Consider the following 1053560-nt stretch of genomic DNA (forward strand, 5'->3'; position numbering starts at 1 on the left):
CGGCGTGGCAGGGCCGGCGAGAGCCAAGGTGCCGTGCAAAGCCTCCCTGGAGAACTCAGAGACATGGGCCCAGAATGTCCCCTTTGGCCACAGGGGCTGGGACGGAGGAGACATGACAGCCTGACTGACCCCACACCTGTCTAAGCACCGGCATGGGGTGTGTGGACTTTGCAGTCCCAATGGAGGCAGCCACAAGCTGCGGGTCACTGTCCCTGCAGGCAAAAGCTGCCCCCCCAGCGCGTGGGGTACATGGTGGCACCGGTGGGTGCATTCATGCGGTGCCAGAGACGTGGCGGGGATTCCCGCAGCTCCGTCATTCCATCGCAAACTACCCGGTCATTGGCGCGGTGTAACCAGAAAACCCTGCCAGGCAGCGTGGCGCCGGTCAGGAGGTGGGGACGCTGCGCGGGTGCTGGAAGGCCGACTGTCTGATAAGTCAGTTCCGTCTGCGTCCCCAGTCCTGCCACAACAATCCTCTTAATTATCCTCCTGAGGCAAATCTTCTCTTTTCTCAGCTACAAAGGGCGTTTGTAGTTATAACGCAGTGCTTACAGTGATCTCTGAAGAGCAGTATATGATACAAATGCTTTACAAACGCTTTATAAAGACTATTATTATAAATTCTGGTTCATGTGTGAGGCAACTGAGGCACGGCGCCAGAAAGCAGCTCTCCCAAAATCACACAGCCGCACCTGATCCGTGCAGAAAACCGTACAACCTCATGCCGTGAATGCTGGAGAGCCAGCCGAGAGCAATGAACGCCAGCGACGGTGAGCATGGAAGAAACACAAACCATGTCCGCTTTCCTGTGGGCTTTGGCACGCCATCCTGGACAGGAATTTGCTTTCCAACTACATCACTCTCAGCCCAATTCCTCTTCAAGCTCTTTTATGCTACGATATTTCTGGGCTTCATCCCCAGGACCTTGTCCCATGGGGCCCAGTTTGCAAAACACCACGAGAGTCCTGAAACAAACCCCGCAGGAGGTGCAGGGACGGCAGGAGGCAGCTGCAGCTCTTCCTCTGACATCCCCGTGTCATGATGGATCGACGCGGTGTCATCCCTCTGCGATGTAACTGTTCCTGACATTGGTGCTTGAGCCATGTGAAAATTATGTAATTAATAATCATTACGTACATTTCTGCAACATCTTTCATCCAAGTGTTCCGAAGCTCTTTACACACACTCATTAATTAAGACTCGTAAATTGTAAATGGCATAAAAGGTATATGGGGATGTTTTCGGGGCTGTGACGAAGCCATCTCTTGGGCAGGATGTTGCAGCTGATCAACACCTTATAGCAACTGCATTTTCTCTTTTGATATTATTTTTGTTAACCAATGCTCTTTGATACATTTTTGTACACATGCCCAGAGGCTGGTTTGAGAATAATGAACTATTATATATGGCTTTTGCATAATGAATGGAATTATTTAATTGGCACATAATCTAAGAAACTGGTAATAGACTAAAATATTCAAAAGGTGAGCAAATTTGAAAGATGGGGATGACTCAGGGAACACTAAATTAACATCTTCTGTCAAAAAAGTTTGCACTCAGTCCTCTACAGACATGCATAATATCTGGCAGTATAAAGACAGCCCTAATCCAACCAGTCTGATTCTCCAGTATGCGGCACACGGATTTCTCTTTATTTCCATGGAGCTGTGTGTGGTTGAAGTGTCTGTTTTGCAGATCAAGCTTTAGGTTCCAATTTTTATGTTGGGGTTGAAGCAGGACGCAGTGTATTACCGAGTCCTGGTCTGCCAGCCTCTCTAAGTCGCAGTTTGTGGTACAATTCCCAAGGGAGTCCGTATTCTGGACCCTCTTTCTGACCTTACACGCTGATCTTTTCTCTACCACCAAGCCCAGACATCCCGACTGATGCTGCCCCTCTGGCTGAGCAGTGGCAGAAGCAGGAATGTTTTCTAACAGGTTTATTTAGCTAAGCTTATCTGCTTCAAGCAGAGTGGACCCTTTCACGCTGGGACACTCAGTCTCCCGAGGCCGCGCTACCAGCTGCAAAGTGACAATTGCTACCATCAATAAGGCGAGGCCGTCAGAAACCTGGCCAGCTGGCAACGTGATTTTGGGGTGGGTAAATTGTAGGCATCCCTCCCCTGTCACACTCGATGAGGAAGACCTTCTGTGTTGCAATTAATTTTCAAACAGCAGCTCCTTTTCCAAAAACCTCATCCAACCTGTCAACGTCATTGGGATAATTCAATTACCTTTGCATCAGATTCTAGATAACTGATGAAGCCTCAAGCTACAAGTATGTTTGGCATGAATTATATTTCCTGGACTCAAATTTTGTCCCCTGTTGGGGAATGTGCAGAAGGGCTGACGCTCCAATCCGCAGTTAGTCACTCAGCCTCGGACCCTGGAGATCTGAACTGGAAGCGTGAGTAACGTCAGGTTCTGGAGTTTTTAACAGAACGTGACAGATTAATTATCTGAGCAATCAGTTGAAATATGACTTCGGGACATAGATTGGCCAACATCAGAGAAGCTGGGGGACACCTCCCTAAATTAAAATATTCAAAGCCTCTCTGCCTGGTGATTTTTCCCTCTCCAGAAAAATAAACAAACTTTAATATTTGAAAAGATCTAAATGGGATGCTCTTGTTTGGACAGAATTAATAAAGCAGAACAAGACCTCGTTGATAGCTTGGCGTCTTTGACTCAGATAATTAATCACAGGGAAATGCTCCACTCAATTACAGCATTCAGAAAAACACAAATGTAACAAATCATGTTACAGGGCATTGCCATTTCTCACATCTTTGGGACAGTCTATTCATTTATTTACATGTATTTACATGATGTTGGGATTCTATCTCATTTATAGATTTCTCGCTACTTTGGGAATACAAATAATAAAAACTATATGACTGTGGGCTTTAACAGCCCAGATCTTACTCTGGAATCAATAAAAGTGTCCAAAATATATAAGGAGTCAAAGATGCCTTTGTACAGAAACACACTACAAGCTTAAAAATCATGTATTCTAAACATTGCCATTAGCATTGTTAAAAAATCATAGAATATTGTTCCAAATAAATAATTAGATGTCTTAGACAAACTTGCAAAATAAGCAATACAAGTACTAATCACTAAGAGTCCCAGAATTAATGGTGGGGGAGAGTGGGGCAGATGCAGCACATACATGTAACGGTGCACAACAGGGTGCTGGGGACGCTGCAAAATTGAGAAGACGGAACCGATACCATTCCAGTAGGGGTGCTCCAAAACTGCAATCGCAGCAGTTTCAATTACAGGCTTGTATTTTTCTCCTTTTTTTAAAATGTGAAAACAAGTGGCTGCATGCACACATAAAATTCATCGCAAATTTGGATGTGGCTGACCTCAGTCCATTAGCTTTAATGGGAACAGGAGGGTTGGTACTGGCTGCTCAACAGGGCTGAGGATTTCAAAGAAGGGAATTATCCCACGTCCCAGCCTGGCAAAAAAATTAACTGATTTTATTAAAACATTGCATTGCAATCCCTCCTTGTCTCCTTCCACTGAGCACACGCCCAGGGAGGAAGGTTTGTTCCTCTGTGCCTGGTGGTTGGGCGAGGGGTTTCTGTCTGACTCTCAGTGGGTAAAACCCTGAACCTTGAAGTGTGTTACAGAACAAGATGGTAAAAAAACGAAACCACAAAACAAACCTCACTCCCAGCAGAAAGAGCTGCATCGGTGACCTGCTGCTGACAGTCTCTGGGCGTCTGAGCTCTGGGGAAGGAGCGCTGAGCGGCAGCACAGACATGGGAAACAGAAAAGCCCTCACAGTGGTTTCCGCAGCTTTTCCCAGCCCAACCCTGCCGCAGGCTGCTTCTCACAGCCTTTTCTGCGGAGCTTTCGGGCCACTCTGGAATTATTCCGGTTTACTGGCAACAAACCGGATCATCCCTACCTTGTCTATCCATGTGGTATCGCCAGCATTGTGTGGGACTCACCTCAGATGACCCTTCTCCAGTTCACAGTGTTTTTCCCAAATTCTTGGCCATTTCTGGTGTCGTAAATACTTGAATAAAAACCAAGTTAAAAAAAAAATAATATTCTGGTTTAAAACCACTACCTCTGTTTCTCCCTTTATGCTTTTTTTCCCTTTTGTTTTTCTGAATGCCTCAAAGAGTATGAGAAGAGATGCAGCACATGACAGTCAGGTATTTCTGCAACCCAGCGATACTGCAAAAAACAAGTCTGAGTGTGATTTTGTCCCTTCAGAACCTTCCTGGAAGTTACAGGACAACAACCACGTGCAATATTTTTAAATGCAAGAAAAAGACACACACCCCCCCCCCACCCCCGCGAGACTCAAACGCTGCCCCCGGACAGAACCGCAGCGTTTCATCCCGGACGTTTTCTCCGTGAATTCAGCTGCAAAGCGCAAATTATTTGCCCACGGCTTTCCCCTCGGGGCAGCCCCGCGGAGCTCGGCAGCCCAAGGCAGCAGTCTGGGCGCACACCAGGAGGGGGTGCCAAGCCCCCGGCTTCTGAGCCGCCAGCCTCTGCGCGGAGCGCACCAGGCGAGCCCCGCTCCGGCAGCCCCCGACCCAGCCGCCTGCCGGGGCTGCGCTTAAAACACCCACCGACGCACCCCTGATCTGACGGGAAAGCTCTTTTTCTTCACCAAAAGCTGCCCAACACCTTTAACTCTGTTGGTGCGGCGCCAGTAAGTGCCTGAAACCCGCCTGAGGACATTAGGGCAGGATAAATATACTTTTTGGCTGTATTTAAAGAAGGATCTGCCTCTGTGGGCTTGCCGTTGGTGGACGCGGGTACCGCTCGGGGGGTACGAGCTCCTGGAGACGGACGAAACCCCGTCAGATCTGCGAGGCAAGAGCGTAAAATATCAATCGATGCTGCAAAGCGACCGGGAGGTTTAACAGGAATAAAACCCGGCTGAATCCATGAAGTTTCAGAATGACTGTTATAAAAATTCATCTGCACTGGGAGGCGCAGCTTTTAGACCTGAAGTATAAACCCAAATTCCCGGGCAGCCGCTCTGCCCGGCTCTCCACCCTGCCTTTAACGCTCTTTGCAGAAATTAAAGGATTAAAGGATAAAATTAATATTGCTCGAGCGAGCAGACCCCGAGTAAGACATCTCCCAGAGAGGGGCCGTGGACCCCGGGGCTGTTCGTGCCTTTTAAACCCCCCTCCCCGCGGTGACACCCGGGCTGCGAGAAATACCCCGCAAACCCGCAGCCCCCACGCGTGTCCCTGCCCGGGAAATCCGCAGCCGCGGGGCCGCATCATCGCCGGCTGCAGGCACCTGGGGCGGAGTGGGGGGATTAAAAATAATAACGACATTTAATCGCTCCGCAGCCTCCAGCCGGGCAGGGAAAACGGCGCAAAAGACCCCAAAACGTGTGCGCAGGTGAGCTCCCCCCCTCCCCGCCCGCCGCGGGTGTCGCAACCGCGCCCGGCCTCAGCCGCGCCCCGCGGGGGAAGAGGGGGGGGCGGCGCGCAGGCAGCGCGCAGGCAGCGCGCAGGGGGCGCGGGCAGCGCTGCCGGCCCCGCGCCCGGCCCCGCCGGCCGCCCCGCGCCGCGGCGGTTGCGCGGCCGCGCTGCGGGCGCCGCCGATGCTGTCGGTGCCGGTGGCGGGCGCGGGGGCGGCGCGGGGCGCGGGCTCCCTGCCCCGCCGGCCCACCATGTGCAGCGGCGTCGGTTGCTTCTGGGCGCTGCTCTCCGCCGGCCTCTTGGCCGCCTGCGCCGCCGCTTTCCTCTCGCCGGCCTGGCTGCTGCCGCCCGGCCGAGCCGCCGCCGGTTTCGGCTTGCTCTGGCGCTGCGCCGGGCCGCCCCGCGGCTGCCACGGCTCCGCCGGCCCCGGCGGCTTCGGAGACATCCCCTCCGGCTCCTGGCAGGTGAGCGCCTCCCCCCCGCGACGCCCCCCACCAGCCTCCCCCGGGCTCCCCGGCATCCCCTCGACATGCCCCAAGTTCCCCGGCATCCCCCATCACCTGCCCGGCATCACCCCTGCCCTTCCCCGGGCTCCGCGGCATCCCCCATCACCTCCCCTGCATCCCCCCTGCCCTTCCCCGGGCTGTCCGGTGTTCCCCCATAACCTTCCCGGCATCTCCCCTGCCTGCCTTGGGCTCCCCGGGGTCCCCTATCACCTCCCCGGCATCCCTCCGACGTGCCCTGGGCTCCCCGGCAACCCCTCCATCATCCCTCCCACATCGCCCCAGACCTCCCCCAGGCTGTCAGTATCTCTGTCCTCCTCACCTCCTGTCATTACCCCAGCATCTCCTGTTCTGACCCACGCTCCCCAGCATTCCCTCATCCTATGCCCCAGCATCCCTCTCCTGCCCTGAGCATCCCAGGCATCCCCGGCATCCCCCATGCTGTCCCCGAGCATCCTCTGCATCCCCCCATGCTGCTCTCAACCATCCCTTTCATGCCCTGCATCCCCCCATGTCCTGCTCCTGAGCATCCCCTCAGCACCCCCTGGGTGTACCGTGGTCCCCGTGGGGACACATCCCTCTTTGGGAAGCCTGGCCGCGCGTGGGTGCTGCATGGAAACCTCCCAGGCGCCTTCGTGCCGGTGTGGGGGGTCAGTGCAGCCCAAGCGTGGCCGCGGCAAATGTCCCGGCCGTGGCCCTGGCAGTGCTGCAGGTCTGACACGGTCACCCTGTCACCTCAAACCCCTCTGACCCGCCTGGGTGAGCTCCTGCCAGGGCATGCAGGAGGGAGTTGGGGAAGAAGCAGGAGAGGTTTGGGGCTCCCCGGCGGGACATTGAGCATCGTTTGCCGGCTGTTTGCTAAGCAGGAGAGGAGCAGGGAGGTGGCTGACACTGCTGCCCCTGGGACACGTGGATCCCTGGGTGTGGGGACTGTGGCCGTTCCCCTGCCTGGCCAGCCTGGGGTGATGCCCTTGCCAGGTTTTGGGAGGAAGGAGGCCAAGGCCTCCCCAGTTGCCCTGTGGGGCCTGGGGTTGCTGCGATGTCCTGAGGTGACAAAGAGCTGCCCATCCCCACTGGGTGTGTGCGGGGATCACACAAAGCCTGGCCCCAGCATCCCGCAGACCGCTTGCCCCTGCCCTTTATTCCTCCTCTCCCTTCCTTTCCTTTTATTCTGAGCTTCTTACCCTGAGGTTGCGAGTGTGATTTCACGACAACTGCTCAAAACACGAGCTGTGACTTGCTCCGGGCTGCTATGTTGCAGAAATCTTCAATATGAGGGCTAAATCCCCGCGAGGTCGTGGCTGTGCCCACCACAATGGGTGTCAGTAGTTGAATTTCTCAGCCTGCCGTGAAGCTGCGCTGTTATCTCTCTGCGGATGCCAGGTCTGCGTGTGATTGCTTAAATCCCATCACGGTCCTTAAAATTGTCATTAAAGACAAATATTGTGAACTGCAGAGAAAAGAACCGGCTGTATAAAATCCTTCCTATTTATATGAAAACGTGCAAAAATGCTGTCGTTTCCGTAAGTTGGCCTTTGTTCAGCTGTTTTTGCAAACGTAGTTCAGATAAACAATTCCAAATAATAACAAACTTTAAAGATAAGAATGAAGCTCAGCAGTGACTCATTTGAACAAGCTTCAGCTACGCACAACCTCAGCTGTCTAATAGCCTCTGAAAGCGCTTTAGATCCAGAATATAACCTAACACGAAGCCTCTGAGCTCCTGAGCTTGGGCTGTGGGAGGGATGAATAATATCACGGTACCGAGTGGAGTTTACAGGGGATTTCGGAGACACATCCTTGTCTCCTTTAGTAATGCCACCCAAATAATTAATGAACAACAAACAGTGCAGTCTCTTTCAGGGGAAAGCGCTCCTCTACCAGCTTTCTGCCGCGATGAGGATGAGAATACCTGTTGTGATGGTTATTTGATGGGGTGGAATATAATAAAATATCCCTGACAGCTTTGCTCGGGCAGGGAACAGCTTTGGCTTTCTTGCATGAGCAGCGCTCCGAACCCGCACGTCTCAGTGCTCAGGACGGGGGGAGCTGAGCGCCGTGTGCCCTGGACGCAAGTTCAAGCAGGAGATTCTCGTTTTTGGAGAGATGGGGAAATTGTGGCTCTTTTTTCGTTTCTTTCAGAACTTGTGACATTCATTTCCAATCTTTCAAGCCATCTTGCGGGCAGCTCCTTCTTTAAATGAAAGAGACTAACGTGGACGTCAATCTAGGAGCTTTGGAAAACAGCCACCAGCTTTGTGCTGAAGTGGGGGAGGCTGGCGAGAAGGGTGTGAAGCTGTGGCGATGGGGGCAAAGGAAGCAAAAGCCAACATCTGGGGGGATGCTGAGAGCACATCTGGGCAGGATACTGACTGCATACCCAAGGAGGATGCTGAGGGCACACCTGGGGAGGATGCTGAGGGCACACTTAGGGAGGATGCCCACCCGCAGTGCACAGGGGGTGGGAGCAGCCGGGATGTCCATCCCCGAGGAACGTTGTTCTTTTTGTTTCCTGAAACGTGCACGCTTACTGCGTTTCAAATGTTTCCCCGTTCAAATGTGCCGATTTGATGAAGGGGTGGGGGAGCGTTCAGCCCTGCAAATGATCGTTAATGCCAGTTGTGTGTTTGCACTTGGGGGATTATGTTAATCATGCTACAAATGATGCTTTGAATCATGTCTAGAGGTTAATTAACATGCCTTTCTTCTCTTAAGAGGGCCTTCATGTCTGCTTAGAGTTGCTGGCTTTTTTCTGCTTCCTTTCATAATTACTTTGCAGCTCTCTAATATCACGGGTACCTTTAATTTAACCCTGTCGGTGCTCAGGCTGCTGGGGCTTTGCACCGTGCTCAGCATCACGATGGCGATTTGCTGGGGTGGAATATAATAAAATATCCCTGGCTCCTGGAGATGGTGTGGCCAGGCTGGGACCCTGCAGGTCTCGTGCAGGCTGAGACCTTGCAGGAGTGGATGGAAACTGGAGAGGGTCTGGCTGGAGCCAGGTGAGGAGAGAGGATGATGATGGTGATATTGCCCACGGGCTACAGCCAATTTATGAGCGGGGCCCTTACATGGACAATTAATGGAAAGGAGGATCCATTGTGGGAGGACCTGAAGCTGTCAGGGCTGGAGAGAGACATCCCGAGGGGTGCAGACACCGTGGGGAGAGGGGATTGCTCTTGGGAGGCCAACTGGTAGAGCTGGGAAAAACAGGAGAGCTTTTCAGCTCTCAGCTGCATCATCGCATCTCACTACTTTTCTTTTTTTGGTGCCAGATCCCTGTGTGGGTATCTGTGCGTGCAAAATAGTGCTTTATCCTGAGCTCATTTATTTTCTTTTTCAGTGGGAGCATTTGGCTCATGGGTTCCTGTCTCAATGCTGCACTTCAGAAGCTAGTGCTGCTTCATTTCAAATTTCTATTTTTATTTTTCCAGATAGTCTCCAATTATTTTCAGGCTTTGCCAAGCACGTAATCTAAAATAACAAAGAAGCTGATCAGCCCATGGTATCCAGGTTAAAACCACATGGACCATTTGCCTATGAAGCCAGCAATGCCCCGCTGGAGCAGAACACCAAATAACCCGCTCAGAACAGGGGGAAGGCTTTGCCCGGCCCCAGGATTTCCCTAAGTGGGTATTTTCCGGGGGTTTTTTACCCATAGCAGGGCTTGGAAAGATTCAGCCTAGTGAAAATGCACAGGAAACCTGCTTACCCTTTTATTAGAAAACGCTGAAAGGTTTCATAAACTCTCATTGCTGGTTGCTCACTGTGTCAGTTCAGCACGGGGTTGCCAATGTCATCTGAGGTTTGCCCTTTGGGGTCAGATTTGCAGAGCTACGAGCAGCCCCCTTCCCAGTGAAAAACCACATGGGATGCTCACGCAGGTGGGAAGATATTTGGAAAATCCATCACTCCTCTTCTAGCCCAGGCTCTGGCACAAGGGAGAGCTCAGTGTTTTGGGAGCTCCCAGTTTGCGACGTGACTCAAGCAGGGAGCCATGTGCGAGACTGGCTCTTGGGCAAAGTCTGCTCTACCTCAGGGGGCTGTGTATCAGGCCAGCACGTTAATTTGGGATTAACGGGAAATCAAATTTTAGCTTCTCATCCTAAGAACTTCCCAAGAGACCAGATCCTTCCCGTCTTACTCTGTCTACCAGTTAGTTTGATTTTTAATTGCACTTACATGACCTTGGCAAGAGGTGTAAGTGCTCAGCAATTCTCGAAATCACCGTCTTCTCCTTTATGCATATTACTTTGCAGTAGACTTTATCTCCTCTCATTAGCCACCCAGAGTTTTTTGACCTAGATTAGTAGAACGGAAAATACCTGGTGTTGGGGAAACCTATAATTCCTGGGCTCTGGCCACATGCTTCGATGCCCGAGTAGCAAACCATAACCAGGACTCGCTGACCAGTGAACTGCTCACCACTAAGCTGGGCTGAAATGGGTGCTGAGACAGGGCCAGCTTATGGGGGTGCTGTGGAAGGTCAAGTTGGTTGAAATACAGATAGGCTGCTCCTGGGATTATTTCTATCGACTCCACTCTCAACAGGAGAAGGAAGCTGCTTTGCTTAAACAAAGGCGTGGAGAGGTGGGTATTATCTGTGGTGTCACTGCTTGGGCTGAGGGGCCAGGGGCTGGGCAGCAGCCAGGGCTTAGCTGAGATGTGGCCGCTCGTGACAGTGATGACCAGTTCACGCAGGGTGACCTGCCCACAAGCCTGCTCGACAGAGTGAGTCCTGAACCCTGCACCTTGGGAAGGGCATTGCCTGGGTGCGTCAGGGACATTTTGAGCTGAACATTGCATTTCCCCTTGGTAGGGCCCAGAGCAGAGTCTGGCTCAGGGTGCTGGGGGCACGTCAGGGACGTTTTCATGGTGGGACATTTCCTCCGTCCTTTTGAGGCTGGAAGTCCCACTCCCTTTGGGCTCCTCTCCACTGGCTTTGTAAGGAAAAGCCAGATGGGAGAGCTTTGTGACCTGCGGGGCGTTCCCCAGCCCAGGATGATGAGCCCAGCTTTGCTGCCAGCGCCAGGAAAGGGCTTATCCCAAGGCAGGATAATAACAGCATGTGGGTAAGAAGGTCTGATCTGGTACCCAGCGACAGCACACTGCTTGCTGCCTAATTAAAATTTCATTAAGTTGGTTCGCATCCCTTGATGGAGGTCACAGGCACACCATTGATGTGCTAATGTCTTACTTTTTCCCTTTTTTTTCCTCTTTCACCGCTATCCATCATCCTCAGATAAAGCAGTGCCATTAGGAACTGCTTTCCAGTGTCCCCAGATGCAATGGCACTGGAAGAAAGACAGCCGTAATTCATCAGACATATTATCTGTCTCTTATTTTCTCCCTAATTAAAAAAATGCATTTTATTTTCTTGAATCGGTTTGAGCATTAACCCCTCTGGTGTTTGTGTTGAATACACTGATTAGCTTGAAAGTGGGAAAGTTACCTGGAAGTCAAGGACTGGCCAAGCTGTGTCGGGGAAAGGGGGTTTGCTGAATTTTGTGCATTAGCAGCTAAATATGGGCTTGGGGGAAGTACCCCCCTGTGTGTGCTGTGGCACGGGCAGGTCCCCATCAACCAAGTCCTTCATTTGAAGGAGAAGAAATGGGGACTGGAGCCTCATTGCCTCCTCTGCATCCCTTTGCCCCAGCCCAAACCATCCTGGCTCAGGGGACTCTTAGACATCAGCCACCTCCTCAGCAGCGTCATGCCTGGGGCTCTGCATTGCTACCAGGCTGGTTTGGGGAGGTTGGACCCGCTCCCACCATTCCCATCGGATAACACCGGGCACTTCCCAGCGCTGCTGGGCAGAGGATAGCATCTGCATGGGAGCAGGATGGAGAGGGAAGATCAAATAGGAAGGAGAAAGCTCTCAGATGGCGCCGAAAGGAAGGTAATTGCTGGGGCGGAGAAGACGAGGACGTGTGGGATCCTCTTCCTGGCCGTCGCTTTAATGACGACCAGATGGCGGATGTTTGTTTCTGTGACTTGTGTGGGGGAAATATGAACAAGCTGCGAGGCTCGATCCACCCACCCCTGTGCACGCAGCGTCTCCTGCAGAGGCAGGCGCCTCTCTCGTGCGCCCAGGTGGATATTTCTGGCTTTTACCAAGATCTCCTCTTGCGCCTTTGCCCAAGAAGGCACTGCTGTTTTGGGTGCAGGGCAGCCTCACCCAGCACGGTGTGGATGAAAGCAGGGGTTTTAGGGTCTGGTGCAAAACTCACAGGAAAGTTTGGGAGGAGCAGAGGACCTGGTGGCCACGTGGTGCTGGTGGCAACGACTCATGGGCACAGGGGCACGCAGAGTCCCTGTCGGGCGCTGGGGTAGAGAGGAGGCAGCTTTGCTGCTCCAGCGCCACTGCTGCTGCCCTGCAAATAGATACCAGTCTGAGTATTTGCACTGATCCTTTCCAGCCCTCTTTATTTGCCCTCCAACAGGTGGTGGCAACAGCTCCTCCCCTACCAGGAGCATCTCGAGCCATGCAACTGCCAACATCTGCATCCACTTCCCAGCATCAGCCCCTGGTGTGGCCTCCCTCGTCCTTGCCAGCACTGCTGCAAATCCCAAACCCTGGGGTCCCCACTCAGCACCTCCACCCAGCACTGATTTATTTTGTTTAAGAAGGTTAAAACCTCTGGTGTCCATTCGGTTTCTGCCTCTCCAGGCACAGCGCTATCCAGATTAACCCCAAAACATCTTCCCTAAATGAATATTTAATCACACAGAGCTCTGATGGGAAGGGACTGCGTGTAAAGAAAGAAAATGGTTTGATTAGTTTTGCCCCCTCTTCTCTCGCAGTTGCTTTTACAGACAGTTTTCCCCAGTTTGTTTGGGGTTTCTCAGACCTTTTCTGCCTCAACACACACCCCCAGAAAGCCAGATGCGCTGTGACCTTCACTCTTTCTTTATCTCACTTAGCTTGTGACTTTATTTCCTAATTATTTAGGGTTTTTATTTTCCGCCCCCATTTGCAAAGATGCTTAAGCATTTGAGCAGGGCTGAAACACCCAAGCAGTGTGTAACCTTGCCTTCAGCCTGCTGCTCCAGGTTCCATCCAGGATGGCAGCTTTCAGGGGTGGTCAAGTTGCAATTACTAAGTTGCATTAATAAACTAAAGAAGTGTGGTGTGACCCAGTGCACAGGACGCGATAGCAGGAGCTTTGTCAAGTTGGTTTATCTCTGCAAAGCCAAACACCGGGTACCATTTCTCAGCACCAACTCATTGGACTGGACAATTTTTTTTTCTCCCTTTGCCCTTTTCTCTTTAAATTGTGAAGATCATGGATGCTGGTTTCAGAAGATGGCTTAACTATTTTTTTTAAATTTTCATTAGGGATATTAAGTGATTCTTCCCAGGACGGTCATTGTGTGACATTTTACTTTTGGGGTTTTTTGGTGAATGAAACAGCATCTTCAGCAGATGTATTGCTTAGTGAATGGCATGGTCATGGCGTGTGTCAGACCTGTAAAATATTAAAATAATGGGTAGGGGATTGTTGTTAATCGGAATTTATTACGCTACATAAAGGCATATTTACAGTCCCACCAGGGGACTATTAATTTGTTTGGGGATAAACAATTAATCTCCCTGGGAGTGGGAGCAGAAAATCTGACATGCTTTTATGCCTTTTCCCAGCGCGGCGGAGGGAGGACAGCTCACAGCCCCGGGCTGCTGGGCTGCCAGAGGGGTCTCCCCTGGCACAGACACGGGTCTGCGATGCCTGGGGAGAGGCAGCCTGCTGGTCAGTGAGGTCTCGCTTCTCCCTGGCTGCTTTTGCACAGTGGGAGCTGCGCTCTCTGCTGTGATGAATGGGCTTTTTCCTGCCTTTGCCTGAGCTGAGCTCTCACAGACGGCCTCGACGCATCCCGTTTGTTTTCCCCCCATCTATTTTTGGGTTTTAGCCGTTGCATCCTGTTTCCTGCATCCTCGCCTTTCCGCTCAAGATGCAACAGGCACAAACAGGGAGGAGAGAGGGAGGTACTGTGCAGTTGGAAGGAGAGGCGTTTTAGCTGCTACTGTTTGGTACCTTTGCTCCATGGATGTCTTCAAACTTAAGGCTCATTATTCTTCTTTGGAAGAGGCTGTTTGATCTGCAGGTGTGACTCCAGTACAGGGCAGGAGCGCTTGGAATAATTCCCAGCCAAGGCCCTGGGAAACAAAAACAAAATTTCTGGTTTACAAGAGCATATCCAGTGTTTTGGCAGGTAATGTCAACACATTAGGGAAATGAGTTGTGTTCAAGCAGCTCTGGCCATGGTGTACCAGCATAATGCAGGAGCCAGACTAAGACCTCCAGCTTGCAGCAGGGTCTCTTGTGATCTGCCCTGAAGTGCCCCGTGCCTTTCCCTGTTGCCATCTCTTTTGGGGTAGCTATGCCATCCCTTGTGCCCCATGGCAAAACCACTCATCCTTTCTTCCCCCAGAGCTGCCCAGCATTCCTCACCCATGTGGCAAAAACCAAGCCTCACCATTACCTACGCCCCTTGCCCGCATGAATTTTGACACATTTCTTCAAAATGAGACCTTAGTTGCCTTTGCCAAGGCCTGGTTGGATTTGGTCTTTTTTTGGCCATGCATGTGCACATCAGGGTGCTGCCAGCCCCGTGACCCCGCAGTCTTGCTGCCTCCTGTATGAACCCTGATGGCAGGACCTGAACCAGACCCAGCTCTTCCTTCAGCGTAACACTCACCTGCACCCATCCTGTTTGTGCCTTTTTTCTTGGTGCTATGTCCTGAAAAACATCTTTACACCTTTCCGCAGGGATTAGCGGTCTGAGTGGCTCATAGGTTGTTTCCAGCAGGAGCTGTGAGTTTTTAGGGGATTTGCGCTACCATAATTAAGAACAACCTAGATCATTAAAAATAATATGCTTCACACAAGAGAGGAACAAGCCTGCTCCACAAGACCCCTTTCTGCTGAAAAATTCATCGCTCTAAATAATTAATGGTCCTCGCAAAGGAGGACGGTTTTGCATGTTGCTGGGTGGAAGGTGAAATTCAGACATTGGGCAGAGCAATCCTTTTTTTTTAACGTGTCCGTATTTCCTTGCCGCGCTGCTGCCCTGGGAGCAGTGGGGAGCAGGGCTGCAGCTGCTCTCCTTGCAGGGCCCTGCATCGGGAGGGTGTCTGGACAATGGGGTCCCTCATCCCACACCAAATATCACAGATCTCTCCTGGGGTATGGATGGCACAAGGGACTGGTCCCCCCTGGGGGTGTCCCAACCTCCTCTCTTTCGCCCTGAAGCAGCACTTGTCTCTTTGGGTCTCGGTGCCTTGGAAGGCGAGAGGACAAGATAGCCCTGCTGCCACAGACCCTGCCAAAACAGCCTCTCCATTTCTCTCGGTAGCTGTTTGCACGACTGTGCCTATTGCATGTCAGGAATTAATTTATTGCTGGGACAGCATTTGCATTGCTTGTGTGGTGTATAAATAGGCTATAAATAAGATGCTGATTTCTAACCACCGCACAGCACCAGGTGAAGTGCTCACACTGGGGTGTCGGGGTGCTGCCTGTGCTTCCCTGGCCCATCCCTCCCCAGCACTGCATGTCCCTTTTTGGAGGGGTGGCAGCTCCCCAGCAGGACCCTGCAGGCAGCGTCTCTGCCACCACGGCACCGGCCGGTCCAGCAGCTAAAAAACAGCTCAGCAGTAAATAAGGCAGGTAGATGTGGGGCAGTGTCGAACCCATGGGGCAGCACCACTCACGACGGAGAGTTTTTTTAGCTACTGGGACCCCCCATAGCCATCACAGGGTAAACCCAATTCCTTTTCCCCCGCTCAGCCTGCCTGTGGTTCCTGCAGCATAACTTGCATTTAGCAGATTATTTACTCCCGATTTGTAACTCTTTGGTGAGGGGGAGCAAATGGAAACACGTATTGGGTTTGTTCCTATAGTAACCATGGTTTCCCAAAAGCTCAAACATAGGGGGAAAAGTAAAAAAAGGAAAATTGTGCATTTCTAACCAGCAGGGCGAGAGGGCTGGACAAGGGCGGGTGGAGATGGGACCTGAGCTCCTTAAGGCAGTTCCCGCACAGGTTATTGGGAAAATGGGGCCGAGACCTGTCTTCCAGCTGTACTGCTTTAGGGAGCCAAGTCGCTGACGTTACTGCAGGGTGACTCACCAAAGTCAGGAGCGTTTTGCAGAATTTGCCGTGAAATGCTGTGAAATGACAGGACCCGCCATGGCTGCTGCAATACTGGGACCGAGGTGCCTTCGCGCTGTTTGAAGGCTGCCGCGAGGTGGGTGCTGGAGGAAGAGGCATCCGTCATGGGTCCCCTGACCACTCGTGGCCACACCGTGCCCCTGGCTGGGCTCGTACATGTCCCTGCTGGTACAGGGAGCACCACGCTGCCAGTGCCATCCCGTTGGCAGAGGTGGAAATGCTACCTGCAACAGGGACAGAAACAACAACGATGCAGCACTCGAGTGTGCATGCCCAAGGGTGAGCTGTTTTGCCACAAAATAGCGCTGTTCTCAGTTTTAGCAGCTGATGCAGTTTGCATCTTACAGCCAGAATATTAAATAGCAAAACTGCTTCCACCCCAGACAGGTGATGGCAGGGGGGTCAGGCTGGTCCCCTTTCACTGCCCCTCCGCATTGTGCCAGCCCCTGGGAAAAACGCTCCCCACCAGGTACTCCCATAGCCACCAGCATCCCAAAGCATCATCCCACAGCATGAGCTGGGTTTGAGTAACAGCCCCAGACAACTCAGTTTTGTTGCAAAAGAGGCTAAATCAAAGACATTGCTGCTGCAGGGAAAGGCCAGTGGGGCTGCTGGAGGTGAGCTGGGCGAGGGAGTGGCTGCAATAAAACCTTTGCAGCAGTGGGTTCCCCGCTGTGGAGCATCATTGGCAAAATACCTTATAATTGCCAGGCTTGGAAGGGTGGACGCCGTCATGAGATACAATTCAGCTCTCAGTGGAGGCACTGACACACATTATAAGCTTCTAATAGCACTTGTATTGGTGACGTAGCCCTTCATGCATGTAATACATTTGCTATTATCGCCGTAGCCCGAATTCTAATAACCGCTGGGACCAGGTGACAGGTGAACCGTGGGGTTGAGACTTAATGGTGAATTTAAGCAGCAGAAGGTGGAAGGGAAGGGGAGGGAGAAGCTGCCCATGACGGGGCCCCACTTCTCACTTTAAGAGGGGGAATTCTTGGGGAGGTGTCGCGGGGACGGTGGTGGGAGACCACTTTGCTGACAGCCCTGTGTGTACTTTCAGACGAGTGCCGTGCTGTGTGCAGGCGGCTGTGTCCTGCTGGCCCTCAGCTCACTGCTGGCCATCGTTGCTGTCCTGCTACCTGGCGGAGCCTGCGAGAGGCGAGTCTGCACCCTGGCTGGCTACATGCAGACAGCGGCAGGCAAGTGACGGGGGCTTTGCTCTTTGGGGTGGAAAAAAGGGGTTTCTCTGGGGTGCTGCCCAGCCATTCACAGCATCCTGTATCTCAGCAGCAAGAGGAGCTTCCAAACGCTAACCAGCACTGGGAGAAAAGCAAGTGACCCTTCACTTTAGCAATGGCCTCCTGCATCCATCCTTAGAAAATCTATTGAAAATCCCCTCTGCCCAAGTACACAGGTCTGTGGCAGAGAGCCTGGGCTGCAGGTCCCGCTCGCTGCGCCCTGCTCAGGTCTTGCACAGGGCAGGGGGCTGTGGTGAGTGGTGGAGACCAGGCTGCCTTCCGGAAGGGTGCTGCCTCATCTCCTGGGGTCTAGTAGATGCCTCCTGTGAAGTCTGCACTCCCATTTGGGCCGTCTTTGCGGTTAAGCCTCTGTAGGGATTTCCCTCTCTGAGCTTTACACCCGAGACAGGCTGTTGCATCTCCCCCGGCCTTCCCGGGCAGCCCTCTTGATGCTGCATTCGCTTATATTTCCATTGCAATTGCTTACACTTCTGCTAATGCAGAGGGAAGAAGGCAGGCAGCTGGGGAAGGTCCATCCCTGTCCTGCACTCCCTGTGGAGGGACAAACCCCACCTGCAACCGGTCTCTGCTGTGGGGAGCCACATCTCTGGGAGCTGAAGTTTTGGACTAAACAACCCCAACTGGACATGAGCCACGACAAGAGATTAAACCGCCCATTTGTGTGTGTGCCCGAGAATAAACTCCTTTCCTTGGAGAAATCCTCAGGGCCAGCCAGGCTTCGGTATCTGCCCAGCAGCATTCAAGCGGCTTTTGGGGGAAATCCTGTTACATGCTCTCCTTGACAGGGCTCATCCCATGGGAGCCGATTTGGGAACAGATGGAGGGACCTGGCCCATTAGCCATGGCTGCTCCAGCTCAGCCAGGCTGTGGGTCCACAGAGGCAGCTGCTCATGTCTGTGCCCCATTGCTAGTGACCAATGAATCCCTTGGATGCCACAGTTTGGGAATTCCCATCACCCCTCTGTGTTGGCTGGTGGCTGCAGCCAACGGGTCCCCTGGGTGCAGGACAGAGGATCCCTGTGCCAGCCTGTCTCAGCCCCAGCCCAGGGATGGCATGGGTCACTGGAGGTGAGACCCACAGGGTGGTCTCCCATGCAGGAGAGAAGTGGGATGCAAAGGGGTAACCCTGCATTACCTTTGCTCAAGGGGGGTGGCACATCCCCATGGTGTCTGGCTCTGCAACAAGAGACAAGCGGGTGCAAAGCAAGGGATTAGGAAGAGTCCCTGGAAAGGAAGCGGGCTGTGGCTGATGATAAATACAAATGAGGCGCTCTGAGGGGTTTTGGTAATATTGAACAGGCTGTAAATAAACTGTAGGCTCTAAGCATTATTGACAAATGAAAATTTACCGTGTACGTTTGAGCAAGCTAATGGGTTGCTTTAAACCCTGGTGATGCCTTGCTAAGCATTTTGTATTGCGCTTTTTAATTTTGGTTCACTGTGGATTAATTCCTATTCAGAGCCAGGCAGCCCTGAGTCAACAGAATTAAATGGCTTAATGTATTTGGATTCAGAAATGCTGCCCCCCCCCCCCCCCCCCCCAATTTTTCTCCCCCTCTCCCCCCCCACCAGGAGGAAGCTCTTCATTAGAAATCAGCTGCAGCCCAGCAAGCAGCTGGGTGACAGCAAAACTCCTCCCCAAAAATCACATTATCTCTGAGAAAAGCAAGGGCTTTGGGGTAAATGAATTTATATGGAAGGGAAGCTGAGCAAGCCCAGGAGGTTTGGTAGAGCAGCTTTTTTGGAGGGGGGGGCGGGGGCAGCTCTGCCAGGTAAACACCTATAAAACCACCAAGAGATGCTTGCAAAGCAGCAGGAGGGGGCCACAATTCTCCCAAAGCCCAGGCTTCCCTGAAGCACAGCAGGTCCCACGGGCACCTTCCCTCTACCTGTCATGACATTTTTCCCCTGAAATCCAAATTTTGCTCCCATTTTTCCTTCACACAAAAAAACCTTGAGGTATTTTGCAGAGCATCAAAGGCATGAATGAATAAGCTTAATACTCTAAAACACTGAATCAGGCAATGTAATTTCCCAATAAAGGGCCAGGTGCATGAGGCACACCATAAAGTGCATGAGCAAAGGTACTGGCAGAGCCAGGATCAGCCCCCACAGGCTCTGCGCCATATCAGACAGATGCCCTGAGCCACAGTCACATAAATTGAGGTGCAGAGGCCAAGCCGAACCAAACAAGACCCAATCCTGAGAGCAGCCCCACAGCAAGGGGCAGTCAGGCTCACGCTATGTCTTTAACACTTTCCTGCTATTTTTTCGAGATCCAAGTTCTGCCTTTTCCACAGGAAAAATAGAAACCTCACACAGATAGAGCAGAGCATTAATTGCAGATGCAGACATGCTCTCAGGGTTCAGAGCTGGGCTAATTGCCACCATACGTTGAACACATGAATCCTGATGCCTGGCATCCACCCCTTAGAAAAAAAACCAAACCAAACATATCCACACAAATGACAAGAGGATGATCCCTAATGAAAGAATAAATGAGCAGCAGAGCAACTGGGAGAGGGGGAAGGATAAACACAGAGCATTTGCTCAGCTCTCATACCTGACAAGCAAAGTCAAAGCTGCCCCTGAGAGATTAGAAATGTGGCTCACTCCCTAAGCATGGTGCCAGCTCACTAAAACTAAATTTCTGCTATGATACCTCCTCCCAAACCAGCACAGCAGCACCTCCAGAGAGACTAGGGTAGCTGAGCTGGCCCCATTTATGTGTGGGTCAGCGGGGCGGCTCCCCCCAGCCCCCAGCTGCAGCCCATCACTGCTGATGGAGAGGGGCCCTGGGGCTAATCCCAGGGACACGGAGTGCAAGTGGGTGCACAACTGAAATCCTGCCACGGTTGTTTTTCAGCAAAAGTCTTTTTGCTGGCATTTTAAAAATAGGAGTTAATCCCAGGGAGAAATGTCTCCTGCCCTACAGGGCTGTAAGGGAAGGGCAGGGGATGTTCTCCAGGGCTGGTTGTGCCTGTACAACCTCTCTGGTGGCTTCCTGCTGTGCCACGGAGGCTTGAGGTTTATAGCTGGACATTACAGTTTGTCTCTCCAAAGTTCTCAGACAAGTTTTCAAGTGATTGCCAGTGGCGAAGCTGCTGGAAGGAGCATGGGGCCATTGCAGCATCTCAGGCACCGGCTTCACCCATGGGCACGCATTGGTGATGCCCCAGGGAGCCCCAAGGCCCTGCTGCCACACTCACCCCACACAGTCCCCACAGTGTCACTGCATTAGGGGAGTGTCCTGAAGGCCTGGGTGTGCCAGGAGTCAAAGCACCCTCTGCCGGATTTCCAGCATGGACCACGCTGGCTGCCCGGCCCAGGAGCATCGGTGCTCCCACCAGAATGGCCTTTCCAGGGGAGTGAGGCTCGCTGCTGGTGGAAACTGAGATTTGAGCCGAGGCTGAGTAAAGCCCATCAAACAGCAAATCCGGGCAGCTTTCTGCTTTTGGGACTTGTGGGACTAAGGGAAGGATTATCTATCTGCTGTTCGACTAAGCTGCTGGCAACCAGGCTCTGTCACCAAAGCAGATTGCATCTGCTGCTTAGGAAGAGCAACAAGTCTTTTTAGGTGGGCAGCAGGGACCCGCAGCCTCCCTCCATAGCTCCTTCAGCTACCCTAAAAGCCTCAGTAAAAAACAGGATTGTGTTGCTTTATGGAAGCTTTTTGCCGTGCGCTTTTCAGGCATAGGGCTCTTGCTTTGCTGGCCAGTGCCGGCCAATCCATCAGTGGCTGTACCCCAAGCCACCCCACGGCTGCTGATCCTTTCCCTGGTCCCCGAGATGTGCCTGCGAAGCGGCCTGACAGCAGGAGGCTACAGAGCTTTGCACCTCGGCGCAGGCACAGGCACAGTCGAGCGTGAGCAAAGCCTTTGGGGAGAGTTTTGCTTTCACCCCACGCTGCTCTCTGTCTGATCCTACCACCATCAACTCGCTGCTCAAGACAAACCCAGTGCTGAGGGCAAATGATCCTGACCTGCCTGTGCCTTTCTAAGGCTCTTTTGGTTTCAAAGAGCAATTTCCCAGCATCACTAAGACAGAATCAGAACAGTCATAAGACTCCATCAAGACAGGCAGAAACACCCCGTTACACAATTCCCTTACTTAGCTGCACTTTAATCCCATTTCATGGTAGTCCCAAGAGCTTCTTCCTGCAAAATTTGATTGCATTCTGCAGCCAAGATCCCTCTTGCTGGCTGAAGCATGGCGGCATTACATAGATGGCCTCAGCTTTTGGTTAGTTAAGCAGCAAAGCAAAATGCAGGAGACCCTGTGCTTTTTGAAGTAGCCTGTGATTACTTAAGACACCGATCATCAGGTAAGAACACATAAAGAGGGAGAATTTTTCATTTTCAGATCAGTGTAAATCTTTTAAATGAATCGCGTCCCAAGGACTAAAAATCAACCCAGATTAAAATGGACTGTGCCATTCCCAAGGGAGTGCTGCAGGTCAGGTGGGAGGTTTGCCCCAGACTTGGGATGCAGGCACGTGCTGGAGGTAGCACGGATGTGGCTGGTCCCTGGCCAGGAGGCTCTCCCAGTGCCTGTGTCACAGTGTTATTTAGAAAGGCAGCATGCAGTCACTGCCCCTGTTGTGCCTCCCATCCCGCCCTGCATCTCAGCCCACCTTTGGGATCGATGGTGTCCTGTTTTTCCCAGCTTTGCAGGCTCTGAATGGCAAACAGCACCGTCATCCACGTCCGTATTGACTCCTCAGACTAATATCGATCAGCCTGGTGACATATAGATAATGTGTAATTAGTAACCTCGATAAAAACAGCACCAAAGGGGTGTACAACCAAGCTGCCTGAGTACTCCAACCTTTGCTAGTATCTCCATGGTGGCAGCAAATAGAGGGGTCGTGGCTGCCTGGTAATTGCTGACCTGCTATTAAAAACACTGTGAAAGTCTCCCCTTCCCTGCTGCCATCACTATCATGCAAGGCGGTTTTGGGGTGCTGTCTGACAGGGTCTCTGATGACTGGGCACCATTGGAGCTGTTGCCATGACTCAGGAAAGAGCCATTCCTCTTGCATCCCCGTGTTTTGCTCTGTAGCTCAAGTGCTGCCTTTAGGGCCAAAAGATGCTGTGAGCTGACAGAGCTTCACATCTGTCACTGCACATGGCCAGTCTGCACCCGCAGTAGTTGACTGTGAAGTCTCGGATCCCTCCCGTCTTACCCCTCACCAAGAAATCACAGTTGAAATAATGGCCTAGGGAAGGCACTCTGCCAAGTTATCACCTTCCAATGCACTAAAGGACTTGTGGCACCAGCAGCTGTTGGGGATGCTGGAGAGCAATGTCCGAGGGCCGTTGCAGGGGGCACCGGACAGTGGGGACATGCCCACTGCTCCCAGGGTGCATGCAGTGTCACAGCACAGCCCCTGCAGCACCTCTTTGAGGAGACATATATCTGCCCAAGGCAGGGGACAGTTTGGGGCTGGGTGGCCAACGCTGTGACCGACACTGAAAATCTTCAGGGCTGGCCGAGGAGACGAGGGTCTGAGCTGGTCCCAGACCATGCAGCCTTTCCCACCCCCTCCCACACAGCTGGTTTCCTGATGGGCGTTTTCGTGGCCACAGTGGCCGGGAGCCCCATCCTGTTGACGCCAAGGGTTGTTTGTCAGAAGACAGCCTTGTGATTTGGAAGAGGAACTTGGCAGCAGAGGCAAGGGGGAGCAGCACCCTATTGTCCACGCACTGATTTGATTTAAAATCACCCAAAGCTTCCCCCATCCCTGTTTTAAAAATAGCATCTTGGCTTTTATCGCAGAGCCCATGTGCTCCCTCTTCTTGTGGGGCTTGAAAAATGTGCTCAGACCTGATGCAGTGACATCGGTGATTGTGTTCGATCACCAGAGCAGCATTGAAAAAATGTTGCCATAAAGCTGTTTCCAGCCATTGACAAAAGGTCCCCCAAAAGTGCAAGATTTGGCTAAGCAAGAGGAGAAGTGCTAAAAATAAAGCTAAGTCCAGCCTTGACGCAAGGTGCTTGGGCATGAAAGTAAAAAAAGCAGTAGCATAAAACCTGAACCCGGAGATGGGTCCAGCTCCTGAGTCACAAGGGCAGTTCTTCTGTTTTCCCCTTGTCTTTCTCTGGGAACACCAACGCTCTCATCACAGCTGGGAGTAATTGCATGACCCTCATCACTGCTCAGCTCCTCATGGCCATCTTCACCCTCTCCCCTCCTCATTTTGCATCTCGTCCTTGCAATAGAGACAGCGACCAACAATGTTGGAAGCCCTGGTTCCTTCCCCGGTGCAAAGCTTTTTCCCCCTGCTTTCTTTAATTACATTAGAAAAGTTGAAAAACTGCCTTTGGCACATTATTACTCAGTCAGTGAACCCTCACTAATTCCTGACACAACTAATAAATATCTGATGGTAGGAGACCGCTGCCGGGGTGCTGGAGAGGGGGGTCTGTCACAGCCCAGCCCGAGAGGTGCTTTGCTCCAGCGCCAATATTGCTCACGCCTCACTTTTTTTCATTTTTTTCTCTTGCGCTGATGCAAATCCTCTTTTGCTGCATTTGTTGTCAATTTGCTCCAGAATTCATCTCAGTAAAAGCTATCACCATCCAGGGCTTTGGGCTGGTGTGCCCTGGACCAGGGACCCTGCAGAGATGCTGAGCAGAAGCGCCAGCGGCCAGATGATGTTATTCCATCAGTCTCTGCATGTTTAAGAATTTGATTAATTTGCATGTTAAAATCATGGGACTTTTTTCCCATCTACCTTCCAACTGGGAGGTGTCACCTAGGAGGATGCTGCAGGGAAGCAATATGAACTTGCCAGATCCGCAGATCGACGGGCATGAAAGTGGAACCACAAACATCGACTCAACTTCAGCCTTTCACCAGAGGAAATTTTTACTTCTGCTGAAACAGTAATTTCTCTGTGCTCACTTCAGTGCGTACGTTCGAGTGACAGATCATCTTGGTTCGAGAGCCATTTCATGATTTTACTTTCAAAACCTAAAATCTTCAGACCATTAAACTTAGCAATAAAAAGGACAGGGGCTGGCTGCTTTCCTAACGGCCAGGCTCCCTGCCACAGGTTAAGTGTAGATCAGCCTTCCCCAGGGTTTCAGCTCATCTCATACAAGGTGCAGAGCTGGAGAAGGAGAAGCGGCCAGATCCTGGCTGCACTGTACAGCAGCTGAGCCCCACTTCACCCTCAGCGAGAGAAGTTAGGGATTCATTTCCATCTGACATTTGGAGAGTTTTCTTTCTTCTGCTTAGTTCTCAAACCATGGTTTGACTTTCTCCAGGTGCAGTTTTGCCATTTGGCACAAACCGGCTGACTTGGTGCCTTTGCCCTCCCTTCAGGCCAGGGACATGGCAGTAGCAGCGTGCCTGGGCTAATGCCGGGAGCAGTGTATTTCTCAGTTGCCTCATTTAGAGAATAAACCAGCCATGTCCTTTCATTGGTTTCTTAGAGAGGGGCAATACATTTCAGTGGCATCAGTGACAGAAGCAATATCCTTTCATTGCTATCATTGGAAAAGAGCAGTTTTATACTGCGAGGAAAGAGCTAGTTCACTTGTACAAAACATTTTTTCTATTCCCTTAAACCTGGGGAAATCCTTGTCATATTAATATGTGGCTGAATTGCTTCTCTTTCAACAGTTCTCCTAGGGATTTGAGTTTAGACCAGTTATTGTACTTGGACGCAGTAATAGTCCATAAAAGGTGTATTTTGTAAATATTAACAGTGCTTTGTAATAAATGGGAACAACAGATAACAAGTGCCTCTGGGCCTCCAAAGCTGCTGCCCCTGAGGAAATACCAGCCAGCCCCAAGGACCCCAGCACCGTGCCTGAGACATGTATTTCAGGTGGGAAAACCTACACTTCACTTTTAGAGGGAATTTGCATCCCATTGCCTGTGACTCTCCGTTCAGTTTACAGACAGTTGTTCCTTCTTCTACAATGCAGGATGTTTACTCTCATTCCAACATTTTCAAGGTACCAATGTGGAGCTCAGCAGTGCTATCGGAGGGCTTTTTGAGCCATACCTTCCCAAGCAGTTTCCCTCACATGCATTTCTGGGGAGGGTCTGCTTTGATTACAGTTCACCTTTTGTGGAGCTTAGCTGTGCTTGCTGGTTGTTGCAGGAGAGAAGAGAACCACTGCATGAGAGGGTCCTTCTTCCCTTGCAAGGTCAGATGGCTGATAGGACAGCTAGGACATCATAAACCGGATCCTGCAAAGCTTCAGATCATCTATCATTTAATAGCTATCGTTAGTAGCGCGCATCCTGCTGGTTGCATGCCCACAGTGCTGAGAAGAACCATGTCTCCTTATCTCCTTGCTGTGATTATTGCTTTGGCTGATATTTCTGTTCATAAACAGTTTGACTTTTCCCTTTCTTCCCCTCTGGCTTGGCTCATGTTTGTATCTGCTGCTGTTGGGAGGATGGAGACAGACCCTTGCAAACACCCTTCAGGGCCACCTGAATCATAGAATCATAGAATGGTTACAGTTGGAAGGGACCTTAAAGATCATGTAGTTCCAACCCCCTGCCCTGGGCAGGGACACCTCCCACCAGACCAGGTTGCTCCAAGCCCCATCCAGCCTGGCCTTGAACACCTCCAGGGATGGGGCAGCCACAGCTTCTCTGGGCAACCTGTTCCAGTGTCTCACCTTCCTCAGAGTAAAGAATTTCTTCCTAATATCTAATCTACATCTCCCCTCTTTCAGTTTAAAACTGTTATCCCTCGTCTTACCGCTACACTCCCTGATAAAGAGTCCCTCCCCATCTTTCCTGTAGGCCCCCTTATCTACTGGAAGGGGCTATAAGGTCTCCCTGGAGCCTTCTCTTCTCCAGGCTGAACAATCCCAACTGTCTCAGCCCATCCTCATCCGAGAGGATATTCACAGGAATATCCTCCCTTGCTGTGGGGAACGGAGCTCCTAACTGAATTTCATACATCCTGAAACAATTGTGTAGAGGTCGCATCATCCTTATTGACTCATCCATCTGGACTGAGTGTATACTGCAAAGCAGAGGGGACAAACCCTCCCTGGAGCTCAGGACTGTCATGGGTAGTTTGCAGTTCGGTCTGCTCAAGAGAAGGCTGGCTGCACTTCAGGGAGCTTTGGTCAACCCCGGTGTCCAGCCCTCTCTGTCTGTCAATGTTGGAAGTTTTTGGCCTGTTACAATGTGCTAAACCAATATTAGCAGTACAGAAGACAGCCTTGGTGTCAGACATAAATGTTTGCTGGGCTGGTTGGATCCCAGCTGTAATTTAACGGCCATCTGAAAGTGGGGATGAGGACCTGTCAGGATATGGAGCAGGGCAGTACATATAGCTATGGGAGCAGCACATACACCCGTCTGCCAGCAGCAACATGCTGCCCGGAAACTTAAAGGTTGATATCAGTTTGGGGTGAAGCAGTGAGCCCCCAAATGCCTCAAAATCTGTTTTCCCGAGATTAGATAAAGCTCACACTATCTGTAGGATCCACCTGGGAAATCATTACGGGGCCTTGCTGTTGCTGTACAGCAGAAATGTGTTGGCCTAGCCTTGGTGAGCAAGGTGATAAATCTGGGCTGCATCTGCTGACTGTCCTTTGTGTCACAAATTGCCCAGGCAGTTAAAATCAGCTGCCTGCATCAGCCAGTCCTGCTTCAAGAGAAGGCATGCACAGAGATAGGATTTCCCTGAGAACGGAGCTATGAAGGTCTGACAGGATGGGTCTTTCCAACACCTTGGGGGTAGCATCCCGGCTGCCTGGGTCAGACCCTTTGGTGGGATGTGAGGTGTTTCAGTCCTGCTTTGCTTGCTCTCGATGAGCGTTTGGCTTCAGTATCCTGAATAACTGGCAGGCGGTGCTGGGCGAGCTGGGGAGCCAGCCCTGAGAGCAGACGTGTGAGTGGTGGCTCCAGGCCAGGTCCCGCTTCCTTTTTGCACAGTCTGATAATGCAGGTAGTCTGGCAGAGGTCTCTGTCCTTGTGTGGGCACGTAGCACAGCTCCCAAGTGAGCCCTGCATCGGAAATGTTTTGCTCTGCCTTCCCGTCTCAATCTATGCTGAGTCGTATTTCTTTGCTGGTACGGAACAGATCTGCTAGGAGGAGAAATTTACCCCGCACTGAGTGTAAACACAGATGGAAACATGGTGAAGCCCTTTTCAAAGTGAAGGGAATAAATCTGTTTAAAAGACTGAACATCTGGGGCAGCAAAAGAGCAGGTGGAGAATTAACCTGGGAAAGGACAGTGGTGCTAGGGAATAGCTGCCTGGGGAAAGGGCACAAACTGTAGCGTAATGGAAGTGTCTAAAGCAGGGAAATTACCCCAAAGAGGAAGAGAAGGCTCCATAAAGGTTTCCTTTTTGAATCTTATTTAAAGACTCCTTTATTTTTTTGAGTCCTGTGAGTTGCATCCTAGGCACTTTAGATGGAGCAAGTCGATAGGCTTTTCCCCTGAACTAATCTCGTCTGACCTTTCTAAGGCAACACGCAAGGGATGCCACCCCGTGTCTCCTCCAGCTGCTGGGATAAGCAGGATTTTGCTCCCTGGTTAGGCAGCAATCGCTGTGCTGCAGAAGCTGCTCTGTGCATTGCCCTGGAAGGGCAGACCTGGCATGTTCACACCAGTGGGAATCAGCTTCATGCTGATGGTTTGGTCAGCTCTTCTGGTCCAAACCAGAGCATTTTCTATGCTCCACAATATAAGCACTCCTGGACAGGGGCACTGGTCCTGCAGGGCTTTAATCACTTGCCTAACCAAAAAGCTAGAGACATGGATAAGCTTTGGATGTCTGAGGAAATGTTAAATTGTGTTCCCCTCCCAGCCGTAACCTTGGCAGAAGCCCGGCTCTGGCTGCTGAAGCCCATAAAATGAACAGCCCCTGTTGCTCCTGATAGGGGTATAAAAATATAATTACTTGAAGAGTGACTTACGATTCAGTGAAACAAGGATCTTCTCCATTTTGATTGAATTACGCATCAGTATTCCTAGAAGACTGGAAGCAGATGGTGAGCTCTGGCCAGGCGTTTAACAGCCTGAGTTACTGCGTGGAGGGGATGGAGCCAAGCAAGGCTGCAACATGCTGCTCCTGCCTTTCTGCTTGCCTTGGTTCACCATCACAGTGTATTCCCTGGGAAAGGAGAGGCTGGAGGAAGTGGCAGGATGATTTGCAGCAATGGATGGAGATGCTGACACGTCTAGTAGCAGAGGGCTTGTTGTGCAGCAGTGGCATGCAGCTCAGGTGGCAGCAAAGAAAGGCAAAAACTTTGTTTCTGCAAACCCAGTGCTGCTTTGGTCCCAGGTAGGCACATTGTGAGAGCAGTCTCAGTGTGTGTTGTGTCAGGACCCTGTGGACATGGGAGGTGGCAAGTGCCCTCCTGTCATGCAGAAGAGCTCCCCATACCTCTGAGCCCAGGAGGACGAAGGCAGATGGTCCCCTGGGCTGGGGTGGAACAAATGTCGCCGTGTAATTTCTGCCTCACTGCTCCTCCTGCCCCCATATATCTTGAGCACATCAATAAAATCAAACAGACTATTAGCAGCATGTCCTGTTATCAGCCGTGGATGTGTGTATTGTGCATTATGCGGCCATGCAGCCTGCATTTTATGAAGTGAGCTGCTCACACTGCTGCTGGGGTTGCAGTGATTATCACATCCCCTCACAGCTGGGCAATACTATGGCTTTTATGAGCTACCCTAAATCAAAGGCCCTTTCTTTTTAAAGATAAATTAACAATTCTCTGCCTTTCTTCATTTTTAACGGCATAACAGCCAGCTGATTACTAGGTGAGACACAAATCTTGTTGCTGAGTTGCGCCTACTGCATTGTCTTTCTGATTATTTTTATCGAATAAGCAAATGTTCTTTTGGAGCTCTGAAGTCCTTACGAGGGAGACTCATTTTCTGCTACCGTGATCTCTTTGTCGCGGGTGGGTGATGTATGAAAAGGAATTGCAAATAGCTGTTTACAGCAAGCAAAGTCACGGAACAGCCCACTTTAATTTCTGCTATCTGTCGGAGGCTGTTGTTGGTGATGGTCAAAATTAATTAAGCAGGAAGGAAGAGAGCAGGGAGGCAGTCTGCACCCAGTTCTGACATTGAAATATTAATGGTGAGCTAATCAAGAAAGAGTATCTATGAATATCTAATCAGCTTACAGTTTGCATTTTTACTGATGCGGTGAACTTCTGGGCAACAGCCCTTTGCAGGAGGTGTCAGGAGCGGAGGTGGGCTGCCGGCTGCCTGATTGCTCTATCTGGGAATAAACAAAGAGCTCGTGCCTGTGTCAGGGGCTGAGGCACATTTGCCTTTTACATCTCACAGCCCTGCTGCCACTGGATGCTGCTGCGTCCTTCCTGCTGTTGCCTACAGCAGCTGGGTCAGAAGGTCCAGCCCACAGCATCCTCGGTGCTGTGTTCTTTCTTCCCCAATGCTAGAGGGCACTTGGAGAGCTCAGCTCCTCCAGGATGGAGCTGCAGCATCTGTCCACATCCAGACCTCGGGCAAAAGCTCAAAACAGCGTAGCACGGAAGGCAGGACCTTGCTCACTCGCTCCATGCCCGGTGCAGGACACCCCATGGGAGGCAGCAGACTGTGTTCCTCTCTCTCCTGCCAGTGCGGGTCTGGTGTTTCCAAGTCAAGTTTCCAAGCTGCTTTGGGGGAAACAGAAGGTGATGGTTGTGACACAGGGCCAGGGTGCACTGCAGACCCCCCATGCCCAGCACCTGCTCTGGGCACCCTGGCTGCAGCAGGGGATCAGCCACTTTCGCTGACCCACCACACAAACAGGGGAAAAGAGGAAGAAAACAATCCCATGGCAAAGCTGGGCTGATTCTCATCAAAGTCACAAAAGTAAATGTCACCTTTGAGTGCCAGGAGGAGTCAAGCAGCATTTCTGTCATCAGCGTAATGAGGGCTGTGGCTTTGGAGATTTGTATTGCTGTGTTTCTGCAAACAGTTCCCTCCTCTAACCTCTTGGAAATTGGATTTTGCGGGGCTGAGCAGTTTGTGCACAGCAGATAGCAGCGGGACTGATAAGCAGAAACCTGTTTACACACTCACTCATATCTAATGCTACAATTGGGCAGGGGACTGCCTGGATTTCTTATTTTTTTTTTAACACTTTCAAATGTAATCCTTGTGGCTGAATGTCTTGTTGATGCTTAACAGGGAGAAATCTGAACTGGGCAGTTTTAATGGGTAACAACTGTGAGAATAACTTCATGTGAGGCAAAAGGATAGAGGTAGTAAGTAAATCTTAAATGAAAATAAGGAAGAATTGAATAGCGATCAGTAAGGAATAGCGTACCTACATTCTCCTGTGTGAGGTGGTATTTCACATATTGCCAAGTGAGTAGGAACTGGACACAACCCCAAACGCAGAAAAGAGAGTCCTGGCATGTCACTCTGACGGCAATGGGGACTTTCTGGGAAAGGAAAATGAAAGCAGATGGTATCAGTTAAGAACAGCAGGAGGGTATCAGGGATGTCCCGGAAGGTGCTGGAGCCCAATGGCTGCATCTGCCCTCTGTGGTCTGCGGGAGTGAGAAACCCTCTTGCTGCGGGTGTGTGGGCACTGCAATGCCCAGCTCCAGTTCCTGGTGGGCTGGCGGTGGAGTAAGCAGCAGGGATTTCTCCAGGAGGAGCACTCTGAAACGTGCTTCTCTCTTTTGCTCCAATATAACCCAAATCTGTCAGCCTTTAGGGCTTGCTGGGAAGGTCATCTGTGAGCAAGGCTAATTATTTCAAGCAAAGCAGCAGGCTAATGCCACTAACCTGCTCCCGGGAACTGAGCTCTGCCCTGTGCCTTGGCTGTGTGGCTGCATGCAAGCTGCAGGGAATTACAGATGCACGGGAGTATATGTTAAGCCCACAGATATAAGTAGATCCTAATGGCATGTACCTTGAGCACAGAGAAGGAAACACACATTTTTCATAGCTGATTCATTCAGTTGTCATGAAAAGTGCCGTTCAAGCCAAAAGGTAGTATCTCTTCTTTCAGCTGTTTAATTTTCTTTAATCTGCTCTTGACATTTATTGAAAAAAGTGTTTTACGCACATCAAAGCCAAAGATTTCAAAACATCACATGAAAAAAAATTTAAGGTCAGTCCAAGGGAGGATATGGTAGCAAACATGAGATGAAAGACTCCACTTTCTACAAGGAAAGTCTGTGCAAAATGGGAGGTCACGCTGATCTGTGGTCAAAGGGCACTTCATTTGCACCTCTGACAGTAGCTGCAAGTGGTGAGCTCTGTATGTTGTGACACCTTCAGCAACTTAAGCAACACTGTCCTTAATACAAACAGGTTTAAAAGTAAAAGATGCCTTGATAACACGACTTTACAGGAGCCTCTTCACATGGGTGAAGAGTTTCCCATGGCTCTGCCCAATGTTGGCCCAACTTGCATTGCCTGGGGCAGCGCTCACAGGGCTACAGGCAGAGCTGAGCTATCCTTTGCATTCACTCTCCATTAAGTGCATGTTGCTGCTTCTCACATGATTAAATGAGCCAAAGCACTTGACAAACTGAACAAGCTGCTGAAAGTGAATCCAGTGGAGGGGCCAGCCCTGCAAGATGCCTCTGGATACGCTGAGCATCCCGAATGCCAAAACTGAAGAAGGAGAAATGTAAAAGATCCCCCCACAACTTCTGCTTTGAGTTCATTTTACATGGGTAGAGGTAACAAGCTGACACAGGTTAATTTATAGCTCAGTTGTATGCTGATTGCAAAGTACACATTTCCAGCCAGCAATCATTAGTAAATCACTTTCCCACCGATTCTCTTGGCATATAGAAGAAATTTCTCCCTTCCTGACATTTAAAAAAAATCCTAATAAGTTATACACTCCATGACTTTATAGCATTTTTAATATTTAAAAGGCAGCTAGAATCTATAACCTCAACCTTTAACAAATGTACAGTAACGCGATAACAAATTTGCCTCGAACAGCTGCTATCTTGGTACCAACTGGCATGAAGAGGAGGGAAGTAATTGGCTTGTTTTCAGATAATTACCATAATTGTAGTGACACCATTTGGATCACATCTAACTGCGTTCCTGCTGCAAGTTGGATAATTTAATAATTGGTAGAATTTAGACTGACAGTAAAGGTAAAGTCAGCGTATGGTGGGGAAATCAGCAGGCACCTCCCTGTGCTGCTGGTGCAGGCTCTTCTGCTCTTGCTGTGAAGTTTAGCAAAATCTTTATATTTTGCTGCTTTTCTTAAGCCCTGCGACTGGTTCACATCTTTGCTCTTTTCCTGACACTTGACCTGATGAGACTACGTTCTGCACCTTTTGAACCTTTTGATTTGAGATAAATCCCTTCAGTTCAGTCCTACCCGAATTACTACTTTTTTTGTGCACTGAGTATTTTTAGCTGGCCTAGTTCTGCTGGGGGCTTGTCAGAGCTCTGCACTGAAAGTGGATTAAACCGCAGTCAGGTGCTTACAGGCAGCAGCCAAATGCCTTTGCCGGAGGTTGAACCCAGATGCTCCGGAGCAGGGCTTGTTCCCCTGGCTGAGCCCTGCCCATCTGCAGGGGCAGTGGGGAGCAGAGCACGTCAGACGATGCACTGGAGAGAACTCGTCCCCTTTTTGTCTTCTTGTGCTTGCTGCTTGTGGCCAGCGTGAAGGGGACTTAGCATCTCCTGTGTCTTCACTCCTGACAGCTGCCCGGCCAGAGTCCCAGGAGCAGGGGGGCTGCAAGGTAAGGCAGGCTGCACGGGCAAAGACAAGAAGGTTTTATCAGATCAGCTGCGCATTTTTGCCAGGGAGCTGCAAAATGGAGCAGAGCGCTGAGCTGGTGCCTCGCAGGGTTGGTACAAATACCAAGAGCTTTCCTACAGTGCCTGTCCACGGCCTTGCTCTGCCTCCATTTCTGCTTTGCAGTGCAGAGGTGAAGACACCTGACAGCAACCTTGACAGTGCCCAAGGAGAGGGGTCCACTGGAGCTTTTCCAGTCTCCAAATGAGAGAGACTCTTAGGGCACATTTGCTTATTTTGCTTCATGCCCCTGCTGCTCCCTGGAGCAATTCTGCTTTCCCCAGGCTGAGCCCAGACACCTCTGTCAGACTGTGCCCAGACACCTCTGTCAGGCTGTGCCAGACCTGCAGGGCGAGCAGAGTTAATGCCCACTGGGGCAAAGCACAGCACTTCCCACCTCTAGCAGTTACAGCAGAGCTGAACCAGCCCCTCCATCCCACATGTATTTTCGACGGGTCACAATGGGTGAGGCGACAGCTGATAGGGGTCTGGGGGCTGCCCAGCTCATCCCACACTGAGGAGGACTTTGTCACAAAGCAGGCAAAGCGCTCATGTCTGTAATAAACCTGTCTGTCAAGCTGAGGTTGACAGCTCCATCCCAGCCTCCGTTACCTGGGCACACATGAAACACTGGCACTGGAGAGAAGGGAAGGCGGATGACTGAAAAGCTAATCCCATCTCTGTGTCCCTGGACTCTGGTCTGTGGTGTAGTGGTGGGAAGGAGTGGGAGCGTGTTTGCCCCAGGTTTGCCATGCTGGGGCTACATGCCTGGGAGTGGCTGGCTGATCCCCACACGTCCTATCTCCCTGCCTTGCCCACAGAAAGTGCAGGCTAACCGTTCCCTTGCAGCATTCCCTCCCCCTCTGTGATTTATTGCTGACAGGAGGCTGTGCATGTGGAGGTGGCATAAATCTCACCCAAAAGAGAGAGAAGGAGGAAATTTGCATTCACTCCCTCGCTGGCATATTGAATGCAGCTTCCCAGTTCAGTGCTGAAACCCTGAGCGGGTCCCAGGCAGAAGGCTGAGGCTTTTCCCTCAGTATAAAACAGGGCCAGCACTGTGGGCTTCCATCCCTACCAGAGCAGGCTCCCACAGTCAGCAAGGAGGAGATCCCCCAGTCAGCCCCATTATCCCTATATTAATTTCAACCCACTCCTATTTATACTCCATGGTATCAACCTACATAATTCTGTAGTGTTTGCAGGCTTCAAACATTCACTGTCCTCCCCTCTGCTGATTTGTCAGCAACCACAAACCCTCTTAGTAGCTTTTTCTCATTCAGACCTTCCAGTCCTCCTAGTCATTTCTGCTGTGTCTCACCCACTTCCCTCCAAGTTGCTTCCATCCTCCTCCTCCTGTGCAATGCCTCCAAAGCACTCCCTGGGCTGACAGTCAGCGTGCTGGAGTTAAAATCTTGCAGGCTGCTTCTGGAAAGGAGACTACAGAAAGCAATTAGGGAGATTACAGTCAGACCATGGTTATGCTGCTGCAATGGGTCTGGATGTCCTGTCACGAGCAGCCAGCCTGGACTAAGAGGCTTTCAAACGAGCAAAGAGAAAAGCCTGGCAATTTTTATCTCTGAGATTACATTTTAACTGGAAGGCCACCAGCATTTTCATATGTCGACAGTAAACTGGATACAAAGCAAACCAATAAATTCAACAGAACAAGGAGAAAGAAGGATGGATACAACACATTTATCAGAGGCAAAAGTTGGCGGCAGTCTGCAAACCTCTGCTTCTGCACGGGCTGACAGCTGTAAATAGCATATTGAAGCAATGGAGGAAGTAAAGAATTAATTACAGTTCTGAGACCCAATCCCACCTCCAGCCACAGGCAGCATTTATTAAGATCTCACTGAGGCGGGAAAGATTGAACAAGGGACTCAGGGGACTACGAAGGGGAAAAGAATTAATCAGTTTGTCTCAGGAGACTGGAGAAGTCAGATTAAATAAAAACTGGAAGTGAAATGACGGACGAACAAGGTGGTTGGAAACCTGGACCTATTTGAAGGAGAAACCCTGGAGTGATGGCCGGGAGGAATCCCAGGGGCTCTAGTCCCCCACTACAGAAGCTGGGGAGCTCTGGGGAGGAAGGCTGGAAATTTGCTTTGAATTCTTACATAGGTTTAGAAATGTCACATTTAGGCCCCTTGCTTCCTTTGCCTAGCTGAAGGAGGCCACACAAGTTACCCCCAGCTCTCCCACCTCTGATCCTTGCTACAGTGCATCACTGAAGTGCCCAGGTCCTCCGTGCCCCCGTGCCATTCCCCAGCCTGCCTGAAATTCCCTGGTAGCCAAGGAGGGGCAGGAAGGGAAGCTGCTCAGCTGAATGAATACATGTCCAAATCCTACATGTCCCCCAGCCAACACTCTAAAAGGAAAATCTTTGTCCCTGCCAGTTGTCAGCCCAGTGTTTTCCATCACAATAACATTCAATTATTTCTCTTCTAAAGTGTACAACATTTTCTTCTCTCTTTTGTGTCGCTGCTTTTCTGCCTGTCCCTCTGGGAAAGGTCACTGGGCTTCCACATTCCTGCTGCGTAATGAGCTGTGACAAACGCTGCCGATGGTGACCAGTGCTGGGGTCAAAGAGTTTTAGTGGGCATTGAACACCAACGTCACGGGGAGGGAGCGTGTTCCCAGCTTGTGAATGGGTGTCCCATTGCCAAGCTCCTTCCCCTCCAAGCAGCTCAGTGGCAGAAACTTCAGGGAAGCCAGATTAGAGGCTTTTGTCTTATTCTTCCCCTTCGAAAATCCCAAGCCTGATATACAGCCATAAATAAAAACTTCTCACACAATCAAAGTAAACAGTGAATGGGGGAACACACACTTTCTCCTCCTTAATAAATTAGAATCATAGAATCATTTAGGTTGGAAACGACCTCTACAATCAAGTCCAACCATTAAATGGTCACCCTCAGTAGAAGTTTTTGTCTTCAGGAAACAGGAAAGCATTCCTATTTTTCTGGCATATATAGAAATAGGGTGTTTTGAGAAAGTCCTTAATGAAACACAAAGCGCATATCCCAGAGGAGTCTTCAAACCCCAACAGCATTGATTCAGAAGAGACACACCAAAGCCCTCCTTGTTGCTGCCTGCAACAGAAACATTTTCCAGTAAAACTGCTATTTAGAAAGTTCCTGACTTTATCATACCTGTCTCTTTCGTGGAAGTACAGCTCTGTGCCTATTTTTTTAGCAAGCTTCCAAGTTACTGGAAATTACCGGTTATATTAAAGCACAGAAAACAGCAGAGGTTGCAAAGAAAGGAGGGTATGTTAACAGCTGTGTTGGGTAATAACCCTTAGGATATCAGAAAGCTTCATAGCAGGATAGGGTTTTTTCCCCGTATTATGCCAAAGAACAGTCAAAAAAAAAAAGGTATGTTCTGCTGATTCTGTAGTGGTATTTCCGAGCAAAACCACTAAATACTTTTTGGTATGTTAGCTAGAGTTTAATACACATAAACAATGGTAGGGAGGGATGTGCACTGCAAATTTCTGTCCTGGACCTTCAAAACCAGAAGTATCTATAAGGATGTATCTCATTCCTTTGCCAGTGAAATACTGCTTTTCAGCAATTTTTTGGTGTATTTATTTGTCCAGTCCATTTTTAAATATATCAGTGTACCAAAGGACAATGTGTTTTTCACAAACGGAGGCTCATACGGCATGACCACCATCCTAAACACCACATAAAATGTGGAGCACTAAAGACTCTCTCAGGGATAACCCAATAAACTGCTGCATTATGATTTGCATCATGAGAATCCCTGCAAATAATAAATCATATTGTGCTTCTCACATTTTGGGTATTTCAAGCAAGAAAAATAAGGAAAAGCAGCCGTCAATTAAGAAAATGAGATTGCCTTCTCTGTAGGATCTGTAACAACTTTAACAAATTGTTGAAGGTCACTAACTCATCTCCTGGATGCAAAATAATGAAAGCATCCAAAAGATGGTTTCACAAGATGTGAATCGCTATATTATAGATAATGGGTTTTGGAACCTGGCACTTGAAAGCTCTATGTGCATGTAATGCATCTCTGCCATCTGAACGCCCTGATGCCCAGCAGTGGTACAGCAGGGACTAACCCGGTTGCCCTGACCCTGCGCAACAGCACCTGGCTGAGTGGTGTCAGCCCCCTCCCTTCAAGGCAGAACTGACCTCAGATTTAAGGTGAACGAACCACCAAGCCACAGCTGCAGGCAAGACTTCAAGAAAAAAAAGAAAAAGAAAAAAAAAAGAAAGTATGTTTCCCAATACATGAATTATTTTTCAAACAGAAACCAGCCAAAGAACTGAATGTGAAACTGGCACAGAAATATATTCTTCCTCACAAAACAAACGAAAAGGGTGTTCGCTTGGGAGTACAGATAAGACAGGAAATTATTAAATTCTACTTTCTTTAGGACTAGGTTGGAGGTAGAACCTGAATGGTGGAGGTGGAAGAGCCTCCCTGAACCACTTCTGCCTCTGAGAGTCCCGTGAGGCCCAAATTTCAGTCTTTGGGGTGTACAGACCTGATTGCACCCATCTGCTTTCTTTGGAGTTGGTGCTGCCCAGTGATAACCTCGCACATACACTGAGATGACCATTAACAAAACAAGAAAAGACAAAGTCTTCCTGTCACTTTCCAGTCAGGCTTTTCAAACATAGTGGTGAAAGATTTGATGCATCTCACTTTAATGCCCCTAGGGTTTATTGATGGATCCCAAAATTAGATCAGCAGACCCCAGCAGGCTTAGTAGCCTAGCTGGGCGTGCTACTTTAATGAAACGCTAATTGCTGCTTCTGCAGTCTAAAAAAGTGCCTTTGGTCCTGCAGCAGCTTCAGTTAAGCAGTGTTAATTGCCAAAGCTAATTATGTTGCTGTTGCTCCTAGATACCGGTTCAGGTTAGGTCTATAAACAATAAAAACAGCAGCCAAACCGCTGTAGCTTAGCTGGTGTGAGCTGTGCGAGGCTGTGGCTCTGCTGAAGGCACTGCCCTGCTCTCGATGCTTTCTGTGCACAGCAAGGCACAGGCCAGGTGCCCTGCAGGGGACCAGGGCTACATCCCGAGCTGGTGCCACCTGCTCTGCACAGGACAGGACCAGGGAGGTGACAATTTCTAGACAAGAGACCTGGAAGCAAATCTTCTTGCTAAAATTTTTATGATTTCAGTTTTGAGAGAAAATACTGGTAAAAAGCTTGCCTTTCCTCAGTTCCATAGGTGCTGCTTTTATTCATCTCTTTAAACAACTATCCTCAAAAGGTCTGAAATTTTTTATGTGTTGCAATTAGTGGAAAGCAAGAAGCAAACACAAGATTTGGGGTTCCCCTTCCCCAAAGTAAAAAACCCTCCCAACACCTCTGTGGTTTTACATCGTACATCTGTTTCATGGATGAAATTCCCAGCTGAAAAGGTGTAGTACACCAATTAAGCCACCAGAACTTTCTAAGATCTTTCTGAAAAACAAGCTTACTGTTAGGATAAAATATTTGCTGGTTAGAACAGCCCCAACAGCCTTGTATAATTGCTCCAAAGGGGTTACGCTTTGCCAGGCCCCTTGGAAACCACTGCTTTGGGACTGAAGGCAGAAGCAGCCTGGTGTTGGCAGCTCTGATGCAGTTGCAAAAACCAGCGTGAATCTTCACCAGGACGCTGGTGGCCAAACAGGAGCAGCCTGGGACAGCCACGAGGAAGATTTCTCTCGAGCTTGGCTGCGCTGCCTTACTGCTCTCCTCCTTGGTTCCAGAGAGGAACAAAACAAAGAGTGCAATGCTCTAGGTTATTATTCTGGAGAGGACTTTACAGAATCCTGCTTAGGGAACATGAGGTAAAATAGATTTTTATCTCAGATCCAATTAACAGCTGAGTTACGGGACTCAAGTGAAATAAAGGGCAGTGAATCTCTGAGACTCTATTTACATGATTTATTAGAACACGGCTGTCTGCAGGAGCAGGCGGCAGCCGTTATGTTTAATTTATGAGGACACGAGGGGGAAAGGGCTCAGCAACCAAGCTGCTGGGGGGTTCCAACCCCAGCAGTGCAAAAATTCTCCTACAACAAAGGCACTAACAGCCCCCCTCATACCAGTATTGCTGGCTGCTGACGGGACTAAACGGCATGTCAGCCACAGCTTGCCAGCTGGGCTTGGCAGAAGTGCTGGTGGAAAAGCACTGTTCATTTCCTCTGACTGGTTTCAAGGTTTATGCAGAGGGAAGAGCCAAAGCTTAGACATCCAGGGGGGAAAAAATAGATAAATTCCCAGCCTTGCAGCTGAACTACCAACAAGGGGCAATGCACATAGTAGGAGTTTTTGCAGCAAGCATGAAGAAGGTGAAACATGAGTCCTCTCATCTCTGTTTCTGAAACTTCCCATTTTAAGCATCTTCCAGGCCAGAAAAGGATATTTGAGCTGACAGCCTTGGAAGAGCTCCACCATTTGATGTTTGTGTGTTTGTAGAGGAAGCACAGAAGGATTTTCAGTGACAGATGAAATCTGCAGTCCTTCTAACACACCAGTTAAAGTGATTTTGCCTCTTGAAAGCCAAACTATAAGGTTTCTATCAAAGAGATGTTTGATATCAGGAAACTAAGTATTGTGAGAAAAATAGTGTCCACAGTTTTCTCACATTGCAATCAGTATTCGTAGAAAATAGCAGCTTTCCCTGTCTTGCATAGCAATGCACAGTAGTCAGACCAGATGCTGTTTAATTTTATTTATTTATTTATTTCAGAACTGGCTGATGTACAGTGGTAGGAAAATACAACCACAAATAATGTGACTGTCTATAACTGGCTGTTCTCAAGAAAAGTGTTTTTGAACACTTCAATGGTGTTCTGAATATCTGTTAAGAAGAGAGGCTCTGATGCCCTGTTGTATCACTATCACAAAATTGGGTGCTCCAGAGGGAAGGAGTCTAATTAGGTTTATTATTTATTGCTAGATTAGCCTTAGATTTGGCAAATCCCCTCCCAGCAAGACTGTGTTCAGTTCCAGCATATGTTGTTTGGATCCATAATTTGAACTTAAAAGCTAGAAGTACTTTTTTCTAATGGGTAGATGTAAGCTTTCTTCCAAATCTCTACAGGAGGTGGAAGGCTCTCCCGGGGGGGATGCCTTTTTCAGTTAAGTGTTTCTCTAATGGGTTCAGTGAGAAGCAGTACTGACACGTAGCAGAAGGATCAGAAATCAGCCTTACAGTTGCAATTTAAAGCTTCTGTTCCCAACCACCTTCTCGGCTTCACCTTATTCACTCAATCTGTTCTCTCATAAGAAAACCAGGGATCTCTCTTGCTTGTTTCCAAAAGCTGACCTAAATAACATTTTTTTAATGCTCATAAATACAGTTAAAATATAATTTGCAGAGTAGGAGCCATCCATTAGAATCAGGTTGCTACGTTTAGTTTTCTACTGTCAGGTAGAAAGCCAGCAATGCTGACAGACTGCTTGTAAGGTGAACTTCAAATGGGACCAAGTTTCAACAGTCATTTGTGTATCGTACTACCTCAGATGCAGCCACACGAGTATCTCCAAGCTTTGGTATTCCTGACTGACCACTAACACAACTCTCAGAGGCACCTGAAACAAGACCCAATAAGACAACTGAGCCATATGGAGAGTTCTAGGCAATTGCTCTCACTGTCAAAGAAGTTGTGATCTCTCATGTCCCAATTTAGGGAGCACAAGAGAAATAGCAAAAAACACGTTTTTAAATGAAAGGCAAGAAAAATGTTAGATAAATGCATCATTAGTTAAGTCTCTGCAGCAGAAAGCTGCTGTGCTGTTTTTTTCAACAATATTTCATCCAGTTCCTAGGTTTCAGACAATAAACCCTACAGTTCATAACGTGCATACTCATTTTAATAAAAGATCTGTCTTCCTCAGTAGTGCTTTGGCATAGACCATATTTACAACTCCACTGTCCTGAAGTAGCACATGCTTATTTTTTGCTTTTGAGAAGACAGCAGATACCCCAAGGATAGAGCAGAGATGGGTATGGTCTCCTCTTGCAGGAGTGGTAATGCTTGAGTTTCACTAGAAATCAGAAGAGAGAATTCAGCCTCTCAGGAACATAAGGTTGTACTAAGAATTAAAACCAGGTCTCCCGAGCTACAAACAATGCTAACCCAGGCATCCCTTCTTATTAGAAAGGGTCATTTTTCCTCATTTCCCTCATCCAGACTCACAACGGCGATGATGCTTGCAAATTTAGCTAAAAGCTTTCAACCACATTCCCACAAGCACCAGTGCAATGGCTGTTGCACACAGGTGTCAAAAAAAGCATTATTTGAAATACAGATGATTTTCAGGGTACAGGACAGAAAGTGATTTGTTTTAATTCCTTCCTCAGCTCCCTTCCCCTTGCTAGCCCTTTCAGTAGGGTTCACGTAGGTTTTGTTGGAGCCAGATGAGATGCTAGTCTCCACACATGACTCCCTGGGGTGCAGGTAAGAAGCACTGTTGCTGCAGAGTAAGGGCTCAGCAAGGAGCTCCCCTTCCATCCTACCTGACCCAGGGAAGCATTAGGGGCAAAATGGTTCCTCTGGCTCCTTTTCAAGAACCTGAATTGGACACAGAGCCCATTTTATCATATTACTTTAGGAGGAAGTCAGTAGTCAACTCAGACCAAGTTCTAGAAAAGTCAGTACAACATTTCAGGGTTTCAGTTTTATCAAGTTATTCAAAGTTTGGCAGCCAAGTAGTGACTGTTAACAAACAGCCATTAGCACTGTTGTTATTATTATTATTTACTGTCCTCAAGCATCCGGTACTGCATGGTGCACAGCAGAGGAGAGGAATAGGAGACACATGCTCCCAGAAACCTACAGCTTAGATTTAGCCATCTCCTCATCTCCCCCCGGTCCCCCGTCAAAGTCACTGTGAATTCTTAGTTTAAGGACAGTGTTGTTACTGACAGTAATTAAAACCATAACAAGAGGCACAGCCAGGGTCTTTGCTAGGCACTGGAGTGCCGTCCACAAGGCAGCAGAGAACCTGGCCCAGCCCCTCCTTTCAGTTTACACTACCACGTGTTTTGCATCACAGCAGGTCTGGCTAGTACATACATGGGGCAGTTACCGTGGCTCAGATGACAAGTTATACTGTGAGCTGAGATGGCTTGCAATCACTACTCCATACTGAAATGGTCACGTACAGCTTTGATAACAAGCCATTGCTTGACTCAGCTTCTCTCCTCTTCCCCACTCAGCCCCAGGCACTCGCAGCCTGCTCCAGAGTATTCCACACCCCACAGTAAACCACCCTGCAAAGCCTGCAGCTCTTATTCTCCATCAAGTTTCCCCCCCTCCCCTGCTGACAAACTCATCTTTAAAAACTCTGTCAGCTGCGAGGATGCAGATGGTCACATTTGCATCAAACAACTTTTAAATTATCATTCAAATTAAATTAAATTGAAAATGCAATGAGCTGTTCCTGTAGATCTAGGCGCACAAAGACGAGTTAATGAAGGTCACATTTGTAACCAATGAAGAACATTTAAACTGTATCATGCCTAGCATGGTATGCCATTAGAATAACATGCCTTTCTAAATAAGGATAAATTACTCTTAAAGGCCTTGTGCCGGATTACTCCCTGCTCCCAGGAAAGGCGTGTCTTTGGGACCTTTGTAGTTCAAATAGGGAGGAGTCGCACTGGGTCCAGCAGAGCACCAGCAAAACTTGTTGGCCATGCAGCATGAGGCCTCGGGCATCAGTATGGGTCCTGCCTGCTCTCCTTGTCTGAATGCAAAGCCAGGCAAGCCTGGAAAGCCCTGCGTCACTCAGCTGAGAAGCACGTCTTCAGACAAGGGAGCTATAGTTTTACAAATGTGCAGTCTGCATGCGTCTGGTTGTAATTGCCTCATTTACACACACAAAACTGTGTGCCTTTTGCCTTGCACTGTGTTTGCAGTCATCTTTGAAAAAGTACCCTGTAATGGCTTTTGTGACATCTGTCATCTTCATGGCTCTGTGTTGTCACAACGATGTCATACAAATTAACCATACCTATTTCCATCTGCTGAGATGAAAAATGTAACTGGTTTGGCTTGCAAGTGGCAGAGGACAGGCTGCCTCCTCACGTGGCATCCCACGGACCAGCTCTGACACCAGGCTGGGCTCTGGCAAACACCAGGCGAGTGCAGGAACCGGGCACTTGGCCGAGTGACCCGAGTCCAGGCAACCAGACAGTAACAGCCTGAGCAAGGCCATGTGAAGCAGAAATTTGTCATTACTGTTCTTTCTCTCTCCTTTGCGTGATGTTGCACCTTATCTACAATTGCTGCAGGCCACATCACATGCTTCATCCTGAGAAATGAACTATCATTCAATATAGGGAAATAAATAGCAAAAATACATACCAAATGCTCCTTAGCAACAAAGCTCTTGTTTTCTCACGTTCTCTGTTCCACACTCAGGTGTGAAGTCAGATGCTGAGAGATCAGAGGAACCTGTGAAATGGAGAGTAATAACTGGTGAGATTTTTGGCATCTGAAGATAGTTTTTGCAAGAACAGGCTTAAGAGCTGGTGGTTTGCTTCAGTAGTAGCCTGCTCTCTCACAGAAAAGAGCTAACACCTGCCATCAAAAGGGGACTAATGCGCTTGCTTTAATTAGCCACCGAGGTTTTAGTTGCTTGAAAGTGACTGAGTGCATCCAAAATCTTAGAAAGCAAATTTTATAAAATCCACCCATCCACGTTTCTGACATATTCTAACAAAAGCAGTCAAGGCACAGCTGAATGCATTTAATAATTCCTTGCAACAAGAATCACCAGGTTCAGTTACTGAGCTGAGGACACTACATAAGGGGGTTCACCCCATCTGCAAAATATGCTGCTGGGAGGCAGTGATGTGCCTTTGCTTACTGTGAGAAGAGAATTGCTCGGATTTTTTCCTAAATGCTCATAGCGGTTGTAAAACTGAGGAAAGCCCTTTTGATCTCGGTGGATGATGGTCTAATTTGTATCAGCACAACTGAGAACAAAATCTGGACCTGAGTGTTCTACTCCAAGCAAGCTTTTGTGTGATGGCATCTGAGAAATTGCAACAACTGGAATTAAACTATTTTACATAATCCATTCATAAGATACAGCTCATAAATAATAGCAGGAAAACAAAATGTCAAGCCAAACTGATTAAAAAACAAGCTTGAAAGCTGCTTTACAAATGAGAGGCACAATAGTAGCTCAGCAGTGAATGGTGATTTACTTTCTGGTTTGTAAACCAATTTATTTATCAATAGTTGAAGTTAAAAGATTATGCAAAAATAACAAAGTCAAGGATATGTCACTAGGAGGAATGTGTTACCAATGCTGCCCATCTGGATTCAACAAAGGAGTTTCAGGCATTGTCTTCCTTTTGATAACTGCAGAACAACTCCCCATCCAAAACCATGCCTCCCTCTGGGCATGGGAGCAGACTTCCAGCCCCAGTTTCTGCGCATCCTCTTCACCGGCTCTGGGGACTTGAGTTAAATGGCCCTGATCAAGGAGGTCTCAGGCTTCATGGGGTTTACTGATGCCTTTTGGCACTATTGACTGCTGAGGAAGGTGACAAAGCCTATGGCACGGCCCCAGCTCAGTTACTATCCACTGCAAACTCGATGACTTCTCAGAAGAGACAAAGACTTTGAGTCTTGCCATTGAGTTTTCTTGCACAGCATCAAAGCGTTGCAAATAGGAGTCTGCACTGTCAGTTCACGTTCTCCTAGGAATCTCTAGGGGAAGGAAATTTTTCCTCTTTAGATGTTCCATTAGAAACTGCTGATGCAGAATCCATCAAATCCATTAAAAGTCCATCAAGTCTGTAAGGCTGCTGTTTGTTTTCCTGTGTTGTCTGAAGAATCTGGAAGGCCACAAGCTGTATGTTGCCTGTGGCAGATTATCCTGTGCTGGCTGGATGTGTCTTCTGGCTGCAATATCCTATATGCAATATGGATATGTGGGTTTGGAAGATGAGAGGATACAAAACACTTAATATGTCTGGATGGCTAGGTCAGTGCCTTTGAATTATGCTATACAAAAATGACAGCAGTGGAAGACAGACAACGAATGAAGGCCAAGAAGTTTGGCCCAAAATACACCATGCCATTTTACATCAGAACACTCCTGAGTCTGAGACATTTGCTCTTTAGTCAGTTGTGAATTGTTCATTCTTCCCTAATAACTACATCAACAAATGACACTTAAATTATAACTAGATATATATTAAAATAAGTTGAAGTTGAACATCAGTGGTACCGAGTATGACAACTACCTTGTATGTTGGCCTGAAAGAAAAATAACATAGGGTTCATGTCCCAGAGCATTTTACAAACTTGTATTAACACATCAATTTTAACATATATGCAAAGGATAATTTCAGGTTAACACCATGAAATAGCTATTTGTAAGATAAAACAAGGCACAATGCACACATAGAATTATGCAACCTAGAATGACCGGGGGGTTTAGGAAGAACAGACTGGCTAGGACACAGGATTAATCTTTGTAAACTAGTGTCAAGCCAAGTGGAGGGTCTAAGCCAAGGTTGTCCCAACAAGCAACATGCAGTGATGATATTTTGATGAAACCTCACAACACCCTGTTGTGCATTGGTTATGTTGTATAAAGATGCAACATCTCGGACCCTTGCAAGTAGCAGGCAGATACACCTGGTGCAGTGCAGAGGTCAGACAGCGAGCGTGTGAGACGCTTGTCTGGTTTGTTACAGCCTCCTGGGAAATTTGTTTGGGTTTGGTTAACTTGACTTTTAAATGCAGGCATCCTACAGAAGGAAACTTCCCTGAATGACAAGTCTGATGTAGTTAAACAAAACCATTTTTGAAATGCAGAAATCCAAACGTGATTAAAATGCAGGTTTTCCAATGTATATTTCATCAAGGCTAACCATGAGCAATCCTTTTAAAATATTTCCTTTGATGGCTGGCTGTTTATTTGGATTCAGTGAATGCAGGTTTGGTGAAAGAGGGTGTCAAACAGGTCAAGAGGCGAGACGGACACTGTGCCCTGGAAATTCAAGCCTTTATTATCTGGTCTCCATGGGATTTCCTTTCCTACATGGAAAAATGTGTGGTAATGCCATAGCAACAATAAAGGAAGAAACATAGCAGGACATGTCTCTGCTGTTTAAGGCTTAGTAGGCTGGATTTTGTAAATGACTGCATTTCCAGAACAGTTATTTTGCTTAGAGTAGTATAAACAATGAGAAGCTAAACTAAAGGCACAAGAAATAAGGATGAGCAGCTTTCCATTTTCTCTTTGAGGATTTGTCTGTAAGGCAAAAGGAGCCTTATAAATATTAAGGACAAGTTGAAAAATCCCCATTTTAATTTTAAACTAACTCCTCTCCCTCGTCTCATACCAAACTTATAAAAGAAGCATCCTTAAGCCCCACGATAAACCCCTCACCCTGTGTGGGGTGCAACAGCCGTCTGCAACTGCATGTGTTCCCTGTGAGCCAGTTCCCACAGGCAAAGTCAACTGCCTGTTTGTTAGGCAAAGGGACTTTGATTAAGGATTTCAGGGTCTAAATGGCCTTTAGGGCACCTGGAATATCTATGGAGATTCGCAAAACTGGAAGTCTCCCTTGAGTGCTGCACTTCAAGGTTGGGCAGCTCCCCGGGGGAAGGTCCTGCTCTCTGGTGGCACAGGCCAGCTACCGTGCAGTATGTACACTAGCAGGACATATGGGAAGGCATAGGCTGCTTTTTTTTCCCTATGGATTTGATCTAGTATTTCACGGCAACACGACTCACCAACAGTGCTCTTAAAGCCTTTTGCAAACAGTAGATCAACATGATTTATCAAAATCAGGTTATAATCATGACACTGATCTGTCAGTCAGCAGCCCCAGAGGGAAGTGTTTGCAGCCCTCCTATAACCCTTAAGATCCTTGACACGAAATGCAAGGCTTCCTGAGCTGCTCCATGACCTTATTTGTAACCTTCCTTTCACAAGCCATTATTCTTCACACAGTGAGCCCAGATTGCAGAGCCCATCAGTGCCTCCCACGGAAGAGGTCTCGGCTTAAAACTCAACAGTCTAGCTGTCATATTTCAAACCAGCGCTTTATCAGAGGAGATCAAAGTCACGCCAAGAAAAGACGTAAGGGGAGGTGTGTGCAAGAAGGAAAAAACCTCTCCAGTTTTCAGGAAAAATGGCTAACTATAACTACATTTCATAGAGTTACACAATTTTTGCTGGAATACATCTAAAAGACTAGATTCAGTGCCTTAATTTGCAAACTTATTCTACATACCCATCACAGGCTCTGCAAAACAGTACCTCTGACCTCAACCTCTGCCCACTCCTCCCGGTCTGCCCAGGAACCTCAATTAGTCATCGGGTATAATGTTGTGATAACTGCTTTGTAGTTTAACTGTTTCACTCAGATCACCTCTCAAGGGAGGGTGCCCAGCCTCAGAAATTCCCTGCCCTTGTGCAGAGGGAACAAGTGCTCCGTGTCTTCCCTTCAATCAAGACCAAACCCTTCAGTGGTCTGCTTTGAAGCCTAAATCTCAATTTATTCAGGCTCTCATCACAGGAGAATGCCAACATTTAATTTATAAGTTATCTAGTATTATACTGCCTCTGTATGTTTCTTTGAAAAGAGTAGCCAAAGTTGGGCAGTAACCAGAGCCCATCAAAAAAGCTACTGGCAAGAGGTCCTAGTGTGCCTTGATAATTACCGTGAGCACATGACTGACAAACTCACAGGGTTTCATTCAAAAGGCTTCTTCATAAAGAATAATAACTGCACTAATTATATGAATTCTCTAATAGAGATAAACACATGTTGAAATAATTTCACTAGGCATAAAAAGAAGTATCGTGACATTAACACTTACCAGATTGAAAACATCTGGGTTTAGAAAATGGATTGGTTAGACAGCCAGCTTTTGCAGGGCTTTGCAGGGTTATTTCCCCCTTCGGATTAATCTACTCGACTACAGAATAAGTATTTTTCTGACCTGCCAGCAGAGACAATATTAATAGTTTCTAATTCTTTAGTCAGCAGAACAATAAGGCGAATGCATGCTTGGGATTGGGTAAAGGGGAGTCTTTATGATCCTCTAGCATCCCTTTAAATTCTCCTTCTGTCACTTGCAACAAAACAGGCACTTTTTGGTATGGGAAACACATAGAAAGAACACAAAGAAAAAGGAAAAATAAGCCTGCCACCTTTAAGCGTAGAACTGCACTGAGATTTATGGGGTTATGGCTAAGGAACAGAATAATAGCTGATACCTTTTTATGGCTGATTGGGAAAAAGTAAATGTATTTCATATACTATGTACTATAATACAATGGTTAGTGATCTCAAAGAGATAATAGATTGACTTTTTTTTTCATTAAAATGCCATTAACGAATGGAATAGGTGGGAGGAGCCACTGACTTGATGGTGGTAAACGACCTGATCACAGGTGAATAATAATAATTGTGCATCGGCAACGATCAGTGCCAACTTGACAGATAGCTCAGATTTGACCTGTAATATTTGGCATCAAACCTCATTTCTATGCATCCAGCTTCATGCCTTCTATCTTTATTACCCAGTGCATTTTCTTTTCTGAGAGCAGTCTGATTGCTACTAATCTTCTAGCCTGTAACCTAATGCTCTCTCTTTAAATGAAGTCCCCATATTGTTGATAAAGAGTCATTGTGTTCGCTTATCTCCCTCCTCTCCAGAAGTGATAGCAGGAAATCTGACTTCTCAATTAACCTGTGCTGAATTAGAATCTTTATGATCGAATTGGTCAATGTGGGTTTTTTTTTTTTTTTAATCTGGACTGCTTGAAACTCAGAATTAGGGTTTGTGAATCTCACCAGAGCCTCTTTCTGTACGTCAGATTGCTGTGGTATACACAAATGAGAAGCCATTTTCTTGTCATTCTTACAAATTGCTTCTCTTTCTGAAATTTTCGAAGGAGGAATGAACATGGCACTGTGTTGCAGGGAAAGCAACAGAAATGAGATCATTTACACCATGGAAAAATAATGGTTGTTTCACAGATGTTGCAAACAAAGGCGAGTATGGCATAGATCTGTTTGTAAGACAGAGGCCAGACCCTCCACAAATTAATTAAAATTATTATTTAAAATGCTTTTTTTTTTCTGGGATGCAATATTATACATCAGCATGTGAGAATGAAGACATTCAAAATCCAGTATACTTGTGTCTTCTGCATGTTTTCCATAACGTTCTTTTCATATTAAAGTAATCTATGGCTCACAAATGCCATATCCCATATGGGAATCTCATCAAAGGTTGGGGGAAAAAGTAAATGAATAAATAGTCAAAAGAGATGCAAGAGTTTCCAACCGAGTCAGGCCAAGAGCCATGAGGGCTGCTGGGCTGGGAGCGTGTCCAACCCACTGGCCTTGACATGGCACAAATGGCATGGGCTTTCCTTTGCTCTGCTCCATGCGGGCTCTCTGGTATCTATGGGACATCCTTCTGCCTCCATGACTGCTGTGTAAAACCTGGTGTTAGACACTGTCTTCCCTGCATGTCTTTGAGGTAAAGTAGGGCTTAACCTGGAGCAATAAGGCTTGTTCTAATTCCTTGGCATTTCACATAGATAAACCAAGAAGTTTAATTATAGAATGTTTCATCAGAGACTGTATTTAAGATCATCAAAATGTCTCCTACATTAAAAAGCATACAAATTTCATTAAAATATGGATACCTAAGAAAAAAATATTTAGAGGCTAAATGGAAGCCCTGCCATTACCACTTCATTTCCTTGCTGCTGTTTGAGTTTTGACGGGAAGGGCACTGGCAGCAGCTCCTACTCTGATTAATACATTTCCGTTTAAGATTCCACCTGTAATTATCCACTGTAGGAACATGAAGACCTGGCCAGGTTTAAACCAGCATGCCCCGGATATCTCCTTTATTCACCAGATAGGTACTTCAAATATTTTTCGTGTTCAAACAGGGATGCATAGCTATAGTTCATGGAGGGCTCACCTAGGCTATGTTTATCTGGCAGGAGAAAGCCTGCATTAACACACACAGAGGTTGGTACAAATCAAATTTTCCATCTCTCCACTACAGATTAAAGCACAAGCTAAAACTAATGCCATAAAATAAAAAAAAATGGACACAGCACAGAAGTTTAGTCTGTGTTTTACAAAAAAGTGAGGATGTCATTGAAATGTGATGGAAAGTATGGAAGGAGTTTGATGTGCCAGTAGAAATCAGAGATAATTCTGGGTAAGTCATAGGATAGCAGCAAGTATAAAACTGAGAGCAGAGAGGAAACACATGAAACTCAGGGAGAAGGAAAACTTTGGAGTGAGATGGGATAGGTGAAAGATTAAATTATAGACAGGGTTATGTAAAGCTCTGAAGAGGACTAGATATCAATACAGGTTTTTTGACATTCTCTTTGAAAACAGACACTGCCTGGAAAAACTAACTCTTGCTTTATGAATATTATGGGTGAATAACAGAATTGCTTTGTAATGTTGGTTTTTTAGGTAGTTTTGCTGGTAGGAGAAAATTCTTACTAATCTTTACACTTTGTATATAAATCTCTCCATCAGGAATTTCTGTCAGAGTACACACTTGCACTGACTCAAATGTGCAAGATACGCTGTAAAACTCCATCTCAGAAGTGCATACTTTTCATAAAAATATGCCTTTGCTGAAGATTTCAGCAAATTTCAACAAATGCTTTCTCTTCCATCAGATATTTATGTTTTCGTTGTTAGATTCTGTTTAAATGCACATTACTTCAGTACCATCTTGTAATGTTTGCACAGTATTTCAAAGGAACTCCCAGTAAAAAGACATTAAGGTAATCTATGATGCTATAAATATGAGGCTTTTTTAAGAAAGTCCTTGAGTCATTTTGCTGTAATGACAGCAGGCCTCATTAAACAGCTGCATATACAGCACAGATTGGGGACGTTTGCAGTGCTAGCGAGCCTGCATTTTATAACAACCCCAAACGTGACCCCTGGGAACACAGCAGTAACAGAGACGTGGGACTTAAATTGGATTGCAAAAGGAGCAGGAGTGTCAAAGTTGGCCTCTCCCTGTGATGGGGGAGCAGTCTGGGCAATGGCCGGGTGCTGCCTCCCCTCACCTCTGCTGAACGCTTCGTTACTCAGTTCCTGCCAACCCGCTGAGCTCAGCAGGGTGACATTGTCCTGTGCGTGACAGCCACACGCACAGCCCATATTTTCCTAAGGGAAATCCCGTAGCTGTTTTGTCCAGAGTCTCCCAAGTGCTGTCTGTGTGTGTCAGCACCTTTCACACGGGCTCACTTAGCTCTGTGCGAGGTGGCTGAGCCGCCTGTGTTTCAGTCGTGCTGTTTTTGTGAAATATACCGTGACTCCTGCAGAGAGTGGGCCACAGTCCCCACCTGTAAAGATGCACTCCATGTCTGCCTTCGCTGTGTCTGTGTCATGAACTGCCTGGTTCACCGAGTTATTAGGACTAGGAAGGTCATACTTGCTCTGAAGGGCATTTTCCTCCTGCTATGGATGCTCATGGCATGTCCCACCTCTGTCCTGGCTTCTACCTCTCTGGTCAAGGTGTGCGAGCTGGGCTGTCACCTCTCTGGCTTGTCCCACGCTCACCAGTGTGTCTGAGCCAGTCTTGTGCCAATGAACTCAGGGCATATCGTGCTTTGACTGGTGCTACTCTCTAAATGTCCTGAGACTTTGTAGATACAGATACAGAACTGTGAGAAAGGATCTGATCTTTCCTGAAATTGGTGAAATTATACATACATTTCTCCTTGACAGCCTCTTTCAGTCTTTAGAAACCCAGGGCTGTGTTAGGCTAACCGTGCCAGCCTTACACATCTGTACTCAGTGCAGTAACACCTCCACAGTGTTTTATAAACCATTTTGAAGAACATAAACAAATACCTGGAAAATCAAATCACCACTGCTACAGAAACTCCTTTATAAAACCAGCTGTCTTTCTTGCACACCAAATCTGACCTGCTCTCAGCATGCAGGCTGTCCTCGACCTGGCCCTAGAGCTGCTCATATTGTAGGTCACTGAAATAGGCAGAATCCCCTGGAAAACGGGCTTGTGCCAATGCTGATAAGGGAAACAGCGCAAGGAGCAGTCAAAGGAGGTCAGAATTTAATCCCCTAAATCCTACTGATTTTAGTCTGGAGAGAGGAAGCTAATTTTTCTGACTGGGTGGCAGATTGAGGCTTAATGAGGATGAGGATGCCAAATAGATCTGGAGCTGTGGCAGACTCTCAGCTTGTGGCACACAAGCCTGTGGCATAGGAGCCTTCTGCTTCACCCATATCTCATGGCCATGGGAGAGCCTCAGAGGTTTGTGTGCTCGGTCATCCTGCTCTGAAGTTGCCCAAAAAGCAGGAAGAGCAATTCAGGTGCTGGTGGTGAATTCACTGATAATTGTTCATCTATTTCAGGTACTTCATCATCCTTCAGCAAAATAACTCTGTTAGGAAAAAAGCTGTAAAAATGTAAGAACAGGAAACAATTTTGAAATGCAGCTTGTTGTTGAGCAAGATGACATATGAGCAAGAAATCAAGTTTGAGAGGATCTTATAAAAGGCTGAGAGAACACAGCTGACCATTTGTTCAATTAAGCTGCTGAAAGTTCAACTCTTTATTGAACAGAAACAAAACATTAAAGTCAAGACATGCAGGCACACAGAGGCTTAACTAGGACTTTGTAATTTGCCACTGGACGATCTGGCTATGAATTTGTCTGCAAGTCATTTCATGAGGTCTGAGGGGTTATATCCTCCATGGGTCACTGAACACAGGTGAGCATTTTATAAAATATTGTTCTTTCAGCCCCTCACTAAGTGTGTACAGAATACCAGGCTTCCAGACTCCTGAATTAAAGCTGTAAATTTGAACTGTCAAAGCCAAAAGATGTTGGACTAGGCAGCAGGTACCTTTGTGACATTTTCTTATTACACGTGCTGAGATGCAATTGCTCATAGAGGGCATTAAATCAAATTGTGGATGGAAGCTGCAACACCCTGGCTTCCCACCTTACCGCAGGCGCTGGCAAAAGACTTGCCATTAACCTGCATGGCTGGGGAGCTGGAAAGTGGAGACACTTCCCTTTCGCATGGGTTTTGCCATCCCAAATTTAACTGTGCACCTGTGACTCTGACCAGTCACAATTATCTTAATGAACTTCAGCCTATGGAGCAACTATTCCATCCCACTTGCAGGATAACATCTGCTCCGCTGCTTAGTTGGGCATGTGGTCCTCCCAAAATGTGATCAGCCATGGAGGAGCAACCACCTTGGGTGGCTGCTGCCCATGTCCAGAAACACAGGAGAAAGAATGATTTGACAAAATTAACGACGCGAGAAGACTAGTACTGTGCCGAATTGGTTATATGGTTATTGGTTTGCATCTTACACAACCCACAGTAGCTCAGCAGATAGCCAGACACTGTTGTGGACAGAAGTTTAACTGTTTGCATTGAGTTACAGTTTTGGTGTGGACACATCTCTCGGAACAGTAGAGGTAGACACTGCACTGTCAGCATCATTCAGTGAGGCCATGGGCTCCCCATCAGAGGAGTTTACTTGGCCTTTGTTGTTAATTGCTCCACTCATTGCTTCTTTGTAGTCAATCAAATTTAATTCTGTCTGTGGATCCAGTAATTACATGTTCTTGTTTTTATGCAGGGCTAATAGACCACCTAAGGCTTTGTGTAAATTAGTTAATGTTTTCTCCTGCAAAGCTGGCATTTTTCCTGTATTGTGGTGGCAGGTGCAAAATGTTCCTTTGCAAAAGCATATGGCAAATTGCTGAAGTACAGCAAATGCTTATGGGTTTTTGAAGGACAGGGTTGAAGGAGCATGTTCTTTATGATATATTAGAGCACAGTGTTAATTTTATAGTTCTTCAGTAGACTGAAATGCCTTAAAGTTGCTGCTGAGAAAGCAGATGGAAAAAAATTCTTATAAGGAACATGGAAGCAACATAATTTCAGAAGGTGCTTAAGTCAAGCGGGAATGGCTATATAGGGCAAACGGTTAAAAAGGAGCACGAGTCGGTATCTGTCTTGCACAGAAATGCAAACTTGTGGAGCAAAGTTTTTAGACCAGCTGCATAAAAATGAAGGATTCTGTAGGGAAAGATAAACTGGTACTATTGAATAGTAATCTGCTAGACATACTACAAGAGAATTGTGGTCCTTTGTAGATATCTGGGGGCAAAACCTGGCCTAAAGGGGTCAGTGGCAACATTTCTGTTGACTCAGTACGGGCAGGATTTCATTCTAATTCTTTAACTGTTTTTATTTCCTGTAAATAATCCCTGCTAGAGTTGAAGAACATTTTTAAGTGAAGGTTTATTCCTGAGTGCATAACTATAATGCATTAATAAATCAGTAGCCAAACTAAATAACTACTGTTTTCCAAATATGTTTCAGTTTTCCAATTTATTTCTTTTTCCTCTTTCTCGTATTGAAAACAACCCAAAAATCCACATTTTCTGGCAATTTTGGGATGCCCATAAGAGGGGTAACGTATTCCTTTCTCTACCAAACGATCCCTGCCATGTGTTCAGCAGTGGCGGAGTCAAAAGCGGAGCATTAGTTCAGCTTTGGTTCCCTTTGCTTTCTGCTGATCCCATGAAATTGAAAAAGCAAGTGGAAAAAACCTGAAAGATCCCATCACATTTTCTCCAATTTACAGTACTAACTATCATGTTATGCAAAAGCCTGAGGTAAGCCTCAAAGTTGGATCACTTACACGGCAATTTCCTTGAAGAGCTGTTGGATCACATTTTTGTATCGTTTTCTTCTACATAAAAGTATTTTATTGCATATATTTATTCCAGTGACCTGGAATTCATTTATCTGACAAAGAGATTTCCATGACTGAGCTTCCAAACCTACAGAGAAAAGTATGACACATCTGCTTTTAGTTTGTCCTTTCTGTGGCTAATTTGAAAATGAACACTAGCGAAATATGTCTACAGTGCAGAGGTTGTACAGAGTTACTAGAAAAACCGAGGTTGCAAACTTCTAGGTGGCAGCAACTGTGCCAAACTGCAAAATTAATATGACTATGATGGAGCGTAGGAAGGACTGCAGTCAGTGGGCATGCAGTGTTTCTTGGGTACTAAAACCCCAGGGATTTAGATCAGCTGCTGAAAAATCCTTTAAATCTTCTAACTTGTTCCCAAGTCCCTCGCACAGTAATCATATACTGCAGCTGAGACCTTACGTCCTCCCCCGAACAGCCTATCAAAGCAAGCAGCAGGGATGTCTTCGTCTGGAAGCTGACTCTTACACATTTACAGTCTCTAAAATGAATGTGGGGCCTCTTTATGCCTTTGTCAGATGACACCCTAAAAGAATCAGGATGCAGAACAAGTGCCGTTATGTCCTGATGCTGTGCTGAAACGTATTCTTCTATTAGAAGGAAAATTAGTTAAATGAATGGAAACTTTTGGCCCGTGATGGCTGCTGTATGCAGTTAGGGTTCATCGTTTGCCCTGCCTAGATGCACATCACTTCTGCCAGAACAAATGAGCATTTCCCTGATTAATCAGTAGCCCTCAGGGAACTGCTCTTTCTGCACATATATTATGATCATTAAGAAGCCTTACTATCCTGTGCTTGTTGCAGGATATGGAAAATGCAAAGTAAATTGTGCAAAATATACTATGTTTATTAGACACATTTCTCTGTATCTCTTTCAGTAATGGTGTAATTTTGGCATCCTGAGATGACAAATGAGGTATTTAAGGTCATTTTTCTGTGCTGCCCTATAAATGTTATTAACTCAAACATTTAAATGCAGGAAGATGGAAATGCTGTGGGGTTATTGTTGTCATCCCTGAAGGGGGCTGACCAGCCCTAACGCAGCGCTTGCCTGGGGTGTTTCTCAGAGCTCTGATGTGGGGCTGGCAGTCCCACTGCTGGTGCCTGCGACAAAGCGGGGGTCCCAGGTCTCTGCAGGGCGGTGGGGAGCTGGGTAGACACAGCTGCGCAGGGGTGCCTGGGGCTGGGCTCTGCTCACCCGCTGGAGTCAGAGAAACCCAGCTGCGTGGCTGGCGTTCCTCCCAACAGCATCCTTACACCCCCATTGACGTACACTGGTCCACTGGGCCGCTGTAACCTGCCCAACCAGTGTAGGTTCGACGGAGGGTTTGCTCTCCTGGCTCAGCCAACCCTACCCACTCCTGACATCTCACACGGAACAGTTGTGCTGGGCAGCACCCTTGGCAGGACCAGCATCGCTTGGACCCAGCAGTGCCACAGGGGCAGGACAGAGGATAGAGTCCTTTACTATATTTGAAAGCGCAGCTTTCACTCTGCAAGCAAATTACTGGTGAAATCACATTTGACAGATTCCAGAGTAATTGCTGTGTGAGCAGCGCTTGAGTTTAGGAGGCAGGCGTGACTGCGTGTTCACCTGACAATTAGGTGCCTCATCCCATCCAGGCAAGCATCTCACCATTGTATGATATTGGACACCTAATTAAACATCAAATTAAAATGAATAGGTCCCCCTTCCACTAGCATAACCACCTAATTCTGGTACTGCATAAAGCTTGTCCTATTGCAAGATAAATTATTTACTTTCGGGCAACAGGGCATATCTCCTTCCTGCCAGGCACTTAGCCAGTTCTGAAGAGGGGCCATCGTGCCACAGAGGGCATGGACCATGTCTCTTCTTTGCTTTCCCCCATCTTCAGGCTCTGGTTTCCATGGCAAAGACGCTCAGGCCTGCAGGGTGGATCAGGACAACCGATGTGGAGGCTGTCTTCTGTGTCCTGGACTGAGACAGATGGAGAGAGAGGGGGCACAGGGCTGGCTGGTGGCAGAGCCTATTGCTTTGCTCTATCTAAAACACCAGGTCCCGCTGCCAACAGTTATTGCTCATAGAGACAGAGCTGAGAGGCGGCTGCAGGGGAAAGCAGCCGTTAAATACTGCTTGAGTCCCCTCTGCCATCACTGGGCTGAGTGGCCCTGCCGCCCTGAGCTCTGTGTGGTGCTTGGAGCCAGAACCAAACCCACTGACTGGGAGAAACTTCCACAAATTTCAGCTTGTGGAAGTCTTTCCACTAATGCTTTTCTCACATGAAAGAGAATTTGGCTGTCTGATATTGTCCCCTGATGGGCCTATATTGATTTCTTTTTTAAAGATGAAAATATATGATGCAGTGCTCTTGAAAAATTAGAAAAACAAATCAGCCTGGAGCTCAATATGATATGTAATGTTTAAAATGCTAGCTAAAGACTACATGAAAGGGAAGAGAAATATGCATTTTTAATTACAAGATCTGAGTTTAGAAACTGGCTTCACTTCCCTGACCCCTGGACTGGAGGGCACAGCTTTTCTGGCACTCTCACATGTTAACAAGGTCATCTGCACTCCCAGGAGAAACTCAGAATTTATAACTGGAGTTTCAGCAGATAAAAAAGAGAAGAAAAAGAGACTGATTTGCAGTTTCTTTGCATAAAAATATACTCAGAGAAATTTCCAAAGCACGTGCCTCTCCCGGTGGTGGGGTCTTAAGTAGTTTCTTTCTTAAGAAAGAACAATGTATATTTTATTTAAGCACTTCAGCTCCCCTTAAAAAAGAAAATCTAGAAAATAAATAAAGTTCAGCATCAAAAGATCCACAGTAGTGCTATTCTCTGTATTAATAAAACAAAGGGAATAATACCGATGTCCTTGAGAGTAACTGTTTCTTACAGAGATAAGATGGTGATTAATGGGAAATTTGTTCTTGCCAGAGGTGGCTATCAAGTATAAGTAAATAAATGGTATGGTTCCATTCTTGCAGTCTACCTACCATAAATATTATTACTCTGGTAATAGGAAGCTGTAATACTGCTGGCCATTGGAAGGTTAAGATTCTGAAAACACCCTTGCCCCTAAGGTTATTCTGTTGATGATGTCATTTACTATGATGCCACAGGAAAAACAAATGGCATGGCAACCAATTCAATTTAGTTTTAAAATAATTTCCAGAATACAATGTTATTTTCTGATGGTGTCACTGCACCTTGTCAAAATTAGCCAAAGATCTTAACCTCAAGAAATGGAACAGCCTTTATGAAGCTGGATTTTAAACCTGATAAAGTGCTGGAACAAATAAATACGGGTGTTGTCCCTTCTGATGTATTTTAAGAGATCTCCCTATAGGCAGTGGTACATGTCCTGCAGCAGCTTGCCTCCTTCCTAAGCACTCGGTGGGAAGCAGAACATTGCTAGGAGGCACCAACCTCCTGCAGTTCTCCTTAGCGCGTGCCTGAGGTGACTCGCACAAGAGACAGAGGATTTCCAATGCTACCTTAGGCAGAGATAGAAAAATACCCTCCCCCACAAAGACATTCAATTGTCCCCATAGTTTATTTATGGATTTTGTATTTCACAGTCCAAATATATTAACTAAGTTATTCTGTCAAGAAATATAAATGATGATCATTTGTTAGCTGCACCACTTGAATAATTGTATCAAAGTGTAATAAAGTTATTGAATGGATTTATTAACCTGATGAAGTAACTCATTAAATCCTTCAAATGCATTAATGAAGGAGGAAGTGTGGGCCCTTTCAGTATAATTGGAGATGGGAAATTGTGCAGCTGGGCCAACCTGATAAAAATGATCAGATATTCCGAATCACTTCTATTTAGCTAGTAATTTTGGGCATTTCTAGCACTACTCTGGATTTCTACATTATTTTTCTAACCTAAGTAGCTCTGCCTCAGAACTCAATGACTTCTTTAGTTTCACTATGGCCTGAAGTTACATTTGTATGCTTACAAGTCGGGAGCTGAAGCACACATCAGTCAATGATGAGTTTCTTGCCCCATGCAGCAGAGAAGGGACACGAGCCAGAACTGGCCTTTTGAAGAACACTAGAATGGCTAACTGTTGGAGTTGAGAGGGGCCATTGCAAGCAATGACTTGCTTAGGCACTCGTCAGTGGTGCTGGAAGTGGGAGGTGAGGAGCAGATCTGGTCTGTCCCACTGGCAGGCTGAGGTGTGCTCAGCAATATGACGTCTAGGGAGTTTCGTCTCTTTTCTTCCAGCAGCCTTGGACTAAATCAGCTCTTGTGTGAGACATGGCTGGTGGTTCTTTAAAGCAGACCTGTCCACTGCTAATTGAGTATGTGGCTTGACCAGCAAGACCAGCCTGGTGCTGTTTTGACCATGTGCTTTAACAGGAACACATTCCTGACCGTTGCTGTGTAAGACTTGGCTGAGGAATATAGGGGTCAAACATGGCTGAAGTCAAATGTTAGCTGTGCTGCACTAATTCATTTGCACAGACAGCAATCAGAACGAGCAACCTCTGCTCAGGAAACCAAACAAGCTGGATGGTAGGAAGAGGGTGCACTGAGCAAGGGAGTCAGACTTGTTTGAGGATCAGCCCTGGGATCCCCTGCATCACCTCCAGGCAGCTTACAGTGAATTAGCAGTTGCTCTCCCATTTCCTATCTGCAGAGCATTTAATTTAAGCCAGAGTTGATTCCTTTTATAATGTTTTTAAAGGTTAGGAACACCACAGTATGAGTACAAGCTGCACATTTCCAGCTGGCAGCATTAAAAAGCTTCCAAGTACTCAGGTAGTATTTACTGTTGGAGGTGCTACTATAACCCACTTCAGCAGGACGTAGCCTACCATATGGCTACAGCTGTGTGGCACCTGGGCTGTAAAAAGAGGGGAGCTCGGGAACAGACAATTATTTCCAACATTACTTGTGGTGTTGCTGATTTATGGTGGGCTGGAATCAGCAGCGTGAAATGAGGGTTGTTACAGAACTGTTTTTTATGGTCAGGTGGCAGCATGTGTGCTTCTGCTGAGTGATGACATTCACAGGACTAGGACATCTGAGAAATAGAAAACTCCGGTTTCAACCCCCTGTCAAGGAGTTTTTATTAGGAGATATGAAAACATGCAATTTGTGTCGTCCTGGTAGTTCCTGTGCCCTGGGAAAACTGAAGCTAGTCTTTGTAGCTTAAATCAATTAGGAGAAGGATGTAGGATGCCTTTTTTGTTTTAGGCACGTATTTTTCATGGTTGCATTCCAGATAAAATGCTGTTCTGTCAGAGATTCTAATCACCTTTCAGCCATTTATGTAAAATACACGTCTCTGAAAGAGGTAATGAATGCGATATCCCTGAGGCTTGAAGACTGCTGGGATGTGAAGTGCAACTGTAACGAAGCGAGACATGGGCATTATTCTCAGGCATCAGGCCTCCCGCTACCACAGACTCGGCTGCCCCATCGTGAGTCTCTGCAACGCAGGAGACAGGGTACAGAATGCGCAAAGTCAAAATAAATTCACTATACAGCGCTTTACAGTAAGGTCACCTCTGATGTAAGGCTAGTATTTAATGGCCACCAGCTTCATTATAAATCTGTTTCCATAAGCGTCTGCTCTGCCTAAATTGTGAGTCTTGGGAGAGGTGAAAAGATTGATTTAAAACAGACCTGTGAGGTGAGCACATGGGGAAGAGAAGGGAGCAAATGTGTCATATCAAATCATGACATGTCAGGTGATCTACACATCCTGCCCGTCTTTTGGACCTCAGCCCCTGCTCTAAATAGCTCTTTAAGAACTTGGAACTGACAGCCAGAGCAGGAGCCAAGACCTGCTGTAGGCTGGGCAGCATCTCCCCTTCCCAGGCGAGCGGCTCCAAAGGAGAGAAAATATGCTGCAAGGAAACAGGTCCACTCCCTCACTGCATCCTCCTGCTTATGGACCCAGGCCGGTACTGTTCCTTGCTAGGGAATGCATCAGATGGTGAGTTGAAGCTGCACTTGTTCTTAGCCAAAAGATCACAAGAAGAAGTATTAATTTAAGTTTTCAGTCATCAATTTCATTCCTTGCTTGTGCTGGAGAACATACTCATTTTGGCATGGATAGTTAAGAAGACAAGCAAAGTGTTTGCCACCTTTATTTCTATTTGTAGAAATGAAGTTGAGCAGTTGACCAGCGTGCATTTCTTAGAAAATGTATACCATATTATGTTTACCTAAAATAGAACAACTGAAATAGGCACTTCTTAACTATTAGCACTCCTTAACTCTTGAATAAAAAGTAACACAGAGATAAGGGAATACAGGCATATTACAGGCACAATACATTCTGAACATGCTGCTCTCATCTAAAGAATCCAACACTTAAATATGTCAATATTATATTATTAATCTGCTTCTGTGTTTGCTGTTCTGAAAGAGGTGAAGTGAGCATGACTGAAATAATTTCCAAAAAATTAAACAGAAAATATATATAATTATTGAAGCAATACAAAAAAGGAAAACTGCAATGGCTTCCAAATTAGAGTGCATCTGACAGTCCCCATTTCTTAGCTCTCCGAGTCTTGTAAAATTTTGTGTAACAGTCTCCCGTTTTGAGAAACATTAGCTCTTCTCTCTCCCTTTTACAGTCTGCTAAATAGGCTGTATATCTTCTAACCTTGCAGATGACAAAATGCACTCTTTCACCATAGTCCACACAGTGCTAGATCATTTCAGCCTTTTTGAGTAAATGACACGCAACTCTATAACTGCATGATTAGGCCCATAGATTACCAGATTACATCCATAAATCTTCACCATAGCTACCACTCACTTGGCAGAAATAGTGAAGTTTCATCATTTGTTCTCATGTAGAAAACATGCTGTGAAATGCAACCTCAAAGGTCACTGGGATGGCATTTCCTTTTGTGGCCCTTAATAAACCTGCAGCTAATGCAGCAATTAGCAAGCCCAATTACCTCTATGCTGGCTTCAGAGAATTTCTTTTCCAAAGTCTGGATAGTTAGATTCCACTCCCTTCAGTTAAAAAGTGAGGTAGACTCAGCTATTCGTACAATTGTTACACATCTCTGAAACAGGTGACTTGTGCTATAAGGGCCATCTGAATGAGGAAGTTGTGCCAACAGAACTTCAATGGGATATTTCAGTGGTACTAAAACAGATGTGTGCAAAAAAGGTGCATGGGCATTCTTTATTTCAGTGCTAGTTTTATTTAAAATAACGTGTTCCTATTCCACCTCAGCTAAATCCAAATAAACTGAAATGGAAAACACTGTCCAGCTTTCTATGTACATATATTTCCCAGTAGTTTTGCATATATATATATATAAAAATACAAGTTACTATATCTGATGCAGTTCCTTAGCTTGTAAGCTGTAGTCACATACTTGGCATTTATTTAAAAATAGAGTTTGGAGACATTGTTCAAACTAACACATTTCCTTTGTTAGCTAACAAAGGAGTTTGAGAAGCTACATAGCTTTTGTTAGAACCACATTTATATTACAGCTGCTAAGTGCTAACTTGTGAGTTGCACCATTTAGAAAAGCTAGAAAAGGAGCTGGTATAATCTACTTATTTGGCAACAGTCCAGCACTGATACATGCTCTCCAAATCACAACATCTTTGACTGAAATGAAGCCAATGGGATAATTCTTTACGAAGGAGAAGAGCCTAACTGTAATATGTTAGAATTGGTTGTATCATTATTATGAGTTCCAGCTCTTTGTTCAGTTACAAAGGAAGATAGCTACATTTTGATAGCAAGTATATGGGTGTTATTATCCTTTTTCCCTGCTCTCCGTTTTGCTTTCCTTGGAAGGAATAATTGCTGGGGCTGCTTTCAAGAGTTTGAACTATAGGTGCCTGACATGCACCTGCAGGAGCTCAGCAGAGCAGAATGGCATTTAATAGTGGTCCCTGTTTGCCCTCTGCCTCCAAAGTTTTGTTTCCATAACACTAGGATTTTGTCTGGTTTGTTTTATCTTTGACAGGTCACTTTCCTCTTTATTTTATTTATACTTCATTGCCATTTAAAATGATGCCTACTGATTTTAGGTGCATTTCAGCTCTCACCAAAATTACTCTAGGTAATGCCTCCTTTTCTGAAGTAGCCAAAAGGAAATCACTGATTTGTGGAAGCCCAAAATTCCATCTTGTTTCTGTTTGTACGCTCATGCACAGCTATTACCAATAGTAACTGTGACCTTGGATCTTATTTAGCATTGTCTTTAGGTTTCCAGTCGTTGGAAGAGACATACAGCTATCTCCTTTTTGTATAGGTATCTCCTTTTTGCACCACCTATGTCCAAAATATCCTAAATATAGTGACCCTTCAGGCATGCTAGAAAAATATTTGTTTGGGAAGAGTGCAGGAAGGTACTGAGTGCAGGTTAGTCAGTGCAGCAGGACAAGAGATGATGTTTTTGAAGATGTCTGGCTGTGTTAGTGGTTGAAAGGTTTTCTCATTGCTGCACAGATGTTAGCTGTATTTCTGGCTTTGTGTTAGGGTGTCTGAGGCTTTGGATCAGCATTTGCTTTCCCATTTAAAATGATGTAAGTAAAATCACATTAACATAAAGGATAGCTTAAGAGGCGCGAATAAAATTATCAGATTAATAAAATATATAAACCTGAGAGGAAGTGTGTTATTCAAAGGCAACTGCTTGTGCATAAGAAGAATTGCCAGTTTTAGGAAGGGAGGTAATGGATTATATGTGAGAAGAAACTTTTTGATGAGATGAGTGAAAACTGCTTTGGTAGATCAAGCTCTGTCAATAAAAATGGTCCAAGAAGCGATAAGACTGTGATAATCTGCAATAGGGTTGGAATAATACTCTTGCTGGCCTACGATTCAGCCCTAATTCTAATGATTGTCTGATATGTCCCACAATCTTGCAATTAATCTTTCATTGTCACAAGTATCAGGAATATAATATACTCCTAAAATAAGCAAATTAAATTTCTAAAACAAACTAATCTTTTTACAGCATGTAATTTCAGGAAGATAATTCATGCACACAACATATTTTACGACTGGTGATCAGTACTGCTACTACACATCATCTAAATGTGGTAACAAATACAATAAAATAAAATAGCTTTTTCCAATCTCTATAATATTTGCGTTCCACCTCTGGATTTCCACCCAGTTCAACATTAGTATGAAAGGATACACATAAGCTTAGCCAAGTTTTCACATTCCTGCTTCACAATACAGAAAACTATTCAATTATTCTGTTTCATACTTTGAAAACTCCATCAGTCTTGCCAAAAGAAGTGGAAATGGAAATAGCCATTTTTTGCCCATGGTATTTAAGAGTGTTGTACATTGGTGCCCTCTACACACACTCTAGAGAACTGCATTACATTGGTTTGTCTGGTTTAAAATAAACTTGTAAATGGTATGTGATAAATTTAAATAATTAAACAGTACTTCAGAAGCTTAATGAAATGAATGAACCATTGCAATGACAAAGAGTTATAGTTTATTAGATTTTAAAACAGCAGAAAATGTATTTTCCCAGAGTAGAAGCGTCATTGATTCAGTATTATCACCAACAATTTGCAACTTTTTCTACAAAATGCCCCGTTTTCCCTAAAAAGAAGTGTCCTCCTTTCTAATAATGTCTTATACCTATTAATTAAAGTTATTTTATTTAGAAATCTACAAAATCAGGAATCTAGTTTTTTTAAAAAAAATAGGCAAGACATATTTTTTAAGCTTTGGGCCTGCCCAAGGAGCAAGAGCATAGCGCAGAGGTCCTGCCTTGGCAAGCAAACCCTTCAGAGGGAAACCGCCATTTACCCTCTGGTTGTAGGACACCAGTGAAGTGAAGAGGGTGTGAGAGGATGAGGGTGAGACTGTAGGTGTTTAGGAGGACAGAAGATTATAAAGTAGAAATAAAAAGTGACTTACAGTTGAAGCAATGCATGCAGACTTGACTTTAGATTGCCTTGCAGTCAGCAGTGGCTGTGACTTACTGGTGAGAACTCAGGGGATGAGGAGTTGGCACTAACAAATACCCTGTGTCAGATTAAAACAAAAAAATGCATGGTTTTAACACGACTGATGAGGAATGAACCAAATGATCAGACAAGCCATGTTTAAAAAAAGAACTCCAGCTATCCACTTTATCCGCAAGTCCCCTCTATACTGCATATGCTTCATGCTACAGAACAGACCCAAATGTGTTGTCCAGGCTTCTCATCATCTTGTATGACAGCGGGATTACAGTACACATAATGGTAAGATGCGCTCACTACTGTATTCTGACACCTTTTAAAGTGATGTTTGCTGTTGGAAAGCCATGCAGAGGCATAAGTGTTATATGAGGAGCCTAAATGGAGCCCCACTGGTTCTTTGTGTGCTCTCCAGCTAACGGCACTGCTGACAGACAGCACTATTAAGCAGTCATTAGCACCGTGTCTGAAAGCTTGGCTTCTGCTGATAATAACAGGCTATTCAATATTTTGAGCCTTTGTAAGAAAGAGGGCGCCTAAATGAGAATAATGAGGTCATTCTATGACATGCCCGAGGATATGAAACCACGGGTAACTTTTTAGCCCGTTTGATATGTGAACACATTACATTCAACTGTGACAGATTATTTCTAGCCTTCAAAAAAAAAGCTTCTTCCATCAAATCACACCATACAATATCAGCACCAAAGTGGTAATCAAAACACTAGTGTCACTGTAAAGCATAACCTTCAAAATAATTCTGTGTAACCCAATCAAAAAGAAAACATGTATATGGACTGACATGTGAAGTAGAGCAAGGAATTGAGATAGTGTCAGAAAGCCAGAAAATTTTAACAGTTAGCAAAGTTCAAAAGGATTTTATGATAAAACGATTGCTTCCAATTCTGCATAATGTTTTCTTTTGCGGAATGAGATGCATGGACTATTTTGGCTTTGAAAAGATGAGCAAACTGAAATTTTTAATTTTAGACCTGCTTCTTGCTTAGAGCAGTTGCTGTTTCTCTTAGAACTGGCTCGCTTTCCTTTGCAAATGGGCCCCACATTTTACAGAAGGTTTTGCACCACGGGGCTATTTCAAGATTCTTCGTGCACTCGAGCAGCCTGGGTTTTGCGTGGGGCCATGCTGTGTATCCACATCACACCGCAATCTCTTAGGCAGCACGTTGTTCCGTTTCCAGCTGTATTACCCACGAGTGAATGCTACAACCTATGCAGGTCTATGGATTAACAGGGTTTATTTTGTTGCTCGGCTTTGCAGTTTAACACTCTCAAACTTCACAACAGCAGTAGAATCTCCCTTCTTTCTGGTTGTTCTCCAAGGCTGCTTCCCATGCTGCTTTCTACAGAGGTGGGGCTCAGGGAATTTCCCTGGGCGTGCGAGAGTGTCACACAACTGCCAGGCTGTGCCACTGAACAAAGGAAGCACGCTAGCCCTTAGCTCTTTTTCTTCTTTTGGGAAAGCTCAGTGACCTTTGCTAGACCAGTTGTTTGTGTGTGCGTCTACTTTAGCTTCATTTTAATTGTATTTTCATTTTGCATTGTTTTTAGTGGTGTCATACATGTGTAATTAAGGGAGATCTGCATAATACAGCTTACTTCTTTGTATTTAGCTTCAGCTTCTGTATGTTTATTTGATGTTAGAGCCTAAATGCACAAGCACAGCTGCTAGGAACTCAGTGCCGAACTTTGTGAGCTCCCTCCTGCCCTGGCTGCCCACAGCAGGGGCAGCTGGTTGAGTATCGGGGAGAGTGACATGCACACAAGACATTGCCTGCGCTGGGGGGGACCTTTCCCTTAACTGGCTCCTTCACACACCTCGTTCCGGGAAAGAGAGGACCACCACAGCCTCCTTTCCTTGGGAACCACTGGAAACTTATTGCTCATAAAGGCTTAAAGGAAAAGAGTGTGGTTGTGGGAGCAAGGGCAGGTAAAAGCACCTTGCTCTCAGAGAGCTCCACTTACTGGCAGGCAGTTTCTCTTTGTACCCAAACATGAGTTCCCCTAGAGGGAAAAAGACTTGGAATTTGGCTTCTGTTGCACTTTCTCTCCTTTTAATTTCATTTTTCTTGGACTTACTGTTTTTTTACAAGGGATTAACTCAGCGGTTCCATTTAGACTAGAAGGAAAGGTTTTATTCAAATTATTCAGGGACTTTACAGGCTGAGTGTGTTAAACTTTTTGACTTCATCTAGCCCTCTAACTTATTAAAGGATTTTTCATTAAAAAAGATTAATGAGTGATTGCCCTTTTTTAGTGGATACTTTTAAGATTAAGCCGCTCCAATGTTATAATTGGAGTAATATGTACATGCCCTACCTGAAAGGCAATTACAAATACAGAGAACAGCATGGAGTGTTTGTTTTATAATCCTAATGTTTCATTAGATGTTTGCTGGTTATGAATTATCTATCAGCTCAAACATAACAGTTAATTCTGATTATCACTATCCTTGAATCACTAACAATCCACCCGGAATTTGAACAAAACACTACCCTGGAAGAATGGGAAGGTAGGAAAAGGGACTTCTTCGTGGTGTCTTTCCGGTACATGAAATAAAGCCTTCTAAAAGAGACTACAGATTTTAAATACAGTGGTTATTCATTAGCAGAAAGACTAGAAAAGAAAAAATGGTTTCTGAGTGTTCTCTCAAACAAGGGGTATCCACACCAGCTGGGGTGGCATAACCCTTCACATCAGCCTCGCTCAGCCCCTCTTGACTTCCAAGGTGGGCAAAAACAGGCTCTTAGAACTGCACCGGAAGTATTTTAATGCGTCTTCATCATAGTCATGGTTTATACCTTGGGCAGTCTTGTTTTCAAAGCTGGAAAAGAGGCTCTGCTGTTCATTAAATTAATTGCATAAGCCATGATCTTTAAATGTAATGTGTGTTCATTAAAGACTGTAAAATCTGTGAAGTTCTATTAAAAGCTAACAGATAATACAGACAGTGTAATTGCAGGAGGCAAGTCTGGCTTTCCAACATCAAGAGGTGGCTTAAACTTTGTTTGTATTTTAGACATACTTCTTCATTATGCACTGGATTAATCTGTTAGTGTCTTTGGCTAGAAGAAATAAAAGACAGCCCACTGACAGAGATTTCCTGCAACTTCAACTCTGTGCCTTTAATTTCCGAACCTTTAGATTTCTACACCCGTGTCCTGGTATATTTATTGTGTGTTTTTAGAGCCCAAGCTGCCAAAATTAGGCAATATGGGAACTTTAGGTCTTAATAATTTAAGTCTCAACTTTAGGTCAAAAATTTTTCTAATCTTCAAGTTTACAGAGAAAATTCCAAGTATACTGAAAGACTCTAATCCTAAAAGCCAAATAAAAAGATGACAGATTGTATTGGTTTTCATCTCACAATCTTTGGGTCAAATGCAGGATTTTTTAAGCATTTTGAGTCTGTAATACTGAGAATATTGAGAAAGTGCTTACGTTATCAGAACCGAATCAGCAGAATCTGAAAAACTACGTTTAAACTCTTTCATTTAAAGTTTTTATTTGGCAGAACAAAGTAATTGTTTGTCTCAAGTACAAAAGTGCTGTTGAGAAGAAAATCAAGCTGGTTTGGAATCGGCAAACTTAGGAATTCTTCTCCTGTGGATTCCACTGTATTTGAATCATCTTACTTTTTAAATGGCTACATAATTTGGATTACAACGTTTCTGAAGTGATGTAATGGGCAAGAGTTCTCATGAAAAAAATTCCAATGCCAACTTGCTACCATGTTATGACACTGCTGTCCATAAGAGGTAATTATGAAAAGGAAGATAATATGACAATCGTAAGTTTTAAGCTATGACTTTTTCCATTGACTTTAATATAACATATATTTGCTTTTCTAAAAGGAATTTTTTTCAAAGGAATTAAGTGTTCAATAATAATTGTTGTGCTTTTTTTTTTTCTCTTCTCTAGTGTTCATAATGGCTTCTGGGCTTTTGGTTTACCCTTTTGGTTTCAACTCTGCTACTGTGAAGAGATTCTGTGAGAATTCAGACATCTACTATGCAGGAGACTGCCAGATTGGCTGGGGGTATATGCTGGCAATTGTTGGGGTCATGTTGTCTGTCTTTTTACCATTCTTTGCAAAATATGCACCAAAAGAGCACATATCTCCAACTCCAATACCTACTATTTTATAGTATTTTATTACTGTTTAAGAACAGAACATTCCTGTCTACGGGCAATGGGCAGAAATTATTATAGCACTTCCATTTAGCTGTATTGCTAAAGAGCAAAGAGGAGATGGGGAAGAGAAGGTCAGATTCGCAAAGACCAAAAGTGCATTGATAGTCTTCCGTACGTATGAGCAGCGAACACTCTGGAATTGAAATAAGATGAGTCAGCAGCCTTTATACTGCTCTAAACATATAGTGGCATAATGCCTTAGACAAAAAAAAAAATCAGTTTATCCTCAAAACATCTGTCTACCTCCCAGTTTCTTTTGTGTCTCAAAGTTGTAAGTCTTTTAAAAGCTTCAATTCACTTTTTATATATTATTAAACGTCAAAACTTTTATGAACCCAATAACTTTAAAATCAATAATGATATTTTGTTAAAATTGTTTTGATTAGTGACAAAAGCACCTACTAGTAGCCACGGCCTAAAATTAAGTTTGGTGCCTAAAATGAATTGTATACAAGAAAAGTTTCTTTTTAATCTATATGTATTAGTAGTACCTGCATATTGTAAGTTGTTGGCACATTTTTTAATACTGATCTAATCTTCAAGAATTAGAGTAATCTTCATGAAGACTTGCATAACATTTAGATAATACTTCTTTTCAGAGAAAGAGAGATCTAACTACTTCCAAAGGCTTCATGATGATTTAATAATTTAACAGGAAAAAAATGCCAGAGAATTTTTTTTAGTATTTCTAAAATTGTAGTTTTAGCTGGACTTTTACAAAATTATTTGAACGATTAGAACTGCAGATTTTATTGTTTGATTTTTAAGGCCAAAAAGAAAAATTTGTTTAAAAAAAAGTATGTTCCGAATGGCCCTTATATGTAGGGATAATACAAGCCAGAATGAACTGGATTCTAACATTTTCATTACTATTAAGAGCCCATTACTGTAAAAAAAAAAAAAAAAAAGTGAAGTGAAGTGCTACTGATCACAACTAATAAGAATCTGATGCCATATCAGAACTAGCAAATGGCCATATTTCATGAGTTTGTATGTGAAATTTGTGAAGTCTGATTTCCGCAATAGCACTGAATTCATTACTATCAAGCATTGAAATAAGTGCACTTGATTGCCTTAAGCAAAAGAAACATTGGGTTCTAATCTCACTCCACCGTTACGTTTTTCATTTAAAATAAAAACTGAATTCTAATTCTGTTCTCATCTTTTATTTTCTATTATTTATTTAAAAATTAATAATCACATAGATTATATTTAATTCAGAGCTGTACTTCTTCGGTTTGTATTTTGGCAAAAACCAAGTGATCAAATTTATTATTCTTCACTTAGCTGAGTCCAACTGATTCCTGATTTTTTTAAAATTTTTTTTTAATGGAAAGCGTACATGAAGGGACAAACAGAGACATATTGAGGATGTATAAGAAAATGCAAACAGATAGAACAATCACTGTGTTGTTTTAATAAATGTCAGAGACTTCTGCAGTCTTGTTTACATTCCTCACCCCTCTAAACTTCAATGGAACGTTGCATTGTTTTCCAAAATTATTGTCTGTTGTTACATTGTCATGCACTCTAAAAGCAAATTCTGAACATAAACTTAGCAAGTTCCATTACTAATCTTTGAAAATACAGATTTCAATGTAGAATTAAGTACACTGAGAGACTGCGTGCTATGCGTTTTTGCTCACAGTGACTAATGAATTCAATCTTCCAAATATTTAACAAAATAAGTTGAAGGAATGCCTCTAAGGTAAGAAGAATAAATTTCAGTCACTTCTGTATCGTAATGTACTTTTCAATAATGTCTTACACTTTTTTTAATTAATGGCTGAAATTGATCATTTTCATATGAGAGTCAGAAAAGTGAGGAATAACAACAACATGTAAAAAGAAAATCATCACCGCGAAGTAGAGAGACAGAGATGCAGGCTTTTCTTTCCTAACCAACCTGTGCCTTTACACTAGAACCATTATACAAGACAGGATCAATATGGTTAAAAAAAACAAACAAACAAAACCCAACAACTGAAAAATGTTGAGCAATGTGTATAAACTGTATTACATAGGGTTTTTTCTGTTTTGTGTAATGTTTATGACTGTTCACTTAATGTTTCACTAGAAAAAGTGATTTGTTAGTGTAAAGTAGAAAACATTTTTGCAAAGATCTAAACACTTACTGAAAGTAAAGTTATTTTAGATTTTTATTAACAGCCATAACATACCTACTAGACACAAATGACCTATTCCTGTCATTACTTATTAACGTAATTTCCACATGTGCAGAACTGGAACCATCAATCATTCAACTGAAATCAGTAGGACTACAAGATTTGCGTGATGTTGATGACACACACAGATGCTTGCAGGCCTGGTCCCATAGTTCAAACTTCCTTTGTAGTTTTAAATTACTGTTACAGTGGAGTCTTACAATTTGCAACACTGATGTACTTACTTCTTAAAACTCAACTACTTCTATTGTGAAGATCATCAAGCTCCACATCCTGTAATATTCTGCACCTTTTATAAGTTAAGCTAATGCTTCCATTTGGAAGCATCACCTCTACAACTGGATAGACGAAACTCTCCTTGAAACACCCACACTCAGAATCAGCTTAGCACAGAAGGTAGAGATGATAATGCAAGTGATTCTTACAACAGTTAGTAAAGCATATACTTTAGATCCTCAACTGGAACATTAAGGGAGGGTGTTGCCAACAATATATGTACTAACACTGACAGATCACTTTTTTAAATAAAGACTGTCTGCGCGTTAAACTGTAAAAGCGTTTTCCTGTTACAAGTCAAACGATTTACTGGACCAGGTTCAAGTTTTATTCTAAATATATAATTTTTTAAGTGTAACTAAAAGCTGTATTTTCCATTAATGTGTTTCTGCGTTGACTAGCTGGCTCCTTTTTAGAATATTAACTGTTTTCTGTATTTGACTTGTTGGATACAATATTTCAATTATTTTAAATGTGAAATTTCCAATTGCCAACACTGTATAATAAAATTTAAAAAAAAATAATCACACTGTTCACTGTTTTCTTGACAATTCTTTTGTGTTGTGTTACAATTCCCAACAGATCTGATACAAAGCTATGAAATAGGGGAACTAGCTAAGAGGAAAGGGAAATAGAAACAACAGGAATAATCTATGGAAGTTAACGTTTGAAGGCAAAGACACATAAACATGTACATGGTCCATCCCTCATGAAAGATGTTTCTATGGCAAAGGCAAGGAAGTTCTGTGTTCAAATAATTATTTCTCTCCAACTTCCTCTGTGTCCTTGAGCAATCTTCCTACAGCTTCAGAGTGTGTTGATTTTTTTATACGGGTGTTATTGTTATAGTGATTATTTATTTTTTAAAAGAAACATGAATCAGATAACATATCAACGGGAACCATATGAATATGTAATATGTACAGCTGCATCCTGTGAAATCTTTCTATAGTTTCCATTATGTTCATTTCTAGAAAGGCTTTTACAGGTGTTCTTGTAAGCCAGCAAAGAAAAAGGAACCTGTTAGTTGGAACTGAAGTGAAATAAAGATGCCTCCTTACTTTCTACCAAAGAGCAGTTTTAATGCAACACGCAGAGTCAACAAGAACTTTGTTGATGTTTGTTTGCTATTAACTCCTCAAAAGAAGTACATACTCAACATTTTGAAACAGATATTGAAAGAATTTCTAAGAACTAAAGATAATGAAAAGCAACAGCAATCTGAATTTGTATTGATGATCTTTTTCTAAAACACTTGCACTACTGCAAAACTTCAATGTTTTAATTCAGAATTTCTCCAGTAAAATCTAATCTACTATGTAACAAAACCCTGTTAAATATAACTAGGAAAGATAAGCTATGAAAAGTAATAATGGAAACAAAACATTGGTACTAACCGTTGTTGGATAACGCACCATAGTAATATTTTCAATTATTTAATCAGATTACCTGTATTATTTTTGGAAAAATGCTTTAGGATGTTCAACCTTTATGGGTAATGAGTGAAAAAAATCCATTTCAGACAACCATTTTGACTGTTTTAAGTTTCATTCATTTTTTTTACATATGTTGTCATCTCAATATCTGCAATTTTAACAAAATCTTGGAAAGTGTTTTGTTCTTGAACAGTTGCTGGTCTTACAGAGACGCACTTGAAAATGTTCCTTTTTGCCTCATAGTTTCCCATGCACCTGTGCACTCGACCTCTAATTAGCCTTGGAAGCTCCCGGTCCTTCATCAAAAGCATAATAAACAAATAAAAAAATTATCTCATCTAACATAAAAGCTTTCAAAATGTCTGGTTTCTGAAGACTAAACGCAAAAGGAATTTACGTCAGCTTTTTTGCTATTACCAACTCCTTAGAAAGTCACACCTTTTTTGCTGAAACAAAAAGTCTGGGACATGATTATTGCTCTAGACCAGTTTGGGAACAATATGGTATAAGCATCCAGCTTTCACTTTACACAGTAATTTTCTATTTTATCAGAACAAAATATTATTAACTTCAGAAAAGGTATTATAGCTAGTGGTGTCTGTGTTATGTGCAGACATAGGCATACTTACAATTTCGTAAAATACACAAGGCAGAATCTCCTTTCCATCCCTCAGAAGAAAATTCTTTGCCCCATATGGTCCAGGTGTGACTGCAGAATCAAGTGTGCCTATACCATTTAGCAAGAATAAATCATGATGTAACATCAGAGTAGCACTAAGTATGATATACAAACATACCATGACGATGTTTACTACACAAAAGCACTAAGATATATCAGTTCAGCATCAGCTTTCGGTGAGAACTTGTGCTGCCAGCACTGGAAGTTCCAATACAAATGATGGGCTTTACCTAGTCTTTGAACAGCAAAATTGTATATGATATCTCTCTAAACTGAATGACCATCACTGTAAACAGGTTATTCCCTTGTTAAGCAGAGCCCAACACAATTCTTGTTTTGTTGATCTTTGTATGCAAATCAACTTTAAATATTTGCAGCCTTTTCAAAATAAGTTTTCTGAGATGCCATTACATTGTATTCTTATTCACCTTGCTTTAAAGTTTAGTCATTTCAGTCTTTTGCCATGTTCTTTTCTCAGATAATGCTAATCAATTCACAAAACGCGACACTCTCATCTGTGTTTAGAAGTACTCCAGACTTGAACTTATTCCTAGATTAACTGTATTAAAAATTACTGTAAAACTGTACCTCTCTGTTCCTATTAAATAGGAAAATTTATTGTAACACATCCTAAAAACAAGAAAAGAAAGTAAATAGGGTAGAAAGAGTTTAAATGTTAGAGGATGACTGTATTATTAATTTTGTACCTATTTTAGTCACCTTTGATAGCTGCATGGATCTCCCACCAGGAACATTAGCTGGTGCTCATGCCAGTATTTTGTGGCTTTAATTGTTCCTACACTTAATAACACTTTCTCTTGGCTGTTGTCCTACCATTTTTATCAGTTATAGCACAACCTACCACGCTTACCTAAAACTTCAAATAATAGTGGAGTTTTATCAGCATATTGACTCCAGTGCCTCATGCTTTCAATGACTGCAGATAAGATCCGCAAAGAATTCTTTTTTTCTTTCATTTTTAGTTGAGATGATGAAAATTCCTTTCAGTGGAAGATGAAAACTCAAGTTAGAGATACACATTCACACAATTTTAAAAGGCACATAATTTATATATTATGTTAAATATCCAATATTTACATTAAAATTAAAGTATTTGTTCAGACTAGACAAACAACTCCCTGCCAATTTATATGATCATGCTGAGGATTGTAGGTTATCGTAGTATGAAAATCTCAGTTCTAAATTTTAGAAACTTAAAGGTTTACCACAGCAGCTAGGACTGATAAAAGCCTTATATTTCCTCAATTTTCGTTTTCTTTACTGTTTTCTTCATTGCATCTTCCTATTAACTCTCTCCCATAAGTTTACCTGACTTTTGTCTTCTGGAACACAATTAGATTGTTTTTCATTCATTTTATTTTGCTGAATATTGTGGTTAAATTTATATGCCAGACTATGATCCTGTAGACTTCTTGAAACAGTGTTAGGTTTCACTGGCCATTGTCCTTTAGATGTGTATGTTTGGCTGGTTTCTGTTGTTTTGACATGCTGAGATGAACTACAGTTATCAGAGTGTTTTTGTTGCTGAACAGTTTTCAAACTATTTGAAAGGCTCTGAAATTTTTGAATAATTCCACTATGAGGTCTTAAATCTGTTGTGTTACTTAAAGGTCTATACTCATTTCTGTTCCAATCCTTAGTACTAGGAGCCTTCTCTTCTGCCCTGCAGTACAACATAAGACATAGTTCAGTATCACAGTATCTATTCTGACTACTCAGATAGGTAATAAAAGCAATCTATGTATTCTTGTTTTAGCTTTAAAAACATCTGTTAAATATTCAGACTCAAAGCACTTGAGTATCCACTTAAATTTATCCATATACAGGGCAGTGATCCCACCTGTGCTTAAATCCAGCTGAATTCAATAGGTCATAAAAAGCTTGCTCAATTATTGTCCTGCCCTGAATAAGGGATCTTTCCTGACCCAAGATTCACATTTTTTCCATAACTCTAAAATAAAAGAAGCAAAGCTTCTTCTGAGAGTGACATTTTCAAATTCTTCTACCACCATCACTGAAGAAGTCATTTTACAACAAACTCTAGTGCTGACCTCATTATTTCTAACACCCTTCATTTTATAAAGGCATCTCAGAAATTCCTTCCACCCCCATTCCATTTTGCCTTTGAAGGCACTTGTTCGAAACATTCGCTCTCTTTTTGCCATTGGAAAGGAACAAGAGGAAGGGGGGAGAGAAAAAGGACAGCTATAACATTGTTGAAAGTTTTCCTGCCAGCTCTATGCATCTGAATCTGTAAGCTTTTCCTTGGTTTATAAAAGCACAGAGTTCACAATTATATTCAGTTTTGAGTAATAATTTTGATATATAACCACCCTTAGCTACACTTATAGAAGCTTATTTGAGTGTATTGATAAATTTAACTTCAAGTAAAGGAAAATCTCAAAAGCTTGCATCAAAGACAGGCAAAAATCAATTAACTTTTATGGCAAGACTGAATTTTAGGCCTGATAATAAGGCTAGATATTAGGTCTAATTAATAGGCCTCATTAGGTACACTGAAAAGATACTTCATTTCAGTGGCATTTGGCTCATAAGCACAATGGAATTATTCAGGACTACAGTGATGATCTGAGAATCAAGTGTGTCTCTCTGAATGCTACAAGAATATGAAATAATGTAAGATATATTTTCACGTGAGAATAATTTTGGTTAAGGAAGGATAATAAAAATTAAAGACTTCACCAACCTGCAGGCATACAAGTTTTTTCCAGCATTTGCTAAATTAGACTTTGATGCATTTGATGGTTTCATAAGGGAAGGAGCCACCTGATGTTCTGTTCGGCTTTCAAAGATAAGTTTAAAGTGTCAGTCACATAGCCGCAGCTTTATTGTGAGACAGACACATGATCATAGTTTGTGAAGCAATTAGTACCCAAATAAAAATCAATAAGCAACAAATAATCGGCTTTTACATACCCATTGTTTGCTGCTTTCTGTAGTTCAGCCAATTCTGGGTTTGCAGTTCCCCAGCCTAATTCTCAAAAGACAAAGGGTTGAATGTGGATACAAACTCAAAAGCTTGAAAGGTAATACATCTACTTAGGGCTCCTACGCTTTTATCAGCTTAAGTTACAGACATTAGACTTACTAGCACAGTAAGACTTTATTACAAGCAAACTTTTTTACTTTATTATAAGTAAAACATAACAAAAGCACTAAAGGCAGAATTCTGCATCATTCTTTCCAAGTAGAATTTGAAAAACAGAAGTTCTTTTCTGAATTACAAGAAAGACATCTTATAAATGTTTCTTCTTGTAACACAGGACTTGAATGTTGATTGAAATCAACTGAAAACAAAAGGTCAGAGTTTCAAGAGACTCTATTTAAATGCCAGTGCTACTTCATTCTCTAACACACACAGAGTCAAACTCCCTCTAGGCACAAAGTATAAAAAGCTCAATTGTATAGAGGAGAAAGAAATTTCCTGGAGGACATTTTTTTTACATAATGAACTTTTCAGAAATAAATGTAAAGGATACATACAGTTCTTGATAAAGACAATGTCTAATTTAATAAAATACAATCATAAAGTTAAGATTTATTTGGAACTAGAGCCATTAAAAAAAATACATATGTATATCTTATTTACCGAATGATGTGGGAGAAAAGTTGTAATTACGAGTCCCTGAACTGGTACCCGGATCATTTTCCAGTGGATTTGATGTGAGGGGCTGTCTATTTCTTTTTTTCTGATTGAACAGAGGTACAGGCAGACAACCTAAAATTGAATTTCAAATAATACTACTTTTCCAATAGCAAAAGGATACAGAATCTACACTTGAAATATGTAAATAAATTTACTTAACAATTATTTTACATCACCAATAGGAATTACATTTCGTAAACACATAACAGACCAGCCATTGCCCTCACAGAATTTATATTGCCAGCTCTCTGTCCATCCCATGAAAGAAACATTTCCCTTTGTGACCAGTCCCGACTCTATTCAAAATCTTGCCCTGTACTGCAATAAAACAGATAACACATGCAAGTCCACTCAGGAAATGGGGGTCCAGCACTGAATACAGTATGAATACCGCTCGTGTGTTGATAGATATATATATAAAAAAAAAGCATAATAAGGTATGAATTGTAAAGCACAAATGAATGGATGGTACCTGCTGTGCTGCGAGTTGATGTGTCAGCCAAGCTCCGTTTCATTTCTTTGCTGTATCTTAATAGGCAACACCGTATTGATTACTCCAAATTTCCTATATGGAAGTTAGATAAGCAGACAAAGCAAACTAATTCATGTTGTAAACGCATCTAAATTTTATGTGATTTTATGGTGTTTTCTCTTAACTCGATATCCAGTGTCACACATCCCTTCAGACACAAGCCTAACACATTGTACTGAGCAGTTATACTGAGTTTAGAAGATCCACAGGTACACAAGTAACAAGCAATTGCTCTTTGCAGCTTAAGGGCCCACATGATTACATTCTTGAAGTAAATGTTACATTATCTACTTTTTCAAAGTGGTTTAAGAATACTGATTTCACTTCTGAATTTAAAAGCACCCATACATTCAAATGCCAAATATAAATTCATTTTTTTTTTAATTCCTGAAAATATAATACTAATAGAAAATGCATACTTATACATTGCTCAAAAGTGTGATGGCAAGCTACATGGCTTTGAGTAAAAATACAATTTAACTATTCTGTAAAAAAATAGTGTCACGCTTCAGAAAATAAACTTCTTTTCTGTACTTATGGTAGAGACCTAAAACCTTTAGCCAATTTCCTCATATATAAAATACTTCACAAATCAAGAACACATTATTATCAGCCAAATATTATGAACAGAAAAAGTATATATTAACATATTAGGTACAGGTAGTTTGTCATATTTGTTTTCTGATTACTTGTATAGTGAATGTCTATGCATTACTCTATACATCGAGGACACTACACAGACTGCTGTGTTGCATTAGTTGCTATTCTATCAAAGTTAGCTGCTGGTGCATATTGCCTTTAGTGGCATGTAAATAATACTGCATGCTTGTGTGTATAAATAATGTAAGACGTTACCTATACATTTGTATAGGCATTTTGATCTGGCAGTTAACTGCAGGCAGCTATTAAAGATGTTGATAAGAATGAAGCACAAGTACCTACCACAGCTAGACTAATAGATCAATTCACTCTTTATTTCTGTGAGATACGTCGATTACATGTCAATTACAGCAACTTCTAGTTAATTGCTGTTACACAATTTAACCGGGCACTATGAAGCCTAATGGCCATAAGTGATTTGTAAAATAAAACCCTCTGAACTTGACATTTCAGTTTATGAAGCCAGTTTTGGTGTTGCACAGCATTTTAGACTGCACTGCTTTGCTTTCTGTCCTCTCTTGAAGATATGCAACCAAATCCCAGAGCTAACCTGTAGGAAAAAAAAAAGTAAGCTAAGGATGGATAACTGGCGATACCTGTGTAAGCCTCCGCTGTACTTCACACAGCAGCAGCACCAGACACGGGCTAAAGGAGCCTGAAGCCCTTACCGGAGGCTGAGGGAGAGGACTGAGGCGAAGCCCGCCAAAAAAAAACGGTCCACGAAAGAACGCCCTCGCGCCTAAGGGAGCGGGAAAAGGGCGGGAAGGGGCTGCCCACGCGCTCCCGGCTGAGGCGCGGCTGGCGCAGGCGCAGTTGGCGGTGGGCGGCTCTGAGGGAGGGGACGGCACCGGCCCGGCGGCGGGCGGGGCGCGGTTAAATGGGTGCTGTGTAGGATTTAACTAATTACCTCCGCACCCGTGGAACTGGCCCGCGTGGTGGTATGTTCAGCACTTAGAGAACCCGGGGCAGGAGCTGAATTGCCACAAATGTGTGAACGCAAACATAGGTATAAATAAAAGTATCTGCACTCTTAATCCTGTTCTCTTTAACCCCTCTTCTGGGTTTTACACACTGATGTTCTCAGCCGTGTAACCCCTGACTGGTTCCTGTGTAAAATCTTCGCGCTCGGCAGGATCGGAGCCCACCCTTTTTTTGTAATCCTTTCACTTCAGCTTTGGAAGGCTTTGGTGAGCCACGTTACACTTGTATATACGCCTTGGTGGCTTTGATAGCTAGACTTCAATTACATTTCATTATTGCATATGTTTTTCAGCTCGTGTCACACATTCGAAGCACTACCAGATATTTGCACGTAGTACGTAACAACAATCTGAATTCTTAATGAACTAAAGACGATCCTACACAATTTTTCAAAGTGTAAGTACTGGCAAAGCACAGGAATAAGGGATTGTTCCCGGTGTTTAATTCAAAAGAGTGAAAGCTTTTCAAGTGTCTGCATTTTATGCCACAAATTTGTGGGTGCTTGTAATGTCCTGGGAGACCGGGAGTTAAAAGCTGTTTGGAAGTAAAGTTGGTCTAAGGGTATAAAAGAAGCCTCCGGGGCTTTAGTTTCTAAACTCATGTTTGGAAATGCACTGTATCTGTCCTAAGAAAGCTCTTCTTAGGAGACGAACTTCTCGCATGTTAAATGAGGTAAGTGCACAAACGATCTCTGTGTTTCATTCAGTATTTCGCAAGGAATGATAACCGCTACGGTACCACCAGCAATAAAAGACTATACCTTCTAGCACTGCATGTTTGCATTTTGCCATTCGCTCTTCAAACTGCTGCGGCGTTTAAATTCAGCAAACCAAGATTGAGAGCGTGAGTGTTTTTTTTCAGGCAGGGTGAAAATCGCCGTTCTGGCACCGCTGCTGAAGAGATGGGGGTCAAAGGACAGTACAGACTGCCCAGCGCTGTAAAATACAACTTTACTGCCTTGTTTAATAAATTACTTACTATGATTAAATACCTGACAGCTTCCAAGTACAGCAGTAATACAGCTGAGCGTTTAAGTAAACAGTCTCTATTAACTCACTGTAAGGTTCAGCAAACCTGTATGCACAAGCTGAAACAGAGAGAGCAACTTTTATAGGAAATACAATCCTGGCAGAACTCGTCTCAGTAAATCCTATGTTTAGCTTTCTTTTCCTAGACCTACAGTCTATCAGCCTGGGCTATAAAGCCTCTCCCAGGCACTAGCCAAATACTCTCTCAGTCACTGGAGTATAATCTTAATGAAAAGGAATTGTTCAATAAACATTCTTTATTCCCTTGCAATATAGCATTTTTTTTATATTTATGTCATGTGTCAGATACTAATTACAAATACTTCTGTCATTTACAGCAGTTATTATTGCGGTTTCTGCTATTAAGACCTTCTATTCTAAATGTTGTGATCCTCATGGTGGAAGTTATGGCTGCTCTTTGCCTTAAGTTTCAGAAGCCTATCTGAATGCTTTTGGCAATGGAGAAAATCAAGTTGTTGGCTAAGGATTTTTTGGGGGGAGAACGCAACTATTGTCCCATCGTGGTCTGTATCTGTTTCCTTTTTAATAAGAGATTGCAGAAGTTAGAAGGGCCGTCACTGACAAAGTTGTTTAACGTGTTAGAGGTCTGTGTTAGCAGATCCCAAGGCAGAACTAGCGCCAGGAATACTAGGTAAGTCAGTCATGGATAAATTGCAATTTAATTTCAGCTAGTGTGTTCCTTCTAATCACTGTTCTTCAGATACTAGAAAACAAAAAAGGTCATACAAGCAACAACATGCTTTGAGGGACTCAGCTGTTCTTAGTTTTTTTTAGATGAAAGTACTTGATGTTTCAGCATTATGTGTTGATCTACAGCCAAGATATGATTCATATTTTACTGGTTTTGCTTGCTTTAAATCATTCTGCTCTTGTATACTGTAATGTTTATGTAATATAAAACATACATGAGCATACTTGTTACACCTAGTTTGCAATGCAAAAATATCACAGATTTTTAAATGCGTTATTAAAGTTTACATTTAAAAAGTCTTTTCATACTGTCATTAATGCAATATCTACCTATACATCATGTATTAATAGAGATTGCCTAGAGAAGTTAACTTTTGAACTGTGTAACAGTACCATTAACAGACTTGGAGATATTACTAAATATGGTAAATGAAGGGGAGGGCTCTCGAGAGGGAGGAGTGTCAGGTTAGCAACTCCCCGCCTCACAACGGGAGCCTAAAACTGTTAGAGAAATGTTTATTTTATACAGGCTTAAAGAGTTTCCTATTAAAAAGAGTAAAGAGAAATATTTTTTTTGAGACAAAAGTTTTACTTTATCATTATTTTCTGTTTTGCTTTCAGCAATTCTTAGAGCTGCTGAAAAGCATGACTTCCTCTTCTGTTGTTGATAAACCTCCGGTAAGACGGGTTGCTATCTTCGGGGGAACTCATGGCAATGAGTTATCAGGGGTATTTTTGGTCAAGCACTGGCAAGAGAATGGAGCTGAGATCCAAAGAACAGGAATGGAAGTGAAACCATTTCTTACCAACCCAAGAGCTGTGAAGAAGTGTACTAGATACATTGACTGTGATCTGAACCGTGTTTTTGACACTGATAATCTTGGGTAAGAATAGTTGTACTTTCTGTTGTTTTACTTTTCTGCTTTTTAAAATTGTAAGGAGCTTCCTTCCCAGATTAAAATGTTAACACAGTTCCACTACTCTTTTAACTGTGCAGTCACATAACTGAAATTATTGACCTTTAGCCCAAAAAGAAAAATGGCTTGAGTGTTAACAGATTCATTTTAAAACTACTGCTAGTAGAATGAGTCTCAAACCAACAGATGTTAAAAACAGCACTTTAAATTAGTATTAGATTAGCTGTATTTGTGTAAACTTAAGTATTGCTGTTCTGAGTTACAAAGTCATTATTTTTCACGTCTTCCTGTGCAATTCATGTTTGCAGCTCTTCTGAATACAATTATACTTGCAGGAAGATAGCAGATAAAAGCATTTAAAGGTAGACATTTGAGTGTCTATGTGAAAGAATTGCATACAAATCAGGGAAGTGCATTTGATTTCAGTTATATACAGTAAAACATACAAAACTTGAAATGAGCTAAGTTAGAAATAACGTATTCTATGGCAAAATGATAGACAAAAAGTCTCAGTAATTTAACTGAGTCATCATTTTAGAACAAATACAATCTATAATTACTGTAAAATAGTATTTGATTATACGTTTTTAATAGGATTTCACGTTTCTCTGCTTTTGAGACATCTATTCCAGAGGTGTACTCTATAAACATTCTTATGCTTGGTATAGTTGCATGCTAAACAGGTAATTATGTGTCAGAAAGGTCTTAATAGTAAAGGTGAATATCACTGAAATAAATATCTATCATGTATTTTGTAAGCATGGTTATTCTTACCCTGCACATCTTTTCATCTGCCTTTTCCTCTTAGAATTTTGTTGTTTATTATTATATATAAGATAAACAGAGTTTTTAACACGTAAGTGTTGAGGCCATTGTTTTAATTACTTACTTAGGGCAAACGTCTGGGAAAAAAAAAAGTGGTTTTGTTTGTTTTCGGATGCTTTGAACATAAAACACTTGTCAAAATAGCAGATTAGGACACCTGCAAGTTGTCTTCATTTTTAAAACTAATATTCCTCAGTAAATCCTATTAAATCACCCATTCCTATTACAACACTACTGAATGTTTGGAATACCTTCATCTGATCCCTTTAAGTGTAAACCCTTCAAGATTATAAATGATTTTACAAAATAAGAAAAAGGAGAGTGAAACATTGACATTACTGAAAGTAATGGTTGAAGTCCCATTGGCTTCAATAAGAAGTATTTGAGTCTTACATGAAGAAACCTTGAATTTCAAAGACAACTAAAGAATACAAAGGTAGATTACGTGATATACAGAATCAGAAAAAGAGAAAAAGGAGCCTGAGGGGCTCATATAAAAATTCTAATCCATCTCACATCCCACCAGTACATCAACCGTGATGTAGACATTCCCAACAGATTATGTCTTTCTATTTCTTATACTTTGGCAGTGGTGATCCCATAATTTTCTTCATCAGCCTTTTCTGATCCTTAAATATCCATGCAGTTATTAATTATTTAAAAAAACTTTATTTATGCAATTTAATACAAGTATTTCTTAGAACATTAAAATATCACCAAACTTGAGCTGTATTGAGAAAAAACCACTGAATTCCTGAATTTATCACAGAAGATATTAGGTGTTTGTATATTGTGCTTGGGTAGTATCCCAAAGCCTGTTGTCAAAACCAGATTTGCTGTCTGTGTGGAACAAGCCTGGACCTACAGCAGTTTTATATACTTTTAATACAGAAGATATCTTTGTGTCATACATCAGTTTCCTATAGAGCCCTTATTCCGACAGGAAGCAGATCTCAGACCTTTCCTTAGGCTAAGACCATTTTTTTCTAAGCATGGCACAGACATAGTCATCTGAGATTACAAGTACTAAAACTCTGAAGGAACAGAGTTGAGGTAGCAAAAGCTTTTATGAGCTTTGAGGATCAGGAAGGCTCAGAGCAAGAGACTGTAAAAGTCTGATCAGAATATGAGAAGACAAGAAATAAAGCAAGTTACAAAAGACCTTGTGACTGATGTCCAAGGTAAAAGGGCACGGACCGAGATCCAAATGCCGTCTTCAGTAGGAGGTGGATCCAGTGTTGTAAGTGGTTTAAGCTGTTGATAAATTTTGAGTTATTCTTCTGCATAGGTGTAAATTTGGGGATGTAAAGAAATAAGAGAATTAAATAGCATCCATCTAAACTCAGATAAAAAACCTCCCACTACCCTTCTGCGCAAGATACATAATAGTAAGACCTGGTTAACAATCATGCTTTTTTCAAGGACAAATTCATCAAATTTTAACAGTTTGGTAATTAAATAGGTGATTTCAACTCCAGTCAATTATGGAATTAAAGTAAAAAGAAAAGGGTATACGTATTTTGTTGATTGTAAAGCCATGGAATGAGTTTACTAATTTTTTTGTACTGATATTAACAGCAGCACAGTGGTGGAAGATATTCCATATGAAGTGAGAAGGGCTCAGGAAATCAATCATATATTTGGTCCAAAAGGTAGTGATGATGCGTATGACCTTATTTTTGACCTTCACAACACCACTTCTAACATGGGTGGTTCCCTTATTCTTGAAAACTCCAGGGATGACTTTACAATTCAAATGTTTCATTATATCAAGGTAAAACCAATTTAAATGAACTATTAAAATAGATTATTAATCGTAATGTTGTATTACTATATATTATTTTGTAGTTTCTTTAAATATACTAATTTTTATTCTGCAAAACTGTTTAGAATATTTAATCATTCGTAGGATGGTTTTCTTTAATCAGAGATAATTAATAATTTGATTATAATACCAGGCAATTCAGATTTGAACTCACTGTAATCTTCATGTATTAAAATGAGTGTTAGTAAGACTAATGGGCAAAGAGGAATGCTTAGAATAACATCTATGGAAATGAATGTAATTTAATCTGCTTTCACACTGATCTGTCAGGAACTTGGATAAATTTGGTCACACATGCTAAATAGTTAAACATTAATTTTATGAAATAAAGACGCGGAAAAAATAATGGAACTAGGTAATGACAAATGTTCCCTTCATCAGTATTTATAGGAATAGCGATATGTCTTTAGAAGCTGTTTGATTCTGCCGTTCCTGAAGCAGATAAGTATTGGTAGAGCGAGGTTTGCAGAAGTGCTGGCTTAAGCGTACCCTGGTTGAAGTACTAGTGACCTAGACAATGACTGATGAAATCGAGGTTAGGGCAAAGGTGTGGGATTTTAATTTATTTCTTTTTCCCTTAGAAACAAGGTATATTTTAACGTGATTTTTTTCTTATTGTATGTATCACATTTAAATGTTTATAAAATACTTGAAGCTATAGAAAGCTTATAACTAAAGTTATGTGAAGAGCAATGGTAGGCAGTCATCAAGAAAGAGACCTGAAATAGGTTTCTACATTAGAAAGAAAAAAAGAGATTAAAGTAAGGCTTAATTCACAATCTATGTCCCCATAGGAGAATCTAAGTCTAGTGCAAAAAATTCTTGAAGTCCGCTTTACGGTATTTAGATTCTAAGTTTTGGAACACTGATGAGTAGATTTTTCTTCCTGTTAGCAATTTAAGACTAGAACTGTGTTCTGTTATACGCAGAGACAGCAAGGTTCAGTGGAGCATGCCTGGCTTGAGTTAATGGAAAGGAGACCAACAAATACAGCTTTGTGTGTTTTCTAAAGATGTCCTACTTCTTTGAGAGCCATGAAATAAAGGCAACATATTGAAGACATTGTGTAAATCACTTCTGCATCAGTAATCTTTTGTGGCACAACATTTTAAAGTATTTGCATAACAAAGACATTTTTAAACAATTTCCACAGAACGCTTTGGCTCCAGAACGATGTCCTGTTTTGCTGATTGAACATCCTAGTTTGAAATATGCAACAACTCGATCTGTAGCAAAACATCCTGTTGGTAAATATGAAAAATAAAGACTATTTTAACCCACCATAAATTATTTAAAAATATGCCTGTTTCCAGATCTGTTTATTTCATTGCATTATACAGAGTGCTCTGATCACCAGCAGCTATTTGACAATATATTTACTGAATCAAATGTATGTGATTATCTTTTCTTCTGGAGTTCTGATTTATACTCGGCTTACAAAATACAGAAGCCAGATGCAAATTCTTAAACTCAGTTAACCCACTGGTTGCAGAAAATATTTATAATATATGAGGATAAGGAAGTTAACAGCTTCAGAAAAGAAATGTTTACTTCCTCTAAATAAGCCTCGGCTGAAATGCTGGTGGTTAGCCAAGAGGAGGAAAAGAGAAGATGTGATAAAGGAAAGGGAAATGATGTTCTGCATGGACGTGGCTAACTTTTTCATTTAGGGAATCAAAACCATAACCATAGAAAAAGTTATTAGTTTGCTTTACATGTTAAGCAATGAGTTCTCTAAAAGGCATCATGGAAAAATAGAATGAGGAAAAAAAATAAGAGAAACAAACCCTTTCTCTTACTCTAGTAGCACACTCAAAAATGTACGTATGGTTCTTTAAACTGATCCAGAGTGGTAAGCTAAATTTTCTGCTTGCCTTTCAAAATCACATAACTCTGTACTTTAAAATTCCCTTTAAACATAAAACATAGACCAAATCAGACATCTGTATCTGCTGTGTAATCTAAACACGATGTATTATGGCTATATTAATAATCTCCCTCGTCTGCAAACAGGTGTGGAGGTGGGTCCCCAGCCACAAGGTGTTGTTAGAGCTGATATTTTGGACAAAATGAGGAAGATTGTCAAACATGGCCTTGATTTTGTGCAACTTTTTAATGAAGGTAGAGTAAGTAGTGAGAGAATATAGCCCTCTCTGTCATGTCAGTGGACTATTTCAGGAGAATATGGGTTTTTTTAAATTGGGTTGGGCTCCAACATTTTACAGTTACATGGGTATAAGGGGGAGTGGGGTATTCTCTACACCACCTAAGGGTGGCATCAGAAAGTCAGAATTCCTGTCTAGCTCCTTTGGGTAGCTTTAAGGATATTTCCTCTTTCTGAGGATTCAGTAAGTATACTTGATCTTAATCTTAGGGTTGCTTTGAGAATCTGAAATACTAGCTAACAGCATTTCTATAGTAGTAGGTACACGGAGAACATACATAAATTAATGTGTCTTCTGTGCATTGCTATCTAAAATATATACCAACAAAAATAGGTGTTTGAATTTCTTTTTGTCAGTGGGCTTTTTTTGGAAGTAGAAGGAAAACAATATAGTTGTGCACATCAGAATCTCCATTATTGTGCTGGAATAGTAAAGATTAAATAGCAGCGATACTATTCTGTATTGTGCAGCACTGTCAAACACAGGCCTTTCAATGATTTCTTCATCTAGAAAATACATCTTTTTAAGTATACAGTGAAAAGGCACATTTCAGCACCAAATTTAGATCTGGGCTTCCTATGCTACCATACGTGACTGGACCATCTTTCTGCAACTTAGCTTCGAGGGGACAAAAAATCTGGAGCCTGATATTTTTATGCTATATGAGCTAATCACTAGTGTGTAAACTCTTGACGAGGTACCAAATGATTTAAGCCATTCTGAAAAGAATAAATAATGCATTGTTCTTTTTAACAGGCAGTTGCTCATTTTGACATTAAATTACATTTATTCTTTCTAGGAAAGGAATTTCCACCATGTACAATTGAGGTTTTTAAAATAATGGAGAAAGTAGATTATCCCAGGAATAAGAATGATGAAGTTATTGCTATTATTCACCCTAAACTGCAGGTAAATTCTAAAATAGTTTCCATTTATGACCTTTTATAAGTATTCCTGTGTTGCATCTGCTACATTGTAGTATATTTTAGTAGTAAATATTTAAAACGATGGTATTGCCAATGGGTTTATTGAATACTTTAAGACCTTCCCTATGGTAAATTCTATCACTAAGGTCATACAGTATTTCAGTAACTTACTTGGGAATCGTTGAATCTAAAAATCACTTTTGAACCTAAAACTAAAAAGAAAAAGACAATAGGATATCTCATATTCTAAAACATAAATCTGATTTTGAATTCTAAAATGAAGGTCTGTTTTTAATCAGTTATGAGCACATGCAGTTTCCTTTTAGTTCACCTTTACCAGTGAATTCTGTACAAGCCTGAAAACGAGGGCCAGAAAGCTGAAATTATGTGCTGAAGATTTAAAAAGAATTCCTTTTAAAGTTTTTGCCATAAACTGCAGAGAATACAATTATTGAGCATAAATTCAGAAATCACGTGAAATACATAAAAAACCAGAAAGTAAATATATTTTATTTATTTTCTTTCTCTAAGGATCAAGACTGGCAGCCACTGAACAATGGTGATCCTCTATTTTTGACTCTTGATGGAGAAGTAATTGCATATAAAGGGGACTGTACAGTCTATCCAGCATTTATTAACGAAGCTGCATATTATGAAAAGAAACAAGCTTTTGTAAAAACAGTAAAAGTGAAACTCACTGCAAAACACATCAGATCCTCAGTCTTAGACCAGGACACTTCTTAAAGGCTTATTATAGGTTTTCTATACAAAAGGGGATTTCTCTTCTGTGAAATCCAGTATCATTCATGGAATAAATTAATGCAGAATCTAATTTTAAATTGCAATTTAATTAACACTGCTGAGCACTTTTAAGATGACACATACTGTCATAATGCTAGTTATGACTACCGTTTACTTGTTCTAATAGATTACTATAGATGCAAAGAATAAATATTATTTTTATGAATTTGTTAGTTCACACTATATAAAATGATTAAATGATGTACCACATATGGGTTAGAGGCTATAAAAAGTATATCCAGCGTCATATAGAAAGATGTTCATCCACAGAACCAAATTATATAAAAAATTACAGCATTTCTACTTTATAACCCAGACCTCCAATAACCGTCATTTTTTAAAATGGGGTGATCCTTGAAACTAATTCCTCAGATAAACATACAAAATATGAAACAAAGGAAAAGCTAGGGAGAGAGAAACAGAGTGAGGATACATATATATTAAAATTCTTTTATATTATCTGCATACGTGACTAACCCCTACTGCGCTGAAGTGGAAGCCTTAGGGTTTGTTTTGGTTTTATACTTAGGAAGATATAAAATAAGCTAAAAACATCTGATTTCTGAGAAAAATACACTAAAATTAAATATAAAGCTTTTAAAATTTAAAATATTACAAGATTAATTCAAGCTGTTTCTGATTTAACATGAATTTGAAGATAAAAAGGGTTGAATTTAGGAAGTATCTAGTAGTTGGAAACACATTGGAGCAATATTCAAATTCAGGAAAAAGATGCACTTATGCCACGGAAACTAGCTTTATAACTTTCTGGATGTATCCACCTACTGCTTATAGCATTTTCCAAATAACATTTTAATCAACTGTTGTACCTTAAAAGTTTTCAGTGAAAAAGGCAAGATCAGGTAATTACTCAGGTTTTGATTGAAAAGCAATGCACAAATCATACCTGAGTATTTCAGAACGGAAATTAAGAAGAATTCCATATGGGGAGACTTCTCAGAATTTTAAGACTGACTTGTTCTGTATTTGTAGAAAGCAAGCCTGTCATAGTAGCTGAAAAAGAAAAGAAAACGAGGATTTAATTAATTTTCTGAAGTTGTTTTTAACATATTTGACAATAATTGGGGACAGAGAAAACATTAAGAACTTTGCATAAGAGTACAATAATTAGCTATTTACAGAAAGATTACTTGTCTAGATAACCCCCAAATTCTGTCCTTCGAAAATTGGTATCTTCCTTATTTACTGCTAAGCCAAAATCCTTTTTTTCCTTGCTTTGTGTAATTCCTCTGGCAATAAAATAAAAACACAAGACAGAATGTTTATTGAATTACAAGTTTTATTCCTTTAATTTAAATAAAGATCATATAAAAAGTACAGAATTATCTGCTCTAGTCATTAGTCATAGTGTTCTTGATAAGACTCTTGAGACAGGAGACATGATGTGTGATCTGGCAGGGCTCCGTGGCCACAAAAGGAGGGTATTTTCTCAGCGAAGAACTTTTAGAAACAAAGTCGCAGCTTCTTCCTCAGTTTTATCATACAGTTTTGTACCTGGACATTGGCACGGCACATTCCTTATGGTTTTTGTCCCTTCCATGTTTTATGGCTACACCTACAGTGTGACCCCAGTACAGCAAAGAGATACCTGAACTTATTTTCAGCAACACGTCTATCCACAGCAACAGGGAGCACAGCACAGGCTAGTTTATTCTCGTTCCTGAGTATATGTGAAGAGGTATTTAGTGGGTTTTTTTGTACAAAAACTGGCACTCAAAAGAATCCAAATGGAACTGCACAGTCCTGAGGCAATATTCTTTGTTGGCAGTTTCAATGCAAAATTAACCAGCAAAGATGAAAGATTCCAAGACCACAGGAATTTTTCTTCTCATACTCACACATCCTATGAAGGCGGCCATACAACGCTCAGATATTACATTGGTCTATTGATACACATAAATGTCCTTCCCCTCAAATTCCTGTGCCCTAATGACATAACTGAATTGAAGATTTCAGTTTGATCCCATCCATCCAGGCCATACATGGTAGGACACACAGGATACGGCATCTAGAGAAGACCGGTTGGGCAGCGAGAACCGCGTTCACCATCCCTGCAAATAGCGTTGCGCTATCCTTTCTGCTGGAGCGTCCCCTCACGCTCTCTTCTGTGTTAAGAAAGTCTTTTGGATCATTTTGCCCACAGCAGGCTTAGCTGTAAGAATCCAACGCAATTCATATTATCATTCAAATGCAGAACAGAATTCACCTGAGTCTTTCCTAAATAGCACCTTTAAAACAGGCACCAAATGAATATGATGAAAACCCATGACACTGAAGACACATAATGCATTAACTGAAATTTAAAAGTACATAGAACAAATATTTCTTTTTATACATACACACATAAAATAGAAAACTAAAAATATAATTCATTGTACTAGGTCATCACAGGTAGTGAAATAAAAGGTGCTACAGAAATGCATTACATAGTCCTCAATAAAATATAATAATTAAAAAACCACTTTAAAAGTCTGCAATTGCATTGCATTTAAGTTATTTTGTTCACTTTGGGAAGAAATACTGACTTCTTATTTTCACGAAGTGGTTGAATACAGAAATTGATTTACTTTTAAATTGGAAGAACTTCCAATGTGACAACTTATTTTATGCAGCAAGATGCAACAGCATGGAAAAGCTGAGTAGGAACAGTAAAGACCTTGTGACTGGAAGAAACTCAGAAATATTCTCCAGTATTCTCTGTATTTCTGCCCTATTATTTTATGGGAAAGCATATACACATGGTAATAAATAAAAAGCAGTAAACACCACGTTATACCCTGGGGGTTACACACAGGAAAACAGATCAGGCAAAGCTAATGAGACCTGAAGCGGCTTTTCTCCAGCTCGTGGGATCAAGCCTCCAATAACACTGACAGACAATACAAAAGCTTCAAATGTATCCAGAACATTGTTATTTTGAAATAACATACTTCATTTAGTAGTCTTCACAATTGAAATGCCTTTCTTTTCTCCACGACAAGAACTTAACTTTTTTCAGTGTACAAAATGTTTCTCATGAGCTAGAGATTCCAAAACAAAAGACAGCAGACTGGGATCACGATGTTAGTTTTCCACAAAAGGAAGAAATATCTCACATTTGACCTTTGTTATCCAGTAAAAAGTCTAGAGCCAAGTTTGACCAAACTTGGACAGCAGTGGTTTGCAAGAGGCTCAAAACTGAACCAGTGAAATAGTCCATTTTATTTTAGCTTAGCTGCCCTGATTAAATGGGTTAAAGTCATCAGACCGTGTCGCTGAAAGTTTGTGTTCCAGCTGGTTACAGCTGTCCAAAATATCACCAAAGCTTCCAGCGTCCACTGCTGATGCTTTTAACCTTCAGAACGACCACATGTCAGATGCAGCAAAACTAAACAGAAGTTTCAGGCAAATCATCCATTTCTTCAAACGTATTCAGGGTGTTTTTGCTATTAGTTCTTGAATTATCTTGAACTTTGCTTGGATCTGCAAAAAAATGCATTATAAACAAAACAGGATATGGTAGAAACTGTATATGCAAGATCAAAGTTTTGCACGTCTATTTTTTGTTAAAAAAAATGCATTTATTTAAATGAGTAAGTTGTCAGTTTACTACCATATCTTATACAGAAATTTTTCTGTCTGCCCCTTTTCATTATGACTGAAATCATTCTGCTAAGCAATATAAATGCTAATTGACTAATTAACTTCAGAACAAGTCTCCCAGATCCTCATATGCCCCCATCGTAAACTCTGATGCCTGCTGCCAGAAGGACATCGGACACCTCAAAGTTAGGTCATTGCTCTGTCACACTGCCCAACACTGGCAGCAGATGCCTATCTTGAATTTCCTGGTCAGCATTCGGTTTGTCATCTAATATATGGCGCAAAACATAAACACGACCTAGAACATCTAGGGTTAAAAACAGCAGACGGTATCTGGACACAGTATTGTCAGGTAGAATCAGTTTGATTTCGTACCAATTTTGCAATGCTATACTTAACTATTTAAGGACTAAGTGTACTTTATGACAACTATTTCAAAATAGTATTTTCTGTCTATTGGAAGGTTCTCTGGCTTTATACCATTCAGATGCCATAAGAGAATGTAAAACTCAGATGAAGCATAACTGCTTAGAGAAAATAAAGAAAAGGTAAAGCCACCATGTTTTGGTGCCAAGATGTAAGTAATGAGAGTCTGTAACCAACCCTCTCTCCAAATCTTTAAAAATAACTAACACCCCTACCATATTAGCCATGAGTTTCCCTAGCAGTAAAGTGTGATTGAATATCTAGATTATGAGACTTTATATTTTTAAGGATATAAAACTATATCAAAGCATTTCTAAGAAAAGAACAATTTCACAAATATGGTGTCATAAAATTCTGCAGTACCTGTTGGCCCTGGATCTTCATTAATAAATGAAACATGTGTTTTCCACTCGGTCCATTTCACTTCATTAATCCTGTTTACATTGTACATAAGTTGTGTTATTAGCATGCATTATCTCCCACCTGCAGAGCTCCACTTCCCCTTTTACTTTTTTTTTTTATTCCTTTTTGATATTGTAATACTTTACCATCAACACCTGCTTTGCTAGTACTAAAAGGTTGAACGTCTTTTGCAGCGTCATCCACTATATAAGGATGAGAGTAATACTAAGACAACTTTGATTTCACACGTTATGATTATAGTCTTGAAACTCACCTTAAATATTTTTTTCATAAAACAGCATAGTAGTATATTCTTTAATATGGCAATCAAGTTAAATATAATTACTCCTTTGAATATTATGACAAAGTGTCATTTACTGCAAGCAGACTCGATACTTGTACATTAAAAACATAAGAAGTTGAAAATCTTTTATTACCAAAAAGTTGTCTACATAAAAAGCCTGTGCATTTTCCTTTTTTTTTTTTAAACCATTGGTCACAACTAAAAAAAAAAGAAGGCTTTTTGTACACCTAATATAATTTGTAGAGATGTGGAAATATTTTAAAGAGGCTTTTGAGGAGAAATAACCTTGAAGAAACATACAGAGCAGAATTGATAACACAGTATTCTAGCTTTGCTTTACCTTAAACACACCCTGGTGTCATTCTCAGCCACTTTACACCGTTCTCCCAGTTGGAATTTTTTCCTCAAACATTTTGGTAAGAATTTTTCAAATTCCAAAATAGTTCTGGCTCTCTATTAACAATAAATAGTAACAGGACTATGGTTAACCATATTCAAAATTGTCTGATTTCACAGCATATACAGTTTGCAGGCTCCTTGGTTCATTATAACATGTTAGGCCTCCATCCACAACCAACACTGACTCCAACAATGGCCAGTAATATGGCATCCCACTTATTATTTGGCTTCTGCAAATAGGTTGTCCACAGCTTTCTCTAGTTCGCCCCACCGCAGAAGACATACTGAGAGAAGAATCAAGAAATCTGACACTAGACTCAGTGTTTCGGGTTTAATACTAAGACCTTCATGCAACGCCGTGCCACAGGGATATATATAACCTGCAGGGGGATGCTGCCCACCGCAGAAAGCAACACCAATCCTAATTATGACTGCGTTCTCGATGACAGCTTGGGGCTCGGAGCTGTCTAGACTTGGTAAAAGACCAGGCTTGGATGAGGTATGAGGAATTGGAATGAACTCATGCATTGCTCAGACTGGAGGATGGAACAGCAGAGCAGGCTGTGCTACAGATTTCTGTGCAGATAATGAAACACACCTTCCTGGTGACATATCAAGGGGAATGAAAGTCATAAAGGTACGTGACACTGCATGAGGTTAAAAATACAAGCCATAACATTACCTTTAGCATACTCGTTAATTCTGAAATTATTACGATACCCTAATACTAAAATTACTTATTTCCATTATTTGTACACGTACACAAATGGGGGTTATCATTGTTAATACCTAACCTGTGCCATCAGCATGATGTTACCATAGGTACAGCTCAAAAGATTTTAGCCAAGGCTTCTATACTTCACGAAGCAAATGACCTCCCAAACAAACCTGGAGTTTCCAGATGTGCTCACTCTCTTTAGAAATATCTTCCACTGTTTCTCCCATTAATGCAATCAGCATGTTCAAGAGAAGAACAAAAGTCAACACAACATAAGTTATGAGGAGCAGAAGAAATAGTACAGGATACTTTGAGTTTTGCTGGATCTCCAGATCACCCAGTCCGAGGGTGAGCTTAAAAAGATCCATGAGAACGGGTCCCAGACTGCTGTTGGAGTGGCATTCGTTGCCATCTTGGCAAGTGTCAATCAGTGCAGCAAGAGCTGAGAAGAAAGCATGAGAAGATTTTAATCACAATAACGCTTTATATATACATGGCATTTTATCCTAAAGAATTCAAAATGCGCTACATCATAAAGAGCTAGAGCTGCCCAGCAACATACACAGCAGCAGGTAGGTGACACATTACCAGGAAGCAGAAAGAGCCCACGTCCAAATGAAATTGCAGGCAATTAAGAAAGAGACAAATTACTTATCTGTTCAGACAGTCTCTAGACAGTTTAAATCTCAAAACATGGGGTTTTAATATCCAGAAGAAACCCCAACATGAGCTCTCATCATGACAACAGGGTTCTTATAATAATGCTAAAATTTTTACTCACACAGAGCATCAGTGCTTTTCTCCAGTAATATTTACCTACGCCAAATCCCAGCAAAAACACGATATAGACCACTAAAAATTTTATCACATCTTGCAGGATGACCTAAAAATTAAATTATAAATATTTATCAGCAATGAAAATTGAGAACTAGTTTTACGCTTACGAATTCTGCAGGGATACAGGTGTGCTACGCGCTAAAGTATCAGATTACTTTCATGAAGCAAACGTTGTAGTCCCAGTGAGAAACCCAGAGAAGATTTAGGTCTGATTTATCATCTCATGACTGAGAGCCTGGGGTGTTGTGCACTTGCAAGGGTGACTAATTCTGTACAGTATAGGCATTACAGCAGATGATGCAATTAAACAGAACTACATTAGCTGCAAAAAACACACAAATTACTTACATATTTAATATAATAAAATGTTAATTTTGAGATATAAACTAGTTTCTGCCATTGAAGTGATATAGTGTATTCTGCTGAAATAATACGTATAAACTGAAAATAAGAAATTTCAAGATGAACTATAAAATACATTTGAATCGCTGAATACGCTTGATTGAGATTGTATCATAATAAGCAAGCATCATAACAAGGCAGGTAAAACAAAACAAACCAAACTTGCCTTTTGAATCATAACACTGTAAATGCCCATGGACTGGAAGCCTCTGGTGAAATAGAGCATATTGGCCCATCCCAGGGCCATTGCCAAAACAAGACACACGAGGTGTTCTTTGTAGGAAAACAAGTACAAAAAGACAGAGAAGATCACAAGCAAAGCTTGTATAAAACTGTTAAAAAACAAACACATGTACGTAAAAGGGAAATTACTAGCACAAAACTAACAACATAATTGAAAAATATGAAAACGAGACTTCTCTGCTTCTTATGCTTCAATTCTAATTTCATACTGCATTTGCTTCTCCCCTATGAGCACTACCATTATAGTTTAACAATAAGACAGATAAGTACAGGTAGTATATTAACATATTAGGATACATTTATTAAAGCTTACTTTAAGTGAACTACTCTCCCCAAAATAGCTGGTCAATGCAGACTTCACTGACAAAGACATTAAGCATTCTTAATAGTATCTTTGAAGCCATTCACTTCAAGCTCTAGCTTAAAGAATTGTTAGAATCGTTACAGATTTTCCATGAACAAGGGAGACAGTGGTAGAAAGTGTGATGTGCTGCGATAGGATGTAGACCAGATTCTCAGCAGCACAAGATTGGTATCAGTGTGGTTGTAGGAGGAGGAAGAAAGGTACAGTTAAGCCACATCTCTTTTTAATGATCCTACAATCACATGCTAGAAATGAGGGGGAATCATCTATGCTTTATCTGGTACAGCTGATGGGATATTCCCATCAGCCACCTGAACCCACTTTATGCTACTTTTCCTTCCTGAAGGAGTCGAAAGGAGTGCGAAACTCTGGGTTATTAACCAGGCTTCTTAAACACATTTCTTTATATACAGCTCCAAAGAGACAGAGCATCAGGAGAAGCTCAGGACACTACTGTACTTTGGAAAAAAATCCAGTCCATACACATCACCCCCCAGGATTGTTACTGACCCGTGCAACCATTAGTGTGTGCTACAAAGAGCTGCATGTAAGATTACATCCATCCCTCTAAACACTGATAACCTGGAGAGAAAGTGAGCATCTGCTACAGGAGTACTTTCGCTGTGACCATGAGATCGATAAGCATTTTATATATAGTATAAAATAAATGCATGACAGACTTACAATGCAAAGTGGAACCACGCATCAGAGAGAATTGAATGCAGGTCTGAGGGCCTAAGCAGAAAGATGGCTACACTCTGTGTAGACAGAGATATAAAAATAGAGAAATGGGAGTAAGACAAAGCAAGCCTCAACACTGGTTTTTCAAAATAATTTACTCGAAGTTGGTCTTCTACAAAAATGAGTCTGCTTATAAGATTTATCGAATTAAAAACCTTTTTATAGTGCTGTAACTTCAAAGTTTAAATTCTTGTCATCTCTGGCATAATTTAACAATTAGTTACTCTTTTTAATTACTTATAGGATATGGTAAAAATTATACCCTGTGTTTTTTTCCATTACGAGTTCTAATTCAGCTGTGTCCTTAAAGCCAGTAATTTGTCAACATCGATGTTATACAAATATCAAATCTCTGTTTGATAATTTGAAAGGAAAAAACCTCATATTTGTTTCACAGAGCAATAAAGTTATATTCAAACATATATCCAGGGTCATTCTGAATAAATGAGGTATTGTGCCAAAGACTTTTAGACATTGCACATATCATAAATATATTCCAAACATATTGCCAAGATCATCATCATATTCATAACACTAGAGAAGTTCTTTATCTGTTTTGTTATGTATTTGTTATTAAAAAGTCTTACCTCTTTTATGGCTAAAAATATTGCTCCTAACATAACCATCACCTGTCCCGATAACTGCAGCCATCCCACACCACGCGTCAGTGCTAGTGGATAAGGTGGAGCCTGTAAGACAGGTCCATAACGAAAGACTGAGTTCCACACCTGAAGGGTAAAAGGTAAAGCAACAGGAAGCCTCATGTGTGCAGCAATCTGGGTACCCAATTGCTTCCCTTTCCCGGCGAGTTTTCTTTACGGTGGATTAGCAGAATCGGCTCCCTGACGTGTATTTGCAATGCCAGAAGTTTCCTTCTTAAAAGAAAACCAGAAAGCTCTCCCCACACTTTTAGAAACTTAACTACCTGTCTCTGTATTATGTATTTGTACTTTGGGTCACTTTCACAAAATGCAAATTTCCTCTATTATTGCCGCTCTTCCTTCCAGATACAAAGACCTGATGTGGGAGAATCTAGTCTCTCTACAGCCAGATATTCTGATAGTTGGTTTTGGTTTAGCATTTTAAATACAATTCAAGAAATACCATTGCATTTTAAAGCAGTAAAATTAGCTGAGTTGAAGTTGCTGTACTCACTTCATTTTCATTAGGCCTGTGGTAGGAAACTAACGTTAGTGTTACGTTGTATAGGAAATAAAAACAACATGACATAAAAAACATGTGTCGTGCAAACTTCTTCCATTTCATTCGCAGGAGTGAATTCAGAGGCTCCAAAGTCAGCATTTCATGACGATTCTATGGAAAAAAAAAAAAAACAATTAAGATTTCAACTCTCTGCCTGTAAGGAAATGGAGATAATTTCAGGCATGTATTTCATTCAGTATCTCACCTTGCTGATCTAGAACCATCTATGCTCAAAGATAGGAGTCAGACCCTAACCTGACAGGATACAATGGGACAACTCTGACCCATGCTGGGATAACTCGCTGTACTCTGGTAAAGTGCGACTGAGCTAAAACTGTAATGTCAGCTTCTGGCCTTGCTTCCTATGGAAGTTTCATGGCAGTATTTGAATTTAGCAAGTGTAAAATTCTGGCTTTGGAAAGCTAGCATTCTGTGATAAGGTCCTTCCTAAACGCCTGAAATACATACCTGTTAAATAAAGTTTATAACTTTAGGCAGAGTATTCTCATCAAGTATTTCTGTTTGCTTGCCCTGTTCTCGTGCACTATCTTAGGCAGCTGCTAGTGGCCACTCCACAGAGACAATACACTAGTTTTGGTCTGACCCACTGGGCCATATTTGTGTTCCTATGCAAGGCAAATCAAAGCTTCAAATCTAGAAAAAACAGTCCCAAAAAGCCTATCCAGCATTTCAGGAGCTAAATGCATATTCACTTACAGTTGACAACCTACAAAATATAAAATTCAGGTTGCTCCTGATAAAAAACTGAGAACAAAAATTACTGTTTAACAAGTAATTCAGTCAAATGTATAGGCTAACACATCTGAAATGATTGTACTGCTAGAAAAAAATATATGTATTTTAAAATAAGTAACTTACACCAATATTTGTATTATAGACAATTATTTCCAAAACTGAATTGTCTGCGGTAGTATCTAGTTCCGTCAGATCGTAAAGAGAAGATTGAACAGGACCATAAGCCCAGTCTGTGAATTTTCTTGACAGGCTCCTGTTAGGCTTATCTCTTATCTCTCTGCTCAGGATGTATTTCAGAATCTAAAACAGTAACAGAGTCATTTGTAAGCAGATGTGTTCTTCATGCGAGAGGAGAAAGCATTCATATATACTTGCCAAACCCCCTACCTTTTAACTATCACGTTTGCTACAGTAGTGCAAGTCAATGTATTTGTTAGTAAGCAGTGTTAGAGATGACAGACATCTAGGAAATAAATACAGTATTTTTAATGCCTCCGGATTTTCTGTCAGAGACATTTTTCTAAATGATGAAAGCACAATTTTCCATGTGTTCACATTATAACTTCCTTTAAGTTCATCAATTACTGTCTAAATTATCCCATTGTCAATTCTTCACCACAATACAAGCAGTTGATTCATGAGAGCCAAATTCTACAGTGTCATAACAGAGCAGTTCCAGTGAGCCTTCCTAAATTATTCAAAGATTATATATTGTATGAGTGTAGTATTGTAATAAACGCAGAATTTCTGAGTTTCTGTACGACAGAAGGGTTTGCAAGGCTGTTTTTAAATAGCATGTGGATTTTGTACAGAGAGGGTTGGAAGGGCAGAAGCAACATTGCAAGAGAAATACAAAGTATTTTGAACAAAATTATCTTACCAAATGCTATTGATGCATAGTACAGCATCACCAGCATGGAAAACTACACATCAGAGCACTAACGTCTCAGTACATAGTTGGCCTTGACTCTTTCTCCATATTTCACTTCTCTTAGGTGATAATGAAATAATACCCACCTCTAATTTCCCAGTTTTTGCAGCTAATTGTAGTGGTGTCAAACCCTCCTTATTCTTTGTTGTTTCCAAATTTCTGTCTTTACTTTTCAACAAAATCATGTCATACATTCTGACTACAAAGTCATTCTGCGTTTTGAAGTCTTCTGCCACAGTAACTAACGCATGGAGGATGTTGTTTCCTCTGGAATCCTGAGAAGTAATATTAGTCCTGGTATTGTCCATTAACAGTTGAGTTATGTCTGGCTGATTGGTACACGCAGCTAACGCCAGGGCAGTTTCACCTACAAAATTATAAAACGTAACTTGTGCTCATGTTTTATTACAAGAGTTCAAATCATATAAAAGAGTGATTGTGTTAAGCATCTTAATATATGAAAGCACATTTACATATTGACTGTATTGAATTTAGCTCTTGTTTTATAAAACCTTTAACTTGAATGAAAACATTATTTGGAGAAAATCTTCAAAATCAAATTTGTTACATTTTGTCTGCCCTTCAGCATTTACAATTTTTTTGTAAATGTTTTACAATTATTTTTGAGTGTTTATAACACATTGCACTCCAGCAAGTTACTTTAACAAAAGGTACTATGCCATTTTTATATCTTGCACTGTGAGTTTCCTAATCTAGGTTTAGCTACAGTAATGATTCACACTTGTCTGTCTTCCATACTGTCTTAATTGTTGGGGTATTCCCCTTCCTAACTTTTCCAGAGAGATCACATTTCCACTTACCAAAATAAAAGCCTTCATGCTTATGCTTGGGATTAAAGAAAACACCCTGGGCATGAGCATTGACATCAGCTCCTTTTTCTATAAGGCTCTGAGTTATTTCATATTGTCTTCTTTCAATGGCAATATTTAGAGCTGTCTGGCCTGAAAAAAACAGAGACACATATTTAGCACTGAATCTCTTAAGCACATTATGAAACATTAATGACGTTTCACAATGGATAGCACCAGTGATAACAAATAAAAGTTGTTTTAGGAATTTAAACCATCATTAGAATGTTTGAAGCAAACATTACTTTTATGGATGGCATATTTAACCATATACCTGAAATTGGTATCAGATGGCAATACCTTTATATGCCTCTTCTGTATATGCTGCATTGATAAATCTCTCCAAAATACCATTTTCTTCTGCAAAGGATAGTAGCATATTCACTATCTCATTTGTGTTTTGGTTGATGTTCAGCAGAGCTTTCATCAGACAAGTTTTGCCAGTATCTGAAGCTGTGAATTTTTTCATCAGATAATCTACAAGAGTGAATTTTGAGATTAGATCATTATTATTTATTCACGTGGATGGAAAATAATTCTAATCTTTTGCATATTAGGAGTGGAACCTGAGGGATATATATGAACATAAATTATTTGCCAAACAATTACTCCACCCTATTAACTTTGTATTTGAGCCATGTATAGTTGGTGAGACAATGCGTTCAGAGATGTGGTACTAATTAATAAGGTAGCCAATGCACTTGCTTTTTCTTTCAGCCATCCCACACCATGGTAACTCCAGACAGACCCAGAACTCTTCGCTGACTTCCCTGCCTGCTCTACCCCCCGGCACCATCACACAGATGCATAGAGACAGCAGCTTTGAGTCTCCGGCTGCAGAAGGGTAGCGTAGGTATGGCGATGGGAATGCAGTGCAGATGGACTCTCCGCGTATCATAAATAGGAAACAAATACTCTCCAGTGTTGCCTGGAGGCAGCAAGGAGGTGGCTTATTGAGTACCTATTTAGAAATAGGAAATGTGGCATACATTAAATTGCAAACAAGCGATTGCAAATTCACAGGCAAGTAGCTGCCGCACAGAGATATTTCCCAGTTTTAGACTACACGCTCTGCCAGAAGAGCTAACAATCTTCCTTCAGGTAACTCCACAACTTACCCGGCACAGTCATGTTTGTACACGCATTTGATCTTTCCTTCAGCTCTGCGAGTAGACACTGCAGTTCTTCAATGTTCCCCTCAGATACTGCCCGAAATATGTATCTTTTCAGCTTCTTCCTGGCACTGGTCTGCTCGGGTCCTTGTGATATATTAGCACTGAATTATAAGGAATAATAATGAAATTGCTGATTCAGTTTACGCTGTTTTATTTTATTTTGTATGTAAGAGGAAAAAGAAATGCAGTTACTTGCCCCATATTACGTATAACTTGCCCCGCTTTCATATATCTTGGCATCGATCTCTCAAAATGTTTCTGCAGGTTGCTTATTTGCAGATAAGTGGCTATTAAAAGGGGGTTTATAAGAGAAATGTACATTTTTCCAAGTATTTTGGTTTTGCATTTTTCTCCAGTTCATCCATTCTTCCAAAACAAAGGCTAAGAAATACTTCTCTGCTTCTCCAATCTGTCCACAACTTGCTGACTTCAGTGTGTGAGTTCCCTGACACTGCACTCCGGCTGCACCCATCCCACTCACAGCAGAAGATAACTTACAACTTCTTACACAACTTTCCTGATCATACATTATTCTGGAATAAGAATGATTTAATACTTCCCCCCAGTCAGAAATACTCCTAACTTCCTTTGGAAGCCTCCCCATCATACTTTAGCTATCTATCTCCCGTTCCTTCCCAACGAAATCGACTACCGGGACTACTAGTCCTCAGAAGCGTTAAGCAAATACATTTTGTTGATTCCACCAAGCTAACAGATATTTCGGATTGAAATAGAGGGCAATACTTCACCTCTACAATAAATATTTTCTGTCTTACAAGAGTTTGCTATTGAAGGAAGAACGCATTGTATTGTTGCTAACAACATTGATTTTTGAGAATTTGCTCCTGGCTAGTTGCACTTGGTGCTTAGGTCCCATGTTGTCATCTAGGAAATAGACATTATATATGAAGAATCCCCACATTAAAAATGAGATCTGAGAAAAGCAGAGGTAAGAGTTGTTTATTTCAAAATTTAATTATTGAAGAATCAGAAATGCATGCACACATATGACCTTATTTCTGAAACATGCCAGGCAAAACAGGTAATATCCACCCTATCATAGACTTAATCCATTGAAAGCTTAAGAGATGCTTCATGTCTCCACTCACCAACAACTGTCTACATTAGGGCTATATTCAGTCGCATCATCCTGAAGAGACTGTGGGGAATCCATATCTTCCCCATTCCCAGATGCACTGTAGAAAACAGAAGCAGCACAAATGCTAAGTCAGAAAGATACTGGATGACATTTTAGCAAACTGCAGGAAGAATCAGTCAATACTAGGAAACAGTATCTACAGCAGAGCTGGAATTAGTCTAATCTGACATTGTGCTTTTTAATCTAATCATTTTATCTCCCCTGTGAATTTTAAGGTGAGTGGTAAAAACAGAGACACCCACAGGATTTTATTATTATTTTAAATAACCATTAGGAAAGCAACCTATTTTGTGTTTTGCTATGTCATTTCATTACAGATCCTGAAACCGTGGGAAGTTTTTTTTTTCATTTTTTAACGTTCGCTGCTTTTTATGCAGAATGCTGGAAGCTTTACATTCTTCCTTTTCACATGCTTACTTTGTCATCTGCCACAAAGCAAGTGCTAAATCAGTAACCGAGTAACTGTGCAGAGGTTGCAAGCACACCATGAAAGTGATTTACCTTAAGATTTACTACACAGTACACTGTAGGCAACTCAAGAATATTTTGTAGCTGACTTGAATGGAAGCTTCAGCTAAAAGAAATTGAGGACTGGGCCCTAAATACACATTTTAGGTAATAGATTTAAAGGATTTCAATGACGTTGGTGTTTGGATGCTGTACATCATCTCCAGACATTCCCAAAGGCAGATCTGACTTAAAAATTAATTTATTATAATTTTTCTTACTTGTATTCTTGTTTTCTGTGAGGTTTAGGTTTGATGAACTACCTCAGGTTAATAACTTCGGAAGCCTGAACTATTAGTTATTGACAAAAGAGATGCATGGACAGTAATGCAAAGATTCAGTAATGCAAGGATTCAGCATGGCTCTGCAGATATTCCCTTCCCTTTGAAATACAGCTGATAGCTCAGAGTCCATTCTTATTCAGTCCATCACTTCGCTGCAGAAAACCATGAGGAATCCGGTGACAAAGCATATGTGTGTCTTGTGCAGGTCTGTCCCTGAATGAGGGAGAAATTCGGATACCTCACCTCTGAAACCAAAATAAGACTCTCAGCTAATTCCAGAAAGCTGACCAGAGAGCCATCAGACACAAAACCAGTTGGTCGTTCTGGGCTTTTGCTAGATTTGATACATATTTCCCATATTCATAATTATTGGCTGTTAGTACCCCACACATTTTTAAAAATTAAGTGCATTCTTCCTGGTCATAATTTTTCTGTATTCATTCAGCATAAACGGCTGCCTTTAAATATTTCAGACTCAGCTTCTTCATGTTATTTGATTGTTAATGAGCAATCGAGGGAGGATGTCGGCACACAGCTGGGAATAGGGTTTGCTAAATTAAGCTGTGGTCTTTGCACGGTAGAAAATACATAAATGGGTGCGTGGAGTTTGTCCTAATGTATCATAATTAAAAGGCTAAGATTAAAAAAAAAAAGACAGTACTGATTTTAAATTTCTCAAACCTGAGGCCTGATTTATTCAGTGTAAGTGACAACAGTAGATAAACTCGAAGATAAGTCATCTAGCAACAACTGACCTCCAATGGAGTTCTGTCTTTGAAGTGACCAAAAGCTAAGAAGAGCCATGTAAAATTTTAGCTCTGAAGTCTAAGGAGAAATAAGGAATAGCTGCTGAAAAGAAAACAGATATAATTGCAGTATGACTATTGCATATGCATCTATAACTTACCATGGACGAATATTTGAATCCATTGGTTTTGAAAACACAGGAGGAGACGTATTATTTGGAGTTGCATTGCTTTCGAAACCATCAATCTCCAGAAAAAAGTGTGAACTGTTGAACACAGTGCATTTTAAAATATTAGTAAAAAAAGCAAGCTCAACCATAAAATAAGCAAAACACTTCACGTACGTGCCTAGAACAAGGTTGACAATTTATATTTTCTGGCATTATACCTAACAGGATGCTGGAACAGAGGCTTATCTACTTTCCCCTGGGGGATCCCAACCTCCAACACTGTGCCCAGCACTTTCTTGCTGGCAGATGGGCAAAAGATCCCAAGATATTTTTAGGACACACGGCATCAGATCCCGACATGTCTAAGCAGCTACTCCAGCAGCCTAAAAACAGCCTTGCACCCAACTTCTGTGCAAATAGCTAAATGCAGCACCAGGCATTTATTGAACAGCCATACACGTATGCCTACAAGCACACATGCATGTGCTTCTTCATCTACCGCATTCTATTCCCTATTTCTCCAGCCAGGAGCTGTCAGGACGGATCATTTCAAACCCATCAGCAGTGATAATCATTAAGTCACGAAGTTTGAAAGGTCACATGTTAAATGACATCAGGCATTTCCACCATCCAGCACTGAACGTGCAATCTTGCCAGTCAGTGCATGACATTTAACTATTTCTTTTCCCTCTAAATAATTATTTATATTATTATAATAAATAATTATTTCTAAGGAAAATACACGAAATTTGAAACAATACAGAAAAGGGAACACAAGAAGAATAGGAAGATTTCATCCTTTAAAAGCCTGCAGAGTTGAGAGGCAAAATCAATGGCTTGGTATTACTAGATCTGATTAAAACATTGCTACATTTCACCAGAGGAGTTTCAGCAGTGGATGTAGCGACTCCCACACAGCCTTTTGTTCAAAATCTGTCTTACACCTCTAAAATGTTCCAGTAGTCACCTGGAAAGTGTTTCCAATTCACCTAATACTTATGGTTTAGTCCATAGGATGCTGCTTTTTTTTTTTTTTTAATTGCATCTTCCCCAGAGAATCCTGTTGAATTAAAATACACATACTGATGCTAAAATGCAGTATGTTATTCGGAAACTACTGAACAACCAGTTGATATCTGGTAAAAGTATCATGATCTAATGGCCCTAGTTCATCTCATTTTCCAATGGTTTGGTGATCCAAGTGTTAATTCACTTGGATGTTAATTCACAATATGTATACTTGTTTAAACTTAAATGACCTTTTAACATTTGAGATGTGCCCGTGAATGTATTCTAAGCAGGCAGCAAGTAAAATGCCACTCCTTTTTAGCCAGACTGTGTCCCTGAAATCACTCAGGGCGTACTCTTCAGAGTACAGTAAAAAAATAGACAGAAACAGGACCATCACTTGTGCCACACTCTCCAGACTCACAGCTGCCATAAATCAGTGTTGTTTCACTGGGGTGTGAACTTGGCAGAGAAAAAACATGGGTTCATCCTGCTTTTTTTCCACTCCCTGACCATAATGTGCAGGAATTGTCCCAACAGGCATACAGCTGTTGGAGGCCACAGTGAACCTCCAGAAAGCCAGAAATGCTCTAGGCTTTGCTGGACCATATCACCTGCCCTTGTCTCAGCAACAGTGTGTTCATGCTGAAGATTTTGGCATCCAATAGATGCACAGCAGCTATGAAGTGGGCCCTGTGTTGGAGGTTGACATACCTAACCTATCCTGGCACGTGGGTTATTTGGGGATACCATGGAGAAAAAAAAAAAAACCACCACCAACCAAAAGTCACCATGCAAAACAGGTGGACAATTGCCAACAAATGCCCAAGTGCTTACGTGGCCACGATGCACACTCTCAGGACACTGCCCACAAGCATAATTGGTCTCTGACAACGTTGGCAGCACTCCTCCCAGCCTGCCTGTCGGTTTTCCTGTTCCTAATTATATACTGTTAGTCCACCCAAATACCAGGACCTTCGCAAAGGGGAAGTCACTGTCTTTTCAGAAAGCGTGTATTGCCAATACATTTTGTCAAGTGAGAAATGCCACCCATGGAGGTGCACTCGCTGCTTCACGGCAAAGTAGAAGGAAGCATTTTGAAGCCCAAAAGTACAGCAGCATAGAAACATATAATTAATAGAACATGTTAAACCTCTACATTAAAATTCACGTGATCTTCGTTCTTTATATTACAGGAATGTTGTCGGCCACACCCTGAGCTCTTGGTTGAGAGGTGGGAAAAACCCCAAGGTTACTGTTACTGATGCCACAAAACAGAATGGGAGATACGAGCTCAGGTAATTGAGGGGTGGTGTTTGCCAGTATTTGTTATAACTACACAATCTTTCATGGAATTGCCCCTTTTTGAAGTAGTAGGTGTGTTGTGAGCTGTTCAGACACCTCATCTCCCCCTTATACAACCAAAGAGCTTCTCTTTTTGAATTTAATGACAGGAAGACAAATTGGGCCACCCAGGCAGTGGGTTTCAAATAACTAATGACACCATCTCTGTGGAAAGTGACTCCCCTGATTATTAAGAATTATAAATGTCAGAACAGCCACAATTGCTTAGGCCTTCAGAGTTTCAAAAATTGCCATAATAGCTAGTAATTAGCCACAGAGTGAAAAGTTTATGAATGAAAATTCATCCCCACTCTACAGTAACTTAGTTAACTTCAATAGCATAGTATCAGGGATGAATTACTACTTATATTTCCCCATTTATATTAAATACAAACCCTTCATCCTTGTATTAATTCTGTAGCATAAATAATGAATGAAAGTGAATATTGTATAACATGAAATAATGAAGAAGTCTTCTTAGTCAGAATAATGAAAAATAGAGTGAATTCAGGTTTCTGTTTGTGATGGGATTTTTTGAGCCTCCTGCTCTCACAACCCTCAGTTTTTAATTCACCTCTGTAATCTGTCACATTCCCATATGAGGGCAAGTTTGAAATGCTCCCTTTTTTACAGGCCAGCATGTCTTACAGAAAACCTGCTGTACCCTGCCATGCGATCTTTTTAAAGAGATTGCTCTACCTTCTCCTATTGAAACTCTGACCATCATTAGAACACATTCTTGTAAGCTTATACAGCTAATATAGAGTGGAGGCAGAAAGCCCAGGCACAAAAGACTGGTGCACGAGTGTGATGTCTCTAGGACTGGGGTTAAATTTGTCCCATTAGGGTAAACAAGTCCTATGTGTTTACCAGGATACTCTTCAACTTCTAAACATAAACACGTATTTTTTGAAGGCTCCTTGAAGTCATCAGGTCTCTCTAATTCACACATGCAGCACGAATAAAGATGTCAGTGATATTTCAATGCAAATATCTACTAAAGGAGATAAACCAGGGATTTTTAGTGTTCTAGACTGAGCTAAAGTCCTACCTTTTCTTTGTGGGAGTGCTTTCAGTCGGCTTTTTCTCTTGCTGGTTTGAAGGAGGAATACCAGACGGATTTGTTTTCTTGCCCATTAGTGGAATAATTTCGTTGTTATCTTTAATCATGTTTCTGCAGCAGGCAGATTCACAGTTACTTAGCTCCTGTTCATTTGAAGAAAAGCACAGTGACCAAATTGCCTGTTTACAGTCTCTTCACATGTAGGCACACAAATCTTGATATTTCTTTAAAGTTTTAAATTTTTCAGTTATTAGGCACATACGCGTAGTTTTATATGTCAAGGCTGGAGGGTTATTTAAATTGGTTAAATTACATCCTAAGAAAAGTGCCATTAAAAGCGATACCATAAATCCAGGAGAACCATAAATTCAAGCATGTGCCTAAATTAAACTGAAGGGAATCTGTCAATCACAATGACAGTATGTGTTATATAGAGAAACAAAAAGAACACAGTGACTTTTGCAAGTAGCCCTAAAGTTTGTGCATATTTACAGTTAGTCTAAGTAGCAGTTATCTTATCCAAGATAACTTCAGAAAAGCAGTAAATTCCAGGAAGATCTGGGCAACAGATACATACAACGTATGAGGGAAGGTTTCAGATGCGAAGGGTAGTGAACACAGAAAAAGCCCTGAAACTTCTCACTGCATTAGAATAGCAGAAGCAAGACAGGCAGACTCTGAATACGATGCCCAGGCTGAGCTCATCAAGAACTTTTGTGTCCTGGTAACACTTCTCAACATTTCTTCAGGGAAAAAGAAAAAAATCATGCCTCTGCTGGATGGGAACTATCACCACCACATGACACCAAAGGATCTTAATGCATGTTATCTGCTTATAAACACCCACGACGTGAATTCTGTAAGTAATGATGAATAACTATCTTCCTATTTCTCAATATAACACTCAAGGGCATCATTTTAAATCAGCAAGGATAATTTGAATGCGAGAAGGTGACTTCACAATACTTTAAAATTCACTGCATGTAAAAATAGTAAGTTTTACGAGGTCATGGACCCATTCCCAAAGAAATCAGGGGAATGCCCTCCGTACACAGGGACAAATGATAAAAACCACTTGCCTGCAAATTTAAACAAAATGAACTATGTGTTTTTCCTCTCCTACCCCGACTTTCCCTAGTGTGACAAATGTACAGACAAACTTTCTACTCCTGTCACAGTATTGATAATATGCCTTTGTACTAGAATTTCTTCATTATGGGAATATCAAGATATAGAAAGCAGATTGTGAAGCATGTTTGAAAAGACATGACAACTGGTATGAGAGAGAAGACGGGCATATCAAATACATTGATATTTGAATGATAATCTATTAATGCATAAATGGAAAATTTTTAAGTATGGGAAATTTTCAATCCCAAGTACAGACAACTGAGAATTTGCAAGGCCCAAACACATGTAAGTGCAGCTGTAATTTCGTATCACTAAATGAAATAGAGAAGAAATCTGAAATATTGGAAAGTACTCCTTACCTTGAAAAGGTTGGCTTAAAACACAGGCCTGAAAATAAATTTTTATTGCATTTTCTAACATTTGTAGACATTTTCACACTAGTGCAACTCAAAAATATGCCTAGTTTGGATACATTTCCTAAGAATTCATATCACAACTTTCACAGAAATAATTTATAAAGGGCAAGTATGATTTACTTAGTACCCTTGCATACAGAATACACTGTAGCTTTCACTGCAGTAAGCACACAAAAGAACTGAGCTTGGATATCACATATTCGAAGTAGGTAAAAGGTTTTGTCTGTGTCTTTGAAAATGCAATTCATGTAGTCTGCAGACACATGTATCAGTGAATACTCTGATAAACATTTAATCTTAACACAGCTAAAACAAATGACTTGTCTTGATTAGTTCATAAATAATTCTGCTATTTACTTCTTACGAAGTGCTTTAAGAATAGGCAGCAGTTTATGAGCAAAGACATTTCCCATCCAGAGGAAGAGGCAAATATGATACTTGACATAAATCAAATATAAGAGGACTAGAATAAGATGGAGATGGGCATTAAATAGCATCACAAAATAAGTGACTTTAAAGGAAGAGAATACTTGGAAACAGATTACTAGGTCAAAAAGTGTGCCAGCAAAAAGGAGTTGCCAGGTTGAGAGAGGTGCAGCTGGTAGGTGTGTGAAGTTGGAGGGGTCAGAGACAGTGGCAGGAAGAGCTGGTGAAATAAAGACCAAGATTAAAATCTCTAAAGCACACAATGGACACAGGGAAGAGCCTCTCATTTGTGTGCAACGCTGAAGCTGCTCAGATAGGGCAACACATTTCTGCATGGGCCATCTGCCCAGGAGGAAGTTAAAGCCCCATCTGCAGCTAATTTTCACCACAGAGATTTTAGCAATGACTTGAGAGCAGGCTGCATCATTTAGGAGAGGAGAAAACAGTCAAAGAGAGCACTGAAGTTGTATTGGATGATGAAGGTCTACTGAACTATTAGTGCTTCAAGGAAACAATTTGGGAAGGAAAAAGTGGAAGGATTCACTTTTGTATACATGGACTATGTGCTCTCAAAAGCACATAGGAAATTTGACTGTGTAGTTTCAGCTACAAAGACTATTTTAAATGAGATCTCAGAGTCCGCACAAGTAAATACCTGCAGGCACAATGGTAGAAGTACCTCGCTACAGTGCTGAGGTAGCGTCTGTTTCTCGTTTTTAATCACGATTAATTGCATGCTTAGATGAAAACTAAGCTAGGGCTTTTGACAATATGGCCTACGGAGCTCACTTCTTGTTTTAACTATATCCATGCAAATCTCATAGGACTTAATGGAGCTTTTTTTATGCTTATCAGCTTCTTTCCTTACTCTGTCTTGTTAGTTTAATGACCAACTGCTTTCATCATCATCTTCCTGTGCACTATCGTTTTCTGTAATCTATGACATATAAAGAAAAACAGTGCAACAGTCTGAAGAATGTCAGATCATAAGTAGTGTAGCTTACATGACCTGATATGGAGTGTCTTCTTTTGTTGTAACTATTTTCTACTCCCATTATCTAGTTAATTGTTACTTACAGGCCACTAGAGAAGTGGCTTATTTGAAGTGGGCAGTGAGACAAAAATACTGTGTTAATATATAGTATTAAGAATTACTTTGCAGGGGATTCTGAGGACATCAAGAACTTAGTATCTCACCTCTAGCGTGCTGGGGATAAGAAAAGGGCATTTATCTGTAAGGGTGAATGGGACTCTGCCACTCCCACAGTAAGCGGCACTTTACACACTATCACAGACTCACCTCATGCTTATCTGAGAACAAGAAAAATCATACATACCTATATATCTATAGCTCAATAACAATATAAACAAAGTGGCTAAAGAGAGAATCCTACATATCAAAAGAAACACTCAGCTGAGATATCATGGGACAGAAGTCTTCTCTTCTTCCTCAGGGGCAGAGGAGTGGAAGTGACCACCAATAGCTGTTTCATTCACAGGGTCCTTTGAACATCCACAGCACAGACCATGACACTTCCCAGCCCCTACAACCTAATTCTTACTAGCTCACAAAAAAAGAAGTCCCCTCCCCAAGGGGAACAATAATAAAAGTTCATTTTGACTTTTGTGCTTTATTTATGGTATATGAATCTCATCAGCAGAAAGTTACACTTGATAGAAAGAGTTTCGTCTTTCTGTAAGATTTTAAAACTTTTGAGGGGCATTAGTAGACATCAAGTGCTATCAAAAAGTCTTTTTCTTCTTGGTGAGAAATTTGTTCTTTCCTATGAAGGTTTTCCCTAACAGAAAATTTTAAAAGATCCTGAAAAGCAATGTTTTTCCATGAGGAAAATACTTTAAGATTATTTACCTGCCTATCTCTGAATTAAATAGAATAAGTTTTATGGACTTGAAATAAAAACTATTCTCCTAGGCTAAGTATTTTACTTTCAACAGTCACTACAGTAGCTTAAAATTTCAGTGGAAGATGAATATATTAAGTTTAGCTTGTATGATAGTATATTTTGGATCCCCTTGGCACAGAAATTAGGAAGTGTAACAGTGTATCAGGCTGACAAACACAAATGAAATTAGGTCTATCTTTCTTCACTTCTGAATACCCAAGGAGTCATCACGGCATGGCTTAGGAGAAAGACAGATTTATAACGAGAAAAACAGAAACAAGCACAACAGAAAAGCATTCTCCAGTTGGAAGACAGGTTTATTCTTTGTCTCTGGAAGATTTCACTCTCTACAAAAGCATCACACCTACACCAAACACCCACAGAAGCACTCAGAGAACTTACCCTGCTTATGAAACTTCCATCTTGGTATAGACAAGGCGCCTCAGAACTGTACGAATGAAGTTCAAAGTAGGGGCCTGCTGGCGCTGCGACAACATCCAAAGAAGCTTATCTGCCAAATGAGTAAAACTATATTCAAGCTGAAAACTATCCTAAAAACGCAAAACCACCCTTCTTCAGTCATCCGGTTTGCTCAGCTGTTGGAAAGCGCAGATAAGTGCAGTGCCGGAGTACTGCAGCCTTACAGGGTTTGCTACATCTGAAATTAGGGAGCAGAGAGAAACTTGCTAGACAACAAACTCTTTACTTCATAGCTGCCAAAGTGGGATGACACACACACACGCAATAATTATATACTGAAATATTACTAAAGCTGAGTCGCTCACGGATGACTTAATGGCAGCAGTAGAATATCTAAAACGATCGCTGCTCTGCAGTTTACATACTGTTTTCAGAAGAAAATGGTTATGAACATGCATTTGGGTTGTAAATGACATCCCTTTATGCCGTGCTTAGTTTATTATACGTTATGGAACTATTCAGAAAGCCCAAAGCAAAAATGAGAAAATGATCGTGCTAAGTACTCCAGAAAGCAAAAATTTTTGCGATTACTTTGAAAAGGTAGAAATGGCCTTAGAAAAATCTTACACTTTCACAGAGATAATGTCAGTGAAAACATGGTGGGCGTGTTTAGATTGTTTAGATCTTTCCCTATCTATAATAGTTTTTGATGAATGCGTATCCTTAGGGTCTGTAAGAATACAGTCATGTTTCACATAAACAGTACTGGTGTTACTTCTTGCCATGCCAACTACAGGGAATGGCATTTTTCAGCTTTGCTGGGTTTGAGCTGTTGAGCAATGGTTAATGCAGACTTCTCTTTTGGGACATGCATGAAGAGTGACCCTAAGATCTTCTGCTCTCCTTTTAGAGTCTTTCTACTATCACCAGAAATAATACGTTTAAAACTTGTATGTCTTTGCAAGTGAGGCCTCAGAGATGTACTTACAGTTGCTGGTCTTTCCTTTACTTGATTGACAGATGGGAGTTTAAGGGGAACTTTGCAGGCCAGCAAAAGGGGAAAATTTCTCCAGCTGTAGACAAAGGAAGAAAAAGTCACGTTTGGGTGGGTTTTTTTTGATAGGAGGTAGATAGAAAACTTGGAAATAAAACCATGAAATATGTTAGAATACTAAAACCTAGAACCAGACATTTTAACCTGAAGAATACGGCTTTAAAACATATCTAGAAACTGCAGGTAAACTCCTCCTGTTCGTCAAGTAGGTATCTTTAAGAACAGGACTGCCGACTATTACATTTACTTTGAATCTACTGTGCAAAATACCAGGAGCACTGCACTGGCTTTGGTAATGAATCAGCTTCCCACAAGCAGCATAGCGAAACGGACCGTGCCTAGGCCAGTTTGATTTGGCATTAGGAGACCTTTGCTTGGATGTGCTGAGCACACATCCAGCTTTGCCCAACACAAGCTTATGATGATATATTCCAAACCCTGTACCAGGAAAAGTTGTTCACAGCTTGTTAAATGACCGTGCCTAAGATAATATGCCACAATCTAGAGTCAGCTGCTTTGATGGTCTCTTAGCTGTTGGTCTAACTACCTGGAGTAAGGACTGAATACTGGCATTTAATCTTGCCTGGGAAAACATCAGCTTAGTTCTCAATACAAACTGAGAGAGACTGTTTAATTGAAGTCACTGCGAGGATTGAAATGTGAAAACAGGCAAAGTTCAATTCAATCTGGGTGAAGGTGCATTTGAGGACTCTTGCTTTAACTCTCATACAAACCACAGCAAAAGACCACTTAAAGTCTTTTGCTAAGGAAAGAAAATGAGTTTGGCAGCAAGCAGTACTTTGAACTCAGAAAGCAGCTAAATCTGAAAGTTCCCAGATCTGTGTGGTGTAGCAGAATATAGGACCTAGCAGTGTGGTCTATTTATAATGTAGTGGCAGTTATCCAAAAAGAAAAACTGGGACAAGCTACAGCAGGAGACTCGGAGCCCTGTTTCAAACCTGCCTCTGAAAAGGTGTAGAAGATTGTAGGAGCTGTAACTGTTCACAGGCACAAGAATTACACTTCACCCTGCCTGTTCTGTGTTAACAGCTTCTTATTCCATTATGAAGACAGCCTTGACTTGCTAAAGCTGAGTGCGGCCTTTTCTGTGCAATTGTCAGATTTAGGAAACATGAGCCCAGACTGTTTCCAGCTAATCTTCCTGAAAACAGATAAGAATGTCATGTGCTACACATAGGTGTTACGAGCCTGAGCTGAGCTATTTTTAAGGGCAGACTTAAGAGTCAGGAAATGAGAGGCAGAACTACAGTAAGTCACATCTGTGCAAACATTTTCTTATAGTTTTAATCATTAACCTGCTTAACCTTTATGTTCCGAGACCTGCTCCGCCCTGAGATTTCTGACAAGGCTAGCATTTTTCAGAAGCCGTGGAGGGTTTTGCAATAGGGTCTATCGTGGCTGGGCAGAACATTTTAGAGTTTACAACAGTTACCAGCTGCTTCAGTTACTAACAGAGATGCCATAAAGGTCAAGAACATTAATAACTATGCATCTCCTCTGAAAAATTACTTGTAAACATTAGCATTGTATAGTCTGCACAGTATGAATAAGCATCAGAAGCCCTATTTGGCATTCATTATTTTGTTTTTCTAGCAAGTGCTAGACTCACTAGAAACTAAAATGAACAAGATGAAGGAAACCCCAGATGGGAGGGATTGAGCATTTGGAGATTTGCCATCTGACATCAGCGAGTCAGAGCTGCATTTTCTGTTCCGCTGATACGTGACATGGTCCCAGTCAAACTTGCATTAAAAGTTATTCAGGTTTTATATTTAATTCTGTGATTTTCAGTACCCCAACAGGGAGTCACTAAGTCTAAAAAGCATTTTTAACATTAACATGTAGCAGCAAGGATAATTGCAAATTACTTATTGTCAGCATTCCGTTCCCCAAGCTCCTTAAAAATAATCCACAGCTTCAGCATTAAAGCATGGGCATGCCAACTACCAGCAGCAGCCCAGTTCCCCTGAGCATAGTGTTTAATTGATTCACAAGAGTCTTCCATGATTTTTCACTGTGAAAAAAGTGCATTTAAACTCCCTTTATTTCTGTGGAAAAGGATTCAGAGTTGTTGATCTGTAGTGGGAAGAAGATATCCCCTAGAGACTACAGTTTAAAAATAATGTGCATGCATTTAATGCTAGTAGTGTACTTTATGTGGAAAAGCCACATGAAGATGTACTTCTGTAAGGTATGAGAAAATGGCTAAGATACTATAATTTTCCCATAGTTTTTCCAGCTAACTTTTAGCCGGATAGAGAGAAGGAAGGAAGTAGGAGAGAATAGCAAAGTCACAACAGTATGGTCACAGGGCTGCCCCAACTAGAGCTCAGAAGGTGCTTTGCTGCCAGTCTGGTATTTTCAGAGAGTGTAAATGCTGCAGCTGTTCTGCAGGGGGTGATGCTGTAGGAAGGCAAAGCTCTCTTGATCTTACTGTCTTGCTTGCTAATATTGAACTCTTGATGTTAGCAGTCAGATTTTCTTGGTCAATATTCAGTCCCCAGCATTGAGATGTTTCACGTTACTGATTTCTCTTCAGGCAGTTATGATAAGCAGTTGTCTCCATTGCAACTGATCTTTTTTATATTCCCAGAAAATACTGTAGCAGCAAAAAGATATGTCATCCCATCTTAAATTGTCAGATTGACCTTAATCCTTAGCACTTGCCTTCACGGGGCATTTTACACAAAATTTATATGGGAAAAATAGTGCAACAACTAGTGCTTAATAGATCAATGTTACTGCCTCTCATTCTCCCCTACAAAAGAATGGAAGTCTGTAATCACATATAATTGTACCTGAATTCAGAGATGCACATTGCTTTTTAAAGGTTGCTTTTCTGTTTTCACAATATTTCAATACAAGTATCATCCCAGATGAAAAAGCTTCTTTTAATATGCATGTCAGCATTTCCCCATTTTAGAGATATGGGTACATTTAGTCAGTTCTGTAAGTGATTTAGGCTTTTTCTAATAATTATACTTGACTTTTCACCAAGTCATTCCTTGTTTTATAGATTATGCTGAAAAAACATTTTCTGTTTCTCACTAGTTATTTAGCTATTCTTACTCTGAGAGGTGAAAAATAACGGACTTTGAAGATCAGCAAAAGTCTGTACTGAGTTTGTTTTTACCATGCTAACACTTTTGGACATACACACTGTGCTATACCCAAGTAATTAGTAACAAACATAATCAGATTCAGAGACTGCAGCTTGCAGAATTAAAGTAGCCTACTCCTGCCTGCTCTTTAAGAGCATAGCTTCAGCAGCTTTCTCTCTGATATAATGCTCTCCTCATCCCTCCACTCAAAGTTAAACTTGTTCTAGGATCACATCTCTGTGCTGCTACATACACATATAAAAAGATTTTCACACCGCTCCAGACAACTGAATAGCACTTGCAAGTATTTAAATACTATGCTCATAATCTGTGAGATAAGAGATTGTTTTTTGCAGCTGAGCAGCAGAGAAATGAGGTAGCCTATAAGTGTGACTATCACCTAACAGGAGACAGCCTTCTGGAAAATCATTCCAGGAAAACACTGGGATATCACTTACCAGTCGGTACAGTCCAGACTGCAGGGACAAGTCAGCCTCTTTAGCAATATTGTTATGCACATTTGCATAACATACATGCCTGGAGATTTTATTACTCAGAGATTCCTGACATAAAAGAACAGCCCCATTCACAAAAGGATAGAGAAGAGTAACTGGAGCCCCCATCACACAGATATTCCCTGCAACTATGTCACTATGCAGCTTATTCTTTTGCTCAGAAAAAAAAACCAAAAACAAAGGGAGATGAGCCTGGTATGCTGAAGGAACAGCATTATTGTTGGGACTGTCAAAATGACCTAACAGGCAGGCACCCTAATTATTTCTTTTCCTCCAAACCACATTTTCTGGACCCAATTCAAGCAGCTTTCTCCAGCTTCAGTGCTGATGCCCTGAGACTCCTGACTATCACAATGCTTAACACTGCTCGTGACACTCTTTCTATAGCTAACCTTAGGAACACAGACCTTTATACTCTGTATTTGAGTAGCACCTACCATAGCAGGGCCCTGCCAAACCATGGCTAGAGCTCAGAGACGCTACTCTAATCTATGTCCTAAGAGGAAAAAAAAAAAGAACAGAGATAAGCCCAATCCTTTCTCAGCTTCTATCCACACCTGCCTTGCCAAAAAACCAAAGCAACCTCCCTTCTTCCCTTATTATACTGTTTCTCACCTGATAATGCACTCACTTCCACCTGAATCTCTCTAATTCCTGCACCTGTGGCCACTTCCCTGTGCAGGGGCGGCCTCAGTCTTGAATGAGCTGAAATCAGTGCAGTAAAAATCAACTTCATGTAAGTGGCATCAGTATTTGACTTCAGGTTATAGTTCTCTTTTCCCTTGGCAAAGTTCCAGGGAACTGCATAAGCACAAGATATTAATAAGAGATGGGAAGAATGACTGTCAGTCTTTTCCTGTGTCTTTTCCTCCATCTGTACTACTGTTAGCGTCCCCTGCCACTGCTAAGGCAAAAAGTAACAGTGCAAACCTACAAAGGCCTTTGCCACTCATCGCTCCATCGATGTGTGGGCTGTTGGGTACTTCTTGTCCCTGTCCTGAGTGTTTATGCTGTCTGCTGGTGCTGTAGGTCACAGGCTACGCACGGTCCGTGGGGGAGGCTCACATGGGTATGCAACCTTTTGAGGCTTCAGTTTTAAGGAAAATATAAAACCAGTTTTAAGACCACAAGATAGGCACTTTTTACTTCTATTGGTTCTCACTTCAGAGGCACCAGAAGGGTGCCCTGTCTCCTGCGTGAAACATGTAACACTTCATCGAGGTCTTTCAAAGCACAAACTTCGCTTGGCAGTTCTGAGCCTCACAGTCCCAACTAGGTCAGGGTTGTTCTCCAACTATTCTGGCGTGAGTTTGTACCCTCGGTAAATCTTCAGTTGTGGTGCATAGTTTCTGGTAACGCTTAGCAGCACAGGAGAATTAAGCAATACGAACATGCCTGAAGGAATACACCATGAAGAAAGCGTGCCCCACCTATATGCTAAATTTTTTTCTCAAGTCTGTACTGTCACTGTTTGACTCAAGTAGTCTTTGGAGGGTGATCACCAAAACCAGTGAGGAACCTTAATGCTATAGCAATTTCAGGTTGAACTAATAGTTCAGCCGTCTGATTTCAAGAACATCAAACCTCCCTTTTTATAAGGAAAATATTTTTATCTGTTTTATCCATCTAAATTGCAGGAATATTTTTTTCCCCTTCCCCCTTCAAACATCTGGTTAGACCTGTAAAAAATATGAGGGGAACAAAAATTCACCCACTATCAGGTCTTACACTGAGAAATAAACTTTGCATCAACTGTAGCAGCATATGAAACATTCACTAACTATAACAAAATAAAGGCCCTGCAGGCCTCTTCCACTTTTTGTCAAGCTCTTTCTGGGAAATAAGTGAAGCAGAATTGAAGGTGAAACATATACCAGTTGAAATAAACCCTCAGATACTTTGGTTCTCCAAAATAAGACAGCTAAAACCTGCAGATCCCATGTTGCTGCAGTCAGGATGGCACTGGATATATTTGCTTACGTGGGCTGAATGAATCTTCCAGTGTTTCCAAAGGCAGTTCTTTGGGCATCATACGTGCCCCACAGAGAGATCTTTTCAGGGTATGTTTTTTCCATCTCAATTTCAACTCATTATTCTCATTAAAACCCCTTTTATTATGCAAATCATCTCCTCTGTCAATGCTTCGATTTTCTGTTATTCAGTGCTTAGCTAAGATATAGCTAACTGTTTCCATTTGTTCTCGCAAATCAGTCTCTTGAGAACGCTCTACCTATTTCCAGCTCTAAACTCCACTTTTCTATATCTTTCTGGTAATGAGGGGCATTGTCTCATTGTCATCTTTGTGTCTTCCTCTGTGCCAATTAAACACTCTTGGCTTTCCCCCTCTGACTAGCAGGAACTGAGGACATGGTCCCTTTTCTCTACGTGGTTTATTATCCGCATCCTCCTTTGGAATAAGACAAACTCTCTGGGCTAAACCTACTATGTCTGCTTGGAAACAAATTACTTTGACTTAGTGACGTGGCTTAAAACTGCTCTTACTGTCTGAGTGAGTAGGACACTTCCTTCCAGTTCCTGTAATTGGGAGTTGCTCTCCTGGCTGTGGAGAAGCCAGCTGACATGGCAATTCCAGGCGACATGAGTTTTCATATCAACATTTGCGTGACTAAATTGTTGATTTTAAGCGCTGATTATAACAATGACCGAGAAGTAGTGTTGTGGATGATGATGAAGTCTGAAAACCTTGGTGATTCTGTAAATGTTCACATCCCCTTATGCCCACTCATTGCCTGCATATTGAAACAGGAAATGTTACTAATAGTGATGTAGCTCTGCCACAGTATCACAAACACACCACAAAGAGTGAAGTCCAATGAGGTCATTTGGTTGATTTCTCCTCCTTCCCAGAGGGGATTTTCCACCATATATTTTGAAGTGCTTTGTACAGTTTAACATCTGATGTAGGAGAAATTGGGTCCATATTTTCTCTGTGGAAACTATTCCAGAGTCAGAATTAATCCCAGTCTTCATGGTGTGGGTGATGGAAAGCACTTCAGAGCCCTATAACCACATCAAGAAGACCCAGGATGTCTAGCCTGCATCTGGCAGCACCAATTAAGACCTCTTCCTCCCAGGCCCTAGTAAATCCATGCCTGTTGCCTTATGGGGCAAGAAAGACTTGTAAGAAGTATCCTTCACTGCAAGAGGATTCTCTCCAATGCACCCAAACATAGAAGCTGGTGTTAAATGTCCAAGACACAGGCTGACAGTGGGTTGCTCTGAACATCAGCTTATCTGGGATTTTTAATGTACGTGGATTTTTTCGAGTTTGGAAGATTTACCGCAACAGTTTCTTCAAAAACATTGTACAAAACTTCTGTTGATGGGGTTCTGAAAACTTCAAACATCAGAATCTGAAACCACTGGCTTTATCCCTTAAGGCTATGGGGTTGGCAGGATCCCCAGTGTTTTGTAGCGCAGCAGCACTTACTGGGTATACACCTTGCGGATTTTTGAGTACTGAGGACTCCAGTGAAGATGTAGGACTGAGTAATGTGCTAGTGCGATATAGATGCCACAGAAGAGTGACAAGATTAGCTGGCATTTGGCAAAGATAAATACGATTCTGCATAATGAATTTGATCAGAGGCAGCGAAGCAGGGCAGTGGCATCTGAGAGAGAGGGGCTTTCCTGGGGTGAGTCAGTTACAGGGTACCCCAGAGGGAGGAGGCAGCATCCCTGCACATGGCGTGGGAGCCCTCTTGTGGGCCCTGGTGTCTTCCGTGGACCCCACGAAAAACTACTAATGTGCTGCCTGAGAAGAGATTTGCATTAATGTTTAATTAGGACAAGGGCTATTCAGACTCCAGTGCCAGCTGTTGCAAGGGGCACAATGAGTGTACACAAATAACATGCTGGGTGGCTCCAAGTTTTTCAGGTAGGATGTATGTTTTTCTCACCTAATTCAGAAATTATTGGAGTTTGAAAGACACAACAGTTCAGTTTGTATGGCTGACTAGAAAAGTTGCATCTTGGGTATGGCAACTCTGTAAAATACTGAGATAGCATTTTTGCTTTTCCACATGTTCATCAGCCTGTTTTCAACTCCCAGTGAAGTATAGCCCAACTCACCTTCATCCAGGTAGCTAGAAGAGGCGAGCTATCCCACACACATTTGCAGTCATTGATAATTACAGTTGTCACCCACAGAGAGGAGATGAGCACATCAACACCCTTCATTTCTTTTGCTTTTGAGCTAGTGAGGTTATTGGGAGCTGGTGGATATATACAGTTGTTGAACCTGATCATCTCATATTAAGCACTTAGTGTGGACACAAATTAATGCGAGTGGACAGATTTTTACAACCTGCAAGCCTCAAGGAATAGCATGGGAACCACATACTGTTTCTAACCATGTTCAGTTTGAAATAATTATGCAAACTTCAAACTAAAAAACTCACCAAGTGCCCAAGACACGGATTCTGCAAGACCATGCAAAGTATGTCTGCCAAGGTGAGCAGAACCTCTACAAAACAACCCAAGTAAAGGCAATTTATTGCAAAGCCGTGTTCCTCCTCAGCCTGTGGAGGTGTCTAGCAGCAGCAATAGAAAGGTGTTGGTCCTAGCAAAGGACAAACACTTCCTGACAAGCCACCTCTCTTCCCTGGGGGTTAGTTGCAGCCCTCCGATGTGACAGTGAGTATTTGTACTCTCTGTCCATTCAGAACAAGTATGTCCCTCGTAGGCATCCCACCCAGTCTGCCTGAACAGAGGCACACCTTGATTTCCAAGGGCAATTCTATGCACCGAGGTGGAATGAAGGTGAAGGAAGTAAACTGTGGCAACCAGAGCCCTGGCCAGCTGAGTCTGAAAAAATGTGCGCGACAGCAGGTTGGAGTCACTGCCAAGCTATACCTCACCAGATGCGGCAAAAAAATTTCTGCCCATTGCAGTAACTCAGTGATGATATAGCTGGAAATTCTGAGGGGTTTGTAATAACTTACTCTAGAAAAGTGGGATAAGTTTGTTTGCTTCCCAGAGAAGACTAGGGGATTTTAAAAATGCAACCAAAAAACCCACCAGCACCACCCTATCCCACAAATATTGGGCATTTACATTTCTAACCACAGCATTATACTGATGTATGTTTTCACTCTGAATTATAGCATTTCAGTTTTTTATTAAGTCATCCCCTGCAGTCTTTGTAATCTCGTTGGAGCAGAAAGGGACAGGAAGGCAGAGGTCCATGTTCTGTTCAGGTTACGCAGGGCACCTGATCACTCCTTCTGGATAGGCACTTGATGTAAATCAAGGTGGAATTTAAGCAATGGATTAGGTCTCCAGACAGGCTTATAATTATGAGAAATAGATCCCTCACAGGGAATACAGAAATTTCATGAATGCTTTCCAGCTACATCATGATCCTGGTGTGCTTTCAAACATAAATTTGCCCTGGCACACAAAGGCATGGAGACAATCAACTATGCTTTTCTGGTCAGCCCCTTTCTACATTTATTCTTAATAGTTTTAATAATAAGTTATTTCACTGTCTCAGCCTGTCTTGCCTACCTAGCTGTACTTGTTTTACATATGGACTGTCTCTTGCCATGTTCAGTGTGAAGCATAATGAAGTCTTGAGTGGAACGTACAGCTTAAACACTTGGTAGAAGTCTCTAGAGATACACCTTTGTAATGGTATGAAATTGAACATGCCTACTTTAAACATATTTTGTGGTTTCCCTGGGCACCAGAGACAGAGCTTGTTTGGTTTAAATTCTGATCTTTTTTTCCAATCAATTCTTTCAAATCATTGGGCAAGTTTCCCTGGTTATACCCTACAAATGCTATAAACATAAAATTATGTTTGTTCTGAACGATGTTAACAAAAGAAACAAGAATTATTAGTCCTCTAGATGGTGCTACTATTTCAAATAAAGCAGCTGGATGCTTGAAGATTTTGTTGAAATATATTGCTGTAGTACCCGATGAGAAATCCTGACCCCAGTTAAAGTAGTGATGTCAGACAACCCAAAACTTCATCTAACAGTGTTAGCAGTGGGCAGTCTGCATGTAAATATATTAACTGCTTCTCTTTAAGAATAGTGAATGTTTCAGTATCTTACTAAATGCAGAAAAATTACAGGATGTATTAATGAAAATTATCTTTCAAAGGCTGGCTCAATTTTCTATGTCTTTGATTTCCAATTTTCCCAATAATTTGCTACTGACGCCTCCAGCGTACCACTTTTCAACTTCAATGACTCCTGTGAATGTTTTCTGACCACAGCCTTTGGATGCATCACAGGCCAAGCATGACGGGCTTTCCCTGGCAAAGGCTGTGCACTCTGGCGCAGTTTCACAGCAGCACTTTAGCACAACTGTACTTCAAACGCATCCACAGAAACAGTGCAAGTGCTCAAACTGAAAGGCATGGTTAAAAACCTTGTTGGCTTAAGGATACTTGTATATGCACACTGTACTTGTGCTGTAAAGGCTGTTAAGTCTAAGTGCTTTAGTGATACGTAACAAGAAAAGGAGGTAAAGCAATTTACCTTTTCTAGCCCAGCACAGCTGCACAGCTCCAGCACTTGAAATATTGGGCCGCTGTCTATAAGACAAATTTTCTTATCTTTAGTTCCTTTCTGTCCAGCCACTTTTCAAGAGGATGCCAAAGTTCCTCCTATTCTTCCCTCTCTCTCCAGGGCTCCTATCTGTAGTTTGGTAACATCTGCCTATTTTCTCTCCAGATATTTTTCCTGATATTCTCTTTGTAAATCCAGCCAGATGGATTTGCAGCACCAGATTTCTTTCCTCCTGTTGTTGCTGTCAAAGTCAAGAACAAAAACTTTCTGATTTCCAGATTATTATTGTTATACATTATTATACATCTGACCTTTGAAACATATATTCTTTATAACCACTATCTCTTACTTTGTGCAAAGTTCATCTGTTATCTAAATAAATGTCAAATTTGGGATCTTGTTAAGCCTTTAGCCTCGGTAACAATAACTGTGAATTCTGGAGTTTACTCAGACAGTGTAAGAGAAACATTTATTTCATTGATTTTGACTATTCAACCTTTAAAATTTCACAGAGTATATTTGTTCTTGTGTTATGAGAAAAGAATAACATCATCTCTAGATCATTCATTATTTTCTATTCTTTCACTGTGTCCCCATTTATTTATCTCCTTTCCAAGAAACTTTCTTCACAGGAACATATCTCTGGGCTCTTGGTGACTTTTAGTGCTCTCTTATGAGTCCTTCTCCAGTTTCGTAATAGTTTGGTTTGTTAGTTTTTGAGGCTGCGAAGCCACAAAACCAGGGCCTGCTTACAGCTGCTTACAAAAATACTTTTTAAAAGAAAAAGAATCTAAAAGCAGACAGAAGGTATGAAATCCATTACATTCAGGTTGTAGAGTGATACAATTTTTTGATAGGTGCTTTTGTTATTTTCCTATTAACAACAGAATATCCATCATCACTGGCCTCTTGCACCAACCTGCAAGACTTAGTGAAGCTCTTGTTAGCTAATAATGAAGATGTCAGCTCGAATCTCTGAAATGCATGAGAGCACTTTCAAAGAGTAAAACAAACAGATGAAGACTGGGAAAAAATCTCCGCTAAAAAATGACTAGCTTACAGACAGCTCTGAAGTGTGGGAAATTCTCAATGTGTTTATTTGTAAAACAAAACAAAAAAAGAAATGCAACTATGGGAACTGTTTCTAACACTTTATGAGACCGCCTAGATGCAAATATCTAACCAATATAAACAAAGTAGTATAGACAGTTTCTTGCAGATTTATATTAAAAATAACCATGAAAACATGAACTTACATAACAAGTAGTTTATTTAGCATACTTAATGAATCCTTGCACACAGTAATTGCCTAAGTCCTCTGACCTTTTCCATAAATCCCTGTCTTTTTGAATGAAGTGCTCTAATTGTCCTGCTTGTGAGGACCAACATAGGCACTTAGAATTAACCTTCTTCTTAAAAATAAAATTAGATTAGACTGACTTTGGAAGTGACTCTTTCAACGTCTCAGAATCTTCTGGCTCATAATAAGGTTCCAAAATAGGTTTTAATTTTACTTCTTCTGGCAGTTTATGAGTCTCTTCTCTCCTGCTTCCATCTCTTAAAAGTGGAACCAACGTTTTCCAGTTTTTCCCTGAAACTAAAAAGGAAAAGAATGGTTAATTTTCCCCCCTCCATAGAAACAGAAGAAAATATACAAGTGGTTTAAATAGGAAGCTGATGAAAGCAGAAGAAAAACGCAGGAAGAAAGGGCTTTGTGGTTTTCTTCCCCATATTGTTCCATGAGTTTTCCATATTTCCGCTGGCAAGTACAGCAGAGATTGATCATACAGTTAAATACTTCTGTGCTGGATAATGAGCTCCCAAACTATAGGGTTTGGGGCGTCCAAAGCAGCTTCTTGGCGACTTGGCTGCCATCATACACTGTTCCAACTTCTCAGGATTTACACATATTATCTGCCCCGTAAAATCTATAATCAGGATGATGAATCTATGGGGCTTCTATTCCAGAGAGTAAAACTGCTATGTGAATAATGAGCCTACTTAATCCTTTACATTTTGTGCTGATTGAAAATGCCATTAACTTAGCTACTGCCATTATCATTAAGTGCATAAAACTGGCTGTCCTCTAACAATTAATCGATGCTGCTTCTATCACCAGTGTGTAGCCCAGACTAGGATTTAGGTCCCTGAAACCCTCACCTCTGCCAGGCTTAATAGAATAACTGGGATTTCGTTTGAGGTCCCCAGAGTACCCAGGGTCTTCGTTGATTATGCCCAGATTAGTATTCCACGTGGACCAGTTCACTTCATCAACCCTAAGGAGAGAACAACAGAACCAATAGCTAGTCTAAGGATCAACCAAACAACTCCAGGATGAGTTTATATCACAAACTGCCACCTCTCAAGCCTCAGATCTGACCCAGAAAACAGATTAAACTGACTACTGTAAACAGCCTTAGGGCACTACTTTTCAGAGGAGTGCTCCAGGGGTAAAGTTCTGCTTCCCATTACCAGATACCTGAATGTTGTTTGTCTATAAAAGATTGTTCGTTTGACATACAAACAGCTTACCTAAAGCACCATCTGTAATCATCTTGGCCGTCAGGTGTGACCCCCACCAAGACTCGCTTCCCAGACCGGAAGGAGCGCCTCACACAGTTCAAGTAGCTGTTTTCGATATCCAAGGTTGTGATGGCTCTCTATTAGGTAAAAGAAAGCAGGCCACTGAGAGGCTGCTGTTTCAAAGTCACACAGACCCCAGATTCTCCCTTTGTTTTAAAAACCTTGAGCTTTCATTGTCACCATCTTAGAGCAGGCATCATAACCATCTCTGAAACATCGCCCTCTGTTAATATGTCATTAAAAATGCCAAATTACTGCCCTGTGATTAGAACTATGAAGTTCCTCTTCTTACCTCAAACAAAAACTGACGTGCCTTTGAGATTCTGGTAAAGATTGTTTTCCCCTTTCCATAATCCCTGTCTTCATAGTCTGATCAGGATTTTCCATCATCAAAAGCCCAAATAATTCTGTCTAATTAGAAAAGTACTTATTTTCTTAAATTCTGAACATCTGTGGAACACTGGGAACATCTGCTCAGGCAAAACATCAAATATGCAATGAAAAGGAACTAATATACTTTTTTTAGGAACTGTTCAGGGGAATCAGAAAGAAGCAGTGACCTGTTATTTAGAAACATGTCAGTTCCTAAAGATTCTCTACGAAATTTCTTATGATTCCCCACACCCTTTCTTGGGTAGCGGCCTCACAGAACCAATGTACCTGGAGTTTCCAGATGCTCTTGCTCTCCTGCGCAATTTTGCTCACAGTTTCCCCCATCAGTGCAATAAGCATGTTGAGCAGGAGGATGTATGTAAGGATGACATAGAGAACCAAAAGGATGACGAACACAGACTTGAACCTGTAGTTCTCTGTGAACTCCAGGTCCCCCATCCCAATAGTGAACTTGAAAAGCTCCAAGCAGGTATAATACAGACTATTGTAGGACGTGCGGCCTCGTTTCATATGGCAGCATCGGGAATATTCTGAGCTATTTGTGTCTTGCCCCTCATTGTCATCTTCAATTAAAGTCACCACAGCTGTTGCAAAAGAGGAATCACATATGCAGGATGAAAATACAATTTGAGATCATAATGCCATTGCAAGCAATGAAAACGAGCATAAAGACAAGACATGTTGTCTTCATGGTGCATTGTCCCCAGCGAAATTGCTCCATAAAATATTCCCCATAACTGACACCTTCTCAGAAGGTGTTGTCTCAGTTTTATCTATATAGAACAAGATGACTGTTTTTACATTCGGCTTTGCAAAGCAGTTTGAGACCCAGGGATGAAAAGATGTATGAAATTACTATACATAATTGTTATTCTGAAGAGATTTTTTTGTAATTAGGTTAATTTGTTAGTTTATAGTTGGAAACAAAAAGTCTAAGTCACTTGAAAAATGAAATTTTCTGACATTCTTTAAGATAATAAAAAGTAACGCCAAAGATGGTATTACCTGTAGAAAATCCCAAGAGGAATACTAGATAGACAAACATGAAGCGACATAAATCTCTAAGGATCATCTGTAACATGGAAACAAAATATTTTTATATTGCTAAAATTTGAATATAAAATGCAACAAAAATTGGTAGAAAATACTGCTTCAGCTCAAGAAGGCATGTGCTATGAACTGGCTGTTCATGCATTAAACTGTTATCCTGCTGAGATAATAAACTTTAATACAGAAAACATTTTTCTCTGTTATTCATGCAACAGTTTACACACATGTGAAAGACATATGCATGCCAAATAGTTTCATCTTGGTGAGTATAAACCACATTAAGACAGTTTCATCTTTCTTCCCCTCTTCAGCTAGCTGGCTAAATCATATATAGAGGTTTATTAGCCAGCTACTGCCTCCTAGCTAATTGCTCGGTTTGGTAACGTTTAAATTGTACCTAAAGAATTTTCCAGCTGGTAGAAAGCTGTGCCATTTCACACCAGTCTGCGCTGTTCTCAGTCTACTTTCATCCATGCCTATACAACTGTAGTTATTTTGAAGCGTGGCAGGTAATAATAATATCAAAACTGCTATAAAATGTATGGATGAGGAGCAGAAGGTTTTTCTACATAACTTAAATTGTATTACGTCACTCAGAAAATAACGGCCAAGTATAGTAGAGTGATATAATATTTCCCAGTGGCATCATGGAGGTAGATATGTCGACTTCTCTCCTGGAAATGGGGCTGTCAGCAGCAGTGCCCTGATCTGAGCACTCTACTGCCCTCATCACCTACTCACTGGACTGACCTTGGCAATCATGACAGAGTAAATGCCCATCTGCTGGAAGCCACGGGTGTAGTACAGCATGTTAGCCCAGCCCAGCGCCAAGGAGAAGACCATGGAAGCCACGTACAGTTCCTGGCCACAGAAGTACAGCACCACAGAGCTCAGGAGGAGCAAGGAGTGAACAAAGCTGAAAGACAAGCATGGTCTGAATGCAGAGAGCCGAGTTGGCCACAGGTGGTGGGAACAGAGGAGCCCCACAAAGTATACAGCAGAATGAGGGATACTCTATAACACAACGGAGCCTTGGCAGACACTTCCTCTCTTCCCTTCATTCTTTCCCTTCTCAAATCCTACAGTTCCTCTTGCAAACTCCTCAGTTTCACAACATACAAACTTCTGTAGCCTATTCCTGCTCTTCCTTGTGACTAGAGGGAAGAAGAGTCCTTGAAAACACTCATTTCTTCAGCACTCCCTCTCTTTCCACAGACCCATGAAATTGCCCTGTTTATCTGCACTCCAGCTGGGAAGAGAAAAGGCCCAAATTATGGAGAGGCCAAGCTCCCTTTGGGAAAGGGAGGATTTCTGCACCTCCAATGCATACACACTCAATTGCAAGCCCAACTCAGAGATCTATTTCTAACTCTGCTGCTTGACACAGTCACCAAACTTCTAGACACTTCATTTGCTTTACCTCCAAAGGAGGTTACTGATCCAGACCGAAGTGCTATGATAGCCACTGGCAAGTATTTTGTCAAGACCCCGGAAATTATAGCAAAGCATCTACTTATAATAAGTGGCTTCAGCCAAAGCTACAGATCTCACACACTCATCTGTTTCATGCTGAAATGCAATCAAAGACATTGGGGCTTACAAAAGAACCTCACTGTAGCTGTCAACTATCAGCGTCTTGAATGATGGGCGCCTCTGCACGAAATACTGTATCTGAAAAAAATGGGAACAAAGACCAGATTTGCATCAAAGGATTAAGTATCGCATGTGAATGCATCAACTAAGCACTGATACCTGTACGAGGGGACTGGTACCTATAAAGCATCTCACAAGAACAGCTCAAAACCAACACTGGCACAAGATCTAGGGAGGACTCTTCCAGTAACACTAGACTTCTCTTACATCTGATGTCTTTTGAAGACAACCACCTATTCGGTCACTGTGGATTCACTGGACCTGTGATTCACTGTACACTCTCCACTGGCTGCCAAGAGGAAGCAGGGGGGACTTTAAGCTAAACCAGGCAATCTTTGATAGAAGCCTGGCTATTTGCAATACCTCATTCTTAAACTTTGGCCAGGCTAATTGCTGAGAAGCACATTGACTTCTAGGGGTAGTCTTTTTTTTATACAATAGATAAAACTGTATCTTAGCCTGTGGGCTCATTAGTAACCTGAGAACTCCTAATCAGGCCAAGGAAAAAGATCTGTACCTCTTGACTAAAACATGGATTATCTTGGCAGCCAATGCTAATGAATAGGAAAGACATGCTGGATTCTCTCCTACACCTACCCAAACAGCAAGAAGGAAAAGTTTCAAATATCTTACCCCTCTGAAAAAAAAATAGAGACCTCCCAGTACACTCAGGATCTCTCCAGTCACTCGAAAATATTCCCCAGTGCTGTGACCAAATGTGAAGGGAGGCTGTGTAAGACAGGAACATAGATGTGTTCAGCAGAACTGGGAATAGGAAAGACCTGGCCTTGCCAGCAACTGAAAGCAACTACATTTCTAGGGGAATGGGTTAAGTTTCTGAATGTGTTGCAGCAAGGGGGCATGACTGGGAAGCAAGCAGTATCAAATCTCCCTCCTGCCTTCAGAAAAGAGGAAAATCCTAATGGTAGGAGCACACATTCAAATGGGATGCAGATCTAGGATATCATGCGCTGGGTGGTTCCCTTGATATATGACAGGAGTAACATACCTTTTCCTCCTTCTCTACAGGTCTGTAGTAAGCAGCTGCAGTGAGGATGATGATATGCATGGTATAGACAAAGAAGTTGAAGTAAAACAAGTGTTTGACAAACCGGTCCCACTTGTCTTGCAGCAGCCTGTTAAGGGGTTCCACCAGCAGCATCTCATGACGGTTCTGAGCAAAAGGAGAAAGAAGAGAATCTTGACAGGACCAGTATGTACTGGGCTTTGAAAACAGCAAATGATACTCATCTTCAGTAAATGTTCCCTCTAGTACCCTTAAACTCAGGAAGGGAGGTTGTTTTATAGAAATGAGGCAAAAAATGCACTGGGTGGAACACAGAGCTCTTCCCCAGCAGTGCCCCAGCCTGTAAATAAAATGCCAAGGAGGTGCATACTTACTGGTGTTTCACTACTGTAGGCAATAATCTCAAGCACTGAATTTTTCTCACATGTGTCTATACAGGACAGATCATAAAGAGATGAGTGGACAGGTCCGTAAGCCCATTCAGTGAACTTCCTAGACAAGTGTCTGCACTCAGGATCTTTGATCTCTCGTCTGAGGATGTAAGCGAAAATCTAATTGAAAAAAAACAATACAACCAACATTTCAGCACTAATGGACTTCTAGTTCCTCAGTGTCTCCACAAGCCAGGATGGCTAATTTCTCCCTAGTTTAACTGTGCTGAAGTCAAACCACTGGAGCACTACAGAGATCAAAGTCTGAAGTAAACACAATTAATTTTCTCACTAGATGCTGGGAGATAAGAGATACAGATACCGCTTACAACTTGCCACTATCTGTTTCAAAATTGCAAGAGAAAAGCAGAGATGTATGTTACACATCTCTGAGCATACAGTCATTTTGAATGGGGACTGCCAGAAGATGAGTTATATCAGCCAGTCAAAAGTACAAGGCCTCTAGTGGTTCAGATGATAGCAGAGACCCACTTTCTGTTTCCACTTGGGCTGCCCTGCATACCAGTGGTTTATGAATAATAATAATGCCAGCTGGACACAGACATGCACGCACTTTGTAACTTTTAAGGACTATGCAGTTTTGCATATTAAACTGCAGCACCAGATCCTCTTAACTAAAAGGCCCCAACAACAAGCAGTGATAAAATCTGGCCTTCATCAACATTTTACATGTAGCCCGTATAACTTGATACAGTAATGGGACAGTTAAACACATTTGCTCACCTACCCCTATCTTCCCTGTTTTGGCTGCCAGAGTTAATGGAGTCAGCCCTTTCTTGTTGGTGAGTTCTTCTAGCTTCAGGATTGGATTAATTTTGGCACCAAGGATCAATATGTTATTGTACATCTTGGTAACAAACTTGGTATTATCCTTAGTATTGTCTGCAATCTCCACCAGTGTATGCAGGACCGTATTGCCCATGGAGTCCTCAGCAGTGATGTTGGCTGGCTGGTAGGGGTTCTCAAGGAGGAATTTCACAATGCAGAGCTGGTTGGTGCAGGCAGCCAGGGACAAAGGCAGCTCCCCTATGGGCAAGCAACAGGAATCAGTAGTCAGAAAGCCCGTTACGACACATGCATAAACAGAAAGAAGATCATGTTGCTTTCATCTTTCATCATGAGAAGAGGTGAATTTCTCTATCTGATATAGCACCAAATCCTGTGATAGCTGTTAGAATCACATTTTCTTTTGTTTAACTGCATCACAGAAACACAGTGCTTAAGAAAGCACTGAAAGGACAGCTAACAGAAGGTAACAACCTTTTAAAGGATACAGTGCCCAGAAAACAAAGGGATGCAGACATCAAGCTCGCACTGAACATTATCAACTACCAACCGTGTTTCTTTATAATCTCAGCCTTTGGGAGTAAATATTTGGACTAAGTGGTAGGACAGCCCGTCTGGTACTTCTGAGCCTCCAGTCCCACATACACAGGATTATTTAGCAGCTTGTACTTTGGATAATGGTAGGATAACTCAATCAATAAAGCCCATACTGTGCTCACCCCTACCAAAATAAAAGCCAGGTTTCCCTTTGATTTTCCTGAAGAACTCCCCACAGGCTCTTGCATGAACATCTGCTCCATTCTGGACCAAGAGCTTCACCAGGTACATGTTCCTTCTTTCAATGGCGATGTGAAGTGCAGTCTGGCCTACGGAGACACTCATCAGACAGAAATCTTCAACGGTTAATACAGACCGAGAGCTTTCAGGTACCACAATTCATCCAGGTCCATTAAAGATGGTAGAACTAAGAGCTTTTCAGACTAAAAAGCTCTAGAATTGAACAAAAAAAAGATGGCACAGATAGCAAGTGCAAGTGCCCTGAGCTTGCTATTAAATCACTGTGTATCAAAAATGGTAGAATATTGCACCTAACAAAGCACTGCCCTAGCATGAATGCCCTGGTGGGTAATCACACACTGGAACTTTGGGGTGCTGCATCCTCATGCATAAGGCTTCATGCAGAAAACTATTTGAGAGCCTTGCCTAACCTTGTCTTCAGCCTTAGCACCAAGAGTATTCACTGTAGCAGCTGTTTCTCTTACCCTTGTAGTAGTTGTCGGTATACTCTGCATTAACAAACTCTTTCAGAGTTCCCGTTTTCCTTGCAATATCCAGCAGCAAGGGAATGGTATCATTTTTCCCATCATGTAGATTCAGCATGGCTTTCAGTAAGCAGGTTTTCCCAGTTTCGGGCTCTATAACACAAAAAGATTGCAGCTATATAGAAGTGATTACAAACCTACCAGCTCCTCCCAGGCAGGCAGGAATTAATGAGGTTCTTTTCAAGAGAGAAGAAAACTCATCCAGGGGTTCACAGAAAATTTCGACTTTTCTGAATTTTTCTTTAACCTTACAATCAATGGGTTGCCCAATCATTAGGGAAGTAGTGGCTATTAGAGGACGTCCTGCAGACACTTAACAGAATTATGGTTTTTTGTTTTCATCTCAGGAGCACTACTGGAAGAAGACGAGGGCAACTTAAGGTATGTGACACTAAAAGGTACCTTTGAACTCATCATCTGTGAGATGCTTCAAGGTTCTGTTAAGATAGAGTAGCAGATCATCCAGGTCCCTTGTGTTGCCTTGGGCTACAGCATCAAAGATCCTTCTGCGGTCATAAAATTTGAAAGCTTTTTCTGAACAGCCTGTGATGGAATCTGTAGATAGGAGCCTAACAAGGGTAAATTTCAGTTACTTAAAGTCAGACATTTAGCAGACTTTTTATAAACTACCAGAATAATATTTTTTATTTGCTATGCGAAGTAGTAAGCACTACAGAGTAGTATAGATGGATCTGCAAAATCTACAAGATCAAGAAAGTCTGCAAGCAACTGTCCTGATAAAATTATGTGTCTGTTGCTGAAAAGTTGAGAACAAGGCTTAAAAGAGACACTGAAGCATGACACTCCGACTGCAGGCTTGGGAACCAGGCAATCCCATGTTCTCATTCTGAGTGATGTCCATTCACTGAACAAGTCTCAGGCAAGTGAATTAAGGCCTACCACTAATTTTGTGTGAGATATCCGTGGACTCAATTTTCAAGAGATGCCAAGAGGCAACAGCTATTGTCACTTTCAGATGCAACACTCCTTATTTTGGCATAGAAAACAGTGAAACAGAAAAAAATGGTCACACTCATGTGGAGAGAATAAATGCTGCTCTGCAGCTGTCAAACTGTTGACTACAACGAAATCTTACACGGTAAACTTACTTGTGAAGTTTCCCCCTCTCCAAATTGGCATGAAATTTGATGACAGAAGGTGCCATCAGGTGATCCATCTGGTAAAAGGAGTCCATGGGAGCCATGTCCTTGTCACTATCCCCCATCACAAACCGCCCACGTCTTGCAAAGATGTTGCTTTTGGGTGGCTGCACCTTGTTGCTGGGTGTACCCTGGAGGCTGTCAGGCGTTTCCAGCGTGGAATCCTCCCCATCCGTGTGTTCATCTGTCACTTCAGATTCCTCCATGTCAGAACTACCAAATTTCTTCATCTTCCCAAGAATAGAAGACATGATGAGCAGGTAGTCTGTCAGGAACAACACAAACACCTCAAGTCAGCACTTTACGGGGCCAAACAACAGGGAATGGATTGGTTGCTCTCATCCCAGAAGCAAGACAGATAGACACATATTCACTACGCCCAGAGTTGGGACAGTTTAGTAGGTCATTACCTCCATGCTGTTTGTTACTGTCCCCACTGCCCTTGCCCATTTCAGAATGGAGAAAGCAAGCCAGAGTGTCCCAGAGCTTGCCAGCCACCTCACTGCAGAGCTGGCCAGCCACCTCACTGCAGAGCTGACCATTTCTGCTTAGAACTAGTGCCTCATCCTCCTCCAATCCTTGTTAAAGCCTGAACAATCTCAAACCCTGAACTCTCTCTGGCTTTCTTCTCTACTTTCTAACTGTTTTGTGCCACAATATATTCTCAGAATTTTATCAGGCACGTGCAAAAAGCCTGCTTGTGCCATAACCGTATCTCAACGATGCTGAGCACAGAGGGCTTCCTGCACGTAGGAAAAATACCACTTAATGGCTTTACAGAGTTACAGCAGTGCTAGATGTAAACTGGGGCATGTGATTCTTGGGAGATGAGTGTCACCTCAAACGTGAGACACGGAAACAGAAAGGGAAAGGTTACCACAGATAAGAGATGACTGTAAGACCACATGTCTGATCTTGTCTGATTTGCAACCACAAAGAATTTGACAGAAGTTAACAAATATATTATACTGAAAGTAGAGCAGGCTTTGGTTTGGTTTTGGTTTTGCTTTCTTATCAAATTTTTTAAATCAGAATAACGTTGTTCTTCATGCCCCTGAATGCAAAATATTCTGGAACTGCAGCAGTGGAGACCGGAATGCATCATATTTGAACTGCTGCATAGCTGGCTTTTAGAGAGAGCTGAACAGCTTTAGAAACATACTTCAAAATCCTAGATTGCTTGGAATTCTTATGGCTTTGAGCACAGGAGTATTATATAATCTTTAAAAGGTCTTCAACTGTAAACTGAATTACAGTGGTCAGTAATATTCTCTGTACATTCAGTGTGAAAACAACATCATAAACACACTTCAAGGTTGCTTCTCTTCACAAAAATATTCTGAGGGGCTGCCTGCAAACTTACATTGTATATCAAAGATAGATTTTCAGTTCTATGGAACTAGTTAATATTCACATTAAGAGCCACTTACATTTTCCTGTGCAAGAAGGACACAAAAGAAACTTTTGTCAGGCATTTGCATTTTCTATAATTTTTCTATAATTTCTACAACATAAATGTAAAGAAAGATTCAATTTGGAAACTTGCACATTTAGGGTTACTGGAAGCAAAACAGCGTATTATAAATGAAATACTAATGACTGCAGTTCAACTCACTTATGGCCTCTGAGCTCACCTTTCAAGTTCTTTGTGTCCTTAGAATCACTCTGAAAGAATAACATAATATGTTATTAACGTAATTGTTCTATAAATAGAAAATTATATATAGAATATGAAATTGGAATATTCATTTGGAATATGAAACTAAAAAATACAGAAAAACAGTTACATCAGTGAAAAAGTTATGAAAATAGTTTTATAAAAAATGGAAAAAAATACACTGAGAATACAGTCATGTAAAATTTTAATTTTTTGTCTTATTTAAATAAATGTGGATTGAGCCAAAAACACCAGAGAGATGGCTATGCAAAATGGAATCACTTTTTTTCCACAGAATAGGTGCAATAATAAAATCCACAGAATAGATTCAATCCTGTCTCCCTGGCAATTTGCTCAAACTTGGTTTAGTCATTATGCGTGCTTTCATTTCTAAACCCTGTTGATAATGTTGATATCTTTGATAATGAAGACAAAGCCGCATTTCCTCATGAGCATGAATTTGCAAGGGAAATAACCTTTGAAATTCTGTGGAAGGATTCTTTAAAAAAAAAAATTGTCCTAAAAAATGCATGACCACCTTGAACTCTTTGAATCCTATGTACATTGAAGTTCGATACAATAAATGAGATACGGAAATATTTTTGTCAGAATGTCTAACCACATCACAACTTATAATAAATACTAAAGAGAGTTTACAAATAACTAACAACCATGCTATTCAAATATACATGCAGAACTTACAAACACTGTAAAAAATCCCGTCTTCCACAAAATAGTCCAGTCTCAGTAAAAACCCTCTGATCTATAGGAATTTGGTGCCAGATATTCCTCCTCCAAGGTGCCTGGACTGAAAAGCACTCAGAGTTTGCTTCTCCACTTCATTTGTCCGCAAAAGTGTCTATATGTCTGATGATTTTTAGAATCAAGGGAAGTTCACTAGAAGAACAGAGAATAGAATAAGATCATTAAGAACCATTCTGGAACCAGAAGCATCAGTTGCTTCTATTCCCAGGAGTTCAGCAAAGCTCTTTACAAGAATTGCAGTAAGTTGCTGTTGTTTTTCTCTCCCCTTTAATTGCATTTAGTAATGGATACTCTTCTCCAAATTTCCTCTTTGTAAATACACTCAAGCTTGCAAAAAAACCCCGAAACCACCAGACAACAATTGTTTCTGTGGGTCACAGTTTCATTTCAATTTACAAAACTTTGTAAAATATGCCAAAAGGTCTTCTCTGAGATCAGTTATCTTTCTGGACATCTTTCTTGGGTGGCTGCTGTAAAGCCTTACCAAGTATTTTGTATATAAGTCGATTCTGAACAGAGTTGAGGGAGAACCAATAACAGAAAGTCCTAAGCCCATTCTATTGTTGAATGTTCCTATTATGCTTTATTTAATTAATTTATATATGTAACAGTCAAATTTTAAATGTTAAAGTCATTAGAAAAAAAAAAATTCTTATCTAATCCAGGATGGATCTAAACCCCTTAAAAATTAAGAACTGTGTCATATATTGTTAAATATGTCATTTACATAAGATCTTTCTGCAAAAAACTAATCTAGAGAAACAGCTTTTCCAGCAGGCTGAGCATCCAGGCTGTGGCTGTTAGGCTAGAAGCAACCTCCAAACCTCTAGAGCTCCTGAGGTTTCAAGTTAGATCATTAAATTATTCAATGAAATTATCTGCTTTCTGTTTTGCAAAAGGTAACTATATTTCTAGTCTTGCCATCTATCCATAAAAGAATAATATATTTGCCTATTTAATAGCAAACTAATTAACTACTTAAAACACGCGATGGCACTGTACTCAACAGAGACAAAATGCCTATTTATTAATGCATAGATATAGATTACCAATAAGCCAGGTCCTTAGCTGGTGCTCCTGGAGCTTTGCTGAGCAGAGTATTTCCTTCGACATTAATTCCTTCACCATTTCCAAAGCAGACACTGTGTAAGAAAACTATATGGATCAGTGGAGCGTCTCCCTTATCCCATCTCTAGCTTCTTGCTTGTCCCTTTGGCTAAATTCTCCTACTCTCTCTTCTTTCATTCCAGGCATCAGCTCCTTTCAGTCTTGCTGTGCTCTGATGTACACACTTCAGGAGCTTTCTGCTGTTTTCGGAGTTTGACGCCTCCTTCATCAGCCTCCTTGACCTGTGTTTCTTGTGAAGATGTTATTTCCTTCTTACCAGCAGCACTCCATTGCTTTTTGCAACAGCTGTTGGACGTATCATATTCCATCTCAGCAAGGACCTGGTTTAAAGGTGTAAGCTTATAAGGAGATGAGAATACTTATCAAAATAAGCCAGTAATAAACAAGAAAGAATTTATTCCTTTTTCTTGGGCCTGCATCCAACATGCTGCACAGGCTTTGTGCAACTTCTGTGCCTGAGAGTGATTTTACCGACTAAAAGCCCTCTCCACCGCTGCAAATGGAAAAAACATCAGCAGATGTGCTAGAGATCTAAAAGATGTATGCAAAGCTGGCCTCCAGGTCAGAGATTGTTTTACCTTTGCTAATGGAACCTAAAACCAGGCCACAATTTTACCAGCTTCTGGAAACAAATACCACTTGATTTCATGGCTAACAGTGTGCTGGAATATTATTATCAGCTCTTTCCGGTTAGTCAATAAAAATGAAAGCAGACCTGTTGATAGAAAAATATTTTATAATAACATAAAAGGGAAAAATAACATAACAAATTCAGTTTTTTTCAAAACTTTTACTCTAGTCCATGCTTTCTCTGTAATTCCTATATATTCCAATAGTTCCCTAAACACAGCATGGAATAGATGCATGGAGGGAGATAGAAATTAATCCATCTCTGTAATTAAGATCTCAGAACAGCTTTCTCACTACAAAAATGAGTCAGCCCTGATATTGCTGATGTGCAAGATAGAAATACACTTCCATATTTCCGTTGAAATACAGGCTTCTAAGTAATGAAATTGTATCTAGATAACATTAAACTATCTTACTTGCTTCCCAATCTCATTTGAGTGAAAAAGGTGCACTTCCATTTTGTTTTAGACAGATAAAGTATAAATGTTTTCACCTTAAAATAAAGAGTGGGACAAGAAATAAATTTTAAAAGCATAACACAGGGGACAAAAACTTGGAAATTTTAAGAGAATTCACATGAACAATACTTAACATTAAAACCAGATTAGATTCTAGCCTAGCAGATGCCATATTAAAACTTAATTTGACACAATACATGAAGGGCAGAATCAGAAACACCTTTGGTTCAAATACACTAAAATAGCTATGCACTGTATTACAAGAACAAATTATTTTTGTGGACTATCTCTCAAAATGCTAATTGTGTTTCAGCTTAAAAGTGAAATCAAACCTGAAATAAATGAGAACTGGGCTTTTGTAACTCTGAGTTTGCCAGCTCCTCCAGTTTATCACAAATTCTGACCATTTCAGAGGTCCTGATCCACTCTACCACCCAAAACCCAAATGTAAAATAATTATGTATGCCAAATAAGGAAAATAGTCACCTCCCACCCTATAAATTTATTTTCCACTTGGATATAAGCACTGCATTCCAGACATCTCCAAACATGGTATTGGCTTAGCAATGACTTTGATCTTAGTCCATGGCACCTGACCTTGGTAGCCACAGAAAAATTTCTCCGTGTTTTATTTTGATTGTTTTGTTTACGTTCAAGCCAAGGTTGTACTCCGTCTTTTACAGAGACAGCATGCAACATGTGAAAACTGGCATTCATTCTGTGCGAGAGCCACCGAACTCCCCAAACAAGGTTGACATCCTGGTCTGCTGCCTATATGTATGTATATTGTGAGACAGCTTAAGGACAAGAAGCCTCTAATGCAAGCATCAGACTAAGTTACAGACAGCTACTCATCTCTCCTAGTCCTTCCTAGCAGGAAAATGAGCCTCGCATGAAGTATCATTTTATGCAGAAAGTTAATGGATCTTTCCTAGTCACTCAGTCAAATTTAATGTGATAATTACTTCTCATTTCACAAATGGAAAAGACAGAGCAATGAAATGTGTACACCCAGACGCAGAATTGGACATTAAATGCAAGCTTTTATTTTCCACTGTAATAAGTGAGATGGCATGTTGAATACAAGTCCAGAAAAAGTGAAGGAGGTGAAAGGAAAAAAATGTACAGCCAGAAAAAAAAAAAGAAAAAAAGGAGCTCCATCTCAGGCCATTCCAAACAATGACTTTATTTTCTGTGGAACATCACCATGGCAGCCCCCACAGCAGCATCAACATCCTTCCCATAAACCACAGGGAATGGAAAAATCCTTTCCACTTCCTGCCTCAGCACCTCATTCCTGGCAAGGGCACTCCCGCTCCCCAGAATCCTCCTCACTCCCGTCTCCATCAGGCGCTGCACAGGTAACATGGAACAGAGATTTTCAACGATGCCACGGCACAGAGCTCTGGTTACGTGACCCAGGGAGAGGTCAGAGACAGCAATATTGCTCACTGACGCCAACTGCTCGGGAATGTGTCTCTCTCCAAATATGGTTGGGTGGACTGAGAGTTTGCTGTCGTTTTGGGCCAAGGCTGCTTTGATTATCTTTGTATAGATGGCAGACTCCTGAACCTGAAGTCCTGCGGATGGGAAATACCATGTTACTAATCTGAAGGGGTCTGGTGTATCTTACGCGTGGAGACTTAAAATGGAAGCTCATCCACCTGTTCAGCAAAATATTCTATCTTTTTTCCTGTCCCAAAGGGAATTGCTTTTCCAGGATTATGAAACGTAGTTCTCCCATCCAATTGTATCTAGTATCTGTGATACTAGAAATCTTTTTCTGGTTACAGAAACCACCTTTTCTGACAATACTGCTATTCCTCTTTGCTTATACTGTGCTAAGTTACACCAACCAGCATCTTTAAAGGCACTAATGGCATGGCAGACTTCGGCTTCAGTGGTTGGACTGTGTGTGAATACAGACTTCACCTCAAGTACTCACTGAAAGAACAATTTCAGAGCTTACTTCTGGATTGCAAAACCCAAGAGATCATTAAAAAAACCTGTGAAGACCATGTTTAAAGCACTTAGAAGATATTACATGAGTTTGAGTCTTAAAATCCATTAGAGTGCTGCAAAATATGCAGCAAAAGGCAACTGATCTAATCAAGGGACTCTTTTGGACTGCAGTCATACAAAATTAGAGGCTATCCTCAAATTTGCTGACCTTTCCTTTTGAAAAACAACTTGCAAAAAAATAATTCTCTTGTGTTCTTGAAACAAAAGAAAACCCAAAACCTAGAGGCAATGTGAACGTGGAGTCCAAGCATGACTGTCTCAGCATGTTCATAGGCTTCTGCAGGAAATTCCAGAGATCTAGGAAGCGTGACCCAAGAGCTACATCCTTGTTCTTTATACGGCATGACAAAACAGGTCTAGACTTGTTCCTTTGCCTTTACTTCCTTTCACCTTGATGATCCAACCTCAATTTTAAACTTTTAACTATCCTTGAAATATCTTACCTAGCTCTTCTGTCCACCGTGCCACCATGTCCACAAATGTTGCTAGCACATTGCCTCCATTAAGTGATGCTGCCACTGCCAAGTAGTCACCATTGAAGTAGGGAAAATAAGTAACAGCTGAGGAAGGATCTGGTGTCTCTGGAGGCTGGAAACCCGGGGGCACTGAGATAGTCAGCTGAGCAGAGGTACTGATATTAAGAACTAGAATACAAAAGAAAAAAAATTAAAAAAGAAAAACAAAAAAATCAGGGTTTTTCTAGGCGACCCTGAAGGAGGACAATGAGAAAACCAAATAAGATACCAAAATGATCATACCTGCATCAGTCCTCTCAGTCAGACAGGAATAAACAGAGCATTGGAAATCTCCCAGAGCAACTCCTACTATTGCTCCTTTGGGTATGCCATGCCATGCACAGATTGTCCTGCCTGCAGTACTGCCAGGGTCTCCCACCTCTGGAAGCAAGTGAACAGGAAAGCCGGATTTTTTCAATCTGCAATTAGAGCAATATTATTGCAGGAAAGCAGTATGAGAGTGTGCAGCATGACTACAAAGACCCTGTGAAGTCACAGATGAACCTGGCCATACATTCATGGCTGATGGATTTATGGATGCTTTCACCTATTTAGAAAGCTTTGTCTTGGACAGGGGCAGCATTCCAGTTCAACAGGGTGGGTAAACTAGAATATTCTAGAAGAATAAATAGCTTTCCCTTACACGCAATCTGATTACCCAAGATTATACAGCAGTACATGTTCAGCAAGTTTAACCTACTGATGTCATATCGACAAGCAGTTCCAGGGTAAAGGGACAAAAACCAGCAAAAAAATGCAACTTCTAAGTGTCAAAAAACTTTAAGCTGTCATGCAGTTAGTGGTTCAAACCAAATCACAAAGAGCTAAGTCCAACAAACTCCTTACACAATCAAACTGCAAGATACATGACATTCCTACAGCAACAACACAGATTAGTAAAAGTTCCGTAGGCTAAATGCAAGTTTCTGACACTCTTTCATACCTTCACAAGCAGATCTTTTCACCTTGGAGTCCTGGCCTAACCTAAGCCCTGAAATATGTAAGGCCTTAGCACTCAGTCCTGAAAGAGCAAATCATTAAAATAAATAAGTAAATAAATAAACTGATTCCCTATAAGATTTCCTGTAGCCTAATAACTCTTACATATTATCACAAGTAAGGCTTAGTAGTTATGAAGGAGCTCAGCTGAAACAACTTGAGAGTAATAACTGTCTTTTACCATCACAGAGGTAACACTTTGGCTACAGCACGCACTTGTCCATCCCATCTCACCACAGAAAGCGAGAGAACAGTTTGGTATACGAGGCCTCAGTGATGAGTCTCTCAGCTCTGCTGTCTTAGGTATTTCTAAAAATACTGTGCCAGATTGTATATAATTTAAACGTATATACCTTACAAACTAGAGCGAACTCTCAATAGCTCTTCAGTACAGGCCACACCACAACACATTAGGAGTAACTTTCTATCACTTTTTATCTGTAGCAAATTCATACTTGGAGCCCAAGAGGTGTTCACACTGCCTGACACAAGCAATGCACAAAACCCACTGAATGACCTTAGCACTTACATGTCAGTGTTCCAGCTTTTGTTCCTGGAATTAAAATATCCCCAGCTGGCAGCATTCTGGACGGACATGAGAGGCTTCTTCAGGTCACACAACATGGCAACCACATAGTCATGGATAGTGCCAGCTGCATCATAAGACTTCAGAAAATCTGGACTTTTAAACAAAACATATTAAAAACAAAAAGAGTAAATCGAGAGCTAATAAGTTTTTCCCCATTTATTGAACCTGAACTCATTGCAGAAGACGACATCAGCTCTTTGACAAACATAGCACACTGCAAGTGAAACTGAAGAGCAAATCTTGCTGATGCCAAATCATAAGTGAAAAATTATACCCTCTGCAAACATGCCACAACAAAGCAGACAATTCGTAACACTTCATAACGATCTCAGTGTCGAAGGAAGGAAGGAACTGAAATTAATTTAGGGACTATTTGTTTTAGCATCTGGCAGCAAGCAGATGCTTATACTTTTCAAAATCTGCACTAGACAAATACAGCGTTCAAACTGCATTAGCAGAGCTCCTCTGAGTGACAGGATAGACTAAACTTATTCTATGATACTTTAAGACTTCTGTTACTATATGGTCAAAAGCCTTTCTTTTTATTAAAGTATTTTTATGAGGTCAGAGACACTTGTGTGCTCAGTTGCATACAGCTTATATTGAATACTGCCATTTTAAATATTCTTTGACTACTTAATTAATATTAGGATTACAGATGAACACAGCCCCTCAGCCTGTAGTGGTATTCACATGTTACAGGAATACAAATTGTCACATAAACTCAAGATGAGAAACTACCAGTGAAACAGCCTGATACAGACACCCTTTAGAGAAACAATATACCTCTTCTTTAAATACCAGTAGACTGTGGCACATCCAAATCCTGTAGCCAAGCTTATATGTGACTGTGGCAAAGGAAGAGAAGAGAGGAAGGTGGGACTGCAGCGGCCGTCTTGCCAAGTAATCAGATGACTGACCTCCTCCGGCTCAAAGGCAGGGCCTGTACCACACTCTGTCCACTTGCAACCTGAAACACACAGTATCTGAGAAGTCCAGTGATTCCCTGTAGTGTAGTCTGCCTGGCATTCTTCATTTCTGGACACTCTTGATAATTTGTCAAATATATTGGAAAAAGAGCAGAAACAGAGCCGGTAGCGATTGTAATTGAATTAATTAGTCATATTTTTCTGCTCCAGATAACGTCATAATGCCAGTCATCCTTTGCTAAAACAGAGAATGGTATCCAATGCCTTCCTTCTCTGTAAGCGCTCCTAGTGCCTAGAGGAACAAGTAACTTGCACCTTGAGATATTAATGATACAACTTAAATAACAGGTGACCCACAAAAAAAAAAAAAAAAAATCACAGTAGTTCTATGGGAGGTAATAAGCTGATATGACGGCTCTCACATATAAACTTTAACTAGGATCTACCACATCATGACCTAGAGCATGCTGTATTAGTAATGAACTGCCCATGATGGATAGCACATAGTTTATTCACCTTTTGAGCCAAAGCAACAAGAAACTTGGATCTGCATGTGTCAAGCAAGGGACTGCAAAGGACTAAAGAGTATCCCTCCCCCGTGCTACGCAACAAAGCTTCACCAAAGGTAAAATAGGGTTTAACTCAGTTTTCAGTTTAACCAGTCAAGCACGTTCCTTTTGAACACAGAACACTCTATCTTTGATGACACCTTCACATTCTTTCAGCTGAAAGTGAAGGCCTCAGCTAAATTACAGCAGCTTCTTAGAGCTGCAGGGAGCCCTCTCAGCAATGTCTGCTATTGCTCCAGTCCAGTACGCTGCTTCCTGCCCTGACACGCTGCCCACAAGCAGTCCTGCAAAGGCAGCACACGGCCCTGTCGGAGCAGCAGACTAAGCAGGGGCTGAGCTCAAGCACTGGCACGTGATGTTTGCTAGCACGCTCCACGGCACAGCTTCGGCCTCTGGCACCTATTGCTCGGCTAGGCAACGCCTGGCCACGACACGGGGATGCACACTGTCTCCAGCTGGCTCTGTAACTGAGGCAACCTTCTGGTTTTTGGCTGGGGATAGGAGCAGAGTTTCATGCTGTGCTGTGCCACTTGTCCTACAGGTCAGAGAAGAGACCCAGCTGCCCAACTGACCAGCACAAATATGGATAAAAGAATCTTTCTTGCACTGGATACAGGGATTTGAAGTTGCACTCGCACCATAAAAAGCAGCCGTGAAAGCTAGGAAGTACTATGTGAAACATGCAAAGTAAATACATACTTTCTTGTTCCCTTAATTCCCTGTTCTATCAAGTCTGTTTGAGCTGAATTTCCATTTGGTTTGCTTTTCTAGTTTTAAATGGATTCTAAGAAATATTATTAACCATAAATCTAACCCTAAAGGATGCTATTAAAAATGTAATTTGTGTCCCAAAGTGCACAGATTCACTTAGTCTACTCAAAACAAATGAGAGCAAACACACTCTTCCACTTGACAGAAATGAAACAAAAGTGGCATGTGGCTTTACGAAATAAAATATTAACCAATATGACATAAGAATCTATGTCTACCATGAACTCATGAGGCTTTGTTATGCAGCCCTTGGGACATCTGCAAAGCAAGCAACAGCTCCTTCAGTCCATCAGCCTTTGGATTTCTTTCTTTCTAATCATTTTAGTATTTAATGTAAAATTACAGACAGTTATGAATAGCATAGTGTCTCTTAAAGCAATTAAGATCCTGACAACTTTTGACAGGCAGTGACCATCACTTTTGGGAAATCTGTTCTGTGGTTTACAATAAATCTTTGCCTAATCTGCATAACCCCTATTATTATAAGGCTTGTATAATTGCTCAGATGTGCACATCATAAGGTAAAGACGACATGGAACCATATTCTGAAATCTGAGCCTCGGACTTCAGCAGATTTACAGGAAGTTAGCCAAGAAGATAATCCATCCCTATCTCACTGAGCTGGCAACCCAAGGTCTGAATTTTTCAAATATCCTCACTGTCACAAAGATTATTTGAGTGTTTGCACAACCAAGCCCCATGTGACTACCTCACTGTGGTTGATTTTGTTTCTGAGGTCTTGGCCCTTTAGTCTACAAGCAGATGAGTGTTCAGAATCACGACCATAATTCTTTTTCAGCTCCTAACGCAAGCATAAGCAGCAAGATGAATGCAACATGACAGTCTATGGCTGGAAAAAAAAAAGCCTTGAGATTTTTTTGGGGAGGGAAAAAAACCACAAAGACTGAAAACATCATTTACTGAACTTCAGTTTTTCTCCTGTACTTTCAAACAGCGTTTCAAAATAGCATACTGATATTCACTGTTAGATAACTACTGCTATGCGCATTTTCACATAAAGATCAAGCATAGTTTATTTTTCAAGGCATACACAGAACTGCTAATACTGCTACTGTAGAATCATTAGAAGGTATCTAGATACGGGGCAAGAGCTAGTTAAGTGTTCTATGAGGTGAATACTAGCCCCCCTCCCAAAAAAAAAAAAAAAAAAGTCATTCACGTGGTGTAGTAGTTCTTTCAACTGTCAGCAGATAGCATGTGATGGACAAACAATTAACAAGCCACAATATGTTATTCCTCCTTCATACTAATAACTGTGCTGTCTCTGCAGGGATCTCGTAAGACTAAATCCTTTGACTAATCTGTGTAAACAACATGGTTAAATATAGTCAGCAGCTGAAATTCCTGTAAATAAAGCAAAATTCCCACAGAAAATCTTCTGTTAATTCTGTTTTATAGAAGACCAAAGGGAACATGCAGCAGCCTCCTACAGATCACTTCAGTATTAAAAATTTATTTTCTGCATCATAATACTCTGAACAGGCATGCCAAATAGTTGATATTACCTTTATCTTTTTTCCAAAATACAATCCCGTGCATTTGTCCTGAAATGCCAATGTGACTGACTCTCTGAAGCTGCTGCTGAGGTAGAGCAGCAAGGCATTCATTCAATGCTCTTATTATTCTTCGGACATTCTGCTCCATTCCCTGCAATCATAAAGCATTATTCTGAGCATGAAACCATTAGGATTCACTCAGTTTATTTATTAAACAAGGCTTCTCTAGTCAGAAGTGAAGAACAGAATTCATTTAGCTTAATAGCATGTATTAAAATAACATCCAGTACTAAATAGAAAAAAAAATGCAAAAAACCCACAAAACCACCAAAACTAAAACCCAGTACTATCAGGTTGAGAATAAGATAACAGCCTCTTTAAACTGAAGGCCAAATAATTCTTAATTTCCTAAATTACCATACTTAAATATACCTTTTTAAAAAAATAATCCATTAACGCTCACTACATGCTTTCATTAGTTCACCTTATATATTGCTCTTCTTTTTCCTGACAAAAGAGGACTATCTGCACATTCTGACTGGCATGCAGTCTCCCTTAGACCTTCCTAAAGCCCCTCTGTATCTACTCACTGTTGATTGTAATGATGCTGATACCTCATTTCTGGATATTCTGTTCCTAGAACTACCCAGCAAACTGATCTGCTCAGCAAATTGACCAAACTGTGCCACAAGAGAACCTGTATTCCAGCTTTCACGCTTGAAGATTCAGAATACTTTGTGACAGACCAGTATGAAGTTTACAAGCACAAGTATTCAAATGTAGTCTACATGTAGACGGGAACTGTTCTGTGCATACATACTTTTGGCTGCATAAACATGACTGTAGGGAGGAGGGCTGGCCTGTTTGGTATCTTTGCTCAGAAATTAGCGCCCGGACTCACTACAATACTAGGCCAGAGGAATGCTGATACATATTTTTTTATTATTCTGATTCATCCTTTCTTAGTCTGACCGACACAATGAATGTAAAGATCTTTAACAGGAGTACATGTTCCTGGTTATTTCCACAGGGAATTTCCAGTGATGATTCCATTGCACATTAAAGTGCAAAATACCCTTCCAGTTGGCAAGTGGCTGCTGTTTCCTGACTGGAAGTGTCAAAAACAAGGTGATGGTTCATGAGAGAAGAGTTTTAGATCGTCTTATGCAACTTTCCAAAAGCTGTGTCTTCCTTAAAACAAACAGCTTTACTTGAGTTTCTTGAACCGTAAACTGAGGCCATTTTAATTGTACTTTCCAGAACACATCCAGAAACACACAGCAATCATCTCCATCATTCTAGGCACGAAAACAACCCAGGAGCTCCACATAATGTAGCAACAGAACCTGGCCGTGACAAAGCACGGCCGGTATCCTCAAATTGCCAGCAGTGCTATCTGCCACCCCTTACCTGTGGTCCAGCTTCCAGGCTACTGGTGTGCGCCTGCGTCTCCCTGGAGCAGCTCTCTGCCACCACCTGCCCTTGCTCTGCCCCTACTAGCAGGGCTGCCTTAACCGATGTCGTGCCCAGGTCTATGCCCAGCACGCAGGCAGGAGTAGGCCTGCCCGCCATGTTCACAGGGAGAAGGGGTCACTTTTACCTTCCCCAGCACACGCGGGTCTCTCTATGTGGTGGCTGGACCCACTCCCACCATGCTGAGCCCCACACTGCTCCTTACTGCCTCTGAGGGGGCACCTGACCCAAGAGCCTAAGGTGCTGAGGGCACAAGCCCGTGGGCTCCCACCCCAGCAGCGCGCGGGGACAAGCCCGGGAAAGCGGCCTGGACTTTGCCCTCTGGCTGAAGATGTCTCCCCTCAGCAGTGCCTGGCCACTATCCCTCCATCTTGAGTGTGACAAACCTTCCCTTCCCCCAGCCCTGCGCGGCTTTAAACGAAACTTCAACAAACAACCAAAAGCGAGGAGCCCTCCCTCCGCTCGCGGCTCTCCCTCCTCACAGACCGGCCGGCACCGGCCCAGCGCCCAACCCGCTCTGCCGCACCCAAGATGGCACCCGAGGGCGGCCGCACCGCGACGGGCGCTGGGCGGGGAGGCGGGAGGCGGCCGCCTCACGTGAGAAGCTGAAAAGGGAAGAGCCGGGGCTGTGCGGGACGGAGCGGCGGCGCTGGAAAGAGTTAGGTGGCTTCTCCTCGGCACTGCGTCCTCGGTATAAGCGTGTCCTAAAGGGTGGGATGGCCCCGCTCCGCCGGGCCGCCTGAGGGGAGGGCGGCGGGGACTACAACTCCCAGCGTGCACCGCAGCGCGCTGCCGGGGGCGGGGGGGGCTGGTGGAGGCGCGGAGGCTGCTGAGATTTGTAGTCCCGGGGGAGTGTGGGGGGGATATACCTCAGGAGTGGTAGCTCTGCACGGCGGGAACGGGATCAGTTATGAGGTAAAGATGTCCCCGGGCGAGTCTGGGCAGACAGAGGGACCGAAAGATGCTCCCTCGGGGGTGCTGAGGGTCCCTTAGCCGGGCCGGGCTGGTGGTCATGGTGCTGGGGAGGGAGACATTTGTAGGGAGCTGCCCGCTGAGGAGGTGGGCTGGTGTCCCCTGAAAACTTGTGGGTCCTGAGCAAAGGCTTCTCCCTACTTTTCCTGTAGTTCTTCCACCATGAGGATGCCATACCTGCTCCCCACTCTGCTGTACCTCTCGCTTGTGCTGCTGGGGCCTGGTGGTGAGTGTTTGGCCATCCCGGCTTGGGCCCAGAGGGCCCCCCAGGCAGGGTCCAGGTCTGAACTGGTAAGAGGTGGAAGAGGGCTGCTCCGCAATATCCACGTTGCGACTCTCTGGGGGGACCTGTGCCGTGGTTCCCCTTGGCTCTTCTTTCACATGTTACCGTTGATTTTGCGTGCTCATCTGCAGGTGGTGCTACACTGAGGCACTGACATGATGGAGCATTCGCCTTGTGCTCCAAACTCAATCTCTGCAGAAGCAGGTTAAATACTGTCTATGGTGCAGTCAGTGATGAACTGGGGAGCTCTCCTGCACTTAAATAACTTCTTAAGAACATTGTGTAATATGTGGCAACAAGAGAAAAAAAAGTGTGCAGGGCAACCTGTTTGTCTCTCCATTTCTGGTCGTATTTTTACATAGTTCTTTCTACTTTCTCTTGTGCCCTTTAAGCATACAGTGAATAGAATAGACTTGGATTCCAAATGTCAAAATTGTTGGCGCGTGACCAGCTTATGGTTTTGATATCAGTTGTGTTGGCACTTGGAGTCTTGGCCTCCCTTAAAGCATGATGTGGTACAACATAGCTGGATTGTTGTAAAGTGTACCCCTGAGCACTATAGTAAGGTGCTTGTGATTCCTGAAGTGCTAAGATGGTAAATGTACGTTCTCTTGAATATCTGGGTTCCCGGTTTGAATTTATGACCAAGAAGCAATTTTGAACTAAATTTTGGGCATTTATGACTCCTAAGTTACTAGGATCATATCAAGAAAAAGTGTGGGTTTGAAGTATCCCAGAGCCTTCTCTCAGCATGAACTTTTGTTGCACTTCAAACATTTAAATTGCTTCCTTGTAACATGCTCAAGTGACAGTTATTTACTTCTCCTTTTAAGTTGTTTGGTCGCCTTGAAATAAGCTATACTCCCTTTGCTGTTTATCACGTGTATTAATTTAATTAATCTGACACTGGAGGTTCCAATGGGCAAAATGCCTATATCACAAAAGAAAGTAGGTGGCTTTTCTGAAGCAGCTATTAATCATTCATAGTAATTGAGATTTGTGTGGGGTTTTTTGGTTGTTTTTTTTCCTCCCAGGTGGAGTCATTGTACTGTCTGTCCCTGAAGTGGTTTCATTAGAAAGTGGAAGTTCAGCAAACGTCACTATCTCGCTGAGGTAAAATCATGATTGCATCTTTACTTTCTCTTTGGAACGAGGGACAAGCAAGTGGGTAGGACTTGGCTATGTACTTAAGATTTTCCTGCAGACTCTGTTAACTGTTCATACAGAGCAAATCTCATTGATGTTACTGGACACTTGTAGACTATTACATCGCTAAGTACCAGTATGGACCAAGATAGTGCAGCACCCTCACAAACAGCCTTGTATGGTTGGCTTCTGACAATATCTCATGCCATTTGTATGGGAAGTTGAGCAGGAAAAAATGTTTTATACTGTCTGGCCTATATTAGCTTACTGAACTGTCGTCCATGAGTGAACATACAGTTCCTCCATTTCTAAAAACTGATGCTTAAGGGAAACTTCCATTTCCTGGAGTGATCACCAAGAAAAACTTTACTAAGCAAACAGAACTCACTATTTCTAGCAAAGAAATGCAGCTACTCTAGAGTGGGGGCTGATGCACCTTAGTCTCATTATTTAATACAGTGAACTCAGGCACCGGTCTGACTTGCTTGTTCTGCATTCACAGGGCTCCATTAAATGAGACACTGGTGATAACTCTTAATATTACACGCTCATCAAAACGCAGCACTATTGTTGAACTGCCTGATGAAGTAAGTGACAGAACAGACTTCTGACCTTATGCAAAAGCCTGCTGCTAGTAATGGTGCAACTCTCGTCTTTCTTCCCTCCGCTTTGCCTTGCAGGTACAATTGCCTGCAGGTCACACTAAAGCAGACTTCCAAGTGAAAGCAGATGATGTTGGACAAGTAACAGTTTATCTTTATACCATTAATTCCAACTTAACTGGGTGAGAAACTGGTTTTAGTTATCCTTACTATCCTACAGCTTCCTAAACTTTGGGGTAACTATTCTCTTCTTATAGTTAAATAGTTAATGAGACATGGTTGGTGTGTTGTTGGGAAGATGTGGTGACCCTCCAGCAATCCCCAAGGTATTCAGATAAATACAGGGTATGGACATAGAGTGATAGTCTTGGTATTTTAGATTTCATTACTAGATGACTGTAAGGTCTCATGGCTCCTTAGTCTGGTTTTAATAACCCCTCACAAAAGTATCAAAACTACATGTCAGATTTTCTGATCCAGGAAGCGTTTGGTTGTAAGTGTCCAGTGGGATACTATTTTTATTGTGCAGAACTTGTTTTGGAGTGCCAATAGCCTGATGCGCCTGTGTGCTCGTGTCGCTACCGTGAGATATAGGTGCTTTGCTTTCTAGTTAGGGGAGCCCTCTTTTCACAGCTGCCAGTCCTCCCTAATAGCAAAACAGTTGAGCAAGATAGAGAAAGCTGGATTGTATTTGCTTGTTGCCCAGATTCTACTGAGCAACAGGATACTCCTGTTTTACTTCCTTGTTTCGCTTCTGCTTTTAAGACTCAAAGCAAATGCAGAGGTAAGCCCATGAAATGCTCAACAGGACAGGCGTGATCATGAGGGTTTGCTGGCAGAGCGTGAAAAGTGAAACTGCTCTTGCATAACAAACATTGTGCTGAGAGAGTGGAAGCCATAGTCACAAGAGGACCTTTTTGAAGATTTCTATGGTAAAAGAACGGAAAGGAAAGGGTAGGTTGAGGGTAGGAGTGGGAAATGTCTTAAACATAACAAGGACACTAAAGAAAAGGGGAGCAACTCATCTTGAAACCAACTCTGAATCTTTATTGTCTTGTCTCAACACCTGGACTCTCTTTTTTCTCTCAAAGCAGAACAAGGCAAAATCTGCTGGAAAAAGTGTGAACAGACAAATTAACTAATTCTGTTTGCATTAACCATCAGACCTAGGATTCAATTTCACGTGATTCATAGCATCATAGTGAGATACGCTGATGAGGTGATTGGCTGGATCTACTTCCTCGCCTGGTCTGTCTCCTTTTATCCTCAACTCTTTGAGAACTGGCGACGGAAAAGGTAAAGAGACTTAAGATGTGTTTGCAAGTCACTTAACCACTTCTGCAAATCATATGCCTAGCTTCAGTTACATCTGTCTTGGTTATGGTGAATTATGCATGGAAAGACTGGGGGGGAAAAAAGCAAGGCAAAGACAGGGCCTGAATAAATGCAGCCCCCGTCAGCTTTTATGCATGCAGGTCAGAGGAAACTTAAGTGTATCCTATTGACACCTAATCCTATGGTTTGGTATCCAATACTAATTTGTGCTAGAGGAGACCTCCCCATTCCCTTTGGTGCCATATTATAAACAATCTGGCTGATGACCACCTTCAAAGATTACTTACCTTGTAAGCTGTTTATCAGACAGCTCCTTGCAATATTGTCGTTAGGCCAGCTTCCTTTAAGCTAAGTGGCTGTAAGTAGAAACATAAGTATATATGAAAACTAAAGTATTTGTTTTGGCAAAGATGCACTACTGCTGCTTCTGTGGATTCAGGCTGGAATGGTTTTATCAGACTAGCTGAGCTTGTGGGGCAGGGACGCAACCTTGTCAGTGAGAGCTGTTGTGAGTACCGGTGCATGGCATATGAGGGATACTTCACCTTGCTTCCTGATGAACTCACAGCACCATGTTGTCACAATGCCAGCAGCTTTGGCTTACATCAAAAAATTGCCTATAAATCAGTACATTCTAGGGTCAAGTTGTCTCTGGAACTACCTGTAATGCTCTGATATTTCTCATATTTTTTTTTCTCCCTTCTGTAGTGTTGTTGGACTAAGTTTTGACTTTATAGCACTAAACCTTACTGGCTTTATAGCATACAGTGTGTTTAATGTTGGACTCTTCTGGATTCCCTTGATTAAGGTAAGCATGATTATCTCTTAATATTTGCCAGGGAGTGGATATCTACAGAAGGTAGCATTTGGCTGGTTTTGATTTCTCTTACATTTAGGAGGAATTCTTAGTCAGTTATCCCAGTGGGGTGAACCCTGTGGCTATCAATGATGTTTTCTTCAGTCTCCACGCGGTAGCTCTAACTCTCCTCACCGTAATTCAGTGCTGCATCTACGAGGTAAGTCTCGATGCTGGGCTGACCTGTCAGCTCAGGCACAGCTCCCTCTGCCGGGCACCTCACCACTCCTTTTGGGCTCCAAAGTCCTCTTCATGGCACTTCCACTGGCCTTTCTAGAAGTCAGGCTTCACAGTGCAGCTGCCTGTATCTTTCCTGAGCTTGTAGCAGCTCCAGTAGGCTTGGCTATTTCAGCCTCACGGATGTCCTGAGCTTACAAGTAAACTGCTTAGGGAGTCAAAATAACTAAGGCAAACAGCCAAGTTCATAAAGTTCCCAAACAGATCTCTAGACAGCACATAGATTACAGCTCTGCACAGTACAAATACTAGTATGAGCTTTGCTGTTTCCTCACTACTTTGAGGATTCCTCGAGGATTCCTCAAGGATTCCCTGCAATCAAAACTTCCAGCTTTATTCAGCCTCTTCTAAAACAGCTGCAAAGGCCCTTTTGTAATTCTCACCACCTTTTCAGGTGAGACTGATTGTTATAATCAGGCAGTTCTTTATGTAATTCCCGTTGTAAAAGCCTCTGATCTGAACTGCCAATTTTCTCTAGATGGTAGCTGTTTCTCTCTTGGCGGGGTGGGGGGGCTTCCTTTGGTGATGCTGAACTTAAAGCTGGAACAGCCCATTTGTCACCACTGCCAGGTGCAATAGTCTTCTAGTGAAGAATTAGAAGGCAACCATGAATCTCTTACCATTATGGCATTAGCAGCCTTGCATATACGGGAACTCTTGATATCATCAGACTGAACTTGGATTTGTTACAAATGTGACACTGATAATAGGCATTGTATTCAAGAACACTGCTACAATATTGTTTCCTGCTTGTTCATGGAAAATAGTGTTTCAAATGATTGATGCTGATATCGCATATCAGCTGGTTGCTGTAGCACTTGTTTAATCTTAAAACTCCCTTGTGGTATGAGCCTAACTGGTACAACAACAGGTTTGGACTGTAACCTTGCATAGTCCTGAGCACATGCTGTATCTTCCAGTGTGTCACCTAGATGGGTCTGAGTGTATCTGCATTTCCATTCCAGAGAGCCGGTCAGAAAGTATCCAAAGTTGTAGTTGGACTACTGGCACTTGCATGGATCTTCACATTTACAACACTGTTTCTTGCTGCAGCTGAGGAAATGACGTGGCTACAGTTCTTATTCTGCTTCTCTTACATTAAGTTAGCAGTCACACTGATAAAATATTTTCCACAGGTAAATCTGAACTTTTCTGCTTTTATACTATATTCCTGTCACCCTAACCTGTAGTGTACGCTCTTGAAAGTCTGACTAGACTAAACCAGCCATAATCATTTATGAAGTCTTTGAGTGGCAAAAACAGTATAGTTATACAGAAGGCTTCTTAAATCTGAATCACATAAATGTTTGTACATGACATGACAAACTTTTTACACTCTCAGGCATACATGAATTTCCGTCGGAAGAGTACTGAGGGATGGAGTATTGGAAATGTGTTACTAGACTTCACTGGTGGAAGCTTCAGCCTTCTCCAGATGTTTTTGCAGTCGTACAACAATGGTAAGGCTGGAATTGAGGTAGTGCAGCCTTTCGTAATGGGGTGGGAGAATCCTGCTACAAAGCAGATATGAACCGGTAGGTTACCTTGGGAGAATGACACTTGTGCGATAGTATGGGTAGCTGTTCTTAAACTAAGAATAAAGAATCTGCTCATAGTCCTTCAAGACAGAAAATGAAGTAACTGTTCCTGTGGCTTCTTAAGAATAGCTATTAATTAGCTTTGAATAAGATGTCCATTAGAGTCAGACTTCAGGTGTGTCTAAGCAGTCCAGGTAGTAACCATGACCTTCTCTAATATGTATGGCAAGACCTTGTAGTCTTAAGACAAGACTACACTTGAGGAGTTAGTCTTAACTCTCTAATCTTGTGTTTGACAGATCAGTGGAAGTTAATCTTTGGAGATCCAACCAAGTTTGGCCTGGGTGTCTTCTCCATCATCTTTGATATTGTTTTTATGGTCCAGCACTACTGCCTTTATAGGAGACAAGGGTATGAACCTTGTGAATAACATCACTTGTGAAGACAAAAACTTTAAATTGAACTTCCCCTATCCTGGCTGAGGGCTTTCAAGATGCCTACTGCAGTTACCAGAAATACTGATTACAATCTCTGTTTATATTTTGATCCTCTCTGGTATGGAAGACAAGCTGTTGCCTTATCAAATCCTGATTGCCAGGTGCCTTAAAGGACAGCAGGCTCTCTAGCCCCCACTTGCAAATGGAAGACTCGTGCCCACTGAAGCTGCAAAGACAGCTTAGTGTGAGCTGGCCAAGCAACATGGGCCTTTCTTTCCATTAACACCAGGAAAGAGAAAGACCAGAGTGGTGTCTTTCTGATTGGAAGTGAAGCACAAAGAGTAGAGTTCTGGCTTCCAAAAATCCAAGATTATGTTTAAGCAACCACTTAATGTAATGACTGAGGAGAGACTGTGGATCAAAGTGCTGCTGCTGGCTCATCACAGACAGATCACAGTAGAACACCACTCAGGTTGGTTGTTAACAGCTGTAGTGGTACATGAAAGAATAACGAGGTTGGTAGCAAATACAGGAACCTGAATTCTTTCTTACAAAAAAAAAAATACTGAGAAGAAATAGAAACTCTATTCTTATTTCACTGAAAGCTCTTTCAAAGGTGCAAGACAAGTGCTCAGACTTATCTGAATACTTACAGTGCACTAACTTCACTTTGCTCAGTTCTACTGACATGCCTTGGTTACTAAACTGTGGATGGTAAAGATTAAAGATTTATCAGATTTTTAAGTGGATCATGTTAACAGCCCGATGATTACAGTTTAAGCATACGGTTTTGTTCCTGGGCTACCTGTGGTGTGTTCTAGGAAGAGATCAATGTCTTGAGTTACTTGAAAATAAGCATTATACCCTTTAAAAGAAACAGAAGGGAATTCATACATTTGTACTTGAACAGTACACGTATGCTCAAAAGCTACTCTGTCTTATTAGGTGTCAACCTAAGGAAAAGTAGAACCCCTTCTCCCCCTGCTACAGAGCCGGTGAGGTTTGACAGCTCACTAACACTGCACATACCCACCACTGAAACCAGAACTCACTAACCACTAAACATTGCGTCGATGTAGCCCACAATCCAGTTCAAACCAGAAAAGAGGTATCAGCTGGAGGCATTCGAGTGAGGTGGCATTCTTAAATGTAAGGAGGAACAGCTCAGGAAATCCAACTTTGTTTTATTGTGTGTAAAATCAAGTGAAATAGCAGTACAAATAGCAGTGTATCTTTATAGTAACAAAAATAACTTCAACTTGAAAGCCTTAAAATTTACCACTGAATTCTTAAGTTACAAAAGTCAAAAGCAGTATTGTAGTAATTCCGTAGATATAAAAATGGTAAATAGGCATCCACTGGTGCGTACAGAACAGTCTGAGATGCATTAATCACAACATACGTACATGGCACAGCAGTAACGTACTGAATAAGTTAGTCTGCCACCTCCTCATGTTCTATTTACAACAGCTTACCTGAAGACTGTTTAAGGAAAGTATAGATATGTATAAATCAACCGAAGGGGATTAAGAACTCCAGGTTTTTTGGATAATTGTAAAGCTAGCTGGTTAACAAGCCACTAGGATGCTAGATAATTAACTTAGTGTTGCAGCAAGAATCTTAAGTCCTGTGGCATGTTGATTTAAACAACTTAGTATCTTACCAGAAGTTTATATTTGGTCAAGAGGCACTTTTGGAAATTACTGGCATATTCATCCATCCAATAAATTGGTGATTTAAGCAAAGTCTTCTAGAAGACAGACCAAAATCCACCCCTCCCATTTCAAGTCTGATAGAAGTGGAATGAAGAACTGAAGACTCTACAGATACGAGCAGCTCTTTTGGTAAGTTCAGCAACAATGTTTTCTTTCCTGCTCCACATTCCTTTAATTTAAATATGATTCATTTGATGTTAGAAATTACTTGGGAACAAGGAGAATTAAGGTCTTACTCTGATAGTGAAATTTAACTGCAGTGTCTATGAACTCTGCAGGTATTGATCTAATTAGTTGTTACTTGGTTGTTTCTTATTTTGCCTCTTGTCTGAAGAGACTGCTTTGCACAGGGAATCTTTGCAGTAAACCGTAATGCCCCAAACCCTTCAGCATACTCTGTGTAGCTAGCGCACAACGTGGGATTAGTACAGTGCTCCTCCCCACAGCAGCAAGCAACTCTTATTTCTGGTACTTTAATTTGACAGCATGGGAGGACAGACAGTTCTCTTCTAAAAGGTTAAGCACAGCAAAGCCTCTTATCTTCCATAGCAGAAACAACATTTCCTCTTAAAATGGGAAGCTTTTGTGCTACAAAAGAATCCTGTCAAAGTTAAGGCTTTGCCAGTTGCTTCCTTAGATAACTAGGATTTGTCCTGTCCTCCTGAAAGCTGTGACTATAATAAAGTCTTACCATGTACCTGCAGGGAAGACTTTAGAGAAGCCCTCTGCTGAGGGGACTAGAGTTTTACTACTGCCAGTTACACCACGGAAAGGAAAGAAAAAAAAAAAAGTGTTTACCACAGTTAGGAACATGCACTCCTTCCAGACAACCTGCTCAGGTCTAGCATTTGCTTCCTTACTTGATATCAGTTTATGTATCCCCCCCCAACCCTTCTCCAACTTGATGATTGATTAGGACATCATGGACTGTTGCACAGCCTTCTGCAGAGATTGCCTGGTCACCAGCAGCCGCACCACTTCTTCGTTCCTTTTTGTCAGCCTCTTCCTAGCTTGGTCATGGGTCACCATTGTCATATCCCAGCCATTCACCTAGGGGAAAAAAACAAAAAATGAGGCAAATGCACGGACTCACAGCTGTCCTGTAACTGTTCTGTCAGAACTAGGTAGTAGATATGCTTATGACACAGCTCATGTTTTGTTTATAAGCCCCCCAAACTGTCCTGGAAAGTACCCAGAAGACAGTATTTTCCACAGCAGAACCTTCTCTGTAGTGTACACCTAGTACTGTGTTAGTAATTGTCTTATATTGGTGTTTACCTGCATGATCTTATCTCCAATCTGAAGTCCTGCAACTTCTGCTGGGCCTCCTTCTGTCACCCTTGTTACATAGATACCCTGGGGAAAAAAGTTAAGTCTTCATTTACTAAATAAGGGAGCATTAAATACACATGGGCTATCCTACTGACAGAGCAAAAATAACTTGTAGTATACTACAGAATTCTAGTTAAAGACAGGTTTATGCATGTTAGAAAATAGAAAAGGGGGAGAGCTAACTTAAAGCAAGCTTAGTAACATGGTACTAATGGTAATAGTGAACAGTAACATGGACACTGAGTAACTTTGGTAGCCAACTCTGTGAGAGGACAGAATGCAGACAGGAGTGAGCGGAGCTTGCTGGGCGGGCTCAGCTTTTTGCAGGGACTCGCTATAGAAAACAAAGGGCGTCTGACCTTGTCGGTCTTGTCTTCAGAGAAAGGATTCTGAGCAGGATCCTGATCAATGCCACCTCCAATGCTGAATCCCAGAATCAGATTGTCACCTTGCCGAAGCTTATGTATTTCAATTCTTTGCTGAAAAGAGAAAAAGATAAAATAGCTGAGTATTGGTATCGATGGAAGAAATCCCAAGTGCGTCCCAGTTAGATTGTCTCTCAGGGAAGCTTTAAGTCTGCTGGAGGAGGCTGCATCCCAGCCTGGGCAGAGCAAGAGCCATCTGTCACCCCTGCGCAGATTGCAGGTAGAGCTCTACACCCCGCGGCAGCACACAGCTATCATGTGGTGCTGGCTGTTGGTGACACACAGCCGTGGTGTTAACAATCGGCTGCGACCTGATCCAGCCCTGCCACAAGACCGCAGGACAGGAAACCATCTGTGAGCTCACCCATGGTACAGCCAAGCTCCTTAATTATTCAGTGCTTTACCACTGCCTAGAGATACAAGGAGAAACCAGGGAAAACAGAGCAGGTCTCTTTAAACATGAGTCATGTCTTGATAAGGAGCAGTCACTCCGAACAACTCATCTTGCTCTGCATCCACATGCCTGGGTTCCTGCCTAGCCCTGTCAGGGGAAAGAACAGCCTATTATTAGGCCAGTTCTTTAAGATAAGTTATCAACGCACTCTTGTAATCCAGAGGCAGGTTCCTTACTGTCTGATGAGCACAGATATCTAATGAGCTTTACGCATTATCTAAGTACGGTACAAATGCCACTCTTGAGCCAAGATAAATAGGCACAGCCTTAACCGAGGCAGCAATTGCTGAAAACGTTCTTCAGCCTCACCTGGTGTTAGGTGTCCCTGCTCATCGAGGGGCCTGGGCTGGATGGCCTTTAGAGGTCCCTCACACCCCAAACCATTCTGTGATTCGTCTCGGACACCCTGTCAGACCCCGAGTTCCCCCACGCCGCCGGACAGCCCGCCCGCGGCCGGGTCAACGCTCCCACCACCCGAAACACGGCTAAATTCAGTGCTATAACCAGCGGCACAAACAGCCGCGACCCCTGCGTGCGCTCTCTGTTGATTAAAGCAATTAAAAGCCCTACTAAGCAGGTGCTTAACCCGCCCGTGTCCCTCGGCTGCGCCTGTTCCTTCAGACCGGCGGAGCCTCCCCCCGGCTGCAGGCCGAGCCCGCCGCAGGCACTGACAGCCCCCGTGACAGAGCCCCTCCGCCCGCCGACAGCCTGCAGCGGCCCCAGCCCAGCCCAGCCCAGCCGTCGCCGTCCCCGTCTCACCACCACGGCGGTAACCGGCTGTCCCGGCACGTACGCCATGGCCCCGCCGCCGCCGCCGCCCGAACAAAAGCCCCTCGCCCGGACCCGCCCACCCGCCGCCGCCAGCCAATCGGGAGCCGCCCCGCCCGTAGCGCATGAGCGTGCGCCGGAAGTCAGGTCGCTCTCCCGGCGGCCCCTGCGCCAAGATGCCTGACAGGAGCTTCCGGCGGGGTGGTGAGAGGCTCTGGGGTGGCGGTAGGTTGGGCCCGGTGGGGCGGCGCGGCGGGCCCGGCTGTGGCGGGCGGCCGGCGGTGACGGGCGGGGTGTGGTGTGGTGTCCCTTGGCAGGGTGTGAGGCGTGACGGTCGGGCCCGGCAGAGGGTCCCGCGGAGCAGCGCGCCGCCGTGGATGAGAGGTAGGGGCCGGGGCAAGGCGGGAGGGCCCCGCGGTGCTGGGAGGGGCCTCCGCGCCGCCGCCGAGGGCCGTTGAGCTCCTACCGTGCTCCGGAAGGGCACACCTGAGGGCGGCCTTGCGACAGCGGCCGCCCCGGAGGCCGGCGGGTCGGTGCGGCGGGCCCGGTTCCCCGCGGGAGGCGCCGCCTCGGCCGCGCCGGGCCAGTCCGCCCGCCGGCCCGTATAGCCTATGTCTCCTTTACCTCAGTCTCGTTGGGAGAGAGGAGGTCCCCGAACCCGGCTGGGAGCCATGGCCGCGGTGGTGGCCAAGCGCGAGGGGCCGCAGTTCATCAGCGAAGCGGCGGTGCGGGGGAACGCCGCCATCCTGGACTATTGCCGGACGTCGGTCTCGGCCCTGTCGGGCGCCACGGCGGGGATCCTCGGCCTGACCGGCCTGCACGGCTTCATCTTCTACTTCCTGGCTTCCGTCCTCCTCTCCGTGCTCTTGGTGTTAAAAGCCGGACGGCGATGGAATAAGTACTTTAAATCCCGAAGGCCGCTTTTCACGGGGGGGCTTATAGGAGGGCTCTTCACATATGTCCTGTTCTGGACTTTCCTGTACGGCATGGTTCATGTCTACTAAACCAACTAGGAGCCACATTAGCTGCTGTGGTTTTTAATGAAGCGGGAGGACTGTTGCCAAAAGTCATCTACACAACTAGGCCAGCTTACCTTTTAAACCGTTGTTCATCGCTTGTATTGTTAATACTGTCAGTAAATTATGTCCAAGTACAAATGAATCAGTAGTACTGTTCTAATTAAACTGAATGTGAAACACCACTTGGATGCTTTCGATGAATATTTGTCTGGTGGTTAAGGAATAACTTCTGTGCCTAATTGCAGGCACAACGGTGGGTTTTGGTTAATGTAGTTACTTGTATCCTTTGCGTTTTGGATAAGACGCACCAATTACAGTCCCTTCTAGATTTGCTGCCTGTCCTTACGCACAAATACTGATGAAAGCAGCACTTTTAAAAAAATAATCCACTGACACAAGGATATACTGCACAGTAGCATGTAATTAAGTGTATGTAAAGGTTTGGTACAGAAATGTAATTGAGTTGCTAGTGCAAACATTACTTCCATGATTGCTATATATACACGCTATCAATAAACAGCATTGTCACGGGTACTTGTCACTGGCATACACAGAGTAATAAATAATTGTATTTAATCATGCTCTCGCATGTCACACACTGTGCTCCTTTTTAGTACCGTCGTGTCCTGTGAAACACAACCAACCAACCAAGTGCAGGGTCTGTACTGAACACACCTGTAAGCCCCTTGGCATTGTCTGTAACCGAACAGTGCGTTGCTGTGGTTCCGTGTGTCTCTGGCAGGAGCAGAAAGGAAAATGATTGCCCACCGTCCAGGCGGTATCTGTGCTCTTGACCTGCTTGTGCAAACGTAGCATTTGTAGACTCATTTGAACGTAGTAATTGAACTCTTGTACAACAACTGGGTTTTGTATTTTCTTCTACAAACACACACTGCTCCATCCGGGTAACTCTGTTCTTTGAATCAGTCATTGCTTCACCAGAACGCTGTAAGATATTCCCTTTTTCTGTTGTACAAAGATTTTACAACATCATGTTCTGTATTTAAAAGTATTTTACAGAAAAATCAATTTCTGGTGAAATGCAGTGTTATAAAAAAGGTGGATTTGCTACTATAAACATTGCCTCAGTGATGTTTCCTTTTGGGGGAAGACGACGATCAAGGTTTGAATTGCCTCAGTACTGTACACTTTGACGGATTCACCCCATCAGAAAACAACTGGCAGTTAACCCATTAATGGCTATGTTTTATACACCTGTACTGTTCACATACTTTCTAAACACTTAATTGACTTGTTTAGCGTAAGCATGTGTCACAAAGAGAAAGCAGTAGGTGCAACCTAAAGAACACACCTTACAGAAGAGACTTGGAGAACACTGCCCTAAAGGGACAAATTTTATTGCTGTACGTTAAATAGAAGGAAAAAGAAAGGTCAAAGAAACAAGCTCCTGAGATGGAATCTGATTATGTTTTATTAACAGCAATGGTTGTGGGAAGCATGTTAAACAGAAGGGCAATTTTCTAGGGATTTTGGGGGCCTGAAGCCCCTGAAGACTTAAATTCAGGAAGTTGCTTTTGTCATCCAACAAGAGGATGTTGTTTTGTCAAGTGGAATACTCCGTCTCCATGAGTTGTGCCTTAGCCTGATGCCACCTGTGGGGTTCACCACGTGTTTCACCACCTAGAAATTACTCAAGTAGAATTAAGCTCTGGCAGGCAGAAGCCTGGGCTGTTTTATTGGCGTGGCGGTTCTACACACGTTAACTCACGTTTGCAAGAGGAGAGACTTCTGGCACAAAGAGATGAGGCTCTGGGTGCAATTATAGCAAAGGTACACAGCTTACCCTAAAGTAAGTTCACTAACAAAGGTGAGTTTTAATTTAGAATCAATCTGTGCCTCAGAGTAACCACCTTAGAGGAGTTAAGGCGGAGTGAGTGCAGTTTGCCTTGTCCGGCTGTGTGTGACGCTCGAGCAGAGCCGCCCTCTGTCACACCACCCTCCCTACAGCTCTCCTGGCAGTACGTAAGGACGCTGCAGCAGGAATCCTTTAAATCTTGATATTCAGGGAGTGCACAGAAACACTCCATGTTTGTCACGATGGCTGCTGATCCACGGCGACCTGGCGGCATGTGCAGAACACTCTGATCAGTCTGTACCAAGCCACGGGGTGGAAGCCTTAAATGAAAGGACTAATATTTCAAAAATACTCAAATATTCCTGTCAGCTCAAGCAAATGCAAACCTTAAAAGTAAACAATGATATTCTAGAAGCGCTTTTCTGAGATTAGTTACATCCCCATATGAACATAAATTCACAAAATGGGCAGCAATGAGACTCATTTCTCTATTGAGAAACAGAGAAGCACTTGTAGTTCTTGGAAGTTACCGGAGTGCTGAAGTAGTGGACAACCATCTAACTTTTCCTCCTGTTGGTGTATGTGGAAGAACCTGGCAAAATCTGTTTTACCTGTTGGAGCTCCCCTTTTCAGTCTCTGCAGGCTGGGCACCCTACAGCTCAGGGCACTGCAAAAAACAGCAGAGGCGTTAAGTTCCCCGTCCGGATCTCCCCACCGCGAGCAATTGGTGAGTGATGCAAAAAGGACAATCCTGGGCAAACGAAACCAGGCGCTGAACAAAGGAGGGAGAACTAAGACCATCCCTGTGCCGATTCCTCCCACTGCCACGTTGCTTTCCAGTGCGCTGACCCCCTTTTCCCCCCACGCTCAACCACAAACACCCCTCTCCCTGCCTGCTGCGACCTGCTCCGTGCTCTGCAGTCTCGGTTCTCCGGGCCACCTGCACATGGAGACGGTGGGCAGCGGGTGACGTACCGGGGACCCAGCCGTGGCTGAACGGATCCTCCATTCATCGCTGCAGCAGGACCTTCTCCTGCCATTCCTGAGAGGAGCAGAGCACCTTGTCGCAGCTGCTGCGAAGGCTTTTCCCGGAGGAGCAGCATTTCTAGCCCTAACGGTGACACGCAGCGCAGTAAAAGTAACCGCCCCCACTGTGACGGGCGTTGTAGGACAATAATCCCCTTTCCCCGCACTCAGAGCTGCTGAAATGCTGCGTCTCCTTGCACTTCCCGACAAGAGCATCCCGCTGCTTTACAGCTGATCCTGCAGGTAACACGAGCGAGGGCTGGAAGCGGTGGCCACAAGCCAGTGGAGCAGGAGACAGTTGAGCCTCAGCCCTCCTCAAGATGCCAGTGGCGTTTCACAGCACGGCTCTTCACACGTGGAAGCGAAGCACAGCCCCGGGATAACGCTGGCTATGGATGTAGGTACAGATCTATCTATCAATAGATATAAAAACATTCATTCGGTGCCTTCTTTTTCCTTTTATAAAATCCTTTTATAAATCCATAGTGCTGGCACACTGTTGCAAGCTCAGGATACCACAGAACATTTCAGGGAAAGAAGGGTGGTCTTTAAGGGACTTTTTTCCCTCTGGGAATCCCGATGACAGCCAGTAGATCTGATCTGGGGTATCTCCACCACCCAGTCCTGGTGTGACTCCACACCTGCGTCGTTTCCTGGCCCACGAGTCCAGCTGGAGACCCATTGCTGTGCCTAGAGTGCACCGAGCTGGTCGGGGCTCTGGTTCCCGTTCAGTGCGGGGCTGGATAACGATTTCCTGGAACTGGACCTGAGGAAACAAGCAAAGGTGACAGACGAGGCTGTTTCTCTTGCAGGAGCAACGTGGGCAAGAGGTTCCCAGCAGGACTGTCACAAAGGCCGCCACCCTCCGTACAGCTGAAGCCCCAGCTCCCAGCTTCAGGAGGCTCTGGAGCTGCCCCAATTCCATCCCTGGTCATTACGGGCCAACAGTGCGAGGCCAGTTATAGCTCCCCCATGGCACAGCAGGTCCCTTTGCTCCCCAGCAACTGCAGCAATGAATTACGGAGAGAGGGGGGAACTTGGCTAAACTCATTTGGAGTTGGCCTTTGTTTGTTGTTTGCCATTAATGTTTACTGTGTTCCCATATTCTCCCTCTATTTCTGTCAGTCCTAACTAAAGCCATTACATTTAAACACCAAAGCCAAGCCCACTTACTTTACTTCCTCGTACTTTTTGCCTCGATAAAAGTTACTCTTTTTAATCAGATACAGCAACACCAGGTCACAAAAGAAAGCTCCCTGCAAACAGAAAGAACTTGGGGTTGATCTTTAGAGAAGAAGAGGAAGTTTTCTGCTCCCGTTAGCAATGAGCATTAATTAAGTTGTAGAAGCTGCATTTCCCTTCATGCTCCATGTAGTCTTAGGGGTATTTAGACTACATGGTACACAAATAAATGGCTTTAAGACAGGAGACAGGCACACCCCCGATGAGCAGAGTAGCAAAAACTCTACTGCAGAACCAAGCGTTCCATTTTATCCTCGTAACAGCTGAACAAGGGACCTGGGCCCCAACACGTCCCTTCAAGAAAATCCACTCACTCACCGCTCCCATGAGAGCAAGCCCCGAACCGATATTGATAATGGTGGGAATGATGTTAAATTTCCCTGCCTAAAAGAAAAAAGAACTTGGTGAAAGAACAACCTGAGAAACAAACCGAAGGGTGTGGGTGTACGCGGGGGAAGCTCCCGGTGCCTGTGGGTGTGTTGCGTTAGCAACAAACAGGCGCACCCACAGGAGATTTGCAGTGAACGATCTTGGAGGCTAAAGGTCTGCGTGTGTCTTGGATCCAACTGTCCGTGGCTGCATTTCTGAGCTTGCGTCATCCCTGGATTAGGTTTCTTTTTTCTGCAGAGCATACACATGGAAAACAAGGCTCTGGGGCATATTTACTTCTGTTGGACTCTACACGAGCCTGGTTTTAGGTAGAAAGGCTGCAGACTCCTCTGCACGCACGGTCATCTCCCTTCTTACATAGGGTCAGCTCCACCTGGATGAACAGCAGGAGCCCTTTCCTACCACAAGCCAGAGAGGCTGTTCTCGTCCCAGAGGCTCCTTCCACTGAGAAATGTCCCCCACCTCTTTTCTCTCCAGGCTCTGAAATACTCTGCCCTGGCACCTCACCTTGCCATTCACCATCACATCGAAGCGGATCCCATACGCTTTAATGAGCGTCCGGTAGTCGACCCCCTCAGCGTCCCGGTAATATTTGGCAAACCTGGAATACAACAATGCCGATTTTAACTCCATCATCTGCCCCCCACACAAGAACCCACCCGAATTCACCTCTCTCTCTTCAAACAGATCCGTTCCCCGACCACAAACAGCTCTAGTTTGACAGGCGTGTGGCTCCCCCCCTCCACTGAAGCCCCGTGCCTGGCTGGGGCAGCGCCGGGCACAGTCTGGTGCTCCTTCACCCCCGACCTCCAGCATCTGTGAGTCAAACCAGCTCAGCCCGACTGCGGTACTGCATCGTATTCTCCTCTTCACTCACCTGAAGTTGTACCCAGAAGAGACGGACTTTTCTGAAAACTTGTTATCCAGCCGGCTAAAAGAATAGTGAGGATTACATTCAGAAGGGGCTTTATCAAGATCACAGTTCCATTCAATCTGAATTCCTATCACACCACCCTTAACGAAAGAGAGAGACAGTGTGAGTTTTTTAAGCTTAAATCAATTAATTTGTCTTCAAGTTTGTCAGATGCTTGGGCAAGTTTTCCCCGGGGACAAGAACAGCTGCATTTCTGGTCACAGACACGAGCACACACATTCTGGATGGGCTGAGTTCAGTTTGTATTCGTCACATTATTCTACACACAACCCTAGCTGTCCCTGTGCTGAGGAGGAGGTTTCTCATGCCAGGACACTGATTGCATTAATTTAAGTGGCTGTAACGCACTTCAATGGGGAAGATGCTCTTTTATGCAGGGATGAGGGTCACAGGTGCAGAAGCCAGCGTGAAGCCTGCGCTCTTCTCACCCCGCGCTTCCCGGGATGCCTCGACTGGCTCCATCTCCCCGCCCTGGGCAACGCACACCGGGTCGCAGCCTGTTTGGGGCTGCAGCCCCAGGCCTCCATGCAGAAATGTGTCTGCTCCCCGCAGGGGAAGCCTCCCGGGGTGTTGTCTGAGCAGAGGAGCCCCACCGGCCTTCCAGAGTTCTGTGTTTAAATTGATGGTGTAATAATGTTGAAATTAAACAAAGAAACCCCTCTGGCAGAGCAGCCGTTTGGGCAGCCCTGAAAAACAGATAACTGACCTGAGATAATCACCTCTTCCAGAGGGCCTACATGGCCCTGCCTCCCATTCCCTGGGGACAGGATAAAAGGGACCAGTGCGACTTTAAGCACCAGCATCCCTCCACTGCTCCCTGGACAGGAGGCAGATCCCCGGGCAGTCACCAGTGCCTCTCCTCACGGCCACCCAGCAAGCGGTACGGCCAGCTGGGAAGCCACACGAGCCCGAGGGGCTCCTACCTCCAAGGCCATTTCCTGGAAGTCGCTCCCAGCCCACCGGACGATGTTTCCCAGGAGGAAGATGGGGCAGTAGGGATGCTCCATGCTGTAGCGGCAGCTCTTCAGGTAGGACTCGTTGTTGGTTGCCAGCACGTTCATCCTGCATGTCGGGAAGAGGGAGATCCACCTTGTCTCCCTCTCTGCCTGCCCGCACAGCCTGTGCCACCAAGACTGCAGAGACAAGAGCCTTCTCCAACACCCCTCACACGCAACAGAAATGGCACCTTGCCACCAGCCTTGTCACCCTGCGAGCCTCTCCACTGCTGGCCCAGGGAAAGCAGCCTGCCACACAAAAATGACCTCCAGGCCAGACGGGCACCAGGCCACCTGAATCCGGGCTCAAGAAAAGACTCACACGCAGCAGGTGGCCAGGGTGCTCCAGGGCCACCTGGCTCTCTCAAGGAAAGAGAATAAAGATGCCAGCAATGCCTAGCTGAGCCTGGAGAATAGCAAGAGCATGCTCCTGTCCACATTTCTTTATTTTGTTCACATTGTAGCAGCAAATGCAAACAAATATTTTTAAATTTGCGTTTTCCCAGCCTTGTCCAGGCACCTTCATTTTTATGGAAGAGGAGGAATATCTGGGAGCAGAAGCAGCTTGGGAACCTGCCTATGCACTAGCTGGTGGCCAGATCCATCTGCCTTAGAAGCCCTGGCGCACCCCACGCTGTAGGAGCCATCACAGACCTCATTTGGTGAAGGACAGTTTTATCCCAGTTGTGCTCTGAGAAGCTCCAAGTCCTCATTATCTCCTTGCTTCCTTGAAGCTAAAGGCCTCTCCCTGCGCCACAGAAGAGGGAATATCCACCTCCCCACCCCAACCCTCGGGCAGGAGGAGGACAGTGGAGCAAACCGAGGTTATTGGCTCTGTGACGGAGAGGACAGGGGGATCTCCGAGCACCTGCACTTACTTGGAGAACTTAAACTTGGGGAAGCGGATGGAGTTCTTGATGTAAACAGTGAAGTTTTCTGCGCTGGCAAGAAGTGGTTTCCTGGAAGAGAAGGGTTTGTTATCTGTTTTAAATCTGTACCCTGCCCACATGTTTAAACTGGACTTGCCATTTTAGAAACAGCTAGGTTTCACTCCATGGCACTAGGCCAGCCATGCCACCTTCCCCACGCTGCCAGCGAGGAGCTGGTGAGGAGCACGAGGGCTGAGGGAAGCCCTGGGAGCTGGGAACAGCCCTGGGGCAGCCAGCGAGCCGAGCAGGGGGGAGCAGAGGGACAGTCCTGCCAGGGGGCCGTGCGGAGCTCCCTCCTGCGCTGGAGCAGCCAACATTCAAGCGAGGGTGCAAGCAGAGGGAACCCAGAAACCGCCCCGAGTGACACACAAGCCAAGCAACTCAAGCTTGGAAACAGCACAGGACGGCCACGTACTTGGGCTTGGATCTTTTCTCCACTGGGCACCAGGCCAGCACCTCACAAGTCCCTCTGACGCTGTCCCTGTCTTTCAAACAACGGCCAGTCTTAACCCCTGCAGCACAGACATCACAGAAAAGGTCACACGGAGCAGCCACCTCCTCTCCTTGCCTACAGGGCACACAAAAATCAGATGCTTTTCACTGCCACCTCCTCCCTGCTGTGAAAGGGCCTCCCAGTGGGAACAACCACTCTCTTGTTGCGTCTCTGAGCAGCCCGGGGTGCTCTGGCCCAGCCACCGCAGAGCTGTAAGCAAGGCGGCAATCTTAATAAAGGATGGAAAAGAAAAGAAAGTCCCTTCCACCCTCTGTAATCAGAGATCTCTGGGGTTGTAACCTGCCTCTACCAGACACAGAGCAGGAGGAAGGACCTTTCCCTTACCATTGCCAGCCACCACTGCTTCTCCTGCCGGGCAGTCCTCGTCCTTGTAACACAGGGCGTCAGGAATGCTGGCACTCTGCAAAGCAGAAGAGGACAGAAGTGAGACCCGCGACAGGACATGAGACTCAGAGGGGTAAGAAAGTGTCGCGGATGGGGGGGTGAGTCCTCCACAGGATGGTGAGCACTGAAAAGGCGCAGCTGAAGTGGTCACTGCAGGTCGCGTGCAAACAGCTCAACAGTATCACGCCACCAGCAACACCACGGTTCAGCCATGATGTCCTGCTTTTGGGCTCTGCTCAGTCTGGAGAGGGACAGGCTGTGGAAAAACCCAGACATCACCTACCACTCACCAAGGCCAAGCAGGAGGCCACAGTGCTTCACCTTAAGAGATAACCCTACCTTTGATTTAAGCTACAAGCTCTCCGAGATCAAAATTACCCTTCCCTTGGCTGCACTCTGGGTTCATGCAGCCACTAGAGGACAGCCGCGTCCTGAGCAAGCAAGCTGCGCTCTCGGCCTGGGCCACCCCTCTGCTTGTGGCATGGAAGATGAATCACTGCTACATGGAGACCACACTCCCCGGATGGCTGGTGTCCTCCTCCCCCGGGCTCCAGCCCACTCTGAACCACATCTCCACAGAGGACATTTCAATATGACATGGAAAGACCTCATGCCTTTGGCCCGTAAGGCACGTTCTGGAAGGCAGTAAGCACCCTCCCATGTCCTGAAGGTAACGAAGGCTGGAATGTTCAGCCCTTCCCAGGATGGGGCTCTTAGAAAGTCTCCTCTACCCATAACTAGGCTGAGTCACCCCAAAGTTGTTTCCCGTGGCCTTTTCTGACCCTGAGCAATCACTGTTCTGGTCTGATCTCCATCTGGGCAGATGTCCAACACCTTCAACTAAAGTCAGCAAGACTCTACATGATCAGTGCCTCTGGGAATTAAGACAGCTGAACCTCCCAGGTTTGCAGCAACCAGTCCGATTTTCCCAACTGAGATATTGCACTACAGAGAAAAACCGTTCGCCTTCCATCCTTCCTGCGTTCGTTGCTCCCCAGGTGTCCTCTGTCAGTTCTTACCCCCAGTTTTGTAGGGGTCGGGGGGCCAAGGGGCTCAGTTCTTCCTACCTCAGGACACGTGGCTTGCCTCTGGTTTGGGGTCACGATCAGATTCGTCATGACAAAGAAGACGCTTTCACCCTAGGATAAATAAAGTAAGCAGGAAGGGTTAGAAAACCAGTTTTACTCTTAAAGTACCTGTTACAAGGAGGATGCAGTTCTCTGCAGGCCAGTACCACCTCCCTCTCTCCTGATGCTTTTTAGGCTGAGATACAACAGTGCCCTTTGGGTGGATGTTTGTTTGGATGAGGCTGGTGGGTCTCTGTGGTTTTAAGGGTTCTGCTTCAGAGACTGTGTTAAATGGGCGAGCAGGACTGCCGAGCCTTGCCCCGCTGGCTGCTCCACAAGCACTTGTCGGCTTTTTCCATAAGGACACGGTGCCCGGTCAGGGATGAAAGGCCCCGTCCCGTGCAGAGCCGTGGGTGTTTGTTCTCAGCCAGGGTCAGGCTGTTAGGAGCCCGTGCTCACGGAGCAAGGCAGCAGGGCACAGCGCAGGAGCAGATTTAGCACAACACCGTGGACATGCGACAAAACAACACAGAGTAAGAGAGAGAACACACATCCCTCTGTTGAGCCATTGGGATGACTGTCTGAGACATGCAAGGAGAGACTTGACTGCATCTTCACCCCTAAAACCCTTATTTCTGGCAGTGTAGTGTTTCCTCTGTATTTAGGCAAAGCCCCAATACGCCTGGCTGACTCCTCTCCTGGAGCCTCTTTGCACACTTCCAGCTTCTATTTGGTCCCTTCCCCACATTCAGCAAAAAGTTGAAATAGTTAACGTTTGCCCTGAATGTTTTCCCTTTAACAACCACCCCCCAGGGGTCTAACGCCACGGCGGTTGCTGGAGGCTGATGCACCGGGGCGCAGGGGGGCAGGCTGCAGCCGTGCGGGGTTCAGTGTTGTAGCCTCGTGGCCCAGCCACGTTTGGCTTCGTGACGCCACAGCCCAGACACCTGCACTGCAGCGCGCACCAGCCCAGAGGCAGAGCTGGATTCTTTACTCACACTACAAGCCTCCCAATAAGCCACCTGGCAGCAACAAGACCACTGAGTCACAGGAGAAACATCCGACAAGTTAAAATCCCAGTCAGCGTCACCATTTCCTTGCTGGGTCTGCGCACCAGCCACCCGCTAAGTGTCCTGGGGCCTCCACACAGCTTGAGCAAGAGGCGTTGCAGACACGCTGCCCGGCCTTCCTGCTGCACAGCACGCGGCCGTCTGAGACCCACAGCTCGCACCGAGGCTTGGACTTAAAATTGGTGGAGACGCAGAGCACAGACACGCAGGTCTGAGCAAACACAGGCTGCAGCAGGAGGAAGGTGAACCCTTGTTCTTACGTACAGACAAGTGAATTGTTCAATTTACCGCTTTCTGCCCCTTGCCAGCACAAGACCTTGATTTTCCCCTCACGCCTTCCCATGCGCATGTGGTGGACACCAGCAAGGGCAAGCACAAACAGCCCCTGGCAAGCACAGCTGGGCAATTCCAACCTGGTGCTGAGTCACATCTGCTGCCATCTCTTCCCCTTCGGCATCAGCTACGCATCTCGCTTTGGCCGAGCCAAGGAAGCAGCAAGGCAGGTTTAGCCAGACACATTTCAAGCAACCCATTACTCAAATCGCACCACATTTTCTTCCCACCTCCCACCCGCCCTGGGCTGCCCCGTGCACGCCTGCTCTAGCCCAGGGATGGAGGCAAGCGGACACCTTGCTCAGCTGAGCAGTCCCACTGAAATCCACAGGACTCCTGCCGCAAAGGTTCTGCTCGCCAAGTGGCACGGGCCTTTGCGAGAGAGACGAGACTGCTTTGATATTTGCTGGAAAGACCTAAGAGAAGGCACAGCATTGCTTTCTTGTAGCCCACCTCCTGCTTATTCATAGAAAAAGACCTGGATACATCACTTCAGCCTTTCCCCCAGCAACCGCGCTGGAAGATGGCCGTTCTGGCTGAACGGCAGAGACAGCACCAGTGGGGTGATGCCAACCTGTGGAGGGATGACGTAGTCTGCAACATCCCACAGCCTTTCGCCCAGCTCCGAGGTGTTGGTGAAGGCTACCCCTTTCAGCTTGGTGATGACAGAGCTCTGGAGGGATGTGTCTGTGTCCTGATAGCCTTTCTTGACAACAAACACCCACCTGCAAAGACACAGCAGGCAGCGGCGTTAGCAAGCGGGGTCAGGGAACAAGTAAGCCAGGGAAGATTTGCACCAAGGCCAAACACAGTTCAAGGGCAAATCAAAACACGCCAATGACACCAAACCCTCTGCAACTGCTACTACAAATTTAGAACAAGCTCTTTGACACAAGTTGCAGGTATCTACAGCACTGGAGAAAGAGTCGGGACCAAGACCACACACAGGGAAAGGTGTAATAACTGGTCACGGGGTAAAAAAACCAAACTTTCCACCTCCCTGCCCTGTGCTGTGCTTGGCAACCTCGATGGAAAGAGCGGGGGGCAGGGCTCTGTGCTCCTCATGATGAAAAATAATATAAGCTTTTGCAAGTTGCAGTGAAGAGTGTAGTTGGTTTCGCCAACACATGACTCACTCCCATTTTAGCAGCCTGCCATTAGGCTACCAGCCCAGCCGCAGACCATGGCTGGGGAGACGCAGGTGAACTGAATATCACCAACAGGAATCTGTAGGGAATATTCTCAGCTGGATACAGCGTGACGGTAACGACCTGAAGAAGCTGAGGGTGGCAGGGCAGTTTTGGGGGAGGGATGCAGGCTGGAGTGCACTACTGCAGGCAGGGGGGAGAGCAGCCACCTCGGGCTGAGCAGCACCGACAGACGCTGCCCTTCACCTGCTACTTGTGACAAACCTGATTAACAACATTCCCCATCCCTGTGAAGTTTCCTACTTTCCTCTTTTCCCAAGAACAACATTTTTCTCTCCCAGGAGGGCTCAAAAGCAGACCCTTACCTTTGCCGTGGTGAATCCGGGAGGAAATGGTGGCTATGTACAAGAAACAATCTGGAGGGGTTCGATGCCCAGAACCCCCGAGGCAGCCTCTGAACAGGTATGGGTACGTAATCAAGCAGTCAGACATCAGACTAACACTAACGACCTCTGCGACACCCTGTGAGCCCCCAGCCACAGAGGAGTCACTGCAGGACCACTGGTGACAGGGACAAAGGGCTGCAGAAGGCAGCAGATGCCTAGGGAGGAAAACCGCCCGTATGGCCCAGGCAGTCTCTGAACGCTCACGGTCACTGGCCGTGCTGTACCCCTCTTGGACGGAGGATGTGTCCCCAGCAGTGTTATCGACAGGATTCCTCCTGTAGCAGCTAATACATGCCAGACTGCTGAGACTTCGTCTCTGCCCTGCTAACTAAAGCGGGCTCTGGAACTGTACACCTCTCTATAAATAAACCCAGCGCGTAAAAATGACTCTGCTATATTTAATCAGTGAAAACACGAGGTGCGAGAAAGGTGAAGGGACTCAGAAGCACAGGCAGTGAGGGAAAGATTTACAAATCACATTCTGCAGAGCCTCAGAAACTCAGGAAGGAATGGCACAGGCATCACATAGGCGGGATAATTCCAGGTTTGAGCCTGCAAGGAGCACTGCTGTGTTTGTTACGTGTCAGTGTGAGCAGCTTCTTGCAGAACTGGGCCTTTTCTCAGAGGTGCTCCAGCTATCTCCACACCAACCCTCCCTGCTCTGAAATAAATGCAAGGCATCCGACTTTCACGCCGCCTCAACCTCCACAATCCTGGCTGCTGCAGCCCACTCCGGCAAAGAAATCTGCCACTTTGTGCTCGGTTCCCTCCCGTTTAGACTCGAGCGTGTCATGCAGACGTGCAGATGAGACAGGTTTGTCCCAGGGCTCAGCAACCGTGGCCATAAATGCTATTGTTTCTAATGTGTTACCCTTAGGTGTTAAGGATTGGCACCATTCCCACCAAATACAGACATAAAGGCGTAAATAATGCAGTACAAAGCCATAGTGCTATCTGATCTATTTTTAACCCTACATTAATCTGGAAGGTAGAGCTGAATCTAGCAATCCCTAGCAGGTGAAAAATCAGATATAAGTCTATTAGACATTACAAAACCCAGCTCTATAAACAAACATAATGATCTGCATTAAAATCCTAAGGCATAGCAAGCTGTCGCCGTGTGCGGAGTATCCTACATTAATTTTCATCACAAGGCAGCAAGCAAACGCAACCGAGGCAGTACGCGAAACGCAGGGTGATTCTTACCCCACCAGGTAAGCCAGAATGGAGAGCTGCACCACTCGATAGAGAATCCCCACCTTCTTGTTCTTCGCGATGACGTATTTCTCCGTTTTATAATCAAAAAGCGACAGAAATAAACCCTTCCAAGCCACCTGCCCCATGCTCCCGGCTCACTCGGCAGCGGTGGCTGGAGCAGGCGGCAGCGCCCGCAGCTCGCATTATCCACACGTGCCCCGCATGGAAACCCGACACACCAACCCCTTCGCAGCCAGAGCCTGGTCTCCTCCTCCCGGCAGCCGCGCTCGGGACAGAAACCGGCAGCTGCGCTAACACGAGGTCCTCCCGTAGCTGCTGCCCAGCTAATTCATCCTCTGGGGAAGCCCCCGCGCCTCAGCCTTGCTCCCGAGCTTCATTCTCTCCCCTACGGTCACAAGCTGTTTATAGTGAAACACGCTCTAGCATGAAGCCATGTTGCAGCATCCAAGGTGACAGCGCTATAGTCTCTCACTATTAAGTATTAATAATTTTCTTCAGCCTTTACGTGATGGCAAAGCACCTGGTTAAATTTCTAATTTCTTAAGCGTTTGCAGGAGCAATGAGAACTTGGGTCCTTACCAGACACCCAAAATACCTGCCTGGTTACTACATCTTCCCACCAAAAAAGCCCCAACAACTTAAGAAACTAAAAAATGAATTATTGTGGGGTTAAGGGATCAATCGCCATCACGTCTCACCCAAATGCAGAGCGAGTGCTGAGCTAGGCACATACAGATACAGAACACCGAAACACCAAAGGGAGAGGAACAGTTTAACCCTGACGGAGGGAAGAGGTGTTTGCTAGGCAGTGGCGCAAGAGATGACCCCAGTCTCACAGCGGCATTTGCGTGTGCGAGGACATGAAACGATCGTTACTCAAACCAGGAAAGGCGGACACTGTCTCCTGGCTAAGGAGGGAACAGAATGAGCTCCGAGGTGGAAAATGAAGTAAGCCAGGACCTTCCAGCAGCCTGGCTGAAAGAGTTAACCTACCTCAGCAAGGGGAGATCCAGCAGCAAGCTGGGATCCCAACTGGAGTATGCCCGTTCCAGGGGGATCCCTCACTGTGCAGGAGATGTCTCCCAGGGGGTTCTTCTGGGATGGGACTGCTCGTAGGCTGACTCTATTAGAGTCCATCAGAGACATGAGGGGGTATATCAGGCATAAAGCACAGGGTTTACTGCGCTCACGCATGAGCACCTCATTAGTTCACACCTGGGCACCTAATTAACTCACGGGGCTTTGTCAGGACCGGAAGGCTCTTGGGATTACACAGTATGGAAGTGTGACACACGCTCGAGCACAGGTCAGGAGAGCGGGTCACGCTATGGAGGCGGCAGGCAGTGCAGCGAGGTGATCTGCTCCAGACACACACCTCTGCCCTACGCAACTCAGAGAATCGTTCTCAAGAACTCAGGTTTTATGAAAATTTTATCCTTCATCCTCTTTAAATTCCATATAAAATTTAAACAGATGGATCAGATTTTTTAATGAGTATGTGACAAGGCTGCTCCAAATCACAAGAGAATCACAAACAGTGTAATAACGAACAAAACGCTATCCTCAAAATACCTCATTTTGTCCCTCATCCTACAGCCATCCCTAGAGTTTCCTTCTGCAGAGCGAAGCAAACCTTTCTCCAGCAACTGCAAAACCAGAGCAGAAACATGCCCGTGGCCTCCTTTTAACCCGGCGGCTGCTGCGCTCCCTGGCTCCGGCCCCGCGGCCGGCAACGGCTTCAGCGTGTGGCCCTTTCACGAGGGGCTCCTGGGCGACGGGCAGGCTGCCCCCCGCTCCTGCACGCCCCCCGGTCGCTCCTCTGGCTGAGGGGTAGCCCCAGTCCTTCTCCCAGACTCTCAGCACAAGCAAAGGGCTGGTCTTGCTCACCTCTCCCACTCCTCATGTCCCCCCCTTTCCCTATCTGCACACCGCTCACGGGCAACCCCACTTTATCTCCCAAAACACGCTGGCTGCTCCCCAACACCCCCCTGGAGCCCTGTTTCTCACTCAAACAACTGGAGCTCATGGTTTCCCTTTTCCTCAAACGATATTTGGGCATTGTATCCACTCCTCCTTACCAGATGCCTACAGACCAGACTGTCACTACTTCCAGCCTTAAAGATCCCGTGTGAAAGCCCGAAGCACAAATAAAAAGTCTTAAGACATATAATAACCAAAGGAGACAAAACCCTCCAAGCAAACAACCTCTGGAAGGAGAAAGGAGACCACAGTGGCCCATGAGGCCAGAACTGTGTAAGGAAGAAAGGCAGGCTCAGCATATCTTCCCTTGCTGTTGTCCCTAAATGTCCCTTTTAACTTTGTTCTTTAAGGCATCATCCCCATTGCCCAGACCCCAGAGCCAAGCTGGGGCTGGGCACAGGGAGACTCACCCAGCTCCAGGAACGGGAGCTGTATGGAGACAGGAGCATCCTAAAGGAGCCACCACCTGATCGTCTGCCCAGTCTGCTCCTAGACGCGACACTTTGCGAGCACAAGCCGCTGGGTGACAGCCAAGCACCATTTCTGACCATGGGTCTGGGTCCCACAAGAACCAGGACACCATCTGCTTGTCCTGGCCCTGCTGGAACTGCTCCAGGGACAGGAGTAAACAGCGAGTATATCCCTTGTCTCAGGACCACCTCCACCATCGCTCCTGCTGCACTAACACCACCCAAACCCACGGACAAACAAAGTATTAGTGCAAACAAGTTGGCCCTTGGTGGTGTCTATAGACACCCCCCTCTCCATCCCCATCTTATCTGTCTGGGTGACAGATAAGAATAAAATCAGACCAAGAAACCTGCTAACAGTTAAGCAGTGTGTTGCCTCCTGGCCTGGTTTTACTTACTGGCACAAGCACAGGTCTGCTAGGAGTTTTTGTAATTATTTTCCAGGTCAATTAATGTGAGAAATGATTTACACAGGTTAGAGAAAAGGTTCCTTAGAGTGAGAAGTGTTCCCGCTATAGGTGTGACCTGAAGATGTCAACCAGGTTTGATCACTGAAAAGAAAAAAAAAAAAAAAAAAGAGGACATAAGGACATAAAACTGATACTTATCTTGGTTTTTTAGAGCCATCAAGTAGAAGCACAGTTGCAATAGCTGTTTTTGAATAAACAGCTACAATTTGTACCAAACGTACCCCAGAATACTCTGACAGGCTGACAATGCTGTTGCTGGCATGTTCTTAGAGATATTGTTCTTATCACCTTCTAGTTTTCACAACCCAATTTTTTTTCTTGCCTGGAAATCAAGATTACTGGTGTGTTTCTCAAAGTATCTGTGGGTTGTTCAAACAGAGGCAGTTTCATTCCCCGGGGGGAGTAAATAACCTAACAAAATCTAATCATCAAAGACAAAAAACAGTCTTTTCTCTTAGTCCTTCTCAAGGGACAGAGGCTGGATCTCTTCTGCAAGATATCTCCCTCCTTGAGTCCAATATTTTGAATTTCCCATGGAAAAAAACCAGTTCTGCTCCTTTCCCATGAGGGCTATTTGCTCAGTCTGGGAATTCTCCCAGGGAGGATTTCTCCTCTGGTACCGAAACTCTCCCTTCCTCTCTCTCTGTTTTTATCCCTGACATGTTACACCTATACGTGCCTCCTCATGCTGCTGGCAGTAATTGCTCTCTCATTATTCACACGTAGTCACAGGACACACGTCCCTGTCTGCCCAGGCAGCTCCTCATCGACATTTCCCCCCACCTGCCAGTAGCTCTTTGGTGCGAAGCTGCCCCAGAGCGGAACTCAGCCCAGTCACGAGCCCATAACTGCCACGTAAAGCAACTGTGGAAACTAAACTTGAGACCCCTGCCCTTACATGGTGGCATTTGAAACACCGCGAGGTCACATCTGTCTCTCTACGGTACTGTAGCACAGAAACATTCCAAGATCAGCCCAATAATATCTTTAAATCGGGCCCAAAGCAGACGGCGTGCTTTCCCGGCACTGGCAGACAGCCCTGGCCAGTACAGGCGTGATTCAAGAGAGACTGATGGAGGTGCCTGTTTTAGGCACTTGTCTTGCTCGCTTCCAGTTCCAAACGAACCCCCTCTCGAGACATTAATTCTCCCCGTGACCCCCACGCCGCCCTTTACTGAGCTATCCAGTGCAAGAGAAAACACGGGCTCCCACCCGCAGGCCGGCTGACTCATCAGATGCCGAGACATCTCTGAAGCACTGGAAACGCTCCTGCAGCAAATGCCTGAGTGATGCAGATGCATCATCCTTCAGAAACAGGCGCCAGACCAGTTACTGAAATAGAAAGGAGATGAGGAGCAGAGGATGTAAATAGGAGATAAACTATTTTGGCAAGGAAACGAACAGTGGAAAAGGCAGAGGTCAGCACTCTCCATTAGTGGTTTTTTCTCATAGTATCATACTTGTAGGTCAACACCTAAAAAAAAATAATGAGCGGAAGAGTTGAACAGGTTGAAGTTGCTTTTAAACCACAGCTCATGCACATGGAAATAAGTAACATCAAACATAAGCTGCTTTCTGAAGCTGATGGGTTTGGCCGCAAGAACAAAGAAACGTGTGAGCAGCCTGCAGAGAAAAATGCTCCATTCAGCTTCTGTTTTAATCCTCATTGTGACTCTGCAGTGTAAATAAGAAGCAGGCTGCCACTTGACAATGAAAAATTGACAAAAATCAGCCTTTTCTCCTCCTAACTAGCACTACTGCACACCCAGATGCAATGGAAAAGGAAATCTTTCTTTCAGAAGCTATTAGAAAAACATTCTGAATTTTTTTTTTTGCCTAGAAAGGGAACCTGCGGAAAGAGCCTTTCTGTCATTATCCACAGAAGCACCCATACCTGTCTGTAGGAGTGAGAAATGGAAGTGTGCTGAAGTTCCAGAATATATTCTCTCTTTGATCCAGCTCATCATTTCCAGGAGAGCCATTTTCAGCCTCTGAATGTGTTACAGGTTGCTTCCCCCAGTCTTCAATCTCCTGTACAGCGTACAGGAGGTCTCGTTATCATCAGCTGGAGCGTTTATCCACGCCTCTCCCCTAACCCAAAAGGCTAAAGAGAGGGAAAACAAATATCGCACATCTAATGAAACTAATCCATCATGCCCTGTTCTGTGAGAGAGCTGGCACTGAATCAGGTAACAGAAATTAAATGAAAATGCACAGAAGACATCATTAGGTTAAGTGCAGTGATAGCTGGAACAGCAGCATTGCGCAGTGCTGTATTGCAGTGGTTTCACCTTCTAAAGTCAGCCCATGAAAGCGTCGCTGGGGAGTAAGAGGAGAATGTTAAACCAAAGGCCTGAAAGCTGAACAGTTTTAATAAAACGTGTATTCACGTTAACCACTGACTTAAAGGTGAAACCCTGCTCTTGAATATACCTGACAGATCAGTTTTTTACTTCTTTGCTAACACGTATCAATCCTGACCTGGAGGGATATGAAACTGGTCCTGGCTTGACAGCTCTATCAGAGCTTACCTTGCGGCGAGTGCTGAGGAGATACCTTCATCCCCCTCCTTCACCTTCAGCGCACAAACAGCTGCAACATCCACGCTGAGGCCTCCACCCTTTCCTCCCTGGAATTACCAACGGGAAGCTCTTTCCAGCCGTGGAAAAAGAGACCTGACCCCCAGAGGAAAAGGTTTCGTGAGCACCACCCTCAGCCTGGCACCTGACCGTGCCTTGGCTCTGGAAGCCAGTTGTGTGTTGGTGTGTCCCAGCTCTGCCGCACAGACGTTCTGGAGCCGGTTTAGCCAAGCTGGCAGAGACTCAGAGCAACCTGCTCGCAGCAGCCCAGCTCCATTCCAGCTCATTCACCCTCTTATTATAAGAGACAGGAAATTTCTCTTTTGAGCTGCAATCCAATTAGCCTCCAAATAAAGCTGCCCCACCAGGCTCTCAAGCCCAGCAAAGCACTTCATGGCTCCTATCTGATGCTCTTGCGTCAGCACCCTGCACTTAATAATGAAGAACTATTTATGTCCTTTTCCAGATAAGCTTTCCTGAGCAGCGGACTTTCACCTCACTTTCTGCTGCTCACCACGAGGCACCACACTCCCATGGCTCAAGATGTGAGCCTGTCAGCTTCCAAACACGCCGACGGAATTATAACCCAAGGCTTGAGAATCTTCCTGGCATATGAGAAAGACATAAGCAGCTGGTATCACCCCTGATTAAAATAGCATTGCAAAATGCATCCTGTCCTCCCCTTCAAGGATACAATTAAAAAACTATCTCAGATACATCAGCTCTTGTCAGTCACCGCCCACCTTCGCACCTCCTGCTCCTTGGCCAGATCACCGCAAAAATAGCCAAAATCCATCAGGCCAATACAAGGAGGTAATATCCAAACCTGGAATGATTCAGAGACAAGCCAGGACTTGGAGTTAAGTCAGAGGATGGGGATGGGTGATCAGCATCAGTATAGAACAAGCTTCTGTTCTTGCTCTCCTGGGCCACCAGCAGCATTGAGAGCTGCCTCTCCCCAGCAGAGCAGGGCAAAGGTAGAATAACAAGTCCTTCCAGCCTAATGAGCAGTGTTAGGAGAACTCACCTGAACGGAAAAGGGTTTAGGACCTAATCCATACTAGTCTGTACTTCCTACTCAAGAGCAGAAAGACTCTCCCTCCCCCAGGAAGCTGTGGATCTGCAGTCCTCCGACACCTTTGCGTGATGCACGAAGATGAAGATCACGAACGACCCCGACAGCTCAGAGACCTCTAGGACATCTGCAGCAGCTTCCCTGCCCGTGACACCTGGACCCCAAACACCTTAGCCTGGCTGGGGTCACATGTTCAGTGACTCTGAAGGAGTCACTTGCAAATCTTCTCCCATCCAGGGAGATGGCATAACTGCGCCACTGCCAGAGCGCACCAGAGTCAGGACCACACAGCAAGGCCACCAATGTTGACAAGGCTTTTGCACAGGGGATTTTATTCAAAATGCAGATTGCAAATAAATTTAGAAGCAGACACAGTAAGGCTCCCATGGAAACAGCACAAAACCCCAGCTGTGGTTTGGATGCCTGTGAGTCTTGGCAGTCTTGGCTAATCCCTTAAGTGCCATCCAATTACTGCAAATGTGTTTGGCATCTACTATAGCAATTGCAAAGAATTAAATGGTCGGATGGCACTCATCGGAAATTACAAGTCACAGAACTCTGTAATGCATTTAAGAAAAAACATCTAAAAAGGAAAATAGCATTACTCACTGCAAGAACTGACCTCCTTGGGAGCCATAAGGGACAACAAAAGGGATCCAAGTAATGAGAGAAACTTAATTCAGAGAAGAAACTAGGAAAAAAAAAGGAAAGAAAGAGGGAGAATAACAAGATTGGGTGAAAGATCTGGGTTTGTTTAGCCTTGAGAAATCTACCTTTGCAACTCCTTATTCTTAGCACAGGTTCTACAATTAACACTCCTTCGCTTAAGAAAGTAATCAAAAAACTACAAGCAGCTTCTCTGTGCCCAGACTTACCAAGTACGATCTGACTGTAGAGATCTCCAGGTGCATCAGAACAGGTAGGACTTCAATGTGACACGGAGAAGGTCTGGGAGGGAGGACGGGCAGCAAGACCACAACTGCTGGTATACGACAGTCCTTTCACGGACAGTTGTCCACACCACGTGTCACTCAGTGGAAGACCTCTCTAGAGCAGCGGAAAAAGCAGACAACATATTTTCCTCTCCAAAGAAAAGCCAGCATGCTCTGAAACTTAAAAATAAATAAGCGAATAAAACAGGAACCTTTGAAAAATTGTCTTCCTTATAATGCCACCACCTCAGTCACTACTATGCACAGCAGCTCCAGAGGAGCAGCTCTCTTGCCTGAAGCTCTTCACAGGGATTCTCTCTCTCAGCCCGGCATATTCTGCTTTCCATGCACTTAATTCCTCATAAAGATCCTTCCACACAAGGACATGCAAAGAACATTTTTGTACCAGCTCTGCCAAAATCCAGGCTGAGTGACAGAGAGCAGCCCCAGAGACGCACAAAGTGCTGCTCAAACCACCTTCAGCCAGCAAGTGCAATGCACAGTCAGGCTTCTCTTCCAAGAATTTATTTTCAAAGAAGATGCAATTAAAAAGGGAGGTGACAATACAGCCATTCAGACCAGGCAAAGCACCTTCCTTTCCAAATTGTACAGAGCTGTTCTGACAAACCCCCTGACACAGGTGGTTCTTTGGGTCAGGTAATAATTTCCTTCCTGAGCTCTCACCGAGGAGTCTCATTTCCTCAGTCCCTGGCACCTGTAAGCCGACTCGGAGTGACTCACTCTCTGTATGCAGCTCCAAGGAACTCTACAATCAGCCAGGGAGGAGAGAGAAAGAAATTCAAGCCGGAAGAACGGCTGCAGCTGCTGACTAAGCTGGATGCCAGCGCGAGATCTCTGCACCTCTCTCGCTTGTACTGTTGAAAGTCACGCAAGGGTCTTGCTTGGTACCCCTTACAACATCTTGCAGTGGTACATCGTGCTTTTATCCTAAGCAGGCAGGCCTGTGTGCTTAGCACCTTTAACTTCTGGCTGTTTGGCAGCCAAATTTAGAGGTAGGCCATAGCCAGGCTGGCACAGCCTGCAGGGTGCCCATCCCATCAGGAAGGTGATCCCCGTAATAGCCTTGAAGAGATGTATTAATAGCACTACCTGGGCACTAGACAGGAATTTTACAAGGAAACTTCAATGAAGGCCAGAATTTGCTTGTTCACTTTAGTTTTCCATCAGGCAATATTGGTTAAGCCAAAGGAGACGGAAACTGTTTTGCCTTCTGAAGGTCTGACTGAAAAAAACTTTGTTTAATCTAGTGCTGTGTGTAAACACACATTAGATTTGTGGGGTTTATGGTTAGCCAAACATGACAGAAATAAAACAACTACACAATTAGGGACAGAGAAAGCCACAGAGAGGAATTGTACCAGATGTCTGTTATTTGTCCTTTGGAAAGAGCAAACACCTGAGGGGGCCTGAGACCATTTCATTGCTCAGGCAAGAAAACACCTGGTAGTGGCTAAAGCCAGCCACGGGGTTTGGATGTGCACCTTCTTTCCCCAAACCCTGTAAACTGCAATTACTGATAACCTATATGATACTGATAAACTGAGATAGCTCACGGTTCACCCTACTTTCTGTCACACATGCAGCAGGGCGGATGGCAACGCTGCAGCTCCCTGCTCGGCTCTGCCCGAGGTTCAGGGGTGGTGAACAGGCTGATCTGGGGAAATCTCTCCTGGTACAGGAGGAGTCTGTCTGAACTGGAAATGGGGCCCATCAGACAAGTTTTCATTTGTGACCAAATCAGGATTTGAAACCAACTGAAAAATGGGAAATCAGAAGTAAGATTGTGAGGTACAAAAAACTGATGGCCACGTACACACACTTCTGATTCCAAGAACCAGAGACATTAAGGGACATACTTTACTGTATCAAAATGCACAAATTTGGATATTTATACAAATGTGCAAAATGCTTGTCCCTCTATTTTCATTAGCAGTAGCAGGATGGGAAGCTTCCCCTAATCCGTTTCAATTTCCATCTCTTCTGAAGAGCACTAAAATCAGTTTAAGAACCACTCAGCATCCCAGCAACTAAGACTGCAATCCAATACATAAATCTAACAGGGTCCACAATGAAATTTTCCTAGCATATCTACATTAAAGCAAAATTTCTCATGGGGAGTCTAGTTTGTCAATACCGGGCAGTTCCTTTATGATAAATAGTCAGTTGAAATTAAACAAGCAGGCAACTGGATTGCCCAAAAGAGCTGGGCCCCTGTGGTCAAAACAGCGATTTGGGAGAGTCCCAAGATCCGGAGGGAGCCATAGCTCTACCAGGGAATATGAACTGGTTTTGCACTTAGCCAGACTTTGACTCTGCCAAAGAGAGACTCTCTCGTTTTTCCAAAAAGCCAGTGAAAGAACACAGAGCTTTCTGCTTTGGCCAGCTTAGTCTTCAGGAGGTATCTTCTTGCTCCATCATGGTTTTATAGTTTCTTTTGAAAAAGCCACACTGGGGAAAAAATTAAAAGAACTTGTTAAGTCTTTGTGTGTGCATTCATTTTTGCTTTTTCTTAAAACAATTTAAAATCAAAATGTCGAGGTTTTCCTTTTCAGGGTTACAAGAAGTGAATGAGTGAAAGCAGCAGGCAGCCCAGGTACGGCTTCTGGCAGAGCCTGAAGGCCTACGTCGTTCAAAACTCTTCAGAACATCTACAGACACTTTATAACGTTCAAATGCTCTGCAAAGCACCTTAAAACAGGGCTCGAGAGGTTATACTGCAGCGCTCACAATAGCTCAAAACGTAAGACTGGGGTATTACAACAGGAAGAGGCAGACGTACTTCAGTGCACATTTGAAAATATCACTTTCATACTTAGGGATATGTTAAAAAAATGTTAAAACATCTAACAAAAAGATTTCTGTTTTGTTGTGTGTGCATTAATGCTACCCACTTTTCAGAGGGGCAGAATAATGAACGCCAGCAAGAGAAGTCCACCCACACAGCTTCCTACAACAGGCAAGGAATCAAAAACTCCCTTTTTCAGGAAGACGAGAGTAATGTGGGACAGAATCCAGGCCAGCTTAGCATATACTGCAGCCCAGTTATTTTTTGTTGGCTAGCTTTTAACCGAGAGCACTACACAGCTTGAGCTAACCTTTAAACTACGCTGGATGTACCATCAACCTACCTATACACGTACTTTGCAACAAAATATGGTTTTTTTTTCATTGCAAGCCTCCTCAAGGGGGTTAAATTTACTGAGTCTTCTTTACAAGTTTACAGTGATTACAGTAGTGACCAGTGATGATCTTTCAGATTAAAGAGCATGTCTTCACTAGGGAAGGAGAAGGAATATTCATGTTGAAATCCCTGAGGCCTCCGTGATAGCCTCAAGTGTCAGATACACAGAGTACAATACAGAGCCCTAAAAACTTTTATGATACGCACTAGCAAATATCCTCCCTCTGGTTTTGTGCTACAGTCAAAAACCTGATTTCACTAAATTAAATGTCAGAACAGATGTTTGCTTCAAAAGGTCGAGAATTTAACCGTGGGAACTTGATCGGTTCTCTAGAGTCAGCAAAAACATCTGGATTTCTCACTTGTTCCTGCCCCAAGAGAAGGACCAAGATCCCTACGTGATGCTCTGACACCTCAGCGTTATGATTCTCTTCTTTCAGGCCCAGATAGAGTTCTCTGTTGAAGGTGATTTTTCACCTTCGAAGCAGAGCAGTTATGCTCTTTAAGAACCATGGAGGAAGAAATAAAAGGAACAAAATATCAGCTGCTTTTCAGTCTTTTCAGAAAAACGTGTTGCAACAGCAAATCCTCGTTCAGACTGCAAGAACCACCCTGTCCAGTGCTGCCACCAGGCTGCGTCTGGTGCGTATAACCTTCTGCGTAACTATTGCTGATGACAAATTCAGAGTCATTTCACAAAGGGCAATTTCGGAAGGAAGCACGACGATCGCAGCATCTCTTCTAAGTGCTGAGTGCCTCCCAGGAGACACTGCCACGAATAAAACATCGGTCTGGCTCTGCGGGGTCAGAAAATAGCATCATGTGTGCAGCAGCAACGTCTCCACTGCGACGCAGAAGGAACCTCACCCTGGACCTCTGGCCGGTCACAGGTTTTAGCAAAGGCAGCAGAGTCCTCTATGTACGCTCAGTGTGAGGTTCTTAAGGACGATTCTGCTGTCATGGTGACACTGTGCCCGTTAGAGCGGGCGGAGCGGTGCGCACGCACCGATAACGCACATCCCAAACGCCTTCGAACGCAGCGCAGCGGCTCAGTCCCCGGCTGCCACGGGTGTCCGCGGCTCCGGGGGCTCGTCCCTACAGAGGCACGGCTCGCCTCTGCCTCTGTGCCGCCGGAACGCTCCGGGGGACCCGGCACCGGCTCACAGCCCACCTCGCACTCGCCGCCACCGGGAACGGAACCTCCGCGGGGCGGGAACGCGCGCGAAAACCGCTCGGGGGCGTGGCCTGGCGGAGCCGGGGGCGGGGCCTGGACGGTCGGGGGGCGGAGCCAGGCGGGCCAGGGGGCGGGGCCTGGCCGCCGGGGGACGGAGCCTGTCGGCGGGTCACGCCCCCTCCCGTGCGGGGCGGGGACGCGTCGTCCTCTCGTCCCCCCCCCCCCCCCCCCCCCGCCCCACTCTCGCGAGAGCCCGTTTGAAACGGCGGCGGGCGGGCGGGCTGTCGCTGTCAGGCCGGGCCGCCGCCATGCCGTTCCCGCCGCGCCTGCTCCGCACCTACTCCCGGCGCGGCGGGCAGCTCCGCCGGCTGCCACCGCCCGACCGATGGATTTCGCCCCCTCAGGATCGCAAGCGGTTCTTCAGCTCCACCTCGGCCGGCTCCAGCGGCCTCTCGGCCGGTTCCAGCGGCCTCTCGACCGGCTCCAGCGGACTCTCCGTCCACTCGGAAGACCCCGACTTCTCGCCGCCCGGCAAGCGCTCCCGGCAGCCCCAGGGTAAGCGGCCCGCCCGGCCCTGGCGCCTGCGGACCCGCCGCGGCGGCGGCGCCGCGGGGAAGGAGAACCGTCCGCCGGATTCGGCGGCCCCCGCCGCCTCCTCCTCCTCCCCGTCCCCCGCCCGCCGCCGCCTCCTCGGTGCGCAGCGGCCCCTGCTGTGCAGCACCCCGCAATGGCCGCCCCCCGGCAGCGCCCGCCGCCGCCGGCCCCGCCGCCGGGCCCCGCCGGCCGAGCTCAGCTCCCTCGTCCTGTTCAACACCAGCGTGGAGAGCGGCTCGGGGCTGGGCGGCAGCCTGGAGCTCTACTCCCCGCCGCGCAGGCAGCCGGCCGCCTCCTCCCGCAGTGTCCCGAGCTCGCCGGAGTCGCCTCAGGGGGGCGCGGAGCGGCGCCCGCCATCGCCGGGGGCTGACAGCAGCGCCAGGGAAGGGGCAGCTGCAGGGTCCCGTCCCAAAGGCACGGGAAGGAGCGGCCAGCCGGGCACGGGGTTGGAAAAGTCCGGCAGGGTTTCGAGGGCACTGGTGTGGGGACCCTCCTGGGCACAAGCTCCCCTGTCCCCACAGAAAGCCACGTCCCCTCCTCAGGCGGCGCTGCCGGCCGGTGACAGCGAGCCATGGCACTCTGCACCCTACGATGGTGCCAGTTCTGATGAACCACGTGATGATCTAAGGAGAGATTCAACAAAAGGAAGGTTGTGTTGTCAGAGAGGCAAAGCCAAGAAGTACCAGCTTACGCCAGTGGTAGTCTTGGACCCTCAAGAAGTGCCAATGTGGCTGACAAGCACGAAACGCAACAAAAAGGCAGATATTCAGCCTGCCTGCCAGCAGCCAGTATCTCCTTTGGGCCTTCAAGGCATCTCGGAGAATAAACATAAAAGTACCCACGTCACTTCTGGAGAGGGAAGTACCTGTAGAAAAGCTTGCATCAGTGGCTTCAGTGCCAGCCGGTGGGGGACGCAAACAAGGCTCCGTCCAAAAAGGCACAGAAATAAGAGACAGCAGCAGCCTAATAACTCATTTTTCAGACCACAGGTGAGGCAAAAAGGAATGAAGAAGGGTGTGTTGGAGATGCCTGTAGATGTAAGAAACAATGGCTGTTCATTCCCCAATAGCTCCCATTCCTGGGGGAGAGTTCGAGCATCTTTGTCATTCCATAAGAAGAAGAAAGTTACCATGGAAGAGAGTTTCTACAACAGCATCCTTTGTACCCCTTCTATGAAATTCCAGCTTTCAGGGCACCAGTTGACCCAATCTGGTGGTATGGCGCAGTGCAGCACTTGGTCTGCTTCCTCCATGGTACTGTTGGCTCCCAGCAATTCCTGTTCTGTCCTGGAGCTAATGCTTACAGACGCAGAGAAGGTGTTTGGGGAATGCCAGCAAGAGAGGCCTATTACTTTTGAGGAATGCATTCCTTTGGATAAGATGAAAGATTGCAAGAAAATTGGAGAAGGGGTCTTTGGAGAGGTCTTCCAGATCGACAGTGAGAGAGGACCTGTGGCCTTAAAAATAATTCCCATTGAGGGGACTGAAAGAGTAAATGGTGAAGCTCAAAAGAGCTTTGGAGAGATTCTGCCTGAGATCATAATTTCGAAAGAACTCAGTCTTCTGTCGGAAGAGTCTGTGAATAGGACTGTTGGGTTCATCAGCTTGTACTCTGTGCACTGTGTCCAAGGGGCCTACCCTGAGTATCTCCTGGAAGCCTGGGACAAATACCACAAAGTAACGGGATCAGAAAATGATCGGCCAGACCTTTTTGGGGACGAACAGCTCTTCATTGTTCTGGAGTTTGAATTTGGAGGCAGTGACTTGGAGAATATGAGAAACAGGTTCAGTTCGGTGGCATCAGCAAAAAGCGTTTTGCACCAGGTCACTGCTTCCCTGGCTGTGGCAGAGCAGGAACTGCACTTCGAGCACAGAGACTTGCACTGGGGGAACGTGCTGGTAAAGAAAACGGATGAAAAGGAGCTTACTTATGTGTTGAATGGGACAAAGCACACAATCCCCACAGCAGGGATTCATGTCAACATCATAGATTACACCTTGTCGCGGCTGGAGAAGGACGAGTTAACTGTGTTTTGTGACCTTTCCACTGATGAAGAACTCTTTCAAGGCACGGGGGACTACCAGTTTGATATCTACAGGCAAATGAAAGCGGAGAACGCCAACAGCTGGACGGACTATCACCCACACAGCAACGTCCTCTGGCTGCACTACTTGTCAGATAAATTTTTGAAACACATGGGCTACAAGAAAAAGGAATCAACTGCTTCCATGAGGAAAATAAAGAAGCAGCTCATTAAGTTCCACAAAGAAGTCCTGAGCTTTGAGTCCGCCAATGACGTTTTACAGAACAGCAGCCTCTTCCAGTGAGCGCGGGACTGTGATGTTGCCAAGGACTAAGTCACTGATACTGCCTTTCCCCTTTGCTCTTTTTTATGTATGACCTTTTTAAATGTCGGCACAATGAAGAAATGTTATGATCGGTTACCAATGTGTATAATATGTATATGTTATCAAAAATGTCTAAAAAAAACCAAAAACAAACAAACAAACAAAAACCCAAAACACCCAAACCCCCAGAGTCTTCTGCTTTTAAGATGTTTACATATGTACTTTTTTTGAGGGGTGATGGGCAGGGAGAGAACAGAATTGACGTTTGAGAAGGGGAGGAAAAGGATGCTTTTGTGTTCAAGTAATGTTTCAAATTCCACAGAAGTTTTCTTACCATTTTAGTCTTAGATTATTAAGAGTTTTTTCCTTACTATATTGTCTTTAAAGAAAAAAAAGAAAAAAATCTGGTCAGTGAGGACAAAGGTAAATATACTTAGCCCAGTTGGCGACAGAGAGCAGGGGAAAAAAACATCTTTTGACTTACTTTTAAAAATGAACTCTTGTTCAGTTTGGCAAATTTTTTACCTGGAATGATGCTACAAAATGTCAATATGTAATGTTTCTGCAGTGTGGGCTTTAAAAACGCTCTAATCTGCAATAATATGCTTTTTTTTTTCCTCTGTAAGGACCAGTGAAGAGGTATTGGATTAGGAAAAAAAATAAGAAAAAGTACCTGTGTTCCTGATGCATTTTTGACCACCGTTCTGTTGCAACCTTGTGTACCGATAGGAACCCAAATCTGTAACTTGATGGTAGCGTCAAAGCGAGTCTCCATTTATCTACAGAAGAAAAGGCACATGCATCAGTCCTGATTGCAGACGGATCGGGTGACCTGAATTTGAAGCTATGCTTACATGAGATTTGAATTCTCTGTTTTCAAAAGTCCTTCGCTAACATTCATGTACATTAAAGAAACTGGTCTAAAGAGAACGATAAATCAAACTACGTTAAAAGTGAATTAGGTTATTATTAAAAATTAGTATATCCAATGACGCAGATGCATTAAGTAATTAAGAGGTAGCATCATCAGATTTGTTAGAACTGGAATGCTGTCTATGCAGTCTCTCTATATATGTGTGTATATATGCAGTCTATCAATTAGATGCATCTGTGAACCTATCTTGAAGTCTACTTTTTATGAGCTAAGCAGTTAGAGGCCCTATGATATGATTTTATTGTTCTGTCTTTCAGACTCTCTTGCTGCCTAGTACCACAGAAAATGACTTGACAATCTGCAGAGCCTGAAATTATTAAGATGGAAATTGTATTGGAATTTTACCAGGCATCCTCTTGATCTTTTTTCCTCTAATTGACTAAAGTAATGCAATATAATTGAATATTCTTAAAACTCACTTGGTAAGGACTGCGGCGAATGCATATCTGACATCAAGGACATGTTCTTCAGCCAGAATGGTGCTATTTTCATTTATGCCTTGAAAAAAAAAAAAGCAGGATGGATGAATCAAGGTTATTATCTGCCTGCCTTAGTCCTTTATTTCTACAGTTTGAGAACTGCTAATATCGGCTGTACAAGAGGGATGGGAACAGAGTGGCAGTAATTAAGGAAAGGTGAGGTGCCAGCCCACTTGATGACACGGTACAGTAGTGTTGGGGTAGCCCTTTATTACTACAGATTTTGACAGCTGCCATTGCCTTGAAATGTTTCCCCACAAACCAATGCTAATTTGTGCATATGTAGTATTGCATTCATTAATCAAAATTTAAAGCTTCTACCCCTCACAAAACCGGACACTAAATCAATATAGAAACCTTTGCTGTAAACTGTGCTTGCAATGAAGCGTAATGCAGTGAAGCATTGCAATGAAGACCTCATCTGCCAGAGATGAGGTCTCATTTCCTTCTTAAAGATGCTCTCTGTTTGAAAAACACTGTGTACTAGACACTCGCCGTAAATGTCAATGGGAGGAATGCGAGAAGAAAGGAATCTGAATACTAACTTCAGTAGAAAGCCCCTAAACAGGAAAAACACCCTGAACATATGGTCTCATGCCAACCATTTTGAAGGAAAACTGTACTTGGACCAGAGCTGGATGAGATATTTTACTCATCTATCCCCTTTGCTAAGGAAGGAGGATGTCAGAACCCAGTTCGCCATTTCAGAAACGCAAGCTTTTAAATAAGTACTACATTTAAATTAGGACCTCAAAGGATGCTCTACCTTTTACCAAAATAATGAAATATGAGCAAAGCTAAAATTATCATAAGGGAAGGAAAGATTTTTCACATGGATCCAAGTGCTATAGGAGGTTGAACAGGACAAGTGTAGCTGCATCCAGTGACAGTTCTGTATCCAGTGACTGGTAAATAGTGTGGACACTGAGTAGGGATTCTGGTTTCCTTCCTAGCTCAGTCTATTTTGTGGTGAAAACAGCTATACTCACTTGGTGATATTCACGGTGATTGCAGACTTATTTTGGCATATGCTTTCACCTAATTGCCAAATCACTGAAAATTTTGCCTATTATGAGGGAAGAGAAAGACATAACAAAATATCAATTACCCTGCAAATACTCTTTAGCTCACTAGGGTACTGTTAAAACATGATGGCTAATGTATCTTCTGCTCATTGTTCAATTCTGGAAAAATTAGACATGAAGTAAAGTGCAGGAATATAAAAATTATCTCTTGCCTTCAGAAAATGCACACCAGCTGTAAGCCGAATTTGAAGGAATAGAGGCTCTGGCCTAATTATAGAGATAGAGGATGCAAGAGCAGCTGCTCCAAGTATCATTTAGAGGTAGGGGGAAAAGTGAAATAACAATCTCTACGTCGTCTTGAATACTGGATGCCAAACTCTGCAGTTACAAGGGTAAGACTACAGAAGTTAATGGTATTGGTTGTCCACAGTCAACAGGAGGAGAGGATGGCTGCCAACAGAATAGGAATGCTCTTTAATGTTGAATAAAAACAGACTGGGAAATTAAACTCAGTCCGTGTCTGCTCCCATAAAACGAATTAGGTACAAATAGCCCCATAAAAGCTTGGGAACCTTAAATCAGATAAATCCAGTACTTAGGCTCTAGTCCTAACAACTGAAATGCTCCTTCCCTGTTCCTTCAAGATTTATTTAGGTAGTAAATGAATAGCAGTCTGCGTTGGTTTTTCTTTCGGCAGCCTGCTGCCAGCTGAAGAGTTGTTCTATGATCTTACCTCAACAGTCACCTTCTTAAAAAGTAGGCTTTCAGGATAGTTCAAGACCATAGTTGTCTTGTACGAGTTATCTCCCCTGTTTGTTAGTGAGACATTCATGGTCACTCCTGTAGCGTGGCCCACCACTCATTCCTTTCTAGACAGAAAAATGAGATGGGTGACATCTAATTTCTAAGGGTTGTTATTGAATAAGAGGCCTGAAGCATCCTGGTTCTGGTAATTACTCCCTCCAAATGATTTCACATACAGGATAATGCAATAGCCCAATTAATTATTCAATATTCTTCAGGGTGTGTAGGAAAATGCTTCCTTCTTAATATCGAAGGCAGTCATCTCCAAACTTTATGCAACATTTAATCATTTCTGTTTTACATCAAGGTAGACTTTAAACATTGTTCCGCTTTTCAGTGAATCTCCAGGGTAAAGTTTTACACTGACATGATGCCTACCAGTTTGTCAAAGGCCACGGGGCCTGAGCAGCTCTTGCTGTAGCGCTATGCTGTGCACCAGCCCAAAACAGAACCACATGTTCACAATTAAATGCCAGAATTGTGATTTTAGGATGACTATGGTTGTTTAAACCTTGGTCTTTCCTCTCAGATTTCCTAGAATAGCCCAGCAACGCCCACGGAAGCACACAGTTACAGCGTTGTGTGAATGTGCTGTTACGGAAAGGACGAATTGTGTGGAAAGTAATGTAAACAAAGGGACAACAGATCTTGTCTGGGAATCTGAAGAAAGCATCTTACGCACAAAGATGACATTTTATATGAATGCTAAATGCAAAATCTCGCTAATACAAGTACTATGACTCACTGAATCTGACTTGTCGAAGTTAAATGAGCAGCATAGATGGTCTTGTTGTTGTCCTTCGTGTAAGGCCACTGAAAACAAACACAGATCAAGTTAGATTTTAATAGTCCTTATTTTTCTAAGGTAGCAAATTCAGAATATCTTTACATATACACATACATTCTCTGAACACCAAAATTCCTATGACCTCAATTAAGGAGAAATTGGAAATAAAAGACCCTCTAGTGATAAGTCAGTCCTAAATGTATGATGTTTTGTAATTCAACTTCCAGGAGAAGGTCTATTAGCAATAACATGAAAAGTCTCCACTGGGGACAAGGTTTTGTTAAAGAAATGCCAGTTGTTTACCCATGGATTGCCACATGGCAATAATATTATTTTCCAGAGATAATATGTTTTTCTTGAATAAAGAAGTTCATATGCTGTGCCAGCTTATAGGCACGCTGTTTTGTAGAGATGAGGTTACTTTCTTTAGCAATAGTTTTATTCACCAATAAAAATCTACTGTCTGGCTGATGTTTCTTCAGAAGTTCAATGATAATTAGTAATTAAGATGTTGGGTGCATAAGTACTAAGCAATGCTGACCAACACTCAAGAATCTCATGAATTATTCTTGGGAAATAAATGTACCATCAACATCATAATCCCTAAGAGTACTGCGACTACAGTAATTGGTGTTCATTACTGCTCAGTGCTAAATGTTGTCCTGACTTCTCTGCCCTATGAATTATGGGCAGTTAAATAAATATTGAATTGTGGTAAAGACTCCTATTAAGTAGCAAAAAGCTGCTTCTTTACAGAGCTTTATGGATTTTTTTTCAGAAGCTGTGATTTGGATTTCAGACTAACTGTGAAAAAGAGTTAGATTTGCTTGCAGGAATCCTGCTACTAAACTGCAAGAAAGAAGAAAAGATATCAAAGCTTACACCTTTAAATTTATCGGAAGTTTGCGGCCTCCCAAATAATCCATTTGAAACAAACAACTAAAACTAAAAAATATATACATAATTTTAATTATTTTTAAAATTCCTTCATTAGAAAATTGTATAGTTGTTACTACCAAATACACCATTGAAATATTAGGTCTTAATATAAGTTCCAATGAAGAGCTCAATATCTGGAGAGTACTTCACAAAACACACAAACCATCTGCCTTCTTCACAGGTAGCATCTAATCTCATTTTATACAGAGGCACAGGAGAAATGTCGTGGTCAGAAGTAAAGCAAGTTTTTAGCAGATCTGAGTTTAGAACCTTAGAGATGAGATTCTCTTAACAAGATGTGAGGATCTGTTTGGGGAAAACCTGGGCCCAAAGTCTACCCAGAATATAGTACTGATCAGTGGAAAGGGAGCAGAGGGCAGAAGGCGACATGCAAAGGCTAAGAAAACCCACATTTTTTATTTTTAATAGTAAAAGCTTTGCATCCTGGAAAGAAAGTTCTTCATTAGTGTTTTGGTTTATTACCTGAAAATGCATTTCTGATGGCTGGTATCTATGCAGCACAGGAACAGCAAACTCCACGGTATCATTTTTCTTACAGATCTCGTGTTTAGCTCTCAGGAAAACACTGGAAAAACAGCCAAAGTCACAGGGCTACAAGAAAGGAAGAACAAGAAGTTGAGAAAATGCCTGGGCATTAAAATGCAAAAGTCTTCTCACATGTCATCTCCGTTCCAGCTTTGATCATCTGGCATATTTAGGAACCTTCTGGCTCAGATGTTTTCTTTGGGCCACCGTGTTTAATAGCCACCAGTGGACCATAAACGTGTCAAATGGGTTTTTGGATCATTTTATACACTTGGCTCCCATGACATCCCGTGGATAACGTGTTCAGTGAATCAGCTATGCCTTGTGAAAAACAGTTTCCTTATTTTTACTTTAATCCTGTAGACCTTCACGTGTCTCCTACAATTCTAGGATTAGAAATACTTCACATTCACACAGAAGGGTGAGAGTTTGATTTATAGCCATACAAACCAAAATGGTACAGGACACCTCTCCTGCTCAGCCAGTCTAATGCCAAGAAAACCCCACCCCACTGTAGTACTTTTGCATTTGGAGAAAGACTCATTGTCATGCAGATTCTGTTAAAAAATCCCACCCCCTCCTCCCTTCTTTCTGCACTAAGTCTGACCAACGTCACCTTCCAGCGCGTGAAGCTGCAGCTCACAGCACACGTGCTTGCTGACCACCTGTGGTGTTCTGATCTTCAAACTGTACTCTCCTCTTTGCCATTTTCACATTTAAATCCACCGTGTAGAGAACGTACAACTGTGAAAGCGCTGCAAGATTTTCAAACTCCTTTGTCAGATGTACCAGAAATTGTCCTCAGTGCCAAGTTTCCGAGGACAGTGTAGGACTGTAGATGTCAATTTTATCACAATTCCCGTTTATTACCTTGTTGAGACGCTGGTAAAGCTGAGATTGTATCGAAACATAGTTTTGCTGTTAACAATGCTGTTGTTTTGGAAAATTAGGATTCTCTCTGGGTTGAATCTCATGTTGATGAGAAAGTGGACAACTGGTCTCAAGCCAGTCAGTGAAGAACAAATAAGGACAGAATCAAATATAAATTTTTGAACTGAAACATTCCAGGGAAAATGTTTTAAGAAAGCCTAACAGCAAGAATAAGAACTGCTCAGTATTTCCATGGTATTTCACCTGGACGAGGCTGGCCTATTTACAGAAGTTCCAGTTTCTGCTTGGGAACATTCAGAACGCAAAAAATCCCAAGAGTCTGAAGGAACAGACGGCCAAAATACACCAATATGGCTAGAGTTTCAGAATTAAACATGGTGTTTATCTTTCCATTAGATAAACACACTATTTAGCAGTTCAAATTCTCTCTTTATCTACTTTTTTTTTTTCAAATACAAAACGCAAGAACAAAATCAAATCTGTCTGCCGTATCTTAGCCTTTGTGAACTGCATGGGTCACTCAGCTACCAAATGTCTAATTGAAAATGAGGCACGGGTTAAATTAGGTTTTTGTCTAAATGACCTACATTATCAGTGCTGAATTGCAGACATCAAGGTTGTCTTAGACCTAGATCTGCGTTAATCCGTTCATGTTCACTATCTCATCTTATTCAAGGCTTTAGACATACAAAAGCAAAAGCCTTTGCAACTTGACCTAAAGGCTTTACATTTAAAATAATTTCTAGCACTGGGAAAGATTTTTTTTATGTCCCTCTGATGCTGAATTAAAAATAGAATCATTACACAGTGCTTGGAACACAGATTCTATATTTGTCTTTGAAGCATTTCCCCAGCACACTAAAAAATAGCACTTATTACCTACCGAAGCACAATCCCATTCTCCAGTGATCCTACTGTAATATCTTGGAGACCATCACTAGTGAAATCAAAGCCACTGTCAATGGATTGTCCAAAATACTGGAGTCCTGAAGAAATTTCAGAGGATTTTACTCTGTAAAAAGGGGGTAACATCAACAAATATAAGACAGGATCTCTCTCCCGTCCTTGGGAAAACATACTTCCTTTCACAAGGCTGCTATGAGGATGATTTTTTAACACTCCTGACATGTAAAATACTGACTTCTAGCTTCCTGTAATGGATGGGCAGCTTGCAAAAGGACATGCAATTTTATAGGCAGCACCTAAATCCAGCTCCTTTGCCTAAGCAGACAGGTGAATAATTATAATTAAGGAGCAGCTCTGCTGCAGACACCTGTGGAGTCACATGAATCATCTGACATCTGCAAATTTCTCACCCGTCAATGCAAATGAGGTGTGGAAGTCCTTCCTCCCAGCCCCTGCTACAAAAACACAAGCTTTTCCCTCTCAAAGTGTACTGGATGCAATTTCCAACAAGCCACGTACTTGAGAAAAAGAGCTCTTGATCTTGTCTTTATCAGCATTAAAGATGTAAATGCTGCCAAAGAGGAGCTGTCTGAAAGCTGATCTTCAAGGGGGGGGGTGTCCAACTGCAATATCCTCATATCCAGCCCGCTGATGTTTCCAATGCTGGCCACTGTAAACCCAAACCTTGCCAAAGGACTGGTCACCTGCATATTTAAGCGTCCTTTCAAGGTGAATGAACCAGCCTGAAAAACATCCAAGAAGGAAATTCATTTGCAGCATGAGAAGCTCTTACGTTTAAAAAAAAAAAAAAAAAGAAAAAGATCTCACTGCACACTGATAATATTTAAAGGTGAACAATAAAGCCTTAAACAACATAATAAGAAGTTCAAAATACCAGCTGACTCTCGGAACGAAAGCTTGATCGTTCTGCATCAAAAGCACGCAACTTCTCCCACTGCAGCAGTGTCTCCGGACAGCCCCACGCAAGCAGACACACCGAAGCACTGTCTCTTCTTAAATCAATAGCAGATTGAGTTGATCCCCAGCCTGTTTCACAACAGAAACCATCCCTTCTTCTCCACCCTATTACAGACATAAGCCACAAGAGGGTGCACGTTATTTGAATTCTAACAGATGCCCGGACTCTTGTTTTCTTCTGCTTCCAGCCATCCTGTGTGCGCCCTGAGCACATTTTAGCTGTGCACTTTGGTGGTTTCTCCTGGTCTGCTGAAGTTCATTTCTCATTTGAAATGACGCAATTAACTTATATCCTATATATTGTGTAGCGGCTCCTGTAGCTAGGCCCACAAAACATTTCGGTTTTTCCAAGTCCCAGGAAGCAAAGTTTTAGCAGACATTTATTGTGGCATTGCAAAGAACGCGGCTTGGCAGAGCAAGCTCTGCACCAACGAATTGTCTAGGTACAGGCAAAAGACATGATTTTATCACACTGCAACAAGAGTATACCTTTGGTACGGTGTGGTTTTATTTCTTTAGTTATTTCTCTTTTATATTTATATATATTTATATAGCCTAATGACTAAGTCAGGACTGCTGGCTTCAGCCTGCGGTCCCCTACCATACAGGGAGAGCACACTCAGTGAGAACACAAAGGAGGAATGTTTTATTTGTCACTACTTAGGCATGGTTGGAAAATCCCCAACATGGAGTGTTTACGCTACCAGTGTTTTTACCTCTGTCTCCAGGCGATAGACGTAAACCCTTCCTTCTTCCTCTCGAATGCGATAAAATGGAGCTCCAACAAGGAGAAGGTCTGTCACCCCATCACGGTTCACATCCAGTGGGCAGAGCTCAGATCCAAAATAAGATCCAACCTGTGCTCCAGAAGAAGACAAGCAGCTCTTTCACTGGAATTCTCTATATATAGCTTTGTAGAATTAGTGTCCTTTGCAGCAGTAAGGCAATTTTTAGAACAAAACATCACATATCTACTTATATGCGGATCGTTTCCTATTATTTATTTTATTACAGCCATCCTCAGGGACAGATCCTGTAACTAGTTTAGCAGTAACAAAATCATTATTCAACAATTTGACAGAGGAAAAAGAATACCACAGTGGGCGACCTCTTTCCCCATGAACCATGAGAACAGAACATAAATATAGCACACCCCATCTAGCTAAATTTTTCCCCAGTCTTTTTCCAAATTTCGTTATTTCTTCTGATGTTCCCAAAGAGTTACGGAGCGCACAAAGACTGTGTAATGCACCTCTGGCTAAACAGGATGCTTGTGTAAGGGTGTAAGTGTGTCTGGAGAAGAAAACGCAGCAGTTGTTTGAGCAAATGAGATGTGTGCAGCCCCCCTGGCCCCCCCTGGCCCGACTGCCCCTGGGTGAGTGAAGCACAGTACCTGTTTTTGCAGGGTTGGTTTTAAGCGGCCATCCCGAATCACAACCACCTTCCCTCTCATGCCGTGCCGTGGAGCTCCAGCCACATACGAGGGTCCGTACTGTGTGTGTACCACTGCCACGCTGTGCACAAGAAGTAAAAATAGTATGTGTTACCACTACCACGCTCCCTGCCTGAAGGGAAAAGCCCACAGAGCTTGGTCTGAGACACAGACCTACATATTCAACGAGACACAAGAGTTCGCACCATGTCTAGTTGTTGTGGCCCATGGTTTCGATTACAGACTATCTCATTAAAATATTGATTAGGAAATAGGAGGTAACTTTTCTGAGAGTAAAGCCAGCAAAGCTGAGGTTTTCCTCTCTTAGTAGCTTGTTGGGTAATTGAATTAATTATTGCTCTGAAAAACATGCTCGAACCCTTGATGACTTTTAGCATTTGTCACAGTTCCTGAGTGATTACCCAACATACACACTTTTTAAAAAAAAATTATTATGTCCGCAAGCTGGAAGGTTTATCACCCTTCACAGAAGTGAAGAAAACACTGTACTCTTTAGAGAAAGCAAAAAGAGATCTGTTTTGGGGAGGTAATGGGAGAAGGATTATGCTGACACAACCAGTCCACAGCACCTCATGTTACCTGGTAAGACTTTATGGCCAAGGCTACAGTCAGGACATACAGGGCTCAGGAGGCTACACAGTGCTGGGGTGAATAACCAAGGCTTTATTGGTCACCAGGCCAAGAACAGTATTGATTCACAAGCTATTTCTTCTCCAGACACTCACAAGTGAAACATTTCTCCTTATCAGCTCTCAAAAATGCCCTTCATCGCAAGTATTCTTACACACTGAAACCAAATGGCATGTGTTAGCAGAGTAATACCACACGGCATCATAACTCGTAAGAGAAAACAAGTCATATCTTTTCCAAAATAAGGAGACAGGGAGTGTTTTCATCAGAATCTTTCTCCCTGCTACAGAAAATATTCAAAATCCAGTAAGATGCTGCAGGACGTGGCCTCCTTCAGGTCAATGCTGTCAGCGTTGTCATACCGCACTGAACACGAACTATGCAAAACTGCACCCGGGTTGTCATTTGATCCTGAATTTGCAGAAGACCAGAGGGTCAGGCTGTTAATAGTTAGACAACTGAAGATGGAAGGAGACCATCTAGGTGTCTAATTTAAACTTCTCAGCTTTTTTGCAGACTGGAATAAGCAGAGCAATGCTGGACAATCAGACCATCTCTGCTCCCTTGATTAAATGCCCAAAAGCCCAGTCAAGTTGGAAGGAACAGCCTTGAGTGCCCAGGAACTTTTAAAAATCCCTGTGGATTTTGTGACATCCATCCACCAAGAATGTCGATGCTTTTCTGAATCCTGGCTTAAGAGCTGGATCTTTTGGATGTGTGACACCACAACAGAAGATCCCTGTTTCTGTGTGCTAGTCTTAAAGGCTGAACCTTGTAACCCAGCTGAAGTCAGTATCATACACAGAACTGCAGATGCAAAGACCTACTGAAAGGTAAACTTATGTTACTGAAAGGTAATTTTTAGCTGTGTCTCCATTCTGTCCACAACACCTTAGTATACCTTGAACAATAGACTTGTCTGGAAAAGCCGCGAGGGTCTATGTTTGTACTGTCCACCTTGTCCTTTGGTGCTTGCTACGCGGACACGCCACATCCCATCGAAACAGGCAGAGTGACTCCAGCGAACTCACAGCAGGGATTTAAGAGAGATGTCAGCTCTCAGAAGCCCCTCGCAGTAATTTTTAACGCAAGAGGTTTCCCCCCCACCCTCTCTCACACACACCCAGAGCACTTGGTGTTCCCCTTTTGTCTGTTATTGTTGTCAGAAACAGTGATGTTTCACAGGAGGATGCCCAGGGTATGCACATCTCTTCTCCCCTCTACCACCAATTCTTTGGTTTCTATTGATCCCTTGTTTGTCTGCACTGTTGACCCTACTCTGGACCAGACTAGCACTGAATTACTCCCAATTAGTTAATACTATCAGAGTACTATGTAGCAGGTGTTATTTGGATGCAGTGTGTTGTTATTACAAGCGCTAAATGAGCTGAAATAGCAAATGATGAGCAATCAGAAGAGTTAACTGCATAGCAAATCCTGGAAAGGGGCGGGGGGAGAAAGCCATTCCAGAGACACAGCTCTCTCTGCCCAGAAAGTGTAAATTTCCCCAGCACTCTCAGGAAAGAGTGAAACAAATCACAGAGATGCTTTCTAGTTACCCTCCAACTCTTCCTCGAAGGACTCCCCTCCCTGTGTTTAACATTTGACAACCATCCTCGCAGTCCAGAAATGCTGTAACACTCCACATCTCACGAATCCAAACTGAAAAAGGTTACATCAAGAGAGGAACTGAAGAAAACACTCTTTGCGCTCATATTTCAGTAACAGTCAGGTGCCAGCCACAAGGCAGCCGCAGTCACACCTTTCTGAGGCTTTGCCTGGTCCCGTCTGGCCCCACTTTTATCCATGCTGCTGAAGCAGATGTGAGGCTGCAAAGTGGCACAGTTTTCTTTTAAAATGTCTTTTTCTTTCTTTTTTTTTTTCCAATTTTATTTTTGGTTTAGTCTCAGAGCAACAATGAAATTTCTTAAATACAGCAAAGAAAAACAAAACCGATAGCTAGCCACAAGAGCAGTCCAGCTGAGAAACCTGCCGGCTGTATCGCTTCAGAAATAGCTCTTTGCAGCTTATGTAGCCTTACATAAAGCATCTGTTCTTTGTCGGAGATCTTTTGCTTGTCACATTTCAAAGACTCCTTTTGCTAGCTACAGAGGCAATGGAAAGTATGCTCAGTTGTAACCGGGGTCACAAAGAGATGAAGAGGGAGGGAATCAACTGAGCCACAGATACACCTCCCCAGACTGGCTTCAGCTTCAGAGCACGCTTTGGAGAAAAAAAAAAAACAAAAACAACAAAACACAACACGGGGGAAAAAAACAATGATAAAATAAAACATGCAAAGAATTTGAGAAACAAGAAAGTCTTGCTGCCACCCATAACCCCTGAGGAAAATGGCCTTGTGGGGAACTGGGAACCATACAAACCAAACATGAAGTTTCTTTTAAGAAAATTACACAGACAAGCAGTGAGACAGATCCCTGTGCAATGGGGAGCACTTGGAGCCTAGCAGAAAGGCCGCAGGGAGCAATGACCAGGCAAAGTGTGCTCAAGTAGAGGAGGAGGAGGAGTTTGGAGGCAACAAGATCCGCACTCATCCCCCAAGCCTGCCAGGAGCCAGGCAGCTTCGACCAAATCACACAGGGGAGGGTCTGAGCATCCATAACCCTGTATGGAAAGTAACGAGAGGTGCTGGTGTCTTCTCTTCATGGCATGGCTGGACCTTCAGAGTCCCTGTGGCTGATACAGAGTAGAGAGAGGAGAGAAACTGCAGCTCTTCCTCTGCTGACGTTTGTAAGAGGTTTCTCTTTTCTCTGCCGAGAGCTCTGCAAAGCCTCCCCATTTTCACAGGGATGAGCTCGCATGCAGGTGGGTTTACCTGCTGCAAAAGGTAGAAGGGAGAGGGGACTTCATCTGTTGATCACTTCTTGTGAAAATGACTGAGGTGTTTCCTGACAAAACATCATGATCTATTAAGAGTGGATCCCAAAATCCTGTTGGGCCTTCAAAGCTATGAACCAGCTCGTAAGTTCTTCTTTGCAAGGAACCGCAGACATCCCACAAAATAAACCCCAGACAGCCCTCCTGTTTGTAACGTGACCAAAAAGGGAAGTGGTTCAGATGCTGAAATGAAAGAGGAGTCTTGTGCATTAAGAATACAGAAAACTGGGAGGACATTAATCTCAACAGTGCTGACTCGCCTCTTACTGCAGAGGTGGTAACTCCTCAAAAATCTCCCTTTTTCCACAGCACAAGGAACTGTACAACAGCCTGGGCATTGCTAAAGCTTGTGACCAACCTGACATACCTCTTTGCTGCATGTACCTTTCCCTGTCTGCTGCCTATTGTCCTTCCTTCGTGGCCTTGAGAGGGCTGGGACTGGTGGTCCGTGACGTGACTGTGAAGCACAAGGACCGCCAAGGCCCTGCTTCACAGCAGACACTTGATGTTTAAGAACATTTTTGATGCAGATCAAAAGATAAACTAACACTGTAAGCCTAAGAAAGGGATTTAAAGAGAAGCAGGTTCAAGGAATGGCTGAAGAGGCAGGTTATCTTGAAAGCAAGCTGTCGCAGCTCACAGCTATCAAAAGCACTACCAGTAAGCAAGATTTCTCTTTTGTTTTTCATTAAGACTCCAGGCAGGGATGGCATATCTGATACTGCACTTCTCGAGAATCTCAAAGTGTCCCTACCACAGCAAAGCACCAAGCACAGCAACAGATTACTATACGCCAGATGATCCTTTTGTGCAATAGGAGCACCTTGCCAAATCTTGGGAACAGTCAGGACAAAGCCATAGATGGAAAAAGCAGCTGAAGGCTTCACAAAGCAAGAAAACAGCAGAAGCCAGAGTGAGAAAAGTTAGTTACAATTCAGAGACCCAGTGCAGTGAAGTTGCAGAGGGAATTGCCCAGCACAGGGGAAGAACTCATGTGAAGTGACAGGGAGTAAGTTTTAAAAGCAATGCTTTTGCCGCCAGCCTCATGCATGTAGTAAGCAGCGGGATTAAGATGATTGCCTGCACCAGACACCTCCCAGCTTCACTTGCTCACAGCAGAAATGAGAGACAGGAGATGTTGAGTTGCATAGTCTATCTTACTGAAGGAATGGTGCTGCCAACATTTGTAGTCTGCAGCTTCTTCAGGGTTATCACTACCCATTCCCTGTATGAAAGATGCATCCAATGCAACATCAGCTGTTACGTTTTCAGATGTGACTGCATAAACTGACATGAGGTGATGAAAAACAAGAGTTCACTGGCATGGCAGTGAGGTCAGCACAGTGCTGGGTGAAATGTAATCAGGAATTCCATAAGGCCTTACAGTTCACACTGATCACATCTATTCCTTTCTGAGAGAGGCTGAAGCTCAGAAAATATATCCACGGATGAACACTCTCCATTAAGTAAACTTGCTATATTAACAGTTTACAGAAATACTACATGTTACTATTTTTAAATATAGGCTAGAAGTGAGATAGCTCATTTTTATCTCTTTTCCACAGAGTTTAAAGTATGCTTCCCATCCTGCCTGAGGCAGTGTGCACATTACAAAAAGCAACGAGGCCCTTGTAATCATTTACAGCAAGACAGGATGCCCACTAAGACTGGCAGGAAATATTAACCGCACGATACATTTTGGCCCATCTGTCTCTCAGAAGCCACATGCAGGATTCTGCTGCTGTTTTCTACAGAGACAAAGCAACCTGTGAAAGTTAGATGTTTCAGAAATTCACCATGGGAAGTTACAGGTCCAGGAAACCCACATCACTTTTGTGCTCTTAAGCAAACGTGCAAACGATTTCATTATAATACTGTAAAATGGGAATTCTGATGTGGGCCAAACATCGAGGCTGCAGGTACTGACACAAAGACTCAGTATGGCTCTTGGTGACTGAAGTCCACGCATGTCTCACCAACAGTGTTTTGCACAGAAGCCAACTCCACCCTTAGCAACTTTTTCTGCCTCTACAACACTCTTTAATCCAACGCACTCCAGTGCAGTCTCTTGTGACAAAAGAATAACAGTTAACCTGTTCTTAGACAGGTCACTCCGTCCTTTGCCTCTCTACGGCTAACAGCATTGTTTCTATACAGCTCAGAAAGCACTGCCTTCCCAAAGACCGCTCCCCACTGCCCCTGTGATCTTGCTCTTGTACCTTTAGACATAGTAATAAGAAAGTGTCAGGCAGAGAAAGTTGAGTAAAAATAGTTTCTTCAGAGGAAATTAATGATTAAAGTGCATGAAAATACTTCAAGCCACAGGCTGAACCACAGTCTTCAATGAAATGCACTTTAATACTGATAATGCCTTCAATTTTTCCAGCCACTATAGGAAGAACTACTCCTTTGAAGATGGAAGCAAGGTTGCAATCCAGAAAACCTGCTAAAGATTTCTGGTTTGTCCCTCTAGAGGCATCATCTCAGTGGCTGACAGCTGGGGCTGCAATAGTGACTGCTCCTCTGCAGCGGCCGATCTCAGTTGTTTCTGTGGCATCCGCTTCCATGACCTTGTGTCTATAGCAGAAGACAGAAAAACAGCAGCCCTTTGTCAGCAGGAAGCTGGCAAAGGGACCCAGTTTTTAGAAAGGTGCAAGTTTAGGGAAAACCCAACATACACCATATAGTATTTTAAGTGTTGCAACCTCCCCAGTCCTAGAAAACTGGCATCTAGCAAGATACCTATGCTGGGAGAGCAGGAGACTGTGTTTAAATCCAGTGGAGCTTCTGCCCAAGCTCTGCCAGGCTGAACAAAATATTTCTAGAGACAGTAACAGCTCTCCAGTTTCCACACAGAGCTGCTTCCCAGGTGTAACAAGGAAAGCAAACATAATTATCTTATAGAGAATTTGACAAAGTCGCCAGTGTTAATACCCTGATTTGTGCGATAAAAGCCCTACGATTTTAACACTTGCAGTATGAGTGGGCGTAAATTTCAGCTTTCCTAGAAAAAGCACCACACTTCTTTTGGGCTACTGACTCAACAGGAACAGCAGCCCTTGCTTTTCTCAGCAGCGTCTCCTGCCCATTTCTACCAGAGACAAGCAGGAACGGCATCTCCTTCATTCTCATTACCTGGTCCATACCTACTCTAATTCTTTATTTTCTCAGCTCACAAGTGAATCTGCTACTACCGAGGAATACTGTGTGGAAGCAATTTCATAAGGAAGCTGGCCTGCCTAAAATTTCTGTTACCAAGGACATAATAACATGCCGAGAGTAGCTGCTGAGCAAGAAGCTAAAAGGACACTGAAGACTTTTTTTTCATGATTTAATTTACCTTCTGGATTTATTTCTGAATCACTGGTGTTTCCAGGGTCTTCCTTAAGAACTCCCACGTCCTTTGCCCAATTCGTCCATTTAATTTCCTCTACTCTGGAGAGACAAAATGCAAGAGACACTGATGCATGGAGCACAGCATTTCAGTCCATATCTCATTGTCCTGCAGCATCCCAAGCCAGCTCGTCCTCCCAGCACAATCCTGTGGTTTCGCTGTAGCAACAACATGCTAAAGAGCTGCCTTTTTTTTTTTTTTGGAGTAAAGATCTTCTAAGCTCCACGAGGTAAATATCTTCTTCCTCTGCATATTGTGTGCTGGTCTATGTTGTTTGTTTTAAAATACTCCAGTTCCTCCCAGGGAACATACTTAATACAAAGGAGAGTATTCTACTTTCTCTACATGCTCCATAGCCCGTAAGACCCTGGAGTTACAGAAGTGTTGTCTGCAGTTCTGTTCGCTGGGTGGGGAAAGGTTCACCTGCTCTCCCAGCCCCTATATGTGAGGAATAGTGCTGCCCCCTCGTGTTGCACCCAAGCTGCACGTTCCTGAGCTAAGGGGCCACCAGCCTGCATCCCTCCCACCCACCACAGCCTGCTCTGGGCACAGCTATACCCACAGCAGCAAAGAAAACACCATTGCAGACACTGCCACCATAACCACTTGCACAGATGTTCATCAAACAGGACACCTTTTGGTGACAGCACCCCTTGGTGACAATGCTGGTGGCTCAACTAGCTCTCAAACTTCCAGCATTGCAGCCACCAACCAATTTGCATGTACTCAGGAACACGTGGTTGGGTCACTCTGTTGACACAGTGCTGAAGTTCCCTGTGGCAGTCCAGGGCCACCAGCTTGTGAATGACGGGAACCCGTTACTAGGCTGGAGCGTAAGAGGTAATGGGACACCTGTCTTACCTGAAACACCATCTCTCATCTTTCTTATTGAGGCCCACTGACATGAAGCAGCCAGATCTCCTCTTCCCTCCTTGGCGCCATAGCCAGGCCTTCTCTATTTCTAGAATAGCAATAGCCCTCTGAAAGAAGAAGTCCATGTCAGATAGAAAACAGGGCATACAGAGCCCAGCCCCTCTTTTTGATTAAATCTTCCCCAATCAGCAACTACTTTGACTTAGAAAATCATTTTGGAACTCAAACCCAAAGTGCTCTTTAGCTTAGTAGTGCCGGTCAGTCACTTACTGTCTCAAGTTACTTATGCACATAGATCTGGACTGGCTGGTAGCCAAGCAAACAGCACGAGTTTTAAATACATCTAAAAATGATGTTAGGATTTACCCTCAGAGTGGCAAATTTATGTAAAAGAGAATTTTATAGCTGAGGCTTTAGGACAAAGACAGGCACTGTCATCTCTGATGTTATGAGGCTGGAGTAGGAGCTTGGGCCACGACGTAACTGCTGAGCAGCACAGCATCTCACCTGCAGCTTCCACACGCTTTTGCTGTAACCAGAAATATCCGTGACGGTCTCGCTCATGAGCGCAATCAGCATGTTGAGCAAAAGAATGTAAGTGAGGATCACAAAGAGAAGCAGCAGGAGCATGACGAAGTATCTGAATCTCGCATGTTCGTGGAAATCCAGGTCGCCCATCCCAATGGTGATCTTGAAGAGCTCCAGGGAGACACTAAGCAGGCCGCCATACATAGCATGGCTCCCAGCGCTCTCCATCTGAGCAAGAGACTTGTTGTGAGAGACCGAAGGAGCATCCCCCATCAGTGTAACCAGAGCTATGAGAAAAATAGAATTCAAATCATCCTCAGAAAAATTTACTTCTTGCAGCCCAACCAACAATGTGCTGCTGAGTCCTTACCTGCAGCAAAGCCAAAGAGGAAGATCATATAAACCAAGAGGAAACGCAGCAGATCTCTCAGGATAGTCTGAAATACAAATCAGGAGGAACCATTCTTTACCTCACATGAGATCACAGGGTGATCTCCCATTCTCACACATCATAAACCAACCCCCAGTGAAAGCAAGTTGGAAAATGCTTTTACCCAGTTTAAGAAACTACTACTACATGATAAATTTCTTCCTCAGGTAAGTGACATTAGTACTTTAATCTGAGAGCACTGCATGAACTTCTTCGTTGTTATGTTTGCATTAATAGGTTCTCTGAGACAAATAAATATCATGTCAGTTCCCTAGCATGGCTGTTTCCAAATTGTTTCAACACACACATCTCTCTCTTTTCTATCTCCATTGGGTGGTGCTGGTGGTGAGAATTCTTCCCTAGCACCTCGTTTCACCTGCTTTGTCTTGCCTTTCTAGTCCCAGACTCCTTTCTGGACCTGGAAATACTTCTCAGCCCAAGCATAATGGTTCCAGGGAACTTGCACTGGTTTTGACTGCTAGTTTTGTATAATTTTATGACAAACAGGTGTCAGCTGCTCTCACTTGCTATATAGAAAGATGGCAAACCAGGGGTTTGCTGCAATTGTACTTCCTTGAAGACCCTGATCTAATTGCCTTCTGCAATTTCTTTACTCCCAGAGTCAGTACATCAATTCCATTTATGGTTTTCACGATCCTGAGAGAAGAAAAGTAATTGCAGGACTTCTATTAGTTCCTCACACCCAAAAGCTTTTCATACAAAGTTTTTCCCCCCGAGTACTGACCTTCTGTATCATGACACTGTAGATCCCAGTGCGCTGGAAGCCCCGAGTGTAATACAGCATGTTCACCCATCCCAAAAGCAGGGAGAACACCATCACTGCCACGTAGTTTTCTGAACTGGCACCATACAGGACGGCTGACAGCAGCAATGAGAAAGCCTGAATGAAGCTGGAGAGAAGCAGAATGAGTGACACAGTGACCTACCTCACCAAAAAGGCCCATTTGCAGATCTGCGCTGTTTTGCAAGGAAAAGCGAACACATTTTATGAGGCTACACAGAGCATATAAAGTGGCAGTTAATCAGACACACAGTTTATATAAGCAAATCCTGTTATAACCAGACCCACAAATTGTTGCAGTTTTGTTATGAACTGGTTAATCTCACAGTATGGGAACTCTGAACTGCTCGATGTAAATCACATAACTGATATTAAATGGAAAAGAATTTTAACACTTATGAACACATCCACACACATGCATGTATACACATTTCTCCTCAGAAAACTGAGAAGTTATTTTCCTTTTGACTAAATCTGAGCCATAGTGACTGCATGATTAAAAACTTGAGCTCTTTTTCTAACAAGTATATGTTCTTAACTGTGGAATAATTGAGGGTCTGACCTTTGCTGTGTTCAGCTACAAATCCAAGGACAGATCCCACCCAACAAAGTCCATGACCACACAAGAGTTATGACAAGATGCAGCAGGTAGGAGAAGCAAGCAGGGAAGGGAAGGAAAGAGGAGACAGCAGCAGAGAATCGACCTTTCCTGCTCACCATCTCTCTAGCAATGTTAGGGCAACTTAGCTGCACACAGCAGAGAACCAATTTCACCCATGCTTTCAGTGTGCAAAAAACCTCAAGAGACGTACATCAAGATCTCAATGCAGCTGTCAGAACACATAGTCTTCAGGGACTGGCGTCTCCTCCGCAAGTACAGACTCTAATAAAAAAAAAATCAATGGTAGCCATTCATCAAAACAACAGGGTATGCTAGAGAGTGATTCCTGCCTGGCACAGCCTATCGCTCAGGGGAGAGGTTTATTCCATAAGCTCCTCTTCACGCTTTGATTTTCAAGATCCCCAGTTTTAGCTAGTCATCCTTCCAAGATGAAAAAAAGCCCTTATTTATAAAGGCCAAGGATAAACAAGGGCTGAATCATGGCTCAGCCCTGTATCTTTATTAATAGACTGCATTAAATGCCAAAGATGCATTTTAGCACCATAAATCACAGAAGTCTCTCATAATCACTTACTGTTGTGAGCCCGTTCTTCCTATTGCCCAGCAACCTGGCTTGTGCCACCCCTATCACTGCTAGATCACACTGACACTAAATGCCTCAGAGCAGGGTTCCCTCCTGCCACCCCCTCACGCACATCCTGATGTCAGGAGAACCAAGTCTGTTGCCTCAATGTCAGTGATGCTTGTTTGTTTTTTGTTTGGTTTTTTTTTTTTTTCTTACAATAAAGCCAGACAAGAGATCCCCATACCTGAGCAAAAATTAGATAAATGCCTCCTAGCAAGATAATGATCAGTCCAGAGACCCACAGGAAGCCTCCAGCCGTGAACTCCACTGGAAATGAAGGCTGCAAGATAAAGACAAAAAACCCCAAAACACTGAAGACAGGCAGAGGTAGTGATGATAACCACCCCGCACCTTTTAAACTCAGATACATCCATTCAGGCCTTCCCAGATAAAAGAAGATTGGGCCTACCTTTACCCGTAAGGGTTGATAGTACGCAATGGCTGTAAAGATGATCATAAATGACAAGTATGAGACAAAACTGAAGTAGAATCTCTTGGAAGCAAAAGTTTCCCATTTTTGCTGAAGCAGTTTGTTCAGTGGCTCCAAAACCACCATCTTGTACCGATTCTATGGAAAAACAAACAACAAAAATGTACCCATGTGTCAACAGGAATGCAAATTCACCAGAGGATTGGGTTTTTTCTGGGTTTGAGTTCAGCGGCTCCAACTAGGCTATCCCTAAAGGTTTATTCAGTCAGGCCTTTCAGTATGAAAGAAATCATCTATCCCATAAAAAGTTACTTCTGCTTGGCTTCATCAAGGTATTTGGACACACCCAGGCTTAGGACAACCAAAAGATCAAAAATTTCTCTCATATTATAGATTATCAGAGGCATACCAAGCAGACTACAAATAATAAAATACGCAAATACTTCAATCATGTGTTTCTTCTCCAGAAAAACGATCTCGTGAAACACCACATTAATTTGAAATGATTTGCATAATTATACAGCAACACTATAGATAGGCAGAAAGAACGTTGCTGCCTTTGACTTTTAGTAAAAGCGCTCACCGGTGTGTCACTGCTGTATGCCAGAATCTCCAGCACAGAGTTCTCCTCAAAGCTGTCTATCGAGGACAAGTCGTAGAGAGACACATGGATAGGTCCATAGGTCCATTCAGTGAACTTCCGTGACAGGTGCCTGTACACCGGGTCTTTGATCTCTCGTTGGATGATGTGCTTGAAGATCTGAAGAGAAACAGGATGCATACCAGAAAAACCTGTACGTAATGAAGGTGTTGAATGACACAAGTACATCCAAATCACCTTCAAATACAGGTCACCTGGCTTTCTGCATGATACACTTTGATATATCCAAACACCAGACCATCTGGCTAAAAGTGGGCAATCTACACCTTGTATCAGCTCTTCCAGGAGCAGAACCAATTGCAGTCCAGACCAGCTGTCTCGGCTGGGACAGAGCTGCAGCAGCCAGCTGAGACTCCGCAGGACACTGACATTACTACAGGCTGGGTGCAAGATGCTCCTACATCAAACCCCACTGCTATGCTGAGGATGTATGCTGCAGATTTCCTCATTTCTCAGTAACCCCAGGGATTCCCTGTAGTTGACTTTACCTCCACTTTGCCTGTCTTGGCAGCAAGCTGCAGAGGATTTAATCCATCGTAATTCACTATCTCCTCCAGCTTCCACGTTGGGTCAAGCTTCACGCCTGCCTTCAAGATCTCAACGTATGTTGTGCTCACAAACTTGGTGTTCTCCTCAGTGTCATCTGCAATCATCACCAGGGCATGGAGGACTGTGTTGCCCTGTGTATCCTGCTCCTGGAGCCGGGCCTTCTGGTGGGGATTGTTCAGAAGATATTCCACCACCTCAAGCTGGTTGGTACAAGCAGCCAAGGAGAGAGGAAGTTCACCTGAAGAGATTAAGACAATATTTGGAGGGGAAGCAGAAAGGGGTGAAAAAAAATTAAAAAAAAGCAATTCTAGGAAAAGATATTTAGCCTATAGTTTTACCACTGGAACACAGAACAAGTTCTTTCTCAGAACCTCTAGATTCAGAAAGGGTTTCACAGTAAACAATTACTCCTTATTTCTGGAGGCAGCTGAAACACTTTCCCAGATTGCCAGTTTGGCTGAACTAACCAAGTATTTGTCCCTGTCTGAAGCCCCTCAGTTGGGATTAAACACATAAAACCAAAGATGATGGAAAACGCTCATTGGAGACCTCAGTCTGTGAAAGGATCTTGCCATTCAAATAAGTCCAGAGCTTGATTACAGGACAGTGGAGATGGCAACCCACACACAGAGGGGCAAACCCAACGGAGATTCACGGCATTGTGTACAATAAGCAACAAAAAAAACCAAAGGAAAATGTTTCACACTGACTCACCAAAATAAAAGTAAACTCCTTCTTTCTTCTTCTTGAAGAATTCACCGTGGGCTCTCGCATGGACGTCGGCTCCATTCTCTACTAGAAGTTTCACTAAATCTAGGCTCCTTTTCTCTATGGCAATATGGAGTGCTGTCTGGCCTAAGGAAACAGGCAAAACCTATCACTCAGTGCCACTGTCAGAGGGAACAGGCAAAGGACTCTTCAGCAAAGCGCCATTTCAACAACTGCTGTATGTTCTGCACAGCAATCCTGCAGCCTCAGGGCTGGGCAAGGGGTGGGTGGCAATTGATGACTTTCAACAGTGTTCAATGGAAAAGCATGTTGCAAACACTGAATCAGAAGCCCCAAGACTATCAGAAATACAACACAAGACCAGGCAACTACCCTTTCCCGGCACTAGGATCCTAAGCAGCTATGAGAGGATAAAGACAACCATACACGTACGTGACTACGCTGCATGCGTGCTATTAACAGGACCCGACCCAACCATCAGAACTCATTTCTTAATAGCAATATGCTATTTCTTTTTCACTTTTAGATGTGCTTTTTAAGCTTTTCAAAGCAAATCCTCTAATATTCCTCAGTTATTAAACGCCTATCATTTCTATTTTACAGACTGAGAACAAAGTTGCCGAAGTGAAGCATAAAATTCAGGGCTGAAGAAGACGCAGACCAGAATCAGAACTAAAAGACGAGTAGGCTGTTACTGGAACTGCACCAGAACTCCGGAACTGCAGCGCTGCATAAGCTCCACTTCCCCTCTTTTTCCTTGTATCTGCACATCTCACCAGTCTAACGGGGAGGCTGCTTTGACGCAGCATCAGAACAGAAACCTACCTCTGTAGTAACAATCAGAGCATGACACATTGACAAGCGGTCTGGGATTCTGTGTCTTTTGGTCTATTTCCAGCAAAAGTGGGATCGTGTCATTCTTTCCATTTTTTAAGTTCAACAGGGCTTTCATTAAGCAGGTCTTCCCAGTCTTTGCATCTAGTAGAAAAGGAGTATCAAATGGGTTGTGCACGTACTTCACGCACATCTGTATTACCCGATTCAGTGTGCCACGAAGTTAACTGTCACTGTAGGACCAAATACAATACTAATTTTAAAGGCCGTTCTCAGTATTTAATCTGTGGTAGAAGCAAAAGCCTTAGGATATATATAATTAATGGCATTCTCCATGCTCAGATGGACATTAAGAAAATAAAAGAATACACAGAGGGTTGGAGAAAGCAAAAAAAAACCCGCAAGCAGGTTCCCCTGCTTCTCTCCCACATTAGCAAGCACTGCCTCTGCTAACCCTGTTTATGCTGTATTGAACAAGATTCTACTTGTGTATTCAACAGGATTCTACCTGTGTATTCAGAATTGGTGAGAAATTTTGAGGTCCTCCGTAAGTACTCAAGTAAACCATCCAGTGCCTCGGGGCTGCCCCTTGAGACTGCGCTGAAGAGCCTGTCCCTGTCAAAGCGGTTGGGGTCCTTTTGGCTACGGAAGAAACGCGAAGCATTAAGAATTTCTGGAGAGCAGAAGACAAGAGTGTGCAATAAGTTCTAGTGGGACGGTGTAAGAAAGGAGGGAGGCAGAAAAGTTTGTCAGAAAAAACAAGTATTTTATTTTTGAGTCAAGGGAAAAATAGAGACAGTTATTTCCCAGAATTCTCTTAAGGGGCTGCTCTTTCCATCAGCTGGAGCTCTTCCCAGATCCAGTCTGATGTGCAACCCTGGAAGGCATCCAGAGCACAAAGAAAGAGAAGCCCAAGATAGCTGCAGGACCGGAGTCAGCCCCATCACATGGTGTGAAGCACTCGGTGAGCTAGTTTACATCCCTCCCTGACGAGAACAGCTCAGTTGTATAGGGCTCCAGGCTAAGCTGCTCTTACACCCAACTTGGCTTATTTGTTGCTAGTTCACATACACTCAAAATACACCACAACACACACCATAGACACACCTTTCAAGTGCAGAAGGAAAGGCCTAATATGTCCCCTTGCTCCTTTTAATTATCTCCCACCCGATTCCTATAATATTCCTGTATTGTCACTTTTAGTTCAGACTTTGGTAAAGCCTATAGGCCCCCATCAGCAGGGATCAGTACAGATCAGCAGGGATCCCACCCTTGTCAAATATCCAAGTTACTCACTTGCTGACGAGTCCTGGCCGATAGTTCAGATTAATCTTGACTTTAGGAGCAAAGTCACTGCTCTCCTTCTGATAAGGTGTCTCCAAGGGCCGTGGCTCTCCTTTCTTTCCATGTCCTGATCTTTCTTCCTTTTTACTAGATGCAGGTTTGTCTTCCTGGACGCTGTCATCTGTTTCTAGCAATCCTATCAACCTGTTCCTCTGACCTGGGCCCGGCTGCCCGTTTGTGAAGTTATCCATTTCCAGCAGAGAGACTCTTGCAGATCACCAAAGATGTTCCCCGCTGGGAGACTAAACCTGCAAGGGAGAGGGAGAATTAGCACAATTTGTTCCCAAACCTAGAATGTGCATGGTGCAGCACAGACATAGAGGAAAGCACTTTTCCAGGTCCAGCATTCCTACAGTTGACTATGGGTCCCTTGAGAGAGAGATTCATTAAAACTCTGAACAGTGGGAGTACTTGAATAAAGGATCAAGGCCTTAAATAGGGTATATCACTGGTGAAGAGAAGTTCAAAAGCAGTTCATGAAATGTAGGCAACTTGTCTGCAGAACATATGAGCCCCCTTTGTGAGATGACCTCACCTGTTGGCAGCAGCACAGGCTCCTTACATAAAAGGCAAAGAAAGCGGATCTTTAGGAGACCACGATCATTGTTCTTGTCTCAGCGCAGCCAACACAGCCTAGTCACCAAGTGGCCAAAGAGATAAGCTTAACTGTAGGCCTTCTTTGGAACAGTGATAAATTTGTTCATGTTCTCTGTTGGTAAGCATTACACTATTTCTACAGGGAAAATATATGCACAAATTATGTTCCTCTCGTGCATTCTTGCGTTTCATCCTGGGGCAAAATAAGTGGGATCTCCCCAGCGTTTGGAGCAGTTGGCTATCCATGGGAGCACAGGCTTTGAACTTCCAGCTCCACACACAGGCAAGCACAGACCCCAGCTGCCGTTTGGACACTCACAGCCCTCAGAGCCTGAACACAGCCCCGCTCTCCCGAGAGTAAAGTTGGAGCCAGATCTGCTGTACAGAGAGCATCAGTATTCATCAGAGCGCCCAGCCAGCCCGCTTCTCTCATCTAACAGGTCCTCTACTCCTTTTTTACTCTTTTGAGACATCTCTTCGTATATATCCAGATACATCTCAGATCCACACCCAATGCAAGCTATCAGTAGTCAGTATATGACTGCAGACACACACGCCTTCTGAGGCAGCAAGGAAACATCTGTGATTACTGACCTGAAGCAGAGCTTTTTTAAATAATTCCGTCTCATTCACATCTACTCCCTCCAAATGGTTAACAGGTTTTCTCTGAAGAGAAATCTCCCTTGCTGGGACTACAGCCAGACTCCATAGCCTGTACCAGAAAAGAGGTAAATTGACACAGCATTAGCATTCTGGTTTAAGATTAGGATACGGAGAAACATAGTTCTACACAGAAAACAGCCACAAAACATCTTTATGCAGCTCACAGCAAGAAATCCAAGGGCTGATTTGAAGATGAACTATTACGATAATTCAGCCACTCAGTTTAGTCTGCACTCTAATGACAAACATTCCTCTGCATGCACAGGCACACACCCTATAATCCCATTTCGGATTTATTTCCTCCCCCAAAACACTTACTGGTACATTTGCTGATCCTTTAGAGGGCTATTTGCACTTCCATAATAGTTTGCTTGTGCTTTTCTGTCTTCCTTTCCCCCAAATCATTTCTCAGCTGCGGTTTCCATCTCTCCACAGCGTGCGAGAGAGTTATTTACTGTCAGTCTCGTACAGACACAGACTGTCTGGTTTAAAAGCAAGAGCAAAATGGTCCTAAAAAAAGGACCCTATAATATATACGTCCACTTTGTGCGTCCCTAGGAAACACAGAGAGCACTCTCTGTCTGCCAGCTCAACTTTCGCTTCTCTACCCAAGAACTGAGTTGTTTCTTTCTGCAACTTTACCAAGCCATTTTGAGTAGCGCAGCACGAAAAAGCCCTGCTGTCAAAAGAGGAAGGGCACAGCACTTACCCCAAGTTGCTGCAAGCTCCACCCAAGAACTGATCTGACAAGGATTCCCAACGGATCCTTCAGAGGGTAAATAATCTCTCAGTACAAACCAAGTCAAATACCAACAAGCGTTAATAAGCATGAAAGCAGACCCCAAATTGTTTACATCCATGGGTGAGAGTCCTCTTCTTCTGCAGAGAAGACCACGCTCATATTAGCACTCTATTAATGGCACAAAGTTGAACTCCTCCTTGGTGGTGGTCCATGAGAGAATCCCGGCTGCCTGTGAGAAGGAATAACCACGGATTATTGTTATTTACACAACTGTATAGCTTTCTGCAAAGTGAAGAAGGGCTTGCACAGGAAATGACTAGATAGATTTCTCAGTAAAAGGGAGAGCCAATGAGTGCAGTGCTCTTATATGGGAAAGCTGGCTGGCAACTGCAGATTCATAATGCTTAACCCCTGCCTGCACGTATAGAGGCGACATCTCGTGGCTTCCAACAGCCCACTCAGATCTCAAGGGAGGCGGCTGATTTGACCCTGACAGTGCTAAAGCCTGTCAGGGTCTAGTGCCAGAGCTAGAGATTAGTTGTGAGGTTTGTCACAAGGCTCCCTCAGTTAGCCCCAGGACAAGCAAGTATGGATCAAAACATCTGAGGTCAACTGTTTCTGTGGGAAGCCAGTTCTCCTCACACTTCACACACCCCAGTTACGAGGCAGCGCAAACCATCTGAGACAATAAACCAGCCAGAACATTACCCTGCAAAGTACACACTGTCAGCTGCTCATCACAAGCAGAGAGGCTGCACAAAGCAGCCCCAGTTCCAAAATATTTAGGCCACTGGTTACTTAATTTGCCACTAGTGTTCATTTCTAAATGGGCTGGTTCTCCAAAGGAGTGCAAGCCTTGGAGGTTCCGGGAGCACGGAGTGACCACCGCTATGACACTAATACCCATTTGCTTGTCACTTGCAAAGCAGGACCCCTGGGAAACAGAGGACGGACACCAGCCCACACCAAGTGTCTCAGCTTTTTCTCTCGAACAGAACTGATGCCCGAGGAGGCAGTGCGGTCATTATTTCCCACAGCATCAATGCAGGATGATACTGAGTGCCCACAGTCTCAGTGGCCTTCCCCAGCACAATGTCACTGCGGAGTGATTCTCATCTGTGCTCTGTAGAGCAGTGATGGGTTACAAAGCCGTTTACGTGATCCAGAGCTCATCTAGAAAATCTTATTAACTAACAAAATGGTAAAGAGCTCTTCTAATCAACAGCTTGATAGCAGGGGCACATTCCATGAGAAATATGAAAAGTTTAGTTAACCATTGGTCCAAAAACATTGAGAAGGGGTGTCTCATTGTGACATACTGAACTCCGGCTGTGCCTTTCTTCTTCCAAACCTACCACGAGCCAAGAGAGAGCCTGAAGCAATCCTCATCTGACAGGACTGCAGGATGATGTGGGGCTTCCTGGAATGTGGCTGTCACCCACAGAAACATTCCCAGATGGCTCCTATTTTGAGTCAGATGCAGGCTGCGAGATGACCTTCCTATAAATACACCTATTAAATGGTGGGGAGCCTTTTCCTCTTTCATGGTTTTGTGTGAGATCACAAGCTTATTTCTCAGATTCCCGTGTTTCAAAATTAAGCTGAACCAGGAACAACACAAAGCTAGTTATTCTGTCCAAGCGTAATGATTTATAGGACCCACAGAATAGCCTATAAAGAACAAACATATGCAGAAGAATGCACGACCAGATCTCATCTCTCCTCTCCCTCATTCAAGCCTTGCACTGATTTAGTTCAGTTTGCTTTAGTCGTGTTACACTTCATTTACTGTGATATCAACAGGCAGATTCAGGCCCGGGAGTTTATCTCAGACTTATGGGTTTAAATCCTCTTGGGCTTTTCCCCCAGCTTTCATGGGAGTCAGACAAGGAATGAAATCAGCCTGCAAAAGTGCATCACAGCAGAGTTCTTCCTGCGCATCTGGTTTTAATAGCTTACACAGAGGAAGGAGAATGCGCAGCTTGCTGGGAAAGGAATCACTGCCAGCCGAGGGGTCACCACAGCAAAACAGAGACACGGAGCTGCCGGGGGAACACAGAAACACTGATGTGAGCACACACATGCGCACACGCTTTCACCCAGACTACACTGGGGTAAACACTTGCCCTTCCATGTCAGAGAAGAGAGAAGCAAGGCAGAAAAAAAAATACAAGATCTGCCCAAATGTGCACTTACCAGGGACAGCATTCCGAGGTCAGTAATGGGATTATGTCACTGCTGTACTCTAGCCAGCTGAGCTCGTTATGAGGCTTAATGAGCATCTTGCCACCAAAATTTAACATCCTGATAGCTGTTAGGACTCAGGAGGAAGCCATCCAAAGCAGCATACAGGGAGAATAAAATAAGCAATTTAATTTCCCCCATCTGCCAGCTTGAATTTTCAAAAGCAACACGTGACCCTCTTGCCTTTTGAGGCTTTTAACTGAGGGAATGAGAAGGAATCTTGCAATTGCTCAGTACGTCTTGTACTGGTGAAAATGTGTCTGATGGCGCTAAGTTTCTCCTGACAGGAGACACAGGTATGGAAGCCTTAAATCTGGGAAGGGAGAAGTCAAAATTTCACTTGGGAATTAAGAGTTTAAGTCAAATCAATAATTTTCATTTCAAGGTATTATGAAATATTTTCATAATTAGAATTATTATATAATTATAGATCATATAAGAAGCAGCACCATAATTCATGGCAGGAAAAGCAATGACTGGAACCTGCTTAAACAGAAGGCACAACAGGAGGAAGACTGCTTTCTGCAAAGATGGAAACAAGCACGTTTCCTAAAATATGTATTCTCTGTTCATCTAAGTGCCCATTTTTAACAAATACTGAAAAATGTCATACTCTTACAATTCATATTACGTTTTCTGTGTGCTGTAAATAGAAGATCAAAGTCACTTACATGTGTCTGTAGTTTAATTAGAGCATTGATCTGTAGCCTCTCTAAGGGGCAGCAGCTCAAAATCATCTTCACAGGCGGAGGGGAGCCTGCAATAACAGCACACAAGGGTGGACCAGTAGCTTTTCCTCCAGAACAACAGGTACACCAGCGCTTCGTTCAAACCTCACCAGGGCTGCACAACTAAAAGAGAAAACTGTTTCCATTAAAGGTGCACTTTCACATTTGGGAAAATATCCAGCATTTTTGCAAAGCCAAACTTTTTTTCATGCATTTTTGTTATGTCAAACCCACACCAAAGGGATGAATTTTAGCAGCTTCATTTGTTACAGTTCCACAGACGGAATCCTGTCCCTCCAGAGACACCAGCCAGTGCCCAATCTAAAATCCAAATATTCTTAAATATAAATTCCTTGACAGAACTTGACTGATAGCCCTGGGGACTCAATTAAATTACATGACAGTATTTCTGTAACTACTAGTCTTACATCATAATATTTAAAGGCTCCTATCTATACGCTTCTCAGGCCTTTGAAGGAACCGTCCACTTCTCTTACTCCTTAAATGGAAGTATCTTTCTACTTGATGTATCCCTTTCTGTAGGATTACAGCTTCAAGGAATGCTCCACTGACAATCAAAGAGCAGCAAAATACGAAATCCAACGGTAATGTTACAAAACACCACTTTTGTGGAGAAACAGTGACATCCAGTGGCCATTAAGTAAACCTGAATCCCTGCTACTTATGAAAACAGCCTCGATAGGAAATTCTTCAAAGACGGCAAAAAGGGCTTGCAAGCATACACTTGTGAGAATTACAGTCATTCACTTACTCTTTGTATCAAAATATTTAACAGAGACATGTCTAATTTCAAAACTCAAGCTCCAAATAAGGCTGGTTTTGGTGACACAGTGTTGTTCCATAAATACAAAACTGCGCAGCTAAGGATCTTTGAACGCAGTTACTACACAATGTCTTCGGACCTGCAGAGAAGACTGCAAAAATACCGAGGTGTTCCCAAGGTGTCTCTGCCTTAGCCCTCGCTTTCCCTATAGGATTATGTTTAATTATTAACTTGGGGCAGTTGCTAACACAGCAAAACACCGAACGTATCCAAAATGCAGTATAACAGGGGTATCTCATTCGTCTTCTTAAAACAGAATTATTTTTTTAAAAAACACAGAAGACAAAACCCCTGGAATCTCAGAATTTTTTGTTAGAGAACAGACTAGAAATTAGGTGAAACTATAAGAAAAAAGCACAAAGGCCAGTCACCAGCTCAGGTTGCAGGAGGATTAAAAGGGGTTGTCAGAATCTGCTGTCTATATGGGAGCATTTGGATTATTCCCTTTTAATAGCATACAGATTCTGGTAAAAGCCTATTAAATTCTTATTTTAGTTATGAATAGTTGGCTCTAAGCAGATTGCAGTAGCACCGCATTGCAAGAAAAACAAATGTATCTTAACATCAGTCATTCATAGTGCCTGATGCCCCTCTGTCTTTTGTTCATAACTTTTTCAGTGTAAACAATGCATGTTATGCAAATTCATATTTACATTTCCTTGCAGTTTATATGCATTTCCTAAATTCACATCATTTAAGATAAATTGCAAAGATTTTTCCTTATTAATGAAGAGATCCCTTACAGTCATCTCTTCCAGCTAGTGACTGCCATCTCCCCATTAGCTGGGGGATCAGAAGCCTCGTTAAGAAGCTCCTACAAGAGAAGCAGGAGCCCAGCACAAGCGTCCCTGTGTTCCCGCAGGGAGTCGTCTGAGAGTCCAGCTCCACACTTCACCCAGGTAGTGCCGCAATGCTACGGCTTCTGGGATCTCACTCCTTGTGCTTTGGCTTTAAGGACGGGCTGCTCTGCACTGCTTCTATCAAGCCAAACACAGGGCTTCAGCACAAGCCCCACCTAAGGAAACCTTCCTGCAGGGCTGGGGAAAGCAGCACACGGACACATTCCATATCACGCCATTGGCTCAGGCTGCCTACACTGGGCCCGGGCTGCTCCCCACAATCACGAAATGCCTGAACATCCCCCCCTCTTCCCACTGCTTATTATCTCAGGTGGCACACCAGACCCAAGCAGGCTCCACGCACGGACCACCCACCCACAGGAACACCACAAGGACCAGCAAGAGCCAATGGTTCAACAAGGTTTGGCTCGGGCTGAACGCAGCTGGAGTGAGCCCGCCCTGGGAAGCTGGTGCAGACCCACGCAGACACCTACATGTCACCACCCTGGCGTCCCCGTTCTTGCAGAGCAGAGCAGGCCAAACCCCACAGATGGCTCCGCACAAAGCCAGCTCCACTGAACACTGCCCAGGGAGCCCGGGCACCACACCATGTTTGAGCAACACTTGTGCAACAGTTCTCCTTCAGCCGCTGCCCCTGGGAAAGGGCACCTGCCCCTGCCTCCAGACTTGTACCTACAGCAAAGTGCCCCCCACCCGCGTTATCTGACCAGTTTGGGTCTGTAACTGTTACCATACAGCACAGCTTAATTATTAGAAGAACTTGAGAAAAGACATCTCTTAACTATGAGCCAGAGGAGATAAAGCAGCTAGTTTTACCACGGAGCAAATCAGCATCAGGAAAAAAGAAAAGGAAAAAAAGTAATGTAAATTTACTTGGTGCATTATCTCCTACGGACTGTAAATTGCTCAAGGAGTTCATACAGTACTGAGCAGGCAGAGGGCTGTGAGACGTGCAGTCAGAAGTGACAGAATCAGAGAACAGCTGGGGTTGGAAGGGACCTCCAGAGGTCACCTTGCCCAGCCCCCTGCTCAGCCAGGGCCACCCAGAGCTGCTTGCCCAGAACTATGTCCAGGCAGCTTCTGAGTATCTCCAAGGAAGAGTCTCCACAGCCTCTCTGGGCAACCTGCCTAGGAGGCTAGTCTGGAAAAAACAAAGCTACAAAAAGCTCAGAATCAAGGAAAGGCAAAAGAAGCAATTTAAGAAAAGCATCTCTTATGGTAAAACCAGCAGTTGTTTACAGAACTTTAGATTTCTGCTAGCGCAGCTATGTGTAGCAGACAGGGAAGCAAGCCCTCCTGTTGGAAAAAATAAAAAACCACAGAAAACCCTATCACAGTTATAACCATCAAACCCACACTGAACTTAGTTACAACGTGCAGTTTTCTATGAAGAGTAGTTTAACTTTCTGGCCTAGATTGCATGCCAATCCGTGCCAAGAACACACTGCTACACAAGTGCATTCCTTACCACAGACACTCAGCAATGTTACGCTGAAACTCAAGAGGAACAAACTTTCACAAGAGCACTACAGTGGACAAGTCAATCAAAATGGTGCATAATACTGGATTATCAGCCAAGTGCACCAGCACAGAAACACTGTGCACACAGCACATGGGATGCCCAGACCCACATTTCACAGGAAGCAGCTGTCAAAATCCAGCAGATATTGACAGCTGTGATCCTCACAGCCAAGTTTCTGTGAACACAGATGATGACATCCACCTTCTAAAACCCACCACTACACAGATGAACTTTGCCATCCTAACCCCCCCGCCAAGTCTCCCAACCCCTTCAGGTGAGTTTCTTTAATCCACCCCATTAAAAAAATACAAAAAAACAACCCAGACTTTCATGGCAATACCCCAGCTTTGGGCATTAAATGACCACTTAAAAAAATTAAACCAGGAATACAGGCAGCCTTCCCACCTCCTTCCTGCACACCCCACACCACCAGTAATTCTCCACTGCAATTAGCCTTTTCCCACGCCTTGTGTTCCACAGAGTTCAAGCAACCACAGCAAGACCCCACACCCACCTCTAAAATTTGAACCACTTGTCAGGGGACTAGACAGTCCTTTTTCCACTTAAATACAGAAGTACTCATGTTTGCTCAGAAAGCTCCCCCCACCCCCAGAACAGCAAGGCTGATCACACACAGGACTATCTGAGTCAATGTAAATACAACTTCACACACCGCAGCAAACCCACACCAATGTATTGAGTCCCACCACCTTTATTTAGTTTGTAGCTTTCCCAGGCCTTTAAAAGAACATATTATCCTTCCTGGAAACACAGATGCATTAAACTCTTGAAGAAATAACATTGTATAATGAGGACTTTGTGGGTGGAAACAGATCTGGATTAAAGTCTTAATTTAACCACTAATACAAAGAGGCTTAAACTGCAATGGAAAAAATCCCAAGTAAGCATGTCACTTAAATGCACCATTTTTACTAGCTTGAACTGAGACAGACTACAAGTTGTGATGTGCAACAGAAACTTTATTAGCATTTCAGACAGTTGTTCAGCAGTTACTTAAGCTGGCATTAACTTTGCATTTAATTTAAGACATTAAAGAACTACAGTGCAAACACAAGTGCTATTGGCAATCTTGTTGTCAAGCAAGATGGACAATAACTTAACAGCCACCCCTCAGGCGCAGGACAAGATGCAGAGTGGATTCCTTCTGGATGTTGTAGTCAGACAGGGTGCGACCATCTTCCAGCTGCTTGCCAGCGAAGATCAGCCTCTGCTGGTCGGGGGGAATGCCTTCTTTGTCCTGGATCTTGGCCTTCACATTCTCAATGGTGTCACTGGGCTCAACCTCAAGAGTTATGGTCTTGCCAGTCAGGGTCTTCACAAAGATCTGCATGCCACCTCTCAGGCGCAGGACAAGATGCAGAGTGGATTCCTTCTGGATGTTGTAGTCGGACAAGGTGCGACCATCTTCCAGCTGCTTGCCAGCGAAGATCAGCCTCTGCTGGTCAGGGGGAATGCCTTCTTTGTCCTGGATCTTGGCCTTCACATTCTCAATGGTGTCACTGGGCTCAACCTCAAGGGTGATGGTCTTGCCAGTCAGGGTCTTCACAAAGATCTGCATGCCACCTCTCAGGCGCAGGACAAGATGCAGGGTGGATTCCTTCTGGATGTTGTAGTCGGACAGGGTGCGACCATCCTCCAGCTGCTTGCCAGCGAAGATCAGCCTCTGCTGGTCGGGGGGAATGCCTTCTTTGTCCTGGATCTTGGCCTTCACATTCTCAATGGTGTCACTGGGCTCAACCTCAAGAGTTATGGTCTTGCCAGTCAGGGTCTTCACAAAGATCTGCATGCCACCTCTCAGGCGCAGGACAAGATGCAGAGTGGATTCCTTCTGGATGTTGTAGTCGGACAAGGTGCGACCATCTTCCAGCTGCTTGCCAGCGAAGATCAGCCTCTGCTGGTCAGGGGGAATGCCTTCTTTGTCCTGGATCTTGGCCTTCACATTCTCAATGGTGTCACTGGGCTCAACCTCAAGGGTGATGGTCTTGCCAGTCAGGGTCTTCACAAAGATCTGCATGCCACCTCTCAGGCGCAGGACAAGATGCAGGGTGGATTCCTTCTGGATGTTGTAGTCGGACAGGGTGCGACCATCCTCCAGCTGCTTGCCAGCGAAGATCAGCCTCTGCTGGTCGGGGGGAATGCCTTCTTTGTCCTGGATCTTGGCCTTCACATTCTCAATGGTGTCACTGGGCTCAACCTCAAGGGTGATGGTCTTGCCAGTCAGGGTCTTCACAAAGATCTGCATGCCACCTCTCAGGCGCAGGACAAGATGCAGGGTGGATTCCTTCTGGATGTTGTAGTCGGACAAGGTGCGACCATCCTCCAGCTGCTTGCCAGCGAAGATCAGCCTCTGCTGGTCAGGGGGAATGCCTTCCTTGTCCTGGATCTTGGCCTTCACATTCTCAATGGTGTCACTGGGCTCAACCTCAAGGGTGATGGTCTTGCCAGTCAGGGTCTTCACAAAGATCTGCATGCCACCTCTCAGGCGCAGGACAAGATGCAGGGTGGATTCCTTCTGGATGTTGTAGTCAGACAAGGTGCGACCATCTTCCAGCTGCTTGCCAGCAAAGATCAACCTCTGCTGATCAGGAGGGATGCCTTCCTTGTCCTGGATCTTGGCCTTCACATTCTCAATAGTGTCACTAGGTTCCACCTCAAGAGTGATGGTCTTGCCAGTCAGGGTCTTCACAAAGATCTGCATGTTTAACTACAAAACATACAAAAAAATCCAGCTTTAGCTACCTGGTGAACCACAATCTGTAAGCGATTCCTAAATATAGGCATTATTTCTGCTGTTTCACACTATATAAATACTAATCAGTATTTAGCTTGTTGATATTTTCTACAACCGTTCTTAAATTCTTTACTCTTGACTAACTAAATCTATTTTTGAGGCTCGGTTGGGTATGTTCTTAGGTTCTTTACACTGGCGCTCGCCAGCCGCCTCCAAGACACCCCCGTCCTTGTCCCCTCCCCTGCACACACACTGCAGCAATGCGACAGACAGGCCGCAGCCCCGCAGCCTCCCGTACAGCTGCCGCAGCACCTCACGGGGGCGAATTACGACAACAGCTCGGCTGCTCCCGCCGAGGCAGTGACTCAGCAGCCCGCTTCCGGGAGAAACAGCCACCACAGCCTCCGCCATTTTTACCATAACGCTGCCTCCTCGTTAAGGAGCAATTTTATTTTTTCTATCCCTTCTCCTCAGTTCTTAACGACATGGTTCAGAGTAAGACAAGACTCTGCACAATTACTGCACTCCAACAAAAAAATACCGCCTGACGAGAACCCATCCCCGCCTTATACCTTCCTGCCCAGAAATATCGTTCCGTTTTCTTCCTTTCTCCCACTCACCCACCCACCATTCCTTCCCCTCCCGGCCCAAAACGCTCCCACCGCTCAACTCACGTCTCCGGCCCTGAGCGTTGCCCGTCCACACCTCCGCTCAGCTACTCGGCAGCTGGACTCTACGGTGTGACGCAGCGCCACACCTATTTATACGGTTCCTGTCATACAGGCCCCTCCCACCTAAACCGACGTGTCCATCCGCCTCCCAAAGTAGTCCCAAACAAAAGACCACTGTTATGAAAAATACTCGCCTTTCCCCCTCTCCGATCCCTCCTCCAAGAGGCAAGAGAGTCCTGCAGTCTTAGCGTGGGGCCTCAAAACCTCAAAAATGTTAAAATTTCTGAGGGCGCGGATGGATCTAGCGGTGCGGTGAGGCGGCTGATAGTAAGACCGGGAAGTCCAGCATTGATTGGCACAGCAGCGAGCACGGTGGCGCTGATTGGTTGATCTGAGGGGAAGGTGGAGTAGGGCGCGGGGGGCGGCTGTAAGGAAAGCTCTGGAAGATTCGGGTGCTGCTCGGCGCCGATTGGTGCGCGGTGAGGTCAGCGCTGTTGCTAGGGGGGAGCCGCCCGGCGGGGGCAGATTTCGGCGCGGAGCGAGCTGCGCGCATGCGCAATGGCGGTCCTGCAGCAGGCGGCGGGAGGGGGCCCGGAGGGAACTGAGGAGGGGTTTAGTCCCTGTCTCAGCCCCAGACAGTGGTCAGGGACGAGCCTGGCACGGACAACGGGGGCAGAAGTGCCCTGGGGAAAGAGGGGTTACCCTTGGTTTTGGCTTTTTGTTGCCCCACAGGGATACCAGTCCCTCTGACAGACCCCCTTCCCTGGGATGGCGTGAAGCGTTTGTGGCAGAGCCTGGAATAGGCTGTAGGGCTCATCATGTCGTCTTGGACTGTGGAGAAAGGCTGGGAAGAGCAGAACTGAGTTGGCAAAGCTGGAAAAAGATGTTCTTTAGAAATTTGGCAAGTGTTGGTGACTCCTGGTGCGTCACGTTTGCTACGGGCTGAGCGTGGCCCTCGTCATGCGGCCCATTTCCTGAGCAGCCCTTCGAACCAGGCTGACAGCTTAATTCCTTAATGTGGGGTTGCAAAACAACCCCTGTAATGAAATGCTGACATTTGAAATTCAAATGGCTGTTTACTTGTCTGCAAAACAGGAAGCTTTGATCAGGTTATGGAGCAACTTCCTTCTGTGAACTGATGTGGAAATGTGTTTGGTGTTAATTAAGCTTCATTATACCTTTCAGACTGGCTCTTAACTCGTTTTATATCGTATCTGGAGTACACAAAATCCAGAAAGGTTTTTACGTGGTAGTGTTTTATCTGCTGCTACCTCCTTCAGTCAACCCAGATGAACTTGCTGTTAAATCCTCCACTCAAAGCCTGAGCACACATGGGAATGGCAGGGTTCAGTACACAGCTGCTCTACTTCTCTAAACAAAAAGCAACATAAAACGACCAAAAAACCACCATCACAACAACGCTCTTTTGCTTTCCTTTCCCCTAACAGGGCTTGTGTCTGCTAGCACCTCCTGGCTTACAGTAAAAAGGAAATAAATCATCCCAACAATAATTATTCACATTGTAGAAACAGAAGAGAGGAAAACTAACTGGAAAGTTCAGAAACAGCTCCATGGCAATAACCAACCTTGGAAATACTATTCAGCTACATAAATTTAGGACAAAAGGCAGATTTAGGCAATATGACGTTTGTTTTCTTTATGCTGCCAGTTTTGCTCAGTGTTTCCAAAAGGTTCGTTTTGTTTGCATGGTGCCAGGGTGACTAAATATTTAGTTTGCTCCAAGGCCGGCCTGTGTGTGCTGCATATCCCAGGCGCTGCTGCAGGAGCTCCCCCAGCCAAACGCCACCAGTAACTAATATTTACAGATGTGAAAGGCCACTTCTGCTAAACTGGAAATTAACCACTAATTAACCGCTAACCTGCTAATCTAAAGACTGGACCGTGTTTGAGCACATCAGACTTGTATTAACGATTTTAGTGTACATGTCTTTGTTTTCTAATGGCCCTCTAGATGGAGAAGGAGAAATTTCTATCATTTTCCTTCCCTTATGTGTAAACCAGAAAACACAGGAGCGCTCTCGTTTTTTTCTTAGTATGGCTAAATCCCACGACTAATCTGCTTTCACCATTGTTGTTTGGTTTCTGTTTAAGTATTCAAATCAACAGATCAGAATGAAGTCCCAACAAGATGGGTCCACCACGGGTAGTTCTTTAAACATCTTGTTAATAATGGCTCCTGAAAAATCCATTCTTCAGGGAAATGACGTTACCCAAAGCAAGCGCAGGCAGCAACGTGCTGACATCGAATGCAGACTCTACTTTAAAAACAATTACGGATTACATTCATCAATTCCATGCAAAAACCCTCATTATTTTCCTCAGTTATCCCTCTGTCAAAAGAGATACACAAAAGAGTTAGGCTTTGTGCACACAACTGCAGGGCCTAGCAGAATTAAACTAATCTCCATAGCCTGCAGGCGAGGTACTCTACACAGGCCACCATTAGCATTTTGCAGCCTCCACTGATTGGATTCATTTAATTCTCCTAACTATTAATCTGCGATAGCCATCTATGTGCCTGTATGAGCCCACCTCTTTTGTTCCGGGGGGGCGGTGGGGGGGCGAGTGGGCTGAATACAGAGAGCTGCTTAAATACCTCTTTTCCTGTCCCTTGCCTTTCTCTGTGGGGTAAAGTCATGCCACTTCATATCTGCATAGATTCTAAAGAATCTAGTACTTCAATCATAATTATTATCAAATTGAAGGGTACTTCTTTTTAATTGCAGGCCATATTCTGCCTCATTTTCACATATTACGTGTACAGAACAATCTCCCAAGCTGGAGGTGATGGCCTTGTGACTTCGTTTTACTGAATTTCAGCTTTACCTTAGATATTCTTTGGAAAATAGTTTACTACCTGAATTTGATACAGATCAAGGAGATGTGATTATTCTTAAATGCTGTGGTAACTGTTGTGGTTGTACAAAGCGTATGTATTTAACGTATACGCCACTCCTCCTTCAGTAGCTGTTGGTAAATAAGAATCATCAAGCAGCTGACTATGAACTGTATATAAATAAATGCAAAGCTGAAAAAACAAAAATCTGTATCTTGTGACTGGCTTGACTGCACAGGTGGTTCCAGCCTTTGCCAGGGCATGGGGCCCGCAGTTGGGAACACGTATTTCTTTCCAAGTCGTTTCGAAAGTAGGTCATTGGGCAGTACTACAAAGCAACCTACTTTCAGCAGAGAAGAATCTGAGGTCAAAGAAATGTTTCCAACGAATCTGTACCTTCTAGAACACAGGCTGGGTCTGTTTTTTATGTACACTAATGTCCTAGCAACAGCGTATCATTTCTACACGAGCAATGTCAAGTGAAGCAATGTGTTTATCTTTAGTTAGAAGGGTTTAACTTGGGACAGCGAGACAGTCAGGCGATTTGTGTTTGTGCAGCAAGTCCAGCACAGTTCCTTTGTTCAGATAAAAATAGGGCTACTTGCCACAGGGAAAAAACAATGTATATTCCTATCTCAGAATATTACTCATACCTACCTCAGGTCTCTCACTGTGTATGACACAGGATAATTATATTTACCTGTTTACAGTTGTGGAGATAAATATTTTCTCCCCAAACCTGTAACACTGCAGTAAGGCCCAGTCTCTGCGGAAGTTCCAGCCATAAGACAAATAGAGCTGAGGCATGTTACTGCTTGTCCTTGTACTGCCCAGCTCAAGGGTTACAAAAATAGTGAATCACAATTCAAAGTACTATGAGATTGACTGTAATATGAGATTACCAAAAAAAGACAACTATCTGTGTTTTGTTTTTTAAACCTTATGCTAAAAATGCCTTAAATAAAGTTTTTAATAAGCTACCAACTTCAGGAGCTGAAAGCTTAAGAAAAACAAATAGATACTCAGATTTGTAGTAAAAAGGGCGATACTCCTCTGTCTCCCTGTTTGTTTAAAGCCTATTTTGACTTTGCAGGACACACGGGATACAGCTTTAAGATCTGTGCTGCCAGGATAAACAGGCTTGGGCACATCTTTGACCCAGAGGAACATGTGGCAATTCACTGTGCTTCTGATGTAAGGAGACTTCTAAAGGGCATTTTATAAAGACGCCATCAGCCTAAAATCACAGGTTTGTGTCTGCGTGTTATGCCAGTGAAAGCAACAATTAATAACTAGGTCTATTCTAAAAATTACTTGTCTGCATCTTTTCAGTCTACCTCCTGCCTGGGAGTGTTTTGGATCTGATCCAAGCTGCACTGCAGTGAAGGAGCTCCCTTTGTTCCTGTTCTCTCTGCTGCGTCTGAGCCGATTTAGCATGTGGTTTCTGGGGTGAGGTTTTCCAGCAGGATAGGAAAGCAGCACCTTGAAAAACAGAAAAACGTAAGTCCTAAAACACTGTTAATAATTATTAGCATGTTTCAGTAGAACCTCTCTAACAATGAATAAAACCGAATACTGTCAAGGCCATTCTGACCAGACTTCGCCCGTTGGTTCAGATGTGATACCTCCTGTATTTTGTCTTCAGATTCAGCTTGGATCCCTTGGCGGTGAGGAGAATGTCCAGAATGCTCCCCCCTCCACAGCAATAAGACTAAAATCCAAGCACTGACATTTTCCTCCCCTGCACAAACTATGTAGTTTTAACTACCTCAGTTCCTTTAAGTGTGGCATTGGCTATACACTACTTCTAGTTCCCTAATTTTCAGATTTTCAGAGCATCCACAGTTCCTAATTCTCTTGAACCCACAGCCCTGTAACTGCTTTCAGTGCTGCTTTTGCGATGAAAATGCCCTTACAGACAGAATCCCGACGCGGGCTGCGAGCCAGGTCTGCAGAGCTGAGTCATTGTTATACAAGCAGAGCTGAGATGGCACAAAAAACCACCTTTGTACTTTAACATTAAACCACGTCAGCTGTTGAACTTCGAATATCACAAGACACCTAAAGAGAACAAGCAGTGATTTACTGGACTTTTCCTCTTGTCCATCCCACCATCTTTCTGAATAATTCTTCTTTCTCCATTTTTTCAGAAAAGCTTTAGCAAAAGCTTCTTCATCAAGCTTCTACTAAAGTTTGGCAAACATTGCAGCAGATTTGGAGGTAATGTACCAGCGAAAGCTGTTAACTCTTTGGGCGCTGGGGAACACCTGCCGCCCAGGTACTGACAATACAGCATGAAACCACTGACATGTAGGGCTTGCAAATCAGAATACCCATGAAATTTATCATCAGCGAGAGATCCATTATAAAGTCTTTAATTGATTATTTATGTGAGAGCCACTTTTGAGCTTTAAGAGTCCTTTGTAATAAAATATGAAGCAAATAAAAAAGGAGGAAGAATTTCTTTACTGTAGCCTTCTGAAACAAAACTGCATTTTGTTCTTCCATTTTGTCTCCCAGTTCTTTATCCTGAAGCATCACAGCGGAACAGAATTTAGCTTCTCAAAATACTTTCTACATTTAAAATATGTTGAACCAATTGTGGAGCAGCACAGAGAGCGATAGATTTGCAGATATTACATGGACTGCATGTTCACTCATTTTCTCACTGAAACTGCTCTTTGAGGGTGTACAAGTGCTAATGTCTCCTGGCTTGCAGAGAGGAGGTCATTTGTGTGAACTGATCACTAACAAGCTCCTAAAATATGTTCTAGCTTTCAGTTTAGTGCAGTTAACTGTTTTTAGAAAAAGACAGACCATGTAGGCTGAAACCTGCAACTGCTGCTGGCCATACCCCACACTGAAGGCAAATGAATCCATTCTGCAAACCGCCCAGGCTCAGTTTCAGTTTGTCGTCTCCAGTTTCACCTCAGTGACTTTTCCTCCCAAAATATAAGATGACTAATACAAAATCTAGTGTGACTAAAGGTATGGGAGTGGCGCAGATCAGGAACTACAGATGAACATGCTGGCATTGGCCAGAATTTGTCACATACGGTATATTAAAATGGTTCCATTAGGATGAGTAACCGGTGCAGAGGTTCACATGAGGAGTAACAGGAAATTGTAACTCAGTGCCTTTTCCCATCATCAGAGCAGAGAGGTGCTGAGCCACGGGGTTGTTATGCGAGTGCTGGTATGTGCCATCTCAGGAAGCAGCCTACACACTGTAGTCACATGTTTTTAAAGCTGTTTTCCAGACCAGAGAGCGCTGATAGCTGTTTCATCATTGTCCAGCTGCTTTGCTATATTCCTGGCTGAGACATGACCCCACAACACACTGTCAACCTTGTTTACATCTTTCCCTGTTCCCCTTCTTGAACCGAGCAAGACATTCAGTCCCGTTGAAAACAGAAATTCTTGATTATAAAATAAATTTCCAGTCCTGCAACACTGGCCACAAAGATTCATCTTTGGGGTGATTTTTTTTCCCCAAACAAAGGTGACTTGGACACCTACAAGTTTTGTACTTCTCCCTTGCACTGAATAGTTTTACTTGAGAAACAGCATTGCATTTCAGATATTCAAGAATAAACTTTTCTAAGATATTTGCCAGTAGTTGGGTGCTTTTACATTTTCCTAGGCTTTTTTCAAAAAAACCAAACCAAACCAAACCAAACCAAAACACAAACCAATCAAGATAATACATAACTTTTCTTTTTTTTTTTTTTTAAGAAAAAGGTCTGTACTATCTTGATTGTTTCCCTTCTTAAGACTTTGGTGACAGAATTTCTGAAAAGTTGTCTAGTGGGAATTGTTTTAGCACCCATTTCTCTGCAAGGCTGACACAATGATTTCAAACCTCTAAACACATGTCCGAAGGCGCATCCTGATAGACTGCAGTATTGTTAAACAGCAGCCCTGGTTCTAATTGAGGGGGTGCATAGCAGAGATGTGAAGCAATATACTTTTAATAGCACCTCGGGTCTGCAAAGTACCTTGACATCCTCCAATACGTGAGGCTTATAATTAAAGGAAAAACCTCCTGCTTGTGGGTAACTGGCGTTTTGACCATTCCGAGGTGTTTTGCAGGGAAGAGGCGAGCCCGCTCTCCTTTCGGGCAAACCGGCTTGCAGCGCGGGGTCTGGATTTTCCTCCATTTCCAGTTTTTCTCGCTCACGGTGTCCCGCTCCCCCCGCGCCGTGCCCCGTTACAGCCGGCAGCGGGGACCGATGCCAGGAGCGGAGCCGGGGACCCGGCCCGGCCCGGCCCACCCCGCTCCCCAGGGCCACCCCGCTCCCGCGCCGCCGCGGCACTGCGGCGCCCCCTGGCGGCGGCGGGGAGCAGCCAGACTCGGCGGCGCATGGGGCGAGCCACGGCGGGCAGCGCCCGGCGGTCCCGGCGGGGCAGCGCGGCCGCCAGCTCCCCCGCGGGCCGGAGCCGCCGGGGGCGAGGGGAGGCGGCGGGCGGATCCCCGGAACAACCCCCCGGGCCCGGCGCCTTCGATCTGGGGGCGCAGAGCGGGCGCTGGGCCGCCTTCCAGGAGCGGCACCGGCTGAGCTGCGAGGAGGCGGCGCGGCTGCTGCTGGACGCCTAGTGAGTACGCGGCCGGGGCGGCTGGTCCCGCCGCCGCCCGGCTGAGCCGCCCTGCCCGGCGGCTCCTTCCCCCGTTAGAGCGTCGTCGTCTTGGCAGCATCCGCACAGCAGAGTCAACGCGGGCTTCCGGAGAGCCGCAGAGAAGGGGAGGGGGGACCGCACGCACCACGGACAAAGTGGCTTTTTATGCTAAAGCTTCCCGTGGTTTAGGGCTCTCCCATCAAAAAAAAAAAAAAAAAAATGCCCGTGCGGAATCCGAGGCCCAGCTTCTAAATCCCCACCCATTTCCTCATCACTGGCCTGAAATCAGTAGCTGTCCGTGGGAGTGAAAATCGGAAAGGAAAAGGTTTTCCCTTTGCACTTTGCGTTGGATCTATAGCATGGGGATTCTGCCCAGTCACTATGAAGGCGTCTTAGGGGAGAGGGAGAAGCACAAGCTTAGAAATTCCTTGATCGTGAAGTTCCTCTGCAACTACAACACAAAATAAAATGCATTTCAAATATTACGTAGAATCCACTTATCTCTGCTTTTCCCAGCTTTTAAATGGAGGAATATTGGTAGTGCTGGAACAATTGTGGGAAAATTCAGTTCCCAGTTCCAAGAGGGTTCTCTTGTGATACCAGCACTCCTTTCCGTGCATGGCTAATGCTGCAGCCTGGGTCAGCATTTTGACCTGGACTGTGGCAGGGAGTATATATTTCACATTGCATGCGGAAGGTACTTGAACTGTTGCTCTTCTTTCCTTTTCACCATTTTAATTAAGCCAGAAATGTAATTGCTGCAGAAGACAAAAGCCGTCCTCTACCTCACTTTGGCACATTTCATTAAAATACATTTGAGTGGATATATTTTCTGGTGTTGTGCAATTGCTTAAAGCAGAACTGAATGATGTAGTATACAGCCTTACTGTTTGCTTGGCCAAAAAAAACCCCAAGTATGATGACAAAACCTGTTGTTTCTCTCTCCAGCGAATATAGAGGCTTGGTCAAACACACGGGAGGCTGCCACTGCGGAGCCGTCCGCTTTGAGGTCTGGGCTTCAGCAGATCTGCATGTTTTTAACTGCAAGTGAGTCTTTTTTTTTGCTCCCTATTCTCAATGATGAATAAAAGCTCGTATGATTTTTCAATCAATACCTTAGAGCTAAAAGAAGATGACACAACTGCAGAACATCCTCTGCGCTGTTTCCATAGGGTATAACCCTAATTATGTCCTGATCCAGTATGGATCAGTGCTGGTGATTTCAGGTCCTGCTTCTTTGTGCAGGACTTGAGGTGTCACATCCATGCTCATGCAGAAAGTGTCAGGAGAGATCTAATGAGTACAGGTGCTCAGCCATCTGCTTTATGGTTCCTCTAAGTGCAGTCTGCTCAAAGCACATCAATCCCTTTTTAACTTGGTCTTCTCAAGGGAACATTACATGTCTGACCACGTCTGCTTCAAACTACAGTGTCTGATTCCAATAGTGATCCCCCTTCGCCTGCTTCTCGCTCATGGGTAAACTTCTGAATCTTACTTTCTTGTTTGCAAGGTAATTAATGTTGGCAAAATTGGCAACGCCTGGTCTGAAAGATTAAATGGATTTCTCAGGGCTAGAGTTTGTCCTTGGTTTGTCTGTTGAGAGTTGTATATGTGAAGAAAAAATGGCATATCATGTTTGATGTAGGAGAATACCTCCTCAGTGTACCTGTGTAGGGTCAGTCTGTTCCATGGGTGTGCTTTTAGCTTGATCTGATTGCTGTACTACAACTTGTCCGCTGCTTCTAGAAAGCTCTGCCTTTTCTTTTACAGTTGCAGCATTTGCACAAAGAAACAGAACAGACACTTCATTGTCCCAGCATCACGTTTCAAGCTGCTGAAGGTAGAGTAAGAAAGAAGCAAGAGGACATGAACACGAGCAGAATAATCCAGTGTTATCCTCAAAAATGCAACTGGCAGCCAGTCTTCTGTCCTAAGTTTGTCTATGGCTGGTTGGGGGAAATGGCTGAATTTTATGCCATTTGGTGTGGGTGTTAGTGCATCTTAGTGAGCTGACATTAGAGCTCTTGCAGTTCTCAGGCTTGACTGGGATGGACGCACGTAGATACAAAGCACAGGGGTTCAGAAAAGGAGCATGAATGCAGAACTCTGTATCTCAAGTAAAGACATGAAGGTGGTATTTAAAATTTTACGTTTCTTAGCTACAGGCCCATAGAAAGTAATTAATATGTCTATTTATGCGGAAAACTTACATTGCTTTTCATTTGCTTAGGGTGCTGATAATTTGACAACGTACACCTTCAACACACATCGTGCCCAGCACACGTTCTGCAAGACCTGTGGTGTACAGAGCTTTTATACTCCTCGTTCTAATCCAGATGGTTATGGTAGGTAGAAAGAGTAAACTGTGGTAACCAAAGCTAACCACCAAGTGAACCCTGAATAAAGACTCCGTTGGCTACTAACATTACAGCAGTGAGCCGCATATGTCTTAAGTGTTTGTTCCTAAAGTGATAGATATCTGGAACTGCGGCCTGAACCTGTAGCACCTCCAGAAGAAACAGTCTTACCTGTGACTTGTGGGCTTCTGCCCACGAGAGGTTTCTCATCAAGGCTCCTCAGCCTTAACCGAGCATTTACGATTCCCTGAGATGCCCCATCCCACAGAATGGTGGTGGCATCTCCCACACTTTAACTATGAAAAGCAGGTTTCTGTGTACTCTGTCTTTCTTCAGGAATAGCTCCCCATTGCCTGGATGATGGCACCGTGCAGACCATTGTCACAGAGGATATCAATGGCAAGGAATGGGAGAAGGCAGTGAAGGAACATAAGACCATCAGAGACATGTCAAAACCCTGACATACCCTTCCAGCAGCTGAACTTGAAGCATTGCCATGGAACTGTACTCTGGGCTCTCCTGGGGGAGGGTTGGCAAAATCAGTCTCTACTTTGTGGTTATCTGTTCTCTGTTTCTTAAATAAATCTTTCTATGCTGCCTGTCCCATTCGTGACTTTCAGTTTTCAAGCTACCTCTGTTCTATAAACCACTGCAGGGCTTGCTGTTTTGGTACTTTGCCCTTAGCTGTGCTAAAGTTTAAATCACAATAAACAGAGCAAAGTACAAAAAAAAAAAATTAATTTTTTTATGGATATTTCCTGTGTTTCAAGCCTGGCTTATAAAAATGCCCTATATAAGATAATCTCTTGCTTAGGACATAATACTAACTTACACTGTTTTTTTCTCCGTTGACTTCAATGAATTGAGCATGGATTTAGAGTTCAAGTGGATTTGAAAGAGCTTACCAGGCTCATGTTCAGTAAAGCGTAGGCTCAAGTTCAGAAAGCATTTACACAGGTGCTTAGCTGTATGCAAGAGAGGGGCCACTGAAGTTATTCATGTGATTAAGTTCTGTTTTGCTTAAGTCTGGACTTACTCATGGTCTTAAAGGCTGAGTAAGCATATGGTTAGGCACTGACGCATGGCCAGGGAACAGAGGTCAGCACTGTCACACTCTTACAGCAATGGGCACGTACTTCAGTACAACCAGGAACCCGTTTGTTGTCTTCAGGAGGAGGATGTGTCCACAGCAACAGATCAGGATCTGGTAATTTGGGCTCTGATCTTGCCTATGCAATGACCAGCTGTGCAGAGGCAAAAAAGAGGCCTCTTGCAGATGCGAGCCCACATTAATGAGTGCAAAGGCCTACAGAAATGTTGAATATTCCTGACTTTGCTCCACCATGATCCCATGATCCCACAGAAACCCAAATCACTAGTAAAATCTCTACATAGACTAAGAAATGAAACCCTGAAAGCTGCTTCGCTTACCTTTTAACGTAAAGACAGAGGATCTTTAACTCTTGCACTTGTCATTTACATAAGTGGAACAGCTTTTGAAACATCTCTTGCAATTTTTATCTCTGCTTGTGTTCTATAAAAGACCAAGTTACAGTCTGGGTCCCTTAAGCCTCATTCTTACATCCCGTTGAGACTCCTGTGAGTTGATCTCAAGCTCCATGTTTTCAAGCAAGAAGAAATGCTCATGTTTCATGAGGAACATGCCTGTAACACAGTGTGTATGAAAGCAGCAGCAGTTGCAGCAAAGATCAGTGCAATTAGAGAAGTTTGTGTGGTTTCTGATGTTTTATTCATAAGCTCTGGCTTTTTAAAGTTCCGACTGAATAAGACAGGTCTTGTGGTTCTAGTTTTATCTGTGGCGATAGCATGATCTTTGAAAAGTCACTCCTGATATTTGGATTTTACAGAAGCACCAAGAGATAGTTGCCAAGCAGTCTTTGCAGCTATATCCTCTTGGGGAAAAAGTAGTTTGTGCCATATCTTCTCCACTGGAGGATACTCCTGCATTTTACTCCTAATTAGGTTAATCCAAATTTCTTAACCTATTTAAGCTTCTGCGGTGAGAAACTGGAGTAGTTGTTGAACCCTGTTCATCTCCATGTATGAGGCAACAAGATACTCACAAACAAGTTCATACAGCCTGTTTTTTTGTAGTCTGAAAGAATGCTACACAAAGAGAATCGTGTCCTCTTTGGCATGTAACAGGTGAGTTTTCTTTAGTCCATGGCCTGACGTGGTCTTTTATTCATTCTTTTACTCCTGAAGTTGAGCAGCATCTCTTTTACAGAAGGCGGAGTGAATTGATCATCATATAACGTGAGAAACGCATATAGATGTGGCGAAACCAGAGAAGCTGGCTGTGATGACACCGCATGGCTTTCTAAAAAGAAAAATAGTTGAGAAAGCATTACAAGAACGTTCCAGACCTAATGAGAGGGCAGTTTCCTAGGCCTCTTTTGAAGTTCACTGCCAATTCACAGGACAGCCTGTTTGCAGTGAGCAGGGAAGAAGTCATGGGAGGTAGAAGGCTGCCTATTCTATAGGGCCAAAGGGCAGGGAGAAGCCTGTCTGCCCCTGTGTGGCTGGCGTTCAGAGGGCTCCTGCTAGAAAGGACATTATCAGCTGTAGATTGGTGCTGTGAGTTTCTTTGTCACATAACTCCTCCTCCCTATGTGATCTCACACCTGGGTGTTCACATGCTGGGGAAGCAGAAACCCGATAGGTGTACGTCTGAGAACACTTGGCATGCTGCTTCCGATCATAGATTGCCCGCTAAACCTTAACTTAACCTATTTATAGTACACCAGCTTAGAAAGGTCAGATTTCAGAAACAAAAACCACAAGTGAATAGAGCCACCTTTGTCAGAGCAGTTTCCGTACGTAAGCAGGAAAATTCTGTAATTTGTGGATTAACAGGACTGTTTGCTGGGCGAATATTTTCATGCTATGGAAGGGGAACTAATCAGATTCTGGGAACTGTGGACTAAATGCGTGAGATCTTATGCAGCAAAATAGTTCAAAAAATACACAGTAGAGAAGGGAACTCGTAAAGATCTTTGGACCACAAGTTCACAAGCTGTCTCCATCCTTAGTTAGAGCCAAGGACATTGTTCCTGGCATGCAGTCATGCCATTCTTGGACAGGCCACTCACGTGTTCAGAATATTATGTTGGACCCAGTCTCCTTTGAAATACATCCTAGACACAGTGTAAAACTCAGTGCGCTGTGACTACTGAAGATCTCTGAGCTGCAAATCTGCTCAGCCCCATCCCGCTACCCTGAAGCAACCTGTCTTGTCCGTTCATGTTTTACAAATCACTAATGAGTGACATTTATAATTCATGTATGTAATTATTTGTGAAGTTCTCTGTGAATATGACGCTTCTGACTAATGTCTTCGCAATGAAGATGAGCTACTCAAACAGGTTAAGCAGGTACCACTCATCTCACCCTGGCTTGTTCAGTCTCCTCCTCTGTGAGTACGAAGAGTGCATCTCTGGGCAGGAGGCAGGAAAGGAGTACATCCAGGACGGAGGTGTACTTCCGGAAGAGATTTACTGATTCAAGCACGAGCACACGGCACCCTACACAGGGAAAGAGGGTAAATATTTCAAAACAACAACATTCTTGTAAGGTTCCCACCTCTCCAGGCTCAGCAGATCTTTGCAGGCTCCCCTGTACTGCTGGCCGTGGGGACCCTTTTTGTGCAAAAGAGGAACAACTTGTACTTGTGCTTCCACCAGGATCTCTTTGTGCCAGTACATGTCAATGACCATTTGTACTGGTTCTCGTTCTGTACGTGGTCTGTGGAAAGCAAAGCTAGCTCTGAACACCAGAGGGTTTGGGGGTATTTTTGGTTATAATTTAAATTACTCCTACGTAGTTAGACTCAAAGGGAGAAGCACAGGATGGCTCTCTGAATGCTGGCACTACATCATATAATGGAAACGTAAAACAGGAGCACAAAAACATTCAGCTACAAAAATGAATTTTCCTCTTTCTATTCCAGTTCTTAGCTACATAAAAAATATTTAAAAGATTCAGGAATGGCCGTATCAAATATTCACTCATGTAGGCAGTTACACTTTAACAGAGTTCCAGAATTCATTGCTCAGATGTTTGTGATGAAACAGATGCAGGTAACATTTAGAAAGATCCCACTGGTGCGGAATTTTTTTCTGTTTTAAACAGCCCCCTGAACTCAAAAGTTAATTGCTATTTTTTTTTTACCATGGCTAAATTGTCTTCACTGATGAGCTCAGAGCTACTGATGGTCCCATTAAGAGCCTGCAGCTCTCAAGGGAGCTGCTTTAGGATTTCTCAGGGTTTGGAAGCTGATGTGATTATGCTCCACGCTTCAGACATTGTATTACAGTTTGACAGAAGAGGCCAAAGTCACAGTTTACACAGGTGGTCGCATATACAATTAGATTTGCAATGAGATTTTCTTCAGAGTGCCCTTAAACAGTGAAACTATGCAAAGGAGAGAAAGAACAATGCTGATTTGCTACAAAGGCTGCCTAATGGACCATTTTAGTGTGTGAAGCCTGTGCTCATGTCTAATAATGCTTGAGCTGTTATGTCCTCAGCACAAAGCGAACTTTGCTCAAATACCCTCTGGGCTCTAAAACGTAGGGAGGACTTGTGTCCTTCTAAGGGAAAAGACGCTCTAGGACAGGGGCAGAACCAAACATCTTTTCTGAAAAGAGCAACTATGTGAGGTGGGTTTCTGTGAGAGAGGTGATGATGCCTCTGCTAGGAGCCCTCTGTGCAGATCTACAAAGGAATCTCATCCCATGAGGATCTCAACAGTCAACCTGCTGCTAACTTCCCTACTCCGGACATTTGGTAGATCCTTCAGTCTAGACTCATCAAGTATGAGATCGAAAAGCAAAAGTTGCAGCTCTTATGCTGAATTAGTTTCCTGGAGACACAAGGGAAGAAGCCCCCAAAAGTCTCCAAGGTAGAGCACGGTACTCGAACAAACAGCATGCATGGGATGGTCCTCCACAAATCCACTCACAAGTGATTTGTGTCCCCTGCCTCTTCCCAGCGACACTAACTCATTTCACTGCAAAGAAACATCTCGCTTTTATTCCAACTAAAGCCTGCAGGACATGGCAGCCCTGACGGACTCCCTGCAGCACATCTCCAGGATCTTTCAATTCCTTTCTTTCTTCTCTCTCCTTCAAGAGAAGGCTGTACAATTTGTTCCAACTTTTCAATAGCCTTTTCCACTCTCAAAACCAAAACTGGTTACTCTTCTTTTCAGTACCACAGAAGGCTCCAGGACCATGCTCCCCTTCCAGTTCTCTTGCTGCCCTGATCCCGGGACACGACTCTCCAGCAGGGCGGACAGAGCATTCAGAGGAGATATTTTCTCCTGCTGTGGGCAGCAATGGGCAGGGTTAGAGGCCTCAAGGGAAATCACCGTCACTTCCATCTAGACAAACGCTGAAATAAGTCTGTGCTGTGCCGGAAACTGGAGGAAAAGCTCTCCTGAAGCTCACGGACGCTTGCTGCGGGCCCGGCCTGCCAGGAGATGGCGGTGTCCGCCAGCTGCCGAGGGAGCCGGGACCCACCGCCCGCTCCCCTGCCGGCAGCGCCCTCCCCGGGCCGCCCAGGTTAGGGTCACTTTTGTCACTCTCCTGTCTTGTCTTAACTGTGTCAGTTCTGTGCCGTGTCCCTGCTCCCGTCCTGCTGCAGCCTCAGCCATCCAACCCTTGCAAGGTCACCGTGCCCGTCCCCGCAGAGCAGCAGCTGTGCAATGCCATCTGGAAGGACCGATGGCTCTGCCAAGCTCCCCGCAGAGAGTCTCCCTTGGACGTGCGGGAATGCAGGCAGCTGTGTGACCAGCATGGCCCGTGCCACCTCCTGACGGCCAGCCTGAGCCCCCCTCTCACTCAAGGTCCACCTTGACGAGTGACAGACGGAGCAGTTGCTGTTTAGCTGCCATAAGGTTTCAGCTTGCTGTTGCAAAGGATGCTCTGCTGTGACAAGTGTTGCAGTCACACACAGAACTGCCCTGACAGCTCTGTTACTCCCATTAAAGACACTTCTTGTTTCCAACTAGCAAACCTGGAAGCAAACATGATGTGCCATGAGTAGGGGAACTACTTTTCCAGCCGTTCTGCGCAGCGATCTCTGGTCTGCTCAGCAGGCCCCATCTGCTAGTGGGTATTTTCAGGGAAAAGAGTTAGTACAGAGCTGCACTATGTCACAGCAGAGGAAAGGAATAGCTATGGATCCCCTTGCTCTTGTAGGCAGCATTCCCACTGGCCACCCATTTGCTTTTCGATGGTTACTGGGGAGGACAGGGCTAGAGCCAACATGGGGCAATGGGTCTTTCCTTTCCTGGATGGTTGTTAATGGGCCCTGGCAATGCCACCTGAATTCCTACTTGCAATGATGGGAAGAGAGGCCTGCTGTAGGGTTATCCACCACCAATCTCTGAAGCCTGGGCTGCTCTGGTAACAAAGTATTCCTCACTTGTTTTTTTCCTCTAAGAAATATTCATTCATGCGGCAATTATACCCTTTTGTTCCCCAAAGCTCAACGATAAGTGCTCAAAACAACTGCAAGGGATTTCAGTATTGATCAGTCTGACCTCCTGGGCCCCCATCGGTCAGGTCAGGCAAAGCAACGGCATTCAAGCCTCACAAAATGAAGGGCACTGTAAGAGTCTCCTGTGTCAGTGATATGACAAGGATCTCCACGTGCTGACAGCAAAGGCTGCTCCGCATGGGAACGTGAGATGAAATGAAGCAGGGAAGGAATGTACAGTCCAGGGAGAGATGGAAAAGCGTTCAGAGAAACAGGCTGCTCCCTGCCAAGCAGGGTAGGAGAAGCGCTGCCATTGATGAGTCTACTCCTATGACACCAGCAGGTGAAGCTTTTCCGAGCCTGTTGTGACTGTGACCTGGGCAGGATGGGATTAACAGTGTAATACAACCCCTCTAGGTTGGCAGAAAGGGCAAGATCAATATAGCTAGTGGATTAGGCCTAGAATAGAAGTGTGTGAAGCCTTGCAGCCTGTTCAGCTTGGCTTTCTACTTCCAAATCACTTATGCAGCAAGTATGCCTAGAATGAGAGGACTATTAGCAGATCTGTGTGTACGAAAGGCTTGCGCTGCTCCTGACAGACGTTAGCACACCAATTCTTTCGGAAGAGCCCTGGTTATAGCTGGATGGGGCCAGTAGCAGGGGTGGATGCATATCCAGCAGCTGTTTCAGCTTCTTGAAACAAATCTATGTGCTTCTGCCTGGGCCGGAGAACTTGATTACAGATTATAAAAAGCCTGTTGTGTTTATGCTGGCTAAAGGCATTAGAAAGCAAAGCAGGATATTTAGGGTGCTCATTTGCATATCACTGAGGCAATGCAAGCTTAGCTGGCTTTTGCATTTGCAGAGAGTTTTTCTGTGGATTCCCGGATCACATGGGCTTATACAAGTTCACCCACAAATAGTTCCCTCTTACCAACGGGAAAGCAGCACATTTCCATGGTTGAACATGCCTTTCAGCTCTATCCAGACAGCCTCAATCCCAGCATCACTCTTGTTTCATTAAGTCCCTCTGATGCACAGCCCTGCACGCCTGCCAGATCAAATTATAAATACTGGGAATTTCAATGAGACTGGAACTATATTTGGAAAGGCTTAGCGTAAGCAGCAGCATGGGAGCTCCCCGCTCCTTTGGTGTTTGTAGGTCATGTCAGATGTGATGTAATCAGAGCAGCAAGGCTTTCATATAGCTTCAGGAGTCTCTTGACGCTGCTAGAGAAATGGAAATGTTGTCTATACGTGGGTCTGTTTCAAACCTGGACCGATTTGAGGCACAGCCCATATTCAGGACCATAGCGTATCTAACAAACCTGCATTAGCAGCACGTGAAGGTGGCTCAGTCTAGAGAAGGCCTGACATCTAGCAGTGACATCTACCACTGCAGTTCCTTGTTCTTTCTCTGTACTGCACACAGCACACACAGAGCTCTTTATTGCATCCCAAAGCTGAACAAAGAAAAGGTGCTAGGAAGGAAGCTGGCATTAATACTCCTCTTTCATAGATGGGGGAATTGAAGAGTCTAGAGTCAGAACTTAGTAAAAGGACATTCTGCCATCTTGGCTCACGCTCTCTCCATCAGATCTTGGCCTGCAACTTGCTGCTAGCAGGGAATTAAAACTGATTTGCTGTGACACATTCAAATCCTACAATGAGTTGGGAATTAGCATTAAAGAAACACAGTCCGGGTGACTGCTGAGGGAGCAGGAGGTTCACTATGTGGGCCTGGTTGAGCCACCTTCCTATGTTCTGTCCTTCCACAGAGTTGTCCCTGTGGCAGGCACTGTTTACTAGAGATAAGGGCTGCAGATCTACATGGGGACACCAGCTAGAAAAGGGGTTCAGGAGCAACCTGCTTCTGTACTTTGCTTCTTTTTCCTACTTGTACAGGTAGTTTCTCAGAGACACTCGCTCATTTACAGGTGAAAGAAGCCGCTCCAAAAATTTGTTGTGCCAGTACAGATTTCAGATACCCTTCCCATACTGACCACATTTTGATGGAAGCTTGGCTTGGTACATGCAACCATTTTTGTCTGAGCTGGTAATGGTTTCTGAGGTCCTTGTCAAAAAAAAAAAAAAAAAAAAAAAGGCTTCTAAGAAAGATGTGACCAAAAACTCTGGGACTGATCTGAGAGACCTGGAAATAGCACTCACATTCACATCAGACAGCAAGAGGCACAGGCCAGACACTGAATCACACCACCAAGACAGGACAACCCCAAAGGACAGAGAAAAGTGACTGTAGAGAAGCCTGAGCTGGTAAAAAACTGCAGGGAGATAAAAGGGCAAGCAAGAGTTCAGCTGCGGGTTTCATTTGCATTGCAAATAGCAGTGAGTTAGGCAGATGAAACCCTGGACAGAACATTCATGTAAACGATTGCCTAATGCCTGCAGGGTCATGGATGTAATGTGACATACCTTCAGGTAACTTCCGCTTTGAATGCAGGTACCTGCGAATGAAAAGATACATGGGGGTAAACACACAATGAAGTTATTGAAATCCTGATTTCACAAGCATAAACTCTGGACTCTAAATCAGCCCTTCTCTCTTAAAGCACACACACATTTACAATGGCTAATCTTACAAGAAAGTTCAGGAGCCAACACTAGATGCACATGTCAGGCAGTGGTACGCCTCATTCCCCACACAATTCTGCCATTACCTTCCTCATCCTGGCTGCTGCGACACAGCACAAATAATCTCCATAAATCCAACTCGCTCTCCAACTTCTCGTATTGCATTAAGGGAAACTGCAAGAGGCTGCCAAAGGCTATTCGCCTCCAAGAGCACTGGCTCTTTAAAGCCTTGTGTCTGCTGACCAGGACTCAGCGGCAGCTCCCATTTGGAAACCAGATTCTTTCTTTCTAACCCATGCTGGCACTGGGACATCTGAGAAGCTGCTCCGACATTTTGCTCGCTAAGACTTTGATCCCTTCATGACTTCGTCCTGGGAAATCTCTGTAGCAAAAACGCGTCCCTCAGAAACAGAATGAGGGGACCAGCGCAGGAGATGTGAACAGTGATGGTAATCCCATCAAGAAGTGTAAGCAAATGATCCTGATACGGTGAAGGCATCAGAGGGTATTAGCTTCAATTCCTTTTTAATTCTCTTGTTTTTCCTGTTCTAGCCTGTGGTTTGTGGCTTCAGAGCACTTCTGCTCACATCACCATTTGCATCGCCTCCAGATTTGGCCCATCACAGGGATGGGAGGAAGCAGGTCTCCAGCAGATGGCACTCAGAGCTGTCCCACACCCAGGCTTGCTCTTCCATAAGAAAAAAAAATCCAAACAATGGAACATTTGCCAAAAGGAGAAAGGAAATAAAAAAGAAAAGTTATTTAACCCTGTGTAATATTTAAAGAGATTGTTATCATCTTCTAGTGGTGTATTTAACGAAGGACAGTGTGACAGTTCATATGCAAATCAACCAGGATAAAACATACATTACATGTAAACTGTTATGTTTCTCCAGTCACTTTCAAACTAGGATTATCTCTGGCTATTGGTTAAGTTCAAGGAAAAGGATTAGCTACACAGGCGTAGACAAAATAGGAAGCACGGAGTAATGAATACCCAAAGCAATTCAAAGCAAAAGTCAAGCCAGAAATGCAGGTCACGGCAGAACTCAAACAGCCATCAGAAGACATATGCTTTAAATAGATTCTCCTGCCAATGGTCTCCTCTTCTCTAGAGCCAAAGATCTGCAAGCAATACCATTTTCGACTAAACAATGGCCTTGTAATACTAACTTGGCCACCTTCTACCCTGCTACTCAAGTCCTACTGTTCTGACAAAGATTGTTAAATGTTGCCTTGTAAACATTACCAGCATTTTTTGGGGGCGGGGAGGAAGGTTTAAGCATCTCCATTAATGTCTGCTCTGCTCTTCTGCCAGAGGTTTCTTCCCTCCCCAGCCAGAATCTGGCCACCCAAAGAAGTGATCTGGCACTTGGTAAAGCTAGCAGGGTGGGAACTTCTTAAAACAGGCTTGGAGAGATAGAGCAGCGAGTGGTTGTGAAATTTGGCTAACTATCCGAAGTCCTAGTGTCTGTTCTGGGTGTGCTGCTCTGCCATAGAGGGACCTTCAAAGCACTAACTGACAGCAAATTAAAGGATGTGAAGAGCTGCTCCAAGAGTGAACTAATAATAACCATTCCTGGCCACCAGAAACAGAAGCAAGGAGAGAACCAGTTCACATGGAAACATTTCAGCAGGAGCAGAGAGCATCTTTAGCATGGAAGGAAAGTTTGATTTGGCAGCAAATTAAGGAGTTTGTGCTTGTGTAAAGGTTCCAGGAGACACAAACTGTATTCTGGTTACTGAAAGGTCCTCAAGGCTGATGCCAGGCAGACCTGAGACTGATCGGGAATAACAGGCACGAAGAAACAGATTCTCTCCTTCTCCTTTTTGTCCTGAGCCAAATGCTTCAGCAGGGCTCAGTGCAGAGCTCTGGGAATGGGCTCCACCCAGCTGTGATGCTGCAGAGGAATTGCAGCCTTGCTCGTTTGTGTTTCTCAGGCAAGAGATGGCAATGAACTGTGGTCGCAGAGGGAGAGCGAGAGAAAGAAACACAAAACTCTACCTCCCGCACACGTTCATAAAACTAGCCAATCCTCTCCCAAATCAATCTTCTCGCTCCCATCTCCACCCTGCTGGAGCTGTCTCTGTGGGACACTTCCAAGTAGGAGAGAGTTTGCAGCTCTCCGTTGTTGCCATTTTGGGAATGTTGTTTTATAGATTGGGCTTGCTGTGGTTTGGGTGAAATGAAAGAGTTTGGCATAAAATCTCAAAAATTCAAACACAAACAAGCTCTTTTTCAGGAGCTTTTTCCATGTGTTTTTTTCCGGAGAGACTTTTTATAAATTCTTTTTAAACATGAAGTGATCTAAGGTGGCTTGTTCCCACCCACCCACAAGTGCCAGAGGCCAGCTGATTACAGGGCACCTCTCATGGCACCCTCTTTATGATGCCTGTAGTACATTCAGATCCACATCTGAAGGAAAGTGAGACCCTCTGCAAAGAAGAACTTCAAAAGGCTGTGAAATGTCTGAAGGCACCCACCATTTCTGCATTTCCCTGGGGTAGAAGCAGGACTGACGCCCTGGTGGGTGGATTTCAGTTTTGGTGGTGTTCTGTTTGATGAGAAATTGTTCATTGAAATCAATGACTTCACTCTCCAAATAGCCTCCCGTGCCAAAGGCAAAACCCTTCACTGAACTGACTGCGCTGGCTGCTGTAGAACACTGGGGAAATACAATTTTGAAGAGCATGGCAAAGAATGGATATCTTAAAGATGTGTTGGGGCTCCATTTAGAACCCTAACCTTTAATCTGCCCAATTAATCTGGTGAAACAGATGTGAAGAAGGAAGAACAGCCAGTCTCCTAGGAATCACAGAGATATTAGAAGGATATACTTGCCAGATGTTGGATGTTTGCTATCTGGAACGCCTCCTCCCTCCCTAACCGGACTTTCTGGCTCCACTTCCATGCACCCTGAACTACACCATGTAGCAACATGCAGTTTGTAAAACACTGTTCAGGCACTCTGTACTCACGTGTATTGCAGTGGCAAAAGATGCTTCTGCCAGTCAGAAAAAAAGGTGTCAATGCAGAGATCCTCCAGTTGACAGAGCTACTCTGTGGCTCTGTGCTTTGGTCCCTGCACTGTCTGGGAGAAGAATGTGCAGTGTCACTGCTCCACTCACGCTGCTAGCAGCCTAGCGATGCTGGGGAGGACATTCCTTGAGGTTGTTTCTTTGGGAAAAAAAAATCTTCTCTGGGGGGGAATCCCTGCAATGCTGGTGCCCTGTGCTCAACTTTATGCTAATGGCTCTCAACAGTATCATGGAAGGGCACTGGGATGAATAAACTTAGTTTAAGGAAGGATGGAGCAGGGGGGAAGGAATGAGATAAAATCTAGGAAAACATATCCAGCTATGGGATGTGTGCCAGGCATGGGGCAGAGTCCTCTGAGGGGATGGGACAGAGTCTCAAAGGGTAAACAGAGGAGGCCAATTCTGCTTTAACCTTATGGGGGCAGTCTGGGTGCAATCACAGCCACCACTCATAAAAGTTCCCCCTGGGACATTTAAGATCGGTAAAACAAAACACCAGAAGTGAGCTGGACTGTGAAAGGACAGGCTGAGACATAAGATTCTGGAACCTGTCATTTCTTCAACACTCTTCTTTATATTGCAGGGAACACAGAACTCCAGTAGGGACTAAACAATCCCAAACAAACACAGCAGTGACACAGGAAATCCTTTTCCAAGATGGAGCAAATAATAACCAGTTTTGAAAAAATGATTTTCTGGGAAAAGGCAAGGGAAATACAAAACAGCACCCTGCTTTGAAAACATAAATGAGATGCCACTCATTTGAAATGCATGGGCTCCTTAAAAGGAGAGAGAGATAAGAGTCCCATTTCAGCCCCACGCTGGAAGAAATCATCAAATAAAGATGGTAGATGGGATACCATTCACTATCATCAGGCTAATCACCCAAGAAACAGCTTCCTTCCTGCTAAATACGTCCTTAAAGACTTGGCCTTGGAAATTCAATACAAGCAGAACTGTGATTTGTAGGGATGTAATACAGTTGGTGGCTTTTGAGAACTGTATCCACAGAGTCTGTGGGATTTGTCTGGACAATGCACTCTTCTTTGTTTCGATATACTTATTTGAAACTGGCATTTAATCAGTCCTCCTCTTTCCGGGAGCCTCAGTACAACCCTTCTGCACAATGCTATGTCCCATGGCATTCATAACTGGGGCATTCAATAGTCAGGCTGTGACATGTAAGTGCAACAAGGCATCGGTGGCACTCAAGCTGCATCATAATCAACTCAAGAGTGATAAAGCACTAAGCTCCCAAATATCACCTCTGCACAGTCTCATTTACAACCTACCACTGAGTTGGCGAATGTTAAGAAACATCCTGCAGGACTGAGAGGTGTTTTTCCAAATGCAATTGATGAGAATAGCCTAAGCTAATGATTCTTTGATGTAGTTTTTTATATAGCATCATTGATATAAGTTTTATGGATGCAGTTGCTATAACAACATAATGCACAGTGGTTAAATATAGCAGCTCCTATTTTCCACTCAGTTTGCTCTGCCCTAAGCTGCAAGGACTATTCTTTTCTGTTCTCTGGGATGAAATGGATTTGATAGCTTGCTGAAGAAAAGAAGTGGTACAGTCCTTCCCCCCCGCCTCAAAGGCCATTCCTCTCCACCCTAAGCAAGCCAGCAAACAACAAAACTAACAGCCTCCCATTTGCTAGGCTACTGCGCAAGAGGGCTTGTTTAAAATCAAAATGCACAATGACTCATGCAAAACTAAACCACCTCAATATTACATGCGATCTCAGTGCAAACACTGTCATTTCAAAGTGCAGGAAAGAGGTTCTCAAATATTCCTGTCACGTAGTATTTACCATGCTTATTACTGTAGTGCCTAGTGACTGGTCAAATGCTGAGAGGGGAATAAAGTGACCCTGATGTCACCGAAGACCTGCTCTTCCTTGTGGACACACGTACAGAATCCTGCCTCTTGGCCACAGGGAAAGCTCCTGTTTTGGGGGATAAGAGAGAATGTTGTTGACAAATCAAGGTGATGGGGAAAGAAGCAGAGATACAGAGGATTGCTTCCAATTCTCCCTTCTTTGCTACAGCATGATTTTCTTGGTTTTGGGTTGGGTTTTTTTTTTTCCGTCTGGAAGCCAGAACTGAAATACTCCCAGGGGAGACTGAAATCAAATAGCAATTTGTGTTCCTCTCCCATCCTGTTTTTTCTTATTTTTCCCTTGCAGAAGAACAAATCCACCCTCAAACCTTGGCATTTCACAGTTCCTCCCAGATCTGAAGCCTAGACACATAGCAGCAGCTGGACTTCCTGCAAGCTGTCAGGAGGAAGGTTACTGCAAGGGGGAGGGCACATTTCTTCTGAATAGTTCCTGCTCCTTTGAACATAACCTGTTTCACACACTAGAAAGAATATTTATGCCCTTAGCAGATAATACTGAGCATCTGCTCAGCTACAACCATTTCCCGAACTGTTTTGTTCCTTGAAGCTGTTCAATAATTTGTACCTCCTGAAGCAAGGAGTTCTGGGATGGGTCACAGAGCCTGTTCTACCCCTGCTCGTGCAGAAAGTACTCTCTTAGGCAGCAGGCATAAGTCTATCTATCTCCCACAGACTGTGAGCACCCACAAGAGCTGAGGATCACTGCACCAGCCCTCTGCTTCATCTTTTCCACTTACAGCTACAGTGGAGGCAGAATCCTGCAGATCTTGTTTAAAGGTGGTTAATAAATACATTGCACGTGATACCTGGAGGGGAGAGTTCATTTGCCTTTTTCTTGCCATGTAGCACTGGGGCCCCAGGGGCAGCAACCGCTGCTCTGCAAAGCCCTGCTGGCAGGGAGGTACGTGAGAAGCCTCAGCATATGCTCCCAGCGCTGCCTGTACTAGCCAATATGTAAGAACTCATCAGGGCACTGAAAATCAGGAGTGATACAGTCACGCTCTACTTCCTCCATGACACAAACTGAAAAATAATGAGGGCAAGCAAGCCACTAAAAATAAACTTAACCTTTCAGTGGCCACAGCATCACTCCTGCCGCATGTAGATGACTCGGCCACCATGCTTATTTCTGCTGATTCAGGACTGGAAGAGAGACAAGACACAAACCAGCCCTTAGTTAATGAGAGCTGCTTATACTCTGGTGTCCCTATCAGCATGTATCTCATCAACCCAGGGCAACTGTAGGCTAAGGACTAATGCAAAGGTCTGAGTTCAAGGGGCTTGGAGATAATTAATACTTCCTAGTAACATACTCTGAGATGAGAAGAGGGTTAACATCCCCACTGCACGCACAGGAAACCTAAAGCACGAAGGTGGGAAAGTGATTTTTGCACAGCCACAAAGCGAGACAACAGTAGAGCTGGGATCAAAATCGAGAGTGTTCCTTAACTTTCTCATGCATAATTCAGCTGCTAGCTTGTTTTCCTTGTTTCTTTTCAGGATGTAGGGGGACACCTAACAATTTGCCCTCCGCTCCTATTTGCAGGCCCGTTCAGTAATTGACTGAGCAAACAGAGGTCCAGGCAGCTGGAAGCTCTCTAGTCCCTCTGTGCCAATGGTGTGAGCATCGGTCATCAACCTCTGTTCCTCACTCACTCCTCAGATAACACTGTGCCGGAAAGCATCTCCCCACTTAGCCCAAACACACTGTTTGCTTTAACTCCACCCCCCTTTCAGAAGTTGCTGGGAAAAGCCATGATCCCCTCTAGCACTGAATTCCAGCCATCAGATAGCATCAAAGACTCGCAGCATCTTCCCAGAGGAGCTCAGTAGGTCACAACACGGGTTCTGTGGCACTGTAGCTTTCTCTAGGCAAGCGAGAAAGGCAAATCACTGTGATGTTGTTAGCAAGGAGAGCAATTTGAATCGCACAGATGATTCAGAAAACAAATGGGTGCTAAAAAGACACGGTATAATTGCAGAGAGTTCTTCTCATGCCTGGGAAAGGCAGGGAAAGCTCTGGAAGAGATCTCTTTAGGACACAATGAGGTCTGAATGAGCAAAGGGTTAAAATAAAATACAGTAGCTGCCTTGCCAGCAATACGTGGGTGATTTTAATACAAGGGATTTTTGTCTTGCAACCGTCTCACATCAAAGCACAGAGACAGAGGTTCTCGGAACGTAAAGAATAATGTGGTGAAGGAACGAATTGACTTAGGAATAGTGGTAAATAGGGACAGCTCCAGTGAGAGAGCAACGTCCTTGGGTCAGAGAGGTAAATTCAGGTACCCGGACGGGATGGCAACATGCTCTGGAACAACACTGCAAACTTTCCAAAATCCAACTACCGCAAGCTCAGGCATCAGCTGTTCACACGCTCTCCTCAAACTAGAGGTGCAAAGTGATCTGTGGCATATTTTAGTGTGATCGAGAACAGGAAGGGCAAAGAGGGCCCAGTGAAAGGGAGACTGGCAAAGCACCAGCAGATGGAATAATAAAGGATGCTGTAAGTCATTTACAGAGCTGTGAGAGTTTCTCCAAACAGTACCTTGTCCCATAGCCTGGCACTCAGTTATATCAGTGAAGTTAATACCGCTTTTGGCTCTAGCTATTCGTTTTCTGCTTACACACAACCACGTTCACTCTGTAACACACAGTGAGGCATTCGGTGAAGTGTGCAGAACACTGTACCTTAAAGCAGTGTAAAGAGAAATGTGGTTGGCATGACCACTCACTCCTCCCGCATCAAAGGTTACCACCTGCAATAAAACCAGAAAACAATAATCGTTTTGAAGAAGGAGAATGTGCAGTTACCAACTTTGACATCTAACACAGCATTGTTCCAGCCCATTTTATCTAAAGAGTTGTTTTTGTGTTACACAATGAGGCCTTGTGTGTGAACTCATGCTACAGAAACACAAAACAAACAAGACACTCTGGAACTAGATGACTACACAGTCTAACAGCTTGAACAACAGAAGGATGACAAATATTGTGTTCCTACTGGCAGGATGCACTTGTTACTTATTACAGGGCCAAAAGGTTACTTTCAGAGTGATCTGTGGCAAACTTGTTCCTGACCCAAGAGGTCCAGCTCTATGAATCACTCTCTCCTGGATCTGAGAACATACTAGAATGCCTGCGGATGACGGGGTGAAATTATAGTTTGTTGTACTGTGAATCAGGACATATTGCTTTAACAAGAGCAACACAATCACATACTACTGTCCTGACTGTAAAGAGGCTTCATCACAGGATAACACGGTGATAAAATAATCTGATATGAGAACAAGCCTTTTTGAAGAATTAGCTGACTGCATTTTTTGTACAACCAAGTCAGGCTTTTTGCTGAATGAGAAGATCATATTGTTTATTGCTTCTCTGCAGGGGGAAATGGGAACTTTGTAATGCAGAAGTAATGTGTGAACACAGCACTAACAAGTCACCGTCCAAAGCACAAAATACTCTTGGCTCCCTGCCCTCAGACCTACCAATAACATGTCAGGGGTGAAGGATCCACCCTATGGGCTCACTGCACAGTACTGTGGAGCAGGTACTTAAAGGCTCCTGATTCCAACCTAGAAGACAAACTGGCAGTGCAAAGTGTATGTGCACTGATAGGCTTTCCAGATGGTGGAAGTGACCGTCCTTGGACAGTTTAAAGTTAGTTTTTTTGCTGTGGGAGAAGCCAGGCAGCAGAGCTCTCCACAGCTCCCTTCTCTGTGACCAGGAAGAAATCATAACCTCCCCACATTTCAATCAATGTCTGCTTCCTTGCCAGCTTGTTCTCTCTTCAGGGAAGGAAATGCTACTGCCTCACTTACTCACCACAGCTCCTTTCTCAAAATCTATTTTATATGCAGGGCCTGAAGTACTGGGGTAAAGATCAAGGGAAGATCAAAAGCCACCCTGCCCGTCCTGCAACTTGCTACTCCACCCTCCAGCAGGAGAGGCCCTCTCAAACACAGGGGATATTGTGTAAAGAGGGAGAGGAAACACAAAGACAGTGATAAGAAATACTTCAAAAACCACAGACTCCAGAGAAGCCTGCTTATAAACACATCCACCCAGTACAAATCCACAGTTAGACTTTCCACTTTGCCCAGTGGCTGTAATAATGCTGCCACCAAGCAGCGGGTTATTCATTGCTGGCAGGAAGTTGTGGGACCCAATTTGGTTTCGTTCAGGTACAAAGAGGCCTTTTCTGGTCAGCCCCCATATAGCCTATACAAGGAGAAAAATGTCTTCGGCTATGGCTGCTTTTGCTGTACATCAGCATTACCTGAGTGGCTCTCTGCAGGGACGGCGCAGGCTGGCATGGTGTTAAGCCCTCCCTGAGTATATCAGCTTTTGTAGTAGCTCATCTGGGAAAGACATTATTAAATTCTGTACAGCTCAGGGAATGAGCTGTATTTTTATCTGTATTTTACAGATAAGAGAAAACATGCTCTGATGTCACTCCTACCTAGAGTGGCACTTTCCTATGATGACAATGTACCCCACTCACTGCAGGCAGAATAAATTCTTATGCATGTGAATAACAGTGTGAGTCTGCTAAGGGCTGGACTTGCACTAAACCCTTTTACTAAATGGTGACAGGGAGAGGGTTTGTCTTTTGCGCCTGGTCATTGGTTTTTATGCGACCCGAACAAACATAACATTTTTAAGACTACTACCCTGCTGTCAAATGTGGTCGAAATTAGCCAATGGGCTCTGAAGTCTTTTGAAACATGCATGTGCACATACATATAAATACAATTGCATTACTCTTGTTTCCTAAGGAAACCAAGCTAAAAACCCCAGGCAAGCCAAAACACACATTTTTCCTTGTATGGAAGGTACATGAGAACAAACCAGAAGATTGAGATAAGAGACGATAGTGAGCAGACTAAATAAGCTAATCGTTGTTTTGAGAAAACTGGCTCAGGCCAACTGTGGAAGCACAAGGCTGGGTTAGGAAATATTCTTGACGTGGAAATTATCGGTTCAGAAACACCTTTGGAGGTTTTTCTTCTCCACATCTGTTTTGAAATAGGAGCTGCTGTTCTTAGTGCTGCTGGGCTTACGCAACTTCCGAACTAGCTAAAGAGACTGCAGAGAGTTAATTCTCAACTGATATTGTCTAATTAACTGTTAGGACATTGCACCTGAATTGCCTGTCTCTTCAAATATACAAATTTCTAAGTACAATTCCTAAGGTAGCTGCACACTGACCTGGCCACGGTGGCATTCACTCTATCTGCAAAGAGACCACCTTTGGAATATTGGTTCCTCACCTTTAGAGATCCCTCCCAGAACACAGGCTGGCTCTGACACAGTAGTGATGTCCCACCTACCCAATACGTAGCTTCTAGGTCTGTTGTCTAAACAGGGCACTGATTCCACAGCATCACTGTGCTGCTCGTGACTTAAAGCAGGCAGCAATCTCATGGAAATATATTCCTCTGGCTTCAGGGATCCATTTCATTGATAACAAATCCGAATTTCTTTCTCACGTGCTGAAGATAATTTTCACACGGGAGCATCTGCTGCTTCTACATAGAGCAGCTAGCTGGTGTGCTTGCTTTTAACAACTAAGCTGAACCAGGCTGATGATGAAATCAAGCAAACAATCAGGGCAGGATGAGAAAACCTGAACATCTTGAAACCGTCTGGGTTAAAAACAGGCTCAGCCAGTTCTGGGAGCAAAAGGCTGGGATAGGAAATATACTTGATGTGGAAATTATTGCTCAATGAAATCTTTAGGGCAAGAGGGAGTTCCCTCCCCACACCTGTTCTGAAATGGGAGCTGCTGCTGTTGGTGTTGCTGGGTTTTCTTCTGGGTGACCTTGGTATTCAGGAAATGGAACTTTCACTAGGGGAAGCCAGAGCAACAGCCAAGACAAACAGGTCCAGAAATCCCTTCCGGAGGGGGGAGAGCACAGAGGAAATTACTCAATTACTAGCAGAAGAGAAAACTCCTGAGAGGTCTGGAGTCCATACTCCCTCTACACACCATGTGCATTGGAGGAAAAAAGCACTCAAAGCTGTGGGTCTCCCTCACTCCTTCTGGCGTCATCCAGTGCTTCAAACAGAGCACACATCTGCTCAAGCAGACTGGTGGGGATAGGAAGGTCTCTTTCCTTTTTATGAAAGGACATCCCATAAAATGCCATAGCAAGGAACTCCATTTCTAATGGCCTTCCTTTGAGCATCATTTCATAGGCCTGACTCACACTTGCTGAGGCCAGTGACATTCAAACCCCCTTTGAGTCTCTTGTGTGTTTGGAGATGTCTCTTGTTGCTATTACATCAGAGAAGCTAAAGGTTAAAAAGAATGAACTGTATGAAAAAGGAAAAATCTAATCATGATCAACATTCCAGCATCTACTAGGTTTAAGCTGCAAGTGTGTATGTCACGCACCAGCTCTTAGAATGAAAGGTCCTGGGGGGTCTCCCACTCATGAACCCCAAAGCACACCTGAGGAGCCTGCAACGTAAGTCAGGAAGGGAGAAAAAGGGATGCCAAAGTCTGTCCCAGCTCTGTTGCCTCCTCTAGCAAACTCCACACACTGTACTCTGTATCTGGTGTTCTGCAAAAGCATTTAAAATCCTCTACAAACATCCCACATCCAAATGCTTCTGAATTTTAGGAGCGTAAAGACCAAGATCCAAAACACGAGAGCTGAACTCACCCTCACAAATATACCTCCATCTTGAATACATTTGTAGAAGGATCTGGCTTTCTAGGCTGACTTCGAGCTGACCCAAGACAACGGGACTCTTCCACAAAGAGTTGTATGGATGATGTTTCCATCAATCCATAGTGGAAAGCAGCTTGTAAGAACGTGCTATTGCTGAATTCTGCTCTTGGCACTGCATCTGCCCCAAGCACAGTCTGAATGTCACCTCCTAATCCAAACTCTGCTATCACCAAACCTGAGATCCTGAAGAGCAGGATTTCATAATCTAGAGCCTGCCTGGGGCTCACACAATACTATGTAATTTATTTTTTTCCACACTGAATACTTTCTAATCTGGATCAAGACAGACTAGCCTTGGCTGCCTCTCCCAGCAACACTGGCTTTTGCTTATAAATCCAGCAGGCAGGAAATAATTTCCCCAAGTCTATAAATTAGTTTTGGCTTTGAGTACACCAACCGTTAATTTGTGTGTCTGCACTATTTAATGTAGAGCTTGGATGAAATATGTCCCTGTAGCTCTCAAAAAGATTGAGTTACTCATGGACTTCCAGGGCAACTGAAGAAACGAGTAACTATGCAATGGAACAAAACTACGCAGAACGTGGTAGGTGACTCCTTGCCTTGCAATCTTTCCTTTCAGACATGCTGTAATTGCAGCCTGCTTCTCCACTGCCAGATGACACATATGTTCTGTAAATAAAAGATACCATTGTCTATGCTATGACTATGGGGAGAACTGGGGAAAGTTTTCCCACTGGGATAGCGAAAACAATACATGTCTTCCAATCACGTTAACTCCATTAAGATAGCTTGCAGTGTTTGAAACCCTGTCAGCTTACATTTTGACAAAACTCTTTTAACATGTTAAGACAATTCTATCAATTTCAACATTACTGAAAAATAGACTCAGTTTACCTTTCAAGGCAAGGCCATTGTCTTAGGACAGCAAAGGTGCTCCCAGAGTGGCTAACAGATGGCAAGCTCTGAAGTTTTAAAATGCACAATGTTCAACAAAGGTAATTAGGTGCTTGCCTTGCTGTTGGCAAACTAGGTCTGCTCCTAAATGAATTGTATTACAGCAAAAATCTGAGACCTGTGTGATTACTTGGGACATTTAAAATAATGTAAGTTTACAGAGCAGTTCACTACCACCATCCCCAAGAAGCTGCTTCAGTTGCCTTTGGTACTGCTGGCATGTTCTGCTGCAGTAGTTTGTCCTCACTGCTGCTCAGGGAGGTACTGAGGAGAACGCAGTGGGCCCTGCCGCGGTGTTCCTCGTTACTACAGCTACACCCGACACCCGCAGCACAGCAGGGAGAGAACCAGTGATTGTGCATGTTTCTTGCTTTCAAAACCCTGCACTGTTAGCGGCAGACTCCTGCCTCCCCCAGCACAAACAGCTTGAGTTTAATTTCCTCTGAGGCAAAGATCTAACCCTTTCTAACCATCTAGAAGAAGTTCTAATGTTTTCAGAATTTCTACTGGGATTCTAGTGCGCTTGTCCTTGTGCCCCTGAGAGTCACAAACATGCAATACAAATCCTCTTGTGTTAGGAGCTTTCAGATTAGATTAAAACCTATCTATTCATGGGGCCAAAAAGGCACAAAAGGAGTTCAGGAAAACTGCATTTGTCTCTGTGCACAGCAATGAATTTCATGGAAAATTAGCCTCAGAATCAATACAAAGTTGGATGCAAGATGCTGTTTTTTGTTCTCATGGGGCTTTCATGCTACAGGAGATGTGGTTTCTGGTTCTGTGAATTGCTGAAAGGCTGTAAGAGTTTTGTGACTTTGCTTCTAATCAGTGAGTGACAGTGACATGCCCGATCACAGCAAAGTTCAGCAGAAAAGAACAGAATAGAACCTTTTCCATGCTTAGGCCCTTATTCTGGTTTTGTGGGAAAAAACCCCCAAACTACACCAGTGCTAGAAAATCTCCCCGGTTTTAATAATAATAAATAATTCTTTATTATCTCTTAATAAAGAATATTAAAATATTCTTCAATCCCAACCTATAACCCTGCTAATCTAGTTCTCTAACACACGCCTGCCAATGTACTTCAAATCTAAGCCTAAACGTAACCCTAAATCCCAGATGGGATCTCTTCATCAATGAAACGTAGCAACAGGGGCAAAATGGTTGCTTTCAACTGTAGAAAACATTTGAGGAGTTAGCAAAGCAAAATTCCTCCACTGTTCATTTCTCACTGGGAAGAAAAGCAAGATCTACAGACAGAAAAGATACATCCAAACTACACCATCATCCTTTTCCATATTTTTCAGTAGTGCAATTCCAGTTGTTCTGAAGTTCTAGCAGTTGTTTGAAGTGTTTGAAAGAGGATCAGAATGACCGTGTCTTACTTGTCAAGACATAGGACCTGTACAAATACTCACAAAAAGTCTTAAACTGCAAAACGCAAAATTGCTTTCAGGTATCACTTTAGACCTGAAATTCAGCTGGGCTTATTCAGAGCATCTTCTACAATTAACGAACCTCAAGATCTACTACAGTGAAACTTATTAGTTCCAACATATTTTGCAGTTTTTAAATAATTTGAAGCTTTTACTTCAGTGAAGGTTGGTGACAGTACAAACCAAAAGAGGCTTCATAGGATCTAGCTAGAGAAATGGATAAACATTATAAAGCAAATATTTCAAAATGAGTAAGTATACTCTCTCCCTGTCCTCAACTATTTCACAAAAACTCCAGAAGCAAAATCCTAACTTCAAAGACTTCAGAGAAAGCTTTCAGAGGGAAGGAAAAAGCCTAGAACACTAGCTCAAAGGTAATGTGGAAATTGCCAATGCTGTATGCAGAAAGTCTCACATTACCAGGTTGATGCTATTGGTTTCTATATGCTTTAGCACAAAGGCAGCGAGGAGCTGTGTGTCCCATTCAACAGCAGGATTATCCGGAAGATCCCTGAAAATGAGAAGTACAATTAGTCACTTCACTCCTGAGAACTTTATAAAGATCATGCTAGAAACAAGAGATCTGCTTATCAGAGAATGAAATCAAGATACCTTTATTTAGCATACAAAACCACTAAACCTTACTTAAAGAGTCTTACAAGCTTGTATATCAGAGGGTGAAAGGGAAACAGCAGTTCCAACACCCTCCTCATAGATTTGGCAAGGTCTCCTTTTCTTCTTACCATTAAGGTAGACTTTCTGATTGCTTTACTTTAAGCAACATCTATTTTGTTCAATGATTCTTGTTCTCTATTAATGCCAAACAAATTTCTTTCTCTCTTTATTTAAAAACCCTTTTAAAACAGATTTTCCTGTAAGACTTTCCAATCATAATCTATGGGTGAACTATATATGAAAAGTAAGAAGCAAAATTCCGCTCCCATTTATACAGGAATAACCCATTAACCTCAACCAGAGGACAATAGAGCTATAATTATATTGCGTGGATTTGACAGTAGTTCTTCATCTGTTTATTTTATGCTTTGCATACCAACTGGGTATGCAAACCATACTGTGACTGAATACTCTGCCTGGGTATTTTAGATTGCAGGCTCCTAGGGGCAGGGACAACGAGCCAAATGCAAAATAACACCAGGCAGCCAAGAGAATGATTCCATATTTACACAACCGAGAGCCGAGAGCCGAATTTGACCCCCCAGTCATTATGTTTGAATGATGCCAAGAAAACATTGCTTGCAAAGTTAAAAAGGTTATTAGTAACAATAGGATAACACACAGCTGCTAAAGACCAATAATGGCATGTTAAACCGGTCTTTTTCTCAGACCTTTGCTGTCCTCTGATAGTCTGATAATTGCTGTGAGGTGGTTTAGCAGAAAAGTGACTACACGGCCTTCTCACACAGAGGCTTGGGTTTGGATCTGAACTGATCCAGCTGTTTGCTGCAGAGAGCAGAGGCGCTACCTCCCAACACTCCTCCAGCCTTGCTGACTCCCCAGACAGCAAGGACAGTAACATCTGCAACAAAACAACAGGAAAATGTCTACTTGGCACATTCCAAAGTAGAGCTCAGCCTGGCTCTTCATGAGAGGTCTTCTGGCCACAAATTTTCCCACTGCTGTTAATAGTAGTACTAGTAGGAGGACGAGCCTAAAGTACAAACTGTCCATTATTAGCATTTCAGCCCTTGTGTTACGTACTCCTGTTCAGCACAGGCCAAAATAATGTACTATTAGAAACCCCAGCAACAAGGGAAGGCGTTTCTACATTAGTGTACACATCCTAGCTATGGTCCCTGTAGTGGTATTACAAACAACAGAAATTTTTTTTGTTGTTTGTAGTTCCTTCTCATATAGGCAGCATCTTTGCCTGATGTATATAAGACATTTGAATTTCATCACAGGAAAGATTCTTTGGTTCACCTGGTGGCTGTCTCATTAACTTAACAAACCTGTATCTCACCTGCTCAAGACAAAATCTTTCACATCTCGTGTTTGAAGAGGAAGTGGCCCTGTTGACCCCGAAGGTATTACAAGTCCCACCACGTCACAGCAAGATTTAAATGGAGCGCCATTTTTAAAATTTTTAAAAATTGCTTCAACTAGAACATCCCAAGCAACATGCACACTGAGCAGAGCCTAAGTGCAAGTCTAACAGTGCTTCAGTTGTTCGAATGGTCCATTTGAGGTTATGTCAAGGTTTAATCTGATAATATTAAAGTAGCAAATTAGTCCAAAAGGGATTCTTCACTGGCCACTTACCATACAAATATCATTTCCCTTTTTGGACAGGAGTTAAATGGAGCTGTGGAGGAAGTGAAGAGTCCCATTAAAACAGGAGGGATGCTCTAACAGTGAGAGGTCAGAAAAAAAAGTAGGGCTTGGAATTTATGATGTCCAGGAGGCTTTGGCATCATAGCCACTGCACTCAGCTTTATTGGGCTGTCTCCAAAAAGGCTGCCGGGTAGTGGAGCAGGTTTTAACTAGTTTAGACAGATAAAGATCACCCTCGTTCAATGGAAATGAACAGCTGGAGGCAACGGTTTAGAATCCCTGGAAACAAAACAATCTGAAGGCATGAGCAAATTAACTCCATGAACACTGAACTGATTAAGCAGAAATATTCTGCAAAAAATTCAGCTTCTACCCACTTACTGCTGCTCATGGAGAGACTGCTCACTCCCAGTAAGGAAAAGGAACTATTTTTCTTGCGTATTTGTCAGGCACCAAAGACAGAGAAGCTGATCTTGCCAAACAAGACACACATGTACGTAAGCACATTCATAACTCATTAATACCCACGATGGCCCACTGAAGTATTCTTAGCTCATTCTGCAAACACGAAAAGTGACACACAGGTTAAATGACATGCCCAAAGTCACCCAGAGAAGTCAGTAGCAGAACTGGCAATGCATTAATCTAGATTGCTCCATTGCTCCAGGAAATTACCTTTTTTTTTTTTTTTTGGTAAAAGTTTGTATAATACTTTGTAAAGTTGAAAATCTAAGTGTTACCATGATAGTAGGGACCCCACAGAAAGCATGAGACCAATACCTTTCTGCCTGTGCTCTGGATATCAATAATTGGGTCCAGGTAAGGATGAAAAGGTGACTAAGAAAACCAAGTTCCTATACACCCTATAGCAACGCACGCAAGACATGTTCTTAGAGGAGGTCTCTACAAGCCCTAGGAACTTTTTAGGGGCATATAAACTTTGAAAACTGCTGTGGTTCACAAAATCATCTATTTAGCACAACATATTTTTCCCAATATCATAAATCAGTCCTCACCAAACCTGAAAAGTCAACTGACTTGCTGAACTATTGAAATAAATTGCATTTGTTGTGTTTTTACCTTGAGAACTTAGTATCAGAAACATTCAGCATTTAAATGGTTAAGTCCACGCTGCCTTTTTGGCTAAGGCTGATAATGCCTCTGAGCTCAAGGTCGAAGGGCTGAGATAAAGGACTATAAAGGAGTGAAAATTAGCGCATTCCCTGGAGCAGACTGGAGCTTGTCCCAGGTTCCCACCCGCCCTCCCTGTCCTCTGCCCCAGAGAGCTCCTTGCTGCTGCTGTCAGTCAGTGCAGCAGATCAAGATATAAATCCTGCACTGGAGGGGCCTCCCAGGTCATACTGCTGGAGGCTGCTGGTGGGAAGGGAAGAGGGGTTTGGTCACTTGGCCTCATTCCCACCAGACTATTATGGTCATGAAGTGATGTTTTTGGACATTCCACATGACTGATACTGAATCCAGGTGGCTGCTTGGATGCTGCCCTCGTTGACCAGAAAAAAATAGGGAGACACAAAGAAGAAGCAAAAAAAAAATAATTAAATGGAATAAGGGTCCAGAAATGTTGTTTTCCCAGCTATTTTCAGTGAAAGCCACACTGTGCACTGTACAGAGAATTTATAGCTGTGCAAAGGGAACTAGAGACTGAAGAGCGAGAGAAATGGAGAACTATGGTGCTGCAGTTGCTGTAGTGTCTGCCTCTGCTCGCTGATTTCAGCAGGACCAGTCACAGGAAACACTGTGTTCTGAAAACAAAAAACCCTGTACCTTTCTATTTATCCATCCACTGTGGGTAGTCTGAACCAGACAGGACCTCTGGTTTTCTCCTTCTCACCTCCTTGCTTTCCTCCGTGCCAAGCTGAGCAGACAGAGCAGACACTGGCACCCACAGTTCCCCTTCCCAAGGTTTTTGCATAGGAAGAATATGGTGGATGTCCTGGATATTCTGGCCCAGGCACCAGAGAGCTACAAGGGGGCCACAGCAAATCACGTCAGCACGTTAAACCAAAATTCAACCTTGTGTGGGTCTTGCCCAGCAGTCTTACAGCTGGCTGAATGAAAGAAACGTTAAAAATCACTGCCTGATGCCAGCTCCTCTCCAGGCCTCCTTCTCTTGCCTGCTGTGGGCTGTGGAGCGTAGCTCCAGCCTTGGCCATTAAAACCCCGTGCATGTTGCCAGTAATGCTGTCTCTGCCAGTAGCCTGGGCAATTTTGTAGGGTCATCTTTCTAGGAACATTTGGGCTCAAGATGGCTAGATTCCTGTCATTTGGAAGGTCTCTTTTGGCCAAGACACAGATTTAAAAACCTTCACAGATATATATTGCCAAGCTACACCCTTCTTACATGATAGACTGCTCAATCCCTGTCCAATTTTCCACTGCTCATCTTCCACAGATCTTTTAGCAACAGCCAGTGCATTTGTATATACAATCTTCTTTCAAAGTCTTCTGTGGAATTTCTTCTGCTCGTGAATTAAGCTCTCAGGATTCCTCTAAAGGTTAAGTTAAACTAAACAGTTAGTCTATGTGATGTCCACGTGGCTTAACAAACAGCAAATGGGCTGTCCTATATGGGACACCTGCAGTTAGAATAACCTTGAGATCTGTCCCTCCTGCAATCTGTTGAATCGGGCAATCCTCAGGCCCCTGGGTGCATTATGAAGCCGTGCCTCTCGTTATGTGACAGTTACGCTGAGGGGGACTGGAAGCACTCTCTGCCTTGACATGAAGCCTTTATAGGTGGCAATAGGGAAGGGAGTAGAGTGGCAATAGGGTTCCTTCTAGAAGATGTTTAGGTCTCCATTAATACATTCTGAGACACCAGAGTAAAACTTTCAAGGTACTAATGTGATTTTCTATTCCACTACACACCAAAAGAGTCAAGATGAAAGAGCTTTCCCATTTCTTATTGCCTTTTTATCCTGCAGCATGACCTTAATCAATCCAAGCCTAAGGACCAAGAAACGTTTTTGCATATTTTTTCCTCCTTATCCCTACTCTCCCCCATGAATGATTTTATATTAAATCAGCACAAAGGTCGGTAGATTGATGGTGAATTACATAGGAAACAGGTGAACTGCTGTGCACTAAGTTCCCAGCTGAGAACAATGACCACAATGTGTTTGTTGGAACAAAGGATGCCCTTTATATAAAGTTAACTGTATGAAATGAACATCTGGGCAATTGAAACTGGATCAAAAAGCAAAAGATCCCACAGAACAAAATGACGTGAGTGCACAATTAGTGAAAAAGCCATGTGATGACTAGAGGCAATCAGTGACCTTTATATCATGGCATCAAAGTAATTGAAAAAACTGTGTAAACAGAAATTATTTCATGCTCTCTAAAGTAGAGCAGAGAATTTTTATTTTAGAGATTACACTAAGATAAGTTAAGACATGCTAGCCCTAGATCTTGAAGCAGAGCCTCTAAATCCTTACATTAATAACTATTTATAAATTTCTACTCCTATAATGGCCAATTACAGACAGGAGGGAAATATTGCTGTTAGGCTGCATGTACATCTCTGATTCAATTGAAAAGAGCCCACTTAGACAGACGATCAGCATCTTGCAACATCATGTTATACAGAGAACAGATGCTGTGTGCTTATTGGAATGGAACAACCTACAATTTAGGAGAGAAATGGACTAAAGCAGAATCCTAACTGTCAAATGAAAAGCCACCTACGATAAAGAAGCTCGAGCTGAAATTTTTACACGAGCAGCTTCCTCCCTCTCCTCAGATTAAAGATGACAAATTATTCTGAGATTTGTATTTTAAGATTGGAAATAAGAACCTACGGTTTGGTATAAGTAGAGGGTAAAGGTAGCGGTGAAAATGTCAGCGACTGGAATATTGAAAATAAAATACACCTCAAATATTTCACATAAGAAGAAAAGCAGAATAGACATAATCCTTTTCTCCCATCCTTAACTTTTGTAATGTGTAAATTTGGACTTACTTTATACAAATTTCAAAGGTAAATTAAGTAAGTTTAGATGCCAGGTAAGTGCAGATGTCACTAATGTGGCCATACCAGGCAGAAGTCGTGAGTAATGGGAAAGAACACAAAGACAGAGAGCACTCCATTCAGCTTGCTCAGAAGTCCAGGCAAGCCGTGCATGCTTCTCCACTGAGCTACGTAAAAACACACTGCACCTCTGACAGATAATATTCTAAGTACTTCTATAACTCCCCAAAGGTAAATGCTAATTAGATCTCTAGGGAACAAACTTTTTGACTTGGGTATGATCATGTGTTCCTGTTTGAGAAATCAGTATCCTTTGGGTTTAAATTCAAAAGAATTATTACAGAACACAGGACTGCTTGTTTGCAAAGAGCTATCCAAATGTCCCTGTACTAATTTATTTTTTTTTTAATGAATTATTGATGATTTCTCAGCAGAGTTTAATGTCTATTCACAGAGATGACACAATTGCTTATCATAATTTGAAATCTGGTATTCATTTGACGTCTGTGCCTCAGCGCCTTGTTGATAAATTACAGCACAAAGCTCTGCAGGAACAAGTTCATATTCAGTGTCTTTAAGCGAAAACAATTGATGGTGCCTTTCAGGAACAGAAATGCATAGAACTAGCTAAAGCTAGTTTTAAAAAGTAACTTTCAAAAACTAGTTTGGAGAGGGCATCGGGCCCTGCTGTGTAAGACAGGAAACAAAATTCAGCTCAACTAATTCTGAATTGATTGCTGATTTAGTCACAGCTTTCCTATCTTCCACTTTTCACACCTGTGAAACGGAAATAGTTATGTGTTCACACCGATGTAAAGACGTTTGAGATCCTTCTAAGAAAAGCTTTATGTCTGTTCTCTGATTTCTAGATTGAAATCTAAAACATACGTCTTGGCAATCCTGGGCACTGGGAACCCCACAAACCTGTCCTTTACTCCCTGCATTGTCTTCCCATGGAGTATGGAATCAAGTTCAGCATCTGAGTCCTGACTTGAAGGCCTGTCCCAAAACATATAGAAGAGAGCATGAAGCTCCAAAATGATGAATACAGTGAACAGTTCTGCCCCTGTGGTGCAGAGGAACTCTGCAACAAGGATAACGTCTGCTCAAGCAGTTAGGACTTCCCTAGGGGCTGGTGCCAAATAGTGAATGGACTCCCAAATCAAGTGTCATCACAAACCGCTCTGCTTTCAGCTGTAAATACCAGGAATACTCCTTGGAACGTACCCCTTCTAGCAGAAACACAGCAATATTTACATTTTAAAACTCCCCAGACTCTCCAGTGCACATCAGAAAGCTGAGACATGTGGGACAAATGTTATCCTAACAATAGAGACCCCGTTTGCCAAACCACATGACAGGGGTTTGGGTGTGTCACCTACTGGGCACCTTGCTTTGGTCACGTAGTGGCAAGGTGTCACTGTGCAATACTGCAGCTAAGCAAGATGACTTCTAGTAGGGTCACACTGGTGGAGAACAAGATTTACAGCATATATCTACAACTCCTTGTCTGATTCTTGGTCTCACACAGCAAATCATGTCTGTGGCTGACATGCACTTAGTGCGCAGCACTGCCCCAACGCTGTGCTGCAAACATATGAGCTGCAAGAGGAGAAACAAGACCTGGAAGTCTCACGTGCAAGTTAACTCATGTTAACTCATGTTAACTCACGTTATTACTGTGCTGCTGGAACACGTTCAGGAGCTGGTGTGAAGAACACATCAGAACCTCTGCAGTCGTCATCACTGATTGATCAATCACATAAGGCAATGAGCTCTGAATAGCTTGCTGTCACACACAGCTTTGAATTCAGCTTCCAGAGGAAGGAGGGGCCTCTAGTTCATTCACTCCAACCCTATGCTGAGAAGCCCTAGCTTCAATTAAAGCAGAAATCTGCAATGGGTTATTTGCAAGAACCATGCAGTGCCATGGAGTGTATCTGGATCTCCGGTATAGTAACAAAACAATTAAGTTCAAGTCCCTAAAGAGAATTCTTTAAAAAACAAAGCACTTCCGCCCTTACCTTTCACCCTCAAGTTGGGTGCTGTGTTTTATGCTACTTTTTATTCCCAACTTTCATTCACATTTGAGTTGCATTCATTTTGCACATACACTACATGCCAAGCCAAGGCCAGTTACAGCCCTTTGTCTCTGACAGCCATTATGTGACCAGAATACACTATGTGCCATCAACTGAGTGGGGCCCACAGATCCCACATCAGCAACGCATTTTCAGCCAGCCACCATTTAGCCTGTTTCTAGCACAACCAGCAGTTTCCAGCATTACAGACTGCCAGAAGTGACTTGCCAAGTGCTGGGCAAGAAGCCTCCCTTTCATTTTATAGAAGCTGGACTTCTGTGTGATCTGTTGGGGGCCATTAACAGAGTTCACTGAAAACATCAGTCAGAGGCCAGACTTAGTCGTCTCATGAGATTCGGGGCTGCCATGCTGAATTGTGAGTCAGCAGTTCCTCCTCTGGCCCACTGAAATGTGGTTTGGGCAGCAGACAATAGCACAGTGTGAAATGAAGTCAATTCCACTGACATCTCAGAGAGGTATCCAGGAAAGTAGACCATTGAAGTCCCTACCTAGTTCGGGAAAACAAGAATTCACTAACCTTTTTCTGAGTATCTGTTGGCAAAGTGCATTTCTGGTATCCATCTGAAATGACTGACAAAAAACCAATCTATTAGCAACATCTGGGAATCCCATATGCAAACCTCTAATAAAAGAAACATCTTCAAACATGCAACTGTCTGGCATCTTAGTGCACAACTGCTGGGCAAAGGCATATATGGAGCAGCACTTCAGTTCAACACCTTTCTTGGCCAAGAAGAGATTTGATGAAAATGCTCAGTAAGGAGCTTGAACAGTGCAGACTGCAGCAGTTTGTGCCCTTTGGGAATTTTGCTCCACATTCCCAGAACAATCTGCTCTTGCCTATGTCAGCTCCCAGAGGAGGGATAAACTGATCCGAAACCAAAAAAGGTGGACTCACCTCTGCTAACACCTAGCTCCTCCTTGGGCTCAACTGCTTACCACTGTGGGATGTCTCTGACCACTCTGGTATTTCTGACAATAATAGAGGAAGAACACACACCACGTTTCTCCAGAAGCACCATCTGTACTATAAGAAATGAGCATCACCAGGCCTATACGAAATGATCGGGCAGTTCCCAGAATAGCTCATAGCAGTGGTCAGTTCCTCATTATTACTGGCTTTGCCATAGTGCCTAGGAATTCGTCTGGGGCCTGACAGTCTAAGTTATCCTGAGTGAGAACAAAAAACCCAGAAATCCCACAATCAAAACTTATGTTTTAAAACTGAAACACAAATCACCAGCAAAACCAGGACTCTGAGGGGCAGACCACAGGACTTCACTGCTCTCATTTCTTTTGTTTTGTAAAATGCTTTGAAAATAAGAACAGCAGGGCAGAGCTTGGGACAGCGTACGTTAACACATGCACCAAGAAACCGTGTCCAACTAACACAAGTCCTGGCACCACTGGTTCAAGAAGCCCAGACTTCCAGTTTCAAACTGCTGGGCAGGAGGTCTTACTCTCCTGGCGGAAGACCAGTAAGTGAACAGGTGCAAGGGGAACGCAGCGTGTTCCTCCCAGTTAGGTTTTTACTAGAGGACGTGAAGTTCCTGACATGCATCGTAACGTGCCGAGGACTGGCACGTGGAAAGGGTACAAACCCAAGGGGAAGGAACAGAAAGTCTCTCAGCAGCCACCAAGATTCTTCAGAGGTGAATGACTGAAATACCACAACCTGTATATGCCAAATAAATCCAGTGCCACTTCACAACCTAAATCCTGTTTGCTCTTGGAATGACAAATACACCATACTGTATGGGCAAAAAGTGCAGTTCTGATTCTGGCCCAGAACTTTGCCACTGACTTAACAGCATGGGCCAGACCCTCAAAGAGAAGAAGAGCCATAATTGCTCCTACCAAAGAGACAGACCTTGATCTATTCCACGTAACAAATAAACCGCAGGCAGAAACCTCAGAAGAAAGCCTGTAGCCAAATCAATCCCTCAGCTTTTTTTATTAATCATCTAGGAAGAGAAAGCACAGAATAGTCACTTCATGGACGTTTATTTCTCATGCCAAAACTTATGTAAATGCAGATGTAACTTCAGCAGATATCTCAAGAAGATGACGGTCTGATTCCAAATGCAGCTTCCCACGTTAAAACATTCCAGCTTCCCTGTACCAATTCCATCAAAAAGAGGTTTCCTGACTCCTCAGCCTTCCACAAACAACTGTCTCCTGCAATCCATTTGATCTATGCAATTACGTGGGAGCATTATTTCTTGAAATCATGGTGTACCCACTCTTTATAACACTGAGGTTCTGATGCCCTGAGCTCTCTATCTGGTGCAAATTTTATTACCATCAAATCACTTCCTTTTATTAGAGAGCTTGTATCAAGAAGTTAAACACCTATCTTAACTGCGAGCTTGATCCCACAAACTTTACTGACATGCAAGGTTCTTACTCATGTAAACAATCCTCTTGCAGGCTCTGTCTTGCCAGCCCCATTCATGTGAATGCCCCAATTACATGATTACATGAGCAAGCTCTAGGCCAGGCCTGCTCTCTCTCTGCAGCCGGTGAAAACCCGCATCGGCTTCCACAGCAGCCCAGCCAGCAACTATGCTTGGAACTCCATTTGCAAAAGCTAAGCGGGACTCGGCAACAATGAACAAAAGGCGTACAACAACGCAACGACCTTTTATCATTTAGCCTTCCTCTCCTCCGTGCTGATTTAATGCGAGCGTTATGCAATGGTTTTGCTATAGCAACGGCAGGGGTGCTCAGCAGTAACCCCGCCGCTGCCTGCCTGGCCGGCGCTGCCGCGGGGCCGAGATGCAGCCACTGAACTTTGGCCCAGTAGCGAGGCTCCCACTCGCCCGGCAGCGCCCGGCCTGTTTACACTACTCACATGACGGCAGAGGGGGAGGCTCCTGGCAGCCCCAGCATCCAGCCGGATTTCTAGGACCAGGCCAAGATTGCCAAAGGCTGGAAACGATTAACTCTTGCGAGCTGGGGCTTCACGCTCCAGCAGCTGCGTGCAAGAGCCCAGGAGAAAGGCCACAGCATGAGTGGTGATTCAACCTCCCGACACCACTGCGGGAAACCGAGTGGGATTAAGACATTCAGCAGGGGGGTGTGTGTAAGGAAATCAATAAGCTTTAAAGAAGGGAATGCTATCTTTTTTTTTTCTTAATGAGTGGCAGATGAGTGAGGATAATGAACTGGAGCTGGGAACATAATACCCTCATCAAGAGCTGCGTGCTGTGAATTGCACATACCTGGGTTACGTGGCGGGGCACAAAACTCCTCCCGTGGCACCAAACTGCTGGCGCAGCTTCCCAGTCCTGGGCTCTGGAGTACAAGGGGCACAGGGAGCACCTCAGGGACAGGGAAGCTGTGCTCTACACGTGCCTTGCTAAAATGATTTTTCAATCTTACAGCACAATCTTGTAAGAAAAAGCTGCAGATTACCAACCTGCAGCCATGCCATCAGTGTTTGAGCAGGACTACTACCATTTCAGCACTTCTACACATTAACAGATGCTCATTAACTAACCCCCCTGTGAGGCTGGTATGGGGAAGTCAACAAGTAATAACCTCCACATTTTATAATGAGAGAATTAAGAGGTAACTCTCCCTAGAGAGCCCGAGGCAGCAGAGCTGAGTCAGGGGCAGAGCCTGGAATGGAGCATGTGAGCTCCCGGCTCGCAGCACAGCCACAGCCCAGCGCTGCATCACCCACGCTCACTCCAGGAACATGTTTTATTGCCTGGGGCAAATAACCATCCATTTTTCAACAGGCCTCTTACAGGTGCTCTGCAGAGCCTTATATATTCCTGGGTACTTGGATTGCGCAGAAAACACACTAAAAGTTGCAAATGATCCACCATTACACCAATATCATAGGAGCTGCTTGAATGTACCCCCCAAAACCTGGCGATGGCCAAACTGTTGACCTCTGTCTGCATCACCTAATTGTGCTCTGGACTGCACTGGTATGACACAGCCCTGGATGACTGTTTCTATCAATATTCTTGGCTGTTTTTCCTTATGTACTTGTTACTTAGGAGTAGTCTACATAAACTCGTGTTGCTCTAAAATATTGCAGTCTTCAGTAAAACCTTGTTATTCCCAGTAAGAGGTTTTGTAAATTTCTTTGCTATGATGACAAGTTCACTGTAACAAGAATGCACCCTGCAGATCCAACACTGAGAAGCAGGCATGCCTTGACATCAGAAATCCCTTTGACAGCTTCATCCACAGTTATACCCACATCCAAATAGAAATGTTTCATTAAAAACATTGAAAGGAAATTTGTTAGGTCTGGCTAAAAATCTAGGCACTGAAAAATTTAGAATGAAATCAGTGGCTCAGTCTCATTTTTGCAGAAACAGGATCATTGCAATAAACCGTTCTCTGCCCCTTACTGGTAAGACCGGCTGAACTCTCTGATATTCCCCATATAGTACTCCCATTCAAGCCTCAATCTCTTCGCACAAATTCTGCAAATCCCTTACCTCTCTTCCCCACAGATCAAACCTCTGTCTGCCGATGTTTTATCTTGCAATATTACACAATGTCTTTTCCAAGGCAAATGATAAACTAGCCTTGGCAGCCCACTGTGTGGCTACTTACAAGAATAAGAGAAATGCTGAGTATTTGGCTCACGAAACAGAAATACAGGAAGAAAATATTTATAACAATGCTACTGTTTAAATAAGAGAGACCATAATTTATTACAGATGTGACCCTTCCTTCCAAAATGAAGGGTTTAAATCTTGCTGACGCTATGCAATGACATGAAATAGAATGGACTTAATGACAAATACATCCAACTTAAATTGTGAATTGCCCCCTTTTATCCCCTGCCACTTTGCACCCCAAAATAAGCACAAATTCAGCTTCTTTCAAGCACTGTTTGCCAGACTTTTCAGTGCTCAGAAGATTTAAAAACTGATTTACAGGAAAATATTCACCCTTCATCTGAAAACAGACTGAACGCTTATACACTTAATGAAATTCAGTTAAATATTAACTAGTAAAGAAGAGAAAATGGCACATAACTCAGACAAGACTTCTTAAGCTTACGGTCACAAAAGCTATAAAGAATGTAGAACGTATGTGCATGGAGGAAAGGCTATGTAATGAATTGAATTATTTCAATGCAAATCATAATAGCGGAGAAGTAGACTGCAACACTGAAATGAGAAAGTATTGAAATTACAGTATAAGGAGTATGCAGGTACAATGAGACAGTTAATATGTGACTCTTAGAAGAGGGGGCATGACTTGGCATTGAACTGTAATCAAACTGTTTTCCTTTAATGCTTCAGTTGGTACAGAAGGATCAAATAACAAAACATTCATCCCAAATCCCATTTCAGTTTCTAAAAAAGCATTTGCTTCCTGTGCTGCAGTAAAAATATTTTTTTTTTCCTTTTAACCAAAACTGATTGAAGAGGCTACAGGAGACAAAAGATGCTCAAAGATGTCCAGCAAAGCATTCATTTCCCTTGTTCCTGATCTCTTGTGCTATAAAACTGAAATTATGGGTCATAAACACCATCCATGTTTGCAAAATCAAGTGTACATTAGGAAAAAAGGTAAATATGTGACAAATGAAAACATACACTTCCTATTTGCTTCATCAAGTTCTGTTTCTCCTTTTTAAAAAGTTGGTGTTGCATCATCAAAACAGCTATGTTTTCTACAGAACAAATTAGTTAAAGTGCTCAAAATTGGCTTCAGTAGCTCAAGAGCAACAGTAAAACTCCATGAGCAAAAAAGTAAATCCCATCCCACTACTTTGACATATTATTTTGAGATCTTTTACACTGTTTTTCTCATTATAATGAAAATACCTATATATTTTTTAACAATTTGCCAGCATTACTTACCTCCTAACAGAGTATCTTGTTTTGTTCATAGTTGTTGTATGTTGGGAATTCTAGATTGCTGGCACTCTTTGTTGGTGGGTCGGGTTCTCAAACAAAATTCCTGTTTGGTGGTGGGGTTACATTAAATGTACTCCCAGCCTAGCAACTGTCCCTTTAAGGAACTTATTCTTTTTAATAGTTTGCTCTAATCTGAAGTACCGCACCCACCAACTTCTAATTCAAGTTTACACTGGAACTGAAAAACTTTGTAATTTCATGTATACTGATTGAACTAAGGCCAAGGGGAATAAAACCATTTAGCTTTCACGTGAACTAAAAAGAAGAAAGGCTTCTTTGGCAATATAATTACAGAGCACAGATCTTCTAAGAGGAAATGAACTACAGGGATTTATATGATTAGAATTTTTTTCCCTTTCCTTTTTAATGATAGCTAGGGCGTTTTCCTTCACTCAGCCCTTCAAGTCTAACAGCATGCAATAAGGAAGCTCTTAGCAGGCAGGAACTGGGACTGTTACAGAGACATGTTTCAATGGGACACTCTTATAAGGTAGAATGTGTCAATGATTTTTTTCACACAAGGCCCAACATCCTTCTTTTACCTACCTGCAGCCCTTACACCTTCCTGAAACTGATTAAAGAAATAAGTAGTGCCTGTAGTGCCTTACTAGTGCTTTCTTTTTCTGGCATGTTAGAAAGATTACGGCCAAGCACATACTGCGCTGTTTGGAATCTTTGTGTGGGCCCATCCAGTCCAGTTTTGAGTATCTCATCCATCTTGGTTGTTGCTGCTGAAGAGATCTGAACAACACTTCTGCTGTATGAAGCGCTTGTTTGTACAAGGAACTGAGGTTCTGTTCTATCACATTACCTTTCCATCATCCAGACAAAGCTGGAGTAGGGAACTGTGAGCTGTTTCATGCTGCCATTCTCAAATGCTGGCAACGCTCTGGGTTGTGGCAGGCAATACTCAAGGGCAGTGACTAGTTTACTTAGTTGTCTTGGTGACATTGTGGTTGACCCAGGTTGACCAGATCACTGTGACTTAATCATCACAAGCAGAAGGAAACAATTGCAACAAGTGGCGGAGCTAATTAACGTAGGTTCCTTCACTAAATGGACTTTCTCAAACTTGTGTGTCTCACGTTCACAACCTTTGGCCTGCCTAAGCATTCAAACAATTCTGGCTGTGTAGATACCTGTGACAACCAAGTAACTTACAGCAATTTACTACGTACTATGTACCATGGATCTATGTATATATTTATTACCTACGCACTCCCTATGGTTCACAGGAAACAGTCAGGTTATAAACACCTATTTACATTGTGTTAGTACTCTAGGATCCCTACTGACAGTCTGTGAGTTACAATGTACAATGTAAAGTGCATGTTTTACCTATTAAGTGTGTTTACACCTGTTTGCCTTAAAGCATGTCTTTCTCTTTCTCTGTACAATAATGCAGCTGTGGAGATCATGTGAGACACTAAAACAAATGGTCCCCTGATGTAACCATAAGAGAGCTGGAAGAAGGGCATTTTCAGCAAGAACCTTGACAGCAGAATCTGCTTCTGTTTAAGTCTGACTTGTTCTCCTAGAAGCAGTATGACAGAACGTTTTGCAAAAGGTTTGTATTCAAATGCGTGGCTGTCAGTCCTAAATGTTGCTCCTTGTCCTTATAATAATTACACCAAATGCTCAGTGGAGGTGTTTTCTCAATTGAAATAAACAGAATCAATACAGACTTGAGTTAACTGCACTGTCATACTGCATGAATAAAACACACCGATGGATACTCTTGGCTAGTATTCAACAGGGATTTGGTCATCGCTATCGCTACGCAAACTGCATTTTAAATGGTGTGCTAGCAGTTCAAAAATTCCATTTCTGTCTAACTGTTACCTACTATTATTACCAGTAACTCCTAGGATTCCTCAAATAGATAGAGTTGCATATTTATCTCTGTCTAGGGATCTAGGGGACAGACATTATATAAAAATTACTCAACGTATTTTTACAAGTTAGCTTCAAATCATCTGCGTTTCTTGTATGTATTTCTCCAACACCAGACCATCCTTTTTTCATGCTGCCTGATGAACTGCTACAGTAAAAGAGACACCTGGACCTTCACTTGGTTTTTATATATCCTTTAGAGGATCTCACAAAATGACTGCCAAACTTCTAAACATGGTCACTTCCTTTATCATCCCAAACAGACAAAGGTTGTTTCAGTTCACTGCTAAGGCACTGAAGCGTGTACAGGTCTCATCTGATTACAGAGAGCCTGTAACGCCCTGAGGCAGTAGGGACTGTCAACACAGCTGTCCCTGTGTGCTAAGACAAACGTCCTGCTGGGCAATCTCTGAATCAAAATGGAAACACATCTTCTGAAAATGGATTAGGGGTAAGGATAAGGGCTGTAAATAGGCCAGGCAGCCAGGAAAGTTTACAAGGTATTATGAAAGGGGTTTCTATTGAGCTGTTAGAAAGTACCTTGACCCTGGTGCTGTTTTGCAAGTCTAAGTATTCTCAAGTATTTTATTTCTCTTGTTACCTGTTGCTAGCAGAAGTATATCTACATTAACATCTTCTGAGCCTGCCTTGCTTTAGACACAGCAAACCACACAGAATATGTAAAAAGCTCGCATAGAAGGGAGGTGCAGAGATCTGCACGCTAATGGCATAATTAGCTCTTGCAAGAAAAGCAGTCTTGCTGCATCAGCACAGTGCGGCTCTCACCCTCATCCATCCAGCTGAGAGGCAGAGCTAATTCACCTGGGCATGGGGCTGTGCTAATGCAGCAGCACTACTCCCGGGACCCTCACGGGTTATTCTTGCATGGCGATATCCCTGTATGGCAATGCACATACCCCTCCTTCTCATCTCAGGGAGGAGAATCCTTTCAGAACTTCTTGCTATCTCTGTGAATAAGAGATGAATAGAAAATGTTTTAATAAAAATGTGCCACTCCGACAAATCTTTCATTGAAAGATCTCCAAGGCTTCTCCAAACACGTGACCCAGCAGCCACCTTGTCCTGCCTTTGAGGTATAACAGACATTACATATATAGTTTTGTGGGGATAATGTTACATGGAGAGGACAGAAAATCCTGGCACCACTGCAGTCAATGGCAAAAAATCTGTTCTTTACTGGAGCTCTGCTTAGGGGCTTGTCTCTCACGACACACTCTGCAGCAGAAGCAAACTGGAGCAATCCTGTCTCCCAGTCTTTGTAACCACTGAACAAGACTATCTATCTCCTGAATTTAAATCCTGAGGGTTAAACATTCCGAAATAAATTACCGTTAATGTAGATCACTGTAAGGCCAAACTAGTCTGGGCTACACTGCTGAAAACATTAAGTGTTGCAGGCTTACTTCTCTAATATTTCTTTTTTTTTTTTGCCTTTCTTTTTAATTAATTTTCTTATGTGGCTTAGAAAATGATTGATTCGATAGATATCTACTCCCACATCTGGGCTTTCTCTAAAAAAAAGTCACAAAAATGATGAACCTTCTCCTACATAATACCTTATTGCTTCATATGTCCATGCCCTTAGTGTTTTAATCATAACTAGAGGCTCACACACTCATATCTCAGCATGTACAGTACGCTGGATAAGCCAAAAAAACATTTTAAATTGAAGGCTTCCCCAGACATCTAATATCTTATCACAAAAATCTGAAAATTTCTTTTGCTCTGAGTCACAGATAAAAAATTTACTGCATGGAACATTTGAAGAGAGGGGAAAAAAAAAGAAAAACAGCCGTGTAAATCAGGATCTCTAAAAGCTTTGGCAGGGAGCATTTCCCTTCCCATGCCTTGTCTCTCTCAATTAGGCTGCTCAAATGGCCAGGGATTGTCTCTGACATTACAACAGTGGCTGGCTTACAGGCAAACTCAACCGAGGAGGTGGTGAGTGACCAAGGCAGCAACGATCCCTGGCCATGATGTGCTGCTTTTCACTTACACGGAAATTCACAAATGCTGCGATCAATCCAGCAGTACATGAAGAGCAAAATTCCTACCTACCTCTGCCTGCACTGCAGGACAGGTTGATTTCAACCCACCCATTTTAAGTAACTGATTTAGTTATTTCTGAAACAACTCTATAGCTAAGCAAAGAATTTATTTTTTATGCTTTACGTATTAACAAGGATGGAGTGATGTATTTTTACCAACTAAATGAGTTTTTATTCATGGTTTGTGCAATTTTGAGTCGAGATGGAAGCTGGAGCTCAAAGTCATTAGAACAGTATTTTGTAATTGTTTTCTAAGAACTGGATAAATTATATTAGAATTTCTAGTAATATATGGAAAAGCTTACCAAAACATAGTATTTAAAAACTAACAGATCCAGTAAAGAAAGACAATATTAACTGTAGTTAAGGAGAAAAAGCAGTTGTTTTTGGATCACATGTGCTCTTCAGGCATTTAAAAAATTAGTAGAACAGACTTTCACATCTATTTTTATTCACAGACCACAAGATGAAAAAAAGCTTCCCTCCTTCAGTTTTGAATAAGCATCTCAACTCTGAATTACCTAGTTTCTCAATTAGGTAAGATAAGACAACTAAAATGGAGTTGTTCACTCTAAAAACATCTAGTGCTTAGTCAGAGACTTCCATCAATTCAGTGGTTTTACTTTCTCTTAAACATTGGCAGGAAAAAGCATACTGACTGCCTCTTTAATTTCACGTAAGTTATCTTTTAAGACTACTTGAAGCTTAGTTCTTGGTACACACAGTCATAAATACACATGAAATCACAAATTTTTATTTTAAACCATTTAATTTAACATAATAAAATATTAATAATTGCAATACATTTTTATCCATCCTGCTCCAGTGGCTTTTGGTTTTGCAGTGGAAAATCAGGCTTGCCAGCTAATTAATTCTTATGAGTGATTGTAGTTATTATCATTGTCATAGATTTTTAAAGCCAGCAGGGACCACTGTGGTCATTATTCTCATATGACACGTACGTAACAGCTCAACAAATCTCTTCCCCATGTTGATCCTCCTGTGTCACTATCAAGCCATCTCATGGATAAAGCAAATAGCTCAAGCGTCTTTAATATCCATTATTAGGTCTGTTTTCCACATCTTTCATCATTCTGGTGACTGTTTCCCAAGTATTTTCCAAACGTCAACAACCTTTTGGAAATGTAGGTTTTATACAAAGATACTGAACTAGAACAAGAGACTCTCAAGCAATATTTGAAGAGGCAATAACATCACCTCACTCCTATCTGTTATTTCCTTGCTCGCTTAGTTCCATTCACATTCTGCGTGACAGCTATGGCACTGGGAGCTGATGTTTAACTGGCTATCTGCAGTTACTCCGTTAGAGCTTCTTAGCGTCACTTCATACATCTGGGGATACCTCAATCACCAATTTTTAGCAAAGAATGAATTACTTTGAATTTGACTATAAGTGGCTATATACATTTGTCAATACAGCTTCCCTTAATAGCTTTTGCTATTTGTAATTCACTAGGTTGCTAATAGGTTCCCACTTTTAAAAACTAGGAAATACATATGCACAGGTGAAGAGATTTGTTCAAGCAACACAGCACAGTATTCATTGAGCCAGGCTTGGCTTAAAACAAAGGAGTCTTGGCTCTCGTTTCCATGTTCAGGTTACTGAATACACTGCCTCAAGCAAATGAGCGTGTAATAGTCACTTCAACCCCTTCATCTGCTTAAGTGCAGATGAAGAAGAGGAAACAGCACAAAGATGCAACATCAGCAAATTGGAGTCGTACCTACTGCAGCCATGATGTTCATTTTACTGGTATGATAAAGAACTGATACCCTTGCGTTTGGCCTCAGGTTCTGCTGAGAGGGCAAAAAGAGCCATTGGTCATTACCTTTCCACTACTGAGCCGAAGCATGTGAACTCACTCATATGGATTCAGTATTTGCCCTTGAACTGGTGTGGGCTGCATTTGGCACTCTGCCTTTAGATCAATATATAACCCAGGCGTAATCTTATCTGGCAGGAACAGGGATATTGGGGGGAGGGGGAGGAACACAGCCTCTAGAGGTGAGGAGAGCAGCTCTTCTAAATGTTAATGGGTTAAGAATAGAAAGGTCAAATGCCTGCCTTATCAGAAGGCCCCACGTGCAAACAGGCACCAAGCTGCAGCAATCGGAGCACAAGCTGGATATAAATGTCAGGTGTTAGTTACTGTAGCTGTAAACACCAAAAGCAGAATGGTGGAACTGGGAAACCTCCTAAGATACTGCTGGTTAATACAGGTCACTGGGAAAGTCCAACTGCCAAGACTGGCTGGAGATTACTTGAGTATTACAGCTGCTGTGGAGCCAGAGATCACTTGTGAGCTGCGTGAAGGTCCCAAGATGGGTACTGTGTAAGGATACTGTGAGTGTCAAGAGAATGAGCCGCTGTAGGAGTGGGTATTGAACGTGTTGTGTATCAAACACCCTGCACTGGCAGAGCACTGCTCCAGATTGCTCTTGCAAGAGCATATCCTTCTCCTGGAATAAGGTTATATGAGGATGGAGACAAGAAGTCCTTCCTTACCTCCCTGTAGACACAGAGGATGCTAAACATAGCAGAAGCTGTATGAGGACTCTGTACAGAGGGTCTTCAACTCTGCTCTACACTACCTCTTTGAGCGTAATGCATAAAGGATTGGGATGGAATAAGAGATGAGACAGCACATGAAAAAATATATCTCCCTTAAATACTAATATTTTTAGCCCTGATCTAATTAATCTTCTTATTGGCATCCAAGGAAAGAGGCCAAAAGTTGTATCACATTGCACAGTAATCTTCTTGCAGATACAAGCAATCCATCTGAAGCAACAATGAAGTGTACCAAAATGCACTGCTGTGTAGAGCTACTCCATTGTGAAAAATACTGCACGGGACCTATGTCTACCCTTTACCAGTGCTTTCAGTCTGGCACCTTTTGCCTGCAATAAGTTGTCAATAAAATCAATCAACCAACCGATTCCCATTCTCAGAAAAGGTCAGCAGTGAGCAGCCACGTTTGAGAAGATTGCTGTTCCCTCTCTCCAGGTACAGGGATTGCCCCAGGAGATGGCTACCTGAGTTTGGGAAACAGTTACAGGATAGCTACTTGGCATGGTTCCCTCCTCACTGCAGAACAGAGAGCACCATTCTGGTCAGCCTGTTCCCAGCTGTAAACAGCTATCAAAGGATAGGGTTAATTACCGGTTAAAACACTAAGAAGGAATAATAACGGCAAATAAAACAAGACTAAATGTATTTTATCCCACAAAAGGGATAATCAGGGTTTCTGCTCATAGCTCAGAGATCATATTCTGACCATTAAATAGCTACTTTAATGGGTAAAGATAGGGTTACATTTAAAAACAAAAAAGAAATGTATCCATATGAAGCCATTGCTCTCTGAAAGACAATTTTAGTTTAGTGCCTTCATGTTTGTTCACAAAGTGATTACTCTGCAGTTAACTGGACTAGCCTCTAACTCCAGCCATAGGGGAGAAGCTCTCATCCTACTTAAATTTGCGGGCTGCATCCCTTATGTAGCAGAGCTCCCAAATGGGCACAAATGGCTTATTTTGTACACCAGCATTACTCGGCATCTGTTTATCTCGCAGTCTTCTGCAAGCATCTGTTCATTTGCTGACACACATGCACTGCTCTTCTGCATTACCAACCTCATTTTCAGTCTAGAAACTCCTGATTTCATTCAATTGAAAGAGCACAAATATACGGCAGCAGACGTTTTTCATACACATGGCTTTACTGGGTGCCTGTAACAGTTGCTGTTTCAACCCAGAAGCTACTGTATTTTCAGTGACAGCTCTGATATGCTCATGATCTGTGATGTTTTCTGGCCTCTTTCGGGGAAGAAAAAGCCTTTATAAAAATGTAGGATTCTACCCTTTTTATTCAGTTTAGGGAGTATGGAATACAACCTAAGTCTTCCAGCAACACAGTGACATTTTCTGAGTCGCTACAAATTTGAATGAAATAATTCATCATCGCTGAATGAAGCTACGGAGATTCTCCTACAACCCCTTCTGTTTTTGTTGTGTAGAAGGCAATTTTCAAAATGCTGCCTCAGCTCGGATGCTTATTGTGTGTACGTGTCTGCCTGCTACAAGTCCTCTCTATGCCTCAGTCCAACATGCGCTGTCGTTTTCTTGGCTCTCACCCACAGATGCCAGTGTAAGAGCACAAGGGTATTACAGAAATACCAACTTTCTTCATCCCTGTTTAACATGTTCATATTTCAGAAGATGATTATATGAGCACCTTTATTGCAGCTGAGACTTTTTAAAGATTCAAAGGCATTGGACAACTAAACATACAGCCTAACACAACATTAAAAGCAAGTTCAGGAGAGACCATACACAATTTTCTGACCTGGAATTTTTCTATGCTGTCATCATTTTGAGGCGTTTGATATGCTGCTCTTTGGTTTAAACCCTAGAACAGCATTTGAATTTTTATCATAATAAACTTCCTCAACAGACTTGGCATTTTCATTATTCTGTCCATGTAAGCCACAAGGATATTTTTCCTCCCTAAACGTTCAATCTGCAGGGAATGGTTGTGAAACTCCATTATTTCCAGGAATTGCTGGCAACCTACTGCTGTCTGTTCTTCTTAGTATTGCCTGTATTTTCCTTGTTCAGCTTTAAAAGCCAAACTTGGTTTGCAAAAATGTCTGGGTGTCTCGATGCCAGAACTGAATAAAGGCTAGAACAGGACAGAATTTGATGGTTTTATTATGCTGAAGAGCCATTAACTCACATTAAAGTCTGTAAAACAACAAGAGTATAAAACTGGAAATAGATGCTCAGTCTTAAATCCTACTACTCAGAAATTTTCCTAGACATTACCAATAGTCTTTCCAAGCTGCATCACCCTTACCTGATCCCTAAGATCAAAACAAAGTAGATTTTTTTTTAAGTTATAAGCACTTGGATTTTCATTATTCGGTAAAGTAAAAACATTCTGTAAGGAAAGGCAGCCTGAATTCTCCAACTTGTGTGATGTCTGCCACAATTCGGTCTTCAATGGGCAAAGGTAAAGAACACAGACATCTACTCTCAGTTGCCTAAGAAAAGAATATACTCCAGGGTATATGGTCAAGAAAGCTGGAAGATGTGAAAAGATTCTGGATTATTCAAAACTTTTATCAGTCATGATAGTCCAAAAGTTACAATGGAAAACTCCACATCTAAAGGTTTTCTGCAGGAACCACACTGTGATCTCAGCCACACACAGCAGTAGCTTCAGAGGAAGCAAGGGAATTACACAAAATTTACTTTGGCAGGACCAAGATCAGAATCTGACCACATCCAAACAAAAACCAAACAATGCTACAGGCTATAAGAACAATCATCAGTAGATGGGGTGTAAAAACAATGAAGAGCTCTGTGATTCTGATGCACTTCAGTGACTGAAAAGATTCCAGCCCTATTGTTCCTTCTCTCCAGAATATCTTGGACTTCATTCTGTGTTCCTGAGGCGCTCCTGACAGATAGCTCTAAAAACATACCTAACAAATTCACAACTGCCTGAGCTTCTTCAGCTAAATATTCTCTTGCATTCAATTTGCGAAAGCCATAATGTATGGAGCGATGTCTGAGGCCTGCTTTCTGGGAAGAGGAAATCGACCATACACAGTGTCAACCAAGTTCATTCCTAAATGCAAACCACATTGGGCTGTCGAGCACGATAATAAAAACCTGCTGACCTAGTTTCCTGCAGAACAAAATCCTCTGTCTTCCCTCCTCCTGTGCCAAACCTAAATCAGATCTCCTTCTTTGGAGAAAGAAATTAACCCTTTGATAAGCAAGGAAAACTCTAATAACGATCCTTAACACATACAGCCTTTCACAGCATGAGAATAGTGTGTAAACAGTAATTGGTCCATCACCGCAGCTCTGCAAAAAGGCAGGATTATTGGAGGATGAAAGTAAAACACAGAGAAGGTCAGAGACCTTAGCAGAGTTCAGCAGAGAAATTAAAATTTCTCTTTCTTCAAAACGATTTTGAAGCGTGAAGCTCCATGCTCTAACCAGTTTGCTTGGTAATCCTTCTACATTTGCTCTATGCAAATATAAAACCTTCATTCATGATGTGGCAAAAAAATAACAGCACAGCTCAGCTTTTTGAAAAACTGCAATCAAACTGCTCAAGAAAGGACTATTGTTCTTCCCAAATTTTGCAATGTCAACTTGCAAGTCCATTTCTGGTAGATGAGAGCTGATTGTATTTGCTCCAAGTGTTTGTCGAAAGCATTCACTTTTAATGGCTTCACTTCCTCAGTGATGCAATGGTTCATTTGAAGGGATGCCTGGGGGAACTTCAGAATGGACACAGAATGCAAAAATAACAGGGCATGTCACAACAAACTCAGCCAGAAAAATACAAATGGGAATTCTCTTGCTGTAGGATGCTTGAAAAGGCGGCCCTGGATCATGTTGCTGCAGAGCAGCATCCCACTGCAGTCAGCCAGAAGCATCTGGGGAGCCTCAGATTTAGACTGCTGAGAACACCTTTGCTGGTTCACACTGATACTATCAACTGGAGGAGCGTTCAATCATCTGTCAAACAGGGTTTTATTAATGAAAAGAGTGGAGTTAACAAATGCTGTGCCTAACTGCTATACAGCTTCACAAGCAGTCTTTTACAATGAGGTGGCCAAAGTGCAAGCTAGAAGTGAAATTGCTAAAGGCACTCTGTACTGCAGCGAGAGCTTTCACTACCGTTATAAGAACGAAGACCTTGCAGTAAATACAGTTTCACCATGCACTGCTCCCTTATGAACTGATATAGCTTTGCCTACATCCATACAGTACCCCAGGACCTGAAACCTCTCCATCACCACATGCTCCATTGGCATCTGTCTCACAAGGTGCAGCACCCAAGTTCCCGACAAGCTACCAAACAGAAACCTCTGTACAGCAAAGTTTGAGAGCCTCTGCTACACAAAGCAGCCTAGTTTATTAACATATCGTTGGAGAAAAGACTGAAACAGGAAAGTGAAAACTAAATGGCATGCTAGCAGTACCATTTTACCTGTGAGGGAGTTATTTTTTCTGTCAGTTTATCCATCTGCAGGGAAGCAGTTAAGAGAGTACAGGCTTACAGAGCTGAGACAGCACTTAACATAGTGTACCCTTCAGGGAGTTTGAAAGTGAAGAACAAAGAACTTGGATTAGATAGCACTGCAAAGGCTGTCATACTATGTCTATTCTCTGGATGCTGCATCTTCACAGGTAAACTCCATAAAAGCTTCTGCTCCAGCTTTGAAACAAGGAAGACAAAAGTCTGAGTTCTCACAGGCTTATTACTAACATTGGTCAGGGTTAGAAATGTGATGATGGAAAAAGAGCATCTTATTCATCATATCTGGTCCCTGAGCGGTTATGAGTTGTATATGCTTATTTTATTGACACAAACAAGTTTTAACTTCTATTGTCTTACAGAGGAAGAGCAGGCTGAATTCAATTCTGGCTCACACATCATCTGCAATTCCAGCCAAATCCCAGCCACACAACTTTTATTACTGGGAGGATGTCAGAGGCAAAAGACACAGCTGGATATTCAGATCCCAGACTGAGTTTTGCTGTGCTGGCAGTTAGACAAACCAGCTTTTGATTTGTATGTAAACAGAGCCAATCTGAACTGGAAGGTCATTAAGAGAAAACACATTTTACGCAACATCCATTGTATAGTTGCTTTTCCAACTTTCCCCCTACTAACATTTTTTTAAACAAGACTTTGTCTTCTTGTGTTCACTGTTTCAATGACAATTTCTGGTCCCACTGAAGTCAATGGCCAACCCCCACTGATTTTGATGGGATCAGAAGGTGGCTCTGAGGAAAGAAAGAAAGATGTCCAAGATTCTACAGCTCCAGTTCTACCACCTATGTGGAAGAACTGGGTTGATGTAGACCCAAAATGTATGTTGTATAAAAACACAGAATTTGTAAGTTTACATCCTCACAAAAATTCCATTGAGTCTTTACAGTGTCTGCAGTTCAAACATTGCTATTTGTATGAAAAATAAAATACTTCAATCAACATGAAAGTAACTAAGCTCACTTTATTACTCACAAGTGATGTCCACAAAGCAACTTTTTTTTCCTATCCTGACACTGTCATCTTCTATAAAAGAGCCAGAAAGGTCCCCACTGAATGCCCTGCAATTATTTTTAGGGGAAGACAAAATTCTCAGCAATTTTCTTCACCCCATGCTCCTGTCCCAAAGGCCCCAAGGACACCCTACTTCTGTAGTTCATCAACTCAACCTTTTGAGCCTGCCATAGAAGTGGATCCCTCAGGCACTGTATGCACCGCTTCCTATGTTCTCTTACTAGCTGCCAGCATAGGAGATACTGTCTGACTTCAATGGGAATTTTGAAAACAAACTCAAGAAATTAGGATTATATTGCTGGCACTAAGCAAGACAACATATCGTGGCATTTGAAGTGGTCCGACAGCCTTTGACGCTATGCCTTGTAATTGGAAACATTCTGTCCTTAATGAGCCTAATAAAGGCCTTGCTCCCAAGGCTCAGATACTGATTATTCCATAAATTTTCTAGTGACTGTCTGAACTAGTAAAGTTAGACGAAGGGAACAGGAATAAACCAACAAATGGTTTTAATGTCTTAAGGCCCCTGGACACACTGAAAATTCCTGTCTCACGGAGATTGAGGCAACTTGGGGGAAGTTCCTGCAATTACTTCCAAATAACCTGTGAGTACAGATACACACTACCTACAGGAGCTACCTAATATACCTAGGATCCTGACCTCTAGGAAAACCAGGAATTGATGTACCTACCCTTCTCTAGACTGAATTCCAAAGGGGAGTTTGACCAAGAGAGGCTGCAAATCCCCTTCCTCTGTTTGCCAGCACAGTAATTACCTGACACGCAGAAAATGCAAGTCCATTGCAGATGCAACTGCGTGATGTTTCCAAACCATGTCATAGCCTCAGATCTCACAGGTTTATTTTAACTAAGGCACTCAATATTTTGTACTGTAGCTACAATTAAAATAAGATTATGAGAACACACAAAGAAACCACACAGTTCTTGTGAACAAGGCGTTAACGCCCAATCCATTATTGTGAGAAGGCTTTTAAGAGTGTTCCCAGTAGAAATAGGAATATATTTTCCCTGAGTAAACTGGGAGGAATGCAGAGATTCAAAAGCTTAAGCTGTATCCCTGCTACATTTTTTTTTCTGTTTGTTCCTCCTCTTTGATTAATTTACTGTGACTATTTGATATAACGTTACTCTTTAAGGAAAAGCGTTGACTATTTTCTCTCATAAAAGACCTCAGTCTGCCTATAATTACCAGCAAGGCGTTTGCAGCTGCAGGATAAAATAAGTGAGTAACAGAGATGTTGCTGGGCTATCAAAGCAGGCAACATTCTGGGGGCAAAGGGGAAATGCCTGTCATTCTGCATTAGTTCTCAGGGTGTCTGTTGGCAAAACACACTGTATTGTTCCACTGTGTAACTGGCAAAATAAATAGGTTCTTATAGTTTGTCCTGTTTAAAAGGTGACTGTTGGGTATAACTGTTGAAGATAGCTTTAATCTAATGACCGTATCTTTCTAGAGCTTACTAGTATCATGAAGAAAGTCCACTAAAAATATTTTAATAAAACCCCCTGAATTTTATACTGGAAAGCAGCAAACCCAAAGACATTTCCTTCTGCATGGACACAAGTGGTCTAGTTACAGAATTGCTCCAGTCAGCACATCTGTTTGTGTTACCAGGAGACGGCAAAGCTGGGACTTGAACCATCCACAAATTCAGGATGGGTGATTGAAGCTTTCTTTGCTCCAAAGACGACGCCTATCTTTAACATATGGGGGGGACTTTTAAAAGCCATTAATAAAAGAATAGTAAAAGGCATTTCTGAATGTATGAACTAAGAAAGAATAAAACAACAAAAACAAAGACTTCTAGTGGATTTCCCTGTTCTAGTGCATTTCCCTGTCTTCAGCCCTAGCCAGAATCCTGAAACACAGCTGTTACGCACAGCCTTATTTCTTTTCTTATTTATTTTCTTACTTTCAGCTTACCAGTGCTGATGTTTCTGAAGTTGAATCAAACTTGCATCAGCTTTGGGGGACAGCTGGGATCCGTATTCTCGTATTTCATGTTTTGAGGTCATTATTTCTTAGTTTTTATTCTGCTAAAATAATCTTGACCATTAAAAGTATAAATCTCATTGCTTAGTATTTTAATTTGATTTCCATAAAGACATTTTGTCCTTTAGCAGTACTCCTTCACTTCTCCCTGCATTTATTCAGAGCCCTTGGGTTCTCTGGCCAAACTCTTGCTCTTAATCAAACCCTGCTGTGACTTCACTGACATGATTTGACAGGTTTCTATTGACATCCGAGGAAGAATCCTTGAATGTTTTGAAAAGGACTATTACTCATTGCTCTACAAAGGTAATCTGGGGGACATGGCCCTTTAGCACTGAAAGGATCATTTTCCCTTTCACCACAGAACCTTCCCCCTTTTTGTACAGCGAGGAAGTTAATTATGCTAGAAAGCTGAGAAAGGACCTGGTTCACAGAAGCCCCAGGGGGAAAAAAAAAAAAAAAGGCAGATTTCCTTATTGAGGAAAATATCTAACTTAGGACAAAACAGTTAAACCTAACTTACTGCAATACAACCCTTTGTTTCAGAAAGCAGTTTTCCTGGAGGGCAGAGAGACATCTCAATCCCCAGAGAATTTCCTCATAAATTATTGCACAGAGGAACGCTTATAAAAGCACAAGCCAGAAGGCAGACTTTGATACAAACTTTGACTTTTTTTATAAAGTGTTCTGATGTCCTAAAATATCAGCATGAGCTGCCATGTGGTAAGCATTTTGGAAAAATTATATGTTTATTTAGAAACATAAATAAAAATAGGTGGCCAAATATTTTATTGTCTTCTCAGAAAGAAAACAATTTAAATTTCAAGAATTATACTAAACAAAAGTTAAATTTGGCTACAGTGATTACATAAACATCAAGATACCCACCTGACTGACAAAGGTTTCACGCCTTCTTGTAATGGTAAAGCATGTTAGTATTCAGGATGATGGCAGTATTCATGACTGATTCAAAAGTTGTAAGCCGATTTCCCTGTAATACACACTGAATGTGTGACCAATTTACATCTAAGATTTTCTGGTCCCACAGATGCCATTCTTAATTAAAGAAAATTCTCAAAAAAATAAAGACCTTTACAGTGTTGCTGGGATAAGTAAGATGAAGATAATCCCATCACTCACTACTGAAATATGCAGCTCTTCTAGAATAAAGCATGTCAGCAATTTTAATCAGCACATAGACCAGCTCTTTAGAATTAGCAATAAAGTAAAACATCAAACTATAACACCATGAGGAACTTAGGAAGACAAAATGAAATAATTACCACAATTATTTCAGCAGAATTAAAACTATTAAATACCGATCCCAAAATATGAAATATGCGAACAGGGGAAAGAAGAAAACATCGGGCAATAATACCACCTTTCTGGTCAGAAACACGTAAGTGAGATAAATACACTTTAAAAAAATCCCATTCAGCAAGATGACACAGGTCTGCAAATGAGTCAGTCAGAAACTGGTATGAAATCACTGAGAGCTTTGCCACCAGACTTGACTGAGGCCAGAATTTTCTCTCTGCACCTCTCCTGGTGCATTCAGTTTTCAGGCAAGCTTTCTTAATTGCAGTACTTATTCTCACTATAGAGCTCGCATCTTGAGCTTTCATCCACTCAGCACCCTGCATTCAAATCAATAAAGCCATCAACGAACCACCTAAGTACAGTAAAAGCAAACTGGATCAATGGGATATACTTCTTAACTGTCTGCATTCATGTTTCTAAATTCTAATAAAAAGGTTCCAATTTCCAGTTACATATTTCATTCTCCGAAGGGTCTGAGTGGTTTTTTATCTTTCTGGTCATCATAAACAGACAAACACACTATTTACTTAAGGATATATTTTTCCCATGACCTTATAGACTCACTTCTCCGAGATGGGGAGCTCATGAAAGGAAGTCTGTTAGAAGTTAAATATAAGGAAGTGCAATAAAGACTATTTACCTTGTAGGGGGAAAAACCAAGCCCAACAGCAAATAATTATTGTACGAAAAAATAAAAGAAAAAAAAAAAGAATTTGAACCTCTCTGCAGCCTCATAAAAAACTTGCAGATAGCCTGTGATTCTGCATGGGCAGATGTCCTCTCTGCTGTGCATTGTCTGATCAGAGCCCTTTTGGACTTAAGTGAAATAATAATAATAATAATAAAAAGGAATAGAGTGCAATTTCCATGGAAACTTGGAAAGAGATGTAACATTATTTGCAGTAAGTCTTTGTACTGCGAATGGAAAATTTTCTAGTTTACACAAATCTCTGCTATTATTTTCTTTGCAGTGCAAACTTGGGCCAAATATTTTCTGTCATATTAAAGATGCAAATAGTCAGGTTTACTTTCTGTCCAGTACAACCGTGCACAAAAGCTTCAGAAGCTGCAGTAAAATGCCTGATATTTATCTTTCCATGAACCACAAACAGATATTAGAAAAAAATAATAATTTGGATTTCCTTTTTGCTTGTTCTCTTCGGAAAGTGAAAACAGCTTAGAAAACATCTTCTGTTTACATGTAATGTTACAGACGAGGAGACAGCCAGAGCATTGGCAGATGTGCCCAATGTTAATGGGAGCTCAACTAACTCTTAATATTAGATCAATTAGATACTAACTCCTGGTTTTCCATATACCATGAGAGAGCGCTTTCTAGCTCAGGAGCATGTATTCACAGATTAATTGCTTACAGATAGCTTTCTCAGGTATAAGTAAATTCCCAACAAAGTACATTTACAAGTCCAAAACCACGGCAATGACTTGTGACCTGATAACTGGTTTTGGAGACTAGGGCACCTTCATCTCACTATGTTCTCAAGTCCAGACAGAGCAACAACCCAGAAAACATGTAGCAGTGCCATATCAAAGAACAGCACCCAAGGCAGCTCTCATGTGAACATTTTTTCTCTTCACAATGTTACTGAAGTGTTCTTTTCTATTTGCTCATACATTAACAAAGCAATTTAAACATTAAGCTAAATCTGGCAGCAAAGTCTGCCTACAGAACAATAGAACTTTTGGTGAAAATGGATGCCTCTTTTTGTTTGTAGTGCAGTCAAATGCTTTATAAATTAGACCCTTCTGCCACCACAGAATGTCCAGCATCTGATTTATCCACTATTTTAGACATATGACTGTAGCAGGATTTTTCAGTTGAGTTAGTCAGTGTTTGCATTAGAGGTAGCTATACCATTCATATTTTAGCTATGCTCATTTTACCTTAACTGCAGATTTGTAGAACTATACCAGTCTTTGTGAAAATTAAGCTGGTATCATGGCACAGAAAGACAAAATAAATTATCTCTTATTTTTACAGCTGCAATAAAGTCCACTGTTGCAGGACATAAGATGATAAAAATGTACCAAAAGCACAGAGTTTACATTACCATTTATATAATTAATGAAGTGACTTTTATCTTACATGAGTTTCAGACCTCACTCTCTTGCTACTCCTCCCTCACCCAGCAGCGAGAATGACTGTGACAGTACAGAAATTAACTTTGAACAATACAAGTCCTAGTTCTGAGCTGGGCTGCTACAAGTATCAAGCCTAGTGTGGGAATGGTAAGAAAAGTGGACTGTAAAACTTTTCTCCCTTAAAAGCAGCTGTTTGGTTGGGGCAGTGTTGGAGCTATGATAATTACATGCCAGCTCAGGGAACACCTCTGCAAATCTGGTGCCTGACCTGTGCTATTCACAAGTAGGAAGAGTCCAGTGCCCTAATCTAAAATAGGCTGGAATTAGCTGTCTGCATGCCCATCTGCTCACCTACAGTAACAGGTTGCTGCATGGTAATGCTTGCCCCTTTCCACTCCTGCCCTCTACAGCAAAGAACTCTTCTGCGGGAGATTCATGTGGATCTCAGCTCTCTAGGGCTGAAAAGTGGGTATAGTTTGGGACCGTATTTGTGCAGAAGATTTGAGTTGTTTTTAACTGAGGTGACAAACACAGTGACAATATCAAACACCTGCTGAAGAATCAGTGCAAAGTAGTTGTCTGATACCGAACTAGTCCTGCTCTAGGAATCCTAGCTGTACTTGAGAGAGTCATTGTTTAAGGCAAGGAACTGCTTAATAAGGATTTGGTCTTTAACACAGATTTCATCATAGGCTGACTGACTGAAGCTTTCTCTTTACAAGTTCACAGGCAATTCAAAATGTCATGTTGATTTTATACCTGCCTGGCCAAGTGAGATTACAGAGCAAGTCAATCACCTTGCTTTTGAGATGTATTTCCCCTTTTACATCTTGAAAATTCTACTCACTCACTTGTAGATCATGCAAAGAAAGAGGAAGCAGCATGACTCAGCTCCACACTACAATGATTGGAGCAGATCCAGACCTAGCAATCCTTTGGGCTTTCCTTACCAAAATACAAATCTGCAGCTTGGATAAAGTAAAGCATCCAGTGTTTGTGTAAGAAATGTTAGATGGGCAGCATGCCAGCAGCAGTCCTTAAGCAATGTGCTAGTTCTTTACACTGATGGAAAATTATCTTCTGAAGAGTTAGGAAGGGAACAAAAAAAGCCAAAGTGTTCTGATCTTAAACAGTGCCTATGGAAGACAAAATGCTAAAGAGGAACAGCCTCCTAAACTGTATTCTGTAGACATGAATTTACATGGAAATATAGTGGTAGATAACGTATTAATTTAGCAAGTTTCACATAATGCCATACTGGCAAATATTTTTGTATAATCTCTAAATTACAGAAGTCATAACAGAGGCTACTGACCTAAGGAATTCAGGAACTTTGACTAAGTTTCAAGAGCCTTGAGTCCCAGTGCTTTGACTAAACCACCATAAATAGTACTTTAACAATTAGCTACTCTAAAAATTCAGTGCCATCTAGAAATTATACCTGATCCTCTACCATATTGCTAACACCTGATCCACAGACGTTTTTCATAAAGAGCATCCACATGGTGAGTTATTGCAGAGTAAATAATGTACTGTAAACACACTTAACTTCACTGTGTAAACAAGCTCTGAGCAAAATTCAGCAAGGACTTCACTTTAGTACACTCCCTGAATGCACAACAAAGTTAGACGATGGTTACCTCACAGCAATCTAACTTCAGAGATAAAAATCTGAAATCTAAATCTGTTTGTTAGAACAATGTTGTAAATTCTAGTCCATGCCTAGAACGCCTGGGCAACAGGATTGATCTGTCTTTTCAGGCACTGCATTCACCAGGGGAAACTGTGTGTCGGTCATTATTTACATAAACATGTGTAATACTGGTAATGAAAGTAATAAAGAGGCATGATCCAAGCTATTTCCCTGAAATGGCCCTCAACTTTCCTACAGAACAAACCAAAATATTACTTGCAAAAAGCAGTCCTCTGGCCTGTGCATGCTGGGGGGGCGACTAAGCAGCATCAGGAAATTTGCATCACGTACTAACCAACATCATGCCGCGTTAGAGGATGAAGGCTGGTAAGCTTCTGGGCTCTGTGTTAATTTCAAAAGATGGTTCATCGAGCAGACTTTATGCTTAGCAAAGCTTAGCAGCTTTTTTCCTTATCCCTCCCCAAAATGTTTTGGGCATTGTCATTTGATTGTACTACAAAACTTGAAGTTATCCAAAACCAGTTAATAAGAAGTTAACGGAAACATCTCTTTTCATTCCAAAGGAAAAACAACTCCTATGCTGTTTTCTTAAGTGAGCTGAAAACTTGGAGAGAAACCTAAACCTAAAAAAAGCAAAGAACTCAAAAAATTCATATTCTGGACTGTGGTTTCTGTTGCCTTAGCTCAAGGGAAAATATGTTCATGGGAAAAGGGCCTGCCTGAAGCCAGATTTTTTTTCAACTCTGACTTTTCTAGTTGGCATGGCTTTAAATCAATATGTTGCTATTAAAGTTATTTATTAATAAACAAAAATATTATGGATTGTATCATAACTGTTTACAATTGAAACAACCACTTGTAACGTGTTTCCTAGCAATCAGTATCTAGCTCAGCTCCTATCAACCCTAGATAGACAGTGATCAGGCAATTTGAGAGGCCTTTACAATGTTAGTTCTGAGTTTCACTGATTCAAAGTGTTAAATCACCATCCCAGAGGAGAGTTCCTGAATTAATTCCAAAACAAAAAAGTGTCAGCTTTATCACGTACCTTTGTGTCTACACACAACTAAAGAAAACATCACACCTTAGAAAAACAGAAATCTTGCATGGCTTAATTTGAAAGAATCTTACTGTCATGTTATCATTGACTGTCTTTAATACTGTAATTCACTTTTGTCTTTAGTCAAAAGATTATAAAATATATAAATATAATAAATTCCACACTAACCCTGTAAAGAGAAACCTGACACAGGGAATTCAGAGAATTTGTAAATGCCTGTGTAACACTGCAACAGGTGTAACAAAATGTGATCAGGCTGCCCAAATACACTGTGCTAGACCCCCCATGGTTATCATTATTCTAAACGCTGTATCAACAGAGCTTAACCTAGGGATTATGATCCCCATTGTACACTTGAATTGTCCTCTGCATTAATGAGATTTATGTTAAGAGCTAACAAAAATATCTAATACGGTCTTTTTTGAGATTCCTCAAGACTTTTTAGAATAATACAGTAGGCTGTCACTGAATATTAAGGTGAACTTAATCTCCTATTTAAAAACTGCAATGAAATTATGCTATAAATGAAAACCAGTTACCTGTGATCAATGACTGTTATATCGGAAGCAGGAATCCCCAGAAGAAAACAACTCTGTTCCAGTTCTTTCTTACGAATCTCTCCTTGATGGTAATAATTTCCTGAAAATAGCAAACACAGCAACACTTAGTTCAGGTGAACTTGGAATTAATTCCTCTTTTCTTTCTCAAAGCACTAAGCATGAGCGTCACAAGTTAAATAAAAGGGCATCATTTGAGGAACAGATACACTGCAGGGAACAAACTCCATAGCTTTTACCTGAGCAATACCTGGCTTAGCTCTGAATAAAATGCTGAGGCAAAGTTCTGCCCACCTTGACTATATTCCTCACGTTTATGCACTGAACGTGGCTTGCAACCGTTCATGAGCTTATTTGGCACAGACATCTGAAATTGCCATGTCTAATCAGATCAGTGGCCCTAACAGCCCAGTATCCTCACCCTAAGAATGGCCAAAGTTAAATGCTTCTGCCAAAGACACAGGAGATTTTCCAAACAACAATTCTGTAATAAACTGCTTCCAACCACCTGTTTGATTAGCAGATGTCTTATTCCTTGAAACATCACAATTTCTTCCTTTTCTCCGTTTTTTGTTTGGGCTTTTTGCTTTATTTTGGTATATGCCTAATCCACTTCTGAACATTGTTAAATTTTTAGCAGGCATTAATATCTCTTTTGGTGAATTCCATAGGCTGACCAAGCTTTGTGGGGAAAAAATGGAGTCTTCTGATATGTGTATACATGGACTAACTAGTTACACGTTGTCTGAATGGAAGTCACCAAAATACTACAAAAAAAATGAGCAAGATTTTTTCATAAACATAGGAGAAACTACCTTTGCAGTGAGGTAACTAAAAGTTGTTACCATTGGCAAATTTCCAAGCTGTCTCTGTAAAAGAGGTGAGTGCAATCTCAGTCCACTTTTGTGAAAACAAGTATTCACAACAAATCAGTAATAATTAATCTCCTTAGGAAGGGCCAAAGACTCACTTCTCCTTCACTATTAGACATGCTGCCATGAACTACGTCCTGTACCCTTAACAGCATAGGCCCATAGAGCCAAGCCGAACGGCAAGTCCGAAGTACTTGGCACAGAACTGTTGAGATAACGCATGGAAAACCTGTCCCATAAGGTATTCTTCATGTGATTAAAGTTTATAATATATTCTGGGCCAATTCTACTGAGCAGTAGTTGTCATATGACACTGGGACACTGCAATGGAATACAGTGATGGAACTAAAAGGATTTGAAGAAATGAGGAATTCCATCATAGCAATCTCTATTTTAAGACAAAGATTTTTCAGAAGTCTGCATCATTCACGGAAAATTTGGGCAGAAACTAATATGGCAAGATTGCAAAGAACTTATAGAACTAATAGAAGACAGGAAACCTAATTTAGATAAGGTATTTGGGAAAAGTTGTAATAGACCAAGACCTACAACTAGCAGAGAAATGGGATTCATTATCTTAAAACACTGCCTTCATCTTCACTGAATTATTTTCTTCTCATCTTGCCCTGACATTCCCTTATTTTTTCTTGGCATCAGCCATGCAAAGTCCATGCCAGAGCTGTGATGGCCCCTTCCAGAACATTGCCCTGTGCAGTGCAGTACTTTCAACCCAATTTTAACTTTGAAACAATAAAATGAAAAAAGAAGATACAGCTGAGTATTAATGTATGATTCAAGTCTGTAGTCAGCTGTCTTGAATTACACTAGAACTTTTTATTGTTGTGGGTGAGAGTCATCTAAATCTAGCATTTCTCTTGAGCAGTGTTGCAATCTGAGCCATCACTAGCAAGCTTTGTAAAATTTTCAAGGAGGGAAAGAATAACTAGAAAAAAATCCCTCCTCTTGCAGACTGTGAACGAATGGTTTTAGGAGACTATGACAATGATTATCTGTGGGTTTGCCGAGGAACACGTCAGCTTAGATTGTGAGTTCCAGCTTCAGCACAATTAAAGTGTATTAAAGTGTGCACCTTCACTACATGGATTACCTGAGTACAGCAGGACTTATTTTAGGCCAATTTTTTGCCTGGCCATTAATGACACTAGTATTTTAAGATAACACATATTTCGCTGCGGTGCAGCGTAATAGCTGAATGCTGGTGATGTTTTTTCCAAATAGTACCACTGTTCTCAAAATATCTAACTTCGCTGAACTCAAAGGAACAGATCCATGTTCCACAGCTTGAGAAATGTGTCAGGACATCAGGAACATAAAAATGCGAACAAGAAAAAATGGGCAGCTATTGAGAGCAAAACCAGCTGAATAGCTGATGCTGCTGGACCTCATCCATGGAGCACTCACAATAGTCAGCTACTCCAGAGGGCAAAGCACGTTTATACTGAGTTATTATTTCAATCGAAGATTATTCAGTGTGTAAAAGAGAGATTTTTTTTCACAGTGCCGTAATTCTAATTCATTTCTAAGTCTTTTTGATTGACATCTGAAAATTGCAAGTACGATGGTTTCTAAGTAATGATTTTGTCACAGCATTACAATTTGCAGAGTCTTTGATCAACTCACTTGTCATCATCAATCATACAAACAATGAGAGGATGAACCATCTGAATTGCCGAAAAGACTAATAAGAGGCACAGAAAAATCTATTAGCTCAGTGAATGTACTCTCCTATATGGGCTGCTAGTTCCATTACGAAAACAGGCAAGAGAGTACATAGAAGGCAGTGTCAAACACACTGAATGTCACTGAACCAGGAGTAAAGAAAAAATAAAATTTAACAAAATAAACAGAAACACAACACTTCTTTAGAATGTTCTCTAATAGCAGGAGTGTATTAGTCCCCAAAACCTGAAATGGCAGAGTTGCACTTCGGTAATCTCTCCACAGCTGTGAAAAAGCCAAATGCGATCGACAGACCTTTGTCCCTTGGCAAAGACAACTGAAAGCTCTGCACTAAATCTTGAATGGGAGGTACAAAGTGATCAGTAAAGCCAATACATCATTGGGATTCAACAAAAGCTTAAGCCCTGTCTTCTCACCTAGATGGTCTGTTATGACAGAGAGCTTTGAAAACAAAGAACAGAAAAGTTGGCAGTGAACTAGCTGGACCTTTCAAAAATAGAGAGGGCCCTTTTTGCAAATGTAAGTAGCTGTCAGCATAAGATGTAAGTGTTTGTACCCTAAGATACTCATCTCAACATAAAACAAAATAAAAATCCTTAGTTTTCACTGCAGGCTCATGGATTCTGGTATAGCAGTATGGAATCTGGAAGATCAATTAAATGAGTTTGTTTCTTATGCACAAAAACCTGAACAATGTAATAACTGATTAGATATCAGTTCTGCAGAAAAAAAAATAATCTGGAGCTTTAGTAGATCATGAGAAGAACACAAGACAAGGGCATCATGTGCTGTGAAAAATCCTTGTCCTGGGAAACAGTGGAGCTTGTGAGAATCTTTCTGTCCTATTCAGACCCAGAAAGACCTCATTGAGAGCGCTGCTTTCAGTTTTTGATCACTGCCCTTCAAAAAAGATGCAAACCAACTGGAAGAGTCTAAAGGAGAGCTATGAGAATGATCAGAGGTTTAGAAAACATGATCTATAAGGAAAGATTGCAAGAAATGGGGTTGTTTAGTCTGGAGAAGATAAGACAGAAGAGGCAGATAAGTCTTAAAATATGTAAGAGGCTGCTACAAAGGGATACTCTGATTTCCATGTTCATGGCAGATAGCAAAAATAAACAAACAAGCTTAAATTATACCAATGATTTAGGAAAAAGTGATTTGAAGAAAAGCTAATGCAGCCCTGACACAGACCGCACAAGCTGAGGAACCTCCCTGGAGGTTCTGAAGAACAAACTCAGACATTTGTCTGCAGCAAATGAAGACACATCGGTGCTGCCTTCGGGTCGACTGATGGACAACATGACCTCGGGTTCCCTTCAGGCCTATTTTTTCCATGATTGGATTGTTACGCAACTGTTATTTTTAGATGTGTTACAGTGAATGTATCATTATGACATTAAAACTGGATCGTCCAAGCAAGTCCTCTACGAGATGACATAATTTCAAAGAGATGCAGGAAGGCTGCGCCTTTTTACAACTTACTGATGCTTCTGCACACAGTTTGAAAGTACCTCAGCGCTGTGACAGGAGACCGGATTGTCAAACCTCTGCACAAGGCTCAGATAGAGAGCGACATTTTGCTACTGGTCGCAACTGCTGACAGTCTGCAGAAAGTAACATTCTGACTCAAAGCCACCTGCACACGGGATGTCACGGCAGCGTGACACGATCCACTGTCATTCCACCAAACCGCAGATGGATGGCACAGCACCTCTGCCACTGCACGAGTATTTCCCAGCGGTGCCACGCCGCCATGGCAGCACAGTCCTAGAGGGCTGTGAAGTTCAGTGCAGCAATGACATCACGTGTGGCATCACAGTGGCATCACATTCAGTGCCACAGCTTGGAGGGGTCGCCCCATGGTACAGCCACCACTCACTACTTCGAGGCACCGAGACGTCATTACAGCCCGGCGGTGACGTCACAGCGAGAAGCCATACATGGGAAGGCATCATGGCGGCCTTCCCATGACGTCACGGGCAGGAAGCCCGGCCTCGAGGGGCGGCGGCAGCAGCTCGGGGGGGCGGGTGCCCCGCCGTTCCCGGCGCGTCCCTCCCTCACCTGGGGAGCAGCAGAGGACGGCAGGGCGGGCGCCGGCCTTGCCCAGGCCCAGCACCGTGGGGGCGAAGAACATCGCTTCGTCATCAGGGTGCGCCGTCACCAGCAGCGCGCGGACGCCGCCCGCCCTCCCCCTCAGGGCGGCGCGAGCCCCCGCCGCCGCGTAACGGCGCCGCAGGCGGCGCGCCCCGCCGAGCAGCAGCGCGAGCAGCAGCGCGAGCGCTGCCAGCCCCCAGCCCCACGGCCCCGCTGCCATGGCGACCGGCGCCGCGCGGCTCCGGCCGGATACGGGAGGGGCGGCAGGAAGGTTCCGGGGCACGAAAGGGTCCCCCCGCCTCATCCGTCCCGCCTCTTCCCCGCCTCCGGGCGGGGCCGCCCGGCCGCTGTCGCGGAAACGTGCCCCGGCTCCGCTTCCCCAGGGCTGCCCAGGAGGAGGGGCACACCGGCGGAAGGCCTCCAGCCGGGCAGCTAACGGGGGTTATTCCCCCAGGGACAAACCTTCATTGCCCGGGCCCTGCAGCGCACCAGATGACCCCGCTGCTACGTTGGGAAGTAATAACTAATAGTGACAAAAGTTGAGCTTTTCAGCATGCGGTACCTTTTATTCCTGTGCTGTGCTCTTCCCTGTGGAAGAGACGTGGGGTGAGGGAAACCTCAAAAGTAGGGCAAGAGGTGCTTATCTTCAAACACGTTCCACTGTCCCCACATCTGCTGGCTGTCCCAAGGGTGGCTGCAAGGGAAAAAAACACGTTTGGGTACGTCTTAGGAGTGAAGTCAACCATTGGAGAGGGCTGCAGAGCACAAGGAGACAGGAAGTAGTAAAATAAACATGAAAAAGGCAATTGGCTTGGAAACTTCTCAAGACAAACAGGCAATATGGAAGACAAGTGTTGGGTCAGCAATGGTGGTGTGTTAGCTGGGTAGGTTTAAAGAATAAAATGAGGAAAGCGATTCAGAGGAATTCAGCATCTGAAGAGCAGCTAACACCTCACAAAATGAGCTAACACCTCACCTGACCCCTCTTCACAGACTTTATTTGGACACTTTAACTTCCAAGTGACAGAGGTGATCATCAGCGTTCGACTGCAAATGCTTCAGCCTGGGGAGGTGTCACCTCACCTAAACATAGCACTTAACTGAGCGGAACTCAGCTACTGTAATAACGACATTCCTGTACAATACCTGGTTTATAAGTAATCCTGTTTGCCACAGGGTGAGCCCCTCCTTTATTAGTCTGAATAAATAATCGTGTGGACACACATCCCGCAAATGTGGGATATGACTTCTCCTATTTAATGGAAGTTGTAATAACAACGAGATAATTTAATCTTGTCTAATGGTATCTTTTTTTTTTCCCCATAGTAAACCTGGTAAGAGATTAACTTGTGATTTTAGCGCATCTGGAATTACATATTTGCGGGTAAAACACCATGCAGATTTCAAGTACCTTACTGAAAAAGCAGGGAACAATTTACATACTCCTTATTGCGGGGGGGAATGATAAAAAGCCATTTGAGATTTTACACCTCTCACATTTCGGACGCTGTTCCTCGCCAAAAGCACGACGTCAGGACAGCGCGGGGGCCCGGCGGGGCCCGGGGCAGCTTCCCGCGCCCCCCGCTCTGAGGCGCCCGCGGCCGGTTATCAGTTATTATAAATTTATATCGATTTGCGGTGAGGGAGAACGAGGCGGTGCGGCTCTCCCACCCCCTCCAGTCAGTAGCATCACCGGGAGAGCCGCCGGGCCGCGTTCCTCAGCAGCCGCTCGCCTCAGCACCGCCGCGCCCCACGCTCGCCTCATGGCGGCCGCCCCCCCCCGCCCCGAGCCCCCTCAGCGGGGAGGGGGAGGGAACCCTTCCCCGCCGCACCGGCCAGCGGGTCCTGGAAGGAGCATAGCATCCCGCCCTCTCACCGCGGGGTCCGCCCGAGGCTTCTCGCGGGCTGGAGCCGCCTGGGCAACACCGCAACGGGCATGGCGGGAGGCAGGGGCGAGCCGCCGCGGCCGGTAGAAACCACCGAGCCGCCGCACGGCCGTTTGTTCGGTAGCTGCCAGGACCTGTCGAGAGGGGGCGGAGCCCACCGAGCCGGGGGAGGGGAGGCAAGATGGCGGTGGCGGTGGCGCTGAGGTTGAGGTGAGACGCTGCGACCGTCCAGCCCCGCCGAAGCCTGCCGCCTGGGCCGCCCCAGCGCCGCGCCGTCGGTAAGGGCAGGGGGCCCGGCGGGGCGGCGCGGGGGTGGCGGTGCGGCCCGGGGGGGCAGCGGGGCCTAGCGCCTCCGCTGTGAGGAGGAGGAGGAGGAGGAGGAGGAGGGGGAAGAGGCGGGGGCCCCGGCCATCCCTTCCTCCTCCCTCCTCATAGGGGAGAGTGCTGCTCTCGTCCCCGGGGGGAGTCGGGGGGGTGTCCTTGGGGGAGCCGCCGGTGGTGGGGGAGGTGGGCGGGTCAAATGAGGGCCGGGGGTGCCTCCGGAGGGGGGTGTGTGTGGGGGGGTGTGGGGGTGTTTGCCCCATTTACGCTGTTGGTGTGCGGGAAGGTGCGGAGGGGACGGTGGGGCGGGGGGTGGCCGTGAGAAGTGGCCCCGCGGGGAAGTTTTTTGGAGATATCCCAGAGCATCGGTGTGTTGGGTGTTTATCCCTGCCCTGTAGGTAGGAAAAGTGCAAGTTAAATAAAATAAAAATTAAAAAAGGGCTAGTTTTTAAAAATCGGCTGGGCCAGGAGCGCGTTGGTGCCTGAAGATGTCCTGCTTCCAGAGCTCGCATGTTGGAGGTGCATCGTGTCCGCCTGCTCCAGCCCCACATGGAGGTTGTCAGTGGTGGGGAGTTGTTGCTGATGCTGAGTTATTCATTTAGGACCTGTAAACATCCCCAGCTTCTGTCATCTCGGGGCTGCTGGAGGGCACACAATGGAAGTGGCTTTTTCTAGAATTATTCTGACTTGATGGTAAAGAACTTTGTATGTACTGATTTTCCTGTACTTAAAAAAAAACCCGAGGCTATCAAGTTGGTTGCAGTTAGACAAGATTCTAGATGGGCGTGTGTGCTGTTAGTATTAGGCTCAAGTAAGTACGTACGTATTCTGAACAATATATTGTCCAAAACGTGTTTCTTCTTGTTTCACAGATATGGACTTAACAAGTGTTTTACTTTTCACAACTCTAAATAATGGTGTAACCTTAGAATTAAAAAAAAGGACAACTTACTACAACAAGAAGGCGTTGTCTAGTTTTGAATACTTGGTTTTGTGTCAGCATTCTTGTATTCTGCAGTATTTTTAGATATATTAGTATAATTATGAACTTCTGGAGCTCAGGTAGGGATTTTTATCCTAGGCTGTATGATCTCAGGGGGAAAAAAAAACGGTGCTATTATAAAAAACATTATTATTGTGGTAAGTAGGATGGCTGTGGGCACAGCTTAAGTGGCTGAGTAAGTGGACACATAGCATTGTGTCACTGCACATAAGGACTGTGCAGATCTGTTGCAGTTTTGCACTGGAATTTTATTCTGCAGAATGTTGTTATTCCTGATTAACTAAACAACCTTGACATTTGGAAAGGAAGTATGTAATATTTGAAGTGGATTTCTAGTTAGCTTAAATCTAGTGTCTTGGGTTGAGGGATGAGAGACCTTCATGCTTATCCCAAGGATTCAAAAGTTCAGATGAAACAAGCCAACTACAGTGACCCTTTTTGCGAGAGCATGGTTAATTTTTTCTTGACGTTGCTTTTCTATGTGATATAGTATAGGCTGATAAGGAAAAAAAGTTCTGTTGAGCTTTATGTGCAGTATAATTTGCCTATTTGAAATATACTGTTTGATATTGGACACTAAAATACTTAAACTTGTTACTGAAACATGGGAAAGAGCAGGATTTTGGAATATTCTTTGTAAGAGTTATAATGTGTATTTTTTAATGTGTGGAGAGGCTATTACAAGTGTTACTTCCACAAGTGTTACTTCTCTCTAGCTTGTTAGTTATTGTATGAATCAATTAAAAGTAATTCTCCAGATTGAAATTACATGCACAAAATCAGAATATATTCACTTTTCTATATTGTTGCCGATGATGATTTATTTTAAATACAGTTTATCTCCTACATTTTAGTTGCTGTTTCTGGGCATATGTGTTTTAGATTGTGATCTAAAGGGATCTAGAAAACTCTCTCAAAAACCCTGGTAAAAGTAGGGACAAATTCTAAAGCTTTCTTTCAGTTCCCTCCCTCTAGTCCCCTTCCACAGTTCTTGTGATTCTCTAACTGCATCTTTCAAGTTATTTAATTTCTCAGTTACAGCGTGAGTGAGAGATGCTCACAGGGAAGGGAAGCTGACTCTGCTTCAACTATGTTAAGTGTATAAAAGTAACTGATCAAGTCTTCTGTGCTAGAAAAAAATATTTTCTGTGGTTTTTTTCACTTATTATTTTCCCAATATTGGCATTTAGCTTACTCTTCCAAAGCTCTCGGCCAAAGTTTTGGTGAAATGTTTTATTCCTCCTCTCTTATGCTTGCCTAGAAAGTGGTTTTAACGACTGTTTTATTGTATGATCAAAAATACTATTTGGAGTTCTCGTGTGTGTAGCTACTTAAATTTAAGATTTTGACAATTGTTTGAGCTGGAAAGGATCAATGCCTCATGCAGGTGCACTGCAACACAGCACAATCTCAAGAACAGACTAGTAACCAGACAGTGGTTTCATAATGCAAACAAACATTTCCTGGATGCCAGTCTTGAACTCTTCAAGTCATTTATGTTCTTTACTCAAATTTGAATCAGTGTTTTGGATGTCAAGCTATTAACTGAACATGTTACCTTGTCTCTCTACTATAAATGTTCCAGATAAAAATTCTGACCTATGCAGGACTGCTGTCAGTAAATATTTACTTAGTGCTATTTCTAAATTATGCAAATAGCCAGGAACGTGGTGAATAGATCTCCCATTTTAGTTTCTCTTTCCTTTAATGATTCTCCATCTAGTAATGATGTTTTGCGATGCTCCCTTCCTCTTTCATGCTAGTTCAGTGTTTATTCACCATCTGTTAAATGACTATCGCAGTCTGGGCCTACTGGGGCTTAAGTTCAGTTAGTTGGTGAGCATGCAGAAAGCTTGATCTTACCTTGGAGCTATGTTTCCTCCCAGTATCCTAAGATAGATTTCTATGTCCTTGAATAGCTTCATCTAAACCACTTGTGTAGTGTTGCCACTCCCAGACTGATTTGATATGCATTTTTTTTTTTTCTTCAGGCTTAAGGAGGATGTTGGTCTGTGTGGTTTTGAATTCAGTGACTTCACCTGCTTACGATTGCAAAGGCTATTGCAAAATTAAGATACTGTACTGGTACAAAGATGCATCAGCCATCTCTGAAAAATCCTATTGTTCATAACTCTCAGCAGTAAAAAATTCAGAAATGAAATTTTTATGCAGATAGATTACCTGAACAAACTGTTGACCAGGACTTAAAAATTCAGTGCACGTTGAGTGACTAGTTTTGGGTAAATCTGAAAATGAAAATACGCTCGCAAAGATAGCAAGGGAAAGAACACCTATAAATGAAAAGGAAGAGGTGAAGTATAAAATATGCTTAAACTAGTGTGATGTCTCTCTTAATACCTCCTCTTGTGCCATACATCCAGTTGTGCCTTATGCTGTGCTGCAACAAAAGTGTGTTTGGTTAATTCTCTTTGTAATCTTCATGAAGTCAGAGTCCCGTCAGAGTTGAAAACAGCGGCAGTTGCCTTCCCTGGCTGCAGGGCACGGGCCGAACGGTCCACCTGAAACATCCACTGGGCCATTACTGGGGGGGGTCCTGGGCAAAACCTGGGGCTGTTTTGAAAAGTGGATGCTGTCCTGAATGGATTAAAACGCATTACTGTTTCAGGGAAGATGTCTACCAAATGTGAATATAAATCAACTAGGAAACCTACTGATTCCTGTCCTGTTTGTCAGTGTTAGAAAGTTAAGCCCATGTAAGTTGATTACATGTTCAAGTGCTGTTCAGCAAACTAGATAGGTATATTGTTACAGTTCAGCTGTACTCTTCACCTCTTTAATAGTTGTTGGCGGGGGGGAGAGGAATTAGTTTAAATCAAAAAAATTGTGTATACTTTGTTATCCACTGTAGAGTTTTGTCTCAGGTTCATATTTTTCAACTCTTGTTTCTGTTCTTACGCTACCTGAAATGCTGTATTGACAGAGAAGGGGTGTCTGAAAGGTGGGAATTCTCCCATATAATCTGTGTAATTTCATGGGTTAGCTTTCTTGAAATGTTATTCCCAAAACCTTTCTTAGTAAATGTGGTCACTTACCTGTTCCATTATAGCCATTCTTTAGGCGCTGATGTTTCACTGTCGTCTCAAAGATCAGACTTAGGCATATCTAGAACCTTGAAGTTCTGTGTGTTTTTTCCCACAAATATCAAGGTTAACTTATACTGTTCGTAGTTCAAGATGCGTTTCATTCTTCGCCTTTTTCTGTGACCTAGAGGCTGTTGTGTGAGTCGCAATTGGAGTTATATTTTTATATGTTGCTGCATTCCTTGTGAAGCAGAACATCTCAAACTTAATCATAAATGTAGTAACAATAACCTTTGTTTCCAGAAGGCCCTGGTGCATTTCCTGTGGAGTATCTGAATAGACCTAGCCATTGCTCTTATGTACAGTAAATTTTTTTCTTATTTTAATGTTATTGTATTTTCAGCTAAAATCTAGACTTGATTTTATCTGAACCCAGTCAACTGAGGACAGTGATGAGGCTAATACTTAGGTTCTCCTGAACCCTTTTATAGATGTGGTTTCTCTCATAACACATCGTAGTTTGTGGAGCTATGGGTTTAGTCAGTATGGATTAGTCAAGTTATATTTCCTCTTCCAAACCAAAGCTGCTTTAAAAAGCTGTCACTACAGATATGGTTTTGATAACGAATGAACTACAAGAAGAAGCTGGAAACTTGAACTGTGACCACGTAATTTCTTGCATTAGATGATGTCAAAAGAAGTTTTACCTACAGACGGATTAACAGTGGAGGGATAAATTCATGTGCAGTAGCTGTTTGTAAAGTGCTTGTGCTTTCAGTGCAAGATGGAGAAGTAAAGTTGTTGTTTTGAAATAATATTTTATGCGTAGTGTATGATATATATGAAGTTTGGTATCATCGTGGTTATCTCTAAATCATAGGTGAAATGGGAGGAAATAGGTGAATTTGAGTAAACCTCAGTGAGTTATTGGGCGCTGACTCATGAGTGAGGATGACGTGCCGAGGAAGACTGTCATAGTTCTTATCACTGCTGTTTGCGTAGCATCTCTTGAACCTCTTGCATGCTCCAGACTGGTGTATTGGAGGATGCTTGGGTTGATTTCTGTTTCACCTTAAAGTTTTGTGGGTGGAGTTTGAATGCTTCAGTTGATATTTCGTAACCAGTTGAATTACCCCTGTGGCAGGGATGGGGCCCTTCATAAGGGATAAGGTAGATGTCTGGGGTTTGGGAACTGCTGCAGTTATCTCAGAAAATAGCTGTCTCCCCTTGTGAATGAGAGACCTTGTCTGTTTAGTGTTTGGACTTTGTAGGGTTTTGCTTTGGACATTCAATTCTGTAGGTTTGGGTCTGGTCTTTGGCTCATGATAGTTTTCTGTGGTGTACATGAACTGCATGCTATTTGCTATCTTGGCACACTGAGAATCTGGTGTTGCTAGGAAAACCAAAATATGTTTTAAATGTCTTTAGAATACAAACTGTCTACTTTTCTATGATATACTTTTACAACCAAAAAACTTGTAATGTGTGTACCCTTCTTGGGTTTAAATAGTTGCTCAGTGGTACTTGTAGTCAAGGAATGTCTACATCCTTCACTTCCATTTTCGAAGGGAGGATTTCCACCTACCTCTCTTGGATAGCTTTGCTGTTATTGTCACCCTGCTTGGCAGAAGAGAGTTGGATAGGTTCCTTCACAATCAGTAAGTGCTATTCCCTGATAAAACTCTGAAGGGGAGGTTTCCTCCCTCAGGGATTCTCCGTACCCCGGTATGCTAGCATGTTCACTGGTAAGCGGATGTTGAAAATATGTGCTTTTATTTGAAATGTATGCACTCAGCACCCCTCCTCCTTTTTTTTTTTTTTGTTTGTGTGTGTGTGTGTGTGAGGCAAGTGGGTAGCTGATTAGAAACTTCCTTAGATGTTAACGTAGTGTTAGTTTTTCCTGTTATGATCCCCCATATAATATGGCAAAGTTGTGTATAGCCTGGGTCTTGATATCATGTATGAGCAACTTTTCTTTAAGCTCATAAATTACAGGAGGGATTAAAATAGAATTTCCTGGAGAAGAGTATCTTGTCAGCTGAATTTGATCGACCTCATTTTGGTAGAGCACAAATTCTATTTGTATTTGTAGTTACCTAGCAGGAGAGAGAGAAACTGTTATTTAAAGATGAAGTATAACAATGTGATCCTGAGATTTGGCAACAGTTTGGTTGTAAATTGCATATGCAACCAGTGTTCACCTCTTGGAATGGCAACAAAATAATTTTAAGTACTCTTTTAATACTTATTTAATATTTAATGTTCCAAAAGCTATTACTTAAGTACTGTAAAGAGTTGGTAGTCTCTTAATGGAAAATCTTTTTCTATTAAAATTTGAAGTATCAAATCCTATTTTAATTTTTTCCCTATCTTGATGCAGATGGAAAAGTCGTGCTAGAATAGAATATATGTGACATCTTGAATTGACTGCTGTAATGCTCCTTGACTTCTGTCACTTCTGTAAATTAAAGTATTCCATGCTTCCATGTCATCTAGAATATGAGTCAGATACTGTATAGCATAATTGTGAGTTAGTGCTTTGGACATTCAGAAATAAGATGATATTGTACCCTAGTGGAAACTTCAGGGTGTGAGAAGGGTCAAATTCATTTGTGTGGTCTTTTCTTAACATCTTTTTTCAAATACCCCCATTTCTGTATTTATGGCTTGATTCATATGACGTTAATAATGGAGATAATGTTATTTAGTGTTGCTAGTAAAACACGGCCCTATAGATGTTAATTTTTTTACTGTATTTCTAGAGAGATAGAAGTAGCAATTTTTACGCCAATAACCTTTTGAGTAGAGGGAGTGCAACTACGTGAAATAAAGTTCTCAGGATTTTATGGTATATTTTAAAAGTCTTGTCACAAGAAGAAAAAGCACTTGCGCATGTGGAATTGTCATGGAAAATTCAGCAGTTCTCAACTTGGAGAAAGTATGTTCATTGTTTCTATTCGTTCTAATAGCATATGCCCATATGCTTTCACTACGAGCTTCAGAGTATTCTGCAACATAAAATTGAGTGGAAAAAGATTAAAGAAAGTGTGGAAGAGGTCCTGAGCTTTGAGGGTGATGTCTGTGTTCTGCAAAAATGGGAAGAACAGTATTCTGGAACATATTTAAATAGCTGTTATTTTAATTGTTTTTAATTTCAGCATTGACCTATTAGCATTTTTTAGTTGTAAAATGCAAAGAATCTTTCCTCTTTTGGGGAATGTGCCCAACAGATTTTCCAACTTAGAAGCACCACCTGTAAGGTTGGATATTGTAGCTGGAATACGCTTCCCTTTAGTTCTTGTTTTAAAGCACAAAGTTATCTCAAATCTGCTCAGGCCTCAACCTCCTGGTAGGTTCTTGAATGAAAACCCTATGTCTTTTAGCATTGTCCTGTCTAATAATCCTGTAGCTAATTTTCTTGCTTACCATCCCATTCCGCAATACTTTGCAGAACTTTGTAATCAGACTTGAAGGGTTAACATAAATCAGTTTGAACCCAAACTTATTTTCCTTGTCACTAAGTTTTTTCATTGTTGTTTTTCTGAGTAACTGTCATAAGACTATGCTGTTAATTGGACATTAAGGCAGTGACTGAAGGACTAATTACTGCTCTTGAATTGTCTAGTGCTTTTTTATTTAAGACTTTTAGATTGCTAAGTCAGTCCTAGTTTGTAACGGTACTGTTCCCGTTCTGAGCATTGGAGTTTTAGATGGTAAGTAATGCTTGGCCTTTTACTGTGCCTGTTAGTTTGAATAAATAACTTTTTTTTTTTTTTTATGGAGGTTGGACCCACTAAGCTATTTTTAGAAATCTGTTAGAAATGTACATGTTAGTATTTTCTTGTGTGTGGCATATCCCCAAGATGCAGATTTGGTGTTTTTGCTTGAGTGTTTGAACACATTGATGATTATCTGACAAAATAAAAATACCATTGGGAAGATTTGTTTTGCAAATCTAGTAATAGACTTGAAGAGTTTTACTTCTGTGACTCTCAGCTTGTAATTTTGGGTTATTCTATGTGAGTTGGAGCATTGTCTTGAAGGTACAGACCCAAATCTGTAATTCAAGAAATGTAGTTATTGTGGTTTAATAGATTGGCCCTTAAATATACCCTGTTTTGGTTTGTTTTTTTTCCATGAGATTATTTCATTACGTTTTTATAAAGTGAAATCACAGAAAGAATTATTCACAAGTGTTGTTATCACGCTTTGGATAAAGCCTTTCTAACCACTGCTCAAACAGTCCCTTCACTCTTCATTTTCTCACCAGAGTAAACTTTGAATAAATATCCCTGAATTTAATTTTGTGATTCATTGTAGATCCCCTGCATGAGGCAGAGCCTTCCTCTTCCTTATTCTGCCATAGTTTAGTTACATCAGAGCTCAATTTACTAAGGTTACTGATTTAAAAACAAAATCCCCCAACTCGGTTTAAGCCTTATATGACTGTAATCTAATTCTTTGCACTCTTTGTATCACACTTAGTTTCCTCAAAAACAAGATGAGGAAAATTCCCAAAAGGATGTGAAATTTAATTAGCAAATGTTGGTTAAGTACTTCAAGATGGCATGAAAATTACTCTAAATGCAAAAGTATTAGCTTGTTTCGTATATGCAAAGAGAAATTGAGTCTCCCTGTGAGACTGGTCTTTTATCCACGAAGGCGAATGGGAAAGTAGGGGACCGGCTACTGCAGCACACGGGCCGTGGTCCCACACACCCGGAGTAGGTGACTCTGCCGTCCCTCTGGCCTCTTGACCCCTTCCCTTCTGCTGGCATAAACATTTGTGTGGCTACGCGTTGAGCGGTTTTGGGGAACTGGCCTGCTAAAAATAGTCAACAGTTTTTAACCTGCTGTATTTTCCCGAGTGAAGGAGTGTTTTTTGGGGCAGCGCTAGCTTTTGTCTGTTTAAAGTGCTGCAAGACTTGAGTTTTATTTCCCATTCACTCATTGACTATTTCCTGAGTAGTCTTTGATAGATTTCTTAAACTTTCTGTTGTTCGTTTTCCCATGAGTCTACTGAAGATAGTACATACTTCTGCTTCCTTCTGAGGCATTTTGAGATCTGGAGATCAAGAGATACTATTCTAATTAGTATTCCCTCATAGAAACCAATCTGAAATTGTGCTATGACTGTTGCCACTATAATACCCAGTTCTAACCTATTTGTAACTTACTCAGATTTCCCCGCATACGACAAATGTAAGTGCAAACAGTAGCTTTTAAGGGGAAGCCTGAATCGGATCTGTTCAGTAGTTTGAGCTGGCCAAAGAGAAAAATATTGTCATAACTTTAGAAATAAATATTGTTAAATCATTTCCGTGCCCGAGAAGCTCAAATTAACACAGGGACGAGCATCTCTCCACGGTTCCTGAAACTGTAACTCTTGTCACTGCTTTTTCTCAGCTGGGTGTCTTCAGACTTTTCAGTTTCTTTTCTTTTTTTTTTTTTTTTTCCCTGACTCTTTGCTCCTACTTCTCCTGTAACTCTTTTTTTTTTTTTTTTTTTTTTTTTTTTAATATTATCCATTTGACACTAGACACTACTGTGTTTCCCCATCCCTTGTACGTTTTACTGCAGTGTTTGGGAATGTCAGCGAAGTGGGACACTATAGCAGAAAGGACTGGGTTCTGAAATACCAAACAAGAAAAATTCCTTCTGCCCCTTCTAATTGTCAGCATTCAGTGAGACAGACAATTTGCCAGCCTGTTTGGCAGCTGTATGAAAGTATTCATGACCGAACTTATCTTTGTGAGACATTTAAGGCAGAATTCCAAAGTCTTTAACAGTTCTCGTAAATGTTTATGTGAGGAACCTCTGAAATTTGCAGAATAACATGAGAAGGTATGAAAATACTTGTCTGAAAAATAGAATCTTGCTGTCATTGACTGTGCAGAGTCAGAAGCTGATTTCTTGTATTGTAAGTTGTCAGGGGTGCTGAAAATGAAGATGAGCAGCCTCTGTTCTGGCAGAGAAGAGGGAACCAGTGGAAGGATCGGAGAGGCAGAGAGAGTTAATAGCGAGGAGCTTTAAAGGAGAATTCTGATTGGATTTGAGTGGAGCAAGACGAAGTTTGTCATGACTAATGGAAACAGCAGTGAGGAAAGCCCGGATGAGATTGTTTACAACCTACACACACAGTTAGAATTTTATGCAAAAAGGCTGCCGTATTTAAACATAGTCTGAACATATGGAATTTTGAGAGATTACAGCAGGAAGCTGTCATTGCCCTCACTGACCAAGAAATAGATTAATGAAGAATAAATTGTGTTTGCTGGATACATGCGAGCAGATGCTGAAGAGAGGGGCAGATGCTTTTAGATGAACGGTCATAAAGTTGCCTGCAGAGAAATAAGAGTTGAAGTAAAGTACTTACATCCATAATTGCAGAATTAAAGTAGCAAGACAGGGAGAGATGAGCAGAATATTGGTGGTAATTCTGTAGGCAAATATTGGGAAAAAGTTCTTCCCCCCTTCCTCCCCCCCAGTATGGCAGAGCGTAAACCAACTTGTCCTGTAGGAGACTGGGGTCTGCAGGGCTTGTGGAGAGGGCAAATTAGGAGAGTGCAGGCACATATAAATGTCTGTAACAAGAAGAGGAGGCTTAAGAGGGGAAGGAGATGTATTTCAGTGTCACTTTACGTGTTGTACTACAGTGTTGGTTTTGTCTTGACAGAAATGAGATCCTGTGCAGAATCCCCATCCTTTAGTTCCCTCCCTACCTTGTAATTGTCAATATGTAACCATGTATTCTCCTCTGATGTTACTGCCCTTATCTCTTCCTGTGGTTGTGTCAGTTCCCCTGGGGAGGGGAAGAATGCACCCCAACCATTGATAACTTAATTTTTTTCTTTTTTTTTTTTCTTCTCTTCGCTTTCCACCTCTCTTATTGACCGCAATTATGACCTCTAATGCTGTTTCTGTTGCCTTCCTCTGTTGGCGGCTTTTCTTTGTTTAACCTTTATTTTTTTATTATTATGGTGCTACAAACATGATCATACTTGCAGTTCTCAGTAGGAAGGCCATTAGACTGAATTTTTTCATACGTATTATGTAAAACTTGTAGGTTATGAGATTAGGGGTTTCAGCTAACATTGTTGGATGGATGAAGGATGTCTGTGCTTGTGCACTCTGCCTGCCTCCCCCCCGCCATCATTCCATGTCTAGCACAGAATCTGGAGAGGTGGTCAGGACCTTTCGTTGTCGGTTGTGAAAGGTTCTTATATATCAGTGAAGATTTCAAGACTAACAGTCCTATCACAAACCTAACAATCTGTACACTGAAGTTCTTGTGAATGAAGAAATAGCCTTTATAGCATCATACAAAGTGATCGCGGATTGAACTTTCAGCACCTGGGTTAATAATCAGCCTGTGGGCTGGACTGAATATTGAGAAAATAAGAAGATGTAACTTGACAGAGAGAAACTAGAAAGGACCTTGAATCATGCAGTAGTTGGCCTGTATTAATGTGTGATTTTCAGGTGGTTGCTCCCCTGATCTCCCTTGCATCCCCAGATTTGCCAGACTGTGGTCAGCGTGTAAGAGAAGAGAATAAGAACAAGATGAGTATTGATACTTTCGCAGAATCTGGTGTGTGTTTCTGGCTCCCTGTGCCTCAGAATGAGCATCACAGGACTAGAGATGGTTTGGAAGTGGTTGACAAGAAACAGCCAAGTAGACTAGGATTTTCAGTGTGGAAAAGATATGGCTGAAGGGATAGGATAGAAGTCTACAGAATCTTCTGTGCAACAGGGAAGAAAAGAATAGGAAGTAGATGTTTGGTCTGTTCCAATGCCAAAGCTAGAGATATTAAAGAAAGGTAGCAGGTCAGGAGCAAACAAAAGCTGGTGGTTTCTCATGCGAAATGCCACTAAACTGTAGAAGTCCTTGCAACAAGCGGTTGTGAATGGTGAGAGTTTATATTAGTTCAGAAAAGAGCTGGACAAACCAATGGAAGAGAAAGCCATTAAGAAATCTTGAAGAGAAAGGCTGTGACTCGAGGAATCCCTGAGCCACAGGGAGTGTCTCAGGGAGCCACTAGAAGGCTGGAGAGTTTGTTGGGAAAATACAGGTGTGTGCTCCCTAAATGCCTGCTGCTGGCCATCCTCAGCCACAGCATATTGGGCTGAAGAAGCTTTGGTCAGATCCAGTATTACTGTCTTTATTCCTCACTAAAGTTATTAAGGTGTAGCAGACATACATATATATATTTTATATATATGTAATTCAGTTAGATAATTTCCACATATTTATGAAGACTGCATATGAAGATACAAAGCTGGTGAGGGAGCAGAAGTTAGAGTTATCAGCAATTCATCAAACTAACATTTATACTTTTGTAACCTTAAACTGCTTGAGCATCCTTATACCACAGAGCCAGTTGTTCATTTAATAATAAAAGTTCACCAGCCTGTGATGGGAGTAGTTATCACATTAGTAAACACTGGATTGAGCTGACAATTAGCTATATGCCATAGTTTTATATGGACTTGCATGGAAGTTGAGAGAGAAAAAGGGTTTTTTTGCTGTAGTTTGGATTTAGGAATACATTTGTGTGTTCAGCTACTATACCTTACGACTAACCAGTACAATGTGTGTTAGCTAAAACTGCTTGCTTTCTGACAGTGTTTCTTGATTAATTGGGAAAGTGTATGACTCAGACCTATTAGACCATCACACAGTTGGTAAAGATGTACTCTAATGAATGCAGCCATGAATGATGAAGTATAATAAGTGTTAATGGTGAAGAATTCTTTGTTAGAACTTGTCACTTGGATATGAGTTATGGTACTATAATAGATATATAGGCACTATAAAGCACACAACTAATGATCTGTAGTATTGCTTTGAAAGAGAAACTGTAGTTTTCTTTAATTTTTCATATCTGATATTTGTTTAAGCGGTAAATCTAAATAAACGTATCTGTTTAACAGGTAAATCTAAATTTGTCTCATTAGTCTTGATAGTCCAACATGTAAAACTTTCTTTCTTTGGTGGAGAAGTGGGGGGAAAAAACCAACCAGAACAGGAATGATAAAATATGTCAGATAAACTTTAAGATCTGTTTGTATAGTGGTGCCTGGTCCTTTCCTGATCTGATTTTGTCTATTGACTGTTAATGGAAAATCCAGTTCAGAAGTATAACTTTACATGTGATGTTTGTGAAAGGCTGCAGATTAACGTGCTTTGAAATGAAGCCATCTAGGCAGGGATCAACAGTTACTTTATTTGAAGGTCTGATATGTCTGCTAGGCTCTGGACCAGAGGTTGAGAATTTGCTACAGGTCCGATAGAATTCTATATTTAATACATAGGCTCTAAGGATTGCATCTTTTGAGCTACTGGAGAGAAGCATCTTCTGTTTAAAAAATATATTTCCTGCTTTTTTGATTAGAGCCGTAATTTACCTGCTCAGAGCACTGATGGGTGCAGTGCTAAATCAGTCTGCTGATCTTCAGCAGCTGAAACTATACACAGCTTCATAGATGCTTGGACTTCGTTAGTGAACTTGTCTGGATTTTTTCAGTATTTAAAATCTTCCCCAGATCAGTATGCGTTTCAGTGTTCACTGTAAATCTGTAGCTGGAGAGTACAGTAGAGGCAAAGTAGTCATTGAATGTCAACTAAGCAGGATTGTTTTAAGGCTTCATAGGATACTCAGTTTCTGGCATCCCATATGAGACAAACTATGCTGTCAATTGAAATAGTGGTTTGGGGTTTTTTTTTTTTTGTAACTGCCTTTTTTTTACTGACTTCTTTTGTCAAGCTGCTGTTAGATGGTAATAGTATTTTAGGGCTTGATGAATACACTGTGGTTTAATGAACTGTATGTGGCATTGAGTAAAGCAGCCCTAAGACTACCTGAATCCGAAAGTAAGAAACAGTTCACAGAATCCAAAAACTCTGTAAAAGAAATGAAAGTGAACTTCACGTTGTGCTGAAGAAATTTACAGTAAATAAAAAAATCCATCTATAGACTATTAAACCTCTTTAATGTCTATTTAAAGTGACGTATTTTTCTTTTAAAATCTTCCTGATTCAACTGGTAACTGGTAAAATGATGTATTCTGACAATATAATCCTCAAATCTTTGTGTAGACAATGCTGACATGTCTCATTTTGAGACCATTTAAGACCTGTTAACATGTTTCAGACTAGAGTAACCTATTAAATAAATACATCAGGAAAAAGCTTTTACTGGTAATGGTTGTTTTGCTTAGGTGACTATGGCTGTAATGTATTGTGAGTACATCTGGTACTTCAGTGCTTATCAGTGATCTTTTTTCCTTTAGGCGGTTTCCTAGAAACATGATTGCTTGCTGGTCTTGATCTCACAGCTTTGTGAAGACTTCTTCTCTGATAATGTCAAGTTCAGGCTACCCTCCTAACCAAGGAGCATTCAGCACAGAACAGAGCCGTTATCCCACTCACTCTGTCCAGTACACCTTCCCTAGCACCCGGCACCAGCAGGTAAGGACACAACAGGGTTACAAATTTAGCAAGAGTACAATTTGGGTGTTTGCTGTGCCAAACGGGATTATTTGTTTTTAACCAATGTAATAGAAGTTGTTCATATTTGAAAACGGTAGAGTTGCAGGTGAATGCGCCCAGTTAAAAGTGACTGGGGAAATCTGTCTAACAATGTTTGTGCCTTTGGAGTTTGGCTCTTGCGTTATACTTATTCAAGTCTATTGTGCCTTTGAATGAGGGTCTGACTGCAGTGTAACTTCTGGGAAGTGTAATCTATAGCCATGTGCTGCTCCTTGGTTCCTTCAGAAGTATTAACTTGAAAGGATATAATTAACTGTTGGAATTATGCCTTCCTGCAGTGCTGTAGCTGAAATTATTAAAATCCTTGACTACCATTGACTGCAGTTTTGGCTTTTTAAAGTTCTTGCCTGTGTGTTGGTGGTTTGTTTTTTTTTTTTCCCTTTTTTGCGCCTTCTTTCTTTTTACATAGACTAGCATTAAAAATATTCTATAAACTGTGAAGGTATCCTAAATAAAACCCTACAGCTTGTCAATATTTCCTGTTATTTAACATTTGTAAATCTACTCAAACTGGCAAAACGCTTTAAAAGTTTGCTTCTCTTAAAGGCTGTACAGTGAGAATGCTGCCTCCTCAGCAGGTTGAATCTTTTTGATTCTTACTTCCTCTGCTTTTTTATATTTGGTTTTTCATCATTTAATAGAAATGCTCAAAGTGGCAAAGGAAGTGTTTTGTCTGCTGAGGAGAACTGCTGCCAGTGTTGCTTAGGTAAATAGTTATGGGGTGGTTTGTTTTGCCCTCCCTTTTTTTTTTTCTTTTTTTTCTTCTGAAAGCGCTGCATTTTGCTTCTTCAAGATTATGTTTGTATCTGCTTTTTTTGGGAATTAATATAAACTTTCTGGTTTTATCATTGGTTTCGTGTAGTCTGAATAAATTCACTAGGGAATGTGTTCATAAACTTTTGTTGTAACTTTGCTTTAATTTGCTGATGTTTACTCATCAGAATAAATTTGGCCAACTAAGTGTGTCTGAGCCCGTATGCATTGATAGCAATAATTTTCCAAGAGCATGCAAATAACCTGTCTCCAGTTAGTATGCGTCTAATATGAATGCAGTGCTCTGGGTGTAACAAATCCTTTGAGAGACTGGACTCTTGGGGCATTTATGGGTACAAATTTTCTCTTTTTTACCCCTTCTTAATTAATCTCCCATTAGGCCCAGGAGTGTAAGAAATGAACCCACAGTCATCTTTGCTCCTTGTCTGTAAGGAATAGTGGGCTCTATTCTCTACGAGCTAAATGTAGTTCTTGACAAAATCTCCATGCAAGGTGGAGAATGCGAGTCTGAAATGTGAAAACTTGTGTTACACTCTGAATTTTTTCTGAAGCAGTTGTACTGGTGCTTCCAGCTATCTGTGTCCTGAGCCAGAATTAGGGGAATGGATTTCTAAGAGTCTCCTGCTTGGTCGTTTCTGCCGAGCATTTATTCTGCCATCCTGTGCTCTCTGTGGCACGGTCGGCTGCGGACGACGAGCTCTTGGCTTTAGAACAGTTCAGGTTTCCCTTGTTTTAATGAAATTCTCCTGCTGCTACAGATACTTTAGATGTTTTGTTCTACTTACATGTTTGCAAAAGGAAATTCAAGAATTGGAGCTTTTTGGCTTGCTCTGTATTTATTTTTAGATAATTCGTAAAAGCTAAATCTTATGGGTAATGACCTATTGCGTGTCTTACGGAGCTTCTCTTTGGTTAGTGCTGCCTGCCATACAAGTGGTGGAAGACCCATGTATACAAATAAATTGTCTTGTACCTCACTTAATTATGAATTGTATCAGTCAGAAGATGCATATTGTCTGACTCTTAGTCCTAATTAATAGGGTCTGATATAAAAATGGTGAGGTGATAACAGAAGGAATTACCTCAGGGTTGCTAAAATATATTTTCAGTTCATGACTTTGTAGTTGGATGTGCAAAATTGATTTTTAAGGAATTTTTTTTTAAGGGATATTCTTCTGCAGCTGGCTCATTTATGTTTTATTAGAAGTTGTTGATAAGCTAGGTGGAGTTCTTAGCATAAGTATTTAGTCTCTTTAAAGTTAACTTATAACTTAGAAATGCCATTTACAAACTTTATTTTTTTTGAGTTGGAATAAAGCTTTGGTGATCTGGTCTTGGTCTATATTTAATAACTTTGGAAACGATCATTCCGTGACACCAAAGGCTTTTTTGATCCTGTCTTTTGCACCGTTGTTACTGTTAACATCATGAGTGTGTTTCATTTAGGAATTTGCAGTTCCCGATTACCGTTCGTCTCACCTGGAAGTCAGTCAGGCAACCCAGCTCTTGCAGCAGCAGCAGCAACAGCAGCAGCAGCTCCGGCGCAGGCCTTCCTTGCTTTCTGAATTTCACCCGGGCTCGGACAGGTGAGGATGCTCGTTTTGAAGTATGTGAACAGGAATCTTCTGTGTGTCCGCGCTTTCTGTAAAGTTAGTTTTGACTTTTGAATAGAGAGGTTTTTGAGTTTCACAGTTTTTTGCCTGACTACTGGACTTTATTAATTGGTGCTCTGTTGTTGTAACAGTGTCGGCCTCCTGCGTTTGAGGGTTGGAGCTGTTGTGTAATTCCTCAGTTCCTTTGGCTTAACTAATATATTTATTTCACAGACAGGAAGTGACAGTCTGCTTCGCTTTTCCCACACCTCTGCTAACAAAACCGTCAGTAAACTTTGAGAATCCAAGTGCATACTGCAAACTTTTTAATGCTGTTTAGGCTAAAAGTGTGCAAAGTTTGTAACTTTCGATAATTTAATCCTGCCCAGTGGAAGCAACAATTGCAAGAATTGTTGCAATGTGAGTATTACCTGTCATGCTTCCTAGATTAGGTTTGCTTATTCAAGAAATGGTCTCTGTGTGGCTGGGCAAGTGAGAAACAATAGAGCTAATTGGGTATTTGGGTTGTAGGAACTGTAAAACACTGAAATGTGGCACAAAATGGACTAAATCAGAGTATGCTACTTCTGGTAAGACACTTGACAGCTTCATATCATTTGTTCTAAATACCCTTTTTGTCAGTCTCATAGGCCATTGCTGTCTCTGTGTAAATAGATGCCACTGATCTGGGATCCAGCAGGTTAACTGAGGACAAGTATAGTGGACAACTATAGTGAATTTTATGTTGTAATGTAGTTTCAGATTGGTAATATCCTACTTCTCAGTGAAATACGTTACATCACAGTGGATACTGATGAATGTTGAAATGTACATTAATACTACTGTGAGGTTAATAGGTTCAATGAAGTCTTCGGACCGTATTAAGCATTCATTTGACTATATACGTGAAGAATATTGGATGTACTTTGAAAACCAAATTTAAAAATTAAAAACCCACTACAGATCAGGGTAAGATTAACTGGATTGTAGTAAATTAGCAAGAACATGCATTGGTTTAGGGATGAGGTTACTATACACTTTATGCACCGCAATTCTTTAGCATATTAGTATGCTGATATACAATTTTAAGCAAGAGTTATTGCTTGTAACAACATTTTTGTTTTGTGTTGTTTTTTTTTTTTTCCTTGGGTTCTTAGTAAGTATATCTGCTAGGAGCAACTTTATATGCTGGGTTACTGCTAGCAGTTTATTTTGGCTATAACTGAGGTATCTGGTTCTGAACAAATACCAGTAATGAATGTTGTGTAAATACTGGTCTACCTTAAAGTCTCATTAGAATATTCCCAGAAATAACTTGATGATAGTGAAATCTGGGGCTTGCATATTGCCTTCATCTTGTGTCACCAAAACGTCAGTACGGCTCTGTTTTAGTGCTGAGAATCATAGTAGTTTTTAGAGATCTCAAAAATTCAATTTATAGCAGAAGTAAATTCCCCCTCTCCCCGCATAGTAAATTTGCAAAAACTTCTTCAGTAGTTCTGGCAAAATACAGGAAATTACTGTCATCTCTTCAGTGGCACTTCATAGGAAGATGTTGAAGCATATGAGGTTCTTTTATGGACATCCTGTGCATTGCACTGTAAAGAAGCTAGTGATACCTTCTTCTGCATTTTTCTGAGAAGGAGGAGTTTTTGAATGACTCATGGGTTGAATCAATGACTGTTTCTGTCATGTAGTAGCATTTTAATAGATACCAAGTTCCAAATAGGCTCATGGCTCATTTGAAGCATTCTGTGTATATTTGAAAATTATTTGACTGCAAAAATGAAATAACCGAGCTGTTGTGGCCATCTGTGTTCAGTGGAATATAGTACTATATTTATCTCATGGATTATTTTTTTTGTTCATAATTTGAATCAGAGCTCCAATTTCAAAAAATATTATTGTATTAGTGTTAAGTTTCTTTTTAAGGGTTTGTAACGATAGGCATGCATTTAAACAGTGTCCTTTAAGATTCAAGTTAATTTTCTCTTTTTCAATGGATTTTTAGCTGTTGTGTTTTTGAAGATCATACTTACAAGCACTTGTTTGCTTTGCTGTTTAGAAGGAACTTCACTAAATTGCATCTCCAGTATATTTGAAAAGGGTTGAGGACGCCAAGTAGTTTTCTTGTATGGAAAATGTATATTTTAATAGTTTATCTCTTGTATATATTAGGCCTCAGGAAAGGAGAACTGGATATGAACAGCAATTTCATCCAGGTCCATCTCAGACAGATCATGATTCACTGGAATCTAAGCGACCACGTCTTGAACAAGTCTCTGATTCCCATTTTCAGCGTGTCAGTGCAGCTACTGTTTTGCCTTTAGTACATCCTCTGCAGGAAGGGTTGAGATCTGCAGATATTAAGAAGGTAAAACCATTTTCTGTTACGATGCTGAAGGTGTAACTTCCTATGTTGTGGTGATTTAATATTTTTATTTCTTTTTCTGTTAGGTAATTTTTAAAATTTCTTTAAGTTCATTCTTTTAACCCAAAAACTTAATTTTACACGTTATCATGAACTGTGGTCTTGAGTCAGCGTTACTCTTTTATAAAAAGAACAGTAAGATAAGTCTGCCTCAAACACAGTAAAAAGACTGGAGTTCTGAGTTGCCACTAAACGCTTAAGTCATTAAAAATCTCAGTTGCAAAATTATTATAGTATAGTACATGAAATATTTCTGCTTTTCAGTTGAAAGCTGCTGGCAAGTGCATGCAAGTCCACTTTTTTTCTGTAATGAATGTTTGTACTGAATGGTCAAAGTACTCCCCTCCACCCCCTCTCCCTTTTAAGCGTTTGAAATGAGTCTGCTTATTTACGTAACAGTAATTATACTTGTCACTGTCTCATTTTGGGTAAATCTAGGGCAGTCTGGTTTGGCGTGGATATTTTCTATTGTAGATACTGAATATTGATTAGCGCAATTTGTGTAGAGCAGACAAATGTCTTTTAAATGAATATTTAATATCTTCTCTCGTGCGTGCACACAAGCACACTGACTCACACCCGAAAAGGTGGTACGTAGTGGGTGTGACTTTTGAAGGTGAGCACTCAAGTTTCTAAACTCAGAGCATTTAAAGAAAAATTTCACCATATGGATTCAAAAGGTAATAGGCACCAGATTTTTTAGAAATCGATTACTTGTCGTGCCTTCTCTCTACCATTCCTTTTATGTGAATGAACTGTCTGTGAAATAAAGTAAAATTATGATGGCATGTGATTTCTTAGTAACTTGCTGTGTTGCATAGCAAAGATAAGATCAAAGGGGATTGGAGAAACCAAGCTAAGGCATGCAATGTTAACATGCTTGCATGTAACTGAATTTTTGTCCAGGCGCTACATAAAGATATCTACTGTCTCAGTGTAGATATACAGCCTTGTATTATGTAGAGAAGAGGAATTCAGGCACATCGTCTTTCAGTCAGATTGGCTTGAATGAGGGATGTATAACTGAGCTGGCATTTGCCAGCTAGGCAGTCATGGAGCATGATGGTTTGAGGACAGAAACAAAGACAAGGTACAACAGTGCTTATGTTAGAACATCAAGCAAGTTGGAATATGTTGTTTAGAGATGGGCGAAAAAGAAAAGACAAAAAAATCAAAGCCAAGTGAATAGTGACCTATCCTCCCTTAAGTCATCACTTTTCTTAACTCATGTTAAGTTCAAGAGAACTTAACATTTATAACCACAACTAAATCCAGATGTACTTTATCAGGCTGGTCATGGTTATCTTCAAGAGTATCCTCATCAATATACGTGCAGAGTATTGAGGATTTGCTCTCAAGTAACCCTTCATTTAAATGTAAAAGATACTGTTGATGTTTATGAAGATATATTTTTAAAAGGGAAGTGTTTTGATCTTATTTTGGTTTCAAGGTGAATATTGAAGTTTGCTGTTATTTTTCAAGGTGGACTTTGAAATTATGCTATCATAAATGGGCTGTCAGCTAATTCTAAAATATTTAGAGCACTAATAAACTGAAATATTTAACTTAGCTCCTCAACAGAGATACAGATAACTGGAAAGTCTTTTTAATTCATGCGTGCTAATTTGGTTACTGAACACACGTTCACCTCTTATCAATAAGACTGATTTCTCTCAATCTCCCCCCCCCCATCCTGTCCCCATGAAAGGACCCAGCTTTTGGAGGAAAGCATGAGGGACCATCTTCTCCAATTTCTGGTCAGCCTTGTGGGGAGGACCAAAATGCTTCACCTTCAAAGCTGTCAAAGGAAGAATTGATACAGAGCATGGACCGTGTGGATCGCGAGATTGCGAAAGTTGAACAGCAAATCCTTAAACTGAAGAAAAAGCAAGTAAGCATAGCAGACACTACCATTGTTTTCTGCCAGTGAAAAAGGTGTGGAAATACTTCATTTGTTGGTGGTAGTGGTGAATTTTTGGTTACGTGAACCAAATGAACAAGTTAAAAAGGGAAGGTTACGTATACAATTTTGCTAGAATGTTTAAATAGATTGGATATAATGTAGTTTTAAACACTTCTGAAAATAGGAGAAAGCCACATAGAACACCAACAGTAGATGGCTTTATATTTTAAACTTTTGTTAGATGATTAGTGAAACAAGGGCACTGTGACTGCAATTTCAGCTTTAAAGATGACTGCTGGGTGAGGGGAGGCTGTCATCTTTCTTCTTTCACAGTCTGTGCAAGGGGAGAATCCTTTGCACGTGTCTCCAAAACCAGAGCTTGTACAGAAGTCCCTGGATCATCTGCTTTCACAAGGGCAAGAGATCCTATAACATCTGGAGCTCAGGTTAGCCTTGGGGGAAAGTGTAGTAGGAGGGGTGCGAGTGAACAGACAGAGAGCAGAGAAATAAAAGAGGAAATCTCTTTTAAATCTTTTTTTTTTTTTTTTTTTTTTTTTTTTTTAACTACGGTTCTTGCTATGCTTTGCATCAGAGAACTGCACTTCAGCCATTGGGAGCAAAGGAAATGTTTGCTGGCAGTAGCTGTTGCCTTCCCAGTAGCTCTTGTGGCCAACTAAACCCACCCTACAATCTAGGCATCTGTTACTCGTTGGCAAAAACAAAGTCCTTGTCTCCTTTTCCTTTATGACTTTCAAAGATCCAGATAGAAGTAGTGCCAGCTTTAAGGTTGTTGTTTTTTTTTTTTTGTTTGTTTGTTTTTTTTTAATGGGAGCTCTGTAGGAAATGAGTTACGCTGTAGGATTTGTTAACTTGTAGGTCTGGGATAGCAATAGACAGTGGTATGCTTTTATGGTCTGGAAGCATTTAATTACATCTGAATTTTAATGACCTGTAGAGTGACCTTCAGCAGAAAACCAAAAAAGGATGTCACCAAGTACCTGGCTGTGTGTTAGTGATACTTATCTTCTTGTTCGTTTGTTCACTTTTCCACAAAGTCAGCAAGTACTATGTGTATCTTCTGTGAAGGTTCATTTGTTTGTAGTATGATTTGCCTTTAAAAAAAAAATATTACAAAGTTGCTGTTGCCTGCAGTAATTGAGCCTGCTTATTATGGCATTCTGCAAAAATTTTAGATTTTGAATTCTCATGAATCAAAATAGCACATTCTAGCTGGTGTTGTAAGCAGGATGGAGCATCAGAAGTTTTTTTGTTGCGTGTTTGTAGCTGGAATGGATGAAGGATATTTACAGTTAAAAAATTAAGACGTCACCGAATCAGATTTATTTGATGTGAAAACAAATCATAGCAGTGTGGTAGCTTGGAAAATATTACTCTCTTTTTGCTTATTTGGTATTGTAACAATCTTGGAACTTCAATACATGTGGAGTGGTTTATTTCTGCTGTGAAGTACATTTAGAATGATGTTCTCTGTGGATTGTTAGAAGGACTTTTGTACCTTTTTTTTTTTTAAAAAAAAAAAAAGTAGTAGTAATGACACTCGAATATCTACAATGTAGAAAGGCATCTCTGTGGTTTCTTCCTCTGTGAGAACGCAGGTTTGGTGCAGCTGTTCTCCAAAGTTAATGTTTTTGTTTAAAGTTAAATAGGGATAAACTATAATGCGACAGAGGCTTTAAATTTCAACCTGAAACAAGTCTGATTTAATGCAGGTGAGACTTGTAAACAGTTAATTTGGTTTACCAATAGTACAAAAAATAGTCTTGTTACTGTACCTGTTGGCATTAAAGCTATTTCATTCATTCCTTGTCCGTTAAGAGGAGAAATGACAGGCGGTGCTAACTGTTGATCAGATGCATATTTTATCTCTGGTGACTAATTACTGGTAAGGGTAACATGGTGCGGATGGCTGATTTTCTTTCTTTCGTCTCTTAGCAACAACTTGAAGAAGAAGCTGCTAAGCCTCCAGAGCCAGAGAGGCCTGTCTCCCCTCCTCCAGTGGAACAGAAACACCGCAGTATCGTCCAAATTATTTACGATGAAAATCGGGTAAGCATGCTTTTCAGTTGACTGAGTGTAGCTGTAGGTCTGACCCAATGTGCTAAAATTCCTTGTGTCTTAATTAATTTCTGTGGGGCAATTTTTGCTTCTCCTCTATTAGTGATTTCCCTGCCCCTCTTTTTAATATTCATTTACTTCTTTAAATGAAAGACACTTGCATGACACTTCTATTCTTGATCACAGGATCCTCCTATCTTATAAGCAGTCTAGGGAAACACATCTATGGGTCTCATCCCTAGACCTCTGTGTTGAGATACATATCTATCTATATATCTACGCACATGCATACATAATAGATAGGTATGTTTGTGTGTATATATAGGTATATATAAAAAAAAGCTTCAGAAATTTAACTTGAAGTCTCTTTTCCTCACATAAATACTGACAAGCTTGGCTGAAGACACAACATTTAAATTAGCTGAAGGGGAAAAACTGCATATGTTTTAAGATTCTGTGCCTTTTTTTTTAAACTCTGACTTCTCACACTTAAGATTTGGGTAAATGACCAGATGTGAAGAAGTAGTATATAGGTGAATTGTGAGCTTGTATTCCATAAGTGGTGATAAAAGCACAGGAGCTCAGTAATATCGCCACCATAGCAAAGTGCTTCCTGCTTTTTTTTCCTTGGTAGTTTGGGATTAGGGAGTTGAATATCTGCTGGTTTTGAAAGTGTTATGATCTTTTGTGAGAGTGGTATATGTTTGTTTAATTTCCCAATTTTATTTTGTAGTTTAGAACAGCTAATTTCTCTTACAATAGACTGTTTTTGAAAATTTGAGATGGTAAAAATCTGCAACCCAATACTAGATTTTTTTTTTTTACAGTAGAACTCTGTCCCAAGTGTTCCATGCAGCCTCTTCTCCCCCTCCCCAAGTTGTCTGTAAAATTTGATGTATTTACTTAATACAGGACGTTAGGATGATTAATATGTTACAAAAACTGATGTAACCAATTTAGAGCGATGTGTTTACTTCTGGTTACAAACCAGTTTTACTGTTTTTAAATCTCCTTCATGCTATAATGAAATCGAAAAGTATTAAAATCATTCGATCACCTTACAAGACTTCCTCAAGCTCAGTTGCATGTTGAGTAGTAGGCAAAACTGTGTGAATTTGAAGACAACGTAGTCGGCTACTGTGCAACTCTGTCTGCTAACTGTGGTTATGGGTGGCTTTCACAATAGAATTTTGAAGGTGCTGTTGCATTCCCCGTGTTGTGTATGTGCAAGTAGATGGGGAAACCCATTTTTATGTTGTCTGAGATGGAGTGACGTGCATCAGTGTATAGTCATTTATTAGCTGCTTCTGTCTGTGTAGCTCTTCATATAGTGTTATATATACAAGGGGAATTACCAAGTTTGATGCATTTGTGAATCCGTTTAGCACTTGGTTTGTGTTCTCATATCAGGAATTACATGTGATTACACGTACTGCAGAATGGCAATATTGATGGGGCTTTGTACAAGTAGCATGTGTCAGTACTCACTGCCTTATTTAAAAGATTATTAAAGATGTTATTAAGCCATTTCTGTACATAGCACTTGTTTGGTGTCTTTCCGTCTACAGTTGTATAAGAGAACAGTCCACTTGGCAACTTTCATCTTCAAACCATGCAGTTTAGGATAATTACTTTTAATATTCAACTACTGTTGGCTAAAATTTGGTTAAAGTAGTAGGGCAGGAATTCACCTTTAAATGTTTTGAGACCAGAAAAACTATTCTACCAGGGTAACACTATAATATTTCCTTGATATATAATTATTTTGTACAGCTGTGAGTTCCGAAGAATTTCTCAAGATTGCAATTACATGGAAAGAGGTTAGGACTTAGCAGAATGCTTTCTAATAATAACTGCTCTATGGATTAGTTTATCGTGTATTTTTCTTTGCAGGTGTCTTAGCGCTAGCACATAAACTGTTGGGGAGAAAGAAGCAAATTTGAACTAGTCTGTTAGGTCATTACGGATAGTCTTGTCTGCTGACAAAGGGCTTTGGAAGATCATACAGGCTTGAAATGAATTTGTGAAAGCCAACTGTCTTATCCAGTGCTGCCTCCTTTAGGGTCAGAATTGTTTTGAGGTCTTTGCCTAGCGTGAGGGAAGGAGGACCTGTGACATACTACTCTGTGTGTGTAATATTTGCTATGTTATTTATTAAACTTATGCTCTTTTTGAACTGCTTTTATACTTTTGTCGGCTTCCAAAGATGGAGATCAGAGTAGTAACTGCGCAATTCAGGTTCAGGTTTCTTGATTTGCTGAGGCAACATTGCAGAAGTAGGTTAAGAAGGATGTAGCAGGATGACACAGGGGTTTAGCAGCTAGCTTAAGTGAAAGAGTTCAGGTGCACTTTTGATACTAACTTCAGCTGCTTTACTTAAACTATACAAAAAAATTCTTTATTTGCAGAAAAAAGCAGAAGAAGCTCACAAGATTTTTGAAGGTCTTGGTCCAAAAGTTGAACTGGTAAGTTGCATTTTTTTGGTTGGTGTGTTTTGTTTGTTTTTTTTTTTTTCCCTTCTGTGTTGCTAGTGTTGGTTTCATATCTGTAATTCTGTTGTGGTAAACAGATGTAGTTCTATGTTTGTGTATAAAAGAAGTATGTGTTTAAATACACTGGTGAATTGGGGCTTGAGTGAACTGATTTGCACGTAAGGTAATCTTTTAAAATGGATTTGAATCTATTTGAGAGAACAGTTTGAAATATGAAAAATTGAAATACTGTTATATACATAGGTATTTATAATGATTTAATTTTAAGTAATGAAATCTGTGCTTCGTGTTGAGCATTTTTCTTCTAGTCCCTTCAGATTACACTCAGAGATGTGGCACCGTTGGCAAAATATTAAAATATTGTTTAATATATTGCATATACTTTTAGAATTACATGCATTGAAAAGTACTAAGTGTACCTTTCTAATCCAAAATTGCAGCCTCTTTACAACCAACCATCAGACACAAAGGTCTACCATGAAAACATCAAAACGTAAGTGCTTTATTATCTTGTCATTGTGCCGTTTAAGGGGGTCTAGACTCAAACATTCACTCAGATTTTTTTTTTTATCTGCGATTTACAAATAGGATGCGTGTACTTCAACCATATTTAAAAGCTTCCCGTCTATGTAACTTTCCAATTTCTTTGTTGTAGAACAGTGCTATAAGAAATCAGTTATGTGTACTGAAGGTAAAGGGAAACAGTAACTTTTCATCATAATTTAAAGATAAAAATAAATCCTAAAATGTATTTTTTAAGTTGGTAACACTTGCATTTTTCAAAGCCTAAATACCAGATTTGACCTAGATATGCCTGGTCAGCTCTTCCTGACTGTACTGTTCAGAGAAGGGTTGCAAAAGTTAAGGCTGTCAATAAATGATTTTTTTGTTATTACCTATTTATTTATTGACTTAACCATGTACTCATTTTCTGTCATGGGCTGCGAGCAGAGTTGTTGCATGCTACACTTCCTTGTTATTTAGGGCAAACCAAATTCAGTGATTTGAAGTAAACTGGTTGTCATCTTCTGGAAGAAACGTGGATTTTGAGGGAAAACTAATTTTTTTGTTCCTTGTTAAATGTAGAACTCTTTTCTCAAATTTTTATGAGTTAACTTTTTTAGTTCTCTGAAGCAAATATCTTTTATTAATGGAAATGAAGTTTTAATAAATTAATTTTAAAATGTTTTAATTAAGCTTATTTGTACTCAAATTCAAATGTCCATTAAGTTGCAACTGATTCCTTTGAGTGTCTCAGTTCTGCAGAGATAATGGTGGACTCATTTCTCTACAGAAAGCAATTCATATTGTAAAATAAGGTCTTATTTTTTAATGCGTCTGTGTCAAACCAGTATTGATCTTACTCTGTAGCAATGTGTTGAAATAGCAAAATAGTGATCATTCTATGGCAGTAAAAATCAACTTATTTTCAAAATATGGATTTCACTTTGGTGAAAATAATTGCTGAATTGTAGCTGCCATAAAAGTGCATATTCCTTATAAATCCTCTTTGAGGAAATGCCACTCTATTGTTAACTGTGAAGACCAAGGCCTTTTCATAGCTTCTCTAGGATGGTAACTGGCAGGAAAATATTTATTTTCATGTCGCACTTTGAAACTGAAATATCAGTGTTTTTGAGGCAAACTTTACTGCTGTGGCATGATTATCCTGATTCAAGTTTGTTGAAGAACATTACTGTCTTCGTAAGGTTTTTTTATTCATTAACCAATTTCTATACTACCAGTTTTCCCAAAAGAAGAAATAAATTGTCAGTTTCAGATGTGAAGAAATGCATAGTGAGTTACGTGCATATTACTAAGAGCTGTAACTTTTAGTACCATTTCATAATATTTTGTAAGTACAGGAAAAATCCTACAGATGGTTGTCCTTTAAAAACTTCTCTTAAAGTAAATCTTTCTCCAGTCCTTCAAATGTAGCTGTACAGCAGTTCCAAAATACTTAATTTTTTATTAATATATTGTAAAACTCTTAAGGATTGAATTGCGATGATAATAGTTTTCTAAATCATAATATCTTAAGCTAAATTTACTCATTTTGGCGTAATATCTCTCTTGTGGTGAAGGAGAGCACCTAGCTTGAAATTGGAAGCTTTTGTGTCTCAGTTGCTTGTTCCAGCCTTCTTCAGGAATCTTCTCTCTGATAGAATACAGTATTAGCTAGATGATTGTTTCATCAGGAGGAACTTTCCCTCTTTTTTTCTACTACAAAAAGTATTTCTTGTAATAATGATCTGGCATCTAGAATCCATACGGGCTTTGAGTAATTTTGAAGTGCTTGATTCTTATGTAGTTCATGTTTTATTTTTTTCCAATTTCACTTTCCAGAAACCAGGTGATGAGGAAAAAGCTAATTCTATTCTTTAAAAGAAGAAATCATGCAAGAAAGCAACGGGTAATACTATCATGTTTTTGTAAAAAGGGCACGTGGTTGGTTTTCTCTCTGGATCCTTGACTTGCATTCCCAAATTTGTCTTGTAAATCCCATTCATTAGAAAAATAAGATCTTAAGCTAAAATTATGTTGATTTATTGGAAAGTAAACGGCAGGTTTATAATTGTGGTTTGTTGATCATTTGACTGAAATCCATCTAAAGTACAATAAGGAAAAAGCTTTTTTTCTTTTGTTTTCTTTATGAATGGAAGAGACCCGGTGAAAATCTTTAACTGTTACGCCTGGCCTCTCCCTGAACTTCTTTTCTTGTATAGCAGCTATAGTATCAAAAAGAAAATGGGGCAGATGGCCAAGTTTTTTTTCAGTTGGACAGCATTTTTAATCAAATTTGTGTACATTGGATACCAGTATTAATTGACTTAATGCTTTCTCTTACATGCTGTGGTAGCGAGTAACATACAAAGTCAAAAGGCTGTTTTGAGTGGTGTTTGAAAGATCATTTTTATTATTAAGAATAGCGGAAGATTATACATCAGATTGGAAGATTCCCCCATGAAAATGTAATGAAGTATTTTTGTTCTTACAGTCTTAGTTTATTCATGTAGGAGCAGCCCTCTACATATTGCTGAGCTTGAGGATATACTGAAATGATTCCAGCCACATTCTGTTAATTAAAATTTTAAGATAAAATAAATGAAAACAAAAAAAAAAAACTATCCACTTCCTCACCTTCTCTCTGCTGAAAATTGGGTATATGTCATCTTCAAAATGGAAAGCCAATAGAGCAGGAAAAATACAGAGCTCAGCCACATTGTGGGTACTCATCACTAAGCGTGTTTGTGTTTAGTTCAAGGTTTACTTTTGGAATTTAACAGGAACAGAAAATCTGTCAACGCTATGATCAGCTGATGGAGGCATGGGAGAAGAAAGTTGACAGGATAGAAAATAATCCTCGCAGGAAAGCGAAGGAGAGCAAAACAAGAGAGTACTATGAAAAACAATTTCCAGAAATCCGCAAGCAAAGAGAACAGCAAGAACGATTCCAAAGGTATTACCATAGATTTGAAATATTCCTATAAAATACCTCTTAGGACTTAAGTTTTAAAACTATTTATAACAAAATTAGTTTAGCTTACTGGTTAGGTTTTACGTTCATCATTTTAGTCTTTAAAAAAAGACTATTAGTGTTATCATACAGTATGAAGTAAAATGTTCTTTCATTGCTTTAGGGATGTCCACATTGTTCCTTTCCTATCCCCCTCTTTTGATCTGCCATCAAACCCCATATTTTTCCAAAAGGACTGCAGAAGAAGGGCTAATTAGCAGAGGCTAGTTAGGTTGTGGTGCTTGGGGAGGCTGTGTGAGTGAAGCTGTTCGGATGCACAGAGAGGTTTGTGCAGTTGGTCTTAAGATAATTGGAGCATCAGCTTCACGCAAGCTTATTCATTTTGGGCCTACGCCCTAATTTATGCTTAGTATTTTTCTGTCACGGGGTGTCTGTGTTACTCCTTTGTTTGATGATCCCTATATACATTAGCCTGCACACTCCAAAATCATTTGACTTTAATTAACAATTTGAGTGATCTTTTGTTGTACTTGAAGTATGCAAGAGCTACGACAATTAAGTCGCTATTACTTAATTTTAATCTATCAGACGTTTGCTAAATGGAAACTGTACAGAGTCTTAAAAGGCATGAAGTGCAATTCATTTGAGAGTTCACTTTATCTACGGTGCTGTTGGTAGTGCTTTAAATTAGAATTAGGTCAAGTTTGATTCAGATCTGTGTTCAAATCTGTTTATCTAATGTTTGAAATCGTTTTAATACACCTTGGAGAGTTCAAGCCCCGTAAAGATTTCGTCTCATTATCTCTCCTAACCATCTGTCTAAATTCCCTTACTTCATAAAATATAGGAAAAGCAGATAGTTTGCAATATATTGTGAAGTCTGCAAGATCTGACTTTGTGGAATCAAGAAAAGAGGAAAAGAAAGTAAATTGTTAGAACAGAAACAGAACTCCTATCTGTAAGAAGGTTTTACATTCAGAATATATCACATCTTTGTAATTGCAAACTACTTGGGAAGGGGCCGTCTCTTTACGTTATATTTATGATCTCTAATGTAGTGGCATCTTTGTGGCTGTGCTTGTAATATTAATGCTGTGTAAATACTAAGGTTTTTTTGTCAGATTTTGTGCAAATTGATTAGTTCGGTAAAATCTTTGAGGAACCGAAGATGTTTTGTCTCTGTGACTGTCAGTCATGTTTATCTCTGAAATGCTTTTTGACCCACATGCCATAATATACTATTATGGTGTTCTTAAGTGTAAAGATCACTAGCTGAAAAATTCTTTCAAATTACAGCACTCTCCATCAATTCAAAAGTTAAAAGTGTTCCTTTGTTGCAGTGAATCTCAGTGCTGTATTAGTAACTTCACCAAATTGATGAACGGCAATTTTAATGTGTTTTTTTTCTTTTTTTTTTTTTTTTAAAAAAAGCTGTCTTTCACTAAGATGATGATTTCTGTGCCACTGGTGGATATTTCTCAGCAGAAGGCTGTTAGTGTATCTAAAGCCTCTACTTGCAATGGAATCGGTTGTAACGCTCCTTTTTTGATGTTGACTCAAGCGTGCCCTTGCTGAGCCTTGCAAATTCACCTGTAAAACCGAGCAGTTGTTTGAAATTGCAGCACATGAACAGAGTTTGTACTCTGATGCTACTTAAGAAAGAACAGCCCTAATTAATTTGGGAGACTGGTAACAGTATTTTAAAGACTTTTGAAGGTTGTCATTGTTGTGTACAAAATCTGAAAATACAGCTGCTTTCCACTTTATCCTTACTACTTCTGTTTTTCCCTAATTCTAGAGTTGGTCAGAGAGGGGCTGGACTCTCAGCCACTATTGCTAGAAGTGAACATGAGATTTCTGAAATCATTGATGGACTCTCTGAGCAGGAGGTGAGGCTCTTGTCCGTACTTTGCTGTAGCAACACGGCAAATGACTCCATATCCTTTTACTGGCAGTGAAAGGTCTCTTTCAGAGGGTTTGGGTTTTTGATAAGAGAAACCTTTTTGGGCTGGTTGGAGGAGTCTATGTGAAGTTTGGCTTGAAGCAGGTCTTACAAATACTTTTCTTTTAAGGGTTACGTTTCCTAATTGTATCTGTCCTAGATTTTTCTTATGTGTCCGTGTTCATTGCAGGCTTGCTACAAGCTAGTTTTTTACAGCTCTAACAAACATGTGAAAACTCTTCCTTTCTAAAACCCTGTGCCCCATTTTAGTTTTTCATCATTTGCGACACACTTCCCTTTAGCTGACTGTGTAAATGTTCATTGGGATAGTCACAACTTCTAGAAGAGTTAAAAAGCGGACAAAAAGAAGTTTCAAACTAACTGTGAATGTATACTGTGGTGGAGCTTTAAAGAGTTGTGTAATTCGGTAATTGTGAACATTAGTAGCAACTTTGTGTATTCTTTACTTTTTCTTTTATTCTTTGCCTGTAGAATAATGAAAAACAAATGCGTCAGCTCTCTGTCATTCCTCCCATGATGTTTGATGCAGAACAAAGACGAGTGAAGTTTATTAATATGAATGGTCTGATGGAGGATCCCATGAAAGTTTATAAAGACAGACAGTTCATGAATGTCTGGACCGACCATGAGAAAGAGATTTTTAAGGAAAAGTAATGGGCTTTCTTATCTTTTATTTTTATTATGTTGCAAATGACAGTTAAATACCTCACCCCACAGTAAACATCAGTTCAATAGGGAATGCTGAAGCTTTTGCGCAATAATATTTGATGATGTTCTTAGTTGGATGAATGAATTGCAAAAGTTTTAGACTTCTCTACTTATTTTTCAAGTGAGTAGGCTCACATGCATTTAGTCCTTAGATAAGAAATTCTCTTAAAAATACTTTAGTTCTGTGATAAGATTAAAATGAGAAAAGTAGGTATATGATCTCATTATATCAGCTAATAGCTAATTTCAGGTGCTTATTTCTAAATTTGCACAATTTGAAAACTGGGCTTTTTAGACTAATTTCAGTTGTGTAAATCAAAGGCTTGCTGATGGAAAAGATTGTTTGGAAGACTGCTTTGCGTATTTGATCGTGAATTATGGTGTTAAACTTAAATAATTTCTGATTTATAAAAGGTTTGTCCAACATCCCAAGAACTTTGGTCTAATTGCTTCCTACCTGGAACGAAAGGTAAGATCTTTTTTAATGTAAGTAGAGCCTAGGGTGGGATCCCTAACTTTCCAAATGTAAGTCATTTATCCCAGCATCGTTTTCTCTTCCTGGAAAAAATTTTAGGTCTAAAAAAAGTTACTGCTTTCACAGGATTTTGTAATAATTGATCAGTAACATAATCAGTGCATGCAAACATCTGACAAAAAAGTTAGTGAAATGACACTATTGACAGCAATAAAAGAAAATGGCGCTGCTTTTGGGTTTGATTTATTTTCTTTTTGAAGCAGGTAAGCTTCTTTAGCTCTCTCACTGTTTAGATAAGGACATAATGGCTCTGCTGAGCCACTCTGCTAACTCTAAGAAATCTTGCCACCCATTTTCCAGTCGGTGGGATCCTGCTGCTGGCTGAATTAGTCGTTAGAACTAATTCTAGTCTTTAGAACTGATTTGGCAGACCAGATGTAAGCAGTAATGGCGAGTTAGGATTTCTTAAGGCTTACAGCAGCATCTTGAATGTATACAGCTATTATGATAAATAAAAGCTTTCAAACTTGCAAATTGTCTAGTATAGATTAAATCATGCAGACGAGAGTAGCTGAGGGATATCATACGTACATGGGACCTGTGTTTAACGCTACGATTATGTGCATAGTTATATTGTTATATTTGTGTGTGAATTGGCTTCCCTGCTGAGCAAACAAATCTAATAGAGTTTTATTTCAGTCTAGGGACTGAAGTGTTGAGAGAAATTAAATACTAAAACCGTATTTTTTTTTTATACCAGTAAAACCTAATTATTTTTTTGCTTTTTCGCTTTAGAATGTTCCCGACTGTGTATTATATTATTATTTGACCAAGAAAAATGAAAATTATAAAGCCCTTGTGCGAAGGAATTATGGTAAACGCAGAGGAAGAAACCAGGTATCTGAAATTTATTTGTCACTTGAATATTGTTATTTTATTGTTTCATATTTACAGCTGTCTTGCTATCTGATATAGCAAGTATGGGGAGGGGAAGGAAAAATAATTATTTTTATCTTACTACATTTTTGCCCTTTTTAAACTTAAGGAATTCTGACCTCAAGGGTGTTCTTGGTTAGTTTGCTTTTAATTCTGTGGAATATATTCTTCCTTTGCACGTTTGTGACTCTTTTTTCCTATACGAAAATTCATTCCATTTGAGGACCCTGCCATAGACATTGAAGTTAACATTAAATTCTGTGTTGAAGCCAACAGGAATTATGTTTAGCGTGTGATTTGCAGTGGAAAATATATAATCACTTATTATGTCAATGTTTGTCAAAAAGCAGAAATTAATAGGGATCTTTATTTCGTGGTCAGGCTCAAAGTCAAACTGGAACTTAATAGCGAAAAGAAAGAGACCAATTTAATGCATGCAAATAAAAAAAATTCTGCTGATCCAGGAAGTTTTCTTCTGGAAGTTTTGGAAGTCTTTGGAGGGGAAAACAGCATATTATGTACAAAAAGCATATAAATACATATAAAAACAAAAATTAAGAAACAGGTATTCAGGAAGTACTGAAAATAGAATAAAAGCTATGTCAGTGACAAGGTTAGGAAAAAAGGTCATATATGAAATAAAGTACCTGAAGAGAGTATTAGATGTAACAACCAAGCCTGCAGGTATTTCGAGTTAGCATCCTTAAAATTAATCTAACAGCTGGAAACCTGTATGGATACGATGTGCTGAAGAAATACCCAGTGCTTTGTTGGAACTGAAGCTTGATGAGGGTGGGAGGGGACAGTCTTCTCAAATTCAGGGTTTTAGAAATCTGCAGATATTAAAATCTGAAGAGCTGTGGGTTATTTGATTTAGTCCTATCTCAGCAGCGATACTAAAAATTGCTGAGACTTCAAGGTATTGTGACTGCGCAAATCTGTACGGAACTGCAAAGCAGCAAATCAACTAAATATTACACTTCAGGATATGTGAACCCTGTTTTCTAATAACATAAGTTTTCTGAGAGTCCCAGCAATAGAAATATAAAAGAAACTTGCTGCAAACAGCTTCAGTTGATAAGATGATCCTGTTTGCTAGAAACAGTCGTCGTGGCGTGCTTCTGTGATGCTGTTGTACTTAAACCTTTTAAATTATAGTTTGGTGTTCTAAGAGGAGAGGTCAGGTCACAGAAGACTTACTTGTCTGTACCCCACAAATTATGGATTGCCTATGGATAAGGTCACTTTCATTCTGAACAGGATTTAGTTAGAGCTTCTGCTTTGACCAGTTGTGAACTGCTGTGATGGGTGAGAATACTGGAAGTATCCTGTATTTTGCCAGAACTTCTGTTAGACTTTTTAAGCCTAATAATGCTTTTTAGTAGAAGTGTATTATTGTGTGACTAGTGATCGTGATAGATTCCAATGAAAGTATGGATGTATGGCAAATACAAAGAAGATGGAAATAAACGAGTTTTTGTCTAAAATGTAGACAATCACTGTGGACACTAAACACAGATAATGCTGCCATTTTAAGTGAATCAGTTTCATATTCCAGTATAAAATGAGATTGGTGTTGTCGTAGTAAGTATACATAGGTTGAGCAATATCTTTGCCATGTGCTGTTCTTCTGGAGCTCTTCTAAGAGTTGCGGAGCCAGAACTGGCTCAAGCTGTAATGCAATGTAACTGTAAGTTTTGAGATATTCAGAAGATCATAACCCTGTATTTAACTGTCTTTCAACATTGTTAAACTTGAGAGTATTGGAGCTGGTAGAATTCAAAATTTGAATGGATTTCTCAATCCATAAGTTGTTTGCTTTCCTTGGACAATGCATATAAACTCGAAAGATTTTAATTACAGCCTTGTACACAAGGGCATAGATGCATGAACTTAGCTCACTCTGGAAGGAAACCCAAGCTGCTCTGCCTGACTTTGGAACTGCTCCTCTGAATACTGATTTATACTCAAATTACTAGCTCTTCTTGAATTTTAACAGAGTTGTAGGTCCTAGTTGCTGGTTGTTGGTCAGCATTAAGTACTACAGCAGATCACTAAACTTCGGGCAACTGCTAGAAGGTTCATGTGTTGGACTTCATAGCACTGAAGAATGCTGAGGTGTATTTGCAAGGAATACGCTAAACATTCTAAATGGGAAACTTTACCATTTATGGCAGTTTAAATTCAGAAGTATTGTGGTTAGTGTGTTTAATAAAGTAAGGAATTACATGGTACCAAAAATCGTATTTATATTTCTTAATTTTATTAATGATTAATTAGCAACATCACTAACAGCTAGTAAAAAAGCACTTGAGAGTGTTGAAGTGCCTTGCTTGCCAGAATTTTTATCTTAGAGTTGCAGATTGCAGTTCATCCCCCCTTTCCCTCCCACACCCCAGCTTTGTGGGGAGCCGATATTTTTCATATCTCAGAGCAACAACGTGAAGCTTCTTTGCTGATGGGCAAACACAAGTCCTGTGAGACTTGCGATGTGCACCAAGATGTGCCTATGCCGATAACAGGTGCTTCAGCTTAAACTCTTAATAGTTCATATATTTTTGTGAATTAGAAGGCAAGCAAATAGAATATTGTGGTGAAGAAGATACTAATGGTAATGATGGTGAAATCCTTCAGAGAATGTTGTGAGTACAACTTGACTCAAGTTTCAGCGTGGAGGCTTTTACTTTAGAGAAGATGAATGCTGGATTAAAGCATGTCGTGTTATGAGACGTAAGGTTTATTGAATTCTGATATGTTTTTCTCCTCAAATAGGTCTAGAAAGGCCTTATTATAAAATGTTAGCCAAACCGTTCCAGAACACTTAGAGGCAACTAAGCAAGCGTGTCTTAAACCAAATGTGACTTTTCAAACAAAGAGCAAGTTTCTAAAATAGTATTGGAAGAACGCGTGGGTATGTGATGCTTTTGCATGGATTATAGAGAATTCCTTAAGTAACTGATGGAATGGAGGTTCTCTCCCAGTGAAGTTTTCCGTTGCAATCTGGTGGTGGTCGGTGAGGGGAGTGTTTCTGTGCCTGGCTGCCTGGGCAGCACAGGCAGCTGGCGGTGGCCGGAGCCGTCTCCCTTCGCAGCAGGTGGAAGGGCCCAGTGATGTGACTAGACAGAAATTTGCTGTATGTCTGTGACGGCCAATCAAGCCCGGCTCGGTGGGGATTACCTCGGGTGACCCCGGTGAGATTAGAAGGTTGTATGTGAGATGGGCAACTCCGCCGTAGGCAGCTTAAGTGGCAGAATGACACAATTTCCTGGAATAAACACGTTGCTGGGTCAGGCGGCCTCTGCGAAAGAGCTGTGTGATGTCGGTGCTGGAGTGGGGTTTGTCCTTTTGAATCGTGCCCCGAGTTAAAGCCCATCCCCTTGCCTGGATAGTAAAAGTTTTAATCAACAGATGAATGTGCAGGTACGTCGCTGACTGAGGCTTCAACTGTTTTAAGGTTTGTGTTTAACCTGCACTTGACCTATTGATTATGAATGTTAAGTAAATTAACTGTGAAATAGAGAACCCTGTTATTTACAAAGTGTGATGATGTTAAGTTAGCCAGGCAAAAAGAACAGGGTATTTTCAGCAACTGTTTTTTAAATAGATTATATGTAAAATATAGCTTTTTATTTTTTTAATTTTTTTTTTCTTCTGAAAATGCAATTTTAAACCCCTTGCCTTTGAGGCCAATCTATCTAGCACGATGGAAATAATTTATCTTAGCATGTCTCGGACATCTTGCTTGAAGGAAGTTTTTGCATAACCAAGTAGTGCCAGGGTCTTAAATGCTAATAATTTGCAGCAAGATGATAGTGGTTAATGTTTGGGTTTTCTGCTCCAGTTCACATTATTAAAAAGTCAAAAACAAGTCCTTTTTGTGACTGTTTCCAGCCTCAGTTTTGTTAGTGAAACAGTGACACCTGCTGCTACACTTAGAGGAGGGTTGGTTCCTCTGTGGAAAGGAAAAGCCTATTTTGAGGAATTTTTCAGTGGATTGTAAAATCTGAGTTAATGAAGTCCTAGAACCGCAGTCTTGTAGGTCTTTGTTCTTGTCTTTCCATGAATTGCCAAGTGTCCTTGGGTATTTATTTGAAAGGTAGCTTTTATATAAGTATTATATGTATTTTGCTTTTTTTAAAGTTGACTCAGAGTTTAATGCCCAGTAAGGAACAAGTGGGTTCTACACACACGGAATTTTTGTGGAGAGCACCTGGGTATTGTGGTTCTGAATGGGTGACTGGGTTCTGAATGGGTGACTGGTCCGACAGAGGTGGTTTCTTTAACCCATTCAAGCCCCTTCAGTGTCAGCTCCAGCGTGTGGTTCCCTTGGTGTGGCCATATCTGACTTCCCACCCTCTCTTGCATTCCGTAGTTTCCTATGAAAATACATTTAAGGCAGAATTTAAACTGTGATCATGCGTTTTCAATAAACTTATATATTTTCAGAGAGGAGGAGGAGCACTCTTTCTTCCTCTTCCTTCTCCCCTCACCATTAACTGGAGTCGTGCCCGCTGTAACCTCACCTGCAGCCTTGGGCTTTCTTTTCTCTTTCTTCTTGTACAGTGCCTAGTACAGAAGGCTTGGATTTTTCTGGGGCACTCGGAAGATCACCTTGTTACAGATACTATTCTGGGTGCATGGGCAGTATGGATTAAGCTCTAGATGCTTGATGCGGGTTGCTGGCTTTTGAGGCCTGTCAGGAGAATTAATTTATTTACCATTTGCTTCGTGTAAGGGTTCTGGGAGTTTGGGGAGTGGGTTACATGGTTTATTTAGTAGCAGAAAACTACTGCTTGGTAATTTAAGCTGGAGAGGAAGGAGTTTGCAGCCGAGCTGTGGACAGAGATACTCGGCAGTGTTGGAAAGCAAGATGGTTTGACCGTTTGCAGATATATCATTGTGGGTGGCAAAAACAATGTTTAGACTCCTAAATACGTTTAGGGATGGTTACAACAGTAAAACTTAAGTAAATCTTTTCTATAGTTACATTTGACAGATCTTTCCTAATACTTGGGATTTTTTTTCTGTATGAGCAGTATCATTTTTTTCAAATGCTTTCTTAAAACATCAGAGGATATTTGGCCTGTCTAATGTTAGGCCACCGCTAACAGCCAAGTCAGGCAGGGAATGCTGAGGCTATTTTATTTTTTGTGTGATAAGGAATAGCAAAAACAATGCCACAATTTTTTCTTCTGTTTCTTAGTTTATTTTTTAATTATTTTTTTTTTAGCAGCTGAAAGGGGTCATGCTGGTAATTCTATGTGATCACATTCAATAACAGAAATTTCTTCCATTAGTTCCTGTTTGAAGCAGATTGTATCTTCTGGAAAGTTTAAATCAAATTTATGTGCTTTCTGAAATGAGATACTTGCACGTGGTAGCCGTCTGGATTGCTATGAAAGATAAGAAGTGAGAGTCCCTTAACAGACAATGCGTAAATACTGTTTTGTGCAGTTTTCCTTAGTATAATTATGAGTAATGGTAATTCCTTTGTCATTTGTCAGTGCTTATGTGCTTGTAAAACTATCATTTCAATAAAGACTATAGTTAAATAAATAAATAAATAATTCTAGGCTATAATTTTTCTTCCATAGATTCACTGGAAACATAAGTCTGAAATCCATAATTCTGAAATTTTTTGAATTATATTTCTTAATTACTAATGACGGTTTTGAGAAGATGGCGTAGAATTGGTCATAATGTTCATGCTGCAAGATCTTCTGCTTCCAAGTTGTGAGCTCTCAGGTTTCACTATTTTAAAATGGACAACGTTAAAAATAAAATTTGAGAGGAGTGACACCATTACTACGCGAGGTGTTGGTCAGACCTCTCCAAGCACTTTTAAAACGTAGCTGTTCATTTTTAGTGACATACAACAGCACATGTATTTGTCAACACATGTACGTGTACATTATCGCCTCTGTGCTCACACTGCAGAAGAAGCCTGTGCCTCCATGGAATTCATAAGACAAAATACCGTATCTGAATGGGACAGCTGACCAGAAGAAACACAAGAGAAATCAAATTGAGAGGTTCTGACGATATATACAGCTAATAGATAGAAACTGCACATTCTGTGGCAAAGGGGACTTCTGAAGTCTGGGAGATAATGCTTGGAACATCACGTTCATTATGATTTCAGGGTGCAGATGGGTGTTACAGTTTTGGGCAGAGGCGTTTTACTGTTGTGTAGACCAGTGTGCAGTGACTGTAATTTAAAATATTATCCAGTGGGAGCATCAGTGTTTCTGCTGAGTACAAGTTGCTGCACTTAGTGCGATCAGGTTGTTATAATGTGTAAATCTCATTTCATTTCAGCAACAAATTGCTCGTCCTTCTCAAGAAGAAAAGGTAGAAGAAAAGGTAGAAGAGGAAAAAGCAGAAAAAGCAGAGAAAAAAGAGGAGGAAAAGAAAGATGAGGAGGAAAAGGACGAGAAGGAGGAATCTAAGTAAGTATATGTACTGAAAGTGCATTAATTCACGCTAGATTGCAGTTTTTTGCAAAGATCAGGCCAGGATTCGCATTAATCTGACAGTGAAAGCTGGACTGAAAACTGTTCCTAGTTAGGGTAGGTTTTGTGTATAAAAATTTTTTTGGACATACCAATTTCTCTGCTTTGCTGAACTAATCAGACTGATGGAAGAAGCCATAGGATTACTTTTTTGCACATCTAATAATTTTCACACCTTGTTGGTTTGGGTTTTTTTCATATGTTCTATCCCAGTATTCATACTTTCCTTGAAGTTGATAATATCATGTATCTGTGTTGCTCTCTAGCAAGTCTAAATTGTGGGCAGTAAGTGAATTCTGTTTCACTTAAAGGCGTCTTTTGGGTTTGTGGAGTTTTGTTTGTGGTTTGGTTTGGGTTTGTTGTTGTTTTTTTGGGGTTTTTTACATCCATATTCAGGAATATCTGCCCATAACAGCTGTCTGACTGTGACTGAATTATATTTTAACTATTCCCAGAGAGAATACCAAAGAAAAGGACAAAACTGAAGTTGCACCAGAGGAAACAGAGGAAAGGGAGCAGGCCACTCCTAGGGGCCGAAAAACTGCCAATAGTCAAGGTCGTCGGAAGGGCAGAATCACCAGATCAATGACAAACGAAGCTGCACAAGCAAATGCTGCTGCAGCTGCAGCCACTGAAGAGCCACCGCCGCCTCTTCCACCCCCACCAGAACCTTGTGAGTAGCTTTTATAAGGCACTCGGGGACCCATCTGGTCGTCAGGCTCTTCACTGACATAAGGCTATTTTCTGTGCGTGCAGTGCACTTTTTTTTCTTTTAGTATTATGTCTTTATTCTTAGGCCTGCTTATAATTTTGTGTGGTACAGTTAAACTTTACAAGTGTAACTTCATGAATAGTACATGTGTAATCAGATGACTCTGTTAGAACCACGTGGGGGGAAAAAAGGGCAGTTCAGCCTTTCTGTGGTAACTCCTTTTTTCCTCTTTGCAGGGTTAACGATGGATCTGTAGAGATCCAAATGCCTTTGACACAGATTGACTTACAGGCTGTAGCTCACAGAGGTTATTGTTAAATAAGTAAGCCTGATATTTGGGTACTTTAGGGAGTTTTATAATCTGAACTAGATCCTAGGTAAGAGCCTTCTTTGAAATAAAATGTCACTTTCTCGGCAGGTATGGTTGCAAAAGACTACGCTGTCTCTGGCTGCCTGTCTGAAAAGGCTGACATGATTTGTGGTGCAGAAATACTAGCAAACAGTATACCCCTTGTGCGTAGTAAATAATTATCCAGGGTGGTGGGGCAGTTTTGTTTTTTTCCTGCCGTGCTCTGCTGTGGCAGTTTGTTGCTCCCAGCTCTTCAACTGGGCAGTTACAAGCAGCTGCTATTTTAGAATTGCAAAAACTCTTCTGTTGTTTTTGCATGTTCCGCATGTCATAAAGAACAGAGTAAGTGGGCAAATGAGTTATCGTTTAACTGTAAACATCAGATGGTGATAGGTATTCTTGCTCAGTTTGGGTTTTTTTTTTTTTTTGGTCAGCAAATAGAATAAGCAGTAGTGGTCTTCGATTCTGTCTTTTTTTTTTTTTTTAAACCATTTTTGCAGAGTTTTCTGGAAAATCCAAAATAGCTTTTCAGTGGATCAGATACCTCATAGTGTCCTACTTTTATGGTTTGTTAGTGGAAGCTGTTGAAGGGTCCGTGTTGCATGCTATGTGTAATGGCATATTGTATGAAAAGGAAATGGAGGCTGTTGCAGCTTAATGCCATTCAGAAATTTAAACAGAACGATATAAAATCCAGAGAAATTAATGAAAAGTATTTTGCATTGAATCATACTTAGTTTCCTGCTTGGTTTTACTTACTGGTTTTTTGTTTTCCTTTATTTTTCTCTGTCCGGTAGGAGACTCAGTGAATACAAGAATAGTAGATTTCTTGATACCCTCTAATCGATAAAAAACCATTTCAGTGCTTTCCTCAGCAGTCGGTGAAATAAGGTGGAACTAGCTTATATATAGCATGTTGCATTGCCGCTTTTAGTACTTGATGGTAATCATTGACAGTTTAAATACAATTTTAGTGGCAAATATATCTAAGTTACTTACAAGTCTTCCTTAATAATTAATAGACAGATAATTAATCACAGTTCTGTAGGCAGAATAGTCTTGAATTGTGCTGCAGTTGTGGTGGTTCCTACTATATCTCTAACTTGGTTTAATGGAGACTGACTACTTCCCACTGAGAAGAGCAGCTTTCCCAAATGACTTGAACAAGCCTTAATGTAAATAGATTAATTGACTGTGGGATGCATGATTGGTGCCATAATAGTGAATCCTGGTCTCTTCTCTCATCAGTGTCTTTGTTTCTCTTTAAGCTTCTGCGGAGCCTGTGGAAACATCACGCTGGACAGAAGAAGAAATGGAAGTTGCTAAGAAAGGTAAACCTTGTGAAGCTTTTGACTTACTTCTGAATACTTGTATTTACAAAATTATCATATTTTTTTTTGCAGCACTACACTGAATGACTAATTTGAAATCTGCTGCTTTTGGTTTTTGTTTAAAAAAAGCAAACGTCTTTAACAGACAAAATCAGTTTTTTGAGACCCACATTGACTTTTTTCATATGGGCTGCTTAAAACTGTTTCCTGTTGTACTTGCTACACCGAAGTCTGTGAAACAGATGTGAAGGTGTTTGTCATATGTAAATTTTCAAAGTAATGTGTTTATAAGTTACAAAAATTTCTTTTGTGTAAGACATTCTTTTCATGGAAAAGGTAATCTAGTTTATAACTTGTTTAGTCATTTGGCAGATACTATCACGTGCAAATCTTATGCATAAAATCAATATTTTAGCAGAGGTGTTACATACTAGCAACAGCAAAGAGTTAAATTTGAAGGCTTCATAGGCAGACATTCAGGTTGACACAGCTTTTTTTCACCTCATAAGTAATTACCAAATACATTGCCATAATGAGAGTTCTCTTAAGGACAGAAATACTTCTCTATCTTACCTTCCTGTAGACATTGTTTCATTTATTTGGGTTTGGATAGCTGAATCATTTATCATAGTAAATATTGGTTCTTATTTGTTTGAACAGGCCTAGTGGAGCATGGACGAAACTGGGCAGCAATTGCCAAAATGGTTGGGACAAAAAGTGAAGCTCAGTGTAAGAACTTCTATTTCAACTATAAACGGAGACACAATCTGGACAGCCTCCTCCAACAGCACAAGCAGAAGGTAAGTGCAGTGGACATTGCATATTTTGCAGGGCAAAACTTGGCATCTTTCTGAAGCCATTCACGGTTCACTAAGACTTTTGCAGTCACCACTTGTTTCCTTTTCCACTTGTTTTTGTGTTGTGACATAAATCTAGAAAAGGCAGCTGATGCTCACTGACCTGTGATACTAATCAGTTCTTGCTTTAAAATGCAATAGAAAATTTTCTATCAGATAGAACACTCAAGCCTGAAGAATTCCTTAGTGCTCTGAAAACCACATTCCTTATCCGTAGACCAGCAACTGTAGAAGTTCAGGTCATTGCTGTAGAACAGTTACCTTGAAACACAATAAGCAGTAACCTTACAAAACAGAGCAAGAGAATTAGTAGAAGACCAAGAACTGAAAGATTTAGGGCATCTAAGGTAGAATCCTGAGTGTTAGAATCCTCTAAACTGTGGTGTTATCCTAGTCTTCTCTCAGTGAAGTGAGGACCATCAGTGTTTGTGTTTGCTGCAGTAGTTCTGTTGTTCCCCAGACATATCTTGGCACAGTGGTTTGTTCCCAAACTTATTTTTCATCAGAGCAGCAAAAGCTGGCCTGAAGTTGAAAGGGTGTGCCCGTGTGAATGATTCTGTGCTAAATAGATATTCTCTGCCTTTCATTTCAACTTCAGATTGATAAATGAGAATGCATGTAAAAGGAAGTAATACTTGCAAATTTTCGGTACAATGTAAATGCCATGTCTTTGTCAGTCTTCGCGAAGGCCCCGTGAGGAGCGAGATGTATCACAGTGTGAGAGTGTAGCTTCGACTGTGTCAGCTCAGGAGGATGAGGATATTGAAGCATCTAATGAAGAAGAGAATCCAGAAGACAGCGAAGGTAAATTTTTCTGGGAAGGAAACTTGTGCGTGTACAGAAATGGACGTATGTTTTGTGCCAATTATATGCTCAGAAAGCTGTGTTCCACTCCATAATGTAGTGCTCAAATACTATGTTTCAGATGGATTTTAGCAATTGGAACTCACTTCACCGGTAGTACCTGGAGGAGGAAAAGCATTTTTAGTATAGAGCAACCTTAAGATGTTATTGCTTAGTATCTTGAGATACTGTGACTTTGCTATCTTCTAGAGGATAAACTGACAGCACCTGGCAAAAAATTGTGTGTGTTGAAACAAGTTGAGTCAAAGATATGTAACCTTTCGTAGTTGATAGCAAAGCTTCAGACAGGCAAATTGAAGCATTGGGGTTTTTTAAATGTGTTGGTTGCAACTGCTAGTAATTATAGGCATTCAACATCAGTCAGTCTTGGCCAACCAAGAAGCTATAAGCAATAGAATTTATGAACGATGAATCAGAGAATATGGCTGAGTCTTGAGGAGGTTTTTGGTTGCATTTGTTTTGTTGTTTGGTTTTTTTTAAGCTACAGTATGTGTGTGTAATCTGGCAAATTGTCCGTTTCTACAATAAGTCAAAATTAATGACTTGTTTTACAGATGGGTCGGTTAAAATTGATGGATTCTTATTGCATCCGTTTGTTCAACAAATTTTTAAAATACTGATGTAGTTCTAAGGAGCAAAGATTCTTATTGGAAGATAAGACTTGAATATAAATCTATGTTCTATATGTTGCCATAGCTTTTTGTAAATGTTTTTATTTATCTAGAAGCTATTTATAATATAATGGAGTTCATGAACTAGGCTAAAAAGAGGAGGAAGGTTCTTTATGGCAAGAATCAATGCCCTTCTTTAACTGGTATTTAGCAGTTGATGCTGTTTACACCTTTCACAGAGCAAAGACAACATTTTCAAGAAAACAATGGCGATTCACAAAGGAAGTAAATTAGAACTGTTAACTTACAGCGAGAATTGCAAGTCTACCTGTCTATAAAATGTGACTGATTTTGATGTAAAATCAGTGTTTTACCACTTCTGCCAGTGATGCCTCTGAAACATGTTAATTTAAATCATTAAATCTGTGCCTTAGATACTGTGAATGTTGACTCTAATCTTGTATGTATAGAAGTACCAAGTCTCTGACATACGCACAAGAGTTTACTTGGCTGGCTCTCTGTAAGATCAAAGATAGCTAAGTAGTCTAATTCCAGTCTCCCTCCTTAACCTGCATCTGTTGATTTTTGGTTACTCTCCCTTTGTGAGTCAGCTCTTCAGGGCAATTGTCTTGTTGTGTTTTGGGACAGCAGACATAAATTTGATCGAAATTCATCGAAGCCTAGTTAGATTTCATTAACGTTGAATCTTTACACCAAAACTCTTTTTTTTTTTTTTTTTTTTTTTTTTTTTTGTCCCCCCAGGTGCTGAAAATAGTTCTGATACAGAAAGTGCTCCATCTCCGACTCCGGCAGAACCTGCTAAACCAAGTGAAGAAACTCCATCCGAGAGTTCTGCTTCAAAGGTAACTACTGAGGCAACAGCAGAACAAGAATCTACTATCAAACCTGCAGCCAGCACGTCTCCCTCCTTAACAGCCCAAAGTGTATCAACAGCTGAAAGTCAGAACCCTGAACCACAGGTTAAGGAAGAAATAAATAATGAGGCAGAAGAGCCTATGGAAGTTGACAGTAGAAGCCATCCAGTTGAAGCTAAGCCTGTGATTACTCTTCCAGTGCATACCAAAGTAGAACCTGTAGAGACTGAAATGAGGCTGCCAGAGAATATTCAAGTGAAAATAGAGAGTGATACCAAAGAGAGAGATATGGAAAAACCCAAGGAAAAGTCAGAGCCAGAGGAAATGGACTATAGTTTGTCACAACAAGTTAATACAGCACGACAAGAATCCCATTCAGATAATGATTCGAGTGCCACCTGTAGTGCTGATGAGGAGGTTGATGGAGAACCTGACAGACAGGGGTGAGTTTAATTGTTTAGCGTTCAAATTTTGCCATCTTTAAGAAGTTGTTTAAAATTGCATTTTCTTAACAGTCATCCAAAAACTGTCGACGTTGTTATGAGTTTCTACTTAGGGAAAGAATTTCTAAAGAGTTTTTGCTAGAAGTGCGACAGAGGGAAATGTGGATTTAAAATGTTGATGAAAAGCCAAAAGAAGGGTCTTCTAAGGCAGGGGTAAAGCAAGATTCTATGGTGACAGGCTGACTAGGTAGGTAGCAAACTAGCACAACTACCTGGAAAGCTAGAGAATGAGGGAAATCAAGCCATCTGGGATCTGTTCAGAGAGTGGGAATTGTGTTAAACAATTACCTGGAAAGGACAGCAGCTTACTGAAACAATGAAGATTTGCCAAAGCAAGAAAAGAGATTCAGGATGCTTGTGGAGTGAGTTTCCGTGATGAGTAGCTCTGTGGTACGTCTGGTGGGGAGGGGAGGATCTTGCCGCTGCAGGATTTTCTGGTACACAGCTATTTAAAAATCGGTGACCAACTAAAAAATTTAAGTAGGTAATGTGGGGGATATTTGTAAATGCCCCCATCTGTCCACTAAGAAGCTCAACACTGGTTGTGCAGCTGGATCGGTACTGAAGTTCTCTGGTTTGGTTTGGTTTTGTTAGTTTGTTGCTGTTACACAATACTTAAGAACAAATCTACACATTCAGATGTAGATTTGGAATAGTTTTATAGTGTGATTGGTTGGCGTGGGATAGTACATGGGCTCTTCATTCTCTTTAATGAATATAGAGCCAAAAATCTGCAGATGGAGTTGTTTTAATTGATTCTTGCTCTCACAAACTCAGTTTAGTAGAATGCAACCAAAATGCCTTGAATTTGACAGAGGAAACAGACTGGATATATATTTTAGTAGGAGATGAAACTTGCTTTATAAAAGGGAAAATCTAGGGGCATAAAATATTGATATTTTAGTTACCTTTAAACACTTCACATCTATTTGCTCATAAAACGTCTAGAGTCCTGTACCCATTACTGTCATTGAACCATATTATATCAATCAGTAGAACTGAAACTCCTGAAGGCTATTATTAATAAAGTAGTGGAAGTGTTTCTCACTCTTACCAGTCAGTGTCTGTAAATTAACGGGCAAGTGTCCTCAGAAATGGATGACCTCGTTCTCCAGAGCGTACGGTGTCTTCATGCAAATAATAGTTCCTCGGAACTTGGCCTTAAGCGCTGGATAACCCACGTGTCCGTTTAAAGCCCTGTATACTCAATGCTGCATGTCTTTGGAATCATTTTATTTTGGGAGGGATGGCTGGCACCACTGATTATTCATATTTGAAGTCTTTTTTACTGTTCTGCTGGTGTAATTCCTGTATAACCATGGCATAGCGTTGGAGACGATGCCCCCTCCCTCCCAGTGGTCTTAATATAAACGCAGTACCAAGGAGAGACGTTAAATGTCAAAAGTATCCAGTATCGTCGTTCTGCATGTGCTCTTTGGAAGAGTGCAGTTGATGGTGTTTCTTGCCTCTTCAGACACCATCTTTCCACTTCACAAATATATTAGCCCTCCATGTCAAAGCAGTCTGTTGTACACTACTGTTTATTTATTTCTTGTGGACTAAATATATCTAATGTTTCCTATCTGTTTTTTTCAAAGCATTCTTTATAAAGAAGGTTGCATTCTTGCAGTACTGTGCGTATAGGAACAACATTATATAAATTTCTGGTTTTGGAGATTCTGAACACTTCTTTTGGAATTTCTGTATTATAAAAATACAGCAGCATCTGTTGCCTATTCTACCAGATGTGCTGTGGGGCAAAACACAACATGATTCTGATTTTTTTTTTTTTCTGATATTTGTCCAGTGTGTTAAATTTGTTGGCTTTTTGAAGTGGAGACGCATACTTTTGCCTGTAAAATTTTTTGAGATGTTTAATTTCAGTCCTTTTTGGTGATATTTTTCCCTTCTTTCTATCTCTTTTTCCAGTATCTTCAGCAGGGAGTCAAAGCCTTCGCTGTTAAATCCCACTGGGTCAATACTGGTATCATCTACAATAAAGCAAGGGCAGATGGACCTGCAACAACTTCACCACCGAGCTGCTGTCATACCACCTATGGTATGGAGTGTTTTAAGTGATGTTTGAAGCAGTATCTGCTGTCCCTAAAACTAGTCGCAACACTGAAGCGGCAAAAATCGTGAAACAAATGAAGAAATGTATCATTTGCTTTGTTATCATAATATTTTTGAGGGGTTAAGTAAGTGAAGTACAAACAAATATGCAAGTAATAGCTTAAAAACAGGTGTGGACTGTTTGAAACACTCATACATAGACTACAGCCGCTGCAGTGGAGTCATTGAGCAAAATAGTTACTGTAGTAAGTACCTGTATTAATGTGCCTGATGTTAATACTTTCCCCTCCTCGCAGGTTTCCTGCAGTCCCTGTACTGTTCCTGTTGGAACACCAGTGAGTGGTTATGCGCTGTATCAACGGCACATTAAAGCAATGCATGAGTCAGCGCTGCTGGAGGAGCAACGCCAGAGGCAAGAGCAGCTGGATATGGAGTATCGAAGTGCTGTAAGCCCTTGTGGCACTTCCAAGAGCCCTAATGTTGAGTGGGAAGGTAGGCATTTTCACGTCTGTCATGGAAATAACCCTGCATTTTATGTCCGCCCGTTACATTGCTGCCTTGTTTAGGAGTGACAGTTTAGCATAACCATAATTAACCATTACTTTCTGATGGCATTTGATCGAAGGAACCTGTCTACTATACAGATCCTGCTGCAGTTAGTGTTGGGAGAACTTGTACATTGTAGTCCACTTGGATAAGGCAGAAAAACTGGCTCCATTTATGTGAAATCCCCAAATGAATTGTTCCTACAGAGAGAGATTCAGAAAGATTAAGTGTGCAGGTGAGAGGACCCAGATCACCACGTCTTCTGGGGGAGCTCCTTTCAGGAGCTTAAGGTAAAGATGAGAGAGAATTACTAAAGGAGTACGAGCACAATTATGAGGAGAGTTTTACTGCACTGAGTTTGTACATGGACACTGAGTCCTGGAGCAGAGCACAGATGTATGGTACAGCTGTCATGCTTTAGCCTCTCTGTTTGCAGAAGGGCTGTGTGAAAGGTTCCTTCTCTTGGGAATATGGTGGTCGGTTGCTTTTGTATATACAGAGGATACTTGGAGGCAGGTTTTGGATTGAATTCTGAAATCTGGACCTGTGTTTCCTGAATGTGGCTCTTGGCGTGATTTTCATTCTTTGAACTGAAATGAATTCTATCAACAGCTTGGAAATTACAAACAGATTAGCAGAAGATTGCTTTTTTTTTTTGTGCAAGAAAAGCATATCCCATGGGAGGCCCAGTTCTGTACTAAGCGTGTAACTTTAGCCTCAACTTTCTGTACTAGGAAAGGAATGGGTGCCCAAACTGTACATTGTAACAGGGAAATGAAATGAGTGAGACTGATGTGCTGAATGTTACAATGTTAGAGATATCATCACAGTTGCGTAATTCTGAGTTTTTGGATTTTTATATTCTTGTGTGTTGTTTCTGCAGCATTAGCAACATAAAGTATCATGTTCTTGGAAACTTGAGTAGTCTGTATTTAATATGCATAATAATTTTAAATTATGTTATGAAAAATGCTTCACCTTAATTACTTTTACCTAAGTAAAATGAAAGAGACAACTTTTTTTTTTTTTTTTTTTTTTGCCTGTTCAAATAGTGAGAAGGGAGCTTGTAGATTTGTGGAGGGAAGGGTAAGATTGTGGGTTTTGGAAGTTGCTTCTTTAGGTAGAAAGTCTGGGGTTGCTTAAAAGTACTGTTTAACTGCAATACCACCTGAATAACTCTTGGCATTGGCAGTACGGTATTATGAAGTGTGGGAAAGTTCTGGGGTAAAGTCTCTGCCAGCAAAAATCAAGGTGGTTATTGAGGCAGACAGAGAGGGAGGGATAACACGGTTAATGTAAATGGATTCTACAAGCCTGGACGTCTTAATCTGAAAACTAGAAGAGGCCGAGTTGTCATCACATCATTATGGCAGCTGCTTCCTCAGACACACTGTGCAGATGAAGCTTGTCCACCCACTGCTGCGAGCAGCAGAGAGCCCACAGACTCTGCAAAAACCTTGCACTGCATGGGTCAGAACACTGCCTCTGTTGTGGCGTGTCTTGTCAGACTAAAGGGCCTGGTGTTGAATTGGCTTATGACAACCTACACAATACTTTACCATGAAATAAAATGGCAAGGATCCTTTAGAAAGCTATTATAGGATGACTAGTGCCATCTTTCTTTTGACTACAGAGGTTAAAGATGTAACTTCATTGGAATAGACTTGTTCTGGCTTGTCATTTCGAATACTTAAATTGTCCATTGCCAAGGGAGAGGAATTTGTGAAGTTCTGGTACTGGATTTTTAATTTCCTAAACTCAGTAAAAATATATTTTCCCTTTAAACACCATTGATGGGCAAGATTGGTGTTTGAAATTTGATTTGTAACTTCTCTGGGCAAGCAAACAAAGAAGGGAGGCTTTTTGTCTGGTGGGATTGGCATGTAGGTCTGGCTGAACTTACACGTAAACCTGGCCAATGCACAGGATTTGGAAAGGAACCTTCTTTAAACGAAACCTTTTTCAATAGTAGAGCTTTCACTTAAAGGATCCAGATACTGTTTTTCACATATAGGAAGCATGAGAAAGTTTTTCAAAGCTTTGGATATAGAAGTATATACGGAAGAACATATTAAACTAAGCTGTACCTTAATACTACTTTTTAATTGAGACATTTGTACCTGATGAGTACATCTGACATTGGAGTAGACCCTTTGTTAAAATTGTGCTGTAAACTGGACCTTTTGACTTTAATTTCTAATCCCAGGATTCTTTTCTTTCTGGTAACTTTAACCTTCACAGGAAAACCGGTGGCCTATATGCCTTATGCTGAGGTCAAGCGAGCAATAGAACAGGAAGCACAAGTGCAGAACACGGCAACAAGGTCGGCATCACCATACAGGCTGTCTCCAAGAGAAGTCAATAAAGCCTCTCCCCAGCCTGATATGAACGCAGCTCGCTATAGTGTCCCGCCAGGTAAATATTTTGTTACGTATCATAATGATATGTAGATACTGTGATATGACACAGTAGTCACAGAGTTTTGTGACTTGATGTAGTATCAAATTATTGTCTAAACACTTTGTGAATTAACAAAAGAAGAAAATAGATTATTTTTTTCTCTTTTCTGTGTGTCTGTGTAAATAGGTGCTTGGTATTTTTCTAGCTCCAGTGAGGTTGTATTTTTGGGTTTTGTTGCTGCATCAGCTGCATAACATGTATTTTATTAAGCAAATAGGATGATCTGAAAAGCATTAGAACAGCATAGGGACAAAGTCATCAAGAGTTTTTCAGCTTAATACAAGTACCGTCATATTCATGGGTGGCCTTTCTTATGAAGGGGGGAAGTTGAGGAAGAGAGAAAGCTGCTATCTTTGGCATTCGTTTCTGACTGTAATTGCTTAATATTATAGTATGAATGTTTTATAAAATAGTGAAATAACAGACAGATCTTAATTGTGAAACTTGGATTATTGCTTTTTCCTCCAGAATATAATGTCATGCTAAGAAAAGACAAAATCAGGGAAGCTTAGATTATACTTGACTCAGTTGCATTCTATTTAAAGAATAGGTACTTTTTTTAAAAATAGGAAAACAGCACAAAACTTGCATCTACCCTGGGCTGTTACTTTTAAAAGCTTAGTTTTCAGAGCCTGCAATTCTACAGTGCAGCTTTTACTGTTTCTTTTTGAACTTTGCTGCAAGGTTAAATATTCGAGGTAATTAAATATGCAAGGTTGTAAATACAGCTAGATAGCTTTTGGGTATTGTGAGACAATTCCCATCAGAAATTGTGAGATGAAATGTGCTATTTCTGTTCCTGTCTGTAACAACTCGTAGAGCTGAAACAGACTGTAATATTTAATGTACGATTTTTCCCCAAGTTCTCCAGCCAGCACCCCATCAAGTAATAACCAATATACCTGAAGGAGTCCGCCTTCCAACAACCAGACCCACCAGACCACCACCTCCTCTCATTCCATCCTCCAAAACAAGTGTGCCATCAGAAAAACCTTCCTTCATCATGGGAGGCTCAATCTCACAAGTAAGAGAAGTATTATTTGAAAATCTGTGCTATGTCAATTTTTTGCCCTTTCACCAACCTTCAACATCTTGTATTCGTTTAGGTGTTCCACAGTATTAACACTTAAGACCTATACATGCCACCTTTAAAAGTCCAGGAATTACAGATGCCTTAGAAAACAGAACGTATTGCAGTAATTTACATTTAGTAGCATGGTTGAGGATGTCCAGTTTAGGTGAACTGCATCTCCAAACAGTGACACTACACTCCTGATGTTCTGCACTTTGATACTTTGCAGTGAGGTACTGTAGGATTTTGAGATAGGATCATATTAGTATTTGCATTCTGCTTTAAACATAGATGTGAACCTTCCTTCCAGAAACAAGAATTAACACATAATATATTTGTTGTTTCAGGGAACACCTGGCACTTACTTAACATCCCATAGTCAAGCTTCCTACACCCAAGAAACAGCAAAGCCATCAGTGGGTTCCATCTCTCTTGGGCTGCCAAGGCAGCAGGAGTCAGCCAAATCTGGTAAGAAAAGAAAAGCTGATGTGTGGTTTATATAGACTGTTTAATGACTCATAATTAAAGAAAAAAACACAACAAACTTCTTATTTTTCTTCTTCTAAACAGCTTCCCTGCCCTATATCAAACAAGAAGAATTCTCTCCCAGAAGTCAGAATTCCCAGCCCGAGGGACTCCTGGTCAGGGCACAACATGAAAGTGTGGTTCGAGGTAAAGAAAGTCATACAGATTAAGAAAGTTTGTCAGAGCCTGAGAAAACTGAGAGAATTAACTTCTAGAGCTCAAACTGCTGAAGTGTTATTTTTAAGTATTATTTGATTAATCTGCTCCCTATTTTCCGAGACATGTCATTTGTAGCTAGCTCCTCCTGTCTGCATGGCTCATTTAAAAACATTTGTTTCAAGGCATGCCAGTGTCAAAATGCAGTTGTTCACTAGAGCATGTGCAGAGCAACGTATGTGAAATACCTAAATACATCAAAAGAAAAGAGACTAAATACCATGGATTAATGCTGTGAAAGACTTTTAGTCTGTAAAAGACTATGTTAAAAGAAGAGATAGTGTAACTGCCTCAGATGCATGCTGCTAAAATGAATTTTTCCCTGTATTTTAGTGTAAACTAACCGTTCTCACTAGGGTTTTTAATTATTTCAAATAGAGAAGCTACTTTTTTTTTATTCTTTTATTTACCACAATGTCTTATTATTTCAAATCAGGTACCACAACGATACAGGAGGGAAGTATAACGCGAGGAACTCCAACCAATAAGGTTTCTGTTGAGACCATTCCTTCTTTGAGAGGCTCCATAACTCAGGTATTTTTCCCCTTACTCAGAAGGCTGTAACAAAACAGCATATTTAAACTATCACTTTGAATGTATTTGCATGTCTGAAAGAAATAAATATCACATTGTAAGAACTGCCTTGCAAAAAAGAAATTTTAATACAAGCAGATGGTCAAATCCCACTATTGCTGAAGTCAGCATTACCATGATTTTATCTTCATGTATATGAGTCTTTAAACTTTTTAAATAAAACCAGCAGAGCCTTTGGTGTACCTAACTGAAGGCTTATTAGCAACTTCCGTGAAAATAGCTTCACACCTGAGTTCAAATATTAAAATCAACTGTAACCAGTCTTGTGTGGATGCTATTTAAATCCAAAAAGGTAAATTAAGCCCTTTTGTCTCATCATTTTTGAAATGCTACTGTTTTGGTTGATTGAGATCTCTAGTTACACAGAGCTATAGTAATAATTCTGCACTGAGAAGGGGAAGTTTCATTACTTTGGATAGAAATAAAACCTAGTGGCATCATTAAGTATGTAGTATATGTTATCTTCCTCCAAAATGGTGTTATAGGGCATGAAATACTTCTGTAATATTGTACTCCCTCTTCTTCTTTCTGTATTTCTTAACAAGGTAGCGAATTGCATACAAATCATCTCACTAATATTTAGGTGAAGTGCCCAATAATAGAGGCAGAAGTTTAAGCCATACTGCTTAATAAAGTAATTGGTTTTCTAGATCTAAAACGTGTCATGGGGTTTGGGTTTGTTGTTTGGGTTTTTTTCCCTTTCACTGCTCCCTATTCTCTTAAATAAATACACATGTTCTGAATTATATTTGCTTGATTTAAATGCAGGGTACGCCAGCTCTGTCCCAGTCTGGCATAGCAGCTGATGCGTTGTTGAAGGGGACTATCACCCGGCTAGCTACAGAAGACAGCAGCCCAGAAAAGTGCCGAGAGGAAGCTTCAGCCAAAGGCCATGTTATTTATGAAGGCAAAAGTGGGCATATTTTATCTTATGATAGTGAGTATTTGTATATTCTACCTGATCAAAGTCAAGGCTGCAGCAGGTTCTGCTTTTATAATCCGTAGCTGAAGCATATCCGCTTCCGAGTGGATGGGTGTAAACCTGTCTCTGGGGTGTCAGAAGTATTGACCTGCATGTGGTTTTGAGGGCATGAGAACTAAAGCAATCCAGAAATTGTTCCTGTGTTCTGAAGAGTCTCCTGTACTATGTATTTAAAATATAGTTTAACTATTTAATTTCTGTGCTGTTTATTTCCAATTTGTCATGGAATATTTTTATTTTGGAAGGTTAAACATTAAAATGATCTGTTTTAAAATCAAAAGAAGTGTTATCATTTAACTTTGAACTTCAATTGAAATACTGATAAATGAGTAACTGTTTGAACAACTATATTTTTTACAAACCATAAAAGATCTTTTTAAGGTTGAGATTTAATGTTATGGTGTTATATTTAAGTTGTGTTGTTAAAGTATTAATGACCTGTGGTCTCATTAAACGTAGTGCTTGTGTGTCTTTTTTTTTTTTTCTATTGTCCACATATCCTAACCACACTCTTGTAAATTTTTCTAGCTATTAAAAATGTTCGTGAAGGAACAAGGAGTCCAAGAACTGCTCATGAAATCAGTTTAAAGAGAAGCTATGATACAATGGAAGGAAATATAAAGCAAGGAATGTCAATGCGGGAGTCTCCAGTGTCCGCACCACTGGAAGGTAAAAACAGCTGCTTCCAAGGTGGTTTGTGTTTTATCCGAACCTTTTGCATTCATTTAAGAGTATTTAGAGTTATTTTGTGGAGCAGACTAAAAGAGAAATTGGATTTAAATCTTATACTTCTAACCAAATCTATGTAATAATCACTACAATTACAATGGGCTGGAAGTAAGACTGGAGTAGATACTAGTTTTCCTTTTTTGTTTTGCTCATGCGTTACCAAAACTGCAGGTAGTTCCGCTGGCACGTACGCCTCTCAGGAGATCTGACACACATAACTGACTCTTCCCAGTCCCAGCAGAGCTCAAACAACCCCAGGTCATACAGCGGGGACTCCATGGAGACACCCATTCATTTAAATCTTGGTCTCAGCCATGGCATAGTAACTTGGGAACGCGTTGGTGTGACCTTTTGCATTCCTGCAATAAACCTCTTAAATTCTATCAAGCAGAGGACTTGCACAGCTGCTGTATCCTGCTTCAGGGCATCTCTAGTATTATTTTGATTTAATAAACTGTAATCAAACTAAGCCTGCAAAGGTCAAGTCAGGCCATTATGTAACTGTTCTGATGGTTTTTAAAAAATACAAACAAAAGGAAATGTTTCAAGCCTAAACTGTGGAGTCTCACTCCTTAAGTGCATTTTGTCCCATCTTTGGGTAGCCCTTAAAGGCTATTTTGTGTACATTTTCATCAGATGGAACAATATGAGTACGAGACTTCTGGGTGGTATGTAGAAATTCATCATTGTCTTTAAGTTGCTGATACATTTTGTTCACTGTTGGGCTCTTCTGGCATGCGAGGAGCTGCTCTGATACTTTTATGCTGTATCTCATCACTCTGACACATTTTCTGTCCTCGAGGAGTGGAAAATTGAGTTCTCTGGGAGTTTGATTTAGATTCCTGCTATAGGAACAGTAAATTCAACTCTTCCCACATGATTCCATATGAACTTTGATTAATTTGGAGGTATATTTTGGGGTGTTTTTTTCTTTTTATCCCGCTTCCCATCATGAACGCCTTTCTGTACTAGGTAAGGCGACTGAAGTGGAACGTAAAGAGAAGTAGTGACTGCTTTTGGGACAAGAGTTAAGCTTAATTATAAGAAATACCTTGTGTTTTCTAAATATGTTAAAACTTGCAACAATGTAATAGCATAAATACTTGAACCAAAGATATTTTTTTCGGGCAGGAAGGTGTTTGTAACGTGTTGATACAATGCCTGGCATAGTGAGGCTGGGCCCTCTGGGCACTACTGTGATGGAGATACTATCTGTAATGTATATAAGGAGGAGGAGGGTTTCTGTTCTTTGGGGGATTTTTTTTTTTTTTTGAACACTTGTTTAATTCTCTAAATTATGTTCATTTTAATTTTAGGTTTAATATGCCGTGCACTGCCTAGGGGAAGCCCGCATGCTGAACTGAAAGAGAGAACAGTGTTGTCTGGCTCTATAATGCAAGGTAAAGTAGTGCAAGTTTTGAAGGCAAGCACTAATTACATCTTCAAAAATCTGGATTTCTTAACCTTAAAACTGTTATTAACAATGGTAGCTGTGTTTAAGGTGGAGCTTATTTTATTAAACATTTTCAGAGCATAAATCAGCAGCTTTCTGATATGCTGCATACAAAGCTAGTGTGTAACCATAGCATTTTATTTCTTTTTGGAAAACAGACTGTTTTTAATGTGAATACTTGGTAATTAGCACTTTTTTTTTTTTTTAAATGAACACCGACAATTCCCCCAAACCTCTGAAGCCGTATGCTATTTCCTTTATTTCAGCATCTGAAATAACATGGGATGCTTTCAGTAATAGATTGAATTTTTAAGTATTATTTTTGTGGTGATTTTTTTTTTGTCTTCAGAATACGTTATCGTAGACTATAGCAAACCAAAATTCCTGTATTATGACATGTAGTTAGTTACTCTGTTTATGAAAAAAGAAACTTAGTAATTATTAATACCAGTAATGTGATTCTTTCTTTCTATAAAAGGCACGCCAAGAGCAACAGCTGAAAGTTTTGAAGAAGGCTTGAAATACCCTAAACAGATTAAGAGAGAGTCACCTCCCATAAGGACGTTTGAAGGAGCCATTACTAAGGGGAAACCATATGATGGAGTCACTACTATAAAAGAAATGGGTCGTTCCATCCATGAAATCCCAAGACAGGACCTATTAAGCCAGGAGAGTCGCAAGACTCCTGAAATGGTGCAGACGACCAGGCCAATCATAGAAGGCTCCATATCTCAGGTGAATACAAAAAGCACGACTAGATTTGTACAGTTGCTTACACACTAAGTAGCAAATCAATTCAGGATATTTGAGTAATGACAGGTGGGGGTGGTTGTTCTAAGAAAGCTACCAACTTACAAAGCTTAAAAATATTTTCCGCGTATTAGAAAAATCCTGACACTTCACCTGTAGGGAAGACACTTGCAAGCAAGTGTGAGAGAACTGACAAGTAACAATCCCTAAGATGCAGTTGTATTTTGTGCTGATGTGATAGAAGCAATGAACTACGGTGTCAGCAACGTGAGGTTTTTAGCACGACTGAAACATTGGCAGGATAACCTTACCTGATCTCTTCCTCCTTTTCAGGGCACACCCATAAAATATGAAAGCAACTCTGGCCAGTCTGCCATCAAACATAACGTAAAATCTTTAATCACTGGACCAAGCAAGCTACCCCGTGGAATGCCTCAGCTGGAAATGGTGCCAGAAAACGTGAAGGTGGTGGAGCGAGGAAAATATGAAGATGTGAAGACCGGGGATGCAGTACGTTCCCGTCACACATCTGTAGTCAGCTCTGGTCCCTCTGTTCTCAGGTCAACTCTTCATGAAACTCCCAAATCACAGCTGAGCCCTGGGATTTATGATGATACCAATGCTCGAAGGACACCTGTGAACTATCAGAGTCCAATGTCCAGGAGTTCACCTATGATGAATAGAGTTAGTGAGGGTATGTTTTTCTTATCCAGAGTAAAACATGAAGTTTTAATAATTTAATTTTAAACTTACTTTTAAACTGGTTTCTGTAGTCCATTCTGCTTTTTTTTTTTTAATTCTAATGGCTTCTCTCAATTTGGAGGGTGGCTGGAAGGAATTTTAGAAGGCTGTAAGCTGTTAATTGACATAAGAAAATGAGAATCTGCTGTATTGTAACATTGAGGTGGGAAGGCAATTCCATCTCAATTTGCATTTGATAATGGATCATATTGAAAGTGTTTTGAGGGCAGAAGCTATTCCTAAATTACAGAGGTATCTAGGTGAAGGAGGTAATATGGTGAAGTGCTACCAGTCTTAGTTTTAGGATTTAGATTTTTCACCAGAAAGAGTCTGATATTAAATATTCTCTGTGATTTATTGTATCAGTTTGCAGGGTCCTCTAGAACATTCCTTGGGAGCCGGTGTATAGCTACAGCTGAATTTTCTGCTGGAAAATACGCATTTTATTAATTTGGGTTTTTCATTTGTTTTAGCTGGAATATCTTCTGGGAAGCCAGCAAATCATGAAAGGAAAAACACACTTACTCCAACACAGAGGGAGAGTGTGCCAGCAAAATCTCCAGTCCCAGGGGTCGATCCCGTGGTGACTCACAGTCCTTTTGACCCTCATCACCGAGGAGCAACTCCTGAAGTCTATAGGAGTCACCTCCCTCCTCATTTAGATCCTGCTATGCCATTTCACAGGGCTCTGGATCCTGGTAAATATGTTTGTGTTGTGTTTTTTAGTTTTAGAAATATTGTATGCTTTGATGCATAGAAAAGAGACTTTTAAAAAGCAATTCTCAATGGCCAGATATAATTTATAAAAGGATATATATACACACCGTTGTGGTTTGATTTCAGTTTAGCGGGGGGTTTAATATCTAACCAAGAAATTTATTAAAATATTGTTGTATAATACTGTAACTCTCTTTTAGAAGCTGCCAGATTGCTTCTGTTTTGTTAAAAAGTTCAGACAGTATTTTTAAATATTTGTGAAATATATTAAAAGCTTTCGGGAAAGCTATTTGAAGAAGGATATGGAAGATGCTATAAAATAAAAGTGTAATGAAGACCCCCTCTGTTCAGGACTGTGATTCATTCTTACTGAGGGATTATCGGGTTGTCCCTGGTGATATTAAATGCAGTAGACTTCCTTTTAACCTATCCATTAGTCCTCTGCTGTGAGGTATTCTAACCTTCTTTAGGTGTTTCAGCCCTTTACGTTTTGAGAATGTCAGGATTTATACTTTTAATCAAGACTCTTTTCTAATGCATATCTCCAGTCTGGATTATTTATCTTTTTCTGTCCGCATACAGTGCATAATTTCAATAAAACATCAGTATTAAAATGTTATTTTAATTCATTTGGTAATGGCTAGAGAGAATTGGTAGCACTTCTCATTGAAGCTGTATAAACATCTGAAACTTTCATTATTTCACTATCACCCATACTGCTTCCTAAACCTTCTTTTTTCTTCTCCTTCACCCTCAGCTGCTGCTGCTTACCTGTTCCAAAGGCAGCTCTCGCCCACCCCAGGCTACCCAAGTCAGTATCAGCTTTACGCAATGGAGAATACACGACAGACAATCCTAAATGACTACATTACCTCACAGCAGATGCAAGTCAATTTACGTCCTGATGTAACGAGAGGATTATCTCCTAGAGAGCAAACTTTAGCTCTCCCGTATGCAGGAGCAAGAGGTATGCCTGTGTTTTTCCTGATGTTCTTTAAAGTGTGTTTTGGGTATGCGGTGTGGTTTGTTTGTTTGGTTTGGTTGTTTTGTTGCTGCTTATAAACGTATGTGTTTGGATGGATGGGTGGGTGCATGCAGACAAGTGCATGTGTATAGATGTGTTTGCAAATGAGTTGTCATACATCTAACTGGCTTTTGTGGATATAAAGGAAAACTGTACATAATCGATATTGTTAAAGGGAAGACTGTAAGGCTTATTAGTGTTGAAGATGTAATTAGAGGGAGTGCTAGAAATGCAAATTCTGACTTAGTTTGTTTCTAAATTGCTGATTGTCAGATTTAAGAGAGTATAACCAGCTGGAATATAGTTCTGTACTTGTCTTATTCTTATATTTTTTTTCCCACTAAACGTTCACTGCTGACTGTTATCAATGAACAGAATATATAATGAGTGGACCATCCGTCTGTCCTTGAATGGCCATTCTTATGTGTGTCATCCCTTAACAGGAATTATTGACCTGAACAATATGGCTCCCACTATCTTAGTGCCTCATCCCGGAGGAACAAGCACACCACCCATGGAGAGAATCACGTATATCCCTGGTACCCAGCTTACGTTCCCTCCCAGGCCTTACAATCCTGCTTCTCTGTCACCAGGTAAGAGCTCTTAGGATTTGGTGATGTCTCTAATCATCTGACGTGCTGAGATAATTGGCCATCTTTATTTAACTTTCATTAAGGTTGAGTTCTGATATTTTCTCAGGCGAAGCTTTTTGCATGCACTTCTCACTGGGATAGCAAAGGTTTTCTTAATGATATCCTTTATAGTTACACTAGCAGCTGAAGGAGCGCTGACACTTTCAAAATTTGCCTCATTCTGTCAGGTCTTTATCTATAGTCATTTAATTATGATTTCACCAACCTCATATTACATGTGTTGAAAGGTGGAATTTGGGTCTATAAGCTGTCTAATTTCTAACTGTATAGAAACCACTTCAGTAAAAAGTTGTTGAGCCTTCCACTGTCATTGCAATGTTAAGCTTTTGTCTTCCTAAATAAGGAGATAGTCTTGAGTGGAATGAAAATGTATTTGAGAAATTTTGCTGTAAGTGGATGGCAGAATACATTGGCAAGTGTTTACGTCAAATTATGCTTGAGTATCTCTTTTCGCTACTTCATTTTATCTTGTGGACCTTCCAGGACACCCTACACACCTGGCAGCTTCTGCAGCTGCAAATGCTGAAAGGGAGCGGGAAAGGGAGAGGGAGAAGGAACGGGAAAGGGAGAGGGAACGTGAGCGAGAGCGGGAAAGAGAACGAGAACGAGAGAGGGAGAGAATAGCTTCAGTCCCCGCTGAACTTTATCTTCGGCCAGGTGAGTGCACATTACTACATTTGGATCAGTTGTCTCATAGGCTGTAACTGTTCATTTTCTATAGCTGCTGTTGGCAACACGCAGCTTATTAATAACTTATTACACAGTTTGGTTTTAGTCTGCACTTAAGGCAGGCTCCTATTACTTAGCAGTTCTGGTCGTAACTGCAACTTCAGCAAGTACCAGGCTTCTTGATCTTTCTCTCATAGCAACGCAGTACCTAGGGAATAAGGTGAACCCCAGTTATCACTAGCACAACTTGCATGTCATTTACAGCGCTGTAAACAGAATACTGCCATTTAAAGCTTTAATACATCTAAAGTGGTGAAGACAACTGGGAAAGGATGTGGAGGAGATGGCATTGATATATTTCTGCGTTGTTGTAAGAGTGATCTCTATATTTTTTTATTTGTTCCCCTTTGCCCTATGTTCTGCAGGTACAGAGCAGCCTGGCAGACCTGGCAGTCATGGGTATGTTCGGTCCCCATCTCCTTCAGTTAGAAGCCAGGAAAACATACTGCAGCAAAGGCCTAGTATTTTTCAAGGAACCAATGGGACAAGCGTAATCACACCTTTGGATCCTGCTGCTCAGCTACGTATCATGTATGTTTCTTAAGTTACTGTTGCAGAGATCTCTATTCTAATATTTGAGCTTATTGAAAGGTGCATTTAGCCCGAGGAAAATACTACCAAGATGAGGATAACCACTATCCTATTGCTCTTGAATTTATCAGAAATTAATTTTCACCCAGTCCAGTTTGGATAGAAATTTGTGTCACGAAAGCTTCACTTTGTTGTATGTGTGGTATGACTCTAGTTCTTTTTTCATGTGATATAATTCAGAATATTCAATGTTTGCCAACAGGCAGCTCACCCCTGGAGCTCCCTCTATTACTCAAGGGTTGCCAGCGTCCCGTTACAATACTGCTGCTGATGCCCTTGCGGCGCTAGTAGATGCTGCAGCCTCTGCTCCTCAGATGGAAGTTGCCAAAGCAAAAGAAAATAAGCACGAAGGAACCAGGATAGAAGAGAATATCGGACGCCGGTCTGCTGTGGTTACTGAACAGCAGCAGATGGAACAGAAGACACTGGAGGTAGAAAAGAGGCCTGTCCAGTGCCCCTATACATCTCCAAATTTTTCTGGTGGCAAGTCCCAGGGACAGTCTTCATCAGTAGTCTATTCAGAGGCTGGTAAAGAGAAAGGACCTCCTCCTAAATCCAGGTACGAGGAAGAGCTGAGAACTCGAGGAAAGACTACAATTACTGCTGCTAACTTCATAGATGTGATCATCACTCGACAGATTGCTTCAGACAAGGATGCACGAGATAGGGGCTCTCAAAGTTCAGATTCTTCCAGTAGTTGTACGTATCTTAGTAACTATCTACTTCTTTGCTGTCTGTCTTAGCCTTTTAGGGAGATAATAAACTGTGAAATTTTTCTAATGTTTAATGATAAAATATTCAGCTCTGCACAGTGGAGACACCTCATAAGCAAATACACTTTTTGCATATAGTGACTCGAGATTCTTGCAAACTCGGAGTTGTTTGCTTTGTTCAGATTCTGTGCTACAACATAAAATGCAGGATAATAAACTTACATTATCAGAAGTTAGGAAACAAAAATTATTTTGTTTGCATTGGAATACTGCTTTATGGAAATATTTGTTTCACCATAGTTATCATGAGAAAAAGAGAGTGTTTTGACTTTCATTTCACTGGTGTCATTTTAATGGAAGCACTACTGCTGCTATATATAGGCAACAAAAACCTTGTGTGATATTTACACCTTATTCCGCAACCTTTGCTTGCTACTCAGTATCCTCCCACCGGTATGAAGCTCCTGGAGATGCCATTGAGGTGATCAGCCCTGCAAATTCACCTGTACCTACACAAGAAAAACTACAGCCCTATCAACAGGAGACAACTAAACCAAGCCAGGCAGAGAGTAAGTTTATCTTCATGTGCCAATATTCTCACAGTTATCTTGTTTATATTTACCGTGAAATCATAATAAAGCTAAAATGTCTTAGGAGTCTCTAAGAGATTGCTTGCCACGCTTGTAACTTTTCAGAAACTTTTCTTGGAAGTATGTTGTTGCAGTGATCCGTGGAAAAACTAGAGGAAACATATTGGAACTGACAGTTGGCATTAAACAGAGCTCCTTTACATTAGTGTAGCTGATCTAATAAGAAATTTATTTTCAATATATTCTTTAAAATTACTGCCTGTTGGTGTTGATGCCCACAATTTTTTACCTATTAGTAAAGCTCAAACTATTACAGTACAGTTTGCAGGCGATAAATGAGCTGAAATTCACCTGCATTGTGGAATGAAGCTTTATTTATCTAAATTTTAGGGCCTATGTATGAATGGGGAAAAAGTGGTTATCACACAGGATACCTAAATTCCAATGCAGAAACACCACATCTTTTAAATTTGTAAGCACAGAACTTTCAAACCTTGAAGCTTCAGTAATGCTGTTTTAACAGACTGACCTTTTCTTCTTCAACTAGGTGACCCAAACAGGCAATACGAGGGGCCGATTCACCGCTACAGGACACAGCAGGAACCCCCTTCACCCCAGCAACCTCCGCCTCCCTCTTCCCAAGCAGAAGGGATGGCACACGTGCCCAGGACACATCGACTTATCACCCTTGCTGATCACATCTGTGTAGGTTTATTTGCGGTCATCTTTTCAGATGTGAAAAGTTGTATTTTGATGATGAAAACATGTGTTTTGGAACATAATCATTCTGTAATTATTAGTTTTACTTGTGGCTATTATACAATAATGTGTCTGAACTTATAATCATCTCATCTTTTTTGTTGCAATCTATCTCATATTCATCTAATTCATGAATATGTATGCTCTGGACAATGTCTGACCAAGATCTCTCTTCTATTTTTTTGGCCCCAATCAGCAAATTATTACACAAGACTTTGCTAGAAACCAAGCAGCTTCTCAGGCCTCTTTGCCACCTCCCACCACTACATTCCAGAATTCCACCCCTGCTCCAGCGCCTGTTTCTACTCGAGCAAAGACATCGAATCGCTACAGCCCTGAGTCACAGTCGCCGTCTGTCCACCATCAACGGCCAAGTGCTAGAGTGTCACCTGAAAATCTGTCTGACAAGTCCAGGGGAAGGTAATACGTGCATTCAGTTTAACTGCAAATCTTAATTAATGCCCAAATGTGGTATTTATGAAAAATAGCACAGTAATCTTAACGTAGCTCAGAAGTAGAAGTATCTTTTGGTCTTATTTCAAGCAATGTATTGCACTGGTTTTGACAATTGCTTAGCTCCATAACATAGCTTGTAACTGTTATCCCTTCACTTCTTATGCTTAATTTCCAGTCTTTAGAGGGGTGAAGATGTTTAATTACTTGAAATTTATCAGAGTCATTATGGACAATTCAAAATCATCTTTTTGAGATCACCAAGTGTAGTAAAGCATGTAACATATATAATTAGACCCAAGTAGTGATGTAACTACTGTAATTACATGTGTTAACTACTGCGTTACATGATTAAGAGTACTTACCTCTCTTTGAATTATGGATGTAGACCTGGAAAATCTCCAGAGCGGAGTCATGTCTCTTCAGAGCCCTACGAGCCAATCTCGCCACCTCAGGTCCCGGTTGTACATGAGAAACAGGAAAGCGTTCTTTTGCTTTCCCAAAGAACTGAGCCTACTGAACAGAGGTATGTATAAACTTGAATTTTAAAACCATTCTTCTGGATTTTTGTGCTGCAAACAGTATCTTTATCAAAGAGCAGTTTAAGCGATCTTCCTCTGGTACCACAGGCAAGTTGTTAATCAGAGTTGATCCTTTTGCACTGGCATTCAAAACTTGCTACTTGGGACGTGCTTTGGGAAGCCTGAGTGAAACTCATCTGGGCGTGTTCTCTCTTAAGTTTCTTGGTGCGAGCAGTGCGTTCTGTCATACCTGATAGAAAACAGTATAACAAAACGCCTCCTGGGTGCCAGTTCTATAAAACTGAAGTGATTTTCAGGAAAGGTCCATTTTCTACAGATTTTATTAAATAACTCAGGCTTCTCCAGCCTGATCGGCTTCCTGGATATCATCCTGGTGAAGGATGGAGGAACCCAGGTTTCCAACACGTGTGATTGTAGAGCACCTTATCCCATGAAATGTCACTAAGCTAAGGAGCTTAATTCCCAGGAGGTGCGAAGGTGGGGTGTCAGGAGGTCCGTGCACCAGGCAGGATGTTTCCCAGGGCTATTTGTCAGTCTGCCAGATCTGCAACATAAAACTGTGTGCGTTCCCTGGCAGACTGTGGCAGTGCTGGAGTCTTTGGACGTCTGGCAGGTGCACGTTGCAGTGGATGTTTCTGTCGTTTGCTTTGCTGCCTGCTGAAGGAGGAGTAGCTGACAATGTGCTCACCGCTTATTTAAGGCTCATGCTGGTGAAATTGATTCTTTTTTTTCTTGTTATTTCCCCCTCCGCTCTGCAGTTGCTGGCAGCGTTGTAGGCCATGATGGATGTTAGCTAGATGCGAAAGGATTTTCAGGGACACGGCAGGGAGGATCGCACTACTTAAAATTTTAAGGATCTTGGACTAGGAAACCTAGACTCTTTGGGTTTTTTGTTTTGTTTGTAGATTATTTTTAAAATTTAGGTATGGGGTGGATTTTCTTTTTAATTAAAGCTGATTTGCCAGATTGCTGCTGCGTAAACAAACTCAAATATCTTAAGCACCACAGTGAACATACAATTGATTGTTTTTATCCACTTTTGAAAACAGTGCAATTTGTTCGTGACCCTGGTATTAGCTTAGATTTTTCCCCTGAATTTCTTTGTGCTTTAGTTGTTTTGATTTTTTTCTTAAAACTCTAATTGGAACACTACTGCTTTTATCATCTTTGTAAACAGCCGAAAACTTGCATATTTTAAGATCTGAAGATAAAATGCACCTCTTGTCTGTTTGACATTTACTTCAGCAATTTTTTTTATGCTAATGTGACAAAAATTATGTACAGAAAGTGTGCCGGCTCCTGTGAATGTAAAAATTGATAAGGGGTATGAAATACAGGATGTGGATCCTGGTCTGAATTTGTGCCATAGAGCAAGGATGGCAGCTCTTGAGCCAGGCTCCAATCTCTAAGGTTATTTTACCTGGTTTCTAAGAAGGCCTGAAACAGCTTATTCGCTTGGGCCACGTGTGACAGGGTGGGTGAACAGAGTTAAAAAGAATTGCATCCTTCTTAGTGGCATACTGGGGACAAGAGTGAGAAGACTGTAAATAGGAGGAGCAGCTAGGGATGAGTATTTGGGCTTCTACCTTAAACATTTCGTCACCTGCTCATTTGCAGTGCAAGCTGCAGCCAGCATACAGGCTGCAAGGCAGAAACGGGCATCCCTGAGATAATTTGTAAGAGTGTCATCTCTGTACCACTCTCCAGCACAGACCATGACGTGGTCACTTCTGTGCGCTGTAGAATTTTAAACCCTGTTACCTGGATAAAGCAGGTGTCCTTGGAGAGAGTCACTGGACTTGTCAAGTCCCAAAAAACCCCCCTAAAAACAGGCTGTAGAAAGAATTCTAAAGCTCATATGAATGTTGGTGGTTTCTGCCTGACCACTTTTGGAAAGATTTGAATGTACATCTTGAAAAATGTTCTCTCTCTTTGACATGTTGATCTTGGCAGGACTGACTCTCGCTCTCCGGGTAGTATAAGCTACCTGCCTTCGTTTTTCACCAAACTTGAGAACACTTCACCAATGGTAAAATCCAAGAAACAGGAGATATTTCGAAAGCTGAACTCATCTGGTGGAGGTGACTCTGACATAGGTACGCAGGACTTGCCTTTTCACTGAATTTTTCCAGCTTAAGCTTTACATGACTGCCATCCACAGATGTTCTAGCCTAAATATGTTTCAAAAACCATATGAACGAATATGAACCTGTAAATATAAGACACATATATAATAATTTATGACCAAAGAACTGGAAGATGGTTAGGGTCTTTTATTATTATTTTTAATGCTGGTGTATGTAGGACTGTCACATTTAAGCTTTTTAATGTTTAATTTGAGAGATGGAAATGGTTTCTGTAAACTACAGAAAAAACACATAATTAATGAGTTGTTGAAACCTGACATTCTACTGAACTTTCTGTCTGTAGTTTGCTTCGTATCAACATTTAACTGTTTCATCTTTGGAAAGATGTCTTACAAACTGAACGTTTTGTGTTTTCTTGGCCCTTATGATTATGGCTGTTAAAAAGAAATATTTAATATGGTTTCAGTAATGGATACTGACATGGTGCAATATGATACTAGAACCTATATTTTTGCTTTTCTCCTAGAAACCGTAGCAGAACTTGTATCAAAATTAGCAGTAGTAAGAGTTCAAGCTGTTTGTGAACTCAGTACCTAATAGAAAGTGTTCATTTGAAAGTGAATGCTCTTGCACTGAGCAGCAAACGAATCTCATTCTGCGAAGCAAGGCTGGGTCAGTAAGGGTTGCAGTGTTCTTTTTATTTAGTCTTCGTTGTGTGCACGGTAGATTTTGCTCTGTTGAAAATTCGGTGTGCATGCTTGGAGTACAAACACACTTTCCATTGCTGCCAATAATCTCTTCATTTATATGTTGAATTCAGTGTTGTGGTTGAAAATCTTTATTCTCAAATTGGACATAATATAGGTAATATGTGCAGGGGGACTGTTCAGCCAGCTTCGAAGTTATTGCCATTAATTTTTTTTAATACATACAAATACTCAGCCTGTTAGGTTCGTATGCTAAAATATGTATTTAGCGAATCAAATGCAGCTTTGCATTTTAAAGTACATAGATTGTGAAACTTCAAAAAGTCAGTCTGCTTCCTAAAGTAACATCTTTCAAAGAAGGCTAGCCATCACCATATAAGATACTTTTACCCTGTATAGATCATTTTCCTGAGAAGACGTAGATGCACATTCATCTGAGAAGATTGAGAAAGAAATAGCAGAACATTGAAAATGGTTCAAAGTAATTATACATTGTGCATTGAGAGTAGTGGTGATCGCTTGTCGTGTAGTACCAGAAAACTCAAATGTTGTGCTTTAATTGCAGCAACTGCTCAGCCAGGGACTGAAATATTCAATTTGCCAGCAGTCACTACCTCAGGTAAGATTTTCAGTAAAAGAAACAATATATGTTTCAGAAAAAGTAAACTAAGGTAATATCTTTCATTTATATGCTTTGGGGAGTCCAGTAAATGAGGAAGATAATGAAAATTTAAGAAGTAACATTGTACATGAAAATGTGTTTCCTGTATCTTTGGGAAAAGCAAAATGACCAAAGGAAGTTTCAGAAAATATTTTAAATGGGAACTTAGGCAAGAATGTTTCTCTGTGTGCTCTGCAAATCCTACACAGAGGTAGGAATCATGAAATTGGTTAGCACCTCACTTATTTAAATACAGTGTAGTTCAACAAAACTTGAGCTTATTAGTTCATCAAATCTAGTTTACTTTATAAACTGCTGGATTTAAAATACTTATAATTTTTTTTAATATGATAAATAAATAATAACCCCCCCTAACTTTCTATGAGATGGGGAAATTAAATATTTTACTGTGTTAAAGAGGTGGGTGAGGCAGAGAATTGAACTGAAATGTGGGAGATAAGAATCGCCAAATCTGAATCTTGAGTTGCACTAGTACACATTGACTTCATGTGATTTTGGCCAGTTGCTGCACCTTCTGGTACAGTGCTTCTGTCTTTTATATGGAGAAAGTGCTGATCTCCATTAATTTAGATGGAAGGCAAGCTTTTGGAATAAACATTTGACACACATCACACTTCATAAGACAAATTAATATGGATAATTGAGAGAAGTATTTTTCTGGTCTCTTCTCTTACAACTGAATAATAGCTGCAGATTTTACTTAATATGCTATCACAATCAGCATGCTCAGCTTCCTTTGCTATTAAAAAATGAAAGTAAAATTTACCCTCTTGCGAACAGTTTGACATTTAGTAGCACTCATTTTGTAGCTCTTTGTTTTTTTGCTGGCACATCTAACATTGCCATTGTCAGCTGCTTTGGAGCATGTAGCTTTGCATTTTAAAAAAAATTCATTTTTTGTTCCCCCCCCCCGCCTCCCCCGGCCCTTCTGCCTCTCTCTAAATTTTTTTCCCATATCCCTTTATAATTTCTCTGAGATATGTTTTTTGCCTTCCCTCCCACCTTTTCCTGTGTGTTTTCTTTTATCTCCCAGGTGCAGTCAGTTCCAGGGGTCATTCCTTTGCAGATCCTGCCAGTAATCTGGGTCTGGAAGACATTATTAGGAAAGCATTGATGGGAAACTTTGACGACAAGAGTGAGGAACATGGAGTTGTAATGTCACAATCCATTGCGGTTGCACCTGGCAGTTCCAGTGCTGCAGTATCAGCAAGTAATGAGACACGTAGGGAAGAAGCTAATCCATCACCAAATTCAGGTGAGGTATTGCAGCTCCTAAATATTTCATGGTCTTAAAGAAAAAAAAAAATAAATTAAGGGTTTGAATAAACTTGGTGTTACTGAAAATCACTGTCTCCGCTGGAAGTCATAGACGGTGTTTCCATTCCCTCTAGCAATCCTGGCTTTCAAAATGGTGCTGGTGACTTCAGGAGCATTAGCCAGTTATTTCTTGGGCAATGACAACACTGGTGAAACGGGGAAGAGATAACTAACAGAGTGTATTAGATACCTGAAGCTTCTCCGTGGTTTGAGAATGCATGTGTAGTACATCACCTGTGAAGAACACAGGACAGGTGGAACTAGCTTGAACTGAAAACTTCTCCCTTCCTAAAAATGGAAACGTAACTCCATTGTGATGTGAATAGGGATTTTCTAGCCATAATGTGTTAGACTGGCCTATACAGTCACTAATTGTAGTAACTCAGCGTGCCAGAAGGCACCAGTATGAAACTCCTGTTTGCTGTTAGGTGATAATTTTTATAGAAACAAATGTAGGCTAAAATGCAGTGTAACATTTTTGTAAAATCTGTCCCTACTGCTTCCAGGAGGGGGAGTCAGCAAGCAGAAGCTGATCAGCAAGTCAAATAACAGGAAGTCTAAGTCTCCGATTCCGGGACAGGGATATTTGGGAACCGAAAGACCTTCTTCTGTCTCATCTGTACATTCAGAAGGGGACTACCACAGACAGACTCCAGTGTGGGCCTGGGAAGATAGGCCTTCATCAACAGGTGAGAAATGGGTTTCTTTCAAACTTAACAAACCAGATGTGACATTTGTAGAAAGGTCAGATGTAGACATGCTGTAACACTGGTATATTGGTCAAAAGATTACAGCATATAAGGATTTCCTGAGGCAGAATTTCTGCTAGTTGTCACGACCAAAACCAGACTGTTTTTCAGATATGGATCTCAGAACAGCTCGTGGTTTTGACTTGGAGAACCTCTCTTTGATTCAGGTTCAACACAGTTTCCTTACAACCCGTTGACGATGAGGATGCTCAGCAGTACGCCGCCAACATCCATTGCGTGTGCCCCACCGTCCATGAGCCAAGCAACCACTCACCAACAGAACAGGATATGGGAGCGAGAGCCTGCGCCACTGCTTTCAGCACAATATGAGACTCTGTCTGACAGTGATGACTGAACTATGCAGACTTTTCTTTTTTTTAATTTGCGGGTCAAAAAAAGAAATCTATTTTTGACTTGTGCCCATTAGAGACTTTCCAAGAGAGCAAGGGCCACACAATGAAGAATTGATGGAGAGTCCGTTAAATGCCTTCTGCACAGGCCGTGTGTTGGAGGATCGTGATCAAGAAGGTTGACTTACTAAAGATAAATATGTAAAGAGTTTTTAAAAATGTGGACTATTCCTGTTCTACATCTATTTGTAAAGAAAACCATAACGTCTTTAAATCATTCTTCTGTAAATAGAGAGTACTTTTTGCAGTGTTTTTTCCCTTGCTATAGTATCTGGTGTACTTATGTTCAAATCATTGCCTAAACTTTGGGGGTCATTTTGTAATTTTTTTTTTTAAGCATTTTCTCCAGTGTAGAGTACTCTTCATAACCCTAGCCTTCCTCCCAGCCTAGCCTAACCAGAACCCTGGCCTCCCAGCCGGCCTAGCATCATTGCCCATTAAATGCCGTGCCGCTTCTTGCAGGCATTGTGCTTTTATATATATTTTTTTTTTTTTCCTCCCTAGACACACTTTCTCAGTGGTGTTCAAGCTCTTGTGAAAATGTTGATTTTTTTTTTTTAAGACTGACCCCTTAATAATTCTGTACATTAACATAGTCCAGTTCGCTGGAATAAGATGATATATTTCTTTGAATTTTAAATTCTGCCACATTGTAAATTTTTGGTGCAGTTGGTTTTATTTAGCAACACTGCAGAAATATTATTGCATGGGTATGTTATGGTTCATTTTTAAAAGGATAAAAATACGAAAAGAACAGCTTCTGGAGGCATACCTCACTGTTATGCACACTGGGAATTTTAACTGTGCCCCAAAAGCCTATCTTAATGTTTTCTGTTTCTGCATTGTATGCAGTGAAAACAGGCTACTAAACTTTACTGTCATATTTAACCACAGCAAATGGCTTATCTGAAGAGAGGCTCTGGGTGGGTTGATAAATCCTTTAAGAAGAAAAACCTCTACATCCCAAGTTTAAATAAAACAAAATGCTTTTATAGAATAATTGAGCAACACACGAGTCAACTACTTGGCTACTGTTACAACCAGTTTGAAATAGGTACTGTGATTTTTACCTTCCTCCAGTCTGATTTTAAAATCTTTATGTAATAATTATTCTAAAGTCTGCATCCCCATCCCAATCCCGAGCTCTATAAGCAAGCCTTTGGTGAGAGTCCTTACAAACGCTTGGCTTAACTCCTGAAGTGTGCAATACTTGTTAGGGTGATTTTTATTTTTATTTTTAAATTGTATATGGTACTAGGAGACTCTCCTTAATCATTCATCTATCCATGCCTGCTATGATATGGTTGTGGCTCACGTGTACACACATCTGGTTAGTGGATATCACAGGGTGTCCTGACATCCATCTTCAAAAGCATCTTATTTTTTGCTGCACTGACCTCAGGAAGTGAATTTAAATCTTCCGGGGTAGAAGGACTGATTTACAGATAGCACTGATTTTGGGGGGTGGCATGCTCTGTCAGATTCCAAACTGCTTTTGCATCTCACTGCGAAGAGTCTTTGCCTTGAAGTTATTTTCCAGTCAAGATATTTTTAATTTAACGCTGTACTTGCGATACATTGTATGGAAGGTATAATGCAGCTCTGTAACCTTAAGCCATGTAAGCTCTGCATTTTACGGAAGGACAGCAACGGTCCAGTTACAAACAGGAAGAAGTATCAATAGCAAATTGATCAATTTCAATTATTATCAATAGCAAATTTGAGTACTTTAGAGGAAAGCCTTTTTGCTGTAAGAAAGAAAAAAATCCAAAGGAACTCATTTGGAAACTTGACACGGTGTTGCAAATACAGAATTATTTTGCTACTTGTTTTAAACACTGCATCAGAGTAGATGAGTTGGCGGTCTTAAATCTCCTTGCAGTCTTTCTCTAAGAAAGATTTTTCTCACTCTCCCATCCTTTACCCTTCTGGCTTAAAGTAGTGACGTTTTCATCCTGTTTGTAGACCTGCGCTCTTATTTTAACTTCTTTTTGTTCCCACAGCAACATATACTGGAAAACAAGTTGATCTGCCCTTTTTGTAGACTTAAATTTGGAGTGGAGGGTTCAGTTCCATTCTAAAACTCGCTTGTTCTCACTTTTAGCGTAACAAATACAACGTGAAAGAGGCATGTACAGACAAATGTCTTTGCTAACTGTACAGTAAGTATAGCATGTTCATTGCAAAGCTTCATGTTATTGCTGCTGCAGCAGCAAGATATCCAAGGTAGGATAGTCACTTTCTCCTAAGATACAGCTTGAGTGGCATTTGCACATAAAATGTTGCTGCTTTTTTGTTTGTTATCCGAGTTCTAACTTCTCCAGTGTAAAAACCTCTCCAGAGCCTAAGTTAGGGTTTACCACAATTCCAGTAATCTTCAAGTATGGAATTACATCTGACCTGTTTCAAACAGGAAGGTGTTTGTAAATCATGTTTACAAAGTGTAGTTTACTACAGATTTTTGACTGATTTCTGATCAGCGCTTTCACAATGCTTTCATCTTGATATGTTTCGTGATTCTGATATGAAATCATTTAAGACTTGAAAAACCCATGCATCATACAACTCAACTCTTTTTTTTTTTTTCCACACAATGTCTTCAGTAGACAGTGACTTCTGGATTCAGACCAATCAATAAAGGGGATCAGTTCTCCATTTGCTTTTCCTGTGTCTCCCTCTTGTTTTGCAGCATCAAGCTATGTTCATGAGAACAGGCAAAACACTTCCCTTAGGGGGTGCTGCAGGGTTCCCAGTCAGCACTGCTGGAGTGTCTAAGGCCTGCCACTTAAAAACCAAAACGCAGAACCTTAAAGAGTGGCTCTAATGTGTTAGAGCCTTTCTGTTAGTACAAGCGTGCCTGTAACAGCCCTATTTTTACTTCCTAGCCTGCTGAGAACAAAGCCGTATATGTGACTTAAGTTTTTTCCAGCTCCAATGAACATCTGCTCTAGAAAGCCTGCGTGCCTCTTCTTACCTCAGTTGAGCAGAGCTGAAGCTACTAATGCTACTGTAAGTAAACTAATAATGATGCCATTAACATTAACGGTTGTATCAACCAGCTGAAGTTCTTTAAATGAGAGGTTAAAATAATGCTTGATTATTGAGGGAATTACATTTAGTTCTACTATCCTAGCTAAACAGGGATTTGATAACTTTGGGTTTAATTCTCCATTGTCTTTAGCATTAGGCTTCCCTGCAGGGCAGAACCAAAGAATTCTGTTGTATAAGCAGGCTGTTCATAGTGGATTCACATTAAGGCGTGTAGCTTACAAACATGCTAGTTGAACATACCATCTTTTCCAACAGGAAGCCTCAGCATTCCAGCACTGACCTGTCCAAGAAAAGAGGACAGCTTTGGCACTTCGTGTGCTCTTGACTGGGGTAAGGTAGCTGAGTGTTTTATTTCTGACAACAGCTCTGGTAACCGTCTGACCCCTCATCTGAGAGGGCATGTTCTATCTTTGGATGCTGAATGCTTTGAAGACAAACACTTGATCTTCAGGCAACCTGTTTGAAAAGGACACGGAGCTACAGCTCTGTCATAGTACAGGTATAGTCTGGGAAATGCTCTGTTGAAGTTAACAGATACTGAACTGTAGCACTGACACGCTGTGGTGCTAGCCAGCACATAAAGAGTGAGACAATTCCTGCCTCTTCTCTTTTTCACGACTTAGCTTTAGTATAGCCTTGTTTTGAAAGCAAATACTTCTGTGAGCAGTCAGGAGTAGCAAATGACTACTCCTTGACTGAACTGCAAGTATTAATACTAGGCTGGACGTGCACTTTGCTGGCAGTCAAGACAAAGTTAACTCACTAGCACAGTAGGTCTCTCCAACCATAGACTACAGCACAATTTACATAGTAAGATTCCACAACTTTATTTTGGGCGAAGTTGTTAAGCAATAGCAGCCCTTCTTGTTAAGCAGTCCTTAAAATCCTCATTGCTGTTCTCCTGGAGAATTGCACCAGACTGGTCCCAGGCTGCTTGTACTGACCAACCCTTGCTGCTGTCAGACACCTCAAGGTTGGACTCCGTGGCCAAACTTACTTGGAGCCCTTTCTCCTCTTGGCCAGCTCAGCTAGTTCTTCCTGGATATGCTGGACAGAAGCAACATCTCCCTTCTCTTGTGCCTGCTTGAGAGCTTCTTTGTAGACTTGTTTTGCTTGCAGAAAGTCTTCTGTAGCAAGAGGAAAAAGTGGCATGGCTAGCAAACTACATTGCCCATTTTCAGAGTCCCCTCCTGAAGCAGGCCACATACAAGGGACAAGCAAGGACTACCTGGAACACACTAGGGAGGTTCAGAAAACATCCAGCATAGGGTGCCAACTATGAGAGCTAGGCAGCAATGATGATGGGACAAGGTGCATTAAGATCTCACAGAAACAAGTCTCAAGCCTATCTTCTGTCCTTCTGGAATGAGTTACTGTACATACAGGACAAGGGAAACAAGATTCCCTGGCAGCCTTTTGAGTCAGATGCATCAGTGCTACATTTATCTTGGACAGGATCCTTCAGCAGCTAAATTCAATTTCAACACGGGTGGCCTACACAAAGTCAGCAGACCTAGTGCTTAAGCTAAATATAGTAACACAAAAATAATGCTATAGTTGAATCCTACAATACAGGTAGTTGCAGTCACCACACGCACAGGGACAGAGGCTAGACATTTATTTCCCTACCTTTGTGCATCAGAATTGCTGCCAGGTTATTCAGCACCATGTGCTCCTCTGGGTGCTGAGTCTCCTTTGCCAGCTCAGCTGCCCTCTTCACACAGGAGTACGCCTCATCATAGTGCCCCTGCGCATCCAGTACAGTTGCCAAGTCATTCATAAGGACCACAGTCTGCACCAGGACAGAAAAGGAAGTCTCAGAGCAAGACTTGTGTAGAAGTCTGGGGCAGTAGAAGCACCACATTCATACCCATCACACTAGTAAAAGTAGTATTTCCCAGAGAAGCTTTCAGTAAGAAAGTGTCTTATATTTATATACCAGCATGCCGCATGCTCATTCTTCCTGGCAGGAAAACAGAACCTAATTTAGTGCTGTGTATGTTTGATGCCAGCAAAGCTGCTCTTAAGGCTGCCTCATTCCCTAGGAGATTAGCCTGCCTTTCCCTAGTAGTCCAACTACCATTGTACACGTCACCTGTGGATGAGTCTCTCCCTGAACATCATTTGATATCTGCAGAGCCTTCTCGTACATTTTTTGGGCCACTGGGAGCTGGTTAATGCTTAGGAGATAGCGAGCATAGGAGTCTAGGCTCATCCCAAGCAAGAGACGGGTGTTGGCCTTTTCTTCAGCTGCAAATAGAGAGGAGTGGAAGTGATCACTTCTACAAGATCAAGCATGAGTCTCCATCCTACAAGAGCAGGAAACTCATGCAGTGTGAAGACAATGGATTGACATGAAGATGGTGCTTAGGCAACACGGAAATCAACACTGAGGACAGGGAAATGGAGAAAAGATAATGAGAAGCCTTTAGCAGACAAGGTAAGTCTCACCCGGTAAGACATCCTCAGGCAAGTCCTTTTGCTTGGCAATCTTCTCCTCTAAGGTCAGGATGCAGAACTCGTAGCCAGCCAGGGCTAATTTGTGCCTGCAAAGTAAAACAACTCAGCAAAGCAAGGCTCCTTCCATCCCTGAATGGATAGATGTGAACACCTTCAATCCCTCATTCTAGACAGCCTGTAAGAGAACTTTTCCCCTTGGCCAGAAGGTTCTTGCCCTCAGCGCTCCCTTGATCGTGGCCTGGACCCTTCTCTTGACCCATGGGATCTAAGACGTAGAGAGGGCCCCCCTCCCCCCAGATAAGGCCAATAGGGCAACCCATGCTGATGCTCCACTGAAAAATGAAGCTACAAGTTACCAGCCACCAACAGCATTCAAAAGCCTTCTCTCCTGTGAGGTGTGGATTTAAGACTAAAGAGGGATGTCCTCTATGACTGCTTCTGCCCTAAGCTGGGCAATCTCTGAGCTACGTGACAGTGGGTAGGCAAATACCATGCCAGCTGGAACCTTTACATTGATGGTCTCTTGGCACATCAAAGCTTCCTTGGGCACTCTGTTCTTAGAGGAAAGAGCCTCTTTCTTCACTGCCACTGTGAAGTGAGATTAAAGCAAAAGATGCCTTTAGCAGGGAACTCACTGTTTCTGAGCAGCATAGATACTGGCCAGCTTGAGGGACATCTCAAGGATTGCATTGTCATCCTGCCAGGAGGACACACAATGCAGCTGTTATTCTTCTTGTATCTCCCCAGTAGAAACATTACTTTGCCAAAGAACAAATTTAGACCTTGAAACTGCCCATCCCCTTAAAGGAAGTTTTTGAGAAGCCGGCAACCTCACAGCTTGTATTGCCAGCTTCTAGTAGGAGGTATTACAGCACAAGAAATAGACCAAAGAATTGTTACTACTTCCCCCTGAAAGCCTTTATCAGAAGAACATACCTCCTTTGTCTCCCCTGCAAGCAAATAGCTCATACTTGCTTTGTAGAGCTTTTCTGCCTGAAAAGAGATTTTTGAAGAGAATACTGAGGAATAATGGCAGTTAAAACAAAAGATCTCTACCCTTTACAGAGGCAGACTACTGGGAGAAACCTGTCTCTCAATTTGTGGTGTTTAACATTATATGCCAAGGCCAGTCAGCAGTAAAGGGCTAACTGGAGCCCAATGGTACTGCCATGGTACAGTTTCTACAGTAGGGCTGCTACAGCAGCCATGAGTTTACCACATCTTTGTGCAGTCGGGGCTTTCCCAGACTCTCCTTGGGACACTATCTAAATGCTTGACTGTGGCATTTGACAGTAAGAAGTATTCCTTCCCTTGCACCATACTGGAGCTCAATAGGTCCAATATGCAGTCCTAGGGCAAATTATTCTGTTTTTTACTTGGAGATCTCTGTCTCCCAACTCTCAATACTCAGCTTGTCACAATACATTGCACCCTCGTGATCTCACACAAGATGTCAGCCTCGTAAAATTCAGAGGGGGGGGAAAAAAAAAAAAAAGTTACTCACGTTGTCCAGCTCTCCCTGCATGAAGGCCACGTTTGCCATCTGGAAGAGACAGACCGTGCTGAAGCTCCACAGCGGCTGCAGGGACCAGCCTCCACGCAACGGCTTTTCCTGCTACCTCCAGCCCCAGCACAGGGGAATACACCCCCGCGAAGGGAACCGCAGCCCCACGGCGCCTTCCAGCATGGCCCAGACCCACAGGGGCCATCACGGAGCAGGAGGTACCACGCTGTGCCCACACACCACGAACACCCACCATGCTGTAAGTGTACACGATGGCCTTCCTGTTATCCGCCTGGTGCGACAGCCGCAGGGCTTGGTGCAGAAGCCGGTCGGCCTCCCCCAGCTCGCCCTTCATGACGCTGAGCTGCGGAGAGAGACAGGGGGGAAAGCCGAGGGGCAGCTCGGCCGCCAGGCCCCGCGCTGAGGTAGCGCCAAGGCCGCCATGGCCCCGCAGGGGACGCCGCCTCACCTTGGCTCTCTTCAGCAGCTGGATAATGGCGTCCTCGCCGTCCTCCTCGGCGTCCCTGGGGAAGAGGGAGAGGGCTGCGGGGCGAGGGTGACCGCCGCCCGCGCCGCCATGCCCCGCACCCCCCGGACCGTCCCGTCTCACCTCCTAGGGAGCCCAGGGCACCCCCGACAGGCCGGGCCCACCACCGCCGCCGCCCGGACCCCGCCCTGCCGCCGCCGCCGCCGCCCTCCTCCCCGCGGGCCCCGCCGCGCCAAGCGATGCGGGGCGACGGGAGCCCCGCGGGGCAGCGCCGGGCGCCCAAGCGGCACAGGGCCCGCGGCAGCCCCGCCGCCAGCATCCTCCCCCGCGGGCCCTTTAAGAGCGCGCCCTCGCCACGTGATGGAGGACTGTGCGTCACGCGGGGCAAAGGGCGCGTGTTGCTATGGAGACGCGCCCTCGCGGCAGCGCGGCCGCGGGTAGGCCCGGCCTGGGGTCGCAGTCCCGGGACCGGCGGCTTTTAGTAGCTCCGGCCCGGCTCTGCCGTGCCGGGGGAGCCCCTGGGGACCGCGGCGGGGAGCATCCGCCGGCCCTTCCCTCGGAGATCCCCCAGCGCGGGCCCCGGGGCTGCCAGGCCGCCCTGGCGCGGGGGGCTCTGCGGCCTTCTCTTGTCCCGGCGCCGGGACACTCCAGGCCGGAGCCTCCTCTTGTTGCCGGCTGTATCGCTCCCCCGTCCTTCCACGCGATCTCTTTATACGTAGGGATATCTGAAAGACACCCGCGTGTTTTTGAGAAACACTTTGTTCCGAAAAAGTGTAAAAAACACAGTTCCAAAGGTGCTGAGGGTGCCCTTTGCTTGCCCTCCTTGCAGGGTTGAGATTGAGTTCAGCCCAGATGAACAGTCCCAATTTATAGTATCTGCAGTGACCTTAACGATTTCCCACTGTTTCCTCTTCTCTTCTGTCTTGCTTCCAGTCACGAGGCCAGTGCCAATGGGATGGACAGCACCTTGCCAGCAGTAGCAGAAGAGCTCTTGCGAGAGATCAAAAAGGCTTTTCAGGAGACCTCACAGGGTACGTAAAGAAAAACGGAACCATTCCAGCAGGCGGTGGGCCAGTAGTACAAGCGCCATCAAACGTTCAGGTAGCACTGAGGGTTGTCAGCCTCTCCTTGCTTGCATCTTCTGCAGACTCTGTCGCATAAGAGGTGGCCTTCACTTTCAGGAGTGGCAGAGTAAAATGTTGAGGCCACAGGCCTTTTTTTGCATGCTGTTAGAAATAGGATATTATAAAAGTAAGAATAATTTGGCTTCCATGCTTCTTTTCAATATTAATCTCTGTGGTTCTGAATGTATATTTAATTCCTGTACTTGATACAACCTGTCTGGACACAAAGGGGTTTGAAACACGGGTAACGAGGAGCAGCCGCCTTCTAAAAGTCAGGCCCTCCTTTTTGAATGTGGGACCTAGGGCAATGCTGCTTGCTTAGAGCTTGTAGTGTGGGTGGTTACACTTCAGGGATGATCACTTATATACTTTTAGGTAGGCATTTTGTTGTGCCAACTGTTCTGCTGTTTTTATAGTCTTGCTAATTTCAAAACTAGAATTGAAAGGGAAGTCTTCATAAAACCAATCATGTTTCATGACTGACCAGCAGAGGGTGGGGTGTTAGTGATCCCAGGGCAAAGAACAACTTTCCTGTTGCTTGAATGAAGCAAGCATAAGCCAACAGTTAAATCTTGGCCAATTCTAACAGCTAGTTAAGAGCAATCACCTTCGTTGCACTCTGGATTACTAACGTAGTTCTGTAATCTGTGCTGAAAGAATATTACTGTTTGTGTTTACTTGATAAGTAGTGCAGAATGGTTCTTCCTAAGGAAATTGTCTATTTAAGGAATATTTTAACTACGCTAAAACCAGCTAAATAAACATTCAGAGAAGTCTGTTTGAGCACTACATTTGAGTGGGGAATGGGCAGAGACTTAATGTCTAAACTGTCAGAGTAACCACATTAACAGCTTTTTGGCATAGTTGCAGTATGGCTCCTGTCTGGTTAGAGTAGATCCAAAATCTACATGTGACCTTTTAAAAGAGCTTTATAAATCCTGTTATAAACTAGAAAAAGAAAAAGAAAAGTCAACGTTCCTTTTAAGGTGTACTTCTCCGTAAAGCACCAAAATAGTACTAAGACATACACTGAGACATAACTGCAGAAACAAACTGGTAAATCACTTTGGATAATTAAATGAGACTAAAGTTGGAAAAGTCAAACCAACAGTGTTAAGTCATAGAAAATATTTTGAATTGTTGGAACAAAGGATTTTAAAGCCAAAAGTCCTTCTAGTGGAATACAAAGACATAGTACACTGTGTCCCATTAGTGATAACAGAAAGATCAGATTGGATGATCAGAGCATAAACTGTTAGCTACAATAAACAGACTAATTTTCCTAAATGTAATTTTCCGTCTTAACAAAAAATTCTAATAAGTGAAGACATCATGTTTCTTGGTGCTGTATTAAAAGCTATAAACTAGTGGCGCCCTGCAAGACCATGCTGGGAAAAGAATAACATTTTAAAAGTTTTGATGCCAGAGTTTTCAAGTCATGCCAAGACAGTTTCAGGGAAACCAATACATATATTTTTAACCAACTTCTTAAAGTGGCAGAGTAAAACGTTGAGGTTGCATGCCTTTTCTTACATGCTTTTAAAAGTAGGATATTATAAAAGTAAGTATATTTGGGCTTCCACATTTCTTTTTAAAATTAATCCCTGTGGTTCTGAATGTATATTTAATTTCTGTCCTTGATAAGTGCCTTAGCACTAACATAGCAGATCATTTTGCTGCTCCGTGTTGCTTTTTGGTGGCTAGAGAGGATGGCTAGAGCACTGCAGTCCTGTGTGGCCTCTGGGGGTACATTAGGGAGACACTAGCCTCGCCACACTCACAGTGAGGAAGTTCAGCAAAATGATGCTTTGTTTTCTTTTTGTTGCAGTCCCCGATGACCTGCTGCTGGGGTAAGTATCTTTTGCTTCAGTTCTTGTCCCAAGTGTCCTGCTAAAGGACAGCCGATAATCTGCTCTCATCATAGTACCGCTGTTTTTTTCCTGTGTTTGACCAGTACATGTTTCTCATGCAGAATTGCTACGTGTTTTTGCTGGTAGTGGAAATGAAGGTCCAAAGAAACAATCTCAAGGGTTTTCCCAGGGATTCATTAAATTATCTCTGTATTGCTGAATCTCCTGTGATGACTTGCTTTAATTTGGGTGGATTAAACATGCAGAAACCCAGAATGTTTAACCTGAACTCTGAGTCCACCCCCAGGTCTGGAATGAGTTTTCTGTGAGAGTGGACTGTGTTTCAGAGTGATTCATGCCGTTGGAGTGCTGCATCTCCACTGTGTTCGTATCATTGTGAGCACAGCAGCATCCTGTGATCCGTTCTTCCATTTGAGTCATGGGCACGTGTGATAGAAAGGAAAAAGTGAACATATCATCTCTCTGCACAAGGGAATTGTTAACTTGAAGATTACCCTGAGAGTTTTCTCCTGTTTAGAAGTGTCAGGTCAGCTTCATTGTCCTCGTGTTGATTGAAGCTTGTGAATATTTCAGCCATTGCCGAGCAGTCTCCTAAGAGATCCAAGTTCCACAATTTCTGCAGCCCTCACTAATTGGTGTGGAAGGTAAAGACAGCATCACAGTGAGAAAGGCTTTTCAGATTCATCTTTAACTTTGTGTTCCTGCTGCCTGTAATTTAACCAGGAGAGGAGATCACCAGGCACCTTCAGGCCTTAATATCTTTGGGTCTAAAGTTATCTAACCTAACGCTTGTGAAAGGCATGGATGCCGGCTCCCTTTTCTGGGACAATAATGGCCTTTGAAGGGTGGGATGATATTTGACAAGTCTCGTAACTTTTTGTTTCCTTCTTGCCAAAAAAGAAAAGAGGAGGAAAGAAATTCCCTTGTTAAGTTTAGTAACAGTTGGGTGGTAACTCTTGGCAGTCAGATTTCCATCAATTCTCTGTGACCAGCAACTCAGAAGTATTCTGATTTAATTTCTGAATCTCTTCCAGATCTCGGAAGTCCTTCAATTTCCTTTGGGCATTCCCCTTACATATTTCCTGTTAGACTGATCGAATTATATACATGAAAAAAGAATTCCTCAAATTTGAAAGAGTTACTGAAACTCATTAAAGCCAGCCCCCTTATAGTCCCAAACCTAATCATTAAGGAATGTCTTACATTGAGTGTTCCCCCACCCACCTCCTCTCAGTCCTCAGATGAAGCCAATCCTTATTGCCTTGAGTTTGTGCAACTGAAGGTTTTGTCTTCCTGGAATAAGTCTGTCTGCTTGGCTTGTTATCAATGAGATTGACTCAGACGCATAGGTCAGCCGTGCTGCTGGGACGCCAGGGCTCTGCCTTGGCTCTTTGTGTCTTCACTGGAGCTGGAAATGTTCCTCTGCTTTCTCTTGTTCTCCCGCTCATGTTTTGTACTATCTTTTCATCACTGCTGATTTTCTTGTTGTTTACCCTTGTAAGTAACGTAGACTACACAGGTTTTTTTCAGCGCATAAAAGGTCTGTAAAGTTAATTGAGTTGCCCCTGAGCTCTTTGGAACACATTCAGAGCAGCTGGATATACAGGTCTAGAATAACTTCTAAGCCTATGAGCTGTCTGGACAATAGGCTGAAGGTACAGTTGTCCATATTTGACATACAGCTTATCATATACCCTTGCACAGCATCACCAGAAGATAAAGTCCTCCTTGCAGGGATGTGCAGACAATGAGTATGTAGAGAGAAATTCCTGTGCCTTCAGGACTCACAGCTCTTTATTTTTCCACTTGCTGGTGTGGAGTTTTACAGCACCGAGCACAGCAGCAGCCAGACACCAGCAAGTGCTTCCATGGTGCTGCCGCACTGCCTGATCCATAAATGCTGTGCAGTGGTGCCTCTCTGCATGGTGATGTGTCCTGCTTGGAAGGAAAGGAAAGGGAAGGGAAAGGGAGGGTGGAGTGACATAAGGCGTGAGCTGTCCCTGGGTTTTTATCTGGAATAAATTTGCTGTGTCTGAGTGCTGCTGGTAGCTGGATTACAGATGTAAAACTACTGCTATCCAGTGGCTCCATGTGTAGTGGAGTGTCTTAAGTATTTCTCTGATGGTCTTTAAGTTCCTATTGATGCAGTTTGGTGTGTGGAGAAAGAATAATTTATACCTCAGTTGTGACTGCAGTAGAGGAGATGTGATCACTACAAAATGACTCATTCGTTCCCCAGGGTTTAAACCAGTTTCTCTGGGATGAGGAAAGAGCCCTTCTACTGCATTTCCTATTGCTCAAGGAGTGTGTATCATCATTGCTCTCTCATTGCTCCCAGGCATGATGTGTGGGCCATGGCTGGAGGTGGGAATCGAGACCAACTGATCAATAATCTGGTCCAGGGCAACTCATCCAGGACAGCCTGTATGTACAATTAAGGTGTCCCTTAATTGCATGGTCCCTGGGCTGTGTGTGTGACACTGCCTGTTGCCTGTAACCTCTGTTGGATCCCCAGCACTGTGCATCCCCCAGGATTTCCTTCCGGCATGTGCGGCATGTTCCTTTCCTTCTCTTTGCCAGCATGTCTTGCTTTTGCTGACAGAGGTGCAGTTTCCCCTGAAGAAGACCTAGTGTATTTAGGGTGCTGGGCAGAAGCAAAGTTTCCGGCTTTGGAGTCTAGATTCACTGTTTGATAACTTGGTTAAATGGCAGTGCTCTGGCACTAAAAAATCTCACTTCTGTGTGTCTCTGATGCAGTTTGTCTCATTTTAGTTCAGGACAGGAACCACTTCATGTCCTGTTTGTGCAGCAGGCAGCCAGAATAGTGTTTGGGTCATAGCACTGAAAAAGAAACACATAAACCGGAACGTCCTGTGCAAGGAAAATCTTTAAAATGCGTCGTAATTAAATGTGAGTGGGATTTTGCAAAGAAATGTGAGACAGCTTGGAAGCTTGGAAGTTCTCTTAAGAATATCAAAACCCAGCTCTGAATAGCTGACAGAGTAGAGACTGTCCTTAAGGATTGAGTCCTGGGATTCTCTCAGAGGGACAGGGCAGGGATTGGTGGTCACTTGGTGAAAGCCCGCAAAGCTGAGAATGACAAAGGCACTTCATTGCTTGGTAGCGTAATTAATGGAGTTGTAACTGTTGGGATTTTGAGAGGCAGTGGGAGCCTTTGGCTACAGGCCTTCTGGACTCCATAGGGCTAAATCCCATGGATTAAGGCTAAGCCAGGTGGTCCCCTTTTGTGGTGTGACCTAACTAGAGACGTGTTCTTTTTCAGGCTGAAGTTCATATTCGGCCCATCTGCTGTCCCAGCTTTGGATTTGGTGGATCAGCGTTCTGTCACCCGAGTCACGTCCCCCAGTGGAAGGACTGCATACCAGGTACACACAGTTTTACTCCTTTCAGTCTTCCTTTCTAATGGTTTCCAGTTGACATGTGAGCCAGTATTTTCCTAACTTGCAGAATGTAGAAGGGCGCTTGGATAAACATGGAGAGAATATCAGTGTTTTACAAACTCCCAAAGTGATACTGGAGAGCAGTAGCCACGGACTAGAATTAGAACAGCATGGTTCACCACCATTTTCTTTGTGGCTTCCAGCTAGTCAGAGACAATTTCTTACAATGTTTGTGGGTATTATGGTCAGAAGGAAGTTTTCCATGGATTGCTAATTTTGCTTTGTTACTTTCATCCTATCCAGCAAAGGCAGTTCTTCCTCTTGACAAATGGTACGCAATTGAGTGTTATCTGCCATCACTGCTTTTATTTCCCCGTTGCACTCCAAATCCTCTGTGTCCTGAACACTCTTGACCTCTGCTTGGCAATAGGATCCTCACTGCCTGGGAGGAAACAATGCAGGCCAAGTCTGTGTGTTTCATTCTAGTTCATTGTAGCCAAGCCTGTGAATCACAGAAACATCTTCATAAAATGACGTTTTAGGGAGAAAAGCTCAACTTAGCCCTAAAGATCGAACTCCTCTTACAGCACGAGGGTCAGAGATGGAGCTGAGGCTCATTAGGTGAAGAAAGGAGCCACTGGCACTTCCTTCTGACTTTTCTGTGATATGGATAATTCCTTGCTTTACTGTGCCACAGCACCGGTGGCATCTCTGTTGGGGACAGTCTGTCTGTTCTGTGAGACGTTGACCAACTGCATCCAGCCCATGGGGTCAGAGTCAGAGAGACACTGTCTCTCTAGGGGACATGTGCTGTCCCCTAGCTAAGGCTGTATAAGCAGTGGGACCCTATATCCGTAAGATTTTGGTGAAGAAGCACCCAGTTCCTTCTACTTAGCTCTACTAACCCTCTCAGCTAGTACAACCCTCTCCGTTGCTGAACCTGGTGCTGTGCTTTATCATGCACCAGCGGAGAGGGAATCTCTGCTCATTGTTGCAGCAGCCAAGAGGAACATTTCCAAATATCCTCCCTGCAAAGGCCCTTCTCTCCTTCACTGGAGGTGCTGAGATGCTTTGGGGTCATCTAGGGTAAGAGAAGAGCTGTGAAGCCAGACCTGGGTAATGACACAAACATTTTTCACTTGTTCAGAACTTATATTGCTTGATTTGCACAGAGTCTTTATCGCTTCTGGGGCCTTGGAGAGGACATCAGCCCCTCCAGAGAGGCATGATTCATAAACATACAGGACTCCAGAACACAAACTTTGATTTGAGTTGAGGGCTTGCCTGTGGATATTTGATAAAGCCTAAGAAGCTCTGCTTCCAGGACCCTTAGACAGCAGCTGCCTCAGTAATTGAACGCTTAAAGGCTTTTTCTTTTTTAATGTTGCTTGGCTGAATATGCCACTGGGCAGAGAATGGTCACATTGCCCTTGCAGAGCTTCGTTGGGCCATGCAGGCTGAGGCAGAGCTTTGCAGCCTGGGATGCACAGTCTTCACTTAGCACCCTTTTGTGTGAAGGATGAGGGGGACTGCTTAGGGCCTCTGGTCTTCCCAGGGAGCCTAAATGTGTGCTCACACACTTAGATCTTTTCTGCAGCATGTCAGAGTTATCTGCATCTTAAGAGGCCTAATATTAATCTCTTAGATGCAGGAAACCTCATGAGACATGGAGGAGACTAGAGAAACATGGAGAGAGGGCTTTGATGTGCTGGGTGCTGCCCTGACACCCTGGTCTGGTCTGCGTCATTGCTGAACAGTGCTGCCTCAAACTGCTGGAGCAAGGCAGGCACCCCTCCACGCTGCCCAGCCCTCTCCCCACTGAAGTGAGGGGACAAAAACGCCTGCTGGAGGCAATCCTGCAGTCACTGACTGGGAGCTGATTGATTAATAGCCACTGATGGCCACAACTGTTGACTCAACTGGTGCCCGTTGGAAAAGAGCAAGTGTCAGAACTGCTCTCCTCCTGCCGCTGCAGGTAGAGGGAGCCGCTGGTTCCCCTGTGGGGAAGGAACCCCTGGACAGGTAGGACACCCAGGGCTGGTCACCAGGAGTTAAGGTAGGACAAGCCCAACCTTCAGCATGCTTTGTAACTGATGGGTATGATGTGAGTGACCCCCCTGCATCACTCAGGGTCTGTGCCTGTGTCCTCCCGGCTGACGGGCAGCCTGCAGGAAACAGTCCCTGCCTTGCACGTGCACGTGTGCTTCTGAGAAGCATTCCTCTTCGGTGAAGCTTGATTGCTGATTAAGGCCATGCTGATGAGTTCATTAACAGAGGAATGTGAAGAGATGTTTTCTCTGGGGGCGTGAGGCTGATCCCGTTGTGAAATTCTTCCTCAGCACAGCTGTCTGAGATGCAGAAACAAAGAGCAGAGCCTCCCCTGAGGCTGCTGGCTGGAGCAGTGACAGGAACACAGAAACTGAAACACTGAGTGGGACACTGCACTTCGGAGTACCTGGGTAGCGTCGCTGGCTCTTCATTCGTGTGTGTGGTGTAGACACGTATGCCACTTATGGGCACTTCTCCCTCAGCAGAGAAGCATGCCCAGCATGGTGGGGAGAGGGGGAGCATCCGTGGCTGCCTGGACACGTGCACAGTCATCCTTTTCACTTATTCCCCAGAAAGTCAGCTCCGCTGTTTGCACCCAGATGTGGTTGAGCTGCGATGCGAGGTGGTGCTTTCACTTGCAGCTGGATCTGGAGAACTGTTCTCATTGAAGCCATGAGGCTGGTCCTGTTGTGAAACTCCAAAACTTTGGTCATCATAGCCAAATCTGAGATGTTGACACTGCACAGGCTAAAACGCTGTTTGCGTTCTGTATCATCCAGTGCATCTGAGGTACTGCTTCAGGGGAAAATGGCTTTGCTCAGACAGGCCCTAGGACTGCAGACTGTAGTGTAGGCAGCTCTTGCCCTCAGGAACTGAGACGGGAGGAGTAAGAGCCCTCAGACGAGTGAAAACTATGATTTGTCTTTTAATGCCTGGGCATTAATACCCTTGCTACTTAATAGAGGAGTATCATCGATGGGGTATTCAGGGGCCGATGTTACTTCAGAGTTGTTAATCATCCCAGAAGAGCTTGTATAATACCTGCCTACGCTGCAGACTAAAGCCAACCCTTGTAACTCCAGGTCGGGGATAAGTAAGTCTTACCTGCTGCAGAGATGGTGGGTCCCGGCTGATGGCGGATTCGCTGGATTCGGTAGAAGTGTAAAATGGTGAGCAGGGGGCAGTTGTGGCACCTATTAGCTTTGCCTGAGTTGCAGAAATCCTGTGAGCTGTGGGAGTGAAGCCAGTTAGCAGGGGGAGAGGCAGTGCTTTAGCCCTCCTGCCAACTGTCACTTGCATTGCTCACATCCTGCACTTTTATTGGAGTCTTCTTTTTTATGTCTTTTAAAATTAATTTCCTAAAACTGTATGGCAGCCTGCCCCACCGTGAAGGATTTGAGCATCAAGTCCTGGCACAGACTGTGGTGCTGCCTAGCTGTGTGCTGGTGGCAGCAGTACCTGCCGTGGTGCCGCAGTTGGCCCTCCTGCATCCCCACGCGCTGGCAGGGACACCACCCCCTGGTGATTTTTCCTCGCCGCATAGCCAGCAAGCACCTGGAGATGAGGGCAGCGGAAGGAAATCTCACAGCTTCTCAGGGCCAAGAGAGCACCCCAGTGCCAGGCTTGGCTGCAGCTGGCCAGAAACAGAGGCACCTTTTTCTCTTGGTCTTTGGATTTTAGATTCTGCCTTTTTAGGCAGAAGCTGCATTATTGCCATCTAGGTCAGCACGGGGGAACGCTGAACTCAGCCCAAATCTGTCAGTGTCTGTGTCTTCCCCCCCTCCTCAAAGGAAAACACTTCTGAAGGAAAGGCACCATCGGAATACTTCATCTTGGAAAAAACAATCAAAGGGGCTAGAGAAAAACAAACTTATCACAAGTGAAACAAACTCAGCCTGGAGAATAAGGAGGGCCCAGGGTAAAGGCCAGACTGAAGAAAGACTGGTTTACCCTGAAGTGGGAATTTGAGTCTTGTGTCCTGAATCGGCTGGGAGTAAGGGGGATTATGAGGCATAGGCACTTCTGTGGGACACCTTAAACTCGTGGACGTTACCTGTGAGGCAAGGAGTTGCAGAGAGAGGACCTCCAGGGGACAGGGGAAGGCTCCCCTTGCAAGTGCAGCTCCGGACCGGGAGGGATGATGCTCCTCTGGAGTGACTTAGGAGGGCCAGGGGCATCCTGGAGGGGAGCAGCACTCTGCAGAGCTCCACTGTCTTTTCACGTTTTTGGGTTTATCTTTGGATGTAGGTGGATTTGTGCCACAAACCCAACTGGAGTCTAAAGCCTGGTACGGGGGAGGAATGTGGTGTGCCATCACAGCCCAGGGGCGTGTGTGCAGAGGAGGGCGCTGCTGGTGATTGCACCCGTGTAAATCCCCACTGTGCTCTGGAATACCCAGGAGGAGTTAGTGCCAGCTGTCGGGGCCACAGAGCTGACAGACAGCACTTGCTGTCACTGTGGCAGATATGAGACACATCGTAGCAAATTTTCTGTTGTAATTGTGTTTTGGCCATGGGGTGCACGCAGTTCAGGTCTCAGAGCATTAGGGAAGTCCGTGCTTTTGAGCGCAGGTTTCTGCTTATGGTCTGCAAGTGCGTTCTGCTCCCACAGACTCTTCCCTTGCAATAGGAGAGGGCAGAGCAGTTGGCTCTTAAAGTAGCTTTCTAAAAACTATTTTCCAGTCTTGAAGAAAGTAAAAGAGACATTTGTAGGTTGGCTTTTCTATACCATGCAGTCAGCTCCAGCAGCTCACAGTTTGCCTGTCACCTTCTCCGTGCTGGAAATGAATGCATCCCTCACCTGGCTGCCCGTGGTCCGAAGGGAATATGCTTCAGTGCCAGCCTTGCAGAGCAGCAGCATGTGGGGAAAGGAGGCAGTGCTGTTCCCAAACTAGAGATGGAGCAGGGAGGCTTCTTCTCTGGAGACTTCAGCTTTGTTTATTCAGACAAAACTGGATTCCAAGAGCTGCAGCTGGTTTTGGGAACAGAACAGCAAGGCAGCAGTCTTGCAGCCTTCAGCCACGGGAGCTGGTTAGAAGAGGCCTCACTGGGAGGGCTCACTGCTGCTCTTCTTCCATCCCCAGGTCTGTAGTGGCCCTGGATTCACAAATGGGCTTTCTGTGACAAGAGAATCCTTGTCATACTGGGGGGAGAGCTCGCCGGAGGGGCTTGGCAGCTCGCTCGGCTGCTGGCTTTGGGAGATCAGGGGAGGGGGCTTTGTGCTACTGCCATTTTCCCGATCTCTTAGCAGCAGACAAGTCGCTGGAGCTGAGGTCTGCTGCAAGCACGGGTGTACATACAGGAATGCTTCCTCGCCTGCAGGGAAAGAAGTGTGTAGAGACCGTGAGGAAGCTGAGGAGCTTCAAGCTTAGATGGGTCACTGCAGTGTTTGGAGATGCTTTTGTATTGTGACACCTGCTCGCCAGTTGCATGCAGTGAGTCATTGCGGGAAGGACATCGGGCCAGAAACAGGCTAAGAGTTAGAGAAATTAAAAGTGAATGCTGTCTCTGACTCCTGCTTCCTCCGACTGCCTTTGTTTCAGGTGCTTGGGAGCTCAGGCAAACTCTACACCTGCTACAGTTCCTGCCATTTCTGTACATGTCCCGCTTTTGGTTTTACTGTATTGCAGAAGAACGAGAGCCTTCTGGTAAGTTGTCTGCCTTACCTTGGGGCTGGGACAGGGACTGGGTGAGAAGGCTGTGCCCTGCTCCTTGGACCTGAGCAGCTTGAAGTTTCCAAGGAAGCAAGTGCATGAGTGTTGGCTTGGCCACGCAGGCTGTGCCTGACCCACTGCATAATCTGGCCTCTGGGAGTCACGGTATTAGGGTGGAGCTAGGCCTTACAAGGGCTAGGGAGGGCTTTTGTTCTTAATTGTGCGTTACTGTTCTGACTTCCAAGAGATGGTCTCTTGGAACAAGGGCTATTGCTGCTAATGGGACTGCCACATGGCGTCTGGCTGATGAAGCGGTGCAGTTCACCTGGTGCCAATGAGGAAGGGCTCAGGGTAACTAACTGGTCTGCAAGTGTCCACCCCCTGTGCCAACCATCCCTCCCCCATGGGAAGCCCATCTGTTCCAAGAGCTCTGCAAACTGGGCCTAGTGCTCTTGGTTTTGAGAGCCGTGTGGGCTGACAGACAGTACCAAGCCGAATCTTGTTCTTTATAGTCTGGATCTGCCTTCTCCTGCATGCCTGTGGGGAGGGCATCAGGAGCCAGTAACACTTTGCTGTGCGCCAGATCTCTGTATCACAGTATCCTGAGGGCAGAACTGACCTGGGGCGACTGGAGCCCCAGCCTGTGCCAGGGCTTGGCATGCAAACAGGGAACCGTGTTCCCGGGAGGGGTGGGCGCTTCATTAGACCTGTTCTGGCCAGGATGGATTTTTGTGGCTTCCAGATAGAGCATGACATTCCTGCGTTGCTCCTGCTGTTAACTTGGCTGCGCTATTATTTGCAGTGCAAACATATACTTGCCGTCTACCTCAGCCAGGCCATGGGAGCTTGCCAGGAGCTAACTGTCTCTGAGGAGCAGCTCACGAGCATCTTACTGGCCGAGGAAGAGGATGAAGGATAAAGGATTCGGATCACATGTGGATGTACTTTCTGTGTAGCCTCCCAGCTGTGTAGCTGGCATTTTTTGTAGCTACAAGACTGTCAAATGTTCGTCATGGCTGACAGATGTCTTCCTGTGCTGCAGCCAAGTGTGACATTAATTAGCAGCCTTGCACTGATGGATTAATTAATAAATGTTAAAAAGCCTGTGTTGACTTAAGTTTCATTTAATTAGGCTATTCTTGGGATTGGTGAAGATGTTTGAACTAATCTGTAGTGTTGTGTGTTTGTGATGTGGGGATACAAACACTCCAGCTGGTCTCTTAGTGATCCGTTGAGCCTTGTTAACTCTGTTTGTGCTCTGACGAACCCCACCGCCCTTCAGCACCCGCACAGCTTTGTGGAGTCGGCTTTTGACAGGGTGACGCTGCAGTGGCTCTTTGCAGCTGGCTGCTCAGAGCAGTTTCTGATTCCTCACTGGCAAACCTGTACCAGGGACTAGGGCAGGGACCCCTCAGCACCTCGAGACTGATGGCAGGTCTGCGCTTCTGCTGTGTTTACTGTAATATGGGGTCCTTGGAAGCGGAACCTGGCTGCTGTGCTTTTAAATTGACCCATTTCAAACAAGTCGACCAGCTCACGTTGGCAGGCAAGGCAAGGCCGTCCGCATCAGACGCACACCACGCTGCAGAGCTGGGAACCGGCTCCTTCAGCTCTGTGACCCGCTGCCCCTGCTCTGCGATCGGGCTCCTCCTCCAGTACAGCGTGGCCTCGTATGACACACCGTGTGAACGCAACACCGCAAGAAATAATGGGGCACAAGCTGAGCCAGGTTGTGTAGGTGGTAAATTAAGCATTCTGTATGTAAATAACAGTTACTGCAAATACAAAATCTGAGCAACGTGAGGAAAACACATCCATCCTATGTACATCAGAGCAGTAAGGAGTGGTAGCTGAATAGCTACAGCTGCACTCGCTACAGAAAGTTCCTCTGCCATTTTCACTTCACATTTTTATAGAAACCTTCAGAGCTTTTTTTTCCGGGGGGGTGAGAGAGGTGTCCTATTTTTATTTTGCCTTGAAATTACTTTGGCTCAGATCCACAAAGGCACTTAATGTGCCTAAAGACCACGGTGACCCGGGCCATAGTTAATAATGGCTAACAACCCGATGGCACAGTCATAGTAAGGAAATGCCACGTGTGTCTACAGGAATTCTGGCTCATGAGAGGGATACGAAAGGTAGCAGTAGTGGATGCCGAGCTGCAGTGCGAGCTGTCACAGGTGAGCAAGTGTTCTGGGACCGTCTCTCTCTCTCTGTATTGCAGCGCTGTGTGTTTCAGTCTGTCCGTGCTGTCCAGAGTTTGGTTCATTTTCAGCCAGCAGGAGCCGGGAGGGGGCGGGGGGAAGCTTACATTCTTTGTTGTAGGGATAAATGTGGCTTGCAACCACTTTGCAACACTGCCAGACCTGCAGGTGAAACCCTAGACGTGAGTAACAGAAGGAACACGGCCAAAGATAATACAGAAGGGAAAGAATGAAAGGAGGAGAGAGTCAAACCCTGCCCAAATGGCAGGAGGTGGCTACGTGTGTTAGCTGGACTATGACCAAGGCAGATGCAGCAGAGCTGAATGGGGCTGTTAAAGGAGAAACACGTGGGACAGGAACTTTAACTATTCAGATTCTTCAGTATCTGAGATACCGAGCTGTAGCTAAATTTGGACATTGCACAAACATGTACGAACCCGTTCAGCCTTTACTGGTGATTCACCAAGGTTCGGGGCTGGATCTTGTGGCTGAGCTGCTCCACACGTGGGCACGAAATCCATCACTCCTAGTGAACCGCCCGCTGTCTGCGTGGTGAGCCCTAAGCCATGCCTGCAGCTGCTGCCTGCGGGTCACAGCAGATGTTGCAGGAACAGGATTTCTTCAGCTTTTCAGCTGATTTTACGCGTTATTTGTCATATGCGCCAGAGAAATGAAACTTCTGGGGCCTTATAGTACCCCCCTTTTAGTGCAATGCAGTTAAAAAACCCCAGAAAGCTGATTTCTACGTGATTCAAGTACAATTTATCACGGACAAACTGCTCCAGGCACCACAGTCTGTCCACTGGACCTGTTCTTCAGGAACTGGCTGTGTTCAAACTCCCCTCCCTGCTCCCTGGCTGGAAAAGGGCCGCTCCCTGTCTCTGCCTCCCTACGGGAGTCACTGTGGAAAACAACATTTAACACACATCCTGGCACCCCAGCTGCTCACCGATGGCGTGGTGATGCTGCTGGCTTTGGGTGCTGGCGGGAGAGCTGGTACCTCCTCCCCACGCAGGGGCCCTGGGGCGAGACTCCCGTTGGTGGGAGGGCCACGGGGCGATGGCGGGTCTGGGCTAGTCGGGACCAGCTGTGTCTGTACCACAACGGGCTTTCGGGCACCAAGCAGGGAGGCTGCCGGGCGTTGGTCTGGCTCCCCTCCTGGTTCCTCTCGGCTGTGGCATGGAGCTGCCCTGCAAAAACAAAGGACGTGCCAGAAACGCCGGTTCGTTTGCAGCCGCGCGCGTGCCGTCACGCGAGACGTGGCGCTTGTACTTTAACGCGCCGGTCTCTCTACCTTTGTCTAGTTTTGCATATCACAGTCACTTATTAAATCAGGTGCGGTAATTACTGAGCTGTGGCTGCAGAGAGCTGTTAACTTGCAGTACCAATTAAGACGGCTCTGCTGATGAGTGGGCTTTGTCCTTACAAGGGGCCAGGCCTCCCGGCTGTCTGCAGCGGCCAGGCTGGGCCAGCCGCAGGGTGAACTTCTTCCCCAAAAACCTTGGCCAAAAATCAGGTCGCAAGTCAAGGCATTCTAGCTTCTCGAGCAAATTAGCTCCCTTCCAGTCTCTTTTGCTACTGATGCAGGTCAGGATTAAAAAAAAAAAATAAAAAAATAATAACAATAAAAAAATAAAAATCACTATTAGAAAAAAAAGCCCTCCCAGCTTCTGGGGGTTACTGGGCTACAGAGGAACCCCAGCAAGACCAAGTTTTAGGAATCAGGCGAGCTGCAGCATCCAGCTATCAATCACAGCTAAACCCTGCACTTCTGGAAGCACTGCAAGGCTGTCAAGTTTTGACCTGGGAACAAAAACCTAATTGTAGAGCTCACGTCACCAAGGGAGCGTTTGCACAGACCTCGGCGACTCTGGCCCAGGCTAGATGAGCCCATTAGGGCACTTCTGCCTTTTGCTTTTCGATAGCTGGAAACAGGTTTGAAATCAAACCCGAAGCATCGGTCTGCACAATCCTGTAGACCAAAGTGATTTAAAGGCAATGAAATGGCTGTTCTAAAACCTCAGTCAGCTCTTTTCTACAATTTTTCTCTTTCAGTAAGTAGCGCTTCCATATCGGGGCCAAAAATAGCCGGCCAGTTCTCATCTTGTTTTCCCATCAACACAGTAACGTCCCTCAGAGCCTGGAACGCAGATTCAGTTTCACACCAGCAACTGGGCTAAGTAAGACTTTTTCCCATCGGAGAATACGAGCTGCATCAAACAATTGATGGAATAATTAGGGTATTACCAAAGTGCTGTCAAGTATGGACTTAAAGAACAACCCCAAACTAGACACAAAATTATTACGTCTAAATGAATCAAAAGATTAAAAAATAATAATAATAATTAAAATAAAGATCCTAGGACTTGACATGAGCAGCACAATCGGGGAAACACCCCCAGCAGGTGGGTCTTCCACAGTCAGTGTCTGACCTGGAAAGGAAATACAATACGATCACCAGCACTCACACAACCTGGGTTTACAGTCGAGGGTGAGCCGCGCTGTCTCCCCGGTCAGGTTATTCCTCTAGGAGGCACTATGTTAATTACAAAAATAATAAAAAAAAAATATACAACTGCATAGTGGTCATCTCTGAGCACTCCTCCGGGAGCTGGCTGTAAGTGTTCACGTAGGCACGGGGAAGGGTAGTGTCGGGGGCAGACGGCGGAACCCTAGGAGCAGGACGTGCAAGGTCATATGGTCACGGAGGCTACCGGAGAGTTAATGTTGGAGACAGTCAGGTGCTGGTTGTTGTCAGTGGTGCACTTGGGGAAGTCGTCCGTCTTACAGAGGATCTTGGAAATGATCTTGCGGAAGGTGTAGCGGAAGTCCCTGATCCTGTAGGCATAGATGATGGGATTGATGACAGAGTTGGCGTGGGAGAGGATGATGGCCATGTACATCACCCATTCAGGCTTGGATTTGGAGAACTCCTCGTGGAAGTGAGTGATGCAGTTCAAGATATGCAGGGGCAGCCAACAGAAAGCAAAAAGTCCTACAATGATGGCCAGAGACTTGGCTGCGTGGACCTCCTTCTGCAGTGTGGTCCTGGAGTTGCCCATGAGTTCGATCTGATGCAACTGTTTGCAGGCGACCATGAATATCTTAATGTAGATTCCCAGCATGATAACGAGGGGAAGCAGCACGCAGCCAAAGAAGTTGAAGTACACCATGTAGCTCATCGTCACCACATTCTCAAAGAGGCATGAGATGAAGCAGCCGTGGTGCTCTGTCCTGGTGTTAGCCCCCGTCTCATTGGTGGCGTTGGGACAACCGCTCATGGCTTTATTCCAGCCCATAAGTGGAGTCAGTCCAATGCCAAAGGACAGGAGCCACAGCACAGCGATAAGTCCTCTTGCCCGCTTGCCGGTCACCAGACTATTATACCTACGGCATCAAGAAAAAAAACCAAAATAGAGACATTAAGTAAATGAGCACTCGTGAGTTCCCCGCAGTTAGTCATCAGCGTTTTGGCCAGTGCCACAGAAGCCCCACCCACACCCACGCGGGAATCTCACCTCTGCGACCACCGGAGGGGTCAAAAATCTCACCTGTGCTCTACGCCTACGCAGAGTGATTGGGGGAGGTGAGTCACTTACTATTCCTGAGAGGTGCCAAGCGCCATCCCTGCCCACGAACATCCTTCAATAGCAGGTAAGGACTTGGAGTCTTAAAAAAGGCTTTATCATTGCAGGAGCCTAAACCACCAACTGCAAGGAGGGCAAAAGCAAGGGGAAGGCTCCTCTGTAACCACCAACTTACTCTCTTGCTCTAAGCAGCCATTATCAGGCACGCCAGGGCACGTTGCTGGGCTACATGAACTTCTGGGCTGACTTACTACCACTGAGACAATGCTGGCTCTCGATTCTACACTGTAATGGGTAGCTAAGAAGGACTTAACCAGCATCACCACACGCGTACAGCCTTTATACCACAGCCAGCCCGCTGCAGCTTGGGCTGCTCTTACGCCCGCAGCCATGCTGGTTTTCACTGGTGTTAGCTGTCCGGTGATGTGATGTCCCTTCCCGTGGTACCTCATACGCTAATGTGGGAAGCACACGTGTGTGGAAACCAGGGATCCTACCAGTTTCCCAAACAGAGCAATTCCTGGCTTACACATCCCAGACTGCAGCCCACGCAAGTTTGTTGTGGCTGGATAACAAACAGCCTGGAAGGCTTTTCTGAGCCAGCATCTGAAAGCAACCGCTCGTGATGGATTGCTTAGGAGAGGTACAAGTTGGGGTTTGTGTCTCCATTCAGAGTCTCGCATCCAGGCGTGGAGCTGGCAGCCAGGGACACCGGGCTCTTCTCCCCCCATTTCATGTCCCTGCTTTGTGCATCCTCCACCGGCGTTGGCCTCTGCTGCTCGTGTATGTGACGTGCCGAGTCTGCAGGATGCGCACCATCGCGGGGCCCTGAAGCCAAACACTTGGACCTGCAGCTTCTGAAGCCGTCACTGAGATTAAACCACACGGCTATGCGTAGCTGCTGCTGTCAAACGACGCCTGTGCTCTGCTGAGCCGCCAAAACTGCTTGTAAAGATCCAGATTTTTTAAACAAATGCTTTTCTTGGGCACCTGCTGCTCTCACAGGTTACAAAGAAGCTCCGTGGTGGCCCAGGGACGAGCTGGTCCAGTGCTGAGGGGTGCAGAGCCCCGCACGGCCCCACACCTTTCCTAACCCCACGCACTGGGTGCCTTCATGGCAGAGAAAAAAAAGGTGCCCCTCCAGCCCCCAGGGACACAAACAGAGATGGAACCTAAAGCAGCAACAGTCGGGCTGGTTTGGGTGCAACCAGAGCAGATGCCAACATCAAAGCATCAGTCGGGTCGCTCTTTGGAGATACGAAGGACTCGGCAACTGCCAGAAAGACATGAAAAACCCATTACTGTCCTCTCCAGAGCCAGTTAGCGTCCCGTCCTTCCCACACCCTTCTCTCAGCGCTTGTTTACTCTGGCTTGGCTACCCCGCTCCTCCTTTCCGAAGAACGTTTGTTCCGATTTTCTTCCGGCCCGTGAGGCAGGGGAGGGTTTCATTCCCACAGACCCGCAGCTGCGCCTGTGAATCACACCGCGGGTGCCTCCCTGCGAGCCCTGCGTCCCTCTCCTCCTGCAGGCTACAAAGACGGGAGGGTAAATGGCGGGGGGGGGTCTGCCAGCACGAAGGGGCGGCACAGAGGGGCTGGGGAGGGGGGGCCCTCGGCTCCTTCTGGGCGGCCGCTGCGGCGCGGGGCTCGCTTCAGGCACCGCCAGGGCTGGCCCCGAGGACGCGGGAGCAGCGGCCACGTTCAGGCCATGCTGAACTGTGAAGACGTTCCACGGCATAGACAGCTAAAGGGCAGGCCCAGCCACCGAGGGGTTTCTCCTGCGCTTTTCTCTCGTTATTATTAACTCTCGCTGCGTCAGAAGATGAGAAGTTATCAGACAGGCCACCACGGAGGCCAAGCCCATCGCTTGCAGCACCCCTGAAAACTTTAAGATTTGATTCCGAGCAAGTTCCCAGAAATGCGATCTCTTGGCAAAGTCTGAGTCTCCAGCTACGCCGTTGGCCAAGCTCAGTCGTTGCTGTAGGAGCACCGGGAGCTGCTGCTGCCCTACAGCTCTGCACGTGGGAAGAGAAAAACGTGGCTCCTTGGCTTGTGCTATTCACTCTTAGTCGGTCACTTTAGTTGTTCCTCTGCTGCCTCGGTCACGTCACATCCCAAAACCTATTGTAGTAAGACTGGAAAATGCAAAAGGGACCCTTGTTCAGGAAGAGATACTGGAGGGTCAGGAGGTTTTTGTGTCTGAATCTGAGCAGGAGCACAAGGAAAAGCCATGGTGGCTCAGCTGAGCCCGGTGTCCCCCACTGGTGACATTCATTGCTGCGTCTTGCTGAAAACACATGGCCCCAGACAAGGTTTCTTCCATCCGCTCCTCTCCTGAACTCTTCTGCAAAGATAAGGCTCGGCTTGAAGGTTTACTAGCGCAGTGAAGAAGTCACTTCGTTTTCCAGGGGCTGTGATGGTGGCATGTTTATTTTAGTGTTGCTCTTGCCCAGCGCATGCAGCAGAGCTGCAGCCAGCAGCACGGTTAAGCCGGGGCCCCTTCCGCGAGGAGGAGGAGGAGATGGAAAAACGTGCTGCGCTCCGGGTCTGCCAGAGGCAGAGCTGAGCAATGGCGAGGGCTGCAGGCCCGTCCCGCAGGGACGAGATGGTGCTCGTTGGAGTGGAGATGGTTACTCACAGGGAACAACGCGCTCCTTAGATCAGCTCTTCATTTTGGCAGGGATGCGCTGCCGGTTCCTCCCAGCGTCTCTCCATGCAGTGGGTCAATCCCAGGTAACGACGGTGGTCGCTGCTGGGACTACAGCGAAGGGTCACAGCTGGTCGCTGAGCTACCGGCCAGACGAGGCCATGGTGAAACTGGAGACAGTTCGATGCTCTAAAGTTGTTCATTAATTACCTTATTATTACCTTAATACACTTATTCGGTGGGACGCTGCCTTAAGTTAACGGAAGTTAAGCACGTCCTTAAAAATAAAGACGTGGACGACTATTACCAGGTCAAGGCACCAGCAGTCCCGTTAACGAGCCACTGCACACAACCGCACACAACCTCCTCATAAAGCAGCGGCCAGAGCAGCAGGCACGGGCTGTGAGACAGCCGAGACCCAGCTTTTTTCCTGAGCTCTATAAAACATGACCAGACAGTGAGGAACCAACAGATTTTTCACAGCTCTGAATGCTCCAGCAAACCCCTCCTTCATTCTTTTTTAGGCTTAATATTATTAGGCAAAAAAAACTATTAAAGTAAATTTACTCACCTGAGTCTGCTCAATTAATGTATAACAAATATTGAATCTCCTCTATGTTTCTGCCCAGAGGCATCAAATGTTACTTTAATGTAAACAACAGCTGAATATTTTAAAATGATTTATTGAGATTAAATAACCTGGCGATGCATTAGTCCCTTTTACACCGCCAGGCAAAGTCTCTTTACCGGTGTAATCACCAACGGGCAGCTAATTATCCCAGCTCCCACCCCGTGTCCCCGCAGTGGACACGCTGCAGACGCCCCGATGCCATCCCCACTGTGCGGCCACCATGGAGCGACGCAGGTTTTTCTTCTTCTGCCGTACATAACTGTACGTTTGCCACCAGCGTCACACAGCCCGGGCCGCAGCAGGGCAAATACTTAAAGGACAGTTCAGCTGCTCTTATGACACGGCTCTGACCCACCGGAGTTGTCACGTACAGGTGCCAGGCTGCTGGGTCTGTGCCTGCTGTGCCGCCACCGAGAGGGACCAGCGGCAGAGCCCTCAGCCAGGGCACACCACAGCTCTGCCCAGCCACCGCTCTGCCGCTGAGGCTGGAGGAGGTGTCCCCTGCGCCGGTCCTTGGGCTGGAGATGGTGTCCTTCACCCAGCACACATCGCTCTCGCCTGTGGCCACTTCAGTGACGGGCTCAGCGAGGTCCACAGCTTTTACGGAAAGGCATCATGGCAACCACCAAAGCGACAGAGTTGTCCGTTAGTGCGGGCTGCTGGAAACCTCTCGGCACTCTCCAGGCGCCGTGCCTCCGGTTGGGAGGACGGGCAGGGTGGTTTGTTTCCTTTTTCCAAGAGAGCTCATTGCATTTCTACTGCTATTTACTAGGGCTGGACACCAGCCAAGACACCCCGGCAGGTCCTGCTGAGCCCGGCGGGAGCAGAGCGGGACGCTGCCCGCCTGCAGCCAGCCCGGCCTCTCCCGGCATGGAGTTCGGCTCCCGACTGGAGGGAGCATCTCCCCACCAGCCCATCAGCGACCCCACGGAGATCACCCAAGCAGAGGCACCGCTGCTCCTGAGCTCCCGTCTCACGAGGAGCCTACGGCGGCAGCCAAGGCGGAATTCAGCATTTCGGGAGATTAGACTTGGGGCAGGGACCAGCAACGGCCTGGAGGAAAGAGTCTGGAAGGGGACTATGAGTCCCACATTATGTATCCCCAAAGAGCAGGAAGTGGGGAGAATTCCCCACTGACCCCAGAAGGATCACAGAACCGTAGAATTGCCCAGGTTGGAAGGGACCTTTCAGATCATCGAGTCCAACCATCAACTGAACACTGACACAACCCATCACTAAATCATGTCGCCAAGCACCACGTCTACCCGTCTTTTAAATCCCTCCAGGGATGGTGCCTCGACCCCTTCCCTGGGCAGCCTGTTCCATTGCTTGGTAACCCTTTCAGTGTAAAAATTTTTCCTAACATCTAATCTAAACCTCCCCTTGGCGCAACTTGAGGCCAGATGAATGGATCAAAATGCGGTGGTGCCACACACCTCGTCGCCTGGTGGGGGCCGGTGGGCCATGATGCTGGCCTGGGCCCTGGCTGATGACTTACTGAGTAAATAAACCCGGGGTCAACAAAGAGCAGAGCCAACAGCAAAAAGTTTGTTTTGCCGAGCATTTGAGATGTTGTGCTGCTGAACGAAAGGGTGAGCTGCAAGCTGAGGAACTGCGCCAGCCGTTCCCACCGTGTGCTCTGGGGTGCAGGGTCCGCCCCGCGCTGGGCAGCCTTCCACCCCGCAGCCCGGGCCCTGTGCAGGGGCAGGCAGGCGGGAGGGGACCCCTTTGACCGTCGCCTGCGGGGCGGCACGACCCCTCTAACATCTCTTCACCACGGCAGCCCTCTTCCCAAAGCCCTTCCCTACCTCCCCGCTACTGGGCCACCGCTGGAGACAGCGTCCCGTGCCCGGGGCTGCCGGGCGGTGAGCGGACGGGGAGTTCGCAGAACTCGCCCTACGCAGGTGCTCTGATACAAACAAGCAGTGATAATTTATAGGTTTCTATTTTAAGCGTGAAGGAAAATACACAGACACCTCCATTCACAAGTGGAGACAGCAGTTTGGCTGCCAGGCATTGTATCCTTCTCATCCACTCGCAGCTGTACTTTGCATATTGTGCCTTGGGTTTTTTTTTTTTGTTTTGTTTTTAATAGCATGAAATAAGCAGCATTGCTGCCGGTCTGTTTGCTCCACGCACAGCCATGGAATGGAGATCACATACCAGCTGAGACATCCTGGCAGGACATTCTAAATTAATCATAAATTGCACCTTGGGGAGGAGTGGGGGAGAGGGAGAAAAAAAAAAAAGAAAAAGCTGTGCTTTTTCGCCAGGAAGGAGTTGGCGATGAGAGTGAGAAATCTGATTAGCGGTTGCGGTATCAGCCGAGGAAGCGGGACATCTGCGCCTGTCCGTGTCCAGCTGCAGACAAATCGCTTCCTCCTGCATCTGTCCCTATTGTGCGCAGGGGACGGCAGCAGCGTCCCCCGCTCCCACCCCCGGCCTTCCTGCCGGGGACGCCGAGCTGGACGGGTTCCCGCGGACACGCCGGCACCCACCGCTCGGGTGGGCGCACGGGGCGGGGTTGCTTGGAGGGGGAGGAGGCGTCGCTTGGCACCCTCTGTTCCGGGAGCATCGTTCCCGCTGCCTTCATGGGAGACGCGGGCGGCTGCGGCAGCTCGGCCCCTGCGCCCCCACCCTCCAGGGGACAGAGATGTGGGGGGCTCTGGGCTCCCGCTGACAAGAGCACGCACCCAACGGGCAGCTCCCCCCACCCGCAGGGAGCACCCCCCCCCGCCAACGCTGGGCAAGCGTCCCTCGCTGTTGTTCAACCCTGGGTAATGACATGGAAGCAAGAAGAGCCGTCCCTCGTGCCGCAGAGCCCGGCCGCTGGTCAAGCCTTGCCTTCAAAAGGGTGGCCGGGCGGGGGGTGCTGCTCCGAGGCTTGCGCCTGGGCGCTGGGGGAGCCCACCTCGCCTTGGCTCCCACCGCACGGTGAGCGGGAACGGCCGCCCGCTCGCCTGCCGGGGCGCTTCGGTTTCCAGTCCTGCTCGAGGCAGCGAACCAGCAAGGTCACAGGTTGCAACGCTTTGTTTTTAGATTTTGGGGGCGGGGGGGGGGTTCGCTAAAAGGCATTTAAATCACAGAATGGTTGGGGTTGGACGGGATCTGCGGAGATCAGGCAGTCCAACCCCTCTGCCGAAGCAGGGTCACCCACAGCAGGCTGGACAGGAGCGCGTCGAGGCGGGTCTGGAGACCCTTCTCCTCCAGCGAAGGAGACTCCGCAGCCTCTCCAGTAAAGACCAGAAGGTGCCTCTCTGGTAAAGACCAGAAGGCCTTCACTTCCCCCAGGGCTTGCTTTGTTCATGCCATACGGCATTTTTCAGCCTTAGTCTGAAATAAAAGCTAAAATAGAAGATGCTTTTGAACTAGTAAGAGAAGCCGACAAGCGCAGTGTGTGACGGGAGGCTGTGAGGGGCTGGGGCTGCTCCAGCCCTGCCGTACTGCCTGCTGGCTCTCTGGGAAGCAATTCCACCCGGGAGCAGAGTCACAGAGAAGCAGACGGATGTGGGGCAGAGAAAGGCAGGACCAGCAGCACAGAGCCCAGGGTGATGCGGTTCTGGCTGAGGATGAGCCCTCGGGCGGACGGTGGCCGTCTGCTGCCCCCAGAGGAAGGCAGGGATGGGGGGGGGTGGCTGCCAGTCAGAAGCAAACCTGTTTGCAGCCCCAGGTTAACTGCTCCTCAGTTATGAAGACTCCAAATTACTCTTCCCAGGACAAAACCCACTTGTGCTTCACACTCGGCCATGGCGGTGCCTCTTGGGATGAGTTGGGCGTACGGAGGGGACCATTCCAACCCCTGGGTGCCCGCTTGTGCCGGTGTGCCCCAGCCCAGGCGACAACCACACCAGGTCCTGCAGCCTGTGAGCTCGAACTATCATAGGATCATAGAAAGTTTTGGCTTGGAAGGGACCGTAAAGCTCCTCCAGTGTCCCCCCCTGCCCTGGGCAGGGACACCTCCCACCAGCCCAGGTTGCTCCAAGCCCCGTCCAACCTGGCCTTGAACCCGTCCAGGGATGGGGCAGCCACAGCTTCTCTGGGCAACCTGGGCCAGGGACTCACCACTCTCGGATTAAAGAGTTTATTCCTAATATCTAATCTAAATCTCTCCTCTTTCAGTTTAGAGGTATCCATAGCCATGTGCTTATCCCTCCTGTGAACTCCTTCCCCGGGGTGAAGGCTCCGCTCTGCAGCCCCCAGCTCCTGCCTCACCCCGCTTTGTCCCCACACACCCTTCCATGGGTGGCACCTCACCCTGCCGCTGCCAGCGCTGGCCCAGGGCAGGGGAAGGGCGCCGCGTTTGCATGTGGGAAGGAGAAATGCGGACGAGCACAGGTTTCGGCCCAAAGCACCCTGCAAACGGCACGCATTTGGGTCATCTGGGGGAACAAGAGAATTAGAAGGGAAATGGCATCCCGGGCTGCTGTGGGGCGGGGAGCGGTGGGAGGGGGGGGCCACGGAGCTGTGCACGTGTTGAACACCGACGCTTGCGACGTGTGAATGTTTTTCTCACAAGTTTCTCAGCAGCCAGGCAGGACTTTTCCTTCGCCACCCTGGTTTGTGTCTGCAGGAGCCGGCCCCAGCCAGCTCTCGCCCCCGACGGGGGGTGAGAAAAGGTGACTGAAAACTGAACTGAGGCGCCCGGGGCACAAGCGGGTGCAGGGCAAGCTGTGGGCTCGCTGCCTGCGCTGGGCAACCCCCGGCTGCCCACGCCTGATGCCGGGGGCCGGGGGGGGGGGGCACTGCCAGAGGCGCTCAGAGCCCCCGCGGCACAGGAAGGAAACGAGCCGAGCGCTCCCCACACACCACTTCTCACGGGCCAACAACCGGAGACATCAAAACACCGGCAGCCGCCTCAAAACGCCCATGTGCAGGCAGGGGTGTGCGACACCCACCCGCCCGCCATGCCCCATGGGTGCTCCCGAGCCCTGCAGCACAAAACCCTGGTTCTCCCGACCCAAGACTGCAGGGCTGAGAATCTTACAAGCCCGCAGCCCTCCGGAGCTCTTCCTCGGCGCCACCCTCCCTCCAGGGCCCTCAAACCCCATGTTATCCCTGAGGGTGCCTGGGGCTGAGCATTTTTGTCATTCCAAAACTTCCCAGAACGGCCAGACCTCAGACGTGCAGCACTGGGGCAGCTGAGTTAAAGGTGGCTGGTGGAGGTGAGATACGATACGATTCACAGCGAGCTCTTTGGGTGCGATCCTGGCTATAGAGCCGTGGTTGGGACCGCTGCCCTCCCAGGCACCCGCTGCCCTGCGCTCTCAGATGACACGCAGGGGTGGGGAGATGGCAGATCTCTGCCAGATCACTCTTTCTGCAGTGAAACGGGCGCTGAAGCCCTTCCCGAAGGCCCCAAACGGCCGCTCCATCCACCCAGCCCCAGCAAGCTGCAAGGTGCTCTCCCCACAGAGCCTCCAGCGACCTCCCCAAGGGCTGCTGGGTCTCATGTGGTCAGCACCGAGCCCAGCACCGTCGCCCCCCCGCGCCCTGTCCCAGTGTGCCCCATCCTCTCCTTGCTTCCCTGCCCGGGTGCAGCCGGGCTCGGACCAGCCGCCAACACCGCGTCCAGCCCCCGTGTGCCACCTGCGCCATTGCAGAACGACGGGCAAATGCCACGGAGGAGAATGACAGGCCTGAGCACGGGGGAGGGAGGATGTGGCCAACGGCCGCCCCTGCAGCACCGCGCTCCCTGGGATTGGGGAGGGAGTAGGATCCGGGATGCGGGGTCACGGGCACTGATGCACCACGACGGGGGTGCAGGCAGAACCCCAGCCGCGGTGTCACCCGTCCGTCTGCCCAGCTGCTCCTGCAGGGACCCTGCTCTGTCCCTTGTCCCCAGCGGGTCCAGCAGCTCTGGTCACGGTGCTCATTGACGTGCCAGTGGCCCACATGGCACCGGAGGGTGAGCGAAAGGGCACGGACACACCCCCACCGATGTACGCGCAGGTTATTTGTGGCTCATGCCCAGCCTGATGTCACCCGTCGGATTAGGAGGTAATCCGCTCTTTGGCACGTACAGATTCCCTCGGCTGCCGCCGGACTACGCAAAGCCACCAGAGCCCACGGGGAGGGGAGAGGACCGACACATCTGTAGGCGCAGCTGGCGTCACTGATTCCTGGCATCCTGCGGACCAAAGCCGTCTATAGCACAGGAGCAGCGGCCCCAACGCCCCCCCCGCAGTGACCGCCCGGCGCGGCCAAGGGCCAGGCCAGAACACGCCTAAAAGACTCAGTTTTGTGGTCTCTGCTCATTGCTACGACAAACAGCAAATTCGGAAAAACCCCAAGAACAAGCCCGTTAGTTAACAAAGCAAAAACTTTTAAATATAAAATAAAACAGCTCCCTGTCATAACGTTTTGTTTTAATATATTTCTGGCAGAGAGGTCCGAAGGTCTTACTTCTGGAGCAAAATTCTGATCAATTTCAAAAGCTGGTTTTTTTCCCCCTAAAAATTAACCTGTATTTTTAACAGACTGAGATGACCAAAACTGAAAAAAAACGCTCCTAACCCCAAATCTCCAGGTCCTGGCTCAGCCCAAGGATCGGTGCCCTCAGCCGACAGCCTGGAAATGGGAATTCCAGCTGCTGCTCCTCAGCCATCCCTGCTGTCCCCCGCCTCCATGGGAGCCGCGTCGGGCCAGAGGCCTCGCAGAACTCTCAAATTCCCTTCCTGACGGGATTTTGCCTTTTGGAAGGGAAGTGACCCCTGAGGTGGGGGAAAAAATATAAAAATTAGGGACAGGCATTGTAAGGAAACCAGGCAGCGTGCAACTAAAAATAGCTGTGATTTTTCCCCCCTGGCTCCGGTTTGTGGCCGTGAGGCCACATGTGATTATTCCTGATTCTTTTTATTTGTGCTTCTATCTCTAGAGTCGGCTGCATCCGAAGCCCAGAGCGAGCGGCAGCCCTGGGGGGAACCCAGGGACAGGTAAATGGGGAATGCCGGCCCCCGACTGACTCCACAACCCCCCCCACGCTCTGCCTGAGCCGAGCTCGACTGTCCCCAACACCCTTAAAGAGGTGACAACGCCGCTGCTCCAGCCACCGCGCCAGCGCTCGGGCCAGGTTTGTTGCACATGAAGTTTATCGGCTGGTGGTAACCTTGGCCTGGCACAGCCATGGGATGGAGGTGGGAGGCGGAGCATCCACCCCTCTGGAATAGCGATGCCCTCCATGCTGCCCCGGGTCTGAGGACGGGGCACCGCGCGTGTGAGCCGCACACAAAGAGCAGAACCCGCCTGGGAGTTCAGACGAAGGGCAACGCAAGGCTTTCCCTTTGGAAAGGAAATGAAGCAAGGGCAGAAGAAGGAAGAGCAGCTGCAATTCTGTGTCGCTGGTGGCACGCAGAAAATGGCAGGTGAAATCCAAGGCTCTGAAGAGGATTTTCTCCCCTCCCCAGGGGCTCCAGCCCTCCCGCCTGCCATAGATACCCACCAGTTTGCTTTGCTGAGGACCAAGCTGGGAGTTGAGAGGACTCCAGGAACAATTCTTTGCGGGAGAACAGGGAGCCCCCTCCTCTGCAGCAGCAGGGCCCAAGGGAGGGCAGGCAGCGGTAAAGCATCAGGCAACCCACCTCACGAAAGGGCACTGCACAGCTAAAAGGATCAGATAAGAGCAACAACAACCACCCAAACGGAATTTGTCCCCGTGAGGAGAGCAGAAAGGAGCTGGGCTGTTGCCTTCATTGTGTCAAAGACAAGAGGGGCAGCAGCTCCGGCGGGAGACAGGCGGCACCGGGAGCAGAGCGGTGCAGCACCATTGCCCGACGGTGATCCAAGCGCGGATCCCAGCGCGGATGCTCTGGCTGTAGCGGGGCAGCCAGGGCTCGGCGGGGTGCAGGAAGGGAGGAGACCTGGGCATGGACGCCCTGCTCTGGTTCATGGCAGAGCTGCCTGGGAACACCAGTCCTGCACTTCTGCTAGGGAAAATGGGAGAGAACTAAGTCCAGGGGGGAAGAACAAGCACCAAATCAGTTCAAACTGCAGGGAGCTGGGGCTAATTCTCCCTCTGCGTCTCAGCTGGGGTCTTTGCCAGGGAGGCAGCAGCAGGACAACATCCACTGTCCTGCAGGAGATTACCAGCTGGACAAGGGCACACAGACCGTGATGTAGTACAGCGTTTCATTCTCCTTTTGCTCTCTAAATACAGATATTCTTCTCCCTCCCTAATTCCTGACACGTTTGTTCCAGGCTTCTATCCGTACCTACAATCATTAGCCACGCCAAAGGATTTTGGTTAATGCAAATAAAAGGGAAAGATTTTATTCCACCTACAAATCTTCCTTGGCTCGCAGCTATGGGGCCGTGGGGCGAACTCCAGCTCTGGAGAAAGCCAGAGAGCGAAAGCCTTAGCACCGCGCTCGTGCCAAACACTCCGCGGGACGGATTTACTGCTGCTGAAAGATGCTCAATTGCCTGGCTTTGATGTTCTGCTTGGAGGAAGTGCTGCGGAGGAGCAAGATTTCGGGGCGGGGGGGGTTGGCAGATGAGAGCGGGGATGGTGCCGTGTACCCGGGGCACAGGGACCGGCACAGGGACGGACGCAGGGACAGCAGCGGCTCTGCCCGGTTGGGAGCACTGGGCTGGGAGCACTGGGCTCCAGGAGGGATGCGGGCAGAAAGGCAGGGCTGGAGCGCGTTTGAAGACAAGACGCCGCGTCCAGGGGAGAAGGGACCCGGGAAAGGGCTCAGAGCCGCAGCTGCACGAACCGGGGAGCGCGGCGGGGGCTTCTCCATAAACAGTAAATTTGACAAAAACAAACAAAATAAGGGTTTCAAGGGACAGAAAGAATTCGTGGCTTCAGGTCAAATTTGGCAAATATTTTTAGCCCGAAGAGGGAGGGTTCTAAAACCCCATTTTTAAATTTTGTGAGATTTTTGTTTTGCCATTGCCTAGAGGAGAATTTGTTAGTTCCTTTCCAGCGAGGGGGGGCTCCATTTCAAACAGCAGCACAGCAACGTCAAAAGGGTTAAGCAACTCAAACAAAATCCGCCAGGTTGCTCAGGATCACTTTGTTTCACTGAAGCCTCCCAGCATCTCTGGTTCAGTTTGACTGAAACAATTTTCCTCTTCCCCATGGGATTTTTTTGGTTCAGCCACAGAACTGAAAAATCCATTATTAGCCTGGCGGTAATGCAAACTTCACACACCCCCAGCCCTCCGGCCTGCCCAGCCTCTCAGTGTGCTCAAACAGCCCTGAAATAGCAGCGAATAATGTGAAAAATGCTCAGTTCTCGATGTCCCTGCAGAGGTTTCCACGGGGAGCTGGTACACTGGATGCGACAGGGACACTCGTCTGCTCTGCAACAACTGATTATTTATTGTAATTGCTAGATAGGGCTGGGTACAAATCATTTTCTTAAACGTTTAATACTTCATGGCCTGTTACCAGCCTCTGCGCCGGTCTCCGGGATGAGAGTTTAGGTAAGAAAAACTTTTCCTAAGGTTGCCATTCCTCCAAACCCATGACCAGCTTTCCTTTTCCGCAGCACAAACCTCCTCCCAGAACCAGTGCGTGCCTCTGCCCAGAGCGGGAGGCTGGACAAGCTCCTGCCCCCTCGCCACCGGCAGCACCATGGAGCATCCCGGGCATAACGACGCTGAGGAGGCAGCTCTAACTAAGCCTTGGTTGGAAAACCCTGCTGCAGCAGAGAAGCGTTTTGCCCGTGTCGTTTTATAACCTCCTCTAACCTCTTCTGGTCTTGGCCGTACAAATAAAACCAGCCTTTCAGTGCCGGTCCCTAAATCTCCTGTTGCCGAAGCAATGACCCGTCCATTGCCCTGCAGTCCCAGCAGTGAGAAACCGCCTCCTCCTTTTAAAGGGGTTTTACTCACTGGTCACCTCTGAGAGCAAGGAAACGGGCCACGATGCCAAGACCAAGTTTAATCCAAACTTCACACTTCAGACCAGACCAGAACGGGACTCCTGGATCTCCGCTTACAGCTGAAGGGGCTGTATGTGTCCTCCTAGGAAGCGCTTATAGGAATAAAGACATTCGTGCAAATAGAATAAAAGGTTTAGCCTAAGACGGGGTGAAAAAGCAATGCTGGGAAAGGATCCCAAAAGCAAGGCAAAACTGCCCTAGGATTTCATCCCACACAGGTGTAGGAGCTGACCTCTTGGAGAGTCGAGCAAACCTGCTAGAAACAGGGGCTGTGGGAAAAAAAAATAATAAGAGAGCGGAGGAAATAGCTGCTATTTTGTCAGTTCACGAAACCACTTCCCTTCTGCAAAGAAGTAAATGATCCCCTCAGAGCGTTTCTGACCTGCCGCTCTCGCCTCGCGTTCCAGCAGCGTCGAAAACGAGCTCGCAAGATTCAGCTTCCTCAGCCAAGTGCTGCAAAAATCACTTGTGGTCCAAAGGAAAAGGGTTACACTGAACAGCCCGGGCTCGAGCAGCCTGCTCGGGGGTGGTGCTGCGATTAAACTGAAACTTCAAAAATAGGACCTGCTTCCGTAGCTGCTGCTGTGCCACTAGCCCCCATCCCGAGAAATCCCCAAGGGAACGAATGGAAGAGGCACCAAAGCATTGTCCGTAGCTAGCACGGGTGGCTGGGAAGGTAAGGAGCCGGTTTCAGAGATGCTGGCAGCAATCGGGGCTACTCTGTGTCCGCTCCCTCCCGTACAGAGCTCGGCTCTCGCTTACGCTGCATCCCGTGGAATTTCCATGCGCCCAGCTCCGACGGCACACGCAGCCACTCAGCACACATGCATTTCCATCACCAGTTTTTATCATCTGCCCAGTAGCTAATTAATATTTGAACAATGTACGGGCATTCTCCGATGCAAGGTGCCAGAACAGGGCGAAGGGGTTTTTTTTAAGTCATTTTAGGGTGGATTCATCGCTCGCGTGAGGGAGATAAGAGAGACAAGCAGAACCTAGGAAAGCTACAGCTTACACAGCTCAGCTGAGGTCCCCACTCCAAATCTGTCCTGTTTCCCCACAGCCTCCACTTCTGAGAGCCCCCTGAGCGGTCCTGGACTCCCCAGCTGGGCTCCATACGAGTCTTTTTCTCGGGGAGGAACAACAGAGACATGAAGGAGACTGAGACTAAGGGATCAGGTCACTCGTAATGCAAAGCCGGGGGTTCGGTGCACTTAAGCTTACGGAAGCTGCTGCGCCAACTGCCTGGTGAAGCGCCTGTAAAACCCACTCAGTAAGTTTTTGCCCCATGAATTAGAAGGGAAGCAATTTATGACCTTTATGACTTGGATGAAAGTCTAAACTGTGAAATTCTGACATCTGACGTATGAATCCTTTCTGCTTCCTTCCTCCCTCTCCTTTCACAGCGTATGCACAGAGCTGACACCTTCTGACGTGTACTGATCTATACGCTCTCTTACCGTAAGCACGCAGAAGGAAAAGGTATGTACGCAAGCACCGAAATGCGGTTTCAGCATTTGTAGATGCAGTTTCAGTTCATTCACTATAGCCCTCTGAAAACTGGAAGACAGCCTGGTTAGACTCTAGTCCTAGCTGAAAATCAGAAGTATGTACAAAGTTGTATTAAGATCTATTTAAGATGACTTTCAGCCTTTCTAAAAGTATTGTGACCTGAGCGCCTCAGGAAGAGACAAGAGCTCTTACAGAACAGCCTACAGACCTGCTTTGCTTATAGGCTGGGAAGTAGCTGAAAGAGTGGTTGCTCCTATATTTAATTGCCTGGGAAGATGCCCAGACGCCACAATAATGGGGGCTGTATAAATATCTACATAGATTAGCTACAGCTATCCCAAGCACAAGCACACTACTACATCACTGCACAGCCCCCGCAAGAAGCCACTGACCCTCCCAAGACAAACGTCCTCAAGAAACTCAGCTCCCAGGTATATTTGGAAGCGAGAGGCAGGATACTGAAAACCTGATCCCGCTCCTGCAGCGAGTGCAGAATCTCTGTTCTTTTCATCGTCACCTGTGAGCAGCAAACCTCTTATGGTGACACTAGAGATTAGAAGTTCTGTGCTCTAAGGCAAGGGAGGTCACAGTCTGGGCTGTCACGGAATGTGGCTACTTGTGTGCACTCCAGTCTCTTACCTCAGTGGGATCTTAATAGCCAGGTACCTGTCGATGGCCACTGCCAGAAGGCTGAAAATGGAGCTTTGGGTCAGCACCAGCACGAAGCAGGCGAAGAAGAGGCAGCTGTGAAAATCCACCTGGAATCCGATGCTGATGGTGATGGCGAAAGGGATGGCTAGCAAACCCACCGCAATATCAGCCACTGCCAGGGACACCAGGAAATAGTTGGTCGCATTCTTCAAGGTACTGTTGATGGCCACGGCCCAGCAGACCAGGACGTTGCCGGCGATAGACAGCACCGCGATGATCAGTTCCAGCACGATGTAGGTGGTTTTCAGCGTGTCCATGGCGAGAGCCCAGGGCGAGGAGCTAGAACCGTTCACGAGAAAAAGGTACTTTCCACCGGGCGCCCGTCCGCAGGTACCAACAGGCCACGGGGCAGCGCTTCCCGGCCAGAAACACCCATCCCCGGGCTCACCGCCGCCTCCCGCCCGGCCGCCGGGGCGTGGGGGGCCGGAGGGGCGCGGCGAGCCCCGGGCCGCAGCCCCCCGCTGCCCGCACCGCCCGGCCCCCGCCGGGCATCCGCGGCCGCGCTCCCGCGGGGCACCGGTCACCGCCCGCCCGCCGCCGCCGGGCCCGGCCGCTGCGCCCGCCGCCGGGCCATCCGCCGGCACCTCGGGGCGGGACGCGACGGGAAGGGACGGGACGGGACGGCCCCGCCGCCGCCGCTCCGCCCGGGGATGCTCCGCCGCCCGCCCGCTCCCCGCGGAAAGCGGCTGCCGGCCGCGGCGGGGCTATTTCTGCACATGGGGCGAGCGGGGCGGGGAGTGCGCGGCGCCCAGGCGATTGGCCGAGAACCGGCGGGCCCCGGGACGGCACCCCCGCACCGCCCGGACCCGACCCCCCGCACCGCATGGACTCGGGACGACACCCCCGCACCGTCCGGCTCCGACACGGCACCCCCGCGCCGCCCGACCCCTGGCCCCCCGCACCGCCCGGACCCGGGACGGCACCCCTGCATCGCCCAGACCCGACCCCCCGCACCGCACGGACGGGGGACGGCACCCCCTCACCCAGGACGGCACCCCCGCACCCCCCGACCCCGGCCCCTCGCACCGCACGGACCCGGGACGACGCCCCCGGACGCGACCCCCCACCATCACCCGGCTCCGACACGGCACCCCCGCGCCCGGGACGGCACCCCCGCACCCCACGGCCCCGACCCCCCGCACCAGACAGGCTCAGGACGGCATCCCCGCACCCAGGCCCCCGCACCACCCCATCCCCGCACCCTGCTGCTGCCCCCCCGGGCGCAGAGGCCGAGCCGGCGGGCTGGCTGCTGCTCTCCACGGGGGTTTTCGGGGCGCTGGGCTGCGGCCCTCCAAGGGTCGCTTTGCCAAACAAAAAAAGTGAAAAAGTGAAAAGTTTCCCCGCAAGGTTTCGGGCCACACTTTCCCCCAGCGCGACCAGGGCTCAGATGTTGCTACAGGCTGTTGGGACACCGCCGGGGGTGTTGCCACACGGGGAAAATTCCCCACGAGCAGTGCACTGACCAAAAGTAAGCGATTTCACAAAAATCATGACAGCATCGAGTCCGTAGACAGTTATCACGCAACGTGACATTTCCTGATGTAAGAAAATGGCAAAATACCATGGATTAGCAAACGCTATTACTCACAGGGCTGAAGTAGTTAAGTTTAGACCTAAGGAGCTTGGAAAAAATTAAAACCTGATGCAATCAAGGGTTTGGTTGTCTGGTGGGTCTTAAAACCAGCAGTGTATAGGAAGATAAGTATAATTTAATAACTACTTACCATTTCATTGCACCTTTCATGCTTTATGTTGTGTCCACCACCAAAACACAACCAGACCAGAGGCGGAACTTCACACCAGTTCTGTAGCATGCACCAGCACAAAATTAATCCAGGACAGAAACTAGAAAAAAACCCAAACAATTCAGAAAAATAAGCCTTCCCGTAGCAAACAGAAAGTAAAAGAAATTGCCATTGTTTTGGTTTGGTTTTTTTTTTTTTTTTTTAAACAAATTTGGAAATGAAATCCCGTGGAAGGGAAAGCTTTGTGGGGATCCAAAGTTAAAGCAGAGCAAGAACAAATGGGGAGAAAAGGGATCAAAATGATTTCTATGGACATGGCGTAAATGGAAACACTCTGATTGACTAGCAATGCTTTGGATCAGACAGATATGAAGCAGAACTCTTAATTTGTATTGAATGAAGCCATTTTTTTCAAGTCAGACATCTCAGGAGCAGAATGCTGAAGGATGACTCGGATGCTGGAGGGAAGCCGTGCTTGTGGTGTGTTTAATTTGATGGGGACGTACAACAGGGTCCCCTTCGCTCCGTTCAGACAAAAGGATCTGCGCTCCAGGAGCATTGCTGCCCCTTCCCTCCCGCCTGGCAGCTTTGCACTTCCAAGCACTTTGCTGGCGCAAGGGAAGGACCGATTCCCACGACAGCACTGACAGGCGAGCGCGTAACTCCGGCGGTTCAAACCTCAGTGTCCGCCCGGGACTGCGCTGAAAGGAAGGACAGAGTTTTGAGAGGAACTTGGGGCTGCCGGAACGCAGCCCCCCCGTGCCAGGCTGCTCCATCTCTCTCAGCACTTGCTGGATCCTGAACTTGCCTACACTGGTTTGGTTTATTTATTATTTTGGGATGAGTGCAGCTTCCCTCGTGCAGAGCCTGTTATAATCATGTAAACGATGGTAAACTCTCATGGAAAAGCACTTTTCCCCCCAAAGCAATGGATTTACATCAGGGTTTTTACACATATTGTTTTCCTAGCGCTAAAACATGTGCCAACAGAAGCCTTCTGCTGCTTTATAGCACTTCAGTGAAATGAGCATTAACTTCTTGCAGTGGATACATTTTATTAGGAAAAGATCTGCTTTTGTGATTATGGAAGTGTTTTTTACAGGCCGATCCAAGGGAAATTGTGGTTTATCAAGTCAGACACAGACAGAGAAACCATTATTTCAGGCTCCGATGAATAGGTTGTTCGGGACAAGGTCTCTGCGAGACAGGTAGTGAGGCGCTGCGAATGCCGTGGATTTTGCATTACGGGGAGATTCATGGCTCTCCAAAGCAGCGAAGCCTTTGCCAAGGTCCAGTGGTTTATTTTGGCGTTGCTTAACTGATGCAGCTGAACTTATTCCGAATACAACTTAGCTGCAAGCAGAGCCGAGGACAAGCGTGCTCAGCTCTTGCACCGACCACGGTTAAATCCTGCTGGCAGCAAGAGGGGCATGAGCCCATTCCCAGCCCGAGACACAGACCCTGCCCTCCAGCTGCATTCTTCAAGCCCTGCTTGAAAATATATGGCATCCTGCACCCTACCATTAAATACCAACCGAATGTGCTGGCCTTGTAAAGTAATCATCTGAGCAGGCGTTGTGAAACTCTGCAGCTCTTGGGGCTCCAAGGGTGATGAAGCCGTAGGTGATAATGTGCATTTTTATAGACTGGAGTCTGTAGAGGAGCAAGGAAGCCACACGACGAGCAAGTAAATATAGCCCAAAGCTCGCAGCTTATGGAACCCATTCAAGAACTGAAGCATAATAGTAACACGGCAACAGGTCACTGGAGCACCGTTGGATGCGAAGATGTCAGATAGAGAGACAAATGAATCATCATTACTATTATTTTCCTGGATTCTATTTTACTCCAGGGATTTGCCTCTTCACACTCATGTAGGAAACAGCCCCAGCCCCATTCTGCTTCTTTCAAGTGTAAGAACTAATCTGGCGCTTTTGTTCCGAGGGAAACAGATTTAAACGGATCCCACGTTATGAATGGTGATGCGGTGGGAGACAGGAGCAGCACCCTGCCGTGGCCATGGCCCATGTCTCTGTGGCTTGGCAGAAGCCCACCAGCCTCGTACGTGCTGTTCCTTCTGTCACTGCAGTCCCCGGGGGAGCAGAGCTGCCGCTTTGGAGGCAGCACGTTTCCTGCAGCCTTCTGTGATCTCTTTTGTGTGAGGCCTCTGTGCAGTCTCGGGCTTCACTGAGGACTTCCCCGGCAATCTCCGTCTTGACACCTTCAGTGCTCCTGGCCCAGCCACAAAGAACTAGCGAGGAGCCTCGCTGACACGCATCTCTCCGTACACACCGGACCAGGGACCCAGAGAGCCCTCAGGGCTATGTCCATCAACACAAAGAAAAGCCCCAAGTCAGCGAGAGCTGAGATGTTCTTGCTGGTCCTGCAGCCAGATTTGCCAGCTCAGTCGCCAAGCTCATGTTAAACAGAGGAGTAACAAGCACCGAAGTGACTCGGCTTCAAAGGGACACAGACGCATCTTCTGCATATCAAAAACAAGGGGGAAAAAACAAACAAAAAAAAGAGATATGGATGCCAGACAAAAAGTTCATCTGTCTTTCTGCTACAGGCACATCCGTCGTATTGACTTTGGCAACCCTTCATCAACCTGCGAGAGCTGCGGTATTGAGTAGAACCAGCTCTTGGGTGGTAGAGGGCATTAGCCCTGCACCTGGTGGCTTCACAAGCAAAGCAGCTGCTAGCTGTCCCCTTCCCTGAAGAAGCAGCTCCATCCCAAAACTGCCCATGGAAGGGGGAGACTGGGAAAAGAGAGCGGCCAGAGGCAGTGCCCAGGGCTTTCAGAACGAGCCCTGTGTCAGAGCATGGGCTGTGGCACAGTCCCGTGCCGCGGCGTGTGCCCTTCTATGCCCATGGAGCCTCAGAGGTTCTCTCTTCCTCCAGACCCCACCAGTTCACCTCTGAACAAGCGTCCGCACACTTGTCCCCAGGAGACACCTGCATTTCTAAACTCTTTTCACCACTTGTCTCCTGTGCAAGGACCATCGGCGCAGGGAATGGGTAATGCCAGTAGCGATGGCAGGGATTTGCAAGGTGGACACGAGGAGCTGGACAAAGAAACAGTTTCCATCTGTCACGTGGCCGTGTCTCACTGCCAGGGCAATGGACCTCAACCATCGGAATCCCCGCTACCACTCAAGTCTTCACTAGTACTTCTGGGCTGTTTTGCAGGACAAGACACAGCTCGTCCTGACCCTGACTGCAGGAAAGGATTCCCAAGACACGATATAACCCATAAACCACGCAGAAGGTACAAAAGCCCTCTTCGAAGTGGCGCTGCCAATGACAGGCTGAGCTACACGCAGCGAGGTGAAGGCAACAGGATTTCCGAAGGCTACCTGGGTTTGCTAGCCCGTGAAACCAGTGCTCAGCTCTGCCTGAATATTTATTGCCCGCATTGCTGCGCTCAGCATTAGCATGTCAAAGATTCCGGATGAGCTCTGGGGTACACAACGATGGAGGTGAATGGCCAAAGGTGAGGTTTGCTGCTGTACCATAACGCTGTAGGCGTTTTTCTGGAAGAGACTGGGAAAGGAAAGCAGAGAGCGAAATTCCAGGGAAAACTATTTCCATACTGGAGGCTTCAGTCAGCCTGCAAAAGCCTTGGAAAACAGGACAGAAAAGTTACAGCAAGATCACAAACTGCAGATCAACAAACTTGGATTTTCCTAGTCCTCAGGGTCATTGCCAGATAATAAACGTGTATTATGCTGGAATTTAAAACTGGTGCTTAAATTATCTGCAAGAACTCATCTTGTAACAATGCAGGTGTGTGAATTCTTTATAAATTGTGGGTTATATCTTACGCCTTTCATTAGAAAACAAAAAAGTCACCACAGGACTGAAAAAAAAAAATAAACTATAAACAACGTTGAAATTAAAAAGGAAAGATTTTGCCCGAGCAGAGGCAAGGGCAGGAGGATACCATTTTAAAGACATTTTTAATTTATCTCCGTGTTTGATTTTATTTACTAACCACCTTCTATGATGAAAAGCCAAGTACCTCTTCCAGCAGTATTCCGAAATGGAAGCTGCAGCTCCAGCCAAGGGCTAGGAAGCCCTACGGTGCCGAGCCCCGGCTGCAAGGTCTCACCTGCGCAGGGCTCCCGGCGGGTACTGGGTCCAGTCGTCTCGTGTACGTTGGTGCAGCTGGTACAGCCAATTTCCCCGGAGAAATCAATAGGGAGCGTTGTTATGTTTCCAGGCCAACGCGGGTAGTGGAAAGGCCAGGGTGAAGCTGGACAGGCAGCGATGCCGTTTGCCAGTCAAACAGCCTGCGATGGCTTCGGTGGCAGCCCGAGCTGCTTCCCGGGCACAACCTTCACCGCTTTGCGCCCCCGAGAACACGAGCTCGCTACGTGCCCACTCCACAAGCTCAGAGCTTCGCTCCCAATCTCTTCACAGCAACGACACGGAGAAGTGATTCTGCTCCCGGCCCAACCCCGACGGCGCGGGGAAATGTGCTCTCAGCCCCAGCGGCTACAGCCACGCTGCTTTATGCAAAAATGTGACATTTGGAGCTCCAAGTGTATACAACGAGAAGACCTGAAGCGGTGCAACACAACGGCTCTGAATATAGAATTACGCTCAAATTCTAGAGAAAAGCTAGATTTAATTTAATTCAAACCCTGCAGCCTGTTTTCTCCGTGCAAGACGGAACCAAGGCTTGTAAATATCTATTATTACTATTATTACGACTATCTGCAACTGCCAGAGGCCAGCTATAGCACATGGAGAAGCCACGAACCTGTGGTGTCCTAGGTCCCAGCTAGAGCTCTGAAAAGCATCCTTAACTTCCAACAGCCACCCTCCCTTCGCAGGCAGGTCCGTGCAGGTCACTCGGGGATTAAAGGGCATCTCAGCTGTGGCAAAGGGAAAACTCCAGAACACACACACACACACAAAAAAAATTCAAACCAGGCAATGCAGAGGAAGGGACCAGCCTTCTGTCCCACTCTGGCTCCGCGCTCAGCTGCCAAAAAATACCGAATTTGACCTCGAACCCTGTTTGAAGCCCCATGTCATTATTACAACCCCTATTGTATGGCTCCATCACAGAGAGATGAGATTTTCCTGTTTCGTCCAGTCTCCGTGAGTATTGGCAAAACTCCTACGCAAGCCTAGTGCTAAACGCTCTTCAAGCCCAAGAACTTGGTTAGTGCGGTTTCCACCCTTGCAAGATTTTATCAGAAACGCTCTTAGATTAGTCGCTACAAAAGCAATGTCTTAATCGCAGCTGAAGGGGAAGAACCTGGAATGTGGACCGCACTATCCCGTGGCATGTTATTTATTATTAATCTTACTAGTCCCTTTGCAAGCTTCAGACTGAACTCTGCCTTCCCAGAATGGCTCTCCAGGGCCTCGGCAGTACAATTGCTCCCAAGGGCTGAGCTATGCATTTATTATTATTATTATTATTATTATTATTATTGCTACGCAATTCAGACACGTTGGGTTGTCTGAACTGAATACTAGTAACTGCATTACAAATAAGCAAGAGGCCACACTCGCCGCTTTCACTGTAACCACCCTGGCTGTAGTTTTTATTTTGGCAAGGAAAATAACGGACATTTTATAACTGAGAAAGCCAAGCAGAGTCACGGCGGTGGCCTCACTTCCCAGGAGCTTGATCCTGTTGGGAGAATGCTGGGGATGTCCTGCTGAATCACTAACCTGAGGAGTTCGTTCGCTTCCTTATTAGAGGGTGGGAGTGGCTTATCGTGAGAGAGAAATGATGAGCTGCCTGAGAAGACAAAAACTACAGCACGTCAAGGTGGAACAAGGGCTTGAACTGCTATATGCTCTGTCTTTTTTTAAGCCAAGAGAAGTGGTAAAACGGAGCTTTGCACAGAAGGTGTACAGCTGTCTGCGTGGAGCAGGTTAGAAAATGCACTTGCTCCCATGTTAATTCTCTTAATCTCGTTACTTTCTCTTTAACCAGCTTAAACTCATGATGTGTGGGTAAGGACAAAACCTCGGTCATTGCTATGTACTTAAGAAGGGACAGCAGTTCACATTCTAGATATGTGAATAATGTTTACCCACATTGGCATTTTACAGCTTGCATTTTCTTCCTGCTATGCTCAATAAAAACCACTGATTGCCCCCATAACCCGACTGCCATCTTTGCTGGGTGACGTTTACTTCAGGGTCCTGCTACCCACGGTCCGTGCCTGCACTTTTCCAGCATCGGATCCTGAAAAACTATACCTGTGAGACTTCAGCCACCTGGCTCTGACCTTTCCAGCCCATCAAGTCTCCATCTGGAAGACTTCTTATACTACTCCTACTGCTGATGCTTCTCTACCATCTATTACGGCTTATACCTTCCAAGCACACGGGTAACCAGGTCGGCTAATGCTCGTCTGCACTGAATTCCTGTCCAAACTTCACTACAGGTATTGAAACCTAAAAAGAGGAGAGGCACAGTTGTTATTTTATATACACTGGCGACACAGGTAGTTGGACAGCCCGAGAAGATGGGGTAAGGTTCTTGCCTGGCTCTGGAAGCTGGTCAATATAGGGGTCGGAAAGGAACCGCTTCCTGCATACTGCAGCTCACATCCCGTTTCCTGAGCCACATGCTCTTTAAGAAGCCAAATTGAAAACACGGCACGAATTACAGCACTATGGCAACTTCTGCTCTTCCAGGAAAATTTCTGGTGGCGACGGTCTCTGGAAAGCATGATGTCTCGCAAGATTTTGAAGCCCAGTGTCTCCGGGAAGACCTGCTTGGAGCCAGAATGGCCACTCAGAGCTACCAAGAAGGGTAGTTCAGAAGTTAAAACAGAACAATGATCTGAGGTCCCATCCATTTAGGTATCAGGAGCCTGGGAATTTTGGGTAAAATAAACATTATTAATGACTAAGGAGTGACATGAAAGGATAGGCTGAGAGATGGGGGAGGGCTGACAAATATGTTAATAAGCTTTTCCTAAAAACAAGAGTTTCGTTTTCATCACGCCTCGTGGAATCACAAATGGGTTCACATTGGTTGAACCGTGTTTGTGTCTGGCGCACCTGCCTCAGTTCCCATGGGAGATCTCTGACCGTTTTGGGAATGCGAGACTCCCACTGCTCGTTCCGGGCTTTAAACTTTAGACTACACTGTCTGCGCTGTCTTCAGCTTCAAACATAGGCCAGGTCACGGCACTTTGCTTTCACCTGTCTCTGCCAAGGGCTCCAATCTGAACACGAGCCTCAGAAGGCTGGAGTCCATGTTCGGAGCAGGTCTGTGTGTTCAGAGAGGTCTCAGTTAGTGATGGGGTCAGAGACACGCTGTGGTGATACAGACAAATAAAAACCTCTCCGCCTCAAATAGAAGAATGTGCCCCAGTCAGGAAGGGAATTGTTCCTGCCACCCCAACTTGTGTTCTCTAAGCATTAGGAGACACTTGGCAATGAAAGCACACTAAGGAGCAAAGCAGTCCTGAGTCCTGTCATCTCACCCCATCTACAACCAGCCACAAATAATCCTGGCGTAATGGTGGCCTCAACTCTCACCTTCAGTCTCCTGCTGGACCATTCGCAAACACATCCACATACCTTACACACTGACAATCACCACAGAGAATCCAGCTTTTCCCAACAAATAAATCGAAGCACCTGGAGTATATTCTGAAGCGAGTTGAGAGAGCACAGCCTGTGAGCACCTAACAGCTTACTTCGGTAATGGAAACACCAAGTCCGGCAGTGAGAGACAGCAGGGCTTCGGAATCACTTGTTTCTAAGGAGAATCTATTTTCTGAAAGGTGACAAGGGAATTCACAGACAATAACAGTTGCAAATGGCTGAACGCAGAAAATTCTGACAAAAATAAGAACTGTCTCATATCCTCTCCGACTGTAGGTCCTGACTGCTGGGCTGTTAATTTGTGCTGGCTCCCGGCGTTCGCTTCCCCTGGCAAAGGCACCGGCACAGCTCGGGTGACCCGCTGAAGTCAAGCAGCGGAGCAGGGCACCCATTTTAACAGACGTATTTTTTATGAGTGGCTGTTTGGCTGAAGCTTCGAGTCATAGTTTGGGATAGCATGGCTTTGGGTTTTGTAGCAATCACAGTTCAAGCAAGGATTATGGGGACAGGTTTTTAAAGAGCCAACAGAGATACCTTGTTTGATCATTTGTTTAAAACCAAAACAAACATGAACTAAAGCAGCTGCAGTAACAGGTATCTTGGTACCCGCCGGGTATCTCCATAGCGCCCAAAGAACTGATTAACTCTGACAGCAAGGTCTCAGGAGATTCGTATCTCTTTATAGACAGAGGATGGGGCTGATGCTCATCCCGTGCAATTTTTGCTCACCGGTCTGTAAGGCAGGAAGGGTCTTTGCCTTTCCACATCCCAGGATTTAAGAGTCTATATCCCCATCAAGAAATTGCTGGGTGCTACCAGATGTGAAGGGTAATGTCCCACAAGCACACCTGACATTTTGATCCACGGAAAACAAAACACCACCTAAGCCCCTCACTTACTGCAGTTACTACAACACTCGGACAGAAATTACCAACTTCATTTCTCAGCCAGGATCTGGTTTGGTGACAGGAAGATGGAAATGAGGTAGTCAGTCCCACACAGCTTTGAATGCCAACCTGTAACCAGCTCGTGTTACACGATAATTTCTATTTGTGTCACAAATAGAGGTGGGGAGTCCGGAGAGATCACAGCTCCCCTGAGCAGGGCTAGACAACCAGGATTTCAGCCCTAGCCGGCACTACAGAACCAATCTGGTCCGATTGTTAATTAGTTCTATTATAATACTGTATATTACCTCTAGCTTGTGTTTGGAGGCTGTACAAACTCCTATCAAATACAGCTGTTGCCCCAAAGGGTTTTATAGCTAAAAAAGACGAGGCAAAAGGATAGAGAAAATAGATCAATGAAGGATTGGGAATCTGGATGGATAGACAGACATGAACTGCGTTACTCCAAGGTCACACAACCACCAAAGTTAAGTATTCAGAGTCCTGCTCTTTACACTTTAAGCGTAATGGAGCCTGCGTTCCTGGTGATGGCGAGATGTCCAGGTAGCAAGACAGGGCTGGTTCCAGGAATTCCTTTGCAGAGGACAACCGAGGTTCAAATATTGAGTCTGGTGCTTTCTAAGTGAGCTACAGCAAACCCACGAAATAAAGTACAGTGGCGGCTTGAAAAAATTAGGAACTCTAGTTTGGCATTGCATGGGGTTATACTTTGTCCAGGAGCTAAAAGCTACCCAGAGCAAACAAATCATCAAACCAACATTGCTGTGCCTGTGACATTGCCACAAGGAAAGATCAGCCCAGCAGTAAATATCCAGAGCTGCAACACGATACTTAGGTGGGGAAAAGCAAAGTAGTTTGGATTATGCAAATAAGAACTTTTTCCCCATAAGGTTTCATCTACCCAGCTGGACACAAACATACCTGAGAGGCTTGAAGAGATTTAAATGGCCGTTTCTTTTATCTTCTTGTTTTCTTTGCTGACTCAGCGATTTTGATTGTTCTAGTGTTGCCACTTCCGTCCTGAGATAAAAGCAGCCTCTGTGAGAGTATTCCGGAATTTGATCTCAGCATCTTTGAAAGCTCTGTATGTAAATTGGATAGTGGCTGGAGCACAGCATCCACGGGGCTGAATCCCCCTGCAGTAAAGGCAGACCTCCACAGCCCTCTCTGGCAGGCTAGAAAAATGAATGGTACCCAGGGATACAGTTTAGAATTTAGGAAGCCCTCCTCTACCACCGAGAGTGCTTATAATTAAACGTCACCGTGAGTGTCATTGCCTTGCATTCGGGTTTTGACAGGGAGTTATCATTTTTGCTCTCTTTTCCATAACTCAGCCCTACCTGAAATTCCAACACAAACTTCATTTTCCCTAGCAGTGTCACTTGTCGGATGGTGACGTTGAGTCTCCTAACGAGCTCCTAATGCAGAGACATATTTGTTTCTCCCGCGTTCTTTCCTTGCCTTTGCACGGGGATGATTTCCTACTGTCTCTTCAATACTCTTTGTTTCAGGAACTGAGAGATCTCTTGCGCTCCTTTATCCCCAAGACAATCTTCTGAAAGGCATCCAAACGCATCTAAGTTACTTTAAAAAACAAAAAAGGAACTTGATGTATTTATGAAAAGAAGATTCTGACCAAATTTCCTTTGCTATCGGCGTAGGAGAATCAATGAACCATAGTATCTTTTTAAAAACCCTCCTAGGAGTCCTGCTTCCTAGCAGACTGCACAGTCTGTTTAGGACGTAGATATTTGAAACATTACAACAAACATCAGAAACAGAAAAAGATTTATTAGAAATTATTACACAGATTTTTGCATCATACATTTTAATAATGTTAATCTTTAAATATTAGCATGTCCAAACCTGGCAATGCCTAGTATATACATTCTAATGTGCTCTTTGTATAAATTAGATTACGATGTAACACCTGTACCCAGTAGAGAAAGCTAAAAGTACTTCACTGTTAGAGGTGATTATTCCATATGACAAACTCCAGCCTGGACCAACAACCAATAAAAACATTGTGTCCAGCACTGCCCAGTGGAACTTGGCACACGTGTAAGTTAAAAACGTAGAGACCATCAGTTGAGAAAAATGTTAATTGCGGTTCAGTTATAAGCTTGATTCTACACCATATTGGTGAGCAAGTCTACATGGCACTGGAGTTGGTAAAAACCAATATAGCCTAGCGTAGCAGAAGTTATTGCTGGGTTTAAAAACGTCTTAATGCTCAGTGCCCTGAGTCTTTTTAGGCAAAAGCCCTCTTCTGACAGGAAAATGCATAATCTCATCCCATACAGACCCTGCCGTTCACGAGATACACCAGGCGCAGCTCCGCAAACAGCTGCCCCCCCAGATCCTTCCTGCTGGAAGAGCCGGTACCACGAGCACAGAAAGATGAGGGAGGCACCAAAAAGCTAATGAGCCAACGCTCGAATTTTTGTTGCTAAGGGAGGGGGAAAGTCAGAGAAGCAAAAAGGTATATTTTGAAGAGTTCGAGGTCAGGACTCAAACAGGGAAGAACAAATCATTCTGCCAGCGTGCGCTTGGTTGGTTTGGACAGAAAACTTGCACGTAACTGGTTGTGCATACAAAGCAAGGAAAATCAGAGAGAAAACCTGTAAAAAACAACGTCAAATTACAAAAAGAAAACCTGCCAAAACTCAAAGGGAATGTGTTTCACTGAGAGGAAACTGGAGAACACGCGTAAGTCAAAAATCCCTCTGCTCAGAACAGCTGCCTTGCTGCAGCACAGGAAGAACCGGGAAATCTTTGTCCCCTTTGCGTTTCCTCGACTGTCGCAGGCACAGGAAGGGGAACCCGGCAAAGGCAGCAAGCTCTGCGCTCTCTTCCCTCCCCACATCCTGACGTCCCCCTCCAGGCTGCACTCTTAGGAGAAACATCACTCAAGATGACAGTCAGCAAGGCCTCTCAAGCTGCCCACAAAGGCCCAGGTACGTATGTCCCATACATGCCCCTCTCCTCACACGCTGGACTTTTGCTCCATTCCGGCTCATTGCGTACCTTCAGAAACAGCTCATCAGCCTTTCCAGAAAACCTCCTTAGAGGGCTGACTCTGGGCTGGCCTCTCAAAGCCTCTGTACCTTCCACAGCCATGAAACAATCTGTACCTTCTACGACTCGCCAGAAATTCTGGGAGTCAGACTGTATACTTTTCACACTTCAATCTCCTTTCCTCTCTAACAGCCACACCATGCGATAACCCCTCCGTGGAACTTCACTGAAATCCCCATCCTAACCATTCTTCTCACGTGCTCATCCAAAATAAATCGGCTATTTGGTTTCTCGTAGCCCGACAGACTACCCGAGTACACACGCACGAGCATGTGCAGGTGTGTTTGAGAGTGACTGTATGTTCAGGGAGCAGATGGCGACACGGTGAAGAGATTTCATCTGCCCGCACCAAGGAAAGATCCGTTGCTCCTAAGAGGCAAAGTCAGAAAGGGCTGAGGCAGTTCAGGCAAACTGTTATCGATACAACACATTACACCATCACGTGCTCCATCCCAGGGCATTTTCAGGGGATTCTCAGAACTCGTATGAAGACTATCCCTACACCCTCTAGCTTAGCTTAACTAACAAACTCTCTCATTTTAAAGGCAGCTAGAACTTTAATTTTGCAGTTGAAATTTGAGATGTCTTACAAGGGCCTGTAGATTTTTCTGAAAATCAGGCTGCTCTGCAACATCTTGCATGGGACAAGTTTGAATTAATATTCAAATTTTAAGGCAGCGTGAAAAAGCAACAGTAATTCCTAAAAATCCAGGTCTAGAAATGTAACTGTGCAAGGTTCAAAAGGAAGAAAAAATACACAATATCGTAGCAGTTAAATGAACAAATAAACAATATTCTTGATCTCAGAAAATAACCTGGAAGAGGTCTCAAGGTATCGTCATTTCAAAATGAGATGTTTTTTGGGTTTGAGGACTGAAAAGTAACACTGAGCAAATGGTGAAACTGAACATCATCTTCCCGACTGACAGACAGCTCCTTGTTCCAACTCCTAGATAAGTAAAAAAATTTTAAGAACATACCATTAGAATTAGGTAGAATTAGCGTTTGGTCTACGCTACTGGCGGGCATAGGAGAATACACTGCAAAGATAACGACAGAAACATTGGTTTGCAAAAATCATTTGGAAGAAAAAGCTGCTAGATCGGACAGAATGGTTTGTAAGGTTACAATAAGTCTTGGAGAAATGGATTAGAATAAACGTCAGAACAGTGCTTGAAGCAAGCGATCCTGACGCATCAGATAACATACATATGTAGCGTGCGTCTGACAGTCACACGGAACACACACTTCCAGTGACCACAGGGTTAAGATTATCCTTCTCTTTTAGACCAAGTGGAGCCCTCTGACTTTGACATGTTTACCAGACGCTGGGAATTAAAACAGTTTTTCTCATCCCTGCAAGTGCCCAGTCCAAAGCCCACTGAGGAATATGGAATTTTCTGTGTTGACTTCACTACGCTTTGAACTCCAGCCCGTTGGAGAGAATTGGGATCTCTGCCAACGGATACCTCAAGGGAAAAGAGCCTGCTGCATCCACAAGGCAACGGAGCTCAGCAGCGTGACTGCCTTCCGACACAAACTCTGCTAGCAGCTATTTTTCTCTTCCATCTTATCACATAACAGGAGACTGGTATCGGAGAACACTTAGAGCAACTCATCCCGTGCTCTCTAGGGACGGGCAGAGTTAATTCAATTTAGAAAGCGCTCGCACTTGCAGAGAAATGACTCTGGCCAGCATTTGCAACTGCTTTCTCAGAGTATAGGATGACATAAAGAGTGCGTGGGCACTCTAAGTGCGTGCCACCGTCCTTTTTGATCACAGAGACTCTCAAAAGATTGAAATGAGACTTTCCTGGGGGTGACAGATTACAGTAAGTGTCAGACTGAAACTAAGAGCAAGCGATGCTTTTCTCCTCCTGCAAAACAGCCATACACTGCATTCCTCCAACTTCCCTTCCGTTCAATCTACTCGCTGACCTTGGCCACCGTCATCTATCCTTTAGTCCTGTATTTTGCTGTGAGAAAACCAATGTCTGAAATAGGTTGTTTACTAATTAAATACTATTAAAAAACCCCCAAACAACAAAGCACTGTGGGGAAGCCCGAGGCTGAGGTCAGCCACCTGCAAAGCCCCAGAAAACCTGAAACCAAGTCTCTTCTGTGAAATCGCTTGTTTCTCTTTCATGAGCCTTTTTTTTCCAGGAGTGAAGAGCAGTGAGCACACACTATCATTCTTTGTAAGAGAGAAATTACCCCTAGCTCCTACGATTAACACTCACAAAGCTTCAAAGTCTGGTCACAGGGTTAAACATGCTCACTAAACAACTTTCTTCTACCAGCACAACCTACAGCAGCTAGGCAGCCTCCCGTGAGCTCCTGTACAAAGCACGCTCTCCAAGACCTGCTCCTAGAACAAATTAAGCAGCCTGTTTGATCCTGCTACCCTCGGAGACAAACAGAAAATTGAACTTCATGAAGTGAAATAAGAGAAATGGTATAATGGAAATTAAGCAGTACCTTTCAGACATTTTACTAACAGTATTATTGAGCTGGAAAGTTATCCTCTGGCGCCTTAGAGATTTCCATGACACAGAGAGGAGTTCCAGTTACACTCTCTGTAACTTGTGGAGTGAAGTTGCAACTTCCACTGGTACTAATATTGCTGTGCTCCTTTACAGGGTAGCATCACTTCCAACCATCTAACAGTGCCCTGTGGACTACGTTTTATTGGAAAGGGCACAAGCTGTCTCAGGATTTGTGCCTCTACGCAGCAACTACATATCTGTGCTGATTATACAGGATCAACACAGAAGCTGTTAACTCCACTCAATGCACAAAAATATGAATTACTGAGATGTCACTGTATTGCTTAGAGAGTCATCACCTGATCACCGGCACCTTGCAGACTAAAGCTAGTAAATTGCATTTGCCATATTCCTATGGTAACTGTGCCTGCACAGTCAGCTGGGAAACCGGGCTCTGGCTTCCTGTAGTAATCAAGTAACGAAGTTGTAGTAATAAAGCTATTTTTTCCTCAAAGAGATTACTTCTGTTTGATCTGAAATGAAGTCCCAGCACCAAACAGGATCTTTTCGAGTTCTTTCACTAACTGGTGATGGAACAGAGTGTGGTTTCTAAGTTACAAATGATCCTGTTTATTATCCTGCTGGTTAAGCTATGACAAGCACACTAGGACAGTTACTGGGTCAGATGGTGAGGATAACTCAGGTTAAGGTTCTACACTTATGTGCATCTGTCACGATGTTTTATAAAATATGTGGAGGCAAGAAAACAACACGTATTTGGGATGAGTTAAGCACATTTTGGCAGGAAGAGCATTTTTGTGAGCTTTTGTATTAATCTCCCAGCCTCCCTTGAGTGCCAGCATAGTCCACATTGATTTAGAACTTCATTTTGTAGCAGGTCTCCTGTTGGTGGAGTCTGGTTTGAGGCAAACATTGTTTAGTACAAGGGATCCTCTTCAGAAATTTCCCACACGTGTTCAAAAATGCTTTGCAACTTCCACCCGGGAATAAAATTACAGAAGAACTTGGTTTGTATAGATGGACGATGGATACTTGGTTGCAGTCGCAGATGTAATAAAAAATCATGGAAGAGCTTTCTTCAAACTAAGAGCTTAGGTTGGTTGTGGAAGAGGAGCAAGTGGATTTTTAAAGTGATCGAGTGCATCTGTAGCATTCTTTGTTCTCTTCCCCACTTCTGTCCACCTCTTGCTCTGCATCTCAGGTCTCAAAGTACTTGTAAATCTGGGCGACGTACTGCATCACGCTCTGCCAGTCTGGCCGGTCTGTGTACATCATCTCACTGAGCTCCTGCATAGGACAGACACATTGTCAAACCTCAGTCAAGCATCACCACTGGGACATCCCTGGGTCCTCTGAGCAGCTGCGGCTATTGAACACTACTGCTGCTTCCATTCCAGAGCTCCTTAAAGCCACGTAAAGTATAAAAGTCCATGGGAATGATCTACTAGTCTAGCACAATTCTGAAACTCGTTAACATACTAGCTAAAGAGCCATACGCATGTTACATTCTGAAAAGATTTCTTCCACCTGCAATCAAAGATCAGTTCTCTATATGACTTCATTTAAATTGCTGCTTCTCTGCACGTCTTTGGTTCTGTATTTAGCTCATGAACCCCTTAATATTTTTCCTTCATATTAAACTTATCCCTTCCTTGTCATCATATTGTTTTTAGACAGATTAACAAACAACTTATCCTTCTGTTTCTTAAAACACTAAACCAAAAGGAAAGAAAACGGTCTAACAGGGAAGTCTGTCCATGAAAACAGGAATCGTTTGGAATCAGCTTCCAAGAGGACGACATAATCAATGCTCTCATTTCAATACTAGATGACCCTCCACAAGTTCCTTCAAATTATACTAATTCTAGGATTCTACAAATTCTTTCTGGAAGTTCTCCTAACACTGTGGACTTTCAGAGATGGTTGTGCAGCCTTCCCTATGTGAACATTTTCAGTGCAAGCGGACCGACTGGCCAGACGGCAACAAAAGATTTGGAACCGTGTATGCAGCAAATCTTCCCTTGCCAAAAGAAGGTTACTCACCAGGCTGGGTTTGATGCCTACGCTTTCAGCAGCTTGAAACGCTAATAGCAGATTTCTCTTCTGTAACAAGAAAACAGAAGTTGGAAAGGATTATCATCAAAGTATGATTCCGGAACCCTACACCTTGCATCCGGTTAACCAGTAAGTTTAAATGAGCAGGTATATTTGAAAGCTGAAAAACACTAGATGCAATACTTTCACATAGTCACTTTTTTGTATTAGTAAAGTATACTCACAAACAAGTTCTTTGTCTTTGAATAGCTCACCTATTTGTGCTCAAACTACAGCCCTCTGTTTTTGACAAATAAGTTATTGTGAAACTGATTGCAACTGGGCAAAAAAGCCCACTGAGGTTCTGTCTTTGTTGTGAGTGAAAGGTTTCTGAAGAGGTGTTAACTAATATAAGGCATTCCCGTACACGGTATAATTCTTATTGTAATAGAGACTAGCTGTCTGAAGTAAATCCAGGTTCTTCCCCTTTGTGAGGGTCTTAATAACATATTTGCAATGCACTGACGTGGTCTGACTTTTAGATACGTTGCTGTCCAAGTAGTTCCATGAATGATGGATCTGCCTCCTGATCCAGGGATGCTGTCTTCATGTTTACCCACAGCACTCACTGGATTCAGGCAACTTGTCACTAACTCTTCATCCGGTAGTCCCTGCATTTCTCTCTGGGAGATCGCTGCTGGTTGCCTTCCCCTTTTCATCCAGCCTGTTTGCTTTGTAAATTCTCAGTGGACGCTTGTCTCTTACTGTTGCTCCCATCTACTTATTTCGTATCAATCAAAATCGAAATCTTGCAACACCATGCAAGTGTCTCCACTGCATATCCACCAAAATGGATAACGTTCACTGTGAATTCTGCAAACGGTGTAGGAGCAGGTCAACAAAACTTACTTTGTCCTGGCTGTTGAGCTCCTGGTAAGGAATATGTGCAGGCAAATACGTGTGCAGGAGAGCGCAGAAGGCAAGCCCATCACTCCAGCTGCTGCTGAAGTTGGTAATATCAATATTCTGTAAGAGAAAACATGAACCATCCCTGAACAAAAAAAATATCTACACAACAAAAAAAAATATCTCCAAACAATAGTTTTTTCATGCAGTCAATTAAACAAAAACCCAGAGTAGTAACGGAATATAGGTTTACAACTTCCATTCTCCCCTTCTTTTTCATCTCAAGTAGAAAGATACCAAATAGGATGGCAAGTTTCAAAGTCCTGGATAAGGGATCATTAAAGAGTTAAATGTTTTTCACGCCAGGCCCCAAGCAGGAAGAGTCACTCCAATGCTTTCTGGAACGTGAGAAATACAAATTGCTGCAGCTGCAATTTTCCTGGGCTGGCAAGAGGAAGGACTTTATCTGGTCCCTTTCAATTACAGAATGACAGAAATATGATTTCTCCAGCACCTACAACAGAATTCATCGATATTTCAAAACGGTGTTTTGTGATTGATTTCGTGCTTCCTTGTCTCAGGATGTGCAACAGGGGGGATTTGTAGAACGATGAGGCAGTGCAATCAGTGTGTTTGACCACTGTTATCCTCCTGATATTACACAGCAGATACATGCTTTAACGAGAAGGTGTAATTAACAATTATGATTTGATTCAGCCCCTTATCCAAAGTGACATCAAACTGTTGAAATACCAACGCAGTCCTCCAGCCCTCAATAAAGAACGCGCTTACTTGAATGTGAGAGGGAGGCTCAAACTTGGCCAGAGCGACAGCCGAACGGGCAGCTTTCCAAGAGCCGGGCAGGTGTGCCCGCTTTGCAGTCATTTGCATGAACGCATGTCTGCATTCTCATATTCTTTATCAATGCAGCATCACAGAGCACTTAAAAAGGCAGATAAAGAATGGGAAGTCTGAGATACGGAATTTATCTACCCTAATTCACAAAATAAGTAGTTGAGGAGCGAACAGAGGTTTCCTGGTGCTCACTCTCCTACTACCGTAGTCACTGACAAATAAATGTGGCTGCGTCGCTGATAACAAGGACAGTACAAGATCCTTATAGGACAGAAACAAACAGAAACCTTTAAACCTTGTCTTCACGCATTTCCTAACATGACAACAAGGCTGCATTTGCTCGAGGAAGCAATGTTTCAGGGGGCACAGATATATTAATAAACACCCAACTGAAACCTAGAAAAAATCTCTGACTAGAAGAATCTCTTGACTTGTCTGCAGCAACCCCCACCACTGCCCGCTCCAGCAGGAGGGCAGTGAAAAGCAAACGTATTGAAAGAAACAGTCTAATACGGTTGCAACTTTAAATGGTCAAAAAACATCTTCCTTCCTCTTGTTGCTAAACGGTGGGATTCTTCTTTGCTAGTCACATAACTTATTACAAGAGCGCACCCAGGTGCACGGAAGCAGCCCGCTTTCCCTAGCGAAGTCCAGAACGTGCTACGTTCAACAGGTGGATTAGAGTGATTACAGAAACTGATATTTTAAAATCAGCCCGTCTGTAAAGCACTCATTTAAAATACAAAGATTACTGGGGCTACAGAGCACGCTCGGGGTTCTTCACAGGGATTCTCTCGCGAGGCACAGCTGGAGCGAAACATACGCTTGTGGCCCAGTTCCGATCCTGTGAACAAGGTGACCTTTCCAATGCTCTTGTTTGCGCTGACTGGCCATACCAGCACACGAAGGAATTCTCCTGGCTAAGTTTTGCTGCTGTAGTAGCAGCTGCAGTGCCAAATACCAGCTAAAAACAAAACAGTGAACTAAGTGACATCGCTTAGAAAAGCAACAGCTCCGGGACACGATGGTGCTGCACCATCTCTGCACCAGGGCAGGTGTGGAGCTACCCTCAAATCATCCTCCTGTGTGCTGAACTTCCACTCAGACTCTCTCCGCCACTTCATTTTCCTTATTTAGCTACTTTCCGGTTTCTTTCAAGATCCCCCAAAAGACAAAGCTTTTACTGCATCTCTCATACAAAAGCTAATGCAGACGCACTAAAACCCAGACGGGAAGTACTTTAGCACACGCTCTTCACTTACAATGCCTCACTGATTAGTTGTCCAACCTGGATTTTGTCCAGTCAGACAGGATTTCAGATTAGTAATAAACATCCATAACCAAACATGACTCAAATTGAAGCAGTACAGAATTCTTCAGGTTAAAACACTCCGGCTGTAATAAATCTACGAGTCTAATGGGCTCAGAAAGCAGGCCAGCAGCAGCAGACACTACCGCACCGCACCAGCCATCGCTGTATTGTATTTTGCTCTATTAACATCTGTCAATGGAGATAAAAGAAAAACAACCAAGTGTCTGAATACCATCACGAGAAAAAAATAATATTTTGCTCTGAAAGCTGTTTGGCTTTGCCCAATGCATGAAGTTGCACCATGGATGTCTAACTTTGTGGTACGGAACAGGCTGAAGCTGGATTACTCTGCTGTCTTCACGTCTCAGATAAACAAGTTACGATTTATCAACCTGCAGTTAGAGGGAAAGGACTGACTGCCAAATTACAGAGGTATTCTTACTGAGGCCAATATATTGTATCAGTCAATAGCCTACCATCAAATGCCAATATTCTCATTTGATATGATAGAAATGGAAAATGGAGGTTGTCCCCCGTCCCCTCCCGCCCCGCTAAAGGCCATGGAAACAGGAACAAACAAAGCCTTCATTAAGCAACAGGACCAGACAAAAAGGCAAGTCACGTTAGTGCACTCTATCCTAGGAACTTATATCCTATCGTCATTTTCATGATGCTATTACGAGAGACGTTGGAGATACAAAACTTCCTTTCACCAGCGCAGCATCAGTTTGATAATTTCACTTGTCTGTGTAGTTTTAACTAAACGTAAAAATCTTCTCCTCCTCCCATCTAACAATATCTAGACTTACAAGAAGTGCTAATGTCTACAACAAAATCAGCACTAGGTCCAAAAATCCTCAACTCTCCAACTGCATTGTCCAGCCAGTGATCTTCGGTAACTCTTGGATCCACGTCTTACGTACAAGCAAAACTTCAAGGATGGGGTTCTGCTGACAATATTCAAACCACATATAAAATCTACCACAAAGTGGTATGTCATGATCAACAGAGGAAGTGAACTCAAATCCAAATTTTTGTCCTAAATGCAAACCCAAAATGAACGTTCAAAGGTTCAGCTCAACTGTTCAGTTAATAGTACAAGAACAAGCACTTAGACATACTCCAAACCACTTAGTTGCCATTTTCATATCTAACAAGCATCAGTGAATTGTGGTTTTTTTCCCCTAAACAAATGCATTTCCATTTCATACATGGTATAAACCTCTCTCTGGTATTTCATCTTGGATTCTGTGTTAACTACTTTTCAATTTGAGATATAAGGACACGGTAAATGAAAAGTGATCTTCTGTGTTTTGCTACACTGCAGCTTTACTTGTAACACCTCCCCCACCACACCACACCACGAGGAATTAAGTCAAAATAGAGGCACACGGATTTCTCGGAAGATCTCTGGCTCTACTGAAGCCAGGGGGGAAAGAAAAAAAAAAAAAAAAAAAAAAGGAAAACAATTTAGGGAATGAACACCTTGGAAACTATTCACTTCTCTTGATTATTTTGGCAGTGGAACCTGTCTCAGTCTTTCTGCCACACCTCTCTGTTCCTCAACACACAGTGCATGAAGATGTGGGCGCTATTTGTGTGCGTGCTGGTTGTTACTGTACGCTTCCAAACCGCAGGATGGAGAGTTTGGTGATTTCTCTGTCTCCTGGTGCACCTACAGCAGAACCCCCACCCCAAGCTCTGAAAAACTGCATGTGGCTTCTCACGAGAGACCTAGAAGTTAAGCTATGCAGGATGGCACCCTTTAGGAGGAAGATGCGCCATCAGAGCGCATGCAAAATGAATGGAGGGAGAAAGATGAAGATGAAATAGGGACACAGCAGATCAAACCGAGTTGTAGTGCTCATTTGGCAGGGTGAAAAAATTGCCATCTTACCGCCACAGTACGTCTCATGGTCACTAGTACCCCAATGTCTATCTTTAGCATGCCATCAGTGGATCCATGCTGCTAGAGACATCTGCACCAGAGATCAACCCCAGCCCATGGGTGAAGGTGTCCCGAGCAGCTTAGGCCTGCAGCACCCAGGGTTACCAGCTTCCTTTGGAGCAGACATGTCATATCCATATCATTCAACAACTTGACCTGGGTCTTCCATGGTGCTGTGAAGAAAATAACTGGGGAGATGGGGGTGGTGTGTTGAAAATCTCGAAAAAACATGAGAGTCAGGCCAAAAGAGGAGTGTTTTTATAGCATGATGACATAACCACCTTTACATACCCTGCGTGGAGCAGCAAAAAGCAGCATGGAAAGATGTGAGGGTACAAAGCCCGCTGGGATAGTGGTAGAGTACTGCGTAGAGCATCGAGGTGTTCAGACTAACCTTTTCCAGTGTAGTTCCCAGGCTTCTTGTCAGTGAAAATAGTTCATTCACTATACATGCACTGGGAATATTCAAGAGACTGGGATCTGGAACCACACCAGGGAGCTCAGTTATCTGAAGGTACCGTAGTACCCAGCATGGTTCGTTTCTATCAATTTTGAAGTACCTAACATTAAGTAAAAAAAAAAAAAAAAAAGTATCCCGGCAATGTTATTTAGAGAGCAGATGTATTATCTATGATACTAGTGGCAGGCCAAGTCTAAAAGACAGTAAACACCTGCAAGTCATTAACCTTAGCCCCCACCCCAGGAACAGGACCTTTGCTTGCAGATAACAGAGCACTATGAGAGCCACGGTAAAGACACACAGGGAAATCTGTGTGATCTCTTCTCACTAAAAACAATTTCTTGTTTATCTGAAGAAAAAACAACCACCCCATTAGATTTTGCTAGATCTTTGACTCCAGGTCTTCAGTAAAAAGCAACAATGACATCACACGCTCTGCATTACAGCCTGAGTACGTTAAAATACTGACACAAGATATTCCCGCTACGCAGATATTACTGTGCTCACAGCTCTCTGAGTCATAATTTTCTCTATAAGACCCAGAATTATAAATTATAGACACGAATCAGCTTGAAGCTAGCCTGGAACTCCGTGGAAGAAAGCCTGCAATAAATATGACCTCAGCATCATTCCTCCCACCCTCCTCTCTCGGCATACAACAAACCCTCCTGCCTCTCAGAAGTCATTGGTACAGAACGGCACACCAGGAACATGCCAGAGTGGCTAATTATTGCCACATACAGAATATGTTGCCCATACAGAATACAAACTTAAATCCTGAAGTCAAAACTAGTTAAGGTAAATATACTGAATAAACCAAAGGGAACTGCCTTGTTTTTAATAGCAGCTCCCCCTTAACTGGCTCAGCTTTCTCAATCCTTCCTGCTTATCACTAACCGGAGACTCACATCTCCTCCACAGACCAAAAAGTCTTACAGCTCAGTGTTTTTACGTGGTTATATTTAAACACAGATATCTGAACAGGAACCTCCTTTTCATGAGACACATCTCCGCAAATCTGAACTCTGACCTTTCTAATTAACGTAAAAATCTGACCAAGGTACCTTGAAAGGCAACTTCCAAAGATTACCCACACCCACCCATCTTTAACAATAGCTGCATGAAACTGCAAATCTAATTTGGATTTATTACACCCTAATTGGTTGGGGACATGTTAGCGGGCTTCAGCCAAAGAGGTTCTATCAAAGGAAGTTTTGAGCTCTGGATAGGCAAGTTCTAAATACTTAAGAAGCAATAAAAGTGAAGAAAGCCTCCTTCTAGCATGACCTAACCTTCTGAGCAAACAGAACACTCCAGACTCATCTAAAATGCTCCAGCAAAGATACGAAATATCTGGGCAATCTACTGGAAATAGGGGAGAATTGGAAGTGTGGTCAGGTCCAGTTAACACGGATGAATGGCATGAATGCCTAAAATTAAAGGCTGCCTGGATTTTTCTGTAATTACAGGGTGCGCCCAGATGACTTGGACAATTGCACACAGCTATTTTCAATGGGTAGCTGCAAGTCTAAAGTGATTTGCATATCGCATTTAGTTAAGCTACTACCAGGAACCTTTCTGAATTCTCTTAGAAATCTTTTTCTCTTAAATGGAATACACAATAAAGTAACGCCTCTTGATTTAAAAAAAAAAATAAAATCCAGAATAACTTGTGGAACAGCAATACTGTTTATTGTATAGAGATTAAGTGGCCAGCCAAGATTGGGAAGGAAGCCAAATGACCTCCTATCCTCCGGGCTGTATTAATATCCCTCGTTCAAATGGTTCAGGCAGCTGCAGTCTCCATAAGAACTGTTTTAACCTTTCTTTGAAACTTTCTGTTTCTGTCCCCATCATTCGTATTCCTAATGCTTCTACCAGCCACGTCAGACAGGCATGCATCTTATTGCTGAGTACATCTGTATGAAACAACATAGCTCCCATAACATAAAGTGCTATGTGAAAATGCTGTTAAAGTATGTAATTACAGCACAGTGAAATGATAAGGAACTGGTGCCAGCTCTTTAAAGGTTATCCCATTTACTACATCCCTTTTTACAAAGGAACACCATTTCCCATCACATTGCCAGGTCCTGTTTGCTCCTTGCTCCACTGCTGCCACAGGTGTTGCCTTGGGTTTATCATTTATCATTTGCTTCCGTAAGTGTGAATTAATGAGCCTTCTTAGCATAGACAGGACATTGGAAAGAGAGTTTATGACCATATTTTTTTCGCAAAAGCATCAAACATCAGTTGACTACAGTAGTCTCACGGAGCAGGGACATTTAAAAAGAGAAAATTTAACACAAACTTATCGTCATGCACCCTACACAAAGATTTTTTGGCTACCAACTGTTTTAGTCTCTCAAATGCCAGTGATCTGAGAAGACACCAAAAAGTCAGGCACGTCCAATTTTCTTCATTACCTTTCCTAGTTGAGACTGGCAAGAATAGGTAGCATGATGCTCTCAAGCTCTGTGCTCAAAACAAGCTCATCTGACAGGAGATGTCTCAGAGACATCATTCAGAGTAAATTGTAAAGCCATTCTAAAACGGTCTGTGCACTTTTTAAGCTCAGCGCTTTCTTCATGAGGTATTGAGGAGATCAATGACCTGTACAAGGCAGCTCAGTTCTGGTATTTTGATTACAAAGAAGACGTGGCGCTGCTATAGCTAAGGTTTTCGTAAGAATAAAAAAATGAAAGTAATACCAAAAGGGAGATATTTCAGGTAATATGTGATAAAGTAATTACTTGACCTCTCATTTCCTCTGCTTGCAAGGTGAAAACCCGTTACTACTGACACTGAAATCATCACTGTAACTAGACAGATAAGTAACCTCCCTAACGAGCCAAATAGCATCCATTCGTGCCCATCAGATCTATTGCTCCCAGCGCTGTGTGGACTGGCAAATATTTCGCTATACTTTGTTCACATTTTTTAGCTTTTACTTCCATTTTAATATATAAAGACTGACTTTTAAAATGAAAACAAATGCTGGTAAACAAGGCTTGAGAGTAGTTGCTGGCACAGTGCGCCTAACACGCAGTGAATGCACTGAACCTTTCCTAGCAAATAATACGAGTTGTTTTGAACACAAATTACCCCACGACAACATTCTCATTCTTAAAAGTCACCTACTTCAAAGGCTCCACTAAAGGCTGGTAAAGTAACAGGGGTTTGTACATATTCCTTATTTTGGGTCTTAATTTATCACTTTGCACATCAGTTGCCACTTGAATGGGGAGGGGCGGGGGTGACATGTAATGCTGAGTTCACAGGGAGCTGATTTTTTTATTACACAAACATACAGGACCAAATGAGAGCTGGTATAAGCAGAAGCAATTTCATGGACATCTCTGGGCCATTTCAGAGATGAGATAATGGTGACAAAAGATATACCTCAATTGTGACGGGTACTTCTGTAATTTACACCACTGTCCCATTCAGTGAGTGGGCAAAACAAGTATTAGTTGTACCTGGAGAGGCAGAGGCAGACTACACAGCAAGACCGGGAACTAACAAGTTCTCCTCATTGTAAGAATCCCATTAGATATTGATGAGTTCTTATTTTTGCTGTGCATCTCTTTTCTGCTCTTCAGTGTAAATGGTATTTGTTACACCCACCTGCTGACAGCCAGCTCCCCGTTTGCTACACAGCTAACACTCCCGTCCACCTCCTCACCCACTCGTATAAACGGCACCACTGCTGAATGCCACAGAGAGAAACGGCCCGGGCTGCGTTCTTTCATTCCCAAGGCTGCAGGAGCAAAGATGCAGCAGCGCAGCTCCAAGGACCACACAGATACTCTGGGGAAGGAGGGAGGGAGAGGGGGGGAGGAACCAGCTCCCCTCTGTGTCCAAGGCAGCAGCACAGCTACTTCCTGCCTGGAGCCCTGCTGCAGAATTGCTAATGACCACGCTGGCTGCTCCCACAGCTATTTCTAATTATCCCTATTGAGAATTCCGAGATTAGCCATGTCCCAGAATTCCTGGGCGGTGGGGCAGGCTGCAGACTGCAGGAGGCTCACAGCAAAGGATGGAGACAAGGTGGGGAGAGGTCTCAACAGCAAAGGATGTTCATGGAACAGGCAGCAGGGCTCAGCGCTTTCCCAGTTAAACTCACAGTTTGGAGCTGCTCCAGCTGGTGGCAAATCAATTCAGTGTTTTCACTGATTGTCATTGCATCCAGGCAACACAAGGAAAGCGTCTTGGACTTTGGGATGGATAGAATGTAAATGCTATTTTTAAAATTACCCAGCAGGATAGAAAGTTACGCATGAGAGCCCTGCATGGGCGTTTATTTTATCCCTCCAATCAAGAGACTTGTATTTGTTTACAGGATAAAGCCCCCTATGTGAAAAAAGGTAGAGCTTGGCTCAAGTTATTTGGCTACACTGGAGAAGCACGTTTAAGCATTGGCATCGCTGTGAAGGGGCCTTGCACATTGGTAAATCAACCTGATTATTCCCAACACGCCATGATTTGGCTGCTGCATTTATTTTCCAGACCCGACCCTGGGTCCATAGAAACTGCATGTACACATTCAGCTATAAGTGTTTTTATTTAGAAAAAGAAAACATTTATTCTGGAAAAAAAATTGGGAATATCTTGAAGTTTTAAGCCCGTATTTTCACTACTTAAGAACTCTGAACACTGCCCTTTTTATCAGAGCATCTTTCCAAATATTACTGAAATTCATCATCATCCAATGATACGATATGATGATCTATATTTTAACAACTAAGGAAATTAAGGCAATGGTATTATGCAAGACTTGCCAAGGTCACCAAGATGGTCCAAAGCAGATTTGGGAGCACAATTCCTCACCAACTTATTGTCAATTTCCATTTAAACACAGGATAATCCCTCCTGCTTCAATAGCTATTACCAAGAATCCCCTCAACTTTTGCATAGACAGGAAAAGTCTCTCTGAAGTCAACATCCTCCTCTTTGGCAAAACTCGGAGAAAAATGAAGAGAGCCAGAAATGTCACCCGTTTCTCAGAAACTCACAGAAAATACTAATAACTTCCTGGAAAAACCCCATTGCACATAAATCTTACTTCTAAATGTCAAAATGCTACAAGTACTGTCGATGCAGAGCTCTTAGTAAGCATGTACACCCTCTTGTAACAAGGATACGCTAGCATATGGTACTTCAGGGTAAGTGTCATTGCTCGCCAGAGAAGAACTTTATTGCATCAACGGTATTGGTAAATATTAAGACAGAGAGCTTTTTCCTGCTTGCTCAGCAGGCTCTGGCCATCAGCCTCTAATCTCAGGCGCACACGTCGGTGCGGCAGAAGGGAAATCTTCCCAGTCCTCCCCAGAAGAGAGAGACTCTGCCATGAATGCTGCTCGGAATGAATGGATGGCTGCCATTTAAATCCGGAGGGGTTTTCTCCAGTGTTTTTCTTCACCCACATCACACAAACCGGGACTTAGGTTTGCTGATGATCTCCAGCACACGAGATCACAGCGCTGTGGGAATCCAGCCTTTCCTGACTCCACATAAACCGTGGGTAACAGCAGATGGGATTTACCTCCTATCCTTGTTGCTTGACAGACCTCACTTGGAAAGGTGGCCGGAAAACGCGTGCATCCACTCCCCCGCATTACTGCTGAATTACAGAACACCACCGCGTACCTAGTTCGCGTGGCTAGTGAAATATTTAGATAGAAACCTGATTAATGTTGATATACCAGAGAAAGACCGATACGATTTGGAAACATATTGAAATAGTTTTATGCTATTTGTTGACACAAACACAAGAAGTATCCTAGAAAAGGCTAAAAGAATCACAGCCATACCCAGGCGCGGATCTTGCGATTAAGAAATAACTGGGTTATTTTCTGCATTTCTTTAGGACAGTGCACAGCTGTGCTGGGATTCTCAAGGCTTTAAAACTAAGCTCCATTGTATTAGTGTCAAAGGAAGCGTCTGACCCGTTGTTTCATGAGCCAAGTCCCAGGAATGGTATTCCGCCCAGGTTCAGAGGGTTGATCCCTGGTTTCTGTCCCAACCAGCTCTTTGATTCTCCACCAGCACTGCCAGCCTGAGCACCAGCCCCGAGGGCCGGGGCAGCATTCGCAGCGCAGTCTCTGCTCACGCTCTGCGGTCCAAGACGGTGCATAACTGAAGCGTAAGTAAGGCGAAATGCTCAGTTGAGACTTAAAGATCGAGACAGTAGTCGCTTACGCAGAAATATAATGTCAACTACCCATGCTGATGACGTACAAAGAAATAACAGACTTCTTATTTCTAAATATAACCCTTAGCTTCCAGAATAAGGAAGAAACGGTCAAACCCAGACATGCTAATGCACAACCGCCCATGAAGGAGCAGGTCCCCACAACCTGCAGCCCCAGGAATACACCACCCACTTGATGCATCAGTAGCCCAAAGCCAGTCATCCCGGCTGGCCGTGCTACAGCAGGGAGAGTCCACCTCCCTAAGGAGAATGCATTGGCCCCACGACAATTTGACCGAAGGGAATACGTTATGCCCTCATCAGCCTATCTGCATTTGTACATCTTTGGGCCACGCTTAATCTGTGCTGGATCTCATCCAGCCAGAAAACGAGTAAAAAAAAAAAAAAAAAAATATGAGAAAGCAGGGGATAGTGTCATGGAATAGAGCTCGAAAACAAAGAGGATATGGAGGAAATACCGTCTACTGCAAAAAGAAAAGGAATGCAAATTCCTGTGAGAAAAAGAAAGCCACAAATTCATAAACAAAAAAAGCTAGTATTAGTCTGAGTTTAAACCTAATACAAAAGGGTGAAAAGCTTTATATTGTATCCACTGCCAAACCACCAGTCGACCAGTCTCTTGCTATAATTACTTGACAAACAGCAAATACTGCAACAGCCTTTATTTTTCTCCCCAAGTTGTTGCATCTTTGCTACGTGAAGAATGTAGTACGATGCAGACACACCAGCTCTCACAGTCTGATGTACCAGTTTTATGCTTCTAGTAGTAAAAGCGTTCAGAATTACATTTAATGACTTTTAGGTTATGTTCGGAAGTAATTTGTTTCCAATTTCTGTCTCTCAAGGTTGGAATAGTCATAATAGTGGGAATACTTCAAGGCAGGCTTTTTTTTTCCTTTTTGAATAGCTGAGGCAGAATACAGGAAAGAAGCTTTTATTAATATATATTATTAGTATATACAGCAAAGTTGAAGTACTTTGACTCCTCTTAATGTCCATCTATATATCTGGAAACTATGCAGGCTACAGTCTCCATCGAGATATTTCGTCAGAGCCCTAAATCTATTTGTGTTTTAAGAAGAGGAAACTTCAAAAAACAATTCGCAACTTTTGAGGCAAATATTCAGAGTGGTTGGGCATACAGATATTTGTATTTTGCTAATTTAGACTAAACAATACAATGTCAGGTAGTATCGCCCTAAAAATAGTTCCTACATACTCCTCAGCACGCTTTCTAAAACTGCACAGTGTTCTGGGACCTGCTGCAAAGTCAGACAACCCCAAATAAGGCATGGAAACAAATAAATCATTTTCTTCCAGCTTTGCTCACAGTTGCTAGCATGTTTTATGCAGAATAATTAAAAGGAATTCTTTTCTCCAGGAACTACTTGTACAACGTGAAAGCTACGTAAAGATTGCTGCGGTTAGTACTGTCTCCGTGCTGTTGAGATTCCTCCAGACGGTATGAAATCAGACCTGGGGCTCGTCCCGCAAATACCAGTAAGACCGATACCATTTTATCCGCCATCCCATACTGGTGTCAGTGCTAACAGGGAGCACTGCCTCTTCTCCTGAAGACGCCCACTGCCTTTATCCATAAGCTGGCGTACTGACACTGTCATAGTCAGGGAGATGATATAAAGCAATGCTTTGAATGCACTGGTCGGGAATATATGAAATATAAAAATTTTCAGAGGTATACCTGCCATTTTGCTTTGTCAGTTCTAGAACATTCCTCTTCTCCTCCTATTTAGCATTCCTCTACTTAAAACAACTGCACAGATAGCTTTACTGTAAAAGATGGTGGTTCTTCAACAAGTGGATCCCAAATGGGTCCTGCTAAACCAAACAGAAGTTTGATAAAAAGAATAACGGTGACTGTGCATGGGAGAAAAGAGTCTGTTCCAGATTCTCTTTTCCTCTGTGCCATAGGATGGATGGAAAAATGAAAAATACGAAAACAGTTCTTTTAAGCGAGCCATATTCATTAACATGGTAGCAATTCACTCTCTGGAGTGGGTATACGTGGCAGAAACAATAATCCTCAGTTCTAATGATCACGGGTTAAGTGCCTCTTGATGTTCCCTGTTTTCACAATACATCTGTGGATAGTAATAGACTTAATCTAGAGAGGTTTGGCCCCTTGACAAATGGTCTCCACAGAGAGCAAACAGAACCAGGGCACTTAAATAACACCACAGTCACTAATGATATGATTATGGAAGGTGATAATGGAACAAGAATGACTCTCAGCAGCTTCCAGGAGTTACAACTCATGGGAACAGAGCCTATTAGAAATGAGGCACCCAATTTCTACTTCACACTGGTGCTATGATGTACAATCTTTTTAAATAGATGAAAAACAACCCCACAAGACAACAGACAAAAAGCTATTTTAACATAAATAACTTACTCTCAGCAGGCTTTGTGGTTTAAAGGACTTGTGGTAATTGAGTTCCAGAGCTACAAAAGCAGTTCTCAAGTCTGGTCATCTCATCGCCCTACATTATACACCGTGATGTCAACAAATTCTGAGAGGCGGAAGGTACAGTCTGTGTATGTCTGGCGAAAGAGATCATGTGCCAGTGCACAATTCTTACAGGGAACCATATAATAGATAAGGTTGGTTTTCTTAAACTGGAGATTTTCCTCAAGGAAGTCTTGCACAAAGCCACTGAGCCCGAAGCCTTACTTCACTACAATTCTTTTTACTGCTGAGATTTTTTTTTAGCACCTCCCCTGCATAGTTATTCAAAAATCGATGGCCAAAATGCCAGATTAACATTCATCCAGGCATTGAAATATGACAATTGAAATCATATGATCAATCACGCCACAGCTTATGCAATCCCTCTTGCATATTCTTTTCTCCTAGTAGTTAAACTGAACTTCCTCTTTATTTTCGTTCTAGTGATGATGTTTTCATGTTCTAAATAACTACTCTTTCTCCTGAGCGTTCATATCTTTTTGGTATCAGATCACTGTTTAAATAGGGATCTTAGAAATGACATAGCAGACTAGAGAAACACAGATGCTTTTATGTTTCCCCTCAGTTACTGTAAACTCACGCAATTTCTTTTTTTCAAAAACAAACAAAACCCTCCAGGCCACTACTAATGGGGAGTCTCAACTCCCTCCAGTGTCCCTCTCTTGTTTTATGAGATTGCCTCCTGGGGAACACGCTGAAGTTCAAAGCCAGGGAATGTTCCCACTGTAGTCAATGCAAGGATACATCCCAGAAGCAGGATGTAAATTTCTATCTATAGTATAAGCCTTTTACGGATTAAAGCATTTAAAAGTGGAGACTTGTGTGCTGGTCCCTAGGTCTTATCCCCAGATACGCTCCTAGGTCACTAATCCAGCTTTTCCTCAGGGAATCTGGGACATGGGTAGTAGCTGCTACTGAGAGTATCAGTTATTCTAATCCATTTTGCTTGTACTGTTTAATGAAATCTGGCATCTTTATAATTTAAACAGAAAGGAATTTCCCTCTTCCTCACCAGCACAGATGAGGAATTGGTACTAGACCTTAAAGGCAGTACATTTCGCCACTGAAAAGAGAAGTTAGGCAGCCAAGCAACAAGTCTTTTATTCTCTCATTCCATTGCATCACAGAGCTGAAAACAGTTTGCATCCAAAGTTATCTGTGGTCTGGACTTCATGTTAGAAAGAACATGACAGATTATACTGGGATTTGCACAGATGCCTCATAGACAGGGATATTATCTATGGAAAAGAAGTCATGCACGTCATCAGGGTTCTGCTCGGTGGAGTTCGTTACCTCATTCCCACCACTGCAGCGGCTAAGGCAGGAAGGAGGATGACGTTCTTTACTCCACTCCTGTTCTTTGTACTCAAGAATGATAAAAACTCCCTGTGGAGCTTAATATCAGCCTTATCGTAAGAGTGCAAGGGTCTGGGAAAAGCAAGTTCAAGAAGAGTGAGTGAACGGACCACAAAGAGCGCAATGGTAATGAGAATCTGAGGAAGAATGTCCAAGAGATAATGCCTCTAAATGAAGCAGTGAAGATAGAAAGGCCAGACTCTCACCATAAATCAATACCGTGTTTGTCCTTTGGTTCATCTGACTAATTTTTGCCCTGAGATCTGACACTCTGTGTAATAAGGTCTCCTACTGCATCACAGTCTGAGCTTCTCGGACTTTCCTGGATTGCGCAGTGTTTGACAGTGCTTTACCTGCTTGTTCTCAAAAACTGCTGAAATCTCCTTCTGCTGCTTTAGAAAGTGTAACGACAGAGGACAGCTGTGAACAGAACCAGAGCCTCACCAGAGGCAGGAACCAAAACGACAAAGCTTTTTTCTGAAACATCATGTGGACAGTCACGTAGCAACAACACTCCAGCAGCCATATAGAAAGCAAAGACTTCCACTGTCCTCTGAAGCATGGACATACTTTCCTCCAGAGACTAATACTAAAAGGAAAAACAAATAGACCCGGATTGCCTTGCATACCTCCTGGGTGGCCTGCTATCCGATACGCAGTTAGCTCCACTACTTGGGTTCAGCACAGAAAAACAAAACTCCTTTTCTATTCTATCACAGAGGGAATACTCTTGGTGCCAATCTGGTACCTACAGAATCGGGACAAGCCTCTATATTTGCAAAGTCACATAATAATTTCAAAAAGCAATACATTTAGTCCAACTTGGGTGTAATCAGAGAAAGAAAACTACAGAGGACACAAAGTGAACTCAGACTGTTTTGCTCACCGTATGTGCCTTTTGAAAGAAAAAAGGACAACACTGTCAGGAGAAAGTGTTACTCGAGAGATGGGTTTGCTGGCTTAACAGAGGTTAGACTTGGAAAAGTTGAATTCCATTAATCATTTTCTGAGGACTGGATTGCAACCTTCCCCCACACCTTCGAATTCAAGACCAGGAGAATTTTAACAGATGAGATATGAAATAAATCAAGACAGCATAGAGCATACAATTTCGGGGGACGGCACCGTAGCCTTTTAGGCAGTAGCACAGAACTGCAGGATAAACGCTAACCCCGATTTTATTCTAAGGTGTGTCTGAAGTCAAGAGCATTCTCTGATACCTGTCCTTCTGTAAAATTGGTGCAAGCCAGATGAATACACCACTGCTAAGAAATGACTCAAACTTTTATAGATCCCTTTACTTAAGGAGAAAGCTACTGTCTTTTCTTCCAAACTCCCGCACCCTGCAGCTAATGCTTCATAAAGAGCTGGTTGTGAAGAAAAAAAATATTTTATTATTTACTTTAAAAGATGGACTCTGCTTTTATTAAAGACTTGCTCCAGGGTGCATATCATGTGGTGATAACTTCTTTTGTCTTCTGCTCTAAGTAACAAACAATATTATTCTTAAGAAAGAAAAATCTCAACATTATATCAAACCAAGACCATCCTGCACACCCAGCATATATCACAGGATGAACTGTTGTCTATAATTGCCTTCTACAGCTCAGTTACGAGCAGAACCAAAGGCCTAACTCAACTGCATACAAACACTAACCAGAGCTTGATAAACACAGCAATGGCCATACGAGAACTGCCCAAATCATTATACCTGTTTAACAGGGAAAATCACTCAGCGCAGTCAAACCTTGCTTTGAAAAATCCCATTAAACCACAGCAGATCAGAAAGACTGGGGTCCCAAGCCAAAAAATTCATTTAGTCAAGGCCACACAAAAAAACCCAATGATTTCTTTGATTTTACAGAAACGACCAATGGAAAAACTCTCACAACAGAACAGCACCCACAAAGGCCTACAGAAAAACTATTAATTAAAATGTAATTTCATAAATTGATGCCAAATTGGAGCTGCTGCACATACACACTCTGTTTCTCACCATCAGCAACCTTTGATGCAGTAAATATTTTGGTGTTTTCATACGAATTACTTATGACAACGTAACATTGGGAGGTGCTGTGTTAAAGAAATCTGAAGGAAGAGGATGGAAACACCCAGTAGAAGTAAACATGCAAAAATAGACATATTTCTTTGAAGTGACATTGCTTACTGCACACCTATAGGAAAGGGATTAACTTCTCTCCGGAGAAAAGTAAAAATGTACCTATTCCCTTACCTGGTAACCTTCAGTCTTCTTTTGGCACCATTTCAGCAGAGCGTTCCTCTTCGAACCACCATACTCCCGAGCCAGCGCTGCCAGCGGGTCCTTCCTCTCCACACTAATCCAGGGACGCATAAGGGAGAAGATGATAAATATGCTGAAGTCTCTACGTTTTTACCAGTGTGTAAATACTATCTGTATGACAAAGCAGAATGGCAGCACAGAACCTACATGTAAACCAAACTGTAAGAGCTTTCAGAGCTTGCGTTCTATGTTTGCCTTGAGGTGAGACAAATTCAGTTGGTATTACTGCATACCTGAAAAAGACCTGAAAAAACAGCGGCCTATGGATAGTCGTGGGCATGTGTTAACCCAGCATTTCTGCTACTGTTTTCATCAGCTCTTCATATTAAACTTCCAAGTAACCTCTTTGCTTTACACACTGAAAGGCGGACTTAGGGGTACAATTGAAAGAAATTCTCTAAAGAATCTGTAACAGCGAATTCACATCCAGTTGAGCTGCTGCAGAACGAATTCCTGAATAAGCTGGAAATTCTGGAAGCTGTATTGCAGTCAAGGCCTAGAAGCCAGTTAAAGGCCAACACTTGCACTGTCTCCACCCTACAGCATCTACAGTTGGACACAATGGTGGAAAAAATGTATGTTTTTCTCAAGACAGAAGAAAATTATGTATCCAACTTTCCCTTAGACCTTAAAGCTTTTAGTTTTTAACTCACCCTAACACGTGATTCTATGATTCTATGCAAAGCTAGAGTAAGACAATGAGCGTTGACCATTCGTACATCATGGAATTCTTGTATACAACTGAGTGCCTCCTGAAAACTTGCTATCCTCATTTTGTCATGATTGCTCATCTTACAGATGTTGTTATTATAATCTGAATTTTGTTATTTAGATCTGACAAAGCCTGGTAATTCTGAATCAGACAGTTGAGCCAGCAGGGTTTCCACTGGAGAGAGGGGTCCACCAGATTAAATCATTCATCTTGGTGACAGGAAATGCCGTCAATCTTTCCAGTGTGCTGTTGTTCCCACAAAACTGAGAGGGTACCTGAGCTTGCTTTGGGGTTTCAAGCTGCTGGGGGTAGAGGTAAGCATTCTGCTGCTGAAGGCCATAGGGGGTTTGCTCAGGGATTCCAGGGAGGGGCTTTTACGGAGGTAATGGTCTGGTTTCAGCTCGTCATTTCTCCCCTTCAGAAGGTCTGTGGGAATTAAAAAAAAAAAAGCTGTCAGTTTGCAGTCTGAGGAATTTGATTAATCACTGTCCTGCCACCCAGCACACAATATGTAGTCTGTTGTTTTGATTCTAAACAAATGTACTCATTTGTTCATTAAACACACATGGGGCTAGGAAACCTTGAGCAGATTAGCGGTGATCATAACAAGGAATGGCTTTGATGATTTAAACAGTAAAGACTGCCTGGTTTCCTGTGATTGATGCTCCTGCTGGGGGGTAGGGGCCTCAGGTGAATGAGGGGAAATACCAAAATCTACAGTCTTAAAGGTTCAAAAGCTGATCGCCAGATATCTTCACCAGATGACTGACCAGCCCTAGCACAATAATTTCTTTTCTGTCACTAGCGGACTTGCAACAAGAAAGCCTCTAGTCTCCTGGATACAACCCAGCTCAAGGCAGCAGTACAAGGCACTTATTACAACACGATGCTTGGCATCCTACCTAACAGGACTTTGGGAAGCCTTAATAAATTCATAGCAGATGGATCTATATTTTTATTACACATATTACCTACTTCTATATAATATATTTTACTATACATATTTATATATGTGTACATATATATAAATCAAATAAAATCAACAAAATTAGTAGCCATAAAATCCAATGTTAATAGGTTTTTGAAGACAAGCCAAAGAGATCATAGAAATCAAATTATCTCGGTTACCTCCCTATGTTAATTCTCAATTAATGCCATATCACCTAGAGGTGTGAATTCCTTCTTATCTCACCTTCGGCAGAGGCTAGTACCACTAAATCAGTCCCAAAATTCTTTTCAGCAGTAAACCGGGTGTGTGTATCAGCAGTTGCCAGATAAACACATCCCTCCAACAAGCCTGCAGTTGCCTTTGCTTTGGCTCCTGAATTTCGTAAGACTAAATCAGCATTTGTAGCTGCCGAGAGCTATAGGCAATTCTGCACCTTCTTTCCACAGCATAAAAGGCTGCTAAGTTCCTTTCTATTAAGAACTCCAAATGGAAAAGGACAGAATCCAGTCCCAAGAGACTGTCTCCCTTCCAGCAACTTGGCTGTAGGCAGAGCTTTGTTGCATTCGATTGTATACACCTTGCTCAGTCAGGGTCATCCTTCCTTCCACTCATCTGTCCCTTCTTTGTGTGTGCCATGAATCCATAACAAACACGAAAGAGCCCACAGCACACTTTCTAAAAGCCCTTTTGTTGGTTTTCCACCACATATTCCAAATGTGTATGCTTCTCCTAGATCCTTATTGGGTTGGATCTATGGGGAATTGCCTCAAATTTAAATAGCCACCCCAATCAGAGAGGCATCCAATGAATGATTCTTGGGACCATTGTATTCTGCTTAGAGAAATGGATCTACCACAAAAGGTATATCAATAAATAAAATCTGAACATCATGAAGAAGAATGGAGGTTTCACACTAGTTTATAAGGATAGCAAAAAACCCCACATTATTAAATCGCACTATTAAATTGTCATTAACATAATTGGACTGGCTAATGGCACGGTCCAATTAGGAAGTGCTGTGCATTCATGCACGGTACAGAAAAAAGGAAGGACAAGGAAAGATCCCAGATAGTAATAAAGGCTATTGGAAGCATTAGCTGGAAGGACAAGAGGGAGAAGATGAGGGTATATTAGGAGTAATTTGGAAAGAGAAACAGAGTCATAAACGTATGAAAAATATGCCAACATGATTAAGGAAAAATCCTATTCTGTTAGTACTATCTATTTGCACTTTTAAAAGAAGCTTTGTGGTTACTGGCTTGAACTTTACTGCAGTGGCTGAAGTGGTGCACACTAACAGTATCCAGTTTTGTACCCTGAGTCTCACTTGCATGAGCAATATACTTCCTTTGACTTATTTCTGGCTGCTAGAAACTCCAGGACAGAACCAGTAAACCTCTGATTCTAAATGAAAAGATCATAGCCAAAGATCAGCTCTCTCTGCGAAGTAATCCATTCTCCTCCCCAACGATGTAACATCTGGGTCATGTTAAGGACATCACAGAACCCTGCTGTGATACTGGTCAGATGGAATCAGCCAGAAGATTATTATGATGGAGACTACTTCACTCTGAATTTCCTTGGGGATATTTTTTAATTCAGTGTTGTTTGCACAGGGCTTGGATCAACTGCCTTCTAGGGTTATTTAGATTGGAACCAGAGCTATTACAACTTTATAGTAAGCCTTTGCTATGGATTACTGGAACTAAATTAAACCCAGGTACAAAGAGAAGCTGTAAATACAGGAACTTGTTAGATAAGCAACCATAAATTTTTACCATACAATGGCTAATAAAATATCTGTTGATATCAACAGATTTTCACAGAACAATTATCCATGTGTAATAGCAATTATCCGTGGCCCGAAGTGGGATATTTATTCTTAAGGACTATCATTATTTTACACAGTTGACACATTACTTCACTTTACTGTAAGCTGGTAAATACTAAAAAGGTCTTATTTTCCATTTAGGATCAGAGTACACTGTCATACATGGCATTTTCTGGAAACCAACTGATACAAATAAGTAAACTCCGTCTGTTCCACTGGTAACTTCTGCTTGCTTAGCCTTTACTCCTGCAGGAGAAGCCAGTCGCACAGACAAGATGTTATTTGGTTATGCTGCCATCTACCCTATAACCTCTCTTGCTGTTCAGATCCACTATCTCTTCATCTTTGAATGATGGAAGGGGAATCTTAGCAGATTATCTGAAGAGTCTAAAAATGAAGACAGGCTCTAACTGCTCTCTCGTACTGGCAAACTGTTGCAGAAAAACCAGTCTACCAATGAACAAGTTGTGACTGATTTTTTTTGTCCCTCTCTGCAGTTTCACTGAGGTTTCACTAAAGGAACACAATATTTCATCTGTCCTTAAAAATCCAATAATCTGTTGTTACTAGCTTTGATTCCAATGCAACAACTACATTCAGGACTAGATAATCAAAATAAAGGGCCCTAGAGAAAATGGGAAACAAACACTGGTAGAAAAGAATATTAAATGACAAGAGAACAAAAGCAAAGTGTGAAATAAAAACAAACGCATCTCTTGAGAACTCTCAAAACAAACTATTTCGAGCCCAAATATGACTGCTCCTGAAACAGTCACATCGATATCTGAAATGTTTGATGTATTTCAAATGAAGCTCAATTTAAAAACAAATAAGCCCTCAGAAGACAGTGCTTTGGACTTGTTCCAGATACATACATGTTGAACAAAATCCAATCCTCTCCAGTTCCACAGCATGGATTAGAGAGGTGCCATGGATACTTTGGAATAAAGAAGGCAAGTTTGTGTTGGCACATCATAATAAACCAGCTATTTTTTAGTTTTCTAAGGCTATGATCAAGATGTGAATGGAAACATGACAAAATTAATAAGCTCTCTCAAACAAAGACCCTGAAGACACTTTCTCATTTTTCCTTTGACCATACAAGAAGAGGAAAAATGGCTCAGGCATAGGCCAACAGTTAACGACAAGCTTTTGCTAGCAAAAAGAGGCAACGTTTGTACATTTACTGCAACTTACCTGCAAGAGGAAGGTCTGAAAGATCTGTGTGTCTGGCAACGCCTTTGCTGGCTGGCTTGGCATTATTATAAACAGAATGTCTCTGCGAAACAAATAAACATACAAAAGATAATTAAAAAAAATACTAGCCATCATGCTTAAATAGGCAAGCAGGAAGAAGAGATGCTTCTGCTATCTCAAGATCACAATCTTGCTATCACAAGATACGCAAACCTTTCAACAAGGTATCATCTGGATAAGTGGTTGTGAGAAATAAAAGAACAATATTTTTAGCTGGTAATATACTGGTTCCATTTCTATTTGCACCATTTTTTCTCTTGCCAAACATAATCTAGTGTCACAAACCTGAAGTAAGAATGTCTGTTCCTAACTTTCCCTCTGTCCCCAACACCTCAAATCATAAGTCAGAAGGATTCTTGACTCTGCAGCCCCAGCACCAGTTTTTAGCATTAATATCCCCCCAGCTAGGCATTAATAAAAGGTTCCTAAACCTCTGTTTAATCCTATTCTTTAAACTTCCTTTGCTGATTCTCTGAAGGAAATGCGCTCACACATTAGTCTTTCAAAAGCCATCCGATTCTTCAGAACACTCACCTAAACACCCCAGCCTCACAACTGTTTTTTACCCAGATCCAGAGGGGAATAACTTGTTGTAAGTCCAGTGACCACCCAGTCAAAAAACATGCAATGACTTCTCCAGCCCAGACAGGTTAGCAGTCTGATGGTATGCCACCTTCAGCATATGTGGAAATTGGGAAGCACAGTACATTTGCTCCTCCATCGTTCACAAAAGCCGTATTGCCAATAACGTTGCACCACAGATTTGAAAATTGCTAACAGAAAGTTAAATAACGGGTGCAGTGACATACTAAGTACTTCATTCCAGAACAGTTATCCTTCAGTAGGAAAAAAAACCCCAAACTGTAAGAGTTCTTCATTCAGCACAGCATGAACTTAATGGATAACTGGGAGCACGCATCTTAGAAACTTATTATCCCATGTCTTTCAACTCACATGCCAGCTACCTAGTTTAGTTTGAGGTTTGCCAATAATTGAAACCTATTTTCTGGTCAACAGTGATTAAAGTTCAAAACTGTATTCCAAAGAGTTCACATCCGTCCACTGTGACCTCTAAGCTGAAGTTAAAGACAAACTCACTTTGATCCTTTTTGTTAGTACTACAGCATTTGATGTTTTGTGGCAAACAAACAGATGAGTTTCCCCTTCCCCTTGTCAACATATGCACGTTGGATGCTGAAGCTATGTCATGCTGTAGCAAACACTGCACCTACCCATTTTAAAACTACAGGATGGAAAGAGCTCCTTGTACCTGCATGGGGGAAACAGCAGCTGCTGGGGCCGTCCTCACTGGAATCCCACTCAGAGGGCTCCTGGGGACCTTGTGAACCGTGATATTTTGTCCAGTGCTACCTGTAAGGAAAAAACATGGAAACATTTGTATTTCAAACCCAACTATCTCCATCTTGTCAGAGCAGGGAACCACTGATGTAGTCGCATTCCACAGACAGCATTTACGTACCAAGCACTGACAGAAAACATCCATTAAGAAGCAGCACAAAGTGACAAAAACTACCTGCTTACTACTAGAATTTTTTTTTCCAACAAAATACAGTATTCAAATACCTGAGCATCCCAAGTCAAACGATTTGATCAGTGACTTCACAGTGGCTGCAGATTCTGACGGTGTGGGAGATGCTCTGCTAATGCAGACTCCCTGCCAGCGGTTGGTTGTATCTGCCTCTAGAGGTTCTACCTCTTCAGCTGTCAGCCTGCAAAGCAGAAACCAGATCAAAGTCAGGGGCAACAGGAAGTGCAAGCAGAGATTAAAGGTCTTTCTATGCCGTAAGGCAAATCCAACGATGCACATCTTTTACGGTAATGCCCAGAACACAGACCACTCATTAAAATGTTCATGTTCTTTTCTTGGAGTGCCTAGCAAACATTAAATCATTGAGTCTAACAAATTTTTCTGCATTGTTAGCCATATCATCCCCATTCCCCGTCCTCACACACGATGGAAGATTATCATAGAAAAAAAGCTGTTTGATGAGACTTGTGAGTAATCGTTGATAATTACCTGAAGATGGGCTTTCAATACAGCACAGGGGCCAAGGGGCTACTGTGGTCCTCAGTGTATAATGAGGAAAGTAACCAAAGAGAAAGATGTTATTTTACACTCTAAGTTTTTAATTGGTGTGACCACTGCTAGAGTCATTGTTACCAGTTAGAATGCCGTAACTGAAAATAAGTAATTGGACAGGGTTCCGATAAGAGCCATAAAAAATTAAATCAGAAAATATACTTCATAATGAAAAACTTTGGAAACTCAACTCTTACAGCTTATCAACAAGGACATCTGCTGAACAAGTAAACCCTCAATCACAATCCATAAGCAGCTATATGGGGAACAAAACTGTTAAGTGCTTCATCCTAGCAGACACGAGAATACCAGAATTATGGAATGAAGAAAAGCTCATATTGTAACAGGAAGGATCATTCAGTTACTCCCTTGTAAAGACATTTTGAAGTCAAGCTCAGGTGCTGCACTTACAGGAGTTAGTACAGGAAAGTCCACAGCTATGTTAAACAGCAAGTGTAACCATACAGTAGAACCGTTGCTTCTAGTCATGCATTTTACGGATCTGGCTGACGTTGCTTATCACCGACACCGTACTTACCCAGTAGCTCTCAGTTAGACTTCGAGTGTAATTACCTAGCTTTAGTTTAGGAAAGCTGGAATTAGATAACAAAGTCTAGTCACATCAGAAGAGCGTATTTGTGCATTACTTCCCTAATCTCCTAGCTGCTTAAGAAATGTGTGCTGATCTGCAGGTTCTGAGGTATCACTGTTTTTCCCTACTCCTAAGTACAGTAGGCACCAAGAGCTACATGAACACAAACCCAGAAATTATTTCATAAGAAGGATGGAGGACTCCATCCAGAAAGTGCCTACAGGGTTGAATAACTTCTGTTGAGCTAAGAAGAGAAGTCAGAATCTTTTTCTTTCCCTTTTGGCATCACAGCCTACAAAATGCAAGGGGCTAAAGGGTGTCAATGAATAAAAGAATAAGAGTGACTCATGTTTCTATTTTTGTCGGACCTTAAGGAGGTGCTGTCTTTAAGCAGACATTGGCTATTTCTTTGCTAATTCATTCAAGCTCCTTGTGTGCCAGGGGAGCCGGCAGAGGCAGATGGCTAGAGAAAAAGCTATTTCAGTCCCATTCACCATTTAATCCAATAAGGAGGGAAGGCAGATTGGGTAAGATTCACTGAGCTCTGAGGGAGCCAGTGTTTTGCCAACTAACTTTAAGCTCTACCCTTCACTTTTTCCTGTGTGGCTTCATAAAGCATAAACAACAAATCAACAGCTGACGGCATCTGCACTTTAGTTATCTGAAAACACAAAAGCTAAAGGAGTCTTGCTTCTAGTAAAGTATGGAAGAAGGACAGATTTCTGCCTCAAGATACCAAACTACCCAACGTAATCCATTACACTTTCAAGAGTTAAGGTAACAAGGGTATATGCACAAGGTCTGTGGAGTGTTATCAGAGTAAGAAAGGAATAGTAAATGCCTGCAGGCCAACTGGCAAATCTTAAGAATAAAGCAAGCCGGAGGTGTGCTCTAGGCAGCCATCACTTCATTGGTCAGGATTTAACCCTGAGCACAGCTCAAACCTCACAGACTAGTCCTCCTCAGTCTAGCCTTTGATTACAAAAGGAAGCAAACATGCTAAATAAAGTTAGAGTAACTAGGTCAGCCCCTACGCCGTGCCACAGAAAAGTCAACTGAGAAATCATGTGCCATTATTCTGTCATTATACAGAGTAATTATGAAGATTCAAGTGCTGGAGCTACTACCAGTTCCAATTTTGTTAGGATGCTTCCTGTAATCTTAAATCTGTATATTTCTAACAGGCTTCTAATGCACCCTGAACAACCTCCTAGATTAAACAATCACATCAGAAAATTGAGACCTCTCATGCTGCAAACCTTGGCATGAAAGGTAGGAAGAAGAGTACTTCAACTAAAACCACACATGCCAGCCAACAAGCAATGGAGAGTTTAAAACTTGACAAGTACCTTCCTTTTTTAAAGAGAAAAATCTGCATGATAAGGGGATGCATGTATGTGTACATGTATGGGTTTCTTAATAGAGAAGCAGAAGACTAAGAGCTTAACTTGCAGTAGCAAGCTAATTCAGGACGACAGTGTAGGAGAACATGACTTAGAAAGATTAATGACAAGCCATAACTTCAAACCAAAAATGACTCCTTGGGCACAGAATTTATTCAGCTTGGTACAGCTTAGGCCACCCAAGACGACTAAGCAAGCTCTGCTACAAAAAGGATGGATTTGAACAAAATGTCACCTACTGCTGTATGCTTTCCTTGAAACAAGAATGAATGGTTTACATAGATAGATGCTGCAAGTGCAGCTGGCTTAAGTGGAGCAGCTCCAGGAGGAAGCAGAGCACTTTAACCACAAAGGAATTAAAATGTACAGCCCTTTTCACAAAAACACTGCCTGGTTTCGTTCATTCACTGGTGAGAGAAGTAGGTGCAGTGAGCTTTTTCTCTAATGGCAAGAGTTAGTCTCCTTGTTTTCCAGGTTTGGAATACGTGGACAACAGACTGCCAAAGCGCAAGTCTTTTTGTGCTTAATGTATAGATTGTGGCAACAGCAGCCTTCATGTGGTTGTGAAATTTCAAAACTGCTCCGATGATGTCTTCGTTACAGGTGGCCTAGAACCAAAGAATCATATTTTCAGAAATAATTACTCTGCAATCTAGTCTTTGACACAGTTCCTGTCATTGTTGTGAATCCTCCTGAACTCTAAGGGACACAAAGAAGAGACACACAGCTACGGATGCACAGAACAGAAGAGAGGCCAAGGGCAGGCAGCAGACAATTCCAGACACTTAAACATTTATTTGGCTTTTCAGTATATATTTCTTAAACATAAAAACCAACATTCAACAGCTGCCAGCACAGAAAAGAAAGGCAACACAAGTGTGCATATATGCATACACTCCAGTAGCACGGCACAAAGGTGAAGGCCATGCCAAAGCCAGGATGTCCCGCAGAATTCTCAACTAGCTCAGCCTGCTCTGAGACCAGGCCCTTGCTAAGTCTTCACATCCAGGAGGAAAGGATGGAAATCCCACAGCCAAAACATGAAATTCCAGTCCTGGAATGAATCCCGATGATCTCCTGGTAGAGATGGTGACTTCTGAGTTTCTCCTTAGCATCCAAGTAAAGCTCTCCCCAGGCATCTCCAGTTGCAAAAGCTGAACTTCAGCAAGATCTCCCTGATCATCACATACTTCACCTGAGTTAAGGGCATGAGGAAATCTCCTTTCTGAGAGGATATTTACTAGGGGCTTGATATATTCATTTCTTTTCCTTCTGATCTCTCCATCCACAACTCTGCAAGCCAGGACAAACCTCACAGGGGACACTGTCTGTGAAAGTCATAGCAGGACATGCTCCTTGGGCACCACCCCGCTTCCTAGCACACACCAAGTCAGACATGCCACCCAGTGGCGAGTGCCTTGTCAATACAACGTTAAAAATCTGAAACCATCAAAGCAGCTGATACCGAATAAATCACGTCACGTTTCTATTCAGTTTTCCTGCTGGATTTCAGTAAGCTATCCCTTGAGTTCGTGTGTGTACGCATACATACTGATCTGTACGCATACAGGTATTTAGACACACACACAGATAGATCTACGAATATAATACTATATGGAGAACTCAAAATGTGTATGTGCATTAAGTTTTAGAAATTAAACACACACACTCACAGTTTTAATTTTTTGCTTAAGCTTAAAATGGCATGTTTGAATTTCTGTTTCAGGGCAAATTTTCCCATCCCTCCAAAAGAGCCCTCAGTTACTTCAGTTCCCCAAATCTCTGCGATTACTTCTTATGGCCTAGTTGGTTTCAGACTAATTCAGAACTTTTTCCGCCTCATGGAGTCTTCTGAAGAGAGAAGCCTTCTGAAACAAAAAAAACAGGCTCTTGCCCATGGGGAGGATGTAGACCTGAGCAGCATTCACACTTCGCGATACACTTGACTTTTGCAGGGCAATAAAAAACTGGAGGTGCTTTCTTGAATTGAAACTTCCCTTTTTCAGCTGCAAGTTGAAGGTATGTCCTGAAGTGTCTCACAGGCCTGGCTATGCATCCGTTCAGGGCTGTGTTAGCTGGTAGAGATCAGGCACCTACGGAAATACAGACAACAATCGAGGAAGTTAGAAGAAGCAATACAATACCCATCCTGAGGTACAGCTTTCTAGTTGACAGTTAATCATTCCATCATCACTAAATAAAAGAGAGGGGAAAATGCTGATGGTGTTGCTTAATGCTCCACTAACTCAGCTTTGGGACATAATGAGCAAACAATACCAAAAACAGTAAGTTGTTGCTCAGGAAGAAACTAAGTATTTAAAGCCAGGGAAAGTTTCAGAGGACGGGGACGGTGGTGTTCCTGGCTTTCCTCTCCTCTAATCGTTCTGGACTGTTCATTCAAAATGGGAACATGAACCCCTCCAAGCAACTAGAGTTGCTCTACCTCATAGAGTATCTGTTTCAGGGCCCTTACACCAAAGGGGATGGAATAATCTCCATCCAGTGTAAAAAAAAAAAAAAAAAAAAGACACACCACCAAAAAAACCCCAAACCAACCCATCTCACACCCACACCCCCCAAACCAAACCAAAGCAAAGCACTACTCTGAGGAGTCACTAACTAGAGCAAACAAACAATGCTTTGAGGACCCTGCTCTAGTTTGCTTAACTGTTGGTGAGAGCAGGATGAACTACCGGACCTCTATACGACAGAACAGCTGCAAAACACAGGCACAAATGAGCAGCACATCAGCACATACAGACTGACAGCAGGGTTTAATACACACAGAGTACAAGCTTATTTCCAGGAGAAAAAGCATGTAACACTGCCATGCTGCGGCATTTGAGACTTTAGGAGGAAGAACAGAAGCAAATTAGTGGGATACATCACAATCTTCACTTTAGGCCTCCGTTTGAAGATTTGGTTAATTTTTTTTATTATTCTAAGAAGTCATTTAAATACAAATATAAATTCTGTTTTGTGAGTACTACTCCCAGCCCAACTGCCTTCCCTCCATGTTCTTGCTTCAAGGCACATAACATTACAGCGCCAAATCATTTTGAGAACTTGAAGGGAAAGAGTCAAAGCAAGACCTTGAACCTTTTACTGCTGCTAAGCAGCGGATTGCCAGAAAGGCTTGGAAATGGGTGTGTAATGAAGCCAAGAAGAGCCTTCTGTAATTTGGGTACTTTCAGCAATAGCTTTCTTCCTTTGTTTTACAAACCCAATATAGCATTTTTTTTTCACCACTTAAATATTAGATCCTAAAACACTACAAAAATGATTTTTTTTTCCACGGCGAGTGTTCTGAAAAGACAAAACTTGCTACAGGATCATAGGATAATTCGTGTTGGAAGGGACCTCAGGAATTCACCTAGTCTAACTCCCTGCTCAAAGGAGGATCAGCTGGGAGGTCTGACCAGGTTACTCAGGGTCTTATTCTGTCTGATCTTGAAAACCTCCAAGGATAGAAACTACATAATTTCAATTTCCACCACCTGTGAGGAGACAGTTTCAGAACACTGGACTGTAAGCTTTTGCTTTTTATTGTCGAGAAACAACATTAATTAGGATGTAAAATATCATAGAAGACTGTCTGAAACATGGGCTAATCAATTCATAGGTTTCAATCAGTACTAACTTGGGACAAGTTAGCTCCTCTCTCCCTTACCCCATTTATTTGATGCTGGTCCAACCTCCCCCCAACATTTTTAGTCATCGACATTTAATCTGTGTTAAAGATGCCTTTGGGAGGCGCTTACCTTCATTCAGATGAACTCTGATGACCTCATCAGGACTTTTTCTGCAAGTTCTTTGGCTGTTCCTGAACCAAAAATGACTTTTTGTCTGATTAGAAGAATGTAACGGTGAAATCAAACTTGGAGGCAGGAACTCAGGCAGCCACAGGCAAACATTAAAATGGCAGGATGTTGTAGGAGATAAATTGGCTTCAAGATCAATTTATGAGGTGGAGTCTAATGACCCTCAAGAGATGGCTGAGATTTTGCCAAAAACCATTGAGTAGAAAGCTATTTGGAAGGTGGATTTTCCAATCAGAGCTTAAAAATCAGACAAGAAACTTTCACTAGGGACTGTCAGATATTCAGCTGAGCACACAGCTGCTCAGCATTAGCGAATGAGGAATACTTTATAGACTGTGTTAAGGTATCATGCTACAAACTGTTTTCCACCAGTGCTGGGCATGCATTAAAAGTCACCACAGGAACCAGAATCTACTGCTCATTCTGAGCAGTAGCATTTGTGAAAGCTGACTAAAAGCAACAGCATCACCAGAACCTTCTGGGTGAAAGAAGCTGAGGTGCTGGGGAAGACAGTGACCTCAGGAATGCAATGAGCTGGGAGTGTAGAACTGGCTCACAGCAGGAGCTTTGGCAACTTCAAGAATTTGTTTTATAGGTCAGTACAGTTTTAAAACTTCAGTGCTTAGCTGTTGATCGCCGGTTTGCTTAGACAATGATTTATGTAGGCTTCATTACCTTCTCCACACCACTCAGTACAGCAGTTTTGCACTCTCTGCATGGACACCGCGAGTCAAATAAGTTATACTTAAAATGACATGCAAAATTTGCTCTCAACACCTGTCTTTGAAAGAGAATAAATATTGCCCACTGCAGACAGTATATCTGACTCCACGACCAATGTAATACTCAAAGCAAGCTATACAGATCGTCAACATGACGCAAAGACGGACATATATCTATAAGTACGTGAAAAAGAGAGAGAGAGATAAATACCAAAACTGACTTAATTAAATACATGTCTGAATACCTCCTTCTGCAATCATGTATGCATGGATTCTGGGGATCTAATTTCAAAACCAGTATTTGCAGCTCAGGTTTCTTAGGCCAAAGAGCTGACAATGCAGCCATGCTCCTTATACATGGAAGATAAATATCTCAGTTTGCAAATTAGCAGGTCATCTTCTACTCAATTAAAGTATTATCAAACACATCTTCAGATTAAAAACCAAAAGAATAAAGAGGGGAAACTGCAAATATATGATTCCTGCCCTTATATACGGACTCCGCTCTAAACAAGGGAAATTTCATTAAGAACAAATTAGGAATGGAAACAGAGCCCAGAACTTAAGTACTGTCTGGTAATCATTCTGTCTGAATACACAGTCTGTAATAGCTTTCCTTTGCCTCCACTGGGGACTCTGATAATGAAACTGCAGCTTAAACACATTCCTTTATTTTTCTGAAAAGAAGTATTTCTGTTCCGTCAACACAGGAATTCTGATCCATACACTTCTGCACAAAAGCCATCCCATCTTTTTACTTCCATCTACTATGCAGCTGCTCTGGAAACTCCTGAATGGAAAACAGTCAGCAAATAAACATAAAGCTGGACTCCTACTCCACCTGTAAGAAATGACAGGATTTACCATGTTCCTATGGCTATTCTACCAGTGGCCATGAGTCTACTAGGAGAGAGACTAAATGGAAAAATGCAGAGGAGCAATTTAATTTGGTACACATTTTTGATAAACACTACCACTTCTTGTGTTATTTTGTCTTTCTTCATTCCCCCTGTACAAATTTTCATCATTGCAGCTCTGCTGGCTCTGCTTTCGTCAACGCAAAAAAAGAGCGGAGCACTGTCGTCTTTAGAAAGCTTGGTTCTTCCTTCTAATACATCTTTTGTTTTCCATCTCTTCTTATTTTGTACTTCAACTGCAGTATGATTTTTGGAATGAAAGGCGGTACATAAAAGGTCATGTACTGCATAAAAGCCACATTGTAAGGCATCTGTACTGGTTCCAGATTCAGTTGTAAAAGTCACTTTTGTTCTTACGTGCTGCCACAGAGGGAAGCCCCACACATACAGCTTCCCATGCTGGGCTCTATCTCTGAATGGGTCACGATTACTGTTCCCCCTCCAACCACTGAGACTAAACCAATTGTTTTACGGGGGGGTCCACTGCGTGACAAAGTCACTTCTGGGCTAAGTGCTAACCCGGGCCACAGTCCAGCCCATTTAACACAGCTAATCACGTAATCAGTTTCAAATTAAGGACAGGAAAGGTGAGATGAGGAATCCTAGTGCTTGCATTGATCACTCAGTCAACACGTGACTTGCAGAACAAAGAAGTCCAGCTACTCCTGGTTTCAATTTGAACATATACAGTCCTTGACTCCTCTCAGGTTAATGAGTTCTCTTCCGGATGTCCCACTGAATATATGTAGCCAACCAGTCTTTTCACAGATGGGTTAATACAGCTGCACAGAGTGTTATGAAGGCAATAAAACACAGTGAAATATCATATTGAGAACAAAGCTATAAGAGGATATTGGCAATTGTTGTTACTTAATATTTGCTGATTAAAACCTTCATGGCTTAGTTGACAGAACTAGATCGCCAAAAAGAAAAACAACAGAAACATCTTAGAATAAAAGACAACAAAATCCGTCAGAAGAGTTAAAAACAGACAACATGCACATTCAAGCCAATGAATAGTTATTGACAAAGCACTGTTTGCATGCATGTTAGCAGTCACAGAGATCATATCTTGGCCTTTGTAGGTAACCAACCTGTTGCTGCCCTTCACTTCATCCAGCTCCTTCTGCAGTCTGGCAGTCTTCTCCTCTTCCTCCTGAAGCTTCCTCTTTACCACACGGAGCTCCTGCTGGGCTTCACACTTAATATCATTGGCTACAACCACTGCAGTCTGCAGATCAGCTTGAAAACGCCTCCACTCTTCTGTATCTTCCTAGAAAGAGCAATTAGAATCCCAAACTGTTTGATGTAAAAATGCACTTATTTGAGCTGAGCGTTTAGTTACGATCTCTCCTGCAGTCATCACAAGCGACCAGGATTTCACCGCAATTTCAAGATGATGCTGAGGTCAAACTAAACACTAGCCTCTCTACACAGTACCAACGGGATTGCCAAAGAAACTGATGCTAAGCTCTCCATTCCAATACAAAAAGTTCAGAGCTCCTCCTACAGCTATTGATCATTCAGATTTGTGATACCACTACAAGCACTGTTGCTGAAGAGCAGGAACAGCTGTTCCAAAGTAGCAGAAGTTCATAGGTAGAAAAAAGCAAAAGTAATTTGCAAAGGACATATTATATTTTTCCTTCACAGGCAAAGAAACAGCTAGAAATGAGTGAAGAGAATGAAAGGATGTAGAAAGAACTTTCTACAATGGTTCTAGGAAAACACAACGCTTCTCTCAAATCCAGAAATGCAATAAAAGCTCAGCTTAGCTTTGTCACGGAGTCTAAGCCTTACCTTCATTTGCTTAGTCAGAGCCTTCAGCTGCCTCTCTGTATCTTGTTTTTGTTCTTCCAGCTTCATTGCTTTACCTAGGAACAGTAAAAAAGGGAAAAGATTATTAAACACATAAGGGCAAGGGTGAAAAGCGAAAATGGGAGGGCAGAGCAGCCTATTTGGTTTTGCTTCTAGTAACGCCAGTAAATAGACTGAACTGGACTAAGATCCTCTCACAGTGGATAAGGAATGGAATCGAGAGTAAGATCTGTTGCTCAAACATCTCTGAAATAAATTATTATTTTGAGGCATTAAACCAGTCGTTTAAATTTACAGAATCACACAGCAGGATCACTTCGTACACACGCCCCTTGAGCACTCGAGGTAGCCCTGGTAAGGGACATGTGCCACTCATTCCACCAGGTGGCAGCTCCCCTTCCACAAGGCAACAGCAACCTCGACTTTACGCCTCTTACTACTGCTTTTGCCTAAAAACTCTTTAAAAGGCCAATAATTCCAGTTTCTAGAACAGGCAAAACATCCTTTGCTGCAAAGTAAGGTTTAGAGACTGTCTCTAATACTATTTCTACAGCACTAACTGTTAAAATAGTGACTTTTGTGCATGAACAGAAAGGATTGGCCAAAATTGGAATATTTCTAAAATGAGGCCCTTGTCACACATACCAAGACATGCTGCCTCCTCCCTGTTGTAGCCATAACTGAGCCCCCTGAATAGGTTCACTTAAACCCGTTTTTCAGCTCCACCTACTTTCTAGGTCACTGATGAGCTGGTTATTGTGAAGTTTTATAGCACGATGTTGTTCCACCTGGTCCTCCAACTCAAAAATGGTCTCTTTCAGGTTCTTTATATCCGCTTCATTCTCTGATGTTTTTTCCTGCAGCTTCTGGCTGGTTCTGCTCAGCTGCTCAGCCTGCCGGTCACACACCTCCTTCAGCTGACCACACTCATTCTCAGCCTGGAAGGGAGGAAAGAAAGCTGTAAGTCCGTATTTCTTAAGAGATACCACTCATTAGATATTTTACTGGGCACCTCACGGACTTCAGAATTGAACCTGTCTTCTAAGCATTGTATAAACTGAGTTTCAACACGAATGAGACACTTTCGGGAAACATAGACGAGCTATGAATGTCAGTTTTCCTTCCTGGTAATAAAGATAATAAAACAAGATGCTACAAAGGAAATTAAGTGTATAACGACCATAATTCCAAACCAATCTCTGCAGGTAATGAACAGAGAAGAATTATATTCCTGGAAAGCTCCACATCTATTTATGTATCGCATTATGAGAGTGATATCACTCTCTTAAGGGGAAGACAATCAGTTCGTCCACGTTAACAATTTTGCTACTTTTACCATGAGCATTTTCAATGGATTGTGAAAACATACGTAGCAGGGCTAGTTACTGCAGATAAGTACATTTCTGGATATAGGACATCTGGAATCACTGAAGGGGAAATCTGCTGCACTTCAGTTTGTTGGCTCAGGCCCACAGATCAATGCTTCCAGGTTCGGGGGGAGATCTCCAAGTAAGAACAACCTATGGAAAAGCAACGTGTAGGCTGCCAATTCAGCCAGCAGCACTGGCACAGCCCAACTGAAGGGCAGCCTTACAGAAGCCTGTGGTCTTGTTTGGGTGTCACAAATAGCCAATGATTCAAAACAGCTTAATCTGAGGGAAAGGAAGAGTAAAAAGGAGGAAATCTGTGGTTTCCAAACCAAGCAATAAAAGTTTGGTACAGAGTCTGAGCACTCAGCAGTTTTTCATTTATTCTTCATAAACTGCAGCCCCAGTAAGCACTTGGGAGCTTCCTCTACTAACTCCATTTGCTGTGGTCACCTATTTAAGCTGAAAGGCCATCTGGATTTTCTAAATCACTCAAATCATGGAGGTGCTTTTTGGCAACGCTCTCTTCCTCTGCAACTAGCCAATTTTACCGTTCTTCTCATGATCCCTTCCCCATACAGGAAAGGCTGCACACACTGTCGCTCTTTCTGCAGCGGTGGGACATAATCACTGGCTTGTGCTTTATTAACACTTGTTCTAGGCTGCCACACGTTGCAGCTCTCTTCTGAACGTCCGGGATCACACACAAAATACAAACAGGAACTGACTTAAGCTTGCTTGAAGCAAAGCTACAAACTACCAAATGAGGTAGAGAAAAATTGTTCTAAAACAAAGCAATTTTTTTTCCATTACTTTACCTATCCCACAAGAGGATACCTCTCAGTTTTGTAAAAATATTTCAGTTTTATGAAAATAATCTCATCTGGAGCCTGACCACGCTTCATTAGTCATGTTGCTGTAAGTGTCAGCTTCTCTGAGCATTAGCTCACATCCTTGTGTTCTCATGACCAACAACACCTATAGTTCACTACTAATTAATCATGATTAATTATTCAGAATTCAAAATTTGCTGCTAACTACTCATGTCTTTTTCTCCATATGGATTACCGAGTGATTTTCACTAATATTTGTTCACTAATATCAAAGTAATTTTTTTATTGACCTGTTCTTTGCTCCGATTTTGATAAACGCAATTCTATTTACTGAAATGGTAAATTCTGCAGAAGATATTAGGGGAAATTAGTTTTGAATTTTTGAACACGGCTATGCTAACAGTTTTTCCTGGGAAAATATGCATCTAGCAGCAGAAACAGAGATAGTATGATACGATCCCAGCTTCCATTCCAAACTAATGTGTGCAACTTAAATCCCAGAAACTTACAATCAATGGCTCAATAACAATCTAAAGACCAACAATTACCTGTTTGTGGAAGGACAGATAAACAACCATTATATTTTACAGCTGTTTCTGCTTTACCTTAGATAGCAGACCCTGAATGTGCTTCAGTTCACTGTTTGCCTTCAGCAGCTCTTGTTTAAGCTCAGTGCAAGTTGCTTCTAACTGATCCTTTTCTGCATGGGCTACTTTCAGCATCTCTTGCACCTCAGAGTTGTCAGTAGTACACCCCATCGCGTTGATTTCTGCGGCCTTTTGCTTCTCGCTCTCTAACTGAGTTTTGAGAGAGCCATTCTCAATTTTTAGACCTTCTAAGGCAATTTTACAGTCCTCCAGAGTTTTTGTCACTGTGCTGTTACTCTGCTGTTCCACTTCTAGAAGTTTAAGCAGTTTCTCATTTTCTTCTCTCAGGCTTTTAATCACCTGCTGGGCATCTTGATGCTCCCTTTCTAAGCTTCGTAGGCTGCTGGTTAACTGTTGCTGAATGTTGAGCAGTTTCTCTCTTTCAAATTGTGCTTTTTCAAGAACTTCTGCACATTTCTGTTCCAGTTCAAGGACCTTCCCCTCCTGAGCTCTGCTTTCTTCATTCTTGGATCGCTCTTGGAGGAGAGTCATTAGCTTCTCATTTTCTTGGCTCAGCTGTTCTGCTCTATCTCTATGTTGACGAAAGGAAGTCTCCAGGAGAGCTTTCTCTTCCACTAGCTTCTCATTTTCTGTTGTCAGCTCCTGCACCATTTGCTGTTGATCCGACAGCTCCTGCAAAGTGGCTTGTAACTCTTCTGCTGTGCTGTGGTGATTTTCCTCCATTTTTTGTATTCTCTCTGTAAGAGAGGCAACAGAAAGGTCACTAATATTGTTTGGGGAACTTCCTGTAGTGGAGCATTTGGAACCTTTGAAGTGGTTGCTGTTGGAGGACGTTGGCCTGGAAGGTACATCTGCTATGTGCTCAAAATCAGACGCATCGGGTGACAAGGAAGCTTTAGTTACATCACTGCTAGAAGAACCCGAATTGCGCAGCGCACCCCCATTCACATGCTGCCTCTGCTCATCCATTTCAGCTCTTGACACATTTTTTGATGGGCTTCCAAAACTGGATTCTTGGGTAGTTGGGGTCGGGAGGCTGCTGTCACCTCCACTGCTTGTTGTTGTGTCTGAGAGGGGAGAGTTCTCTAGATAAAGCAATTTCTCTTTCAAAACACGATTTTCTTCTCCCAGGCTAGCAAGCTCTTTTTGAAAAGTCCTGTTTTTTTCTTGAAGGGTCCGTATTAATGGATCTATGTCAACAGGTGACACTGTTTCTGAGTTTTGGTTGGAAGCACCCATTCCTTCAGCATTAAGGGACCCTTTCTCTTTGCATTTCTTTAGTTCACAACGGAGTTTGGTAATTTCAGAATCTTTCGTTTTTGCTTCTGCCAGGAGTTCTTTAACCTGAGATTCCAGAACAGCCTTGTCACCAGTTTCATGCTCTTGCTTGGACTTGCTAGTGGGGCGCACGTGTTTGGTAGGAGTCGGTGTACCAGAAGAGGTGGGGCTGGGTTGTGTTTTCCTAGTGTTGGCTTGGCCACGCAATACGGCTCGCTCTCTGGATACAGATGACGAGATCTCCCGGGGCGCAGGAATCCCTGTGCGCTTTGCAGCTGAAATTGTTCCTTGAAGAGAAAGGGGTGAGACAAATTGAGTCAGTTCAGGAAGAAAACAAGTCACACACCAACAATGCTAGAGCCTAGAGCAGTCTTGGAGAAAACACCTGAGTGCCTGAATAGGTTTAGTCATGACTGAGTGTGTGGATTCATGTTTCACAAAGGCTTGCATTATTTTGCATTTCTTCCTCTCCTACCCACTGCAAAGGAACACAGTCTCCTGAACTTTTTCACAGTGTGGTAATATAATACGTAGATGCTGCAATACGTGAACTGCAACCCCCAATACCGAGATGTTAACTATTTGGAAAAAAAAATATTCTTTATGCTACTTTGTGAAATGCTGAATTTAAACCTATTAATTTCCAGGGAAGAGTTCAGTTACTTAAGTAGACATTCCATCTTTGAAAAGAAACATATTTTTATCACACATGAAGCTAATGTATTTGTATTATGCTCCATTTATGCAGATCATCATAAAAAGGTCTGAAACACTTACGCTGACTGCACGTTCAGTGAAATACAAAACTCTCTCCTGACACTTCTAAACCAAGACAATTGTGTTGCTGCAGCTTCTTGCCGAGATGGACGAGAGATTTTTTTCATTTATAAATTCCCATCCTCTTACAGAAGAAGAGCAAAAGGAGGTTAGAAAGTTGATGCTGTTCTGCTTAGGTTTGTGGTTTTTTTTCTCTGGGGATGGGGGGCTGTGTGTCCAACCAACTTAATGGCAAAGCATTATGTGATTAAAAGGGAAATAAAGTTTTCGAGTTGCTGATCTTCATCTTTCAAAGCTGTCCTTTGGAATAAGGGACCACAGGTACTGAAGAAACAATAAGTGCCATCCTAACAATAAATGTATTATTAAGCTGGTTAAAAAAAAGGCAGCTCATTCAAAGGGGAGGTATTATATGCTACTACAAGTGGCAACACTATGAATTTAAGAAATTCCTGTTTTCAGGACTTTACTCAGAAGGAAAACCCCTAAAGTACTGAGCCATAAAGTTTTGAATTATGGTAAAAAGAAGAGATATCGTCTGATGTAGCCACATAAACAGGATGCACAGGCCAGTTATGCAAACAGAAAGGGCTAGTGAGCCAGTGTTTGCAATAAAAACAAGTTCCAGGAGGACTCTGGGGGAAAATCCTAGAATCAATTACATCTCCCCACGTTTGGGAGGCTCTCTTTGCTGATACACACATGCAACATCCACAGACTATCAAAGGGCAGTTAAAACCAAAGGGGGAGCAGACTCTCTGCCTGACACAGCAACTTCATAACCCTCCCACAGCATTTGTCAGAGGAAACCCCGGTGCAGCGACGCACTGTCAGTAAAACTGGGCAGCGAAGGGTTAACATTAACACCACCCAGTTTGGTCAGCATCTCTTTTGAAGAATGCTCTAGGTTTATAAACCCCACACAAACAGGAGCCCCTCCTCCTCTCTCCCAAACAAACACACTCTGCTGCAGGCACAATAAACACCCGGGGACAAAGAGCAGCTGAAGAAAAGACCCCTGAACACAGAGGCCTGCGCTGGGAGGAGAGCACAGAAAGGGCTCTGTGATGGCAGGGGCACGATAAGGCCAGAGACAAAGGCTCCAGTGTTTATGGGAAGAGATAGCAGGGACAGTCTGGCCGGACAGCCAGCAGCCCACACAGCTTCACTTAGTCATCTACAGCTGGAGACGCCAACCTTAGCGAGGCAGCTCGGGGCTCCCCAGTGAAAAGCCCAACGCCAGCGGAGACGGGAGTCTTTCCCGCTGCAACTCAAATGGCGGCTGGTGCAACTCCCGACCCGACAACTCATTTCGCTTGTCAGAGCCGAGGGCCCCCGGCTCCCTCCTCATCCCATTTCTTAACCCAAGGGCTCCCAACTGCCCAGACCTGGCACCTGTAAGCCGCATTCACACTGGGCTCAGCAGACGAGCAAGGCTTTTGGTGGCAATGCAGCTAACACCAGGAGATGAAGGACGAGAGGAAAACTGAATGGGCCGTGCCGTGATGCATCGCTTCCAGCAGAGAAATACCAGCTCAGCACAGCTCCTTCTTGCTCAGAGCAAAGGTGCACGTGGGGTGAACCCCAGGTGTCCAGGTGAGAGCACAGAAAGCCTTGTTTGAATGCGTCTCTTGAACACACAGGAGGACAAGTGTCCGGGAGAGAGAAGCAGTACTCACACAAGCTGTAATCATGCTACAGATTTAAGATGTAAAATACGCATTACAAATGGCCACAGATGTCGTTTGATGGACCCACCAAGGGGTGGATTTAAAGCCTTCTGTTATGTCCTGGACTTTTATTCAATCTGAAGTGGTTTTCTACCGTTAAAATAAAATTTTATGACAAAGCAAGTGCCCTGGATACCTCATCTATTTTTATTTTTTTTTGGCAATGCCCAATGCAGTGCAGTGACATGACTGTCATCTGGCCAGCACATGACTGGGTAGTGCTACGTAAGCAGTGGGTAGCGCTGACTGGACACTATTATGTACGTTACAAGAAATAATGATGCTGTTACACACTGGTACAAATTGCATGGCACTGAGAAAACCACCTTTTCCTAAGACAAATGCAGGACTTCTGGTAGCAACGCCAGCATGCTTCTAATAGCCACCAGATGACAACTGCAACATGATCCTGAGCAATGGAAGGCGTATACACAAGGATAACAATTAAGGATATTTAACTGGGATTATCCATACTTCACCAGCTTGCCAACCAGTGCAGGCCCCGAGCTCACTCAACCTGTCCCAGGTGTTTTGTAAGACTTCATGCTCTGCTGACTTGTTCTGTCATAAATCACAAAGTATTTGCTATCCATCAATAACCATTAACCAACCTGTTTTTTTCATGGCGTAGAAGTGTTTATGTACTTTCCTCTCTCCACACTCCAAAACAGTACTATGGGATACTAAAGAGCCACACAGAGCCCAGAAAATAAACAGTTCTGAATGTATATGTATGTTGATTGCAAAGCACTAAAGCAAGTATAAACACTACTTTAAAGTCTATTTTATGAGCGACTCCCCCTCTGAATGACCTTGAAATTGAGCAATGTGGCAGTTATAAATGGAACCGCCAGCCCCACAGCCCGAGGCACCCACCACGCAGGAGCTGCACTGAGGGCTATACAAGTCACCCTGGTGACCCGATTAGCTCGGCACCCCACACTGGCTATGGGCGACTCCAGACAGACATATGCCTGCCAAGCTGCAGAACCCAATCCCGGGTTGATTTATGTTGCTGCTTAAAGTGGCTGGAATCATACAGAACTTCCCTTCCTAGAAAGTGCTGCTTGTTTTGAGCAGGGAAGAGAAAAAACAATCAGCCCTGCATCTCAAAGGAGACATTCTGGGGGCGGAGGGGGAAAAAACCCCAAACCATTAAATACCTTTCTGTTTGCTCAAAATGGTACTATGGCACCTCATTCCTGTTCATCCACCCTGCCCAACCTGTTCGCTTACCTACTCTCTTGACAGCTTTGACACAAGCTCTTTCCCACTGTCCCACGTATCCAAGCTTAGGCTACCTCTGACCAACAGTATATTTCTCATTCCCTTTGCACCATACCCAACCTCCCAGTCTCACACCCGCTCTGCTAACAGGCTCAGCTTGCGTTCCCCCACTTCGGAGGAACTGGGAATTACTCCTGAATTACGCCACTGAGAGTTGTTGCCCGAAAACCTGTTTTGCTCAGACTGAAGTCACCTCATCATCATCCTGTTCTTCACCTTGGTGCCCAGTGAGAACTAGGGAATTCTTAGATATATAATATCAACCATACTATTCAGGTGTGAGGGATTAACCTTAACATAGAGAGAGCGCGCTTATAATTTTCAAGCTGCTTCAAAATTAACAGCTATTTGACTGAAATCCTCTGAAAGACATAATTGTTAACTCTAGGATACAGGACAGGGAAGCAGAGAGAAATGAAATGCCTCAGCCAAGGTCACAGTAAGTCAGTACGGATTAGGACCCTGGCGCTCCTGGCTGGCGACCTGCTGTGCAGCTTTATTGTTTGCACCACTCTCTGCCAGGGAATACTCGCTGACTTTTCCCTGGTGTCAGAAACAAAGTGGGATGTTAATGAGATAAAAGGTGACCCCTTACGATGATCTTTAGCCATTTTAATCCCATTTTCAGCACAGCTACATGTTTTTCCACAGAAGGAAGAATCAGGATTACTCTTCGGTTTTTCCACATAATGATCTATTTTTGATCTAAGCTCTCAGCACCTGCCACATCAGCTCCCATAGGGGCATCCACAACCAGAAGGAAATGGACTATGGAATGGAGAAAACCATTTCCCAATCCCCCAAGGCGGAACACGTAAGACTGCTGTTCCGAAGTGAAGTCCACGCAGTGCAGCTAACGTAATTACAGTGCTAGCAGGGTAAGGGTGAGTAGGTGACAAACATTTTGCCATAGTCACAGGGGACACACATGACATTTTGGGATGAAGATTCAGTAAGTTTATCTGCCTTCACACTCTGTGTGCTCTGAGACAGCACATTATCACTGTCATCCCAGTAAAGTACTAGCCTTGAAGTTGCATTTATTTTACTTGACTCAAGCATAATTAACAGTTCAAATACCTACTCCTCCAATCCCAGAGCAGAGGAAGAAATCTCAGTAGAGACGTGACTTCATTGGACCATAGAACCACCTTTGGAAATGTTCTAATTTATGCCTTGGATCTATTTTCTGGAACTGAAGTCAATACAAGATTATTTGCCTCTGGCCTTTGTACCATTTGTGTCCTACAACCTGCCCTTTTCTTAATCCTTCCCTCCATCAACATATTAATAACCCAAAGGTTAATGCCATGGGCTTCTGCTGTTCCAGGGACTGAATTAACAGGGAATGTTCCATTTTATGCTTTCTTCCTAAATTTTAAGCCTCTCAACTCCTAAGGTAAGAACACAAAGCCACGTTTTCTTTAACATATTTAAAAATCCATATCAGCAATTCATTCTTCCATAGTTCAAGTAGGTACGAAGTCTCCTGCATGTAGAGTTCATCTATGTAATTTAAGCACGCTGATCACTGATTCATTTCAGAAAGCATTTCAGTCATGTAACACTAAAACATGAAGACAGATGCATCTTGGGTGTGATGTTTTTAAACAATGGATACCTTATTTGAATTGCAAGGGCAGGATAACAAGAAATAAAAGCAAGCTATTCATAGCACTCTGCAATGTCAAAGTCATACATTTCAGAAAGGCAAACTGTTGCCTGCAGACAAGTTTGTGCTCTCGTGATTGCCTGCTGCTCTAGGACAACTGTCACATCTCTCTCCTTCCAGCTCCTGCATTCGCAACAGACCACCTATTTCACTGTCTTGCGTCTCTTTGCCATCCCTCCCATCTCACAAAGGGATAGCGAAACAAAAGAGAGAGGAACAAGAAGTTACAGGCTAACTCACAGCCTTCCTGCCAACAGAAGATGGTGATTCTTCCATTGTTCTGGAATTCTGTTCCCATGTGCTAAGATATTTTAATAGTTTTTGCCATCTGAACGGAACTCCCAAGCCTCAGGTAGAAAAGTGATTCCTGCGATACCTTGAGGGACGTGTTAGTATAAATCAAGTGGGCTGAAAGCATTTAGCAGAATGGCTAAGAAAGGAGAATACTATTAACAGGCCATACTTGTACAGCAAATGAAAAGAGTTATTAGCCTCCCATACAATCTCACTGTGCTCTATCACACATGGGTTAGCTGCAATAGGTCCTTCTTATCAATTTTGCGTTTTAGCTTCTCCTCTGGCTGTGACTTCGGTAGATCCTGGACTCAGCATGACTGCACTTGCTCAGGCTTTGCCAAGACCTTGCTGAGGATCCACAGCAGCGTTGGTAACACACAGCAACAGACAGGTAACGCAGCCATGTACTCATGCGTGCTCAGTCTTGCCTGTGTGAGGTCCTATTGCTATTTTTAGCCAACTTGGAGTTTCTTATGCAAAACAAATCTGGGTCACAGATGTACCTTAATCCCACCTGGTTTATGACACCTAGTGTAGGAAGCCAAAATACAGATGTCTAGTGCCATTTCAGATGCCCTTTAGGCATATTTAAAATACGTTTACTGATGTGAAAAATTTGACAGTAGCTATGGGAGACGTGTCCTCTGCTTGAGAGGCAGACAGAGAGCAACTGGGATGTCTGAAGACATCTAGAGTGGCACTAGACATTGAACTGAACAGTCAGACGTTCACAACAGATTTACAAGCTGGTGTTACAAGGCAGGTAATAGCAGCTTTTATGTGCCATTTTCAAAATTACTCCAGTACCACTTAGGTGATTTCCAGCCACACAATGAACAACTTAACACAACACATTAATATGAGACTTTATGACATAGTTGATCTGAATTTAGTCACAGACAAATCAGAAAAGGTGGTATTAGCTAGGAGCCGCTGCATTCTCTGTTGATTCTCTACAATAAAGAAGTATATGTTACAGGGAACCTACCCTTAATTTCCAGCTTCTTTTGTTAATCCAGAGTAAAGTTTTCAAAAACCTAGTTAACTTGGTGCTTAAAATCCATTTTCCAAAAGTGGCTAAACCACTAAGAGGTCAGAGCCTGACTGAAAGCCCAGGGAACTTGGCAGATCACTTGCACCCTGCTCCAGCATTGCTCCCGAGACTGGTACTGAGGCGGATTGATTAAGAGTGAACTAGGAACGTCCTTTGGGAAACAATGACTATACAGCACAGATAAGGGATTGGTGTATGTTTGACTCTTTTCAAGCACTTTTTCATTAAAAGATTTCAGAGTTTTGCATGCACATCTACTTCATTGAAATGCCCTCTTTTCCCCTGCCCTTTTTTCTCTCTGCTTAAGCAAATGAAACAGTTAAAAACCAACATTCCTGCTAACCATAGATCTTCTGACATCCTAATTAACAGGAAACACACTGACACTTTTCATGGTGGCATGAGAAAAAGCAAACATAACTGCTGAAAAGTAGGGCAGATTCAAGCAGTGCTGCTGTGCTCTTCCATACAGTAACCTACACACGTGCAGAATCCTTATACATATTCTGCCACATCGTTTAATGCTCCTATCCTTAAACCTCTGGCATGCTAACAGTAAGACAGATTGATAACCAACAGTGAATGGATGCGCAGACTCAATCAACTCATGAAGAAGGTCTGAATCAGTTTTAAGTGCCTATTGGGGGTTAGACCAAGAGCAGGACTGGATGTAGACAGACAGATTCTCAGAGATGCAGGTGCCAAGAGATACATATCAGCACCTACTGTTATTTTCAGAACTACTTAAGCTGTTTAGAATTTCATATTTGAGAGCAAAATGTCTAAAACTTCGGGTCCACATCAGCTTAGGTAAAAGTCAGGATAACGAATGACACTATTATACTGTGACAAGTTAATACAGCTCAATCTGCTTGACACACAAAAGGAATGAGTCGAACAGGTTAGCTGTCAGCATTTTTCACTGACCAGTGTTGGATACTCCTTTGGACAATCCTCAACAACTCGGAAGAGCATACTTATTTTCCATTTCTTTTAGGGTTGTCCTGCAGAAAGACAATGCTACCTGGTCTTTATGCAATGGCGAACAAAGCAAACCTAGGCTTGGCCAGCAATGGTTCTCCTGAATTAGTCTGTTTGCAGAGTATTAGTCACAGAGCCAACACCTTTACAGGGCAGCAACTCTTTGGGAAGGTTCACTTGGACTCCACCTAGCTTTAAAAAAGACAAGGAGAGGGCTGAAGAACAAAGTTGGTTTTGATAATCTGACACTAATTATATAGAAGCATCTACATAGTCTCAAATAAGGCCTTCTGCTTAGCAAACGTTGAGACTAAAACGTAATTACAATGTGAACTCTTTTTTCTGAAGAATTTTAATGGCCCATTGGACTGTCTGGACTGCCTGATTACATTCCCAGCGTAACAGGCACAATATGCAAGAGGAAGAAAAAGCAAAAAGACTTAATGCAATGAGTTTGAGGTATGTAATCATTGTGGACAGTCTAGGGAAGCAACTTGGGTACTGATATTTGACACACAGGAAGAGAGTAAAAGACCAAAGAGAAATCAAAATTATATTACAAAGTGTTAGGGAGCAACACATACCTGTATTTCAAAAGTTACACTACCAGAAGTTCCAAAAAAAAAAAAAAAAAAAGGCAGCAATAAGCATCTGGATCTTGCCAATTCCTAGTTCAAGACTACAGAGACCACTGGCATGAGAGCTGAAGACTTTGTAAAGGTTGGCTTATTTTTTGTTTTAATTAGAAGATATGAGTCTAGAGATCCAGGGTGCAAGGAACACACGAGAAAAGGCACTATTTTGCTAATTCAAAGACTACGTCATGACAAGATTACTTGTCAATTTAAATGTGTAGATGAACTATGGGTAGGACATTCTTTTGAAGCATGGCCACTAGAAGAGACTCATGGTAGGAGACTCCCATGGTAGGAATGTAACCCAATAGGAGAGTCAACCTTATATTTGAAACATCTCCATTTGGTTCAAATTTTAGCATCTAAACCAAGCAAAATTGTACAATTGTACTGTCCAGTACTCTTAGAATCCACAAAAGGCCCTATTTACACTGTCTCCTGTCAGTTATATAGTGTTTTTAGAAAAGGTACCTAGGGAACCTCTGCTGCATAATTAAGGAATTTCTTCAAGATCAGAAATATTTTATTTTCCGCTTGTTGGATTCACCTTGCTCAGTAACTCTCATTTTGTTCCTTCTTACATAGGAAGTCACATTTAACTCTTCCAAAGAAGTGTTAAAATGCAAATAGAAAACCAGCGCTTCTCAGCATCTGATGGTTCCAGGCTCTTAGCGCAGCCACCAGAACTGAAGCTCAAGCTCACATTGTCACAGCTCAGTGCCATTACAGTGGACACAAGGTTGCATTCAGAAGGTAAATGAGACAAGATCTGATCAAAATACTGTTCACAAAGTCTCATTGTGAATTTCAGCCAACTTTTTCCTCTTTATGGGCCTGTTGACGTACAATTCCTCTCTGAATAACAGGCGTAGTGAAAATCTCTTTACCCTGAGAGACATGCCAGTGTCTATACAAAAGAGTCTCTCTGAACATTTCTTACACTATTTACTTAGGCTTTCTGAAGGTTTGAAATAAAAATGGAATGAAAACTCAAGCTTGGATATGCCTGTCTTGAATATATACAGTTTTGTACCCAGTACGAAACCAGCGCCGGTTGTACTTTTGCTCAGAAGTCTAAGGACCAAAGTATACATCCGTGAAGTACATTGGCAAAACCAACCAGAGGCAAGAATTGTGCTATGCATACGTATCCTTAGGTAGCGTGCCCAGTCTTCGCTTTCACAAATACAAATTTCCCTTTCAAATCTGCTCAAGAGTCAAGAAGCATCTAAAGAGCTTCACTTGGTGCCATAAGCCTCTAGCACCAAGAGACTCATGAGGGTACCACTGTGTTCACGTCTGAAACGAGCGATACAAAACCCCATGGAATAACCAAACAATGCACATCGTCTCTGCCAGCGCGGGGGCAGATTACAAGTGCAATTGCAATCCACCACTGTGCTGCTTTGGATTTCTAGAGTACCCAGCAACCTGGCATAACAAACATTGAGACATCCAAAGCAAATGGTCTAGCAAATGTTGAGAGAAACTCTATATCATACACTTACTGGAATGTCCCCCTGGTAAACTCAAGCCTACTTTTTTGGGAACCATTAATACCAGTGGGCCTGCCAAAAACTTTAGTCGCCTGCTAACTATACTCCTTGCCTACCCCCCAAAAAGAATGATTAAAACTTTCTGTATGTAGCATTATCCCAAAATATCATCTGGTGGAATGTACAGAAATCCAGAATTATTTTTTTTTTTTAAGAATACCAGCATTGAGTGTTTTGAGAAGTAGAGGAAATTAAAAAGCAAACAAACAAAAAATCAACCCTAAATCTAACCATGCAAATTCAGTTAACAGTGGTCCTCATGGAGCAGCAAGTAGACCCATTCCTCCACGTGCAGTGTGTATACAACGGCTCTGTCACAACTGAACGTTACCAACTGGTCTGTGGCTGCAAGTTAACGAAGAAGAGGTACCTAAAACCTCCTGATCCAGGAATCCAATAGCAAAGAAAAGCGCAAAGGACCCTGCTCCTTCCAGACAAGTCAGGTGCTGTGAATCACTCCTCTAAACTACTAAAATCTACCTGAAATCACATCTGTAAGCACAAAGGGTAACCAAAAAGGAGTTTAAGTGAGGGAACACTTAATACCAACATTTTCACAGTTAGAAGGCTAATTTATTCAACCTGTTTATTTAACTGTTCATGAGGCCTCCCTGTGAACTGAATCAGGGAACTGATTTGGCTATAAAAATATCTGCATGTTTTTCCCCTCCCTTTCGCTTTCTTTGTTAAAGGCAGGTCCTGATTTAATTCACTGTCCTTCCCATAAACACTTCAGCTTGTACCACTGAGGGAGCAGAGAGCCGCCACAGAGGAATGGAGCAGCAGAAAATGCCTTTACAAAGCACTCAACAGCAGTGTTGTGTATTAGGAAACCATGACCTGAACCCTCTGGTTCAGGAATGCTGCCCCACACTTGGCCAAAAGGCCAGGGCTCACGGAGCCAAGAGAACTTCTTTCCTCGTGAATTCTCAAACCCCGCTAATCCAGAAGAAGTAGGGAAAAAAAGGGATCACAAATGGAAACATGAAAGGATATTCCTCCTCCTCCCCTAAAACACAAGGAAGAACTTAAAAGCTAGAGGCCTTTTTTTTTTTTTTTAATTGTTTGCTTAATGCTTAATAACCAGTATGCATTGCATTGGTATTACAACTGCCTTTTGTTTACTCAAATGTGATGACCACATAATAAACCCAGTTTTATTGTCGTTTCCAGCCTGCTTCAGTGAGGGGGTGGGGAGAGGACTGCAATTGAGTTTCCACAGCTCATCCAGAGCTTTAACTCTGCCTAGCATAGCGATAAGGGATCCAGCTAGCGTTGTCCTGAATAGCTGACACTAGGAACTGGGCTGAAATCATTAAAACTATCACCACAGGATGAGACGCATCAGAAGAAATGAGGCAGAAGGGGAGAGAGGAAGAAGTCTCATAACATAATGAGATGTTTATCTATAAAAAGTTGCCCACTTCAAAGCAGGAAGAGCTTCGACTCCTTGGTAAAAAGAAGAGAGCTTTTAATTAAAAGATCAGTTAAAGATTTTCCACAGTCAAGCGGGCTCAAAGAAACTATGTGTGGAGGAGGCCGAGAGTAATTTCTAACATGATTAGTCCATTCTTCAAACTCAACGAGGCTTTATGAAAGCAGCATTTCTCAAGATCTAGAAGATAAGGATTGTGGAAATAGCCTCAGTCCCTCAGAGAGCACTGTCTCTTCCTTCTGATGCCTCCATCCTCACCAGCTTTTGCTCAGGAAAAGCCTGGAGAAATGCTATCAGAGCTTTGTGCCTCCCACCTCGGGGCGAGAGAGATCGCAAGCCTAGGACCAAGGGATAGTCAAATGGATATGCAGCTTCAGGTGGCGCAAAGTTACTGCCATGTACTTTAGGAGGCCTGGAAACATAACATGAAATATTTCTGTACATTGCTTTAGCCAGCCGAAAAAGGCTGTCTTCTGCACACAACCTTCCATTATACAAAGGTTTAAAAACCTTTGAAGATTTAAATAAGTTGCACCACTTTTCTGGAGCTCTCTTTCCATCCAAGGAATGATATTTGCAGATGGGGATGGATATTACACCACTGCCTTATCCCTTTCCAGCATTAGAATATCAGCATTACGACTGACTTTATGTGCTCTTGGGAACAAGACTTAGACTGACTTCTGTTTAGTCAAATAATTTTTTTTATGCTTTTATTATTGTTTTCTGAGGAAACAGAATTTTTACAATTCACCCTTGAACAGGTAAAATTATACTTTTTCTCTACAGGCTGCAATTTACCAACGATTTTAGCATGTCACAGATAGGCAAACACCGGGGCTGTTGCACCCGGCGAGCTGGTGCCGTGAGCTTTCTCCAAGCAAAGAATACTAATCCCTGCAATGACTGATATTCATGGAAACTCAATCTCATCCCCACTTACCATCTGTTAATTGTGACTAATGAACCTTACTGCTGAGCTGGTTCTGCTCTGCACAAGCATAGGGAAACCTCTGCTTTATTTCAGGAATCATAGGCGTTTTTGTCTGAGAGTATATATTCAGATTTACTTTTGAAGGTCCTTCTCTTCCCTGTCTTGCAGAAAACTAGGTTCCTGCCAACAAATTTATCATTATCCACACCCTTGTAGAAACAACTCCCACAAAAGTGATTATATGAGGCGTAATTATATGATATTATAAGGATTTCTACATCTTCAGTATAAATGATACAATGTCAAAATGCAGAAGACCTTTAGGGTGTGAAAAATACAAAATAATATCCTCCAGATGCAAGGAAGAAACCACCTTTGCATTGTACTTTGTTCATGTTAATTAAAGCAGCTTCCTATCCTTAGTACAGGATTTCTCCAGTCAGTTGGACTGGTCAGAGACAGTTCAAACAGTGATGATCAGGAAGGAAATACGCTCAATTTCTTCCTTTTTCCCTATGGCATTTCAAAAGCATTACCTTGGTGTGTTCACATTTGAAACAGCTGTTAATTAAGATGCTTTTGCACAAACCTATCTAAAGGAAACCATTATGGTAAAAGGCAAAACTACCTTTTACCTCTAAAAGGTAAAACTACCTTTTACCTCTAAAAGGTAAACGGGTCAAAATTAAAAGGCCGTAAGAAAAAAAATAATCATATGGCCTTATGGGTTTTTCTGCTGAATTCAAGAATCTTCCTGCAATGTTCTGAGGCAGAAGCTGTGTAGGAAGACAGCGTCCTCAAAGATTAAGTTTGCTCAATAACTACTTTGCCTTTTTTTGAAGTAGCCTTTATATTTTCAGATATCACCCTAGGTTAGAAATGGAACAGATCACTGAAAGCAACCACAACGTATCTAATTACCATTCATCAGATTATGCTGAATATCGGTCACCAGTTCACAGCAAAGACATGCAAAAGAAAGGTTACAATTCAGTAGGGGAAGAAAGAAGTGTCAGCCAACATAAGTACCATACGTCAAATGTCCCTAAGGCTCCTTTCCATACATCACTAAATAGGACTTCACTGAAGTAACTGGTAAAATTCTTACTGCTTCAGTAGTGTTCTACTTTCACTGATAATTTTTAACAGTTAGCACCAAGGCATCCATCAGGAACATAACTTTGCTTACAGGACATGGACATATTTACTTAGTCCCTAAAATTTTTCCCAACCAATTGAACAAATTCCAATCAAGATACAAAACCTACACAGTTCTTTCATCTTTGTAACAAACACACCCTACGCATACTCAGAACTGGACCCTGCAAATTCAAGTTAGCCTTACATTTTCCTGAGGGTGTATTTTTCCAGTCATCAAAATCAAATTTGCTTTACATTTATATTTTGCTGTTGATAAAAATATAGAGCTTTTTAGTTGTGTGCTACACAGACTGATTAAAAGGGCAGAAAACTGCAGTACTGATATAATTCTGTAGCCTGAGAGAACCGCCCGATGAGGACAGATCATACAAGGACAGAGTACTCTGCCTCAGAACATGCAATCCATATCTATTGATGCTTATGGAAAAACATTACTGCTCCATGAAGTATAATAGATGGAACATTTCAAAAGAGATCTGTGAACATGTCTACTTTAGATTATACGCAGAAAAAAGTTCATTCATGGAAATCATCAGAGATAAGCAGTTTTATATTATCTTAAATCGTTACGCTCAAACTGCATAGGAAAGTAGCCAAAAATAATGAAAAGTATCAAAGATTTGTCAACCTGCTAGTGGCGGTCTGTGACAATCACCGAAAAATCAAATTATGTCCTCTCGAAGCAATACAGTGTCAACTAAAATCAGAGAAGTACTTTGCTTCAGTTTTACAGTTTCATGTTGTTCTGAAAGGTACATTCCCTGTGGAAGTCAGATTTTATGAAGAGTAAATAAGTAAAATAGAGGAGGAATTGAAAAGAGAAAAAATAAATTTTTCTGAAATACTAGTAGACGCTCCAAAATACAGGACTGCCATCTGAACAAACTCCAGAATACCTCCAGGGCTCTGGCAGGTTTCAGTGAGAAGACCAACGTGCAATCCTTACTCAAATTTCTTTGGCTAGCTTTATAACTTTAAGATCTCGAGAAGCCAAATATAACCCAAACAAAAAGAAGCAAGCTTTACTTTTTCCTCCAAGGCCAGCATTATTCCCTCCTCCTTTCACCCTTTCCCCTCCTTCGAGTCATTTAATACTGTGTCAGAACCAACACACAATCACAGCCATCCACCGGCTGTTCCCTTATCACTCTGCCACTGTCAAGTCAATTGCAGCACATTAACTAAACCAATAAAACAATCTTCAAGAAAATTAGCTTTTACATTACTATTACACTAGATCTACTGTTCATAGATCCTAAAACACCACTGGCACTAAGGCAAAAGCATAGTATGCAGAGTTCTAAGCCTAGAACAAGCTCTTGCTGACCAGCTCATTCAGTAAGATTCCCAGAAGCTCCCTGCCTTCATCCAAGAATGGCTTCAATTTTCATCAAGAAAACAATCTAACACAAAACAAAATGCACAAACCACATCCTGCTGCCTGCCATGCCCTAAAAGTTTTTCTTGTAAAAGTTTTGGTCCTGCCCACAGAGAAAGTATTCCCACTCAGCACATCCTCCCAGCCAATGCTGACAACTGTTGTAAAGGCCCTCTCCTACAAGCGTAGAAGAACTTACTGATCTCTTCCGTTAATTTAGCATTCATTGGCCTCTCATCTTGAGATCAGGGGACCTCAGATTATCACTCAACTCTGTCTCAAACAGTTTCAGAGGCAGCAAGTTAGTCATGCTCATGACTAAATTCCTCTGTGAGGCCAGTCCAAACTGTGACATCGTCTCTTGGATGTACTCATTGCACTGGCCTGCAGAGCAGAAAAGACTACTGCCATTTGACATATGTTTGTCGGTAATTCTGAAATGATTTAATAATGTCGGTCCAGTCAAGCCACATCACAAGACTAATCAACAGAGCTGGCCCTAACTGGCCTTGGAAGAGAAGTTTAAGTCAAGTAAAAATTACCCTCCAGGGGAAAATAAACTTCTTCAATACCAGTTTAACCAGCAGCACGTTACTACTCTGAAGAATGAGAGCATTTATAAAACCCCCATGCAAGAATGACTCGTGGGGGGAAGAGGTGACTAAGGAATTAAACTATCCACTGGAGAGCAAGCTGTGGTTTGTTGGCTCCACTGGGAACAAAAGTTCAACGGCTCGCTGCCCGAGCTGCAAGAGGACATGACTTGCTGTCGGTATTTCCATGAAAGCTGTTATGTGATTCATTAGCTTTGCTGGCCCCTCTCTCCTCCCTCCCTTCCCCCCACACCATCATTAAACTCATCTGTTCTCTTGAGCTCTTGCTTGGCAGAAATGGCGTGCTGACATATAACAGACTTAAAATGAATGGCTCCCACGTTTAGAAGAAAGGAGAAAGGAAGGGAAGCAGATGAGAGAAACTAAAGAGAGGACCCAGAAAAGATCTCACTACACACCCCAGAAAAAGAAAAACAGATATCACAAGAAATAATATATTTCTACAGTACCTTTTATCTTGAAAGTCTCTGTATATTTTACAAACTATATCCCCTACACTGAAGAATCCCTTCCTCAAACACAAAATGAAGCCAACCCTAGGCCAGGACAAAACAGACGTAAGAAAACAGATCAATACTGGCTTAGTGTGAGCACTGACATTGGATATTCTCATCCAAGCCATGTAAGCATGTTTCACAAATAAGCACAGTCCCAAAAAAAAGTCTAACCCTTGGATAACCCCACCCGTCACCTTGTTCCAACTAGAGAAGTTAACATTTCCCATTCAACTGCTTCTTTCAAGAAAGCTTTTGTATGTGTTGAGTCATTTTTTCCACGTCTTCCCAAAGATATTAATCATCACATCACCTGCAGATGTTTAGAGGATAAACAAAACCACACCATCACCGTGTCAACCCATGTCAAAGAACCTTAGCACTCCTGTTCAGAAACACAGGCTGCCTCGCCGTTTCCAAGGCAAACTAATGTTTGAAAGGCTTCTTCTCTCAATAAATACCAGAGCACTGGACAACACTGTATTCTTCCACACAACTCCCATGAAATGTTCCCACTATTTCACAGGTGCTCTGGCCTGTGTTTGTATATACTGATGGTTTCTTTAGCCTGAGGCAGCCAGCCTCAGAAGCAGAAAAATAACTACTGACGAACTGCAGCAACATTCACTATTGTTTTACATCCTTTTTCTGCACTACTCTATCAGTGTTTTCATTCTAAAACCTCCACATGCTTTATAAATATGAATATTGAGAGCACCCAGGTATAGCAGCAAAAGCCACCGCTTACCCACTTTGCAAGTAGGAGGGTTTTGGCAAACAAGTGACACAAACTTGTGTCACACACCACAAACATTCTTACAAATGATTGTAAATATGGTTTAAAATAAATTTTAAATTAGAAGTCAGGAAAAGCCTGTAGAATCTAACATTATTACAAGCAGTCTCCTCAACTGCTTTTTAGACGTTTTTACGCTCTTGGCAATATGTAGGTTAACTTAAAAAGAGATGATATTGAGCTGTTAGAGAGTCTTGTAAATCTGCTGTTCAAAACACAGCCAACTAGACACCAGCCGTGGATTACTTTGCAAGACAGACGCAATGTAGGATGTCTTCCCTTCCTGTCTTCACTTCGCAATCCCTTCCCTCAGCTAGCTACATGTCTTTCAGATTCCCTTGTATTAACGTGTTATCTTCAAACTACTCAGTTTGGGAGCAATGATTTCCTCCCTGTTCCTTGGCAGCATTGATCAGCCCACTAAGAACTTTGGGTCATTATAGCCATACCTTTATATCCCAAAACTTGATTGTGAGCTGTAGTGTCAGGATCACTCACATGGGCAGTGTCAGACTCCGGAAGCGTTGCTTCAGGGACCTATATTATTTTATTTAGTTTTGAGACTGAAATGTATCTTTGTCACAGAACTGTAGCCTCGTTAGCTTAAAGCTATGCATCCCCATTTGCACTCAACGGGAAAATCTGTTAAAGTATATCATGCCCTCTTAAGTATATGAAAATAAGTATTTTCCTCTAGGTTATGACCTTGGGAGCAGATTTTTAAAGACTTCAGTGTTCAGGTCAAGATTTGATTGTTTGTAGTTAAAGCTGGAACATAAACTAGATCAACAAAGAGGCCCATTTCTGGGTTTTGTTTTGGTTATTCCAAAAGGACCAAACTTAGACTACCACAGCTATTCAAGTCACAGGTATTCCTGAATAAGAGTTGAATTAAGTTAATCCAAGCAGAAACAAAGCCCAATGCAGGCACTTCCCTATATCACATTCTAATGGGAAAAACAAGTTTTTGCATCCTAGTTGTCAAAAATCAACACAAACTCTGGTGCAGGTGTCTTTACATTATCCTCTGACTTCCAAAGCCAGAGTTCTCGCACTCAACAGGGAATATGTTGTCAGAATTTATTCTGTCAGCAGTGATGGTCCTGAAACCTTTATGATTAAACAGACTTTTGAGCATGTAGTTTTCAGTCATATCCATAGCTTACGAACAGTGAGGACACATTAAAACAAGACTTAGTACAGCCTAACATTTAAAAACTGAGAAGAGTTTTAAAACTGTTCAGGTGTAACAGAAGCACAAGCAGCATAACCCTTTCCCCTCCAATAAAAAAAAATAAAATAAATCACTGGACAAGAGAAAACAAAGGATGAAAGAGATTTTCAAAACCCACAGGGGGTCCGCACGCTCATTTATCATCTATGTTAATAGTAATAAGCTGTTCAAATCCCACCACTAGCCCTGCAAAAATCACAGCCAGTTTTCCTCAAACCCTGATCAGAGGTTAGCAGTGTACCTCCCCGTGTCTTTATCCATCTCTCCCTTAGTTTATCATCAGTATTATCCCTCCTCAAAATGACAGTAACACGTTTAGTTCCAGCAAGACTTCTATAGCTGGCAGTGGAATGCTTCCAGGGCCTGGGGATGTAGGCAGCCATACTTTCCAGCCTAAAGTTTAACTTTCCCTTAGGGCAGCATTTCTTCTGGTGACTGGATACTGGCAGCTTTTGTGTTCTTCATTAGCCTGCTGATTAACATACTGCTAGAGAATTCTCCACTACACCTAACTGCTGTTCCAGCACTCACTGGCACATCTATTGTGAGAGATCCTAGAGCAGCAACGCAGCGTTGTCTGCCTCTTGCTTTTCTTCACAATACAAGAGATCAGGTACATATGTATTTGCTTTTAAAACAATAGCTACACATCTAACTCAAAGTTATAAAGAAACCCTGATCAAGCAATAACAACTTTAATGGAATTTTGTGAATGAAATTCCCATGGCAACAGTAAGAAACAGAGTGCCAGGAAATACAACCTACTCCAGTTTTCTGTATGGTAGAGGCTTCTAAGCTCGAACAAAAACCTAAGAAATAAATATCAGAAATCAGCAGGCCTACTGTTTTTTCCTCATTCGGCATTTGAGAAACAAGCTAAATCAATCAAAAGGCAACCAACACAGTACTATGGCATCAGGAACAATTTACTAGCCTTCCTAGTGTAGAGACGTTTGGCACAAAGGGAATTAGATCTACCTGATACTAGCTCTTGGCTTTCTCTAAAGTCTGCTACTGATTAACATGCAAAGCACTACATTTCTGAAAGGACAATGGTGGGAAGACCTTCTACAAAGCCATCATTTTAAATTCTAAGGCCTGGAAAATTTCAGGCCTCAGGCCACGAACAATGGTAAAGGCTAACAAACACAGCCAAGCTGCAAATCCTGACAAGTTGCGTGTACAGCACTAGATAAGCTTTGTAACTTTTTAGCTGCATCATGCAGACTATGTAAAATAATATGTCAGGCATTAAGGTCCCTCCCTTGTAGGCATGCTGTTCCAATCAAAGGATTTCTTTCAGAAAAGCTTCCCTAAGGACAGTGCTGCGATCTCAGGTACGCAGCAGCAGCAAATACCATTTACAAGGCAGAAGGTAAACAGCAGCAATTCCTTTAGCAGGCTCGATGCCACCAGCATTAGCTGTGACAACAGCCTCTGCTTCCGCTCGGTGGGACACTGCGGTGAAACCCCCGGAGAACAAAACCCCATTCCCTGCAGGAACAGCCCCGAAAGCCGCAGGCAGCAGCCCCGACATTCCGCACGGTCCGTACAGACCTTGATCGTGCTCCTCCACTCGCCCGGGCTGGTTGCCCATCTTCGGTCACTCCCCCGGCTCTTCCCCGAGCTCCCCTAGAAGCCCGGCGCCCCGCTCATGCTCGGTGGCAGAGGCGGACCTGCCTCTATCTGCCTTTAACGTCTACGCTTCAGTCAACTTAAAAAGGCAAAAAAAAAAAAAAAGAAAAAAAAGTCAGCTCCTTCCTAGTTCCTGGCACCAGGAACCGAGCCTGCTGCTCATGCTGAAGCAGCTGTGGCTCTCCCTCCTACCTCATTACAATATTATGCACTAGAAGGCCGGCCTGTGCAGTTAATTAGCTGCCTGACTGCTGGAATAAAAGGAGGGGGAGAAAGGGAGGCAGAGAAAGAGCCAGCGAGCTCTGGAGGAAGGAGGAGCGACTCCACGAGCGGTGCGGGCCACCCAGGGGCGGCCGGCGCACACTGCAGGCACCGCTTTTGCCAAGCCCCGCTGGAGCCACCACCGAGCTCCACCACGGACAAGATCTTGGCTTGGAAACTCGAGCAGGGCTCCGGTGCCCCAACGCAGCCATGGCTGCAGAGGGGCGAGGGGGGCAGAGAGCTGTTTCTAGGCCATACACTAGGAAATTCCCAAGCGAAACACTGAAACGCAGCTGGGAGTGAAGAAGGGCAGAAGGACTCCCAGCGAAGACAAGAGCAGGCAAATGCCTCCAAAGCAAAGACAAAATTAGTTTTGCCCCCAGTTCACAACACTGGAAGCATGCTTACCGTGGAGCAAACGGACCCTGCCCGTAGGTCTAAGTACACTGCTGGGTAGAGATACACTTGGCCATCTGGTTAAGGACTTCCCTTAACTAAGCTGTCACGAGAATTAGGAGACCAAATTTCAGAAATGCTCAGCATCTTCTGAAAACTTACGATACCTAAAAGATACTGAAATGGAGACTGAACTCCTCTGAAATCCTGACCATGATTGTGAGCATAAGCCCTTTCCAAAATGTCCTATCAGATTTGTTCCGATATCCTCTGGGGATACTCCTGGCTAAGCTTGAGCATCCCCAGCTCTTCTTAGCCTCAACTGATACTAAGAATAGTCAGTACATTGCAGGTTCACATCCATATTATAAAAATGGTGTACAGGATACACTGAATACTATTAAAACCTCATTCTCTTTGTTGAAGAAAGGACATGGTGGTTTATTATCCCTAACACACTACTACAGTGACTTCCAAAGTTCCCCTCATGGTAGTTCCTCGCAAACACTGAAAAAACCCCAAGAAAATCTGAAAGCCACTACTACATCTAGAAGCTGCAACCACAAATATGGTCTACATACCAGATCTGTATCATCAATATTTTTGACTATGACTTGTATGGCAAGAGCAGCTGCCCGAGGCAGGCCTATCCACAGAGGCTGGCCAAGAGCCAGGCTTTCAAAGCAAGAAATCAAGATACGCCTCACTAATGGACTCATGATGTACATGGGAAACAAGAATAGTGAATGGCTCCAGTGATCAGTTTCCATTACACAGGAAAGTAACAGAATCATCTTCTTATAGTTTTGGTTTCAACATAAGGGTTCAAAACAAATTCAGAAATAGTAAACTAACGTGTCCCAGGCTCAAATCAGATTGAATAGAAAACATACAGGAATTAATCTAGCTAGTTGTGAATCCGTTATTTCAAATAAAAGAGTCTAGAGATCATTCAATATGATAGAAACAGATTTTTGCTAATATTTCAGTATAACAGGGCGAGTTAGGCATCAGTCTTAAACTTTTCATTGTTCTTGCTCTGACACTTTATGGATGAAGCTAAAAATTTTCATACAGCTGTCTGTATTTGGGTGACATTAAACAAAACTCCTGTCTACTTCTATCTTATGACATGCCAAGCATAAAATGCTTTGTTTAATGAATAAGTTCTATAAAAAAGTATCACTGAGAGCACATTTTTCTTCTAAAAGTCATCTTATGGTCTGTTAAGTCTTGTATCTTATTAGGATGGGTCCTCAGCTTGCCCTTCTCAAAGGTACAGATACAAGTGTTCTCCAACTATTCAAACTGTTGAAACATGTCTCCAAGACAGAGATTTTTCTTCCATTATGGACTAAAGAGTGACTTCTGCTTTTCTTCATCAGGATTCACCAGAGGGATTGTATTAGCCAAGATAATCTCTTGGGTTGATAAATCGTGACACTGAGCATTTATTATTTCAACACCTGCTTTCTATTTCTGTAACACAAAAGGGAATAGTGTAACAGGGTCCCAGTACAGTATAGGGTGCAAGGGTGGAGTAATTATAAAATGTAATCACTGAGTCAGAGCAAACACAGCTGAAATCTGAGCACTGTGGAAGAGCCATAACTGGAAGAACCAATCTGTTATTTTTGACAGTGGCACGAAACATAAGTCAGACCATTCTAACACCATGATAGGGAGCATGATGTCAGGCAAAAGACTTCTAGCCCAAGTCCGCAGTGAGAAGTAAGGTATGAAATTTAAAATACAGCTATAGCCTGAGCAGAAGACATGGAGAAGGCATTATTGTTTATGGAGCTTGCAGCTCAAACTGAGGAAAAAGAAAAAGGAATAATGGCAAGCTTGATTATAGCGTGGTAACTAGGTAATAAATTATGACAGCACAGCTAAATCTTTAGGCATGTATTTGTTATCTGAACATTTTACATTATTTTCCCTTCCTCCTCAGTAACAAAGGCACAAAAATTAATGGATGAATCTCTAAAACAGATTAGCCGATTTCTTCCTAGGCAAGAAGTTTGACTCATCCCTTTGCACTATCCACTTGTGGGACTGTCAGTAAAACCCCACAAACACCCCTTTTCTGTGTAGTTAGAATGGGAATGAATTAGTCAAGGTGCAACATATGTAATTCTTTCAACTCACTAGTCAAATGATTGGATTTACTTGCCAGGCATAACCTTTTCTCGCATGCTACTCTCACAACACAGCAAATGAATTAGCACAACTTCTGTTAAAATTATAATCCGTGCTCAAAAGTGTGAAGAAGCCACAGAATTACCTCAAATTTCCAGTGGCCAGATAGCTGACAGTTTCTTCAGAAGGCCAAGGTCTAAAGAAGTTACAGATGCTGAGCAGGACCTCCAGGCCAAGACTGAACTAAACTGAATGGGCCCTAAGGGTGGACACTGGCTATCAATACCACTGTTCACAGTATCATGCTCTACTTCCACTAATGCTAAAGATTTTGTGAGCACTAAGTACATACGTAGCAGGGAAAAGAAATCTGCAGAGCTGTGCATATCATGCACAGTAGTGGACCCCAAAGGATTAGGAATACAACATCTATGTTGAAACCCAGAAGAAAGAGCAAATGTATTTTTAACCATGCTAAAAACTGAATTTTTGTTGTGAGGATAATTGGTGAGGTCATAGTTAAGTTCATGGCACAGAACTGCAGCCTTCCAGGAACCCATCTGAGATGTAGCTGTCATTCCCTCCCTCTTACATTAGATTTTAATACTGTAAAGTAAGCCAAAAGCTGCTAGGGAAAAAAAAAAAAAAAAAAACAGTGGAAAAAAATTATACAAGGAATGCCAAGCCCTTTCCTGATATGCATACTTGTCAGACCAGGCCAGCTTTGCGTTCCTTTCTTTTGCTCCCTCCCATTCTTCAAGTGCAAACACAATGGCATTCTGCCAAGGCATTTTGGCTGTGACACGTTTAGGCCTAGAGAATTTGTATTACGGATCATTTCTCTTCAAACCAGCTGAAGGAAAGCTGATAATTAACCTAGGGCAGGTAGTCAACACAAGGTTGTGTTGACTTTTCTGAACAACTTCACTAAAGAAGCCTGAAAAGAAAAGAAAACAAGCTGAGAGATCATAGATCTGTACTATTCCTGGACCATCCAAGCATGCTGCCCTTTCTGTTTATGTATCTCTAGCAAAGCTTTTGTGATCATCACAGTTTGCTTACAGCTGTAATGGATCTTCCCTATACACGTTCTCTTGAGCCAATTAACTGTCAACAATTTAATGAGTCAAGTCATTACAGTCTTTAAGATTTAGCATTTCAGTATCCCTACCACACACTGAATCCTCTTAACTGGCTCAGATCCCAGGGTGGTAAACACGTGCCAACAAAGTAATTCTCAGGGGAATATACAACAGAAAAGGGTCTCCCTTTCAGATCATTTTAGCAAGAAGTTGCGTGCAAAATCTTAGAACGTGTTAGTACAGATTCAGTGCAGTAAGTGTAGATTGTGCAGTAGATTAGGACAGCAAGAAAACTAAAAAAGGTACATGCTGCAGAGAGCGTTGTCAGCAGAAGTTAATTCTTACTTGTTTAATAATGCAAGATGACAGCAGACAGCCTGTGAATGCCTCTCAAAGAAGCTGCTCTCCTTAACACGATCAGGTATCGGAAATCGCAACAGACAGTCACTAAAACGCATTTCTCTCGCTTCATTCCCAGTTATGGAAGAAGGTTCATACCATACAGCCAACACCAGAACAAAAGAATAATTGTCTCTGTCAACCTTCACATGCCACCTTCAGAACAAGAAGAGAGCATCCGTCGATAGATCTCTCTAGTTCAAGGAATCATGGGACTGAGATCTCAAGTTTAATGATAAGGCCACTGCTATTTTTTCATTAAAGAGCTACTGAGCTCCTTCTGCCCTACTGGAATAAGTGCCTTTTCTGATTAAAATATCCTACCAGAGAAAAATATTTATTAAAGGGGAAAAAACCCCTGAAGAACAGTCCTGTGAAGCAGTGCCCATTCCAAGCCATTCTAAGATGTAGGACTATCCACAGGTTACAGAAAGAAAGAAAAAAGGTTAGAGGAACGTGAGAATTTAACATGGCAAACATGTTAACAAACATCATACAGGAACTTTTTCAGCAAAGGCACCAGAAGTGAACATATCCATTTAAGTGTGCAGGCTATCACACAAAAAAGTCATTCTAAGAAGAAATAAGAGAAACTTGACAAGTAGCTGCCATAAACTAAACCTGGAATGCCAAATTTCATCTACCTCAATTCTTCAGCTTTCACTTTAGAGGTTTGCGGCTGTAATCTTCTAAAATGGTGCTGAAAGTTAGTCTGATTACTCGATACCCGGGGAAATCCCAGCTAGAGGAAATATTTTGCTAAGTAATGTCAGAGAGGTTAAGGTTCAGATTCACATTTGCACTAATAGGTTCCAAACAACCATGCAGATATGTGTAAGTGTGTGTAGATCCAGCTACATGTAGAGCTATGGATGTAAATGTAGACATATATTTTCGCATTGTTTTACCTGTTAAATCCTGCAGTACTTCTTGCCTATTTGAATGACATCTTGACAAAGCAATTTTTTTGACTCTTCCTTTCCTTTTTACATCAATTCCGGAGCTAGAACCTCTTTTTCTTGATAAGAAGGAATAATTATGCAAGAGCTGTGTCTTGTACTTGGGAAGGGGAGCAAAATGCAACTAGCTTTCCAGATGAAGCATATTTATTGTGCCTGGGAAACCCCAGATGAGATCAGTCATTTGGTTTCTAGGGAAGTCTTGTGGAACAGAACGCACCAGTCTCGTTAGTGTCTCTCACACTTGTCTCTATCTTTCACAAGAAAAACGAGACAGTAACGAGTCTGAATGCAAAGTGCAGCAACCTTGCTACAAACCTATAGTAGTCCTTTGATGTGACAGATCACAAAAAGCAGGGCCTGTCAAAAACTGATGTATGGGAGAGTAAAAGGGCCCCAAGGTCAGAGAGCTGTCCTTCAAAAGAAATCACTTTCCTTTTTCCTGTTCTAATTGGGGTGCATTAGCGTCTTATGAAGAATTAAACTGTCAATTATTTTTTTTTTCAAAGATTCTTTTAAAAAAAAAAAAGCTTTTTTTAAGAAAAATACTTTTCTTGAATTTTCTGACCACATAGAGAAGGCTTCTGGTCTGGATTAGCGTCACATTAACCTAAATGGTTACACCCCATCAGAAAGCGACAAACACTCGCCAAGCAGAGACATTAGCAGAAAGAAGAACGTAAATTTGATCAATTCTCTATATTACTCTCAGATAGGAAACTTGAAGTGACAATTGTATAAACATACAGGGAGCTCTGAAATCTGTAGTCTGCCACATTTTCAATTTTGATGGGAAAGAAGCATATCTAACAAGTGTTACATGCAATAAAACCATAGACCAGTCTCCCCTCTAAAATCAACCACAGTTGAACTCGTTCAGGTTTCACAAGTGACACCAATACTTCCCCGCACTAACACCAATGCTGGCAGGGGCCAGTTAGCCTCATTTAATTAAAGCCTTTCTTTTCTGAATATCATCACTATCAACATGGACAAGCTACAAGCAACTGCGTTTCAGAGGGAAATCAAGGTTTTTCTTTTTACATAAACTACATGGCAAACAAACAGGCCAAATGGACTAATGGTACGTGCGCTACTAGAACTAGGAAGGAACTGAAGATACACAGGTATCATATTTTGTCATTGGGACGCTAACATTGGGGAGGAATGCAAGTGACAATTCACAGAAATCCTCATCAAAACGGAGACCCTCCTTATTGGAGCTGAACATTGTTCAATCCAAAGTGTTCCACAACAGAACATAATCTTCAGGTCCTTCTATAGCCTTCACTGATTACGCCAAGTTTCTCAGTATTTTTATTTTATATTTAATTCACCAGGCTTTTTACAACAGCGTGCTTTGTACAGCTTCATTTCTAATGCTGGCAATGTTCCATTCTGGGATTAGTAGCTTTTGTCCGGGTAACCTGCAGAGTTCAGAGTCTCGACGCTAGATGCCTAGGAGATAATTGAAACTCTTAATATCTTTGAGTTTGCCTCCTCTATACTTCTGCACTGGCAATGTCTCCAACCATTGATGTTAATCAACTCAGCAGGCATGCACAGAAGGCAACGCACTTTTATTGCTTTAGCTGAAAATGTGTGCCAATTATTGATTTTTCCCATTTTATGCATAAAAATAAATTGCCATTTCTGATGGAGCACGGGATGACACCCTTACATTCCTGCTGGTGTCTTGGCTTTTTCTGACCTCCAGAGATATAACACATGCCATTACCATTGTGAGAAGGTACAGTACGTGTCTTCTAACATGGTTTGAGCTTTAGAAAGATCCTGAGCTTGTCAGTAAAATGTGCAGGATTTCTCCAAGTTACGTGATTATAACATTGTTATTGACAATTTCCTACTGTTTCTAAGGCAAATTCACTAGGTCTGTATAGATTTAGGCTTTACTTAGGAATAAAGAAATAAGCTGATGAAGCAGCTTGAGAAAACAAGCACAGCTATCCATTACTTACATTTCAAGGATACTTCATATAATAGCTGGCAGATCTTGATATAAAAATCAATATATTTGTGAGAAATGCCTGAAGCACGCTGAATACTTTTGAATTATGTGCTCACAGCTCAGCCCAGCCACACATCCTGGCTGTGTCTCTTTTCTAATGTCCAGCACAAGATTTTTTTCTTGTTCCTGTCAAACCTGACAGATAATAGCTTCTGGCACTGAAATAACAGCACGGAAGCACATGAACACGATTAAACCAGGCAGCCTTGAGGGAAATTTTCCAGAAGTGCTTGAGTAGGGAGTTTGCAGGGAGTGAGTGACAGGACCAAGAGCAAGGATTTGGAATTACTTCTAGGATCCACTGAGCAAGCAATCTCACCTGTCTGAACCCCAAATTTTCCATTTGCATACCAGTATACCATGCAATGGTATATGATCATATAACAGCTTTGAAATTCTCTGTGAAACAGTAGTATTTACAGTTATTTAGCTTGCAAGACTTAAAGGATTAGAATCTGAAAAATTACCTGTTTTTTTTTTATAATCTTGAATCTTAAGGAGAAGAGAGTTCTAGTTTTTAATGAAGATATAAATTTCTCTATTTAAAAATTTTAAATTAATTCTTTTACTACACGGCTTCACAAGTGCATGCATTAAAATAACCATTTTTCAAGATTAGTGACTTCTTCCTCCTTTTTTGCAATTTTTCCAGCTCTCTTCCATCTACTGAAACATTAAAAGTAATGCAAGAACTCTATACGTTTGGTTTTAACATAAAGCCAAATTGCTACTTCAGGACAGTACATGGAAATACATAACAAATACATAACACTGTGGATAAGGAAGCTGAATCCAAGACATTTATTTCTCTCTGCGTATTATTTTCCCATTACTTGGGATTTCAAAACTGCCAAGCAGTTACAAAGCCAAACATCACAGCACAGAACTTCCAGCCAGAACCTGTCTCCAGCTCCCTTTGCTCAACTCCACGTGCCAAGAATGGATACATGAGATTGGCCTCACCTCCCTTTAAGTTGCTTATGATTTACTGCATTAGCTTCCAACAAGGCAGACAGGGGTAGTTATGTCAGCAAAAGGCCAGAATGAATAACTTTAACTCCACCAAGGGCAGCATACAAACAAGCCTATTTAAGCAAGCAATCTTGATGTCAATTATTTATTATCTGCAGCATTTGGAACACGTGCTATTGCTCAAGGTCGACGCACAAATGTTGGACAGTTACACCCAAAGAAGAAACTTAAGCTTTGCTATTTCCATACCTTATTTCTTTCAATTTCTCTTATACAATGCTATAATACCAACTGAGTGCCACCAGAGTGTAGCTGGAACTAATATAATATCATTTCAGTGAAATAACTGAATTGCTCACTTGAATAATAGACAAAGCCTGATCTAAAAAGCACAAACAAGCCGGGGGAAAAGACATGATACCTGCAGTTAAGACATGAAAGGAAGATGCAGAACTGATTAAGGCAATCAAAGAGGCCAAAGAAAGTGGTTTCAGAACAAAATTTCAAGACTTGCACAGTTGGGGATGTACACAAACATCTGCATTCCCCAGCTACAGGACCATTTGTATTTGGATTAGCTCCACAGTCAGTTAACATTGCAGTGTAGTCTTGATCATAAATCAGAGACTATTTGGGATGCTATTTCAATAAAGTAGCGTGTCCAAAAATGTTCTCTCCTTTTCTACTTAATGTTCCCAGGAACATGTTGTGCCCTCTGTCATAACTGATTTTTATTTTTCCTCTTAGCAACAATATACAGTATTAAAATATGCCTATTGATATTTTCTCATAGTGTGACAATCTAAAAGTAGCGTCCAGCTTTGTAACCCTGCTCACTAATATCTAGCACCTTCCAGTGGTGATGATAACAACACGTCTTCTCAGAATATAGCTAGATTTCCAAGCACCCTGTTGGACTGTAGAACCACTGTGAAAATTAAGATATGTAAGATACAGATCTTTTTGAATACATACCTACAATAGCCCCTGTAAGACCCAGGATAGTTCTTTCTAGGTTAAAGGAATTTTAGAGGGGTAGCACATATAATTCTTATTTATTTACACAATATACATAGCTCCACATTTGGTATCTTTTCTTTCCACTTAGCGCTAATATTCCCATTCACATTTCTACAAATGCTGATGCAAAGCAATATATGAGATCAGATCTAATGATGTAATTTGAGTTGGCAAAACAATACCCAGATGTAACTTGACGTCTAGAAACCATTTTACCCTTTGCATTTAAAGCAGTCATCATCATAAACCTTATCCTTCCTCCAATCCCAGTTATTATGCATGCATGCAGAAGGGGGCTCTCTATTCCAGTGCTAGTATTTTTGTATCTGACATACGTATTACATTCTGGGCTCCCTGCAGTGCTGTTTCCCTGGCTGCATTCCCAGGATGCTATGCTGCATCATCTGTACAGGTTTTCTTCTCCCCATGTTACTCCTCCCAAGCATCTTTTGCCAGCATCATGCCTCTTTATTGGCTGGTGAATCTCAAATGCCTTTGTATATGACTAGTCACTATTAAATTTGAGGATTTACACGTCAATTAACTGCAGAACAGGATCTGGTTTTGGATTACTGTGAAGCACTTGTGCTGTTACAAGATGCAGCATTTTCTTTCAGGGTTGGGGGGGAAGCATACAGGGAAGAATATAAAGATTTTTTTTCTTTATTTCCCTCTCCCAGAAATCCCTTTCTGGTTAGTAATATTGTTCTGTTACACGGCCAAACCCTTCAGAGGCAAACAGGGAGGTCATGGTCAAATTTAATAAGATCTCACATTCCCTTGGAAATGCCACCAGGGAGCAGACAAAAGCAAGCGTTTGCTGAGCTCCTGGGGAAAAACAGAGCGTTTGCACAGAAGCCCTTGGTATGCAGATGGTGTCGCTGCCTTTCGAACAGGCTTAGATTGAAACCAATAGGAACAAGCTGATGGGGTAACGCCGAGGGGGCGAGGTGCCGCGCCGCAGCTCAGGAGCGCTGGCTGTACACGAAGATGCAAGGGCTGGCTCTTTGTTCTCGCCTCTCTGCTGTGTCCCAGGAACAGCAGGGTAACCTCTCTGCCCATTCAGCGGAGGGAGAAGGGAGAATGCTATCGATATGCGGTGAAAACGTAAAACAAAAATCCAGCTTTCGAATGGATTTATCGTTCTGCGAGGCAGCGGGCTGTGCACCGCCGGGGCGCCGGCGCCCCCGCCTGGCCACACCGCCCGGGCTCACCCCCCTCGACGGCCCCTGGAAACCCCCGGCTTCTCCCTTTTCTCTGGGGATGACGGACTCATGAGGCGTAGGATGCGCTGAAAGGCCAGCCTGCAAGGCACTTCACATCTCGTCCTACACGCTGAATACTACAGCAGGTAAGTTATAGCTGTGCTACAAGGCAGGGGATGAGGAAAACTCAGCTAGCATCTCGGTAAACCAAGTGACACTCACAGCACATTCTGTACAGAGTCTTGTCCAGAATCTTTCTATCTACCTGTGCTGGGCTTCAGTCGACTCTCAGCAAGCTCAGAGATCGCTCCTGTCGTAATGGTCTTCTTCAGTCGAGAGACTCCAGAAGCTGCTGCCACCCCTGGTTTTGTCAGCATGTCATCGCTGCTTGCCCTCTTCAGCTGCAATACAGAGATTTTGTGAGCAACCAGAAGATTAAGATCTTGATTATTCCCATCAAGTAGTTCAAAAGGCAAGGTTCCTGGGAGAAAAGGAACACATGCTCTACAGAACATTTACATCAAGTAATCCAATGGGAATATTGCTTTAATAACCATACCAAATAATTTTTTTATCAATTTTTGTATTTGTTTTGCATTTTAGATATTTGTGAAGTGGGTTAAGAGACACTGCTGTTTCAATAGCAAAGAATGAAAATGGGAGAGACCATTCAAATAAGAAAGAAATCATTGAAAGGCTGTGGGAAAGTAGTTTACAGGAGTAGACTACTGTCAACTCCAGCTTCTCGGATCTTACTCTGAACAGCATTCATTGTATTTCCTCAGTGGTTTACATTTAGTCAAGTATTTGGGCCTGTGCAGGTAAGTGCCAGTTGCAGAGCCGGACACACTGGGTAGGTGAAAGCAGCAAATAATCGGCCCTTAATCTGTCTGTCAAAAAAAGATCCTAAAGGACCTGCTGGCTCTTGTCCCTCCACTCAGGATCACGCAGTTTTGCCCCAACAGTGACCTTAGACCCTCTGAAGAGACTTCTGAGCGATCCCAATAGCAAGTAACTGCCAGTTCCTTCCTGTGTTTGTCAAACAGGAGTCACCAAACTTTGTGGCCTCATAAACTAGGTTATCTGACATGAACAAAGAACATGCTGGAGACCAAGCCAAAAATCTGGAAGTCATTTAGCTGAGAAGCTCAGGCTGCCACAATAAAACACAAGAGCAGCCAGTGCAAGATCTAAAGCAATTACCAACTGGAAATCCCTTATATTAAACATGATTTCAGTTATTTGCCCTCCTTGTTTATTGTAAAGCAGTGAGCAAAGATGGCAAGTTGTCTCATGGCAGGACCTGATACTATTTCACTGGGTAGTAGAAGCTGAAAAGCCTGTTCATAAGAAAACATTTTGTTCATGTGACCACCGAGGAAATCATTCACAGCACAAAAATGCATTGGTTTTCAGAATAGAATTCTGAAGTTTAATACGTATATGTTTCATAAGCTTGGAAGAAGCTAAACTATTTGCTTTACAGGGTATTTTATAGTATGTGGATTATTTAAACATATTAGTGGATATCACTATAATTTACTCAGCCTTATTGTACATGAGAAAGCAAGGGTAAAGCAAGCCTACTCTAAATGCGTACTCAAGAAATCCATGCAATACAAGCACAATGAACTTCAGATTCAGAGACACAGTGAAATTACATTGCTTCAGCAAGCAGAAGTAGAAATTTATCTCAGAACTTTTGTCAGCTGCGTTCACATTTGTGTACCTCTGTAAGGGCCCATGTACCTCTAATAACAGCCTCTAATTAATTTCAGGAAAAATACTTTAAACATTTTAAAAGACCAAAGCTCTGGACAGTCTCCCTAGAGCAGTATTTTTTCTATCCTTTTCATTTTGTGGACACCTAAACTGTTTTCACAGATCAAAACTCACTTCCTTTGAAGTTGTCTGGTGACACTCAGGGGCTCCATGAACCACAGGCTGAAAACTACTGCTCTGGTTAAGTGAAAATAGAGCACACAACAAGCATTTCCCTATTTAGCAGTTCCTGAATGTAAAATCTTTAAACAAAATGAAGCCGCTCAGCTCCAATTCTTTCTCCCTTTCATCTCTTCCTCTGACTCAGAGTCTGTGGTTTCCTGGACCCTGCGAGCACATAAGTTTCAATAGCTGAAGTGTTGATCTGCTCCAGGATACCAAACAGCTAACTTTTTGCCTTCTGGCAAGAGGTTTTGTCAGCTCACTTTTAGGAGCAGAATGGAACAATCTGCTTTCTGACCTTTAGAGACTTCTACAGTCTCTCTAAAGTAATTTCTTCAATGTGGCTTTTCTACAGCAGCAACTGTAGATTTGCTATTTATTTTTCTCCGTCTTCAAAGTTAAGGCAATTGCCTCACACAGACAGTGCAAGCAAACCCACTCATACCTTGTACAGATACAGTGTCTCCCCCCTCACACACAAAGTGCTTTCAGAAACGTGCATTAGTCTAACATACAGCACAATTATAATCTCACTAGGCTTAATACAGTGGTCAAGCCCACTCCGAGCCTCAGGGTATAGTAGTGTTCCAGGACTAAACCAAAGCTTAAACCTGGAACAAGGCTGTAATGTTTGCACAGTCCCTGCTGGTTAGTACCTTGCTGAGCCGAGATTCAAAGGCAAGTGAAGTCGAGGACTTGGACGTCTTCATTCCTGTTGAGGTGGTGGAAAGCGGTTTTCCTCTGTCAACCCCATGGCTCCCTTGCTTTGCCATTGCACTCCAAGGCCTGGCAGTGCTCTTCATTTTCTTCACAAACAGCTCAGTCTACAGAACCTAAAAAAAATAAATAATGTTTATATATATATATACACACACAGACACAATAATATAAATTGTCTATATATCATCTGGAAGAGAGCAACAGAGATATCTAGCATCAGTTTAAAGGGCTGAAAAGGCCATACTAAACTTTGTTCCCTCTCGTATACATATCAAAACTCAGCCTAGAGAAACCCTCAGAGCAGGTTGCAGCCACTTGTACTTTTCACACTGGCTGGTAACATGAAACACCACAGAAGGAACACTGACTTTTGTTGGGACTGTGTAAGTCAGAGACCTCTATCAGCCACAGGAGAACACCTGCCAATACCGAAGCACAATGAAAAGAGTAACTGAGAACACGGAAGTCCCCAGCAATTGAAGACAACCTTGGGATAAAAAGGAAACTACTTCTCTTACTGTTAGATCCAGCGTCTTCAACTGAAATAATACTCACTTTTAAAAACTCACATGAGAAGCAAGTTTCCTCAGTTGTACGGAAAATATGATATCTTAAGCTTATCAGACTCTTCTAGAGAAGCAGCAGTTGATGTTGCCACAGTGATAAAAAGATATCTCACAATACCAAGATTTACAAAACATGGTAAAAAAAAAAAAAATCAACTTCCTGACAAACAAAAATCCAGATCCACTATTCCTCAGAGATAAGCTTATGCAAGAGACAAATCCTGCCAGGAATCAGCAAACAGACGTGAATTCCTTTTTTTGGATATAGCTGAACAAATTTAATCTGCCAGCAAGAACTAGTCTGTTTCTCTCAGTAGGTAGACAGCTGCCAATTAAATAGCAAGCTCAACACTTGTAGATTTAAAGCCATAAATTTTCCCCAGCTATTGCCCAATCCAAACTAGGAGCAGAATAACGGAATTAGCTGGATTTTTTTAAAAAAAAAAAAAAGTCCCACCAGTCTGAGTTGGGAGTGGGAGGGAGGGGAGATTGCCTGAGATGCCCTCCCCCACTTCGGTATAAGCAACATTTTTCTTCTGCAGCTTCATTTTTTAAAATAGACACGGGATGTAGCTGTGTATCAGTGTTGTGTAGGCAGAGGCTAACTTGCTTCTTGTCTGTTAAACAGGTAGCCAGGAGATGTACAAAGAAATCAGCCTAGCGTCTCAGCCAGGGGAATGTGCTCGCAGGGAGCACGTGCTGTTTACCACACCAGAGCCCAGCTGGGCCAGTGTGAACTTGGACAACGATCCTCTGACAGAGATGCCGAACCAATTTCTTCCTGACTGAGTCAGAAGGGCTTAGGGTCACATTTTATATCTCATAATTTGCTTTATACTTTATTTCACATTCACAAAGAACACCACTCACTGAACTCAGGGGAAACAAATCTGTTTGGGGCCAAGTTGTGTTTGACACTGACAGCACCTTCCAGGTGCCGCGATGGTCTATTTAAGGAGTGTTTTGCTGCACAGAGGCAGAAGGGAATGTCAAGTGCTCTCTGCTGTCTTGTGGAGAACAAAGCTAGCAAGTGACATTTCCTCTATTTATCCTTGGTGCCTCTTGCAGGGAGGGCTGTGTACTTTCTCCACAGCTCAACCTGTCAGCTCCTTAATAGAGAAATAAAAAAGTTAGTAGTTATTATTATTACTAAATATAGTCATTACTCTATTAAAATTCTTAACACATACAGCATGGAGCCATCAACTGATCTCATTAGGGGAGAAAGAGTAGTCTTTGTTGATGATTATGCTGATCACTTTGCTCCTTTTTTAAAGCACTGACAGATACGTAAGCTATATTACAATAGATAATAATGTTTAGCATTCCCACAGTTCATGATCTACCTTAGCAAGCTTTGGTGCTTTACATTATTTAATAAACTATTATTTTAATGGGCATACCATTCACTGTATTTATATGGATGAACAAGCAACTATACATGCAAATTACCTTCCTGATTAAGATCTTCAAATTATGCAGATTTTGGGTTTTGCAGATCCAGTGGTTGCACGTGTGTTTTGCTTTATTATACCCTCTGGATTTCTTCATAACTGTATCTCATACTTTCCTGCCTTAAGCTGTACAGATGCTTTCTTGATATCCAAAAGAATTTAATTTTGAGTCATCCATAGCATTTTAAAGTTGCAGTGGAGTGATATGCTCATTAGTAAAAAGAAAAAGTACTTAAAACAGAAAAACAAAAAAGCCAAACCACAATTCAAGAAATCCAGCCAGTAGCCTGAGGCAAACCAGCTTTTTCATGTAATGATAGCTGAATTATGTGCCATGTGGATTTTATACTATTTTACTATGCCAAGCAGATGAAACTAAAATTGAGAAGAGTATATTTGGATTTATTAGTGTTTATTAGTTTTCCATGTATTTAATATGGGAATAGGATTTGTAAAAGGTGTAGGTAAAGCTTCTCATACATCTGGCTAACCTGAACCTGCCTTGTAGACAAAGATTTCAGCCTCTGAAGTGGGATCCCCATACTTTCCACAAGCCTTATTTGTACTTCAAAGTAAAAAGCCAGGTTGCGCACATCTTGAGTTGCTTTCATTCCTAGATAGGTGACACACATTTGAGTTACTAGAAATACTGCTTCAGGAGAACTACTAATCAAAACTACTTCCAAAAAAAAAAAAAAAAAGGAACTCATGTTGGGTAGGTAGCAATGAACCGTCAACCAAAATGCTAACTTAGATATCTAAAATGGCTGCAGCCAGTTCACATTCAGGAAACCTAACATTAGCAAAGAGGTTTCTTTAATCCTGGTGTAGAAACAGTTCATATAGGGACAACTTGTAATAGACTGTATCAAAACCATCATATACAGCTTTTATCTGCTTGTCTTAGACACACCATTTTTTTTTCCATAGATGAACAATTAAAAAACAATATAATTTTTAAATCTAGAAAAATAATTAAAAAAAAACATTTTTGAAGATGCTTGTGTTAAAATACACCTAAAATTACTCTTCTAATCCAAATCTTACACTAGGCAGCAGCTTGTCAGAGCAGTGCAACACCTAAATGGCAGCCTCTGCTTCCTCAATGTGCTTTTCAGGACAAGGCTGCTAACAGTGGCTTGCAAAGACCAGCCTTCTGAGCCAGCAGAAATGACTTTGAAAGGAGCCAATCATTGTCATAAATTGCCCTTGAAGGAGGCACCACCACTAACTTACCACAGCTGAATGCATCTTGGAAGACTGTCCCTCTCACAAGTCAGGACAGAGGTAATACGTATGGATTTGTAGCATAACTACTATAACAGAATGTTGTTCAACACCCATTTGCACACAACCTTCCAAGCCTTGTGTACCTGCCTTTCTGCATCTGTGAAGCTGACGCCTGGTAATGGCTCCCAGTAGCTTTAGAATATAGGGATAGAAGTAAGCCTGATATACTTTAACTAAATATCAGCATTTCCTTCTGAAAGGACCCCAGAAAGATCATGACTCGATCTCTAGGCTACCCATAGAGAAATCTGAAAGAGAAGTAGCTTTCCACAAGAGATGCAACCAAGCTGCTTTTGCAAATACAACGACAAAAATCACTAGTTTTACACCCATTATGTCTCAATACGTTTCAGATGAGACATGCTTCTGCTCACTCTCCCAGAAGATGACTCACTTTGAGCAACGCCTGGAGCTCTATGATTTTATTTTTCTTTTTTTCCCCTTCACTTTTCACAGGGAACTTTCCTTAGGAAGCAAACAGAATGCCGCCATCCCGAGATTCAAAGTCTCTCTTTCATTGGCACCAGCCACAGCAGTTCACTAGTGGGCCACAATTAAGTCCCTGTAGCATGCCCTGCTTGGAGCTGTACTCTGAAAACATGCAGAAACTGAAGATAAGAAGCAGATCCATGTTGAAGTAAATGAAGGCTCATGCCAACAATACGTTGCTTCAGAGCGGAAAAATCAGTTCTATTCTGTCCCTTCCAAACCGCAGGGATCGGGGTTTTTTTTTTGTTTGTTTGTTCATTTTTAAAATCTTTTACACTCAGAAGTGCTGTAAGAAGCAGAGGGGTGTCTGTATACCCCTCTCCTCTGAAACAGGTGCTTCAAATGAGATAATCAGAGGGTTTACAAAAACAGAAAGCCAGTCCTGACAAAGCTTTTGCTCTCAGTAATGCTCAGAATTCCCTGCAGGCATCAGTCTTTACAAATTCAGGCCATGCTATATAGTTCATCCTTTCTCACTGGTATTTTTAAAGGGTGTTTGGAAGTTTTTGATGTAGACTATTTTGGCAGTTGGGAGAAGTTTTACTGTGGAAAGACAGTCCGTTTTACTTGAAATTTTACTGTTTTATTGAAGATTGAGAACCCAGACATTTCTTTATTAGTCAGTCCACATGCATGTATTAATAAAAGCCTTTAGAACCAGCCTAGAATTGTTCCCATTTTATGTCTAGAAAAACTGGATTAAGACTTTATCCTAACTCTCACAGGGAGTCAGCATCAGCAGAAACAACGCTAGGTCTCTTGGATCTTATGACTTGGCTATCCATCAAAGGAGTAATTCACCAGTCCTGTAGAACAAACTTCTAGGAAACACATTCTGCTTACTATTAAGGGCTATTTTGCTCTGAATAACTAAAAAGAATAGATAGGCTGATTGGAGTGGTGACAAGTAATATTATTTAGCAGTCAAGAAACTTAGCAGTTATGCAATTAAGAGAATGAAAAATAGCATATCTGCAGAAATGAAGTTACATAGGAAAATCCCTGCTGGGGGGCTAGAGATTCAAGTTATCTGTACCCCACAGACTTGACGCAACGTAGGTTTTGGTGCTCATGTCAGTGCTACTTGCTCACAGGACAGTCAAATTGAAGCAGAGTCATTCAAGTTTCTTTGGGAAAATGAATGAAATAAAGAATGATGAAAACTCATAACTAGATCTGGAGAGTAACGTACCAGATGGCAGGTTCATTGAGATTTGTGAATGCCCAGTGTTTCTGAAAAATGAGGTCAGGAGAACCAATTTTGCAGATAGGATCTCAAAGGACAGAAGTCTGAATTTGGTGGGTTAAAACCCACAGTTCCCAGTGCCATTTTGCTGTAATTCAATTGCTTTTCATTACATTAAAAAGTCAGACTATTCTAGAACCTTTATTACACGTTCTCATGAAATCAAAGCACAGTTTTCTGGGGTTTTTTGTTTGTTTGTTTTTTTGGTTTGAGGTTTTTTTTTTTGCCTTTTTTTTAGCATGTAAAATCTGCATCATGCTTATACTATTTTCCTTCCAACCTAATCAATCTCTGCTATTTTCAGACAAACTATCAACTGGAACATAGAAATATCTAACAAGTTCAGTAAACTGTAAAGCATTTTCTAGCAGCGTGTAGGAAGCTATATGGCAGGATAGCCAGCTGGGCTAAAATAGAATTCTTTTCTGCCTTTCACATCAATTCACTTTAAACAACAATTTTCAGCCTTGACAGATGCTTCCATATGACTCATCTTGATTTCTTAGCTGATATCAGGAATCAAGCCAGGGTCACAAACCTGGGAAGCTGATAGTCCAACACAGTAATGGATAACTTGGAGATAGATAGCAAAGATAAAAAAAAAAAACCTATTTGGAAATAAGACCAGGCTAACAATTAAAACCAAACTGTTTACTCTTTTGGTCATCTTTAGTAGCTTTCCTTAGGCATCTGCTCCTTTCCGCTCAGCATGCAGTATTTCTGTACTTAACACATCCATCCTCTCCTTTCTCTGGTTTCTGTTACCTTGTTTTTAGTGTCTTTGAGGCTAACTCAGTGCAACCTTCCTCCATTACTCCTCCAAGTAGAGATACTTGCTGGATTTTTGCTGGTACAAAGCTTAGCATTCATTAGAATTGGATTAAAAAGCCCCCCCCCCCCCCAAAAAAAAATAATCATAAGCCAGACCGCTTTCTTCCACTCAAACATAACCCAAAGGAACAGACAAGATATGCCCGTTTCCCAGACCCTCATCTCTAAGGGCCTTCTTGGTTTTGCTGGACAAAAAGAGAATCACTTATAAACCCGACCCCAAACACTAAGCATCAGTTTCCTCTGGTCTGCCTCAGTAGACTTGCTTTGTAGTCTCATTTGCAGCTGAATTTTCATGTTTTGCTAGTAAATTACCAGGAGACAAGACATCACTTGGAAGTTTTCATGTCCAGACTGCATGCTACAGCAGGACAAATTCTGCTGGTTTTATGCATGCCTCAAGCAAAGGTGGTTGGTTGGGTTTTTTTTAAATGTTCAAGAGTGGAGAAAAGTGTACTATAATAATAGAGCTAGGCACTTACAGAATACAGATGCTTTTGCAAGGAGTTAAAAGTGTTGGTAAATGTTAGGTTTCAAACAAATACACAGAAATTAGAAACACATACATGCCCAAAGTCACACAATTAATCATTGGGGAAATACAAAACAAAATACCATTCCCAGGATTTAACCATCAGTGGCTCTGATTAGCTTAAGAGTCATATCTTCCAAATCTTCATCGTGTTAAGGTCGCCCAAAGATTGTAGCCTCATCAAAATTACTCTTTTGGGTTTTGGTTTTCTTTGGTTTGTTTTAATTGCTTTTCTGTAGGACTCAAAAAAAAAAAGCCTCCGAAGAGCACTTTCAATATGGCATCAGATGAGAGTTTTCTTTACAGGGCATATGGCTCCCTTCCTCTACAGCATAAGCAACTCCTGCAGAGCCAGTTCTTTTCCCTTCATGGTATTAGACAGAACCACACAGACAACGGAAATTCCCTTGGATCTCCCAAAGACAAAGTTTCTTTACCTCTGGTTACAGTGATAAGAGGCTCATCTGACATTTTTGTGTTGTTTAAGGAGTTTCTTGCTTATTTCCTTAATGTGTTTTCCATAATTCTCTAAAATGGCTATTTATTAACTAGTATATAAACATACCAAAACGTTACAAGGATGTGTAAATTACATCAGAAATGCCCTAGGTGAGGACAGTTCCAGCTAGCTACAAATGACAGGTTTCTGGCCATCAACTCAGCTTCTGAAACCATCCCAACAACTGCTAAACTCCATATCTCAACACAGCTCAAAAGAAAATCCTCTTCCCACAGCAACCATTAGGGTCATTGATGACTTTTCCAGGCACAGACAGAGAAGAACATTGCAAAACCTTCTGCCCACCCTCCTCCACAGAAGTTCTCCCTGGAGTTTTGGATTTGTCAATCTTTTATTCTTAGTTAGATCCCATTAAAAAAAAGCTGAAATTAAAAAAAAATCCTCATGTTTGCGTACGGACAAAGGATTTATTTAGCTGCATTTCTCTTGTCCTTGTTAATACAGGTATCTGTGCTGCTTCTCTAGGTAAAATACCCAGAACTCTCATCCAGCACAGTGACTGATGCTGAAAAATCAAGCCAAAGCTGTACTTTGACATGTCTGGGAACATGCTGCTCCTGTAATTTAAATTACGTTGTTCGTACATGGATATTCAATCTCTTCCTCCCTCCCACTGATTGCCTAACCAGTCACCATTACACATCTCAGAAGAGAAACCATGCTACCTCCCTATGACCCCTGATCTTATAAACAAGATGGGGATAAGGAAACAAAAATTCCAACCTATCTGTAATTTTCTGTTCCTTAGCCCTCCAGAAGGACAGGGGCAGCTACCCAGCTGGACAGTGTGATACTTGAAGAAACCATGAAGCACACCTGTACGCTGGCTATCAGCAAACAGCCCACCGTACTTCTCTGGTTTAAGTAGATGCGTTGTCTTGGTAAGGTTGAAAGGACAAAAGACTGCTATGATCTTTCACTAACTCCAGGACAGAGATGTAGACTTGTGGCAATTTGGAATCATGTTCATCACATTACTGGTGGATGCACACAAGGAAAAAACCAAATCAGAACGGTAGGGTGGCAACATGCATTTGCAGGAAGGCTGACAGGCAGGAGCAGCATATTCTCATACTGGGAGAGTGTACGTGAAAGCATGTAGTGGCAGAACACATACAGAGAGGCTATGCAATAAATTTTATCAAGTCACATCAAAACTACATCTAGGAAGTGATTCCACACTACAGAATTTGGAGAATGCTTTTTCATAAGTTGTAGTTCCCTCATTACTTCAATGTATGGCAAGCAGGGGAAGTATATCAGTTTACTTTGTGCTAACATCTGCCATCTGCCCTGTGGAGACATAAGTCAAAGGAGAGACTCAGGAAGTGTAAAAATGATGCATTGATTCCACACTTCCTTTTTGAAGTCACAACCATGTTATAATTGCAAAGAATTAGGTCACTCTGGGCTTTCCCTGATATGACTCCATCCTGAATAGATGGGCCTAATTTATGTTCAGTATATTGCAGGTTGAAAACAAAATGTTTTAGAACCATTTCAAGGTAGCTACTGGTCATTAATCCAGGTTCTTTGAACTACTGTCCCAGTGAATACAGCACAAAGCAAGTGACACATGCTGTTAATACTTCATGTTTTGCCAATCCGCAAGAAAGAAGAAGAGAAGGTTTCATTTTAGATAGAGCAAGAGCTATATAATTGCCAAAGAAATTAAGAATAATTACAAGTGGTTTGCCTAATAATTACCTGTCATTACATTTTTCTGTAGCATAGATGGTAGATACATCTACAAGAAAGAAGGAACGATCGTGTTTTTTGGAATGTCAGATAGAGATGCACAGCATGTGACTACACAGTAATCCTGACTGGTACATGCACACAGGCTGGAGGGTTCCCTGTCCCCTCAAAGCACGGAGGGACAACATCACAGTCAATGAGCTGGTTTGGGATTCCACCCAATTCTACCCTCAGCTCCAGCATAGATTTATTGCACTCCCTCAGCCACATAATCTTTCTTTGCCTTAGTTTTTCCATTTATAAAAATGGGATCATAATTGTTCAGTAAATAACATACTTATGAAGATATGCTCATTCACATGTCTTGGAGAGCAACCCCACAGAAAAAAAAAGTAAAGATGAGACAAATCAACATCTGTCACACAGCGTGCAAGTGAGCAACCCCACAGATTGCCACATGCTGGGATGTTTCCCTGACTCCCATTTTCCATCCATCACAATGCAGAGAAATAACTGAGATCTGGAAACTATCCCTTAAGGAGATATTTATCCTCCATTAAAGTGCAGAATAGACCACTTATTAAAGTTAATAAACTGAGAACTTCTAAACATTTATAAGTGACAACATGAACTTCTAACACAAAGGGTTCTTTGCAACGATGAGGACATAACTCCAAAACTGCGGGAGAAACTAGAGGACTTCTGCATTTTAAAAATATTCATATTGAACAGGAACCAAACAGATTTAGGCAACAGTATTAACTGTTTACAACTGTTACTTAAGGGACCACTTATAGACTGAAAGACCCACCTTGGTGGGCTACGTAATGAAATTAAATTGTTTTAGAACTGAACTAGAAAGGGAAGGGTTAGTGCATACAGATGTGCACGTTAGGATGAGGTATTCTTGTGTTAGTTACCTGGCAAGTTGTGCAGACAAAGAAAACCGTATTTCAGCAAAATCAAACATCCTCTCTCCTGCTGAGGTTACAGGGGCAGAGAGCACTCTATAAGTTAGAAAGAATAGAAGAGGAACATGCAAAACAGTCCCTTTTGGAGGCGAGACAGAAGGGATTAGTAAGGGACATCTAGGAGAACTTAGACTGTGTACAAGAGGAAGGGGTAGAGAATCCCTGTTTTCAAACCAGTTCTACCAGTCATCTTTCACGCTACACATACAAGACTTAATTAACATCTCTACAACTTTGCCATATTACATGCTATATAAATGCTATTATTATTACTATTGTTATTATGATCAAGCTTCAGTCCACAGTACAATTTTAAGGACAACTGTTAAACTGCTCTAATTAAAGGGTCCTGCTGAGAATCTGAACAGCTTTTTGCTGTAGTGCTGTAAGAGGGTTCCCATCTGGCGTGCTCCCCAATGCTTTCACTGATCCCCTGCAGAGATGCGAGCTGCCAAACCCACTTGCTTAGCAGCTTGTTCCTTTCTGCCCTTTCTTGACTGGACTACATGAACATGCAGTAGCAGAGGAAAGTCTGCTCACGCTCCTGCTTCGTTTAACTGTTGGAGCACAACCTTAAATTGCCAGAGAAGAAAGCAGAACCACGTGCAGACACAGCTTCAGCCCTTCTGTCATTAAAGCTATCTAGCTGAGCAGAAGAAAAATACAGTAGCCAGCTCACAGACTCACATAGTGTGATTTTTTGTTGTTGTTGCAATGGCTTTTAGACCACCCCCAGCCCATTTTCAGCTAATGCGTTATTGTTTGCACCGTACATTTTTTGTTTCGTGCAATTTAGTTTTAGAGTGAAATACTATGAGAAAAAGTGTTGTTGAGCAAACATTCACTCTAAGAATACATTACTGATCCTAGAACCCCTCTAGAGGTAATATGATTCCCACCTTAAAAAAATAAAAGATATTAAAATACTTACAGTAAAAGCTTGTCCTCTTTTCTGCTTTAAAAAGAAAACTGTCTCCCACTAGCTTCTGTCAGCATGTGTAAGCCAGACTGAAAATTCAGGACTTGAGTGCTTCCTTGAGAGGAAAACCACATTGCAGCAAGACACAGAGAGCTGCTTGAGAAATGATTCACATACGGAAGCAAGCTGGCTTCACCAGCGCTTTGGCATTCAGCACTCACACGCACACACACATGCACACTTGCTTACTCAGGGGAATGAGAAATATTATATTTTCATCAAAGCAAGGAAGATTTATGCAAGAAAGCCATTTGTACCCACCTTCAAAACACTGCGATGCTTCAATCTGTAAAGCAGACGAAGAGTGTCTTTCAGTATTCCAACATCCCCGACAGTAGAACTGGACACCGGGCAGAGAGCATAAAACCCAGACTAGTCTGCATGATCCAATCAAGTAAAAACATGTGGTATATGCAATGTTGGAAGGGCAAGGAGGCGGCCATAGAAAGAAGGCATTTTTCAGAGGAAACCGCAGAAGCAGCTTTCAGAAGTTTTTATGTTCCGTGCTAATAATCTCGCCCCCCGAGCGCCAGCAATCACAGCCAGGACACCTTACAACATTTCCCTTGCCTCCGTCATTGCTGCAAAAAAGTGGAAGAGTGTGTGCATGCAGGGAGGGAAGATACATTAAGACAGAGGCTTTTACACAAGAAGTAACTAGAATCAGTCCTGAGTGACTTCTCTTGAGCTGCCCAAGAAATGTCAATCTGTTCTCTATTTAGAAGAGGGCAAGTAAGGGACGAGAGTGAGCAATGCTCAAGAATGTTCCCCTTTCTTAAGCTTTCTGCAGAGAATTTAGTGTCTGAAGACAGGAAGAAAAGGGCCAGAGGTCTTAACAGAGTTAAAGCAGGCAAAGATAGTATCAAGTTGGAGGAAACAGAGGGGATGCAAAGAGAAATCCAATCTGAGTTTCAAACACAGAAGCCTAGGGTGTTTAGAACTGGACTTTTAGTTCAACTCTGTCCAGAGAGGGGGCTGTTCACTCTCTGATGTCTCTGACCTAAGACATTCAGACTGTGACTACAGTCCTGAACTGCAGAGAGGGATCCTTTCCCAGCAGGGTGGACGTAGTATGTATGCAATGTTAATGCTATGGTAGTAGTCTCATAATAGAGAGACAGGGAAGATTTACAAGATGAGCCTAAAAGAGTTGCTGCATCTGAATAGTTGAACCTTACTGCACCCTCTGGAACCCCTCACTCTAGGTGCCAAAGAGGCTTAAAGGAAGGTACTGTTATACCAAGAGTAAATTTATGTTTTCAGTTCAGTGTTGGCACCTGTTATTGCAGAGTACTGTTATCACAGAGTAACCAAACCTTAAGACACAGGCTAAGTCCAAGCTGAATCCCTTCTGAAGGTTATGGACTTGGGATCCAAATTTCTCATGATATTCTTAACAGTGAGGAATTCTTACCTTCAGATCTTAAAACGCCAGAACAAGAAAAAGACCACATTATGACTTATTTGGCAGTCTCAAGCATACATTATTAGTTGTAAGTCCCTAAACACTGAACCAATCATGCCAGGTACTATTCCAAGTTCACTGACACCCGCAGTACCAATCTTTGTAACCAGCCTACCTTGCCAGTTTCTTCAGTACCTGAGTACAGGCCGTATGATCACAGGTAGAACGTAGATGTATAAAAACACATAATGGATAACATTTAGAGGTCTTGAGGTAATTCATAGCTCAGATAAGAAGGCAGTATTTTGTCACTCATACTAACAAAGTTCTTGTAGGTACTGTGATCTACATGAACTGTATTTCTCCTCCCTGAGGAAGTGACACTACACTGATACACGCATAGGCAGTGAGGTCACTTAGGTACCCAGTGGAGGGACTGCAAGTCACTCCCTCTGCTTTGACTATGGACTACCTTCAAAACTGAACATATACAGCTGAAAAATACTGACTTGGACGCAAATGACTGCAGATCCCTGGACCCAGAACTCATAAACGGGAGGGACATCAGTTGCATACACCTTGCTGAAAAGCTTCTTTGTCTGAAGAAAACACACACACTTTTTGGACTGCAGCACCCTGTCTCTGCCGTTGCTGGTGAGTTCGTACAGGCTCAGTGAGGGAACAGCATTGTCAGCTCCACAGGTTTTCCTATCCTTCAGCCAAGGGAAATAAAGAACTGAAGTGAGGGGAGTGGGGAGAGGAGATGAGCTACTATATTTCATTCGCAAAGATATTTTTAGCTTTGATAAATATAACTTGACCAAAACCTAAAAATGAAAATGCTTGGATGCACAGAGACAGTCACAGCATTTACATGCTTCAGCTTTGGTAGACAGGCTGGAATAGTGGCGTATAATTTCCCCAAACCCAACAAGACCAGACAGTAGATTTGTTTATTTAGAGGTTTTCTGGTAGCACTTATTGCTATAATTATCTGATCTCTTTACTTAGACCAAAGAATTAAGCAGCACAAAACCTTCTGAATTGAAAAATCGCCTGTTTAATGAACAAAGCCCAGAAACAGACAGACAGCTAAAATGAGTTGGCCAGGCTCACAGAGAAAGCCTGTGGCCTGTCCAGGGCCTTAACCATAATTACTTTCACACAGCCAGGGTGAGAAAACAATTTCAATAAGTGATATAAACTTTTTTAAAGAATCTGCCAGGTTCTCACCCAGTTGGTAAATTCGGTTGACAGACCAAGTAACAGCATGTTGCTTGCATGCTGTTCAATCCACTAGCTCTACAACAAGGTACGTGAGAATAAGCCACTAACCAACACACCTTTAAAAATACTGTATTTCAGGAATTCAAACACTTTATGTTGCATCCTGCGTTGCCTGTGCCATTTTACAAGAATGAGTATAGATGAGACAAAACTTAACGAAATGGGCAAAGGGCAGAATTTCTAGTGGCATAGCTTGTTTGAGGAGCAAATGCACAGAAAGAGTGTGTCGAAAAAAAGGCTCACACGAGGAATAAGATTTAAAATATCCTTGCATTTACAGATATTTATGCTATATTTAACTGCTTTGGTGCACGCAACAATCTTAATTACAGAGAAGAGAAATTCCATAAACAAGGTTATTATGTCAATAACAATGTCTTTTTAAAGCAAGTCTCTAATTCAGTTATAAAGCTTGGAACATTACTGTCTGGAGTTATAAAACCAAAAGTAATTACAAAGGAAAGTCTGCATCAGACAGTGAGTATTAGTGGAGTCAGGCCATGGCTTTGGGACAGCATTTACTCCATGCTTTCTTCCTTTTTGTACATAACTGATACAAACTTCTTTATTTTCTCAATTCCACTACAGATGTCAGGAAGTTCAAGCAGCTAGTGGGCATTTGCAGAATGAATCACGGGGCACCACTTTTCATTTTGACAAAAACAACTGCTGTTCAGTTAACAAGATGATGCTGATCAAATGGGTCTATAAAGAGAGTGAACTCCTACAACTGCTGCCAAAAAGGCTCCGCCAGCGCGAGAAAGCTGTGTGTGCTGACTTGGGAAACTCAGATTTTATTTTTCTCCCCTGTTCTTAGGAGGCTATTATACAGCTTCATGCTCGCCCTCATACTTGAGGGTCTCAGCCTGTGGCATGGCTACCAGCTTTGACCTGCAACTAGAGAAAATATTTGTTGCTGGAAGAGACTAGAATCGTTACATTTGGAATAAAGGCAGATATGTTTTATGGAACATGGAGTGCTACAGGAGATGAAAAACTGCTTCCTTTAGTGCTTTTTGCCAAAATTTCAGAAGACCAGACAACAACTTTAAAATTTCCAAGGGAACAGCCACTAAGTCAGTCAAAAATAGAATTAGGAAATTGCCTGTTTCAAAAGTAAGAGTCTGTAAGAGGCGCCAGCATTTTTCAGCACTTCTGTCATTTCCGAGTAGAACACTGAAGAGTTAACAAACATCTATCTACCAAAAAAAAAAACCCAACCCACAGAAAAAGGCAAAATGAGGAAGGAAATCCATGTGGTGAAGGAATAGTCACTGTATTTCATATATTTAAAATAAAAGTCTCTGATCACTTTTGCACGCATTTATCCAAAGTTTATTTTTCTCTGCAATTTTCAAATGTCTGCACTTTCTTAGGCACCAGAGATACCACAACAAACCAAGGATAGCTTTACTGCAGTCACCCTTCTACTCAAAATGCAGATACAACTAAATACGTGAGAAAGGCAGTACTTAGTACTCTTCCTTGAAAGGGGAAAATAAGACTTTCATGGTTCTTTTGTACTTAACTGAAATTTTCTATTTCAATAACTAAATAAAAGACTTAGAAGAAAGGGAGTATCTCCATTCTTTATTATTCCTCACTGTTTTCTGATATATAGGTTATAATGTGGCATTTATTAACAATTCATAGAGAATTACCATAGACAAGTAGCACAGCAAGTTTTACTACCTATACAAGCAAAACACTGTGTAACCCCACTTGCTCCCTTTGCTTATTGTCCAAAAGGGATCACATGCTGGAAAAGCTTGCATTTTATCACCTAACGGGAAAGGAGTTACAACAGGTATCCATTAGAAACGCTAAGGGGCCTTGAACAGAAAACCGTTTCATTAAATTTTTGCTGATCACTGACAATGGAGAGCTGTGCAGGAAAATTAAGGGCTGGAGAAGATGTGTGCTGGAGGCTGCCTTAGAATTAAAAAACCCTGATGGGATGGTGGAGGAACGCCCCACTGCTTTGAACTTTTCGGTGCATTTCAGGGTGATGCAAATAAAGGACCTGAGTCGTCAGCTTTGTTTCAAAGGGACTCGCACTGGAACTGCTGACAGCCCCTGAATGGAAGCAGAACTGCGGGGTATGCCTAGATACACCGAGTACATCACAGGAAGCCCAGTAGCAAGAAAAACTAGGACAAATTAACAGAGAAAAAAACTGATGAAGCACAAGGAGTTCAAGTCCCAGGAGATGAACAAAACCTCTAATGTAGATCAGGATTTCAGAAAAAAAGCCATTGGTGAGGTTTGATTCCCCATACAGCAGTGTCTTAGAGTTTCTGTCTTGTTCTTATTCTCTGGTTCTTTTACAAGTTACTTGAACAGAATCAGCTAATCACTGCAGTAGCTTAATAACTCATCTATTTTACAGGTAGAGAAACAAAGGCACCTCAATTACTGATAAAATGTCACAAGCTAGTACGGATCGACAGTGCCCATTGATTTTAGCTGAATAAGTCAGAAGTTTTGCAAAGGACATGCATATTGTTATACATAGGCACCCACCATCAGAGTATAAAAGTTTGGCTTCGGTGACATAACCAAATCCAGAAAAAAAGGGAGAATCTAAATTAAAGATCAGCAATTCCTTGCTTCCAGGCAGCTTGTATGAACGAACATGTTTGCTGCTGCTTAAACTTTTAAATCAACTTAGCACACTTGAAAAATTTAACCGTGCAGCTGAAATTTGAAGTACCCAAACACTGAGATCCTCCAAGTATAAACCGCAGTGTTACAAAATAACTATTAAGAAACATGCAATGATACAAATATCAGCACTTCATCAGCGCGAACTCATCCTCCAGACAGGCAGAACTCTTTCCGCCACAGAGGTGCACAGGACCACCCGCTCTGGCTCTGTCACGCCCGCTGTCCTCCCACACAGACATAGAAAGCGAACGCAAATTGCGCCTTTCCTCGAGGTCCCTAAGCTCAGCCTCCCATTTTCTTGTACTGAAGAGCTACACCGAACAGCCTGTTACACGAAAGGAAGCCTCCCTTACCAAAAGGTAGAAGTTCCATATGCCAAAAGCAGCAGGCACAGCTAATGAAGTGGGAGAACAGCAGAAATAGGTGCTCAGCTTTCCAAGTTTCTATAGAAGAAAGGGATAATTTAAAGTTTCCAGCAGATACTAAAACAGGAGGGTAATGAAGCAAGAGAACAGATTGCATGAAAAGGAAGAAGTATCCTATGGAGTTTGCGACCTGTTTACCATTAAAAAAAAAAGAAAGCAGAACAACCCCCTGAGGTGGCAGAGTTCGCATGAGGCACATTAGTGAAGCTGTCACGTGGAGAAACCTACAGAAACAACTGTCATTACAGAGCAAAACAGGATTGATTGGCCAAGCAACAAGAACTTGGGAAAGAAAGCAGAGGTAAGACAAGGAGAGAGGAAGACTAGGAAATCCGGGACAGCAAGAAAGTCACTCTGGATACTGCCCAACTAACACTGCTAGCCTGGTACAGGGCAGCTGAAGGCCTGGAGCAAAGACCCAGCAGTTTGGGAACAAAAAGAAACGAGGAGAGAACACACAAGTCAGCTCAATTTTTTCCTACTTGACACTGAATCACTCAGCAACTCTGCCTGCTCCTGTGGCAAGTGGAATACCACGATTTTGCATCCTTCATTAGGAATAATTAGTTCACTTGTTGAGAGTATCAAAAGAAAGGCCAAGTGTTGGCTCAGCTGAGGAGAGTGACATTTTCCTCTTCCTGCAGGAGTCTGCTGGTAAAGGCATGCTCTCCACGGAAAGCTTGGTCTGTCCCTGCCCGTGTAACTGTCCTCTATTCTCTGAGCTGAGGACAGACTCCAAAAGCAATCTTATTCCTTTCCACTGTCATTAAAAATAAGAAATGCATTATTTTTATCTCTTTGCTATTGTGTGTGATCTCATTCAAACCATGAAAAAAACAGCCCTAGCATTTTGCCCTGTTGTATCTCGGGGAGCTGGAAACCTTCTACCAGCAAGAAACTCTTACAGCAGTTACCATGGTGACACTGCTAATAGATATTTAAAGGCAGCTCACTCATAATCACATCTATTAGATACCAGAAGGCTTTAGTAAGAAAAACACAAAAAGCTTGAAACCAGGGAAACAACCAGGCTTAGCAATAGTGTAAGTGGACATGAAATTTTTGAGGAGAGATCTGCTTATACCACCACTTAGCTGGACACAAAGGACTCCAGCTCAAATCTGAAATGGCACTGAAGCTCGCAGAATAAACTATTTTTAGTTAGTCATTTAAAAATTGCTTCTGAAAGCCTCATTTCAATAGTGGTAGCTCTATAAATCCTTTCAGAGCAGTCATTGCCAGAAGCATAATAAAAAGCTGTGCTGCAGCTCATCCCATGTTAGAACCAGGCTGCTGGAAATTCCCTGGCCTGCCAACGTCACCTGGAGGGGGTTCCTTCCAACAGAGGAACATCAGTAGTGGCTGCAGATAACGTTCCTCTCTGCACCAACCCCAATGGCCTGACACCAGGGAACTGACGAGCCCCATTCCTGCAACGCAGCCACAAACTTGGCTCCAAGAGGACCTTGCCTCCCCTTCTGAAGGGTTGGGTAGCCCAAGGAATAGTGTCATACTGCTTTTTAGATGTTATTATGCAGGGAGGAAACTTGAATCTGGGTAAACATGAAGTTTACTGAGTTGAGGAGCTATCTTTGGTTATATAAGTGTTAAATAATTTATTTCTTTAGGTTCTAGTCTGTACTGTTCCAGTCCACTGGAATGTAACAAAGAGAATCTGCAGAATCAGATCTCTGGATATGATGCCACCTCACCAAGCTAGCTGAGCCTATGTAACAGTCATCAAATTGAGATTTCCTTTCTCTTTTTGCTGCATATTTCCATGACAACTTTCCCCCAGTATCAACTTCTTTATATTGGAAAGGTCTTTCAAAAGAGAATTTGGGCTTCTATAGCAACAGCTAAAATCCCTGGGAGATGACGATGTCTGAAACTTTATACAGATCTTTTTTTAGACCATGACACACAAGTGCATTTCAAATTTCACAGGTAAAAACAAAAGTATGTGTAACGTTAGGGAAATTGTGAAGAGGGGAAGGAATAACTTGCTGAAGTGGGACAAACACAAAGAAACCACCTTAATTTCAAAACGGATATGCGCTTTGAGATATAAAACGTTAAAGACAGCAGACAGGATCATATAGTCATCTTGAAAACCCACATCCTGCTCCTTCTCTCTGAGTTACAGAACAGAGTCACAAGGAACAAGTCTGCTGATCCTAAAAGGAGATTTTATTGAAACATCTCCCTCTGCAGTCTATCTTAGATTGACCTAAAGAAAAAAAAAAAAAAAAATAGGTGAGTCAGGATGCCTTTTCAGTTTTAACTCCTATACACTTGCCATCTAGCTACAGTCCAACCTTTTTTCAGTACTTTAACTGTTTGCTGCGGTAGTGACAGTATTCTCCAACATGGAAAGCCTTGCTAGCTTAGAAGAGGAAAAAAACCAAAAAAACCAAACCGCACTCTCAAACAAATAAATTGGTTAAACTCATATGAGCCAAGGGAAGTACAGAAGTTAAAGCAACCTTCCTTCACTGAATTTAGGTATAATTCACAAAGCACTTCTCCAATGTCCTTTCAAACCTAAAATCTTTTAAACAACAAAAAGGATGCTACATTCACAACCTGGATGAGAAGTAGGAAAGCATCAGCCTTAATATACAGATGAGAAGACTACAGAATAGAAACATTAAACAGTGCTGCCAGAACCAGAGCCCAGCAGGCCGCAGCATACTTCGTTTTGTAGCCACTGGAAACCTCTTTACTGAAGAAGAGGGAAGGTCAGCAGTGTGACCAACTGCAAAGCAGCCATACTTTCTTCTACTTGTGGTGTGACGGAAGGCTTTTCCTTTTTTCATGAAAATATAAATTAATTTATCCCCTCATCCTCTCATTCCCTGGATCATTACAGTTCTGGTAAGCCAAAACAAAGGTGAACGCAGGTAGACATGAGTGAAGAAGGGATTTAATCTAATTATTGTTGACTTCCACCTTCAGCCACTTCCTGCACAGCTAAATAACTTCAGAAAAGATTGTAGAACTGGCAGTTTTACAAAATAAAGTTGAGGGCTATGAAAATTTATTTTTTAAAAATAGAAATGCCAAAAGTGACACACAACGCTTATTCAAAACCTGGGAACTCTACAACTACGAGCCGTATGCAAAAACAGAATTTCAGACAAACCCCCCCATTATTTCCAAGGTTTATCCTGTCTGGAGAACACTGAAGCGTGGGAGAAAGACTGCGTCACTGTAAAGGTCAAGTGAAACGCAATTATTTAATATCCCCATGTGCTGCCCTCTGCTGAAACAGACGCTGAGCACATTGGAGCATTGCGTCCATTGCAGGCTGTAGAAAAACTCATGATCATCTGCACCTAATGCTGTCATCACACAGGAAAGAGGCACTCTCGCACAAAATGAAAATGTTTCATATCTGGGACTAGGGAAGGTTAAAAATAACCCAAGCTCTTATACCGGACTTAACAGCTCCAAGATGAAAGGGTAATTTCAGGAACAGCATTCAGATAAGAGCCTGGCAAAGGAAGAGGATCAAATGCATTGGCTACACACATCTGCAATAATGAAGGTTCACAGGCTTATAAAAAAGAAACAGCTGAAAGTTTCATTTGAACAACTTATTTATCAAATATATGTTGACCTCTCAGATTCTCGCTCCGAGCCTTAATCCTCCATCTGATTTCATTCACATGAAAAGTCTGTTCAGGCAGATGAAATTATTCAAGTACTCAAGCAGATGTATTTGCTCATATGTAGAGCACAGAACAGCATGAAAGAGAATAGGAGAAAACTAGTTAAACACCTAAGGGGGTGGAATATAACGTATATAGTTATATACACAAATATTTATAAATAAATATAATTATTTTACACAGTTATATTTACAAAACATTTATGTGTAAAAATATTATATTTACAAGCAAATAGTAACCCAGCATTTTCTCCAAAATGCGGGAATAGAGAAAAGACAGTCGAAACAATATCCCAGCTATACGTGTAAACTCTCAGTGCTCAGAGTCCAAATCTAACACACCTTTTTTCCCTTCGTACCTTTGAAAAATAGGCTTTGCAGCGTGACCTCAAGATCAGCCCAACTAGGTTAGTTTGGATCAAGGAGAAGATTGAAATCTAAAGTTCAGAGCTCCTTAGGGAGATCATCCTGCCAGCAGCCTTCTCTACCTTGTAAAGATACTGGTTTAGTACATTTTCACAGCATGCTCTTCAAACGGTTTCTGACCTTAAAAAAAAAAAGCCAACAAACAAACGAAAAAAAAGGAATAAAAAAAGACTGGAAAGAGCGCTGGGCAGGTGGACGCTACTGGTCCAGCCAGTAGAGGGCAGTGGAATTTAAGAGGAAAGTTAATGAAAACGAACTTCATATCATGAAAGATTTGAAGTGATAAAACCATCAATTTAAACTGTTATTTGAACATACATATCCAGTCCTAAGCTAAGACATAAGCAAAAAAAAAAAGTGCAAAGGATTAAAAAAAAAAATAAGAAAGAGAATTGATTACTTCGGGATCTCTGAAGAGTTGTATTTCAGGGTATCAGGAAGATTTCATACTTAATGCAGTGTTTAAAAATAATTATTAAATCTTTTAAATAATTTTAAGTTATTGACATACACTATTTTGAAGTATCCTACTGAAAACATCACAGCTATTTCTCAGGGGTTTAAAAACTTGTGGGCAACTTTTAAAATTAAAATATTAAAAAAAAAAGTCAAGAAAGCTATTTTTTTAAGGCATACCTGCCTTCATTTGTGCTGAGCTGAGCAGAAAACTGGTTTTTATCCACAAGAAAAAGAAACTAGAACAGGTTAAGCAAAACGCAACACAAGCAAAGCCCGCAGATTTTTAGTGTTCACGGCACCTCATTTACGAAGGGTAAAAAGCACAAAAGCAACACTTCTCAAGTCATTATCAAACAGAACAAGCACCCAAGAACCAAGATTTCTATGTGATTTGACGCGAGCTAAGTTTGCGTTTTGTGACCGAAAGACAGATTTTGGTTATTCTCTAAGCCCTTTTGAGATATACAGGTCCTGCAGTAAAATTTGCTGCTTTACGCCAGAGACGACCAGGGTTTCCCCTGAAAGGCAACAGGAGACAGCCTGAGACTCCAGCGTTTTCACCTGGCCTGTGGAAAACATGGAAGAGCAGAGATACCTTCTCTGAGCTCAGGCTAAGAGCTCGCGCGCTGAGGTGCCATAAGGGTCTTCAGCTCCCACCTCAGACAGCACCTGAAGGGTGTTGGGGTAAACCCCCGCCTGGCCCGGGCTCCAGCCTCCCCACACCTCAGGTGGGCCACAGGGACAAGGGTTGAGCCGGAGCTGGTCCCTGCACCGGCACCAGCGCTCGGCTCCTGCCCGGTCACCGCCGGGGTCCGCTGCCCTCACGCTCCTCTTTCGTCCCGGCCGCTCGAGGGGTGGCAGGGGGAGAAGCTACGCCCGCCCGTGGTGCGGGACCTGTTGCCCTCAGACCCCGGCGCAGCCACAAGTCAGTCAGGGGGGAGGACGACCGGGGGAGGACAGGGGGACGGCGCCGACGCCGCGACACCTCAGGGCTTCCCGCCCCCTCCCCGCACCTCAGCCAGGGCAGAGAGACTCCGTCCCGCACTGCGGCACCTCAGCCCTCCCGCGACTGACCCCAGACGAAACCGCCGGCCTGCCCCGGCTAGAACCAGAGCCGGCTGACCGAGCCGGAGCCGCGCTCACCTGCTGCTGCCGCCGCCGCTCCGGAGGATGCTCCAGCAGCCGGAGCCCTCACCTCACCTGCAGCGGTCTTAACGGCCGCCAGGGGGCTGGCGCGCAGCACGCCGGGTAATGTAGTCCCCCTCCGCCCCCGGTGCCTGCCGGGAGTTGTAGTTCCCCGTGCAGGCACTGCCGCGGAGCACGCTGGGATATGTAGTCGCGGAGCGGCGCAGGGCGGCCGGCACCTCCCCTCAGCAGAACTACAGCTCCCGCGAGCCCCCGCGGCTGCCGGGAGCCGCGTTACCGGCGCCTCGAGTGGGCCCGGACGCGGCGGCGGGCGTCTCAGGTCGGTCATGGCGGCAACGCCGCCGCCCTCCGCTCCGGGCGGTCCGGAGCCTCCCCCGACGCCGCTGCAGTACAGCCTGCTGCTGCAGCACCTGGTGGGGGAGAAGCGGCAGCCCCGCGCCTGGGACCCCGCCGCCCTCGGCGGCATCCCCAGCCCGCCGAAGAGCGAGGAGCAGAAGATGGTGGAACGGGCCATGGAGAGCTGCGCCTTCAAGGCGGCGCTGGCCTGCGTGGGAGGTGCGGCGGGGGCGGCTGGGGGAGACGGGGGAGGCTGGAGGGACGGGGTTGTGGTGGTGGTGTCCCCAACGGCGTCGGTAAAGGGGTGGATGGGGAGGTGTCCCGTGGACACCTCCTCCAGTGTCTGTCCCAGGTCCCGGGGAGGGATCTCTTGTCTGCCTGCCTCCCTTGCAAAGGACGAGGTGTGCACAGCCTTTCCTCAGCACAGCACGGGCTGGCAGCAAGGAGGGTGCCAGCAACAGTGTCTGTAGTATCAGGAGACAGGCCATTTGTGCTCTTGCCCTGCCCCTGTCACGCCGCAGCATTGGCAGGTCGTGGGAGCGGAGGTGCTCCGGTGCCTGCGGGGAACGTGCGGCTGGAGCCAAGGTTCATTTTATACTCTGTCTTTTACAGGATTTGTTCTGGGAGGCGCATTTGGTGTCTTCACAGCTGGCATCGACACTAACGTTGGGTTTGATCCCAAGGATCCATATCGCACGCCAACCGCAAAAGAGGTCCTCAAAGATATGGGACAGCGAGGCATATCCTACGCAAAGAACTTCGCCATTGTGGGCGCCATGTTCTCCTGCACTGAATGTGTGGTAGAATCTGTGAGTAATAACTTCTAAGCATTAAGAAATGTTTTCTTGTACACTTAATAATCTATTTTACTAGCTCCAAATAAGTATGTATATCCCCTTTGTAACAGGGGATTTTATTGTTCTGTTTCTTGGCCATCAAAGCTTTTCAGCTTTGAGATCTGTCTTCAGAACTGCTGTTCGCTGACAGAATGAGCAGAAAATCACGCAATAGCGAAGTCATTTTCATTTCAAGTCTTGAATGTATTGGCAAGCATAGGTGTTACTTTTTAAAACCCTAGCTACAAGTACTTGCTGTTACTTTAAAACATCAAACTGTGAGTTGCAACATGGTAATTTGAGCCTCTAAAAATTCCATATGCAGAAAGGGATCCTTACATGAAAGTTCTTAGGTAACGGGCCTGTTTTCATCATGCCCCTACAGCAAGAAATGACCTTGTGCAGCTCAGTGGTAAATCCATCATCCGTTTTCTTAAATAGGAGAATTAGCCAGTTATGAATTTCGGTACTGCCTTTTAATTGAAAGACACAATTATTTCTTAACTCATCTAGAAGAAAAGTGTATCTGCTCGTCCAGTGGAGTGAGACAGAGGGATCTCTGCCCTGGTGAAAAACTAGTGTGCTCTGGCTGTGGAAATAGCACCTCTTTGTCAGCAGAGTGCTGTGACTCTCACCTGTGCTGAGACCCAGGCTGCACGGCCAGGCTTGGTGTTGCACCCGTGTGGTTATAGTGCCTTTGAAATCTCTGAGCTGGTGCTAGTGCGGAGTGCTGTATTCTGGGGGCCATATCGGCTCACCTGAGAATCTTTGCCATAGCACTGCATTGCACCATACAGATTTGTCTTACCTCTCCCGGTGACCCATTCCTTCCTCTCCTGGCCCTGCAAGTCTTATGTTTGAGAGTGCAGGGGGCCATCTGCTGAGAATAGAGGGGAAAAACATCCTCGGCTGAGAAGGGGCTGGAAGGTCATTTAATCTTTCTTGGTATTAGTACAGATTATTTACTTCTTGACTCTTATTTTTAATTCCACAGTATCGTGGAAAGTCGGACTGGAAGAATAGTGTTATTAGCGGCTGCATCACAGGAGGAGCAATCGGCTTCAGAGGTTGGTAGTGCCTGCTATCAATATTTCTGTGATAAGGCTCCCATTTGGTTATGCAGCATGCAGTGTTTTTAGTGGAACACACACTACAAATCTCTTTGCACGAGGTTATGGTGATGTCAACCTGAGAGTGTACTTCAGACTGGCAGAAATGCTATCTCTATCCCTTTCCTGTCAGCTTGAAAGATACGTGTGTGTAGGGAAGGCTTGGTTGTACAGGACAGTGAGATTGGAGGAGAATCAAGAGAAGTGACTTGAAAGAAAAAAATCAGGAAACTGTGTTAGCTATCCACACTCTTCTGTGGTGTCGCGAGGAGGGAGCCAAAAATACATACTGAGCAACTCTCGGAAGGTACAGCTCTTGTCTTAACAGAGCTCTACTTATATATACTATTTCACTGGCAGTAACTCTTAATTTGCACGGTTTGTAAAATGCTTTCCTCCTTTCTCATGTATCAATTCAATCAGACAATTCTATTTAGCTGTAAAAGAGCAGGAACACTGGGATTTTAGTCCAGCAGGCACTAGCAGGGACTTTGGGAAGCCTTGAGTGCTAGCAACATCTGGAGAAGAGCCCCAAGTAGGAAGAGAGCTGCTCTGCTCATCAGAAATATCAAACTTCTCTCACCTCTGCCTAAGAAAAAAACCTGTCCACAGAGCATAAAAGAAAAGAAAGTGCTTCTAATTGAGCTTGTTAAGTTGTGTCTATCCTGGACCTAATCCTCTTAGAGCTTTCAAAGCTGCAGCTGCTCTTCCTATCCATCCCTAGTTCAACAGCAAAGCCACTTGCAGTGCTCAGATCAGAGCACGCTGAAATCAGCAGTGACCACTGGCATTTTCTCTTCCAGCCCTTGGGGGAAGACAGCAACACAGCACCCAGCCAGCGTGCTGAGCTAGTCCAGCCGTGGTAGTTTAAGCCCCATGTGTGCCAGCTTACCCCCCTCAGCTTGGGCAGTGGTGGTGCCAGTGTTTCCTGGTAGAGGACCGCCAAGTTCCTGCAGGTGTAAGCTCTTCAAACCAGCACAGCATAAGCTAGTTACTGGGAAGTAAAACAGCTTTCCTGTTTTGTCTCATTCTTTCCCACCCTTTTTGCATTGCAGCTGGATTGAAGGCAGGGGTTATCGGCTGTGGTGGATTTGCCGCTTTCTCCGCCGCAATTGATTACTATCTACGGTAACAGTGGGATCCCTTGGGAGCAAGTTTCCCTTTTGTTCCAGTGCTGCTGCTAAGAGCCTGCATCACGGCAGAAGAACCACCAGGCTTACCTTTCCGCTGCCTTTGGAGTCCTGATCAGTGCAAGCTGGATGGTGTTGGCTGCTTTTCCTGAATGACTAACAATACTCTGGCTCTGAGCCCTGGCGTGCTGCTTCGGGCAGACTTGCGGGAGTATGCAAGGATGGAGCCAGGCGCAGTGAGCAGTATCTCCAGGATGGATCAGCTGACTGTCAGTTTCCAGGAAACAAGCCTGGACTTTGAGCTTTTTCGATCCTTTGGGTCTGATTTTAATTAAGTCTGTTGCTAGCATCAAAAGAGGCAGGAGGACAATCTTCAAAAAAGAAATGCAGTGATTTAGGTTACCGTGTATCTGAACGTGCTGCAAGTGTTTAACAGTTATCGGTTTGCAGCTTGCTACTCTGTTGGGGAGAGGTAAGATCCTGTGGAGAAATAGTTTGTTCCAGGCTTTTCTTAAAATACCAGCTGAAGACAAACCACCATCTGTACAACTTGTCTTATTTCAAGCACAGAGATGAGAGCCAGATTTCTTTACCACGTCTTAAAGGGAAAAGCAAAAAGGAATCCTTAGCCTTAGAACCGTGTGGTTACTGGCAGATGAACAAAACCGTTTAAGGGGGGAAAAAAGAGGTTGTTGCAGAAGTATAATTCTCTGTAGCCACTTGGCTAGCCTGATTTAACCTCTCAGTGGGAGTACAAGTAATCTTGCTACTGCTTTAACTGCCTCAGGCTCACACCATTAGTTCCAGCAGTTTGCTGGTGACACCAGAAAGCGGAGTTGTGAGAATAAACCACTGTTAGACAGATAACTGGGCATTCACTTAGCACACAGTCTGTTTCCCATCACGTCCCTGTACCACCTTCGAGTGCCCCAGTGTTATGCTGGGGAAGGTGAAGTGTTATTTCTGCAGAACATTGGTACTGAAGTCAAAACATCTGTTCTTTAGCTCAAGGAGCTGCTCCCTTTTTGATTTGCATTCATGTTAGCCCTCTTGTTCGTCTAACCAAGCCCAGTTCTCAGACCTCAGGGGGCAGTTTTTATACTCGGAATAGTTTAGGCTGCTTTTAATCTTTGTTGAGCTGCTCCGCAAGGACAAACACCCACCCTCATCTTTTTGAGGCAGCGGGATTTCAGATTCAGCGCGCACACCTGAAGAGGGTTCTCCCACCCCCTTCCCCTCCTTTGCATCCACAGTTTGACATCCCAGAATGGTGACAGCACTTGCGTACCTGGAAGAGCCAATACTAGCAGGGTGGTTTGGCTGATTACGGTGGTCAGTTTGGAGGCAGATCATCTCCCATTCCCACATGGGAAGAAGTGGAGAGGCAGCACCATGTGATCTATCAGATGAGGTTTCCAGATCGCCTGATGGCCCTTGCTGTGCCTGTTCAGTATCCTCAGGCCAGAAGCTGTGCAAGTCAGCTGAATTTTAAGCTTGAGTAATTAGGGGCTGATTAAACAGGCTGGCTCCAGACAGTCCAGTTTTTTTCTTCCAGAATGGACTGAAATGCAAGGATGTAGCCCAAACCATAAGATGCCTCTTAAAAGATTGCCTGGCGCAATGCCTGTGCTTATACCGCTGGCTTCAAGTGCAACTAGAAAGATTTCCACGATAGAAAAACGAAGAAGCTGTGATGCCAAGGTGAACAGTTAGTGCAAACAGCAACACCACGGGGCTCCTTTTGTGCAAATGTTGGGGCTTTGCATTTTTATTAACTTTTTTTTTCTCTCTCCTCACATGGTTTACAGCCATTTAAAGTTTATAATCTACAGAAATTGAAACAGAACACAAACAAAAATATATCCTTAACAACTTTTGAAAGTCAAATATTAATTAACAGTTCTATTCTACCTGTAGCTGCAAGAGTCCACCCCCCACCCGCCGCTCTTTTCCTTCCTGGAGGGACAAGCAAAAGCCAGTCACAGGGATGGCCGCAGCCTGTTGTGCCGGGGCTGTATGGACCAGGCCTCCAGCCACTGTCGCGGGGGTGGGGGGGAGATTTGGCTGTACAGAGTCTCCATCTGGAATGACAGTATCGCGGACAGAGACTTGGACACATGTAACAAGTCAGACACACACAGGGATCCGTTGTGCAGTCAGATCTAAACGCGGCCTCCTTTACTAGGTCCAGGGCCAAGACAGACGCCTGGTTATTTTCTGCAATGCTGTTTCCCTTCTGTTTAGCTGGTAGTCAAGAGGAGCAGGGTCTGGAGTGTGAGCCCTTTGGAGGGGGACTGAAAGACCTCCCCTCCTTTAGTCGCTTTGCTGGTGCGGGGCCGGCAGGTACTGCCTTCCCTGGGGCAGTGGGCTTAGGACATACCTGGTGCATCGGTGGCAGGCGGCCGGGCTCTACCTGGAACAGTCTGTTAGTCGGGAGGGTAAAGGCAATGCCGCTGTCAGCGGGGATACGCTTGGTCACTTCTCATCCATCTCCATTTGGCACAGGAGAGCACGGGGCCAACGCAATTGAGGAGGGGGCTTTTCCCACGAGAACATGGACTCAGCTCACAGAGCGAAAGGTTTTGTGTCCCAACAGGTACCAGCACCTACCTGGGAGTGTGGGAGGGTGGGGGACACGCCAGGAGCCAGGCACTCGGGCAGACGGAGCACAGCCTGGCTGCGAGTGCAGGCATGCGGCTGTCCTACCTTGGGACGTGGTGTGACAACTCCAGCCACCAGCCTGGGGGTCAAGCACTGGAGCCACTAACTAAAACGGACCTGAGCTGGCTGGGCACGGCTAACCCAGCAGCAACTGCTTTGTGAGAAAGAGCAAATGAAGCACTTCTGCCTCCGTTAGTGAGGGCCACGAAGGCTTTTCTCCTCCTCCCATCCCCCTGTGCTGGTTGCCAGGCTGGGTGACCGTCCAGCTGCCGCACAGAGCACTCGCCTTGGGCAGCCTGGCTGGGCCGGGCACCGAGGCAGGGCCATGTGCTGCCATTTGCCCGGTGCCTGGAAACAAAAACTTCCCCGTTCTCGTGGCCGCGGTAAGAATGCTGGTGCCCCGGCAGGCTCTGCCGCAGGGCGCAGCCAGCGTCAGCAAGCCTTGTGGCAGCGCTGTGCTGGTGCGAGGGTGCACACCTCACTACGGCAGAGATACGGGCATACGGAAAGGGCAGGGACCCTGCTCCCTGCCCTGACAGGGCTTGATGGGAAAATTGTGGGATCCACATGCCCTGATGGGACCCTGTCGGTGCCAGAGCACAGACCTGGGGTCAGCCTGTGGCGGAGGAAGCTGACCTGCCCGGCTGGCCGTCCCTCCAGCCTGCCGTGCACGGAGACCAGCACAGCACCTCTCGCTCCAGCCTTGTGTGATGGGTTATCCCAAAACGCTACTCGGAGGCGAGATACAGCGAGGGAAGTAACCACCATGCTACACACACACAGGCAAAGCACAGGATTAGGGCTGTAGAGGGGACTGGCCTGAAAGCACCCAGAAGAAACGTGGCGAGGAGGAAGCAGCACCCTGCTCCTCTGCTCCCATGGTCGCAGGTTTGCTCGGGCCAGGGCAGGATCCAGGCACGGGGTCCAACGTTTGCGCAGGCAGCAAGCCAAAGCAGAGCCGGTCGTCACCGTCACCGGGGAGGGAAGCCCGTGAGCTCCCAGCCTCTGAAGCGAGCCGGTGCTGCACATGCAGGTGCGGGGCAGGGGAGCTGGGCAGCGAAACAGGCACTCGTGGGATGCTGCAGGCTTCGAGCTGGGCGAGACGAGGGGTGCCTGGTAGGGGTGAGCGGGCAGAAAGGAGTCCAGGAGAAAACTAGCCAAGGGGGATGCCTGTGTCCACAGCCCTTGTCAGTCACTACCTCTTCCGTTGAACAAATATACATAAAAACAATTCTTGAACACAAGAAGGGACATAAGACACGACTACTTTACAGAGAGGCACGGCGCCTGGGGTGGGACCGGGCCACTGGTACGCAATTGTGCAGGAGCTGCAGGCGGCACCATCTTGGGTCCGGGCCGGTCTCCCTCGGGGGGCTGCGATCCAGTCCGTGTCCCCCAGCAGGGAGCTGGGAGTGTTTGCAGCTGGTGCCTTCTCCCTGCAGGCTACACGTCCGTGGAGAAGTAAAGCGTGTTGCGTTTCAGCTCAGTGAAGGAGATGGGAGGATGCTGCAGGTAGTAGAGAAGGACCTGGACCTGTAGCAAGCAAACGGGGGGTGTTAGACCAGAAAAGAGCAGAGCTGCCACCTCCCAGCTTGTCCCTGTGCAGCCACATCCAACAAAGAGTGACAAATCTACTCAGAGAGGCGGGTAAACCCCTCCAGTCGCCACCCCAGGGGTGCAGGTGTGGGCTGCTGCCCCACACTGCCAGCACAGCTCTTACCTGGGCCATCACATCGTGGGACCAGATGTCAGAGGCCAGGGTGAGGTGTGCCTTGCTCTCCCCCTCTGAGGGTCTCAGCAGTGTCGGCCCGAAGACCGTGGCCAGGTTGTGGAGAGACATTTTGTTGATGGGCTCCTTTTCAGCTACCCTGTGGGGTACGGAGGGAAAGGCAGCGTGAACCCCTAATGCTGTTCTCCTGGAGCGGGGGGCAGCCATGGCTGATGCGGGGCGGGGGGCGAGTGCTGATTTCCCTTCTCCCAGCCCCAGTGGGACACCTCCTGCTTGCCATGACCCTTCACGGCTCCCGGCAAACCCAGGTGCAGGGCAGGGAGCTCTGCCCCCTTCCCGGCCTCCGCCGGAGCCGCCGGGCCTGGCCGGGAGCCCTGGGTGTGATGTGGCAGCGACCAAGCCCTTGCTTATGTGCTGCGGAGCCTCCGCTCTCCTCGAGCCTCGGCAGGGTACGGGGAGCTCCGCACCAGCCCGTGCCTCCCCGCACCCACTCCCCCCCAAGGCTCCCTACCCCTCCGACCCCACGGGACCCCGGCCAGCCCGCACCGAGGGAACCAGGGCCACAACATTGCCATGTTAGGAGGCAGCTGTGTTCCCCGGCACAGGCTGCACGGTTGAGCCCCGGCCAGGGGAGCAGATGTGGGAACTGGCTGTGCCCGGTTCTCAGGATGGAAATGGATTTTTTCCTTCCCCACCCCCCAGCATCAATCACTTTTTCTGTTTGGTTTTAGCCAAACCAGAGGGGAAAAAAAAAAAAAAAAAAAAACAAAAAACCAACACCACTTCATGATGCAAGTAACATGAGCCGTGAGCCCCGGTCCCAAACTTGTGGCCAGCTCCGGCCGGGCTCTGCACGCTGTCCTCCCACCCTGCCCACAGCCCCGCGCCCTCCATGGGTTTCAGGTCCCCAGTGAGCCCCAGAACCATCCATCCCCAGGTTCAAATGGGCTTTATCTGGGCCAAGATAAAGCATGGCAAACCACACGTGGCTGCACTTGCCGCGGGACAAGTGACATGGGGCGTCACCTGCAGCTCTGGGACACGTCCGCAGAGCTATCTCTGGGTCTTGCCCACCCACTGCAGACAAGTTACAGGGATTATTGCACCTAGTTTTGCAGGGTCTGCTGCTGGACTGGTGGGAAGGGACGCAGCACTCAGTTTTCCCGCTCAGGGGGACACTGCACAGCTCCCAGTTGATTCCCTGTCCTGCGCCGAGGCCAGCTGCTCCCCGTGGACAGCCCGTCCAACCAGCTGCACACCGGCTGCGGCAGCCAAGAGCCGCATCTCGCCAGAGGACGTGTGCTCCCTGCAGAGCTGACCCTGCATCAGCGGCCGCGCGCTGCGCAGTCCCCGTTGGCACCGTGGCTGGTGGCCCTGGGTCGCCGGGGGCTGCTCTGTGGGGCAGAACGGCTCCAGGAGCCCTCCAGCACCCTCAGGGGCCCGCAGAGAGGAGCCATGCAAAGCCAACGCCGACATCAGCCAAAGGGACTCGGGGCATGCCGGGAACGCACCGGAGCTCAGGGACGGGGCAAGTGGGACAAACCTGGGGCTGCACCCTCTTGGAGGGGCTGGGAGGGGAAAAGGCCACTCTGCCACCTGCCCAGCACCGAGCCGCCATTGCTGGCCCCGACTGCTGCCCGCAGCCCTGCTCTGCTCCAGCACAGCACCACCTGCCTCTGGTTTGGGATCAGCCCGCGGCCACGCAGGCACCACAGGAATCAGACCGGCTCTAACTCTGCTCATGTCCCATCCCCATGGCAAAGCGGTGAAACAGACCCGTCCTGCACCTCCCGCCCGCGCCGGGCATTCCCCCGGGAGCCGCAAGCTGAGCCATTACCTTTTCAAGTGCTCCAGCAGGAAGAGGAAGGTGATGAGGTTGGGGTCAGGCAGCGAGCGGAGAAGGTGCATCATGCAGTTCTCCTTGGCAGCAGGATCCGAGAGGGCTGGAGACAAGAAGGGAGAGGGCTCAGGGCAGGGGCCACCTTGTGTGGCAGCGGGACCCACCATGGCCCCTTGCCTCCCTGCAGCCAGTGCACAAGCAGCCGGCCCCAACCCGCGGGGCTCTGCCTGCGCCCTGGGGAGCAGCACCACAAGCCCCGGGCTGGCCCAGAGCCAGCAAGGACGGAGTGAGCTGAGCCGGGAAGGACCCTCGGGAAGGAGTGAGCTGAGCCGGGAAGGACCCTCAGGAATCTCCCATCCCACAGCAGGCAATGCCAAACAGAGCCACGCTTGGGCATCAACCCCTTCCCCATGCCCGATCCCTTACCGATCCCCTCCATGAAGGCGGGGTAGAGTCTGTCAGTGAGGAGGGGCTCAGGCAGCTCACGGAAGTACAGCTTCAGCGTGCCGGCGATGGCATTGATGTCCATGTCACTCAGCATGACCAGGATGTCCTTGTTATCTGTCCAGAGAGCACCCACATGTGACGCCTCCTTCCCCTCTGGGTCTCTATACCCCTGTGTCACCCCAGCTATCCGGGCAGGCTACCAGCCGGAGGACAGGGACAGCACTGCTGGGTCCACAATCCCGTTTAGCCAGGCTGGGGCTGGGAAGAGCCGAGCGCTTCCCGCCTGGCTGGGCAATGGGATGCGGAACAATTTACAAATCCATTTGCAACATTGCCCTGACTCAGTGTCTCCCAGGAGCCAGCCAGGCGCGGCGGCAGCTCAGAGACACCAAGGCACAAACAAGGCTGGGACCTCTGGGCGTTTGCTTTCCCAGCTACACCCTCCTCCTCGCCCCCAGCCCCTTCCTGGGCACACCAGCACGTTTTGCCCACATGCTATGCAATAACCAGACCCTGGGCTTGCAGGGCAGGGGACCAGGGGGTCTCAGTGCCTGTGAACCCTCCCAGGGGAACGTGATGTGAAGGGTGGCCGTCCCCCAGGACACTCACTTGCATCGAAGACAGCTTTCAATGCTTGGATGTCAGTGGCGACACCAGAGATCCTGTAGATGCCGACCTCTTCGATGCCCCTCTTCTCCACCTCCTCGATGCACTGGCGCACGATGTAAGGCACCTTGGAGCGCTCGCGCCTGGCTCAGAAAGCGGAGGCGTGAGCAAAGCTTCCCTGGGGACCCCGCGGTGGCCAGCCCAGCCCTGCAAACCCTGGGCCAGGGGCAGGACGGGTGGGAAGGAGGGGGCTAGTGAAGGAACGGGCAAGTACCAGGAGACAGCAAAAGCCGAGCTCTTTGGTATTGGTGGGAGCGTGGGACATGGTGCAAGGATGGAGCAAGGGGACGTGGGGCAGCCCCACACCCACAGGGACCGGAGCAGATCAGCCCCCCCTCAGCCCCACACGTACTTCGTCACGACGCTGATTTTGACCCCGAAGACACCGGTCTGCTTTTTGGACGGGGTCCTCTTCAGGCTCATGTCTCTGCTCGTGAACTTCATGGAGAACTCCACCTTGATCTGCGGGAGACAGGGAGTGAGCCCCAGCAGCCTGGCCCTGGCCTGTCACCTCCGCGTCACATGAAGGCACGGCGCAGCCCCAGGGAAGGGTCCCGCTTACCCCGTTCATCTCAATCACATCCATGTGCCAGTTCTTCGTCTGCACAGCCTGTGGGTCCAGCTGTGGGGAGAGATGGTGTGTGAGCTCTCCAGGGATGCACCCCCATGCCAACTCCCTGCCAGTCCTGCTGCCGCGCCAGACCAGTGGCCCCTAAAGCCCCCGACCCACAGACAGTGTCGGGCACAGGACACGCTCTTCCCTGGCAACGTGCTGCCCACGGCAGGAGGATGAAGAGAGGAAGGTCTGGGGTCCCTCTGGCCGTGCCCCAAAGCCGGGTGGGCTCAGCCTCCCCACCTGGTGTTCCCCTCCCCAAGCCCCTGCGAGGCAGCGCTTTAACCTACACCCGAACAGTAAGAAATTTCCAAGAAATCAGGACTATTTCTGGCAGCGGATTGATGAAACAGAACTAGGGCAGCATTTTCCATGCAGAAAAACAACGTCTCCCCATAGCCGAGGCTATTTATAACCCCTGGGAATGACGGGCTCCACTATTTCTGGCTTTGGGGCTAGTAGAGGACTCGGTGACGCTGCTCCGGCGCCCGGCCGCTGCAGCGAGGTGCTGGTGTTCCCAAGGTCCCGGCACGTGCCGTGGTGGGCACCAGGCCCCAGGGCTGGGCAGAGGCGGGTGCAGTTGCCTTTTGGGGCTTTTCAGTCCCCAGCTGGTGGTATCGATCCGGCCCCATCGATCTCTGTAATGCACGGGGCAGGCAGCAGGGCAGAGCCCGGCACTAATGTCCCCTCGGGGAAGGGGATGGGATGCGGGAGCTGGCAGGGGCTGGTGGGGGCTCCCAGGGCTGCGTGCACGCAGCTGCCAGACGAGGCTCGTGCCAAATGCGCGGGGTCACTCCTCAAGGACACAGGAGTTTCCTACAGCTGCTGGGTTGGGAGATGCTCCGGGCGAGCGCAAAGATGTCCAAAGCTGCTGCTCCGGCCACAGAGCTGCCGTTCCCCTGCCCCAGCCTCTGGCTGCCCGTGAAGCCACCGCACGTCATGATGGGGGCGACCATGGAGTCCCTCCTGTCCCTTCTTGTACGCCGAGACGTCATGCTCCCAAAGACAGGCTTGAGCTGCCCTGGCTCTGGGCACAGGCCCAGTACCGTGGCTTCATCCCAGGCCCAGCCTTGTGCCATGGTGAGCCCGAGCAGCTCCTCTGGTGGCCGTGGTGCCATGGAAAACACTGCGGTCTCCAGCACAGCCCAGGAATGGCTCCTTACGGGGAGCCCTCCCCAGCGCCCCAGCCCCGGTGCATGGCAGCACCACGTCACCTCCTCCCCGCCAGCCCTGCGGCTGCTGGGGAGGGCAGCAGGGGGAGCGGGAGGAAGAGGAGGAGGAGGAAGGCTGCAGCTGCCCTGGGCTCTTGTGAGGCCCTGCAGCAGGTCTGGACACCAGGATCATGAGGCTGCAGCCGAACTGTTGCCAACCCCAGCCCTGCTGCTTCAAGCCCTCGTGTTCCCCCCACCCCAGTGCCGGATCTCCCGGTGGCACCCGAGACCAGACACGGCAGCACTGCCAAGCACCCACCACGGGCAAACGCCAACCCAATGCCACCCATCGCAGGGCGCTTTCACCCTTTTTCCCCACGCAGCCTGGTTCCACTCACGGCAGCATCCAACCCTGCGAGCCCCAGGCAGCGGCAGCGAAGCCCTTCGCCCCCCGGCCGCATCGAGAGCCGTGGGCCTCCCTGCTCTGCAGCGCGAGTTTAATTGCAACCACCACATATGCCTTCCCCATCCCCGTCCCCCGGGTCCCCCCGGCTCCGATGGCCCTGGCAGCTCACATCTGGAAGGGCTTTAGCAGGGCTCTGAAGAAAGCCTTAATAAAAGCCAGGTTGGCTGCCGCCATTGCCGCGGACCTTACCCCGAGCACGCCACCTCCCCACAGCCACTTGGGCAGAATCATCTCCATGGATGACATCATCCCCATGCAGCCGGCGTGGCCCCGAATTTGGGCTAGTTCAGCTGGCGCCACCCACCCGGGCTCCCCTGCAGCTGGGGCAGGTCCCTGTGCACCCATGTGGCACCGGGTGTCGCCTGGCCCCAGCTCTCCTCCGGCCCTGCCCGCGGGCACCCCATGCAGCAGGCAGCAGCACCACGCTGCCCGCTCCCCACGGGAAGCAAAGCTGCGGCCGATGCTTCGTCTCCAGGCGTGGGAGGACGGACGGGAGCATCCACCCACAGCGCCAGAGGCAGCTCCTGCCCACACAGCGCTGGCAAACACCCCATCTCAGCTACCACCACCATCTCCTTCTGCTCCAAAGCCTTGCTGGAGCTGCCTTGCTCCGGCACAGCGTAGGGATGTCCCGAGCTGGTGGGGAACTGCTGGACAGGGAGCCCCGGGGAACAGCCAGCACTGTGCAGGATGGCACAGGTGACATTCTGCTGTCCCAGGTGTCTCCTCTTCGGCAGCTCGGCGCTCAACCCGCTTCAAACGCCAGCCTGCACCCAGGGAAATGGCTCAGCCGGGTCACCGGTGCCTCTCCAGGCTGCTCCCCACTGGGTCTCAGGGGACTCTCGGTGGCAGCATGGCATCCCTGCCCAAGCCAGCATCCGCTGCGGTGCCGCTCTCATCCACAGTGAGGTGAAACACCCCCTGGTCCTTGCTGCAGGCATGTGCCAACATCCTGATTTCCCAAATTATCCGAAGGTGCTTGCTTGCAGGACGAGGCCCCCAGCTGCAGAGGGAAAGGCAGCAGCGTGGCAGGCGACGGGCATCCCTGCAGAGCTCCGTGCATCCTGGGCAGGCTCCGATGGCAGAGTGACCCCCCCCAAGTCCTGCTGGCACTCACCCCCTGCAGCCCCTGCCTGCTGCTTGCCTCACACACGGGGCAACTCTGGACTGGAGGGGACGAGGCCACATCCTGGGATTTTGTCCTCAAGGCACCTCCAGGCCGTGCGCCGTGAATGCAGCTCCTGCGTAGGCAGCAGCAGCCGAGACAGACCCAGGCAGCGCCGGGTCCCCGCCGCTCTCAGATGAGGAGCCGAGATGGCTCCAAACCCCCGTGGCAGCTCGCCAGGGTGCCAAGCAGGGCAGGGGCTGCCGGGCTGGGCACGTCCCTTCCTCGCGCCTCACACCCATGAGGTCACCCAACCTCCAGCCCCGAGTGAAGCCATCGGGAGCAAACCGGTGACTCAGCCGGTGAGGCCATCTCCGCCACAGCCCCGGGGAGCGGGATCCCAGGGGAGCTGCTACAACCGGGGTTGCTTCCCATCAGCGCGGCACCCATGGACACCCCAGCCTGGCCTCCCATGGCTGCCCCGGCTCCGGTGGGCAGATGCCCCCACAAGACTCCTGCACCAGCAGCTCCCTCCCCAGGGAACAGGGGCAGAACAGCCCCCACAGCAGCGAACGCTGTCGGTGGCAAAGCACAGCCCCCCCAAAAAAAGCGATCCGCAGCCCCGTCTGAGCGACCCGAGAAGCAGCAGACACCCACAGCACACCGGGACCGTGCAGACCAGCGTCCTCCCCCTGCAGCCCCAGCGCTGCCAGTTGGGGAAGCCGCGGTGGGGACGCGTGGGGCTGGGAAACGCAACCCCCTCATGTTTTGACCCAGCAACAGCCGGCGGCCGCCGCCGGGCAGCTTTCTCGCGCAGCCCTCGCCGCCCCTTAATCCCCTCTGCGGGAGCGGCGGCGGCGGCACAGAATCGAGGTTAATGCCGCTGCGTCACAGGCAGCCCCGCTGCCGCGCCAGCAGCCCCGACACTGAAACCTCGGCCCCGCTGCTGCCAAACCGAACCCCCACGTGCCCAGGCAGCTCCTGCCCGCGGTCGCAGCCGAGCCCCAAGCCAGCAGCTCCCCACACAGGGAGACCCCGCGGAGGGAAACCCCCGGAGCCCCCCGGGAGATGGCGGGGGCTCTGGGACAGCCTGCGACGGTGCTATGCCCCCTCCCTTGTCACCTCCGTTGCCCACCCTTGCCCTCCATCCTCCCCCAAAGGTGGGCAGCACCGGCTGATGGGGGCTGCGACAGGGCTGCGAGCTGGGGGAAGCCTGGATGGACACGGGGTGGGTGAGTTGCAAACAAAGCAGCGCCCTAGAGAGAGGGGGTACGCAGGCACCGGGTGCTGCAGCACCCCAGGAGCCCGACCTCGGCCAGGGCAGGGGAGCTCCCCCTACTCTGCAGGATGCCCCGAAACAAACGGTTCGGGCCCCTCAGTCCCACAGCGCACAGAGGGAGAGGGAAAGAGGGAAACGAGCACCCCGCAGGCTGCTAACTGCTTCAAAGAGCTCCCAAAGCACCCAAACGACCTCCTCGCTCCACGCACGGACCCCACAAACTTCGCCCCCCCCACTCCCATACCAGAGTCCCCTGCACCCCACAAAGCCACCAGCCAAAAAGCTACAGCCACCACACACAGAAGAGCCCGGTGACATGGCGAAGCCATTGCACAGCCACCGTCCCCCCCAGCCGTCCCCCTCCCCGCACACCCTGAGAGTCACCTTCTGCCGGAGCAGCTTGCTGCGGACCCTGCCCCAGAGGCGGGCACCCGTGTTGGGGGGACGCTTCCCCTCGGGCTCCTCCACGCCGCGCTCCGGCCGCTCGCCCACGGGGCTGGGGCTGCCGTCCGGCTGCACCAGCACCTCCGTCATCGCGATGACCGCTTCGGCTCCGGGGAGGCGAGACGAGGGTGGCCGGAGGGCCCTGGGTGGAGGTGGCCGAGGGCTGATTTAGGACAGCACCAGCATCCCTTCTGCTCCGGGCGGGAGGTCAGCGGCGGTCGGGGTGGCGGGGGCCGGCGAGGGGAGCCCGGCCGGGGCGGCGGGAAGGCGAGCGGGCAGGGCTCATCTTCAGGGTGTGAGCCAGGCTGGCGAGAGGCTGCTCGGCAGCCCCAAAAGCCTCCCTCCCTCTGCGAGGAAGTGACTCAAAGGCAGCCCCCCCCTGGCGGCCCCCACGCGTTTAACTCTCGCCCTGCCACCCGCCGCCGCTCGGCAAGGCTGGAGGGGCTGCCCGGCCTCCCCACCGCCCTTATCTGCCGTTATCCGTTATCCATCACTATCCATTACCGCTTCCCTGCGCCATCGGCGGCCACGGACCCAGGAGGCATCACCGCTGTCAGCCACAGCATCCCCGGCTCCGCGGAGGAGCCAGGCTGGCCCTCACGTTGTCGGCAAGGGCAACAGGGATGAGACTTCTAGGGTGTCCTGTCAGGGATAGGGACAGATGGGGAACCCCCGGGTCCCCCCCTGGCCCTTGTCAGCCCCACTGCCAGGGGGTGGTGTGGTGGGGCAGGGCTGCAGGGCAGGGGATGGGGTGCAGGCAGGGCTCTGCCCCGCACCCCAGCCCTGGAAGGGTCCCTGCCTGCCTGCCCGCCGCTTCTCCTGACAAGTGGGGACATGGTGAGGTGCATGATGTAGGGGGACTTGCACTGCCCCCGGATCAAGCCCTCAGCAGCCATCTGAGCCCACACGGGTCACCCTGTGGGTCCCTGCATGTCCGGGGAGCCCCGACACCACAAATCTCCCCCTCCAGAGCCTCCACCAGCCCAGCGAGGGGGACAGATGAACAGGCAGCCATTCCCTGTGGGTACGGCAGGCACGGTGCCCATGACAACACAGGCTCCACTTCAACAGCTGTACCTCCCCTGTGCACCAAATGGGGGCCGGGGCGTCTCCATCCTGCCCCATCACCCTGAAACCCCCTTCATGCACCTGCTGCCCGTCTCCTAGCCCGCCCCAGGGCACAGATCCAGCCTCTCCCCTCTTGCGATGTGGACACAAGCACCCGCAGCCTGCTCTGCCCACCCCCAGCATCTGTCTGCCACCCTGCCACAGCGCCGGGCACCCCTGCCAGCACCCGCTGGACACAGCGCCGCACGAGGCAGCCCAGCCGCTGGGAGCGACTGGGACAGCTCAGAGCAGGGCTGAGCCCCGCAGTGCTGGGGACACAAGCCCCACACGGGGACATGAGCCCCTCACGGCACATTTACCCCAACCACAGCACGTCCCAGGCGTGGAAACTCCATGCAAAACGCGGTTAAAAACAACAAAACACGGTTAATGCCAACCAGGAGCTGCAGCGGAGCCATCCCAACCCAGAAGCACCTTCCCACAGAGCAGCCGGTGGTGTGGCTAGGCCCACGCGGCACAGGGTGCCCATCCTCTGCCAGCCATGGGGACGGGGCGTGGGGTAGGGGTCCGACGCTCGCCACGCCGCAGACCCCTCAGGGCTCGTTGCCAGGGTGCTTGAGAGGAGGCTGGTGCCAACCCCAGCCCCTCCAGGGGCCCAGCCACGTCCTCTGTGCCGGCAGGACGCAACTCACACCGGTGGCACCTCCGCAGCCTCGGGAGCCCCACAGTGCTCCCTGCAGAGGGGCTGCAGTGTCCCCCTCGCACACTGACCCGGCTCCCGCTGGCCCAACATGCCACTCAGCTGCTTTCGTGGCCGACCCACGTGCCTGGGCTGTCAGATTAGAGCTGGGCAGCGGGCACAGCACCAGCTGCGGGCTGGGTTCAGCCATCCTGGCAGCCCCCAAACACGCACCACGGGCCTTTGCCGAGCTGCTGATGCCAGTGCTTCCAGCGTCTCCCATTCCTGCTGCTAACTGAAATGAGCAGCAGCCCATGGTGAGCTCAGGGACCGGCTGGGCTAAGGACCATCTGGGCAGCATCTCTGCCTGAACAGCGCAGGACAGAGGGCAAGGGGGCAGCGCTGGAGCTCGGCCACGACCCACAGTCCCACGAGCAGCACTGCCCGTCCTGCCCATAGCCATGCTGCCCCATCCCTGCCCCGCCACCCTCCCCAGTCCTGGTGCCGGGGTCGAGCTGTGGCTCTGGGTGATGGCAGGACAGCCCCAACCCTGACACCGTCCAGCCAGGTCCTCCTTGGGATAAGCAGCCCCAGGGCCTCCTCTCTCTCCCTGTCTTCCCCCATGACTTTCGCACGGCGGGGACGAGCTGTGCTGTCCCCGTCCCAGCCCCTGCGTCTCCCAGCATGACTCATGTTTGTTGACCGAGGCTATTTCCGAGAGTGCAGCTGGGCTGATCCCTGCGGGGCGTCGAGCCCCTTCCCTGCCCCAGCCCTCCCACTTGGCCCAATGCCACCCCCACACCACCATTCCCAGGGGAGGGGGGCAACAGACGGCTGATTTCAGGTACAAACAAGCCACTGGCGAAGCCGAGCCCCTGTCCCCCATCCCATGCCCGCTGCGGTGCCGTCCCTGTACAGTGTCCCCTTCCCAGCAGCATTTCTGTGCTGCTCCCCGCTCCCCAGGGACCTGCCCTCAGCCGCTTTCCCACGGAGCAGGCGGCCGCACCGGGCCTTTTGAAGTGGCCTTGAATTGAGGGCTGTCCCCAAGGCGTGATGCTGTCCCCAGCACAGCGGGGAAGGCAGCCAGACTGGGGGTCCCCCCCAGGAAAACACAGGGGCGCCCCCATCCCGAACAGCCCCCGCTGCCCTGGGCCTCCCTGCAGCCCGGCCAAGGCGGGTGCTGGGGGGTGAGGGGTCTGGGGGCTGCCTGCCCCCCTCTCCATCTTCCCGGTCCTGCTCACCTGGGAGCATCTCAGGGCAACCCAGGCCTCCATCCTCCCTGCCTGGCAACCACCAATCAGAGCTGGCTCGGCTGTTGCCCTGGAAACCCCCGTTGCCATAACAGCGGCTGATGGAGGCACAGGGGAGGCAGATGGTGGCAGAGGGGGACAGCCATGGCTGGCAGGGAGGGACAGGGGGCTGCACGGTCAGAGCCTTCCCTGGGGCCGGTGTTGACCCCCTCCCTGCAGCCCCCCCGGTGGAGGGCAGCCCGATGGAAACACTTCCAGCCCAGCCGGAGCTGGACGCACATCTGAGAGGTGGCCACCCGGCTTTGCCACCTCCACCTCTCACTTTGTCCCACCTTCTTCTGCAGCCACTCTGCCCCAGGACCATCACCAACATGCCTCATGCCCACCCACCTCACTGCCTTACACCCCGAGCTGCGACCCCTGTACCTGTACCCTGCTCCCAAAATCTGAGCTGCCTGCCCGTGCTGCCAGGCATCTCCCAGGCATCACCCCAAGGCAACCCCCCCAGCCCAGGCACCTGGCCCCAGGAGGTCCGACATCGGGTGAGAAGATGCCCAAAAGCTCCAGTGCGTACCTGGATCTGGCCCTTGCCCATGATCTTGTCCACAATTTCATTGTTGTCCTTGTTGAGCTTGGTCTTGTCATAGCACTTCTCGTAGCAGAGGATGCGTAGGGACTGGGAGCCCTCCAGCTCGATCTCAAACTCCTGGGGTGCAGACGGAGGGTGGCTCAGCCCCACAGCAGCGTCAAAGCTGGGGCTGGAAGGGCAAGGGGGGGACACAGTCCCCTCCCTGCATCCCACCCTCCTCTCACCTCATTCCACTGCGGTTCGGTGGTGTCCCGAAAAACCCTGGTCTTGGCTTTGCTGACAAAGTAGCCGAAGGAGTCCACCTCCAGCGTGCAGTAAAGGTCTGGGGGAGCAGACACCGCTCAGCGCATGAGGAACATCCCCACCAGCTCCCGGGGGACCCCTACGGGCAGAGTGGGGCCACATGCTGGACCCCAGCTCCCCCGCTGGCACCGGCCCCTCCGAGCAGGGGTGGGCACCCACACTTACTGGCAGACTGCTTGAAGCCCTTGGCGGAGTGGACGATGACGTGCAGGAACCCGTAGAGCCCGGGAGACTCGTCGTCTGTGTCGAGGAGAGCAGGGGCTGTGTCAGGGCTCAGCTGCCACCTCCCGCACCCCAGGGACAGCGAGCGGCCTGGCTGTCCCCAAGGCAGCCTTTGCCATAGTGAGTGCTATGTACTTGCAGTGACACTCCAATGTCCCCAACCTCCCCCGGAGGGCCATCCTTAAGGTCTGGAAGAGGACACGTATCCCCTGCTGCCGATCATCCCTGATGGACATCCCGAGCTCTCCTGCTGCCGGACAGCCCTGGGGGAGGTTCCCAGTAGGACTGGCCGGGTCTCGCCCTGGGGACACCCTGGTCCTGCCCAGCCCATGGGGGTGCTGGAGAGACCCCAAAAAGCAGCTCCGTGTTGCAGCCGGGATTGCTCTGCCTGGGAGCCCGACTCCGCTCCGGCAGTGCCACCTGGTGGGTAGCTCTCCCCCTGCACAGCCAGGGTCCCCGAGCAGGGGCCCTGCTCCAGCCGAGGGACCTCACAGCTGCTCCCTGGCATCATCCGGAGGGACGCGCCAGCCCAGCGGACACACTCACCGTCCTTATTGCTGGTGACCGGGATGTTGTGGACGGTGCGTAGCTTGAAGCAGGATCCTGTGAGTACCTGCAGCTCCACTGAGCTCAGGACGAAGGCCTGGAGGTCTGGGAGAGGACAGGAGAGGACCTTCAGAAGGACGCAGCCAGCACTGGCCATGGGGACCAGAGAGCAGCAGGCTGCAATCCTGTGGGACCTCCTTGTGGCCCCTGGCAGGGGGCAGGAGCCCCAAGATGGCCTCGTGAGCCCCAAACTTACCTTTTTTCTGCAGTTTCTGAATGGCCTCCCTCCACTCAGACCTCTCATAGTCGGACGACAGCAGGAAGAGGTAGCTCTGTAAGAGAGAGGGCGATGCGGCGGGCTGCGCGCAGGCAGGGCTGAGCTCGGTCCCCAGCCCACCCTCCTCACCTTCCCGTTGCGGTTGTGGATGCGGAAGGGGATGGCAGGCGAGTTGAGGAGCAGCCAGAATTCGTTCTCAAACATCTTCTTCTTGAGGCGCTCAATGGCTCGACTCTGCCCCTTGTTGGCTTTCTGTAGGCGGAGAGGGGACAGGAGCTTTCAAAGGTCCCCCATGTCCCATTCCTGACTCAGAGGAAGGCACCCGCCCCCTCAGCAGGTCCCACACCCTCCCAACCACCCGCACCCTCCTCTCACCTCCTTCTGCACCTCACTCTTGATGGCTGAGATCTTCATCTTCATGTCTTCCAGCTCGTGGTCGGGGATGACGTGGACCTGTGGGCAGTGCTCCGATTCCTCCGGCGAGGGGAACACCAGGTCAGCCAGGGGCACGTACCACTTGCAGTCGTACTGCTGGTGCTTCCTGTGGCCGGAGTGCGGGCGCTGAGTGACGCCTGACCCTCACCCCGGCACATCCCCCCGCCTGCTGAAGGACAGGGTGGTTGTGACGCATTCCCCCCATGCCCAGCACCTTCCTTACCCCACCGCCGTCTTCTTCAGCTTGGCGCAGAGCAGCACGTCGGTGAAGAGGAAGACGTGCCGCAGCTTCCGTGAGCCCTCCGACAGCTCCACCAAGAAGCCATCCTTGACAAGCTGCCGGGTCTGCGGGGCAGCAGGGCTGGCGTGAGAGCGGGCAGGGAGCAAATGCCAACAAACCGCAGGGGACGGATGCTCCTGTCCCCCTCAACGGCTCAGCCACCAGGAGCATGGGAAGGTCCATGTCCTCTGGGTGCGATTTTGAGTCCCATATGGTCAGTAGGGTGCCAGCAAGCAGCAAAGACCAGGTAGAGCCCTAACCTTGCACCCAGGACTGCGTCTAGAGGAAACCCACCATCTCCCGGCCAAGCACCATGAAGCTCCTCAGGGTGGAGACATCAGCTAGGGGCTGGCAGAGGGCTCAGCCCTCACCCTGTGCCCAGGCATTGCCCACCCCGCTGGCTCACCTCCCCCTTGGGGGTGGTGACCGCTGTCCTCCGGGGATCGATGTCCTCATTGATGCTGGAGAGGAAGTTCTGCGAGATGCGGAGGGCATCCTGGAGCAGCGGGTAGTCAGGGTGGTCGGCCGGGGTGTGCTTGAGGAGGTCCTGGAAGCGGACAGGCGCAGATGAGCAGCCCAAGGGCGCTGCCCTGCCTGCAGCACCCACCCTGGAGACCCCCCAGCAGCACGCCCCAGGGCTCTGGGTCCCCAGGAACAAGAGAGGCACAGCACCCTGCCACCCCCCGCCCCGGGACTGGCGTCACACTCACGTGCAGGACGAGGGTGCTCCGCGTCACCCGGTCAATGGGTTTGTACAGGAGCGCTGCAGGGAGAAAGGGGGCATCAGCAGCCATCCACTGCTGGGGCCCTGGACCCTCTCCCACCCACGAGGAGCCAGCACCGCATCCCACAGGGACAAGGAGGGAGGACCAGATGCCCAGAGACCACCCCCAGGTCTGCGCAGAGCCCTGGGCAAGCACCCAGGGTCTGTTCCACACGGAGATGGCAATGGCTGGACCACCACGTTACTGCTCCGAGGTGCCCGAGGGGCTTCACCAGCAGCATGGGCACCCGTGGGGTCCCCACTGGGGTGACAAGCCCAGACAACTGCTGCATGGCACTTGCCACATGGCTATCCATTCCAGCCACGGCCCCATGCCAGCAAGATCTGACCATGCCCCAAGACAGGGCACGATGGGGACACAAACCCAGCCACCACGTCCTCCTCCCCTCTGCTGCCACAGGTCATGGGTGGCAAAGCCAGAGGGGCCATCACAAACACCGCTCTGCCCCAGCTGCTGCCGGCTGCAGGACGTCCCCACCACGACCGTGCCAGCAAGTCCCCCTCCGAGGTGAAGGACCTCCCCGGGTGCGGTGGGGGCACCAGCACTGACAGCTTGCCGTGTGGTGGCTGTGAAGCGGAAGAGCCACTTGTCACCCCCGGCAGCCAGCAGTGTTTTCAGTTTCCCTTTTGGTTCAGCAGCGGGTCCCGTCCCTGCCCTCACCAGGCTCTGACACCTCATGAGACACCCCGTATCCCCCCACCCCGGCCAGCCCTGGGTGCAAGGGGAACCCAGGCTCCTCCAGCAGCAGGAAGACCCCCACCTACAGAGAACGCAGGGGCCAAGGCATCATCCCAACGCTGCTGCCCTGTGTTCCCTCCCTGCAGCCCCCCATGACTGCATGTGAGGCTCCGTCCAGGGCAGGGGGGCAGAGCTGCCCCACACACGGGGCACAGACGTCCTCTTTCTCCTACCGCGCACCCTCCCAGCAGGAAACCAGCCCCGGGGGCTCTTCAGAGGCACATTTCGCCCCAAGCAGCCAGACCCTCCTCCTTGGCTCTCTGGACAGGTGAAGACCCAGAGCACACCCACGGTGCTGCTCCCGGCACCTGGCTCCTCGCATGTCTCCCCGGGCTGCTTACAGCCAGGCTGATGCCTCTGGGTTTTCCCTTCGCTTTTTACCACTTCCCCAAACTGCCAGGGCCAAGTGGGGCCGGGCTTCAGGCTGGGGGGTTAGGGGGAGGGAAAGATGCTGCCCCCCCCACCCTGCTCTATGAGCCACGAGCGGCTCCCATCCCCTTTTCCCCAGAGGGTGCTGCCTCGTGGCACCTGGTCCTGAGAGAGAGCCCCCCATCCTGGCAAGCATCCTCGTCCCCATCCTCACCTCTCTGCTCGGGAGGCAAGGACACGGGGCTGGACCCTGAACCGGAGACTGCATCCCCGGTGCCAGCGGGGAAAATCAGAGCCCCGCTCCCCGCGGGAGCCAGCAACAGCCCCGCTCTGGGAAGGAGGGGGCAGGCAGGGTGTCCCCCCCTTTCCCCTACCCCGGACCCACAAGGAGGACGGACCCTCATCGCTACAGGCACAGGCAAAGCACCAGAGAGCCCCCCGGAGGGGCTGTCCCGGCACAAGGGAGGAGCGCGGTGCTCCTCGCCGCGCAGTCCCGCCAGCCCGGGACCCACAGGCAGGCAGCACGGGGGCAGGCACAGCAGGCAGCGATGCCCGGTGCTTCTCCTCCCCAGCCACGGAGAGACGGGCGTTCCAGCCCCACGATGCTCACAGCCTCCGGCAAGCAAACGGGGACCCCTCCCTATCGCCATCCCCATGGCAGAGCCCAGGCAGAGGGGGTCCCGCTGCCTGTCCCGGCCCCTCACTGTCCTGCCAATGGCACGAGCCCTTGCCCGGTGGGGAACGCGAGCGCGTGGCCGCATGTACCAGAGCCAAGATGATTCAATAGAGCCTGGAACAAAGACGCTCCCAACTTCAGCCTGCAGAGCACGACGCAGCCTCCACCCCCTGGCAAGGACAGCCAGCCCCAGGCCAGCATCCCCACAGCATCGCTCCCCACCGTCACCCGAATTCGGAGCTGCACCCCCCCCCCCACCTCACCGTAGGTGCAGTTACAGCAGAGACGGACGACGACGAGGATTTCCATGGCAGCCCCGTCTCCACGCAGCCATCTCTGCCACCCCGCGGCAGCTCAGCCTGGCTGCGGCACGGCATCGGCCCCTCAGCACGGCTCTTGGCGCAGCCGGCGGGTGGGGAGGAGGGGGTGGGCAGGGGGTGGGGGGCTGCTGCACGCCCCCAGCATCCTGAAGAGCTGCATACCCCCCCCCCTCCTTGTTGGCTCCGCACATGGGAACACAAAGGGCTCCGCTCGCGGGAGACACACAGTAATTCATCCGCGCCGGTCCCGCGCGCAGACAAAAGGCTGCGTCCCCCTCCCCACGCCCGCGCCTGCCGTACCCTCCATGGTGACGGACGTGTGGCTCTCCTTCGAGTCCTTGGGGCCCTTCACCTTCAGCTCCTAGGGAGGGAAAGGCCCATCAGAACAGCCGCGGTGGGCTGGAGTTGGGGGGAGGGGGGGAAGGTCATTGCTCAAGGTCAGGGGGTCCCCCCCGACCCTTCCTGCACCCTGATAGGTGCACAGGAGGCCACAGACAGGTGCTGGGGTGGAGATGGGGACCGTACGGGGTGCTGCCTGGCCAGGAGCAATTCTGACTGCACCCAGCAGCTGGGATGCGGTGGACCCATGGTGCACCCTGTCGCAGGGGCTGCTGGTCCCACCGGGCTGAACAGCCCTGCTCCAGAGGGGCTGGAGGGAGCGGGGAGCCGGGCTGCGGCCATGGAGGTCCCTGTTTCTATAGGGGAGCCAGGCAAGGAGACGCAGCCAGCAGGAGATGAGCCACAGGTGCCCAGCACCCACCCTCACTGGATGGGGCGAACGGGCACAGGCTGCCCCCGGCATCCCAGAAATGATGGCAGCGAGGGCTGAGCCCAACCTGAGCTTGCACAAAGCCGGGGGCAAACCCCCTCAAGACACAGAGACCACGACCCTCCAGCACAGCCTCTGAGGACCCTGCTCCTGGGACAGTCCCTGAGAGACCCGGGGCAGGGAGAGCATCTCCATGGGGCACACACGGTCAGCTCGGCCACGGGGATGGCATTCTCCGTCCCGCACCGGGACAAGCCCAGCCATGGCAGCTCCGTCCCCTCGGCACAGCCCCGCTCCAGCTTACCTCTGAGATCTTCTGGAACTGGTAGTTGCTCTGGCTGCACTTCTCTGCCGTCTCCAGTGCGATTTTGTAGTTATCCACAAAGGCCTTGTAGACCCCCAGCTGGCTGGCCTGCGGGGAGCAGGGGTTAGCCGGGCACCCAGCGGGATGCTGAAGCCCCCCCACAGCTCGAGGGGCCAGGCAGCCACCAAGGGGACACTGCCCAGAGCTGTCCCCTCCCTGCAGCGCACTGCCAGACCACAGCCGGCTGGGGAGCCACACGCTTGGCTCTGTAGGAACAGCCCTCGCCCAGGGCAGGATGGTGGGGCTCCAGCCCTGTGCCACCACAAACCTCCAAAATCCAGCAGAGAGGTAACGAGTGCCTGGACAGCAGAGGGTGAAGCTACAGCCGCTTCCCAGCACCCTTCAACCTGTCCTCTCCTCCTCCCCTCCCCAGCATGGCCGTGGCAGCCACGGGCACAGCCACAGCTCCCATCACAAGTCCAAAGCAGCAGCAGGACCTGGAGTGTGACCCTGGGGAGCCACCGCCAGAGCACCCGCAGGTAGCGAAGAGGCAGCAACCCCCTGCCTCTCCCCAGAGGGCCACCCACACGCCTGGGCTCCTGCCAGTCCCATGGTAAAGCCACACCACGCACCCCCAGCCAAAACCCTGCCATGGTTGCACCCAGGATCTGCCAGCCTTGGGCATCCCCCCTGCGATGAGGGGCACGGAGGCTGCACTAACTCCCATCCTGGGACGGGAGGGCTCGGGCAGGCTGCAGGGAGGGATGCAACGAGTCCCATGGCCACCAGTGAGCACGTGGCAAGGGGTGAGCTGACCCACGCCATGGGGCCGAACCCCATAGCATGGTGCTCCATCTCCCCATCCCTCCTCCTCTTCCAAGTGGAGCAAGCCCCAGGGAAGGCGCGTACCAGCTTCTGGAAGAGGTGGCCCATGGTGACGTTGCTGTCCCACTGCTGCACCTTCGGGCACAGGCTGTCATAGAACTCCTTGTGGATCTCATAGATGTCCTGGATCTTGTAGAAAATCGTCTCAATCTGCTGGAGGGTGAGGACAGGTTGCGACGTAGTGGCTGTGGCCTTCAGTGGCTTCATGGGCTGCCAAAGGAGGAGAAGGAAGAGTGTTTGAGACAAGGGCTGGGAGGGGAACGCTGGGGACAAGGGGGATCTGAGCTGGCGGTGAGGGCTGCCTGGGACGGGTCCTGGACAGAGCTGGACCAAGGGACCGCTCACAGCTAGTGCATCCCCACAGACTTCCCCCTCCATGGTGGCGGTGACCCCCGTGTTGTGCAACAGCGTCTCCACCACGAGGGCTAGTGAGTCCGCAAGAGGAACTGGGGCTATAAATACCTCCCCGCCAGGCACGCTGGCAGCAGGGGGGAGGCGAGACGGGGACAGCCGGGCCAGAGCAAGGCTGGCTCCAGCATGGCTTCTGCTGCTTTGCTCCTGCCCAGGTAGCACCCGGGGAGGCTGTCCAGGAAGACACGACTTCATCCATCCATCCATCCATCCATCCATCCATCCATCCATCCATACAACTGTCCATCCACCTGTCCATCTACCCACCCATCCACCCCTACTGGGGGATGTCCCTGTTGCTCACCAACAAGAGGGCCTCCAGCTGGTTGATGTAGATCTCCTCGCTGGCCAGGAAACCAGAGAGCACCAGCTTCCGCATCTCCAGGCCTTTGCCAGCATCTCGCTCACCCTGTGCAACACAGCAAGGAGCCTGGCTGAGCCAGCAACCGGCATGACAGGAGACCCCTCATCCCACCAGGCCATCCCCGCGTGGGCATGTGTCCCCACCAGTGTTGGGGAAGCTCTGCAGCAAGGGCCGGGCACGTGCCCGTTGGTCGGCACAGCCAGGCTGGAACCAGCTGGGAAGCCATGGGCTGTGCTGGTTTCGCTCCCCTCCCTGCTCCCAGCTGGCCAGGAGCCCGGCGCCACTGGCAGCGCTCCATGGTGGCGTGCGGCACAGCGGGACTCTCCCAGGGCAGAGTCCAGAGACGCCCGGTGAAATCATGCCCGGCGGTGGATGGTGCTGCCACGTGATCCAGCACCACCCTTTTCCCCAGCTGAGGTTTTCCCAGGAAAGTGCCACCCCGGCGCTCACTGCCCGCTGGCACCAGGGCAGGTCCCAGGCTGCGCGGGTCCCCGCTGCCACTCGAGCCGTCGGGGGCTCTGCCCGCGCCCATGTCTGCTGCAGCACCGATGCTCCAGCGACACAACCCTCACAGCAGGGAGGTGGGCAATGCTCAGACAGGCTGGGGGGCTCCGGAATCCCCAGCGAGGCTCTGCCAGCACCCAGGCACGGGTGCCCCAGCCCCTGAACTGCCTCAAGCGCCCCGTGTGCCCTCACCTCCCCTACAGCACTCTTTGTCCTAAAAATCACACTCAGGAGACGGGCTTTGCCATCCAGACTGGGACCAAGCATAGTCATGGGGACATCAGCTGCTCCGAGCAATGAGCCATTCGGGACATTTTGGGGATATATTGGTCCTGTTTCGCCCCTGCCAGCCCTGGGCATTGTGCCTGGCAGCTACAAACACCCCGGGGTGCACGGCCATGGCATGGGCACAGCCACGGATCAGCGTCTCCCCATCCCACTGCGGCATCCACCATCTGGCCCTGGGGGCTGCTGCGCCAACTGAGGTGCCCACCCCGCGGCTCCCTGCTGGGCTGCGGCATCAAGGACAGGCCATGGTGACCGGTGTGGCAGGGGTGCCAGTGGGGGGGGGGGGCAGTTTTGTGCGCTAGGAGCGTGCGGGCTCGTTGCCACCGATTAGTCACGGGCTCTTCCTGCTTCCCCCAGCCTGGGCCCTGCGCGGGAGCCGGGGAGATAAGGGGCCCGTCGGCATCCAGGGCCCGCAGTGTCCCGCAGGGATGATGCCAGCCGCCCCCCACGACCCAGAGGTGCAAGGTCCGGCAGCCGCCCTGTGCAGGAGACCCCAGAGAGAGCGGAGCCAGAGCCCTCCTTCAGCCCTGCGCTGGCACCCAGGCTCCCCCCAGCAGGGTGGGCGAGAGAAGGGTGCTGGGCTGCGCCTGCCAGCACAGGGGTCCCCTTGGGCCACCCCCCGGCACCACGGTTTGGAGCCATTTAGGGGTTGCCGCTGGCCGTGCGGTGGGGCAGTGTCACAGCGTGGTCCAGCCCCTTCCTGAGCATCCGGCGCCAGCTCTGCTGAGCCACGCAGCTCCCCCACAGTGGCACGTGTGGCCCCCGTTCCCCCATGGGAGGAAGGCCGGGTGCTCACCCCGCTCTGCGCAAGCACCCACCGAGCCCTTCGCACTCAACGCCTGGCGCAGCCATGTCCTGTGCCCCCGGCCACAGGCAGTGCCAGGGGGGCGGCGGAGCTGTGGTGATGCTCCCATTGTCCCGCCAACTCTGCCCCCCACCAGCACCCACCGTACCGACCCAGGAGCTGCCCCAGGACCTGGGCAGCACCAGCACCAGCAAGACGCCCCTGGTTGCCCCCACCCGCCACCCAGCACGGGAGCAGTGTACCCCCCGCCGCCCACCTTCTCGCCGGATGAGAACGGAGACCCGGGGCTGGTAGGGGTTCCTGGCTCAGAGTCATCTTCATCCTCCAGCACTTTATCCAGGTACCCTATGGCCTCCTCTTCCTCCTCCATGGCCGGCCAGGCAGCGGGGGGGGAAGGGAACCCCACAAGGCTCCAGGCGAGGGGCTCACACAGCCAAGCTGGCCCAGCCTGACTCAGCCCTGGATGTCGGCCACCGCCGTGAGATGAAAGGAGCCATTATAGGATTCCCGGTGCTCCCGCCTGCCCTCGGCCCTGGCGTCCCCGCCGCAGCGCCGAGCGCTCCCGGGTAGGCTGCACGACCACCTCCGAGCACCGGCATCGGCGGCAACTCCAGGGTCACCAGCGTTGGGGACAAGGGGGACAGCCTGGCTCTCCCCTGGCCTCCGCTCAGCCCCGGGGGGGGCTGCAGGCGGTGGAGGGCCGCTGCCCGCCGCCCTGCGCCCCAGCCAGCCCTGCCGCTCCGCCCTGCACGCTCGCTACAGGAAATGCATCTCTTGGCGCTGGAGGTGGGGCTGCTCCACCGCCGGAGTGTGGTCAAGGCTGGGGAGCGCTGCAGACGCCTTCCCAGCACCGGCTCTCCCAATGCCGGCAGAGCTCGGTGTGCCCGGCAAGACCCACGGGGATGGGTCCCCTGACCCCTTCCAGGCCCCCCCGCTCCCTCGCCCCACAGAGCAGCCAGCAAGGGGAGAGCACCCGTCCCGCCTGCCGTGGGCCCCTGGTCCCCCCATGTCCCGCGGGCAGGCAGAGAACCGGACCGCAGGGATTGCCCCCAGCGCAAGTGACCTTGGAGGGCAGCTGCAGGACCAGGTCCTGTAAGGGGACCTGGCTCCGTGCCCCCAGAGGGGTCCCGGACCCCTCCCCGCCCCAGAGGGATCCCACCAATTTCATGGGGCAACGCAGCCAAGACACAGCATCTGCCCCACATCCCACGAAGATCGGCAGTGACACCTCACCACTGCCCCAGCCTGACCACAACCCCGGGGCAGCCGGGGAACGGGGACACAAGCGGTGGCATGACGCCTACAAGGGACATCGTGGGCCCTGGCAAATGGGGCAATGGGCTGGAGGAGGGGACACTAACGCAAGAGCTGTTTCAGCAGTTTCCCCCCACTCCTCGGCAGCAAAAGGGGAACCAGCGGCTGCATGTGCTCTGCCCGCAGGAGCCGGCTCTTCTCCCCACGCCTGTCCAAGCCTGGAACAAACTCTGCTCTGAGAAGTGGGCAGGGACACAGACACAGGGACTTCCCAGAACCCGTGCCCAGCCCTGTGTCCACGCCGCAGCTCAGGCTTTGCCCAGCCTTTGCTAAGAGGGGTCTGTGCCAGGGCACCGGGACCCTGCCTGCTGCAGCCAGGTCCCCAGAGCGGGGAACACTCCGTGCCCAGGTGAAAGCCACCCGTTGTGCCATCCCCAGCAGTACCCGAGCAGGGGCTGGGCCACCACCTCACACCATGACCGTGGCACTTGTGTTTTCCCAGGTGGGAGAGGGAGGGACAGGCTGCGCTTGCACCCAGCAGCCGGGGGCCCCAGATGCAGTCACAGCTGCCCCAGGAGCCTGCAAAAAGAGATGCCCCACCAGAAGCCTCCTCAAGCCCTCCAAAAGGCCGCAACATCAGTCCCCCCTCACCAGAGAAGAGTGATGGGGCAAGCCTGGCACCCCATGCCACTGGTCACAGTGGGACCCACACGCAAACCTGCACCCATCGCGAAGCTGGACACGCAGGATTAAACATGCCAGTATTCAGATGGTGCCCCGCTTAGCCCTGTCACAAACAGCTCTAGAGACAAAGCGATGGAGGCAGAGCCCGCGCTGAGCTCCAACGCTTCCCAATCCTGTTAGTGCCAACCAAGCCGGCTTCGCTGCCTGCGTCCAGCCCCAGTATGCTCCACCAGCCCACCCAGGGCACCGCTTTGCCAGCCTCCCCCAGGGTCTCCCCCTAAACCTGCTTCCCTAGGGCCACCCTCTGTTATCCCTGCTGGCCCCCGTGGACGGAGCCCATCGCCCACAGCACATCCGTCCCCAAACCCCGGCACCGGGGTGTCAGGGCTGGCGCTCGCAGGGCGACAAAGGGCCCCGAGCCCGGGTGGTTTGGTCCCAGCCCCGGGACAGGGTCCTTTGCGCAGCAGGGTGGCAGGGGGCCGGCAGCCCCCCCCTCCGTCCCCGGGGAGCGCCGAGGGGCCGCGCTGGGTGCCGGGAGGAGGATGCTGCGCAGCAGCGGGCCCTGGGGAGGAAGCCACACCTCTCGCCTCCTCTGCCTCAGCATCCGGGTTAAGGGCTTAACTCTTTCCATGACAAAAAAAAAAAATAAAAAAGAATACCCTTCACGTTTCCCAACCCGGCCTCGTGCCCCACGGCCAACCCCCAGCCCGCTGCGGGACCCCGGCAGCTCCCCCAGCCCGGGCAGCGGCGGGCGCCGAGGGGGCTCCCCTAGCTCGGGGCCAGGCGGGCTCTCCCCGCACTAGCCCTGTGCCCAGGGGCCGGAGGCGCCCGCCGCCCTGCCAAGAGCCCACCGGGCCAGGGCACACACCGGGGACGGCAGTCCCCATGTCCCCGGGGATGGCGGCCCCACCGCCCCCGGGCTTTATGGAAACTTTTATTCTGGAAAAAAAAAAAACAAACAAACAACAAACATTTTTGTCCTTTGGTTTCCCGTCCCGCAGCTCTCCAAGCATCCCTCTGTGAAACATCCTAGATAAACCCCAGGGGCTTCCCGAGGTCTCGGAAGAGCAGAGGGAGAGGAAGGGTTAAATCTAAGTTCCCCAGAAGAGGAGGGGGGGGACGCGGACAAGGTGTCCCTCCCCAGCTGGCGGCTCGTCCCCAAGTGCCGCTAGATGGAGCCGGCAGCCCGGCAGAGCGGCTGCGCCCTGTCCCCAAGGGCTCCCCGCAGCAGGGGACCCCGGGAACCCCCCGCTTCCGAGCCAGCCCGGGTGGGCTCCAGCACCCGGACCCTGCTCTCCGACCAGCCCGTGCCCTCCTGGCTCTGCCGCCGGTACGGCACGACGGGGCAGGGACGCAACGTGTCCCACAGACGTGCCCCCACCCTCACCACCAGCAGCAGAACAGGGTGCTCCTCCCTGGATCCCAGAGGGCCACAGCCAGCAGGGTTAGGGATGCCAGGGGACAGTCCCCGGGGTCGCAGAGCATCACTGACACTGCTGACACAACCAAGCCGGGCACCCGCAGCCCAGGCTTCAACCACACCCGGTGCGGAGCTCCACGTCCTGAGCACCTACCCCTGTGCCGAGGCCATCGGTGGGTGTGGGTGAGACGCCGTCCCCGCTCTCCTGGCCGCGGGCGCTGAGCTGGGGGGACATGGTGGGCGATTCGTCAATGTAGGGCATGGTTTCCGAGCCCTCCGGCAGCGCCTTGGGCTCCTCGTTGCCCTCGGCGTCGTACTCGTCTGCACCATAGTTGAAGTCTGCCAGGGGAAGAGAGGGTGGTGGTGAGCATCCTGGCGGCGGCATGGCCGAGGGTCACCACACGGCGCACACAACCGCCACAGCCTGCGGTTACCTGCGGGCGACTGACCCCGTGTCCGATACCCGGGGCCATGCACAGACATGCGTGCCCACACCCGCAGCCCACCCTGGCCCCGCCGGCCTCGGTTGCCTGCTTTCTGCTTGCCCTGCCGAGCAGGCAGGGCATGACACAGAGCATCCTCATCCCCACAGGGGTCGAGTGTGTCCGCTCGACACACTTCCCTATATTTGCATAATTAAGAGCACCGAGAGGCCGCAGGCCTTCTCTGCGCAGAGACAGCTGCTCTGCCAGACGCCCCAGCCCCAGGCGAGTGACTCTGCCCTGCCGCCATCCCTGTGCCATCCCTGGGGAGAGATGGAGCTGGGCTGGCAGCCACGGCCACCGTCTTTCCTCGCTTCCCAGCACCCGTCTGCCTCGGAGCATGGGAACCGGTGCCAGGACGCCTGGGTCCGCAGCGGAGGACAGTGCCACCCGCTCTGGAAGAAGGGGGACGGTGGCAGCTCCATGGTGGGTGGGCAGCTCGGGCCATGCTGCGGGGGCAGAAGGGCTCTGCTTTCCCCAGCACAGGATAAGGCCGCGCCAGGCAAGCACCCATTTTGGGATGCCACACAACTCCCCCATCGCCCATGGCCCAGGGGATGCTATTTTGGGGAGCCAGAGCCCCAAGTGGGAGTGGGGGGGGGGTCTCCAGGGCCTGCAACGGTCCCCGGGGCACAGCGGGGGACCGGGGTACATCCTAACCTGTCACCATGGAAACGGCAGCGGCTCAGTGGCGGCGGGAAGAGGCGGCTGCAGCAGCCCCGAGATGCTGACAAAGGGGAGGGGGAAGGGAGCCCGGCTGCGGCAGGGGCGGCCGCGGGGTGCAGCCAGCACCCCCAGCCGGGGCCTGCAGCCAAGACCCCCTCGGCAGCTCCCAAAGAGGTGGTGGGCACAGGTCACCCAACCCGACCCCCTGCCAGCCCCTCGCTCCCCTCCTCACCAGCAGCCCCATGGCTGTCCCCACAGACTCCCTGGGCACAGACAGCCAGGAGACCTCGGCCAAGACCCTGGCCAATGCTCTGGCCAAAATGCAGTGCATGGGGGCTGGAGCAGCCCTCCCTGACCAAACCCCACAGTGCTGCCACTTCATGTCCCCATGGTCCTACCACCCCAGCCGAGGACTCCCTAGACTCTCACCAACACTGCTCGGCACATTAATATTGCATTTGGCTTCATATTGAAAGTGAATAAATCTTTAAATCAAACAGCGCTGTGAAGCCCGCTCAGGCTGAGAGCCCTATCAGTGCTGGTGGGTCCCATCCTGCATCCGGGGGTGGGATGGATGAGAGCCTTGACATAGTCCACATGCATCCCAGCTCCACCAGGACACCACAGTCCCTCTCAGGCTTTACTTTATTAGCAATTAGCAGCTAATAACCATTCATCAGAGGCTACCCTCACCTGGTCACTGCAGCCCTCATTCAACCCAGGAGCTAACTGGGAACGAACAAGGTGGATGGGCAGAGATGGGGGAGCCTGTAGTTCCCCGTGGTCCTCAGCTTCCAGGGAAAGGGGATCCCCAGCTATAACCCGTCCTGCCTCCTCGTGGTGCATGTCCCTTGTCCCTCTTGCCTTTGATGGGTCCCAGCTGGGACGTCTCCAGCACTGGCCAGAAGCAAGGCAGCATAAGGTACTCCCATGATGGCCACCTCCCTGGCACATCCACCCCACACATCTCCCCTGATCCCACCCCAGCACTGTCCCTGTGCTGGGGATGCCACAGAGAAACCCAAACCGCTCGCCCAAGCGCCCATCCCCATCAGACGGGGTCTAAAGGGGAGCCAAGGCAGCAGAGAGGGGACAAAGCTGATGGTCCCCACCAGGCACACCAACCTGGAGGCTGTCAGGCTCCACCACCTCCCCTCCACCAAGGCCAAGGTCTGCAGCTCCAGGCTTAACCATGGGGCAGGCAACAGGGGCACCCAGAGCGGCACCAGCACTGTGAGAGACCTGGAAACCCAGGCTGGGGCGGCTTGGTGGCAAGGTAACGAGGAACACAGCTTTAATGAGGCAGCTGGGGACACGGGGAGGTGACACCTGCAGCAGTGCAGGGAAAAAGGCAGCATCGATGGCACAGAGAGGGAGAGACTGGACTGCAGGGACACAGGAATGACCCATCTCTCGTGCAGCCATTGCTCCCAGTTGGAGCAGATCTGTGTTCCAGTCCCAGACCCAAGCTGGGGACAAGACCTACAGACAGTGCCCCAACAGGCACCCAGGGAGACGGACCCTGCGCTGCCCGCAGGAGGGAGGACGGAGCCATGTCCCCATGGCTCCAGCTGTGCCTCCAGCTGTGCCACCCAAGGCCATGCAGTATTTACCGGGCTCTCACCTGGGGAGGCCGGGCAGAGGGACCTCCCCAGCACCCGCTACAGGGAGGGAACCAAGCACCACCAAACAGCCAGGACGGGTAAGGGGGACATTGCTGGGCGAGGGGACCACGGAGGGGCTGGCCCCTGCATCTCCCCGCCTGGTGGGCGCTCCTGCCACCCAACCAGCCCAAACCAAGCGCCTCCCTCCTTCCCCCGCAGCTGCATTGCCCCTGCAGCCTGTTCCTGTGCCTGTGCCAAAACCCAGCGCTATTTTTGCTCCCGTTTTTTAGCAGCAGCAGTGGAAATCCTCCTGCTCCACCCTAGGCATGGGGACTGAGGGGAGGGAGGCAGCCTAGCCCAGGGGAGCCACTCCGGGGGGAGAGGACACCCCGACCTGAAACAGCCTTGTAACCCCGGCTACCACACGCAGCCCTGTGGCCCAGAGCTGGATCCAGCCCCAAAACGTCCCAAGGGCTGGTGGCCATGGGATGCTGGCACCCATCAGGGCAGGGGTCCTAGGGGCTGGCATGTGGACCCAGGAGGGTGACAGGGCCAGGAACACATCCCCATGGATTATTTTTCCCAGGAAAAGAATGTTTCCGCTCCGCCATATCTTCCCAGGTCTGACCCAGGCTAATCCCAGCACAATGGTCCCCAAGAGGGAGCACAGCCAAGGGCAGCAGCCGGCTCCTGCCCAGCCTGGGCACAGGCAGCACAGTCACCGCAGCTCAGGGTGGCATTTTCTTCGCTTTCCAGCCATGCACATGCTGTTCCCTGGCACCCCAGCAGTTCGCCGGCACACCCCAACGCTCGCCTGTCCTATCCCACTGCTGGGAGAAGCCCAACACCTGCACGGAGCCTGCGAGGTTTTGGGAAAACGCCGCGGTTTCCCTGTGCCTGGGTGAAAATTCACCATGACAACAGGGATGCGTGAGCTGGCCTCGGACCTGCCTCCGCGGGCCTCCTCCAAAGGCTGGCTCAACACAAACAGCATCTCCTCCGCACCGTCACCGCCTTCCCTGGTGTGACGAAGGCCAGACGCTGCCCCGCATCCCCCAAAACATAGGCACACAGAGCAGCCTCCCCCATGCCTCTCCTCTCCACAGCGAGGGCGGCTGGAGCAGGATTTGGGATGGCAGAGCCATCGCTTTGCAGAGATGCTGTGGCTGGGAAGGAGGGCACGGAGGCTGGGGCTGGATGGAGCCTCCAGGCTCCAGCCCAGCCGCCTGCACAAGCTGCACAGTTGTGCTGGACCCCGGGACTGCTGGCCTTTGGATGCAGCCTCTGGCTGCGGGTATCAGAGGCTTCGGGCTGGAAAACTTGGGGGAGGGGGGCTCAGCCCTATGCAACGTGCCCCCCAGCAGGCCCTGCTCCCTCCAGGGCACAGCAGATGCCAGATCCGTGCAGGGGGCACCATGCCCCTTTCTCCGGAGCATCCCACCTTCCCGCACACCCATGCCAGACCTCACTGACACAGAAATGCCAGGCTCCAAGCTCAACACTGCACCCCGAAACCTATCCCTGGGGTGCCCACACAGCTCAACGCTCCCCCAGAATGAACAACGGGGAACCCGTGGCTGAGCCCCGCATCCCATAGACATGTCCCTGGCTCCCTTGTCTGCCACTGAGACAGCTGCCATGGGACTGGGACCAACACAGCTCTGGGGCTTGTTCCTCCCTCCTGCCCGTCCGTGGGATCGGAGGGAATTCGCACCCCCGGGCTGCTGCAGAAATGGGGGTACCCCCAGCCGACATCGCATTGCCACAGCATCCTTGGCACAGCGCCTCAGAGCTCGCTGTGAAAATCACGGCCACAGAGGGATGGGGATGGGACCAGAGGCAGAAAGCACCCACGTCCCCAAGGACCCCCGTGGGCAGCACCAGCTGTCAGGCTGCTCCAGCCCCAGTGAGCCCCTACCGCGCCGGGGCCACCGTCACCCATCCTGCTCACGCAGCCCCCTGGAGCAGGCAGCGGGTCCCTGGAGCCTGGAGGATGCTGGCCCGACTCCGGCCAGCACCGCCTTGCCAGTGGGGTGTGCGGGATGCTCAGGGAGGGCAGCACAGCCCCCTGCCAGCGTTGCCTACCCCTTCCCTGGGCTCAGCTCGGCCCAGGAGACCCCTAGCACGGGGTGGCCGGCACAGCATCCCTCCCCGGCACAGCATCCTTCCCCGGCACAGCATCCCACCCTGGCTCAGCATCCCTCCCCAGCTCGACGCAGCGTTACACAACAGGTAGGAGGGGGACCCGCCACCCAAGCGCCCCCCCTCGCCGCCCTCCCGCCCCCCCCCCCCCCCCCCCCAATCCCAGGGCACGTACTGCTGTAGAGGGTGTCGATCCAGGAGAGCCGCGGCAGGCCGCGGTGGCTGAGCGGCTCCATGCTCGGGAGGGCTGCGCCGGCTCTCAGCCCCGCCAGCCGGCTCTCATCTCACAACAAAGGCGGCGGGCGAGGGCGGGAGGCGGGGGGCCGCGGGCCCGGGGGGGGGCTGGAGGGGAGAGCCGGGCACGGCCGGCTGCCCGGGCGCACGGCGGCTCTTCTGCCCGGGGGTGCCCGGGGAAGGAGGTGCCGCCTGGCGATGGCAGCGCGTCCCGCCTCCCGCCCCTGCCTTGCCGGGGGGAGCCGGGCTCAGCGTCCCCCCGCACGCAGCCACGCTGACCCTCCGCAGGGGTCTGGGGACCAGGGAGGAGGAGGAGGAGGAGGAGACGATGGTGGTGGTAGAGGGGCATGCGGCTGCCCCCCAGGCCACCCCAAGGAGAGGCGGGGGGAAAGGGGGAGCCCGGCTCCATCACCCTTTCCACCATGGTCTCATCTCCTTCCTATGACCGAGGGATGCTGTGCCCCCTCCCCGGTAAAACCTCCCCAGCCCCTCAAACCGCTAGGGCTGAAGGAGGCAGGCTCCTCCTGGCCCTGCTCCCCCCGGCCGGAGCCGTGGGAAGAACAAGGACCCCCAGGATCTGCCCTGCCCCACACCACCGGGGTTGGCAGAGCGGGGCACAGGCAGGCAGGGGTTAAACCGCCCTCCCCAGCTGCATGTAGCCAAAGGAAATATAAAGTGCCAGAGTCATCAACCCCAATATGTCAGGGCGCCAGCCAAGCGTTCAAGTGCAGAGGCTGCCCTCGTTCAGCCCGTGCCGGCACCCCTGCCCCGGTCCCGGCGGTGTGGGCAGCATCCCTCGCCGGTGCGCTCGGCCGCATCCTGCCCTCAGGCTCAGCCGTGCGAGGGAGGGCCTGGACCAGGCGCCGGGGCCAGATGGGTACCAGGCAGGAGGGATGACGCTCCGCCGGGCACAAGGGGAAGGTAGAGCCACCGGAGCATGAAGTGCCAGGACGCGGGCGGCATCAGCAACCACCTCGTCTGGGAAACCTGAGGGGACCCTGCCAACGCGCTGCCACCACCTGATCCCCACTCCCAGGGTTGTCCACCCCAGGCTCGGACACGGCCAATACATTTTGGGGGAGCACAGCAATGCCACGGCTGTGATTTGGCATGGCTGGGGTACATGGAGCTACCAGCACCTGGCATCCAGGGTGAGGGGCCACTGCTGCCCCTAGCACAGCCCTGCCTTCCTGGGGGGGCACATCCAGCCCCGGCATGGCAAGGACCCACAGCCCACAGCCCCCATGGGCTCTGAGTCACCGGGTGCTGAGTCAGTGGCAGCGGGTGCAGCCCCACAGCTGCCATTTCCCACCCCTCGCCTGCCCCGCTCCCGGGTATTTTGGGGAGTCGAGCGCATTCCTACCCAGCCACCCCATGGGATGCTGCTGGGCCCCAGCACCCCTGCACTGCCCAGTGCCAGCACTCCCCTTGTCCCCACGTTAGCATGGTCTGTGCCAGCCCTGCCCAAGGGTGGCCACGATGTGACAGTGTTTGCTGCTCTCTGTCTCCCACCAACTCCCCCGTTTGCTCCTGCCCAGTCTCTGGCTCGGTACCACGACCTGTCCCCACGCCATCCCTTAAAGTTCTGATGGAGAGTCCCCTCCACCCTCCGCAGCCAAACCCCGCACCCCTGCAGCCCCCACAGCCCCCCGCAGCGAGATGCCCTGCCACCCGGCGCAGTGAGCTGCCAGGAAGGTGACAGCGGTTCATCTGAGCACATCGACCCCATCCATGGCAGGAAACTGCGCTCTGCTCGTGCCCGGGGAGCACCACACTGGCACCGGCACCAGCAGCACAAGATGCAGCTGCTGCACCTCCAGCACGGCGGCTGCAGAGCCATGGGGCCAGCAGGCAACCTGCAGCCCCCTGGGACGGCCAGTTTTCCACGCACAGCTCTCTGCATGCATGCAGGGGGTTTTCAACATGCTTCCACCATCCGGACACACTTCCTGGCCACTCCTGCCCATGCCACCAGGCTCTCCATGCCACTGTGCAAACACCCTTAGCACTTTATCCAATACAAGGCACGAGCCGAGCACTTGGATGAGTCGCCCACAGGCCAGCAGACCCTCAGGAGCCCTCCACCAGCGGGTGTCACAGAAAGCCTCCCCATGCACCGAGATGCCCAAACCAGAGCCGCCCCTGACAGGCCTTATCTGGCTGCACACACCAAGCCAGGCAGGTGCCCTTGCACAGCCCGGACAAAACAGCCTCACCAAACCCTTGGGCTTTATTTTCACTTTGGTTTCCGTGCTCTTTTCACCTTTGCAAAAACAACAACAACAACAAAAAAACCTCAAAACCTGCAAAGCAGCTGAATCGCGCTCCCTTCCCCGGCGCTGGGGGGAGCATCCACCCACGCGCAGGCACCCATCACCCTGCGGTGACACAGACCAGCCCTGGGTGAGGAGATGCTGCCAAGCACATTTTGAACCGCCCCCAGCACAGCTCCAGCTGGGAGCATCCCTGCGGCGAGAGCCGAAAGCCGAGTCCCATGGTTCCTCCCTGACAGCGGCCGGCTCCATGCAGCCTGCCTGGTGTCTGTCTGTCTGCCTGGCATCTGCCCAGCCCCTGCCCGCCAGCCCACGCATCGCTATTCCTGGCCTCTTGTGCAAGAGGCTCTTCCAGCCGTGGCCTCATGAGCCTCAGCGCTTGCCCAGGGCCAGGCTGGGGCTGGTGGTGGCCACCCAGGGCTGGCAGCAACCTGAGGGCAGCTCTGGAGCCACCTACACCTCCAACACTGGTGTGGGGCAAAGGGGGTGTTTTCCCGGAGTGGTTGGGCAGCACCATGCAAGTGGCAGCGTTAGACAAGGACTAAGAGAGCTGAGTCCTTTGTTTGGGAGAGGTGAAGCCTAGATGTCTTGGAGCCACGGCAGGGGCACAGCCAGGGCTACAGAGCCCAGAACTGCGGTGGGAGACACCATCCGAGAGCCCAGCTTTCCGAGCTTCTCCAGTTCCCACCCTGCTGGGCTCTCCGGGAGCTCTGGGCTATCCCTCGCCGGTGCAGAGACCCTTGCCAGAGGTTGCAGAGAGGTAAAAGGGGGATAAATTAAAATGTTCCCACCCTCTCCACCAAGGAGCAAAGCAGATCCTTCCTGCTGGGAGTCCTGAACCTGCTGCTCCTCGGTCCAACTCAGCATTAAACTTCTCCCCCCGTATCACTTTCCTGCAGGATGGAAACCCCGAGGTATGCGCTGCATCGGCCCTGAGCTCCGCTCACAGCCCCGGGGCACGGCTGAGAGGTGCCCGGAGCACAGAGCAGCCGCTCGGAGCCTCCTGCCCTTGGGGAGCCAAGCAGGGTGCCAGAGCTGTGCAGGTCCCCCCCAGAAACGTGGGGAGGAGGGGAGAGACCCAGCCGCAGGAGCAGCGCCCTTGGCCTCTCAAAATACCAGACCGAAAAGGAAAGAAAGGTGGTGGCTGCTCACAGGAAAAAGACTCCAATATCAGATGAAGGCCCGGGCCAGCTATCGCATCGCATCTCTCTTCTGAGAGGGAGGAAATCGCGGCCATATCTGCCAGCGCTGCAGCCCCAGGCTGCTCCTCTCCCACCCAGCCCCGGTGCCAGCGCCGCCGGGACGGCTCGGCCAGGGCTGCTTCCCACCCCGGGACCTGCAAAGGAGAAGGAAGAGGTGTCGGTTCCAAATGAAAAGCACCCGTGGCAGAAAGCCCCGGGTCCCAGGCACAAAGGTCTCCCTATCTGCCAGATCTTCAAACAACCCCTGAACTTTGCAGCTGGGACTTATCTCGGGGCAGATCTGCAGGACATCCTCCGCGATTCTGCTTAGGCTGGCCAGGCCCCGCTCAACTGCAGCCAAGGCAGCCAAGAAGCGTTGCTGCTGCTGATCTACATATGCAAATTATCCTGTTTAGCAAACACCGATAAAGTAACTGGGGGTGGGAAAGCCAAGTCTATTTGAAGATGTCTCCTGGGGATGCAGCGAGATCCGTACGCTCCCTCCAACCTCAGCGGGAGGATAAACCCAGCAATGCCATGAACCAGGGGCAGAGGTGGTGTTTTCCCGGGACAGATGCACACTTCAGTGAGCTGCCTGGGCTAAGCCGGGCTCCGCTCTCTAGCCCAAGGGAACGTTAATCCCCCACGTCTCCCTCTGTTCGCTGCTGCAGGGTTGGCTGCAGCAGACAGCATCCAGGGAAGACAGAGCAGAGCCTTCCACTGGGATCCCAACTGGCGGTATCGCTGGCCGCGCTGGGCAGGAGGGGAGGAGGAACCAGCGGAACAAAGAGCCCCGATGCACAGAAGTGTCTTTCCAGGGAAAAAAAAATCCACCCCAAACCAGATTTCAATAGACTTACAATGCAAATGTATTCAGGCCCCGCAGGGCACTTCTGGCTGTAGCCAGACACCTAATGAGGGTTTCTTGCGTGCCCGGCTGCTGCCGCTGCTCCTACCTGAGGGCCACCGCCAACCCCACAACCGGCCACCGCTGCACCAAGCTCAAGGGGACCAGGGGGCCATTTCCGAGCCCAAGCGGTCGCCCCCGCGGTGGGCAAAGCCAGTGGCACCACTGGCACTGAAAGTGGAACAATGTCCCCTCCTTCCCTTCTGCAGGGCTCTGGGGCAGCACCGCTACCCACCATCTGAATGCTGCCGAGCTGGGGGAGCTCAGCACCGCCTCTGCCCAAGTGCTGGGGGGGACAGAGAGACACCCCCCCTGCAGACGCCCAGCCATCACGACGTGCTCAGCTGACGGCACACAGGGATGCATGGGGATGCTGCGGCCAGACCCACCTCCTGCAGGCGGGATGTCAGCATCCCTGGGCCGATGCCATGCCGGGGGAGAGGAGAAAGCCATCCCGGGAATGCTCACACTGATTTGGAGGATCTGCTTTGGAGGAGGTGCATGTTCGTGATGCTGGGCAGCGGCCGGATTGCCACTGCTGCCATGCTCAGCTGATGGCAGAGGGGACAGCAAAGCCAGACCCAGCCACAACAGCTTGCCAGAAGCACAGATGTGCCCCCCGGGGTCCGCTCACCCACCGTCCCCCTGCCCGGTGAGAGGGACAGGGACCCCCGTCCCACCACACGTCTGTCCTGCTCAGCCTTCACAGGGTGATGGTGCCTGGAAGGGCCGTTTCTCCACGCAGCAGATCCTGGGGCAGCTGCTGGCTCTGCCCCGGCGCAGAGACCCCGGTGGTGGCCCTGGGCAGAGCCGGTCCCAGGTCTCCCCTTTGGTCTTCCAGCTCCTTTGCGAGCCCTCCACTATTTACCCATCACAGGGAAGTTATTCCGACAACCAGCACTTACTGCTCTCCTTTAAAAACCGTGCTTTTAAACAGCAACTGTTCTACTCAAAGGCTTTTTAACCTCGTGAACTTTTGCATTTATCTATGATTTTTCGTTAACAGTGCAAACCTGCCCCAGCGTTAACCCCGCAGGCCCCGGCTCGGGCAGCACCGCTCTCCAGGGAGGCAGCCCCGCACCACTCAGGGGCTGTTGTCACGCTGCCATCGGGGTGGGGGGTGGGGGGGGTCGTGGAGAAATGCCACCTCCCAAAACGCCACCGGGCCCCAGAACAGATGGAGACAGTTCAAAGGTCCCCAGCAGGCGCGCGCACACACACATGCACTGCGGTTTCGCCCTTGCCCAAGCAGTTAAAATTAAACACTGAGACTCTGCCTCGCCTCCCCCAGCCAGAAGAGGAACTCCCAGCATCTCTAGAGCCAAACTAGCACTTTCCAACGGTGGGGAAATAGGGTGAAGTAAAAATTAAAAAAAATATGTATGTGGACACAGAGGCGGTAGATGAGCTCTCGGGGAGGGACAACTCCCACCCGCACACTTCCCCGCTTCGGCACCGGCTCCCAGATCCCCGCCTGGTGCTAAAGGAGGGGAAATGGATGCACAGACAAGGCGACACTTCACCTTCCTGGGCGCTGTGGGATCACCGCTCCTTCGCCTCTTGCATGCCACAACCTACCCCAGGCAGAAAGAGATGCACCGGGATCAACTCCGGACTTTGCTCGCTCTTTTCCGTTCTCCTTTTGCTGGGGTTTTAGGGGATTTTCCAAGAAAGGGACAAGAAACCAGCAGGGTCCGAGGGCAGCTCAGGACAGCAGGACAGAGCCCTGCCCCATCACCTCCCTGGCTGTGGAGGAGGAGTTTCTCTGGGACAGAGAGAGATGCCACTTTTGCAGTATTGTGTATTTACCAGCAGCAGCACCAGCTGAAAGCAGGGATGGAGTAGCAAGAACAAGCCCTGCCTTTACCCAAACTGGGTGCCCCTAGCATGACACCCATGACAACCCAGCCGGGCACACAGGGACGAGGCGGACGATGCCCCAGGGACTCCAGACGCCCCAGGGCCCCTTCCCCATCACAGCCCTTTGGTGCACACACCGGCACCGCCGCCTTCCTGTGCTCACCCCCCTGCGAGGCAGGGACCCCGCTGCTGCCGGCAGCCTCCCTTCCCGTTTCCCAAGGTACTGGCGAAGGCGGTGTGGTGGGGCGAGCAGAAGAGCCCACGTGACTCCAGGATCTTTCCATGACAGAAACTGTAATTCCAGCTAAACAGAGGGCTGGGCATTTCATCTACTCGCAGCCGCAGCATCCTGCCGTAACCAGATCCGCCAGCCAACCCCATCGTGGGCTATTCCAGCTATGCCAGCACTCCCCACCCCAGAGCTCACATTTATGGGGTGCAGGGCACTGCAGAGGGCAGGCCAGGGGCTCCCGAACCCAGCAGCCTTCCAGAGGAGCTTCAGGAGCTCCCGTAGCATCCCAGCTCCGTGCCAAAGCCAGCCTCTTTCTCCCCTTCCCAAGAGCAAAGTGGGAAAACCCAGCACCGAGTTTGTCCCACCTCCGTGTGCACTACCCGGCTGCCGGGCACAAAGCATCTCCCGATGAGCATCACCGCGTTCCCTCCTCTCTCGGTCACCGGCACGGTCGCCTCCCACCCGCTCAGCTCACCCTCTCCTGGTGGGTACCGTCCCGCGGCACCGCACCCTTCGCCCCGCACTCGTGCGGCGGCAAAAGGGAGGTGATGGAGGCAGCAGCCAGCCGGAGCGCCGGCACACCCCGGCACACCCCGACCACCGCCCGGCACGGCCACGCGCGGCACCGCACATACTCAGCTGCGAGGCCAGCTGCGTGTTTAGCCACAGGGAACAGGTGATGGCCGAGATGAAGGGAATTTTAGTCCTTTCCACGCTTCGTTTTTAGCCATCTGCTCGCTGACGCTCAGATTTTGTTGGTCCCGGGTGAGCTGGCACAGGCGTTATCTCAGATGCCAGGATCGTGTATCTGGCTGTCACACGCGCTGCTCTCATGCAATAGCTGCAAACAGGGGCATCTTGCAGATTTCCTCGCTTTAAATCAGATTAAGCACAAGCTACTTAAAGGAAACCACTGTCTTTCCCTGGTAATTCCCATAAAGACGATATTCAACTCTCCTCCGCTTGCTGTCCAGATAGCGCTGCCGTAGGTTACAGTGAAACCGCCGGGAGCCAACCACATTCGGCCACAGCTGCAGCACCGTTAAGCTCCAAAATTCACATTAAAATACCGAGGGACCCAGGCAGAGCAGCGCTAACAGAGTTACACACCGCACGGACTGCTGGCAGGAGAAGCAAACAGCACCACGATCAGGCATTTTTAATTTTATCTGAAAAATAAAGAGAAGTGAGAAGAAAACGACGGGAGAACTAAGTTAACCAACTGCCCGGAGAAAGGGGGATCCGGGCAACGACCACACGTGTTTTACTGTACTCTCAAATTCTGCTTTTAAATGTCAGCGCCGTCAGGGCACACAGGCGCCCTTATAACGTGTAACAAAGAAAAGTGCTGATGCCCGGAAAAGGCTCGGGACAAGGCTGGGGATTGCTCATGGCCGCCACCGTCACCCAATGCCCACACAGAGCCCGGCTGTGCCGTGGGGCAAGGAGCCGGGAGCTCGGCGGAGGGGATGCTGCCTCCTCGGACGAGTGCAGGAGCCAGGGACCGTGATGGAGACCCATTTGGGGGAGGAAGAGGAGGAAGAGGAAGAGGCCACATTTAATCACAGCAGAAGCAACCCCAGATTTCATGGTCTTGCCCAAAAGACTCACCCTGACTGGCTGCAAAGGTCTTGGCCCAGCTGCCACGAAGGGTGGTGTGGGGCTGGAGGACCCCTCTGGGTTACGAAGCCGGGACCCTCGGGGGCTCAGAGACCCGTTCCTTAGGCTGTGCTCCAGGGAAGTCCCTTTAATGACAGCGCCCAGGCCTGAGAGCAGCCTTGCACATCCCTGGGTGTTTGGGAACATTCAGGAACATTACCCAGATATAAATAAAACGCAGGATCCAAGTGTAAATCAGAAGGATTTGCGCTTGGTCGCTCCGACGCACTCGAGTTCCCTCGGCCGCTGAGCAGCTCTCCAAAAGCTACAGCCACTGCCCGCTGACAGGGAGCTGGAGAAGGACTTGGGGTGGCCCTTTGAAGGCGACGCATCGAATGCCCTCAGACCTTGCCATGGGGCTGGGAGCAGGCTCCCACATCCCCACTGATGGGGAGAGGCACAAACACACACGGGCCAGCCTGGCGCGGTACGGAGACAACACGGAGAGCAGCCATGTACTTTGGACATTCCACCTCCAGACAGCTCAGGCAGGTGAAGTGGAAACTGAGCTGTTCCCCAGCCCTGTAGACTAATGCAATAAATATAAATTACGCTAAATATTAAGCACGGTTCAACATCAGAGTGCTTGCGACCCAGACAATCTTAAACCAGCACAATACAGCCTTGGGGAAAAACCACCACCCCAAACAATCGAGCAAGAAGAAAATTAACTCAAGTCAGCTGGAGAATTAGCAATGTAAAGAGTGACATTCCTTAGCTGTCAGGACTGTGTTTGAACCGGGATTAAAGCTGATGCAATAACAACTTCCAGGCCGCTGGAAGTAGGACAGCGTGACGGGTGACAGCGCTGGCTGGCTGCGCCTTCAGCGCCACGAAACAGCCAGTCACTTGCAAAATAACATTGTTCTCAATCTGCCCAGCGAAACGCCCTGGGGACACCGCACCACCCCGGCATGCTTCTGCTTTAGTGGCCCCAGGGCTTCCCCACGGCAGATCACAGGGTGTCACCCGAGCAGAGGCGTCCCCGTGAGCCAGGTCACACCTGGAGGAAGTGACTCTCCCGCAGCATCCCAGCCCCAGAGGTGGCTCCTGGGCCAGTAGCACATCACCAAGAGCCAGCTGCAGGGGACTGGCCAGCCACCCTCTGTCCTTGCATGCCAAAGGATGAGGCCTTGGCATGGGATTCCCTCTGCAATGGGACAGGGACTTAGAGTGACCTTAGTGGTGGGATGGGGACAACACAAGGGCTGGGGGCGGCACAAGCTGCCTGACGGAGATGGCACAAGGGCTTGGGGCGGTCTCAGCCATGTGATGGCATGGGGTGCCCCTGGCTGCGTAGTGGGGACAGCCTGGGGAGAGCACCAGATCCTCTACCGTGCTGCAGCACAGGGTGCATCGACAGAGTGACAGGGACAGCACAAGGGCTCGAGATGGCCTTAGCAGCGGCACGGCACGGGGACATGGGGACAGAGTGGCACGGCGTGCCCTTGACTGTGCCATGGGTATGGCACAGGAGCTCAGGATGGACAGCACGAGAGCCGGGGATGCCCTTGACCACGCGACGGGGACGGCGCGGGGGCTGGGGACACCCTGGGACGCGGGGTTGGGGGGATGGTCCCCCCCATCTCGGCCGTGCCGCGGCCCGGGGCCCCCCGCGGCACCCACCTGCCGAGGAGGCGTCCTCCGCGTCCGAGCTGCCGCCGCTGCCTCCCTCCGGGGAGCTGCCCGCGGGGCCCGGCGGCGGCCGGGGGGCGGCGGGCAGCGGCGGCGGCGGCGGGGGGGCTCGGGCCAGCGCCGCCTCCAGGTAGCCCACCTTGAAGCGCTCCTCGGCCAGCGCCCGCTGCAGGCGGCGCAGGTGGCGGCGGCAGCGCTCCAGCTCCCGTTCCATGGCCCGTACCGAGCCCAGCTCCATGCGGGGCGCCGGTTCTCCCGGGAACTCCGCTTGCCAGTGCCGGGCGAAGTCCGCCCGGGCCGCCTCGCCCGCTTCCTCCACCGCCGCCATCCCCCCGCCCCGGCCCCAAGTTTCGCCCCCCCCCCCTTTCCCCGCCGCCGCCGCCGCCGCCGCCTTCCGCCCCCCGCCGCCGCCGCGGGGCCTGACGTCGGTGCCCGCCCCCGGCCCGCCCCGCCTCGGCACGGCCCCGCCGGGGCGGGGAGCAGCGCTGCCACCGCCCCCCCCGGGCTCGGCTCCGGCTGCGAGCCCCGTGGAGGGAGCGGCCCGGTCACCTGCACCGGTCAGCTCCGCCTCTGCCGCCTCCTTCCACCGGGGAGCACCGCAAGCGCTCCCCGGGGTGCACCCGTGATGGAGCTGGGGAGCCCGAGTGGGATGCGGTGCTGTATTCCCGGCTGTTCCCACCTGCGGTACCTCCGTCTCCATCTCCGGGGCTCCCCCCGGGGGAGCTGCGGGACGTGAGCCGGGAGGATGCCGTGGGCCGGGAGGATGCCGTGGGCCGGGAGGATGCCGTGGTCCGGCGTCGGCAGCGTCAGAGCAGTTAACGAAGCGACAGCTGATGGCACAAACAATCCCACGCGCTGCAAGAAATTGGTCCCCGAGCCAGGGACGGCTGAGCTTCAAAGGCACGGGGTGCTCCAGTGCCTCCCCTCCGCCTATGCGTGCCCCGGCCTTTGCTATGGAACTCTGCTCGCCTCCTGGCCACCCTGCGACACCCTGCTCGCCCTGTCCATCTCAGGATGGAGGGGCCATTCCCGCCAGACAGAGGGACAGGCACAAACTACCGTGGTGGGTGATGAAGGCCCATGTAAGGCTTTTTGCCCACTCTGTGCCCTGGCATGTGTGCCCGCTCCCTTTAAGCTGCCAGGGAAGTGCACGCCCCCCGCCGCACTCCCACCCCACGGGATGGGGCTTTCCAACCCCACGGCCTGGACAGGGTGGGTGTTTCCCTTGTGTCATGCCAGGTGCTGGGACGTGGCACCTCGTGGGGTGCCGGGGGTAGAGGCAGGAGCCTCCAGGCAGCCGCGAGGACCTGCCTTCCCCTGCCTCCTCCCATGTACTGCATGATGGCTATGGATGACTCACAGGCCTGAGTCCCTTGTGCCACCTGGCCGAGCCCCAGCAGGAAAAAAGCGTCCTATTTTGTTTACCCACGGGGCCCAGGCAGTGTCGCAACAACCGCCTCCTCCTTCCCCTCCATCACCGCCTGAGAGCTGGGGGCATCTCCCTGCATGCAAGTCCCTGGCTCTTGCACCTCGGCAGCACAGCCTCCCTCCGGCACAGCCATGCCTCCCAGTGCAGCTTTCCCGAAGAGGGTGGATGGTGCTGGGATACTGCCAGGGGCCAGGCAGCCCCCCCAGCCCATGTCGGCTGCCCCCTCACCACCCCATCTGGGTTTCATCTCCGGGGAGGGCTGTGATCCCAGATGGTCCCGGCAGCTCTCATCTGGAAGCAGCAGCGATTTTAGGGGGTGCTGGATGGATGTGGGTGAGGGCAGCCAGTCCTGGGCCCTTTACAGGAGCTGCAGCCCCTGCTCAGCATCAGTGTTAGGGGCGAAGACTCCCAAAAACGTGCTTCTGGGCTGTGGGACCCATGAGAGCTGTGGCCATGCTGCCCAGGACGGGCAGGTGCCCAGCGCTCAGCAGTGCCCCAGGTTCAGTGTGGCACGTGCTGGAGAGGTGGGTGTCCCCGGGGGTCGAACCCCTTCATGGAGGCTGGGAAGGGAGTGTGGAGGGGGGGTTGCTGTGAGTGGCCTGATTTATTCATGGCGACGGATAATTACAGCTCTTTCATCATCTGTCAGGCAGACGGGCCCGGCAGAGCCTCACAACACATTTCTGGTTCCCCATCTCAGCCCATAAATCTCTCCAGCGCACGGTGATAAATCAGCGGGGGCCGAGGGAGCAGGGCCTGGGTGGGCGTTCCTGCTGGCCTCCCACCCTGTAATGGGCACCTAGGTAGGAAGCATCCAGGACGAGGTGGGGACGGCCCAGCGGGATGCACTAATTACAGGCGGCAGGTGGCATCCGATGACCCGTGATTTACAGTCTGGCCTTGCCCGCTTCCGAGAGCTGGGGCTGGTTCCCTGCAGGTCCGGGGCTGCCCGCTGCTGAGATTTTTGGGATGGGAACCCCCGGCAGTGCTCCCCAGTGAGCTCCTGGGGGCTGCGGGCAGGACGGGGGCAGCGGGTTCTCCCCTGCCTGGTGGGCTGCTGCCTTCCCTCTGCCTCTGCCCAAGCATCGCCCCAGCTGGGACGGGCTTTGTGCCCAGCTCAACCACCCCCCTGTGTGCTCTGTACCGCACCTCCCGACCTCCCACACCAGCAAAAGCATCCCCACGTCAGGGATCCATCCTGCTTAGCTGGGTTCTGGACAGACAGGTCTCTAAGTGGGCCCAGCATGCACATCCTGCTGGCTTTCAAGCATCCCAAAGAGCCCCTCGCTCCCAAGCTGAGCTCACCAGGTAAGTCAGTGGCTGGGGGACCATCCGCTTTTGAGGGCAGAGCAAGACTGGGAGGCCAGAAGGCCGCTGGCGAGAACAAGAGAGCCATGGCGAGCACAGGTGAGTGCTCAAAAATATTTGCAATCTTCACATCCCTTTGAAGTCCTGCTGCCTGGTCCTCCCCTCTCCCCGAGGCCCCGTCTCCTGATTTATTGGGTTCCTGGAGCAGAGGCACTTAAATTAGCTTCAACTTCAAAGAGCCAAGAGAAGAGAAGGGCAATAGACAAATAGCCCCCTGCTAATTGTGGCTATTGATAAACGTGAGCTGGGACAATCAGATAGAAAGGGATGGATCAAGGGGGGACACGTTCTCCCGGGGCTCTGCTTTTGCGCCAGTCACCCCAACAATTTGTCAGACCCACTCCCGGGCCATTTTTCAACATGTTACCCCTCACACAGGAAGGCATTTAGCGATTGCTCGCTAATGAAATGATGGGCAAACACACGTGGCAGCCCCACGCTGCTCCGAGGATGGGGACCTGGCCCTCCCCATGGCCTCCGGACCTGCCGCACCTGGCAAGTCCCTCTGTCCTGCCGGCCTGGGGATGCAGAGAACAAGGAGCTGCTTTCAGCATCGTCTTCCCCAGAGTCAGTGCCGGGGAGGCCTGGCAGCACCAGCCCAGACAGCTCTGCCCCCGGGGTCCCCGCTGCTGGGAAGGGACAGGAAGGCTCTGGAGGCAGGCAGCACTTTAGCTCTTTTATCACCTGCCCCAATTCCCCCTGCCACATTCCTGCTTCCTGCTCCGCGGGGCAGAGGCGTGCCAAGCCCCCACATTCCTCCCCTGGCTCCCCGGGGGGCTGCTCCTGTCCAGGCACCCACCTACCTCCGTGCCCACGGATGCTCCCGGCTTACCGGGGTGCCGCTGCGTGGAGCACCCCTAAGTTGCTGTCTCAAAGGCAGCTCAGTGCTCCGGCCCCGTTCCTGGGGCAGGAGTCATTTTGTCTCCTCCTGCACCCAGGCGCCAGACTCGCTGCTCTCCTCAGCAACATCATCACTCCGTGCCCCAGTTTCCCCGAGCCGTGAAATAAAAGAAATGCTGCAGCATGAGTGAGCGTGGGGGAGCAGAGCCCATCCCCGGTGCCAGGGTGGTGATGCCCCACGTCACGGTATAAAACCCAGGGATGACCTGGCCCAGGCACAGCCGCCAGCCTGCCCAGGGGAGGAGAGGGCAGAGCAGCACAGGGAACTCCTGCAGTGACCGAACTCTTAGCACAGACTAAAGCAACCACTGCGACGTGTGCTTGGTAGAGGGGTCTCACCCCCTTCCTCCTGGGGCCTGGGGGCATCCCACTGCAAACTCCGGGCACCCCAGCACCGGCGTCCCACACTCCAGCCTGGCAGGGTGCTCAGGAGCATCCCGGTGGGCAGAGGCCAGGCAGGGCTCGCCCTGTGCCTCTCCGCAAGGCAGCACACCTGCGGGCAGGTGAGGAGGGTCGGCAGGGAGCCACGTGACGAGCCCCGCCATGGGGTTTTTAGAGGCAGCTGCGTGTCCCTGGAGGAGTGTCTCCCACACCTTGCAGGAGGCAGGACCGCAGCAGCACCTCTCCCGCTCCCCCTCACTGCGGAATGTCCGGAGCAGCCATGGGGAAAAGCACAGCAGCCGAGCCCGACAGCTCGGAAGAGGAGCTGGAAGCAGGGGCTGCATCCCAGGCGTGCTACGGGCAAGGTCTGTGGGTCCCCCGGGGGAGGGAAGCAGCCGCCTGCCTGAGGGACACCGAAGGGATGAAGGTGAGGAAGAGGAGCAGGCCGGTGCGCTCCAAGGCCAGGAGGATGGCTGCCAATGTCAGAGAGCGCAAGAGGATCCTGGACTACAACCAAGCCTTCAATGCCCTGCGGCTGGCCCTCAAACATGACCTCGGTGGCAAAAGGCTTTCCAAAATCGCTACCCTCCGGCGAGCCATCAACAGGATCACAGCTCTGTCCCTGTCCCTGCACGGCGCCGGGCGCTGCTGGCCCTGCACCCACTCTGAGTGCTGTGGCCGGGCCGGGGTCCCTGCGCGGGAGCCGGGGACGAAGGCCACCCACCCCCAGCTCCCCTGGGAGCCCGGTTATGGAGGCACCACCGGCTTTCAGCGCTGCCCTCCGTCCCCTCTCTACACCATGTTTTCCCCTGAGAGGCAGCTCCAGAACTACGAGAACCCGAAGGAGGATCACTCCGTGCCCAGCCCTGCCTATTGCTCCGGCGGGACCCACCACTCGGAGCTGCGAGGCCAGCAGAGATACATGGACAGCCTGCGAGAGCCCCTGGCTGGGGCAGTCCCCTGGCAGCTGGGCTATTGCCAGAGCTGGGGACACCAGCAATGCCTCCCCATCCACTGACCTGCAGGGCTGGGGTGGCAAGACGGTGCTGGGAAGGTAACGCATCTGCGGGACAAATGGGGGGAGCAGGAAGGGACATTTGCATGAGAGAGAAGGGCTGTGGGATGGAGAGCTCGGCTGCAATGCTGGTGAGAGCTGTGAGCCACCGGAACGCCATACAGGACCCCAGTGCTGTCCGGCTGCGGGTCTCCGCTCTGCGGGAAGACTGGGGAAGGGGGAAAGTCCTCTGGAAGTGCCAGCTCTGTGTCTCTTGTGGCGAGGTGTCACTGTTGCCGATTGTCAGTGGTATTTATTGTCTCTTGCTTGCTCTGTGAGAAAACATGACTTACAAACCCAGCACCAGGGCACTGGCTGTTAATATGTGTGGGGTGGACAGATGGGCCGTGGGGATCACACTAAAGCCCTTGGCTGGCTGGTCGCTCTGGCTCCTGACGGAGAAGGAGGGGAGCAGGAGCAGGGAAAGGTTAGTGCCCTGGGACTTTGGATGCTAAGCTCATTTTTGCAGACGTTCGTGCCCAGCAGATTTGAGAGGCCAGGCTGGGAGGGGAGACAGATGTCGGCTTTCAGAAAACCCACCCATCCGTTTGCGGCTTCCTCCCGATCGCAGCAAAGTGGCTCTGGTGGGACGGCCCAATAACGTGCTCCTGGCTTGTTCCAGTGGCATGGAGGAAAGGGGAATTTAACTGGAATTTTACCCTCTGGCTCAGAGAGCTCAGACTAGCTGGGAGGGCTCCCTTCTGCCTGGGATTCAGCAAACTGGAATTACTGCAGGAATTAGGCAGGGGTTTACTGCCACACACATGACTAAACGGCAGGTTTTTGGACAGGGTAAATCGCGCTGCGTGATTCCCGCAGTGCTGAGCCCCCGCAGAACTCCTCCAGCCCTTCCACTCCCCCCGCAGTGCTCCCAGCCGAGCCCTGGCACTGGCTGCCAACACACCAAGGGCAGCCTGAGCTCTTTCCCCGCTGGAGGGACACACGCTGGAACAACCGTCTCAATCCTCTGCTGCAGTGTGCCGGTCCCTCCCCAGGGCCTCCTCCTCCCTTATTCCCCGGGTGGGACAAGGCAGCTGGGAAATGAGCAGAGGAAAGCTACCAGCAGCCAGGAGAGAGAGCTCTTCGCTCGGCAAAGGAGCCTCTTTAAAGTGCTGACGGTGTGAGGCATCTTGGCTTTAATCTCCAACAGATGTTCCCCCTGCCAGAAGAAGGCCTGCAGCAATGTCCGCTGAAGGAATCCTGCTTCTCCCAACAGCATCCCTGCGCCGAGCGGCTTCCCCTGCTCTGGCTCTCCCCGGAGCAGCGGCATGCCCCTGGTCTGCATCACAGGGGGAGTGAAAGCCAAGCAATAGCAGCATTCAAAGAAGGTTTAAGTGAAACCCAGCCCTAACCCAGACACAAATCCCTTGCTCCACCCAAATTTGCATCTCCAGGTTTTACCCCCAGCTTGGGTGGCCAGTCAAGGCAAGACGGATGGAAGCAGATGGCCAGAGAGGCAGAAGCAGGGAGAAGGCATAATAACTCTGCAAGACCCACCCCCCCCGGGCAGGGTCACCCGACTGCTTTTGGGTTTACGTGTATGAAACACGGGTCCTCGTTCTGCCTGGAGGCTGTGGGATGGGACAAATCCCAGGGGGGCAGCAGCCTGGCAGGCTCTGGGTAGCGCTGGGCATCGCGGACCTAGCCCCAGGTAGCAGCAGGTTCCTTGGGCACCTCTGGGAAAGGCAGAAGGTGCTGGGTGTGCCCCATAGATGGCACTCACTGCCAGGGAAATCCCTGACAAATTTGGAACTGAAGCATAATACAGAATGGGTGGAAAACATCCATCTTTGCCAGGCCTCCAGGCTCTGGGTTTTTTTTTTTCAGTCCTCCCTCCTGCCCCTTACCCCCCTGCTCCCAAGGATGCTGTTGTCTGCTGCACAGAACGTAACCCACCCCTGCACCAGCACCCGTTCTCCTTTGCAGGTCCTATGTAGGGACGCAGTATCTGTCACTCATCTGGTGTCCCTGTCCCCAGCTGCTGTGTCTCCAGGGTCACCCATGCGCAGCGAGAGCAGGGTGAGCTCCGCACAGTGTGCCCAGGGACTCCTCTCCCCCTGTGCCTGGGGAGGATGCTCTCCCAGAGCGGCTGGAGTCAGGGCTACCGCCGGGCACCCACACCCCGCCCAGGGTCTGGTCTGTGCCGCATGTCCCCCACCTGCCTGGGGAAAGGCTTTCAGCCAGGGGGGACCCAGCGACAGCAGGGCTGTGTGTACCGGCACCCAGCACAGAGCTGCCCTCGTCATCCCCCTGCTCCTGCGGGGCCGGAGGAGGCCACCGAGCCCCGCTGGCACAAGCCGAGCCGGTTCAGGGCTGGGCTTTCACATACCGCTGCAGTGAAGCGGTGCCCGTGGGAGCCCCCGGGAAGAGCCGGGGGTCGGTGGGGCGGGACAGAGCCTCGGGCAGGGCTGTGCTGGAGGCGGCGGGGAACACCCCGGCGTTCCCACCGCTCCACCCCGCCGCACCCCCGCCAGCATCCCCGGGGGGCGGCGGCGCCGCCTGCACGGGGGGCTGAGCGCGGCCCGGGGGCGGGGGAAGGGGGGAACGGGGACATCCCGGGGGCGGTCCGCGGCCCCGATCCTGCCCCGGGGGCCGAACCGGGCTGGCCCCTCCTCCGGCACGGCCTCCCGCGGGGCGGCGAGCCCCCAGCGCAGAGCGGCGGCGGCGGGGCGCGCTCGGTGCCCGCTCCGCCGGGCCATGGCGAGCGGCGGCGGCGGCGCCGCGCCCGGGGGCTCGGGCTCGGGCTCGGGGTCGGGCACGGCGCTGCCCACCCGCTTCCAGGAGACCGAAAAGCTGCTGGCGCCGACCGAAGGCCGGGAGGAAAAGGGCCTCCGCGGCTCCAAATCCTTCACGGCCGCGCTGCCCGGCGAGGCGGAGCGCAACGGGCACGGGCTCGCCTACAAGTCGGTGTCGGTCGGGCACCTGGAGGCGGCCCCGCTCTCGCCGTCCCGGCTCAGCCTGGGCAGAGCCTCCTCCACGGCCACCAGCACGGCGGCGCCGGAGCAGGGCCGCCCGCGGGACTACCTGGTGCTCGCCATCTTCTCCTGCTTCTGCCCCGTCTGGCCCATCAACGTCGTGGCCCTCGTCTTCTCCATCATGGTGAGTGCGGGACCCGCCGCGCCACCGGACCCGCCCGGTTCCCCCCCGGCGCTGCCGCCGCCGCCGCCGCCCCCGACGGCCGGGGCCGGAGCTGTCCGCGGTGCTGCACCGGCGGGGAGCGGGGGGCGCGGCGGGGAGCGGGGGGGGGTGAGTGGGCGCGGCGGGGAGCGGGGGGGGAGACGCCTGCACAGCTCCCGCAGCTCCACCGGGCTGTGCCGCTGCTCGGCTCCCGCAGGACGCTGCCATCGGGGAAAGGGAGACGGGTGGAGGCGGGCAGGGGCTCTCTCCGATCCGGCGGGGACCCCCGGCAGAGCCGGCGACCGACGCCGGAACAGCTCGGGGGATGGAGAGGGGCTGCCCGGGATTCGGGGGTGGGATCCGGACGCTCCCTGGGCAGGGCTCCGGGAAGCCCGGTGGCTTCGGGAAGCTCGGTCCCTGCCGCCCCGGCAGCGGTCCAGAGCGGCTCGCCGGGTTTCCCCGGGAGGGAGCAGCGAGGCGAAGCAAGGACAAGGGATCTCCCTCCGCACCTCCTCACAGCCCAGCCCAGCCCTGCAGCACTGGGGAGACCCCGGCTGGGGGCCGGTTCCTGTCCTCAGACACTTCAAAGGGACGGGTTGCACCTGCAGCTCTTTTAGTTGCTGTGGAAAAGCAATTTTTTTCCATTAAACATCCCCCACACCTCAGCAAATACACCAACACCAGAGCAGGGGAGAAGAAAGCCAGCGGCCTCCCACCCATCTCAGGTGCAGGTGGCTCTGTCAGCACAGCCCTGCAAGCACGGCCACCCCCTTACCCATCGGGACACCCCACTGCTTTACAGCACCTCCCCAGGCACCTTTTATGCCCTCGATTTGCAACAGAGGCAAATCTTTTCTTTGAAAATCAGCTCAGGGAAAGCAATTACCTGCTTACTACGCAGAAATACACCGAGGGGCACCTGCAGCCAGCACTTCCCCCCAAAACCACCACCAACTCGAAGACAGACACCAGCAGTTGCCACAGAAAAGTCCTCTAGGGAGACCAGTTTCCATTTTGAGGAGGAATCATCATTTCTGCCAGTGCCAGCTGTCATCTGCGTAGTACGGTTGTGTGGCGGAGCCTGTTTAGGCAGCATACGGGGAAGCGGGCCAGCCTTGTTGGGCTTTGCGCTGCAACGAGAGGGTAAGCAGCTGGTTATTGCATATCCATGGTAATAAACAAGGGCTCTCACGGGGATTTTCCAACCACATTAGCCTTCATGCAAAATAGATTCTCACACTCTCCCTTGCAGGCGTTAGAGCCTCCGGCGCAGCGGGGATGTGCCTTGGGCCACATAAGCCCTGTGGAGTAGAAGAGTAAGCAGTGAAAAAAGAGCAGGAGCCAGTCAATAGTGCTAGACAGCGAGGTACCGGTGTGTGTTTATTGTCTTAAACACAAAGGGAGGAAGGACCAACGAGGCAGTAAGACTATTTGGTTGCCTTCTGCTCCCAAGGCCCTTGGCAGCGGTGCCCAGAGCCCACCCAGATCTGGCAAGGGGGATGCCCAACCCCAGCCCTCTGGGGTTGCCGAGGCAGAAGGTGCACTCGGAAGAGCTTGTTCTCCAGGATAAGCTTTTTAGTGCACACAGCTCATTAGTAGCCAGCGCACGTTCCCTGGCACCTTCACAGTCGCCCCTGCACTCCCTGTCCCCTGGGACACTCGATTTATCACGGCTCTTTCTACTGGCCATGCCTAATACCATCACCCCCCCACCTGCCAGCCAGGGACCCCCACACAGCATCAGCGGAGCAGGATGAGGAATGATCCTTGCTCTGTGCTGACCCTGGAGAGCCAGGAAACATCTGGCTGGGTCCTCCGCCGGCAGGAACAGCTCTTGGAGCATCAGCTGATGTTTCACCTGCTTACACCAGGGAGGAATTTAGGTCCCAGTGACCCCTGAGGGTCCCACAGGCTTAGGTCTCCCCACAGAATAAAACCCAGGAGCACTTGATCATGTGCAAATCTGAGCAGGAACCAGGTTTTCGTGATTCCTGGCATCCGGAGGGGGGCAGGGGGACCTTTCCACAATTTGCTGACGTTCCTTTAGCTCTGCAATTGTATTTTTCTTTCCTAAGTCAATGCTTTTTGCACATGAAAGCTTTTTTTCTGGGTAATAAGGAGCAACCAGAGAGGAAAGCAAACGAATGCTTTTGGGTTCAGTGTCTCATAAATCATTTTTCAAAAGCTGCTCTCAGATCCCGGCAGGGCCTATGGCCAGAGGCGGCAGAAAAAAAAATACCTGCTGTAGCCCCCAGCCTGTTCCTGATAATGCTGATCTTGTGGAAACGAGTTACCTGGAGGCTCCTCCACTGACCCTTGGGTGCGTTTTCTTGACCAAGGGAGGCCCTGGCTGCACTAAGGGGTTTGGGTCCCTCCCCGAGCCGGAGAGCGGGGCTGATGGACACCAGGGCAGCGCAGCCCCGTGGGACCCGTCTCAGAGGAGGGCAGGGCAGGGACGGGTACCCCCCCACGCACACACTGTATTGCTGTTATCGAATCCCTTCTGCTGACCGAAGTGCAGCCACATCAGGGGAAGAAGCAGGGAGGTCACTTACCAGCGTACAAAACTCCGAACAAATGAAGAGAAGTAGAAAAAGAAAGGCAAATCCAGCCAGAACCAGCATAAAGTAACGCCAAGGGCAATTCTGCGCAGCACTTGGTGTCCAAAATAAGTACTGCCGTTCCTGAAAGATGTGGGAGAAGTCAAACTATCCTTACACATTTTAAAAGGCACAGTCATCTATCTAAGTCTGATGTTGACTTATACCTCTCTCAGAATGTTTTCTTCAACAAAACGCAAGTGTCGAGGATTAATGATTTATTCTGAGTAGCTGGTGGAAGGCAGCAGAGCGCATCCGAAGCTGGTTCATAAATTGGGAAAGAGGAGGTGACAATTCATCTTGTCCGTCCCTGGGACTAGCACAGGAGAGTAATTGCCTTCATTTGCAACAAGACAACTTAGGTGATCTATTAGGGGAAAAAAAACCCAACCCTTCAGAACAGTAACTGGAACAGATAGTTTGAAAACAGGGAAGATGAATAACTCCTTTGAACCACCCAGGCTGACCTGGCTCTGGGGGTGCTGGGGTACAGCCCCGCTTCTGGGCTCCTTGAGATTTTCTCATGCTCCGCCGTAACGCGGAGTCCCTTGGCACACGCGCAGTGACTCACTCCCCCGTAGCCCTCAAGCCTTCCCCGAGATATTCTGCCTCGGCGAGTCTTGATTAATAAACAAGATGTTCGTGTTTTTATGGGGAAAGCAAAACAGAGGATTAGCGATAGTAGAGAGCTATAATCAATCCGTGCCACGCCGATGAATAATCTGTGTACAGTAACAAACGCTTCCTAAACACCCCGTGCCAATGCTGATGTATTTTTCATAATTGTTCAGCATAAACGAGAAGCAAACACTTCTGTAGTGATAAATATACCAAATTCGTTAGCCTATATTTTTTCCCTAGGAGACAGCTAAAACTGCATATTTCACTGCAATCTAACCCACACCCTGCAAAAATATTACACTTGTTACAAAAAATCTGAGCCTAAAAAAAAAAATAAATAAATCCCAACCGTTGGAAGCTGTCAGTGAGCAGGGCAGGGATCCTGTCAATCCCTGGGCTACTGCGTCCCCCCCAGCTCCCACCACCAGCCCATGAAGCTTCATTTTGTCACCTCCTGTTCTGTAATGAAAATAGGCTCTTGGCTGCATCCCATCAATTTTAGATATCGTCTGTCAAACGTGCTGTCGAGGCCAGAAGGAAGACGGTCTTGAGCTCTCTTGGTGGCGGCGGTGGGGACGTTCTACACAGGGTGGCACGTGAGCGGAGTGGGACGTTTGCGGGGACGCGGTGGGAGCAGCCGCCTGTCTGAGGCCCCACTGCGTTACTTACGTGGCGATACAAACGAAAATGAGTACGTGGAAACCTTCAAAGCCGCATTTTACCTTCTGGAGCAGCAGCCAGCGCACAGCCGGGGCTGGGGGCCTTCTGGTCACGGTGCTGCCAAGGGGGGAGGTGGTATTAAAGCAGGATGAATGGGGGAAATGGGGTAGTAACGTCAAGTATTTATTCATTTAAATTCTCAGTGATGTTTCATAGTTGGTGCTGGAGCTGTGCTGGGCCTCCTGACTCTTAATTTTCTTTCTTTTTTTTTTTTTTAATGACATTTGACAGGGGACCCTTTCCAGCGCAGTTGTTATTTCCGAGATACACGTTTTTTGAAAGGAAAGTGGGATTGTTTTAATACACTCCCACCTTTAACTCTTTTGAACTAGCATTTTTTTTGTTTGTTTGTTTGTTTTTTCAGTTCAAGAGTTTCCCCCAGTTTTAGCAGCCACGCTCCAAAGGGAGGAGCCGGCAGATGGTACGGGGCTGCTGGGGGGAGCTGCCGGCCCCACAGCCTGCCCCAGATCTCCCCCTTCTCCTGAGACCCAGCGCAGCTCAGCAGTGCTGCTGGAGGTGGATGGGGCAGGGGAAGAAGCCTGTAACCCACGTAAAAACGTTAAATACTTAAAAGCATCTCTAAAGAAAGAGTAACCGCTTCAAGGCAGTTAAAGTATCTACAAAAGCCCCGTCCCCGGTGAGGTCAAGGGGAGTTTTGCCTGACGCCTCCAGCGGATCAAGGTGCTGGGCTCCTTACCCTGGTCTCTCCCCTTTCCCCCCACTCCAACCCTTCCCGACCAGGTGGATAACGTTACAGACGGACCTTAAAACTCCTTATCCAATTTCCCTCACTCCAAAAGCCCTTCCCGATAGGTTTCACGGGAGGCAGAAGGGCTCTGCATGAATTCGGGAAGGCTTTTCGGTCCGGAGAGCCGTGCTAGTCTGCCTCTTGCCGAGCAGGGAGCTCCCGTCTTGCTGACGGAAGGGGCTCCAGCCTCTCCACCGCACACGCAGCGAATGCTGACGCACGGTGAGTAATTTCACCGTAATAACCTCGCCGGGGTACCGCGCGGCTGCCCTTCTGCTAAGTGCTAGGTCCTCCCTCAGCCAAGCGCAGGAAGCCCAGCGCCCCGGCTCCGGCAGGCTGGGGAGCGCTCTGGGCTCTTCTCTCAGCACTAATGCTTCTCCCCCACCTGGAACTCTTACTTTCGGTGTTTCTCACTTGGGAACCAAATGATTGCCAATTACAAGAGCTAGAAACAGGATCGTTTCTTATTTAATCGCTTTGGAAGTTTACCATGCATCTGCGTATTGTTATACTTTTTCTCACGAGCGGTGCTTGGTCCTCAGGTTGCGGTGTGTGGTCAGCTCAGGTGGTGGCTTCTCCCGCCCAGCAGCGCCGCTGAGCGCAGGGCAGCGAGAGAGCTGGCACTGAAGCTCAGAGGAGCCAGGCCACAGCATGGCCCTCACTGCCCCGTCAGGCACCAGGCAAGGTCTTGGTGAGCCCGTCGCCACCCATTCTCATGTCTGTCCTCGGTGGGTGTGAGCCCAAATCCTGCTCAACCCGCCCAGCCCCTTGCAGCTGCGGCCCTGGCAGCACTGCGGGGCAGACCCCGGGGGTGCTTCACTAACCCCCCCGGAGATGCCCCCAGGGGCTGGATCTCTGCCGAGCCCATTGGTGGCCGGCCCTGACTGAGCAGGGAAAAGCAAAGTGTCCAAGGGAAGCTCCAAGCCGTGCTCTCCATCCATCCTTGTTCCCAAAGACAAGGACCGCTGCAGTTTATCCCACCGAGAGCCTCCCGGTAAGACGCCAGCGCCCACCAACAGGCAAGTCTTGTTCTGGCTCCGACTCTTGGGGATCTCTCTTCATCCCTTAACGAGTCCACACACAATAATTTCCAGGCACCTACTAGCGCCTTCCCCCGTGCCGTTCCTCACCCCTGCCACAGCCAGCAAGCCCTTTCTTTTAGTGACAGGGCAGAGGAAAGCTTTCACTGAGCTGCTCGAATAAATCAATAGAGCAGCAGGGGAAATCACAACGGAACTAGAAGCAGAACGGAGAAGCTATATGGACTATGCCTTCCCTCCCTACAGCACACACAGGAGCAGGAACTCACTGTAGGAGGACTGCATTTAAAAACAGAGATGGCGAACACAACCCATCTACGTCGATGCAGAAATTCAGGGTAATGCAGAGGCACCAAAGCACATCCCATCGCAAGATGAAAGCCAGCAGTTACTGCCCGCTTTATCAAAGTCCTCTCGCACTCCCATTCGGCTCCAGCGGCCAGCAAAGAGGCCACATGCCGCTTTGGAAATGTCACTGCTTTCTTTTTCCCCAGTTTGTCAGTGATAGTTAAACTGGCAATATACATAAATCTGCTTTATACACATATATATATATATTTATGCATATAAATGGCTTTATACGTACATTTGCGGAAGACGATGGAGGCAGGATGCTTTTCCTGTATGTAAGCGGCAGAAGGGCAGGAGCATCCTTGGGTGATGCAGTCCCCGGCGCAGTCCTGGGGACTGAAGTCAGGAATTTCAGGGTTTTCCGTGAAAAGAGTCAGAGAGGGCCTGCTGCCGGCTGGGGCTGCGCTGTGCCTCCTGCCCCACGCCGGGGCTGTTTCTTAGTCACGCCAATAAAACACAGACTTGAGCCAGCCCAGCCCCTACCTGGGGCAAGTAGAGCAGCATCCCAGGTGGGCTGCTCCAGGTCGGTTCAGCAGGACCACAGGGTGTCAAAGCCATGGGATCATGGAGGCACCGCGCGTGCCGTCCTGTGAGAGCCCAGGGTGGCAGGTCCAGCCCCCCGCTGAAGCAGCAGCTCTCATTTTGGGGACTACGGCCAGAGAGTCGCCCCAGAGCCGCAGCCGTTCTCAGACCCTCTTTCTGTGTTTCCCCCGCCTCAGTCGAGGAACAGCGGGCAGCAAGGGGACATGGACGGAGCCCGGCGACTCGGACGCATGGCCAGGCTGCTCAGCATCGTCTCCATCGTCCTGGGGACCATCATCATCGTGCTCTACATTTCACTCAGCTTCAGAGGTAACGTCTCCTTCTCTTTTCCCCAGCCCAGAACTTCACCTGGCTTCTGCCTCCAGTGTATAGGACACACCTGCCCACCGCCCACCACCACCCTAGGGCAGGTGGTGCTCCATTCCCACCCCAACTGCGGTGGGGCACTAAGCACCTGTATGGTCCAGGCTAGTTTGACCATCACCAGCTGCACACACACACATAAAACACCTTGGAGAACAGGCTCCTTGAAGGAGCGACACACACTCTTCAAATGACCAGAATGGAAAGTCCTCCCTGTGCTGTCCCATAGTGCAGAGGGGACCATACAAGGTCCCCCTGGTGAAAGGTCTTGCCCTGGCAAAGGCTGTGGTGGGTTTAGAAGATTGTAGCGTGGTAAAAACAAAGTGTTTCAGGACACAAATCAACCTGCCCAGAAATGCAATCCCAAAATGTTTGGGGAACCTCCCAAATGTCAACTCACCTGCCAAAGGTTGCCCAGAGAGGTGGTGGAGGCCCCATCCCTGGAGACATGCAAGGCCAGGCTGCATGAGGCTCTGAGCAACCTGATCTAGTTGAAGATGTCCCTGCTCGCTGCGGGGGGGTTGGACTAGATGGCCTTTAGAGGTCCCTTCCCACCCAACACCTTCTGTGATTCTATGAAACCAGCATGACCAGCATGCAGCTCAGGCAAACGGGAACCTCAGAAACACACAGAGCCCCAACCGAGAGCATAAGGGAAATGTCTGTGACTACTGGAAGCTGCCCTAAGACTCTCTTTATTTTACAGTTTCCTAGAAGACATCTCAGCATGCAAATACCTCGAAGAGGAGGAAGACAACTTTCCTTTTGGGGTTTTTACTTTCAGCCTTGCAACAAAAAATTGTCACAGTGTAGGTGGGCAGCCCTAGACAGCCTGCTCTGGAGCGCCGTCGGAAGGAACGCATGCTTCTACTTCACCGCCTCTTGGAAATGAGTTTGTACAAGTGATGGGATAAAAAAAGATCGCAAGAAGGAATGGGAATGAACATCGGACACCAAGTGGAGAGGAGAAAGGGGAAATCCACTACCTCATTCCCCTCCAGCAGAACTCACGGAGTGGGGAGACCACTAAAGTACAAGCGGAGGAGAGAGTTTCAAGAACGAAGCTTATTTTAAAAGAAAAATTTAAGGCGAGAACAGGACATTTCGAAGAATCCTCCTAAGAATTTTGGCACAAGTCACTGAATTTTTGGGGGGTTGTTGGTTTTTAAATCGTCAAATTCTCTGTCTCTACAAAAAAACAAAAAACAAAAAACAAAACAACAAAACAACAAAGCTCAAACTGCCGTCAGGAGCTGAGAGCTGTTCCACGGAGGAGAAGGAGAGCAGAGCTGCAGCGGGACCACGGCTCTGCTCCGAACGAAACGCAGCCACAAAAGCTGGAGGATGTGGTGGGTTCTTTTGTATTTTTGATGAAAAAAAAAAAAAAAAGAGACAATGACCATTTGCATGCCTTTGGGAATGTTCTCCATGTCTGTTCCTATGAGCTCTTTTATCACTTAGGGCAGATTCAGAGCTGGCAGAGCGGGATGTTGCTGCATGAGAACGCCAGGCTCCTCCTCGCCCGCATCCCATGGTGGGGTTTTTAATGGAAGGAAAAATAACGCTTTCTCTGTGAAACCACCCATTTCTCTCTCTGTGCACCCAAAGGGAGGTTAACACTCGTGGCGCTGAGAAAAGAGCCTGGTTAATCCGTAGCAGCAGTTCCAAGGCACGGAGAGCCCGTCCTACCCACTCACGCGTGTATGTCACGTCACGTCCATCACACAAAAGCTTCAGCATGATCCAGCCCCCGCCGCTGTCAGTCCTCCTCTCCCCGACCCTTTTGGGCTTCAGCTTAGGGCTTTCCAGGAGATTTCCAGAGGCACTGAGGAGTTTAAGATCCCGGCTCCTGTCCCTGCACCCCTCACCTGCTCTTCTGCATCTCTGGAAATCTCCAGCATCCCCGGGGCTGGCTGGGGTCAGTTCCACCGGCAGTATTATTTTGTAAGGTTTTATATTTAACATAACAAGAAAATAGACTTTGCTCCTCCCGATCTGCGTATACGTACACCGCGCCTCGCCACGTCTTCCACAATACGCAGCTCCTCGTCCGTTCCCCCGCAGGATCCGATCCCAACGCGCTCCCTCCAACCCCATCGCTTCTTCTTCCCCCTCACCCTGTCCTTGCCGCGGGTTGTTACTGGGGTTGGTCCTCTCTCCGGCCACACCAGACTATGCAAAGTTTCATCGCCTGTTATTTTATTCAGGCTTCGTAGATGGCTTCTGGCCATATCCATTGGCTCCGTATTAGCTGAGCCTCCCTCTTTTATCAAAACTTTGCAGGCACAAGTGCGTGGCCAAGAGCTGCATTCCCCGGCCTTTCTGTTGTCTCCAGCTGGCAGCCTGGCACCTAGAAATACGGACCGCGCTGAGAAATAGGGTGTTTCAGGGCACTTCTGCTCCCCACCATCAATATCCTGGGGAAAAAAAAAAAAAACAAACCCAAACCTTAGACCAAATCTAATGCTTCCGAGGGCTTGTCTACACGGAGAATCTATCGGGCACCGTAAAAAGCTTCACGAGGTGGTCACTGCTCGGCACTAACTTCTTCTTCGGGGCACGTGTGCGCACGTGGGGTTGGCACAGGGCAGGGGCCCACTGGAAATCCACGCGGTAGCGGATTTACTCACGGGCAAAGCTGTGAAAATTCTCTCGTCACCTGGTTGATCGCTCCCTTTTAAAAGGGTTCGCTTTTGCTAGGCGTTACTTGAATCCAGGGGGTAAGAAAGCCAAATCCCCTAGACACGCCGTTAACGTTTTTCTCTACATTAAAAGGGATTGCAGGGACTCAGAGCAATAGCGCACCGCTACAGCACTCTCTTGGGCTCCACTCCCATCCATCACCCCTTTGCCAGGGCTTTATTACAAACTATTGGCTTCTAAAATGGACCAAAATTGCAACCTTTCTTTTGCAATTCATTTTTTTTGTCGGCCTCAGCAAACGGGGGCCGCCGGGCGCTGCTGGGTTTGAGCTGCCACCTGCAGCCACCGCCAGGCTGCCCCCCGGCACCGGACCTCCTCTTCCGAGCCCCTCAGAAACCCTCCCCCCGCGATTCGAACCCTGAACTTCTGGCTGGCGAAATCCCACCAAATCCCCCCAAACGTTTCCTTCTTTAACGCGTGAACCTGAAAGCTGCTTGCTGGGAAACACGCGGTTTTTTTGTTTGTTTTCTTTTTTTTTTTTTCCCTGAGATCCGTAAGGGCAGTGCTGCCCGTCCGTGCATCTTCTGTCCTTCGCTCTTCGAGCTGCTGAAATTCAGCTTGTGGGAAGAGCCAAACAAGCTCCTCCTTGGGCAGGAAGAGCCGACATTCAGGGAACGCTGCCGCAGTGAGTTATAGCACTTGATAGCGCCAAGTATTTATTAAGTAAGAATTTAAATGCTCCGTTATCATTATGTAAAGCCTTTCATCTAAAGTGCTTTACCACATCTAAAGGATTAAACCTTGCCACCCCCCACGAGGTGAGTTACCATTCCGCTGCTCTAATTGCACGGATGGCAAAGTTGCTCAAAGCCACGTGCGTTGTACAGCTCCAAAAAGAAACCCATTTTTCTTTCTCCTCCTCCATAGAGCCCTGTGTGAATACAGATTTCCTTTGAATCGGATTTTTCCGAAGGCAAACACACACTACGCTTCAAAACAAACTGGGGTACCCGAAGTCATAGGAACGAGGGGGCTTCGCGAGGCAGCTGCGATGGTCCTTGCCAGGAGAAGGCCCAGGCTGGTGAAACACCGAGTGGTAGAGGCACCCGAATTCATCAGAACGCATTCATTCATCCCAAAAAAACCCCACGGGTGCATGCAGCCAAATGCGGCTTGTGCCTCCTGTCTTAGCCCGTAGCATCAGGCTGCTGAGGCGACCGCTTCTCAGCTCACTATTAAGTATAGCAAAAAAGAGAAACCAAGGCATAAATTCCTTTGATTTTTAATCTTCTTTCTGATTAGATACGATTGCATTGCTCTGCACTCTTGAATACAGCTTTTTGGTTCTTATCCTGCGCTTAAATCCAGGTGAAAACCTCTACAGTTACTCCTGACGAGGTATCTTCTCTCCTGGTAGCCTGGCTCTCCAGTGCTGGAGAAATAAACTCCCCAGGGTGACCTGGGAAGTCCCTTCCTCCCCACTCCCCCCGCTTTGCAAGGCCGTTGTTTCGTGAAGGTTTTGCCACGAGATCCTTGCTCCCCGCATCACGCACGGTTTTACCCCAGCCCAGCTGCCAGTTCGGCTCTCTCGGGTGCACGAGCTCGCGTTCGCGAAGGAAGAAGGTGCTGAGCCCCCGACCCTGGACGCACACCTCACCTGCGATGGCGTCACGAGGAGCTAAATCATGGCAGGACCTCATCCCGAGGCCACCAGCAGGCACGGTTCCTCCTCTGGTCTACACCTGGGGAACAAGAGCGTCCCTCACGATTGTTTGCTGATTGAGGGTCCAGCTAAGCACAAGCACCTTGCTGTCCCCGGCCAGGCACAACCGCTCCTCTCCTTAGCTCCATTTGTAGCACACAGGAGGGCCGTCACGAAAAGCATGTCACGAGAAGACTTTTCCCTTCTCCGTCTCCACACACAAGCCCTATTACTTATGTCACGGCTCTTTGCCACCTGCTGCAGCCTCCTCTAAGCACGTCAAAACCAAGTTTTCTGTGTTTGCAACTATACCAGTCACGAAACCCTCGGGATTTGGTCAAATTTTACCCCCTAGTAAAGCAGGCAATAAGGGGAGAGGCGAGAGATCCAAGCAATGCAGTGGGAAGCCAACCTTACCTGACAGAGAAGTTGAGCTGGTAGGAGGATAGCTTGCTGAAGAGATGGAGAAGGTGGGAAACGTCTCTAAATGTGAGCTGGAAGTAGGAGTTACGATCGACAAGTGTGAGGTCCTGGTGGGATATAAATACACAGTTTGCACTGCTCGGGAAGAGTCTCTGAGCAGAGCGTGTGGCTGATGGCACCTCTCTGGCATCGGTGTCCCTGGGCTCTTCTCCCCAGGGTTTGGGGCACAGTCACAGAACGGCAAGGGTCGGAAGGGACCTCTGGAGATCACCCAGTCCAACCCCCTGCCAGAGCAGGGTCACCCAGAGCAGGTGGCACAGGAACGCGTCCAGGAGGGTTTGGAATGTCTCCAGAGACGGAGACTCCACCACCCCTCTGGGCAGCCTGTGCCAGGGCTCTGCCACCCTCAAAGTCGAGAAGTTCCTCCTCACATTGAGATGGAACTTCCTATGCTCCAGCTTGTGCCCGTTGCCCCCCATTTGGGCTCTGTGGGGCGGCACAGAAGAGCCCTTGCTGGGTACAGCAATGCTAGATTGAAGGTCCAAGCCGAACGAGTGGTTTGCCGAGCAGACGAGCTAGCGTGGTTTCATACCAGCTTCTCGTAGGACGCGACAACCGACGGTCAGGAAAGGTCTGGCACGAGTCAGTGGGTCACAGCAACGCGCTGGCTGGTCCTGCAGGGGAGACCAAAGGGACGTGAGCACAAAAGGGAGGAAAGCAAGCGACAAAAGATTTGATTTCAAAGCTTGCTGTGTTGAGGATGAATTTTCTTTTTCTGGTCGGTATTTCACTCCGTTCCAGTTTACCCCTCTCTCCCCATCTTCGCGAGTTTAACGTGGTTTCCCCTCAGCATTTCTACCCCTAGAGCGATGCACGAGTCTCACGGGCTTTCCCCTCCCTTCCTCTGCCTTTCCTTTAATCCGGGACAGGTCTTGTTGGCAACGAGATGCCGTTGCTGGTCTTCCCTGAGAGGCGTTACCGGCAGGTAGGGAATCCGCTCCTCTCGGGCTCTGGCCCAGGCTGGCTGTGGACTCCAGCACGTACCGCTGCCGTCGTTGCCCTGCCACACACAGACTTCTCCCTGTAGACAAGGGGAGTAGATCCCGCCTTTTAGGTAAAATTAAAATTCCGTTTCCATCGGGTTTGATTCCAGGGAGAGGCTGCAGAAACGCACCCACTGGGCTGGTCCCATGACGTTATTTCTTTTTTCCTGATACCCCCAGCCTTGCCGTATCACTGACCTGTCGGTTACCTATCACAGAACCACAGCCAGGGCTGCACAGTCAAGCTGAAATAATTTCGGATTGAAGGTCGATTTTCTTTCAGCGTACACCCTTTAATTTTGGCAAAGACAGTTAGGTTTGGACTGAAGGCTCCCACGCTTGGGCACAAGCCAAGGGGGCGGTGGGGGGGGTGGGGGAAAGCAGCCTTTTCAAAGTGGGAATATTTGTAAAGCGTTTGCTGACACCAGTAGGTAGCGGAATTCAAACCTATAAATACCCATCCAAGATAAGAAACATCAGAAAGGGACCGTGCGCAGGATTCTCCAAGGCAACCCTGATACCCCTTGGGAGCAGGTGCCCCTGAGAGATGGTGCCCAGGAGCCCACCCTTGGCGTGGGAGCGCAGGCCCTCTCCCCCCCGACCGCCGTCACCGCCGTCCACGCACCGGCTCCTCCCGGTTTGAAGCCAAACGGGCAGAGCCGCGTCTCACACGCAGCATGACCACGTCAGGAATTGCAGCCGGGCGCTTCTCTTTGCTGATAGATGTTTCTTTTTTTTTTTTTTTTTCTGCAGGATGATATGGTATATCTTATATACTTTCTTTGTATTTCTTGGCATGAGAAAAAAGAAAAAAATTAAAATGTAACATGCATGGTCAAAGCTGAACTGGTTTCTTCTGTCTAAATGAGAAAAAAAATAATCCAGACTACTCATTTAACTATTACTTCACACTCTAAGAGCAAGTAGATCAGTCGGTATTTTGGGTGCAGTGGGTTGCAAATAATATATATAAGCAAAAGGCAGAAGAAAACGGCCCAAGTCAGAGCAGAGAAAGGTCCAGATAGATGAGAGTTGTGCTGCAGAGACAGAGGCAGCGCTGAGCTCCTCGGGAGGTCTCCGGCCGGCCGTGCCACGGGACGCGCCAGCCCAGGGATGGGACGGGGATGGGGAGCAGCCACCGGGAACTGCTCCTCGTCGCTGGCCCGGCCGCTGCAGGTCAATAGAGTACGGTGTGCAACCAAGTACGAGAGAACACATTCCAAATCTGCTCGAAAAGCAAATTTATTGATCAAAACCATCTATTTCAAGAAGGAAGCAAGTCCTTTTAAAGTTCCTTCAGCCAAGGCTTAAAACTTCAGCCGCTACCAAAAACATTGGCATTAGTCTTTTCCCGGGAGGAGTTTTTCCAACCAGTCCCGCTGGAAGGCTGCTGACTGTGTGTAACGCACACCTTGGGTCGCTACCCCTCCATTTCTGCATAGCGGCACACCAAGCGAGGCTACCGACCCCTGCTGAAGTTGCACAACGACTTCATTCACCCTCCTCTGGCTGCGCGTCTCCGGCATCCTCCGGGAACGGATGGCAACGTGGTTTCCAGTCCAGCTCAGCTTGGAGAGAAGACTTGCCAAGTCTGAGATGAATTAGTTGTCTTGCCAGCTCTCTCCTCTGTAGCAATGGGCCCCACTGCCCAGACTCCAGGGTAGGGCTCCCCGGAGGTAACACAGTCCTGCAGCTCCCCGAGGACGACTCCTTCCCTCTCCCAGCACGCACAGAGCACGCAGGCAGGAGGCAGGTGCCACCACCAGGGACCAAAAATGAGGCTTTATGGCCCCAGAGCAGGCATCAGACACAGCACTTCCACTTTCATCCGTGTCCACGATGGGGAAAAAAAAAAAAAAAAAAAAAAGAGATGTAAATTCTTTTGGCAGCCCGCAGCGTGACTCAGCAGCAAACGTACTTAATGGCCCTGCCTGGGTGGGATTCCCTCCCAGGCAGGGGCAGGTCACCCCACCAAAGAGGCATGAAGGAGTGCTGAGCTCCCAGCCCTCCCAGTCTGGGGCTCTGCTCCCCCCACTGGAGCCCACCGGGTAATAACTCAGCAGCAAACGGCGTAGTGAAAGCGATTCAGCTATTTGACTTGCCGCGGTCACCCTTAGGAAATGGTTTCGCCCGTGTTGGCGAGGCAGCGGGATGAGCAGGCTGTTCGAGACCACCTCTGTGGTCCAAACCCCAATCCCTTGGCCTCCGGTGTGACACAGTAAAGCTTCGGTCTGCCTTTCATTTTCATAGGCAATATTACGATACAGACCTCTTTCGCTTTCTTAAAGATGCAAGCTGAAGGGTTTTTTTTCTGGAGAGGAAAAAAAATAAATAGGGAACCCGCCCAGGTACTCAAAGCCAGAGAGGATGCAGATTAAATGTTCATGAACTCATGAAAAACAGACCTGTTCTCCTCCTGTGCATCTCAGAAAGCAATAAAAGGATCAGTAATTAGTGCTTGTAGATCTGCCGCTGCCCGCAGCACAAAGCCCAGCCTCTATAAGCCAGAGCTTGTCTCAATCATAGAATCACAGAATGGTTTGGGTTGGAAGGGACCTTAAAGCCCACCTAGTGCCCCCCCCTGCCCTGGGCAGGGACACCTCCCACCAGCCCAGGTTGCTCCAAGCCCCGTCCAACCTGGCCTTGAACCCCTCCAGGGACGGGGCTTCCGCCACCTCTCCGGGCAACCTGTTCCAGTGTCTCACCACCCTCACGGTGAAGAACTTCAATGTTGGGTCCGTCCCCGGGGTTGGCGACGGTTGAGGCAGCACGGCCCCGGTGCATCACTGCCCAGCGAGACAGAGCCGCGCTGCAGCCCCCAACACCCCAGCAACGTGTTTATCCCTGTCCTGGTTTGAGGGCCAAAACCACGACAATCCCACAGCCCTTCCCTTACACCACCCACCCCCTGCCGGTCTCTGCAGCATACTAATGCATTTTTAACCAATTAACCACGTTTCTTCAGTGTGTCCGTTCCCCACTGCTGTGACAACTGCCAATCTAACGCGATGCGCTGGTTCTTACTCCGAAAACACCCCCAACTCCTAACACCAGCCAAATCAGTGTTCCTGATGTTCAGCTTCCCCACGCTAGGGCGAGGGTATCAGCTGCTTGGGCCGTTCTCCAAGAGCCACCAGCCACGAACGCCGGCTCACAGCCACGCAGCTCCAAACTCACACCGCGCTCCAGCTGCTCCCATTTCGCACCGAGGTTGGCCATCGCACGGAGCCCGTGCTACTCGGCGGCGCCATCCCCTTGCTGCCTCTGCTCACCCAGAAGCGCAAAAGCCATCGCTGTCCGCGCGAGGACGAGTGGGATTCCAGGGGAGGTCCAAAGAGCCGCCTTTATTCGTCCTGGTGGAGATAAAACAATGTCAATGCTAAGGAAATCCAGTGTGAATCACTTCCCACTATCCAGCAAAGGGGCTCGTGGTTGTGTTGGTGGTACCCCTGCACAACGAAAGGCTGGGACAGAGTGCTCCTGGTGGGGAGAGCTCTCCAGGAACAGATGCAATTTGCATCCCGGCACACCGTGTCTGAGGTTGCTTTAAGCCATCTTTGGCCTTCTTTGTCTATCGCTTAAGGAATTCAGCAGGCGAGAAGGCCGGGCAGGAAAGAACAATGGTTTTGTCCGGGAGGAAGAGGATTTTACTCTCATGAAAAAAAAAAAAATCAACCAAAAAAAAAAAACCCCCGCGCCATGGAGAGATTTCCCTTCAGTGGCGAGATTCCCCTCGGAGCATCCTGACCCTGTCACCGATGCAGCTGGGCAGATGCAAGCTCCAGGCTTCAAAGAGCGAAGCTGACGGCCTCTCCTCTGATGTTCCGCTAAAGAGATGGGAGTGCCAAGTGCTTTAGCCTCCTGTTTTATTAATATGCTGCTCTGATGGGCTCATGTATAATAGATACGCAAAGGAACAGCAAGAGGTTTACATCCAATTTCCATGTTGCATATGTTTCCTACTAAACACTATAGATGCTGTTCACCTCTTAATGTTTCTCTCCGCTAATGAATTTGCACGAGCTTTGGGGCTGAAGCAAAGGACAAAAAGTTGGGCACCGGTTCCTCAAATGGTTTCCATGACTTTGCTCCAGACCAGAGCTACGAATTAAAAGCACGGGGAAAAAATTTCCATTTTCTCTCTCATTCCTGACACTGGCTGCTGTTGAAGAGCGAGAGGCTGTGGGTTTCCTCGGGCACCCTAAAGCTACACCCAGCCTCGTGGCAAGTCCTTTGTGAGGCGCCGGAGCCCCGCGCTGCCGCAGCCACGCAGGCGGCAGCATCGCGCAGCCGCGGCGGGAGAGCTGAGGGCTGCGGAACTGCGGCAGCGAGACCCGGTGAGGAGCCGCGCACCAACGCGCCCGGCTCCGGCACAGCTCGCTCCGCTCTGCGGAGGCACGAGGGGATGCGGAGCCCAACGCCGGGCCGAAAAAAGAATAGATTGCACCCCGAAACTTCTCCCTGCTCGCAGAACAGTAGAGATTTGATTAAAAAAAAAAAAAAAAAGAAAAAAAGGCAAAATTCAGGTGTATGGTGGATATCTCCTTCCAAATTTGAAGTTCACCAAACGCAATCTTGGTAGGCTCCAGTAAAAGAGCAGAGAAAAACTGAATTTGACTTTGTGAGGGTGATGAAAACCTCCGTCTTCCCATTTCCCCACCCAGAACCAGCCTTACCCTCTACAGACGAAGCCTTTTTTTGCAGCAGGGCTCTGCACGGTGCCTCCGGTTCGGCGCTGTCGCCGCTCCCCCGCGAACGCAGCCAGAGCGACGCAGCCACGGCTCCCGCAGCTACGGAGCGAGACGGGTCACCCCGAGGCTGGCCGATCCCACGCGGCACGAGGCAGACGCGTCTAGCGCATCTCAAACTCACTTTTTTTAAAATCAGACAAGACATATTCGATAAACGTTATAGAAGGACCGGTAGTTCGGATTGGTAGAACTGGGAAGAGCCTGGTTTGCGCAGCGAGGGGTGAATTGCACCAGTGGATCCGGGCACTGCTCTACATGAGGACCTTTCCTTTATGGTGGTTGCTGCTGGATCCTTCAGAAGATGAAAACTCCCACCCTGCAACCTCTAGAATACCTAAAATAGAGCAAGGGGAATTTCTCCATGAGCTATGCTACCTAGCTTATGTGCAAGAAAAAAAAAAAAAAAAAAAGGAAAAAAAAAAAGGCAAGGAGACTGATGGCCCTCATTGTTTCCAGCGTAGCTGTAATGTTGGATGCTATTCTTGCCCAAGAGCCACCCAACGCTTCTGAAGCTTGCAAAGTTGTTTGCTTTAATAGCACACAGCGTGAAACAAAGCGAAGACGGGAAGTCTTCCCAGTGAAATGCCTCCTTCTGCTGAGCTCGCTCTATCTCGCTGCCTCTTGGAAATGTTTAATTATAGGCTGCAGATTCTAAAGCATTTTCTCCCCGTTATTTGGTCTCAGGGCCAATTTCATAAACCCTGTATTTCATACCCCTTCCCAGCGAGGATCGATGCGAACGGATCACTTCTTCAATTCCAGCTGGGCGGGAAAACAAACCAGCCCCTCACCTGCCGCACCGTCATTCATTGCCAGCCTGGAACGGCTGGCCCAGGTACACCGCAAACCCTAATGAAATCAAAGGAATGTTGGTAAGACCTGGGACGTTTAACGCCCTAAAGCCATGCTCAGGTTTTCCCTTGGGTTTCTACATTGCAAAGCATACGGCAGGTACAAGCTGAAGCGTCCCAAAAATTTGAGTTAACCGCTGTGGAACCGGCTTTTCTCCCCCCTGCCCAGGCGGTGGCTGGTCCCAGCCTCTCCCGGAGCTTGGCCAGGCCAGCACTCCCCTCCGAAGAGCACCGGTGGCACCACGCTTGCAGGAGGGACCCGGCTGCCGAGTTAAGGAAATCTCCTTTTGAGGAATCGCAGGAGACGTTCCTTCCCCTGGGACGCGGCTGTGCCTGTGGTCAGAGCCGAGGATGCCGCTGGCGGTGCAGAACGGCCAACGTCTGCCCGTCCGGCACCGCCAAGCGCTCAGCGATGCTCCGCCAGCGGAGACATGGCTGCTGCCAGCAGCCTCGGGGCTCCCATGGCCAAACAGATACGTGTACCCGGACGAAGGGCTACAAAGATGCTGAGGGGACTGGAACACCTCTCTGATGGAGAAAGGCTGAGGGATTTGGGTCTCTTCAGTCTGGAAAAAAGACGGCTGAGGGGGGATCTTATCAACGCTTATAAATACTGGAAGGGTGGGTGTCAGGAGGATGGGGCCAGGCTCTTTTCAGTGGTGCCTGGGGACAGGACAAGGGGTAACGGGCACAAACTTGACCATAGGAAGTTCCACCTAAACATGAGGAGGAACTTCTTTACCCTGAGGGTGGCAGAGCCCTGGCAGAGGCTGCCCAGAGAGGTGGTGGAGTCTCCGTCTCTGGAGACATCCCAACCCCGCCTGGACGCGTTCCTGTGCCACCTGCTCTGGGTGACCCTGCTCTGGCAGGGGGTTGGACTGGGTGATCTCCAGAGGTCCCTTCCAACCCTGTGGTTCTATGATTCTATGAATGAAAAAGACCCAAATTACTGAAATCCCCACGGCAGCATCCCTCACGTCCCTCCTCTTTCCCCCTTCCCAGAGGCACCGTGGCACAACTCGAGCGGAAGCATCCCTGAAGTGTCACAGGAATTGAACATCCCCCAAATGTTTGTGGGTTGTTTTTTTTTTTTGGGTGGGGTTTTTGTTTGTTTGTTTTTAAAAAAAACAAAACAAACCCTTAATCGAGGCTGGAAAATTATTTAAATTTCCTGAAACATACGGAAACACGGGAAGAGCAGGCCAGCAGATGCCTCAGTCCTGCTGTAAGGTACAGACACAGCGTGAAGGGGCACTTGCTGCCCGAATACAAAGCTCTGCTTCTTCGGAGAGGGCGGACGCGCCAGGAATGGCCTCTGCCGCAGGCTGAGCCCCCTCCCGCCTTCCGCCGCTCTCTAAGCTGCATTTCTTTACATAAGCAGTGCATGCTTTTATAGACCTGACTCACGAACCTCCCCACCTCAGTAATATTTTAAAGTAAATTTAGCGCTGGTGATACATGCCTGACCTAGAGGGAACTCCATTTATAGCACAGCAAGGAGATCTCCACGTATCCCCCCTCCTGCACCGGGCCTCTCTGCTCGGGTGTTTCTCCTGCATCAAGGAGACAAGGTGACCAAGTCCAAGTGTCGGTTCAGCCTCCCCCCAACACTGGAAGGTGGGGGACACTCCCGGGATGTCCCCACCATGACGCAGGCGCCCACCAGTCTCCAGCGGTGACAAGGTCCTTTTTCACATAATAAATGATCGTCTGTGTGTTAACAGCCGGAGCTGCCAGGGCCACCGGCTCAGCACTTTCACACGCTCACGATTTCATTTTACACCTGCAACGTTCCTGGAGCATCCTGCAGAGCCTTGAGAAAAAGTTCCCTTAAAAATTTGACGTTTCAGCAGCATTTCACCCGGAAAGAAGCCAGCTCAGCACAGGTCTGAAGTCAGAGGGATCTGCAGCAGATGACACACACGGGCGCGCGCACCAGCAAACGTCTTCGGAAAGTTTCCACGGCACAGCTAGCAGCTCGACGGGACTTCGCAACCTGCAGCGAGGAGCTTCTAGTTCTTCAGAAAGACGAAAGATGAAGAATATTGTCCCCACTTCCAAGAACCTCGCATCGGACGGATGGGCACGGGCAAGGAAGATAAGGAAAAACAAACCATGGGAAGGGACCACAGCCTCCCTGTTTACAGCGCTCGTGGAAGAGCACGCTGTGCACCAGTTAGCAGGGAATTTTCATGCTGGAGCTCTAGGTGTGGCTTTGATCGACAAGCTTGAAGCCACCCTGGGACAGCCTTTCTGGACTTCAAAGTAAGAAGAGATTTTATTTTTTTTTTTTTTTTTAAAAAAGAAATGAAAATTATGAGATGAAAAATAAATTCACGTTTGAAATGTCTAGTTGAAGCCAAACGCCCAGGAAGCGAGGGAGGGGAATGCGACGGGCAGCGCGGCGAGCAGGCAAAGGTAAAGCAACACAAGATGCAAAACCTACGCAGACACCATCACACGCGTCTCAAAAACCACACCACCGACCGGCAGAGGATTCACAGGGCACGAAAGTCAAGACAGCCAGAAAATAACCCGCAATGAGAACACTGCGAACGCTGTTTCAAAGGCAGAGGGACTTTGATTATGGCCAGACTTCCCCTGCTTTCCTAGCGGTGCTCCCAAAACTGGGTTAGCAAAGCCTCGGGGTCCCATTAAGAACGAAGAGCAAGCGACAGGGGAAGACGAAGCGAGGGCTGAGCCGCGGCACACGGGCTCGTAACAGTCTCCAAGCGCCAGCAAAGAAGGGGGAAGATGAAGGCAACAGCAGGCTCCGAGTGTTTAATGAGCACAGCCCAGACGCTACGGCACAGGCACCGGCCGCACAGCTTTTAGACCCGGAGCCCCCTGCTTTGGATAAAGGGCTGGCATTCAGAAAATGTAAATACCGACTGTAAACACGGAGATTTGCTATTAAAACATTCCAAAAAAAAAAAATAAAAATAAAAAATCAAGTCCACGCAGCAGTGCATCTCCCACGCTCAGTGAAATGCATAAAACAAAGACGCTCCTGTCTCTCCCTATGAATTTCTAATGGAGCGCTCAGCTCCCCCCTTCAGCAGGAAATCTGCTCGTGGAATTGCACCAGGACTAAAGGAGCGGAGCACGGCTCATCCATAATGCAGGAACACCCACTGCGCCCCGGCTCCTCAGGAAGGACAGCAGTTTGCAACAGGAACAAGAGTATTCTGGGAGGCGGATGGTTAAAAATATATATCTTACGCCTGTGCCACTATAAATTATTGACTGTACAGGGAGTTGGAAAAAAGGATTCAGCTCCATTAATAATTTAATTTCTAATCCAAAAGAAGATGGAATTTTATGCACCACTTATTACCACTGCCACAACTGGAAAAGCTAACTGCACTTCCCACCGTCTGCAACCAGAATTGCCTTTCCATTTTCGAAACAGTTTTTGAAGTTTCTTCTCCAGCTGGAAAGAGAAGAGTCAAAGCCTTCCCTTGAGAACGCATATGGTCATTCCTGAATATTCAGTAGGCACATTAAGGACACAGAAATCTCTCTTTACTATAAAGCAGCACTACAGGCACAGCATGACAGCTCTGAAATGAAGAGAACCGCCTCTCTTCACCCCGAGCCTTATGCAAGTAGACAGGTATCACACTGCCAGGCAGACCTTCTTGTTTGAGAAAACAAATATGAGCGGCGCGGAAAGGTCTAGCACCAACTGCAAAAACGCCAGGTACAGACGGGTCCTTCAGGCACGACGCTGCCCGGCTGGAACGCCGGAGGATAGAGGCAGTCCAGACCGCAGCATGGCTGGAAAACCACAGGGTACGACAGAAGCTCACAGAGTTTTTACAATTGCTTGTAACACGTTCAAAGTATCAGCTTATTTTTAGTGTTTGTGCTGCGATTGCAGAAGTGGGTGGGTGGGGGGGAAAAGGTACCAAACTACTGAGAAGTGCATTAAAAAAGGGGCGGAAGCACCTCATGCTGAGAAGGCTCTTCAAATCAACATCAATTTTGGCATGTGTTTGGGAATTAAATGTGTTACACTATGCATATACAGAATAGTCTTTAAAGCTTACCTGTAAAGAAAATCATCCTTGTTCCGTCTGTCAAAGAGCAGCAAGAAAAAAAGTCATGACTATATTCAGACCCTTCCAACGTGGACACCTGAAACAGAAGGGGAGAAGAGGAGCCCAGGTCTGCACACGCCGGCAGGAGGAACACATTCCGCCAAATGGAGCATTTTGGGTCAGAAAATGCTCCATCATATCTGATATTTGGTACCAAAATGTAGAACGCGCTAATTCGCATGTTCAGCGATGAGGCCAAACCGGAGAGATGAATCTTCTCTCAAGTTTAGGTAGGCAAAGATTGTCATGGGGAAAGAACCAAGCACCCTGCTTAGAATTCTAATTTATTATTAAATTACATATCAAAGCTTTTTTAATACATACAGAGAATGCACAATAGGTGAGAACAAAAATAATTACAGTTACAATAAAATAACTTTCAAGAAGCTATATGAAAAGCAAAAAATCAGAAAGTGCAATCAGAAACTCGTTTGCAAGGGTCTGGACCGGGATATTTTCTGAGAAAGGGTTTTATTTTTTGTCTTGAGTGTTTATTTAAACTGCTTTCCTCGCTCAGGAGTAGACAGACCAACAGCCGCTCACATATTCAGAACTGAAAGCATCACCACTGGTTTCAGTATCCAGTTGACAGGACACAGGCTACAGGGCACCAAGAGGACCTGCGGATGTCACCTAGAATATGGCTCAGTTTTGTCTCGGTACGTCTTCCACTGCGGTCTCCTGCACTGCACACTGCTCAACGGGACCACTGCTCCGCAGGGTTTCATAACCCGATACTGTTCTAAGGAGTTTCGGAATTATTTCCTCCCTTCAGAAGCGATACAGCTGTTACCTCTCCTTCCTGTTTCAACTGAAAACTTTGAGGGGGTAGAAAAATAAAAAGAGAAGGTTATGCAACAAGTGATGTTGGGGAACAAGCTGCTAAGTTTAGAGAGTTAGAACAGTCCCGAACAAATGAGTTACAGGACAGAAGTGGGGGACCAGACTTGGCTCCCTGCGTGGCAGTTTTGGGGGAGCTTCAGAACACAGCTCTGGAGCACAAGCTCTCAACAGATTTATCTGAAACTTTCACATCACTTAAAAAAAAAATTAAAAAAAAAATCTACTTTTGCTCTTTCGTTTTCAACATCCAGTGAGGAACTGACTCTTTCTTCTCACAGTAATCTTAAAACCGTCCAAAAGAAAGGACTTCTAAAACTACAAATGAAAAATTCTAGTTGATTATTCAGTGTAATGAATCCAGCAGGAATTTACACCACACTTCAATATCCAAAAGCTCCTGAAACCAATACTGGTTAATAATAATAAAAAAAAGAAATACAAAAAAAAGAAAAAAAGAAGTGTTGTGCCTTTCCAGGAAGGGCAAACTCTCACCAGAAGCACGGCACTGCTTGGTCCCGGGGACACAGAGGATGCGAAGCCCTGGCTCGGTCCCTGCTCATCAGCTACGGCCACGACGACACTCGCTACTGACTGAACACACAACACGGGGTGTTGCCCGAATGCCATTCCTCTGCTCTAGCCACCAGCGTTTGAAGATCACATAAACCCGTAAAAACAATAAGTCAAAAAAGTAAGGATAAAAACATTCATGTCTGTGTGAAGCATGGCACCAAAAGCTATCCATATCCCTTCCGTTCTGTAAGTCTATAAATTCCGTTCCAGTCTAAGGGGCTGTTGGACAGGTTCAAAGCAGGTGCTTGTGTACTGGCAAGAATAAAGCAGAAATCTAAAAAAAAAAATTGTGCACGTGTGAAGTGTGCCCTGTAGAAATATTATGGATTTACTCGCTTCATTTTTATGGCTTAACAATAATTTTCTTGGCACAATTCTATTTGGTTGAGTTACGAAACGGCAGCTTTGCCAGGAATTGCAGAAACGAGACTTCTTTAACCACATTTTTTTTCCTTAGAGGAACCACACAATGAAAAACTCAGAGAACGTATGTAGCAACAGGAGACATACCACCCTGTATTTCGGGGTTTGAGATTAAATACTGCAAAATCCACTGTTCTCATTTACAGTCCACTGCACTAACTACACGCCCATGGTATTAGAGCCGTTCAGGAGAATTAGCAAGTCTTCCCCCTCGGCCATACGCGAACACACCACTTCAGAGAGCAGAGCAGAACGCCTGCTCGCGTTGCTAGAGGACTACAAGAGGATGATGAAGGGGAAACTACAAGGTTAATTAAATGTATTCGTCAACACAAAACTCGGATTCAAAACCAATACAAATAAAACCGTGGAGGGGCTGCCAACACTGAAACCATTTCCAGTAAAGCTTTATCAGCGATAATTCAGCATATTCCTGTTTTTATACTAAAAATATATCAGTTCCTCCGCAACATTTTCGTAACATGAAAAATCAATTATGCTTACATATTTATTATAATCTACATAGTTTCCACAGCAGCTTTTTCACACAATAAGATTAAATATATGCACCAAATAATCAATTAAGTCCAGTAAAAAGACTGGTTATAAGATTAAATAAGTGAATTTATTTACGGTACTGCAGATCTCATATTGCCAACTATATAGCAACCAAATCCTACAAATCCTAAACAGAAGCACGACTGCTGATCAGGATCCCTTTGGGGGGGAGGGAATCGGAGAAAAAGCATGGAGAAGAGGTCTGATCTCCCAACACACAGATTCATTGATAAACCTCTTTTATCCATCGAGGTTTTTCATAAACCCCTTTAATAAACATTTCATTTCAAAGCAGGAACATTCCCAAATCAATCAAATAATCACCCTTTATTTAAAATACAAGCCCCGCAGTTTAACACATATTAATTCCAAATGCTTTCTAATCCCAACGACAGGACGACTGATCAGAAGTCGTCGTCGACTTTTTAGCGCAAAGTTGTCAGTCTGCAAACGAGCCTTCAAACCCATACAGACATTTTAGGCGCAACAGTGTGGTTTTGCACGCTACACAGGCACAAGTCTCTACTCCCTCCAACAGGTACTGCACAGACACTATAAAAAGCAGTAAAAAATTGCGTTTGTCCCACTAGAGTCTGTTCCAGAGGAGAACCTGGAGACTACCTGACATTTGTGGGTAATGGCACACATGAAACCTGTTAGGAGCACTGTAAATTGATTGTGAAAAGAGTTAATCAAGTTCTTAGAAAGGTATTTCAGTGCCTCAGTTTGAATTTATTGGGTTATGATATGAGAGGTGGAAAAGAGCTGTTGAAAGAGCAGAAAAATCTGTAATTTGTCAATCTGCAATATCAAAGCCATTCCTGACGTCAGCTTTGTTTAGAGATGCAAACGCAACAGGATTCATGTTGCGTGTCTGGACAAAAAATATTCCCGCCCCCCCCCCCCCCAATGGTAAATAATACTTGTTTCACTATTCATACATTCAACTCTTTAATATGAGGAGTTATGTCCAAAACTTTTGCACGCAGATACATCTGCCTCAGGTGTAACCATCACAATTTTCATTTCCAATTGACAGTTTAGATTATATCCTACTTACAGTGTAAAAATATTAACGCTATTAGAATAACTTTATCTGAATTACAATATAGACTTTTCAAACTGCTTATCATGTCTTGATAAAGACCTTTATGATGCCAGCCAAAATCAAAGTATTTACACCCAAAAGACTTACTTTTAGGTGAACTCATGTTTGGTCACTTTTCAGATGACTGAACACTACAGTAAACAGCTGCGAGGACACTGTGCTCCCTTGTTACAAAGGGGGACTCCTTAGTCCCTTTAAAGCCACAAGAAACCTTACAGACTTTCCTCAGAGGGAAGTTTATTCATATTCTGTGCAAAAAGTGAACTGAACAATCCTTCTTTTTGTTTTTTCTTTTTTTTTTTTTCTCCTTTGAGGAATTTGTGTGAAGCACAGTTTTCACAGCACAAATTATGCAGAAAGAACTAGTATCTCAACCATGAGTTAAAAAGAATTACAGAACACGTATTTAGTAGTAAAGCAACCCGACGGCTTAAAGCTGCAATATTCTTCTCACAGGGCAAAAGTGTTCAGTACTTGGCCTACAGGGGAAACTGGCTTCCTGCTGAGTTTCCACCCAAGGCCAACCTTTTTCCACTTACCAGCCAACAACAGACCTCCCCAGCACCACTGAGCACAGAAACTGTTCTACCAGTCCTGGTAAGCATCCCATATTTACTTACCTTGCAGTGAGAAAGGGAATTAAAGACAAACAAATCCCACAAAATTTAACCAAAGGAAGATGTACGGCAGGGAAGGAGAAACACTGCAGCTTCAACCCCAAAACCAGTGTCGCAGTCTACCATGAGAAGCTCTAGACATCGTGCTGACACCCCCAGCCGTGACGAGCAGGCTGTTTGAAGTCTGGTGCTTCCCCCACTCACTTTTCCTCGACTGGGGGGAACAGGGATGGTGGTGATGAGTTTAGCAAGAGTCCAGGGGGAAACATCCATCAATGAAAAGCATACAGCAGCAGTAAGATGGTACAGACGCCAATAATGCCACCCAAGATGAGGGAATCTCGTCGTTTCCGAAGGTTGATCCTTTGGATCAGGCTGTTCACTGCTGGAAACCGATCTTTAAGGAGTCTGAGTCAAGGTCATATCAGCAAACAGTATCTTCACTAACAAGCCCCAAATTCTGTATGTGGAAATCCCAATGCTGCAAGAAACGGAGAACTACTCCCAAGCTGGAGGAAGCAGATGCAGTAAAAAACACCTGATGGGTAGTTAGCGGGACTACAACTGTACTGCACTAGTAACAGACCATCAGAGAGAAGAGAGAACAGAACAGCTTAGAGTTCACATTTACACAGAATTCATCACCTGATCACCTAAATTAACAGTGTTTGATATGCTTTAACGTCCATTAAGAGAGGCTTAGTTACTTTTAATAATTGTTTTTAAGTGAGAATGAAAAAAATAAATGGGGCAGTTATATAAAACATCTGTGGAATTTATTTAATGGAATTCTGCTACTGGTGAAGGGAACAACCGAAGGCATTTGACTGAGAAAATCATACACTTTGCATGACTACACACTGTTCAAGTATAGCACATAAGGAAGAACTCCTCCTACTGTAAAATAATAAAGATGTAAATCTATCTTTTAATGTATAAAATACAATTGCCTACAAGGTAATAAGTTTCAAAGCTTCATGTCTTTGGAACCAAGTATCTTTTAAGGCCAAAGCTTATTGAATTTTTTTTGTTCTTGCCAGTTGTTAAGAACTGTAATGAAATTTATGGGTTACCCAGATACATCTCTTCAGGATGTAATCTGTCTAATCAAATGATGCTAATGTTGTTCTTTGGGCCCTTATGCCAGAAAGGAAGGAATAAGCGGAAAAACGACAAACATGCATGACTTGACAATCCAGCACATTCTTCAGCCATGAGCACATAATATAAAGAGAAACCAATAAGCCAAAACCTTAACAAGACTGTGACAGACAGGAGGATACTCAGGTCATGAATACTCTTAGCTGTGAACTGTAACAAGCAGCAATGCATGCCTAGCTTCAGCTCTCGACAGTCTTGAAAGCACAAAAGCAAGAAGTAAAATGAAATTACACTGTTACAAAAACATACAGCAGGGAAGGCCATAAAATGTCATTGCAGATCTCTGCCTGAAAGATGAGGCTACATTGATTTTTTATGTAGTATTCAAATTTGAGTAAAAACAACTTATTCACCACATTCATCATTAAGATGCTTCAGTGAGATTATCAAGTGAGAGTGGTAAAAAAAAAAAATGGCCTGTTTGTCACTAATGACACCACCAGTACAGGTTATACAGCCACTGACATCGCAAAGCGTTTTGAGCCCCAAATGACAAGAGTGAAAAATTACACTATACCTCCTCTTCTGCACTGGCAGCACAAATTTTTAGGAAAGGATACTAGCCAAGGTATTCATCTTGCTTTGTATTGACTTCAACATCCCTCTCTGCGAAGTCATATTTTCTTTAGTTGCCATGGCAATGCTGTAGAAGAAAAGAAAAAAGAGTGGATCAAGTTGTTGGTGCTAAGAATAATCTACAGCTAAAACTAGAGGAAAGCAAGCAGGCAACGCTTCTTTGGAGAACAATGAATGAGGTGAAGCAATATGAATGAAACCACATTTTTTCCCCATTAATCTCTATCCTTTACACTTAAATGATTTCTCTTTTATAAAAAGCCATTAGCAATTGAAAACACTGTGATTTCTTGAAAACAGGCAGGGTTTTGGCATGTCTCCCCTAGCCTCAGCAAAAAAATGGTTCTACATTACAGGCAAACTTAAAGGCACTCTTCTGGCATAAGTTTTAAATTTAGAAGTTTGTTTAATCACAAAGCCCCATACTTACTTTCACTCTTGAGAGCATATGAAATTTCTTCCCTGCCATCGGGATATGATGGCTACAGAAGTATTAAGCAAGGAAGAGCTGACTCACAATTAAAAATCAATTTGCAAAGTGAATGTGCTGGTTGAGAGGAGACGTAAGTGCAGTTTGAGATCTGACACAGCTCACGGAGCTTCACACAGAAGGTTTCTGGACAATCAAGCCGGGACACAGAGTCACCGCGTGTTTGAAAACATTGAAACACAATGAAGCATTGGGATCTACTTGCTTTGGCTCAAGACTGACACTGTCCTCTGACTCCAGGTAAGCGGGCAAAGCCTGGATTCTCCTGCATTAAGGTCTCGTCCCAGCAAGCCCCATCTGACTGTTTTCCGTAAGCTGGAGTTGAGGGAGCTGGTGTATAATGAAATCATATCAAATGATGCTTCCATCGCAGTACAGATAAAATACATTTTTGAGCTTTGGTCCTAATTAAGGATATCATTCACGGGTATACAACTTTTCATAGTCTGTTTCTTTACTAATACGTGGTCCAGCTGTACGTACTTTATTCAAATACAAGAACACAATACAGGTGAATATAAACCAGAATCTCCTATTTCAAATTTAACACATTCTGGAAGCTGGGAAAAAGCAACTGTGCTTTTAAAAATAAGGCATTTAAATTAAGATTTTGAAGAACTACTCCGCTGACAAAAATTTTTCTCTACCTGAAGTTTCTCTTCAGCTCATAAAACAAGAGTTATAGGATGGAAAATTAAAGGGCAAGCTACTACTTGTAGCCCCAGGTAGCACTTCATGTAGCTACTTCGAATGCAATAGCTTTGTCAAGACAAACTGCACAGACTCATTTACATCTAGAGAAACAGTATATAAAAGTTTGGGCTCTGGAGATAAGGTGTCTAAGAAGGAAGAGTATGACAAATACTGCTCTCCTTGGCTGGCAAGCATTTCAAAACCAAACAGAATATGACATAAATACAACACGACTGGGTAACAACTCAGAAAACGCCACCTATATTGCTGTTGACTATATCTACATGAATACCAACAATTAAAACAAGTTCTTGGACAAGTTTGTGAGCCTTAAATATGGAGAGAAAGTGTTCTGGAAGAATAAAAGTTAAGTGGAACAACACAACAAAAAGACATAAATATGAGAAATGGGAACTAAAGCTGTAATTTCACAGGAGGACAAACAGGAAAATACAAAATGCTTCTTTTACCCAATACAGACATCCAAATTTTCATGAGCATTTTGTGCTTGCTCACACTCAGTGTCTGTATACAAACACGATGCAAAAATCCCAGCTAACGTGAGCATTATTTCTAAGAAGGGGCAGGTACAAAGCTCCGAAACACACAGCGCAAGCCTAACATTATTCTCAAGTTCTGCAGTATAAACTGGACGTTACATTTTATATAAAGCCTTAAGATTTGCTAATTCACAAAGATTTGCTTAAGATTCTCGGAATGCACCTGCTTGATACATCTGGTCCTCATGCACTGTTCTGTACTGAATTAATCTGGGTTTCAGGAGGTTATCTTTTATCTTTCTGTAATAGTTAAAATGTTGAAACATCATTTTTCCAGCTATTAGTACTAAAGTAGTTTGGTTGACCTGGCATTTGAGTACTGGAAGGTGATATAAAAAAACCACATTTATCCACTTTAGTGTATCTTTCCAGGTAAAGTCACACACACAAATTATATTTGTACACTTATTAAACATAGAACTCGCATTCCTGACATTTTTATAACAAAGACCATTTGATACATTTTATTTCAAGTTTCTCTCTGAACAAAACAATATTTGGAATGAGCAACAGTGGATCACCTACCAGGTCACTACAGTCAGTATCACAAGAATAGCTGGCAAAACCCAGTGGAGCCAAACCTAACAATCGTCCTTCAAGACTTACAGCGAAAGGTCAGCATCACAGTTCACAAACATCTTAAAGAAGAAAACAGCCCGGATCAATGATCCCTAAAGTATTTCTGGAGCAGTGAGTTCCTTCGGGCTCCCTTCCATTATAGCTGCCTACTCCAACTCAAGTAGCCCTTGATACAGTATCTTCGGCCTTCCCATGATGTGCCAGGAAAACTTTAAAAAAAAAAAAAAAAAAAGAAGAAAAAAAGAAAGGGAAAAAAATCTGCTACCACCACTTCAGATGGAGGATGCCTTTTCCAGCTCTGGTTTTGCCCATAAAAACTAAGACATCACCAAGCCAAAGCCCACATGTTATAAGTGGTATGACCTGGGTTTTAGCAGTAGCAAAATGCCTTGGGAGGCCAGACGAGCTCATCACGCTGACATAGGTGAGACAGAGGTGACGGAAGGGCCAGCCTGCGCCTCTCACAGCTTTCGGGTCACGGAAGACTCTTCCAAAAGGCTCTATACAGCAATTTCTTTTAAATAGAACAACATGCATTGACAGGGCAGATCAATATATTATTTTAAGGTTATATTAACATTCTGGTGAGCTTGGACATACATTTGGAAATAGGGAGTTTATCACTCATAAAGAGAATATAAACAGTTTGATAACATGTGGGCAAACCAATGACATTTTCAACCAGCAGCTCTATAGGAACAGATTTAACGTTTTAATACTAAGTTTTGAAGTATTAGACAACAAAAAACCAAAAAAAAAAAACCAAAAAAAAAAGAGAAAAAGGAAATTTCATGGCAGAACTAAGAAAAACCTTCAAGCATTTTTTCTTTTGTACTATTGAAATGCCAAATCAGCAGAAAGTGAAAATGAAACTCATAGTTAACTGGAAGCAACAGGGCTTGCAGTCGCCACCGCGGTGTCAATAAAGGGGTTGCCAGAATCCATTAACCAATGCTCTTTGTTTCTGCAAAAAGAAAAGAAAGTCCACAAAGCTTCTCTTCTTAGGCTGTGTAATACTGCCACACATCGTGTGTGCTTGTTCCTGTGGATATCCGAACTCACCTAAACCATAAATGCAACTGATTTGTTGCATCACATGGGAGAGCCTTTTCAGGGTGAAAATTACAAGAAAAGAAAGTGAAAATTAGACTGGAGGATAAATAAAGAATCGCACCATTGCCTATCCCAACAACGCATGAAAGCACCTAAGAGAAGGTGTTAACAGAAATTCTGAACACAGAATAAACAGCTGTATATCAGCTGTATATCAACATAGAAAAAGCAGTTACCATCAAGGGCTGAAAAAGGGCCTATAAAATTAGAACAATAAAAAAAAAAAAAAAAGATTCCCTAAGCTGTACACAGGAAAACTTACTCAGTAACCTGCAGCTTCTTATCTCACACCCCCACACTGACTTGATGCTTGCCCAGATGAAGTTTTAATCCAGCATTTCTCAAAGCACTCCTGAATTAAGCCACATGTTTTCATAAGATGCATCCAATGACTCATTAAGGCATCCATTAATTTACAGAAGTGAAAATACAAGACAACTGCCAGGATATAAAGTGTTCCCGAGACATCTCCAAAATGCCTTTGGAAATAATTCTTATAGATTATCATGGAACACGAGGTTCCTGCTTTAACGTCTGAGGAGTGAAATTGTCCATTTCATAGTAAAAAAACAGGTTACAAGATTGGAACCCTCTTCATTTCTTTTACCCAGTATTTTGAAAAATTTAGCTCAATGGGGTAGGTTCTACTGAGGAGCTCTGAAGAAAAAAAAAATAATTGTAGCGATTACCATTTTTAATATAATACAGTCTAGTAATGAAATGGAATTGTGATATCCATGAACAAGAATTTAATTGGACTGTAGCTACCATTAACAAGTCAAAATCCAAGTAAAAAGCACTGTTCTTCATATATAATTTGATTACTCAAAACACGAGCTGGTTTACCTGAGCCTTTGTATCTGTAAATGACACTATTAAATTTAAGGGCTACCAGAAAACACACAGCTCCTGGGGACTAGTCCATCGATTGGTCTTGTACAGTCTTACGTATTGCAGCTTCCTCATATTCTTCATTAGGCAGTTTTTGGTTTCATTCCCATCCCTAACATATGCTCATTGACTTACTGTTGCCATTTCTCCACCGACAAATGCATTTTTTAGAAAATTAATCATATTCTTCCCATTCACAATATCGGCCCCGTTTAGTTACTCGGCACCATAATCTCCCCAGATCAAGAATGCCTTTTTCTTCCGTTTCGAAACTTCTACACAATATTTATGTTAAAAGATTAAATGCTTCTTACTGGAATCAAGATGACCCCGATTTAACATTTCATTTGGAAACTAGCATGAGCTATTCTCGGGGCTGCACTGGCTTGAACTACTAGAGCTGGGTGTAAACCAAGTTTCCAAAACCAGATGGTATTCTGCTCTCTGTATTTAATATTAAAGCACTGCTGAAGCCCAACAATAAAAATTGCTGCACTACTGGAGAAATCTCTTCTAGGTAAGCCCAAGGTCACAGCCACAAAGAGCCCACCCACCTCTGCCACAAATCAGCAGGAATATCTCAAATTCCTGTGCTCGCAGACGGATTTCCTCAGCATTTCACTTACATTTCAAGCTTGAATGTTCAGTAGTGCTGTGGGTACGCAACCAAATTTCTCTTCAAAAGTAAAACTACTGATATTTGTAGAGTTGGCAGTTTTCATTGGCATGAAAAAGTACAGAGTAATAAACGCTTCCAGCCATTATCACAGTCAAACTAGTCTAAAAGCTATACTTTTAATGCTGCTTGACTTGGAAGTAAAGTGTTTTTACCCAGACAAATGTCTACGCTGTCGGGTATTTTCACCCCACCGAGCAGCCACATAGACACAGCGTATTAGCAAGTGAAATGTACCAAGAAGTCAATTCCTTGTTTCATCCACTGAGACAGCTCAGTCAAATCTACACTGATGAAGAACTAAAACAAAGCTCTAAAGGAACAAGACATGTAAAAAAAAAAAAAAATCAAATAATTCATGTATTACTGGAACTCCTGCTTCATTTTGTACTCCATGAATCATACTTGCTCATTTAAATTCATGACAATGTCTATGATTAAGGGAATGGACTCTGTGACTCTGCATAGAAATGCAAGATCTAGTTTTAAATTGGTAAAAATTCTGATTATATCACTTATTCTTTGCATATACATATGTACACATATATTCATATCTATAAATATACACGTGTGTGTATATATATATATGCATACACACATACAATCTTTCAAATTACTTTAGAGATTATTGTGTCCTTTGATGAACATTAAGATGAAAACAAAAGGAACATTTTCCCAGAAATGCAAGTGATTTTACCTAGATACTTTGGCAAGGCTCTTCTGAAAAGAGCTGAGTCAAAATCTAATTCATGCGTTCATTACAGAATTCATTTTCCTTTCTGTAAATTCAAGATTTAATGCAAGTGAATTTTTCCCTTTTATTAAATCCTAATTATTACCTAAAGAAATACCCTAAATATATAAAGAGACACTTTTTTTTTTTTTTTTTGATTAAACCTATGGCTTTGGTCTGTCTACAGAGTAGAAGAGTAGTCCAATCTGTTAATATAAAAATACGGACAAATCAGCCTGAATCAGGCCTCAGAAACAGTCTTACAATAAAAACCTAAGAACTTGTCACACTGTACACGCAAAACTACCAAAAAATTCAAACCGAGCCAGCCTAAAAATACAAGTTGTTGGAAAACAAGAAATAAATCGTTTGCTATTTTGGAGAAGTGATAATGTTTGAAAATGAAAACCCGAGAACAGCAAACATATTAAGCAAAATCTATGCTTATATTTAAATCTGGCCAAGAGAAGTGAACACTGTTCCAAAAGAACTGCAGTACAAAGTATCACATCCCACTCGTTTCTGGAAAGAAATATGCTGCAGTAAGAACCCGTATCATGTAATTTGTTTTAAAATCGATTCAAAATTTAGTCCCAACAGAACATCTGGAATGACAGCCCTGCCCATGGCCTTAGTTACTGAACCATTTCAGCGTAGGTGCCCGCATATTCTCTTGCAGCTATGGTTGTTCCCGTGGATGAACCACACGCAGATGAGTCGAGCTCTGCAATTCTTTGGTCTCTTCTCTAGAGAAAGGCAGAGCAAGGGGTTCACAATTAGTGCCGGCTGCCGAGTCCAGGCAACGAGGTCACCAGCCTGCAGCTTCTCAACAAAAGCCTCTGCACCCACAGAAAAATGCTTTCCAGCGTTCAGAATCCCTGCCTAATAACAACCCCTAAAAAACTAAGAAGTGATGTCTTAACTTCCTGAATTACACCCAAATAATGAGTAATGAACTACAGCAGATGTAAACCTTGAAGACAGAGCAGTATTAGTAGCCAGAATAAGCTAATTACATCTCGCTTCACTCAAGGAATCTGCATTCAAGCAGCTTCCCCTGCACAGCTCCCTCTTTTACCTGGTTTACAATAAATAAAGCAATTGATAATCAGAAGTTGGGTAAATATATATCTGGTAAATTCACTCAAATGCGGCAGGGTTTACCACCACTTAATATCAAACCCGAATGCCTGCATTTACTGGGAATAACAAGAAAAAGAGTAAAACAAAAAATTCACTCTGGCTTCAACAGTGTCGAAATTGAATTAAGATGATATAAATGAAATTACATTTCCTGCTCAGTGTCATTACCAAAACAAACTCTTTTTCTACAAAAAGAAGTGTAGAACATTTTTGGCAACAACTACAAGGAGAGGTTCATTTACTACAGATAATAAATGGTGCAACGAGGAGTGCTGAAATCTAGCCTCTTAAAAAAAATAAAAATCAAAGTTCATTTATTAACAGAAGGAATGGTTTCAGCAAACAGCACCGAAGAGCTCTGAACCCGTCTGTGCGGTAGGGGTTACTGCGTGAGAAGCAGTCACTGCGGAGACAGCCGATTTGTAGTCAGCCATGGAACTGCAGCTCATCCATCCAAAGGAACCTCAAAGCAGTTTTAAACCAGCCAGGACATCTACTGATGCCACCATGGAGCTTCTGAGTAGGCTCAAAACTGAGGGAGGAACCTGGGTGAATATTCAGGTAGCTGCCCTGTCCTGAGCTCCAGTTTGCGATGGCTACGTTCCCTTGCACAGGTAAATTGACTGGGAGGTTCACTTATCACACATACACGCACTCTCAGCTTCTCTGATGACACATAATCAAGAGGCTAGGCAAAGAGCTCAAATGATAAAACACGAGTCATTTTGCAGGATATTAAGCTTAATAAATCACCATATGCTGTTTAATGCTCTAGTTACTGGAGCGGCTGGAAGTAAGAGATTCAACAAATGTTGAGCATTTTTAGGAGACGGAAAAGTAGGGCTACAAGTATGGCAATAAAGGAGAGGATTTTTAATCAGGAAAGGACTAGAACCCAAAGTAAAACAAATACTCACAGTAACTGTCCTAAACTTGGCAAATATCTTTCTGAGGCTGTGGTGAGATTATATCCACATTTTCAGACATTATTATACTGACCAATTTTGGTTCATCACTGCATATAAATGTGGTTTAACACATTCTTCCACCATGTTAATTATACTTAGCCCACTGTATGTACTTAAGCTAGCCAGCCCTTAATGGACGTAGAGCCTTGCTACCCCTCTAATTACTCTTCTTGATCACTTATGCCAGTACATGCATTATCTGAAAGCGTATCTTGATTTCTTTCTTCCCCCCCGCTTTTTTTTTTTTTTTAAAGCAATAATCTAAAATTTAAAACCATTAAGTCAGCCACTCTGAATTATTGGTTTGCAAAATCCCAGAGTTCAATGGAAGATTGGTAAGGGCACTGATGATAAAAGTAATTTATGATGCTATGGTTCTAAGTTTCTAGACCAGTTAGAGAAGGTACCACTCAAGTATTCGAACAACATAAAAAAACCAAGAGATAAATAACTACACAACAGCGATAACCTCTCAAGCCCTTGTGGGAAAAGCCCTTACCTGCATCAGCTGCACACTAGGGTGCTGAATACACTGAAGGATTACAGAAAATCATGCTGTAGAAGAGTGTCACTATGAGAAGCAGCAGCTTCTGGACTACTGGAATAGCCCTCAAAGGCTCACCCTGACATTCACTCTCCTCTATCATTCCCTTTGTTTTTGTAGGAGCTACTCACCTCTGAACAGAAACGCGCATTTTCTACACTAGGATGAATAAAATATTTAAGCAACACCATCATGTTGATATTGAATAGGGGAAAAAAACCAAACCCACCACCGTTTCATTGTAATACTGTCTTTGAGTTGTAAACAATGCAGTTATTGTATAAACAAAATGACTGATATCTTTGGACACAATTCAGTGTAAACACTGATTGTACAGAAAAGAATGAAAATTACTAACTTCATTCTTACCTTATTGTTTCTTCTATCAGTCGATCTGAGCTGAAAGCCAAAAGAAAAAAAATGAAATTAAAAAAGGAACAAGCATTAAGTGTTATTTTAGATTATTAAATCAAAAATCTCCATGACACAATCCTTCACAAATTTGCCCTTAGAATGTCTCATTTTAGGATGCGAACAGTTTTTGCTACTACATAGATTTGGTATATACGAGAGACTTTGGAGAAGATGCACATAGTGTCCTCTACAGCAGCATTTCCTAACTGCATGCAAGTGCAGATGCTCAGAACACATAAAATACCGAGAAGACAGAAAAAGGGGAATTAGGCTCCATGATTCACGGCTAATTAACGTTAACTGAGCCTGATATGTACCGGGAGCCCAGAAGAGTTTGGAAATGAGTATTAGAAAAGGAAGTACCTTTTTTTTTTCCTCTTTGGCCCTGGTCATTCCTGCCCACCCCCTCAAAAAAAAGCAATTAACAATACAAGCTGAGGCTTGGTTCCAGGTAATAACATCTCCAAACACTGCTTCAGAGCTAGTTTTATGTGGTTAATGAGGCAAGTTCCTTCTATAGTAATACCAGTTGGATGAGAATTAAGTGATATGCTTATGGGAAACAGAATACACGCCATCCGTAAGAGAAAGACCTTGGTAACAGGTGCCCCTTCCCCCTCGCTGCACACATTAATCGAGTTTCTGTGTGGCGTCGCTGGGAAAAGGAAAGCCTAAAATACAGCACCACAGAGAGAACATTTCATTTAAAAACGGATGCGCGAGATTAAGATGCCAAACAAGCTCCTCAGAAGACTTGAGCAATTTCTCTTTTTACGTACTCAACTTGTTATAGACAGGTTTTTAATCACTGTTTTACAGCCAATTATGAAAGCCCTGGAAAACATATCTTGTTAAAGCAATCAGTATCTCAAACGTAACACGGACATAGGATAGGTGACTGCATCGCTGCTTCCCGTATTGCAGAAACAATGAAGCATCCCTACAGTTTTTCCGTCTATCCCACAGACCTGCACAAATTCTTTTATGATAACAACAAAAAAATACGCGAGTTTGCAGTTTAAGAAGGAAATCAATCTGATGAAAAGTAGTTTGATGTTGTACTGGATATTGTTTCCAGTATTAAAGCAGACTTTACTGCTGCCAAACTAAAAGAATTAAAAGACGCTGAAAGGGCATGACCGCCTTCATCTTTCATCCTCCTTGTTCCAAGTGTTTTGCCATCTCGGGAGGGAAGGTATCAACAGCCTCCGGCACAGCACAGTTCTGCTTCTGACTCAGCCGGAGCTGCCCGATTTGGAACTTTTCTTCAGCCCACAGAAATTCTGGAGATCCCCCCACACCTCCAGCTGGAGCATGGCAAAGGAGCACGTTGCGCAGCGTGCGCGCGCGTGTGTAAACTGCTCGGGAGGGGGGAGGTGCTAACAGAACGTCCTTATTTGTCTGTGAAGAGGAGTGAAAACATGAAGGTTGCTATTTCAGTCTAGTCCACGGCTGGAAATACGGAGACAGCACACAGAGCACTAAAAATATTTTGCCCAATTTTAAGTTGAGAAGGACTCAACTGGGGCAGCAAACACTGGAACGTTTCTTTCTGCTCCCAAAACAAAGCCAGACTCCAAAGATTGGCATCAGCTGCAAGTGCATCGGTTTAATCAAATAAAACCATTTTCATTCACTGTGTGGTATTTATTACCACTGGCACAGAGAAGTAAAACACCATAGTTATGCACACAAAATGATGTTAGCAGTCGCAAGTCTCACGGCATCTGATAATGTCCCCAAGGCAAGCAGAAGGGAAAAGTGATGCATTAAAGATTTCTGTAATTGCTGATTTTCAAAGATACAAAATTCAACTGAGAACGAGCCTTTCATGCACATACAGTCTCTAACAGACAAGTATATTATGTGGGCAGTGCATAATAAGATTAAACTGCAAAAACATCAGAAAACAATCTGAAAAGCAAGAATGGTGCAAAAGAACGCACCATTTTTAAAAAGGTTGGGTTTTGTTTTGGTTTTGTGTTTTGTTTTTTTTTTTTAAATTTATTAACAAAAAAAAGACGTCAGGAGCCTCGCTGGAAATAAGTTACACTAATTCTGTGGAACAAAACATTGCTAGAACAGTCCTATTTTAAAGAAACCTCTGCCCTGGAAAAATCATCACCAGCATTACCAGCTTTGTCCATTTAACTGATGAAATTATAGTATTTTCATGTTGATGAACTGAAGACGACAGGGAAGTTGAACACATTCAGAGACCTTAAGTGAACTAGGATGTTCTCCAAGGTTTTCAGAGCACAAAAAATTAATCTTGCCCATTTGCAGCAGAGACACTAACTGCTTTTTATGGTAGAGAACGGACTGCCTGTAGTTAGGCAGTTTTATTACTTAATCAGCGACATAAACACAAAAAGGATTTAAAAACTTCAGGTTCGATTATATTATACTGCGTTATTTTTTATATATGTATGTATATATACACACATATAAAAATAAACCCTGGAAACATAGCTATCTGTAATATAATGACATACAGAAGTTAATAAAAACACATAAAACCAGTCATAAAGAGTGCTCAATACCAACGCACACAGACATTAGATGTAAATGCCAACACAAGGCATTTAACAGGCATCTGAAGTCATAAGATCGATATTTTTCAATTTACGGGGAGGTCAACCCAACTATTTAAAAGGATGAGATGCATATGAATTTTCTTCAGAATGACTGATGCATAGGTAAGGGCAGACTGAACTCTTACAGTCTTAAATAAATAGCTGGGAAGCACACGGATTTACTGAACACAACTTCCAGTATGTTCTTCCCACCCGAAGAAGCAGCATCTTTTGACGGCCCTGAAAGGATTTCCAAAAACGTCTCTATTTGCAAACACCCAGCAGCTGCACAAACCCAAGCAGAAAATGGCAATGACATTCACTGAAATTTTGGTAAAGGCAGCGTGAGCAGGAACATTTTATGGTAAAAATCTGCGCATCAGAGAATTCTTCAGAGTTCTATTGACTCTAGCACTTCCTGCAAAAGTTCAGTTTAAGCAGATGCTAGAGGCTTCTCCTAAAGGCAATAACATGAACTCCTACAGCGTCTCCTAAAGTCTTTCAAAGTTCTTGGCACATACAGATAGCAACATTCACTTACAGTGATACCCAAACAGAAACAAGCAGTTGTTTCATCGTTTTACAGTTCATAACCATAGAAAATAAATCAGATTTAAGGAAGATCAGGAACACAAAGTACAAGAGGGTCCAGAGACCCAAGGGAAGTTTGCAGATCTCTGGCTATTAATAACTTGTTTTACACAAATAGAAGTTGTTCTTACAATTATGAATAATGTTCAACCGTTTGACATTGAAAGAGGTAATTTTGCTTAACTTACACATTCAAAACACTACAAAATGAGGCTCCTAAAAAAAATAAAAAAAATCTCTTAACTGTGTTCTTCTGCTTTCCAAGCAAGCACAACAAATCCAGTAGATATCTTATGAACATCCAAGCAAGCAAGCGATGGTTCTGGGCAATATTAATCTGATTTGCCATCTGTTTCAATAAGCTATGTATTTTCACCTGTCCAGACAGACGGCACTTTGACAAAACCATTTAAAAATACTATACAAAAGAAACGCTGAAAGATGCTGAGGCAACCACCTACCATAATAAATGGCACAAATCCAGCAGCAGCAGTCATGCACATGAAATAGTCAGGCCTCTCTGCAATTGCTGTCTTCAGAAGAGATTGTGCAGTTTGTCATTTAAATATGCAGACGGGTAAATTAATCCAAAGGTAAAATTAAGTGAAATATGCCTCTAGGATAGAAAACAAGCCTGCCCATCACATCAAGCTTTTACAACTAAAGAAAGCATTTTGTGGTTTGGTTTTTTTTATGTTTTGTTTTTTAAAGCAAATCTCTACGCCAGTAGTTAAAATTCAGTAATATAGATGATTACTTAGGTGAGGACTGGGCTTCTCCCATATCCATAGACTTTGCTGCTGACTTACAAGCTAGATACCCAATACAAGCGCTTGTGAGAGAAACAAGAGGCAGCAGTAAGAGTCACCGGCACGCAACTCATTTCAAAATGCACTTTAAACGCTTCACATGAAATTAAGGGCGGTATTATCACAAAGACTAATTTAAAAAGATTAGGGAAAACCCCTGTAAAATAAACTAATGTAGCACTTGATAACTATTTTCTTACTTTCATCAAGAATAATTACAGAAATAATAATTTTTGCTTTTTCTTTCTCTAACAATCACTAGTCGCAGCTCTCTCAAACTGCCTGCAATAAATCTTTTGTATTTTCAGAGTCCTGGATCACCAGGCAACGTGGAGTTTCAGGGAACACAAATATTGCAAAACATACTTGATACTCTAATACAAACATACAATTATGATGAAGCAAATCAGACTTATACAGTCAGTATTTCCATCATAATAATCATTCCTAACTCACAAGTAAAAGAAACGCTGCGCGCACACACACAAACACGAGCTCCAACTCATTTTTTCTGCTTGCCATCAATGTAACTTATCATCTAAAAAACTCCAAAGAACATTAAGCTCTTAAAAAACTTAAGTAGAAGAATGTAAAGCAGAACACTGTTTTTTTTTTTTTCCTGTGATATCAAACAAGATATTCCAGATTTTATAAAACTTGTCTCAAGCTTGATTGAATTTAGTGTCAAAGAAAGAGCGAATTCCACTGGAGGTGCTTAGCTAGTCTGGACAGTCTCCTACAGTTGCTAATGAAGACAAAAATTGGTGTAGAAGCCTCCTCATTGACTGAGACTCAACACAAGCGCAGGGCGAGACAAACATACCTTGGGTATATGACACCTGAAGAGAGAAAAATTTTAACAGAGGACTGTGTAGACAGCACAAAATTCGCTCCTGTGTCTTTATCGAAGAGCAGAAGCAGCACCTGCTCGGAATGCACCGCGTGCAACAGCTCAGGCAGGAAAAGGAATATATTTGACTGCGAAGCACCCATCTTACGTTTCCAGCATGAGAAGAGCCAGCTGGCCAAAAACAAAAACATGAGGTAAAACAGGCATTTTCAGGGATGAACAGTTTGCCCACAGAAACCATTCTGAAAGCAGAGAAAGGTTCAAATACTGACACAAACTGCTATGTTTTGTGGGTTCCCTTTATATGTTAATTAAAGCATAAATCTGGATGCTAAGGAGATGCAGTGTTTTCACGCTTTCTGTTGTGGTAGGCAAAATGAAATAAGAGCCTACAACAATCAAACATAAAAACCAGCACAATCACGAGCATTAAGTCAACGCATAGATTTGCTCCAAAGGAACAGTACGTTATTAACAACATCACACCTACAAACTCTAAACACGTAAACTTATTTCTGCAGATCATTGTACTGGGGAGTCTGGCACTCACTAATCGCTTTCAATAAGAATGAGGAAGAATTGCAAAATTGGAAAAGAAAAAAAGCACAATAGCACAACATCCCATTGCTTTTAATCAATGCAAGCAATTTGTTAAATCTCGAATGAAAGGCACTGGAACATAATCCACTGCTCCAGGCAGGCGTTAACCAATGTTATTTAGTATTGAATTTCTTTCCAGATGGATCACATGTACCTTGTATATGAGGAAAAACAAAACTAAAAACGCACAAAAGGGATACTTTTCACTGTAGGGAAGAATCTGCCAAGGGATTTCCAGGAACATAATCTGGTGGTTGTTGTTGGGGAAACTCATTCTCTCCAACCTGCAATCCTGTGACACAAAATTCACTGAAAATTGGACTACTAAGTCTATTTACTAAGTAAATATCTCGACAGCTTATAAATTCCAACAATTTGGACTGAAGATAAGCTAACATAAGTACTTTCTTTGCAGCTGTCTAACATCTGTAAACACATCTACATATGCACAGCAACCAATGAAAAGATTAGTTGTTCCAACTCAGTTTAGAGAACAGTTTAATGGATGCAAGCGAATACCAAGGGATGCTCTCCCTTTGCGGGGAGATCCCTGAACACAGGGATCTACCTTCACAGGTCTGAGAACACCAACAGGCGGTTTCTCCTGGATTTCCAAAGGGTACAGTCTGCACCTCCACTGAACTCCATGGGAATTATCAACAGAGTTAAAGAAACGTTTCTGCAAAAAGTGGAGTTAGCCAAGAAAGCTCTTTGGCACATGGAAAGGCTACTGGGGAGAGTGCCTGATGTTTGAGAGTCCCAAGAGGGTGAGCAACAGCAATACTTCTTCCTTTAAAGCTCATCTATAAGGAAATAAGAGCCTTCTCAATAATCTGCAATATACGGTTTACTCAAAGAACGCAGTTAAAAACTGAAACTGAAAACAGCTCCTATCGTCTAAATGAAGCGCGGCAGCTGGTTGCCTATTAGTAAGCATAAAACCAATGCCAGGATGGCACCAACAGCCACATAATGAGGTTTCTAGAGGATCTCGGTTCATGGTTGTGAAAGTTCCTGGATAGATTGACCCTCCCATATAATTGCTCCATATTACCCATAGGAACAAAGTTAAATGAACTGAGAAGGGCAAGCCTTACTGTAAGTCATTATCAGTAACCACAACTGTCAGAACAATTCCAGTAACTTACTAATGGACTATATCGGCATTTCCTCAAATTTTACATGCTGCATGCAGAACTAGCACTCAGTAGGAGTGCTGTTTTCATTATTTTGTCTGGTTTAAAACATATAATTTAAATTATACCTTTAACTAAAAAGGAAAAAAAACCAAACTCAAAACCAAGCAACACAGCCTTTGATATCCAACACTGATCTGACAAAAAATGAACTTTATGAGGATAACCTGCCATTACTGATTTGGTGGGCACACACAGACTATACAGATGCAAAACTTACAAGAAACACAAGCTGTTTATCGTCTCTACTGTAACAAAAAAGATTGTGCCAGTTTTCTAGCTCAGTGGTTTTTGATTAAAGCTAGACAAAGCTAAAAAAAATTGTCCGACTACTCACACACTCCTAAGTAACCAAAAGAGAACCAACGGGGAATGTCTTGCAGAAAAGCCCCATCATACAAACAACTTTGTAATTAATCTCTTTTTAATTTCCAGTGAAGCTAACACAGAAATGAAGTGAGAGTTATCCCTGGGACAACCACCCAATTTTAATTCAGTACAAAACCCTAAAATACACATTGATAGAAATGTATTCTGCTTCCTAACTGTATTTTCACCTGCTGTGGTTTTGAGGGTTTGGTTGGTAGATGTAGAAAGCTATATGGCTTTCATCCAGGACTTGGGCACAGTATCTAATGTTACAACTATCTACCTGCCTGTTTATTAAGTTTCCAAAAACGATTCTTAAAATTGCATAGTTAACTATATGATATAATGAACACCAGTGGTTCAAAATTTAAAGTGCACACTGCATTTAAGCCATCTACAATCCAAATTGAGGTTGCAATTCCTTAATGGATGAAGATCTCAATGTTTTTCTTCTGACCCAATTTCACTGCATTCTTAGGCTTTTCTTTTTATCTAAGACTGAACAAGCTGCATTCTTCCAGAAGTGTGACTATACTCCATATAAACAAGTCTCTCGAGCGAGAGGAAAGCACTCTGCATCTTTCACTTGACAACAAAACTAAGGTCCTTGAAAGGGTCTAAGCAAAATTGTATTACCAGGCTAAAACAGGCACGTTTTAGTGGGAATTTGGATCTAGTTCTGCTTACCAGCACGGATTTGATAGAAAGTATCCTCAGCAGATAGGAGTCAATGCCTTTTATCAAACCACTGGTAAAGTTAGTTATCTGCACAGCCTGCCATACAGCAGCCAAGAATGACGAGAACCTCATGCTGATGCATTAGTACTGAGGTTCAAATTAAATAAACTCAAGAATGACATTTACACAGTACTACGGTAACTTTCCAGAGGTACACTCTGTATTTGAGAAAAACGGAAATAACCCCTATTTAACATACCCGTGCACATCAAGTGAAATTCAACAGCTTGTTTGTACAGGAGGTTCCAATAGCAAATAATGAGCGAGCACTTCTGGCCTCAAAGAAGAGGGAAGTACACAGGCACGCTGACAAAAAAACCCGACATGTTGCATTAGAATAAGAACCGACTCTCAGATTCCACCAGAGAAATTCTATAGAACCCCACAATTGTTGATTCTGTTCAAAAGATGCACCTACTTTTCAGAACCAACCCATGCAAGAGGGATTTCAGTACTTGCCAAAGTCCTAATTTCAATACAGACCTTGGGGGGGGGGGGGGGGGAAGCTGTCCTAGTTAAGAAACAGTGTTGAAAGGAAAGCTAAAAACAAATAAAACAGGCATCACTGACTTGTTTATTTCTGAAACCAGCAAGAAACTTCAGAAGCAAACACAGAGCTCTGAAGTTTGAAGTGTGGTTTTACATCTCTCCCTCTCTCCAAATCAAGGGCATAGTGCTATTTCTAGGGTAAAGCCCAGAACCAGAGCAGGTTTTTAGTCCCAACCACCTTTTTTCGGTGATATACTCGGGTAATCTTTCACACTGTTTTATGAGGGTTTGTTCTTTAGTTTCTGCACCTTCAAAAAGACCTAGGGTAGCTTCTGTAGCCTCTTTCCTGGGGATACATGGAAGTTCATGCATAAACCTTCACATTTTCTACAGATGAAAAGCAAACAATGAGTTTGAGGTTCTTAATGCTAACACTTGTGTGACTGCATTCTTTGTCAACTGGATAATTCAATTTTGTACTGGAAGTTACACAGGCAGTCCCCAAAGCAGGTTATGCACGTGCGTGCGGTGGGTTCGTTGGTTTTGGTGTCCCCCCACCTCTTCAAATATCATCCATTTATAGACATATTGAGGTATACAAATATCATTATTTTTATTAATGAAATTAATTTTATTAATTATTGATTACGGTATTTTTTAACGCAATCCAACTATAAGGAAAGCATGCAAATAAACCTTGTGGGACAAATATAATCTTTGGTTTAGTGTTTTAGGGTAGGTTTGGTTTTTTAAGTCCTCAATACAGCACAGGAAGATGAAAAGCACTAGTTGATTTTACTCTAATGAAGCCCAAGCTATTTTTAGAGGGAAAACCTCTTTTAAATCCTGAAGTGCTTGGCTGATTTTCACACTCTTTTATTAAGTTATTTATAAATAATAACGATACCCAGGAGAGCATCTTCCTTCATTGCCTGCAAGCTTTGAACCTCCCCAAATTCTCATTAAACTACTTCAATAACTTGTTCATACAGTCATATAATTACAGTCACATAACAAACAGTGAAGTTTCTCTTTTTCCAGAAGACACAAACCGTCTCCCTCATCGAGGATTATTTACGATTAAAATAAGGAAATCGGTAAATTGTGCTCAGTCTGGTGGTGTAGTTAAGTATATGATATGCCCGAGACTCGTATTCGACCTGGGACTGTTACAGGGGAAGCCAATCCAGCCACGTATGAAGTGGCCTTGTGACATTCTGCCACGACTCTTCAAGAGACAGAGGTTCTGCCAGTAGCCTTGGAAATAAAACCCATTCGGTTCCATGCAGATATAAGGCTAAAGAATCACTGATGCATAACTGCAATCGAGAAAACTCTGCAGTAGTAGGAAACAAAGCAGAAAGAGAAAACAATCCTATTTTGAAACAGGATTACAGTACAAGTGGTTATGCATCTTTAAGTAAGCTTTTGCAATACCAAAAATCCGCTTTTGTTCAAATCCTTCCCTTGAAAACCATTTTATTTGTGCTGCCACTCAGACAGAGCATATATCTCTACCCAAAAAGCCCGTGTCGTGGATATTCAAATGGTAAATCAGTAAGATAATTATCGTAGCCATTCGGCCTGGCTAGCTGAGGCACTAGCACACACTTTTAATGCAATAGTTTCCCAAACTTCCTTATTCCAGAAACAAAGAAAACAAGTCAATGGTACTTGAGAAAACTGTGAGACACCATTGCCAGAGATTTGCAATTAATGGCCAGCGGAGAAACATTTTAACCCAGATTCCTCAGTCTCTCCTTGCACTGTACCTTCCAGTTCAATAAACAAAGTGCTGCAGCCTTCGCTTACTACCGCACAGCAAGTCCACAGCCAAATTACACCGTATTCAGTGCTTCTTGGCAAACGCTCCAAACCAAGGCCATACATAGCATGGACTGTCCTTTCATAGCAGATCTGCTTTGTTTTTTTCATAACTGTCATAAAGCAAGGAAAATTAATCATTACCAAGGGCTGCTTCAGTTAAAATCTGTATTAAAATTAAGAGAACCAAATGACGGGAACACCACATTCTGCTTTGACGCGAACAAAAAGTAAGTTTAATTTAGAAGCAAGTTTTGCAATTAAAAAAAACCACCTTATTGGGCCCGAGTAAAGCGGAGCTCAGCAGTTCTGAGGCTGCAGAGCAGGCAGCCAGCCGGCACCCAGGGAAGAGGCTCATCACACTCCTCCCTCCCTGCTGCTTCCCCAACTACCTTGGGAAGGAAAAAGGAATTGGTGAATTAGCTGTTTTTTCTACAGCCTCTTTCTTTCCAAGCGAAGATGAAGGAGATGCAGCGGTGAACCATGCATCAGCTGGAAAAGTAACTGCGCAGGCATCTGTGTCCCCCCCGGAATTGCAGGTAAGGGAGGGATGGAAGGGGAGACAACAGCAGTTCTCTGGTTTTAATCCAACACTGAAGGTCCACTGAAATTCACAGGAACCTGAGCAGCAACAGCACAGTGAATAGAGATCAAGGTGTGCAGAGCAGAGAACAGGGATGACAAAGAAAAGGAAATTAAATTAACATTGACAACTGGTACCTTTTTCTCAAAAGATCACCACACCTGTAAACAAAAACCCTGTAAGCTGTGTCCGCATCTCATTAAGGTGACTTCTCTGTGCAAATCAGTACCGAAGTGAAAATTTGTAAGCAACATCAGTATTTAGAGGAAAAACGGTCAGTAAGTCACTCCCTTTAGTAAGATCTGGACTGTACTATGAACAAAGTTTGAAAGCAGTTTCCTGGTGATTATTCTCTACTGAATGTGGCTGTTTCTGCCCAAACAACAACAGGAAATTTGAAATAGTTCTGCTGAAAAATGAAATGCAATAATAATAGTAATAAAAATATTCAGTACTCCAGAGTACTCCACATATATGAAGTACTGCACAAACACAAATTTATCCTAATCATCTCCATGAATCAGGTAGGTGTTATTAATAGCACCATTACGCAACGGCTGCAGATTCCCGTTATTTCTTTTGCTCACTTCTCTTATTCCTCTTTTCCCTTTCACATGCAGAACTCATCTCTCCGATTTGTTTGCACTCCTTTTTTTCTCCTTCAAATTTCCTCACCCACCCGCTCTGGTACCCCTACCCTCTCTGTTCCCAGTGCCACACGCTTTAAGACACACAGGGGTGTTTTGTGTCCTTAGCAAGCCTGAACACTTTGAGCAGGTTCATCTCATCTACCTGCATCACTTACACCTGAAACTCTTAAGCTGAATTTTATTTTTTTTTTACTGGATAAACTGATAACCTGCATAGCAACACTCACCAGAAACATGCAGTCATCTGACAACAATTAAAAACACTACTCATGATATCCGCACAGGCACCTGCTTCACCACCCGCCACTTCTTTTGGAGAAGGACCAATGTCTCATTTTCGAGTATTGGAGCTGAGTAATAAAGGAATACTCATACAGTGGCCCAGAACGCATCTACTACAGCAAATGCTGACGACCACTAAATGGTCTACTTTTCATCTAGTTTTACGAGGAATTTGTCATAGGTAATAAAATCTGTAGTTTCTATCTAAACCGTGGAAGCCTTCATCAATTTTTTACACAAATTCATCAGTATCACCTGATATGATATCATCCACATACAATGCAAGTACTAGCACAAGGGAAATTTTCACTCGCATACACATGCAATATTGCACATTCAAGCAAACACATTAGTCCCTTCTTTGCTGACTTAGGCTATAACTCATCAATAACTGCAGAATTTCTCAGGGCAAACACTTAAGTTGACAGGATTCTTTCCTCTGAGCTAGCACTTTTCAGAGCAGTTTTTAAAATGCTAAGCCAGATCTATTCATCAAAATTGTTTTCTTTAGATGGAAAACAGTATAATAAGAAAAAGGATGACTTGTTTACCTCCCCGGCCAAAAGCATACAAACAGAAAAGATGAGACAAACACCTTTAGTGAATGGCACAGACCCGAGAAAACAAGCATTCAAAAATCAACTGCAAACATGACCGTGCGAGATTTGGTATCTGCTTAAGCATCTGACATGCCAAAAGATCTGAGGTATTAGGTAAAAATATTAATAGGGCATCAATATTCAACAAGACCTGTCTTCCAGCCTCATTTCAACTAACAGGTGTTAAAACCTTTATTAAAAAATTTAGGCATTATTGTTTTTCTTTCCAGAGGTAGGTAAAACTATCCTTGAATAATCAGTATAGAAATTAAGTAGGGAACTGAGTGACTTAGAAACTTTACGCCTCCTGTCCACAGTCCGTAAAATTTCTAGACAAATCTCTTTTCCCAATAAAACTCAGGATCAGATGATTTATTAAATGAATTGAACCAGCAGCGAAGCTTTCAGTCGACGAGATGAACACAATACGCTTTCTCTAACCCTCCCAGAACTGGGGTACATCAACATGGAGACCCTCATGCCCCCAGCCCGAGGGCTGCCCCGGCACCACTGTGATCCTAACGAGAAAGTGCACAACACCCCCGTGCCAGCAGCGCTGACACAGCAGCCAGCCCCACCCAGGGAAAGTGAATCCAAACGGATCCACAATCCTCCTGGCTTAATGGATAGCAGGTTTATCTATTACAGGCATAGCAAGGGTTTGCATAGCACTTCAGCTGGTGCAATTCCCTTGTTGCTTAATATATGGTCGATCCTTTTATTCATCAAAATTTTGTACTCGCAGATTATTTTATTTTTTTTTTAATTTCCCCTCCTTTTTTTACGATTACCTACATATGTAAAATTAACATGGACAGATTCTTCTTCATTCTTAGTTTTTCTAGAAGAGATGATGCTCAAAATGGGACAGAAAAATAAAAAGGCGGATTTAGGCAAAATGCAGGTCTCTCCAAAGTCCCTCCCAGAAAAGAGCTTTCTGGCTCTCCTCCCCTTACTCCCCAGTGAGATAGCACCACAAACAATACAGCCTGGGGCTGCCAGCATGCTTTTTAAAGAACATTCACAGAAAACACCGCCAAGAGTAAACTCAGGTTTCCGCTTCTCCTGCCTCACATGGTGGCGCATAAAGAAAAGAGGCTGACAGATGAGTCTGGTTCTCTGCAGTGGGGTGATAGCTTATTCTCCATTATCAGATCATGGAATAAATACGTAATAGGTTAAAGTACTTAATATCATAAATTAAGCAGGGTCAAGACCAAGTGAACGCTCCGGTATTTGATACAAATATATCATTCCTGTGGCATTATTTCATTACTCTGCAGCATATAATCATACACTTGCAAAGTTTATGTTCCCATCTCCATTCTTCAAGCTCTTTTCATAGGTTTCGCAATTTCACTGAAAATACATTTGGATTTTTACTGTTGCGTCTTTGTGACAACGTATATATATATTTATCATGTAGTTCTATCAATTAGTCTAGCACCACTATTTACTGCACTGCAAATATTCATCATCAAGACTCACACAAAGCTTCTCAGCTTATCCTAGGAGTATGTTTGGTCTAATCTGCCAGCTCCTGGTGATTTTTTGGGACCTTTTGCTAGCTTTTACAGCTTTTTGGCATTAATAGCTCATTAACTGCTTTCTCTGAAGACAAGTATGTTGAAACTCTCTAATAATTTCCTCTGCCAGTATCTATTTCTGAGCTTACTAATACTCAATTCAAGAGTTTTGAACATCTTGCAAGCTTTGATTTCTCGCCAAGGTTGCCTTCTGCTTCTACACCAGATTTCTTCATACACCTTACAGTTATCTCCACCTTGCAGAAGTATTCCGTGATTAGTTTTCACCCTGTTTTCCTGAAGATCCGCAAATTACACTTATTTCTTGGTTGTTTTTTTTCCTCAGCGTTGTGGGTTTTGGTTGTTTTTGTTTTGGTTTTTAAGTCTTGACATTTCCAAATAATCAACTAGAAGAAGGTTCAGCTGTTTCTGAAACTGACTAATTTAATTCTATTTTTCATGCATTTTCATCCTAAAAACATACCTGAGAGTTTCATAAGTTTAACAAGATCAAGGTAATTGACGCCTCAGTGAATGCTAGGCTCAAGTTCTGAAGAGATATACAGGATAACATTTACAAAATGTTTTAAGTTTTTCTCTCTCGTTTCAAATTTTCCAAAATAGTGGACTCGGAGGAATGTCAGTTTCTTGTAAGTGTATCTTACAACTCCAGAAATATTTTATTTGTAGCTTTCTTTAACAAAATGCCAAATGTGTAAAAGTATTTACTACCCCTCCGTTAAAAAAACCCAAAGCAAAGCCAAAAAAACCCCCAAACACAACACCTAGAAAGAATCAGGTTTACTCAGATTAACTGACATTGACTCTTCAAAGTACCACATTTCAGCTACCATTTACCCCCAAAATATTAGGACTGGTTTTTTTTCCCTGGAATCTTTACATTTACTGATCATACATGTTTAACAATAAATTCAACCGATAAAAAAAAAACCTAATTCAAGTTTTAAATTAATTTCTAAGTATTAAAGATATTAAAGAAAATTGAGGATACAGTGGTGGTAAGCCGCAATCGAAAAATTTGGGTTTAATTTCCTGTAAGAGCTTTTTGTGCAGTTCTGGCTAGAAGTTTGTTATCTTAAGAAAGCACATCTGAGAAAGCCACAGGTAATTATTTATTTATTTATTTATTTTAAATGAAAGCCTGCCCTCTGGTGTAGGATTGGAGTTTAACACGACAACAATCAAGAACACAGAGGCATGAAGATCAGTGCTACTTCTTGACTATCTAGAAAACATGAACCTTCCAGAGCTCTTCCTCTGGAGCATGATGCTTTTGCTGAACAGGGAACACACAGAGCAGCTACTCATAACCTAACGGCCCCCCAACAAGAACAAAAAGAAAGTGCTTCCTGTTTTGCTTGTTATCTTGGCCAATAAGTTACAGTCAATTTGGAAATATTTAAGTGCACTGGTGATTTTGGAATTAGTGTCTTCCATCACTTTTTGTACATATTCAGTAGAGACAAAGGGAAAAAACGCTCTTTGCCTGACTCTGACAAATAAAGCAGAAGAAAGGGAAGAAAAGCTAAGTCACTGGGACTTTCTGTTTTGTTTTCTCACCCTTATCCCAGTTACTATACTGTAAAGGCATTTACTTTCTTAAGAGAGGAGGCCAAGCATGAACTCTGAGTCACAAGTGACTTGCAAAAGCTCACTGAAGACAATATATAAACGTCACTTAGTGCTGACAAGATCCTAAAGTCAAAATAACTGAAAACTACCGTGACTGCTACCTACCACATGCGTTTCACAGTCAGCATGAGCAATAAATGTTTATCCAGCTGCATAAGTAGCAGCGCTATCACAGAATACACCGTGCAAGACATTCATTGTGGACAATATCTATAAAAAGACAAAGCTTTCACCCGTACTTGAAATTAAGAATGTTTCATTCCCCAGAGAAGTTACACACCTCCAACACAAGGAAAAAACAAATAACACCTACTTTCGAAGGTGCTCATGTTCCTTCAGGAATAGTTCTGTTCTTCTGTTATTCACTCCAGACCCACTTTTATATGATCTAAAGTGTTAAAAGTAATAAGAGTTAAAAACCATTTTTTTCCAGAGGCTTTTCATTAGACAATATTAACTGATTTGCATACCTATCACGCTTTGTTATTCTGAGATGACCAAACAGAAGAGTTCCAGACATTAACAATGTGATTTGGCACAGCATAATAGTTTTTACTTTAAAACATGAATTCCTTTTCAGTTAAGAAAAAACAAACCAAACCAGAATCTTAACACAACCTTAATAAAAGTCATCAATTCAAATAACTTCTTTGGCTTTGTTCAGAGCACAGATGAATAAGCTATGCCAAGTATTCTCCTACAGGAGAGCTGCCTTCTCCCTCCAAGGGCAGTCCCATGCCACTGCTGTAACACACAATATGACTTACTCGATATCTTTTCGTACTGATCCCAACAGATTCTCCCTTTCTCGTATTGCCAAGAAGTTCGCTTTGGTTTTGTGGAATTCGTGCGTATAATCCTGTAATGAAACAATTACTCCAAAATGTGGATCGTGAGATCAATTTAACAAAACAATATACTCAAGTAAGATCCAACCATCTTTTAAAGTGTTAACTGTTCTCTAATACAAAGTGCAAGACCAACTCACTAATGAAACACCAAAAAAACCTGGAAGCTCATGCAAAATATTTTTAAAATTCACTGCTCTTGCAGTATTTGCTAACTTTTTGTAGCTAGAGCTAAGACTATGGAGAGAAATCCACTGTAACTCCTTGTCCCAATTTCATATATCTTCACCTTTCTGATGAATTACCATTTTATGTTGGAATCTCCCATTACTGGTTGAATAAGAAGCCCGGTAAAATCTACTTATTTGGTGTGGTGAAGATGTTCTTCAGTTTATTTTGTTAAGTTACACCAGATGAAAAAAGAAGTCTTTTCAGAACAGTGAAGATAACTTTTTTCTTTTTTTTTTTTAAACGTTCAAGTTGCAATTTTACATTTGAAAACATTTCAGGCAGCTAATACTTCTTGAAAATCAATTTAACCGGCAATTGGCATCCACCAAAACCATTGTTAACATTTGAAAGGATTTTTCACATAAATGCTATGGCTTTTACGAAACAGTATGCTTTTTACATTCTGTATTGCATATGTAAAAAAAAAAAATAAACCAAACTGTATAAGACCAGACAATAAATAATAAAACCCTGCATTTTTAACATTAGTATGCCTTGAAAACGTCACCAGTTTGAAACATCGTTGATTTATAACACTAATTACTGGCTTTAGCCATCACATTTCCTTCAAGTCCCTTTAGATAGTTTTACAATCGTATTTTCTTGTCTTAAATGTGATATTCCCCCTTACATTGCTATGTAACAGAACACACAGACAAGATAATTCATTACAGTGCCCTTCTCCTTTTGCTACATAAAAGACACCTACGTAAGATGGCATGTTTTACTGTTCTTAGCTAGGTGCTAGTCACCAACACGACATAAAAAACCACCATTTTTTCAACTCAGAGTTCACTAATTGTAACGCCTGGAGAGAAGTGAGATGAGATAGGCAGCACCTAAATCTTCTGGTAAGACGTTCAAGCATGCTGTGATATCAGCACTACTAATAATTATTCCAAACAAAGCAAAAAAAAAAAAAAAAGCAAGAAGGACACACGTTTGTTACCTGCAATATGTCTCTATGACGCTGTAACGTATGCATCAGTGCAGCATTCAGGGATGGGACTCCTGCGCTATTTGTGTATTCTGCCATTTTGTCATTTATTCCAGTAAGCTACAGGAAGAAAAAAAAAAAAAACCCAACCCCAAAACATGAAATGGCTTATATTGCTAAGAAAGTTACAATGCATAAGTTGAAGGAGCTAGTTGTAACGACACATACCTTCAGAAACACTTTTTATCACTCACACTAGTATTTCCTAACATGCATCACAGAAACCTGTTCTGCAATATTTCCTAGATGCTACTGAAACAGAACCACAGTAAGTTGAGTTACCTTTCCCAGAAGCTGTTCAATCTCCACAGCCATGGTCTCAAACATTCTGTCCTGGCTTGAGCCATTTAAGAGAGGAGTTGTGTCAGAGCTAAGAAAAAAGAGGAGGAGCAGTTACTGAAAAGTAACTTCATCTTTTCACGAATGCAAGAAATAAGGAAACACTAGCGTTAGGCGTTGGCAAGCTCCACTACCCAGGTTTCCTAGAAAGATGAATTAAACTCAGAAAAAACTACATTTTCTTATCATACATGCCATTAACTTTTTTCTGAACTAATGACATAGTATCACTTGGGGAAAATATGGAAGATATGCCTGACACCAAACACTACCAGCATGTGTCTAGCCCCAATGTCCTTCTCTGCTCAACTTTTAAGCTTGCTTTATTTATTTATTGGCAGGAGGGAACACTGCACTATTAGCATGTTACACCAGCTACATAATTACACCTCCGTAACACAGTGCTAGGACAACCCACTGACCTATTAAGCAGTCAGGGTACTACACAGCAATACAAACCACACAATTAATCACAATCACAGTTTTATACACTACACCTTCCCTATGCTTTTTAAGGTAAACTAAAACCACAATGAGAAGTCATATCTAAGCGACAGAATACAAGCACAACACTTCCTATGCCAACTCATAGAAACTGCTTTCTTTTACCTTTCAGAAACTGCTCTTTGCTTTGGTAAGCTACCATAACTAGAGTAAGAGAAGTTAGTTTTACACAGGACAGCAAAAATAACTAAAAAAATTAGATTACATGGCAAGTAACAGCACAGAGCTAGAAATGAGAGAGACTAGGACTCTGATTCAAGAGAAACATGACCATTCTTGAGGCTCTCTCAAGCTTCCAGGATCAGACATTCATGGAAATGTTCAAAATCGGTTCAATCATCAAAGAAAAATACCAACACGCATGCATACAGTAGTCACATTCACAACGCGTTTACATGATACGTAGTGTTGGGGCCCACAGTTAATAAGCAAAGAATGACAGTTTATAAAGGTTATACACAGTGACAGAGACGCTGATAGTTAGTGCTGTGGAACTGTAGGGAAGACCTCAACTCTGGCCCATAAGCTAGGAAGACTTGAAAAGTTTTATCATACAAATTCTTCAGTCAAACATGAATCTGCATAAAGCAAACAGAAACTATTCATATACATACACATGTATACGTATGCATCTGGTTCATATATAAAACCATACATAGAGCTCTCACTATTATTACTCGTTTTAGGAGAAAGCCAGAAAGAAACAGCTACCCCTCCTGAAGGGAGGGCTGGTCCTCTGTGCAACCTTGGACCACTCACAGCTGCTCAGCACTTCAGCTCCCTTATCATTAACACAGGGATTACAAATACCACACCACCTGAGATGCGTAAGGCTAAATTCCCCTAATACTGAAGTCCCTGAAAACCTCCTGCTAGCTTAACACAAGAAAAACTGGAAAATAAGGCAATGTAGTGAGCATTAAAAAGTCGTATCGTTAGTTCACACGCTAACGCCACAGTCACAGTCTGAAGTTTAAGTTCAGCTTCCCGGAGTGACATGTAAGCTCTCACGATGCACTGCTGCAGCCCACACACCTTTCTGACTCACACGCCAGTATCGCTCAATACTGCATCAAGACCAACGCCAGCATCACAGCATGAAGAAGTGCTGAAATCAGCTGCTTAAGAAGCTAAGCATAAAAGCCACAGGTGGGACTAGCATTCAGCAAATTATAAAAATGAACCAAGTACCACAAGCAGCATTTAAAACATAAAGAAATGGGCTAGTACCTATACCTGTCGCGCCTTCCGTCTCGGGTGCTGCTGTAGCTGGTGCAGAGTTTGCTGAAGGAGACCAGCTTCAGGTCCAGCTCGTTCTCCAGCTGCCTCGCCTGCTTCCTGAGATCTGCACAGGGCGGCCGAGAGCGGCGGAAGAGTCACAAAACCCGCACGGTGACACCACGAATTTTGGGGGGAGTGAGGTGGGAACGCGTTTTCACCAGGTGCTTTCAAGCAGAGCTGGCGCAGACCCCTCAGAGCCTCACAGAGGGGAACCCCACAGAGAAAGGGGGGACCAACAAAGGGGGGGCCCTCGCAGATGGGGGACCTCCCCGCGCTGGAAGAGGAGGGTTCCCAGCTGGACACCCACAGAACCTGTCTCCCACGACTGGGAGCGTTCGGCGCAGGGTGTTACCCCCCTCACCGCGGCCTCCGGGGCCTCCCCGCCGGGCACCGACGCCTCATGGCTGAGGAGCCGACGGGGCCACCGCAGCCTCTGGGCTCGGGCGGCGCCAGCCCCCCTCCCAACCCCGGAGGCGAGCAGAGGGAACCGGCGGCGGTTCCACCGTGCCCGGGCCGGGCTGTGCCCCGGGAGGTCTCCGCGGACCCGCCGGCGCCCCGTCCCCACCGCCCTCAGGCCCCACTCGCCTTCCCAGTAGTTGCTGCTCCCCGCCGCCATCTTTGTTATCCAACGTCAGCCGCGGCCCGGCGAGACCGCGACGCCGACAAGGACGGGCCAGAGCGTCTTCCCGGAGGCGCGGCGCCCGACGGGACGGGCGGACCTCCCGCCGCAGCGCCCCCTAGCGGCTGGGCGCCGTCTCGCCGCGGCTCTCCCTGCGCAGCGCCGAGCACCGGGCGGGGGGCGCTGGCCCCGGTCCCCCTTCCAGCCCCGGGTCCCCCCAGCCCGTTGTAGGAAGAACGAGACAACCCAGGTGGACATCAAAATAGTTTTATACAGATTATTGGATCTCAGTATACAGGTAAAAAACAGAGGGCCCGGCTGAGGGCAGAGCCAGGCCTCGCCTCACGCCGCCCCGTCCCACTTCCAGGAAAAGGCAATTCAAGTCCCTTTTAAAAATGTACATTTGAAGGCACAGTGCACGGACCGACACGCTCCAGGAACAGGCGCCCGCGGGGGACCGGCTCCTCGCCAGAAGCAGCACAGGCGCTCTCACAGATGGACGGACGGACGGACAGCCCGAGGGTGAGGGGAGGCCGCTCCTGCCTTCCCAAAACTGGCAACAGGCCCCGCGCTCACTCGCTGCGGCTGCGATGGTGGATGGAGAGGCAGACACGCGGCCTGGTCCTGCTGCGTGAAGTCTCACACGTTTGCAAAACATCTCCAATCCACTCGATGTGCACCTAACTCCATGCTAATTGCAAAACGCACTCTCAGAGACCTATTGCTAGTGGGATAAAGCAAGGCCAGCCCAGCCCGTTACCTGCTGCCAGGGCAAACAAAGCCCACAGAGAGCCCGATCAACTTTAATAGAAAACCCCAGCTGCGGCTCTTGTTAAAGCCCTCAGAAGCAGGAAAAGTTCAGAGAGGAGGCAGGGTTAACGCCGTTGCGTGCTGGTGTGCTGGAGCCCATCGCACATGGAAAACACCACCCTGTGCTCAGCCCGATGAGCTGGGAGCAGGCACAGGGATGCTGAGGGCTCCTGCTGAACAAAAGCAGCTCTTTCAACACCACAGCGATGCAGGACAGGAGCAGAGAACGCTCACCCTCAGCTCCCTGTTCCCAGCACACCTCCCCAGCCAGATCTTATCATGTGTTTCTTGTAATATAGTTCCCCGTGGAAGAGGGAAGAAGGTATAGTGGTGTCCCAGGGTTATCTTTGTCCCTCGAGATAGCTGCACAAAATCAGCTGAGACAATGAGCATGGCAGCGGCGTGGTTCTGGAATGGCATCTGCTGCAGGCAGAGGTGGGGAACAGCCCTGCCCCAGGCAACACGGCCCAACAGCCTCCCATGTGGAACCCCCTGTGCTGTTCCCCCAGAGAAAACCACGTCAGAGCCCTGCAGCACAGACCCCATCATACATTTGGGTGCAAACACCCCACCATGGACACCACAGGCAGGTTTCACTAGTGGACAGCCCCAGGCTGCTGGAGAACAGATCAGCTCAGGGCACACTTGATGCCTAAGACGTTGCTGCACACCGGAGCTTGGGGCAGTGGGGCAAGAATTAAAAAAGAAAATGAGCAGCAAGAAAATAAGTGCCTATTCTAACCCCAGCCTCCTGCCCAGAAAGCACAGGGACATCAGAGATGCATAAAGGCTTTGGAAATCAAACATTTCAGTCATTCTTCCCTTCTGGGCATCCTTTCTATTCCCCACAAATGCAATGTGGTTCCTCTTTCCAGCTTCCTGCCAAGTGCTACAAAACAGAATTTGGCTGCTTTTCGCCTTCTCCTTCAGCACGGCTGTTCAGCCCTTCCTCACGCCTTGCACCCCGGCCCCCGCAGCAGCAGACACAACTGCAGACACACAAGCAGGTGGAGCTCTTGCTACGTACTTCAGGGACACTGTGGTAGCAGAGCAGAGCCAAGTTAGCAGGCTAATTTGATGCCTACCATCACCAGAGCTTGATGACAGGGTGTTTCCAAAGTACTCTGATCACTAAATGGTATTAGGCGGACAACGGCAAATGGTGCGGCTTTTCTTCAAAATTTAAGACTCAAGTTGGGCCATGGATACTCCCATGACCTCTCCCTGCTGCTCCAATAATGCTCAAATACAAAGCAGTGGTCAGATTTCACCGTTTCCTCCTGAATAGTGGTGGACTTGAGCAAAACTGATCAGTGGAGTCAGTAACTGATTGCTTTTCTACAGTACCCACCACAACCAGTTTATCCATTTGCTGAGAACAACCTTCTGTTGCTCTTCCAGACACCATGCTGTTGTAACGCTAACATGAGACCCCAAAGGCCAAGTCTACTACACAAACAAGAAGCAACTGGGGGTGATGGGGATAAAGTGACTTTCTTCCCCAGAAGTCAGGACAGCGGTACTGCAGAGCTGGCAAGCAACTGAACTTTGTCAGAGTTCACTGAGGCTCCGACATTTGCTCCTTTCTCCAGCTCACATCAAGAATGGATGTCATCTCCCCCAGCTTTCAGCATGCCAAGTCACTGCCTGGAACTAGAACACACTAGAGGTGCTCCACAACCACTGCAGATCATAGCAGGCCACAGCATCTCACGGTGGGGAAAAGCTCCAAGGGAGCTGCTGAGAACCAAATACAGTCTTTTTCCAAGGGCTGCTCTGCAGAATGTGGAGTCAAGTGAAGGATCTGCCTTCCCCCAAGTACAGAGTGGAAAATGTGAAATCAAAACAGGTAGAGAAACTGCTTTGGAGTGTTTTAACTACGACCCCATGCAGGTCTTGGGGCACTTCCCCACCATCTGCTCACTGTGCTGAGATGCTGGGGAAGTGCTAGGAACTCTGCTGGCCACCCTGTTAAATTGCCTTTCAAACAACATCATGTGAACCTCCAGATCTTGACCCAAAAATGAAACAAACCGCATCTTTAGCTCAAACACAGCCTCCAACACCCACTGATTTGCACACACATAGGAACAAACAGTAGAGGGAAGTTGGGAGCTGCCACCCACACCTCTGGAGGACACATCCTGCAAGTTAATGTTTCAAAACTGAACCACAGGGATCGCCCCCCACCACCACGTCTGGTCCATGGGAACCTCCTTTCCTGCCCGGGAGGTGTCAGTGTTTGCTGGAGTACAATGTTTCTTCTTCAGTGTCTGTTTCATCCTGGAATTCATGGCTCAGGAGAGACTTCTTTGAGCCAGTGGACATCATGCGGATTTCGTCCTCGTAATCGTCGTGGTGCTGCCGGAGGCGGTGGAAGCCATCCTTGTGTCTGTTGGACTTGATAGAGCAGACACACCAGATGATACAGGCGGTGAGGACCAGAGCAGACATACTTGCACCTGCCAGACAGAAGACATTAAAATTAATGCCATGTTCCACCACTCCAGAAGCTCCTAGGCTTGCCACCCTCTCTCTTCCCTTCTACAGTCACAACCACTTTCCTCACTTCACTGGGACCCTGCTCCTTCCTCCCAGGCCACAGAAGACATGCCATGCAGGAGAGGTGCTCCCAGAGCAGCACTGCAAATACAGAAAGTAAAGCTAGTGCAATCTAGGATAGCACCACTGAGCTGCTCCGCAGACCACTGGGTATAAACTCTAGCCTCCCCAACAGCTGCCACCTTGACCAAAAAAAAAATATAAATCTCTCTTATTGCTTACCTGGTGCCACATGACTCAAAGAAACCCTGGGGAAAAAGCAAGATCTCCTAGCTCCCAGCTCTACGCACGAACAGGCTCTCTCCATTCCAGGCATCTCAAAGTCCATTCTGGACCCTTCAGCCCCCTGCAACACTCTCTACTCCCTCCCTCCCATCTGCCAGCCCAACATCACCAGATGCAAGGGTTGTTGGACCAGTTTGCAAGGACAAGCACGTATTCAGAAGGGAAAGCAGGAGACGGCTTAAGTCTGCAGGCTGCTTTTCCAGTTCAGTGAAGAGAAGGGTCATTGTCAGCACAAACCAGCACAGAAAGCAAAGCTCAAAGCTTTGATCGAAAGTGTCACTTTACCTGCAACAGTTACAACCAGCTCCCTTGGCAGACCAAATATCCTGTTTTCGGTGTCAAATACAATGAACACAGAGCTGGGTGCATCGTGACGTACAAAGACCTGCAGGAAGATATGAGAGCTCAGACTGTCTCAAAGCTTGCACCTCCGTCAGGTGTCCAGCCACAAGAGGTACCTGCTGAACAAGGAAGGACCGGGTGGATGCCAAAGACGAGTGCAATGGAAAGAAAAGCTACTGCCCAAAACAAGCCTGCTGGGAAATTCTTCTCCATCCATTGTATCAAGGCAGAAAACAGCTACCCTGGGCACATAATCAGCAGCTAAACACAGCCAACGAGGCAGAACCCAAATAGGGGATGTCTTTATAGGAGCCAGGGCAGGAAGATCTCCGACACAGACATTCACATACCTTGACGTGTTTCTGCTGGTACCCATCGGCTATCGCATTGATGTTATGCAAACCTGGAGCCAACAGTACATGGAAATAGCCACCTTCTTTAGTATACACCCTCAAACCTTCATTAAGAACAATGGTAGCTTTAGAAATTGCCTTGCCGCTCTTGTCTTGGACAAACCCATGGACTCCCTTATGAACCTGAAATAAAGCATTTCAAACACTTCACATTCAGATCCAAGCGTATGGCACATTTGTAACTAAAATAGGATCTAATCCTCCCCTCAAAATACAGCCCGGTCTCCATCCCTGAGCCTCATAATAAATAAAGCGCACAATTCTGCAAGGGCTGCTCAGCCCACCATGAGGCAGAACAGCACAGATGTTTAACTCTCATGTCAACACATTTCCTGGTCACTTGCTGCCTCTGTTCAACCCATTCCTCACGCAATCTAAATTGTGACCATCTGCAATCACATAGCAGCCATAAAAACACAAAGACTCTCTCTTCCCCTCCCTTCACTCCTTGACAGAATTTCCTCCCGCAGACGGGGGCTCACCTCCACCAGCATGCTAAGGAGAGATTTCTTGTGGTCTGCCCACAGGCTGGGGAGTTGTCCTGCGCTCGGGAAGTAACAGCAGCCGGTATAAACAGTGATCTCCGGGCAATGACCAAATGTAACGCTGAAATCCTGCAAAAACCAAAGCCGCAGTTACAACAGAAGAGGTGGTATTCAAGAAGTGGAGCTGGAGATGGGCAAGTTTTACCCAGACATCAGAACAAATATGCTTTTGAATGCTTGTTCAGCAGAGATGGAAAGCCTTGTGCCATATGACGTACCTTCATACTTCCCAAGTGACTGTGCCATTCGGAGCCACGGATCACACCGCCAGGAATATTCTCATCTGTGAGAGCAAGATCACAGCTGTCAGGCAGATCTGCTCCAACGAGACTCTCGCACAGGCTGATGGGGGGGTTAAAGGCTTCAGCCAAACTTACCTGACTTATTTGGACAGCCTGGCTGGCCCAAATGCATCAGCGGATGGTTGTTTGCATACAGAGATGCCAAATGCTTCAGTGTTTCTTTGTTCTCCACTACAAAGAGAAAAGTGAGACTTTGAGAGTGCAACTCCCAATTCACTAAGGAGGTGGGATAGATTCCCATCCTAACCCCGTGATCCTCTATTAAACAGTGACACGCTTTGTTTCAGGGGCATTCCAGATTTCCTCTAACACTGAGGGATGGTATGAAAAGCAGACTTAATACCGGCTTTGGCAGAGGAAAAGTTGAAATACAGTTGTAAGAACAGAAATGGTGAACGTTTTCACCCCTAGCTGGCTCCTGTGAGGTTTTATAGCTTTACTTCATAGACCGTCAACTCCAGATACGAAGGGCTGAACACAAACGGAGGCCACAGAGCATCAGCAGCACAAGAAGCTCTTACACCATGCGGCCACGGGAACTTCTGCAAAGACAGCCCAAGGGTAGGTGCACGCAAGGCCCTGGAGGAGTTAGTCATACCTGTCTGTGCTGGCCTGTCGTATGGGTAAGTGACAAGCAGAGATCCTCCATCCAGAGCAACAGAGAGGCTGAAATCCTGCTTCAATATCAAGTTCTCTATGATGGCTTTGGTCTCAGGCTCTCGCGTCCCTGAGTACCGGGAGTAATTGCCTGTAAATCAGAACAACAAATAGAAACGGGAATTGACAACAGTTTCCTTGCTATTTGAGAGGCCAGCAGAAGTACTTTCTTCGTTGATGTCTAAAATTCAGTCTGCTGCATGTATGAAAAGGTATTTGTTGGATCTCAGCAGATGCACCTGACTGATCAAGTCAAGCACCTAGTCCACACTACCCACGGCGGGAATTCATCTGCAAAGCTAAAACAAACGTGGCACACCACTATTTCCCCAAGCTATTTACTTTAGTCATGCACAGGGTATTTCGTATGTTTGCTCTCCTCAATGTCACTGAACTGACATTTGGGATGATCCCAGCCAAACCTTGCCAGGGAGAACACCTCGCCCCCAGGAAGGGTGGGCATAGCACTGATACACTGCTATGGATACAGCAGGCACTTACACGGAAACCAGAAAAGCATGAAAAAAGGAGACTGCTTCCAGGGAGCATGAACAGAGGTTATTTTTCAGAAATGGGGGTTTGAAAGAAATCAATTAACAGGAAAAAGACATTAGGTGTTGCCCGACCTCTGGACTATTCCTAATCCTGGGAAATACGGGACTCCAAATTACCATCTTCGGGGGATCCAAGCTTTAGAAGCTTCCCAGCAGCTGTGCTGCCTGGGCTCCATGGCAGGAGTGCTGCTCTCTTTACAGGTAGACCCTGTAACCCGATGACTACACCCAACCCTAGTGCAGCTAGCAGGAGACTTCTACAGCTGCCTGCATTTCTACAGGGACGCTACACATCACTTTGCTTTAGTTTGCTTTACTTGTGAAGTCTGTGTCCAGATCTCTGCCATGAGCATTAGTCTGGCCTATCTTCGACGTGCAACCTTTCTCCTGCGCTATCTCACGTCCGTCTGGATTCAGGGAAGGCACAATCACAATCCGCGTTCGGTCAATCAGCTGAACAAAAGGAGGAGAAACAGTACATAAAATGCAATGAATAAGGTTAATTCTCAGTAAATCTCATTTGCCTGAATCTCATCCTAGGAACTGCTGCTTATAATGATAGCAGCAGTCGGAGGTTCCCACTGTCCCCATGGATTTCACACCACCTCCCCATTACATGTGGGATCTCTGCAACCCACAAGCCACTGTTAAAAAGACAAGTGTCTCCCAGTGAGCACTGTCCTCTCGGGATACAACTGGAGGGCTCCAAGATAGCTTCTCACCTTCGTAACAGCAGCGTTCTTCTTGTAGTTCATGCAAAGAAATTCTGCCAGTGCCAGGAGCAGCTCCGTACCAACGGGAGCGTTTCCATGAATACCAGCAACAAAGCGGATCTTTGGCTCCTCAGGCTCAGACTGGTTGGGCTTGTTGGAGATTTCGAGGGACCAAATCTGACGGAACTCAACGCTCTGACCCAAACTGCCAAGAGATAAGAAACCAGAGCATCAGCTCCGGAACAGAGCCACACCTCTACCTTGGCCTTACGGAGAAATCCTGGTGTGGAAAGGAGCTGCTGCCAACCTCCACAAGGATGACGCAAAGAGAAGTGACACACAAAACACCACCACATCATGAGAGATTTGCAGCAGCACTGAACCAAAGTCACTATGAACAGGAATTAAAAAACAAGCATCTGTGTAAGGATGTATCCAGGTCCAGATGTATGGGATGCCCACTGCTCCATGCATCCCTATATAACCTAGAACATCACCATAAATGTGGAACTGCTAAATGCCACTGTGCTGCCAATGTTGTGGGTTGGGTTTTGTATTGTTGGGTTGTTTTTTTCCTTCAGAGTGGGATACATCTGGACATCAAACTAATTTATAAAGCACCCGGTTTAAAAGGACAAAAGCAGGCCTATTTCCAGCACTGCAGAAGTTGTTGCTACAAGTCAAGCCATTAAGCTAGCAAAGCGAACGCAAGCAAAGCAGGGAACACAATCGGGGCTGATGCAACTGGACGGACAATAGAGGCTACAGATCAGAAAAGCAGCCTTGGCACCAGTGGGGACAGAGCATGAGCACGTTGTGCCTGGTAACAACAAGGAAATGAGGCCCTGGGACAAAGAGATTTGTGCTTTCTAAAGCTGACAGAGGGCAAGCGCTACAGGTCACAAAGGAAAGCAGAATACCGCAGCAGCTGGTCTCCCGCAGGAGGGCAGAGACCTTGGCTCAGGGCAAGTTAACTCAAACATGTCTCGCACTATTCAATTAAAACCTGAAGGCAGACAATCAAAAAAGGCCATTTGAGATTTCTAAGTCAAATTTGATGACTTTTGCTGGGGACTCTTTAGCAGGGTAGATGTCAGAAAGGATTTGGAAAAGGGAGGAAAATAGAGACCATGGAACAGAAATACTTGCAGAAACCTGGGATATCAATGCTGGAGTATCGCCAGTCCCTGGGAACTGAGAGCACCCCACATTTAAGTCAGTAAAATGACGTCTCAGGAAAAAGCACACAGATGCACCTGTGAGTCCCTGCAGCCAGTGCTCTGCCACCGTGCCCTTACACGTGGGGCTCCCTTGAACTCAGGCACCACAGGGAAGGGCAGGGACGAGCCCCCTATCTCTGCACTGCGTTCTTGGCACAGCATTTCACTATTCCCTACCACAAGCTGCTGCTCAGGGAGGAGCTGAGCGCTGCTGCTTTGCGTTTTCACCTGGTGAGATTTGTGATGTGCGGGTAGTTGAGGTAGAGCCCTCGGAGGAACTCAGAGAGGTCCTTGTAAGGGCGGTATCGGTAAGGAGAGACATCCCCCGAGGAGGTAAGCAGGAGGCGCTCCAGGCCATTCTCAGCAGACAGATCTTTAATCAGGGTCTCAAACTCCTTCTCGTTGGGGTCACTGGTGTCTGGGGTGTTCAGGACCGGCACCTTCCCCTCCTCCACTTTGATGTCTGTCCGTGAAAGAGTGAAGTTGACCTGCACGCCACCTTTGCTGCCAACTTCCACCGTCTTAGTGACTGGATCATACCTGCCCAGGGAAAAGAAGGCACAAAGAAACGTCGGGGGTTCAAGGCCACACACAACAAGCCACCCTCCCTCCTGACTAGACACTGACATGGGACTGCTATAGCTCCCCAGTCAAGAGTGAGAAGCACAACAATAAAAGCAACAACACTTTCTAAAGGGACATGGGAATGGCAGGAGGACAGGGAGCAGCTCAAGGCCCCACATGGCACCAAGCTGCTTTTGGCTCAGGTGTTGCAGCGTTACGTGGCAGACTGGCAGGACAACAAGTCAGGCTGCTTTAACCCAAAGGTTTTGGCAGTGGTTGAAGTGACGAAATAATTTCTGCGGGCAGCTGCCTGCAAGACAATTTCCCCTAGAGACACTAAGTTATCAACTCCTTCCCCACACCACCTCCAAACAAGGGGAGATCTGGAATGTACGCGGGTGCCAGGTGAGCAGTCTTTGACATGAGGGTAGCATCACGTTGCTAACTCTGCCCAAGCCAGAGGGCAGGAGAAACACCCATGCCTACATCTGCTGCAGACAGAGGCGATGGGACTACTCTGCACTGGGAAGTCAGTCATGCGGCTGTTTGTTCCTTGTGCCATGGCTCACTCACCCTCGGGCAGACGCTGTGATTTTGTACGTCCCCTGGACCAGAAGGCGCCAGTAGTCTCCATCCTTGTAGGTGGTCACCGGGTGGTTGATATCGGCAACGCTGATGGTGGCGTTGAGAATGCCTCTTCCATCCATGGCATCCAGCACAAATCCCCAGACACCACGGTGAACCTGCACACAGACCCGAAGCCCTGCTGAGTGCCAGCCCTTGCTCTGCCTCCCACCCCGCACATCACCGTGGGAGCACCGACGCCCAGATCCCACCAGCTCCCAGCCCAGGAAGTTCAGCATTCCCAGGGGAGTAACATGTTCCAAAAGGGTTTTGGTTAGACTCGCCAGCAGCTGGCTTGGACGAAGTTCACCTGATGAGTACAATGAGCAATTGTTTGGCTCAGGGTGCCACCAGAGCACTCTCTGCTCCACACCTTTGTTTGCACGTCCCAGGTGCACAGCGCTACCACCAGCCCCGACGCAGATCAGAACAGCGCATAAAGGCCACTCCAGCCCAGGGAAAAAAAGGCAGTGGTAAAGAAAAAGCCCATATTTGCACACATCTGCATCACCTGGCTGCTGGTTCCATACAGATTTTTGGTATGTTGAGAAGGAGGGGAGAGGAGGAGTCAAGCCATGTTCTGATGGGGATGATTTCTGCGGAGCAGGTGCCCAGTCTGGCCAGGAAGCAGCACTCGCTTCAGCCCGCAGATCACCCTGTTCATTCTGGCACATCTAACGCAAACCCCAGGGGCAGCTCACACAATCGCTTGGGGTCGAAGCGTCTCACCTGTTTCATGAACTGGAGGAGCGACCGGCGGTTCTGCTCCCAGTACTTGGGCAGCTCCTCAGCTTTTGGGTATTTCACACAGCCCAACTCAATGGTCACTTCAAAGCAGTTCGTATGCAAGTAATTCCAGTCTTGCATCCCACCTACAACAGGAATGTAAAAGAAGTTTTGATAAGGTCTGCTGAAGGCAATTGTACCACAGCTCAAAATAAAAAAATTTTTAAAAATCAGATAGTAGAGAAGACGAAGTACAAACTACAGCATGCATTTTATAGCCAAAGAGAGAAGGCTTTTACACAGGGCAAGATTCAAGCTTCAAAGGGATGCCAAAACAGCAGACAAATAACCATCCTTCTTGTAAATACCTTTCATGCTAATATACTGCTGTAAAATTTTATTAAACCGTTTTGCTAACAGCCAGAAAAACTACACTATAAATTCCTTCCCTCAGGAATAACTCTATCTGGTTACATTATTTAAAAGGTTATAAAAGAAACCTGAGTCCCAGTAATCTGGGCTGACCCGTGCAGAGCTTACGACTGATCAGGCTAAATTCTTTAAGCTGCACATGCATTAACTTGGAGACAAACAGTGCAAGAGATTTAAGGTCCACTTCACCTGGAACGTTGTACCACTGAGCCCCATTAGTGATGCCGTGCGGGAAGTACTCAGTGGGGTACATATCCTTACAAGGGCTTCCCTGATACATCTTTTTATTTTCCTAAAAAACAAGAAGCAACATGTGAAGCTGAGTCTCCGCGCTCTAAAGCCACCGGCACTTTTATTCTAACGTTAGTCACACACTTGGGGTTACCAAACACAGAGGTTCGTGCAGGCATGTGTTTGTTCGGCTGCAGCACAAAGAGACTGCACCCACACCCAACCCATAGACATCCCCGCTCTCCTCCTGGCCCGCCTACAGCATTCTCTCCCACCCTTCAGCGTGTTGGCCCCCGTGCCTGCACAGAGCGTTCCTCCTGCAGACAGAACGTGCTGGACATGGAACAAGAGCCTCCCGCCGGGCCCTGCAACACCAGGCACCCACGGTACCTGCGCCCTCCTCTACCAGCTGCTCAGGAGCTTCCCGACAGCATCAGGAGTTAACCCAGCAGGATGTGCCCGTTTTCCCGTTAGAGCTTTACCTTGGAGTAGGAAAGCGCCAGCTGCTGAAACACAGCGTCGTCTGGGGATTTACTGTATATGGCTACTCCTTGTTCATCGTCATCAAAGGGGTAATTAACCACCAGAGAACCTGCAGGGGAAACAAGCTTTGACTCGTACTTGCATGCTTTCCAAGTGCTCCCTCAGCCTAAGAGGGGAAGTTTTTCTTTTTCTCCAAGGAGTGCCAAGTCTTCTGTTTCTCAAGACTTGGCATTAAACAAAGCATTAAGCCCAGTTGCTAGAAGAGACAACACGAGCACAGGAAGAGATAAGACGACACCCAGTTGGGAAGGTGAACCCAAGCCATGACACATCAAAGGTTTGGCTCCTACGTGCAGGCAGGATTCGCACAACCACGTAATAAGCACTTTCACAGAGGCGAGAAAGCAAGGGGCGGAATTTCCTAGAACATGCACGGTGCCCTTGGCCCAACTGCCGCAGTCTTTCAGCCTTCTGGAGTTTATTGCAAGCACTGACAGACTAGAACATCCTCGGCTTACTGAAGCTTCCCCTACGCAAGTTGTACTAATAGCGCCGTGGAACCCCAGGCACCACCGCTGCTGGAGACCTGCCAGCTCCCCCGTACCCACACACGATACTTCTGCACCACCAAATTAAACACACTAGCACAAAGCAACCACCTGCAAGTTACCACAGCTACAAGCCAGCAGACAAACCGTCTAGGGAATAAGCTGTAATACAGAGACTTAATTTAGATCACTCCAAAAAAAAGATAATTAAATTACGGCAAATTTCATAGTTCCGCCTTGCAATTCAAGCCAGGGAACCCTCAGGATTACATCTCATTCCCTTCATTTTATAAATACTGCGAAGCCTCCAACAGCCACAGCGCTGTATCACATTCCCAGAGCCAGCTGCTGAGCAGCCGCTGACAAGAGCCCATTCCCACCTCCCAAAGGCAGTGAGCTGGCTACTCCCCAAAGGATGTGCTCCCTCCAGAGCAGCGGTTGCGATCCTCCCAGCAGCCTCTTCAACTCCCTACAAATGTGCTTGGGGACACGGTTTTCACCCTGTTTCCAGCTTCTGATCCATCTTCCAGCAGCACAAACAAAGGGTTTGTTTTACTGGAACACCTCTCTTATGGAGAAAGGCTGAGGGATTTGGGTCTTTTTAGTCTGGAAAAAAGACGGCTGAGGGGGGATCTTATCAACGCTTATAAATACTGAAAGGGTGGGCGTCAGGAGGATGGGGCCAGGCTCTTTTCAGTGGTGCCCAGGGACAGGACAAGGGGTAACGGGCACAAACTTGACCATAGGAAGTTCCATCTCAACAGGAGGAGGAACTGCTTCACTGTGAGGGTGGCAGAGCCCTGGCAAAGGCTGCCCAGAGAGATGGGGGAGTCTCCGTCTCTGGAGACATTCCAAACCCGCCTGGACACGTTCCTGTGCCACCTGCTCTGGGTGACCCTGCTCTGGCAGGGGGTTGGATGGGATGATCTCCAGAGGGCCCTTCCAACCCCCATCATTCTGTGATTCTTTGGAAATAGCCTTACCCCTGTGGCAGGAACCTGGCTGCATTCACTCCTGCCATCTCATAGCAAAGCCAAAGGCAGGGGGCTCTCTGCCAGAGCTCCTCGGATCACACCTAGAACACTGCGGAGGTATCCCTGCAAACTCCCATCCCCCGAAGCTCAGTGCAGAGGAAGGAGCTCAGTTCGGCTGCCGTACCTCCATGCAGGTTTGCTGAGAGCACAAACGGGTATGTCTTCAACCAGGTCATGACAGCAAGAGTTTCTGGCTGCGGAGGGTCTGCCACATGGACAAACTGATCTGGGAAGTTCCGGTTCAGGTCGTAGTTGTTGCTGTTGTTTCTGCCAACAGTACCTCCTCTGTCTCCTGAAAATTAAACACAAATTCAAGCTTGTGCCCTACGCAAGTTCCCATTTCGGTGCAGAGGCTTCATCCCCTTAACTACAGCAATAACAACTATCAATTAATGGAAGACAGCAGAGAGCACAACAGCGCTGGCTTCCTACAGCCCAGAGCAAGGGGACACCCACATTCTCCTTCAGCAACAGGCCTATTCTGTGCACAAAGGTGTCCGGGGCCCTTTCCGCGGGTGTTTGCACAGGCTCTCCGTGCCAGTCAGACCACAGCTAGCAGAAAGGCAGGGAACCATGAACAACCCCAGCAGCTGCATGTCACGACCGCAGAAACCTCAGAGCTCACCTTCGCAAACCAGCCAGACAAGCTCTTTGTTAAACCCAAGCAGAGCTCTGCTTCCAGAAAATCATTCCGGACAGACTTTGTTCTGCCAATCTGCAAGAGCCACGCAGTTTTAAGGACTTCCCTGAAGGATGTTTTTGCCAATTTCAACATCACGATAAAAGTCTATATTATCCTTGGACAAGTGCTCTGCAGACAGCCTGGCTTCAAAATCACGTCTTACTAAGAGCGTGGACCAAAGCACAGCAAGTATGAGCTGTGTCAAAGGAATGTCTTTTTTTTAAAATAAGCCTTGGGATAGCCACAAACCATAAGGGGACCCAAACAGGGGTAGCATATAGCACTGCTGAAGCAGAAGAGTTCTCTCCAACAGCTTCAAGCGTCAGTTGACCGCCCACGTCCTGCAGTGACCCACTCATCCCACAACACACTCCAAGGTCCTGCCCAGCCTCCCTGTGCAGAGAGCACTTCTGCTCCAGCAAGGCTTCCAGACTTCTCGGAGAGGTACCATGAACCCAAAGGCTCGTTCTCAGAGCTAGAAACCCCACGGATGTTTCAGCGCAGACAGCAATACCTTCCTGGGACTTCTCATAGCCATCAGGGTTCATGGATGGCATGATGTGGATCCGTGTGCTCTGGACCAGGTCAGTCACTTCGGGATCTGTGCCAAAGTTCTTGCAGAGGTACTCGATGAGGTTCAGGAGAAGCTCTCGCCCCACAACTTCATTCCCATGCATGTTACCGATGTACTTGAACTCTGGCTCACCTGCATACACACGGCCACAAGGAGACAATTATAATCACACTAAAGTTTGGAGACACATCACCACGCTGAGCATTGCTCTCTCAGGCCTTTCTGCAGGGCTTGAGTGCGATTACCTAAAACTTATCCTTCTGCTTCCACGACACCAAGAAGGACGAACATTGTTTCGGGGAAACAATGGTTTTTCTGTCCCCAGAGCTCTGTGACCAGTGTAGATGTTCCCAGCAACACTCTGTAACTCACACTAGTGCCACCCACTGCACCCGGTCTTTTTAGAAAGGACACTGCAAGAAGTAGCTCAGTCTCTCTTCAGACAGGTGCCAGCTCTACGCCCCTTTTTCCTCTGCCCACAGTCTCCCAAAGCAAAGGGTCTGTCACCAGGGCCCTGCTAAAAAGGACGTCCCACGTTACCTGCTTCATGGATGCCAGGGTTGTCAGAGATCTCCATTACGTAGAGCTCCCGCAGCTCCACCGACTTGCCCACGGAGTAGAGTCGGGTTATGTTGGGGTACTCATTGGCGTACCGCCGCAGAAAGATCTCCATGTCTGGGAAGTGATGGTGGCGGAAGTCCACAGGTTGGACGGGTTGATGGAGAGAGGTTGGGCTTGGGGGCTCTGCCTGCACGGGGGTGGGGGTGACAGTAGAGACAGGAGCAGGCGTTGCTGTGAACTGCGTGACGTTAAGAACTGGTGGCATTACAGTTGGCTGCAAGGAGAAATCCACTTCTGTTGCAGCTCCCTCCTTCACCTCGATGTTCTCTCTGGTCACTGGTGCGTAACTGTGAAAAAAATCAGCTGGCTTCAGCAAGGACACTCTACAGAACAGAGGCCAAAACCCCCTGCAGGCTCCCCACCACTCCAGCCTACTCCTCCCAGCCTGAATGCACTGGGAGATGCGAGAACAGCTATGTGAGAGATTCACCAGCGAACAAGCTGACAGGATTCATCCTGCTGCCACCAGACCCAACTACGCTGCTGTCCCTGCTGTGTCACAGAGGCACAAGTTCTTGTTTACGGACTCACTGGGGAAGAAGCCACGGGCATATCCCAGGGCTAGCCCAGGGGCAAGCTACGCATTCACCCCCAGACTTGAGACAACACAAACTCATACTGGGGTGACCCTACTCCACTGTCTCCCTTTGCCCACAAAGTATGCTGCAGGTTGATACAAGCCATCGAGCAAAGGCGACAGAGACGCTGTGCATCCAACAGCACCCTGCCACAGCAGGGCACGGGGTGAACAAACACAGCTGCAGCTCTGAGCTGGAGTCCTTTACTGCTGCGGCTTCCAGACAAGCCCCTTAAATACACCAGATGCTTTGGGGGGGGGGGGGGAAATAAAATCAAGTGAAGGAACACGAGCAGTTGGCAGCGTGGTCGCAGGCTGCCACAGAGACCTTACCCCATCACAACTGCGGTCACGTTGTAGGTCCCAGGCACAAGCAGTCGGTGGTAATCACCAAATTTGCCTGCTGTGATGTTATGAGCAATACCGGCAACAACAATGGTTGCGTTCTCCAGGCCAGCGCCAGTGACCGCATCCCTGACGAAGCCTTTCACACCAATGTGGACCTGAGGAAAACAATGCAAGAGCCTGGCTGAAGACAGGCAACATCAGGGGAACCATGTCTTTGCCCAGCAATACCCCCCTGCCCTTCCCCAAACGCAGCAGAGGACAGCTGCCAGGCAAAGACACACAAGGGCCCAGTGCTTGGCCAGATGGCAAGGACAGGAATTCCAGCATGCACTGGGAAGGCAGCAAGATCTCAGAACTGATCCTCCCTAACCAATTCCCTATTTTATTGACATGGGCACACAGCAGTATGAACACAGCAGGGTTACAGGCCATACCGTGGGACAAAGTGCAGCTGCCTCCCTTCCCAACCTAAACTGGGAACTAAACAACTCATACGTGGCGACAGCCTGGCAGAGGACTCTGCAAGCCAAGGTCCCAGCAGTGCTTTAGAACATCACTGGAGACTCATGGCACTGAGGTCATACGTTCTGCATTACTTGGCGAGATCTGCACTGATCAGTTCCTCTGTCTAACACTGAGCCCCACGAGGCCCCCCTGAGTGGAGCTCCGTTATCATGGAGGATGTGGGAACTGGGGCAGAACCACAGAGGTACTCAGCAGCTTTGTAGCCACCGACTTCTGCACAGCCAACTGCAGCAGTTGTGTTACCACACACAGCAAACAAAGCCACAAGGGCAACTGAACGGGGCGCTCTCAGCCCACCAGGAACACACGGGTTTCACAGCTGCTGCCCCCATGCTCGTCCCAGCCCTCTCTACCTTCTCAATGAACACAAGGAGAGACTCCCGGTTGTTCTCCCACTCCTGCTGAAGCTCGGAGGTCGGCGGGTATTTGCAGCAGGACAGCTCCAACGTGATCTCAAAGCAGTCAGCCCACACGTAGTTGTAATCCTGCATCCCACCTGAGAAAACGAGGCAGAGATATGACCTGAGAGCAATGTATGGACATCTCTCCACGGGATGTAGAGTTTTCCCTGTTCTTCAGCCCCCCCATGGCATCTCACCATGATGCCACCCTAGCTCCAGGGCGAACAACCTAAGAAGAAAAGTCAGATGAGATCATGGTGAGCGCCTGTGCTGGTCGAGACTGAGCTCTGTTTCTCCCAGTAATCAGCACACTGGGCCATTCAAATCGGCCACAGACACCTCAAAGGTGACAGTCCCTTCGGTCTTACTGCTCTGCCAGCCGAACTCAGCAGCACAGCACTTGGACATTCGTACGGCTTCATTTCACTGTGAAGATGTTTTCCAGGCACTACAAACCCTGGCTGCCAGGGCAGGCACACCGGAGTTTGAACACTACCGCTGCCGAGTCCTTCGCTACGTGCTCCAAGCCACCTTTAGCTTTTGTGAGGTTTCTCCTGCACGAGGAGTTACTCCACCCAAAACGAGCTTCAGGCCCCGATACAAAAGAACGAACACACCAGACTGTCAGCTTGGGAGGTGGCAGCTCAAATCTGCACGGCGAAATCAGTTTCAAGGACCACGCAGCTCTTCTCCCAAAAAAATCTTAGCAAACTCTAGACGAAACAAGAGCAGTGTTTCCCCCTCTCTGCTTCCTCAGCTGCTCTTTTCCTCAACTCCTTATCTGAAGGTCTCCATTTACTTGATACTTAGAGCAGTCCTAGCAGGAAGTCTGACAAGGTCTGACACGGTGACAGCACGCAGTGAACTGCGGCAAGTCCCCTTCAGAAAACTCTCCTCTTGGTCTGGGAGGGCAGTGACACCTCCCTCTCCGCTGAGGACTCCTGTGACCCCACAACAGCCAGGTCCTGCAAGAGGAGAACAGGACACAGACTTGTCCTCCTGGGAAACTTGGCCTTTTCCCTGAACCCTGCAGCCAAGTCACCAGCCTCCTCCCACATTCCCTCTTTGAGGCAGCAGTCTCAATTAATTTAAGGATGTTGCATCACCTGGAGACAGCTTGCTAGCGTAGTGTTAAACCAGCCAAACCTCCACGAGCACCAGAAAACAGGAGCACACAGAACTGTTTCCCAGTATTAAGCTAATCTTGCTGTTCTTGCCCTTCAGAGAAACCACAAGCACTGCTACGAAACAAAAAGGTGACCTTGTTCCAGCGAGTGTCCTGACCCCATTTGCTGAAGTTTACGTTCAGCCCTCAGCAAGCAAACCTGTCTCTCAAGCAGGAATGAATCATGTACCAGCAGGACCACAGGGCTGCAGCTATTGACACGATCTGGAGCTCAGACTTCAGCATGCTGCTGAAGGCTGCAAACGTTCAGCCCTCTGAACATTCACAGGAGTCTTCAGTAGCAAAAAAGGACATTCCAAAACCACCACAAGTCTGTGAAACAGGTTTCGGAGTCACCCAGACAAATCCCACTACATGACTGTAGCCAGATGTCATGGCCACATGAGAGGATTGTTCCCACCACCACAACGGGCAGTTATGTGTCAGGATGGAGTTTTACGCATACTGATGATATCTTCCGGGTTACACAACCTTCTACGGTTATAATCCAGAGAGACTGGCATGCCACGGCCTTGGCCACCACTGCTCAGATGGCTCCATCCCAACCCACACAGCAGCGCCTGGGACCACTCAGCCCAGAGACCTCCGGGCACCGACTGAAGAACTCCCATGGGTGCCAGCTGGACACGGGGGCCCAGCCAATGGGTCTCTTCTGGATGAATTGAGAAAGTCAAACGGGCTCTCAGAAGCCCATCTGCCATGGAACAGCTATACATTCACTCCGCAGGAGGCAGATGGAAACTCCAGGAGGAAGGAAAGCAGAAGATGGCCCGCGGCATGTGTGGTGGCACCAGCCTGCAGGACCCCAGCAGGCAAGTCTGTAAGAAACGTACACTTTGTACTCCCATCCTTTGCATTGCCCACTGAAGTGCTACATTAGCGCTACGCCAATAAACCTCACCTGCTTTGTCTGAGCAGTTTCCTAATCATTCACAAGCTCCTTTGCAAGCCAGGGACCCTCCATGGTGCCAGGCAATTAACGGGCCAGAATGGATCAACACCACGATGCAAATGCACTGCCTGGCATCTGCAGAGGCTGTGTTATTGCACGGACATGAAAAGCCATCGGCAGCGCTTTACCATGCGGAGGAGTCTTACAATAAATGCGATGGCTGTGAGCATTCGCTCTCCCAAAAGGTCAGGGACGGCTGCTCTGACTTCAACAGCCCCACCGCACTCGGGTAACCCAGAGGTGGGCTGACAGCACAAAGTCGGATTTAGAAGAACAGACCCCTGGGAAGATGTGCTGGATGGGACCAGATCAAAGACGTCCCAGTTCCTCTCGATTCTTCTGGGAGCCTGCTGCTCAGGGAACACGAAGCTTTTAATATAACAAATCAAAACGTCACTCGCCGCCAGATAGAGAGCATTGCAGCTTCCGCACGGGCTGAGATCAAAACAGGAAAGAGACTTTTCTGTCCGGCACAAGGGGCCAAAAAAAGTTTTTGAGGACTTTGAAACTCTCAACCTCAGTTCAAGAGGTTAGAGGAACAAGGCCTGCAAATCTGATACGTGCTCAGTTTTATTCGGCTCCTGTTACCAGGCTCAGAAAAGTAACCCACAGCAGGCTGCTCTCTCGCCAGTAAACACCACGCAGAGTGAAACAATTTGCCAGCCCATAACCATCTGTTCATAGCAGGACGCTAATGCATTTGAAAACATCCATACGTAAACCAGAGCCATCGTGAAGCATATTTAGTGCTTCATCTGCCATTCAAGCAAATTTAGGACAGATGCTCACCCATAATAGAGCAGCAACGGTCTAAATTAGAGCTTGCTACATCAATTTCAGTACAACTGTCTCTCTGAGAAAGTAGTCCGTTGTATGCTTGAAAATTTGGATTGTAGCCGCTGCACATATTTGCCCTCCACGGCCCTGTTGCAGAGCAGGACAGTTATTTTTACAGCATATGGAATTACGTATTTTTCCATATACCATCTGCACAGCCTCTCCTGGCCCTGCAGAAGATCTGGAGGTGTAAAGAGAGAGCTGCACGCAGCCCAGCATCAGCACAGCACTACCTTCAAAGATCAGACAGAAAAAGCACATCCAAGGCAGCGGACAGTCAGACTACAGAGCTTCTATTCTACTTACCTCTTTGGGTAATAGCTGGGATAACTTGCTGGATCAATTCCAGCATTTTTTAATCACAGGGTGCCTTTTAGCCCACACCGCGTAAAGCTTCAGCCTCCCAAGGAAGCATCACACCTGCTTTACCAGTGAGTAAAGCAAAAGTGAGCAGCTTACAGTCACAGCAAATGACTCTCTTGCTGGCAGTAGGTCACAAAAATGCTCAGAACAAATCCCTCCCCTGCTCTGTCCCACTCCTCGAGCACCAGGGCTGCTGCACTTCAGGCAAGGATATCCCAGCCCTCTCGCAGCACAGAGTTCACTCCGGCACGCACGTCTCTGCTCCCTGCCAAGCTCCCCACCAGTCAGGCAAGCAGGAGAATGCAGCTCTCTAGAGTCAAGCCCGGGGACCCAGATACCATAAATACACCACGTGCCTGGAGAAGCCTTCCAGGCCAGCCAGGAAGGACTCTATTTTCAAACGGTGCTATGGAGAAATCTCTCTCATTTCAGCTCTCACTAAAGCAGACGTTAGGAGATGAGAGACCCGCAGCTGAGTCGAAGCAGAGAAACGGTCCTGCCTGCTCTGCACAGAGAGCAGATGGCACAGAGCAACCCAGAGACGTGATTAAATACGTGGCACCAATCGCTTACTCTGTGGACAGAACCGACTGCCTTGTAGCATGAGACCGGGCGAGCACCAGCAGCAGCACAAACGGGCAGAGGAATGTTTTGGTCCATTAATCTGAAATCATTAAAGCTCAGAGGAGGTGAGGTTTGAGCCCCCGGCTCCAGCAGCTGCATCGCACAGAGCGGCACAGCCCCGAGCCTCCCCAGGGCGCTCCCAACGAGAAGGGCAGAGTCTCCCCAGGAGCTGCACCACCAGCAGTCCACGTCACACATGAAAAGAGGCATCAGACCCTCAAACCTTTTCAAACCTCAAACCCCCAATCCTTTTCTCAAGAAGAAAGAAAAATTTGCAATAAGTATTTTATGGAAACACGAACACATAAGGGCAGCTAATTGTGCGTATCCCAGAAAGACATGGCCGAGAACTTCTACCAGAGCTCACACTGCGCAACCGCCTTCTGCTATGCTCAGGAAACAGAGGCCACCACAGTGATGCCATGAGCACCCACTGTTCTCAGCACTCAATTTTATGAGTTTGACACCACTAAAAGCTGTTCGGAAGCTCGGTGTGGCCAGTAACCACAGCCAAAACAACCTAGTAAGCACACACGTAACCTAAATCCACTTCCGACCAGAGAAGTCCCTTCTGATAGACACCAGAAACACCCCAAACACTTGGACATGAGACAGTCAAACCAGCAAGGAAAATAACTTCGGAAGGGACTGTAAAGGACAAGACCTTCCACAGCTGCCCACAAAATACCCTATTGAACACTACATTGAATTCAGTTTCTGAATTGGGCTCTTTACAAAATAAAGGCAAGCACCTCCTTCCCACTGATAAGACTTAAAACAGTTTCTTAACTGCTTTCCAAACATCACGCGGACCATACGCCGGCCCAGACTTGCGTGTATTTTCTTGATTTGAATCAGCCGCTTGGTAGTTAAAACCCCAAGAGGTTAAAAAGGAAGGAAGAGTCAGAGCATGTACAACAGAGATAGCCTCTAAAAAGCACCCCAGTCACAGACTTATCTATAGCAGCTGGAATGCAGAAGCCAAATTCAGCTGTCTGGCGGAAAGCCATCTTTCTCTGTGCACACTTGACCTTAACAATTACTCCGATGGTTTGTACTTGCCACCTCGGTTTGACACACAGAAGAGGCTGTTTGCAAATTCAAACGCAAGTTAATGGGGTCTGGCACCGGCATAAACCTGAACTGGTAACTCTGGGACAATGAACGCCACAGCAGTTGGCTTTCCAGCACGTTTGATTTCACATGATAAAACGTGGCAGGAAAATTTCCACCTGTTGAGACATTATGTTCTCATTTCTTTGTTTTTCCTGGCTTTAGCTCACTTGGAGCCCGCAGTCTCTCCTGGCACAACCTGATTCGAGGCCACACGCCGTGCCCCGCACCGTTCACAGAACCGTGGGCTCTGGTTATCTCTAGAGTTCAGCCCGGCTCCCGCAGGGTACTGGGATTTCCCCAGCCTCATTTTATCGCACATTTAAACTCTGCAGTCACTGGGAAAGGCCTCCTGGTCCGGGTACGCGCCTCAGCAGTCCTTGGCACAGAGGTGAGCACGGCAGATGACTCAACACAGCCACGGTGGTGGTTTTGCTGCTTCTGTCACACATGGCGTACGATTGACTCCCCTTTGCCTGCTCTTCATCTGCTACTAAAAATAAATTACAGAATTGTTTTGGTTGGAAGAGACCTTTAAGACCATCAGGTCCAACCATTACCCTAATGCTGCCAGGTTACCACTAACCCTTGTCTCTCAGCACCACGTCTACATGCCTTTTAAAGACCTCCAGGGATGGCGACTCAACCACTTCCCTGGGCTTGATAACCCTTTCAGTGAAGAAATTTCTCCTAACATCCAATCTAAGTCACAGAATTGTTTGGGTCAGAAGGGACCTTAAAGATCATCTCACTCCAACCCCCTGCCCTGGGCAGGGACACCTCCCACCAGCCCAGGTTGCTCCAAGCCCCATCCAGCCTGGCCTTGAACCCCTCCAGGGATGGGGCAGCCACAGTTTCTCTGGGCAACCTGTTCCTAAAACCCCGAAGGGACACAGTAACTTCACACAACATCAAAATACACGTGTCCTGGCCTCTGCGGTACCGGTTAGTTCGCCTGTGCTCTTCCCTGGATCTCAGCTCCTGTGGGTTACACTTTACACGAACCCCCCCCAGCCTGGGAGGTGCCCCAAGGGCGGCCATCACCCTTCACGTGTGCATCTTCCACAGCAGCAAGACGTAAATTACCACTTCGGGGAGAAACCCCGCAGGTCTGTCAACTTCAGCAATACCCCGTTCTGAGAGCTGGTGTCAGTGCACGCTCCCTGCAATCTCTGCCCGTGAATCGCCTACAGCCATCGGTGCTGAGCCCGAGGCTGCGCCTTGTCACAGCGAAAGGCTTTGTTTCCGCAGGGGCTGGGAGCTGGAGGATATTGGACATACTATAAACCACAGCGATGGCAGCACGGATAAAACGGGTCTTCGGTTCACACCTTGTCATTTCCTGTGAAAGGGAAGTAGGTGAAACTGCTCGCTGCGAGGACAAAGGCACCAGTGCCACAGCCGCAAGCAAACCTTGCACGAGCCCGGCGTCTCGCGTCCTAGCAGCAGGATGAAGAAGTTAAGGCTACAGTGAAAAATGCTGCTCTCTGGGGGCAGGGGAACCCAGACCCGAAGCTCTGGAACCACCCTCCCTTCGGAGCACACCTATCCCACTTCATTACAAGGGCAGCAAGCTGCAGCTAACGAACCTCATGACAGAGATGTTTGCCGATAACAAGCGCCAGCAGAACAAGGCAGCAGAGATCATCCAGGATATCCTGTTCCCTCGTAAGCAAAATCACCAGATTACACAAACCTTCCTCCCGCTGGACTTTTCACAGCAGCGGAGTGAACCTTGAGCCAGCAAACACCAGGGCTGGTGTGCTTGGCAGGGTGGAGGGAAGGAGACACCTGCTAGAGAGGGAGGTAAAACCGCAACGTATTTGAACACGACATCCTATTTGACCAGTGAAATCCTGGGGAATGATTCAGCCACCGCTGAAATAACAGAGGTGATGTGTTCAGGCCCGATGCTGGATCCCTCTCCCTCCTTCCCAAGCAAGGTGGATGCAGGGTTAAGACAGGACTCAGCTTTGGAAGCCCATGTTGTGGAAAGACACTGTCTTACTAGAATTTGTTAAGCTGTAAGCTCTAAGGAATAAATAATGCCCGATTTCACGGCTTGCTCAGCACTCCTGCCATCATCCCTCAGCCCTAGCAGGAGGGAAAGCAGAGCAGTCCGGGGGCAGCAAAGCAACGCAACTTCTCGGGATCATTTATGCAAGGTTTTTGTTGTGTCCTCGCCACAGAGGTTCCTGCCGTGCCTGGTGGCGCCACGGTTGTACAACATCCGCCGAGGGGCCATGGCAATGGCGTAACTTCTAATGACACGGCCAAGACTTCTCTTTCTGCCAGCCCACAGAGCCTTTTCCATAAGAGCATCTCATCACATAAACTGCCCTTTAAATCCCGTTTTTGGCAAAACCAACGCACACAGAGCAGCTCACTGTGTGTCTGAGCCACCTCCACACAGGCAGAGTGGTGGCACCGGGAGGTAATTCGCTTATAGTCAGATCACCTCCACAGCAGCTGCCTAATGGAGGGAACAGGAGCTCTCCTAGAAGCCCCAGCAAACTGAATTTGCAATCCCTTCTAGATCCCACCGCACTGGTGGACAAGAACAGGCCATACTGGGTATTGCCATCTGCACAGGTCTAACAGCAGAGTTCACAGAAAAGCTCCCTACCCCACTTCCAGCGAGGGCAGCGGTTAGCTCAGACCACGCATTTAAATCATTATACATAGTTTTGCCGCAGGCTATTCTATAATCATTTACAAAATTACAAGTTGGGAGGTTAAAAAAAAACCCTCACAGAATATTAGCATTGGTTAAATACCTTTAACAATAGCTTTCTCTTTCCTGTATCAAAATTCAGCAACCATCTGGAGACCTAACGACATTCATTTGGCAAGTCAAGCCTCCGGCACGCAGGATAACTCTCCAGCATCTAACAGGGTCAGGAAGATCCCTCCCGTCTGCTGTGATCTCTTCCCTACAAACATCTCCCAAGCTGTGATTCATCAAGCCCTTACTGGTGTGCCCGTGATGCCGCTTCCCTTCAGTTTGAGCTGCCAGAACGCATTCGAAGTTAAAAATATCACTTCACCCACCGTCCTCTCGCCTGTGATCATCAGCTCTGGTTTGGATGTCAGCCCTCAATGGGAGCAAGAAACTATTTCTGGCAGACGCTGTTAGGTGAGCGAAACGAGCAGAGTTAGCGTGATGCTCCAGCACAGCTTACCTTCTACATCATACCACTGGGCGCCGTTTGTGATACCGTCTTGGAAGGTCTCCCCCTCCTCGTCGGGGCAATTGGGTTTGCCAGTTCTCATTATGGGGTGATGGGACGCATAAGCTTTTGCCAAATATTTGAACACTTCGTCATCAGCTGATTTACTGTAGACTCCTGTGGGCTTATGCGTGGGAGAGTCGTCATAGGGATAGCTTGCCACCACTGAGCCACCATGGAGATTGCCGGAGAGCAGAAACCTGGGGTTGGGAAGGAGAAGAGTCGTCATACTGGAACAACTTCAACAGGAAGCCAGCTACAGCCACCCAACCAGTTATTCTGCTGCCTTCCCACCCAAAACGCATTCTCAGGAACCTCCAAATTCTATTTGGGATTAACGAGGCAAAATGCGCCTGCTGGACGAGCTGCCCAGCAGTAAGGCTACTTTGGAAGAGGAAGGGATCAGACCCTGCTCCGTCAGCCCTGTGCAGGGAGAACGTCCATGAAGCTGTAGCTACACCAAGGCTACGTTAACAGATATGCACTTGTCCGTCGGCTACTGTTGGACAAAAAGATATGCCGTTCTAGAAGACGTATCCCCTTGTATTAACAGCAACCTCCACCACAGCAAGTAGGATTGTCAGAGCATCTGAACAGCATCCAAGTGGGAGCACGGTGGAGAAATCAGCAGCTTTTTGCAACAAACCAACTCTCAGGACTGGTTTATTCACTCCCCAAACTGATATCTGGCATTACTGGAGATGAAACAAGTTTCTTGCTTCAGCCTAAGACAGAGCCCTCAAACCCGGTGACAGACGAGCAGCGCCCTGTGCATAAAGCGATATACACGGCTCTTCGTCAAGCTTTGAGCAAGGCCTGGTACGTACAACAGAACTGACTTGCGTAAGTAAAATCTGGACGTGTGACAGAGGCGTTAAAAACCCAAGTCAGAAAACACAGCACAGCGTGCCCTATATCACACTTCAATTTGAGCACAGGCAGCGTAAGCATTTCAATGACTCCCCAAAGGTAGTTGTCTCTGCTCCTTCTCTTTCCACCAAATAGAGCGTGGAGGGGGGAAAGAGCTCTCCTCCTCATGCGGTCAAATGGGATTTAGGTTCCGAGCAGAGGTAACGTGACCAATACCTTTGCCTTGCTTAAAATAGCACACACGAATTGCGTTACACCCCCTCCGGTATATCTTTTTTTTTTTGATCAAACAGTTCTGTTTACTCCTTCATTTTTCTATCAGTGGTTATGTTAGTTTAACAACCGTACCAGCATTAACTGGTGCTGCCAGGCAGAGGGATGCACAAGGCACCCTGTTCCTCCTGCGTTTCACCCTGGCTTACCTGCAAATCCCACCTCCAATGCTTACCAAAAAATAAAAATAAGGTATTTTCAAAGTTATATTAAGAATGGGCATGAGTTTCCCTAGTAACTAATTTTGAGTTGAACCAAGTCTGGAGGGATTTTGATGCAGACCGCTGCATCAGAGCTGCCCTAAAGGATTTTTAGGACAAGCAATTACTGGTGCAGTTCACGCAATTCCTCCAGAGCAATAACCACCATCCACCAAGTTTCAACAAAGATAGTTTATCCAAGCAAATTTTGCTGCTTTATGTTGTGCGTGTTGGCTGGATCCAACCAAAGCCCTAGAGCCCACCGTGGCCATGGGCCATCCCCCCTCCATTCCTCTCTATCCCCATTTTGGGAAGAGGGCCACAGTTCATTTCAGTGCGTTGCTCGTATCCGATCAGACTTTGCATTTTGGCTTTCTCTGCACAACTTCACATGGTTGGGTGGGCTGACCTTAGTGGTCTGGACCTTCCGCAGCTCTCTAAAGAACACACAGCAAATGAAGAGCCAGTGCCCAGCCTGGCCGCTGCACTTCCCAGGGCCCCTAACCAGAGCTGGGCTTCCCAGGCACCAGCTCCCCAGCTCCGGACACAGCAGCTTCCCACCATTCACCCCCTCAGAAGGCCAGAGCCCAATTGGCCAGCGTGGGCACTGAAGGCCCGGTCCTGCATGCTTCCACAGGAGGACAGATGGGGATGAGGGCTGTAGGAGCAGGGACTGCACTTGGAAACGCTGCTGCACAGAGCATTATTGCTAAATCCAAGGAATTTTCCATCAAACACAAAGATGGGGGAAGCCCTGCTCCACACAACTCTTCTGTTAACATATCTGTACCCCGAAGTTATATACTTAACCCCAAATATTTTAAGCATCCCATAGCTCGTGGTGAAAGCATTATCGGCCCCAAGAGCAAGACCCACAGACAAGCTGAAGACGAAGCGGACAAGAGTTTCCAGCTGTGGGTTCCCAGAGAATGGAGACACACAGATGGCCACAGAGGCAGGGGCTGTACCCAGAGGGGCTAGGGTGGCTCCTCTGCAGGTGCATGGCAAACTGTGGCCACCGACCCGCTCAGCTGGCACCAGGGTTAGCCCAGCTGCAAAAACAGCCCAGCCCAGCACAGGAGGCAGGCTGGGGAGAAACTGGAAGGATGGGGAGAGACTCTTTGTCAAAGGGAGTGTAGCAAAAAGATGAGGGGGAATGGTTTTAAACTGGCAGAGAAGAGATTTAGATGAGATCTCAGGTAGAAATTCTTTGCTGTGAGGGGGGTGAGCCCCTGGCCCAGGTTGCCCAGAGAAGCTGTGGCTGCCCCATCCCTGGAGGGGTTCAAGGCCAGGTTGGACGGGGCTTGGAGCAACCTGGGCTGGTGGGAGGTGTCCCTGCCCAGGGCAGGGGGTGGCACGGGGTGGGCTTTAAGGTCCCTTCCAACCCAAACCGTTCTATGGTGGGAAGTGGCGTTTTTCCCCCCCAAGCCCTGCTGGGAAGGACCGGGAAGGGCCGAAAGCGAGCGGAGGCCGCCAGCAGCGGAGCCGAGGGTCCCCTCTCCCGGAGCGCGGTGCCGGCCGTGCCGGGCGCGGGGGTTGGAGGAGGTCGGTCCGGGCAGCACTCACTTGTTGCGGCGCATCCATGCGATGAGAGCTCGCACCTCGGGGACGGGCTCCAGGTCGGGCTCGGCGATCCCGAACTGGTCGGGGAAGCTGCGGTTGAGGTCGCGGCCGCGGCTGTTCTCCCGGCCGCCCTCCGCGCCGCCGCCGCCGCAATCGCCCTCCCGGGCGCGCTCGAAGCCGTCGGGGTTGAGGCTGGGCAGCAGGTAGAGGTCGGTGGTGTTGAGCAGGCGGACGATGCGCTCCTCGCCGCCGGCCCAGCCCCGCACCAGCTCCTGGGCCAGGCGGAGCAGCAGCGGCCGGGCCAGCGGCTCGTCCCCGTGCATGTTCCCCACCAGCTTCACCTGCGGCCGCCCGGGCAGGGCCGCGCCGCCGGGCTCCTCGCCGGCCCGCTCCGGCCCCAGCCCCGCCGTCAGGCGCAGCACCCACAGCGGCCTCCCCTCCACCGACTGGCCGATGCTGAAGAGCCGCGCCAGGCCCGGGGGGGCCGCGGCCGCCAGCGCCCGCAGCGCCTCGCCCAGCTCGGCCGAGTGCAGGTACCGCAGCGCCTCGCCGGGCGCCGCCGCCTCCGCCTTCTTGATGTGTGCGGCGCGGGCCGGGCCCAGCAGCAGCAGCGCGCAGAGGAGCGGGAGCAGCGGCCCCCGCCGCCGGCCGAGCCCCCGCGCCGCGCTCGCCATGGCCCCGCCGCACGCCCGGCCTCACCGCTCCGCCGAGCCGCCGGGCAGCGGGAGGAGGCGGCGAGCGCTGGCCCCGCCCAGGGGCGGGCGCTCCTTCCTCCGCCAGCCAATGAGCGACGGCCGGGAGAGGGGTGCCGCTAGGGCGAGGCGGCGAGAGACCAATGAGAGGAGGCGGGGAGCGCTGCGTCACGAGGAGGTGGGGCGTCGGGAGCGCTGCGGCGCCCCCTGCCGGCCGCGCCGCCGTGGTCGCCCGCGCTGCCCCCGGGGCGGCGGGCGCGGGGCCGGGCCGCCGGTGGCGGGGGCGGCGGCGGCGACAACCGGCTGCGGTCCCCGAGGAGGTCACTGTAATTCCTCCCTCGGGACAAAGCGGCCTTCGGCGTCCCGCGCCCAGTGCCCCCCCTCCCGACAGCCCCCGCCGGGCCCCGCCACGGCGCTCACCGGTGCCGCAGACAGTAGTAATAACCCAAAACCGAGTTATTGCATACAGGGGGGCAAAGACCAGCGCACGGCGATGCTCCCCGTACCTCGGAGGGGTGTCACGGCACGCTGTTGCAGCAGAATCCCCTCCGAAAGATAAATCATAGAATCACAGGATGGTTCGAGCTGAAAGGGACCATAAAGCCCACCCAGTGCCACCCCCTGCCCTGGGCAGGGACACCTCCCACCAGCCCAGGTTGCTCCAAGCCCCGGCCAACCTGGCCTTGAACCCCTCCAGGGATGGGGCAGCCACAGCTTCTCTGGGCAACCTGGGCCAGGGGCTCAGCACCCTCGCAGCAAAGAATTTCTTCCTAATATCTCATCTAAATCTACCCTCTGCCAGTTTGAAGCTATTACCCCTTGTCCTGTCACCACATGCCCTTGCAAACAGCCCCTCCCCAGCTTTCCTGTAGGCCCCTTCAGGTACTGGAAGGCCACTACAAGGTCTCCCCGGAGCCTTCTCCAGGATGAACAACCCCAGCTCTCTCAGCCTGTCCTCACAGGAGGGGGGCTCCAGCCCTCAGAGCATCTCTGTGGCCTCCTCTGGCTTCACTCCAACAGATCCATGTCCTTCTTGTGCTAAGAAAGCCTAAACATAATATAATATAATATAATATAATATAATATAATATAACATAACATAACATAACATAACACAATACAATACAATATAAATAACAATATAATATAATCTATTAAAGCCTAAATGCAAACATGGCTGGAGCTGAAAGGAGCAGGGTGGCCTCTTGCCTTGGCACGGTGACAAGCTGCGGTTCCCAGGGGCCAAAGTGCAGCTCCCGATGCCCGTCTTCCTGGAGGGAAGCGCATGTGGCCTGTCCCGACTGCGCCACCAGCTCAGACCGGACCTCCAGGGGATTAAAGACATTTTAACACCCTTTGATGTTTTGTATGGCACGTTGCTGTACGGTGAGCTGCGGCAGAACGGGGTGCCTGAGAAGATATATAAATAGTACTGCGGGGCTCCCTCCATTCAGATCTTTGCTAATTCCTTTTCTGAGGCAGGCGAGATGATAAGGAATAACAGGCAGAAGTGCTGACTCTGCAAAACGCAACGCAGTCCATAAAACATTGAAAGTGGCCATCTCCGACAGCAGGTCGTGTCGATTCCTGTTTAACTTTTTGGTAGTATCTCATGTAGACATCTGCTTCCCAGCTCTGGCATTTCCTGTTGGAGACACACACCCCGAGTCTCGCAAATAAAACTGACTTTCAGGGGAACCGTCAGTGGTATGACTCTTTCTTCTCGCTGCATTCCAGGATCCTTTGCGTGAGAGATCAGACGGTGCAAAGCTTTGTGGAAGCCAAGCGTGGTACAGCACCAAAAGGGCCCCAAGGAGAAGGAGAGTAAATTGGCTTCTCTTTCTTGGGGCTCATCTGTGCTGCGCAGTCATTAGGAGAAGGACAAGCAGGGACCAGGGATTACCTGTCAGAAAGATGCCCCAGATCTAATTAAACTGGAAAAGCCAAAAGACCTTGGTCATCAGGACGTTCTTAAACCAAAAGGGAGAAGGAACGTCAAGAGGGAATTTGGCTGTCTCAAAAGTGATCACTGTTTCATCGGTTTAAGCCCTCAGTCTACAGATAAATTGCTCTGGATTTACACGGAGTAACTGAGCTCATTTCCCTTTTTCGCTGATAAAAGCCCAGTTGTCTGGAATTTCAACAAACCAATTGTAAAAGCAGCATGTGGCAGAAGACTGGTGACTCATCCACTCCTTTTCTCAGCGGCCAGTAACAACAAAACCTTCTCATTTCCTTGGGACAACCTAAGAGAGCTCTGTCTTCCGGATCCCTGGGTCAGCAAGACCGTAGATTAGGGACCAACCTGCAAGGAGCCGCCTCCTCCTCCTCCTCTTCCTCCTCAGCTCTTCCCTGTGCTCGTGCTTCATCCCCGCACTCCAGAAGGTGGTTCCTCAGGGGCTGTGGCTTTTCCCTTACAAACGCCCCTGCAGTGGTTCTAGCCACAGAGGAGGAAGGAGGTTTCCTCCTGAAGGCTGGGCAGCACGTGGTTCCCCGTGAACTGGAAAGATGGAGCAGCTCGGTCTCTGCAGATTCTTCGCACGAGGAAGGAGGGATGACGCCACAGCAGGGAAGTTAGAGCTGCTAATACAGTTTGGCAGCACTTCACTAGATCAAATCAGCCCTTGGTTTTCCAGCACAGCACTTCCAAGAAATCCCACTGGTGACGAAAGTTCCTAGGTAGACAAAAATATCCGAGATCCAGGCTGGAGAGCAGCTACAGCAGAATATAGTCTTGAAAAAGCAGCAGATCTGGGAATACTGCTAGGGAATGTCCTGTGCTGGCCATCAGAGAACATCTAAAACAGGCAAGAAACAGGCATTCCGGCTTAGCATCATCCTCAGGGATTTTTGTTTCCCAGAGGAAAACAAAACCCTTCTCAAGTCCAGCCCATTGTGGCAGAGGCGGGTTTTCTGCCCAGAAAAAGAACAAAGTCATGGCAACCTGGCAGATGATCTCTGCTACGATACGGTCTTACCCTGTGCCTGAGGCAGGTGAGCGCCTTCAAATCGGTTCGATCAAGTAGAAAATGGAGTTTCACGAGTGGATGATGCAAAGCAAAGACTAATAGTATTAATCCCCCCGAGCGCTGCCAGGTGTGAATGCTGACAGCTGCTAACCAGGACTCCCTGGAGGGGAAACGACAAGGGCCAACATTTAAGTGGAATTTAATACAGATAAGTCACTTTTATCTCCTGCGGGGGACCTATATGGCTAATTTAATGCCAAGTTCTTTTCACATTTCCTTTTATTTGGGACCATATTTCTCAGAGCAGCTCGGAGAGAGGGGGACCGGTGCTGACTGCTGGGAAGGGCCAGCCGTGCCGCCTGCGCTGCAGCGATTTGCTGGGGCTTTCGTGCACAGTCCGAAGGGTTCCCACCATCCCCGGCTGCTCTCTGCACCGCCCAGCAGACACCGGCAAGTGCCTCGATGCTCTTGATTAAAGGTTAGACTTCCCTTCCTGGAACATGTTTTTTCCATTTCTTGCACACACTTCGAAGAGGAAGAGTTTAAAAGATGTAGGAGCGATTGTTTAATGTGATGATTTTAGAGAGATGAGGTTCTCGAAGCCTAATTTACTCACGCTTCTGAAAGAGAAATATGAGTATAGCAGTATCAGTAAAAGCCCAGGATATGGTTCCTTGTTGCGTCACCAGGAGCACAGACTCCGCGGGGGACTTCCCACAACGCCGGTGGAAAAAAAAAAATCTCAGAAATGCATCCTCGTCCTCCTCCTCATCTGAGCCCAAAGCTTTCGGCAGCCCTGTCCAGAAGTCCATGTCCGTGCCCATTGCTTTAGCTTCCCGCAGGATTTACTGTCTCTGAGCTTCTGCCGTGGTGATCACAGGGATCTCGTCCTGTTTCCAGGGCTGGGAGAAGGTGACTCCCCCCAGGACACTCTCCTGCAGGGCTGGCAGCGCCCAGGGGTGGGTATCCAGCAGATGGCATCCGCGTCCAACACTTGTGCTGGAGCTTCACCTTCCTGAGGGCTTCTCTTGGCTTTACTCAGAATTCGTTTCTTCATTAACGCCTACTTTTCATTTGAATGTTTAATGCCCTCTACGCAATTTGTTTTAAAATATCAAAATATTCACTGATTTGGTGCTCTTTTTGCTATTCTTGTTCCTTCCTGAGAATAAAAACCACTTATCATTCCTCTGCGTTCCATGTCACAATGTGGGACCTTTTCTAGAATGACCATCAGAGAATAGAATTATTTACAAAATTATGAAAAAAACACTTGAGAACTGTCTATCCTTAACAGCGGGCGATATGGAGGGTATGGGCCAGGAGTCTGAGAAATCAGGGCACTTCGCATCTTCATGATCTTTATACTTGGGGAAAAATGGGTTTTGTGGGAGGGAGCAGGAGTGTCGAGTAAGTTCAAGTCGCGTTCCCTGACAGCCGCGCTTTCCAGCCCAGCTATCTGGCAAGCGGAGGCAGTGGGTTTGGGTGTTACAGTCATTCCCCCAACAATGGAAGTGTTGCAAAATATGTAGCACCGCATATTAAAAAGGGATTAGGAGCAGGGAACCACAAGGAGCGGGGAGACGGGAGCAGCCTCTGAGCGGAGCCTCAGGCGCGGTTGCAGAAACGTGTTTTCTGGAGCAGGATTACAGCTGTGTTACAGGCGTTGTTTTGCCCGACAAAGCAACCCACAGATACGATCCCCAGCTTCCACACGTCTGTGCAGATCCTGCTATGCCCCGGGCTCCCAGAGCAACCTTCAGCCCTCACAAGGCTGCTGAATACAAAGGGAGTTCTCGCCTGCCCGGTGCAAGTGCCGGGGATTAGCGTTGTGCCCCCTGGCCCTGCAGGCGCTGGGGGTAACCGCGCGGTACCCAAACTGCCGTGAAGTTTGGAGTAGGAGACCCAGTGGAAAAGAGACTTCTTCCCAATCTCTATCACGTTCTAAATCTTCTCTTCTCGGGTTTCTAAAGCTTGGATTACACCCAGGAATAGGCTGGTGTTTATTAATGAATTCCTTTCGGGAGTGGTCAGTCTCATATTAAACATCCGTCTTATTCTGGGTTTGTCGGTCCACTGTTGCCAGCGGGATGAGAAGCAGGAACCGCGGTGGTGGATTGCTCTGGCTCCAGCCCACGGTGTGTCTAATCCAGCCCTGACGGTGCCCGATCCAAACTGCTCAAACGAGAGGGCTGGACCCTTTGCCGCGGAGAGTTCCGGAGTATCCGCCTCACCGAAGAGGTTCCTCCCAGTCTGAGTCATCTGTGGCTGCTCTACATTCTGGAACATGAGGTTTATGTCCCTCCTAAACGTAATGAAAAGGTGGATAACGCAACCCACAAAACCCTAGACCTCAGTAATTAAGACACCCACGAGATAATTACGCCCCGTGTAAAAAGAAAAGTATAAAAAGCCATTGTGAAAGTAATTCTTATCAGTTTGAAAATGCTGCCTTTCGGTGCCTCTGGCCAAGTAACACCTTGCTTTTCTGGTCTCTCTTCTTCCAGCACATCTCGAAGCCCATTGCAAAACAGGATCCTGCCGTTGCCTTTGTTGACAAAACGTCAACCGGGTGATCCTGAGCTCACCTTGCTGCCCGTCACACAGACCTGCCGCAAACCTGGGACACAATTCTTCCCAGGTCCCAGGCGATGCTGTGCCTCACATCATGACAAACCCGCCACAGAACAGCTGTTCTCCGCCAGCCTTTTCCTTCACTCTCCTTTCCAGACAAAAAAAAAAAAAAAAATACCCCAAAACTCCACGCATCCATTCTCTACATCTTCCCTTACTCCAAACACCTCCTCCTTCTCCCGGAGCATCATCGCAGTGCCCAGGGGGAGCTCAGACCTCCCCGCACTCTCCTGCCTTTGGCTCACGCCTTGGCAGGAGCCCACGAGCCGATTCCCAGCCCGTTCCTCCCCCCGCTCCCCCCCGTCTCTATTTCACCCCAGCTTAATACCGAACCACAAAGATCACTTTACTCTTTGGAAGAGCATTTTGACTGAAGTTTGTACCGGACCGTACGCCAAGATTTAGCTGAATGCTTACAAGGACAGCATATATAACTTCCTAAAAATGGTGGAAGAAGCTAAATTTATTTCTTAGCATGTCTTAAATCAAGTTTGAAGGTAAAAAGTGAGTTAAAGGCTGGACACTAATTTCTAAACCAGCATTTTTCTAGAAGGTGAGTACTGTCTCTTTAAGGGACTTTTATACACATATATTTTTTAACAGAAAATGATTCCCTGTCAGTTTTAAAGGTAAAACAATAAACTCAGAAAAAGTTATATAAAGAAACACTCAAAGGTGACCTATGTTTGCAACAGACCCGCGAATAAATCGTGCTGCACGCTCCTGTGCTCTCCGCGCGCAGCCGGCCACGGAGCAGGAGCCCCGGCCGCCCACCTCCGCGCCCCTGAGCTGGGCCACCACGGCTGCGGGCGAAGGCAATGCCGAGGACGCGTCCCAGGCTCCTCCTGCTCGTGAAATGCACTTTATGGCTCTGCGGAGCCAGTTCTTGCTGAGCGACGTGCCCTTTGCCTGCGGGGACACTGACGGTGGGGAGGAAACGTTCCGGAGGCTGGGAGGACCCCATCCTTCCCAACCACGCCCCGTCATCCTGCTGAACCATAAGCAGGCAATTTCAGACACCGATTTCCCCGTAGCCGAGCGCTTCAGCAGACAGGCAGCCCATCCACCCAGGCGTCCCAGCAGTGGGGGGACCCTCGCTCTTCCTCGGGGGGTGCCCAGGGCTGAGCTAACCCCAGCAGCAGCCTGGGGATACACACCGGTGAGCAGCTCAATCCTCTGCCAACGCGCAGTTCAAAGTCTGAATCGGTCCGTTTTCTCATTTTTCAGTCAAAGGAGGACACGGCGACAGAGCTTTGGGCAGGAAGGGGCAAATTAGAGTCTACTCCCGCTCTAGGATAATCTAGGATAAACTTCCCACGGCTTGAAACAGTGTCGTGAACACCCAGAAAACTGAGAGGGAAAGGGTATTATTTTTGGCTGAAGGTCTTTATGGCTGATGCAGGAACTCTCTCATTAGTTACTCATTGCCTCGGCAAATCTCATAAAACGGAAAGCCCAGCAAATACTTTTCTTCAGTATTCTGGGAGCACAGAAATCCAGGGACTGAACGAGGCCTTGAACCCATTTTATGGACTCGCTTCTTACTGAGCTACCATAAAATATTAAAATTCAGACCTTATAAATAAGGAAGGGAAAGAGCTGTGCATTTCTTAGCAGAAACAGCCTCTCCAGGGACTCTCACCAAGGTAAGTTGGGTGTTACACGACCCAGAGCCGGGTTCCCCTGGCAGATGGGTGACTGGAGACAACAAACTCCTGCAACAGAGATTAGAGACGTAAACCCCCTTGATTCTGCTCCAAACTGGAAAAAGGTCCTGCGACGAATCGATTTAGTGTATTCCCTGGAGCCCCCGTCCCTGTCTGTAAGGGCTCTCCCCGGGGCGGCTGATGGCAGCGAGCGATTAACCCCCCGCGAGCCCCGAGCCCAGGCAGCAACGCCGTGACCTTGTCTCCAACAGACGCCAGCTGGGCTCCTCCGAGATGGCGCCGCAGAGCAGCCTCGCCGTCCCCTCTGAAGTGCCGGTCCTTGCCGTCTGCTTTTTGGCATGCGTAGCCACAGGTAAGCACCAGAAAAAAATCCGTGGTGGCTTTGTCCATCATGCCGACACGCGAAACTCTCCGGGGTTGGGCAGTGTCCGGGGTGACGTGCCACACCAGCATCCCCACTTCCAGGTGTTCTGGAGGTCACCCCCGGGGGACTCTCTGAAAACTGGCCTCTGATTCCGAGAGTAGCGGAGAAGGGAATGGGGAAGCTTCAGCCTTTTCCAACGTTATCGCCGCAGCTGCGGAAGGGTGAAGTTGTTGTCCCAAAGAGGGACAACAAAGAGGCCACCGTTTTCAAACCGGCTCCAAGAAGTGAAAAGCGTGATCGCTCTGGCCACCTGGGAAGAGACAGGGAGCTTCAGACTTTTTTATATTCAACGGATTATAGTGCCTTTATATTCTAAGTTATATTTTTAGTTCATTAATCTATGACAGGCTACAGGAGCGAATTTCAGCCCCTTACAAAATATTTATTTCCCACACCGGTCCTTCGTTTAATGTGTCCTGAGGTTTGTACAATGGACAAACTGCAACTCTCCAACAGCGGGGCTCAGGCTGGCCGGCGGACAGCTGAGGGGCTGATTAGCTGTTTTATGTTCTTTTATGTTCTTAAGCGCGTTCAGCTCCAACCCCAACACAGCGCATCAAACCACGAGCACAAAACCGGGGGCGCAGGTGTGTGCTGCAAGGGTGATCTGCAGCAAGAGGGTGAGCAAGACTGGCGGGATGGGGACGCTCTTTTGCTGCGTGTGTGTTCCACGGTCACTGCTGGTTTTCAGACGTTTTGTTATCACAGGTCAGGCCCCGGTGTTTCTGCCGTCACTTGCAAAAGCCTGACTTTGATTTTACGTAACTGTGGAGGGAGCTTTGTGATGAAGAAAACTTCTTGTCTCAAAAACTAAAGCCCCACCTAAAACCAGCTGCTAGGCTGGTGCCGGGAACTCTCAGTCCCTCCTCCAAGGTGGAGAGCCTGGAGAAGCTCTCAGGGCGGCTTTTGCGGGGAGGGTACAGCCGAGGATGCTTAGTGCCCTCGTTCTCCTCCTTTTGCAGGTTTGGAACTGTCTGTAAATAACCACGCTGCTGATTTCTCCCTGTCTACAACGCTTGGCCCTCCCGTCTCCCTCTCCTGCCTCGTGCAGAACAGCAGCCAGGCCGAGGAGCTGCTCTGGTACCGAGGAGACGGGCAAGTGGATCTGAAAGATGGGAATAAAGTGAACGTCAGTAACATCTGCGTATCCCCAGTCACTGAGTCCGACAATGGAGTCACCTTCACGTGCAAGCTGGCACGGGACAAGTCTGTCCAGGTGTCTGTGCTGCTGGATGTCCAGTGTGAGTTGCGGTGGTGGATGACTGTGCAGAACGGCCGGGGTGGGAGGAAATCACGGGCTGAGCAGCTCGGTGTCCGGGCGCTAGCTGATGGCGGGCTGTTTTGCACCCTCGTACGCTGTCTTCACCAAGAAAAAATGCATTTAGGAGGAGATAACTCACCCGATAAGCCACTCCCTCTCCACAGCCGTGGTTATGGCCTGATCTAACGCCTGTTTTATGGGGAGTGGGTGGGCCCTTAAGTAAGATGTTCTGGATACGTCCCTGCCTCCACCTAGGATACAAGTCAGGGCAGAGGAGTCACGGGAGTGACTGTCTCTGCCACTGATTGCCCTGCTGATTGCCAGGGATCGCAAAGGGCTGCACAACTGAACGGGCACAAACTTGAGCATAGGAAGTTCCATCTCAACATGAGGAGGAACTTCTCTACTTTGAAGGTCCCAGAGCACTGGCACAGGCTGCCCAGAGGGGTGGTGGAGTCTCCGTCTCTGGAGACATTCCAAACCCGCCTGGACGCGTTCCTGTGCCACCTGCTCTGGGTGACCCTGCTCTGGCAGGGGGCTGGACGGGGTGATCTCCAGAGGTCCCTTCCAGCCCCTGCCATTCTGTGATTCTGTGAACTGTGATGTGTTACACCACTGAACATGGTGCACAAGGGCTGTGTGACGGGAACTTATTTTGTGTTAAATGGTGAGCAGCGTTATTAATGACCTATTGAACGGCATTACCGTGAACAGTTCCTCCCCAGCTCTCTGGAGAAGAGTCCCTCCGAACTGAAGAAGAGAAAGACGTCACTATGTCCTGCAACGCCAAATCCAACCCTCAAGCCCAAACAGCTTGGTATAAGAACAACAACTCCTTGACCCTAGAGCAAAACCGTTACCAGCTGTACCAGACCAGCGAGGTCTTTCAGCTCTCGATCATAAAAGTACAGAAGTCTGACAACGGCACCTACACCTGCGTGGTGAAATCTCCTCTGGGAGAGGGGAGAAAGGATTTCCACCTGATCGTTGAAGGTAACAAGGCTGCTGCCAAACCATAAGCTTTACAAATAACTTTCCATTCTCTTTTTTAATGATCGCAATCCATTTATATTAAAAAGTGTAAGTGGAATGTGGTAAATTCCCCACATTAACTTCTGAGGGCACAGCAACGGCGGGGAGCTCTCCTTGCACCCGTGCCTGGGACCACGGCACCAGGAAGGGCATTTCCAGCTCTACCTGTTATTCAAAGTCACTTGGCGAGTGTGACCTGAGGCGGGCTCATCCCACGGTCTCACTTCCCACGCTGACAGGGCACATCCAAGTGTGGTTTAAAGCACCTTAGGTCTTACTTGAAGCTTCTTAGTCCGGCCATAGTATTGTGTCATGCTGAAAGAGCCGCTTAAGGCAAGAGAGAGTAGTTGTCCTCCAGAAGTGACTACAACAGGGAGTGCCTACAAGTCACAGAGGTCACTACAAGCGGACAACAGGGAGGTGGAGACCTCGCAGGGGCGGGATGCTCAGGCCTCGGGCAGGTGACACGAAGTGAGGTGACCCACCAGGCACCCATTTCTCACGCAGCGTCCGGGCCCCTCGCATTTCTGTACTCTCAGGGAAGAAAGCATCGTTAGCCGTGTCAGTGATACGGCTGGACACCCTTACTCCCACACATAAAAGTGCCTTGCGGATCTTCTTCAGGGACTGACGTTCCAATTCTTCCTTCAATCCGCTCAAATACGGGCTTGGCACCCTCCTTTCCAGTGGACTAATCCACACAGTCAGTCTGCGGGCAGCAGAGAGAGCAACAGTTCAAATCAGCAGTGACAGCCACGGGAAAAGAAATATGTCTTTCCGCAGTTCTGTGAAATGTTCTGTTTTATATGACTGCACCAATCTGTCACATATTCAACCTCCTCTCCCTCTTGACAGATAAAAAACCAGTTTTTCCCATGGAGGCCATTATTGCTGCTGTCGTGGTGGTTACAGTCACGGTACTTTTTGGAATTGTGGCTCGAAGAGATAAAATTTTTAAGGTATGGAAAGCTCTAGTTTCTTAGGAAAAAAAATGGTATTGATTTGCTGCAATGGCCTGGTTTTTTTTAATCTTTTCTATGCTACTTTGTAGTGTCGCTTTCCCCTGTTAGAGAACTGCTATGTACTACCTCCTGCTTTAGAATTACCAGTAGATAAAGCAAATATGAGATATCTTATGGTGGACGGCATTACGCACTTAGAAGATATTAGTAAAAATATCCCTATGGCCAGGAAATACAAAAGATAACCAGACTGTTTCTTTATTTTCAGTGCTTCAAAAAATCAAGTGAAACAGCGCTGTAAGTATTTGTCTGCTGATTCCTGCAGCTTCCAAACGAACCCCCTTATTTAAGCCTTGGCAGAACCTGGGGAACAAAAGAGCACTCAGTACGCCCCAGCCACCCTGAGTTTTCCTGCATCTCCTCTCCCAGCGGGGAGGCCCCAGTGGGCAGAGATGCCCGGGAACACGGCAGGACAGACGCAGATCCCGCCCCAGCCACGGCTCCTGCCCTTGCCCCGGCCATCCCAGGGTCCTGGCAGCGGGGAACAAACGTAACGGCGTATCCCCAGCCTGCTGCAAGCTTTCTGGAGCTGAATGCAGCCCAGGCGAATTCAACTCACTTGTTTTTTTTTTCCAGAATAGGTCATTTTTAATTTCTTCTTTTCATTTTCCTGCAGGTAAAGACCACAAGGTTCCTGTGCATACCCAGAAAACGCCATTTCCACTGGTAGAACATAAGCCCTTGTGTGAGATTATGAGATAAAGCACTGAAACAAGTGTTTTGGGTCAAGTTTATACTGTCTTTTCGAAATATAAGTGGTTCTTTGCGCCTGCTTGTTCTAACCTTAGGGAGCTTAACCTTGTTCTAACGCTTAGAGCAGCGCCATGGAGGGTGGGCTGCCCGAGCTGCTGCCAGATCTTGCCCTCTACGCTTATTCCTAAAAGGTACGCACGCGGCCAGGCATACGGGTTGTCAATCGGTCTGTAGAGGAATCCATACCAGATCGTGACGTTGATGTACAAATAAAGTGAGGTGTTGAGCTGGCAGCCGCTTTCTTGGCCCTGTCCTACTGTGCCATTCCGTAGGGTGTTAAGGGTGGCGGCCACCCAACTGGCCACCCGCTGTTCCTGGTAATCCTATGGGCACCTTGGCTTCTGTCGGCCCTGGTGAAAGCTGCCCGGCACTTAGCACTGCCGCTGCACATCCCGTCTCCCTTGGCCGAGGGCAATGTAAATGACAGGACGAGGGGTAACGGTTCTAAACCGAAAGAGGGGCGATTTAGATGAGATATTAGGAAGAAATTCTTTGCTGTGAGGGTGCTGAGCCCCTGGCCCAGGTTGCCCAGAGAAGCTGTGGCTGCCCCATCCCTGGAGGGGTTCAAGGCCAGGTTGGACGGGGCTTGGAGCAACCTGGGCTGGTGGGAGGTGTCCCTGCCCAGGGCAGGGGGTGGCACGGGGTGGGCTTTAACGTCCCTTCCAGCTCGAACCATGCAACAAATTCTCCAGCACCATGATGGCAGGAAAACCTCTCCGTCCCTCCCCAAACATATATGCCACTCAAGCATTTTTCTCAAGGTCCTAGCAAGCTTTTAAGGCCTCATCGCGTCCCGGAATGGTACATTACTAATACTGTCAATAAACACCGTGTGCTGTAAATCAGTCTGGGCCCGCCACGCGCAGAGACTCTCCCCAGCGGAGCAGGGCTGTTGCCTGACAGGAAGGCCCCGCAGCACGGCCTTGGCTGACGCTCCCCAGGGCTCGAGGAGGGCCGGCACAGGGCAATGTCGGTGCCAGCTCAGGCTCCCTGGCCCCCGGCCTCGACGCCGCCTGCAGGGGAGGCCGGTTCCGTGCCCTCCCGTTAGCGTGACATGGCGGGATGGGAATGCTCCTGCCGTGCCGCAGCGGCCCTGAGGGAAGATGTCTGCCCGGAGCGGCCGGGGAGGCCGCCGGGCGCTGCCGCCGAACGTTCTCGAACCGGAGCGTGAGGGGACGGAGCCCCCGCCCGGCCGCCACCGCCACGGCCACGGCCGCAACCTTGTCCCTCGCGGCGCGCCGTCCGCCCCCCGCCCCCCCCCGCGCCGTGCGGGCCCCTCTTCCTGCTTCCGGTGCCGGGGCTATAAGAGCCGCTTCCGCCGTTAATCGGCGCTTTCCGTTCTGGGAGCTCGCGCCGCTCGGTGCCATGAACGCCCGCGGTGAGGGGCGGGGCCCCGCCGTTACCGGGGCAATGGGCTGGGGGGGCCTCGGCCGTGAGGGGAGGCCTCGGCCGTGAAGGGGGGGGGGGGGGAGTTGGATTACCGGGGGGAGAAACGGTGTACCGTTAACTGAGCAATGAGCCGAGGGGGGGGGGGGCGGCCACGTCGGTGAGGAGAGGCCGTGTCCGTGAGGGGGGCCCGGTGGGGCTACGAGGGGGCGGGTACCGTTACCTGAGCAATGGGGCGGGGGGGCAGGGACACGACACGACGGTTGCCGGCGTGACGGGCTGGGGGGGGGCCCTGTCCGTGAGAGGGGACCGTGGGATTACCGGGGGGGGCACACCGTTACCTGAACGATGGGTCGGGGGAGACGGTTACCGGGGTAACGGGCTGGGGAGGGGGGGGGCGGCCCTCTCCGTGAGGAGGAGCCCTGTCCGTGAGGGGGGGCGGTGGGATTACCGGGAGAGGAGGGGACGCCGTTATCTGAGTAATGGGGGGGGGGGGGCGGTTACCGGGGTAACGGATGCTGAGGCAGGGGGTTACCGTTGAGGGGGGGGCTGGTGGTGATGGCTGCTCCTCGCCCCCCAGGGCTGAGCACGGAGAAGGCGGCCGCCTTCAGCCGGCGGCTGCGGGCCGAGCCCCAGTTCCTGCTGGCCCAGAATGTGGCGACCTGCAACGACCCGCTGGAGGTGTGCTTGCAGCGGCAGGTGGTGCAGGACACCGTGCAGGTCTTCCAGCATGCCGTGCCCGCTGAGGGCAAGCCCGTCACCAACCAGAAGAACTCCGGTAAGGGGCTCCGGTGAGGAGGGGTGATGGCGTTGAGGGAGCGAGTGATGTCATGCTGGCGGCGCTGCGGGAGCGATGGCCGCCTCTGGCCTCTCCTCAGGCTCTGAGCAGAACTGAATCCCTGCAGCATCCCCTTGAGTTAATAACTGCCCTTAAACTTGCAGCATTTGCCTGTTTTCCCTTCTCTATAGCATAAGATAAAATCAGTTGAGAGACCTGCATTTGCAATAAAAGACTTCTGAACTTATGAGCTTTTTGATATTTTACAATGCCAGCCAGAACCAAAGGCTTGAGGCGGAATGGTGTCATGGCTCTTGTGTTTTAAAACAAAAAAAAGAATAAAAGTCCTTACGCAGCTCTTAAACATTCCAGTTTAATTCTTCTTCCTTTGATCTCTCAGGGAGATGTTGGATCTTTTCGTGTCTCAACGCAATGCGTCTTCCTTTCATGAAGAAATACAACATCGAAGAGTTCGAATTCAGCCAGTCGTATCTCTTTTTCTGGGATAAGGTACAGGTCGCAGGTTGTGCTAGAAAACCTCTGCAATCGAGTTTTAGTATTGGGACAGAATTTCTTTTAGGGTGGGCTATTTTAGCAATCGAGGTAGAAAACATACATGAGAAGAAACTTCAAAAGTTCTTTAAATACGTGTTTAAATGCAGGTCAAGCAAAGCGGGACTTTCAGCTTGAGAAGAAAGTTGTCAAGATGTTAATGTTTCGAAATAGTAGAAGTCTTCTTTCAAGTGTTGCGCATATTTCAGCGGAAACATGACTGTAACTTTCTGCTGGGGTTTCAGTCGTGTTTGTGACCTACTGGATCTGTGAGCTCTGTGCCTGCTTTTTTCCCCTGAGGAAAATGGAGAAAATCTAGTACTAGTTTAGGCCAGGCTTCATTGCATAACTTCAGTCTCACATTCACTGTTCCCCTACCCTCAAGCTCTGTGCAAACTCGCCCCTAAATATTTGGTCTGTGACAGAAATAAGTTTGTAGAATGAGCCCTGGAATGCTAGAGGGAAAATGAGAACCTCAGTAGATGAGCAGAAGGTAGCTTCATCTAGTTAGGACTTCAGAAGAACTTAATATTCAGGAATGAATTAATGCACAATGTCGCTCTTAAAATACCTATTTTTCCTCTCTGTCCATTCCAGGTTGAACGTTGTTACTACTTTTTAAATGCTTTTGTGGAAACAGCTCAGAAAAAGGAGCCTGTGGAAGGAAGACTGATACAGTTCCTGCTCTCCAACCCCACGAATGATGGTGGACAGTGGGATATGTTGGTTAACATTATTGGTAAGGGAACTGGTTGTTGGGAGCCCTTCGTGACATTGCTTGCTGGTTTGAGAGACGAGGAAGGAAATTGAAGGAGAAATGGAATCTGAGACCTGTTTGGTAGTTTGCTAAGAAACAGGATGCCATTAGCCACTACCTTTTTTTAATCAAAGACCTTTCTCATGCCAGTTTGTAAATACTAGGCTTAAATCTTGTCTGGGATCTTCCCTCTTGCATATTGCTGCTGATGGTAGAAGCTCAGATGACCAACAGAAGTAATTAGATATCCCAGACTTTCCATTTAGAAAAAAGGTTCAATATGGTTTTTATTTCAGTCATCAACTTGACATTGTTTATTTATATCCATGTATACAATTTTTGGGGCACATGGTAAGGGAAAAACCATGGCTAGACTAGGGTGTGTCTACAAGGCAGAAGCAAAACTACTTACAGAGCTGCAGCCTGGAGAAAGATGGTATAAAGATCAGCGAGAGGGAAATTACGTGGAATGTGGCCATGCTGGTCTTGCAAAGATCCAGCTTAAATGGCATCTTCCTTACACTGATTAAGGAGATACTTCTCCGTGTCTGTATTACGCCAGCATTTGCTTTCATTAGTATTGTGAAACAATGTGACACCTTTGTAAATCAACAAGCCAATAATATAAGTTTAGAATCACAAAAGGAATTTGTTTCTTTGAAGCCTGGAGGTTACTTTTTTTCCCCCATCCAGTTGTTATACATTAATCAGGGCAGAGAAGACTTTGGATGCTGCTATTACATCCAGAGCCTTGCATGGCGTGATCTTTGGTTGGTACCATAACGTAGGAAGCAATCGAGCTGTTGCTGAAGTTAGTCACTCAACCTTGTATAAAATACATGGAATAATTCAGAAGAGGCCCAGTTTCTTAGAAAATATTTCAGGAGCTTGACTTCCAAGTAATCAGTTGGTTGTTTTTTTCCCGGGGAAAAATGATTCTTAAAAAGCACTAATTAGTTTAGAACTTGTCAAAGTGTTGAATTAAATGATACTGAGCCATTCATGGATTCCATGTTTTGGGATCCCTGGGGAATGCAGTTCAGAGGTCAAGATTCAGTCAGAAATTAAAATGTAAACTTTGCATACTTGTAACTGTTAAATAAGAGAATTTACCTTGCAGTCTCTGCACAGAACCCAACTGTATTTAGCTTTTATGTGGGTATAACGAGAACCACTGGCATCTGCTGTATCAAAAAGACAATTGTTAACCTGTAGCTTTATTACTTTATTTTAGAAAAGTATGGTGTTGTCCCCAAGAAATACTTCCCAGAGTCTCATACCACAGAGGCTACTAGAAGGATGAATGAGATCTTGAATCATAAGGTAAAATTGATTTAGATGATACAATTAAGGGAAGGGGATGGGAATGACCCTGCTCCAGGTGTTCCTACTTTCATTTCTCTTTGTTGACCAAAGTACTAAGTGCATCTCAGCAATTTAACTTGCTTTTATTCAAAAAGCAGCCTAAAATCTCAGCAATGTCTGATGTTAATCTTGAAATATGGAGCAGGAAAGCATTTATGGAAGATGGCCATTTCCAGGCTTCAGTAGCTTGAAAGTACCTGACATGGTTTTAGTAGCAACTGTTTGTAATCCTCACATTTCCAAAAAGGTAATTCTTGGTGTGCAGCTGATGTCTGTTTTTGCAGAACTAGCACTTGGCATCTAGGTGACTTTTTTTCTGCCCCCTCAATATTTCATCCATCTACCAGTACGTTAAGGCTTCTAGACATTACTACCAAATCTGATGGAAAAGATTAAAAAAAAAAAGTATTTTCAAAACACTGGGTCTTAAAAATCAGCTTTTGGTATAGAAGTGTGCAGCTTTGTCTGCAGGAAGGTGTAAGCTTGCTCCCTGAAATACAGAAATGAATTAATCTGGGAAGATGCTAGTGTAGGTAGCTAGATGAAAAGGCAATTAAAGCTGTTTTGATTTACAGTGGGCTTTGATTTTAATTTTTTTTGCAGTTCATATGCTACGTGCTCAGGGAAAAATGCCTGCTGAAATCCACATTAAAAATGTAAAATATGTGCTGAAATGAGCTTAGACATAATGAATGGTGTTAATGTTATTCTAGTCTTGAACATTGCAAACCAGCTGGTCTTGAGGGAGCCCCACTCACCGTTCCTGGCCTTATGGATGGTGACAGTAATGGGAAGCATGTGCTCTTCTTACTGCACTTCTGCATGCAGTGGGGAAATGCTCCGTTCTTTTTATCAACCAAGAGATCAATTATGCATTAGAATTGCAAAATACATTTTACAGTATGAAGACAGCCTGTTCTCTGTGAGTCACAGGGGTGGTGATGCGTGTGGATGTTGCGGCATCCATTATGGAACCAAGGAACATCAAGCCTTAAGAAGAGCTAATGGCTATAAGCTTCAAATCAATGGTTGGAGAATAGTAATTGAGTTGCAACTATTTGTTAATTTATAATTATTTTTTTGTGATCTTTTAAATCATTCAGTTATCTTGATATTTTTTTAAAGAATCAATGTCCAACAAAGCCTTCTGAAAGGGATTTTCTTTTCATTTTGAAAATGTGTTATGAAGAGTAAAAATAGGTGCTTGAAACAACCAGACAGGAATTCCTGAAAGCTGGCACCTTTATACCCTTATAATAAAATGACTTTCTCTTTAAACAGATGAGAGAATACTGTTTGCGGCTAAGAAATATGGTGGAAAGTGGAACAAATAAAGGAGAACTTTGTGCTGCAATGGACATGATGATAGAAGAGGTAAATATACTTGTGTGACGTGAATCTTCTCGGAACATGAGGCTAGGATGGATGAGACTTCTTGCTTACTCTTATTCGATAGCTATTGGATCAGCCAAAACAAGTGCCTTCTGTTTGCATATCTAGGAATGTTTTGTATGGCAGTGTGCTTGGAGGTATTCAAGTGAATTTTTTTCAAGTGGCTTGTCGTTTATCTCATTCTGAGCTTTTCTAATACTTCCAGACAAATATCTTGAATTTATAGATTCCAGAACTATGACATTTTAGAGACATCTGCCCCTTTCTGCAGGAAAGCAGCATTTTGCATCTTAAGAGAGATCAAAATAGTGGCCTATCAGGCTTTTATAAATCATAGGAAAAAGGCAGGTTGAAAACTGCATTCTGATGGCTCTGAATGTAAAATCTACAGCACAAGCGTTGTTGCAGAAATTCCCCACAAGAGAGCAGGAAAGAACAACAAACGGGAGTTCTCTGCATTATGGAAAAGATGTCAGTTGACCGCAGGGCTGAATCCAGCTGTGGTCTGATACCGGGGAGCAGCAGAGGAAGGAATTGCAGCATCTGCTTCTGGCTGCATCAGTTAACTCAAAATCAAATCTATTAGCAAGTCTGTAGTACGCAGTGTGTGTGTAATGGCTTGCCCTCCGTTTGCACTGACTATGACAGTGGCACATATCACTTTTCTTATTCAGCAGTCCTCATACTTGATTCTGAACTACCCAAAAGCAATTTTAAAAGTTCAGGCTGTTGTAGTTTGACCAAGTGCATGCATTTTAAAAAGTATATATTTCATTTGTTTCTCAAACACAATGCAAAGCAACCCAGTGGTTTTAACGTCTGAATGTCTAAAAAGAAAACAGATTTGTTTTCCTTGGGTTATATCATTGAAACAAAAATGTTTATAAAGTGTATGCCTTAAGATCAACAGTGATTCTGTGCTTTGAGCCTACCCCAGTATGTTGCCAATCAGCACTTAGTTCCAAAGCGCGTTAATATAACTGAGATCCAGCGTGTGTGTCCAAAAGCCCTTGGAGGATTTTACAGCAGACATCAAGAGCTTCCTAGAGATGTTCATTTTTAGGGTAATGACACACAGTTCACTGCAAAATGTCTCTTCATTTGTTTAGAGCCTCTTGCCCTCTGACAAGGGATCTTGGAACCAGCATTGAAGGCTCATTAACTGATTGCAATTTGTTCTGTAAAAAGGTTGTGCTTAATTCTCTGAACTTAACACAGTATTTCCTCTTGCTGTGGTAATAGTGGTTTGCAACTTAAGTGGATTTACTTTCAATAAACATTGTAGTTGAAATGTGCAATTGCACCTGTCTTGTATACTTTAAAAACACGCAGCTTTAGAGGTTTGAGACCACTCTTTTATTTCATGTATTTATATGTATATAAGTGGCATTGCATCTATTTTGTACGCGGCAAAGCAGAACTTGGTTTTGTTCTGTGAGGTTTTATTTGCATAGCAAATCTTGGTTTGCTCATGCTGGGAGGCAGCGCTCTGGCTAAAATGGGGCAGTTGTACTGAACGCAAGACTAAATATTCACTCCAGTACTGTTTAAACATTCTTCTTATCAAACTGGTGCACAGCGGGTCAGAAGTTGCAATCACTGCAGTGCATATGATTTGAATTCTTCTTCCTTTACTGTTCTCCTTTGTAGACTCTTCCTTATCAGGAGTGTCCTCCTTTTCCCCTCCTTGTTCATTTTGTTTTTTAGCACAAGCCACTATATCTTTGCCTTATCTTGGTTCTAGTTGTCGCTATAGTGGTAGAAGTCGCCTTTTAGCTTAAATAGGTCTCCTTATTTTATTTATTGATAGAGGAAGCTTGTGAGATACTAAGAGATGGTTTATGATGGGCGTGGTGGCAAAACAATTGAGGGAGACCATTCCCAGGCTCCGCTGCCCCTGTTAACTTGAGAATTCTGTCTCCATCATTTTCCTTCCTCTGTCCAGAGCCCATTTGCTCGTGGCTCCCCTTGTAGGCATTTTTCTCGCTTGTTCTGTTTTTGTAGCCTCACCTCTCACCACTTGAGGTTATCTGAGGTAATGTGGGTGTATCCACAGCAAATGATACCTTTTGTGCAGTCTGTGCAAAATTAAATATTTGTAGTAGTTTAGGGATTTACATTTGCTCTTTTACATATCTGTTGAGAAATAAATGTGAGTCAAAACATTAAGCCCACACCCTTGTTTCAACCCATAATTAATCTCTTCGCTTGTGTTCTTGAATTGCTTGGAGCAAGAATACCTTTATTTGTATTTTGTGCACAGACAAATAGTGTTACTTAGCATGAACACTGCACTCCTTTTGCCATCAGCACAAAGTGCACATGAGCACAAAGCTAGTTCTTGTGCATCCTTAGGATCCATATCAATCAGCTCAAGTAGCTCCAGAAAGAGTAAGCAGCTTTGGGAAAGGTATTCTGTCTCCTCTCCTGTGAAAAGTCAGTGAGAGGAAAGTGTGAAGGCTGACAGCCTGGGAACGCTGGCGTAAACCACAGGCGTTGGATCCTAGTGCAGAAAGTGCAGTTGAGATTTGACTCCCCCTTCTCTTATTTAAAATAATGTGTTGGTTCCTTGCAAGGAAAAGACTTCTCTTGTGCTCAAGACATGGACAGAGCTGAAGCAGACCAGTGTCAGCTGAAGTAAAACAGATTCAAATTTGTTTAAATATGATTGAATTCTGTCTTCATGGTACCTGTGGCAGGTCCTGCTAAATATCCCTAAAGAGAGTCATCTGGTTGCACTGCCTATGAGTTAGCACATTTTATGATAAGCCCTGTAAGAAACTACAGTAGTGATTCTTAAGTGCTATTCCATATTCTGATTTATAGGGAGGCTGATGACTTAATCTGGTCAACTATTTGTGCTAAAAACCAATAGAAAGCTGCCTGCTGCAAGGGATGTCACAGTCAGCAGGCAGGGATCTTGAATTAAATTGCATAAGCTGCCAGCTTAACCCTAAACTGAGACATTGTTAAATGTATTAAAACAGACAAGAAGATTATTCTAGGATTTTGAAAAGAAGCAAAGGCCCATCTTTGAAATCCAAATGAATATTACAGGAAAAAATGGATTAGTATAGGGGAAACACTGGGATAAAATTCTTTGTTGTATGCATGTTAGGAGGGCTGGTTTGTCTCCGTATGGGGCAGACCACCTGGTGGAACAGGTGATGCTGAATGCTTAAGCCTTTCTCGAATCAGTCTGGTAAAGTCTCTCTTACGCTGGGAAAGTATCTTGTTGGAGGAGCTTCAGAATTGCTTATGAAATACTGGAATGAGACTGGGCAGCGTATTTGCTTTTACTTTTGGCTGCTGTATTCCTATCATAACCTGGAATTTACATGTTCAGTCTTAAGCTTCTGTTTCGCCTGATGCTTTAGTTGAGAACATAGAGTGTGAGAATGGAGAGAGATTATGTTGGCTTTCTGTGGCCTTTCAGGTTGGCTTTGAACTGTCGAAACTCCTAGGTTTCCAGAGCTGAATGCGAATAATTCATGTGTGTACATTTATTGATGTTCCTCAAAGGTGGCCACTAAGATGCCATTTTTCCAGTTGGTTCTCATGTGGAGAAATCCATTCACCAGTGGCATTGCTGTGGTAGGAGAGGCAGACCTACATGTTTCAGCGAGTTCACAGCTGTTTGCTTCTCTGGGCAGGTATTCAGAATAGTGAGTACTTGCCTGGGCAGCCCTCCGGAGACCTTCTGCTGGGAGTTCCGGGATAAGGAGAAGAACTACCACAAATATGGCCCTGTGACACCAGTCCAGTTCTACAACGAGCATGTGAAGCCTTACTTCAACATGGAGGACAAGGTTGGAGATGCTGAAAGGCAGTGGCCTCCTCAAGGCCTTTTTTTGCTGTTAGGCCACTTACTTTCTACTGTTGCAAGCATACTGTCCGCCCCTGTAACTGCACCCCAGGGGATGGGAACCGCTCCCACAAGTCAGAGATGGCCCTATGTTTATTCTCTCCTGTTTGTGTTCTGCCCTTCAATTAGCTGTGATCTTGCATTGTGCTTCCATGATGATTTTGTAACGATAAAAATATGTAATGATCAGATCAGTCATAAAATGCCGTAAGATGGCCATTAGAGAGCAGGAATAACATGCAAAACTGCGATGCCACAATTATGAGGTGAACTTATGAAACAAAAACCAAATAAACAAAAAACCCTTCAACCTGGTATTTCAGCCAAGCGGCTTGTTTGCTAACGGACAGGCAGCTAGCCGGGACAAAAGCCGCTCTCTGAAATCCATCCAGACTCATTTCTCAAAGATTTCAGTTAAGTTGCACCTTAATTTATGACATCTTGGTCTTTTGGCAGATTTGTCTAGTGAACGATCCTCGACCTCAGAACCCGTACAACAGGCTGTACACAGTGGAGTACCTGGGCAACATGGTAGGAGGGAGGAAAACGCTCTATAACAACCAGCCTGTTGAAGTCTTGAAAAAATTAGCTGCAGCGTCTATTAAGGATGGCGAGGTTTGTTTGGTTTCTCTTTGTGGGTGACATGGTGCAACTCTTGTAATGTAAAACTCACTGGGATGTGGCCCGGACATGACTCTTCCTTCTATTTGTAGGCTGTGTGGTTTGGCTGCGATGTTGCGAAGCACTTCTATGGCAAGCTGGGAATCAATGACATGAATATGTAAGTAGAAAATCAAAACAGAAATCCATTTGGGATATTTGGCTAGGATGTAAACGGTGCTTTGGCTGCTTAAACTAATTTGTCTGTACTTTGGATTATGTACCTCAAAAGAGTATATTTCAGTAATTCAGCAGCAGCATAAATGTCTTTTTTTTTTTTTTACTTGTTAGCTAAAATCTTAATCCTTTAAAGATGCAGTACAAGTGATTGTTAAGTATTCTTACTCATTTGGATTCTCTAGTATCAGGTGAGAGAAACTCCTAAAGGCATCAAGTGTTCACATTTATTCTGACACTAAAAATAGTTGAACTCTTACACCTGTGCAGTGGTTCCTGGGCCAGTGCAGACTGCTGATTAACTGGTTTAGCAGTGAGAATCCTCCCTGCATCCTCTCTGATATTGTTTATGTGGCTTTCTAATAGATTTAATCACGAGCTGGTGTTTGGTGTCTCAGTCAAGAACATGAACAAAGCAGAACGATTAATCTTTGGAGAGTCAATGATGACCCATGCCATGGTCCTGACGGCTGTCACCGAGAAGGTAGAGTCTCCCTCCAGAAGTTCTGATGCTGGCACAGATGTATTTGAATATTCTGCAGCTTGTTTGTGCTCTGGGCTCGCTCGCAGTGTGGCAGCTGTTGCGCTGCCGTTCAGCGTGTGTGCCACAACGCCCTGGTGCACAAGGCCTAGGTTGTCCGTTCTCCCTGTGTTGTTTGTGTCTGAGTGTTCAGAACTATAAATAGTTAACAAGGAGGGAAGAATTTTGGACAAGTCAAGGGCTTCCTTCATTCTGCCCACAAACTTCATTGGAGAAAGGGAAAAGAAAGTCAGCTTCTATTTTTAAGATACCAGAAAACCTATGTTAACTGTTTGGTTTTTTTAAATACAGATTCTGGTTTATCTTGCTGACCAAGAAATCTAGTATGACAGCAAGTATTTCCTACTCTATCCCATGGCCTGGGTTAGTCCAATGTGTTTTTCAGCAGGAAGCTCCTGTTACAATGCCCATAGGAGGCACTTTGACACAATGGTAACCTCCTGCAGCTCGCTGGCATGTGACCTCTCTGACCTACTCGTAATTAGGGCAGGAAAATGGTGTCCAAAATAGCTCTGTGGCAGACAGAAGGCTGAGATGAATCCACAATTAAATCTGCTCCTGGCAGTATAACAAAGTACATATGAAGTAAAAAGAACCATGTGAAAATTTACGACTCAGGGTTATCTGCAATGTTGATGTTTTCCATTTATTTCCAGAAGTTGTCATTATTAAAGTTTCTTTGAAGTGATCTCTTCCTGTCCAGCATGACCTTGGCCTCAGAAATAACGGCTTGCTTATAACTGAAAAACTTTGCTGGAGCTCTGGAGTCTGGGGACTCCAGATGGGACTGGAAATGGGACTGCTGAGTCATAAGAATTTTTCTGAGTTATTTTTTTACAACTCAATATAATTTTTCCTGTTGTGTTCTGAGCTCTTAACACGTTGATTTTTGTGTATCAGATTGCATGAGCACATCTTTAAAAAAAATTTGTTTTTCAGTTAGATATTTAAAATTACACTTTTCTAGTGTATAGTCTGTGGTCTGTGTTTCTAAATTGATTCTTTTGCATGCCTAAGTGTATAGTTGTGTAAAATGTGGTCAAATGTGACACCTGATTTCTTAAAGAGAAGGATGTGTATGAGATCAGCATATGATGGACAGGCTCTCTAAAATCAAAAGGTAGTTTAAAAGAAATTATCCTAGAACAAGTTCAGCATTTAGAAGCTTTTCTGCATTCAAAGTAGACTAAGTTGTTTCTGTTCTTTCTTTGAACATGTTGTCTTATATTAAATGTTAACTTAAGCTAAAGGAGCTTTGATAAACTGAGTTGTAGAATGTAGTACTTTGGATTTGCCTACTTTATAAAAAGGCTTTGAAGATTTAAAAAATCCTATTACAATTTTACAACATGAAAAATTGATGTGGATTAAATGCAGCTTTTGGTTAAAAACTTAACATACAGAAACATGTTTATCCCAGTTTCTGTCTGATAGCATCAAGAGTTGACTTATCCTTAGTCTGGGAGCTCTGGAGTGTCTCACTTTAAGGACTGTCTGTATCTTAAAAGTGAGAATACAGCAATACAACAATATTCCATTGAATATTAAAAATGGATTTATGGGGTGTTTTGCAGGTTAGTTTTTTATATTAAAAATTATTTTAGTAGCAAAAAAATAACTGTTCTTTGGTTCCTCAAGGGACGTGCCATTTCCTCACGAGAGGCTGCTTGAAGGAAGCAACCCTTTGCTTTGTGGCACAGCAACCCTACGAAGCTGTTCTCAGTGTTTTTATGTACTTGGCAGATTTGAACGAGACTTCAGATGTGCACAATGCAGGCTACAGAATGCTGCACGCTTCTGGACATGAAGTCAAATGTACTTCATGCTCGTTAGAAGCCTTGTATGTCTTTCAAAGCACCCGACTTGGAGCTGTATCCTTCAGCTAGTCAAGTGTTTGCACTTGCTCTTACTAATACTGTTGGAAATTACGCAGTTGCTTCACTGCCCTTGTTCCTTTCCTCTGATCCCTCGTTCAAGCGAGTCACACATTCTGCATTTGAGACAGCCCCCATGCCCTGAGAGGTGATAGGGCATTAATTCTGTCTGTCAGTCAAGTCCAAACTTGAATTTAGTTCAATTTAAGGTCTCTAGTTGAAATAAATACTTATTGCAGGCCCTCTTCTTGACCACATTTCCTCATATTTTACGTAAGTGGGCAGACAGGTATTTTAGAAGACTACATTTCTCCAACCGTTAGCAAGAAACCATTGCCTGAAACTTGCCAGTGCCTGTAGGCTTTTGGGAGTGGAGCTCTGTGGTTTGCTGGTGCTGGATTTAGCCTTGGAAGGGTTGGCTGCTGTGAACTCGTGGTCCTTCGCTACTGAATAGCCATCGTCTTGTTTTGTCACAGGATGGGCAAGAAGAGGCATTTGAAAAATGGAGAGTGGAGAACTCCTGGGGCGAAGACCGTGGTAATAAAGGTAAAGTCACTTATAGTCATGGGAACAGAAAGCTGAACTTAGTCTTTGGAAATAAGGAGGTGGAAGGGCAGAAGGGGATGTGCTGTGTGTCCCGCACATGAGACGAGCCTGCAAACAGCATATGGGTCACGGAGTTACGGCACTGTAATTCTGGAAGACAAATATTCTTCACTTAAATGTGACTTACATCTAAGTAAACTGAATGTAAACATTGAATGGAGAAGCAGGAGATGTCACTGGATAAACTTGACACTGTGGTTGCAAGCTGAACTGTAGAGGCAGTTGTGTTTTTTGGGAGATGGCCATAAGTGATTGACACTGGCCCTTGACAGACGGGGCACCTTGGTCCCAAGGGCAGGAGGACAGAGTTGACAGAAGCCCCTGGAGGCTGGAGCTCTGAATGTAGCTTAATGATACGGGGCATATATTGTCTTTACGCTACAGCCTTTCACAATCTAATAACCACACTGTTTATTTAGCACGTGGAAGGTAATGGGAAGATACTGGTGGACTTGTGTCACCAGATCGGATGGATTCAGACTGCTAACCTTTATGCAATCTTAGCTAATAATGGTTACCTTCTCTCTTCCTCTGTGAGAGGTCGAGTGCCATCCTGTCAGGTCACATTATTATTAGTGTTTGCAGAGTGTACCGTGAAGGGTACAGGGCCTGTTGGGAATAGTAGTGGTTATCAAAGGAGTTCTAGAAAATGCGTCTGAAGTTCATATAATGAAGTATTTAAAGTACAAAGTTTGATAAAATCACTTTTTCAAGGTTGATTAGTTTATTGCTGTAAAGCCGCTTATTTTCCTAAGCATTGTATACCAGTTTGCTGTTGATCACAAGTAAATTGCCAGCTATTGTCCCTGTCAAAAAAAAAAAAACAAAACCACAAACAAACAAAAAAAAAAAACCCCAAAACCCATCGGTTCTGGGAGTTAGAGAAGTGTGGCAGGGAGAGAGCAGAACCTTTGCTATTTTGTTGCTCATAATCCTTAGCTGCAGAATACAAGTCTAAAAAATCTGGTAGTATTAGTCTTAAAATATGGTAGTACTTGTGAAATACCAAGAATTGTAGTGGGCGTGTAAGCCAATCTTCTAATAACGGGACAATAGATAGGAAATGCTGTGCAGTATCAAATAAGATAGGATCGCTTCCAAGTGCACTGTATAGAAATGCTTTTTCCTTCTACTATGAAAGTAGAAATAAAGACTTCACTGTAATGTTTTTAAGTGGACTAAAGTTTTTGGTAACAGAACTAAGCTTAAATCTGTACACTCCAGCTCTCTCATCTTTGGGACCTTGTGTTGGCTGTGGCTGATAGGACTTACATAATCTTCCTGAGCCATGGGTGAAACCTAAGCGGTTTGTATATTGTTTTAAAGCACTGTTTACCAATCACTGCAAGCTTTTACTTGCTGATTTTTGTAAATGAGGAAACAAGGGTATGGCTGGTTCCAGCTTGTGCTGTGAACAGCTGCAATGTAAAGTGTTCTAGCTGTTCAAAAGTGTTGAAAACCTGCCTAAAAAAAAAAAAGTAATTCTGGTAGCCTTTCTGAAGCCATGCTGAAAACATGACCTGCGGCATCCTTGTGGTGTTCCTCTGTCATGACAAGCATTAGTAACAACAAAATCCACAGCTGACGTGCAGTTCTGCTCATGCCAGGTTTTCTGCATGAACTTGCTTTCCCGTGGCTGACTGTCTTGGCCCGCGCTATTGTTCCTTCAGAAAGGATCTGTAAGCGCTGTGGGGCTGTAGCAGGGTGGAAGAGCCAGCCTGGCATGGCACAGGGCAGTGTGGACAGAGTGGTGAGTCACAGCCGAGCAGTTGTTTAGGAAACTACTTCTAGTTGCCTCCGTGCTCAGCCTGGGCGTGACGGGAGGATGCTTCTCTGCCTGGTCCTGGGGGATGGGGGGGGGGGCAGCTCTGACCTCCCCTGGCCCTGGGTGGTGGGGCTGATGGTGTGAGAGCGTTCCCCCTTTGCTCTGGCAGGGCCTCCCACCAGTCAGTTTTTCCAAAATGACTGGCGTGGAGCGAGATCGCTGTGATATTTGTCACCTCCTATCTGAGACAGGCCGGATGTGGACTCGGCCATAGCACGATAAGCGGGCTCACTGCTGGGCACGCCGAGCCAGGCTTCAGTGTGTGCCGGGGCGTAACACCGTAGTCACTGCTGACCACATCTTTCTGTTGCGCATTAATCCCAAATGTTGTGCTTACAAGATTTGGTATGGCTGAAATTTCCCAGGATGTTTGGGGTTTCTTCTGGGAATAGGCTATTTCCGGAAACCTCTGTTTTAGGATGTGGTCTTTATGAATAAGCTTTTGATATCTTATACATGAACAACTAACTAAAATGCAAACGTTCTTGGCACAGTGTCTTAATTTAAGTTCTGGCCCCTGGGTCTTGCAGTAGTGTCTGTTCCGAGTTAGCTCTATACATTCACAGCAAAGTATTCCAGTATAAATCTTTGGTCTTGACAAAACAATGAAACTATGTTGGTGTTCAGCCTTTGAGGCTCATCAATGTGACAGCAGTGAAATGTACTTTGGAATGTTGGATTAAGTAAAGATGCCAAATCAATACTAAAGAGGTAACATCAAAACTTTTCTTGTCTCCGAATACAAACTGATAACTATTTTTTTTAAGCATCTTTATATATAGTAGAGCGCATAAAATATGTCTGGTTAGTTGTGCTCTTTTTGTCAGAACAGTTTGTTTTGAGACGCTCCAGATACTTGGTGTTTGATGTTAGATGCTACTACTGTTAGAGGAATGCTTCCAGGAAGGAAGTGCCTTACTCGGCTTGCTTTACGACCGCTCAGCGTGGACTTTGGTCAGTACTCCAAACGTTCTGGAGTTAATAGGCATATGTCGCAACTTTGATTGTGCTGGCCATATATGCTCCTCGGCCAAGGTCCAGAGCTGTTCTTTATTAGAACTGGAGAAAGGCTGGGCTCAGTTTCAGGATATTGGTGGCTGTTCCCAAACCCCAGTGCGGTATGGTGAAGCCTGACACTGCTGTGAGGGTTGCACCTGTTGAGCTGTGGCTGAGCAGCGGCAGTTCTGTGTCACTGTTACTGGGCTGGAGCATCAGCGAACGCTCTGACGGAGCTGCGGGGGCTGTGGTTGATACATGTGGAGAGTGACTTGCGTTTTTGGCTTTCTTCACTTTGAGCATGTAATCCAAAATAAAAAAAACCCAAAACTCAACCAACTACAGCAACTAGAAACAAAGGAAGTATAGTGCCTCAGGCTTTAAGTTAGAAACAACACTAAATTAGCCCAATTACCTAATATTCTCTGAGTATTACTTTGAACTTGTTTTAAGCTTACAAAGCTGGCACTTGCTACTTGGTTTGCAGTAATAGATTATCCTCCTTTAGACATTTGCTCTTTTCCAGTTATGGAATCACCTTTCAAGGGTAAGTTCTTCTAGAGGAGTTAGTTGTTCCTTTGAAATATACTAGGACCCCAGAGTGACTTGAATAGACCCTGTGCCCGTACCTTGTATGCGTGTATTGTATGCATGCCATCCATGTGACCTTTTCTGGGTGAGTCACTGTCACTTATCTGTTTTGTACTGGTAGAGACCACGGCCTCTGGAAAGTCTTGCTCACTGTCTGGATTTTGTTTTGGTTTGGGAGTTGCCTGGAAAAGCGCCTTGACAGAAAATCCCATCAGAACTAGGAAGCTTGATTCTATTTCGGTCTACTTTTTTCAGGGAGGTGAATCCCTGACTGATTTTCTTGGGTATGACCAAGCAACCCTCTGAGCTAAAGGCAGTTAGTCAAACCCTTCAGAGCTCATGCTCAAACATTACGAGAGGTGATTTGACAGGCTTTCCTGCCCCGATTTTTTTTCACTCTTCAACATCCAGTATGAGCTGGTGTAGGCGGGTGAGGATTTGTAGTCTGTCCTAGCTCTCTTGCTCTGCCACCGAGTCTGTCTGGCAGTGATTTTTTTTTTTATTTTTTATCTTATCTGCCCTGTTAAGGAATTGGGAAGCCGTGCTTGGATAAGTCCAGTGCAGAGAACCAGAATCCACATCAGTAAAGAGGCAGCCAAAAATGATGTTAAACTTGGCACAGCCCAGTTGAGGCCCAGTTGGGTGTGGGGGATACAAGTAAGCCCCAACTCCATTATTTCTTGGACAGGATGATAAAGGGTACAGCCTGCACCAAAACACCAGAGACTAGATTTTGAGTCATTAAAAACCAAACAAACAAATGACTTATAGCTGGTAGGAAACTGAAGTGTTTTTTCACATGAGGTCCCTTTTGCTTTGCTCCGAGTTCAGTCCGCGTTGCCAGATGACACCTGTGTCCCCAGACTTGCATGGTGCAGGACTGGAAGGACCGTGACCCCTGGTTTGGGTACCATGGGATGAAGTTATTTCTAGGCTCCCTCTCCGCAGAGCGGGCAGCATGGAATTCTTGTGGTAGCGCTTCTTCTGGAGAAAGGGACGCCCTGGGAACGGCCTAGCATTGCCTCTCCTAAATATTTAGTGATTACATTTGTATCTGTTGTAAAAGTGTTTCTTAGAATCCCATCTGTTTTTCCTCAAGGAATAAATGCAGCTGCTGACAAACATTGCTTGTTTTTTGAGGTAAAAAAAGTCATTACCCAGTCAAATATTTCCTTTCTGTGTTTTACTGGCACTTTGACAGCCATACAGGCAAGTTTAATTATTGTGCTTACTCTTTTGTTCTGGAGACACAGTACATTATTACCTAACTTTGAACCCAGCTTATCCCATCGGATATCTCTTTTTAAAAGCAAGCGAGAGGGGAACACTAAATCACGTTATCACATTCATTTGATAGGAGTCCATGTGTTTGCTTTGGCATGAAAAGAACTTTCTTGTGGTACATCTCCAGCTAGAAGTCAGCTCCCTTTTGACGCTTAATCTCTTGCACTGACTGGTGCGTACACACTCCGGTGCATGAAGACATTTTAAGGATTTAACTGTAGACCCTTGGTGTCTGTATTGATATGTGTGTATGTATCATCCCATAAGTACACGATGACAGAAAGGCTCTGTTAATTTGCTCTCCCTGTAGAGGAGTAATGGCACAAGCCCAAAGTGGCTTGTGTTGAGGTCCCTTGGGGAATTTTGCAAGGGCTTTATTTTCAGGTGCCCAGATCCCAGCTTATGCAATAACTCACAGACCGTCTGTCCTCGCACGACCTCTCCCTGGCCAGCAGCTCCTCAGTTTTAAAGTGCTGAATGTTCAGGTTTTCCTTTGGGTCAGTTAGGGAACGTGGACCACTTCATGCGCAGAGGAGTACGCTTTCCTGGTCAGGTGCTGTGTTCTGTTACAAGAAGACGAGGTTGTTCCAAGTTCTCTTCCATATTCTGGCCTTAACATACAAATAGTTTGAGGAGAAGCAATAGATTAATTGCCTGCGGTAAAACTCCATGGTGTGCCCTGCCCAGAAATGCAATAAACTTTTCTGTTTCTTTTTCACTTCTGCCTGTTACCTGGATGGGGTGCAGAGCTCGGGGTTGCCTTAGGCAGGCTCTGAAGTATATGTATTGCTGCAAATAAAGTACGTGTCTCCTTTTAATGAAGAAATTGATAATGGCTTTCATTGTGACACCAGGCGCAGGCCTTCTCAAAGAGCGACCTTACTTATTTGCATGTTCTGAAGTTCTGCTTGACGTTTCCTTCTTGTTCAGACACCGCGATCCTAATCAGCACTGTCAAGCTTTGAGATACGGGATGTCAGCAGCAGAGTTCATTATCCTCTCAGGGTGCAATTACTTGTTGGCTCTTGGGAGTGAGAGGTTTTTGTGTGTCCCAAGAACTCATATCCTGAAGAGAGAATAATCAAGGCAGCTCCCCTTGGCAGTGTTTCCAAAATGGCTTCTAGCTCGGATTACAATTGATAGGGGTTTTAATTTATGGCAATTATCTGATCTCTTGCTTTAGAAACAAGATGGTGTCGATAGATGCATTTATTGTCCATATTCTTTGGACGTTTTCTTGTTTCATTTGATTGTGCGATGATACTGTATAAGGACATGAGGAACTTTATTACATAAAGCCTTCTCATCTGTCTTATAAATGCTTTCTTTTCTCCAGCCACTCTTATTTTCAGTTCACTTTGAACAGTTTGTTTCCAATGGTAGCTTTCTGCTAAAACCTGTGATACTCTAAATGTGACTTCCCCCCCCCCAGTTCAAAGGCCGTTCACTGAAATTCTCACAAAGAATTATATTAAGGGAGAAAATTAAGATTTAGTTCAGCCAAAGCGTGATTTAGATGGTTTTATGTTTGAGGAAAGCAAATGGCCCCCTCACTGCAAGAAGTAAAACAGCAAAGTTTTCTTAAGCCAGAGATGGTTTGGGTATTAACCTGGAAAATTTCCCTTTTCTTAGCAAAATCCTGAAAAATTCTAAAGCCAGAATCTCAGATAATTTTATATTCTGCTTTAAATGCCTTTTTTTTCTTTTAAGGTGTCATAATTCACTTTAGTATTCTCAATGCCTATTTTAAGAGTGGAAGTATAAATGATGAATATTCTGGGTCTTGTTTTTCCTAGCAGGCTTCTTGCCTGGTCTTTCAGTGCACATGAAGTACATCTGGTTAGCCTGTACATTAATTTTTTTGTGACTTTGTCTTGAGAGATACAGGGTATGCCTAAGTCCTGTTTGTAATGCATCATTCGTAGGTGAAACTTGTATATGTGACTGCTTCACTGTAATGGTTCTCCGTTGTAACAAACTGTTTTCATCTCCAGGTTACCTGATCATGACTGACGACTGGTTTTCTGAGTACGTGTACGAAGTTGTGGTGGATAAGAAGCACGTACCAGAAGACGTCTTGGCAGTGATGCAGCAGGAACCAATTGTTTTGCCAGCTTGGGACCCTATGGGGGCTCTAGCCAAGTGAACTACAGAATATTTGCCTCTTAACGGTCAACCAGAAGTAGATGCAATAGAGAATTCCAGTGGTCGGAAGCCATAGCCAAATGATAATGTGACCAAGCACTCAGCATGGTCCGTATTCTTGAGATGTAAGTTAAGGATCTTTGGGAAATAGCGCTTTACTGACTTGACTGAATAAAGCTCTCAGACAGGCTACTCCGCAAAACTAAAAAAGGAGGGGGGGAGGGAAACTCATAATGAAAACGTATTGCAAATGCTGTCAATGGCATTTTGATTTTACCTTAAATTTTTAATAAAAATCTGCATAGCAACTTAGAATTACTTTGATTAGTGTTTTCCCTAGAAAAGATGTCCATAAAAGGCCTTTAGAATTAACAGCTAGGTGATTGTTAGAACAAATACATCAAGATACTTATAAATTAACCATCCATGGTCTGACTTGTACCATAAAAGAATGCCCAAAATATTTTATATATTTACATTTTTAGTTTTGCTGAAGTCTTGGAGGGGACATAAGAATTGAAATGGCTAAAAATTACCTTTACAAAACTTTCTCTTCTGGCAGAATTTGGGGGGGGGGGGGGGGCGCGGGCGGGTGACAACTGTTTCCTTGAGGTTTCCAGTTTCACTTGGTTTTATTCTTCCATTCTTGGGCTAGGACTGGACAACCCGTGTCAAGGCCCAGTGCTATGTCTGTGTGCACAGGAGCGCTATTTTTCAGTTATATTAGCAAGAACAACCATAAGTATGTTCACAGGTGGAGTTAGTGTCATGCTCAACAGAAAAATGACGTTTTAATTGCTGCATTTTATTTGGATGTTTTAAAAAAACAAGATGGTGCTATGAAGCTTTTGAATAAACACTTTCTAAAGTGACTGGTACAGTTCTGTTTTCTTTTTTTTTAAATGAGCGTCATGTAACTAATGGAATGGAAAGATACTAGTGACCTACAAACAAATCTAAGGGAGCCAGAATGTGAACGTACCAGGAAAACATGCTGCTTTGTGTTCTCAGTAGTTAAAGATGCTCCTCTCACTGAATACAAACATAGTATCTCATGCGCTACAGGCACTCAAATAGTTTGATGCTGAGCACAGAACTAAGCCTTTGATTTAAATCATGCCAAAATGGCAAGCTGTCTCCGTGTGTACCCTGACAGTCTGCCTGTTCTGCACTGGGACTAGTCATTGGCAAATAAGAGGGTAAGTAAGGATAAAGAACCACACTCAAACACACCTGCCAGATACCTTGGGTCGCAGATGGATGTTACTGAAGGCAAGGGCAAGTGAAAAAAGGATGTTTGGTATAGTCATGGTACTCTACGATATGGTTTGACTTTTCTTCCATTTGGACAACAGAGGTAGAAAGTTAATAAATGATTATGAAAGTGTATCTTATGCTAGTTATACAAATATGTGTGTATATGTATGTACATATCTTAAAAATGCCAAGCTGAATCATGTCTCCATATTGCCTGCTAAACTAAATCCAGATTAGGGTTTGTTTTCAGAGTCATCCAGGATGATTCAACCTGCTGTGATTGCTGTTTCCTGAAGTGGGCTGGTTAAATAAGAGACTCGTGTGGAACAGCAGCAGGACACTGTTGTTACTGTCCTCGAATGTTGTGTTTTAAGAGTCTGTGTCTTTTGCAGTATTTTCTGCAAAGGTAACAAAGGTGTTCTGGAGCTGTATAGAATGTCTCTTGGCAGTACAGTGATACTGTAATTTGATTCCCTTCTAGCAAAATTCAGCTTGTGTTTTCCTGGGCTTGTGTCAAAAGGTTTTCTGACATCTCAAGACCTGTCAGGGTAGAGGAGGAAACGGCTATTGCTCTGTTTGCCTTTTCTAATAGCAACGGTCATGAGCAATAACATAAAGCTTTACCTTTGCAGTAGATTTTCCTAATCCAGAAGATTCCAAGCTCAATGCTCAGGTATTTTTCTGTGTCTCAGGACAGGTATCTGGCAGAAATGCACATCACATGCAGTTATCCAGGGAAGTCTGGGCATACCTTTTAATTATCAGGATATTGTTGAATAGTTCGTTTGTCAAATATGTTTAATTATCAGGTTATTGTGAAGCATTTTTCCACCATTTCTGTGGCTGCCCCATCCCTGGAGGTGTTCAAGGCTGGTTTGGCCAGGGCTTTGAGCAACCTGGTCTGGTGGGAGGTGTCCCTGGGCAGGGCGGTTGGAATGAGACGATCTTTACAGTCCCTTCCAGCTCAAACCATTCCGTGATTCTATGCTTATCAAAACGTGATCTCTAACAAACAATGCAAACGTATATCGTGTAAGGAACGGCACCTAGCCGGGAGCAACTAGATATGCAAACAGAGCATGCAGAACCGGTGTGAGCTAAGGTTGAGTGGTGTGGAAAGAAAAATATAAAAATGTCATGGTTGATCATAGTCTTGGAGAAAAAAAGTAAGGTAATATTGGGGTGTATAAACAGAGAAATAGCCTCCACTATGTGTAAAGTTACCCAGCTCTGCCTAGGACTGCTGGGGAGTGAGGAGCTGGAGTGCGGGATCGAGTTCAGGGTACTGCGCCTCAGGGAAGATGCAGACCAGGATGAGCGGTATGGGTGATCAGAGGACTTGAAACAGTGACTAGTAAAAAAAGGCTGAAAGAACCATGGTGTTTAGTCAGAGAAAAGGGGAGACATAGTGTTCTTTTCACTTGTAAAAATTCAGTGCTTTAAAGGAGGGAGTTTTGTTGCCACTGCTCGTGATAAATTGATCAAAATGTCATGGGCTTTAACTGCAGCATGATTTGGCGAGATCAGGAAAAGCTTTCTGGTGATAAACATAGTGAAGAACTGGAATAGATTGTCTGAAGGTGTGTGATGCCTCCATTATTAGAGATCTTTAAGAACAGGTTACAGAAGAATGTGTCCGAAATGGCACTGGTAGGGTTGGCCCTTCTTTTTGGCAAAGGGATGAACTGGATGATCTTTTGAAGTCCCCTTCTGGCTTTATGGGTCCGATGCGCGATCTCTGCCTCACGCTGTTACTCGCATCAGGGCGAGTAAACAGTCTTGTACTTGATGCTGAACCCTGGTGGCTCCGAAACAAAGCCAAATCTCTTGGGAAGCTGTATTATGCACAATATTTTGATTATGACTAATGCATGTGGTGTTTTGGGGGCTTTTTTTACTTCCAAAAGGTCAGTATTTTAGTCTTTCAAAATCTTTCTGCTTATGACGTTACACCAGTTCTTCTCTTTCCTTTGTGCTATCTACGAGAGAGGGAGAGCAGCCAGAGAGAGTTAACTTTTTCTCTGGAATTTAATTGACTAACATTTTTTTTGTTGCCCATGGCAGCACTGATGAGGATTGTTTGACAAATTAAAAAAGGTTTCCAAGCCAGTTTTTGTTAATTTGGGTATTTAAAAGTATTGTCCAGCATGTGCTTATCTCTGCAGCTCTGGCCCAGATATTTCCCTGTACAGCTTATACAATAGTATGTTTTTTTCCTTTCCTTCAAATAAGAAAATCCACATGGCTAAAACACGTTATAGGGAATGAAGCCAATCTGGCAGAAACCGTTTTGCCTTTATGCCCTGCGGTTTTATAAGTTCTTTTTAAGAAGGAACGGGGAAGAGGAGGGGAAATACATATGTCAAAGCGAGAGCTATGTTTCTTCTACTTTGAGGACTGTAAGGGCACTTGTACAAACTGTTCCAGGGTTTGTGCTAATGGCACTCTCTAATTCAAGGCTGGTAGGATATTCTGGTTTGCTACCTTTGTGACAGCAGACCACGAAAACCAGTCCTGCATCTTTGGTAAGAATCAACGTGCTCTTGCTAAGTAGCCGTCTCCGTTATCTATAAATCAGACTCTCCTATCTTAGGGCAAGTGGGCTTGGTTTTAAACAGTAGTTTGCAACGTGAATAAAATCAGTGTGTATAAAGTGATTTCCCCTTACAGCTCCTCCTGATGTGCCGTTTACGGATCACTCCGCCCTTTTGTCCCAAAGGAAAAATCACTGATGTGATCAGCAGCCCTCAGCTGGGGGATTATAAATGGAGAGAGCTGAGCAGATGATGGAGAGGCCGCACGCTCCGTACGGAGGCTGAGGAAGTTCTGGTTTCCCGCAGAGCACCAGGCACGGCTGGATCCAGAACCTCAGCCTCTTCTCAGGTGCGTGGAAGTCAGGGTACAGCCCGGCGATGACAGAAGGAATTAGCCCAGCTCCTCTCCGGCAGGGCAGTATGGGAGCGTGTAAATGAGGAACAGGCTACTTAACTCCTGTCAGTTCAGAGATGATCAAAAATTAAACTCTTTCCAACTGATGGAATGGAAATAATGCTACAGGTTTAGTCTCTCAGCAAAGACAACTCTATGCCCTATGAACTGTAAACCCAGATTACAAAATTAAGATCCAACTGATAAAAAGATGCTTAGGCTAGAACAAAACCCCAAAACTAATGAATCCCCTCTGTGTTTCAGCGCTGTTTCTTCCCTCGGTTTGTATCCTTTGCAAATCCTTAAAAAGACTTTTGGATTGTTGAGGAACCGGCCCGCTAACAGATAGTTTCCTTTTCCAGTTTGCCAACAAACCCATGTAGTTTTCACGTGATCATTCAAAGACAGTTCCTCTGACAGGTGGAAAATATTGACAGATAATGTTATAAAAGTTAAGTATTTCAGAGTCGATCAAAAGTCAGAAAATAATAACTGCCGCTAACTAAGACAAGGAAGAACGGGGAGGAGAGGTTATGCGTAGGGGCAGTTTGTAGGTTTTCACAATTGGATTTCTCCACCCAAATTCTCTCTCAAAACAGTTGTAGGGAAACAGCAAAACCTCTCCAAACCCATCTAACTCCCAGATGTACATCGCAGCACAGGCAGCTTACAAAATAGCAGGGAAGGACAATCAGACTTTCTTTTATCCCAAAGCCAATCTTAATAGCTTCTAAATGTAGTCTGATTCCTAACTAAGCAAAAGACGGGAACAAATAAATATTTTAGTATTTGTTTGTTTTGTGTTATTTGGAAGATTGTTCCTGTCCTCTTATTGGCAGTGAATCAGAGACATGCTCACAGAATTATTATTAATCTCTTCTTAGTGCAGCTGGTACTACTGTTATTAGGTAATTTGACTGATGCATCCCAGTCCTGTGCTGGCATTGGTAACTGGAATCTACAGCTGCTTTGTCTGTGGAGAACGGCGGGAGCATTTAAGTTACGTCTTGTGTAAAGTCCGCTTTTTCCCTCTTGTTTTTTCATACTTCTCTTAAATCATTAGGATTTTGCCCACTAATGCACTCAAGTTTTCCTGAAATTCTGGAACTGCCTCAGTACAGCACCTGAAAGTGTTTTCCACATCTGAAATAAGTAAGTGTCATAAAGTTGAGGGGTCTGCCTGAAATATCAAGTCTGTTATTTATATTATGCCCCAAAGGCTCCAGACTATTTGGCAAGAAATTAAAAAAAACCCCATGCTGCTGCAGAAGACATTAATGAAAAAAAAACCAAAACAACGGAACAAAAAGGACAGGATAAGTCATGAAAGGTGGTTTTGTGTTCTTAATATGTTGTTTTTCACATTACAGCTTTGTATGCCCCACAAAAATAACTAAATACTGACACTGGGTGCCACTGATGTGAGCAGATGAAAGCGATTTAACTCTAAGTGCTGACCAAGATGAATGGTATGAAATAGTGTTTCAGAACTTGCTAAAAGAACCTACTCTAAGCAGAGACTAAGATGGAGAAAAACCTCAGACAAAGGTCATGATGTCTCTAAAACTTTAAAAAATCTCATAGAATTACATGCAGAGCAGAGAGACCCAAAGTAGAGGGAATTTATTTCTTGGAAGAGGGTAGAAAAAGTGAGTTTGGAAAATCCCTTCCAGCCTCCCAGCAGCGGTGAGCTGGAAACCTGTATGAGAGTGCAGGGAGAGATTCCTCCTACCATCTGTCCTCCCCCCTCCCACAAAAGGAAAAGCCCCCTACCCAAAGGACAGGGTCCAACCCACCGATGGACAAATATGCATTCAAACACTGTACTTCCACCTTCGTCAAGGTTTAGCTAATGAGGTACGACGGTATCTGTCCTTGCAAACCCTTCGGAACAGGACAATGATTATAATATGCAAGGCCACGGACTTGTGGGGTTTTTTCCTGTCCGCAGTGAAGCGGAGATTAACATGACTACAACTGTTTATTTTGGAAAGAAGAGTACAGGAGGGGAATTCAGCACAGCAGAGAGAAATCGAATTAGAAACTGCTATTTTCACTAAAAAAAGCCAATGAATGTCTAACACAACTGAAGGCAACCAACTTAATGGGACAAAACCTTTTTAATATACTGCCCCCAAGAATTAATGGGAAAGCAAAAATTACTTTAACGGATGTCTCCTTAACGTTTGCAATTGCAATACCTGAGCTGTCCTTGAGATGGTGCAAACGACACGCTGCTGGCGGAGGGCTGCTGTCATTAAGGGACCAGAAAAAGCGCTAATTGTAACCCTATGCTTTTCAGTTTTCTGAGTTTATTTTCATTTCAGTTGTTTGGAACAAGTCTCTGAAAACTGACACCCGCTTACAGCAAAACTGCTCTTGCTCTAACAATTAGCTATTCTTATTTGTCCCCATTCTGGTTTTCTACCTTCCTCCCCCTTCCCCCCCCACCCCCCCCAATCCGACACCTAAACTATGGCACTATTTTGTTGACCTGTGATTTGTGACTTTTTATAAACCAATAGTAAAGTCTAGGAATGAAGACGTTCTGGATGAAAAAAGCTGGAGAAAAAGCATGTGTCAGAGGTTGAGTGAGATATTTTGAGGAGTAATAGGAAGAAAGGAAATTACTTGTTGAGCTTACTGAAGCAGCAAACCGCTTTTCAAAGAATTTGCGCTTAATGCTTTAAAACAAAACTAAATCTTGTTTCTTTATTAAAGTAATGTAAAAGTTCGGCGATAGAAATTATTCTTTCCAAGCCCTTTTATTGTAATAACATTCCGGTCCCTCCTATCTTTCCATAATCTACAGACCCACCTGCAAACTTGTAATTTACTGACTCCCCCAAAACTTCTGTCCCGTTTGTTGTCTCCTTCACCCTCACCATCCTGTTATTTCCAGCTGTAAGAACAGCCAGCAAAACTGTCCCTTACCAGAAAAGCTTCCCTCCTTCTCCCTCTGCCTTCATTGGATCCTGCTCTTTTGAACCGATCAGACAAATGTAGCCACCCACCTCTAGGAGGAAAACTGAGCTGCAGCCCTGGTGAAACATAAAGTTTATTTGACTAAAGTGACGCAAAAATTCTTAAAGAGCTCTTTGGCAGCAGATTATCTGGAAATCAGACCATGTGAGGGGGACCGGTGTACAAAAACCTCACCAAGATGCTGAGTTGCCCACAGGCTGAGCTCCCGAGGCTCTGAAGTAAATGTGGGTGAAGGTGACTCGAGCTTGGATAACTCCAAGGAAAGCGCTTCAAACCCAGCCCACAGACAGGTACTTTATAATTTTGTTTTTAACAGGCTGCTATAAGTACTTTACACTTTATGACATTTAGGCAGACCCCTAGACGGCTGTCTTCAGATACGAGAGCTTCATTAACTTTTGCTCCTCATTGCCTCTCTCAGCTTGTGTTATAAAACCTGAAACACTAATGACAGTCTGAACTGTGTATAATATATTTTGTTTCATTTTAAATTAACTTTCAAGCTCTTATAGTAATTTCTAAAGCACTGGGAAAACGTACCTCTAACGAAGCTTTGGGGGGAAAAAAGATACACTAACTTTTGCTGAAAGTTTGCTTTGATTTTTTTTAAAACTGTAAATGCTTTTTCTTGCCTTTCTGATGTTACATGCTCTCCTCTGTCTTGTTCAGGCACTTGTCCAGCAACTATGAATGTTGGGAGTCAAATGCCTGTAGCAGAATGTGTAATGACAATCTGAAATTAGAGTTTTGGCAGTCCACATAATTGCATTATGAACATTAACATTTATTTAAATTTTTAAAAAACTGTTAGGAAAAATGAAGGAAAGGAGCAGAATCTGAAGCAAAAAAAAAAAAATCAGTGCAAACTGTTATTTATTTTAAAAGGGTAAAGTAAGCTTACTAACCATAATAAGTTATATTTTAAAAGGTAAACTGTTCCAGCACAGTAAATTATCTGGCTCAATGGGACAGATTTATTATAAGTAATAAATCTGAAGAGTATGTCATATATATATTTATAGTCAATCATGTTCACTGCTGAAACCAACTGGCTTGCTGGCTTAGTTTGCTAAGAAATACGGAAGTTTAAGTGAGGAATGCAATATAACTGAATTGTGTAAGTAGTCGTGGAAAACATGTTTTGATGTGTTAAGAAAGCCTGGGGAGAAAAGGATCGTGCATTTAATGGGTTTGGATTCTTGGGAATGTTGTGGAATGTTTTTAATGTGTGTTGTTAGCTGTCAGGCATTTTACAGGGGAAGGTCTCACACACTTAGGCTGCATCTTCTGGGGCTTCTGATGAGTGAATTGACCATAATTTTCTTGGAGAGCAGTTTGTAAACTTGGCGTATAGCAAATGACTGTTGTGGGTCCATTTTCTAATTGGACAGGGTGTGATGTGTTTCAAATGGCTATACAAATTAAGAAAAACTGCCCCAAACCTGGAATTTAATAAAACCCCTAAACTATTCCCACACATGGAAATGTGCAGTGCATTTAAGCTCTTTCCTGTTTTCCTCCACGGAAATTAAAGCACCGAGTTTTCGTTAGGAACAGTATTGAGAGCCTAAAGAAATGTTCGTTCTGTATCCTGCTGTCCTTTGTAACGCTGATGTTTTAACTCTTTTCCAAAACTGTATATTTGCAGCTCTGTTGATCTGTCAATCCGTATCTTATAGAACTTACACAACATAATGAAGCCCGTCTGTGGGATAAGTGTTTCATAAAGAACTTAAGTAGAACTTGGAGCCTGAATAAAGGGGCTGTACTATGGAGATAACCGTTAACAAGTCTCCTTCAAAGAAGCATCGTCTGTAAACAATGGTGACTGTTCCTTTACTTTTTGGGGATAAAAGCATTGCAAACATAAGGATGTGCCTGCTGGCATGTATGTGCAGCCAGTCTTTGACTTGAGCTCGCACACGGGTCTTTGACTTGAAACACTGTGCCCATTAATTTGCCTGTGCAGAGTCGTATTACGGAACAGTGCTCTATTTATTTGGTGATATATGCTGTGTTATGACTCTTCCTTCAAGTTTATATAAATAATTTGAGGAAGAATACAAAAATAATGTCATTCCCTCTAAGCTTATCTGCTTCCTTGCACTGCATATGGACACTCTCAAGCCATAAAATGCATTTTCTCCCCCGCCCCTTCCCTGTTCTTTAAATGACTGTCGTCAATTCGGCAGCATTCCCACTACAATACAGTGTCTGTCTTCTCAACCAATTTTTAAAGGTAAAAATCTCTCTTTCCTGCTGACTTTTTAATTTTGGACTGAAACATGGACAAGATTATGACATAAAACTCAAGAGTCCAGGTTTATATTCCCCCAATACTGTTGCTTTCAGAAGCACTATTTTCACATCGTATTAGCCTTATCTGGGAGCACAGGAGTTAACTGGAGACAGCTCCCTACTTATGCCATTCTCACTTTGGTAAGTAGCCTTTTATTCTCCCAGAAGGGTCATTGTCTCAGGGGAACTACTTGTTGAGTACAGTTCTGCTCTGTTTTAGCGAGATTGTGAGCAAGCCCTTGGAGAACTGCAAATATTCATATCCAGGACCCATTTGGTCATCTACATACTGCAAGTTTCTTATAAAACACGCGCATATTACAGTGATGTGCAGAAGTACCCAATCCAGTTATGTTTAAAATCACTGGCACTGGCATCAGACCTGCTACGTATGGAAATAATTCACTGGACCCGTTAATTTCAGTGGGTTTTGATCACTCTTTATCAAAGGTCAGTTTTGATTCTCTTAAAATAGACTACAGAAGCATTGCTAAAAAAAAAAACAACCTGAAGAAATCAATTTTCAGTTGTTGAGGGGTGGTCTAGGTAGCAGCTTCGTATCTGCTTTGCACCCAATACCTCGGATTCTGTGGTTACCAATAGCCCGACCAAAGCCGGGACTCGGTATCGTCTTACTGTGTGTTCATGAATATCAGTTTTTGAAATCTGAAATACGATCTGTCACACTTGCTATCAGCTCGCCAAATGGAAACAAGCTAATAGAAAAGGATATTCGAGGTGCTCATTTTTTAATGAAATCAGTATATGTGAACGCATTCAAAAGCGAAAGGCATTAATGTTTTGAGTTACGAACTCTAAATTTGACTCATCTATGACAAACAGCAGGTAAAATTCATCATAATGTAGTGCAATCTAGTTTCAAGATCTAACTGGAGGAAATTTCTATCAAGTCCTCGCAGTATGGGAGCATCTGAGCTACCCTGTAATAATTTTGATTAAAGGGTTGCTTGTGCAAAATCAGAGGGGAAAAATATGAAGCCTCTACTCCTTCACACCATGCATGCAGCTAAACAGGGACTCGCTAGCCCTCAAAAGCATGTCAAAGGGAAAAAACTTCATGAGGTTCTCGCTGTCACCCTCCCCTCCTGTGCAAAAAGACAGCCTGGGACTGTGTCAGGAGATGTGGGTGAAGAGCAGAAATGTTCACTGCTATATTTATCAGAGTCCAGGACCTGGAAATACCTAGGTACGTGGCTGTCAGTGTCATGGTTATTATTACGGCTCAGAGATGAGAACGCTACCTACAGATAAACAACACAGCCTTTTCTGGTGCGGGCTACGTGATTTCTACCTTGTCATACAAACTTCTTGCTTAATTTTCTAGATAAAAGTAATTTCCTTGGACTCTTTCCATTTACACGCAAGTGCCTGTGCGACCTATATCTTCATTGCAAGGCACAGTAACGCAATCAAGCAGCCAGGTCATTCTAACAGTCTTAAATACTGTGTGATAGAAGTCAGATTTAGGTCAAGTTAACAGAAATCACCTTAATGTTTGATTCCGTTTGCCAACAGCATAGGTTGAGAATTTGTCTTAGAGTTAGAAGTACTTTAATTCTTTGCAAGTGCTAGCATGTAAAACGGAGAGGAGTAAGGCGGCTGGAGGAGCGGCGTGAGTGATAGCGGTAACGTGAGTTTTGCTACAGGAATGCAGCTGGAATCCAGTGAGTGGCTGGTGCTCCAGCAGGAGTTGCTTTATAAAATCAGCACATGGAAAAAGAGCGTAAGTTAGTTGTATGAAGTGAAATATATACAAATATACAGATTTTTGCAACTGTGCAAGTTAAAATGTATTTGATCATTTGGAGACGAGTAATGACTTCTGTAGTCACGTACAGGGAGGCTGAACGAGCCCCTGTGCCGAGGGATTCAGGAAATCGGTGCTGCCCCACCTCAAATAACGTATTCTCCAGGTGACTTGAGGCATTAAGATTTGCCTCACTTGAAGCATTTTGTATTTGCTGCACCTCAACCTAATTGTTTTAATCTCCTAAACACAGTAAAAATCAATTTTCTCCTTTAAAAAGTACAGAGAATGGGAAAATAATTTTGTTTTCAAGTGCTGTAAAGCTTTCTTTTACTACATGGCAGAGCATTAAAGGAAAGGGGCTCCCGCACTGCCACGAGAGGTCACTGCCTGCCTCAAGAACCAAACAGGGCGATGACACATCGGTGGTGCAGCTCCCTGCTCGGGAAGGAACCCGACCTCAGCACGGGGATGCTCTGTGAGGGTTGCTTTGACAGAGGCAAAGGAGTTGGTTTTGTGCATCAAGGGACGTTCAGGGCTTTTGCAGTGCTGGTTCAAGTTTAGCTCTGTGTGGGAGTAACCAAAAATTATAATTTAATTAATATTTGGCTTATGTGAACTGCGTTGGTGGCTTCAGCCAAGCTCCAGAAACACATGTCTTCAATTATCCGTCCCCATGTTTCCAACAAACAAGCAAAGCAGGGGATAGTTGTGGAGGACACGCTGCTCATTTGCGAAAGGACGAGTGCCATTTACGGGGCTGGCGGCGTGGCACCTTCCACGTGCTCATGGACAACACAGCGCTGCCGAGATGAAAACTGGCCTTTAGAATAACCTCTGTCCAGAGCTACTGGCGAGAGAAAAGGCCCAGACGCTTAAAGCCTCTCAAAGGAGCAAAGTCACGTCTACAAAACACAGATAAAACGAAATGAAGGCACAGCTCTCTCTCGCGCTCTCTCTCTCTTTTTTTTTCTTCTGTAGCTAATTATGTTGGTGATAAGAAGCCAATGTGTATTTATGTAAAAGCAACCTTTGCAACAGTTCAAATTGAAAATAGGTAATAAACTGCCGTTTCTTCTATCATTCACTATTGTCATTCTAGCACCCCGTAACTCCTGAGAGATCGGTGCACAGAGATGAGGTGGGCAAAATCCTTCACTTTTAGGGTAATTTTCCCCTGGATACCCTCCCTAGTGATCCTAGCATCCTTCTCAACACCAAGAGCTCCAGTTCTGCAGCTGTTTACCCTGTGGTGGTTACAATTCCTTCAGGTATTTTTTTTTTCTTGAATTGTAACAAGGCGGGGGGGGGAGAGTACATTCTCCCAGAGTTATTTTATGGCATAATGAAATCTGATTCTGTAGCTGTTATGTTTTCATGTGCCAACTCAGCCGCTGTGAACACCACTGCAGGGCTGTAGAGTCCCTTACTCCAGAGATTTCCCAGGGTAGCTGACGAGCTGGAATTCTCTTTCAGAAAGGAATAGTTCAAATTCAGTCTGAAGCCCCTGAAAGTTCACAAGTTATTTTGCATATTTGAGGCTCAAACTACTGAAAATCTAAAAAAAATATTTCAAACAATGTGGTATTTCTTTCCTGTGGTCTGCAGAAGACCAGAAGGAGCTTAGATGTGCGTAAGACAACTATCTTGATTGTCACAGGTCCGGAAAATCAACAATACGTTCAACGACCTCTCCTCCGTAAGGAGAGTACCAAGAAGTATCCATGTGCAGGAATAAAGTGTTTTACAAATACAGTAAGTGTTTAAGTCTCAGGTATGGAAAATTTAGTCTCACGAGATAATGCAGTTAAATCAACATCCTTTACTGCTTTCCCATCTCTGAGTAAGAGGTGTAAAGTCCAGAAGGGCTCAGGTTACTTTTCCATGTTCCTACCTTATATTTAACATGCTCTATACGAGGCGGAGGATTGGCTGTGGCCTTTCCTAGGATTTTTATGTTGCCACCAGTGGTGGTAGGACTGTTCTCATCTACATAAGCTCTTTTGGGACATTTGGAAGGTTTCGGACTCCAAAGACACTCAGTTTTTATAGTCTTGCAGGTAAAACAGAAACTCCTGTTCTTTGCCATAGTATATTTCTATGAAACTATGAAGATGTTTTGGTCTTTGTGGATGATTAACTAATGGTAGCAAAGTACTGCTCTTGTAAGATTTCAGCATTAATGATGCACTGCTTGCCATGTGATGAAAAGAACATTATCTAGGTAAAGGCAGATTGTAAACCTGAGGAACTAGAGATTTCTCAAAGTTATAAACACCACCTTCAAGAGACTTTTATCTCAAGAACATCCTCCTGTTTGCTCTGCAGCTCGATAACTTTCCTTTTCTTTCTGCTTGCACTGATAAATGCTTAGGAAGAGGTTTAACAAACTGTCTTTGCGCAATGCTAGAAGATGGGAAAAACTTGAGTTTTAATAGCTCTGGCAAGGAACAAATTCTAGCAATGAGCAAATAACATCCCCTCTCTGCTTTAGTTTTTCCCACAGTTAAAAGTGAAATAATGCTTATTCTTCTGCTAGGATGTGACGATGATATTTACTGTGGTAAGATGCTTTGAAAAGGAAAAATTCGATATAACTATAATAATGTAATCTGTGGTGACATCATGTAGGTTGTGTAACACTTTACTAGCTATAAAGCAAGGTTAATACCCCAGGGAATTTACAGCATGGAGGATCAGCTCCTATTTCAAGATTTAGTTGAGTAAAGGCAGCTGGGCATTTACATTACATGAACAAGCGAGCAGAAGACACAACATGACCCATTGAATCACAATTCTTTTTCTATTCTTTTTCTTTTGAAGGAAAAGTTAATGGTTTTATATTTTTTCTTTACTTTGGGATGGTTTATTTCCTCTGGATTATGCTTCCAACACGTATGAAGAGGGCAGGTAAAGCCAGGGATTCTCCCAGTGCCTGTTTTTTTGCTGGCGGTGGACAGTAGCACAGGAGTTTTTCCCACTGCCCTTCCCAGGGCTGGAACCACAGCGTCGGCAGATCCAAACAGAATGCAAGATGCTTTTATTTCTCCAAGGAGTTAAATAAGACTGTGGACAAGATCCATTAGACCCACGTGTTAGTTCTTACTCAAAACAATCAAGCTGAAGTTTCCTGATCTTTTTTTTCCTTGGTATTAGTGTTGACTGAGCCTCAAAAGTTAGTTGATGAAAAAACAGTGAGACTTAAATACTTTTCTAAGCTTTCATTTAAGGCTTCTAGGTCTGCTGCTAAACATAGCAGACGCTGCAGGATTTCTGAAGAAAGGTTGTCATGAAACGTAATTTGTATATCCCTTGTTATCTCATATTTGTTTAATTAATTCGCTTCCCTTCATACTGGCTGAATCTAGAAATTGCCAGTAAAAGTCACAGGATGAACTTACGAAAATGAAAATACAAGCCACACTAAACTCTGCCCTTGTTTTTGCAACCCGGGAGTCCCACAACCTCCCTGGGTGTGAAAACAGCGTTCAGAGGGAGACCATGGTAGGAGAAGACAGCAGGACTGTGACTGCCTGTGAGTTGTCCAACAATGCACAAAGTCCAGCAAATCTGCCTGGAAGGTTCTAAGCCAGGTACACTGACTTCTGCTGTAGAAGAGGATGATTGCTTCCTTCCTTTTTACAAAATCCTGAATGGATTGTCTGCAAAATGATTCACATTGCATGCTGTGATGGTTAATTACTTCCAAAAGTATTTTAATCACGGAATCTGTCAGTTGTGACTTGAAAGTGACCAGCATCAGTAAGCCCTGTAATGGATTTTAAACTATTTTTCATTTCTTAGATGGTGTTTGTGCCTTCAATCTGATGGATTTAAACATGGAAGAAGAATTCTAAAAGAGCTGGGAATAAAAGCAGGGGAAAACAAGCCACAAGGGGACTCTGTGCTGCTCTCTGTCTGCAAGTGATCAGAACAAATCTCGGAAAAATGGAAAAAAAGGCAACAAGCAATGAGACTGAGCCGCTGACTTCCAAGAAAGATGTCTCAGACTGTAACGAAGGAGAAGATTGTAAAGAGAACGGACTTCTGGTCAGGAACCCTAAATCTGCCCTACGGCTAGTGGAAGATGGCAATAAAGTCCACCCCAGCCAGGGAGAAAAAGGGGAGGCAGCTCAGATCTCAAATGGTTATTCAGGGGTTCAGAGCTCTGTTCCCTGCAATGGAATGGGAGAGGTGGAAGATGCCCAGTGCACTGCCCCAGCAGCCACAACCACCACTACAACCACGACTTCCACCACCTGCGGAGCAGAAGGCCAGCAGCAGCTGATGGAGCTGGAAGACAGAGAGACCTGGAGTAAAAAAATTGACTTTCTACTCTCTGTCATCGGATATGCAGTGGATCTGGGAAATGTGTGGAGATTTCCTTATATATGCTATCAAAACGGAGGAGGTCAGTGACTAGTTCTGTATGCTGTTCCTTAATGCTGAACTTCCTTGCTTATAAATGGGTGATTTAGTGGCTTATATTAATATCATATATAAGAAATGACCAAGGGGTAATTACTTTTCAGGCAGACTGGAAAACCTAAATACTGGGATAGGATAACTAGACATATTACGATGGAAGAAAAACTATTTATCTAAAAAAATCAGTAGAATTAGAAGTTGAGAGCCAGTTAGGTGCAGAACCACCTTCCAAGAGAAAGACTCGATCCCTGTCCCAAGGAGTATTTTAAAATCAGATAAACCAACATGTCAAAACCAACTCATTGAGAATGCAAAGGCTTACACTCACTGACTTACTCAGCAAAAATATAAATCTAATCAAGGAGATCCTGGAAAGGACTTTTGTCTCCCTGATGTAACGAAGACATTTTACTGAAGAAATTAATTATTTTATCTGTAACCCATCTCACAGTTGTATTCATTGTAGCCCGTACAGTCTTGGTGAATCCTACGTATACCTCTTACAGAAACGTGGGAAGTTCGGCCTGAGTGTTGCTTCTTATTCACGCTGTTGAGTAGTTACTCTTAGGAGAAATCCCATGGTAATCCAGTGTGGCACATTGACTAGGGAGGGGATATGCATTTTCCCTGTGGGATAAAAGGAACTGTTGTTCATGGAGTGCTAGTGTTGGAAGAGAAGCCCCATGAAGAGTTACAATCATCTGCTTGCTTTCTTGCAGGAGCGTTCCTCATCCCTTACACAATTATGGCCATCTTTGGAGGGATTCCTCTCTTCTATATGGAACTAGCACTAGGACAGTACCACCGGAATGGGTGTATTTCAATTTGGAGAAAAATATGTCCTATATTCAAAGGTAACGAAGGGAAATGGAAAATTACTAGGAACTTTCTGAATAACTGGAAAATTTTCCTATAAAGGTGACATTTCTGAAAAAAATATTAAAATCTCATAAAACAAAGTAAGGCTTGTTCTACATAAGATTTTGGCTTTACAAAGAGAGCTTTCATAAAACTTTATGTACACCCGCAAATGTGTGTGTGTACTCTTGTACACACATGGGATATACATTTGTGAGTATGACGTGCAACTCCCAAATTGATTAGATAGAGGCCAGTCCACTTTCTCTGACCCAAGCCTGAAAATATAAAAAAAAATTAAACAAAAAAATGTAACTAATAAAGTAAGTACAACATTACTGAATCCAAGGCAAAATTAAAACCAGGAAAGATCTACTGTTTCTATTACAAAGATATTACAAAGAAATGATTCCCCATCTTCAGCCTGGTCTGTCAACCGCTACCCTACCACAGAGTCTTCCAGAGGAGAAGGACCTGCTCTATACGCTTGTTTACTCTTGCTCCCAGTGTTATAGCTTGGCGTTGTCTTTTTTATTTACTGAGGGTGCAAGATGCCTATTTCTAAATTCCAGGAATTTAGGAACAGATAGGAAAAAAAAAAAAACCCAAACAAAAAAAAGCGTGTTCTGTCATGATTAAAGATGCTTTTTTGGAATCAGAGCCTGAGTGTTTCCGAAGCCACAAGAAATTCCAGTGTTGTAAACACTTGAGAGAGTATGTGTGCCTCCTGCAGAGCTGCCTTAGTTACCAATTGTAGTTGACGTTATAACCAATTCCTTCCTTTTTTTTCGGCCTACAACTTATACTCCCTTCATGTAATTATTTCCTGCCTTACCAGGAATTGGCTTTGCCATCTGTATAATAGATCTTTACGTAGCCTCCTACTATAACACCATTATGGCTTGGGCCTTTTACTACCTCGTATCCTCCTTCACGGCGGAGCTGCCATGGACCAGCTGCACAAATGCTTGGAATACAGGCAACTGCACCAACTACTTCAGCAAGGACAACGTCAGCTGGTCCCCGCACTCCATCTCTCCCGCAGAAGAATTTTATACGTAAGTGCATGTAAGTGAGGACAGTAATATTAGACAGAATGGTGGAACATGTAGCAAGCTGTTCTTTGGAGGGGGAGCAGGGCTGTTTATTAATGTTACCCTTTTCTGAACTATTCAAATAACTGAATGTTTGTAGGTGTATGTAAGCTTAGGGTGTATGGGAGGGTACTCTATATTTTAGATCAGAGGTTCCCAACCACTGTCAGCTATCGTCACTTATCTTTTATCACTACTGATGTGCCATTAATACCAAGCTTTTAATTAAAAAAAAAATAAAAATCCAAAATAACATGATTCTGAAGGCTACTTATGAAAGACTCAGGACTACCTGTAGTGCTCAGACCACAGTACGGGACTGATCAAAGCATACTTAACATAAGTATTTATTTTAAAAATATCTATACTGTGTTTTTCTTTCCTCTTTCAGCCGCCAAGTTCTACAGGTGCACAGGTCCAATGGGCTGGACGACCTGGGGGGCATTAGCTGGCAATTGACCCTCTGTTTATTGTTAATCTTCACCATTGTATACTTCAGCATCTGGAAAGGGGTCAAAACATCTGGCAAGGTGAATGCAAAAGCAAGACAAATCAATTTGGTACAGTATAGTCCAGCGGCAGTTCTAAAGGAGCCAATTAACTTGACAGAGAATTATTTCTGACTGCCTTCATGACAGGGATTATAGGCTCATGTATTTGGGAGGCACTTACTGCAGAGTGAGTGACTGCTACTGTTATCCAAGTAATATATAACAACAGTAAGTTATGCCACTGTTCTCCAGACAAGAACAACCCTGCCAAGGGAAGGCATGCAAACTGCCTGTTTACAGACCTTCTGAGAAGTTCACATGAAGATGTCACAAATGCTAAGAGTTATCATTTGCTTAACTCATTGTCACTTGTTAACTTTCGACCCATGGCAAATGCTATCTTACTCTTTTCCCTCACAGGTGGTCTGGGTGACTGCCACATTCCCTTACATCATACTCTTCATCCTGCTGGTGAGAGGTGCAACTCTGCCTGGCGCCTGGAGAGGTGTCCTCTACTACTTGAAACCTGACTGGCAGAAACTCCTGGCCACCGAGGTAAAAAAAATTATAAAAGGGTAGAGCTTCACTTTTAGCCTATCAGCATGTGTATCAACATGTATATACTTCAATGTCTATTTTCACCAGAGCACGATTAAACAGATGTCTTAGCTTGGACTTAAAAGCCTGACTTCATGCTCTTGTTTAAACAGGCATGCTATTCTTTTCATAGTTATAAACTTTTTTTTTAAAGATTAAAATCCACCATCAATTTAGCTTGAACTAATAGTAGAGTTCCCATACAGTGGTTGAATAGAATCAGTGGTACGATTAGAAAGAAAACGAATGAACAATTTTTTTGCCAGGAAAATGGTGAACAGCCTGATGTTATCACAGAACCACAGAATGTGTTGGGTTGGAAGGGACCTTTAAAGGTCACCTAAGTGAGAAGCTACGACTGCTGCTACGCCACAACAAAATTCTTTACCTATGACAGTCACGCTGAGCAAACTAAATTTACTAAGCCTTAACAACTGGTTTAGCTGCAGGTTTTTTGGCTGCGAGGGGATCATTACACACTTGGACAGGTTTTTTCACAGCCCAATAGTGTCTACAGTTACCCATATTTAAATAGCGCAGATCACTCGAGTTGAAACTTCAGATCTCCATCCTGTGACAAGCTTCGGCACATAAGCCCAAGGAGAGTCTCTGTAGCCACCAACAAAAACATGACACAGGAATGTATGCAAGTGCATGTGGAGATGGAATAAGTCAGTTAGTTCTGCATACACCAGGAGGATTTGAAAAGAAAGGAGGAACGAGGACAAGACTGAGCTAACCAACAAACCCCAATGGTTCAGCTTTGAACCCTGTGGATGACAAGTTGTCCATCAGGCTCAAGGCTGCACCTTACTGCCTGTGAAAGTGTCTGGTGAGGAGGGTGATGGAAAAACCCCAAAGCAATAAATACTACAAATACAAAGATTAAAAATTCTAATGTTTGCAAGCCTGCTGCTGCCCAGCTGATATGGAGAGTTTTGAATTAAGAGGAAATGAAAAGACACCGGTCTCTGATAAAGCAGCATCTCCAATAAGGGACCACATCTTCTGAAAAAGCAATAAAGGGCATTGATATTGTATTGGATGTATCTGAAGTGAGGACAGCAGATTGCAATCTGCGTGCCGGACGATGACAGAGCTCTGTCTGTGGATGATACAGGATGGCCTCACACGATGGAAGAGAATATTAGAAATGAGTTGCAATGAACTCTGTGTTTCAATCAAAAGAGGATAAATGAATAAGGACTTTCACCTCAGAAAGAGAACTGATATTGTACTTTAGGAATACTACTCATTAAGGCTGTGGCCACTTTTCAAGTATAACAGGCTTTTCATAACAAGATCATCACACTTGCATCTGTCATGGCTACAACAAGGCTGAATTGAGTCCTAAGGACTAGAACTGTCATGGATTTCCATTAAGTCTAGAAAAAATCTGAGCAGCGATCATCTACTACTTAGCCAGGAGGACACATAAGCAAACACAGGACTATTCTACAGCACACACAGTTTGGAGGAAGATGGGCCAAGCCCACTGCAAGATCATGGATAGAATGCTCCCTATACATAACCAAAGTTATTCTGAATATGCCAAACTCATTCGATCTGTTTCATGCAATTTTTTTTGTGTTCTTCAATATTTTTCAGGTTTGGGTGGATGCAGCAGCTCAGATCTTTTTCTCCCTTGGTCCAGGTTTTGGGGTCCTATTGGCTTATGCCAGCTACAACAAATTCCACAACAACTGCTACCAGTGAGTTCTACCTTATTCTATACGTTGAGTTTAAAAAAAGTAACTGTGGGTATTTACAAAACAGGAACACAGTGCTGGTGAAAGGCACTGAACTGTCAGACCCACGTACATACAAGACAGACAGAAGTGTAACAAGATAAGAACAAAAGTCCTTATCGAAAGAACCTGCAATCTAAAACATTTCTTCTCTGTTGTGCCTACCCTAAAGAGAGAGATTCTCTACCAGTTACAGCACGGAGTCTAAGATGTAGAAACCTGCCACAACAAAATGGACTAAACCCCTGCCAAACAATCCCATTATAATTATTTAATCTCAGCAGTCAGTTAGGAAATGACTTTAAAGCCTTGAACTGAAAGGCGATTTATAGTTGTTTCCTTGTTATGTTAAAAAATTCTATTTATAACTTGTAAAATAACATTCTACATTATTTACTATTCATATATTAGTTATCTTAACAAAAAAATCTATTTATAACTTGTAAAATGAAATTCTCAATTCTTTACTATTCCTATAGTAATTCCTATTTTTTTAAGAACACCGGTATACATCCAGTATTCAACCCAGTGTCAGATTAATGTTACAGCATCTGTTTGAAGTTGAAGAAAAAAAAGTAGTCGTGGGGTTTTTTTTTCTTTCTTTCAAATCTGCTGTTTGTTCTTTTCATTGCGTTACCCTAGTTTTTGTAGGAATCTATCCAGATCAGTAACTCACTCCATCTGGTAGTAAACTATCCTTTCTAGCAGAGGCCGATTTCCTGATGTGAGTTAGGTCTTCTGTTGCAGAGATGCTCTGGTTACCAGTACCGTGAACTGCGTCACTAGTTTCGTGTCTGGATTCGTCATTTTCACTGTGCTGGGATACATGGCTGAGATGAGGAATGAAGATGTATCAGAGGTTGCCAAAGATACCGGTAAGTTAACTTTTTGTGCACATCCCTCAAACTGCTTCTGAGATAGAATATATTTGTATATTATCTTCTGGATTGAGAACAGCCCAAATTAGGCAAAATATTTATTATACATTTCAGGATAGTGACTTACTTTATGATAAGGGCACTGTTATACAGCACAGCTACAAAATTATTCCATAAAGACAGCATACAGAAGTCATACTGCATGCAGCTTCACATAGGGGGTGGTAACTGCACCCCGCAAAATAGCCTGGGGGGGAGTTGTTTTCCCCTGGAAGAAAACATGGAAGAAACAGCCTGTCCTCCTCCCGGCAGCAGTACTGCGCTAACAATTATCCCTAATTCTCCATTCTAATGTCAGGACCCAGCCTTCTCTTCATCACGTACGCCGAGGCCATTGCAAACATGCCTGCTTCCACTTTCTTTGCCATCATCTTTTTCCTGATGTTACTCACGCTGGGATTAGACAGCACGGTGAGTCGACAGTGTGCGAGAGGGTGGCCCTCTCAGGTATTTGGTGTGTGGCCTTGCTCCCGCAAACATCAGAAGGGACAGAGCTACAAATATTGCAACATCACTAAAGGGTTTAAAGCAGGACTGGCATCTCCATGTGCCTTCTGTAAGACAGCAACTATTATTCCAATTTTGACCTAAATAGGCCTAAATAAAATTAAATGATTTGTCGGTGTCACGTTGCCACAATTAATAACAGACCTGGAAACACAACCGAAGCACTTGATTCTTTAACTCCTGGTTGAATACAGCCTTCCGGGCTCCTTCTTTCTTGCACTTGTAAACTTACAAAGCTATTATTAAATCCTGTATTTTTTTTACACTAACTGGATTTAAAAGGTGAGAACCAGAGGTGGCCTTCTCGACAGCACTGCGAAAAGGAGATGTTCTAAAAACTTTCTGTGTGAGCCTGTTTTTACAGATTGAGAGTCAGCTCCTTCCAGGAAGGCTAAACTCAGCTGACTTCACAACCTTGGTTCTACTGAGCCACCAACCACATATCGGCACCCTGCTGCCTGTCATATAGTACTTCCACGCGATGACAGGCACTTCCTACAGATACGTGAAGACTAAATCCCCACCTTAAAAAATTTAAAAGCTCTGAAGAAAGAGTGTAAACAACAGTCACACCAACTCTACAGGCAGAATAAAGCACCAGCATTCAATGCTCTAAAGCTCCTGTAAGCAATGAAACATAACCTCAAAGCAGGTAAAACTGCCCTCTATTTTCCAGTGATTTTTCCATCCCTTTCAGTTTGCAGGACTAGAGGGAGTGATTACTGGAGTACTGGATGAATTCCCCCATGTCTGGAGCAAACGCAGGGAATTGTTTGTCCTTGGTCTGATCATCGTTTGCTTTCTGGGGTCATTAGCAACCCTGACATTTGTAAGTATTTTACCCATTCCTCAGCTTTCCTTACTGGCAGTTTCCTGCAAATGACATCTTGGAGAGGGTAGTATTTTTCCAAAGAATTCCAAGAAATCAGATTAAATCTCCAGCCTGTTTTCTTTATGCATTAGAAATCTATATTTGGAATTGGTGTGAACAGTATCTCTCACTAGGAAACGTGTTGCAAAATGATCCTATTGCAATTCATATAAACTCTAACGTGCTACGCATCATAAATGATGGAGCCATTGCTCCAGATGCTGAATCAGTAAGCAACTTTCCACATTTTATACATGGCTTACTTGTTCTCAAAAGCTCCATGTTTAAAAATAATATGAATTTTTATTTTAATTTTCCCAATGTTTGAAGTGTATTTTGAATTTAAAAAAGAATGACCAAAAAATTATCTGCTAGAAAATGCTGTAACTGACTGTTGCTGCTCTCCAAAAATTTCTAGCAATGAATTTCCTGGCTCTTCCTCATCAAATCAGGCCAGAAATCATGATCAGTCACGCCAAATAGTCCCTGTGGGGCTTGTGGGATTTCATTTTCACAACAAGCAATATTTTGAATAATGAGCGTAATGATCATAAGGGACAATTAAAAACACTTGGCTTTCCTGTCACATATCACTCCACTTGCTCATTTATGTGCAACTTCCTCCTTATTTAAAGCATTTGCTATAAAAGGAGACTTAGTTCCTCTCCGAGACGCAACGGTCTCTTCCGTCATCTGATTCTAGATCCCAAATGGAAAGAAAGAAGAACACCCTGTTTGTTTCCTGCTCAGTAACTATGACTCGGGTTGGAGAAAGAAGATGCCACCACAGAGGGCATGCAAAAAGCCATCCCATCAAACCCCACCAGATCTCATTTGTTCATTAAAATCCAGCCAGAATTACCAGCAGATTCAGTTTTAGCTTTTCCGCATGGCAGCCCCACTGGTGAAATGTGTTCCCAGAAGCAACAGAACGGACTGAATGACCCATCTGTGAATGGGCCAGATGAAGGCAATAACAAACAACAGTATGACAGGATTTCCATCATTGGATCTTTGGTTCGCTGATAATTTGATCTCCTTTCTAGGGAGGCGCATATGTGGTAAAGCTGTTTGAAGAATACGCCACTGGTCCAGCTGTCCTAACCGTCGTCTTCCTGGAAGCAGTTGCTGTGGCCTGGTTCTACGGTACGTCTACTGCAACGTTGACAACCAACGCTAACCCAAACTCCCGAGCTTCTGCAGCGTGGCATTTCCTCTGTTTCTGCAGACAGGATCACTGATGTCTCCAGAAAAAGTTCACAAAACCTTTTTACAGACTCACTGATTACCAAATCCGTGAGAATAACTATTAATTGTTCTCTGACCGAAGTACAGTGACCTCTGACAGTAACAAGAGCTACAACTCAGAATAATTAATATATTTAAGAGTTATAGGAACAAAACAGTCTTTCATGATGGATTCTGAATTTATTTGCTGTGCAAACAAAATGCTGTGCATCTACTTGCAAAAAACTTGTATCTGCTGTCACCGCTGTCCTCCCACTTGTCTCCACAGGCATCACCCAGTTTTGCAATGATGTGAAAGAAATGCTTGGCTTTACCCCAGGCTGGTACTGGCGAGTTTGCTGGGTGGCAATTAGTCCCATCTTCCTTCTGGTGAGTTTTCTTTACAGCTTTCTCTTTCCAGCACAAGGAAATTACCACTGAACAATGCAGTTCCTTAGACTTCTAAAAGCTTAATTACAGAATTTTCTTGCGAAGTTCTTCTGTAACAATTCTTGTTAAACCAAAAAGGCTCAATTAATTAGTGAAAAATCCAATACGATGCTGCAAGGTCTTGTTACTAAATCACTATTTTGAAGATCTTTGTAGATGAGCTAGATAAAGAAGACTGGGTTCTGAATAACTCCTCTCCTTCTCTCTGCTGAACAAAGTTATTTTGTTTTGTTGCTTTATATTTACCTCGGCAAAATAAAGCAATAAAAGATGATGAAACACGCTGTCAGGGGCGGAAAACCAAGTCAGTATACTGTCTCAGTGACCACTGACTGACAACTTTAGAACATTCCACTTAAAATTTACAGCAGTTAATTGCAACCTTTATAAATGTATAATTCAGAATTGGAAATACTGTCCCAATGTTTGACTTGGCAGTATTATCGATAACATTTTAACGTAAAGTGTTCATTTCCTGATACAAAATTACTCCACACTATCTACTATTGTTAGTAGCCTCAGTGGGAGCAGGGCAGGTCAAGATGGAGTTCACGAAGCACAAAATGTAGATTTAAGACCGACAGTGTGCATTCAAAACACTTGTAATGATCAATGTGTAATTAACAGATTTTCATTTTATTACCCCAACAAAAAGAAGGGAAGAAAAGGCTATAAATAAAGGCGTGACACCAAAAATTACTTTTATACTACTGTCCTCTTTGTGATCCTAAAACGGTGAAATAAACAGCGAGGAATACAATACAGCGAGCTATTTGTATTCTCTGTGGAAACTAAACTAAAATAAGGAAATCCCAGAGGTAGTACATTATTTCTGTGCGGAAATTTTGATGGTAATCCTGATCTTCTGACGATACCCTGGGAAAAACAGATTCAGAGATCCTTCCAAGGATAGTCACAAATATTATTCCTGTAATATTCAACTAAAATAAATTTTTCAGTCATGAAGGATATGCACAGGAAAATGGTCTAACAGCATTAATCAAGCTGATGCCAGAATACTATATCCAATCTAGTAATAACATTTGTAAAAGCTACCAAAGAACTGAAACTTCTGGAAAACTATCACAGAAAAGATAAAATGTGTAGAAAATAAGTAACAGTGAAAAAAATAGAATCTGTATAGCTTATCCCAGAGAAAACTGAAAGCTGATGTGATTCCCGCAGGTAAGTTCTTTAGGAGTATTAAAAGGGTCTACAACCCAATAAAGAACAGCATAAAAGACGACGGCGGTGGCGGCAAGTTAAATTCAGACAAAGCAGAATTGACACTGATCATGATTAAATATGGGACAAGCAGCTAAGGGAAACTGCACTCCCCATTTCTGGTGGCTTAAGATTAAGATGATGCCTTTCTGGGAGGGATGCTTTAGCTGGAATCGAGTTACAGGGCTCAGTACAAGGGTAACTGAATGAAATTCTGCACACTGGTATCAATCAATCTGATTTTGTCCATCTACCATCTTTTTTTTTCCTTTAAACGTACACGTGTTGTCCTGAATTTTCTCTCTAATGCTGCTTAGGCAAGAAACACCACCATGTGTATTTATGGAATAAGCAACCCGTAGGAGAATTTTTACCTAGTTCCTTTCAGTTACTGGTTGGGCTATACCCTAAGGCTCTTTTGAACTTCCTAAAGGATATACAAAAGTGGGTTTGGGGGTTCTTTGGTTTTGGGGGTTTTTGTTTCTTTCTTTTTTAAATCCACACTAATTTAGGATTTTTTCAGTGTCGACATATGTTTAATCCCTCATTTTTTTTACCCTTTTTTTTTTTTTTTTTTTAGTTCAATGCTACGCTGGGACACAGAGTTCCCTAAAGTAAGTGTGTGCCATCAAAATCCATGTATTCATATTTTCCTCTTTTCTTTTCCAGTTCGTCACTTGCAGCTTTCTGTCCAACCCTCCTGAGCTACGGCTTTTTGAATATAATTATCCCTACTGGACCACGGTAGTGGGTTATTGCATAGGAACCTCTTCTGTCATCTGTATTCCAATCTACATGGTTTATCGGTTGATTATCACTCCAGGAACACTTAAGGAGGTATCCACGATGCTCTGTTGCTTCTATTTGACTGTTAGGAAGGAGGTGGTTCCTAGAAACATTACACATGTATTTTTCTAGGGTCTGATGACCTGGGACTTCAGGATTTTTGTTCTGTTCCTAGTCAGCTGATAGCTAATTGTCTTCTGCCCATTCTGAGTGATTCACAAATCATTATACACTGACGTATTCACATAAAATATTAAATCAAGTACATTTTTTTAAGCTCTGGTGAACTGGAGCCTTTTCCTAGAAATCACACAAGAGACGGTATCACATGAATGACGCAGTGAAAGATCGGTTCCCTTGAGTGTATCTGTAAGAACAAGTTTCTTTTTCTATCCCACCCTTAAGATTTCTCTGCCATAAATCTGTGGCAGCCTGTGGTGACACCTTGGGGATTTTTGGGATACCGGTTCAGAAAGAATATGTTCAGTTGGCTCAGGGTATCCAAGTAAACTGCAAAGTCCTAAAGCATTAATATGACATCTGTCAAACTTTGATTCAAATTCTATGTTACAATTAAAAAATAACGCTGTGCACTTCTGTAGCACCTTACATCTTCACAGTGCTGAGATAACAGAAGCCTTGAAACATCCTTGTGTTGTAGTTCAAGGTGTAACTCAAACTGAAGTTGTATTTTTGTTATAAATCTTTTTCCAAGTGGCTGTCATGTTACGTATTACCTCTTAAAATGAATCAATTCCTAATACAGATTTCTTTCCAACAGCGTATTCTGAAAAGCATTACTCCAGAAACAGCTACAGAAATTCCTTTTGGAGACATCCGCATGAACGCGGTATAAGCTAACCTGTTTTCTGCGGGGAGAGAGGCAGAGCATAAAATGTAACTTTCCCCATACTTTCCCCCACCAAAGCATTACGTTTCCAGCTGAGACCCCAAACAGGAGTTTTCTCTGGAGGTTGCATCACTGACAACGGGCATTTGGGAACATGATGCCTCCAGCACATTTATCCAAGCAATTCAATGAAATCTACTGTGCACTTCTAACCAGACTGACCTGACTGAGAACTCATTCTGGAAACACAAGGATGTCTGTGTGCATGAGAACACCACTACTCCACGCGTGGGCAGAAGGGCAGTCTGAAAGCGTGCGTGACTGCATAAGCCACTGTAGGACGAGTATCGGCGGGTAGGATTAGGTGTAGAATCCCGAGTCTGTGGCAGTACTCCTGTATCTTCCTCAATGTGATCGTTCGTACTGGGCAATGTCGTATTCGCTTCTAAGGTTCTAATTGCTTAAACTACATTGAAAAATACAAAAATATTTCTGATAGCCATACACTACTCAAGTAACACAGGGTTTTATAAGCTAGAAAAGAAGATAGTAAATTCTTCAATCCCTAGGTCTGTAGTGGAGTAGACAGAAGAAGAGGAAACAATCCTGAGCAGCACTATATACAGCTTTGCATTCACTAGCACACACGTTTGGTAGCGTTATCCTTTTCATTTCCTGCATTTTTTAGATGGTAACAGTTTCTATTAATTGTTTCTTGCATAACAGATATTACAAAGCCATTTTTTGTAATGTTCTAGGCTTCACTCTCCTTTAGACCCAATCAAGCCACAAAAACTTATCATGGGTTACTTGACAAGTACCTAAGTTGCTAGCACTTACTATATTATTTTCATAACTAAGCTAGATATTCACAAGATCATTGTCCTGACAGACCTGTCACTTATACCCAAAGAAACTAGAGACCAAGAATGAATGTTTTTGAGTTCCGATGCCAAAAAGCGTAATCTTAAAGATCTGCTTCTCTGCTTTGTTTTGTTTATTTATTTTTTTAGTTCAATTTCACACCTAAAATTTGCTGGAGCCTGTGGCTTTTTCTATTCTTTCCTAGAACAGAATTGAAGTTTAGAATAATCCTTTTGGCTGGCTGACAACAGTACATTTAACAAACTATACAAACCTACTTTGAAGATATATTAGCTCAAATTCTAATGTGAACACATTAGAAGACATGGAGGGGAATTTTGTTTTTAACAAGAACCTGAGCAGAGTTCAGCAGGATTGATTCTCAGCAGAACTACGTATATTAAATTTCGAGGCACTGATATACAAATTAACTTCCACGCACATACTAACCTCTTTACACTTTATGCGTACACACCCTCTCCAAATGTAACTGCCCTTTGGACTGACTGCAGTTGCCAAGTCAGTTGGAGGACAGGAGTTTTGCTGCAATTACATGGAAGTTTAGATGAACCTAAGTAGTTGTCATTTATGTAAAAACTTACATTGTATTTTTACTCTACCACATAGATTATAACAAAAGTAAAATAAAATAGAGGATAAAAGTCTCTTTTGTATCTCACGGTCTACTTAGCTAACGTACTGCTAAAATTAACAAGGTCATATATGCATTCATAGCAGCAGGCATTAAGAAGCCTATTGAAGAGTTTACATCGGTACAAAGAACTTGCCTTACTAGCGGAAAGCAGTGATGGTGTGTTTGCCTTTTGAAAACATTTTCATCACTTCTGCCCAGGTTTTTCACCCTGGGGTTTGCAGACACCTCCTGGAGGAAGGCCTCTTCCACTTCAGCTATTGGCTTGAGCTCATTTAACTTTAGGTCTCAAACCCAACTTCCAATAAGGAAATAACTTAAAGGGACAAGGATTGGTCTTTTGGAACTACAAACAGAAGACTCCTGAACTATTTTTAAAAAGGGAATATGTTCTTTCATTGCCACCAGAAAAAACGTAATAGATCTGTCTTACTAGACAGTTACTCCTAAGAAATAGTTTTGTAGCTTAGCCCTTAAGTATATTTGAAAACTACTTCCAAAATTGGCTTAATTGTGAGGAAAAGCGGAACAGTCTGGGAATTGTGAGGAAAAGCGGAACAGTCTGGGAAAAAGCCATTGGAAAGCCAATTTGGCCGTTGGAAAGCCATTTAGTTATTAAGTTACCAATCAGAAAATTACTGATTATTTAAAAAATAAAATTTTATATTACGAACTCATTAATCAAAAAAACACAAATGAAATGTCAAAGTAAGATGAATGAGGTACTCATACGTATCTAGTATAAAGCATGGGAAATAAAGCAGAAAACCCTACCCAGCTTCTCCATTCTGCAGACTGGTGTTCAATTAACGCTGGGTATTTTTCCTCCTAAATGGGTAAGTATTTAATTAGATAAACCTTACATAGGAAATGTTTTTCCAGACTTGATAGTGTTTCATGCTAGGCTCATTGAAAAAAAAAAAACAAACCAAACCAAAAAACTGACCCTTCCCCAAAATAACCAAAACCTTACAGTTCCAATTTTTGGTCATTTATGTACAACCACTTGCAAAAGTGTCTTTAAACAGAAATTCTGCTGCCTTTTATTAGGAAGGATGAAGGTGGGGACAGAAACTGTTGAGTTAAATTATCAGCATTATCTGTATCAAAGCCAAAGTTTCTCTTTCAGTCCTTGCAAACAAACTGAAACTGGGAACATTACTTCCAGTGGAATAATTTACAGAATAATAATTGCAGGAATCACTGCTATTTAGTGTGCAATACTACTGATGTTAATCTTTTATAACAGCGTTTGAAATAGCAAAAGATGCATCTTTTAATTTGTATTTTTTAGAACACTAATACACAACAGATATTGTCTCTCTGGATGGTTTCGGCACAGAAGGCTGAGCAACTTCCCAAGAAATGCCATTGTTTTCTAGCGGATTAAAAGTCAGCCAAGAAGTCCCGGTATGAATACAAGCCCTGCAACACTCACAGTGTAAAACCGAGCAGGTGTCCCAGCTTGAATTTCTCAGTTGAGAAATGAGAATAATGCACTCTGAGTGCAGATGTACCCAGCGAGGTGGAAGTCTTTAAAATCACTTGAAGATACAAAAAGCAACGTAGACATGCAAAGTCACAGGAAAAATATTTTTAGAAATGGGCAGTCCGGAAGATCATTAGTGATGTCAGATCTTTGCTCTTTTTTCACCAGGACAATCCAGCCTGAGGTCTTTATGGGAACAGGGGGCAAAGAAGCCTTCCAGAAGTGGATTAAAAAGGCTTTTCTTTTCCTGAATAACGCAAAGATAAAACACATCCATGTTTTCATTCCAGAAAAGCTGAACTTGCAAGGGAGTTTAGTTCCCATTTTATTTATTTAACTTTTTTGTTATATGGCATACTGGTTTTGAAGTTTTATAAATATTCCAATAAGGTCGTTTTCTTAGTATCTATATTTAGCTAAATATTGAAATATTAAGAAATTTATTTCATTTCTTTTTATCCTTGATTCCTTTTTCTTCTTTTTACATATCCATTTGGAAACATTTAGAGAAACCCGTATTTATTAGGTAGCTCAACCAGTAGCCACAGATTAAACGTTGTTTTTGTACAAAAACTAGTTATATTGATACCAAATGGGCTGCACTGCAATTAAAAGTGTTTTCAGGCAAACAAATTCCTTCTCTTCAGCTCACCTTCCGCTTATCTATCACACGAGTATATCCTACCTTCTATTGCGAATGGTGAAAGGGAATTTATGAAACTGTAAATTAGGACCATGTTTGCCTTTTAAGCAAAGAGAAAAAATGGAGTTTTAGCTGTACAGAACTACGTATTCCCCCCAACTTGTACATGATGCACTTGTATTAATTTATGCAGCTGTTTAGTTACAAGTGTTGCAAGCTGATTGTAAGTCATCAGTATGTGCCTTGTACTGTAAACTGTTATTGTAATAAATTTAATATTCATAATCCATCTCTAGACGTCTCTTGTGCCTCTCTCTTATGGGAAGAGCAAAGATAAAACTCAGTTCCAAGAGAAAGCAGAGTATCTAGTCCAGGTTACTATACCAAGAAGACCTCTTTGACAAAAAGCAGAGGATTTCCTTTAGTGTTTGAAGCTTGGCTCGCTGCTAAATACTCTTTCGTTCTATTCCAACAAAAGAGCCAACGCACATTACATTTGTTTAGACAGAACAGCAAACACAAACTGATCCACATTTGGAGTAAGTGCTCAGCTACTCAATTAGTTTACATATAAAGCTCATTCAATTTCAAGTCTTTGTAAACTGGGAGGCTTAGTATTTAACTTTACTCACATTTTGTCTCATTACAAAGTCTGCTGAACAAAATATTGGAGAAACATCAACCTTAACATCTTTTTTTTTTTCCTTACATAAATTCACCTTACTGTAGCATAAAAGTGATAAATTTACTACAAAACAAAGTGAAAGAAACCATTGTGAAAAGTGTTGAAAATGTATTCTAAGAACTGACCACTGTCAGATATCCTACTCACCAAGCTATAGTTTGGAGATAAGTTTATTCTTGATTATGAACCTTTGAACAGGCAGACTGACAAATCTAAAATATGACCTCCAGCAGAAAAAACAGGTATGACTGTAATACATGAAAAAAGACTCATACCTTATTTCACACAAAAAAGATGCAGAAAAACAACACAAGCATTAAAAAAACCACCACGCATCAGATCCAGTACGTATCCTACACTTTATTTGTTTCTGTACATAGGTCCCCAAAACCAAAGCCCACACATAAATACAAAATTCACACGTCAATATGCATTTAGCTTACAAAACGCCATACTAAGTACAGAAATCTCCTAGATCATTATTCAGGCTGGTTTTCTTCCCTTTTCACCACTTTTATAGATCTGCTTCTCATTTTTGAGAGCATCAGTGGGCAACAATGACTCCTGCTAAGGATGAGAACACCTTTGTTTCAGCTGGTGAAAGAAGTAGGGGCTGCCAGGGGGAAGTATTCTCACCTTCTGTTATTTAGCACTCCTACGTATGTCCCAGAATCTTTAAGTACCAAGGATGGGGTACTGAAGGCCAGGGTGGACAGAGTAAGCCAAATGTAATATTTCAACTGTATAAACAGACTAAGGGTGTGCATCAACTGATCCATCAATCCATTTCTAAAGTTGTTCTTCTATTATGGCACGCACAATTTCTTGTGAAAGCCAGGAATAAATAGCTAGGATACACTCTTACTTCTGTACAAGAGTCCATGCAGCAGTAGCTCTTCCTCTTGGTTGAGAGCCCAAGTGTTTTTGTCCACCACAGGGACATTAATCTTCTTCCTTCTCAATGTAAGATTTAGTACTGACACGTGCCATTTGCCTTGCCAAATAGCGGTCCCTTGCTGACATCACTGTCTCTTCATTGCTCCGTTTGGCAAATTTGCTCAAGCTCTCAGATGGCTTCTGTGCTTGTTCTTTCTCCTCTTTCTCCCCTTCTTCCCCAGCTTTACGTTTCTGCTCAGACAAAATTACAGAGCTGGATCTTCCCTTCTCATCCACCTCTCTCTCTTTTCCCTTTCTCTCTTTTTCCAGATCGTTCTCTCCATCTTTTTTTAAAGATGTAGGAGAACTCTCCCTCCTCTCTCTGTATCTCTTTTCATCACTACCATATTTCTCTTTCCTCTCCTTCACATGATCTTCCTTTTCTCTGTATTTCTCTCCTCTTTCCTTCTCCCTGTCATTATATCTATCTTTACCATTTCTTATTCTTTCTTTCTCTCGTTCCTTTTCTGAGCCCTTCTCTTCTCTCTCCTTTGCCTTCCTCCATTCTCTGCCATGTCCCTCCCTCTCTTTTCTTTCCTTCCCCCTTTGTTTATCATCTTGCTCTTCCCTCCTTCTGTAGTTATCTTTAGAACTGTGATCCCCGTATCTATGTCGCTCTTCCTTTTCCCTTTGGTGATCCTTTTCGTGAGTCCGACTTCTCTCATAATCTTTTTCCCTGTATTGTTCATCATTTCCCCTTCTGCTTGGTCTGCTCTCTCCCCTCTTTGTAAGGTGATTTGTTTGGGCTTTTGTGCGCAGTTCTTCCTCCGCACTGGATGAGCTTGGTGACCTGGAATGCCTCTGGCTCTTCTGAACTTTAGCCTCCTCTTCACTGCTTACAGAGCTTGCTCGCCTTTTTTTCTTTTTCAAATTTACTTCACTACTTTTGTGTCTCTTATCATCATCACTACTATCAGTTCCTAAGTCAGTATCAGCGTCTGGATTATTCTCTTTCTTAACGGAGGGCTTCGGTTTTTGTTTTTCATATGGGCATTTGTTCCTCTGGTTGGATTCATCGTAACTGTCAGGTTTTTCTTCCTTTATCCTACAGTTTTTATGTTAAAAAAGAAAAAACAACATTACACAGCCCGAAATCTCAGAATTTTCTATAAACTGACTTCTGGTCAGGACTTAAGCAAAAGATGCTGATGAGAAGTCTAAGAAAACAAATCTATCTGTGGCTCGGGTTCCAGGAATCCTGCGCAACGGATTTCTATTAAGTATCTGTATCTGGTTCATTGGTGAATGCGAGCTGATGAATTTATTGAAAAGAATGACTACGGTTAAGTATCTGTAGCCTCCATCTAAGGAAGAAGATGTAGATTTGTATTCTTGTGTAAGCTTTTTGGCAAGCTACACATTTTTTCCTTTGTGTTTATTCCTCTATTCACGTCAAATAATTATCCAGAGAAGAAGCACGTTGTATGTTTTGCTGACAGAGGTTAAGAACATGGCTTCCATTAGCAGTAGTAGATTTTTTTTTTAATCCAGTATTTCTGAAGATCTCACTGTTGTGGCTAGATAGAAATTAGTATCTTTTAACAGCTCAGATTCCTAAATACGAAAAGACGATCCGTGGAGGATCAATTTGGGCAGCAGAGAGGAAGTTTATGCTTTTTCATTTTTTTCTGACTGATAAAGAAATACATGTTCACTCACACAAGCCACATGTCTCTTCTTTTTAATCATACAGCTACAGTAACAGTCTGTGGTAAATTCTTATGAATCAGCACACCATCTAGTTAGACTGAATGTCTTGAAAGCACAGTTAGTCTATGAAAAATGAGTAAAAATCATGTTGAAAAGTTTGATAATTTATTTAGTAATTCCATGAATTACAATGACAAGTCAAAGGTGGGTCACTTCAGGGGAAAGTGATGCAAATTCTGACATTTAAAAATTGAGCTGTTTTCTCTGTATATCCTATTGCACCACCATAAGAAAAATAAAATTAAAATATACATCTGAGCTTACTTGAAAGCCTTACTGGGAGCACCATCTACAGTACTTCTTGTTCTCCTCTGAACTGATTTTATATACAACTCACAAAAGAAACATTTCCTTAATTTGCAAGACTAAGAAACCATCATTTCAAATGATCTAGACACAGTACAACAGTAAATATTCCTGAAGATGCTCTGAAAGAAGAACTATTAAAGGAAATGGACAATCAAGTGGGCTGGCCAACGCTGCTACTGTTTTTACAAAGAGATGCAAGTGAATAACTTAGATTTTATCAATAAAAAGAAGAAACCACAAAATGCAGAATTCATTTCACCACCTCAGTAGCCGTCTTTGTGCATCACTGAACCCATGCAGGTATCTCTCTTTGGTGAAAGTCTGAGGCAGGATGTTTTTCCACACACATAGGTATGCTAATACTTTAGGTCTCAAATTACAAAACTGTGGTCTCAAATTTCCCATTTTCTGCTTAAATTCAGGAAGCTGTTCTGCTTTTCTTCCAGTCAGTAATTCTTATTTCCTGGGTTTTTTTTACGCTACCTTTCCCTATTTATTTCTAATAAGGCGGTACATCCTTATACTAACGATATTATCGAGAATTCCCTTATTTCAGATAGCCGAGTAACTTCACTGTGATCACATTCTTCATTTAAACTAAGAATCCACTTTCTAATAATCCAGTCTCAGATCTAGAAGATCTCTTAATGAAAGCTGTAGTTTCTTTGTGATGGCAAGCACTTAACCAGTGACATCCAGGTTTAAGACCTACCTCAAGTGAGGTTTAACCTGAATTAATTGTTTCAAAAGATCAGTTGTTGCATATAAGAAACATATGCCCTTCACTGTATTTATCCACAGGGCAGAGTTTCACCATCTCAACTACATAAATAATTCGGCCTTATCTCATTACTTTGCTTTGGAATGTGCATATATTAAGATTTTAAAATATTCCCACTAGATTTCCTACATATTTGATTAATTTCCTTATACCACAGCATCAACACTCGATTAATTTCTTTTTTATGAACCTGTAAACGGGGAGTAAGCACAAAGTTCACGACTCACGTTCTTTTACAGAAATTCATATCACATCATTTCCCATGACTTACCTCTGTGCTCATTATTTTACCTTTTGTCTCCCTCATGATTCAAAATATATAACTTAATGCCGATTGCCAAATATTATGTAAATCAAAGTAAATACAGGTTAGAATACAAAGCAGCATTACAAGTATGGCTGTCCTCTTGATACTTTTTAAACAGCATCCCTCTCTTGCTTTCTGTCTTATAGTATATACTACTAATGATCATTAGATATTTTCCAAATAATTCAGTTCATCATCTGTATAAAGTAATCAACTTACCCTACCAGTGTTTTAGTACTCTCTGTTTAATTCTTACAGTGTTGCAGTGTGTCTGGAATCACAAACAGCCAGAAGCTGGTTTATATCTGAAAGCGTTCTGGAATCACATCCTACCTGGCTTCACGGAAGCTGCATTTGGGCATCTCTTCTTCCCCTACCCTCTGGTTTAAAAGATGTCTGTAAAATCCACTGAGATCCTTCTGTTTCGTCACATCCAGGTATGCTAAGAGAAAGAAAGTAAGGTTGGATTTACTGTGCCACAAATACTCATCAGATACAACTCACAACTGGCAGACAACACCAAGACTGTAATCTCCACCCTGGAGGTTTTCAAGCCCAGAGGGGAAAAAGCTCAGAGCAACCTGATTTGACCTCACAGCAGACCACGCTTTGAGCAGGAGACTGGAATAGATGACTTTCGGAGGTCCACTCCTACCTGATTTATCTTATGACCGTATATCCTATTCTTAACACCTATTCCTGGGTCATAGTACAGGATGTCTGACGTTAGGAGTGCAAGCACCATTGTATCCCAGGCTTATGAGTCTTCCTTCAAAAACTGGCACTTCCTCAAAAATTAAAAGTAGCAACCCAAATGGTACTGACACACAGAGGAGCTTCCTCTGTTCCTTTAGTGACATGTACAAAGGAAAATGACAGACAAGTGGGATCTGATTCAGTATCTGTTATCTGGTCTTTTTTGATTTCAATTATCCTAAGCCTTACAGAGAGACCAGATGACAACGTTGTAAATCATGTACAAGACCATATTTCTTTCTAAGGGGAATTATTTCAGTGTGAATCTCACCCTCGATAGCTGCCTCTCTTCTTTCTCTTTCCTCCTCCTCAGCCCTTTCTTGCAGCTTCTTCTTGTAGGCTGAAGTCACAAAGGCCTCTTTGTGAGCAAACTCTCCTCCTTCCATTTCACGTTCTTTCTGAATTTTTCTTTCCATTCTTTTCTCTTGCTCCTTCTTTCTTATCTCAGCTGCTTTGAGGATATTTTGGATGTATCTGGGCTAAAATAAGGGGGAAGAAAGGTGTAATGTTGAGAGATAATGAAGGTGGTTGAGAAAACACAAACTGGGATTGCTGGCGATGTTGAAGAAAGTTGGTAATGGAAGAAAATTGACCGAAGCTAGTCTAACATGTTCTCACACTGTTTGATAGCTATCGGAAATAACCTGTCATTCCCTTTTAGATCACTACCGTGGCATGTTTCCCAATAACAAAAGAGGTTGCTGTACTCAGTCAAAACACTCAGCCCATCTCTGACTAGGATGATTTTTGCTCTCAGTGAAATTAAATGTTTTTTCATTTCTCACCCCTCTGTCTCCTGTCTCGTAACAGCCTTGCCTTTCTATTGCTGTAAAGGAGTGGGAAGCTTCCTTTTATACTCACATAACCTGACAAGAGCTGTCAAATGAAACAGAGTAAGTGACAATGAAAATATCACTTGTCAGGATAATTCAGCAATGGTTTAAAACAAGGCATTGGGCTGTGGAAATTGGCTCACATTTCACCAACGGAAGTTAATTACTTCAGTCTTCTCACAGTCCTCCGGTAAGGACACTAGTGAGTGAGGAGGGACAATTTACGTTGGCTTAATAATGAAAGAATCTTTATTATTAGAAGTAGTAATGTTGCAGGGCCCATTGCCTCTAATTCTATTATCCCATTGTAACGTTCTCCTCAGAAATACATGGAAAGATAGACTATATGTACATCATAAATTGGGTGGCAAAGTTGTGGTCTGGAGCCCACAAAACTAACAGTTTTGCCAAAATTCTTGCAAATTACTACCCTATGTGATAGGACTTGAGCACAATACCTGTATGCCCCATGAGAAAATGCATTTGGCAAAGCTTAGAAGTTAAGCAGAGTTATTCCAAGCATACAGAGATAAGACAGACAGCATACATTTTCAGGTATCGACCTTTTTGTCATCTTTTCCGGATAACATTTTGGCATTACTTTCTTTCTTCTTCTGCTGCATTTCATCATAAATACTGTCATATTCGTACACTGTAGCATCTTCTTCCAAAGCCTTCTGAATTTCCAATTTAGTCTAAAAGAAAAAAAGGGAGGAGAAGATACCAAAAAATGAAGCATGAATTATTTTACTGTTTTCAAACATTTTATTCCTGTATTGTAATTTAAACTGATCTATAGTATAAACCACATTTTACCTGTTTCATTGCTTGTTTTTTCAATGCTTCTTTCTGAAGACTTTCACCAACGGATGGCTATAAGAAGGAAACATTGCAGACATAAAATTAATTACATTGACACAGCTCATATTATTTTTCTACCATTCTAACAAACAACTATATAATAGTCCCATTACTTAAGTCAGTCTTTCATTTCAATGGTATTTTTCTGTAAGCAAGAAAAACTGTAAGTTCATTCACAAACATACAATGAATCAGCCTTTTTATTGAGCAAAGTATTGCAGTACCTCACCAAATACATGTATATTTTTTTAAATGAAAATGGTGATGCGTTTAAGAACGCTACTTCAATGAGGTTAGTACCTCAAAAGCTGCATAGAATTTCATGCCATTTCACAAAACAAGTAATCTCTGTCCAAGAAATGCTCAGAGACATAGGAGGTCTGTGAAAACTGTTTAGTTGCAAATCGTTCCTCCAACCACTGCCAAAAATCTGGTAGAAAAGACAGATCCCTCCACTATGGCAAGGGTCAGTCTGTTGGTGCAAGAAGCGAGCACATCAGCAGGTAAAACACCTAGCAAAGGACAGCTAAAGTCAGTAGTAAAACACATCCCTAAGAAATGGATGCTTGTAATACATCTACTCACTCCCAAACACTGCAATTACTTCAGGTTTTGCCATTAAAAAAAGAAAAAAAGGAAAAGACACAAAACAACCCCCCCCAAATCATCAGAAATTGGAATTATATCCTCCTACCAATTTATATATCAAAAACTTTTTAATGTTCTTGGCAATTTATGTTTGTGAATAAAGAAGGATAAATGTTCTCAATGATTTTTTAAATTATACTTCTAATAGTCTGTGAAATAGATAAGTGCTATTCAGAACATACATAGTCCTCTTCCAGATGTAAATGTCATCAGAGATGTAGCAGTTGTGAGCAGACATTCTTACTGACAATCACAATTTACTATTCATAGTAAAAAACAAATATCCAAAAGGATTTGGTAAGTTTGATCTGTATCATTAGTTCCATATTTTTAGAAATAAGAATATTGCCGATTTGAACAGCATGTGTTTCAAACGTTAATGTTTAATTTCTCAAGATTAGTATGATAGAAAACAGCAATACTGATCTTCCCTAAGAAAAGACATATCTACTACTGAAAACATGTTTTCTAATCATGCTGTCTTCTAAAAAAAAACCTTTGCATTTTATTGAGTTTTTTCTTTTAATTAGTGTTGAACTAAACTGTGTTATCTTTTCTCAACCAATAGATAATACTGTTTATTAAACAAATTCACTATAAATGACAGGACTCGTATCCTTGTTTATGTAATTAAATATCTCTTCATCTTAAAAAGCAGAAATAGGAAGGAAAAATCCTTTTGCATTTTGGCAGCTTCCCAAGTTTTGCAACTTTGACTAATACATGCTCTATATCACATTTAAAAAAAAAACCAAAGAGGTTGTGTAATCAGCTTTTAATAAAAAATGGAAACCAACTAGGAGGGAGCCTGGCAGCAGGGACTACAATCTTCTGAAATCAAACAGAATTAGCACCATGTAAATTCAAACAGTTACCCTGAACAAGGCGGCTTTTGATTTCATTTGATGTTTAAAATAAAATAATAACATGTCGTGACCCTTCTTTCTTACCCTATTAAAATTTTAACAGATGTGTCAACAAGGAAGAAAACCAAGTGCTTTTCCACAATTTTCTACATGACAGACTGTAAACAATCCAAATATTTTTTCACTGGTTAATTTCAGAAACAAGGAACAAGTCATGCCATGAGCATCAGAATTAATGGAGTTTCATTATATGTGACTTTGTGCCCTCTGTCTCTTTACTTCGCCTATCATCTCCTCAGACACCCTGCCTGCTTGAATTGGCAGCTGGGCAAGACTGTGTGTGACCAAAAGCTAGCCCTGTGCTGAGCCGTCAGTCAACGGTTCCCCCTCAACACAGAGAATAAACTCACAAATTCTCGTCCATGTCTGTCCCTTTACCCAGCTGCCAGTTTCCCTACAGACCACAGAACAGAGTACCTTTGGGACCTCTGGCACCCAGCAAGGACAGTTAAGACTGTTAGCGAGTTCTCAAGTCATACGGGACTAACTAACAGGTACACACAGTGATCACCTTACAGGTGATCTGTAAGCCCTTACAGGGCTTTTTATCTCCTATGCAAAGCATAAATAATAAAAAGGATTGCAGGCTTCTGTGTAGCTTTTTCATTTAAAAAAAAAAAAAAAGCTAGAAAGGTAGTGTCTCAGAGGAGTACCAACTCTAAGGCAACCAACTAAGGCAACACTGTCAATATTTGGAGAATTACATACAGTATCACACAACAGCATTCAGAATTGTAGGTAGTCAGACCTTTGCTCACTCCCCAAAAACATACTAGGACTTACTTTCATAAACGTATTACAATCAGAAAAATGGAGATGCAGAATATCCAAAATATTGCTTCCTAGCCCACCCCAAGTGAGGGTCCTAGAGACAAGTAAAAATGGGAATTTGAAAGGGCACATATTCCAACTTTTTCCAGTGCTTTAATTGCTACATGCAGGCTTAGACAAAATCCATCCCTGCTTTCAAAATGTTTGACCCTGTGGTTAAATTACAGTACACAGAGAGAAAGCATGACGTGCACTCTCATGGAAGAAAAACCCTGCACTGCCTCAGTTGTGCCCCCCTCTCTTACCCAGCGCAGATAACCGGGTAAGGAAGCAGACCACGCTTTAGGCTTTAGGAAGCTGAGCCTGGCAGACATTAGCAACACACTCACAAAGAGTCCACTGTGGTACCGGGGACTACACCCTGTATACTGCAGCTTGCTGATTATTTGGACTAGAATTGGATATAGTCTCTTATTTATTTATGTAGCTGGTTGGCTGGTGGACTGGGGGAAGTGGATAGCAGATTATTTAGTTTAAAACAATCTGCAAGAATCTTGGCTTCATTCATCTAGTATTTACCTCTGGCTTACAAGACTGAAGACCTGATGTTGAGGAATATTTAAAATACTGTACTTAATTTTTATGCTGTATGATTTCTTCTAAAAAAATGCTATAAAGGAGTCCATATAAACTTCTTAATATAAACAACTATTTTAAGTTGGGAGTGGAACACACACCAGCATTACACAAAAGACCTAGACTTCTTCCTGGCTCTTGGGGAAGAAGATGGTTCTCTGCTTGTCAAATTAAGGGTCATCAGTGAAGGCTTCCTTTATCAGACACTCTTACACTGGTTTTACAGAAAGGTACCTAGAGAGTAAGGAATCTCCCCTGCATTACTCCAGAAAGCAAGAGCTCAGTAAAAGACAAAACAGATGCTGCAGGTATATTTACAGAATAAGCTTTATTCCACCCAAATATTTGAAACGCTGCTTAGGATGTTTTCCTTGTCTGCCTACATGGAATAAAGGTGTTGATCTACAAAGACTACATAAGCACAAAAGTAATATATAATCCTCTTTATTGTACATATAATTGTAAAGAAGTCCACCTGTGATTCGTTTGTCTAGAGTGGCTGTAAGTTTACAAAAAACAAACACCTTCCCTATGGTTTATGGTTGACAATTTCCTGTTGTGCTATGAGCTCTGATAGATGAGAACTTCCCGTTCTTTTGTATTGTTTTTACTTATCAACTGCCCATTTATTAAAGGCCCTATAAACTCAGTAATCTGTCTCATGCTTTCTCTTTCCCTGCAGTCAAGCTATTCTTCTGAAGCACAAAGCTTATAGTTTAATATTTTCTGCAAGGAGAAAATGCTTTAACCCTATCCTGGAAAACTACATAGAATTCATGCAAATCAAGGAACTCTTAGAAATGAGACTCCACAGTCTAGCAGCCCTACAAGACCATGGAATATAGCTTGTACACAATGGAAGTTTAAAAAAAAAAAAGAAAGAAAATAGAAGGAGTAACAAAAGAAATCGCTCTAATCTACTAACATTTCTCACTGTTCTCTCCCATTTTTTATCTCCTTCAGGTATCTATAAACTTCTTTCAGGTTCTGAAGTGCTTGAGCTACCTCCTTATTTTTATCCTGCAGGTAAGCACCTCTTGTAAGTTACTTCTTAAAAGGGCATCTTTATATTGCTCCTACGCAATCAAAGAAGAACAGACATTCGAACTACTGACCAATGTTGTTGGGTTTGTCTCAGCTATGCTCAAATAATGACAGCATGGAAACAATTTACAGCTTTATACAAAAAGCTCAATTCAAAGTTCAAAAGCAAACTCCTAAAAAGGCAATTCCACAAATGAGACAACTAAAACAAGTCTTAGTCTGTGACTAGTATCATTTTCAGTGTTGAAGCTGGTTTCCTAGGAAGTTACGATCTTAAATCCGAGGCTGAGAATGTCTTGTAAAAGATGTAAAAAATCTTTACATTGTAAAAAATGTCACAACTTTTAACAGATGCTCTCAAAGTATATGTGAGATGCCTGACTTGTTTTTCCCAACATACAAGAACTATGAGACCAACAAATTCTGACAGAATAGCCATTATTAATGGAGTATCCCATATTAGCTGCATAGCCTGCCCCTGCCTCCTCAGGAAAAGCATCTGTGCTCCTAACAAAACCTCAGGCACGTCACTTACTGATAGGCCACGTAAGACATCCCTCCATTCCTTTTTTAAAACCAAAAGATGCTTCTGCTCTAATCTAACCTGTTATGAAAGACCCATGAAGGGGCTTTGCCTTTAACACTGCCCTTTTGAATCCTCTACATGCTGCTTTGCAGTAGACACATAAAATAAATTACCTTTGTTTCAAGTGAAATACATTTTAAAGGGAAATGAAATGCTTCAATGACGTCAGGCAGATTACATGTAGTTTGATTTTAATCCCTCACTACAACCACCTATTTTTAACTGGATGTACAGAAAAAAATGGACCGAAGAGCAACAACAGGATAATTTGGACTTTATTTGACCAGCAAGTGAAAGAAGCACAGACAGTCAGCCAGTTCACAAAATGCAAAGCTTACATTTATACTGAGCTAGCCAGTCCGAGAGCACTTTATTGTGAAAGAGTGAGAAATAGACACTTTCAGAGCAAAATTAATCTCACTTTAGAACGAGACAAGTTGTGCCCCAGAGGCACCTGTATCTCTGCTGACTGCAGAGGGAGCTCAGGAAGCTCAAGTGCAGATACCTGCAAGGGTTTCTATGCATCTTGCCCAAGTTTGTGGCCCTACATGAGCAAGTCTCAGAAAGGCTGAGATGTGACTCTGCTCACTTCATTCTCCTCACATCAGATAAGAAATCTCATACTGTGAGATATTTGTATTCGTGACACTTTGGTATGAAAACATCTTAAAATGCACTACTTACACTCTCATGTATATGTATTTAGCAGTGCTTCATTAAGGCCTGCCCTCACAGAGACCTATATCATCCAACTACAGCCTGCACGTGGATGATCACTAAATGTACACGCGACTCAAGCCTCCATGGAGGAGGGGGGGGGGGGGGGGGGGGGGGGGGGGGGGAAATCAAGCGAGGCAACAGATTCATCTCAATTCGTACACTATATGAGTGATGGCTACTAGCAAAAGATTAAGAACATGGAAAAACAAGTCACCTACAGAATTAGCTTTCCTTGGCATTCCCTTCTGGCTTCCAGAAATCAGGAGTTTAGGGACTTCCTGAACTGGAGGATACACCTGGACCATTGTTTGACACCAAGAGCATCCCTTAATTTGACTAATCCATTTCTGAATTCATTTATATTTTTGGCCACGCCACAATGAGTTTCACAACTTAATTATACATTGTGTGGAGAAAAATCCCCAACTTCCTTTTGTTTAGATTTAACCAGTTCCTTGGTAATTCTACAATATACCCTACTGCTCATATTATGAGAAATGAAAAAATCACTTTACTTTCTCTGAATTGTTCTTGATTTTACATATATCCTCTTGAGTTATTCCTCTCCACTTCCTTCTCCTCAGTGATCTGCTCTCTAAGAGCCCCTTTAGCCTACTTAGCCTTATTTTGCATGAAAACGGTTGCAGAAACTCTGGTCATCATCAATACTCATTAGTCTGCCAATCTTTTTTTTTTAGTCATACTGTATCCTTTGCTAAGTTGCAAAGTGAATGGAAGGATCTGTAACCAAAACCAAAAATCTGAGACTACAACAGGATATAGTTTTCTGCTTGTTTTCAGGTTCTTCCTTTGTGCCTGCTTAAACACTCCATTTATCTTTTAGATGGTCACTGAAAAAAACACTGTCTCAAGCTGATACATTCACAGAACCATCCACACTGACTTCACAATTTCTCTCCTGAATTTAGCACCGATTGTGGTCTATGTACAGTTATTTTTTCAGCTACACTTTATATCCTGTAGCAAGAAATCAATTCTGAAAGGCTGGTAAGGTACAGGTATGTATGTTTGTTAATTCTGATACAATCAAGAAACAGAAATTCTATCTGCTGTACCAGAGAGATATTTTCAACTCAATTCGAAAGATAAAATGGAAGAGCGCGCTGGGAATACTGACAAGCCACCTCTGAAAACACAATGCATGAATAAGGGAAAAATGGTTTTGGAGAAAATGGATATATCACAAATAACAGTAAGCTAGAATGGGAACATATTTCTAACATATCATAGTTTGCTGCTGTAACATCTGCTCTCTACAACAGGCTTTCCTAGGTGTAACAACCTTTCCCCCAGCTTTTAAAGATAGCAACAGCTCCCCATTACGAAGGCAAATAATTCAGAACTACATTGTCTAGAAGTAACTGTAATCGCCTGGTTTACTTTTTCCCAGTCAACATTGATTTCAAGAAAATTTCCACCCCAGATGTTCTGTTTCTTATGAACTAAACCAAAGACCATCTTCATCAGCAACTAATAGCCACTAATTTACTTGGCCACCGCAAAAAAACCCTTTCAAATTCCTTCAGCAGGGTACAGGAAAAATCTTAAAGAAATATGCATAGTAACATATAAAAAAAAAAAAAGGGGGGGAGCAAAAGTTTGGTATCTAATATATAATCACGGACCAAGTCAGGTGTGCAGATTTCCCAGCACAAACTTTATTAGAGTTCAGTTAAAAATACATAATCTTCAGACATTTGAGATGTAGTTCTGACTGATAAGGTAGCAGACAGGAAATGAAACCCCTCCCAAATGCTGCTCCTTATCTTGAAAAGCTCTGAAATTATTATTGAACTAATAAAGTAATTTTGCTTTTTTTAAAAATGATCTTCTTTGATAAAAGCAGCTATGAGATTATTACTTTTTGCTGGGCATGTACCATACTGATGAGCGTGACAACTTTTAAGAGTCTTTAAAGCAGACTCTGGTAGTGAATCTGTCAGCCTTTCTGAAAGGGAGGATACCTGATCTGTTAAGCTAAAAGTCAGTAGAGAGCATCATACATTATTATTATTATTAGACTTATTAACACTCATTATTTTGCTTTAATGTTTAGATATTAAAAGAAAACAAGAAGTGAAAAAATACAAGATAGCCCCATACTCAAGAAGGTTCACAGTCCTACCATATAATGTTTAATGACAGAAGATTAATTCAAGCTCATCCTTGGGATCTGGAAAATGTGGGATCAGTCCCTTCATGTAGAGAAAGACAGCAAATCCCAAACTGTCAAGGAAAGCGCTCCTGCCATTGAGGACAGTGGATCCACTGTCATCTCTGTTAGCCGTATCTAAAGGAAAACATCTCCTTAGAGATACTGTGCCAGCTATGGGCTCAAGTGGAGGGATGCACCTCCTGAGATGAGTGAGGACAGTAGCTAAGTGAGGAAAGAGATGGGATTTATAACATATTCCTGTCCTCTGTGTTTCCTGTAAGTCCTATACGCTGCAGTGAGGCAGATTCATGCCGAGGGCTGAGTGGGTATCACTAGGAAGGCCCTCAGCCCTTTCATGCCTTCTATAAAGGGAGCTCAGACACCTTCAACAGCGGCATTCTGGATTCTGTAATGGAACCAGGCACAGACACTGGGAATTGCTAGATTCAGGCTTTCTATGACATAAAAATAACAACTGCTAGTTCATTAAAAAAAAATTAAAAAAAAACCAACCAGTTTTGCTAATAGGAAACAGAAGCTGACAAAGATTATTTGATGCTTTATTAGCACTGGGTTCTTTTCAGCCACACGAAAGAAAGAGAACTGAGTGAAGCTCTAGAGAAGTCAGAACATTTTTGTAAATGTCCTGTCTGCAAATTTCAACTGATTCTAAATTTCTACTTCTTAAATGTTAAAATTCTAGAATATGGGTATATGTAGAGTTTATTTTCTGGATTTTGTGGAAAAAAGTTAAATATGCACATAATGACAACATGATGAAATTATCACAATTCCAGATCGATAAAAGCCAGTAAATTGTAACATCATGTCCAGAAAGCTCCATCCATGTGGAGAGTTCATCTCCGTAATTCTGAGTTTCCATTCTTTACCTGTAAACTATCGAGCTGCTGGCTTTAAATCTTTCAAAAATCCTGGTTCTGAAGTCAGGTTTCTGTAAGGTATCCAAACCAGCCTATGTATCGCACCGGTTCTTGGATGCCCCCCATACTCACAGCAGTATAGATAGAAGTGTAATTTTTATAGTGTACAGCACCCTCTACTGGGGCAGGTAGAAAGTTAATATTTTGAAGGTAATACTTAAAAAAAAAAATAAAATTAAAGGACACTATAGAAAAGAACACCATCAACATCATGCAATGTATTTATACATCACAGAGTATCAATAAACTCTGTGATCACAGAAAACCTGTGTATTGTTCAATATAACATGACAAGTTTTGTGAGTACTTCCAGAACTACAAGCAATTCTCATTACTTGCCTTTTTTTTTTTTTTTGCTTTAGAATTTCTGGTTTGTACACCTTTGCTTTTGTTTACAGTGAGTCTGAATATCACACATCAGTTATATGAAATTTGGGTTGAATGAGCTAAAGGATAAAATACACTTAGCAACTTTAAAGTCAGTACCTGAGAAACAACTGTTGATTACTACTGTCTTTCTATAAATAGAAATATTCACCAGCGGTAGCCAACAAATTTCTTTACAAGCTAGATACTGTTCGTGCTTGCAAACAGGTTTCCACACGTGATGAACTTTTGGAAGAGGTGACAGAAAGTAACTAACAATCAAGTCACCGCTTCCATGTAACTTGCACTAAAGAAAGCACAGATCATACTTCACCCCCAAATCCAAAATGATGATACGTATCTTGGTGACACTACCATAAGCTGATGCAGGCATTAAGAGTGGTAAACAAATAACTTGCAGAATATGGGGCAAATTTCAGAAGAAAACTGTTGAACTGACCTCTTCATCAGAGTCATCTGCAAAAACTGAGAGCTTCTTCGAAACAAGATTTTTCTGTGGCAATTTTTTGGGCATAATGAGCCCATATCTAGAGAAAAAAAAAATTGCCGTTAACATTACTTGCAAAAAAACACACAGCATTTCCAAAACAAAAATCTACCATTCACAACTTCAGAAACAAAAGATCAGCATCAACGTGATGTATCAAGTATAGCTCTGAGCAGCAGCTGCGCACTCAGCCTTGCCAGCTCCTCCCATAGCTATTGCTGTCTTTTTACATGCAAAGTTTCTGGATACATCGATCCTTCCTAAATTGTGCCACGAATTCCTCTTGTCTAGAGTTCTCAAAGTGATTTATTTTTTTTTCTCCCTCGGAGAAGTAAGAAAGTACTAATGTTTAACCTGCAGAGATTTGGTCTTAGCCTACACTAGACACTATTCTGTAACTATGTTTGCTGGGGCAATGAATTCACCTATTTTGTGTGGTAATGTAAACCACTAACTCACAGATATAGCTGCACCAAAAGACAAGATTTAGTCAGCTTATGTCACGCAGAGACTGATTAACCACACACACAGAACCCTTCTGCTGACACCACCCATCTCTCTGCTCAGAAACACTTCCTATGGTTTTGGTAACGACCTCTAAATCAGGAATTTCTGCCCCACCTGCCCTTCTCCGAGTCCATCCCTGAGTAAATAGTTTGTCACAGCCCGCAGCGCTGAGCTGGACAACCCCACGATGCCATCGGCACTACATCCTCATTGTGACGAACTATTCGCCCCCGTCTGCTCCGAACGCGTTCCCCAACAGCTCCGGCTGCGGGGAGCCGAGAGGCCACCGCCGCCCCCAGGCCCTGCCAGGCCCCTGTTCGGAGGGGTGATGGCGGCAGGCTGTGTGGGAATCCTGAGGAGATTCTACTTCCTAAGAGTCAAAACCACCACCACCCCCACCACCCCGCAACACCGCAGCAGCCTCCGATGCCTTCCCAATGCTTCGAGTTCTGTTTGTTTTTAATAAACTCCAGGCACACGGCTGACATACACCGGCCGGGAGGAGCGAGCCCCATCCTGCGGCCCGGCCCGGCCCGGCGGGGGGTTCTGTCAGAGCTCACCCCGGCCCGAGGCAAGGCCCCGCCTGCGCCCGCCCTCAGTGGCGGCGCCAAGGCCCCCCCAGCCGCTGCCCCGCGGAGCGGGACTCGGCCCGACCCTCCGCCCCGAGGAGCCCGGCGGCGGCGCGGCAGAGCCCCGCAGCCCCAGCGCCACCGTCACTCACTGCTTGCTCAACGCCGCCATCTTGTCCCGGCCGCTGCCGTCGCCGCCGCCAGGTAGAGCCGCCTGCCGTTCCGCGGCCGCAGATTCCTCGCGGCTCAGACGCCCCCCAACCCTTTCCCCGCCCGCCCCGACGGCTCCCGCCGCACCTGGCCGCGGTCCCGCTCCGGAAGGGAAGCGGAGAGCGGGCAGAGAGGGACGGAAGCGGGCGACGAGGTTTTTTAGCAGTCCATTGGCGAGTGGCGAAAGTGCCGACGGAGGAAGGGCTGCTGCGGGTGGGCCGCGACGCCCTGAGGGGAGCCGAGCCGGGCCGAAAGGAGCCGAAAGAAGCCGAGCCGAGCCGAAAATAGCCGAAAGGAGCCGAGGCCCCGCCTGGGCCCGGGGGCGAGCAAGGCCCGAGGCGGGCTACCTCCCCGCGGCCGCCGGTTGCCCGGGGCAGGGGGGTGAGAAGCCACCCTGCCCCCGCCAGCCGTCACCTACCTGGAGTCGTCGCTTGTTGGTGACTGAAGAAAGAAAGAAAGAGGAGTTTTAATTTCCCAAAATTTTATTAAAAAAGTGATTCCGCCAAAAGAAACATTATTGGAAAGATGAAATCTTGCTGCCGACGGTGCAGTTGGCTCCAGTTTCAAGCTTTATCCCAATAAGAAAGCTTTATTTGCTATATTAAAAGTGTAGAGCTTTTCCACAACATGTTAAGAAAAACTTGACAGAACGCTGATTAACAACCTCAAGATAAAATTATTCCTAAAAAGTAATTTAAGGAGACTGAATCTTGAAAATTTTTGCTGCATCGTTTGCGTTGTAGCTTGGCAGTCATAAACTCATCCCTGCCTCCCTCTCATCAGAATTAATTAAAAAATCTTTAGTTGAGCTATTAACGTTCAGTACATATACTAGCAAAATTGTTTCCTTCAATGTTTTTATGGCATTTTCTTAATAATCCCTAGCAAACATCCTGCCATCTTAACAACCAGTACTTAGTAGCTATGCATACAGAATAAAAAAACAAGAGTTAATTTAATAAAAGATGTCAAACACCGGAATCACTAAGGTTAGATGAGGAATTAAGAGATTTAACAGGAGGCACAGCAGAACTGGACGCCAAAAGGGGCTGAAGACAGAGGTTTTTACCGTGTTGGCTCCTCGTGCCCTGGGCTAGCGCCAGGCAGGTGTGGACCCAGTGGTCCAGGAGCTGGGCTGGCTCCCAGCCCCGCTGCCTCGCCGCCGCTCTGCGCGCCCCTGAAACAAAGGAGAAAAGAGGGAAGTCCCAAAGCCAAGTCAAACCTGTGAGCAGTGTTACCACCAGGCTGAACAGAGAAGATCATCCCGTCAGCAGAGCTCTCCTCGAGTCCAGTAATTCCACCCTGGAAAATGGTGATGCTTTGAAAAGCGGACAGTATTGTTGTGACAGCGAATGGTCGAGCGCAGGACTTATAATTTCTTTTGTATTGTGGTACACTGTGGTACCCTGTTGTACAAAGTGCTCTGCTACATTGTAATGCTAAACATTTGGTAATTAAAAATGTAAAGAGAAAAGTGCTTTTTTCCCAAGCTCAGATTTGATTTAAGAGTAATTATCCTTCAAAGCTCTTTTATTAAACGCTATTAAAGGTCACCACAGAATCATACAGGTTTCTCTGTCAATGGAGTGTAGGTTGTTTTGTGCTCTGTTCTATGTTACAGCACACGTATATGGAACATACGGGCATTACCTGATGTTCATTTTACGGAAATTCCTCTAATTGTGACTTATACCTGTATTCACACCACTGAGCTGACGCTACTCTCTCAGAATAAGTTCCACCCTGGAAAACCAACCTTTTGTAGCATACCATTGCCAAAGCTATATTCTTTCTAGTTACATCTGTGTCCCTAACCGGAGGAGGACTGGATGTTCTAGGCCTGCTTCGTTCTTTTTGGTGAATTAGTTTAATATATATGAGAACACACGAGAAGGAGCTATGACTGCATTAAGGGTTCAGTGTTCATCAGTAGGCAGGGTACTGTTGATAAATATCCCCAGCTAAATTAACAAGTCTTGTCCACGTTTTATTTTTAACTGGCCCCTCAGACTGGCATTAGATCACCAAAGGAGAGATCTCAACAAGAACAAGTCATTTATTTTGCGGAGATATTGCAAATAACAATAGCCTCTTGACTGCTCCGGCACCAAAAAAGCCCACATTCATTAAAGGAGAGCAAGACAGACTGAAACCCAGCTCCCGTGTATGGCCAGTGAGTATATTAAGTACCTGGCAGATGGTGTTTACAAAGAGGAGGGCTCACTCTGTCCGCCCACAATCGTGTTGCTGTTTGGAGCTGGGTCAGTCCCTCGGGGGGCAGGGCAGGGTGGTCTGAGGAAGATTTACTTGCCAAAAAGACCATCATTCTTAATATGTCTTTACAGATTACTTGCCAAAAGGACCATCATTCTTAATAAGTTTATCTGGGGGTTTAGAATGAGCTCACTTGTTCTGGTAGGTTTCAAAGCTGATCTGCTCCCCTTTCCTTGAGGCAGTGAATTTTGATTCTGAATTTAACACATTGACTTTTATTGACCAAAACTGACTGCAGATGTTTAGGAATCCTTATCTGTTGTTTAATCTATTGTGAAATCAAAGTTAATTTCTGAAGTAAGGACCTTAAAAGCACTCAGCTAAAGGTTGCCACTGACACTGTTTCATTGCTGAGCCGTGTCTGGTAATCTCACAATTAGTTTATGATATTTACCAGTGATGCAGTCCAGCAGGAGCTCTGCTTGAACTTGCACAGATGCAGCAGTAGGATCGAAGCAATAAATCTCCTGAATCAAATTGTCATCAAGTTTCTGCAATGCAGAGAACAAAAAGAGTCAGGTGGCAAGTGAAGAACTCAAGAGAGGGGCTACAGATTTAAAGATGACCAAGTCAAGCATATAGGAAATCTGTAGGTAATGAATTATGTCACTGCCAATTCACCCTTGGCAAATTCCAGTACATCTTCTTGGGGGAGGAAGAACGGAAACCCAAGTCTCAACATTTTGAAGTCTCACCAGTTTACACTGGCTCCAGTTCTCTGTCTCCTCTGAGCCCTTCCAGTTTGGATGGAGAAGCAACAGCGCAGCCTTCACTATGTTGTGTACCGCAGCTGGAGGTTCTGCATAGCTCTTTATTTCAGCAAAGCTCTCAGCATCGAGTTTCTGGACACACTCGCGCAGGTCCTGCAGCATGAACTGGTGGAACAGAATCCCTGCATGCCTCAAATTTGCCGTATGTTCTGCCTCTGAAATCAAAAGCAAACTTTTCAAGAAGTTTCTCAGAAACATCTGCTACTCAAGACTTATGTTATCGACTGAAAAGCTCTGCCCTCTTTAGGATTAACTCTTTGGCTCCTTGACTGAGTGGTTGGTTTGTATACAGCCCAAGCATCCTATGAAACTTCTAAAAATGGGTATGTGCTTGAGAAGGAGACAAAACTTGCCCCAGGGGCAAGCAGAGGTCCATGAAGGGTTCAGGCATGCAGGTAATTCTGGAACTGTGACATTCAAGTTCTTTTGATCTTAGTTGGGGCAGGTCTGAGGAAGACATTCTAGATCCCTGAAGGCAATAAAGCACCTTGCTTAACACCTTTGATTTCAATGGGACTTGGGCGCAAAAATCCTGTGAACTAGAGCCAAAATCTAGATATTCTGTTTAATTTAGGCTTGCCGAGGAGTAGTTTACGTGTACCAACGGGTCGTATTTGTCTTTCCGTATTTGTAGGAATTATATTTTAGATGTGGTTTTACTGAGATTCCTAATTTCACCCCTAGAAAATCTATTTTGGCTCTGTATGCACAATACCGAGTACGTCGGTTGGTTCTGTTTCCTCTGAAGACATCTCCAGTATCTCAGAGCAGGCAGCTTGGGCTATCTTTAGCATTTTCTGCAGGTCTTTGTGTTCATGAGGGGGTAATTTCTGGTGGCGTCCAACGCTGATATCAAATATCCCAAAAGCTTGTCCTGAGAGGTCACGGAGAGGTACTGCAATGTGATGTTCTCCACAGACAGACGTGCGAATGGCCTCTGAACTGTCTACGCACTTAAATAGGTAATCTCTGAAATGAGAGTAAAGAGAGGAAAATGTACTAGACTCTAGCATTCCGGTTTCTTTTGGTAATTTATTTAGCATATTTTAGTAAGATGTTGTTCATCTCTTGTTGTTAAAACAAAGGTATTACATTTCTAAATCATTGTTTATTTCCTTGAACTGAAATATGCACAGCTTTAAGTATCATTCAAGCCATATAAAAAAAGGAGAAAATAGCATTGTGAAACACAACATTGCTTAGCCAAGCCAATTGCTGAAAATCATGAGAGTTTAACAAACCTTGCTATAAGTTTCCTTTTTATAACCATGTTGATGTTTGTTCTATAGAGTTTTATAAAAAGTAAAAGCATCTGCTGGAACAGCAAAGGGCTGTTCAGCCAACTTTGACAGGGATGACATGCTTAAAAGACAAGTCTGTGAGGATCTTGGCAGTGGAAGGAAACAGATAGTTGAAGGAAATGAGACTAATATGGCCAGGAAAAAAGACAGATTATTCTAAAGAGCAAAATGGTGCAGTGTAGGCTCTAATCCCGCAAACCTTTCAGAGCAGACGTGGAGCTTGCTTGGCAGCTCAGCTGATAAGCATTAAGTTGAAAGTTAAGTTTTTGCAGGCCTAAACTCAAAGAGAAAATACTCCTCACTCCTTCATAATTCGGTATCACATGTATATGCACCAGAAGCCTCGATAGCGAGAAAGCTACGAACACTCTTGCAGGGCTGCATTACCGTGGGCTTTGTGTAACGCGGATCATGCCTGATGCAGACTAGAGTCTAGGCCCAGAGGTGACTAGAGGTGCTAGAGCCTACCTTGAGAGGTTTTCTTTTCTGAGGAGAAGAACGGGAGAACTATGAATTTCTTTCTGTCCTGTATTATCTGTAGTAATCATCTTTCGCAAAGCGTAGTCACATGTCTGCCAGAGAGAAATGGGAGGTTGAGCTGCATCCAAGAAAGGAATAGCTATTTTGAAGCTTGGAAAGGGAGGAAAATACTGCTTAAAGGAAAATCCCGTGTACATTCAAGTACAATGGTATGGTTTAAAGACATCTCCCTACAATGCTTGGTTTTATTCCCAGAGTGTATTGCTCAAAGTGCATGAAGAATGTGCCCTGGACCTCCCTCAGCCAGACTATTTAATCCACCCTGAGGCTCCACACTGAGGAACCCACAGGCCAAGAAGAGGTTTCCCGTCTTTTTCCCATCCCCTCACAGTCCTCTTTCTCATGCCAGGTTTGTGTCAGTGTGCCTTGACATGTGAAAAGCTCAGAGGGGAGCAAGTGACCTGGCTATCAGGCAGCTAACAAGGGAACAGTGCAGAGCCAGGAATGACAACAGAAAGCTGCCAACATAAACCATGCTTATCAGAGGAAGCAGCTGAATTATGGCTACAGCAGATGTCATACGGTCTTCGTGATGACACAGGATCAGTCCTAAATATTGCATACACTTTTCATCTTCTTAACTCACTTGTCCATGAACTGACAAGCTTCCCAGGGCCCGAGTGCCTGCTGAACAACTGGAATATGATCTGCAGGGTGGGGGGCTGCCTTTACGAGCTGGCTGATTGGTAGCAGCAACTTCCTGAGTTGTATTTATGTCTTGGCTGCTGATATTAGCTCAGAATAAAGAGCTAATACATTAGCTAAGGCATTCTTTTTTTTTCATATAAAATAGCATAATTCTGACATGCGCAGAATCTCCACAAAGCAGCAAAGCTTTAGCTGGGACTTGCAGTGTTGGCTACCCTACAGACGGATGGATGGATGGATGGGTGGGTGAATGGATGGTTGGGCGGGCAGATGGATTGCTCTATTGGTTCTATGTAGCTGTGAGCATTGAAGTAGGATAATAGTCCCTTTTCCCGTGGCAAAGCGGCTACACTAGCAGTGCTGTTGAATTGTTGTACATGGGAGGATGAAAAGAATGAAGAGTGGGAACCTTCCCTTTCTACCTTTGTAGACCTTTCATTGCACAGGCACAAGAATCTCAGGCAGGCTTCAATTTTTATGGTAAAACCACTGGGAAATCGCAGGCAGCTAGAAACGGCAGGTCCTCCCTGAAGTAGCCCTGTCAGCCCCTGACTATTACAGGCCTTTTCACTGCAGTATCCTGCGTACCTTGTCTTTGCCAGGCTCCACCAGGTACGTAACAACGGTGTGGATGCTGGGTGCCCTGGGATACAACCAGTCCAGAGCAGTAACAGTCATTTGTAGAACATTTTCCAGCGTACAAATATGGTGGTAGGCTTTGCTGAAGGCATGAGAAACTCCCTGTGAAAGCAGAATGCTCCAAATGAGCCAGACAGTTCTATATGATTTGGGGAAATGTTCATGCAGCAAAATGAAGCAGAATGGTTTTAACAAGTTACTTTAATCAGAACTTGTAAAGCTGAAAAGTGACTGTGAAATGTCCCTTATCAAATAATGCTCAAAAACTCCGGAGTCCCCAGGTCACAGCCAAGTCCTAAACCAGACAAAGTTGTTGTTTAGTGGAGATAGCCAAATTCACTGGTAATGTTGGCTTACTGCGCTCCCTGCTGCCCAGATGCTGCAGACACAATGAGGCCGGCTCTAAGCGTCCCAAAGAAATCCGGACTGCTGTTGCTTATAATTAGTCCATCATGGAAAAAGTAAGGTTTTGTGACGCTTTATGGAAACAAACACAAGTGTGAGGTTCAGAGCTTCAGGAAATTAAAGCTACTATCTTCGGGCTTTGCACAAAAGTGCAATTGATTTACTATTCAGGAGAAGCTTAAATTAATTATTGATGAAGTGATACCTGGTAATCAATTACAGATAACATGCTAATCAGTATGATACTGATAAAGTGTTCTGCTCACACCACTTTCACCATATACCGTAAAAAGGGGTACACATTTATTTTCTTAGTTGTACATCTTAGGTTTACTCAGAACGAACATGTAAAATTCAGGTGGTCCCTACACAGCTTTTTGAAGAATGATCTAACAGACTGCTTTCTGGTGGTGCCCACCTGGTAGAATCTGATCTCATGGGTCAGAAAGATGGTTTTCTCACACTGGTCCCGAAGAGTGTCAACTCCTAGAATGCCAAAGGCTCTCCAGCAAGCGTCGTGCAATGGCAGTACCAGGAGTGAACCTTTTCTCTCCTCCACTGGGCGGTCATAGTTCCAGAAGTGGATATTTCCATGGAGCTGAACTCTTGGAACATGGATTGGCTTTCCCTCTTCAACAGCTGCGAAGCTGAACAACAAATTTATGACCATGTTTGTTCAGAGTAGCAGAAAACCTTTAGCAAAGCAATAAATAATGCAGCTTTGATCTCTCCCGGCTTTTTGGCATCAGAGAAGGAAGGTGTTAGCTCCATACTCCAACCACACCCAGAAATACCACATTTACCACTTGCATCCCAAAGACAACAGTGATAAATAAGGCTCTTTTCATCCTCAGGACATTTTAAAAACATCAACAAATGAATGTAATGATAGGGAATACAGAAGTGAGCAGCAGTTACATTTAATAGGTTAGAAGAAGCAATATTTAAAGAAAGAGACAAATATGTCTAGCTTCTGGAAACGAGAAGTAAAGAGGCATGAAAGTTGTTTATAGTGTAAACACTAGGGAAGGAAAGGCATTGTTCTCAAAAAGTATCCTGTGGATGTAAACTGCTGTAAGGGAATTAATTTTTAAAGAAGAAAGGCCCAATATAATAGATTTTTCCTAAAGGGTGAGATTTATTAGACTGTGAGCTAATCTCCCCAAGGAAAGGAGTGAAATCCCAAACAGAGCAGTTCTAAGTAGACCATGCAAAGTATAAGGGCACGTGTATGATAATCAATCATCCCACAACAGTCCCTGAGGAGATTTCCTCTCTGGAGTGCTCTGTTCCCAGTGCTCCCCAAACACTGCCTGGTACCCCTACATTCTAAATATTTTTGAGAAAATGAAACTGTTATTTATGTCTTTTCTTACCTTACTCCTTTCATGTCTCTGTAAAGTATCTTGTTAAGAACATACGGAGCATCATCTGCAGTACATGCCACATAGCGTAGGAGAAAGTGTCCCCGCTCTGGTGAGGGCTGGTTCTCTTCCAAAAGGGCAATATATGCGCTGATCTTCTTGTTATCCCCATGGGCTTCTGCATCCTAGCAACCAAACGTTTCCCATTACATTATGTACGTTAGCCATTGGCCATTGCACTTATTTCATCTACTTAGCGCTTGTCTCATTTTTGCTGAGATGTTGTTCTGGGTCACAGATTTTGTATGTCATGCACCAACTGCATGACATGTGTGTGTCTGTGCTGTGATCGTGTCTGACCGGTACGCTCTGTCGCAAGCGAAAACACTTCGTATTTTGATTGGCAAGGAAAATGGGTTTCTTTTTTTCCTGCTGCTAATGGGGAGCAGTTCATATAAAAATAATCCCAATTATAACCTGTGTCTAAGCAAAACTCCTTCTCTGATAGGACGTTCCTTTGGAACAATCAGACAAACAAGTGCCAGGGTTGCTATCACACACCTAGGCAATATTGTAAGAGCACTTCAGCTACCATGAGAGAAGTTTTGCTTTGAGGGGGCTTTAACAATCTAAACAATCTAATCTAACAATCTAAAGTTGCAGCTGCAATTTAAAAATGAAACTATCTATCTCCAGTACAAATTAATGATCTTTGTCCCATGCCGAGTCTGGCGTGTTTCATTTCAGAAGCTCTAAAACTAGAACTAAAACTAAATCTAAAACTAGATTTCCAGATTTGATCTGAGTCAGCCCTTCAAAAAGTGAGACATATTATCCATGAGATGCACCCTTTATTGGCAAAGCATGGTCAAGAATTCGTGTATTGCAGATCTGACCTGTGACTTTTTCTGTGCGTAACCATGTTCTCTTCCCAGCACCAGCTAAGTGCAGAAGGCACAAGGAGACCAGCCTCAGACCAGCTTCCCATGCCACCTGCGAGTCCCACTCAAATGCATGGGGGTTTGCAGTCAGTGTCACAATCCCAACACAAACGATTCTTGTGCTCCCTGGGGTGCCTACCTGGGAGAGGGCCTTAAACACCGCTTTGTAAACCGCTTCCATGCTCGCTCCACTGGTCTCAGCTGCTTGCTGGATATCACGCAGCCATTTCCTCCTGGTTAAGCTTTGCAAATACTCTGTGTGACTTCGTTCCACACTTGCGGTCAGAAATTCCACCAAGTTGTCAATAGCTTCATCCCCATCGCCAGTGAACTCGGAAGCAACTAACTCAAGGAAAGTCTGGAATGCCCTTGGGGATAGCTTCCCCACTCTGCTGAGCTGTGGGTAACGGGAGCAAAGGTGTTGCTTTGCTAGTAGAAGAAAAAGCAAATAAGACAGGGACAGTCTATTTGAATAAAATGTTTTACTTGTGCAAAGTATGAATCAAGCGCTAAACTGACTTTGGGTGGAGTGCTCCAGTCCATCATTCTGGGTTTCTTCCAGCTACCCTCTAAATGTAAGTTGTCACCCTGACAGGTAATCTGCAGCTTCAAGACTGAATGCACCTTTTCCTCGAGATGCCTACTTTCTCACCTACTCAGAAAGAAACCTGCACAGCATTGCTCCTGTGCCCCTTTCATACCTCTGCAGCATACCTAAACAATAAAGGTCAATGGAAAATAGGAAAGCTGCTTGAAGTTATCAAAAATCAAAGGTATCTTCACGTCAGAACCAAATATTATGGACACTTGAGGGGCTGGTGGGACTGGGCTGCTGGTAGGCATTCTGCATACGGTAATAGTAGTTGGGACTTCACAGAAAAACTATTCATCAATCCCATTAAAAATGTGAAGGCCAGAGTCTACAGATAATTTCACAGATCACTCATATTCCTGGATTTGCCATTATATATATACTTGCAGACGTTATATTTTTCTCTTGAGGCCTTCCAAAGTAACTATCTTTCTTAATTACCCTTCTTTAGATGCCTTTGATGAATTATTGAAGTAACATTTGTATTGTGCTAAATCTCATAAACAAATAGCAAAGAAAACAGAAGCTCTATTTAAGTCACACAGAGGTTGGGACAGCGCTCTGGAATCACCTGTACTGCACCAAGGGATGTAGATGTGGAGCAGAAGGAGCAAGAGCGCGTTTAGAAGAATAAATTAGTATGAAAAGCACCTAAAACAATTAAGTGCTGCCTGTTAGCTTCCAGGGGAGTGAAGGAATAAAGATCACCGCACAGAGGCTGCTCCTTCCCATCTTGCACAAGGCCGGGAGTGGAGTCATGCCTCGGTCCCCTTTTTCATGTCCCAGAGATTGCAGCTGGGCTGGCCCACCTACGGGCAAATAAGCTGCAGTAGAAAGGTCTGGCAGAGTTTCCGTTTGCTTGGAGGATGGGGGAATGAGGAATGCCACAAGGCTCAAATTATGATTCCCAAGAATCGCTTTCCCCTATCCACTCATTCTAGTTCACAAACTTCCAATTTGCTCAGAGGTCCTGAAGACAAACGGGATTCACCTTAGACTTGTGATCCTAACAGACTGAGCATGAAAATGTAAATTTACCCCATCGGTTTCTGTCCAGATGTTACTGAAACCAGCAGCCAGCCTGACAGAGCAGCTCACCCCCCCCCCCGTGCCAGCTCTCACCGAGGTTCTGGCTCACGGGGGTGCTCTTGCACAGCCCGTGGAACCGCCGGCAGCGCCTGGCCCTGCGGGGCCGGGCTCCCCCGGGTGCCGTGCCCGAGCGCAGCCCGCCTGGCCGCGCTCCTGGCTGCGCCTCCCGCAGCGCTCCCACGACTCACGCTTTCAGCATTTCTTTTTCTGCATCCTGATTTCAAATCCTGTTGGACTCGAAGAAGTAAAGGAAAGGAAAGAGAGCTATATGTCAAGCTGCTTCCGACTAGCAAAGATATATAGGTAGAAGCGCGACTTCGCCGTTAAGCAGGGAGTATTTTGTGATCAATACGTACAGTGGTCTATAAGGAATAGTGTAATAGGAAATGCTTTGATTAATGATGCACCGGAACGGGCAGGGATCTGCCCTGGTTGCCTCCCAGCACACTCAAGACACGGATGTTTATGGGAGCTGAGAGCCTTCTCCTTCTCCCCCAGAAGTGAGGGGGCATTTTATCACCGATTTTAGCTACATGAGTAGCAAGTACTAACTGGCCCCAACCACGGTGGAGCTGACTGTTAATGCTGTCTTATCCTGCCCATCATCTAAAAACATTCAGTGTTTTTTAATTTAATTTCGGATTTTCTGACAGAACTAGGATGGAGAATTTTTTTATGGTATAAAAATGTTTGGATTTTTGCCTCCACTTTCTCCTCTCTTTGGAGAAAGAGATAAAGAAAGAAATACACGTGAAGTTGAACGTGGCCTGATGAATGCCTTCATTACTGAGCCACAGCATAATGAATTATTTTACCCATTATATCTGTAATGTTACGCTTTTCACTTACAAGAAAAATCAAATAATTCTACCCACTTTCCACTCTGTGTTTTCATCCAGGAGGAGCGCAATGTCTGTGAACCCTTCCCCAAACCTGCAACGTCTTTGAGAGATTAGGTTGAAGCTGCTAGAAATAGTTTTATGTTGCTGTAGGTGGTATTGATTTTGCTATGCTATCTTTCTATTTATTTGTCCTTTAGTTTATGAGCCCTTCATGGAAGGGACTATGTCCTTCTGTATTTCTGTGGTGTGTTCTGGCATGCTTTCAATACAAGAGAGCTGTAAATTGCCAGTTTCTCCTGTGGCGGTGCAGCCGGGAGACAATTAACCGTAGCATGCCAATTCGCTCCCCACCCCACCAGCTGCCTCAAGTGAGCTAAAGGATAAAGAGATTTCAGTTGTTGCCAAAATGAGCCATTCTCAGTAATATGGGGCAGAACAAGCAACATGAAGATACGTGTGGAGATGAATAAACCGGTCCTCTCCACCCAAGCACACATGCAGACATGTTCTTAATTGCTAATACAGTATTTCAAAGCACCTGATGCCCACATGTTAACATGTATGAGGCTGTCAGACAAGTCCAGGTGAACCTGCAGCACTTCTGTCTGACCCAAGTCTACTCTGTCAAGGACCAAATTTGCTAAGTTTATTCAGAGAAACGAGCCACCAAAGAAGTGAGACTCAAAGTTGCTGCCTAGTTCATGAGAGTTGTACAACAGTGTGGATTACTAAAGGCTATTTGAGACCCATAAGGAAAGCTCCTATGAGATATGTTCCTGCAGATAGCACAGTAAAAATGTGGCTATTAAAAATAGCTGGATAACACAGACAGGCTAGACTAAAAGTGCAAAGCGTGTCCTCAGGCTTTATGTGTGTTTTTCACTGCCATATCACACCTATATATTACATGTTACAGCTGAAACAATTTTTCAACACAGCACAATGTCATGAAAGCATTGGGCTACCTCTGACTGGCAATCTGTCGCAGAGGAGTCTCGCGCAGGAGAGGATGGAGCTATGCATTAACAATTAGGTTTGGATAGCTGTTCCTTTTCATTTTATACATCATACCTTGTACGCTTATGACTGCTTGCAAAACCAAAAACTACCGGTGCTTGCCAACAACTTCATTAGCACTGTCGTTGAATGGTTCAAGGCCTACTGTGTTGACATTGTTCTCCCAGAGCAGAGCTGTTTCCTTACCCTTCCTCAAGGCCTCTTTGTCCATCCCTTCCTTGAATGTGCTTAGAACAGCATCCACCTCTTCCAGGTCCAGAAACCCGGATGCATTGTTATCCCACTTTTCGAAAAGTGCTTCCAGAATCAATTTCCGTTGGGCCAAGCGAGACATGTGGTGAACCTACATCAGAGAAACAGCCAGTCTTTAGTAATTCCTGGACACTGATGCTCAGTGTCTACACAAATATGGAAAATACAGTATTTCCTGTGGGTCAGGCCAAATCTGTAAATACACAGCTTAGACCTGGGGATAAATCATTAAACCTGGGAGATATTTAGAAACGCTAAAAACAGCCGACAGTTGAGTTTTACCAGGTAGAATCAGCACCGCAGGGGGTTATTTCCCAGTGAACAAATGAAACCCGTGCTGGATCTAAGGTGAGATCAACTCGGGTAAGTGCAAGTTTCCCAGAATACAAATGTCTTCCCAGCAAGAACTAACCACAGCCTTGTTAGTAACACCCAAAGATGTGACAGTTTGTATTTCCATACATTATTATTTTGCTCGTGCTGCCCTGAAGTGTGTGGGCTCCAAGCAAACGCATGTACAATTTGTCCTTTAAACACAGTCTTTGCCCAGCATACAGTGATAAATGGCTGGAGTGGAATTCTCTCAAAGGCCAAAATACTGGCAGTGTGTGTTGTGTTCAGCGTGAGGACAGTAGAGCCGTCAGATCCAATATCTCATCCAAATTAGGTCAGCAGCACAGAGGGAAACTAGGAAGAGGGCTAAGGAAAATGCAGCTAGAGAGGCCACTACGGATAGACCCACCACAAAATATATCTGTACTCTGAAGTGATATGGGCACCCTGGTGCTGTGAGTGAGAGTATTGCTGAAGTGGAATATGCTTTTTCAACACATGGCAAGAGCACCTTGTAACTTAAACACAAAGAAGCATGTGCACATTCACATACAGCCATGCGCATAGCAAAACCTAACACACTTGGTTTAAAATCCTCCCCAAAACATCCCCAACCTCATACGTACATGCCAGTGCAGTAGGTCAGAGATCAGGTTCTTGGCTATTATAAAGGTGAATAAGCAGAATGGAATGTTTTGAGCTCTTTCGCAATTAACTATCAACCTGCTGTCTCACTGAGTCCAGAACAGAGAGACAACAGGATGAGTCTGTCATCACTTCTAGAGCTAAGGGCTAGGGAGGGAGGATCCACATGAAAACAAAGGGCTAAAAGGTCTCTTGAAGAAACAGAGAATGCAAGGCTGCACGTGAATAGCTCTGCCAGCATGATATTAGAAGTTGACTTTGTCAGTGTCTGTAGGCATTTGCTTGGGTTTTGTTTGGACATGGGATCAGCAAAACTTATCAATATTTACTTTTTCTAGCTGTTCCATTTTTTCCTCTTCTGTCTGTTTGTATTCTTCTTTGATAAATGCAATAAGCCTCTTCACAGTAGGCAGAGAAATGTCTTCACCAACAAATGTCTCCAGGAGCTGTACAAACTGTGGCAGGTTGAGGCAGTTTTTATCAAAGGCACTTCTAGGACGAGAAGCCCGACGGTTCTGAATCTCTGCCATGATGGGATGTAAGTCTGAAAGGCAGAAAGCACAGTGTGTTGCAGGAAGCCAAACGCTGGCCTAAAGCCGGCCACGTGGCAGATATCAACACAGTCCCGAATCCTGCACTTCCTATCCAGTGATAAAATGGCTGGATACGGACTCATGCCATGATGACTCGAGGCCTTAATCTGCCTATACTTTTCTAACAGTATCTCTTCAGATTTTTGCTCCAGTCTAGCATGGATGCCATCATACAACCAGGCCAAATCACTGAACACAGGTGAGCTGAAATTCTTTTCTTGAAGTCAGCTTTGGGAAATAGTGTTTGTATTTTCACCCAAACTTTCAGCTCACAGCAGTACTGGCACGTCTGCAGACACTGCCAGACGCTATGCGCCCCAGTGAACACACAACTTGGTGACCAAATACCTGGAAATCTAGTGTTTGCAGACTTCCAGTCCTCTGGAATTCTCTCTCCATAGCTGCTATACCTGCAGCTTAGGTCAGAAGTCAGAAGGTCACCTGGTGAAAGATAAAATGTACCTTGTAATGATACAAGATTTTAAAAAAGACACAAGATACAGCTTTTCTAAAAGACTTTATTTCTAAATATTCTAAATTTCTAAATATTTCTAAAAAAATAAATACATATATCCAAGCTATAGTTTGTGAAGCAGATGAAGAGAGCTGACACGAGCAGTCACCTGACCACGGCACTTCAAACTCCTGGCTAGCTTCAGCTGGAGAATCCTGTCTGTCTGAGTGTGCTGGACCTGCAATTTCAAAAATAAATCTTCCATGAACCAGAGCTCACTAGTCTGAGCACCCTGCTGACTAATGTGTAAAATCTACCTCTGTGTCTCTGGAGTTACTGTTGTTATCAGTAGCTATTTATTTTTACTATCTGGAAATACTGCTTCCTGAAATTCACCTGGTGAATGGTACATTTCTTAAGCCCAGCTAAAAATATCCATTTTAGCAAGAGTAAATAAGATAAATTCTTTTCTGAGATAGGTTCAAAATTATATTTAGACTTCTTGTTTCCATCCACCTTTCTCTCAAAGAGCATCGTACCATCACACCATCATTTCTGCAAGAACAGGGTGGGAATCTGCTCTGAAGATGGAAGCACTGCATGTCCCAGACAATGCGCAGCCAGGGACTGTCTGAATGACAGGTGAGTGCTCTGTACTGGGAGTTAACCACAAAAAGCTGTAGGTACCAGCGGGCTGTACTACCAGCTTTACAGCCCTTTCTGTAATAAGTGTCACTAGGCTGCTCTGGCAACGTAGACCCAGCTCTTGTAGTGTTTTAAACTGTGAGACACGAGAGCGTATTCGCAGAGTGCTAGTAAGGAGGTTGGTCCTTCAATACCTCTTAGGAGATACGCGGTTGCCCGACCACATCCTTCCTAAACAAGGGCCTTTTCACACAATTAAGGAGTATGGTAGTCCTTTGGAAACACAGTGAGACATTAAAATAAAAGGTTCCTGCTATATGATCTCATAATATATCTCCCTATGGGCCATCACAGTCTAAAAATTATTAAAAGTCATTTCTATATATAATGTGCTCAGTCTCCTGTCTTGCTATACTAATATTACAGAGTGAAACAGAACATGAAGTTTCTCCTTATTATAAAAATGCTGCTGCCTCAGAAAGTCCCTGCTTGAATTAAAGTGTCTGCTCAGTGCCTTGAATACCGATCAGCAGCAAAGTGACTCACCTGCCGTCCTGTGAGAGGAGCACACTCCGAAACCTTGGCAGAAAACAGCATGCTGAGAAGACATCAAAGCTATCCTTGTATGTTCAGAAATCACTCACATTTTTTTAATGGTTTTGAAATGGATTAAAAATACACCTGTAGTTAAATTGGTCCAAATGTATATGTTGGAAAAGATTAAGGTCTGCCAGAATAAAGGAGAATGCCTTACCTTCACCCTGGTCTTCTACAAGGTCCTCATCCTTCATTCTTGTCTCTGAGCTTGTCTGTTGGTCAAACTGTCTTCCATGCTGCCTAGAAAAACTCTCTTTTCTTCCAGGAGTTTCTTTCACAACCTTTGCAACTGCAGCATCCTGTTCTGAAGCAATGATGTCCATGACTGCCACAGCTCTGTCTTCTGAGGTCACGGTTACAGCTTCAGGTGCAGGTCCTGAAAATGTGTTGGTTGCCTCTGCAATCAAATTGTCCTCCTCCTGACTAACTTGCCCTTCTGATCTAGGTTCTCTGTCCAAGATATGATAATCTTCTTCCCTATTTGTTTCTGTATCAGGCTCTCCACCCAGGCTAAATTCCTCTTCCTCCACCTGTTTTTCAGATCCAGGTTCTCCATATCTACCAAGACCATACTCAGTAGAGGCTGACCCTGGGAAATCTTCCTCCCGTCTGTCTGCGCTTGCAGATTCAGTTTGCCTCTCAGTTTTGATGTCTTCCTGGAAACTGGATTTCTCACTATGTATTGTATCTCCATCCAAATCACTAGCTTCAAAATCAGTGCTTTTCACTGCTGACGCAGCATCCTCACCTTCCTTTCTCAACTCAGCATCACTTGATTCTGCCGCTTGGTTTTCTTCCTTAGAAATTCCTCCAGTCTCAGCTTCACTCATGCCCATTTGTTCAAAAAGACCTTCTCTGACCCCAGTTCTCATTCTATATGTGCCTTGTCTATTATCATCCACAGGCTGATACGCTAAAATCTCTCCCTCAGAAATTCCTGTTTGAGACAAGACTAACTTTTCACTGAGTTCCTCACAAACTTCCTGGTCATCAAGGGCTCCCCATAAATCTGCAAGCTCAATCTCTTGCAGCTCAATTATTGGCCCTAAAATAAAAAAAAAAAAATTGATAAGTTGATAGTTTGCATTCATTTTATGTTCTCTATTATTGCATAAGGAAATTTTTTTAAAAAGGAAAAAGGTATTCCCTAACAAATACAAACTATCAGAAAGTACGTTCTGCAAACGTGCATCTCAGAAACACAAACCTTCAGAATAATGTCTTTGCCTGCAGAGATCTGCACTTGTTGTGGATTACACCATATTCATTTTGAAATTTATATCATGTTTCATAGTTCTCCATACTAAGAAGGAAAGCTGTAATTTGCCTTGCATTTAATCCTAGCAATTAATTAATGGCCAATATCTCAAAAATATTTTACTTTCTTGTAGATGATTCTATGTGGTTTTCCTTTATCCTTCTATGTTCCTGGAGAAATTTTAGTGTAAACACGAAATTAACTTCTAATATTGCCCAGTAAGAAACAAAGATTGTTTCAGGAAAAGTAGTCTTTCTTTAATCCTACTTCCAAAAAGTACTTCAGAATTTTGTAGGAAGGAAAAGTTTTGGATGCTGAAGCATTTCTGAACATTGCATCACAGTTTGCAAAACGTGTTTGCAAATTATGGTGTGTAGCTCACAGCATTCATTCGTCCTACGGGCTCTGTTCATTTCTGGTAATATTTATAAAATATATATTAACTATACAACCTCATGTGACCTCTAAATGTTTCAGCCCCAGTTGAAACATCCCATATACTTACACTGTCTTGGGTTACAGAATCCCCTCTTAGTAGCCACCGGGCTTCTGTCATAGAAGTCTACCAGCAGGGCAAGTATTTTTTGTCTATCTAAGAGCCCAACCTAGACAAAAAGATTACAATTATTGCTTTTTTTCCTGTGGTTCTTGGGACTTACATCAACATTTGCAGCATTACAAAGGCACCATTAGCTGAGAATTACCTGTGACTGAAAATTATCCATTACCAGAACATCAGTACCAATTTCAAAGAAGTGAATTTATTTCATAGAGGCAAAAATTTCTTCTCTGGGCTTAGCTGGAACCCCTCATGCATATTACTTTGCAGGCACATCCTCTTGCATATTCTTGACAAATTACAGTTGGATGATTGTAGCCACTTCTGCCAAAGGAGTTCTTCATGTAAAGATCAAAGCTTCAACATTTCACACTTTCAAGACAGATATTGATTGCCTGACAGTACTGCGGAAGAATTTTCACATGTTATGGGCCGTGCCGTGTGATGTTAGTGACTGCATAGCGTAGTTTGGTTTTGTGCCCCACCATTTCCTTTGAAGCATGATGTATTGGCAACTGCCTGGGAAAATAATTAGTCCAAAAATCTGAGCTACTGTGACACCCTCCCTAATTTCCTTTAAAAATTCGAACACATTTGACCACAGAGGCGAGAGAGGTATCAGTAGCTCCAGTGCAGAGGAACATACAGAGTTTATTAAGTCCTTGTTACTCGGGGTGAGTGTATGCAGACAATAAACCCAGGAAAAGACAATGAAATGGATCATTTCCAATCAGGAAATTGTAAGTTTAAAGAGCAAAGCAAATCTAAACGATTTCAAGTTTTCCATTTTATGATGAATTCCTGTTATCATTATTTCAGTCCTGCCACCTTTGTAATCTCCTTCTCATTAGCGAAATACAGTAGTTAATTAGAGAACGGATTTACTTAAGTTCATTATTTGTAGCAAGTCGCTTTCCAACTGAATTATTGATTTCCTTTTCACATTTTGTTTTTAGATTAAAAACTGCAAAACGTAAAATTCGCCAAGCTTTTAATTCCTTGTGAACTTTTCCTGCCCTTAGACTGAAGAAATACAGGAAGAAGTTTGCTGCTCTTTTCTGGAAATGAGCTCAAGGTGACTGCGTTATTTATAATCTAAAACCATAATTAATGGCATCAGTGTAAGGAAGAGAGGATTTGAAAACAACTGAGAGATACCCTTCTGGTATCTGCTGGTGAAGTGCCTCCCGAGGAAGCTAATACTGAAAACTAAGTGAATACATCACGTTTTCTCCAACACCTTTCCTCTACAGGGAACTGAAAGCCTTTTGCAAATTCTGAGGAAAGGATCAGAACTGAAATGTAAGCAGCCATCCAGTCCAGACTTAGTCTTTCAGACTCCTGTAACTTAATTCCTGCTGGTAAAAAAATGAGGCAAATTACAGTTGAATTTCAGCCATGTGTGGGTTTGGAACAACAAATGTCACCACATAATTCTGTCCCTAAACTTACAAGATGTAGGCCCTGATTCCCGGTGTCTTCATCTTCTTGACATTAATATACAAATATCTTGCACGCTCCCACACAAATATTTCTTGATGCTGTTTGGTTTTCAGTTGAATATATCAGATCAGATTCTGCATCCATTTAGTAGATACGCAGAACATTTCTGAAGATGTTACCAGATCACTGCGTAATATTTGGATTCTCCATTCAGTATTTCCATTACACACGCTTAAGTTTCCCTTTACGTTTCCTCAGCTGTTGCTTGTCACAATCATCTGCTGGCTGCCTTGAAGTTGGCAGCACTAATGCAAAGCTTTATGTTATTAAAAAGGTAAATCAACGAATAAAGTATTATTAAAATAAAAATGTTGGTTTGGGATTCAGATACATTGTTGTCATTTTAAAATAAAATACTTGGAGGATTTAGAGAACTCATATTCTAGAAGATTTTTGTGATTTAGATTAAATAGTTTTATTTTTACATTAAAAATAGTAAATTCCTTCTAAGAAATTACAGAATATGAATTAGGGGTATATTTTCCACCTTGTTTTAACATTTACAATTTGTACAGATTTGCCATTCTGCCAGAGGTCCCAGACACTTTTCCTTACGACTTATTTTGGGAGGGATACGTCACAGTAAAGTTATCTATAGAGAAGAGGAGCATTACAACAGGAACACCAGTTCCAGGGTCCTATACCCAGTTACGCTATCGTTTGGCGTTCCTACTTTTTACTAGAAAAGGTCATGCTTCTTTGTACTTCGTGTGTGACTGGGGAGGCTGGTGAAAGATTCCTGCCCATCAGCGTTTCGTTCTGAGTCTTGTCGTCGGGACAGGTACAGCAGCCACTATAAATAACAGCAGGCCATCTGTGTTTGTACAACCGCCCAAAACTTGTCTCCACTTTTAACGAGTGCCAACTTTCGTGGCTGGAGAGTTAAAACACGTTGACCCAATTTTCTTGTCACCTCGATATTGGCAGGTGATGATTCTCAGTTGTTTTCAGCAACGCTCTGTGATCTCTGAGTAATTCCTTTAGCAACGCAGACTAAACCAGACTTGCCATTTAATCAGTGATAGGTCAGTGTTTAACCTCTTGATTGTTTTTTTGGAAATGTGATGCGTGTATCCCGAACACCACAATATGCTTGTTAGCGAGCTAGATGGGAGGAACAGACACGCAGAAAAGGTCATGAGAAAGCAGACTCTCTTGTTGCTGTACTGCAAGAAAGGTAATCAGGAGTGTCTCGAACTTCATTAGTTTGAAAAATAATCTCTGACTGAATTCAGTTACATTTAAAGATCCTGGGCTTAAAACATCCCTGAAAATTAATGCAGATTCTGTTATAATGTATAAAAGAAACTAGACTTGATACATAGAATCATAGAATCATTCCGGTTGGAAAAGACCCTTGGGATCATCGAGTCCAACCATCAACCCCACTCTACAACGTTCTCCCCTACACCATATCCCCCAACACCACATCTAAACAACTCTTAAACACATTCAGGGATGGTGACTCCACCACCTCCCTGGGCAGCCTATTCCAGTGTCTGACCACTCTTTCTGTGAAGAATTTTTTCCTAATGTCCAGCCTAAACCTACTCTGTTGCAGCTTGAAGCCATGTGAGCACAGAGAGGGAATAAGCTTAAAATTTACCGAACTGTTGCCTTTTTGGGCATTAGCGCAGTTCTGCTGTGTTCTGGTATTGTCTTGGAAAGTTTCTGCTTCACTGTATAGTCTGGGCTGTTCTTGCTGAGCTGCCATCCTTCTGGATGCATGCATTTGAAATCATAATAATGATCATGTGGATACCTTCTAATTTGACTGTAATTTAAACTCTGCTTTCTCAGCTCCCTGGCCTTAATTGCAACTCACTGAGGCAGCCAGCCACGCTCACCATGCAGACTGGAATAACTGCCTGCTGCCAAAGAAATGTAAATGAGGAACTGAAACAACTGCTTCGCTGTGCTTTGCAGAATGACTACTACAGGTAATGGATCACATTCAAGTTGTAGAAGTCCTTGGGTTAGTTTGCATCTTTTATCTTCCCTGTGGGTACAGTATGGCAGGACTTATTAGAGCTATACAAAAGAAACCAGGTCAGGTTTAAAAGAACTGCACGGTCCACACTACAGTTTAGTGAACTCAGTTTGCAGAGCAAGGCTACCACGGAGGCTAGAAACAGCCACCATGTTTGTGCTCGGATCGTTTTTTTTTCTGGGCAGTGACGGCGTCTGTGCTGATAGCTGCTCGCTCTTGTTATGTTGTGCTAGCGTTTTTGGCTCTTTGCCTCTGAGATTCCACTGGGATTAGTAGCATGGAGATGGTGATTACTGCAGCAGAAATAATAGGAAGAAAGTCACGTTAAAACATGAAAGGGAAAGAAGGGATCCTTTCAAAATGCGTGGCAAAGATAGGATTCAGCTTTGTATATTACTCTACCCAGGAGGATCCGTCATAGCTCTTTCTGACAGAGCAAAAGGAAAATGAAATGTCTTCTAACTGAGAAGCAGACACATTTCCCTCCTCATCCCTGAAACAGCAACTTGCCTGCTGTTCTCTAAAACACACTATTGGTGTTGAAACGTGCTGTGTAATTCTATTCTCTTAGAGGTAATGACATTATTAGCATGACATTGTAGAGCACAGTTCATTCTGGGTAGGCATGCTGTAAACATCACCAGGGGAGTGCTGGACGGAATATATAATTTATGTAGGGGAGAAAACTGTAAGATTATGGCAACCATTTGCTGTGTAGTAGCCGGCAACTGGCTAGCTTGGGCTACTCATAACAAGCACCATACTTTTTGGATGAAGCCCAAGTTTTTAACAATAGCTTATGCCATTGATTCTTCAGCTCCTACTATTTACTGTTTCTATAAAAAAATCTAGCTTTTTTTTTTTTTTTTTTTTTAATGGGGATGCAGGTGTATTCAGAGGATGATAGATAGAGTTTAGAGCTGCTGAAAACCAAATTATGGCTTTTGAGTTCCAGTTCCGGCTCTGTAACTGACTCATTGTATTTTAATTTCCTGCCCATAAACTGTGGCTGAAGTTCACAGTACTTTTCTCAGAGCTGTTGTAAAGATAGATTATTTTGCATTGTAAATTTAAACTATTATGAGATTTATTGATAGAAGCCCTAAAGGTGTATAAATTAATGCAACATAATTAACGCAATATATGTTACTATTGTAGTAACGTGCACATTTGTTAAGGTCAATCTACATTAGGTGATCTTTTCTGAAGTACAGCTGAATAGACAAATCAGCACCCAAACATTCTGAACGCGCTGTGGGAGCAAGTAATGACCGGAAGTAGTGAAGTTTCTAGTTAATTTCTTCTCCAGAAAAATTGAACTTCAGCCCCAAGTCATCACCTTAGGGCAATCAGTTTCTAATTAGCCATCAGCTTATAGGCTATTGGCTATTTCTGTGTCTGAGACCGATGAATTTGAAGACAACGCAGCTTCTAAAATAATGCTGAGTAAGCACAAAGAGAGTATCTAGAGTCATGAAGAATAAAAAGAAGGCAGTGACACAGAGAAATACCAACCTGGTAGCATCACCATGTTAAAATTAAGTTGAGAGCTGCTTTGCCTACCTTTCCATAATCACAATCTAGGAAGAGGTCAGTAAACATCTGCCTCCACGTATCATGTCTTCTTGCTTCTTGGAAGTCATCAGCACGCTGACAGAGATGCTTCAGGATTTCTTGGAACGTGTCATTTGAAAAATGTTCAGTGTAAGAATGGACATACTATGGAGAGAAAGCGGTGTAAATGGTTAGCTTTCTTCAAGTATTTTCAGCTTTATTTGAACTCTTAAATATCTATTGCATGCAATGAAATATATAGGAATTTGTTGTTCAATCTGCTAACGCAATGCAGGCTTGGTGCATGGATGCTACACTGCCTACTTCGTTTTTTCTCTCAGAAGCAGCAATATTCTCCAAAAAAGCCTGCGACACCGCAGCGCTAGGCACTGCTCAAATGCATATTGAACAATTCCTCTCCTGGCCCAGAGGTTGCTTATCACGTTCGGTAGGTCAGGGATGCTGGATCAGAATCCTTCCTGTGAAACGCCTTTCCTTAAGCAGGGGTATCTCAGGGAGGATATAAGTTCTCCATGGTTTTCTGCAGCATTTAGTATTCTTGACTTTACACCCAAGGAGACATTTTGAGCCATTAGTTTTTGCAGACCTGACAGTCACTCAACTCTCTAATGCCACAAAATGACCATTGCCTACAACTTCAGTGTTTAGAGAACCAGTCTGGATACAATAAAAAAAGGAAAGAACCTTTTGAAAACGAGCCTGCTGTCACCTAAGTCTTCTGACACTGGGAATACTACTGACTCCAGATTTATTTTAAGTTCTAGCCTTGGAGACACTTTAACACTTTGGATTTATAGCCATGTGGTTTTTATGAGCAAAAGCAATATGGTTCTAAAAATGTGGTGTGCATGACATAAATAATAATGGCCATCAGAACAAACCACAATCCCAAAGCCTGTGCTGAGTTATTATAGCGGGTTTCTGGAGCCAGCCACGGTAACAGGGAGCCTATACAGTTAAAAAGAGGAATTTGCAAACACGGAATGTTTCCCATTATCCCATTTTTAGAGTATGGATACCTGACACAACTGCTAGAACTTCTTGGACTTGTTGAAATGCTGCACAGGCATTAACAAACTGAAATATTGAAGTATTATTATTCATGTCTTTATTGCATAATTTCCAAGTATATGGGACAAGTGGAGAGGAAGAGCAGAAAAGCAGCAACCAAAGGCCTGAGGGGTGGCTGGCGGGAAAGAAGAACTCCTAACGCAATGTGTGGTTTTTCTGCATTTCAGCATAAAAAGAGCGAATGTAGGTGGGTTGGACAGAAGGCGGCAGATCTGGGGCTACATGTATCTTAGTAGCTTTTCGGAGCTATTACAACCTGGAGCCCTGCGAGAGATGAACCTTAGAGATGACAGCAGTTGGGAGGAGGCAGGTTGGACAAGCAGGTTGTTATTTTGTATGTCATCTTGGTGACACATCCAAAGGCTTGTGTATTAATGCTGCTGTCTAACAGCTCCACAGAAAATATTTTAGAAGCGTATGTTCAGCTATGTGGGCAGGAGGAACTATTGTAGAGTCATAAGCTTTTCTTAGCTGATGTGTGTAAAGCACTCTTCTGCGTAAAGAACTGTACGCATAATAAGCATACATTTATTTATTATTAACCTAGAGATTTTGACAGCCACCAGAAGAAAGCTGGCACACCTCCTTCTTGCTACCCAGTGTGAGACCTGATGTGTTCGCGAGCACATTATCACCAATAACAATGGACCTTTGCCTTTTGTTCCTGCTGATCTCAAGAGAAACCGAGGAAGCCACATGCAAAGATGGAAAATAATCTCACCTTAAAGCCCAATTCTGACCCTACAAAGGCAATGGGAGCATTTCCCTCGGTGTCAATAGCTTTGCGTCAGACCGCTGGGGGTTCTGCATGTTAGAGTACAAAGCCTGCGAAATAAACTATTAAGGACTGGTTTCTGGGATTTAAACACTTTTAATATAAATGACCCCGTGAGTTTGTCACGAAGGATGTAAAAATACAACAGCCACTGTTCTGCATGTCTGAAAAAAACCCCAAAACCCAACAACAACGTGTGAGGTCTCTCTACTGAGTGTCTAACAGCCTTTAAGTAACCCAAAGTTGCAATGAATTCAAGGAAGAAAAAAAAAATTGCCATTTAATTTTAAGGTCCATTAAAAAGCAATGCTTTCCACATGTGAAAGGGCCTGGACCAGCGTGCAGAAAGATCATCTCTCTTTCTGGTTTTGGTGGATGATGCAGACTGATGAACAAAGGTAAATTGTGGCTGAGGATTAGAAGCAGCCCTGTCCTGAGAGCGAGGTCTGTGATTATGGAACAGTTCCCAAGGGAAGTGATGAAAGCCTCGTCATTTGATTCAATTAAAGCCGGACTGGAAAAAGCATCAGAGAATATATTCTGAGAACAACGATGCGCTGACTGGTAAATCAGGCAGCTTGACAGTCCCTGTCTTTTGTACTTCTGATCTCTGTTGTCATATCTTTAATTGAGTTAAAATAAAGAGTACACAAAATATATTTTAAAACATTTTTCTAATGCTAATGGAGCATGAATTCATTCAGTGCTTATACATGTACCATAGGGGTTATAGATTGATGCTTCATTTCACTGACAAAAGCAATTCTCTGGGCTCACATTATCCACAATAGTTTTCTTAATTAAATGCAGTTATTCTGAGGTTAAATTTAAAAATACCTCATTTCAAGCTTAAAAAAGCCTTCAACAAGTTATCATAAAAATGCATCTCTCTGCAAAATACCGAACATGTGAGTCTCCTGAGGGCGAAGAAGGAACAAAAATCACACATGGTTGCTTGAAATTAGTCTCTGCACAGCTGCGTTATACTCTGTTTTTAATTATTGTAACAGCACCCACTAGCACTGCTGCAATTGAGGGTCTGTCCTTATTTCTATTCTAAACATCCTTTTTCACAGGTTTAATTACTAAGCCATAAAATTTAGCTCTGTCGTAGGTAGAAATGGCTGGCAAAGTCTTGGCCTGGAGAGTTTTTCAAGTAAATTTAGTTTGAACTGATTTGGTTGTTTTCAAATTGATGAAGAGCAGAGTAAAGGGGTGAAACTTCTTACTACATTTCTTGATTTTGGTGAGTTAAAACCACACTTCTGACATCTCTCAATGACAGCGTTCGATTTTAAAACTGCATATTTTTCAGCCTGGTTTCAGCTTCACATGCATTTTTGACATTTGTTGCAGTTTGGCTGTGGTTTAGGCCAGAAATAGTTCAGGGCAGAAAATGGTAGAGCTTCTCATCCCAGTTAATTACTTGCTAGGTTTTTCTATGGTTAATAGGATTTCATCAGAAATAACAATAGCTGGGGGACGGTATTAATTACCTCAGGCTAATGGTTATATGTGGCCACTGAACCTCCCTTGAACAGCCAATGCAAAATCTGAATTCCCAAGTGATTCCAGGTTTGTCTCTTTGCAACGTATTGGTGACAGAGGGGTTTGGCATTCTAGAAAGGGCCTGAGAGGGATGTCCTAAAAACCACTGCTTCCAGAGTGACTTCTCAGAAAGCGGCACAGGCTGCAGCTCCAAGGAAGGCAAAATACTTCCCCCTTGCTGGCCAGAATGGAAGCGTTGTGACAGCAGAGGACAGATATGGAGATGGAACATGAGATGTCCTGATACAACCAGTTGCCTGGGATGCTGGAGAAATGAAGCCCTTCACTTACTCAGCTGTCCACAAGGAAATGCTACTACTTTGTGGTAAACATCATATTCTGAATCAGGTGCTCTTATTTCATCTCTCACCTCTGTGAATTCACCTATGTTGACTTTTTTTGCCAATGTGTCGACAATTTCCAGCTTCCTGTCATAGATTGCTAGTAAAAAACAAAGAGATATTGGTTTAGAAAGCAAACTGTTGTGGTTTTGAATATTGTACATATTTTTTTGCATAATGTATGTTACATTAACTTTTTCCTCATGTTGGATTACATTTATTTGAGGCTATCCTACATAGCAGCTGAAGCATCCGACTGTATAGAAGCTATCTAAATGTGATTCTTACATGTTTCTCTTGCTGCGAATCTGCACTTACCAGAACTGTATAGTCATTTTTATTCTTGACATACGTTGGTGCAAATTGCAATGATTTGAATGGTACTTACAACAACAAATGTGAGGTAAGAAACCATTTTGGATTTAACAAACATAAAACTGCCTTAAAATTCTGGGGATGTGGCTTCTGCTTTGCAAGAGTGGAACCTGAAAATCCTAGTAATTTTCCCAAGAAGCTCTTTGGGAATATTTTTACTGATGATGACACTCAAAACTATCTTTTGGTCATCTTCTGGGCTGCTGTAATGGAAGTGAGAAAGTGCGTCAAATGTTTACATAGATTTCTGCATGAGATCTTTGAGCGCAGGCACACTATTTCTGTTGGGATTATTTTTCTGTTCTTTCTTCTACAATATGTCAAGAATGATGAGCAAATCCACCATAAAATGCATTTATCTCTCATTGGTTAAGACATTCCTAAACTGTACATTATCTTTATTAAACTATAAAACAAAGCTTAATGTTCTGTTAATGTATATTGGATGCTATTGAATTAAATACATTAAGAAATGGAGTTGCACTACTAGTGAAATATGACATAAAAAACCTCAAGCACCTGTAGAGCAAGGATCTGGACAGAAACTTCCTTCTCAATCTCACGTCCCAGTATCTGTTCGCACTGGAGAACCACAGCCACCACAGCAGGAGGACGAGGGCTGTGTTTGGCATTTGCACAATGTACTACCAATACAGAACGATTACTCGGAGGAACAATTTTGTAATATAGAAAGGGCTGAGCAAGGGCAAGCTCTAGACAGAGGTGACTCCATCAGCCAGCAGAAATGCTCTCTGGAGGTTCCCTGCTTATCATCCCATCTTCCAGCAAAGGCAGATTTGTTATTATTGATGATCATTACAGCTATCAATGTAAAGGGCTGGCAGGAGGCTGTATGTTGCCACTTCAATGTTCCTGGCTCTATCTATTCAATTATCATTATTCAGGGAGGTCAACTGTAAGCTATGTAAAATGGGCAGGAGTTATGCAAGTCTTTCTGTGCTGAGTGCTCTGATACAGAGGTCCTTGTGCCGTGTCACTGCCATGCTTGGGAGTGGCAAAGGGAACAGCTAGACAAGATGTGGGATTTGGTGGAGCGTTAGATAAGCTTCAGCATTTTCCCTGAAACCATAAAAGGTTTGACATTGTCAGACTTTAATTTTTTCGATCCTACCTTTCCTCCATACCTCCCAGTATGCCAGGCTGTCCATGGGATTTCCAAGACCACCATGTGATAGGGCAGGTGAAGTAGGAGGTTGTTACAGTGCTTCTTAAAAATAGTGATAAGCAGATGGCAATGTCTGGCTAATGTAGGATGTAAGTGGAAAAGGCCTGCATCTGATACTATTATCTCTCTGAAAGATTTTTTAAACTTACCTCGGTACTTTTTAAGATCCTATTAATGAACCACATGGTGGTTCAGTCTCTTTCCAGTCTGTCTGAAGATTTGTGGTTAATATCCTAGCTGGTGTAACTATCCTTATAGGTTCTTTCTCTATTATCAAATCCATTTGCTGTTTGCTCATGGTTTGCGTCAGAATTCAGACCACAGAAATAAAACTAAAGGAGACACGTCAAAAAATTACCTTGTCTCACATCCATGGGAGTAGAAGCAATGACATCCAGAAAAGACCTCAGGGCACTCTGAACCTACAAATCAAGGTAATAGTCAAAGGCCTGTTTCATGCAGACAACAGTAGGCAATTACTAAAATAAATCACCCGCAACAATTACTTGTATGGGCCAGCCATTCTTCTTACCACACATAGGTGGGCCCTGTTAAGTGTAGACCTTGTCTTTGTTGTCCTGTGTGTAACCACAGGACAATTTCCCAGGAAAGATGCCTGTACCAAGAGATGTATTACAATTACTGCAAATCTCACATTTTATGAGCTGCAGTATCAATTTGTACGAGTTACAGGGGTAGAAAGAAAATTTAACGGAGGACAAGAGTTGCTGCCCCAGATGTTTTTAAGGGGATTCTGAGGGATAATCAGCTGCAGAGAAGGACGTCCAGTGATGAGGTATGTATCCAACAGCCTCAGGAGTGTCTGAGCGCCTCACAGGCCATTTAGCTTCCCAGGACGTCTGTGGAAAACGCATTGCAATCCTTCCATGTGCTCGTGAGGAATCGGGGCTTGGGGAGGCTAAGTGGTAGACAGCGACCTGCACCCTGACCCTAAGGGATGTCAGAGCCATTACCCATCCTTGTGCTCCGTGCTGCCATGCCAGGGCAGACTGCACTATCACAATCTTCCCTTTCGTCCCGTCTGGAACAATCATAGCAGTGTCTTAATAAGGATCATCCCTAGTTACCAGTGCAACCGGTACTCTGCCACTGACATCCACTGTCCGCTCTTTGAACTGAGCTGCCAGCGCCTCCTTTCTCATCTCTTTCACCTGAAACTTCATATTTTCCACCTGCTCCTTTTCTTTACGTTTGTTCTTTGCCTCAGACTTCATCCTGGCCAGCCTGTAGGACATGGGAATATGGTTTAGAAAGATACCGTCATAAACACATTTATGCTAGATTAAGCCTACACTGAAGAACAAAAGGAAAGGAAATAACTTCTTACTGAAATTCTTATCCTTTTAGTACAAGCAGACTTTTCTCCAAAGAAATACTTGACGTTTGGGACACAAAATTACTAGTGTGGCTATTGGGCTAGATATTACTAATCTGTGTTTTCAGAGGGCAGCTCCAAGGACGTGAGAGTATTTATGTTCTGACATGTATCATCTCCTGAAACCTAGTGTAACTATGAATCTGCAGAAATAACCTCTGAGTGTCAGATACATGCATGTAGAGAGAGCCTCTTGTAGAGTATACAGTAGATATCTAAGGGAAAATCATCTGTACAGCTCTCTTAGTTTGTCAAGTTTCAACAGTGATAATTTTTACCTTCACATTTATAATGGCATTAATCATTTCTTGTGTAGACATCCTTCAGTTTCCTTTCAATTTCAGCAGGAACAGACATGCCTAATTTTGATACACTTGATTTACCAACAAAATTGCATCAGTATACATTTGTCTCAAAGCCTGAGTACCATTTCACATGAGCACTTCACTGTCAAAGAACAACATTCAATGGAATTTCTGAAGCAGTCCCACACAATGAAGTCCTTACTGCCTTAAGACAGGGATAATACACCAACCTCTCCGTCATTTTGGACACATAGAGTTTGCAAGCGTGGACTAAATGTACCTCCTTTCGTCTTCCATCTTCTTTGCTTCTCTAATCACCCAGCCATGTTTTTCCCAATCCTCCATTTCGCACATCGAAAGAACTGAATAAAATTGATCCCACTGAACTCATCTGTTTTGGTTTTTACTTTGTTCATTCATGCAATGTTAAAAAAAAGCTTTTAGGAAGTTCAAAATGCTTAAAGCCAAGGGATCAGTTCATATGGGGAGCAGAGTTCGTGCTCACGGAGGCTGCTGGACTCTCTGCATTGAGACAGCTGCTCTCCCGTACACCCTTAGAGCTGGTCAGAGTAAGGGGAATTGCTCCTCTTTTGTACCTGAGAAAACACTAATCCAGAAACTATATTTTTACTAACGATTTCTGCTCCCTTCCCCTCCCTGTGTTTCACATATTGTGAAGATGGGCTGATCCTGTCCCTGCTCTCTTCTTTTGCTACGGGGCCATCCTAGTAATTATAAAACAATGATATTTTCATTAATGAATAGAAAGGCCTGTTTAACACGTTACAGCAATACACTTTGATCACAGTCAGTTTTATCATAGGTATTTGTTCTTCATGGACACTTATCACAGATGTTTCTTAATGAATAATTGGGTTCCTTAATCAATTGTGCGCATGGCACAAGTGCCTGCTGAGGCAGTTCAGCCTCCGGCACTTTGATCGCAGGGGAAGGGTAAAATAATTTCCTGTCTTCTGACTCCTTCAGCCACAGCAAAGAGGAGATATGGAGCAGGTACCAAGCTAAATGGACTAGCAGATTTTTCTCAAACGTAAGCTACAGACAGAAAATCAGAGCATTTCTAGCTGCAGCTCCTCCTGAAAGCTGAATGCAGAGCTAAGGCCATGATTAATTTGGGCAGTGCCCAGCACAAGTTCCATCGCGTGCTGCACCTGCACTGTGCTGCAGTTTCGCATTTATTTCTAGGGTCCTAAACCACCAGGCAGCTGCATCCTCTGCTTGGTGTCCCTGGCTTGGGACAAAATGTTTTCCCCCGAGACGATAAAGGCACAACAGGCTCTAACAGCGCTGGGCGCCCATTTCAAAGCGAGCTCATTTCAGTATTAGACATTTCCAGAAAAGATGAGATGGCAGCGAGGGTGACTTCTCCCTGCAGAATGAAACATGTTTCTTCAGGAAGACAGCCGCCTAACTCCCACACAAGGATGGGTGACTCAGACTGAAGGACTACCATCCCTGGACCAATACCGTCTCTGTTTCAGGTACCAATCCATTTGGATAAGGAATTTCTCCCATCTGTTCTCCTGCATGTTTTGACTCCCAGTCAGACAGCAGTTAAGGAGAGACTGGAGGAAGCCTGAGAGAGCTGACTGAGGATGGGTAAGCTTTAGAGAAGAACCTGGGGTGAAATCCAGCCTTTCCTGAAGGTAATGTCAAGGTTTCCGGGAGCTTCATTTGGGCCAGAATTTCATTCCTCATTTTCTGGTGCTTATGTGAGACATTTTAAGCACAAACTGGCATTTCTCTTGTAAAGTTCTTTTCCTGTTTAGAAACCTAGTGACTCAAATTACGAGTCTCAGTGCTACATGGTGTTGGTAAAACCCTGTGCTGCTGTGATTTAAGAATCCTATGCAAATCCCACAATACAGCCATCACAAATATGTAAATCCGGAGCTGCTGAGAATGCAAATCCCATGATACTACTACCAGCAGATATGCAAAACCTGCTACAGCTATGGCTACATAAATCCCTGTGGCAGTGCTGTCTACGGAGAGATTGATTTCCACAAGTCTTGATAGTCACTTCTTTTGCATCAGCTTTGATAGTTACAAATTGAGAACCTGTCTCCAAACGTAAACATGGGCTTAACAGCCAAGGCCAAGAGAACATGTCACTGGTAGCCAACACTTTGCATTCTACAGGAAAATCTGACCTCCAGAAATAAGCTCTGATTTACAATGAAAGCTAAGAGTGTTTTAGCAGGAAAAAAACCCCCCAACAACAAAACTCCCAAAACCAAACAAAAAAAACCCAACCCAAAACCCAGGGAAATTTTATGTGCTTTAATTCAATTTCTTTTGCAAAATAAAAATAAGATATGGTTCGGAACTTTGTACATCCAGGCGTCACTCTGTGAAGCAATATGAACGGTGAAACAGTCCCCAAAACAAAGGTGTGGCAAGGCTGGCATCCTAAGCATCCCCCCAGAACAGCCTGTGCTTGAGTGAAAGCTCACTGAAAAAGATGTTTCCCTGGATCATTTGTTTCAGTGGACCAGCATTTTAAAAGAATTTTTAAAAAAATCTAAAATCTTTTAGCAGCTCTGGCTGTACTACTGTGTGTCTGCTCATGAAGAAAAGCCAAAAAACTGAGCTGTTACACATTGGCGATGATCAGTCAGTTGTTAGAATCATTCTTATCTGGGGGGAAAAAGGAGGTAAGCGACTGTATGAAATTCACTTATCACACTGCTTTAGTTGTATTCACACAAGGCATGTTCCTATGAACTGTAACAGTATGCGGACTAGAAATGTAGAGAGACAGAAATTCAGAGCGGTAGAGAGAGATTTAACATATTCTTTTATTCATTATAATACTGGGAACTTCAATTATCTTCATTTAGAGTTTATGAATAAGACATCTCAGCATTTTACTTCCCTCATTCCTGACACTGAAACCCTGAAACCAATTTTCAAGCTGTATGTACTATTTATGCAAATAGAAGAGACTGCCATTCAAATAGAAGTCATCATTCTACAAACACAGATATAGAATAAAGTGATCTAGTAGTGAATAATTTTGACATGATTCACAATCACCTCTGGGTCATCTATAAACACAAATGTTCACTTCTGTATTTTTCTGAATAAAGCAATTAAAATGAAAGCAGTATTGTTCACCTCATGCACTCACATTCTAATCTTAGCATATTGTAAGATGGCATGGAACCCCCTTCCAATATTCATTAAATATTATACTAAAGTAAGCAGCCTAGAATATACCCCAGAAATAAGCAACACAAAATACAAAATAGTTTCTACTTTAAAGGGAAAAAAGAATCTGAAAGGCTAAAGGAAAAATCCCAGGAGGAGTTTCTATGATGTGCCAGGACAATATCGTCGGTTTGGTCAAGAGAAGTAATCCTGAAGGAGGAAAAGAGGTTATCTTTTTATTAAGTTTGGAAGACTGTAGAAGAAATGATCTGAAGAGTCCATAGTCCTTTGATACTAACACCTGTCCTTAAGAACTGCTGTCACTTACTTAGACTGGTTTGAAAGCAGTTTGCATTCCGTATATTTAATTAAGATAGAGTCTAAAGAGGAATTATATACTTGTGAAGGGCAGAATATTGCCTTAAACAGGAATAACTAGTGTTTCATTTTGTGTGACATGTTGTGGCATTTATCCTGCATCTCAAGTTTTTATGAGAGACAACTACTGCCTCTGACACTGTACTCCACAAGGTTCGTTTTGGTTGACACTTTGCCAGCCAGGCTGCAGTCACACCATTCCTTTTGTAAAACAGACCAAGACACCAGCTCTGGTCTTGTGACCAACCACACTTTCAACTCTCACCTCTCTGATGTTGTACCTGGCATCTCAGTTTTTAGCTCCTCCATGACCATCTTCATTCCTCTCACGTACGGCCCTGATCTTGTAGAAATACCATACTGAGGGTGATGTCTCATCAGATATTCTCCAAGAAAATTAATGGGGTTAAATTTGGTTGGTTCTTTGTCTGGTGCAAGCACATTCTTTCTTTCCACTTCCATTAACAGTTTTTCCACTCCTGGTATTAATGTAGGTAAGAGTTTGTCAAGCAAATAGATGCGGGTATCTAGTGACTCTTTGTCTTCACTGAACCACTCTTTGGACAGCCAGTCACAGGGTTCCCTCTTTTTTACCTTTTCTTCTTTTGCCTTTTCTGCGTGAATCATCTTTGCCTTTGTCTCCTGCAGACTCAGACACCTCTGCTGGACCTTTTCATAAAAACAGTCTTTCCACGGAGCATGATTACTAAGACATGGCAGCTCATCATTCCCCGGCGTTCTCTTCATTTCTGTGGCAGTCATACTCTTACCTCCAAGTTTGGGCTGTTTTAGACCTGCAGTTTGTGCTCCTTCTTCTGGCTGAGCAGCCATACTTCAATCACTGTGACACAGAACAAAAGCAGCGCGTTATATAGTGACAAAAGATGCAGCTGCGTCCTAGCAGGTGACACGGGAAGAAAGTCTATTGTTAGGAATTAACTCATATTCTTTTTCTGCGTTCATTTTTTTATTGTTGCTGCTGCTTTGTACTCTTAAATAAATACAGCCCCTTTACTTCAAAGATCAGTAAATGATTTATAAAGATTAATTATGTATCACAACAGCCCTTGGAGACACAGCAACTAAATAAGTGTGTTCCTTTCTTATGGGTGAAGAAATTGAGACACAGAAGAGAAGTGATTAATTCCAGGTCACTTAGAGACTCAGAAACCAAGTGGTGAACAGTGCTCAGAAGTCTTGTCCCCCAGTTCTAACCAGCATGTTCCTCTTACCCCTACCATCATTATTTCTGTTTAGGTCCCATTCCATGCCTCCAGGAAATCCAGTGGATATGAAACAAAGGAAGCAAGTAACGGAAAAGACCAGATGCCTAGCAGCAAGATTTCTCTATCCACATGCCGCCTTCTGCTTCATCTTTTCCTTAGCTGTGAAAAACAGTGAGGAAGCTTGTCCCGTAGACTATTTAATTTCAGCTTTGGCAACTGTTTTTTCCTCTGGCCATTTTATTAAGATAACAAGGACATAGGTGTAGGGGTCAGCAGAGCTTCTACAGAAAAGGAAATTCTATACCATATACTCTGTAATTAAACTGTTCACAAGCACTTAATCTTGTAGATTATTCTGTAAAAGACAGACCTACAGAGAGTTGCAGGTATCTCCCTTTACAATTTCCCAAACTCCAGTTTTCTTCTCAAAATGTTCATTCTGTGAAATATCAGGAAGAAACTGAGTTGCTCACAAGGTACAGTTTGAAAACTATTTCTATGTCTCCACGCATAACTGTCTGCATCTGTAATGGGACTTACACATACAGAATGAAGCAGAATGTTGCCTAACTGCTTGATTCAAAGCATGAGAAACCAGCAGCGTGCTGCAAACCCCCCAGCTCAGTGTTAAACAACAGCAAGGGAAGGGTGATATTAATAGAGAGAGCCTAACGCCTTTCCAAACTAAAGATGAAACTCCACTCTGAACTTGCTGCCACACTATCCTTTTCAAGCTCTTTTTTAAAAGTGCTTTTCACTAAGGCCTTTCAGTATCCATAGCAATACCACTGCTTTTGATATGTTTTGCTCTTCATATTTAAGCATTTGTAGCTGTTCTGAAGAGAGTTCAGCCTTCCAGGAAATGCATAAATGTGATCTACAGCCCTCCTGGCACACAAATGTAATTACTAATATGCTGACCTTCTGGTTATAACCATTGTCTGAGTCCAAATATTGCTTGGATAGGTAGGATACTTCACAGCAGTAAATTTCTATGTCTGCTTTCTCGATGGGCTTGTTGGCATCTTCCGGTAATTTGTTCTCAAAGATGATTACCTGCTGGGGAGTGAGATGGATTTATGGATCGAGCTGCCTGCCTGACCAACACAGAGGGTTTTAAGATGGTAGCTGGTTTTGCCACCGAAGGACACGAGCTGTAAAGGAGACCAGATTTATAATAGTAGAAAGGGAAACCTATCAACCCTGTCAAATTGTTCCTTGCTTAGGTGAGTTTCTTTCAATAAGCTGTAAAACCAGACTGTTTCTGGTTCAAAGCAGGGTGTTAACCAAATGTTCTGGTCACAGGCCAAATCAGCTGGTTTTGTTGTGCCAAAATAAACTGTTCTTGCAGTTTCAAATACTTACGTTATTTTTTAACATCCTTTATGAAACCACTCTGCAGTTTCTGTGCAATGTTAAAGTGACAACTGCACCCTGCGTTATGAGCTGGCCAATTCTGAATAATGATGAATATATTTTCTACACTGCTCTCAACCATGTGTTAGGATGATTTTGAGGATTGGTAAATGTTTATAAAGTACCTCTAGGTCTCTGAATAAAACAAAACAAAACAAAAAACAACTGAGTGTGACTGTTCTATTTCAATTCCATGGCATTTGCATAGCTCCAAGAATGGAAGCAAGGCATAGAGGACTATGCCCACTGCTTTAATGCGGGACAGATAAAAGGAGACTAAGAGGGTATGGAAGAACATACAAACAGCACATAATTGTTAAAATAAACAACAAAGGAGTGCTAGATTCAGGCCCTGAAACTTGGAATTTGTGGAGGATTACAGGGACACACCTCCAGTTTGTATAAGACACCATTGGCTCATGAACTTCAGTGCTGAGTTACGTTAGTTGAGAATTTGTCCCATAATATATAGAGCTCTCAAGGCCTATGACATTACCAAGTGGAGGCTTGATTGTCCAAATAATAGTAAGCACAGTGCACAGAGACAAGGTTTAGAAACACCCAGGAAATTTTAAATGTGATATAAAGTTTCCTGTAAGCCTTTGTTCAAGCTGAAGGCAAGATAAGCTTTTCATTATTTAGTAGGATGCCACTTTCCTGGCTCCTTTTCTGTGAGAGAAATGTTCTTGCTGGAATCCCTGCAGGTACAAAAAGATTATCTCTCCGTTTTCTGTGCAAAACCTGTATCTGCTCATAAATAAGATTTTTATGATTTCATTGTTATTCTGTTAGGGAATTTTGAAGGGTGGGACAGGGACAGGAAAGACTAAAGTTTGTCTAGGTAAACATTTTGGAGATGTTTGAGTTAACAAAAGTCTTTTCAAAAACAGAGTCCAATCTCGTTGACACTCTGTCACTCAGAAATAGTTCTGCCTTTCCCTAACGTGCTTCATAGAGCATGTCTATCTCCACAATCACAGAGCCCAATACCCTTTTCATACATGATCTTCTTTTCAATACAATTAAAATGTAAAAAGACTTTCTCTTTTGCTTTCTGAAGCTTTGAAGAACTGTTTTTCTTACCTTTGGAGCAGGTATCAAAATAGATCTTATTCCTCCTGCTTTCAAAACAGCTTTGCAAATGAACGGGAATTTAATATATGCCCATCTGTTCTCAACCATTAAAAATCTTGAAGTGAATTAGGGATTTCTCAGACCTGCTGTGGAGCCAGGCTGTGAGTTTTACTCCTCTGTGTGTTTGCAGTTGCTAAGCAATAATCCCAAAGGTTGCTATGTCTCTTCCACGACTCAGAATCGCTGTAGGTTCTCTTTTAGCTTTGGCAGCCCAACAGGCTCTTCTGTACTGAACTTAGATCATTGCATCACATGACTGAAAATAAAATAAAATAAATAAAAAAGACTATGAATAGCAGCAGACAACATTGAGGGCACAAACAGTCAGAGAGAGAATCCACAGGTGCCCAGTGACAGGAGGTTTACCTTCAGAGTCAAGGTTCACGAAGTCCAGAACTGTCCTGAGTCCATTACAAGCTGAATTGAGAACTGTATTAAGCAGATGTGAGCACCTGAGAGATAAAAAGAAATTAATTACCAACTCAATTTATATGTTTTCAGGCTCTCTTTTTTGTAAAGAACTGTGTCGCTTTGAAGCAGTCTTGTAGGAAAGGCACACACAGCACTAATAAGGGGGGAGTTTATAGTGCCATTTTGTTAGACTGCCTTTAAACCTGAATCTAAAGGAATTTGATGACTCACCTTTAATAATTTGTCCTATATTCTTGAAGAATATGCAACACAGAGAAAGGAGAAGGGAAAAGACAAAAACATCTACAACAGCCATTCTGCATTCATTTATACTGATGTAAATCAGGAGCCTGTTCAGTGATTTCCTTGGTGTTATGCAGGACTTCCAACTGAGAAATTTATGGCAATTTCTGCCAGGAAACAAGGTTTATCTAAGGCTGTTTCTTTCTTTGTATTTTGCACTGTAAGAGGCATGATCGTTGGATTGTCTACCTGCATGAAAATTCAACTGTGACTTTATCTATGATATTTGTCATTGGAACAGCTGCATGATATCCTGCCCTCTAGCAGAGTATTAGTCTCCATTTTATGGGCCAGATGAGCTTGTGACAAAATTGAAATAGAGGAGGTTTAATACAAATAACAGAGTTTCTCCAAAATTTGGTGCAGAGATGTCAAACTCACATTTGTTCTCTAGTTTAGGAACTCTGGAGTTTTAATTGCGGACTCAAAGATGTCATTCTTTGTCGTCTTCATCAAGTCACTCGTTATTTATTACAGCAGCCGCAACACCAAGGTAAATATCAATTAATTGATAAAACTCTGGAACTGGAAATAGCTCTAAGTGACACACACCCAGAGTCCCAACATCAACCCAGCACAACATTTATGCTGCCTGTAAAAAACAGGTTTAGTTTTGTTCCTAAGACCTGTCATAGAAGTCAGAAAGTGTGCATGCTGTGTACAGGTTTTTTACAGGGAGGAAATTTGCTCAGAAATTACAATAACAATTGTACTTTAGTGCACAGTCAAAAGCCTCAATTTTTATTTTATTTTTATACTGTCATTTCTGGAAAGGAGGACATTATAGAAATTCCTGGTGCCCGTACCCGGTAACATTTATTTTCCTCTATGTACTCCTCTACATATTTCAGAAAAATTAGATGGTTGCAATTTCTATAGATGCTTTTGGCCATCTGTGCTAAGCGTCTCTCTGAAAAAAAATCTTTCTTCTGGACACTTTGAAATACCACTGGAATGCCAAGCTTACCAGTGTAGTAATATGCCATAGACACTACAACACTGACTTCATTTTAGAAATCAGTATTTGCTTGCAGAGAAGAAAGAGCACAAAAAACCCCACAAAAACAGTCAACTTTCATGTGAAAAATATGCTGTAATAAATTGTCGCTTCTTTGCCATTTGTTTGAAAAAACATGTATCAGAAGGAAATACGCTCATTGCAGTGTATTTCCAAGATGTGTTGAAGTATAGCATCAATTATGTCAATAAAATGAAGCAGAAAATTAGTGCACAGGAATAATTTAAAATGAGGCTTTAAACTGGATTGTGTTCTTTTTTCCTCAAAGCAGTTTGCACATGATTAATTCCTGTTATCTCTTCTCCCAGGTGGGCTTGATTTTTTTCCTTTGCAATTCAGATTTGTGTTGCTATTATGATTAACTTACAAAACTTTTTCTTTTTTTCAGTATGAAACATAAATTAAAAAAAAAATACTCTCCCTTTTCTTAAAGTGATTTTTTAACCCCCAAACAAGAGCAAATAGAACTTGGAAGGAGGGATCAAAACAGCTCTATTTTTATTTTTCTGGAAGTGGAATCCCGTGGGTTAAGCAAACCTTTAATCGCCCCCTATTTAACTTGGCTGTTATCCCTTAATGTTTTTGCTAAGCAAAGTGTATCCTTTTATTATGCCATCAAATACTTGCACTGTTGACAAAATAATGGGCTGAATATGTCATCACAGATGTTTTGCTGGAATTGCCTCTTCTATCTTTTTCTGGTTTTCTGTGTAAGATAGATACATTTTGGGAGCACTCAGTTGCCTTTTGCAGCTGATGCCAAGATTATGCATTAAAAGCCCTGACATGTAGTAATAATAAGTTGTGTTAGCCAGAGAAATGTTTGCAGTGTATTAAAGAAAGAAAACAGTCAGTTTTGGAAATGCATACAAAACCAGCTCATGTATAGCTTCACATCCTTTAAATGATATATTGGGCTAAAGCTGCAGGTGCTGACCACAGTGCTTTCAGCACGGGGAAGAATAAGGCCACAGGCTTCCAGTCTCTTTTTTGTACCAACCATGATGCTGTGACCACAGGCTGCCCTCTAATTGCTCTTTTCAATCAGAACACATCTGCCTTATAGCTTCCTCCTTCGCATTTAAATTCTGCTGTTAAAAAACATTGCACATGTAAATTATACCTTTCTAATGGCTCAGAGAACCATTGCAATCTGTGATTATTGTAGTTAATAACTGATATGTTGGACCTTTAGCTAACTGTAGATAGCAACTCCATTATTTACTTGTGGTAAATGTTTTTTAAAAATGTTTGCTGTTCAAATAGCTGGAAGAGCTATCAGATATATGAAAATTACACAAAAGCCTATTTTGGAAGCTGGTTTGAATAATCATTTCTTCATGGTAATCCCTGCATGACTGTTGCTCAAAATCCAGAATGAAACACCAGTCCCAGGTGAGGGAACTGCTACAATACTCTGGGAACTTGTGGTCTTCCACCTCTCCTCCCCATCAGCACAGACATACCTGAACAGAAGCTACATGCCTTGAAGCAGCCCTATATTTACAGGAATCCATTGGTGTGAAACAATACAATAATCCAGATATTATGCTTTAGAGAAAGGCGAAAAGCATTAAGATTCTTGTCATATGCCAGAGAAGAAAAAACTTTCTCATCCTCAAATGTGACTCCTGCTTCCACTGAAAATCATGGCAAAAACCTTAAAGCAGGATGGCCTCGTATCTGGCTACCACCTCAACACGGTGGCTGGTAGCCACAAAGAATCTCTCTGCTAAGCTTCACCATGCTTTGTATATGCCAAGCACTTGAGTCCCTGCTTCTTATGTTCCCAAAACCTTCTCCAAGAGACTACTAAGTGAGGCAGGATCATTTTTACCTCAAAGAAAGAAACGCTTTGCCAGGAGACAAAGCACTTTTTCAGTTTCACAGAAAAAAAGTAGTTAGGAGAACAAACGCCACATTTGAGTAAAATATAACAAAGACCATCTACAATGAATGTAGCAGCAAACCTACATAATCTTTAAAATTATTGAAAAGAAAAGGTTCCCATGGGCTCCATTTTGTTGTTGATCCCTGACGTTTTTAGTTAACGTTTTAATTCTGTTCTTTCCTGAGCTGGGTATGAACAAAATAAAAAGTTGAATAATATGGCCTGAAAAACATATGTTATGCAGTTTAGTTACATAGCTGGAATACATAGCAAATATCGATAGGCAAGAAGTTCTGTTGGAAGGCAGAGTTTATTTCTGTAGCTATACCTAACAGCCTTACTGGCCTAGCTATGTCATTTGAAAGTGTGAAAGGATCACACACGCATTCATCAGGTATGTGGCGACTCACAAGCACAGAGCAGACCTCCTTCTCCCAACACTCGCAGCTTGCTATATCTGTAATGGCAAAAGGATGTCTGTGTTTGGAATAGCCTTTGCCAATCTATATCTGCCATACAGATACACCAAAACCACATCTGTATGGCAGATTTGCCCACAGAAAAGATAAGGCATTTACTAAATAAATGTGAGGGAGGGACCGGACAAGAGGCTGCTCAGAAAAAGATACTGTTTTATTGGGAAGTTGTGGAATATTCAGAACTTGGGGAATACTAATTTAAAAGGGGTCTGGAAGGCATTTTCTTGACCTCTGTGCCATAAATCAGAGCGCGCTGCTAGCACACTTTCCATAAATATTGTGTTTCAAAATAACAACATGATGGCGGTAAAGGGCAGGACAATGACTCTTTGTTTACCTATGTGTTTTGCTTATTCTCCCCATGTGCTCGGATCCCACTGGGGGCTCTTTTGGACTCTTTCATGTTCAAAATCCTGGTTTGCTGTAAGCTCAGCTTTAGCCCAGTTTAGGGAGCACGTCCTTCATCCTCTCCTGTCCGCTAGGAGGCAAAATGCCTCATTAGGGAGCCTGGCTTCTTCATTGCAGTGAAGCCCAGCTGCCAGAGCCGCCCTGCTCATTATTTTGAACTGCAGGGCAGTGGGGAATGGCCTAAAGGGCTCCCGTGTGGCTTCTCTGGTGCTTAGATTTACAGGGGCAAAAGAGTCTCGTACAGTCCTGTCAGTCTGCGGAGCAGATGAAAGCAATATGGACCAAGTGCTTAAAAGGAATCAATGGGTTAATACACGCTCTTGACAAAGAAGTTTGCTCTATTTAATATTTAGACTGGCTTCTGTTTGTCATGTGTAGCGTCGTCATTAGATGCCCAAGACAATTCTCGATCCCAGTTACCTCCTTGCCAACATTCCCACAAATTTGATAGCACCAGGCTGAAACCGCAAAACAAATGAAGCTTAATAGTATTTGTCCCTTTGTCCCAGAACCCAAACTGTCAAGCATTATTGCATTCTGGCGATGTTTGAATGCTTTAAATGCAGACTTTCAGTACTTAAAGGGGGTGTCGTGATTTCAGTTGGGATAGAGTTAACTTATTTACTAGCAGCTGGTGTAGTGCTATGGTTTTGATTTGGGATGAGAAATACTTTTGATAGCACATGGATGAGTTTAGTTGTTGCTGAGCATTCAAGGCCTTTTCTGCTTCTCGCACCACCCTGCCAACGAGGGCTGGGAGGGCACAAGAAGTTGGGAGGGGACACAGCCGGGACAGCTGACCCCAACTAACTAAAGGGATGTTCCATGTCATGGGATGTCATGCTCAGTATATAAAGCTGGGAGAAGATGAAGGAAGGGAGAATGTTCGAAGTGATGGCGTTTGTCTTCCCAAGTAACCGTTACGCGTGATGGAGCCCTGCTTTCCTGGAGATGCTGAACACCCGCCTGCCCATGGGAAGCAGGGAATTAATTCCTTGTTTTGCTTTGCTTGCATGTGAGGCTTTTGCTCTACCTATTAAACTGTCTTTATCTCAACCCATGAGTTTTTCCTTATTGTACTCTTCTGATTCTCTTCCCCATGCCAGCCGGGGAAGTGAGTGAGCAGCTGCGTGGTCCTAGTTGCTGGATGGGGTTAAACCGCAACAGGGAGCTTATAAGAAAGATGGGGACAAACTTTTTAGCAGGGACTGTTGCGGTAGGAGAAGGGGTAATGGTTTTAAGCTAGAAGAGGGGAGATTCAGACTAGATATAAGAAAGAATTTTTTTACTATGTGGGTGGTGAAACACTGGCCCAGGTTGCCCAGAGAGGTGGGAGATGCCCCGACCCTGGAAACAATCCAGGTCAGCTTGTACAGGGCTCTGAGCATCTAGTTGGAGATATCCCTGCGCATTGCAGGGGGGTTGGACTAGATAAGCTTTAAATGTCCCTTCCAAACAAAACTTTTTTATGATTCTATACTAGTTAAGACTAGTTTTTTGGTGTTCGGGCTTGTGCATTGATGTATAAATAGGTGTTATATGCTGTTTTCACTACCAAAGAGTTACTTTTGCTCCCTAATCCAAGGGAAAGCTACATTATGTGAACGTTAAGGCCAATTTAGACCAAGTAGGGTGCCATACACATTGTCACAGCTCCCAGCAGGATGGGCTTCCAAAAAAAAAAACAAACCCCACCCCACATTCTGGGAGGCTGCAGGCCAAGCTGTCACCTATTCCTAAATTGAGAGGCTGGAATGGGAAGGATAAGACACCCCCCTACACACACACATGCGCGCACACACACACACCCAGAGGCACATACACACTCTCCCCACACACACACTCTTCACAGACACTTTCCACACACACACACACACTCTCCACACACACGCTCTCCCCACGCACACACTTCCCACACTTTCCACACACACACTCTCCACACACACCCCCTCTCCCTCTCCACACACATGCACGCTCTTCACACACACACACACTTTCCACACACCGTCTCCAGGGTGCACGCACACTCTCCACACACACACACTCTCCTTCTCTCCACACGCACGCACACTCTTCACGCACACACACACTCTCCATACACACACTTTCTCTCCACACACACACACACGCTCCACACACATGCTGCAGGCCGCACACACACACACATTCCCCACACTCTCCACACACACACTCCAGGCCGCGCGCGCACGCACACACACACACATTCGCCACACATTCCCCACACCCTCCACACACACACTCTCCCCATACACACACCCTCCCCACACACACACTCTCCCCACACACTCTCCAGGCCGTGGGCCGGCGCGGCAGGGGTTAACCCGGCCGTTGGCGGGGGGGGGGAAGGCGGTGCCGCGCTGACAGCTGGCGCATGCGCCCTGGCGCCTTATTGTGCCCGGCCGGCCCAGCCCCAGCGCGCCTCAGTCGGCGAGAGGCCGTTGGCGCGCGTGGAGCTGCTGCCCCCTGCGGCCGGCGCCGCGCCACCTCCGCTTCCCCCCCGCCCTCCCGGTGCCTGCCATGGAGTAAAGGCCCCCTCACCGGCCCGCCACGGGGGTCGGGGGGGGAAAACCCCGCTGCTGCTGCTGCTTCCACCGCCGCCTCCTCGATGGCTTTGGTCACGGTACAACGTTCGCCTACCCCCAGCGCCACCTCCAGCCCTTGCGCCTCGGTGAGTCCGCCCGCCAACCGCCGGCCCGGCGCTGAGGGGAGAGCGGCGGTTGGTGGCCGTTAGGGTCCGGCGCGCGGCGGCGCGCATGCGTGCCCCCCCGCCCGTTCTTCCCGCCGGGCCCTGACAGCTCCGTGTGGGCAGCGGCGGGCGGCCGCCCACCCGCCTCAGCGCCCCCGGCCCACCCGCCGCTGCCCCCCGGTCCCTTCAGAGGGGGTCAGACACCCCTACGGGGGCCCTCGCGTCGCTGTGGCCTGGTGACAAGCGAAGGGAGAGGCGAGGATCCCGGCTGCCCCCTCAGCAGGCCCAGGGATGGGGCGTGTGGGGAGGGAGCCCGTGGGGGTTCCGAGCCCTCAGGCGCCGCAAGGCCGGGTGGTTCCTTCAGGGTCTGAGCCCTCCCTTGAGCCTCAGCTCCCCTGTGTGAAGGTGCTGCTGCCCCATCCGCAGCGGGGAACTAAATAAATAAAGCAGCCTCGTTTAATTTTTGTTGTTTTTTTTTTATTATTATTTTTTTATTGTATGTGGTGGGAGAGAGGTGGGAAGTGCGCGTGGAAGCAAACTGACATTGTTTGAGCTGCATTTCAAGATGATTTAATCTGACAGTACCCTCTGGGTATCTCCAGTACGTGGCCCTTCCTTTGCAAAGACCTAAGATTATTATTTTTTTTGAATGTTGCATATAATCTTCAAAAGACAGTCAAGCCCAAGACAGATACGGGAAGGCCAGATTTTAAATCTCTGGGCGAGATGTGCAGAAGGAGCAGATGTTCTCATCCCTACTCTGAATCAGGAAGAGCAGGCGGCTAGAAAGACTTCTTGCTTTCTGTGCTCTTTAGACTTGGGACAGGCTGTTGTTTCAGTATTTCTGTGTTGTAAAATCTTGTATGTTAACCCGTTAAGCTGCTACCTACCGATTATGTGGCTTCCTTCTACTACAACTTGAGAATGAAAACTGTGATCTGCTGCTTACTTTCTTTCTCTATGCTTAGTTCTCAGCTTTTTTTCCTTAAAAAATCTCACGCTTTATGACACTGGTGTTCTGTCTGGTTTACAAGGGTTTGGGGGGGAGAAGAGTTGGAATCCCAGTTGCTTCCGTCATGGGGGGGGATGAAAAAGCCAACTGCTCTGAAGATGTTTCTTCTTGTGTTAGGTAACCTCTTCTGAAACTAGATCAGCTACTTGACAGGTCCTGCCTGCCCCGACAGCATTTTAGCTGTCAGAACACTTCCTTTTTTTTTTTTCTTCCCCTCTTTCATTCCTGTGTCTCTCCTAAGTTATGTTTATTTATCAACACAGATTAATTTCACTTATATTTCTCTGCTATAAATATTCATGTGGTGCATTACTTCTGAGGTTGCTTCCCCCTTTTGACTTCTTTGCCCTTTCTGCTATTCCTTTTCCCATACACTTCTTGCACTTAAGACATCTTGTTGTGAGAATAGGTAGGTCTCTCTTGGCGTCTTCCTTCTCTCTCCCACTTGGATGCATAACCCTTTCCTTTGTTAAATATTTGATGTATACAAACAATTAGTTGCATTCTGTCAGGCTTTCCCATCTGCAACAGCCAGTCTGTTTCCCAACCAATTAAATTAAATTGAAACTGTGCTGATTTTTGAGCAGTACTTGGTTTTTAAATATATAAACAACTCCCTTCAGAGCCTGATAAATCCAGAGAACTCAGCTTTTGGTGTATTTATCTATATTCTCTTTTTTCAGTCTCCTAGTACTGAGGTGTAATCTGTACCAGTGGTCTTTGTAAATCCTTGGTACCCTGTGAAAAATAAGTGCGTGACTGTTTCCTTGCCTGGTTTTGCTTCTCATAATTACTTCTACTTTCTCAGACTTTTCTTGCAATCTTAAGTGGAAACAATATTCATCGTATTCTGCCCTCAACTGCTATTGTTTGAGTACTTCTGCATTTCCTGTTAAAACTTCCTAACCACACTTTAGGGTTTTGACTGCCCTTTTAGCCTCTTGTTAGATAGCTGGGGTTGGTTGTTTTCTATCCTTCTTTCAGAATTTTCTTGAGCTTGCGTGTGTTCCTGTTCTGTTTCTTAATCAAAACTTTTGGTATCATTTCAAATGACGATCCTTCCTAGGCTGCTAAGGGCTTGTGAACTGGGCAGCCACCTTTTTAGTCCTTAGGAAGGCTTTGGTCCTGTGAGCCTGCTACACTTGCTGTTCTTACGGGTCCTAGTTGACTTCAGTAGGAGAACTTGATTCTTTCAGTTTTAAGTGAAATTGTTTTGACCAATCTATTGTAAACTGATGGTAGTTTCCTTCTACACGGACTGGTAACTCTTATCTCCATGTTACCTCTTTAAAAGAAAGTTCATCTTGCTAAATAATTTTTATGAGTAGTATAAGGGTGCAACTTGCTGCATGAAACACTGCTGTTCCTGAGCAAAGATTGTCTGGTAACTGCTGGAACTTTGCTGTTCCAGCTTGTGGGCAAGGAAGGAGCATGTCAGGGTGCAGGCATGTGGCTATGTCTAATTCTGTTTCCAGGTCACTAAGAATTTTAAGGACAGAAATGGATTCTCTTTTAAGTTGCTTGATGAAATTGCTTGATGTCTCTCTGCTTTAGAGATAAACTTCTCAGGGAAGGAGAAAGGGTGAAACTGATGTCCTCAAACTGAATTTTTGCATTAAGTATGCCCTATAAACAGTTATAATTGGCTCTTACGGATTCAGGGGAATAGCTGATCTGAATCACTCTGAAATTGGATGGCTTTTATTTATAGGTTTTTATCTTGTTCTCATTGCCATAGAGCATCTCATGAGCATTCATTTCAGGGCAGTTCATGCAAAGTGTTGATTATACGTTTACAGCCCTCTGGTCACTTGATGACTTGTAAAATTCCCTTAATTGTCTGTCCAGACTTCTGCTGTTTGTTTTGGCCTTTGGTTATGCAGCCACTTTTCAGAAATAAGACTGCAATCTTTACTTCAATACAGGAGAACAGTTGTCTTCTGACGTGCCATGTTAGCAGAAAATGGTAGAAGGCAGGACTGTACTACAGTAAAACGTAAAGATACCATGAACTGGAGAGGGGCTACTTGTTGCTGATCAAGGCCTTTGTTTATCTTGTAACCCAAAATAGAATTTCCTTTTTTTTTTTTTTTTTTCTCCTCCTGTGTGTGTTTGGGGGGAGTTGAGGGGGCTGGGTGTTCTCCCTCTCATCCCTCCAAGAAGGTTATTTTGGGAGGAGGAGGACTTGAGTCGAAGTGAGAGAAGGGCCCTGGTAGTGTGTATCTGCGTTATAGCAGGTGGGCACAGTAGTCCCATCATGAACAAAAACAATGAAATGAAAACACCATGTTCACAACTGCTACTTGGACGTGCAGTCCGATCTCTGCTAGGGCGATTTGAAAAATCTAGCATGTTGCTTTTTCTCTCTGTACCCCAGATTCTTTGACCCTACTTCCCAATACTTGTGCCATATTTCCTGTTTTGCAGGACAGTTATCTTGTCAAGTGGTAGGGCCTTCCCATCCTTCCCTTCTAGCATCTTCATTTCAGTGGAAAAAAATGAAATCATATTTTCTTTGGGTTCTTTCTTGACAACTGGAAGATAGTGAACAGAAAGAAATCTGGATGAATTTAACTTGCTATATCCTTTGCTTTTGGGGTTTATTTAAAAAAAAAATAAATTGTTCACCATTGTTAACCAAAATATAACATTTTAAAATGTGTAAGTTACTTTGCTTGGGCTGTCAGTGTGTGTGCATTGTTGTTTAAGGCAGTTGTTAATACTGTCCTTGTTTACATACCAGTTTTATGTCACTTTTGCTGCTTGTATCTTTAAGCAGTGGACCGTCCCTCAATCTCCTGTTGCTGTTAAGCTGAAGTTGTTTTACGCTGTCTGACAAACATGGAATATATCTATTGCTCGCTCTTTAGCAAAGTGTGGGTGCAGCAGCCACACTGTTAGGTCTGGGGACAATCTGCAAGAAAGAATTCTCGCTAAAGCAGAGAAGAGCTAGTAAAAGGTGCCTGCCTCAAAATCCTCTGTGAGCCTCGTTATCTAAGGCACTGGAAGTTGTCGGGTAACTTCGGTCACCAGACTAGCATCAAATCTGTGTCATCGTGATGATGGGAGCAGTGGAAAATGTCTCTAATACTCTTCATAGCTTTTCAAAAGACTTTTGATAATTGGGAAATTGAAACTTGCCCTTTTAAATTATTTTTATGCACAGTTCTACCAAAAAAAAAAATCTGTAATTTATTTTAAGTACTGTTTTTCCTTTTGTCTGTTACATCTCTTCCCTGAGAGGTGAAGAAGCTGGGCAGGCAATCTGGCTCTGACCGCTCTCGCAGTTCACTTGTCTTCCCTACCCTCAGGGAGACAATATGCTTTTATTGGAAGTGAAGGACTGACCCAGAAAGAGAGGGTATGATGCATATATTGTTCTAAAACGCACAGTTTAAAAAAAAAAAAAAAAGGTTTAAAGCAAATGAAAACCTAAGGCATTTGACTTCCCCTCCTTAATCCCAGGATAACAGCTTGAGCAGGAAGCAGAGTCCTGCAAATGTGTTGGGGAGTCTCTGTCGTGTTTTGCTTGAGAGCTCCTCGCTGGTGGAGCATACAGGAAATATTTTCCCATTTATTTATGGGGCAGCTAAATATAATAGCAACTGCAGGACCAGGGGTAGAGAAATATTAAACAGTGTGGTAATTGTGAATTTACTTAATCGTTAATAAGTCCAGTCTACAGTCTATCTCACGTAGAACTCTTTTCTTTTTTTTTTTTTTTTAATTAAGAACTTGATAGCTATACTCTCTTATTTCTTGGTTTTCCTCAACTGATGTTTTTCAGGTATAGCCATAGCTCATTTTGAAAACTGAAGTATTCATTGGCAGTGGACCAGAAGGATGAATGTGTTGATTCCTGCTTTAGGCAAACTTCTCATAGTGCCTTACAGACACCTCAATTTCCTGTGTTGCCAACTGTCACTATTTGAGAGATAAAACAGTATTAGTGAGATGATTTGTAACTTCCTCCCTATCATTGAAACTTCTGTTGAAATCTCTGCGAGGAAAATGGGAGGTGTCTACCTCTCATTGGGTGTGATGCTCTGTTGTTAAAAGATGAAGGTTTCTATCCAGCCGCACAGGACCAGGCTCTTGGGTCGCAGACAAATTCTGTATGTGTAATTGCATTCATTTGTGGTGACACTCTCCTCTTCCTAAAGCAGCTTGATGGTTAAGCTGACGCTGCTTGGTGACAAAAGACCAGTCCTTCTCTTGAGGATTTGCTGTCTATTGTCTACACGCATACCAGGCTCTTCTAGAGATCTGCATGAAATGAAATGTCCGTTTTGAGGTTGAGAACAGTATTTGGAGCTGAGGAGGAGGATAATGACAGTTGAATTGGAACCTCACTGTGCATCATATAGAAACATTCTGAAAACTTGCAGAGTACACAAAAGTATTTTTTTAATATATATTTTTTAAGGCATCTAACTGCCCTTTTGTGGGATATCTCGATGATAGTTTAGTTTTTATTTTTTTTATTTGTTCCTGAAATAGCCAACCTTTTATTCATATTTCCAAGACATGTTTCTAGTTTTTCTGAGCATTCATACCTTACAGCCATACTGATGATGAATAGGTTTGGTTTGTGTAGTGGAGTGGTTAATTTTTCTGGCTTTTTTTTAAATCTGATTTGTGAGATGAGTGTAAATTTGTACCTGGCTATGACCGACTTTGACTATCATTTCTAATATGCTGTTGCTATTTGTTATTGTGCTTATTGAGCTAAAGGATGTACTGAATATAGTTTTGGAGTATTTGTGTCTCGACCAGTGAAGTCCAGCCAAAAGAAGCTACGGTAGCTGGCCTAGAAGCTGCAGCTTGGGGAAAGTCAGGCTTCTTGTAGTATTTTGCGAGTGTTGACCTAAAATCGCCATTTTTAGGCTAAGAGGGAAATTCTGGTTTTGTACTTAGTTCACTTTATTTATTTATTCCACTGAATATGATGCTATTTGTGGCATTTTAGATAAAACAACTATACTGCTCAGTTGCATCTTTCAAAATACGAAGATGCATATGAATATATTGAAACAAACTGAGTGAAATACACACTGAAGTTGTCACTTCTTGAATTCTGGCGGTACATAAATTCTTGTGTTTTGAAAAGGAGCTTGTAATTTGAAACGTAAATAGCCTGTGATGCTGTAATAAGTCATTATCTGACCAATATTGATTTTTGCTGTTTAAGCAATGAAAGAAGGCTGAAAAGGGCAGGGTTCTGTAATATCTACAGTTATTCTGAGAGTCAATGACACGTTTATTTAAGTGGAGAATGCTGTTTTGAATGGAGACTGCCATTCAAAAAGCAGTCTGCTGGAAGTATTTTAGTGCGAGAGGGCTGTCTGCATGTGGGGGTAACGCCTGAGGATTTCCAGTTACTGGAAAAAAATCCTGAAAGATCTATAGCTGCAACTATTCTGTCTTGGGAAATGGAGGGGGGCTGTGAAGAAAATAGCCTTTGGGCAGCTTAGCTCAGTGTAGCTGCTCCCTGATCACAGCCTGCAGCTCAAGGTTTCATTCTTCAGTCACAGCAAACCACATCCTCCCAGTACCACTGCACAGCTTCACTCTGCTGAAGTGAGAAGGCTGTTTTGCAGACTGGCTCTCAGGAACATCTGTATGCTGGAAACTCTTGCTGTCCTTGCAAGAATGCACTGGACGGGAAGACTTCAAAAATGCTTTTGTACTTTTAGAGTTCAACTGACTGAAGCTTTTTTTTTTTGAAGTATGTACTAAGCTGCTGGTCTTCTGTGACTGATACTTGCTTTATATAAACTGTCCCTGCAACATGAGAGCACTACGCTTGTCAGCTGCCTGCTACTGCTCTTTGAGTTGTTTAGTTCAGCCTGTGAATTTAAGAAGAGTCTCCTCTCTGTTCCATTGATTGCCTGATCATCCTTCTAATTTGTTTATTAGATAGTGACAGTGAAGCTCATACCTTTTGTATAAACGTTGGGGGAATCTTGGAAACGAGAGAAGACACAGGTGATACCTATTGGAAGTAGTCAGTGATTTCAACAAGGCAGACAGGGTTTCTTGCCTTTTGGCTGTAAGCTGTTCCTCCAGAGCACTCTGTTTAAAGGCATAAAAAGTTATGAAAGCTAAAAACCATTTTTGCATTTCTGAGTTGGGCTGTAAAATTGATTAGATCACTGTGAACCATCTGCAAAATATCTTATTGTAATAGTATAATGTTGCAGTGTATGTTATATGTTTTAGCGTTTGGGCAGCCTTCTGTATCTGCAGTTTTGAATATGCCAATAGCTTTTTGCCCAAATAGAATTGCTCTGAATATGCATCTTATCAGTGTTGCTCATTGCAGGCTGATCTCCTCTCAGAAGGCATAAAACGTTGCTCTAAGATGAGTCACGCAGTTAAACAGCTTGTTGCTTCCATGGTGAGACGCACCCTTACTGTGTATGCCAGCAATCATGAAACTCCTGGCAAATACCCTGTGACATGAACTTCTCATGGCCTTGGTAAATGAAGCGCCTGTGGCACTCACTGAAATGTGTTTTGCTTGTGGTTGCTCGCCCCTTTTGGGTTTACTAGTCCTCCTTCTCCCAAGGAACTCTTCAACTGAGGCTTCATGGAAATTATGAAGTTACTGCATCGGTGTGGACTGCTGTTTCAAGGTGAAATTGGTGGGGCACTTAAGGCCACAGTGTAGACTTCTTGTATTGAAGTAATCAAAGACATTAGAATATTTAATCTGACCTATTTTGAAATTACAGTTTTATCACAGGTCATACCGTCCCTGTGCTAAGCTCATACCAGAGCTCAGGAGGTGGCTTGGATGCTTGAGCTTTCAACTGCTCTCCAAGTAGAACAGTGCAGGAGATCTCTAGGAGTGAATTCCAGAGACGTCATCTCAGGAGTTGTGCGGGGTGAGGTGAGCCACAAACAAGTCTAAGGTGAGATAAGGCAGGATCTGAAAGGCCGTAACCTGACTCCTGTGTACTGTGAGTCCACCGAGTCATACATTTTCTTTATTTAGTAGACTTTAACACACTTGCTGTAGCAGCTGGTATATGATACTGTCTCCTTAGGAGACAATCTACAGGCTGCTTCTGTTAGTTTGCCTGTAACTGGCTTTCCTGTTGTACGAGTGGGCATGCCCCAAAGGGAATTCGGAGCAGTTTCCAAATCCAAGAGTTTGTTCTCCCTCTTAGAATGAGATGAGAAGCGATAGGAAGTGGTTGGGGAAGAATAGCACTGTCAGGCTTTTGTTGAGGGATACTGCATTCATCTGTTGAGTCTCAAGGCCTCCTTAGCAAAAAGGCAAAAGCTGCAGAGCTAGGCACGTTTGTCTTCAACTTTTAACTGGATTAAATATCTGAGAAATGGATTTTAATGTGGAAAGCTGGTCCTGTGACAGGGGACTGTGGTTGTCCTATTACTCTCACTGGCTGCTACCACGTCCCTTCTGTTTTGATGAACAGAATTATCACATTTAAAATTGCGGCAAGAACTTTTAAGACTTGTTCAACTGGCTTGGTTTAGCTTCAGCGGCTAACATCTGAGAAATGTGTATATTAGGATTCTTAAGGAAAAAAACAAAACACTTTAAGCTTTTCATCTCTCTACGTTTTAGTGTTACGATGAGAGGGAGGGCTGGGGCATATGCCTTGCATGTGTAAAATGCTTTGCTTTCTGAAGGAGAGATTTCTTGGTACTTAGAGGTAGTCTGAGTCTTCTGTGTGATACAGGACCAAGCCTTTGGCTTAATCCACCTGAAGCTGGAGTTTCCCACGAGTCTCTGAAGCTGCTGAATGCTGTTAAGAGTCCCGAGTGCCATGTTTCAGGCGTTTAAAAACAAAAGCCCCTAACCTTCACTTGCATGTGGAAAACCTGCTGTCCTTCTGTCTGGAAAAAAATTTGCAAGGTCTTGCTCAGCTAGGAAAGGGCCAGCCCTTAGCAAACTGTAATTAAAAAACCAGAACTTCTTCTGTATGTGAATGTCGATGCGTAGGAGCAGAGGGTCAGCAGTTGTCTGTGAGATGGCCCATTTCTTGTACGGTAGCGGGTATCCCTTTGAGTCGTCTGTTTCTGTGCAGTAGTCCTGAGTTCTGGAGCATCTTCTGTAGGAAACAGGGTGTCATGCTGAAAATGTAGCTCATGAGTAGCTGCGGGGCAAGCAGGAAAGTGAGTCAGCTCCCTGACCTACAGACAGGAGCTAAACCTAGCTGTAAGAGGAAATGCTAGGTGCCAAGATAAAGGTGTTTCTGGGATAAGGATTTATTCTTTTTTGTTGTTGTTGCCTTTTTGTTTTTGTTTCCACAGTCGTCCTCAATGGTTTGAAATAGTTTAAGGACAAACAGCTCTGGGCGTGTTCTTCAGGTGATGCTCTAACCACTGTATTTAAAAGCAGTGCTGCAAAATGTGGTATTAAACAGTTAACTCGCTGCCATATTATGTCGTCTTCCTTCGTGAAGTGTAAACCTCAAAATGACAGCTGCCTTTGCCTTTTAAAATTGCAGAATGGTTGACAAAGACTTAATTCACTTTCTGAACAAGTGTTTTTCTTATGTAATGTATAGTGAGTTTTGTTACTAGGAGTTTCCTCTGTTTTTGTTTTCGGCTGAGTTGTGTTTATGTAGGGTAGTGAGCTTGTGACTTCAAAGAGTGAAGTGAAACAGGGCAGCCTAGCGTGTTTTGTTCTTACTGGCATTTCCTCCTTCTTGGTGGTATTTTGGTTGTGTAGCAGTTAATAGAATGTGGAAGCCTGAATTTCAAGACTTAAATGAATCTCCAGACAGCTGCTGCCCTGGTAGTGTGGGTCAATTCTAATATTGCATAAACTTGCCAGTGTGGTTGTACATGGAATTCAAATATTAATATGTTATCTCTTGCTTTTTGTGGCAGCCTGGCACTGCGTCCCGCAACACTTTGCTGTGTGGTGGCTGGGGGTGACTGCCTCAGGGATGGCCTGTGGGTGAATTGTCCTACTGTGCAGCTTCTGCTCTGCTCCCAGATCTTAAAAGAGATTATCAGGGCAAACCAATATGAACATAATGTATTTTCAAATGCCTTCCCAAAAGTTGGGCATAGTTATATAAACGCTAAGGCAAGGGAGACGACATTATCAGTTAACATTTATAGTATGACTGGAATAGAGTTTGCACAGTCTCAGTGGGTGAAATGAATATTTTTCACATATACTTTACAGATCCCCAAACTCAACTTGTGCTTGATACTGCAAAGATAACAACTATGCCACAGGCTTCTGGAACCCACACTTCTGGTCTTTGAAGTGGAATTTTTCTCTTTTTACACATGTACCAGAAACTGCTCTTGTCTGGAGGAAGCTCTATTTAACTTAGATCTGTTCATGTTGACTGTAGATGGCGGAGACGGTTATTTTGGAGTAGTTTCTGTCTGGCTCTCTTATGAGTGAGGAAGTTCAAACTTGACTTTCCCTTGAGGAGAAGGGCGAAGTTTTACATCTTTTTAGTATTTGGGGAGAAGATGGCCTGAGCCAAAATAAATTTTTAGGCTTAAGTAATTGCTCACATCTTGATTTTAAACTTGATGTGCTTCATTTAAAAAACAAAACAAAACCCACCCCAAAACAAAAACAACAAACCCAAAACGAAACACAACCCCCAAAAAGCCAAAACCAACCCCAAAACAAAACCCAAACCAAAACTACTTGGCTTGTTTAAACTTGCAAGTTTAGTTTTAGGGCAGATGAGCACAGAATGCCTTGAGTGAAAGTGGGTATGTGCAAAGATAGCTTGAGGGGAGAAGCAATCTGTATTTGTCAGAAATTCATTTGCTTGCTATGAAGTAGGACATCCTGGACATACTTCACTCTTTTTAAACTTTGCTTTGATGGTGGATGTTTCTTTGCACATGCTGTGGGAAAGACTGAAGAACCCTGAAGTGGTTGAGAGATAGCAACAGGGCATTTTCTGTGGGCACAGGGTGGGAAGTGACTTGCCAGCTGACTTCTGACAGCAGTTGGTTTTGCCAACGCGTAGCATCACTCTCCTTGGCTTGGCTTGGTTCCAGTGCCTCTGCGTGGTGTGGAAGCGCGCTGTGTAAAACGTGAGAACGTCCCGCTGTGATAAGGAACCAGCAGCTCTTCCAGCAGGTGCAGCCTTTAACTGCAGACCCGAAGGTGTTACAGAAGTTGTTTGCGGCCATGGGCCTTCAGTATTGTCAATCCCAAACTCAGTAGCTTACTCATGAAGTGGGACAGGCCTGAGCCTGGCCTGAACCAGTGCAGAAGACAGAGCTTTGTTTTCTGTGTTGGGCTGCTACGATAAGAGAATTAGGAAGGGAAGCCGTGTTCAAGAATCTCTAATCCATGATGGTGGCTCTGACTGAAATGGAATAATCTTATTTAACGGGTGCTCTAAAGCTTTATAAATATTAATTTTATTCTTTTGTTTCCTAATAAAAGGCTTTTATTCATGAAATCACTATTTATTTATTAAACTGACAAACTAATAGCAAGCTCTCTTCTTTCAGTGTATGCATATGCCATATCACAATTCTGCTTGTCACCGTACATAAGAACTTCATTCATCTTCTTTAAAATGTCATTGATAACAACCTGGCAGTGGCCCAGCTTGGAGCAAGTTAACTACAAAAGGCTGCATTGTAAACCTTTCTGAGAGTACATGCTACATTAAGTCTAAAATTAAAAAAAAAAAAGAGAGAGAAAATTGTGCAGGCTGGTCCGGGCTGCATACAACTGCCAAATAGTTTCAAACATCTGAAAAAATGGAGCTCTGTATAGAGGAGTTCTGGCTGAAAATGGAATAGTTTGGAATTAAGGGTGCATTTTGCTCACTTTAAAAACTTTGAGGTACACTGAATTTTTACGCCTCATCTTAAAATGAGAGGGGATGTCTTACTGAACCACAAGCAGCTGAAGAAGAACTTGTAAGGATCTTGTTATTTCCTTTAGTCTCTCCTTTCTTCGACTGAATGCCCAGGCTAAAAACTAGAGTCTGAAAATAAGTCATAGGCCTCTGGGAGTTAAATACTAGTAATAGTGTGAGGTAGTTTGTCTTGTTTATAATAACCTTCCCCGACCCCAGCTGCAGTGTGTGCACCAAATGTGTTTATCCACCTGTAGGGTCACGCAGCGCAAGCAGGGGGGTCTGTCACACACACTGAAGTTCAAGTGCCTGGTCTTTCCACCAGCTCCTCTGAAGGTGCCCGAGCTGCTCACTGCTCTGGCAGCCCTGTATGTGGGGCTCCACATTCATGGCAGTTTAGTGCTGCTTGCCTTTGGCTCTCCTGTTCTTGAGACTATTACAAATGAAACTTGTAGCCTGGATGAGGTTGAACTGAATTGCCCTCGAAACACATGCAGAGCTTGTAAACTTCTTTGTGAGAAGCTCCCAGGGATCTCTAAAACGGGCCCTACCCTGTGCTACACGTGAGGGCTGTGCGTTTCCATACAGCCCCTGACTAAACTAGCTAGTCTCACTGAACAATTTAAGAGTCGAGCAGAACATGAAGCTTCAAGGCATCTTCATCCAAGGTCTTCTGGGAGCAATGTAAGCATGCAGTAAATTACCATTGTTCTCATCCTACGCTCTAGAGATGCGAGAGGCTCAGGCAGCGTAGTGAAGGGCTTGCTCAGAACTGATGGGTGTATACTCTGATTTCTTAACTGGAATGGGGACTGCAAGAGTCTTCAAAAAAAAAAAAACCGCTATAATTTCCTGCTGCTTCACTTCTGTGGTTTTTTTTTTTTGTTTTGTCTCTTTCTTAAGTATAGTGTATGGACAGCACCACGGGTTAGGGAACACTTCAACTTCATCTTCAGAGACTTTTCATATGTAGCCTTCTACTGAAGTCAATGGGCGTGGAGGTAAGCGGTGCTGAGCGCTTTCTGACAACAACACTGCCACCCACTCTGTAGCCTGATGCACACAACACTCCTTGTATTTGAGCATTGTTTTTCTCTGAAAAAGTCGCATGCAGTTGCACAATGAAGACACTGCTTACTTGTGTAATGCAAAAATCTATTCCTGCTTGTTGGTACAAAGTGCAAGCAGTGAGCATCAACGTGTGGGGGACTTCACAGATACTGCATGAATGCTTGCCACTGGACTTCGGTGACATCTCTGTGTTATGTCAGGATAAAATGTGACTTCACAGTTGGTCTGTGAGTGAACGGGATTTGAACGTAGGGTTGAACGTTACTGCCTGAAGTGTTTGTGCTACTAATGCTCAACACCTTGTGTGTGTGTTTGTTTATTTTTACAACTGATGAGTTTAGTCTCCCAATGGTTAATCATTTTATCATGAGCCAGTCAGAGTCAGTGAGAGTTTCCTGTTTCCTTGTCTTTCTGTTGATTTCCTTTTCTGTTGAAACACAACTTTCTCTGTTGAAACAACTTAGTTGCTGCACTCTTCAGTTTCCATCTAGTGGCTTAAAGCAGAGGGAGGGGGAACTGTCTGAAATAGCCTGATATTCTCACAGAGAAATTGACAGCTGGGTCCGGTGACTAAATTGTTATGATAAAACACAAATTCATTAGTTGATGCTGTTGAAATCCGCTGACTTTTCTGCACTTCTCATAGAAGGCTTTCAAATACCCAGCTGCAGACTGATCCTCTCCAAGCATGTGACACTGACATCAGTCCTAGAAGTGAGGCATTGAACTGCCTCCAAAAATGAGCTCATTGGCTGATATTCAATGCACTGATTTAGCAAAATATTAGCTAATTCAATTACATGGTCACCTGTACATACTGTTTGAGAGATGGGAATTCATTCCAATTTTAGCTGCTATCAAATATCAGTGTTACCATCCTATTGTCCTTTTGATAGTGTGTTGTGCTCCCACTGTCTGTTGTGAGCTGGGCTTGGCAAAGCCCGTCTCTAATTGCCACTAATTTGCTCCAAGACTTGCCAGTTTCTTTGCTTTTCTTCTCCTTGTACCCCTCCCAATAAGCTATAGAGAACAAGAGTTTGGGATTCTGTTACTAAGCCATCCCTTTAAAGCCACTCATAAAACTTGCTTAATTTTCTTATGGCGCTCTTGCCTTGTTTAAATGGCCGCATAAAAACACAGCTATGCCGTTTCCCAGGAGTCTGGGTAGTGGTTCATCTTCAGCCTGACCTGCCATCCAAAGCAGAGTGACTAGTCATGACTGAAATAAAATTAAACCCTGGCAGAACCATCCTGGAGGCCAGCAGCTGGGTGCATCCAGCTTCCTCCCTTCCTGAAGCTGGAGGTCAGCAGTAACCGCATACTTCCTCTTAAAATTCACTCAAAGAGCGTGCATTTGGGCAGCACATCAGAGAGATGGTGACCCCGAATAAACATAATCGCCCATTATTTTGTAGGCTTGAAGAAATTCTGTGTTAACCTGTAATTACAGTAGGAATATGTTCTAGATGCTAGCATCGGAGCAGCTCAACATATGCCTGATTATTTATTTATTTGAAACATGGGCATAAGAGAAACTGCATATTAGAAGGGTTCATGTGAATTTGTGCAGAAACATCGTTGTCTCCCGGCCCCCACCCAGTATTTTCTGCCTGTTATTGCACATTACAGGATTGTTTGTTTTGGATGCGGTTTCCTGCTGAATAGAAGTCTTTATTGAGCTGGCCATAATTTTGCTCTTTTCTTTCAAGAAATGCTGCTGCTAACTTAAGACTGAGGAAGATACTGTATCTTATAGGGCTGTGACAATATTGCCTGAATTGTGATGTGTAATGCAGCTAAAGAATTATACCGTGAAAAACAGAATGGAAAAACTGCTGATGTTGTATACACAAAGCTGAGATAATGAGAAGCTCTTCAAAGCCCTATGTCTAGAGCAAGAAAAGAAGCTAGGTTTGAAGAGCAAGCAGTAGAAAGTTAGATGGGAAGAACTCTGCTCCTGCAAGAGTTAAATGATCCCTTAGAGTAGCCCAGGAGGCTGGTTGGTGTTAACTCTGTGCAAAGGTCAGTGGAGAATATGCTCTGATGTCCCGCGTGATACTGTCTCTTCCTACTTCTTGTTTACGAGAAGCTGGCATGTTTTCAGAATAAGCTTCTGAAACATCCTTGGTAGGGAGGAGGATTGGGATGACAAAATACTTATTTGCATCTAGAAAGTAAGCTGCAGCAGTAACTATTCAAGTTGGCTTAGTGGCTGCTGCCTGGTTTTGGTTAACTTCAGGAATTGCGCTGGTGAGAAGCGAGGTCTCGGGGCAGGACTGCGCAGTCCCTGTTGTGCCTCAGCACATGCATTCTGCAGCAGCACTTCAGTCGCATACTTCAGATGCTGCCTCTGCAAAATGATGAAATGAACTTCCGCTTTTCCCAGTAAAATGCCTGTGGTACACGGGCCGCTTAGTTGTTTTAGTTCATCTTTGTTTAACAGTAGTGAGCGCTGTGCAGAATACGTGTAGGGCATGGAAATGGAGAACTGAGCCCCATCTACCCTCTGCTGTTGGAAGGCAGGAGGAGGTGGGGAGAGAGGGGAAGGAGGAAACCAGCTTCACCCATGCCTGGCTTGATGCTGAACAGCTATTTCCACTGATTTGAGAAGGGCGTGGGGAGAGAACCAGATGCTCTTAGGAAGTTCATACCATTGTTAATAATGTAATTCACAGATGGTGGTGAAGGCCTTGAAGAGGCTTTCATGCAGTACTTATGCTCTGTAATAGACAGATCATCACATAAGGGCTCACAAATAGAGATGACTTAATCCCGAGGACGAGTCTACAGTGATCTATTTGATAGTGGCCCTGCAGATCATTGTAACCTTTTTAAACAGTGAAGAGCCTTCAGGATCCCTGAATGTTGAGCACTACTCCAGGATTGGACTAATCCCTAATTAAATTGTCAGGATAAAATGTTAGTACAGCTTTGAGACTTTTCCAATAAAAAGTGGCTTTTGTGAAATAAAAACCCAAGTTCCTTTGTCCTGGTACAGAAATCAATACAGATAGCAGAAGTGTGAAAATCAGGTTGTGCAGTGCCATCTTGTTAAGAGGCAGTTCAGCTTTTACTTCCATTTATCTGGTTGGTCTCAGAAGCAGACCTTGTGTATGTTTTCTTCTGAATAGCTGTTGGTACTTCTTGACAGCGAAGGAGAGCCATTGTGGGTTGCGTGTCCTCTTGCTTTTTAAAAGAGAAGTCGCTCTTACCTATAAGCTTTACAGCAAATGAACAGGCTGCTGCTTTCAAACATGCAGAATCCGAGAAGTTTTAGCTCAAGTCTGTGCAATTAAATTCAAATATTTCTATGTTTGTGAGAGACTTATCAATAAGGTCTTCACTGACTACTGGTCAACTTTTTTATTGGCTGTAAGCTATGTAACTAAAACTGTATATTAGAGACTTTAAATAATACTGGCTAGTATGGTAGCACTGGCAATCAGAAGTTTCAGATAACACGAGGGCTGATCTTTGCTTTGTTGTTTGCTGCTGTCTTTTTCAAGTGTAGCTCCTCCCTTCAGAAGAAATATTTCCATAATGATTTTCATTATTATTCTGAACTTCTTTAAGTTTAAAATGTGTTCAGTAAATTGGCTTCTTGTGATGTTTGTCATGTGATGGTTCATGAGCCCTCAAGAATGTGCTCCTGTGACTTCAGCCATGTATTTGCCCGTACCAATGCGGGCTGTATCATGTGTTCTTGTTGGTCTTGCATTTTAAGCTAAGTAGTGAAGGGGGTGGCGGGTAGTAAAAAGGAAGACTATTTCAGAACTAAGCTACCAGAAATTCTCAGACTACTTAATTTGTGACCTTGTTCACTAGTTAAATGCAATCCAAGATATTCTGCCTCTTCAGTGTTTTCACAGAAATGTTTTCTGTGATAGAAGCTGGGGGGTTTTTTCTTACTATACTCTTTAAAAAAAAGGGGGGGGGAAATATGCTTTGGTAAAAGAAGTATCTGGAAAACTTGGGAGAAGAGATTTTTTTTTAACTATTTTTTTTAAATACCTCGGTGAGGGCTGTGTGCTTTAACGCAGAAAGTTGGAAATTATCTACTCTGTTCCACATCTTTGCATATATCGACTGTGGCATCTGTAAAGCGATATCTTTATTACTGCAGTAAAATGAACAAAGTTGAACTGGCTGTATCTGTGCCATGAGTTTACTGTTTCTCCACAATGGCCAAAGTTTTTGAGCACTAAAAGTGCAGTTAGTGAGCCTGTGTACAGCTTCTGATCCCACCGCCAATGTGTGATGTCTGTGTCCATACCACCTCTGCACGGTAGAAGCTGGGCCCTTCGAGGGCTGAAGACTGACAAGGTCAGACTCCATATTAGGTTTGGTGTAAGCAGTGCTTTCAAGCATTTGGGCATCCTTCTATTTAGCTTTAATTTCCTTCCTTGGCACCATGTAATAGTGTTTTTCAAATACATATATGTACTGGTACTGCTGTCCAGTCCTCTGTGTTCTCCCCTCATCCCCCTTTGATACAGCAGACGCTGTTGGGTATAAATCAGTGTTCTTAACTCTTTGAGATCAAGGCTTTACAGGAGAGATGACTGTCAGCTAAAGTTGTTCAGTGCCCTGAAGTCTCTGCATGTGGATGGCCTGACAGTAAAGCTGTCCATCTTTAGTAGCTTTCATTTTTCATCAGATGGGCTGTGCTCTAGAGTTCACATACTATTGGACTTTTTTGTACTTTTTATGTCTGCGTGGGCTAATGCATTTCTTTAGATTTGAATCCAACATCAAAGTAATATTGGTTTAAAGCAGTGTTTTCTGTATCACCTTTTTTCCTCCAAGTTGGATTTTATTTTCAGCTCTGACCCTAGTATTTGTTGTTTCATAATTTGGGGCTTTTTGCTTGCTCTTCACATTGTTTTAAAAAAACCAAAACAAAACCCAACCCACGCATAAAACTCTCTTTTGCTTAGCTCATGCAGTATTTCCACTTGGCTCAGAAGATGTGGATTTGTGAGCTAGGGAATCCTCATTTGGCTGGTCACCCGAACTTTCTGCAAGAGCATTAGAAGGATCTACAGCTTAAGTTCATCAGAGGGATGACCAGCTCTAGTTTTAATGAGATTTATTATATATGTACCTTTTGGATTCTATGGCTTTGGTCTTCAAAACAGTCTGTATAAACCTGTTAGTAAAAGCAAAACTGTTGACAGAAAACTGACTCTTTATACTGAATCTGCCCTGTGTTGAGATTATTGATTTTTGAAATTAAAATAATATCCCTTGTGCCATTGGTGTGCAGCTTATCTGTGTTGTTTGGCTAAGTGCTTGTATTCGTGCTTCCCTTAGCTCCTCCAAAACTCCTTCTCAGGAAACCACGTTGATCAAACCCTGATATCGCAGCTCAGGCTTGGAAGAAACAAAAGAAAAAACAAATCTTGATGTTGCAGTTGATGGGTGATTGTGTGTGAATTTTATGGATACAGCTGCAATCCTAATAGGAGAGATTGGAGGGTGCAGGGGTGAGTCTTGGCCAAACGCAAGTGTGTATTTTCCCCTAAAGTTGCCTTTGGCTTTCATAAAAGCTAGTCAGCATTTAATAATTTGAGCTTTGTTAACTTGAGAAACCTGGGAATTCTTGACTTGCTCCAAAACCAGTTCCTGTGAACTTTCAGCTTGTCAAATAACTGTAGGACTCCAAGGCCTTGAAGGGGATGCGGCAGTACTGGAGGGATATAGATGTGCACTGGTTATCGCTGAGTGAAGGCAGCGCTGGAGAGCATGGGCAACACGAGCAGGGAAACTGGTGTCTGGAACAAGAGTATCTGGGTCAGTCTCCTCCAGAGCTGCAGGACATGTGAGATGCTGCAGTGGTCTGGCTTAACTTCTCTCAGTTCGATGACTTCTGTGCCTGTGTTAAATCCCTGTGAAGATGCAGGTTGACAGGCCTATAGCAGAGGTGGCCGGTGAACACAGTGATTTGACTTGTTCCCTCAAGATTCGTCAAGACTAATAACTAGGTGATCGCCGGAGCTGTGAAGAAGAATGTGGCTTGTCAATGACAGAATTCATTAGCTTTCCTCTGCTTATGCTGGGTGTTTGTACATGCAGCAGTCGGGTCCACTGAGGCAAATGCATTGCTGGGTGTAACGCCTTTCCTTTTTTTTTTTTTTTTTTTCTTCATAAGTGTACCTATTAATGGAAGCAGAGTGCATAATGTAATCTTAAAATAGCTACTCCATGAATGCAGAAACATTCCACTTCTGACTAATCGGCCATTCAGAATGAGCATTTAAATATGCACCAGAGACTGAGCGGCGGCTTTCCATATCTGTGTGAATGGAGCTAGAAATGTATTGCAGCTCAGAGCCGTGCAGGCATCTTGCTCCTTGTTTTCTCTTCTTACACTGAGATAAGCAGGTGTGGGGTAACTGGTTCTAGCCTGGGAAGCAGAACGCGTATTCTGCTGGCTCTCTCTTTGGTTAGGCAAGCAAGCTGGTGGGGTTGTTCATTCTCACCCCCCTGAGCGAGCATCTCGGAAGGACTAGGCTGATAAACAGTCCTCAAAACCAGATTTCTCTTTCTCTTGGTTGTGAATGACCAGGAACACAAAGAGCTTATGGTCTGAGTCCTGGCTCTAGTGCATTGCTTGAAGAGCTTGGCAAGCGCCAAGGCGCCCGTGTGCGGCGTTTTTTCTCTGACAGGCTGCTCTGCAGCAATGCGTGCTGCTCCAGAGCCTCTGGCCCAGCTTCACAGTGAGAATAAGACACACAGATACGTCTGGGGCTGTGGGGTCAGGAACCGTGTGGTCTGTCAGGTCTCTGACCTCAAGCCTGTCCCAGCTTAAGGATTTCTTTTGCAACTGCTTGCTGCCTGCCCCGAGGAATCATAGAATGGTTAGAGTTGGAAGGGACTGTAAAGATCATCTCGCTCCAGGTGGGGTCTCCCCAGAGCGGCGCAGAGGGACAGAATCCCGTCCCTCGCCCTGGTGGCCACGCTGCTGGGGATGCAGCCCAGGCTGCTGGGGGTTTCTGGGCTGTGAGCACACGTTGCTGGCTCGCATTGAGTTTCTCATCAACCAACACCCCCAAGTCCTTCTCCTCAGGGCTGTTCCCAATCCGTTCTCTGCCCAGCCTGTATTTGTGCTTGGGATGGTGCCAGGTTACACAGTGCTCCCTTCCAGGGGACAAGTGCTATTGGAAGTGGGTATGGCCTGACCTGTCAGAAAGGGACATGCTTTCATACAGCAACTTTTTCTCACTTTCTCTCTGCTGTAGCAGGGTATGGGGGCAAGACTCTTCGTGAGATTCCTTTGCATCTTCACTGAGTGTGTTTTGGGGTGGTTGTTTTTTGGGTTAGATATGCATCTTCACTGGATTGAACTGTTGATGCTTGGTGTGTAAGGGGACAGCCCTCATGGTCTGCGTGTGCCAGGCTGTACATTGCACCGGTCTCTCCTGGCGGGCTGAGCACTGAGGATTCAGCGCCAAGGGAGCTGCCTGGGTCAGGTCAGCCAGGCAAAATCTGAAGAAGTGATTTTCTTTTGCTGACCAGTGTTGCTTTTCCAAATACTGCATGGCCTCTGGGACTATAATTTTATAGCCATCTTATTTAGAGCTGACCTCAAAGGCAAGTTCTCCTCTCCTCCCAAAACGCAGGATTTTCAGAGAAGGGCTTACACTGGTTTAAGGCTGCTTTATCTTAGTATAGCATAAACCTGTTTCTAGTTATCTTAAGGCAGAAAGTGACTGGGGGATTTGGATCGGATTGGCTGATTGATTCCTCCTGACTTAAACAATCCATAAGGAGTGCCTTTTGCCCTTACCTAGCTAATCTTGGTTTCCTTTTCTGGCATAGGCAGTAAGTACTTACTCTGCACTGTCTCTTGCAGCAGGACAAAGTTCTGGGAAGTGCCGTACTCTTAGCGTTGACTTCTGCAGCTCTGCTCTTCAGGTGGTTATTTATGCAAGGCACCAGCCAAAGGGAAGGGAGAGTTTTAACTGGATTAACCCCAAGAAGAGAGGGTGGGGATTTAGAGATTAAGGAACCAAAGGCAGCCAGCAATCACTGACTTAAAACCAGCTGTAAGAGAGCCAGTCTCTACAGACTGGAAATACAGTCCTTCCTTACCTGCACAGTGTTGAGATTGGCAGTGTTTTAACCTTTCAGGTATTAGAGAAGATGGTCTTAGGGATGCAGGGTCTTAAGGATGTACGGTGTTTTCCCTTAAGACTTGTGTATTGATGGGAAACTGTTCATAACTGGCACCTCTTTAAGGAAAAAAAAACTATTGAAGCACTGAGTGCTCAGATGAGATCTTAAACCTGGCACTCAGAAGGTGTGTTGGTGGCTTGCTGCGACACAATGAGAACATCTGGTTTCAATAGACTTGTAGCTCTTCTAACTTCACACACTCCCTTTTTACACCTTCTACCCTTGCCCTAAAGTGTCTCAGTCGTCCCATATATTTTTTTCCACTGATGCTGTTATGCATCCCCTGCAGGGAAAATCCTAGTAGATTACAGGATTGATAGAAAGATTGGGAGGCACGGGAGAGATCAACAAAAACCGGTTACTAAGGAGACATGAATTTTAGCATTGTGTCTCTAATGGCCAGTCTGCCGAAGGGGAAACAGATGGTACAAAGGAGGCTGGGATTATATAGACAAGTACTGCAGGGCCACAAATCTGATACATCTATTGAACCAGGGGTCAGGCACATCCAGTCTTGTGCCAAGACTAATGGGGTTCCTTTGCCTTTGGCACAGTATTTCTGTCCTTCTGCTGTTAAAGGCTGTTTTGGACAGTGGGCTTCTGCACGAGCCATTCCTGCTCCTGGGAATAGCCAGGTTTGGCATGGAGAGAGTGAGGGCAAGTGGCTATATGGAAACGTGTCCCCTTCTGACAGGTGAGACTGTACCCACTGCCACTTGCATCCTGAGAGGGGAAAATAACCAAACATTAACGCTGCATTCTGGTTTAGTACAGCTTTTCTCCTGTTACTGATGTACATGTGTAGGAACGTGACTTCTTTTCTACTCTGGGAGAATGGGAGGACGGGTGGTGGCCACAGTCACTCCTGGCTTTTGACACAGCCTGGCCTTTATTGCAATATAATGTTTCACAGAGGCTTAAATTTCAGGAGTGATGCTCCTAGCTGTGTGCTGCTCGCCGGGCGCCTGCTTCCCCTGCGGCTGCCTGCTCTCCAGAGAGAGACGTGAAATGACACTGCTGTTCTGGACTGAGCAGTGGGTAAATAAGCAAAGGCAGAATTCATCCTGGCCAAGGAGAAACAGCGCTGGAGTTGCTTTTTGCAAGAGGCTAATTAAAATCTCTTTTTCTTGTATTTAAACTTTCAGGGTCTAGAGAGTGTTTGCAGTAAACAGGACACTGTTTCATTAATAGATGGAGAGTGCTAGATGACTACAGTACTAGAATTAATAGCTTGACAGCATTTCCGTTTTTCCTCTTCTCTCCTCCTACAGCAATTTGGACTGATACCCAAATAAACAATAACAAATAGATTTTTGGAGGAGCTGTTTGGGAGAAATAACAAAAGTCAAGGGGCACTCATTACGCAACTCTGTTCTCCTTGTATTTGACTCATCCAGAAAACCCTGTTCTTCTCCTCAGCTTCATTTTCCATTCTCTTTTTTTTTTTTCCTTTTTTCTTCAGCCTCTGTTGGAGGAGCTGTCATTGTATTTGCTGCCTTCTTTTTGGTCCCTCGGAAACTGCTTAGACCCTTAAATCTCCAGTTGTCTGTAGACGTGCAGTGCTGAAAAGAGTGCAGGCAGAGCTCTACTGTGGAGAAACAGTCTACAAGAGCCTATAAACCATCTTGTATCAGGCAATAAAATGGCTCAGCACGCTGGCTTAAAATTCCAACAGCATGAGACTAATACCTGGGTGTATTTTTTAAGCAGTGAGTGATTCTGGGTGGTTTATAACCGTTATGTTCTAGTTCTAGTAGCAGTGGTCCCCTGCCAGAAGTGGGGCAGCTGGGAGGCTGTTCTGCGTCCTGGGGATGCAGGATGTGAACAAGGAGTACACTTTGTACCTTGTGATTCTCTCTGCAGTGTCTTGCCAGGGAATATCTTCAGGCGTTCCTTTCCCTCTGCTCTCCAAAGACTCAGCTTTGTGTCCTGCATGTACAGAAAGCTGTCCCAGCAATTCCTTTTGAAGTTTTGCCTGAAACACTTGGGTTTTTCTCCTTCCCCAAACGGAGGCTAGAGGTGAAGAGACTTTCCTGCCAACTCCTCTTCTGATATAGTCTAAATTCCTGCTGTTAAACCTCTACCAGCTGCTTCTGTTCTAGATGTGTCACTGCCATAGAGCAGAGACTCCCCGGCTGTGCTCTCCCTTGAATCCAGAGTTACGCAATAGCAGCCTGTGAGTGCCAACGCAGACGCGGCTGCATCCAGACACGCTGTACAGCGTAGTTGCTTGGATACCTCCTTTTCTTGTTTTTCTCACAAATGCTAGGTAACAATTTGCAACGTATAATTGTACCATTGAGCGCAGATTCAGGTTAAGCAATGTTAAGAATTTGAAATATTAATGACTTCCTCTCCATATTGCTTTTTAGAGGTTGAGTATCGTGGGATTTGAGATGATTGAGTGTTGCTCTGCTTCCTTCTCAGAGCATTTATTTAAATAATTTCCCACCTTGAGACATTTTTTTCATCCAGAAAATTATCCTTTAATTACGGATGCAGTAGGCCAAGGGCCCTAAGCAGCCTGGCTGCTGGTTCTGATAGTTCAGGTAGGTCATGAAGATTTCTGCGTTGCTCCTAATTCATCCTCTGTGTCGTACGTTCGTTACGTCAAGGGGAGATTTGACAGGAGCTTGCAGGGATTGGATCTCGGGGAAGCTGAGTGGGTGAGAGTCTCTTCTACATGCTGGCAGGGAGCAAGACGCTTGCGCATTATGGCCAGCCGCTTGGCTTTGAAGCGTACTGCCGAGCTGGTATGGGGTGAAGATACAACTTAAATGTGTCTCATCTACATGGCCACATGTGCTTTCCTCTGTGTAGTTTAAGGCAAGCTGTCAAAGTGAAAAGCCTGTGCCTGGTTATGCTGCTGCTGACCAGGAATTAGAGTTTTAACAAGGGTGATGTGCTGGCACAGCTTCGTTCAGTGGACGCAGCTGTGACATAAATAGGAATGGTATCCAGATAGCTCTATTCTTGTCCTGTTACGGGAATAATAGATTTCATATATGATGCAGGTCAATCTGCATTGTTTTAGTGACCCTACTACATGTTCTGGGAAAAATCAAAGCTCTGAAGTTGTAACTTGAACTGTGTCTGCACAGAGCCCTACAATAACTCCATGGTTTTTAATGGAAATAACTGTAGCAGGGATACAAATGAGGCTGCTGTGAGTGTGCACCAAGGTAAACTAGATGCTAACAGGAAGATGGCTGATTGCAAGACAAAGACCCTTCCCTTTGCAGTGTACCTCCCTTCCTTCCACCCTCCTCCTCCTAAAATAGCCCTTCAGCATGAGCAGTGAAAACCAAATATTTCCCTTTTTTAAAAGCACATGTAATATTTGTTCATTTCAATGGGAAACTGACTTAGTGACTTAAACCAGAAGCCGGTGTTGTGCATCTGCTACACCTGCTCTATGTCCTTATTCCTTGTAATGTGTAATAGTATTGCTCATGAATGATAAAAGATTATCAGCTGCAGTTCCGGGTGTCCAGCTTCTCTGTGTATGGCTCTTTATTAGCCAGTTTGCTTTTCAGGCTCCTTCAACCTTGTTTAGTTCTAGCTGTCTTTTTTTTTTTTTTTTTTTTATGAATGCAGCAGTTCAGGGGACTCTCTGTCCCCGTTGGAAACGGGCTGACATCTTCACCTTAGAAGCTGGGCCCTTTGGGTGAGGAGGCGCACATGGCTGTGCTGCTTCTGAAAGCTCTTGGGTGCATTGTAAGGATGAACAAGGCCTGTGTTTGTAGTGACAGGTAGTGCCTGGAGAGGGTCTAAGGTGTGAGTGTCCATCCTTCATAATTGCATAGGGACAATTTCATGCATGTAAATGTGTCACCCTGCATGAGTGGCTAATGAACGGCTGCTTGCTGTGGTAACCTGCGGAGCTGGGATTTCATTTTAATCACAGACTGTTCGCTGTGTAGAAGCCCTGCCCAGAGATTCGCCAGTGTACACATATGTATCTTTGACTTGGGGTTTGTCAAACTACACCCTTGACATCAGCAGCCGTTCCCAGTATGAAAACTGGAGTTATAGTGCCTGTGCTTATACAGCAAGTGAATTTTCTCACACTTGTCCCATCACCATTTGTTATTGTTGTGGGGAAACAAATGCTTCTAGGTTTTAAGATTTCCAGTGGACAACTTCATTAGCTTTGCCTAAAAGGAGCCTCAGCAGGTATCTTCGAGGTTCTGGGAGGCATTAAATCTAGCAAAGCATCATAATTATGTTTAATATCTGTCTTTTCTGTCGTACTTGCACAGCATTGAAAGGCTTTCTGAAAGTTAGAGGGAGGGTCTACTCCGGCAGATAATAGATTTTGCTTCTTAGTGTCTGTAAATGTCTAGAGATGGTGACAACTGATAGGCTACGACACAGTTTTAGAGAGATGTATAATACTCCTCTGGTGTAGGGATATTTAATGGGAATATGTCTCTACAATGTTTGTATTCTTTTTTTTTTCCCTTGGGTGTGTCTCTGTGATTAAGGCAAAAGCTGTTGTACTCCCCATCAGGCAAGCTTATTTCACTGCAGAAATTCAATTGACGGTAATCTCCTTTTTAATCTGTTGTTGTGGTGTAGTGTAGCAGGCTGTGTCACACTGTATTTTTCATCCTGACTCTTGTTGTACCAGTTGGAGGCTTCTAATTTTTGTCTTCAAGTGTTTGAGTTTTATTTCTGCAGTTTTTAGTAAGGCCTCATCTAAACAAGGTTTGCATAAATCTCTTAGCTCCAGCAGGAAGATGAAAGCTTTGATAAGGAACTTGTTTTTTTTCTCCCTCTATAGAGCAGGAGCGCAATGTCTTTGACCTAAATATACCAATTACTGACACAGCAAAGTGATACAGAAAACAATCCGGAAGGAATGCCAACCTCTGAATGAAAACTTGGCTGCAGAAAGCTATTGCTTATGTGGAACCTCAAACGCAGAAGAAATGCGAGGAGGAAAACAGTGTTCATTCAAAACATTTCATGCAAATAGTGATGGGTGAGGGAGAAACGGCTGGAGAAAGCTGCATGTTTACCCCTTATCCCTATAGCTTTGGAGAGGTAAAAGCATTATGCAAAACACAGCACCGTTCTCCCCCTTCCCCTTTGTGGCCTAGTTTGCTCAGTTTAGCTTTTTAAAGAACTTTTATGTCAAACTTAAAGGCTTCCTGGTAGCAGCTTCTATTTTTAAAACGAGTTTGATGGCAAATGTAAGTGTTTCAAAAGGTGGTTATGAGCTAGCTCTCTAGAACACGGTAGGTGACTTTATTAATTAGTTTCTTAATTTTTAATAATGGTTAAGGTTAACCATCCCCAGAGACCGAGGGATTCTGAAGTGAACTGGTTTTCAGTTCAGCTTTGAGACCTATTCTCTATACGTGAGTTACTTGCACATCGCTGCCAATGAGATGGTTTCCATAATATACCAAATAAATCGTTTCACACAAACTGCTGCAGATTTTTGGTTGTCTTTGTTCTCCATGTTGCAGCTGTGGAACTTGCAAACTCAGGATGCCCCTTTTTTTTGTGGTCAAATCACTCTTTTTAATACCAAACTGCTACTAGAAACAGTCAGGCTGGAAATGGTACCAGGTACAGTTCAGCATCCCCCTTCCAGCCGCGAGAGCTCTAGCTGGTGAATTTGTGTGTAGTCTTGGGCTTCTTGCGAGAAAAAAGGGAACCTTTCATCAACCCAGGTTTTCAAGTCAGCCCTTGTTTCTTTTTACCAGCCGGAGTGTTGTTGCTGGCACTTCAGCTTTACTGCAAATGCAGTATGTGTGGGCTTTTTGCTAACGCGGTTTATTTAAGAGATTGATACAACTCAGACTACTGTATGAAAGTCTCTCTGCTACAGAAATGTGTAATAGATATTTGGCAGTCTGACTCATGCATTTGTCTTACTTTGTTCCAGCAGTGGATGATTTGAGATTATTGCTAGGACCAGCCTTGTGCAGGGCCTGCTGTTGAATAGGCATCTGTCAAATACTTCATCTTGGAAGGTGCTGAGCTTCGGTTCTATGTGATGTCCATGCACAGATCCTGGTCCCTTGGCCTTCAAGGGCCTCTTATTCAGTTGCTTCTTTGGGCATCTAACGCCAGTCCAGTGCGGATGTCAGATACCCCATACCCCAGGGCACGTCACCGTGTGTCTGTGTCAAGAGTTGAGTTGAGCCCTAAGGAATCTGAATGTGCAGTGGGTGCTCTTATCTCGAGGTGACTTATGTTGCGTTAGGGGAAAGGCTGTGGCTGCAGTAATGGCACCCTCTCTGCAATACTCGACCAGCCTGGGTTATCCATGTGTTGGGCAATAGTTGAGGGTGGGTGGTTTTTGTACTGACTTGCTTAATACTTGCTGGCACACAAGCAGAGCTCCTGTATGGAGGAGCTTGCAACGCGCTGTACAGCTGTAGCCCAAACAACGATACACTGGGAAATTGGTGGATGCTATGAAGAGTAGCATTTGCATGGTTTAACAACTGGATTGACGCCTGGATGCACAGCCTCTGATTTCACTGAAGCAGCTGCCTTCTTCCCAGCAAAGGTCACAGTCGGCTCAGAGGCTCTTAGCGTGTATTTGAACAACTGGATGGGATCTAGCCAAGGAAGGGTGGGCAGAGAACTGGAAGACTGCTCATTTAATTACAAGCCTTTTCTTTGTAGTACCTCCTTTGAGACTGGGTCCAGAGTTGTTCAGATGATGGTGGCTTGACAATGTCAAGTTAAAAGCCTTGTTGATGGCGTGGCTACATCCGAATGTTGCTGCGGGTTTGGGGGGATCTATATTAACTGAGTTTCTGTTGTATAGATAAGAAGCTGCCAGTTGCACTTCTCTAGGAGAGCTGAAAAGGCTTCAAGTTCTTTGTCTCATGTAGCTTCTCACAAAATAGCTTCTGCATTCCAACTCTTGCACAAGGCCCCTCTGCCCCTCTTAATAAGGATCTTTTAAAAAAAAGAACACTATTGACTTTGAAAATTAACAGCTTCAGGAAATGAGCGTGGTTTCACATCTACCTCTTGGTTCTGCCTTCCTGTGAGGAATTCAGGATTGCTCGCTGCTGGTGTTTGTTGCTGTGCAGAGGATTCCTGTAAAAGGGGAAAGCATACCGAATAATGAAATTGCCCATCCAAAAAACAACACTTAGCCAAGATTTAGAAAATGGAGAAGGGAGAGAGAAGTTCTGTAATGTCTGAGGTGTGCACGTCACAGCTTAGGAGCAAAATGGGGTGAAATCTGGAATCCTTGTCCTGTCTTTTAGTCAGTGCTCTCTTGATATGGGTGGCTGTGGCCACTCACACTCCTGGTAAAAATGCTCCCCAGGCATTGTCTATACAGTCAGGTACTTTGGCACAAAATCTTATGTAGCAAGCAGTTATTAAATTGGAATCTCTTTTAAGGCTTGAAAGATGTATTTTTAGGGTGTAGTCTCTGTGAAATGTTCCTTGGTTAATAGAAATACAGTGAATGTTAGATGCATGACTTATGCTAATAATCATATCTCTTAGAGTAAAAGAACTTGCTGTGATGTTCCTGATGTTAAATACAGGCAGGCAGCTCCAGTCCTTCTATGTAAGAATGCAGATTGAATCTTGTTTATCATTACATCAGTCTGCAAAAGGAGATTTATAAGAGCAGAATTGTTTGCGTGACATGGAGTGACTCCCATTGTATAGAACAGAATAGCACTCAAAAATTTCTCTCCTCTCCCTTGCCCTTTTGATGACAGATAGTTGGCAGTGGATCAAAGCACAAACAGGATTAATGTTTTGCATATTCTGTCCTACATGGCCTGAAAGGAGCAGAGATGGAATTTTTCATCTTTCACTTTAAACTGCATTTAATATCGTGGCCTAGTTTAGAGCTATGCGACTCATTCCTTCCATTTCCCCCGAGGCTTCTGTTTCTGGTCAAGGAAAGCAGGGCATGACTCCCTCTGGAGCTCATCAGTGCTGCTCAGCTTCCTCCTCGTCGCAGGCTGGTGGAAGAGGCTGGTTTGAGGCTGGAGCAATCCGGCATCGGGAATCTCCCAAGTAGCGTTTGTGGAAGCCGCTGTCTCTTGCACCCATTGCTGTGGGTACAGCAGGGGTGCTGCGGGACACGGGGAACCCGGGGCTGGGGCAAGATCCGAGGTTCTCCGACCGCCTGTGCGAAGGCAGCTTTAAAAGCTGAAGTGGGTCACTGCCACGGGCCACAAATGGCTGGTTTCAGTGTCCCCGGATGCTGTCCAAGCATGTTCCTTCTCAAAGTGCAAACTGCCTTCTCAAAGATGTCCTCAGAAAGGAATGTTTACAGATTCTGATCCACGTTTTGGCAGATGAATTGTTGCGTTGGCAGCAGTACTTTCTCCCCTTGGGAAATAAACTGAAAATGGCAAGAAAATTTGAAGGTGCTTGTTCTAGTAGTCATGTCAGTACTGGAGTCATTTCCTTCACTGAAGCTTGCACTTGACCATGCATTGGGCACGTCTTCTCTGTCCTGCCCTCCCCTCTAGTGGGGTGACTTGTCATTGCAGCTTGGTTTTGGCTGACAGTTACTAAGGAGGTTTTGGGGCTGTTGTGCAGTTGCAGAGTTACGCAGTGACCAGAGCTGTGGGACGGGTATGGTGTACACGGGATGGTAGCACAGACTTGTGGAAGAGAAGAAATAGTAGTGGTGGGAGATGTGAAATATGGGAGCATTGGCTTTAGCTCCTTTCGTACTGAATGCCGTCAGTCCATGAGAAGGTATGGATGCATTTGCAAAGGAGATAGTTGATGGGGTGAGAATGATTCAGATATCTGAATCTGACCACTCTATAAATACCAGGGGAAGGAGCAGGCTGCAGGCTGGTCAGAGTTGCTCGTGAGAAGAGGAGGAGGTTAGTGAAAGTTAGTTTTGTTCCAGAGAGCATCCTGGGTACTGGCGATGGATCTCTCGCTCAAATTGCACTTGTCTGCTGTTCTGTTTCTGTAGACAGTCAGCTCTATTCTGGACAGGTGTGCTTCTCACACAAAACTGCTACCTTTATGTGTAATATTAAAGAGATCTTGTAAGAGCTTCAGCAGAGACAGACGGTAAATTGATTGGGCCATGTCTAGCCTCCTCCACACAGAGCTCTTGAGGGCTGAATTTTGAGTAGAGCTAAGATAATGATCTCTCTATTTCAGGATCTGCTCCTGTCATTTGTGGGACTTCCAGCGTACCAGGCTTGCCAGTTGCTGTGATGAGGATTTTTTTTGGCATGTGGAAATGGCCATTCATTATAATACTAAAAATGTTTGCATAGCTTGGGTTCCTGAACAGCGCAGTAGAGATTTCAAGTGCTCTTTCAGTTGTTTTACCTTACTGTGGGTTTGAGGAACTTGTTCTCTAGCCAAATGTATGCTTTTGAGCCGTTTTGGCTTATTCAAAAACCCCATCATGTCTTTAGCTGTCCTGCCTGTAATGAAACCTCTTCCTCTCCCCTCTGACCTCTTCCTCTTGCTCCCCCCCCAAGTCAACTTTTTTTATCAACCCACAGAACTCATGGTCTGTCAGGATCTGAGAGGTTCCAGCAATAACACCCACACCAACTAATGGTGTTTTCAACAGGACTTGAGATAAATAATACATTTGTTCGAAGGAATCTAACTGCACAGCTGATGCTGGCTTCCAGTTTCTTGTCTTGCAGATCTTGTTTAGGACATTTAGCATGTCACCAAGTCCTTAAGGTGGTGCAGCATCCTGGATGAAAGGCATGGGGTTCTAGAATCTTACGCTTGAGTTTTTTCCATTCCCATCTAACACCACCATCCTAACGCTGTGAGGCCATTACATCAGGTCGTGCAACCCAAAGTAGTGGGATGGAGCTGGGGATTGGGCAAAGCCAGATTGGTGGTACCTGTAGTGCCAGTGTCTTTCTCGGTTTAATGGGGCTCTGATGATGGTGATACTTGAGTGACTGACCCTTCAGAGAACTCAATCCTCATCCTGCACATCTTGTGTGCGTGTTATATTTATGTTTCTTTTTTAACTTCTGCTACGAGAACTTCTAATGTGTGGCTCTGTTGAGGAGAACCCATTGAGCTGTGTAAATTCTTAGAAGATTTGTCCATTGCACATAGCAACTGGTAGTGTAAAGGATGTGCCACATTATTCTTTTCTGCAGGCAGATCTCTAGAAGATAGTGCAGAGTCTGCTCAGGATAACCGAGAGGGACCCATGCTCTCAAACCCAGGGGCAATAGACAGCTGTCCGTACTGGCACAGCCCGAGGAGAGTTTAACTCTGCATGCTGTACCTGTTTGCCATAGCCGGTGTGTGGCACTGAGGAGGTGGCCCGTGTGGCTTCTGTGGTGACATTGGCTGCCTGGCTAAGAGAGGCACTGTGTCATCTCAAGGATCAGAGCGATGCGTTTCACCATAGTATTTTCCACTCCAACCTACTGGGAATTGCCTGTGCTTTTCAGCACTGGGGTGAGAAATGAATAGACACTCTCCTGGGAAGTGCTAGTAATTAGGATTACAAATTTAGTGCAAGAGGAGCAAGGCAAGCAGGTCTCAGTATTTAGGACTGAAGCAGACTTTGTTGTCTTGCTCTAGAAATGCAGGTACTTAACTGCTTTCATGCACACAAGATAGTTAAGCACTTGCCAGCTGCTTGGAAGTACTTGATGCCTTACTTTTGCAAATTTAAAATGCTGGTGTTATTGCCTGTCAAGCCAAACTGCAGAGTGGTCCATTGGATAGCCACTGCCCCTGAGGTGTTAAGCAACACAGTTGAAATGTGCGGAGACTTTGGCTGCGCGAGGAGTGTGGATGGCCAGGACAGCTGGCCAGTCTCTGGAGCTGTGGACAGCAAACAGTCTGGCTCAGATAGGTCCTGGGCCAGTGCGGTTATTGCAAAAGCTTGAATAATGGAAAGTGACTCTATGCCATTGGATTTTTCTTTAGCAAGGCCAGTCTTGGGTCTGTATCCCAGAGAGTATTCTGGAGTGTCCTGCCAGCCAGGGAATGCAGCTGAAGCTTCATCTTGGGAACAAGGGCTTGGCTCCCTGGTCTGAAAGAGGCTGCTCATGTGATGGCTTCTCTTCATCTGTGTACTTGCACCCTTTTGAATGACGCCACAGCTTGTTTTCTATCGACTGTGGAATTCATCGGTGTTTTCATTTTGAAGGGGTCAGGAATGCCAGCTTCCTTATCGAGTTGCTGAGCTAATTGGAAGGTATGATGAGTAGAAGGTATTCCTGCCAGCTCTTGCTTGTTGTAGATGCTCTGCAGGTTTTAGCTTGAATTTGTGGTCGCAGGTGGCTCCAAGTGAACTACTTCATGATGGTGTTCTAGTTCTGTTCTTAGAAATAGAAGACTAGTAGCAAGCAAGCATTTTCTAGTTTCTTATATCTCACAGGTTCAGATAATTTAAATAACAGAAACAGAATATCCAGCAGGAGTATCTGCATTTAACTCTGCGTTAAAAAATCAAGTGAATATGAGCTTTGCATGCAATAAGCACAAAGAATGTAGTTCAGAAGATTCTCAGGAAAAAACATCCGTTTATATGGTTATCTTACGGAAACAACTTTTCCACTCCTCCCCTTGTCTGAGATTGACGCTTATATGTGTTAGTGTCTGTAGCTTTTGTAATTGTGTCTGTTCCAGAATCTCTCCCTCTCCTGTTGCTTCCCTTCCTCTCCTGCCCTGGGTGGCAGGTAGGCACGTGTACTCTTTGGTGGGGCTGAACCAGAGGCCCGAGGGCACGCAGTTCCTCGTTTCCTTTTTTCCACCGACTCCCTTTGGAATTGACATTTATCTCATTCCCCAGCCTTCCCCATGCCCATGAAATCCGCTACACACCTTCTCTTAGTTTCCATCTGTGTGCTGTGGTGTGTAAAACAGAAAGCAGAGCATGCATGATAGAACATCTTACAAATGGCTCTCCTGAAGCAAGCTGAAGAGGAAGAAAAGGATAGTTTCCCTTCTCAGAAGAGCTGTACAGTCTCCCCTGGGATGATTCATGGGAGAACGTTATGGGAGCCTATCACAGAGGTGTTCGGGCAGGGGCAAGTGCTGGGGAGGAGAGCACGGTGATGGCACTGGTATACATTGCCTCTAAGTTCATCCTTGTGTGAAACGCCATCACTTTCTGCTAGTTTGGCTTCAGAGTTTCAGCTCTTCTGCAGGTGTTTGCAGAAGAGCAACTCTGGACTTTCTTCATCCCTGCTTTCCTGTTTCAGAAGTGCAGTAGAAGTGCATCACTTTGTGTTTAGAAAGTGACCCTTGAGTTCAGGAGTAATAGAGGCTACAGAACATGATACTTCACTCTACTATTGCCATGATATAACTCGTGCCAACGCCTTTGTTCATGAGAGGATGTGTTCATCTTAAGGGATGATGGAATGAATGATAGAAGAAGGAGAAAAATGGAATAACTGTGCTGGAGCTTGGTTAAAGTTCGATAGAAAAGAGCTCTGTAACCAGTTAAAAAAACCTGAACACTTCAGAGAATTAAGTGCCTACCACATGGCATCGTTAGTAAAATGTTAAACACCCCTGCTGTCTCAGTGGCAGAGGTCTCTTGCAACCACCTACTTGCTGGTTGGTGTCTTGAAAAATCACCAAAATACATGGCACCATACTGAGGTCTTGCTCTTTACTGTGGGTCAATTCTGTGACGCCCCTGCCCCGGCCAAATGCTTGGTGTGTTTTAAAACGTGTTTGCTCCTGAGACCTACATGACCGTAATAAGCTTTCACTGATCAAACAGATCTTATACCCCATCTCTAGCCAGTGCCTGGCAGTGCATATGTAAATGTACTGTGGAGCAGAATTAATTGCTGAGATCTCTCTACTGAGGTATTGCTTTGGGCTTTAGTAGGTAGGCCTAGTAAAATTCCATAGCACGTTAGAGATTGTGCATATTAATTTTGCATCTAAAGCAGCATAGTATGTCAAATTTCCACTTTTGAGTCTTATCTGCGCTCACCCAGCCCTATTTGGCAGGTTTATTACTGGCCGGTTTTTTGTATTCTTACACTTGATTGCTGACACTGGCCTATGAATTAATATGATCTACATAAAGGTAATAAAAAACCCTTAGGTTTTTTACCCAGATGTAAAATGTGTGTTTGGCTTTTGGCCTGCCTTCTTTGATAGGGGTCATTGGGAGTCCATGCAAAGGCATGCTCAATCCTGCAGCGGCAAAAATTCTTGTAACATTGAGTTTTTAAGAGGGTTTTGAGAGAACATGAAGCGACAGCTGAGCAAGAAGTGAGTTCCTTTGTAGTGACAGCTACGTGAAGCAGCAGTGAGAATTTCCTTTGCCTTCTACAATCAAACCAGTGAAATGCAAGTCTTTGGATTCTGCATATATTAAAGCATATTAACTTTTTTTCTCCTTTCCTATGTATGCAGGAGGCAGACAGTGGGGAAGAAGAATGCCGGTCCCAGCCCAGAAGGTAAGATTGTCACTTGAGGCTTGCAAGAGTCCTCGAGGTTACCTTTCTCTCTGAAATGTTCCACAGGGGTTTTGTTGTTGTTCTGGCACGTTCTGCAAACAGGCATCATTTTCTGCCTGTTGTTAATGTTGCACAGCTGTCTTAATGTGTACTTTACTGAAAAATATATTTAACTATGGCCTAAACGATGCTCCCGGTAAAGGGTTTGCTGCAGCAGGAAACAGGAAAAGTCAGATCACACTGAAAATATTTATGGGGAACAGTTCACAAAGATGTCAGTGAATATATTCTCCAAACTGTTGTTTGCATCCAGGAAGCGGTGTCTTGCCTGCAGGCACGTTCTGAATAAGGTGGTGATGCACCACTTCTCTTTGTATGTGGAGACTTTGCTCATATCTTAGAACAAATCCTGGTTGTGTTATTCCTTAGCTCCCTCCAGTTTCATGTGTTGTTTCTCAGGATTTGGTCCATCATCAGAATATTCCAAGAGGAATAACCATATTAATAAACTTGTTTGCTGGTTAAAAAGTTTCTGTTGCCATCAAGAGCTGAATTGGATTGTTCTAGTTAGCAGGAGTATCACAGGAGAGACTTCAGCAGTGAGAGTCATCCTCTCATTGTGTTTCTTCATCTCCTGATTTATGCCCTTGTGTACGTCTTTGGGATTTGTGAAAAGTTCTATTTCTAGAACCTGAAGTACAGGGTGATCCTGTGCCATAAGGGCACCTGCTGCTTAAAACAAGATGTTCAATGGATGTGTAGATATTTGCTACTGATGCAGGTAGTCAAATATCTACTCCAAAGCTAGGAGAACACTGAGAATTTACAGGACTTTATTTTTTTTTTTAATTGGGATTGTTTTGCGTGGAGGTGTTCACTTTTGTAAATGCCAGTTTCCATTGCTTCAAGAAGAACCTTTTTTGATAAATGCTTATCTCTAAAAACCAAACAAACATTGAAACTTGGCTGATTGAGCGGTGACAAGTATTAATGGCTGTTTTATAATGTAGTCATAGTCTTAAGGGTAGATTTGTTGAAGTCTTGTAAGATTTATCTCCTATCCTCTAAGCCATCAAAAGAATTATTTCAGCTAAACTTAATAAAAGCAAAACCTGTATGTACTAGGTAACTTCTCCAGCAGCAGGAGCACTTTCTTGTCTCAAAATGTTGTAGTCAAATTCTATGAAAGGTGTAAGATTCTCTCCAGAGGGAGTAAAGGGGAAGTGAAGGTGAAGTAGTTCTCACTTTATGAGCTCTTTGGCTGTTACAGTTCTTTGCTTAATGTTGTTTGTGTGAGCAGGTAACAACGAAAGCCATAATTTCTAGTATTTAAAAGGCTTGAACAAGATTTGGCCTTTGGGTTTGGGGCCAACTTGGATCAATCTGCAGAAGAAAAAGCTGTCGTGATTGTGCATTCCTGTGATTTCAGTGGAGTCCTGCAGTTATGTGGCCTGGAGAAGGTGGCTGGTCTGTTTCCTTCAGTCCTCTACCCTTAAGTGATGATTGAAGAATTGCTGTTTCTTCATTTTACAACTTTCATGACTGAGAGGAAAGCTGGAAAGCACAATTCCCAAAGGCTTAAACTGAACTCAGCTAAACTCTGATTTTTAATTTCACTCTTAGCCTTCCAGCAGTCACAAGATCAACTTATGACTTGATCTCAGTATACATAATGTATTGGAGGGGGTGGGAGGTATTTAATTGTTGTGGGCACGTAGCAACAATTGTAGGTTAGGTTTCAAACAAGCCTTTTTTAATGTATTTTAAATAACTTCCTGGGGTAGGAAATGACAACCTGCTGTTGATGTGGTGATCTGAACTCTGTGACTCCTGTTGCTGGGGTCAGAGAGCTAACTGAAATCAAGATGCTTCTTAGGGAAAACAAGGGGGTGGGTGTTAAATGTGTTTGATTACAGCAGGATAAAAATAATAGCCAAATGTGGATAAGTTGTCAACCTGGAGTCCTGCTGTGGGGAAGCAAAAGATGTCTATAAACAGCTTTTGAGTGTATCTAACTCCCAGTTTTCAAGGGAGCATACCAAGTAGCAGCTATTAAAAATGCAGACAGTAAAAAGGCAATGGACTGAGTTTGGCTTTGAAAGCAAAGGTCTTGGCTGCAGTGTCACCAAAGTAGTGCTCTGCAGCAGCCTGACATTCCGAACTGCCTGCCTGGGCAAGGCCGGGCTGGGGAAGTTCTCCTGAGGCGTAATTTGGATGACCTGGCTGTAGCTACCGTCAGTGTTTAGGGGATTTTTGCTGTTTGTAAAATTCTTCTGATGAGGAGTCCTTTTGTCTCCTGCACTCATGTAAAACTTGTTTAAACAACACTACCTCAGGGTAGCATGGTTGGCATCAAGCGTGCCCAAACTCATCAACTGGACATTGAATGCGAGAGCACTACTGTGGCTAAAAGCATGTTTGGGTTAATAAAGTAACGTTTCAATTTTTGTTAAATAGGATGTCAGTGCATAGAGATGTTGTGGTGCTCGCAAGGGAATTAGCTTAAGACCTAAGCATAAGCACATAGACATGTCAGAAGATTTTTGCAGTGATCGGTCTTGAAGATCATTGAGCACAGGTTTGTTTCCATCCTCCTGAGTCCCCATGTCTCTGCATAGTCTATGGATTGCTATCTCAAATGAGACAAATGTTCCACTTAAATCCAGCTCAACAGCATTGCTAGTCCTGTGGCTAGCAATTTCTAGATGATAGCTTCTTGGTTTAGGTTTCTGCTGTTTATCCTTTCTCACTGATGATATAAGACTGGTAGTATGACAGCAGGAGTGACTACTGCTTGTTGAGCAGAGGCTATGAAGAGCAACCAGTCTAAAATGTCCTCCAGAGAAGCAGAGAAATTAGTTTCACACAGGAGCTTCAACTTGTAGGTAGGTACATCAAGATCCTTGTACCTAAACCCAATAACCTACCTGGGTGCTGACCTGTTTGTGCTTTTTAAGATCGAACACCACAGAGGACTGGGATTGCATGGACTCGAGTATCGCAGACAAGGGAGTAGTAGTGCGTTGTTTAAACTGAAACCTGCTCTACAGAGCAGTCGAATGGGATGGCAAGCCTGCGCTTGCCTCTTTGTTGGAGTTTGCGTGTGTGAAGAGGGAGCACCGGCACAAGCTCAGTCAATCCTCTTCCCCGGTGTTGCCTGCCCTTGGCTTCTGCTCGCTCAGAAGGGCTGGCCCTTCCTATAACACTTCATGCTCTAACGCTAATGCTCTTAAGACCGTTTCTGCCAGCACCGTCACAGAACGAGGAGTTTTCTGCTTTGTGAATTAGCAGAATCCACTTAGAAGCTTTTTTCCAAAAGATGGAAAGAGCTATTAGATGTGCAGAGAGTTGATGCACGCTCTGCAATTACCCTTGGAAGGTGCTTGAAACAGTATTTTCTGGCAAACTCTTTTGTACTGATGCAGAGAGGAATGGTTTGTTTTCCTACTTGAGGAAAGTACTTGGGTATAGTGAACACGGACCTAATTTTTGTAATACTTCTATCCGTTACTAAAAACCACAGCAAATTAATACTGCAAATACCTGAAGCTGAGCAAATAGGTGAAAACCAGCTTGGTTTCTGGAATATATTTTTTCTCAGGCCCAAGGCCTGCTCTGGGGCAAGCCCAGGAGGGTCTCTGTACCCTGCCGCAGCTCTGACCCTTCTTGCAGTTTATGGGTGAGATCCCCAAACCCCTGACGGGGGTCCAAGTTCTTGCTCTGGAGTCCCCCATCGAGCCAGTCCTTGTCACCTGTCTAACTCTTGGCTAATGGGACTAAGACACAGTACTGCACAAGCAGACGTCCTGAACAATATATTTGTTACGTTTATTACCTTCATAGCTACGTTCCAGACATTTTTATTAGGCTATCTGGAGGCTGTACAGCCAGCTGGCCCACGCATCTCTCCTCCTGTCCCCAGACATGCTGCTGCCACGCTGAATGCACTCTCAATGGGCATCTGTGTTAACAATCTCTGCATGGTCCTGATGTTGATAAAACTTAACCTAAAATGCATGTGTATTGAGCTTGGAGTTGTGTTTACACCAACTGATACATTGACGTTCAGGTTTAGTGTGCTCCGTGCCAAGGTTGCAAGGATTCAGCATCTTTGTTTTGCTGACAAATGACATCTCCGGGGCCCGGGGCAGCAGCGGTGCCGCAGTCTGCATTGGATTTGCTGTCAGGATCTGCTGGTTGCTTTTTTGGGTTTATGTTGGAAACGGTGCCTCCGTTTCCACACTGTCTGTGAACTTACCAGCTCTGCCTGCCTCGAAACAGCTCTGGTTGCCGAAATGCAGCATTTGAGGCTGCACAGTAACTGCTGCATATAAAATTGAGTAAGCCGTATTGCTTAGCGAGGCTGCTGGGGACTTCACAGCAATTCTTTGATCTTTTATGGCCTGGCGCTTGGTCAGACTAAAGTCCGTTTGCTTAGGTCCAGCTGAGGAGCCTGCCATTCCCTTCAAGTGCCGTAGAAAGTGATTAGGCCCTGCTCGAAAACTGGGGTTTGTTACCTGAAATTATCCTCAAAAAGTGCTTGTCGTCCACGCTTCAGGTGGGGGTGAGAGGGTGGTATCAAAAAAGAAAAAACCCCAAACCATCACCTTTTGCAGCCAAAGTATGCTTGCCTTCTGGTTTGTTTTTTTTTTTAGTCAAAGTAGTTCCTTCCAGGAGTGAACTGGGAAGGAAAGCAAATCAGATTATTGCCATGATAACAGTTGGATGTGCCAGGATGCCTCAAGGTTTCAAGCTGTGAGTAAATACCTTTGTTTTAGGAGCGGAAGACCACAGCCTGATGCAGGAGCTTATGGTTTGTAACAGTATAAAAGTTGTTTTTCAAATAGTAAGTGGAATTGGTGCATGTGTTTCCTTGTATAGGGCAAGAGCTCAATAAATTGTAAGCCAACCTGTTTGATGTTTAAACTGAGACCCACTGTAAGCTTCTCTCTCCCTGAGGGTTATGGGAGATGTGTGCTGTTCCCCAGGGGAGAGGGGAGTCAGTCTGTGATACCGAAATGACTGCACTTCAGAAAGCTTGTTTACAGTCTGCATCAAGATGTGCAAATCTTCAGCATCCTGTGTCTGTTGTGACTTTTGGAGATGTGTATCATCTTGTCACCACTTGGAGCTCCTGTGGCAGGCTCCTGACACTTCAGGTTATCCTTAAAGCATATCTTGTGTTAGAAGAGAGACTTCCCAAACCCATGTGCTGTGAGTTCTAGCAACTAAACCTTCCTTGTGCTGCCTTTGCTTGCTGATGCAGCTGCCAAACATTTATTTTGTTGTTACTTAAACAGTAGCTGGATCTTGTAATGGGCATGCGAGGCAATTTAACTCCAGATCTTCACTAAGAGGGGACTGTGTGTGTGGTGTACAGGAAAGCTTGTGTTTATCCATGCTGGAGATTACTAAGCTCTTGTAGTATGAACCTTATCTTCAGAATGTGTTTCCTGAATCCATCTTTCTGTCTTTCCTGTCAGTGACAGCTTAGTCTCTCTGTGGTATTTACTACAGCTGCTTGTGGAGAACAGAACCGTTCTTTATCTCGGGATGACATTCATCTGCCAGCTCTGCTGACCACCAGAGAAAGTTCTGTGGGCCACACATCCCGATTCATTAAAGTTGGTCTGTGGTCTTCGTTTTCGAATACCAGCTGTTTTAGCACCAAACTGTGAGCACATGTAGTAAAATTTGGGTTTATTAGATTAGTAACAGGTATCTGCAGGGCTAGTTCACTGCGAGGTCTATGTCTGTGGTTGCAACATGTTCAGTCCAGTCTGATTACATACCTGTGGATCGCAATAATGTCTAAGATGACTTCAGGTGTGATCTTCAGGCTGAAGGATCAAGCAGACTAATATCGTTGCATTACCAAATTACCAGGTAAATACATGGTGCCGTAGCAGGGAGCTCACTCAAAATATGAATGCTTATGAAAAGCTTGTTAACGTGTCATTCTAAGCGTGTGAACAGAGGAGAATGAGGAACAAGGCAAAGACAAACTGGGAAGTAAAAGGAATGAAGATGGGTCAGATCCTTCAGCTACCAAAAGGGCCTGCTCGGCATGGAGCAAGCCCAGAACATCTGCCCCCATCCACTTGTGCTCCTTCTGCAGAGGAGGGGCTGAGCAGGAGGTGCCGTAAAGATTCCATACGTGCTTGTGTCTCCTGCTGAGCATGAACCAGGTGCTCTACACTAGAGGAATCTAAAGTCAAGGAAAGATTCCTGTTGTAAATAGAAAGGGAAACTCCAAAATAGCTGTTCTGGTCGCTTTCCTGGTAGGGCACCTTGGCAAGGCTTCAAAGTTAAACGTGAATCCTCAGAGTTTTCAGCTCTGCGTGGATTTCAGGCACTGAAGTGTATTTTGAGAATCTGGGCCAGGGTTTCTGGACTTGGTGCGATTCAGCTCTTTGATATCTTTGCATCAAAAACATTCCTTTATGGAATCAGGGGTGTGTTTTTGACTGTTCAGAGGATGTAGATATTTCTTTTCCATGGGTCACTGAAATAACACGTTACCTATTTTACGACATCAGATGTGTCATTCAGGCATTTTTCTTCCTTGATGGACTTAGAGCAGTGCCGTAACAGTTTGCAAAGGTATGGATTAACTTTTTAGTAGCAATGTAGGTGTTTACATGGAGAGCAGTTTGCCGTGCATTGTAGTTTTTGCATCTAAAGAACTGGTTTCTTTAAAGTTCCTCTTGAATTACTTGAATGCACGTGGAAGGCAGCTCTCCAGAAAGCAGCAGGAGAAAGTGGCTGTGGGAGAAGATGTTTCTGCAAAAGTTGTGTCTTGGTGTGTTATCCCTCTCCAACATGAGTGGTACTTGTTGAGAGCAGAGTGACAGATGTTGCTGCTTGTGTCCCTTCTCCTACCCCTGCTGCCTGGTGGCACTGCTCGGGTCCCTTCAGTCTTCTGTCTTCTGCCTCTGTAAAACAGGTGTAATTGAGCATTGACCTCTTTGTGTCAGACCCTCTAAGATTTAATGATAAGTAAACTATACAACGATTGGGCGTGGGGTTTGTGAGGGAAGGGTTTAATGAAGTGATAATATTGCAAAATAGGTGTTGAGTTCTCAACTAAGAAGCCTAATCATCGATCATGATAGGCAACTGACCAAAGGGGCAGGCTTTAAAAGCAGGGTTTTGTTCTTTCTGTGATGTTTATCACCCTACCCCTGCGCCTGTCTGATTTCTTTGCTCAAGAACTGGAAACAGAAATAGTCTTTGACAGCTTAAATAACCAAATTTAGAATGTGGCTTCCTGTTCTGACTGGTTCTTCAGGATTCAAGTATAGTTTTGCGTGCTTTCCCTGTTCCTGCCTCCCCCCCTCTTTCTTTTCTTTTCTTTTTTTTTTTTTAACTAGATATGGGCTTTATAATTACTTTGTTATATTTCCCTTACCGTGTGTAATAAAGCTGGTGTACGTAAGCGCTGCCTTGGTGGGTGGCATGCCTCTTACTCACAGGGAAAGCTTTGTTTCTTTACTATACTCTGTCTCATTCTGCCCTGCATGCATTGGCTTGTTTGTGATCACTGCTACTGAAATGGCTTCATGTTTTCCCAATAAATTGGACTACATAATGCAGTGGGCTTTGTCTCCCATGCTAAAAATGGCCAGAAGACTTTTAACAGACCAGCTTCTCCCTCTGAAGTGGGGAGGCAGCAGTAAGAGACGAGTGCAGGAGGTGCTGCTCTCGAGGGATCGATCTCTACCTGTTTACAGGTTTGCCCCACTAATTAACAGATACGTCATCTGTTTGGGCTCATAATCCACGCAGACTCATCTGTAGACTCTGTTCATTGACGAAAGCCGCAGCAAGGGGATGAATTAACTGACCTCCACCAGAAAATCAGGGGCATCGGATCCTTTGACGCTCAAACAGCTGGAGTGTGGCACCATTTTCTTCAAAGCTACTTCTTTGGACCCTTTTTCCCCATCAGACCTGGTGCTGAGACAGCTGCCTTTGTGGGGGCAGATTGAGTTTGGCTGCCGGTGAGAAAAACAAAGCGCTCGGCCCCACCTCAGCACACGGAAATGAACTTGCTACCTCTGCTCTCCGCGGCGGTGCCTGTGCAAGACTCCGGTGCTCGGCTGTAGGCAGCGACATGTTGTTTTCAAAATTCTGTAACTTTTCATAAACGACTCCGGAAACAGCTGCCCAGCGGTAAAGAACAAACTTTCCATACGCGCAGTAGATGTGGCTGAGCAGGCACTGCCGTGGCTCATCGCTCTGTGGGGAGAGGATGTGATGGTGGTGAGGGGGGAGGTTTGTTTGCCTAAAACAGCAGCTTCACAAGATTTTTTTTATAATCCCCTGAAAACATGGGTCCAGGCATTGCCATATGTGTTACACTGATGCTAATAGATTGAGGACAAATTCTCTCGCCTGACAACATCCCTCTGTTCCCTTTACCCTGAAGATGACTAAGGTTACAGCTGTAGTACCTTCCACAGGTTTACCCTGCTGTGTTGAAGGAAGAGAAGAACATTCCTTGCTTGTGCAGAGAGCACCGGGACTTGAGTCTAAACGGACTTAAAATAATACCCAACCCTTCATACCCACTGGAGTAAGTTTCTAGAGAGACTATGGCAATATATCATTATTAGGGCTCTTCAAAAGGAGAGAACTGAGAGGACCAGAGAAAGTCTTGCTGGCAGACATATTCTGAAATGAAACAAGGTCACCGGGCCCCAGCGTATGCTAAGAATTTTACAAGCCTAATAAGACAATCCATGCTCCAGATTTAATCATCTTGGCATGTGAGCAGACACCCAGCAAACCCCTGTGGGATAGGAGTGGGTGGAATATGGTGACACCCACACCTTTGTGTGGTCTGACAAGAAGCAGCAATTCAGCCTTAAGCTGTTGATCTCGGATGGAGGCATTGACTTGATTAATGCCCTCTTTGCATGTGGACTATGTGCACTGACAGGACTCCACGTCCAGCTGTAAGCATGCTTTCTGCAAGTGTCAAATCTCTGCGTGGTAATGCATGCTAAGACTCCCTGGCTGGAGTGCTTCATGCATTTTTACTGGTGACCTGTCTACCGAGGACTCTGTACAAGGAGAATCTCATTTGCAAGCTGCTGGCCCCGTGCAGGACACAGAATTACTCTATTACATCATTGCAAAATCAAAATGTGTTAAAAAGCACAAGGAAAGGAAGGCAGCTGAAGTTATTGGTGCAAGCTACTGTATCTGTACAGCTTTGAGATACAGACACTGGGGGAGATGACGATGGTATGAATAAATGATATATTTTTAGCCTTGTTGTCTGCCAGATAGAACACTATAAGTCAATACAAGAGATTTGTTCTTCCTCCACCCCCTTAAACTTCTCTCCAGAGGCAACTCTGCTGGGCATTCCCTGTTCCCTCCTCCTGAAGTGCCTGTCCATGTGTCCTCAGCACTCCTCATCATAGGTTTTTTCCGTGATTCTTCCATAGCTGGTTCTAGCTGCTGGAGTGGCTGGCATAGTTAGCTTTGCAATGGTTTTGGGATGGGTTGTTTTTTTTTCGCAGTGTGTGTCTTGCGGGATGTATGTACCTGTAGTTTATTAGTCTCTGCGGTGTTCAAAGGTTAAATGAAATCCTGCCGCCCAACAAGGGCCGTGCTGTAGTAGGTGCAGACGCGGTGGTGTTTACTGCGGCCGGTGGCATGGCCCTGCTGATCCTGTGACCTCCTGGGGAGCGCGAAATGCCGATGGAAAACTCAGACAGGCAGTGCCCTTTTCCCCACTGCAGCAAAGGGTAATTCCGTGCACTGGGCTGGGAAGCACTCGAGACCCCAGACAGACTTATTTACATCTTGTCATACCGTGATTAATGGCTGTGCTCACATGCTCTATTGCAGCACGGTGGTGATTTAGACTGTTACCTGTCATCACTGCAATTTCGTGCACTTTAAATTCTTTATGTATTTGTCCCAGCAGAGTGCACCTGCTTCCAGCAAAGAGCAGTTTCTTGGCTGTCTTGTGGCCCGCTGCTTTCAACTCCCGTCTTGTTGTGCAACCCCTCGAAGCCCCTTCTTTCCGCCTGCTCCTTGCCCCCGCGTGCAGAGAGATCAGGTTATTGGCTCAATACTTCTGCTCGGGTCTAAATGGAGGATGCAGCTTTGACAAAGAAATAGGGTTGTTCCTTAAGTCTGATTTTAAAAAGCAGAATATGAAAAATGGAGAGTGGGAACTGAAATGCTACTCTCAATAACGTGTAGCCTGAAGGCAGTGTCAGCCTCAGGCTGGTATTTCAGTCTTTATGGCAACAAAACCAGGTTCAAATACCTTTTATTAATGCAGATTTCAATATACAAACTTATTTGAAGATTTCCTATTCCTGTTTTGTAAAGGTTCAAAAGGAAAAACACTGGGAAAAACACTTTCTATCATCGTTTGCTCTCCTAGCATATGGAGATGCAGTACACAATTGTATTAATCCAGGACTAATTAATTTACAAATCTATTATCCATATGTTATGAGTAGCTGCTTTAAGAGCATTGCTGTAGTTAATCACTGCACTTGTTTTTAGCAGTGTTTAAGGGCTTGCCTTTGTCGTGTTAGTTGCATGTAAGAAATCTAACATCTGTCTAGACAGTATCTAAGTGCATTTTGTCTTCTACAATGTTTGAATAAAGCGCTTAAGTTATTAATTAGAATAGAACAGAAGTTTTGGGTTTGTTTTTCAGTCTATGAATGTGTGGTATGTGTTACTACTGAATATGAAGTTCTTGCCAGTCTCTTGACCTCTGGAAGGATTGAGTTACCCTCCATGTCTCTAATGTCCTGATTTTTCCATTGCTTCTTGCAACTGACTTCATTTCTGCCGAACAAAAATGATTTTTTTTGGCACTGCAGCAAGCTGGCACTGCGTTTTCTTCGCAGCTGTGAGGAGCCATTACCAGAGATGTGCTCTTGGCTATACAAGATGACATTGCTTAAATTAATGCAACCAAACCATATTCTAGCAAACTTGCAGAATCACAAATTCTGCCGCTTTGTCCTTTTCTCAGTGAGCCCCCGAAGTGGGGATGGTCGAGACCTTCCAGACGAGTGTCTGTCTTGCTCCTGTGAAGTCTCAGACTTGAAGCCATGTTATTTTTTTTTTGAACCCCTCTCTTCTTCTCCAAAAGTTTTAGCTAATAGTTGGAAATAAGCCCTAGGTGAAGCTTTCTTTTGGCTTCTGTCTGACCACAGGGGCAGTTCTGCACTGACGCCCCAGCAGTATCTTTTTCGCTATTAATTAAGTATCGTTAAGAAGTTTCTGACTTTAAACTTCCATCTTCTACTGCCAGCTCACTTCTGCCTCGTTACTGGGTCTGAGGATGTGCCACCCGCACCAGACAACTTGAGAATAGTATCTTATTTGTGTCCATCTGTGCTGGGATGTCCATCATTCCTATGGGAAGCAGAAAATGGAGCTCGCTTCCAGGGTTTCTTGGTTGTTTTCCCACACTCCCACTTAAACCGCGTGGAGGGCTGGAGAACCCAGATCTGGGATGGGGGGTTTGTGCCGTGGGGCTGCCGTGGGTGCAGCGCTGGATTGAGCAACCTGTCCCCCCCCTCTCCCCGCTGCAGAACCAGATTAATTTTCCCCTGTGCTGTAACAGCTGAATTCCCAGCAGCCAGAGGACAAGATTTTTGTTCTTAATGAACTTCCTTTCTTCCTTTTCTCTTGAGGGGCGATGGAGCTAAAGATTAAATAGCATTGAAAGGCAGCTGCTTCTCTTCTCCTTTGGCAGAAAACGAGTCATGGAGTCTCTGCATATGAAAGTTATTGCCAAGAACTATTTCCTCCGTCTCCTGCAGGAGAGAAATTAAGGTCGTTTGCTAAGCACCCGCCTTGTCACTGCCTGCCTTTTGGAAAAAAAAAAATAAAAAAAAAATCTTTTGATGTGCTGGTTCAAGCCTAGTTTCAAAGTTTGCAGCCTTCCCTGGCTTTTTTAGCCTAGATTTAGGGGAAAAGAGGAAGTTGGGGGGGGGATATACAGGCACTTCCCCTCCGCTCCCCTCCCTTGGCGCTCTCTCGCCCGCCGGGGGGAACGAGAGGTCAGATTCGGGATCCCCGAGCGAAGGGGAGCGGGATTTGTGTATTTATATATATATATATTTATATTATATATGTGTGCCGTGTGCCGGGCCCGCAGCCCCGCGCCGCCACGTGCGGGAGGGGGGCGGAGCCTGCGCTGACCCCGCCCCCGGCCTGCCCTAGGCCCCGCCCCCGCCATCCCCGCCCCGCCCCGCCGCCGGGGCCGCTCCTGCGCACTGTGCGGGCGGGGGGCGGCGGGTCCCCATGCCGCGGGGCAGGGCGGCCGCCTCCGCGGGCAGCCGCGATGATCCCCTACTTCTCCGACAACGCCGTGATCTCTCAGGGCGCCATCGCCCAGCTGTGAGTACCTGGAGAAACCGGCAACCGACCGGTGCGAACCTCCCCGGGTGCCGCTCCGACCGCGCTGCCTCCCAACGGGTCCCCCCTTCCCCCTCCGGTGCTGGGCGGCCGCCTGGGCTGCGCTTTCCTCGCTCTCGGTTGTCGGTTCCGGCGTAGGTTGCCTTCGGGCAAACTTTTCCCCTGGCCGCGGAGCCGGCACCGCGCCGGGAGGCGGCCGGCGAGAGCGGGGCTGCGGAGGGGCACCGGTACCCCGGCGCTGGTTTGCCTTTATTTTTCCCTGCAAAAACTTCGGGTCCCGGATAAGGGCTTCCGTAAGTGTTAGACTGTGACTCCCTGGGGGAAGCTCTGCTCTGCGCGTTCTCTCGTCGGAGCCGCCGGCTCTCCCCGTGCGGTGCCCGGGGCGGTGCGGGGTCGGGCTGTGCCTCCATAGCGAGCTACAAGCTCCCGGTGACCGTGTACCTTGGCCCTCTCTTGGGCTCAAAGCAGAGATTAGTCCCTCTATTTGATCTCTTGTTTGGGTTTATCGGGAGGTAGCAGAGAGGGGTTGCGGGTTTGGGGCTGGGTTTTTCTGAGGTCGGTGCAATGGGAGCAGGACTGAGACCTTACATTCAGGACCTGCAGGTCGTGAGGCAGAGACGTGACCCCATGCCAATTTTTAAGTACTGTTAGTCTTGGGCAGCTGTAAAGTGCAGACCGAGCGTCTCCCTGCCCCTTACTAAGCCGCTTGAAAAAATCAGTCTCTCCAGCTGCACACCCCCCCTTTGAAATGCAGATACAAAATAATCATTTAATTTGTAGATAATTAACAGTGACTGGCTGGGTAGTGGGGTTTGGCTGGCAGGATTAAGGAGGGAAATGGCTGCTATGGGGCGGTAGATAAGGCTTTTAGAGAATAGTCGTCGTGGTCTAGTTGTGCTTGATATTTAAAGACGCCAACGGCTGTTTTATCTCTTGGAAACATCGTGAAAGGCTTAAAGATAGTAGGATAAAATGCTGGGTCCCACCTGGAACTGTGTTCTTCTTGTTGCAAGAAGCTCCTGCTAGAAATTAAGCTGCCTTGCACTTAATGGGGTCTTTAGTAGACGTCCATGCATGTGCTCGATATGGAAATAACTCCCCGGACTCTGTGGCCTCTTTCTTGAGCATTAGCAATCACTGCTGTAGTTGGCAATCAGTTTAGTTAAGTCTCTCTGAGCCGTTCATACTCTACCCAAAATGATTGTAATTAGTCATTTTTTTTTCCCACTCACAGTGTTGCCTGTAAACAGGATGGCTTTCCCTGTGGTTGCCGATAACATAGGTTTAACGGTGATAAACTGTTCTGTATAAGCAGGGATGCAAATTGGTTATGCCCCGGGCTTTGGGAAGTAGCAATAATTCTGGAATTGTGGAAAAAAACCCCAACCTACTATAGGCTGAAGCATTTCCTTACAGCTCAAGGTGATTTACCAAGCTATGTTAGGTAGCTAGGTAACAATTTTAAGTGCTTTTAAGATGTTTGCTTTATACACTGCTCAAACACTTAACCCACAGTTTGAGACTGTACGGAAAGGGATCAAAAGAAAGAGGAAATACAGCTCATCTCCACTCCCTCGGTTGCTGGTAGCCCTGCGGTCTTGTATCTAGTAGTAGTTTAAGTTGCCACTTGGTTGGAAGAACCACCCTTTCCTTTTCTGGAGAGAGAGATAACGGAGTTATCAGAGGAGCTTACGCTGTCCTGTGCCTCCTGGAAGGAAAGATTAATAAGCATGAGAATGACAGAGCTTTTGGCCCACGCATAAATGTTCGCACAAGGCTGAGCACTGGATTAATATTTTGATAGCATTCCTAATCAGGACGATGCTTTGGCTTTCAGGCTGGCATAATAAAGACCTGTTTTAAAGTTTATACTCCTAATTAAAATTTCACAAAGGCTGATTAATACTGGATGTCCTTATTTCATTGTGGGCAAGACCTAAAAAATCCAGATTTTGTTGTTTTGCTGAGCTAAAAATAAGTTCTCCGTGGAATGGGAAGGGCAGTAGTGACCCAACCATTATCAGAAACTTCTGTTTCAGTGTATTCTTTAGTAGATGTATTTGGCTAATCAGCTCTGACTTTCAGAGATCAGCAGAAATTACTTTTGTGTTGACGCTTTTAGTCAGTAATGTAGTCAGCTGGTCTGGGTCTAATTCATTTCAGGTTCACAAGGATTCAAATCAGTGTCCAAGAGACTTGTGTTTATCAAAATGCTCAGGATTTATAGTTGTAACTCATTCCAGAAAGTCTTGCTACTCTCATTGAACCTAGTGGGAATTCTGCTGATTTACTAGTTTATTTGTGTGCAGGATTCGAAATTTACTTTGGTCTACTAAAACTCTAAGGCAGCTGATGAAAAGATAGAAAGAAAAAAGCAAAACTTCAGACAGTCTGCAAATACTAAAGAATTTTTTAACAGAAGAAACCTGGATAAATTGCCATAGGTCCGTTCTTCCTGCCTGCAGTCGCTTCCTCTGCCTCTGGCCAAGTTTTAGGTATCTCATTCATTGTCGTGCCCCTGAAGTGTTTTTTCCGTGTCCCTGTGATAATGCCAGATTCCTCTGTTGCTCAGTTTTCCTCTTTATCTCGGTAGCAAAGCAGGATTATCCAGCGATCCGGGTGTGCACTTGGGATTTGGGAAGACCCAGCTCTTGCTCCCTGCTGTGGCACATCCTTCCTGTGCCACCGTGGCCAAGTCCCACCAGGCTGATGTTTAGCAAGGGAGTGGGACCTGAAGATGCAGATGGATGCTTGGCCTTTCTTTTGAACCTGAGAATTAACCACCTAGCTTCGGTGCCTGCACCCTCCTGGCATTTTGATCCATTTTTGAAGTTTTTAAATGCTTTTGTTTCTGCCTTGACCTCCTTTCCGCAAAGCATCAGTGAGAGCCCTCCCTGGGCTCCCGTTGAGCACGTGCTAAAGTGCTCCCATACTGTTTACTACTTCATCCTACAACACTTTGGGTGCCAGATGGATCTAAAAACATGAATATGCTTGCTACTTTCCATGCGTCTCGTACTTGCTTCATACTAGTCTGTTTTCTATTATAAGATGGTAACTGATAGCTTTTATAAGTATTTTAAACTTTGGCGGGGGGGAAGAAGGAGCTGGAATAGATGGTTTCTTTGCAGTGTTGTGGGTATATCTTGGAGCTCTTATAAAAAGGGAAAAAAGAAAAAGACAGAAGTAAAACCTGCAAGTTAAACAGAATTATTTTCAGTGAAAGGTTAAAGGTAGCCACAAAACGTTCCTGCAGACTTGGCTTAGCAGCCTGTTGCTCTCTCACATTATCAGTTTTCTCGTAAGTGACAACCCTTCTTCAGCGCAGTGTGAAGAAACAACACTTTACAACGTAAGAGGAAGTTACAGGCTGTGTAGGTAATTACAAACTGTATGCTGAATTACACCACCAGGTAATTCGGGCTTATTGTATTGCCTCCTCCTTGCTGCAACCTGTCTCTGTGCCCAGCCTTGGCCCTTGTCCTCCCCCACCCCTTTCGTTTGCCTTTGTCATGCAGCCGTGGCCTTTATGGGAGGAAATTTCATGACCATCTAATTTTAAATTATGCCAAATGCCAAGTCAGGAGCTTAGGTAGGTGTGCAGCCGCTGTTGCCATTGTTTGGAGAGCTGCTTATTTATTTATTTATTGTATGGGAAACCTTACAACCTTTTTATCTGCTCACAATGTTATTGCTGCCAAAAACCTTGACCATCCAGCAATTAGACCTCAATCCTTCAAGCAGCGTGTTACGGGAAATCTTTAATTGCCTCTCTGCCATTGTGAGCGCTGTACCCTTGTTGAGCGTTTTGCCATTGTGCTGAGAGTCGATGGTATTTAAGAGCTGAGGAGGAGAAGCTTGGAAACAGCTGCTCAAAAGACTGGAAGATCAGCAGAGTGATTCTAGTCGTGGCTATTGGCTCGAAGTTGAAGTTGCCTCGTGAGCTGAGGGTCGCTCTGGTTGGAGGTGCTTGAAATATGGAAACAAGCTGATGAGCTCTTCATCTCCCATAGAGGCTGGAAGGCTCAGTACGGACGGTAGCAGCGCTGCTTTCCAGTTACGTGTGTATTGTGTGCTCAGGCTTTGTGTGACTGCAGAAGACGGCCGTGGCCGCTGCCTCCTCCTCCATCTCCATCACAGTGGGGATGTGGAGGCAGGAGGACCTGACCCCGTACCCTTCCTGCCCACCCCTCCGTGCGGCGCAGCCCCCCCAGCACCGTGGATGGGCTTCCTGTTGACTGAGCAGAGTCATCGGGGATTTCTCATCTTTTTTTTTTCTTTTTTTTTTTTTTATTTCTTTGCTGATTGCGATAACACAAACGCAATGCATAAAAGGCCTCTTACTACCCACCGATTATTAAAAACTGTATGCAAATAAGTTGTGGTAATTGGGTAAGAGTAGTATGCTGTGTGCTCCGAAGTTGATCATTAACTAAGCCAGGGCTGCATTGTTCATAACTACTTTTCCTGTTTGGCTTTTCCTTTTATTCCCCTGGAAGCTATGGGTATTTGTCTCACCGATCCTTCCTGGTAGGGGGTTGGAAAAGAGACAGAGATGGTTATCGGACGTAAAATCAAAACTCCAGCGGCAAACCAGTGTTTCAAGGACAACTCCCCCACACCACCACCCGTTTTTAAGCAATATGTTTTAGTTAGGAAGCCCACGCTGCTGGGCTGCCAAGTTCATGTTTTAAAAGGCTGTGAGTGGTGGACTTGCCTCTCAGATTCTGTGTTTTCTTGAAACTTCTGCAGATGTTCCTGCCTCTGGAAATGCTTGGGATTTTTCTAAAGCCTACAAAGCAGAAGGACCCAAGTGAGATTATCAGCAGAAAAGGACCTTTTGGGGCCCGTGAATAGGCTGGCTGGGATTTTTTTGCAGGACTGTGCTTCCTTGTACCTTTACCACAGAGCCCCTGGCTAAAATATTACTTCATTGTTTTTTAAACAACTTCGGGCTAGCTTTCTTGAAATGTTGCTTCTAACTAGTGTTTGTGGGGTCAGAGGAAGTTTAAAATTCTGCATCCTGCTCTGCGATAGGCTCTGAAGAGTTACTGTCTCCTCTGCATCGGTCTGACAAACAGCATTTAAATTATCAGCCCGTATGGGCTTAAAACTAGTTCAGCAAATATTTTTTCTCCAGTGTAATGGATGTAATGTGTGCAGAGCAAATCTGCAACTGGAGTTTCCAGCCATGGTGTTTCACAGCAGCTGGCTGAAGACTCTTGTTTCCACAAACGCATGGAGTAAAATTCACTTCTGTCGTTAATTCTGGATGCTTGTGCTCTTCCTGAAGCATTCAGAAGACACCCCTTTGCTTTGCGTATGTCCCTGGGCCGGAGCTTTAATTCAGCAGCTTGGGAAGTAGCTGGAGGCTGACAATAGTTGTTGTGCAGCCACCTATTGCTGTGTTGTGTAGGATGAACCAAGTGTTTTGTGATGGAGAGAAGCCTTCTGGTTCAAGGACATGAGCCCGCAGATGAGGGAGGCTGGGGAAAAGAAAAACATGTAGGGGTGAATGATAAAATTAAGCCGTGCCCCAGCGTTGGTGAAGGCTGGGGGTAATCCAGGAATCCAGCCCGTGAGATCTCCTTGTAGGGTCGGTACTTCATGGCATTGGCAGCTTTTCAAGTTTGGGCATTTCTAGGTATATTAAGGCCACGAGCTCCTCGTTCAGTGCATTTTCCTGTTTATCCAGTACTTATCTGGCCCTCATCAACATTGTATTCAGCCCTTTGGGGTCTCTGGGTTTATTTGTTATAAGCCATTTAAGAAGTATGCTTTTTCTCAAAACACCTTTGTTACAAGTAGGCTAAATCCACAGACTGCTGAACCATAAATGATTTAGTGCTTTCTTTTAAACAAATGATCTTTGTCACTTAGTAGTGAAGTCCTTAGTTTGTTCACACACTTCTCACAACGGCTTAGTGAGGTCCATATTGTCCCACCAGCCCGGGCTTCCTCCTGCCTGTGATCACCTAGGGACCTCTGTGGTTCTGGGTTTGGTTCACACTCTGTTAAACTTCCAGCTTCTCCAATGAAAAGCACAGATTTGTTACATCTGAATTTTGCTGTATGGCTCTTGGGGGGGGCACAGAGGTGAATCGGAGTAAGTTTGTCCCTTGGTCCAGCGCCGTCTCTGTTGAGACCCCTGCAGAGGACTGTTGAGATGAGTCGAGCTTAGACTGAACTGGGTGTACACCAGTGTTACGGCGTGTAACAAACCATGCTGTATTTCCTCTCCATGTGCTTTGTTCGCCAGCATGTAGAGAACAAATTTGCTCCTCTGAGGCTCTTGTTGCCCTGCAGCCTCTGTTCTTACAGCATCCCAACGGGGGCTCTGCAGTGGGCTGGTCCCTGCGGGCTCAGCCACCTCTGGCTCGTGGTGGCCAACAGATGTCCAGCCACATTCCGGGTGTATTGCTGATGTTTCGTGAGAGACTCCAAACGGCAGGTGGGACTGGAGGAGGGTCATTTTGATTAGCAAGTGATAGATTTACCTTTGTCAGGCCATAATTTAAGGGGAAACCTCATTTGCACAAAAGGTACAGATGGGAAAAGTTATCATTAGTCTTACTTTTGTCCTCTAAAACTTGGTCTGTTAGTTAGTCTTCTGCTCGCTTTCTGGAACTCAATGGTGGATTAAAATGAATCCAGAATTGTTTTCTCCCTTTTTTTTTTTTTTTTTTAAGGCTCATTCTATGAAGGGTTTGTCATTGGCGCTTTTGTTGTTGTTGTTATTGTTAGGGCTGGGTTTTCTTTTCCTTTATTTGCTTTGAAAAAGAGATGGAGAAATCAAAAAACAAATGCAAAGTGGAACAGCTGCATTCCTCTGCTTGCGAAGACTGAAAGCCAGTTAGTCTAAATAAAAACAAACAATTTGTCAGCACCCTTTCTCGCCCTCCTCCTGTTGGTTTGCCAGGATGAGAAAGTTGTAAGAAAGCAAATGGAGGAATATTCGTGTGCCCTATTAAGAAGCAAGGGTGAGGAGCGCAGAACAAACGTCCGTCCGAGAGTTACGTGATGATCCATTCAGTGGGTTGCGAAGCCGTCCCTCCAGGTGCTGGGGGGGGTACACCAGTGGGGAGCTCAGGTTTGGGCGCAGTGTCTGCTCGGCAGGACATCGAGGAGACGGGGCAGGACATCGCCGGGTTCCCAGCACAGTCACCAGAGCAAAACCTCAGCACTGTTGTCATGCTGCTGACTTTTTTGTCCTTCGTTCCTTCAAGTACATCATGAAATGTTATATGAGAGGCTCTCTACCTTGAAATTAAGCAAATAACTGTTCTAGAGCCTTTTAAAAAAGCCGCTTAAGAGCCTTTTCCCTAAAGTACACTCTGTTCTTGTTAGAGACTTCTCTGGGTCTGTGATACTCAGCAGTCTTTAGTATTCCATTGATCTTTCTGCTTTAATGTGTGGTTTTTAAAGGGGTTTACGTGCTTTTAGGAAATACGAAGACCTGAGTTAACCACTGAAAACTGGCTGCCAAACTGCCTAAAGTGCTAATTCTGATGAAATTTAGCACCTGACTTTTGCAGGGATAAACACATCTGGAATCTCTACTCTTCGGAGTTCAAGCTCTTGTAAATGAAAACTTTATTTAATGTGTTTCCAGTCTGACTCTTAGTCAGCAAAACTTTGCAAGGTTTTTCTGTTGAGTTAAAAACTCCTTGAAGTGCGTTTTGAAGTTAAGCACTGACATCTCCTTTAGCTGAAAGTCACGTGAAGGTGCTAAAAAGGCAGGTTAATTTGCAGCTCTACTGGGGAATTACAAATGCAAAACTGCAGCGTGATGCTTTGCAGCGTGGTGCTTCAAAATGATGCACGTTGCTGTGTTTCCTTTTATTTACTTCTTTTGTGGGCAGATATCATGAAGAGTGGGTGGTTCAAATGGTACTGCTTCCTTGCTTTTATTTATAAAATAAATAAAAACATCGTAACTGTGTATAACTGTATAAAAACGTTGCAATACTTGGGAACAGTTTGAAGAAGTTCACTTGTCTGCTGCTTGGAAATCTCCCAGTTCCTTTCGCCTCCTGGGCTGCCCTTCGTTTGAGCCCTTATTTAAGTTGGGAGATGCTGCGGTGGGGTTACACATCTCACAGTCTGTCAGCTTCGGTTTAAAGTGGTGTACGGTGAGTGATTAATGGAAATTATTTCAGGAATAAAGGACTCCTGGTAAGCTGACCCCTATTCAGAGAGCCAAAAGAAAAAGCAGAGTCACAAGGGATGTCGTCTCCAGGAAGAACGTGCTCCATCCGCGGGGGGAAGAGTTGGACGGGAAAGCGATGCTGAGGCTGCGTTTTGAAATGCATCATAATTATATCTCATGGTCCGATTTGGAGAGCTTTTCCTGATGGCTCTGGAGACTGATTGTCACTTACACCAGCAAAATGCTGGAGTGCTTTTCATGGCTTCTTGCCGGGGTGTCTGTGCTGTACGGGGAGGGCTGTGTGCCCTGAGCACCCGGGGACGAGGCAGCGTGTCCCCTCTCTGCTGGGGAGCAGACTGTCCTTAAAGGCTGAGTTACCCCGTTCCCTGCAGCGCTGGGTCAGTTAACCCAAGGCGATGCTGTATTTCTTCTTTGGTTTGCAGCTTTAAATCGAATCTGAGGTTTGTATTAACCTTGCTTATGCTAAGGACGGTCCTTTTAAGCCTTGGATTGAAGACACAGAATCCACAAAACTATTCCAGTTATAAAATGTTTCTGATCCTTTTTCTTTGATGTTTTTCTCACTACTAACTGATTAAAATTTCAAGTCATTATGTACAGCCACGATAAAGTTTGTATTCCCTTAATTGTGGCTTTGCTATTCCATAAAACGAAGTCACTGGTGTGTTTGCAAGGGTGAGCAGATCAGTAGCCTGGTTACGGGCCGTATCAGCACAACAGGTAAAGCTCCCTGTGACTTCCAATTTCAAATCAAAACCTATTGATGGAAATCTGGCACGTGGCCATTCCCTCTGAAACAGTTCACAAACCATCTCACATTGCTGGTTACTGCTGACTGTCCGCCTTCCTAAGCTAAAGGGACAGTCAGTCCTAAACTGATTTTACTGTTCCTGATGGAAACTGTCATTTAGGGATAAAGTCGCCCTCGTGCTTGGGGAGGATGCAGTAAGAATGAGAGAAAATTGAAAGTGCTGAGTGCTGCAGAAGTTAAAATACTGAACAAATAACTTCCTTCTATTTTTTTTTACGAGTCAAATCCAACAGCCTCTTGATGATTTTTGATGCTTTTGGTAAACAAGCATCTGCTTCTTTTTAGCACAGAGGAAAAGGCTTATTATTCAGCATTGATTTCTTTGTGTGGAGACAGAGTGGTCCTTGTTTTGGTGCTCTATTTACAGGGGTCCATTAATGTATTTACTGAGGGCAGGCAAGGAGGCCGCGATGCGAGCCAGGCTGCTTTCCCCAGCGTAATTCCTCCATCCCGTGCCCTGCTCCGGGCGTTGGGGCGGTTGCAGAGCCAAATCCTGGCACGGTGCCGCTTCAGAAGGCGGCAGGATCGCTGCTCCCCGGCCGGCCGCGCTCGGCGCTGCCCACCTCCACCAGAACCGGCAGCAAGAGCGATGGAGCGATGTCCTCCTCCACCTGCCTGCACCCAGACTGCGGCTGCCCCGCTCTTTGCCAGTCTGCGAGGCTGGGCTTGTGCCCTGGGGGTGTCGGGGGGGGTGTGAGGCTGGGTTGGGTGCACAGGGTGCCCTGCTTTGAGCCGGTGCCAGGGCGCTTGCCAGCTCCTGCTCAGACTGTCCCCAACCCGGGGAGCCGGCCAGCACTGGCAATGATTCAGGCAAGTCAGTGGTTGTCTTCCATCTTTAAAGTGCTGGGCATACTTTGGCTAAATATAGGTGCCCCTGGACTTGGCTGCTGCGGTGGGGGGGACAGTCGGTTGACCTCAGGATGTCTCATTTGACTTGTGTTACAGTCATATTTAAAGCAGAGGGGTCCTTCTTGCGGGGTGCCGGCAGTCAGGCCAAACATGGTCAGGCCTGTGACAGTGATGAATCATTCACCTGCACATGCAGGGAGATCGGAGTGAAAATTAGTCATAAAATATCCTGTCTTAAACATAAACGTAGCAGGGAGAGGCCTTTCAGGCTTGCTAGTTGTTAACCAACTGCTTGAGGATGTGTCAGCTACAGTTCAAGGTTTAAAAAGAAACGTGGGGTGAATGAAAGCAACACTTTCAAACTCTGGTGGCAGAGGCGATCATTGTGTGGTTTAAAGATGATCAACTTGGACTGTGTTAATTCTGAGAGAAAAAGAAGGTGAGTACGTGTCAATCAGAGGCGTGCTCTTTCTGAAGATAGCTTATCAAAAAGCTTCTTTTTTTTTTTCTTTCATCCTTGATATGATAAATTCTTCTTATGAAGTTTTCTCCTGTTGATTTAAAGTGTCTTTAAGAATATATTTCAGGCAGCATTTTGTTCATACCACAGCAGCTGGCTCATTTTGGACAGGCTGAGCTGGTAGGAGCGCGGCACGTGGTGGTAAAACATTGCGGAGCGTTCCCTTGGGTGTAACTGTCCTGCTCCATGAACCCAATGGTATGCATTAAAATCCATGGATGTTTAAACAGTATATAGCACAAGAAGAATGTCGTGTAGGGCTTTAATCTGGGAATGTCTTGACTTGGAGACCTGGAAGCCTTTGGGGACTATCATGTAAAACAAATGCCTTTCACGGTCTTGTTTCCGGTCTGGGTCTCTTGCCTAAAAAAGTGCATAGAATCAAATTTCTTCTGTAAATACCAAGTGACCAGATTTCTTAATAAGCATCCTAATTGTGTTAGCTGCCTCCTTTCTAGTACATGGACTGTATCTTGGTTCTAGAAAAAATTATTTTGTGCCTCTCCAGTCCCAAATTCCAGAGGACGTCAGGGCTTTGTTTGTACAACTTGTTTTGCTGCTGATTTTTGGAATGTTTTTCTGTAGTGGTGGATTCTCTGAAGCCGGGTTGGAGGCTGGCTATGGGCCACCCAGCATGGGGCTCGCTGGGATTCCCTTAGTGTTGTGCAGCAAGGTAGACAGTAAAGTTTTCTGCTATTTGTTGCTGCATGGGAATGAGTACGTTTCGGTGTGTGATAGCTTGCAATCCATCCTCGCGTGTTTCCGTTCTTCATTGCTGTGGTGAATCACGCAGTCTGTGCCCAAGTTCGTATTCCTTGAAATAAATCATTACCTGGTGATGTGTGCTGCAGCGGGATTTCCCGGCCCATGCTGCGTTTCGGTGGCCACAGCAGGGATGTGATTCAGCGCGTCTCATCTCGCTCGCCCGTACGCTGCCCGCCCTCGGTACCAGGATGTTCGCTCGCGTTCTCAGCCCCTGCACTGAGAAGAGGGGGTGAGCGGCGAGGTGGCCCGGGGAGGGCTGTGTGCGCCTTAACCGTGTGAGCAGGCGTTCGGCACCAGCCCCATGAAGCGCACCGCGGAGCTGCCGGCAGCAGACACTGGGTGTGCAGCTTGGGGGGATGCAGCGCTGAGCTCGCGGCGTTCCCTCTGCCGGGCGGGATGCTGGGGAGGCGGGCGATGCCCGAGCGAGGGATCTGCCCGCTTTGCCTTTGATTTCAGGGTTTGCGTGTCATTGAGCTGGTTCGTTCATAGGCCAGAGGTACGTGAAGGGAACAGGAAAACCACATGGACTTTGACTTCTATCAGAAATGATAAAATCTTCTGGAGTCCAGCGTAAAACAAAACCCAGTCTGCTTTCCTGTGCCTGTAACAAATAAATCCCCGCCCTGCCTGCGAGGGAATACATTTGATAGGAGTCCGAAGGTCAGCTCGCCCCTGCGGAGTGGGCCTCGGGGCACCGGGAGGAATTGCTGCGGGAGGTTGTGGCTTGTCTCCGGCACAGCGCAGACCTGTTGCAGCTGCGTGGGCTGAAAACTTCGACTGCAAACAGCAGCTCTCATCGCTCCCCTTGCTGGCAGCGAGGCAGCTCTGGCAGGGATGAGTTTCTCAGCGCAGAGCTGTTGTCCTCTGCGCTGTCCCCAAAGGATGCCACCGCTCTCGCCAGCGTACCCAGGCTGCCCGAGCTGCTTTCACTCTGAAGTTTGCAAAACGGTTTCTGGAGCTCAAGTAAAATGATCCTGGTGGCAAAGGAGCACCGATGGCGTGTGTGTGTGATGGCTTTTTCCAGTAGCGGGCTTGACTTGTGGATCATTACCTCGGTGTGGTATTGAGTGGGCATCAATGCTCCCTATAGCCTTGTGGGATGACCTGGGGCTGGTTAGATCCCACCTCTGAAACTGTGTCTGTGTGGGGTTGTTCCATGCATCTGAAGTGGTTGCTCTTCATTTGCAGACACAACCATGCTCATCAGTGCCCCTCTGTTTTGCAAGTTGTACCCTCTCTGTATTGACCATAAACTCTTTCCTCACTTGGAGCAAACAAAGGGAATGCCTTTAGAGTTCAGATTCATACCCATCATCCTCACCTTTGGTTATCTTCTAGCCAACTGTCAGTTGTTCTTGTTGTCTTAGCACAGCTTCAGCAGATGTCCATATCAGAGACCAAAGGCAAGGGACAAGATGACTTGACTATGGTGAGACGGGATCAGCAGATAAGTTAGTGTGAGTCAGTTACCGTTGGCACCGCAGATCTCTGTGATTATGTCTGTCTGTGTCGTTGCAGCTGAATTATCTCTCTAGGGAGCCCCACCTTGGAGCAGAGGAAGTGCCTGTAAGACAGTTCCTTTTAAAAAAAAAAAAAAAGGCACAAATGCAGATGTTGCTAAAAATGCAGTTTGCGTCAAACAGCTGAGATGGAGTGGGTTCCCACGCTTTGTTTGTTTTTCTCCTTCTGCTGTTTCTTAAGTTGCAAAAGTGCTGAGTGGCAAGAGACGGCCTTCGCCGGAGAACCACTTCCCCTTTCTCTCCCTGCCCTCAGTGTTGTCACCTCTGTTGACAGTGTCACAGAGCCCTTTTCGGTAAGTCACGGCCCGTGTTTTGCTCTGCACTGGGTTCGTTCCTGTTTCGAGTATCAGAGGGGCCTGGACTTGGCTGTGTGTGCTGCCAGCTGACCCAGTTAATACAGATGGTCAGTGCAGAGCAACCCTGAGTTATCCTTGCCTTTTCCATTGCCCTGCTGTTGTGGTGGGTTTTTGTTTACCGGGGTTGGGGATTTTTTTATTAGTGACTGGTACTACTTTGCTCTACACAGCCCTGAGATCTGGCCTCTGTGTGGAGAGAAACGGGTGCTTTCATCAACTTGCCTAGGAGCAAAGGTTTAAACTGGAAGCCAAACGTTGCTCTCCTCTATATAACTCATTAATAGTGTTGGCAGTTATTAAACCAGGTGCTTTAAAAAGCAAGCAAGGGAAATAGGGATGTTGTTTATTGAAAAACAAACTGCAGTGAAGGTGAAAGAGTTGGGTGCTTCTCCGGGGAGGGATGCTGGAGGTGTGTGATCCGCTCGTCCAGTGGTTTGATGGAGAAACGCCCTTGGCTGCCAGGCTGCACACACTTCAGCTGCGTGCCCAGCCACCCTTGCAGCCTTGGCTGGGGAACGATGCTTTATTAACCAGGACTTTTCTTGTGGCCGGGTGAAGTGAGTGGGAGGCTGGCGGTGAGAGCTGGTCCCGGAGCAGGAGTGATGCTGTGCCCCCAGCCTGCCTGGAGGAAGGGAAGCAGCCAGTTTGGGAAGGGGAGTGGGAAGGAGGAGGGAAATGGCTTGAGGTGCTGAGAAAAACAGCAAGCTGCTGGGCCTGCCCTCCTGTAATTTTTTCCACACCAGGCACAGCAAGCTGCCATTGGAATTGCTGCTCTTGCAGGGTGAGTCCTGGCGTGCTACAAGAGCTTGCTCTTGTGTCCCCGGCTGCCCTCCCTCCATGCCTGGCTCCACGGCCTCGGGAATGAGCTAAGTACTGACGCCCGCTACGCTGCTCCTGCCAGCCTCTGAATTTTGGTCTCTTTCTTGGTTTTTTTGTTTTGCAACCTATGGATTAAAGGAGGACAGTAGAGCTGAGCTGGCAGCAGATGAGATGTGCAGTGCAGAGATGTGCAGTCCCCCCCCAGCATGCTCCGGCTGCTCATGGTACAGCAAAGTATTGGGGGGCTCTTGAGGGGGCAGACTGGCTTAAAAACAAGGAAAAACAGCTGTGCATGCAAGATTTTTTTTTTTTCCAGTTCCTAGTGGACACCCTTCTGCAAGGGCTCTGTTCCCCATCCTACACCTGTTTAGCTGCTGGCTCTTCAGATGGGGGCTGCCTTTCGCCGCACGCATGAGCGGCGTTTGGCTCCCAGCTGAAATCCCCAGCCCTTTGGTACCGATGTCTGCACTGATACTTCCCATTTTCAGGGCTTGGGCTGCCGAGCACTTCCAGTTAGTCAACACCAGGGTTAACTCGTGTCATTCATACTGTCAGGCTGGCCTGCAGCTTCCAGTCAGTGTTTCTGCTTCTCTTTTGTTTGCCTTTGCTCTAAGGAGGAGAAGCGTACGTCCTGCAGATGGGCTGGAAACTCAAAGCCCTTCCTGGTGGAGCGCGGTCCTACCAAGCAGCTTGCTGTGGTATCCCCCGGCTTCCAAAGCTTCTGCCGGCTGGTGGTTGTGTCCCAAGAGATGCCCTTTAGGAAGACCTCCTTTTGCTCAGGAGTTGGAAGCCTCCCTGGTTGCTGCACAATGCTCTTGTCATGGGGAGCTACACCTGGAGCCAGGCTTGGCTTAGAAATCCCAGCGCCCTCCTGGTGCTGAGCCGTAGCTCGCTAACACCATTAGGATGCTGCTTCAGAGCGCTTTCCTGCAGGGTTCTGGTTAATTAAAACCTGAGGCTGTCAGAGAAATTATGTTTGTATTTCTGTAAATAATACAGGTAGCGGACTTTTATTCAAATGCCAAGTATCTTGAAATCTTCATTTCCCCTATTCCGTTGCTTTTTAATCCCTTTATTCTAAGGGCAAAGGGGGAACGGGACAGGAGGATGCGACCTCCCTGCAGTGCCTATGTTGCTGCCTGTGGGTGCTGTGGGCATGGCTGGCGCGGAGGTGACAGCGCGAGGAAGTGACCGCAGGAGGAGGTTCGCTCCTCGCCGTGTTGCCCTGTTCCTCTGCGCTGTGCAGGGGGACGTGGTGGGAGGACTTCTCCTGCTGCACCTTTCAGGGGATGGTGCCAGCTCTGTCGGCTGTGCTACTTGGCAAGCGCCCAGTTCAGGGCTGGGCTGGACAGGACAGAGCCTGCTGTGAAGGAGCTGCTCGGATGAGTAAGTAGAGCCGACTGGAAAGTCATCCTCAGGCTCGCAATAACTTAATTAAGCATTTATTAGGATAAAACATTGCCAGAAGCTGTTCAGGTGCCTCTTTGCTTTCCTTTCTGTGCTTCTAAACAGGTTTTCTCTCCTTTGTTTATGAAATAGATTCTAAGGAAAACTACAAGGTTCCTCTCTGAGTATTTTACGTTGAGGACTGAGAATTTTTCATTGAAGACTGGTGGGTGGCGCAGGTTCACCTGCCTCCTGGCTGGTGGTGCGGCTCCCCGTCCGAACAGCCCCTTAGGTGGAGGGCATCGTACGGGGGGGTCGTGGCAACGTGTCAGACGATTCATGTTATCACATTGCTTTGGCATAGTCCATAAACCAGTAATGTTTTCTCTTTTGTATCTTCAAAATAGTTTATTTGGTGTTTCCGCTTGCAATTAAGAAACAGCTGTGCAGGGGAGCAGCTGGGAAGGCATTCACTGTTTGTTTGCCGTCTGTAAGTTTTACGTGGTTCCCCAATTCTGTAGCATAATGAGGGTTTGGTATGAACCGTGCAGTGTTTTCCGCGAGGAGCTGAGCCGCTGGGCAGCGAGTCGGGGAGCAGGGGAAGCCTTGTACAATTTCTACAAAGTCTTTTCTGCCTGGGAGAAAAATTGGTACAAGCAGTAGTTTCTGTAGGAGTTGCTTAAGTCTTCCGCTTGTGTTGGTTCTCTTGCCAGTGAGCAATGAATCACAAATAGCACATCACTGGTGGCCTCAAGGTTGCCACTTCACTCCAGAGGCGAAGGGGCTAAGTGTGGAACAGAAGCTTTCTTTCCCTACAGCTGTAGTGCGGAGGGGTTGCTCATAGCTTTAATAACTCTTCCACAGCTAAGTCCCAAGTAAGCCTTCTCCAGAAGAAAGCCACTCTGTAGTACAGGGGACCGATGATGAGCCTGGTGTGTGGGTAAAATACAACTCAGCTTTGTTACCTCTGCCAAGTTGGCTCCTTGTCTTCTGCTCTCCTGGGCTCAACTTCTCCCCTAACCACATTTAGTGTCTTTTAATACCCAGTCTGTTTCCAGGAGATCATTTCAAAGAGCATTGAAGCTCCAGTAGGCTCTGGCAAACCAGATTTTATGAAGTATTTCAAAGCCCAGGTTATGCTTGGGAGCCACTTTGCAGGGTAAAAGCAGTAGTAGATGGTGTCGTGACCCCGCTGTTACGGTAAGCACCGTTGTTTTGAGCCTCTGATTGCTCTTTTCATACATGTCTTTTCTATCTTCGGTGTTTCTGAAGCATCTCAGAGTGGAGCCTTCTGTTAGCGTCTTACAGGAGGAATCCTCTCCCCTTCTTACGTTTTGGGGCAGTATCCAAAGGTGATCTTGCCCCAAAATGTGATGCTTTTGGGAAGGATGATGGCTGGGGCTATCCAGGCAGGATGGACCCAAACGGAGCAGCCAGCTGTGGGTGGTAGAGGGGATGTCAGGCCAGCGATTGCTTAATTTTGTCCCTATAGTGCATCACAGGCACCAAAATCAGCATCTCCAGAAAGGACGGTGTTAAGCTTCACTGGTAGTTATTACTACAGCTATTTGGACTTTCCTGTAAACTTCTTGCCTTTACTCCCAAGATTTTTTTCGCTGCTTGAGTTTTCAGAGCAAGGGCTTGTTTCTGTGTTTGTGTATTAGGGGTTTTCTTGCTAAGGTGCTGTGTCGTGTGCCTGCTGCTAGGAACTCGTGGCAGGTGCCAAGAGTGCCAATAGCGTGCCATGCCCTCGTCTGCACAGCGAATGTCCCCAGAGCTGTAACTGGCAGAAGGATGAGCTGCTCTTTTCCTAGGGGTGCCGATGGCCACCTCCTGTGCATGCTCCTGCCCTGCCTGCCTGACCTCCCCGCTCAACAAGAATGATCTGCTTTGCCGCATTCTTTAGCTGTTCCGACCCTTCGTATGGGAAATTACGTTCCCTTTCCTTAACCTTACCTGCTTGTGGTTAATGGCCCAAAACAGGGCTCTCTGTGGCTTTAGGAGAGAAGGTGACCTCCTGGAAGGATGCGTCTGATGGGAATCTCTTTAGTTGTGCCCATGTTTCCTTTCCAGGCAGGTGGCTGACAGCGGGGCGCTGGTGATAAGGGAAAGTGATGGAAGTAAGAAGATTTTTAACCTCCCAGCCCTCTAGTTACATGCTGCTTTATCCACTAAAAATAGTCGCTAATTCAACCTTCTGGGGAAACCTCAGGCACAGGCTAAAGGATTGCTAATATTAGTCGTTGGCATTGCTGATAAAATTAACTATGTGAAAACTGGCTGTGACTGCCGAATTCTTTCTCCTCCTGTGCAGCTTGAAATTCATTTGCCTCTGTGGTGAGATTGTAAAGGGAGGAGGAGGAGGAGAAGAGAATGTCTTCTGGCTCCTCATCGCCTCCTGAAGAGGCTCAGCCAAGCACGGCGTGCTCTCTTGTCCCGCTCCCATTGCGGGTGCTAGTCTGAAAGCAGAAGTCTACTTCTTCAGGACATCGGGGCACTGCTGAATCAAACCATGTTCGAGCTAAGTGAGGGAGAAGATTTATTCTTTTTTTTTTTAATTACTGTCTATTTTTTAAAAGATAGTACCTTCAGGATAACTCGGGTGTTTCTCTAGCTTAGGCTTTAAGAAACTACGTAGCCTTGAGGGCTTTCAGAGTATCTATTTGTTACCAAAAGCTAAAAAGGCTCAGTCAATTTTTTTTATATGAGAAGGGTCTGAGGAAACATCTGTGCTCGGTGTGCCCAATGAATTTAAATTTTAATTTTTGTTTTGTTTTAAACTTTAGCATAGGTAAAGATCTCTGATCCATTTTAATTTGTGACAAGTGATTTTTTTTTTTTCTTTTTTAAAATTCTCGTTTTATTGAAACATACAGTGCAGGTTTGACATCTGGTTTAATTTTAGAAAATAGTCCTGGGAGAGCCTTTGTCAGCAAGGAGGAGTGCTGAGGTTATGACAGACAGTGCATAACAGTGGGATGTGCTACAGGCTTAAAAACAGTCTTTCTGAGTGTGTGCATTTGCTTTGCTGGAGCTCAGAAACTTTGATTTTTTGATATCCCCACCAGGAAAATGGAGAGGTGCCCAAAAATGTGCTTGAGGTTAGGGGGAAATCCAGCTTTAACACAAGCTCTTGTAATTCTTGCAGCTATAAAAAACGTAGTCGGTGAAGCCTGTTGTTAAAGCGGTCAACCTCAAATCATGAAACTAGAAGATCACAGGCTCATGCCATGCTGTGGCGCAGTTCTTGGTCACGTTTGACGTCTCTGTGATGCTGTTGCCTTCAGTCGTGCTTAGGTGTGTGCCTGCCTTTGAGTAGCCCCTGAAACGTGTCCCTGGAGCCGGGGCGGTGGGCAGCAGAAGGCTGCGCTTCTGCAGAGCAGAGGTGGCCCTGAAGGGGGTGACTTGGGGTGTTCTAGCGTTCACCTGCATTTTGTAACATGGCATTTCTTCAAATATATGGCGGGGTTTTTTACTCTCTTGTTATTTCCTGCTCCTCATCTCTTAAAGGAAGGGAGTAAATAATTAGGTTTGGTATTTGTTTAAGCAGAGAAAGGAACTGAGAAGTCCCTAGTCTCTTCTTCGTTTGAAGAGAACAAGCCAATGTCTTTTTCAAGGCATGGAGCTGCTGGGTTGCACGATGCCAGGGACTCTCCCATCCTGTCTTATCGTACTCATCAACCATCCTGTTGACTGTAGAATTGTTTCTGGCATTCTTCAAAGCATGTATGACTATCTTATCAATTCTGAGAAAAGCAGGAACCCTTAACTATGGAACAGGATGGCTTAATTGCAAATCCTGTAGTGAGTCTTGCTTTTTCCGTGAGCCACGATATCTCTAAGAAAACTACTGGAAGATGTGCTTAAAATACCAGCTGTTCCACAGAACTTGAGAACTCTTTATTGCCCCTTTCCAGAAACCTCTCTCTTCATGTGACTTCAGAAAGGGCAAAATCAAGGCAGTGGGTGATGTCGGAATTCCACAGAATTACAGTTTAACTTTTAATTTATAAGCCTTTGAGAGGTAATTATCATACGACTCATAGACAGTAGTTTCATGATTTCTTAATCTGTTATGTACACTAATTTTCTTTTGGCTAACTGCTGAAGGGAGACATTTGTTTCTGCAGGGCATCAGCTGTGATGAACCACAAAGCATAGGGTTAACAGAATCCGTAATTATAGAGATGCGTGGGCTTGCGGTATTAATCGGCGTTTAGAAATGTGGATCTCTCGTCTTGACTTGCACATCCAAAATATAGCCATAGGTTAATCCCCTCTGCCTGCTCAGGTCCTACCTCTGCAGGCAGAATGGCACCAGGCACATATTCTACTTTCAGTGTTTCTCTGTTTGTGTTCTCAGTTGAGCTTTGAACGTTTGCGGGACTTACCTGGGGTGGAAATTGTTTACCAACAAAACAGTTCAGTCTAAATCGCTTCCTTGCAAAAGAACAGAGCATGCATTCAATGCCTTGAACCTCTCTTGTTCCATTGCTCTTCTCCTTTTAAAGACAATACAGAGTTTTCCTTATGCGCTGTTGGTCTCTTCCCTTGCAGCATCAGCGAAAGCTTCCTCACTGTGAAAGGTGCCGCTCTCTTCCTGCCGCGAGGAAATGGGTCGTCTACTCCCAGGATCAGTCACAGGCGCAACAAGCATGCAGGTAACATGTTGCGTCCAACCACTGGCGCTTCTCTTGTTTCCCAGTCCACCTTTCTTGAGTTCAGTCTCACCCGATGACGCGCATTTCTGTTTACACCAGGCGTGTATTAAAGCGAGACCTGCCAGTCTCAAGACTGCCATATTTAATGCTGGTAGAAAAAAAGGTTTCAGTACTCTCTTGTTTAACCTGCAAAATCAAACAATTGAGTAACATCAGGGCAGCAATCATGACATCAGGAAGAATTGAGAGCAACAGTCCCCCAAAATATCATCCTGTAATTTTTGTATCAGAGAAAAGCTGGAGGACTGCCATCAAAACCTTCATGCATTGCACCGGGAAACTGGAGGTTATGATATGGGATGAGTAATTGAACTTCCTGATCTGAAAGCAACTGGTTATGATGGAAGAAAGGGAGGAGACTTACCTCTACGTGGTGGTGGAGAAACCTCTGAGCAAAGGCAGTGTGACTTTTGAGACGTGTGAGCAGAGTGAATAATATGAGTCAGTCATAATTCCGCCCCCTTTATCTGCTGAAAGTTTGATTTGTGTTTTTGCTTTGACTCTGTTTGAAAAGTCAGTCTGAATAATGAAACGCAAACATTTCAGGGTAGGTTGTTTTTCACACTGTATATGGTGCTATTTACTGGTGGTGTTTTACAGGGATCAGATAGTGTGGGGTTTTTCCCTTCCATTAAACAATCAGCAGGAAAAAAACAACATTGAGACCTTCAGGCGTTCGTGTATGGGACAGAGACAGAATAGAGGCTGGAGGCAACTTTCTTTGCCAAAAAGTGCCCACCGAAAGGTGATTTGGTTTGGTTCCAGGTGTAGATTTCTTTGTTCTTTGATACTATCAGGCCGTCATCCAGCTCTACATCCGTCAGAGTTACCTACCTGATGACTGGTCCACCTCAAAATCTGTTTACAAACATCTTGATAGAAGGAGCTTAGGTCAAAAGGCAGTTAATTATATACTTCCACTCAGACGTGCTACAAGCAGTACCCAAATTGCTTTGAATGAGATGCATTAATTACCACTTATCAAAAGAAAATAAATTGTTCTGAAAGTTAATTTAAAGCTGGCCTTTCTGGTTGAGACTGAAGTGAAATGGTCTTCAGCATGAAAGTAGAGTCTGCACTCTTTGAAAAGTTTATCTTATCTTGACCGATCTTGGGTTTTATCCTCTCCAAAGTCCTCTGCACAACTGAAGCCCAGGTCAATTGCTGTCTTGGCTTTGCCTTGCAGAGGGACCCTCTGGATGGGGGTTTCCTTGTGAACCCGTGCAAGGCAGCGCAGACACCTCCGCGTCTCTCTTGCTGCCTCATCTGCTTGCCCACAGCTGACTTCCATGAGTTCTGGAGACCTTGGTGGAAAACAGTGGCTTGTCTAATCAGCCCAGAGCTTTGAGAAGCCAGGTTGCCAAGAAAGAAAATCTGGTGTGTTGTAATTGCTTACAGAAAGATGTTTGTATTTAACAGGCTGGTGTGCCTAAGGGATGGCATTTTTGTCCTTAGAAGTTGCTTTTTATTCCTGTCTCTTCAGCTTATGGGGTGAGATTTAATGGGGCATCAGGACTTGTCCTTTCCTCAGTTTCCCTGCTTGTCAAGTGATGTGAATGGCGTAGTATATTTTTATGGTGCTTGGAGATTTCACTGAAAAGAGACCTTTGTATGAGTGTGCACCATCTTTTCTGTGAACTTTTCTAAAGTACAGTATATACCAGCGCACCGGACACCATGGGATCTATGTGTCACCTTCCTGAGCAAAACATCTGTGCCACCAAAATTAAAACAGTGATGTAGAGAGTGTGGCTCTGAGGGGTGAGCCGGTCATTGGCAGAGCGTGTGGCAAAGAAAACGGTCTCCTTTCTTGGACTGTGATAATCCGTGCTCAACTTTCATTCCCGTGTGTGTGTCGTGACTTATCTCTGGCACACAAAATTAGAAGGGGGGTGGAGAGCGGACATAACTTTCCAGTATGAAGTTGCTGCCTATGGATGCAATAGTGTTTCAAGTGGCTACGAGAGCATTTTCTAGGAAGATTGACTAACCTTTCTGACCTGCCTTTCTAATTCACCAGAAGTGCTAGAATCCAGCATAAAGAGTAAATGCGTAACAGGAAATAATTAATGCCCACACCCGTTTCTTTAATCGTATCATCTTCAGCAATGGAAATCAACTAGCTGGCAGATCGACTAGATAAGGTACCAGCTGTCCACGCTCTCTCTCTCGCTGGGCGGTCCTGCACCCTGTGCCACCTGGCAGACGGGCTTTGTTCCGTGGGCTGGTGGGCTTGCTTTTGCACTCCAACAACGCTGGAGGCCAGAAAAGGATGCAGCTTTCCTGGGGCTTTTGCCATCTCTGGAATACTGTAAATCACTTTTAAGATCCCGCCCTAGCTGATGCTTTGCACCTCCCCTGCCAGCTCCAAGGAAACAAAAGCATCTGCTGGTTGCTGGACAATGTGATAGGAAGCAGCAATCGTGCCACGAATGCCAGCGAAGCCAACAGCTCTACATAGGACAGGATGTGATATCTTTGTGCTGATTCTGGCATGCTAAAACCTTTCCTTTGCTTTTTCTTAATCCAGGAAGCTTACAAAAATGCCTTGTGTGTTTGGGTCTGGAAATGCTGCAAGTCAATTAAAGCTGGCCAAGGAAGCAATACTTTACTTTGCAGTTCTGGAGCTCCCGAGGCTGGCAGGGCAGGCTGGGGAACAGGGAGGAGTGCAATAAACTTTCTGAGGGTGAGGGATAGTGGAGCTCCTTGCCTGAGCCTTGCAGAAAGGGTTGTCTTAGAAACTTCCTCCCTTTTTTAAGTATTGAGATAACCCAGTAGTCCTGGTGGCGGGTTTTTTTTTAAACTCTGGAAACTGCACCTCTTGAACTGGTTCCTGGTGTTGAATTACTGGCATCAATAGATGGGAACTGTTGCTCTTTGGGGAGGGAAAAACTGAGATGAAGCATCTTTCGTTTCAAGCTAAGACATATGAATGCCTCGTGAGTCAAATACTTGCTGGGCTCTTCCAGGCTGCGGGCAGGAGGTGCCACCTGAGGCAGAGGGACCTTTGCCTGTTGAGTCCAGTTCTCGGTGATTCCCACCACGCTAGCAGCTGAAACTTGCTGGAGCTGAGCAGCATTGCCTGGATTTTGCACTGGCGTTGACGTGGGGAAATCCTGTCTCCCACAGCACCCCTGGGAGGACAAGCATCTATTGGATGAGCTGACCTTTCCTGTGTTGCCTATCTCCCTGTAGGGAGGCACGTGCCAGCCACTCCAGCGCTGGGAACAATGTCCTTGGGCAGGAAGCAGCCTCAGGTGCTTGTCACCGCTGGTACTTTGTATGTGACTTCCCTAGCGCACTGCAGAATGCCTCAATTTTTCCCACCCCCAGTTAAAAATGCAGTCCCGGAGCATTGACTCACTCTCCATATGCTGAAATGTGTTTTGAGGAGGAAGAAAGAGGAGAGCAGGGAATGCAGTGTGTCCTGCACAGCCCGCTCCACACAAGCTTGCCTCTGTCCCACCAGGAGACAGGCAGCCCTTCAGCCCTGCTCCTCACCAGCTGTAAAAATCATTTGGAAACTGGGTACCAAGCTCTCGCTGGGCAGCGTTTCCTTTCTTCGCCTTCCCTTACGTGGTACTTCTGCATGCTGCTCCAGGCCCAAGGTTCCCTTATTTTTGAAAGTCCATGAAATAGCACGGATTCTAGCACCTCCGATGAATTAGAAAGGGAGATCAGGAAGGTTAGTCCACCTTCCTAGAAAATGCTCTCGTAGCCGCTTGTGCTGAATACTTGCTCCGGCATTCGTGCCCTTCCCTGCAGTGTTGCCTAAACTGAGCTTCCCGTCTGTGGGGGAGTGGGAGAGGGTGGAAGGCAAAGGCTCCTCTTCTTCCCGTTCTGTGCCACCCACCTGGCAGCCTTGCTCTCTCCTTCCTGGCAATGCAGATTAACTTTCCAGGTAGTGATTGAAAAAACAGCCCGTTGCTGGAGGTGTTTAGTGCTTGCTGACGCTCAGAAGGTAACGTGCTTGCTTAGCAGAGGAGCTCTTGGCTCTCCCTGGGCCACGGAGTAGCGCTGAGAAGTCAATGTGGCAGTACCAGCAGGACGGCATCTCACTTGTCTTTCAAATGCTTGATGCTTTAGGAACCTGGAACACTCAGTTCGTTTTAAGAAGACTTTAAAGTTACTGTGTGACTGTGGATTTGTTTTTTTTTTCCTCTCCGTTTTCCTCAGCCTCGCAGTTAAAGCGTAGCAAGCGTTTTCTAGGAAAAATTGTAGGTGCTTGATTTTTTTAGGAGGCAATTCTTAGCTGCTTTTGGGTGGGGTTGGTACATCAGCGAACACAGGCATGTGCTGCTCTAACACGAGACTAAATCTCACTTTAAAGGGGATACACTTTTATCTAGGTAGTCGTTCTGCACTAAGTAATAAGTTGGTGTGAATAAAAAAAAAAGGCAGATTCCTGATTTGAAGCACATGGTAGAATGAGATGTTGAACCATGGGGTGGGGTCCATTTCTACCTAGTTTGCCTTGTCTTTTAAAGGAACAGAGAGTACTGAAATACTTTTTATTCCTATTGAAAAGATAATAGGATTTAGCAAGAGAGAGTATGGTGAGGTGGGAACAGGTGAGCACAGGGAGCAAAGAGCAGCTGACTCCAAAGGGATGGAGTTTTGTCACCTCTGAGTGGGCGGAAGTGACAATGCTCACGGTGACGTGTCAGGTTTCTCCGTGGACGTTTGCTCTGGCTGGTCACCCTGGAACTTGCATGTGATTTAAAGCTATTTTTGTGCATTCACCTTTCCCTTTTGCCTACAGGGGATCTCCAGCAGCACCTGCAGGCCATGTTCATACTGCTCCGCCCAGAAGACAACATCAGACTGGTAGGCTGGCTTTTTGCTTATCTGCTGTTAACGAATATAAAGGTTAAGTTCCACTTGACAAGTACACCTGTGTAACTCATGAAAGCAGTGGTGTGTGTATGTTTGAGTGGTTTCGTCAGCGGGTTTGGGGAGTCGTCTTTGCAACCACAAAGATAGAAAAGCAGCTAATTATGAAAGGCCTGCTTATTTGGTTGTTCAGTGAGACAACTTGTATGGCTAGAAGACTGCTTTGAACCGAGTGCTGAGTACTTAGGCTCTCAAAAAGTACTGTAACTGTTGCCAGAGAGGCTGGGTAAATTAGCTTTGTGTCCTGTTTAAATCAACAGTCTGACCAGCGTGAGCACCTGCCCTTCCATGTTAGTTCATTTGCGTTTCTCACTCTGCTCTCCTAACTCGTTGCATCCCAAAAGGCCATGGCTCATCAGGAAGGAGCATGTAGGATCCCCATGTAGATATGCGCCTATATTGAACCTCGTCCTTCTGCTCTTCTGGATTGTTACCTCCTATGGTGATGTGATGAAAGTTAGGCATTGCTGTTTAAAGCATTTACATGCTGTTCTAAAGACCTCCAGAAGCCAAAGAAGAGCAGTGAGGAATTTGTCTAGGACATATTGAAGTGCTCTACAAGGTCAGGCATGACTGAATATATCTGCATCTCTCTTCACTCAGTAGCCTGAAGTTTCTTTCCTGTTTTGTCTTGGTGCTTCTTAGCAACGTATGCCCAGCGTCAGAAGTGTTATTCTGGCACCTCTGGCTTGCTGAATCCTCCTGAGCTGTGCTGGAGCCAGACTGATCTTATGAGTATAGCTAGGAAACAGCCAAGATTACTATGGAATGCTCTAACTTTAAAAGTGACCACCAAAAATAATTTGCCATATGCAAACTGAAGGACCTACTCCTAATCTTTGTCAGGCACACCTTGCTGTCACTGAAATTTCAGTGAAAGTGATGGGAATGGGGGTTCTCAATGCTTTTCAGAATCTGAGCCAGGGTTAGAACATTGGAAGCTATTGAACAAGTCATTGTTCAGCAATATCACTGGCTACATTGTGTGATTTGGGACAAATTAGCCTTAACAGCTGAATAAGGACTTTGTGGGCTGAGACATAAACCCTTTTGTTCTGAGCTACATTTGGAATGCTGAAATCTTGCATGAGGTTAAGTTCAATAGTCTACTTGAATTTAATTGATTCTTGACGAACGATGGGTGTGCAGAGCTGCAATAGAGTCTCTCATAAAATAGTAAATACAAATGAGATTTGAAATATAAACAGTACTGAGCGAAATGCATTCTCTTCTTGTGTTGGCTGCTGTCATTTGGAGGGCAGACTTCACAGCTCAGAGGGCAGCAGAGGAATCTAATCCTCTATAAACCTACACTTAAAATTTGGAACAACTCTTGCTTCTGTTGGAGCTATTGGCAGAGTTTTTTAGCCTTCCATGAAAGCAGGATTAGAGCAATGGTACCAGTGTAAGATCAGTAGGAAGGAGAGGAAAATGAGTTAAAAGCATGCAAACTGATTGACCGTATTCCTGTAGCTTAACAGAGCGAGGACTTGTTCACTTACATGTGTTCAATAGAAAAGACTTCAGAAAGTTGGGCGCTTTTTTTGTCTTCAAATCAAATATCCCAATGAGAAATGTGTTCTTGTACGAGACACCTGCTGTCGTGTAGCATGAAAAAGATGAAAGGTCAGCATGAACTTACCTCTTGGAACGTGCTGTTCATAAGGGCTGGTAAAATAACCACATCACACTTCTGACGAAATGGGAATGCAGCAGAAGATAAAGATAAAGTTGGCTTGTGTTTAGGTGAGCCTAAAACTAAGAAAAGTGTTGCTGGTCCTGAAAGGACTACAGAGATCTTCTTGTTCATGAACAGACTGTAAATAACCTCCACAAATTGAGGAGAAAGGTAGCTCTATGTAGATGAGCTGTTGAAAAAGAACCTTCCCTCTCATCACAGTCCCTGAAGTTAGGCCATTCTCCCTCAATTGGGTGGGATTTCAAATACCTTCATTTAAAAGGCATCAGACCACTTCTCCTGTTGGGTGAGCATATGAACTAGAGCTTAATGAAAAGGTTAGAGACCCAATTTGTGATTTGATGGGCATGTTGGAGCACTAGTAGTAACTTTGGAGGCTGGCTGGTTTAGAATGTCAAATTTGCTGTTTTATTATTCTAGTAAATTTACCAAAACACATTATCTGCTCCAGTCATGGTTCTTTGTGGTAAGCGTCTAAGTGTTGGATCTAGAGAGCCACGATAGGCCCATGCCCTGTTTCTCTTAATTGGTCCTCTGGAAATCCCACCCCGGTGACTTGAAGCTAGGTGACCTTTGCCCGCTGTTTGTCTAGCCATGTTCTAAAGGGTCTTGCATTAAGACCATGCTTTCCATTACCGCTAACCAAATTGGTTTAGCAAAGTAAGTTAGATTATCTTAATCCTCTTGCTGCTGGACTGTCCTCAAGAGAAGCAGAACAGAGCTCATGTGTGGATGTCCCAGACACAGGGCAGCTGTTGTCCGCCTGCTCCTGTTTTAGGCAAGTCTTTGTGTCTGTTTGAGGTTTGGTTCCTAAAGTAGATAATGACTTTAACCACCAAGACCTTGGTGATTGCTTGCTCTTCTAGGTTGAAGAGCACTCTTTCTGTTCTGCTACAAGTGGTTAGTTGTAGAAACAGCCGTCTTTGGCAGAATTCACACCTTGAAGGCCTGACCACTTTGATCCTCCGTGTTTCCAAAGGAATCCCAGTGACTCAAGGAGCAAGAAGGAAAATAAGGCTGGTTTTAGCATGACTTATCCTAAAGAGATGGGGTGGGGCACAGTCTCTTGCTGTATGGAGCACGTCTGTCTGCTGGCATCAGCATTCGGGTAGTTTCTGTTAGTCTTCGGTCCCATTGGACAAGTCTAGAAGACGCAGTCAACACCGTCTCCTGCCTGCACTTGCTATTCCGCCCCCATCACTAGAGCTGCTGCTCCTGCAACGCCACTGGGAAGCTTTTCCTGCCGCTCTCAGCATAGTTTCCTGCAATAGGGCACTCCGGTGAAATAATGAGCTGTGTTTTAGCTGCCGTGCGCTGTTTTAACCTTTGTTGTAGACTCTGCCACATCTTGTGGCCGAGACTTACTGGCTAGTGGACAAGTGAGGTGTGAGGAGTTCAGAGGGGGCTTCCTCTGAGCAAAGAGGTGCCATTCTGGCCTCAAGACCAAGTTAGAAAGAACTAAAGGAGCATATTGGGAAAAGCAGCCTACTCCTGAGAGATCCCACACAATAGTTATTTTGTGAGGCTTTTTTAAGGATGAAATGACTGTTTAAACCGGACTCTCTGAGGCCACCAAGAAATGTCTACCAAGCAGTGGCTCTGGAAGGCTGCTGGTGTTTGAGGAGTTCAGGTTCAGCTTCTGAAGGATGTCAAACATCATTTTGAGCCTTGCTGGGTCACAAGGAATTCTGCAACTGGGTCCTGTCGCAGCACAGGGCAAGGCTGGGCTGTGATGGCTCCTTCTTGCCCACGTTTGCTCTCTGTAGGCCCTGCTCAAAGTTCAAGTTTAACAATAAGGTAAACATTGAAGCCAGACAGCATCTTGGGGTTGGATTGGGCTGTCCAAAGTTTAGATTCAGTATCATAATTAAGACACTTCCTTTCTAGGGATGTCCTAGTTTCTCTAGTTGGGATCCTGTGACTAAAATAACTACTAATGGCTTGGAACAGAGTCCAGAAAGCGTCGCAAGTAAAGGCTGCCTACTGCAGATGTTCATAGGCAAAACCTAAAATGCTGGACTCCCTTCCCTGGGCTCCTCGCTAGCCTGTCTGTAGGGTGATTTGCTGGAGTCACTTCAGTTCTCGCTTCCTCACGGCTTCTGGAGGAGCATTACACTCCAGTGTAGCCTTTCAGGAGCTTCAGTGTTGGTCTGACATTCACAACTTAGCTGCACGGCTGCTTTCTGGATGCTGTCGGTAGTATCTGATTTGGGGGAGCTTGGCGTGAAGTTCAGGCATCCTGCAGTCCTGCTAGATCTCTCTTTTGGTACTGGGATACATGTGGTTATGGTAGGAGTAATGAGGCACAGTGACTTTCACCTTTTCTGGGCAATCTGAATCCAGCCATGAGTACAGCTTATTTATAGGGAAATCTTTCCTGCCAGGTGTAAGGCATTAAGGTTGCATCGCCACTGGGCAAGTTGCTAGAAGGATTCAAAGGACCATCAGGAAACCATGTGTGAATTAGATCCTAGTTGTCTGTCCAGCTGCCTAGGAAGGTGGTGGAGAGTCTTGTTGGAGCTGTTGTAGCACGCAGTAGTTTAAAGGAAAGCCCTAGCTTTTTGGACAAAGCCCTTTGAGAGGTGAAGAGCGTGTTCAATGCCCATCTGTCTTGCTGAACACGTAATGCTCCATGAAGCTCACTAGGCTGGGACCAGTCAGAGGACTATGGCTGCCAGCCTTGTAGGCTGCAGCTTAAATACAGCCTTGGTGGGACAGAGCAGGCCTGCAGCAAGGTGTGCAAAAGGCACCAGGAACATCCCACCTGCTGAGGAAAGCATTGTGTGAGAGTAAGTCGCTTCTCCCTCTTCTGCTGGTTACCCAGCTGAGAAGTGCGGGCCATCCGTACTATTGCGAACTGCATCACTGCTTCTGCGCCTGTCACTCAGCATGAAAAGGTGTCTTGTAAAGGTATAGTGTGTATTTTGCTGGCTGCACTGCTGATCTCTCCTCTTCCTTCCCTTAGGCTGTAAGACTGGAAAGTACCTACCAGAACCGCACTAGATACATGGTGGTAGTTTCCACCAACGGCAGACAAGACACCGAAGAGAGCATTGTCCTAGGAATGGATTTCTCCTCCAATGACAGGTACTCACAGCGTCCAGGTGGGAAAAGTCTTTGTGTTCAGCCATGTGTTGAGTAAAGTGTAGAAACTGTTCTCTAGTGTTCATGCTTTATGGGGATAGACAGCTTCAGATTTCCCATCTTTCCTTTTCCTTTCCCATCCCCTTTCTTGAGACGCAGAATTCCCCTTTTATTTCTTGAAAGGAGATGAAAAATGGAAGGCAACAGCACAGCTCCGAGCCTCAGGCTTGTGTGAGGATGTGAAGTGCCCTTAAGTGTCTCTGAATGGTGAGGTCCCTAAGCCCTGCATCTGCACAGCAGAGACAGGGACACGCAATGAAAATAAAAACTGCGATTAGAGAAGCTGGACATCAGGGTTCAGGTGAGCAGCTAATAAGAAAGCGACTGTCAGGGAGCCCCTTGCCAAGGTCATGGCACAAAGGACCTGACGGGAATGTCGGGGTTGCTGATAGCAGATCTCACACAACGTGTACTCTCCTCAGACATCAGCATGTCATCAGGGTTTAGTGCTTTTGCTTCATTCATTTAAATTGCTGCTGGCCTCTCCAAAAGGCTGCAGAATGTGGCTAGGAAGCAGCTTTTGCTGCTGCAGTGACTGTAAGCCAGGAGGCAGCAGCCCCAGCAGCTTCACGGGCAGAAGCTTCAAGTTTAGAAAAGGACACTGGGAACTTTGGAGAGGGCATGGAGGCACGTGGCTCTTTTAAAGGGTTGTAAGTAAGTCTTGGCATCTGCAGGGAAAGAAAAACCTGGATATTCAAACCATTTTGGAAGGTTTCATGCACATGCTTAGTTCTAGCACAACTGCTACGGGAATGAGTCTTGTTACTGACCCTAGTCAGTAGAAATTACTTTCAGGTAGTTAGCGGGGTCACTAGAAAATCTTTTTGAACTGTTAGGTTAAGAAATGGCCTTCCAAACAGCCTGCTGATCACGACGACCACCATGCTTAATTTCAAGTGGCTTGATTTGGGTGCTGAAGTGATGCCTGCTAAAAAGGGGGACCAGCTTGATGCTGCCACTGGCTCCTGTCTCCCTTCCTGTGCGTGTGTGCACAGCTGTAGCTCAAAGATGCTCTTGCAGTAGGGTAAGAATAACTTGTCCTTGCACAGGTTGCTGTGAGCTCGGAGCTTGCTATTGGCTGTGATACACCAGCACAACCACCTTTGATAACTGAGAGCTCGCTGGTATTCAGTCTCTAATAACATAGCAGGGTCATTTTAGCTTTCTGCTAGGGTTACTTAGGTTCTGGATGGTCAGTCTGATACACCCTCCCCTAGCCCACTTGGTATTTATAACTCAATGTAGACTTGTTGCTATGGTCTCTGATAAGCGCTTGCTGAACAGTGTCACTAAAAATACCCCGGCCACCTTGGGAAGCCTTTTAAAAACACATCTTTCCATGAGCTCATCTCATGTTGTCAACAGAAATAGCTGCGTGCCACAGTGTCTCCTTGTGCTGGGCACCAGTCGCTCCGAGGCATGTGCATTTACAGGGCTTCGTGTCTGTTGACCTTCTGAAGCCTTGAATCTTGCCCTCTTTCCCCACTTTTCATGAGCTGCGGAGACTGACAGGGGTGTTAGTGCTTGTGGAAATTTGAGAGCAGTTAGTGCAAAGCATAAAGCAGGAGGCGATTGCATCCAATTCGTCAAGGTGCTGCTTTGATTATGGACCAGTTTTACAGCTTTATGAGATTCAGCTTTTTTGTTTGACAACCTGGTGCAGGTCGTGTTGGGGTTCCCCCGCCCCTGCTTTTTATTCCATCGCTTGACTTCTGCTTTTAACTTGGCTTTTTGCTTGGCTTACAGAAAGCAGGTGACTGTGAGGGCAAAGAGGTCAAAGCAGCTGAGAGAGGAGTGGGTTTGCCAAGAGGTGTCTGGCTCAGCTGGCTGTCATGCTCATCCTCGAGGTGTGGGAGGGCGAAGAAGGGGCAGGAGTCAACAAAGGGGTGATAGCCTGTGATTGCAAACCTACCGTGCTGCCAGTCACCCTGCTATTACACTAGTCTGTTCCCAGTTCCCAGCAGTTGTGGCTGAGGGACAAACAAGAAAACAAAGCTGTGGATTGCAAAATCAGAGCTAGAACCAAACCACTTGAGCCTGAGAGGGACTAATCTGTAAAGAAAGCCTTGAGCTGCCTGATGACTGTGAGCCCCTTCTGACCTTCCGCAAAAAGCTTGCTGCTTCTGAATCCTGTTTGCTCTTCTCCTGGGTGTACGTTAGCCCTTTAAGCTTACTTGAAAGAGTACCCTCTATGTGGTTAATGATCCTTGCCAGACGCCTGTAGAACAACACTGGCTCTGATTGTCCCTGAAGCAGCAGTGGGATCTTTTCATTTTGTTTCTAATGAGTGCAAACATCTGCAGCCATTGCTGTGAAACTAAATAATTGCGTGGTGCTGTAGGAGGTGGGCTGACCTTCTCTTTCTTACTACAGTAGCACTTGTACGATGGGCTTGGTGCTGCCTCTGTGGAGTGACACCTTGATCCACCTGGACGGGGACGGGTGAGTTGTTTTTTGTATGTTCTAGGTCAATAGCGGAGGGTCTCCGTGTGTTAGTTTACAGCACGGTGTATGGAGAAGGATTCAAGTGACTGCAGAGCCCTAATGGGTCCAGCAGACCTCCTGCTGTTCACCTGTATTGGGTTAGTCAACTCAAAGGTCCGAAATCACAGTGGTTGTGTCAGGGAACACCAGTAATTGACTTATCTGTGAATAAACACGCACTGAGACAGTGGCTCGTGTGTGTGTTTAAGCTGGAGTAAAGGAGCTTTTACTGGTGAGTGGGTGTGTAGTGAAAGCTCCTTAAAGGGATCCTATTATGTGTTCCTCCATCACGCTCGCAGCAGGCAGCATTCGGCTGAACATAGAATAAGAATGATGTTTCTTTGCCAAATAGACACCTGACTTGCAGACTCCTGTTTGTGCCAGTTACAAAGGCTCTCCAGTACAGTGCGTGGAATGACTTTTCTTTCCTTGGTAGCTGCCCCAGGATCACTTTAGCTGGACTCTGTTGCTCCCAGCTGTGGCACTGAATTTGTGTTGCCAAGGTAAACAGCACAGCCCAGCACTGTCCCACTGTCTTAGTTTCGTTCCCAAACAGCAGCTGCTTTAAAAAGTTATCTTTAGAGCTTTTAGCGCGCTATTTTGATCTGTTTGCTAGCTGAACTCAGCAGTGTATGCATAGGGCTACTCCTTCCCTGTTCTAACGTGCTACAAACTATCAGTTATTAACTGAAAAGTTGCTTTTGGGACGCATTTTTACTGGGCTTTTTTTTTCCTCTCTCCAGAGGGTTCAGCGTATCGACAGATAACAGGGTTCATATATTCAAGCCAGTGTCCGTACAGGCGATGTGGTAAGTACTTACTATAATCTGCCCCGGTTATCCCTTTTCCAAGGTGTTTTGGCTGCTTGAGCTTTTAAAAAGCAGGTGCTGCTTTGCATTATTGGTATCTTGAGACCTACTTGAGCAGCCAGAAGTCTCCTTCAGAGACTGGGAAGGAAGTTTGATACCCAAGAAAAAAAACATGCAAGTGCTGGTATACAGCAGTGAGTTTATAATACTGCTGCAGCCGCACCTTCGTCTCAGCGGGGGGCAGGAAGGAATAGGGTAATTTTCCTTGCAAAGGGCTGCTGCTTTGAATCTCTCTGAAGCAGAAGGGCTTTGAGCCTATGTGTGAAATAAATTTATTTTTTTTATTTGTCATAAATAAGGAAATACGCGCTGTGCATATTTTAGGAGTCTCTGTCTCCAGTGAGACATGTTCATTGTGATAGCGCGAAGGAGAGAAGCTGCCTGCATTTTTCTTTCCTTTTAGGGTGGCTCATGTAAGAATGTAGTGGCCATGAAAGTATTTCTGGCGCAAGCTTCTTTGCATTGCAGAAATACATTGCCTGTCAGGGTGTCGTGCTACTGTGTCACCCCAGTGATTTTGACCTGGATCCTTCTGATCCCAGGCAAAGATTTAAAACAAGCTAAAAATAGGAGAGGGGGATTTGTTTCCCAGCAGCAGCTGAAGAAACTTCTGACATCCCTCGTGCAGTGAGAGAAGCCAGACACCTAAACACCTCCGTAAAGTCAAGTCCTAAGCCCTTGGTTGTACAGCTCTCCATGTCTCATTCCTGGGTGTCCCTGCCCTGCACACAAGGGAGCTGATGGTGCAGTAGGAGCTGTCAGAGCACCCTGTCTTGGACACAAACTCTGTGCATCTTATTTATGGCTTAGGTTGGAGCCATAGTTTGTTGGAGCAGTTTTTGGAGCCAGAGACACGGGTGCCTCTGATTTATGGGTACCTTCACTGCTACCCGGCCTTGTCTTGGCATACTTGAGTGAAGACATGCTTATCCACATCCTTGCAGGACAGCCTCCTGCTCGGTGCTGATGCATATAGCACTGGGGTTTGTACCAACTGATGGGACATAAGCAGCATCCTGGATTTGGCTGCTGCTTTGTGCTCGGTACCAGCCCGTGGAAGAAATTATAATCTGGCAAGTATTTTTCCCTTTCTAGGTCTGCTTTACAGAGTTTACATAAGGCTTGTGAGGTGGCACGGAGCAACAATTACTACCCAGGGAGCCTCTTCCTCACGTGGGTCAGTTACTATGAGAGCCATATCAACTCTGACCAGTCGTCAGTCAATGAGTGGAATGCCATGCAAGATGTCCAGTCCCACCGGCCCGACTCGCCCGCCCTCTTCACAGATGTGTAAGTTGGTCTGGCTCTGCTGAGCCAAGGTGTTTGACTGTCAAGCATTACAGTTTCCACAAGAGTTTACTCTTAATTAGGTATTAATGAGGAAGGGTTTCCTGTTCCAAGTAATAAGCGGACCCCTGGTTAGATAAACGTCAGCACTGGAAGCCCCCTGTGGCTCCCTTGCATCTCCTTCAGCCTCTGTTTTCAGTCTAGTTTCTTATCGTGGGCTTTAGGCTCGCAGATCTTTGCTTCTGCAAGGTAAGTCCCATGTTACTAATGAGAAAGAGATGTGGTGTATTGTAGGACCTAGGCCTTCCTCTTTGCTGGTTTTGTCTTCTGATTTCCAGGCCTAGTCTCTCCTGCAAGGAGCAGGTTTCTCTGGACTTTGCTCTTACGCTGGCGCGTGTCTGAGCACATGTTTAGAGTAACGTGGTCTTTTTTTCCTTACTCAGTTAATTTTGCTGTGAAGTGAGATGTTTATATATGGACTTCTGAGTCTGTGAGCTCACAAGCATCCTCGTAGGCATTTATCTGATAACACCTAAGAATGGGGACAAAGAGCAATGCAGTTTTCCATGATTCTGAGGAGCTCTGCAAGGGTGGAGCAGGACAGTATATAGGTCCCAAGCTGTCTCCAGCTAAATGCTTGGATGTCTGGGATATATGGTCCAGAACAGTGGCTGAGGTAGATAGGTAGACAGTTTGGAAAGGCAAAATTTATGGGCTGCATCAACATTCAAAGTTTACAAGCCTTGTAATTAGTAATTGCTGATGGTACTGATACCATACAACCTCAAAGGTAGTCCACGTCCAGATACGATGCCAAGCGTGAGGGCTTAGTTGCCCAGTTTGTAGTAGAAGAAATGACTTCTCTAGCCCCAGCTGCTTTCCCAGTATAACAGTGCCATCGGTTGATTTATGCTCTCGGATATTTCCTGTTGTTGGAGTTCAGTGAGTGAATAATAATGCTCAGCAGTTGTTCAGCTGTGAACAAGTCTTCACACTTGATCGTGTTTTAATGTACAAGGAGGGTGGCTGAAAAGTTTTGGCGGGCTGTCAGATTAATTTTCTCTTCTAGCTTTTCGTATATAAATTTTATGTAACCCACCCTTGCCCTGGTGGCAGGAGTTGAATGATTTCCTGGGGACACCTAGACAGCATTCTCTTAATTGAGTCCTGAAATAATGCATGAGGTTAAAAGGACCAGGAGTTTTCGGGTTTTTTTTGTTTTTTTGGTTTTTTTTGCCAGCCACCACTTGGACACTTGTAAAGCAGAGAAGTATCTGTGCAGGCACCGTCCTGGCCAACGTCCAGAGAAATGGAAAGGTGGTGCAAGATGTTACTGCTGGGTCCCTTCTAAAGATGATGGGGGAGACAGCTCTGTGCTGCTGCTCTGTTGCAACTTCCCCTGGTGTTAGCCAGGCTATTTTTGCAGCTGGTGATAAGGCCCCTGGCAGCAGAGGCTGGAGGAATGCACAGAGGCTTAGCTGCCCTCGTCTCTCCATGTAAGGAGCTTTGGAGCTGTTACCTTTCCAAGAAAGGTAGGGGGAGGCTGCGATATTGCTCCAGAGAGTATAATGCAGCCTTCCCAATTTAAATTTTACCAAATACCAGAGGTTCTCTGGATGACTGCAATGGATTAGGAGCATTCAGTTGGTCTCTTTCATATATGACTGGGAATCTAAGCTGGGCTTTACAGTCACCTGAATTCCCTCCGGCTGAGGACGTGCTCGGGGGAAGTAGTGTGAGCATCTAGAACTCTGCAGAGTATCCAGTCTATACAATACCTGTTTAAAAAGTGCCGTGAGTCCAGTTCGTTTCCCCTCCCAGTGACTCTGTTGCTTTCTTCTGATAGCCCAACTGAGCGAGAACGTACGGAACGGCTAATTAAGACCAAGTTAAGGGAGATCATGATGCAGAAAGATTTGGAGAACATCACGTCAAAAGAGGTACGTGGTGAGGGAGCAGCAGTGCTGTTGTGCAGACCAGAGAGCTCTGCACTTTATGCCGTGAAGAAAGGCCAGAACAAAATCTTCTCATGGCTTCCTTGTGTTCCTCCTCCCCACCCAGATACGCACAGAGCTGGAGATGCAGATGGTGTGTAACCTGCGGGAGTTCAAAGAGTTCATTGACAATGAAATGATAGTGATCCTTGGGCAGATGGATAGCCCCACGCAGATATTTGATCATGTCTTTTTGGTAAGTCTAACTGCGAATTCAAGTGGAAACATGCCTAACACTTCTCACTATGCCTTGGTTGACACAGGGGCCTCTGGACCAACTGATAGCAACTCTGAAGGAGAGATTGGTTGATCTGGGGTCACATACTCTTAAGCAAGACACAAGACACTAGCGCTATTGAATAAGAGCAGCCTGGCTTCTTGGCTGTACGAAACTTTGCCATACACCACCAGCCAAGCTGTAGACCTTGTCACTAGAGAATGGAAGGGAAAAAGTCTTAATTCTAACTGCTTTTCAGGGCTGTTTCCATTGATGTTAAGACCAGTTTTGTAGCTTTAACTGTCCAGGGTACCCACACACCAAGTTCTTGGAGTATACCTGTGTTTGGGAAGGGCATAACTACAGCAAAGAGGGAAGGGAGCCCTTGGGGAGAGCTGTGCAACGTTCAGGTGGAATGACACTCTTGCAACGTGAAAAGCTCCGAGTTCATTTGATCCAGGAGGAACAGAGGAGCTTAACAAAGAATCCTGGAGATAAGTCACTTAAGGAAACATAAACATTTCATCTTTTAATGTTTTGCTTGCTTAGTTGCCTTTCATTGCTGCTGGGGCCTGTCTTAATTACTGCAGCTCCTTCTGGTGAGTCAGCACTGCGCTGGATTTCCCAGCCCTGAAGCAACGGACACAGGTTTGGTTGGGCTGTCTAGCCTATGAGGTTGGCTCAACTTTAAACAAAGCCATTCCTCTTGGACCAGCTGGTCTTTCCAAATGGAGAGGGCCTCTCCCAGTCTCCTGAAGCTTAGTGCTGTGGCTTGGAAAGGATGGTGTATGTTAATGTGAGCACTCCCAAGAAATTGTGATGGGATAGAGCCAGGAAACTTAAAAGTACCTACAATGTAATAGATTCTTTTTTTTTTTTTTTCAGACTGTGTGTTCTCTGGAGAGGGAGACCTGTTACAGGCTTACAGTGCTAGTCAAAAGTAGTACAGGCACTTCAGTCTGCTGCAGGGCTTGGAGTCTTGGCTCTGAGTGCGTTTAATGGGAGCAAGACCTTTAAAACAAGGCTTGCAGGCAGCAGCAAGGAGAAGAGCTGTGGCTAATGTGTGGAATAGAAGTATTTGCAAAGCAGCTCTCTGCGGTGAGGAGCAGTGCTGCTGGGTCTGGGCACCGGCTTAATTCAGGAGCGTGTATACTGCAAGGCAAAGTCGTACAGTGATGTCTCTGGAAGGCATGGAGCTGTTTCCTTCCAGGTGGAGGCAAGAGTCCTGTGGGATCCCACTTAGGGAATGCTAAAATAACTAAGCAGGAAATAAGGGACCTGATGATGTTGGTGATTGTGGATCAAAGGAGAGGAGAAACGGCTTTCACCACTGCAGCATTGTTCTCCATACCTGTGGAAACTGGTGGTTCCCAGGCCTGAATTAAATTACTCTTCCTTGGCCAGAAAGAGATGACATGAAGCTTAACTAAGTCTGGCTGGCTAGGGTAAACACGGCAGGGATCAAAATATGTTTGTTGGCATATACTGAATAGCAAGACACTCATAGTCCTTCTTCAGATCATGCACAGCTCTGGACTTTGCTGGGCTTGACCTGATCGGTGTCTGAAGGCAATGGATTCTCTTGAAATCTGGACTGCCATGGCATGTAACATTTGCCCCTTTATTCTGCTCAAAATTCAGCGTCCCATCGTGCTGAACCCTTGAACAGTGTCCTCGTTATGATGATTTCTCTTAGGAAGTAGTTCAGTTTGGGAAGAAACAAATGCTTTTTGTTTGTTGTATTCCTGAAGTGTCAAGACAAGACAACAGACTTGTCCCCATTAGCTACCAGAATAGTAACGGGGCCCTTTCCTCTGTGTGCGCATCTAGACATGAGCTGTGAGCGCTTAGCACTTCTGCAAGTGCTGTCATGGGCGCAAGCACGTGTCTGTGAGTCAGAGCTCTTGGAGCTCGCCCATCTCAGAGACGGGGTGCCGATGCACGCTTTCTGGGGCAAGCAGCAACCCATCCTCTGGGTGGACACCGCTGCTTCTGCGAGGCTGGGAGGTTCTCGCTCTCAGGATGACGGGGGTGTTGCGGGCAGGCGGTGGGTATGCTCCAAGGACTGGCTCGCCCTGGCTACGCGGCTCCTGGCCCTGGGGCAGTGTGGAAGCCTGTGCCGTGGGAGCAGCCATGGGCAGTGCTGTTCTGCTGGCAATGGTAGTGCTGCCTGGGTCCTTCTTGCTTACTCCTTCACCTGAACCATCTTTCTGTTTAGGAGCTATTTTGGGGCAGGGAAGCAGATTTGTGCGCCTTAAATTTAGGAGGAAGGCTTTGTCTGAGTGGTTTTGTCCTCAGTCAGGGTTTATGTGTTTGAGCAGAAAGCAAGCAGCTCGGAGGCCCTGTGTGTGCTGCAGAGAAGAGAGTTAGCTGGCCGGGGTTAAATGTGTTTATTTCTCTGCTCACACAGGCTTTGAACGTGGGGAGAAGAGGTGTAACCCAACTGAGCTTATGGTGTTGCTGCCTTTGATGTGTGAGATGGGTGTTTCGTGTATAAACAGCACCTGGATGGTTTTTAAATGCAGGCAGTCTCTCTTCTGTGGGGCAGAGCTGGCAGCGGCCTCCAGGGAAAGGGTGGAGTGGTCTCGTCTTCGCTGAGGTTGATTTGTCAGCGGTTTGCAGGAAGTGCCAGCATATGGTGCTGGGCTCCTGCTTCGCAGAGCTGCTTGTTGCTTCCGAATAGATCTGGTTCAAGGGGAGAGATAAGGTGCCGAACATCAGCCCTGTTCCCACTCTTGTGTACCCCTTTACTCAAAAGACCCCCCCCACTCTCCAACAGTTGGCTGGTCAGCTTCATCCTCCAGTTCACTGGTGACGGTCCCTCCCTTCATCACCTGTTTGGCCATGCCTTCCTTCTGGCTGATGTGTCCCTTTGCATGTTTTCCCTGCAGGGCTCCGAATGGAACGCCTCCAATTTGGAAGACTTGCAGAACAGAGGGTGAGTAGCTTCAGGCCGTCAGCTTAAAAGCAAGAGTCTGGCCTCAACACTTGTCTATGCAACAAACTCTGTTCCGTACCTGCTGTGTAACCTGAGTCTTACTAAAGGGTTTGCAGATCTGAACAAGCTCTTGCTTCCTCCAAACTCTGTGTCCCACAAACAGGCACCCTAAAGTAAAAGAATCTCATTCCCTGACCTCAACTGACGTCCCCTTGGCGAATCAAGGAAGCCAGTAATCTCATAGCTACAAGTAGCAAAAAGCTGCAATTACTGAACTGGATGCTGTGTAGTTGGCTCTGTGCCCTCCGCTCCAGCCCGTTGTTCTGGACCTCCAGACTGCGGCAGAAAGGAAAACGTGTAAAAGAGCATTTGTTGCTTTGAGTGGGGCCCAGTAGGAAGTAAAGTCCTGTAGCTCTCAGACGTAGCACTTATGGGTTCCTGTCTCCTGCTCTTTCTACCTTTCAGGCTTAAGCTTAGAGTGTCCTTTCTCTAGGCCAGGTGGATCTAAGCACCAAGATTTTGCAATTAAATCATTATTTACGGGTTTGGCTTATTTATGTCAATCCAGTGTAAAAACCTAATCGCAGTGCTGAATTGAACTGATAGCATACTTCTGTACCTCGGCGAATCAGTCTGGCAAAATTGTCTCCCCTCGTTCAGCGCAGTCCCTGCTGCAGCTTCCTTGGGTCAGACAGGTCCTGCCTGACTGCCAGCGATCTCGTACTCGCTAGGGAGAAGGGATGTCACTCCCTCGCGGTGCTCTTTTTCTGTCTTATATCCCAGCATGAGTGCAGTTCGTAAGCATCTTAGGAGTAACCTTCAGGGCTAAAAATACGGGATGTAGTGCATATAAATACCTTATGCTTTCTCTAGCAGTTTCCTTTCCAGAAAATTTAGGGATAAGAAATAAATCCTCCCCAGTGGCTCATTGTCTACTACATCTCTCTCGAGTTATTTTATGCCTCTGTTTAACCATAGTGTTGCTCACGAGCTTATGTCTTCAGTCCTCCTGTGTTGTTGGCGCAGCAGGAGGAGAGGTTCGCAAAGGGGCAAGTGTTCCAAACACTTTGAAAAGAGATGGTGGGCAAGGAGTGTAACCTGGCATACTGTAGAGGAATTTTTTATCCAGTACGGATGGAAGCCCTCTGATCAGAGGCTAGGCTCCAAATTGCTCAGCAAAACCTTTTGTCTGTGTTAGCCGCTGCTTCCTTGCATTAAGTCCTGGTTTCCAAGGAGGTGTGTTACGTTCAAGACTGCAACTTCAAATGCTTTGAGTTTTGCACTCGCAAGCCAAGGCAAGGCTGTTATGTAGCAGCTGTCGTATCTCCGAACTTGCTGTGTCCTGCACGCTCTGCATTTTTATCTGCTGTCTGTTTCCATGCAGGGTGCGGTATATTTTGAATGTGACTCGAGAAATAGATAACTTCTTCCCTGGGCTCTTCGAATACCATAACATTCGGGTATATGACGAAGAAGCAACAGATCTTCTGGCTTATTGGAATGACACCTACAAATTCATCTCCAAGGCAAAGTAAGTCTTTTCAGAACAAAACAAACACATTTAGAAGATGTATACTAAGCATTTTGTATTTTCCTACTGATTTTCTTAACTACTTTTCCTCCTTGCTTACCTAGGATCAAAGCGTTTTCATTTTGTAGTTTCTGTCTAAGTGTTAGAGTTGTCTTCCGCAAATTGTCATTTTTGCAGGTGCTCGTACAGGGAGCAGGTAGGACTAGTGAGGGGTTTCTGCCCGGCTGCAGTCCAGGAAAGCAGTGGAGGAGATCGTTCCTGTGCTAGAGAGCCAAGAGTTTGCCTGCTGCTTAGGAAATGCAATGGGCCTGCAGAGATGCTGGTAGGAGGGAGGAAAGCAGTAACAAATCGAGCAGGGTTTAACAAAAGTAAGAAGAAAAACCTTATAAGCCCAATGCAAACATAAGCTGTTCCCTGCATTGCGAGGTGGTACAATGAAGCCCAGGGTCTGGAAGTGATTTCTTGTAATGCTCCAGAGCAAACTCTTCCCTTTAACAGGAGTAAATGCCTGTGTAGGTCTCTGAGCGGTCAGTTACAGTGAGTAATCTGATAGCGGATGCTGAAAGTAGGGCCTTTTTACTGCAGAGAACTGCATCCCAGTTATATGTGCTGTCTCCAGTTAATTCAGCAGCCTTTTTAAGGGAAAACTGGTCAGAACGCATATTGGCATATGTTGCCTTTAAAGTATTTTTTTTCCATTATAGAAGTTTGTCGTCTCTTCTCATAGCCTTTAAAAGCTGACTTGTTTGAGTATGGCTCAAGGCTTATTTTCTTTAAGATGTTTTCTTTAAAAGACATCATTGTGTTCCCTTGAGTATTGATTTTGAAGTGTTGTCATCCTCAGATGTATTCTCCTCCCCAGAATATTTTGCATTTGGGTTTAAATGGTTGGGCCTCAGTACTGTGTACAAGGCGATATAAGTGAATAATCTTCCAAATTGGGCCAGATTTGTCCCATCTGCTTGCTGTGTTTGGGGTCGTTTTTTTAATCATCAAAAGCATTGCAATGTTTTGACTAATTTGATTTGCAAAGTTGAGAAAGTGTTAGAGCAACCGAAAAGCTGCTGTAGCCCAGTATACCCCGAAGAGCGCAGACATCTCGGAGCGAGGAGTGTGGATGCAGACGCAGGCTCAGACGGCTGCGAGCGGCTGAGGTCTGAGCTTGTTGAGGCACGTGACTGTGTGCGCGCTGTGGCCTCCTGGTTTGTCCTGTGGGAGCTTCACGTGGCTGGCAATCCACAAAACCTAGCGCTTAAAGGAGGAAAAGAAAGGTGCCAAACGCAAGTTCTCTCAGCCTGTTCCGTGCCAATGCTGCCCAGCGCACGGAGTTCACAGCGAAGGGCCATAGCCTTCCTCCTCCTATTTCATGGCAGACAAATGTTTTTTAATTCCTTGGAGCAAAGTGCTGGCTGCCCTTTCGGGCCCTGGCTGTACCAGCCTCACCAAGCAGAGTAGCTGCTCGTTGCACTCAAAGGCACTGTTTGCATTGCCTTCAATAAGAAAAAAATGGATGACAGCCGAAGATCTTCCATCTGATTGCAGCAGGGTGCTGCACTGCAGCCGTCATTTGAGGTCTCTGCCTCCAGCCGTGGGGACTTCCACCTTTTCCATTCACTTGCCATGCGGACAGGTAGCAAGGTGAAGGACTGTTTTTCTAGCTATAGACAGTCCTAAGAAATGGTGGGATCAAGAAATATCTGCCAGGTTGGTCCATGGGGCTTTTGGCTGGATTTGCACCTACTGATGTCTCAAGAGATGCGGATGGGAGCTAGGCAGGGTTTCAAACACCTAAAGCAAGGTTGGTCTTGTTCAGCCGATTGCCAAACCCAATAATATGCGGTCAGAAGTTTGCAGTAGAACGGCAGCTCTGTGCTAGAGGCTGCCCTGAACTGCTCGGTATCTTCCAGGGATGTGTTTCTAAACTGTGAAACCACGTTTGTGTGATAGATGCCCTTTTTATTTGGAACGGTGCTTGATGCCAGTGGGCCATTTGGGCTCAGTTCAAGGGTGCCATATTAGTCTTTAGCAGTCTTCATAAGTCTCTAAAAATAACTGATGTTTGTCCACTTTGCAATAAAAGCTTCAAAAGAGCCATTTTAACAAAATCTGTTAAGAATATTAAGACCTTGTTCTTCGCTTTCTTTGTGTGTCTTGCTCCAGTTTGTAAATTGGATTATCAGATCACATCCCAGGCTTCAGCTGTGGCCACAGTGTTGAAAGTGTGTTCAATAATACTCCGGTAAAGAAGTTGCTATTTTCTTAAGCTTCTCAGAGGCCGTGTTTTCTATTTAATGATCCTCTTTTGTCTTTCTCCCGCTTCAGGAAAAATGGTTCTAAGTGCCTGGTGCACTGCAAGATGGGAGTGAGCCGCTCGGCATCCACGGTGATCGCCTACGCCATGAAGGAGTATGGCTGGAACCTGGACAGGGCTTACGACTACGTGAAGGAACGGCGCACCGTCACCAAGCCCAACCCCAGCTTTATGCGGCAGCTGGAGGAATACCAAGGGATCCTGCTGGCCAGGTGAGTGGAAGGAATGACCCGGATTACCCGTGTTAAGGCATATAACACTTAAATGATCGACTCCATTATTTTAATTAGAACTCCCGTCACTGCATTATGTAAGGTGTGATTGTCTTGGGAAACATAGTGCTCTATTTTCATGGGTTATCTCAGCTGAGCCTGGTAAAACGGGCATAATAAAGAGCTTTTAGGAGGCTGTTTGGCTTCTAGGATGGCTGATTTTTGGAGAGTAGCATCCCGTGAACTGCCATCTGAGTGCAGCATTCAGAGCTGTGCAGACTCCAGCAGAGATAAATGATGTTCCTGTTGCTTGTAACATCACTTGGCAGGGAACTCGCTTTGTCTCCATCTCAGCCTTACAGTTCCCTGTTGAACATGCCCCTCCTCAGCAGCTGGTCTGGTTTTATTTAGATCCCTTCGGTAAGTGTTGGTGTTAGGGGAGGGGACAGGATGTTCTGTGCATTGCAACAGCGGTGTGTTTATTCCTGCGTGGAGTCCTGAAGCTGGTCTGGAGCTGGGCCTGGGCAAGTGTGTTGTAATCCCAAGCCTATCTCCTGATTAGCAAAAAGACACAAATATTGCACGTTTCTGAGAAATGCACTTGTAAGCTGTGTGAAGCAATGTCTTCACGTGATCAGCTGGAAGGAGGTAGTGGTACTCTGCATTTCGCCAGATTATGGTATTTTGTTTAGGATCCTGGTGTGCTTTGCCAGGGAGCAGATCTGAAGCAAGCAGAATTACCCAAGCTGAGCCTCCTGTCACAGGAGATCGCCTTTAGGATGTTTTGACCAAAGTAATTGTTTCATAGCTTCATGGAGCTGTTGAAAGGTGCCTGCCTTATGCTGTTCTTACGCAGTTCGGGCACTCATGTGCTCTCTGTAGGGCACAACTGCTGACCTCTGTCCTCTGCTTGGTTTTGTCCCTTTGGGTCTCTCCTATCCACTTGCCAAGACCTCCCTTCCCTTCATCTGTGCTAACGACTGACCTTCCCTTCTTTGCTCTCCACCTGCTCCCAGCAGTCTGGTTTTCTCTGCCGCTGGGCTGGGTCTGGATTCCCAATTTTGACACCAAAGCCCTGGTGTAAGCTCCTCTTGTCACTGCAGTGTGCTCCCCCTTTCCCTCCCTGCGCAGATTATCAACCTGAGGACTCCTCACAGTTTATTCCCTGATGAGGTGCACCGACAGGATCTTTGTCCTCCACCTCTTCCCACGTCTGCCTTCCTCCCCACCTGCTCCCCAAACATTGCCTGCCGTAATGACCCTCTTTCTCTCTGCAAAAAGCCAAGTAGTGTCCAGTCTCAGGATAGATGACAGTGGAACAGATATTTTAAGAAATTGTGCTCTTCTGGACTGAAACCCTTTGAGATAGACACCACACCTGCCTTTGGTGCCTCGTGTGACACAAACATGCTGCTGGCAACCAGTTAGTAAAGGTCAGTGCTTAACTCTGAGCTAGAGGTGACCTGAGCAGTGTGGTGTGCTGTGTAGCATTGAGCAGACTGGGAAAATAGATCTCACTGGGGTAGACTGGATGGAGGAAAAGAAGCTTTTCAGACGTGAAAAACATGCCAACATCCTTTGCAACAGGTTGGTGAACACCTGCGAGGAGCCCTGGGCTGGTAGCAGCTGGTATATCACATCTCCAAGCCCTCAGCTCCGCAGTTAGTTCGGGTAATCTGTCAGTCTGGTAGTTGGTGGCACACCTGCAAAGCCACCCTGTACAGACATTTTGGTTAAGAATAATTTTTCTTTTTTCCCCCGTCTTCAGTAATTTATTTTTCAGGAGGTAAATCTTTCTTGCTGCCATCATTTATATGGTGTGTGGTTCCCTTACCGCTGAAGCTCACCGCTGCTCCTGGCCTACTCTGTGAGTCCCCATACAATGGCATGAACAGGATTACTCGTGAGGCTTTAAAAAATGCCACAGCAGTGCATCACATCTGTGCGTGTAGGACTAAAAAGCCTGCAGTAAATGAAGCTTCACTGAAGCAAGGAATGGCCTCTCTGTGCTGCAGAAATGGTCCCTCTTTATGTGGTTCCTTTCTCAGCTCCAAGCTGCTTTTTTTTTTTCTTCCCTCTTTCTTCTCTGTGTTATTTAGCTTTGCCTTCTGGCCTCTGGCTGCCTTGTTTATTGCTGCAGTATTCCAGGACAGGTAAAAAAAAACAAAAACAAAAAACCAACAGATTCACGCTCATGTGACTGCTCCGGTTTCAGAGGGAAGGTATGTGAGGGCAGCCATGTGCTCGCACTATCTAGTTACGGTTTTGTGTTGAGGTTATAGCAACTGGGATATGTTTTCCAGCTGTAAAATGGAAAACCCCTGCCTGCTTTCAGTCACAACAACAAGCGTGTTTAGCTCTTCGGGACCATCATATTTCCTGGGGTTAGCTAAACTGTCCCCTCCCTCTGGTGATAGGCACAGGAAGGCTGAACCAGCCCCGTTTCTTTCATTAGTTATGGATAAGTTACAGGAAAACAGTGTTTGGGATCCCCTATGCCTTGTGTAACTTGTGAATCAACAGCCATATTTTTATACGGGAGCCTGGAGAGCTGCAGCAGCGTGGTGGGAGGTGTGGCGGGCTCCCGGTCCAAGGCCGGTGTGGACACGGGCTGGTCAGCCCTGGTGCTGCCCCCAGACCTTGTGCTGTCCCTGGCACACCGAACGCCTGGGCTGCAATGGGCTCTTCTCCCCGGTGCTGGAAATGGTGCCCAGGAGGGTCAAGAGGTGGCTGTGGGCTCTAGGAAGGGCCGTGGGCCCCTGTTCTCTGACCCTGCTTTTAGCGCCTCTTGCAGGTTGTAAGACTGGAGGAAGTGTGGGATTAAAAGTTAATAGAATACACCTCTCCCAGCGGTTGTTGACATCTGTTTTGATTCTCAGATCAAGGCTGTGCTAGGCAAGTTTGGTTTGTTCATGCGCAAGGGTGATTTTGACTTCGGGAATCACATGCACAGCAGAATGCTGGATTTGAGCACTGAAGCACCAGGGCCGAAAGTGCCCTTAGAACGCAACAACTTCTCCCCAGGTTACGTGAGCAGAGACAGGGTAGATCTTTGGCATTCCATACAGAGCCTCAGCAACAACCTGCCTCATGGACAAGCCTGGGTCTGCTGCCAGTGTCAAACTTTGCTCCAAAACCCATTAGAGACAGAGCACGTGCACCCCAGAGCAATGCCTTCGGCCTCTAGTCTTGACCCTCCTCTCCTCTGAAAGGACCAGATTCTGCCCTGTGTCATACGTGAAGGTTGTAGCTGACCATGGGGTTAGAAAGCTAAATCTGTGATGGATTATTTCCCTTAGCTGTTGGGCACCCACAATTAAACTGGTACATTGTAATTAGTTCAATAGCATCCGTTAACTAACTTACAGCCAATGCATGTGTCTGGGAGCTCCTGCTCACAGTAGCGAGGGACTGGAGAGGTTTTGCAAGGTCTCCTGCGGACCTTTCTGTGGTATCTGCTCTCCTCCTAGGGGCAAATGGTGGAAGCACAGCCCTGTGGCCGTGGTCACTCAGCAAAGCCCTTGCAGACATGGCTACCTGGTGTGGTTTCACTGCGAGAAGTTGCCTCCTTTGCTCTCCATAAGCCCGGGGGCACGGGCTGGGGTTTTTATTTCAAGTAGAGATAAGGAAGGTGGTGCAATGCAGGCAGTTGCTTGGCCTTGTGACTGCTCAGACCTTCCTAAAGAGGCTTTCCAAGAGCTGGAGAACTCTTGAGCTTCCTTCCTGTGGAAGGCAGGTGGTATTTTGGGCTGCTTGTTGACTGTTGAGGATGTCGTCTGGGTTTTACCCACACCCACTCGCCCCACCCTACCCCCTTGGTTACCAGAGCCCTGTTATTGATCACTGAAGCCATTCAAAGAAGGAGCCACAAGGAAAATGGGATTTTATTCAGTGTCCACCACCCAGTCACATCCAGGACTAGGGACTCTGACTCTTCTGCCCATTGCTCACTTGCTAGCAAATGGAAAAGTACTTGCTGGCTGAGAAAGGGCCAAATTCTGTAGTCAATTAAACGTTGCATTTGTTGAGTAGACTGATAAAATACTGCTGCGGAATACATGTGTGTGGAGCAGGACAGTGGAGAGGGATTTAACTACTGGAAAGTGGCTTGTTATTGAATCAACTCCTCCAGCAGCAGGTTTGCCCCTACACTGTTTAGGTGAAGCTGCAGTTGTGGTCAACGACTCTAGTATTTGGCACGGTTTTTTGTGTATGTTGCATCCTCTTACAACAAGGTGGGTCTGGCTCTGGTATGTGAAAATACTACTCAGTGTTTTCAATCGCCTTTCTTCCCTGCAGCAAACAGCGGCATAATAAACTGTGGCGCTCACACTCGGACAGTGACCTCTCAGACCATCACGAGCCCATCTGCAAGTCTGGGCTGGAGCTGAACAAGAAGGAAATCACCACCTCGGCCGACCAGATCTCAGAGGCGAAGGCCAACGACAACCAGCAGCCAATGTCTCCCATCTACTCAGCTGAGCTAGACAGGGAGCAGCAGCTCCCAGAGGATGCAAACATGATCGAGGAGCTGTGTGTGAAGGAGAGAAGGATCCACCTAGAGTTTACGTGTCGAGACTTCCACGCTGAGCAGATGGAGGACAAGCTGAACCTGAACAATATCAATGGCTGTACGGCAGGATGTTGCGTAGACTCTGTCCCCCCTGATAACTGCAATGCTTCTGAGGCCTTAATGCAACTCCAGCACCCCTTGGAAATAACAGAGTTTCCTGATTTGACAGTAGACGACCTAGAAAAAGATGCCCTTAAGCCCGATATGAACGTGCACTTGGTTCCCATGGAAGAGTTCACTTCGTGCTTAAAAGACTTTCCCCAATCCCCAAACCAAAATTCCCCGAGTCTCCAACAGAATCCCCAGCCCGAAGTGACAGACCTCAGTACAGACAGGATTGATTTCTTCAGCGCTTTGGAGAAATTTGTGGAGCTTTCCCAGGAGAGCCGGTCGCGCACCTGCTCCCATTCCAGGACGGAGGAGCAAGGGAGTGGAAGGAACGGTGTCTCCAGGGTGCCCGTGCTGGAAGTGCCACCTGCTGCGGACGGGGGTGCAGATGCTCGAAGGAACAGTTCTGGAAACTCTCCTCAGGCATCGGATGACTCTTCCACAGATGAAGAACAACAAAAGGTTAAAATCATTTGCTTGGGTTTTTTTAGGAACTGCTGCTTGAACCTCTCTGTGGGTAGTGAGATTGCTGCAGAGAGGGGATTTTCTAGCCCTGGCTTTCACTGGACAGGGTAGCCGTTTGGGGAGGGATTGTTAGATGCTTCCCCTCTTCTTCACTTTTAGATACTTGCCCTTTTCTGCACTTTTTCCTTAAACATCTGTTTGCTGGCAGTGGCAGGGCACTGGCTGAGTCGGCCTTGACCTGACCTGCTGTGCTGTTCTCGTGAGAAACTTATTTTTGAATTTTGCATCAGGAGAGCAGATAGGTGGGACTTGACCCGCTAATGCAGCTGAAGCCCGAACAGCGGAGGCCAGCCAGCACCCCGAACCTGCGCAAATACTTGTCTGATTCGAGAAATCCACCAAAGAAAGGATGAAACTGGCACCTTTCCCTGGTTGGGAAGCACCAGCATTGGGATAGTAAATCAAGGCAGATGTAGAGCTTCCACTGCTGGAGGAAGAGAATGAGCCTGTCCAGGCCTGGGGTGATGGGATCGGGCACGTCACGGCTCACTTCTCTCCTGGGTAGAAAGATGTTCCTGACAAAATTTAGTAACCTCTGAGTTGAGGTACCTTTCTCCTATAATTGCTTTCCACCCTCCAGGGCTCTTACAGGGATTGATGATGTCCGGGGCCATCATTTTTCTGGGAGCCTCTCTTATTTAAATTCCACGCTGCATTGCTTGAACCTTTTCCATCTCCATGTGAGGCAATAAGGCTCTTCCAAATATAATAGGCCGACGCTCTCTCCGGTGATTTGGCAGAAGGAGCGTCTGTGCAGATGGGGGAGCCTCCCTGGCCATTTTCCTCCGGGAAACCAGAGCATTTCAGCGCTCAGTCATTCTTTATGTTGTACTTCTGTTTGCTCCCATACGTGAGCAGAATCTTTCACGTATTCAGTTCAAAACTGCACTTTTAGCAGCATTAGGATTTTTTTTTTGTTCGCTGGACTTCTAATTATTAAAAAAAAAAAAAAAAGACTAAATTTCCCTTGGAATTTGTGGCAATTAAATAAAAGTTCTTAAATCTCAGTCTAGGTGAAAATCCAGCCTGGAATATGTTAAATGCGGTCCCAGAGAAAATAGTGCTTCTATGTTAGTGATCACGGCACTTGTAATCTATCCCCAGACACTGGCACGTGCACTTTTTGTTCCTCTGGGGATGTGCACCCCCATTTCCTTTAAACTGCTGCCATTTGCTCTGTGTCAGCACAGCTGATCCACTTTGTAATTCTCCTGTTTCTGTGTTGCAGGAAGTCCCTGAGCTGCCTAGCGCGGGCCATCTCACGAGATCCCACTCGGAAAATGCCATTTCTGTGAAGGAAATTATCACGGAGATAGAGTCAATCAACCAGGCAGCGGGACCTGCCCAGCAGAAAGAGGGTTCAGCCAACCTCACCCAGACACCAAAGAGGAACACGGTGCACGACCTGCCAGTGGAGGCAATTTGGGCATCGGAAAGGGTGGAACAGAGCGAAGGAGCCTGTGCTGGACACCAGGAAAAGGAGAAGGACCCTCTGCAGGCTGAGCAAGAAGCTGCCCCTTCCCTGCAGCCACCTTCTGGTAAATCAGACCTGGAGGAAAGCAGCCCTGGGGGGGAGCAGCAAGAGCCTCGCGGCTCCGTCAACCCTGAACCCAAGTGGTGCCCAGGCTCTGTCCGGCGAGCCACCCTGGAGTTTGAGGAGCGCTTGAGACAAGAGCAGGAGCACCAGCACACGGCTCCGGTCTGCATCTTACCGACCCGCAAGAACTCCAGGAATGACTCTCCCGCTGCTGAGCTCCTGCCGCGGGGGAAGAGCGAGGAGCCACCCCCGGAGCTGGCTCCGGAGGGTGACAAGGCACAGGGTCCAGGCGCTGAGGAGCTGCTGCTGCCTCCCGGGGCACAGCTGGCTGCAGGCAGACACGGGCCCACACCCCTGGCTTCCTTGCTGCCGGAGTCCCTGCCTGCAGAGCCCGGCATGGGGCAGGAGGGAACGGCACAGGAACGCAGGACAGTGGTCTCTTTTGATGGGTCGGAGGAGCCATCCCTGCCCTCCTTCCTCCCAAAGAGAATTGAAATCATCGAATACACTCCCACGGTCAAGTCTGCAGAGCGCCCCAACGCAAGCTGTGAGCAGGGCGGGCTGGCCACTGCCGTCCCGCCTTTAGATGAAAACTTGAACCCTTCTTTGTGCTTGGAGAAGGCACCGGCCTGTCCCAGAGCTCTGACACTGGTGAATCTCTCGCTACCGGAGCACGCGGTACACAAGCAGGCCACCTTCACTGTGGGCAGCCCCAGCGAGGAGGGTGGTGGGTTATCTGTTCACCTCGGTGCTGCTTCCCCCTCTGCACAGGTGGCTTCTACACCTTCGGCCAGCCTCGATCGCTCTCCTCACCCCTACGTAATTCACCTGGAAGGCGTCACTGAGCAGAGCACAGGGACAGACGATGAGCCGGTCACGCCGTGTGGCATTGAGGGAGATGCGACTCTCCCATTCAGGGACAGACCCAAGCCTCTCTGCAGGGGGGGTGCCGGCACCTCGAGGCAGCTGAGCGGCGAGGACTTCACCAGCCAACGCGCCGAAAACATGGACCTTCTGGACATCTCTTTCCTGTGTTACAGGCTTCCCCACAGCTCCAGCAGCCACAGCGTGGAGGAGCGCAGCAACAGCCCGGGGCTGGTCAAGCAGCGAGCGAAGGAAATAGAGGCTCGGATCCGGCACGCGGGGCTCACCACACCCTCCCACATGAAACGCTCAGCATCCTTGGCCAAACTGGACTGCCTGGACCTCTCCAAGGATGACCTATCTGAGAGGGAGTCGGCCTCTTCCGATGCCAACCCGGTGCTTCTCACCTGCGTTGCCCTCGGTCAGGGCTTTCGTGGAGGGAGGTTGGAGAGGGGCTCGGAAAGTGCGTGTGGAAAGCATTGCCTTTCCTCCCCAGAGCCTGCTAGGCATTTTGTGGAACAGCTCAGAACAGCCGAGTGCATTGCCCAGAGCAAGCCGGTGGAGAGGCCGCTAGCTCAGTACGCCAAAGAGTGCGGCACCAGCCAGCAGAGTTTGTTTTCCAGCGCGGATCCAACATGGACTAGCTCCGAGGAGGGTCCTCCGCTACTCCAGGTGCAGGTCCTGGACTCCTTGTCTGCGGCTCAAGGTCTGGCTGTCGCACCCCGGCAGCAGCACGGGAGAACTCACCCTCTGAGGAGGCTCAAAAAGACCAATGATAAAAAGCGGACAACCAATCCCCTCTACAATACTATGTGATCCTGAGCCCTCGGCTGTGATTTCTTACCGAGAACCCGTGGTATTGCGTTCACACAAGGGGCAGGTGTAATATAAGGAACATGCACTTTATTGGTTAATTTTATATATATTGTCATTTTACTGTTCCTGGCGCATGTAGGTGTGGGTTGGTTCTTCTGTGTGTGACTTTGACTGCAGGACTGTTTGGGTTTTTTTTACGTTTTTTAACTCAGATAACCTCAAATGTTCTTTTTTGTTGTTGTTGTTAGTTTGTTTTAAAAGAACACCTTTATCACGCGAAAATGGATGTTGGCTTGCTTCGGCAAGGTGGAGGTTTGCTTAGAACCAGATCCTAGTTCCTAACTTGAACTTTCCCCACACCTTGAAATGGTGCTGGGCAGTCGTTGGGGTGAGAGTCCCCATAAATGTGAAGGCTGTGCCAAGGTCCCTTTGTTTGGCCTTTCTTTTACTTCTGCAAACTGGAACTCCACGATGCTGGCAGATCACGCGCAAAGCTGCTTCAGGACAAACCCCCTGGGCTCGGTTCGGCTGGTGCATCCCCAAAAGGAGCACACAGGGGTAAATCCTCCCAACGGATGGGCTCAGAAAACCCCGGGCAGCCTGGCACGGAGATCAGCGCTCACCTCCTGCTCTGTGGGTCACGCAGAGCCCCCCGTTTTGTGGTGAGGTGGAGCAGAGCTCCTCCACCAGCTGCCAAGCTCACCTCTCCTCGGCTGCCCCAGCGGGTGAGAGGAGGGGAGCCCCCCAAAACCAGAGTGTTCTTTTAAAACAAACGCTTCGTTAGGGTTTTAACCCTCCCATTACTTGAATACTGCTGTGGGCCTTCCAAGTTCATGGCCATATCATCTGTCCTCTGCCCTCCTGCTGCCTCCCCTCCGCCCGAGAGCTGTGGGTATCTCGTGCTGCCTGAGTTTCCCTCTCCCCACTGCCGCGCTCGCAGGCGCTTCTGGTCTCTCCCAAACCTGGAGGCTGTTCTCGTTGTTACACGACGTATTGCCCCTACTGAATGCAAAGCTTTGTCCTTTCTGCTGTCACTCCTACCACTCGACCTGGAGGGAAGATCTTTTCTGGAAGTTTTTTTCCTTTTTTGCCTAAATTGTATATATGGTATTTATAGAGATTTTTTTTTTTTTTGGTCATTTCTATGTTGGGGGTTTTTTTTCGTTGTTTTTGTTTTTTTGTTTTTTTTTTTTTTTTTAAAAAGGGCAAGACTGCATTCTGTAAACTGGAAAACAAACCCACTTTACTCAAACTCAGTGCTGTTCATTGTCATCTGCACAGAAATGGGAATGGATTTGACATGGTAAGCTGTCTTCCCTTTCCAAAAGTGAGCCTTGATGCCAGCCTTTGCCAAACGTGTCCCTTTTCCTCCAGTCCTGCGTGAACTCCCGTTACCCCACTGCGGGAGGACAACTGCATATCTACCCGTCTCCCTCCGGCTTGAAGCTGGGCTTCAGAAGTGCCAGTCAGACGTGGAAAGCCATTGGCCACTCCGAGCCATTCTGCAGGTTCTTGCTTCCCAGCAGAACCTGCTTTTGAAGGATCTGCTCCAAATTTCAGCAAATTATTGTACGGTTGCCGAGCAGTTTGGCTAAATCAAAGCTCCTCATTTCCAGCCCTGCATATCAGCAAATTGTATGTATGCTGTAGGAGCAGAGAGAAAGGCTTTTGGCGGTGGCAGGAGAGCTCTGGGTCCTGTCTGCAGTCCCGTGGCAGGTCTGTGGCAGAAGAGCATGTCTGAGCTGGTGCTTGGCTCTGGCCCAGACCTGCCCTCTGGGGAGGAGCGAAGCAGAGAGAAGATGCAGAATGGCTCCAGCTGCTGAAAGCCCAGCATGGAGAGGATGCGGTGTGGGAGGAGCGGCAAAGGCCGTGCCTAGAAAGCAGCCCTGAGGCTGCAGAGCCTTGCGCGTTCCCATGGTCCAAGCTTGTCTTGAGCTGGAGAGGAGCACCAGAGCGCTGTGGAGTATTGGGAAGCAGCGTGTGTCTGCCCTGGGGACAGGGTGTCCGTAAGCCCCCAGCTTGCCCACAGCCATCATCAGAGGATAGCTAGCCTAGCGTTTTGCAAGGTAATTCCACTTCATTGCCCTCCTGTAGGATCCTCCTGCACTGTCTTACAGACCCTTCGTGTCCCCAGCCCGGGCACGGGGCCGTGAGCATGTCTGTCCTCCTCCAGCAGGAATGTGCACTTCATCCCTCCCCTTCTGAGGAGCTTGAGCTCTGCTGGGTGGGCTGTCACCTGTGCTAGCCACAGGCTGGAGCGCAGCCCACAGTAGCCCAACAGAGTCCTGTCTTGGGACAAATAGCACGTCATCCCAGGCCACTTCAGTCGCTAGAAGTCACCCAAGTGCCTGACCCGGGAGGCCAGATACTTCTTTGGGACGCTGAAAGACATTTGGCTTCTCCTAGCCAGCTCCAGCTGGCTTGGGAGCTGGGCTGACAGTGTGGAAAGGCCAAGTGGCTCGTGTCATCTTGTGAAGGACAATTTCAGTCCTTGCCTCCCCCAGAAACCTCACCAGACCCTGCTGCCCACCATTCCTGACCCAAGGACATGTCTGCCTGGGGACAGGCTGCCACGAAGCCTGCCCTGCGTTGGAGGGAGCATGCTTGGCCGGCAGCATGTCCTGGTGACAAGGATCTGCTTGGGAGGGGAAAGCCCTGTGTGTAATTTGTTCCCTTGAGAAGGGAGGAGGAGGAGGATCGGGTTTCTTTGCCCACCTTGATCTCAGGAGAAATGCTCTGTAGGAAGGTTCTGCCACGCAGACTAGAAACGCTGCTTCTTTCCAATACTCTGCTGCTGTTGGGGTGCTTCAGCTGGGGAGGGCAGCGAAGGGGCAAAGGCCCTCGCAGGGAGGTGCTTTGCTGTCCCCTTGTCCTCGGCTCTGGCCTGGCACAGCTGTGGTTTTTTCTCTGGGAAGCCTGTGGACAGGTGGAGGGAGTCAGGGAAGGTGGTTCTCTTGCAGAGTTATGAAGGCCTTGGAGGTCTGGAGGCTCTGACCTGGGCAGCAGGAAGGGGAACGGGCTGGAGGGGCATGTCAGAGGCAGCTCTCTGGGAGCCCTGAGTCCTCCTTGGCCAGTGTCTGGGCAATGAAGGCACCAAGCCCCTGGCATCAGAGCGCTCTGCCTGGGGACGGTTGTCCCTTCTCTGTGCTGGTGGCTCACGAGTGGGTGGTGGCTCGCTCCTGGTTCTGGTGGTTGCCCCATGAGAGCTTCATGTGACCTGCTGAGCACCTCCACGGTGCTCAGCAGCTGACAAGCCTCGCTGACAGAGGGGTTTTAGGAGAAACGTGTTGTTTTAAGGGCATTTTTGTACAAAGCAACTGTTCTTTTGGTCTCTTGCAAAGCCCTCTTGGAGGATGCTTTATTGTTTACATTGACTCCTGTACAATATCTCAGCCATCGCCTCCCCCCTCGCCCGCCCCGTCTCCGGCTGTACTGTAACGTGTGAGCCTTGCACAAACGGATAGCGTGTGCGTGAAACTGGTTTTTACACTGCGTTCTGTTGCACTCGATGGTATGTGTGTGCGTGTGTGCGTGTGTCCGGTCTGCTTGAGAAGTTGTGACATGTACAAATCTCTCCCCTTTCGGCCCTTTCCTGGGGGGCACGGTCCCAGCAGGTGGCAGGAGGGTCAGGGGGTGACGCCGCTTCAGGCTCACTCGGATGTTAGACGGGGCAGGGATTAGCTCCGTGTCCCTCTGCCAGCAAAGGCCTGGTGGAACGTATCCCACCCCAGCTCCGGCTGCTGCCGGGGACCTCCTGGGAGGAGTGAGCTGTTGGGAATGGGCACGGGCACTGGGGCGCTGCGTCTGCCTGGGGGCTCCGAGAGCCCCACAGCTCTCCCAGCCCGGCAGCAGGAGGAAGCCATACCTGCCACAGGTCCCCTGCTCCCGTTGCAGCGTGTCCTGCCTTAATCTGGTCCTAGCTCCACGCAACCCCCCACGCTTCTCCCTTCTCCCAAGGGCCCTTGCTGGCGTGGGGCAGAGGCAGGTGCTGGAGGGGTCCGGGCTGGGCAGAGGGCTCTGGGTCGCCCTCCGGCAGCGCTAACAGCCCACCCGCCCTGCAGACATCTCTTGGCACAGAAGAAGGTGCCAGTGCCTTTTATTTTTCTTTTATGGAGATGTGACGTTCATGCGCTGGTTTGTAGGGATCATCGCCCTGGGGCCGGGCAGCCCAAGCATGAGCCCTCGGGGACGGCTGGCGGCGGAGTGGCAAACCGGGCAGGGGAGTGCTTCTGTCTGCCCCTCCTGGATCTTCCTTGGTGGCTGGGATCGTCCCCTTTCCCCCTAAAGACTTTATGACCGATGTGCTCAGCTGTTTTTAAATGTGAACTTGTGCACTGATGTGCAGATTCAATGTTCTTGTTACCGAATGAATAAAGTTTTATTTTGAAGATGACACGGGTGTGCTGCCTCCTGTTTGGGGTCGGGGCTGGGGGCGATGAGTGATCTGGGCAGCAGTGGGGGTCTGGGGAGCCAGAGCGGGGTTGTTCACTCGTGTCCCCTGCCGGAAGCGTAGATGGACCCCCCCTGTCCCAAGTGACCTCCTGTGCAGGGGCAGAGAGCAGATGCTCGCCCAGCTCCTGCCGCGGTTGCGGGGAAGATACCGGGGGTTGTGTACGTAAAACTGTCGGGATGCTGCGGGTGCCCTCGCTGCACGGCTGCAGGCGGAGGAGCTGTGGGGGTCCTGGGGTTTAAGCTCCAAGGAGGATCTGAGGTTTTAGCCAGACCCTGGACCAGACCCACTGTGGCCCGCTCAGGAGCTGAGCCAAATCCAAGTGCCGAACAACCGCAGCGCGAGTGGATCTCTGCGCTGGGAAACGGCCCATCTCGGGTGAGTTGGTTTTGCTCCATCCTGTCCCCTGTCGTGGCAGGAAAGCGTGGCGCAAAGGTCTCTGCGGGCTCCCTCTGGCAGCGGGTCTGCGAGCAAGGGGGTATGGAGAGAGCCAAATCCCCCGGAGCTCAGCCTCACCCTCCCTGCGTGAAGCTTCCGCTCGGCCAGGGCTGAGCGGGCACCAGGGTGCGGGGCCAGGGGTGCAGGGCCATCACTGGGGGGGTGGCAGTGTTCCTGGGGTGCCCCGTCCTTCCCCACCCTCCCGCACTGGCAGGGAAAAGGCTTCCCAGGGCCTTTTCTCCATTCACTGGGGCTGTGGCTTGGAGATGGGGACAAGGGACACGGGGCTTGCTGCACCCCCGAGCTCCAAGGGCAGAGCAAGCCAGGGCCGTGGTGGGATGGGGTAGGCGGGGGGGGCTCTGCAGCCCCCGCTCTCCCTCTCTGACACCCCTTTGGTGGGGTGAGCAAGGATGTCACCTTTTCCCTGCCTTTTTGCCAGCTGCCCCCTCCTGCCCGGCTCAGCCAATGCTCGTCCGGCTCCGCTCGGTGGCCTTGTAGGGTCCAGGGCTTTGCTGCCTTTCCAGGAACCGTGGCTCCCCTCCCACGGGTCCCCGAGCCCCAGAATCCCTTAATCCCCTTGGGCCAGGGCATCCCTGCGGGGCTGGGCTCAGCTAAATCCCAAATCTGGCTTCTGGATGTGCCTGTAACCACCCCGCTATGCAAGGCTGGGGCTGATGTGGGCTCACCCCCGGGGGGTTGTAGCCCCCTTGCCCCTGGTGAGGGGGGGGGAGGTGGTGAGCCCACGGGGTGCGGTGGGTGTCGGGAGCCCCCGGGCCAGCCCATGGCGAGGGTCTCTGTGGGGCTGGGCTGGCCCCAGGGTGCGGGGGGGACCCATCCCTGTGGGATGCCCAGCAGCCCTGTGTCCCGCTTGAGCCCTGGGCAGAGGTGACCCTGGGGGGGGGGGCGGGTGACAACAGCCTGGGGGTGTCGAGGGCTGACCCTCCCTTTGCTTTCCCCCCCGTGCTTTAGGAAGATGCTGACTGGCAGGAGGGGGCAGAGGGGCTTCTGCCCCCCCCGCCCCAGCCCCCCGCAGCGCTGGGCCACGGGGCTCCCATGCACCGTGCCGGGGGGGAGGGGGGGGGCGGGAGCTGCGGGCACCCCTAAGCCCCCCCCCTCCTCTTTTGGGGAGGGAGCGAGTGCTGGCTGTGCCAGGGCTGCCCCCATCCCTGCGGGCAGAGCCGGGGGGGGGCAGGCAGGGGGCTGGGGGCCGGGCAGGGTGCGGGGGCAGGCGGGGCCGGGCCGGGCCCCCCCCCCCTTCTCCCGGTGCCCGCCGCGGGGGGGCTGTACCGGCCCCGGCGCCCGGCTGGGCTCAGCTGTTCTCTGCGGCAGCGGCACTGCGCGGTGCCGAGCCCAGCCGCGCCGGGCGGAGCGGAGCGGGGCCGGGCCGGGCTCGGCTTTGGGTGGGGGGTGGGGGGGGGGAAGCGGAGAGGGACCGGGGAACCGGGGGCCGGAGCCGGGCGGAGCCGAGCGGGACGCAGCGCCGGGCGCGGAGGAGCCGCGGAGCGCAGGTGGGAGCCGGGGCGCGGGCGGGGGCCGGGACGGGCGGCGGGCGCCGGGAGGGAGGGAAGGGGCGGCGGGGCGCCGGGCTGCGGCCCCCCGGGCCCCCCGGCCCCTCGCCCGCCCGCCGCCCGGCAGGAGATGGCTATATTTGGAAAGTGACCTCTGGTCGTTCCCGAGCAGCCGCTGCGGATTCAATTGTGGCAACGTAATGGCACGGCCGGGGAGCGGGGAGCGGGGCCGTCCTGCCTGCATCGTGCCTTGCACCTTGCCTGCACCCCGCCTGTGTCACACCCGTACCCTGCCTGCACCCTGCCTGCACCCTGCCTGCTCCCTCCAAGCACCCCATCCGACCCCACCTACGCCCTGCCTGTATCGTGCCTGCACCCTACTAACACCCTGCTTGCACCCTGCCTGCACCCCACCTGCACCCCGTCCAGCTGTCATGCCTGCGCCCTGCCTGAACTCTGCCTGCACCCCATTCAGCCCTGCCTGCAGACCGCTAGCACCCTGCCTGCACCCTCTCCATACCCTGCCTCTACCCTCCCTAAACTCCGCCTGCACCCCATTCAGCCCTGCCTGCAGACCGCTAGCACCCTGCCTGCACCCTGCCTCTACCCTCCTTAAACTCTGCCTGCACCCCATTCAGCCCTGCCTGCGCCCTGCCTGCAGACCGCTAGCACCCTGCCTGCGCCCTGCCTCTCCCCTGCCTGAACTCTGCCTGCACCCCATGCAGCCCTGCCTGCGCCCTGCCCAACTCCGCTCGCACCCCGCCTGCACCCTGCCCAACCCAGCCTGCACCCCGCACCCTGCCTGCACCCTGCCTGCACCCTGCCCACCCGGCCAGGCCGTCGCCCCCTCCCCTCCATGCCCACACCCCGAGCTCTGCTCCCCCCAGCAATGGATGAGGTGCTGTAAAACACCCGGAGGGCGTCCCCGCGGAGCCCACTCACTCCTCCCCAGGGCTGGGGACCGTGCCCAGGGCCATGGGGGTGACACCAGCGGTGCCAGTGTCCAGCCCCCCTCGGTAGCAGGGCTCCAGGTCCCTCAGCGCCCATCTCTGACCCGCACCCACTTTGCCAGGCCAGGGGCGATGCTGAAGGGCCATGGGGATCGCTGGGGACACCCAGGGACCGGGCAGATGTGGCTTGGCTTGGCGCTGCACGTGCCCTGGCCAAAAGCCACCGGCCGGGACGCGGAGGAGCGGATCTGCTCCTACCTCTGCCCGCCCCGGCCCCGCAGGCTGTGGGCAGCGCTGCCCGGCCCTCCGGAACGTGGTTTGGTGGCTGGATGTGGCCCCTGGCAATGGCTGAGGCCCCAAAAGAGCATAGGGGAGCCCCCGGGGTGGTCAGTGGCTCATGGGTGCTGCAGAGCACCGGGGGTTTTTGGGGTCCTGAGGGGCTCAGTGCCCCCAGGCAGGTCCCAGGAGCAGCGCAGGCTGGGGATGGAGATGGGTGGTTGCGGGCAGCGTGCCCGGCTCTGGCCGAGGGCTGGAGACCCCCCTGGAGCCATGCTGAGCACAGGGGGCTCCTCCGCACCCTGGCGTGCCCGTGGGGCTGCGTGGCTGTGCTGGGTCCAGCCCTCCCCCGGGCGAGTGGGTTGGGGGGGCAGAGTGGGTGTCATACGCGGGAGCGGGGGTGCCATGGGGGGAGGCGTGGGGTGGGCAACGCTGGAGGCACAGCCTCCCTCCAGGGTGCTGGGTTGAGCCAGGCGACCTCGGGCCACCAATGCTGGATGGGACAAGAGGGGATAAGCTGTGACCTGGTGCACGGCACCTCTGTGTCCGCCCCAAACTCCCCTCAGCCCAACTTCTCCACTGCAGCTGCTCGTGTGCCAAGCCCAGTGCCAGCCATGGGGCATGGCCGTGTCCCTGCCCGGCCGTCAAGTGCCTCCGGCTGCGGGATGCCCGTCCCCAGCACTTGCAGCACCCACACCCCCCCGCTGCCCCTGGTCCCTGCCGCGGGATCGGGGCCACATCAGGCACCATCCGGCATCCTCATCCCTGCCACCTCCGTGTCCCCAGGCACCCCCCCTGTGCCCAGGGTAGGGGGGGATCTCTCGGAGCGCGAGGCCCGAGGGGGCCAAAACCCCTCCACGCTGTGCTCGGGGGGGGGGGTGTCATGGCCTGACCCTGCGTCCCCCAGCCATGAGCCGCCGCGTGGTGCGCCAGAGCAAGTTCCGGCACGTCTTCGGGCAGCCGGTGAAGGCCGACCAGATGTACGAGGACATCCGCGTCTCCAAGGTGACGTGGGACAGCTCCTTCTGCGCCGTCAACCCCAAGTTTGTGGCCATCATCGTGGAGTCCGGCGGCGGGGGGGCCTTCATGGTCCTGCCCCTCGCCAAGGTGAGCGGGGAGGCCGACGGGGTCTGGTACCCCCCCGGGAGGTATTGTGGGGGGCGTGCTGATGGGCTCTGCTTTTGGGGGGCTGCTGTGGCCACACGGCCCCCCGGGTTTGCCCCAATATCCCTGTCCTCACACGGGGGCTTGGGGCAGAGGCAGCCTGGGGTGGTCACTGGCACCTGCGATGGGTGACGTCCCGGGGGCAACTGAGGTGATGGGGGAAACCCCTGTCTGCTTTCTCCCCAGCCCAAATTCCTCGGGGACACACGATGCCCGGGGAGCATCCCAGTGGGGAGGGGGTCTGCCCTGCCCACCCTGGCAGAGGGGCTCAGAAGGGGTCCCCAGCCCCTCCTCGCCATCACAGGGGACACAAAACAACCTCTCCCGAGGCACGTCGTTCCCCTCCACCTCCCTATGGGGCCTCATGCTCAGTGAGCCCCATTCTGTGCCTCAGTTTCCCCCTTCGAGACGGGTGCAAAGCTCTGGCCATTGCCGGGGCCCCCTGCCTGTCCCCACTTGTGCCACGGCCCCACGTGGTGGCCGGGCTGGGGCTTGAGGGCCACCTGGCAGGAATTCCCCCCTCCCCGGCCGCTGGGGAGACTCATCCCGGCACCTCGGCCTTGCAGACGGGACGGGTGGACAAGAACCACCCGCTGGTGACGGGGCACACGGCGCCCGTGCTGGACATCGACTGGTGTCCCCACAACGACAACGTCATCGCCAGCGCCTCGGAGGACACCACCGTCATGGTGAGGGGCCGGACCCCGGGCGGTAGAGGGGGAGCAGGGGAGGGCGGTGGGTGCCGGGGAAGCGGCACGGAGCATCCCCCCCCGCCCTTCTCCGCCGCCTGCGAAGTGTCACTGGCCTATTTTTAGCCCCGGTGCCATGCGTTCGCGCTGGCGGCGGCTGCTCTCTCCATGATGCAGCAGTTTGTGCTAAATATACCCGCCCCGGCGACTCAGCACCCAGGAATAGCTTGGGGGGGGGGGGGGGATGCGCCCCAGCTGTGCCCCCCTCCCTGTGCCCACCAGCCCCCCGAGTGCTGGGGACGCACCCCGGGCTGCAAGCGCTGCTGCCATCCCCTCGCCACCCTCCCTGCAGCCTGAGCCGGGATTAACGATGAGGTTAATTGGCTCCGAGGCCCTCAGCTGCTTAGCGCTCGCCCGCGGGGTGATCCCTGCTGCCCCACAACCCGCTCTCCGTGTCCCATCCCTGTCCCCGTCCCCCCCCCCCCCCCCAGGTGTGGCAGATCCCCGATTACGTCCCCGTGCGCAACATCACGGAGCCGGTGGTGACGCTGGAGGGACACTCCAAGCGGGTGGGCATCATCTCGTGGCACCCCACCGCCCGCAACGTCCTGCTCAGCGCAGGTAAGGGGGTCCCAGGTCACACACACACCTCCCCCCCGCCTCCACCGGGGTCGGTGGGGGATCGGCGGGGCAAGGGCATCCACTCCGTTGGTCCCCCGCAGGCTGTGACAACCTGGTGATCCTCTGGAACGTGGGCACGGGGGAGATGCTGCTGGTGCTGGAGGACATGCACACCGACCTCATCTACAACGTGGGCTGGAACCGCAACGGCAGCCTCCTCGTCACCACCTGCAAGGACAAGAAGGTCCGGGTCATCGACCCCCGCAAGCAGCAGGTCGTGGCGGTGAGTGCCCCCGCTGGGTCCCCCCCACCGTCCCGCCGCGGGGTGTCCCCCCCTCCCCGTGCCCGCCTGACCCTACTAACCGCCCGCACCCGCGCGTCTCTGTCTTTGGTTTTAACCCGCTAACGGCCGGCGCAGGAGAAAGCCAAACCGCACGACGGCGCCCGCCCCATCCGCGCCATCTTCATGGCCGATGGCAAGATCTTCACCACCGGCTTCAGCAAGATGAGCGAGCGGCAGCTGGGCCTCTGGGACCTGGTACGAGACGGCGGCTCCCGGCCCGGCCAGCGCCGCCCCGGGGACACACCGAGTGACGGGGGTGCTCCCCAACCGCACGTGCACCCCTGGAGCCACATGCACTCCCCAGGAGCAGGACTCAGCGGCTGTTTTTGGGGGACAGATCCGGACCCCCCACACACACCCGTTTTCCCTCCTTCCCCTGCCCCCTGCTGACTCTTTCCCCCTCCCCCCAGGAGAGGTTTGCCCCCCACGAAGGGCTGAGGCCCGTGCGGGCCATCTTCACGCGGGAAGGACACATCTTTACCACGGGCTTTACCAGAATGAGCCAGCGGGAGCTGGGCTTGTGGGACCCGGTAACGAGCCCGCATGGAGTGCTGCCCTGGGAACTTGGCCCTCCCTCCCCCCCCCCCCGCCCTGCCTCGACCCCCCTGAATCCCCGGGATGGGGTGCCTGCTGCATCCCCAGCTCCCCCAAAAGATGTCAAGTTTCCAAGTGTGCTGTGCTGTGCCGTGCGTGGGGAGGGGGCTGGCGGGGGGCAGGGAGGGCTCGGGGTGGGGGAAGCCAGGCTGGGGTGCAGCCAGTCGTGCAGGTAAGCAGGAGTGGGGCAGGGGGTGCCGGGAGGGGGGGCATGCCAAACTGCTTGCCGGAGGGCTTGCGTACCCTGGAGTCGGGGGACAAGCCCCGTCCCCGCAGTGTGCCGTGGTTAATGAGTGTGACTAACCGGGATGGGGGTTTTGGGGCCACTGCTCACCCCCCCTCCACTACTCTGGGCCCCCAGAAAAACTTTGAGGAGCCCATCGCCCTGCAGGAGATGGACACGAGCAACGGGGTCCTGCTGCCCTTCTACGACCCCGACTCCAGCATCGTCTACCTCTGCGGGAAGGTAACACCACCACCATCCCCCCCCCCCCCGCCCCACCCCGGGGCTCACCCAGCCTGTGCCACCCCGTCCCTGGGGGTCTGGGGGTGCCGGGGCCGGCTGACACCTGTCCCCACGCCCGCAGGGTGACAGCAGCATCCGGTACTTCGAGATCACGGACGAGGCGCCCTACGTGCACTACCTGAGCACCTACAGCAGCAAGGAGCCCCAGCGGGGCATGGGCTTCATGCCCAAGCGCGGGCTGGACGTCAGCAAGTGCGAGATCGCCCGGTGAGAGCCCGGGGGGGGGGGGGGCTGGGGGGAGGCGGAGGGGTCGGGGGGAGCGGCCGGACCCTGACCACCTCTGCCCCACGCAGGTTCTTCAAGCTGCACGAACGCAAGTGCGAGCCCATCGTCATGACGGTGCCGCGCAAGGTGAGCCCTGGGAGGGGGGCGGTCCCAGGGGACGTGGAGGGGGTTTGGGGGGGGGGGGGGGGACACACCACGCCTCACCGCCGTCTCCCTCACCCCCGCAGTCAGACCTCTTCCAGGATGACCTGTACCCCGACACGCCGGGCCCCGAGCCGGCCCTGGAGGCGGACGAGTGGCTGTCGGGGAAGGACGCGGAGCCCATCCTCATCTCGCTGCGGGACGGCTACGTCCCCGTCAAGAACCGGGAGCTGAAAGTGGTCAAGAAGAACATCCTGGACAGCAAGCCCCCCCCGGGCCCCCGCCGCAGCCACTCCACCTGCGAACCCGACGTGAGTGTCCTGGGGACGGGGGCTTCACGGCGGGGTTGTCCCCCTGCCTGGGGTGAGGTTTTGGGGGGACAACCCCGGAGGGGGCTCCCCGGTGACCCTGCGTGTGTGTGCGTGTGTGTGTCCCCCGCAACAGCGGCCAGCCTTGGAGGAGGTGCTGGAGGAGATCCGTGCCCTGAAGGAGACGGTCCAAGCGCAGGAGAAGCGCATCTCCGACCTGGAGAACAAACTCTGCCAGTTCACCAATGGCACGGACTAGCGTGGCGGCCACGGCCGCGGGCCAGGCGAGGACTGCCCCGGCCCCCCCCGGGGATTAAAGCCAAGTCCCCGCAGAGGGCAGGAGCCCAGAGCCGTGTTCTTTCCCCAGGAGCCAAGGCTGCAGGGAGGGGGTCAGACCCTGACAACCCCCCCACAACAGGCATCGGCCGCATCTTGCTCCCGGGGCGCACGCCGACACCCCGCTGCAGCGCCTGGGGGGGGTCCCGCTTCGGTGCCTGCAGGCTGGGGCTGCTGAGCATCCCTCCTCGGGGACCTGCGAGCCGGGCACCGGCATCCTCCCAGGATGGGGGCTGCAGGGCCCCCCCCGCCCAGGATGCACTTGGGCACGGTGCTACCCCCCCCCCCCTCCCCCCCCGCCATCACCCCCCTCGGCGGGTGCTCCCAACCAACCCTTTGCTCCTGGGTCCCCCTTTAATAAAGGCCTTGGCCAACCCGTGGCCACGCGGCCAGTACCAGGCATGTGGGACCACCACGCCGGGGGGGCCCTGCCTGCACACCCCCCACACGCCCCCCCAGTGCAGGCAGAGAGAGGCCGAGAGAGACAAACATTAAAGAGCATTTATTGGTGTTGGCCGCGGTCGGAGCTGCTCGGGCTCCCCCGGCCCTGGCCCAGACGTTGCTTGTGGGGTGCATGGAGGTGGTGGGGGGGCGGCACCGGCTACGAAAAGTCCCAGGGAAGCGAGAATGGCACCCCCCTCCCCCCTCCCCCCCCATGGCCCCCGGCCCCCCGTGTGCAAAGAGGAGCAGCCCGGGGCGGGGGGCCCGGGGTTAGCACCATTTGACGTAAGGTTTCTCTCGGGGGGGCAGTGCCCGGGACGAGGGGGTGCAGTGCTGCCAAGGAGGGGGGTGTGGGGGGCATCCGAGCAGGGGAGGGGGTGCGAGCAGGGGACAAGATGGAGGGGGGGGATGACACTGGGTGACCTTTCACAGGCACCCCCTCTGCTGCCCCAGCGGACCCCCACGCCGGGGCGGGGGGGGGGGGTGTGTGGCTCTGCAGCCCCACGCTGGCTGTGGGGTGCAATGGGGCTGACACCCCCTCCGCACCCCACCCCCGCCCCCATTGGCAGGCAGAGCAGCTCCCGGGTAAGTGCACTTGGTAGCGCCTGGGCAGGGGGGCCAAGGGGGCTGGGAAGAGCCCCCCAGCTCTGGGGGCACCCCGGGACTGCACGCAGCTGGCAGCCCCCCCATCTGGGGTAGGATGTGCCCCCTACCGCCTTTCCAGGCTGAGGGGCCAAGCAGCACACCATAGGGTGGTTGTGGGGGGGGCTAGGGCTGTCCCGGGGGCGGCATACAGTCTGTGGGTTGCCCCCCCCGGGTCCCTGCCACCCCAGCTGCGGACTGTCACTCCCCCCAACCCTGTGCTGCTGTGGGGTGTCCCCTGTCCCCCCCCACCCCTGTACCATCCCAGCTATGGGGACAATCTCTCCCCAGCCAGGGCCAAATCCTGCACCCCCCCCTCCCTGTTTGCCCTCCACAGTGCTTGCGCTGGCTCCCCCCACCCCGCTCCCCCTCTGTGCCCCCCCCACGGCTCCGGCCGCGTCCCCATCCCCATCAGGGTGGCTGGGGGGGGGGGAGGGTGTCAGCGGGGGCGCGGGGTCACTTCTCCGTCAGTGAGAGCTGCAGGATCCGCTGCAGCTCTTCTTCCTCCTGGCGCGTCCGGCGCTCGGCTTCCTCCTGCTCCCGCGCCGACAGCGCCATGGCCAGCCGCAGCTGCTCCGCGTAGCTGGGGAACAGGGCGCTGGGCCCCCCACTGCCCCCCCCCGGGGCCGGGCTGACGGGGGGACGGGGGGACGGCGTGTGCTGGGGAGTCCTGGGGTGGAGGGGTTGGGGGCAGGCTCTCAGCGGGGGTCCCTACGGGGCCAGCACCCACTCCCGCTCCCCCCGGGGGGGCTGGCCGGACCTTACCAACCTGTCTCCCCGGCGGCCCTCGTGCGACATAGGGTGGGTGCCCGGTTTGCTGTTGGTCAGTGCTTCCCAAATGGTCACCTGTGTCCGGCGGCAAAGGACCCCAAAACCCAGCCCCCCGGCGTGAGCTCTGACCCGCCGCCGTGGGATGCAGGGATGGGGAGAGCATCCCAGGGCAGCATCAGGACAGGGTGGGCAGCGGGGTCCCCCCGCCGGGGTTGGGGGCCGGGAGGGGGGGGTGGCAGTGCCCACCTGGTCGTACTCGCTGCCCGCTTCCAGCAGGCTCTGCTGGATGGCGAACTGCAGCAGGTCATCCTCGTCCTCCCGCAGGGCGTCCTGGTGGGTACCCACCACGCTGTACCCCCGCGGCACCTCAAAGAGCGCCGGGTCCATCTCGCACGCCCGGCACGAGGCTGCGGGGAGACAGGCGCTGGCATGGCTGGGCACCCCGTTATGTCTGTGTGTGTGTCCCCCTGCACCAGCCGTGTCGTCCCCCCGCCCCCGGCCCCGCGTACTCAGGGAGCTGGAGCTGCTGACGGAGGAGGAGTCGCTGCTGGGCGAGGGCGCCTCACTGCTGGGGCTGTGCCGCAGAGAGCTGACGGGCTCGTCGCACCCGTTGAGGTTCCCGAAGGTGATGCGGGCGTTGAGGATGTGGAAGATGGGGATTTCTGCGGGAAACAAAGGGGAAAAACAGCAGGGAGGGAAGCCGGCTGCGCCACCCACGCCAGCGACAAAGCTCCCCCCCCCGTACCGATCTTGACGGGGAAGCCGGGCGGGAGGCGCAGGGTGATGAAGTCCCGCAGTTTGGCGAAGAGCGCGTTGCTTATTGCCATGAGGTCGATGATGGGGGCAACCTGCTCACAGAGGGACAGCGGGTGGTCCTCGCACAGCCACAGCTTGGCCTTGAACCTGCCGGGGACAGGCGCCAGGCTGGGGACCCCCGACTGCCCACCCCCCCCACCCCGGGGGGCTCTGCAGCGGTCGGGGGGGGGACCGAGGGGGTCCCCAATCCGCTCCTTCCCCCCTCACTTCTGCGTCTTGGTGGTGAGCTCCATGGGCCGCCCCATGTCCCGGTTTCCCAGCTCGAAGTTGGGGTTGAAGTACTCCTCGGGGGTGATGGCGGTGGGGTTGGTGTGGCTCAGCGTCTGCGTGATCAGCGTCTGCGGGACAGCCCAGCAGGGTAACGGGGGCTTTTGGCGGGGGGGGCCACCCACCCATGAGGACACCCCCTGACAGACTCACCCCGTTGTTGGGCCCCACGTGCTGCTCGGCGATGCCCAGGAAGGACTGCAGGGGGGTCTTACTGCCTGCGGGAGAGGGGGTGAGGGCCGGAGCCGGCGCAGCGCCCTGCCCGCCCAGCCCCCACCGCCTCCACCTTTGCTCTTGCCCTTGTGCTGGTCCGAGAGGTGCTCGGTCCGCGTCCGCGTGATCAGCTCCACGTTGGACGCGCCGTAGACCTGCCCGAGGAGGGGAAACACCAGAGATGGATAACCCCCCCCCCGGAAAAAAATTGGCGATACACCCCACCCCCCCAACCCCCACCCCCAGGAGGCTAAAATCCCCCTGCCCCTCACCTTGGCCTCGTACCCATTCACCATTTCCGTCTTCTCGCTCCTCCAGCCCAGGATGCCGGACTTGTTCCTGGGGGTGACACAGGGCACCGTGAGCGATGGATGGTCTCGCTCGGACAGCCAAGAGTGCGGACACCCCGGCGGGCTGTGCATCCCTGGGCGGGGGGGAGGAACTCGGTGCTGCCCCCAGCCCACCTCTCGAAGGCGATGTTCTTGGTGTCGAGCTGGGTGGTGACGACGGGGGCCGTCAGCCGTCCCATCACCTGCTCCTCGGTGGGCTGCACAGCAGCCAGCAGCACCTCCTGGTCGTGGCTGGCCAGGGCCAGCGTCTCCGAGTAGACCACCCGCCGGTCGTGGTCGATCTCCATCACCACCGCGCTGGTGTCTAGGGTCGGGGGGGGCAGGGTATGTGGGGACAACCACGGTCCCCACCACGTCACCCAGCCCTGCCGCAGCACCAAGGGGCTCTGCCGGTGCTCCCCGGCGAGGGGGGACACCCCGGTGACGGCTCACCTTGTCCCCGAAAGACGAAGCTGCGGTTGCCCCGCTGCCAGGTCATATGGTCGAAGCCCAGCAGCGTGGTGTCCACCCGCAGGTTCTGGCCGCTCTTCCACACCTTGTAGGTGTCGCTGGGGCAGATCTTGGACACCAGCGGCACTGGGGAGAGACGGCGATAGCCCAGCCAGGGGTGGGGCCACCCTGCACCCCCGGGTGGGCTGCCAGCGCTGAGCTGGAGGGGAGATGTGCCCGGGAACCCAACACCTGGGTGGAATTGGGGTCTGCAAGCTTGGAGCGTAGGGGGGCAAGAGGACAGGTGTCCCCCGTCCTGGGGCTGGGGGCGGATGTTGGGGCTGGGGGCAGCGCCAGAGATGGGGGAGGCCCTGCTGGGAAACTCCTGCTCCCCCCGCCACGCTCTGCCCCGAGCTTACCCCAGCTGGTGAACTCCCACTTCATCTCCACGTAGAAGTCCTGGGCCTGCAGAGAGCACAGCGGGGTCAGGAGGAGCCCGTGGCCGGCATCCCCCTCCCCACCATGGCGCCCCCGCCTGAGGGAGGTACCTTGCGCAGCTTCTCCAGCAGGATGGGGATCCCGGCAAGACGTTTGATGGCTCTCTGGTAGTCGCGGTAGCGCAGGACCAGCTGCACCAGCTCCAGGTCACGGGTGCTCACGGCCTCCTGCAGGACTGCAGGGCAGAGAGGGGCAGTGACCAGGGTGGGTGGCACGGCACGGCATGGCATGACACGGTGCGGCACGGCGCGGTGCGGCAGAGCCGGCCACTGCACAGGAGCCACATGCACCGCATGAGCTGCCCCTTGGGGAGCTGCAGCACCAGGCTGAGCACGCCCGTGTCCGTGCCTGTGCCCATGCCCGTGTCCGCGGCCATGCCCCTATCCATGCCCGTGCCCATGCCTGTGCCCGTGCCCATGCCCAGGCAGCTTGGCAGGGGACCGAGGCAGCCAGCCCCCCGCTCACCTGTCCAGCCGCTGCGGTTCTCCTTGCCCACGTCGGCGCCATGCTTCAGCAGCACCCTGGCGCACTCGAGGTGGCCCAGCGTGGTGGCCAGGTGCAGTGGGGTGCGTCCTCGGGGGTCCAGCTGCTCAATGTCAGCCTGCCGGGAGGTTGCGGGGCTCAGGGGACACGGGGACAGCCAGACCTCAGCCCCCCCCCCAGTGCCCTCTTGCAGATGGGAGGGAGCAGCCAGGGAAAGAAGCCAACATTTGCCGGTATCTCGGTGAGCATCCCCATCCCTGAGCTCCCCCAAGAGATGCACATGCACTGCACCCCAAAAGGCTCTCCACTGCCAGCCCCATGGGGAAGGTGGGGAGAGCGCGGCGGTGGCTGCCAGCACCCAGCATGGATCCACACGGTCAAGGCTGGGCTGCACGAATGCCCCCCGGTGCGGCGGATGGAGCTCTGCACAGCTTGATGCAGCCGCAAACCTGGGAAAAGCCCCCACCACTGGGATTTGGAGTGGGAGTAGGGGGGGCTGCCGCCCAGTTGCCAGGCAGCAGCTGCCGGCAGCCCCCCTCCGCTGGGGCCGGGAGCACGGCGGGCGACGTGGGCTGCGGCGGCGGGCGCACGTGTTCCCCTGCCTGAGCTGGGGGCGGGCGGCTGCGTGAGCGGAGCGGCTGCTCGGAGGATCCCCGGGCCCTGGGGAGCTGGCGCGTTGGGGCTGCGATTGTTTGTGCCAAACCCGGAGCCTGGCGCCCAGCCAGCCCCGAGGAATCCCTCACCCGCCGGCAGCGGCGGTGGGCGCCCATCGAGCACCCACGGGCCCCTGCTCCACCCCCACCCCCCCTGCAAGGTACAGCATCGCACCCGTGCCCGGGGCTGGGGCCACTGCTTGGGGCTTTATGGAGCAGCACTGGGGGTGGGGGTCATTCTCTGCCCCCCCAGCACCCAACTGGGGCAGAAGCCTCGTGCCCAGAAAGGGGTGGTCAGATGCTGCTGGGGCAGGAGGCAGTGGGGATGAACCCCAAAACAGGGCATGGGTTTTGGGGGGGAACACTCCTGGGAGCACCAACCTGGGGTGCAGCACCCAAAGGTGCTGGCTGGGACCGGGCACCCCAGTTTGGGGCTGGGCAGGGCTGGGGTGTGGGGTCTCCAAACCCCGTCCTTGTCCCTGTCTTGCTCTTGGGCATGTCCTGCTGTCCCTCTGCCCTGGGGATGTCCCCATCCCTGTCCAGGCTGTGGGCATCCTCCTGCCTCTCATCCCCAGGGGCTCACCGGGCAGGGGGACCCCCCCAGGCTGCCCAAACTGCCAGAGCGAAACAGCCCCCCAGTTCCCCGGGAACCAGTGCGCTGCTCGAACGCTCTCCAGGCGACTGCTGCTTCTTAATTGCGCTAATGAAATGACTCTAATTAAAGCAATCGCCCCCCAGCCGGGGGACGGGTGCTGCAGGCTCAGCAGGGCTCCCCAGCCGCAGCCCTGCCCCAGCGCCGGGTGGGACGAGGGTCCCCGCTGCGGGGACGCAGCGCTGGAGCCAACCCCGGGGGACACGGCGTGACCCAGTTTTCGCTGATGAGAGCTCGGTCCCGGGCCCTGGCGCTGGGACGACTCCGTCTCGGGGGCTGTGGCACAGACCTCCAAGTGCTGCCCATCCTGGGGCTGTGACACCCACCAGGGATGGGGACAGGGACGGGAATGGCTTCGGGATGGCAGCGGTGCGGCGCAGGACCGCAGCTCGGCTGCTCCTCCTCCTGTGCCAGCCAGGCGCATGGCACAGCGCAGCCCCTCTGCTGGGGTTGTCCCCAGGGTGGGGGACCTCAGCGTGGGCACAGAACCCGGCGCCTGCTCCCCGGTGGCACAGGGGGACACGGGCCAGTGCCGGGAGACGGTGCCAGGCGCTGCTGTCCCTGTGCAGCCTCAGGTCCCTGCCATGTGTGATGGGGCAGGCTGTGATGTGGGGTGTCCTGGCACAATGGGCTCCGTGTCACTGCCTGCCGCGTCCTCGTGCTGTCCCTGCCACGGGGACTCGCTGTCCCTCTCTCCCCAGGTGGAGGCAAGCGTGGATGGGGGCTCATGGTGACAATTCAAGGGTGACCCACACAGGGCCCTTATGGGGACACGGAGAGGAGCAATGCTGCCAGCTGCCCCAGCGCCTCCCAACCCCAAACACCTGCACATGGCAGGGAGGGGGGGGGCTGTGTGGTTTCACTGCCCTGTCTGGGTCCCCGGGGTGGCAGGAGGGCAGAGCCCCCGGGCAGGGGGACACCCAGCCCCCAGCATCACCCCCACACCAGCCCCGACCCACTTACGCGGGGGATGCTCCAGCAGGGACGAGGGCTGAGCCGTGTCCCCGGATGCCCTGGATGAAGGTGGGGGGCTCAGCCTGGGCTGGCCCCCACCTCCTTCCCCCAGATGCCCACCTGCTCTGGGGTCTGGCCTGATGCATCCATGGGCCCCCCCTCCGCGCACCCCTGGGGTGCACGCAGGGCTGGATTTGCTCCCGACCTACAAATGGCGGCGGGGGCAGTGGGGGCCATGGCAGAGCCCCTCCACTTGGGGGGCTGGCTTAGAAATCCTCTCTGCAGGCGAGCGGGGCCGGAGCCGCCCTCGCAGCCCCTGCACCGCCCCGCGCCCGCCGAGCTGCTGCTGCCTGCGCCCGGCTTTGATCTCCGCTGCACCGAGCTCCTGGGAAAAATGACCCCGAATTACCACGGAAATAAAAACGCCGGCGTCGGGGTGGGGGACCGGGGTGATGCCGGTGCAGCCCCCCGGCCGGCCCCACAATGGAAGCGGGTGTGGCGGCAGCTGTCGCCTGCATCCCGGCGGGAGCATCACGGCACGGTGGTCCCCCCCCCGTTTCGTGCATCTCCGGGGTCCATGCGGTGCGGCCCTCAGCACCCCGGGGTGCCGGGAGCTGGGCTGGGGGAGCAGGGATGCTCGGCACAACCTCGCCGCCGGCCTCCCTCCAGCGCCTGCGGTTTCCTGCGTCTTCGGGGCTGGGTTTTAATTACCTGAATTGCAACGCCACGGGGGAGAGGGAGGCTGGGAACCCGCCTGGGGACGCGCCCGCGGCCCCGCTGTCACCGGCCGGCTGGGGGGTTCCCGAGCTGGGGGGCATGGTGGGTCCCCCCCACCCTGAGAAGAACCTGCCTGGCCTCCGTGGGCTGGGGGGCTGAGCCCTGGCAGGATCAGGGCCTTGTGTCTCCCCCCTCAAGAAGGGCTCAGCCTGAGGGTGGGGAGCTGGGGGCTGCACCCCCAGCGGGGCTGGCAGCACCCTGAGAAATGGGGTGCGTGTCGGGGTGCCGGGGGCCCGCAGAGGCCTAGCAGGGAGCCAGGGACACGTGGGGAGGGACAAGCGGGGCTGCGTGCGCCGGGGGATGCAGGGGACCCGCGGGTGGTACCCATCGCTCCATGCCATCCCCGGGGGGCAGCTGGCAGGGTCCCGGGCTGCAGGGGGACACACGACACCCCCAGATCCCTGCCAACCCCGGGATGGACCCCATCCCCATCATCATCATCATCTCCATCCTCATCCCAGCCCCGAGCAGGAGCCCCGGCTGCATTGCATCAGCCCGAGCCGAACCGGGCCGTTACCGGCGGTGCATCCCCCCCGTGTGTCGTGTGTCTTGTCGTCCCCCCCCGGCCCTGCGCCGCCACCCCCACCTGCTTGGCGCTGAGCTCCCGGTCCAGGTCGCGGGCTCGGTTGTGCCAGACGAGGTAGTGCAGCGGGTACCTGCCCTCCGGCCCCTTCCTGCCTGAGCAAGACGCGAGCATCCTCCGTGCATGCTGGAGCGGCGGCGGCGGGCGCGGCGCGGGGCGGAGCGGGGCGCGGGGGGGCGCGGGGCGGGGCGGCCACGGCACCTCCCGCCCGGTGCTTCCCCCGCCGTCCCGTTCCCCCCCGCCCCCCCCCCGCCCCTCCTCCTCCCTCCAGCATCGCCCGGCCTCATGGGACTTGTAGTCGCCCTGCCCGGCATCGCCCCCTTCCTCCTCCTCGCCCCCCTCTCCCCGCCCCCCCCCCCAAGAACTGCTCAGCCCATCACCGCGGCCCCCGACCCCGCAAGGGTGGATGCAAAGGGTCACCCCGCTGGCACTCAGACCCCCCTCCCCAATCCCCCCCCCCCCCCCCCCCCGCCGAGGCTGATTCCCCCCTCCCGGCTGACCCCTGCTCCCCCCATGGGTCAGGGCGCCCAGGCACATGGTGGGGTAGGGTGAAGGCGGGGGACAGGGGCCGTGTGGGGGCCGTGCGGGGGGGGTGGTCCAAGCCCCCCCACCCCGGGCAGCGGCAGGCGCAGGCCCCCGGCCCCGTTTCCTTTTCCGCCTGCGTTTCTCCGGGGCGGGCGTCGTGTTTTCCGGCTGCTGCCCGAGAACAATGCGAGGCTGGGCCTCCGCCGGCCGCCTCGGCCTCCCGCCGGCGCCACGCTCCCGGCCCCCCACCCCGCTGCCCCCCACCCTGCCAGGGGGCCGCTGCCGAGGGGCGAACCCCCTCGTTACTATTCTCCGCTCGGCCATGCCGAAGGCGGCGGCGGTCGCATCCCCCTGCCCCGGTTCCCGCACAGCATCCCCCAACTCCCCGCCAGCCCTGCTGCCCCATGACGTCATGCGCCATCTCCCCGGCAACCAGCGGTGAGGTCACCCGCGGCGCAGGGCGTACGGCCTGGCCTGTGGTGGTGGGGGGCAGGATCAGGCCCCGCTCCAGTGGCTGCTGCCTGGGGTGGCTGCGCCACAGGGGTCCAGCCCACACAGCTGCCCCTGGGGCCCCCAAGGTGACACTGGGGTGCCCCCCCCCGCTCCCATAAATGATCCCAGAGGGGGGAACAGACCTCAAATGGACCTCAGTCCCGCCCCCCCACCAAATCCCCTGCCGAACGCCCCAGGGGGGCCATAGCCCACCCCGCGCACCCCCAGTGCAGCGTCCTGCCTGCACTGCTGGGGCAGGCGGGGGACCCCAATGTCCTGGGATCCCCAGAGGCTGCCCGAGCTGCACCCCGTGGTGCACTTGGGATGGGGCCGGGGTGGGGAGCTGGGGGGGTGCACAGGAGTGGGGTGCACAGTGCCAGAGCTGGCACTGGGAACAGGGGGCTGGAGGGTGCCCAGCGCCGGGGCTGAATCCAGGACGAGTGCCCAGAGCCGGTGCTGGGATGCCCAGAGCAGGACTGGGACAAGCCAGGACTGGGGTGTGCAGGACCCGGGATGGGATCAGGACCAGGATCAGAACCAGGACCCTGAGGGAGGGATGAACAGGACCAGGGCAGTGCCCTGGACTGAGAATGGGACCAGGAGGGCACTGAGGACTGGGACTGGGGTCAGGACTAGGAGATGCCAGCAGGAGGTCCAGAGCCAGGGAGATGCCCAGGAGCAGGACCAGGAATAGGACCAGGGGATGCCCAGGAGTGGGACCAAGAGCAGGACCTGGGCGAGGGGATACTCAGGAGCAAGAACAGGACCAGGGGACAACCAGAAGCAGGGCCAGGACCAGCGTATGCCAAGGAGCAGGATCAGGACCAGGGAGACGTCCGGGAGCAGAACCATGATCAGGACCAGGGGATACTCAGCACCAGGACCGGGACATGCCCAGGAGCAGGACCAGGACCAGGGGGCTGCCCAGGAGCAGGCAGGCGGGGGGTGCTCAGGACTGGAACCCGAACCGGGGCGGGGGGTGATGCCCAGAACCTGGGGTGGGATACCCAGAACCGGGACCGGGACCAGGAGCGGCACCGGGAGGCGGAGCGGGCTGTGCTGGGTGCGGGTGCGGATGCAGGTGTTGGTGCGGGAGCGGGGGCGGGGGGTGGGTGCGGTGCGGTTGCGGGGCGGTGCCGGTGCCGGTGCGGGGCGGTCGCGGCGGCGCTGCCGGTGGCGGGGCGGGGGCGGTGCGGCCCCTCCTCCGCCGGGGCCGGGCCTGCGCCGCTTCCTGCGGAGCCGCCGGGCGCTGGGAGCAGCCGGCAGCCCCCGGCGCGCCGCGGCCCCGGGCCCCCGCCGCCCCCGCCCCGCCCCGCCCCGCCGCCCGGCCTCCCCCCCGGCGGGCCCGGGGGGCGCCGCCGCCGCCCCCCCTCCACGCTGGCGCAGAGGCCCGGGCCCGGGCCCGCCTCGCCGCTGAGGATGTCCCGGAAGGCGCCGCGGGCGGAGGTGTGCGCCGACTGCAGCGCCCCAGGTAAGGGCCGCCCCCCCCCCGCCCCCGGTACCGGCACCGGACCCCCCCGCTACGGCCCCGGTACGCCCCATCCCCCCGCCAGCCTCCCGCCCCCCCCCCCCCCCCCCCCCCCGCCCCCGGTGGGGCCCTTCGCACCTCGTGCTGTCCCGTCCCCCCCCCTCCCCGGAGCCTGGCCGGGAGCCTGCCCTGCGCCCCCCGGTACGGCCCCAGGAGCGCCCCCTGAGCCCCCGCCGCACCGCGTCGTGCCCCCCCCCGGCACATCCCCAGCACCCCTGTGAGCCCCCTCTGCACCCCGTGGTGACCCCCCCCGGCACATCCCCAGCACCCCCGTGAGCCATGCCCGCCCCCCTGGTACCCCCCAGCGCATCCCCGGTGACCCCTGGTACATCCCCCGCACCCCCGTGAGCCCCCTCTGGGGTGCATCCCCCAGTACGCTCCCAGGGAGCCCTTTTGCATTTCCTTCTACACCCCACAGCGAGGCCCCTTTGCACCCCGCTGGGTGCCCCCAGGACCCCCCCCAGTGAGTCCCCACTGCACCCCGTGGTGCGCACCCTAGGGACCCCAGCTGAGTCCCCTGCTCTGCTCCCCAGGAACCCTCTGATGTGCCCCCAGTGCAATGCGCTGGTGAGGCCCCTGGGCTCCCTCGGTGCACCCCCTTTCCCCACCTCAGGAATCTCCCAGTACAGCCCATAACCCCCCGTGCCCTCCTCAGCGCTGCCGTGGTGCGCCCGGTGTACCCACCACCCCCGTGTACCACCCACAGCCTCCGCACCCCTCGGCGTGGGGGCTGCTGGCGCAGGCTGGGGACGTGCCGGTCGGTGCCAGCAGCACCGAGGACCCTGCAAATGGCCAGATGGGGGGTGATACCATCCTGTGCCCCCCAGCACCCCACTGCCAGCATCCATGCTGGCCAAATCCGGGCTTGGTGGTGCAGGCGGACTGAGCTGGGCCAGCAGCGGCCGCGCTGCAAGCCAGAGCCTGAGCCTGGGCAAGATGATTCGTGTCCCCGGCCGTGCCAGTGCCCGCAGCTGCCATGCTGGGCATGAGGCCGTGGGTGGCACGGTGGGACTGGGACCCCCAAATCCTGCCCATGGCCGGCACGGGTGGCCCCATGGTGATGAATGAACGGGGCCGAGCGTCGAGGCTTGCTGTGAGCCGGCCCCGGAAAGCTGCCTGCGGGCCAAGGCTGTGCCGAAATTATTTCATCCACGTGCCAATGGCCGGATCCTGCCAGGAGAGCTGGCGGCACGCGTGGGCATGGGGCTGCCCTGCCTCCAGGCGCGTCCCCGTGCCAGTGGGCAAACAGGGGTGCAGGGGTGCCCGGGGCGGTGCTGAGGCTCCCTGCCGGGGCGGGGGGAAATGGAAACCAGTTTCTTCCAATCTCTTATCGCCCGGCAGCCATGTGAGGAAATGAGTTATAAAGTCCAGAGGCCGTTTCCTACTGCACCGGGAGCACCCGCCACGGCTGCCGGGGATGCGCTGCCCGGCCCTGTGTGGTGGGGTGCCCGCGGGGTGCCCTGCTCCCTCTGTCCCGGCTTCCCTGGCTGAATCCCGCTCCGCTGGCCCTGTGCGGGGATCCTGGCTAGCCCCAGCCCTCCCCTCACCAGTGCCGGGCTGAGTGCTGGGGGTCCCGGCGTCCCCCCGTGTCCCGGTGCAGGGACGGAGGTGCTGGGAGCTCCCTTGGGCTCAAGGATCCTCGCGGGGTTCGGGGTGTCCTCCCCAAGCCGCCGCCATGCCCACCCGCATCCCACCGCATCCCGGCTGCCTGCTGTGGCGGGAGGGGGTGCCGTCCCAGGGGTACCCCGAATCTGCCCGGTTGCGGGGCCGCAGGCAGCCTCCCCCCGTGCGGAGCGTCCTGTTCCCAGCAGCGCCCCGTGGGCAGCGGGCGCGAAGGCACAGATGCCGCCGCGCTGGCTGCCAAGGCGCTGCCATCTGTGTGCGCAGGGCTGCCAGGCTGGGGGGGGGCCACCGCTCCCCCCCAGCCACCCCACCTCGGCCCCGGGGCACTGCAGTGCTGCAGGGATGGGTGACCCCCGAAAACGGGTCCCCAGGGCTCGGGGGGGGGGTAGGGAGGGGGCTGGGGCCGTGCAGGGAGGAAGGAAGCGGGGGAGGCCCGGACACCTTCCTCTGCGGGGTCGCGGGGCCACTGTCACCCCCTCGGGGCTATTGGGGCTGGCCAGTGCTGCCATCCCCCGTAGAGCCTGTACCCCCCCGTGCTTGGGGGTCCCCCCTCCCGTGGGGCAGTGCTGTGTTTGTGTAGGCCCTACAGAAACAAGGGGTGGCGGGGCTGGGCAGAGGCTGGCAGGGCTCCCCCCGGCAGTGCCCGGCGGAGGGGCCGCCCGGGGACAGTTCGGCATCATCGTCACCCTGTGTCATGGTGGGAGGGGGGTGGCTGTGACTCAGCGGGGGGGGGGGGGGGGATGGTCCCCAAATCCTGCTCTCGGTGCTGCTGGGGGGCAGCTACAGCCCCACAGACCACCCCCCGTGGGGCCGGACCCCACCCCGGGCCAGCCTTGGGACCCAATTTTGGGGTGCAGGCGTGGAGAGCTGCTGCCCGGCCAGCAGCGGGGCCCCCGCGGGTGCCGGGGACGGTGCCAGCGCGGCCGCTCAAACGGCCCTTTGTTCCCAGCGGGGACACAAAGGGCTCCAGTCCGGCCGGGCTGGGGCTGGGGGGGGTATGGCAGTGGAGGGGGGGGCTGTGGCACCTGCCCCAAGAGCTGGGGTGCCCTGTGGGGCTGGCTGGGGATGGGGTGCCGAGGCTGCGGAGCCGGTGACCACCGTACGTGGGAGCCCATGGTCTGGGAGTGCCCACCGGTGAGGGGGCACGCTGCCCCCGCACAGGACCCCCACAAACGTCCAGCCAGGGGCTCAGGGGGTGTGTGGCCTCGCTGGGTGCTGCGGCTGGTCAGGGTGGCCCTGCTTGGGATGCGCTGCCACGGGGCCGGCATCGTCCCTGCCATCGGATGCCCTCCCGATGGGGGAGGCCAAATCCTGTCCCCCCCGCCCTTTGGCTGGTGCCTGGTTGCTACGGGAAACCCGTGGGTTTCCCCTGGTGATGGGCTGAGCCCCTCGCCGTCGCCAGGGAAACGGTCGCCGTGGCAACGCATCCCCCCCACCCCCAGCGGGATGGATGGGGAAGGGACCGCATGGGGAGGGGACCACAGTGGCGGGGACACTCGGTGACACCCCCCGTGCCACCCCGCAGACCCCGGCTGGGCCTCCATCAACCGCGGGGTGCTCATCTGCGACGAGTGCTGCAGCGTGCACCGCAGCCTGGGCCGCCACATCTCCATCGTCAAGCACCTGCGCCACAGCCCCTGGCCCGCCACCCTGCTCCAGGTGGGTGCCGGCCCCGCGGGGACATGGCGGGGGGGGGATGCACAGGGACCCCCCCCCACCCCGGCACCCACCAGGCCTTGCCTCTCCCCCGCAGATGGTGCACACCTTGGCGAGCAACGGGGCCAACTCCATCTGGGAGCACTCGCTGCTGGATCCGGCCCAGGTGCAGAGCGGGCGCCGGAAGGCAAACCCCCAGGACAAAGTGCAGTAAGTGCCCCCCACGCCCCGGGGAGGGGGTCTGTGCTGGCCGGGCACCTGCCCCCCCCCCCCCCCCCCGGCTTCACCCCACAACCTGCCGTCCCCCCCCCAGCCCCACCAAGTCAGAGTTCATCCGCGCCAAGTACCAGATGCTGGCCTTCGTCCACAAGCTGCCCTGCCGGGACGATGACGGCGTCACCGCCAAGGACCTCAGCAAGGTGGGGCGCCGGGTGGGAGTGCGGGGATACCCCCCCCACACCTTGGCGGTGGGGACACATCCCCCTCTTACCGTGTCTCTCCTCCGCAGCAATTGCACTCGAGCGTGCGGACGGGCAACCTGGAGACCTGCCTGCGCCTGCTCTCGCTGGGCGCCCAGGCCAACTTCTTCCACCCGGTGAGCACCGGTGGGGGTCGGGGTCCCCGGGGACGGTGCTGTGCTTGAGGGGGGGGGGTGTTCCCGGAGCCCCGTCCCGCGGGCAGGCTGCGGGGCTGAGGCTGCCCGTGCCCGCAGGAGAAGGGCACGACGCCATTGCACGTGGCCGCCAAGGCCGGGCAGATCCTGCAGGCAGAGCTGCTGGTGGTCTACGGCGCAGACCCCGGGGCACCCGACGTGAACGGCCGGACCCCCATCGACTACGCCAGGTGAGGGCGGGGAAAGAGGCGGGGGGGGGGGGTCACCCCTGCCTGCACCCCCTCCTCCTTAGGGTGGGCATCACCCTGCCCGTCCTCTCACAGGCAGGCAGCCCAGCACGAGCTGGCGGAGCGGCTGGTGGAGTGCCAGTACGAGCTGACCGACCGGCTGGCCTTTTACCTCTGCGGCAGGAAGCCGGGTGAGTGTGGGGGTCCCGGGGGGGGCTCGACCCCAGGGTGGGCTGCAGGGCCTCCACTCACCACCCCTCTCTTTGCACAGACCACAAGAACGGGCACTACATCATCCCGCAGATGGCTGACAGGTGAGTGCCCGGTGCCCGCGGCCCTGCTGCCCTGTCCCATGTCCCCCCCCCGTGTCCCCGCTGGGGCGAGGTGGGGGGGACCTCGGTCACCTCCTTGTGACTGGCGCTGGAGCATCCCTGGGGAGGGCGAGGGGGGGTCCGCGTGCCCGCGCGTTTAACGTCCGCCTTTATCCTGTTCTTCCCTCCGCTGCCTTCTCCGGAGCGCAGGGTGCGCCCAAAGTGCATGGCACAGAGGTATTGTCTGCTCGGCTCTTGGCTCCGGGGGGCCCCCCCGTGCCACCGGCGCGGGCCCCCCCTGCAGCCCCAGCTGCTCAATCCAGCCTGGCACCCGGGGGGCACCCGGGGAGGGGGGTCCCATTCACCCCCTGCCACCTCGTCACCCCGTGCCTGCCTGCCAGCCCCGCTTGGCGAAGCCCCCTGTGCCCGGGGGGGGGGGGGGGCGGGGTCCCTGTCATGGTGGGGTACAGCTGGGGACCGTTTCGGTGGGGACAGGCCAGGAATAACCCCCGCTTTGTGTCTCTCCCCTCACTCTCCGCACCCCCCTAGCCTGGACCTCTCCGAGCTGGCCAAGGCAGCCAAGAAGAAGCTGCAGGCGGTGAGTGGGGGCCAGGGCAGGGCTGGGGGCCGGGGGGGTGTGTGGGGGGGTGTCCCATTCACTCCCCCCACCCCGCCTGACACCGTCCCCTGTCCCGCTGCAGCTCAGCAACCGCCTCTTCGAGGAGCTGGCCATGGACGTGTACGACGAGGTGGACCGCCGGGAGAACGACGCGGGTGAGCGGGGGGGGGGGGGGGGAGTGGGGGGTGCAGGGTGCAGCTCCCCCCCTTCCCTGGGCCGGGACTGGGGCGGGTGTCCCAGCGCGGGGAGGAGCAGCCGGCAGAGCCCCGCGCTCCCCCCGATCTGGATGCGTCCGCCGGGACCGCAGGCCCCTCCTTCCTCATTCCTCCAGCCGGGGAGGTTTGCTTGGATTGAGGGGCCGCCGCTGGGTGCCGGGGCTGGGGTGCTGCTGGAGGTGGGTGCCGGGACCCCCCCGGGGACGGGGGGCTCAGCCTGGAGGGGTGCCCTTGGGCTGGGGGGATGGCATAGAAATGGGGTGCCATGGCAGGGTGGGCACCGACAGGCACTCCGAGCCCTCTCCCTGCCGGCTGGGGGGGTGCGGAGCTGGTGCCCCAAAGGGTGAGGAGTGAGGGGTCCTTGCTGGGGGGGCGCCGGGGGGGACCCCAACCCTGTGGGGTGGCCGGGGCAGGCGATTCCCGTCAGCCCGGCCGGGCTCCGCTCCCAGCCCCGGCAGGCTGGCCCCGTGCCCGCGCCTGCGTCCTGCTGGCTCCGCCGCCAGCCCCGGGCCCTGCCGCCCGCTCGCTCCCGGGGGGGGGAGTCTGGCCCCCCGCAGCTCCCCCCACCCCTGGGGTCTGACACCGGGTGCCTGCCCCGCAGTCTGGCTGACAACCCAGAACCACAGCACGCTGGTGACAGAGCGTAGCGCCGTCCCCTTCCTCCCTGTCAACCCCGAGTACTCGGCCACGCGCAACCAGGTGAGAACAACCCCCCCCCCCCCATCTCCAGGCCCTGCCCCCCCTCCCTTTGCACCCAGACCCCCCCTCTCACCCCCTTTCCTACCCCCCGCCCAGGGTCGGCAGAAGCTGGCCAGGTTCAACGCCAGGGAGTTTGCCACCTTGCTCATCGACATCCTCGGGGAAGCCAAGCGCCGGCAGCAAGGGAAGAGTCTGCTGAGCCCCACAGGTGAGGGACGGGGGGCAGCGAGGCGGGGGGGTTGAGCATCCCCCCCCACCTCCCATGCTCAGCACCCCCCTGCCCTCCCCCAGACGCCCTCGACTACTCTCTGCGGAGCCAGAGCGACCTGGACGACCAGCACGACTACGACAGCGTCGCCTCTGACGAGGACACGGACCAGGAGCTGCTGCGCAACGCCTCCCGCAACAACCGCGCCAGGGTGAGCCCCGCACCCCCCTCCCGCACCCTCCCCGCCCCAGCTCCGGGATGCTGGCGCTGAGCCCCTCTCCCCGCAGAGCATGGACTCCTCCGACCTCTCGGACGGCCCCATCACGCTGCAGGAGTACCTGGAGGTGAAGAAGGCTCTGGCCGCCTCCGAGGCCAAGGTGCAGCAGCTGATGAAGGTGAACAACAGCCTGAGCGACGAGCTGCGCCGGCTGCAGCGCGAGGTGGGTGCAGGGCCCCTGGGACCCCCCCCCGGCCTTGGCAAACCCCTCTCCTCGCTGATGCCTTTTCCCCCAACTCCGCTGCAGATCCACAAGCTGCAGGCAGAGAACACGCAGATCCGGCAGCAGACGGGCCCCGCGCACCCAACCCCGGCCCCCAGTGAGCGGCCGGAGCACGGGCACCCCCCGGGCACAGCCCCCCCCCACCGCCGGGACCGCCAGGCCTTCTCCATGTACGAGCCAGGCTCGGCGCTGAAACCCTTCGGGCAGCCGGTGGAGGAGCTGGTGACGCGGCTGCAGCCCTTCGGCGCCGGCGTGAGTGTGCTGGGGCGGGCGGGTGGGTTTTGGGGTGCAGTGGTCCCCCATTGCCCCCCCCGACAGGGCGCTGGGTCCCGTCCCCGCGGGGCTGTAACCTTTCATGTGTCGCCAGGAGGTGGAGGACGAGGCTCTGTACTCCATGCACATCCCGGCCAGCGTGTACCGGGTAAGGGGGCCGCGGCGGGGGCGGCTCCTGCATGGGACGTGGTGGCTGTCACCCTCCTGGGACGTGGCCTCTGGGGCCTCCTGGGACGTTGTCCCATTTCCCCGCCTCCCTGCACCCCCTGGGTCAGGCCGGGGACCTCCCCGGGGGATGGTGGCCACGGGACGTTCCTGCATGCAGGGCGGCGGTGTCCCCTGTGCTCGTCCTCCCCTGCACGTCACCGGGATCGGCTCCAGCCCCTTCTGCACCCCCTTCAACACCGGCTTCCCCTCTCTTCCCAATCCAGATCCGGAAAGGTCCGTCTGCCTCCTCGGTGCCCTTTCCCCCGTCCTCCCCGCTGCTCTCCTGCCCGCCCGACAGTGCCCGGCACATGGTGACGTACCTGGGGCGGGGGGGGCAGCTCCTGGGGTGGGGAGACCCCCAGCCCTGTGTGGGGCTGGCGCTGGGCAGGGCTTGACACTGCTCCTCTCCCCTCCAGAGCAAGCTGGACCGGCACGGCAGCGGCACTGACAGCGACTACGACAACACGCAGGCGGGTGAGGTCCTGATCAGGTGAGTGCTGGGGCTGGGGGCTGCACCGGCAGCCCCCTCAGGGTCGTGGGGACAGAGGGGCATGGGGCCGGCACTGACCCCGGGGGGGGGGGTCGGTCGGTCCCCGCAGCATGGAAGGGAAGCGGTTCGTGGAGCTGAGCAAGGACGAGGACTTCCCCCACGAGCTGGACCCGCTGGACGGGGAGCTGGACCCCGGGCTGCCCAGCACGGAGGACGTCATCCTCAAAACCGAGCAGGTCACCAAGAACATCCAGGAGCTGCTGCGGGCAGCGCAGGAGTCCAAGCACGACAGGTAGGGCTGGGACACGGCCACGGGGTCCCTCCGGACCCCCATGGTCCCAGGGGCTGTGTTCACATGGGACCATCCCTGCTACATCCGTGGTCGGGAGCCGTCATCCGCCTCCCCAGCGCTCACCCCTCTGCTCACCCCCAGCTTTGTGCCCTGCTCGGAGAAGATCCACTCGGCTGTGACGGAGATGGCATCGCTCTTCCCCAAGGTAGGAGGGGCGGCGGGTCCCCGGGGTGGGGAGGACCCCTCCCAGGCACTGTGTCCCCCCCACCCTGACGTGGGTCCTGACTCTGCCCCGCTGCAGAAGCCGGCGCTGGAGACGGTGCGGAGCTCCCTGCGGCTGCTCAATGCCAGCGCCTACCGGCTGCAGAGCGAGTGCCGCAAAACCGTGCCGCCCGAGCCGGGGGCCGCCGTGGACTACCAGCTCCTGACCCAGCAGGTCATCCAGTGTGCCTATGACATCGCCAAGGCCGCCAAGCAGCTGGTCACCATCACCACCCGCGAGAAGAAGCAGTGAGCGCCGGCCCGCACCCCCCCGGCACCCCCCCAGCCCCCCGCGCCCTCCGTCTCTCCCTCCCCTCCGGCAGCAGCCGGCACCTGGGGCGAGCGTGGCTGCGAGTGGCCTTTAGCCCAGGGGGAGCCGTGGCGTGGGGCGAGCCCCACCATCGCCCCCCCCAGCCCTCCGCACTGCCGAGGAGCTGGCGCTCATCCTGCGGGGTAGGTGCCTGCGTCCCCCCTGTACAGACCCCTGCCCGCCCCCCCCGCAGCCCGCCCCGCGCCTAACTTATCCTGTACATAGCCTGCGTAGCTGTCTGTGGCGGCGGTGGCCATGTACCCCCCCTCACCCTGCCCCCCCCCAAAAGCCCTTCGCCGGGCGGCCGGTACCCCTGGGGCCGCCCGCAGCGTTACACTGGACCGGGGGGCCCGTGGGCCCCCCCCTCCCCGGGCATCCTGCCCCCACCGGCCCCGGGGCCCCGCTCCCTACTGTAAGATGTGTCCTTGTACATTTGTATCAATAAAGGTGTGAGCATTGCACGGGCCCCCGGCCCCCGCCTCCTGCGGCGCTGGGGGGTCCTGTCCCCCACCCCCAAGGCGTGCGGCTGCAGGGGATTCACCCCCCCCCGGCGCCATGCAGGGCTCGGCCACGTGTCCCTCCCGTTTCACCCAGTCCCCTTGGCCCCGGCTGGCGGCCGGTCACGCCATCCCCGGCACAGCCCCACGGCCTCGCCGCTCGCCCAGCCCCGGGGCAGGGCCTTCCCGACACGGCCCCGCCATCGCTCCGGGAATGCGCCGGGCACCGGGGCTGCCGGCCGGGGCTCCTGCCGCCCCCATGGTGTCCCCCGAGGGTTTGGTGGCCGCAGCCGCAGCGCTCGCTGGCCTGGGTCTCCTGGCCCGGCGCCTTTGGGCAGGGAGGCTGGAGGTGCCTGGAGACTGGAGTGAGGAAGAGGAGGAGGAAGAGGAGGGGATCCCTTTCATGGCCGAGGACGGCTCGGGGTGCTGCCGGCTGCTGTGCAAGCCCTCGGCGCTGGCCCAGCACCTGGTGCGGAGCTTGGGGCAGTCGGCGGGGCTGTGGGGGGGACATTGGCTGTGGCCGCGTTGGCCCCGGCTCCAGATGTTGCGGCAGCTCCTGAAGCCCCCCGAGCCGGAGCCGGCGGTGGCCCGGGAGCTCCTGCAGATGCCCGACAGCGGGCTGGTGGCCCTAGACTGGTTGGTGGGGCCGTGGGGGGGGGCTGCAGGTGGCGGTGGGGGGGGCCCCAGCCCTGTGCTGCTGCTCATCCCTAATGCCGCCGGGCAGGTGACGGGGGGACTGCTGCAGCTGGGGCTGCGGGCGCTGGAGAGGGGCTTCCTCCCCGTCATCTTCAACCGCCGGGGCCACAACGGCTGCCCCCTCACCACCCCCCGGCTCCAGCCCTTCGGGGACCCCGGGGACCTGCGGGAAGCGGTGACCTACCTGCGCTGCCGGCACCCCCGCCGCCCTGCTGCTGGCCGTCAGCGAGGGCTCGGGCTCGGGGCTGCTGCTGGCCTACCTGGGGGAGAGCGGCTCCTCCAGCCACCTGGCCGCCGCCGCCTGCGTCTCCCCCATCTTCTGCGGCCGGGACTGGTTCGAAGCTGGGATGCCCTGGCTCTACGAATGGCCGCTGCTCCTGCACCTCAAGAGGGGACTCAGCAGGTCAGTGGGGTCCCTCGGGGCTGGGGGGTTTGGGGAAGGGGTGCCCTGGGAGCCCCTCGGCCAGCCCCTGGAGGGGGGGGGTGTGTGCCACGGGTGCCGCTGCGGCAGCGGGAGCCCCAGCGCGGGGGCAGAGGTGCTGAGAGCAGCAAAACGCGCTGGTTAATGAACACCAGTCTGGGGCTGGCTGCTGCGGGGCCAGCTTGGCCACCACACGCTCCCCGGCCCTGCTGGGGCTGCGGCAGCGTCTCGGGGGGGGTGTGTGTGTGTGTGTGTGTGTGTCCCCTGGGTGACAGCGGTGGCACCCGTCGCAGCAGCACCAGGTGGGTTGGCAAACCTTCCCCAACTTGCACTGGCCCCTGGGGGCTGAGTGGGGTTGGCCACCACCCCTGCGCTGCTGCTTGCCCCCAGTGCCTGACCCCGTGTGTCTGCCCTGTGGGATTCGGGGTGGGGGGGTGCACGACCACCAACCCACAGCGGGCAGGGGGCTGTGACAGCTGCCGCTCCCCAGCTTTTCCCACGACTCTGGGTCCCTGTTGCCCAACATGGCTGCAATGGGGCCGGGGCGGGGGGGGGGGCAAGTGCTGGGCTGGAAGACAAACTGTCCTGTGCCAAGGCCTTGAGCAAGCGGCATCTCCCCAGGCGGTGCGGAGACCTCATGGCAGAGTGGGGGGGGGGACACAAAAGGGCAAATGAGGGCCAAAAAAACCCCAACCAACAAGTAGAAGCCAAAACTTTGGGGCAAGCAGGTGCCAGGTTGGGCTTCAGCAGAGCCGGGGTGGGCGCAGCCGGGCACGGTGGCTACTGCAGTGACGGGATGCGGGGGGGTGGGGGAGTGTGCTGGGTGGGTTTCTGTTGGCCAGAGGGTGGGGGGGTGGGCAGCAGGGTGTCTCCCCCCACCCCGTTTCCCAATACCCCTTGCAAATGCTGCTGTCACGGCAACGGAGCAGAGTGCTGGCTGCCTCCCGTTGCCATGGCGCCCGGGCTGCCGCCAGCTGTGCTGCGGGAACCCCCCCCAGCATCCCCAGCCAGGGGCTGGGATGGGACCCCCAAACCAGCTCCAGGTGGTGGGGGAGGGGGGGGCTGGAAGTCACCCCCAGTCCCCGTGTGGGGCCATGGCTGGAGCGCAGCCCCCAGCCCTTAGGGCAGGTGTCCCAACAGCCCCCAGCCCACGGTGGCCACCCCGTCCCCGCAGGTACGCGGGGTCCCTGGCCCAGGCAGTGGACGTGGACGGGCTGCTGGGCAGCCGCTCGCTGCGGGAGCTGGAGGAAGCCCTCTTCTGCCAGACCAAGAGCCGTCCCACCAGCTGGGAGGCCTACTGGGAACGCAACGAGCCCCTGCGGGACGCCGACGAGGCAGCCGTGCCGGTGCTGTGCCTCTGCAGCGCCGACGATCCCGTCCGCGGCCCCCCGGCCCGCAGCCTGCCCCTGGAGCTCTTCCGCAGCAGCCCCTACTTCTTCCTGCTGCTGACCCCCCGCGGGGGACACTGCGGCTTCCCCCGGCGGGGACCGGGGCACTGCTGGGGCCACGAGGCCGTGCTGGAGTTCTTCAGGGCCATGGCCGAGTTCCTGGGGGCTGAGGAGCGGAGGAAGGGGCTGCCGTGGCCCCGCAGGTGGGGGGGTCCTGCCGTCGAGCCCCCCGTCTTCACCTGGCAGAGGTCCTACACCCGATAGCCCCCGGGCAGGGTCCCATGTGCCGGCGGGGGGGGGGGGGGGGGCTCAGAAAGGCAGGCAGACACTCCGTGTACTAAAATTACTTTATTACAGTTGATTTTTTTTTTTTTTTAACATTTCCTTTGCTATGATACAAAGGATACTTACAAACAAAATATTACATATGACCTTATTTTTTTTTTTTTTCTCTTCTCTTATTTTCTGACAACTTGGTAACAGCTTTAAATGCACAATCTATACAATTAATACAGGTTATATATGAGCTATAATGTATGTTGAACCAGAAGAATACCAGAATACTGACAATATACTGTACATTAAGCCTTACCAGTTAGTGCTCGTGGCATTTTCTACAAGAAGGAAAACGCACACCTGTAGATTCACTCATACCAGCTGGTGCTACCAGACACGGAAGCGGGAAGGAGTTTAATTCCCCTAGTTAAATCCTTCGTGGCCCATCACCGTGGTGCTGGGCCTGGAAACCTCAGACCAGTGTTCATAGTAAAACAGCAGATATGTGTGTGGGTTTTTTTTTTTGTCTAACTAAACGCTCCGCGGCACAAAACCCCACGGCTCGGGCACCTTCTCCCCGGCACCGCGGCAGCCGGGCTTCGCTATACCTGGATGACCCCCTGGAGCAGACGGCCACGGCGCGGGGGGGCCGAGCGCTGGGCGAGCTCTTGTTGGTGAGCTGGACCTCCTTCGGGAGGGGGAGAGGAGGAAGAGGAGGAAGAGGAGGAGAGGAAAAGCAGCAACAGCTTTGCTGTCATCAAGTAGGCAGCTCTTGGGTTCGCGCACGTCAACGGGCAGGCGCCGAGGGGGTAAAAGCAAGCCCAAGGCACGCGGCCCCCCCCCCGGCACGGCTCGGCCAAAGCGCGGGGCTAGTGGCCGGCCGCACACGGGGCTCATGCCCGGCCGAACCTCGGCGGGGCTGGGAGCTGCTTCGCCGTCGCCTGCTCGCCAGGAAAGGTTTGCTTTTGTTTCGCAGCCAAAGCTATAGAGTTGTGCGGCTACAGGTGTGCACTTCCCCTCCTCCCGCCATGGTCTACGTCCGACTGATAAGGTTACATTTTTGTTTTATTTTAATATTATTATTTTTTGTTTTTGTAAAGCAACCAGCAAGTGAAGCGTTTTTAGTCGGCTGGCAGAAGACCTGGCATTTGCACAGAAGCTGCAAATGGAAAATGGCCATCCCCTCCTCCCACCCGCTGCATCCCAGCCCAGAAAAATCCCAATCTGTTGGCGGAAGAAAGGAAAAAAAAAAAACAAAACAACAACCCCAGGGGTGGCGGAGAGGAAGGGGAGGGGGGAACAGGTTGGAAAATACCAGGTTTGAGTTAACATTTCCTTGACTTCACACAACGCTTGTGCAAAAAGAACCAAAACAAAACCCCCAAACAAACAAAAACCAAAACCAGAAACATGCTGGAAATAATGAAAACGAATGGAAAGTAATATATAAAATTAAAAATATAAATAGGATGTCTGGCTGACTGGTAGAAGAATGGGTCATTTCGGTTACAAAAAGGAATATACATTCAAGAGGCTCTGAACCCAGTGGGGTAACTGATGTTAAACTTGTGTTAATAGTTAGGCTAGAATTCTCAAGTTTGTCTTTTAAAATCTTCACAATACAAGCAAGCTATTTTTTTTTTTTAAAAATATACACTATACACACCTCACACAGCTTCTCCTATCCGTATTACACACGTTACGCTACCCTCCCGTCCGCTAAACCCGGGGAGGGGGGGGGAAATCCCACGGCTAAGGCACGCAGGGTGGGCACGCAGGGTGTCCCCGTCCCCCGCCCCCCCCCCCCACCACCGCCACCCCCAATTCCCGACCCGCTGTCCCCAAGGTGTGGGTGGGACAGCGATGGCCGCAGAGCCCCAGGCAGGTCGCTTGGCCCTCCACGTCTCACCGCAAACCTTCTCGAGCATTTACAAGTCACCAAAGGGCTGTAGCCTTTTATGTTATACACACTTCACTTTCGTTAACGTTAATTATTTACATCAGGGCTGCCCCCGCCCCCCACCCCCATCCCCCCCCCCCATCTCCCCATCTTTTAGCTGTTTCTAGGCAGGTAAAAAAAAAAACAACCAAACGTTCCTGTTCCAAGCAAGCAGGGGGAAGAGCTGCGGGGGGTTAGGAGGGAAGAAAAGCTGAAGAAAGGAAGGGGGTGGTTTGCTTGCCAGAAGCCAAACCCGTACGCGCGCGTATGTCTCTCCTGCTCTGCTGCCACCTCAATCCTTACAAGCTCCCGTCCCCTACGACCTCCAGGACAATCAGCCCTGGAAATCACGGCCTCACCGGCGCTCAAACTCCTCTAGCGCAGCCGCCTGGGACGCTCGGCAAAGCCTTTCTCCGCTTGCGGACTCGCCTCTGCCACGAGACAGGGAGCGCGGGGTCCCCACGTCGTCCCCGGGTCGCGCGGGGGGAGCCCACCCCGCACTCGGTGGCGGGTTGCGCCGGGCAGAACCGCCGCAGCCGGGGCAGGGACACCCCGGCACACGCAAGCAACAGCATCCCATCCACAAATTCGCCCCTGGCGGCTGCCGTCGGGCTCTGCCGGAGCCGCGGAAAAGCAGCGGCAACGTACTTCAGCTCCTTAACAACCCTGTGCCGATTTCTAAACTCTGCTTGAGCTGAGTTGCCATAGAAATGCGTGATCCTGGCACTAGAAGCAGGCAACAATCTTAAATGAAAGTCTTTTTTTTTTCTTTCTTTTTTTTTTTCTTTTTCTTTTTTTTTTTTTTTTCTTTCCTCCAGTAGGTTTAGATGATCTCGGGTTTAAGACAAAAGCAGTCAGAAGGGGGAAAACAGATCATTTCTAGATTGAAAAAAAATACAGTAATAAGCCGGTATTAAACTGCAGCAAAGAACCTGAACTCCGGTTCCCGTCGAGTTCAGCTCCAGAGAAAGCTCGAAGCCACCGCTCCGTCCCTCGCACTGCCCCACCGTACAGCACACGACGCCGAAGGGAAGAAGGTTACACGCAGCGAACGCGGAAAAACCCGGCCGGAGGCTCGAAGGCGAAAGCGGCCGCCGGCCCCCCCAGCCCCCCAGCCCGCTGCGCCGCCCCAGCTCCCAGGAATTAAGCACGATTCCTTTACAGCATCACTTCGACAAGTCTCGGGGATTAGATGCATGCTGAACTACGACTGGCAATTACAGTAGCTTTTTGCTAGCTGGCACATACTGTATCTATAAATTTTAGTACAAAAACTTAAAAAATACAGAAACTAGGTCAATTTGTTAACTACATATTTACAGATAATTACAATTCTTTTCACTGACAATAATTAAACTAATTGCCAGTGAAAAGTCAAACTGTGCATGTTCTGAGGTACCCGTACTCAGGGGTGGGGAGCGGGGCAGGGGACCAGGGGGGGGAAGATCCTCCACCCCCCAGGTTTGTTCACATCCGCGGGGGCAACGCTCGCCCCTCCTGGTTCCTGGACTCAGTGTGTGCACTCAGAGAAAGCGAGGAGAGAGGGAACTGATGTCGGGGGTGGTTGTTTTTTCCCTAGGACATGGCTTTCAGGGGTTTTGAGGACACCAGACGGGTGCAAAGCCAACGGTCAGGTACCAAACTGCCTTCCTCCCCCCCCTGCCCAGAGGAGCCTTCAGGTGAAGTGCAAGTATCGAGACCCACAGCTCGGTGGTTAAGGTGCTTGTTTGCCGGCAAATCCGATTTACTAAGTCCCTCTTCTAGCTGACAAAGGCCTTTCCTTCCCCAGCACAGGGCAGGGATGGAGCAGGCAGCGTCACAGCCCCAGCTGGCTGAACCTCATTGTGCAACAGGAACCAGGGTTATCTCCTGCCATCGTTCCCTGGTGGGGTGACGTTTACTACGATCACTAGATCTACCAGCTTTGTTTTTTTGGCTGTAAACAGCTACCCACAACCCTCCAAAGCGCCTCACGCGTATACTTCTCAACAGACTCCGGTTCAATCGACTCATAAAAAGTGCAAACTGAAACAAACACAGCAGAGGGACACCCATCGGCGTCCCTGTCTGGGCGTCCACCACTCCTCCGTCCTTGGCACGCGGCTCCGGGCTCGCTGCCGGCCAGCGCCGCGGGTGGGAAAGTCCCACAGGCAGGAGCACAGCTAAAGACAAGACTACTCTTTGTGAAAGGGTAAGGGTGTCCCAACCACAACCAAGCCTCACCGAAAAAGCTCACAAGAGACCTTCCAAAAGGGACAGGGAGGAAAATTGCCTCCAAATTCTCTGGTAGCACAAAGAAGAGAGCCCGTGGTTGGCATGCTGCTGAGCTGGCTGGGCTTCCCTGGGGGAGGTAAATATCGCAGCTGGACGAACAGTTGTGACTTGACACACGCGAGAACCATTTATCCCCCAAACTGCCAGATGTCTCCCTAAGATGGGGTCTGTAGAGGACAAAGGAGAAGGTTAGAAGGGTCTTCACAGCCTGAGGAGCTCGTGGTGTCCAGCATGGCACTCGCCCCTCTGCTGGGAGAAAGACCAGGGCAAGATTTACTAGAAATGCAGAGCAAGCCCCCAGGAGAAGAACAAGGCTGTCCTCTGCTTACTGGGCTCGAGTAACAGAACACACACGGCTAAGCAGAATAAAGAATGGACCGAAAGCGTCTGTGTGTGTACATATATGTATGCACACACCGTACACATATATATCTTTTAAATCTTCCCATTTGGCTTCTCTTTTGATCCTCCACAATAACCTGCTCTAGTCATTAGACGCACACAAAGGCGGACAGTGTTCAGAGTTAGCGGCGGCTTGAACTCAGGAATGCCAAAAGTTAGTCAGTGCCGGTGCAGCGTGCCAAGACCGTGCCGGGCTTCTGATCTTTGGTGGCAAGGCGCAGCTGGGGGCTCGGAGCTCAGCCCGCTGAGCACTTCACCGGCCCCCTCACCGCCCCCATACATTGCCTCCACTGCTCCCCTATCGCTAAACCGTCTTGTTTTCTTCTCTGCTGTCTTCTGACTTTCTGGCACCCTCTGGGAGCTCTCTCCTTCGCAGCACACCCATAGCAGCTTATCCTACCCTCCCGCGCCCCAGAAAAAGAAAGCTACAATTAGCAGGGCAGTATTTAAGGGAGGGCTTTTGATGTACTTGCCCTCGCCCTAGAGAGCCGTGCCGCAGGGGTTGCTTTTGCTCGTGAACAGGAGTGCTAAGGAACAGCAGAACTGAAGTGCCCTGACAGAAATGCACAGCATGAGGGGGGTGTGTGCACGTATACCCACACACACACGCACATACAGAGTATATAAATATATACAAAGGAGATACCATATATATATATCCAGAGAGATGTGCGTATTCAACAGAGTAATGGTAGACAGTGGTACAATACAATTTATTGCCTCTCAAGAAATGGCACGTAAGCGGGGTCAAGGGGGCAGGGCAGCCTTTTCCCTGGGTGGGGGGAGCGGGGTGGGGGCGGTGTTAATAAACAGCATCACCCCGGGATGGAGCAGGGTGCACCCCGTGCAGGTTACAGCTAGCGTGCCACGCACCTTCGTCTGGAGTGGGAAGGGCTGGGTGGGACAAGAGAGCGATGCCAGCCTGGCCCCCAGCCAGGCGAGGAACGGCCGCAGGGAATTTTCTGTGGAAAGCTTGGTTATCGTACCACATTTCTTTCTTCAACCCCTTTGAAGCTCAGAGGGCTCGGAGCGAACGCGGGTGAAACAGAGCCCTGGCCTCCATTTCAGCGCCGCATCCGAGGAAGAAAGCACGTAACGTTCAACATGGAAGGGAGAGGTGGCTGCTGACTCCCCGGGACCATGGAGAACAAGACAAACGTGGTCCCTTTCACCGATTTTTATTAAATAAAATCAAAAGAAATTCCAATCAGAAAGAGGTGAAAACGCTGGCTCCTCTGTTGGTTTTTTTTTTTGTCAATCTCTGGGCTAAACTACATCAGAACTTCAGGTCTTTGCAAAAAGGGGAGAGAAAAATAACCACAGAATGAGAGATTTCAGGGGTCAAGCTGGTGATTTGACAATACTGCAATAAAGGTTGCAAAGTAGTCCACACAGAAGAGTTTCCCCAGTGTTAAATACGAACATAAAAGACGTAAGAGAACATCTTTGCTGAGGTACTGGAGTAGTTTCCACAATTTACAGATTACAGTAATTTTAAAACCAAAGTTAGGGCATGACTGCAAGGGGTGCGATAGGGAGTAACTGGTCTTAACTTTATAAAAATAGAGTTTGCAAACTGATTCAGAGAGTGTTTGCGTCTCTCTAGTGTATAGTTGTTTGTGTATCTCGGAAATATACCCGAGATACATTAAAATTCTCAACACCGGGGGCCTCCTCATACACCTCCAAGGCAGAGCCTGACCCCGAGTCCCTCTGGCTACAGCTGCGTAACGGGGCGCTTTCTCTCGAGATCAGGCTTGTTTGGGACAGCTTTCCTTCCCCCACATACACACAGGGACACACACATTTAGACCAGTTGATCTGAATCAGTTTTTGCAAACTATTTTAATTAAAATATTAACTTGTTGGAATTGTCCAGGTCTGCACATGATATACATGTAAAAATGGTTACTACACAACTCTTTTTGAATACAAAAAAGCCAATATGGGATTAGCCATCATTTGGATTCAGCATTCAGTCATGCTTGACATTACACAAAGAGATGGGTTGAGAGAATTCTGTTGAAGTAGCTCAATTTAAGCCAGAGACTTTGACCAAATTCAAACCAGAACAGAAGCAAAAGAATGAACCCACTGAACTTGCAGGTATAGCCTGTCCCTGCGGTCGCTGCTGCTGTTTGTGATAGAGGAGCTGAACTTCAAAACGCTGTGTTAGCACCATGCTCTGGGCACACCTTCCACACAGGGAATCCCAATGCAATTTTGGCCTTTCATTTCATTTTTGTCTTTCTTCCTAACCCCAGGAAAACACAGGTACCTTTCCTAAATCAGTTTCGCTGCATTTCAACAACACTGCAATGCAAAAGAATGACCCTAAAACATCCAATTCCACATAAAAACATAGCAGAGGAAAGGACAGGACAATTCACGGTCACCACCTGCCCCAGGGGGCAACCAGAGTCGTCTCCATGAGACCCCCGCCTCATCCCAGGCTTCTGTCAACTGTTAGTACTACAGAGCTCCTTACTAAGGGGCTGCTCAAACATATTTTGGTAGAGTTTCCATCTTCGATTAGAGTGATATGCTACGTCAAGATCCTAGAAATCCCAGCTGGATTCACCAGACACTGGCAGAGAGTTAAGGATTGGGAGTGGATGTTAATTTAGCTAACGAAAGAACTTCGCCCTGTTGAGAGTACTGAACAGCAGCGAGACACTAGAGTATTTACTATATAAATATGTCACATGGACAAACACATTCGGAAAACCTTGCTTTTGAGCCCTATAAACATATTAAAGGCAAATCCTAGAGTTAGCAGCTAGTGTTTTCTTCAAGATGATTAGTGTGCAAGGAAAAACATTTACAAAGAACCCTGGCTGGTCAGTCCCCCAGACGGAAATCTCTGCCTCAAGCCAAACTTCATCTACCTGCTCTTCCCCTACCCGCCCAGCGCTGGCTGACCCAGACCGCCCTGGCACTGGCACAGGAGTACGGGGCACCTCCAGTTCCCAGCACTAAGGGACGACACGATGCCACAAAGTCATTCGGTTAACGAGACTGCCTGACCCCTTTTATCACCGTCTGGATTTCACAACCTCCTTTGCTTCCTTTCAGTAGTACACAGCTCCAACGAGCCTCTGGAAGTAGTGCCTTCTCGCATGGTGTGATACGCTGCCAAAATATCACAGCATCTCAAGGGACTGTAAAAGTTGTGAAGTATTGCAGCAACGAAAATAATAAAAAGGAGCCTCACATGCAGCAAGATCTACAGTGGTGATGTGGGTTAGTCATCAGCTGGGAGAGTCATTGGCTCAGCTCCTCCTGGTACACTGTGGCAACTAAACGTTTAAACAGTTGGCTACACTCTACATGTAAACAGGAAATTGCAACAAGCCAAAAAGGTAATAAATTGGTGGATGTAGTGTAATAATGAAAAACCCAATCAATGGCATTTTGTGACTATGGCATCCTTCAAAATACCTCTGGCATTTGAGACTGATTGGCTGAAAGTCTAAACATTTCTGAATGGAGCAAAAAGGACTACGCTGGGCTCCAAGCATTATTCTGATGCTTAGCTAAAATGAGATGTCACAGTATTAGCTGTACAAGTGCATTACTTACGCTCCTCCGCCCAACCTCGTCTGAGCTACCAGCAGCACAGTCAGGGAGTGTCAAAGCAGGAATACAATTTTGGACATTTCTAGCCTGTTCCCTCCCGACAGGTTTACCTACGTGCTTCTCGGGAAGCTGACCAGTGCCTTCTGAGAGAACGTCACTTCTTACACAACACAGAGCGGGCACTTGGGTAGAAGGGCCCTGCTGAGCCCTGGTGTCTCTTGGCCTCTCTTCTCACCCTTCTTCCTCACCTATGAGTCTTTGAAAAAGCCTCTTGGCAGAGGCAAGACCCTAGAAATGTATCCAATTTAATGACAAATAAAAACGGAACAGAAGATCCAGCTGTTCCTCCCGTGGATGTTGGGTTTAAAGGCAGCTCGCCTGGTTTTTGCAGGGTGGCAGTTCGAAATTTATGGACATGGGAGGAGGTCTCCATTCTCCCTCAAACTTCCTACGGATCGCGTGATGAGGGCAGCCTGAGGCCCTTCTGTCCTGTCAGTGTGATGACCACCAGCCAACTCTTCTGACTAATTGCATATATTTCTCAGACGCCCTCCCAAGACCCCTCCAAAAAGTAAAAAACAACAACAAAGAAACCAAAAAACCACCCCCCCCAACCCTGCAGCCAAATACTATGACATCCCAGTTAGTAAACACAAAACGTAATGCTTTACAAAATGAATACAATATTCCATGTGCACCCAGCTTCCACACGTCAGCACCGCACTGAGGAGGCTGCTGGGCTGGTGTCTGTAGGCAGTTTCTGTTGGCAGACAGCTCCAGTGGAATTGCCACCCTCAGTTATTGTTTAAGTTATGTATAAGACATGTGTGAACCATTGGATATTTGTGAAGTAACACTTGTGCTCCTGCTCATGCCCTGTTCCGTCCGTCCCCCAGAAGCTGTCCGCCTCAGAGCCTGGGGGCTGTTGCGGACCCCTATAGCACTACTTCGAGGTACCCCCTGCATGGGCCCCGAGGGGTGACCCCATGGCTGGGGTCCACCTTGCATTGGATGGCCCCAAGCTTGTGGTGGGCCACCCATGGGATGACCCCAGTGAGGTCCTGCACCCCCAGTAGGATTGTGGGACCAGCCAGAAGCTCCCGGGTAGCTGTGGCTGAACGCCTCGGGGGAGAGATTAGAAAGAACCATATTACTAAAACCTAGCCTCATGCTTTCTGAGTCAAAGGCTTCGATCTCGCGAGCTTGACGCTCCAGCAGGCTTCGTATCCGTTCCGTACGCTCGTTCTGCAACGCCAGCATCTCCTCCTCAATCTAGGAAGGAAAAAAGAAGAGACAGTCTGTAGCAGCAGGACTCCTTTACAGGCACGGCCTCAACTCTCTGACGAACTTGTAACAGCAAGCTAACGAGGAGCCTTCTCCCCACGTTTCTACATGAGACTGGATCTAGATCAGATGTCCACTGACACACAATCTGTTCTGAACGCAAAAGGGTAAGTCCCATAGACCTGCACAGGCCAAAGCACAGTGAACACCAGTTGGAGGGGCTCGGTCCCTGTTCCCAGGTGAATACATAAGTTTTAGGGGTGCAAAGCCAAAGTCTGCAGTTACACTAACAGCCTGACATAGGTTAATCTTTTAAGATGCAGCAAAGTCTACAGCTTCCATAAAAGCCTACTGGGAAAACACCTTCAGACACAGCCACGCACGGTGCCTATACAGTCAAATACCTGCCAACGCAGCTTAATGTGACCTTCACTGTTGGTAGCTGAATCTGATGATGACGACTGCTATTTTCTCCAGGATTCAATGTACGAGCCCACATTCAGTTTCCTTTCCTATGTTTGCTGGCCAGATTTTCTTAGCTCATGTATGTCACCTCCTATCTACCCTTTTCCTAACTCTGATACTTTCTCCAGGATGTGTGGCTGAAGATAGCAGGCAGTGATGTTTGAATAGTGTGGCAGATTATTAGCTAGATGATATGCAAGCTGGCAACTCCAATTTCTTGCCCCTAACACTGTTCCAAATCGGTTTCCAACGGTACTTTGGTAGGGGCAATGGGATCAGCTCTCTAAGCATAAAAAACACGGGGCTACGGCCTCCTGACACCCATCAGACAGGGATGAAAGCCCTTCTTATTGAAATCTTTGCAGTCAGGTGGAGAACCAAAGAATCACTCCATTATCTTCTTGCCAGCACTGAAAAAGCTACTTTTGGCCTCGATGAAAAAGACCAAATGGATAAAAAGCAGCAGCCAAGACTTTTAGCATAGCTCACTGGCATCTCCCCTGCTGTCAGCAGTGACGCAGCCAAGAGGTGTTATCTTGGTCTGTGCTGAAGGTACTGGGCAGAGCTTGTACTTGTAAGCGCTCTCTTGCCTTAGTCAGGGAATATGCAAAATGATTTCATCTGGAATTTAGGAAACAATCTGCTCCAGCGTGAGTCATCTCCTGAGCCATTTGGGGCTTTCAGAAACTGCCTGATCCACTCGCCTGTTTCTCAGCGCTAGGTGAGTGACACCGACTCTCCATAGAGTGGCCTTGCTCCCTCCTGAAAGCCACGAAGCGGTCAGCTGCCTCGGAAAAGGCAGGAGAGGAAGAAAGTACCTTCTCTAATGTTAGCTCTTTAAAACACTCCACTTGTTTTTTCCAGTCCTGCTATCTAAGCAGAATCCTCCTCTTCCTTTTTCAAAACTACAGTGTCTTCAGCATCTCAATTTTCAGGCCGTGTGACAGCATCACACAGAGGGCTTCGTGCAACTGAACTTCACAGAAAGGCAAGCCTAACACACTGCATTAAAATGACATCACTTAGAAACAACCTCAGGATGCAGGACTCCGAAGATGAGGTGTCTGAGGCACGTGGGAAGGAAACGAGTAAATCTGAAGTCTTTTAAAGACACTCTTGGGACATGCTCATTACTGGTGCAACACAAACAACATCGCATCGGGTATAGCTCGTACAGCGCCTCGGCCACTGGCACCGAAAGGCTGCGTATCGACAGAGTTGGCTACTCCCTCCTTAGCCTAAGTCAGACGTGTATGCTCTGGTGAGTTACTATGGTGATGGGCACCATCAAAAATAAAGAGCACTGTGCTGAGAAGGAAGTGGAGTCCTATGCACACCCTAACTTCTGGAAGCTGGTTTATTATTGAACATCAGGGACTGACTTTGCCACAGGCTATGTATATATTTGTGTATATAAAGTCAGGCACTCGTCTTGCGCACATACCTGCCCTTTCTCTGGCTGCCAGTTTCAGTTAGTGCAGGCAGGCAAATACTGGGTGACATCGCCGAGCGACCGCACCAGAATACTCGCAACAAAATTCTCACAAAAATAGAGCAACACTCCTTCCCTCAAAGAACAGGGGGACTCATCTAGCTTTGCACCCATATGTTTTCCCTTGAGCTGCCGCTAAGTGACTGTAACGCCAGCAAGAAAGAGAGCCTCATCGTTGGTCCATGGCTTTGTGACTTGCCACGCGCTAGCACTGCATGTATCGCTAAATAAAGGCTCCCACCTATGGAAATTAAGGACCATCCAATCTAATGCAGTAGTCACGCAGGGACGCATAGGGCACGCAAACACACACAGAGAAAAATCATGTTATGTCTTAATTTTATCATATTTTTTCTATGATGTACCATTGCTAAGCTTCCTATCACCATTACTAATGCCAAATGCTTTGCAGGGGCTTTCGATGTGCAGAGACTTCAATCCTGGTTCACAGCGAATGACTTATACAACGTTATTATTGGTTGGTGTGTGTTTCCTTAAGTCAGTGGCCTCACTTCAACTTTTAAGGTAACACTACACGCAACGCAATACGTGCTGCTCCCACAGACCAGGAGCAATGCCCAGCAGCAGGCTCGCTGTGGCACACTTCTTTCCAGAGCTCTCCTCAGATCATGCCGCCAGAGGGCAACGCACGCCCAGCGTAAATATAGACTCAAAGGCAGGGCTGTGACGGGACCTGTGCTCTTCCGGACAGGAGCAAAGGAATTAGCAATGGGGTCTAAAGACAGCTATTACACATGTGAGGGCCTCACGGGAACTCTTTGCACAAATTCTATTACTTCCAGAGATTCATGTCTACTTGCAGGAGACCAAAGCACAACAGGACTGTGCTGGCTTCTCGGAGATGCTTCCTCGGCTGACCGTGAGGTGGAGCAGTTTTATTCCAACGAGGGCCCTCTATCAGCTCAGCATCCCTCCCTTAGCCTCTGGGAAAAGTTAAGCATGAAGAACCTCTAGGCCACAGAGTAATTGCCCTAATTTAATAATCGCCGATCGGCGAAGCTGGGAACTGCTGTGTGAACTGAGATGGCTGGCACCCACAAGGCAAATCTAAAGGGAAAAAAATTTGCAGGAGGAAGGCTGACTGCGTATTTCCTTTCACTGGCTGGTGCATTTCCCTTCCCCTGGTTTGTGTAGGCCACTCACACACATTTCTAGATGCACCACGTGTCTGGCACTGCATAGAAAAGCACACTTCAATGAGGAGCACCTTAATACACATAGCCCATTACAAGGTGAAATCTAGGGAGCGGCAGGTCACCCACACCTGTGGGTCTGGCTACTTCAGTTTGCTTAGGGAAATGCTGCACACAGCAGCAGTTCCATCCCAAACGTCATTTCATAGGGAAACTACAGCTTGGTCTTCACAGACTGACAAATGGAGCAGAGCTGCAGTAAAATAGCATTACCAAAAAACACAGGGTCTCAAATATATTTTACCTCCTCCCTCCCTCCCTCCCTCCCCAAAGAAACCTACTGCTGATACCACGCAAACTTCAAAAAAATCTCCTGGCTTTAGGTTGTTATTGTCTGTCCTCTAATGAGCTGGGGAAGCTAATCTGCAGCTCAGAGACAGAAAGAACAGTTTCCCTTCTGCCCAGAGAGACGCGGCTCCCTCTGGCACGCTTCAAGCAGCTCTATCCCAGCCGGAAGCTGCTCACCCGGGACAGCTGAGCTGGCAGAAAGTTTAGCCTCTGTGCCACTGAGCTATTATCCCAGCGAGGCAACTTCCCAAATGATCTGTGTTACTATATACAGCAAGGTAAAAGCAATTTCTCTCTCTATTGATAAGTGCAGTGCAATTTAACATCCGAAATATGGAGCGCGTTAGTGATGCTCGCCTGCCCGTTTTACCTTCTGCTCAAGGAGGGCCCGACGGAGGGATACCCTCTGCTCAAGATCACGCAGCTCCCGATCATGCTGGGCTTCTGCCTGCATCTTGATTTTACTCTGATATGCATTCAGCAGCTCCAATTCTTGCTGCAGCTGCATCTTCAAAACCTGGCACTCTGCTTCCTGTGCTTCATCCAAACGCAGCTGGGAAAGACAGACAATAGAGACGTTTCACTATGGGGTAACCACTCATGACACTCCAGGGGAGGACTGCGAGGAGGGGGAGAGAATGGGATGGGGCTTTGTTTTCTTAGCAATACAATTGGTCTCTATTGTACTTCGTTTCACTGAACAGAGGACCTATAGTGACAAAGACCGGTGACAGTGAGCCCACAGCGCTGAGGCGAGTGATGCTGATGAGCAGTGGCGCCTCAGGAACCACGATCCATACTGCAGCGACCAGACTGCTGGAGGTGCTAACATCCGCAGCTCTCCTTTTGCTAGAGGCAAAGAGAAGATCTCTTGCTCTGTTCAGCTGGATTGACCAATTACCTGTACGCAGGAGACTTAAGTCTGTATCCCTGCCAATGTAGGACTTCGGGCAAAAGAATATAATGACATAAACCTAAAAGCAATATGATACCGAACTTTTAACCTTCCCATACATAAATTAAGCCAAATACCCTGCCTCACAGCGTCAAATTTGTACAGAGTGATGTGAGCAGGACACGATATGCAAGAAGTGCAAAGAAAACTGCACATTCAGTTATAGCAAGGACTCAAAGCATTGCTCATATGGTCATTCCTTCGAGGAGGAATCTCTTCAAGGAGGAATCTCAGAACTTTCACACTTCTGACATTATTTCAGATTTACAGCAAAACCTCTGGACTCCTCCATGACTCAATGAGCATTTTCCACCAGCGTGACATGCTTTGCTTGGTATCATTGACAAATCAAAATCTAAATGACTTAAGACAGCAAGCTGCACGTTATTTAATGATGCTCCGACAGGGACATTTATGTTGTCAGACTTCATGCAAAAGCAGTCCTCTGGCCACACAGACGCATCATTTTGCATCTCTGCAACAGCATCTTCCACTTCAACCTGCCTGAAGGGAGTAATACCTCCTTCCTCTGTGTTTGAATGCTGCTTTTTAAACACACAGAGGGATGACTGTGCTGGGTATGGCGCGTGTAGCAAGGAAGCAGATAGCCTGCTGTCAGGATACAGACTGGTTAAAATGCAAACATCCCTATTTGGCTGAGGAACCCTGGGTCCCTCGGAGGCGACTCACAGCTTGTGTAGAGAGCATTTCATTAATGCTGTGATCATACTGCTCAGCCAGGATAGCCAGCTTCCGGGTCTGCTCCTCCTTGAGCCGTTTGAGGACAGCTTTATGTTCACTCTTTGGCGTGGTCTCCAGCAGATGGTTTCTCAGTGCTTTGTACTGTCTGGTTTGGATCTTGCATGTATCCTGAAACTGCTTCTTTATCTGTAGTTCTTTTGACTGGAAAGATGGAGGGGACACAAACAAAGAAAAAAACAGCATGTTTCAAATGGGAGAAATATCCATTTGAATGGATATTTAGGATTACATTAAGGATATGAGTTCAAGAATCCACAAATGTATATTAACATCTACAGTGCAAGGAGGGAAGCAAAATGCACAAGAGGCAATGACTATTGCTGCAGCTGCTTTGACACTGCTACTGTGCGGAACAATTACAATACAGAGACTTTTAGAACAAAGCTCCAGCCTAAATACAGCTGTCTGCACAAAGAGCCTCGCATTTGTCACTGGACTGGATCCAGTCCTGGGTGTCGCTTTTCAAGAAAAGTTCTTGAGGGACAGGACTAATATTTATTAGCACCAAAAGCCATACTTACACATGACTGTGCTTGTATGGCACATATATACGAACAGCACTTAATATTACGAAAAGAAGCAGATTGGTGCATGGGAACGGACAGGGAAAAAGAGGAATACTTTTTCCATCGAGGATTTGATGAAGATAAGATGTATTCTTAACCCTTGATATTAAAAGCCTGGTTTTCATAAAGAAACTCAAAAGTGGCTGGGTGAGATCAGACACTTGAAGACGTATGCCACAAGCAACGTCAGCATTGTGCTAGTCTAGCAAACAAAACAATTCCCCGGTCCCAATGGAAGCTTGAGTGGAAGACTGAATTTTCCCTTTGCACTTTGCTAGCATCTCTGTATTGTTTAGAGACAGAACTTTTGCGACTGCACACAGGGCTGGAATCCTGGAAAAGGTATCTGGATCTAATTTAGCTGTACGACCTTGAGGAAATTAATTATTTTTTTCTTTCACCCGCCTTACCTGCCTCCAGAGCAGCTTGTGAGGGTTAACTTCTACTAAGTGTTTTAAGACCCTGAGAAGGAAGGTGTTCTGGAGTTCCCTGCATCTTTCTAGAGGAGGGCTGACAGGGATGCTTCAAACTAAGCGAAACCCAGAAGTGAAGAGTGACAGTGGTTAACTGAGAGACAAGAAAAACTAACTGCCATGGTAAGAAAAAACAAACCAACCAACCCCTCTAAACCCACGCATCAGAGCAGTCAGTATACAATCTGGGTCATTCCCACTGTCAGCCACCGTGGTCAAATCCTGAAGCGCTGGCAGCAGGAACTCAGCATAGGAATAGATTCCTGTCCCTCGAATAAGTTGGAAGAGCTCTGGGATCTGAACCAGCAAAGCAGATATATGTGCATATCTCCCGTCAGCTCCTCCACTGACTGCTCCTGGCACTAGCTCAAGGCTCAGCAGGGTAGGTGATAAGCGCAGCACTTGTAGCTACCTAGAAAGATGCAGTGGGATCAGACAATATATCCAGCCCAATTTAGACATCAGCACGCTTTGCTGCATAAACCAACAATTCCACTTTGCTACTCCGATGCAAAAAACAGGACAAAGATAGGTTTCATTCAAACCAAAACACAGCACGGAGAGGAAGGAATACATCGCTTTTACTCTTTCTAAATTCATAGGAAGTTATTTCCCTCCAGGAAACCTTTAAGGTTGTTTCTCCCTGCCCTTAAGGGAAGTGACAGCAGGTTACACATTCCCGTCAGGGACCTGGTCACAGCAAAACACCAGCAATCTATTTTGTCCTCACTTTCTGTGAGGTTTCGCTTGGACACTAGACTCTGTTTACGGGCTTCCAATCCAAAGGTTTGAACAACAGGAAACAGAAGGGAGGGGTAAGATTTCCAGTCAGACTTCTGACAAGATCATTTTGACCTAGTATTGTGAAATACCAGCAAGAGGGTATTTGCATCACAATTAACACACTGGATATAATAGCAGAGCAGTTTTCACTGAAGGGTGAATTCTAGTTATGGGGTCCTTCTGGTGCTGTAACAGCGGCAATAGACACTGACCGTTAAAAGTCTGCTTTCGGGACAAAAGGCCTCACTAAATAACAAAGGGAAAGCCTGAAACATGTGCCCTCAAGGGAAAACGTTGCTGGAGAGAGAAACTGAACAAATAGTCAAATTATCTATTCAATTAGGAATACTCGCCTGCATTAGTCAGAAACAAGAGAAGGAGTTAATAGCAGGGAACAGCCTCGATAAATAGGGGATTGTACTACAAACCGAAGGGTTGTCCAGCAGGCTGCGTTATTAGCACTGCGTGTACGCAAAGGTGCTGGATTGACAGCTCAAGCCTGAAATCCCTCACTAATCGCAGAACAGCCACGCAAAGCAAAGCGCAAGCTTTCCATGCTCCCCACAGAACGTTCCAGCCCTGTCCTCACTGGAAAAGGGAAGGGGTTGAAGAGTCTGCAGAGGCACGAGGGCAGCCGAGCCTCTGCAGGCCAGAGAGACCGCCGGTCCCACCGTCCCGACTGCTGGCCAGGGAACGAGAACGGACACGCTGCCCACTCGTGCTTGCACCGCATCACCTTGGGGAGGCAGAACTCATTCATGCTAATCTCAGAAGGATCAACCTAATACAGCTGCTTCAGTTTTATTCAGCTCAGAGTGCAGCGCAGCTTCCCTGTGAAGTCATCAGCTATTTATACACTATATCCTTGGAGATTCTCAACAGCGATCAGATGGTCCCTTGTTCTCACAAGCTAGATTTTCACTATTTAATATTACTCTAATAGTAACAAATCAGGTATTTATTTTTTTTTCTTGATGAAGTTCTATTTTCAAGTTGGTTATTTTCTCTGTAAGAAGATAACTTGCAGGTGGTAAAAACTAAGTCAGATGGGAAATATCATGAAGAGGAAAGACCTAGAACAACAAAGAAAGCCCATGCTCAGTATGCCATACACTCATTTTGTTACTGGCACAGCCGAACACTGGGTGGAGAGAAGAAGTCTGCCTCCTCGAAGGAAATGTACCAGGCAGCTTTGTGAAAGGCCTTATACTCCCTTCTCAGACACTTCAGAATAAACCACTGGACTTCTTTGGATGAAGCGAAGGCTTACAATGAAAACACTAAGAGCCTCAATTACAGAGGCCCTATAGTTCTGGTCAGCCACCACAGTTACAAGGGCAGCGCGAGAAACCTATGAGAGCACAACACAGCAAAGGTCAGTGCCAGGAGCTTCCCGAGGACGCTGCAGTTGGCTGGTACCTCTCTCTCTCCCCCCCGGGGTTTGCTAGCACACTAGCCTTAATATAAAAAAACAATAACAAGGTGAGCTAGCCAAGACTGATGTTCGTTCTGATGCACACAGCAACACAAAGATTTTCTTTTTTTTTAAATGACACTGCTTCATTACAGAAAAACAGGTTTTATTCTTGTACATGGGGGGAGAAGAGGATTAGAAAACAGTGTAGGAGGAAGAAGGGGGGGGGGGGGGGGGAGAAAGGGCACTGCAAAGATGAAATGCATTTTAAACTACCACAGAAAGGAAGGCACGTTGCCGAGAACAAGAGCTTTTCAAATGAAATGAGGGAGCAGCGCCGCTATGGCCTGCCTACAATACACTGCAACCCCCATCACCATCGCTATGGTTCATATGTATGGTGCTTGTAGGGCTGCGGTTGCTCCCTGGCAGTTACACGACTTGACAAATATGACGCTTTTTAAAAAAGGTACTCATTACAGAATGAGACACGTCTTCAAATTAACGAGCTTCAAAATACCTTGGACCTGCATACACTGCAAAGGAGAACTGAGCTGTCATGCACCACTTTTCCACCACCACCAGCAGCTCGCACCCAGTGCCCCTATACCAGTTAGTACCTTCAGGCTCTTGGGCTGCTGCCGGACCTCCATGACGTGCTTACGCCTCAGCTCCCGCTCCCGGCGCTTGTTGTATTCCAGCTGGTTGGTGAGCTCAGTCTGGTGTTGGAGTCGGATCAGCTCACAGCGCATCTTCTGGATGGTACTGAGATGGCGGAACTCCAGCTCCTGCATGGACTCGTGCTGACGCAGCAGCATGGCGTGCTCCAGGTCCTTCTGTGTCTGCCTTTTGTTTAACTCCTAACAGGAGGACAGAGGGAATTATTACATTCTTTGTGCTTACTTGGATTTCTGTTCACAATGTGACATTTCACTTTGTTCACAAGGGCATTTCTCCCTTTCCAAGACATTTGAGGACAGAGCACCGTTTCTACATCTTATCAGAAGCAGACAGCAGTGCCACCAGTAATTTTTCCTTCCTCATTTTACTTTTCTTCTTCCTGTTCTGGTTGCCCAACAGGATTCACAGTAAGCATTTTCTGGAAAGGACTGTAACTGTTGTGTCTGTTGACTTTTTGGATCTAACAATTCTCTGACAACAGGGCGCTAATCTGAACATTTGATCCCACACGACCCCCTAAATGCCACAGGGATTACCAAATAGTGTTGCAAAACATACCGAACCATTGTTTTACCAAAAGACTACAGATGCGGTAATTAACACTTCAGTGAGACTGGAGTTGGATGGCAGGCACTCCTGTGAGATACATTTCATGCAGGTGGTTCCAGGTCTCATCTCTGCCCACGATCTTACCTCCCGAACCAGGTCCTGCTCCAGATTATGGCGGCCAAGGAGCATCCGTCTCTTAAAGCGTCGACACTCCAGCTCCAAGTACTGTCTCTGACGCCTCAGTAAGTTGGCTTCTTCCTCTGCCTGGAAATGCTGGATGTTCTCCTTCTGCTTGGAGAGCCACTCTTGCTTCTCCTTCTTTGGAGTGCTCTGGTTTTCATTCAGCTCCTGATAAAAGGGAGGCAATTAATTGTGGAATAGTCACATTAAGCTCCTCGGCCTTGAACAACTGGACGGACCTGCCTCATAAACTACATTTCAAAGCTGTTCCACCTGGTCTTCTCATGGCTGGTACCACCCCAGCCTCTGCAAAATGCGTCACATCACATATCTAAGGGAACACCAGGAGACAATTGACAGCGGAGCAAATTTAACTACAACTATTTTTTTTTTGCAGTGGCCATTTTAACTGGCAAAAATGCTGGTTCGTGTCCACAGGTTTCCAGACATATATATTAGCTCAAAACGCAAAAATGATGGTTTGCCACTGAAAACAAAAGTCACTTGGAGGTCCTGCCATACTGCCTGACAAATGTTTTTACAGGCTCTCAAAGGACTGAGAGAAGGAAAGCGTTGTCATCCTGTTGTTCAAACAAAACTCCAGCCACATGACACACACTAGAAATTTTTTGTCTTGCTTGATCAGAACACATCCATTTTAGAAGGAACTCAAAGGCGGAGGCGCTCACTGAGATGCCGTAACTTGCAAAAACAATATAAAGACGTTCACAGGTGAAACTTAAGGCCGCAGCTTCCGCATTTGTATTAAATTCAATATATAGCTTGAAGCGTATCTTTGGCAAAAGACTCTCTGCTTGCCTCCGTTGCATACTAGAGATGCCCATACAGTAAGCCCATCACGGACTTGTGATACATTTCAGCTTAAGTATGAGACAGAACCCCTCTGTATTTCATCGGTGTTTCTTGTGCTCTGTGATCTACTGCCCACTTAGAAAAAGATTCTATGTTATTATAAAGAGCCCACGCTACTATATTTTTTGTTAGATCTTTCTTGGCTCTGCTGCTCTTTAGCCTTTTTTTTCTCCTGGGAAATGTCTATGTTTGGGAATATTCCCCTTTGGAGCAAGTTCCAAAGTTGCGTCACACAAGTTGATGGTTGAGAACTAAATGGTTCTTTCAAAAAAAAAATTATTTATAGTGCTTACGGTTTCAGCCACTCCACAAAAAGAATCAGGAAGCTTGATTCTACCGTTTCCCTGCATTTCACAGAGGTCATGATTTTCACTACAATACAGTGATTATTAAACTATTACACAGCTTTCTCCATTAAAATTAAATAATGTTTTACAGGTATTTTCCTATAAAAAAAGGGTTATCTTTACTGCTGCTACAGAAATATCACTTAAGTGGTAAGAAACTTCACTAACTGCTGCAGTGCATGGTCAATACCTGCAGCAACAAGGTATGAGAAAAATGCTCGTGACCTTTCTTAACTACCTTTTTTTCATTCCTTAGGACTGCCTAATTTGCATGTTTCTGCCTAAAAAGTAATATTAAACAAGGGAGCAGTTTGTACTTTCACAAGATAAACATATAGGTGCCAATATATAAACAAACCCTCTTACTTTAGGGTCAAAGATACGAAACAAATACAGTATGTACAGGACTCTGCTCATGAAACGCAGAACCTGCTGCAATCCAGCGAAAGTTCTCTTGCGCACAGTGGCGCTTTTATTTCTGAATGTTCACACTGTTATCGTACGCTGTACTATATTCACATTTCTCATTACAGATGAGTTACCTCTTTCAGCTGCTCTTTACGGAGTTTATATTCTCTCTTCTGGGACTCCAGGAAACTGTTCAATTCTTTTTTCTGTTGGGCCTGAATATGCTGTTGAAACTTCTTTTCTTCGTTGGCCATCACTTTAGCCTACAGCAAATCCAGCAGCAAATCAGTTTGAGTCCCAACGGATTACAGTTCATGTTCCACTTCAGCCCCATGACCCAGAACTCATGGTACAGTCACCAACGATACTCACCATGACTCTGAACAAGCGGGAATCTCAGGAGCTTGCCCTCACCCTCTTCTCATTCCACCCCCCACCAACGCACCCAGCAGAGTCCTTTTGCAGTGCCTCATTTCCTCAGCCCTACTGTTCAGTTAGTCTTGCCTAACAAAGTCAACACCTTATGAGAAACTGTATCCTTAGCCCTCCACCGAGAGATCCAAGATGAACAAAGAATCAATAATAATCGCTGTAGGCGGCACCACTTCATTATCAATTATTTAAACGCATAAAAAACCCCACATCCATAAGCAACTAGACGGTGAACACCTAAGCGTAGCTGGCATGTCTCTCTGCAGGCTCATCAGCCTCCACAACACTTGATGGCAGTCAGTTATTGACAGCATTTACATGGCACAAGAGAGGAAAACCCTTACAGTATTTTTTCTGGGGTCGGCACACTAACATTTAGTATAACGCACTGTGATGAAGGACATACCTTTCCTCTAGTTACATAAACCCCTTAGTGTAAGGAGGTGATGTATTAGCCTTTTCTAATTAGCAATTTGCTTGGCTCCTGAAAACAGACATGTAAGAGACTACAATGTCATCTCTTCATCAGTGAGGGGAAGTGGACAATTCAATGCAATTAACAGATATAGACTGGTCTGCTAAACGGTAATCCCCTACCTCTTTTTCCATGGCCGCTTGGTGCTTTTTAATTAGCTTTTCCATTTCTGCCGCAAAATTGTTACGCTGTGTTTCGAGATCTTTGTCCAACCTGAGGCGATGCTCATCCATCTCTGCCTTCAGTTTATTCTCTAATGCCATCAGCTGCTTCTGGTGTTGCCGTCTCATACGCTTATAGCCAGACATCTGCTCTCGGAGTTCAGAGTCTTGTTCGTGTTCCTGCATTTGCCTTGTCACCTAGGAAGGTAACCACATCCGGCCAAAGTAAGTTAATGCTTCTTAATCTGCTTTTCGGCAGTCTTCAAACCACAAAAGAAAACTATTCAGTAAAGAAATATGATTTTGTTGTAAAGAAAAGCACACATCCTAATGGCAGCAGAGCAGATTAAAAATTGAATTCTGCTGTAGAAGATAAGCTTACATGGGCTCCAGCAGAAAAACTGTACAATTGTTATAAATCTGGTACTAAATAATGTCTTTTTAGCCCACTGCAATGAGTGCGCATATATAGACACATAACACACAGAAATATACATAATATGCATATGAAAATAAAAGCCAGCCTATTATTATAAACAGTTTCCTGCATTCTGCTAGGCACATTGGTTTTGCAAATATCTAATATACACAAATTACATTTGCCCAGGTGTCACATTTAAGCTTTTATTAACTTCCATTATGCTATTTCAGTGATGATATCTCAGTCAACGAGGACAGCTCGTATTCTGATGAAATCCTAACAGCTCTAAGTAGTTTCATAGCCCTGTGTTCAAAGGCCTCCCCGCCCTATACAACTTCATCAAAATAAAAACCTTAACATACCAGCGATGCTGTGCGTATAGTAGCAAAGTGCTCTCGGTTGCGATAATGAGACTTGTGGCGAGATACTTGGGGAGGAGACTGGGGTTCCGACGCCCTTGTTCGAGGATCTGATTCCTCTCTGTAGTTTTCTTCCTCCTTATCAGCAAATATTAACGTGAGAAAATAACGAGAAGCTGTTACTAAAGATTTTTATTTTGGTCTGGTTCGAAAGACATTTAAAAGGAAGAAAACCCATTGTACATTCAGCAGCCCTGAAAGATGCTCCTGCCAATAAGGCAGACGAAGGAACGTACTGCAACAAGAGCTCTGATGTAGGATCCTTGCTTTTGGAAATTTCATTGCGCATTTTTATTACTAGGAGGAAAATTACTAATTAAAGCTGAAAATGAGAAAAATAAATGGAAAACTGAAAACTGAGTTAAACAGTTTACTTCAACAAAACATAAAAGCGATAAAGTAGATTATATCAAGTCAAAAAGAAAAAAAACAACGTCTTTGTAACCCTGAAAGACAGAGGAAGATTTTCATTACAGCCACTACAGAAATACCTCAAAGCAAATTTTAAAATTTGTCATGGTGTATTCCACATTCTTATTTTGAGTTTGTCATTCATCGCAGAGCGATTAGTAGTTAGATATGATATACTAATTAACTCCCCGAGGAAATACCTGTGTCTTTGTTGCATATCTGGGCAAAGAACAAAACATTCTAACCACATCTATCATCAGCTAGGGAAACGTTACTGGTTTGAGACGGGGTGTGATAACCCCTCCGCAGCACGAGCAGCACGGTTCGGAGGGCTGCTCCCCAGTTTATCCTTCCTTGCGCAGAAGTAAAGCTGGGAAAGTGGTTTCACAGCTTGCCATGGCCAGAGGGCTGCATTTCTTTTTCTGTGTATTTTCATTCATTAATCAAATATTTGAATCAAGTGCTAGGACGCTGGGTGCTTCAGGAACAGATTTCAATCACTACTGAGGGTCCTATATTTAAGAATTCGCTAAGTAGGACATAAAAAAGGGGAACTCTCACATCCTTTTGTCCCATGAAGCAGTGCTCTCCCAGTTAAGGACATCCACTAAACAAACCTATTCACATACTGCCATTCTGGCTCCTCACGGTCAAGCAAATTGTTTTTGAAACAATGCAACTTGTAGAATAATTTTTAGGGTATCAACAGAAATAAATTATTTTTTCAGCAACCTTCCGAAGTTTCCAGCACACATTAATGTATTGGGACACAATATTTAAACCTGCAGATAACGATTTAGGGCAGGAAACACTCGACTTTTTGTCATTGTACCAACCAAATCCACTCCCATTTTACACCTTCAAAGTCATCCAGTAAAAACCCAATGCTTACCGGCTTTAAATGAATGACAGAGCTATTTGACATCACGGTGTGGTCCCCCTCCATCATATCCAGCTCGCTCTTATCATCCGAGGCATCTGGAAGACTGTTAACACTACTGCTTTGGCTACTGGCACTGATAGACATACTAGGAATGGACTGATTACTTCCGACACTATTCACTGTTCCTGTCCTGCCGACACCATGATCTTGCTCCTAGGAGAAAGGAATTATTATGAAAATCCAAATCCATAACAGTTGTATCTGTGGACATTACCAAGTGAAACGTTCATTCCATTCCTTTCTAAAGGCATCTACCTGCCATGTCACGGCAGTTTCCACCCTCCAGGCATTGCCACGAAACATTTCTCTTGTGGGATGCTGGGGAGAGAAAGAATCAACCTTGTCAAGATTAACTGGCTGATGTCAGATTCTTTTCAACAGCAAGCCTGTTAACAAGCTGAACTCTATCATGTATCAGCAACAGCGTGTCACCAGAAACTGTTCTGACACCTGCATCATCTGAGCGCTCAGCTGGGACCCTGCACCTCGCACGGGTCCTTTCTGTACATGAGAGAACTGCAATTCAGCGTCTCAATTTCTGCATGGTGATTGCAGCATGCAACCCAAAAAAGACAAATTAATTTCCCTGATGACTTTTTTTCTTTTAAAAAAAAAAACCAAGTACAAATTTCTCTATCTTAGACTCAGTACAACATTCTCCAGACAAAACTAGAAGACTGTCAAGCGCCTTGTACATACGGTCAGAATAGAGGTTAACTGCAGTTGCTGAAAGCGTCCTCATGAAGCCTTATAAATAGGCAAAGAAAGCCAGGATTTACAGAACTGGAAGCTAACTGTTCAAGCACGAACACACGGCACAGCTTCTTGCCATGTGCCACTAGGCATCTACCCGGTTTGTCCCTGTTTGTGCCTTGAGGTAGCGTTATTCCCAGCACAGAGAGGAAGACGGTGTTTACAACCAGGTGTGTAAAGAGCCTCCATTCGTTTTAGCAATATCTGAGCTGTGGTTATTTAAATGACAGCATCGTTTTCTGGTTCAGTGATGACATCCAAAGTTTCTCTCACCTCCTCCTCCTCCTGTGTTTCGACTGCAGGGCCATTGTGTGCCTCCTGGAAGAGGAGCTTCTTCATTTTACGATACTGCAGGTTGTCCAGTTCTCTCACTGCATCCTTTGTTCTCTGAATCAAGTCTATTAACACTGTTTCGGGCCGCTCCCGAAGAACAAACATGTGCTGTAGAACACACAAATAGGTGAGTGACTTCTTATGCCTCCAGTGCAGATGCTCTGAGCGTGAAATTATAAGCTCTAGTTGGGTTTGTCAGCCCTCTTCCCTGCACACAGGAGGAGAATACCATCACAGCTTACATTGGAACTATTTTTAGACTTCACGATCCAGATAGATTTCAGAATGATTGCTTTCTGATGGGAGACACCCACCAAAAAGTAACGATGTAAAAAACCCATAAATGGTATTTCGTGTACCATGAAAACAGGCTCAGTTTAAACCTAGACTTCTTTGGAAGTTGGGGTATTTAGAGACATTATCTACTTGTGGTTTAGAGAGGGAAGAGCAACAAATACCATATAAATAATAAAGGTGCTATACTGGTTAAGTATCTCTAACCAAATGTTAATTAACTCATGAGCTAACTCTCACTATAAAACCCTTTTCCATGTTTAGAAAAGCTCGAGAATCAAATATTCGGCATACAGCTCTGAGCCATAAAATAGGCTGTGAACCTTCAAGCCTGGTCCCAGAGCAGTTAGCCATGTTATGCTCTTTTTTTTTTTCTTTTTTTTTTTTTTTTGGAGATATTCGTTGCATTCCACTGCAAAAGTAAAATCTTGCCTATGGATGTCAGAAGCAGCTTTTGCAGTCTCCAGATGCAATGTGCTGTGCAAGCATGAGTCATTATTAACACCACCGCTAGTTTCATTTTGTTCCTTAGGAGAACTGCACTGCCATTTCCAACGTGTCACATTCTCTACCTGTCCCTGTAAAGTGGCATGCAGCTGTTTCAGACTATAGATATGGAAGGAATACATTCACAAACGTTTAATTTCCATCAATGTTCTCTTTAATTGCAGCGCATTGCTCAAAATAAAACCAATCTGCAGAATTCTGAAATGGCAGGACTGCACACCCACACCAAAACCTTTACTGGATAATTGCATTTACTTTCTGAATGCAGTTTTAGAAGAGGCAAAAGTCCTCAGAGACACATGCAAAAAGGTGATGGTAAAATCTTCATAAATACCACCCATTTCCCAGTAATGCAAAATTTTGGGAAAAATCGCTGTTTAGCACAAACACGGCCAGGATAAAAATCCCCAAAAATAATGTCACGAACACTGTCAAGAGAATGACAAGTTAACAAAATTCTGAATGCCACCTGATGCCACAAAGGAAATCCATCAAAGTCACTCTTAAAATAAAGCAGCCGTACACCTAACACCTAACTTATACGTGAGTTGCATTCACTTAGGAACACGTCACCTTTTTGCAAGAATCTACCACATTGGCTTTGTTTCCAGGCTAGAGCAAGGAAAATCAAGTATCTGCAGCATACAGGGGCACCAATGAAGAAAAAAAAAAAGGCTAAGAAATAAAGCAGGAGAAAATCTGCAGATGGATGAGGCTTACTCATGCCAAGGAAAAGTATGGGGAAGAAAAACTGCTTTCCTCTGCCCCCTTTCCCCCAGGGATACTATTAGAACAGCGATTTTCAGTTCTACGGGTAAAGTTCCCAGGTGATGGGAGAGGATAAAATGCCTTTAGGGGTATATATAGCATAGAATAAAGAGGGAAGTAACGAAAGGTATTTGGTAACTAATGCATGACAGCTCTGTCAGGATTAATTAAAATCACTGGAAGGATAGACCGAGCTTAAGAAACTGAAACTCTCAACAAGTTGATGGTCATCCAGTGTCACTTGCCAAGGTGTCCTTTTATGATGACACAAGGCTGGCTTGGAAGAGTCACCTGGGGAGCTGCCCGAGACACTGCAAAGGAGCCAGCACTACCATCTCGGCACACCCCACAGCACCCTCAGCTCAAAGGTGTGAGGGATAACGGGCAGAGAACATCGTTAACCGTAACCTAGTACAGTAGGTGAGAAAGAAGAACATCACAGAGCATGGCCCCTTTTTAATACCATGTGGAAAAGAAAGAGGACAAGCAAGCCAACCTTCAGAAGCTCCTCCGATGTAGGCCTGTCTTGAGGAATTTTCTGGAGGCAAGAATCTACGAAGTTTCGAAAATAATCAGACCTGTGGCAAGGAAAGTGAAAAAAAACCCAAACATCTGAGTTAACCACCCAGTTTTGTTTTCAAAGTTCACTAAAGAATCAAGACATTCACATTTAGTGATAGTAGAGCCAGGAGAAACCACACAGACCCAGAACTTCACGTTACAGCCTCTGACACCCCTAGTAAAGCCAAAGCCCACCGCTACTACTAGGCAGATCCCTTTAACCTCAGCTTCCAAACAAAATGTTTCATCATAAGAATGCAAAAATATGGGCCAACTCAAGAGGAAGGCAAGTTCGGTGTAAAGGCAGACACCCACATATCTCAGTGCGAGCATCAACCCTGTCAAATGCTGTATTGCACAAACTCTCCAAGGTCTAATCAGAGCCCCTGCCCCGTTCCACCTCTGTGCGCAGATGTTTCATCCCCAAACACACAATTCCTGAAATGCCTCCGGCCCCTCAGACACAACTTCCACTCTCTTGTGCAGTCTGTCACAAGGAAGACTTGAGGTCATGTTTTGTTCAGTAACTTCTCTCCTTCTGTAAGCTAAAATTCTGTATTTCGCCCTCTCTTTCTCTGAACACAATTTTCAGAAGGGCAGATTTATAACCTGCAAACAGCAGCCCATCAGTTCTACAGGTTTTATTTCTTTCCTCCCCTTCCCATCATGTAATGGGGGGAGTTTGCTACTGCAATTTTTCAGTAAATTAAATTATTATATTTTTTGGTCAGAAAAATGCATAAAATGAATTGCATGTTTTGTCAAGCACCAGGGTGTGAAACGGCCTAACCAGAAAAATCTCAGAAGTAGAAAAAAAATTCCAAAAGTAAGGTACAATGCATTACGTCAGAGGCCTAGGACTACGGCTCAGAAAAATATAATTAGGAAGTTTTTAACTTTTGGAGTTAGTTTACTGTGTTTGCTGTTTCAAAAGACAGTTGTTGGGCTGGGAGGCACAAAACGTTACTACTGTGCTTTTTTCTTCTGAAGTTTCTGTCACAAACACTTGCCACACACAAGTGGTGTCTTCATCTTGCGAAGAAATACTTCAACAAAACAAGATTTCGGAATTGACAGCATGCTGTGTGATTAAAAACCGCTAAACTCCACATTTTTGACCAGCCTGGGAGCTTCAAGAGTTTACTGACCCATTAAATGAATTTTTTACAGGATCTTATATGTTCTTCCAGCAGCATGTCCTGTTTCTACTACATTTTAGAGTCTAAAATGCATATTTAGTAATCGGTCAATTTTGTATATAAAATGTATAGCAAACCTAATAAGAACCTTCCAGCTCACATCCTCCCGACAGGAATCCAGCCATTTCAAGAACTCGGCATGACAAAGCACTCCATTTACAGCAATTCCCTACAACATTCCTCCCTCCGTAATACTCACCATTCATTAGACTGTAGTGTAGGGGATTCATTCTGCGCTATGTGGTATAAGGCACTCATTGCGTTCATATTAAACAAAGGAGGCTTCCTTTCCGCTACACACAAAAGAAAACAATTTTAATATAGGGAGACAGTCTCATGTTTTTGCTCTTTTTTCAGTTTACATGCCTTTAAAAAGAAAACCGCATCAGCAGAATCACTACTGCCTGAACACGGAACCCCAGACCAACCCTGCAATCAGACAGATATGTTGGCGTATGTCCTATACCATTGCAGAAGATGAAAGCACTTTGAAGATCAAATGTCTTGTCCTCTCAAGCTTTTAAATTACGTGGTTTATCATAGTGGAGTTCTCTGACTCATTTTAATGTACTAAAATAAGAGCAAGTTAACAGTAAGCTCTATACTCCGTGTTTAGTTATTAAACATTCTTAGTTTCATACCCCCCCCCCCTTTTTTTTTTAAATGACAGTTGCTAAAAAGCTAACAAATACTGAATTCTAACAGGACAGCAGTGATGAAGAAAAAGCCGGTTACAAGAACCATCAAATCACACTTAACTGACTAAGCACAAGGGCAGGAAGTCAGTAACAGGCCAACTCTTTATACTATTTTAAGAGTTGCATTCTCTTTGGCTCTTCTCTCTCTCTTTCAAGCTTGTGTTACTCTTATAGACTGACACAGCATGAAAGCTTAATGAGGAAGGAGATGATCTCACTGTAACAACAAAATTGAAGCTTCATCAGAATGTTTATGGGATAAACCTATAAAGCTCAGCCTTGCCATAAACATTCCAGACGAGCTGGTCAGGCCACGAGGACGTTCCTGCACTAGTGAAAATTGCAAAAGAACTTTCCTTCCTGAAAAAAAACAAACAAGGAAAAATAATGCCAGCTCTCTTATTCTGCTTTTCAATTTTGAGTCGAATACTAGCAGTAAGTGATGTATCAGAGATCACGGTTCACTCATCGCTACCACAGGACGGACTAAGCCCTACGAATTCCTCAGAACCGGTAAATTGCGGAGTTAAGCCTTTCCTCAAATGTAGCACTTTACCTTCTCTAATCTGTCAGATAACCAGTTGCTGCTATTGAGGATCAGACTGATTATCCATTAAACTATTTTAACTGACGCCTTAAAGTATTTTAACTGATCATCCTCCCTAGCTTTTTCCCCTCGTAACTCACCTGAGTAAAATAGAAATCTTCAGGAAACACTGAGACTGAGCCCTCAATGAGTCTCTTTCTAAGTCTATTTGAGAAGACTACCAGACGTCTCATTTTTCTGCTTTCTTCCCAGGCTTATTCAAACCAAAGCGACTGAGATAACCGCACCGACCCAGCCTACCAACACTCCACCGCCCTGACCTAGGCTCACCTCCCAGCACGCCAGAAGCCGTAGACGAAGCCTAACGCTTCGTATTGCAAAAACGCAGCATGCAGGAAGGCACCGGGGGGTGTGGTGGCCATGAGCTCACTGCATTCCTGGAGCCCTGCAGCCGGCCAAGTCTCCTTAACTCCATTCGGAGCAGGATTCTGTCATGACAGTCACACCCCTTCAACTTGCTTTATATTGGCAACCAAAAAAATCTCTGCTCTGAAGAAAGAATCTATTTCATGTCCTGGAAGAAAATGAAGTTGACAGTTTGGAATGCCAGACAGCATTTTTAGCTAAACTGTGCAGTTCACATGGATTAGCGTGTTCCCGAGAGCTCTTGCTGCCCGGCTGGGCTGCTCCTCCACTGAGGCCGGTTTGGAGTACGAGCGATGAGAAGTGACAAGGATGGTAGGACAGCCTCAGGTGCCACGAGCAGCACTGAACCTCACCATCCTGAGAAAAACTTACGGCTAAGTGCTTCCAGAGAGCTGGATCGTGACTAAAATCTGAGTGGTGCTGTGCATGGTGTTGTGCTTCAGCAAGTGTATTTTTGTCCCAAGAAAATACTACACGTTAAATTTAAATAGAATGCCATACAAACACAGTCCTCCTAAACTGACGTCCTGCTTAAAGGAGTCTTTGTAATGGCAGTGCTTTCATTTCTTTTGGGTTTGATTTATAGGTTACCACTTCAAAACTGCATTATTTCATATCTTTTTCTTTTTTTTTTTAATTAGACTTTCCAGCCAAGTCTATTCACAAATGACAACATACACTGAATATAACTTTGAAGCTCTCCACTTATCCCAAACGTCATTACTGCAGGACTTGTTAATATACCTTCAGTTTTCATGCAAACAGTATCAACTTATACCACTAAATATATTTTCACACTGGCACTTTCAATGGTTTGTTTCTAGAGCTGTTCAGCAAATAGACTGGTTTTCAGTTCACAAGTCAACTGCCTCTCCCACAGAACGCAAACGCCTTTAGTGATACAGCTTGGCTATTTTCTTTGTCTGGATAACCCTTTTTCGCTGGGTAATGCAAACACCAGTTCAATAAACATCAAATTGGAGACTCGGTCTTGAATTCTAGACAGCACATTTAGCTCTTTTCTCTAAAATTCAAGTCCCAGAGAAATGAGCACAGGGAAGGAAGCGTAGATCTTCCACACTGTAACTCAGCTGACCAAGTCCTAGGCATTAAATAACTCCATTTTATATTTTTTCAAAGAAAATAACTTACCTAACTCAATACAGGTAATTCCAAGAGACCAAACATCTACTTTGCCATCATACTGCCCTTCATCCATGGCTAAAATCACTTCTGGGGCCATCCTAAAATAGGAAATCGGTGCTGAGAATTCCGGGCAATGGAACACGTTATCATCATCAGTATCTCAATGAAACAGGCTGTTTCGCTGATTTCAGCTACCATAAATAAATCATTCCCCAAGATATCAGGCACGAGCATGGGATACTGGGAACAAAGACCAGGCACCCACACTAGCAGGAGCCTATAGAGAGGCTGCGCGATGTTCTCCTGTGCTTTGCCCAGCTCTCCATTTATGAGTATCACCACCTTCTCGCCCTCCCATATTTCCAATAGTTTGGCCAACTCTGGTGAAATAATTATAGCATGCAGTTGTGTAAACACCACAGACTAGGTGTAAGAGATCAAAAGCATACAAGGGATCTGCAAAGGGTTTTGTTCAATGAACCTGGCTTTTCCTATGAAAGAAAAAACACTTCAGTTATTTCAACAACCAGACGCGGTGAGAACATACGAATTGTTAAAACCACTGGGGGGAGTGATTAAAATATATTACAGATGATTCAATCCCACCTCTACCTCTTAAAGTCAGGGTAAGTAGAACAACAAAATATTTTTACTACTTTTTGTGAACTACGAGTACAAGGATTCATAGTTTCTCAAAGTCAGAGCCTAATTACTATTTAATCTTTTTTTGCAAAGTACATTTTATAGTACATTTTACTACTACCACAACCGGAAGATTACAAAGCTAGCTCCAATAAAGCCCAAGTATATTAAATACCCAATAAATTATTCTTTTATTTCACAAAGCCAGAAATGCGTAAAACTCTCGGCTTACCAATATGGCGTCCCCACAAATGAGTTGGCAGGAGATGCTATGGAAGCAGACCCAAAGTCAGCAAGTTTCACCTGTCCTGGCTCTGTCAGCAGGATGTTTCCTGCCTTGATATCTCTGGTTATAGAATACAAATGTCAGTGTTATTCCTCTCCAAAAACGAAAACCTTCCATAGGACTGACTACAAAACACGCCAGTATTGACACGTTCAAGCTGCAGAATACCCTCATTTTCTCCAAATACAAACTCTTTAAACGTTAACAGCTTAACGTGGCCCTTGATCTTAGAATCTAGTTTGTCTTAAAAATCAACTTAAAATGGCACACCTGCATAAGCTTCACGTACAGTTCAGAAAAACCTTGTGAACCAACTATGTCCTTGATAAACGTTTTTCAGAAAATCCTAATAATGTAACTATTGAAATCCTTCATCCTATTAAAACGCAGCAGGTACTTCAAACACAAAGAACATTTGCATCCCATACTTACTGTGTGCTTCTCAACACGTGTGTTCGCGTAAAAATAATTTTTTCAAGTATTAGCGCTGCCCCCCGCCCCAGCAATCTTTGCCTTGCTCAAAGCTATTTAGGTGAACTCAGCCTGCCTTACTATTCGCTGCTGCAAGGGAACGATCAGCATCGTATCAATAGTGAAAAGCTTAGCAAATTCAAAGCAATTCTGCAGAAACGAACACCAGCTGTAAGAGACGGTGCAGAGAGAGATGCACATCTTGCTAGTATCCGACTACTATAAATCACTAGTTTGGGAGCATACGGACACGGCAAAAAACCCCCCCTCTGCTTACAAATATTAAATTTGGGATGAAGGGGATACAATCAACAAAGTAAATTACCTGTAAGCGTGTGAGACAGCAAAAGCATAACCACTTACCTATGGATCATATTGTGAGAATGCAAGTATGCTAATCCCTGGAGAGCACCATGGGTAATTGCTGCTATTTCCACTTCTTGCAATGGCTTTTTATGAACTTAGGGAAAGAATTTATTTGAAATTCAATATTAAAGAAAACAATGCAGTTTGCAGCATGCAAGTGAGTACTGTAAACAATGTAAACAGAGAGAAAACACCAAAACTTCCGTTTTACTAGGTTCAGCAGGAGAAGCAAATGTAAAAATAGTTCACAGCGCAGAGCACATTCTATAATCAGATGTAATCTTCTAACTGTAAAATGGCAGCTATTTACTACCAAAAAGAGACTACTTTGCAACCATAAGCTACATTTCTCTCAGTTCTGTGACCATTCTCCCAAATACCTATTTGAGACTCAATATTCAATTTTCCATTAGTGACGCTAAATCCCAAACCCTAGAACTTTACGACAATTCACACATGAATAAATAAACTGTAGCAATACAGATGACTCTCCAGCAGCTCAGCCTTTTGTCCTGACAGGCTTCTGGCAAGGAAAGGAGACGAACAACTTACTGGCCACACATACATCGTCAAAGAAAGTTCACTTCAAGAAGCCTGATAGAAAAACGACCATTTAACAAAAGACCTCATCAAGCAAAACCCTAATACTGCTGCAGTGCTATTTTAGTCAACAGGCCTCCAGTTGTTAGTAAGCATTAGCATCAACAGCAAGGGTTTTCAGAAATAAATCTTGAAGTGCCGTGACAGGAGAACCTAAAACTCAGAAGAAAATAAATAGCTGACTGACAACTTTAAAATAACATGAACCAAGGAGAAACCAGGCACCTAGGAAAGCCGATATTCTACAGAAAAACCATTAGAGCTATGCAAGAATTTGAAAAACTGCAACTGTTCACACACACTCTGCCCTCAACTAAAACTATATACTCCAGGACAATTCTGTGATACTGTAACTTCCTACTTCAATACTATATTTCTGACTTTCAATCAAATAAACATGCGTGACATACCTTCTAGTAAGTCTGATGCTGATCCTAAACAATATTCCATAACAAGCTGTATGGGAAGAAATCCAAATAGTTGTTAGAAAATCTCTAATAGCAAATGCAAGTTTTCTAGGTATCTATGGAGAAATCTAGAATTTCTATGGCAAAATCTATAAATAATCCCTGGTGCGTACAATACAGACTGCCAAAACAAAACAAGTATTGCTTGGAACGTAAGGGCCACTGACCCCCCCACAAGGACAGCTCTAACTGGAATTAGCATAACCTTCCTGTGTAAGATACCAAGCAACAAAACTTGTAAGGAAGGCAAAAGCATATTCACAATCAGTTATGTATTGTATTACATATCTTATTTTACAGGCATGTACTTAACAGGAACGTTAAATTGTACTTAACAAGCTTATCAGAGTATTAAAGGGCTATTTAGGGATTTACTTAAGATTTTGTCCCAGTCAGATTTCAAAAAAAGAAACTAAAACTTTGTCCTACAGATTTACTGACGCTAACACGAGCAGTACTTGCAATTTAAGCTATTAGTTCAAAAATATGATTTCTTTAGTATATCATACTACATAAACTTTGTCAATGAGAGGTGCTACATCACATTTTTCATTTGACAAAATGCTTCTGCTGCATGGCCAATCACATCTATTCCTACACACGCATTTTTAGGCACGCCAAGTCAAATAAACCAAATTTAGTTTGGCAGGTTTGGGTTTTTTTGTTTGTTTAAATCGAATGTTTGAAATTAACGAGGAAATGACAGCCAGAGATAAAATCAGCTAGTTGGTTTTGTCACCTGAACACACACACAAAAACGACAGCAGAAGTAAACAATATACAGCAGAAGAACTTAGCGAAATCAAAGAAATACTAATGACTCAAAATATACTTTAATTACAATTATCAGCAGCATTTCTAACCTATTCCTTTAAAGTACAACTGAACTGAACTTCTGGAACATATTCAGTCATCCTGTAAGGTACTGCACCATTAACACTCAGCGGCACACCAAACGCACGAAGTGACCCGCAAGTATCTAATAAAGCTGCCATTCTTGCCTCCCAGGCGGTACAAGTGAAACTCTCACCTGTCCTTACAGCAAGAAAAGGGTTGGATACGTTTGTTGAGCCCCCCACCTCCTCCATTATTATTTATTTCAAACACTGCATCAAGCTAAATGCACCAGAACAGCACAATCGCCTTACTCCGCAAGGGAAAGGGAAAATTTCCCTAAATCTTGTTTCCAAAAACTACGTTCCGTTTTGCTGAGCATCTGTGAAGTCCTTGGCTATTCTCATCAGAGTTTGTGCAATGCAAGTGTTCAGGTGCCTCTCAAAAGCCAGCTGGAGATATTTTAAAGCGCCCTTAAGCAAGGCAAGAGACGCACAGAGCGCAGCAGATGCTTACCCATGCTGTATGCTCCCGCAAATAGCAGCCTTTGTATTCTATACTGTTAGGGTGTTTTATTCTTTGGAGGAACTTGACTTCCTTAATAATATCCTGCCATTTCTGTAAAAAATAAAAGGAAAAGAAAGACTTTACAACACTGTTACCCTTTTTTCGGTTGTTGTTAAGTTAGTATGTCAGTTAATTATTTTAAGAGGCAAAACCATCACAAGGTTCCAAATCAAAATAAACTTTCATCAACGCCATGATGTTCACTGCTTAATGCCTCAAGAGATCTAAAAATAAGAACTTCATCGATTAGGCTGTATGGGAAGGCTCTAAGGATCTCTCATCAATGTAATACTATATATTTATATATATGCATAGGATATATCGGTAAACAGTTAATATCTGAGCAAGTCCTCATAAAAGAAGCAATCCTTTTTTAAGGGACATAATTTCTGTTGTCAAATCAAACATGCATCCCAACCTGAGAGAGATGTGGACGGTAAGTGTCCTTCAGCAGGATCAGTTGTCTCTCACTTAACTCTTGTAGGTATAAAGACCTATCCCTTCTAATAACTACATTACACCGGATGAGACTCCATTTATCAAACGCCAAATATCTGACTACCTTCTTGATAATGTTTCTCCGCAACTAGTTTAGTTTTTACAAGGACAGATTTAAAATGAGTTACCTAATAGATAAGGGAAAGGTTCTGCAGGAGGAAAAGAATAAACAGATAAAACAAAATCCAAGTTTATAACACGGGAACCTCTGTCAGTGCAACTTTAAAGTACAGAAGAGGCCAAAAAGTCATGTTCCACTGTGTGCCTAGACACTGCCATTACTCCCCTCGGAGGAAATCGCCAAGTCCTCCCATTTGCTGCACATCCACAGCTCCTCAGGCAAGGGAGGCAAAAGCTTGTAAGCGCAACAGGGTAACTACAACTACCGGAAAAACTCTTCAAAAACAAGCGCAGTAGCTGAAACCATTGAAGTATGCAGACATCAACACGACAGTGTTGACACTGAAAATGTTTTTGAGAAAGCATATCAGTTCTCAAGTGAATCAGAGGGAGAGAAACCTCACCCAACACCAAAAGGTTCAAAAGCTGTTTTTCAGGTCCTGTTAATCTCCCAGCACACGCTTCTCCAGGTGCATGTACGTGGCCAGAGGGACAGAGGTCCCATATACCCAAATGCTTTGGAAAACATGTACAACAACCAAATCCTCCTCAATAAAAAATTTAGGGTTATCGAATCAAGCGAAACCAGGGAACACAGTAGCCACAACTGGGGCAGCTTATTGACTAAGCATTTCTCAACGCCAGAAACTTCATGAGAATGACACTAGTGCTGCTATATGAACATAAACTCTCTCACTCACATCCTGGTTCCAGTTCAAGAATGACTTCAATGCCTTTTACCTTTAGCTTCAAAGGCTTTGAGGTACTAAGCTATAAAAAACAAACCAAGAAACCATCACGCTAAACGTCTATATTGGGAAGAGAGAGGTGATACATTAGTCAAGGCGTATTCATGATTTCCTGTGTAAAAAAAAAAGCTTCAAGATCACATTAAGAGCACAGCGCTACATATTTCAAAGGTTTTTAATGTATTTTGAAAATAGAATATGTCCTTATTTTAGAAAACGATTGTTCCCACCAATGATAAAATCTTGTTATGAAACCAAAGTAAATATAAATGATAAAAGAATGCCCTTAATCAGTTTTCTTTCCATCGGCTAGATCATTAACTCTAGCAAACTTCTGAACAAAACAAGTAAATATAGAAGTAAAATAGAAAGTGTTTTAATCCTGGTCTTATTACTTTCTTCAAAATAAAGAAACATATGCATTGAAGACAAACAAAAGCTATTTCTGAAGCATGCACAGTTTGTTTCATTCATGTGAATAGAATATTTATAGCTCACAGTAATTAAAACAGTAGGACAAGTAGTAAGTACAAATTATTCTTTCATCAGTACACAGTTAAACAAGTCACCGCAGTGACAAAATAGAAACACACATAGCAAATTTAACTATGAAGCTGGAATTTAGGACTGCTGGAGAGACACCGCCACCTCTACCTCCTACACAGACACATACACGCAGGAAGGAATAGCTCAGCTCCTTGGAGCGCAGAAGATCAATACATAAAAGGCAGGCACAGAAAGCAACGAGTTGTTAGTCAAACTCATCGGAGCAAGACTGCTTCTGAGACGGGAATATAGAGAATGGAGGGAGGGAACCATAAATGCCTTGAACAACACAGTTACAATAAATACTTCTATTGAAAAGTCACACCATGATTTGATAGACGTCGTTTAGCAGAAATAATACCAAATCAGCTGCTCGTGTCATGTTGGGTTTTTCAAGATTCTGTATTAGCACTTAAACATTTCAAGTATAAAATCAATTATCTCTGTTAAGCATCCTACGGAAAAAGCACACATCTGGGGCGGCCATGAAAACACTTAACGTTTAAATCTCAGAGGCCTACTTTTACAGTCCTCTCTGCAAAGACTGCCTTAATCCCCAGCTCTGGCAGTTCTTCCCTAATTATGCTGCTGTTCGGATTTTCACACTCATTCATTCACTGCTGTTTTGCTTTTGTTTTAGCTCCTCATCAGCACAGTCATTCCAGGGAAGGATGCATTCTGCCTTACTACTCTGTATAAGCAAGATTCCCTCTGAATCTTTCACTACTGCATCCACTGCTACTATTGCTTTGTCCAGAAGCAACACGGTTATTTTAAAAGGGACTTAAAATGGAACATTTAAGGGCAACAAGACGTACTAACAGACAAAACTACTCGTTTTCATTTTCTTTTTTGCTTTCTAGAGATTTATGTAGTTCCATAAGAGCCCCTTCTGTCTGGAAGCAGTCTTATCCACCTTCTCCAGGAGCAGATTAGGCAGAAATACACTGTGAACAGTAAACTAATTTGTTTTGTTTACACAGTACCCTCATTCACCTTTACATTTATAGGAAGGATCTCTCTTGTTGTAACCCAAGCTAATTAAAATCATCCCACATAATAAGTATTTGCAATGGTCAATATTTAATAAGCAACATGTTCTACATACCTCATTGGACTGCTTCCCGCTATATGACATTTTCTTGATGGCCACCACTTCATTGGTGCGCACATCACGTGCCTGTAACATGAAAACATGATGCATCAGTTTCTTCAGATCATGATTCCCCATAAGACATAAATCAAACACACTCATAAAAAAAAATAATCTTTAACCATTAGTTAGCTTTTGCAGAGAGTTAAACTAAAATATCTTTCAAAGGGTCTGACTGCTGCATCTATTAGAAATGTCCTTCTGAAGTTAAAGATCACCCTCCTCTCTGTGAGACAAGGTACGACATTTTTCCATGCTCAGCATCCAGCAAGTCTCTGCAGGAGTCGAGTACCGTCACTTCTAAACTAAAAATCACAGCTTATAAAAGTGGCCCTGATTCAAGTAGAAAGGATTTTCCCTCTATCAACTTCTCTCCCTGCCCAGGTCCGTTCCCGACAAAACAGAAGCCAGGCTCAGCCCCCTCCTTCCATTCCAAACATAAGCAAAGATGTCACAGGACACGCTGGAGATACCCGCTCCAGACACCGGCGGCTTTCTCCCCAGTGCTCCCACAAATTACCTATTGTGTCTTAAAGGCAGGCGGATGATATAGAGAGAGACGGCAGCGACCTCAGAGACCCATCTTCAGATTCCTATTCAGACTTTCACTTTCTCAACCCAATAATGTTATTATTTCCACTGCACAATAAATGCCCGTGGTTTTTCACACTTCAGAGGCAGACTTCCTGCCTTCAGACAGCAACAATCCAAGATAAGACTAGACAAGAAGTTGTGTTTAATTTAGCACCAAAGCAACGGCTCATTCACCCCGGCAGAAGAAGAGGCGGCGTTGCTCCCCCTCGCAGGCAGGATGGCTCCAGACCAGACCCCAGGATTTCAGCAGCAGGGGACGGTGCTGGAGGAAAAGACGCCCGAGTCCCTCTGATAAGAATAATCAACTTGGATATGGAGCCAAATGAGATAAATCAAAATAACGTGCACCACAGCATTCACTGATGAAAATGATGATTTTTCATATATTTGTGCTATGAAGCACAGCCTCTCAAAACATGGATTAATGAAGTACTGGGACTCTGCCTTTTACATAAAGGTTTTTCAGTCATGTTTTAATTCTGCCGTTCATTAAAGAGATTCCCAGAGTTCCCTGTCAATCTTTATTTCAACCAGTTATAAGCTTGAACCCATACTATTTTTAGTTTTCTTTCAGTTTGAGAGGATCTTTCCTATTGCTCGCTGATATTACAGTACATCTAAGGTTGTGGAGGGACGTGAATATTTTTGGTTTTGAGACAAGAAAGGAAGAATAAAATTCTGTCTCCTAGATCTTGACTAATTAGAGACAATGTCTGAAACATTCCAATCAGTGAAGAACTGCAATAAAACAGGCAAGCAAAATACTAGAGTAGAGCAGAAGGAACACAGCTCTAACAAAAGAGTGGGTTATTCTTCTGCTCCATCTGCAGCGTTCCAGTGTAGTAGGCTTCCTGTGTCAAGCGAAAGCTATTATTACACCGCAGAGCAGGGAGTAGGGTAAGGATAACACCAAACTGATTCAGAGGTGCCAGACTTGCAGTTTCTAAGAAACTAAAACCATGAGGTGAACCAGCAAAATTCATGTCAATTATGAAAGGAAAGGAAAAAAAAAAAAAAAAAAAAAAAAAGATATTTTCTGCCACTGCAGGATGTAACAGAAACAAAGAAACAGACAAGAGTGAACGCACTTAGGCAGTTATCATGCAAGATAAATATGTCACATCTTCTCGGGACCAGTGCTAAAAGGAAGGAAAGGTAGGTACAACCAACAACAAAAGACTAAATTGCATTTTAAAAAAAAGTAGGGGAAAATTTCAGAATTGTATGGATTTTCCTACTTGTTAATTACTCCCACATCTATTTATCATCAACATTTTTGGCCCAGGCTGCATGCAATGAAAGCAGACTGGGGGGGGGGGCTATGTATTGGAAAACCCAAGCAAATAACCCTTGATTGCGTTTGCCTAACGCCTGCGGTCCCTCATCACGAGAGACACAGAGCCACCACAGCTGACACCCCTTGAATGGTACAACCATGGAGTTTCATTCGCTTTTTTTATAGTTTCCCTGTGATCTTGAATAATTGAAAAAAGACAGCTCCCAGACAAGAGCCAGGAGGGTGTTACAAGGCCGGCTAACTCAAACAATCCAAATGAACGAAGCTTGTTTTATGGCAGACATTGATGCGTGTGTATCCTGCTTTCCTCCGAAAACTCCATACGAAGGATCAACATCTGGTGACCAGAGTAATTTCAGCAGTGACACAAGCAAAGCATGAGCAAAGGAAAGGTGGAGTATGTCATCGGCTTTGGTAATATGCTTTTAAGCAGTTATTAACTATAATTCAATATTACTTTGATTGGAGAAAGTTTAATTGTTTGCATTAGCAAAAATCAAAATCTTGTTAAAGAAACATAAGTGAAGTTTTTTCCTTAGCTTTATAGAGGAGTAAAGGACTCAAGACATACACTCCTCTACCTTAATTCTTTATGTTTATTTAATTTGCACTGAAATTCTCCCTCCATGTTGTCTTCCCCATCTTTTGGATTTCTGTTTGAGGTATGGAGTATTACAGATTCAACATCTTAGACCTGCTGCTAGTAAAAAAAGATACCATAATATAACTCAAAACTTAACAGGTTTAAACTTTGTAACACAGAAATAGCAACAGCGTATCTTCTTTGTTGGAAACTTTCTCTCGAGTTGTCAAAGCCCCCAAATGGGCTGTAGCGCAGGGCACTGCTTATGCTTGTCCTTTTGCAAGCCCCAAATTAGATGTACTTTCTGTCAAAGAAGCACAATCCAAACACTATCAAGTAATCACACTCCTTAGTGAATAAATACCAACCTATAATGAATTGGTAGTCTAAAATGGTGGGGGGGGGGAAGAGAAAGAAAGGCCTAGAAATTAATGACCTCTTAACTTTTGATCTTGCAGAAGGAGCTGGTAATGGGCAATCAGCCCTTACCACAACTCCAAGCAGTCTACAAACGCTTCTGGATCATAGACTCATAGAATCTTCATGGTTGGAAAGGACCTTTGAGATCATCGAGTCCAACCAAACACCCTACAATCTCTGCCACTAGAGCATGCCCTGAAGTGCCACATCTAGACGTTTCTTAAACACCTCTAGGGATGGTGACTCCACCACCTCCCTGGGCAGGCTGTTCCAGTGCCTGACCACTCTTTCAGTAAAGTAATTCCTCCTAATATCTAACCTAAACCCCCCCATGTTTGGGGATGTTTCGGATGATGTTTGGATCCCCATGTTTGGGGATGTTTCGGATGATGTTTGGCATGCTGTTAACCCACAGCTCACAGGATACCTCAGCTGTATGCTGGTTTTCCATACCCATGTGGTCCAGGCACACCTCTAGAATGCACATCATTCCTGAAAAACTTCAGTGCTATTTCCACACAGCAGTAAGACGGATTTGTCAGTTCCCTCCTTTTATATCCGCTCTTTAAACAAAGGGAGTAAATGACACGAAGCAAGGGCCGCAGGTGAGTATGGTTTCATTAGAAAACACTTCCTCCCCCAGATCTGTTCCCAGACAGTGGCAGCTCATAGTTTTAAGCAGGGAACAAAATTAAGAAGCTTTTCCTAATTAGTTCATCTGTGCTGCATTAAATTTGTGCTGGAAGGTTCCCAACATGGTCTGCTGCAATTATTAACAATGAATAGGCATCTCATAAAATACTGACACAAATGGCTTTCTGAAGGAAAACTGGCAGGTTTGGCCACACCTCCTATAATTATAAATGTGAAAAGGTTGTCTGAGGAAAATGTTTTTTTAATGAAGGTCTCGCAGTACGCACTTTGGTTACCATACAGCAACCTGCAAATGAGGTTACCATGAGACATCCCACCTCCAGTTGAGCTATACAAGCAGTCTGGGAAAAATTCTGCTGTCCAGACGTTCCTGTCAAATAAGTTTTATGCAGATGAATACTGGGATTTCTTGCCTGCAGTAGGGAAGGATGTGATAGGACAAATGACAACAAAAGCACCAACATTCAGGTGTCAAACACAAAGAATGGCTTTAAGGGAGCCTGAGGGTACGCAGGAGGGGAGAGAGAACTCAATTTCTCTCAAGGGACAAGAGATGATAAGGAGACAATCAGACCAAGAGAACTGCATTGCCAGTCAGAATCAACGGAGCAGAAGTCCACGTTTTAATTTGCAGATAAATCCCACGATGCATCTAAAAGCACCAGTCAAGGGACACACTTCCAGTTTTTCTTTTCAGTTTGTACGCAAACACCTTACAGATACTGTGAGCCTGTGAATGGACTGAGACTGTACAGGCACAAGAAAACATCTCTGCCCCAAACAGCATATAAAAAGATTCACAGTGGTTTCTTTTCCTCGATATGTACAAAAGAAGTCTACGTTCACAGCTTAAAGGTAAAAAGAGATACAGCTAAAATTCACAAGTCACGGAGATACTTACAAAATAAACTGCTCCAAAGCTTCCATGGCCAATCTCTCGGAGGTCTGTGAAGAGCTTTTCTGGATCTTCTTTGAAGAAGAGCTCTGCGATTTCTGGGTCCTTCAGGCTGCCCGCTCGGCTGGTTGATGGCATCCTGCTGGGCAGTTAGCCGACCGACTATCTGGGTTTAAAGTGCTGCCTCAACCCTTGGTTCATCTGTATGAATGGAGCCTCTTCAGCATGGATTACTGCAAGAAAAAGATTGCAATCCTTCATTGATTATCCTCTTCGCAAAGAGCCAGAAACAAAGCTACAGCAGAGCAGGGTCCACTTCTTCCAGAGCGAGCATCCCTGTTGCCTGAAGCAACGCAATCTGTCTGCTGGTATAATGTCACAGGCCCACTGTGACCCCAGTCAAGCATTTCTATGGAACACAAACCAAAACACAAAGTAAGACACATTCCTTGCTCCAGCATCTGCTCAGTCACCTATAGAGCAGCCAAGAGAATCTCTCTGACCCACAGCAGTCACCAGCTTGTCACTAGCGAGCCCGTATTACCTTGACACCCTCCCCCTGAGGAGTTACACACACTATGTCTTCAAGTAGTGTTTAAACTTTGTGCAGCGGATGACACAATTGCATATATATATATATATATATGTGTGTGTGTGTATATATATATATATGATCTTTGCAAGACAAGATATACGGTACAAGTATGATGTGTACAAACCACCACTGCCATTTATTAATCTGTATTTGCATTTTTTAAATTCAGCTCAGTATTTTTTTCCTTCTGCAATTGTCCTCCAGTTAAGAAGGTGCTGGTGACCAATTTTTACTTGTTTCAGCACGCACATGGAAACTCCTCTAAAGCTTCTCCTTCCACAACTAAATCAGCCATGGTCTCTTCTGTTTTTTTTCTCTTATCTAAATTCATTATTTTTATCTTAAAGTGCCCATTCTTCAGGGCCTTATTCACAACCCTCTTCTAAAGAAGAGCAGCATCCAGAACAGGAGACACCCACTTCCACACACGACGCATGTCTTCTACTCTGCTAAAGCAGATGCAACCACACACTTTAATCGTGATATCACACGATACAGTCTTCTACAATAGCCCACTGGCAAACTCCTTCTTCAGAGGAACTTGCAACTTCAGGTGCCATTGGGAAAGTAAGCAGCCTTTTCTGCTTGCATGTGCATTTGCTTTCATTTACTCAAAGTGTCTTGGAATCTACCCAGAATAAAAGTATACTGTCTAGTTGTGCTAAAAATCTTACCGTATCTCTACAACAGGTGAAGCCAAACAACCATTACAAATAAAATGCCTTTTTTTTTTCCCCCCCATGTCTCCTCTCAATTCCCTGTAAATGGTCACCAATAAAAATAATTCCGTATCACAGGCAAACAGCTAATCACACAGCTCACTTCTTCCCCAAAATCCCTGTCTGCTCAAGACTTCTGCTTTTTTTAATTCATTTTTCTTGTCAAATTTGTTTTCAAAAGAAGTTTTACGTCTTCATAATGGAAAAAAAGACAATAAACCCGAGTTTAACCAGTGTATCAGAAGGCCCTATCCCTGTCCATTTTCCCTCCTTTTCTGGACATTATAACACCACCTTTCTCCAAACCTCAGGATCATCAATGAATCATTTGTTTTCCCCTCCCTGAGGAGCAATTCCTACCAGGATGGAAAAAGACATACTCCTGTAAGTTTACGCTCTGTGGTACTCTTCTCTAGACAGTTGCACCATGTGAAAGTGCCAAAGACTGCCGGCTCCTTGTTAGTTCAACAAACTGCCAGCATCGCTACGAGGAGAGCAGGATTGCGCGAGAGACAGCCAGGACATACCTACTTGTAAAGTCTTCAAGAGTCTCCAGTTTTTGCATTGAAGACATGCGTGGGAGAGAGAACGCAGGGAAGGGAAGCAAAATCCAGCATTTTCATAGCTTTCCTCCAAGCAGTCAGCATTCAGAAAGACTTATAACCCAAAACATATTTCCCCTCTCAGGGGCTAAGGAAAAACTGACACACACACACAAACACATATACACAGAAAATATTCATCTGTTCACAGCTCTGCTATACTGCACGAGTGAGCACGCACACACACACACATTTTGTATTGATGCAGGATCACTACAGCAGCCTTCGAAGCAGGCGGCATCAGCACAGGAGATACCCAGCTGCCGATGAAGCCGAGCGAGATGCACAGGAACGGGACTGCGATATCTCCACCTTCCGTTGCATAACGCGGTAACGAATACCGTGTGGGAAGGGAAATAATTAGCTTCAATTCAGCTCATACCTGAAGCATGCTACATTTATGAAGACTGGAAGAAGAGTTGGGTTTTTTGTTATTTTTCTTTCAAATAAGCCAACAATATTCCACTTGATTCCAGCTCTAACAAGCACATAACACTGAAAGACAACTGTTTCACATTTACAGCCCCTGACGAAACAATAGACAAAAAGCATCAGTCAGAAACGCGAGAGAAAGGAGCTGGGGGAAGGGAGCTGATAACCAGAGCACACTCAGTATTATTGAAGGAATGTTTCTTGGATCGACAGTAATGATGTCATGTTCCATCTTTTAAGAAGCATCAGATTCTTACAAAAAGGACATTGTTGTTCAAAAGCAACTGCTGCAATCCCAGAATGCCCTTTTCCCTACATCTGTTAGTCAGAGGGGCTAGGCTTGGATAAACCTGCTAATATGGCCAAAAGTCACATGTCCCCAGGAGCAAGCGTGCGTGTGAGACCGGAGCCAGGAGAAAAGCCCTGCGCACACACAGCTGAGATGGATTACGGCCTTTTCCCCCTCCCCACCTACCCCCATGCCAAACCAGCCACTAGACTCCTTCTTGGCATCCTTTCTGAGCATGCCTCTGAAATGTCATCAACAGGCAACACTTTTTACTGCTGCTAAAACTCTTCCCAGGCTCACTGACGATACAGGCAGGAGTGGTACGGGGCTGGCTACCACGCTGCCGGAATTCCTATGGCACATTGGAGCAGAACTCCTCATCTACCGTGATACACCTTAAAATACAGCTTCTCCCCCACCTTAATACTGAGAGCACAGAGACAAAATTAATTGTCTTTATTCTTGGAAATAATTGCTGCCTTGAAATGCATGAGAATAAAAACATTAAGTATTGAAACCTATTTAACAGAACAGTCACAAAAGTATATGTGACGCTACACTTATCATTTGATCTGCTTAGATGGAACAATAAAATGCATTAATGTAAATTCCATCCATAAGAAAGCTTTACAGTGTCTCACTTACTAAAGTGCTCCCATTTTTTTTATGGATGCTACAATATTAAATTCCTTTAGTCTTTTTTTTTTTACCCAGACAACACGTGCTGCCTGCCAAAGCCCGATAGTGCCAGCAGCCGAGATGCTCTGCCTCCTGCCTTGCAATAATGACACCTGAGCACTTTGGGGAAATGAAAGTGAAGTCAGGAAAAGTGGCATGCAACGTGGTTATTGCATTATTTTAAATGTATTAAAAATACAGATGAGTCTTAGGATCAAAAAAACCCCTGCAACTAAACTGCACTGAAAATTAAATCATATACCAGCAGACAGCTGGTTTTCTAAATTACGGTCAAGTTGCACTTACATATTTTACCTTCTTCCACCGATGCACTCCCTTTATTACAGATTTTTGGATCAGTGCAGCTATACTGTTAAACACAACTGCTCCCAGTGGATGGGACCAATCATCTCACCTTAACAGCTCAGATCAGGTGGCCGGATCCTGGTTGTGGCCAAGAGATGGGCACTGCAAACAGGATATGGCACCCTCTGACTGTGCCCGTGTCTGACAGCTGAAGAGGAAGTCTACCTAGAAGCCACCTTGCAGGCTGCTAAAATTAGACAAAATAAATTCCATGTTTTTTTCCTAGTTGTCACTCATACAAAGAGAGAATATTGCATTGCATAAACAGAACTACTGGTACTTAGATCAATTCCACTCATAACCGACAAGGTGACGTAGAAATACGAGAAAGATTCAAAATAAGCCAGGGAATGATCAAAGCACAAGACTGGACCAACTCTATTTCCATCTAGTAGGCTGAACTAACTATGTTTAGTTAGTGGTTACCATTACCAGTGTAAATGACACCGACTACAGGCCGAAATGTTTTATCAAATTACTTTAATCTGAATAACTAACAGTTAACAGAAACTGCACGCACAGATGCACCAAAGTCTATGAAATCAATAAGACGTTGGATCCTTTGTAATTACAGCTATATTAAATGTACATACACACCTCGAACCACTGACACGAGGAAGCTGAAGACGAGGACAGGGTAAGACCTGTTCTCTGCTGTGTTTTCTGCCTCCCTGCCATGTCGTCTCAAGCTGAAGTAAGACCCACCCCTGTGACTAACATCCCCTGGGATCCTGCAGAGCAGAACAAGCAAAGCTCTAAATGGTCAGTTGCCATATTTAAAGTGCATAGTTAAGCCTTGTGCTGCAGAGACCTCAGAGAAATTAACATCTCTCCTCAGTAAAATATCTGACAGCTGTCAGTGTCATAGATAACTGTTTTCATGTAATAAACCAGCCTACTAAGAAGAGAACGTACTTAGCCTTCCCTGCAAAGGAGAAGGGAACCCACTCACCGAGACCTCCATCATCTTATTTTCCAAGCTCACATCCAGACCCACTCAGTGAGAGTGACGGTGACCAGAAGGTATTAGGTTACACTAAACATGAGCGCATCAAAGCATCTCTAGTTCCTCAAGACGGTTCAAAAGTTTGTAGGAATGAAAATGTGACAATTAGCATATAGGCTTGCTTGTAGATCATTAGCATTAAAAAGCACCGCACTTTGTCCACACAAATGAATTTTCAAGGAATCAACATATTCAACATCCTTCAGCTTCTACACATAAGAATATTATAACCAGAGTTAAGCAAATACCATGTGAGCACAACATGGAAACGACGAACAGATTTATGCACCCATCATCCTGTGTTTCTCTCCATTTCACTGGGTACCAAGAGACATGCTACACGGACTCCTACGATGGCTAACGAGGCCAACAGGAATGCTGTCCTCCATTATTAAGTTATAAACAAAGAATGATTTGCAATTTGAGGCATAAATCTTGTTTTATATAAATGCCATCTGCTATACAATACACTTAGCACAGTAAAAACTGTAAAAACTCATCTTTAGTATCAAAGGTAGCTACACTATGTATTTTTCCCCAATAGAATATACCCGACGCTTTAAAAATAAACAAAGCAGGAGATGATTTACAGCACCTCTGATCTTTAGAGCCGCGTGCTGTAAGAGCAAAGATGATAAAATGAATATGCAATACAGAAAACTAATGGCCCTTCAAAGTTCTTCTTACCCAAAATCATAGGGGATAGAAAAAAAAACAGCCAAAAACCTTCTCCGCCAAGAAAACACCACCAAGAAACAACAGCCCACCATAACATAACTTCATTTGGAAACTGACACTTAGATTATTATTTTTTTTAAAGCATCTGAATTGCACGTAGTGCAAACAGTTGCTAAATTTTACTGTAATTTCCTCTGGCAGGATCTAATGCAAGAGCATCAAGTAGATGGGCAATGAGTGTCATCATGCAACTATTGAAAAAGGGAAAAGGGATTTTCTCATACTTGCATACGGGTCAGAGCCGGGGAGTGTATGAAGCAGAGATTAAATTATTCTTTTGACACGCTATTAAAAATCTCCTGAATGGCTTCCAGTTGACATTGAAAATTTCCACCACTATCATAAATATGGTAAGGTGGATCTATTCAAAGAACTGACTTTCAATTTTTCTTTTATTTTACTTACAATTTTGCCTGAAGTGAGAGATGGATGGTAAGAATGCTTAAAGAATGATTAGATGATAAGAATGCTTAAAATACTGACTTTTAAAAATTTCTGTATAGCATTGAATGCTTGAAAGTACAACGTTTTGGGAAGTAGCAGACAAATCACTCCCCATTTTTGCTAGACTCTGAATAAAAGCCTGTAAGATAAAAAAAGTAAGCTAAATTATAGAATGCAGTTGCTGCTTGTACGCAAAATGTGAAGTAGTCACTATTCCATGCATTTTCAGAAAATAAAAAAATCTTAAAACAAGTTTTCTAGCATACAAACCAAAAATATCCGCATGTTTGAGCTGTTTGGTTATAAACCACGCAGAGGAAACCGCAGCTGGACTTGCGGTATCATATAACATTGTCTGTTGGGTAGAGGAAGCTTCTTCTCCGACATATATCTGAGATGCCAAAGAGACTGTCCCAGCACAAGGTACACCTGCGTACCCAGGCGCATCCTCACTCAACCAGGACCACACAGGAGCCTGAGCTCTGCCCTTATGTGACTAAAATACCCCATCTACAACACTGCAAAACACGGCCACAATGTACGGAAAAAGAAAACAATGTGATGAAGGGCACAAGTATCATCTGAGTAGAAAGAAAAAAAGTTATTAATTTTACTCTGAAATGCACTCTCAAGGCAAAACTGTTATTTTGCAACACCAGTGTATTCTCTTCAGGCAACAACAGTATGTTGCACCACCCACCCCTCAGAGCCGTGGGGATGCAAGAGCGATGATTTGACGCTGATTTGGTACCAGAAGCGGAAGGGCTGTACACTTGGTGGGGGCATATCAAAAAAGAGGATGAAGGTCCAGCATCACAAGGAGCAAACACTCGTCACACCAGGCCATGCCGATACATGTGACTTTAGGAACAATGCTACTACTCTTGACCTATTTTACCATCTGCATATAAATCAGCCTTTACAATTTCAGCCAGATGAGTTCTATGCATGGAGTTACCTTATCCAGAAAGATAAAGGGCAGCCAGAGATACATCCCATCACTTCATTTGCTGTTCATCAAAAGCCAGGTGCTACCAGCCTGCTGTGGTGGGTCCTTTCTCTACGGGCACAGACCGAAGAACTTCTATTGGCTTATCTGAAATTTAGGGCATCTGCCATCAGTGCAATACTGACAGATTCAGGATCATCTTCTATCCATCCTTCTGCACCTCTCAGCAAATGCAGGGACACATGTTCATCAGGTTCTTCATGATCACTGGGAAAAGTACGTTCTTGATCACTGCGCCCAATTTCTCCTTCCAGCAAGCTTGTACAAACTATATACCATGGTTTTTATTGCTTTCTAATTAAAAAAAAGAAAACACCCACTGGTCCACCCAGTTGACTCTTTTTTGCTGTTCTAACAGAAGCAGAGCAACTCTAAAGTGCCTTAACGTGCCTCGCACACATAGGAGATGAGTGACTGAAGGTGGCTGTTTTCTTCAACAGCTAAAAATCAGCTTCCCGTCCATGCTCAATTACACCACGGCAGATGGTACTGAGACAGTTGTATTCTAGGTGATTATCACAACGGAAAGTCTATTAGCATCTCCAAGCCTCTCAAAACGGACAGCAGTTTTAGTTACTTGATTCATGTGAAACCACAGACCACAGACGACTTGCATACTTGGGTAAACCTCTCCCACCCAAGCTAACAACAAGTTACTTCTCCTAGTTCTGCAATTTGGAAATCTTCCTAGAGTGGTAATTAAGGGGGAAAAAAAAGATATCCCAGAAACGAAATAAGAAAAACCAGGAGATGCGGCAAGTGGCATTCAGCTTCTCCCATGCCCCGCAAAAGGACAAAAGGCACTTGGGAACATTTCCCTCGGGATCCTGCTAACTTTCTTTTGCCACTTAGTAGTGAGCTGCAGCTCAGATGAAAAAATTCTGACAGAGTCATGAACTTGCCTTTCTCTTAATTATCTTAAAACCATTCTTTTTGGTACACTTCTCCATGGTGCATCCACGAGGACTATCTGTCATTAAGGAAAAGAGAGGTGCAGATGAATGGCATTCTACAAGAGACTGTTAGAAAAATGTTTAATATTCAGAAAAAAATCTGAAATGCTGTCACAAAACTGATTTAAAAAAGGAACCATCCCGAAATAGTGCCAACTACAAGCAGAATAAAGGCACCTGGAATGGTCTGAAAAAACTAAGTTGTAAAAGGTAACTATGGATGGAAAGCCGCACCGAGATGTTGCTCTTTTCTAGACTGCTTTTCAGTCTCTAGCTTATGTATGCAAGATGCTCCTCTGCTTTCTACCAGTCCCTAAGGGAAGGGAAAAGACAGCAGTGCCTTGTCTCCGATTCAGGAGCCCCTTCTGCTGCCAAAGACTGAAGCGGGTGAGATCTTACAGCCATTATGACAGTGAGGAGCACCTTCACGTGGTCTACAACCCCACACATGCCTGTGTAACTGCACTGAGATCCCCTACAGAGCAGGAGAATGGTCATCAAATGCTGCCCTCTTTATATCTTCCACGTTCCCTCATCTATGTATTTCTAGACGGACTAGATTATAAAGGTTAAGATGAATCTGCACCGGGATATTGTGATGAATTCTGGGAGCTTTTTGTCTGCGTGAGCACCTATGTTTTGGTTATGGGGAACCTTTTCTTCCCCAACACGGTAAATTTTTCTTCATCTGACAAAGAGCAAGCCTAACATTCCAGAAAGATTCCTTTTAAAAAGATTTTTGAGCAATGGTTCTATCCTGGAAAAGCCTCTTTGCAGATTTTTTTTTCTTTCTTTCTCTGCTTCTCTACCTATATCTTTTCTTGTATTATACTTCTTCACAGAACAGCCTCAGGAAGACACTTTTATGTTAGAGAACTGCTTGCATTTCTCTTATACATGCACTTGCAGACTCTGTGGCTTACTTTGATTTCCTCTCAAAATTCTGACACTAAAATGTCCATCATCAACTCCCTGAATTACTTACCCCAGCACACCTTCTGATCCCGCTGAGCTCTTCTGCTTGGATGTTTACTTTCCAGGAATGTCACTAGCAAAAGGGTCAGAAAGTGAAGTTTCCCAAACCTCCGCTGACAAACCCAGCAGTAGAGCAAAAAGTGCAACAATTATCCTGTGCCTTCCATTTAAAACAAAATGGAAAGAGTTTTCTGTATTTCTGATTATTTCTACAATCTTTCAAGATTTCTAAGTGGCAGAAAAGATAACTCTAACTGGGTAAGCCTGTTCCTGTGTTAAAGACAGATATTCTGAACCAACTAGATCTATTTTGACAAGTTACATATGCCGGTTATAAACAAACAGGAATATATCTAACACTACAGTACTCCTGAAAACGACAGTTTTATTAACTGGCAGTTCTGCAATGCCACTCACCCGAGAAATACCAAATCTACCACTGACCCTCCCACTTAATGCAAATAAAAGACAATGCTGAGGCAGTTGAAAGAAAAATTAATGCCAAAAAGCATCCTGTATTTTTTCTCCTATTTAAAGCAAAACTTCCCATGGGATCAAAAGTTAGACCTACAGAATAGCTGAAGAACAGCCAGCGTTCACTTCTCAAAGACCAATGTCATCAAAGTTCAAGAAGTGCTAACCATACCCTGACATATTCAACACGAACATCTCCTGAATGTCTTTGCTTGTGATAGTTCTGGTACATTTATTAAGAAGGTCATCTCTAAATTTAGCAATTCCTTAGGCTAGCAAAGCTATGAGGAAGGCAACTGGAAAAAATGCAATCTTCTGTCCCCCTTCTTTTGCAATTCATTAAGTTCACAGTTCTTGCCAACTGTTTTCCTTTACTACATAAAGCATCACATTAACACACACTCTGTGACTGCATCACCTACAGATAACTCTCTGTGGCCACCTCTCTCGGACTAAAGAGTATGCATTACAACAGCTCCAGTGCAGGACATGCTGTGCTGGCAGCATACTGGCCAGGAAGAGGTTAGCAAGCGGCCAGCTGATGAGAGTCAATTAAGTCTAGCAGCAAAAATACTGGGAAACTCCAGCTGTCCATAAAAAAAAAAAATAAAAAAAAATTAGTCAGATATCCTAATGGGACTTGGGTTTAAAGAAACCTTTTCTTGACCCCTAAGCAGTTTTGCCCCAGAACAATAAATAATGTAAACGTAAGCAAATTAGCTATTTTGGATTCAGCATAAATAACTCAGAAATAAGCTACTAAAGCTCACAATATAGATAATTACCCATGAGAAAAGAAGTAATTAAGAAGTAGTAGTATCACACACAGTTTTAGGAAGGAGGCCTGAAAGGAAGCAATTTAAAGTCTTCCGACCAATAAGTAAAAAAATGAGAACGGTGAAACTGAGCTTGCAATTAAATTCACCAGAGTGCAGAAGAACGCCAGGACACATGTCCACCCAGCCAGAGGCTACGTCCAACCCCCCAGTCCACAGGTCAGACTCTTATTTGAGGAAGTACGAACCTAGCGAAACCAAAGCCAGCAGGAATGACCTAACGTAGAAAATAAAGTCAAATACTAACAGAAAAATCCAAGAGAAAACTGGAAGATTCTGCAGGGATAATCTTAAAACCCAAGCTGTGACAGCAAGAAGCCTCAGGCAGTCACGCAGCCTGCTCCGCGACCAGGCTGGAGAAAAGCCACACGGGAGAGCAAGGGTACAGGAAAGAAGGAAAATTTTCTGCACAAAGAAGATGACTAGGTCTAAGGCATGGTACTGTCACAGACCATACATCAGGAAAGCTGGTCCTTCAATAAACTCGTAAATTAAACATTACTGACCTACAGGATGAGTAAGTAGCTGCCCTAGAAGACTGATGTACCTCCGGGGTGACGTATACTTTTGTCACAACTGCTGTCCCCTTCCAACAGCTGCTGCTCCAGAGAAGCTGCCCACAACGGCTGCAGCCAAACCGAACAGAAGAATTAACTGAACTAATAATTAGTGGAAGTAACATGCTAATCACTTGGTGACTGTGATAGACTAAGAACTAACAAGCCAAACGTGTATGCACTAGACTATATGTCATTAAAATGACAGAACAACTCAAAAGGATATTCAAAAAGAAGTGGGTGGTCTTGTACACAAAATTATTATGAGTATTAATTAGTCACAGATGGAGAACAGAAACACCACCTCTGAACCAAGAGCTGAAATACTGATACAAGTCACAGAAAAAAAGCAAGAGGTCAGATATATAATTACATGTTTTGAACCAGGGAAAAGGCCCTCGCAACCAGAATGACCACAGATACTGTGCAGATCCTGCATAATATTTGCATTTAAGATTTGGAATGGGAGGGGAAGGAACATGACAAGTTTTATTTAGGGCAGTTGACAGGACCAGAAAGTACACAGGAACCTAAAAAACCAACGTGAATGAGCAACAAGACAGGAGATGAAAGCTCAAAAAGTAAAGAACAGTCAAGCACATATCTACTGTTGAACTAAACACAACTCAGGAGCTGAGCTTTGTGCAGACAGCTCAATGAAAATAATTGCACCATTATGCAAAGACAACATCAGACTTGTTTTTTAATAAACAACACAAAGAATTAATTAGGAAAATACAGAATTTCTGACAATACATTAAGGAAGTCTCTGCCATGCTCCGCTCCTGGCTATTATTCTTCACTCACATCTAGCAATAAATGAAAGTACGGTACAAAAAGGCCTCAGAAATAGAAAGTCATAGATGTCCAAGAAAACAAACTAAGTTTGAAGAGAAAAGCTGCAGGAGTTAAAAATCATACATAAGAAGGCCATGTCAAGTGCTCAGACTTCAAGAACAAGTCCATAAGTCCACAAAATGTAAGAGTAGCATATTTATAACAGAGTGAAGGAATTCAACCAATCAAGCCATAAAGGGCAAAATTAACCTGCAGAAATTACTGCAAGGTACTGAGCGCAAGACACATAAACATTGCTTTTTAAACTAGACATTTACATGGGTAAGAACATCCACAGGTCAGGTAAGGTATTCCTGAGTGCTCCTGGCACCTCTTCCAAAGCATCCAGTCGTTACCACTGCCAGAAACAGAAGACAGGACCAGACAGGTGACGCATTAGATACTGGATGACAATTTTTCTATTGCTATTCTTCTAGGGTCAAACAAACATCATCAAAACGCACGTTGTAAATTTTGTTTAACACAGGAGTTTATAAAATATACCGTTACCATAAACAAACAAACAAACACGGTTTATTTAAAGGTTGCACAGAAATAATGAGAAAGTACCTTACTAGATTCTAGTAAGGTGCACGTATGTGATGGACCTTCATCATGGGACAAACGCAGAAGAGGCATTTCGGAACAGATCACCAGTGAAAGGCTAGTCTGCTCTTCAGAAGGAGTGACCAACCTAACGGAGCTCACAGAAAGAGCCATCAGAAGTTCAGCAAAGGTATATGGCTGCTTCCATAAGTTTGTAACTTAAAGCAGGGTCAAAAAGGGGTTCAAACATATTTCAGCATCAAAAGAGTTTAAAACCTTCTATAACCATTAAATCTCTTCACCAGATTACCAGATTACCTGTGCCCATAAATGCCTTTACTGAGCAATTATTTCACACATTTCTAGAGCCCAAGAGCAGCTCCATTCCTACTGGAATTCCCCAAAATCATGGCAATTTGTCCCATTTTACTCCAGCTCAGATTGAGTATTTATTTTTCCTGTCTCCACATGACCAAGCAGAACAATTTTTTAAACGGCACACAGCAAGGGGATGAGTCAAATAACCAAAAGCAAACAATTACAAATCAAGGAACACCTTTTTCACTATTTTACCTACTTGAAGAAACGCTTCTCCAGTGGGTTCTGCAAGGCCTACATTACTTGTCTTTATGCCTTTCACTTAAAATAAAAAGTAGTTTTCAGGATATATTAAGATAACAAGCACACCCTTTTAATTTGATGAGTTTTATCTGCTTTCATGGGGAAAACGCTCATTTCAACTAATATACAATACAATTTAGGTAGCAGTGGTTCAGATACAGAATATGTCTCAATTGGAAAGTTAAGATCATAGGACTGAATGTCCTATTAAGTCCTGTTCCTGCTATTTTGAGCAACTATATAATAGAATCCAATCATCAAATAATAACCAACTCCTGAGAACTTCTCAAAGCCACTACTCTGATTATAAGGCTGCTCCAGAAACCCACTCCTATTTTGATTAGGAACCAATTTAAGATTAAGAACTGATTATGACTGATTTACAGTTTGTATTTACTATTTGTCAGTTTACACTGACTTACTCTTTTTCCCATACTGTCCTTAAAGTTTAAACAGTCTTCTTCCCTTTTCAATGTTGAGGGATAAGCATAAGTACAGAGATATAATATGTGGCCCCTTGGCCTGTTAGCTGAAAAAAGCAAACAAGATTTGCCTCCCTTTACGACACAGGAGAGAGAACTGGCTTCCCAGACCATCCTAACAGCCCTTCCTCACATCCGTCCCAAACTAAGGCTTTTTTTTTTTTTTTAAAAAAAATCCCTGACCAGAATTGTCCACATCTGCTTATTTCCTGGACACATAGCATTGAAGTTTTAAAATCACCATGGTATCGATGGATATACTCAAGTCTTTCACATCTTTCCATTTCTAACTGATAAACTACATTTTTATATTTCATATATTTATATGTATATTAGATATATATTATTATATCTTTTTAATATAGTATATTTGTTGTTACTGCATGACCACACACTTTGTGCTATCCTATTTATGTCTCTATTACTGCAAACCACCCAGCTCATTCAGCCCTGCCAAGCGAGGCTCCAGTCCTCTGGATTGACGATGCTCCCAACTCTGCCCCAGCCGATTTTATTAACGCAGTCCTTTCATGGCAGATCAAGACCAAAACACCATTTAAAATTTGCCTGAAGATTGATCCTTGAAAACTATCAGCAGCTTCCCTCTAGCCCCCACTTTCTCCTTCAACAGGATTAACTCACCTTCCTGCAGCCAGCCCCTAAACCATTACACCATACCCTGCTTTAAGAAATCTCCAACGTGGTGCTGTGTCCTATGCTGTACTGATATTCACCTACGTGAGATGAACTGGACTTGCAGTGCTCTGCCATCCCAGCCACTGTCCTGCTCCGTCAGCTCTCCAGCAACCCTCTCCTGGCAAGGACGGTCACTCCCTCACAACCCTTCCATCCCCACACATGGGAAACATGGCACGGGTAGTTTTTACATCAGAAGGTGTGGTTGGGCACACAAAACATGTCCTTGGTGCAGATGAGGAAGGGGAGGGATGGGACAAGAAGTGTGTGAGAACCATTGTCCTTTCCATTCCTGAGCCAACAGCTGCCACACATTTCCTCCTGGTGCTCCCCAGGATGCTCTTGCTCCCCATCACCTTCCTCAACTGTGTCACTGTGACCAAGCTGCTGGAATGAAAGCAATGGCTTCTGGCAAAGACTTAAAACTAGGTATCAGCTGCACTTCCCAAAATCCAGCTAGACAGGGTACCAGCAGCAAGGAGGGGGAAACTTGTGGCACAACTAGGGGAACAAGCCACCCACCCACAGCTCAGCCAGCAGCAGCTCCCATCCCACACGCTCATGGTCTGGCTGGTCAACGCTGGTCCTGCACTTCCAGAGGCCAGGTGGGAACACAGAGACATCGCCATCCTGGCACGGAAGGCAGGTACGTGGTCCGTTTACCCAGGAATTTTGGGCACGTCTACTGACATTCCATAAACCCCAAAGATTTATTGTAGAAGCTCTGACATCACTTTCAGACAGGAACAGACATCCTGGCAGTGAGAGAGGAGACTGAAGTAGGAGAAGTTCCTAACGACCTGCTTCCCAAATGCAGGCAGTCACAGGTTTGTGTGCTACATTACAGTTGTTCCGTTTGCTGACATCTTCTCTCTTATGTACTTATATACCCATTACCATAGTAACCAAATTCCTCAGAACATATAATATAATTTTTGTATCTAGCATATTAGAACAAAATTATTAAGGTTACAAAGGCAAGCGCTCCAAAATTAGAAAGTGTCAGAATTCAGACTGCCATCTCCCTTGCCAACAATCCATCTTCGCTTGCTGCCTCCCTCCCCATCTCCCAGGCTCCCAAGTCACCTCTCCTGCAAACCTCCAGCTCCATTTCTCCACCAGCTGTAGCTCCTTCCTCTCCCATCCCTCTGCAGTCCCGGTCTCACTATACTTCTGTCCTGACGTATTCTTATCTCCCCTCTCTCATCTGACTTTTATACCTCCTGCATTCACACCAGGCATTTTCCTCCTCCACACTGCCTGGGTGCTCTCCAGGAATGATTCACTGAACACAGGACAGAGATTCCCCACAGTCTAGGAACTGGAAACAAGAGAAGTCTCTCTTGCAGGAAAAAGTCCTTCTGATCTCCTGTAGCCCAGGGCTGGAGCATCTTCAGCTGCTGTCTGAGAATAACTGCCTGCTCAGCACCAGGCTGCAAATGCCTAAGCAATGCACATTACAGCATAAGAGCAACCCGTGGGTCCTGCTAAGGGATAAGCCCCTGTTCCAGGAGGTGTTTTGCAAATACAAAGAGGGTCTCCACCCTGATGAACTTTTATAAAACAAATTAACCTTTATGCTTTACCTGCCTACATCATTATTATATATCTATCACTAGGAAGACACATCCATGGAGTGCTCAAGAGCCATGGTTTCTCTCAACACCAGCACCTGCAAGCAGTGTAGAAGTGAAGAGTGGCATCTGTTGCGGTGGAATATCCCCAGTAAATTCAGCAGATCTCTCCTTACAGAAGGTTTACTAAAAAGTCCATCAAATCACGGACTTAGGCATCCTGTTGCTTGACTGCCTCTCCACTAGAAAGACAGGTTAATCGACACATCATTGTGCACATACAGAAGGTAAATGACTACATCTTTTCTCCAAAAACCTGCTTTCGAAAAATTATCTGTCTCTTTTCTGGTTTTGGCGGTACTACTAATTGTCCTGAATAAGAGGGATGAAAGAGGTAGGTCAGCATCTGCACCTGAAGCAAATACTTGGAACAACAATTCAGAAACAAGGCCCACAAAGCAAGTTTTAATGCCCAAGGTCCATCCTACCCAAGTTAACTCTTACTGGGAGTATTTAAATTTTTTTTTTCTCCTGTACACCAACTCTTCAACTCCCAAGGAAAAAATACAGCACTTTCTCCTGGCCTGAAGAGAGGAGGAAAGTACTTAAGTTGCTTGAATGTACCTAGTAAGCATTAAAGTATTTTAAGGCTGAAAAGGCAATTTCAGCTCAAGTAGGAACACATCCATCCTAAATTTGACAGAAAGCTGTAATCAGAAATTGGTCTGTTCCAACAGCACAGATCCAAACACCTTTATATTTCATGGGTTCTTTGTGTGCTCGCACACAAAGCCGCTTAATCCAGCTGTTCTCAGCAACCATTCACAAAAGCAAATGAATGAAAAAGAAATAATCAGCAACCATCTCCACTCCTACCCTTTAGTTCAGGTGAACAATAATTTGATTGCTTCAGTCGACGGACAAAACTATTTCCTGTGCCTTTAAATAAAAGGTTAATTGAGATATGGCAGAACCTGCTCTCACACTTGGGCTTTCTGAAAAACAAGGTTGTCCTGCCTGTTTCAAGGACTCTGGCCTCAGCTTTTGCATGAGGTGAGGCAGGGAGCTGCCAACAGGCAACTTTTCCAAGACTGACCCGATCTTTGAGAGAGGCAGTAAAGGAATCGCATTGCAAAGAAAAAAGCCAATTAAAATAATCTTAGACTTCTCCTCAGGCATTCGCTGCTGGCAGGGATGGAGCTCGAAGGCCTTTGTCTCAGCCAGCGCAGTGGCCTGCGCCTTGCTGGGCAGCAGCGGTGGCTGTTGCGAGGAGTCTCTGATCTGAAGGCAATCAGCGATTTGGTCAAAGATAAACCATACTCGGAGGCCCACAATCGTGCCATCTAATGAAGGATGGTAACTGGAGATGAAAAAAGCTATAGCCACACGGCACAGCTGGAGTGGGATTAAGCTGTACGGTTTGAAGGGTTTCCTTAAGATGGTCTGCAAATATGCAACACAGGGTTCTGGCTCTATCAAGATATGGAAGAAGTAAAGCAGCGGGGGACAAGGACAGCCATGAGAACAGTCCCGAGAGAGTAGTGGGACAGACCTTCCTGGGAGGACATTAGAAATTTTCAAAAATAAATCACCTGCTTGTTTGTTTTGGTGTTATTTTTTTCCCCAGAAAACAGGAAAGCCCCAGAAACAGGGCTTGGTATTCTTTCTTCATTTTCATTACATGACACCTCATAGAGACCCTCCTATTTTCCTGGAGAGTTTGTCAAACATTTTTAGACAAGAGATGTTGTCTGCATTAGAGTTTCAATACTGTCACCATATCTGTCCAGGTTCCCTTAAAATGCCCCTCTCTTCCTTACAGTATTTAAGAATCTACCTTACACACAGCTACAGTGGACTAGTCCTTATCCTGAAGCAGAAAAATCTGCAGCATTTTTCACTTAAATTTTAATTAATGATAGCTATGCATGTTTAGATTTTATCATGACATGGATTATTTTATACTGAGAAACTGTATTAGAAATTTTGTCCTGGTTAGCAGAAGCAGCTTTTGCAAAGAGCTTTTCCTTTTGGGACAGAAGTGATGGTTTGCACCGGGGCTGGCGGTATTTAATCGTTGGCGAAAAGCAAAATAAAATCGTGTCTCTGAAATAAAGACCATTCATTCTGAAGCTGAAATATTATTTGCAGTATTCAAAGGTATTGTCCACACAGATAGAAGAAAGCAGATCACAGCTCAGGCCGATGGTTTCAGGTCTGCAGAGCGAGGAGGCCAGCTCTACATGACTAACATCGGCCAACTGCGTTAACAGGACGGAGAGGACCACACCTGCGATGTCTCCATTCACAGGTTCTATACTGGGTCTGGAAAAGCATGGAAAGACCAAAGCACTGGTAACTCAAGATTGCTCCATCTCCCATTTTTTTCATTTTCACTACTTTCTCCTAAGAGGACATTATCCAATTGCCAAAACTCACAATGCCACATCTGACCTACACTTTCAGTAGACGCTTAAAAAGTACCTAGTATTTGACGAGCACTTAGTAGAGTTGCAGTAAACATTCTTACCTTACAAACATGCAAACAAAGCGACTAAGAGGTGACCTGTCCAAGACCACACAAGTTCACAGCAAGAACAGAAAGGTCCGACATCCCCCTTCTTATGCCAACCATTAAATACATAGGGTCTGTGTTTCTTTTCCAAGTTACAGCCAGTGCCCAGCCTATTAAAATAGGGAGCAGTATTATTTATCTGAATTTATAATCTTCTATCTCAATATGACTTACATTTATCACAAGACAGAGTGTAAAAACCTCTGCAGAAGAACAGCTAAGTCAGTGAATAACAGAGTTATGACCACTATCACCTTTTGACTCGAGAGTACCAGCCTGCACACAACCAGAGAACATGGGGACTGAAGGCTGCCTCTGCTCCGGTGGCTGTTTGGAGGTAGATATTATCAAATTCCTTTCACATCTGTTTGGATTTCAGGAGACAAGCAACCACATCACACACACAAAAAAAACCCACCCTCACATCCCTTTGGCAGCCAACGATTTGAAGGAGGCACAGAGCTTTCTCTCCAAAGAGCTCCTCGCCCCTAGAGGCTGCCTGGGAAGGGCACTCGTTGGGTGTTAACAGCGGAATAATACAGCAAATTTTTGCACTATTGCAGTCTGCACTGCACCTACTGTAGGGATAAATAAAATTCCAATCTCCACAATCTCCAAGGCTGTCAATCTGACACCTTTTGTGAATACTAAATTCACACATACAAAGAACTTTCTCCTTTGTAGGTTTTGAAACATCTCACACGCTGTTTCCTACTGGTAACTGAACAAGCAGCATAATTTCATACCTGGCAATTTGAAGCCTCTTTTTCAGCAGTTTGGAATAATGGATTATGCCTTTTGTTTGTCAGTAGGAAGAGACAAATAAGAGGAAAAAAAACCCAGTAAAGTTTCAAGCAACATTTCCTTTATTAAAAGAAGATCTATTTGCTGACTGCTCCTGTTGGCTAATAAACAAAGGGAAAGTCAGGTGTCCATTTTACAAATTCTAAGGATCTTGGATTTTTGAGCTGGGAAAAGTAGGACAACCTCCTGATACCTTGGGCAGATACACCCCTAACAACCGACCAGCAAAAAGCAAGAACTGCTCCCTCATCATGCATGCAGATCACCCATGCAGCCCAGCTGGACAGGGAGCTACTGAGAACTCAACACACCATGCCAGAAAACAGTATTTACTTTTTGGACACAAGCTATAAAGAACAACCAAGAAGTAATTAAGGTTCCTGAACGCAATGGGGGAAAGAATATCAGCTCCAGTGCTGCTCACTGCCCAGAAGTTCTTACTACATCTGGACAGCTTCTGAGACCACCAGCCTACCCTCTAACAACCAATACTCAAAGCTTATAGCCTCCAAATACCTAAAAACACCTCTCTGCAAATTATTTTGCAAAGTCATTTCGAGCTCTAGCCTGAAAAAGAATAAACCGATTCAAATTTACATGAAGACTACTACTCAGTATAGCTAACGAGCTGCATGAAAGCCACAAAAGGGTTCCCATAAAGAAGGAAGATCTTGGATACGCTCTTATATTAAATTTCACAGCCTTGAACAAAAATCAGCCTGGTTCTATGAGTCCTGCAGTTGCTTTTGGCTGCTCCCCTGACCACGGCCGGGGCCCAAGAGTAATCCTAGTGGAAGGCTGCTGTTAGTACTACCATGATATTTATACAAACATCTGAAGCAATATGGGACAGTTCTCTGATAGAAACAAACACGACAAGAAGCCACTGTGCACTGTTCATTTAAATATCTCCAAAACAGTAAAAAAGAGAAAGGTGACATTAAAGAAAAAAAGATCCCTGAAGCAAGGAGGACATGGGTATTTATAAAATGCCTATATATTTGCATCTGGCACATAATATACATCACATCCTCCAGCAAGGCAGGAAGAAGTTATTTTTGAGAACTTGATAATAAAAACTGAAAAGAAATAACTGTGCTTCTCTTGCTCTCTTTTTTCTATTAAGCTAATTCCTGTTGTATAAAGTCAGCTTGAAAGCTCCTTTCAATGAAAAAGGGGGAGGGAGGAGAGGAAGAATCAGATCTGCTTGTTTTTTTACATTTGACATTCAGGTCTCGTCCCCCTGTTTTGTTTTCCTGGAGGACGCGGCGGCGCAGACCTCGCAGAATGATGACATCACACCGACCAAAAAAAAAAAAAAAAAAGCAAAACCCAAACAGGAGGGAAGCAGCTCTCCCTCAAAGCAGAGCTCAGAACGACAGCTCTGCTCCTGGCTCTCACCTCCTGGCCGACTGAAAACTCAACGTCTCCAGGGGTAAAATAATTTTCCCTTCAGACCCCCGGCCCACAAGAGCAGCCCATCAAAATGGGGGAAGGCAACAGTCCCGATGCTTTCCAAGCCAGGCAGGATCAAGTTAAAAGGTGTTTAGTTACTGTTTGCCTATAAAGATATCTTGAACAGTACATTATTTTATGCTTGTTTATGCCTGTGTTGTTATTTTTTTTTGAGTTACACAAACAAGTGGCTTTCATCGTGACGAAACAAAGCAAAGCACAGCGTGTTTAAGTCACTGTAAACTGGAAACTGCTCTTACTTATAGGCTTTATAAAATTATTTCTTCCATATGAGGTAAGCATTCTAAGAAGCATCTTTCCTGCAGAGCAAGCACACATGCTCCACCAGAGACAGAGGAACTGCTAGATGTGTATCCATGCAGAAGGTAGCACCTGCAGAGGGAAAAAACAGAAAAAAACATGCCTCTTGCAGTGAAGAGATATTCATACCTTGTCTGTAGTTATTAAAACTCGTGAGAGGCCCACGCTAGAACATGTGCACTGACTGCTCCACGTCACACGGAGATTTATCCGTCATGTAATACCTGAACTCAACAGACTGACATGACTGGCAAGCTCAGAAATTACAGGTTTTAAGTAAGAAATATCTGTAAAATCTTGGGAGCAAATCTTCAAGACGCTTCTTGGAGATTCAAGACACCAAACTAGATGGTACACGACTGTTTTCCTTGCTCCTAACAATTTATGACTTAATTTTAAACAGCAACACCAAAAAAAACAGCAAAGGGAAAAAAAATAGGAGAATTATAGAAGGAGAAGATATTAAATACCCAGCAGTCACATGGTTCCACCGATAGCTACTGAACAGCACAATGGTGACAAATCATTCGACAGCTCCTTGCTGCGATTTTTTGGTAATTAAATATGAAATTAAGGAGATTGCCATCTCCACCTTATGCACAAGCTAATCAGTATTAACAGCCTGCTCAATTCAGACAAAATTCTAATAATTTCTCAAAGCAGCAAAACAAACATAACTTTGCTATTAACTTAGGGACAACGCTCCAACAATAACGTCAACTAACCAGGCATCATTCTCAAACTTTGTCCAGAAAAACTGTTTTTAAAAGACGCCATCATACAGGATCTCTCACACCTCCCCAGAACTTATAAGTTCTGTTATTACTATTCATCATCTACCTTGAGAAATTCTGGCATAAAAATGGTTGATTTCAGATAAAATGCAATTACAGATTTCTGTGAAGCAGCTGAAGTTTTCGATAGAGTTTGACTTCAAGACTTTAAGCAGTAAAATGGGAAGACACTGGAATACACTATCTAAATATCTCAATCTCCTGCCCCAGTGATTAAAAAGAAAGAAAATGAGACAAGCAACTGCCATTAAGGAAGCGCCAAAAGGAGGTGGTAACTCCACTCAGAGAAGGCATTTTACTCCTAAGTTTGAAGTCCAAGATGTGTTATATCGGATGGTCCCAATGAAGCATGCCGAGTCCTGCCAGGTTACCTCTGGAGGCCAGTCAGGACAGACGGACAATGACCATCTCTGTAATTTTCTGTTTACATATTTACCGAACGTATTTTAGTGGTGAGACCGTATGTGTCATGTCCTTAGAAATGCTAATCACAGGCATGAAATCACATATAGAAAACCCCTAAATCAGCAGGTGCTCGATGCCTCCAAACCAGAAAATAAGCAGACAAGTAGAATCACAACTCACACCACACTCTCCTTCCACTCATGCTGCTCCCTACCACTCATGCTAGCCTGTATCATCCTTGTTTCCCCAACACCTATGTAAATAGGTAGGTAGATTTTGCAATGCACACGATAAACAGGTACAATCTACTTCAAACCAGCATTAGTTCAAAGCTGAAAGCAGATCTTGGAGAAAACTTGCTGAATTTCATACTCTGTGGCTGCGACAGCTTTGAACAAAAATCCCTCAGAAAACCAAGGTCCCAAAATATTGAGAATTCCCACACAGGTACTCAAATGTCAAGGTTTTTATGCTTCTTGGGTTATTCTAGTTTAAAAATAACACGACTGACGCAACAAAAACCCTTAGTTTTATTATTTCCAAATAAGCCCCAGCAATTTTACTGCATAGATATGCTTTAAATGAATAACAACACTGTAAACCTCTCTGCAGAGACAGTTCAAGTAGAATCTAGAACACATGAAAGTTACTTGTGATGATGAGCCAAGCAACGGCTCGCTCAGCAATGCTTACAGATTGCTGACAGGTACAGGGGCTCGAAGCTCTTCCTTCCCAGTGCATCAGGTGGGAACGCTTTCAGCCTTTTACAAAGAACAGCAGCATGCATTTGCGTTACACAATCACTAGACCCTTCGGAAGATGTGAACGTGAGATTCAGCTGTAGTAGGAACTGCACAAACAGGGTAAGAGGATACACTCTGCCTCCACAGATCCCCATAAAGATGTCCAGACAATCCCCAAGTCTTACAACTATATATGCACAATAATAGGTTTTTTTATTTAGGTGAGTTGTCCGCAGTTATCCCTGTGTGTGTCTGACTCCCAAAATGAAAAGACTTAGTTTGTTGTTTGTTAAGTTCAGGGACTGATTTACAATGCATTAAAGGTCCCTTTCATATTTATTTTAAAAATAATAATTACTTCTTTTGTGTGTGTTTGCAAAGGCAACACATAGTAGCATACCATGTTACAAATGTCAAGATTTACCAGCTCATTCATGAACAAATTAAATTGCCATTATGATAAGAAAAAACCTACATAGTGCTTATACAATGAAACAAAAACCCCAATCCCCTGCATTATTAGCAGGTCAGCCAGACTTTCGGGAAGAGATCTGGGATGGTGGTGCTGCTGAACTTTGAGGTCTGTGCTGTTCCACCCCAGCCCACAGACAACGCAGCATCGCATATGCTTCTGCTTCTACCTCACAACCCAGGAGGTACTGGTGTCCTGCTGGTCAGATATTAATTGGAGACTAAGGAGACAAATTCTTCTACCTCTGTCACCAGCTACACTGGGCAAATCACTCACTCCTCTACCCGTACTTCAGGATCCCCACCTTGTAAATGTGAAAAATAAATATGCATTCATCATTCGTTTAAAATACCTTGAGATTTATGGATGAAATTAAGAACTGGGAATTACTATTATTATCCTGCCAACTCAGAGAAAAGTATAAAAACATCACATACGTAAGCTAATCTTTCTGTGTTATAGCTTACTTAAAATTCTATTTATGTATTAATATTTCATTTCTCATCATATTAATATTAATGATAGCTATTTCTATTTAAACATAAAAATATTTGTAATACCTCCAAAAAGCATAGTGATTATATCAATTTATAGTCACTACAGTAATTAATTTTCAATACCAGAACATGCAAATGGGAAGACTACTCAAATAAGGATCACACACAATGGTGCTGGACCAGCCACTGTGGAAAGACTCCAGAGCCCCATGTGACGGCAAGCCTGCACAGTCGCCCACAATTACCAATTCCTGCAACAGGGGAAACTACAAGATACTTAAAATAATGTGTGAAGTAATATTTTCAAGAGATAGGAGCTATTTAAGAAAAAGCACCTACCATTAAAGTATTTTAGAAAACGTAGGGATGTTTCCAAAATATTTTAAAAAACAGTGTGCATCAAAACCTGCATGTCAAATCTTTTTCAATAAACTAGCAACTGATTCTTTAAACGCTCTTTATGTTTTCCCAACTAATTATGAGGTACTGAACGTAACTCATGTTCTTTATAAGTAAACTATTTCCATGTTAGTCTAGTATCCAAGGTGCTCTGCTTGTTATTGTCAAATCAGGAACAAATCTTTTGCCCAGTCTTGTTTTCGCAAATAAATTCATTGCATCAGTATTGCAATGAAATCAAAAGTAGCAGTGAGGATGAGAACTCGCTTCTTTCATAGTGTTTTATTTTGGATAAAAAGCATGCATCATCACCTCTTCTTAAGTACAGGTTATTTTAGCATTTGGGACCCTGTGCTCTGTCTTCCCAGTCAGCAAGAGCAAAATTTTGAAGATTCTGGCCAGTTCAGGATTGCTACGTAGGCTGGTCTGGGAAGAATGTGGTCAACTTCTGAGCCAGCAGCTCACAGCAACATCTTCTGATAGTGGGAGAAGGAAGTATCTCCAGTGATTGTCATGCAAACAACTGAGCTTAGACCGAGTATCCTCCCTCACCTCCATGGGCACCAACAAAGGGCTCTGGGCACTTGACGTGGCTTTTGGAATGGAGATGCTCTAGGATTCCTTTGCCCATATGTTGTGTCAAATGAAGGAAAAATAATCTTCCATCCTCCACAAAGAACAGATGATCAGCATTCAGATGGGTTCGCCCGCATTCTTGCTGCAAAACGGGCAGGTCCCAGCAAGAATTAACAGGAGGTTCTACCACACACCTCCAGCCAGAGACTAACCTAGTTTAAAATACTTCAAAGCATGGTTTAGAGGGGGTTTTGTGTGGAAAGGGAAGAAGGAAAATGAAGCCAAAATCCCAGGTAAGAGTTCAGTGTTTGCCTATATGGCAATTAACCTACAACAAAAAAGGAGCTTGGCATTCTTAGCAAGGCACTGCCTCTGAAACATATCATTATTTCCTTCCAAACTTTGATACGCACTTCTAGAAGCCAGCGTGAAATTTTGTCAAGGTTACCCTCTTTTTTAAGTAAAGCTGCAAACCTTCATAAAACCTCAGTCTAGGAGCCTGCCTGCATACTAGGATGTACTGAGCATGTATAAAGTGGGGTTTGTACCAGTTCAGCTGATGCCAGGGAAAATCATATCACTGCAACACAGTTTGTCTTTATGGGTGGTGAAACCACATTACTACAGTTAGCCCGATACATAATTCTCAAGACAAGACTTCGATATGCAAAGAGTAATAAAAAAAAAAAAGAGGAGATACAGGAGGGTGGTGGATTTTAAGGCAGAAGATCCTGTGCTCTGTTTGACCCTTGAAGAGGTGCTTGAAGAGAGCTTACCTAGGGGCACAGGGCCAAATCACACATAAATAGATTTCAAAACTAGGGTTTAACTAGTTTGCTATCTAGGCCAAGAAACAATTCTGGAACATATTTAACACAGTTTAATCGCATCAAATCATGGCTGGCCCAGAACTGATTTTAACAACTGTCAACTGCTTTTTGGAACAGGCAAAGCCAAAAAAGCAAAGATCACAGTGTACAGTTTACGAAGAACACGGAGACAACCCAAACATTCAGAGCAGCAGCAGAAAAGCAAGGCACATTCAAATCCCATGATCTTTATTCAGATTGGGTTACAAGGAAGTGGGAACTGGGAGGAGCCAGTGCTGGTGACAACTGCAAGCCAGAACTAAAGAAGAAACATGTTGCACTGCCACCGGGACGCAGCGTGAGAAATCCTAATAACTGACGGTTTCCCATGGAGAAAGTTACTGCACTACTTACTGTATACCCGTGGCCTATTTGAGAAACAGCGTTAGCAAAAATAACCTCTCTTCTCATCTCCTCAACTGGGGGAGGGAGTGACAGTCACCAATTAAAAGGGGACTGAGGCGGGAAATAAGAATTGCATATTAAGAAGGGGAAGGAAGGCAAAAATAACAAACGTGCTATACCACATGCGATTCTTTCCAAGAAATCCCAATACAACTGTTCTCTGGGAAGGGGCCCATGGGTCTGTTATTGCCTTAGAGTAGCAGTATGTCAGGGAAGAGGAAGGACTGCTGGATGCTTGTAAAACAGACTTAACACACGGACGAGGAACAAGCCAAAAACTGTTATAAGAAATGTTCCTTACCCTTTTAACATACTTGAATTCACATATTCCACTTTCCCATGCTCCTAGATCCCATGGCTTTCCCCAGGTTAGAAATCAGACAGACCAGAATGAACTGAAGCTGAACCAGCAATGCAAAGAGAGGGACTGATCCTACAGGATCTAACCCCTCAAAAACTGTGTCTACTGATGCTCGGTCAATGACAGCAGAGTAAAGGGAAGAAAAATGGGGTTTGAAGTTTAGCTGAACTAAGTAAAAGACTGAAAACAACTTTATTCACATTTTAAGAATTCAGGTATAATACACATTGGTTTTCAGTCTAAAAGCTGTAAGAATCTCTGACATTAACATGAAACATCAACATTTACTTTTTAGATATGGCTTGACATCACGGACACGCACCAAAAGCTTCCAGCTACATTCACAGGTACCACTCACCTACATTCTGATAGACGGCCGCCCCGTAAACATGCTACACTTGATGAGCACAGGAGAAAACTGTTTTTATAAAATTACATCTCACTCTAAAGAAAATATTTGCATGGCTGTAGCCAGGACTCTAATAAGGGTCAGTGGAAGATCACAGGCACCGAAAACTGCAGAGCCTGCCAGCTTTAGAGTTCTGTGATTTTGACTTCTTTCCTCAAGATCTAAGTTTCCCCCAAAACAAAACATTTCTAGCCTTTTCCACTCTAAGGACAATATTCAATATGTAAATCTCATGCTGTCACCCCATCCTGACCCCCAGAGAAAAATCAAAACTGCTTCCAGCCAAGCAATACAACAGGCAAAACTATTAGCTACTGTCCACTCGTATTAAGAAGCCATCATCACCGTAACTCGGAATGCCTGTTGCGCTGTCCTCACCATGTCCCTAAGGAAAACCTCATTTCTAAGCTACAGTGTAGGTGCGTAACTAACTCTGCATAGCTGGGCTCAGCAAGCTCCGATTAAACTGGAGAAACTTTTCTGTTTAGACAAAACTTATTGCTGCTTTGGCAATTTCATGCTATGTTTACAGTGGCTACCTTGCCTTTTCTTCTGGCAAAGAAATCCAGATTTAGCAGGATGTTAAAAAAAAAAAAAAAGTAATTGTCAGGCTTAACAATACACTAATTTCTGACAAAGTATTAAGAGTTCTCAATGGCTTCCCTTTGGTAATTAAAAAAATACTGTCATTCCAACGATCACCAATATATTTGTTTAAAAACTGCTTTAAGAAACCATGTTTGGAGCACCCATTGTGCTGTCTAATGTCCATTGTGTTTCTAAGGACCTTCAGAAAGTATTCCTTCCTCCATGTTTTGTACTGCAAATGAGCACTTAGACAAGGAGGAGGGAATACAGTGTCTAAAAGCCGACTGTGCTTTTAAATAGCTCTCCATCCTTTCCTCCTGTTTTGTGCACGCTTTTTCCACCTCAGACACTTTGCACTTCACCTCTGATTTCACGTTTTTACATTTTAAGTTCTGCTTTCACAGGAAGGACTCTGCTTTGCAGCTCTGCACAGCTGAGCTCCCTCTGGAACTTCACATGAGGGGATTAGTGGTTTTCTGACCCTTTATCCATTGGATTTTTTCCAGTCTCTTCTCCACACAGAAATCAATGTATGACAAGCAATTCCTCAGCATGCTAAAGAACAATGAAAACAAAGAATCCTGAAACTAGTACAACGTTAGGAAAAGGTGCCACCAACCATCTCTGTCTCCAAACATTTCTCTTTGATCAAGCGGTGGTTCCATGGCAGCACAAACTGATCTAATTGCTGGCTGTCGCGGTGCAGCCCAGTCCCTTGGGTTGTCTCTTGCATCTCCTATCTGTGCACTGAGCCATTTCAGATCACCAAGCTGGCACAAAACTCTGCGTTTTTCCTTAGGTTAGCTTTCTGCTGGTGTGGCTCAGGGCAGGAGCAAAGACCAGTGCCAACGGAATGACACACACGGAAAAGCATGTGGAGGACAGGACCATGCACCTAAATCAATTTCTAGTGTAACAGGAACTCACCAGTGAGCACAAGACCGCACAGACCATGGTTTCATCCTGCATCACGTTGGTCAGGAATGAGCAGTTTGTAAGAGTAAGACACATTCAGGAGTTATAAGAGAAAGGACAACCATCAGTCTTGGAAGGTACTGAATCATCTCTCTCTGTACTGTTATAGGCAAGCTGGTCTCAAACATGGTTAACCAAGGGAGGACATCTGTGTTACCCCTAACCGAAACCCCGCTGTCAGACCCACGATAACTTTCTAATGCAGACATGACTCTGGTCCAGAGTTGAACTTAAGCTCTTCCTTTTGTCCAGGTTCACATAAGGAAATACAACTAAAAACCTTGAACAGAAAAAAATGTAATGGCCAGCCATAAACACCGTAATTCAGAAGACAAGAGCCTGGGTTACCACTGGTAATACCAAAGATTTTTGTAGTTTCTAGTGTGCACTTCAACAGAACAATATGTTGTTTACATGATTTTAATATGAAGAGAAACACAAGAGAAAATGCTTCTAAGATAGGATCTTAGTGATTATACAAGTGTTCTCCAAAATACATTGAGAATGGAGTAAGACAAATGATATTTATCATAGCTTCCTTACCACTTCTGGAAAACAAAGAGAACCATATCAACCCTAAACATTTTCTTATTTGACAAAACATCTGTACTGTCAAATAAACTTATATGAGGCATATTTTGCAAATGACTGTAGCACCTATTAAGTTAGAGCAGAAGTATACCCTTGCAGAAGAGACAGACAAGAGAGACAACAGTAGTAGTACATCCAGTCTGTCTTTGCTAGAAAGAGAATTAGCACCTGAAAACGAAGTACCTGGAAACCACCTAATGCTCCTGTTGAGCATGCATCAGTCTGTCAAAGTGGAACTCGCTACTACAAAGTCCGCTACCTACAACATCTTTAAAACAAATCTCTGAATTCGTTGCCATATCTATTGTTCTCTACAAAAACATCCTCATTACAGGAAATCCACTACTAGGATACATCTGAAGATCTAATTATTAGTGTGATATTTGCTTCTCTTCTAATGTATCTCACCAAACATAAAAACTGAGGCTGTCTTACAACTCATTAAAAATATGGTATTCTAGTGACAAAAAACTGATGAATTATAATGGATAGGTGAAGATGAAAGCTGCACAAATGGAAATGTTACTTAGATGGAAGTAAACATTTAAAATTCTCCAGCTTAGCTTACACCAGAATTTAACAGAAGGACATACGATAGATAACTTTTTCCAATAGTCTAACTTGAGGCCTACGTCACCTTATCTGTACGTAATTTTAATGCCAACATCTGGTCCTCTACATGCAGCACTTAATTTCAGCCTAGTTAAAAAGAAAAAAAAAAAATCAAACTATCCAAGGTGTTTTTACCTCAGGCAACAGGATTAAATTTAATTTAAGCTGTTCTAGCAGAATCACTTTCTCTTCAATGAGAAATTCTTAACAGAGGAGAAAAACATTCTCTCAAGTTCAAAGGACAAATTAAGGTTCAAGTTTATCAATGTAATTCAGTCTTCAGATAAAAGGAAGAGGAGTCCTAAAAATGACAAACATACCAGTCAGAACTAGGCCAGTGTTGTGGAGAATCTAATATGAAGGCTCAAACCAATCCTTGATTAGGTTTGCCCTTGGACATAAGTAGCAAAAACTATGACATGCTCACTATGAACAGGCACAAAGGCAAGGAAAATGTAGGCTCAAAGTAGTTTCAAGAAACATGTATCTAAAATCAGATTTATTGCAACAGAAGATGTTATTCTGTAATCCTGGAATATGAAAACAAACCTTCACTAGTGCCAAAATATATCACTGTTTTTCACCATGTTTTCACTACTGTGATGTGGTATCTACTAAAGGTGTTTTTCAGACACTAAAGATGTGAACTACACTGTTCAACAACATATATATATATATGTTGTATAAAAATATATATAATATTAGGGTTGACATTTTGAGAACATTTCATTTGAAGCATTCCAAGCTGATAACCTTTATCCAAATACATAAACCAAGAGCCATGTCAGATGCACTATAAATAGCATTAATAGTAAGGAATCAATAACATTCAAACCTTTAGGTAACATCTTATTAATCCGTCCTTGGCATGCATGGACACACTGCTGGAAGGGCTCTCAAACAGCCAAAGGTGAAGGACACAATTTGTTCAACTAGTTAATGCAACTGCTATTTAACCAACTCAGCCACTAAAATGCCACCTAATGAAGTACTCCATACCGTGATAAGCAGGAGACAAGCACGATAAACACGAAGCGTTTTTCTCAGAAAATAAATGAAAGTCCTCCAGCTTAATACCATTCTGTCATTTCTTCTAAGACAGGGAAAGATCTACATTTGACAACAACCATTTTAATCCCTGGTTCTCTTCTTCTCCCCCCCCCCCATTTCTTGTACCGCGCCCAACACAATGGTACAACTGCATGTTACAGGTATCGCCTTTATATTTATTTCTGCTTTCACAGTGACAAAGGTGAACTCTTAATGCTCCAAAGATGCTTGCAGCAAAGCAGGCTGAAGGCTATTTCTAAAGACATCCCCACACGCGGGTTGCAGAAATCAAGCCTCCATGAGACGTTTTAATCTGACAAATTAAAATGGTTGGGAAACGCTATTTGGCTAACGGAATCGTCCGCCACATGCAATGCTGAGGGGAAGCGATAAAAGGTCTTTAAAATAGGTCACTTTCCTCCAAATCCCGTATCGGCACCGAACAAAATGGTATTTACACTGAGAACTCACCACTTGGGGAGGAGCGAGGGGTAGGGAAGGGGGGGGGGGGGTGGGGGGAAGGGAAAAAGGTGGGGGGTGGGGGGGAAAAAAGGGGGCAGGAATCCGCGCCGGTCTCTGAGGGACACCCAGCCCCCCCGGGGGGATCCGGGCTCGGCCGACGGAGCCCAGCGGAGCCGCGCAGACAAAAAGGCCGGAGGCGTCGGGCACGCCTGGCCGGTGGTGCCGGCAGCCCGGCCCCAGCCCTAGGCCTCTGCCGGCCCCTGACAGCGGCGGCCGCGGGGAACACCCCGCCGGCGGCGGCCGCCCCTCTGAGGGGAAGCGCCATTTCGCCTCCCGCTCCCCCGCCGCCGCTCCGCGCCCGCCGCCGGGGCCGAGGCGGCAGCCCCGAGTCCTGCGGCACTGCCGCAGAGCGCGGCGGGGGAGGCGCCGGCCCCACCGGGCCCCCCCCCCCTCCCTTCTCCTCCTCCGCCTTCTCCTCCCTCACCCCTCCCGGGGGCGCCCCCGCCGCCGACCCGCCCCGGCCGAGCCCCCCGTCGCGGTGCCCGCCTTACCCTCCGCCGCAGCCGGGCTGGGAGCGCCGGTCGGCCCCCCGCGGAGGAGGAGGAGGAGGAGGAGGAGGAGGAGGAGGAGGAGCGGGGCAAGGGGCGGCGGCCCCGCGGGGGGAGGCGCCCCCGGAGGGGCGTCGGGCCCGGCCCCCGCGGGTGCCCGGGCGCGGCGGGCACAAAGGCGGCGGGGCACGGCACCTAAGATGGCAGGGCAGGCGCGGCGGAGCGCCCAGCCGCCGCCGCCGTCTCCACCACCACGGCCGCCGCCGCCTGGGCCCCGCTCGCCGAGCCGCGGCCAGGCCGCGCCGCGCCGCGGGGGCACAGCGTGCGGGCAGGGCGGGCGGCGGCGCCGGCCGTGCCTGCCGCGGCGGAGCGGGTCCCTCGGCCGGGCCGCGCCGCGCCGGGATGGCCGCCTGCCTCCCTGCCTGCCGCCTCCCCTCAGCGCCGCCCGGGCTCCGGCTGCTCCGTCGCCGCCGCTCCGCGCTGCCCGCAGCCAACGGCCCCCGCCCGCCCCTCTCGCGAGACTTCGCCGCCCTCTCCCCCCCCCCCCCCGCCTTTCGCCGCGGGAGGGGCGGGGCTGTGTGAGGAGGGGGCGAGGGAGGCGGTTTGCCGGGGGGGGGAACCGGGGCGATGAGGGGGGCCGTTATGGCGAGGGGGTGCTGAGGGAGAGGAGAGAGCCGGGGTGGGGGGTAGAATGTGAGGGGTGTGGGGTGCTAGAAAAGGGGGAGAGGGAGAAAGAGGGGTTGGAGGAGGCCCGTGTGGGGACCGGGAGGACTGTGAGGGGAGAGGGGCCTGAGGGAGAAGATGGCGGGGGGGGGTGTGTGTGCTGATGAGGCCCTGAGGGCTCGGCGGGGTGGAAGGCTCGAAGGGGGAGTTCAGCGGGGGGGGTGGGAAAGGCTTGAAGGAGAATGGGGAAACTGAGGAAAGACATGGGGAAGCTTCGATGGGGGCTCCGGGAGGAGCGGAGAGAAGGAGGGCATGGGGATGTGGCGTGTGGGGCCTGGGGGATGAAGAAGGAGGGCAGGGGAGAGGCCTGGAGGCAGGTGGGAGTTGTGGGGGGCAGGTGTGGCTGGGGAGGGTGGGTTTGGGGCAGGACAGCCGGGGTGAGGGTATGGCTGAGTGGATGGAGCAGCCTTAGTCGCCGGGAGCGGCTCAGCTACAGGCGATAACCCCAGGAGGTGGTAGGTGTCTGCTTGTGCTAGCTCTTGTGCAACTGGCCTGGCCAAATGGGTGCGTTTCAGGCTGTCTGCTCTTGGCCAAACTGTATCTGGTTTATGGCCAAGGGAGGAAAACAAAACAAAACAAAATCTCATGGACCAAGCACATGGCCTCCCAAGCTGTGGTGGGTTTTGAACTTGGTAGGTTGTTGAGCCTTTGTGTGCTTTGGTATCTCCATCTATGAACTCGAGATAACAGTTGGCTTCATGCAGGGATTAATTATCGCGTCTTGTAGTCACGTATTTGTTTATTTGTTTTTACTGTAGATTACAGCTGGAGGAATTCTAAACAGTCCACCTCTCCTTGTCATGGTGTTTAAGCGCATTGTGCTGCTGTCTGAACAGAGGAAATCACTGAGGTCAGTCTCCCTTGTGTTTATAGTTGCTTTCCCTTTCAGAAGTATAGGGGCAAGGAATCATCAAAATAACAATTTGTACTGACATCCTGATAATAAATTAATAGAAACAGTTATATCAGACACAAAGTTTGTAGAAGGTGTGTTTGTAGGGATTGCTTCCAGTTTTAAATTCAGGATAATATCTGAAGGGACAGTGTTGTCAGTTATAAAGTACCCTGCAAATATTCACAATTTTGAGGTGTCCTCCATATGAAATAGTAAAATTCTGTAAATCCAGCAATACTGCTGAAATAAAACAAGCAAATCAAAATTCCTTCCTATTTTCCCGTAAACTAACAGGTGTTTTGTACCATCAGGAGGCTTTGTATCCAGCAGGCATTGAGGAGGATGCTGGATACTATTTGTCTAAACTTTGCGTTTACATTTAGCCAAGCAGAGCTACTGGGGACATGGAATGGGGGAAACCTGAGAAAAGTTGAGAGCAGAGGTTGGCTGCAATAATTGTGGACGATTATTTGTGAACAAACGTTCTGCAGACTTGTCATGCGGTGGTCTGATACTTTGCCTTTTCAAATCCCAATAGGAAAAGTAAGACAAATGTGGATCGCTTCAAGCATATGTTGTTGTAAGTATTGGGAGAGGCAAACTAAAGGTTTATCTGATTATCTCAACCTTGAAGTTGGCAGCTATGACAGGAAACTTGGTTTCATTCATCTGCCAAAGATATTTGTAGCATATCGTTTGACAAGTTAAAAGGCATTTTTGTAATGGCACAAAAATAAAACCATCCACTTTCTGAAACTACAGTTTCTGTCTTCTAAAATAATATGGGTTTGGAAGCGTGCTGCTGGGGAAATTAAGGACATTCTTGAAAGGTAAATATTTGTATTTTCAAATGTTAAAACAATGGTGTTTTAACGTGAATCTGCTCGGTATGGCCTATCAGTATAAATTTGTTCTTGTACTTGTTTTGTCAAATTAGTGGGTATCATTTGCTTTTGCCGATGGGAGAACTAAGTGGAGCAGTGAGAGGGAGTGGTCTGCCCGTGGGGTCATAAGGTGGAATTGAGAATCAGGTTCTTCTGAATCTCAATCTTCTACTTCTTCCTGCAGACAAATTGCCTTTAAAATTCATGAATTATGAGAGTAAAAGCTTCAGTTAGTGACGTCCATGGAGCTAACCCAGCAAACGCCAGCAGAGAGTCTGGGCCTCAGCTCTTTGTGTTACACATACGAAAAGATAATGATAGCTCTAGGTAAAAATCCTTAGAGTCTCTAATGGTGGCTGCAGAAAAACGTGAATAATGCTTTATCATCAACTATTAAGTGTTTTACGTAAAATACCAGTTAAGCATTGGATACATATTCAGTGACTGCTTTGAAAATAAGCAGTATCATCCTTGGATGACCAGTTTAGAAAAAGTCCTCTGACATTCTGAAGGAACAGGCAGTATTAAAACTATGATTTTATTGTTGCTAGCTAAATAGGCACATTTAGCATGGTTTTCTATCCCTCTGCTACTAGGCGTGCTCTTGCTGTCTTTTCAGATGATTATAGTAGGCATCTAGAATGCTAAGTGAGTTTAGCTTAGCTTGCTAATTTCCTGATGCAAATTTAGTTCATTTAAAGAAGAACTGAACAGGTTTACCTATGTCTGCATCTGGGATTTGCACCAGTTTATCTATCAGATAGCTATACCCAAAGCTAATTCCATCTGAAGGAGGTGCCAGAACATCAATAAATAAAAATTACAAATTGCCTAGCGGTTCAGCTGACAGGCAGAACTGGTTCCAACACATTGTTCCCAATGTTCTGCCGTGGAGCTGGTCCTGGGGTAGACCTGTACAACATTCCAGTGTAGACAGGACCTTTAAGAGCATGCATCAGCACTCCATAATATTGTAGGAAAGGAAGTAGAGAACAATGCTGTGTCCAACGGAAACAGTGGCAAGAATTTATTCAAGGCATACTGTAATTACTCAAGCTGGGAATTTGGCCAGGACATTGGGGTTAACACCCCTACTTCTAAAGAAGTGTCATAGTTTATTTTTTTTTTTTAATGACTTCAAGTGATGAGAAGCTTGGCCTTCAGTCTCAGCAGAATGACAGCACCTCTAGCAGTATAAACTTTTTACAGCAACACGAAGGTGCTGGTTCAGAACTAACTCAGAGCAGTGATGGGGCCTAGTATGATAATCATTGCTTTATAAATACTTCCAGTAGATAAGAAAGATAAGAGTGTGATTAGGGCAGAGTTTCAGCTGCTGTAATCACACTCATACCTTCCTCAGCCTGCCGTCCACATGCTGCTTTAATCTGACCTTTTTTTAAGTGAACAATTTTAAATTTTAGAATAAATTGTAAAACTTGAGCCAATGAAATTTGGTTATTAATTATGATAGCAGTTATGAACTGCACTTGTCAATGCTTTTGTTTTAGGAGATTTGTCATTATACAAGCAGAATGCAATTTAGCCAAATTATAGAGGTTTTTTTATTCTTTCATGGCATTGAGATTTTTTAGATTGTGTTCTTTGTATGTATTATGTACCGATTGAGAAACTAACTTTCAGCTTGTTCTCTGATCGCGAAGATAAGCATTTATGTGTTTTAGTGCGTGACTAGTTGTGAAACGCACGAGTGAGGAATTGTTTTGCTTTTACTAGCTCATGAAACCTGCCTTCATTTCTACAGTGTAGTTTGGGCCATTATTATGGGTTACAAGGTTATACAGGAAAAACATGTTCTAGAGAAAGGCTGGTCAAAATAAAGGAGGTAGAGTCTTCCAGATTGTTGTAATCTGGTTTTGTATCAATGAGGTAAATGCTTCAGTACATTTGCTGGGATGAAGATACCATGTCAGACAGTATCCCTCTGACAGCTTGTTATGTCGTAACGACAAAAATGAAGCAATACCGATGTTATTACATAACCACTTTTGTATTATATGACAACAATAATAATGCTTCACTCTTCTCCCTTACTTTTTATTAGATAAACAAACGTGTTCCTTGCTGTGCATCTATGATTGTCCCATGAGTCAAGGGGGTGGTTTTATCTCTTAAGAAGTGGGGAAACAGTGGCACAAGAAGAAGTAGTACTTACCAAGGTCTTATGGGAAATCAGTGACAGAGGCAAAAACAGAATCGCAGCCTTCTGACTGTCCCACTCTACCCTCTGGGCAACCAGACAAAAGTGGAAAAGTGGCTTGCAGCGTGACTCAACAGCTTTTCCTTCCTCAGCAACTGCCATGCTGGGCAATTACAAATAAATGCCAGTAGGTCATTTCAACCTGAGTCAAACAGGTTTCCAGGGGACTCTAAGGTAGGCATGTCTTCTGCCAGAGAGGGCTCCTCAATGTATCTTTGCAGTGGTTTTGCTTTGAAATATTTTCAGAACTTGAAAAAAAATTTCTCGTTTTGCAAGATCTACATTTCCTCTGATTACTTTCAGGGTTTTTTGTAATACATGTTGCCCAAGGACACCTAGGAATTCTTTTTACCCTTCTCTGCAATGGATTAACAATAAGCTGATAAAGCCGTCATTTTTCAGGTGCTCTCTTTTTATACATAGCTTATAACATTTCATTTGTCATGACTGATGCTAGTAAGTAGTTCCAGAAAATATCAGTATAACATATTGTGATGGATACATCACAACAAGATGCATTGCACTTTGATCTATCAGATCAGATGCTTAAAGACAAGTGGGGTGTTGGGGTGTCTCTTAAACACAGTTGTCGTTAACAATGTTTTTAACTCCCTATTAACTGCAAAATCAATATGTATTGGTCCAAAAACTAACTGGTTTTCCAGGCCATGACAACTGAGTATAAGGAAGGTCTGTTCAGGTATCAGATCTTTTCCCAACAGCAGGGGTGAAGAGGGTTTTACTCTGGAGTTGATTCAAAATGGCTGGAATGCAAGGATCAGTATTGTGGAGGCCTTGACCTTGACAAGTGACTGATGGAAAGAAGCAGCACAGGAAAGGCTTGTGTCTTGGCTCTGGTCCTTGGATGGATGTATAAGAAAAGGCCTTTGGCAGAGAAGGGTGAAAGGTGACTAATAATGTGAAACTGGGAGGAAACTCATTATAGTTATGCAATCTCCAGGTGGTTTTCTTTCTCTGTGAGAAGACATCTTTTGTTAGTTGTCCCACTGGCATTTGCTGCTCACGCTTTCTTTTGAATAGAAGTCTTAAACAATTATTTTTCTGCTTGACTTAGGAAGATTAATTTAGCTTCGTGACAATGAAAATACAACAGCACCTCATTTCTTTGTTCTCCCTCTACAGAATTTCTTTTAGGTTTACTTTGCCTCTTCCCTTTCTTATTTGTTCTTTTTCTGACTGTCCAGTATTTGAGCCAAAACGAAGAAACTTTTTCCGCTGTTATGCACTCAGACCCCATATCTCACTTGTTCTGTGGTTTTCGATGTCCCTGTTGACGCACTTCCAAAGCTTTCATGGGCAAGCTCCACTGAATTTTGCTGTGGTGGTTCAGGATGTTGCTGTTGTCTGGCCTCGTCCTTCTCCACAGGTTTCCCTCCCCACCCCATAGCAGAGCCAGCAGAAGAGAGTTTTGTTCTGTGCCTGACACTGCTGGGTTATGGTTAGATGTCTTAGCTCAAACCCAAACCTAACGATGCTGTTACTAAACTGGCCTTTGTGCTAGATTGGCTGGTGTACAGATGTGTATTTACACCTGCTGACCCTGGTACAGGGATGTAGCCTCTGGAAGAGCAGCCTGCTGGAGATGATGATTTAAACTGCTGGAGCAAGAGTTGGTGGAACTCTTCTGAGAACTGTTAGATTTCTTATCAGCATGGTGGCTTTTCCAGTGATCTGCAATGCACAGCTCTGCTGTTGACCCCATCTGGATCTTGGTCTTCCATTTTATAGGTAAAATGACCCATTTTGCATTGTTGTAAACATACTCCCAGGAACTGATTCTTATTATAATCTGTAAAACAGTTGTGAATATGTGGCCTTGCTCTTCAGCAATTCTGCAGTCACCTATCTCTGAGGCATTGCATTCCACTCTTGAATAAGATTCTAGACCAGCAAAAGAGTTAGACTGCATACAGATTAACAAATCTGTTGCTAGTATCTCTGGCTACTGCAGCATGACTCACCCATCAGTGCTTGTCAGAGTCTGGTGTGACCTCATTGAAAGCTTCAACATCTCATATGTGAAGGCAGGTTGTAAACCAGTGTGGGAATCCTAAATAGGTGGAGAATGAAGTTCTGAGACTGTGATAATGCATACATCATTAAACATTTCCCCCTAGAAATCAGATGTATCCTTCCAGAAATATTCTTACAGATTTCTGAGGATCTCTTAATGTTAAGTCTGCCTTTCCCACACTTCACTTCTATTAAAAAGCACCTGTAACTGTTCAAGACAGGAATAGAAATTGATGCTGGTGGGAAAATTTAAGAGTGGATGGGACAGGTCAGGGAGGAGATGCTTTGTTATTTGCAAGGGAGGATTTTTATTTATCACAGCTTCTAGAAGCTTTCCCCCCCCCCATGTTAGTACATAGGGCTACTGGTATGCTAGTTGAGGGAGACAGGTAAGAAAACAGCAAGAGGGGCTATAATAAAGGGAGTGGATGAGTGAATTAGCTTGTGGTACCTTACATGTGTAGCTTAGATATGTAGTGTGATGATGAGACAAAAAGTGGGAGGCAACAGGAGTTTAAAAATCAGATGGTTCTCTTCAGCTGGTGCTTGCTGAGTAAACATGAAGCTTGTGCTCAGTGCCTCTACCTCCTTCCCATGGGCTGTTAAACACTAACAGATACTAGCAACGCTGCTAGGTCTGAACTGAGCCAGCTGCTGACATTTTAACTGCAGAATCCACATCTTGTAACAGACAGAGCAGAAACTATTGTCCTCTCATCTGCTACAGAGGGAACTTTTAGTCTCTAAAAAGCACAAGGCTGGCACTGCCCCACAGGTATCTGCTGCCACTTGAACACCTTGCTAAAGGTGAAATCCCTGGCCACTCTTCCAGTTCCTGTCCTTAGGATACAGGAATGTCTGTTCCTGCTTTGCTGTAGGTGATTTCTGTATGTGGCAAAGTTGTCTGTGCCAGCCTGGCAGCTTTATCCATAAGCAGCAATGGTTGCTGTCTCTTGGCTTCTAGAACTTGCTGTCCTCAAAGCTGCTGCTCCTTACTGACTCCAATGAGGAACCTGGAGCCTGGCACCCTGTGAGAGAGCAAGAATCTTGCAAAAGATATCTGCTTCAGTGTATCACTATGCAATCCCTAGTTATTGTGACAGCAACTTCTTGTGTAGCACTTAGAAAAGTAAAGAATGTCTGATATGGCAGGACAGAAAGACACCTTGCTTCTAAAGGTGTGCTGTCCTGGCAACACTAAGGGAGACCATCCTTAGGAAATGCAATAGAGCTGCTTTGTTACAAAGCAGTAAATAACTTTGCAGAAGTCACTGTGTCCTCTGCTCTGCTGTGGGATGGAGCCTGGCACCTGTCTGAATGCAGTTATGTCCCTGCTGCAGACCTGCTCTTCCTATCCAGACCTGGCAAGTTCGTTCTCCTTCCCTTTGCCTCAGGTGGATGGTATTATGGTATTCTGATTTCTGCATTCCTTCCCCCCCCCCCCCCCCCCCCGCCCCAGCCCTTGAGACTGGGAACATGGATCTTATTTTTTTGGGGTAGACATCCTGTTCTGAGCAGACTCATTTTATGTTCTGGTGCTTCTTTAAGTAAGGCATAGAAGGTCATAGAGTTGAGGCATGCATGCGATTTGTAAGGAGGAAATAGGCAACCTTATGCCTTTTCATCCATGATTCCTTACCATGAAGATCAGCCAGATACTATCTGCTTAGCTGTTTTGTGAGTCCAGGGTGAAATAAATTGATGGTTCTGCTGAGTTTCTGGTACAGAGATGTGCACATACACACAAAATACAGCTAGTTCTAGAAATGAATGTCTCCGCTGCTCTTTGCACAGAGGCCAAGGCCTAAATGATGTTTTGAAACTGAGCGTGCTTTCCTGGATGATCTGATGAATATGAAGCATGATATACTAGTGGGCAAGAGATAGAAGCCCCATAGCAGTGCTGCCCACACTGCATTCAACTGCAGATGTGTTGGGTTAAATGATTGATCTAGTATTTGAAGTCCTATTGCTTGATTTACATCTTATTTTTTTTTAGTATCTTGGCAGACTTCCATTTCATATGCTAAAGCATACCTCGGGTTCTAGTAGAATCCTGTTCTTACATCAGTCTCAAACCTCATTGTTGCTCCTTGTGTTCAGTTGAAAATGGACTGACACCATTTGTGACTGCCTGAATGTCCTGAGTCACCGATTACCAGCTGGCGTGTGTGCTGCAGTTTTCATTTCTTCCTTTACGACTGCACTCCCTAGAGGAGGCTTGGAACAATTGCAGTTGTCAGCTAAAGCATATTATATGCACTTGTCTGGATCCACACAATTGGTGGATGACCTCTGACTACGTCTATGGGGTGAGCTGCCTGTGATTTGTTACTGTGTGCCTGGTGTTTCCATACCAGGAAATAGAACAGGTGCAGGAATATTTAAAACTGCATTTTCTTTATATTTGCTAGTGAAATATTTGCCTTGTGGAGATGGTGATAGGATGTCTTCATTAAATAATTGGTGGAGACGAGTGATGATTCCAGTAATGCTCTCACAGTAAAATAAATTGTGTGAAAATGGATGAAATAGAAGGATCTAGACAGCTGATGAAAAATAAAATAGTAACTCCCTGCACTGGGAAAGCTCTGCTAGCAGGAGCATGGGTCCACCATGCAGGAGCTGACAGGTTATCTGTTCTGTCCGTTCTGACAGTCACTCTTGTTCTGCTGTGTTTGTTACCCTGCTTATGCAGTGTCCCAAAGCAAGGCTGCTGAAGCTCATCAGGGAAAAAAAATGCAACACGTTGCTATGTTATTTCATCCCACCAAAATGTTTTCACTATGTAACACTTACTGCTAGTCTTGTGCATAGCTCTGAGGGAAGCTGAAACACAAAACACTTCATTGAGCTTTTTGACCCAACAGGTCTTGACATATTGCAGCTGGACGCATCTCTGTTTGTGATCTGAACTGCAGCAGTTCCATTCTATCCTGCTACAATAACAACATATTAAACAATATTATTCTGTCCATGCCATTTCCACCTATTGACTAAAAAGTTAAATTCTTACTAAGCTAGTTCTAATTTATATGTCACAAAATTAGTTAATGGTCAGCTAATTTCACTGGCATGAAGATTGTAACGTGTATAACACAGATTGACGCTTGCTTGGGACCAAATGAGTTAAAACAGCTCCTTCTGCTGAAATACCCAGTGAAATACAGTGATGCTCTGTAAATCAAATCTGTTTGCAACAGGTTGCCATTGTTTGCCTGGGACGGTCCATCCTGTGAGCAGGTGGTGATCCTGCTGTGGAGATGTGGGTTTTGCTGACTCATGAAAACAGGTGCTGGTTGCATCAGTAGAGTAAGGAGTGGCTTACCTTAGGAGCAGGATGTAAGTTTTGGCATGAAAACTCTCTTAAAGAAGAATCTCTAGAAGAAAGCTTGGGGGGGAAATACATAAGATGGACTTTGAAATGTGACTTCATGGTTTCTTTTGTGGCATGAGAGGCTTGGCCCAAATAGGTGCATGACTATTAATACCACTACACCATCTGAAGTGTCTTAGGAAAACATGCACTGTAGCTGAAGACAGGAGTAGTCCAAAAAGGCGTTTTCAGTCCTAAGAGGAGTTTTTTGGGGACGGATGGCTGACAGCTGTTCAAAAACTTGCATATACAGTTACTCCCTTGTTCCTCCTTTATAGACCTGACTCATCCATCCCTGTCCTAAACACACCACTTCCAGTATTTTCTTTTCTTCTCATATTTCCTATCCTTCAAGCTTCCTTTTGTATCTATGGGTTTAATTCTATTAAATCCAGTTGCTTTGGCTTCTACTCTGCCTGTGCTTTGCACCTGCTATGTAGCCCCAGCAAACTTGGCAACCAACCCTTGGGCACTCTAGAGAAAACAACTGTCTAGACCAGGCACCTTCTGCCCGATGCCCTGGATGTACCCGAGCTTCCAGGCATTAGTCTGTATTCAGAACAACATGTTGCTATGCAAATGGTTCCTTTCTGCTCTTCCTTCTACCTCCATAGACTTACATGCACCCAACTTCTCAGCAGATACTAGCCTAATGATTATTCATCTTTTGCAAAGGTCTGATGCAAAGGAAGATTGATAAAATCTTGTCCAGTGTCTTTGTGGACTCATAATTACACCTGTCTCCTCCCAGTGAGTGAGGCAAATGGGAGTGAGGGAGCCCACAAAATAAATACCACCTTCTGCAGGCCTAGAAACAAGGAAGGCTAGAAGACAACAATGCAAAGGCCCTACAGAGCCGCTGGTATCCCAGCAGAATTCAGGAAGATGTGTTGCTCTCTTCTAAAATGATGAGAAATCAAACCTTGGTGTAAAGTCTTATGGCACAGGAAGGGCAGAGAAGCCTTAGTGCAAAGTCACAAGCTGTTCTCATTCACAGTTAAAGCCCCTGTTGCCCTGGGCAAACAGAACCTGTCAGCGTCCTGCAGCTTACAATACAGAGATGTGACCAAAATAGCTCCACAACTTTACAATGTGGCTAAAAATAGCTTGCAGGTCAGCTTTTTTTCTTAAAGGTAGTAGTGGCATCAGTGGGAGAGCACTTTTGTTGCTGCTCAGTGCAGGTAGAACTGGGTAAACAAAGGGGGAACAGCAGCAGTTTAATTAGCTAATCAGCCTTGACGAAAGAGAGATGCTTAAGGGGTGGGAAAGGACTAAGGAGGTGCAGCAAGAGAGATGGACAAAAGCATCAGAGGCCTAGGCGGACCCTCTGACATGACCAAGTTGGTGTGCTTATACACAGATGAATTCTCATGGGGTTTTATTTCCATGATGTTTAAGAAGCATCAGTCTGACCATTTCTGTCTCATTGTGGCCCGTGTCCGGATGTGTCACTGGACTGGCCGGCCAGCCACCAGCAGGGTGTTTCTTGCTTCTCATTTCCAGACAGTGAACGCAGCCCGTGACATCACCTCTGGCCGGTGGCAGATCAGAGGCTATGGCCTTGGCAATGTCAGGTGTGTTTTGCTGTAGCCATTCGACTAGAGATCTGATCTTCTTTTATAGTGCAGTTGCATGTGGAGAAATCTGGATGGCCCTTAGTTCTAAGGGGATTTCAATATTTGTCCTTGGGCCAAAAAAAAAAAAAAAAAAAAAGGCTGTTTTTATGGGGTTGAACTGTCTGTTGCTCTAAAGCATTACATTTTACCAAAGGAGCAAAGCTGCTTGCCATGATCCTCAGAGCTTTAGTCTCTGTTGTGTACACTAAGTCTGGCCATGGAGAGAAGTCTCAGCCAAGTTTGGAAGTTAAGTGCCTGATTTGAAATGTTAGGGGAATCTAATGTAGGTTATGAGAGGTTTGCCATGCCTGCAGTCGCCTGTGCCGCTGAGGGAAGCGTACTGCAGCAGGCTGTGCTAGCAAGAATTTCCTTTGTGCTGCAGGTTTCATGCCTAGTGATTTTATGGTGCTGAAAGAGAGGAAGGAGGTGACAAAATTGTGAAAAATTAAGGCCAGGTCATTACTGTCAGATGAGGACAGAGTCCTGTAGCCAGTCAGATGTGATGGAATGCACTTGCTGATGCTGCTACCAGGAAGCTTGAGAGAAATGTGACTGAATGATAGCAGTGCGCATGTGCCTTTGGAGAAAGGAGGCTATCTGTAAGCTCTTGGATTGCTTTTCTCTGCCCAGCAACATCATTGCTGCCTTTCCTTGCGTTCTGCTTAAGCAGCTGTTCTGTGTTCATGATCCGATCTATTCTTCACGTAGGGCCATCTTCACACTGAGCCATCTTCATTGTAACAGCAGTTATCTGAGGTGAAGGACTGATAGGACCTCAGGTTTGCTTTTAGTAAGGACTATAAATAGAGCAAAAGCACTATAGTTACTGTTCACTTAGTGTGAGAGCGTTGCAGGACCAGCCCCAGTCTCCATCTATACAACATTGTTCCTGTTGCCTTGAAAGAGGGAAGACTTCAGCCAAATGCACCTCCAAATTGACAAGTATAGAGAGAATTATGCGCAAGATCAGCTCGCTAAGGATTTCATATGATGCACAGCTAAGCTGAGATGAAAGCTGCCAATGAAAAAGGAAGCTCCGCATCCCTGGTTGTGTGCTTCTAGTGCATTTTGAAGATACAGGCTGCGTTGATTGCAGACTGTATTTAGAATAGGTTATAGGTAAAATCAACTCAATACCCCTCCCATGACCATTTAGCAGTCATTTCTGAGCACTGCAATACAGCTCTCGCCACAGCCTGCTCCTTCCATTCGGTGAGAGTTGCTCCCTGGCCTGCCCTGCCCAGCTTGCAAATGTAGCTCATCAGCCTCTGCTTCCTTGCAAATGAGTTGCGTAGGTAATGGGAGGAGGAGGCAGCTCAGCAACCTGCCCATCCCAGCCAGGCATAAAGGCTCCGTGCTTCTTGGGCGTCCTGGAGTTATTTGCCACGTGAATCGTGCGGGTGTAAAACTTTGTTTCCTTAAACGCTCTGCCTTTTGCAACAGGAGGTCAATTCCCAGGGGGGGAAACAGGCAGTTGATGTGGTGGGCAGTTAGCTTGTCATTTGGATAAAATCCCGAGCCGATTAGTTTGGGCGCAGCGGTGTGCTAACACAGGCAGAATGCACCCAGACTGGCTCCCATCTAGATAGCGCAGATCTCCCCACACCGCTCTCCATCCCCGCAGTCCAGCGCAAGCACAGGTCCCTCTCCTTGCCTGTGCTAGCATGCCCGCAGCAAACCATAATTTGCACCCAGTGCTGTTTGCCTGTGTCTCGATTGGTGGCAAACCCTCTCAAAGCAAATAGTGATTTGCCTGTCTGCACTGACTCAGCTATGCTGAAGGCAGGAATCGGAGCTAAATCCGGTTCAGTGAAGTCTATAGGTAAAGAATAACTTTCCATCACATACTCTGAGGCATTTTAAAGGAACTTGACTATGTCCCAAGAAGCGCAGTGAAGTGAACGATGCTGCAAGAGAGCCTACCCAGGAGCCATTAATCTCTCAACATCTCTAGCCCTGTGGCTGTAAGCACTGGGGGTTTTCTCCCCCTGCCTGCAATTACTAGCTAGCAACTGTGAAGTCAAAGGAATCTGGGCTATCTTTAGGAAGCAAGTACCTATTCTTTGCCTCCTCTCAGGAAGCAAGGTCCTTCATTACAGCCTGTCATGGCAAGGGGCTCACAGATAAGGAGAAAGGGCAGGAAACTTGCCGGGCTTCACTTCTTTAGCAATTCTAAATATTTTCCATAGTCCTAGCACTGTGAGTCAGCATTTCTAGAGCCTCGACTTGTTTACAGCAGCAATCAGTGAGATGGTACGAGGTAGGTGGGGTGTCTAAAATGAGAAACCCTTTGACCAGGCGCAAGTGGGGAAGTCTTTCTAAAACAGGACTAAGGAAGGGCAAAGGACTGGATACCCCGAACGGTAACTGCAGTGGAGCCATTTGCAGGGTAAGGAGTTCCTAGTGTAAAGGAATCAGAACTTCACAAAGCTTTATGTATTGTGTTGTCTTAGTTTACTTAATAATTGAAAAAGGACTCTGCAAATATTTGGGATTATCAGTATAGTGGGATAAAGGTAACACTTCCTGCCCCAAGTGGTTATGGATTCATTTTGCATTGGCATGGCCAGACTGGCTGTGTGGTAGAAAGGCTCCCAAAATTGTACAGGTAGCAGACCAAACACTGAGGTTTCTATTGAGAGCCCATACCTGTGCTGGGATAAGGAACACGAGCCATTGGATATCTTATATCACCGCATGCAGGTTTTTTGCCTATGCCTGGCTGGTCAGCCCGGATGGATCTCGTGGCAAAGGGACGTAACATCGAAAGCAGTTTGGATTATTTTAGATCTGCAGCCTCAGTTCTGCAAAGGTATTTATTTTGAAAATTCTAGTTTCCATAGCAATGTAGTGCTGTTCTCTCTCATCTCTCTCCTATTACTCCAGTCTTAGCAGCCATTAGATAAATTATCAGTGAGGCAAACCTTAGCATTTTTTTATCTTGAGCAATTTTATATATGTTGGTTCCTTAGTGAATCAGAGCCAGTTAGTCAAGGATTGACTCATATCCTTTCCTGGGGCCAACATGAGGTCTGTTGCAGTGTAAAGATGATAATGAAGAATGAACATTATTAATTGGACTTGGTGTATGAATTCCTAGGCTACTTTCCAGTAGAGTGGGGGTCTTATATCTAGAATTCTGGTTCAATTCTAGATGAGTTCTTTATGATGTGTCTTTAGATTTCACTTGTGTTTCACTATGGCTTTATTAGGACATGATATCCTTGTTCCCTAGATGTAGTAAATAAACTCTTTTGTAAGAGTTGCTGTGTACTGCTATTCAGCTGCTCTTCTCCATCCCAGAGGTGACTTCTGGACTCAGTCCCCTTCCCATTGTTAACCGAGATAGTGCTTATGGCTCACTCATTCATTCTTCTCTTTCACTATGTATAAAAAAAAGAAGCAGTTTGTTAAGAAAACAAAACAAGCTCTTTTTTTTTTTTCCTGTCCCCCCCCCCCCCCCTTTTTTATGGTGGTTTTTTGTTTGTTTCCTGGTCCATCTTGTCTTCCTGGTCAAGGAACTACTAGTCTTGCCAGAAGAGTTATGCGGGTTGGAATGTAAAAATCCCAGACTTAACCCTGCAGCAATGATGGCATGCAAAAAGCAAAGAGGTAGAGATGATTTATTCTGGTGGTGCAATTTGCCTTTTAAGGAGATGGTTTAGTGAGTTCTTTTGCCTATATGAACTGTATCTCCACCTGGGGAGCTGTGCCAGAATAGCTGTTCCACAAACCCTTTGCTGTGAACAATAGCCTTTGTCCTGTAATTCAGTCGTCATGAGTAGGTAAGCAGTGAAGCAAAGAAACTGCGTGGGAGAACAAGAGTGGCACTGTGGACCAGATTCCAAGATAAGGAAGTAGGGCTAAAGATGAGGCGCGAGTTAGCCTTTGTCTGTCTTCTGCAGACTTGTCACTAAGTAACTAAAATACCTGAATTTTATAAATTGGAGCATAGATCCTTTAAGTTGAGGATGCAAGAACCCCTCTGTGGAATCTAGATATTAACAGGCATCTGCTATGCAGTGGCCATTGTTTGCCTTGTCAGTCATTAAAAGTCTCTGGTGCCTTCCTTTTTCCTCTCTGTCTAGCTTACAGCCATCAGCTGTCTTGTTTATATTCAGTTCATGAGTGCTTTGGAGTAGAAGGTTTTATGATGACTAAATTCTGCCCCCCACTTCTATTTGAGTTCTCCAGGTGCTGCATACCTAGCAGAAATCTCCTCTTAAATCTTAAGGCGTAGAAGCTCATTTGTGCCCTGAAGAATGATAGATAATAATCCTTCTAAAACCTCTATTTTAGATGTTAAATATTTACTTTTAGCTGAATTAATGCCCATCCTTTGAGAATACTAACAATGCCTTGCTCTTCACAATGTTGCATGTCAGTGAATTCCATATATATTTTATGCAAAACATTAGAAGGTGGTTGCTTATCTTTTAATTAACTCTTTTTTTTCCCTTCATGTTCTTGTGTTCCTATGTTTTGAAATAAGGTGAATAAAAGTCCTCAAACTGCTATCTCTAGGCTATGCATTCTGTAATACCTTCACTGTGGACTTTTCTATTCGCTCCCTTGGAGGAGAATGGTCCCGGTCTTTTTAATTTTCCTTCAGACAAGGGCTCATCTCGATCCCTAATCTTGTACTCAACTGTCATTGCCCTGTGTCACATAATGAAACAGCCATCGTAGTAATAACTCAAATAATAACTCTTCCAGAGTCGATGTTCTGCCAGTGCCGGGCATTGTTAGGTTGGGGACCCTGAGTGCAAACACAAATATTTAAGTCCCCACGTGCCAGATGCAGACATACCCAATGCATATTTGAAAAATAATAATTAAAAAAAAAAAATCGCTGTTTCAAAATAATGCATGCTTGGTATGCAAATGCAATGAGAATGAAATGTAAGTGACTAGCGACCTTGTGACCGTTGTGTTGTATAACGAGATAAAAAGTGCTTGGGATTTGTGGATTGAGCTTTTTCTCATTTGTCTTCCAGAGGTCAAAGTCTACTGCAAGCAGTGACTGATACAGTCCCCCATGTAGTCAGGCTAGACTGCCTGTGCGGTAGGTCTGTTAGGCAGGGCAGTTTTTGCAAGAGCACCTTGGAAGGTGTTTGTGCAGATTTCTCTGTGGTGCCTGTGATGATCCCAGGAAGCAGGAGGAGATCCAGAACTGTCTGAAAGCCCAGAGCCGGGATTCTTTGAAATCCTGAACAAGGAACGATGAGAGACTTGGCCGAGGCTGACCTGCTAGCCTGCCTCCTGTGCTGCTTCTTATATGTGTCCAAGAAGCTGCCTCCAGCTTATGTGATTGCACTCTAGTAAACAATTTTTCATGCAGATATGGGCAGCAGATGTTACTCATGCCTGTGTGAGCACTTCAATGTGTTTACAACAGGGGACGTTCCTCAGATCTAGTCCTGTTAAACAATGGATGTAGCCACCAGAAGGAAGCCCCACTGGTTACAGCCGTTCCGTTATAGCTTCTCAAAACACTTTGAAGGGTGGTCACGCCATGCCTCTTTGGGCACTCGAGGGGATTGACTCACAAATATGAGCAAAATAAAATTAGATGGCTTAAGTGGATGCAACCCCAGCTGTGTCCCCGCTGCCCGATTCCCAGAAGGGGTCATCCCTGCCGCAGGGTTGGCTGTAGAAGGCAACTCTTGAGTCACTGTAGTTACAGCAACTTTAAGGGCATTAATATTTGTCTGGTTCCTCAGTGAAACAGTTCAGGAAGCTTAACCAGAATAAAAATGTGCACTTTTTCATCTGAAGAATTGCCTTGCGGTTTCATTTCTCAAACAGGCTCAGAGAAGCGCCAGTGGTGCTGCGAGGGCAGGGCAGAGGCGAGCAGGCAGAGGCAGAGAGATGACCTTCCCTTTTGGGAGCGGCTAGCCCTTACGTCAGGTTTGCTGCCTCACAAAACTCTGACCTACGGTTATTTTTGATGCTGGGCTGCCTTAATTTTCTGGAGACTGAATGAAGGATTAAAGTAGTGTGCTTATGGCATTTGGAAATTAAGTTTTTAGGAAAAAAAAAAAAAAGAAATCTTAATTCAGCATGTGCTATTAGATGGAAATGCTTAAATTGTTAGGGATGGGACAGATACGTGTCCACGGTATTCATTCCTACAATTCAGTTAGGGGTTAAATCCTTTTTTCTTTTTATTTTTTTCTGCTTTTTAAGACCTCTAACCCAAAGTCTACTATCTAAAGTCTCTAGAGAGAGAAGTCTTCAAAGACACGGGCTTTGTAGCTATAAATAATGTACACAGCAGAGTACAAAAATGGAGTCAAGGAGAAGCTCCACCTTACCTGAGCGTAATTGCGAAGGCCGGTATTGAGAGCCGCGGGAGGATAGCTGTACCCCGGTCGCGCAAAAGGCTGCGAGGAGCACTGTCACCCCTGTCATCCATCTTGACTAAACACCTTCTGAGATCTGAGTCTTCCTCCAACGCTTGGATATCAACTGGTAAATCATGACTGCATTGTACTGAAATACGTTGGATTTCAGGGGCCAAATGTGGCGAGGTTTTGAATAGCGTGGCTATAGACGTATCTGGAACTAAACATCTGCTTGAGCGCTTTGTTAGGTTGGATGTGTTAGAATATAGAGAAGTTTGCAAGTCTGAACCCTTGCTATGAATGAAAACACTGTGGTAAAAAAATGTAAATAAATGCCGCACATACTTTGTGTAAGAGCCCTTCCCAATATCTATAAATATGGTAATTTTGCTGTTTCCCAATGTTGAGCTTTAAATAGGAGACAGACACAAGAAATATTACAAAGCCAGCATTTTTCTTTTCATGTATTAATTTTATAGTTTCGGTTTTAACTTGCCTGAAAACACTTAATGGAAATTAGTGTCTTAAAGAAGATTGCCTTTGAAAGGAAATTATTTGTTCTTAAAAAAAAAAAAAAAAAAAATCACTGGAATAGCTTCCTGGTTTAACTGAATTTTCATATGAATTCAAAACTCATGTCGGGTCAGACTCTCCAGGAAAACTTTCCCGTGTGTTCTGTAGCAGTCGATTCATTCCTCGCCACCTTCATTTTGCAGCTTTAAATGGCAGGTTCTCTGAAAAGCCATCTACTTCAAAGCTTTATAAAATAAAGCTTTGGATAAATTACTGAGCTAGAAATTATGCTGGCTGTACCCAACTCTGTGCCTGGATGTGGGAATACTTGGCACTGGGTGTGGAATTCCAAGGAAAATTACCTCTTTCCTTTCCACGAGACCCTGTTGGCTTGGCAAACTCCGAGAGCAGCAACAATGAAAACCGCTGCAGATGAGCAGGCACAGAAGACTCCGGTTCCCCTTTTCCACAGCTCTGGAGAACACATCCCGAACAACTGCTGAATATTAATACGCGGCGTAACTGGTGCAACATTGTGCTAAGGATGTGATTAATATGCAGCCTGGCTTCTGAAGACTACACGTCCCAGCGTGGCAGGTAGGAGACACCAGGCCACGGAGCAGCACTGCATGCTGGAACTTGTAGTACCTCTAAAATGCATCCTCGCACGAAGTGGGGTGTGCGGGCAGTTACCGGCCTCACGGCGTGGGGTGCCTGGGCTTCAGGTGTCCTACTGACGGTGATGGGCCCCAGGCTGTATTATTTTGGACTTTTTAAAATCTGTTTTTGCAAGCTTTAGATGATACAATACTGACAACAGGACACTCCTAAGCAGCAAAATCATTGCTTTGTCTCTCACGAAGAGACAACCCACTGCCCTCTGTATTTAGATTTCTGGTCTAATGTGTCTGCAGAGCTGATTTGTCCGTAATTGTTTGCTTTCTTCAGAGTCTTTTTGAAGTTTATGTCTCCGAGCCAATTCCTTATATTAAAAATAAATTCTTCCAAGCCACCTATAAAATGTCAACTGTGATTAAAGCCTGACTCCTCATTTCAAGACTTGTCTCCGAAGCGATGTGAGGTCACTCTATGAGTCAGCATTTGAGAGGACCGTTATTCCTGAGAGCATGGGTAAAGCCCAAAGTTCAGATTTGCTTGCTTAAATGGTTTCACTGCATTTTAAACTGCTTTGCATCGTGCTGAAAGAAATGTAAACTGCAGGGTCAGTTTGGCACAGAACTCGTGATAGTTTGGGCACCTCAAATCTTGGAAAAAAAATCCTTTATATTATTGTAGAAGTTGGATTTCTGTTAGGAAAAGTTTTACCTCCTATGTACTGAAGAGGAGGGTGGAGTGGGAAGCTGTGCTTAAGGCATAAACTTTCAAACTATCTTCTGTTGAAATAAAACTTGGGGAACTGTAAAAATCTCCAGGCAAGGGCTTTGTCTTTTGTACAGTGCCCAGCAGAACAGAGCTGAAGTCTGATAGAGCTTTCTGGACACGGGAACTTTATTGTTTTCTTTATTAAAATACTAAAAAAAAAAATAAAAAATAGAAGGGCTTGCACTTGCAGCTTTAATGCCCAGACAAGCGAGGAAATACTATTTCTAAGATTGTCTATGCGGCCTGTTTATTCTTTTTGTGCACATTAATTATAGCAGTCTTTAATTACATGATCACTTTTTCTTTTGTCACTCTTCCTCCGTGTTTGATGCGGTGCATGCTGAGTATTGGGAGGTAATTAATCACACCGGAGCAGCGAGGAACCCTGAGCTAGGACTCTGACTCCAGCCTCCGCGTGTCAGTCTGGGCTCTCTCCATCCCTCTCTCTGCCCTTTTCCTACCCTCCCAATTAACTCCTGCCTCGGTTCCTCGCTCCTCTGCATTCAAATAAAGCAGTTTTGTCACCTGGGTGTCGGTGGGGTCTGTTTGTGCTGTGCAAGGAGGGGGACACTGAGGTGATCTTTGGGGAAGGCCTGGCTGGCCTTCTCCTGCTGTGGCACAGTGGCTGGAGCGGGGGTTATTTCCCTGCCAAACACCCCCGAACACGCTCCAGGGGGGATGACCAGTGCATATGAAACACGTTACAAATTTTGACAAGTTTCAAGTTGTGCCCCCCCCCTTCCGCCCTCAGGCTTTCCAACAACCTGACTCTGATTTTTTTTTTATTTTTTTTTTTTTTGTTAAGCACGGTTCAAAATCTCCAACGTTTCTGTCAGCAGCATTTAGTGGAACCTGTTTTTCTCTCTCCGGAGCCGGTGCTGGGCCGGGGAGGGGGAGGGACAGCGGGGACCGTCCCGGGCTGCGTTGCTGCCGGGCGGGCTGCGGGGGGAGCCCGGGAGCAGCGCGGGGCTCCGGCTGCTCCGGGAGGGAAGGGAGGAACCTCCGCAGCTCCCCCCGGCGCCGCCGCTCCCGACTTCCCCGCGGCTGGAGCCCCGGCAGCGCTCCCGCTCCACCTCTCCGGGCCGGGTGGGGGGCTGCCGGCCCAGTTCTTCCCCACCTTCTCCTCGCTTCTCCTCTCCGCCGGGCGCTTCCCTTTCCGCCGGGCGGGGCGGGGCGGGGCGGGGGGCGGTCGCGGCGGCGCGGCTCGCTGATCGCAGGGCGGGCGCTGCCAGTCCGCCGCCTCCCCCGCGCCAGCCGCCTCCCAGCGCCGGAGCCGCACGGCCCCAGCCAGCGAGCGCCCAGCCCGGCCCCGGCCCGGCCACCCGCCAGCCGCCCCCCATGGAGGAGCAGCCCCACCACCACCATCACCACCATTACTACTACTACGGCCACCACCACCACCACCACCCGCAGAGCGCCTACCTGCCGCCGCCCGACGGCCGAGCCCAGCCCAAGCCGCCGCTCCGACACGACCACAAGCACGGCGGCCCGCAGCACCAGGAGGGACCGAAGCGGAGAGCAGGTCGGGGGCGGGCGGGCCGGGCCGGGGCCTGTGACCTTCGCGGGGCGGCGGCGGCGGGGCCCTCCTCCTCCTCCGCCTCCTCCTCCCCCGGCCCGGCTGGAAGCTTCTCCGCCGCGCTGGGGCCGCTTCCTGTCCGCCATGTTGGGGCCGGCGCGGCTGCGGGAGCCGCCGGGGCCCGCCGGCACCGCCGCCGCCCGCCGGGCACGTGGGGACGGGCCGGGCCGCGCCGAGTCGGGGGGGGACGGAACGGGCCGGGCCGGGCCGGGGAGGGGGGTGAGGCGCTGGTTAAAAATTGATGAGCGTAAAAAAATCAATGAGTCAGATAAGGCGGAGGGGCCCGGCCCGGCGGCGGGAGCGAGGAGGCGGCCCTGGGGCCTCCGGCCGCCGCCCGTAGCCGTGGAGGGCGGGGGGGCGCCGGGGCCGGCCTGGAGAGGGGATGTGGCGGGGCCGGCAGCGCCGCAGAGGCGGGGGCCCGGCAGCCCCGGCTGGGGGGGAGCCCCCGTCGCCCTCCGGGGGGTCTGCTCGGCTGCTGCGTCTTCAAAAAAATACCATTTTTGGGGGGGGGTGTGGGGTGTGGGGGTTCCAAGCAAGGGCGTGATTACAAGAGCCAGAGTGCCATGTACATTTTTTTTTTTTTTTTTTTCCTTGAAATGTCCATTTACATAAGCGGGGTAGGTGGGCAGGGGCCTGGCTCGCATGGCGGGGGGGTGTCGGTGGTGCCCCCATGTGCAGCCCCCGGAGGGCGCAGGGAGGGACCTGGTCAGGCCCACGCTAAAATAAGTTACTGGGCAAAAATAAGTTGAGTAGTCATTTCACTGTTTGCAGCGTGACCGGGGTTTTAATATGCACTTACTCGGACACCCCTCCCTTCCCAGCTGCGAAACGACGTGTGGGGTTGCCAAATGCTCCTCACCTGCTCGTTGTGGCACCTCTTTTTTTTTTTTTTTTTTTTTTTTTTTTAAATTTCCCCTAAATTTTGGTTGCTGCACCCTCTGTGCCCAGGCCAGAGCCAGCTGTGCCAAATGTTGATTTGGAGAAAACTCGGGCAGCCGAGTTGTGAATACTTGAAAATTGGAACTAGAAACTGCTGACACACTGACTTACTGAAGTGGATTTTGTTCTTCATTTTATTCTTTCGCTCCTCATCTGCAGTGGTCTTATGACCACCGTTATTGTTTTGTTTCATTAACAAGTGGTGTCAGAAGTCTTGAGTCATACAAGGTCAGCTGTAACACGTTACTCGTGAGCAGGCTTCCTCTCCACGTTACTCTGAAATACTTAATTTTTAGTCCTTCCCCCAACTGAGAATCTCGTCCTGTCTGTTTTCTCTGGGATGAAGCATTCATGGTTAATATTCCTAACGGCGTATTTGAAAGTTATAGTGGAAGTTGTGGTGGTTACAGATACTTGCGTGTAGTAAAAATCCTTTTTGATCCCTCTCGGCAAACTCAGTTGTGGAATTTCTATAAAGATTCCTACAAGGATTCTTGTGTTCCCGGCTTGCACAGAACTTGAGCAGTTACATCTGCCAGACATCTGAGGCTACAGGATGTGAGAATAACAATGATTTTTAGTGGAGCAGTTAATTTCAACAACATCGGCAGCAACAAAAACACTCTTTTTCGAGCTGGAGCTCTGCCCGCTCTCGTTCTTGGGGGGGGGTGGGACTCCATGTGCTGCGCTGACTTTGCGCCGCTGTGGCTGCAGACGAAGCCTTAGGTGGGTCAGGAGTTGCAGGAGATGGAAGGTTTCCCACCCCTGGGAAGGAGGACGGATGAGTCAGAGGAGGAGCGAGGAGAAGGCTCTTCCCGCAGGAGCGGGTGCAGTCGGAGGGAGTCCCTCTGCTCGGGCCACAGCTGGAGTGGGTTTGTTGAGCCGGGTACAGCTCTCCCCATCTCTCCGTGGGGCTTCAAGGCTTCTCCTGGGGCTTTGTAGCTGGGGTCCTCAAAAGCAATAGGTTTCTGGACAGGGATTTTAAAGAGGAAGGTGGGGTGGTTCAGCCTGGGCTGTCCTGGGCTTCTATCTCCCCTTGGGTTGCACTCTCAAGACTCATCTCGGAACCATAAGGCCTAGAAATGAACTTGAGAAGCAAAAAGAAGAGCTGAGCGTACAGCGTAATCTCATGGCTTGAGGAGTTGGAGCCCTCAGCAAGTACTTTATTTCTTGGGTCTCAAGAAATAAAGTCTCCCAGGGACTCTGAAATGCCAGATTCCTCAGTGGGCAGGAGACCAGTTCCTGGTGGTGGTGGAAGGGAGGCATTTCTTCACAGTCTTTATCACCTTTTCAATGCTAAAGAGCACATGGGGGGAGGTGTTGGTTGCCATCTTGAAACAAAGTGAGGAGATGTGGTCACCCTTTCTTCCCTCCCCCTTCCAACTGGATGAGCGCATGTCTTTATGGAACGCTGCTTTTTTTCTTTTTCTCCCCTGCCCCCCCCACCCCTTTACTGGAGATGGGGTTTGGGAGGAGGGTGGGAGGGGGAGGGCTGGGTGCTGCAGGCCTGGGAGCTGATGGAGGTGATAGGAGTTGGCCCTTGTTCACCGTACGGATTCTGAGCCTCAACAAATCTTGTAGCAAAGGCAGCGGGTCCCTCTGTCTCGAAGCATCCTTTTTTCCTCTGTGTGACCTGGAAATAGCAGCTGATGAAATAGCTCTCCAGCTTGCCAGTGATATGTGCACTGAGTACAGTATATTTTCCTTACTTACCTACTTATCTGTATGTTCTTTTGCTTTGTTATGTTATCTGTACGTCACCCTGTTGTATGGGAGAGTCAGTAACTGCTGGTACTTTCTTCTTAACCCTTCTTGCCGTGGTTTCCAGCAAATAAGTATGTGCTTTCGCACATCAGAGATGTTTTCCTATTTTAAAATGTCTGCTGGAGGAAACTGGATACGTTTGGGGCTGATTACAGCTTTCTGCGATCAGAAGTTTAACGTTTCACATTCTAATTCTTGCCTTTTGTTGTTTTTGGCTTTCTTCTAGGCTACGGAGAGCTAAATGGTAACGCAGGAGAAAGAGAAGTGTCGTTAAAGGGCCTGTGCTCTGATGAAACCGCCACCCCGGGATCCAGGGTCCCCAACGGCAGCCAGCAGCTTGTAGACACTAATGTGACCCCGAAGCAGACCGTGAAGGCCGGTGCTTTGGGGAAAGCTGGAATCAAAACCAAGAACTTCATTCAGAAAAATAGCATGGACAAAAAGAATGAGAAGTCCTACGAAAATAAACTTAGAGAAAGCCAGGCCTCAGACAAGCCGGAGGGAGTGTCTATTCCAAACGGTGTGGTTAATTCTAGTTATATCACGAATGGCTACGTAGGCAAAGGGGCCGACAACGATGGTAGCGGCTCCGAGAGTGGATATACTACGCCTAAAAAACGGAAAGGCAGGCGCAACAGTGCCAAGGGTTGTGAGAATCTGAATCTAGTACAGGACAAAATAATGCAACAGGAGGTCAGCGCACCAACCCTGAAACAGGAACTTGAGAGTTTCAAGCCTGATTATAGTGAGCAAAAGGGGAACCGAATTGAAAATACTAAGCCTGTTTGGAAATACGAGGCTGGGGCTGGTGGAGCAGGCCGGGGAAAGCCTGGGCTTGGGGATGTACAGCGAAAAAACTCTGATGCCAAACCTGGGATTAGCAGCAAGAAGTTTGATGACCGGCCCAAAGGGAAACATGCGTCGTCGGCTACGTCTAAAGAGGACTCATGGACCTTATTTAAACCACCCCCGGTTTTTCCAGTGGACAATAGCAGTGCTAAAATTGTTCCCAAAATAAGTTATGCAAGTAAAGTTAAAGAAAACCTCAACAAAGCAGCTCAAACCCCATCCACGTCGTCTTCGTCGTCTTCGTCATCTGCCGGGGAAACTCAGGCCCAAACATCAAGTCGACTGTCCCAAGTCCCCATGTCTGCTATGAAATCTGTTACTTCTGCTAGCTTCTCGAACGGCCCCATCCTCGCAGGGACTGATGGAAGTGTCTATTCTCCAGGGACCCAGCCACTGCTCTCGACTGCTGCTAGTACTGTACCGTCAGCCTCCTCCGAGTCAGCGCCCCAGGACATGAGTGCAGCTTCAACAGCTCTCGAACAAAAGAAATCTAGCCTTTTTATCTACCCTTCAAATATGCAAACTGTGCTCCTGGGTACGGCGGCGCAAGTCGATTTCCCCTCGCAGGCGAATCAGCAGAACCTGGGAGATATCTTCCAGAATCAGTGGGGCTTGTCATTCATAAACGAGCCCAGCGCTGGACCCGAAACTGTTGTGGGGAAATCCGCGGATAATCAGTTAATGGAAGTGACATTTCAAGGGGAATATCCTGCCGCTTTGGTTTCACAGTGTGCTGAAATCATTCCCTCAGGAACTGAACAACCTGTGTTTCCTAAGGCTTACGAGCTGGATAAACGGACTAGCCCTCAAATTCTTAGTGCTATTCTTAAGCCTGGGACTGCTGTTGAGGGTGGTGTCTTAGCTTTGGAGTCGCATCACACAGGTGACCTACAAAAGGCAGACACCGGTAGCCAAGGTGCTTTAGTGTTTCTTTCAAAAGACTATGAAATAGAGAATCCTCTGGCCTCTCCTACGAACAATTTGCTAGCCTCCGCCAAAGAACAGAGGTACCAGAGAGGCCTAGAAAGGAAAGATAGCTGGGGTTCTTTTGACCTGAGGGCTGCTATTATATATCACACTAAAGGTAATGGCTTAACTTGCTGCCTGAGGGCACTTTCTTCTCTTTCTTTGATTGTTTTTTTTTTTTCAGTGCAATATTCTAACATGATACCTTCCTTACAGCAGTTCTGATTGGTTTAAAAATGAGCTTTTTGCTTGCGTATCTCTAATGGCAATAACAGTTTGGGAAAGTTACTCGAACGGTTGTTTAATTAACGCTAAGAGGTATTTGTTTCCCTGTTCCCCGTGGACAAGCGCGAGTGATGTTGATAGGGGTGATCCTTGGCTAGTGTGTTTTACATTTTAATTCCTATGGAAGAGCGGGTCCTAAGCTTCTCAGCACTGGAAGGAGTTAAATGTGTAGGTTCATCTGCTCTGTTCCAGCTTTACCAGGTGATCTTCTGTCACTGAAAAGGCTTCATAGTCCCTGCTCACACCTCTAACACCAAAGTGTTGCAGCTTCTCCCTTGGGCAGATCAGGCCGTGAAATCGTGGCTTTGAAGGGAGAAAAAAAAAAATCATTCCTATGGCTTTTCATGGTGTGGGTTTTTTTTTATTTTTATTATTTTTTGAAGTGAACCCCACACACACTGCCTGTCTTGAGTGTTATGGCAATGGCAGCAGCAAGACAAATCTTTGCTTATCAACCCTTCTGTAGGCTGCAGATGGAATTCTCTCGTTGTCTTTGTAGGCCCAATCTTTCAGATGATTTTATTGCTTTCATGGAGTCCTTTGTAGTCCGGCTCCTTTTTTTCTCCTGTCTTTTTTGAGACCGAAATGACTCAAAACACGATACAGACACTTTAAACCGGGAACAGGAGGGGGAAGCCTGTGGGATGGCTTGCTTTCGGCTTCAGCCCCAGAAGCTCTGAGAGCTTGTGGCGGTTCTTGGCTTTTGCTCCTGGCTCGGTGTTCGCAGGAGCCCGGTTGCGTGTTCCCTTTTGGCAGGGTGTTACTTACCTACCCTTGAAGAACACTGGGGCAGATCCTCTTTTATTCCCCCTGCCCTTCCCTCTCCCTGCATCCCCCTGCCCTGAAGAGAAAAAAGCGATCATCCATTTTTTGTTTACTGCTCCCCACACGTACGTGGGTAATGTCTTGCTCCCCCCTGCAGAGGGGTTGGTGTTTGGTTGGCGTTGGCAAATTTGCTGTGATTTGACCCACTGCAAAGTTCTTAAATTACCCGTTCGCCAACTCTTTGTATAGCACACAGAAACTTTGATGCCTGCCTTTAGCAACAGCAGGCCCGGCCATTTAAAAATAATAACTCCACATATTTTTTTTTCCAGGTCATCTCGCTCTCACGATGTTAGCATCTTAAGCTCTAGTATTCTTGAGAACCATATTCAGCAATTGATTTTTATCTGGATCCTCTACACGGTCTGTTCAGTATTAAAGCAAGCTTTCTGTTCTCATTTCTTCTATCTGCCTGCAGCCTAATTCTCAGTTTCCCATCAGAAAATGGGGGTACCGGAAAGCATAGCGTGGTGTAGAAGGGAAGTCCTAGGCAATCCTTTTCTTAAGTTTGCAAACTTTCCCAACGCTTCAGTTTGTCTCTTTTTGGTTTTGTCAGCCTGAACTCGTCGCCTGTAGAAAAGCGACTCTGTAGAGCAGCAAGCGAGACTCATCAGCTCTCCCTCCCTCACTAGCTGCGTGAAAGACAGACCCCAGTAAAACAATAGTAACAACAGGAAAATAAAGAACACTCCCTTCCCATGTCCTCTTAAGGAGGTGTTAACTTCAAAGTCTGGCTGGGTTTAGTTCTTCTGAACAGAGGAGTTAATTGCGTTCGGTGGCAAGAATGGACACCTAAAGCACTCTGTAAAATACTGTTTTCTGCTCTTTCCATGCTTCTGCATGTGAATGTGCTTGCTTTGAGCATCCAGAGCAAGCACCCTTGTGATGCCCTGGGGACACCACTCCTCTGTGCCCATTTGCTTTTCAAGCTTTATCTGTGCCAACTTCAAGGTGTTAGTTAGGGGTAAAAAGTGATGGATGTTTCTAATCAATATTGTCGTTAATGCAGTGATGGGGTGCTCCAAACAGCTTGAGCTTATCTTTCTCCTACTTAGTCTTCAGATGCTATTGCTGGTTTACAAAGCAGGAGATGAGTCCGGGTCTTACTACGTCTTCTGTGATGATGTTGGGTGTTGCTGTGTGTGTTCGAGTCCATCAGGGTGAGTTGGGTTAAGGGGTATCGGGAGGAACAGAGCCTTCCTCTACCCCACGCAGGTGGAAAGCACTGTCCCCTCTTCATGGCCACGGTCCTGCATCCCAAGCGGTGGGTGAGCGCCTGTGGCACAGCGTGCGGCAAAACGTCTAGAAAGCAGAGCTGCCAGAGATTGTTTGCAGGACAGCAGTGCAGTGGTTAATTCCCACAACATTCTCTCCATTTATCTTGGGTTGTTTTCCTGAGGTCCTACTCCTGGCCAACCAGTTCCTCTGCAATAGGAAAGCAACGATTTCACTCACTTATTTTTCACAAGCTGCCTTCCCCTCCTCCCTGCTCAGGAGAGGTTTGCCTGGGCCGGTGTTAGGGTGTCCCAGGCAGCTGGATCCTCAGATTGTTTGGTTTTGATTTCGAGAGGAGGGTGAACTTCTCCCTCTTCAGATTGATCTGTTTGCTTCTGGGCAAAGTCTCGATAGTTTGATCTTCAAACCTGCCCTGCCTCTGGGGTTATGGACACAAAGAGAAACGGTTGCGGGGCAAGGGCAGGGGTGAGCGTGGAGCGCTGGTAGGGTCCCTGCGCTGAGCTCCTCCGTGTTCAGTGCAAACTCCTTGTGGTGCAAGGATGAAGCTGTGGGTGTCGCGGTGAGGAATGGGCTCTAGCATGAGCAGCTGCAGTCCTTTGACCTGTCTGTATCAAGCTTCCACCCTGGTTTGCACCGTTCGTGTCTGTAGCTGCGATCAGGTTATGTGGATCCTCATCTTGGACCGTAGATAGGCTACGGGAAAGCCTCCAGCTCACTCAGGAGCCTTGTTCCAGCAAACCAGGCTTTCCTGTGCGCAGTGTGCCTGGTGACTGCAAGGGTTGTTAGAGGTTGTAATTGCTTCACAGCTTCCCTGGGAAAGGATGGATGGATGGAGGAGGTAGGGCACAGCAATCCTGTTTAAACCACCGCAGCACCCTGCGTGGTGGCAAGGCTGTGCTGGGCTGTAAGGCTGGGGGGCTGCAGAGCAGAGCGAGGTCCTGATGGAGGAACCTGTGCTCGATTGAGTGGGCCCAGATTGCTTTTTTCCCCCCAAAAAAAGTCAGGGCACTGGGAATGTGCTGGCAAGGCTGATGATGTGCCCTCTTGTTCTTGGATGCTTTTTGTGCCGGTTTCTGCTGTGCCCCTGCTCCCTGCCTTGCTTTTTATTTTTTTTCCTTTTAAAGGGCAGAAGGATTCCCGTGATCATCTGATCTGCTTGACTGTAAAACACGATCCTTCAACGTGGCTGCCTTCATTGACAGGCCGTGCCGCTCAGTGTTTGTGACGGTGCCTTGAAACACTCGCGGGTGACATACCTCATTTAGCGAGGTGGATCTGATGTAGTTGAGCGCTGGTGGGCCCTCTGTCTGTGTGGTTGGAGGCAGGGATGGTAGCTCAGTGTGGGAGACTGGAAGGACCTGGAAGAAGTGATGCTTTCGCTTGGGGACGTTGTCCCTATCTAGGTGAGAACTGAACCTCTGCCTCGGTGTGGCATTGCCGAAATCCTCGTCTTTTGGAGGTAAAACTGGTCCTCGCAGGTCTTTTTGGTCCTTTGAAAGAGGACGGTGGGTGTATCTCCGCTTTACTTCTGTTGAAGTCAGTACCTTCTTACTGCTTTAGTCTTCCTTTTAAAGACGTCTGGATGAAACATCGGAATAATTGTCAATGCTTTGCAGAATTTCATCGTGTTTGGGCTGTTGCAGTCTTCCAGGCCAGGCTGTCGCTAACACCGGGCTCCCTACGTCAACCCTTGTGGTGGCAAGCTCAGTAGTCTGCTTGTCCTTAGCTAAAAAGCAAATAACCGAGGTCTCCAGTTCAGCTGCGCAGTACCAAAGACCACATAGGTGGAGGAGAGGAAACTGCAGTGTTTCCCTCTTCTGTCGTGCCCCCAGGTTTCTGCCTGTGCCGCCGCTTTGTTCCTTCGCGGCGTCTCGGTTGCGCCAGTGTCTCTGCTCGCATGAAGAAGCAGAAGAGCAGCATGGAAAATAGAGCAAGGCAGCGTGGGCCAGCCAGGAGTGGCGTTCACCGGAATGGTGAACTGGGTCAGAAGAAATAGCAGAGCTGTGAATTCAGCAATTTTCATCCTTTACATCAGGAGAGGGGAAAAGGAAAAAAAGAAAAAAAAAAAAAAAAAAAGCCTTGGTTTCCCATCCCCATTGGTGGGAAGGGGTTAGATCTCAGTCTGTTGCTTATGGTCCTGTGGGGCCTGAGCTGTGGGGCAAAAGCTGATTTAATTCTCCTTCACGTCTCTGCTTTTGCCAGTTGTCAGGATGAGTCCAGTGTATTCGGTACAGCGGTGAGGCTCCACAGCATTGCGTTTTCAGTCTTTGCTTTGTTTCCAGGGCAATCCCCTAACTTAATCGACGGGTCCTGCAGAAAGAAACAGGAAAAATCAGACAAGGAAGGTCCATCTTTTGTTATTTTTTTTCAGCTCTTCATTTTAGGGACAATTGTCAGTTTATATGTTAGATTTATACGAAGAAGGAACTAGTACCATGCCTTGTGCAGGCACTTCTGTTTGCAGGGGCAGCCTTTCTAGCAAGGAAAAGGTGTGTAAAAGTGCCTGTCTTAACAAGTTATCACAGAAAGACTTCTTTCCCCTCCAAGGTTATGTACCAGTCCCGCTATAAAGTTTATTGACCTATGAAGAATCTCACCGCAATTCACGAGTGTGCCTTCGTCTGTTCCTGACATCAAAGCCTTCCTCCACCAACGCTTTGTTTCGGTGATAGACCCCAGGAAAAGCCGCTCCTCTCCCTGGAGCTCGTTAGGTGGATGTGGCTGGGGCTGCCTGCCCCGGGCAGTTCCTCAGCAGACTGCGAGCTAGAGGGCTATGGAGAGGCCGGCTAATTCTAAAAAATCCTGGAAAACATGAGGCTGGAAGGGGCACGGGAGGTGACCTAGTTCTGCCCCTGGCTCGGAGCAGGGCTGGCTTTGACACGAGGTTGCGCAAGGGTTTGTTGATGGCATTTTCTCCAGCTGGGTCCACTGCGAAGGAAGTGTGTCGTGTCCCCGGACACGTGCCCTTGTTTTGGGAATAGTGGCCCCTGTCCATTGGTCAGGTCTTGGCCACCTTTAGCTGTGGAAAGCGTCAGTACCAGGTTTTGGGTCAGTATCTGAGAGGTGGACTCAGACTCACGGTGAAGATACCCCTTTTCCCATGCAGGGGTGAGCGATGGTAACAGTCCTTGCGTGAACTCGCCCTGGGAGCTTTATCCAGGGAAATCAGGCTCCAGAAAAGAGCTCCCTGAGCCCAAGGAAGGAGATCTGGGGCCTCTTACATGACCAGCTCATGGGGACTGCCTTTTCCTCCACCATCCATCCCCGTGCTTGCTGCTCTGGTTAGCTGGGGCCAGGGCTTGCGCAGCGGGGGCTCTGCTGGGTCGGTCGCTGAGCTCCGTCCAACCACTGTCACCCATCACAGCATCTCGGGATCATCATCAGTGCCCACAGCCTGTAACTGATCCAGAACCAGGAGGAAAACTCACTCTAATGTGTTACCAAGTAAAGCAGAATAAATCATAAATTCCACCTTAAGATTGAAGGAAAACCCTTTTTTTCCTTGGTTTTAGTGTTTCAGTTAGCCCCGAGACTTAATTTTTCTCTTCTGTGAAGTTGTTTCAGTTGGTAAATGTGCTTAACCCATGCCGTCCCGTATCCGTGTGCTGCTGGCCAGGTAGAGGGGAGGACCTTGCTCTTCCTCTCCCGATGGCAGATGATATTCAGTAACGGTTGATATCGCAGCCAGTTTGCTGATGGTTTTTGCTTTTGTACCTCCGTCGGGCTGAGCCTCTGCCAGCCAACGCGTCCGGGTGTTTGGGGCTTACAGGACACTTTACACCATCCTCTCTCCTACTCTCTCCCTGAAGAAGCAGGAGAAGGAAGATTGAAGTCTGAAAAGGTTGGGGGGTTCGGGCGTTGGTTTGTTAACGGGTGTTTTGAAATAGAATTTTGACAGCTTGAAAGTTTTTTGGTTTTTTTTTTTTTCGGTGTGTTTTTGAGAGTATCTCACTGTCAGTCTTATTGTCAGGCACATCTTAACACAAGCGGTTCACGTTCTCCCGTTGTCCGATGAAGTTAGGACCAAATGGAAGCGCAAAAGAAAGCGCGGCTTTTTGCGGGGAGATGCAGGAGCAGGCAGCGCTTCAGCCTCTGCCGTGTGTTTTGTGCTCTTGACGTTGCTCTAATGTGGAGGAACCAACAGCTTGAGAGTAGTTTTCTGTCCCCGGCCTTTGGGGAAAGCTGTTGAAATAGGTGATGTTCTTTGGCCGTTAGGAAATGATGCATCTCGCTTCACTTGAATGGAAAACGAGCTCTGCTGGAGGTAATTTTAGTAGCTGGTTCGTTTTACTTCTGGGGAATCTGCATCTGGCGGACGAGGGAGGTGTAGTCCCTTGCTCGGTTGCTTGTGTCCCCGGGGGTGTTAGAGGCTGGTTACTATTCCCAAAGCACTTAAGGCTCCCCCGGTGCAAAAGTACTGAAAGTGCAAAGTATTGCTGCTGTTATCGTGGCACAAAAATAACAGACCTCGTAAAATTTTTGTCAGGGCCTTCCTCACAAAAGACTTAATTGTGCGGAGAGGGCTGGCAATATTTATTTGCATGCAATTTCCTGCCCCGGGGAAGCTCGAGGTTGTAGCGGACAAAGGACAGATGAAGGGTTGGAGAAGGGACGCGGATATACAAGCGGTTGATGGAGGTGACACTTGGCACGCGTCGTGCTGAGGCCCTGAGTTCTGTAGGCTTTTTTCTTCTTCCTTTCCCGTGCCGGTTAGTTTACTTATTGCCTTGTTTTGTGCTTTACTACACATACCATGTAGCTTCGTAATCCGTTCTCCATTCCTAGCCCCTACCAAGGTCCTGTCACCCTCCCTTCTGGCAGAAGGGACACTTGAAAGATTCGTCTTGCAGGTTGCGTTCCTACTAAATGCTCCTTTTCTATTATTTTATCTCTCAGACTCAGGCGCAGGGTACAGGTAGTGTCTCTGTAGTTATTCTAGCGCGCAAAATTCCAACTCGATAATAGCTAAAAGTAGTTATTTTGAATAGGTCTCAAAAGATGGGACTTAATTTTGGGGATACTTTAAAGGGAGGAGCCTTCTTTTTTTTTTTTTTTTTTTAATGTGAATGAAAAGAGCATTTAACTTTGCTGTTATTTCTTCGCTAGATGAAAGCCATGTGCTCTTTCAGCGAGGACCGGGAGGGGGGTTGGTTTGTCTTTAGCCCGCAAGCGCGTCACAGAGGCAAAGTGGGGGAAAGAGCTGCACGCCGAGCAGGCAGCCGGGTGTCGGGAGCGTCGCGCCTTCCTCCCGGGAAACGTGTTGGCAGCAGTTCCGCAGGGACGTTAGCCATCTCCGCGAGGTGCGCTTCAGCAGCTGCGTGCTGTGAACCACGAGAACCTGGCTTTGTCCAGCGGTTCGGATTTCACACGCGTGAAGCATGTTAAAAAAAAAAAAAATCATCTCTTCCCCAGGCTACTTGTTAAGGCTGGAACGTGTGAAGCAGGAATAGGAAAGCCCAGAGTTTGAGTGAGATTTGTAGGAGCGGAGAGTGGCAATGATGTTTCTGGTGTTCAGTTTGGCCGTCTGACCCTTAAGACCACGTTACGGCCATCCCCCTGCCTCTTATTCCTGCATCGTTCCCGTCAAATCCGTGCAATCCTGCGGGCGCTGGGCTGGAGGGGGTTGGCTTTGTCCGAAAGGCTTGGCACAACTGCAGCGGTGTCGTGCCACGCTCAGGAAAATTAAAGCGTTATTTGGAGTTGTCTCTAATGGCAGCATAAATCCGCATCGTAATAATAATAATAATAACAATGGTCTTCTCGTTTTTTGCCTCCACAGAAATGGAATCGGTTTGGAATTTGCAGAAGCAAGGTAAGGATATTGGAAAGAATAAATAAACAAATTGCTCTTGTCTGTTGGGACGGGTGTTGAGAGCAGGTTGTCTCGGTGTCCAGGGATGCCCGAGTTCAGTTCTTCAGTGCCTGCTGTTTGGAGTCGGGGTTTATCTGTGTTTTGGGTCGCCAAGTCAGGACAGCAAGCTTTACCGTCACGGCAAGGGGTTCAGAGAGAAGCAGAGTCTCTAAAAGAGCAATAAAACCGGTGGCAAATTAAATTTAATGACCCTTCTTGCTGCGTATACAATAATTGCTTTCTGTTTCCGTTGCTGGGTGTCGCACCCCAGAATAAGTTTTCAATCCTGGTGTATCCCCGCGCTCTGCCGGTGCCGGTGCTCTGGGTTATCCTTTGGGGAGAGCAGTCAGGGCGAGTCTCGCGGTGCTGCCGGGGGGTGACGTGGGGACCCATCACCACGCTTTTCGGCTCGCCCGGGGCTCCTGAGCCCATCTGCAGGAGCTGGTGACGCTGGGGGTCCTCGGGAAAAGTTTCTTAACGGCCCAGTACTTTACAGATCTCTCCTGAATACCTTCAGCCACGGGTCCTGAGAACTTGTTGAAAACTGAGGATTTCGCTTTCTTTCCAGATCCCAAAAGGATAATCACTTACGATGAAGCCATGGATCGCCCGGATCAATGAAGGTAGCAAGACGAGACTGCCTGTTATAACCTTTCTGCAGCATTTGTGCTGTTCGTGGGGGACAAAAGGCTTTTATGCTCCTTCTAAATCTTCAGTGCAGCAGAGGAACCATAACTAGAATCACAGGATAATATATACAAATATATATATAGTTATTTAAAAATGGCAACTGAAAGTAATTAGACTTCTTAAGGAATCTGAAAATTTATTTCAACGAGACTACACACGTGATTATTTAATCTCCGGTACTGAATAGATTTTTTTTCTTTTTTTTTTTTTTGTTTTGTTTTTGTTTAAAGAGTGAATGCAAGTGATTAACGAATACAGACTCAATTTACAAGCCCGGTTCTAAAGTTCCTGCTGTCGTCTACACGGGCAACAGCAACCCACTGGAGAGGCATTTCCACTTGACGAGGTTTCTGTTTCTTGTTCTGTGACTGTAGTGACACACTAATCACAGGGAAATCAGGATGATTCACCATCCTTCATCTCCCCTTTCCCTTCCACCTCCCCTCTTTGGGTTTGGGTTTTTGGTTTTTTCCCCTGTTTTGTTTTCCATTGAACGCTGGAGAGAAACGCCTTGAAGTTTGCAGAGCTTCTATTTTGTATTTTTTTTTCCAGAGAATTATAATCCGCATGTTTTTGCCAGGAGTAAAGCAGCCAATCCTGTGCTGGGGGATATTGTCTTAAAGCATCATTCTTCTGGGGGAAAAGATGGTAATACTGCAGTTCTAGGATGCATGGTGAAGTCACACAGTTGACCTGGCTCTGGTTACACGTCGGACTATTGCAACTGAAGAGTTCTTTCATTTTAAAAGACAACGTGCAAAAATAAGCAATCTGTTTAGGCATTTAATATGGATTAAAAAAAAAAAAATCAACAAAAAACCCACTGTTCCCACAGTTTAATGCCATTGTATTACTGGGAGCAAAAAAAAAAAAAAAAAAAAAAAAAAATCTTCTGCTTTCGACTGTAGGTGCTTCATATTTGCTCTGTCTGTCTCCTAACACTAAATGTGCCGGATTTTTTTCCCATTTTCGTTGGAAAAACTGAAGAGGAATTGAGTTCTGCTAACTTTCACCCTTCTTGAATTATTTTTTTCTCTTTAAAAAAAAAAAAAAAAGAAAATTCAAAAGGAAAAAAAAAGAAAAAGAAAAAAAAAAAAGAAAAAAATAGAAAAATGGGAATTTGAATCCTTTTCAATTTGTCCATAGAATGCCAATGGCTGGGCTTCCCGCACCTGCCCGTTGGAAATGCTCTTTTATATTTTAATGCAGTCTGTGTATTTCCGGGCTCTGCTTCTAATTATCTCTTAATAAAAAAAAAAAAATAAATATATATATATATTTTATTACAAAAATGGAGGACTTAGGAATGAAAAAAAAAATAATTTAAAAATTCAAAAAAAAAAAAATAAAAATCCCAAGGAAAGGAAAGCTTCCTCGCAGTGGTAGAGAAGGCTGAGCAGACTGCAGGCTCCAGCTGTGTAACCCGCTCTGTCCCGTTGCAGCTTGTGTAGCATGTCCAGATCATTTTGGGGTAGTTTTTCTGGGTTTTGGGGTTTTTTTGTTTGTTCGTTGTTGGGTTTTGTTTTGGTTTTTGTTTTGGGTTTGTTTTTTTTTTTTTTTTTTTTAAAAGGTGGAAAGTTCACACGGTCCAGTGCAAGAGCGAGCGATGAATGAAGCAAAAATGGGTTTTCTGATCTGCCCAAGCCCCACGGGTACCCAATGCTCATCGTGGGTGTTCGTGGCTGAATATTGGCCAACGTGTGTCTGGGCATCGAGGTCGGCAGCAGTTGGTGTCTCCCAAAATTAGGCGGGACCCTATGGGGCATTACAGGAAGCAGATAAGCCCAAAACTTTTGCCTGCTCCTTGTGCTTAGATTTATCCACTTTTCTTTTTTTTTTTTTTTTTTTTTTATGGTTAACTAGGAGTACGTAGCATGTGTGGCGGTTTGTTTTTTTGTTTGTTTGTTTGTTTGGTTTTTTTTTATTCTTTTAATAAGATCGTTCCTGAATGAGGCGCTTAGGTTCACGGTGGGACAATGAAACTTTAATCCTGTACCTTTTGTAAGATTGCTAGCTTTCTGCCACGCTTCCTTTTAAAAGTTAGACTATGGATTGCCTACTCCATTTTATGTATAAAATACTATATAGTATAATACCGTAGTGTAATACTATATAGTAACGGTGTGTCTGTATCAGTCCGGGTTCGGAAATGTGTGGTTGGCCAGTCGCGAATAGTTCTGTTTCACCTATAAACTGTCCCACCTTCACGGGGGTGTGTAACTTTCAGATGTATAACATGTTTACAGATGTGCCCGACATTCTAGTCCTCCGACCTCCCTCTTTTTAATTCCTGTTGAGTCTCCCAACTGCTTGCCAAAAGTCGGAATTGCCTCCAGCTCCGCTGCGGAAGAGCTGGGGGCATTCCTGAGCTTTAAAGTGTTGAACAAACTGGACGGTGGGACTGGGAAAATTAAGGTGGAAGAAATGGTTTTTTTTCTTTGTTTTGTTTTTTTTTTTTTTTATATATATATTATTATTTTCAAAAAGTTGAAGGCTAATAGCAAAGTTTCCAGTTTGTTTTACTGGCTTTAAGGCTCTGCTGTGTATTTATTTGCCTTGTGTAGTCACTTGTCGCCTTAAGGGCTGGGTTCCGTTTAAAAAAAAAAAAAAAAAAAAAAAAAAAAGACAAAAAAAAAATACAAAACCAAACCCTGTTTTGCTTACCTGGGGACTGTGCTGTCCTTGTCGTCCCCCCGCCAGCCCCCAGAGCCGCTCTGGGGGCTGGCGCGACGCGGCAATAACCCACGCTCCATCTGACCCTTGGCGTTTAGAAAGATCCCAGTCCTGCCGAATGCCTGAGGACGCTCCTCTTGGCCCCATCCAGGCCCTCTTCTAAATAGCGGAAAGAAATGCTGAACGCAACGCGGTTCGAGTGGTGGGTTGGGTTGGTTTTTCCTTCCCCGTCCTCTCCCCCCCCGCCCCGCGATGTTTGTCCCTGCTGCTTTTCCTCGCTGCCGGCGGTGCCCATCCAGACCCCCCCACCTGCAGCTTCTCTGCTGTGTTTCCGACCATCTCCCTCTCGTCAAATGTCTGTCTGTCTGTCTCCATGAGCTCCACGGCGTGTGCTCGGCGCTAAGCAGTTAGGAAAATCCTCTCTCTGAGCTCCCGTGGCTCCGGCTCGCTGCCGCCGGCGCAGTTTCTGGGATAGACTATAGCCTAGAGCCAGGCAGGACCGTGGAAGAAACTTCCTCGTGCCGTCGTGTTACTCGCCCTGTCGCTATCTGCAGTCCTCCCCAAGTCCTCACACAATTCTTTACTGAGCACTTATTAAAAAATATCTTAAGATTTAATCTGTTTTCTGATTATTTTTGTGTAAACTTATAAAAAAAAAAAAAAAGAAAAAAAAAAAAAACAACCCCACAACCCTGAAATTGAGCTGTGACTAATTTAGCACATTTAAATAATGCTAAGGTGTTACTGATGAGTCTCATGTTTTGGTTTTTTTTTTTGTTTTTGTTTGACTCAGAGTATTAGTACTGTAGCATAAACCAAATACAGCCCGGGAAGGGGGGCAGCAGCCGCCTTCCCCCCGGTCTGCGCCCCGGGGTGTCCGTGTGTCCCGCGGGGGCGAGGAGCTGGCGGCTCCCGTGCCAGCATCCTACTCGCCCGAGGGGAGCGAGCGTCTATTTATTTGTGCCATTGTTTTCATTACACTGAGTAAAGTTTTAAAACAAACAAACAAAAAACCTTAAATAACGCGTAGTATGGGAAAGTGGCACTAAGGGTGGAATCGTGACCTATTTTTTTATTAGCTATGAAGATACTAATTCAGGTTAAGGCTTTTCTCCTCTTTCTGTTCCCGGTGCGGATGCGATGAGTCCCTTTTCGCCGGTTCCCAGAGTTTGTATTTGTCGGAGGGAGGATTCCTGCAGGGGCTGTCTCCTTCCTCCTCTGGTCTTTCCCCGCGGCGGCTCCTCTGCCGGCAGCTCCCGTCGGGTGTCTCTCGTCCAGGCTGGAATGCGTTCCACCATCCGGATCCAGCACGGTCTGCCTTCCCTTCGGTGGGTCAGGGAGCGTTTCCTCTACTCCAAGAGATGATTTAAAAGCTGCTCCGTGCTCCCGGTGACGGTGGTTTGGGAACCCTCAGCCTCTCCGCTCCCTCCCTCTCCACCTGGCCGCTGGATCGGCAAGGCGATGGCTTCCCGTCTTTGCTTGGAGTTCGGTTTTGGTTTAAACCCACCTCAGTTGTCCGTGAAACCCGGTTTTGATGTTAGAATATCTCTCATCTCTCTGACAACGTGGGTATAGCTCCAGGGCATGGTTTCTGTCGCTAACCCGCTTCAAACCATCGTCCTTTCTGAACCGCAAATCCCACTGTTTGCCTCTCGTACCTGCTGTGAGCTTCTCTGAAATGTGGGAAAAATACCCAGTTCTCATTAGATCGCGAGTGTGCCGGCTGTTTGGCGGCTGGGAGCGGGCGGTGGGGTGAATTGGCCAGCTGAATCGAACAGAAAATTGCTTTCTGCTTGGGAAAAAAAGAAAAAAAGAGAGATAGAAGTTGTCCTCTCGGTTGCGTGTGTAATTAGTGCTTTTCACCTTCAAGAAAGCGTTACGGTAGCACGATGGCATCCTTTCCAGAAGTGGCCAGTGGGTGACTTCAGGGACATCTGGGAGCGATGGCGTTCACAGGCGTCTCTCTGGATTGCCGGTGGTTTTCCTCTGCGTTCAGTTTTTACTCTTGGTTCAGCGTTTTCAGTACGTGGCTATGGTGTCCGAAGCTTTCAGCAGTCTTGTCCCTAGAAGATTTTTCTGTCTACGTCTGTAGTGATTTGTTTTCCTTGCGGAGGCTGTTTACAAGGGAGATGGTCGAGGTCAGGAGGGGGGAGATCAAGGCTACGCCTAATTTAAAGCTGCTACACATTTTCGCGCCGGTGCGTAAGGCAGGAGGAGGGCGAGGGCTGGAGGAACGCGAGCGTGGTGGGGTAATTTCAGCTTTGGCCACCGCGAGAGCATTTTTTTCCATGCGAAAAAGCCCTAGCGCCAGCAGTTGGGAAGCGGGAACCTGGTGGGAAGGAGCAGGAGATCCGGGTCCGCGCTGCCGGAGGCGCTGCCTGCCAGAGATTACAGAGCTTTAGACATTTGCACAATCCGCGTTACGCCACAGGGTAAGGCTGGCTTCCTCGCGTCCTGCTCGAGACCCTCAAAAGCGGCGAGACCCCGGAGGAGCGGACGCCTGGGGAGGCACAAGAGAGCTCCACGGCGGCCTTGCGTTGGGGGCCGGAGACCCTCGGAGCGGTGTCGGGCTGCTCGCCGTCCTGGGACGGGAGCAAAAGTCATACTTGTGCTTTCGCCGGGGGATGCTGAGCTGTATTTATCTTGACTGTTAATCAGAAAGCTTCGTCTGACGTGTCCAGAGCTCTAAAGCCATTTTGTAAGATAGCAGTATCCCTTTTCTACAGCCTTATTAACGAGTAGAGTATCTTTAAAAAGAAGAAAAGGAGAAAAAAAAAAAAGAAAAAAAAAAAAAGAAAATAGTTCGTTTCTTTCTGTGGTATGAAACTTGTGTACTGCGAACATATGAACGTTTAGCGAAAACACAACTTACAGTTTTCTTAAAAAACAAATGGAAAAAAAAAAAACACAACAAAAAAATAACAAAAAACCAACCTGTCTGCTTTCCATACGGTCTTTCCTCAGGTGCTAAATAAGGGTTCCAAAAATGGATACTGCTTTAGGAGTTTCTGCTTTATTCTTAAAATACATATTTTTTTGCTTAGGTGTTGTAAAGATATTTTAACAAGAATGTTTTTTTAATGTAAATAAGATTGTGTCTTTTAATTTTTGTTTTATCTCCTCTTTTTTTTTTTTTGTCTATATCGAATAGTCTAATTTCCATGTTTATCCTTTTGAGAAGGACCCTCTTATGACCTTCCTCGAAGACATTTCATTGAGTGTTGCTGCATTTAAGAATGAATCTACAACTGTTCATTGTCTTGGATTAATGCTGCTGCTGCTATAAGTAACCCTGAAAATCAAGAATGTGTGATGCACTTTTTTTTTGGGGGGGGGGGGGGCTTTGTTTTGTTCTAGTTTTTTTTTTATTACATGACCATATAATTCCTCTGCGGATCGTCGAACCCTCCTGTAACAGCCACTAACTCTGCGGGTCGCGTCGGGCCTGGGGGGAGCCGGGGGCGTAGGAGAGGGCTGTACCTGAATTTGGTGCTGACCTACGGGAATTTCTATGCAAACGCAAAGCAAAGGAGAACTCTTTTAACTTGAGAGAACACTGTGCATTTTTATTTTTATTATTTGATTCTTTTTTTCCTCCCCCCCCCCCCCCCCCTTCCTTTTTCTCAAGCTGCTATTGGAAGGGTAGTGCAAATCCCTGAGGTTTTCAGCTTCTCCTTCCTCGACGGCTGGTGGTGCGGGAAAGATGCCTGAGTATAACTTGTAAGGTAGAAAAATCTCAACCGACTGTTGTCTCGTCTCCGGTTTTAATATTTTTGTTTTCTGTTTGAACCTTATCTTTGGAAGGAAATCGCTCATCTCTGCGAAAAAGATCTTTTTAACGCTTTATCTCAATGTGAAGTTAACCAGCAGTATTAATGATCGCGCGGACTCCTTCCTGCCCCTGGGGAGCACTCGGTGCCCGGAGTCGGATGTTTTCCGAGGAGGAAAAAAGAAAAAAAAAAAAAAAAAAAAGCGATGCCAGGCCATCTACCCAGCCGAAACCTGGCGGCCGAGGCGTGAGAATGGTGGAGGGAGGTCTCGCTGCATCGAGGTGCTGCCGCGGGGCACCGGCAGGTCCAGAGCCTCTTGTCTTCATGGGTCGCAGCTGGACCACCGCGGGGGGGACGCGCTCCGTGAAGGAGGAGTTTACTGGAGGGGGGGGAAAAGGGAATTTACTTGACTACTTATAGAAGATCCTTTAGGAAAACAAAGTACCTCTGTAAAGTGAGGGAAGAGTAAGGAAAGTCTAAAAGTCGTGTAGGAAAAACGCTTGGGGATTACACCTGCCTGGAAAATAGTATATAAATACCGTAGGCCAGAACTCTGCCTGTTTAATTAGTTTATTCGGCATCATATTATTTTTTTTTAGCCAGCGTTTGCTCTTTTACACACCTCCGTGTGTGTCCATCCGACTAAATGTGCCTTGTGTTGCGTGCGTAGTCTTGCTGAGGAGCGTTTGTGGCGGTGGGTGAGCTGCTGGCAGGTGGCATGGGACGGCCGGGCTCGGGGGCCGGCACCGCGATGGCCGTGCCCCATCTACAGTCCAGGCTCCGTCACTGTCCCGGACACCCGTCGGATGGGAACGAGAACCTGGACTCGGGCCCACGGAGCGGACGTCTTAGAGTTTGGGGACGACATCCCATGGGGTGGCACCTTTCCTTTCCTAACACGAGCCGTTTTCTGTGACTTTGGAGGGTTTCTTTTGGGGGGGAGAGAAAGAGAAGCTGCTTTGCTGTTTTCCTGCAGACAAAAACCCAGCGTTGCCGTGCTTTGCCCGCAAAGCCAAAGCGCATGGAGCTCTGGAACCGGCTTTGCTCTGGAGTTAGGGCTCTCTGCGGCACCGGGGACCTCATTACCCGGGGGGTTTATTCCCCTTCCAGGTTGTGGTTCTTGTTACTGTGGGTTTTTTCAGTTTTGGGTTTTTTTGTTTTTTTTTTTTCATAAAGGAGAAGTAAACACGCCTTGCTGAAAGTTAACGAAATAGAAGTGCTTATGTTTGCAGTCAGTGGCTCAGAAAACGAAGCTGTGCAATTCTTGTTTCTTCATCTCTCTCCCGACTCGCTCGCCCCCGAAGCGTGATTTCTGTCCGAGTCTTTCCGTACTTCTGCCACTGTAAATGTGAACGCTTGCTTGCATTGTTTTTTTAGAAATGCATTTTGCACACTCGGGTTTCGCTGAAGCTCCGTGAAAAGGTTAGTTTGAAGCAGATGAATAAAGCTATGCACATGTTTTGAAAGTTTTAATTTGTGTCTCATTACCAGAAGTGACTTATCTGCCCTCTTTTTGCATTCCTGTGCTGTCATTGCCTGCATTCTCTTCCCCGTCTCGGAGGGTTTGATGTAAGGTGACAGTTCTTTGCTGACAGCCGTAGCAGAAAACTGGCGCTTCTTGATTTTTTTAGTAGCCTATCTCTCTCCTTTGCTTTCTCTGTATCTCTCTGTATAGCTATATAAATATATATATTATTTTTTTATTTTTAAAGAGCCTACTTTAGTAATTGAATTGGAAGGGAGCAGGGGTGTTGCTGGCTTGTGTTTCAGAGACACTTCGTACCGTGGGATGAACGAGTGCCCTTTTTTCCCTCCGGTGGGGAGCGGGGCGGTGGTACCTGCCGGCATCCCGCCGCCACAGCTTCCAGGAGGGGATGGAGATGGGTCGGCCGCGCCGCAGCCTGGTGGCGAGGGCAAACGCGAGCCTTCTAATTGACAAAATGACCCGAAGAGAGAAACCCTACTGTCGCGTGTTCCCACTGTGAGGCGGGAGGGACAGGCTCTCCCCGCCACGGGGGCTGTGGTCCACAGCCCGCTGGAGTGGAGGGTGGGCTCCCGCCGGTCCACGGGGCGAGAGCTTTATTTTGGTGGCGTTTTCACGAGTTGGGTTGCGGGTGCCGCCTTTGGAAACTTGTTGCTTAGCCCAGAGAGTCGGGATTTCATGATGGGAGAAGGACCCTCACAGCTTTCTCCTCATGTTCCCTTCGCCATGGCAGAAATTTGTACTAACTTGACAGCTTTTTTTCATACAGAACAGGGCTGCTTTTCTATCTACCATCACACGTGTACTTACACACCTTCAGCGGCTCGCGAGCCTCTGAAGGTCCTCAACTTGTTTACTGGGGGGGGACGGATGCCCCTCTCTCCCCCCTTCCCTGAATATTTCAGTGTTAAGGGCGGTGCGAAACACAACCGCGCGCTTCGACTCCGAGCTGGGGCTGGAGCCGTCTCCTCTCCTGTCCCCTGTCCCCCCACCCCGGCCCCCAGCCCCGTCGATAAGTTCTCATTTCGTTCGGTTTCCCGGTGTGTATTAAAGTGGCTGCGAGGGGTTGTGCTCTTACCTGCTCAGGAGCTGAATTACCTCTGACCCGCGGAGAGGGGCAGCCCCTCTTTGTTGTCCATGTTGTAGCGTGCGACCACACGGATCGGTAAAGGTAGTCTTTTGTTTTCTTCTCCCCCTCCCCGGTATTTCCAATTAGGTTAATGCACTCTGTGTGCGCCCAGCTGGAAAAAGCGTCGGCGTTTTCCCGGTCGTGAGAGGGTGGCTGGAAGAGTTAGTGTAATACCTGCTGTAGCTGTGTCCGGCGCAGGCCCTTGCGCTGGTGTGGGTGATGTCACGGACTATAAGGATAGGTAATGTCCATGAGCTGTAATGGCATGATGTATCTTTACCAATGATGTCATACTTCACACTAAATGTTTAAAAAAAAAAAAAAAAAAAGTTACCCGAAATTTTGTTTATTCTGCACCAACAGGTCTTCAAAATTTATCCAAATTTTATTATTTTATCAGGAAAAAAAAAAAGAAATTTGTGTAGATCGAATACGTTAAGACAGACAATAAGTGATGTAAATTGTTGAATAAAAATTTTAAAGTTTGTGGGTGTCAGTGTGACTTTCTTTTTTTTTTGCGTTCTCGGGGAGCATCCCTTGGCCCTGGGGATGCTGCCATGGCTGACGGCTCGACTTTGGGTCCCTCTGGCCTGGCGGCGCTGGCCACAAAGGCTACAGCAGCATGGCACACGCGGCTGTGGGTGCCCGGTGCTGGCGTGGGGCCGGGAGCACGGTGTCCTTCACCTTGAGTGGGGAAGGGGAGGGCAGGGAGGAAAGGAAGCCGCAGAGCTGCAGCGACCAAGGATTTATGCGTGCAAGACAGTCGGGGGGTGAACTTGCCTTGGCGTGAGCCCCACCGGCCTTCGGTCCTGCTTGAACTGGGCAGGGAAGCGCCTGGTCCCCGCTACCGGGGTGGGGATGCGCGACTTCAATCCCAAACACACAACAGCAAACAACAACCAAGCCGGTTTATCTTTTTCTTTCAGTCACATTTATTGGCAATTGTGGCGGTTGGTACCATTCGGGACTGTTGTCCCATAAGCAGTTGCAGTACAAGAAGGGGTGGTTATTTTGGGAGGGGAGTATTAGCACCAAAAGGGAGCCGGTGAGCTTTGGAAACCTTGCAGAGATGTACTGGAAAGTGGGGAGCTACTGCTGGACACGCCTGATGGATTGGATCTGGGAGGTCTGGGCGTGTGAACCCCACTCTCTCCAGTGCTTGTAGTCTCCTCCGTGGTGGTCAGCCTCCAGGACATACTGGTAGCCACGGTACCCGGGATACTGGTAGCAAACCCAGCTGGAAGAAAAGGAGTCGTCAGGCGGCCGTAAGGGGGACAAGAGGTAAGCCAAGGGGGTTGCGGGGTGTCCCCCCTCCAGCTGTGGTAGCACAGCGATGGCAGCGGCTTGTCCCTGCTGCCCGTGGCCCTTTGCCCATCACTTACGCGCCGCACTGGATCTTCATGGAGCCCACTTCATTGTTGGCCCAGCCCATGGCCTGCAGCGAGGGGTAGTCATCGCCTATCTCCCACTGGCGGCCGATGAAGTTGTCTTTCTCAAAGACGGTGATCTTGGATTCCTTGTGATTCTTGGGGGGGAAGAGCAGGGGGTGAGGGGGAGGTGGTGCTCCCTCCCCAGCGTGGATGGGGATGGTGGGGCAATGGCTGTCCCTCCCTATGGCATGTCTCGGAGGGTTTCCTGGGATTTGTGTGCACAGCCCGAAGGAGGGAGGGGTCCAGACCCTGGGCTGGTTTTTGCAGGGGAGGCTGGTTTTCCCAAAGCCGAGATGTGTGGGGGTGCTCAGCAGGGTGATGCTGGGGCAGGGGTTGGCCTGGGAGGTGTCAGTGTAGCCACAGCTACCATCTGAGGCTGGCTGTCCCCGAGGTCTGGAAATGTACAGCTGGACCAAAAGTTCCCTTAATACAAGTTTTAGGAAAACAGGAGAGCAACGGCAAATCCTGCTGGGCACGCGGAGGAAGAGCTGAGCCCAGCCCGAGGAGCCTCTGCTACCTGCAGAGCCCCTGCCTGGCTGTGTTTGCCTTTCCTAACCTCGCTCCCTTGGCCTGGTGCTACCGCTTGGGACATTTTAAAGGGATCAGAGACGTGAGAGCTCCGAGGGAGCCGGGACACTCACAGCGGAGCAGACGGGGCGGAAGGACATCAGACGCTCGATGTGGTAGGCATTGCTGCCGCTCCAGGCGTCCCAGCGTGGGTACTCTCCCCTCTCCAGGATGAACTGCTGCCCGCAGAAGCCGGTGTGCTCGTAACCGACCCAGCTGCAAAAACAGAGCGAGGGCTGCCAGGGCTTCCTGCGGCGGCTCTGGGCCTCCTGCTTGGGGCTGGCACCGGGGCACGGATGTAGGTGCAAGGAGGAGGTTGGGGTCTGGCCTCTGCCCGCAAGTCCGGGAGGAAAGGAAGCGGTGCTGGATGTGGGCAGAGCAGCCGGGGAGTGTGTAACCGTGTCTGGTGCCTGGGAGGCTGCCTGCACGGCAGCACCGGCATCTCCCGGCTGCGGCGGGCGATGGGGACCCTTCCTCACGGGGCCCAGCCTGCGAGGGCGCCTTGCTTTCTCCTAACACTCTGGTTATTGATGCAGATCAGCATCGCATTAAGATGCCACAGGACACCCCTGGCTGCCCTTCCCTCCCAAAGGCCTCATTTCTTACTTGTTTCCCAATTACAACCTGGCACAGCTGGAAAGACCTGAATTCCTAATGCCCAAACCAGGCAGAACCCATCTGGCTGCGGGCAGGGCAGGGAGCTGTTGCCTTTCCCCTTTTTGGGTCCCCATCTTTGTTGGAAACAAACACGGAGAGGTGAGAGCGATGCCTACGCCCCAGAGGACACATTTTTCAAGCCCTGGTGCTGCCCACACAAGAGGCTGCCTGTCCCCAGCGTGGGGACCTTCCTGGGCACGTCCCCTTACAGGGATGAGGGATGGGACAGCCGCAGCCGAGTGGAGCGGGGAGGCAGAGGCTGGGCTGGAAGGAGTATGGCACAGGCTGTGCAGCCCGCAGCCCCCCCGCTTATGGGGTACGTGGCGTGCTGAGGGGCACGCTGAGCTGGGGGGTTGAGAGCCTCTTGCCACTGACCCAAACTGAGCCCCAATCCAGTGTCCCGCAGTCGGCTTCCCTCTGTGCAAGGTGACCAGCCTGATTAGGAACACGTCAACTGGAGCAGCGAGCTGATTACGGCGTGAGCACGCATGCCGCTGTAATCCCATTAGCATTACAAATCCTAAATATAGCAGCGCAAATCTATCTTGTCTGCTTCCCCGGCCCCAGCGGGATGCTTGCCGTGGGGACCGCTCCTTACACACAGCGTCTCGGAGCAGCTCCGGAGATGTCTCGCCTGTGCCAGGGAAGATGTCCAGGTGCAGGGAGAAGCCTGGCTCTGCTCCCTACCCCTGTCAGCGACTGGGGCAGCCCGGCGCAGGCTGCAGGAAGGCGCTGCTCTGACCTTGAGGAGCTGGAAGGTGCAGGGAGAGCACGGGGCAGAGCAGGGCTGGGCCCTGGAGCAAGGAAAGTGGTTCTTCCCAGGGATACATAGGCAGATGGGGACCAAGCTGAGCTCAAGAGTCACTTGCTGAGTGCCGATCCTTGGGCAGCAACCCTGCAGAGCACCGGGGAGCTCCAAACCTGGCTGCTCCCAGACGGCGGGAGGCAGTTTTGGATGACGCCAAAGGCGTTGCCGCCGCCCTCTGGCCCTCCATCTGTGTCGGTACTGCCCCGAGCTGGCGGCTCTACCCTGGCAGGGTGGGATCCCCCATGCCTGGCTTCCCCCAGCTGCGGTGCTTGGCTCCAGCTGAGCGGAGCGAGGACAGCCGGCCCCGCTCTGCTCTCAGGCACCCTTTGCTCTGCCAACCCGCCTGGGAAAGCATCCCTGCCGCTGGTACTCACGCGCCGCACTCCACCTTCAGGGAGCGGATGTTGTCAAAGCCACACTCCATGATGTTTGGACAGGCCGAAGTGAACTCCATCCTCTTGCCCTGGAAGTTTTCTTGGTCGTACACGGTGATCTGGAATGGAGAGCGAGCTGCCGAGTTGGGAACCGCTCGGCAGTGGCCCCAGACGATTCAGCATCTCTTCGAGACGGAGGGTCACGCTCCGTCTGGGAAAGAGCCGGCGGAGGCTGCACTGGGTACCCCTCTGGGCTGGGATGCAGCCCCACACGCCTCTGCGCGTCCCTGCACTGCTGGCCCCGCGGTGCCCTGCCTTGGTGTCGGGGGAGCCGCACACCAGCCCCTGCTCCGCTCTCCTGCTCACCCCTGCGGAGATCAGTTCCCGGGGCAGCGGTGCCGTCCGGAGAGAGGAGCGGAGCTGTTCTGGGACGGGCGGGTGGCAGGGCTGTGGCTGGCGGTTCTCCCGGCCTCTGCTCCGAACGCTCTAGGGCAAAGAGGATTAACTGGGGAAAGGGCGAGGGGGAACTCCCTGGGGGGCTGCGGCTGACACTCTCCTCTCCCTTGACAGCTCCAGGCTTTGGCGGGGTGCCCCCAGGTTGCGCATGTGCTTCTCTTGGCCCCCTCCTCAAAATGTATCCCCACAGATGTTGCCAGACCCCTCGGGGCTGCTCCCCACCTCGCTCCGCCGTGCCCACCACCCCCTTTGCAGCTCTGGTGCCTGCCCCTGCCCGCCCTGCCAGCCTGCCTGCACCAACAGGGGAGGGCAAATAACAGCCCATGGCTTTTGGGGACCGCTGTAACCACCGGGCACAGGACAACTGGTAAGAGCAGGGCATGGCTGGGCCAGGGTGCTGCAAAGAAGCTTATGAAAAACATCTGGGAGGCTTTTGAGCAGGTGGGAGGCGAGTTCCCGTGGGCAGAGGACACGGGTGCCTTGCTTCGGGTGCTCCCCCCTGCCTCACTGCCTGCTGTGCAGCTTTTCTGGCCCTGGAGGACTGGCTTTGTCCCTCTCCCTGTCCCCCACCTGCACACCGGGAAAGGCAAGATACAAGGAGTTCGAGGACATACCTTCCATGGGCCCATGGGGACAGGCAGAGGGTTTGTCTGAGCCATCTTTGCTGCTGGAACGGTGTCTGGAGAAGGAAGGAAAAGCCGTTTGTACTGCAGTGTGCCCCCGTGCATCCCTGCTGCCCGCTCGTGGGGCTGGGCGAGGGCTCAGTGCCCACTGCCCACCGCGCCTGTTTGAAGGCAGCTGCCCTGCTGCTGGGGACAAGCCACGCCAGTTGCAGTGAGACCCTCTTGCCAGCCACAGGATGGGGTGGGGGACAGAGCTGGGGGCTCTGGGACACATCCAAAGCGGGGTGCTCCCTTCTCACTGCCGCGATGCCCCTTCCCTCTTCCCAGCCATGGCATGGAGCCTGCTTGCCCGCCGGGGCACAGTGCCCAGCTCCCCCTTCTCTTTTCCCGAGGCCAGGCCATCGCTAGGAAAAACACCCCTGAGCCGGAGTGGGGAGCTGCAGTGGTGGGCACAGGCTGCCCGGTACCTGGCGGTGTCCAACAGACCCGCCTGCCCCCCTCTCCCTGCCCCGGAGCCCCGGCTGTGCCTCCCTTGGGAGGCACGGTGGGCTCCCATGGATGGCCCCGGCTAATGAGCGATGCCAGCCGGGGTGCCATGCAAGGGGCCGGGGCCGTGCAGGTGCCAGGAATAGGGTGCCCCATGGTGGAAGGGCTCTCAGCCACCCCGTCTGCCAGCGGGGATGTGTGAGCCTATCTTTTGCCACGGGGATGGTCCCTCTGGGTGTCTTTTGCCACCGGGCAGGAGGAAAGGTGTCTGCCCGGCTGGCTGGCGGGAGCGGGGGCGAGGTGGGAGAGGTACGGATCGGTCCCAGGACTCACCTAGCTCAGGCGGTTACTGCTGCTTCGCCCATGTAATGTTTGCCTACTTCAGCGGCTCAGCTTTTATAGGGTGCTGCTGGCTGGGAGCCGGTGCCAGCGTTTGCAGAGCCGTCAGCACAATGCTTGCTCTGGCATTGTCCCGCTGATCCCCGGAGATTTCAGCTGCTCATCCCCCTGGTCTGAGCCACATTCTTAGGGAAAAAGAAAAAAAGAAAAAAAAAAAAATTTGATAATAAAAAAAAAAATAATCGGGACAGTTGTTTGCACAGATAATCTTGGGCACAAATGACTCAACGGTTTGACTGCTCTGGCATTTTCCAGGGGCAATGCACCGCGCTGTCACGGGGCGAGCGCAGGGGCCGGCCCAGCCCTGGCGCCGGTTGGCACGGTGGGCATGGCGCGGCACCCTCCCGGCGAGACCCCCGCGGGCGGCGGGCTCGGCTGGGTGCTCGCCGGGCACCGCGGTTGCCTTGCTCCACCAGCCACGGCGGGGCCCTGCCTCCACGTCGGTGTGGACGCCCTCCTCCCACCGCGGCGCCATGGCGGGGCGAGGGGGGCTGCGAGGCTGCTCCTCCCCGCTCGGAGGGACCTGGTGTGGGGCCTCCCATTCACCGGCCCGGCAGCCATGGCCCTATAGCCACGCTGGACCCTGGTGGTAGCCCACCAGCTCCACACAGCGCTGCCACCACCTTGGCCCCGTGCCCCGGGGGGAGCCACCATGGGCATGTGAGGCCTCAGTCCTGTGGTAACCATGGCAACGAAGCACCCCTAGGGCTCAGGCCTCGCCGTAACCATGGCAACCATGTCCCGCTCGCCCTTCCCCACAGCACGGCTCCCTCAGGGAGGGCTGCAGGCCCCAGGGTGCCATGGCGGGCACAGGCCCGGGCCCTTGGGGGGTATCACGAGGCGAGCGTGGTGGGGCGGGCTGCTGCCTCAGCGCATGGCTGCCGCCACAATGCGCCGCCCGCGTCTGACTGCCCCTTTTGTCTCCCCGCCGGGCGGCCAGCACAAAACAAAGCGCCCCGTCAGCGCTGCCCGCGGCAAGGCCTGGCGCCCGGCCCGGGGGGGACCCTGCTGGGGCCGCGCTGCAGGGACGGCACCCGCCCAGCCCAGCCCCAGGGGACCCAGCGGGGTCCTGAGGGACCCCTCCTGCGGGCAGGGCTCCGCCATGGCTGGGGGAAGCTGGGGCTCGTGGGGGGGACACCTTTCCCCTCGCTGGCTGCTGCCACACGCTGCACCGGGAGCCTGGGTGCTGTGGGTGGATGGGGATGGGGATGGTGTGGGTGAAGCCAGAGGGGGTCACTGGGAGGCAGAGCTGGGAGCTGCACCCCTAAAGCCTGCCACCAGCTCCTGGTTGAACACGTCCCAGCAAATGTGGGGTCAGGGAAAGGGAGGAGCAGGGCCACCTGCCCCCTGTGGGGCTGCAAAAACATGGGGCTGGTGGCGGGAACGCTCCTGCAAAGCCCCCGGGCGCCCTCCCTGTGCAGCCCACCATGGGCACCCCTGCCTGCGAGGGGGAGGCCAGGCTGAAGCTTGTCCCCCCACCGGCTCCATCCAGACCCTGGGGCATGCCCTGGCCGTGGCTTTGGCCGCCCCGGCGGTGCGAAGGCTTTGCCAGGAGCCCGGTGCCACTAGAGGGAGAGCTCAGCCCGAGCAGGCCGCGCCGCAGCCGGCGCATGCGGGTGTACGGCGTGTGCAGGGGTGTACGGCACCGCACACCCCGTTACACCCCGCTACACCCCACACGGGCACCCGGCTCCCCCGGCCAAGGGAAAACACTGGATCTGGCTGCAGATAGTCCCAGGGCAAAGCCCGGAGCTGGCAGCAACGCCGAGGTGGGGGGGAAAGCCCCTCCCTGCACACCCCACATCGGGCATGGCTGGGGACAGGTCGCTCGGCAGAGAGCAGGACCCCGGGGTCTGGCTTGGGGTGCGGTGGGCTACCCAAATGCTCACCCACCTCATCTGCCGTGGCAGTGCCCCCCCCTGCCAAGGACATGGGGGGCCAGCGGCGAGTGCCTGGGGAGCCACCGCTGTGACGATGCTGGCGGGTCCACGGGTTGTCTGGAACAACTGGTTTTTCTAGATCCCAGAGACTATAAAAAAGCGGTGACCTATTTAGGAAACCCCGCGGCGGTGCGAAACAGATGCTTCCCCTCCCAGCCCGGCTCCGGGCCCTCGCCGCTCCGGCCAGCCGTCTGTGCCTGCTGGGAGCACCGCAAAACGCCACTGGCACCGGGGCTCTGTCCCGCTTCTCCCTAGACAGACGTGGGCAACGCAGAGACTTTCCTTGGGCAAGTGGTTTGCTGGTGCCCATGAAACCCCGTGCCAGGGGAGAGCTGCTCATGGCAGCCTGTCCCTGGGAGAGGGGCTGGCAAGGCTGGATGTGATCTTCTGCCTTGCTGGGAAGCATGGAGGTGTTTAGCCCTGGGGAGGTGGCAGAAGGCTGGCCCTGCTGGCTGGCTGCTGGTGGCGGGGCTGTGTGAGCCACCTGGGACCCTGCGCTGTCCCACGGCTCGGCGGTTTCAACCGGCATCAGCCCCGCTGCCGCCTGCCCGGCGCGATAAGGAAGCAGGAGCTGCCGCAGGCTGTAAGCGGCTGTCCACACGCCTGTGCCGGCGTGGCAGGGCAGAGGTACAGTCACACAATGTGTCCCCTTGCCACCGCAGCCGGAAAACCCTCCTGGCAGCTGCGCTGGGGCTCTGCCTCCCCTCTAGCTCACTCGTCCTTATCCCTGCTCTCCGGACAGCTGCGGCTCCCTGTGCTGGGCGCCACGTGCCTGGGACAAAGGAAAGTGTGACAAAAGCAGGCGGCTGCGCTCACTGCCGCCGTCCTCTGCCGCTGCAAGGGCTGCATCTCCTCCACCGCCAGGTTTCTCAGCTCAGGGCACAGCACCAGGCCCCTTGCACGGCTGCCAGCTTGCTCTCGCCGCGCTCCCGCACACCCGTGCTGCTCTGCTGCATCGCCGGGGCTGTGTCCTGTGGGCTGATATCACACCCAGCCTTACCGTTGCGAGGGAACAGAGGTTTGTGACACCCGGGCAAGCATGTCCCGAGAAAGGGGTGAATCCAGTGCGATTCTCAGAGCTCATGGAGGAGAATCCCACTGCTGCAGAGCTGCTGAGGGCTGGATATCGGAGGCATTTCTCCCAGGCATGGCAAGGCTCAGCCTCCGGCTAGTGCGCTGCCCGGCACTGCCATGCGGCAAGGCAGGGTAGCACAGCCATAGATGCAGGGGAGACCAGAGTCCCCCTTACCCCATCACACTCACAGCCCAACTGCATGAGAGCCAGGACCACACTTGTCCTGGCTCAGCCTCTGATGGACAGTGGCAGGCTTTTGGGATGAATGTTCCGGGGCACCCCAGGGCAGGGTGGGGAGCTGTGGGAGGTGGCAGGGATGGTGCTGGGGGCAGACCCCTGTCCCCATAGGTCCCTCTGTCCATCCTGGTTTTTCCAGCAGAGACGAAGCACTCCCTGAAAAGCGCTTTTGGAAAGAGCTCGTGGATGCCTGTCTCTGGGGTCCCTGTTCCCCAAGCCCTGCTCCAGCTTCCCCGGGCTGCTGTGCCACCCATGTCCCACAAAGGGCCCAGAGGTGTCCCAGCTGCTCCCACGTTCGATGGCAAGGGAGGATGTCCCAGCACAGAGACTGTGGGGCTTGTCCTAAAATCATCTGTCCCAGGGCAGCCACCGCCAGCCTTCACACTGTGCGCGGCTGGCGTTGTCCTGCAGGATTTTGGCTGTATTCGACTGACCCCGATGCGATGTCCCAAAGCTGGAAGGGGCATAACAAAGGCTTTGCAGCTCTCGCTGCCGGCCTTGCTGAGAGATGCTCATCGTTAATCACGTGCTATCTCCGGGCCAAGGCAGCCAGGCACCATCCTGAACGGCCTGGTTTCCGCAGGCTGACAGCCCTCCCTGGGGACAGGCGGTGTGGGGAGAAGCACCCGCCCCAAAACGGCTCTGCAGGCAGCTCCACCATGTCCTGCTTTGTATTCCCCAGGCTCGGCTCCTGCAGCCGCCTGCGGTGACCGGCCACCCTCCTCTGGCAGCCTGAAGCCTTCCCTGTGCTGGATCAGGTGCTGCTCCTGATCAGATCCTTCCCAAAAGGAGAAACCCAGGAGTGTGTGTGCACGCGCTGGTGCGATGCACGGGGCTGTGTGTGCACCGGGCTGTGTGTGCGTTCTGTTGAAGGGTGAGGACTGGTGTGTGTTGTGTTGCAGTGGTGTGTTGGAGGGACTGTGCGTTGCTGTGTGATTACGGGGGGGCGTGAGCCCTCTGCGTGTGCGCGCACCAGCTGTACAAAAGTGGCTGTGCACGCGTTCCAATGCGTGCTGCGGGCTGCGTGTGTGTGTGTGCACACTCCGGTTTAAGAGCAGGTACGCATGTCGCAGGGTGGGCAC

The 1053560-nt window shown here is 45.9% G+C and overlaps 40 protein-coding genes and 1 long non-coding RNA gene across 105 annotated transcripts; 19 read left to right on the forward strand and 22 right to left on the reverse strand.

Annotated features, from left to right (window-relative positions):
• Nucleotides 1–5579: 5579 nt before the first annotated feature.
• On the forward strand, nucleotides 5580–72011 carry LHFPL7 (LHFPL tetraspan subfamily member 7). The gene is made up of 3 exons (XM_054207874.1): nucleotides 5580–5875; nucleotides 17152–17290; nucleotides 68753–72011. Exons 1-3 carry the CDS (start codon nucleotides 5594–5596, stop codon nucleotides 68977–68979), a joined length of 648 nt encoding a protein of 215 aa, XP_054063849.1. The 5' UTR covers nucleotides 5580–5593; the 3' UTR covers nucleotides 68980–72011.
• A 1016-nt stretch (nucleotides 72012–73027) lies between these two features.
• SPATA22 (spermatogenesis associated 22) lies at nucleotides 73028–77805 on the reverse strand. Its single transcript, XM_054207870.1, has 8 exons — nucleotides 77763–77805; nucleotides 77234–77362; nucleotides 76561–76615; nucleotides 76331–76426; nucleotides 74932–75286; nucleotides 74474–74603; nucleotides 73553–73650; nucleotides 73028–73219 (listed from the first exon to the last, which is right to left on the reverse strand). The coding sequence occupies exons 1-8, from the start codon at nucleotides 77803–77805 to the stop codon at nucleotides 73028–73030; spliced, it is 1098 nt and encodes a 365-aa protein (XP_054063845.1).
• A 3879-nt stretch (nucleotides 77806–81684) lies between these two features.
• On the forward strand, nucleotides 81685–91078 carry ASPA (aspartoacylase). Of its 3 annotated transcripts, none has more exons than XM_054207872.1 (6): nucleotides 81685–82086; nucleotides 84526–84718; nucleotides 85923–86016; nucleotides 86783–86890; nucleotides 87734–87843; nucleotides 88392–91078. In XM_054207872.1, exons 1-6 carry the CDS (start codon nucleotides 81848–81850, stop codon nucleotides 88602–88604), a joined length of 957 nt encoding a protein of 318 aa, XP_054063847.1. In that variant the 5' UTR covers nucleotides 81685–81847; the 3' UTR covers nucleotides 88605–91078. The 3 variants fall into 3 exon arrangements, with proteins under 3 accessions (XP_054063847.1, XP_054063846.1, XP_054063848.1); XM_054207871.1 differs by having other exon boundaries at nucleotides 84523–84718; nucleotides 88392–91076; XM_054207873.1 differs by lacking the exon at nucleotides 86783–86890 and having other exon boundaries at nucleotides 84523–84718; nucleotides 88392–91077.
• Nucleotides 91079–91920: 842 nt separating this feature from the next.
• TRPV3 (transient receptor potential cation channel subfamily V member 3) lies at nucleotides 91921–112648 on the reverse strand. Its single transcript, XM_054207862.1, has 18 exons — nucleotides 112595–112648; nucleotides 108304–108458; nucleotides 104892–104996; nucleotides 103144–103230; nucleotides 101978–102135; nucleotides 101160–101336; nucleotides 100812–100952; nucleotides 100077–100357; nucleotides 99183–99359; nucleotides 98256–98414; nucleotides 97688–97789; nucleotides 97044–97117; nucleotides 95919–96084; nucleotides 95330–95396; nucleotides 94684–94955; nucleotides 93737–93849; nucleotides 93054–93124; nucleotides 91921–92144 (listed from the first exon to the last, which is right to left on the reverse strand). Exons 2-18 carry the CDS (start codon nucleotides 108420–108422, stop codon nucleotides 92050–92052), a joined length of 2364 nt encoding a protein of 787 aa, XP_054063837.1. The 5' UTR covers nucleotides 108423–108458; nucleotides 112595–112648; the 3' UTR covers nucleotides 91921–92049.
• A 12449-nt stretch (nucleotides 112649–125097) lies between these two features.
• TRPV1 (transient receptor potential cation channel subfamily V member 1) lies at nucleotides 125098–138135 on the reverse strand. Of its 2 annotated transcripts, none has more exons than XM_054207861.1 (18): nucleotides 137743–138135; nucleotides 136631–136825; nucleotides 135906–135936; nucleotides 134221–134536; nucleotides 133514–133680; nucleotides 133052–133204; nucleotides 132515–132655; nucleotides 131731–132029; nucleotides 130926–131102; nucleotides 130534–130698; nucleotides 130158–130253; nucleotides 129472–129542; nucleotides 128622–128787; nucleotides 127827–127893; nucleotides 127089–127405; nucleotides 126378–126505; nucleotides 126006–126121; nucleotides 125098–125442 (listed from the first exon to the last, which is right to left on the reverse strand). In XM_054207861.1, exons 4-18 carry the CDS (start codon nucleotides 134520–134522, stop codon nucleotides 125276–125278), a joined length of 2532 nt encoding a protein of 843 aa, XP_054063836.1. In that variant the 5' UTR covers nucleotides 134523–134536; nucleotides 135906–135936; nucleotides 136631–136825; nucleotides 137743–138135; the 3' UTR covers nucleotides 125098–125275. The 2 variants fall into 2 exon arrangements, 1 of the variants encoding a protein (XP_054063836.1); XR_008467593.1 differs by lacking the exon at nucleotides 125098–125442 and adding an exon at nucleotides 126721–126839.
• Nucleotides 138136–138215: 80 nt separating this feature from the next.
• SHPK (sedoheptulokinase) lies at nucleotides 138216–148825 on the reverse strand. 2 transcript variants are annotated; one of them, XM_054207865.1, is made up of 7 exons: nucleotides 148231–148825; nucleotides 146830–146971; nucleotides 143821–144004; nucleotides 142975–143127; nucleotides 141690–141865; nucleotides 141375–141575; nucleotides 138216–138536 (listed from the first exon to the last, which is right to left on the reverse strand). In XM_054207865.1, the coding sequence occupies exons 1-7, from the start codon at nucleotides 148390–148392 to the stop codon at nucleotides 138415–138417; spliced, it is 1140 nt and encodes a 379-aa protein (XP_054063840.1). In that variant the 5' UTR covers nucleotides 148393–148825; the 3' UTR covers nucleotides 138216–138414. The 2 variants fall into 2 exon arrangements, with proteins under 2 accessions (XP_054063840.1, XP_054063839.1); XM_054207864.1 differs by lacking the exon at nucleotides 138216–138536 and adding an exon at nucleotides 138554–140489 and having other exon boundaries at nucleotides 148231–148819.
• CTNS (cystinosin, lysosomal cystine transporter) lies at nucleotides 148821–156443 on the forward strand. Of its 4 annotated transcripts, none has more exons than XM_054207868.1 (11): nucleotides 148821–148956; nucleotides 149418–149491; nucleotides 150583–150661; nucleotides 151197–151281; nucleotides 151375–151478; nucleotides 152461–152592; nucleotides 153340–153439; nucleotides 153528–153647; nucleotides 154690–154860; nucleotides 155067–155184; nucleotides 155562–156443. In XM_054207868.1, exons 2-11 carry the CDS (start codon nucleotides 149428–149430, stop codon nucleotides 155690–155692), a joined length of 1104 nt encoding a protein of 367 aa, XP_054063843.1. In that variant the 5' UTR covers nucleotides 148821–148956; nucleotides 149418–149427; the 3' UTR covers nucleotides 155693–156443. The 4 variants fall into 4 exon arrangements, with proteins under 4 accessions (XP_054063843.1, XP_054063842.1, XP_054063844.1 ...); XM_054207867.1 differs by having other exon boundaries at nucleotides 148825–148951; XM_054207869.1 differs by having other exon boundaries at nucleotides 148898–148984.
• A 420-nt stretch (nucleotides 156444–156863) lies between these two features.
• TAX1BP3 (Tax1 binding protein 3) lies at nucleotides 156864–160483 on the reverse strand. The gene is made up of 4 exons (XM_054207875.1): nucleotides 160385–160483; nucleotides 159106–159225; nucleotides 158693–158770; nucleotides 156864–158464 (listed from the first exon to the last, which is right to left on the reverse strand). Exons 1-4 carry the CDS (start codon nucleotides 160421–160423, stop codon nucleotides 158327–158329), a joined length of 375 nt encoding a protein of 124 aa, XP_054063850.1. The 5' UTR covers nucleotides 160424–160483; the 3' UTR covers nucleotides 156864–158326.
• Nucleotides 160484–160518: 35 nt separating this feature from the next.
• EMC6 (ER membrane protein complex subunit 6) lies at nucleotides 160519–162490 on the forward strand. 4 transcript variants are annotated; one of them, XM_054209349.1, is made up of 3 exons: nucleotides 160519–160597; nucleotides 160711–160777; nucleotides 161023–162490. In XM_054209349.1, the coding sequence occupies exon 3, from the start codon at nucleotides 161065–161067 to the stop codon at nucleotides 161395–161397; it is 333 nt and encodes a 110-aa protein (XP_054065324.1). In that variant the 5' UTR covers nucleotides 160519–160597; nucleotides 160711–160777; nucleotides 161023–161064; the 3' UTR covers nucleotides 161398–162490. The 4 variants fall into 4 exon arrangements, with proteins under 4 accessions (XP_054065324.1, XP_054065323.1, XP_054065325.1 ...); XM_054209348.1 differs by having other exon boundaries at nucleotides 160536–160618; XM_054209350.1 differs by lacking the exon at nucleotides 160711–160777 and having other exon boundaries at nucleotides 160542–160597.
• A 336-nt stretch (nucleotides 162491–162826) lies between these two features.
• P2RX5 (purinergic receptor P2X 5) lies at nucleotides 162827–177505 on the reverse strand. 7 transcript variants are annotated; one of them, XM_054209328.1, is made up of 12 exons: nucleotides 177315–177499; nucleotides 172687–172837; nucleotides 170662–170781; nucleotides 169583–169658; nucleotides 169160–169256; nucleotides 168694–168774; nucleotides 167744–167882; nucleotides 166764–166900; nucleotides 166394–166487; nucleotides 165815–165880; nucleotides 165428–165510; nucleotides 162827–165020 (listed from the first exon to the last, which is right to left on the reverse strand). In XM_054209328.1, exons 1-12 carry the CDS (start codon nucleotides 177485–177487, stop codon nucleotides 164945–164947), a joined length of 1293 nt encoding a protein of 430 aa, XP_054065303.1. In that variant the 5' UTR covers nucleotides 177488–177499; the 3' UTR covers nucleotides 162827–164944. The 7 variants fall into 7 exon arrangements, 6 of the variants coding, with proteins under 6 accessions (XP_054065303.1, XP_054065306.1, XP_054065308.1 ...); XM_054209331.1 differs by having other exon boundaries at nucleotides 170710–170781; nucleotides 177315–177496; XM_054209333.1 differs by lacking the exon at nucleotides 177315–177499 and adding an exon at nucleotides 176497–176639.
• Nucleotides 177506–179751: 2246 nt separating this feature from the next.
• Nucleotides 179752–201114, reverse strand: ITGAE (integrin subunit alpha E). Its single transcript, XM_054208257.1, is given in 24 exon segments — nucleotides 179752–179948; nucleotides 180376–180519; nucleotides 182374–182545; nucleotides 190422–190527; nucleotides 190603–190668; nucleotides 191102–191179; nucleotides 192151–192227; nucleotides 192293–192299; nucleotides 192538–192578; nucleotides 192580–192636; nucleotides 192920–193055; nucleotides 193736–193803; nucleotides 195200–195328; nucleotides 195874–195928; nucleotides 195930–196017; nucleotides 196133–196184; nucleotides 196186–196261; nucleotides 196782–196787; nucleotides 197037–197163; nucleotides 197575–197703; nucleotides 197706–197802; nucleotides 198754–198894; nucleotides 199431–199551; nucleotides 201071–201114. Coding segments are annotated over 22 exon segments (1821 nt in total). The 3' UTR covers nucleotides 179752–179948; nucleotides 180376–180519; nucleotides 182374–182425.
• HASPIN (histone H3 associated protein kinase) lies at nucleotides 187064–189854 on the forward strand. Its single transcript, XM_054209318.1, has one exon. The coding sequence runs from the start codon at nucleotides 187115–187117 to the stop codon at nucleotides 189725–189727; it is 2613 nt and encodes an 870-aa protein (XP_054065293.1). The 5' UTR covers nucleotides 187064–187114; the 3' UTR covers nucleotides 189728–189854.
• Nucleotides 201115–201982: 868 nt separating the features above from the next.
• On the reverse strand, nucleotides 201983–219936 carry LOC128912793 (transient receptor potential cation channel subfamily V member 2-like). 6 transcript variants are annotated; one of them, XM_054209321.1, is made up of 18 exons: nucleotides 219757–219936; nucleotides 216940–217070; nucleotides 216031–216148; nucleotides 214792–215087; nucleotides 214004–214137; nucleotides 213487–213639; nucleotides 212647–212787; nucleotides 211872–212170; nucleotides 211306–211482; nucleotides 210702–210860; nucleotides 210477–210572; nucleotides 209858–209928; nucleotides 208989–209154; nucleotides 208184–208250; nucleotides 207793–208100; nucleotides 207274–207392; nucleotides 206359–206453; nucleotides 201983–205595 (listed from the first exon to the last, which is right to left on the reverse strand). In XM_054209321.1, exons 4-18 carry the CDS (start codon nucleotides 215028–215030, stop codon nucleotides 205465–205467), a joined length of 2355 nt encoding a protein of 784 aa, XP_054065296.1. In that variant the 5' UTR covers nucleotides 215031–215087; nucleotides 216031–216148; nucleotides 216940–217070; nucleotides 219757–219936; the 3' UTR covers nucleotides 201983–205464. The 6 variants fall into 6 exon arrangements, with proteins under 6 accessions (XP_054065296.1, XP_054065294.1, XP_054065299.1 ...); XM_054209319.1 differs by having other exon boundaries at nucleotides 216809–217070; XM_054209324.1 differs by having other exon boundaries at nucleotides 201983–205640; nucleotides 216809–217070.
• A 4062-nt stretch (nucleotides 219937–223998) lies between these two features.
• On the reverse strand, nucleotides 223999–226621 carry UBC (ubiquitin C). 3 transcript variants are annotated; one of them, XM_054209326.1, is made up of 2 exons: nucleotides 226466–226621; nucleotides 223999–225764 (listed from the first exon to the last, which is right to left on the reverse strand). In XM_054209326.1, the coding sequence occupies exon 2, from the start codon at nucleotides 225756–225758 to the stop codon at nucleotides 224157–224159; it is 1602 nt and encodes a 533-aa protein (XP_054065301.1). In that variant the 5' UTR covers nucleotides 225759–225764; nucleotides 226466–226621; the 3' UTR covers nucleotides 223999–224156. The 3 variants fall into 3 exon arrangements, with proteins under 3 accessions (XP_054065301.1, XP_054065300.1, XP_054065302.1); XM_054209325.1 differs by lacking the exon at nucleotides 226466–226621 and adding an exon at nucleotides 226420–226438; XM_054209327.1 differs by lacking the exon at nucleotides 226466–226621 and adding an exon at nucleotides 226364–226424.
• A 7029-nt stretch (nucleotides 226622–233650) lies between these two features.
• Nucleotides 233651–236895, forward strand: CENPV (centromere protein V). Its single transcript, XM_054209339.1, has 5 exons — nucleotides 233651–233915; nucleotides 234885–234983; nucleotides 235707–235776; nucleotides 236167–236281; nucleotides 236630–236895. Exons 1-5 carry the CDS (start codon nucleotides 233683–233685, stop codon nucleotides 236752–236754), a joined length of 642 nt encoding a protein of 213 aa, XP_054065314.1. The 5' UTR covers nucleotides 233651–233682; the 3' UTR covers nucleotides 236755–236895.
• PIGL (phosphatidylinositol glycan anchor biosynthesis class L) lies at nucleotides 233868–299401 on the reverse strand. Of its 3 annotated transcripts, none has more exons than XM_054209338.1 (9): nucleotides 299134–299401; nucleotides 294479–294578; nucleotides 259852–259942; nucleotides 253029–253096; nucleotides 245231–245262; nucleotides 244801–244871; nucleotides 239705–239838; nucleotides 237725–238634; nucleotides 233904–234387 (listed from the first exon to the last, which is right to left on the reverse strand). In XM_054209338.1, the coding sequence occupies exons 1-7, from the start codon at nucleotides 299384–299386 to the stop codon at nucleotides 239809–239811; spliced, it is 645 nt and encodes a 214-aa protein (XP_054065313.1). In that variant the 5' UTR covers nucleotides 299387–299401; the 3' UTR covers nucleotides 233904–234387; nucleotides 237725–238634; nucleotides 239705–239808. The 3 variants fall into 3 exon arrangements, with proteins under 3 accessions (XP_054065311.1, XP_054065313.1, XP_054065312.1); XM_054209337.1 differs by lacking the exon at nucleotides 244801–244871 and adding an exon at nucleotides 248369–248481; XM_054209336.1 differs by lacking the exon at nucleotides 244801–244871 and having other exon boundaries at nucleotides 233868–234387.
• Nucleotides 299402–301187: 1786 nt separating this feature from the next.
• Nucleotides 301188–372527, forward strand: NCOR1 (nuclear receptor corepressor 1). 3 transcript variants are annotated; one of them, XM_054209314.1, is made up of 47 exons: nucleotides 301188–301330; nucleotides 315711–315888; nucleotides 318190–318329; nucleotides 320514–320709; nucleotides 322475–322657; nucleotides 324623–324736; nucleotides 327154–327210; nucleotides 327678–327730; nucleotides 329584–329650; nucleotides 330525–330697; nucleotides 332514–332604; nucleotides 333150–333328; nucleotides 333801–333855; nucleotides 334657–334758; nucleotides 341116–341246; nucleotides 341765–341982; nucleotides 343639–343701; nucleotides 344362–344501; nucleotides 345236–345362; nucleotides 346796–347351; nucleotides 349341–349470; nucleotides 349781–349976; nucleotides 352272–352445; nucleotides 353354–353514; nucleotides 353910–354030; nucleotides 354133–354234; nucleotides 354740–354837; nucleotides 355666–355834; nucleotides 356408–356548; nucleotides 357925–358008; nucleotides 358540–358796; nucleotides 359145–359505; nucleotides 360026–360250; nucleotides 361027–361236; nucleotides 361737–361886; nucleotides 362430–362603; nucleotides 363041–363206; nucleotides 363469–363965; nucleotides 364420–364548; nucleotides 365117–365274; nucleotides 365525–365748; nucleotides 366170–366307; nucleotides 368277–368419; nucleotides 369683–369736; nucleotides 370833–371054; nucleotides 371623–371805; nucleotides 372033–372527. In XM_054209314.1, the coding sequence occupies exons 2-47, from the start codon at nucleotides 315781–315783 to the stop codon at nucleotides 372218–372220; spliced, it is 7608 nt and encodes a 2535-aa protein (XP_054065289.1). In that variant the 5' UTR covers nucleotides 301188–301330; nucleotides 315711–315780; the 3' UTR covers nucleotides 372221–372527. The 3 variants fall into 3 exon arrangements, with proteins under 3 accessions (XP_054065289.1, XP_054065291.1, XP_054065292.1); XM_054209316.1 differs by having other exon boundaries at nucleotides 301218–301262; XM_054209317.1 differs by lacking the exons at nucleotides 301188–301330; nucleotides 315711–315888; nucleotides 318190–318329; ... (9 more) ...; nucleotides 333801–333855; nucleotides 334657–334758 and adding an exon at nucleotides 337721–338217.
• Nucleotides 367044–370883, reverse strand: LOC128912804 (uncharacterized). Its single transcript, XR_008467767.1, has 2 exons — nucleotides 370802–370883; nucleotides 367044–368532 (listed from the first exon to the last, which is right to left on the reverse strand). It is a non-coding gene; the product is annotated as an uncharacterized LOC128912804 (long non-coding RNA).
• Nucleotides 372528–376128: 3601 nt separating the features above from the next.
• Nucleotides 376129–380111, reverse strand: TTC19 (tetratricopeptide repeat domain 19). The gene is made up of 10 exons (XM_054209335.1): nucleotides 379901–380111; nucleotides 379760–379833; nucleotides 379544–379654; nucleotides 379291–379329; nucleotides 378723–378779; nucleotides 378422–378483; nucleotides 377778–377872; nucleotides 377422–377576; nucleotides 376956–377118; nucleotides 376129–376453 (listed from the first exon to the last, which is right to left on the reverse strand). Exons 1-10 carry the CDS (start codon nucleotides 380094–380096, stop codon nucleotides 376320–376322), a joined length of 1086 nt encoding a protein of 361 aa, XP_054065310.1. The 5' UTR covers nucleotides 380097–380111; the 3' UTR covers nucleotides 376129–376319.
• ZSWIM7 (zinc finger SWIM-type containing 7) lies at nucleotides 379281–396239 on the forward strand. 6 transcript variants are annotated; one of them, XM_054209346.1, is made up of 7 exons: nucleotides 379281–379549; nucleotides 380711–380808; nucleotides 382730–382751; nucleotides 386056–386158; nucleotides 391764–391868; nucleotides 393983–394054; nucleotides 396134–396239. In XM_054209346.1, exons 1-7 carry the CDS (start codon nucleotides 379545–379547, stop codon nucleotides 396134–396136), a joined length of 408 nt encoding a protein of 135 aa, XP_054065321.1. In that variant the 5' UTR covers nucleotides 379281–379544; the 3' UTR covers nucleotides 396137–396239. The 6 variants fall into 6 exon arrangements, with proteins under 6 accessions (XP_054065321.1, XP_054065316.1, XP_054065322.1 ...); XM_054209341.1 differs by lacking the exon at nucleotides 396134–396239 and having other exon boundaries at nucleotides 393983–394263; XM_054209347.1 differs by lacking the exons at nucleotides 393983–394054; nucleotides 396134–396239 and adding an exon at nucleotides 392706–393001 and having other exon boundaries at nucleotides 379285–379549.
• A 516-nt stretch (nucleotides 396240–396755) lies between these two features.
• ADORA2B (adenosine A2b receptor) lies at nucleotides 396756–413514 on the reverse strand. Its single transcript, XM_054209340.1, has 2 exons — nucleotides 412981–413514; nucleotides 396756–397465 (listed from the first exon to the last, which is right to left on the reverse strand). The coding sequence occupies exons 1-2, from the start codon at nucleotides 413307–413309 to the stop codon at nucleotides 396772–396774; spliced, it is 1023 nt and encodes a 340-aa protein (XP_054065315.1). The 5' UTR covers nucleotides 413310–413514; the 3' UTR covers nucleotides 396756–396771.
• Nucleotides 413515–425066: 11552 nt separating this feature from the next.
• SPECC1 (sperm antigen with calponin homology and coiled-coil domains 1) lies at nucleotides 425067–523864 on the reverse strand. Of its 9 annotated transcripts, none has more exons than XM_054209037.1 (15): nucleotides 523825–523864; nucleotides 501700–501876; nucleotides 499365–499500; nucleotides 467684–469251; nucleotides 465609–465816; nucleotides 464861–464934; nucleotides 464155–464333; nucleotides 455089–455234; nucleotides 454775–454875; nucleotides 453445–453526; nucleotides 449743–449893; nucleotides 448687–448789; nucleotides 431824–431940; nucleotides 430924–430983; nucleotides 425067–430167 (listed from the first exon to the last, which is right to left on the reverse strand). In XM_054209037.1, exons 2-15 carry the CDS (start codon nucleotides 501844–501846, stop codon nucleotides 430078–430080), a joined length of 3162 nt encoding a protein of 1053 aa, XP_054065012.1. In that variant the 5' UTR covers nucleotides 501847–501876; nucleotides 523825–523864; the 3' UTR covers nucleotides 425067–430077. The 9 variants fall into 9 exon arrangements, with proteins under 9 accessions (XP_054065012.1, XP_054065010.1, XP_054065006.1 ...); XM_054209035.1 differs by lacking the exon at nucleotides 523825–523864 and adding an exon at nucleotides 512601–512807 and having other exon boundaries at nucleotides 501700–501867; XM_054209031.1 differs by lacking the exon at nucleotides 523825–523864 and adding an exon at nucleotides 512601–512806.
• Nucleotides 509497–527775, forward strand: TIMM22 (translocase of inner mitochondrial membrane 22). The gene is made up of 5 exons (XM_054208259.1): nucleotides 509497–509538; nucleotides 523788–524382; nucleotides 524776–524972; nucleotides 525994–526066; nucleotides 527164–527775. Exons 1-5 carry the CDS (start codon nucleotides 509497–509499, stop codon nucleotides 527238–527240), a joined length of 984 nt encoding a protein of 327 aa, XP_054064234.1. The 3' UTR covers nucleotides 527241–527775.
• A 2800-nt stretch (nucleotides 527776–530575) lies between these two features.
• On the reverse strand, nucleotides 530576–570804 carry ABR (ABR activator of RhoGEF and GTPase). Of its 5 annotated transcripts, none has more exons than XM_054209181.1 (23): nucleotides 570731–570804; nucleotides 556019–556203; nucleotides 550850–550954; nucleotides 550159–550344; nucleotides 549250–549357; nucleotides 548477–548537; nucleotides 545999–546051; nucleotides 545695–545835; nucleotides 545232–545353; nucleotides 544949–545114; nucleotides 544703–544825; nucleotides 544553–544628; nucleotides 544297–544401; nucleotides 543694–543768; nucleotides 543450–543547; nucleotides 543211–543342; nucleotides 535144–535203; nucleotides 534934–535043; nucleotides 534525–534664; nucleotides 533895–534029; nucleotides 533466–533571; nucleotides 531620–531767; nucleotides 530576–531432 (listed from the first exon to the last, which is right to left on the reverse strand). In XM_054209181.1, exons 2-23 carry the CDS (start codon nucleotides 556124–556126, stop codon nucleotides 531343–531345), a joined length of 2448 nt encoding a protein of 815 aa, XP_054065156.1. In that variant the 5' UTR covers nucleotides 556127–556203; nucleotides 570731–570804; the 3' UTR covers nucleotides 530576–531342. The 5 variants fall into 5 exon arrangements, with proteins under 5 accessions (XP_054065156.1, XP_054065157.1, XP_054065161.1 ...); XM_054209182.1 differs by lacking the exon at nucleotides 570731–570804 and adding an exon at nucleotides 560934–561018; XM_054209186.1 differs by lacking the exon at nucleotides 570731–570804 and adding an exon at nucleotides 560934–561018 and having other exon boundaries at nucleotides 550850–550944; nucleotides 556015–556203.
• Nucleotides 570805–575082: 4278 nt separating this feature from the next.
• BHLHA9 (basic helix-loop-helix family member a9) lies at nucleotides 575083–575835 on the forward strand. The gene has a single exon (XM_054210325.1). The coding sequence runs from the start codon at nucleotides 575083–575085 to the stop codon at nucleotides 575833–575835; it is 753 nt and encodes a 250-aa protein (XP_054066300.1).
• Nucleotides 575836–578559: 2724 nt separating this feature from the next.
• On the forward strand, nucleotides 578560–589456 carry TRARG1 (trafficking regulator of GLUT4 (SLC2A4) 1). The gene is made up of 3 exons (XM_054210236.1): nucleotides 578560–578970; nucleotides 585788–585920; nucleotides 586681–589456. Exons 1-3 carry the CDS (start codon nucleotides 578569–578571, stop codon nucleotides 586686–586688), a joined length of 543 nt encoding a protein of 180 aa, XP_054066211.1. The 5' UTR covers nucleotides 578560–578568; the 3' UTR covers nucleotides 586689–589456.
• Nucleotides 589457–598465: 9009 nt separating this feature from the next.
• On the reverse strand, nucleotides 598466–636377 carry GOSR1 (golgi SNAP receptor complex member 1). 7 transcript variants are annotated; one of them, XM_054208366.1, is made up of 11 exons: nucleotides 636274–636377; nucleotides 635638–635752; nucleotides 633847–633934; nucleotides 633517–633624; nucleotides 632256–632347; nucleotides 631802–631876; nucleotides 616109–616138; nucleotides 608045–608169; nucleotides 607334–607416; nucleotides 601440–606009; nucleotides 598466–599645 (listed from the first exon to the last, which is right to left on the reverse strand). In XM_054208366.1, exons 1-9 carry the CDS (start codon nucleotides 636302–636304, stop codon nucleotides 607388–607390), a joined length of 693 nt encoding a protein of 230 aa, XP_054064341.1. In that variant the 5' UTR covers nucleotides 636305–636377; the 3' UTR covers nucleotides 598466–599645; nucleotides 601440–606009; nucleotides 607334–607387. The 7 variants fall into 7 exon arrangements, with proteins under 7 accessions (XP_054064341.1, XP_054064339.1, XP_054064338.1 ...); XM_054208364.1 differs by lacking the exon at nucleotides 608045–608169 and having other exon boundaries at nucleotides 635644–635752; nucleotides 636274–636376; XM_054208363.1 differs by lacking the exon at nucleotides 608045–608169 and having other exon boundaries at nucleotides 598466–599405; nucleotides 636274–636376.
• Nucleotides 636378–636558: 181 nt separating this feature from the next.
• CPD (carboxypeptidase D) lies at nucleotides 636559–664996 on the reverse strand. The gene is made up of 21 exons (XM_054208642.1): nucleotides 664295–664996; nucleotides 661338–661585; nucleotides 653033–653175; nucleotides 652140–652309; nucleotides 651149–651516; nucleotides 650549–650740; nucleotides 649477–649644; nucleotides 647770–647879; nucleotides 647246–647348; nucleotides 646628–646770; nucleotides 645848–646017; nucleotides 644939–645250; nucleotides 643500–643695; nucleotides 643095–643230; nucleotides 642165–642314; nucleotides 641642–641737; nucleotides 641483–641547; nucleotides 641202–641333; nucleotides 640657–640842; nucleotides 640250–640349; nucleotides 636559–639579 (listed from the first exon to the last, which is right to left on the reverse strand). Exons 1-21 carry the CDS (start codon nucleotides 664963–664965, stop codon nucleotides 639353–639355), a joined length of 4086 nt encoding a protein of 1361 aa, XP_054064617.1. The 5' UTR covers nucleotides 664966–664996; the 3' UTR covers nucleotides 636559–639352.
• A 6844-nt stretch (nucleotides 664997–671840) lies between these two features.
• TMIGD1 (transmembrane and immunoglobulin domain containing 1) lies at nucleotides 671841–676925 on the forward strand. 3 transcript variants are annotated; one of them, XM_054209410.1, is made up of 7 exons: nucleotides 671841–672232; nucleotides 672505–672605; nucleotides 673640–673918; nucleotides 674653–674931; nucleotides 675826–675929; nucleotides 676201–676229; nucleotides 676609–676925. In XM_054209410.1, exons 2-7 carry the CDS (start codon nucleotides 672527–672529, stop codon nucleotides 676610–676612), a joined length of 774 nt encoding a protein of 257 aa, XP_054065385.1. In that variant the 5' UTR covers nucleotides 671841–672232; nucleotides 672505–672526; the 3' UTR covers nucleotides 676613–676925. The 3 variants fall into 3 exon arrangements, with proteins under 3 accessions (XP_054065385.1, XP_054065387.1, XP_054065386.1); XM_054209411.1 differs by having other exon boundaries at nucleotides 671890–671950; XM_054209412.1 differs by lacking the exon at nucleotides 676609–676925 and having other exon boundaries at nucleotides 676201–676233.
• Nucleotides 676926–678012: 1087 nt separating this feature from the next.
• BLMH (bleomycin hydrolase) lies at nucleotides 678013–698417 on the forward strand. The gene is made up of 12 exons (XM_054209422.1): nucleotides 678013–678123; nucleotides 678712–678909; nucleotides 679310–679419; nucleotides 680059–680200; nucleotides 681453–681541; nucleotides 682865–682957; nucleotides 686629–686784; nucleotides 687297–687455; nucleotides 687554–687621; nucleotides 688044–688161; nucleotides 690569–690638; nucleotides 697389–698417. The coding sequence occupies exons 1-12, from the start codon at nucleotides 678111–678113 to the stop codon at nucleotides 697538–697540; spliced, it is 1368 nt and encodes a 455-aa protein (XP_054065397.1). The 5' UTR covers nucleotides 678013–678110; the 3' UTR covers nucleotides 697541–698417.
• Nucleotides 698418–704662: 6245 nt separating this feature from the next.
• Nucleotides 704663–726375, forward strand: SLC6A4 (solute carrier family 6 member 4). The gene is made up of 14 exons (XM_054209046.1): nucleotides 704663–704999; nucleotides 712580–713186; nucleotides 713923–714057; nucleotides 714900–715119; nucleotides 715547–715685; nucleotides 716067–716201; nucleotides 717852–717955; nucleotides 718739–718866; nucleotides 719228–719340; nucleotides 720134–720265; nucleotides 721354–721453; nucleotides 721824–721924; nucleotides 723878–724045; nucleotides 724776–726375. The coding sequence occupies exons 2-14, from the start codon at nucleotides 712724–712726 to the stop codon at nucleotides 724848–724850; spliced, it is 2013 nt and encodes a 670-aa protein (XP_054065021.1). The 5' UTR covers nucleotides 704663–704999; nucleotides 712580–712723; the 3' UTR covers nucleotides 724851–726375.
• Nucleotides 726376–729517: 3142 nt separating this feature from the next.
• On the reverse strand, nucleotides 729518–746342 carry NSRP1 (nuclear speckle splicing regulatory protein 1). Of its 4 annotated transcripts, none has more exons than XM_054209047.1 (7): nucleotides 746221–746342; nucleotides 744945–745032; nucleotides 735626–735682; nucleotides 735373–735504; nucleotides 734248–734455; nucleotides 733554–733662; nucleotides 729518–731158 (listed from the first exon to the last, which is right to left on the reverse strand). In XM_054209047.1, exons 1-7 carry the CDS (start codon nucleotides 746238–746240, stop codon nucleotides 730120–730122), a joined length of 1653 nt encoding a protein of 550 aa, XP_054065022.1. In that variant the 5' UTR covers nucleotides 746241–746342; the 3' UTR covers nucleotides 729518–730119. The 4 variants fall into 4 exon arrangements, with proteins under 4 accessions (XP_054065022.1, XP_054065024.1, XP_054065023.1 ...); XM_054209049.1 differs by lacking the exon at nucleotides 746221–746342 and adding an exon at nucleotides 745930–746133; XM_054209048.1 differs by lacking the exon at nucleotides 746221–746342 and adding an exon at nucleotides 745614–745835.
• A 461-nt stretch (nucleotides 746343–746803) lies between these two features.
• EFCAB5 (EF-hand calcium binding domain 5) lies at nucleotides 746804–790739 on the reverse strand. Its single transcript, XM_054209045.1, has 23 exons — nucleotides 790499–790739; nucleotides 783796–783881; nucleotides 783379–783685; nucleotides 779919–780494; nucleotides 775489–775645; nucleotides 774759–774822; nucleotides 772869–772939; nucleotides 769093–769248; nucleotides 763983–764082; nucleotides 762982–763264; nucleotide 762808; nucleotides 762377–762518; nucleotides 760260–760474; nucleotides 758887–759043; nucleotides 755300–755589; nucleotides 754232–754404; nucleotides 753274–753502; nucleotides 752400–752552; nucleotides 751092–751195; nucleotides 750038–750291; nucleotides 749248–749477; nucleotides 748947–749043; nucleotides 746804–747455 (listed from the first exon to the last, which is right to left on the reverse strand). Exons 4-23 carry the CDS (start codon nucleotides 780482–780484, stop codon nucleotides 747247–747249), a joined length of 3651 nt encoding a protein of 1216 aa, XP_054065020.1. The 5' UTR covers nucleotides 780485–780494; nucleotides 783379–783685; nucleotides 783796–783881; nucleotides 790499–790739; the 3' UTR covers nucleotides 746804–747246.
• On the forward strand, nucleotides 790410–893862 carry SSH2 (slingshot protein phosphatase 2). 3 transcript variants are annotated; one of them, XM_054209042.1, is made up of 15 exons: nucleotides 790410–790628; nucleotides 825096–825139; nucleotides 857304–857407; nucleotides 862230–862294; nucleotides 867025–867146; nucleotides 869577–869645; nucleotides 870431–870496; nucleotides 871652–871846; nucleotides 873690–873783; nucleotides 873905–874033; nucleotides 876946–876992; nucleotides 878377–878523; nucleotides 880846–881046; nucleotides 885346–886189; nucleotides 887481–893862. In XM_054209042.1, exons 1-15 carry the CDS (start codon nucleotides 790566–790568, stop codon nucleotides 889467–889469), a joined length of 4179 nt encoding a protein of 1392 aa, XP_054065017.1. In that variant the 5' UTR covers nucleotides 790410–790565; the 3' UTR covers nucleotides 889470–893862. The 3 variants fall into 3 exon arrangements, with proteins under 3 accessions (XP_054065017.1, XP_054065018.1, XP_054065019.1); XM_054209043.1 differs by lacking the exons at nucleotides 790410–790628; nucleotides 825096–825139 and adding an exon at nucleotides 837388–837532; XM_054209044.1 differs by lacking the exons at nucleotides 790410–790628; nucleotides 825096–825139 and adding an exon at nucleotides 837570–837843.
• Nucleotides 893863–895778: 1916 nt separating this feature from the next.
• CORO6 (coronin 6) lies at nucleotides 895779–902584 on the forward strand. Of its 3 annotated transcripts, none has more exons than XM_054208849.1 (12): nucleotides 895779–895865; nucleotides 897999–898198; nucleotides 898822–898944; nucleotides 899436–899565; nucleotides 899667–899848; nucleotides 899984–900103; nucleotides 900319–900438; nucleotides 900864–900968; nucleotides 901090–901235; nucleotides 901322–901379; nucleotides 901481–901709; nucleotides 901846–902584. In XM_054208849.1, the coding sequence occupies exons 2-12, from the start codon at nucleotides 898001–898003 to the stop codon at nucleotides 901959–901961; spliced, it is 1527 nt and encodes a 508-aa protein (XP_054064824.1). In that variant the 5' UTR covers nucleotides 895779–895865; nucleotides 897999–898000; the 3' UTR covers nucleotides 901962–902584. The 3 variants fall into 3 exon arrangements, with proteins under 3 accessions (XP_054064824.1, XP_054064823.1, XP_054064825.1); XM_054208848.1 differs by having other exon boundaries at nucleotides 901481–901705; nucleotides 901839–902583; XM_054208850.1 differs by lacking the exon at nucleotides 899984–900103 and having other exon boundaries at nucleotides 901481–901705; nucleotides 901839–902580.
• A 981-nt stretch (nucleotides 902585–903565) lies between these two features.
• Nucleotides 903566–910703, reverse strand: ANKRD13B (ankyrin repeat domain 13B). Its single transcript, XM_054209061.1, has 15 exons — nucleotides 910571–910703; nucleotides 906931–907066; nucleotides 906516–906640; nucleotides 906387–906432; nucleotides 905971–906114; nucleotides 905653–905842; nucleotides 905461–905527; nucleotides 905262–905343; nucleotides 905129–905193; nucleotides 904916–905046; nucleotides 904638–904795; nucleotides 904402–904554; nucleotides 904139–904299; nucleotides 903891–903967; nucleotides 903566–903791 (listed from the first exon to the last, which is right to left on the reverse strand). The coding sequence occupies exons 1-15, from the start codon at nucleotides 910679–910681 to the stop codon at nucleotides 903578–903580; spliced, it is 1860 nt and encodes a 619-aa protein (XP_054065036.1). The 5' UTR covers nucleotides 910682–910703; the 3' UTR covers nucleotides 903566–903577.
• Nucleotides 910704–912938: 2235 nt separating this feature from the next.
• On the forward strand, nucleotides 912939–922057 carry GIT1 (GIT ArfGAP 1). 4 transcript variants are annotated; one of them, XM_054210214.1, is made up of 22 exons: nucleotides 912939–913055; nucleotides 916261–916394; nucleotides 916489–916601; nucleotides 916705–916810; nucleotides 916900–916986; nucleotides 917104–917234; nucleotides 917328–917422; nucleotides 917503–917545; nucleotides 917753–917779; nucleotides 918092–918140; nucleotides 918244–918316; nucleotides 918978–919075; nucleotides 919172–919283; nucleotides 919367–919494; nucleotides 919571–919723; nucleotides 919808–920035; nucleotides 920151–920204; nucleotides 920488–920574; nucleotides 920680–920753; nucleotides 920863–921045; nucleotides 921187–921250; nucleotides 921347–922057. In XM_054210214.1, exons 1-22 carry the CDS (start codon nucleotides 913004–913006, stop codon nucleotides 921557–921559), a joined length of 2304 nt encoding a protein of 767 aa, XP_054066189.1. In that variant the 5' UTR covers nucleotides 912939–913003; the 3' UTR covers nucleotides 921560–922057. The 4 variants fall into 4 exon arrangements, with proteins under 4 accessions (XP_054066189.1, XP_054066192.1, XP_054066190.1 ...); XM_054210217.1 differs by lacking the exon at nucleotides 920151–920204; XM_054210215.1 differs by lacking the exon at nucleotides 917753–917779 and having other exon boundaries at nucleotides 912967–913055.
• A 262-nt stretch (nucleotides 922058–922319) lies between these two features.
• Nucleotides 922320–924882, forward strand: ABHD15 (abhydrolase domain containing 15). The gene is given in 3 exon segments (XM_054209694.1): nucleotides 922320–923008; nucleotides 923010–923212; nucleotides 924405–924882. Coding segments are annotated over 3 exon segments (1362 nt in total). The 5' UTR covers nucleotides 922320–922327.
• A 6453-nt stretch (nucleotides 924883–931335) lies between these two features.
• TAOK1 (TAO kinase 1) lies at nucleotides 931336–999632 on the reverse strand. The gene is made up of 20 exons (XM_054207859.1): nucleotides 999402–999632; nucleotides 968065–968291; nucleotides 963571–963642; nucleotides 960499–960600; nucleotides 959092–959137; nucleotides 958079–958175; nucleotides 957191–957304; nucleotides 956323–956414; nucleotides 953699–953792; nucleotides 952236–952317; nucleotides 950111–950278; nucleotides 949034–949237; nucleotides 947674–947808; nucleotides 946852–947088; nucleotides 945957–946085; nucleotides 944159–944362; nucleotides 943405–943644; nucleotides 939477–939689; nucleotides 938202–938384; nucleotides 931336–934360 (listed from the first exon to the last, which is right to left on the reverse strand). The coding sequence occupies exons 2-20, from the start codon at nucleotides 968194–968196 to the stop codon at nucleotides 933899–933901; spliced, it is 3006 nt and encodes a 1001-aa protein (XP_054063834.1). The 5' UTR covers nucleotides 968197–968291; nucleotides 999402–999632; the 3' UTR covers nucleotides 931336–933898.
• A 20991-nt stretch (nucleotides 999633–1020623) lies between these two features.
• NUFIP2 (nuclear FMR1 interacting protein 2) lies at nucleotides 1020624–1043888 on the forward strand. 3 transcript variants are annotated; one of them, XM_054208856.1, is made up of 5 exons: nucleotides 1020624–1020912; nucleotides 1023896–1025602; nucleotides 1033610–1033642; nucleotides 1034250–1034304; nucleotides 1034602–1043888. In XM_054208856.1, the coding sequence occupies exons 1-4, from the start codon at nucleotides 1020729–1020731 to the stop codon at nucleotides 1034300–1034302; spliced, it is 1977 nt and encodes a 658-aa protein (XP_054064831.1). In that variant the 5' UTR covers nucleotides 1020624–1020728; the 3' UTR covers nucleotides 1034303–1034304; nucleotides 1034602–1043888. The 3 variants fall into 3 exon arrangements, with proteins under 3 accessions (XP_054064831.1, XP_054064832.1, XP_054064830.1); XM_054208857.1 differs by having other exon boundaries at nucleotides 1034924–1043888; XM_054208855.1 differs by having other exon boundaries at nucleotides 1034250–1043888.
• A 611-nt stretch (nucleotides 1043889–1044499) lies between these two features.
• On the reverse strand, nucleotides 1044500–1049192 carry CRYBA1 (crystallin beta A1). Its single transcript, XM_054209205.1, is given in 8 exon segments — nucleotides 1044500–1044663; nucleotides 1044809–1044951; nucleotides 1045498–1045639; nucleotides 1047263–1047381; nucleotides 1047629–1047748; nucleotides 1048333–1048397; nucleotides 1049161–1049173; nucleotides 1049175–1049192. Coding segments are annotated over 8 exon segments (768 nt in total). The 3' UTR covers nucleotides 1044500–1044515.
• Between the last annotated feature and the right edge of the window lie 4368 nt (nucleotides 1049193–1053560).

This window comes from Rissa tridactyla, chromosome 7 (assembly GCF_028500815.1).
Source record: "Rissa tridactyla isolate bRisTri1 chromosome 7, bRisTri1.patW.cur.20221130, whole genome shotgun sequence".
NCBI classification, from domain to species: domain Eukaryota; kingdom Metazoa; phylum Chordata; class Aves; order Charadriiformes; family Laridae; genus Rissa; species Rissa tridactyla.

Coding starts and splice junctions, on each gene's coding strand:
- NSRP1 (XM_054209047.1), bottom strand. CDS start 746,240: ATGGCGGCGTTGAGCAAGCA. Junction 735,683..744,944: donor CAGATGACTCTGATGAAGAG/GTCAGTTCAACA, acceptor TCCTTCTTATAG/CCATCCGTTGGTGAAAGTCT. Junction 733,663..734,247: donor AAGAGAGGCAGCTATCGAGG/GTGAGATTCACA, acceptor TCTTTCTCTTAG/CATACCTGGATGTGACGAAA.
- SHPK (XM_054207864.1), bottom strand. CDS start 148,392: ATGGCGGGCAGGCCTACTCCTGCCTGCGTGCTGGGCATAGACCTGGGC. Junction 146,972..148,230: donor GCCTGGAAGCTGGACCACAG/GTAAGGGGTGGC, acceptor TTATGATTGCAG/GGAATGGAGCAGAATGTCCG. Junction 140,490..141,374: donor ACGGTGGACAGAAGAGCTAG/GTAAGATATTTC, acceptor TCCCATCCGCAG/GACTTCAGGTTCAGGAGTCT.
- TAX1BP3 (XM_054207875.1), bottom strand. CDS start 160,423: ATGGCGTACGTGCCGGGACAGCCGGTTACCGCCGTGGTG. Junction 158,771..159,105: donor CTGAAGACAAGACCGACAAG/GTCAGACGCCCT, acceptor TTTTTTCCCCAG/GGTATCTATGTAACAAGGGT. Junction 158,465..158,692: donor TTGGAGATAAGATCATGCAG/GTAAACACCAAT, acceptor TTTTTCCCCTAG/GTGAATGGCTGGGATATGAC.
- CPD (XM_054208642.1), bottom strand. CDS start 664,965: ATGGCGAGCGCGGCGCGGGGGCTCGGCCGGCGGCGGGGGCCGCTGCTC. Junction 643,231..643,499: donor AGAACGCTGCTGTTACGAAG/GTGAGAAGCTAT, acceptor CCTTTTGTTCAG/CTGATTGACCGAACGCGGAT. Junction 641,334..641,482: donor GTCACTTGGGAAGTATGAAG/GTACGTCATATG, acceptor TGGTTTTTGCAG/GATTTCAGCGTTACATTTGG.
- SLC6A4 (XM_054209046.1), top strand. CDS start 712,724: ATGGAAAAAAAGGCAACAAGCAATGAGACTGAGCCGCTGACTTCCAAG. Junction 721,454..721,823: donor TGCTGTGGCCTGGTTCTACG/GTACGTCTACTG, acceptor TTGTCTCCACAG/GCATCACCCAGTTTTGCAAT. Junction 721,925..723,877: donor TTAGTCCCATCTTCCTTCTG/GTGAGTTTTCTT, acceptor TTTCTTTTCCAG/TTCGTCACTTGCAGCTTTCT.
- ANKRD13B (XM_054209061.1), bottom strand. CDS start 910,681: ATGCTCGCGTCTTGCTCAGGCAGGAAGGGGCCGGAGGGCAGGTACCCG. Junction 907,067..910,570: donor GGGAGCTCAGCGCCAAGCAG/GTGGGGGTGGCG, acceptor ACCTCCCGGCAG/GCTGACATTGAGCAGCTGGA. Junction 906,641..906,930: donor GAACCGCAGCGGCTGGACAG/GTGAGCGGGGGG, acceptor TCTGCCCTGCAG/TCCTGCAGGAGGCCGTGAGC.
- ABR (XM_054209182.1), bottom strand. CDS start 560,994: ATGGAGCCGCTCAGCCACCGCGGCCTGCCGCGGCTCTCCTGGATCGAC. Junction 549,358..550,158: donor GCCACCTCTTCCAGAAGCTG/GTACGCGCCTTC, acceptor TGCTCCCCGCAG/GCCAGCCAGCTGGGGGTCTA. Junction 545,836..545,998: donor GGAGCACCCTCGTCCTGCAC/GTGAGTGTGACG, acceptor GTCCGCTTCCAG/GACCTCCTCAAGCACACCCC.
- P2RX5 (XM_054209328.1), bottom strand. CDS start 177,487: ATGGTGTCCTGGTTCTTGTGGGACCCAGACCCATGGTCAGAAATGGTG. Junction 166,901..167,743: donor TCCAGGAAATGGCCTTGGAG/GTAGGAGCCCCT, acceptor TCTTTCGTTAAG/GGTGGTGTGATAGGAATTCA. Junction 166,488..166,763: donor TCTTCTGGGTACAACTTCAG/GTGAGTGAAGAG, acceptor GTTGTATTCCAG/GTTTGCCAAATATTACCGGG.
- CTNS (XM_054207866.1), top strand. Junction 149,492..150,582: donor TGTGCTGCTGGGGCCTGGTG/GTGAGTGTTTGG, acceptor TTTTCCTCCCAG/GTGGAGTCATTGTACTGTCT. Junction 154,861..155,066: donor TGATAAAATATTTTCCACAG/GTAAATCTGAAC, acceptor TTACACTCTCAG/GCATACATGAATTTCCGTCG.
- TTC19 (XM_054209335.1), bottom strand. CDS start 380,096: ATGCTGGCGGCGGGGCTGCCGCGGGCCCTGTGCCGCTTGGGCGCCCGG. Junction 379,834..379,900: donor TGCCCTGGGCTCCCTAGGAG/GTGAGACGGGAC, acceptor CTCGCCCCGCAG/CCCTCTCCCTCTTCCCCAGG. Junction 377,119..377,421: donor AGGGAGAGACTCATCCACAG/GTGACGTGTACA, acceptor GTCCTGGTGCAG/ACTGTGGTCCTTATGAATGA.
- SPECC1 (XM_054209037.1), bottom strand. CDS start 501,846: ATGAAGAGCACTGCCAGGCCTTGGAGTGCAATGGCAAAGCAAGGGAGC. Junction 465,817..467,683: donor TTCAGGGTCTGCTATCTAAG/GTAAAGCAGAAA, acceptor CCTCCCTTCCAG/GCTGAGAATGAGTGTGGTCA. Junction 455,235..464,154: donor GAAGTGAAGGGCAGCAACAG/GTTGGTTACCTA, acceptor TCTGCTTTGCAG/GCTGACAGCTGAAGAGGTAG.
- LHFPL7 (XM_054207874.1), top strand. CDS start 5,594: ATGCTGTCGGTGCCGGTGGCGGGCGCGGGGGCGGCGCGGGGCGCGGGC. Junction 5,876..17,151: donor TCCCCTCCGGCTCCTGGCAG/GTGAGCGCCTCC, acceptor GTGTACTTTCAG/ACGAGTGCCGTGCTGTGTGC. Junction 17,291..68,752: donor CTACATGCAGACAGCGGCAG/GCAAGTGACGGG, acceptor TCTCTTCTCTAG/TGTTCATAATGGCTTCTGGG.
- TAOK1 (XM_054207859.1), bottom strand. CDS start 968,196: ATGCCATCAACCAGCCGAGCGGGCAGCCTGAAGGACCCAGAAATCGCA. Junction 944,363..945,956: donor GTAAAGAGCAGCTGAAAGAG/GTAACTCATCTG, acceptor CCCTTTTATCAG/GAGCTGAATGAAAACCAGAG. Junction 934,361..938,201: donor GGGCCCTCCTTGAGCAGAAG/GTAAAACGGGCA, acceptor TTTCCTTCCTAG/ATTGAGGAGGAGATGCTGGC.
- ZSWIM7 (XM_054209341.1), top strand. Junction 386,159..391,763: donor GTGGAAGGACTGCATACCAG/GTACACACAGTT, acceptor CCTTTGTTTCAG/GTGCTTGGGAGCTCAGGCAA. Junction 391,869..393,982: donor AGAAGAACGAGAGCCTTCTG/GTAAGTTGTCTG, acceptor GTGTGTCTACAG/GAATTCTGGCTCATGAGAGG.
- TIMM22 (XM_054208259.1), top strand. CDS start 509,497: ATGAAGCACACCTGTACGCTGGCTATCAGCAAACAGCCCACC. Junction 509,539..523,787: donor CTATCAGCAAACAGCCCACC/GTACTTCTCTGG, acceptor TGCCCCGGCTAG/AACCAGAGCCGGCTGACCGA. Junction 524,973..525,993: donor CTGAATGTGTGGTAGAATCT/GTGAGTAATAAC, acceptor TTAATTCCACAG/TATCGTGGAAAGTCGGACTG.
- ADORA2B (XM_054209340.1), bottom strand. CDS start 413,309: ATGGACACGCTGAAAACCACCTACATCGTGCTGGAACTGATCATCGCG. Junction 397,466..412,980: donor GCTATTAAGATCCCACTGAG/GTAAGAGACTGG, acceptor TTGATGCCGTAG/GTATAATAGTCTGGTGACCG.
- TRPV3 (XM_054207862.1), bottom strand. CDS start 108,422: ATGATTAAAGATAACAACGAAATTATTCCACTAATGGGCAAGAAAACA. Junction 97,118..97,687: donor TATTTTTAGCCATAAAAGAG/GTAAGACTTTTT, acceptor CTGTCTACACAG/AGTGTAGCCATCTTTCTGCT. Junction 93,125..93,736: donor GACACCAGGGTGTGTTTAAG/GTAAAGCAAAGC, acceptor CAATGTAAACAG/GATTAATGAAGTGAAATGGA.
- NUFIP2 (XM_054208855.1), top strand. CDS start 1,020,729: ATGGAGGAGCAGCCCCACCACCACCATCACCACCATTACTACTACTAC. Junction 1,020,913..1,023,895: donor GGGACCGAAGCGGAGAGCAG/GTCGGGGGCGGG, acceptor GCTTTCTTCTAG/GCTACGGAGAGCTAAATGGT. Junction 1,033,643..1,034,249: donor TTGGAATTTGCAGAAGCAAG/GTAAGGATATTG, acceptor CTTTCTTTCCAG/ATCCCAAAAGGATAATCACT.
- EFCAB5 (XM_054209045.1), bottom strand. CDS start 780,484: ATGGCTGCTCAGCCAGAAGAAGGAGCACAAACTGCAGGTCTAAAACAG. Junction 775,646..779,918: donor CCAGGTACAACATCAGAGAG/GTGAGAGTTGAA, acceptor CATGTCCTACAG/GCTGGCCAGGATGAAGTCTG. Junction 754,405..755,299: donor TGTTTAAGGCCCTCTCCCAG/GTAGGCACCCCA, acceptor TTTGGTTGCTAG/GATGCAGAAGCCCATGGGGA.
- CENPV (XM_054209339.1), top strand. CDS start 233,683: ATGGGGCGAGCCACGGCGGGCAGCGCCCGGCGGTCCCGGCGGGGCAGC. Junction 233,916..234,884: donor CGGCTGCTGCTGGACGCCTA/GTGAGTACGCGG, acceptor TTCTCTCTCCAG/CGAATATAGAGGCTTGGTCA. Junction 235,777..236,166: donor CACGTTTCAAGCTGCTGAAG/GTAGAGTAAGAA, acceptor TCATTTGCTTAG/GGTGCTGATAATTTGACAAC.
- BLMH (XM_054209422.1), top strand. Junction 680,201..681,452: donor TATGTTGGTTAACATTATTG/GTAAGGGAACTG, acceptor ACTTTATTTTAG/AAAAGTATGGTGTTGTCCCC. Junction 686,785..687,296: donor ACTTCAACATGGAGGACAAG/GTTGGAGATGCT, acceptor GTCTTTTGGCAG/ATTTGTCTAGTGAACGATCC.
- SPATA22 (XM_054207870.1), bottom strand. CDS start 77,805: ATGAAACGGAGCTTGGCTGACACATCAACTCGCAGCACAGCAG. Junction 76,427..76,560: donor CAGAAAGCAGCAAACAATGG/GTATGTAAAAGC, acceptor TATCTTTGAAAG/CCGAACAGAACATCAGGTGG. Junction 73,220..73,552: donor CTTGTGTATTTTACGAAATT/GTAAGTATGCCT, acceptor CTTTTGATGAAG/GACCGGGAGCTTCCAAGGCT.
- SSH2 (XM_054209042.1), top strand. CDS start 790,566: ATGGCTTTGGTCACGGTACAACGTTCGCCTACCCCCAGCGCCACCTCC. Junction 825,140..857,303: donor TGCCGGTCCCAGCCCAGAAG/GTAAGATTGTCA, acceptor CTTCCCTTGCAG/CATCAGCGAAAGCTTCCTCA. Junction 870,497..871,651: donor GTGTCCGTACAGGCGATGTG/GTAAGTACTTAC, acceptor TTCCCTTTCTAG/GTCTGCTTTACAGAGTTTAC.
- PIGL (XM_054209336.1), bottom strand. CDS start 299,386: ATGGCAGCGGGGCCGTGGGGCTGGGGGCTGGCAGCGCTCGCGCTGCTG. Junction 253,097..259,851: donor AAACCAATAGCATCAACCTG/GTAATGTGAGAC, acceptor GTTTTATTGCAG/GTGGTAACCTTTGATGCGGG. Junction 245,263..253,028: donor TCTCTTTACACTGCTTTAAG/GTACAGTGTTCT, acceptor TTTCATTCGCAG/GTACCTGCATTCAAAGCGGA.
- EMC6 (XM_054209349.1), top strand. CDS start 161,065: ATGGCCGCGGTGGTGGCCAAGCGCGAGGGGCCGCAGTTCATCAGCGAA.
- CORO6 (XM_054208848.1), top strand. CDS start 898,001: ATGAGCCGCCGCGTGGTGCGCCAGAGCAAGTTCCGGCACGTCTTCGGG. Junction 899,849..899,983: donor GCAAGCAGCAGGTCGTGGCG/GTGAGTGCCCCC, acceptor CGGCCGGCGCAG/GAGAAAGCCAAACCGCACGA. Junction 901,236..901,321: donor AGCAAGTGCGAGATCGCCCG/GTGAGAGCCCGG, acceptor TGCCCCACGCAG/GTTCTTCAAGCTGCACGAAC.
- TMIGD1 (XM_054209410.1), top strand. CDS start 672,527: ATGGCGCCGCAGAGCAGCCTCGCCGTCCCCTCTGAAGTGCCGGTCCTT. Junction 672,606..673,639: donor TTTGGCATGCGTAGCCACAG/GTAAGCACCAGA, acceptor CTCCTTTTGCAG/GTTTGGAACTGTCTGTAAAT. Junction 673,919..674,652: donor TGTGCTGCTGGATGTCCAGT/GTGAGTTGCGGT, acceptor TACCGTGAACAG/TTCCTCCCCAGCTCTCTGGA.
- ASPA (XM_054207871.1), top strand. CDS start 81,848: ATGACTTCCTCTTCTGTTGTTGATAAACCTCCGGTAAGACGGGTTGCT. Junction 84,719..85,922: donor AAATGTTTCATTATATCAAG/GTAAAACCAATT, acceptor CAATTTCCACAG/AACGCTTTGGCTCCAGAACG. Junction 86,017..86,782: donor TGTAGCAAAACATCCTGTTG/GTAAATATGAAA, acceptor GTCTGCAAACAG/GTGTGGAGGTGGGTCCCCAG.
- NCOR1 (XM_054209314.1), top strand. CDS start 315,781: ATGTCAAGTTCAGGCTACCCTCCTAACCAAGGAGCATTCAGCACAGAA. Junction 341,983..343,638: donor TCCACCCCCACCAGAACCTT/GTGAGTAGCTTT, acceptor TTTCTCTTTAAG/CTTCTGCGGAGCCTGTGGAA. Junction 368,420..369,682: donor TGGAGGTGACTCTGACATAG/GTACGCAGGACT, acceptor CTTTAATTGCAG/CAACTGCTCAGCCAGGGACT.
- BHLHA9 (XM_054210325.1), top strand. CDS start 575,083: ATGTCCGGAGCAGCCATGGGGAAAAGCACAGCAGCCGAGCCCGACAGC.
- TRARG1 (XM_054210236.1), top strand. CDS start 578,569: ATGGCGAGCGGCGGCGGCGGCGCCGCGCCCGGGGGCTCGGGCTCGGGC. Junction 578,971..585,787: donor CCCTCGTCTTCTCCATCATG/GTGAGTGCGGGA, acceptor CCCCCGCCTCAG/TCGAGGAACAGCGGGCAGCA.
- TRPV1 (XM_054207861.1), bottom strand. CDS start 134,522: ATGTCTTCTATTCTTGGGAAGATGAAGAAATTTGGTAGTTCTGACATG. Junction 133,205..133,513: donor CACAGATGATGAGTTCAAAG/GTACCTTTTAGT, acceptor TTTGTGTTATAG/AGCCCGAAACTGGGAAAACC. Junction 132,656..133,051: donor TACCGACAACTACTACAAGG/GTAAGAGAAACA, acceptor GTGTCTCCGTAG/GCCAGACTGCACTTCACATC.
- GOSR1 (XM_054208363.1), bottom strand. CDS start 636,304: ATGGCGGCGGGGAGCAGCAACTACTGGGAAG. Junction 633,625..633,846: donor TTGAACAGCTTCTGGGAAAG/GTAACTCAACTT, acceptor TTCTTCCTGTAG/CTTACTGGAATAAATGACAA. Junction 632,348..633,516: donor GTCATAGAGACATATTGCAG/GTAACAAACGTG, acceptor GTTTCATTACAG/GATTATACGCACGAATTCCA.
- HASPIN (XM_054209318.1), top strand. CDS start 187,115: ATGCCGTTCCCGCCGCGCCTGCTCCGCACCTACTCCCGGCGCGGCGGG.
- GIT1 (XM_054210214.1), top strand. CDS start 913,004: ATGTCCCGGAAGGCGCCGCGGGCGGAGGTGTGCGCCGACTGCAGCGCC. Junction 919,076..919,171: donor ACTCGGCCACGCGCAACCAG/GTGAGAACAACC, acceptor CCCCCCGCCCAG/GGTCGGCAGAAGCTGGCCAG. Junction 921,046..921,186: donor CAGGAGTCCAAGCACGACAG/GTAGGGCTGGGA, acceptor GCTCACCCCCAG/CTTTGTGCCCTGCTCGGAGA.
- LOC128912793 (XM_054209321.1), bottom strand. CDS start 215,030: ATGGATAACTTCACAAACGGGCAGCCGGGCCCAGGTCAGAGGAACAGG. Junction 214,138..214,791: donor CGGCCAGGACTCGTCAGCAA/GTGAGTAACTTG, acceptor TTTCTTCCGTAG/CCAAAAGGACCCCAACCGCT. Junction 209,929..210,476: donor TTTATCTAATTTTTGCTCAG/GTATGGGGATCT, acceptor TTTTTTTATTAG/AGTCTGTACTTGCGGAGGAG.